A 1,153,433-nucleotide genomic window follows, 5' to 3' on the forward strand; every position below is an offset into this window, starting at 1 on the left:
AATTCACTCTGAAAATCAGCAGGGTAGAGGCTGAGGATGCTGCCAAATCTGACTGCCAGCAGGACTCTGCAGTCCTCCCACATAGTCACAGCCCCGTGCACAAACTCTCCTCCAATGGATGGTACACCAGCTGCCCTCTGCCATGTGGTATGCTCAGAGGCACAGAGTCTGGTGGAAACCACTGGCTAGGCTCATGGTAAAGGACTGAAAGGGACTTCAGACTCCTGAAAGCAGGCCATCCCACTATCACCACCATGAGGGACACTGACAAGCAGTGCACACTCCACAGCCAGTGGCTAGGGACTGAGATTTGGAGATTGCTGGGTGTTGAAACCACACTAAGGGCTCATGTGTCTAGTGTGACTGACCTTTAGTAATCCTGTATAGATATGGATTTAGAGGTTCTCAGAGCTCAGCTTGCTTCCTGTGTTTGTAGGAGGAGGTGGAAACTGACTCTAAGGCTCTGGCTCCATAACTCCCACCCAGACCTTCATTTAAAACCAGATGCAATTAAATCCAGAAAAGCACACATGCTGCCAATAAGTGAATGTAAAGTGAAAAGCTGGGTGAACATCAACTTCCTGCACCCTCTTAGCCACTGCCCCATGGGGGATACAGGTGTCCCAGACACTCACAGGCCCTCCTGCCCTTCCCAATCACCAACCCACCTCCACTTCCCATCAACATAGGACAGATCTCCTGGAACTTCCTGTTAATGCACCTCCTTGACTTTCCCTTTGACATCTTGCTCCTTTTTATCAATAGGTTCCTGAAATTCACTTATGTGGTGTGTGCGGTTGCAATGGAATCCTTTTCAGTGAGGACAGTTCCCTATTATATATGAACATGTCAGTCATTCTTTATGTTAATGATTTGGCTTAGTTTTGACACTGTTGGTAATTTTTTAGGAACATTCTGGAAAGATCCCTTGTAGACATATGCATTCACTTCTCTTGGGTACATTCCTAGGAATGGGAGTGGTGAGTTAGAGAGTTGGTTGGCACAGTTTAGCTTTAGTGAACACTAAAATAAAATAGTGATATGATTTCTAAAATAGTGAGCTTATTTGCAATCTCCCAACCTGCACCATGCTCAAATGTTCCAGCTGCTATAGAACCTTCCCAATAATATTTGATAGTGTTAGACTTTGTGAAATTGTGTCCATATTGGTATATCTTGAAATGGTATTGTGGTTAAAATATACATTTCTTTGATGAGAAAAGATATTGAGTAGTTTTGCATATGTGTTTTCTTTAGCCATTTAAGTAATTTTTTTAATAAATGGTTAGTTATCAAATCAAAGCATACAAATATATATACTTTTCTCCATTTTCAATAGTTTTTTATACATCTTGAAAATTATCAGTGTATAAGCCAGGATTCTCCAGAGAATCAGAATACATGTGCATGTGCGCGTGCGCACACACACACACACACGTGCATACACATAGACATGCATGTACATATAGGAATATATATCTCTATCTATCTATCATCTATCTATCTACATTAGAATGTTACATTGAGTCACAAGATCATGTAGGCTGAAATATTCCCCAATGTCTGTTTTCAAGTAGCAGAACCATGGAAACTGGTAGATTCTCGGTTCAAAAATCTGGAAATCTCAGAAAGAGAAAATACAACATGCTCCCATGTTTGAGTCCTTAGGTCTGAAGGCAGCCAATGGTGCCTTGGTGCTGGGTTAAGTTCCCATTAAAAAGCAGAGAATCCTGACATTTGATGCCTACAGGGAACAGTGGTCCAGTGGACTGGTGCACATGGTAAGAGGGGAGATGGAAAAAGAAAAGATGAGAGCTTCTCCTACTTTTGTCCTCTCATTCGGGCTGTGTTTTCTCTACTCACTTTCCTGAAACACCTGCCCATTATTCTTGGAACACCCTCACCCTTGAAACACACATCCAGAAGTGTACTTTACCTATGCTTTAAACATCCTTCAATGCATTCAAGGTGACACATTATTTGACAACCACAATTAGTAATATGCACTGGGATATCGTCTCCCGATTGCTTAGCAATTGGCTTTTTATTTTTAAAATATAAAATATTTTATTGAATGGGAGTTCATAATCCACTTGAATCAAATGTATGATGTTAGAGTCTGTAAACAAGTTAGGATGGCGCCTGGCATTTTGCCAGGGGGAGTGGTTTGTGAAGTGGTGCCAGCAAGCCATTAAGTGTGGACATTCCTTATTGGTTGACTGCTGTATCTAGTTTATGTTAGTTAGATAAGCTGTGTGGAATGTATAAATACCCCTCTGGTCCTACAATAAATGGCTCCCACTCCTGCTGTATCAATCTACACAAGTTGCTTGTCACCCCCCCCCCCATTATTTTGCTGCAGCCGGACTGCAGCAGATGGTGGCCCATACCAGGAGCCCTGGGACACTTGGGGGTAAGTGACAAAAAAAAGCTTCCTTACCATAGATAGGACAGGAGCAAAACTGCTCGTCCCTAGGCAGATAGGGTGAGAGGAAAAATGGCCATTTTGAGAAAATAGAAAAGATTGATACAGTTGATACAGTATGTTTGTGTCTTGTTTTGATTCAGTGTATTGTATTGTCTTTATGATGAAAATATGGAAGGGGTGAGAAGTAAATTACTAAAAGAAGCAGGCACCCCAGAGGAACCAAGAATAGTTAGGGCATGTGTTGATGGAAGCTCAGGAACCCTAGTCAGAAAGAAAAAGAAATTTCAAAAGAAGAAGGATTATCAGGAAAAAAGTTGCAGCAAAAGGCTATTACTGAATACTTTTTGTTACCGGAGGATGCGAGAATCAGTGCAGCGGCTGCCACTTGCTCAAGCCAGTCATGGCGCAGCAAGGACTTTCCAAGTGGTGGCAGCCGGCTCTTCCCCACCCCCAGCTCAGGGAGTGGGACACCACTATGAGAGCCCAAATCCAAACCTGACCCAGAGGCACAGTCTCACAGGCTCTTGCTCCTTGTGCCCAGTGGCAGTTTGAGTCTGGTGAGTCTGGGACACTCCCTGCACTCTCCCCAGGGCCATCTGGGCCAGTCCCTGAAGTTTGATCATTTTCAAGGCCAGTAACTACAATGGTTCTCCCACACCTGGAAGCTAATGAGTAATGAGGGACATTAAGGCCTATTTCAAATGTAAAAAAACCTTGAGATAATGTACTAAATTTTCCAGAAGTTTGTTTTCTTAGTGCCTGCTGGAACACTACAGGATTTTCTTTAACATCATTGCTGGAGTTCCTTCCTTAATTTATTTTCTGATAGTCCATATATAGTTAATGCTATAGTATCCCTGGAAGATGCTGGTAGGATTTCCCCTTCCTCTACTGTTTTCTCTTTGCTTTTCAGTATACAAAGTCTAATCTGGGACAGAAAAAAATCCATTTTTATAGGACATATCAGGGCACATTCAGGATTGCCTGAAGACCTTAGTTTGGGCAATGATTTAGCAGATAAAACTACACATGATATACATATTTTCTCTACACTAGAAGAAGCTACAAATTTTCATAAAAGGTTCCATGTCAATGCTAATACTTTACAAAAGCATTTTAAAATAACTAAGGAACAAGCTAGACAAATAATAAAACAATGTGAAAATTGTGGGACCTTTTTACCACAAGTTAATCTTGGAGTCAATCCTAGAGAACTGATACCTAACCATATTTGGCAGATGGACGTCACACACTTGCCAGAATTTGGAAAATTAAAATATTTGCATGTTACAGTTGATACTTCTTCTGGATTTTTGATGGGCTCCCTTCATGCTTGAGAAAAAACTAAAGATATTATAGCTCATTGCTTACAAAATTTTGCCACTGTGGGCGTTCCAAAATAGTTAAAAACAGATAATGGTCTTGGTTATACTTCTACCTCTTTTAAACAATTTTGCTCATCATTTGGCTTTATTCATATAACAGGGATCCCATACAATCCACAGGGACAAGGCATAGTTGAAAGAGCGCATCAAACTATTAAAATGTACTTATTAAAGCAAAAAGAGGGAAATGGGAAGGGGTATATATCCTGCAAAGATAAACTTAAAATAACCCTTTTTACTCTAAACTTTTAAAATTTGGATTCATCAGGGCTTAGTGATATGGAAAGATATATGTGTCCAAAAAATTTACATAAGCCTAAGGTACTTTGGAAGGATATTCTAACAGGACAATGGAAAGGTCCTGACCCTGTAATTGTCTGGAGTCAGGGGTCTGTTTGTGTGTTTCCACAGGGAGAACAGCAGCAAATTTGGATTCCAGAGAGATTAACTAAGGTTCTGACCTAGTGATTGTCTGGAGTCAGGGGTCTGTTTGTGTGTTTCCACAGGGAGAACAGCAGCCAATTTAGATTCCAGAGAGGTTAACTAAAGCGATTTCTACAGACCAAAAAGAAGATGATTTGGTTCAAATCCGTAACAGCTGATATCCACAACTCCAGTTTGGCTATCCTTACATCTGTGACAGAACCAGGATGCTTTTTTCAATATCTATTTTATTATTGCCATTTCCCACATCATGAAGTTCTATTTTGTTTTTTTTGAGCTCATACAGACCTAGGTTAATGTTTTGCTGATCAGTTCTATTTTTTGACTATAGACTTTTTAAACATTGCAATCAAGATTTCACCTGTAAAAGTTATATGGCCTTTACTATTTTGTTATATGTTGTATGTATTATATTATGTGTGCAAACATGTGTTTTGTGTTGTATGTTTGTATGTAAATATGTCCATATATCATATATGATGAGCACTCATGAAAAAATGGATCCAAATATTTTTTTTCTTATTCACTTGATTTAAATGGTTTAATTCAAATTGGGTAAACAGCTGTTCAGGATTGTTTTAATATGTGAACAAAAAAGGAGGTTAACAAATCTGTTTGTTTACTTTCACCTTTCCTTTTCATTATATTTAATAATTCTGTTCAGGATAATGTAAATTTTCAGATAATTGTTTTCTTTTAGTGCCTGCTGGAATGTTACATAATTTTTTCTTTAGCCATTATTGCCAGAATTTGTATCATCATCCCAGTGCCAGTGAAGACAAAGATAAAACCAATCTACAGTTTCTGCAATAGCTATCACTGAACTGCTTGCAAAACTTGACTGGACTATGTATCACTTGTATGCATTGTGAACTATTTGTTGGTGCAGCAACTTGTGGTTGTGCTTGGGTATTTTTTCTGATGTTGTCATCGGTGGTACAATTTTTCCAAAAGGAGCTGTCAATTGGCTTGGTGTATCCTCCTCCCTTCTGCTTGTCATGGTCGTTCAGCTAAAATTTGGGGGCCAACAGAGGTGAGGCAAAGAACATCACCCAACCACTGGTACAAAGGCCTATCCATAGGTGTGGCTGTATGCTGGACTGGTAGTCAATGACGGGTAAAATCCAACTGCAATGGTACCAACCTAAGACAGGAGGCTGACGCCTTGAGGTCAGCTCATCTGATGATGGGTAAGCACCATATGTAGTATTGGACAACCTAAGGCAGGCACTGTCCCTAAGCCACATGCTTGTTTTTTAAACAAAGAGGGGAGATGTTGAGAGCCACAGCCCCAGTGGCCCCAGCAAACTTCCAGCTGACAGCTGATTGTCTCCTCTGCAGTGATGCTCATTGGGCTGTTTCCCCGCCTTTTCAGACCACGTAGCTGCTCATTGGGGGACTCTTTTGGCTCCGCCCACCTGACCCAGCCAATCAGCCTCAAGAGCAGGAAGAGTGCGGGTTGAGAGTCTCGTGGGAAGCTGGTGGTGGCATGTGGGCTCTGAGGGAATTCCAGAAGAGCTCATGTGGTGTGGCGTGTGTTCTAAAAATAAAGTTTGTTTTTGCTTGATAAGTGGCTCATGAATTCTGCCCAACCAGACTGCGGCAGGTCACAAAACATGTGCTTCAAACAAAGATTTACCCAATTTCCTGGCCTACAAGCAACATGACTCTACCGTCCCTCCAAAGCCAGCTAGGTTGTGTTGACTGGCAAAATATTGTGTGGCATCTGAACTCCAGATCCCAATTTCTGGGTGACTATCATCTCACTAGGAACCATTTACAAATGTAACCAGGTCCTTCAGAGTGCATTAAAGTCACAGGTGATTTTTCTATCTAAACAAGCACAACAGTAGCAGAATGTGTTTCAAATGTACTAGAAAGTACACAGCACTCTAAAACCACCAGGTAGACAGGAAACTCACAGGGTGCCTCTCCACACATGGCCACAGGAGGGCCCCAGTGCATAGCAGGGATGACAGACAGCCCTCAATGATGTCCCTGAAAATTAGAGCTCAGAAGTACCCTGGGGTTGTAGCCGTCACCACTTCACTACCCCTTGTCACACTCACTCTTTCCATTGGGGAGTCATTTCACCTCCTCTCACTGCCTGTTGTTCCAGTAGACTCTCTGTCTATAGGGCAATGACACCCAGGAAAGACTCAGAAAGTAATTAATGGTAATTGGTGAAAACCAATAGTTCTAACACAGCCAGGGAGAAGCAGCAGCTGTGTGGGTCTGAGCAAATGCCTTCCTGGGGAACTGCACTTGAGATGTAGTGAAGGATTAGGAATGAGGACTAGGTCCCTGGAGTTTGGTCTGTTCTATCCCCTCCTACTCTGAGTTCACACTTGTCAATTCTCACTTCCCACATGGCTGTCCTCATGTGGGTCACAACCCTGTTCTCCTGTGCATCCTGGCCCTTGACCTGCCTCTGAATCCACTCTTGGATTCTCATAGGAGAGTCAAAAGTGGTGCCTGGTGGTCTTTAGAGATCAGAAAGGAGAGCAGCAGATGTTCATGAGGCTCACTCTACTGTGAGCAGAGTCCCTGCATCATGTGAACTGTGGAGGTGCCAGAGGCATCTCTATCTCTCCAGTCAGAGGAGTGGCCAGCAGCTGCTGAGGGTGGGTTTGTCCTGTGGCCATGCAGTCACTGAGCCAGATCTTCTGCCCTGTGTGGGGAAGCAACCCTACAGGAGATGCCCATGCCCAGCTCTGGACACAGAAATTCTATTTGGGCCCCAGAACAACTGCCCATCTCTATGACACTTGCTTCTCTCTGTCACTGGAGCCCGTCACATCCCCCAGGGTCCTGAGCAATGGGAAGGTCACTCTTCCAGGCAGCAGGAGAACTATGTTCAGGTCCTGAACTTCATGGTGCTCATGCTCAGTCCTGAGAGTAGAGAGAAAGCATGAGTTAAGGAAAGAGGTGCTAGCTTCACCTGCCCAGGCTCAGGGTATCTGAACTTAAAGTCCCATGGGCAAAGTGGCACACTCCTATAGTCCTAGATACCTTGAGACTGAGGGAGGAGGACTGTAGGTTCAAGGCCACACCAGGAAAATTATAGAACACAGTATGTAAACAAAAGGGGGCTGATTTTGGTGTAATTCATTGTGGCCTAGCATGTGGGAAACCTGACTGTATCACTGCAGCTGAGAACCTAATGAATGAATGAATAAATAAATAAATAAATAAATATAAAATTATACATTTAACAAAAAGTCAAGAAATACCTATGTTTATAAATATATCCATGCTAGAGTTACAGAGTAAACACAGACATATCCATAGGATTTATATTTTAAAAATTACATATATGGCAGGTAGTATTCCTTTTAGTTCTAAGCAAATTGAACTCTGGCTGAGATGAAGCTCTGGGGGTCCTTGCTTACCCTTCTCTCTGGACCAGCAGGATCTCTGCCTCAGGACAATTGTCTCAGCACTGAGTGCAGAGACAGGCGAGAACTGACACCTCGTCTTTGAACCTCCCCTGGCTATGGCCCCTCTTCTTGGCTCAGCCCCATGGTGTGGAGTACCTTCCTCTCCTGGCTCCCCTGCCAGGCAGCCTGAGGGCAGGGTCTCTGCTTCCCCAGGTCTTCACCACATGCCCAGGAGAACATCCACTTCTGAGCCCAGGGCCAGAGCCTGCAGCTCTCAGGCAGCTCCAGCCTGAGCACAGCCTTGTGTGAGCTCCTGCTCCAGTCTTTCCCATCTACATCACCAGCAAAGTCCGTCCTTCATCAGATGCTCTGCACACATTCTCACAATTGTCCACCTGCAGGTTGTCACCTTGCTAAGGAGAAACTTAACCTGAATGTACTTTTCCCAGCCCCAGAGTAAAGATTTCATTGTAGTCTCTCTTCCCTAAGGAACTTAGCACAAGCACAGGGATAATTAAAATAGGGTGAAGCTTTTAAATATTCCCCTTTTTTTCTTTTAGTTTACTGCTCTCCAGCTCTGTCCTGCTGTTTGTGGTAGGAACAAGTGATCCCTCCCAGACCAGGGCAGGAGGAAGTATCAGGGAACAGCTGATGATCCCAGAAATGGTGGTTAATTGAGGGAGGGAGGCATTGGGGCTCTGCCTCAGAGGTAGAGAACTGTGCAGCAAGCACTAGGCCTTGGGTTCTGTCATCAACACCAAAGAGGGAAATTAAAGATAGAAATAAAAGACAGAGAGAGAGGAGAGAGAGAGAGAGAGAGAGAGAGAGAGAGAGAGAGAGAGAGAGAGAGAGAGAGAGAGAGAGAGAAAGGGGGAGAAAAAAAGTAAGAAAGAAAAATGAAAAGAAAAAAAATGATCACGGACAGTTACAGGAAATTATTTTTGAAAGCTCTTAGAAGAGCTGGTGTAAATAACTTGACCTTCTTTATTCTTGAAAAAAAGTTATAAGAGGACCTGATTGTGGACATGATATTTAGATACACTATAACCCTTTTGAAGCCATGAGGCATTAAGACCAAGATTTAAAAACTTCTGTGGTCAACTGGTAAAGTAGAATTATATAAAGAATCTAGATCTTTACTGTGTTTACTAAGATGCTAGCCATGTTCTATGTTCTCCAACTTCAACTGCTAAAGTACTTTCACTAGTTTGAAAAATTATTGTTACTTTTCTGAAAAGATATTTAAGTTGATGAGCCTTGCTGGCCTTAGGCCTTCTGGTCTGGAGAAGATGGGTACCATGATGGATATGAGTGTGCTCTGTGGAACTCTGAGGCAGGGAGGGATGGGTCCATGGGTGGGTAACTCCTCCCTGCCTCTTACCCATGCTGTGCCAATGTCCAGGTACCCCAAACTCCTCAGTGAGTTTATACATCTTCCTCTCTTGCTGCCTTTATTTCTGTTTTTACTTCTAAAGCATAAAATACCCCTTTGTTTCTTTAAGGACTTCTCCTCCCTCAAGGGTCAGTAACACATAACTGTGCTTATGTCATGGGCCAGGCTACATGGGCAATGAGCAAACACACTTAATTTTGCCCTGAGACTCCACCTCCTGTAAGAAGTGCTTCTCCCAGGGAACCCCGGCCTTTATGCCAATCAACAGTGGTTGGCACAGCAGTTTGGCAGCATAAAATGACAATTCTTATACCATGTAAAAATGTTCTTTCTTTGGTTCCCATTTTTCTTGAACAAAGTACCCTGTCAGATTAGTTATCTAGATGTTAGCAACATCTTTTTAAACTGTACTTAAATAGAGAGGTTTAGGCCCACTCCTTTTTCTGCTTATGATTTTAGATCTCATGATGTTTGTTCATGGTTTTGAATCATAGCAACAGCCACTTATGTTTTAATGTGGTTTTGGACTAAAAAGGTTGTACTCAAACCTTAGGAGGGGGTCGAAGGGTATAGACTTGCAGCCTCCCACTTGGCCCACCAGCTGGTGGATCCATACCACAAACTGGTGAATAGTATTTCCGTCTCCTGCTCTAAGATCAACTTGGTGATTTATTGCAATATTGCCTTAACACTTAAAACAAAAGAACAACTTGTCCTGAACCAGGAAATACTACAGATGACCCCTCTCAACTCAGGGGCCTGACTGTGTCCTGTGGCCCCAGGAACCATGTTCCCCCACGCAAATCTGAGATGCCCTTGTCTCACCTGGGACACCTGTACACACTGAGCCTGTGTTGATTGACCAGGAGAAGCCCACCCTGCAGCTGTGGCCAGCCTGCCCAGCCCTGCTGATTTGCATGTGCCCACAGCACAGCTCACTGCCCTGAGGACTTCTTAAGAGGCTGCTCACACCCTATGCAGGAGTCAGTCCCTGTCAGGACACAGCATGACAATGAGGGCCCCTGCTCAGCTCCTGGGGCTCCTGCTGCTCTGCCTCCCAGGTAAGGAGGGACAGCACTGGGGATTTACTAATTACAGTGAGGTCAGTGCTGCCTGGCTACTTAGGAAAGTCCTCTTGCAACATCACTACTTACAAGGATATTTCTTTTTATGTTTTCAATGTCAGGTGTCAGATGTGACATCATGATAACCCAGTCTCCATTGTCCTTGCCTGTGTCTCATGGAGACAAAGTCACCGTCACCTGCAGGGCCAGTGAGGACATTGGTGATTATTTATACTGGTATCAGCAGAAGCCAGGCCAAGCTCCTAAGCTCCTTATGGATCTTGTAACTGGTTCACAATCCAGGGTCCCCTCAAGGTTCAGTGGCAGTGGATTTGGAACAGATTTTACTCTCACCATCAGCAGCCTGGAGCCTGAAGATGTTGCCACTTATTACTGTCAATGGCATAACAGTTCCCCTCCCACAGTGACACAGGCCGTGACAAAAACCTCCCAGGGAGCAGAAGTGTGAGGCTAGGCTGCCCCAGCTGCTCCTCCTGCTGCCTCCACCTGCTGAGGGCACTGCTCAGAGGCAGCCAGGCCCTGAGCACTACAAGGAGTGTCAGAGGATCAGAGGTCTTCTCTGCACCCTGACCCTTCAGCTCAGGCTCAGCAGGCTATGAGCTCACTGTATGATAAGAAAAGTAACTAAAGACCTGAAGAGACTGAAATAGGCAATATCAGGGGTTGTGCATCAAAGACAGGCCTCTCCATATGTTCCACACGGGAATATTTTAGACTTTAATTTTTAGTGTAATTTAAGCATCCAGGAAAATTGGGGTGAAGTGCAGGGTTCTCCTATGTCCCCTCTTTTCCAAAAGCCCCTCCATTACCACCCCAGACACTGTTGCTTTTGTTACAATTCATCAATCTCTGCCCAAGTTTACATTCACACCAGGGTCATTTTCTGCATTCTGTGGAAATAGACAAGTGGACAATGACATGTGTCCAAAAGTGTGGCCTGGCACAGTGCAAATACTGCCCTCACACTGTCTGAGCTCCAGCTGATCCTCACTCTCTGCTGCAGACCTTCTTGATTTTCCGTTCTGTAGTTTCACCTGGGCTGAGTGACAGGGCCTGGGACTCACAGCATGTGAGACCTTTAGACTGGCTCTCACCTGAGTGCTGTGCATGTAAGTTATCTTTCTTCATGGATTTTCATTACATGATAACGGTTTTCTTTTTTTTCTGTATTTAATTTTTTCTTCAAACTTGGTACTTAATACAGGCATGTGTAAGCACTTAGCTACATTCACAGACCTCTTTTTTGTTGTTGTTGGTTTGTTTTGATGATTTTTTCTTCAAACTTGGTACTTAATACAGGCATGTGTAAGCACTTAGCTACATTCAAAGTCCTCTTTTTTTGTTGTTGTTGATTTGTTTTGATGATTTTTTCTTCAAACTTGGTACTTAATACAGGCATGTGTAAGCACTTAGCTACATTCACAGTCCTCTTTTTTGTTGTTGTTGTTGGTTTGTTTTGATGATTTTTTGTTTGTTTGTTTTTTGTTTTTTGTTTTTGTTTTGTTTTGTTCTGAGTTTTTAGTTCCTAGCTAAGTTGCTGAACCTGGCCTTAAACTTGTGATCCTTCTGCCTCAGCCTCCCAGTTGCTGGGATTAGAGGCAAGAATCACTGCAGACTTCTCAATAGCTGTGTTTTTTTCAGTGCTGAGTATGACTCTACTTTCTGGCTCTTGAACAGTATTGATCCATTTTCCTTGTAAAGGGAAGGCTTGTGTCCTCCAAGTTTTCAATGCTGAACAGAGTTCCTATAGGTTTTACTGTGCAGGTTTTTTTGTTTTGTTTTCTTAGATTTGTGTGGACACATAGCACATGTTTAACATATGTTTTAAACACAGGGAGCATGATTGCTGCATGTTTGGTAGCAGAATGCCTAGTGTTATCAGAATCTGTCACTCTGTCTTGCATGTCCTGTCTTCACCTTGGAGACAGCTTGTGGGCACTCCCCAGAACTCTCAGCTGCTGGGAGTGGCTTGTGACTGCAGCCAGGATTAGCTCAGCTGCAAGAATGAGGCCTGGTTTCCCCTCCTGCTGCCCATGGGGTGTTTGTCCCCTCCTGGACTTGGCCATCTCACAGGGGGGTGTTTTCTCATGTGTATTAATTTGCATTTCCCTGGTGACCTGGGGTGTCACAGTGATGATTGGGACAGATGTCCACAATATGCAATGGTGAGACCCAGCTCTCAAATTCTTGTCATCTGTCTCTCCTTTATGGTCCTTCTCCATCCTGGTGTTTCAACATCCATGTTTTTATCACACATTATTTCTTTATAGAGCACTTTGCCCCCCACTTTGGGGTTAGCTATGTATTATTCTCTTTCTTTTTCTACACCTGAGGGGCTCTTGATTTTACATTGGTTTATGAAGTACATTTCCCTGGATCTAGAGCTCTAGGTCAACAGAATTGTTCTTCAGCACTTGAAAGTGTGTTCTTTCCTTTGTCCTCCCTGTTTTCTGGGGAGAAATTATTGGTGATTCTAGTTGCTTCTCCCATAAAGCTAAAGATTCTGTCTCTGTCTTCAGAAGCTGGCAGTGTGGCTGTGAGGGGAGCTGAGAGGCACCTCCTAGTTCATTCTGAGTCCCTGTGCATTTGCCTTCTCAAGGTTCTTCCCGGTTCTCTAGCTGGGAATGACCATGGCTGTCCCTCCTGCTGCCTCCTCCCTCTGTCTGCTCCATTCACCTGTTAAGAACCCCACTGGGCTTTCATTTTTGTGGATGCATTTTTCAGTTCTGAAACTTTCATTTTTTTGCCTCTGCATAGTTTCAATATTCTTGTTGATGCTTTCTGATTGTTTTTCATTTCTTTCAAACACATTTGCAGGTGCTCATTGATGGACTTTTATGGTGGCTGCTTTAAAATCCCATTCACATAATCCTTAGATACAATTTAACTCAGTGTTAATGTAAACTGACTGATCTTTATCATTAACATGAGTTTACCCAGGTTTTTATATAATGAAGAATGTTTCCTTTTTTTACTTGGTATTGGGTCCCCTCATAGGCCTAAAATTATTAATTTCTAGCAAGCTCCTATTTAGTGCCAGTGCTTTGACTTCTGGTTTACAGAGGGCCACAGCTCACCCAAAAGAAATGTTTCTTATCCTGCTAGGCCCAGGAAGCACATTCTTCTTGGAAGCACTTAGTCCCCACAGAGTCCTGACTTCAAGGCAAATCCTCTTAATCACTTGTGGTCCGTTTCATATCAGTGGGATAAAATTCCAACAGTCATCTAACTTAGAGAAGAAAAAGTTTATTTAAGTACATTGGTTCAGAAAGTCAGTCCATGGTCAGCTGACCCCATTGCTCTGGGCAGAGGTGGGCAGAACATAAGGGCAGAAGGTGTGGGGGAGAATAGCTGCTTCACCCTTAGTGGCTAGGAAGTGCAAGGAGAGAGGGGATGGGGCCTCAGGGAGGAAGTACCTTCCAGGGCTCAACCCTAGTGACCACCTCCTCCAGCCACACCCCCCTGCCCTCAGTCACCACCCCATTAGTCCACTCAGGCCAGGAAGGACTGAATAACCTCAGCTCTCCTAGTCTTGTCAGTTCACCCCTGAATATTTCTGCATTTACACCATAGGGGTAGGGGGTCACCTGAAGTTGAAACCAAAGCACAGTCTGTAAAACTGCACATGCAATGACATCAATATAGCTGTTTTGATTCTAGCAGGAACTTTTTTTTCTTAAAACAGTGACTCGTGGTCTGGAACCAAATACCACACATGGCCCATGATCTGAGGGAACTACATTATGGAGCAGAAAACTAAGAAGTCCTCTCTGTGCCCTTTCCCTTCCCTCTTTCCATCACTAGCCTGCCACAGCAAAGCTGCAGCCTCGCTGAGCCCTGTGTTTGCAGAGACAGGAATTAAAATATCCTCCCTATTTGTGTTTCTTCTGATTGTCCCCAATTTCATTCTATCTTCATTTGAAGACAGTTCTCACCTGCTTTTGACAAGTGTATATCTTCTCAGGATCAATTGGACTCTCATTTCTGTCTTCTCCCTCCATGCCCTGAACCAACCTGCTTTCCAGGAATGCATGCACACATCTTTGATAAGGACACACATCTTTCCACACAGAGCTTGACTATACACTCTTCTTAAATATGGGCTTGATAAAATATATCTGAGCCACCCATCATTCTGGCTATACTATGGGGGCAGTCACCTTATCTGTGCCATCTTATGTTGCTAATGCATTCAAGTCAAAGCCAATCCAGGCCCCCTACATCTTGGCATTAACTTATGAGGAAAATCCTTGTGGTTGTCAGAGTGAGCTCATGATGAGGTGTATGGTAAGAGAGAAACTTGGTACTGGATACCTGGTCTCTGTACATGAATTATAACTTTGCTCTGAATCTGCTGATTTCCAGAGGTATAATCTGCATCTTAGAATAAAGTGTTTTCTAGCTCCTCTTTCATTTTTTTCAAAATGATATTTGGCATAAAACCCCAACATTGAAAATACAAATTTGGATTACAGTTGATAACATTTGTTAATAATTTTCACAAATTATTTTATAAAATTATATCAATTTTTAGTAATTAATTTTTCAGCATTGCACAGATTTCCCCCCAAAAATTGCAAAAAAATTAATAAAATTATATTCGTATACTGTGGCTTCTGATAGATACACTCAGTATTTATCTTCACAAAAATATTTCATACAGGAGAATATCACATTTATAGCCTGGAATTGTGCCAAGAGTATTGAATTCAAATGTGAAAATAAGTTGAGTATGGGGAGCTTCTACAGGATACCAGGTGTACATGTGTGTGAGCTCTGTGCACTGGATTGAAAGCACGATATTTTCAAGTTCTATTCCACATACTCTAGGTCCATGTAGAGCACTTCCCCATTTCATTCAGGTCAAAACTCAAGGAATAAGAGTTATAATTAGTCACCTGGTCTTGAATATGCTCCTCAGTCCCAAATGCCTTCCCAAGAATGACCCTTGCATGAAGCATCACCAACCTGGGGTCTCTCCCACATGCTATCTTTGTATCACTTCAAAAAATCTGTTTTGCTCCTGTAACTTTCTTTTCCCTTTCCTAATAGATATGTTTTCAACTGTGAAAGTAATTGTACCTGAAGTTTAATGGAATTTACCATTTTTTTTCAATATAAAACCCAGACATTCTCTGATGTTTTAGGGTTTTCAGGTTCATGGCAGAATTTGCTGGAACAAGTTATAGCCCTCACATGGGGTCATGTGCACTTGAGCCAGTGTGTGATTTAGGATTTGATGTCCTTGTGGTCATGGGCACCAAGCCATGAAGGAACCAGTGGCTGCAGGAGTGAAAGTGGCAGAATCATTTCAACCCTGATGAACTACTTGTGTGTCTGCTGTGGTGTGTGGGGTATGGATGGTGTGGCTCTTCCCCTCTGTGGATCCAGGAAGGCACAGGTGCATCTGGAGTTCCATCTGAGATGGGAGGTGGGATACCCATGACCAATAAAGGACAGCAAAAGCAAAGACCACAAGGTGCCCCTGGCAACAGCAGGGGCCCCAAGATCCAATATCTCAGAAGAATATTTTTCATTAAAAATCATATATATAGGCTGGCCCTGTTTAGGGATTTCAGGAAATATGGAAGCAGCGGCGGTAGTTGGAGTCAAAGAACTCTGTGACAGTCTCCGTGTTCTCTGAGACTCCAGGAGGATGTCACTGGAATCATCTTCCTCTTCAATGCCACTATCCTTCCCTTCTTCATTACCCTCAGTACCAGAAGATATTACCAACTCTTCCCCTCCCCCCATGTCTTACATCACTTCCCAGGAGATGAAGTGTATTCTTCACTGGTTTGCCAGTTGGTCAGGTCCCCAGCGTGAACGTTTTCTACAGGACCTGGTAGCAAAGGCAGTGCCAGGAAAATTACAGCCACTGCTGGATGGTCTGGAGCAACTTAGTGTATCCGGTGTAAACTGACCACCTTGTATCTTTGAATGTCAGCTACTTCTTTGGGATCAGTGGTTTCAAGGTTGGGCTGAGCAGGAACACAATGAATTTGTCAGAAAACTGGAGGTCAGTGACCCAGACTTCGTGGCAAAGTTTTACCAAGCAGTTGCTGCTACAGCTGGTAAGGATTGATAGACATTCAGATCAAAGAAAATAACCACAGCTGGTGGAGTCAAGACCATCTCTCCAAAGTGACTCAATTCAAATGTGTCACTTAAAGATTTGGGGATAGTATCTCAATGAGCTGACTGAACTTACATATGAGTATAGGCATGGTTACTTCAACATTACCAGCATTTCCTCTGGATTTCTAGTGAAATTGTTGTCCATTTAAGCAGATCCAAATCAGTCTCCTAGTTTGCTTCCTTCCAAGAGATGTCAAAACCTCATAAATGTAAATGACTTTTGCAACTGTAACTGAAAGGAACCTTCATGTTACAACTGAAGTCTTTTGCTGGCTCATAAAGGATAAAAGTAGAATCCTTCCATAGAAACAGGCGAGAAGAACAAGAAAAAGTGTTATTTGGGGGAAGGGTACTTGGGATTGAGCCCAGTGTTGCTCTACCACTGAGCTATACTCCCATTCCCCTCTCCCTTTTTTTGAGACAGAGTCTTACTAGGTTGCTGGGGCTGGCCCCAAACTTGGAATTTTCTTGCCTTAGCTTCCAAAGTTGCTCATTTATGGGCATATGCTACCATGACTAAGGAAAGATATTATAGTTTGGTGGGATTCTGGTTTTACTACCCTTCCCATACTCTAGCATAATTATGCAACATCCCAACCACTGGGTCTCCCAGTGGAGATTTAGTAAAATTATGGAAAATCAGGAGAGGGAGATAATTAGTTACTCCCTCCTTCACACTGTTTGACCCCAATTAGCAATAAAAATTGATAAAATACCAAATTGTAATGAACTTTTTCTAAAGCACACATGATATTCTTGAAGTCTGTAGCAGATGTGTCTGTTGTTGCTCTACAATAGTATGTAAATAGCTGGATGTGGTGTTACACATCTGTAATCCCATCTACTAAGGAGGTTGAGGCAGGAGGATTGCAAGTTCCAGACCAACTTCAGCAACTTCTTGAGACCTTGTCCCAACAAGTAAAAAGGGCTCAGTAGTAAAGTGTCCCTGAGTTTAATCCTTAGTACCAAAATAACAAAAAACAGTGTGAAAATAAGTGATACTCTACAGGTTAGTTTATTTTTTGTACCAAAATAAATTTTTATAACCATTATAAAAAAAAATTATATATATATATACTTCTGTATTGGAAATATCAACCAGACCTACAGAGATTGATAACCTTTTCAAAATGATTCAAATAAAAATCAGAAGTTAATTGACCACAGTCTACAGCATGGATGAGCTGACTTTCAAGAGTGCTGTAAAGACATAACTGTACATGATTTTCTTTACTTCCCATCCTCTTCTTCCTCATCACATGTGACTTTCTGATCTGTCTCCAGGGCTGGAAAACAAATTGTTTTCTCTTTCAACTTGACTTCCACAGTGTCTGCTGTCCTGAGAGGGTTCCTGTGTAGGTGACCTTGGATACCTTCACTTCCCCCTCCTGTTTCCATGTCCTCAGTCCTTGTGTTAGTGGCTGGGATATGTCACAGCTGTGATGTGCTGAATCTCCCTGGCCACAGCAGACTCCAGACCTCAACCAGGGACCAAGCTCCTGATACAACCTCCCCTGCAGAGCCCCAAGCTCACCATCTTCTTGGCCCACCTCCAAGTGAGTCTGTTCTTGATACAAAAATAATGTTAAAAAGTTTGATTAAAAAATAAAAATCAAAGCTGTTCTTTTCTCAGCAGAGGACACCCCAGTCACACATGACCCTGGAGCCCCAGGACTTTTACAGAAAAGTGTGTGTCTGAGCAGGGTCCTTGAGGGGCCTGAGTAGGTTCCTCCCTTGCTCAGCACCTGCAGAGGCTGAGGGGAGAGGCGTAGTGTCTTGCTGTACCTGGAGCTGCAGCACCTCTGGGAACTTCCCTGCTACTCCCCTGGGGTCTTGGTTACCCAGCCCAACTGCTAATGTTGGCTTGGGCTGAGAGCCCCTGGGAGGTGCTAAGGGTCATTAAATTTTCTAATTATCACACTCCTCATTTTAGATATTGACCACTTATTTCCGGTGAGTCTTTCAAAGCCCTGTGCATTTGGCAAGAGAAGGCACAGATTCTAGACATGGAGGTGCTGTGGTCCTCCCTAGCCATCAGTGTCATCTGCCACAGAAGGTGGGAACCTCTACCCATGAGGGCCTCAACTCTCTAGGACCCCAGGGTGAGGGTGGAGATGCCCTCAGTGCTCACCCCTCCCAGGGGTTTCTCTGTCCCCCCTGTGGACACAGGTCTTATCACAGGTGCTGGGGCTGCACAGGATTCACTCTCCTTGGTCCCTCCTGAGCAACCCTCCAGGAAAAAAGGACTGGGCAGTGTTAATGGCAGATGTCCTTTGGGAATGACACTGATGAATGGGGTTGACAGATGGTGGACCAGGTGGTAAAGAACTTTTCACACTGTGATCAAAAGACCTGAGAAGCACAGATTCAGAGGAGGGACATTTACTTGGTGCTCATGGTTTCAGTGTTCAGTCCATGGTCAGGAACTCCACTGCCCTGGGCCTGAGGTGAGGCAGGGCATCTTGGCTCCTCCAGGCACTTTGTCTGTTTCTGAGTTATTTCTGGAATTGGGATGTGTCTGCCTTGACCTTTGTCAAATGCTTATACTGTATTATGTGGTTCCATAGCCTGAGTCAGGGATTCCCTGGGAGACTGGAGATAGCAATGGGGTAATCCAGGGACCACCCCTCACTGTGTCTTTGCAAACAGCAGGGGGCACTTCAGTGACACTTAAGGCTTCTTTTGACAGAATGTCACACCCAAGAGTAAACACGACTAAAAGTCTGGAGACAAAATTGTTTAAAAAAAAAAAAAACTGTGCCTGAACCTTTTAAATTGGCCATGATTGGAAATAATGACCTTCCAAGTGGATACAAATCAGCTGGTCTCTGCTCAGCAGGGGGCTCTCAGTCACCAACTTTCCCAACACAATGACCCATCAGCCACCATCTCAGCCTTTCCAGTGAGGTTCCTGCAAGCTCCATCAACCAGGGCTCACAGGGCTCCTGATTCTTCTGAGCATCCAGCCACCAGGCAGAATGACCACTGATGAGTCCTCATCTACCCCACATGGGAACCAGGTCAAGGACTCTGGACGGTTATTAGGGATCACACACTGTACTGTGGGGAGCACAGATGCACAAGTCCTTGGCCTCAGACAATGAATTCAATGCAGTTTGGAAGAAAGCATTTGAATCTTCCTGTCATCATCAGGTTGAACCCTCACAAAATACAAGACACACCTGAATTAGAGAGATAGGGACGTTCCCCTCTCTACCATCACTGCGGGCCTGCCCTGTTCCTCTGAGGCATTTTCATGGAAACTGAGATCTGAACTGAGGCTTTGAGGCTAGTTCTCTCTGTCTCCATCACTCTGTCCTCCTGATGTGTCCCAGGGAAGCTGCACATGCCTAAGGGAGCAAAAGTGGTCACTGTCTGTTTACCCATACCTCTGCAGACTCTAGTTTCTTAAATATAAAATAGACCATCTCCATTTTCAGAGGCTCTTGAAAAAAGCACCAGGTGCTAGGACACCAGATGTGGCCAGTGGCCAGGCTTCATCCCACCTAGTAGCAGGTAAACTCACCCTGAAAGCTAAGGACAGGGAGGAGGCATACATTGCTTACACTGGGAATATATTGAGTGTGGATAAAAGTGGTGAAACAGCACAGATAGTGACAATTTTCATGTTAATTGGGCATTTCTAAGGGACCCACATGTTGCTGTTGGTTAAGTGGACTTGATGGACAAAAGCTTCACAGTCATTAAGATTGAATATCCTGTGGTTGGTCATGTGTTTTTGATGATTCCAACTATCAATCAAGAATATGGAGTAGAGATTTTGATTTGGAGCTCAGAAATCTGATTGATTTTTAAATCTCCATCTGCCCTGCATTCTCCATCTCTTGTAATTACATTGAGGACATCTTGGAATATTTTATTTATCACAGTGCTTTGATGATGATTGAAACAGGTCAACAAAGTTGTCCTTGAACCACAGAGAAACTGCACAGCTTGGACCTCGAGCACCATGATTCTTTGATACCTCCGTTGCTACCTAGAGAGTGTTGAGCAGCACAATATTGTGTGGCTGGTAGATTCCAGCCATGGTGGATGATTAGCCATGTGTGACTTTATAAAACTAAAATAAAATTAAAGTTTGAATTGAATCTTTCAGATGTACTTGCTGTGTCTCAAGTGGTCAATACACACTGGTGACTGGTGGCAACAGGATGTTCGTTGGCCCATGTTTGTTAAAAGGTTGATTTGACCATCATTGGTGTTGTAGCTAAGAGCACAAACCTCCCAGTGGCTAGTCACAAGACTGTGTGACCCCCGGGCCTTCTTAGTAGGCACAGGTGGTGTGGTCTTAAGTTGTCCCAGGGATCTTTCTGAGAGGGCAGGAATGAGGCTGCACTGACAGGGAGGCCAGGAGGCCTGGGCTCTCCAACTCTACCTCCACACCTGCATCCTCAGGAGCCTCTCTGAAGCCATAGCCTTGGCCTCTCACTTGCACCCCAGACTCTAGCCCTTAACCCTTTTTTCAATCATCATTTTTGATTCCCTGGTTGTCTGTCAGTCATTTGTCCTCAGCTAGAAGAAAGACTATTGATATGAACTGGACATCTGTGTTCCTTACAGAATCTGTCCCAGTGATGAATACAATAGAGTCAGCTCCCTAAGCAATAGTGAAGATTAGCAGTGAAGCCTCATGGGACTGAGTTTAAAATCCTAACCATGTTATGTCTAAGATTGACCAGTAGGTGGCAGACAAGCCACAGCCAATCAGTCACCTTGTCTTAAAAATATCAGGAAACAGAGAGTGGACCACAGCACACAGCACATGCCTCACACACAGAGTCCATCTAGCAATGCTCCCACCAGTCCATGGTCACATCCTGTGTGCTCTGGGTGACTCTGTTCTACTGCACCTTATTCTAGGGCAAGCTGAGCCTTTGTAGTCCTAATTTCCCATATCCAAAAAGCTCAAAAATCTGAAAGTTTGGGGATGGATTCCAGTGGGTTTTGGATTATTGTATGGAAATGCTCAGTTAGTAAATGATAAAATTTTTCCAAAATCTAAAAAAATATTGAAGTCTAAAGCACATTCAGTTTCCCACATTTAGAAAAAGGATCTTCAACCTGTATTCTAATTTCCATCATTAAAATGTTTGACCATGAGCACATACAAACAGGAACACCATAGACCAAGATTATGTATAACTGTAATGCCTTAAAATTTAAAAAAATTCTAGATAAATTTATTAGCTACAAATTGATAAACTACTCCATTTTCTAAAACACTGTTTTAGGTATTGTGCTTCTTGTGCATTTCCAGCAACCCTGGAAGAGAAAGCTGAAGAAATTCTACTATAGCAGACCCCAAGTGGAGATGGTAGGTTTTTCCTTTTTGGGAGTCATTTGACAAATATTAGAGAGAAGGTTGAAAGACAAAACAAGGGTCCCATGATCAGGAAAGCTGGAGCAGTCTTATTTCCAATTTTAGGTATCATGTAAGATATTGTGCTGATACAGACCTCAACCCCACTGTCTCTCTCTCTCCAGGTGAACAGCAAGCTGGAGTGTGGACAGCTCGTGATCTTGGCACCAGTATAAGCCTGAGCTTACACCTTAGGGCCTCATCTGTGCTGCATCCTGCAGGCCCAGTGGTGTCCCAGCCTGGCTCAGGGGCAGTGGGTCATGGGGAGACTTCCCCTTGTCCATCAGCAGCCTGGACCTGGGATGCCACAGTTCCTTACTCTCAGGAAGCCTCAGGGGCTACCACAGCAACCCAGATGATTCCAGAGGGAAATAACAGCTGCCATCTGCCTTCAATCCCTTTCTTCCTGGTACATAAGTACTCTCTCCAGAGACATGAAGTTAGACTTCTGCAATTTTTTTTTGTTCTCTGCCCCCTGAAAAGGAGATTGTAGGAGATAGAAAACCCACCTTCATTCATGTATGAGAGATACTTGGTCCCTTAGACCTTCTTTTGATTCCCCAGGTATATGGCAGAGGTTAAACAGGATGGGGGACTATTTGCTATTACATGCAGGTGAGCAAAAGGAAATGGAGGCTCAGGGAGAGCCAGGGCTATGCTCAGGGTTAACAGTGACTGCACAAGCACAACTGTGTGCCAGTGTCCCTGCATACATCCCCTCTCTTCCTGACCCAGTGATGGCCTCCTCTGTCCAGGACAGAGCCTGTTAATAAAACAATTGTCCTCAGGTTCTGCTAACAGGGCATTTACTATGCATTCCAGGATAAGGCCTTGGGACAGTTCTGTGTATTGTGACCCTCAAATGTGGGGCTTCAGCTCCTTCATGCTTTGTGTCTCTGCTGAAATTGCCCAGCTTTGGCCTCTCCTCTAAACACAGCAGACTCAGGGCTCCATTGAGGAAGGGATTTGTGGACAGGCAGGCTCTCCTGAAGCCAGTTTATTGTGCCCATTTCCACAATCTGGTATCCTAACAGTGTGTTTTGTGTGTCTTTTTCTTCTCACAAACCAGACTTCTTCTCTTTGCTAGAACATGAAAGTGGAAATTGTAAACTCAGCTAAGGCAAGGACATACCTGGACATCAATTAACTAAGTCACAAAGTGCTTCAGGCATTTTTCAGAAAATGCATTCAGAGTCCACTCAAGCATGGTTTGAAACAGGCTCTGACAGGATGGACATAGGAGGCAGCTTTTCTGACATCATCATTTTATGATCCTTCATTTAAATCCTGACACCTCCTCCATGGGAGCATGTGACTTGTGTAGAGGACAATGACTTTCTACACCCTGTGAAACTCCCCAAACACATTCTTACCTTCCAATTAACAAGGGTTCTTCCAGTCTCCCTGTCTGCCAACCCCACTGCTACCCTGTAGTGGGGAAGCCCATCTGAGCTTCCTGCTCCTGACTCTTTGCCAGCTCACCTCTTAACTGGTAGTTTATTTTTATAAGAACTCTTGTCAGCATATAGACTTTTGCATGCACTACACAGTGAGGCCTGATTTGGTGCTAATTGCTTTATTTTAAAAAATATTTAATTAATTTCATTTTTAAATACATAGCAGTGGGATGCATTAAAATTCTTATTAAACATGGAGCACATTTTTTCATCTCTCTGTATATAAAGTATATTCACAGCCATTCATGTCTTCATACATGTGGCTTTCATGGAAAGGTTCTCATTCCCAGATCAGGCATCCTTTGAGATCACTAGAGAAACAAGTCCCAGGAGAACACTCCTCATTACTCTCTGCACGACAAGTAAGGGAACTCAGAGAGCTGCCATCTTTGCTTTTATTCTCTGAGAAATGACATCCCATGATCCAAAGCACTGAAGCCCAGTTTCTTCTCTGAGGAGACTGGAAGGGCCTGAGCTCTTCTGTTGGGTCCCCTGGGTCTCAGGGTGTTGCACCCAGTGCACTCAGTATGTGTTCATGAGAACCACAAGTGAGTCACAGGAGAGCCTGGGTCAGTCCAAGGCCACCTGAAGAACTTCTCTGCACACACTTCTCACAGCCCATCTTCCTGTGGGCTTCATGGACACACAGAAATTGTAATCATGGACCTCATAGTAGTGTGCTTGGCTAAATCCCCCTCCCTTGTGTCATGTCCTGTCCCCATAGAGTGCAATTATGGGGAAATGATGCCACAGAAAACACATAGGATAATGTGCCATGAGCAGGCTCGTCTGTTCTGTAGAGCAAAATATTGTGCATTGGGTCCCCACAGTGTGGTCTGGCATTTACAAAAGATGGGCAGAAGGAAGAAGAGGATCCAGGGCTCCTCATCCTGGTGGGAGAAGGTGCCCACCCTGCAGGGTCTCCCAGAACAGTGGCTGAGTCTTTGGGGTCTGTGACTCAGACTCTTGGTTGTTCACATTCATAGTCCTGGCTCCAGAGAGGGGATGGGCATGGTCTAGAGCCCAGCTCTTCAGGAGCTGAGGACACCCTTTTAAAATTAAGAAAGAGAAGGTGGAAATGAGTGGATTCAGACCTCCACCTGTGCTCAGGATGGAGAAGTCCATCCTTCCTTCCTTACAGACAGCTGTTCTCACATAACTGCAGTGCCCCCTGTGACCAGGACATGGACATTACTGCCCTGTCCTATCCTGTCTTCATCGCATTTCACATGTGTCCAGTCACCCCATAGTGTCTTCTGCAGCAAATGACTGAGTGGAGACTCTCCAGCTGCTATGGAGCCAGGTCTTTTCAGCCTCCTTTAGCCTGGGGTGGCAGCCTCTGCTTCCTTGGATCTCGTGGTCCTGTCACTGTTTAAGGTACTGCACCAGTGGCCTTATAGAAAACCCTCACAGAGGAAGCAGTGTTCCTCAGGACTGAATTCTGCTCCTTCATCCAGAATTGTGGTCACTTTGCTGCCATAAAATAGCCCCACCCCCACCATCACTGGGCATTTTAAATAGAAATGGACTTTCCCATGACTGGAATCTAAGGCAGACATCAGGGCACCAGCAGGGCTGTTCTGCTCTCCCTTGGCTCTCGATGGCCGCCCTTATGTGTTTCAAGTCATCTTTCCCTGGTGTCTCTGAGACCTAATTTCATCTTCCATTAGGACACCAGTCCTATTGGATTAGACCTCAAACTCAAACCTCACACTTGCATAACTATGTCTTCCAACACACTGAAAAGTTGTGCGCACCACAGCCCCAACGTACGAATTTTGAGGGAACACAGCTCATCCCATAGTGGTGGGCAGGAGTGTGCAGAGGGATGCTCTGCTCTTCTCATGGGCTCCTGTCAGGTGGGGCATGGCTTAATGTCCTACATCTTAGTAATGCTCTTGGAACCTGGACTCAGGGTGTCACCAGAGTTCTCCAATGATTGTTTTTCCCTTTAAAATGAATAAAAATTTGTCCTTTGGAATATCATTATACACTAATGAGTTCAAATGTTCTTCAATAATCAGAATGTTGTGATCATTAATTATTTTAATACTTCAAATTCTCCAAATTTGTCTACTTGCTGTCACATACAATTTATTATGTTTTTCTATGACCTCTCAATATTTCACTGCATCCTGTGTTTCAAAATGGTCCTAGTTTCTCTTTTTCTGAATAAAACATTTCCCAGAAATTCACAGATCCATTAGTGAATACTTGTTTCAGAAATTATAGGTTATTTTCAAGGGAACAGGATGATTTCTTCAAGATTGTATGAATTTTTCCATTCAGCAATTCACACCTTAACCACACACAATGATACTTGCTCATGTTCTATCGACAAAATCCATATGATCACATTTAATTACATTTTAACAAACTTTGTTAGACTTTGTTTAATAATTCTTCTGTCAAATATGTCACTTGTTTTCTCAACAGTCTCTTAGGTCTAATTACTGATTATGAATTTACTTACTTGAGCCACACAACTGTTTAAAACCAAGCTGTAGATAATGTTTTTGTGAACACCCACAGGCTTGATCAGGGCAGAATATTCAGGGGTAGGGAACATGGTAGATTTTGCTGAAAGAAAATGATCTGGTCTCTGCTGCCACAGGCAGGATGATGGTTGAAGGAGAGAGGACTGCCACCTCTGAAGACACTGGATTGTGAGGCCAGAGAGTGTGGGAGTGATAACCTGAGCATGCAGGGGACATCAGATGTGGGTATGGGCAATCAGGGGCAGAGCTAGGACTGTTGCTGTGCCTCTCATGTAGGAGTGGAAAATATTTGGTTTTGGCTTGTCTTGATAAGCACAGTGGGATGGAGGAGGGATGAACAGAGGAAAAGAGTTTGAGCAGCTGGAGAAGGAAGATGAGGGAGGAAAGATCCTGCCCTTCTTATGAATCAATGGTATTTTTCATATTGCTTTTCTACTTCACCATCAGGGACTCAGAGCAAGCAGTCAGCCACTCTGGACTCATCAATGGTCTCAGGTGCCAAATGCAAGTATCTCACAAGCATTCCTGAAGCCTCTGGGATTGTGCCATGGCCCACATCCCCTGTCAGAGATGGAAAAATGCACAGATGGAACCAGAGGTCATCAAAAAGCATGTCACATGCAGGACTCAACAAAAACACTGCCTTTGGCCCCAGAGAGCAGAGCATTTTCTGTCAGTAATTCTGAGGTTTCCTGTCTGATCTGGGACTCAGGACCTGGAGCCTGTGCTGAGTGATTGAGAGGAACAGCCCTGCAGCTCTGCTCAGCCTGCCCAGCCTTCCCAGCCCTGCTGATTTGCATGTGACCACAGTACAGCCCATTGCCCTGAGGGCTTTTTAAGAGGCTGCTCACAGGAGTCAGTCCCCATCATGACTCAGCATAGCCATGAGGGTCCCTGCTCATCTCCTGGGGTTCCTGCTGCTCTGCCTCCCAGGTAAGGAGGGACAACTCTGGGGATGTGCTCAGCCCAGTGGTCAGTACTGCCTGGCTCTTCAGGGAAGTCTTCTTGAAACATAATTAATTATAAGGATACTTATGCTTATGTTTCCAATGTCAGGTGCCAGATGTGACATCATGATGACCCAGTCTCCATCCTCCCTGTCTGCATCTTCAGGAGACAGAGTCACCATCAACTGCAGGGCTAGTCAGAGTATTAACAGTGGGTTAGCTTGGAATCAAATAAGCCATATGAAATATGATATGTCAAGAGCTTTGTAATGTTGTGAACAACCAATAAAAAAATAAAAAATTTAAAAAATTAAAAAAAAAATAAAAAATAAAAAAAAAAATAAAAAGTAAAAAAGATTTAAAAAAAAAAAAAAAAGCCAGAGCAAGCTCCTAAACCCCTGATATATAAGGCATCCAATTTGCAATCTGGGGTCCCCTCGAGGTTCAGTGGCAGTGGATCTGGGACAGATTACTCTCTCACAATCAGCAGCCTGGAGCCTGAAGATGTTGCCACTTATTACTGTCTACAGGGTAGTAGTTGGCCACCCACAGTGATACAGGCCCTGACAAAAACCTCCCAGGGAGCAGAAGTGTGAGGCCGGGCTGCCCCAGCTGCTCCTCTTGCTGCCTCCACCTGCTGAGGATACTGCTCAGGGGCACCAGGCTCTGGATATCTCTGGTAGACTTTGGTAGGAAGGGCCTGGGAGGGTCCTCTGCACACCACCCTCTTTTCTTCTCAGCCCCAACAGGTGATATATGACCATTTCCTCCAGGTTTAGTGAGTGACTATCACTTTATGAGAGGAGTCCAGCTCTCTGTATCAGTTTGGATTCCTTCCTCAAATTTGAAATACGTGGAATTACAGTCTAAGTCTATCTTTCAAAATCCACAGCCCCTGTGAGTGAAGGTGGAGCCTGTGAATTCCTTCACTGGCCCAGGAGCTCCTCGGGGACACTGACACCCAAACTATAGCACAGACAATAATGTGCACATAACTCTTGTGATTCCCACATACAACAAAGAAAACAGAAAAGGTGCTGGGGTGTGGATCAGTGGTTAAGTTCCCCTTGGACAAATCCCTGGTACCAACAGCAAAAGCAATATCAGCTCACTGTGCTGGTTTATCCTTGAACCCTCCTCCTCCCCAGGCATCCCATAGCAGGTGCCAGTGCCTCTTCTCTGTGGTGCCTTTGCCTGGGCAGGACCCACAAAAGTTCTACCTACTCATCTTCTAAGGGCACCTTACCTTCTCTGGTGGCAACTTATCATCTGCTTTTGACATGTGTCCATCAAGTTTTCTTGGTCCTGATACACTCCCAGATGAACTTCTCTGAGCCATCTAGTAAGGAGCAGGAGACTGTCACTGCAGTAGTTTTGAAACTGGAGTTTCCTGGCTTCTGCGTGCAGGTGAGGTCAGCATAAGCTGCAGCCTCTGGAGCTCTGGAGTATTGCTGCTCTTAACAGGGGCCATGCTCACCAGCCTTGCACAGACCCCAGAAAACTATGCTCACATCTTGGACTCAGATCACTCCTCTGTACACATTAAGGTTACCACCATATGCTCTGCCCAGACATCTGCTAACCTCAAGTAATATGTCAGTTGTCCCCATTACTATGGCTGCACTGGGAAGGCAGTGCAACTTCTTTGTGCTATTTGAGGACTGTCTAGTTTCTTTCTCTGTGACATTAACATATGTGTAAAACCAATGAGGACACAGGGGTAAAGGGATGCCATAAGGAAAGGGAAGGCTCTTGGGACCCTGGGACACTGTGTGTGTGTTAAGTGGAGCCTCTGCATCTCCTCAAGTCCAATCTCAATGTACCACTTCCATCTTAATGTAAGGAGAGCTGGGCCTAGTTGGTGCTGCCCTGTGCTGAGTCCACACTCCACATTCAGTGAGCAGCTCAGTCACTCAGTCACTCAGTGCCCAGGGCATGGGGCCAGGGCTCAGGGATGCCTCAAAGCTGCTTTTAGAATAATCAATAGTCTTTCTTCCTCCCTCCTCCCTCCTCCCTCCTCCCTCTCTCTCTCTCCCTCCCTTCCTCTCTCCCTCCCTTCTTTCCTCCCTCCCTCCCTTCCTTCCTTCCTTCCTTCCTTCCTTCCTTCCTTCCTTCCTTCCTTCCTTCCTTCCTTCCTTCCTTCCTTTCTTTCCTTCTATTTTATTTCCTGGGGATGACCTGCTCTTCTCTAATGCTCTTCAGGTCAATGCTCTGACTCTTTATTGGGGACTTGTCAGAGGCACACACATTGTCCTCAACTAGTACAAACCCTTCTTCCACTAGCAATGTGCTGGGCCCCATGGCCACACAGCAGGGCTCCTGGGTCACAGTACAAGCCTGCTGCAAAGTGTCCTGCTCTGGACCCCTCAGAACAGACAAGCTTCCCAGGTAGCTGATGAGTGGTTGGTGCAGCTCACCCAGCATGGATGATGCCATCTCAGCTCTTCACAGAGCCCAGCCAGCACTAAGCTTCCTTCTCACTGATTAGAGGAGCAAGGAGCAATTCCTTGCCTTCTTCTGAAGGGGAGGAGGCAGCAGGCCTCACACATCTGGTCCCCAACATCTTTTCAATGTTACAGGCCCATTAGTTGCTGTAGGTCTGCAGCCCACCCTCTGGAGAGCATAGTTTTCTCTGGACATCAGAGTTCTTGCCATTTTCTGCTCATCATGTCCAAGCAACATGAGGCCATCCATGTAGCATCATATGAGGCAGTGCTGCCTGGTGTTCGCAAGACCACAGTTACTTCAGACTGTGACCTAGAGCAAGAGAGTTATCTTTGTCTGAGCTCAGGTCTGAGACCTGAGCTGCTCTTCATTCCAGAAGACTACAAGTTCAGCCAGAGGTGTGTGGCAGGTAGTGTCAACTCTGTGACTGGGCCCTGTAGCTGGTCCCTGTATCTCTCTGAAAAGAGACACTCGGTTATACCATACTCTGTTTCTGAGCTTTGCAGGCATAGCTGGTACTTAAAGCCTTTCCCACCCCAGCAGAGATGAACCAGGTTACTCCATGACATTGTCATCTGTACCATCTGTCATTTCAAACTAGAAAAACATTGTTTTAGATACATCCCCCTTTCCTTTCAATACATGCACATATAGTGTCCTTTACAAGTTTTTTCTGGTGGCTAAAGTTGCTCATTTACTAAAGCTCAGAAACATGGATGGCCTCATGTTGCTGAGACATGGTGAGCAGGGCTCTGGGAAGCACTGCCTCAGGTGGGACCCAGAGCCATGGCAGCCCCCATTCTGCTCCTCTGTGTCCTGTTACTCTGGCTCTTACGTGAGGGATCATGGGATGGTTCTGCATGTCTGTGAAACCTCTGCCATTGTGGTTGGGTCCTGTGTCCTGGAACCTCTGTTTAGCAAGCCTAGTGATTTAAGCTCAAGGTCCTGGCTCTACTCTGGAGACTGGGGTATGACCTACACTGCACATGTGACCTTTCTGTCCTCTTTCCATCTCAGGCACCACAGGAAAAATTGTGCTGACACAGACTCCAGCCTCTGTGGCTTTGTCTCCAGGGCAAAGAGCCATCCTCAGCTACAGGGCCAGTCAGAGTGTTGGAAGCTACTTAGCCTGGTACCAGCAGAAGCCTAGGCAGGCTCCCATATACCTCATCTATGGGTCATCCAGCAGGGCCAGTGGTATCCCAGCCTGGTTCAGTGGAAGTGGGTCAGGACAGACTACACCCTCCCATCACATTTACTAAAGTTATGTAAATGGAGCCTGGGGAGGTTGCAGTGTGTGACTGTGTGCAAGGCCACACAGGTTACCACAATGGTTCAATCTTTCACAGAAACCTCACAGTCCCCTCTGCCATCATCTTTCCCCCTGGGGCACAGCAGCTTACCCCAGAGGCACTCAGTCAGATCTTTTGCATTTTTCTCTTCCCACTGCACCTGGAAATGTTCTGTGAGTAGAAACCAATGTTCATTCAGGTATGAAAGATTCATGATCTCCTGGGCCCTATTTGCTTCCCTGGAAAAAATGTGAGTGATTAGAGAGGATGGGGACACTTGGTATTATTTTCCTATTTACCAGGTGAGGATGTAGTCTCTGGAAGAGCCATAAGATCCCAAGCACAGGCAATTAAAGGTGAATTGCTCAGGGTACTTTGATTTCCTGATGTTTATATCCTCCTCATTTTGACCTCAACAGTATGTGGTTAAATCTGTCCATGCACAGACACTGTCAACAAAGGTTCCAGAAATTGCTCTGAGGTACTGCTCACATTTAAGCCAGGGTAAGAGGGGGTATCTTACACAAGGGTCTATGCACAGATGTCATAAATTATTTTTTGTTGTTGTTCTGTGTGCAGCACAAGGAGTCTCTTTCTGGTATTCCTGCTTTTCCACAGATAGAGGGCCCAGGGTTCCCAGGAGGGGGGAATTTGTGGAAGGGTGGCTTTCCCAGGACCCTCCCATGAAGCTGATATCTGAGTGACCTGTCCCGCCTTTCTTTATCCTGTCACAATCCTGCCTCCTGGTGTCTGATCCTGAATGGGAAAAAGTGTGAATACAACTCTAGCTCAACACACCTGGACATGATTTTCTTAAATAGTCAATCACTGAGGGAGTTGTTCAGGAAAAATCTCTAGAATACATTCTAGGAAATTTTGCAATGGGGTTTCATCCATGCAAATGCCAGGAAAATGCCAGCTGTCCTGACCAAGGAACTTTCAAAGTGTAAGCTCAGTATCTCACATGCAGAACCTGATAACTACCCACGAAGGAGCATGTTCCTGTGAAGAGGCACCATGACCTCCTCCACCTGCATGAAGGGCATCAGACTCCCCTTCTCACCTCCCAGTCCACAGGTAGCCTCCTGACCTTCCTGGAATCCTCTGCTCCCAGTGCTGCAGAGGCAGATGTGAGCTGAGGCCTCCTGTCTTGCATGCCAGCTGGTTTCACAGGAAACTCTCTCTATTCACAAACCTGGACATCCCAGTTTGGCTTTCATGTGCATCAGCAGTAAGTCCTGGTTTGTGTCAGTTATTTTCAGGGAAAGCTTTGGAATTCCAGACCAGCCCAGCTCTAGAGCTCAGGTTTGCTAGCAAAACCCCTCCCACTAGACGGCTTCTTCATGAATCTCTTCCACTCTCTCCAGGACAGTCTTCCTGTGCCACTCTTGCCATTGTGTACTTCCCACTCGGTACATGTGATGTACACTTGTCCCTCTCTCCTCAAGTTTGGTGAAGGAAAACTGTGACATTTTTGCACAGACTCTTGTGTTTGAATTTAACATTTGTCAAACATGCCAGGTGATTCACCATGATACAAGGGAGTCCTGGTCTTTAGTTGTCACGACCCCTCGCCAGCAAGGGAAACACAACACAGGATACTTCTTTCAGCAGTTTATTCAGGACCCTTGAAGCATGATGAGAAAACAAGAAAAAGAGAGCGAGCGGTCGGTCTGCTCTAGCTTAAGTACCCAGCCCCGCCAATGAACTAGCACCACGTGGAAAAGTCTAATAGGTACAGCACAGCGGAAGCAGGCCAGAGCCCAGTCCCACAGCCTTACAAGGAGTTGTTTACCTCTAACAACTCTAACTGCTAAAGAAGCAGAAGCAGGAAACCAGCACCATTTTCAAGGTGCGGTCGCCAGCTCCCACAATTTAGTGATGCTCCTCTGACTTCTCTTATTTATAGTAAAATCAGCTGCTATTAGATTTTGTTTCATGGGAAATGGAAGAAGCACATTTTACTTTCCTTCTAAGGAGTGAAGGAAATTATGTGAAAGCAGGAGATGTGACAAGCAGAATGATGACTAGAAGCACTGATGGCAGAGCTCACTCTGAGCTCTTTCTGGGAACACATTCAGTTTAGACTCTTATTTGCATAATAGAGAAAAAATCTATTTTGCACGGGCTTGTGTATTGAATATTATAGAACAATATTAAAGAAGATTGTCTTATGGAAAATATATTTTTGTTTGCTTATTTGAGTGTTGAAAAACCTATTATTAAGATGGCAATCCATGTCAAATTGGTAAGCAAGCTCATCACAATAAGTATCAAAATCTCAGCTGCCTTCATTTATCTATTTCATAATTGTCAGTCTGATCTTGCAGTTAACATGAGGATTTAAGGGACACAAGGAGACTAAATAATCTTGCAAATGAGAAATGCAGTGAGAGGATTCAGTTTTTGATTTTTAATTTAATTTTGTTGGCTGTTTCTCTGTGGTGCTGGGAACAGAACCCAGGCCTCCCCCATGCTGCCAGTGCTCTCACAGTGACCTGACCCCGACTCTCCTTCTTCCTTCCCACAGTGCTGGGGAGCAAGGTGCTTTGGTCCTGGCATAATGATAGCTGTGTGGATGGTGGGATAGAGCTGAGGCCACACTCACAATCTGGGGTAGTTAATTTTTTTTTTTAAAGAGAGAGTGAGAGAGGAGAGAGAGAGAGAGAGAGAGAGAGAGAGAGAGAGAGAGAGAGAGAGAGAGAATTATTAATATTTATTTTTTAGTTCTTGGCGGACACAACATCTTTGTTGGTATGTAGTGCTGAGGATCGAACCCGGGCCGCACGCATGCCAGGCGAGCGCACTACCGCTTGAGCCACATCCCCAGCCCTGGGGTAGTTGATTTTTGGCAAAGGTGGCAAGACCACACAAGGGAGAGATTGCTGTTGAAAACAGTTAGACCTGGAACACAGGGACCCTGGAATGCAGTTTCTCAGCTGAGATGCTAAAATTAGCCAACAAAACAGCACAGGCAAAGGAGACTTCAGGAAATGTAACATCTAATCTCCCTACTGTGCACATTGAGGAAGGTGCATAGATGACCCTTTGAAAATGAGAGAGGAGTGTACACCCTGTATCTGACAAGAGACACTTGCATGAGTGGGTTCTCACTGGTGGCAATTGGAAGAGGCCAATGGACAAGGGCTGGCAACTCCCCATAGGCTCCGGAGCTGTGGAAACCCTGATTTAAAGACAGAGACCCTGTCCTCAAGGAGGAGGAGAGGGAGGCATGGAGGAAGCAGAGCTCTAGTCACAATGTGCTCAGTGGGCAAAGGATGGTGGAGAGCTGGGCTCCAGAGAGGGACCTTCACAGAGGGACATTCACAGCCTTCATCTCACAGCTTGGGGTGCCCTTGTGCAGGGTGTTTTCTACTGCTTCCCCTAAAAAGAAAGAAATGATTCAAATGTTTGTACACACATTCATACTAGGCAGATCTGGAACAGGACTTGAGGGTCCAGAAATGTCTTTTGTGTCAACAAACCAGTATTTCCTCATATTTTGGAGGGATATAAACTCAGAATATATGTGTCACATATTCATATATTTTCTATATTTATCCATCAAATTATTTGGACTAAGGATTTTTTTTTTAATCCGCTGAAATGAACTTACAGATTCACAGTAGCACTTTGAGGTAAACTGGGAAACCACATTAGTGCAGGTCTGTGTGAATATTAATGGTCAAGGTCACTTCATTGAGAACAACATGTGCTCCCCCAGGTTGTTTCTGGGAGCCTCTGTCTGCCCTGGTGATACTCCAGTGTGGTTCTGGATCTAGTCCCAGTTTTCTGAGTATTCTGGGCATGGCTTCTTGACATCTTTTCTGTATGGCCATCTTTCTATTCAAGATCATATACTTTGCTTTCAAGGCTTGACAAATCTATCTTCAAAGTGGTCTGAATGATTGATGACTGTTTTATTGAAATTAAATTTGATTTATTGCATCATTTGCAGGGTTTCCTTTGGTTCTTTGTCAGAGTCTCTGGGTCGTCAGTGAAGAAGTCTTTCAGTTCCTGTGTTTTCTAACCTCACTCCTGGCATCTCCTTTTAGCTCACTGGACACCTTAGTCTTGAGCTGTGTAAATTTTATCTCTGATGTTCTCCACAGTGGTGTTGATAGCATCAGGGGTTGGAGTGCTCTGCGCTGTTTGTTCTTTGATGGGTTATTTGTTCCTTTGATTTTTCATTTTCATCCATCTATCGGGATGGCTATTGCTTCCTCTTTGAAGCAAGACACTGTTTCATGAGATTCTTTCTCTCCAGGCTCCTGGGTTGATCAAATATCCAGATATTGATACTCTAATTCAATGGGTGGCCTCTGCTGTTTCCACTATCAGCTGATCTTTGAAAGAAGCCCCCGAGTGGAGCAGATTCTATGCTTATTAACTATAAATGGTGCCCTGTCATATGTGAATCTTATTTACAACTGATCTTATGTACTCTAAATAAAATTTTAAATTGAACTTTATTTGTGTGCTTGCTTCATTTTGTATGTTCAATGTCACATGTGGATAATGGCCAGCATGTTGGACAACTTGGATACACAGTTCACCACCATGGCAGAATCAATGTGAGTGTAAAGATTAATGTGATCATTCCAGGTGTTGTAGCTAGGAGCACAAACCTTTGAACCATTTGTCACCAGCCTGGGGGTGTCAGGTCCTTCCTGGTTGGAACAGCTGCTGTGGTCTAGGTGTGGCTCTGGAAAGCTTCTGCATGGCAGGAATGACTGACTAATGCACTGACAGGTGGACACCAGGAGGCCTTGGATCCTTCCTCCCCATCTTACACCCTGCAGTCCTCATTGAACTTTCTAAAGTCACACTTTGTCATCTCTCCTGTATCACACAGCTCATCCTGAACTCTCTTGTGACTAATCTCTTTTAGACCCCTGGGTGTCTGTTAGTCTTCAGTCCTGGACTAGCATAAAAGATTCCTGACATGAGGGGACAGCTGTTTTCCCTGCAGAACTTAGTATTCTGGTGGTGTTGCAGTGGGATCAGCATCTTGAGTGACACTGACGACTCAGAGTGAAGCCTCACTGGGACCCAGCCTCTAAAATCCTGAGGATGTTATGCCACAGAATGATCAGTCGATGGCAGAGTAAGGACAATAAAGTGAGAGAGCTGCCTATTTCCACAATATTAGGGAAATAATAGTGTTGTATCCTCTTATCAACAGGGAACCTTTCCGTCTTCACCAGTGTGTCTGTGGTGAGAAGAGACTCATGGGAGGAGCTGGCAGAGGCTGCCTGCTGGGGAAAGCTGCTCTGTGCTCTTGGCCTGGAAGCCCAGCCTGGCCCCTGCCTCTCTGTCCCCAGAGCCTACATGATATGGATGAATCCTGTTCTCTGATTTTATAGGCTGAAACCTGACCCCAGTGTGGCTGCTGGTGGAGAAAAGGACAGTTAGGAGTAATGAGGGTCAATTAAGGGTAGACTGTGTCTCTGTGGACCTGGGAACTGCCTGGCCCCTGCTCCTGCTGCTGCTCTGACTCTGGTGGGGAGGGAGGACCCTGCTTCCCCCTCAGTGTTGCACTGAGCACATGGTTTCTTGCTCATGAAGTTTTTCAGCTGGTTGTCTTTCTGTCATAATCTCACCAAATTTAATGAGAGCCTGTTTGGGAATCTTGTGTAAAGTTTTCATGATCATTTTCCACCTACTGTGACAGCCAGTTGAGATCCAAGTCCAGCTTTTTAATCCCTGGGACATGACCTGCTTGAGGATATCCATGAGGTCCTATGAGATCTGATGCAGAGGTGCTAGGATCAGAGGGTGAAGTGACATGGGACCTCAGGATGCCTGTCCATGTATTCCAAGTGGATCCTATGACTGTGGTGATTCCAGTCCTTAAAGCACTTCCATCATAAAATTGGGCAGTGCTGGGCCTAGCTGGTGCTGCCCTATCCTGAGTCCAACAGTCCCCATGTGGTGAGAGGCTAAGTCACTCAATCACTCAGTACCTCAGGGCATGGGGCCAGAGCTCAGGGATGTTCTGGAGGATGCTTTTAGAACTGGGAGTAGTTGCTTCTTTCTTCTGGATCCCTGGGGATGGCCTGCTCTTCTCTAGTGCTCTGCAAGTCTCTGCTGTGACTCTTTATTGGGGACTTGTCAGAGGCACACACACTGTCCTCATCTAGTACAAACCCACATGGGCCACATTACTGGGCTCCTGGGTCACAGCACAAGCCTGCTGCAGAGTGTCCTGCTCTGTACCCCTCAGCACAGACAGGCTTCCCAGGTAGCTGATGAGTGGTTGGTCAGCTCACCCAGCATGGAGGGTGCCGTCTCAGCTCTGCACAGACCCCACAGAGCCCAGCCAGCACTGAGCTACATGTTGGGGTTTTTGTTAATCACTTCTTTTCTCCAAAGGGAATCTAGTGCATAGAGTTTTCTGTTTGTTTGTTTGTTTTTAATCTGAATTTTAAATAAATTTCTCCATTCTTAGTTTTTTCTCTATAACATTATGGTGATTTTTTTTATAATAGTTCAAATACAATAAAAGTTTGTTTCTTTTTTTTATATTTTTTATTGGTTGTTAAAAACATTACAAAGCTCATGATATATCATCTTTCATAGATTTGACTCAATTGGGTTATGAACTCCCATTTTTACCCCAAATACAAATTGCAGAATCACATCGGTTACAAACTCATATATATACATAATGGCATATTAGTGACTGTTGTATTCTGCTACATTTCCTATCCCCTACTATCCCCCCTCCCCTCCCCTCCCATTTTCCCTCTCTACCTCATCTGCTGTTGTTCAATTCTCTCCCTTGTTTCCCCCACCGTTCCCCTCACAACCTCTTTTATGTAATTTTGTGTAACATTGAGGGTCTCCTACCATTTCCATATGCTTTCCCTTCTCTCTCCCTTTCTCTCCCTCCACTCGTCTTTGTTTAATGTTAATCTTTTCCTCATGCTCTTCCTCCCTGTTCTGTTCTTAGTTGCTCTCTTTATATCAAAGAAGACATTTGACATTTGTTTTTTAAGGATTTTCTAGCTTCACTTAGCATAATCTGCTCTAATGCCATCCATTTGCCTGCAAATTCTATGATATTGTCATTTTTTAGTGCTGCATAGTACTCCATTGTGTATAGATGCCATATTTTTTTATCCATTCATCTATTGAAGGGCATCTAGGTTGGTTCCACAGTCTAGCTATTGTGAATTGTGCCACTATGATTATTGATGTGGCAGTATCCCTATAGTAAGCTCTTTTAAGATCCTCAGGGAATAGTCCGAGAAGGGCGATAGCTGGGTCAAATGGTGGATCCATTCCCAGCTTTCCCAGGTATCTCCATACTGCTTTCCAAATTGGCCTTACCAATTTGCAGTCCCACCAGCAGTGTACAAGTGTACCCTTTTCCCCAAATCCTCGCCAACACTTATTGTTGTTTGATTTCATAATGGCTGCCAATCTTACTGGAGTGAGATGGTATCTTAGGGTGGTTTTGATTTGCATTTCTCTGACTGGTAGAGATGGTGAGCATTTTTTTATGTACTTGTTGATTAATTGTATGTCCTCCTCTGAGAAGTGTCTATTCAGGTCATTGGCCCATATGTTGATTGGGTTATTTGTTATCTTATTGTTTATTTTTTTGAGTTCTTTGTATATTCTGGATATTAGGGCTCTATCTGAAGTGTGAGGGGTTCAAATTTGTTCCCAGGATGTAGGCTCTCTATTTACCTCTCTTATTATTTCTCTTGCTGAGAAAAAAAACGTTTTAGTTTAAGTAAGTCCAATTTATTTATTCTTGTTATTAACTCTTGGGCTATGGGCGACCTATTAAGGAATTTGGAGCCCGACACCACAGTATGTAGATCGTAGCCAACTTTTTTTTCTATCAGATGCAGTGTCTTTGATTTGATATCTAGCTCCTTGATCCATTTTGAGTTAACTTTTTTGCAACTGAAAGGGATTCAGTTTCATTTTGTTGCATATAGATTTCCAATTTTCCCAGCACCATTTTTTGAAGATGCTATCCTTCCTCCATTGCATGTTTATAGCCCCTTTATCAAATATAAGAAAGTTGTAATTTTGTGGATTGGTTTCTGTGTCCTCTATTCTCTACCATTGATCCACCTGCCTGTTTTGGTACCAGTACCACGTTGTTTTTGTTACTATTGCTTTGTAGTACAGTTTGAACTCTGGTATTGCTATACCTCCAGATTCACACTTACTGCTTAGAATTGCTTTTGCTATTCTGGGTCTTTTGTTTTTCCATATGAATTTCATGATTGATTTATCTATTTCTACAAGAAATGCCACTGGGATTTTAATTGGCATTGCATTGAACCTGTAGAGAACTTTGGGTAATATCGCCATTTTGATGATGTTAGTTCTGCCTATCCACGAACAGGGTACATTTTTCCATCTTCTAAGATCTTCTTCTATTTCTCTATTTAGGGTTCTGTAGTTTTCATTGTATAAATCTTTCACCTCTTTTGTTAGGTTGATTCACAAGAATTTTATTTTCTATGAGGATATTGTGAATGCAGTGATTTTCCTCATTTCCATTTCAGAAGTTTTGTTGCTGATATACAGGAATGCCTTTGATTTATGCATGTTGATTTTATATCCTGCCACTTTGCTGAATTCATTTATTAGTTCTAGTAGTTTCTTTGTAGACCCTTTTGGGTATTCTAGGTATAGGATCATGTCGTCCGCAAACAGTGATATTTTAAGTTCTTCTTTTCCTATTTTTATGCCTTTAATTTTCTTTTGTCTGTCTAATTGCTCTGGCTAATATTTCAAGGACTAAATAAAATAGAAGTGGTGAGAGAGGGCATCCCTGTCTTGTTCCAGACTTTAGCGGGAATGCTTTCAGTTTTTCTCCATTTAGAATGATGCTAGCCTGAGGCTTAGCATATATAGCTTTTACAATGTTGAGGTAAGTTTCTGTTATTCCTAGTTTTTCTAGTGTTTTGAACATAAAGGGATGCTGTACTTTGTCGAATGCTTTTTCTGCTTCTATCAATACAATCATATGGTTCTTATCTTTAAGTTTATTGATGTGGTGAATAACATTTATTGATTTCCATAGATTGAACCAACCTTGCATCCCAGGGATGAATCCTTCTTGATCATGGTGCAAAATTTTTTTGATATGCTTTTGTATTCGATTTGCCAGGATTTTATTGATAATTTTTGCATCTATGTTCATTAGAGATATTGGTCTGTAGTTTTCTTTCTTTGAAGTATCTTTGTCTGGTTTGGGGATCAGGGTGATGTTGGCCTCATAGAATGAATTTGGAAGAGCTCCTTCTTTCTCTATTTATTAAAATAGCTTGAAAAGTATTGGTATTAATTCTTCTTTGAAGGTTTTGTAAAACTCCGCTGTATACCCATCGGGTCCAGGGCTTTTCTTGGTTGGTAGTCTTTTGATGGCTTCTTCTATTTTTTCCTTTGTTATTGGTCTGTTTAAATTGTGTGTGTCTTCCTGACTCAATCTGGGCATATCGTATGCCTTAAGAAATTTATCAATATCTTCACTATCTTCTATTTTATTGGAATATAGGGTTTCAAAATACTTTCTAATTATCTTCTGTATTTCTGTAGTGTCTGTTGTGATATTGCCTTTTTCATCCTGCATGTTAGTAATTTGAGTTCTCTCTCTTCTTCTCTTTGTTAGCATGACAAAGGGCCTGTCGATCTTATTTATTTTTTCAAAAAACCAACTTTTAGATTTTCAATTTTTTCAATATTTTCTATTTCAATTTTGTTGATTTCTGCTCTAATTTTAATTATTTTTTTGTTTTCTACTACAATTGCTGTTGTTTTGCTCTTCCTTTTCTAGGTTTTTGAGGTCTAGTGTGAGTTCATTTATTTGTTGTTTTTTTCTTTTTTTGAGGAAAGAACTCCAAGAAATGAATTTCCCTCTTAAAACTGCTTTCATTGTGTCCCATAGATTTCGGTATGTTGTGTCTGTATTGTCATTTGTCTCTAAGAATTTTTTTTATCTCCTCCTTTATGTCTTCTGTAGCCCATTGATCATTCAGTAACATATTGTTCATTTACCATGTGATGTAGGATTTTTCCTTCCTTCTTTTATCATTGATTTCCAGTATCATTCCATTATGATCAGATATGGTGCATGGTATTATCTCCACGCCTTTATATTTATTAAGAGTTGCCCTATGGTATAATATATGGTCTATCTTTGAGTAGGAACCATGTGCTGCTGAGAAGAACGTGTATCCACTTGATGATGATTGATATATTCTATATATGTCGGTTAAGTCTAGGTTATTGATTGTGCTATTGAGTTCAGTAGTTTCTTTATTCAGATTTTGTCTAGAGGATCTGTCTAATGGTGAGAGTGGTATGTTGAAGTCACCCATAATTATTGTGTTGTAGTCTATTTAACTCTTGAACTTTAGGAGAGTTAGTTTTATGAAGGTTGCAGCTCCATTGTTTGGTGCATACAAATTGATAATTGTTATGTCTTTTTGGTGGATGGTTCCTTTTAACAGTATATAGTGTCCTTCTTTATCCCTTTTGATTAACTTAGGTTTGAAGTTGATTTTATTCAATATGAGTATGGCCACTCCTGCTTGCTTCTGAGGGCCATGTGAGTGGTATGATTTTTCCCAACTTTTTACCTTCAGCCTGTGTTTGTCTTTTCCTATCATATGAGTCTCCTGAAGGCAGCATATTGTTGGATTTGTTTTTTTAATCCAGATTACTAGCCTATGTCTCTTGATTGGTGAATTTAGGCCATTAACATTTAAGGTTACAATTGAAATATGATTTGTACTTCAAGTCATGTTTATTTATTTATTTATTTTAGATTGGCTAGTTTTTGCTTTTTGGTTATTTTCCTCCCCCTTTACTGAGATAGCTCCTGCTGTTAGTTTTGGGCACTATTTTTCAATTCCACTTCTTGTAGTATTTTGCTCAAAATGCTCTGCAGTGCTGGTTTTCTGGCTGTGGATTCTTTTAGCTTTTGTTTATCATGATAGATTTTAATTTTATTGTCAAATCTGAAGCTTAATTTAGCTGGATACAGTATTCTTGGTTAGAATCCATTATTTTTCAGCGTTTGAAATACATTGTTCTAGGATCTTCTAGCTTTCAAAGTCTGTAATGAAAAATCAGTAGTTAACCTAATTGGTTTACCCCTGAATGTAATCTGCCTCCTTTCTCTCGTAGCTTTTAATATTCTCTCCTTGTTCTGTAGGTTGGCTATCTTCATAATAATATGTCTTGGAGTTGGTCTATTATGGTTTTGAATGTTTGGGGTCCTGTAGGCTTCCAGGATTTGGCAATCCATTCCATCTTTCATCTCTGGGAAGTTTTCTAGAATTATTTCATTTAATAGGTTGTCCATTCCTTTGGTTTGATTCTCTATGCCTTTTTCTTACCTGATGACTCTCAAATTTGTTTTTTTATGACATCCCATATCTCTTGTATAGATTGCTCATGGAATTTAAGCATCTTTTCTGTGTTGACTATATTCTTTTCAAGTTGATAAACTTTGTGTTCATTATCTGATGTTCTGACTTCTACTTCTACTTGATCTAGTCTACTTGATCTAGTAATATTCTTATTTGAGTTTTTAATTTGGTTTATAGTTTCCTGCATTTCTAAAATTACTGTTTGATTTGTTTTAAGAACTCTATCTCCTGGTAAAGCTCGTTCTTTGCCATTTGAATTTGTTTGTTTAATTCATTTTCAAAATATACTTTTATTGCTTGGACTTGCTGACTCATGTCTTCTCCAATATTTCTTTCCATCTGAGTTAGGTATGCCTTGAGTTCTTTCCCTATCCAAGTTTCTGATGCTTCTAGGTCCTCCTGTAGATTTAAGTTGTCCTTCATTGTTTGTACTCCTTTTTTCTCTTGTTTTTTCATGATGTTCATGCTCCTTTCCAGCTGTATTTGATTGCTGTGTTTCTGCTCTCTTCTAAAAATTTGTTTTGGTTTTTTATACCTCTTTTGTCTCTCCTTTGTGTTGGTAGACTATGCTTGCTAAAGTGGATTCCACTGGGAAGGAATTCCGACGGCCGAGCTCCAGTTATGTCACCTCTCTGCTTGGGTGGGCCCCAGGCTCCTTGCCGGGGTGTCCAAATGGGGAGGTGGGACTGGACTGTCTCTGGTTGGTTTCAGCTCCCGGACACCGGTGGCAAGGCGATCTCCAGCTGCCCGGTCTCGCTGGCAGCCGATGGTCGATCAGTCGTCGGCAGGCGGGCGGGCGGTCTGTAGCCGCCTAGTCGCACGGGCAGCAGGCTGGCTGTCACCAGTGGGCGGGCGATCTCCAGCTTCCCAGTTATTTTTGTAAGCACATAGTCATACTCTTGGAGTGTTGCTTGTGAGTTTTTAGGCTCCGTGACATGATGGTGCTGACTCAGCTTTAGGTCTTCTGATTGCGCCTGTATGGGACAGAGCCAGCATCACTGTGGGCCACTGAGTACACTGACACTACCAGATACCTCATCAGTCTGCAGTAGCTCCTCTCAGGTGTGCTTCCCCATCCCTCTCAGGGTCCCAGAAGTGCAGGGAAGGGGTTTGGAGTAGGCTCCCCTCCCCATCAGCAGCCTGCACTTGGACATGCTGCAGCTCATTGCTGCCCACACATCCACAGTCCTCCTCACCTGGCTGCTGTGAGAAAACACCTGGCTTAGCCTCCAGAGCAGAGACCCTGGGAAACCCCTGCTCTTCCCCTGAGCCTGGCACTGCCACCTGGGCAGTATCCTGAACAAAGCCCAGGGGCTAACCTCCCCCAGAGATGAAGCAGGAATCCCTTCTATACCTGAATCTGCACCAGCTGCCACTCTGCACACTAGAGAATGGTGCTGCAAGGGACTTATTTATGTAATATAGATGTCATTTATAACTGGGGTAACATTATATGACTTTTTTTTTCCAGGCTGCAGGTTCCAGTTTGTTTCAAAAGGATATTAAAAGAGCATGATTGTTAGACACAGGGTGTGGCTTGGAGCTAAGGTGACAGCACGTTCCATGGATGCCTGCATTGTTTTCCACATATTAAAAATTGGCACATGGACCCCCTGAAGCCTGGGAATTTCTTTCAGGTTCACATCACCTGAAAGACATTGTCCAGGTGAGTACTGGACTGAAACTTCAGGATGCACTGAGTACTTTGGCCTTGTTGTAAGAAAACTAACTGAAAGTCAGCAGAAGTGTGGACACCCAGGGACAGTGTCTGCAAAGCAGACTCTCCCAGGAAGGATATCAGCTGGACTAAGGAAGGGAATCAGAGTGCTTTATGGGTAGCCTTGGGAAGGACAGGGCTCCAGGCCTGGGGAGTTGAGATGAAGACTCCTCAAACTTCAGTGTGACCCCTTCATAAATGATGACTGCAGAAGGGATGAAACAGTAAGAGAATATGACTTTGTAGCTCAAGGAAAGGTAGAGATCCTCAAGGGTCTGTTCTTCTCATAACTTCATTGACTTGAAGCACAGGTGGGTCCTTCTTTCTCTGTGAGTGGATCCCGGCTGCTCTCCAGATACTTTGACCATTTTTCCTCCCATCATCTACACACTTGAATGCCAATTTGAAAATAAAATCTCTTTCTCTCACCATTTTTCACCACCAAAGCAACCATCTTATGTCCGATATTTTAATTTAAACCTTCAGCAACTCTGATCACTTGTTGTGTTTTCTACTTGCTCATTACTTTAACTTTTTTTTTTTTTGGTATAAAATTTCAGCATTGAGAAGACAGACTTACATTTCATCCAGTGAAAATTTCTATAGCACTTTCAGTAACTTGGTCACAAAAATTATGTGAGTGTTTAAAAATTATTTTTCAGAACTACACACAATATACTGCTTTATTAACGTGGTATTTCCATCTGTGAAACCTGCAGACACCCTCGTCACAGGAGCACATGCTGAGGCCCATCCTCCCTGAGGCCAGGTCTGGGCCCAGCCAGACTTCTATAGAGGGTGTTTCCTGGGGGAGTGGGAGCAGCCTCAGAAGCAAACCTGAGGAACTGCAGCAGTGGCTTAAGGCCCGACCAGAGGTCTGGAATCTGGGCAGAAGGGCTAGGGTGGACCCCCAACAGCAGGAAGGCCCTGAATGTTTCTGCTGTCCACTCCTCTCACTTCCACCCATTAGCAGCCGTTTCCATTGCCACATCCCTCTGTGACTGTGATGGTCCCTCCTCCCTCCCTGTCAAGAGGACCATTGTGATGTCATTGTTCTCATCTGGACAATCTCCAGATGCCAATGTCAACATTCCCATCACAACTTCCAAGTTCCTTATGTCCTGTGATGTAGCACCTGTAGTTTCCACATAGTAGGACATGGGTGTCTCAGGAGAGATTTATCCCAATGCAAAACACTACATTATTAAAAATTATATTTGTATGTTGTGGCTCCTAGGATCCTACTGTCATAACAGCAATGGCTGTAATATCCCCCAAACTGTCTTGCCATAAACTAGAATAAAGGTGGCAAGGCAGATTAATAAAGCAAATGATCAAGAAGAGCTCAGAGGCTCAGAGTTCTCTGTCTTTGGGGTGAGAGAGAGCAGGACTCCTATTTCACAGGGTCTCACCTGCACTCCAGAGAAGGATGCAATTTGTCACAGGCTCCACTTTTAACAGTGGTCCCTTCCCCTTTCTGAATAGCCATCATTGCTCTAAGGCTTAATTTAAAAAAAATATATATATTTTCTCTCTCTTTTCCCCTCTCCCCCTCCCTAACAAGATTAGGGAGACAGTGTTATTTTCTCTTCCCATTGTTAATTGCCCTTGAACACACCCACTACAGGAAGGAGATGCCTACTGAGGACCAGAAAAGTGAATAACTCTCAAGTTAACAAGTGAATCTTAACAGGCCATCAGGGTGCCCTGAGACCCTCTACAGAGCACACCTGGAATGTAACCCTTGAAGAGTTCCTTTCAAACACTCTATCCCTCCTGATCAGAAGAGTCACAGCCTTTGGGACTCCTTTGCTATAAAAGCAATAAAACTTCCTTTTACTTTTTCTCAAAACTGTGTCTTCATTATTAAATTGGAATTAATTGGCACTGGGAACAGGGACAAAGCTTTTGGTTGCACATTCTTTTGGGGATCAAGAGAAAAAGAATCATCACTAAATATAATTAAGCCAACAATTGGTAAGGGGAAATTCAATGCATATAGAACTGTATTTTTGTACCCATCAGTAAAGGAGGAGTGAGAAATTCCCAGCAGAGAAGCCAGCCATGCAGGGGATATGCTTCCAGCTCAGGATGGGCCAGGACAAGGCATCCTGCACAGTCAGCATACTGATGAGGGGCAGGAAACACTGGCAGGGATGAGGGAAGTGAGGAGAGAGGAGAGGACACAAAAGCCCTTTACAGCTTCCTGCTGAGGTTGGCTGCATCTCAAGCCCCTGTGGAAGGCATAAGATGCCCCTTGGTTATTCCCAATGACATTAGGAGCTAGAGTGTATGTCCCTCCTCTTGCTGTCACCCTCTGGTGCTGCCCAGGAGACCTTCATGTCAGGCTCTCTGTCCACTGTGTGCATGCAAAGCACCCTCCCCAGCTCCAGGGAGCCCAGTGAGGCATAGATGTGGCTCAGGGTTCAGCAGAAGCACAGGGAGGGAAAGGCCCAGGGTCTAGCAACCTTAGGCACTGATTCCTAATTCTTTCAGAAAAAGCTGTGTCCTCATTTCAAGCTTCAGGAGATCTCTCTGGAACTTGCTCTACCTAAGCTGTTTGATAGCAAGTGCTCTTGAAGTTTAGACCCCTGGAAAACCAACAGGAGGTTCCTGCCCAAGTGCACCACTGGAAATGGGCCACCTGCAGTCATTATCTATACTAGCCCTGGTCCCCAGGCTCCAGGGTAGAGATGGTGGTGCACTTCCTGAGAGCTGGCTGCACTTCCCCTGATGATGAACTGGGCTGTATGTTCAGGGCAAAGACACAGAGATGAAATATAAGTTTTTCAAATCTTTGTCCAAGGTTTACCCGACCCAAGCTGTTTCCTTGGGTGCATCTTCCCTGGACTGACAGGAGACAGAGACTGTATCCTGGAGAAGCCCACAGGGAGGGTGGAATTGGGGGCAGAATGATGTCCCCATGCCCTGCTAAAGGACAAAGTAAAAAAGAGGCACATATGGTGCATGTCAGGGATATGCATTGAGTGGCAGTGACCTTTGCTGTGATGGCATCTGGCATCACTAACTAGCCCTTCACGTGGTGAAATGCAGGAAATAACAGTATGTGGAACATAAAGGGGGCAGATGGGGAACCCAAATCAAAAATAAGGTGCAGTACATGTAGTCCCTGGGCATGAAAGTCACCTGTAGCTCTGTGTCAGAAGGAACTTGAGTGACAGTCACCGAGGTTCATGGTGTTGTCCTTCTGCACCTGCAGTAAGTTGCCTGAGTACATCATAAAATCCTATTGTATACATTAAACATACTTCCATAAAAATTTTCTTTTGTATTTAAATAAATAACATTAAGGCAAAGTCTCAATTATGTTATAAAAACAACAGATAGTTTTCCCACTGAGAATTATTTGACAGTAAGTCCAAGTACTAATCATCTACCCCCATAAGAATCATAATTTCTGTTTCTTTGTCCTGACCTGGGATACCAAGGAAAACTGGGCGTGTGCTGAGTGACTGAGAGAAGCCCTCCCTGCAGCTGTGCCCAGCCCTGCCCAGCCCTGCTTATTTGCATGTGCCCACAGCGCACCCCACTGCCCTGAGGTCTTCTTAAGAGGCTGCTCACACCCTGTGCAGGAGTCAGTCCCAGTCAGGGCACAGCATGGCCATGAGGGCCCCTGCTCAGCTCCTAGGGCTCCTGCTGCTCTGACTCCCAGGTAAGAAGGGATAGTGCTGAGGATTTGCTTTGCCCTGTGTGGTCAATATTACCTGGCTCTTTAGGGAAATCCCTTTATAACACCTTTAATAGTATGAATGTTTGCTTTTGTATTTCCAATATCAGATGCTAGATGTGACACCACAATGACCCAGTCTCCATATTCCCTGTCTAAATCTCAAGGAGACAGAGTGGCGATCTCCTGCAAGGCAAGCCAGATCATAGGTACTGCTGTAGCCTGGTATCAACAGAAAGCAGGGCAAACCCCTAAGCTCCTCATTTATCAGGCAACCAGTTTACAACCTGGAGTCCCCTCGAGATTCAGTGGAAGTGGATCTGGGACAGATTTCACTTTCACCATCAGCAGCCTGGAGCCTAAAGTTGCTGCCACTTATTACTGTCAACTAGATTATAATTACCACCCCACAGTGACACAGGTCATGACAAAAACCTCCCAGGGAGCAGAAGTATGAGGCTTGGCTGCCCCAGCTGCTCCTCCTACTGCCTCCACATGCTGAGGGCACTGCTCAGAGGCAGCCAAGCTCTGAAGTCACTGGGGCATTTGGTGAAGGGCCAGGGAGGCTCCTTTGTGGCCGTACTCATTTTCTTCCTTCTCAGCTTCAGAAGTGCAGGCCTGATAATGTGTCTACTGATGGAATTAGTGCACCTGCTGGGGTGGGGGTGGGGTTATGGCATCAGACACAGAGTTTCACAAAGTTTGAAGAATGAATTTGTATTTTCCTATATTTATTGAATTAAACACTCATAATATCCTGAATATGATTAATTTAGAATGGTAGAAGAGGCTGTCCCTTCCTACACAATTATAGGTGGGCTCAACATGGTCCCATGAAGCTAATGGATGGACTAACCTGAGATGCAGGCAGAACTGAGGACTTCAGGCTAGTTCTCTGTGTGACCCTCACCTGCATTCTCCTGTATCAGGAGAATGGTTCTGCGATGCTTGAGGCGGGAGAAAAGGGCCACCTTCTGTCAAAGCAATGTACTGGAGACATGAGTCTCTCTGAAATGATGGGTTGTTTGGAACTTTTACAGGTGTGTCTCTGATCAGCATCATGTCTTGGAGCAAGCTCCTGCAGGGAGCAGTAGGGAGGCTCCACAGCAGCAGGAAAACTGTCCAGGGGACATGATGTTGTTGTAAAGGAATTTGGGGAAGGAAAGATGTGGGCACCTTGCTGGAAACTGCACTTCATAGAAGATCCTAATTGGGAAAGAATAGGAATAAGGACTAGGTGCCTGGAGTTTGGTCTTTTCATTCATGGGTATCAGGGTGACCAGGATCAAGGTGCTCCACTTCCAGGTAGAGGAAGTACAATACTGGCAGGTTCCCCTGTGACCAGGGCTGAAGCTTTGGATACCTGCAGATCAGACTCACGTTGCTCAACCACAGTCTCCTCATGGCCCCAAAATGGGATGGACAGGCTCTAGCTCCCCAGGTCTTCTCGATGATGGACACTGTATCTCAGTGACTGAGGAGTAAAGGAGACACACTGCATTTGGTTAAATGAATACTGCTGATGATAATCAGAATCAAATGGGCAGGAATACTCTGCCTTTTAGCCACATTTTTTTTTTGTCTCACAATCAAGTGTTTACCTTGAGTCTTGGATAAGAATTTGGACTAGGACTTTTGCATAATCAGGAATTGTTAAGATTATGGGGACACTTGTAGGGAGATTAAATATATTTTTATGGTGAGATGGACATGAGTTTCAGGGGTACAAGGCAGAATGCTATTGTTTGAATATAAGGTGGCCCCAAAACTCAAGTTAATGCAGGAATGTTCAGATATGAAATGATGAGATTATGAAAGTGGTAACGTCAGCAGTGGATTAATCCATTTGGTGGATTTTTAATTAAATGGACTAACTGGGTGGTGACTCTGGGCATACTGGGCATTTCTGCAGGAAGTTAGGCCACATGTTCTTGACAAGTCTACCTCATCCCTGTGGCTTCTTAGGAACCATGAGATGAGCAGCTTCTCTTCTCCATGCCCCTCTACCATGGACCTCACTTTGGACCAGAGGAATGGAAACAAATCAGACAACTATGAACTGAATGGGACCTCTGAAGAAATGAGCCCAAACCAACATGTCCTCAAAAGAAAGAAAGAAAAGTGAAAAATGTTTAACTCTTCCATGAGTATTGTCCAGTCCAAGCCTCAAACCTCAATCAGCTAACTTAGATCCTGAGCCCCTTCCTATGGCCATATTCACAGTAAACATCTCCACTCACCCCAGCCCAGGCCTTCTCTCTCGGGCGGCCTCCAACACCAGCTGCCCCAAGCTCAACAATATTCCACACTAATGAGGTTGGAAGTTGCTTTAGTCAGCTTTTTTACTTCTGGGACCAGGAATCTGATAAGAGGACAAGTTTCTTTGGGGATCACTATTTCAAGGTCAAAGTTGATAGACAGCCAACTGCATTGTTCTGGGCTCCAGCTGAGATAGAACATCCTGGAAGAAAGGTGACCAGGAGAAATACCACTTAGGACGTGGCACCAGGAAGCCAAGAGAGAGGCACTGCACATAAGTGACAAAATCTATCACTCAAAGGCATGTCCCCAATGACCAGCCTCCAGCCACACCCTGCCTGCTTACAGTAACAACCTAGTTAAACTTTAGGGGATTAATGCACTTATTTAGGGATAAGGTGACAACTCATAATCTGATTATCTCATCTCTAAACACCCTTGCATTGTCTCACACATGAGCTTTTGCAGAGCTTCTTATATCCACATCATAACATTGTGCCCCTGACCCCACCCCACCCCCATAGGCTCATGACCACCTCACAATGTGAAATACATTTAGGCCATTGCAGGAGTTTGCATACTTTTAACACTTCCTGGATTGCCCAAGTCCAAGTTCAATGCAAACTCTCAGTGTGATCCCCTATACAAATCAAAATCATGTTACATGTATCCAATATATAAAAGCACCAAATAAGGATTTCCATTCCAAAATAAAAAAAGAAGAAAAATTTTAAAAGAAAGAAAGTCAAAGAGTCATACAAAGAAGGAATGGAACCAGTATACCTATATCCAGCTGGGAAAATTGGTCCTGTAGCCCCACATCCAGCACCTGGAGCACATGGCACTCTGATATTCTCTCCAAAGGGCTGTGGAGATTCACAGATTGCTTTGTGGGTGCAACTCACATACCTTCTCTCTGGTCTTGTGTCTGCTCGATCCTGCAGCTTTCCCCAGCAGATGTTCTGTGTTACTGGCGTCTCTCAGTCTCAGGGATCTCCAATGGACCTTCCACTGTTCCACTTTTTCAAACATTTTGAAACAATTCAAAATTGCCCTCTCAGAAGCACCTCATAGGGACTCTGATCTTGGGACACTTAGTCTGGCCTCTTAGGACTTCCTTTGAAATCAGATGAAAGCTTCTACAAACCCCGTAGTTCATTCATCCTGCATTCATGTAGAACCAGAACTGTCATGTCACAGGACTATATCAATCAGGGTCACTCCAAATGAATTTGGGGAATAAAGACACAGACACAGAAAGTACTTTTTTTGGGGGGTTCAGTGACTGGTCTTCAGCAGCAGCTGCCACAATTGGAGCAAGCAGACAAGAAAGAGAGCTGGGAGGAGGTGCTGAACTATTTTATTGGAGAGAAACCATTCAAATGAGGCAAGGAGTCAGGTTTACAAAGGAACAGGTGAATGTAACTCAACCCCCGTGGGTGATGCCTACACCTGGAGCCATGCCTCATTATCTGAGTGGGCAACACCCAAGTTAATGCAACCTGGCACTGCCAAGCCAGACTGAAGGAAATAATTGGTCAGAACCTGGATCATTGGGACTTAAAGGCGTTTGCATCCAGGGAAGCTCCCAACCCAGCACCACTGGGTTGATGCCAAATCTGCCACCCTCTTGAAGAGTAACCAAGTCTCCAGGAGCCATGGCAGAGGTGGTTTCTGAGTGTCTGGGGAGGTGACATGGTGAAACAACTCCCTCCACAATCCCTACCCCCTATGCAAATTAATCTGATTTCTATATTCCAACAAAAGCTGTATAGAAAATGTATTTGACATATTCTTATTAAAATAATGATAAAAACCATAATGTGCATTCTTTTACTCAATAAAAAAATGCTTACATCCAGGAAAACATTGTCTTATTGATGATTAAGGAAACAATATATTTTACACTGCTAGGTTACTCAAAGGTAATGATTTCCATATTTAACATAAATATATTCCGCATCTGTAAGTGGATAACAAAGAAAATATAATTTATCAGAAGGTGTTTTTAGCACAAGTCTTCAGACTGCATTTATACCCCTATGCACGAGTGTGAAAAGATATATCCAAAATTCTGTTGTCACTTGCACAGGCCCTGTGTGTGTCCTGGAGCTGCCGCCCACTCTCATGAGCCAGGCCCTGCAGGTGCAGCAGTGACAGCACAGGCCCCAGGGAGCACAGCCTCCAGGTGCACCAAGAGCAGTTGGAGAGCCCAGGGGATGCTGGACACCAGGCTGGGCTCAGTGGGGACAGGGCAGAGTGTCTGAGACTAAGCATGGACAATTGTATGCAAAGTCAGTCCAGGGCATGGGCAGGATGTCCACAGAAACTCTTCCTCCCTCCTTGCTGAGAGCTCTGACCCCATAGGCCCTTAAGGAAGTGGCCACATTGTCCTGATCAGAACAGTCACTAAGGTACAATTCTGCCATTTTTACTGCCTGATGCTGGTCAAGGCCCTCCTGCGCCCTGATACCACCTATTGCCACCTGATCCCCTAGGTCACTTTCTCCTCCCTTTCTCTAGTGAAGTCCCTCTCATCAGGCATCAGAAATATGGGGAGAGTTCTTCCCAACCTATCCTGTGCCTTTTGGTCAAGGGAAAACACACAGGGTCTCACATGTGTTTCTATTCTTACTTTCTGTGTCCAGGAGAGAAGTGACTGTCCCCTGCAGAATCTGAAAGCATGGACACGTGCAGGACCAGGTCTGGCTGCTGAGTTCCTGCTGCTTTCTGCTGCCCTCTGCACACCCTGCCTGCATGGAAGGGCTGTGGGGAAAGGACATAGGCCATTCTATCCCCAGCAGCCACACTTCCTTCAAGGTACAAGAACCTCTTTCTCCCACCACTGGGGATAAACATCTCCCCAGGTGCTCCTCCTGCCCAGTTGCAGCTGACAGTCTGGGGACTCTCAGGGGAGTAAATTGGGGATAGCTCTAAAATCACACCCTCTCTTCCTTTCCCATTTCTTGTCCCTTGATCCTGAGATCCTCCTCTGCATTCCAGCCTGGGTCTTCCCTATCCTGTCTCCTTCTACTCTGAGTTCACACCTGTCACTCCTCACTTCCTACATGGCTGTCCTCATGTGGGTCAACACCCTGTTCTCCTGCACATCCTGCATCCTGGCCCTTGGCCTGCCTATGACTCTACTCCTTGGATTGTAAAGGGAGAGTCCAAGATGGTGCATGGTGGTTTTTAGAGAAAAGAAAGGAGAGCAGTAGATGTTTAGAAGCTGATCATGTGGCCAACATGGCTCCCTGTGAACAGAATAGACAAAGGAGCCTTCCAGCTGCCAAAGGTACCTGTGTCCCTCCAGTCAGAGGCTGGCCACCAGCCAGGCAGTCATTGAGCCAGCTGTTCTGCTCTGTGTGTGGGGAAGCCAGCAGAGAGGAGCCAGCTCTTGACACAGACCTTCTGTCCCCTTAGGGCCCATAACCAATACTTAAGTCTGTGACATGTCTGTGTAACTACAGAGACTCAGGGCATCCAGTGTCCTGAGCAATGGGAAGGTCACTGTTTCAGGCAACAGGAACACAGGGTCAGGTTTGAGCTTCATGATCCTCAGTTCTCTGTAGTGGAGAGGGAGCCATGGCTTCTGGTACAGACATGGGTTTTCAATGTCCAAGCTCACTGTAGCCAGCTTAAGGTCAGCAGACTCTGTGGCCCACAACTGTAATGCCAGCTACTTTAGAGTCTGAGGGAGGAGGATCACAGGTTTAAAGGTAGTGTGGGCCACATATTACTGTCCCAAATTAAAGTTTTAAAATACTTGCAGCATTCCTCAGAGACTGCCTAGCCAACATGAGGCCCCAACTGGATCACCAAAACTGACAAAAACCTTCCATTGGACAAATAGGCAAAGTAGTATGTTCATATTTAAAATATTTGTATTTCTGATGAACATTGTGTATAGAGTTGTCAATATAGTTTATATTCTAAGTAGCATGTATCTGGCATATTTTACTCCTTTTGTTTCCAAGTACACTTGAACTCTGGCTGAGAGGATGTGCTGGGTGGGTCTTTCTGACCCTCCTCTTTGGAACACCAGGGTTTCTGCCCCAGGACCCCTGAGTCCTGGTGCTCCTCAACTGGCTATGGGCTCTCAGCTTGGCTCAGCCCCAGGGTGTGGAGCTCCTTCCTTCTCTGGATCCCCTGACAGGCAGCTGGTAAGCAGGGCCTCTGCTTCCCCAGCACCTCTGCCCCATTGACCAGGAGAGCTATGTACTCACAACCCAGGGCCAGAGCGCATAGCTCCTGGGTAGTACCAGCCTGAGCTCAGCCTGGTTGAGCCCCTGCCCCAGCCTTCCCCATTTAGTCCAGGGCCTGAAGGATTGGGCTAGATTTTAATGCAGAGAACTTATTTCCACAATTCAAACCAAGGTTTTCACCAGAAAAATCAGAACTTACCTCCATTTTCATCCTTAGGTCCTGGCTTGCTCCAATCCTTTAGACAGAGATTCCCTGGGATCCCACTTTTCTCCTCAATTCCACATGAAGCATAGTGAGGCTTACAGGGCAAAGCTCTCCACCCCTGCCCAGCTGCCAGCCCCCTCCTCCAATTTACTGAGCTGCAGCTCTGTGCTGCTGTGCATGGTGAGGACAGGTGAGCCTCTTCCAGCCCAGGCAGGTGCAGGGATGGGGGCAATGGGATCAGCTCAGGGGCCTATGAGAGCATAAAGCTGTTGGCGTGGTTTCTGGGAGGATTGTGATTCCTCATGAGCAGAGTGGAACTGAAGCCCTTGGCCAACCTGGGGCCATGACCTGACCAACACCCTGAAATATGTCCCACCCAAGCAGAGCTGAACCCAGGTCACTGCAGGACACTGTCATATTCACCATCTGTCACTTTGCTAACTAGTGAACACTTGTTGCAGATAACTTCCCCTTTCCTTCCAATACACATACATATAGGGTTTTTATAGGTGTTCCCTTGGGGGCTAAATTTGCTTATTTAATGCAAAATTTACTAATGGAGAAAGATTATGAAGAAGACAGGGCATGACATAAGTTGAGGTGACAGCAGTGTTTAGTCAGTAGTGTTTCCCTTCTCTTTTCCAAAACCACCTCATTGGCATCTCATGTGGGTCACATGACCCAGATATCAACTGCCCTAAGATCAGCATGTGTTATCAGTTCCTGCTGAACTATTAATTTTCTGTCCTTAAGCAAGTGAATAATTTTTTGAGTAGAAAGATCACTTGAGTTTTCTACAGAACCTTTCCTAGTTATGAAAGAAGAGGAAACTTCATGAATTGGGAGAAAAGATTAATGGTCAAGACTTTGTTACCCCAAACAACAAATCCTGGTTGTTGATGCTCCACTGACCTGTCCCTAGACAGCAAAGAGCAAAAACATAAATAATACAAGGAAAATGATGCAGAAACCTTGGGACAGAAGCAGTGATCCTGTCCCATGGGGAACACCAGGGCTTGGGAGCTCTGGCCTGCACTCAGGCCCACAGGGCTTCTGGGGCTCTGCACATCAGCTGTGTCTCCCCAAATGCAAGCTCAGGAAGGTTTTCTATTTTTATTTGTGACCTGTGTTAATTGCTACCTGACAAGGGGAAATTTTCCTCAGGGATTCATGGAGTTGAGCCATAAAATAGGTAAACAGTAGACCAGTCTGGTGGGAGGACAAGGTCCCCTGCTCTAAGGAAGACCGGTTGAGCAGTGAGGATGGACAGTCCTTGTGAATTCCAAAGAGGGGACAGAACACACTGAAAGTGCATTCAATGAATGTTACCAGACCCTTGAGGTGGCAGAGAGGAGGGGACAGGAAGGGAAGGAAGAGGTATTGCAATTCTTGTGCTGTGCCAGAGTGTCCCCAGAGCCCTCAGCAAGGATCAGGTTACTGTTCAGTGAAAGGGGCCCCATGAGGGCTGAGTTTCATGCTTCACTATACAAATGAAAGGAAAGGAACTGCCGCCTGCTTCTAACATTACTCTTCTCTCTCCAGAACAGACTCTCAGGAAAGAGCCTGGTGGGGACTCAGACCTGCTCTTCTTGGGAACAGAACAACCATCCTTTATATAAATGAGTGCTTTGGGGAGACAGTCATGAAGGGCAGAATCATAATAGCTTCCACCTTCCTGGCCTTCTGGTCAGCAAGGCCAGTGTCTGGATAACCTGAACCATGTCAGAGGGTTCACACACTCCACTCCCCCTTTGCCTTCAGTGCTCTGTTTACATCCTAAGGCTGAGATGTCCTTTCTCTCTTAATTCCTCCATACTCCTAATGTCAATATGGAAGAACTGTCTTTAGGAAAGAGAAAAGGGTTTTTCTGGATCATGGAAAGAGCAAAAGGTCACTCTTCACAGAGAGCCCACTGATTCTGTTCTGTGTATTCCAGGAAAATGCATATTCTGCTTTGGTTCATCTGTGTTGCCCTGAAATGACTTGGTCAATGGGCACACCCGGCCTGTGCTTAATGACTGAGATGAGCTGCCCTGCAGCTGTGCCGAGCCTGCCCAACCCTGCTGATTTGCATGTGCCTACAACACAGCCCACTGCCTTGAGGACTTCTAAAGAGGCTGCTCATACCCTGTGCAGGAGTCAGTCCCCTTCAGGACACAGCATGGCCATGAGGATCTCCATTGAATTCCTGGGGCTCATGCTGCTCTGCCTCTCAGGTAAGGAGAGTACTGGGGATGTCCTCAGCACAGTGTGATCAGTGCCTGACTCTTTAATGAAGTCCTGCAGTAATGTGATTGATTACAACGATGTTTATTTTTATGTTTCCAATGTCAGGTTCCAGATGTGACATCACTATGACCCAGTCTCCATCCTTCATGTCTAAATCTCAAGGAGACTCAGTCACAATCACTTGTTGGGCAAGCAAGAGTATTGGACCAGTTTACACTGGTACCAGCAGAAACCAGGGCAAGCTCCTAGGCTCATCATCAGTAATGCAACCAGTTTGGAATCTGGGGTCCCCTTGAGGTTCAGTGGCAGTGGATCCTGGACAGATTTCACTCTCACCATCAGCAGCCTGGCGCCTGAAGATGCTGCCACTTGTTACTGTCAACAGAGTTGTGATTACCCTCCCACAGTGACACAGGCCATGACAAAAACCTCCCAGGGAGCAGAAGTGTGAGGCTGGGCTGCCCCAGCTGCTCCTCCTGCTGCCTCCACCTGCTGAGGGCACTGCTCAGAGGCAGCCAAGCCCTGGAGGTCACTGGGGGGTTTTGTAGCAGGGGTCAGGAGTTCCCCCTGCACCTGACTCTTTCCTTCAGCTCAGCCCCAGCAGGCAGCCATGACAATGGTGTCACCAATATGTTGCAGAAAATAAGGAAGACCTGAGGAGACTGAAGTGAGCAGTGTTGGGGTTGTGGAGCAAGAGAAGCCTTCTCATGTGGTCCACTATTGAATGGTTTAAGGCTTTATTTATTTATTTATTTGTTTGTTTGTTTGTTTGTTTTTACTTTGAATTTTACCAGAAAATTGGGGTGAAATACAAAGTTTTTCTGTGTCCCTCTGCTCCCACAGCCCATTCCATCACCATCCTCAGACTTTGTTACTTCTGTTAAAATTTGACAACCTCTGCCCAAGTCTACAGGTCACACCACAGTCACTTTGTGCATTCTGTGGAAATAGACAAGTGGACAGTGACGTGTGTGTCCAACAGTGTGCCCTGGCACAGTGCAGGTCCCACCCTAACACTGTCTGAGCTCCAGCTGCTCCACCTTCCCCCACCCCTGCTGTGGACCTTCATGATTTTCCATCCTGTAGTTTTACGTGAGCTGAGTGACAGGGGCCTGGAATTTACAGCAGGTGAGATATTCAGACTGGCTCTCACCTGAGTGCTGTGCACGTAAGCTTCCTCCAGGAGTTTCCATGACGGGATAGCTCTTCTCTTTTTCTTTTTCTTTTTAAACTTTTCTTTAAACTGGGGATTAAATCCAGGCAGGCTCTCCCACTTGGCTACACTCACAGTCCTGTTTTGTTCTTCATTTGACTAGACTAGACTTTCGGTGTTGGTCAGGGCTTTTTTAAGCAGATAGAACTGGCCTTGCACTTAGACTCCTCCTGCCTCTGCTTCCCTGATGCTGGGGTCACAGGCTGGAGTCAGTGCCCTAGCCTGATAGCTGAAGTTCCTCTTCAGTGCTCCTCTGGCTCTTCCAAAATATTGACCATCCCCCTGGAGAAGAGCACATGTGTGCACTCAGGTTTTCCATGCTGAAGAGAGTTCCTATTTATTTTTATGTTCACCATTTGAGATATTTATTTATTTGGCTGTGTGTTCTCAGCCTCTTTAGTAAACAAAGGAGAATGATGTCTCATGTTTGGTAGGAGAATGTCTAGGGTTATCAGAGTCTGTCTGATAACAGATGGAAGGGGTTGTGGGAGCAGGGGACACAGAAAAACTCTGTATTTCACCACAGTCTTCTGAGTACTTAAACCACATAAAAAAAAAAGAAAAAAAGAAAAAAGTCTTAAACTATTCCCATGTAGAACACATGAAGAGGCCTATCTTTGCTACACAACCCCAAATACTGCTTACTTCAGTCTCCTCAGTGTTATCAGAACACTGTCCTCCACATCCTGTCTTTATCTTGGAGACAGTTTATGGACACTCCCCAGAACACTCAGCTGCTGGGAACAGCTTTTGACTGAGGCCAGGATCAGCTAAGCAGCAGGCACGGGGCCTGGGCTCTTCTCCTGCTGCCTGTGGGGTGCTCCCTCCTGGACTTGGCAATCCCTCAGGGGTACTGTTTTCTCATATGTTTTAATTTGCGTTTCCCTGGTGACCTGGGATGTCACAGTGATATTTGGACAGATGTCCACTGTGCCATGTTCACAAAATATCTGTCAAATGCTCATCATTTGTTCCTGCCTTTATGGTCCTTCTCCTCCCTGTGTTCCAAGAATCCTGTATTTTTTTTCTTTATACAGCACCTTGAAGCTATTTTGGGGTTAGCTACACATTGTCTTCATGTTCCACAACTGAGAAGCTCTTGATTGTACCTTCATTGTGAACAACATTTCTCTGGGTCTACAGCTCTAAGTCAACATTCTTTTTCTTCAAAAATTGAAAGTGTGTCTTCCAGATTGCCTTCAGAACATATATAGCAATATATAGAGAAATGAATATGAACGTAGAAATAATAATATATATCCTAATGTGTGTATGTGTGTGTATATGTGATATGTGTATATATATATATATATATATTTGTGTGTGCGTGTGTGTGTGTATATATATATATATATATATATATACTTTTATCTACAGATATTTGTAAAGTAAACAATATTGTTATAATTTGTGTGAAATCTGGGTTATGTCTATGGAAATGAGTACTATATAAAGTATGTATTGGTTTTTATGTGAATTTATGAATTTGTGTCCCCAAATAAACAGGTGCATTAATGTGAAATATTCTGGTTTATATGTATAGAGAATGTTCTGAGGTGTATTGGTAGATATAGGACTAATATTTAGGGTTAGAAAAATATTTAGGGATAATTTAAGAATTTTTTTTTATCCATATATAGGAAAACAGAAATGAAAATATATATATATATATATATATATATATATATATATATGAAAATGCTTAAATGTTTATAAATTTGTAGTTATTTTTCTTTTGAGATGGATGTTTACAATTTGATTTGGTTATAATTTATGATTATGTAACTCAATATATATAAAAATGCATGAGCAGGAATTGGTTGCCATTAAATTATATATATATATATATATATATATATACATAAACATATATGTGAAAATTTATATGAATATTTGAACAAAAAATAAAATTAAATAGACTCTAAAACTAAAAAAAGATAAAAGTAAGTTATACATATGGAAATAATGTACTGATATGAAGCAAAGTCTGAAATATTAGTCTGTTTTGTCTTTTGCTAATTTTCACTTTTCAGTCATTTAATTTTTAGTATTGAACAGATTTTATCCCAAACATAGCCAAAAATATTAAAATGATATTTCTACCCTGTGGCTCCTGACACCCACATTCAGTAATTATCTCCATAGAAGACTTTCATACTGGAGGACATTACGTATATATCCTGGAATTGTGTGTCCAGAGTATTGAACCCAAATGTGAGAATAGGCTGCGTGACAGTGGACCTTCTCTAGGACATTGGGTTTTGCGTGTGTGTGAGCTGTCTGCTCCGGGTTTGGTACATGGTATTTGATCTTCTATGCCATTTACCCTAGGAAAGTGTCCAGATCTTCCCCATTCCTTCTAGATCAAAGCTCATGAAAAGACAATTGGAATTAGTTACCTGGTCCTGATGTCAGTTGGCTGCCTAAGGTTTCTCCTAGGACCCAACCACCTTCCCAGGATTGACTCTCCCATTTAGCACCACAATCCTGGGGTCTCTCTATCTTCCTTCCCGGGGGACAGTACAAGCTTTCTTTGTATTATTTCAAAAAGATTCTTTTTGCTCTTATAAATTTCTTTTTCTTTGCCCAATTGATATTTTTCAACTGTGCAAGCAGTTGTACCTGAAATTTAGTGGAATTCACTGTTTTTACAGTATAAAACTGTGACATACTCTTGTCTTTGAAGGTTTTCAGCTTCATGGTAGAGATTGCAGAACAAGATACAGCCCTCACATGAAGATAGGTGCACTTGAGCCAGTGTGTGACCCAGATACTGATGTCCTCATAATCATAGGGACCACACCATGCAGGAAACAGTGACTGTGTGAGTGAAAGTCAGCCAAATCATGTCAATCCCTGATAAATTACTGTGTGGAGTCTGCTGTGGTGTGGAGAGTGTGGAGTGTGCAGATTTCCCCTGTTTAGATCAAGGAGGGAACTGGGGCATCTGGGGATGCACCTGAGAGGAGAGGAGGGAGCTCTGGGAGCAATGGGAACATCAACAGCAAGACCATCTTGGGCTCTAGGAGGAGAGGAGGCCCCAAGATCCCAGAAGAACATTGTTCATTGAAAAATATTTTTTACCTCTGTAATGTGCAAAGGTGAACCAGGCCTACAGTAATTGATAACCTTATCAAAATGATTCCAATGGAAGTCACCAGTTAATTGACCACAGTCTACATCTAGAAAAGACAGTATACACAGTTCTGAAATACATTAACATTTCCATTGTCTTCTCTCCCCTTCACATGTGTCTTTCTGATCTGTCTTTAAGGGCTGAGAAAAAAGTGGCTACTGACTCACTGATCAGTCACAGCTGTAATGTGCTGAACCTCACCTGCACAGCAGACTCCAGACTTTAATAGGACCAGGCTTCTGCCACATCCTCACTTTGGAGCAGCATAGTCACCATCCTCCTTGTCCAGCTCCACCTGGATCTGTTTTTTATTTTTAAACAATCCAAGGTAACTGTTTTTATTATATATATATATATATAATATGCTAATAATATATATATATATTACATAATAATATACATAATAATATATATAATGCTGATTCTCCACATACCTGTCACTAGAAAGCAAGCTCACAAGTCAATCAACAATCCAAGGAATCAATCTGGAAGCCCTGGGACAGGAGCAGTGATCTTATCCCATGGGGACATATATTTTTACCTTTCTCCTGGGCAGCTAACACACTCGTCTCAGGTGAACCTGGGGTCCCAGGACCCCTAAGAGGAGATGTTGTCTGAGAAGGGGTCCTCAGGGTTCCAGGGTAGGTACCTCCCTTCCACAGCACCTGCAGATGCTGGGGAGAGAGGCACAGGGTGGTGGTGGTGATTGGAGTTGCAGCACCTCCCTGCTGCTCCATATGGGGCCTTGAGTGACACTATCACCTGCTGAGTGCTGGCCCTGGGCCTGAGAGCACTTAGGAGCTGATGAGAGTCTCACGGGGGCTCTTGGAGTATTGGGGTGAAAGCTCTAAAACAGGATCCCCAGGATCTCCCACCCTGATATCACTGTACCCTGAAGGGAAACTCAGGCTTGTTCTCTCTTTGTCAAAATCACATCATTGGCATTTCATGTGGGTCATGTGGCCAAAATCTCAACTGCCTTGAGACTAGCATGGTTTATAAATTCCTGATGAACTCTTAGTATTTTGTTACTAAGCAGGTGGACAATTTCTTGAGGAGAGGGATCACTTGAGATTCTCACAGAATCTTGCCTAGTTATGAAGGGAACCTTTGATATCCTGAAGATCTAGAACTTTGGTTAATTTAATTATGCCCTTGAGGCATTTTTGTAACCACTTTGAGGAAGTAGAACCAAATCTAGCCATTGGTCTATATATGGGAACTGGTTGGGATGGCCAGGCCTGCCAGTCACCAATTTCCAGACCTTCAAGAATATGAGGGGATCTAGATATTCCTCAGATGGCATCCCACAGCCTTGGCCATTCCACCTCATGCAGGATTTGAACCCCAGGATCATAGGTACCCCATAATCAACATGGAACCCAAACAAGAGGGGTCAGATCATGAGACTGGTTAGATCCCATACTAAAGCTAAGGGTTAGAACAACAGGCAAAAATCGAAGGAAATTGAGAAACAAATCTAATCAGTGAGTTTGTGGATCCAAGGGCACTGAGGTGGTGAGTCACTGATGGGACCAATCTGTTAGGGAGAAGGTTTTCTCACTGGGGCAACAAACAAGGAGCAATATTACAGACAACTGGACAAACACACACGTGATCATCAACACAAGATAATTATCCACAATAAACAAACAGTCCCTCCTCCCTTCCAAGTCTCCAGACCATAATCACAGCTTTTTGATCAGAGGCTCTGGGCCAAGCCCATGTCTGTCAGACAACCAGCTAATCCAAACACCTACAAGGCTTTTTAGTAAATCCAGGTGGAATGCCTCTCAGGATTTATAGTCAACCAAGTTGACACATCTCTGGGCTTTACATTTATTCTATATGAGACATCACAGAGGATTTATCATCAATCTGTTTGATACACCTTATGGCTTTAGAATTAGTCTAGTTGATATACATTTAGGCTTTAAATTCAAATGAAACACAGAGAACAAATAAGGTACCTTTAAGCACACATAGCTCCTTTATTCTTCCTACACCCAAGAGTCATTAGGTCACTAATAGGGAACAGAAAGGGGACATTCATGGACCTGGTGTTTTACTGTTTCCCTTTTCTTTATAGATGCTACTCTGTAAATTGTATGAAGTTTAGTTCTTTGGGTGGCCTAGTCACTGGATTTCAGTAGTCTGAATGGCTTCCATGCATTTCAAAAATTTTTCTTTTAGATATATAGACCTTTATTTTATTCATTTACTTATATTTGGTGCTGAGAATCGAACTCAGTGCCTCATACATGCTAGGCAAGCACTCTACCACTGAGCCACAGCTTCAGCCCTCTGTGCACTTTTATTTGCTCCAAAAAGTCTTCACTTTGTGGTCTCCTTGCTAGGATCCAAATCCCAGCCAAACTCAGAGCTCCCACCACCAGAGGAGAGGGTACCTCTCTGTGTTTGTTGGGTGGAGGTCCCAGGGATCTGAGAGCCATAGCCTGGACTCTGGAAGGTATCTCACTGGGGCCTCCAAATATTAAGGTGCTGTTCCAAAATCCCAAATAAAACTCTGGGTCTTTCTGAAGTAAAAACAAAGGATTTATTTTGGCCAGACCAATAGAAAAGAAAGCAAACAGTTCTGCAACCGTGTACCCTGACTGGGGTGGAAAGAAAGTATAAGAACTAAAAACCAAAGAAGGGGGCTAGAGAGACAATTGTAATTACAAGACACACTTCATAAGGTGGAAAGCACATTTTCTCAGAATTCACACTTTAGCACATACTCAGGAAGGCAAGTATGCATTAGCTTCACAGATATTGTGGTCAGGGTGCAAGTGGGTGAGGGTGGAGGAGTGAGATTCTATGTGAGTGGGCTTATGGGGAAGGGGGACAAACTCACAGAGGGTGAGATGTCTGAACAAAACGGGGTCTGGCATGAGTTTTAAGTCAGTCCATAATATTATGACCCAGAATTCAATTTGTTTGGAACTAAGTGTGAAAATTGTAGAATCTGCTGAGCGAGGACACATGTGGACATAAATTCACTAACAAAGTGCTTCAGGCATTTTTCAGGAAAATCCAAGCTCCTGCAGGATGGATATGCTCAGAGGAAGGCAGCTTTTCTGGCAAAGGACTGCTGTTATCAGAAGCTCATGATCTCTCTCTTAGACCTTGACCTCTCCCCTAGAAGCAGCATGTGATCTGTAAAGACGACAATGACAACTACACCAAACCCATTTCTCTCCATCCAGCCAACGAAGCAGTTGCTCCACTCTCCTGAGTGCAAGCTACACTGCTGCCCTTTAGTGGGGAAGTCAATCTGAGCTGCCTGTCCCTGACCTCCTTGCCAGGTCACCTCACAGCCAGCTCTTTCTTTCTGCAAAAACTGATGTGACCATTTATACTTCTGTGTGTGCCAGGAAGTGAGCTCTTGTTTAGTGTTAATTGCTTTCATAGAAAAGATTCTAGTTCCCATAGTGGCAGAATTTTTACTTCTGGACACTAGAAGAACAAGTCCCAGAAGAGGACTCCTCGTGAATATCTGCACCGACTTCCAGGAGGAAACAGTCAAACCTAACTCCTGCCCCTGCACCACAGCCAAGGGATCCACAGAGCTGCCCGTATTGGCTTTTATCCTTTGCGCAATGAGACTCCATGTGCCAAAGCACCAAATGCCATCTGTACCTCTGAGGAGACTGGTGGGGGCCTGAGCTCTTCTGTTAGCTCCCCTGGGTCTCAGGATGCTGCACCCAGCACAGTCATGTGTTCATGAAAATGACAAGTGGGTCAAAGGAGAGCCTGGGTCAGGGCACAACCATCATCCAGGTGGAATAAGGTACTCACCGTGCAGGGTCTTCTAGGTCAGTGGCTGAAAATTTGGGGGTCTGTGACTCAGACTCAATGGTGGCTCACTTTGATTGTCTCCTCCTGGCTCCAGAGATAGATGGGCATGGTCTAGAGCCTAGCTCTTCAGGAGCTGAGGACACAATTTTCCAGTTAAGGAAGAAAAGTGGTGCTTCACGTGGATTCTGGCCACCAGCTGCCCTCAGGATGGAGAAGTTCGTCCTTCCTTCCTGGGGTCATGTGAGGGTGAAGTGAAGACCTGAGACCACACTCCACACCTCAGCAGGACTCCCTACAGACAGCTCACCACACATAACTGCAGTGCACCCTGTGACCAGCACATGGATATTACTGCCCTGTCCTATCCCCTTTTTATGGCATTTTGCATGTCGCCAGTCGCCCCCTAGTGTCTTTTGTAGCAAATAGTCCAATGGAGAATCCCCAGCTGCTGTGGAGCCAGGTCTCCTCAGCCTCCTTCAGCCTGGGGTGGCATCCTCTGCTTCCTTGGATCTCGTGGTCCTGTCTCTGTTGAAGGTGCTGCGCCAGTGGCCCTATAGAATACCCTCACAGAGGACACAGTGATCCTCAGGACTGAATTCTTCTCCTGCATCCAGCATTGTGGTCACTCTGCTGCCATAAAGAGGGACCACACTGGGCAGCTTCATATCAGTGGCTTTTCTAAAGATGGTGGAATCTCAGGCAGACGTCAAGGCACCAACGGGTCTTTCTGTTCTCTCTTGGCTCTCAGATGGCCATCACATGCTCTTTCCCTGGTGTCTCTAAGATGTAATTTCCTCTTTTTATAAAAACACCAGTCACAGTGGATTAGACTTTAATTCAAACCTCACTTTTGCAAAGTTACCTCTTCCAATACCCTGTCTGTGATACCAGTCACACTGTGAGGTTCTGAGGGACACAAGCCCAACCTTTGAAAATTGAGGGGACTCAGCTCAGCCCTTACTAGTTAGGAAGCTATGCTCTTCTCATGGCCTTCTGCCAGGTGGGACATGGCTTCATGGTCCTTCATCTTAGTGATGGTCTCTCTAAACCTGGACTCAGGATGTCACCATAGTTCTCCAATATTTTGCTATTTGTCCCCTTTATAACTAATAAGAATGTAAGGAAAATTCTAGTTTTGATTTACTAATCTTTTTGTCCTTTAAAATATTATTATGTACTAATGTGTTTGTATATTCTTCAATGGGTCATCAGTATTGTGATTATTAATAATTCTAGTACTCCAAATTCTCCAGATTGGTCTCATTGATGTCCCTTGAAAATTGGTTTATGCTTTATTTTGCTATGACCCCCCTCAATATTTGGTTGTATCTTGAGTTTCAGGATTGTTCTGGTTTCTATTTTTTCTATCCAAGACTTTCTGAATAAGACATTATCCAAATATATGATTCCCATTATTGAATAGTAGTATTTAGGAACTATGAACTCTTTTTGAGACTAGAGGGTGAATTCTTCGAGACTATAGAGTGTCATCCATTTATTACCCCATCCCTGTATCCACACACAGAGACACATGCTCATATTCTATCTACAAAATCCATCAGTTCACATTCTCACATTTAATGACATTTTAAAACAGAGTTTGCTTACATATTCTCCTGTCACATCGATCACTTCTTTTTTCAACAGTATATCTCTTGAATCTAATTGCAGTTCATTAATTTATTTATTTGAACCATACCTCTTTTTAAAACCAATCTCTAGGGGTCATCTTTGTGAATAACTACAGACCTGATGAGGGCAGAATATACAGGGAAGATCATAGAATTGGGGTGAGAATGAGGATTTCAAGGAGAGGACCTCCATCTCTGAAGACACTGGGTTCTGAGGCCACAGAGAGTGGGAGTTATAACCTGAGCATCCAGGGTACATCAGGCATGGACATGTGCAATCACAAGTAGAGCTAGGAAGGGAGCTTGTGCCCTTCAAGTGGGAGGTGAGGAAATCCTGAACTGGGCTAGTCTTGATCAACTCAGTGGGAAAAGCAGGGACAGAGAGAGAGAGAGAGAGAGAGAGAGAGAGAGAGAGAGAGAGAGAGAGAGAGAGAGAGTTGGTACAGCTAGAGACAGAAGATGAGGGAGGATAGGCCTGCCCTTCTTATAAATCAAGACCCAAGGTTTTTAGTATTGCTTGTCTTTTTCACAACTAGATCACAAAGGAATCAGAGCAAAGAGTCGACCATTCTGGCCTCAAAAATAGTGATACATTCCAAATTGAAAAAGCCTGTAAACTTCCCACACTTTCTGAGATTATGACTTAATCCACAGCCTCTGTCATGGATGGAACAAAGCATGAACAAAACCTAAATGTTATCAAATAGTGCAATACACACAGGACTTGAGATCAATACTGTCTTTGGCATCAGAAAGCAGAGCATTTTCTATAAGCAATTCTGAGCTTCCCTGTCTGACCTGGGACTCAGGTCCTGGAGACTGTGCTGAGTGAGAGGAACTAGCCCTGCAGCTGTGCTCAGCCTGCCCAGACCTGCTGATTTGCATGTGCCCACGGCACAGCCCACTGTCCTGAGGACTTCTTAAGAGGCTGTTCACACCCTGTGCAGGAGTCAGTCCCTGTCAGAACACAGCATGGACATAGGGCCCCAGCTCAGCTCCTGGTGCTCCTGCTGCTCTGCCTCCCAGGTAAGGAGGGACAGTATTGGGAATTTACTAATTACAGTGTGGTCAGTGCTGCCTGGGTCTGCAGGGAAGTCCTCTTATAAAATGAATAATTATGTGGCTATTTGCTTTCGTTTCCAATGTCAGGTGTCAGCTGTGACATTCAGATGACCCAGTCTCCATCATCTCTGCCTGCATCTCCAGGAGATTAGCTATTATTTAGCCTCGTATCAATAGAGACCAGGAGAAGCTTCTAAATGCCTGATCTATGCTGCAACCACTTTGGGAGCAGGGGTTCCATCAAAAGTTCAGTGGCAGTAGGTCTGGGACAGATTTTACTCTCACCATTAACAGCCTAAAGTGTGAAGATGTTGCCACTTATTACTGTCAACAATGTTATCATGACCCTCCCACAGTGACACAGGCCATGACTACAAACTCCCAGGGAAGTAGAGTGTGAGACTGGCCTGCCCCAGTGGCTCCTCCTGCGGCCTCCACCTGCTGAAGGCACTGCTCAGAGGTACCAGGCTCTGAAGGGCTGGGAGGGTTTCTGGAAGCAGAGAGGGGGGTCCTCTGCCTTGCAGTCCCCTTACTCTCCTAACCCCAGAAGCTCAGACAAGTCCATTCTTCTTGGACAGTTATTTGATCCCATTTAGACAGGGGACTAATTGGAGTAATTTTAAAGAAATGGTCTCATTATTGAATCTAGGGTTATAGACCTGGTAATCAATGGCTAATAGGAATCTATCTACATATTTTAAGAACATTACTGGAAAATGTATAAATTGTAGAAGAGTTTCTGGAATGGTTGAACTGATGACATTCTCACTGATGAAAGTGTCTAGGACAGTTGAGCAGGTGTGAGCAAGGAGCTTCAGGTGATGAAGGAGGTAGCCAGCACAGGTCCAGGCAGCCTCATGAGGCACAGAGTGTTTGACCTGCACAGTGAGACACCGAGATATGAACTCCAGCCACAGCCTCTTTGTCAGCCTGAGGGCTGAGAATCATGAGGTCCAGTCTCTTTTTTTCTTACTGTGATGTCATAGTGTCACCTGGATGTGATAGAAGCCATCCTGTCTGTTTAAGCAGAATGGTGGTCATGACCATGGATCATAATAAACAAATGCCAGGACACAGCTTGTTTCCTCTGTGTAGCTGTGTCATGAGGATGTGAGGAACATGGGGTGGTGTCAGCTGGGCTGGATGAAGAGAGGCCTGGAGCATTAGCATGTTAGTAGAGCAGGTCCAGGAAGGTGGATGTCATGTTCATGGCACCGAGTGAAGAAACGCTTCCTGAGTGTAGGAGGCTCAGCTCAATGGCCTGGGCCAGGCGGACTGCAGGAGAAGCAGGGGACGCTCATCCTTGATCTTCTCAAGCTCTTCCTCGTTCTAGAGCATGAGCTTCTCCTGACACCAGGCTTGGACATCAACTCCATATCCTTAGGCTGTTGGACCTGTACTTGCACCTGCTGCCCTCTCTGGGGATCATGGACCTGTAGCCCTGGACTGGGATTGGGTCATGGTCTCTCCTTCTGTGGCTTCTGGTCCCTGGCTGAGATGCAAAACAAGGAGGGCAAGACAATCCTAGTGACAACCAGTTTGGATAGATTATCAGGCCTTGCAAGAAACACAGTGGGGGAATTGCTGACAATGTCTTTTTGGAAGACCCAGGCCAGGCAGTTACAAAAGTTTCAAAGTTTAAAATAAGTGCTTCACAAATGAATGATCATTTAAAAGTCATTAAGGAGCAGGGACTGTCAATAATTAGCATGAACAGACATACAGACTGGAGAGAATTATCTTCTACTGTCCCATTTAGGCTCATGAACAAATGTCATGAGGGTCCCTGCTTGGACTCCTATAATATCAACTTCATCCCACCCAGTTCATGTGGACTCTGCAATTCTGAGCATGCAACTCACTAACCAGGCAGGCCATTGTTAACCCTGTATATTATATCTAAAGCATAGGACTAGACTGTCCCCCAATGTCCATCTGACCACAGTGGACCTGACCAACACTGGGAGGGCAGGGAGGGATTCTTGTCTGTGCCTTTGCTTTCAGCCTGTGTCTGCCAGAAATATCATGTGGAGATTTTCTGAAAGCTTTAAAACATGCTAGAATTTCTTACATAATTCACCATTGGACCAGAAACCTCAATTGTAGAAGAATAAGAAACCTGAGTGGACTTGAACATGACATTGTTATGATGCAGGGGCAGCTGTGTTAATGAAGGGAGAAACCTACAAGAATCCAGATCCACTGGTCCTGAGCCCTGTGAGGTTGATTTCCTTCCTGCCTGGAGTGAAGAAGGCTCAGAAGCACTGACCTGTGTGGTTCTGTTTCTCAGACATAGAATATTAGCTCTTCAGAATCATGGGGCCATCCCCATCTTCTTGATCATGCCAACGAGCACCTTGAAACTTCTGTTTGTCTCTACTCAAATTTTGCTTTTCTGTTCAAATGTTCATGACCCAGAGGTTTGTCATCCTCATTCTTCCATTAAACTGAGTGAAATGATGAACACATGGTCATCAGATCCCACTAGGACAAGGGACTATTTGTGAAGAAAGTCTTCCATTTTTTTAGGCTAGGGCTATAGATCCTGGTGACCAATGGCTAATAGGAATCTATCTATGCATTTTAAGAAAGTGACTGGCAAGTGTGTCAATTCTGGAAGAGCTTTGGGAATAGTCCTTCTGATGACATTACCATTGGTGACATCTGGTAGGACAATTGAGCAGGTGTCAGTATGAAGCTTCAGGTGATGCAGGAGGTGGTCAGAACAGGTCCAGTAAGCATTGTGGGGCATAGGGAATGTGACCTGCACAGAGAGACAGGGAGAAGTGATCTCCAGCCACAGCCTCCTGGTCAGCCTGAGGCTGAGAATCATGGAGTCCAGTCCTTCCTTCCTCACTGTGATGTCATAGTGTCACCTGGATATGACAGAAGCTATCCTGTCTTCTTAAGCCAAGGTCTGATCATGGCCGTGGACCAGGATCAGGAGGCAGGAGGAGCAGGTTCAGGCTACTTGCAGCCCTAAACCCCTCACCCTGGGCCTGTGTATGCTGAGGTCAGGAGACACAGCCATGTGTGTGGCAGGTGTGTCTGTGAAGCTCCAAGCTGTTCTGCCCACCTGCTCTCCTCCCAGCAGCACAGTTCAGCCAGGGGTGGGCTCTGAGGCCTTCACCTCAGGATCCTCCTGCATTGATCTCAGACAGGTGGGGTTAGGGGAGCCCAGCAGTGAAAGGGTAGCCCCTGCTCATCAGGTGAGAGCAGGTGGGCTCCAGGGAGAGCAGGCCTGCTGGGGTGGGACCCTTAGGTGTGTGGTCACTGCTGCTGGTGCATACACACACACTGACATACACAGATTCAAATACACACTCACACTCACAAAGAAACACCCACAGATACACACACACTCACATACACACACTCATAGATGAACACAGACACACACATGCACACACAGACAGACACACACTCACATACTCACACACAGACACACGCAAACACACACCCACACACACAGACACACACCCACACACATAGACACACACAGAGACACACTCACCCACACAGACACACTCACACACAGACACACATATGCACAAACTTACACACACACAAACAACACACTTACACTCACACATATACATACACACATATTCATATACACATATACACACATACAGTTTGCAACACCTTCCTCTACAGGACACCCCCTGTGCTTTTCATTCTGTGTTACTCTACTCTAGGGCAAGCTGAGCACCCCCTCTCCTAACATCCAGAATCCAAAGTGCTCCACAATATGAGACATTGGATGGTTTCAAGGGGGTTGGAATTGGAGATGGGGATGCTCATCAGGTACAGTTGACTCAGTTTCTAAAATATGAAAACACTGAAATATGAAACCCTCCTGGTTCCCCACATGTCAGGTAGGGGACATGGAATAACAGAGATTTTCTGCAACACAGTGTCAGTTCCTTGAATCTTTTTAGAGGGTCTCCTCATCTCAACATGTCTTCCACACAGATTTAAAAATCCACAGTCAGATCTCACCCTCTACTGTAGGCAGTAGCATGGACTTTTCTCACTGGTTTTCCTCCAAATATACAAAATATTTTAAGTGACTTTGTTCAAAGGCAGAACCTTTGTCCTCTTGGTGCCCTGCACACTGTGGCATCTGATATAAAAGCTCAGTTAAAACTTGGTCTTGACTGACCAGGACTCCTCAACTCAACTTCACAAAATGAGGATCCCTGGTCTGGCACAGTGGCACAGGCCTGTGGTTCCAGCAGCTTGAGAGGCTGAGACAGGAGGATCACGAGTTCAAAGCCAGCCTCAGCAATGGAAGGTGCTAAGCAAATCAGTGAGACCCTGTCTTTAAATAAAATACAAAACAGGCCTGGGATGTGGCTCAATGGTCAAGTGCCACTGAGTTCAATCCTGGTACCTGTTCCCCCTGCCCCCCCCTAAAAAAATGTGAGGCTCCTTTCTCAGCTTCTGGTGATGCTGATCCTCTGAACCTCTGGTGAGGACAGAGGGATTACAAAAGAAAAGGGGAGGAGGGGGAGCTCCGGGGCCCCACTGCCAGCCATGTTTGCTCTTTCTGTGTGCTACAAATGAGAGTTTTCTCTCCAGGATCGACATTTAAGTTTGTGATGGATAAAATTGATGAAGATTTATGAGGTAAACAATCTTGGTACCAGTGAACACTGGGAGATATAAAGAGAGGGGTTCTGCAAGTGAAATCAGGAGACACTATACCTGGCAATTCTATATCCCAATAGAATGTGGGTATTTTTTGAACAGAACCGAATTCAGTCCCCTCCACTGCCACACACACACACACACACACACACACACACACACACACTCACACCCAGAAACACACACACACATACAAACACAGACACTCATACACACAAACACACATACACACACACACACACACACACACACACACACACACACACACCACAGTAGCCTGAGATTAAGGTTGGAAGAGAAACCATGACCATGGCTCATAATGGTAGGCATAAATTTTCATTTTTCTCTCATTTGAGGACCCACAGGTGCTACTGTGATGAACCAGGCTCCTCCCTCCTGCTTGTCACCCATCCACCTCCTGCAGTTTCACACAGAGCCTTCTACAGACAGATGGATACATTGATTCTTAGAAAGGCAGGAGAATCTATGTGGCTTCTGATCCTTTGGGCGTCCAGTTTTTTCTGGGTCTCAGGCAACTTCAGTCTCAGGCAAAGGGTCAGGGACAGATTTCATGCTGGTCTTCAGGAGAGTGAAGGCTGAGGAGGCTAGTGTTATTGCTGTGTGCAAGCTATAAAAATTAACTATAAAAATTAAGGTATAAAACCCCACAAATCTCCCTCCTGGGTGGGCCAGCTGCCACATGTGCTGCTTGTCAGGTGAGAGGCACTGCAGATTCTCTGTCTGTTGGAGAGAAAGATCCTGGTATCTCAGAGGCACAGAGCATAGTTAAGGACTCTGGACCATGTACCTAGCTTAGAGCTCAAGCTCTTTTTAAGACCTCATCAGAGGGGCAGGGCAGGAGCAGGAGGGAGGGTGAAGGGTCTACTGCCAGGGCTATGCCACAGTGCTGGTGACATTCAAAATGTTAAAGAGGAAACACACAAAGAAAATGAACTTCAGCTCCCTTAAAAGGTCTACTGTGACTCAGGAGTTGTAGGTCTTCTTTTCATTTCTTCTAAGGCTTCTGAGTGTCACAAGCTTGATTGTAAAGTGGTTATTTATGGTTATTTTCTTCTGTCCTAAGTGAAGTGATTTTGATGGTCTGCTGAGGCCTGCTACATCCTAAGTGTGAGAGGAAGTTCATTTTGTAAACTGAATATAATGTATGGCTTCCATCTTTGTTACTGAATTTTAAACAACTAGATCTAGAGACAGCATAACCTGTATCCTACATGGACACAAATGGTGAAAATAAAGAAAAGTCTAAAGAAATGATGATAGTCGAAGCCGAACTCACCATGACTGACAGGGAGGGACTCCATACTCCAGGGCAAGCACAGGGCCATGATGCTTCATTTCATCTGTTTCCAACTGTGTTCTACTAACTACATTGATCCATGAACAAGTGGTTTAATATTGTATAATAGAAATTTTAAAAAATGAACTAAATTAACAAATTATCCTACTTAGGAAAATATACTTTGCTTAAAGTTTAGAATTTCAACTTAATATATTCCATTAAGACTAAAACTAAAGTTAAAATAAGTAATTTGTTAGTATAATGTTAAAAAAATATTGCAGAACAATTAGAAAACTCAGTCCTTCAAATTGAAAAGAATGGTCTCATTAAATATCTTTTAAATTTAAATCAATTTCATCAATGGATAGTTTTTTTTTTAATTGATGACAGGGTCAGTGTAACACAATTTAAATAAGAATTTCTGGGAATTTCTTTCCCTATTGAAACATAAAAATGAAATAATTTAAGAAAACTGAAAACTAAATAGGAAAACCTGATAAAAATTCTGATTCTTCTGAAACACAAAAGTCAAAGCCTTTTCAAGAAATCACCATGGACCTTTGTGCTCCTTTCCCTACCACATCCCTGCAGGAAAAGGCAGGATAGAGAACAAAGTACCCAATTTTCTGATTTCTCCAGTGTCCCAGGAGAACAGAGCAGCACTTACTTGTGACTTTATACCTTGTCTGTGGGCTGTCTGGTGAACTGCTCTCTCTATCACATGACTCAGAACTCAAGACAGGGACAAGTGCAGACCTCAGGTGAGGAAATTGTGGAGAGCAGTGGTGGGTGCCACTGTGTGTCACCATTGAATGAAGGAAAAAGGATCAGGAAATACACAGCATATCCTGACCCTAAAGAAGCTTCCATGGGACCCTCAGGATAACCAGCTTATTTCTAAACAGCCATGGATTCTGGGAAAATTGAGACGTGAAGCACATACTCAGGCACCTACATGCCCAGGGAAGATCAAAGCCTTTACCCAGGCAGACCCCAGTCCTCAGATCATCAGTGAATGGATTCCACATAAGAATTCAAAAACTGGGCAGGTGAATGTTGAATTCAAAAGCTTCAGTTCAACAGAAGATGGCAAGGCACACAAAGGAGCACAGAAATATGAGCCATACTAAGGAATAAAAGTCTTTAGAAATCATCCCAGCAAAAAAAGACATCAGAGTGACGGGACATCACCTTTCAATGTCTGCCTTACAGAGGGAGCCTGGAGGCTGGGGATACCACCGTCCATAACTATTGCCATGTCATTGGGCAGACTGTGTGCCTGTCAATTAGCATCCTGGTGGCAGAAGAAATTATGCTGATGCTGCTTTCAGAACTGTGCTGTATCACGCAGAGCACACTAGCCAAAGTGACTCTATAAACTTAGAATCATTTAAGTTTACAATGAACATTTCTTTTCACTTGGTTTTTTCTCTTACTTCATCTTATAGGCCATGTGTGGCTAAAAGTTGCCACATGGGTCAGCTCAGATGCAGATCTCTTTATCATGGCAGAAGATTCTGTTGGTCAGTGTTGGTCTAAAAGATTCACAGTGTCTTTCATGGAGCTACAGCTCAGAACACAATCCTCCTCATCTACTGGGTGGCCTCAGATCCTTCCTGAGTTGGTGTAGCTGCTGTGGCCTAGAGTAGGCTCTGGAAGGATCCTGGGATGATGGGAATGGGGATGCATGGAAGGATCTAGATCAGGAGAACAGAGTTCCAGCCACCTCTTCCAGTATACCCTGCAGCCCTCAGGAGCCTTTGTAAATCTATACGTGTGGCATCTCACATGGATCACAGTTTTCAGTCCCTACTTTCCTAGGACTATTTTATTTTCTGAATATGAAATTATCTGTTTGTCTTGTGCCCTTAAGTTGGTGTCTGCATAAGAGGAAGGATAATTTTCTGTTCTTTACAGAATTCCTCTGGTAACTGATGCAATAGAATGAGCTCCATCAGGAAGAGATTGGTACCAGGAAGCCTCCTTGGTACCAATCCTGACCCTGTGAGATGCAATACCCATAATCAACCAGTAGGTGTCAGAACAGACCACAATTTGCAAAGAGAAGCTTGATCTTGGAAATGCTAGGTAAGTAATAAAATGATACTGTCCTTTATCTACAGGGAGATCCCCAGGCTTGAATGGGGCCTCCGTGTGGCTAAAAGCATGTGGAGAACCTGCCTGGGGGTTGAGGTGTGGGACAAACCTCTCTTTGTTGGTGCTATGAGACTGGATGCCCAGCCCTGCCTTTGCACCCCTCCAACTGGTCACTAAGGCCACTTTAGTATTTGTAAAACTGCCCCCATTCATATGTTGACACCTCACCTTATTGTTGGTGTGTTTGCAGAAGTGGTCTATAAGAAGGAATGGAAGTTAAACAAGGTCATCCAGGTGAGGCTGATCCCACAGGAACCATGTCTTTCTGAATAGATGTCCAGGCAGCTCTCTGTCCAGGAAGCCTCTCCATCCCTCTCAGGACACAAGGAGAAGCCTGTGAGGAAGAGACAAGAAGGGAGCACTAAGAAGAGAGCCTACAACAGAGGGGTCATCTGCTGCCCCTTAACTTTGGACCTTCAGTCTGCATAACATCGAGAAGACTCATCTGTACTATCTGAGCCACTGAGACCAGGGAAATGTGTCTCCCTATGACAGTCCCTGAGGATTACTTCAGAATCTCGACCTTCCCTGAGCAGGAGCAGCCTCAGGACCAACCTCATGGACATGGACCTGCTGGGCTCCTCTCTTCCCTGCTCCTCTGACTCATGAGGAAGGAGGACCCTCATCCTCAGTGTGTGACATGTGATGTTTCTTTGCATATGATGTTTTCTACCTATTTTGTCTCTTAACAAAGTCACAGCACATGGAGTGAACACGTGCTTGCTGTTGATAGTTCAGGCTCTTCATGTTATTTCTGACTTAGAGGCTAGTAGAATCCTAAAATGGACCATGTTTCTAGCTTACCTTATTCAGTTCCTGAAGAGAGGATCTCTAGCCTCTGCAGGGCCTGCCTGAGGACCAACAGGGTTCCAGCCTGGCAGCAGCACAAACCAGGCCTAGCTCCCAGCTCCTACTGGCTCTCACTGCCCTGGCCATGGTGCCTGTGAATCTGGACAGATGCTACTCTGCCAGTACCTGGGCTGTTTTCGAGCATGTGCCTCTTGTGTCACCTGTAAGACATCAATCTCACCCCGGCTGATGCTCTACCAGGAGGCTGCTGAAGGTCTCAGGCCATCCCAGGATGAATGCTGGGGACATCTTTGACAGCCCCCTTGTCCACCCCTCTCTCAATGTGGCTCTGGGCAAATGACCCATCTTGTGAATGTCCCCTCATCTGTGAATGAAACACTAAAGATTCCAAGGTTGCCTGCAGCTGGACCATATCATACACCATGAGATATACAAACAAATTGGAGAAAATTCCTAGGGCTGTTTTATGTATCCCTGAATATCTTAGAATGAAGACACTACATAAGATATTCCTAGTGTGTTTTCATACTTAATTGAAAGTCCTCAGTGTCACCTGATTCTCTGGAGCCCGCCCCTGCTCTAGGCCAAGCATCCTCCTGGGCACATTAAGGTCTACAGTGCAAATGTAAGCCTATTGCAACTCAGCAGCATCTCTCAAGGACCCGAGTGCCTTTGCCATGAGTGGAATCATCAAAGGAACAAGAGTAATGTCTCCAGTACTCAATGGGGGGCAGAATCCTGGCTTTGGCCATGCTAGCCACAGTTACTGATCTTCCCAAGTTTCTTTGCTCTCTGCCTCTCCTGAGCATCCACATGCCCCTGCCTTCTAATCATTATAATCAGATTGGAGTTAAGCCCTCTTCCCTACTGTTCACATTACAAATAACTGTCTCATTTCTAGCTGTTCTCTGATATTTTATAGAACAAGCCCTGGGACACACCTATAAATCTGACCTAAGGTTGACCCAAGCCTGGAACAAACAAAATCCTCAAACTAACAGAAACTTAGATGCAGAACTGTAAGCTCAGCCCCATAAAATCAAGAGCTGGGGTGCTGACCATGAAATCAGAAAACAGAAAAAAAAAAAAAACAACAAAAACTTTTAAAGTACAACTGCATCCAATCAAGACCACCCAGGACACCATGGACTCCCCATAGCCCTTAGAAGCCCACTTCATTGGCCAGCAGGGGATGTAGGTGTAAGCTGTCCTCCTGTATCCATGTTGTTTGATTTGCAGTGAAGTCCTTCCCTTTGTTACAACCCCAAGCCTACCTGCCTTCTCCACCTGTGGGGCAGCGAGCTCTGGCTTGGCATCATACACACTGTGGGCAGATATGCATTTGTTCCACCAGAGAAGCCTCTTTCTATCCACTAAGTTCAGCATTAGAAAGTCAAGTGAGATTACAAATGACCTCAGCCCCTTCAGTCAGGGTTTTCTAAGGCCTGTTTGTGTCAGCTGATTAGGGCTGTCATAACAGTATCAAAAAGTTGTTGGCTTAAAACAGCAGACAGTTGCTTGGGGTTTGGAGTGAAGAAGGCTGGGTCTCTTTCCATGGGACAGGCTCAGGGCACTGGTGGCAGGGGTCCTGCACCAGCCTGCACTGTCTTCACATTCTGGAGGCTGCAGCTCCCATGACTGGGGCCACATCCCCACAGTGACTATGTCCCTGTTCATATGGCCTCTCCTCTTCCATGTTAGATCTCCTCCTCTCGTATGAGAACACCCTCAAGGCCCATGTGGTGAATTCCAGATCATCTCCTCATGTGAATATCCTCCATCATATCTGCCAGGCACTTTCCACACAAGGCAGGCCAGCATAGGGGGGACCTGCCCTGATGGCCCCACACTCATGGTGAAGAACCAATTCTCCATGTTCTCACACCACTGTGTCTCTCTCCCTGCACCCTCAGATTCTCTTCTTCATGGCCACCAGTGACCTCACTTCTCCAAGGGTGTCTGCACTCTGGAGGAGCTCACATATGAAGAATTGCTGAATGACTTGCCATGTCACCATTTCCATGCAGAGGACAAAAACAACCAGGATGGCCCTCCACAATGGGGGAGATGTGGTCTTTACAGAGGAGTGTCCTGGGTTGTTTCTACCTGGACCTTAGATTGTCTTCAAGGCTGAGTGGCCCTCAGGACTCAGGGAGGGAGCAGGTGACCCCTGGATAAAATGGGACCCACCGAATGGGTGGCACTTATGTTGTGGACCAAGTCATGTCACTACACTTCCAAAATATAAAAAGACTACAATGTTGGTTGCATTTTTCTTAGTTAATTTCATGAAGTAATTTGAAATGCTTTCAGTGTTGAGTAAGAATCAGATTTCTAATCCCACCTCATCAGATGGGGGAAATCTTTAATATAGTAATATAATATCCAAAGGTTCTGGTCTGGAGCTCAAAAATCCAAGACCTGTCCACCTGTTTCTCCTGAACCCTGAGCTATCCTGGGGACTTAGTTCTTCCTTTATTCCACTCAAAGTGAAGTTCATAGACTCACAGGACTCTCTCCTCACAGAGTCCAGTGATGAAGAATGTCAGTGAGCCCAGTCCTCCTGGGACACCTAGTTGCTGGGCTTCTGTCAGCTTCTACTTTGAGAAGCCGCAGAGCTGCCCCTCACTGTCATGGCAGCAGAGTGCACAGGGACCTCTCTGCAGGTGTCTAGCTGGCTTTGGGTGACCTCATTCTATCTTCTGGGTAGGAGCTGGGAGCTGGCAGCACCTTTGTCCCACTCAGTGCAGCCTCCAAGGGAACTGAGGCTCATGCATCCCCTGGCCACCTCCATAGAGTGGCAGGTGGAGAGAGCCTGACAGCCCTGGGGGACCCTCGAGAGTAGCTCTGCCTCAGGCCATCAGGTATGCAAATGAACTCCACAGCCAGCTGTGCCTATTTTACCGCTGGACATGAGTGAAAATTCCAGAGCCTGCAGAGTTATAAGAGGTGCCCAGCCCCACTGCCTTGTCCTTGGGTCCAGTGCAGCAGGTTCTATGGACACTGCAGGATGAGCTCCTAGTTCAGCTCTTCTGCCTCCTGGTGGTGGGATTTCAGGGTAAGTACATTCAGGTGGAAGACATTAAGCTGGGAATTTAGCTGTAGACCTAGAGATACTGTTTGTCATTGTGCTTTGGGAATAGCGGTGTAATATGGCGAGTTGTTTTCACTACTGAGGCCAAGCCCCAGGGAAACAGAGAGGCAGAGGCAGGGAGCTTTAAAACTGCCTTGCACCTCTATGAGGAGGTGGGGGCACTGTTTTTCTAACAATCTTTTGAGAGATGTAACTCATGGTGCACCCTGGATGCTGTGTCCTTGCAGGCTGCAGGGGGAAGATCACCCTGACTCAGTCCCCAGAGACTGTGGCAGCCTCTCAAGGTGACTTTGTCTCCATCACCTGTAGAAGCAGCATGGCGGTAGGTACCTCTATAGCCTGGTACTGACAGAGACCCCAGGAGGCTCCCAGGCTGCTCATCTTTGGGGCATCTGCCAGGGCTGCTGGAACCCCTTCCAGGATCTGGGCAAGTCGCTCTGGTATTAATTTCTCCCTGTCCATCCATGGAGAGGAAGCTGTAGTTGTTGGGGTGTTTTACTGTCAGCAGCACTTCAGCCAGCCTCTCACAGTGACTGAGCCCAAACAGAAATGTCCCCTGTGTGCTCCAGACCCTGCCCTGGTGCAGACACCTGCTCCCTGCAGGAGGAATAGCCTGGGATGTGTGAAGAGCCCTTTCTGCAGCTCTGCAGGTTCTCAGAGCTGTGCTTTCTGACCTGCTGAAGCAGAGGCAGGGGACAGTGTGCAACTCAAATTCCACAACAGGGGAGAGGTGCCAAGGTATTTATGGATGGAGGCTTCCGTCATCAATCACTACACAATAAAGCCCCTGACACTCAGACTGAGTGATGGCTCATTTCTTCCTGAGAGGCTGTGGAATGGCGGTGGGTCCTCTGAAGCTGTGCCTGGATGCTGCATTCAGCTGTCCAGAGCAGGTCAGCTGGGCTGGAGGCTCATGCTGGCCTCATCTACCTGCCTCACAGTTAGAGATGGCTTTCAGCCAAGGTTCCTGCGTTCTCTTTATGACAGGCCAATTGGAGGAGTTGTCGGTGACTTCAAACTGTCAGAACCTGCTGACAATCTGTAATTCCTGGTACAGCAGAAATCCTTAAAGAAAGACACATGCACACACACACACACACACACACACACATCCAGTAAAAATGAGCACCATCTTTACTTTTTTCTCTCCTTCTTTTATACAGCATTGTTAATTAAAACAAGCAAAAAGAAAAAAAAAACATCCTTTTAGCAGCTTAATCCTTACAAGCATGGATAAACATTCTCAGGAAAACTTTATTTATGGTCACATTGCTCCATATTTCTTATCAATTAACTTGTGGTTAGTTATTCCCAGGCAAACACACACACACACACACACACACACACACACACACACACACTCACACATATATAAATTTTACACTTGGCAGAACATTCTTTTATCTTCTTAAGACAGCAACAAAGACACAGTTCAAACAGTTTATACTTTCTCAAAGAACTCCTTGTTTTGCTAAGCACAGCAAAACTTAACTGTTGGTGTGTGTGAGCTCACAGTTCCCCCTTAAATAACAATGATGGTGATTGCGCCTGTCTTAAGTTGTGAACCATATTGCAACATTCTTATCCGTCATGGAGGACTTCCATTAAAAGAAAATGAAAGCCTCTGTCTTAGGTTGATATGTGCAGTGATTCATCTTACCCGTCACTGGCAACAATCATCCAAACCATCGGGGGTGGCGTATGAAGTCACCACAGGAGGATGAGATAAGAGACGAGTGATCATACAATGACCAATGACATAAACAAGTATAGACATGCCAAGTATTAAAATCACACATATCATTAATTCTTTTAACCAGGAAATATTAGGAAGCCAAGATGTTAACCATGAAAATAATTCTTTATTTTCTTCATATTGTCTGATATTATAAATCATTTCTTTTAAATGATGAATTTCTGTATCAATAGGAACACTGTTTTCTGTCAGATTAAAGCAACACATATTTTTTACTTGAATACATTTTTATGGTGAAACAATATTAAATCATCTCTAGCCTCTCTATTATTCAAAACTCCTTATCATAAAACCTGCAATTCAAGAAGGCTAGAGCAGTAGATGTACAATTAATGTTTTTTGCCATTACACATGCCAATTTCATAGCTGTCTTATAAGCTCCTACTGCCAATCCAGGGATCCCTACAAGGGAAAAAGTCAATGCATCAAACTCTGCTTTAGATAATAAATTTATATCATCTTTACAGTCCGATGTTAGTGTAACCATTGTTCATAAGCGACGAGAAGGATGTTCAGGAAGCAAATCCCCAATGGACGGAAGAAAAACTGTGAGCTGACTAAGACAGCAACATATTCCATGAGTCATATTTGCCGGTATGTAGTTGAATGTATAAGTTCCACAGGGGAAAAAAAAAGCCTCTTGGAAGTGGCACAAGTCCATAACTTGAAGGAACTGCAAAGGAATTTTACATGCAAAGGAATGTCCCATAAATGTAGATACATTTAGTTGCACAATTGTGAAATTCGGTGCAGGTGTCATTATATGTTACAATAACAGTAGTGGTTATAACTTGAACTACATTGCTGAGTAGGTGATAAGAAGGGGTGCCCCAATTAGAATAATCAGCATAAGTAATAGTTTTATCAAAATTGGAGAAAAAGGTCATATTTTTTATTTCTTTTCCTGGATGACAGACAGGTAGTAAACAGGAATACAATACTTCTCCCAGATGGACATCTTGTTTTAGGCAGATATCATCAGTCCCTGCCAATTGAGCCAATCTCAGCCATACATTGGTGTGATTGAAAGAGGCAACTTCCATAGCTCCGAAAAGCAGAAAAAATGTTAGAGACAGCATCTATAAGATATAAAACAAACCAAAAAAGTAAAAGCATTCATGATGTAGTTTTAGAAGAGTCAAACCATATTAAACGAGAAGGAATCCATCGAGGTCTGGAATCATTTTGTGGAAAAACACAGGCAGCTCCTTTTCCCCACATTAATACAGGATCAGGACCCATCCATTGTCCTGTTAAAACATCTTTCCACCTTACAAGTGGATGGGCTGTTTATTTCTTAGCATGCCATAAGTGATCTTCAGCTGTGAGTTATGTAGCTGGGTCTACAGTTAAAAAATTGAAAATAAATAATACATGTGCTAAATGAGAGTGGGGACTGCCGGTACTCCTCTCTTTTGTTTTTGACAGATATGCTTTTAGAGTTTGATGAACTCGTTCTACTATACCTTGTCCTAGAGGGTTATAAGGGATATCTGTCATGTGTTTTACATCATAAGTGTGAAGAAATCTTGCAAATGATGTACTAGTATATGTTGATCCATTATCTGTTTTAATATGTTTAGGGAGACCCATAATAGAAGAAGCTTCCATACAGTGAGCAATTACGTCTTTGACCCTTTTCCCTGAATGAGGAGAAGCATAAATGAAATGAGTGTAAGTATCTATAGACACATGAACATATACTAATTTGCCAAAACTGTTAATGAGTAACATCCATTTGCCATAAGTGACCTGGTAAAAGGTCTCTGGAATTAATCTCAAAATTAGGAGTGTATATCTGTGCAGAGCAGAGGGAACAAATGCGAATAATTTGAGAAGTTGCTTTAAAAGAAATTTTACAATGATGAGCTAAAGAAGAAGCATTAAGGTGAAATTGAGAAGGTAAAGTTTGGGGATCCATAGATAAAAGGCAGACATTTTGGAGGCTAAATCAGCGGCAGTATTTTTTTTCACTAAGTGGTCCTGGTAAAGTTGAATGATCTTTGTGTTTAATAGAGAAACCTTCAATTCTGTTACTCAGTGCTGGATAATCATACTAGCAAACACCAAGCCTACCTGTGTAGGTTAGGAATATCTGTAGGCCTTAAACTAAAAACTTTTGTCTCTGGAAGCTCCTCTTGATAGTCTCTTTTTATAGTTGTCAGGCATTTTTGAGTGAGAATCCTTTTTTGTAGCCTCCAGTCTTACTTATCTTACTTATCTCAGGCTAACATAAGGTGTATACCTTAAATTATAATAATAATAATAATAATAATTATAATAATAATAATTATTATTATTATTTAAAATGCCCAGGAATGTCTATGTTTGGTTTTAACTGTCTTTGTTGAGTGTTTAAGATGAAACAGTTAAACTGACTTTTGTTTTTATCTATTATTAATAGTCAGCTGAATTTCTATGGGAGTCATTCCTGGGGAAACTTGAGAGCAGCTTCTCTGTTCTGCTAGTGCAATTTGTGCTATGATGGGTCCAGATCTTGCTTGACCATGTGGCTTCCCTCAGAAGCATCAGGGATGTCTCCATTCTCTAATTATCCTCCTCTTCATAGCAAATGCACTGATTGGCTTTCTGTTCTCCAGTGATCTTATTAATCTCCCTGATCGGGAGGTTATGTGGCCCAGAGTTGCAAAGATCTTTAGAGAAGTCCCCAGTATTCAGACTGACTCAGAGAGAAAGAGCCAAATATTGGTTTTCTTGGCCCTTTTGATTTAACTTTAATTTTAAATCTTCATCTTAAACATCCAAAAAATAAATTTTAACAGCCTTATATTAAGAGTACTGGGCTTTAATGTCTATAATTTTATAATTATTTATCTTTTTTAATAATTTGGGTCTGTATTATCCTGTCTTGTAGATGATGGCTTATTATGTTAAATTAACCCAGGTTGTGTGTTTTTAAAGCAGTACTTCTGTAAAACATTAACTGGCAATCTTTAGTCCATTTATAAGAAAACTACAAAATAAAATTAACAAGAGTGAAAATATATTTAGTTCATGTAATAGCTACTTTGAATTTTGGCTGAGTTACACATTACATCCTCTGTTTGAGAGTCTAGTAATCTTGATAGAAAAAAAAAACAACTTTTGAACATAACTTTAAATGAACTAAAATCTGGCCTACTGCTTTTGTAGTCATTCTCACATGTAGTAAGGTGGGACACAGAGCCTTATCTCAGGTAAGGCAGGGCTCTTCATTAATCTTAAAATTTTAGTTCTTACGTTGATCTTTGTCTTTTAAATATCATTTTATGAAGTTTACATAAGTTGTTTGAGGTCATATGAACATTAGCTAACACCATATGATATAACACTTAAAACATGAATTAAAGAAAGGCTGAAAGTTTTTAACCTTTACATAGGACCTGTAATCCTGGACACCTTGAGACTGAGGGAGGAGGACTGAAGGTTCAAAGCCACTCAAGGAAAATCATAGAGTCACTGTATATAAATAAATAAATAAATAAAACGATTTAGGTGTAGCTCATTGATGGCCTAGCATGTAAGAGACTCTGTGTAGATACCCTGAACTGACAAAGTAACAAAGAAAAAATAAAAAATAAATAAAATCGCACATTAAACCAAAAGTCATGGCATATCTATGTGCATATATATACTCATACAAGAGATGCAGAAAAAACAGAGATAGATCCACATAATTTATCTCCTAAATATTATGTATGTGACATATAATATTTCTTTCATTATTTTCTAAGCAAATTGGACTCTGGCTGAGACTCTGGTGGGTCTTTGCTGACACTCAGCTCAGGGGGCTGACTCTGTGCTGTGGCCCCAGGGAACCATGTTCTCCCAAGCAAATCTGTGCTGCCCTGGTCTGACCAGGGACACCTGGACACACTGAGCCTTGTTGATTGACCAGGAGAAGCCCGCCCTGTGGCTGTGCCCAGCCATTCCAGTCCTGCTGATTTTCATGTACCCACAGCACAGCCCACTGTCCTGAGGACTTCTTAAGAGGCTGCTCACACCCTGTGCAGGAGTCAGTCCCCATCAGGACACAGCATGGAAATGAGGGCTCCTGCTCAGCTCCTGGATCTCCTGCTGCTCTGCCTCCAAGGTAAGGAGGGACAGCCCTGGGGATTTACTAATCACAGTGTGGTCAGTGCTGCCTGGCTACTCAGGAAAGTCCTCTTGGAACATCACAATTTACAAGGATATTTATTTTTATGTTTCCAATGGCAGGTGTCAGATGTGACATCACAATGACCCAGTCTCCATCCTCCTTGCCTGTGTCTCATGGAGAGAGAGTCACCATCATCTGCAGAGCCAGAGTATTGATGGTTATTTACAGTGGTATCAGCAGAAACCAGGGCAAGCTCCTAAGCTCCTCATTTATTGGGCAACCAGGTTACAATCTGGGATCCCCTCGAGGTTCAGTGGCAATTGGTCTGGGACAGATTACACTCTCACTATCAGCAGCCTGGAGCCTGAAGATGTTGCCAATTATTACTGTCAACAAGGCTACAATTACCTTCCCACAGTGACACAGGTCATGACAAAAACCTCCCAGGGAGCAGAAGTGTGAGGCTGGGCTGCCCCAGCTGCTCCTCCTGCTGCCTCCACCTGCTGAGGGCACAGCTCAGAGGCATCCAGGCCCTGAGCACTACAAGGAGGGTCAGAGGATCCAGGGCGGGGGGGGGCTTCTGCACTCTGACTCTTCAGCTCAGCCCCAGCAGGCAATGAGCTCACTGTATGATAAGGAAAGTAATTTAAGACCTGAAGTGACTGAATTAGGTCCTATCAGGGGTTGTGAAGCCAAGCTAGGCCTCTCCATGTATTCCACATGGGAATACTTTAAGAATTTATTTTTAGTATAGTGTAAGTCCCAGAAAAACTTGGGTGAAGTGCAGAGTTATCCCATGTCCCCTCTGCTTCCAGAGCCCCTCCATCATCAGCATCTCTCAGACGCTGTTGCATTTCTTACAATTCATCAGCCTCTGCTCACATTTAGTCACACTAGGGTCACTTCTTGCCTTCTATGGAATTAGACAAGTGGACAGTAATGTGTGTCCCATAGCGTTTCCTGGCCATTCCCCACAGAGGTGTTTTCTCATGTGATTTTTATTTGCATTTCCCTGGTGACTTGGGGTATCGCAGTGATGTTTGGACAGATGTCCACAATGTGCAGTGGTCAGACCCAGCTGTCAAAAACTTGCCATCTGTCCTCCCTTTATGGTCCTTCTCCATCTCTGTGTTCCAAGATCCATGTTCCTATCACATATTATTTCTTTACAGAGCACTTTGCCCCCACTTTGGGGTTAGCTATGTATTATTCTCTTTGTTTTTCTACACCTGAGGGGCTCTTGATTTTGCCTTGATTTCTGAAGTACATTTCCCTGGATCTATAGCTCTAGCTCAATAGAATTGTCCTTCAGAACTTGAAAGTGTGTCCTTTCCTCATCCTCTCTGTTTTCTGGGGAGAAATTCTCTGGTGATTCTAGTTGCTTCTCCCATAAAGCTAAGGATTCTGTCTCTGTCTTCAGAAACTGGCAGTGTGGCTTTGAGGTGAGCTGAGAGGCACCTCCTGGTTCATCTGAGTCCCTGTGCATTTGCCTTCTCAGGGTTCTCCCAGAGTTCTCTAGCTGGTGTGACCTTTGCTGTTCAGCCTGCTGCCTCCTCTCTCTGTCTGCTCCATTCACCCACTCAGCTCACCTCTATTTTCATTGTGGTGAATGCATTTTTCAGTCCTGAAACTTTCATTTTTTTGCCTTTGTACAGTTTCAGTACTCTTGTTGGTGCTTTCTGATTGTGTTTCATTTCTTTCAAACACATTTTCAGGTGCTTGTTGATGCACTTTTATGGTGGCTGCTTTAAAATTCCAGTCAGATAATCCTTAGATACATTTCAACTCAGTGTTAATGTGAACTGACTGAACTTCATCATTCCCATGAGTTTACCCAGGTTTTCATATAATGATGGATGTTTTCTTTTTTACCTGGACATTACTGGTCCCCTCATAGGCCTAAAATCCTTAATTTCTAACAAGCTCCTATTTAGTGCCAGTGCTTTGACTTATGATCTACACAGGGCCATAGCTCACCCCAAAGAAAGGTTTCTTGTCTTTTTGGCCCAGGAAGCACATTCTCCTTGGAAGCACTTAGTCCCCACAGATGCCTGAATTCAAGGCAAATCCTTTTAATCACTAGTGGGACAAAATTCCTACAGTCATCTAACTTAGAGGAGAAAAAGTTTATTTAAGTACATTGGTTTGGAAAGTCACTCTATGGTCAGCTGACCCCATTGCTCTGGGCCCAGGTGGGCGGAACTTCAGAGCAGAAGGATGTGGGGGAGGAGAGCTGCTTCACCCCTAGTGGCCAGGAAGTGCAAGGAGAGAGGGGAAAGGACCTCAGGGAGGAGGCACCTTCTAGGGCTCACACCTAGTGACTGCCTGCTCTAGCCACATCCCCTGCCATCAGTCACTACCCAATTAATCCACTCAGACCAGGAAGGACTGAATAACCCCAGCTCTCCTCATCTTGTCATTTCACCTCTGAATATTCCTGCATTTACAGAGTAGTTGTAGGGGATCACCTGAAGTTGAAACCAAAGTACAGTCTACAGAAGTGCACATGCAATGACATCAGTATAACTGTTTTGATTCTAGCAGAATTTTTTTTTTTCTAATAACAGTGACTTGTGGTCTGGAACCAAATACCGCACATGGCACAAGATCTAAGGGAAGTACATCACGGAGCAGAAAACTAAGAAGTCCTCACTGTGCCCTTTCCCTTCCCTCTTTCCATCACTAGCCTGCCACAGCAAAGCTGCAGCCTCTGCTGAGCCCTGGGTTTGCAGGGACAGGACTTCAAATATTTTTCCTATTTTCGTTTCTTCTGATTGTTCCCAATTTTACTCTATATTCATTTGAGAACAGCTCTCATCTGCTTTTGACAAATGTATACTTTTTCAGCATCACTTGGACTCTGATTTTTGTCTTCTCCCTCCATGCCCTGAACCAACCTGTTTCCCAGGAATGCATGCACAGATCTTTGACAAGGACATACATCTTTCCACACAGAGCTTGTGACCATGCACTCTTCTTTAATATGGGCTATAATTCTTAATTACTAGCAAGCTCCTATTTAGGGCCAATGCTTTGACTTCTGGTCTACAGAGGGCCACAGCTCACCCTATAGAAAGGTTTCTTATCCTGCTAGGCCCAGGAAGCATATTCTCCTTGGAAGCACATTCTCCTTGATAAAATAAATCAGAGCCACCCATTATTCTGGCTACACTGTGGGGGCAGTCACCTTACCTGAGCCACCTTATGATGCTAATGCATTCAAGTCAAAGCCTCTCCACACCCCCCCCCCATGCCTTGACATAAACTGATGAGGACAATCCTCATGGTTCTCAGAGTGAGCTCATGATGAGGTGTAGGGTAAGAGAGAAATTTGGTACTAGATACCCCGTGTCTGTACATGAATTATAATATTGCTCTGAATCTGATGATTCCCAGAGGTATCATCTGCATCTTAGAATAAATTGTTTTTTATCTCCTCTTTCATTTTTTCAAAATGATATTTGGCATAAAACCCCATAATTAAAAATACAAATTTGGATCTCAGTTGATGATATTGTTAATAATTTTCACCAAGTAATTTAAAAAATTATATCACTTTTTAGTCATTTATTTTTCAGCATTGCAAAGATTTTATCCCAAACATTGCAGAAAAAAATAATAAAATGATATTTCTACACTGTGTCTTCTGATAGACACACTCACCAGTTATCTTCACAAAACAATTTCATACAGAATAACATCACACTTATAGCCTGGAATTGTGCCAAGAGTATTCAATTCAAATGTGAAAATAACCTGACTGAGAGGGAGCTTCTATAGAACACCCTATGTACATGTGTGTGTACTCTGTGCACTGGATTGGAAGCATTATATTTTCAAGTTCTATTTTGTGGGCGACCAACCTTACACATGACTGAGTCACACTCCCTGGCTGGGTGCTGAGGTGCTCAGTCACAGAATGTGGCAGAGCTTTCCACACCCTTCTTGGGTTCAAGGGTTGGTGTCTCTGGCATGGGTGTGTCTTGCTACAGCCTCATGGGTGAAGCTATGCTCACCTGTTCCTTTGTAATATAACCCCTTGCCCTGTTTAGGACAGAATCTTCCGTGGAAGTGACTTGTGTGTGTCCCATTCTCTTACTGTACCCTTGGGTGTGCCCTACCCAGGTGTCAGTCAACCTACTGACAGTGGACATCATAAAGATAGACTCAGTCCCCTGAAACCTGACCCCTTGCCTCATTTGAATAGCTTTTCCTCAATAAAAGTGGTCAGTGCATTCTCTCTCTTTCTCTCTCTCACTCTCTCTCTCTCCCTCTTTCTCTCTCTCTTCCTGTGGACCTTTAAGGTCAGAAGAGACAACACAGTGACCCCCCCCCCAAAAAAAAAGGTATTTATGTCTCTTGTGTGGTAACTTTGCACAGCCCAGTTAGCCTAGTTTAACTGGAGTGTTTTAGTCACAAGAACAGAAACCCGGCAATATTCCACATACTCTAGGTCCATGTAGAGTGCTTCCCCACACCCTTCAGGTCAAAACTCAAGGAAAGAGAGCTGAGATTAGTCACCTGGTCCAGAGGCTGCTCCTCAGTACCAACTGACTCCTCAAGATTGATGCTTGCATGAAACACCACCCTCCTGGGGTCTCTCCCTTTTCTATTTAGGGTACATTAAAACTTTATTGATATTTTACATACAAGCTATCTCTGTGTCACTTAAAAAAATGCTTGTTGCTCTTGTAACTTTATTTTCCATTTCCCAATAGATATTTTTTTAACTGTGAAAGTAATTGTACCTGAAGTTTAATGGAATTCACTATATATAAGCCCAGACATTCTCTGATGTTTGAGGGTTTTCAGGTTCATAGCAGAGTTTTCTGAAACAAGTTACAGCCCTCACATGAGGTCAAGTGCACTTGAGCCAGTGTGTGATCTAGGCTTTGATATCCTTGTGGTTCTGGGGACCAGGCCATGAAGGAAAAAGTAGCTGCAGGAATGAAAGTGGGCAGAATCATTTCAACCCTGATGAACTATGTGTGGGTCTGCTGTGGTGAGTGGGGTGTGGAGGGTGTGGTTCTTCCCCTCTTTGCATCAGAGAAGGCACAGGGGCATCTGGAGACGCATCTGAGATGGGAGGTGGGACACCCATGACCAAAAAAGAACAGCAAAAGCAAAGACCACAAGGTTCCCCTGGGAATAGCAGGGGCCCCCAGATGTCAGAAGAATATTGTTTATTGAAAAGCATATATATACATTTTATTTTACTTCTGCAGTGTGCAAAATCAACCAGGCCTACAGTAATTTATAACCTTTTCAAAATAATTCAAATAAAAATCACTAGTTAATTGACCACAGTCCTCAGCTAGAAGAGCCAACATTAAAAATGCCAAAAGGCATAAATGTGCATAATATTCCTTACTTATCATCCTCTTCTTCCCCCTTCACACATGACTTTCTGATCTGTTTCTAGGCGCTGCAAAATAATCTGTTTTATTCTTCAACATGACCTCTGCAGAGGGTTCCTATGTAGGTGACCTTGGACACCTTCACTTTCCCCTCCTGTTGTCATGTCCTCAGTCCCTGTGTTAGTGGCTGTTATGAGTCACAGCTGTGATGTGCTGAATCTCTCTGGCCACAGCAGACTCCAGACCTTAGCCAGGGACCAAGTTCCTGACACATCCTCCCCTGCAGAGCCCCAGGATCACCATAATCCTGGTCCACCTCCAAGTGGGCCTGTTCTTGATATAAAAATAATCCAATGAACCTGTTTCTCATTAACAAAGAAAAATATAAGCCACTCTTGCCTGGGCAGAGAACACACTAGTCATAGGTGAGCCTGGAGATCCAGGACTTCTACAGGAAGGTAGGGGTCTGAGTAGGCATCCTCAAGGGGCCAGAGGTATGTCCCTCCCTTCTTAAGCACCTGCAAAGGTTTAGGAGAGAGGCTCAGTGTCTGGTGGCATCTGGAGCTGCAGCACCTCTAGGACCTTCCCTGCTACTCCTCTGGGTCCCTGTGTGACCCCACCCAACTGCTGAGTGCTGGCCTGGACTTGAGAGCCTCTGGGAGTTGCTAAAATCTCACAGAGGCTCTAGAAGGGATTGGGTGGGAAGCAGTAGGTGGGTTGGTAGCTCCACATCAGGAGCCCTTATAGCCCCCACCCCTATGCCTGCACTACGCAGGGTGTCTTAGGCCCTGTCTTTTTTTGACAAAACCACATCTTTGGCATCTCATGTGGGTCACACAGCCAAGACATCAACTGCCCAAGACCATCATGGCTTATGAATTCCTAATAAACTGTTAATCCTTTGTCCTTAAGAAGAAGGACAATTTCTTGGGGAGAATGGTCACTTGAGTTTCCTACAAGATCTCACCTAGAGATGAAGAAGAGAAACAACTTAATGAACTGGGGAGAAAATATCCATGGTAAAGACATTGGCACCCCAGGTACAGAACCTGCCTATTGATGCTCCCCAGACCTGTCACTAGAGAGCAAATGCACTCTTGACAAACTGGCTTTGCAGGTCCCACCCACCTCAGGTGCTGTGTGGGATCTTAGGCAGAACTAGAGTGGGAGGTGCACCTGCATCATGTGATCAATCCATGACAGGGACTTTGCAATGTCAGACCTGTCCCCTCAGGAGGCTACTATGCACAACACAATCCACACACAGCCCATGGACAGCTCATGACAACACACCACAAAATAAACAATCCAAGAAAACTGATCTAGAAGCCCTGGACCAAAAGCAGTGATCCCATCCCATGGGGGCCACTGAGGCTTGGGAGCTCTGCCCTGCACTCAGGCCCACAGGGAGCCAGGGCTCTGCACATTGGATGTGTCTCCCCAGATGAAAGGTCAGGTAGGGTTTCTAATCTACTTTGTGACTATAATAACTACAAACCAACACAAGGACTCATGCAGTGAAGTCAGAATGCTGGTCAGCAGAGGACCAGGCTGGTGGGAGGCCAAGGCCCTGCTCTAAGGTTCCCCTGGTGAGCAATGAGGATGGACTGTCCTTATGAATTTAAAGAGGGGACAGAACACACTGAGAGCCCATTCAGTGATTGTGACCAGACCTGGAAGTGTCAGAGAGGAGAGGACAGAAGTGGAAGAGAGAGGCGTTACAATTCCAGTGCTGTCCCCAGAATGTCCCCAGAGCCCTCATCAAGGAGAAGGTCACTGTTCAGTGCACAGAGGCCCAGGATGGGCTGAGCTACATCTTCACTAAAGCCATGAAAGGAACTAACACTTACTTCTGAATTTACTCTAACCTCTCCAGAAAGACACTTAGGAAAGAGCCTGTGTAGGCTTTACCTGCTCTTCTCAGAATGGGAGGAACCACTAAATGTCCAAGTGTGTCTTGAGGACACTGAGGCAGGAAGGGCAGAATCATAATGGGTTTCATCCCACCCTGGCCTCCTGATCGAGTAAGGCCAATGTCCAGAGAAACCTAAACAGCATCACAGAGTTTACAAATTCTACTTTCTTCCTGCTTCAGAGCTCTTTTCACATCTTAAGCACAAAATGTCTCTTTCTCCCTTAGTTTCTTCCTTTTCCTAAGGTCAGTAATAAAAGAAAAAAAAAACAATGTCCACAGGAGACAGAAGAAAAGCCTTTTCTAAATCATGAAGAAAGCAATAAGTCACTCTGCAGAGGAGAGTGTTCTGGTTGTGTACTGTGTGTTCCAGGTGAAATCATATTCTGCTCTGGCACATCTCTGCTGCTCTCAACTGAACTGGGACAATGGGCACCTTGCTTGTGCTGAGTGATATATGAGCCCGCCCTGCAGCTGTGCCCAGCCCTGCCCAGCCCTGCTGGTTTGCATGTGCCCACAGTACAGCCTACTGCCCTGAGGACTTCTTAAGAGGCTGCTCACACCCTGTACAGTTGTCAGTCCCCATCAGGACATAGCATGGACATGAGGGCTACTGCTCAGGTCCTGGGGTTCCGGCTGCTCTGCCTCCCAGGTAAGGAGGGACAGTACTGGGAATTTTCTCATTCACCTCTGGTCAGTGATGCCTGTCCCTTGGAGGATGGAGTCTTGCATCATAATTAATGATGTGTTAATTTTATTTATTTATTTATTTATTTAATTTTTTCAATGTCAGGTTCCAGATGTGACATCCAGATGACCCAATCTTCTTCATCCCTGTTGGCATCTCAAGGAGACAGAGTGACCCTCACCTGCAGGGCCAGTCAAGGCATTAACAATAATTTACATTGGTATCAGCAGAAACCAGAACAAGCTCCTAAGCTCCTCATCAGATATGCAAACACTTTGCAATCTGGGGTCCCCTCCAGGTTCAGTGACAGTGGATCTGGGACAAATGTCACTCTCACTGTCAGCAGCCTGAAGCCTGCTATTTATTTCTGTCAACAAGGCTAAGTTTCCCTCCCACAGTGATACAGGCCATGATAAAAACCTTCCAGGGAGCAGAAGTGTGAGGCTGGGCTTCCCCAGCTGCTCCTCCTGCTGCCTTCACCTGATGAGGGCACAGCTCAGAGTCACCAGGCTCTGAGGTCACTGGGAGGGTTTCCTAGAGGGGAAGAAGAAGTATTCTTTTTCCAGTGGTCCCCTTGCTTTTCCTCAGCCCCAGCAACTCAGAGAAGACAATCCTTTTCCTGGTATAATCCAGGGAAAAGCTTGTTTCCTCTTTGTAGCTTTCTCATGATTCTTAGAAGTGCACTGTGTGGTGTCAGCTGGGCTGGATGGACAGATGCCTGGAGGATTAGCATTTCAAGGAAGGTTGGTGACATGTTCAGGGGACCAAGTGAGAAAACTCTTCCTGTGTGTAGTAGGCTCAGGTCAATGGCCTGGGCCAGGCGGACTGCAGGAGAATCAGGAGATGCTCATCCTTGATCTTCTCAAGCTTTCCTCCTCCAGAGCATGAGCTTCTTCTGCCACCAGGCTTGTACATCGACCCCAAGTTGTTTGGCCTTTGGACCTGGACTTGCACCTGCTGCCTCTCACAGAATCATGGACCTGCAGCCCTGGATTGGGGTCGATCATGGACTTTCTCCTTCTGAGGCTTCTAACTTCTTGACTGAGATGCAAATGGAGGTGGGCAAGGCCATGCTGGTGACCACCAGTTCTGACATCATCACTGCTAATGGGTGTGTGCACACACACACACAGTTACAACACCTTACTCTGCAGGGCACTCCCTGTGCTCTCCAGTCTGTTCTATGTCACTCTATTCTAGGTCAAGCTGAGCATCCCCTTTCCTAACATCCAGAATCCAAAATTCTCCAAATTTGAAACTATTTGATGACTACAGTGTGGGTTTTGGTTTCTGAATGGTCATGCTCAGCTAGTAAAGTTGAATCCAAGTTTCCAAAAAGTAAAAACCAATGAAATCTGTTTTTCCTCCAAACACACAACATATTATATGTGATTTGTTCAAAGATAGAGCCCATGTCCTGCTGGTCCCCTTCACACAGCTGCACCCTCCAGGAGACTGGCATCTGATAAATAGTCTAAGATAAAAGCTCAGCTCTAACCTGCCTTTGACTCCGGGGACTTCTCACCTGGGATTCTCCAAATGAGGCTCCCTTCTCAGCTTATGGCGCAGCTGCTTCTCTGGCTCCCTGGTGAGGACAGAGGGGATGGGGAGGGAGATCGGGGCAGATGATGAGCCCTGGGGCCCACAGCTGCCCATGTGTGCTCTTTCTGTATGTTATATATGCAGGTATTCTCTCCAGGATGAGACATGTGAGGTTTTGATTTATACAATGGAAGAATATTTTTAGAAGATAAAGAATTTTTGTAATTCTTTATCCCAGTGGATACTGGGATAGGAAGAGAGGGTTTCTACAGGTGACTCCAGAGACACCTTTCACCTGACAATTCCATAACCCATTAGAATTTGTATAATTTTGGAACATGAAACTGATCTCTCTCTCTCTCTCTCTCTCTCTCTCTCTCTCTCTCTCTCTCCCTCTCTATCTCTCTCCACACAGACACACACACACACACACACACACACACACCACAGTAGCCTGAGATTAAGGTTAGAAGAGAAATCATAAACATGGCTCATAATGGTAGCATAACCTTCCATTTCTCTCTCATTTGAGAACCCACAAGTGCTACTGTGATGACCCAGGCTCCTCCTTCCTGCCTCTCAGCCTTGTAGAGTCATCTTCCACCTCCTGCAGGTCCAAACAGAACATTTTACAGACTGATGAATACACTTATTTGCATTGATTCTTGCAGAAGCCAGGTCAGCCCACACAACTTCTGACCTCTAGAAATTCCAGTTGTCTCTGGGTCTCAGTCAGCTTCAGTGGCAGAGGGTCAGGGTCAGATTTCATTCTTAACCTCAGGAAGGTGGAGGCTGGGGACTCTGGTGTTTACTTCTGTGTGCAAGCTGTTAAACTTCCTCTCAAAGATTCAGCCCTAAACACAGCTTCTCTGCTGGGTGGCCAAGCTGCCACGTGTGCTGCCTGCCAGGGGAGCAGCACAGCAGATTCTCTGCCTGTAAAAGAGGAAGATTCTAGGATGTCAGGTGAATAGGATATAGCTGAGGACTTTGGACTATGTGCCTAGGTCTGGCTCACACCTGTGTCTGGACCCCATCACATGGACACAGCAGGAGCAGAAGGGAGAAGTAAGAGTCTTCAGGAGCCTCTGATCAACCCACCTGATGGAAGAGGAGGCTGAGTGACAGCTTATCCTAGTGCTTCTTCCTAGTGCCCATCAAGTATGTTCACCAGGACCAGGGGCAGAATCAGCATGGATTTGTGGCAAAACAAAATCATGTTTTTTTCTTCTGCATTTATTTTGGTATAAAACTCATATGCACCCAGCTGGATTTGATGAGTGTTCTAATGACTATTCCTCCACCATACCCTCTTAGCCCTTCCTCTATTTCTGGCCCATGGCCCTTTTCAGTGTAGAGCCAGTCTCTCCCCAGGGACACCTTAGGTTTATACCTTTGACCAGTTTCAGTCACAGGTGGTGGAAATAAAAGAGACGTGCTAGAAGTTCTGTGGATATATTCAAGAATAATGAACCAAGGGTGGAAGAATTACAGATATAAGGTAGATGTCAAATTGCACACAACTGACATGGATATAAGTACCTGTGTGCCAACACTTGCTCAAAGGAAGAAAAATAGTATTACTATTAGGGTCATAGCCCTGAATGAGGTGAAGCGGGCATGGTAGAGGTCAATTCTTGCTCAACACATGCTGTGGCCATCATTGGCTGGGAAATTCACACTGGTGGTGTGCATTTTATATAGAAAGCTAGATGAAAACTTTTTATCTTTCTTGGAAAGAATCCCAAATTTCACACAACCTGCCTGCCCCTCAGGTTTTCCTTGCCCACTCTTAGCATCAATGAGTCATGATACATCCAGCAAGGCTCAAGGCTCAGTGAAACTCCTGTCCAAATGGGCTTCTTCTACTATCCTAGTCCAACCAGTGGGGTGGGGACATGTTCCTACCAGTTGATCTTTCCCAGAAGATAGACTTAGGGGTGACTCCAGAGACAATGGTCACTCAGGAGGGACAATGCACACAAGACGGAAATGATGTTGACTAGGAGGCAAAGCTGAACTGGGAAGTGGGAAGATGAGCAGACATACAGGAGCCCAAGGCCATGTCCCTGACATACACAGAGATGGTCAGTGCAGAATCACAAAAGAGGAGACCCCATGAGGACTTGACATCTTGCCACTTTTGCCACCCCTGATCTTAGCAAATGCCCACAGGAGAAACCCAGCCTGGTGTTGAGGACTCAGCCATGTCAATCAACCTCACATCTCAAGACAACTCCCAAAGCCCAGTCAGGTTCTCTTTCCTAGGGCAGCCCCTCTGCCAGGGCCACACCGTAGTCCTGGGGTCAGTCACATTCAATATATTAAAGCAGGATAAAAAAATAATAGGTGAACTTTAGAGCACATAAAAGGCCTAAACTGTCTCAGGAATGGTAGATCTTCATTTGTTTCTTCCATGGCTTCTAGTTGTTGTGACAAGTTTGTTTGTAAAGTGGTTATTTTATGGTTATTTTCATCTGTACTTAGTGCAGTGATTTTCATGGTCTACTGAGGCCTGCTACATCCTATGTGAAAGTGGAAATTTATTTTTTAAACTGAATGTAATATTTGGATTCCAACTTTGCTACTGAGTATTAAACTTCTAGATCTAGATACATCTAGACACATGTAGATACTGCATGAACACAGATGGTGAAAACAATGAAAACCCTAAGGAAATGATGATGATTAAAGCCAAGCTCACCATGACTGATGGTGGGTGACTCCATATTCCAGGCTAAGGATGGGGCCTTTATGCTTGTAATTCAAATGTTTTCAGCTGTCATCTACTAACTATAGTGATCCATGAACAAGATTCTTATTATAGAATGGTAGAAATAAAAAGGTTTGTATCAAACAAATTAATTATCCTAATTTCACTTACAAAAACATACGGTGTTTGTGAAGGTTTTCACTTCCAAACAAATATATGCCATGATGAATACAATAAAAACTAAAATATATATTTTAAGTGTATCTTAAAGAAAACATTGTAGAGGAGTTAGAAACCTTAATCCTTCAAATTCAAAAGAATGGTCTCAATAAATAAATTTTTAAATCTTAAATCAATTTCATCAATGAATATTTTTTAGTAGATGACAGGGTTAGAGTAACATTAGTTAAATAGAGTTTCTGAGATTTTTCCATTTGGAAATATAAAATTAAAATAATTTTTTAAATGAAAAAAAAAAGTGAAGAGAAAATGTGATAAAATTTTTTGATAACACACCAAATTCTACCAAAAAATAAAAGTGAAAGCCCAGTCATGAAACACCATGTGAGTTACAGTAGGGATCACCCTGGACCTTTGTGTACCTTTTCCAACCCCATCCTGTAGGAATTAGCACTGTTGGGAGAAATCCCAGTTCCCTGATCCCACCCATGGCCCAGGAGAATAGAGCAGCACTTACTTGTGACTTTCTACCTTACCTGTGGGCTATCTGGTGGACTACTGTCTCTATCACATGACTCAGAACTCAGATGGGGACAAGTGCAGGACTCAGATCTTAGGTGATGAAACTGTGGACAGCAGTGGTGGGCATCACTGTGTGAGCACTGCATGAAGGAAAAGGGATCAGGCAACACATAGCACAACCAGGCCTTAAGGAAGCTGCCATGGGACCTTCTGTTTAAGCAGCTCACTTAAAAACATCAGTGTGTGTAGGAAAATTGGAGCTGGAAGCACACACTCAGGAACCTGCTTTCTCAAGACAGACTGAAGACTATAACTGGGCAGATCTCAATCCCCAGAGCAAGCCCCGATCATCAGTGAGGATGTTCCACATCAGAATCCAAAGACTGGGAAGGTGAATGTTTAAATCAAAGTCTGCATTTCAACAGAAAATGGCAAGGCACACAAAGGAGCAGGGAAACATCAGCCATTCAAAGAAATAAAGAATCCTTAGAAACCACTCCAGTAGAAAAAGACATCAGAGTGACAAGACATCACCTTTCCAATGTCTTCCTTTACAGATGTGTGAACTATGAAGAGGAAATGTAGGAAAACAGAAGAAAATTAGGAAAATGTTATGTGGAAAAAAATCACAGTATCATTGAAGAAATGTAAATCATATTAACAAGAAAAAAAATAGGAAGTTCTGGAGTTGAGAAACACCCTAAGGACCTCTAGATAAGGAAAAGGGGAGAGGGGGGAAGGGAGAGGACAAGGGGGTAAGAATATTGGTGGAATGAGATGGACATCATTAACCCAAGTACATGATGAAGACATGAATGATGTGAATATACTTTGTATACAACCAGAGATATGAAAAAGTGTGCTCTCTATGTGTAATATGAGGTGTAATGCATTCTGCTGTCATGTATAACATATTAAAATTAAAAAAAAATAAAAATACCCTAACAAGTTTGAACAACAAAGTGCCAGGGTTGAAGAGGCAAAAGAAAAGGACAAAATGAAGCAGCTCATTTAAATGCTGGAGTCTGAGGGGCAGGGAACCTAAGGATGAATAAAAGAGAGATGATGCCCAGCAGGTTATAGGAGCACAAGAGATGGACTCATGATCTCCTCAGTGCCATCTCTGGAGGACTGAGAGGAAGGGGCAGAAGGGACACCTGGGGAAAGAGTCATACTGCCACCTGCACTTGCTGATCTCACTGCCCAGTAGCCTGTTGCTGCTAATAGTGACCATACTGGACAGCTGTATATAGTTGTCTCCATCCAATCACAATGATCTTTTGGCCAGTGTTTGTCTAAAGGTTAACTAAATCATTCATGGTATTGGAACTCAGATCACAAATCTGCCAGCTACTGGTCATCAGGCTGGGTGGCCTCAGATGCTTCTCAGCTGTTGAGGTCCAGAGTTGGCTCTGGAGGCTTCTGGAATGGCAGGAAAGAGGCTGCACTGACAGATGGAGACCAGGGGTCCTGAGGTCCTCCACCTCTTCCTTAACCTGCATCCTCAGGAGCCATTCCAGAGAATGAGAGTCCAAATGACAGCTTTATGGATTTCTTTTATTTTTCTCAAATTGTATGCACTTGTGAGTAGCAAAATGAGGTTTCTATACCTACATATATTGTGTGATTATAAAATCTTCTAATTATCACATTCCTCACCTTAGACATTAATCATTTATTTCTGGTGAGTCTTTCCACATCCTGGGCATGGGGCAATAGAGAGCACAGGTTTTAGACATGGGCACACTCTGCTCCTCCCCAACCATCAGTGTGTTCCTGCCACAGAAGTGTGAACCTCTACTCGTGAGGCCCTCAACTCTCTGAGACCCCAGTGGTGAGGGTGGAGATGACCTCACTGGGGAGCCCTCCCAGGGGCTTCTCTGTCCTCACCTGTGGGCACAGTTCTTAGTATAGGTGCTGCAGCTAATGCAGGATTCTCTCCCTTTGGTCCTTTCTTGAGCAACTCTACAAATAACCAGATGAGAAGTGCTAATGGCAAATATGCGTCAAGGATGACCCTGAGGATGGGGGTTGAAGCTGGTGGACCAGTGAGTTAGGCAGCTTTTCAGCACTGTGACAGAAAGAGCTGACAAGAACAATTTCAGAGGCAGGAGATGCATTTCATGCTCCTGGTTTCAGTGGTTCACTCTCCAAAAGTGTGTAGAACCAATTCCATTTTCCCTTTATATGGGTGCCACCCCAAAATTGTGTGGGCAGGTGAACTTAATATGGCTCATGTGAATCTTAAGGGATACCAAATAAAACACAGAACCAATTTCCCTTTTCACAAACTTCAGGATGGTTTCTCCATTCTGAGCCTCAGGCTCCCCAGGAGGGACAGCAAGAGAAAGTCATAAGAGACTGGGGAGAGAGAGGGAGCACATTAAGAAATTAATTTTTATTGGGGGGACTCTTATTCTTAGAAAGTTCTATCCAAAAAAGTCCAGAAGGGGCAGGGTTACAAAGGACACATGATTGTAACTCAACCCTCACACCTACACCTGAAGACCCGCCTCTTTATTCAAGCTGGGACAATGCCCAAGTCACCATGAAATATAGTGCTTGGCCACAGCCTCCTGCTTCAGGACTGGAAGGCATGGTAACTCAGAGTGGCTCCCCACACATGGGTTCAGAATCGATGCCCTTGGTCCATACTCTAAACTCTTAGTTGATAAATTACCTCAGATCATAAAAACATCTCAATGTGTTACTCATGTTTTCTAAGTAATGGGGTGCTTGCTACACCAACATTTTGGACCAAGATCTGTTAAGGAGAAAACCACAGATCTGAGAGAAAAGAGACCAATATTCAAGGTGTTAAGTCAGTAAGATAAATATTGATGGGATCATACCATGTGTTTCAGAAACCAGTATCCTGTATGTCACAGTAGAATCACCAGACACAATTAGAGGTCCAGAGCTTCCACTGCCACACCACGGAAACTAGTGATGGTTATGTTTTGTTTTATCTTGTTTGATGTGAGGACAGCTGGACATGCATACAACATGAGGTCTTGAACATACTCACTTCATTCCCCAACCTCCCTCTCTGCTTCTCATCAAGTTCTGCATCTTTTCTTACTAAGTAGGGTAAAACTGAGGTTTTCCATCTTCAGTTTCAAGCCCCACTCACTGTTAGAATTGCAAGCATTCGCTTCTCAATCAGCAAAAAAATGATTGAGGCAAATAAAGTATTTTAGCATTAGGATCTTAAATCTGATATGAAATTATTAAAATCAATTTAGGGCTCAAAAAATAACATTACTACTAATTATTCACATTGGGCTTCTCCTGAGCATAGGTATCTAAAAGGATTTCCTGAAAAGGTGATGCAAATAAGAGACATTAATGTGGGTGCTAGAAATTGGTTAAGTGAATAACATAAATTTCTAAATATAACCACATGTGATCCCATGAGAAGTAGGCAGAAAACTGTTTATTTCCAGCACAAACTTGACTGATATTCCACTGATCTGCACCCACAGCCTGCCTGCCATGCGGAAGAGTTTTCCACAACAACTCTGGGCCAGGCAGGGAGGCTTGGACTGGGCTATCCCTCAGCTATGCCTGCACCATAACTGCTGCACAGAGGCACTGAGAGCCCTTCATCCTCCCACTGCTCATGAAGTTCGGGCCTGATGCAGAAGAGGAGGTGTAGCCTGTGGTGCATGAGCTGCAAGCCAAGGACTAGGGGAGCAGAAAGCAGCAAGTTTTTCCTCAGGTACTGCTGCACCTCTCCTTCACACAGACACACATCATCTGCTGAGCTGCTTTCCAGACCTGAGCACATGTGGCACCCAGGCCATCCCAAGGAGGGAGGTTTTTTGGGAAGGCTGCACCACTGTGGGAGGAAGCCATGCATTCTGCATGCAGTAATAACATTCCAGCATCATCAGGTTCCACCGTGTTGATTCTAAGTGTGAAATCTGTCTGTGACCACTGCCACTGAACCTGTCTGGGATCCCAGAAGCCCTGTTGGAAGACTTATTCATCAGAAGTCTTGAAAACTGGACTGGTCTCTGCAGGTACCAATTCAAAAGGTTTTTCCATCATTGAGTAGGAGGCTCTGACCTGGACCTGCAGGAGATGAAGGCTGGCTGTCCAGGGGTGATGGGAACAGAGAGAGGAGTCTTAGTCATCACAACATCCCCAAAATAATGAGATTTTTATCCTGAAATAATGAGAGAAGTGCAGGAAGGTCCTCCACAGGGAGCAGCTTGCAAATCCCCTGGTGGGTACAGTGGGGTGAGACCATTTGCTGGGTGAAGGGTAAAGGCAGCAGGAGGACAGGCCTCCTCTGTGGGCAGTGACATCAAATGGCCCTTGGAGGGAAATAATTAGAGAGAAAGTCAAATCTGCTTCCAGAAATGGAGGAAGGATCTGCAGTTGCAAATTTACATTGAGAAAACGCAAAACTGAACCACCCTGTCAACAGAGCAGAGTCCTTCCCCACCTAGATTTGGGTGTGTATGGTTAATTCAAGAGCTGAGTGCTCCTCCTTACTGCTTTGTCTCACCTACTGTGGAGAAAAACACAGTTCCCACCTCACAAGGCATGGGGCAGAGGCCTCTGATGAGAAGGTGAACCTGAGCAGATGGAGAGCTGTCTGGGAGTGACCAATAGGTGCACTGTTTGAGAATGTGTGAGGCCTGTGTGAGGAATTGCCTTTCCTGAGCTCAGCAGCAGTGTGATGGCAAAGGGCTTCCCAGGGTGAAAGAGAAGTGCCTCTTGTGGTTACAAAGCTGGTAACAGATAATAGAGAGCAAAAATAAATAATCCAATGCCTCAAGCAGTGAATGCACAATTTCTGCTCAGAATTATCACAATATGAAATAAACTGCACCATAACTTCCTCAAGCACAGCACACCAACCACAGGGTCTCTTAGGTAAGAAATTCCCATGATAATGACGAAGAATTAACCAGGAAAAATTTTTGTTTCCTCTGAGTAATGTTTAGAAAATAACCACACGGTCTGTCTGTAGACTAAGGTCCTTCCAGATTCTGCTCCTTGTCAGCTGTGTGAGATCTTATGTCTCTGGCCTGTGTGGGGGAGCCACAGCCCTGAGCACAGGGTCAAGGAGATCCCACGTGCAAGAGGCCACCTCTCCATATTGATGCACTAATATTGAAATCATTAATGACTATTAAATGGAACTATGTAACATCACTGGCTTTCCGGGTTTAGCCCCTCACTGAAGCAGTTTGTCCAGAAGCTTAGAAGCCAAGCTGCTGCTCAGAAGAGAAGGGAACAGTGGAGAAGGGGCTTATGCATTGTGGTGATGTTACATAGGCACCTGTCAGGGAGATCCAAGGGCACAGTGGTCAGAGGGTTCATGGCCTGGGCTCATCTTACCTGTCGCTGGAGGATATGGGTGAGGTTTCTGGGGATGTGCACAGCAAACACTAAGTGGCTGAAAATCTGCTTCTCTGGACAGTTTTTGACCTGATTGGATGCATAAAATTTGAGCTTGTCAGCTGATTTAGAAATGAATTTCTAGTTTAGAAATAAATAAGATAGGACCATTGGACACACAGAAGTCATCTTTGGCTCATTGCCAAAGATGGTCATTCTGTAGCTTTGCTTCCTATCCTGCAGGAGTTCAGAGTCCAAACTTATACTACTTGGGATGTCATTGATCAGACACAGTTGTGGATCATTGTGATTAAAGTGATATTGTGATCTTGGGTGAGAACTGAGAGGCAGCCACTGGATGCAGCTCCCTGTGTGGAGCTCCAAGTTCTCCAGAACCAATTCTTGGCTCCTAGGCACTGTGGTTGAAGCTGTTAGGGGCAGCCAAGTGGAGATGGTTGGAACATTAGTTAAGAGAATAATTCTATAAAATGAGCCCACTGTGCTGACCCCCACATGCTTTCTTTGCCAAAAATTGATTTGCCTGCAGCCCTGTCTGGCCTAAGTAGACAGGATATGTAACATTCCTCAACAAACTACCTGTTATCTGCAAGGAAATGCAGGCTAGAAATAACATCAATAAGAAGATCCCAAGTTACTTTGAAGGGAGAGATATTTGTGATTACTTTTATAGACCAGATTCTGGAAGATAAGGCTAGTTTCTTCTAACTGTGAAGTCTCTAAGAAAGTACAGCTAAGGATTCAGTTGCGACTGGTCAGCATGGGTCAAAGTGACCTAGATATTTGAGTGGGGACTTGAAAGTCTGATGTCACCAGTCTAAACTCAAGAGGTGGAACTGGGTGGAACTCTTGGGAAATGTGTGTGGAATCCCCAATAAACCTGGAGTACAGGAGAGGCATAATATGCCTCTTCTCTCTGGAAGGACCACCTCTCTCCCTTGAGACAGTCTCTTCTCCCTCTTCCTATCCCTTCAATAAACTCATGCTGGTTACTCTGAGTAACATGATGAAAATCTTTTGGACTTGGTAGTAAGAATCTGGATTGTAAGAGGGGGACTTCACACTGCCTTGTTTGCTTAGAAGGCCACAACTCTCACAAATCTAGTTGCATTTTCTAAATGCAGTTGTCACTCACTAGAGGATAAATTTGTGGACAAACATTCTGGAACTCTGTGAGTTTTACACATTCATATCTTGTAGGCATGCAAGCTGAGAATACAGAAAATTCTCCCCTTAAAATCCATGCTCTTAAATATTGCTCTGCATTTCACATCACCATCAGCCCACACATCCCCTTGATTCTTCAGGAAGAAAGCAGCCATATCTCATATTAAAATATAATCAGAACCTGGTTTTAATGTGAAGACCAAGAATTTAGAGCCCCCATCACAAAGACCAGGGCTCTATGAAATGGTAGTACACCTGGCATGTTCTTCAAGCTATGAAAATTCAAACCAAAGGGGCTGTAGATGAATCTATGGTTTCCTTTGCCAAGCATGAGAAGTGCAATAGAGGAACAAGGGCCCTCAAGCTGTGGTGAGTGGGAAAATACACAGTGGCAGGAGGTAGGTGACCATTGTGTCCTGGAAGTTGTTGCAGAGGTTCACAAGAAAGCCATCTAGTGGGATTAGCTCCTTGTAGTGGGGGGAATATTGTGGCATATGGTGGGGTGGCCAGCACCTCATCAGAGAACCCTTGCTTGCTTGGAGAGATAAGCTTCCTAAGAAATTAAAGTCAGAAATAATTAGTGAAGAACAAAGAGTCAGAATTAGTTTTAAAGAATGGAGCATCCGAAAATAGGTTCAGTCCCCATAGGAGCTGGAGCTGGACACTAGAAAATGGCTCCTTTGGTTTATTTAAGGAGGTACTTCAAAAACAGGGATAAAGTTTCAGGAGTGGAGTCTTGCTTTGTAATCTCTTTCAGTCAACAGAATGATTGGTGTCCTGGGAAGTCACATTCATCTCTAGTAGACTCTGTGGCTGGGTGGTTGTAGTGGGTTACCCCATCTCTGGTGCTGTGTGGGACCTTTGGCAAGAGCTGGGTGGGAATTCACATGTACTTGGGCCATCTTACAGGAAGCAGAGTAGAACTATAAGTTCCAAGATGCCAGACTTTCCCACTCAATGGGCTTCCAGGCTGATCTGGTCCGGATAGAGTCCACACCTGGCTCTCAACATTGGGAATCAGAGCTGTATCCATGGAAATACTTGGAAATAAAACCTGCTGTCTGATGTACATAAAGCCCAGCACAGAACCCCAAATTTGCAAAAAGAATCAGCTTTATCATGACGGCAGCTTGCAACAGGGTCAGGAGGAGCAAGCTCAAAGCTGGGTCCAACCACAGTTGGAAGCACTGGAATTTACAGAAAGGGAAGGGAAGCTGCTTGCTGATTGGATGGTGAGAAGGGAGTTAGAGGGTTCTTTTTTACAGGTATAGAAGGTCTTGATGCCCCTTTCAGGTCTCATGTCCTCTTTCTGGGGAGTTACTATTTTCTGCATGAGAAATATTGAGTTTGTAACATGCAAAGTTCATTGACCAGAAGAGCTGGTTTCCTCTGCACACATCAATTCTTGGGAATCCTATTGAAAACTGTTCTTGAGAGATTCTGAAGGCTTTAGAAAAAAGATAAAAACAAATAAACAAAAACAAATGTCCTTAAATGGTGTGTTATTTAAGGAATTTCTGTCCAGCAGTGTCCAGGCCTAACATGAATTCACAATTTTTCTAATTCAGAATCAAGCAGGACTCTAGATGGCAAAAGGAAAAAGAAAAAAAGACACATAAACCATGCTGCTTGGGCATTAGATTAGGGAAAGGACACAGGAACCTGGTTATAAAAAAGCCTGATTTTCTACAAAATTTGTTCCTTGGTGGAGCCCCAGTCGCCTCTGTTTGTGGAACAGCAGAAACAACTAGAGAGCAAAAGGGAACTGGTTGCATCCAGTGCCCAGGGTAAAAATTTGGAGACCAGTCTCCAAAACTCCTCTTGGCATTAAGAGGAAATATCCTGTGGGAAGGACCTGGGGGCAATTTCTGGAACCATAGTTCACAAGGTCTGTGCTTGACAGAGGAGGCCATCACCCATCAGGAGGAAATGAGAAGGACCTGGGCACACAGTTGTGCTTACATACTCACTATTCACTCTCTGTATGAACTCGGGTATATAGACCCTTCCTTAGACTCCAGTTCCCCTAACTAACATGGAGAGAAGAGCAGCTGTTCCCAGTCATCTTCCATCTCTGACATTTAATCTGTGGAATTAAGAGGGATCTAAGAGGCCATGCAACTTTCAGACCTGAATGGAACTTGATGTTTTCCTTCTTAAAATCCTTTTTCTCATGCCAAGAATGGAGGAAAAAAACACAGTGGAATCTGACTTTGTGCCTCTGAAGGAGGCAGCTGTGAACCAGAGAGGGACAGAGGGGAGAAGGCAGGAGGGGCCAGGCAGATTTGTGCTGGGCGCTGGGCCACAGATGCCAACAGGCAGGAGCTGATTCTGGCATGACCCTCAGTTCTCTGCACCACTGCATCCTGAAGGGTAGGTGCCCTTAACCAGAATCAGCCCCTCTCTCCTTAACAATGTGGGAAATTCAGGTTCACACTCCCATAAACCTGCCTCTTCCTTCAAGATGGTGGACTTTGGCTTTCTCTAGTCTCAGGGAAGCGCTGGCATTGATGGCCCTCCAAGTTCCCATGGAGTCATCATCCTTCAGTAACTAAACCTGCTTCCCAAAGTGCAGCCTTGTCCTCATATCAATTCAATTATGAGGACACAGTTTGGGGAGAAGGGAAAAAGAAGGTTTATTGCTTTGTTGTCAAAGGAGAGGCTCAGGGAACTCCAGACCCAGAGGCTGTGTTCTGCCCTTAAAGGGGAAGAGAGGGTTTTTAAAGAAGCTTTGAACACCTTCCAGGTGTTCCCTGAGAGGTCTCAGCTATGCCCTGGAGGGGTGTTGAAACTCACTCACATTCAGCATTTGGTTTTTCTGGGAGTGGCTTACTCTGCTTAGCATCATATTCTCTAAATCCATCTCTTTTCTGTAAATGCCATAAGTTTATTCTCTTTTACTGCTGAGTGATAGTCCACTGTGTTTCTTTATTCATTCATCTATTGAAGGGCATCTAGGTTGATTCCACAATTTGGCTATTGTGAATTGTGCTGCTGTGAACATTCGTGTGACTGTCCCTGTAGTATGCTGTTTTTTAAGTCCTTTGGGTATAGACCAAGGAGTAGGATAGCTAGATCAAATGATGGTTCTATTCCAAGTTTTCTAAGGAATCTCCATAATGCTTTCCAGATTAGCTACACCAATTTGCAGTCCCACCAGCAGTGTATGAATGTGCCTTTTTCCTCACATTGTAGCCAACACTTACTGTTGTTTGTATTTTTGATAACTAGGCTTGGTGTTTCAATGTGACAAGTTGTAGAACATGATTGAAACATTTGGCAGGGTGGATTTGGATGAGTTTCAATTTGGGTGTCACCAGCTAAGCCTCAGACACTGGGACTTGTGAGTTGTTCATTATAGCACCTGACATTCCTTTGCAGGAAGCAATATAGATTCACAAATCTGTATTGTCTATGGCCACTACAATATGAAATCAATAGAAATTATATTGGCAAAATTATATTGTTATGTTCACAAATGGACAGATAAGGTTGAATCCCACCATTGTATATAATTACAAAGTACCAATAAAATATAGAATAAAAATTGTAATTGATAGTTTAAATATGCAATTTCATCTGATTAACAGATATGGGTACTTGGATGTTTTTTCTTATAGAAATTATGTCATAAGAGTTGAGCTAGAGTTATAAAATTATACAGGTTGGCAGGTCTGTTCCCTTAGATCCATAAGAGGCCTAAGACTTTTTAAAATTTTCTTTTCTTTCTTTTTTTTAAAAAATAAGTTGCTCAATTAACTGAAGTGAGGAATTAGGGAATGTATGTAGAAAAGAAAGAGAGGGTGAGGGTCTGTAAAAATAAAGCAAGACTCCCCAAATCTGTGGGTTACCACCTCTGTGTAAGTCTGCTTTCTCTATTCTGTCTCAAATAAAACTTATACAGAACAATTCAGGAACTTGCCTATGGGGAGTCTTGGCCCACTGTGCACAGAACCCCAGTGGCCCTGAGCCTGGGCACTGGACACAGCTCCCAAGCTTTAGAGTTCCACATGGACTACAGGATCTCTGCTGCTTGCTGGGTGATTCTGAGGTCAGAACCCTAGGCTTTGTTCTTTGTGGGATTTATTTGCTACCTAGTGGCAGGTTAATGGCCTAGCAACTTGTGGGATTTGGGATCTGGGGACCCAAAGTCCTGACTGTGGATTCCCTCTCCCACATTTATCACATTCATGAAGCTGATTCTCTTCCATCTGTCACTAGGCCAAATTCCTTAGGAAACTCAAGTAATCCCTCTCCTCAGTAAGCTGTCAAACCAGTTTTGGACCAAAAATTCAGAAAACATACTGGTTTCAGGGCAGTTGGGCTCTACGTATGTAATGCACAGTAGATGCCAAAGCTGGGGTTTTGATAGAGAAGAGAAGGGGCATAGTGAACCTGAAGGGTACAGTGGTAGGGATGAGGCTGAGGACTACTGGTCTAGAACTGACAACCCAGCCTCATGCTGCCTAAAACCCTTCCAGAGCTGCTGTGGGTCTCACAGGGCTCCCAGGAAGAACTTCCATGCTCAGCAGTTGAGCCAGGGCAGCTAAGGTAGGGGAGGAGAATTGCAGAATGTCCCAGAGGTGCCCAAGCTCCAGCCCCTGCACCCCTCCTCCCAGCCTCTGCAGGGTGCTTAGGAAGGAAAGGGACCTGGCCCTGCAGCCCCAGTGGACCTGGCTTCCCATACTACATGGGCCCTTGAAGGAGTCCCAGGTTACCACATGCACACATGACAGGATGCTACCCTCTCAGGGAGCAGGTTAGATGACTTTTTTTAAAAAAATCTAAAACAATTAACTTGAGCAAGAATCCTGAATGATAATGGGGACCCTGCAGGTCACTTTGGTCACGAGTTTGTTTCCTGGCTCAGGTTTTGACACTGCACAGCAGGTGCTCAGCACAACCATGAAGAAATGACAAGTGCTGTGCTCATAAACAATGGGTCACTGCCCTGAGACATCTCAGGACCTGGCAAGGTGACACCTATCTCAGGCTCAAGGGTGTAAAATTTTATTTTCCTTTGAGAAGAGACCATGGGATACTTTGCTTACATGGGGGTATCTAAGAAGTAGTTTCCTGTGCTCAGCCACCCAGGCACTCAGAGGATGGTATACCTGTGGTCCCAGGAGGCTTGGTGACAGCTTAAGATAGTAGCAGACATGGACCTCAACCACAAGGAGCGGGTTCTGCAGGAATGCAGGATACAGGAGTAGGAGGTCATGAGGCTTCCATTGAGATTTCAAAGGAGGCCCTTAAGGCCAGAGGGATACATCAGGGCTGAATCCCTGCAGCAGCCCCTGTGAAGACAAGGTGTGAAGATGTGAGAATGGAGGTGGCATTGCAGTGGAGACCCTGAGACAGAGAGATGCCAACAGCATGGGACATCTGCTGAGGGAAACCCTGAATCCAACAGAGACAAATGGGAAGGGAGGCCATGTGGGCTGCAGCCATCAAGTCCACAGGGGCAGAGCCCTGTGTCAACACTTTGGTCAGAACTTCACTGTGCCACATGCTCAGGTGCTGGATAGGGGGCTTCAGGGTGGGTTTACCCAACTGGATTGTATAGCATTTCATGGTTCCATACCTTCTTTCTGTGGTCCTGTTCCTCCTTTTCGGAATGGGAATGTCGACACTTTGCTACTATACAATGAACACGTGTAACTTGATTTTGATTTTTACAGGGCTTCACCACGAATTTTACCTTGAGGCTCAGATGAAACTTTGGATTTGTACTTTTAGATAATGCTCAAATTGTTAACAATATGGAACTTTTGAAGATGGACTAAATGCATTTTGCACTGTGACATGGACATAAGCTTCAAAGGTCAGGAGTGAAATATTATGGTTTGGATGTCAGATGTCTGCCCAAAAGCTTCTTTTAACCCAGGAATCTTTGAAGGTAAAATATTCATATTATGAATGCTGTAATAAGTCCACCTTAGTTAGAATTAACAAATCCAGTGATAACCATAGGCAGGTGGAGCACAGATGGAGGAGATGTGTCACTGGGAGCATATGCTGGAAGAATTGTTCTTCCTGTGTATCTCTCTCTCTCTCTCTCTCTCTCTCTCTCTCTCTCTCTCTCTCTCTCTCTCTCTCTCTCTCTCTCTCATCATATCCTAAGCTCCTAAGATGCTTCTCTCTGCCCTGTACTCTCATGTGATATTCTTCTTCACCCAGTGCCCAAAGCTATGGAGACAGATGACCATGGACTGAACCTCTGAAACTATGAGCCAAATGAACATCTCTTCTCTAAATTGTTCATATCTGGTCTTTGGTCACAGGGATTAAGAGATGAATAAGACATACACTTTGACTTAGTTCTTAAATATGATTGTGTTATCTTTCCTTATATTTGTGAATTTTCCACTTTACATTCTGTTGTTAATTTCTAATTCCATACCATTGTCATCAGAGGAGAAAATTTGCATGTTCTGTGTTTTAAATCTTGATAACTTCATTGAGATTTGTTTTGTGGCCTAACACATGAAGGATCTTGGAGAACATTCCACGTGCACGTGAGCAATCATGCAGCAAACCATTGTGGATGGAATCCAGCTACATGTCTGTTAGGTGGGTGGCATGGCTGCAGGTCTCTGTTTCCTGATGTGTCCTCGGTCTGGTTGTCCCAGGGACTACTAAAAGTACAATAGTGGGGTCCCCTGTTACTGTATTGTGGTCTGTTTGTCCCTCAAATATGTCCCTGCTTTTAGATGTGTTTGGAGCCCTGATGTTTGGTATGTTTGTAGCTGTTTAATCTTCTTGATTAATTGACATTGTTGTCATTATATAATTTCCTTCTTTGTTTCTTTAAGAAATTTTGACAAAATTATTTATGTCTGATAAGAGCATAACTACATTTACTGTCTTTTGCTCAGTATTTGTCTATGATTTTTTTCCACGTTTTTACTGTCAAGCTCTGCATGTTCTAAGACTTAAGATGAGATGACTGGACACAACATGCAGATATACAACTTCAGTCCACTTTGCGAATTTAAATATTTTGAAGGTGGTTAATTTACTTACTTCAGCATAATTACAAATAGTAAAAAAATTTCTTTTGCCATCCTTCTTTGCTTTCTCTCTGCCTCTTTTCTTTTTGTCCCCATTCATCTCCATTAAAACATCCTTTCTCTTTAGTTGAATTTTGAGGTAAAACATTTTGATTCTCTTCCCGTTTTTTTTTTCTGCTTATATGATGCCTTTTTGTTTTTCTTTGTTTTGAATAATTTGAGGTTAAAATATAATACACTGAATTTATAAAACCTTAACCTGAGCTGGTGATGACTTAACTTCAGTCTCATTAAAGGACTTCCCTTCATTACACCTGAGCACTCCTTGATGTTTCTGATTTTTTATTTTTCTATTGTGAATGCATCAATATAGAATTTTGAAGAGAATTGATATATTTTTAAAAATATTTTGAAAAATAAAGACAAGAGTTACAATGAAAATTACATTAACAATTTAAAAAATTATATATTCCAAGTTTTTTTTCTGATGGAAAAACTCTTTTTTTCACAAGGTTTCTAGTTACTTTTGGCCTACTTAATTTCAACATGGCTCACTCCTTTTCCCCAGAAATCTCCCTTCTGCTGGTTGCCAAGCCAGGGCTTCTGCATCTGGTAGGTGGTGACTGAGCTTTGGCCATGACACTTATGGCCCAGAGCCCTTAGCTGCAGCTTCTTCCTCTCAGACAATCTGCTGAGCTGCTGCCCAGACAGCAGCTCAGGTGGCAGCTGGGCAACCCAGGCAGGGAGGTTTTAGTTCCAGGCTACACCATTGTAGGAGGAACATGTGAAGCTTGATAGCAGTAGTACACCCCAGCATCCTCAGCCTCCACCCTGCTGATTCTCAGTGTGAACTCTGTCCCTGACCCACTGCCACTTAACCTGTCTGGGACCCCAGTGTATCAGATGTAAACTTGATAGATCAGGAGCTGTGGAGCCTGGCCTGGCTTCTGCAGATACCAATACAAATAAGTGTTTCCATTACTGTGTAGGAGGCTCTGACTGGACCTGCAGGAGATGGAGGCTGGCTCTCCAGTGCTGATGGACAATGAGAAAGGACTCTGGGTCAGCACAACATCCCCACTGGATCCTGAAATAATGACAGAAATGAAGTTTATGTAAAATATTATGAAACGTTTTCATGATTTCTGTCTTGTTCCTTTCTTAACTAAATCATTTGTACATGAATGTACATGTGCTTTTGGTTCCTATCCAAAAATATCCAATGTCATATAAGATAGAGTTTTCCATATACAATGCCTGACTGTAGGTTGACCACACCATTCTCCTATGTCCCAGTCTTCACTAGTATAAAATTGATTTTTCTTTCCATAAACTTCCCCCCTTTCATCAATCCAAGCATCATCTGCCCCATCTGAGTGTGAAATCCACAAAACAGACATGTACAGAGATCACGTGTAGGAAGCAGTGAGCTCATATTCTCCCTCCTCATCCCCTCATATTCTCCTTCTTCATCCCCTCTGTCCTCACCGGGGATCCAGAGCAGCAGCAGCCCCAGAAGCTGAACAGGAAGCCTTCTTTTGAGAATCTGAGCTGAGGAGTCCTGGTGAGTCAAGGGCAAGTTAGAGCTGAGCTTTTATGTCAGCCTAGCCGGAAGGTCCTCCCCAGGGAGCAGCATGTAAATCACCTGGTGGGTGCAGCTGGGTGGAAAGAATGGGGTGAGTATAGACTGACTTTGAATAAATAATATGTCTTCTGTGATTGGAGAAAAACCAAGGAGATGAAGTCCATGCTGCCTGCAGTTGTGGGCAGAGGATCTGATGGTGAAAGTGAAAATCTTTGCCAAAGACACAGTGAGTTTAGTAGGAAGCAGCAATACAGCACCCTACATGAGAAAGTGGACAGTATGTCCAGGGCAATGTCTGGGGAGTGAAATTCCAGGCTTTTTGACTCCCTCTCATGTAACCTGGAGAAGGAAAACACCCTGCACCAACTAGAACTTACAGGGGAAGTTTCCTCCCTGCAAACCCACCTGCTTCAGGTACTTCAAGAGTCTTGTGGTAGCTCCTGTAGCTCCTGTTACCATGTTAACAAGTGTGAAAATGGTCTCTCCCTGTGGTCTTGTGTAAGTAAAAACAACCTGACAGGAAGAAAGAACTCTTTTTCTGACATTCAGAATCAGTAATTGAATATACATATATAATCAGTAATTAATTATATAAATGTTGTACTTGACCCAATACCTTTATTTTATTTATTTATTTTTATGTGGTGCTCAGAATCGAACCCAGGGCCTTGCAAGTGCTAGGTGAGTGCTCTACCACGAAACCACAATCCAAGCCCCAGTAATTGATTCTTAATTTCAATGGTTCTTGGGAAAAGGATTTTCCCACAGGTTCTTTCCCACTATGTAGAACCTCTCAGGGGCCCAGTTCGTTCCTTGCTCTGGGCAAGAATTATCTCTTTCCCCTGGCCTGTTTCTGGGGCAGCCACAGCTATGAGCTCAGGAGACATAGCCCATGAGTGGCAGGAATGGCATCCTTGGCTGTTAGGGGTCAGGTTTCTGGGCCTCCCACTGGCATCTCCTGAGCCTGCATTTAATTATGGTCACCCTGGAGCTGAATGCTAGGTCAAGGCTGCTCAAGGACGGTCAAAATATGTCCCTCTGAAGTTAATTGGAAGCAGCAGGATCAGTCTCAGGTGATCAACTGACAACCTGCTGCAGATCACCTTGAGTGTAACAGCTGGAGTTTGGAGCCAGTGTCAAGTTGGTTTTGTCCTTATCTCAGAATCCTGCAGCAAAGGAAAGAATAAAGTCACACTGTTCCATGAAATTTTGGGTTATATGCACTTAATTTCATAATAAACCAACCAAGAAATCTAACTGCAAATATTATTCTAGACCAAGTTGAATAGGGAAGTTTGGTCTGTGTAAGCTCCAGGGAATCCCCAAGAGTAAGATCTGTTAACAAGGTTGGAGGAGAAACTGAAGTGGACATTGGCCTTCACCCTGAATTCCACTGCATCAATAAGACTTGCTGACAAATATTTGGTGAAAGAGTGTGGAATTTTACATGTCAAATTAACCTAGTTGAAATTTTGTATACCCTTGTGTTTTACTCTCTTCTGTGAATTTGGTGTTCTGAGACAAGGTTGTTCTGGGTCATACTCCTGAAAACATGTGCCTCCTGATTAGCCATGCTAGTGACAGAGTAAGGGGGAAAGGAGCAGAAAACCAACACACAAAAAAGTGTGCACAATCATGGATTTTACAGCTTGTTCTTAAGAATGATTCTAAAGGGTGTCAAATGAAAAAATTAGTTTTATCCAGTTTTTTGGTTTAATTTTGTCATCCACTCAAACATGCTGCCATTCTAACAGTAACTGGGGTTCTGACATGACATGGCATAGGGCTATTGGACATAGGTGGTTAGGAAAGGTCCCCCAGGAGCATGGAGACAACTGAAGGCCACTGTAGACATGACAGGAGGACATAGGGCACAAGCAGAAGCCCACAGGGAGAAGGAAAGCACAGGGAACCTGGGCAGACAGTGGGGTTCAGCTGATACCAGGCAAGCAGAGCCTGGGCCAGCAGAGCCTGGAAGGGGCAGGGAAGGGCCCATCTTCAACTGCAGAGAGAGCTTGGCCTGCTGCCCCTGGACTCCAGACTTGAGCCTCCAGAGCTGGGAGTGAGCTCCTCTGAGTCAGGCCAGGTGTGTGGTGCCTATTGAGCAGCCCTGGGAAACTCCCGTGCCCATTACCACTGTGGAAACCTGAATTGTGGGAAAACCAGAAGCAGAAAGAAATCTGTAGTATCTGATTAGTAATAAATCAGGTTTAGAAAAATGTTGGGTTTACAAAGTAATCTATAATAGTATAAAGTTTGAGAGAATGCTGCTATTTTTATTTGAAATGAATTTAAGATCTTTAAAACTCTTTTATCTGATTGGTTATTTTATCTCAGAAATTGTTGACATGATAAAATATATTATAAATGTTTTGTTGATCAGAAACATTTTTTCTATATTGCCCATAGAGGGGAAAAAAATAAGAAGAGGAAAAAGGCAGCAATCTTAACTCCAAGGCAGACTCTCGGGTTCCTGTTGTTAGTTAACCATGCCATACATGGCATACAAATTGAGCAGAGGACACAGCTCATCCTTCTCCCCGGGGCACACATTACCAGTGTTTATCAGGGTGGGTGAGACTAACTTCCCTGAGCTTAGATGGGGAGGGGCCTGTGGGTCTCTTGGGTGACCAGTCTCAGTTGAAACAGAAAGGACTTAGGCATGTGGATTCCTTGTGGTTTTGACTCTGATGCCAGATGCTATCAGTTGTGTTTTTAAAGCACCAAGCCTGAGTGTGACCACTGGAGATGGGAGGCTGCTGAGCACTGGACCTATGTGGGTGTTGTTGGGTCAGAGTGCTAAGTGCAGATTTGGCACTGTCACTGCAGCATCAGGCTGTGTTCTGAGGACCTGGCAGGCTACTGGCACACAAACCCGTGTGGCCAGGAGGAGAGACACAGCCCTCTGCTCCTGCCTGGGCCCAAAAAAGGTCTCTTCAGTGTGATCTGAGAGTGGGTCCCTGGTGACACTAAAGATCCATCCTCCCAGAGGGGCTTCTCCAAACCCAGGTGTCAGGGTGGATCCTGAGCCCAGAGTCCCCTCAGGGTAGCCAGCCTCCTTCCCTAAGCCACAGCCTGTCACCACTCAGTGGAGGATCAATTCATGGACATGCCAGGTGCAGGGAACCAGGGACTGCTGTGCCCCAAACACTGTGACACCATTGCCTATTTACACTCTTAGTTCTCAGGACTCTCAAAACTGACTGTACCAAATTTTATATGATAAGGAAATGTAAATTTCCAGAAATTCTTTTATTCAAATATGACTTACTTTCAGTTTTTCTTAATAATTTAAAGAATTGATTACTGTTCATATTAAATTCAAATTTAAAACATTTTAATTAAATTAATAGGTAGAAAATTTTATATAATTCAGCATTTCCACAATAGTAAATTTCAACTTTCCTGGTGCCAGTGTGTTCTGAGTACACACAGCAGTGAGGTGTGTGGATGTCAGAAGCACAGTACACACTATGCCCAGTCTCCTGTCCAGTCCTTTCCCATCCTCCACATATGTCCTCCCCCTGATCCAGCTACTCTGCCCTCCTGGTCTCCCTAATGTTATTATTTTAATGTGTTCACTACCATTTTGTGTAAATGTGACATCCATTGTGGACAAGAATGATGTACCACATCCTCAGAATTCTTATAAAATATTCTAGGAGCAAACCAAGTGCCCAAATCAAGCTAGACAAGCAAACAATTGTCAAGTCATTGAGAAATGCCTGTCCACATAATGCTTTGCTAAAGAGTAATAAAGGTAAAATATTTCAAGTTCATTGTATGTTAATGGGGATATAAAGATGGTCCTAGTTGCTTTCCATAACTCTTACTGTATTGGATGTTTGGTCACAGTGTGGCCAAGATAAAAAATGGTTGATTCTTTAAGAGGCAAGAGTAGGAGATGGGGGTCAGTTCATTGGAGCTGCTGCCTCTGGAAGGACCAGTGCTGGTCTCATATACTGAGGGCGTTCTCACCACAGTGGGTTGTCACACAGGGAGGCCAGAACACAGACGTGGCCATTGCAGTGTGCAGCTGGTGCCCTTCCCACCTACACACCCCACTGTGACACAAGCCAGGGGCCTCACCTGAGGACAGCAGGTGGGACTGCCCAGCCTTGGACACTCAGCCTTGAGAACCTTGAGTCAAACCGACCTCCTTTTTCCACACAGTACTTGGTATAGCAACAGAAAGGGGACTGATTTGTTTTATTTATGATAAGTTTTTTCCCTACCTCAATAGTTTAAGTATTTATTTTTTACCAGGAAATATTAAGTATTAATAAACTAATTTTTATGATACCCTTGAAGTTCAATAGCACTGCTAGACTCATTCCAGTTTCATTTTTTCTTATAATTTTTCTTCTTATCATTTTTTATTTGTTTTAATTAGTTACACATGACAGTAAAATACATTTATGCACTTGGATATTATACATAGATAGGTTATAAGTTCTCATTTTTTCTTGTGTACATGTCATGTTGCAGAATCACATTTGTCATGCAGTCACATGTATACATACGGTAATCATGTCTGTTTCCTTCTACTATCTTTCCTATCCCCACACCCCCTATCTTACCTTCTCTTCACTTCTCACTACCTAATCTATGGTAACGCTATTCTTCCCTAGTGCCTCCCACCTTATTGTGAATTAGCATCTACATATTAGATAAAACATTAGACCTTTGGTTTTTTTAGATTGGCTTATTTTGCTTAGCATGATATTCTTAAAATCAATCCAAATACTGGCACCTGCCATAATTTCCTTCTTTAAAGCTGAGTAATATTTCATTGAGTATATTTACCACATTTTCTTAACCCATTTATCTATTGAATGACACCTAGATTGGTTTCATAGTTTAGCTATTGTGAATTGAGCTGCTATAAATTTTGATGTGGTTGAATTACTGTAGTATGCTGATTTTAAGTCTTTGGGGTATAAACCGAGGAGAGGGATACATGGGTTAAATTGTGGTTCCATTATAAGATTTCTGAGGAATTTTTATACACCTTTCTGTAGTGGTTGCACCAATTTGCAGTCCCACCAGCAATGTATGAGTGTACCTTTTTCCATACATCCTCGCCAACATTTTTTATTGCCTGTATTCTTGATGATTGTCATTCTGACAGAAGATGAAATCTTAGAGTAGTTTTGATTTGCATTTCTCTAATTGCTAGAGATGTTGAACACTTTTTCATATATTTGTTGATTGATTGTATTTCTTCTTCTGTGAAGTGTCTGTCCAATTCCTTTGCCCATTTATTGATTGGGTTTTTTGTTTTCTTGGTGTTAAGTTTTTTGAGTTCTTTATATATCCTAGAGATTAATGCTTTATCAGAAGTGCATGTGGTAAAGATTTTCTCCCAATTTGTAGGCTCTCTCCTCACATTACTGATTGTTTCCTTTGCTGAGAAGAAGCCTTTTAATTTGAATCCATCCCATTTATTGATTCTTGATTTTACATCTTGTGTTTTGTGAGTCTTGTTAAGGAAGTCAGATCCTAGGCTGACATAGTGAAGATTTGGGCCTATTTTTCTTATATTAGGTGCAGGGTCTCTGTTCTAGTACCCAAGTCTTTGATCCACTTTGAGTTGATTTTTGTGAAGGGTGAGAGATAGGGGTTTAATTTCATTTTGCTACATGTTTATTTTCAGTTTTGCCAGAACCATTTGTTGAATAGGCTGTCTTTTCTCCAGTGAATGTTTTTGGCACCTTTGTCTAGTATGACAACTGTATTTATGTGGGTTTTTCTCTGCGCCCTCTATTCTCTACCATTGGTCAATACATCTATTTTGGTGCCAATAGCATCCCATTTTGTTACTATTGCTCTATAGTAAAGTCTGGTATTGAGATGCCTCCTGCTTCACTTTTTTTTTTTTTTTTTTTTGCTAGAGATTGCTTTAGCTATTCTGGGTCTCCTATTTTTCAAAACAAATTTCATGATTGACTTTTTAATTTCTATTTTCTTTTTATATTTCTATTTCATTGGGATTTTGATAGGAATTGTATTAAATCTATATAAGGCTTTTGGTAGTATGACCATTCCAACAATATTAATTCTGCCTATCCAGGAGCAAGGGATATCTTTCCATCATCTAACGTCTTGTTCAATTTCATTCTTTAATGTTCTGTAGGTTTCATTGCAGAAGTATTTAACCTCTTTTAGTTAGGCTGATTCCCAGTTATTATTATTTGGAGGCTACTATGAATAGGGTAGTTTTTACTAATTTCTCTTTCAGTGGATTCATGGCTGATGTATAGGACTGCATTTGATTTATGGGTGTTGGCTTTATATTCTGTTACTTTGCTGAATTCATTTCTTAGTTCTATAATTTTTGTGGTGGAATGTTTTGGATCTTCTATATATAGATTCATGTCATTTGAAAATAGTGATTGAGTTCTTTTTTTAACCTATTTTGATCCCTTTAATTTCTTTCTTTTTTCCAATTGCTCTGAATTGCACAAAAGGATGACATTTAATAGAAGTGGTGAAAAAGGACATCTTTGTCTTGTTGCAGTTTTTAAAGACAATTCTTTCAATTTTTCTCCATTTAGAATAATGGTGGCCTTGGGTTTAGCATACATAGCTTTTACATGTTGAGGTATTTTCCTACTATCCTTAGATTTTCTAGTGTTTTAAACACGAAGGTGTGCTGTATTTTGCCAAATGCTTTTTCTGCATCTATTGAGATTATTATATAATTCCTTTTTTTAAGTGTATTAAGATGATGAATTTCATTTATTGATTTCCATATGTTGAACCAATCCTGCATCCCTGGGATGAAAACTACTTGATTGTTGTGCATTATTTTTTAAATATGTTTTTGTTTGTGATTTCCAGAATTTTATTGAGAATTTTGCATTTATGCTCATCAGAAATATTGGTATGAAGTTTTCTTTCCTTCATATGTCTTTGGTATCAAGGTGATATTAGCCTTATAGTGATAGACCCAGCCTGATTTTCTCTTAAAATTGGGAGCCATCTCACCACAAAGCCATGAAAAGCTAATTTCGGCTTTACTATAAATTACTGCAAATTCTGTGATGCCTCACAAATCTTGGCCTTCCCTGTCCAGATAATGATCCTCCCTGAGGCTTTAATTACCTTCATAAATTCTGATGCTGGGGCCAGCTAAAATGTTATGCTCATCAAAGTTTTGTTATCTGTAATCCCCTTTTGTGTAAGTTTCTGGGCTATAAAGCTGGGCTGCAAGAAACTTGCAATGCTGTCTTATTCCCATGGTTTTGGGTGATAGAGGAAGCCCAGCTGGTAGACATAATAAGCTTGATTTAATTTGATTTTAATTGGAGTCACTGGTCTTTCCTTGTGCAACCTGGTCTAACATTTTAGAGGCCTCAGCAAGAAGACCCTGCCAGACCAGACCACAAGACCAGACTGCTAGAAATTTTAAAGCCAGACTTCACTCCAGGGCTCCAGGCTGGAGAGCCACTCTAGTGGGTGCACACCTTGAGGTGTTTAAAGGCCTCAGAGTGAGCCTCAGTCCCCAGATAACTGCAGTGAACTGTGGCACTAAAACTATTAGCGAGCACCTGGTGGAGGAGGCCTCCATAGATAAGTGGTGCCTTTATAACATCTGGTATTCTGTTAAGGGAGATCTCTTCTGAAGTCAGAGAGGTGGCCTGGTGAGGCTCACACATACTCCTGTCAAGAAAAGTAATGAGATGTCCTTCTTTCCTCTATTCTGTTCTGTAGGGAATTCCTCTGGAAGGGTAGAGAGGTGCCGATGGGCACAAATGTGCTCCTACCCCGGGAGATTTAACAAGACTTTGCATTGCTCCTCTATTTTCTATTTTTGTTTTCTTACGTTTTGTTCTGTGTTCTATATGGTTTTTTGTTTGTTTGTTTGTTTGGGAGCCTTTTGTTGTGTGACTTCTGTGGTTAAAAACTTAAGAATATTGGACATGAAAATGGGTAATAAAGGAAGTAAGCCTGACACCCCTTTGAACTGTGTTTTAAGGAACTGCGATGAACTTTATTCCCCTTTGTTAAGCAGGTTGAGAGAAGCCCATAGTTGGCTGCCTGGAGCACACCGACTGCAGAGGAAAATGCCTGCTGGGGATCTAAGAACTGAGTATCTCCCAGATTAACAAGTGAAACTTCTTTAAAATCCCTTGTTCCTCCAGATAGAGAGAGTCACAAACTTTGGGACGGAATCTCATGTGTTTATGCTTTGGTAGAAAAGCAATAAACCTCCCTTTTTCTTTTTCTCAAAACCCCATCCTCATTATTAAATGGCCATTATTTGGCTTCAAGGTCAGGAACCAAACTTTCAGTTACAAATTTTGATACCTCAGGGGGAACTCTAAAGGAGCCCTGGGGAACTTTTTGAGAGCTGACTACTGAAATGTTAGGAGATATGGAGCATGCCTGGGGTGGAATCAAACCAGAGGAGCTAATCCTGTAAGTAAAAGGAGGGACTGAGGGACTCCCAGCAGCTGCTGAAGCCCTTTTTGCTTTAGGGAACTCTAGCCTTCCTGCACTGTAAGGATTATGCTACCTCTGTCTACTTAAAAAAAAGAAAAAAAGAGAAAGAAAAAGCAGACACTAAATTCAGTAAAGTTGCCACCAAGACCCTTGATTTTATGTTTCAGGTTGCCCCTCTGTGAAAACATCTGGTTCACTCATGGGGACATCTATGGTGACACTGGTGTAGGAGTCATAATCAAATGGAAGTTAGAAACTAGGGGAGTTTTTCTCTTATATTCTCTGTTTTAAAGGTTTCTGTCTGTCAGCCATAGTCTGGAGCTCCTTTCTGACCATCTGTCTTGTGTTTTTGTTTGTTTCTGGCCCTTTAAGGCATGTGCAATAATGTGTTGATATTATAAATTGTTTCTTTGGAATGATCTTGGCTGAATGTTTGTCTCAAAGATGATGTTTTATTGTAAACATTTGATATATGAATGGGTTTTTGAAGCAGTTAAAAGTTGGGTTTAGGTAATTGCTTAATTTATGAATTCAGATAATTTTAGAATTAACTTAAATACTTAGGATGGAAAACAAAAAAACTCTACTTCCAAATTGGCAAGTAACTCCCAATTATTCAGTTTTTTTTCACCCAGCCAGATAACGACCCTCTCTGAGGCTCTAATGACCTTCATAAATTCTGATGCCGGGGCCAGCAAAAATGTTATGCTCATCAATGTTACCTGTAACCCCCCCTTTGTGTAACTTTCTGGGCAAGAAAGCTGTGGGACTGTCTTGTTCCTGCAATTTTAGGTGAAAGGCAGCCTGACCAGTCAAAATAATAAGCTTTTTTTAAATTGATTTTAATTGGAGTCAGTGGTCTTTTCTTGTGCATCCTGGTCTAACAATAGAATGAGTTTGGAAGAGTTTCCTCCTTTTCTATTTCAAGGAATACTTTGAGAAGTATTGGTGTTAATTCTTTTTTGAGAGTCTTATAGAACTCAGCTGAGAATCCATTTGGTCCAAGGTTTTTCTTGGTTGGTAGGCTTTTGATTATGTTTTCTATTCCATTACTTGGAATTGATCTGTTTAAATCATGTATGTCCTCCTCATTCAGTTTGGATATGTCATATGTCTCTAGAAATTTGTCAATGTCTTTGATATTTTCTATTTTGTTGGAATATAAATTTTCAAAATAGTTTCTAATTATCTTCTGTATTTCAGACATTTCCATTTTGATATTTTCTACTTCATTTTGTATTTTAATAATTTGACTTTTCTCTCTTTTTCTCTTCATTAGCATGGCCAGTGGTTATCTATTTCATTTATTTTTTCAAAGAACCAACTTTTTGTTTTGTAGATTTTTTTCAATTGTTTATTTTGTTTTGATTTCATTTATTTCAACTCTGATTTTAATTATTCCCTGTTTTCTCATGCTTTTTTTTAAATTTTTTTATTGGTTGATCACAACATTACAAAGCTCTTGACATATCATATTTCATTGTCTTCTCATGCTTTTGATGTTGATTTGTTCTGCTTTTTCTAGAGTTTTGAGATGTAGGTTAGGTCATTTATTTGTTAACTTTTTATTCTTTTAATGAATATGCTCAATGCAATAAAATTTTCTCTTTTATTTTATTTATATATATTTTATGTGGTGCTGAGGATCAAATCCAGGGCCTCACACATGCTAGGAAAGTACTCTACCACTGAGCCAGAGCCCCAATTCCTAAACTTTTCTCTTAGTAATTCCTTCATAGTGACCCAGAGATTTTGATATGATGTATCAGTGTTCTTATTTACCCCTAAGAATGTTTTTATTTCATCCTTGATTTTTTCCTACTATCCATTCATCATTCAATAGTGCATTATTTAGTCTCCATTTGGTCTATTTTAGAGAAGGAGCCATGTGTTGCTGAGAGGAAAGTATATTTGCTCATTGATGGATGAAATATTCTATATGTTCTCTTAAGTCTAAATTACTGATTGTATTATTTAGTTCTATGATCTCATTATTTAGTTTTTGTTTGGAAAATCTATCCAGTAGTGAGAGAGGTGTTTTAACGTCACCCAATATTGTATTGTGGTCTATTTAGGTCTTGGAATTGAGAAAGCTTTATTTGATGAACATCAATGTTTTATTTTAGAAGGCATAAATATTTATAATTGTTATGTCCTGCTTACATATACTTCTCTTAAGAAGTATGAAATGTCCTTCTTTGTCTCTTCTGATTAACTTTGGTTTGATGTCTACTTTATCTGAGATAAGGAGGGAAACCCCTACTTGTTTACACAATCCATATGAGTGATAAGTTTTTTCCCATCTTTTCACCTTCAGCATGTGGATGTCTTTGCCCATGAGGTGAGTCTCTTGAAGACAGCATATTGTTGGGTCTTGCTTTCTAATCCAATCTGCCAATTTATGTCTTTTGATTGATGAGTTTATGCCATTAATATTCAAGGTTATTGTTGGCTTGTATTCCCTGTCATTTTGATTTATTTCTGGGTTTTGATTTGTCTTGGTTTCTCATTTGGTTGAACGTCACTTTAGTATGGATCCTCCCTCCCTTTGCTGGTTTTCACTTTTTTTTATAAACTTTATCCTCAATTTTTTTTTGAGAATGTTCTATAGTCTAGTGGTGAATGCTTTTAATTTTTGTTTATCATGAAAACTTTTAATCTCAAATCTGAAACTTAATTTGCTGAAAATAAAATTCTTGGTTGGCTTCCATTTTTTTTCAGAGTCTGAAATATATTATTCCAGGATCTTCTGGCTTTTAGGTCTGGGTTGAGAAATCAGTTAAAATCCAAATTGGTTTTCTCCTATTCATAATTTGATATTTTTCAATCACAACTAAAATTTTATCTTTATTCTCTGTGTTAGTCATTCTCATTATAATGTGTCTCTGTGTGGATCTGCTGCAATTTTGTGAATATTGTATTTGACTTTTCATCCCATTCTTTAAGTTTGGAAAATTTTCTGCTATTATATCATTGAAAATATTGTGCATCCATTTGGTTTGTATCTCTTCTCCTTCATCTTTTCCAATAACTCTTATATTTGATCTTTTCATGTTTTCCCATAATTCTTGTATATTCTGTTTATTGGTTTCTTATCATCTTCTCTGCACTCTACTTTGAAGATTATATATTTTGTCTTCATTGTCTGAGGTTCTGTCTTTCAAGTTGTCTAGTGTGTGATGCTTTCTATTAAATTTATAATTTTGTCTACTGATTCCTTCATTTCAAGGATTTCTGCTTTTTTTTCATAATCTCTAATTTTTTATCAAAGTGATCTTTCACTATATATAGATATCAATATAAATGTGTACACTCTGTGCTCCTTCTTAAATATTTATTTTACAATATTATCAGTGGCTTCTGTTGTTGGAGCCCCTTGGTTTGTTTGGGGTGTTTTATTCACTTGTTTCTTCATGTTGTTTGCATGTTTTCCCATCTGGCAGTACGAATCTAAGGCAGGATAAGTTCTACCCTGTAGACATATAGTGTCCCTGATGATTTCCAGTGCTTTGTATTACTGGGGAGACAAATATCAACAAACCCAGTGTAGATAATATATAGCCTTAAGCCTAACAGCTCCCACTAAGGTGTCTACTGCTCTCTTGCATTAAACCAAAATGATGAGTTTAATAACTATCTATAGTATAAACAGAAAATTTGTTTAAACAGTTTAGAATTTCAAATGGTGGATGAGAGAACAGATGTAGTGTAGTATGCAATATTCTTAGGGAGGAAGGGAAAAAACTGAAGTGAAAATTCACAGGAAGAGCAGAAAAGCAGACAACAGAGATTCACTGGAGACAAGTTGAAAAGAAAATCCAAGAAAACAGACAAGAGAGAGGAAGAATAAAAACACAGAGAAAAAAGTAAAGACCTAAGATTTCAACAAAAATGCAAAAAACATTCATATATCATTGTCTTCCACACACTGATGCATAAAAACACCCTGTTTAAAATATGGTAGAGACATTAGCAAATCACAAAATAAAAGAAAATAAATTTCACTGGAAAGTCAAAATGGTCTCTGTCAGTGTTCAAAAGGTTTTGTTGTTGTTGTTGTTATTTTGATTTTTTAATACTTATTTTTATGTTGTAGCTGGAAATACCTTTATTTTACTTATTTTTATATGTGGTACTGAGTATCAAACCCAGAGCCTCCCACAAGTTTGGCGAAAAATCTACTGCTGAGCCACAACTCCAAAAGTTTCTTAGAGATTTTGATATGCTGTATCAGTGTTCTCATTTTTGATGTCCTCGTCTCTGATGTCTCTTGGGATCACCAGACCCAGATCAGCCCCCACAAATCTAGTCCCTACCCCACCAATGTGGGCTTCAGATACCTCAGGCTCAGCCACATGCAGTCCTAAGATCTCAATGATGCTCCTATTTGCAGGAGCATCATTGAGACACACTCATGCACAGGAGAAACCCTGAGATGCAGCAGCAAGACAAGGGCCACCATCACTCCCAGCAGGAAGACCTCAGGCTCCTCCAAACCTGCAGGCCTCCTCACACTGGACCTGAAGATTTTAGTAGGAGTCCACAGAATGAGGCTGTCATTATGGTAAAGCTCCTGGTACCTGAAACTCAGGCCTTGGCTGGTGTCTCAAAATGGATGAAGCCACATGCAACCAAACCTGGAGTCTCCCCCACAGCAGTATTCTAGGCAGTGGTAGCCGCGATAATGTCGGGGATTGTTGACAGCAGACAACAGATCAGAGCAGCGGCTGCAACTTCAGCTTGGGGGGCAGCATCACCAGGTGATTTCTGGAGGTCAGCAATGGTGTCAGTATCACCTGCATCTGGGGCAGATGTGGTTGAGCTGCAAGGACACTGGCACCCCAGAAGAAGACCTCCAGGGGACCTTGGAATGGAAGAAGTGTAGGCGGTAGCTGATTGGACAGGAGACTTCTGTTCATCAGCGGCATTGACCATGGAGGTACCCTTGGAGGCAGCTGAGGCCATGCTCAGATAAGAGACCTCCAGGCCTGGCAGCATCATCTGTGGCAGCTATGAATAGGTTCTAAATTGAAATTTCTTGAAATGGCCTTGCAGATTAACAACCATATCTGAAATAATTGTGTCCTAAAAGTAGTCTCCCAACTCTCATGCATATGAAGTACTTAACATTCCAAACTACAGATTCTCATCCCGTAAGCCTAGGGGGCACTTGGAACAGCTCTCAGTGATGCTAAGGGTGCTGTTAGGACTGAACACCTTGAATGGGATGGAAAATAATGCTGCATCCACACTTATTTTGCTTTTCATTTGGTAGAAATGTTTTCATTGTTTCTGAAAAGAACCCTTGTTTATTGCTTGTAATTTCTTATTTTACTATGGATTCTGTGAGTTAATGAATCTTTCTTAATAATTTCAACTTCCTGATTACACTTAAAGGCACATAGAAAATACTCGGTGTCCTGTCCTTTCCAACAGAACTCCAAGACCTGGAAATAATGACTGCCTTTGTGAGGGTGAGGCTCAGGCCCAGGAAGTGAGGCTCAGGATCTGGCAGTTGAAGAATGTGAGGCAGGTGGTAATGCTGGTCATCCTTTATTCAGAGGGGGCAATAACCTGTAACCAGACCCCATCCCTGAGCCATTTTCCTAGACCCTTTTAATTTCAGTTCAAACAAAGAAGGCCCCTGCCAACAGGGTACACAGGGCTCCTGCTCACAGGTTACAATTTATGACCTTGAGTGCATATGCTGACTCAGAGAGTTTATGGCCTTGACCACACAGTAACCATGACAGTCAATCAATGACCTTGGCTGCACAGTAAAAACATAAAACCCATCAGCCCACCCAAAGGCTAATTTTATGGTTCACCAATGATACAAATCTGAAAGTTCTAAATTTTAAGAAAATCAAAAATTATAGTACTTATGCCCCATTGAAAAACATATAAACTCATTAGTACATACTGATATTTTGAAGAACAAAGAGATATTCATAAATCATCAGTAAAAATTCTCCACAATTTTTTTGCTTGTGACATCAATCAGAGCTATTCATTTTGCATGGAATTTTTTATAGCATTATGTACTTTAGTGTATAACACTCAAGGTACAGGACATTGTAACTAACATTGTTATAAATAAAAGGGAGATCAGATCAGTCATCAAGGGCTCTAGAGTGAACAGCATCTTCAAAACCTCCATGTTTATCATCCTTACTTTCTCGGTGTAATTTAATAATGTCTTCAATCCAAAGAACGGTAATTACAGCTCTTTACTTTAACTAGGGTGGGTTCAAACACATTTTTCTTTTGTGCACTCCATAGTACAGTGTGATCCATAATGAGGCTCCCAGACTCAAAAAATAGCAGCTGGCAGGTTGAATAGTATTGCTATTTTAATTGTTTCTAATTTCTCAAATCTGAGATTTATTTATTTTCCTTAAAAAAAGACCTCCTTTACAAAAGAAATTCAAAAACCATGCTATGGATGAATTCATTTGACTTAGGAATATCATTTTTAATTTAATAAACTGCTTAGGGGTGTGCATTGACAGGAAATAAAGTTTTTGAGGGGATGACCACTCTTGCAGTGTTCTTGAGCCCTGAAGAAAATTCCCAACAATCATGCAATACCTGTGAGCAGACATGGGGACAGAGCAGCTGCAGGAGCTGCTGACCTCGCCACAGCAGCCTGGGAGGTAAGCTGTGCTCAGCTCAGGTCCTGGGTGAAGCTGCAGGGCCTCTGCCTAGAGCTCTACTCCATACAAGTGCTTGACAGAATCCCCATCTATGGTGGAAAAAGTCCAGCAATGGCTGTTCTTCTTGAAGCGGGAACCATGAGAGCCCTAGCTAGCTGTGAGCCATGCTATTGACACCTGCAGGAGCCTCACTGGAAAGGCTGGGAGGGTAGCTAATGTGTCCTTGTGTTGGTCATGTTGATGACTGAGAGACACTTGCTGAGCAGAGACAAGCTGATTTGAAATCATGCAGAATTTTATTATTTCCAATCATGGTCCTTTTAAAAGGTCCAGTCATAGCTTTTTTAAAAAAAATAATCTCAAGACTTTCAGTTGTATTTATTCTGGGGTGTGACAACCTGTCAAAATGAGCCTTCAATGTCACTAAAGTACCCACTGCTTTTTGCAAAGACACAATGAGAAGCTGCCCCTGGATTTCTACCTGTGTGATTTGAATACTTCCTGGAATCTTTGACCCAGGCTGTGGTGGGATTTACTCAAGAATAAGCATCTGACAAAGTCAAGGCAGACAGGATCCCAATCCTGAAGAATTTAGAAACAGAAAAAAATGCCTGGATTAGCCATGATGTTCTGCCTCACCTCAGAATCAGAGGTTTTGGAATACCTACAGTAGCTTCCTTTGTTCAGTTTGAATCAAAATAATGCCATTACCCCTTTTCTAGATTTAGCAAGCCATGTCCTTCATTAAACAAGGAGAAATATCTTCATGTCTGTCTGCTAGTGCTGAACAGAGGAAAGAGAGTGAGACTGCAGAGGGACCCCCAGTTTCTTATACCAAACACTCCCTGTGACTTTAAGAGCCTGGCTGCCTCTGAAATGCTCAGACGGAGGCAGCAGAAGGAGCAACTGGGGCAGCTCAGCCTCCACTTCTGCTTCCCTGGGACACTGTTGTCATGGCCTCTGTCCGTGTGGGAGGGAACAGTAGCCTTGTTGATAGCAATAAGTGGTGACATCTTCAGGTTTCAGGCTGCTAATGGTGAGAGTATAATCTGTCTGAGATTCACTGTCTCTGAATCTTGAGGGGACCTCAGATTAGAAGTTTGTTGAACTTTTCATGAGAAGCTTAGGAGCCTGCGCTGGTGTGAGGATGGCCTTAGCCCTGAGCCAGAGCAACTCCATTTTAAAAACTCCAGTTTGACCTGCCATTTCACCAGGCATACCCACAGAGCCGTCCAGTGTGACCTCAGACAAGTCATTTTCCCTCACCCTGTTAAGCAGAGTGAAGCCCCTGGCAGGCTGTCCTCCCCTGATAAGAGGGAAAGGTGAGAAGATAAGGTTGGAGACCACCAGACCATATGTTTCTGACCCCAGGGTAAATGATGTCACTGAAAAATCCGGTCATAGCTGATAAAGATTTAAGGGGGGTCAAAAGCCCCAAAATTTAGTATAAAAAACAGAGCAAATGAACAGGGATTGAGCCAGCCAAAACAAGGATGCACTCAAGCTCGAGAGCCTGATGAGGACCTGACATCTCATCACTTGTCATCATTCCTGAGCCTCTGTGTGATCCTCACTGCTCTCAAACTCTACCGCAAGAGCCGCAACTTCTCCCTATGACCCTCTCCTCAACCTGTGGGTCCACTCCATGCCAGAAAAGGCCTGCCTTGGTTCCAGACCTGGTCACCACATAATGAGTGAGTGTGCATCTGCTGGACATAAAGCCTAAGGCTTAAGACTTTTGAACTCAGCATGCAGAGGGAATGTCTTTCTTTAGCCTGTCATGATTAAGTATGTTTGCAGTGCTTGGAATTAATATAGAATTGTTTGCTGTGGATTGATTATGTCTGTTGCAGTGCTGAGCATTAAGTATTGTCATTTTCTTGATTAAGAACCTGTAGAGTGAAATGGTATTGAGTAATCTGAGTGAATAAAGCATTGAAAGAGGCAGAAGTGTGTGGACATTCTTTATTTTTCCTCTCGACTGCACCCATGGCAATTTTGCCCCCTGGTTTCTGCTGATAACAGTGTAAAATGGTACCAATGCTCTGACCTGCCCTACAAGTTATGATGACTGGGTCTCCTTTAGATTTAGACAAGGGAGATGGAGACTGGGTCATCATGATATTACATTGGAACCTGACATTGGAAATATAAAAATAAATATACTTACAAATTAAATACACTACAAGAGGATTTCATTAAAGAACCAGGCACTGACCACATTGTGCTGAATAATTCCCAGTACTGTCCTTTACCTCGGAGGAGAGCAATAGGGGCCCCAGGAGCTGAGTGGGGACCCTCATGTCCATACTCTCTCCTGACTGGGACTGACTCCTGCATAGGGTGTGACCAGTTTTTAAAGATGTATTCAGGGTAGGTGTCTGTTTTGTGTGCAAATCAGAATTGAACAGCTGCCAGCCTGGTGCCTCTCACAATGTAGCACAGGACCAGTGTCCCCATTTACCCTACACTGGGGTAGGGCAGATTTATCTTCAAGGAAGGTGCTTCCCTGGGAACATCAGCTCACATCAGTCCATTGACTGAGTAGTGATCTAGTGCATTTTTCATGTTTTATCAAATACTTTTCTTGCATTTCTTTTGTCTCAATTTTATGTTTATGATCCTTGGAAGAAGAAGAAATTATAGAAAGTAAGGCTAAACTTTGTGCTTTGATTTCAAAAAAGCAGTGCAGTTAGAAAAAGCATTAGAATCTATGAACTAATTATGTTGGAGTGGATTTCTCTGGACATTGAGTTACCATGGCCAAGAACCTGGGCAGGATGTAAACTATTATGGTTTGCAGCCTTTCATGCCTCAGTCTCCCCCCAAAAAACCCACTTAAACCAATGATTTTGCCTATCATCTCCCAAGAGACTTATCTCCTGGGAGGTAAGTCTTTGTTTGAATAATTTTAGAAGAAAGAAAAAGAAATTATACCAACACTTCCACAAATAAAAAAATGTTCTAAAAGTTGGAGTATACGTAATTAGAGCAAGTTTATCGTAAGTAGAAAGTACAAAGGTCCTTTCTACCACATACACCACAGCAGGTTTTCACATTTGATCATGTGTTCCACAGCCCCAAGAGGGCTGCAGTGACTCTGCCCATCACAACCTCTCACACCTGTTCCACAAATAAAATAATAACAAATTTCTTCACCTTCTTTGTTATCCCCTCTTCACAGGTCCTCACAGGATTCTCCTTGATGCCTGAGAGGGAGAGAAATGGCTCCCTGGGCCTGTCCTTAGAAGAGAGATTAATCCCCACCTGGATGATTTCATTTATTCCTCATTCCCTTCTTGTAGCTCTGAGAAACTAATGCAACTCCATTTTTAAAAATAAATAACAGCAGCTTCTACCTCAAAGCCTGTCCAAGGAAGGGGACTTGACCCTTGTCTTTGCCACAGAGCACTCCTAAGCACATACTCACCCTGCTGAGTTGTTTGTCTGCAAATAATAGGAGAGATCTATGTGTTCCAGGTGTTCCTGGCTCAGTCAGGCTAGATGAGGACCCATAGCAACGCCCTAGCAACTTCTAATCAGCATGAGACAGGGAAAATATCTGGGATGCCAGATGACCCCCCAGTAATTTATGGTGGTTGATAACATGTTGGGAAACCGTGTAGTTTAGCATGTACACCCCTCGTGGCTTAAACCAATAAGTTCAAATGAATCCCCCTCTTGTACTAAACAATCACCCCTACCCAACTTGTTTCTAATAGTGAATGTGCTAATCAACGCTAAGAGTTGTTATTTGATTTTCCCACAGTGTGACATGATTTGCTGTGTAATGCTGTGACGCATTGAGTATTCCCCCAAAACCTATAAAACCTCACTGGACAAAGGACCAGGACTCACTCCCTGGGACTGCTGTGTCAGGAGTGGTTTTGAGTCCAGGCTTGAGATTGCAATAAAGACTCTTGTGTGATTGCATCGGATTCAGCTCCTGGAGATCTATGGGGGTCCCATGAATCTGGCATTACCGCTATTTTCTCAAAAACACTCACACTGTGGGACAAAATTATACCTTAAGTGAGGACTTTGGTGACACAGAGGAGATGAGGGTAGAGCAAGGCCAGGTGTCCAATCCCTGAGCACCAAGCACAGAGAGGGCTTCCCTACAGCTCAGCCCCTCCCATATGTCCCTGGTCAGACCAGAGACCCCTCCAAGCCTGTGGGGCTCCCTGTAGGTGCTGGACACATTCAGCCACCACTTCCCTGGTGTTTCTAAGAGGAGGCTCTTTCTTCCTTCATTGTGGCCTGTCGCCCTCTGCTGGTTACTCTGGGATGGTGCACCCCACAGGGCTCAGAGTCTGGCCCCAGGAAACTTCACTGGGACCCTTCACTGTCCCTTATGGAGCCGATCCTATGCATCCACCTCTGGGACCCATCTGTAGAGAACACAGAGTGGATCCTCCTCCCAATAATCCACATGTGGAGTTGAGGGAAGACTAACAGACAATCCAGAACTCAGTAGAGATGTCAGTCACAGGGGGCTAAGGACTGTCATCCATGTAAGATGCCAAAGGCGTGGCCTTAGAGAGACTCATGAGGCTGCAGGCATAAGGCAGGTGTGGAGGACCTCAGGGATCCTGGTCTCCATTTGTCAGTGCAGCCTCATTCCTGCCATTCCAGAAGTTACTACAGCCAACTCTGGACCACAGCAGCTGACCAGCCTGGGAAGGACCTAAAGCCACCCAGGCTTATGACCAATGGCCAGGAGATTTGTGCTCTGAGCTCCAACACCATGAATGATCTAGTTAACCTTTTAGAACAACACTGGCTAACAGAGCATTGTGCTGGAATGGAGACAAGTGTATACAGCTGTCTGCTGTGACCTCTGTTAGCAGCACCAGGCTACTGAGCAGGTGAGATCAGCAAGTGCAGCTGAAGTTTCAACTCTCTTCACAGGTTTTCCCTCTGCCCCTTCCTCACAGTCCTTCAGAGATGGCCATGAGGAAATCATAAGTCCATCTGTGTTCTCCCGTAACATCCTGGGCACTGTCTCTCACTCACCTTTAGGTTTCCCACTTCACAGACTCCAGCATTTAAATAAGCTGCTTCTGTTTGGCTAATTAGTTTCCCTGTTTCACTGAGGTATCCCATTGTTCCACATAGGATGTCTTTCAATTCAAGAACATCTGGTTCTTTCTTGTTAATATGACTTACATCTCTTCAAAGACACTGCAGTTTTCCCACATAACATTTTTCTGATTTACTTCTGTTTTCCCCTGCATTTCCCCTTCACTGTTGAAGCCTCTGTAAGGAAGACATTGGAAAGGTGATGTCCTGTCACTATAATTTACTTTTCTGCTGGGATGATTTCTAAAGATTTTATTCCTTTGAATGGCTCATGTTTCCTTGCTCCTTTGTGTGCCTTGACATCTTCTGTTGAAATGCAGCCTTTGAATTAAACATTCACCTGCCCCACTCTTTGAATTCTGATGTGGAACCCCTTCACTAGTTGTCAGGGCTTTCACTGAGGACTGGGATTTGCTTGGGTGAGGGCTTCAAGCTTTTCTAGGCATCCAGGTGCCTGACTGTGTGCTTCTGCTCCCAATTTCCCCTGAATCTATGGCTGCTTATAAATGAACTGGTTATCTTCAGGGTCTCATGGAAGCTTCTTGTAGGCCTGGTGGTGCTGTGTGCCACCTGATCACTTTCCCTTCATGCAATGGTCACACGCAGTGGTGCCTGCCATTGACTTCCATAGCTTCCTTACCTGAGACCGGAGCCCTGTATCTGTCCCAGTCTGAGTTCTGAGTCATGTGATAGAGAGAGCAGTACACCAGGCAGCCCACAGATGAGGTAGAAAGTCACAACTATGTGCTGCTGAATTTCTCCTGGGTCACTGTAGGCACTAGGGAATTGGGCCCTTTGCTCTCAACCCTGTCTCTTTCCACAGGGATGGGGTCAGGAAAGGTGTACAAAGAAAGGTCCAGGGTGATTCCTGCTATAACATACATGGTCTTATAATGACCAGAATTTCACTTTTGTATTTCAATAGAATTTTCAGTGTTATTAGAAATTTTATCAGGTTTTCTCTTTTAGTTTTCTTAATTTACTTTATATTAATATTTCAATATGAAAAAAATTCCCAGAAATCCTTATTTAAATAATGTTACTCTGACTTTGTCATCAATTTTTAAAAAATTTCACTTTCACTTATGATGTGATGAAACTGATTTAAGATATAAAAATTCATTGGAGGAGACCATTCTTTTTAATTTGAAAGACTGAGTTTTCTAACTTTACTACAATATTTCTCTTAAGTCACACTATCAAATTACATATTTTAATTTTAGTTATATTCTTCTTAGGATATATTAAGTTGTAAATGGAAACCTCAAATGCAGTATAATTTTCCAAGTGATAGAAGTATAATTTATTCATTTAACACAAATCTTTTTATTTGTATCATTGTATAATAAGAAATGTGATCATGGGTAACTATAGTTAGAAGAACACAGTTTGAAACAGGTGAATTTCTAGCATAATATCTCTGCTCTTACCCTGGAATATGGAGTCCCTCACTGTCAGTCATGGTGATCTCTGCTTTGACTATCATTATTTCTTTAAGATTTTTATTATTTTTACCATTTTTATCCATGTAGTGTGATAATAGAAGCAAATGTGACTCCATTTTGTTTTGTGACTCCATCCTGTAAATAACCAGGCCAAGTACAAGGGTCATGACTGGGGCAAGAGGTTCTTTTTCTTTTACTATAGGAACCTTTAAGAACATGAAACTACCTAATGGGGCATTGTTTCTGTAACTTGGGTAATGGGGGCTCTATTTCTGTAACTGGGGTGATTGGACTAATTGTGATTGGCTAAGTGTCCCTCCACCTGACTGCACTCTCCCACTTCTGTAACCTGGCTTTCTTGCATTGGCTGGACCCCCAAACATCCCTTTTTTGTTTTCAGGCTTATAAGGAGTGCCCTTGAAATTATTCGGGGCTGATCAGGGGAACAGCTTTATATTCTTGTCAGCCACCACCGATGTGCTTCAATAAACGCTTGATTCAATTATAAGTGAGTAGTCTGGAAGTTAATTTATGAAACCCTGGGATGATACTTTAACTATAACAGTATTATATAGGTTTTACTATGTCTAGATCTAGATGTTTAATACTTAATACCAAAGCCAAAATTTATTCATTATATTCAGTTTTTAAAGAAATGAACTTCCACTTTTACTTATGATGTAGTAGGCCCTAGCACACCATCAAAATTACTGCATTTAGAATAAAATAACCATAAAATAATCACTTTCCAATCAAGCTTGTCACAACAATCAGAAGCCATGGAAGAAATGAAAGGAAGACTTGCAATTTCTGAGACAGATTAAGCCTTTTAGCTGCTCTGAAGTCCACCTATTTTTTGTTCCCACTTTAACATCTTAAATTTGACTGAACCCAGGACTATGGTGTGGCCCTGGCAGAGGGGCTACACTAAGAAGAAGACCTGACTAGGCTTTAGGGGTGGCCTTGAGCTGTGAGGTTGAGTTGGCATGGCTGAGTCCTCAACAGCAGGCTGGGTTTCTCCTGTGGGAATTTGCTAAGGTCAGCGGGGAGCAAAAGTGGCAGGATACCAAGTCCTCATGGGACCTCCTCTCCTGTGATTCTGCACTGACCATCTCTGTGTAAGTCTGACATTGGCCTTGGGCTCCCCTATGTCTGCTCATCTTCCCAGATCAGCTTTGCCTCCTGGTCAACCCCCTTTCCATCTTGTCTACATGATCCCTCCTGAGTGACCGTTTTCTCATCTGCCACACAATGTGTGCTTGTGTCTGCTGATCTCAGCACACATAGGGCCCAGGGGTGAGGGAGTTAGGGCTGGAAGTAGCCTGAACCTGCTCCTCCTGCCTCCTGATCCTAGTCCATGGGCATGATCAGACCTTTGCTTAAGAATCCAGGATGGCCTCTGTCATATCCAGGTGACACTATGACATCACAGTGAGGGCAATAAAGAGACTGGACCCCATGATTCTCAGACTCAAGCTGACCAGGAGGCTGTGACTGGAGGTCATGTCTCCATGTCTCTCTGCACAGGTCACATCCCCTGTGCCTCATGAGGTTGCCTTGACCTATGCTGGCCACCTCCTGGATCACCTGAGGTTTCATGCTGACACCTGCTCAAATGTCCTAGAAGCTTTCACCAGTGGCAATATCATCAGGAGGATCATTCCTGATGCTCTTCCAGAATCAATACATTTTTTCAGTCACTTTCTTAAAATTTGTAGATAGATTTATATTAGTTATTGATTACCAGAATTCATAACCCTAGCCTTAAAAATGGAACCCTTTCTTCATAATTAATCCCTTGTCTAATGGAATGACCATGTGTTCATCATGTCACCCATTTTAATGGCAGAGTGACCATGAAAAACCTCTGGGTTAAGAACTTTTTACTAGAAAACCAATGTGAGCATATAGAAGTTTCCAAGTTGCTCCATGGGCACAAAAGAGAGGGTGGGCATGGCCCTGCAATACTGAAGAGCTAATATTCTATGTCTGAGAGAAACAGAACCACACAGGCCAGTGATTCTGAGTCCTCTCCACACCAGGCAGGACAGGGAATCAACTCCATGGAGCCCAGGGCCAGCTTACCTTGATGTGTGTGGGTTTCTCTTCTGTTAACACCACTGCACCTGTGTTTATGATAATATCATGGTCAAGTGCACTAGGTTGATTATTTTTCTGTAAATGAGTTTCTTGGTTGGTGGTGTATTATGTAAGAATTATAGCACCTCTCAGGATCTCTCCACAGGTTTCTGACTGACCCAGGACTGAAAGCAAAGGCACAGATGAGAACCTTCCCAGCCTTTCAGTGTCAGCCAGGTCCACTGTGGTCAGGTGGAAGTTGGCTGTCAGTCTGGTCTCATGGTGTGGATATAATAATGAGGGTCAATAGAGTCCAGCCCTCTTGGTGAGTTGGATGCTTTAAAGTGGTCACATGAACTGGTTGAAAAGGGACTGATATTATAGGAATCCCAGGAGGGACCTTCATGACATTGATTCATGAGCCTAAATGGGGTAGTAGATGACTACCTAAAATCTATATATTTGTTCATGCTAATTATTGGTAGTTCCTGCTATGTAATGACCTTTAAATGATCATTTATTTGAAAAGTACTTATATTGAATTCTGACCCATTTTTAAATATCTGGCCATACCTGTTCTAAAAGGGAATTGTCCCTAATCCACCACTTTGTTTTGTCCAAGGCCTGATAATCTGTCAAAACTGGATATCAACAGCATTGCCTTGCCAATCTTTGTTTGGATCTCAGTCCTAGAGGCCAGAAACCTCAGAAGGAGAGAGACCATTGTGCATTCCCAGTCCAGGTCTCCAGGTCTCTTAGTCCAAGAGAGGACAGCAGGTGCAAGTCTAAGTCCACAGGCCAAAAGACTGCCCTTCCACAAACGCCCCCTTCCCATTGGAACTCTGAGCCCTTTATAAGTAGAGAAGCAGAAATAGCAGTGACATTCTACATGCACTGGACCCAAAGCAAAAAAAAAAAAAAAAAAGATGTGGTTGCATCCACATTCCAGGGTCAGAATGTGGGAGACTTTTCCCACCTTACATTGGCTGAAATATAAGCAGGATCTGGGAGCAATTTCTGTTACCATTATTGACAGTGTCTATGGTTTGACAAATTTAACCACATACTATTGAGGTCAAAATGAGAAGGAATCAAACTACACTTAGGGACTCACATTTAACCCTGCCAGTGCTTAGGATATTATGGCTCTTCCTGAGACTCCATCCTCACTTGGTAAAGTAGGGAAATAACACCAAGTGGATTCATCTTCTCTAATCACTCACATTTTTTCCAGAGAAGCAAAGAGGGCCTAGGAGATCATGAATATTTCAACCTCAATGAAGCTTGGTTTCCACTCACACAACCTTTTTAAGTGCAGTGGAAAGAGAAAAGTGCAAAGGATCTGACTGCGGGCCTCTGGGGAAGCCACTGTACCCAAGGGGGAGGGTGGCAGAGGGGGCTGATGAGGTTTCTTTAGGGGACTGAACCACTGTGGTAACCTGTGTGGCCTTACAGACAGTCACACACTGCAGCCTCCCCAGGCTCCAGGCTGTGATGGGAGGGTGAAGGCTGTTCCTGACCCATTTCCACTGAACTGGGCTGGGATGCTGCTGGCCTTGCTGGATGCACCATAGATAAGGCATATGGGAGCATGGCCAGGCTTCTGCTGGTAACAGGAGAAGGAGCTGCCAACACTCTGACTGGCCCTGCAGGTGAGGGTGGCTCTTTCTCTTGGAGCCAAAGCCACAGAGGCTGGAGTCTGTGTCAGCACAATTTCTCCTGTGGTACGTAAGATGGAAAGAGAACAGAAAGGTTGCCTGTGCAGTCTAGTAATACCCCAGTCTCCACAGTAGAGCCAAGACCCTGCAGCACCCTGAGCTTGAATAACTGGGCATGGTAAACAGAGGTGCCAAGACACAGGACCCAATCGCAATGAAAGAGGTTTCACAGACATGCAGAAGAATCCCATTATCTCTCACCTGGAAGCCAGAGTAACAGGACACAGAGGAGCTGAATTTGGGCTACCATGGCTCCCTCTGGATCCCACCTGAAGAAGAGCTTCCCAGAGCCCTGCTCACCATGTCCAAGCAACATGAGGTCATCCACGTTTCTGAGCTTTACTAAATGAGCAACTATATGTACATCTATTGAAATAAAAGGGGAATGTATCTGCAACAATGTTTTTCTAGTTTGAAGTGACAGATGGTACAGATGACAATGTCATACAGTCACCTGGGTTCAACTCTGCTGGTGTGGGAGAGGCTTCAAGTACCAGCTGTGACTGCAAAGCTCAGAAACAGAGTATGGTACAGCCAAGTGTCTCTGTTAAGACAGATACAGGGACCAGCTACAGGGCCCAGTTACAGAGATGACACTACCATCCACAGACCTCTGGCTGAACTTGTAGTCTTCTGGAATCCACAGCAGCTCAGGCCTCAGACATGCAGAACCATCTGCAGCAGGCTTGTGCTGTGACTCAGGAGCCCTGCTGTGTGGCCATGGGGACCAACAAATTTCTAGGGGAACAAGGATTTGTACTAGATGAGGACAGTGTCTGTGCCTCTGACAAGTCCCCAATAAAAAATCACAGCAGAGACCTGCAGAGCACTAGAGAAGAGCAGGTCATCCCCAGAAAATAAAACAGAAGGAAAGGAAGGAAGGAAAGAAGGAAGGAAGGAAGGAAGGAAGGAAGGAAGGAAGGAAGGAAGGAAGGAAAAAGGGAGGGATGAAGAAAGACTATTGACTGTTCTAAAAGCAGCTCTGAGGCATCCCTGAGCCCTGGCACCATGCCCTGGGCACTGAGTGACTAAGTGACTGAGCTGCTCACCACAGGAGAGTGTGAGACTCAGCACAGGGCAGCACCAGCTGGGCCCAGCACTGCTTACATTAAGATGGAAGTAGTACATTGAGATTGGACTTGAGGAGATGCAGAGGCTCCACTTAACACACACACAGTGTCCCAGGGATCCAAGAGACTTCCCTTTCCTTCTGGCATCACTTAACCCCTGTGACCTCATTGATTTTACACATATGTTAATGTCATAGGGAAAGAAGCTAGACTGTCCTCAAATGGTATAAAGAAAGCTGCCTTCCAAGCGCAGCCATGGTAATGGAGACAACTGACATATTACCTGAAGTTAGCAGATGTCTGAGCAGAGCACGTGGTCATAACCTTAATGTGGACATAGGAGTGATCTGAGTCCAAGATGTGAGCATAGTTTTCTGGGTCTGTGCAAGGCTGGTGAGCATGGCCCCTGTTAATAGCAACAACACTCTTGAGCTCCAGAGGCTGCAGGCTGTGCTGACCCCACCTGCCTGCAGAAGCTAGGAAACTCCAGTTTCAAAACTATTGCAGTGACAGTCTCCTGCTCCTTTCTAGACGGCTCAGAGAAGTTCACCTGGGAGTGTATCAGAATCCAGGAAACTTGATGGACACGTGTCAAAAGCAGACGATAACTTGCCATCAGAGAAGATAAGGTAAGATTGGGATCCATCAGAGGATGAGTAGGTAGAACTGTTGTGGGCTCTACCCAGGCAAAGACACCACAGAGAGGAGGTGCTGGCACCTGCTATGGGATACCTGGGGAGGAGGAGAGTTCAAGGATAAACCAGCACAGTGAGCTAATATTTCTGTTGCTATTGGTATCAAGGATTGGTCCCAGGGGCACTTAACCACTTATCCACACCCCATACCTTTTCTGTTTTCTTTGCTGCATGTGGGAATCACAACAGTTATGTGTACATTATTGTCTGTGCTATAATTTGGGGGTGAGTGTCCCCAAGGAGCTCCTGGCCTAGTGCAGGAATCCACAGGCTCCACCTTCACTCAGAGTAGCTGTGGCTTCTGGGGAGCAGAGGCCCTTCTCATGCACAGATCCTAGGATTTGAAAGCTGTGACTTAGACTGTGATTCCATGGATTTCAAAAAACTGCTGCTTTAAATGGTGATAGTGTCTTGTAATTTGTGGTAGAAATCCAAAGTGATACAGAAAGCCAACTTCTCCCACAAAGTAACAAAGTCACTCACTAAACTTGGAGGAAATGACCATATCTCACCTGTTGGGACTGAGAAGGAAAGAGGGTGAGGGTGCAAAAACCTTCACTGGCCCTTCCTACCAAAGTCTACTAGAGACTTCTAGAGCCTGATGCCCCTGGGCAGTACGCTCAGCAGGAGGAGGCAGCAGGAAGAGCAGCCTGGACAGCCCAGCCTCACACTTCTGCTCCCTGGGAGGTTTTTGTCATGGCCTGTATCACTGTGGGAGGGGAACTGTAATACAGTAGACAGAAATAATTGGCAACATCTTCAGGCTCCAGGCTGCTGATTGTGAGAGTGTAATCTCTCTGAGATCCCCTGCCACTGAACCTTGAGAGGACCCCAGATTCCAAACTAGATGCCTTACATATCAGGCATTTAGGAGCTTGCCCTGGCTTCTGTTGATACCAAGCTAACCAACAGTTAATACTCTGACTGGCCCTGCAGGTGATGGTGACTCTGTCTCCTGGAGATGCAGACAGGGAGGATGGAGACTGGGTCATCTTGATGGCACATCTGGCACCTGACATTGGAAACATAAACCCAAATATCCCTATAATTATTCATGTTTCAGGAGGACTTTCCTGCAGATCCAGGCAGCACTGACCACACTGCACATCCCCAGGGTAGCCTCTTAAGAAGTCCTCAGGGATGTGGGCTGTGCTTTGGGCACATGAAAATCAGCAGGGCTGGGCAGGGCTGGGCACAGCTGCAGGTCTGGCTCTTCTCAGTTGCTCATAACTGGCGGAGCATCCCCAGTGATCTCAGGTTAGAGGAGCACAGCAGAAATGGGTATGCAGAGAGCTTGTTTCTTTCTGGGGTCATTTTGTAACAAAAGATATTTTAGAGACTATTTTTACAATGAGAAATGCACAGAGAGCAATCTATAAATTAAGCCTTTCATGGTGGTTTTTAATTAGTGATGGAGAATTTACTTTTTTGTAGAGAACACACAGTACAATCTTGGCATAGGGCTGGTGGTGCTTTAACTTACTCCAAAATGACCCTGAGAGAAAAGATCTCTGTGTTGTCCATGCATATTTGTGACCTTAAAGTGATTTTTTCTCTTTAAATAAGAAAGAGAATTTTTCATAAACATGTTCAGACTATCAAAACCTATTTCAAATAGCTGTCAGTCATTGTGAGTATCAGTGGAAGGTTTAGCAGATGCACAAAATATGACCTTGGTATATGACTTGTAGTCCCTGTGACCTGTAGCTGCAGATCTCTTTGGAGCTCAGGGGCTTAATGGCTGCATCTCATCCTTGACTTGGGCTCTCCCCTATTCTGCCCCTTTCTGCCATTTATCACTGTTCTGCAGAGATCAACATCACAAAGGGCTGGTTATTGAGGCCAGATCTGGTGACTAAGTGACAGCCACTGCTACCCAGTGCATTTCCCTGTTATGCACCATGGATGCCCCCCTTGTGCTTTTCCCTGAAGCAGTGAATGGGCAGTTAATCCTCACCCAGGCTCCACCTCCCTGTGGGCTTCTCCAGTAGAGTCTCAGCCTTCTGTTCAGCCAGCACAGATGGTCATGGAGGAGAAATTGGACTCAGGTGAACTTGGGCACTGATTCAAACAGCTCCTGTGTCACCTCTGTGCCTTTGCTTTAAACATCCAGCCATCTGTGCCTTTAGCATCCACACCTTGGCATCTGGGAACCAGAGTTCTCACTGCTGAATACAGGCTGAGAGATCTGGCTGCAGTACCACAGGCTGAGCACACACTTGCTGCTCTTCTAGGTGCCTGAACCACAGGGAACCTTTCTAGAAAGCAGCCCAGGCATAGCCAATTGCAGAGAACCCTGCACAAGTTTGGAAGTCTTTTAACTATTTTCTGGCTTTATCAGAAGTCCCTGCTGGGGTTTTCTGCTGCCCCTTACCCCTTACACACACACTGTACCTTCCCATGTGCTGCTCCCCCAGGCACACCTGCACTCACTCTGCTCTCTGAGGCTGGGAAAAAAGCTCCACTGCACAGGAAGCAGACACAGAATAGTCCCAGTGGGCGATGAAGGAGAGAAATACTCCCCAGTCTCTCAGCTCAATTGAGGTCACCAGGGGCATTTTCTCTAATTTCCACATGGGCTTGAGCTGCCACCATCCTCAGCAGTGTGGCTTGTGAAGGAGTGACTGCATGGGCTTCCTGTCCTGGGACACAACCTAGAAGAGAAACAGATCCTATTCCTGTAGGACATCCCTGGTCCAAGATCTCACCACTCCTCCTCTATTGATAAACAGGAATATTAAGAAAATTCCAGAAACATTTATTTTCCTTTACCAATTGTCTCCACCCTGGAACCTGGAGCTCCCCTGCATCACACATGATATCCCCCTTCAGTGTGCCCTGTATCACCAGCTTCACACTTGATGGTATGACAACATCTCAGGCAACCTGTGCATTGACTTTTTATCAGACACAATGAACTTGGAGGGGGAGCAGAAGCATGGCGACGATGGAACCCTGCACTGAGGGTGTGGCAGGAGCTTGGTTCCTGGCTAGGGTTCTGACTGCAGCAAGGAATGTTCAGCACATTAGAGATGGGGCACATCACTGCCATTAAGTAACAGACTGACAATTTGGAGATAGAGGAGGACATGGAGATGTCCAGCTCTCTTCAAATATCAGAACAGCAGTACTTTCCCCTGACACTGGAGGTCAAATTGAAAATGAAGACAGTTGTCCATGAATGCTCTAGAGACGGATCAGATGCCACCTTTGTTAAAGGGGGAAGGAGAGAATGAAACTCTCTGTTGTGTGGATTTACACCTTATTATATGATCACATTTAAATGTATGTCCTTGTAGGTTATCTTTGCTTTTTATCCAATTGGATATTAGACTAATCAACTAATGCTTGGCTTTTGATTTGAGCTACAATTGTTTTGTATTTTTTTGGTGATTATGTGTTTTTCTCTTTTTCTGACTTTCAATGCTTAGTTTTCTTGTTGAACAGATATAGAACTCTATCATTAAAGCAATATGTATTTCCCATAAAAACACTGTAGGCAAATACAAGTGCACCCTTTTACCCTTTCCTAACTCTTTTAAACTGATGGGTATACAAACTCATATGTGAATATATTGTTGTTGGAATAAATTTTCTGAGTTAGTGATCAGTAACTGCATGGTGAATATATGTTGCAAACATTACTTAACATCATATAAAGCTGAGAAGTCAGTAAAATATTTTCATACTCGCTCCATGTCTCATTGCTGAGAGAACAAGATGCCCTCTCCTAATTCCTCCTCCCTTCTCACTGTCTCCTTGAAGTGCTGGACAGTTCTTGGTCTATGGATTTGCATAGAGAAATTCTTTCAAATCACCATTATCCCACATGCCTCTAACTTGCTCAAAGATGGGATGGAGTTGCAAAGCTTATTTATAATGCACTACTGGGGTCAAAGCCAGGGAGGACAATCCAGACCTACTCTGTCATGGCATGTCCTGATATAAAATGCAATCCAATGAAAACAGAAAGAAGCAGGGCAGCTACACAAGCCAGGGGGAATCCCAGCCACCTGATTGCCTACTAGGGTTGTGGAGGTGACTGCTCTGGCTCTAACACCTTGACCATGGGAATTAAATGATCAATGCTGGAAAAAGAGATTCACAACATGCTGTAAATTGCCATATTTTTGGTTATTCTCTGGGGTGGACATTCGCTGCATTCACCTGATAGACACTGGAAATGCAGCCATCATAATTAGCTTTAATTTAGCTTCAAATAGTCAGCTACAAATGTTATTTTATTCTCCAAAATATTACTTCCAAAAATCATATGAATGCAATTTAAGAGGAAAACAAACAAATATAAAGAACCTAACAGCATATCTGGGTTATCAGCTGAGCCACTCAAAAGATAATTTCTGAATCTTGGCTTTAGGTTGGATAGTCATCACTGACAGAAGCCTGAGTGTTCTTTGTTCTGTAAAAACAGACCAAGTTTTTCTCTGTGCTTCTCTGCCTCATGGTAGTGAGGAATGGAGGAAGCAGGATCAGGAACCTAGGAGGAAGGGCAGCTATAGGTTGTAGCACTAAGGCCACTGCCTTGGTGACCTCATGGAGCAGGGCCACTCACTGCAGGGCCACCTCCTCCCTTTGGACTGCGAGGTCAGAGACACATGTTCATTCTACTGTATTTCATGGTTCTTAGTAACAGGCCACGTGGCTCTACTCTGCATCTCCCTGGAATCTCCATTCAGTTTTCTGGAACAACTTATTTTTTTATCATGTTGTTTAGAGAGGGCAGATGGGACAGCCACACTATTTCTGTCCATGTGTCTGCCCACCTGGGTTGCCCTTGTCTCCTGTCCTGTCAAAGTAGCAGCCCCAGGTCACTGGGCCTTGTCAGTCTCATGAGGGCTGAGGGGGACTCTGCAGGGCTGAGCCCATGCTCTTCCTTCTATGTATCATCCCCACATTCTCTAACACCCCATTTACTAGCGGATCAGTGATTACTTCTTAGGGACTTTAAGTTACTTTCTTTCTCCTGTTTCATAATTTGTGAGTTCTAGTTTCGTATATTTTCATACAGATTTTCTCAAACCATTTAAAAACCTAATGGATGGGACCCATTAGGATTTTACTTGGACTTGCCAAGATCCACCTCTTAAAAGGAAATCATCTCAAATACACCCCCTTAGAAGGGGAGCTTCATCCCTCGTAAAGGAGGGGTACCTACATCCCCTTAGAGGAGGGGCACCCTTGAGAGCAGGGTGCCATCTCTAAAGTAAGTGCATTCCATCCCCTAGAAGAGGGGATTCCCTGGAGAGAAAGACCTCATTTCTAGGAGAGAGGCACACCAGTGCATAAAACAGGGGCACCCCTACTGGTGGACCACATCTTTCTTGAAGGAGCAGCACCCCTGGAAGGGGGATAGCATCCCTAGTGGAGGGGCACCCCATCCCCTAGAGAAGGAGCACCCCTGAAGAGAGGAACCCATTCCTAGAGAAGGGGCACACCCATCCCTAGAGGAGAGACACACCAGTGCATAAAACAGGGGAACGCTACTTGTGGTTCACAACCTTCGCAAAGGAGGGGCATCCCTGGAAGGGGGATACCATCCCTAGTGGAGAGGCACCTCATCCTCTAGAGAAGGGGCACCACTGAAGAGGGGGACCCACCCCTAGAGGAGGGGTACCTCACTCCCTAGAGGGAAACACATCCTTTGAGGAAGAGGGATGTGCATGCCCCAATCTTTAGAAGAGGGGCACCCTGCAAGAGTGGGACCCAGTCCCTCAAGGAGGATTGGCACCCCATGAGAGGTTGACCCCATACCTCGAGGAGGATGGGTGCAGGCCCCCATAGCCTACAGGTGGGTCACCCTGAGGGGGGGATCACATCCCTAGAGAGGGCTGTCCCAATCCACTAGAGGAGAAGAACACTCCTAGAGGTGGACCACATCCCTAAAGAGGTTAAATACATTCCATAGAGGACAGGCACCCCTGCCTACATGAGAGACACCTCATTCCTTAGAAAAGAGGCACCAATTAAGAGGGGGACCCTAACCCTAAAGAAGGGGCAAAAAATCCCCTAGAAGAAGGTAACCCCTGAGAGGGGGAGCTCCATGCCTTACAGAGGAGGAGTAACCTATTCCATCCCCTTAGAGGAGGGGCAACCACTGAGAGGGCAACTCAGTCCCTTGAGGAGGTGTACCCTCCAGGGATGGACCCAGTCCATGGAGGAGGGGCATCCTATCCCCTAAAGGAAGGGCAACCCCGAGATGTGTAGCCCCATCCCCTATAGGAGGAACACCCCTTGAGAGGGGAACCCAATCCCTAGAGGAGGGGCATCCCATTTATTAGAGCATGGGTACCCCTTAATATTGGAACCCAGCCCTGAGAGGAGAGGTACCTCTCTAGAGGGGGACCCAGTCCATAGAGGAGGGACACCCCATTCCATAGGGAAAGGCACCAATCAAGGAGGGCACCCTGTCCTTAGAGGAGAGGAAACAAATCCCCAAAAATATGGGTAATCCCCGAGAGGGTGAGTCCCATTCCTCATGGAAGATGTTCCCCTGGAGGAGAGGCAACCTCCCAGAGGAGGAGCCACATCCCCTAGAGTATGGACACCCCAGAAAGGGGGGTTACCATCCCCTCCATCCTTAGTGGAGGGGCACCCTTCCCCTATAGGAGAGGCACCCTTCCCCTATAGGAGGGGCACCCTTTGAGAGGGTACCCAGTTACTAGAAGAGGGACACCCTATCCCCTAGAGAGGCACACCCCCCAAAAGGGGGACCTCATCCCTCAAGGAGAATGGGGGCACCCATCACTAGAGGAGTGCCTTCCCCCTGAAATGTTGACCCCCTTGCTCAAGGAGGAATCCTACAGGCACCCATCCCCTAGAGGTGGGTTACTCCGAGAGGGGGCCCAAAGCCATGAGGAGGGCTGCCCCAATGCCCTACAGGAGGAGAACACCCCGAGAGGGGGACCCCATCCATAGAGGAGGAGGGACACTCACATCCCCTTGATAAGGTGCAACTCATGAAAGGGGAACCCCCATCCCTAGTGGAGGGAAACCCCTTTCCCTAGAGGAGTGGCAGCCATCAAGAGCGGAAACTTGACCCTAGAGGAGGGGCAATCCCAAGGGAGGAGCCCTATCCCCTAAAGAGAGGAACTCAGTCACTTGAGGAGGTGTACTCTTCAGAGAGGGACCCAGTCCCTAGAGGAGGGGCAGCCCTTCCCCTTTAGGAGGGCACCCACTGAGAGGGGTCTCTCATCCTTAGAGAAGAAGGGGCTCCTGCATTTCCTAGATGAGGAATACCTCTAGAGAGAGGGGGCACCATGTCTATAGGAGAGGCACCCCATCCTCTTGAGGAGGGGATAGCCTCTCATGGGAGACATCATTCCTAGGGAAGGGGCACCCTACCCCATAACAGAGGGGCAACACTGAGTGGTAGACCCCATCCTTTGTGGATGAGGGGCACCCAAATCCCCTAGAGTAGGGGCACCCCTTGAATGGGGACACCATCCCCTGTAGAAGGGAATTCTCTCATTCCCAGGGTAGGGGCACCCCATCCCCTAAAAGAAGGGCACATCTGAATGCTGGGCCTAATCCTTTGGGAAGGAAGGACTCCCCCATCCCTTAGAGGAGGGGCACCTCTGGAAGTGGGTCACCATCCCTAGTGGAGGGGGACTCAATCCCCTAGAGAGGCACCCCCCCAAGAGGGGGAACAAATCCCTCAAGGAGGAGGGGTGCATGTGCCTCCATCTCTAGAAAAGAGGCACCCCGTGAGGGGAAACCCCATCCTTTGAGGAGGATGGGTGCACCCATCCATAGAGGAGGGCACCCCAGGAGAGTTTGACCCCATTCCTCGTGGAGGATGGTCACAGGTCCCCATCACCTATAGGTGCGTCACCCCGAGAGGGGGACCACATCCATAGAAGAGGGCTGTCCTTATCCCTTAGAGGAGGAACACACCCCAAGAGGTGGGACCCTATCCCTAGAAGAGGTTAAGTGCTCATATAACCTAGAGAAGGGACACTCCTCAAGAGAGGGACTCTGTCCCTAGAGGAGGGGCAGCCAACCTAGCAGAAGAAGAGTAACTGCCAAGAGGGGTAGCACCATCCCTACCTGATGAGCGGCACCTGGTCCCATGGCCCTGGAGGAGGTGCAAACCAGGAGAGGCAGAGCCCAGTCCCTGGTGGAGGAGGGGCACCCAGCCTCATCCCCCTGGAATACAGGCAAGCCCCAAGAAGGGGAGCTCTATCCCTCATGGACTAAGGGACCCATACCCCTGTAGGAGGGCTAACCCCTGAGAGGGGGAGCCCCATTCATCACAAGGAGATGCACCTCTCTGTATGCTGGGTGCTTCTGCTCCCCACACTGATGCTGCACATCTGGCAGCAAGAAGTAAGCTCACCACACATCCATCTCATGATGCAGACACTCAAACCAAGAGAGAAGCTCAGAAACCAGTTGTCACCTCTGGGAACCAAAGAAAGGCTACAGCAGAAATGTCTATTGGGTCATTCAGTGATTTCAGGTGGAGTTGAGGCCAAAACCTGTTGTCCAGGGCTAATCTCACTTTCATCCTCATTCTCCACTCCAGAATCCATAAAAACAGCAGGAACAAAGGTGCCCAACATACATTTATAAATATTCTGAATTTATTCCAGTAGTTGTTGGGGCTTTTTGATTCCTCATCTGAGGTCTATGTGAAGTGAAAAATACCTTCCTCTCTGCCAATGCTGTCTATTGAAGTGGTTTGAAACTGAGCTTCTAAGCTGTGTCTTTGTCTTATAGCAAATTACAAAACTTATTCCTTTTATTCTGTATGCGTGAGCGAACTTAAACATGAGAATTTTACCATGAAGCCATCAAGTTACAGGTCACACTACAAAGATGCCTCATGAGGTCAAGTGGATTTATGGTGCCCAGTCTTACAAAACCCAGTGTGCTACAGCTTTTACCCACCCTAACGTGACAAGAATAATAAAGAAATCTTCCCCTAATGGCAATATCAACAGTAAGACTAGAGTCTATAGCAGCATCCAGAGTCCACCAGCAACAATGTCCAGTGTCCCCTGCACTCTCCAGCTCACGAACATTGTCTGAACATGGGGCAGGCACCTTTTCATGCAGGACCTGAGAGCTGCCTGCCCAGCTGGGGAATATGAAGTTGACCTTGAAGCCTTGGAGCTCACTTCTGCCTCTGCCGTCCAGACTCTCACATTTCACCCTCTTTTTTAGGTCTCTCAGCAGCCCTTATCTTTTTGAGGACCTTCTGTGGAGGTGAGTCAAGCTGCAGAGCTGCCTCAGTGTCTCAGGGTACTGAGCTATGAAGAGCCGACCCTCCACTCATCCTTTGTTTGCATTCTACCTGTAAGGAAGCAGGGCCACACAGAAAATGGATGTGCCAGGACCTGGGCTTTGTCCATCCAGTGGGATTCCTAGGGCTCTTTCCTCATGGGAGACATACTCCTGAAGCCCACAGCAGACAGTGCCACGCAGGTGGCTGTATGCACTGCAGCAGCTTGATGTCTGCTGCTGAGATGGTCTTTAACTAACATCTTACCCCTCCTCTCTCAACCTGCCTGCCTACTTTAGTTGGTGGCAGAAAACAATGAAAATTCACAGATGGAAGTATCTTTCAAATACCAAATTGTTTCAGTACAAACCTTTCCACATTAATATATCTTTAAGCATATTATAGATCCCATATTCTGTAAAATTCTGACTTTTTGCATATTGAAGTGTTTTTGCATTCATTGTAAGTTTTCTGTGTTGCATTAAAATACAATTTGTGCAAGTAAGAACATTTGGGATACCCTTAAACTTGGCCCCCAAGGCAAATGCCTCCCTAGTCTTCAGCATGTGCTAGGATGCAAAGAACACAAGTGAATTCTAAAAAATAAAGACCCTGTCTTTATGAAGAGGTCTGAGAACAGCGCTCTCCACACAGAAGGAGCTGGGCTTCCAGCTCCCCTAGAGGAGAGAAGGGTGGTCCAACCGAGACTCCTAAGGAGAGAACTGACAAGTAGAGAGAGCTGGCAGGTCACTGAGGAGCCCCAAGCAGAAGGCTACAGGGACAGGGGACCTGCTAAGAAACACTACTAGGCAGTAGCAGGAATTAGGGCTAATCACTACAGCCACCTGCAGAGTTCACCAAAATCTCAATTCTGAGGCTGAGGTCAGGGGTAAGGCCTGCTTAGCGTGTGGGAGACACTGGCTTGAAACAGAACTGCACAAAAAAGGAGGGAGCGGAGCACCATGCCCTCCCACACCAGAGCAGTACCTCTCTCTGTGGGCAGAGGCCCAGACTACAGGGGTTTAAACAGCTACCCTTGGGTCTTCACACCCACAGTCCTAGTATGGGGACCACAGATGTTGGCTGAGGACAAGGGCAATACGCTTCTAAGCTCAGTGAAAAAGCTTTAAAGAGTCACATAGGGTAGAAGGTGACTTGTTTGTTCTGTATTTATTTCTACTTTGATAAGGTCTTCTATGTTGTGCAGGCTGGCCTCTAAATTGCAATCCTTCTGCCTCAGCACAAGAGGTACTAGGATCACAGGCTCGCATTACCAAGCTCAGCTGCTTGGTTGTTTTAAGATGACACTGGCTACTTCATGAAGAAACATAATAAAGAAAACCCATTGACTATCAATCAATTACCAGTACATATGCTTAACATGAAACTAGATCTAAACAACAAAAATTAGTGTTTACTATGAACATAGTGTGTGCCCAGGTACTAGCTACATAATTCAACTATGCAATTTTAATTCCTCCTCAAGTAACTTTAAAATTTTTTTGGTTGTAAATGGATAAATTCCTTTATTCAATTTAATTTATGTGGTGCTGAGAATCAAACCCAGTGCCTCATATATGTCAGGCAATCACTCTACCACTGAGCCACAAGCCCAGCTCCTCTTCAAACAACTTTTTAAGAAAGATGTTAGTATTGGCATATTTCAGTTGTGAAACTGAAGTGTGCAGAAAGTGAAGTGACTTAACCAATGTCATACACACTCCTTAAAGTGCAGAGTCAAGATTCCAGTCCTCTCTGAGTGGGGGTTGCATAAATAATGCTATGCCTCCTCCAGCTTGGAAGAAACCTGGGGGACAGAGGAGGACACTGGCCACCCCATGGGAAGGCTAGGAGTCCAGTTTCCATGAAGACCTTATCATGTGGCATCAGCATGCATCCATAGGGATTTGACACAGCACCAAGGGGCTGTGAGCCTGCAGTGTAAGGTGGGAATCCATAGGTGAATTCTCCAGGATGACTGGGAGGTCAGCCTGGGAGGCCACTTTGGGGCTTATCCCCATGTTCCCAGGTTGCACAACAGCATTGCTCAGGGCGGGGTGAGGGACGGGCTGGTCCTGTGGAAGGAAGACACAGAGTCAGTGTGTGGAGGCAACAGGGCCTGAGGCTAGGAGGCCATGGATCTCTGCCAGGGAGCCTGAGGCCTCTGCTGAGGTCATGAGTGCCTGTGGGTCTAGGAGAGAAGCAGGCCTTTTGTTCCTGAGGACTTAATGCCTGGAAAAGCAGACACACAGGGAAGATGGGAGAAGACATTATCATTCCTGTGCCAACTGCTGGGTTAACCATTTATCCTCTCTTTAGGTGGAATCAGCTTATCATTGAAGAACTGAAATTTTCAAATAATATCCACTTTTAAACATCCACAGGGAACCAGTCATTATGGATAGTGATAAGCAATGGGTCATATGTAGACAAGATTCTAAGCAGTTGGTGCAAAGACCCTGGCCCTGATAGCAAATATGAATTATGAAAAAACTGCTAATCTAGCTCCCAGGAATTCAAATATGAATTATGAAAAAAACTGCTAATGAAGGACTTAGGAGATGTAATCAAATAAGGTAACAAGAGAGAGAGAAAGAGAGAGAGAGAGAGAGAGAGAGAGAGAGAGAGAGAGAGAGAGAGAGAGAGAGAGAGAACCACACTGCACCTGATCTCCTTGTGGAAGTCCTTCTCATCTGCATTTGGAGGCAGAGAAAGGCAATCTCATGCCATGGAAGATTGGAATTGGGGAGATCATCTAGTGCTGGTTTTGGAGGCAGCAAGCGCCAGAAAGAAAGTTATTATGGAAGATTCCAGGAGCTCTGTGATGATGGCCCAGGGAAATTTGAACCTCACCCTACAACTGTGAAAAGATGACTCAGCCACAGACACTTGAGCTACAAGAAGACCCTAAATTTTCAGCAAGGAGAGCTGCCCACTGACTGATCTATTTCAGTCTTGTGAGGCTGAGCTGAGGACCCAGCCTGGACTCCTGAGGGACAGGCCTGGGAAGAAACACACTGTTCAACATGTAGGAATTTGTTGCTCAACCATAGAAAACCAGGAGATGCATCCAGCTGCCACATGTCAACAGGAGGATCAGAAAACTTATCACAATAAGCTACCATCCAACATGGCTCATGGCAGAGAAGACCCTCATCTCTTTGCTCACTCTGCTGTCCAGTCAGGTTTTGCCATTTTTCCCCAGAGTTCCTCCTGACCTGTCCATATCCACACCATCCAGGTTGAACTCAGGAAAATAAATAATAAAAAGTTGGCATTTGATATTAAATGGATGGAAGTGGAGAACATCATGCTGTGTGAATAGGCCAGACTAGAAAGTGAAAGGGCAAGTTTTATTTCTCCTAAGAAGAAACTAGAGTCAAAGAAGCGCAAAGGTAGGGGAATCAGATGTTATAAGGAGAAAGGAAAGTACAGTGGAGAGGATGACAGAAATGGAGGGCGAGAGGGAATTCTGGAGGGTGAGGAAACGTGGAATGATTTGGACCACATTACACCATGTGCATGGATACAGGTGTTAATAACCACAGTGGATTCCAGCTACATGGATACCTATCATACACCAATGAAAAAAAAGGTGGGTAAATAAACAGGAGGAAGACAAGGGTAGAAGAGGAAGGGGAGTGGGAGACGGAGAAAGGGGAAAATTCGTGGCCCTGGGGACAAAACTGGAGAAAACTAAATTCCATGTTGGTAAGATTATGTCCAAGTGAACCCAGCTGTTATGTAGAATTGTAACGCACCAATGAAAGCATTTAGAAAGAAAGTAGGACTCTGACTGAAGTAAAATGTTGGGAAAGGGAAATTTAGTTTTCTAAAAATAGTTCAAAAACAGATTCAGTAAAAATATACAAATAAATTCTTATAATAAGATTTAAACAGCACCTCAGATGGCTAAGGGCCACATCATGGGACTCTCACAGTATTTGGTGTGAGGAAGTTCTTAGGGCAAGGAGAGGAAAAGTGAGTATATCTGCACAAGCCACTTTCAGGAATGTGTCCCTACACACTTGACCTTCCTAAATTGTGAGCTTCTCCTCTTCCTGCCCAGTGAGTTCAACCTCATTTTCTTCATTCCATTTATTTCGGCTCATACACATAAAACTCATGAAACATGGTATCTGAAAAATCTGCTAATAGGCCTGCTTCCCAGTGTTTGGATGGAAGCTCACATTCAGGAAAGGAGGACAGCCACCAGGGTTTATTGGTAGTAAGAGAATCCATGACAGGGTCCTCGCCTGTCCCTGGCCCACACATGAAGGTTCCACTCTGTAGAGACAGTTTTTCTGATGGCCTGGGCTGTGGGGAAAAGCAGCACAGCCTCAATGGCCTTCACAACATGGGTCAACTCTCGCTCAGGTTTGGAGGAGAAAATCGGAAACTAGTGTCCTGTGCAGGAGACCCAGCACACTATCCCCAGTGACCCAATTGGATCAAGACCCAAGAGGAATTCAAAGCATATGGCATCTCCCTGAGACACTGAGAGGCTAGACACAGCCCAGATCTAACACATAGAATCTATTTATAATTCTGCAATATAAAGGCTGCTGTCCCTGACATGGAATAGCAGAGGGAGGAAGAAATTCTCTATCATCAATGAGAAGAAACTAACATATATTCCCCCCTTGTCTACTCTGTCCAATGGCCTCAAAAAGTTCTTCTCTTTGGAAATGTTGGGATGACTCTGAGTGTCACATACATAGAGATCTCTGGGGCAATATGCTCACCAGTTTATAGATCTAACTCCTGGGAATGTTCCACTTGTGACCTCAGGTGGACAGTCTCTTCTCCTGCCTGTGAGCAGGGCTACTGGATCTCAAGTAGAAACATGGGTTTATTTCCCCCAAGGTTCTCTTGGCCTTTGTGCTTATATTGAAATCACCAGGCTTGGAAAGCTCATGTCTAATACTGGACTAAAATTCTTGTACTTCTCCTAGGAGCACAGACACCAGAAACTCCTGAACTGGTCAATGGCAGGCTGTCACTGGGAGAATATTCAAAGATCAATACTCATGATGTGTCACCTGTCACTTTCCTCTCCTAGGAGGAGGCTAGGAGCATGGCCATTTGCACCCAGACCCAGAAGTTTATCTGCAGGCAACCTCCATATCTTTGGGACTATGTTGTCTTAGGATGGCAGGCCATGGGCTCATGACCCTTCACAGAGCCAGGCTTCTATGATGGGGCCTCCTGCCCATGCCATAGGCATCCTGGGCTGTTCCTCCAGTGTACTTTCCCCAACTGTAGAAGACATCTGATGTCCCTAGGCTCAAAAGGCAGGCCGCACCCTGGGCATTTGCATGCTGCTCCCTGGGGTGGACCTTCCTGCAAGCTGACATAAAAGCTCAGCTCTAACCTGGCCTTGACTCACCAGGACTCCTCAGCTCAGCCTCTCAAAATGAGGCTCCCTGCTCAGCTCCTGGGGCTGCTGCTGCTCTGGATCCCTGGTGAGGAGAGAGGGGATGATGATGGAGAAGGGGGAGGGAGGGAAGCCCCGGGCCCCCATTCTGCCCATGTGTGCTGTGTTTACATGAGGGATGTACAGGTCTGTCCTCCAGGATTTGCCTGTACTCTTTAGATCTGTGTGAGAGAAGAACATCCCAGAATGAACAAGTACTTGGCTGTGATAAAAATTGTGACAGGAATATAGAGGGATGCTCTAGGTAAATTCTTCACAGTCACTCGTGGCTTAGAACACTTGATTTCTTTCTAAAAAATAAATATTTTGGCCACATATATCAAAATCACAAACATTATTTCTATGGAAATATTCAAAGTAATACAAATATGTCTATAATACTTAACAAAAACTTTGTTTTTCTGTTTTTCCAGGAACCATTGGGGATATTGTGATAACTCAGACTCCCCTCTCTCAGCCCATCACCCCTGAACAGTCAGTCTCCCTCTCTTGCAGGTTCAGTCAGAGCCTTCTACACAGTAATGGAAACACCTATTTGTACTTGGTTGTGCACAATCCAGGCCAGGCTCCAGAGTCTAATATATTTGGTTTTCAACTGGTTCACTGGAGTTCCAGACAGGTTCAGTTGCAGTGAGTAAGAGACAGACTTCACACACTGAGGATCAGCAGGGAAGAGCCTGACAATGATGGAATATATTACTGCTATCAACTAAAGAGTATTCTTTCACAGTGGTGCAGCCCTGAACAGAATCCTCCCTGCCTGGGTGGCCCAGCTGCCACCTGTGCTGCTGGTCTGGGCAGCAGCTCAGCAGATTGTCTGACAGGAAGAAGCTTCAGCTGAAGACTCGGGGCCAAGAGTGCATGGCCACAGCTCAGTCACCACCTACCAAGGTCCCACCAGATGCAGAAGCCCTAATGTGTCATGAGTAGAAGAGAGATTTCTGGGGAAAAGATGTTCTCCAAGTTGAAATAAAGTAGGCTAAGAATTAACTAGGAACCATTCAAAACTACAGAGTTCTTCTGTCAAAACAAATGCAGAAAATACTTTTTAAATTATTACTTTAATTTTATTATAACCCTAGTCTTGTTTTTCACAGGATTTTTAGGAAATATATTAGTGGTCATCATCACTAAGCATTATGTTAACTCCTGCACAGCAAACAGATGTGAATTGACATTAGTAGTGTCAAGGAATGCCAAGTGTAAGGGAGGACAGGGTTTTAAGGAGACTGAAGTCAAATCGTCACCAGCTCATGTTAAGATGTTTTCAATTTAGTGTGTTATATTTCAACCCAAATTCACCAAAGCAAAGAAACAATAAGCTGTCATATACATAGGAAAAAAGAAAATAGGAAGGAAATAAAAATATTTTACCCCAAATCCACTAAAGATAAAGGAGGAGATGGAAAAATAGACATGAGGCAGAAACAAAGGTTTAAAAAAAAGCAAAGGGAAATTTTTCCCCCTCTGTAATTCTGCTGAGGTAAATAAATTAAATTCTCATTAAAATATGTAGAATGGCAACATTGATTGAAACTGTATGTATACATGCTGTGTTCAAGAGTCTCACGCTAGGTCTTAGAACAAGCAGAGAATGACAATGAAAACACGGGAAAATATCATAGGCAAATACTGAGCAAGAGACAAGAAAAGGAGTTCTTCTCTTGTCCACCATCTATAAGTTTGTCAAAATTGCTTTAGAGACAAAGGAGGAAATTATATAATGAAAACAGAGTCAATTCACCAAGAAGATAAAACAGCCACATGCATGTGCACTAAACATCAAGGCTCCAAAACACATTTGAAAACAGGGACAGCTAGGAGGGACAAACAGACTATAATACAGTAACAGAGGGGACCCCACTATTGTACTTTCAATAGTCCCTGGAACAACCAGGCAGAGAACAAGTCAGGAAACAGAGACCTACAGCCATGCCACTCACCTAACAGACATGTAAGAGGGTTCCACCCACAATGGCATGTTACATGATTGCTCAAGTACATATGGAATGCTCTCCAAGATCCTGCATGTGTTAGGCCACAAAAAAATCTCAATGACTTTATAAAGATTTAGAACATAGAACATGCAAATTAGCTCCACTAAAGAAAATGGTATAAAGTTACAAATTAACAGCAGAAAGTAAACCGGAAAATTCACAAATATGAGGAAAATAACATACTCATATGTAAGAACTGGATCAAAGTATAGGTTTTACTCAGCTCTTCGTACCTGAGACACAAAGAGCAAACAGGAACAACTTAGTTAGTCACATGGCATAGTGATGTTCTTGGCTTCAGAGATTCAATCCATGGTCAACTGGCTCCATATCTCTGGGCTCTGGGTGAGACAGAACATCATGGCAGAGGACGTGACAGAGAGAAGCAGCTTAGGACATAACAAGGTCTTCAGGGAAATGGGGGTATGAGGCACGGCAGAACTGCTGATCCAGGATATGCCCCTATGGCCCACCTCCCCCTGCCTTGCCCCTCCTGTCTACAGTTAACACAGGATCAGTCCACTCAAACTAAGATGGACTGATTACAGCTCTCAAGATCTGAATATTTTACCTTTGAAGAACAGAAGATTCTGGGGGGACATCTCATATTCTTATCATAACCTACCACTCCTGACCTGTAAAAACTCATGTCCATATCACAGTGCAAAATGCATTTAGTCCCAGCATCAGGGGTCCCATAGTCTTGCCAGTTTCTGAGGTATCTCAAGCTCCCTGTCCCATTATTCATAGGCACAGTAACAATTTCAGCATTACATAAAAGTCCAAGTCCACAGTCTCATAGGAACCCCCAAGGCAAACTCTTGGGGAAAAGCCAAAAGCAAATCCATTGTCCAGTGTCAGAGTGTCAACATTCCCATTCCAAAGGGAAGAAATAGAACCTCAGAAAAAGGGATGGGACCAAAGAAAGACTAAAAAATAAAATTGAGCAAACCCACCCTGCAGCCCTCTATCCAGCACCTGGGCATGTGACACAGTGAAGTTCTTTCCAAAGGTTGACACAGGGCTCTGCCCCTGTGGACTTTCTGGCTGCAGCCCACATGGCCTCCGTTCCCACTTGTCTCTGCTGGATTCAGTTTCCCTCAGCAGATGTTCCATGCTGTTGGCATCTCTCAGTCCGAGGGCCTCCACTGCAATGCCACCTCTATTCTCACATCTCCACACCTTGTCTTCTCAGGAACTGCTGCAGGGATTCAGCCCTGATACCCCCTGCCTGGCCTTGAGGGCCTCCTAGGAAATCTCATTGGAACCTCATGTCCCCTGATTCCTGCATCCTGCATTCCTGCAGAACCAGCTCCACGTGGGTAATGCCCATGTCTGCCACCATCTTGAGCTGTCACCAAGCCTCCTGGGACCACATTTATACCATCCTCTGAGTGCCTGAGTTGCTGAACACAGGAAACTGCTTCCTAGGATCCCCCATTCAAAAAGGGTGTCTCAAGGTCTCTTCTCAAAGGAAATTTGATTTTTACACCCTTAAGACTGAGATGGGTATGACCTTGCCAGATCCTGAGATGTCTCAAGCTCCCTGTCTCATTGTTCATAGGTACAGCACTTGTCATATTCTGTGCTGAGCACCTGCTGTGAAGAGCCAAGACCTGAACCAGAAACCAAGCTCCTGACCCACCAAACGAAGGTCCCTCACCATCAACATCATCCTGCTCCTGCCCAAGTTCATTGTTTTAGATAAAAAGTCATCTCACCTTCTCCATGAGAGTGTGAAATCTTGTCCTGTGTGCATGTAGAGGTCTGGGACTCCTTAAGGTCCTATCCAGTGTGGGAATCCAGGTGCACTGGTGCTGCAGGGTCAGTTCCCTTCCCTTCCTCAGCACCGTGCAGAAGGGCCAGGGTGGCAGTGGGAGCTGGATCTTGGGCACCTCTGTAACCTTCTTCACCACTCCTCAGCTGCCCCTGCCCAAAGGGTGAGTAGGGAAGCTCTTTCTGGGAGCCCTGGGAGACCCTCAGCAGCTCTAGAAGGGGTTGTGAGTGGCAACCATGAGGCTGGGTTGGCCTCTCTAGACCAGGAGTCCTCAGCTTCTCTCACCAATGCCACTGAACCACAAAGGGTCTCTCAGACCCCTTCTCTTCTCTGGAAAAACCCCAGCTTTGGCATCTCCTGTGGGTTACACACCTAGACACCAAATGGCCTGAAACCAGTATTTTTCTGAATTTCTGGTGAATTGCTGTCTGTGTTTGAAAACTTACTGAGGAGAGGGATCCCTTGAGTTTCCCAGGAAATCTGTCCTAGTGACGGATGGAAGAGAATCAGCTTCATGACTGTGATGAATGTGGGAGAAGGAATCAATAGTCAGGACTTTGGTTCCCCAGACACCAGATTCTAAAACTTGCTGTGTCACAAACCTGCCACTAGATGGCAAATAGACCCAACAGATAGCAAAGCCTTAGCATCACTGGGCAAGCAGCAGAGATCTTGTCCCATGAGGAGTCCTAAGGCTTGGGGGCTGTGTCTAGTGTCCTGCTCATGGGGGCTGGGGCTCTGTTCACAATGGGCCAAGTGTCCCCACAGTCCAGTCCCTGGGTACTTTCTATGTATCTTTGTGATCTCTCTTGACCACAACCTGAAAAGCACAACCTTCCCCTTGATACTAGTCTTAGAGTCAGGGTGGGTCCTTGTTCCTCTGTTGTGGAAGATGAAGCATCTGAGAAGAGTCAGACAAATACAGAGAGCAAGATTGACTTCAGGAACAGAGATGGCAGACATCTATGGAGTGGAGACAGAGCCAGACCTGGCATCTTCAGGAGATGGGGTGTCATGCTTTTATCATTGACCGCCACCCTCTTTATTTCTTGCATATATTCCCCAACTCACAATTTAGTTAACTTACCATGTTATCTTTTGAAATTCAAAAAGAATAAGAAAAGACAAAAGTAGACATCTTATGGAAGGAACTAAGGACATAGAACTGCCAAACTTGTATAATTTTGTAATTCTAGGCTCAACTCTTATTACACAATTTTTATGAATAATATCTAATAACTGTATCTATTAATCAGATGAAATGACAGATTTTAAATTACCAGTTACAGTTTGCTTTTATTCCATATTTTATTGGTGTATTATAATTATACACAATGGTGGGATTCATTATTACCTATCCATTCCTGAATATGACCTAACAATGGAATTTGGCCAATAGGATTTCCATTATTTTTATATTTTTGTGGCCATAGATAATATACATTTGCAAAACTATATTTATTCCTTCAAAAAAACTTAAGTGCTGTGATGTACAAGGGTCAATTTCCATACCCCAGTGTCTGAGTGTCACCTAGTGACACCCAAATTGAAAGTCATGCCAATCCACCCTGCAAATGTTCCAATAATGCACTACAACTGTCACACTGAGAAAACAAGCATAATCTTTGATTCAAATCCTGAGAAGATACCTATAGCACTCTAGATAATGCATGGAAACTTCCTCCACTAAACTACACGTGATATTAATAATGCATTGTCCTAGTTAGTTGTTTCAGGTGGGGAGAGAAACTGGAGAGTGCCATGTCTATTTAGTGCCTCCTGAGACTCTGGAGGCTGGTATAGACCCTGGGGAAGGAAGTCTTCACATGTGTCCTTGTGAGACAAAGGGCTTTTTAAATACTCCATACACAGGGTTCATGAATGGCAAAGGTCTGTTCCCAACAAAGGTGGTCTGATTCAGGGTTCAGCACTACAGGTCAAAGTCACCAGGTTGGATATGACTTAGCTGTGGATGAAGCTTTGTAACAGTGGCTCATCTTGTCTTTTAATATAGCCCTTGCTCCTCTTCAATGGACATTATTTTTTTAAAATTTCATTTATTTGTTCTAATTAGTTATAAATGACAGCACAAAGCTCTTCAATTCATAGTACACAAATGGTATACTCTGGTTATACACAAAGTGGAGTCAACCATTCCTACAATCATACATGCAACCACGATAGTGATGTTCTTCTCATTTACCATCTTTCCCACCTCCAGGCCCCCTTCATTCCTTTCCCTCCTATTTTCCAAATCCATAGTTCCTCCATTTATCTCATGCACCCCACCCCCTGCATTATGGAGCAGCATCCACTTATGAGAGAAAACATTTGGCCTTTGGTTTTTTAGGATTGGTATATTTTGCTTAGCATGATATTCTCCAACTCTATTAATTTACCTGAAAAGCCATAATTTTATTCTCTTCTAATTCTGAGTAATATTCCATTATATATATATACCAAGTTTCTTTATCCATTTATCTGTTGAAGGACTTCTAGTTTGGTTCCACAGCTTAGCTACTGTGAATTGTGCTCCTATAAACATTGATTTGGTATCAATGTTTATAGTATTTATAGCAGTGTCATTGTAGTATGCTCTTTTTAAGTCCTTTCAGTATAAACCAAGGAGAGGGATTGCTGGTTCAAATGGTGGTTCCATTCCAAGTTTCCTAAGAAATATCTATAGTGCTTTTCAGATTGGTTGCACCAATTTGCCATACCATGAGCAATGTAAAGTGTGTGCCTTTACCCCCACATCCTCGCCAACACATATTGTTGCTTGTATTCTTGCTACCTGCCATTCTAACTGGAGTGAGATAAAATATTAGAGTAGTTTTAATTTGCATTTCTGTAATTGCTAGAGATGTTGAACATTATTGCATATATTTGTTGATCGACTGTATTTCTTCTTCTGAGATCAATTATATTTCTTCTTCAGTTCCTTACCCTATTAATGATTGGGATATTATTATTATTATTATTATTACTAATTTGGTGTTACTTTTTTGAGTTCTTTATATTTCCTAGAGATTAGTGCTCTATCTGATGTGCATGTGGTAAAAATTTGCTCCCATTCTGTAGGCTCTCTCTTCACCTTACTATTTATTTTACTGAAAAGAAGCTTTTTACTTTGAATCCATCCCATTTGTTGATTATTGATTTTATTTATTGCACTTTAGGAGTCTTGTTAAGGAAGTGGTGTCTGATCTGACATGATGAAGATTTGGGCATACTTTTTCTTCTATTAGGTACAGGGTCTCTGGTCTAATTCCTAGGTCCTTGATCCATTTTGAGTTGAGTTTTGTGCATGTTGAGAGTTAGGGGCTTGATTTCATTTTGCTGCATATGGCTTTCCAGTATTTTCAGCAACATTTGTTGAAGAGATTGTCTTGTCTCCCATGTATGTTTTTGGTGCCTTTGTCTAGTATGAGATAATTACATTCATGTGGGTTTGACTGTGTCCTCTATTCTGTTCCATTGGTCTGGCTTTCCTTAGGATACTGTATACCCACAAAGGAAGCAGAGCTACTCTAAGTTGTGCTTTGCAACATTTTAGTCTAATAAGATTCATATCAATTTCTAAATTTGTCTGTCTACTTATGACCTTTTGTTGGTGTATTAATGTTTTCTTAGTTCATAACAAAGCACCAAGTCAAGTCTTTACAGAAGACCTCCCTCTCGTCAACTCATACCAATTCATCAAGCATCCTCACTACATCTGAAAAGTCTCTCCACTTTGATGATATTGCTTGGGCTGGAAGCCAGTCAGAGCTCCACCACCTCGAGAGGATGGTTGGTGATATTGGTGAGAAAAAGGGATCTGTACCCTGGGACCTCTTGGGGTATCCCCTTCAACTAACATAGTATTAGGGCTTTGGATGTTTTGTTCCCCTCTCTGCCAAATGGCCCCTGTACTGAGCTGTCCCATTTGGGAGCTTACCGTGGTGACGGGCTGAACTTCACAGCTCATAGGAACCTCAGGATGGCTTCCTCAGTCCAGCTTCTCCAGCTCCTGCTGTTGTTTCCCAAGTGAGGAAATGGTTAAGCTGCCCCTCTATCAAAGTGGCAGATTTATAGTGAATAAAGAAATACATAAATTTACAAATGTGAACCTTTCATATCCTGTTCTGGTACTGATAACATAAAATATCTAAAATCAATTATGTTCCCATAGAAACTAGGAGAAGAAAGAGAAATCTACAGCAAGCAGATAGAAGAAAATAATATAAAGTATAAGATAGATAAATGAAAGAAAACCAGAAAATCAATGACACCAAATGGAGATTTCCTGGGAAGATCAAAAACTTTGAAGATACTTACAGAAATTCATCTAGAAAAAAAGAGGAAAGTCAGAGATGACCAAAGTCAGTGTCATAACTGTTCACTAATCTTCAGAAATTTATATTATATGAGAATGTGAAAATATTATGCCATTATTGTCAAATTATGCAACTTAAATGAAATACAAAAACTCTCAGAAAGAGATAAATTATTAAAAGTGACTCAAGAATATCTAGAAAAAATGGATAGTATTGTTGAGAGCCACAGCCAAAGGGGCCCCAGCAAACTTCCAGCTGCCAGCAAGCTTCAGACTGCCCCAGCAACATCTAGCTGATTGGCTCCTCTGCGGTGATGTTCATTGGGCTGTTTCCCTGCCCTTCAGACTGCCAGCTGATGATTGGCTCACAGCTGCCCCAGCAACATCTAGCTGATTGGCTCCTCCACGGAGCTGCTCATTGGGTGACTTCTTTGGCTCTGCCCACGCAACCCAGCCAATCGGCCTCAAGAGGAGGAGGATTGTGGGAGGAAAAGGCTGGTGTTGGGGAGAGAGGCTTGTGGAAGCCGGTGGTGGCAGTTGGGCTCTGAGGGTTTTTCCCTGGAGCTGTTTTGTTTGGCGTTTGTAGTTCTAAAAATAAAGTTAGTTTCTTTTTGACAAGTGGCTCCTGATTTGTGCCAAGCCAGACTTCGGCATTTGGTGGCTCGCACGGGGAGCAACTGAGGGTAAGTAAACTGCTCGCCCCTGAGGGCAGGGCGAGAGGATGGGGAGCCATTCTAAGTCTCCTCTTTTGTTTTGCTTCGTTTTTGTTTTAACTTTCCTGTCCCTGGAGATGAGTAAGAGGGAAGAAAAACCACTCACATCTGAGGAAAAACTATTTGCGTTTGAGGAACAGATAGGGAGAAAGGACGGATACATATGTCAGGAGGATAGAAAGGCTGTTATAATGATTTTGTGTGGTTCCCTTTTTATTGGATTCTGTCTCGGTTTTATTTGCTGTTATCTTGCTGGGGCAGCTGTGAGCCAATCATCAGCTGGCAGTCTGAAGGGCAGGGAAACAGCCCAATGAACATCACCGCAGAGGAGCCAATCAGCTAGATGTTGCTGGGGCAGTCTGAAGCTTGCTGGCAGCTGGAAGTTTGCTGGGGCCCCTTTGGCTGTGGCTCTCAACATCTCCCCCTCTCTGTTTAAACAACAAGCATGTGGCTTATGGACCGTGCCTGCCTTAGGTTGTCCAATACATATGGTCCTTACCCGTCTTCGGATGAGCTGACCTCAGGGCGTCAGCCTCCTGTCTTAGGTTGGTACCATTGTAATTGGATCTTACCCGTCATTGACTACCGGTCCAGTACAGCCACACCTGTGGAGAGGTCTCAGCGGGGGGGGGGTGAGGTTCTTTGCCTCACCTCTGTTGACCCCCAAATTTTAGCTGAATGATCATGACAAGCAGAAGGGAGGAAGATATACCAAGTCAATTGACGGCTCCTTTTGGGAAAATTGTACCACCGATGATATCATCAGCAAAAATATCCCAACACTACACAAGTCGCTGCACCAACAGATAGTTCACAATGCATACAAGTGACACATAGTTCTGTAAGCAGTTCAGTGTAAGTTCTGTAAGCAGTTCAGTGATGGCTATTGCAGAAACTGTAGATTAGTTTTATCTTTGTCTTCACCGGCACAGGGATGAAGATAGGAATTCTGGCAATAATGACTAAAGAAAAAATTAGGTAACATTCCAGAAGACAAAAGACTTCGGCATAGTATTATATAAGTGAAGAATTTTAATATGTTTAAATAAACAAAGCACAGAGTCAGGACATAATTGGGGAATTCAATCACATACTTGAAGTAGAAATGTCATCAGTCTTACACAATTGAGAGCTGAGTCCCTTTAGTGGGACAGGGTCCCTGCTGCTCCTCACTGGGCTTTCCTTCTCTGGCTGGAATTCCTGCCTGGCTTCATGGCCATCTCCCTGAGGATGTGAGATCTAGCTCACACAGGAGTTCTGCTATCTAGTAGGCCATTAGGAATGGGAAAGGTCTTGGAGCCACAAGCAAGGAGAGTAGAGGCAGGGTGTGGCCTGGGACACTCTGATGGACAGTCCATGTGGTCCTCCTGAGCAACTCCTTCTCACAGAGGACCCTGACCTGCTGCAGACAGGAGAAGCCCAGGGACAGGAGGGCTTCCTTGTTTACTAGGTCAGATGAAGCCCAGAAATACAGGAGGACTCTGGACAAGAGCTCAGGACAAACTCGGGTCCTGTTCCTAGACCACCTCAGCTTCTGCAGTGGGAGGACCACATGGTCTATGGGTCTGCACTTCTTCACCCATCCTGCTGATTTACATGTTTTCTCTCAGAGACCACAGTACTGTGAGTCAATTTAAGGGGCCTCTGGGGGAAGAGGAGTGTTCAGCTCAGACAACACCATGGACCTTCAGGCTCTAATTGTCAGCTTCCTGCTGCTCAGTGTCACAGGTAAGAAAGAGAAAGCTCAGGACCCAGAGTCCACTTACCACATGAGTTAGTTGGAGTCTACATCAGGATTTTTGTCTTAGTTGCTTCTGCACCTTGTCTGGTATGAAGACATCCATGTGGCTCTGTTTCTGCTAATTTCTCTCTTTTCATCTCTCCCACATGAGCATAGTGTCCAGTGGAGAAATTGTGCTCACACAGTCTCCAGGGTCCCTGGTTGCTTCCCAAGGAAAGAGAGTCACTATGACCTTCACAGCCAGCTCCAGTATAAGCACCAGCTACTTGCACTAGTAACAACAGAAGCTGGTGGCCTCTCCAAGCTACAGATCTATAGAACATCCACTCTGGCTTCCAGAGTCCCAGCATGCTTCAGTGGCAGTGGGTCTGTGACCTCCTTCTCACTCACTATCAACAGCATGGAGTTTGAAGATGTCACAATCTACTACTTCCAGCAGTGAGACAGCTCTACACCCACATGGTGCTACAGACTGCAACAAAACCCCTTCAGCTCCTTGGGCCATCTGCTTCCCCCTCAGAGCAAGGTCTAGGGTGGTGTCTGCAACAGAACCTCTGTCCTTTTCTGCAGTGGTGCCATGGTGATTTTTTTTCAAGGGTATTTGGCTTCTGGACAAGAAGATAGTGCAGATGTGCAGCTGGGATGAGGTGCCCAGAGGGCCCAGATTTTGTGAAAAGTGTAAAGTTTGCTAATGATGACACAGAGCTCCTGAGTAGAGCATTGATCCTGGGAAGGAAGCTCTTGGGCTTCTGAACACTATGCAGGGGCCTGGAGAAATATTCCTTCCAGAGTGGTTTCCTGTCAGTGAGGAACTACTATGAAGAGACAACCCCTGCCCCAAGACCAAGTCACTCAGCACAGAGCAGCTGTACTCCCAGGGTGAAGAATTGTGGGGTGAAGCCATTATAGCCTCTTCTTTTGGGGAATGCTGAAGTTACATCTTTGCATTTTTCTGAAGAATATATTTCACTGTGGAAGTGGCCAGGACAGCCATCCAAATGGGAGAAAGTGACAGAGCTCCCAAGTTATGACAGAATGAATGTCCTCATTCTCTCTCTGTGGTTTGTTACTAATCCTTCTTTGGGGCACTGATGCTGTGGTAAACATGTGGAAAACACCTTGTTTCAAATAACCTGTGCACAAGGACAAAGTGATGGAGGCGAAGACCTCAACCTCTGCACCAAACCCCATTTCCCTGACTGACAGGAAGCCTCCTTGACACTCTTTTCCACTTAAAATGTGTTTTGAAAATTTAAAATGTATTAAATATTTCTAAAAATTGAAACAGAGAACACGGGCATCACAGCAAGAGAGAGAATGTTTAGTGGAAGGTCCTGGTTAGGCGTGGAGACTGAGCTCTGCTGGAAAGGCACCTCTCAGTTCCCTTTCCCTTCTAAATAAGATCAGCTTTCACAGTCCAATTACTAAAGGAAGAGCATGGCCAGGAATCACCTCCATGGTCTCTTCAGTGACAAAGTAGAGAGCTTTCACAAGGAGATGTCAGTTTTGTAGGGATCCAGAAAAAATTCTAAATTGTAGTGAAAATTTTGCGTCCTCATAGGTTGGCCAGGAGATGCACAGCCAATCACTTTCTGTGCCCTGGACATTCTGCCTATAAAACTGAGAGGTGAAATTAGGTAGTTTCTAGAATTCTTCCCTTCCAGCTGGGAAGCACCTGGATCCCACTGAGGACAGCTGTCCCTGCCCTCATAGGGCTATCACTTGCTTGAGGTTCTCTGTCCCTGTCATTCCCAGCAATTATGGAGGACCTGTGTTCCCACCTCACTGCTGCTTTGCTGACAGCTGGCTTATTTGACTCTGTTCTCCTGCTAAGGACAAGGACTGTCCATCCAGAGTTCTCCTTGTGGGCTCAAGTTTGGGAGTCATTGGCCCCAGAGGGGAAGCATCATCAGGCTTCTGTGAAAGGGAAGGACTTCTCTGCCGCTGACCCAGGGAACACAGGGGCTGTCCCTGGAGTCCAAGAACCTCTCTGAACCAGCCGAGGAACTGAGAGATACAGAACACAGGATTTTCTTTGCCTATACATGGACAAATCCAGCTGAGCCTATTCTCTGTGAAAGCTGCCTTCATTGAGTCATTCAGCTTAGGTCCAGGTGGCTCTGATGTGCAGAAATGTTCACTGGTTTCCAATTAGATGCAGCACATGGTAGGTCCAAACACTTTACGGCTGTCACTAAGCCAAGTCTTGGGGTTCAGAGGGCCATCCTTAATTTTCATGTGTGCATGAAATCCATATAAGTCTGCAGAGTTGGAAAGTACCCAAAATAATTTGCTTCCTCTAGGGTTGAGTGGAAAAAAGATGCTATTCCCACCGCAGATGTAGAGCAGAGGTTGCTTGTTATTTATATCAAGAAGGGAAGTGAGAACAGGTCAGAGACAGCTTTAGAAGTGAAGATATTTTTTTTTTCTGCAAAATCTTTCTTGGCTAATATAATTTGTAATTGTGTATTTGAAAGGAAAAAATGCTAACTGAAGGATATTTGACCGGGAAATCATTTGGGAGAATGAAAGAGGATATTTCTAGGAGTAGCCGGGTGAGACTTGGTGAGTTGGGTAAAGGCCCTTCCATGTCTTCCCTGAGCAACTCTTGAAAATAGCAAAGGTTTTGCTCTATGTCCAAATAATGAAATTATGACACTCAAAATTACAATCTCTTACCTGACTCCTGCTTTAAAATAAGGACAGAGTCACAGGATACTGAGCGACTCTACCCATAAACCCTCTGAGATGGCATTCCTTGTTTACTAAACTCTCAGCTCTCTGTGATTTTCCAGCCTCATCCCTGACCAGCCCTGGCTTCCCATGGTCCTATTCACTGAGGAGCTAGCTTGGGGTAGATGTGGTGTCCTGTCAGCTCCCTGGCCAGGCTGGCAGCCCACACAGCATTGTGTTATCCTGAGTCCAGGAAGTCCTGCAAGGTTGATCTGAGTGTGTGGCTGAGGAGGAGGAGTGTAACAGATGTCTGCTCAGTGGTCCTCTTCTTTAGGCCCCAGCTGAATCTGCTTTGCATATGCCTCCCCAGAGAGCCCCCACCTCTCACAGGCACTATTAATGGACACCCAGGAGAGGAGACAGGTTAGCAGAAGGGAGAGCAAACACTCCTGGAAAGATGAGGTTGATAGACCCAGAATGATTACCTCTTAAAATTGGGAGCCATCTCACCACAAAGCCATGAAAAGATAAGTTTGGCTTTACTATAAATTACTGCAAATTCTGATCTTGCTTAGAATGCCTGCCTGTGCCTTGAACTTACCAATGCCATGTTTTCTCTGACCAGATGGCAGCCCTCTCTGAAACTTTAGTGACATCTCATAAATCTTGGCCTTCCCTGGCCAGATAGCAACTCTCTCTGAGACTCTAATGACCTTCATAAATTCTGATGTTGGGGCCAGCAAAAAAATGTAAACTAGTTTTTGTGTTATGCTCATCAGAGTTTTGTTATCTGTAATCCTCCTTTATGTAATATTTTGAGCTACAATGTTGGGCTGTAAGAAAGCTACAGTGCTATCTTTTTCCCACATTTTTTTGTTGGGAGAGGCAGACTGGCTAGTCAAAATAATAAGCTTGCTTTAATTTGATTTTTGCAGTCAGTGGTCTTTTCTTGCATCCTGGCCTAACAGAGGTCCCAAACTCTGCTCCTGGGCTTTTTGCTGCTCTTCATCTCAGGTGAGCAAAGGAAGGGGACATGGTGCTCTGAGCCACCTTTCCATGGACATTGACAGAGGAGACCCTCTGAGCATGTGCCTAAGACAATCTTTCTCCAAAAGAAATGGATTTCTCACCCCAAATGTTTCCTTTGAATAGTGAAGTATGTATGCTTTGCCCAGGTTAAATTGATTGTGTCCTTACACTGACCTTGAAAAATCTTATGAGATTGCAGGTGTGAAAATGGGCAATGCCCTCACCTAGTCCCTAGCTCTCCTGGTTGTCTATTCTGGGAAAAGAACCACCATCACCTGCCCAACCAACCCCAAAGACAACTCCAAGTTTTCTTGGTACCAGCAGAAATCAGGCAAGGTCCCTAAACTCCTGGTGCATGGCACATCCACCCTAGCTTCAGGAGTCCCAGCATGGTTCAGTGGCAGTCATTCAGGATCAGATTTTACCCTCACCATTAGCAACGTGGAGACAAATGATGCTTGTTGAGAGATGCAGCCGAAGAGGCCCCAGCAAACTTCCAGCTGATTGGCTCCTCAGTAGTGATGCACATTGGGCTTTTTTTCCTGCCCTTTCAGACCAGGAGCTGCTCATTGGGGGACTCTTTTGGCTCCGCCCACGTGACCCAGCCAGTCTGCCTCAAGAGCGGGAAAATTGAAAATGACCTAGGAGTTCCGGTAGAGTGCTCGCTGGAAGTGCCGGTGGTGGCGGATGAACTCTTGGGGAAATTCTGAGAGCTCGGGTGGTGCAGCGTGTGTGCTAAAAATAAAGTTTGTTCCTGCTTGATAAGTGGCTAGTGAATTGTGCCCAGCCAGACTGCGGCATTTGGTGGCCCATACAGGGAACAACTGAGGGTAAGTGATAAGGTAAATTGCTTGGCCCTGAGGGCAGGGCGAGATGATGGGTAGCCATTTTAAGATTGTTCTTTCATTTTGTTTCACTTTTGTTTTAGGTTGTGTGTCCCTGGAGATGGGTGAGACAGAAGAAAGACTGCTCACATGAGAAAAAACTATTTGGATCTGAGGAACAGATAGAGAGAAAGGAAGGGTGGGTATTTCAGGAGGATAGAAATGCTGATATAATGAATTTTTCTTCCATTTTTGTTTCATTTTGTCTTGGTTTTCTTTTGCATTATCTTAGTGAGGGGTATCTTCATCATGGAAATATGGAGTTAAAAATTAGTAAGAACCAAACCAAAAGGGCGTTAAGTAAAGTGCTAGAGGAAGGAGGCATCTTAGTGAAATCAAGAACAGTTAGGACATATGATAAGAAGATACAAAGGTGTAGCCCATGGTTCATTAAAGAAGGGTTTTTAAATATATCACAATGGAACTATCATGGTGAAGATTTTAAAAAAGATACAAAAGGAAAGCTCAGAAACTCAGCCAGTTGGCACATTACCATTTTGGACGTTGGTACAGTTTTGTTTGCTTAGTCTAGGAGAAAATATCTTACATAAAATAAAAGAGGAAGTCTCTCAAGTTAGTCAGACAAAGGAAATAGGTCTAGAGGAGGAAGAGCTATCAGGGGAGACATTACAACAGGAAGCTGCTACTAACACTTTTATATAACCAGAGGGCGTAAATGTCCAACCAACAGCTCCATCTATGGAGAGAACATATGCTGGGAGGCCCCAAACCCCCGTAGTTAATAGATGGGATCCTGAGACAGGACCTCAAAGATTAGCATGCCCTGTATTTGAGCAGACAGGAGGGCAGCAAATTCACCATGCTTTATATTTCAAAACAGTGAAGCAGCTAAAAGAGGCTCTAACAACCTATGATCCTCAAGCACCCTTTACTCTAAGCATGGTCGAATCCATTACCAACTTGAACATGATGCCAGCAGATTGGACCAGTATGTGTAAAGTGTGCTAAATGGAGGACAATACGTATTATGGAAGGCTGCCAATGAGCAATTTTGCTTGGAGACAGCTAGGAGAAATGCAGCAGCTGGTTATCCTCAGAGAAATCTAAATATGTTGTTAGGAAAGGGACCTTATGAGGGTCAGCAGCAACAAATTGCATATGATCCTGCCATATACTCACAAATTGCTGAAGATGTGGTTAGGGCATGGAAGACTTTACAATAACATGGAGATTTACAAGATCAATTATCTAAGGAGCTAATGAACCTTATACTGAATTTGTAGATAGGCTTATTCAAATAGCTACCAGAGTTTTTGGGGATACAGAACAAACAATGCCATTAATTAAACAGGTAGCCTATAAACAAGCAAACAGATGGTGCAAGGAGACCATTAGACCATGGAAACATGAAGATTTAAACACATATATTAAATTATGTAGAGTCATTAATGAAAAAGGGCAAGTCTTGGCAGCTGTAGTACAACAGGCTTTGGATGCCAGGCCAAAAACATGCTACAATTGTGAACAAACAGGATATTTTAAAAGGAATTTTCCCATAGGAGTAGGGTTTAACAAAACTAGATATCAAAGGGGTAGAATACCGGGTATTTGCCCACAATGCCGTAGAGGGAGACATTGGTTTAATGAATGTCGTTCTCAAACCACCATAGAGGGCACTCCATTATCAAAAAATGGACAAGGACCAGGTGTTTACCCACGATATTGTGGAGAAAGGCATCATGCTCCATTTCCAAAAAATGGATATGGAAGCCCAATGCTCTTGGGCCCACGACCACAAATATACGGGGCACTGGAGGAACTCAGCAACACCATCAGTGTAGTGCCCAGGACACATTATCTATTAGATCCCTCTCTAGACAAACCAGAGGGAGCGCAGGATTGGACATCTGCGCCTCCACCAGAGCAGTTCTAACTCCAGAGATGGGAGTTCAAATCATTCCCACAGGGGTAAAAAGGTCTCTTCCCCAAGGAACAGTAGGCTTATTATTGGGATGCAGTTCTTCTACTCTAAAAGGACTTATGATATGTCCTGGGGTAATTAATCTTGGTTATGAAGGTGAAATAAAAATTATAGCCAGTTCTCCAAGAGGTATATCAGTAATTTCACCAGGAGATAGAATAGCACAGTTATTAATAATACCCAGTCTACATGATAAATTTTCCAGTGGTACTGTAGAAAGAGGTTCCAGGGAATTAGGCTCCACAGGTGTAGATTGGGCTATGCTTTCTTTAAATTTAGATTCTTGCCCCAAGCTAAAACTAAATATTCAAGGACATGAAATTAATGGGCTACTGGATACAGAAGCAGACCTTAGCAACATCTCTTGTCAAGAATGGCCCAAACATTGGCCATTACAACAAGCCATTCAAATGCTTCGAAGCCTAGAGTGGTGACTAATCCCCATAGAAGTGCGATAGTATTAGATTGGAAGGATCCTGAAGGATGTAAGGGAACTATACAGCCATATGTATTGGATCATCTTCCTATAAATTTTTGGGGATGAGATGTTCTAGATCAATTAGGACTAATATTAACAAATAACATCAATTCAAATGTGCCCACTATTATGGCTAGACAAGGTTTTAGGAAAGGAAAAGGATTGGAAAAAAAGGACAAAGTATAGTGGAACCAATACAAATAGATCAAGAAATAGATAGACATGGATTGGGTTTTCAGGAGGGGTCACTGAGACAATAAAAATTACTTGGAAATCAGGAAGACCAGTATGGGTTCCACAGTGGCCCCTGACTAAAGAAAAGATACAAGCAGCCCATGACCTGTCAAACAACAATTAGTGAAGGGACATATACAACCTTCTGTATCTCCTAATAATACTTCCATTTTTGTCATCAAAAATGGAGATTATTGCAAGATTTAAGAGCCATTAATAATGAGATGGTTATTATGGGACCTGCTCAATCAGGGATTCCCCAATTGTCTGCTTTGCCAAAAACCTGGTATATTTTAGTTATAGATATTAAAGATTGTTTTTTTTTAATTCCAGTTCATCCTGAGGATAGTCCACGTTTGGTATTTTCTATCTCTGCACTGAATCATGAAGGTCCTGATCAGAGATATGAATGGAAAGTACTCCTTCAAGGGATGGGTAACAGTCCAACTATGTGTTAAATTTATGTTAACAAAGTAATCCAGCCACTTAGAAATCAAAATCCTGAACTACAAATATTTCACTATATGAATGATGTATTATTAGCACAGAAAGATAAACACACATTGATAGAATGTTATGCCACACTTACAAACTTATTAAAATTACAATCTAGAGATAGCAATAGATAAAGTACAATTAGGATTTCTATTATCCTCAACCATGGTTCATCCACCAAGAATTCAAATACGAGTAGATCAACTAAAATAATTTAACGACTTTCAAAAGTTGTTAGGAGACATAAATTAGATAAGGACTTATCTAGGCATATCAACAGGAGAGTTGGGACCTTTATTTGACATCCTAAAAGGTCCATCAGATCCAAATTCACCCCGCAAGTTAACTCCTGAAGCAAGAAAGACATTAAAAATTATTAAAACAAAAAACAAATGCCAAATGTCTGTTTTGATATAATGAGAGCAACTAAGAACAGAGCATGGAGGAAGAGCAAGAGGAAAAGATTAACATTAAACAGAGACATGAGGTGGGAGGGAAAAGGAGAGAAAAGGGAAATTGCATGGAAATGGAAGGAGACCCTCATTGTTATACAAAATTACATATAAGAGGTTGTGAGGGGAAAGGGAAAAAAAAACAAGGGAGAGAATTAAATTACAGGAGATGGGACAGAGAGAGAAGATGGAAGGGGAGGGGAGGGGGGATAGTAGAGGATAGGAAAGGTAGCAGAATACAACAGTTACTAATATGGCATTAGGTAAAAATGTGGATGTGTAACCGATGTGATTCTGCAATCTGTATACAGGGTAAAAATGGGATTTCATAACCCACTTGAATCTAAAGTATGAAATATGATATGTCAAGAGCTATGTAATGTTTTAACAACCAATAAAAAATCATTGAAACATATATGGAAAATATGCATTTGGATAGAATTGATATAAGTTTGCCTTTATTATTTATTATACTACCCAAAAAAATATTCCTACAGGAGTATTTTGGCAAGAAGGTCCATTATTATGGATACATTTATCTTCTCTTAACTCTATTCTTACTAGGTATCCTGAGGCTGTAGAACAATTAATACTCAAAGGAATAAAAGCAGCAGAGGAAGTGTTTGGAATTTTTCCCAATAAAATTATTACTCTGTATACTATGGATCAAATTGATGAGTTAGCTAATGACTTAAATACTTGGGCAGTAATCATGTGCAAATCTAATGTTTCATTTGATAACCACTTACTATCTAATCCTTTGTTGTCTTTTTGGTCTTCGCATCCTATAGTCTTTCCAAAAATGGCAAGGAGAACAGCTATCATGAATTCTCCAAATATATTAACTGATGGACCAAATAATTGTACAGCAGCAATAGTTACCCCTGATCAAACTTTTACATTTTTAGTACCCAAACAATCAGCTCAAAAGGTATAGCTTAATGTAGTATTACAAGCTTTTGTAATGTTTAAAGATTCTGTATTTAATTTATTTTTCAATAGCCAGTATATAGTTAATGCTATAGTATCCCTTGAGGATGCTGGTAGGATTTCCCCTTCCTCTACTGTTTTCTCTTTGTTTTCCACTATAAAAAGTCTAATCTGGGACAGAAAAGATCCATTCTTTATAGGATATATCAGGGCACATAAAGAATTACCTGGAGCACTTAGTTTGGACAAGGATTTAGCAGATAAAACTACATATGACATACATATTTTCTCTACAATAGAAGAAGTTACAAATTTTCATAAAAGGTTCCATGTCAATGCTAATACTTTACAAAAGCATTTTAAAATAACTAAGGAACAAGCTAGACAAATAATAAAGCAATGTAAAAATTGTGGGACCTTTTTACCACAAGTTGATCTTGGAGTCAATCCTAGAGGACTGACACCTAACCGTATTCGCCAGATGGACATCACACACTTGCCAGAATTTTGGAAAATTAAAATATTTGCATGTTACAGTTGATACTTCTTCTGGATTTTTGATGGGCTCCCTTCATGCTGGAGAAAAAGCTAAAGATATTGTAGCTCATTGCTTACAAAATTTTGCCACTGTGGGCGTTCCAAAACAGTTAAAAACAGATAATGGTCCTGGTTATATTTCTACCTCTTTTAAACAATTTTGCTCATCATTTGTCATTACTCATATAGCAGGGATCCCATACAATCCACAGGGACAAGGCATAGTTGAAAGAGCTCATCAAACTATTAAAATGTACTTATTAAAGAAAAAAGAGGAAATTGGGAAGGGGTATATATCTCCCAAAGATAAACTTAAAATAACCCTTTTTACTCTAAACTTGGAAATTTGGATTGATCAGGGCTTAGTGCTGCGGAAAGACATTTGTATCTAAAAAATGTACATAAGCCTAAGGTACTTTGGAAGGATATTCTAACAGGACAATGGAAAGGTCCTGACCCAGTGATTGTCTGGAGTCGGGGTTCTGTTTGTGTGTTTCCACAGGGAGAATAGCAGCCAATTTGGATTCCAGAGAGACTAACCAAAAAAATTTCTACAGACAAAAAAAGAAGATGATTTGACTCAAATCCATAACAGCTGATATCCAGAACTCAGGCTTGGCTATTCTTACATCTGCAACAGTGATTAACCAGGATGCTTTTTTCAATATCTATTTTGTTATTGCTTTTCCCACATCATAAAGTTCTATTTTATTTTTGAGCTCATACAGACCTAAGTTAATGTTTTTCTGATCAGTTTTATTTTTTGACTGTGGAGTTTTTAAACATTGCAATGGAGATTTCACCTATGTAAAGCTACAAGGCCTTTACTATTGTCTTATGTGTGTTATGTTATGTGTTCACACTTCTGTTTTGTGTTGTATGTCTGCATGTGTGTATGTCCGTATATCATGTATGAGGAGCACTCATGAATAAATGGATCTGAATTTTTTTTTATTATTCACGTGATTTTAATGGTTTAATTTAAATTGGGTAAACAGCTGTTGAGGATTGTTTTAATATGTGTACAAATAAGCAGGTTAACAGATCTGTTTGTTTACTTTCACCTTTCCTTTACATTATATTAATAATTCTGTTCAGGATAATGTAAATTGTTCAAAAAATTGTTTTCTTAGTACCTGTTGAAATGTTACATAATTTTTTTAGCATCATTGTCAGAATTCCTATTTTCATCCCAGTGCCGGTGAAGACAAAGATGAAACCAAACTACAACTTCTTTGATAGTTATCACAACAAACTGTATAAACTGATGCATCAATGAATAATAACTCAACAAGTAATGCTCAATCAATGAGTCAATTTATTTTGGGAGGTAATGGACATATTGATAGATTCCTCTGCTTTGAACTGCTTGCAGAACTTGCCTGGACTATATATCACTTGTATGCATTGTGAACTATCTGTTAATGCAGCGAATTATGGTAGTGCTGGCATATCTTTGCTGATGTGTCACCAGTGATGCAATTTTTCCTAAGGAGCCATCAATTGGCTTGGTGTCGTGACATTTCTGTATCCTCCACCTTCTATTAGTGGTGGTCTAATTTTGGGGGCCTACAGAATTGAGGCAAAGAACCTCACCCCCCACCAGAACCAAGGCCAAATTTGGGGGCCAACAGAGGTGAGGCAAAGAACCTCACCCCCCACTGGTGCATAGGCCTATCCACAAGTATGGCTATATGCTGAGCCAGTAGTCAATGATGGGTATGATTCAATTGCAGTGGTATCAACCTAAGACAGGAGGCTGATGCCTAGAGGTCAGGTCATCAGATGACGGGTAAGAACCATATGTTGAATTGGACAAACCTAACAGGCACGGTCCCCAGCCACATTGCTTGTTGCTTAATTAAACAGAAGGGTGAGATGCTAAGAGCCACAGCCAAGTAATATGATGCATGGCATTTTTGGTTTAAAGGTGACGCCAGCAAGCCATTGAGATTATATGATTATCTTAAGATCTGCATTCATATGGATATTGGACCCCTGCTGTCCACCTTGGCCTGCTACAGGACTCCTGAAGAGTTCCCATTGGTTGGGGAAGTGTGGTAGGAGGGAATTCCGGAGGAGGGACTTCCTGAGGGGTTCCAGGAGAACACTGCGTGAGTCAGTTGGCAATCATCCCGGGAGCATAGGGGGTATTGGCTGCGGTTTCAAAAATAAAGTTTGTTCCTGTTTGAGTAGCTCGTGATTTTGTGCCCAGCCAGACTGCAGCACACAGACTCCCCTACTCTTATCCTAAGCTTCAAGGCTTTAAGGAATGAACTTCTCATCTACTTTATTCCTGAGATAATTTGCAAAGAACAGAGCCATTTTTAATGATTTTAATGGTTCATCTTCAGTTTCCTAATTGTTTTCTTGGTCTGTTGTGCTCAGAGGATGCTCCAAGTTGCTTGTGGCAGCAAGGCTGGCTGTGCCCTTCCAAGTGAGTTTAAAGCCTGTCATTGCCTCCCTGAAGGGGACTTGCTGGGCAACATGGAATACCACACAAATACCTTTGAGCCTGGAATTGGGCTGGGTGCAGCTGGGTGCAGAATGCTAGCGCAGCATGTGCAGAATCCAGGCTCCTTCAGCAGCACCTGGATGGGAAACCAGGGTTTGGGCTCAATGTTCTCCTGTCACAGACTAACCAAACCCTAAGCACACTCCAAATTCCAATCTGGAGATACTTGCACTCAGAGGTGTGCATAGGAGTGTCTACAAACATTCTATGTAAGTAATAGGATTGACAAATCAGTCCACACATGAGATGATGGGACAAGAACCCCTGAAAACACCAGGGTCTCAGAGAGGAATTGCAAGTGGAGAGAGGAGGAAGCACCAGGAGAGCGGGGGTTTCTCAGAAAGGCTCCTGGTCTCTCAATAGCACAGTTAAATTTTTTCTGAAATAATTTTAGATGTGAAAAATTTAAAATATAAACCCAGAAGATGGGAAGCAATAGTCAGCCAGAGGGAGGTGAAGGGCTCCTGGTCTGTCCACAGCAGGGCTTCAGCCCATACACTCTGCTGCTTTATAAGCAGCCACAGGAAGGGAGCCTGAGGCTGCAGACACAGCTCTGTGCAGGAGAGGGACCTGCTGTTTCCCTGAGGTGACTACTGCACACTGCACCTGTGCTCTGGCCCCACACACTCCTCTATGACTGCGCACAGTAACTAGGTGCCAATCAGACATGAAACCATGGAAACAAATCTCCACATTCTTCTCAAGCTCCTCCATGCTCCCTTTTCACAAAACCACATGTGATTATGCAAAGGGACAATGAGCATGGACACAATGCTGCTGAGGAGTCCAGTCTGGGATTATATCCCAGTGATTTCCCCCCCACCACTAATGCCATTTTTATGTTCCTAGACGTAATTTCAAATTCCTTTCATTGGGGGGGGTGGGCCAGGGATTAGTTGTCATGTGTCTTTGTTTTCCTACCATCAGTAATATTTTTTTTGTTGTTGTTAGTTTTTCTGTTATTTTCTTTCATGACCTTGACACTTCCAAAATGTACTGCTAGGCAATCTTTCAGAATGTCCCCCTGACCAGGTTTTTCTGTTTTTTTTTTTCCTATTGATCAGATTCACATTATATATGATATGTTTATGGGACTGTTTCAGAAGGAATGCTTCTCCTCACCGCATAATATCAGGGGTTACAAGTGACAAGGTGACATTACTGAGGATGATAAACAATGTGACTATGAAGCACTCTGTGTGAGGGAGATGAAACCTTCCTGGTCACAGCTTCTCTAGTATTAGGAATTGTCTTCCTATAGCTGAGCCTGCATTCCTGAATTTTTAAGATTCAGTTCTGTTTGAACTTTCTCTCTAGTAAAGAAGAGTGAAGAAATAAATCGTTTTCACTCAAATGACAAATTATTCCATGATGGACTCTAATGGCTGAAATGGAGAAAGGAACAGAAGAATGGGCTCATTAAACCATGGGAGAGTCCATGAGAGAACAGCCATGGCTTTTATGAATAGACATTTCCAAAACTCAGTACCTGCTGAAGTCAAATGGAGAGATGGAGCAGGTACAGAGATTCTTCCAAGGGGCTGAGGGGTGGAGCTCCCCTTGGTGACACTGGGTGCACCTTATATGGAGTCACACAAGGACAACAAACCATCACTGCTAAAGAGAAATGGGTGTGGCTGGTGAGCACTCCAGGGGAGGAAGTCGAGGTCACAGGCCACACAGACACAGCTCACCCCAGTCTTCCTCTTTGGAAGCACACATTTGCTTCTTTCAGTGGAGGTATACCCCTGAGATTTAAATTATTTCATCTCCCTGAAGAATGCATAGCTCCAAATATATGGCACTTGTTTCTGGAATTCTGTGGTTTTCCTGGTTTTCAATTTCTGATTTGACCATCAACAGGATTTTGCCCTTAGACTTTTAGTGACTGAAGAAACAGAGGAGAAGTGAGAGGTTCTTCTAAAATTTAACAGCAAAGAAAAACCACAAGGAAAACAAAACTTGTTAAGGGGAAGTGGCAATGTGTCTGGGACCATGGTAAAGTGCCGAGCACTGCAATACTACAGCATAGGGAGGAAGACACCAGTTCCTTAGAAGAGAAAATGGGGGAAGGCTGAAATGTCCCTTCTCTCATATTTGTAGCTCATATTTACTTGACACACTGTCTGAGACAAAGTCCTGATCTGGCAGCCACTTCCTAAGGGTCTGCCTGCTCCCTTCCTTGGCTCCCAGCTATTTCCAACTCAGCCCAGCTTGGCCCTCCTCTGAGCAGGGTTGTGGCCCCACAGGGGGAAGTTTGTGTTTGTCCCTTTCCTTTGGAGGTCCTGTGAGTGTCCTTACCACAGAAGAGTGCAACATCTGCAGCCCTCAGCCCAACTATGAGTCATTAATCTAACCAGACCTGCTCCCACAGAACCAGGCTTGCACCCCAGGACCCCTGTTAATAGACAGAGAGCTGGCTGAGGGGACAGTGTGGCTTCTGCTGGAACCAGCTCACAGAGGTGCTTTCAGAACTGTGGCTGGGAGGAGAGAGGCTGTGAAGGGCTTGAAGATGCTTCCGCCTGTGGGTGGAGTCAGGAGGGATGCAGACTGAGTCAGCATGGAAACCCCCCAAGAAATACGCAGAATAAAGAAACTCCCCATTGTATAGTTTGACCATAATCACAAAACAAAAATTGAGACAGAGAAAAATGAGGCATAATATTCAAATAATTTTCACATAAAAATATAAGGCATTGTATAAGTTGTTCCTAAGATTTTAAGAAACTGTCAGCTTGAGTCAATGTCTAAAATGTAATACAGACATGTTTTTCTCAGTTGTCCTACAAACGGAATGGAAATAGACATCACAATTATTATCCTGCAAGTCACTCATGTGTAGACAGGATCCTATAAACCACAGAGCACCAGAGCCAGGGGACCTGCTCCTGGTCTGGAGGAGTATCTGGCAACAGGGTTTCAACCAGAGTGAAGAAAATCAGTGCTGAGCTTTATTTTTAAGCCTGAGGCAGAAGCAGCTAAACAGCCCACATTCTTCTCTTGTAAAAATCCTCGAATAGCTATTGACAATTCTGATTCCAACCAGGGCTCCCATCACAGGAAGCCCAGTGTGGTTCCTGTGCAGACACTTGGGCATGGTCCACCCTAAAAAGTACCTCAAAGATTAGTGTGGAAGAAAAAGGGTTCCAGGCTCTCATTTGTCATTGGGGCTGAGGTACATCTCCTGTCACTGATTTTTTTTAATGTTGTCACAAATCTCAGCAAATGAATGGTTTTCCATTGTCCTTTTCCTCATCAGGAGGATGTTTCCACACCTGCTGAGGACTGAGGAAACTCGGCCACCCGTTCTTGTCCCTGGAGCCAGGATAGGACTCTGCACATGAACAGATGTGAATATGAACCTCATTTTCACAGCTGTGACCACTCATCTAGAGAGATGCCGCACTTTCTCCACCTGGATGAGGAGCGCCACCATCCTGGTCTTCCTAGGCACTCATCTTCATGACCAGGTCACCCTCCAGGGATATATTCTATCATGTTTCCCATATTAAACAGACCCTCCTGCTCACAGCAATTATGTTGGATATATTTGGGTATCATTTTCTCTGAATGCATTATTTGGGGAATAGTATATGGCACAAAGGAAGGGAGTGTGGCCAGCTGTCCCACTGTTACATATGGGAGCCTTCCCTGGGTATAATTTGCTCTGTGTCCCTGGAGTCTGCTCAAAATGGCTGTTGGAAGATGTATGCATAAAATTCCTTGGCAGGCCTCAGGCTGACCCAGTTCTCTCTTTATTTACTTATGTTTTCTTATTTTCTGCATGTATAAATGCAGTGTGTGCTGGGAACTCATATCCAGAGGTAAGGGGGCAGTAGACTGGCAGAGTCCAGGCTGTTCATCCCCCCATAGGAAGAAATGGCTGAAATGCTTTGCACATGGAGATGCATCACCAGGAGTATAATCCACAAGGTGAGATTATAGAAATAACAGCATCACTATTTGCACAAAACAGTACACAAATAACAGTATCAGTTAGAACTCTTTCAGCATAGGCCTCTGAATGATTCTAAAGCCCTTCCCTCCCAGTGATTTATTCCTGAAGCAAGAGACAGACAGTGAACAAGTTAACACCATTTCTGATGCTTCTGCTCTGATCCCTCTAGATTTCTACCATGAGAACTCCTCTCAGAAAGGAATTGAAAGTTCTCTTAATTTTTCCATTTTGCATTCTAGATATGACATTAAAAAGGATCAACTAGTTGGCATACTGGGAAATTACAAATTATCCACAAAGGTGCCTCATTTTCATGCATGGTTGTGTCTAACCTCAACCACTATCATGACAGAAAGTCTTAAGAAATCAACTACTAAGAAAGAAAATTTAAGGGGACCCTCTCTACTTACTACAGATAAGAACAAATTCAGGAAGATTTTCAATAGATCCAAATACATATATTGTAATGTTTCAGGACTCATGCCAGGTGTTTGACCTCACCTGAAAGGATAGTGTACTATTACTTAGCCAAACTTTAGCCTCCAATGGGAAGGAGGCCACCCTAAAGACAATGTGGGGAAGAGCTACATCTTCCCATGCCCCAACAACATAGACTAGAGGTAAACATTTTTGTTTGTCTGGAGCATGAGCAATTCCATGGAACAAGCTGGGATCTGGGTGATGAGCAGAATGCCTGGAAAGTAATTATGGTGGGCCTTCAAGAAGGTCCTGCTCTTTTAATGGAGGGACTCAGGGAGACCATTCATTACATCCTAAATCCTAAACCTACGAATGGCTGCACATTTTCAAAGGATAGATTAATCATTTATTTGGCCCCAGACACTTAAAGAAAATTACAAAATTTGACATATGGTCCTGGTCAATCCTTAGATGTTACCCCACATCTTGAATAGAGATTAAGTAAAAAGAAACAAAGAGCACAGAGACAGGAAAAGACAGAAGTGCTAGTCTTAGCCCCAGAAAGAATGTGCTTCCTGGGTGGAAAATGTACTCCTCTCTAAGTTATTACTGGAATTTGGAAGCCTCAAGGACATTAAAACAGGGCATTACTTTGAGCCCCTGTCCTCTTAACAAAATTTAATCTGTTTTTCACTGAAAAAAATGATCCTAAAAATAATCACCCTCAACATACTAACAGACAGCTAAACAAAACCAGCTCAACAGCCCATAGCTTATATCAGTAAAAAGATTAACAAATAAGCTCATTTTCAAACATAATAAAAAATAAGATAGTGCCCTACAACACACATTGATATTTTTATGCTTAGTGAAATCATACATAATTATTTGAACTAATCTTACTACATTAAGTAGAGGTATTAAGTATATTCATACAACTATATCTTTATATATAAAGATTATTTTGATGTAAGTCCTCTAAGATATCATTACTAAGTCAATGCAACATAAAATTCTAAATTAGATCACTGTCATAAACAATATGTTGATTTATTTTTACCATCAATATTTAAGGTACTGAATCCCCATACTTAAATGAACACTAGGTTTAATAATAATACTAAAACTTTTCCATAGATTTGTACATAAAGACTATTCATTTTTTATTTCATTTTTATTCACGGCAAAAATAGAATATCTTTCCTATGCTTATTAAACATATGTACTTCCTATTCTAAAAAAGGTGTCTGTATATATCTCTCATACCCCTAGTAAAGGCCACCTCTCCTAAGTTAAAACTCTTTCTCTTACCTCATTCCAAATTAAGATAACCATTTAAGTTTATCTAGAGTTAATTTCAAAATATAAAATTTTATATACAACCTATTATATTCTTCATTTCTTAATTCTGTTAAAGCCAAAATCAAATTATGCATTTGATAAAAATTAAGGCTTTATTTACCGTGGTCTTCTTCCAACTCAATAATTTTGGCCCTGACATAGCTTCTAATTGACTCTTGCCAAGGCTGTGGCAGATGCTGCCTTCCTCCAGGTCTCCCAGCCAAACAAATTGGAAGGCACCATGGAAATACACAACTGTCTCTGGGCCTGAGTATTTTCATTTTTCCAATGGAAACCAAGGTCACCTCCCAGTGTTAACAGGACTGATGAGGGGCGGAGACATGGAGCAGGTTGGCAAAGTCACAGGATAGAGAGTGAACCTCCATGTTCATTTTTACTTCCATCTTTTTGGTTTCGTATGGACACTGTCAAAATTGTGCCTGGAGCCAGCTGAGACCAGGGAGGGGAGTCGGTGGCTGCAAAAGGATTGACAAGCTTCATTTTAATGCTCAAGTTGTATCATATCACCAGGAGGTGTTCATGGATACTTAGTTAACTAATTGAATGAATGAATGAATAATTATGGGAGTCATAGACATCAATGATGTCAAGCGAGGCTCTGATGTGCTTTTGGTGGGATTGCCTCAGTAGCAAAGGCAGTCATATTTCAACCTCAGTTTGAATATCACCTTCTGCGAGAGGACTTCCCTGATACCCTCGTCAGGTATAAGTGCCCACTTTGCACTCTTCTCTACCCTTCCCCCATATACTAGATGGTTCATTGTGGTTTTCACTAGACCTTGAGTTCTTAGAGACAAGGTTACATCCCATTTAATCTTCCTGCATCCCTAGCACAGGGTCTAGACCAACGAAATAACAAGAACATTTTATTAAGTGTTTTCCAGGTACCAGGCATTGTTCTAAGTGCTTTAGCTACCAATATGCTTGACTACCTGAATATCAGGTTCCAGGGTGACATTATCATGCTATTGTGCAGGTAAGAACACTGAGGCTCAGAGGAGATAAGAAGCCTGATATTTCTTCCTGCTTTCTGCATCCTTCTCTATCAGACAGCCTAATTCTTGAGGTTTGAGAACAGTATGAAAATCCCAGTGATGGGACAGTCTGTCTATCTGACTGGGTAGGTGTATAGAAAGAGAGAACAATGAAGAGACAGCACATGTTAGCAGCTGACAACCCTGCCACATGTCAGACACAATGCATTCTCTGTCACAGAACTACAACACTGAGATCACACAAAGAGCACTGCCTCTGAATGGGGAGTGTTTTCTTTGGGCACTACAGGAACCATCTGCTAGTAGATTCAGAACAAATGGGTACATGTGTATGCTGTTAGGGGCATAATATTTTTGGCAGGAAGGCCAGGGAAAACAAAATCAAGGTAATGTCTCAAAATCTCAGCAACACAAATGGAAATGTGCAGAGGTGAGCTCATGTGGAATAGAGACAGTAACACAACAATATTGACACCCACAACCAAGAGTAAAGAAAAGTTCAACACCCAGTTGGCACATCCAGTTTCAAAAATAAAACAAAATAGGGCCACAATCTTGCTTTTTGAGGGAACTCCTGAAGTCTCTAAGAGGATCTGTTCTTTCGTAAACCTTTCCTGCCCACACTTCTTGTTACCCATAAATCTTACCCTCTACATGGCAAGGGGGCCTGAAGAGCTTGAAGATTTACTGGAGCAAATAACTTTGCAAAAACAATGTATTCCATAAACAATTCTGGTGGAAAGCATCCAGCCCCATACAATGGAGCTAATCTTCTGATCACACATTACCCATCTGGGGTATTAGCATGGATGCCACTTCCTTCCAGGTGGAGGCAAAAGCCACTTAGCCCACATGTCCAAAAACAACAATGCTTGGCAGATTCTCTACTCATGTGAAGTTCAAAAGGCAGGAATTCAGAAGCATGGAGCAGCTCTTTCTCCCCTACTTTCTTTTCTTAAAGAATCACTGCAAATTTGAGGGCAGGGTGACATATTGATGCATATAGCTTTGTGGGCCATGATCCTGACTTCTACTTTAGCTCTATCACTGATGAGCCCTGTACTCTGAGGCAAGGGATTTAACTTCCCAGAAGTATAATTTCCCATTGTTCAAGAGGGATTGTGTTTAGATGCCTAAACCCACTGGTGCTTGGTAAGGTATAAAATCAAAATGTTGAGTGGTACTGTTAGCACAACAATGACAAGTGTTGTTGAGAATGTAGAAAAATTGGAAAATTTGTCCCCTGAGTAGTAATGTAGAAAGGTGAGTGCACTTGAAAACAGCATAAAGGTTCATCAAATTAATAACAGAACTACCATGTTGCCCATCAATGCGATTTCTGGGATATATGTTTGGAAGAACTGAAAGAAAAATTATACACCTGTGTATATAGCAACATTTTCCAAAATAGCCAAGGTATGGAAACAACATAAAATTCTATCTATAGACAAATAAGAAAAGAAAATATGGCATATACATACAATGAAATATTATGCAAACTTGGAAAGGAGGAAATACTGTCACATACCACAATTTATATGTACATAGAGTTCACTATGCTGAGATAAAGCCAGATGCAAAAAATACAAATATGTACTATGTACACATCTTTATTTATCTTAAGTAGTCAAATTTCTACAACAAAAAGAATTGTAGCATCCAGGGGCTGAAGAAGGCAAATGGAGAACTATTGAATGAATGTGGGTTTCAGTTTTGCAAAAGGAAGAAGTTCTAGAGATCTGTTCCACTACAATGTGAATATAGTTAACACTACTGAACTGGTCACTTTAAAGATGGCTACATTGGGAAATTTGATGTGTTTTTTAACCAAAAATAAAAATAATAGAAATATATTTTTTATGTTTCAGATTGGCAAAATTTAAAATGCCTGGCTGCAGGGAGAGTTGGTTATATCAAAGAGAAATGGAAACATTCCTACTCTGTGAATAGCTGTGAAATTCATGTGACTATTCTAACGGGCAATTGATAATTAGATATACAAATTCTACAACCCAGCAATTTCTTTTTTCATTATTTATCCTAGGGCAGGTACAAAGATTTTCATTGTTATAAGAACAAAAGTTGGAGACAATCTAAATGACAATTAATAGGGCAAAGGATAAAGAAAAATGGCATATACTCACAAATTAATGAAGGAATCAGATCTACACCAATGCATATCTCAAAAACATATTATTGAGTAAAGAAAAGCAGGTTATACAATAACACAGACAGCATGCCACTCGAAAGAATGCAGAAGATAAAACTTATGAATTTCTAGTGTACCAGTCTTGAGATGCTCCCAGTGATCCCTGATAATTATGCCTTTGTGGAGATCTTTCTACAGTGAATAAAGCTCAGCTGTATCCTACTCATTCCACAGAGACCTAATAGGGTTCTATGAAAGTGGCTTTCAAGGCTAAATATAAGAAATGCTGCTACCATGTTGCTCTCTGTTTTTTTCTATTGCTCATTCTAAAGGAAGTCAGCCACCACACTGTGAAGATTCTCAGGCAGGCTGGGCAGAGGCCTGGAAGATAAAGAACTGAGGGCTCCTGCCAACTGCCAGCACAACTGGGAGCCACCTTAGAGGTGGATGCACAAGTGCAAGTCAAGCCTTCAGATGACAGCAACCTTAGGAGAGAGCATGAATCAGAAACACCCACTTAAATCATTATTGAGTTCCTGAACATAGAAACTGTGGTATATCAAAGGTACATTTTTTAGTACTTAGAGTTTGAGGGTGATTTGTTACACAGCAATAGGTAACCAATATATTTATGGTTACCACCTAAGGGTCTGTGCCTGCGGTCTGCTTTCCATTTGTACCAGTAAGTGTCAAAAAGATGTTAAAGACACATTACTATCAAGCTGAACACTTCCTTCTTCAAGTACTCAGAAAAATGAATAGTTCTCCAAGTTTGATTTCTCTTTTGACATGAAGTCATCTTCACCAGTAGCAGCAGCCCATGCTTTGGACAATGCTGATCTGCTCTGTTATTGACTGAATTCCATGCCTCTAACATTCAGATGTTTAAGTCATGACCCAAATATCTCATAATTTGGAGACAGGGTCTTTAAAGAGATAATTTATTTAAAATGAGGTCATCAGGATTGGCCCAATACAAGTTATCAGTATAAGAAAAGATTAGGGGGCTGGTGTTATGGCTCAGTGGTAGAGCACTTGTCTCACACGTGCAAGACCCTGGGTTCAATCCTCAGCAACACATAAATAAATAAATAAATAGTAGATGAATAAATAAAAAAATAAAGTTTAAAAAGAAAACAAAAGATTAATACATAGGTACACTGCAAGGGAAAACTATGTGAACACAGGAAAGATGCTTAGAGCACCTGTAAGCAGGGTAAGAGGCCTCAGGAGAAACCAACACTGCTGACCCCTAGGACTTGAACTTCTGGCTTCCAAAACAGTGAAAAAATAAATTTTATTTGTTTAAGCCACCCAGTCTGTAGTCCTTTGTTTATGACATCCCAGAAAATGATTGCACAATCCAACACCCTTGCATCATACCTGATGACCTTAGGTCCAGAAGTAGAAGTGACTTAGCTAAAGAAACAGAGAAAACAGAAAGCAGAAGCACAGAGAACCCATGTTTTTCATCTCAAGTGTGGTTCCTCCATTAGGTGAGCCCAAGGCCCCAAATGTGGAAAAGATATCTCAGGATACACTGTCAGCACCAATTTAGCTCCTCATTCGTTACTATTCTTGATGGCAAAAATTGTTCCAAATGTTGAAGCTGTTGAGTCCCCTATGGGCACATAATGTGGACTAACCTTGTTAAACACAGGTTCCCATAGAGAAAATAAAGGGGGAAAAGAATAGAAAGTCATGGAAGAAGCAGATAAGAAAAAACTGGTTTTTTTCCTTGCTGTCATGAATCATAGCAGAAGAAATGAGAGAAAAAAGGAGAGAGAGTGGACACTAACTTCCAGTTGTATAGGTAAGTCTCCACAGGTTCTGAGATTTTCTGAACATAGCAAAACACCCGTGTGCAGAGTCCTGTGACAAGTTCTGATTATATTTTGTGATTCTTGCAGCTTCCCTTCAGGTCTTCAGGTACAAGACTTATTGCAGAAATAGCACTGTGTTTGCCCATTTGTCCAGTTGGAGGAGCCAGCCTCCACCTTCTCACTTTTTGGGAGAATGGCAATGCTGAAAGATGTCAAAAACATCTCACCACCTTTTTTTTCTGGCCTGGAAAGTGCAACTCCTGGTCTGGTCTGCGTGGAATACTAATTAAATAATAACTGTGGACAACAACCACTCTGGGCAAATAAGAAGGTGTATTTGGAGACTGGGGTGAGCAAGTACACACCTGGACTGTTTGATAAAGGCCATTTGTAGCTCCCAAGAGGCTGAACAGTGAGTTTGAAATGAGCAAATGCTCTTCAGTAAGAACCCAGACTCCGTTGCCTGACAAGTGTGCAGACAGGCCTCAGAACCCTCCTAGGCCTTGAATACTTGATCATCAGAATACTTGATGAGATGGGTATGAGTTCCAGGCTGAGGTTGAGGATTAGATTCAGCTGGGTGAACCCCTCTTCTCGCTGGTTCATCACTCTTTAGCCCCTTTTGGAAGAGTATCTCATCACCAGAAGCATGATCTTCCCAGAGAACACTTCCCTGTCAAGCACCTAGATGATGAAGATGGTGAGGGAGCTGGGAGTGGGGCCGTGGTTATGCAAATAAAGTGTTGCAAGTAAAGTGTTTCTATTGTTGTTTTCTTTTGCCATGCTGAGATTTGTCCTCAGGCTTCTTGTTTGCCATGCAAGTACTCTACCACTGAGCCTAACCCCCTTACCCTGAAAATATTGTTTTATTGGAATGCCCTCAGGCATTCAGTTATTATATATTGCAGATTTGAGGCTATTACCACAGAAAAATTTTGGTTTACAAAGCCTAAAGTTTTCATGATGTGCTCCTCTGAAGAAATATTTCCCTGATATTATGTTAATATCACCAAATATATTGGCAGGTTTGTGGAAGAGGGAACCCTATGTGCAATTCACCAGCAGCATTCAGGTTAATTTGAGAGTCAAATATTTTGAGTACTTATCAACTGGTAATGAAAATTAAAATTTAATTATGAATACAATTTCTGTAACCAGGTAGAGTGCCAGTGTGGCAGGCAGCTTCTTTCTGCAACTTGGCAAGTTGTTAGAAGTATTAGAACAAAATGAACTTAAGATGTGTTAACAAACGAGAACTTTAAATATGCTTTGTAGTTGAAATAATACATATTCTATAAATCTCACCTTATTTTCAAAAATGATTACATACTACATTATTTTACAGATATAAAAATTGAATTCTTAAAGAGTACTTAGACAATTTTTAAAAAAAATTGTAATAAATATTCTTTACATGTGTATATTTAATTTATCAATTTAAATCTTTTTATACATGAATATATACAGACAAAATCAGAATATATGCAAAAGACCCTTCTTCATGTGTTTTTTATATAAAATATACACATTTTGGTCTGGGGTTGTGCCTCAATGGTAGAGGGCTTACCTAGCATGAGTGAGGCACTGGGCTTTATTCACAGCACTGTGCATCAATAAAGAAAATAAAGGGTCATTGACAACTAAAAATGTATTAAATAGAAAAAACTACACATTTTTATAGTATAGATATGATACATGTCCTTAACATGATAACCCCAAAGGTAATAATAAAAACCACCACAAATACTTGTCAGATATTCCTCCTCTAACAGAAAACAGAGCTTCCAGCTAATTCTAGCTCTGGAACAAGAAAATAAATGATGTGCTTGAAACATTTTTTTTTTTTTTGCAAGAAAGTCAAATGTACTCCAGGATGAATTGGACGCATCAAAAAGATGTGTAATCAGCTTGAAATTGCAATTGCTGTCTACATCTGTCTGGGGTGAGCGAGTACCGAAATGGTAAGCTTTTTTTTTGCCCTCTTTTGGTTGGTTTTACTATTTTTGGTTATGTAGAATCAATGAAAAAAATCATCATTTGGCTATCCTAATAGTAATAATTTGACACAAGGAGGAATCATCAATGAAATATTAATTCTAGTAGGTGAAATTGTAGGGACCAAGGATATATTTATAAACTCCCAAAGTATCTCCACAGAAAATATTTATGAAATATAAAGTGTAAATAAATACTATGTTTACCATGGACCAACCTGGTAGATACTACTTAACAAAATAATTAGTCAACAATAACCAGAGATGGAACCAAGTGACACTGTATATCTCCATAGTGTCTTGTGCCTGTGTGATTGAGGCCCCATATATTTGCTTACATTTAAGTAGAGGTTGACTCTAGATCATAGACAATGTGTCCAAAATTACTAGAGGCTGATCATAATTTTTGACCATGTCTTTCAGTGCTTCAGAATATGCTCTAGTGTAAGAACTAGGCATTGCATGCATGATGGTCTTCTTCTAATGGCATAACCTGAATCCACTCATTAGAAAACATCATGATTCTAAATTGAAGGAAAATCTACAGAATGACTACTGACATAAACCATTCAAAAATTAATAGGTGTCTTGAATAGTCCATAGATACTCAGGAACCATGCCAGATTAAAAAAAAAATAGAAGAAAAAGACCACTGGACACAGTGAATAATTGATATTCAAATTTCCCCAAACTGGATTTATTTTTTTCAAAGACAATTGTTAAAATAACATCAAATTTTGAATAAGATTTGTAGAGTGAATATTCATAATATAGTTTCCCTATTCTGATCATTGCACCATATTTATAGAAGATAACTTTTCATTATTAGAAAATGTGAATATTTAGGAATAAAAAGACATTGTGTGCATCTTGCAAATGGCTCACAGATAAAAAACTCTTATGTACCTATACTTATCTAGAAATGGAAAAGAAGAGATAAAACCAGTTAACAAAATAGTAACATTTGGGTAATGTTTCTTAGGAATTCTTTTCACTACTGTTTTAAATCTTCTATAAATCTGAAATTGTCAAAATAGAACATTTCTGAAAGAAAAATAAATTTTTAAAATATTAATAATTAACAGCATACTCAATATAATAAACCATGAATTTGTATAGGTTTAATAAATGAATAAATTTTATGGTGAATAATTAACAAAGGTATTTATAGTCTCAAACTATTTCCCCACAAAAAATAATTACAAAGTAAAATCCTGCAAATACCACCTTAATGACTAAGATTAACATCAGCAGTAATGATGATATTATAGGTCACATGATGTCATTCAAAGAGAAAATCACAGAATTTATTCTGTGATACTCATGCCAAAAAACATGTAATCTAGTTCCAATCATAAAAAAAAACAGAGAATCTATCTTAAGCATATTTTATGAGCTTTCTCCCTGAAAAGTTTCAAGGTCATGAAAATTAAGAAAAGACTAAGCAATATTTAAATCTGAAGGCATCTATAAAATACAACAATTAAGATAATTTTATGGCTCTGAACAAAATATTTTTATAAAGTACAATATCAGGCTACTAGAAAAACATGAAAATAATCTGAGGATTAAGTGGTTGAAGGCATTATGATAAAATGTATGAGTATTGATTTGAGAAACAGCATTTGCTTAATGTTTTTTATCTTTTTCCTTTTTCTCTTTATAAAATCTTGGAAAATATTCATGAAGTTGTAGGTTCTACTATAAATTACTTTTGTCCACTGAAGCATTTTGAATTAAATTAGTAATATATGCTATATTTTATGATATATTTATTATTTCCTACAAGTCAGAACATGCTAGATAACAAAATAACCTTTATAATGAAACTGATATGATTAACAAGTATACTGTTATTTGTTAATATTTGAAAAATTCATTCATAATAAATGAAGGTTGTATTGCCTTTATCTAGCGTGTTCTGACTTGTAGAAAATACTAAAAATATCATGAATGATAGTATATGTTAGCAATTCAATTTAAAATGCTTCAGCAGACAAAATTACTTTATATTAGAACCTGTAAATTTACTATTATTTCCCAAAATTGTGTAAACAAAGAGAAATGGAAGAAAAAACATTAAGCAAATATTGTTTCTTTTTAGAAAAAATTCTTAAGTCAGTGCCTCAAATAAAAATTATATAATATTATAGATTGTATGTTTGATGGCAGTATGATAATTTTAATACATTTATCCACTAGTGAATATAATAGTAACCAGTATACCAAAATAATGTTGCCTAATTCTCTGGATCCATATTCCATGATATATTTTTATAATACAAATAATCCATCATTAATGTGATATTTAGATCTATCAAATTAGTGTTGACAATTTGGTTGTTGAATTGAGCATAAATGCTAGCATTTAGATAGTTTAAAAGCACGTCTTAGTAAAAACTGGGTTTGCAATTGCATTTCAAATTTTCTTATAGATGTAAATAATTTTCATAATTTGAATATTTCATCATATATATGATACACACATCCATTTCAATAAATTTTTATATCATACATTCCATAAACAATTTAAATATTATGTCAACAGTCTAAAAACACAATATTAGCTTTTATATATTTTTTTCTTAAACTTTTTATATATCCTTATGATGCTTCCAAAATTACATCTTTTCTTGGCTTATTAGTAAATTTTAAGGCAGAAGCTCCCATGGTAAAGATTCAAATTCTGCAGCAAGTAAAGAGAAAAAGAATTATATTTTTGCCTCAAAGATTTTATAAGTATGAATCAGTGAAGAAGTTGAGAACTTTTCATTGTTTATAAGAATGAAAAATAGATATGTAGGTCCACAATGTAAAATTGAAAAGCAATATACCCATATTTTCATATACAGTTATCATTATGACCAAGTATTAGAGCTTTGGGTTTTCCACCTTTATGCATAAATTTGACAACCATATTCTAGGGTATTCTGGCAAGCACTGGAATGACAACATGGAGATGATAATGGATACCCCTCACCAGTCATATACCATAGCTTGAAAAGCAGGCAAGCAGGCAATTTTCATACAGAGTCATTGGCATTATGACAGGGATAATACTGGAACACTTAGAAGGGACTTCTGTCCCAAATTTGTGTCAGTGTTTTAGGTCCTTTAGTGAAAGTTATATGTGACTTAACATCTGAAGCAAAAGGAGAAATTGTGACAGAGAGGTAAGAGGTGCATGCAGACACCAAGATGAGAAATAACACTTATGGAATCACAGTGGAACAGTGTCAATAGAGTCTAGAGTAAAGTGACAGTAAGCAAGTGAGAGGAGACAGGCTTAATAACCTGACAAAAATCCAAGTGATTTGAGTATTTTAATTTTTGGCTAAGAAATTTCATACTTTTCTTGAGGGCAAAATGTAAACTAATGATGGAGTCAGGACAGGGTATTTTAAATGCATGACTGTTACTAGGTCAGTAACAGTCATGCATTTTGGCCAGAAACAACAGAAAATGGGTGATGCCATTTTTTTTTCTTCCCACACAAAAAAATCAGCCTATAATCTGACATTTTCATAGTTGGAAAGAAGCATAAAAAAAGGCAGTTTCAAACTTAAGATCTTGATTTTGATTTTCAGACTTGGAAAAAATACATAGCTCTTTAATTGTAATTGATTCCTTCTCAGAAGTTAATGACCAGCATTTTTTAAGCATTTGATTCATTTTAGATGTGTACTTTATGAGAAATGTGTGAAAATACTTCCAACTCTTAATATAAATATCACCATGTAGAGTGTTCTTTGTATAAAAGCTGTTTTCTTACTAATTCCCTCCAAAGAGTCTAAATTAGATTACTAAACATGGTAAGTATGTCGTTGTGATAACAATAAGGTGACATCCAATTCCTTTACAATTTTGATGTGAAAAAAAAATGATTTTGACTTACAGAATTCCCATTCCTGTCTTTCTCTTATTCTATTCTATTTTTCAAGGAAATTATTTTAAACAAAATTTTTAGTGGTGCATTTAATTATAAATAATAGTGGAATTGATTATGAAATATTCACAGACACACATAAAATAATTTATCACTCTTCCTCTCTAGTATTTTTCTCCTTTCCTCTTTTGTATTATTCTGCAGTGATTAAGGAGACATATCTTTGTATCTTGATAAAAGAGTGTTTTTTAAACTCTCTCATTAAGGCTAGCATGATATAGAAAATTAATGTTCCACAAGGAAATGTAGAAGTATTAGATTAATTTTTAAATAAACTAGCTTATGAATAAGTTAAAAAGAAACATAACTTTCTCCCAGAAATACTATAGAAAAAGAGTTGTCCCCAAAATCTCCCTTTACATTGTGTCTACATTCACTCACAATATATCATTCTTTTGTAAGTGGTAAATTATCTAATTTTTTCTGGTAGAAACTAATAAGAACAACTTATACTTGCATCATGCATAACAACTAAATTTCATGCTCTTTTTGTACATAGTCATCCAATTTCATGACTCTGAAGCACTTCAAATCTGATTCCTTCATTTTTCAGAAAGGTATTCATGTAAGCTAAGAAACTGAAATATATATATATATATATATATATATATATATATATATATATATATCAGCTATTAAATTACATTATAATTTATATAATGAAATTATTTCTGTCACACTATTTTATTTCAGTGTTGTTGTTTTTAAAGCTTAGATTTGTTCTTCTGTGATTTTTTTAAATCAAATGGCAAATAAAAGAATAAAGCTGAGGCCACATTTCCACAGGTATGCACGACTTTACTGTGTGCTAAGAAGATCATCAAAACACCATAAAAGCAGGGCGTGATGACACATTCCTATAATTGCAGTGGCTTAAGAGGTAGAGACAGGAGGGTCTTGAGTTCAAAGCCAGCCTCAGAAATGGTGAGCCTCTAAGCAACTCAGTGAGACTCTTGAGTTTTTTATTTTATTTCTAAATAAAATACAAAATAGGCCTGAGTATGTGGCTCAATTGTTGAGTGCCCCTGAGTTCAATCCCTTTTACAAAAAAAAAAAAGAAAATATCATGGAATCTCTAAACCAAGGTGCATTAAAATGGGTATTCAAACAACAATGACAGACAATGAAAGCAAGATGTTATCTTTAATTTTTTCATGTGAGTACTTAGATCATCTGACAGTTTAAAGAATAATAGAATCAATTCAAAATATAAAAGTTGAAAAATTTAACCTAACAATTCAAAAGTATGTTATATTTCTGCATCACATTTTTTTCTTTTCTCCTCATAGTTTTATTTATGCCCAATATTATCCAGTATCCAATAGTTATCTGATGAAAATCATTACTCAGATCGAATTAGCTATAAGAATGATGTAAACTGAGGTATTTTAAGGGTTATCAAATGTTTTATTCCTCTTAGAAATCTACACAACAACTTTCCTCAAGAGATATAGAATACACATGTAATGTATATGTCCAAAATAGAATTTACAATTAAATGGATCAAAACACACTGCAGATAAATAATATAGCCTATAAAACCAGATTTTTTCAAATACTAAAAAAAGTATGAACATTCTACAGATGAATTCACTATTGGATTACGTTAATTTAATTTTATGTTTTATCACTGAAATAGAATAAAAGACTTGACAGGTCAATCTACTAACAAAAATTATTGGTTGATATCAAATAATGATTTTGTTTAAAAAATAATGGTCAGTAATATTTTCCATTCATTCTAGAATTGGTGTGAACACTAGATAGTACTCTAACCTTGAGTGAATTTATTGCTCAATAAGATAATCACCATGCAAATACTGTTGGTGAAAGAAAAGTCAGAGAAAGTGCATGAAAAGAAAAATTTACTTTTATGTGAGCTTCAAGTAAAAGAGATAAAGTCAACAAAAACAGGCAATACAGAAAGCACAACAGAAGTATGACAGAAATATGGTACTGCAAATTGGTGCAACAACTCTGAAATGAAGTATGGAGAGTCCTCAGCAATCTTGAAATGTAGCCACCGTTTGATCCACTTATCTAACTCCTTGGTTTACACACAAAATCATTAATATCATCATTCTACAGGGACACAGCCACAACAATGTCTGTAGCAGCTCAAATCACAATAATTAAGCTATTAAACCAAATGAGGTGTCCTTCAATAGAAGAATGGATTTTTAAAAATGTGTCATATACACACAATGGAATATTACTCAGCTGGGAGAAAGAATGAAATTATGGAATTTGCCAATAAATGAATAGAACTAAAGATTAACATGCTAAGTGAAATAAGCCAATCCCCCAAATCCAAAGGCTGGAAGTTGTTTCTCTTAAGTGGATGCTAACAAACAGTAAGGAATGCGGGAGAAAAGAATAGAATTTCATTGGATTAGACAAAAGGGATGGGAGTGAGAATGAATACAAGAAATAACAGTAGAATAAATAGGACATGACATATGAATACATGACCAGTGTAACTCCACATTATGTATAAATAAAATAATGTGAAGTTATACTCCATGCATTTAAATGTGAAAATACAGTCTACTGACATGTATATGTAAAAATAAAAATAAATAAATAAGTAAATTACTATTGTTTACATTTATAAATAACTAAAAAATATATTGGTAGTTTTCCAGGACTTTGGAAGTGTAGGGATTAAAAAACTGAAGGCTAAAAGGTTCCAGGTTTCTTTTCAAAACATGAAAATGTTCTAAAAATTAACTGTTTAAATGGTTATATAACTCTGTTAATGAACTAAGAGACACTGAATTTTACATGTTAAATGGGTAAATTGGATGTGCATTACATATATCATAAAAATGCCTTTTAAGAGATCTACTGAAAAAAAAACTTAGCTAACATTTTTTATTTACTAGTTTGGAATATCAGTCCAGAAATAATACAAATATTTTTATGCTTTCATAGTGTATCTAAAATAAAACAAAAAGTAACAGCCCAAGTTTCTCAATAATTAAACAATAACCTAAAATATACCTGCATTTTGATAAATGCATAAAACCTTTTTGTACACATTTTTTTTAAAAAAATTAATTTATCAATTACCTGCAGATTCTGTATAGATGCACAAAAATGAAAGTAAAAGTAACAAAATTTTCTGAAACATTCTATTAAAAAGTACCTCTGATTTAATTTTTCTTATTGTAACATGAAAGTAGAGATAGAATTAAAAGCTTCTGGGTTATAGAAAATAGTCTCAGCTTTCCTCAGAGTAGATATTTTAATAAAAGATGCATGAGTTTATAAGACAAAAATTCCAAAATACAATTTTAAGTCTAAAAAATTAGTGCAGTATAAAGATCCCCATATATAATAAAATCAATTATAATGAAAATATAAAGAAAGCTGTTCATTGAAATTACTATCCCAGAACATTTTTTATTACTTAAGTAGATGTAGATTTACAGTTGACATGTTCAATTTTAGACATACTTGTCATTTGTCTTAGTGTTTTCATTAAATCCTGTCTTTGCCTTTTAAATTTATGTGAAAATGTGGTAAATCTTTTAGTGAAAACTCTGATACAAATGGTAATTTCATGTTACCAGTCTCACAACTATCTGATATTTCTGTTAATTATTTTGTTACTCAGCTCACTTTAAAACTATATTAATAACATTTTATAATTATGTTTACTCTAAAAAAATCATTACATACCTGTTTATTCTTTTTTTTTTACATATTTGTACACTCCTGTTTATTTCTGAATTCCTTTAGGGAAACTGAAGGTTGTGTACTCCTGCCTACTATCACATTCCTTAAAAAACAGGGTCAAACCCTGTATCTCTACATACTGCCCTTGATAATGTTGTAATGTTTAACAACCTACTGAATTCTCAATGAGAAATGGTTATACAGGTCTCATTGGTGGTGGTGAATTCTGCAGAGGTTATTATCCCTCTCTTATTAGAAGCTCAAATTAATACCCCACATCCTCACATCTTTAAACTTTGTTAAAATAATTCCAATATACATTCATGGATCTTTGATACAATAATTCCAATATACTTTCACAAAGAATAAAGGAGACCCTAGGTAACCTGATTTCCACCTCACTGCCTGTCCATATCTTCTAGAATTCTCACTGGTCCTCACACCACTCCTGCTTTACATAAACCCTGGCACCCTCATTAGTCTGGACATGGGGGTTCAGTGACAAATTAATAAAATTTAGATAGCTACAATTAGCTTTCTACTTAAAGACACTATATAACGTTCAGAATAGGAAATGGGCCATGAAATGAAGAAAACTATTAGTAAGTTATCATGGATATATGCAATAAATTACAGATGAAAAAATTTTGGTTTTGCTGCAATTCATTACATTAATCCCAATTTACAACAATTACATATAGATGCTTTTAAAGAGGTGGACAAGTCTTGAATGAAAACAAAAAATATCAGGACAGTTATTTTCAGATTTAAGTTGAATTGAAATGACTAAAAATAAATTTACCAATTAGAAATATATAAAAATAGCAAAGAAAGTCTATTACAAAATACAGCATCTACATTTCAGTTCAACTGGGAAATCTGGAATGAACTGTCAAAGTAACTAATTTAATTGAAACTAGGTATGAGCATTTCCATGATCTGTTTCATTGTGATCTTAAAGTATGGCAAAGAGAACACATTAAAATTGTTATTCAGTGATAGAATGTAGCTCATTGGTAGAATATGTGTAAACTTTGGGTTGAATTAACAGCACCAAATTAGATATTGTTTCATCATTATTGATACCATATTACTAATGTCAGTGTATACATCTACAAAAAATCTGTAACTCAATCTCTTAAATGTTTATAAGAAACATAATTTCTTAAATTGAGGGATCTGTCAGGCCCAAGGTTCAAAAAATTTCCTTCTTTTTAAATTTTAAAATCCTGCTAAGTCTTTTGTGTTTAATTGCCATATGAGTAACTATAGATATTTTAAAATATGTACACAGAGTGTAAGAATCAGAATAGGGAAATTGGAAGGCTTAGCACTTCAAACACAGATTGGTTGTGCTGTGAATGATGCCTAAATTATATTTGCTGGAAAACAGGTTGTACTCTTTTGATATAGAAAACACAGTTTTGATATCTACACTTTTATATTCATCAAGATTCAACATTTAGCCATAAGCAGGTATCACTTTGAATATTCCTTCGAAGACCCTTTGTACAGTTAACTTGCTTGATACTTCTTCTGCTTTCTCCTTTCCATATTTATTTAGTTGTTCTTTTAAATGATTGTTTTTATTGATTAATTCCAAATATTTGTTTTCCAGCATGAGATGATATCTTTCATTCTGAGCTTGAAGTTTTTTTATAACATAATAAATTTGGGTTTGAATATTAATAACTCCATCTTTTTATTGTCACCTTTGTTCTGATAGTCATGCAATTGGTCTTCAAACAATGTAGTTTCACTTTGTAGTTTAGGTACCTTCTCTCTAGAAGCTTCCTGCTTTCTGAGGTGTTCATTCCTTTTTCTTTGTTCATTTTGATACCGGTGTTCCATCCCCTTCAGTTGGCACTGTCTTTGTTTTAGGTGTCTGTTTACCTGTTCTGTAGCCAAAGTTATTACTCTCAGAGTACCTCTTGTCTGAAATGGCTTGTTTTTTAGGTCATTTTTTTTCAGACTTTGGAAACTGTTGGGAAGAAATCTCACAAATAACTTTTAGGTTAGATATATTAATATTATTTTCTTTCTGCGAACTAAAGTCTTCATCTCTTGTTTTCTGAAAAGCAAGTTTTAGATTTTTTTTGGGGTGTTGGACTTTCACAATGATAGTGGGGATCAGTACCAGGTCTGGTAGGGTGGGATTTGACTTTGTTTCTAATATTTCTATGCTTTGTTTTTCCACTCTCCAATGTACTCTGAGATTTCCAAATATCCAACTGTTTTTTTGTCCTTGAATATTTTCCTAAGTGTTTCATCATTCAATTCTTGTGTCCATGGAAGAGTGCTATTCTTTTCTGTTAAAATTTGAGGATTCTCAAAGCACTTATTTTCCAGGTTCTGATATTTTATTTTGTCCATTCCCAGTCTCCTCATGGATATTTCACCCTTATTCCTGTAATATTGATGCAATAGCTTGTTCTCTGTCCTATCACTAGTGGAAACCTAAATAAAAACAAAGAAACATTTAGCTAGCATTTAATAAAATGTTATTTCATATTTTTCACTGAAATTAAAGAATAACCTGTACATTTATATGGTGAAAGGGTTTTAATAAATAGATAGCCCACTAAATAAAAGTTAGATGTAAACTTCTGAGCTTATAGAAATATAAATTCCCAAAAGTTCAAAAGTGAATTCAATAAAATGGATCTATGAGAGTAAAAGAAAGTTACAACTTAATGGATGTAAGAACTGACAGGTCTAGAGGAATATGCCCCTAATTCCAATGTCTCAGGAGACTGAGGCAGGAGGATCACAGGTTCAAAGAAATCTTCAGCAATTCAGTGAGACACTGAATCATTCATAAATAAATAAATAAATAAATAAATAAATAAATAAATAAATGGTGGAAAATGCATCTCAGTTGTTGAGCACCCTCATTCAATTCCTGATTATAAAAAATATTAAGGAATAAAAAATCTTCATTACACCAGAATGAAAGAATAGATTAAGTGATTAGTTAGTTTTCCATTGTAAAAAAAAAAATAACTTTGCAGAAACAGAAGAGAAGTCACCGAGAAAACCCACATATATATAGTTATCTAGTATTAGACAAACACACTATAAAACATGTATTGGGAAAAGATAGGTTCTTCAACTAATGGTTCTGGGAAAACTGAAAACCCATGTGTAGTAGGAGAAATTTAACCCCTATTTCTAACTCCATGCAAAACTCAACACAAAGTGGATCAAGGACCTAGACATTAGGAAAAAAAAAACCCTAGGCCTATTACAAGACAAGACGGGCCCAGCACTCCATCATGTTCGTGCAGGAACTGAATTCCTCAAAAAGACCCTTAAAGCACAAGAAATACAATAAAGAATCAATAAATGGGATGGTATCTTATCAACAAAGGGAACCATCAAGAATGTGAGTAGACAACCTAGAGAGTGGGACAAAATCTTTGTTACTGACACCTCAGATAGAGCATTAATCTCCAGAATATATAAACAACTCAAAAATATTACATACACACAGAAACACTCTCCCCCACACAAAACAAACAAACAAATAACCAAATCAATTAATGAACAAAAAAAAAACTGAATAGGCACTTCAAAGAAGAAGATGTGAAAACAGTTCACAAATATATGAAAATAAAATGTTCAACATCTTTAGCAATTAGAAAAATGCAAATTAAAACTATATTGAGATTCCAATTCACACTAGTTAAAATGATAAATATAAAGAATGCAAGTCTCAATAAATGTTGGTAAGAATGTGGGGAAAAGATTCACTCATACATTGCACCAAGCAATCACTCAGGAAAGCAGTATAGAATGGAATGACCATTTGACCCAGTTATTCTGCTCCTCAGTATATACTCAAATGATACTATAGTGACACAGCCATATAAATATTTATAGCAGCTTTTCACAAAAGATAAGCTATGGAACCAACCTAGGTGACTTTCAACATTTGAATGGATAAAGAAAATGTTTCATGTATATACTCAGCGATGAAGAATGAAATTATGGCATTTGTTGGTAAATTGATAGAACTGGAGAGTATCATGTCAAGTGAAATAAGCCAGTTTTCCAAATCCAAAGTCTGAATATTTTCCTTAATATGTGGATGATAACACACCTAAGTGTGGGGTAGGAAAGAATAGAAGTTTGTTGGATTAGACAGAAGGGAATAAAGGGCTGAGAAGGAAGGGGAAAGAAAGTACAATGCATCTGACATCACATTCCTATGTTCACATATGAATACATGACCAGCAAAACTCTACAACATTTTCAACCACAGGAATGGGGTCCTAAATAGAAGAAGTTATATACTATACAAAACCTGCTCTACTGTAATGTATACCTTAAAAAAGTCAATAAAAAATAAAAATTCACTATTTCTCACATTGATTCACTTTTAGGATTATATGATCTACACGTTAAACTGTTAAAAACCCCAAATATTTTATTATGGACCTATCTTTTGGGATGGCTTCAGTGGCAATTAAAAGAACATTTAACATTAAGAAACATATGTTCACCATCTGACACTTTATGTATTCAACCAGCCCATAGTAAAAGCCTTAGCTCTAAATCTACCAAGACATACAAAAGTTCCCCAAAGTCTTTTCCTAAAAATATTTCTAGAATATTTTGTTTTCTAAAATTTTGTAGCTGTGAATAAAAATTGCATGTATTGATAAATGATAAATGTAGGAACAGCATTAAACACATTATGTACATCAATAAACAATGTATCAAAATTCTGAAAACAAGCGCAAGGCTAAAAACATAGGCAAGTTGCACAATTTATCCAAGTTTTTTGCCTCTGCTTCTAATGCTAATCCACAAAGTCAGTTATTTCTGTCCTGTGAATGGATAAACTCCAAAAAAGGCCTGTGTTTCAAAATAAAAATGACAAATAAGGCAAAATGTGTAAGGCTCTACTCAGAAAATCCCAAGATTTCTACAATCCCAAGATAGCATTTGATTCATCTCAGTGAACTTTGAAAGATGAATCAATATAAAATAAGGCAAATAAATGGATCTTATTTATTAAGAACAAATATTTACCAGTAATTTATTTCTAAGAACATATTATGGTATGCCATTGTTTCCAAAGGTGTTTTGTGCTAAAGTAGGAGATTACTTGGAGCAAAGTGTTTTTTTTTTCTCTTCTCAAAAGTGAGAAAAATGATATACAAAACGAGGGTATTTACTGGCCCCACTTTTCCTCCTTACTTAACAGTGGGAGTAGTAAGACACATTAACACAATAAGAGAGTGAAGTCACTTCCCCAAACTAGAAATTTACTATTAGAAGCAAGGGTTTTGATTTCATAGAAAAATCATCTATTCCTGAGGAAAATATGAAAATTATTTTCTCTTTATAAGGCTACTCTAATAGTCATCATGGGATTGCTGCAGAGAAATACAGTTGGATTGAGAACATTACTTAATTCAATGGGACAAAAAATGCCACCTTCACCTCTAAAATATGTACATTCTAGTTATAAATTTATGGATTTAAATCCCTCTATACTTTCCCATAATTTAATAGAGTTACTGTTTAACTATGTTACACACATACACACAAACACACACACACTAACTCATTTGAAAACAGAAGAAAATAATTCAGAAAACATTTTCTTTCTGCATATGTCTATCCCTTTTTGTTTGTAAATATGTATTACTGAAATTTCATATTATAAATTCTTGAATTCTGGTCTCATGGAAATTGTCTGTAGGTTTCATTTTGTTCTGCTAAAATCTACAACTTTATTTCAGCAAGATATTGACTGTATATCAGCAGGTGATAGGAGTCCAAAAGCTTAATTTAAGAGTGGTACCTTCAAGATTAAAAAATAATACTAAAAGGTAAATTTATTGTTTTTGAGTCAGTGTCTTATATTTCAACTGCACAAATGACAGGTAAATTGGGGTGAATGAAAACATTTCTTAAATACAGGCAGAAATGTAATTGTGAAACACTTTTTAAAAATGTTTTAACTAGTTGCATAGCTATTTAGTCTTTATCTTAACACAAAAAAAACCCTAAATTGGTATTTATGTTAGTTATTAAACTAAACTTCTTCATTTAGAAAACAAATGCTGAACACCTACAAGATGCTAAGATTTGCTGTAACTAGTTTTGTCATAAATGTCATCATTTAATTTTAGAGTCAGATAATATTGTGTTTTAAATCAAAATAGTAGTTCACACCCCACATACCAAAGATTTCTGAAACAGCAGACATCATGTAAGTGGAGGTCCTGTAAGTCTGTATTTCCTGGCATTGTGGGAGATGTCTGAAGTGTGTGGATGTACACACACATGATGACTGCATGTTGGTGAAATTGCCAAACAACACATTCCCCAGACCACATTGCCATCATTAATTGAAACATGGCCACATACAGTAAGTTAAAGTGACCTTATAAATAATGCAGATGAAATAAAGTATAATCTTGAAACTTTACTGAAGGTTCATTTACCTGATTAAAAAAATTTCTTGCAGTCTCCAATTCTGTATCTATTGTACAGAGATTTCAGCTTGCTTCCTCACTTGATCCTCTTTGTTATATTCTGTTTATTTTAATGGGTTATTATTTTTTTCATGTAGCATATCATCATTTTTTTCTCTTTGCCTTTTCTTCTTTTAAGGTATATCTGAAGTTAAATATGGTTACATTTTAATTGATTTTTGCCAGAAAACAAAAGTTTCTTTTTATTTTCTGGATCTTTGTATACTGATTTAGTATCCTAATAAAAATTCTATGTTCTCTGAAGTTTTTCTAGTTTAACATTTGTAGTTTCTCCTTTAATCTCTTCTAAAACATACATAATTGAAAGTAGATACTACACAAAATGAATTTTGAAAGGATTTGGTAAATTGACAAGTTAAAGGTTATTATTTTTGCACTATCATAGATTCTCCCCAATTAAAAAGGTAATTTCAAGCTAAGTAAGTTTTAAAGACTTATTGTTTGTGTAAAAACCTATGAATTCAGTAGTAATATAATTTATCTTCATATGTCAGGTATACCTACAACTTGCTTACAGTGTAATAGCATATTCAGAAATTCTTCTTTCAATATGTATCTTTTGAGGCTGGGACTGTAGCTCAGTGATGCAGTGGTTGCCTAGCATGAGTGAGGTGCTGGGTTCAATCCTTAGCACCACATATAAATAAAAATAAAGATATAAAAATATATCTTTTGTATTATTATAACCCCAAACTGGGATAAGAAATCTAATACCTATTATTACACATTTTATGTTTCTTTTATGGTAACATTTTTAAATTTCCTCATTGATCATTATGTATTTTACAAATAAATTAAAATCCACTTTTGAACAAGAAAGGACTTAGTATGTAATCTAATAATGAAAAATAATGTCCTTCAACAGATGAATGGATAAAGAAAATATTGTATATTTAAATATATATATATATATATATATATATATATATATATATATATATATATATACCACACACACACACACACACACACACACACACATATACAAACACACAATGGTATATTAGCCATAAAAATAAATTTATATCAATATATAGTCTAGTGTCATGTATACCTTAAAAAGTTTACGTCCTTTCAATATAGAAATCTGAACAAATTTAATTTCTGATGAGAGTGAATTTGAATAAAATAATTTATAATCAGTTTCCATTTCACTTTTTAATTAATGGCATTCTTAAATGTGTAGCTAAGGGTCTAGCTCAGCACTAGCACATCATATTAGTCACACAAAACCCTGGGTTTGATCCTAAACATCAGAATAAAAACTGTAAATGTATAGAAGCATGTTTCAGGGCAGTGAAAAATGCCTCATTGGTGGAATACAAACTTTTTGAGAGCAACTTAAGAATCCTGAAATCTTTTTAAAGTTTCCCAACTTTAACCAAATAACTCTATATTGAAAATTTTTCAAAGTAAACAGAAATATAGAAAATTATTTCTTCTTTTCTTTTTTTCTCACCCCCATCTTTGGTACCTGAGATTGAACCCAGAGAAGCTAAATCACTTAGCTACATCCCAAGGCCTTTTTCATTTTTTTTTTTAAAATTTGGAAACAGCATATCACTTGTTTGCTATTTTGATGAGGCTTGATTTGAACTTTTCATCCTCCTGTCTCTGTTTCCCAAGCTGCTGGAATTATAGGCAGATGCCATGGTATCTGAGTAGAAAATTTTTTTTCTAAATGATATTTCTTGAAACACTAATTGTAATAAAATTTAAAAATATAAAGAAATAACAATCCCAAATTCTGTTTCTTAAATAAATAGATTTCTAGCAGATGGGGTTCCATGGAGCCATTAAAAATGTGATGAGGAAAAATATGCACTTAGTTTTTAGAAGTAAACACATTTAATAATATACTACCATATTTGTAAGAATTTTATAATTTATTCAAGTTTTCTCCCTTGCAAAGTGCTAACAGATAAGTCAGCAGTTTAAAAAATTCTCTTTTTTATTTCTACTGGAATAAAGGAAAGGATTCACCTATTCTTTCAATCTAGGATATAATACCTTAAATCATGCAGTTGTTGTTTCAATTGTATATTTCTTGCTTAAACTCTGATACCCTCTTTTTAAGTTCACAAATCTCATTTTCCAGTTGTGCATTTTAAACATGTTTAACATGTAGTAAACCCTGTGTACAGTGACTTTTTTGGTGATTTATTAGTCTTTGAAGTGAAGAAACTGTGTTCTGGGTTTTCAACAGGCTAACAGAATCTGTCAGAAATAAAAAAATAGATATATAGAAGTAAAATATGTGACTTATTTACATATATGAATGCTGTATATTTCACATGCATTATTTATACACTAAACCAATGAATGCATAAAACATGTGACACAATATGCTGTACTCTGCACATATAGCAGATGAGATGAGATCCCTTTTGTTCTTTAGGTTAATGACTAATGGAGAAGACACATAAAAAGATCATTATAATTTCAGACAGATGATATTAGAAAAGAGGTTTGTGATCTAATAGAGGAATCTGATCTACAGAAAAGATTCCCTGAAGAAAATGAGAATACAGTGAGAAATGAATAGACATTAGGTAGAATGTGAAGAACAGTATTCTTTCTAACATAAAAATTTAAGTTTTCCAACACCCCTGTGGTCTATGCATGTCTTGTATAGAAACAAAGAGGGACATTCACCTGAAGTGATCCTGATTCCATCATATGTCATGACAATAGGAGAAATATCTTGCTGCAGTGTTAGAGAAAAATTCCATGGTGTAAAAAAAGGGAAGCTCCTCTCTATTAACCTGAGGAGAAGAATTTTACCAACCCAATTATTTATTAGAAGAAAAAGTAAACACTCACCTACATTGTTGGTGAGCCTGAAAATAAGAACTTCAAATCTGGAAATCAGTGTGGAGTTTCCTCAAGATATCTACGAATATAACCACCTCAACTCCAAGTTATAGAACACCTTGGTATTTATCACAAGAAACTAAAAATCAGTTTATAAGTAAGACACATTCACATCACTGTATTTAGAAACACAATTTACAGTATACAAGTTATACAACCAGCCCAGAAAAATGAATGGACTAAAAAATTCTGCTAGCAACATCAGAGTGCTGAACAGAAGCCACATTTACTCAGGGTCATTTTTCTAGTTATTTATCATAGGAAATAAAAATCCAGAATTAAAAAATATATATTTTCATTATTTTACTGTGTCATTAATTCAGTGGCTCTGGAGGCATATCCCAACACTATTCTGACTGGATTTTTAGAGAGAAAATGAGAGGCAGAGACACTGAGAGCTCTGGGCAGCTACAACATGTCTTGAGGTCTATGGAAGAACTAGAAAAACCCAGGGCACTTTCATTATGATGTAGGTGTTTGCAGTTATTTGAAACATCGAGGAATGGATGTTTCTGGTAGAAGACTCATACCATGCATCATCATATATGTGAGCAAATATCCCAGGTAAATTCAACCCACCATGACCAGTAGATTTTGGAATATTTGCTTCCATTTCTGCCTCAGAGGTGTTTCTAAGCTCTTCCCTTAAAACAAGAGTGATTGCAATAGACCCCTGTGGTCCACCCCCTTTTGGAACTAACTCTCTGTGTGAAAGATCAAAGAGCACTGCCTGTCTTGTTTCACTGAGAGGAAATTCAGTTTAATAAAATGACAAAGTAGGGTGAAGAAATGTTTCTATCATACTGTTAGAAAGCAGCACACAGAATCCAGGTAAAGTTCTCCTCACAGGATGGCAGCTATTCAACCTGATACTATGGGTTTATGAGAGAGACTGAAGAGAATGTGCTGAATACTCTCATCAGCAAGAGGTTTGTTGTGCCAACTAGACAATCTATACAGGAGAGGCCAACATGGATTCTGTATATTTCAAATAGGTACTTTGAGAATAGTAGTTGTGAGGGAGAAAAGCTGTGTAGTAATTCAAGAGACAGAAAAATCCAAGAGACCTGGGGCAAGTTCTGGTGAGAAGATAGTTTCTTGCATTTTCCAGAACAAAGCACAGATTCCATCAACAAACCTCATCTACCATGCTAAGAGTGTGCCAGAAAACTTTTCAAGACACTGGGAATCTTGCACACCCTTTAGATCACTGACTGCATTAGTCTCCAACTGGGGTATGCATCACAGACCAGTCCCCAGACTCCATGGTAAAAGGGTTAATCAGACAGACATACCCCATCCCTGAGTGAAAAAAAAAAAAGAAAAAAAAACACAAAAAACAGAGGATAAGTTTTCATCTGCACTTGAAACCTTCCTTAAGTGCCCTATGCAAGTAATTGGGCATAACTGAGAGAAGCTCAGCTTTTGTACTCCACTATCACATCACTACCAGATTAGGTGTGTTTCAGTGGGAGAGACCAGAAAAGAGTTGAACTACATCTGCCTTTAAGCAATCACACAGTGGTTTTGGTTTCTATAATTGAAGATTCTGAATAGAAATTCCCTAATTTCACTAACAAGAAAAAATTTTATGCTTTTCTTGGTGCTCTGGGCTTATGTGTGAATTGTTGTGTAAGGGGCTTTCTCATTATTTCTTTATTCATGTTCCATTTCATTTTTTAAGATTTTGGCTTCTTTCTTGTATGTTTCCCCTATATCATCTCTTCTTGCCACTTCAAATCCAATACTTTCTCAGTTTTATTATTTTTTCTCTTTGTTTTCTCACACAGCTATTTTTAGTGACGTAAGTTTCATTCTTCTTTCTTATTGATTTGCAGCCAAATAATTTTATGAACACTAATGCCTATTTTTTGTCAGCCTGGTGTATACTGTTATTTCTCACCACAACTCTCCAGTTTGTGGATTTATAGAGATCACTTTAAACAAGCATTTTCTTAATAGGTGATATATGTTATGCTCTAAATTGTCATTTTTACTGGAGGTTATTTTCTACTTTTATTAAGGTCCTGGTGGGCAAAACAAGCAACTAGGCCATGTGAAATTGGGTACTTGGTGCTGAGATATCACCCCTGCCCAGGGTGCTTTCCAAAGAGAAAGCTTTGCACTAAAGGACACACACATATCCTAGGAAGAGAAATCCATTTAAGTGCATAAACAACCTTGACCTTACTAACACAGACAACATGAAAAAAATGCAAAAAAAAGCTTCAATTTCTTAATTATCCAATAACAGAATTCAAAGACTTTTTTCCCTATCCTTCACTAAAGAGGTGGGATAAAAATGTTTAATAATATTAACTGCCTTATGGTATAGAAAGAAAAAAAAAATTTCTCATTTTACCCCAAAGCAATGGTCCATTCTGGGAGGTTTCAATTTCCTAAACAGGCCATTGGGTATCTTTTTTGAGGCTACTATTTGCATTACAGAGACACTGATATTTAGGCTATATGAAAACCTTTCACTTTGGCATGAAAACATGTTCATACGCATCTAAAACTGATCCACTGGAAAGAACCATCTTTACCATAAATGCATTCAATGACAATCACTACTATATAGGTTCATTAATTAAAATGGGTATTCACAAAACTACTTAATTTTAACTTCTTCATCATTTTAGGGGGTTAGAAAAATGGAAGCCCAAACAATATTCAGAAGAAATTTTGCCTCAATCACAAAGATAATGTTTACCTAGATGTTATCCTGAATCTTAATGCTATTTTCAGATTCATAATCAGTTAAATTCTTTTAGGATTGAATATCATCTTTAGACTTAAAAAAACTATTATGAAAGATAATTGAATTTGTCTGTATTGACTTTCTTAAAACAAGGAATACAGGAAGAAATCAGAAATTAATATATATATATATATATATATATATATATATATATATATATGTGAACACATCTGTTGCTGCTTATTATTGGTGTTATCAAGACCTTCCTTCTCTTCTTCAGATTATGAGAATCAAAGGGATTCAGCTGAAAAATGTATGCAGATATACTTAAACTTATTAGAATATTTAGAGAGAATAATAGTCTGCCAAAAATAAAAAGTAATAATAAGCTTGAATTTTAGGTGATATTACCTTTTTAACTGTTTATTGGTGAGGTATACTTGTGTGTACTCAGTGATTTAACCCCAGAATATTGCAACATTGGCAAGTGCTCTGCCAGAGTTGTATATTTATTTATTTTTAGACTGTTACACAAGGTTTCAAATGACATTTTCAAAGTGTTTTTTCTGGCCTGAGACTTGTCATGCTCTTGTTTTAGTCTCCCAAGTAGCTGTGTTTAGAGGTGACCCACTGTACCCAGCAGATACTACTTCAGGAAATGATATTAGTGATATAAAACTTCAACAATCTACCTGGGGAGACACTATATATTACCAGGTTTAAGACATAAAAAAATCTCAAAGGTATATCCACTCAAGATGAATAAAAATTTTCCAGAAGTAAATTTTAAAAACACAATGGAAATGTGGGGATTCATACAATTTGCTATTCTCTTCCTCATAACAGTAACTTTTAAAAACAAAAATTTATCAGTAGTCATTTCCACAAGGACTGATATATACTATACTGTTATCAATGAACCTCTTGCATATTCAATGTTTTTCTACATTATTCTGAAAAATGTGTTCTTCTATAGAACTCAGTCTCTTTAGTCCTGCATGATTATCAATCTCCTTGTCATAAAATGTTTTTAACCCTTTTGGGGTCTTAGCATTTCAGCCACTGTTCAACTGGATATCTATCAGCTGACTTGTAAATCACTTCTTCCCTTCTGTAGCCCTTTGGCTCCTTGAGTTGAGGAGACCTCTTTTAAATCACCTTAGCATCAACAGTTTATTTAAACCCACAATTATTATGTTCCCTGTGAGAATAGAGTAAAGATGCCAGAGATAGTGCCTTTTCTGGAGCTAGGACTCCTCAGAGATTAAAGTAATGAGGTTAGCAGCCAGAGGCAGAAAGTGAGGAAAGCTTGAAAGGCTGGAGCTAGACAGAGAGTCAAGAATTAAATGGGTCAGTTTTTGTCTGAAAATACAGAAACTGGTGGGGAGTCATCCAGATGACAGTGAAGTCAAGGGAAACAATGAAGTGTTAGGCTGAACTAATGTTAGGAAAGATTTCTGGGTAATTTTAAAGGCTTGCTTTCTATCTTCTAGAGAGGTTTATGGTCACATTTGCATTGTATCTAGATGGCTCCAAATGCTGAGGATAGGATAAGTGTGTAGAACCTATGTATGAGCAGGAATGAATAAGAAGGTGGGCAGAAGTGCCAAATAGAGGGAAGCAGGCCAGAATTAAAGGAATGTTTCAAGAAACATAGAGGATATATCATTTTCTGGGACCGGTGTGAAATGAAGTTTTATTAAGCAAATAAAGGAGAAAGCTGAGTCTCTGGAATAAGAGGCTCTGGACTGTTACATAAGGTTTCAAATGACATGTAAAATGAAACACAGGAACTGTTGAAGATCTCTGTGTTTACCATGTAGTATTTGAATTTGACATTTTTGTATGTTGAAGGGACTCGTTTTGGTGCTTGGGATCAATTTCCCAAATCTTGGATTTACCCAATTCTCCAATGAATAAGAAAAAAAGCTTTGTGGTACAGCCACTGCTTAGCATGCTAAAGGATCTGTGTTCAGTTCCTACCATTAAAAACTAAACCAAAACCAAACCAAAACCGAAAAAACTCAAAACAACAACAAACAAACAAACAAACAACAACAACAAAAACACCACCACCACCACCAACAACAACAACAAAAGAAAGCATGAAGAGGAAATTTATAAAATGGTTTGTGTAAGTAATTCTGAATTTACAACTCTGGGTTAAAAATAATCAGAAAATAGTAATCTCCTAAAAAATACTTTATTAGTTTTATAGAAAATAAATAATATAAAAACATACAATAATACCTTGTATGGCTTATTACAGAAATAATCATGAGTGATGATGGACATAGAATAAACAGCTGCATAAACTACAACATGGGTTCAATGTATTCAGTCAATAAATTGTGCATTACACTAGAATTTAAGTTAAATTTTAAGTGGGTCTTGTTTCACACACTATACTTAATTCCTGGGTTCAAACACATATTTTTATGTCCATCTCCCAAGATTTGGAAATTATTGGCAGCTATGCAATGAGTTTATATAAAATCTCAGAAGTAAATAGAGCCTCATAATTTACCTAACAGGTATAAGAATTCTGGGAAATTTAATTTTAAAGAATGAGATAAAGATTTTTTAGAAATCATTTTGTTGTGTCTTTAAAGATATAATTTTAAATTTGTATGCCAATATAGACACTGGTATTTTTTTTGTCAAATCCTCCTACTACTTAGGAGAAAATCTTCTAGAATTTAAAATATTTCAATATAGTTCTTTCTACAGAATATAGAATGCAAAATTTACCTGATTTGCCTGTACTTTCTTCTGTTGTCTTCACTGTATTCTTTTGAAGAAAATACCTCCTGTCTAAGACAGGCTGTATAAGTTTGGAAAGCAGATATTAAATGCATGTTGTACATTTTATACTATTCACAGGTAATAATTCAAGATAAAATAGAAGTTTATTATTACCTTCACAAAAGGATGTGTGAAATCTAGAAATACTGAAAAGCAAAAGGGATATACAATACATAAAACATGAATATGACAAAACTACCCACACCTTCCTGCTGAATCAATATGGAGTTAAGTTCCATGGATTAGCTTTGATGAAGAATATTTTAGCTTTTGGGTTATTATGATTGCTGGTTTTTGTTGAGTACAGCAACATGAATCAAATATACTGGAGAAGAACATCCAATATTAGTTTAATTAAACATGGAGTTAAGTTTTCAAAATTGAGATTACAGTTCCAATTACCACAAATATAGTAGGGAATGTACACATACCAAGTAAAGGTGTGGATTGATTGAGGGAATGGGGATATCTAATCAGAGGAGCAAATGAGAACCTTCAGGGCATCAATATATAAAATGAAAAAAAATAATTTAACAGCAGGTATGTATATTGTAGCCAATCACAATCATTTAATTAACTAATTAAGTTCAAAGTTGTGATAATCATTTAATTAACTAATTAAGTCCAAAGTTGTGATAATAGTCAAGTGGAAAGTAGAATTCACTTGTATTGAGGAAAGTTCTCTGAACTGATCAGCTTAGATATATGCTTATTAAAATAATCTATTTTTCCATACTCATGTAGGACAGTGGTGTATCTTCTTTTACTATATTCTCTGGTCTCACACACTCAAGGTTTATTGATCCATTCATTAGAGTAGATATGGTAACTGTATCTAACAAATAATTTTAAATAAGCATAAAATATTAAAATATGGTAATCCAAAGAGGAAAAGTGAACTGAAATTCCAAAGAATTATCAGATATGAGTAACCTTTTATATTTCAAATTTATTGGCATATAAGCAAAGAATAACAGCTTTGGTATTCAACAAAATAACCTAAAGAGTCTGCTGTTTACAAAATGAGCCTGGTTTTGTATATCTTCTTAGACTTTCAAGGATTTTCATAAAATATCTGTCCTATCAGAATACCAGCTATCTATAGATAAGAAACTGGCAGAGTAATTGAGTGCATTCCTAGCATGCCCAAAGCCAGAGCTTCAGTAACAAAAAAATTAACTATCTCTTAAAGTGCCCCATGTTTTTAAACGCTATGTTTCTCATCTCAACTTCTAATATCAATACTTCCCTATGCTTGGTAGTTATGTAGTAAAGAAATTAATAGTGGCTTGTTGCCCCAATTCTAATTGTTTCTCCCACTTAAAACCATCTCTGGACCAGTAATTCTCACTTTTGTTTGAAGGTAAATACACTGAAACCAGCTAAAATGCATTCTCTCAGTTTCCTTATTATTACCTTCAAAATTACCTAGCTAATTTTATTCCTTCTTCACTACTCCCTCTCTTTGCTTTTCAAAAGCAACCTCTAGATCTGTGGTCTTGATTCTTTTTCTTAACATTTGTTGTTCAGATTATTTCCACTATTTTTCTTCCTAATTTAGTAACTATATCTTTAAAATACAATTCCTAGGAGCTGGGTTTTGACTCAGTGGTAAGGTGCTTGTCTAGCACATGTGAAGTACTGGGTTTGACCCTCACCACCACATAAAATAAATAATATAAAGGTATTTTGTCCATTTACAGAAAAAAAATTTTTTAAAAATACAATTTCTATGTCTTCATCCATTTGTTCTTCCCCTTTGCCAACAGACATAATAAAAAAAGCAAGATTTATGTTTTAACTTAATCTGGTTATGCCCTTAACTAAGACACAATGGCTCTTAATTCAGATTTTCTAAAGGACAGTTCATTCAATTGCTCTTGCAACTCAGAATGTTGTCTGTGACTCAAGAAGCATTGGAAGCATCTTTGAATCTATCATGATGTAGAACCAAAGACCTACTGAGTCAAAATATACATTTTGTACATGGTCCCCAATATTATGATTCACTAAAATTTGAGAGTCCTTATGCATGCTTAATCTTTTATCAATTCCTCTAACTTAACTTGTCTATTTGATGTTTCATTTTGCTTTGTTATTTTGTTATTAGTACTGAGAATTGAACCCATGGGTGTCTAACTACTGAGCTACATCCCCATCCCTTTTTATATTTTATTTAGAGACAGGGTCTTGCTGAATTTCTGAGGGCCTCATTCAGTTACTGAGCTGAGTTTGAACTAAAAATTCTCCATCTCAGCCTCCAGAGCCACTGGGAATATAGGTATGCACCATGTGCCTGGCCATTTAATTTACCTATTTAAAATTTTCTCTATCTTGTTCCCCAATTTGTAGTTGTATTAGAAGTCATAGTCTTTCCAGGGAATGTTTATCAGGCCATGATCAATGTGCACCTGCTTATTTTTTCTTTTCTTTTGTTGTTGTTCTCTATAGTCTTTTCTCATGTTTTATTCTCAATTCTTCCTAACCCTTCCTTATTTCCCAACTTTCCTCTAATTTAAGCAGGTCTGGAAATGGACCTAATAATTCAGCTTCTCTACTGACAGTCCAACTTACCTTGTGGTTGCAACTTAATAAGATATACTATTTAAATCTTCTTACTATTTATTATTTTCATTTCTTCCACTATTGAATCATACTAGTGCTAATGGTTTAAACAAGAATTATATCCAATGACTTTATAAAGAGTGCACTCAATTACTCATATTCTTACCTTCTATATGTCCATTTACACCTTCTTTTGATCTTTGATGTGCACCACCAAATGAATGACCAACACTATTCTGAGAAAGAATCTGAGAGACACACTGGTAAAAATTAATATCACTAATGAGTTATATGAAGATTGACTAATCAGTATTCTAAGGAGACACCTAATTGTACAAATTTGAAATAAATTAGAGTTAAAAGTAAACATTAAAAATTGAAATCTTTTATATCAGAGTGTCATATATCCTCTGCAAATAAGCCAAGTATTATAATCATTTGTCTACTAACTCTATACAACAGGATAGAAGGACAATAGAGAACTACCAAAATGAGGGTTAGGGTTGTGGCTCAGTGGCAGAGTGCTTGCCATGCATGTGTGAGGCACTGGGTCAGCACTGCATGTAAATGAATAAAAAAAAGGTCCATTGACAACTAAACGAATAAAAAAAAGAGAGAGAGAGAAAGCTACCAATATCACACTAACTGATGTGCATATTTCTATCAGGAAAGCAACTTCATTACACCTTAACACTACTCATAACTTGCCACTAAAAATAAGAGAACCTTCTACCATATATTAACATATATAATATATAATATGTACAAAGAGTAAGTTGTATACACACACATATGTGTATATACACTTGCTACCCATCATTAAACATTTAACACATTCTAATTATAAGCTTTTAGTGTTGAAGTCAGATATTTTGTTAGAGAGACTAAATCATGTCACATCAATTAGAAAAGAAGCCATGTTTCTATTGTTTTATTTAGGGAAGGAAGGGCTTACATAATTATAAATTTCTTTTGGTGAAATGTTTACTGATAGAAAAACTAGTTTAATAAAATAATAAACTGGTTTTAAAAAAGTTTTCTTTTTTTAATACATGAGGGTAGAGTATGCATCAGTTTCCACTCAAGAAAAAAATTACAAAATATTATACTATGATAAAAATCATGTATGTAGATATATACAGTGGTTACTGACTGCACCCTGAATTTCAGTCAAATCAACTGGTGTGTGTCTGCACAAACATTGGTAAAGGGCATGCAGTGGAGTGAAATTACAGAGAGGCAATTAAAAGATAAGACCCACAAATATGTTTTTTAGAGTAATAAAAGAGCTCATAAAAGAATTTAACTACTGCAGTTTTCAGGAAAAAACTGGCTAGGTGGAAGCTCTTCTCTGGTAGGCTCACACCCTCTATAGTTTTAAGAAAAACATATTGTAAATTCCAGTAATGAGTTTCAGCCATTTGGATTCTGCCTGAAATGTCAATGGAGGACAGGTGCACTGCAGATTCTTCTCAGAAAAATAATGAGTTCTTACTCAAGAAACTTCTTTAGTTGGTGTCCTTTTTCTAGACTTTCTTAATGGGAGATCAGAAACCCTGGCCTTTATTTTCTTATATTTTCAGGACCCAACAATGACATGAATTTGGCAGTTCAGGAAGCATCCACAACACAAGTCAGGCTCTATCAACAATAGTAACTGAGACACAGATTTGTAGCAAGCTCTTTAAAGCCATAGTCATGGTTACATGGTCATCCAAGGAACAGAAACTGAGGTTAGTTTCAATTAAATGTGCCTGTAGGAACTATGTGTAAGAAGAGTGTCAGGATTGCTTCTGGTAGAAAACTTGCTGCTACAATCTCCAGAGGGGAGAGCTGATCTCCAGAGTCTGATCTTCATCTCACTGTGCTCAGAAGCATGTGAAGGAAGAACTAAAGCAATTATAGTCACTTCTTGTTCATTAACCAAGGGGGTTTCCCCTTTAGAAAGGTCTCATTACTTGAACTCTGTCTTTGAAATATCAACATCTCTTGTATGCTTTATCTCCAAAACAAAGGAACTGCCTCTCTATACTGGAATTGTGAATACCCACCATCTAGGTCCAGATTAACAGCGATGTGTTGAAAACTCTGGTCAGCAGAAAGTATGGTGTGCTGCCTTATAAAATAAAGGGCAGTGGACATCTCCCTGTTAAAACTTGTGTTTTGAGATTAGTAACAGAAAACATAATGAGTTGTGTGTGATTCCATGGGGCAGAACATTTTTGGAATGCTTTGAAAGGTCTTGTGAAAAGCTTATTTTATGCATCTCCCCCAACCAAGCACAGATCCTGCACACAGTCCACCTCTATTATGCTTAGAGAAAGTGAAACCAACACCACAGGAGACATGGAGCCTTGCATTACCTTGAGCTCACTAAAAGTCTGGAATTGGGATTTTCAGCACAGACTGACCCATAGGCTTCATGTGTGAGAGTTTTGTTGATAGCTCTTATTATAGCCAGAGTCCCATACCCAGGTACATGAAAAACAATATATAAATGGTCCTATAGCATTTCCTGGTAGGCATGAATGAAACTTTTCAACATTCAAGACTCCACAACCAATACTGGCCTGTTTGGGCTAGAATTGAGAAGAAACAAGTACAACTATAGTTACTCCCCAGAAACACCCCCCCCCAAAAAAATGGTTAATCTTAAAAGTAGAAGTTGAATAAGAAACTGCTTATATTTGAATTACATCAGATAAAGAAATCATATTTTTCTTGGCACTGCATCTTTAAGTGGCTTTTCTTATCATTTGTTTTTTGCTTTCTAACTTACATGATCTTTTAATTGTTTAATTTTCTTTGTACTTGTTATTTTTCATTTGTATTTGCATCATTTTCTTTTTTTCTTATTCTTTTTTTTCCATCTCACCTTTTGTGTATTTTAGTATTAATTTTAGAATCACTAATGCCTATGTTTTGGACATTGTTTATTATTACCACTTCTTCATTGGTTACCTGAGTTGTAGAGATAATTTAAAAAAAAAGGTTTTGCTTTGGTTGTAAGTCAACATGTGCTTAGCTTCTAACTTTTTGATATTACTGGTGATTATTCTTTCTTCTTAAAGTGCTTTGAATAAGTAATCCTTGCACTTCTGTCAATGAGTTGGGGCTTTGAAAATAGAACATACACTCTTTTTGGGGAATATCTGAAGAGAAATCTGCTGAACAAAATGACCCACATCTGAGAGGGGAATAGAAATCTATTTGAATATCTGCACAAACCTGTGTATATTAAAACAAGAAACATGAGAAAGCAAGGCACTAACACACTACCCAAAGTTTTTAAATCCCTAATAACTTACTACACATACATTGATGTGTAGGATATGGTGAGCAAAGAATTCAAACAATTTATAATGAAAACAATTTAGGAAACTAAAGAGTAAAACATGAATTAATTAAGGAAAACCAAGTTTTGAAAGAATATCCCAAAATGAAATAGTTTCTAAAAGAGAAAAGGCAGAAAATTTGGAAATGATAAGCTTATTAACTCAAATAAAAGTCCAAATGAGAACAACTGAAAATATACTACACCAGGTTGATCATAAAATGTTAAATCTTGAAGACAAGGTCGATGATGTAGAACTTTCCTAATATAATAAAAAAGAGAGACTTTAAAAAAATATATAGGCATTTTAGGACAACATTAAAAGACCAATTGCAACTAAGGTCTTCAGGGAAGGAGTGTAGATACAGACTAAAGGCATAGAAAACATATTCAGTAAACTCACATCAGAAAAAAATCTTTAATTGTGGAAATAAGATGAACATCAGGCACAGAAAGCATTTAGAAGGCGAAATACACATGGTCAAAAGAAACTGTCATCATTATATTTTTTAAATGCCAAAATTCAGAGCAAAGAAAGGTTTTTACAGATTCAAGAGAGAAGCACCAAGTCATTGGTAAAAGGTAACACATCTGGGCCAGCAGGACATGCAATACTATATTTCAAGCACTAAAACAGAAATACTAAAGTGGCACCTCCTCATTCACAAATACATCTTCATTAAGCTTTCCCACATAGCATCACCATATTATTCTTTTTTAAAATATATCAGCAAAAATCTCTACAAAATGGCTCAAATGTGGTTAGACTCCCTATTTCCTATTGTTCTATTCTGACTTGCAGAAACTAAATTTATCCCTGGATTTAATGAATGCACTCTGCTTTTGTGGTATAATCTGTAAAATCCCTGACAATTATAAGAAATGAGACAATAGATAACTTATGAGAACTCACAGAAAAAGATAACTTTCATGTAGACCCCTGCAAAAATGTATACCTTTAAGCTCCCCTCTCCACACCACTGGGTATAAAGCTCAAAAATGTCTAGACCCAGCATTCAGAGAGAGAATTTGTTTTAGATGAAAGCTTCCTCTGGAGAGGCTGCAGACAATAAACCTGCTTCCCGTTAATTCCTCTTGTGTCCAGTCTCATCTGTCTTACTTCAGTACTGCCAGTCTAAACTGTTTTCTGCATCAAAGTTTTTCTTCAGAAATAAAGACCTTTCAAGACAAGAATAAACTAAAATAAACTATGACAAGTAAGTGTAGAAGATTCACAATGGAATTCTATATACACAAGAAGAAGATTAAAATAAATCATGGAGAATACAAAAGAATGAATGTAACTGATGAGTGGATAAGCAAATGTGAATTAAGAGTGAATCCTCTATTATAAAAAAACACACTTCATTATTTTAACACTAGATTCACATTGTGTTAATTGTCAACTTAAAAGATATAGACTGAAATACTCAATTAACAAAAAAGACCTAAATGTGTGTTGTCCACAAGAAACACACCTGGCTGGGGATGTGGCTAAAGCGGTAGCGCACTCGCCTGGCATGTGTGTGGCCCGGGTTCGATCCTCAGCACCACATACCAACAAAGATGTTGTGTCCACCAAGAACTAAAAAATAAATATTAAAAATTCTCTCTCTCTCTCTCCTCTCTAACTCTCCTCTCGCACTCTATCTTTAAAAAAAAAAAGGAAAAAAGAAACACACCTGACTTGCAAATATGTTCAAAAAATAAAAGTGAAAAAATACAGAAGTATTCCATGTAAAAAGAATCCAAAAAAGTAGTAGCTATTTGCAAATATGATAAAGGTGACTTCAAGCAACAATTACTCAAAGGTATCAAAGAACGTCACTACATACTGCTAATGTGAAAAATCCCACAAGAAGAAAAATAGCTGTAAATATTTAAACGTGAAAGGCAATGCCACCGATTTTATAAAATAATAAGTATTCCACCTAAAGGGACAGATAGGGCCCAATAAAAAACTTAAGTGTAAGTGATATTAATACTAATATCACCAGTGACTGGTTAGGTGGTCAAAACATCAATAACTTTCCTACATATCACTTTTACTTTATATCATGTCAACTTAATAGTTGTCTTCACAAATCACAATGAATTGCTATTAGAAAAAAACACATAGAGCCTTTTTAACAAGTGGGTCTGGAAAAAAATAGATACACACATAAAGATGAAAAGTCAACTTAAGAGTGGATCAAATATTTAGGAATTACACAAGAAAATCTACAACTGCTGGATAAAATTGTAAGCTGAACTTTTCAATATATTATCACAAGCATCAATTACTCTAACAAAACTCCTAAAGCATAAAATATAAATCCAAGAATCAATACCTAGGATGGCATAAAATTAAAAACTTCTGAACACTAAAGGAAACAAATAAGAACATGAAGACAGAGCCTGCAGAATGGGAGAACTTTGCCACCTGATCTACAAATGTGGGTTAATATCCAGAATATACAAAGAACTCAAAAAACTTACTACAAACAATTAATAACTCACAGAATAAATTGAAAGAGAAAACTAAAGGGATCTTTCTTAAAAGAATTACAAATGAATAATAAATATATTTTAAAAAGTTCAACATCTTTAGCAGTTTGGGAAATACAAATAAAAATTATACTGAGATTTTATCTCACTCTCTTCAGAATGACAATTATCAAAAACACAAGTAATCGTAAATGTTGGTGAGGATGCAGAAGAAAGGTACACTTGTACATTGTTGGTGAGACTGAAAATTAGCACAAACACCCTTGAAACCAATAAAGAGATTCCTCAAAACACTAGTAATATATTATCCAACTCTTCCAGTCCTTGGTATATAGTTAAAAAATTTAATCTCAGCATATTTTAGGAATGCAGCCACATCAGATTTTATGGCATCACAATTCAAAATACAAAGGCTATCAAATAGAAGCCTAGGTGCCAATCAACAGCTTATTGTATAAAGAAAATGTGGCACATATATATAATGGAGCTCTACTCAGGAAATCATCAAAAAAAAAGAAATAATGGCATTTGTTAGTAAATGAATGGAACTGGATAATGTGCTGCTAAGTGAAAGTAAATGTCCTGCTCAGACTCAGAAAATCAAGGGTGGAATATTTTCCTTATATTAAGAAGGTAGATAAAAATAAATGGGAAATGGGGGTATTCCATAAAAATAAAAGAGAGGTCAGTGGAGTAGAGGAAGGAGATTGAGAAGGATGGAGAAAGTGCTAAAAAAAAGTGTGGTGAAATGATATTGAAGAAATTTTTCTTTGTGAACTTAGTAATATTTCACACTGAATTTGACTTTTATGTATATCAATGATACACTAACTAAAACAACTACAAATAAATACAAGAAAGAATAGTGAAGTATAAGAAAGGTAACAGAGGCAGGAAAGGGAGAGTACTGGGGATCAAACTGGAAAAATATATACCATGCTTGTATGATTATTTCAAAATGAGCCCCAATATTATATGTGAAATAATGATATAATTAAAAAAAGAAGAAAAAAGCAAGTAAAACTACAGAAACTACATGAACACTTGAAGAATAAAAAATACAGTTGCATAATCAAAGGGACACTGATGAAATCAGAGGGAAAAAGTTTTAAATAAGCCTGAGAACCATATCAGAATAAAAACACAACATCCATACATTTATGGTATAAAGTAAAAGCAGTTCTTTTTTGTTGTTTTTTTGTTTGTTTGTTTCTTTTATTGAGACATTGTATGTATATATAATAGTGGGGTTCATTATACCACATACAGAAATGCATATAATATATTTTGATAAATCTTGCTGCCCAGTACCTTTTCTTTCCTCTCCGATGTCCCTCCACTAATCCACAAAAAGCAGTTATATGAGGGCAGTTTTTAGCAAGGGCTACATCCATTTAAGAATCTGAGACATGTCAAATTATACACCTTATGATGCATCCTCATGTCTAAGAAAAACTTCAGTAAATAAATTCTAAAACTGATACAAGAAAATAATTAATTAATGTCAGATAAAAATTATAGAAGAGATAATTTTTTAAAAAAACATAGTAATAATAAAACAAATAGTTGATTGTTGAAAAGATAAATAAAATTGATAAACCCTTGGCCAAGGGACTAATAGAAAGAGAAAGGAGATACAAATGAATAAAGCTAGAAACAAAAACAGCAATATTAAAACAGATACCACTGAAATCCAGAGGATAACTAGAGACTATTGGAAAACTTATATTTCAATGAATGAAAAAAATCTAGTTTATTTTAAATAATAAATTTGAAACATAAATAAATCTAGAAGATACTGATGAAATATGGCCTAAAATTTTTGAATCAAAGGGATAAAGAAAAAAATAGCTCAATAACAATAAATTAGGTTGAAGCAATAATAACAAGCCTCCTGGACCAGAGGTTAATGCATGGCTAAATTTTATCAGATATTTAAAAATAACTGTTATTAATATCCCCATTACATGTAAGAGAAAAGGAAAGATGCTTCCAAAGCAATTCTGCAAAGAATTACCCTGACTGGAATAGTGAATATTGGACAGAACAAGGAAAAAAACTAGAGAACAATATCTTTGAGGAACATAATATATAAATACTTATAAAATCTTCACAAACCACATTCAACAACACATTACAAAATAACATACAGTGTCAGGCATGGTGGTATATGTCTATATTCTCAGAAAAGCAGCAGGTTGTTTGAGAAGTACTGTAATTTCAAAACCAGCCTGGGAAATTTAGTAAAATCTGTATCATAATGAAAAATAAAAGGTGCTGAGGATGTGGCTCAGTGGTACAATTTTCCTGGTTTGAGTCTCTAGTCACATACAAAAAAAAATCCATAAAAGCTGGTTTTGCTCCAGGATACTTCAATACATGCAAATCAATAAAACTAATACGCCACATATAGAATCAAGAGCAAAATTACATGATAATTGAAGCAGCTGCAGGAAAAGCTTTTGACAAATTCAATGTCCCTTCATAAGAAAGCCCCGAGAAACTATAAACAGTAGAATTTTTATTACAAGTTAATAAAGACCGAGTATATCAAACCCAAAGCCAATAGTAAAATGAAAAAGAACATTTTCTCTAAAATAAGGAAAAAGACAAGGATGCTCATTGCCACCAATCTCACTAATCATAGTACTTAAAATTTTAGAGAAGAGAAAGAAATAAAAGGGATTCAAATAGGGAAGTTAAAATGTTAAATCACTTCTATATGAAAATGATATAGTCGTATTCTTAGAAGAATATAAATAATATGCCATGAAAATTTTACTTCTGATGAATAAATTCATCAGAATAACAGGATGCAAAGTAAACATATAAAAATAAACTCTTTGTCTATATACCATAGCAAACCTACTGAGAATTCAGCAAGGGTAACATCTCATTCAAATAGTTTTAAAAATACTTAGGAATAACCCTAAACAAGGAAGTGAATGACATTTTCAAGAAAAATTACAGATTGATAAAAAAAGAAACTAAAGAAGACAATAGGAAGTAAAAGATCTCCTATGTTCATGGAGAGGCAGAATTAATATTGTGAAAATGGCTGTAGTACTATAAATGAATTATAGATTCCATGTATTCCCATTCAAATTCAAATGATATTATTCACAGAAATTGGGGAAAGAAAGAACTACTTCTAAATTTGTATGGAAGAAAAACCAAAAATACTTAGACAAAGTGATAATGATCATAAGAGAAACAATGGATAAACCACAATGCCCAATTTCTTTTTTTTTTTTTTTTTTTAAAGAGAGAGTGAGAGAGAGGGACCGAGAGAGAGAGAGAATTTTAACATTTATTTATTTTTTCTTAGTTCTTGGCGGACACAACATCTTTGTTGGTATATGGTGCTGCTGAGGATCGAACCCGGGCCGCACGCATGCTAGGCGAGCGCGCTACCGCTTGAGCCACCTCCCCAGCCCCGACACAATGCCCAATTTCAAAATAGAAAACAGAGCCACAATAATAAAAACCATGGTCCTGGTGTAAAGAAAGCCCATAGACCAATGGACAGAAGTCAGAAAGCAAACAACCTGCTTCCTAGTCATTCAAGGATGTCAAGAGTAAATGATAGACAAATATGACACAATGTTCTATATGTCCTTCATGTACTTCCCTTAACTTTCCTGTTTGGCCTAATACTGAGTTGCTGCTCTTATTAATTTCAATATTTCTTATTTTAAGTATCAGCCATCTTAACTCTTTTATTCAGTCTGTACACTTAACTTTTCCTCCATAAATTAATTCTTTGTATGCATCCCCTTTTCTCAGCTTCATATTCATAAAGCTGTTCTTTTGGCTTTTTTTCTATTCTCTCCTTCCATAAGGGAACACCAAAAACTGTTTATTCCCACCACATTCTGTCAATGTTAATTCTATACATATACCACACCTGTTGATATCCTTGTTTTCTACTATAACCTTGTAGCCTTATTTCTTTCTAGCATGTTGTCATCATGGAAGACAATATGTTAAAAAAATGAAATAATTTTCTTAAAACACATTAGCTTTGAGTCAGGTGATGGAATAGAAGGACAATCATTTCTTATTCTGATTGCCTGCACAAGTGTGGTTTCAACTACTTCCTTCTTTCGACTGGCAGGATTACTGCTGTTAGGTAAGTCTCCACTCTTTTGGTTCCCAGTGTCATATTTTACTACTGATGATAAAAACAAAATAAACAGTATATAAAAATTGTGTAATTTAGAATTAATAAGCAGCACATTTTCAGTTAGTCTTCAAATAACTTACCATCCTTCATGGATTGTCTGGAAGCTTCAATTTATTCTCCTCCTTCTTCTTGGATATTCTAGGAAGAAAAAAAAATTGTGGTATAATAAGTTCCAAAGTTGACAAAATAACTAATGTTCTCCACTACTGCAGAGTACAACAGAATAAGCATTCTGATGTATACTCAAACTACAATTCTCTCACTAATGGGGTAAGGATTATGAGCCAAGACAGAAAGATTTCCAAAATCTCACTCCCCTTATCTCCAATTGATTTTTACACAAATACTGAAATCCATTCTACTATTTTCTTAAGCTCAGTGATGTAGAATAAAAATCGTAGCCATCTTTATTTAGACTATTTTTGAAAAAGACTAATATTAGAAATTATATGTAATATTTTAATGTGTTTATGACATATTGGCATGAAATACCTCTTGAGGGGAAAGTTCATAAGATATGAGCTTTTAGAGTATCTATTAAAAATATTGATTGGATTCCTAAACAGTATAAGTTTAGTCTATCTTATGTGTTAAATTGCTAAAGATAAATTATTTTACAAATTTTGCAAATTATACTACTTAGGATGTTTCAGCAAGTAGACATTTATTTTATCCACATTTACTCATATTCAACACTGTATATGACACCAGCTTTTAGAAATGGTGCATTTCTCCAGGCCAAATGAGCTCAGTTAACTTATGGATAACACCGTGATAGCATTCTAAAAGGAACACAGTATGATCTCTCTATATTTTTATCCTCAAAATAAAAATTACACTGTTCTTACTCACATAATATTTAGCTCTTCATAACTGAAATAAAATTAAAGTCATTTCAAAAACAAAAGATGTTTACATTTAACCTTATTTTAGCTGCTCCAGGATATTTGAACATACATTTTTTAGAGAGAGAAAGAGAGAGACAGAAAGAGAGAGAGAGAGAGAGAGAGAGAGAGAGAGAGAGAGAGAGAGAGAGAGAGAATTTTAATATTTATTTTTTAGTTTTTGGCAGACAAAACATCTTTGTTTGTAAGTGGTGCTGAGGACCGAACCCTGGCTGCACGCATGCCAGGTGAGTGCGCTACTGCTTGAGCCACATCCCCAGCCCAGCACATACATTTTTAACCTGGAATAGTTAATAAAAATAGTAGTGTTTTACACAATGAACATTTAAGTAAGTAATTTTAGATACATTTAAAATTTGAAATTTCTGAGTTTGACATAGAATTTGGATATTTTAAGAAAGTATAATGAAATAAAATTCTGAACCTAAAGTATTACAATGCAATTATTGAGAGTTTCTGCTTCCAGTACTGGTTATTACTTTGCACACGCCATCTATTCTTCAATTAGATGAAGAGTAATTTTTACAAAATTTCATTACCTCACATTTTTTAGAATTTTTATTGGTCCTTCTCAGTTATACAGCAAAATAGAATTTACATGCTAGGATATAATTATAAAAGCATAGAATATAATTTGTTCTAATTCAGGACCTAGTACTTCCTTCTGTTCTACTAATCTTTCTGCTCTTTACTTATAGTTTTTAAATTACTGTCACTTTTAGTGGAAAGACTCAAAGCATGGATATGCAAGCCCTTTTTAATACAAGTATTAAGATACAGATTATAGATTTCTGGGCTGCCACAATTCCCAATATTACTAACAGAGCCAAGGAAAGAAATAGAGCATACAGGTCTCTTCAAATGTTATAATACCAAAATATCAAGGGTCCAAGTGAAAAGAAAAAAAGTTATGTACAATGTATATTATATATTAAAAACTAAAGGCACCAGGAAAATTCCATAATTCTATAAAAATTAATTTAGGCATGAGTATTGTAAGTCATGTAAGAATGATTTAAAAACGACAGTAACGTAAACTGATCCAAAAAAATTTTTGAATAAATATTATATTTCCTCTGCAGTTAGAAAGCTGTTTCTAATAATATTTTTCTGTCACTATGTATTTCCTAGCCCATTGTTCCTTCCAGCCCCCAAGATCCCCAAGTACTTGAGAGAACATTGATACAAAAAACATTTTAATAAATTCAACATAATTCTTTAAAATAGATTCTTAGCAAATTTTCACATAAAATGTTAGAAAAAATATAGCTAAATTTTAAGCATTAACATTGAAAACACAAAATTCAGAACAAGAAAATGAGTTTTTTACAAAAAATCACTTTACCTTAATACTAGCTTTATAGCTGCCCTCAACCATTGCAAAGCAGGAATCAGCTGGATGTGATTTTTTTGTTAGATCTTTAGAGCAAAATATGTACAACAAAAATGGTGAACTACTTTTCTTTTTAAAATAAACTCCATTTAAAGTTAATGGTGTGTCTTTATTGATATAATTAAAATATGACCTCCATTTTAAAAAATAGCTTATATTCACCTATTTCTGCCTTTACTGCTGTGACTTTATAAAATATTCAATGAAGGCACTCTTAGTTCCAATTCAGAGGAATAGAAAAAACATCAACATAACCTGATAATAATTTATTATTGGAAATTTCCTATCTTGAAGACTGAACTTAAAACCCAAGTAATGGCTGGCATTTTTTTTTTTTTTTTACACCTGAATTGAAACGAACCTCTGATAATAGAAGACCAGATAACAAGATGCACAGTTCTCTCTCGTGGATATCCAGGATTCGAATACTAAGCAATGTTGTTCTTCAGTATGGAAATCACCAATAATAATACACAATTTATTTCCTCTACCCACAAACAGTGCACAGAGTTCTCTGGAACTTTAAAATATTTTGAAAGTTAAAATTTGACTATATATGTTATTTGTTAGACACATTGGAATAAATTATAAAATTGATTTTTCCTGAATAGTTCCGACTTTATTCAGGTCTTTATAAACTAGGATGCACTTTAAAACGTTTATGGACATTCAGACACTCAAGGGGAAAGACTTCCAGAAAAGCAGAGTCTTGATGTTTGTACCTCTGTTTCCCTAATTATTATGTAAATGTCCTCCTTGCTGTGGGAATCAACTTCCCAGTCCTCATCTGCAAAACTCAGTGGCAGTCTCCAAATTAGAAGTCTACATCCCTTGAATATGCAGAGTCCTGATACAAGGTTAAACTAAATGAAGTCTCAATCACTGGCCTGTCTAAATACCTTACCAACTACACAACTGAAGCTTTGTAATAACTTTGCCTGTCAATCACTCCTGTGCCCAGCAAGGAAATCAGCAAGTTGGAAAGAAAGTGAAGGTGAATGGAAACCTGCTTTGGGCCACAGATCTATATATTCTAAGAAATTTTACTGCTCTTTCACTAGTCTCTAATCCACTCTTGCAACACAGATGAAAACAGGCAAAATACAAGCTTAGGACTTCCTCTAAATTTTGTATTAATATGCATTTATAGAGGGCTTTTAATATTCTCTGTCCTTAATTCCTGTTTTGTGCTCATCAAAATGATCATAAACCCCAATATTTTGGTCTCTTTTTTAAACCCTTATTCCTACCCAACACAGTGTTGTTACTCATAAGAATATCCCTTTGCTTTACTAGTTAAATTTTGATCCTGTATCACTGTGTTCACTTTAAAATTCTAGTCTTGTCCTTTTTAGTTGGGATCCTATAGTCAATCTCAATCTATTATACAAAAAACTAGCCTTAAAAATAATAACCAGAAAATGTACTGAGCTCAGAATTAAGGAACTGGAGTTCAAATTTCATTGCTGTTATTGTTTGTACCCAGAAAAGTCCCTTTAATATATTTAAGTTTCAGGCTTATCCTCAAAACTATCATTTGGCCAGCTTGTCAAACATATGCTAGAACACAAGATGGTTGCTAAAATTCCTTAAAATTCTGAAATTTCTGAACTTTTGATTGTGTCAACAGAAAAAGAAATAATATTCAATTGACAAAGTAAAAAAGAAACACAAAGAGAACAAAACAGAAAATACAAATAGAAATTAAATAAAAGAGTATAGTCATAGAAAAAGAAAAAAGTATAAAAGTAAAAGTCTTCATAAAATGGTTAGGGGTAGTATTTGAAGAGAAACTAACTGGAAAATTGGGAAGTAGAGAAATTTGAATGTCTTCTAAGGATTAATATAATTAATACAACATTTTGTGAATAATATTATTCTTCACTTCCAGAAAAATAATTTCTCTACACCACTTGCTTGATCTTGTTTATTAGAAACCATGTGGCCATAGCTCTGTGAGATTTTCCATAAAAGCTTTGATATATTAAAGAAAATTTGGTTACCAGTGGAACTGTCAATATCAGGACAAAATCTTGGACTATAACCTGGCTTCTCAGGTAAAATATAAATCAGAATTAACACAAAACTGTCTTTGACTTTCTAAATTGATGATATACAATTAAAAAATTAAAAAGTGCATATATATGCTATTTAGAGTACATGTCAGACACATTGAAATAAATTGTAAAATTGAGTTTTCCTGTACAGATTCCACTTGGTATCAACCTGTACAGTGGAACAACACAATGGAGTTGTCAGCCAGGTAAGACTACAGTCTAAACATAGGCCTGAAACTTATTAATTGTGCAAATATGGGACAAATAGTCAACCTCTAAGAATGACAGTTGCTTTATTAGTAATTAAGAGGTGATAATAGCATGGGTACTTTCAAACTGCTTATAAGACAACTTTAGGAAACAAGTGTTAACAAATTAATGTGGTGTCTGTCTCAGGCTAGAATACTCAACAAATCATTTTACCTTCACTCTCCACTTAGGTAATAGTCATTTTTTTAAAAAAAATCTATAAATTCATACCGTCTTAATGAGTCATCTTTAGAACTTTCTTTCACTATTAAAGATAATAGTAAAATATATATTTTATCAAAAATAGAAATATAAAATATTAAAAGTTTATGACTCTGATGTTTTGATATAAAATATTCATCCAGGCCCATACTTGGAGAAATTTTTAGAAATAATATTAATTGTATTTCTGACAGGTAAGTAAAGAATGCATTAACAACTCCTATGTCTCCCACTTTTTACTTATCAAATGCAAGGAATAATCATGGGAATTATAAGTTTGATACTTAAAAGTAAATCATTGGTCCCATAACCATAATCCTTACCAAAAGGTGCAAAAATTAAAGAAAACTTTATCATTATAAAATAAAGTAGCATAAAGATATAAATGTCAAACCAGGAGAGACATGATGGTGGATTAGCAGGAAGTGGCTTTTCCCACAGCTCCACCACATGGGACTAAGAGAGTAAGAAAAGTGTTTCTCTGTGAGGTGGGTGATAAAAGCATGCCACTGATACTCAATATTTTTTTTTTTTTAGCCTTGAAAACTGGGGAATTTGGGGTGCATCAGACAAAGATGAAAAACAGAACTGGAGCTTAGGTTTTGATGTGAGTGAAGGAAATCAGTACACAAAGACAGAAAAGACTGAAAAGTGCTACAGACAAGGGGCTAGGGTTGTGGCTCAGTTGTAGAGTGGCGTTCTAGCATGCATGAGGCACTGGGTTCATTCCTCAGCACCATTTAAAAATAAAATAAAAATACTGTGTCCACCTAAAATTTATAAATATAATAATAATAAGAAGAAAAGTGCTGCAGACAATCTTGGAATGAAGAATCTTGGACCAGAGAGTCAAGCCTGCCCTGGGAGGACCGAAGCTACTCTACTCTTTAATCTGTGTCATGAAAGTCACCACCGGTCTGCCTGCTATGTATAGGAAGCTGAAGCTGGAGACATATTTAAACATTTGTAATGTGGTGGCACAAACTCAGACTTGGAACTTAGATTGATGTGTTGAGGCTTAGTATGATACATAAATCTGCAGACACTAGCCACAAGACTTAAACTGAGCCTAGCAAATCAAGAGAATTCATGCCTTGGACAGTATTTCTTCTGGGGGTATTGAAAGTCAGATGAGCCAAAGAAAGCCTGTCCTCCTCTCTTCCTTTGACACAGCAGTTTCCAACACCAATGTCAGTGGCTTCAAAATCTCAATGACCAGTAGTGATGGAGCTTGGTGTTTGGGGGCAGACCTTAGGAGGTCCGAAAGAACAGTACCCTGGGAAAACAGAACTGGTAAATGACTGGCCTCCCTGTCCCATGAATATAGCCCTGGGGAAAAGAGTGGGGTATAATCCTAGGTGTGCATTGATTTATTTATGCCCAGTAACTCCCCATGCAAACACTGGACCTCACTGCCTCCCCTGAGAACATCTTGTAAAACCTAGCATAACTTATACCCTGGGGGTGGAGCTGACAGCACCTCTCACAGTTTCACATACCATCCCATGGAGAAGAGAAACTGAGAGATGGAAAGACACTTTAGAACAGACAACAAGCACATACTCTCAGTAACAATCTTGTTTTTTTTTTTTTTTTTTTTAGTTTTTCTATGTGTACTGATGAATACATGATGGACATTTATATACTTGTATATGTACATATTTATTTATGATTTCTCATTTGAACAATTCTTAAACAGTTATTTTTTTCTTACTATTTTGTTGAGGGTTAAAGTTTTCAATTAGCATATTTTGGATTGACTTTATATTCTGTTTCAAAACTTTTATTTCTTTTTGTTTCTATTTCTCTCTTTTCTCTTACAGTCAAATTCCATTATTATCTCCTTACTCTTTATTTCTTTTACTTTTTTTCTCCTTCTTCCTCATAAAAAATACATCCTGTATCATCTCTGCATCTGCCCTATCTACATCTTGAAACTACTAATCCTTTTCTATCACCATTGCTTCTTTTCTCATAATGAACTCTAATTTTAATTTCTCTCAGCACTCTTGGTTTATAAAACTCCACACTCCACCTCTAATGCTAAAGCAACAATTAATACAACTGAAGCTATAAAAAACACCGCTTTATTATTTTATAAAAATATAAATAATGATTACTTACTGTCTTTACTGATATAAATTGATCCAGTTTTGTTTATTGTGCCAATTAAATTTGTGTGAAAATAAAAATTAAGTATGCAATTTAGTTCTATATATTTTATGCACAACTGGTTGCAATTATTTGCTCCCCTCATCTCTGAGCCGTAGGATACCTATAGGATCACAAGAAATGCACAGACTAGAAGTTCTGTTGCTACATATACATTTAGATACATGAGTAGACACACAAACAATATCAACAAGCAAGGAAACAAAGCATCCCAAACACACCAGAATGACTCAACAGCAGATTCCACAAAAACCACAGTGAAGAAAACATCAGAAAAGGAATTATGAAAGTTTGTATTTCAACTGACCTATGAGGTAAAAGATAATGTAAAAAGTAAAATCACAAAGAAGACACAAGAAGTAAAATATCAATAAGAAAATAGAAGTTCTAAAAAAAATTAATCGGAAGTTCTCAAAATGCAGAAATCAAATTAAAAATGCAATGCAAAGCATCACCAGTAGATGACTTTAATCAAATGTTAAGGTTTAAGTTAAGTACAAAAATGCCATAAGATAATCAATATATTCAGAAAAGCCTGTTCACAACAATCAGCACACATTCAGGTTTAAAACACCAGAGGGACTATTCAGGTTTAAAACACCAGAAGGGCATTTCTTCAAAATTGTAGAAGCTGTAGTTGAGAAACTAAATGCCAAATTCAAACTGAATAAAAAATTGAAACTTTTTTTCTAAAAACAAAAACAAAACAAGGAAGTAAATTTTCACCACTCCTTGAATCCCCAGCCAGAGCAAACAAGCAAGAGAAGAAATCTAATGATATATACATAGGAAAGAAGAAGTCCTGTTGCCTCTGTTTACTGATGAAATAAACATTTTACTTACATGATATAAAATGCTCTATCAGAAAATGTATAGTGCTAATAACAAACCTACTAAAGGAGCTTATACAAGAACATAATCCATAAATCTATTTTAAACCTATATTACAATAGCAAACCTGCTTCAAAACAATTGGAAAAAATGTTTCATTCAAAAACCCTAAAAAAAAATACTTGGGAAAATATCTAACCTAGGAGATGAAAAAACTCAACAATGAAAATTATAAAATGGTGAAGAAAAACAAACTGAAGACAACCTTAAGAAGTGGACATACTTGCAATGTTCTTGAAAAAGCAAAATTATTATTATCTAAATGTTCATACTACTTTAACCAGTGAACAGACTCAGTAAATTCCCAACCAAAATATCAATGACATCTTTCACAACGCAGACATTCTTCACAACACACAGACAAAACAGATCGTAAATTCATTTTGACACAGAAGTGACATAGAACAGCCAAACATATCCTGAACCAGAAGACTGATGCTGAGAGGTTCACAGTACCAGATATCCAAATATGTTGCAGAGCTTTACTAAAAAGCAGCATTATATTGGCACCAAAACAGACCTGAAGATAAATGAAATAGAAAACACATACAAATCCACAAAGGTGACCTGATAAGCAACAAAGCTGCCAAAAATATATGTTGGAGAAAAGAGAGACTATTTTTGTTATAGCTAATATTCCAGTGTGTGTGTGTGTGTGTGTGTGTGTGTGTGTGTGTGTGTACACTCATATATATATATGAGTGTGTGTATATATATATATATATATATATATTCTTTATCCATTCATCTGTTGAAGGACATTACTATTCATTATTGGATTAAATATCAGGTCCTTCTTGTTCAAAAGTTAATTTTAAGTTTTTTGTAAAATACATAATGATCAACAAGGTAATTTGAAAGTGTTACCATAAAAGAGACATAAAAAAGTGTAATAACAGGTATTGGATTTCTTATCTCAGTTTGGGGTTATAGTATTACAAAAGATGCATTTTTTATATCTTTATTTTATTTATATGTGGTGTTAAGGATTGAACCTAATATCTCACTAATGCTAGGCAAGCACTGTACTGCTGAGCTATAGCCCCAGCACCAAAATATACATATTGAAAGAAGAATACTTTATATATATTTTACTGTAAGCCAATTGTAGGTATACTTGTCATATTCTATGAAGATAAATCATATTATAAATGAATTCATAAATTTGAATGTAAACAATATGTCTTTAAAACTTTTTTGACTTAAAATTATCTTTTTAACTGGGGAGGATCTATAATAGTGCAAAAAACTCACCATAAACATGTCAATTTACCAAAGCATTTAAAAGATTTTTTTCTGTAGTATCTAAAAGATTTTCTAGCAAAAGAAACTTATCAAATAACCAAATAGTCTTTTATTATTGACTTTCAATTATGTATGTTTTAGACAAGATTAAAGGAGAAATTAAAAATGTTAAACTAGAAAATCTTCAGAGAGCATTGAATTTTTAAGGATACTAAATCAGCATAGAAAGAGTCAGAGCATAAAAAGACATTTTTGTTTGCTTTCAAAAATCAATTAAAAGGTAACCATATTTAACTTCAGATATACCTTGAAAGAAGACGAGGTAAAGAAAAAAAATGATGATATGCTACATGAAAAAAATAAGAACCCGTTAAAAGAAAAAGAAACAGAATATAACAAAGAGGATTAAGTGAGAAAGCAAGCTGAAATCTCTGTTTGTACAATAGATAGAGAATTCGAGACTTCAAATATCATTTTAATCAGGTAAATGGATTTTCAGTAAAGTTTCAAATTTTTACTTTATTTCATCCACATTATTTATAAAATCCCTTTAACTTACTGTATGTGGCCATGTTCACTTAATGATGGCAATGTGGTCTGAGAAATGTTCTGTTTGGCAATTTCACCAACATGCAGTCATCATGTGTGTACATCCACACACTTCAGACATCTTCAACAATGTCAGGAAATACAGACTTACAGGACCTCCATTTACATGCAGTCTTCTGTTTCTCAAAGCATTGGTATGTGGCGTGTGAAGTACTATTTTGATTTAAAACACAATGTTTTCTGATTCTAAATTTAAATGATGACATTTATGACAAAACTAGTTACAGCAAATCCTAGCATCTTGTAGATGTTAAGCATTTGTTTCCTGAATGAAGAAGTTTAGTTTAATCACTGATATAAATTCCAATTTAGGAGTTTTTATGTTAAGATACAGACTAAACAGTTATGCAACTAGTTAAAACATTTTTTAGAAAGTGTTTCACAATTACATTTCTGTCTGTATTTAAGAAATGTTTTCTCTTACCCAAATTTATCTGTCATTTCTGCAGTTGAAATATAAGACATTTACTCATAAAGAATAAACACTACCTTTTAGAATTATTTTTTAGTCTTGAAGCTACCACTCTTAAATTTAGCTTTTAGACTTCTATCACCTACTGATAAACAGCCAAAATCTTGCTGAAATAAATTTGTAGATTTTAGCAGAGCAAAATGAAACCTACAGACAATATCAATGAGACCAGAATGCCAGAATTTACTATATAAAATTTCAGTAATACATCTTTGCAAACAAAATATAGTTGAACAATAACTATTTATCATGGGAAAGTGTAGAGTGTTTTAAATCCATATATTTATAACCATAATGTACATACTTTGAAGGTAAGGGTGGCATTTTTTGTCCCATTGAATTAAGTAATGTTCTTAATTTTAACTTTATTTCTCTACAACAATTTCATGATGACTTTCAGCATAGCCATATAAAGAGAACAGACTTTTAATATTTTCCACAGGAATAGATGATTTTTCAATAATCTCAAAACCGTTGCTTCTAATAGTAGATCTTCTATTTTTGGGATGTGACTTCACTCTCTTGTTAAACATGACCTATATTCACATATGAATACCTTACCAATTTTATGTGAACATAGGAATGTAATGTCAGATTCATTCTACTGTCTCTCCTCTCCTCTCTCAGCCCTTTATTCCTTTTTGTCTAATCCATCAAACTTCTATTCTTTCCTTCCCCACTGTAATGTGTGTTAGCATCCACATATTAAGGAGAATATTTAGACTTTAGTTTTGGAGGACTGGATTATTTCACTTGGCATGATAGTCTCCAGTTACATCCATTTACTGGCAAATGCTACAGTTTCATTCTTCATGTCTGAGTCCATTTTGTATATATGACACATTTTCTATATCCATTGATCTGTTGAAAGGCACCTAGGTTGGTTCCACAGCTTAGCTTTTGTGAGTAGCTGCTATAAGTACTAATGTGGCTGTGTCACTATAGTATCATTTGAGTATACACTGAGGAGAGAATAACTGGGTCAAATGGATGTTCCATTCCAGGTTTTCTGAGAAATATCTATACTGCTTTCCTGAGTGATTGCTTGGTGCAATGTATGAGTGAATCTTCCCCATATTCTCACCAATATTTATTGTTATGTGCATTATTCATATTTATCATTTCAACTAGAGTGAGGTGGAATCTCAGTGTAGTTTTAATTTCTTTTTTTCTAATTGCTAAAGATGTTGAACATTTTTTTCATATACTTGTTAATTGTTTGCACATCTTTTCTTTGAAGTGCCTGCTCAGTTCTTTTGTTTCTTTATTAATTGGGTTATTTGTTGTTGTTTTTTTGTGGGGTGTCTTTTTGTGTGTGTGTGTTAATTTTCTGAGTTGTTTATATATTCGGGAGATTAATACTCTATCTGAGGTGTCAGTAACAAAGATTTTCTCCCATTCTGTAGGCTGTCTACTCACATTCTTGAGAGTTTTCCTTTGCTGTAAAGATACCACCCAATTTATTGATTCTTTATCTTATTTCTTGTGCTTTAGAGTCTTTTGAATAATTCAGTTCCTACACCGACATGATGGAACACTGGGCCTGTCTTGTATTGTAATAGGCCTAGGGTATCTAGTCTAATGTCTAGGTCTTTGATACACTTTGTATTGAGTTTGGTGTGGGGTGAGAAATAAGGGTTAAATTTCTCCTAAGAGATATGAATTTTAAGTTTTCCCAGCACTATTAGTTAAAGAACCTGTCCTTTTCCCAATGCATGATTTATAGTGTGTTTATCTAGTATTAGATAACTGTATATATGTGGATTTTCTCTGTGGCTTCTCTTCTGTTCTGCAAAGTTTTTTTTATTGGTTGTTCACAACATTACAAAGCTCTTGACATATCATATTTCATACATTAGATTGAAGTGGGTTATTAACTCCCAATTTTACCCCAAATGCAGATTGCAGAATCACATCGGTTACACATCCACAATTTTACATAATGCCCTATTAGTAATTGTTGTATTCTGCTACCTTTCCTATCCCCTACTATCCCCCCTCCCCTTCTCTCACATCTTCTCTCTCTACCCCATCGACTGTAATTCATTTCTCTCCTTGTTTATTTTCCCATTCCCCTCACAACCTCTTATATGTAATTTTGTATAGCAATGAGGGTCTCCCTTTATTTCCATGCAATTTCCCTTTTCTCTCTCTTTCCCTTATATCTCATGTCTCTGTTTAAAGTTGATCTTTTCTTCCTGCTCTTCCTCCCTACTCTGTTCATAGTTGCTCTCATTATATCAAAGAAGACATTTGGTATTTGTTTTCTTAGGGATTGGCTAGCTTCACTAAGCATAATCTGCTCTAGTGCCATCCACTTACCTGCAAATTCCATGATTTTGTCATTTTTTAGTGCTGTGTAATATTCCATGGTGTATAAATGCCACATTTTTTTATCCATTCATCTATCGAAGGGCATCTGGGTTGGTTCCACAGTCTAGCTATTGTGAATTGTGCTGCTATGAACATCGATGTGGCAGTATCCTTTTAGCATGCTCTTTTAAGGTCTTCAGGGAATAGTCCGAGAAGGGCAATAGCAGGGTCAAATGGTGGTTCCATTCCCAGCTTTCCCAGGAATCTCCAAACTGCTTTCCAAATTGGCCGCACCAATTTGCAGTCCCACCAGCAATGTACAAGTGTACCCTTTTCTCCACATCCTCGCCAGCACTTGTTGTTGTTTGACTTCATAGTGGCTGCCAATCTTACTGGAGTGAGATGGTATCTTAGGGTGGTTTTGATTTGCATTTCTCTGACTGCTGGAGATGGTGAGCATTTTTTCATGTACTTGTTGATTGATTGTATGTCCTCCTCTGTGAAGTGTCTGTTCAGGTCCTTGGCCCATTTGTTGATTGGGTTATTTGTTATATTATTGTTTAATTTTTTGAGTTCTCTGTATACTCTGGATATTAGGGCTCTATCTGAAGTGTGAGGAGTAAAAATTTGTTCCCAGGTTGTAGGCTCCCTATTTACCTCTCTTATTGTTTCTCTTGCTGAGAAAAAACTTTTTAGTTTAAATAAGTCCCATTTGTTGATTCTTGTTATTAACTCTTGTGCTATGGGTGTCCTATTAAGGAATTTGAAGCCTGACCCCACAATATGTAGATCTTAGCCAACTTTTTCTTCTATCAGATGCAGAGTCTCTGATTTGATATCAAGCTCCTTGATCCATTTTGAGTTAACTTTTGTGCATGGCAAGAGAAAGGGATTCAGTTTCATTTTGTTGCATATGGATTTCCAGTTTTCCAAACACCAGTTGTTGAAGATGCTATCCTTCCTCCATTGCATGCTTTTAGCCCCTTTATCAAATATAAGATAGTTGTAACTTTGTGGATTAGTTTCTGTGTCCTCTATTCTATACCATTGGTCCACCCGCCTGTTTTGGTACCAGTACCATGCTGTTTTTGGCAGTATTGCTTTGTAATATAGTTTGAAATCTGGTATCGCTATACCGCCTGATTCACACTTTCTGCTTAGAATTGCTTTTGCTATTCTGGGTCTTTTGTTTTTACATATGAATTTCATGATTGCTTTATCTATTTCTACAAGAAATGCCGTTGGGATTTTGATTGGCATTACATTGAACCTATAGAGAACTTTTGGTAATATCGCCATTTTGATAATGTTAGTTCTGCCTATCCATGAACAGGGTATATTTTTCCATTTTCTAAGATCTTCTACTTCTCTCTTTAGGGTTCTGTAGTTTTCATTGTATAAATTTTTCACCTCTTTTGTTAAGTTGATTCCCAAGTATTTTTTTTTTTTGAGAATATTGTGAATGGAGTGTTTTTCCTCATTTCTGTTTCAGCAGTTTTTTCGCTGATATACAGAAATGCCTTTGATTTATGCGTGTTGATTTTATATCCTGCCACTTTGCTGAATTCATTTATTAGTTCTAGTAGTTTCTTTGTAGACCCTTTTGGGTCTTCTAGGTATAGAATCATGTCATCTGCAAATAGGGACAATTTAAGTTCTTTTTTTCCTACTTTTATGCCTTTAATTTCTTTTGTCTGTCTAATTGCTCTGGCTAGTATTTCAAGGACTAAATTAAATAGAAGTGGTGAGAGAGGGCATCCCTGTCTTGTTCCAGATTTTAGAGGGAATGCCATCAACTTTTGTTTATTCAGAATGATGCTAGCCTGAGGCTTAGCATAGATAGCTTTTACAGTGTCAAGGTATGTTCTTGTTATCCCTAGTTTTTCTAATGTTTTGAACATAAAGAGATGCTGTACTTTGTCAAATGCTTTCTCTGCATCTATCAAGATGATCACACGGTTCTATCTTGAAGTCTATTGATGTGGTGAATAACATTTATTGATTTTTGTATATTGAACCATCCTTGCATCCCAGTGATGAATCCTACTTGATCATGGTGCACAATTTTTTTGATGTGTTTTTGTATTCAATTCGCAAGAATTTTATTGAGGATTTTTGCATCTAGGTTCATTAGACATATTGGTCTGTAGTTTTCTTTCTTTGAGGTGTCTTTGTCTGGTTTCAGAATCAGGGTGATGTTGGCCTCATAGAATGAATTTGGAATAGCTTCTTCTTTTTCTATTTCCTGAAATAACTTTGAAAGTATTGGTATTAATTCTTCTTTAAACGTTTTGTAAAACTCGGCTGTATACCCATTCGGTCCTGTGCTTTTCTTGGTTGGTAGTCTTTTGATTGCTTCTTCAATTTCATCCATTGATATTGGTCTGTTCAAATTGTGTGTATCCTCCTGACTCAGTCTGGGCAAATCATATGACTTAAGAAATTTATCGATGTCTTCACTATCTTCTATTTTATTGAAATATAAGTTTTCAAAATAATTTCTAATTGTCTTCTGTATTTCTGTAGCATCTGTTATGATATTGCCTTTTTCATCCCGTATGTTAGTAATTTGAGTTCTCTCTCTTCTTCTCTTCGTTAGCATGGCTAAAGGTCTTTTGATCTTATTTATTTTTTCGAAGAAGGAACTTTTAGTTTTGTTAATTTTTTCAATAGTTTCTTTTGTTTCAATTTCATTGATTTCTGCTCTGATTTTAATTATTTCTTGCCTTCTGCTACATTTGCTGTTGTTTTGCTCTTCCTTTTCTAGGGCTTTGAGATGAAGTGTGAGCTCATTTATTTGTTGTTTTTTTTTTCTTTTTTTGAGGAATGACCACCAGGCGATGAATTTCCGTCTTAAACCTGTTTTCATTGTGTCCCATAGATTCCGATATGTTGTGTCTGTATTTTCATTTATCTCTCAAGGAGACAGAGTCACAATCACGTGTAGGGCCAGTGAGGACATTTTTGATTATTTATATTGGTATCAGCAGAAAACAGGTAATCCTCCTAAGCTCCTCATATATTGTGCAGAGAAGTTACTTTAAAATTTCAGGTGACTTACACCCTGTTCAGCATAAAGAGTAACCCCCCAGTAAGATGCTTGCTGTCACTCTGATGAGCCATTATTCTGACTACATTCTGGGAACAGTCACCTAATCTGTGCTGTTTTTTAATGCTAATCCATTCAAGTCAAGTCTAGGTCCCCCCCACCCCCTTGACATTAACTGTGGGACAATCCCTGTGATTCCTGGAGTGAGCTAATGCAGAGGTGACAGGGTAAGATGGAAACTTCGTAGTGGACATCAGGATGATGTCCATGAATTATAACTTGACAGAAATCTGCTGATTACTGACAATATTATCTTCATCTTAACATAAATTAATCTATCTACTTGTTCACTCTTCCATCAATGATTTTTGGCATAAAAATATCAGCATCAAAAATACAGATATAGATCTCAGTTAAGGGCATTTCATTAATGACTTTCACTCATTACTATATATATAAATAATTTTTTGAACAATCACTTTTCAGTATAGCACAGATTTAATCCCAAATAGAGCAAAACACATTATTGATGATAACATTTCTGCAGTGTGCCTCCTGCCAGACACACTCATAAATTATCTCCACAAAAAATTTCATATTGGAGATCATCATATGTTATACTATGGAGTTGTGCACCATGATTGTTGTGACCAAATGTAAAACAGCCTGAGTGAGAGGGGACCTTCTGTGGGCCACTCAAGGCTGCCTGTGTGTGAGTTCTAGCGCAGGATGTTAAGATGCTGATTTCAACTTCTGCTCCACTTACTCTAGAAACATGCCCAACCTTCTCCTCTCTTTCTAGTTTCAGAGCTGAGGAGAGACAGTTGTAACTAGCCACCTCGTCCTGATGTCAGATAGCTGCATGAGTCAGTCTTCAGCAACCAACCTCCTTCTCAGGATGGACCCTCCCATCAAGCATCACCCTCCTGGGGTGTCTGAGTCCTCCTTTGTGGGGAACAATAAACCTTAGCTGACATTTTACCTACAAGCTGTATTTTTATCATTTCAAAAGATGCTTGTTGCTCTTGTAACTTTCCTTTTCATTGACCAGTTGATCTTTTTCAACTGTGAAAGTTGTACCTGAATTTTAGTGGAGTTCACTATATTTTTGTGCAATATAAAAGGTAGGAGATACTCTTGTGTTTGAGGGTTTCCTGCTACATGGCAGAGTTTGCAGGAATAAGCAACAGCCCTCACACAGGACAGGGCTGGTGCACCTGAGCCAGTGTGTTACCAAGGCACTGCTGTCTTCATGGTTATAGGAACCAAGGTATGCAGGAAAGAGTAACTGCAGGAAGGAAAGGGAGCAGAATTATTTCAATCCCTGTTGAATTCTGTATGGAGTCTTCTGTGATGTGTGTATTTGGTGTGTGTGGCTGTTCCTCTTGGTGGATCAGGGAAGGCCCAGGGATATTGGGAGATGTATCTGAGAGTGGAGGAAGGAGCTCCATGACCAATGGGGGACAGCAACAGCAAGACTAGAAGGGGCACTTCGGAAAAGCAGGGACCTCGAGATCTCGATAAACATTGTTCACTGAAACAAAAAAATATATTTCAATTTTATTTTACTTCTGTAGTCTGCAAAATCAACCAGGCATACAGTCATTGATAACCTTTTCAAAATAAAAATCACTAGTTAATTGACCACAGTCTACATCCTGGATGAGCTGAGTTTCAACAGTGCTGTGAAGACATAACTGTGCATGATTTTCTTTATTTCCAATCCTATTCTTTCCCCTCACATGGGACTTTCTGATCTGTCTCCAGTTTGAGATACAAACTATTTTCTCTTCCAACTTGACCTCCACAGTGTTTGCTGTTCCAAGGGGGTTCCTATGTAGGTGAGCTTAGACACCTTCACTTTCCCCTCCTGTCTCTATGTCCTCTGTTCCTGTGTTATTGGCTGGGATGAGTCACAGCTGTGATGTGCTGAAGCTCCCAGGCCACAACAGATTCCAGGCCACATCCAGGGACCAAGTTCCTGACACATCCTCCCCTGCAGAGCCCCAGGGTCACCATCCTCCTGGTCCACCTCCAAGAGGGTCTGTTCTGGATACAAAAATAATGTAAGAGAACTGGATTAAAAAAAATCAAAGCTGCTCTTGCCTGGGCAGAGAACACACCAGTCACACATGACCCTAGAGCCCCAGGACTCCTACAGGGAAGATGGGGGTCTGAGAAGGGTCCTCAGGGGGCAAGAAGTAGGTCCCTCCTTTGCTCAGAACCTGCAGAGGCTGAGGAGAGAGGCCCAGCATCTGGTGGCACCTGGAGCTGCAGCACCTCTGGGATCTTCCCTGCTACTCCCCTTGGGTATTGTGCACCCCACCCAACTGCTGAGTGCTGTCCTGGACCTGAGAGCCCCTGGAAGTTGCCAAGGGTAATAAAATTTTCTAATTATCACCCTCCTCACCTTAGACATTTACCATTTATTTCTGGTGAGTCTTTCAAAGCCTCAGCATTTGGCAAGAGAAGGCACAGATTCTAGACATGGAGGTGCTCGTGTCCTCCCCAGCCATCAGTGTCATCTGCCACAGAAGGTGTGAACCTCTTCCTATGGAGCCCTTGACTCTCTGGGACCCCAGGATTAGGGTGAAGATGCCCTCTGTGCTCACCCCTCCCAAGAGTTTCTCTGTCCCCCCTGTGGGCAAGGTCTTAGCACAGGTGCTGTGGCTGGAACAGGATTCTCTCTCTTTTGTTTCTCCTGAGCAACCTTCCAGGAAATAAGGACTGGGCAGTGTTAATGGCAGATGTCCTTCAAGAATGACATTGATGAATGGGGTTGACAGCTGGTGGCCCAGGGTGGTAGTGAACTTTTCACGCTGTGACCAAAAGACCAGAGAAGAACACATTCAGAAGAGGGACATTTACTTGGTGCTCATGGTTTCAGTTTTCAGTCCATGGTCGGCCACTCCACTGCCCTGGGCCTGAGGTGAGGCAGGGCATCGTGGCTCCTTCAGGCACTTTATCTGTTTCTGAGTTATTTCTGGATTTGGGGTGTGTCTGCCTTGACCTGTGTCAAATGCTTATATTGGAGTATGTCCCCCCATGGCCTGAGTCAGGGATTCCCTGGGAGACTGGAGATACCACTGGGAAAATCCAGGGGTTGCCCCTCACTGTTCCTTTGCAAACAGCAGGGGGCACTTCAGTGACACTGAAGGCTTCTTTGACAGAATGTCATACCCAAGACTAAACACGACTAAAAGTCTGGAGACAAAATTGTTTTTGGATCTGTTGTGACTGGACCTTTCAAAATGTCCCTGATTGGAAATAATAACATTCCAAGTGAATACAAATCAGCTGGTCTCTGCTCAGCAGGGGGCTCCCAGTCACCCACATGGCCCAACACAAGGACCCATCAGCCATCCTCCCAACCTTTCCAGTGATGTTCCTGCAGGTGTCATCAGCCAGGGCTCACAAGGCTCCTGATAATTCTGAGCATCCAGCCACCAGGCAGAATGACCACAGATGGGCCCTCATCTACCCCACATGGCCACCAGGTCAAGTACTGTGGAGGCTTTTTAAGGATCCTGCACTGTACTGTGGGGAGCACAGATGCACCCTTCCCAGGCCTCAGACACTGAATTCAGTGCAGTATTGTAGAAAGCATTTGAATCTTCCTGTCATGATCAGGTTGAAACCTCATAAATACAGGACAATCCTGAATTGGAGAGATAGAGATGCTGCCCCGCCACCATCCCTGCAAGCCTGCTATGGTCCTGTGAGGCATTTTAATGGAAGCTGAGATATGAACTGAGGGCTTGAGGACACTTCTCTCTGTTCTCACCACCTCTGTCCTCGTGATGTGTGCCAATGAAACTGCAGATGCCCAAGGGAGGGAAAATAGTCACTGTCTGTTGACCCAAACCTCTGTAGACTCTATTTTCTCCAACATGAAGTGGACCACCTGCCTCTTCAGAGACTCTTGGAAAAAGCACCAGGTGCTGCCATACACTCCAGATGTGGCCAGTGGCCAGGCTCCTTTCCACCTGGAAACATGTCCACTCACCCTGAAAGTCAAGGACATTTTTGGAATGAAAGGTCAGGGAGGGAAGGCAGTTAGACAACAAACATTGTGGATAAAATGGTGAAATCACACAAATAGGAACAATCTTCAGGATAAGTGGGCATTCCTAGGGACACACTTGTTGCTAAGGGTTCAGTGGATTTGACAGACAGAAGGTTCACAGTCATTAAGTTTGAATGCCCTCAGGGTTGGTTGTTGTTGTTAGTATTATTACTAAATGACTCCAACTAACACTCAAGAGTTTGGAGCAGAGTGTTTTGGTTTTGGCCTATGTTAAATGATTAATTTCCATATCTGCCACTCCCCTGCATTCTCCATCCCTTCTAATTAAAATGTGATATTTTGGAACATTTTATTAATTACAAAGCACTGATGGTGACTAGAACTGGTCAACCAAGTTGTCCTTGAACCACAGAAAAACTGCAGAGCTGGAATCCAAGCACTATGAGTCTCTGGTCCCTCTATTTCTGCCTTGAGAGTGTTGAGCAGCTGAATACTGTGTGGCTTCGGGTCCAGACATGGTGGAGGAATCCCAATTCCTGAACTGCTAACATGTAGCTGGAAACTGTTTCATTTTATGATGGAACCATGGTTCAGGAGAGTGGCAGAAATCCACTTAGGACTATTAACCTAAGGAAAGAAACAAGCACAACAGCAAATCATGTTTTACAACGTGCAAGAAAGCCCTTGTTGCTCTAGCAATGACTGTGGACAGGAAACTCCTCAGGGTGTTCCTCTGCATGTGGCCACTAGAGGGGCCCAGCACACAGCACTGAAGGCAGAGAGGGGCCACAAGTCCTTGGAAATCATGTCCAGTGGACACTGATCCTGGGGTGATTGTCACTAGTACTTCAACACCTCCTTTCTTTAATCCCCTAGGTTTTATTACGGGGCCTGGAGGATGCAGGTCAATAAGGAAGTGGACATACCCAAGATGTCACCCAGGAATGATGCTTTAGGAGTCCAGGTGTGTGGACTTCTCTGGGGAAAGTGTTTCCAGGCAGCCCTGGTGGGTGTGGGCATCTGCCTTCTGCCTGTTGGCTGAGAGGTGTGAAGCTCCCAGAGAGAGACCTGGTCATGCTCTCTGCATCTGCAGGTCTCTGTGGCTGTTTCAGTGTGTTTGTTGCAGTGGATCTGACAGTCATGTCCCCTAGACACAGCAGCCTGGGAGCTGGGGTGCCACTGTCCATCACACTTATGGTGGCACATGGCAGAGAACATGCTTATAAACCAGCACACCAGGTGTCAGACCCGCTGACAATCTGTAATTCCTGGTACAACAGAGATGATTAAAGAAAGACAAACACACACACACACATACATCCAGTAGAAATGAGCACCATCTTTATTTTTTTCTCTCTTTCTTTTAAACATCATTGTTAATTATAACAAGGGGAAAGAAAAAGCGCCCTTTTTTCAGCTTAATCCTTATAAGCATGGATAAACATTCTCAGGAAAACTTTGTTTATGGTCACAGTGCTCCATATTTCTTATCAATTAACTTGTGGTTAGTTATTCCCAGGCAAACACACACACACATACACACACACACACACACACACACACACACACACACATATATATATATATATATATATATATATATAAATTTTAAACTTGGCAGAACATTCTCTTCTTTTCTTAAGACAGCAACATGGACACAATTCAAAGAGTTCATACTTTCTCACAGAACTCCTTGTTTTGCTAAGCACAGCAAAACTTAACTGTGTGTGTGAGCTCACAGTTCCCCGTTAAATAACAATGATGGCGATTGTGCCTGTCTTAGGTTGTGAACCATACTGCAACATTCTTACCCATCATGGAGGACTTCCATTGATGGGAAATGAAAGCCTCTGTCTTAGGTTGATATACGCAGTGATTCATCTTAGCTGTCATTGGCAACAATCATCCAAACAGTAGGGGGGCATATGAAATCATCACAGGAAGATGAGATAAGAGACAAGTGATCATACAACGACCAATGACACAAACAAGTATAGACATGCCAAGTATCAAAATCATACATATCATTAATTTTAACCAGAAAATATTAGAAAGCCAGGATGTTAAACATGAAAATAATTTTTCATTTCTTTCAGATTGTCTGATATTATCAATCATTTCTTTCAAATAATGAATTTCTGTATCAATATGTACACTGTTATCTGTCAGATTAAAGCAACACATATTTTTTACTTGAATACATTTTTATGGTGTAACAATAGTAAAAAATCTATAGCAGCTCTATTATCCAAAACTCCTTGTCATAAAACCTGCTTTTCTTTATTCAACAAAGCTAGAGCAGTAGATATACGATTAATATTTTTTACCATTACACATGCTAATTTCATAGCTGTCTTATAAGCTGCTACTGCCAATCCAGGGATCCACACAAGAGAACAGGTCAATGTATCAAACTCTGCTTTAAATAATAAGTTTATATCATCCTTACAGTCCTATGTTAGCGTAGCCATTCTTCGTAAGCAAGGAGAAGGATGTTAAGGAAGCAAATCACCAACGGAGGGAAGGAAAACTGTGAGACAACTAAGACAGCAATGTGTTCCATTAGTCATACTTATCAGTATGTAGTTGAATGTATAAGTTACACAGGAAAAAAACCAGCCTCTTGGAAGTGGAACATGCCCATAACTTGAAGGAATTGCAAAGAAATTATTACATGCAAAGGAAGGTCCCATAGATCTACATTTAGTTGCACAATTGTGAAACTCAGCGCAGGTGTCATTATCTGTTATAATAACAGTAGTGGTTATAACTTGAACTGCATTGCTGAGTAGGTGATAAGAAGGGGTGCCCCAATTAGAACAATCAGCATAAGTAATAGTTTTATCAAAATTGGAGAAAAAGCCATATATTTTATTTCTTCTGTTGGATGACAGACAGGTAGCAAACAGGAACACAATACTGCTCCTAGATGGTCATCTTGTTTTAGGCAGATATTATCAGTCCCTGCCAATTGAGCCAATCTCAGCCATACACTGGTATGATTGAAAGAGGCAACTTCCACAGCTCCAAAAAGGAGGAAAAAAGGTTAGGGACAGTATCTATAAGATATGAAAGAAACCAAAGAGGTAAGAGCATTCATGATGTAGTTTTAGAAGAGTCAAACGATACCAAATGAGAAGGAATCCATCGAGGTCTGGGATCAATTTGTGGAAAAACAAAGGCAACTTCTTTTCCCCACATTAATACAGGATCAGCACCCATCCATTGTCCTGTTAAAACACCTTTGCACCTTACAAGTGGATGGGCTGTTTGTCCCTTAGCATGCCATAAGCGATCTGCAGCTGTCAATTTTGTAGCTGGGTCTACAGTTAAAAAATTTAAAATAAATCATACATGTGCTAAACAAGAGCGGGGACTGCCACTACTCCCCCCTTTTGTTTTTGACAGATATGTTTTAAGAGATGATGAGCTCATTCTACTATACCCTGTCCTTGAGGGTTATAAGGAATACCTGTCACGTGTTTTACATCATAAGTGTGAAGAAATCTTGTAAATGATGTACTAGTAATGCTGGTCCATTATCTGTTTTAATATGTTTAGGGAGACCCATAATAGAAAAAGCTTCCATATAGTGAGCAATTACATCTTTGTCCCTTTTTCCTGAATAAGGAGAAGCATAATTGAAATGAGAGTAAGTATCTATAGACACATGAACATATGCTAATTTGCCAAAAGAAGGATAATTAGTAATATCCATTTGTCATAAATGACCCGGTAAAAGGCCTCTGGAATTAATTTCAAAATTAGGAGAGTGTATCTGTGCAGAGCAGAGAAAACAATCGCGAATGATTTGAGAAGTTGCTTTACAAGAAATTTTACAATGATGAGCTAAAGAAGAAGCATTAAGGTGAAATTGAGAATGTAAAGTTTGGGAAACCATAGATAGAAAGGCAGACATTTTGGAGGCTAAATCAGTGGCAGCATTTTTTTTTTTTTTTTTTTTTACTAAGTGGTCCTGGTAAAGTTGAATGAGCTTTGTGCCCAAGAGAGAAACCTTTCATTCTGTTACTCAGGGCTGGATAATCATACTAGCAAACACCAAGCCTACCTATGTAGGTTAGGAATATCTGTAGGCCTTAAACTAAAAACTTATGTCTCTGGAAGCTCCTCTTAATAGTTTATTTATTTATTTATTTTTTATAGTTGTCAGGCATTTTTGTCTGAGAATTCTTCTTTGTAGCCTTCAGTCTTAACTTATCTTACTTATCTCAGGCTAACATAAGGTGTATACCTCTAATAATAATAATAATAATAATAATAATAATTATTATTATTATTATTATTATTATTATTATTATTAAAAATGTCTAGGAATGGTTGTGTTTTGGTTTTAAATGTCTTTACTGAGTGTTTAAGTTGAAGCAGTCAAACAGACTTTTGTTTTTATCTATTATGAATAGTCACCTGAGTTTTTATGGGAGTCATTTTTGGGGAAACTTTACAGTAGCTTTTTAGTTTTGTTAGTGTCATTTGCGCTAGGATGGGTCCAGGTCTTGCTTGACCATGTGGCTTCTGTCAGAAGCATCAGGGATGTCTCCCTTTTCTAATTACCCTCCTCTTTATAGTAAATGCTCTGATTTGCTTTTTGTTCTCCAGTGATCTCATTAATCTTCCTGATCAAGATGTCATGTGGCTCAGAGTTGCAAAGCTCTTTACAGAAGTTCCCTGTTCCCTGATTTAGACTGACTTAGAGGGCAAGAGCCAAATTTTGGTTTTCTTGGCAGTTTTTATTTAACTTTACTTTTAAATCTTTATCTTAAACATCCAGTAAATCAATTTTAACAGCCTTATATTAAGAGTACTGGGCTTTAATGTCTATAACTTTATAATTATTTATCTTTCTTACTAATTGGGGGTCTATATTATCCTATCCATCTCGTAGGTGATGGCTTTTTATCTTAAATTAACCCAGGTTGTGTGTTTTTAAAGCAGTACCTTTGTAAAACATTAACAGGCAATCTTCGGGACATTTATAAGAAAGACATTTATAAGAAAATTACAAAATAAAATTAACAAGAGTGAAAACATATTTAATTTGTGTAATAGCTACCTTGAATTTTGGCTGAGTTATACATTATATCCCCTTTTTGAGATCCTAGTAATCTTGATAGAAAAAAAAAACAACTTTTGAACATAACTTTTAATGAACTAAAATCTGGCCTACTGCTTTTCTAGTCATTTTTACATGTAGTAAGATGGGACACAGAGCCTTATCTCAGGTAAGGCAGGACTCTTCATAAATCTTAAGTACTGTAGTTATGAAGCTGATCTTTTTCTTTTAAATATCATTTTACAAAGTTTATATAAATTGTTTGAGGTCACATGAACATTAGCTAACACCATATGATATCACATTTATAACATGAATTAAAGAAAGGCTGAAAATTATCAACCATTTGTCGAAAGGCAGTAAAATATTTTGTGTTTTTAATATTAACCTTTATATAGATTGAGATGTCTTTAACTTAAAAATACATTTAAAAATTCTGAATAAATTTATTAGCCCTAAATTGATTTTGAAAAAAATCCCTGTTTTCTAAAGCAATATTTTAGGAAATGTGCCTCTTGTACATTTCCAGAGACCCTAGAAGAGAAAGCTGGAGAAATTCTAGTGCAGCAGACCCCCAAGTGGAGGTGGTGGGCTTTTCCTTTTTGTGAGTCACTTGACCAATATTAGAGAGAAGGTTGAAAGACAAAACAAGGGTCCCCTGAGCTGGAAGGCTGGGACATGGCTTGTGAGGCTTTCCTGGGGTGATGGTCTGAAAGTGGATGGTGAGAAAAGCACAGAGGTCAGTTCTTGTGGCTGTGATGGACAGTCCAGTAGATATTTTATTGAAGATCAAGACAAATAATATGGTATTATGTAAAAATGTGGATGTGTAACCGATGTGATTCTGCAACTTGTATTTGGGGTAAAAAATGGGAGTTCATAACCCAATTGAATCAAATGTATGGAAGATGATATGTCATTAGCTTTGTAATGTTTTGAACAACCAATAAAAAAAAGAAAGACAAATAGATAGGATTCAAGAGCTGAGAGCACTTAGTAAAGAGACCACGCAGAGCCCAGTGAGGCTATGGAGGGAAATTGAAGACTGAATCATGTGGATCTCAGTGATGCTACTCTTCTGACAGTTCTGAGGAGCATTTTTCCATGGAGACAATGACATCATGACAAGAACAGAGATGTTGAGTGTCAGTGGTCAAGGGATCATCTTGATTAACCAGAAGTCACAACTGCAAGTAAAGTGCTGCTGTTGTCAGAAGTTCACTGACGTGAAATGTGAGGTCAGGGTGGCTGAAGAAAACCCACCCATGTCCCTTGATCTTTGGGACACCTCTTTCCCCAACCTGATGGCCTGACTCAGGATCAGCATGACAGACAGGCCACTGGGTGGACACTGTGCAGCTGTAGTGAAGATGTCACAGCTGGATGATGGGGACTCCATGGGAACATGGAGCAGTGCAGTGCAGGAGCTTCCTGGAGACAAGAGGAAGGTCAGGAGAGCAAGAGTTTACCTGCTGGAGGAAGTGGCAGATTTACAGGTGAAAGGTTGTCCCCCTGTTAAGGAGATAAAACCTGAGAAGGCTGGCAGTGTGCATGTGCAGGCAGGATGATCACATAGTACAGAGGATCATGGGAGGCAGAGCTCCTGTCTGCTGAACAGCACCACCATCTGCCTCAGGGTTCTGGTGCACTGCACCAAGGGGGACAGAGCCTGGCTCTGCTCCTCTGTGCACTTGAGGTTTACCTGTACCCACTGCCAGAACTAGAGAGTATTGCTCTTCACTAAGTCTCACAAGGGATGAGGTTTCTTGCTTCTCCCATTCTGCTATGGGTTCCAGAGCCATATCTGTGCCTGGAACAGATCCCTGGGAAGCTCAGCCTCAGTGGGACCTAGAGGGAGCCACACAGCCTCATTTGGTTTCTCTGCCTCCTATTCTTCTGGATCCCTGTGGAGGGATTGGTGCTAATTGTTTTCATGAAAAAGATTATGGCTCTAAGGTCAGGCAGCCTTTGAGCTCAGTAGAGCACTCCTCATGAATCTCTGCAACTACTTCCAGGAGAAATTACCCCAACTTAATTCCTTCAGCCTGCACATCAGTCATGGAAATTCACAGAACAGCCCATCTTGGCTTTTATCCTCTGAGCAATGAGACTACATGTGCCAAAGCATAGAAGACCAGCTGCTCCTCTGAGGGGACTGGAAGGGGACTGAGGTCTTTTGCCAGCTCCCCTGGATCTCAGGATGCTGCACCCAGCACCCTTGGTATGTATTCATGAGAAGCACTAGTAAGTCAGAGGAGAGCCTGGGTCAGTCCAAGGTCACACACCATACCTCACACAGCCCATCTTCCTGTAGACGTCTTAGCAACAGAGCAAAATAACCAGGGACCTTATAATATTGTGGGTGGATGAAAGTCCCTGATCTCTGCCATGTGCTGTTCCTGAACAGTGCAATCATGGGCAAATGAACCTACAGGAAAACACACACAAGCATGTGCTGTGAGCAGACTGGTCTGTCCTATAGAGGAAATCATTGTGCACTGGGTACCCACGTGTGGTGACCATTTAAGGAAAGCAAGTGGACCAGGACCTCTGCAGGGTCTCCCAGGTCAGTGACTGAACCTTTGGGGGTCTGTGGCTCAGATTCTTGGTTGGTCACATTCATAGTCTCCTACTGGCTCCAGAGAGGGAATGGGCATGGTCTAGAGCCCAGCTCTTCAGGAGCTGAGGACACCCTCTTAAAATTAAGAAAGAGAAGGTGGAAATGAGTGGATTCAGACCTCCAGCTTTGCTCAGGATGGAGAAGTCAGTCCTTCCCTACAGACAGCTTGCTCCACATAACTGCAGTGCACCTGTGACCAGGACATGGACATTTCTGCCCTTTTCCATCCCGTCTCCATGGCATTTCACATGCGCCTAGTTGCCTCCTAGTGTCTTCTCTAACAAATGGTCCAGTGGAGACTCCCAGCTGCTGTGGAGCCAGGTATTTTTGGCCTCCTTCAGCCTGGAGTGGCAGCCTCTGCTTCCTTGGATCTCGTGGTCCTGTCTCTGTTGAAGGTGCTGTGCCAGTGGCCCTATAGAATACCCTCACAGAGTATGCAGTGTCCCTCAGGACTGAATTCTGCTCCTGCATCCAGCATTGTGGTCACTCTGATGCCATAAAGAGGCACCCCACTGGGCAGCTTCACATCAGAAATGGATTTTCCCATGACTGTGGGATCTCAGGCCAACATCGAGGCACCAGCAGGTCATTCTGCTCTCTCTTGACTCACAGAGGGCTGTCCTCCTGTGTCACATAGCTTTCCCTGGTGTCTCTGAGACCTTATTTTCCCTTCCTATAGGGACACCAGTCACACTGCATTAGACCCATACCTAGAACCTCACTTTTATATAATTACCTGTGTCTCACCCTCACCAAGAATGTCACTATTTCATCCGGACACCACACACATCCTTCAAGGAGAAGTAAATGATGAAACTCAGGACAACATAGTGGTAGTTATGGTCAAGGAAATAACTTGTTTTACACTGTTGGGTTACTTCAAGGTGATGTTTTCCATGTGGAGCACCTTCCTTCCCTGGACCTGTTGCCCACAGCCTGAGGACAGGGCCTCTGCTTCCCCAGGTCCTCAGTTCCACTGCCCAGTAGAGCTGAGTCCTTCCTCACAACCCAGGACAAGAGCCTACAGCTCTGGGGCAGCCTCACCTGAGCTCTGCCCAGTTGAGGCCCTGCCTCACCTCTCCCACATACTTTACTAGTGAACTGATGTCATTGATCTAAAGCTCAGGACACATTTCCACAAATGTTTACTCACATTGTCACCTTAGTATGTACATGTTAGACCTGATTGTTCTTTTTTCAACCCCAACAATTTAAAATTATATTCATTTCTTTCATCCCTATTTAACATAACTTATAAACACAGGGATATTTAAAATAATGTGAAGCTTTCAAAATCACCCCCACTTGCTTGGCAAGGTAAGGTCACATGAGCCTTCTCAGAACAGGGCAGGAGAAAAAATTAGGAGATCCAAGCAATCATCTCACTAATGATATATGAGTAGGGATGGAGGTGACTGGGGCTATCAGTCAGTGGTAGAGAATTTGTAAACAAACATAAGACCTTGGGTTCAGTCACTAGCACCAAATTAAAAAAAGTGATGGCTGTGGACTCATATTGAAATGAGTATTTTTGATTCCACTAAGAAGATTGAGAGTGAATAGCTTTGCTATTCATTCCTGCAACAGTTAAGAAAAAATACAAGGAAATTCAATGATGTTTAGAAACATTTTTTATTGGTTGTACAAAACATTACAGAGCTCATGACATATCATCTTTCATACATTTGATTCAAGTGGGTTATGAACTCCCATTTTTTACCCCAAATACAAGTTGCAGAATCACATCGGTTACACATCCACATTTTTACATAATACCATATTAATGACTGTTGTATTCTGCTACCTTTCCTATCCCCTACTATCCCCCTCCCCTTCCTTCTCATTTTTCCTCTCTACCCTATCTGCTGTCGTTTAATTCTCTCCCTTGTTTTTTTTTTCCCCTTTTCCCTCAAAAACTCTTATATGTAATTTTGTGTATCAGCCTTCTTGACACCATGAGGCATATTTAACAATATTAAAAATCACACAAGATAACATAGACAAAGCAGAGCCTGGATCATTTCTGTTTTTACCAAACTGCAGAATCAGACCTATATACTCCAAACTTTAAAATTCTGTTTTTGTTTTGAGCAATTGCTAGAGGACTTTACACTTGTTTGTGAAATTATTCAAACTTTTCCAGAAAAGATACTTAAAATGAAGAATATTGCTGACCTTAGACCTGCTCCACTAGGGAAGATGGGCACCATCATGCATGTCAGTGTGTTTGTGGGACACTGAGGCATGTGGGAGCTGGATCCATGATTGGGTCCCTCCTCCTCTGGCATCTCAGCCATGATACACCAACTTCTGGAAATGAGTTTTTGAATCCTAATCACTTTCTGTCTTAACTTTTCTTTACCATCCTAAGCATGTGATGATTCTATTACATCACAGTATCATGGACATGAACACTAAGGAAGGGCAGGTGAAGTACCTTCTCCTGCCACAAGTTCCATGGTGATGGAGCTCCACCCAGCCAAGGGCAAGCTTCAGTGCCTGTGCTGGTAACTTCTAGAATGCTGGGGACATGATCTTCTGAAGGAAGAAGCTCTAAATTCTGAATGGATGAAGATTCCATTGGGATCTGATGGAACATTAATAGCTAATTCCCTGTTGGTTAAAGAAAGGCTGGGGAAGTAAAAGCATTGGAGTCCTGTGGGAAAAGCAGACTATAGGACATGAGGCTCAGAACAGGAAAATGTAGCCTGAAGAGCTGCTCAGCCTGACCAGAGAAATTTCTGTACCAGGCCCTCACTTCCTCATGTGACTCATGATGAGAAGCCCAAGGAAATACAACTGGATCCTCTGTAGATCAGAACCAGGAGCTGAGGTCCTCCACATTGCCCAGGGGAGAAGCTGGGATCTGGGAAGACATGCACATCACACAAAGATGAGAGGAGAGGGTTTTAGAAGGTCATTGAAGAAAGACCTTCCTATCTGCTGGTCAGCACTGGTGTCCATCTCAGGGACCTAGTGCCTGGAGCCTAAGGAGTCAGAGCCAGGCCCTTGTCACCTGGGCACTGGTGGTTCTTGTACCACCCTCTTGGGCTAAAGGGAGCTGCTCATACTACATCTCACACAGGGTGAGTTTCTCCTGGGCTTGCAGGAAAGATCAGTAAGGAGCAAAAAAGAGGTGTGTCCTGGTCACCCCCATCCTGGCCAGGACAGGTAACCCTACCCTCATAGACAGAACCAATTCTGGGAGATGAAGAGAGAAGTGAGACCACAGGCCTCCACGTTGATCCCTGTAGGACTGTTCCAATGTCCGCTGGACAGTTTATTAGCCAGGTGAGGCGTTAAGAAAGAGAGGTGAAATTTTTTAGCCCAGGAGGGAGATTTGCCCTCAGGCTGAGCCCAGGACTCTCCTGCTAGGACCACTTGGGTGTTCAAGTGCTGACAGGAGGAGGCAAACTTTCTGCCTCTAAGATTCCCGCTGGCAATCCCAGCTGCTTTGCATATCTCACCCGCTCTGCTTTCCAGAGTCATATGAGTGACTGCTTAAGACTCTGGGGAGCTCAGTGTTAGGTGGGACCATAAAGGAGCCATGGCAGCCCCCATTCAGCTTCTCTATCTCGTCTTACTCTGGCTCCCAGGTGAGGGATAATGGGATGGTTCTGCATGTCTGTGAAACCTTTTTTATTGTGGTTGGGTCCTGTGTCCTGGCACCTCTGTTTAGCAAGCCCAGTGATTCAAGCTCAGGGTGCTTCAGGGTCCTGGCTCTACTGTGGAGACTGGGGTATGACCTACACTGCACAGGTGACCTTACTGTTTTCTTTCCATCTCAGATACCACTGACACAGACTTTGTGCTGACACAGACTCCAGCCTCATGGACATAAATTTCTGAAATAGTTGATGACTTAGGGAGTTATTTAGAGAAAACCTCCAGATCCCATTCATGGACAATTTGCAATCGGTTATTTCAACAATTAAGTGCCAAGAAATTTCCAGCTGTCCTAGCAATGAACTTTCTTTTCTTTTCTTTTTTCCCCCTCTGGCCAATGAACTTTTAAAGTCAAAAGCTCTGTATCTCACTTGCAGAATCTGATAAATGCCCCCAAAGGAGCGTGTTCCTGTGAAGAGGTACCATGACCTCCTCCACCTGCAAGAATGGCCTCAGACTTCCTTTCTCACCTCCCAGTCCCCAGGCAGCCTCCTTCCCTTCCTGGAATCCCTCTGCTCTCAGTGCTGGGGAGGAAGAGGTGAGCTGACTCCTCCTGTCCTCCATGCCAGCTGGCCTCACAGGAATTCTCCCTCTTTTTGCAAACCTGGGTGTCCCAGTTAGGCTTCAATGTGTGTCAGCAGTATGGCTTGTGGGTGTCAATTACTTTCATGGAAATGTTTGGAATCTCAGACAAGCCCATCTCTATAGCTCAGGTTTGCTAGCAAGACCCCTCCCACTAGACAGCTTCCTTGTAAATTTGTGCCACTATCTCCAGGACAAAGTGTCCCTGTGCCACTTCTGCTGTTGTGCTTTTCCCACTCATCACAGGAGGTGGACACTTGTCCCTCTAGTGCTCTTCTCGTATTTGATGAAGGAAACTGGAATGTTTTTACACAGACTTTTCTGGTTGAATTTGTATATTTGACAAACCTTCCAGGTGTTTCACCATTTCACAACAGAGTCCTGGTATTTATCATTGCTAGTCTGACTTCACACTAAAATCATCTGTTTATTACATTCACTTACCTGGAAAATGGAAGAAACACATTTTCCTTTTTTTCTGAGGATTCAAGGAAATTATGGGTTGGAAGATGTGAAGAGCAGAGCAATGACCAGGAGCACTGACTTCAGAGCTCACTCTGGGCTCCTCCTGGGCACACTTTGACTGTAAAGCCTCAACCTCCTACTTTGTACAGTAGAGATAAGAAGTTTATTTTGCAAAGATTCCTGTACTGAATGTTACAGAATGATATTAAAAGAGACTGTCAGAAGGTAAATTTATCTTTGTTTGCTTGTTTTTGTGTTGAAAGGCCTAATATGAACATAGCAGTCCATCCCAGTGGCTTGCAAGGCTTAGGCAGGAGAATCACAAGATCAAAGCCCCCTTCATCAACAGGAAGAAACTAAGCAACTCAGGAAGACCATGTCTCTAAATAAAATAAAAAAAGAGAGCTGGGGATGTGGCTCAGTGGTTGAGTGCCCTTGAGATCAATCCATGGAACCCAAAAAATATATAAATGACAAAAAATAAAAGTAAATTAAATAGCAATCCATCTCAAATTGTTAAGCAAACCCAATGCAATAATTATCAAAAGCACAATTGCATGTTCTTTCTTTCTTTCTTCCTTTCTTTCTTTTTTGCATAATTGTGAATTATTTATTACAGTTAACAGGATAATGCAGGGAACACAGAGCGAGTAAATAATCTTGCAAAATACAAGTGCACTCAAGGGACCCAGTTTCTGATTTCCAATGTTTTAAATTTAATTTTCTTGGCTGTTTCTCAGTGGTGATGGGCAGAGACCCCAGGTTCCCCCCATGCTGCCAGTGCTCTCACAGTGACCTGACCCCAGACACTCCCTTCTCCCTACCACAGTGCTGAAGAGTGAGAACTCACTGTCCCCTGCAAACTCAGCAAGAGTATTAGCAGTTTCCAGCCTGACACCATCAGGATCAGGCCTGGCTACTGAGCTCCTGCTGCCTCCTGCTGCCTTCTACACACCATGCCTGCCTGGGAGGGCTGTATGCAGGGACACACATCATTCTGTCCCCAGCAGCCACACTTTCTTCAAGGGACTTGAATTTCTTCCTGTCCTCACTAGGGGAAAAACCTCCATTCATATGTTGCTTGTGCACTGTGCTGCTGACTTTCTGAGAACCCTCAGGGGAGCAATTGAGGACAGCTGTGAAGTCACACCCTCCATCCACCCCCCATAACTTCTCCCTGGATCCTGGGCTCTTCCAGTGTCTCTCCTCTGCACTCCTGCTTGGGTTTTCTCTGTCCTGTCTCCTCCTACTCTGAATTCACACCAGTCACTCCTCACTCCCCACATGAATGTCCTCATGTGGGTCACAAACCTGTTCTCCTTCACATCCTTGCCCTTGGTTTGCCTCTGACTCCACACCTTGGATTCTCAAGGGAGAGTCAAAGATGGTGCCTGGTGGTCTTTAGAGACAAGAAAGAAGAGTAGCAGGTGTTCAAGGCTGTATATGTGGCCGACATGGTCCACTGAGAGAAGAGTCCCTGCATCATGTCAGCTGTTACCTGCCAGAAACACTCCTGTTTCTCCAGACAGAAGGGTGGCCAGCAGCAGCTATGAGTGGGGTTGTCCTGTGGCCATGCAGTCACTGAGCCAGCTGTTCTTTGCCCTGTGTGGAAAAACACAAGGGGGAAGCTGCCCATGCCCAGCTCTGGACTAAAAACTTCTGTCCTCTTGGAGCCCAGAAAAACTGCCCATGTGTATGACATCTGCTTCTATGTGTAACCAGAACCTCTCAGGTCACCCAGTGTCCTCAGCAATTGAAAGGTCAATGTTGCCACATCAGCCAAATAGGAGCAGGTCATGAACTCCATTATGCTTATGCTCAGCCCCTCTGAGTGGAATAGCAGCCATGGTCTAGACAAGAGATGGCAACTTTGAAGCTAACTGCTTCAAAACTTAATGTCAAATTGGTAGGGTGGTTCATGCCTATACTCCCACCTACCTTAGAGACTTAGGGAGGAGGAATCCATTTTCAAGGTCACCCCAGGAAAAATATAGGAACACTCTATATAAATAAAATAAAAAGGTGCACTCATACATTTCTGGTGGGAATGCAAATTGGTACAACCCCTATGGAAAGTTGTATGTAGATTCCTCAGAAAACTGGGAGTGGAGCCACCATTTGACCCAGCTATCCCACTCCCTGGTTTATATATAAAAGACTTAAAATCAGCATGCTACAGTAATGCAGCTGCATCAATGCTTATAGCAGCTCAATTCATAATAGCTAGACTATAGAACCAATCTAGGTGTCCCTCAATAAATGAATGGAAAAATAAAATGTAGTATATATATTGAATGGAATTTTACTCAACTTTAAAGAAGAGTAAAATGATGGTATTTGCCAGTAAATAGTTGGAGCTGGAGAATATCATGCTAAGTGAAATAAGCCAATCCCAAAAAACAAAGGTTGAATGTTTTCTCTAATCCGAATAGTTCAGGGCCAGAGCCTGCAGCTATCAGAAAGCACCTCCTCAGCTCAGCCTGGCTGAACCCCTGCCCAGCCTCACTCATCTATAGCTATGGGCCAGGCTACATGGGCAGTGACCACACAGACTCTATTTTACCCTGAGACTCCACCTCTTGTAAGAAGTGCTTCTTCCATGGGAACTCCTGCTTCTGTGCCCATCCACAGTGGCTGGCACAGCAGTTTGGCAGCACAAAATGACAATTATTTTTTAATGTAAAGTTGTTCTCTTTTTGGTCCCCATGTTTCCTGGGCCATGCATCCTGCCAGAGAATGGTTGCCTAGATATTGGTGACCATTCATTAACCTGTGCTCAACTAGAGTGACTTTGACCCACTACCCTGTTACTTATGATTTTAGATCTTGAGATGTTTGTTTGTAGTTTTGAACCAGCAACAGCCACTTGTGATTAATGTAGTGCAATTCTTTACTTATGGTATAAAAGCTGTGATAAAACCCTGGGGCAGGGGGTGGTCTAAAGGTGTAGACTTGTAGTCTGCCCCTTGGCCTGCTGGCTAGTGAATCCTGACCACTAGCTGGTGAATAAGTGTTTCTTCTTCTGTAAGATCAGGATTTATCTTAAACTGGTTGATTTATTGCAATCTCACCTTAACACTTAAAGCACAAGGACACCCTGTCCTGAATAAGAAAGTGGCTACAGATTACCCTTCACAGCCCTGGGGGCTGACTGTGTACTGTGACCCCAAGGAACCATGTTCACCCTAAGCAAATCTGAGCTGCCCTCGTCTGACCTGTGACACCTGGACATACTGAGCTTGTGTTGATTGACCAGGAGGAGCATCCCTGCAGCTGTACCCAGCCTGCCCAGCCCTGCTGATTTGCATGTGCTCACAGCACATCCCACTGCCCTGAGGACTTCTTCAGTGGCTGCTCACACCCTGTGCAGGAGTCAGTCCCCGTCAGGGCATAGCATGACCATAAGGGCTCTTGCTCAGTTCCCGTGGCTCCTGCTGCTCTGCCTCCCAGGTAAGGAAGGACACTACTGGGTACATACTAATCCCACTATGGTCAGTGATGCCTGTCCCTTGGAGGGTGGAGTCTTGTATCATAATTAATGATGTGGTAATTTTATTATTTATTTATTTACTTACTTAATGTTTTCAATGTCAGGTTCCAGATGTGACATCCAGATGACCCAGTCTCCGTCCTCCTTTTCTGCATCTCAAGGAGACAGAGTTACCATCACCTGCAGGGCCAGTCAGGGAATTAGAAATTATTTACACTGGTATCAGCAGAAACCAGGACAAGCTTCTAAACTCTTTATCAGATATTCAATCAGTTTGCAATCTGGAGTTGAGGGGTTGAGGTTCCATGGCAGTGGATCTGGGAAACATTTCAATCTCACCATCAGCATCCTGGGGCCTGAAGATGTTGCCAATTATTACTGTCAACAAGGTAGAAGTTCCCCTCCCAAAGTGACACAGGCCATGACATAAACCTCCCACAGAGCAGAAGTGTGAGGTTGGGCTGCCCCAGCTGCTCCACCTGCTGAGAACACTACTCAGAGTCACCAGGCTCTGAGGGCCACAGTGAGGGTTTTCTAGAGGGAAGAGGGAGGATTCTTTTTCTAGAGTTCCCTTGCTTTTCTTCAACCCCAGAAACTCAGAGAAGACAATCCTTTTCCTGGTATAATTCACGGTAAAGGTTCTTTCCTCTGTGTAGCTCTGTCATGATTCTGTGAAGTGCACTGTGTTTTGTCAGCTGGTCTGGATGGACAGATGCCTGGAGCATTAGCATGTCCAGGAAGATAGGTGTCATGTTTGGGGGACCAAGTGAGGAAACACTTCCTGAGTGTAGGAGGCTCAGCTCAATGGCTTGGTCTAGGCAGACTGGAGGAGAGGCAGGGGATGCTCATTTTTGATCTTCTCAAGGTCTTCCTCCTCCAGAGCATTAGCTTCTCCTGCCACCAGGCTTGGACATTGACCCCAAGTACTTTGGCCTTTGGACCTGGATTGCACCTGTTGCCTATCAGGGAATCATGGACCTGCAGCCCTGGATTAGGGTCCATCATGGACTCTCTCCATCTGGGGCTTCTGGCCTCCTGACTGAGATGCAAACCGAGGAGGGCAAGGCAATGCTGGTGATCACTGGTTCTGACATCATCACTGCTAATGCATGCACACACACACACACACACACACACACACACACACACACACACAAACACACACAGTTACAGCACCTTCCTCTGCAGGGCACTCTCTGTGCTTTCCAGTCTGTTGTATGTCACTCTATTCTAGGTCAAGCTTAGCATCTCCTTTCCTAACATCCAGAATCCAAAGTGCTCCAATAACTTTTTAATGACTCTAGTGTGGGTTTTGGTCTCTGAATGGACATGCTCAACTAGTAAAGTTGAATCCAAGTTTACAAAAAGTAAAAAACAATGAAATCTGTTTATCCTCCAAACACATATTTTATGTCATTGGTTCAAAGGACAGAATCCATGTCCTGCTGGTCCCCTGCACACTGCTGCAGCCTGGCATCTGAGAAATTGTCTAAGATAAGAGCTCAACTTTAACCAGGGCCTTGACTCACCAGGACCCCTCACCTCAGCTCCTCAAAATGAGGCTTCCTGCTCAGCAACTGGGGATGCTGATGCTCTGGCTCCCTGGTGAGGACAGAGGAGATGATGAGGGAGATTGGGGAGGACAGAGCTCTTTTTGTATGCTGTATATGCAGGTTTTCTATCCATGATGGGACATGTCAGGTTTTGATTTATACAATAGAGGAATATTTTAAGAAGATAAAGGATTTTTGTCCCAGTGGATACTGGGATATAGGAAGAGAAGAAGTTTCTTTGATGACTTCTGAAAGCATCTTTCACCTGGCAAGTCCGTAACCCATTAGAATTTGTTTAATTTTGGAACATGAACCAAATCAGGTTTCTCTCTGTCTCTCTCTCTCTCTCTCTCTGTCTCTCTCTCTCTCTCTCTCTCTCTCTTTCTATCTGTTTCTCTCTCTCTCTCTGTCTGTCTGTCTCTCTCTCTCTCTCTCTCTCTGTCTCTACAAACACACACACACACACACACAATCACACACAGACATACACACACATATACACACACCCCATAGTAGCCTGAGATTAAGGTTGGGAGAGAAATCATGGACATCGCTCATAATGGTAGCATAATCTTTCATTTCTTTCTCATTTGAGGACCCACAGGTGCTACTGTGATGACTCAGGGTCCTCCCTCCTGCCTCCTACTCATTCACCTCCTGCAGTTCCACCCAGAGCCTTCTACAGACAAATGAATACATTGATTCTTGCAGATGGCAGGAGAGTCTATGTTGTTTCTGACCTTTTGGGCTTCAAATTATCTCTAGGTCTCAGGCAACTTCAGTGGCAGAGGGTCAAGGACAGATTCCATGCTGGACCTCAGGAGAGTGGAGGCTGAGGAGGCTGGTGTTATTGCTGTGAGCAAACTATAAAAAGTAACTATAAAAAATAAGTATAAAACCCCACAAAACTCCCTGCTGGGTTGCCCAGCTGCCATATGTGCTGCTTGTCAGGGAAGAGGCACTGCAGATTCTCTGTCTGTTGGAGAGAAAGATCCTGGGATCTCAGGGGCACAGAGCATAGTCATGGAATCTGGACCATGTACCTAGCTTAGAGCTCAAGCTTTTTTAAAGACCTTGTCAGAGGGGCAGGGCAGGAGCAGGAGGGACGGTGAAAGATCTTAAGGAGCCTCTCTGGTCAACCCAGTATGATGGAAGGGAGCTGAATGACAGTTCAGGCTGGGGCTCCCTCCCATCAGGTGCCTTCAGCAGGACCAGGCACAGAATCAAGTGTTTTGTGGCAACAGAAAAGTATGTGTTTTCTTTAGCATTTATATTGGCGTAAACTTCATCTGTACATGGCTGGAATTGAAAAGGGCTGTGATGACCTCCTCTCCCTCACCCTTCTTTGTACTTCTTATATATCTGGTCCATGTCTGTCTCCAGCTCAGGGTCAGGCTCAACATTTTACTCTACTCTTCCAGGGAGGCCTCCTGTTGATACCTTTGACCAGATTCAGTCATGGATTCTGAAATAACAAGGGAGTGTTATGAATCCATGGATATATTTTTAAATAATAAGCCAAGTGTGAAAGAATTACAGAACTCAAAATAGATACCACATTCCTAAAACTATGGGTGGGTATAAGAATCTGAAAGCCAATACTTGCTCAAATGTAGAAAAATACTGTTTCTCTTAGGGTCATAGCACTGTTGTCCTCATTGGCTGGGGTGGGCACAGTGCTGACGTTGGGCTTTACTGAGAAAGCTAGATGGAATCTCTTCTCTTTCTCAGAGAGAATCCCAAATGTCACAGATTCTTCCTGGCCCTCAATGTTGTCCTTGCCCATTGCAAGCCTCATGGAAATGTGGTGTGTCTTGCACTCTCCAGAGGCCTAGTGACTCAAGGGTAAATGAAGCTCTGTCCTAATGTTCTTCTCTGACATCACACAATCCTAGTCCACCCAGTGGTGCACAGAAGAGTTTCCACCAGGTGACCCTTCCCACAAGATAGACCTGGGGTGAGTCCAGAAAGAATGGTCACTCAGGAGGGACCATGTGGACAAGATGGAAAGAAGGTTTACCAGGACGCAAAGCTGAGCTTGGAAGATAAGCAGACATACAGGAGCCCAAGGCCATGTCCCAGACACACACAGAGATGATCAGTGCAGGATCACAGGAGAGAAGGCCCCACGAGGACTTTGCATCCTGCCACTTTGGCCTACCCTGATCTTAGCAAAATCCCACAGGAGAAACCCAGCCTCCTGTTGAGGACTCAGCTGTCAATCAACCTCACAGCTCAAATCAACTCCCAAAGCCCAGTCAGGTCCTCTTCCCCAGGGCAGCCCCTCTGCCAGGGCCACACCGTAGTCCTGGGGTTAGTGAAGATGTTAAAGAGGAAACACAAAAAATGAAGAACCTCAGCTCACCTAAAAGGTCTACTGTAACTCAGAAATTGTAGGTGTCCTTTTCATTTTTTCCAAGGCTTCTGAGTGTGACAAGATTGATTGTAAAGTGGTTATTTTATGGTTATTTTCTTCTGTCTTTAGTGCCATGATTTTGATGGTCTGCTGAGGCCTGCTTCATCCTAAGTGAAGTCGAAGGTCATTTTGTAAACTGAATATAATGTACGGGTTCCAGTTTTTCTACTGAGTTAAACAGTTAGATCTAGAGACAGAAAACCCTTTATCCTACGTGGACACAAATGGTGAAAATAAAGAAAAGTCAAAAGAAATGATGATGGTCGAAGCTGAGCTCACATGACTGACAGGGAGGGCTCAATATTCCAGGGTATGGGTGGGACCATGATGCTTTATTTCATCTGTTTCAACCTGTGTTCTACTATCTACAGTGATCCATGAAAAGTGTTTTAATATTGTATAACAGAAATTTTTTAAAAAATGAACCAAATGAACAAATTATCCTACTTAGCAAAACATACTGTGCTTAAGGTTAGACTTCCAATGTAACAAATTCCATCAAGAATACAACTAAAGATAAAATAAGTAATTTGTTAGTGTAATGTAAATAAAATATTGCAGATTAGTTAGAAAATTTGATCCTTCAAATTGAAAAGAATGGTCTCATTAAATAATTTTTTATATCTTAAATCAATTTCACAATAATTTTTTTTCTTTAATTGATGACAAGGTCAACTAACATTATCCAAGTAAAAATTTCTGGGAATTTTTTACCCTAATGAAACATAAAAATGGAAATATAAATATGAAATAGATTAAGAAAACTAAAAATGTAAAAACCTGATAAAAATTCTGATTACACTACAAATTCTTCTGAAACACAAAAGTCAAATCCTGGTCAAGAAAAGATCGCTTGAGTTACTGCAGGAATCACCCGGACCTTTGTAAACCTTTCCCTACGCCATCCCTGAGGGAAAAGGTAGGATATAGAAAAAAATACCTAATTCCCTGATCCTTCCTGCCGCCCAGGAGGAACAGAGCAGCACTTACTTGTGGCTTTCTACCTCCTCTGTGGGCTGCCTGGTGGACTGCTCTCTCTATCACATGACTCAGAACTCAGAAATGGACAAATGAAGGGCTCAAGCCTCAGATGAGGGAACTGTGGACAGCAGTGGTGGGTGCCACTGTGTGTGACCACTGCATGAAGGAAAATACATCAGGCAACACACAGCACAGCCAGGCCCTAAAGAAACTTCCATAGAACCCTCTGGATAACCAGCTTACTTCTAAACAGCCATGGATTCTTGGGAAATTGGGAGGGGAAGCACATCTCAGGCATCTGCATGCCCATGAAAGATCAAAGCCTTCACCCAGGCAGACCCCAGTCCTCAGAGCAAGCCCTGATCACCCAGTGAAGGGGTTCAACAGCAGAATTAAAAGACTGGAGAGGTAAATGTTTAGTTTAAAGTCTGCATTTCAACTGAAGATAGAAAGGCACACAAAGGAGCAGGGGAAAATGAGATATTCAAAGGAACAAAAGCCTTTAGAAAGCACTCCAGCAGAAAAAGACATCAGAGTGACAAGACATCATGTTTCCAATGTCTGCCTTACAGAGGCTTCAACAGGGAAAGGAAAATGCAGGGTAGTGGGTTGGGGACTGAATAAAATCAAGAAAATGTATGTGGAAAAACTGTACTATCACTGAAGAGATGTACATTATATTAAAAAGAATTAACTAGAAGTCAATATGTAACAAGCATAACATACTTGGCAACACAAAACAGCAATTCTTATAAAATGTAAAATAGTTCTCTTTGTTTTTCTTATTTATTGGGCAATGTACATTGTCAGAATTTAATTGTCTAGATGTTAGTAACCATTCTTTAAATTGTACTCAACTAGGGTCACTTTTGATCCATTTCTTTTCTGCTTGCTTGCTGCTATGCCAACCTGGGAAGCCCTGTGGGATATACCAATGTACCCATTACATTGTCTCATTAACTGTCCAGTTCAGCTTCTGTACTTGCTTGCCTACATTGCCTAAACCTCCAAGTGTCCCTTGTGTAGATATTTGGCTTAAATATGAGGCTAACTGAAGGTGGGCACACCACTCTATCTCATTTTGGAAATCAGAGTGTCCACCACTGGCCAGTAATAAAGGCTTAATTGGAATGGCAATGTGTGGTCAGAGAGTTATTTGAGCATCTCAGTATGGGTATAGCAGTGTTCATATACAATTAAAAATATTTTTTAAAAAACTCAGTTTTAATATAGACAGCAATCAATTTATTAAGGGGTTAATAAAAATTTAAAGTAAGCAATAATAATTGAATAAAAGTGTAAAATACATATAAATTTTGGAAATTTCCCTGTATGCCAATAATATAAGTTTTGGTACAGTCAGTCTTGAGAATCCTGAGAAATAAGAGTGTAAACAGGCAAGTGTCCCTCAGTGTTTAGGGCACAGCAGTCCCTGGCTTCCTGCACCTGGCATGTCCATGAATTGATCCTCCAGTGAATGGTGACAGGCTGTGGCTTAGAGAAGGTGGCCTGCTGCCCTCAGGGGCCTCTGGGCTCAGGATCCACCCTGACACCTGGGTTTGGAGAAGCCCTTCTGGAGGATGGATCTCTAGTCTCACCAGGGACCACTTTCAGCTCACACTAAAGAGACCTCCCTTTGGGCCCAGGCAGGAGCAGAGGGCTGTGTCTCTCCTCCTGACCACACAGGGGTATGTGTACCACTGGACACAGAGTCCTCAGAGTACATCTTGGTGCTGGAGTGACAGTGCCAACATTGCACTCAGCACTCTGACCTTACCACACTCACACAGCTCCAATACACAGGAGCCCCCAGCTCTCAGCGGTCACATGCAGGCTTGTAGCTTTGTGGACCCAACTGACAGCACCTGACATCAGAGTCAAAACCACAAGGAACCCACGTGCCTAAGTCCCATCTCTTTCAGTTGAGCCTGGTAACCCTGGAGACCCACAGTCCCCTCCCCACCAGGGTCCAGAAAAATTAGCCTCACCCACCATGATAAACCCTGGTAATGTGTGTTCAGGGGAGAGAGACCAGCTATGTCCACTGTTTAGGTTTGATGTCCACACAGAGCATGGTGAGCTGACCACAGGAGCTTGAGAATCTGTCCTGGATTTAGAAATGCTGCCTTTTCTTTTCTTTCTAAGGAAAATTTAGGAATATATTTTTGATTATCAAAGAATTTCTAAGATATTTTATTACATCAATAATTTCTGATATTAAAAAAAGTAAAAAGGAGGCTTTTAAATATTGCATATTCATGTAAAAATTAGCATCATTCTCTGAAACTGTGTTCTATTAAGGATTAATTTGTGAAGGCAAATTTTTCTAAACCTGATCTATTACTAATCAGATCCTACAGATTTCTTTCTGCTCCTAGTTTTCCCACAATCCAGGTTTCCACAGTGAGAATGGACACGTGAGATTCCCAGGGCTGCTCAATAGGCACCTCACACCTGGCCTGACTAAGAGGCATTCACTGTCCATCTCTGGAGGCTCAAGTCTGGATCCCAGGGGCAGCAGGCCAAGCTTTCTCTGCAATCCAACATGGGCCCCTTCCCTGCCCCTTCTAGGCTCTGCTGGCCCAGGCCCTGCTTGCCTGGTAGCAGCTGAACCCCAGGGTCTTCCCAGGGTGCCTGAGCTCTTCTTCTGCCTGTGGGCTTCTGCTTGAGCCCTGTGTCCTCCTGTCATGTCAGCAGTGGCCTTCAGTTGTTCCCCATGCTACAAGGTGAAATTTCCTTAACCACCTACCTCCAGCAGCACTACGCCATGTCATGTCACATTGTGAGCTACTGAGTGATAGACTGTCACCATGTTTCAGGGACAACACAATGAAACCATGAAGTGGAGTCTGCCACAAAACAAGCACTGGCTTCATGAAAGAAGGTTTGATTCGTGAGTAAATGCTAGGGGGGGGTTAAATTAAAAAGACAAGACTCTTATTACCTTTAAAACCAGCTCTGGGACACCTTCTCCTTGCTCCTGCCTCCAGCCACCTAATGCAGTAATGAGGTTTACAGAAGAGACTAGTGAGCGAGAGAGAACATGCCAAGGAGTGGGCTTTAACTGGGTAGAAAAAATTCAAGGGAAAATCCCATCCAATGAAAGTCAAGGGGGCAGCATCACAAGGTCAGGGGTGACAATTAGGTCTTTGGGGCAGTGGCCAGACATGCCTCTGCACCACAAGCCCTTGGACCTGGAAAAGGATGGGGAAGGCTCTAACACAGCTGTGTCTAAGCTTCTCACCCAGCCAGGGAGGTAACTCAAATCACTGGGAGGATGGCCTCCCACAGTGGAGTCAATCTAATTTCTCACTTGATACCCATTAGGACAGTTCTTTAAAAAGAGCCATGACATTGATAATTGTGCACACTCTCCTTGATGCTGGTTCTCTTCTCCTTTCTTTTTCATCCATCACCAGCTTCGCTGATTAGGAGGCCAATAATTGGGAGAAGGTCCCAGAATGACATAGTCTCACATCACATATGAGATAGAACAACACCAAATTTATAGAATGGAGAAAACCATGAGGGTGAATGAAATGTCAGCGAGGTAAAGGTGACATGTTAGATTCACACCCTCCCCAGATATTTGGCAGCCAGTCTTATTGCTGCAGTGGGAATCAGGGGGAAATTCAAGGTCATTTCACTTTCTCCTCCAACCTGTCTTAACAAGTCCTACTGGGGTTTCCCAGAGCTTATACAGATCAAGTTCCAAGTTAAACTTGCTCTATAGTCTATATGCTATTAGATTCCTTGGACAGTTTATTTTGAAACTGACTGTATATAACCCCAAATTTTGTGGAACAGTGTGACTTATTCTTTCAATAGCTGTAGGATTCTGAGTTCAGGTCAAAAGCAATTTGACACTGACACCAATCTGCAGGAGGTGTGAAAATCCAGGTGACCTGAAAGACGAGTGTGCTGGTTTTTTTTGTCACTCATGTACTGTGTGTTTTTCTGAGCTGGGGACTCATGGTGTGGCCACCTCACACACAGGCCAGGAGAGAGAGACAGTTTATCACCCAAGTCAAGGAAGGAACAGGACCCCTGAGAGGACATGATTGTACACAGTGAGAGGATTACTGTGGGAAGATCTTTTCCCCCCAAAAAAACATTGGAAATTAAGAGTAAATTATTGTTTTTGAATGTGAGAGAAAGATTTCTTTCTCCTGTTAGGCTCTTGTGACTTTTGCAAAGACCCAGGGAGAGACCATTTTCAGCACTTGTTAACATGGTAACAGAAGCCACCACAGAACTCTTAAAAGAGCTAAAGCAGGTGGGTTTGTGGAGAGAAAACTTCCTCTGTCACTTCTAGTGGGTGTGGGGTGTCTTTCTTCTCCAGGTTACATGGGAGGGAGTCAAACGGCCTGGCTATTCACTCCTCAGACATTGCCCTGGACACACTGTCCACTTTCTCATGTCGGGTGCTGTATTGGTGCTTCCTATTGAACTCACTGAGACTTTGGCAAAGATTTTCATTTTGCCATCAGATCTTATGCCCACAAGGATGGTCTTCATCTCATTACTTTCCCTGCAGTCACAGAAAACATATTTATTCAAAGTCAGTCCACCCCCTCCCATTGGCTCTTTCCACCCAGCTGCACCCACCAGGCAATTTTCATGCTGCTCCCTGGGGAGGGCCTTCCTGCAAAACTGATATAAGAGCTCAGGTCTAAGGTGCCCTTCACTCACCAGGACTACAAAGTTCAGCTTCTCAAAATGAGGTTCCCTGCTCAGCTCCCGAGGCTGCTGCTGCTCTGGTTCCCTGGTGAGGGCAGAGGGGATGAGGAAAGAGAAGAGGGAGGTGGTGAGCTCAGTGCTTCCTACATGTGATCTCTGTGCATGTTAGTTGTGTGGGTGTCAAAGCAGAGGATGGGGCATGTGATGTACAGATCCATGAAAGCGAGGAAGTTACTAGAGGAAAAACAAATCATCTACTGTTGAAAACTGGGACATAGAAAGAGGAGAGTGGTGTGGTCAACCTCTATACAGGCATTGTACATGTAAAATTCTATTTTATATGACATTGGGTATCTCTGGATAGGAACCCAAACTATATACTCAAGAATGCACAAATAATTTATTTGAGAACAAAACAAAATAGAAATAATTAAAATGTTTCATAATATTATGAATAAACTTTCATTTCTATCATTGTTTCAGGATCCAGTCAGGACACTGTGATGACCCAGAGTTCCCTCTCCCTGACGGTCACCCCTGGAAAGTCAGCCTCCATCTCCTGCAGGTCCAGTCAGAGCCTCTTACACAGTAATAAAATTACTTATTTGTATTTGGTTGTGCACAAGCCAGGCCAGGATCCAAGGGGCCTATTATATGGGGTTCCAACTGGTTCACTGGGGTCCCAGACAGGTTCAGTGGTAGTGGGTCAGGGACTGATTTCACACTGAGAATCAGCAGAGTGGAGGCTGAGGATGCTGGGGTGTATTACTGCTTGCAAATTACACATGTTCCTAGCACAGTGGTGCAGCATCTGACAAAAAAACCTCTCTGCCTGAGTGGTCCAGCTGCCACCTGAGCTGCTGTTCTGGGCAGCAGCAGAGCAGATTATCTCAGAGAAAGAAGTTGCAGCTGAGGGCCTTGGATCTTGAGTGCTATGGCCACAGCTCAGTCACCACCTATCAAGATCCCACCAGCTGCATAAGCCCTGGTGTGGCACCAGCAGAAGGGAGACCCTCTGAAATAGAGTTGCAGTGCTCCATGTTGAAATTAAGTCAGCTGAAGAGGCCCTAAGAGCGATGCAAAAACACAGAGTTCTTCTGTTAAAACAAAGATGAGAAATATTTTCATTATAAATCTAATCTTTATTTTCCACAGTATATTTAAGAAATAGGTTTTGGAAGCACTCATCCTGTTGTGTTAATGCATGCACAACAAAAAGATGCAAATGATGACATCAGTAACATCCAGGGGTACTGAGGGGTAAGGGAGGGGTCCTACATAAATAAGATTCAAGTCAAATTGTAACAAGCTTTTATCAAGGTGTTAGAAATTTTGTATGTTATAATTTACCCCAAATTTACAGAAATAGGGGGGAAAACTATCACATAAACAGAAAAAAATGGGAATGAATTGAAACATTATATCCCAAAATAAACTAAAGAGAAAGGTGGTTGTAGTGGAGGAGATTCAGGGATTAAAAAAGCACCAGGAAGAGAGAAAGCACAGAAGAATGGCAAGGGGAAGTTCCTTCCTGTTTGTAACTTTGCTGAATGTAAATAGGTGAACATTCAGTCAAAATGTGTAGATTGGCAAAATGGATTGAAATTGTGTATGTACATGTTCATTTAGTAATCTCATGTTAGGTCTTAGAACAAGCAGAGCTTGATGGTAAAAACAAGAAAAAAACATCAGAAAAAGTAGTCATGCTATTATCAGAAATATAGAATTTTTTCAAATTTGATTGGAGAGACAAAAAAAAAATATACAGTGATAATGGGGTCTGTTCTCCTGGGTATAAATGTTACAAACATACATGCACCAAAAATCAAGGCTGCAAAACACATCTAAAAGCAGGGACAGTTTTGAGGGACAAATAGACAACAATACAGTAACAGAGCGTACCCAATTATTGTAATTTCAATAGTCTCTGAAACAACCAGACAGAGGATAAGTCAGGAAACAGAGAGCTGCAGCCATGCCACATACCTAAAAGACATGTAGGTGTATTCTACCCACAATGGCTTGCTGCATGATTGCTCAAGTGCACATGGAATATTCTCCAAGATCCTGTATGTGTTAGGACACAAACTAAATCTCAAATAAAGACTTAGAATATAGAACATGCATATTATCTCCTCTGATGATGATGGTATGAAGTTACAAGTGAACAGCATAAAGTGAATGGGGAAATTCACAAATATAAAGAAAGATAATGCACTCTTATAAGAGCTGGCTCAAATGAAATGCTGTAGTGAGCTCTCCATTTCTGGGACCCAAAGACCAGACATGAACACTGAGAGGACAAGTTTATTTTGACTCTCGGTTTTGGAGGTTCAATCCATGGTCAACTGGCTCTATAGTCCTAGGGCCAAGGTGAGGCAGAATGTCACAGGAGGGGACGTGGCAGAGAGAAGCAACTTATGTCATGTCAACAGGAGAGGGATGGGGAGAAAGAGGAAGGAACACAGGAAGGTCAACTCATCGAGAACATGCCCCCAGTGGCCCACCTCCTCTAGCTCTGCTCCATCTATTTACAGTTATCCCTGACACTGTCCATTCAGACTAAGATGGACTGATGATGTCACACTCTCCTACTCTGAATGGTTGACCCCTGAAGACTCCAAGGTTAACAGAGGCTTTTTAGAGACATTTCACATTCAAATCATAACAATCCACTCTTGACCTTGAAAAGCTTATGTCCAAATCATAATGAAAAGTGCATTTAGTCCATTTTTGAGAATCCCACAGTCTTCACAATTCAGCGTTACCTTAAAGTCCAAGTTCAAAGTCTCTGAGACCCAAGGAAAACTCAGGGTGGTGAGCCCTTGTGAAAGTCTAAAGCAAGTTACATATGTCCATTATCCAGTGGCTGAATGTCACCTTTTTCATTTCAAAAAAGAGGAACAGGACCACAGCAAGAAGGGATAGTGCTAAAGCTGGACTGTAAAATCCAGTTGGGCAAACCCACCCTGCAGCCTCTGTCTAGCACCTGGGCATGTGGCACATTGAAGTTTTTTCCAAAGGGTTGACACAGGACTCTGCCCCTGTGGACTTGCTGGCTACAGCCCACATGGCCCCCCTTCCCACTTGTGTCTGCTGGATTCAGAGTTTTTCTTAGCCAATGTACCATTCTGTTGGCATCTCTCAGTCTCAGGGTCTCAACAGCAATGCCACCTCCATTCTCACATCTCCACACCTTGTCTTCACAGGGCTGCTGAAGGGATTCAGCCCTGATGCACCCTGCCTGGATTTTGAAATATCAGTGGAATTTCATGACCTCTGACTCTTGCATCCTGAATTCCTGCAGAACCAGCTCCATGTCGGTAAGGCCCATGTCTGCCACCATCTTGAGCTGTCAACAAGCTTTCTGGGACCATAGATATACCTTCCTCTGAGCCTGGTTGGCTGAGCACAGGAAACTAGTTCCTAGGAGCCCCCATGCAAGCAGGGTGCCTCATGGTGTCTTTTCAAAGGAAATTTAATTTTTACATCTTTAATGGTGACATTGGGTGGTCTGTCAATTCCTGATATGTCCCTAAGCCAGTTTTTCCATTTTTTATGGGCATAGCACTTGTCATCTCCTGTGCTGAGCCCCTGTTGTGCAGAGCCAAGACTCCAGCCAGGAACTGAGCTCCTGGCTCACCTGATCTCTAGGGCCACAACACCACCATCCTCCTGCTCCTGTACAAGTTCATGGTTTTAGATAAAAGGTAATCTCACTTGCTCCCCGAGAGGATGTCAGGTGTCCTGTGTGCATGTCGTGATCTGGAACTCCATTAAGGAAAGATGCAGTGTGGGAAGCCGGGTATGCTGGGGCTGCAAGGGCAGGTCCCTTCCCTTCCTCAGCACCCTGCGGAGGCTGGGTGGAAGGGCCAATTGTGGCAGTGGTGACTGGAGCCTGGGCACCTCTGGGACACTATGGACTGCTCTTCAGCTGCCTCAGCTGCCCTGGCCTAACTGCTGGGCATGGAAGTTCTTCATGGGAGCCCTGGGAGACCCTCAGCAACTCTGGAAGAGTTTTGCATGGAAAGCATGAGGCTGGGTTGGCTTCTCTACACCAGGAGCCCTCACCCTCCCTTACCTTTAAAAGTGACCCCTCAGGGTCTCGCAGGCCCCTTCTCTTCTCTGGCAAAACCCTAGCTTTTGTATATCCTGAGTTACACACCTAGACGCCAGCTCCCTCAAGACCAGTATATTTTCTGAATCCCTGGGGCAGTGTTGGTCTTCTGTCCTCAACTAGTTGAACAACTTACTAAGGAGAGGGATCATTTTGAGTTTCCTTCAGAATCAGCCCTAGTGATGGATAGAGAAGGATCAGTTTTATGAATCTGGGATTTCCACACCCCCAAATTCCCAAGTTGCTATGCCTCAACTCTGCCACTAGGTGACAAACAAACCCCACAAAGAACCCAGCCTAGGGTCCTGTCCTCAGAGGCCCTGGGAAAGCAACAGAGATCTCTTTCTATGAGGAGCCCTCAGGCTTGGGATCTCTGCCCAGTGCCCAGGCTCATGGCTGCTGGGCCTCTGTGCACAGTGGACTAAGTCTCCTCACAGGAAAGTTCCTGAATGTTTTCTATTTTGCTTTATAACCTGTGATATCACAACCTGAGAAAAATGTCCCTCCTCTGAAGACTCATGAAGTGGGGTCAGAACTAAGAGTCAGCAGTGAGCCTGGATGAGAAAGAGGACAGGGCCACAGCTCTGAAGATCGTGCAGCCATTAGTGCAGTGGGTGATTTGTCCTTATGAATCACCACGAGGGGACAAATCCCACTGAAGGCTCCACTGTCGTGTGGAACAGACAATGGGGACACCACATGGAGGAGGGGAAGAGAGGAGGAGGGGAGGATAGGCAGCAATGTCAGTGCTGTCCTCAGGCTGTCCCTAGGGTGCTAAGCTATGTGTGGTTACTTATCACTCCATAGGGGCTCAGGTGGTCTTAGTGCACCTGGAGCCCCCACAAGAGACAACACTGCTAGAGAGGGAGGCCATCTGAGAAGGAACAGCTGCTCCATACATGGGAACAGCAGCTCTGAGCCTGGACTCTGGTGAACAGGCCTTCACTCAAGTGCTTCAGGCCCACGGCCCTGCAGAGTTGTTCCAGGTCCTGGAAGATGGGCAGGAACAGAGATCCTCACCAGTAAGGCTGGAGTTCCAGGAAAAAAAAACATGAAGGAGATGCGGATCCCACTCTCTTCACCCTCTATGTGGGCTGAACCCAGGCCTGTGTCTGCAGGACAGGGACTCCACCTCAGAGCAGCATACCCAGCCCAGGGTCTGTCATCTAAGGGGATATTTGGATTGTTCCAAGCTATTCAACCACTCAAACATGCCACAGTGGTCAGTATTGAATGTACAGGTCTCAGCGCTGAACACCTTTGGAGGGTGAGTTTGTGTGCAAATAACCCCTGGATCAAGACAAATTCCTATTTGAGTGCCATCAGCAGACCATGCAAGACAAAGGCCATTCCACCAGGAACAACTGTCACCACCAGCAGGGGGTCACTCTCCCTAACACTGGTCCATGCCAGATTCTTTTTAAAAATTTGCCCTCAAATTCATGTCTAAAATAACATTATATCTTATTTGTTATTTTTGTAATTTATAATGGGTTTTCATATATTTATTTTATATTTTTTTTTCTTCTGTGATTTGTGCATTCTTTGTCATGATCCCTTATCTTTGATTTTTTTAAATTTTTATTATTGATTTGAGGTGCTCTTTGTGAACTATTGATACAGTCCTTTTTCTATATATTGAACTATGTCCTGTTAGGGCACTACTCGTGTTTATCCCTTTTTAGTGTATATAAAAATACTAAAATTTGACCTTTTAATATACTCTATTATCTATCTATCTATCTATCTATCTATCTATATATATATATATATATATATATATATATATATATTTAGTACTGAGTATTGAACCCAGGGATGCTTAAGTACAGAGCAACATCTGTAGCTCTATTTATTTATTTATTTTCTTTTTATTTTGAGACAGGGCTTTGCTAAATTGAGGAGGCAGATCTTGAACTTCTGATCCTCCCGTCTCAGGCTTACATGTTGCTCGGATTACAGGTGTACACCACTGCACTTGGCTTATTATCTGCATTTTTTCATTGATATTTTTAGTTGTAGGTGGACACAATACCTTTATTTTATTTTTATATGATAGTGAAAATCAAACCCAGTGCTCACACATGCTTAGCAAGCACTCTTCGACTGAGCCACAACACCAGCATGTTTCATCTATATTTTTTAAAACTGGTTATGCTGTTATTATCTACAGTTAACATAATATGCATTTTACTTGATGCTAGGAATTCCAAATAAAAATATAAGTCAATAATATGTTGATTTAGTAATTATATCTTACATGCAAACAGACAGTTTATCCATGTGTATGACACTTGCTCCTTATCTTTCTAACCATCATGGATTCAGGCTCTGGTGAGACTTTGAGACAGAAGGTTTGTTCACCTTCCTCTTGGTGTCAGTCCCTAGGACCATGGAGCATGTGCTGAACTCAACAGCCCCACAGAGCCAGGCCCAGGGCTGAGCTCCTTGTCTTGGACTCTCACCTCTGCTGTGGGCTCAGAGCTCTGCTCAGCACCTAGAGCTGTGGAGGGATGTCTCCTGTGGCTCCCCTGACTTGCAGCTCATGCTCAGGGCTCTGATTCCCCAGGCCCTCAGCCCCACTTCCCAGGAGAGCTGCTTTCTCCCATACCCAGGCCACAGCCCATCCCTCAGAAAGTGCCAGCCTGAGCTATCCCTGAGTGAGTCCCTGCTCCAGCCTCTCCCAGGTAGTCCAGGGCCTTAGTCTGCTCTGTGTGTAAATGTAGAGCCCCATTCCCACCATGGTAAACCAAGATGCTAACCAGAAACCAGAGTCTGCAGTCACTGTCATCTTGAGTTCTGATTCACTGAGCACCTGCTCTGTCCTTCTATGCATGGTAAGAACACAAGAGCCTCTTCCACTGCAGGATGGGAGCAGGGATTAGAGGGCACCTGCCACCAGCTCAGAGATGAGACACAAGAGGGTAAAGGAACAGGCAGCACTGGCACAATCTTGAATTTTGTGAGGAGAGAATGTGGAGGGATTCACTCTGCGTTCCTCCCTGGAGTGGCTGGGGCCACATGAAGCTTAGAGCCACTGCAGGTGCTAGTGGGAGGGGTGCAGCTCACAGCAGGCCCAGGCCATGTGCTCTGTCTACTTTCTTGTGAGCTGGACTCCTCCAGGGCTCAGGCTGTGCTAAGGCAACTGCTTGAGCTGGAGAAAGAAGCAGAGGATTGCGAAGTCATCAGGTTGATGCCACTAGTCAGCCACCATGCTGATGGGCCATGGGAATGTGATGAAGTGGCAGCAAAGGGGGCTGATATGGGAGTCCCCAAACCAAACAAAAACCACTGAGTCCCTGGTATGAAAGACGTCCAGGGGGATCTCCAAGTGGCACACTCACCAAGTAAACTTGGTATTATCTTTGTTCTTCTGCGGGACCTTGCCCAATATAAATGTAGTTCTGCTCTAGAGCCGATCCAAATGCTTTTGAATAAAGCCAAGTTCTTCTAATGCGTTTTTTTTTTTTATTTCACATCCTCACAATTTCAAATGAAACCCAAGGTATCCTCACACCAGGAACATGTGAGAGCATATTAATGGCCTGATGTTCTCCTCTGTAACACTTCACTACATATTCTCTACAAGAACCTTCTCCTACATAATCCTTATATTAGGTATGAAATAATTTGCTCAATCAAGACCTTAAGTCTTCATCAACATATGACAGTTGTCCTAAAAAATCATTAGTAACAAAATATCACTAGAGAGAAACGGACTCTCTAAAAGGTAAATCTGAGCGACCTTGGTCTGACCTGGAACACATGGGGACACTTGGTCAGTGTTGAGGGACTGAGATAAACCAGACCTGGAGCTGGGCTCATTCCTGCACAGCCTGCCCAGCCCTGCTGATTTGCATGTTCCCACAGCACAGCCCACTGCCCTGAGGACTTCTTAAGAGGCTGCTTGCACCCTGTGTAGGAGTCAGTCCCTGTCAGGACACAGCATGGCCACGAGGGCCCCTTCTAGGCTCCTGAGACTCCTGCTGCTCTGCCTCCCAGGTAAGGGGAGAAAACATTGCACAAGTTCTCAGCCTTCTAGAAAAGTCTCTTGTGACATTAATAAATGTGTGTATATTTGTGTTTGTTTCCAATGTCAGGTATAAGATGTGATATCCAGATGACCCAGTCTCCATCCGCTCTGTCTGTATCTCAAGAAGACAGAGTCACCATTACTTGCCAGGCAAGTGAAACTATTTACAACAATGTAGCCTGGTATCAGCAGAAACAAGAGCAAGCTCCTAAGCTACTGATCAATGCTGCAACAATTTGCAATCTGCGGTCCCCTCGAGGTTCAGTGGCAGTGGATATGGAACAGATTTCACTCTCACCATCAGTGACCTGGAGCCTGATGATGTTACCACTTATTACTGTCTACAGTATAACAGTTTCCCTCCCACAGTGATACAGGCCATGACAAAAACCTACCAGGGAGCAGAAATGTGAGGCTGGGCTGCGCCAGCTGCTCCTCCTGCTGCCTCCACCTGCTGAGGGCACTGCTCAGAGGTAGCCAAGCTCTGAAGGTCCTTGGGTGGTTCTGTTGAAGGAGACAATTGAGGCTTAACAGTTGTTTCTTTGAGCAGCACCAGGTCTGGGGAGAAGCTTCTTCAGTGACCAGTTGCCAGGATTGATTGCAGCAGAAAACATGTCCAGTGGGCATGCTATTGATGTAATGGAAATGTGTGGAAAGACAGCATGAATTTTTGGTCCTCAAACCACATATACTATGAACAAAAGGGGGTGATGCTACACAGGAGGGAAAGTTCTTGGGAATGGTGGCCCTCAGAAGAATTTTTTTGTGATTATGGGTTGTGTGGGATTGCCATTCAGAAAGGTTCTTGGTGAGTGAGATACAGTGGGTGGGTAATGTCCACCTAGGTTTTTGTTCATGGTTTAAGAAAACATTGAAGAATGTGGAAGATACTTTTGCTGGTTTTGTACAGTCGCTGTTAGCTGATAACTTCCCTCATCTTCCTGCTTCCTCCTCTAGTCCTTTTAATTAAATTGATGACATCTCACAATTTCCATTCATCACACCTCACAGATCATGATTGGAAGAGGTCAACAAATGTGTTTCTCAACCAAAGAGAAACTGACTTGCTCAAACCCCAAGCATCGTGCATTGCTACCTAGAGTGTTGAGAATCTTAATATCCTTAGGCTTTGGAGTTCCAGGATCCTAACCCCTGGACAGCTAACATTTAAAAGGAAATTATGTATCATTTCTAATATAACCATAATCCTGCCTAGTTTGAAAATCACTTGTGACTGTTTTGTCTAAACAAGCACAGTAGCAAAATGTGTTTCACATATGCAAGAAAGTGTGTATTACTCTAAAATGGCACTGCCAACAGAAAAATTCTCAGACAGCATCTCCACACTTGGCCAAAAAAGGCCGTCAAAGCACAGTAGGGATGGCAAACAGCCCTCCATGTTGTCCCTGGAAACCATGAGCCTAGACTGACCTGGGGTTATTGCTGTCACCACTTCACCACCCTATGTCAGACTCACACTTTCCATTGAGGAATCACATCACCTTCTCCCACTGTCCATTGTTCCAGCAGACTCCATGTCCTTAGGGCCATGGGCACCAAGGAAAGACTCAGAGTGAGCACTCAGTGGGTAAATTGGTGAAAACCAATACTTCTAACACATTCAGGGAGAAGCAGCAGGTGTGTGGGTCTGAGCAGATGCCTCACTGGGAATTGCACTTGAAAGAGGGTCCTTGTAGTGAAGGAATAGGAATGAAGATTAGGTCACTGGAATTTATTCTTGTCCTTAATGGGCATCAGGGTGACAGGATCATGGTGCTCCTCACCCAGCTAGGAGGAAGTGCAACACTTGCAGGCCCCTAAGGCCAGGGTTGAAGCTTTGGAGACCTACAGATGAGACTCACATCGCTCCCAACCACAGTGTCCTTAGAGCTCCAAGAGGGACAGACTCTGGGTTCCCAGCTCCTCAGGATGGTGGGTTGAATGACTTAGTGATTAAGGGAACAAAGAGAAAAAGTATATTTAATCAGATCCATATCTATGATTATATTCAGAAAAGAAAAATGGACAGGCTGTGGTGTTGCACCTGTGATGTCCAGCAACTTGGGAGCCTATGGCAGGATTGCAAGATCAATACCTGCCTCAGCAACCTAGTGAAGATCTAGCAACTTAGCAAGATACTGTCTCAAAATAAAAAATAAAAAATAAAACTGATGGGGATTGGCTCAATGTGTAAGTGCCCCTGGGTTCAATCCCTATTGACAAAAAAAAAAAAATCAAATTGGCCAAAGTTTTCTATTTCTTTTCTTTTCTTTTTCTCCTTCACACAGCATTGGGATCATAAGAGTTTGGCTTGGATTTTTGGACCAGCTAGAATTTTGAAGACTTTGGGGACTCTTGCAGGTGGACTCCATGCATTTTGTCTATTGAGTCACACCTTGAGTTTCAGGGGTCCAGGTGCAGAAGGTTATTGTGTGGATGTGAGGTGTCATCACCTGAAAGCTCCCATTACTGCAGGAACGTTCAGAGGTGGAAGGATGAGGGCATTAAAGTTGCAATTAATCCATTCAGTAGATTTATAATTCAATGGACTAACTGAGTGGTGACCAGGAATTCTGGGAATTCCTGGAGAAAGGGTACTGGGGATAGGTTTTTGAGGATTCTATCCTGTCCTCAAGGCACCTCAATTTCTCACTCTGCTTCCTAGGCACCAGGAGGTGAGCAGCTTCTCTCCTCCATGCCCTTCTGCTGTGGGCATCACTGTAGGAGTAGCGGAAAGCATTCAAGGATCCATGATCTGAAGTGAAGCTCTGAAGCTCTTGGCCCCAACTTGTGTTTCCTTGAGGAGGAGGAGGAGGAGGAGGAGGAGGAAGAGGAGGAGGAGGAGGAGGAGGAGGAGAAGGAGGGAAGGAGGAGGAGGAGGGGAGGAGGAGGAGAAGGAGGAGGAAGAAAGAAAGAAAGAAAGAAAGAAAGAAAGAAAGAAAGAAAGAAAGAAAGAAAGAAAGAAAGAAAGAAAGAAAGAAAGAAAGAAAGAAAGAAAGAAAGAAAGAAAGAAAGAAAGAAAGAAAGAAAGAAAGAAAGAAAGAAAGAAAATGTAAAAAAGGTTTAACTCTTCTGTGAGTATTGTCCAGTCTGAGCCTCAACCCTTATTCAAATAACCCAGGTCCTGAGCCCTCTTGCTATGGGCCATGTCCACAATCTCTTTGCCCCACTCACCCCAGCCCAGGCTTCTCTCTCAGGTTTCCTTTAACCATGGCTTCCCCCAAACTCGACCAGCTTCCACCCTAACAAAGTCAGAAGTCCTTTTTGTCCTCCTTTTTTTACTGCTGTTACCACAAGACCTGGCAAGAATAATCAGAGGAGGACAAGTTCATTTGGGGGCTCACTGTTCAGATTTTCAATCAATAGACAGCCTTCAACACTACCCTGGGCCCCTGGTGAGACAGAACTTCTTGGTGGAAGGGTGAGGTGGAAGAGTATGGTTTAGGAAGTGGCACCAGGGACCAAGAGAAGGACACTACAGATGAGGGGCAAAATATATCACTCAGAGCCATGCCCCCAAAGTGGCCTTCTCTGTCCACACCCTGCCTGCCTGGAGTAACCACCAAGCTTATTTAAATTGGGTGATTAAAGCACTGATTAGAACAGATGAAGACTCTCAAAATGCAATTATTTACCTCTAGATAGCCTTGCATTGTCTCACACATGAGTTTTGGGGGTCATCTAAATTTCACATCAAAAATTATGTTCCTATCCCCAAAAGATCATGCCCATCTGACAGTGTGAAACATACTTTGTCCTTTTCTATCCCTGCAGCTCTCCTCAGCACACGGTCTGTGCTACTGAATTTTCTCAGTTTCGGAAATCACCACTGCAGCTTCTGCCTTCTTTCACAGGTCCATGGAGTGCCCCTTCTCAGGGGAAATCCTCCAGGAACTCCAACACTGGGGCACTTTGTCTGGCCACCCAGGAATCCCTGTGAAATCTGGGTGGCAGCATCTACGAACCCATAACTCTAGCATTCTGCATTCCTGCAGAACTAGCACCATGTGGTTGACACCAAGATGTGTCAACATCTTGAACAGTAGCCCAGGCTCTAGGGACCACGTCTGCCTCAGCCTCTGAGTGTGTGGGTAGGTGAGCATGGAGAAAGTGCTTCCTTAACCCCCAGCCCCGGTCAAATTAATCTGTCTTGTATATTCCAGCAAAAGGTTGTATAGAAATATGTTTGTTAGATTCTCATTAAAATCGGGTTTATTCAATTACCCAAGATGTCATTTAGAAAAAAAGAGAAAAAGGTTTCAATCCAGGACCACAATTCCTTATATATGGAAGTAACCTATTTTACACTGTTAGCTTACTCCAAGTTGAAAATTTCAATTTTTCATCTAACTGTATTTCACAAAGAAAAAAAATATCAAAGGTGGCTATAGCTCATCTTCAGATTGCACTTCTACACCTGTGCACAAGTGTGAACACACATACATCCAAACTTGTATGCATGTCCCCTGCACAATCCCCTGAGTGTGTACTGGAGCTGCCGCCCACTCTCCTAAGCAAGACCCTCACCATGCCCTGCAGGTGCAGCAGTCCAAGCACCAGCCCCAAGGGAGGGCAGCCTCCAGCTGCAGAGCGCAGGGGATGCTGGACACCAGGCTGGACTCTGGGGTGACAGTGCAGAGCCTGGGGAAGGCCAGGCAGGCCTGAGCCAAAGCATGGACACTTGTGTGCAAAGTCCATCCAGTGCATGGCCAGGATGTCCACAGATATGCTTTGTTGCTCCTTGCTGAGGGCTCAGGCCCAAGAGGACATCCATGGAAGGGCCACCTTTTCCTCTGCAAAACAGACACTAAGGTACTGTGCTGCCCTCCTGATTACCAGATGGTAGTAAAATCCTTCCCAACCATCCTGCACCCTGACATGACCTACTGCCTCCTGAAACCCGAGGGCAATTCCTCCTGCTTTGGTCCAGTGATGTCCCTCTCACTATTCATCAGAAATGTGGAAAGTGGACTCACTTCTGGTAAAGTGAGAAAACATAGGGTCTCACTCATGTTAGTCTTTCTTTCTGTGTCCCAGGAGACAATCCCTTACTGACTCAGCAAGAGTATTAGCAGGGTCCAGCCTGGCACCATCAGGACCAGGCCTGGCTGCTTAGCTCCTGCTGCCTCCTGCTGCCCTCTGCACATCCTGCCTTCCTGGGAGGGCTGTGGGGCAGGGACACAGGTCATTCTGGAAACCAGCAGCTGCACTTCTTTCAAGGAATATGAACTTCTTCCTGTCCCCACTAGAGGAAAAACCTCCATTCAGATGCTGCTTGTGCACAGGGCTGCTGACAGTCTGAGGATTCTCAGGAGAGCAGATTGGAGAAAGATGTGAAGTCACACCATTCCCTCCACCACCCATCGCTTCTCTCTGGATCCTGGGCTCCTCCAGTGTCTCTCCTCTGTCCTCCTGCCTGGGTCTTCTCTGTTCTGTCCCCTCCTACTCTGAGTTTATACTGGTCACACCTCACTTCCCACATGGCTGTCCTCATGTGGGTCACAACCCTGTTCTTCTGCACATCCTAGCCTTTGGCCTGCCTCTGATTTCACCCCTTGGATTCTCATGGGAGAGTCAAAGTTGATTCTTTAGAGACCAGAAATGCGTCTAGCAGATATTCAGGGCTGTATGTATGTTTGCCATCCTTCACTGAAAGCAGAGTCCCTGCATCATGTCAGCTGTGACCTTCCAGAGTCACCTCTGTTTGTGCAGTCTGAGGGGTGGCCAGCAGCCACTGTGGATGGTTTTGTCCTGTGGCCATGCAGAAACTGAGCCAGCTGTTCTGCCTTGTGTGGGGGAAGCCAGCAGGAGGAGCTGCCCTTGCACAACTCTGGACACAGAACTTCTGTCCCCTTGGGGGTCAAGAACAACTGTTCATCTGTATGACATCTGCTCCTATCTGTAACCATACCCTCGTGGGTCACCCAGTGTCCTGAGCAATGAGAAGGTCACTGTTCCAGGTAGCAAGGTGACGCTCTGCAGGTCCTGAACTCCATGGTGCTCATGCTCAGTCTTGAGAGTGGAGAGGCAGCCGTGGGTTTAGGCAAGAGATGCTAGCTTTACCTTCCCAGGCTCACGGTGTCCGCACTTAGAGTCCCATGGGCAGGGTGCCATACACCTATTGTTCCAGACACCTTGTGACTGAGGGAGGAGGATTACAGGTTCAAGAGCACCCCAGAAAAATCATAGAATCACTGAATATAAATAAAATGAAACCAATTTCTGTGTAGCTCATTGCTGTGTTAGCATATAAGAGACTCTGTGTAGATCACCAGAACTGACAAAGTAATAAATAAAAAAAAATCACACATTAAACCAAAAGTCATGGCATATCTTTGTGCAGACATATACTAGAGATGCAGAGTAAACTTAGGTATATCCACATAATTTATCCCCTAAATATAATACATGTGGCATATAATATTCCTTTCATTCATTTCTAAGAAAATTGGACTCTGCCTGAGATGAGGCTCTGGTGAGTCTTTGCTGACCCTCACAGCTCAGGGTTCTGACTGTGTCCTGTGTCCCCAGGGAACCATGTTCCCCCAAGGAAATCTGAGCTTTCCTGGTCTGACCTGGGACAGCTGGACACACTGAGCCTGTGTTAATTTACCAGTAGGAGCCCGCCCTGCAGCTGTGCCCAGCCTGCCCAGCCCTGCTGATTTGCATGTGCCCAGAGCACAGCCCACTGCCCTGAGGACTTCTTAAGAGGCTGCTCACACCCTGTGCAGGAGTCAGTCCCTGTCAGGGCACAGCATGGCCATGAGGGCCCCTGCTCAGCTCCTGGGTCTCCTGCTGCTCTGCCTCCCAGGTAAGGAGGGACAGCACTGGGGATTTACTAATCACAGTGTGGTCAGTGCTGCCTGACTACTTAGGAAAGTCCTTTTGCAACATCACTACTTACAAGGATATTTCTTTTTATTTTTCCAATGGCAGGTGTCAGATGTTACATCACAATGACTTGGTCTCCATCCTCCTTGCCTGTGTCTAGTGGAGACAGAGTCACCCTCACCTGCAGGGCCAGTCAGGGTATTGGCAGTAATTTAAACTGGTACCAGCAGAAACCAGGGCAAGCTCCTAAGCTCCTCATCTATCTTTCAACCAGTTTGCAACCTGGGACCACCTCGATGTTTAGTGGCAGTGGATCTGGGACAGATTTTACTCTCACCATCAGCAGCCTGGAGCCTGAAGATTTTGCCACTTATTATTGTCAACAAGATAGCAGTTACCCTCCCACAGTAATATAGTCCATGACAAAAACCTCCCAGGAGCAGAAGTGTGAGGCTGGGCTGCCCCAGCTGCTCCTCCTGCTGCCTCCACCTGCTGAGGGCACTGCTCAGAGGCATCAGGGTCTCAGGGGCATAGAGAGGGTTTGTGGAAGGGTTCATAAGGTTCCTCTGAACCCTCTTTCTTTAAGCTTGGTCCCAGCAGATGACCATGATAATAGCCTCAATGATATGTTATAGGACAGAATTTAGACTTCGAGGGACTCTAATGGCAATAGTTAGTGTCGTGCAGCAAAGACAGGCCTCTCCATGTATTCCACATGGGAATATATTAAGACTTTGATTTTCAGTGTAGTTTAAGTTGCCAGCAACACTGGGTGAGGTACAGACTTCTCCTGTGTCCCCCCTGATCCCACAGCCTCTCCACACCCCCCCAGACTCTGTTGCTTCTGTTACAATTCATCCACCTCTGCACAAGTCTACTGATAAGACCAGGGTAACTTTGTCCATTCTGTGGAACTAAACAAGTGGACAGTGACGTGGGTCCAAAAGTGTGGCCTGGCACAGTGAAGGTCCTGCCCTCACACTGTCTGAGCTCCAGCTGTTCCTCACCCCCCTCTCTGCTGCAGACCTTCATGATTTCCCATCCCTGTAGTTTCACCTGGCTGGGTGACGCCTGCCTGGCACTGATAAAATGACGATGTTCAGACTGGCCTCTCACCCTGAGTGCTGTGCACACAAACTTTTCCAGGGGTTTTAATTACAGCATAGATAGCTGTTTTCTTTCCTTTTTTTTCAATATTTTATTCAAACTTGGTATTATACCCAGACATGCACTACCACTCAGCTACATTAATGGTCATATTTGTATTTATATCTATCTATCTATCTATCTATCTATCTATCTATCTATCTATCTATCTATCTATCTATCTATTTGATACAGGATCTCTCTAAGTTTTTAGGTCCTTGCTAAGTTGCATGGATATCAACCCAGAGTCTTTTGGCCTGTGAACCTGGAATTGTACCTACTGTCTGTCCTCTCTTGGGCTAAGAGACCTGGAGACCTGGACTGGGAATGCACCATGGTCTCTCTCCTTCTGAGGTTTGTGGCCTCTGGGACTGAGATCCAAACTGAGATGCACAAGGCAATGCTGTTGACAACCTTTTTTAACTGATTAGCAGGCCTTGGAAGAAACAAAGTGGGTGCATTAGGAACAATTCCCTTTGGAACAGGTATGGCCAGATATTTAAAAATTGGTCAGAATTTAAAATAAGTACCTGCCAAATAAATGATCATTTAAAGGTCATTACTGAGCAAGGACTGCCAATAATTAGAAAGAACAAACAAAGATTCTTCATAGCCATCTACTCCCCCATTTAGGCTCATGAACCAATGTCATGGAGGTCCCTCCTTGGGCTCCTACAGTATCAGTCTCTTTTCACACAGTTCATGTGACTGCTGGCACTTGAAGGCATCCAACTCACCAAGAGGGCTGGACACTGTTGACCCCCATCATTCTATCCACACCATGAGACCCGACTGACACCCGACATCCATCTTACCACAGTTGACCAGGCCATCACTGGAAAGCTGGGGAGGTTATTGTTTGTGCCTTTGCTTTCAGTCCTGTGTCAGCTAGAAACATGTGGAGATCTCCTGAGAGTTTTCATGGGTGCTATAATTCTTATATAATACACCATTCAATGAAGCAACTCATTTACAGAAAAGTAATCAACCTAGTGCACTTGACCATGATATTATTATAAACGCAGGTGCAGTGGTGTTAACAGAAGACAAACCCACACAAATCAAGCTATAGTGGCCCTGGGCCCCATGGAGTTGATTCCCTGTCCTTCCTGGTATGGAGAAGGCTCAGAGGCACTGACCCTATGTATTTCTGTTTCTCTCAGACATAGAATATTAGCTCTTCAGAATCACAGGGCCATCCCCACCCTCTCTATTGTGCACATGGAGCATCTTGGAAACTTGTATCTACTCACTTTGGTCTTCTGGTCAAAGTTCCTGACTCAAAGGATTTGTCATGGTCACTCTTCCATTATACTGAGTGAAATGTTGAATACAAGGTCGTCAGATCCCATAGTACAAGGGACTAATTATGAAGAAAGTGTTCCATTTTTGAGGCAAAGACTATAGATCTTGGTGATCTATGGCTATTAGGAATCTATCTCCACATTTTAAGAAAGTGACTGGAAAAAGTGTCAATTCTGGAAGAGCTTCAGGAATCGTTCTTCTGATGACATTGCCACTGGTGAAAGCTGGTCAGTTTAACAGGTGTCAGCATGAAGTTTCAGGTGATGCAGGAGGTGGCCAGCATAGATCCAGGCAGTGTCATGGGGAACAGGAAATGTGACCTGCACAGAGACAGGGAGATGTGACCTCCAGCCAAAGCCTCTTGGTCAGCCTGAGGCTGAGAATTATGGGATCCATTCCCTTCCTTCCTCTCTGTGATGTCATAGTGTAACCTGGATATGACAGAAGCCATCCTGCGTGCTTAAGCCAAGGTCTGATCATGGCCGTGGACCAGGATCAGAAGCCAGGAGTAGCAGGTTCAGGCTACTTGCAGCCCCAACACCCTCACCCCCTGGGTTTGTTTTTGCCGAGGTCAGGAGACATAGCCACATGTGAGGCAGGTGTGTCTGTGAAGCTCCAAGCTGCTCTGCCCACTTGCTCTTTTCCCAGCTGCACAACACTAGCCAGGGGTGGGCTCTGAGGCCCTCACCTGAGGATCCTCTTGCGTTGATCTCAGACAGGTGGAATTAGGGGAGCCCAGCAGTGAAAGAGCAGCCCCTGCTCATCAGGTGAGAGCAGGCCTGCTGGGGATGGGACCCTTAGGTGTTGATCACCACTGCTGGGGCACACACACACACACACACAGACTCACACAGACACAGACACACATACATACACCCAGACATGCACACACTCACACAGAGACACACACAGGCACAGACACAAACACACTGACATACACACATATGCACTCACAGACAAATACACACACACACAGTCACACTCACACACACAGAGATACACACAGACATACACATACCCACAGACATATACTCACACACAGACACACACACACAGTCACACTCACACACATTCACACCGACACACACACTTACACAGGCAGACATACACACATTCATAGACACACACACACTCACATACAGACAAATACACTCACACTCACAGACACACATACTACACATACTAACACATACTCACATACACAGACACACTCACATAGACCCACAGAGACACACAACACTCTCACACACACAGAAACACACAAACTCACATATATGTACACATACACTCAGACTCACACTCACACACAGTCACACACACAGACACACACACATTCACACCCATAGACACACACAGACATACACACACTCACAGACACACACACAGACACATACTCACAGATACACATACTTCACATACTGACACACAGACACCCACACACTCACACACATGCACACACACAGTTAGTCACAGCTTCCTTATAGGGCACCCCCTGTGATTTTCAGTCTGTGTCATTCTACTCTAGGGCAAGCTGAGCACCACCTCTCCTAACATCCAGAATCCAAAGTGCTCCACAATATGAGACATTAGATGGTTCCAGGGAGGTTTGGAATTGGGGATGGGATGCTCAGCTGGTAAAGTTGACTCAAAGATTCTAAAATATGAAAACCACTGAAATACCAAAGCCTCCTAGTCCCCCACATGTCAGGTAAGGGAAATGGAAAAACAGTTCTTGCAAAACAGTATTAGTTACCTGAGTCTTTTTAAGGGATCTCATCATCTGAACATGTCTTCCACATGGATTTAAACGTCCACAGTCAGATCTCGCCCTCTTCTGCAGGCAGCAGCATGGACTTTTTCTCACTGGTTTTTCTCTAAAACCTACAAGATATTTTAAATGACTTTGTTCAAAGGACAGAACCCATGTACTCTTGGTGTCCTGCACATTGTGGCATCTGAGATGAAATCTGAGATAAGAGCTCAGCTAAATCTGGTCTTGACTGACCATGACTCCTCAACTCAACTTCATAAAATGAGGCTCCCTGGTCTGGTACAGTGGTGCAGACCGGTGGTGCCAGAGCAGCTCATGAGGCTGAGTCAGGAGAATCACGATTTCAAAGTCAAACTCAGCAACAAAAAGGCGCTAAGCAGCTCACTGAGACCCTGTCTCTAAATAAAACACAAAACAGGCCTGGGATGTGGCTCAGTGATGAAGTGCCCCTGAGTTCAATCCTGATACCTGTCCCCCCCAAAAAAATGTTAAGCTCCTTTCTCAGATCCTGGGGCTACTAATCCCCTGGATGCTTGGTGAGGAGAGAGGGTATGAGAAAGGAGAAGGGGAGGAGGGTGAGATCTGTGGCCCCAATGTCCCCCATGTTTGCTCTTTCTTAGTGCTACAAATGTGAGTTTTCACTCCATGATGGACATGTAGGGTTGTGATGGATAAAATTGAAAAAGATTTATGAAGGCAAATAATCTTGGTAACAGTGGACACTGGGAGATATAAAGAGAGGGTTCTGCAGGTGAGTTTGGGAGACACTGCACATTACAATTCTATATTCCAATAGAATGTGGGTATTTTTTGAACATGCTTCAATTTCAATCCCCTCCACTGCCACACACACACACACACACACACACACACACACACACACACACACACACACCTCACAGTAGCCTGAGATTAAAGTTTGGAGAGAAATCATGAACATGGCTTATAATGGTAGCATAACCTTTCATTTCTCTCTCATTTGAGGACCCACAGGTGCTACTGTGATGACCCAGGCTCCTCTCTCCTGCCTCTCACTCATCCACCTCCTGCAGATCCACACAGAGCCTTTTACAGTCAGATGGATACATTGATTCTTGCAGAAAGAAGGAGAGTCTATGTTGCTTCTGATCTTTTGGGCTTCTGATTGTCTCTGAGTCTCAGGCAACTTCAGTAGCAGAGGGTCAGGAACAGATTTCATTCTGGACTTCAGGAGAGTGGAGGCTGAGGAGGCTGGTGTTATTGCTTTGTGCAAGCTATAAAAATTAACTATAAAAAAAGGTATAAAACCCCACAAACCTCCCTGCTGGGTGGCCCAGCTGCCACATATGCTGCTTGTCAGGGGAGAAGCACTGCAGATTCTGTCTGTTGAAGAGAAAGATCCTGGGATCTTAGGGGCACAGAGCATAGTCAAGGACTCTGGACCATGTACCTAGCTTAGAGCTCAAGCTTTTTTTAAGACCTTGTCAGAGGGGCACGGCAGGAGCAGAAGGGAGGGTGAAGGGTCTTCTGCCAGAGCCATGACAGTGTGCTGGGGACACTCAAGATGTTATAGGGGAAACACAAAAAATGATGTTTTGGGCCTTTTAGCTCCCCTAAAAGGCCCAATTTGTCTCAGGAGTTGTAGGTCTCCTTTTCATTTCTTCCAAGGCTTCTGAATGTGACAAGCTTGAGTGTAAAGTGGTTATTTTATAGTTATTTTCTTCTGTACTTACTGCAGTGATTCTGATAACCTGCTGAGGCCTACTAAATCCTAAGTGAAACTGGAAGTTCATTTTGTAAACTGAATATCATGTATGGGTTCCAGCTTTTGAACAGAGTTTTAAACATCTAGATCTAGAGATAGCAAAACCTGTATCCTATACAAACACAAATGTGAAAATAAAGAAAAACCTAAAGAAATGATGATAGTTGAAGCCGAGCTCACATGACTGAGAGGGAGGGGCTCCATATTTCAGGGTAAGGGCAGGGCCATGATACTTCATTTCATCTGCTTCAAACTGTGTTCTACTAACTACACTGATCCATGAACAAGTGTTTTAATATTGTATAACAGAAATTTTTAAAAAATGAACTAAATGAACAAATTATCCTACTTTGAAAAATATACTATGCTTAAGGTTAAGACTTCAAATTTAATATATTCTATCAAGAATACAACTAAAGTTAAAATAAGTAATTTGTTAGTATAATGTAAAAAAATTTCAGAGCAGTTAGAAAACTCAATCCTTAAAATTGAAAAGAATGGTCTCATTAAATATTTTTTTAATTTAAATCAATTTTAACAATGAATAGTTTTTAATTGATGACAGGGATCGGCATAACACTATTTAAATAAGGATTTTTGGGATTTGTTTCCCTATTGAAACATAAAAATAAAATAAATTAAAAAAACTGAAAACTAAATGGGAAAACCTAATAAAAATTCTGATTACACTCCAAATTCTTCTGAAAGATAAAAATGATATCTTGTCAAGACCAGACTACTTGAGTTACAGCAGGAATCACTTGGACCCTTGTACACCTTTTCCTACCGCATCCCAGAGAGAAGAGGCAAGATAGAGAACAAAGGGCCCAATTCTCTGATCCCTCCAGTGGCCTAAGAGGAACAGAGCAGCACTTACTTGTGACTTTCTACCTCATCTGTAGACTGCCTGGAGGACTGCTCTCTCTATCACTTGACTCCAAACACAGATAGGGATAAGTGCAGGGCTCAGTTCTCAGGTGAGGGAACTGTGGACAGCAGTGGTGGATGCCACTCTGTGTGACCACTGCATGAAGGAAAAGGAATCAGGAAACACACAGCTAACCTAACCCTAGAGAAGCTTCCACAGGATCCTCAGTATAACGAGCTCATTTCTAAATAGCCATGGATTCTGGGGAAATTGGGAGGGGAAGCACATACTCAGGCACCAGCATGCCCAAGAAAGATCAAAGCCTTTACCCAGACAGACCTCAGATCTCAGATCATCAGTGAAGTGGTTCCACATGAGAATTCAAAGACTGGGCAGGTGAACGTTTATTTCAAAGTCTGCAGTTCAACAGAAGAAGGCAAGGCAAACTCAGGAGCAGAGAAACATGAGCCATTCAAAGGAACAAAAATCTTTAAAACCATCCCAGCAGAAAAAAGACATCAGAGTGATAGGACATCACCTTTCTAATGTCTGCCTTACAGAGGCAGCTTGGAGGCTGAGGAAGCCACTGTCCACTACTATTGCCATGGCATGGGGCAGACTGTGTGCCTGTCAGTTAGCATCCTGGTTGCAGAAGAAATTTTGCTGATATTGCTTTTAGAATTGTGCTGTCTCACATGGAGCACACTAGGCACAGTGACTCTTAAACTTAGATTCATTTAAATTTTACAATGAACATTTCCTTTGCACTTGGATCTTTCCTGTGCTTCCTCTCACAGGCCATGTGTGGCTAAAGGCTGCCACAGGGGAAGGCTCAAACATAGATCTCTTTATTATAGCAGGAGATTCTGTGGGCCAGTATTGGTCTAAAAAATTCACAAGGTTTTTCATGGAACTGCAGCTCAGAATACACCTCCTGAGCCACTGGACTTAAGCGTGTCCTTCCTCATCTATTATAGCTGCTGTGGTTCAGCGTCTGCTCTGGAATGGTTCTGGGATGTTAGGAATGGGGCTGCATGCACATATCTAGATCAGGAAAACAGGGTTCTAGCCACCTCTGACAATATGCCCTGTAGCCCTCAGGAGCCTTTGTAAATCCACACCTGTGGCATCTTACCTGGATCACAGTGTCCAGCCCCTACTGTCCTAGGACTATTTTATTTTCTGAATATGAAATTATCTGTTTGTCTTGTGCTCTCAAGTTGGTGTCTGCACCAGAGGAGGGATCATTTTCTGTTCTCTACAGAATCCTTCTGGTGATGGTAGCAATAGAAATATCTTCATCAGGAACAGAGAAGGGACTCCAGGAAGCCTCCTTGGGACCAAACTCTGACCCTGTGAGGTGCAATAACAATAAGCAACCAGTAGGTGTCAGAAGAGACCACAATTTTCAAAGAGACCCTTGCTCTTGGAAATAGTAGGTAAGTAATAGAGTGATACTGTCCTTTACCTACAGAAAGATCCCCAGGCTTGAATAGGGGACTCTGTGTGAAGAGGAGCAAGTGGGGGACTTGCCTGGGGGCTGAAGTGTGGACAAAGCTCTCTGTGTTGGTTCTCTGAGACTAAATGCCCTGCCCTGACTTTGCACCCCTAAATCTAGTCACTAAGGCCACTTCTTTAGTGTTAGTTAAACTGCCCCCATTTATATGTTGATGCCTCACCTCATTGTTGTTGTGTTTGCAGAAGTAGTCTATAAGAAGGGATGGAAGTTAAACAAGGTCATCCAGATGAGGCTGATCCCACAGGAACTGTATTGTTCTGAATAGACATCCAGGGAGCTCTCTGTCCATGGAGCTTTCTCCATCCCTCTAAGGCCACAAGGAGAAGCCTGTGAGGACAGGAAGGGAGCCCTAGGAAGAGATCCTACAACATAAGTGTCATCTGCCGCCCCTTGACTTTGGACCTTCAGGCTGCAGAAAATTAATAAGACACACCTTTATTCTCTGAGCCACTAAGACCAGGGAGATGTTTCTCCCTATGACAGTCCCTGAATATTACTTAAGAATCTCAACCTTCTCTGAGCAGGAGCAGCCTCAGGACCAACCTCATGCACATGGACCTGCCGGGCTCCTCTCTCTCCTGCTCCTCTGACCTGAGGAAGGAGGACCCTCATACTCAGTCTGTGACATGTGATTTTTTTTTGCACATGTTGTTGTCCACCTGTTTTGTCTCTGATCACAGTCACAGCACATAAAGTGAACACGTGCTTGCTGTTGATACTTGAGAGTCTTCATGTTACTTCTGATTAGAGGCTAGTGAATCCTAAAATGGACTACATCACAAGTTTCCCTCCTTCTGTTGTAGAAGAGAGGATAGAGATCCTCTCTAGGGTCTGCCTGAGGTCCAACAGGGTCCCAGTCTGGCAGAGGCACAAACCAGGCATAGCTCCCAGCTTCTACTGGCTCTCGCTGACATGGCCATCGTGCCTGGTCCATCTGGACTGATGCTACTCTGCCAATAGCTGTGCTGTTTTCAGGGCATGTGCCTCCTCTGTTATCTGTAAGACATCAATCTCACTCCAGGTTCTGCTCCACCAGGAGGCTGCTGAGGGTCTCAGACCATCCCAGGAGGCAGACTGGGGACATCTCTTACAGCCCCCTTCTCCATCCCTCTGTCCATGTGGCTCTGGGCAAATGACCCATCCTGTGAATGGGGGCTGAAGTGTGGACAAAGCTCTCTGTGTTGGTTCTCTGAGACTAAATGCCCTGCCCTGACTTTGCACCCCTAAATCTAGTCACTAAGGTCAATCCTCATCTGTTAATTGAATACTAAAGATTCCAAGGATTCCTGCAGCTGGACCAAACCATAGACTGTGAGATATACACACAAATTGGAGAAAAACATAGGGCTTTTTTTATGCACCCTTGAATATCTTAGAATGAAGACATTGCATAAGATATACCTAGTCAGCTTTCATTCTTAACTGAAAGTGCTTAGGATCACTGTCACGACCCCCTTGCCCGCAAGGAAGACGCGACTCAGGAATCTTCTTTCAGCAGTTTATTCAGGCCCTTGACATTTTTCTAATAATTGTTCTAATCCTCCTCGGATGCCCCTCCCAGCCTTAATAAAGCACCACGAACCCCAATGCGAAGCTGCCACGTGGACCCTTCTCACAGGGTGCTAGAAAATGACACGCCAACTTTCTCTGATAAGGAGTTGACAATTCGCCAACTCTCTCTGATATGGAGTTGTCCTTCACAGACCACAGCGGAGCCAGCGCCATCATGTAGTGGCGACCACAGTCCGCAGAAACGGCTCACCACAGCTCCCCCTTTTTGTTTCACTAAGACAATACAGGCGAGAGTAGAGGTCCTATCCCACTGTGCAGAAGTGGCTGCATAGTATGGTCCAGCCCTAGGGGGCGCCTTCCCCAGATCTGACACCATATCAGCCGACGCCTTTTTTCGTGGGGCGGAGCGGAGACACGTCAAACCCGCATGCAATAGGACATGCTCCCCTTGAGGTCCCTCTTCTCAATGGATCACTCAAGTGCAGTGCCTTGCCTCCCATCCTGTATCGTGATGATGGTGAGTAAGAGGGAATAGCTGAGGTTGAACTGTGGCTGTCTAGAAGTACAACTACAAACAAGTTGGCAGCACCCTGAAAGAAAGGCACGGACTTTAAAGTGATAGATAAAGACCAGTGTGGAAACCCTTCTGCGTGCAATGGCAACAAGACCTGCAGAGTGCAAGGGCTTTCCAGCACTAAAAGTAAGACAAAAGAAGGACATGTCGAACCCAGTGCAATGTTAGAATAACTTGGGGTGCAACGACCATGTCAAAGGCACTAGTGTAGAAACCCATCTGCGTGCAATGGTAATAAGACTGGCAGAGTGCAAGGGCTTTCTGACACTAAGAGAATAACGAGGAAAGACATGTCAATCCCAGTGCAATGTTATAATAACTTGGGGTGCAATGACCATGTCAAAGATTTACTGCTTAAGATGCGCAAGCCAGACTTGAGGTGAGTTACCATGTTCTAAAGCTGCAAGAGCTTGTATGATCATAGCCTTATCTTGAGCACTATGAGCTTTAAGGCGACAGAGAAACCACAAACAGAGGAACATACCAAAACAACACAGTGCACCAAAAATGTCTACTCCCACCCATTCCTTAAAAAAGAAAAAAGCAGAAGATATCCAATTGGTGAATTGACCCAGAGTCACGGGATCGACATGGGTACTATTCAAGACAGCTATCTGGGTTAGTTGAGACTGGATCATGTCTTCCGCTTCCATGGAGCAATTCCCGGCCAGATATCCACCAATGATGTGGGAAGCATTCCTGGAATCATTAAATCTGACAGAGGTTATACATAAATGTGCACGTTGGTCAATGCAGCCTAAAAGTACTAGGTCAGCCAATTCCTCTACCTGAGCTTGAAGAAAATCTATTCTTTGGTTGGTAGCTAAAATCCCTGACAAAACATGTTGATTAATCACATTTTGCGATTCAAGTATAGTGGACGTTTGTTGAACAACTTGATTAATAGTGGCAGCAGTTTGTACTTGACTGGCCATGGCTACTCCGGCCGTAACTGCTGCAGCAGCAGATGCCGCCATGGCTGTCACTATAGCTGCTGTGATTCCAAAATCTCTGCGGACTCTAAGTAGCTCTACAATAGGAAATTTATCTGGATCCGCAGTGACTGGGATTGGGACAAAAGTTGAAATTTTCATAATCACTGCTACAGTCCAAGAACCATTCCAACACTCAGATAAGAAACAGGTAATATTAGAACAATCCAGCATCCCCGATGAGGTGTCATTAGCTAAAAGGAACAGGAATGGGGATTGGATACAGACCATTGCAGGAGGCAATGTGGCACTATGTAACAGAGAGTTGAACGAAAGAGATGTAAGCCTATTACCTCGTTCACTCTCCTTAGTAGTGCCAGAAACATTAGCCAGCCAACTTTTGGCTCCTAGTAATTGAGCCAATGCAGAAATATCGGCTGAAGCCCCCTTCTCATTGGAAATGAGCCATTGAAACCAGGACCAACTTTTTCCTGTAGAGGAGTTGGCATTGTTGTTAAAGTTATAAACATATCTCTTAAGAGGGGGGGAAAAGGAGAAACCTTTAGCAACTTGATGTTTCTCCCAAGAATGATCCTGACAAGGCGTAAATGTTGGGGGAAAACCAAAATTAGGGGTACAGTAAGGAGAGGCCTTGAAGTGAGTGGCATTGCAAGTACTATTAGAAGAAGGAGGCATTGGGATTAGTACCTCGGAGATAATAACTAAAGTAGTTATGTTTAAAACAGAGCTAGTTGCGGGGGTCCCTGAGCCTGATTGCTTCCCTGAAACTACTTGGCTCAATACAGCACTGAGAATACTCCCTGAGACTCGACTGGACCGCAATGGGTCCTCCCAGTTAGTCAAATTTTTGGTCTTAAGGCTAATACAATTAGTGTTCCCAAGGCTGAAACAAAAAACTCCTGTGAGATTAACTTGATACTGATTAAAAATATTTTCCATGTCCCCTCTAGGAGAGGTACAAGGAGCAGACATCTCACATGAGGTAGAAAAAAGAGTGGGGAGGACACTAGAATTACTATGAACTGGCATTGGCATTGGCCATGCCTGTGCCACTGCCCACCACTGCATTGGTGACATCTGTACCGTTGGTACCAGCATCAGAGCCAGAGCACTCATCAGAATGAAGCTTCTCATCATGGGACTGTTGTGGCACCTCCTGCTGCTGGTTAGTAGATCTCGAGACTCTTTTTTTCAGGCGTTCAGGGATCCACAGCGGCTCCGTGCGATCCTGGGGAAAAACACATACAGATCCTCGTGCCCATGTCAGCACGGGGTCAGGGCCGTTCCATTGGCCCGTAAGAACATCCTTCCACTTAACATAGCCAGTCACAGAGGGCTGAGGGGACACATGTCTATCGGCCGCAGAGCGGCCATGAATATCCAAATTCAAAAAATTAATGGTAAAAAGAGCTAAGGACAGGCGTTCTTTAGGAGTGTGGTCAACTCCTATTCCCCCTTTTTGTTTTTCTAAGGTTTCTTTTAAGGTGCGGTGGGCACGTTCGACAATGCCTTGCCCTTGAGGATTGTAAGGCAACCCATGAGCAAGTTGTACTCCCATAGTAGAACAAAAAGATGTAAACTGTCTGCCAGTATAAGCAGGTCCATTATCCGTCTTAAGGGATGCAGGTGCACCCCATACCGCCCATGCCTCTAAGCAATGAGTAATGACATTACGTGCCTTTTCTCCCGATAAAGCAGAAGCATGAATAATTCCAGAGTATGTGTCAATAGAAACATGTACATATTTGAGGTTACCAAAGTCAGGCACGTGAGTTACATCCATTTGCCAGACAACCAATGGCTTCAATCCTCGTGGGTTTACACCATAAGTAGGAGGATGAAGAAATGTGACACAATGGGGACATTGTAATACTATCTGACGAGCATCCGCTCTTGAGATGGAAAAACGTCTGCGCAGTGTCATAGCATTGACATGAAAGTTGTGATGAAACAATTTAGCTTCTTCTAAGGAGGAGGCCAAGCATACCAACTGACTTCTAGTTGCCGAGTCAGCACAGGCATTACCCTGTGATAACGGGCCAGAAAGAGAGGTGTGAGCCTGAATGTGCATTGGATAGAAAGGGGCAGTATGGCTACGGATAAGCTTTTGAAGCTGATTAAAGTAAGCAGACACAGTATGGGTGTCACTAATAGCTCCCACAGCCTCCAGAATTTTGAGTGCCTGCACCACATAGATGGAGTCCGAAATGAGATTGAAAGGAAAAGAACACTGTTTAAAAACTTCAATGACAATTTGTAGTTCTACCCATTGTGGATTTAGAGGAGCAAATTGATGCTGGACAGGGGGAGAGTCATTAATCACATAAGCTCCCATTCCAGACTTAGAGCCATCAGTAAAAATGTTAACAGCCCCCGGAATTGGAGTGGGAGAAGTTACTCCAGGGAAAATGATGGGATGTTCTTTAACAAAATGGAGTAATGGATGAGAAGGGTAATGATTATCAATATCCCCTTGAAATGAGCAACATAGAATGGCCCAGTTGTCTAGAGTAGCACACAAAACATTAATTTGAGCTTTAGAATAGGGTATGATAAGAGAAGAAGGTGCTTGTCCGAAAAATTGAATGCTCTGTTGAATCCCTCTAAGTGCTAACGCTGCAACAGCATCAGGATAGTATTCTAAAGATTTTCCTGGGGATACATATGGGTGGATCCATAGTAAAGGCCCATCTTGCAACAGTACTCCAGTAGGCTGCCGCATAGTGGCAAGCACACATAACTGGAAAGGTTTATCACTCTGGAGCCTGCATAGAGTAGCATGTTGTATAGCTTCTCCTACTTTTATAAGGGCCACTCTGGCCTCTTTAGTGAGGGTACCAGGGGAAGTAAGATCTGGATCACCCTTAAGAATAGCATACAAAGGCTGGAGCACGATATTAGGAATATGTAAATAACCTCTTATCCAATTAATATCTCCCAACAGTTTTTGAAAATCATTTAGAGTTTGGAGATCTTCAGTTCTTATAGTAACTTTTTGTGGTTTTAACATGTCATATCCAATCGTCGCTCCCAAATACTGAATAGAATCCCCTGTTTGAACCTTTTCAGGTGCAATATGTAATCCATACTGAGCTAACAAATTCACCAAGTCTTTATAGGCCTCATTAACTGACTGTTCTAATTTGGCTGCCAATAATACATCATCCATATAATGAATAATCTTGATGGAAGGATATTTTTGTCTGAGAGGTGCGAGTGCCTTCCCTACATACATCTGACAAATCGTAGGACTGTTAGACATTCCCTGTGGTAAAACAACCCACTCAAACCTTTGATCTGGTTCCTCGTGATTACACGAGGGAAGGGTGAAAGCAAAACGCTGTGAGTCTTTAGGATGCAAAGAAATAGAAAAGAAACAGTCTTTAATGTCAATAGCAATGATATGCCAGCCCTGAGGAACAGAGGAAAGCAGCGGCAGCCCTCTTTGAATGGGCCCCATAAGTTGCATTTGAGCATTAACTGCTCGTAAATCATGCAGTAGGCGCCATTTCCCTGATTTTTTCTTAATGACAAATATGGGAGTATTCCATGGAGAAGTTGAAGGTTGAATGTGGCCCAAGTCAAGTTGTTCTTTAACTAGGTCATGGGCTGCTGCCAATTTAGCCAAGGGAAGAGGCCACTGAGGCACCCAAACAGGCTCCTAATTGCTGCTTTACATTCTTTGGTGCATTGCTCAAAGACCAATTGCTTGATAAGGGGCATGGCTCTATCAGGATCTCCAAAAATCTTTTCAGCGGCATCCACCATCCTTGCTACAAAATCTGAAAAGGGTTCTGTAGGGCCTTGTATAATTTTAGTCAGGTTACCAGACACCTCTCCTCTATTTGGAAGTGATTTCCATGCCCGAATGCAAATATTATTAATCTGGTCATATGCTTCAAGAGGAAATCCTGTCTGTTGATTAGCAAATCTCCCTTGTCCCAAAAGCATGTCTTTGTCCCAATGGGGGTGTCCTGCTGCATGATTTTGGGTGGCCTGCTCTGCTGCGCCCTCTAGCACAAATGCTCTCCAGTCCAAATATTTGCCTGGGGAGACGCAAGCCCGAACGAGGCTAGCCCAATCTGAGGGAGTCATGCAGTATCTGGACAGATTCTCTACCTGAGTTAGTGTAAAAGCGGCATCGACCCCATAAGTGCGCACAGACTCCGCCAGGGTCTTTACCATTTTGAAATCCAAAGGCTCATGAAATCTTCCCCTATTATCATCCTGAAAAACTGGATAAGCAAGACCCATCTCAGCGTTAACAGCCCTCCATGTTTGGGCGTGGAAACTTCGTCCCGAAACACCCCCGCCATACGAAGGCGGATCGGGAGGCCGTCTGTCCTTGAGCCCTTGCTTATCTCTGTTCCCTGTACCTAAACTCCCTAGCTGCCGAGACAGTGTCTCCAGCTCCTCCTCTTCATTATCTTCTACCTCTGACCTACTTTCGCATGGGGGCGTGCGCAGCACACTGAGATCTGGATACAGTCTCCTCCCGTTCTCCACGCCCCGCACACTCCCCTCTTCCTGAGACACTTCGCTCTCTGTCGTTTCTGACTTTTCTTCATGCAATTGTTCTAAAACTTCCTGCCCTTTAACAAGCGCTTCTTGGCATCTGCCATCCGTAAGGCAACTACGGACCATCTTCCAGATGGGTATCACCCCGCCCTCTTACATGCCCTGCTCACGAGCAAAATCAAGGTTTTTGCCTAATTTATCCCAGCTGGGTGTAGTGAGGCTGCCTGAAAATGCAAACCACGGTGCAGCTGTATCTACCCTCTGTAAAAATCTCTCTAAGGTACTGCATTTCACCTCCAGTCCCTTGGAACGTAAAAGGCCATCTAGGGCCAGAAGAAGTGGACTTGAAGTCACGGCACCCATGACACAACACAAGAAAACACAGAAATCGAAAGTGAAAGTACACAAAAACAAAACGAAAATACACAGAAAACAAAACGAAGATACAGAGTGCAATTGCTATGAGATGTAACGCCCTCTCTTTATTTGCAGAGGAGCAATTACCTTTTAACGCTCCCTCTTTATTTACAGAGGAGCTTCCCGCTTTTTAACAGCGGGTCCCACTTTACCTGGGACTTACCGGCATGCCTCCCTGGCTGCTGAAAGTTCTAGTTCCTGGTTTTTTCTTTTTTTTTTTTTCTTTTTTATCCCGGGTTTCGGCACCACTTGTCACGACCCCCTTGCCCGCAAGGAAGATGCAACTCAGGAATCTTCTTTCAGCAGTTTATTCAGGCCCTTGACATTTTTCTAATAATTGTTCTAATCCTCCTCGGATGCCCCTCCCAGCCTTAATAAAGCACCGCGAACCCCAATGCGAAGCTGCCACGTGGACCCTTCTCACAGGGTGCTAGAAAACGACACGCCAACTTTCTCTGATAAGGAGTTGACAATATGCCAACTCTCTCTGATATGGAGTTGTCCTTCACAGACCACAGCGGAGCCAGCGCCATCATGTAATGGCGACCACAGTCCGCAGGAACGGCTCACCACAGGTCACCTTATTCTCTGGAACCTGCCCCTGCTCTAGGCCAAGCCTCCTCCTGGGCACCACTAAGGCCTATGTAAACCTATTACAACTCCGAAGCATCTCTCAGGACCCAAGTTCATTTGCCATGAATGGAATCATTGAAGGAACAGGAGTCATGTCCCCAGGACTCCACAGGAGGCAGAATCCTTGCTTTGGCCATGCCAGCCACAGTCACTTACCTCCCCATGATTCTTTGCTCTCTTTCTCTCCTGAACATCCACATGCCCCAGCCTTCTAATCATTCCAATTAGAGTGGAGTTAAGCCTTCTCTCCTACTGCTTGCTTTCCAAATAACTGTCTCATTTCTAGCTATTGTGTGATGTTTTATAGAAAATACCCTGGGACACACATAGAAGTCTCACCTAAGGTTGACCCTGAGCCTGGAAGAACCAAAATCTTCAAACCAACAGAACCTTAGACCAAGGACTTTGAGTTCAGCCCCCTAAGATTAAGAGCTGGAGTGCTGACCATGAAACCAGAACACAGAAAAAAGTAATAAAAAACTTTCAAAGATACAACTACATCCAATCAAGACCACCCAGGACATCATTGACTTCCCATAACCCTTAGAAGCCCACTTCACTGGCCAGAAGGGGATATAGGTGTAAGTTGTCCTCCTGTCTCTGTGTGGGTTTATCTGCAGTTAAGTCAATTTCTTTGTTACAACCCCAGGCCATAGTGTGCACATGCCTGTCTTCTCCACCTTTGGGGCAGCAAGCTCTGGTTTGGTATCATACACACAGTGGGAAGATGTGCATTTGTTCCACCAGAGAAGCCTCTATCTATCCACTATGTGAAGCATTAGAAAGTCAATGAGATACAAATGACCTCAGCCCCTTCAGTCTGGGTTTTGTAAGCCCTATTTGTGTCAGCCAATTAGGGCTGTCATAACACAGGATCAAAAAGCTGTTGCCTTAAAACAGCAGACAATTGCTCAGGATTTTGGAGTACAGAAGGCTGGGTCTCTTTCCATGAGACAGGCCCAGGGCACTAGTGGAAGGACTCCTGCACCAGCCAGCACTGTCTTCACTTTCTGGAGGCTACAGCTCCCCTGGCTGAGGCCACATCCCCACAGTGACTATGTCCCTGTTCCCATGGCCTCCCCTCATCCATGTTAGATCTCCTGCTCTCTTATGAGAACACCCTCAGGGCCCATCTAGTTAATTCTGAATCATCTCCCCATGTGAATATCCTCCATCACATCTTCCAGAAACATTTCATATGAGGCAGGCCAGCATAAGGGAGGACCTGCACTGGTGGCCCACACTGAGAGACCTGAATGTTGAAAAACCAATTCTCCAGGTTCTAAAACCACTGTGTCTCTCTCCCTGCACCCTCAGCTTCTGTCCTTCATGGTCACCAGTGACCTCACTTCTCCAAGGGTCTCTGCACCCTGGAGGGGCTCACACAGGAAGATTTGCTGAATAGCCTGTCCTGTCACTATTTCCATGCAGAGGACAGACAACCAGGATGGCCCTCCACCATGGGGGAGATGTGATCTTTCAGAGAAAACTCTTGGGTTGTTTCTACCTGGACCTTAGATTGTCTTCAAGGCTGAGTGGCCCTCAGGACTCAGGGAGGGAGCAGGTGACCTCTGGCTAAAATGGGACCCACGTCATGGGTGGCACATATGTTGTGGGCCAAGTGATGTCACTACAGTTCCAAAGTATAAAAATAATACAATGTTGGCTGTATTTTTCTTAGTTAATTTCTTGAAGTAATTTGAAATGCTTTCAGAGTTGAATCAGAATCAGATTTCTAGTCCCATGTCATCTCATCAGATTGGGGAAATTCTTAATATAGCAATATAATATCCAAAGGCTCTGGTCTGGAACTCAAAAATCCAGCACTTGTCCACTGGTCCCTCCTGAGCCCTCAGCTATCCTGGGGATGGTTGAAGATCTATGCTTTCCCTTAGTTCTTCCTTTATTCCACTCAAGGTGAAGTTCAGGGATGCACTGGAATGTCTGCTCACAGAGTCCAGTGATGAAGAAGGTCAGTGGGCCCAGTCCTCCTGGGACACATAGTTGCTAGGCTTCTATCAGCTTGGCATCTACTTTAGAAACCACAGAGCTGCCACTCACTGTCATGAGAGCAGAGTGGATAGGAACTTCTCTGCAGGTGTCTGGCTGGCTCTGGGTAACCTCACTCTATTTTCCGGAGAGGAGCCTGGGAGCTGGAAGCACCTTTGTCCCACTCAGTGTAGCTTTCAAGGGACCAGAGGCTCATGCATCCCCTGGCTACCTCCATAGGGCCACAGGTGGAGAGAGCCTGCCAGCCCTGGGGGATCCTGGAGAGTAGCTCTGCCTCAGGCCATCAGGTATGCAAATGAACTCCATGGCCAGCTGTGCCTAGGGTGTTTTAACCCCTGGACTTGGGTGCCAATTCCAGAGCAGGTGGACTTATAACAGGTGCCCAGACCCCTGCCTTGTCCTTGGGTCCAGAGCAGCAGGTTCTGTAGACACTGCAGGATGAGCCTCCTGGTCCAGCTCCTCTGCATCCTGATGGTGGGGTTTCAGGGTAAGCACATTCTGGTGGAAGACATTAAGCTCGGAATTCAGCTGTTGGCCTAAAGATACTGTTTGTCAGTGTGCTTTGGAAATTTTTGATGTGATATGGCGAGTTGTTTTTACTACTGAGAACCCCAGGCAGAGTCTCAGGGTGACAGATAGGCAGAGGCAGGGAGCTGTGAACCTGTCTTGGGCCTCTCTGGGGAGGGGGGACTGTTTTTCTAACAGTCCTTTGAGAGAAGCAACTCAGAGTGCACCCTGGATGCTGTGTCCTTGCAGGCTGCAGGGGAAAGATCACCCTGACTCAATCTCCAGAGACCCTGACAGCCTCTGAAGGTGACTTTGTCTCTATCACCTGTAGAAGCAGCATGGCAGTAGGTACCTCCATGGCCTGGTACTGACAGAGACTACAGGAGGCTCCCAGGCTGCTCATCTTTGGGGCATCTGCTAGGGCTGCTGTAACCCATTCCTGGATCTGGGCATGTGGCTCTGGTTTTGACTTCTCCCTGTCCATCCATGGAGGGGAAGCTAAAGATGCTGAGTTGTTTTACTGTCAGCAGCACTTCAGCCAGCCTTTCACAGTGACTGAGCCCAAGCAGAAATGTACCCTGTGTGCTCCAGTCCCTGCCCTGGTTCAGACACCTGCTCCCTGCAGGAGGCGCAGCCTGAGATGTGTGAAGAGCCCTTTCTGCAGCTCTGCAGGTTCTCAGAGCTGTGCTTTCTGATCTGCTGAAGCAGGGGCAGGGGACAGTGTGCAACTCACAGTTTACCCCAGGGGAGAGTGCTGAGGGACTTATGGCTGAAGGCTTTCATCATCAATCACTTCATAATTGAGCCCCTGACCCTCAGACTGAGTGATGCTTCATTTCTTCCTGAGAGGCTGTGGCATGGTCCTGAGACCTCTGCAGCTGTGCCTGGTTGCTGCATGCAGCTCTCCACAGCAGCTTAGCTGGGCAGGAGCCTCATGCTGGCTTCATCTACCTGCCTCACAGTTGGAGTTGTCTTTCAGCCAGGGTTTCTGGGTCCTCCTCTTAATGACAAGCCAATTGGAGAATTCGTGGGTGACGATTTTTGTTTGTTTTATTTTGTTTTCTGTCAATGTTCCTGAGGTCTTCTGCACAGCACCAGAGACAGAGCACTCCTCCCCACAAGAAATAGCTGCTCACAGTCCTTGGCTAGCACCCTGCTGTGCCAGAGCCAGGCTTCCCACAGGTGTGGTGGTGAGTGTGGCTGTGGGCTGGGTGCTTCTTCTGTAGGTGGTCTCTGTATCTTCAGTGGACAGCCTCAGTTTTCACATTCCAAGCATAGAAGGTGGTCGGTGCTGCAGGGTCAGCCCTCGGTTCTTGGACAGTGCAGACTTCATGTATTCTACAGGTCAAACAAGTCCAGAGTTTGGGGTGCTCCAATCTCTTCAATTTTTGGTAGTTTAAAAATCCTCAATACTTTCTTTGGGTGGGGTGTATGGGGAATGGAACTCAGGGACACTCAACCACTAAGCCATATCCCCCACCCTGTTTTGTATTTTACTTAGACACAGGGTCTCACTGAATTGCCTAGTGCCTCACTTTTACTGAGGCTGGCTTAAAACTTACAATCCTCTTGCCTCAACCCCCAGAGCAGCTGAGATCTCAGGCAAAGAAAAAATACTTGCCCTCTGTGACAGGCAACAAGAATAATTGTTATTTAAAATATTTGAGGGGCTGGGTATGTAGCTGGGTGATAGAACACTTGCTGGCATGCAAGAAGCCCTGAGTTTAATCCCAACAGTGCAATATTTTAAATATTTCACAAAAGCAACAGTGAAGCCATCGAATTCTGAGATATTCTTTAACAGATGATTTCTTTTTCTACTTCTTTCTCTTTCTTCCTGAAGTTTTATGGAATGGCCCCTGGGCCTGTCATGCACTAGGAAAGACTTCTGCCACTGAGCTACACCCCAGCCCTTGAGGGGAGAGTTTCAATTACTGACTCAATCTCCTTCTTTTTATTGCTCTATTCAGATTGTCTGTTTATCCATGACTTAGTCTTGTTGGTTGGTTCTGCTAGAACTTTATCCATTTTTTTAGGTTATTCTTTATTGGCAGAAAACTGTTCATTCTATTCTCTTATGATCCTTTGAATGGCTTTTACTAGATCTAAATTTTCTTTTATTTCTAATTTCATTTGAGACTTTTTTTAATTGAGTCTAGTGAAAAATTGCCAATTATATCTATCTTTTCCTAAAACCAATATTTAATTTTGCTTCTTTTCTATTGTTGTTCTCAGCTCTCTATTTTACTCTGATGTTTTTAACGTCTGTTCTTCATGGTAACACTGGGCTTAGCTGGTCCATCTGTTCCTCCTCCCCGGGTGTAAAGCCAGCTGTTTGGACATCTCTCCTTTTTCAACGAAGGCAGCTACTGCTATAAACCTTTGTCTTTGAACAGCCTTTGATCCATCCCATAGCTCGGGTGTGTTGTTAGTATTCTCATTTGTCTCAGCACAAAAACTTTTATTTCATTTCTTCTTTGGCCATTTGGTTCTTCAGGCCCATATTTTAAAATCTGCACCCATTTCTGATTTTGCCACAATTCGTCTATACTGAGCTCTCGTTTTATGGCATTGTGTCAGGAGAAGACACTTGGTGATTTCAGTCTTCTTAAGTAGCCATGACATGTTTAGTTGTCTAACATATGCTCAAGAGAATGGTCCATGTTTAATTGAAAAGAATGTGTGTTCTGTTGCTGTTGGAAATGAAGTCTGGTAGATGTCCATTGGGTCTCTTTGTCTACAATGGTGGTTCCTGTCTATTCACTGCTGAATGTAGGAGACTCATGTGCTCTGATATGATTGTGTTGCTGTCTTCATTTCCCTGTGAATCAAATAATGTTTGCTTTCCATAATTATGTTCTCCAATGTTGGGTGCATATACACTTATATTTCCAGCTTCTTGATGAACTGGCTCTGGGGTCCTCTGTAATGACCTTTCCCTTAATTCCCTGTTCAGTTGTGTGCTGATGTCTAGTTTACCTGCTGGGACTGCAGTGGTACTTGCTCTCTTCTGGTTTCTGAAGACTGCTTTTTGAGAAGAGTAGTTATTGGAAAGTGCAGTTTAACCAAAATAATGATGATCCTCAAAAGCTCCAGTGAGTTCAAGTTGTATAAATTAGTGTAACTGAACATAATACTGTGTTACAGTACAAAAGCCCAACCATATTGATAGATGATGTAAAATATTTGTTAATTTTTACAAGTATTAATAACTTTTAGTTATGAAATATTTCATTATTTTGAGGCAGGAGAATCAGAAGGCAGAGGGACCACAGAGTTGCACTGTGAGGACAGAAAAGGAGTGGTGTTAATGAGCATCCAAGAACTTTCTCAGGCAAAGAAAACACACTTTAATATGACAGTGCTAGCAGAGAAATGGTTAAAAATGATATATAAAACAAGAAAAAGTTAAAATCAAAATCCATTAGTCTCTCAAACAAGGGATCACACTGGCCATGAAAATGTGCTCCAATAATGTATGTCTATTCTGGTGCACAGCACCCCCAAGGGTTGTGCTATGGATTTACTACAATAAATACCCCTGCCCAGGGCTTCTAGTGTCTCCTCTAAGCCATACGTCAACACAGAGACACTTTTTTAGTCATTTCTAGAAGATGATATTCCACAGGATTTTGGGAAAAGGATCACATGTTCATATTAAGGATTAAGACATAAGATCAAGTAGCTTCTTTTGTTTACTCTTTCTTAAAAGGAGGATGTCTCATTCTAACTACAAAATCTTACACAAGTAAAAACCAGAATAATTAGGGAAGTTTTTCTCTCATAAGGCCAAGAAACTCCTCTGGGACTGGGTTTGGGCGCCAGCAGGATCTGAGCCCCCAGAACACCAGCTCTGCAGCTGCCAGGCCAGGTCTTCCCAACCCTTGCTGATCTGCAAGTTTCCCCAGAGCCCATTTATGCTTCTCAAAGTCCTTGTGATCAGGCCTCTTGGTGAACCTGGGCAATAGGAGCCTCAGGCAGAGCCCGTCTAACCATGGGTGACCTGGCCACACTCTTCTGCCTTTTGCTGTTCTGGAATCCAGGAGATGGGGCGGGGGTGCACAGGGGACAATCTGAGCTGATGGAGTTCTCTCCTCTTAGTGTGAGAGTCTCCCAGGGATGTTTGCACATCTGGCCCACAGTGCTCTAAGGTTAGGGAACCAGGACAGCCAGGTCTACTGAAGGAAATGGAGTAGGACACATTTGACAACAGGAATGCTGTTTCTTCCTTCCCAGCTTCCAGTGGGACCCCGGGGCTGATGCAGTCACCAGACTCCCAGTCTGTTTCCAGGAGAGAGCACCTCCATCATCTGCAATGCCACTGAGAGCATCAGCAACTCTCTAACCTGGTACCAGTAGAAACCAGGCCAGGCTCCCAAGATTCTCATCTATGAAGCTGATAAGTGATGATCTGGCATCCCAGATGGCTTTGCTGGTGTACAGTCTCACACAAAATTCACTCTCAAAATCAGCAGAGTAGAGGCTGAGGATGCTGCCAGCTCTGACTGCTATCAGGACTCTGTAGTCCTTCCCACACAGTCACAGCCCCATGCACAAATCCTCCTCCTAGGGATAGTACAAGGAGGCAACATGGTGTCACCTGCTGCCCTCTGCCATTGGGCATGCTCAGAGGCACAGTGTCTGGTGAAAAGTACTGGCTGGGCTCATGGTAAAGGCCTGAAAGGGACTTTAGAATTCTGAAAGCAGGCTGTTCCATTACCACTACAATGAAGGACACTGACCAGCAGCGCACACTCCACAGCTTTTGGCCAGGGACTGAGATTTGGAGATTGCTGGGTGTTGAAACCACTAAGGGCTCACATTTCTAGTGACTGACCTCTAGTAATCCTGTACAGATTTGGCTTTGGAGGTTCTCAGAGATCAGCTTGCATCCTGTGTTTGCAGGAGGAGATGGAAACTGACTCTGAGGCTCTGGCTACATAACTCCCACTCATGCCTTCATTTAAAGCCAGATGCAATTAAATCCAGAAAAGTAAACGTGCTGCCAGTAAGTGAATGTAAAGTGACCAGCTGGGTGAATATGAACTTCCTGCACCACTTAGCCACTGTCCCATGGGTAATACAGGTGTCCCAGCCCCTCACAGGCCTTCCCTGCTCTTTCCACTCACCTACCTATCTCCACTTCCCATCAAAACAGGTCAGATCTCCTGGAACTTCCTGTCAGTGGACCTCCTGGATCTTCCTTTTGGCATGTTACTCCTTTTTATCAACAGGTTCTTGAAATTCACCTGTGTAGTTGATGAGTTTCCAATTGGATCTTTTTCACTGAGGATAGTTCCCTATTATATATGAACATGTTGGTCTTTCCTCATGTTAATGATTTGGCTTAGTTCTGACACTTTTGGTAAATTTTTAGGGACATTCTGTCAAGATCTCTTTTAGAAGTATGTATTCACTTCTCTTGGGTATAATCTTAGGAATGGGAGTGGTGAGTTAGAGAGTTGGTTGGCACATTTTAGCTTCAGTGAACACTAAAATAAAATAGTGATATATTTCCTAAAATAGTGAGCATGTTTGAAATCTCCCAAACTTCACCATGCTCAAAAGTTCAGCTTTTTCCCAATAATATTTGCTAGTGTTAGACTTTGTGAATTGTGTCCATATTGGTAGATTTTGAAATCGTATTGTGGTTAACATATACATATTTTGATGAGGAATGATATTGAGTAATTTTGCAGATGTTTTTTCTTTAGCCATTTAAGTATTTTTTTTAGAATGGTTAGTGATGAAATCAAAACATACAGACATTTATGCTTTTATCCATTTTCAGTAGTTCTTTTTACATCTTGAAAATTATGTTTTGTCAGTGTTTAATCCAGGATTCTCCAGATAAATAGAATAAATGTGCATGCACACATACACACACACACACACACACACACACACACACGAGCATACACATAGACGTTCATGTACATATAAGAATATATATCTCAATCTATCAATCATCTATCTATATAGTTTAGAATGTTACATTGGTTCACATCACGTAGGCTGAAATGTTCCCCAGTGGCTGTTTTCAAGTAGCAAAACCATAGAAACAGGTAGTTTCTTGATTCAAGAATCTGGAAGTCTCAGAAGGAGAAAATACAATATGCTCCCATGTTTGAGTCCTTAGGTCCGAAGTCCCCCAAGGGTGTTTTGGTGGTGGGTTAAGTTCACATTCAAAAGAAGAGAATCCTGAAGTTTGATGCCTGCAGCAAACAGTGGTCATTTGGAGTGGTGCACATGGTAAGGAGGGGAGATGGAAAGAGATAAGTGAGATCTTCTCCTACTTTTGTTTTCTCATTCAGGCAGTGTTTTCTCTACTCACTTTCCTGAACCACCTGCCTATCATTTCTTGGAACACCTTCATGCTTGGAACACAAATCCGGAAGTGTGCTTTACCTATGCATTAATCATTCTTCAATCCATTCAGGGGACACATTTTTTTAACAACCACAATTAGTAAGTAATATGCACTGGGATATCTTCTCCAAGTCCATCGCTTGGTAATTGGGTTTCTATGTTTCAATTTTAAAACATTTTATTGACAAGCAAAGTCAAACCTTTGTATTCAGGGTTTCTGCATAATTGGATTCAATCAATCATAGATTGAATATAGAACTGAATTTATACCAATACTTTCTTGATATTAGCCTCTAAACAATATAGTGAAACCATTATTTATATAAAGAGATGATTTAAAGTGTATGGCATATGAAATTATCTACATCAGAATAATTAGTCCATCAGCTTTAAATTCACCTTCCAGTCTCAAGACATGTATAAAATGTGGACTTCTTTGCCAGAGAGAAACACAAGTCACCTCTATTCCTTTTCCAATAGTCTACTTTCTCTGAGCACTCATGAGCCCAGCCTTTATAGTCCACAGTACTATCAGCATTCTGGTCTTTTGAGCTTTCAGCAGAATCACACAGTAAACTCTGCTCACAACAATCTAACATTTTTTCCAACTTACATCTCTAAAATTTTCAAATTTGTGCCCACAAGTTCCACATATTTTCAAAGAATCTGAAACACTTGACCAGGTTAGTCACAAAAATGACCCCCTCCCCATTTTTGGTACCAATTTCTGTTTTAGTCAACCTAAAAATTTTATTGCTGTGACCAAAACACCAGACAAGACAACATAGAAGAGGACACGTTTATTTTGACTTGTGGATTCAGAGGATTCAGTCCATAGATTGCTGACTCCATGAGGCTGGGCCAAATTTGGGGCAGAACATGTTGTTGTAATGGTGTGGAGGAGGACAACATCTCAGGACATGGCAACAAGGAGCAGGGGGAGCATCTCTAACCAGGGAAAAAACACAACGTCAAAAGTTACATCTTCAGAGACCTGCTTCCTCCAGCCACAACTTACCTACCTACAGTTACCACCATTTAATCCACACACATGGGTTTATCCACTGACTAGGCTAAGGCTCACCTAACCTCACAATTTTACCTCTAAACTTTCTTTCATTATCTCACATATGTGCTTTTGGGGGACACTTCATATTTAAATTGTAACAATGACATTGAGCACCTTCAAGTATGTGTTGATTACTTGCACATTTTCTTTGAAAAATGTTTGCTCAGGTCATTGGTCCATTTTTATTTAGTTATTGATTGATTGATTGATTGATTTTTGCTGTTGAGTTGTGTGAACATCTTATATATCTTGGATATTAACTCAGTTGGGTTTATTTTGTTTGCAAGTATCATCTCTCATTCTCTAAATTTCCTCTTCCTCTTATTATCTCCTTTGCTGTACAGAAGTTTTTAGTCCCCTTGTCAATGATTGCTATTGTTGCCTGTGCTTTTGTTGTAATATCTGGGAAGTCACTGATACACCAATGTCAAAGATCTTTCCTTATATGTTTTCTTTTAGGTTATACAGTTTCAAATCTTATATTTACATCTTTAGTCCAATTGAGTTCAATTCTGTATGTAGTGTTGCTCTAGGCTCCAGATTCATTCTTTGCTTGTGTGTGTGTGTGCATTTTTCCTAACACTATTTATTTATCAGACTTCCTTTCCCTATGTGTGTTCTCAGTGCTTTTATAAAGACTGACGTGTGGGCTTATTTCTGGGTTCTCAGTTTAGTGTCACGGGTCTATGTATCAGGCTGATTTCCCAACAAATTGGATTTTCATTCCTCCACTATTGCGGTACAGTTTGAAATCAGGAAGTGGGATCTGGAAAGACATTGCTTCCAGATTCTTCTTCTTTCTTGAGATTGCTTTGGCTCTTTAGGGTCTGTTGTGACTCCACACAACATTAAAAATACCTTGGGGCTTTGTATAAGAATTGCATTGAATCTCTATATCACATGGTGTAGTTTGGGCATCTTTCAATTCACCAACAAGGGATAGCCAATTATTATTATTTTCTAATTTTTTTTGTAGATGAACACACTATCTTTCTTTATGTGTTTCTATGGTGCTAAGGATTGAACCCAGTGCCTCACACGTGTGAGGGAGGTGCTCTGCCACTGAGCTTCAGTTATTTTTGTCTTTGATAATTTCTTTAATGAGTTGTAATTAAGTCTAATGTATCAATGTTCTCCTGCGATGGTTCTATACACATGTTTTATGTTTAAAACATTACCTGCTTTAGGCTGGACATCATCCTCAGCTTTCCCTAGAAGCTGCATTAATTTAGATCTTACCTGTGGACTGTGGTCCTCTGTTAATTTACAGTTTTATTGACAGGTTATGTGTGAGAACGTTTTTCTAAAGTCCATTTAATTTTATTTTCATATCCAACTTCTCTTTGCAGATTTTTGGAAAAAGTGAAAATCAATTTTTATATCACTGTTTACTACTTTGTTAGAAATCAGGTGACACTGTACATATGGGTCCTTATGGACTCTCAGGGTTTTGTTGTTGTTGTTTTTGTTGTTGTTGTTGTTGTTTGTATATCCATTGTAATTGTCCCTAGAGTGCACTCTTATTGAAGATCTATAAGCCTGTCCTTTCTTTCTTTCTTTTTTTTCTGCTATGCTGGGGAACAAACCCAGGCATTCTGTATTCTAGGCAAATATTCTTAAATGTTCTATCACTGAGCTATATTCCTAATAATAGGTTTCAAAATAGGAGATTATTAATATTTTCCTCTTTTAAATTTTTGTGGTCACACCAGATACTTTAAATTTCCTTATGAATTCTATCATAGGTTCATCAATTTCAGTGAGTCATTTGTACATTTTGATTTGAATGGAGTGTGTATGTGTGTTTGTGTGTGTGTGTCTAAATTCTGGGTTAAATGCAACCTTAATATCATCAAGTTTTCTAGTTTATGAACATGATAAAGTCTAAAGTCTTTATTTATACAAATCTTCTTTAATGCACAACACCTACTGTATGTACTGACAATGAGTCCAGAGACATTGTAAAATTACTACATGTAGAAATTTTAAGTTAGATCTTTAAGAATATGTACAAATTTTGTTATTATTATATAAATATTTTTTCTTTCAAAATGTGTGTCTTTTATATCTTTGTGTGTCTTGGTTAATTTGGTATGACCTCCAGTGTAATGAAAGTAAAAAAATGGACCCTTTAAAATTAAATCTAAAGGATAAATATTGAATATTGACTCACTGATCACGATGTTAGTTGACACTTTATCAGGAGTGTAAACAGAGCCTTCCACAATTGTTAAGGGGAGCACCTGAGAGTCTGTTGATGGGTGTGTTGTGCTTCCCCATAACTCTGTAAATTTTGGGGGTTAGGGGAGGCTTAGCCTAGTCAGTGGGTAAACTCATGCATATGTATTGAACAGTGGCACCTGTAGGTAGGTCAGGTGTGCAGCTGATAAACCAACAACATCTTCCTTGTTGTTGTGGCTTCAATCTACAAAGTTCAGGCCTTTCAACAGCATCTAACACAGAAACCGTGGGACTCTGGATTTTGTTGTTGTGGTCTCCATGGTGAAAATGCTCATTATCTTCCTAAGAAGACTAATTCAGCAGGAACCTACTGCTCCTATTTCAGGGTTTCTAGATCAAGTTCCTGGGATTGTATATAAATAAAATGAAACTTATTTGGATGTAGTTCATTGCTGGCCTAGCATGTGGGAGACTCTGTAAAGATCACCAGAAAAGACAAAGTAAAAAAATCAACCTTAAAATCACACATTTAACCAAAAGTCAAGACATATCTTTGTGCAGACACACACTCATACTAGAGATGCAGAGTAAACACAGACATAATCACATAATTTATCTCCTAAATATTTTATATGTGACATATAATATTCCTTTCATTCATTTCTAAGCAAATTGGACTGTGGCTGAGATGAAGCTCTTGTGGGTCTTTGCTGGCACTCCTCTCAGGTCCAGCAGGGTCTCTGCCTAGGACATTGAGCTCAGCACGAAGTGCAGCCACCCCACAGGGCAAGGCTCAGCACTGACTCCTGGTTTCTGAACCTCCCTGGCAATGGCCTCTCAGCTTGCCTCAGCCCAGGATGTGGAGCACCTTCCTTTGCTAGACCTGTTGCCCACAGCCTGAGGGCAGGGCCTCTGCTTCCCCAGGTCCTCAGTCCCACTGCCCAAAAGAGCTGCATCCTCATAGTCCAGGGCCAGAACCTGCAGCTCTGGGACAGCCCCACGTGAGCTCAGCCTGGCTGAGCCCCTGCCCAGCCTCTCCCATCTACAGCTATGGGCCAGGTTACATGGGCAATGACCACACAGACTCCATTTTACCCTGAGACTCTACCTCCTTTAAGAAGTGCTTCTCCCATGGGAACCCTGGCCTCTGTGCCCATCCACAGGGGCTGGCACAGCAGTTTGGCAGCACAAAACGGTGATTCTCATACAATATAAAGTTATTCTCTCTGTGTTTCTCATGTTTTCTGGGCCATGTGTCCTGTCAGAGAATGCTCGTCTAGATGTTGGTGACCATTCTTTAACCTGTGCTCAACTAGAATGATTTTGACCCACTTCCCTTCTGTTTATGATTTTAGATCCTGTTATGTTTGTTTGTGGTTGTGAACCAGCAACAGCCACGTGTGATTAATGTACTGCCATTCTTTACTTATGGTACAAAAAGTGGACTCAAATCCTGGAGCGGGACCAAGGGTATAGACTTGTGTCTTCCCCTTTTTCCTCCAGCTCATGAAAACATGTCCTGTATCCTGCTTTCAGATCCATGGATTGATTTATTGTGATCTCACCATGACACCACTACATAAGAAAGTTCTTCCTTCATCTAAAGCTCACTACACATTTAAACAATTGCCCACCTGCAGGTTGTCATCTTGCTAAGGAGAAACTTGACCTGAATGTACTTTTCCCAACCCCACAGTAAATATTTCATTGTAGTCTCTTTTCCCTAAGGCACTTAGCATAATCACAAGGATATTTAAAATAGGGTGAAGCTTTTAAATCTTCCCACTTTTTCTTTAATTTACTGATCACCAGCTCTGTCCTGTTGTTTGGGGTAGGAACAGGTGAGCCCTCCCAGACCAGGGCAGGGTGAAGTATCACGGGACAACTGATCACTCCAGAAATGATGAGTAAGTGAGGAAGAGAAGGGCTGGGGCTCTCACTTAGAGGTAGAGAACTGTGCAACATGCACCAGGCCTTGGTTCAGTCATCAGCATCAAAGGGGGAAATTAAAGGGAAAAAAAGAAAGAAAAGAAAGATTGTGGACAGTTATTGAGAATGCTTTTTGATAAGTCTAAAGAAGAACAACAGTGAGACTTTTTACTTGCTTTATTTCTGGAAAAGTTACAAGAGGACCTGATGGAGGACATAATGTTTAAAGACACTGCTGCCCTCTTGAGGTCATGAGGCATTACTAGGACTTATAAACACTTATGGTAATACTGGTAAAGCAGAATTATATACAGAATCTGGATCTTTACAGTGTTTACTAAGATGCTGACCATGCCCTAATTCTCCAAACTTCAATCTCTAAAGTTTGTAAAATCTCTATTGTTTATAAAATTATTTTTACTTCTCCTAAAAGATAGTTAAGTTGAAGAGCCTGCTGGCCTAAGACATGCTGGTCTGGAGAAGATGGGCATCGTGATGGGTGTGAGTGTGCTCTTTGGGACTCTGAGGCAGGAAGGGTTAGGTCCTAGTGTGGGTCCCCCGCCTCTTACCCATGCTGTACCAAGGTTCAGAAACCCCAAATACCTCTGTGAGTTTTTACATCTTTCCCTCACACTGCCTTATTTCTGTTTTTACTTCCAAAGCATAAACTATCCCCTTGATTTTGTACTGCTCCTTTGTCCTCCTCCAAGGTTCAACAACAGAGAACTGTGCTTAAGACAAAAAGACAGCCTGTCCTGCACCAGAAAGTGACTACAAATCACCACTCACAGCTCAGGGGGCTGAATCTGTTCTGTGGCTCCAGGGAACCATGTCCCCCACCAAGAAATTCTGAGCTGCCCTGGTCTGAACTAGAACACCTTGAAACACTGAGCCTGTATTGATTGACCAGTAGGAGCCTGTTCTGCAGCTGTGCCCAATCTGCCCAGCCCTGCTGATTTTCATGTGCCCACAGCACAGTTCACTGCCCTGAAAACTATTTTTTTTAGGGGAAAAGTTTATTTTTTTTTTAAATTTTTATTGTTGGTTGTTCAAAACATTACATAGTTCTTGACATATCATATTTCACACTTTGATTCAAGTGGGTTATGAACTCCCATTTTCACCCCATATACAGATTGCAGCATCACATTGGTTACACATCCACTGTTTTACATATTGCTTTACTAGTGTCTGTTGTATTCTGCTGCCTTTCCTATTCTCTACTATCCCCCATCCCCTCCCCTCCAATCTTCTCTTTCTACCATATCTACTGTAATTCATTTCTCCCCCTTGTTTTTCCCCCTTTCCCCTCACTTCCTCTTGTATGTAACTTTGTATAACCATGAGGGTCTCCTTTCATTTCCATGCAATTTCCCTTCCCTCTCTCTTTCCCTCTCACCTCTCATCCCTGTTTAATGTTAGTCTTCTTCTCATGCTCTTCCTCCCAACTCTGTTCTTAGTTACTCTCCTTATATCAAAGAAGACATTTGGCATTTGTTTTTTAGGGATTGGCTAGCTTAACTTAGCATAATCTGCTCTAATGCCATCCATTTCCCTGCAAATTCTATGATTTTGTCATTTTTTTATGCAGAGTAATACTCCATTGAGTATAAATGCCACATTTTTTTATCCATTCTCTATTGAAGGGCATCTAGGTTGGTTCCACAGTCTTGCTATTTTGAATTGTGCTGCTATGAACATCGTTGTAGCAGTGTCCCTGTAGCATGCTCTTTTTAGGTCTTCAGGGAATAGACCGAGAAGGGAAATAGCTGGGTGGTTCCATTCCCAGCTTTCCAAGAAATCTCCATACTGCTTTCCAAATTGGCTGCACCAATTTTCAGTCCCACCAGCAATGTACAAGTTTACCCTTTACCCCACATCCTTGCCAGCATTTGTTGTTGTTTGACTTCAGAATGGCTGCCAATCTTACTGGAGTGAGATGGTATTTAGGGTGGTTTTGATTTGCATTTCTCTGACTGCTAGAGATGGTGAGCATTTTTTCATGTACTTGTTGATTGGTTGTATGTCCTGCTCTGAGAAGCGTCTGTTCAGGTCCTTGGCCCATTTGTTTATTGGGTTATTAGTTTTCTTATTGTTTAATTTTTTGAGTTCTTTGTATGCTCTGGATATTAGGGCTCTATCTGAAGTGTGAGGAGTAAAGATTTGTTCCCAGGATGTAGGCTCCCTATTTACCTCTCTTATTGTTTCTTTTGCTGAGAAAAAACTTTTTAGTTTGTGTAAGTCCCATTTGTTGATTCTAGTTATTAACTCTTTTGCTACGGGTGTCCTATTGAGGAATTTGGATCCCGACTCCACAGTACGTAGATCGTAGCCAACTTTTTCTTCTATCAGACGCAGTGTCTCTGATTTGATATCAAGCTCTTTGATCCATTTTCAGTTAACTTTTGTGCATGGCGAGAGAAAGGGATTCAGTTTCATTTTGTTGCATATGGATTTCCAGGTTTCCAAGCACCATTTGTTGAAGATGCTATCCTTTCTCCATTTCATGTTTTTAGCCCCTTTAACTGATAGTTGTAGTTTTGTGGATTGGTTTCTGTGTCCTCTATTCTGTACCATTGGTCCACCCGTCTGTTTTGATACCAGTACCATGCTGTTTTTGTTACTATTGCTCTGTAGTATAGTTTGAGATCTGGTATTGCTATACCGCCTGATTCACACTTCCTGCTTAGAGTTGTTTTTGCTATTCTGGGTCTTTTATTTTTCCATATGAATTTCATGATTGCTATATCTATTTCTACAAGATATGCCATTGGGATTTTGATTGGCATATCATTAAACCTATAGAGAACTTTTGGTAATATCGCCATTTTGATGATGTTATCAAAATGCCTATCCATGAACAGGGTATATTTTTTCATCTTCTAAGATCTTCTATTTCTCTCTTTAGGGTTCTATAGTTTTCATTGTATAAGTCTTTCACCTCTTTTGTTAAGTTGATTCCCAAGTATTTTATATTTTTTTTGAGGATATTGTGAATAAAGTGGTTGTCCTCATTTCCATTTCAGAGGATTTTTTGCTGATATACATTAATGCCTTTGATTTATGCGTGTTGATATTATATCCTGCAACTTTGCTGAATTCATTAATTAGCTCTAATAGTTTTTTTGTAGACCCTTTTGGGTCTGATAGGTATAGAATCATGTTAACTGCAAATAGTGACAGTTTAAATTCTTCTTTTCCTATTTTTATGCCTTTAATATCTTTCATCTGTCTAATTGCTCTTGCCAGTATTTCGAGAACTATGTTGAACAGAAGTGCTGAGAGAGGGCATCCCTGTCTTGTTCCATATTTGAAAGGGAATGCCTTCAATTTTTCTCCATTGAGAATGACGATAGCCTGAGGCTTAGCATAGATCACTTTTACAATATTGAAGTATATTCCTTTTATCCCTAGTTTTTCTAAAATTTTGAACACAAAGGGATGCTGTACTTTGTTGAATGCTTTTTCTGCATCTATCAAGATGATCATATGGTTCTTATCTTTAAGTCTATTGATGTGGTGAATAACATTTATTGAGTTCCGTATATTGAACCAGCCTTGCATCCCAGGGATGAATCCTACTTGATCATGGTACACAATTTTTTTGATATGTTTTTGAATCGGATTCACCAGAATTTTATTGAGGATTTTTGCATCTAGGTTCATTAGAAATATTGGTCTGTAGTTTTCTTTTTTTGAAGTGTCTTTGTCTGGATTAGGAATCAGGGTGATGTTGGCCTCAAAGAATGAATTTGGAAGTTCTCCCTCTTTTTCTATTTCCTGAAATAGCTTGAAAAGTATTGGTATTATTTCCTCTTTAAAGGTTTTGTAAAACTCTGCTGTATACCCATCCGGTCCTGGGCTTTTCTTAGTTGGTAGTCTTTTGATGATTTCTTCTATTTCCTCAATTGATATTGGTCTGTTTAGGTTGTCTATATCCTTCTGACTCAATCTGGGCAGATCACATAACTTAAGAAATTTATTGATGCCTTCACTATCTTCTATTTTATTGGAGTATAAGGATTCAAAATAATTTCTCATTATCTTCTGTATTTCTGAAGCATCTGTTGTGATATTGCCTTTTTCATCCCGTATGCTAGTAATTTGCATTCTCTCTCTTCTTCTCTTCATTAGCAAGGCTAAGGGTCTGTCTATTTTATTTATTTTTTCAAAGAACCAACTTTTAGTTTTGTCAATTTTTTCAATTGTTTCTTTTGTTTTGATTTTATTAATTTCAGCTCTGATTTTAATTATTTCTTGCTTTCTACTTCTTTGCTGTTGTTTTTCTCTTCTTTTTCTAGGATTTTGAGATGAAGTATGAGATCATTTATTTGTTGTTTTTTTTTTTTCTTTTTTTTTAGGAATGAACTCCAAGCAATGAATTTTCCTCTTAGAACTGCTTTCATTGTGTCCCATAGATTCTGATATGTTGTGTCTGTGTTTTCATTTATCTCTAAGAATTTTTTTTTATTTCCTCCTTGATGTCTTCTATAACCCATTGATCATTCAGTAACCTATTGCTCATTCTCCAAGTGATGGATGATTTTTCCTTCCTTCTTTTATTATTGATTTTACGTTTCATTCCATTATGATCAGATAAGATGCATGGTATTATCTCTACTCCTTTATACTGGCTAAGAGTTGCCCTGAGACATAATATATGATGTATTTTTGAGAAGGATCCATGTGCTGCTGAGAAAAAAAAGTGTAACTGCTTGATGTTTGGAGGTATATTCTATATATGTCTATTAAGTCTAGGTTATTAATTGTGTTATTGAGTTCTATAGTTTCCTTATTCAATTTTTGTTTGGAAGATCTGTCCAGTGGTGAGAGAGGTGTGTTGAAGTCTCCCATGATTATTGTATGGTGGTCTATTAGACTCTTGAACTTGAGAAGAGTTTGTTTGATGAATATAGCTGCACTGTTGTTTGGGGCATATATATTTATAATTGTTATGTCTTGTTGGTGTATGGTTCCCTTGAGCAGTATGTAGTGTCCTTCTTTATCCCTTTTGATTAACTTTGGCTTGAAATCTATTTTATTTGATATGAGTATAGACACTCCTGCTTGCTTCCGAAGTCCATATGAGTGATATGATTTTTCCCAACCTTTCACCTTCAGTCTATGTATGTCTTTTTCTATCAAATGCGTCTCCTGTAGGCAGCATATTGTTGGGAATTGTTTTGTGACCTATTCTACTAGCCTGTGTCTCTTAATTGGTGAGTTTAAGGCATTAACATTTAGGGTTATTATTGAGATATGGGTTGTTCTTCCAGCCATATTTGTTTATTTATGTTACTGAACATGGTTTGTTTTTCATCTTTGATTATTTCCCCCCCTTTACTGTTCTACCTCCCACTGTTGGTTTTCATTGTTATTTTCCTTTTCCTCTTCCTGTAATGTTTTGCCGAGAATGTTTTGAAGAGATGGTTTTCTAGCTGCAAATTCTTTTAACGTTTTTTTTTATTGTGGAAGGTTTTAATTTCATCTTCTATCCTTAAGCTTAATTTTGCTGGATACACAATTCTTGGTTGGAACCCATTTTCTTTCAGTGTATGAAATATGTTATTCCAGGATCTTCTAGCTTTCAGAGTCTGTGTTGAAAGATCAGCTGTTATCCTGATTGGTTTACCCCTAAATGTAATCTGCTTCCTTTCTCTTGTAGCTTTTAAAATTCTCTCCTTATTCTGTATGTTTGGCATCTTCATTATAATGTGTCTAGGTGTTGATCTCTTATGATTGTGCACATTTGGCGTCCTGTAGGCTTTTAGGATTTGGGATTCTGTCTCATTCTTCAAGTCTGGGAAGTTTTTTCATATTATTTTATTGAATAGATTGCTCATTCTTTTGGTTTGGACCTCTATACCCTCCTGTATCCCAATGACTTTTAAGTTTGGTCTCTTTATGTTATCCCATATTTCTTGGGTGTTCTGCTCATGGTTTCTTAACACTCTTGCTGAGCTGTCTATGTTCTTTTCAAGTTGAAATACTTTGTCTTCATTGTCTAATGTTCTATCTTCTAAGTGTTCTACTCTGCTGGTAGTATTCTCATTTGAGTTTTTAAGTTGGTTTATTGCTTCCTGCATTTCTAGGACTTCTGTTTGTTTGTTTTTTATAAACTCTATCTTCCTGTATAGTTGATCTTTTGCTTCTTGGGTTTGTTTATGTAATTCATTGTCGAAGTGATCTTTCATTGTCTGATTTTGCTGTCTAATGTCTTCCTTGAGACTCCAGATCATCTGAAGCATGTATATCCTGAATTCTTTATCTGACATTCCATCTGCTGCAGATATTACCTCTTCTAATGTTGAGTTAACCTGCATTGCTTGTGGTCCTTTCTTTCCTTGTCTTTTCATACTGCTTGCCTTTCTTTCTGCTTGGTGAAACTGTTGTGTTATTGACTTTTCCCCCTGTATATGTATATTGCTCTTGTATCGTTGCAAAGTCTCCCTTGAAGGCACGGGCGGCGGCTCTGCACCTCCTCCAATTTGGACAATGTGCCTACCCCAACAGCAAGTCGCTGGGCCTGATCTGTCTGTCAGTTGCAGGTCTGTCTACCTTGCAGGCGCGGGGGGTGGCTCTGCCCCTCTGCGGGTTTCTGGGTTTCCGATGGGTTGCAGGTCTGCCTACCTTGCAGGTGCTGAGGCGGCTTTTCCCCTCCGCAGGCCGCTGGGCCTGTTCTGTTGGTGGTTGCAGGTCTGCCTACCTAGCAGGCAAGGGCAGCGGCTCTGTCCCTCCCCCAACCGGGGCTATGTATCTACCACGCTGTCAAGCTTCTGGGCCTGTTCTGCCAGTGAATCGCAGGTCCGCCTACCTAGCAGGCGCTGGGGTGGCTTTTCCCCTGCCCTGTTTGCTGGGCCTGTTTTGCAGGTGAGTCGCAGGTCCATCTACCTTTCAGGCACTGGGGTGGCTCTTCCCCTATGAAGGCCGCTGGGCCTGTTCTGCTGGTGAGTCGCAGGTCCGCCTACCTAGCAGGCGCTGGGGAGGCTTTTTCTCTGTGCCTTTTGCTGGGCCTCTTCTGCCGGTAAGTCACAGGTTCGCCTACTTAGCAGGCGCTAGGGCAGCTCTCCTGAAAACTTTTTAAGAGGCTGCTCCCTTCTTGTGCAGGAGTCAGTCTGAATCAGGACACAGCATGGCCATGAGGGCCTCTTCTCAGCTCCTGGGATCATGCTACTCTTCCTCCCAGGTAAGGAGAAACAGTACTGGGGATTTACTAATTACAGTGTTGTCAGTGCTGCCTGGCTACTCAGGAAAGTTTTCTTGCAACATTACTACTTACAAGGATATTTGTTTTTGTTTTCATTGTGACATCACAAGGACCCAGTCTCCATCATCCTTGTCTGTGTCTCATGGAGAGAGAGTCAACATCACCAGCAGGGCCACTAAGGGCATTAGCAATGGTTTACACTGGTATCAGCAGAAACCAGGACAAGCTCCTAAGCTCCTCATCTATGGTGCAAACACTTTGCAATCTGGGGTCCCCTCGAGGTTCATTGGCAGTTTATCTGGGACAGATTTTACTCTCACCATCAGCAGCCTGGAGCCTGAAGATGCTGCCACTTATTACTGTCAACAGAGTTGGGATTACCCTCCCACAGTGACACAGGCCATGACAAAAACCTCCCAGAAAGCAGAAATGTGAAGCTGGGCTGCCCCAGCTGCTCCTCCTGCTGCCTCCACCTGCTGAGGACACTGCTTAGAGGCACGAGGATATGAAGAGCACTAGGGGTTTTGGTAAAAGGGCTCAGGGAGCTGCCATAAACCCTCATTCTCTTTCATTCAGAGAAGGGACATTTACTTGGTGCTCATGGTTTCAATGTTCAGTTCATGGTCGGCCACTCCACTGCCCTGGGCCTGAGGTAGAGCAGGGCATCTTGGCTGCTCCGGGCACTGTGTTTTCTCTGAGTTATTTCTGGATTTGGGGTGTGTCTGCCTTGACCTTGTCAAATGCTTATACTGGACTATGTCCCTCCATGGCCTGAGTCAGGGATTCCCTGGGAGACTGGAGATAGCACTGGGGAAATCCAGGGGTCACCTCTCACTGTGCCTTTGAAAAGAGCAGGGGGCACTTCAGTGACATTGAAGGCTTCTTTTGATAGAATGTCACACCCAAGAGTAAAAACAAATAAAAGTCTACAGACAAAATTGTTAAAAAAAATAATTGAATAAATAAACTGAGATTGGATCATTCAAAATGTCCCTGATTGGAAATAATGACATTCCAAGTGGATACAAATCAGCTGGTCTCTGCTCAGCAAGAGGCTCTCAGTCACCCACATGGCCCAATACAAGGACACATCAGCCACCCTCACAGCCTTTCCAGTAAGGTTCCTGAGGTGCCATCAGCCAGGGCTCACAGGACTTTTGAAGCTTCTGAGCATCCAGCCACCAAGTGGAATGACCACTGATGGGCCCTTATCTACCCCCTGTGGGTACCAGGTCAAGGACTGTGGAAGCTTATTAGGGATCACACACTGTATTGTGGGGAGCATAGATGCTCCCTTCCTAGGCCTCAGACACTGAATTCAGTGCAGTTTGTAAGTAAGCATTTGAATCTTCCTGTAATCAACAGGTTCAGCCTTCATCAAATACAGGAAACACCTGAAATAGAGAGATTTAAGGCCCCCCTCCCTTCACCATCCCTGCAGGCCCACCCTAGCCCTATGAGTCATTTTAATATAAGCTGAGATCTAAACTGAGTACTTGAGGCCATTTCTATCTGCAAACATCACTCTGTCTTCCTGATGTGTCCCAAGGACCCTGCAGATGCCCAAAGGGAAAAAATGGTCATTGTCTATTGACCCAAAACTCTGGAGGCTCTAGTTTCTCTAATATTTGGAAAAAAAAATAGTAATATGAAGTGGATCACCTGCCTCTCCAGAGACTCTTGGAAAAATCACCACATGCTGCAACATGCTCCAGATGTGGCCAGTGGCCAGGCTTCATCCCACCTGGAAACAGGTCCACTCACCTTGAAAACCAAGGACATTTTGGAATAAAAGTTCAGGGAGGGAAGGCATAGATTGTTCACAGTGAGATCGCAAACATTGTGGATAAAATGGTGAAATGAAACAGATAGGAACAATCTTCAGAATAAGTGAGCATTCCTAGGGAGAAACTTGCTGCTATGCATTAAGAGGAGTTCACAGACAGAAGCTTCACAGTCATTAAGATTGAATGTCCTCAGGGTTGGTTGTTGTTGTTATTATTAGTATTAGTATTATTAAGTGATTTCACCTAACACTCAAGAGTATGGAGCAGATTTTTTTTGCTTTGGCCTATGTTAATTGGTTAATTTCTGTATCTCCAACTCTACTGCATTCTTCACTCCTCCTAATTAAAAATACAATGTTTTGTAATATTTTATTTATTACAAAGCCCTGATGGTAATTTGAAATGTTCAACGAAGTTGTCCTTGAACCACAGAGACCCTGCACAGCTGAACCCAAGCACCATGAGTTTCTGGTCCCTCCATTTCTGCCTAGAGAATGTTTAGCAGCAGAATATTGTGTGCTTCAGGTTTCAGACATGGTGGAGAAATTCCAATTCCTACACTGCTAACATGTAGCTGAAAACTGTGTTTCATTTTCTGTAGAAACCAAGGTTCAGAAGAGTGCCTGAAATCTACTTAGAACTAATTATCTAAGGAAATAAATAAGCATAACAGCAAAGCATGTTTCAAAATGTGCAAGAAAGCACCTGTTGCTCTAGCAATGACTGTAGACAAGAAACTCCTCAGGGTGTTCCTCTGCATGTGGCCTCTGGTGGGGGGGGCAGCACAGAGTAGTGAAGGCAGAGAGGGGCCAAGGGTCCCTGGAAATCATGTCCAGTGGACTCTGATCCTGGGGTGGATTGTCACTAGCACTTCATGACTCCTTTTTTTTAATCTCCTAGGTTTGTTTACAGATCCTGGAGGATGCAGGTGGATAAGGAAGTGTACATAACCAAGATTTCACCCAGGAATGATGCTTTAGGAATCCAGGTATGTGGACTTCTCTGGGAAAAATGTTGCCAGCAGCCCTGGTGGGTGTGGGCATCTGCCTTCTGCCTGTTGGCTGGGAGGGATGGAGCTCCCAGAGAGAACCCTGGTCACAGTCTCTGCATCTGCAGGTCTCTGGGGCTGTTTCAGTGTGTTAGTAGCAGTGAGTCTGACAGCCATTTCACCTCAATGAAGCAACCAGGGGACTGGGATGCCACTGTCCATCACTCTTATGGTGGTACAGGGCAGAGCATATGCTTATAAACCAGCACACTGGGGGTCTGGGTGACATTCCTGACTGCTATTTTAGAATTATGCTGGCCTATGTGGTGAACACTGGCCTTGAGTGACTACAAATTTAAAAGGAAATTAAAGTTTAAATTGAATCTTTTAGATGCACTTGCTGTGTCTCAAGTGGTCATACACACTGGTGACTGGTGGCCCATGTTGGTCTGAAAGGTTGGTTTGACCATCTTTGATGCTGTAGCTAAGGGCACAAACTTCCCAGCAGTTGGTCACAAGCCTGTGTAACCTCTGGGCCTTCTTAGTAGACACAGGTGGTATGGTCTTGAGTTGCCCCAGGGTCTATCTGAGAGGGCAGGAACAAGGCTGAACTGACAGGGAGGTGAGGAGGCCTGGGATCCCCCACTCTCCCTCCATACCTGCATCCTCAGGAGACTCTCTGAAGCCATAGCCTCAGCCTCTTGCATGCACACAGAGTTCATCACTTAAACCTCTTCTCAATTATCACTTTTGAATCCCTAGTTCTCTGTTAGTCATTTGTCCTCAGCTACAAGAAAGATTATTAATATGAGCTGGACATCTGTGTTCCTTACAGAATCTGTCCCAGTGATGGATACAATAGGGTCAGCTCCCTGAGCAAAAGTGAAGATTAGCAGGGAAGCCTCCTGGTTCCCAGTCTAAAATCCTAACCATGTTAACTCTAAGACCGACCAGTAGGTGGCAGACAAGCCACAGCCAACATGTCACCTTGTCTTCGAAATATTAGGAAATAGAATGGAACATACTTTATATACAACCAGAGATGTGAAAAATTGTGCTGTATATATATAAAATAAGAATTTTAATGGATTCCACTGTCATTTATCTATTTTGAATAAAAAATGTAAGATATATATATATATATATATATATATATATATATATATATATATATATATAGAGAGAGAGAGAGAGAGAGAGAGAGAGAGAGAGAGAGAGGACCACAGCACACAGCACATGCCTCACACACAGAGTCCACCTAGTAATGCTCCCACCATCCAGAGTCACATCCTGAGTGCTCTGGGTGACTCTCTTTTTCTGCACCTTATTCTAGGGCAAGCCAAGCCTCTCTAGTCCTAACATCCCATATCTGAAAAGCTCAGAAATCTTAATCATTTTGGATGGATGCCAGTGGATTTAGGATTTTTGTATGGGAATGCTCAGTTGGTAAATGATGAAAAGTTTCCAAAATCTGAAGAAACACTTCCAGGTTCCCACATTTAAAAAAAAGGATCTTCAACCTGTTTTCTACTTTCTATCATTACAAGGTTTGATCATCAGCACATACAAACAGGAACATCATGGACCAAGATTATGTACAATTTTAATGCCTTAAAATTAAAAAAAATTAAATTTATTTACCTCAAATTAATTTTAAAAACATTCTATTTTCTAAAAAACTGCTTTAGAAAAAATGCTTTTTGTGCATTTCCAGAGACACTAGAAGAGAAAGCTGAAGGAATTCTAGTGCAGCAGACCCTAATTGGAGGTGGTAGGTTTTTCCCTTTTGTGAGTCATTTGACAAATATTAGAGAAAAGGTTAAAAGATAAAACAAGGGTCCTCTGAGTAGGAAGGCTGGGACATGGCCTGTGAGGGTTTCTTGAGGTGATGGTCTGAACGTGGGTGGTGAGAAGAGTAAAGAGGTCAGCTCTGGTGGCTGTGATAGACAGTCCAGTAGATATTTCATTTCAGATCAAGACAAATAGATAGGATTAAAGAGCTGAGACCAGGTAGTGCATAGACACCCAGAGCCCAGTGAGGCTGTGGAGGGAAATTAAGGCTGAATCCTGTGGTCTCAGTGAAGCTGCTCTTCTGAGAGTTGTGAAGAGCATTTTCACAATGGAGACAATGACATCCTGACCAGAACAGAGGTGTCATATGTTAGTGGTAAAGAGATCATCTTGATTAACTAGAAGTCACTCCTGTAAGGAGGGTGCTGCTAGTGTCAGAGCTTCACTGATGTGGAATGTAAGGTGAGGGCATCTGTAGGAAACTCCACCCATGTCCTTGATTTGTGGGACAGGTCTGTCCCCAACCTGATGATCTGACTCAGGCCCACCATGACAGATAGGCAACTGGGTGGATACTGTGCAGCTGTGGTGAAGCTGTCACAGCTGGATGATGGGGATTCCATGAGAATCCCTTTCAGCAAGCCAAGTGACAGAAATCAATGTACTACATTGAACTGGTTCTACTGTGTAGACCGTGGTTAGACCTAAAGTGAACAAGAAATGATTCAGTCTTAATTCTAATTCCAGTTTCAAATGATAAACTGCTGACACAGATTTGGTGAGTCTCCCATCTGTCTCCAGGGGAACAGCAAGCTGGAGTGTGGGCAGCTAGTGACCTTGGCACCATCAGAACCCTGGCTGACACCTTGAGGCCTCATCTGTGTTGCATCCTGCAGGCCCAGTGGTGTCCCAGCCTGGCTTACTGTCAGTGGGTCATGGAGAGACTTCCCCATGACCATCAGAATCCTGGAGCTAGGATGGTGTAGTTCATTGGACTCAGTAAGGCCACAGTGGCCACCAGAGCATCCCAGATGATTCCAGGGGGAAATAACAGCTGCCATCTATATTCAATTTTTTCTGCCTGGTACATAACTGTTCTCTCTAGTGACACAAAATCAGACTTCTGCAGTTTTCTCTGTTTTTTCTGTCCCATGGAAGTGAGAGTGTAGGAGACAGAAACCCAGCTTTATTCATGTAGGAGAGATGCTTGGTCTCTTAGGCCCTCTTTTGCTTCTCCAGGTACATGGCAGAGACTAAACACTATGGAAAGTGCTTGCTGTTATCTGCAGGTGAGCAGGAGAAAATGGAGAGTCAGGGAGATTCATAAACACCCAGGGCTATGCTCAGGGTTAATAGCGACTACAAAAGCCCAATCATGTGCCCGGGTTCCTGCATTCTTCTCCTCTCTTCCTGACCCAGTGATGGCCTCCTCTGTCCAGGACAGAGCCTGTTAATGATGGCTGCAGCAGTTCTTCTCAGGTCCTGCTTACAGGGCATTTCCTCTGCATTCCAGGATAAGGCCTTAGGACACTTCTCTGTATTGTGATCCTGGAATATGAGGGTTCAGCTCCTTCCAGATTTGAGTAAGCAGAATTCATCCAGCCATTGCATCTCCTGAACCCAGAGCAGAGCTCAGGGCTCCATGAAGGTGGAGATTTGTGGACACTCAGGCTCTCCTGGTGTCAGTGTCCTGTGCCCATTCACAGGACCTGATATCCTAACAACGTGTTTTGTGTCTCTTTTTCCTCCGACAAACTAAAAATTTTCTGTTTGCTAGGACCGAAAAGTGGAAATTTTGAAATCAGTTAAAACAAGGACATACCTGAACATAAATTCACTAACAAAGTGCTTCAGGCATTTTTCAGAAACACCATTCAGAATCCACTTGAAACAGGCTTTTCCACAATAGGCCTGGGATTAGGAGGCAGCTTTTGTTACATCACAAACTCATGATCCTTTATTTTGACCTTGACACCCTTCTCAGAGTAAGCATGTGACTTTTGAAGATGACAATGACCTTCTACACCCTTGTAAAAGTACCCCAGTACATTTCTCACTATCTAACCAACAAGCAGCTTCTCCATTGTCTGCAAACTTCACTGCTGCCCCATAGTGGGGAATGATCTGAGCTTCCTGCTTGTGACCTCCTGGCTAGTTCACCTCACAGCTCAGACTTTCTTTTTCTAAACACTGATGTCACCATATAGACTTCTGCACCAGGCAGTGAGCCCCTGATTGGTTGTTAATTGCTTTCATAGAAAAGGTTCTTGTTCCCAGAACAGGCAGTCTATAGATTTCAGGTCACTAGAGGAACAAGTCCCAAGAGACCACTCCTCATGAATCTCTGCAAGTACATTCATGAGGAAATGGACCAACCTAATCCCTGCCCCTGCACCACAGGCAAGAGATTTATAAAGCTGCCATCTAGGCTTTTATCTCTTGGGCAACAAGACTCCATATGCCAAAGTATGAAAGTCCAGCTGCTTCTCTTTGGGGAGTAAAAAGTGTCTGAGCTTGTCTGTCTGCTCCCTGGGTCAGAGGATGCTGCACCTAGCACACTATGTGTTCATAAGAACCACAAGTGGGTCACAGGCAGGTCTGGGTCAGTCCAAGGTTACCTGCAGAACTCTTGTGCACACACTTCCCCCAGCCTTTTTTTCTGTGGATTTCATGGACACAGAGCAATAATGATCAGGGAGGACTCAGGGACTTTATTTCTGAGTAGTGGCTGAAATCCCCTTCCCTGTCATGTCCTATCCCCACACAGTGCAATCAAAGACAGGTAACACTGTCATGTTCCTTATGATTAAAACACTCAGGGTCACTCCAGGTGAACTGGACTGGCACAAAATAATTACATAGAAACAGAGAAATACCTTTTTCTTTGGGTTCTGTGATGGCTCTTCTGATCTTAGTGGTCCATGGAAAAAGAGAGAGTGAGTCTGTGCTGATCCATTTTATTGAAGGGAAGACATTCAAATGACAAAAGGGGTCAGGTTTCAGGGGGTGGAGTCTAGTTTCCTGATGTCTGCTGTCAGCAGGTTGACTAAAACCTAGGAAGGCCACACCAAGGGCAGAGCAAGAGAAGGGGACACACAAAGGGCATTTTCATGGAACATTCTATCCCAAACAGGGCAAAGGGATTGGATTACAAAGGAACAGGTGAGCATAGCTCAACCTCATGTGTGACATGCCTACACCTGAATACACTTTCTACTTCCTGGGCTGGGACAATGCCCAAGTCACCATTAAATGTAGTGATTGCTTCAGGACTGGAAGGCTTGGGTCATTAAGAGTGGCTTTCCACATAACCCCACAGGAAGATGCACACAGAATGTGCTTTGGGCAGGCTGGTCTCTCCAGTAAAGGAAAAGATTGTGCTGCAGGTCTCCACAGTGTGGTTTCACATTGACCATTGATGGGCAGCAGATGGACCAGGATCCATGCCCCTCATTCAGGTGGGAGAAAGTGCCCACCCTGAAGGGTCTACCAGGTAAGTGGCCCAGCTTTTGGTGTCTGTGACTCAGACTCATGGTTTCTCACATTCTTAGTCATGGCTCCAGAGAGTGAATTGGCATGGTCTAGAGCCCAGCTCTTCGGGAGCTGAGGACACTGACTACCAGTTAAACAAGAGAAGGTGGAAATCAGTGCTTCGCCTGGATTCTGACAAATAGCTTCCCTCAGGATGGGGAAGTCAGTCCTTCCTTCCTGGGGTCATGTGAGAGTGAGGTGAAGACCTGAGGCCACACACCAAACTTCAGCAGGACTCCCTACAGACAGCTCTCCCCACATAACTGCAGTGTACCTGTGAAAAAGACATGGACATTAGTGCCCTGTCCTCTCCAATCTCCATGGCATTTCACATATGCCCAGTCTCCCCCTAGTGTCTTCTGTAGCAAATGATCCAGTAAAGACTCCCTAGCTGCTATGGAGCCAGGTCTCCTCAGCCTCCTTCAGCCTGAGATGGCAGCCTCTCCTTCCTTGGATCTCCTGGTCCTGTCTCTGTTGAAGGTGCTGTGCCAGTGGTCCTATAGAATACCCTAACAAAAGATGCAATGTCCCTCAGGACTGAATTCTGCTCCTGCATCCAGCATTGTGACCACTCTGCTGCCATAAAGAGGGACCCCCATTGGGAAGCTTCACATAAGAAATGGACTTTCTCAGGACTGTGGGATCTCAGGCAGACATCAAGGCACCAGCAGGTCATTCTGCTCTCTCTTGGCTCCTCCTTGTCACATGGCTTTCCCTGGTGTCTCTGAGACCTTATTTCACCTTCATATAGGGACACCAGTCACACTGCATTAGACCTATATCCACAACCTCACTTTTATATAATTACCTGTGTCTCACCCTCACCAAGATTGTCACTATTTCATCTGGATACCACACACATCCTTCAAGGAAAAAAACAGTTTATACACAGAACAATATAGTGGTAGTTATGGTTAAGAAAATAACCTATTTTACACTGTTAGGTTACTTCACGGTGATAATTTCCCTTTTTAACACAAAAATATTTCATAGCAGACAGGAGAAAAATAATTTGTGAGAAGGTGTTTTTAGCACAAGACTTTAGTTTGCACTTCTACACCTAAGCACACCTGTGAACACACACACATCCATGTTTGTATGGATGTCACTTGCACATGCCCCTGTGTGTGTGTCCTGAGGATGCCGCCCATTCTTTTGAGCAGGAGGCTCACCAGGCCCTGCAGGTACAGCAGCCACAGCACCATCCCCAGGCAGGGCAGCCTCCAGGTGCAGCAGGAACAGCTTCAGAGCTCATGGGCTCTGAGGGGATAATGTAGAGCCTTGGAGGAGGCCAGGCAGGCCTGAGCCAAAGCATTGACACTTCTGTGCAAAGTCTGTCCAGGGCATGGCCAGGATGTCCACAGAGATACTTTGTTGCTCCTTGCTGAGGGCTCAGGCCCAAGAGGACTTCCAGGTAGTGACCCCTTGTCCTCTGCAAAACAGACACTAAGGTACTGTGCTGCCCTCCTGACTGCCAGGATGGTAGTAAAATCCCTCCCAAACCTCCTGCCACCTGATCCCCCAGGGTACTTCCTCCTGCCTTGGTCCAGTGATGTCCCTCTCACTATCAATTAAAAACATGGAGAGAAGACTCACTTCTGGTAAACTAAGAACACACAGGGTCTCACTCATGTTAGTCTTTCTTTCTGTGTCCCAGGAGAGAGGTCACTGTCCCTTACCAACTCAGCAAGAGTATTAGCAGGGTCCATCCTGGCACCATCAGGACCAGGCCTGATTGCTGAGCTCCTGCTGGCTCCTTCTGCCCTCTGCACACCCTGCTTGCCTGGGAGGGCTGTGGGGCAGGGACAGAAGTCATTCTGGCACCAGCAGGCACACTTTCTTTAACAAATGTGAAATTATTCCTGTCCTCACTAGGGGACAAACTTCCATTCACATGCTGCTTGTACACAGGGCTGCTGACAGTCTGAGGACCCTCAGGGGAGCAGGCTGGGGACAGCTATGAAATCACACCCTCCCTCCCCTCCCATCCCTTCTCCCTGGATCCTGGGCTCCTCCATTGTCTCTCCTCTGCCCTCCTGCTTGGGTCTTCTCTGTCCTGTCCCCTCCTACTCTGAGTTCTCAACTGTCAGTACTCACTCCCTACATGGCTGTCCTCATATGGGTCACAACCCTGTTCTCCTGCACATCCTGGCCCTTGGCCTGCCTCTGAGTCCACCTCTTGGATTCTCATGGGAGAGTCAAAGATGGTGGCTGGTTGTCTTCAGAGACCAGAAAGGAAAGCAGCAGATGTTCAGGTCTGTACATGTGGCTGCCATGGTCCACTAGGAGCAGAGTACCTGCATCATGTCAGCTGTGATCTGCCAGAGGCACCTTTGTCTGTCTAGTCAGAGGAGTGGCCAGCAGCCACTGTGGGTGTGTTTGTCCTGTGACCATGCAGTCACTGAGCCAGTTGTGCATCCTGTGTGGGGGAAGCCATCAGGGAGGAGCTTCCCTTGCCCAACTCTGGACACAGAACTTTTGTCCCCTTGGGGTCAAGAATAACTGCCCATCTGTATGACACCTGCTCCTACTTGTAACCATAGTTCTGTGAGTCACCCAGTATCATAAGGAATGGCAGCAGGAGGACCCTGTGCAGATCCTGAACTTCATAGTGCTCATGCTCAGTCCTGAGAGTGGAGAGGCAGCCATGGGTTTGGGCAAGAAATGCCAGCTTTAACTGCCTAGGCTTAGGATGTCCGAACTTAGAGTCCCTTGGGCAGGGTGGCACACACCTATAGTCCTGGATGTCTTGAGACTGAAGGAGGGGGACTGCAGGTTCAAGAGCACCCCAGGAAAATTATAAAATCACTGTATATAAATGAAACCGATTTGGGTATAGCTCATTGCTGTTCTGGCATGTAAGAGACTCTGTGTAGATGACCAGAACTGACAAAGTAATAAAAGGAAATGAAAAAAAAATCACACATTAAATCAAAAGTCATGGCATATCTATGTGCATACATATATTCATACTAGAGATGCAGAGTAAACACAGGTATATCCACATAAATTATCTGCTAAATATTATATATGTGGCATATAATATTCCTTTCATTTTTTTCTAAGTTTATTGGACCCTCACAGCACAGGGGGCTGACTGTGTCCTGTGGGGCCACAGGGAACCCATGTTCCCTCAAGCAAATCTGAGGTATGCTGGTCTGCCCTGGAACACTCGGACACATTGAGCCTGTGTTGATTGACCAGGAGGAGCTTGCCCTGCAGCTGTGCCCAGCTTGCAAAGCCCTGCTGATTTGCATGTGCCCACAGCACAGCCCACTGCCCTGAGGACTTCTTAAGAGGCCACTCAAATCCTGTGTAGGAATCAGTCCCAGTCAGGACACAGCATGGCCATAAGTGTTTCTTCACAGCTCCTGGGGCTCCTGCTGCTCTGCCTTTCAGGTAACTGGGGACAATACTAGGAATTTACTAATCACAGTGTGGTCAGTGCTGCCTGGTTACTCAGAAAAGTTCTCTTGGAACATCACTACTAACAAGGATATTTCTTTTTATGTTTCGAATGGCAGGTGTCAGATGTGACATCATGATGACCCAGTCTTCATCCTCCTTGCCTGTGTCTCCTGGAGACAAAGTCACCCTCACCTGTAGGGCCAGTGAGGACATTAGCAGTTATTTAAACTGGTATCAGCAGAAACCAGGTCAAGCTCCTAAGCTCCTCATCTATCGTGCAAACAGTTTGGAATCTGGGGTCCTCTCGAGGTTCAGTGGCAGTGGATCTAGGACAGATTATTCTCTCACCATCAGCAGCCTGGAGCCTGAAGACGTTTCCATTTATTTCTGCCAACAAGACTACCATTTTCCTCCCAAAGTGATACAGGCCATTACAAAAATCTCTCAGGGAGCAGAAGTATGAGGCTGGGCTGCTCCAGCTGTTCTTGCTGCCTCCACCTGCTGAGGGCAGAGCTCAGAGGCACCAGGCCCTGAGCATTACAAGGGGTGTTTGTCAGAAAATCCAGGTGACTTCTCTGCACCCTGACCCTTCAGCTCAGCCCCAGAAGGCACTGAGCTCATTGCTATGATAAAGAAAATAATTTAAAACATGAAGAAACTGAATTAGGAAGTATCAGGTGTTGTGCAGCAAAGACAAGCCTCTCCATGTATTCCACCCAGGAATGTTTTAGAATTTATTTTTGAGTGTAGTTTCTGTATCCAGGAAAATTGAGGTGAAGTTAAGGGTTTTCCTGTGTCCTCCCTGCTCCCATAGTCCCTCCATCACCACCCAAGCCTCTGTTGCTTTTGTTACAATTCATCAACCTCTGCCCACATCTACAGGTCACACCAGGGTCACTTTATGCATTCTGTGGAAATAGACAAGTGGACAGTGATGTGTGTCCAATATTAGGCCTGGCACAGTGAAGGTCCCACCCTCCCACTGTTTGAGCTCCAGCTGCTCCTCACTCCCTCTCAGTCCCTGTGTTACTGGCTGAAATGAGTCACAGCTGTGATGTGCTGAATCTCCCTGGCTGTAGCAGACTCCAGACCTCACCCAGGGACCATGCTTCAGACAAACCATCCTTGCAGAGCCCCAGAGTCACCATCCTTTTTGCCCTCCTCCTGATATAAAAATAATCCAATAAATCTTTTTTTGATTCAAAAAGGAAAATCTAAGCAGCTCTCACCTGGGCATGGAACACACTAGTCAAGTGAACCTGGAGCCCCAGGACTCCTAGAGATGTGGTCTGATCAGGGAGCTCAGAATCCAGGGAAGGTCCCTTCCCTGCAGGGGCTGAGGGGAGAGGCACAGGGGGTGTTGGTGACTGGAGCTGCAGCACTAATGGGACAATCTGTGCTTCTTCTCATGGGTCAGGGGTGACCCTACCCAACTGCTGAGTGCTGCCTCTGGGCTTGAGAGACCCTGGGAGATGCTGAGGGTCTCACAGAGGCTCTAGAAATATTTGGGGTGGGGAGCATGAGGCTTGGTTGGCAGCTCTAGACCAGGAGCCCCAGGACACCCCCTCCTCTGGTAACTCTGCATCATATATGGTTCTTCAGGCCTTTTTTTTCTTTGCCAAAACCACAACTTTGGCATCTCATGTGGGTCACATGGGCCAGGTGTCAACCTCCTTGAGACCAGCATGTATTTTAAATTCCTGATGAACTGTTAATATTTTATCCTTAAGCCATGGACTATCGCTTGAGCAGAGGGATCACCTGAGTTTTCTGTAGAATCTAGTCTAGTGAAGAAAGAAAAGAAACAGCTTCATAAATTGGGGAGAAAAGATCCACAGTCAAGACTGTGGAACCCCAGACAATAAATCCCGCATGTTGATGCTCCAGATTGTCACTAGAGAGCAAGCACAGCAGACAGTAACAATTTCGGGAACCTGATTTATAAACCCTGAAATAGGAGCAGTAGGTCCCTGCTAAGTTAGTCTTCTGATGATGATGAGCATTGTCACCATGGAGACCACAACACCAAAATCAGAGTCCCTCATGTTCTGTTAGATGCTCTTGGAAGGCTTGATCCTGTTTAGGTTGAAGTCAGAACTACCAGGAAGATGCTATTGGTGTAACAGCTGCACAGATGTGCCCTTTGAGGCCAAGGGAGGTTGAAGACTGTCTTCATGTGACACAGTCAATCAGTGACAGAGCCCCATCTGACCCAGATGGCCTGACTCAGGCCAAGCCTGACAGCATTAGGCCATGGGGTAGACCCTGTGCGGCTGTGGTGAAGCTCTTATAGCTGAATGGTGCTGATTCCAGGGGAAGGTGGAGCAGCCTCAGTGCAGGAGCTCTCTTGAGATGCAGAGAAATGTCAAGAGACCAATAGTTTAGGTTTTCAGAGAAAGCAGCAGATGGACAGGGTACGACAGATTTTCCATACTGTCATGGTGAGAAGACCCTGAGTTGGTTGATGGCTGCATTGTGCAGGATGGAGTGGGTAGACCACAGGAGAAACTTAGGCAGAGCTCTGTGGTGCTTCTCAGCCTTCTCATCCATTTCAGGGAAAAGGAGCAGCTCCCTGGGGCTCAGGCAGCCCTGCTCCTCCAAGCAGGTGTGGTTGAACTTGCATGACTTCTGCTGGGCCTCAGGGAGGTTTGTTCTTTTCTAGTTTCTACAGAGAATATGGTGGCCTCAGGGCCTCAGGAAAGTGGGACAAGGAGCAAGTGAGATGTGCACCTGAAGGTCAAGTTCTGATTGACTCCCCATTCCAGCCTGATGCTGCCCTGCCCTGGTGCAGAGCACTGGGCACAGGTGGGGCAGAGAGTGACCTGGAGTGGCAGCTTCTCCTTTCCCTATGAGTTTGCCCAAGCAGCATGTCAGGGAAACTAGCTGAGTGGTGAGGCAGAAGGACCTGGGAACTCCATGACAATAAGAGCCTGCAGTAGCCTCTACTGCTTCCAGGGCTTCCCTCACTGAGCCTCCCCTAATCCCAGGGAGAAATGCTGAGAGTCATTGGGAGAGTCCTACAGGCCTCAGTTCTGTAAAAGCCAGAGGCTCCAGGCAAAGGAAGCAGTGTCCCATCCAGTGAGCCTTCAAATTGGGGAAAAGCTTGGACACATGGACACAGCTGGTCTCACACACATGTGAACACACATATCAACACAGTATGATTCTTATGTGCAACACTTTCCATTAGTGCACAAGCTGGTGTGCCCTAGCCTGATGCACACTCATTCTGTATATTTACCTAGGAGACTTACATTCACATTTTTGATGCATTGCTAACACTCATATATCCATGAGCATTGATGGATATATTGGATATGCATATGCTGTGTTTTCTGGTGTTAATTTTTTCCCTCCTTGACTTTATTCTTATACCTATTTGTGTCCTTAAAATTACTAGTCCTAATTCTCTAAATTATTTTGTTGCTCTGGTAGGATATAAATATAGTCTGCATATAAAATGCCAAGCTAAGGAATTTTCTGGCTAGCTGGCTACATGATAACCCCTGGAGAAGTCTGAAGGAAGTGTCTTAGGAAAAGCCCCAGAGGGACGATGGGGTTTGTCTTTAATGTGAGCTATAAGTACGAAGGCCACAGTGGGAAAACTAGAAAGGCTGAATGAACCCTCAGTGACACAGAGGGACTTTGAAGGCCTGTGAGCCTGTCCAGAAGGAGTGTGGATAACAGAGGGTTGAAGCCACAGGGCATCCAGGACCAGTGGGCTGGACGGAGGGGCTAAGCTGGGCATAGCACAAGAATGAGAGAAGAGTGAACACTGTGAGAAGTTAGTGGACAGCAGGGCCCTGGACCTGATGGGAGGTGAGGAAAGCATTTGTGCTGAATTTCAGGCTTCTCCCTGGGTCTCTGCTGAGTTCCTCATAATGCTCCTCAGGACTGTGCTGAGGCTAACAGCATGACAGAGTGGTAAAGTACCACAGCACACCTTGGATAGTGATGCTGTCCTGATTCTCTGTCCTTTTATAACTTGTTGGACAGAAGGACATTAGAGATTCTATTATGTCACAGTATCATGGATGTGAACCCTGAGCACAGGCAGCTGAAGTAACTTCTCTTGCCTCAAGTCCCATGGTGATGAAGCTCCACTCAGCCAAGGGACAGCTTCAGTGCCTGTGGTGGTAACTTCTAGAATTCTGAGGACATGATCTTCTGCAGGAAGAAGCTCTAACTTCTGAATGGATGAAGATTCCATTGAGAGCTGATATTATATTAATAGCTAATTCCCTGTGGCTGAAAAAGGCTGGGGAAGCAAACACATTGAACTCCTGTGGGAAAAGCAGACATATAGGACACGAGGCTCAGAACAAGGTAATGTAGTCTGAAGGGCTGCTCATCCTGACCAGAGAAGGTTCTGGACCAAGCCCTCACGTCCCCATGTGACCTATTCTGAGGAGCCCAAGAAAACCAAGCTGGATCCTCTGTAGATCAGAACAAGGAGCTGAGGTCCTCCACATTGACCAGGAGAGAAGCTGGGATCTGGTGAGACATGCACATCACACAAGACTGAGAGGAGAGGGTTTTAGAGGGTCATTGCAGAAAGACTTTCTGCCTGCTGGGCAGCACTGGTGTCCATCTAAGGGACCTAGTGCCTGGAGCCTGAGGAGTCAGAGCCAGGCCCTTGTCACCTGGCACTGGTGGTTTCTTGTACCTAACACTCTGGGCCTAAAGAGAGCTGCTCAAATTACAACTCACACAGGGTGAGTTTCTCCTGGGCCTGCAGGAATGATCAGTAAGGAGCATGAGCATTGGTGGATATGTTGGATATGCATATGCTGTGTTTTCTGGTGTTAATTTATTCTGTGGGCGGATCACCTCCTCCTGGCCAGGACAGGTAACCCTACCCCCATGAAGAGAACCACTCATGGGAGATGAAGACAGAAGTGAGACCACAGGCCTTCATACTGTTCCCTGTAGGACTGTTCCAATGTCAGCTGGGCAGTTTATTAGCCAGGTGAGGCATGAGGAAAGAGAGGTGAAATTCTGTACCCTAGGAGGGAGATCTGTCCTCAGGCTGAGCCCAGGACTCTTCTTCTAGGATCACCTGGTGTTCAAGTGCAGACAGAAGGAAGCAAACTCTCTGCTCCAGGAGCCCCACTGTCCCCTCAAAGCTGCTTTGCATGCCCCACCCACACTGATTTCCAGAGCCATATGAGTGACTGCTTAAGGCTCTGGGGAGGTCAGTGTTAGGTGGGTTCGTAAATGAGCCATGGCATCCCTTATTCATCTCCTCTGCCTCCTGTTACTCTGGCTCCCAGGTAAGGGATCATGGGATGGTTCTGCAAACCTGTGAAAAGTTTTTTTTAATGGCGGTTGGGTCCTGTGTTCTGGCATCTCTGTTTAGCAAGCCCAGTGATTCAAGCTCAGGGTGCTGCAGGGTCCTGGCACTACTGTGAAGACTAGGGTATGATCTAGACTGAACAGGTGACCTTTCTGTTCCTTTCCATCTCAGGTGCCACAGGAGAAATTGTGCTGACACAGACTCCAGCCTCTGTTGCTTTGTCTCCAGGGTAAAGAGCCACCTTCACCTGCAGGGCCAGTCAAAGTGTTGTCATCTCCTTCTCCTGGTACCAGCAGAAGCCTGGGCAGGCTCCCAGACATCTCATCTAGGGTGCAGGGCCAATGGCATATTATTCCAGTTCAGTGGCAGTGTGTTAGGGACAGACTACACCCTCTCCATCAGCAGCTTGGAGCCTGAGGATGCTGCAGTTTATTACTGTGCAAGGACACACAGATTACCACAGTAGTTCAGTCCCCCACAAAAAACTCACCAGCCCTGCTGCCACCCTCTCTCTCCTGGGACACAGAGGCTGCCCCCAGAGCCACTCACTCCAATATTTTGCACTTTTCTTATTCCTTGCACCTGCAAAGTTTGTGTGAGAGAAGATATAAGAATTTTTTCAGGTCTGAAAGATTCATAGTCTCCTATACCCTCTTTTGCTCCCCTGGAAAAAATATGAGAGATTAAAGAGAATAGGAACACTTGGTATTATCTCCCTACTTTACCAGGTGAGGATTGAGTCTCCAGAAGAGTCATAGCATCCCAAACACAGGTGGAGTTAAAGGTGTATTCCTAAGAGTAATTTGATTTTTAGATATTTATTTTCTTCTCATTTCAACATCAACAACATCTTGCTAAATCTGTCAAAGCATAGACACTGTCAACTGAGGCTCCAGAAATAGCTCCAGGTTCTGCTCACATTTATTTTATTTCAAAGCCAGGGTAAGATGAGGAAATCTTTAACACTTTCCTTTTGCTTGTGCCCACACAAATCCTCTCAGTTATTCCTGCTTCTCCACCTATAGAGAGCTCAGGCTTCCAAGGAGGTGAGAATTGGTGGAAGGTCAGTGTTTCTGATGAGCACATTCCTCCATCCATCCTAAGGAGCTAACATCTGAGTGATTTGTCAGTAATTTGTCTTTTTCCTGTTACAATCCTGGTGATGTTTGACACTGAATAATGAAGAGTGTGAATAAAACTGTAGCTCAATACATCTAGACCTAAATTTCTTAAATAGTCAATCACTTAGGGAGTTATTTAGGAGAAAACTCCAGATCCCATTCAAGCACAATTTGTAACAGGTTATTTCACAATGAAATGCCAAGAAAATTCCAGTTGTCCTAGTCAATAAACCTTTTCTTTCTTTTTTTATTTCTCTCTTTGGCCAATGAACTTTCAAAGTCACAAGCTCAGTATCTCACATGCAGAACCTAATAACTACCCTCAAAGGACTATGTTCCTGTGAAGAGGCACCATGACCTCTTATACCTGCATGAAGGGACTCAGATTCCCCTTCTCACCTCCCAGTACCCAGGCAGCCTACTTCCCTTCCTGGAACCCTCTGCTCCCAGTGCTGAGGAGGCAGAGGTGAGCTGAGGCCTCCTGTCCTGCATGCCAGCTGGCCTCACAGGAAATCTCGCTCTTTTTGCAAACCTGGGTGTCCCAGTTTGGCTTCCATGTGCATCAGCAGTAAGGCCTGGTTGGTGTCAATTACTTTCATGGAAATCTTTGGAATCCCAGACCAGCCCATTTCTGGAGCTCATGTTTGCTAGCAAGACCCTTCCTACTAGATGGCTTCCTCATGAATCTCTGCCACTCTCTCCAGGAGAGTGTCCCTCTGCAACTCCTGCATTGTGCATTTCCCACTCAGCTGATGGACACTTGTCCCTCTAGTGGTCTCCTCAAGTTTGGTGAAGGAATTTGTGACATCTGTGCACAGACTCTTGTGTTTGAATTTAAACCTCTGACAAACGTGCAGTGTTTCATAAGGTTCAAGGAAGTTCTGGTCTTTAGTGTTACTACTCTGACTTCTTGATCTTTACACTACAGTCAGCTGCTTATTAGGTTTTGATTCATGGAAAATGGAAGAAACATATTTTACATTCCTTCTAAAGAGTGAAGGAAATTTTGTGATGATCCGAGATGTGACAAGCAGAACGATGACATGGAGCACTGATGGCAGAACTCACTCTGGGCTCTTCCTGGGCACATGTTCAGTGTATTGTCTCAACACCTTACTTGAGCAATAGCAATAAGAAATTTATTTTGCACAGGCTTGTGTACTGAATATTACAGAACAACATTGAAGGAGGCTGTCTAAAGGTAAGTATATTTTTTTTTATCATTTGTGTTTTGAAAGGTCTAATATTATTAAAATAGCAATGCATTTCTAATTCACAAGTACATTCAAAGCAACCAGTTTCAATATCTCAGCTGCATTTATTTATTTATTTATTCATAATTGTCAGTGAAATCCTACAATTAACATGGTAATGTAAGGGACGCAGAGAGACTAAAAATTCTTCCAGTAGAGAAATACAGTGAGAGGCCTCAGTTTCTGATTATTAATGTTTTAATTTAATTTTGTTGGCTGTTCTCTGTGGTTCTGGGGAGAGAACCCAGGCCTCCCCCATGATTCCAGTGCTCTCATAGTGACTTGACCCCGACCCTCCTTTCTCCCTACCCACAGTGCTGGGGAGCAAGATGCTTTGGTCCTGGCATAATGATAGCTGTGTGGATGGTGGGATAGAGCTGAGGCAACACTCACACACTGGGTAGTTGATTTTTGGCAAAGGTGGCAAGACCACATAAGGGAGGGAGTGTTGTTGTGAACAATAGACCTGGGACACAGGGACACCTGCATTCAGAAGGATGAAGGTAGGCCCTGCTACACACCATGTATGACAATAGCACAGCATGTCTCAAAGGCCTGGACCCAAGAGAAAAGATATTAAATTTTCATTACAAAACAGAGGTAAAAATCTCTGTGACTTTGCACCAGGTGACAGTCTCTCAGCTGTGTCACTAAAGTCAGCCACCAAAGCCAGAACAGGCAAAGGATACTTGAAAAAAAGGAATAGTATCTCCCCATTGGACACTCTGAGGAATATGTCTTTCCCACTCAGCACAGGTGATGGGCACTTGCACTTGTTCGAAGATGACCCTTCGAACAGGGAGAGAGGGGTTCAGACCCTGATACCTGACAAGGGCCACCTACCTCAGTGGGTTCTCTCTGTGGCCATTGCAGGAGGTCACGTGGAAGAGGGATGGAAACTCCCCATGGGCTCTGGGGCTGTGCAAACCCTGATTTAAAGACAGATCACCCCCCATCCTCAAGGAGGAGGAGAGGAAGGCATGGTGGAAGCAGAGCTCCAGTCACAGGTGCTCAGTGGGCAAAGGATTGTGGGAAACTGGGCTCACAGAGATGGACCTTCACAGAAGGACATTCACAGCCTTCATCTCATAGCTTGGGTGCCCTTGTGCAAGACATTTTTTTCTGCTTCCTTCAAAAAAATAAAGAAAAAAAATCAAAATATTTCTAAACAGATTCAGATCATGCAGATCTGGAAAAGGTCTCGAGGGTCCAAAAAAGTCCTCTCTGTCAACAAACCAATTTTTTTCTCATAATTTGAAAAGACATATGCTCAGAATTCACATCTTTTCTATCTTCATTTATCAAATTACTTAGTCTAAGGCTTTCTTAATCAGCTGAAGTGAACTTAGAGATTCACTGTAGCTGTGTGAATATTAATGGTCAAGATCACTTCATTGAGAACGACATGTGCTCCCTCAGGTTGTGTCTGGGAGCCTCTGTCTGCCCTGGTGATGCTCCAGTGTGGTTCTGGATCTAGTCCCAGTTTTCTGAGTATTCTGGGCATGGCCTCTTAACATCTTTCCTCTATAGCCACCTTTCAATTCAAGATCATATATTTTGTCTTCAAGGCTTGACAAGTCTGTCTTCAAAGTGGCTAGAATGATTGGAGACTGTTTTATTGAACTTAAATGTGATTTCTTGGGTCATTTACAGGGTTTCCTTTTGTTCATTATCAGAGTGTCTGAGTCTCCAGTAAAGAGCCATTTCTCTTTCTGTGTTTTCTAATCTCACTCCTGGTATCTCCTTTTAGTTCACTGGACACTTTAGCCATGAGCTGTGTAAATTTTATCCCTGATGTTCTGCTCCACAGTGGTGATGATGGCATCAGGTGTAAAAGTGCTCTGAGCTGTTTGTTCTTTGATGGGTGATTTGTTCCTTTGATTTTTCATTTTCATCCATATATCGGGACAGCTATTGCTTCCTCTTTGAAGCAAGACACTCTTTCATGAGCTTCTTTTTCTTCAGAGCCCCTGGTTTGAGCAAATATCCAGATATTGATACTTTAACTAAATAGGTGGCCTCTGCTGTTCCCAGTATCAGCTTATTTTTGAAAGATGCCACAGAGTGGAGCAGATTCTATGCTTATAAATTATAAATGGTGCACTGTCACATGTGAATCCTCTTCACAACTGATCTTATACACTCTGAATTAAATATTAAATTGAATTTTTCAGTAGTTTTACTTTGAATGTTCAATGTCACATGTGGCTAATGGCCAGCAAGTAGGACAACGTGGATACACAGTTCACCACCATGAGAGAATCAATATGAGTGTAAAGATTAATGTGTTCATTCCTGGTGTTGTGGCTAGGAGCACAAAACTTTGAGCCATTGGTCACAAACTTGGGGGTGTCAGGTCCTTTCTGGTTGGAACAGCTGCTGTGGTCTAGGTGTGGCTCTGGGAAGCTTCTGCATGGCAGGAAGGACTGACTGATACACTGGCAGTGGACACCAGGAGGTCTTGGGTCTCCCTCCCCACCTTATACCTTGCAGTCCTCAGTGAACTTTCTGTAGTCACACCTTGTCCTCTCTCCTGGGTCACATAGCTCATCCTAAACCCTAATCTCTCTTATACCCTTGGTTGTCAGTTAGTCTTCAGTCCTAGACTAGCAGACAAGGTTCCTGACTTGAGCGGACAGCTTTTTTTCTCACAGAACTCAATATCCTGGTGGTGGTACAGTGGCATGAGCATCTTGAATGAAACTGAAGACTCAAGTAAAGCCTCCCTGGGACCCAGCCTCTAAAATCCTAAGGATGTTTTGTCACAGAATGACCAGTAGATGGCAGACTAAGGACAATGAAATGAGAGGGCTGCCTATCTCCACAATATTAGGGAAATAATAGAGTGTTGTATCCTCTTATCAACAGGGAGTGCCTCCTCTTCACCAGTGTGTCTGCTGTGAGAACAGACTCATGGGAGGAGCTGGCAGGGGCTGCCTGGTGTGAAAAGCTGCTTAGTGCTCTTGGCCTGGAAGCCCAGCCTGGCCCCTTCCTCTCTGTCTCCAGAGCCAATATGGTATGGATGAATCCTGTTCCCTGATTTTATAGGCTGAAGCCCGACCCCAGTGTGGCTGCTGGTGGAGAAAGGGACAGTAAGGAGGTCATTAGGGTCAAATGAGATCCCTGTGGACCTGGGACCTGCCTGGCCCCTGCTCTTGCTGCTGCTCTGACTCTGGTGGGGAGGGAGGACCCTGCTTCCCCCTCAGTGTTGTGCTGAGCACAGGGTTTCTTGCTCATGAAGTTGTTCAGCTGGTTTTCTTTTGGTCAGAATCTCACAAAATTTAATGAGAGCTCATGAGGTATGTTTTTATGATCATTTCCCACCTAATATGAGAGCCAATTAAGATCAAAGCCCAGCTCCTTAATCCCTGGGACATGAGATGCTTGGGGATATCCAAAAGGTCCTATGAGATCTGATGCAGAGGTGCTAGGATAAGAGGGAGAAGTAATGTGGCACCTCAGGATGCCTGTTCACATATTCAAAGTGGATCCTATGACTGTGGTTAGCGCAATTCCCAAAGTGCTTTCATCATGAAATTGGGCAGTGCTGGGTCCAGCTGGTTCTGCCCTGTGCTGGATCCAACAGTCCCATTGTGGTGAGAGGCCAAGTCACTCAGTCACTCAGTTCCCCAGGGCATGGTGCCAGGACTCAGGGATGTTCTGAAGGCTGCTTTTAGAACAGTAGTTGCTTCTTTCTTCTGAATCCCTGGGGATGGCCTGCTCTTCTCTAGTGCTCTGCAGGTCTCTGCTGTGACACTTTATTGAGAACTTGCCAGGGACACACACATTGTCCTCATGTAGCAAAAACCCACCTTCCCCTAGAAATGTGCTGGGCCCTATGGCCACACAGCAAGGCTCCTGGGTCACAGCACAAGCCTGCTGCAGAGTGCTCTACTCTTGACCCCTCAGCACAGACATGCTTCACAGGAAGCTGATGAGTGTTTGGTGCAGCTCACCCAGCATGGAGTGTGCCATCTCAGTTTTGCACAGAGCCCAGCCAGCACTGAGCTTCCTTCTCTGTGACTGGAGATACAGGTGAGGAATTCCTCCTCCCTCCCCTGAAGGGGAGGAGCCAGCAGGTCTCAGAAATCTGGGCCCTATTATGTTCACAGTGTGAAAGATCCATCAGTTGCTATAGGTCTGCAGCCCAATCACTAGACAGCTTGGGCTTCACTGGAAAATAGGTCTTTCCATCTCCTGCTCATTATGTCCAATCAACATGATGACATCATCCAGGCAGAGTCCCATGGGGTGGTCCTGCAGGGTGTCCATGTAACCAGAGTTTTTTCAGGCTGTGCTTCAACCTAGAACAAGAGAGTTCTCATTGCTTGAGGTCATGCCTGAGGGCTGAGCTGCTGGGGATTCCAGATGCCTACAAGGTCAGGCAGAGGTCTGTGGCAGGTGGGTCTTTGCTGTGCTGCTGGGTCCTGTATCTGGTCCCTGTACCTATCTGAACAGACACACTTGGCTATACCATGCTCTTCTTCTGTACCTTGTGGGTACACCTGAGGCCATGATGCAACCAACACCCTGAAATCTGTCCTACCCAAGCAGAGCTGAACCCAGGTCACGTAAAAACACTGCTATGTTCACCAGTTGTCACTTTTCAAACTAGTGAACACTTGTTGCATGTCACTTCCCCTTTTCTTCTAATACAAATATATATAGGGTCATTTACAGGTCTTCCCTTGAAGGCTAAATTTGCTTATTTAATGAAAAAGTTAGTAATGGGGAAAAATTATAAAGCAGACAGGGAATGACATGGAGTTGAGGTGACAGAGATGGTAAGTCAGTAGTGTTCCCCTTCTCTTCTCTCTTCCAAAACCACCTCTCATGTGGGTCACATGGCATCTCATGTGGGTCACATGGCCCAGATACCAACTGCCCTAAGATCAGTATGTGTTATCAGATTCGGCTGAACTGTTAATTTTCGGTCCTTATGCAATTGAATAATATTTTGAGCAGAGGGATCACTTGAGTTTTTTACAGAACCTTTTGTAGTTATGAAAGAAGAGGAAACGTCATGAATTGGGAGAAAAGATTAATGGTCAAAAATTGGTTACCCCAAATTACAAATCCTGGTTGTTGATGCTCCATTGACCTGTTCCTAGACAGCAAAGAGCAGAAAATAAATAATTCAAGAAAAATGATCCAGAAACATTGGGACAAAGGAAGTGATACCCCCTATGGGGAACACTAGGGCTTGGGAGCTCTGGCCTGCACTCAGGCCCACAGGGCTGCTGGGGCTCTGCACATCAGCTGTGTCTTCCTAAATGCAAGCTCAGGAAGATCTTATATTTTCATTGTGACCTGTATTAACTGCAACTTGACAAGGGGAAATTTCCCCCAGGGATTCATGGAATCAAACCACAAAACAGGTCAACTGTGGACCAGACGGCTGGAAGGAAAAGGTCCCCTGCTCTGAGGATGACCCTGATGAGCAGTGAGGATGGACTGTCCTTGTGTATTCCATAGAGAGGATGAAACACAATGAAAGCCCATTCAGTGAATGTGATCAGACCCTTCAGGTGTCCAGAGAGGAGGGAACAGGAGTAGAAGGAGGAGGTCTTGCTGTGCTATGCCAGGGTGTCCCCAGAGCCCTCAGCAAGGATCAGGTCACTATTGAGTGCAAGGTGCCCCATGAGGGCTGAGATTCATGCTTCACTAAAAATGAAAAGAAAGAAACTGAGACTTGTTTCTAACATTACTCTACTTTCTCCAGAGAAGACCCTTAGGAAAGAGCCTGGCGGGCCTCAGAACTGATCTTCCTGGGAACAGAACAACCATCCTTTATATAAATTAGTGCTTTGGGGAGACTGAGGCATGAAGGGCAGAATCATAATGGCTTCCACCTCCCTGGCCACCTGGTCAGCAAGGCCAGTGTCTGGATAAACCTGAACCATGTCAGAGGGTTCACACACTCCACTCCCCCTTTGCCTTTAGTGCTCTTTATACATGCCAATGATGAGATGTCCTTTCTTTCTTAATTCTTCCATACTCCTAATGTCAATAATGAAGAACTGTCTTTAGAGAAGAGAAAAGGGCTTTTCTGGATCATGGAGAGAGCAATAGGTCACTCTTCACAAAGAGTCCGCTGATTCTGTTTTATGTCTTCCAGGAAAATGCATATTCTGCTCTGGTACATTTGTGTTGGCCTGAAATGACCTGGTCAATGGGAACATCTGACCTGTACTGAGTGACTAAGAGGAGCAGCCCTGCAGCTGTTCCCAGCCTGCCAAGCCCTGCTGATTTGCATATGCCCACAGCACAGCCCACTGCCCTAAAGACTTCATAAGAGGCTGCTCACACCCTGTACAGGGGTCATTCCCAGTCAGGACACAACATGGCCATTGAGTTCCTGGGGCTCCTGCTGCTCTGCCCCTCAGGTAAAGAGAGTACTGGAGATGTCCTCAGCACTGAGTGGTCAGTTCCTGACTCTTTAATGAAGTCCTCCAGTAATGTGATTAATTACAAGAATGTTTATTTTTATGTTTCCAATGTCAGGCTCCAGATGTGACATCACAATGACCCAGTCTTCATCTTTCATATCTAAATCTCAAGGAGACTCAGTCACAATCACTTTTCAGGCAAGTGAGAGTATTGGTACCAGCAGAAACCAGGGCAAGCTCCTAGGCTCATGATCAATTATGCAACCAGTTTGTAATCTGGGGTCCCCTCGAGGTTTAGTGGCTCTGGATCTTGGACAGATTTCACTCTCACCATCAGCAGCCTGGAGCCTGAAGATGTTGCCACATATTACTGTCAACAGAGTTGGGATTCCCCTCCCACAGTGACACAGGCCATGACAAAAACTTCCCAGTGAGCAGAAGCATGAGGCTGGGCTGCCCCAGCTGCTCCTCCTGCTGCCTCCACCTGTTAGAGCTCAGGTCAGCCAACATTAGAGTTCAATGGCAGGATTTTGAAGAAGGGGAGAGGAAGGATCCTCTGTCCTAAACTCCCCTTGCTCCTCCAGAGTCCCAGAAGCACAGACATGACAACACTTCTCTTTATTTAACATAGACTTTATTACTTCTGTGTAGTTCTGTGAAGAATACTTGATACATGTTCTATGGTGTCATCTTAATTGGGTGGAGAGACACGTGGAGTGTTAGTACAGCATGCTCTGTATGTGTGTGAGCCTGTTTCACAGAAGATTGGTGTGATATTCAGGGACTAGGTGAAGACCCTATCTGAATGGAGGTGGCACTGCTCCATGATGTGGAACACAGGGGATATAGAAAGAATAAAAAAAACACACTTTTTTTGTCTTCCCAAAAAGAAATTTCTCCCCCAAAGAATGTGCTTATTCTATCATGTTTGGTCACTAACTCTGTTTTTTCAGGTCTTTGTCCTATAAGGTGATAAGTATGTGCACCTTATAAAATACCACCCTAAGGAATTTGTCTCTTTATTGTGATGCATTATAAACTCCCCACTGAAGAAGACTTGAAGGGATCGCACTGGGCAAACCCCAAAGGGATGGTAGCAATTATTATTTTTCCTTTTTTAAAAAATTGTTATTCTTATGTACACATGCCAAATTTTGACATATTATACATACATGGAGTAAAACTTATTCTAATTAGGATTCCATTTTTCTGACCAAACATGATGTGGATTTACTCTGGTCATGTATTTCTATGCGAACATAGGGATGTTATGTCTGATTAATTCTTGCTGCTTTCTTTCTTATTCCCATCCTCCCTCCATCCTCCTCATTCCCCTTTGTTTAAGCCAATGAACTGAGGGAAACATATAATTGTTCTGTACATCTGTGATAACTATTCCAATGCTGTGGGTCCTCTGCCCTGGCCCCTCTGTTTAGAAATCCCAGCAGTCAAAACACAATGGAAAAACAACAATGGTCACAGAACAATGTGGTACAATGATCTGGGCTCTACTGTGGAGACCAGGTTGAGACCTAAATTGAATAAGTGAGATGTCAGTCTTATTTCCAAATTCTAATGTCAGGTATCACCTGAGAAATGTGCTGACAACGATTCCAGGCTCCTTGTCTCTGTCCCCAGGGGAAGAGCACTCTGGGGTATTGGCAGCTGGTGACCTTGGCACCAGCAGAACCTGGAAGGGAACCTGGAGGCCTCAACTGTGCTGAATCCATAAGGGCCAGAGATGCCGCAGCATGGCTTAATGTTAGTGAGTCAGGTTGAGATTTCATCCTGTCCATCAACAGCTTAGAGCCTGGGGTGTGGTTGTTCATTACTGTCAGGAAAGCAACAGTGGCCACCAGAGTGGTCCAAGTGATTTCAGTGGAAATTACCACAGTCCCTTTTGACTTCAGTCTCTCTCTGCCTGGAATATGACTGCTTTGTCCATAGGCACAAAGTCCAACCATCTGGAGTTTGTTTTCCCTGCTTCACTCAGGTCTCAAAGGTGCTTGGTCCATGAGGTCCTCTTCTTCCCTAGGCAACATGGCAGAGGTTAAACAGCCTGGGAAGTGCTTGCTGTTATCTGCATGTGAGCAGGAGGAAATGGAGGCTCAGGAAGACCCATAAATACCCAGGGTTCTGCTCAGGGTTAATAGTGACTACACAGGCACAACAGTGTGCCAGCATCTCTGTGACTTCTCCTTTCTTCTTAACCCAGTGATGGCCTCCTCTGTCCAGCACAGAGCCTGTTAATGATGGTTACAGGAATTGCTCTCAGGTCCTGCTCACAGGATATTTCCTCTGCTTTTCAAAAAAAGGTCTTAGACAATTCTGTGTATTCTGATCCTGCCATGTGGAGGCTCAATCTTCTTCTGGCTTTGTATCTCAGCAAGACTCATCCAGCTGTGACTTCTCCTACACCCACAGCAGGGCTCAGGGCTCCATTGATGAGGGGATTTGTGGACAGGTAGGCTTTCCCAGAGTCAGTTTACCAAATAGTGGTCTGTGTCTCTTTTTCCTGCCATTGTTAAGACACTATTTCTAAATCCCAAATAAAGTGCTGGGTCTTTTTGAAGTAAAATCAAAGGATTTACCTCAGCCAGGGCCAAAGGAGAAAAAAGCAAACAGTTCTGCAAACCTCAACCCTGACTGGGGTAGAAAGAAACTTATAAGAGCTAAAATCTACAAAGAAGGGGAGCAGGAGTGCAATTATAATCACATACACGTTTTATAAAGTGGAAAGCACATTTTCTCAGAAATCACATCTTTAGTACATACTCAGGAAGGCAAGCATGGATTAGCTTCATAGTTCACAGATATTGTGGTCAGGGTGCAAGTCGGTGAGATTGGAGGAGTCAGCTTCAATGCCAGTGGGCTCATAAGGAAGGAGGCACATTTACAGAGGGTGAACTATCAGAACAAAATGGGGTCAGCCTGGCCTAATTTTGTAATCATTCAATAACATATGTTCCTTTTCTAGATATCATCAAATTTTTGATTCTTCATCTATGTTGGGTATGGGGTACTAATATCAGTGCATACACATGAGTTTAACAGAAGAAATGTGTTTTTTAATAAATTTGATAAGATGCATGGGCCCCTGAGCAATCCTCTAAACATTACGCAAGCTGGTCCAGCCAGGCCTATAAGGAGAGTAGGTAGCCAGGGGTTCTATTTTTACCAACTTTGGAACAAGGGCTCATTTTTCTTTAGCCCCTGATCTCTCCCATGTAAGTTTCTTACTTTGGAAAAGTGACTTTTAATAACTCCAAGTTTTTGGCGTGGAAACAGAAAGCTTCTCCCAGAGCCACAGAGAGTCCTTCTTGGGACTGAACAATAGGGTCTAGGCCTCTTCTATTTTAAAGTACAACTTCTGCCAGAGATTGAACCCATTTATGTAAATGACCAACGGCTGGCTCAATATGGCCCAAATCTATATTCACTTCCTGGGTTAGGTGAGAGAGCTCTTGTTCTCCTTTTATTTGTGTGGCTGTTCCAACCACAGTTGATACTACTACACCTAACCTGATTAGGGCTAGAATAAAATGAGAAGAGCTCTTTTGATTTTGTAATTTATATTTGGGGCATTTCCAGTTGAGAGGGGATAGCTCCTTCTGGTCCCCTATAGGCAAAGACCTGGGGTAACACTTGTTCAGTAATACAAATAGCTGGGTTATGAGTAGGGGTATGCAGTGAGATAACCCCAGTGTCAAATTTAAACCAAGTCCCATTAGGGGAAAAATATAACACAATGGAGTATCCAGTAATATTATAGGAGCAAACATTCCTGGGAAAGTTGATTCCAAAATTACCTTGGTTAGGGAAGATAAAGCAAGAGGCCTTTTGTGACATGTCACCTAGAGTGAGGAGTGGTCCATGATTAACATAATTAGGTTTACTTTTGGTTAGGTTTATTTTCGTTGATATGTCCCTTAAATAATAAGGGGGTGTGGACTTGAGACAGAAGCAACAGTATTGCCTTGTGTAGGCCAAGACTGGTTAATAACCTTTAGGACAGCACGTGAAGTGGGGAAAATATTGGGTTCCCTGGCTGCTTAAGGCAATTTGGTGAAGCCAGATAGAAAATATTTTTTATATTGGAAGCTCCTTGGTCATGATTATAGAAAAGAGTGTCTGGTAGATCTGTTAGGGATCCTATCAGCTATAGGCCATGAGTTATTCTTATTCCTTTCTCTGAAGAGTTTAAATTTCACTACGATCAATTCCCATTTAGTACATCTGAACCTCCCAAGTATGTCCAGATTGGAGTATGTAATGCAGAGGTTGCATAATTCTGACTCTTAATAGGGCCACCAAAGAAAAGTTTAGGAGAATTTTCTGTCAAAATTGAAAACCAAGTTTTATCATTAGATCCATCTCTATAGGTGGCTATCTTGATAAAAATGAGGAGGGACAAAAAAAATTAAAGAGATTCCTACATTCATGTAGGGGGAATCACATGATCATACATATCCACTTCAGGGTATAAGGATTGCCACTAAATTGGGGAAGAGCACCATCCAAATGTACAGTTAACAAAGGTCTATTTAGGTCTGTCTCACCTGGTCTAGGAATGCATCAATCTACTTGAGCTGGAATTCTGCAGGTTTGCAGGATGAAGGCATGGTAAATTTACACCTGGGGAGGTCAGTAGCCTGGGACTTAGGACACAGTCCAAGCAAGAAAAAATACATAATTAACATTTTTTCCAGTTTTTATTAAGAGTATGGATGGGGTCTCAGTGAGAGACCATTGCTTCTGCAGCAGGTATTTTTGTGAAATTCACTGGGGTATGATGAATCCATGCAGTGTGCCCATCGACCTTTATGGCCATCCAGGTGGTCAGGATGATGAAGTAAGCTCCTCTCCAGCTGGTGTCAGTCGTCTCCTTTAGAACCCTTTGATGTAGATCTTGTCTCCTGACTGGAACAGGTGTTGGAAACCAGTGGCCTCTCTGTGTTGTTTCTCACACAAGAATCTGTAAGCTTTTTCTTTTAACTGCTGGAGAGACTTACAGAAGTTAACAAGAGATTGGTGGGTGATTTCAGCCAAATAAATTCCACACACCTGGGTTAGCAAATGGGGTGATCTCCCACACATGATCTCAAAGGGAGAAAAATTTCCCTTAAAATGTAAATGTTTTCTTTCTTTCCTTAAAATGGGAGCATTGGGTTTGCAAAAGAGCAATGGGCAAAAGCACTGGCCAGCCGGCACTGCTCTCTAGTGCAAATTTACTGGGAATACACTTCAGGGTCCAATTGTCCAGAACTTTGAGGACAACCTGTCCAGAACTTTGAGGATGGTAAGCACAATGAAGATTACAGTCTATGTTTAAAGGCTTTGGTATTCCTTGTGCTATGGCTGCAGTGAATTCTGGCCCATTATCTGGTCTTACCATGACAGGTATGGTATGATTTCATTAAAAAGATATTTTATTACAGTCCATGCATTCTCATTTTTGGTAAAATATGCTTCTTTCTGGCCAACCTGATAAAGAACCCACAAAAATGAGGAGATATTTAGTACCATTGGAGGGAGGTCTTACCTCAGTAAATTCAACTTTTCAATGTTCTCCAGGCAGCTCATCTCAATTGTGAACCCCAGGTTGGGTCTGGCTTCCTGTTTGGCATTTACCTGTTGGAAGGCTAGACATCACTTGGAGATGCCCTGGGCTGTATATTTCAGTCCTGGGATGTAGTGTGTTTCATATAGAAAGTCAGTGATTTTTTTTCCAAATGGGTAGTTATATGTAATTCCAATATTAATCTTTTTTTCCCAAGGTTTAGGGTATCATTAGTCAGGAGTTGGGCAGAGTCCACCAGCTTTCTGATTTTAGACCCTGCCTTTTGTTATCCTGCTCTTCTTCTTCTGGAAAATAGTATTGGGGGGAAGGAAGGCTGGCTTTGAGATATAAAGCCAAAGGGAATATGGTGAATTGTCCTGGTTTGGAGCTCAATGTCACTCATTGAGCTGTCTCATCAGCAAAATTATTGCCCCTGACCATTGTAGCGTTTCCTTTTTGGTGACCCCAGCAGAATATGATAGTCACATGCTTAAGTAACAAAATGGCCTCAAATAGGGCTAATATTTCCTCTTTATGTTTTATGGAATTTCCCTCAGCACCTAGTAATCCCTGTTTCCTATAAATGGTTCAGTGCACACAAGAGTAGCAAAAAGCATACCTGCTGGCTATGCAAATGTTTTCTTTCTTATCTTCAGCTCACACTCAAGCCTATCAAGGCAACTAGTTCCACTCACTGTGTCAAGGTTCCTTTTGGGGGGCTTGAACTTAAATCACTTCTGTTTCCATTGTGACCCTATCTCTGATTAGCTGCTGCCATCTATGAATGGGACAGCTTCAGCCTCAGTCAAAGGAACATTGATTATGTCCAGCCTTCCTGAGCTCACCTGGTCAAGCATACCTTTGCAGTTGTGGAGGGGCTTTAGCAAGGCAGGGTTAAGGGCCCTTGTGGGGGAAAAGTGAGGCAGGGGTTGTGAAATAACAGATTCTGATATTGAATAATATGACTATTAGTCATTTATATGTATAGTGCACAATTTAGGAGGGTCTCTACAAAGTTTAGGGTTGCTACTCTGAGGGATTATCCCAAAGTTAACCTATCTGCCTCTTTGACCTTAAGGGCAGTGGCCACTATGATACCTAAGCAGAAAGGCCATGTGGATGCTACTGAGTCCAATGTTTTAGACAGATAGGCAATTGGCCTCTTCCAGGGTCCAACATCCTGGGTGAGGACCCCTTTGGCAATTCTTCAACTTTCTGCCACAAACAGGTTGAAGGGCTTAGTAACATTGGGCAGAGACAGAGCAGAGCCTTGATTAGGGATGCCTTGGTGGTTCAAAGGGCTGCTGTCACTTTTCAGTGTGTTTTAAAGGACCAGTACTTGGGGTGGCTTCAAACAAAGCCCTTGCTTCTTCTGCAATGGATGCAATCCACAGCCTGCAGAAACCTGCTATTCTTAGAGATTCACAGACTTTTCTCTTTGTAGTGGGGCTAATTGAGAGATCAAAGCCAGATTTATTGCCCAAGAATTTCCTGGTACCTTTGAGTCCAAGAGGGTACATTTATTGACAGCATCTTGTAGCCTTTCAAGAAACATGTTTGGTGCCTTGTTGGGGATCTGAAGAACCTTAGTAGTTCTAGACAAATTAATGGACTTCTTAGAAGCCTCTTTAAGTCCTACCCACAAATGTCAGTGATAGGCATACAATTAATCCCAGCCTACCCTAGAGTTATGATCCCAATCAGGAAAGTTGTCAGAAAGGGCCTCCTCTAACAACTGTCCTTCTTTGGCTTCACTGTCACTGGCCTCCATAAGGATAGCCCTCTTGGCCTCCACCTTGATGTGGTCCTGCTCTTTTTACACCCCTGAAGTAAAAAGAGTCAGAGAGAGCTGTTGACAATCATTCAAAGTGGGCTGATGTATGTAAAAAGTAAACTCAAGGAGAGAAATAAGGACCTGTGGATCTCAGAGACAGGAAGTTTTGGACTCTCTGAACTATATATCTGAAGGTGTAAAGGGGACATGGTCAAAGGCAGTACTCTCATTCCTCCCTGAGGAAACTTCTTGGAGAAGCAACAAGAGAACAAGTGGGGCTGGGGAAGAATTTCACCTGGGAAAGTAGCAGCAAGGGAGCACGTGGAGAGATGTTGTGAGACTGGAGGAAGAGAAGAGACTGGAGGAAAGAGACATCACCACTTCCATCAACAGATCATCTCTCTCTGAGGAGGTAGAAGTTATAAGTAACTCTGATGATTTAAAAAAAAAAAACAGACTCAAGGGACCTTCAGGAGGAGACAGATAAATGAGAAGAAGTCTGGGGTCCACAAGAATTATCAAGCGGTGGCAACATTTTATCCTCATCTGAAGGGGATACAACAGGGACAGAAGGATGCCAAGAAGATTTTTTCATAACTTTCCTGTTGCAACTCTGGGAACCTTTGATATCCTGCATATCCAGGACTTTGGCTGATTTAATTATGCTCTGGAGGCATATTTATAACCACTTTGGAGGATGGAGAATCAAATCTAGCCTTTGCTCTATTTATGAAAACTTTTCAGGATGGCCAGGCCTGCTAGTCACCAATTTCCAGAACTTCCATAATATGAGGGGATCTAGATATTCCTCAGATGGCATCCCATAGCCTTGGACATTCCACCTCATGAAGGATTTGAACCACAGGATCACAGGAACCCCCTAATCAACATGGAACCCAGACGAGAGGGGTTAGATGATGACACTGGTTATATCCCATACTAAAGCTAAGGTTTAGAACAACAGGCAGAAATCAAAGTAAATTGAGAGACAGAAACCTAATCAGATAGTGAGTTTGTGTATCCAAGATAACTGAGATGATGATTCACTCATGGGTCCAATCTGTTAGGAAGAGAAGATTTTCTCACTTGCGCAACAATGAAGGAGCAATTTTAGAGACAACTAGACACACACCCATGATCAACACAAGATAATTATCCATGAAAAACAAACAGTCCCTCCTCCCTTCGCAGTCTCCAGACAATCATCACAGCTTTATGATCAGAGGCTCTGGGCCAAGCCCATGTCTTTCAGACAACCAGTTAATCCAAACCCCTACAAGGCTTTCTAATCAATGCAGGTGAAATGCCTCTCAGGATTTACACTCAACCTAGTTGACACACCTCTGGGCTTTACATTATTTCTAGATGAGACAGCACAGAGGATTTACCATCAACCTGTTTGATACAGCTTATGGCTTTAGAATCAGTTTAGTTGATATACCTTTAGGCTTTACATTCAAAGCAGAGAACAAATAAGGCACCTTTAAGCACACGTAGCTCCTTTTATCTTTCTTCAGACCTAAGATTACTATGGGTTACTATGTAGGATCCAAACTCCAGCCAAACATGGAGCTCCCAGTACGAGAGGAGAGAGTGTCTCTCTTTGTGTTTATGGGGTAGAGGTCCCAGAGGGCTGAGAGTCACAGCCTGGATTCTGGAAGGTATCTCACTGGGACCTTCAAATAAAACTCTGTGCCTTTCTGAAGTAAAAACAAGGGATTTATTCTGGCCAGGGCCAAAGAAAAAGAAAGCAAACAGTTCTGCAACCCTCAACCCTACACTGGGGTGGAAACAAAGTAATAAAAACTAAAAATCAAAGAAGGGTGCAGGAGAGGCAATTGTAATCACAAGACACACTTCATAAAGTGGAAAGTACTTTTCTCAGAATTCACACTTTTGTAAATACTCAGGAAGGTGAGCATGCATTAGCTTCATAGTTCACAGATATTGTGGTCAGGGTGCAAGTGGGTGAGGGTGGAGGAGTGAGCTTCTATGCAGTGGGCTCATGGGGAAGCGGGACAAATTCACAAAGGGTGAGATATCTGAACAAAATGGGGTCTGGCATAATTTTCATGTCAGACCATAGCATTATGGCCCAAAATCCTATTTGTTTGGAACTGAATGTGAAGATTGTGGAATATGCTGAGCGAGGACACATATGGACTTAAATTTACTAACAAACAAAGTGCTTCAGGCATTTTTCAGGAGGAAAAGTCTAACCTACCTCCTGCCCCTGCACCACAGCCAAGAGATTCACAGAGCTGACTGCCTTGGCTTTTATCCTCTGGGCAATGAGACTCCCTGTGCCAAAGCACCAAATGCCATCTGTTCCTCTGAGGAGACTGGCAGGGACCTTACCTCTTCTGTCAGCCTCCCTGGGTCTCAGGATGCTGCAACCAGCACAGTCAGTATGTGTTCATGAAAATTACAAGTGGGTCACAGGAGAGCCTGAGTCAGTGCACAGCCATCATCCAGGTGAGACAAGGTGCCCACCCTGCAGGGTCTCCACAAGTCAATGGCTCAGCCTTTGGGGTCTCTGACACTGACTCATGGTTGCTCACTTTGATTGTCTCCTCCTAGCTCCAGAGATGGGATGGGCATGGTGTGGAGCCCAGCTCTTCAGGAGCTTAGGACACCATCTTCCACTTAAGGAAGAGAAGTGGTGCTTCACATGGTGCTTCATGTGGATTCTAACACCAGCTTTCCTCAGGATGGAGAAGTCCCTACAGACAGCTATCTACACATAACTGAAGTGCAACTGTGACCAGGACATGGACATTACTGCCCTGTCCCATCCTGTCTTCATGGCATTTCACATGTGCCCAGTCAGCCCTAGTGTCTTCTGTAGCAAATGGACAAGTGGAAACTCCCCAGCTGCTGTGGAGCCAGGTCTTTTCGGCCTCCTTCAACCTGGGACGGCAGCCTCTCCTTCCATGGATCTTGTGGTCCTGTCACTGTTTAAGGTGCTGCACCAGTGGGCCTATAGAATACCCTCACAGAGGACGAAGTGTTCCTCAGGACTGAATTGTGCTCCTGCATCCAGCATTGTGGTTACTTTGCTGCCATAAAGAGGGACTCCACTGTGCAGGTTCACATCAGTGGCTTTTCTAAAAATGGTGGAATCTCAGGCAGACATCAAGGAAACAGCTGGGTCATTCTGCTATCTCTTAGCTCTCTCAGATGTCCATCACATGCTCTTTCCCTGGTATCTCTGAGATCTAATTTACTCTTCTTATAAGAACACCATTCATAGTAGATTAGACTTTAACTCAAACCTCACTTTTTCATAGTTACCTCTTCCAATACCCTGTCTGTGAGATCAGTCACACTCTGAGGTTCTGGGGGACACAACCCCAACGTTTGAATTTTTAGGGGACTTAACTCAGCCCTTAGTAGGTAGGAAGCTCTCACCATTACATGGTCTCCTGCCAGGTGGGACATGGCTTCATGGCCCTGCATCTTAGTGATGATCTCTCTAAACCTGGACTCGGGGAGTAACCAGAGTTCTCCAATGTTTTGCTATTTGTCCCCTTCATAACTAATAAGAATGTGTGTAGAATTCTATTCTTGATTTATGAATATCTCTTTGTCCTTCAAAATATTATTATGTACTAATGTGTTTGTATGTTTCTCAATGGGTCATAAGTATTGTGATTATTAATATTTTAGTACTCCAAATTCTCCAGATTAGTCTCATTGATGTCCCTTGAAAATTGTTTTATGCTTTATTTTGCTATGACCCCCCTCAATATTTGGTTGTATCTTGAGTTTCAAGATAGTTCTGGATTCTGCTTTTTCTATCCAAGACTTTCTGAATAACACATTATCCAAATTTATGATTCTCATTATTGAATAGTAGTATTTAGGAACTATGGACACTTTTTGAGACTAGAGTAAATTTTTCAAGACTATAAGTGTCATCCATTTATTACCCCATCTCTGTATCCACACACAGAGAAACATGCTCATGTACTATCTAAAAAATCCATTGGTTCACATTCTCAAATTTAATTACATTCTAAAACAAAGAGTTTGCTTACATATTCTCCTGTCAAATCAGCCACTTCTTTTTTCAACAGTACATCTCTTACATCTAATAGCAATCCATTAATTTACTTTTTTGAACCATACCTCTTTTAAAAACCAATCACTAGGGGTCATCTTTGTGAATAACTACAGACCTGATGAGGGCAGAATACACAGGAAAGATAATAGAATTGGGGTAAGAATGAGGATGTGAAGGAGAAAACCTCCTCCTTTGAAGACACTGGGTTCTGAGGCCACAGAGAGTGGGAGTCATAACCTGAGGATCCAGGGGACATAAGCCATGAATATGTGCAATCAAGCAGAGCCAGGAAGAGAGATGGTACCCTTCAAGTGGGAGTTGAGGAAATCCTGAACTGGGCTGGTCTTGATCAACTCAGTGGACAGGGCAGGGACAAACAGAGGGAGAGAGTTGGTGCAGCTAGAGATGGAAGATGGGGGAGGACAGGTGGTTCCCTTCCTATAAATCAAGACCCAAAGTTTTTTGTATTGCCGGTCTTTTTCACACCTAGATCACAAATAAATCAGAGCACAGAATTGGCCATTCTGGCCACAAAAACAGTGATACATTCAATATCCAAGAAGCTTGTAAACTTCCCACACTTTCTGGGATTGTGACCTAAACCACAGCCTCTGTCATGGATGGAACAAAGCATGAACAAAACCAAAATGTTATCCAATAGTGCACTACATAAAGGACTTGAGAGTGACACTGCCTTTGGCCTCAGAAAGCAGAACATTTTCTTTCAGCAATTCTGAGCTTCCCTGTATAACCTGAGTCTCAATGTCCTGGAGACTGTGCTGAGTGACTGGAGGAACAAGCCCTGTAGTTGTGCCCAGCCTGCCAAGCCCTGATGATTTGCATGTGCCCACAGCACAGCCCACTCCCCTGAGAACTTCTTAAGAGGCTGCTCACACCCTGTGCAGGAGTCAGTCCCTGTCAGGACACAATATGGCCATGAGGGCCCCTGCTCAGCTCCTGGGGCTCCTGCTGCTCTGCCTCGCAGGTAAGGAGGGACAGCACTGTGGATGTCCTCAACACAGTGTGGTCAGTGCTGCCTGGATCTGCAGGGAAGTCCTCTTGTGAAATAAATAATTCTGTGGCTATTTGCTTTTATTTCCAATGTCAGGTTTCAGATGTTGCATTCACATGACCAAGTCTCCATCATCTCTGTCTGCATCTCCAGGAGATAGAGTCACCATTACCTGCAGGGAAGATCAGGATATTAGCTATTATTTAGCCTGGTGTCAGCAGAGACCAGGACAAGCTCCTAAACACTTTATCTATTCTGCAACCACTTTGGAACGAGGGGTTCCATCAAAGTTCAGTGGCAGTAGATCTGGGACAGATTTTACACTACCATAAACAGCCTGAAGCCTGAAGATGTTGCCACTTATTACTGTAAACAATATTACCATTTATCTCCCACAGTGACACAGGCCATGACTAAAACCTCCCTGGGAGCAGAAGTGTGAGGCTGGGTTGCCCCAGCTGCTCTTCCTGCTGCCTCCACCTGCTGAGGGCACAGCTCAGAGGCACCAGATTCTGAAGGGCATTGAGAGGGTTTCCTAGAATCAGAGAGGGGGGTCCTCTGCCTTGCAGTCCTCTTACTCCTCCTCAGCCCCAGTAGCTCAGAGAAGACCATTCTTCTTGCACAGTCATTTGATCCCATTCAGACAGGGGACTAATTGGAGTAATTTTGAAGAAATGGTCCCATTATTGAATCTAGGGTTATAGACCTGGTAATCAATGGCTAATAGGAATCTAACTACATGTTTTAAGAATGTTACTGGAAAATGTAAAAATTCTAGAAGAGTTTCTGGAATGGTTCTCCTGATGACATTCCCACTGGTGAAAGCTTCTAGGACAGTTGAGCAGTTGTCAGCATGGAGCTTTAGGTGCTGCAGTAGGTGGCCAGCACAGGTACAGGCAGCCTCATGAGGCACAGGTCATGTGACATGCACAGTGAGACATGGAGACATGAACTCTAGCCACAGCCTCTTTATCAGCCTGAGGGCTGAGAATCATGAGGTCCAGTCTCTTTCTTTCTTACTGTGATGTCATAGTGTTACCTGGAAATGATAGAAGTCATCCTGTCTGCTTAAGCAGAATGTCATGGCCATGGATCATAATAAACAAACTCCAGGACAGAGTTTGTTTCCTCTGTGTAGCTGTGGCATGAGATGTGAGGAATACTGGGTGGTATCAGGTTGGGTGGATGGAGAGAGGCCTGGAGCATTAGTGTGTTAGTAGACCATGTGCAGGATGGTGGATGTCATGTTCATGAGACCGAGTGAGGAAATCTTTTCTGAGTGTAAAAGGCTCAGCACAATGGCCTATGCCTGGTGGACTACAAAAGAATCAGGGGACACTCATCCTTTATCTTCTCAAGCTCTTCCTTCTCCAGAGCATGAGCTTCTCCTACCACCAGTCTTGGACATCAACCTCAAGTCCTTTGGCCTTTGGATCTGGACTTACACCTTCTGCCCTCTCTGGGGATCATGGACCTGCAGCCCTGGACTGGGAATGTGTCATGGTCTCTCTCCTTCTGTGGATTTTGGCCTCTTGGCTGAAATGCAAACTGAGTAAGGCAAGGCAATGCTGGTAACAACCAGTTTGGATAGATTATCAGCCTTGCAAGAAATGCAGAGAGGGGATTGTTGATAATGTCTTTTTGGAAGAGATATGACCAGGCAGGTACAAGTAGTTCAGAGTTTAAAATAAGTGCTTTATAAATGAATGATCATTTAAAGGTCATTAAGGAGCAGGGACTGTCAATAATTTGCATGAACAAACATATAGACTGGAGAGAGTCATCTTCTAATGTCCCATTTAGGCTCATGAACCAATGTCATGAAGGACCCTTCTTGAACTCCTATAATATCAACTTCATCCCACACAGTTCATGTGGCTTCTGGCACTTCTGAGTATCCAACTCGCCAACTAGGCTGGCCACTGTTGACTCCCTATATTATACCTAAAGCACAGGACTAGACTGTCCCTCAATGTCGACCTGACTCCAGTAGACCTGACCAAAACTGGGAGGGCTGGGAGGGATTCTTGTCTGTGCCTTTACTTTCAGCCTATATCTGCCAGGAATATCACATGAAGATTTTCTGAAAGCTTTAAAAGATGGAAAAAGTTCTCACATGTTGCACCATTGGATCAGGAACCTCAACTGTAGAAGAATAAGAACCTGAGTGGACTTGATAATGACATCGTTATGTATGCAGGGGCAGCTGCGTTAATGAAGGGAGAAACACACAAAAATCCAGCTCCACTGACCGTGGGCCCTGTGAGGTTGATTCTCTTCCTGCCTGGAGTGGAGAAGGCTCAGAAGCACTGTCCTGTGTGGTTCTTTTTCTCTCAGACATAGAAGATTAGCTCTTCAGAATCGCAGGGTCATCCCCACCCTTTTGATCATGCCAATGAGCACCTTAGAAACTTCTGTTTCTCTCTACTCAAATTTTACTTTTCTGGTCAAAAGTTCTTGACCCAGAGATTTGGCATCGTCATTCTTCCATTAAACTGAGTGAAATGATGAACACATGATTGTCAGATCCCATAGGACAAGAGACTAATTATGAAGAAAGTGTCCCATTTTTGAGGCTAGGACTATTCATCCTGGTGATCAATGTCTAATAGGAATCTATCTACACATTTTAAGAAAGTGACTGAAAAATGTGTCAATTCTGGAAGAGCTGCAGAAATGGTCCTCCTGATGATATTGCCACTAGTGACAGCTGGTAGGACAGTTGAGCAGGTGTCAGCATGAAGCTTCAGGTGATGCAGAATGAGGCCAGCACAGGTTCAGGCAGCATAATGGGGCACAGGGAATGTGACATGCACAGAGAGACAGGGAGACATGACCTCTAGCCACAGCCTCCTGGTAAGCCTGAGAATCATGAGGTCCAGTAGACACTTTCCTCACTTTGATATCGTAGTGTCACCTGGATATGACAGAGGCCATCCTGGCTGCTTAAGCCAAGGTCTGAACTATCTTGGCCATGAACTAGAATAAGGAGGCAGGAGGACCAGGTTCAGGCTACTTTCAGCTCTAAACCCTTCACCTCTGGGCCTTTGTGTGCCAGGGTCAGGAGACACAGCCACGTGTGTGGCAGGTGTGTCTGTAAAGCTGAAAGCTGCTCTGCCCACCTGCTTTCCTCCCAGCAGCACAACCCAACCAGGGGTGCGCTCTGAAGCCTTCACCTCAGGATCCTCCTGCGTGGATCTCAGACAGGTGGGGTTAGGGGAGCCCAGCAGTGAAAGAGCAGCCCCTGCCCATCAGGTGAGAGCAGGTGGGCTCCAGGGAGAGCAGGCCTGCTGGAGGTGGGACCCTTAGGTTTGTGGTCACCACTGCTGGTGCACACACACACAGACACACACACACAGGCACAGACACACCCCCACACACATAGATACACACTCATACTCACACAAACAGATACACAGGCACAGACATACACACTCACACTCAAATAGTCACACACACAAACACTCACACACAGAAACACTCACACACACACACACACTCACACACACTCATACACACAAACAAGTACACACACGCTCTCACACACATATACAGACACACAGACACACACATAAACTCACATACACACATACACACACACTCTCACACACACACTCACACACATACACAAACACTTACACTCAACAAACACACATTTGTAGACACACACACACATACACAGACACACACTCACACACATTGACACACACACGCACACACGCACACACACAAACACCACAGTAGCCTGAGAATAAGGTTGGGAGAGAAATCATGAATATGGCTCATAATGGTAGGCATAACCTTCCATTTCTCTCTCATTTGAGGATCCACAGGTGGTTCTTTGATGACCCAGGCTCCTCCCTCCTGCCTTCACCCATCCACCTCCTGCAGGTCCACCCAGAACCTTCTACAGGCAGAGGGATACAATGATTCTTGCAGAAGGCAGGAAAGTCTGTGTGGTTTCTAAACCTTTGGGCTTTCATTTGTCTCTGGGTCTCAGGCAACTTCAGTGGCAGAGGATCAGGGACAGATTTCATATTACAACTCAGGACAGTGGATGCTGAGAAGGCTGTTGTTATTGCTGTGTGCAAGCTATGAAATTAACTATAAAAATTAAGGTATAAACCCCACAAACTTACCTGATGGGTGGCCCAGCTCCACATGTGTTGCTTGTCAGGGGAGAGGCACTGCAGATTCTTTGTCTATTGAAGAGAAAGATCCTAGAATCTCAGGGGCACAGAGAATAGTCAAGGACCCTGGACCATGTACTTAGCTTAGAGCTCAAAATCTTTTTAAGACCTCATCAGAGGGGCAGGGAAGGAGCAGGAGGGAGGGTGAAGGGTCTTTGGGAGCCTCTGGTCAGCCCAGCATGATGGAAGGTGAGCTGAATGACCACTCAGGCTGGGGCTCTCTCCCATCAGGTGCCTTCACCAGGACCAGGCTCAGAATCAGGTGGTTTGTGGCAACACAAAGGTATGTGTTTTCTTTAACATTTATTTTGGTGTAAACCTCGTCTGCACGTGGCTGGACTTAGCAGAGTTGTGATGACCTCCTCTCCCTCACCCTTTTTTGCACTTTGTTTATCCATTGCCCAAATTTCTCACCAGCTCAGGGTCAGGCTCAACATTTTATACCACACACCCAAGGAGGCCTTATGTCGATACCTTTGACCAGATTCAGTCATGGGTTCTCAGATAACAAGGGAGTGCTATGAATCCCATGGATATATTTTTAAATTATGAGCCAAGTGTGAAAGAATTACAGAACTTAAAAATAGAAGCCACATTCCAAAAACTGGGTAGGTGTAAGAATCTGTAAGCCAATCCTTGCTCAAGTGGAGAAAAATATTATTACTCTTAGGACCATGGCACTGAATGCGAAGGTGAATGGGACATGGTAAAGCCAAGTCTTGTTCAGCACACAATCAAAGTCCTTGTTGGCTGGGGTGGGCACACTGCTGAGGTTAGGCTTTACCTAGAAAGCTAGATGGAATATCTTTTCTTTCTCAGAGAGAATCCCAAATGTCACAGATCCTGCCTGGCCCTCAAAATTGTCCTTGCCCACTGCAAGCCTCATGGAAATGTGGTGTGTCCTGCACTCTCCAGTGGCCCAGTGACTCAAGGGTCAGTGAAGCTCCTGTCTAAATGTGCTTCTCTCACATCACACAATCTAGTCCACCTAGTGGGGCAGGTAGAGTTCCTACCAGGTGACCTTTCCCACAAGATAGACCTGGGGTGAGTCCAGAGAGAATGGTCACTCAGGAGGGACCTTGTGGACAAGATGGACAGGAGGTTGACCAGGAGGCAAAACTGAACTGGGAAGATGAACAGACATGCAGGAGCCCAAGGCCATGTCCCTGACACACACTGAGTTGGTCAGTGCAGAATCACAGGAGTGGAGGGCACTTGAGGACTTGGCATCCTGCCACTTTTGCCCTCCAAGACCTTAGCAAATGCCCACAGGAGAAACCCAGCCTGCTGTTGAGGACTCAGCCATGTCAATTAACCTCTCAGCTCAAGGCGACCCCCAAAGCACAGTCAGGTCCTCTTCCCTAGGGCAGCCCCTCTCCCAGGACTATGCCAGAGTGCTGGGGACACTCAGGTTTAAGATGTTAAAGTGGGAACACAAAAAACAGGTAAGTTTCTGCCCCCACTAATAGGTCCAATCTGTCTCAGGAATTTTAGGTCTCCTTTTAATTTCTTCCCAGGCTTCTGAGTGTGACAAGCTTGAGTGTAAAGTGGTTATTTTATTGTTATTTTTTTCTGTGCTTAGTGCAGTGTTTTTCATGGTCTGCTGAGGCCTGCAACATCCTAAGTGAAAGTGGAAGTTCATTTTTTAACCGAATATAATGTATGGGTTTCAGTTTTGTTGTTCAGTTTTATACATGTAGATTTAGAGACCACAAAACCTGTATACTATGTGGACACAAAGGGTGAAAATGATGAAAACTCTGAAGAAATGATGATAGTGAAACCCGAGCTCAGCATGACTGAGAGTGAGGGGCTCCATATTCCAGGTAAGGGCAGAGTCTGTATGCTTAATTCCTCCTGTTTAAACTCTGTTCTAATAACTACCATGATCCATGAACAAGAGGTTTAATATTGTAAAGTAGAAATTTTTTAAAAAAGACTTGAATTAAATGAACAAATTATCCTACTTAGGAAAATATACTGTGTTTGAGGTTTCCATTTCTAACAACATATTCTATCAAGAATACAATTAAAATTAAAATAAGTATTTTTTAGTGTAATATAAGGAAAATATTGCAGAGCAGTTAGAAAACTCAATCTTTAAAATTGAAAAGAATGTTCTCGTTAAATAATTTTTTTATATCTTAAATCAATTTCATCAATAAAAAGGTGTTTTTTGTTTTTCTTCAACTGATGAGAGTGTCAGAATAAGATTATTTAAGTAAGAATTTCTAGGAATTTTTTTCCTATTGAAGCATAAAAATAAAATAAATTAAGAAAACAAGGGCTGGGGATGTGGCTCAAGCGGTAACACGCTCTCCTGGCATGCGTGCGGCCCGGGTTCAATCATCAGAACCACATACAAACAAAGATGTTGTGTCTGCCGAAAACTAAAAAAAAAATATTAAAAAATATTCTCTCTCTCTCTCTCTCTCTCTCTCTCTCTCTCTCTCTCTCTCTCTCTCTCTCTCTCTTCAAAAAAAAAGAAGACTAAAAACTGAATGGGAAAAACTGATAAAAATTCTGATTACACTCCAAATTCTTCTGAAACAAAAGTCAAACCCTGGTCAAGAAAAGACCACTTGGAATCACCTAAACCCTTATACACATTTCCCTACCCAATCTCTGTGAGAAGAGGCAGGGTTAAGAGCAAAGTACACAATTCCCCGGTCCCTCCCATGGCCCAGGAGAAACAGAGCAGCATTTTCTTGTGACTTTCTACCTCATCTGTGGGATGCCTGGTGGACTGCTCTCTTTATCACATGACTCAAAACTCAGACAGGGACAAGTGCAGGGCTCAGGGCTCAGGTGAAGAAACTGTGGACAGAAGTGGTGGGCACCACTGTGTGTGACCACTGCATGAAGGAAAAGTGATCAGGAAATACACAGCACACCCAGGCCCTAAAGAAGCTTTCATGGGACCCTTGGGATTACCAGCTCATTTTTAAACAGCCATGGATTCTGGGGAAACTGGGAGGGGAAGCACACACTTAGGCACCTCCATGCCCAGGAAAGATAAAAGCCTTCACCCAGGCAAACCCCAGTCCTCAGAGAAAGCCCTGACAACTAGCGAATGGGTTTCACATTAGAATTCAAAGACTGTGCAGGTGAGTGTTTAATTCAAAGGCTGCATTTCAACATAAAATGGCAAGGCACCCAAAGGAGGAGGGAAACATGAGCCATTCAAAGAAATAAAAATCTTCAGAAACCTCCCCAGCAGAAAAAGACATCAGAATGACAGAATGTCAACTTTCTAATGTCTGCCTTAAAAAGGCAGCTTGGAGACTTGGGATGTCACTGTCCATCACTCTTACTATGACATGTGGCAGACTGTGTGCTGGTCAATTACATCTTGGTGGCAAAAGAAATTGTGCTGATGCTGCTTTTAGAACTATGCTGTCTCATGTGGATCACAGTAGCCACAGTGACTCTATAAACTTAGATTCAGTTAAATTTTACAATGAACATTTTATTGGCACTTGGTTCTTTCCCATGTCTAATCTCACAGGCCATGTGTAGCTAACAGGTGCTACATGGGACAGCTCAGATACAAATCTCTTCAACATGGCAGAAGATTCTGTTGGCCAATGTTGTTCTAAATGATTCTCAAGGTCTTTCTAGGAGCTGCAGCTCAGAACACAAACCTCACCAGCCACTGGAGGCCTCAGGTCCTTCCCCAGATGGTGTAGCTGTTGTGGCCTAGAATATGCTCTGGAAGGCTCCTGGGATGATGAGAATGGGGCTGCATGGACATATATAGAACAGAAGAACAGGGTTCCAGCAACCTCTGACATTATGCCCTGCAGCCGAATGGAGCCTTTGTAAATCCACACCTGTGGCATCTCACCTGGATCACAGTGTCCAGATGTGTCATACTGTCCCAGGACTATTTTATTTTCTGAATATGAAATTATCTGTTTGTCTTGTGCCCTCAAGTTTGTGTCTGCATCACAGGAGCGATCATTATCTGCTCTCTACAGAATCCCTCTGGTGACTGATGCAATAGAATGAGCTCCATCAGCAAGAGAGATGGTTTTCCAGGAAGCTGCCTTGGTACCATTTCTGACACCATGAGATGCAATACCAATAATCAACCAGTAGATGTCAGAACAGACCACAACTTGCAAAGAGAAGCTTGCTCTTGGAAATGCTAGGTAAGTAAAAGAATGATACTATCCTTTACCTTCAGTGAGATCCCCAGGCTTGAATTGGGACTCTGTGTGGCCAGGAGCATGTGGAGGACCTGCCTGGGGGCTGAGGTGTGGGCAAACACTCTCTGTGTTGGGGCTCTGAGACTGGATGCCCATCCCTGTGTTTGCACTTCTCCACCTAGTCACTAGGGCCACTTCTTTAGTATTAGTAAAACTGCCCCCATTCAAATGTTGACGCCTTAACTAATTGTTTGTGTGCTTGCAGAAATGGTCATAAGAAGGAATGGAGGTTAAAGAAGGTCATCCAGGTGAGGCTGATCCCACATGAATCATGTCCTTCTAAATAGAGGTCCAGAGAGCTCTCTGTCCAGGGAGCTCTGTCCATTTTTCTTAGGCCACAAAGAGAAGCTTGTGAGGACATACAAGAAGGGAGCCATAGAAAGAGAGCCTATGATAGAGGGGTCATCTGCTGCCCCTTGAATTTTGAACTCCAGTCTGCAGAACATTGAGAGGACATATCTTTACTATCTGAGCCACTGAGACCAGAGTGATGTGTCTCCCTATGACAGTCCCTGAAATGTGACTGGAGGCATGACAGGAAGGTGTGCCTTGTCCTTGGCACCTCTCTCTCTCTCTCTCTCTCTCTCTCTCTCTCTCTCTCTCTCTCTTGTTCTTTCTCTTCCCTCTTCCTGGCTTCCTGATGTGAGCAGCTCTGCCCTGCAACATAAGCCCTGCCATGCTGTTCTGCCTGCACACAGACCCCAGCCAAGGTGCCATAAAACCTCTGAAACCAAGAATCAAAATCAGCCTTTCCCCAGAAGGTTCTTGTGGAGGTGTTTGCTCACAGTGGTGGGCAGCTGATGAGTACACCCTGCACCTTGTTAAAGGCAGCTTTTCCTCCTAGGTGATCAACTAGGGCACTCATGTGATTCACATGCCAAAGTGAATAATTCTAAACCCACAAGCACTTATTGTCAAAGGCATAGACAGATATCAGTAGAATCACCAGGTGAGGAGGTACAGGAGGCTGAGAAAACATCTGCAGCCTGGACCTCTCTGGAGGATTGTGAGAATACAATATTATGCAATCTTCTTCTTCTTTTTTTTTTTTTTTTTTTGGTGCCAGGGATTGGACTCAGGTGCACTCAACCACTGAGCCACATCCCCAGCCCTATTTTTGAATTTTACTTAGAGACAGGGTCTCACTGAGATGCTTAGCACCTTGCTTTTTCTTGAGGCTGCTTTGAACTCACGATCCTCCAGGCTCAGCCTCCCAAGGCACTGGGATTACAGGCATGTGCTACCATGCCCAGCTTAAATTAGGCAGCTTTTATAGACAGAGGAGATATCAGCAGAATGACAAGGTTATGAGGTATAGGAGCTTAAGAGAACCACCTCCAGTCTGGAGCTACCTAAAGTACTCTGAGAATACAGAATTTACCTATATTGACAAATGAGTTCAGGATTATGGGGAGAAACAGAGATTCCCCTATTTCTAAGACCAATATCCCTAATAGCCAGACCTGCTAATTAATATCTGTAGTGTGAACTTCAATCCCTGTATTAACGTCAGTCCTGCTTTGAGTATCTGTTAGCTGTATAAATCGCATGTGATACCACTATGTGGAACCCCAACATACACTACTCTGCGTCGTTCAGGAAATAAGATGAGACACACTCTGGTCTGCTTTGATGAAGCTGAGGGGAAGGAAAGATGGTGAATACACAAAGAGGTACTCTCTCCCCTACTAGGCAATGCACTTTAGAGCCCGGCTGCCTCTGAGTAGTGCCGTCAGCAGGTGGAAGCAGCAGGAGGAGCAGCTGAGGCAGCCCAGCCTCACACTTCTGCTTTCTGGATCCTCTGATGCTGATTCTGGATGGGAGCTCATGTTGGAAAAAGTTTGCAGGATACATCAGGAAATTGGAGCTTTCCCTGCTTCCTATTGATATCAGTGTTAAATAACTAAGGCTCTGACTTTCCTGGTGGGACACTGTGATTCCGTCTCCTTAAGCTGTAGACCTGGATTGTGATTATCTATATCCAGATTTGGTGTTCCTTGGATTTACACACTGTAGCTCCTCCTCTGTATTCTTTAGTAATCAGATCAATGTCTTCAGAAAGAGAGGTCCCTTCTCTGCCAAAACGCCTCATTGATACCCTTGGATCTACAATTGTTTTTCTTCATTTATGGAGAATTTCTACTAAATTCTTCCTCTATTTATGAAGACTGTGTAATCTGGTGTTACATCTGGTATCTGAGATTGGAAACATACAAACAAATATCCACATACTGAACCTTGTTATGAGAGAATGCATTTATAGACCAAGTACATCGGATCCCACTGTGCTGGAAAACTCCCCAAGTGTTGAAACTTCCTGCTTTAAAATAAAAGTAGCTGGGTGCCCAGGAGTTGTATGGGCACCCTTATGTCCATGCTGTGTCCTGACTGGAACTGAATTCTGCAGACTGTGACCACCAAAGTAGAAATCCTCGGGGAGTGGGCTGTACTCTGGGCACATGCAAATCCACAGGGCTTTTCAGGGCTGGGCACAGATGCAGGACTAGCTCTTCTAACACATTCAGCAGAAATTCAGTGTCTGCCTGTTTCCCTGGGCATCACATATTTGCCCACAGAGTATGTTCTAATTTTGGGAGGGGCAACAAATAGCCTCAGCCTTGCCCCCTCTGCATGGTCTGTTAGTTCCATCTCCTCCAACTTCAACACATTCTGAGCTTGCTAGATTCCATCTATGACAGGAACTGTCCATTAGGACACAATTTCTTCATATGCATGAGTGTTCTAGCTCCTTTTCTTGGTACTCATGAATATCACTGAGGCCAGGGCAGCTTCCTCTTTACTCTGATTCCCTGACACTGTGTTTCATTCAGGGAAAAAATAGGAAAATATGGGGAGCCACATCTATTTTAAAGAGTGTCACCTACCTGACCCAGCTCTCATGAACAGCCAAGCATATTTATTCCTCCATCTCTGTAGACTTGTTCCCACTGCTTCCATCAAAGCCATCCAAGATCAGGGATCTCTCCCTTCCCATCTGAACACTATGAGCTTCTGTCCTAGCTGCTCATGATTACACATGTCCAAGCCTGCTGACCCTAGGTGCTCAGGTTCATGCTTCTGCTCGCTAGAGTCCCATAACTCAAGTAACTGTCTTCAGAGATAGATATCCTTCCTCTATTAAGTCCTCATTGACACCCTTGAATGTCTTGTGATTCCTAAGTGTGAATTTCTTCCATCACCAAGTATCTATCAGTTCTTTAAAGAACCCAGTTCTAATGGATGTTTTAGGACTGCAGGACTCAAGCAGGGCAAGGGAGAAATATGTGTGCGTGAAGTCTCATTGGTCCTGAGGGTGCCCTTAATTGGGGTTAGTTGTACCTTTGACTCACTGTGGGCATATAAGAAAGAAGGAAGGGAAGAGTACTCAGATGGATGAGTTTCCTATGTAAGGAACAGAGTCCAGGCATGGTGAGGGGGACACTCTATGAGCCACAAAGTGGAGATGGCCAAGAAGTGGTATCAGAGTGCAGCAGGTGTGTGGATGTGTGGGGAGGAGTGGAGACAACCTCCAGAACCCACATTTCTCTTCATTCCTTGCTGAACTCTTTTTCACTTGCTCACATGCTTCTTTATCTCTTTATCCTGCTTAAATCCAGAGGCCCTGTGGGCAGCCATTAATAACTCTGCTCCATTATGAATGAGAAGAGATTAGACAATATTAAAATGTGCAGGTTTCCAGAACTTTGTAGATTCAAGGGTGTCAATGAGGAGCATTGAAGTGAGGGAACCTCTTCTTCTGAAGACTTTTATCTAATTACTATATAATATAGAGGAGGGGCTGTAATCTGTAAATCCAAGGAAGATTAAATGTGGATATAGATAATCACAAGCAGAAATAAGAAGGTCACTCTTATTCCTCTGATGGACAGGGACACCTCCTGACCTTGGATGACTTGGGTGTATGTAGAGGGACACAGCATCCATGGACAATCTCTTGCTTAGCTGGAGAAGCCAGTAAGAGTGAGGACAGATCCTGCTCATTCTTATAAATTATGACCCCCCCATATTTGCATTGATTTTCTCATTCACACTAAGGGCACGAGGGAAATAGACCAAAGAGGAACTGGTCTCATTTCACTAATATCTGCATGTGCTCAAGGAACCCTCATTTAACTTATTGCAGTTAATGTATTTCTGACATGACTGAAAGCCCCTGTCAGAATGAAATGGAGACCAAGAAAGTACATGGCCACCTTCAAGAGACCAAGTAATATTCTACATTCAGGCAAAAGGAGGATGCTGTCCTTTGTTTCCCAAAAGGAGCACATTATCCACAGCCAAGTCCATGGTGACCTGTTTACTCTAAAGACACTTGGGCACCCTGGACCTGTGCTGAGTGACTGGCAAGAGCCTTCCCTGCATCTGTGCCCAGCCTGCCCAGCCCTGTGGGTGCTGGAGGTTTGGTCCAGTGGGGCCAAGGTGAGAGATGATTGATCCTGTAAGAGGTGGGGCCTGGAAGAAAAGGGTCAGGTCTGGAGCTGCTGCCCCTGGAAGGACAGTGCGGTTCTCATACACTGAGGGCATCTTCAGCAGAGTGTGTTGTCATGAGGCCACACCACAAGCCTGGCCACTGCAATGTGCAGCTGGTTCCCTCTGCACGTTCACAGCACTGTGACACAGGGGCCTCCCCAAAGAATGAGTGGGACTGCCAAGCCTAGGACCCTCAGCCTTGAAAACCATCAGTTAAACCTTTTTATTACACAGTACTTGCTTAACTCAGATGTTTTGCTATAGCAACATATAAAGGACCAATATGTGCTTCTTGTTACTAAGTTTTTAGATGCAAATTTCCTTAATGAACCGCATTGGAAATTAAGAAACTCTATCTGAAATAATTGTGTCTGAAAGTTACTCTCAGATCTCATGGATACAAACTACTCAACAGTGTAAGATGCCAATTCTCATCCAGCAGGTGGTTCTGGAATTCTGCACTGGAACAGCTCTTAATGAGGCTGATGATGCTCTCCACCCTGAACCTTTTAAATAGGATGCAGGTCTCAATGATTTGCTTAGTGCCTCACTTTTGCTGAGGCTGGCTTTGAAATCATGATCTTCCTGACTCAGCATGGACTTAATCTCATTGCTTTACCTCCAATCATAGAAGACATGTTATTTATTCAAAGTCAGTCCACCCCCCATTGGCTCTTTCCACATAGATGCACCCAACAGAGAATTTGCATGCTGCTTCCTGGGGAGGACATTCCTGCAAGGTTTACATAAAAGCTCAGCTCTAACCTGGCCTTGACTCACCAGGACTCCTCAGCTCAGCTTCTCAAGATGAGGCTCCCTGCTCAGTTCCTGGGGCTGCTCCTGCTCTGGATCCCTGGTGAGCACAGAGGGGATGGGGAGAAGAAGGGGGAGGGGGGATGAGCTCAGTGCTTCCTACATCTGAGCTCTGTACATGTCAATTGTGTGGATGTCACTGCATAGGATAGGGCATGTGATGTTCAGATCCATAAAAGGAAGAAATTTTCTAGAGGAAAACCAAATCATCTACTGGTGAAGACAGGGACATAAAAAGAGGAGAGTGGTGTGGTCAACCTCTATACAGGCATTGTACACATAAAACTCTATCTTATATGACATTGGGTATTTCTGGATAGAAACCCAATCTATGTACTCAAGAATACACAAATAATTTAATTGAGAAAGGAACAAAATAATTAAAAGGTTTCATAATATTATGAATAGACTTTCATTTCTGTCATTATTTCAGGGTCCATTGGGGACACTGTGATGACCCAGAGTCCGCTCTCCCTGTCTATCACCACTGGACAGCCAGCCTCCATCTCCTGCAAGTCCAGTCAGAGCCTCCTACACAGTAATGGAAACACCTATTTGCGTTGGGTTGTGCACAAGCCAGGCCAGTCTCCACAGAGTCTAATATATAAGGTTTCCAACCGGTACACTGGGGTCCCAGACAGGTTCAGTGGCAGTGGGTCTGGGACAGATTTCACACTTAGAATCAGCAGGGTGGAGGCTGAGGATGCTGGGGTGTATTACTGCTTGCAAACCACAGAGAGTCCTCCCACAGTGGGGCAACCCTGAACAAAAACCTCCCTGCCTGAGTGGGCCAGCTGCCACCTGTGCTGCTTCTCTGGGCAGCAGCTCTACAAATTGTCAGAGAGAAAGAAACTGTAACTGGGTCCTCTAGACCTTGAGTGCCATGGCCACAGCTCAGTCACCACATATCAAGTTGCCACCAACTGCAAAAGCCCTGGCATGGCACTAGCAGAAGGGAGACCCTGAGGAATAGAGTTGGAGTGTTCCATGTTGAAATTAATTCAGCTAAAGAGGCCCTAAGAGCTATGCAAAAACACTGAGTTCTTCTGTCAAAATAAAGATGGGAAATATTTTCAGTATGAATCTAATCTTTATTTTCCACAGTATTTTTAATAAATAGGTATTGAATGTACTCATCCTGTTGTGTTCATTCATGCATAACAAAATTAGTAACACCCAGGGGTGCTGAGGGGTAAGGGTGGGTAGTACACTAATGAGATTGAAGTCAAATTGTCACTACCTTTTGTTAAGGTGTTAGAAATTTTGTATGTTATAATATACCCCAAATTAACAAAAATAGGGGGAAAAGGCTATCATATAAATAAAAAAAATGAGAAACAAATAGAAATACTGTATTCGCAAAATAAACTAAAGAGAAAGGTGGTTGTAGTGGAGGAGATTCAGGAATTTAAAAGGCAGGAGGAAGAGAGAAAGCACAGAAGAATGGCCAAGGGAAACTCCTCCCTGTGTGTAATTTTGCTGAATGTAAATAGGTGAACATCCATTCAAAATGTGTAGATTGGCAAAATGCATTGAAATTGTGTATATACATGTTCATTTAATAATCTCACCTTAAATCTCAGAACAAGCAGAACTTGAGAGTAAAAACAAGAGGAAACATCACGAAAAGTAGTCATGCTACTTTTATGTATTATGTATCAGAAATATATATTTTTTCAAATTTGATTGGAGGGAAAAACAAAATTATACAATGATAATGGTATCTGTTCTCTAAGGTGATAAATGTTACAAACATACATGCACCAAAAATCAAGGCTCCAAACACATCTAAAAGTGAGGACTAATTTGAGGGACAAATAGACAACAATTAAATAACAGATGGGACCCCACTACTGTACTTTCAATAGTCCCTGGGACCCCCAGGCAGAGGAAAAGTCAGGAAACGGAGACCTGCATCAATGCTACCCACCTCATAGACATGTAGGCGGATTTCACCCACAATGACTTGCTGCATGATTGCTCAAGTGCACATGGAATGTTCCCCAAGATCCTGCATGTGTTAGGTCACAAAACACATCTCAATGACATTATAAAGATTTAGAACATAGAACATGCATATTATCTCCTCTAATGACGACGGTATAAAGTTCCAAGTTAACAGCTGAAAGTGAACAGGAAAAATCAGAAATATGAGGAAAGATAATGCACTCATAAGAGTTGGCTCAAATAAAATGTTTTAGTGAGCTCTTCATTTCTGGGACCAAGAGACCAGACATGAACACTGAGAGAAGAACAGGTTTTTTTTGGTTCATGGTTTTGGAGGTTCAGTCTATGGTCAACTGGCTCTATAGCCCTAGGGACAAGGTGAGGAATTATGTCACAGGAGGGACATGGCAGAGAAAAGCACCTCAGGTCATGTCAACAGGAGAGCTATGAGGAGAGAGAGGAAGGGACACAGGGAGGTCAACTCTCCAGGGCACACCCCAAGTGTCCCACCCCCTCTAGCCCTGCTCCACCTGCTTACAGTTATTTCTGACACTGTCCATTCAGACTAAGATGGACTGATGATGTCACACTCTCCTAATCTGAATGGTACCCCTGAAGACGCCCAGGTTAACAGAGGCTTTTGGAAGACATTTCACATTGAAATCCTAGAAATCCACTCCTGACCTTGAAAAGCTCATGTCCATATCACAATGCAAAGTGTATTGAGTCAATCTTCAAGAATCCCACAGTCTTCCCAATTCAGCATCACCTTAAAGTCCAAATTCAAAGTCTCTGAGACCCAAGGAAAACTAAGGGTGGAGAGCCCCTGTGAAAGTCTAAAGCAAGTTACATATGTCCATTGTCCAGTGGCTGAATGTCACCTTTCTCATTTCAAAGAAGAGGAACAGGACCACAGCAAGAAAGGATGGTGCTAAAGCTGGACTGTAAAATCCATTTGGGCAAACCCACCCTGCAGCCCCTATCCAGCAGGTGGGCATGTGGCACAGAGAAGTTCTTTCCAAAGGGTTGACACAGGACTCTGCCCCTGTGGACTTGCTGGCTACAGCCCACATGGCCTCCCTTCCCACTTGTGTCTGCTGGATTCAGTTTCCCTTAGCCGATGTACCATTCTGTTGGCATCTCTCAGTCTCAGGGTCTCAACTGCAATGCCACCTCCATTCTCACATCTCCACACCTTGTCTTCTCAGGGCTGCTGCAGGGATTCAGCCCTGATGCACCCTGCCTGGCTTTCAGGCCCTCCTTTGAAATCTCAGTGACTGAGATTACCCCTGACTCCTGCATCCTGCATTCCTGCAGAACCAGCTCCATGTGGGTAATGCCCATGTCTGCCACCATCGTGAGCTGTCAACAAGGTTTCTGGGACCATAGAACCTGGTTGGCTGAGCACAGGAAACTAGTTCCCAGGAGCCCCCATGCAAGCAAGGTGTCCCATGGTCTCTTTTCAAAGGAAATTTAATTTTTACATCTTTCATGGTGACATTGGTGTGGTCTGTTAATTCCTGTTATGTCCCTAAGCCAGTTTTTCCATTTTTCATGGGCACAGCACTTGTCATGGCCTGTGCTGAGCCCCTGCTGTGCAGAGCCAAGACTTGAGGCAGGAACTGAGCTCTTGACTCACCTGATCTACAGGGCCTTCCCACCACCATCCTCCTGCTCCTGTACCACAGGAGTTCATGGTTTTAGATAAAAAGTCATCCCACTTGCTCCCTGAGATGGTGTCAGGTGTCCTGTGTGCATGTCATGATCTGGGACTCCTTTAAGGGCAGATGCAGTGTGGAAAGCTGGGCATGCTGGGGCTGCAGGGGCAGGTCCCTTCTCTTCCTCAGCACCCTGAGGAAGCTGGGAGAATGGGCCAATTGTGGCAGTGGTGACTGGAGCATGGGCACCTCTGGGACACTATGGACTGCTCTTCAGCTGCCTCAGCTGCCCTGGCCTAACTGCTGGGCATGGAAGTTCTTCATGGGAGCCCTGGGAGACCCTCAGCAACTCTGGAAGAGTTTTGCATGGGAAGCATGAGGATGGGTTGGCTTCTCTAGACGAGGAGCCTTCAGCCTCCCTCACCATTAAAACTGACCCCTCAGGGTCTCAAAGGCCCCTTCTCTTCTCTGGCAAAACCCCAGCTTTTGCATATCCTGAGAGTTACACACCTGGACGCCAGCTCCCTCAAGACCAGTATATTTTCTGAATCCCTTGGGCAGTGTTGGTCTTCTGTACTCAACGAGTTGAACAACTTACTAAGAAGAGGGATCATTTTGAGTTTCCTTCAGAATCTGCCATAGTGATGGATAGAGGAGGATCAGTTTCATGAATCTGGGATTTCCACACCCCAAAATTCCTAAGTGGCTATGCCTCAACTCTGCCACTAGGTGGCAAACAAACCCCACAAAGAACCCAGCCTAGGGTCCTGACCTCAGAGGCCCTGGGAAAGCAGCAGAGACCCTTTCCCATGAGGAGCCCTCATGCTTGGGATCTCTGCCCAGTGCCCAGGCTCATGGCCACTGGGCCTCTGTGCACAGTGGACTAAGTCTCCTCCCAAGAAAGTCTCTGAATGTTTTCTATTTTGCTTTATAACTTGTGATTATCACAATCTGAGAAGAATGTCCCTCCTCTGAGGACTCAGGGAGTGGGGTCAGAACTAAGGGTCAGCAATGAGCCTGGATGAGAGGAAGGACAGGGCCACAGCTCTGAAGACAGTGCAGCCATGTGTGCAGTGGGTGAGTTGTCCTAATGAATCACCATGAGGGGACAAATCTTACTGCAGGCTCCACTGTAGTGTGGACCAGACACTGGGGACATCACATGGAGGAGGGGAAGGTAGGGGGAGGGGAGGAGAGTCAGCAATGTCAGTGCTGCCTTCAGGCTGTCCCCAGGGTGCTAAGCTATGTGTGGTCACTGATTACCCCATAGGGGTCCAGGTGGCCTTAGTGCACCTGGAGCCTCCACAAGAGGCAACACTGCTAGAGAGGGAGCCCATCTGAGGAGGAACAGCTGCTCCAGACATAGGAAAAGCAGCTCTGAGCCTGGACTCTGGTGAACAGGCCTTCACTCAAGTGCTTCAGGCCCAAGGCCCTGCAGAGTAGTTCCAGGTCCTGGAAGATGGACAGGAACAGAGATCTTCACCAGTAAGGCTGGAGTTCCAGGAAAGGCAAACATGAAGGAGACGGGGACCCCACTCTCTTCACCTTCTGTGTGGGCTGAACCCAGGCCTGTGTTTGAAGGGCAGGGACTCCATCTCGGAGCAGCATCCCCAGCCCAGGGTCTGTCTTCTAGGGGGATATTTGTATTGTTTTCAGGTATTCAACCATTCAACATGCCACAGTGGTCAGTATTGAGTGTACAGGTCTAAGCCCTGAACACTTTTGAAAGGTGAGTTTGTGTGCAAATAACCGCTGGATCCAGAAAAACTCCCATTTGAATCCCATCAGCAGACCATGCAAGACAAAGGCCATTCCACCATAAACAACTGTCACCTCCAGCAGGGTGTCACTCTCCCTAACACTGGTCCATGCCAGATTCTTCTTAAAAATCTGCCCTCAAATTAATGTCAAAAATAACATTATATCTTATTTGTTATTTCTATAGTTTATAATGTATTTTCATATATTTATTTTATATTTTTATTTTCCTTCTGTAATTTGTGCATTCCTGGTCATGACCCTTTATCTTTGATTTTTTTTTATTTTTATTATTGATTTGAGGTGCTCTTTGTGAACTATTAATACAGTCCTTTTTCTATATAATGAACAATGTCCTATTAGGGCACTACTTGTGTTTACCTCTTTTTAGTGAATCTTAAAATGCTAAAATGTAACCTTTTAATATACTCTATTATCTGTGATTTTTTTTGATACTGAGTATTGAACCTTATGCTTAACTACAGAGCAACATCTGCAGCCCTTTTTATATTTTATTTTATTTATTTTATTTTATTTTATTTTTTTTTATTTTATTATTTTATTTTATTTTATTATTTTATTTCATTTTATTATTTTGTTTTATTTTGAAACAGGGCTTTGCTAAATTGTGGAGACCCATCTTGAACATCTGATCCTCCCGCCTCAGGCTTACATGTTGCTAGGATGACAGGTGTACACCACTGCACTTGGCTTATTATCTGTATTTTTTCATTAATATTTCTAGTTGTAGGTGGACACAATACCTTTATTTTATTTTTATATGATGCTGAGAATCAAACCCAGTACTCACGGATGCCAGGAAAGTGCTCTACCACTTAGCCACAACACCAGCATGTATGATCTGTATTTTATAAACTGGTTATGTTGTTATTATCTACAGTAAATGTAATATGCATTTTACTTCATGCTATGGATTCCAAATAAAAGTATAAGTTAATGATATATTGATTTAGTAATTATATCTTACATGCAAACAGACAGTTTATCCAGGTGTATGACAAGTGCTCCTTATCTTTCTAACTATCATGGATCTGGCTCTGACAAATCTGAGATAGAAGGTTTGTTCATGTTCTTTTTGGTGTCAGTCCCAAGGACCATGGAGCATGTGCTGAGCTCAGCTGCCTCACAGAATCAGGCCCAGGGCTGAGCTCCTAGTCTTGGACTCTCACCTTGGCTGGGGGCTCAGAGCTCTGCTCAGCATTTAGAGCAGTGGAGGGATTTTCCCCCTGGCTCCCCTGCCTGGCAGCTCATGCCCTCAGCCCCACTGCCCAGGAGAGCTTCTTCCTTCCAGCCCAGGGCCACAGCCTAGCCTTCAGGCAGTGCCAGCTTGACCTGTGGGAGACCCTGTTCCAGCCTCTTCCAGTTAGTCCAGGTCCTGATTTTGCTCTGTGTGTAAATGCAGGACCCCATTCCCACCATGGTAACCCAAGATGGTCACCTGAAACCAGATCTTGCAGTCACTGTCATTCTCAGGTCTGATTCACTGAGCACCTGCTCTGTCCTGCTATGCGTAGTAAGAACAGGACAGCCTCTTCCAGTCCAGGACAGGGGTTAGAGGGCACCTGCCACCAGCTCAGAAATGAGACACAAGAAAGTAAAAAAATGGGCAGCTCTGGGCACGATCTTGACCCTTGTGATGAGGGAGTGTGGAGGGATTCGCTCTGCATTTCTCCCTGGAGTGGCTGGGGACACATGAAGCTTAGAGCCACTACAGGAACCAGTAGCAGGGGCTCAGCTCCCAGCAGGCCTAGGCCATGTCCTCTGTGTTCTTCCTTGTGAGATGGACTCCGCCAGGGCTCAGGCTGTGCTAAGGCAGCTGCTGGAGCTGGAGAAAGAAGCAGAGGATTGCAAAGTCATCAGGTTGATGCCACTAGTCAGCCCCCATGCTAATGGGCATGGGAATGTGATGAAGTGGCAGCAAAGGGGGCTGATATGGGAGTTCCAAAACCAAACCAGGACCACTGAATCCCTGGTATGAAAGACATCCAGGGGAATCTCCAAGAGGCACATTCATCAAGTAAACTTGGTATTATTTTTGTGCTTCTGCAGGACCTTGCCCGATATAAATGTAGTTCTTCTCTAGAGCCGTTCCAAATGCTTTTGAATAAATCAAAATTCTGCTAATGAATTTTTTCTTTTAAAATGTTATTTTACAATGACATATTTTCAAATGAAACCCAAGATATCCTCCCACCAGGAACATTTGAGAGCATATTAAGGGCCTGATATTCTCCTCTGTAACACTTCACTATGTATTCTCTACAAGAACCTTCTCCTATGTAATCCTCATATTAGGGATGAAATACTTTGCTCAATCCAGACCTTAAGTCTTCTTCAAAAATTGGACAATTGTCCTGAAATATCCTTACTTATAAAATGTCACCAGATAGAAACAGACTCTCTAAAATGCAAGTGGGTGCTATCTTGATTTGACCTGGAACACATGGGGACACTTGGTCAGTGTTGAGGGACTGAGAAAAGCTAGCCATACAGCTGGGCCCATGCCTGCCCAGCCCTGCTGATTTGCATGTGCCCACAGCACAGCCCAACACCCTGAGGACATCTTAAGAGGCTGCTCACACCCTGTGCAGGAGTCAGTCCCTGTCAAAACACAGCATGGTCTTGAGGGCCCCTGCTCAGCTCCTAGAGGTCTTGCTGCTCTGCCCCCAGGTAGGGAGGGACACCCTAGGGATTTACTAATAACAGTGTGGTCAGTGCTGCCTGGCTACTCAGGAAAGTCCTCTTGTGACAAAACACTCATAGGAATTTTTTTTTTATGTTTCCTATGACAGGTGTCAGATGTGACATCATGATGACCCAGTCTCCATCCTCCTTGCCTATGTCTCATGGAGTCAGAGTCACCATCACCTGCAGGGCCATTCAGGGCATTAGCAATTATTTACACTTGTATCAGCAGAAACAAGGCCAAGCCATTAAGCTCCTCATAAGAAATGCAAACAACTTTGGAATCTGGGGTCCCCTGGAGGTTCAGTGGCAGTGGATCTGTGGCAGATTTTACTCTCACCATCAGTAGCCTGGAGCCTGAAGGTGTTGTCATGTATTAAGGCCAACAAGGTAGCAGTTCTCCTCCCACAGTGACACAGTCCATGACAAAAACCACCCAGGGAGCAGAAGTGTGAGGCTGGGCTTCCCTAGTTGCTCCTCCTGCTGCAGCCACCTGCTGAGAGCTTTGCTCAGAAGCAGCCAGGCCCAGAGCACTAAAAGTAGGGTCAGTCAGAGGATCCAGGGGGAGCTCCTCTGCATCCTGACCCTTCTGCTCAGCCCCATCAGGCAATGAGCTCACTGTATGATGAAGAAGGTAATTTAAGACCTGAAGAGACTGAATTAGGCAGTATCAGGGGTTGTGCAGCAAAGACACGCCTCTCCAAGTATTTCACATGGGAATATTTTAGACTTTATTTTTTTAGTATAGTTTAAGTATCCAAGAAAATTGAGGTGAAGTACAGGGTTCTCCTGTGTCCCCCCTGCTCCCACAGCCCCTCCATCACCACCTCAGACTCTGTTGCTTTCATTAAAATTTGTCAACCTCTGCCCGTGTCTACAGGTCACACCACGGTCATTTTGTGAATTCTGTGGAACTTGACAAGTGGACAGTGACGTGTGTCCAACAGTGTGGCCTGGCACAGTGCAGATCCTGCCCTCACACTCTCTGAGCTCCAGCTGCTCCTCACCCCCTTTCTCTGCTGCAGACCTTCATGATTTTCCATTCTTTAATTTCACCTGGGCTGAGTGACACCTGCCTGGCACTCACAGCCTGGCCTTTCACCCTGAGTGATGTGCACACAAACCTACTCCAGGGGTTTCCATGATATGATAGGTAGGTATTCTCTTTCTCTCTTTTTTTAATTTAAAATTTTTCTTCAAACTTGGTACTGAATCCAGGCATGTGGTACCATTTAGCTACATTCATATTCCTAGTTTTAATTTTGAAACAGGATCTCTGTGAATTTTTAGGTCCTTGCTAAGTTGCTGAACCTGGCCTTAAACTTGTCATCATCCTTCCTTAGCCTTCTTGTTGCTGGGGTTACATGTGATCATCACTGCACCTAGCTTGATCACTGTGTTCTCTTCAATGCTGAGTAATATTCTATTTACTGGCTGTATAAGAGTATTGATTAATTTCCCTACTGAAGGGCAGGCTTGTGTCCTCAAAATTTTCAATGCTGAGCACAGGTCCTATAAGTTTTTAGGTACAGAATTTTATTTATTTTTATATGTGTGCATTCACCATCTTTAGTTTCATATCAGAATGCTAGTGTTATAAGAATCTGTCACACTGCCTTGCACATCCTGTCTTCATCTTGGAGATATCTTGTGGACACTCCCCAGAACACTCAGCTGCTAGGAGTGGCTTGTGACTGCAGCCAGGACCAGCTCAGCTGCAGTGATGGGGCCTTGGCTCCCCTCCTGCTGCCTGTGGGGTGCTCCTTCCTGGACTTGGCCATCCCTCTGGGGGCTGTTTTCTCATGTGTTTTAATTTACATTTTCTTGGTGACCTGGGGTGTCACAGTGATGTTTGGACAGATGTCCACAATGTGCAATGGTCAGATACAGCTTTCAAAGGCTTGTCGCTTGTCCATCATTTATGGTCCTTCCCCATCCTGTGTTCCAAGGTCCCTGCCCTTGTCATGTCTCTATTCTCTATAGAGCACCTCGCAGCCACTTTGGGGTCAGCGACACACTCTTTTCATGTTTCTACAACTGAGGACTCTTGAGTTTCCTGTGATTCCTGAGAAACTGTTCCCAGGATCTAGAGTTCTGGGTCAACAGTCTTCTCTTTCAACACTTGAAACTGTGTCCTTTCCTTTGACCTCCCTGTTTACAGGGGAGAAATTCTCTGTTTATTCCAGTTGCTTCTCCCATAAAGCTAAGAAGTCTCTTTTCCCTCCCAGCTTTTAAGGTCTCTGTCTCTGTCTTCAAAAAGTGGCAGTGTTGCTGTGGGGTGGGCTGCCAGGCACCTCCTGATTTTCTTAGTCCCTGTTCCCTTGCTCACAGGTGTGTTCCAGGAGGAATGCACCACAGCCCTCCAGGGGACACTGATTAAAAACTCCAAATTCCTACAGGTGATAGGTGACATTTTGTTCTGATGCAGAGAAATCAGATATCCTGAGGTGGCTTTAGTACCAATAGCAAAGTAGAGGTGGTGGAGAGATGTGGCTCTTGTCATGACCTCCATCCCTGCCTCCACACAATTAAGGATATGTTGTGTAGATATGGTGGTAGTGAGGGGGACACAGAGACCAGGCACTTTTCCCAGATGAGAGTCTTCTAGCTCACAATGCAACTTAGCTCTCCTCTGTGGCACCTTCTCTGCTGTCCCACAGAATCCATAAAGTCTACATGCAGAACTCACTCCACAAGCCCATCTGCTGTACCCTCTCAGGATCACTGTGTCTGATTTCCTGTCTTTTCCTCCAGGCCCTTAGCCAAGCAGTTGTCCAGGGTCAATGCACAGATCTTTGACCAGGACACCCCCTGTCCATATGCCATATACTCTTCCTAAATATCTACTAGCTTGATGTAATATATGAGATCCACCAATTGTCACGAGCTGTCCATGGGTTGTGTGTGTGTCTCTCTGCATGGAAGCCTGGTGGATAGGAACATCTGGTGTCTGGGAATGACCAGTGGACATTTTCTCAGGTCAATTGCAAAGCGATATTGTGAATTTCTGTCCCACTCTACTATGGTCCACATAGCACCTGAGACAGGTGTGACCTGCATAGGTGCCAATCAACTTGCTGACTGCAAGGCAACATGAAGCAAGGCTCACCCTTGACACCTTATACCTGCCCCCTTAAATAAACCATCAGAGCCATCTTTCCTTTGTCTAATTCCAGCGCTTGTGTCTACTTAGTGTATCAGGGGCTTGGCTTTTGTAATATATTTCTAAATCTTTGTCTTTTGTTCTTCCCCAATTATTTTAGACTTTAAGTTTTTAGGTGGCTTACACCCTCTTTGGCAGGAAGAACCCCCCCCAAGGAGATGCTGGGTGTGACCCCTGTGAACCCATTATTCTGGCTACACTCTGGAAATATATAATGTATGCCTTTCATATGCCATTTTATGAGGCTAATCCATTCAGGTCAAACCCTAGTTTGTTTTTCCCTCCCTTGACATTATCTAATTGAGACGATCCCTGTGATTCCTGGAGCAAGATCATGCAGAGGTGTCAGGGTAAGGCAGATACTTGGTAGTGGACATCAGGATAATGTCCATGATTTATAACTTGGACATGTATCTGCTGATCACTGACAGTGTTACCTGCCTTTAACATAAAATAATCTATCTACTTGTTCACTCTTTGAACAATGATTATTGGAATAAAAATATCAGCATCAAAAATACAGATATAGGTCTCAGGTAATTTCATTAATGACTTTCATTTTGAACTATCAATTTTCAATATAGCACAGATTTGATTCCAACCATTACGTAACACATTATTGATGATGATATTTCTACAGTGTGCCTCCTGCCAGACATGCTCACACATTATCTCTACAAAAAATTTTCATATTGAAGAACATCATATGTTATACTTTGGAATTGTACACCATGGTTGTTGAGACCAAATGTAAAACAGCCTGAGTGGGAGAGGATCTTCTGTGGGGCACTCAGGGCTTCTGTGAGCTCTGTGCACTGGATGTAAAGATGTTGTTTTCAACTTCTGCTCCACTTGCTCTAGGAACATGAGCAGAACTTCCCCTCTCCTTCTAGGTCAGAGCTCAGGAGACACAGTTGTAACTAGCCACCTGGTTCTGATGTCACATAGCTCCATGAGTCAGTCCTCAGCCCCCAACCTCCTTCCCAGGATGGACCCTCCCATCAAGCACCACCCTACTGGGGTCTTTCCATCCTCCTTTTTGGGGAGCAATAAACCTTAGCTGACATTTTACATACAAGCTGTCTTTGTATCATTTCAAAAGATCCTTGTTGCTCTTATAAGTTTCCTTTTCATTGCCTGATTGATCTTTTTCACCTGTGAAAATTGTACCTGGAGTTTACTTGAGATCACAATATTTTTATGTAATATGAAAGCCAGGACCTACTCTTGTGCTTGAGGGTTTTCAGCTGCATGGCAGAGTTTGCAGGAATAAGTAACAGCCCTCACTCAGGGAAGGTGCACCTGAGCCAGTGTGTGACCCAGGAACTGCTGTCCTTATGGTCATGGGGACCAAGGCATGCGGGAAAGAGTGACTGAAAGAGGGAAATGGAGCAGAATCATTTCAATCCCTGTTTAATTCTGTGTGGAGTCTTCTGTGATGTGTGATGTGTGCTGTGTGTGGCTTTTCCTCTGTGTAGATTAAGGAAGGCCCAGAGGCATCTGGAGATGCATCTTAGAGGGGAGGAATGAGCCCCATGGCCAATGGGGAACAGCAACAGCAAGACCAGGAGGGGCACTTAGGAAGAGCAGGAGAACTCAAGATTTCAAAAGAACATTGTTCATTGAAAAAAGAAAAAAAAAAAGAAAAAAAAAATATATATATATATAATTTCTGAAGTGTGTGCAAAATCAACCAAGGCCTACAGTGATTGATAACTTTTTTCAAATATTTTATATGAAAATCACTAGTCAATTGGCAACAACATACAACCTGGAGGAGCCCACTTTCAACAGTGTTGTGAAGACGTAACTCTGCATGATTTTCTTCACTTCCCGTCCTCTTCTTACTCCTCACATGGGACTTTCTGATCTGTCTGCAGGGCTGGGAAACAAACTTTTTTCTCTTTCAACTTGACCTCCACAGTGTGTGCTGTCCTGAGAGGTTTTTGTGTAGGTGACCTTGGACACTTTCACTTCCCCCTCCTGTCTCCATGTCCTCAGGCCCTGTGTTAGTGGCTGGGATGAGTCACAGCTGTGATGTGCTGAATCTCCCTGGCCATAGCAGACTCCAGACCTCAGCCAGGGACCAAGCTCCTGACACACCCTCCCCTGCAGAGCCTCAAGGTCACCATCCTCCTGGCCCACCTTCAAATGGATCTCTTCTTGATTCAAAAATAATTTCAGAAAAGTTGATTTAAAAAGATGTAAAACTGTGGATGTATAACCGATGTGATTCTGCATTTGGGGTAAAATTGGGAGTTCATAACCCACTTCAATCTAATGTATGAAAATATGATATGTCAAGAGCTTTGTAATGTTGTGAACAATCAATAAAAAAAACATAAAAAAAAAGAAAAAAAAATACAAAAAAAAAAAAAAAAAAAAAAGATAAATTGAAGCTGCTCTCACCTGGGAAGAGGACATCCAAGTCACACATGACCCTGGAGCCCCAGGACTCCTACAGGGAAGGTGGGGGTCTGAGCAGGGTCCTCAGGGGACCAGGAGTAGGTCCCTCCCTTGCTCAGCACCTGCAGAGGCTGAGAGGAGAGACGCAGTGTCTGGTGGCACCTGGAGCTGCAGCACCTCTGGGACCTTCCCTGTAACTCGCCTGAGGCTGTGTGACCCCACCCAACTGCTGAGTGCTGGCCTGGGCCTGAGAGCCCCTGGGAGCTGCTAAGAGTAATATAATTTTCTTATTATCACACTCCTCACCTTAGACACTTATTTCTGGTGAGTCTTTCAAATCCTTGGGCAATTGGCAAGAGAAGGCACAGATTCTAGACATGGAGTTGCTGAGGTCCTCCTCAGCCATTACTGTCATCTGCCCCAGAAGATGGGAACCTCTACCCATGATAAAAATTGTGAATTAGCCCAAATAGTGACAATATTCATGATAAGTGGGCATTTCTAAGGGACACACTTGTTGCTATTGGTTAAGTGGACTTGATGGACAAAAGCTTCACAGTCATTAAGATTGAATTCCTGTGGTTGGTCATGTGTTTTTTATGAGAGGGGATGGGAATGGTCTAGAGCCCAACTCTTCAAGAGCTGAGGACACCCTCTTAAAATTAAGAAAGTGAAGGTGTAAATGAGTGGATTCAGACCTCCAGCTGCACTCAGGATGGAGAAGTCAGTCCTTCTTCCCTACAGACAGCTGTACTCACATAACTGCAGTGCACCTGTGACCAGGACATGGACATTACTGCCCTCTCATCCCATCTTCATGGCATTTCACATGTGCCCAGTCTCCCCCTAGTGTCTTCTGTAGCAAATGGTCCAGTGGAGGGTCCCCAGCTGCTGTGGAGCCAGGTCTCCTCAGCCTCCTTCAGCCTGAGGTGGCAGCCTCTGCTTCCTTGGATCTCACGGTCCTGTCACTGTTGAAGGTGCAGTGCCAGTGGCCCTATAGAATACCCTCACAGAGGACACAGTTTCAATCAAGACTAAATTCTGCTCCTGCATCTGGCATTGTGGTCACTCTACTGCAATAAAGAGGGAACCCCCCTGATGGCCCACCACTGGCTGGGTTCAACAAAAATGGACTTTCCCATGACTGTGGAATCTAAGGCAGACATCAGGGCACCAGCAGGGCTGTGCTGCTCTTCCTTGGCTCTCAGATTACCATTGTCATATGTGTCATGTGGTCTTTCCCTGGTGTCTCTGAGACCTAATTTCTCTTCCACTAGGACACAGTCACATTGGATTAGACCTCAAACTCAAACCTAACACTTGCATAATTACGTCTTTTAACACACTGTGAAGTTGTGCAGACCACAGCCCCAACCTGTGAATTTTGAGGGGACACAGCTCAGCCCATAGTGGGTGGGCAGGAGTGTGCAGAGGGATACTCTCCTCTTCTCATGGTCTCCTGCCAGGTGGGGCATGGCTTCATGTCCTACATCTTAGTGATGCTCTCTGAACCTGGGCTCAGGGTGTCACCAGAGTTCTCCTATGATTGTTTTTCCCTTTAAAATTAATAAGATTTTCTCCTTTGAATTATCATTATACACTATGAGTTCATATGTACTTCAATGGTCAGAATATTGTAATCATTAATTATTTTAATACTTCAAATTCTCTAAATTTTTCTACTTGCTGTCACCTACAAATTGTCTTCTGTTACGTTTTTCTATGACCTCAATATTTTACTGCATCCTGTGTTTCAAAATGATCCTAGTTTCTCTTTTTTCTACTCTATATTCTGAAAAAAATATTTTCAAGAAATTAGTGAATAGTTGTTTTAGAAATTATAGGTTATTTTTGAGAGAACAGAATGATTTCTTTAAGATTGTATGGATTTTTCCATTTATCAAATTACCCCATAACCATACACAATGATAATTGCTCACATTCTATCGATAAAATCCATGGTTTTACATGATCACATGTAATTACATTCTAAAACACAGACTTTGTTTAATAATTCTTCTGTCAGATAAGTCACTTGTTTTCTCAACAGTGAGTATCTTAGGTCTAATTACTGATTGTGAATTTACTTACTTGAGCCATACCATTGTTCAAAACCAAGCTCTAGATGATGTTTTGTGAAGACCTACAGGCTTGATCAGGGCAGAGTATTCAGGATTAGGGAACATGGTAGATTTTGCTGAAAGAAAATGCTCTGCTCTCTGCCACCACAGGCAGGATGAGGGTTGAAGAAGAGTGGACTGCCACCTCTGAAGACACTGGACTGTGAGGCCAGAGAGAGTGGGAGTGATAACCTGAAAATGCGGGGGAAATCAGGCATGGGTATAGGATATCAGAGGCAGAGCTAGAAAGAGTGTTGTGCCTCTCTAATGTAGGAGGAAAAAATATTTGATTTTGGCTTGTCTTGATAAACACAGTGTGACAGAAAAGGGATGAACTTAGGAAAAGAGTTTGAGAGGCTGGAGAAGGAAGATGAGGGAGGAAAGATCCTGCCCTTCTTATGAATCAATGTTTTTGTACTGCCTTTCTACTTAACTATCAAGGACTCAGAGCAAGGAGTCAGCCACTCTGGACTCATTAATGATCTCAGGTGCCAAATGCAAGTATCTCCTAAGCATTCCTGAAGCTTCTGGAACTGTGTCATGGCCCATGTCCTCTCTCTGAGATGGAAAGAAGTACAGATGGAACAAGATTTGTCAGAAAGCATGTCACATGCAGGACTCAACAAAAACACTGCTGTTGGCCCCAGAGAGAAGAGCATTTTCTGTCAGCAAGTCTGAGCTTCCCTGTCTAACCTGGGACTCAGGACCTGGAGCCTGTGCTGAGTGACTGAGAGGAGCCACCCTGAAGCTGTGCTTAGCCTGCCCAGCCTTGCTGATTTGCATGTGCCCACAGCACAGCCCACTGCCCTGAGGACTTCTTAAGAGGCTGCTCACACCCAGTGCAGGAGTCAGACCCCATTAAAACTTCAACATGGCTATGAGGGGCCCTGCTCAGCTCCTGGGGCTTCTGCTGCTCTGCCTCCCACGTAAGGATGGACAGCACTGGGGATTTAATAATCACAGTGTGGTCAGTACTGCCTGGATCCCCTGGGAAAATCTCTTTTAACATGATTAATATTGTGCATATTTCTTTTCATGTGTTCAATGTCAGGTTTCAGATGTGACATCAAATTGACCATCCTCCTTGTCTCCATCTTCCCTGTCTCAATCCTAAGGAGAAAATGTCACTGTCACTTGCAGGGCCAGTAAGGGCATTATACATTACTTTAACTTGTACTAGCAGAAACCAGGGAAAGCTCCAAAGCTCTTGATCTATGCTTCAAGCTGCTTAAAATCTGGGGTCCCCTCGAGGTTCAGTGGCAGGATATCTAAGACAGATTCCACTCTCACTATAAGCAGCCTGATTCTGAAGATATTACCATTTATTACTATAGACAGTATGATGAGTGTCCTCCCGCAGGGATACAGGCCATGACACAAACCTCCCAGAGAGTAAGTGTGAGGCTGGGCTGCGCCAGCTGCTCTTCCTGCTTCCTCCTCCTGCTGAGGACACCTGTCAGAGGTAGCCAGGCTCTGGGAGACATTGGTTGAAGATTCCAGAGAGGTTTCTCTGCACATGAAACCTCTTTCTGCTTCTTAGGCAAAGCAGGCAGAGATGAGAGTGAATAGTCAAAGGTCAGCAGTCAGAAGGGATGGGCCCCAGTGGAAGTCTTGCTCAAAGGCAGAGGCCACACCAGGAGGCTAACTTGTAAAAGTCCTAATGGGGATCATGAAGACGTTTTCCAAATGTAAAATCCCATGAGGCTCACCTGTGGGAACACTCCAGCCAACTCTTTATCCCAGAGAGGCAGGAAAATGGAAGGTGGCAGTGAACCCTGATGGGAATTAGAGGAAGGGTTAAGCCTTCAGGCTGAAGTGCAAACCAATGACTTGACCCTTTCTCAACACCACTTTAACATAGACTAATCTACGCTCAGACAGTAAACCACATCAGCCTCTAAATTAGCAAACCCATAGGGTGTGTCAGGCCCCCTCCCTTGTTGAGGGACTTCTCTCACTTTTCTTTGAAATAAATCCTACTCCATTTACCCTTCCCTTCCATTATTGTCCATGAATTTTATTCCATGAAGAAAATTGGCAAAGCAGAAAACCAGTCTCTTCTCAAACCTCTGGATTCACTGGTGTCCCTCCCAGTTTAATGAAGGACAAACACCAATGGATCCGAGGAGTTTGGTTTATAGTAAGAGTTTGGATTTAAATAGAAATGAGAAGTCACTGTGTGTTTCAAACAGTAAATCCTCTAAAGCACAGGGGATGGGAATCTAAACTGCAGGCTCTCAGTTCTGGGAATGTGGTCATGAAGAGGCAGATACAGAAACAGAACACAGAGAGGGCAGCTGTGACAATGGAGAACCTTCTGCTACTGTGTCAGAGCCCAGAGCACCTCTGCAGAGGCTGTCCTTGGAAGAATCATAGAATATGGATAAATTGAGTCCAAGTGGCAAGGTTTGAAAGACCAGGGCCACCTGATAGTAATGCAGATGCGGGACCTGGGAGATTCCCTGGTGCTGGCCTCAAATCAGATCTCACCTGACACTGAAGGCCTAGCTGGTGGCCCTGTCTTCCTTGGACCTGTGTGGGAGCCCAGGTGTGTGGCGATGCCCTCAGCAGCCTGCTACACCTCTCCAGTCCTCACTCTGGTCCATTTGTCTTCTACAGGTGCAATAGATGATGTGGAATCTTCCTCTTCTTTATCCTCCTTCTTAGATGAGGTCCCTCGGGGAGCTTCTAGACAGGTATTAGAATCAGAGTCCTTTGAACTGTATTTCCAGAAGCCATGGTGAGTCCAGCATTTACCAGCTGACCTTCCCCTGTGGTCACTGTGGTTCAGGCCCACCCTGGCCATAGGTAGGCTCCCTTGCTGAGGCTTCTGGTGGGCTGATGGATTTTATGTTTTTATTGTGTGGCTAAGGCTATGATTTGGCTGCCATAGTTACTGTGTGGTCAAGGCCATAAACCCTCTGAGTCAGCACATGCACTCAAGGTCACAAACTGTGACCTGTGAGCAGGAGCCCTGTGTAACCTGATGGCAGGGGCCTTCTTTGTTTGAAATGCACATTGAAAGAGCCTAGGAAAATGGCTCAGGGATGGAGTCTGGCTAGAGGTTATTGACCCCTCTGTATAAAGGATGACCGGCATTCCCACCTGCCTCACATCTTTCAACTACCAGATCCTTGAGCCTCACTTCCTGGGCCTGAGTCTAAGCCTCACAAAGGCAGTCATTATTTCCAGCTCTTGGAGTTCTGTCCGGGAGGACAGGACACAGAGATTTTCTATGTGTCACAAAGTGCCTTCAGCAAGTTGTAATCACATTATGAAACCTTCATTAAGTCACAGAGTCCACAGTAAAGGAAGAAATTACAAGCAATAGATTAGGATCCTTTTCAAAAATATTGAAATCTTCCTACCAAATGAAAAGCAAGCCAAGTGTGGATGTGGAGTTATTTCCCATCCTTTTCAAAGTGTCAGGCTGAACAGCATTGTGTGTGTCACTGAGAGCTGTTCTAAGAGTAGAATTCCATAGCCACCCAGGCCAGCCAGGTGAGAATCTGCATTTCTAGAATGTGGAGTGGTACATACACATGAGATCGGAGGACTACCTGTAGGATACAATTGTTATAGATAGAGTTGTTAATCTGCAACAGGTCATTTAATGAGATTTCAATTTAAACACTTATTAATAAAAAAAATACCTATTAGTCATTTTTCTGTTGCTATAGCAAAATCCCTGAGCTAAGAATGTGCTGTGTAAAGGAAAGTTTTGTTTCATAGTTTTCAAGCCTTAAGGTCCAAGGTTGGGCAGTGTCACCTGTTTTCCATAGGTGAGGCCCCATGGACAGTGTCACAGCATGGTGTGTAGGTGGGATGGGAACCAGCTGCAGGCTGCAGTGGCCAGGCCTGTGGTGTGGCCTCACTTAGGACCACTCACTCTGGAGGGGACTCCCTCTGTATGTGAATCCAGCACTGGTCCTTCCATCAGGCCCCATCTCTTAAAGAACCAACCATTTCCTATCATGGCCATACTGGGACTAAACCTCCAATACAGGAACTCCTAGAGAACAACCAATTAAGACCTCAGTAACCTCAATTTTTACCTTATAATTAATATGTAATTAATTGACATATTTGAACATTATTACCCTTTAACAAAGCAGATTGTGGATAGGCATTTTCAACTTCTTGATCAACTGCTGCGCTATCCAGCTTGGCTGGGCACTTGGCTTCCTCCTGCAACCTCCCATGAGAATTCTGTGGGTGTCTTTCTTGTCCACAATGACCCCTGCATTACACATCGTGGTAATGCATATTCGAAAATTGGAACAGGAGGGAGAGAAGGAGGGCAGAGCAGCTGGATCAGGGGAGGACAAAGGACAGGACGAAAAAGGACTGGCACGAAACTGGGCACAGTGTGACATCCACACACCTCACTGCTGTGTGTGCTCAGAACGCACTCGCACCATTGAAGTAAAACTCCTCACTGTGGAAATGCTGACATTTAATAATTTCACATCTACCCATTTAATTAGAATGTTTTAACTTTAGAATTTGTATGAATATTAATCAAATCATTAAGTTATTTAGAAAAATTAAAAGTAAGCCATAATTGAAAAAAAGAATAAACTGCATAGAATTTCTGTGTTTGCTTATCATATAAATTTTGGTGGTCAGTCTTGAGAATCCTGAGAACTAAGAGTGTAAACAGGCAAGGGTCCCTCAGTGTTTGGGGCACAGCTTTCCCTGACTCCCTGCACCTGGCATGTCCATGAATTGATCCTGCACTGAGTGGTGGCAGGCTGTAACTTAGAGAAGGTGGCTTGCTGCCCTCAGGGGCCTCTGGGTTTGGAGAAGCCCCTCTGGGAGGATGGATCTCTAGTGTCACCAAGGAACCACTCTTTTGGGCCCATGAAGGAGCAGAGGGCTTTGTCTCTTCTCCTGGCCACACAGGGGTGTGTGTGCCACTGGGCTACAGGGTCTTAAGAACACAGCCTGGTGCTGGAGTGACAGTGCTAACTCTGCATTCCGCACTCTGACCCGGCCACACCCACACAAGTCCAGTGCCCAGCAGCCTCCCAATTCCCAGGGGTTACATGCAGGCTTGGAGTTTATGGACACAACTGACAGCATCTGGTATCAGAGTCAAAACCACAAGAAACCCATGTGCATAAGTCCCTTCTCTTTCAGTTGAAACTGGCCACCTTAGACACACACAGGCTCCTCCCACCTGGGCCCACTGGGAATTTAGTCTCAGCCACCCTTAGAACCTTGGTAATGTGTGTTCAGGGGAGAGAGAGCAGCTTTGCCTACTGCTCAGTTTTGATGTCCACACACAGCATGGTGAGCTATTCACAGGAGCCTGAGAGTCAGCCTTGGAATAAAGGATCTGCCTTTTATTGTCTTTCTATGGGCATGTAGGAAAATGTTCCTGATCAACAGAGAATTTCAAAGATATTTTATCATGTCAACAATTTCTGAGATAAAATAACCAATCAGATAGGAAGATTTTAAAGATCTTATGTTCATTTCTTTTCCTTTCTTTTCTTTTATTTTAATTTTTTTTATTGGTTGTTCACAACATTACAAAGCTCTTGACATATCATATTTCATACATTAGATTGAAGTGGGTTATGAACTCACAATTTTACCCCAAATGCAGATGTTCATTTCAAATAGAAATAGCAGCATTCTCTGAAACTTTATACTCTTATAGAATACTTTGTAAACAAAACATTTTTCTAAACATGATTTATTACTAATCAGATTCTACAGATTTCTTTCTGCTCATGGTTTTCCCACAATCCAGGTTTCCACAGTGGGAAATGGGCATGTGAGTTTCCCAGGGCTGCTCAATAGGCACCACACCTCTGGCCTCACTCAGAGGAGATCACTCCCCAGCTCTGGAGGCTCAAGTCTGGAGTCCAGGGGCAGCAGGCCAAGCTCTCTCTGCAGTTGAAGATGGGCCCCTTTCCTGCCCCTTCCAGGGTGTGCTGGCCCAGGCCTTGCTTGCCTTGAAGCAGATGAACCCCAGGGTCTGCCCATTCACAGAATGGAGGAAAACATGAAGGTTAAAAAAATGTCAACTAGGTAAATATGACATGTAAAATTCTACACTCCTCCCCCAGATATTTGTCAGTCAATCCAGTTGCTACAGTGGAAATCAGTGTGAAGGTCAATGTCACTTCAGTTTCTCCTCCAACCAGTTTAACAGATCTTAATTTTGGGGATTTCCCAGAGCTTATAAATGCCAAGCTTCTTTGTTAAATTGGTCAACAATCATACATGGTTTTATTCTTTCAATTGCTGCAGAATTCTGAGTTCAGGACAAAAGAAATTTGAACATGGCACCAATATGAAGGAGGTCAGGTGTGAGACCCAAGGTGACCAGAAGCAAGTTATTGTTTGTTCACATAAGGAGTTATCATGCTGTTTTCTATTAAATTAAGATTGACATTTGGACTGACCTTGAGCAGCTGTGGCCCAGCCTCCTCCTCCAGGGTGAACCATGATTAAATGAAGGCCCAGGAGATGCCAATCAGTGGCCTGGGAACTTAAGCCCTGAAAGCTGAGAGTTCCTTACCTCTCATGAACTGAGTCACCTTCTGAGCTGAGAACTCATGGCTGTGGCTGCCCCACACAAAAAGGGCAGAGGAGAGAGATAATCCTTGCCTACAGCAAAGAAGGAAGAGGATCCCTGATGTGACCTGGTTCTACACGTGAGAAAGACTCCTGTGGGAGATCCTTTTCCCAGGATCCATTGAAAATTAAGAATCAATTATGGATTTCGAGTATGAGAGAAATTATTCTTTCTCCCTGTCAGGTGCTTCTGATTCACGCAAGGACCCAGGAGAGATCATTTCCAGCACTTGTTAACATGGAGCTATCACAGGAGTCTGAAGTACATGAAGGAGATGGGTTTGTTTGGAGGAAATTTCCTGTCAGTTCTAGTGGGTGTGGGATGATTTCCTTCTCCAGGTTTGCTAGGATCCCTCCAGTCAAACAGCCTGGCCATCACTCACCAGAGATTGCCCTGGACACACTGACTACATCTTCTTGTCTCTGGTGCTGTATTGGTGCTTCCTACTGAACTCATAGAAAATCTCTGTCTTTGCCAAAGATTTTTACTTTCACCATCAGATCCTCTGCCCACCACTGCAGGCAGCCTGGACATCATCTCCTTGATTTTCCTCCAGTCACAGAAGACATTTTATTTGTTCAAAGTCAGTCCACACCTGCCATTGGCTCTTTCCACTCAGCTGCACCCACCAGGGCATTTGCATGCTGCTCCCTGGGGAGGGCCTTCCTGCAAGGCTGACATAAAAGCTCAGCTCTAACCTGCCCTTGACTCACTAGGACTCCTCAGCTCAGCTTCTCAAAATGAGGCTCCCTGCTCAGCTCCTGGGGCTGCTGCTGCTCTGGATTCCTGGTGAGGACAGAGGGAATGAGGAAGGAGAAGTGGGAGGGGGTGAGCTCATTGCCTCCTACATGTGATCCCTGCCCATGTTTGTGGTGTGAGATTCAGCTAAAAAAATGGGGAATGTGATGTTCAGATCAATGAAAGTGAGGAAGTATCTAAAGGAAAAAAAAAAGTTTTATGTCTTGGTGGAGACTGGGACCTAAAAAGAGGAGATTTATGTGGTCAACCTCTAGAGAGACATTGTCCATGCAAACCTCTATCTTATATGACATTGCATTTTTTTTTGGTAGGAACCAAAACTACATACACTGCATGCACAAATGATTAGTTAAGAAAGGAACAAGATAGAAATCATGAAAATGTTTCATAATACTGTGCATAAACTTTCATTTCTGTCATTATTTCAGGATCCAGTGGGGATGTTGTGCTGACACAGACTCCTCTCACTGTGCCCATCACCCCTGGATAGCCTGCCTCCATCTTCTGCAGATCCAGTCAGAGCCTCCTATACAGTGATGGAAAAACCTATTTGGAATGGCATCAGCAGAAGCCAGGCCAGTCTCCAAAGCTTATGATATATGAGGTTTCCAACCGGTTAACTGGGGTCCCTGACAGGTTCAGTGGCAGTGGGTCAGGGACTGATTTCACACTGAGAATCAGCAGGGTGGAGGCTGAGGATGCTGGGGTGTATTACTGTGGGCAATTTACACATATTCCTCCCACAGTGATGCAGCCCCGAACAAAAACCTCCCTGCCTGGGTGGCCTAGCTGCCACCTGTGCTGCTGGTTTGGGCAGCAGATCAGCAGATTGTCTGAGAGGAAGAAACTGTAGCTGAGGGCTCTGGACCTTGAGTGCATGGCCATAGCTCAGTCACCATCTAAGCAACTTAACATGATGCTGTCTCAAAAATTAAAAAAAATAAAATAAAAAATAAAAATTGCCCAGGATGTGGCTCAATAATTAAGTTCAATCCCTAGTATCAAAAGAAAAATAAAATTTTTCAAAATTTTCTTCCCCTTGACCATCATTGGGCTCACATAAAGAGTTTGCCTTGAACTTTTGGACAGGATGGAATTGTTTAGACTATGTGGACACTTGCAGATGGACTAAATGCATTTTGCATAATGAGTCATACATTGAGCAACACGGGTCCAGGTGCTAAACACTCTGGTGTAAACTTCCATTAATGAATGAATCTTTAGAGGTGAAATGATGTAGCCTCATTGGTGGATTAATCCATTTAGTGGATTTATAGTTTAATGGACTAACTGTGTAGTAACTCTAAGCATGCTGGGTATTCCTGGAGGAAGTCAGGCTACTGGGGACATGCCCTGAGAAGTCCATATTGTGACCCTGGCACTTCCATCTCTCTCTCTCTCTCTCTCTCTCTCTCTCTCTCTCTCTCTCTCTCTCTGCTTCCTGAGCACCATGATGTGAGCAGCTTCCTCCTTCCAGGCCCTTCTTCCATGGTCCTCACTTTGTCACTAGAGTATTGAAATCAGACAACCTTGACCTGAACTGAACCTCTGCAGTTCTGAACCCAAACCAATGTATCCTCCAAAAAAAATTGAACCCCATGCAACTGTCTCTTGTCTTGAGTTTCCTTCCAATACACCATGTCCATGGTACCACATGGTTACCCCAGCCCAGGCCTTCTCTCTCAGCTGTCTCCAACCCCACTCCCCTCAAGCTCCATAAGCTTCCACCCTAAAAATGTTGGAAGTTGTTTTAGTCACTTTTATGCTGCTGTTACCACAAGACCTGGCAAGAACAATTCGAGGAGGACAAGTTTATTTGGGTCTCACTGTTCAGAGGTCTCAGTCAATAGACAGTTGACTACATTTCCCTGGGCCCCACATGAGGCAGAAGATTCTGGAAGAAGGGAGACTTGGAGGAATAGGGTTTAGGAAGTGTCACCAGGAAGCCAGGAGAGAGAAACTGCAGATGACAGAGAAAATATAACACTCAAAGGAAGGTCCCCAGAGACCAACCTCCAGTCACACCCTGCCTGCCTACTGGAACCATCCAGTTAATCTCCATCAGGGGATTAATGCACTTGATTGGTGATTAGGTAAAAACTCTCATGACCCAATTTTTTCACCTATAAATATCCTTGCATTGTCTGACACATCAGTTTTGGGGGATATCTCATATCCACATCATAATGTTCTGTAACTGGACCCCCAACGCTCACATCTCACAATGTAAAATACATTTAGCTCATTTCCATAGTTCCCATAATCTTAAAGAGTTCCAGGATTGCCCAAAAGTCCAAATTCAAGGCAAACTCTCAGTGTGAACCCTGTGAAAATTAAAAGCACATTTCATATATCCAATATATAAAGGAATAACACAAACATTTTCACTTCAAAATTTTAAAAAAGAACAAAAAGTAAGAAAGAAACAGAGGCATCCTGTTTTACTATAGTATTTCATCCCACTCTAGAAGTGATGGGACAAAGCCAGATGAGGATACAGCTGGGAAACAAGTCCTGTAGCCCCTCCCAGCATCTGCTGAACATGGCCTGGTGAGGTTTTCTCTAATGGGCTTGAGAGCTCCCTCTCTGGGGCTCTGCAGGTGTGACCACATGGCTTCCCTCTCAGTGGTCTGAGAGGGTCTCACTGCGGCTTTCCTCAGTAGATAGTCAGGGTTACTGGCACCTCTCCTCTCCAGGATCTCCACTGTGGCCTCTGCTACCTTCTCCTCCTGCATGCATGACCCTTTCAGAGGCACCCCACAGGGACTCTGACCTCAGGACCCTTTGTCTGTCCTCCCAGGACTTCCTTTGAAATATCAGAGGAAGCCTCCAAAAACCCCTGACTTCAGCATCCTGCATTCCTGTAGAAGCAGCATGACATGCTGACACCAGGACTGTCACCATCTTGATGAGCAGCCAAGACTCCAGGAACCATGTCCCTGTCTATAGCAGCCTCTGAGTGTGTAGGCAGCTGAGCATGGTGAAACTCCTCCCCAGACCAACCCCCATGGAAATTAATCTGATTTGTATATTCAGAAAAAAAATTGTATAGAAGAGGTGTTTGATAGGTTCTCATTAAAATAGTGATCAAAATCTAATAATAGTCATTGAGTTATCAGACATGTCATTCAACTAAAATAAATGTTGAAACCAGAACAACATTGTCTTATTATGGTTAAGAATATAATCTATTTTCCACTCTTAGCTTATTCCAAGGTAACAATTTCCATTTTAAACATAACAAAACTACACATCAAAAAGTGGGAAAACAAAGAATAATTTATGGGAAGGTGTTTGTAGCACAAGCCTTCAGATTGGTTTTTCACACCTTTGCACAAGCATGAACACACACCCACAATTCTATTGATGTCATCTGCACGGTCCCCTGTGTGTCCTGGAGCTTCCACCTACTCTCCTGAGCAGGATGCTCATCAGGTCCTGCAGGTGCAGCAGCCACAGCACCAGCCCTCTGGGAAGGCAGCCTCCAGGTGCAGCAGGAGCAGCTGAAGAGCGCAGGGGATGCTGGACACCAGGCTGGGCTCAGGGGGGATAGTACAGAGACACTTTGTCACTCCTTGATGAGGGCTCAGGCCCAAGAGGACTTCCAGGGAGTGGCCACCATGTCCTCCACAAAATAGTAACTAAGATACCATGAAGCCCTCCTTATTGCCAGGATGCTAGTAAGGTCCCTCCTGCACTCTGACACCACCTACTGCCACCTGAACTCCCAGGACACTTCCTTCTGCCTTTGTCCAGTGATGTCCCTCTCACTATCCATCAGAAACATGGAGAGAGAACTCACTTCTGGTACAGTGAGAACACACAGGGTCTCATTATGTTAGTCTTTCTTTCTGTGTCCCAGGAGAGAGGTCACAGTCCCTTACTGATTCAGCAAGAGCATTAGAAGCATACAGCTTAGCACCATCAGGACCAGGCCTGGCTGCTGAGCTCCTGCTGCCTCCTGCTGCCCTCTGAACACTCTGCCTGCCTGGGAGGGCTGTGGGGCAGGGACACTGGTTATTCTGGCCCCCAGCAGCTACACTTCCATCAAGGAACTTGAATGTCTTCCTGTCCCCGCTAGGGGACAAACCTCTATTCAGATGCTGCTTGTGCACAGGGCTGCTGACAGTCTGAGGACCCTTAGGGGAGAAGGCTGGGGACAGCTCTGAAGTCATACCCTCCCTCCCCCTTCCATCTCTTCTCCCTGGATCCTGGGCTCCTCCAGTGTCTCTCCTCTGCCCTCCTGACTGGGTCTTCTCTGTCCTGTCCTCTCCTACTCTGAGTTCACACCTGTCACTCCTCAGTTTCCATATGGCTGTCCTCATGTGGATCACAACCCTGTTCTCCTGCACATCCTGGCCCTTGACCTGCCTCTGACTTCACCCCTTGGATTCTCATGGGAGAGTTAATGGTGGTGCCTGGTGGTCTTTAGAGACCAGAAAGGGGAGCAGCAGATGTTCAGTGCTGTACATGTTGCCACCGTGGTCCACTGTGAGCAAAGTCCCTGCATTATGTGAGCTGTGACCTGCCAGAGGCACATATGTTTGTCCAGTCAGAGGGATGGCCATCAGCCACTGTGGATGGGTTTGTCCTCTGGCCATGCAGTCACTGAGCCAGCTCTTCTGCCCTGTGTGGGGGAAGCCAGCAGGAGGAACTAAACTTGCCAAACTCTGGACACAGAACTTTTATCCCCTTGGGGTCAAGAACAATTGCCCATCTGTATAACACCTGCTCCTATCTGTAACCATAGCCCCATGGGTCACCCAGTGTCGTGAGAAATGAGAAGGTCACTGTTCCAGGCAGTAGGAGGACCCTGTGCAGGTCCTAAACTCCATGGTGCTAATGCTCAGTGCTGAGAGTGGAGAGGCAGCCATGGGTTTAGGCAAGAGATGTCAGTTTTACCTGCCCAGGATCAGGATGTCTGATCTTAGAGTTCCATGAGCAGGTGGTACATGCCTATAGTCCTGGACACCTTAGACTGAGGGAGGAGGACTGCAAGTTCAAGGCCACCCAGGCAAATTATAGAATCACTGAATATAAATAAAATGAAACTGATTTGAGTGTAGCTCATTGCTGGCCTAGCATGTAAGAGTCTCTGTGTAGATCACCAGAACTGACAAAGTAGCAAAGAAAAAATAAAAAAAATAAAATAAAATCACACATTAAACCAAAAGTCATGGCATATCTATGTGCATACATATATTCATACTAGAGATGGAGAGTAAACACAGATCCACATAATTTAATTCCTAAATATTATGTATGTGGCATATAATATTCCTTTCATTCATTTCTAAGCAAATTGGTCTCTGGCTGAGATGAAGCTCTGGTGGGTCTTTGCTTACCCTAATATCTCAGGTGGCTAACTGTGTCCTGTGGCCCCAGGGAACCATGTTCCCCCAAGCAAATCTGAGCTGTCCTGATCTGACCTGGGACACCTGGACACACTGAGACTGTGTTGATTAACCAAGAGGAGCCTGCCCTGCACCTCTGCCCACCTTGCCCAGCCTTACTGATTTGCATGTGCCCACAGCATAGCCCACTGCCCTCTGGACTTCTTGAGAGGCTGTTCACACCCTGTGCAGGAGTCAGTCCCTGTCAGAACACAGCATGGCCATGAGGGCCCCTGCTAAGCTCCTGGGTCTCCTGTTGCTCTGCCTTCCAGGTAAAGAGGGAGAGCACTGGGGATTTACTAATCACAGTGTGGTCAGTGCTGCATGGCTTCTCAGGAAAGTCCTCTTGGAACATCACTACTTACAAGAATATTTATTTTATGTTTCCAATGTCAGGTGTCAGATGTTACATCACGATGACTCAGTCTCCATCCTCCTTGCCTGTGTCTCGTGAAGACAGAGTCACCCTCAACTGCAGGGCCAGTCAGGGTTTTGGCAGTAATTTAAACTGGTACCAGAAGAAACTAGGGCAAGCTCCTAAGCTCCTCATCTATCTTGCAATCAGTTTGCAACCTGGGATCACCTCGAGGTTCAGTGGCAGTGGATCTGGAACAGATTTCACTCTTACCATCAGCAGCCTGGAGCCTGAAGATGTTGCCAATTATTACTGTCAACAAGGTAGCAGTTCCCCTCCCACAGTGACACAGGCCATGACAAAAACCTTCCAGGGAGCCAAAGTGTGATGCTAGGCTGCCCCAGCTGCTCCCCCTGCTGCCTCCAACTAGTGAGGGCACAGCTCAGAGGCACCAGAATCCCAGGGCCACAGGGAGGTTTTGTGGAAGGATCCAGGGGGGCTCCTCTGCACCCTGACTCTTTCCTCAGCTAAGTTACAGAAGGTGACAATGATACCCGCCTCAATGACATGTTACAGGACAGAATTTAGACTTCGAGTGATTCTAATGACAATTGTTGGTGTCATGAAGCAAAGACAGACTTCTCCATGTATTCCACATGGGAATATTACAAGACTTTGATTTTCAGCATAGTTTAAGTTCCGAGCAAAACTGGGTGAAGTGCAGGGTTCTCCTGTGCCTCCCTGCTTCCACAGCCCCTCCATCATCACACCAGACTCTGTTGCTTCTGTTACAATTCACCAACCTCAGCCCAAGTCTACAGGTCACACCAGGGTCACTTTGTGCATTCTGTGGAGGTAGACAAGTGGACAGTGACATGTGTCCAGCAGTGTGGCCTGGCACAGTGCAGGTCACACCCTCACACTCTCTGAGCTCCAACTGCTCCTCACCCACCTATCTGCTGCAGACCTCCATGATTTTCCATCCTGTAGTTTCACCAGGGCTGAGTGATGCTGCCTGGCACTCACAGCATGATGATGTTCAGCCTGGCCTGTCATCCTGAGTGCTGTGCACACAAACCTCCTCCATGGGTTTTCACTACAACATAGAGAGTTGTTTCCTTTTTTAAAAAAAATTCTTCTTCAAGTTTGGTATTAAATCCAGACATGCACTACTTACACAGTCACATTTTTAATGCCTTTTTTTTTTTTGCAGTATCTCTCTAAGTTGTTAGGTCCTTCCTAAGTTGCTGAACCTGACCTTAAACTTGTGACCCTCCTGCCTAAGCCTCCCAGTTGGCGGAATTACAGGGGAGCACCACAGCACCCAGTATGATAGCTGTTTGTTTTTACATTGCTGAGTAATATTCTACTTTCTGGCTGTTCAATATTATTGATCCATTCCCCCCAGAGAAGGGCAGGCTTGTGGCCTCCAAGTTTTCAATGCTGAACACAGTTCCTGTAAATTTTCTGGTACAGAATTTGTTTTATTTTTAGATGTTCATGTTTTTCTGGTACAAAATTTTATTTTTTTTTAGATGTGTTTGTGTATGTGTGTAGTTTCATAGCAGAATGCCTAGTGTTATCAGAATATGTCACACTGCCTTTCACATCCTGTCTTCATCTTGGAGACAGCTTGTGGACACTCTCCAGAAAACCAGCTGCTGGGAGTGGCTTGTGACTGCAGTCAAGACCAGCTCAGCAGCAGGGATGGGGCCTAGGATGCCCTCCTGCTTCCTGTGGGGTGCTCCCTCATGGTCTTGGCCATCCCTCAGGGGGCTGTTTTCTCATGTGTTTTGATTTGCATTTTCCTGGTGACCTGGGGTGTCACAGTGATGTTCGGACAGATGTCCAAAATGTACAGTGGTCAGACTCAGCTCTCAAATGCTTGTCAGTTGTCCATCCTCTGTGGTCCTTCCCCGTTCTGTGTTCCAAGGTCCCTGCTCCTGTCATGTCTGTATTTTCTATAGAGCCCCTCACAGCCCCTTTGGGGTCACCTACACACTCTCTTCATGTTTCTACAACTGAGGGCCCTTGAGTTTACATTGATTCCTGAGGAACAGTTCTGGGTCCACAGTCTTTTCCTCAACACTTAAAGGTGTGTCCTTTCCTTTGTCCTCCCTGTTTCCAGGTGAAAAATTCTCTGTTCATTCCAGTTGTTTCTCCCACAAAGCTAAGGAGTCCCTTTTCCCTCCCAGCTTTTAAGATCTCTGTATCTGTCTTCAGAAGCTGGCAGTGTGGCTGTGGGGTGGGCTGGCAGGCACCTCCTGGTGGGTGAGTCTCTGTTTGCTGCCCCACTAGGCTGTCCCCAGGGTTCTCTAGCTGGGTGTGACCATGGCTATCCCTCCTGCTGCCTCCTTTCTCTGTCTGCTCCATTCACCTGCTCAGCTCCCCACTCCGCTCTTACTATGGTGAAAGGGGTTTTCAGTTCTGAACTTTCCTTTTCCTGGCTTGCACAGTTTCTGTCCCCTGGCTGATGCTTTCTGTTTGTTCTTCATTTGTTACAAATACATTTCCAATTTCTGGTTGATGCACTTTTATTGTGGCTGATTTAAAATCCTGTTCAGATGATCATTAGTGATATTTTAACTCAGTGTTAATGTGAACTGACTGAACTTTCTCATTCATAGGAGGTTATTCAGGTTTTTATGATGAGAGTTTTCTTTACTACCTGGATATTTTGGGAATTGGGTCACATCACAGGGCTGGAAATTCTGAATTAGTAGCAAGACCCTAGTACAGGCCAGAGCTGTTATTTATGGCGTTAAGAAGGGCAGGATCCCCCCCCCCGATCCCGAGATAATAGGTTTATTTTTCTTCTAGGCCTAGAAACCTCCTTGGAAGCACTTAGGAGCCACAGATGCCTGAATTCAAGGCAAATCCTTTTAATCACAAGTCTGTGTTGGTCAATTTTACTTTGTTGTGGTATAAACTCAGCACAAATCTAACAAAGTGCAGGAAAAATTTACTTGGGCTCATGGGTTCAGAATTTCCATCCCTGGTCAGCTGACCCCATTGATCTTGGCCCAGGTGGGCAGAACATCAGGGCAGAAGGGTGTGGGGGAGGAGAGCTGCTTCAAGCTTGGTGGCCAGGAAGTGCAAGGAGAGAGGGGAAGGGGCCTCAGGGTAGATGCACCTTCCAGGGATCAACCCTAGTGACCACCTCCTCCAGCTACTTCCACCTGCCCTCAGTCACCACCTAGTTAGTCCACTCAGGCCAGAAAGGACTGATCAGGGTTAGCTCTCAAAATCTTGTCATTTCATCTATGAATATTCCTGCATTAACACAGACCTTTATGGGGACAGTCTCCCACGTGACCTGCATGGGAATGGGGTTCCCCTTGATGGGATGGGCTGCTGAGAAATAATCCTAAGAAAAATAGAATAATGAAAAATCACAGGACGCAGAAGGTGATTTCAAAAATTGGGGTGGGAGGGGCAAGCAGATCATACAATGGAGTGCACTTCTGTACTCTGGTACAATGGACCCTGCACCTGCTTTATTTTTTATTGTGGACATCAACGGCCTTCAATAGAATGTTGTAAAAAATGTTAAAAAGGTGGGATGTCTAGTTCCCAATGGGTTAAGCCCATTTCCCTTGGGATCATTAGAGACCTTCCTAGTAGAGCAAAGTAAAGGTCATATGCCTTGGGCAATCTATTCTGTGGGGGAGCCTAAGATATTTTCTAAGGATTTCTAAAATCTCCCTGGCTACCTGCCCAGAGAAGATCCCCTTAGATTTTCACAAATGGCTTCCTGAAAGACATCTCATATCCAATCCAGTCTAAAGAAAAGCAGAATCTTCTAGCATGGGTGCTCAGGGTCCAGGGAAAGTCCCTTCCTTCCTCAGCACCTGTAGAGGCTGAGGAGAGAGGCACAGGGGATGCTGAAGACTGGAGCTGCAGCACCCCTGGGACCATCTGTGCTGCTTCTCCTGGGGTCATGGGTGACTCTGTCCAACTGCTGAGTGCTGGCTCTGGGCCTGAGAGACTCTAGAAGCTGCTGAGGTTTTCACAGAGGCTCTAGAAATATTTGGGCTGGGGAACATGAGGCTTGGCTGGTAGCTCTAGACCTGGAGCTCCAGGACGCCCCCTCCTCTCGTACCTCTGCACCCTATAGTGTTCTTCAGGCCCCTTTATCCTTTGCCAAAACTACAACTTTGGAATCTCATGTGGGTCACATGGGCCTGGTGTCAACCTTTCTGAGACCTGCATGTATTTTAAATACCTGATGAACTGTAAATCTTTTGTCCTTAAACAATGGACTTTTACTTGAACACAGGATAACCTGAGTTTCCTGTAGAATCTTGCCTAGTGAAGAAAGAAGAGGAACAGCTTCATAAATTGAGGAAAAAAAATCCATGCTCAAGACTGTGGAAACCCAGACTACTATTCTTGCATGTTGATGCTCCAGACTGTCACTAGAAAGCAAGCACAGCAGACAGTCACAATCCTGTTAACCTGATCTAGAAACCCCAAAACGCAAGCAGTAGGTCCCTGCTAAGTTAGTCTTCTTATGATGATGATGAGCATTGTCACCATGGAGACCACAACACCAGAATCAAGAGCCCCTCTTGTTCTGTTAGATGCTCTTAGAAGGCCTGTTCCTGTTAAGGTTGAAGACAGAACTACCATGAAGATACTGTTGGTGTAAAAGGTGCAAAGATGTGCTCTGTGAGGTCAAGGGAGGTTGGAGACTATCTTCATTGACACAGTCTGTCAGTGACAGAGCCTTTTCTCACACAGATGTCCTGACTTGGGTCCAGCCTGACATCATTAGTCCATGGGGTGGACACTGTGCAGATGTGGTGAAGCTCTTATAGCTGAACAGTGCTTTATCCAGGGGAAGGTGGAGCAGCCTCAGTGCAGAGGCTCCTGTGAGATGCAGAGAAAAGTCAGGAGACCAAGAGTTTAGGTTTCCAGAGGAAGCAGCAGATGTATGGGGTGTGACAGAGTATTCATACTGTCGTGGATAGAAGGCCTTGAGTTGGTTGATGCTGCATTGTGCAGGATGGAGTGGTTAGACCACAGGAGAAACCTAGGCAGAGCTTGATGGTGCTGCTCATCCCGCCCATCCATTTTAGGGAGGAGGAGCAACTCCCTGGGGCTCAGGCAGCCCTTCTTCAATCAGGTGTGGTTGACCTTGCATGGCTCTGCTGGGTCTCAGGGAGGCTTGTACTTTGCTAGTTTCTACAGAAAATGTTGTGGCCTCAGGGCCTCAGGAAAGTGGGGCAAAGAGCAAGTGAGATGTGCACCTGAAGGTCAAGTTCTGATTGACTCCCCATTCCAGCCTGATGCTGCCCTGCCCTGGTGCAGAGCACTGGGCACAGGTGGGGCAGAGAGTGACCTGGAGTGGCAGCTTCTCCTTTCCCTCTGAGTATGCCCAAGCAGCATGTCAGGAAAACTGGCTGACTGGTGAGGCAGGAGAACATGGAACTTCATGACAACAGGAGCCTGCACTAGCCTCTACTGCTTCCAGGGCTTCCCTCAGTGAGCCTCCTCTTATGCCAGGGAGAAATGCTGAGAGTCATTGGGTGAGTCCTGCAGGCCTCTGTTCTGGAAAAGCCAGAGGCTCCAGGCAATGACAGCAGTGCCCCAGCCAGTGAGCCTTCAAATTGGGGAACATCATGGATATGTGGTCACGGCTGGTCTCACACGCATATCAATGCACATATTAACACTGTATGGTTCATATGTGCAACACTTTCCTGCACTGCACATGCTGGTGTGCCCTAGGCCTGGTGCACACTCATGCTGTATATTAACCTAGGAGACTTACATTCACCTTGTTAACACATTGCTAACACTCACATATCAATGAGCATTGGTGGATATGTTGGATATGCATGTACTGTGTTTTTTGGTGTTAATTTCTTTTCTCCTTGGCTTTATTCTTTTACTTAGTTGTGTCATTAAAGTTACTAGTCCTGATTATCTAAATTATTTTGTCACTCTGGAAGGATATAAATATACTCTCCATATAAAATACCAAGCTAATATATTTTCTGACTAGCTGGCTACATGATAACCCCTGAAAGAGAAATCTGAAGGAAGTGTCTTAAGGAAAGCCCTAAGGAAAGTGGGGTTTGTCTTTAATGTGAGTTATACGTATGGAGGCCACAGTGGGAATACTAGAAAGGCAGAATGAGCACTCTGTGACACAGAGGGACTGCGAAGGCCTGTGAGCCTGTCCAGGAGGAGTGTGGACAACAGTGGGTTTTAGGAATAGGGTGGCCAGGGCCAATGGGCAGGATGGAAGGGCTTAGCAGGGGAGATCACCAGGAGGAGAGAGCAGTGAGCACTGTGAGAAGTTAGTGGACATCAAGGCCCTGGGCCTGACGGGAGGTGAGGAAAGCATTTGTATTGGATTTCAGGCTGCTACCTGGGTCTCTGCTGAGTTCCTCACACTGCTCACCAGGACTGTGCTGAGGCTAACAACATGATAGAGTGGTAAAGTACCACAGCACACCTTGGAAGCTTATGCTGTCCTGATTCTCTGTCCTGTTAGAACTTGTTGGACACGTCACAGTATCATGGAGGGGAACCCTGTGCAAGGACACCTGAAGTAACTTCTCTTGCCGCAAGTTCCATGGTGACGGAGCTCTACCCAGCCAAGGGCAGTTTCAGTGCCTGTGCTGGTAACTTCTAGAATGCTGGGGACATGATCTTCTGCAGGAAGAAGCTCTAACTTCTGAAACATTGAAGATTCCATTGGGAGCTGACGGGGAGCATTAATAGCTAATTCCCCATGAGCTAAAAAAGGCTGGGAAGCAAACACATTTGACTCCTGTTGGGAAAGAAGATGTACAGGAAACAAGGCTCAGAACAGGGTAATGTAGCCTGAAGGGCTTATCAGCCTGACCAGGGAAGGTTCTGGACCATGCCCTAACTTCCCCATGTGACCCTTGATGAGGAGCCCAAGGAAACCCAGCTGGATCCTTTGTAGATCAGAACCAGGAGCTGAAGTCCTCCACATTGCCCAGATGAGAAGCTGGGATCTGGTCAGATGCACATATCACACAAGACAGAGAGAAGAAGGTTTTAGAGGGTCATTGAAGAAAGATCTTCCTGCCTGCTGGGCAGCACTGTGGTCCATCTCAGGGACCTAGTGCCTGGAGTCTGAGGAGCCAGAGCCAGGCCCTTGTCACCTGGCACTGGTGGTTTCTTGTAGCACACTCTGGGGCTAAAGAGAGCTGCTCATACTACATACTATACAGGATGAGTTTCTCCTGGGCCTGCAGGACAGATCAGTAAGGAGCAAGAAAGAGGTTTGGCCTGGACACCCCCTCCTGGCCAGAACATGTAACCCTACCCCCATGGAGAGGAGCAGTCCTGGGAGATGAAGAGAGAAGTGAGACCACAGCCTCCATGCTGTTTCCTGTAGGACTGTACCGATGTTAGCTGGGCAATTTATCAGCCAGGTGAGGCATGAGGAAAGAGAGGTGAAATTCTGTAGCCCAGGAGGGAGATCTGCCCTCAGGCTGAGCCTAGGTCTCTACTGGTAGGACCACCTAGGTGTTCAAGTGCAGACAGAAGAAGGCAAAATCTCTGTCCCTATGAGCCCTGCTGGCCCCTCCCAGCTGCTTTGCATGCCCTACCCACACTGCTTTCCAGAGCCATATGAGTTACTGATTAAGGGACTGGAGAGCTCAGTGTTAAGGGGGACCCTAAAGGAGCCATGGCAGCCCCTGTTCAGCTCTTCAGTGTCCTGCTACTCTGGCTCCAAGTGAGGGGTCATGGGATGGTTCTGCATGTCTGAAACCTCCTTCATTGTATTTGGGTCCTGTGTCCTGGCACCTCTGTTTAGCAAGCCCAGTGATTCAAGCTTAGGGTGCAGCAGGGTCCTAGCTCTACTGTGGAGACTGGGGTATGACCTAGATTGTACATGTGACCTTTCTGTTCTCTTTTCATCTCAGGTGCCACAGGAGAAATTGTGCTGACACAGACTCCAGCCTCTGTGGCTTTGTCTCCATGGGAAAGAGCCACCCTCACCTGCAGGGCCAGTCAGAGTGTTGGCAGCTCCTTCTCCTGGTACCAGCAGAAGCCTGGGCAGGCTCCCAGATGACTCATCTAGGGTTCATCCAGCAGGGCCAGTGGCATCCTAGCCTGGCTCAGTGTCAGTGGATCAGGGACATACTACACCCTCTCCATCAGCAGCTTGGAGCCTGGGGAAGCCGCAGTTTATTACTGTGTGCAAGGACACACAGGTTACCACTGTGGTTCATTCCCCAACAAAAACCTCACTAGCCTCACTGCCACTCTCTCTCTCCCTGGGACATAGCGGCTGCCCCCAGAGGCATTCAGTAAGATTTTTGACTTTTCTCTTTTCCCACACCTGCAAAGTTTGTGTGAGAGAGGATATAAAACTTCATTCAGATCTGAAAGATTCATAGTCTCCTATGCCCTCTTTTGCTCCCCTGGAAAAAAATATGAGAGATTAAAGAGAATGAGAACACTTGGTATATTTTTCCTACATTACTAGGTGAGGATGGAGTCTCCAGAAGAGCCATAATATTCCAAACACAGGTGGAGTTAAAGGTGAATTCCTAAGAGTAATTTGATTTTTAGATATTTATTTTCTTCTCATTTTGACATCAACAACATCTTGCTAAATCTGTCAAAGCATAGACACTGTCAACCAAGGCTCCAGAAATAGCTCGAGGTTCTGCTCATATTTATTTCATAACAAAGCCAGGGTAATTTGGATGAATCTTTAACACTTTCTTTTTGCTTGTGTCCACACAAAGCCTCTCAGTTATTCCTGCTTCTCCACCTGTAGAGAGCCCAGAGTTCCAAAGAGGTGGGAATTGGTGGAAGGTTAGGCTTTCTGATGAGCACATTCCTCCATCTATACTAAGATGCTAACATCTGAGTGATTTGTCAGTGATTTGTCTTTTTCCTGTCACAATCCTGCATCCTGATGTTTAACACTGAATAATGAAGAGTGTGAATACAACTGAAGCTCAACAAACCTGGACATAAATTTCTTAAGTAGTCAATGACTTATGGAGTTATTTAGGAAAAAACTCTAGATCCCACTCAAGCACAATTTGCAATAAGTTATTTCAAAAATGAAATGCCAAGAAAGTTCCAACTGTCCTAGACAATAAACCTTCTTTTTCTTCTTTTATTCTCCCCTTTAGCCAAAGAACTTTCAAAGTCTCAAGCTCAGCATCTCACATGCAGAACCTGATAACTACCCCCAAAGGAACATCTTCCTTTGAAGAGGCACCATGACCTCCTCCACCTGCATGAAGGGCCTCAGAATCCCCTCTTACCTCCCTGTCCCCAGGCAGCTTTCTTCTCTTCCTGGAATCCATCTGCTCCCAGTGCTGGGGAGGCAGATGTGAGCTGACTCCTCCTATCCTCCATGCCAGCTAGCCTCACAGGAAATCTCACTCTTTTTGCAAACTTGGGTGTCCAAGTTTGGCTGCCATGTGCATCAGGGGTAAGGACTGGTTGTTGTCAATTACTTTTATAAAATGCTTTGGAATCCCAGACCAGCCCATCTCTGGAGCTCAGGTTTGCTAGCAAGACCCCTCCCACCAGTGGCTTCCTCATGAATCTCTGCTGCTCTCTCCAGGACAGTGTCCCTGTGCAACTCCTGCCATTGTGCATTTCTCACTCAGCACAGATGATGGGCACTTGTCCTTCTAGTGCTCTACTCAAGTTTGGTGAAGGAATTTGTGACATCTGTGCACAGACCTTTGTGTTAGAATTTGAACATCTAAAAAATTTGCAGGTGTTTCCCCATGTCACAGAGAGTCCTGGTCTTTAGTGTTGCTGCTCTGATGTCTTGATCTTTACGCTACAGTCAGCTGCTTATTAGGTTTTGACACATGAGAAATGGAAGAAACACTTTTACTTTCCTTCTGAAGAGCAAAGGAAATTATATTATGGCCTGATATTGGACAAGCAGAGCGATTACTAGGAATACTGATGGCAGAGCACACTCTGGGCTCTTCCTGGGCACACGTTCATTGTAGTCTGAACACCTTAGTTGAGCATTGGAATAAAAAATTGATTTTGCAAATGCTTGAGTACTGAATATTACAGAACAACATTGAAAGAGGCTGTCAAAGGTAAGTATATCCTTGTTTGATTATTTGTGTTTTAGGTCTAATATTATTAAAATAGCAGTGCATCTCTAATTCATAAGTACATTCAAAGCAACCAGTTTCAAAATCTCAGCTGCCTTTAATAATTTATTTATAATTTATCATAATTGTCATTCAAATCCTACAGTTAATATGGGGGTGTAAGGGACACAAGGAGACTAAAAAATCTTGGAGAAGAGAAATGCAGTGAATGGCCTCACTTTCTGATTTTTAATGTTTTTAATTTAATTTTGTTGGCTGTTTCTCTGTGGTGCTGGGCAGAGAACCAAGGCCTCTCTCATGCTGCCAGTGCTCTCACAGTGACCACACCCAACCCTCCCTTCTCCCTACCACAGTGCTGGGGTGTGAGGTGCTTTGGTCCTGGCATAATGACAGCTGTGCAGATGGTGGGATAGAGCTGAGGCCACACTCACACACTGGGGTAGTTGATTTTTGGCAAAGGTGGCAAAACCACACAAGGGAGGAAGTGTTGCTGTGAACAATAGACCTGGGAGGCTCCACAGACACCTGCATGCAAAAGAATGAAGCTAGGCCCATGTGTGTACCATGTATGACAATAGCACAGCATGTCACAAAGGCCTGGACTCAAGAACAAAAATATCAAATTTTCATGAGAATACAGAGGTGAAAATCTCTGTGACTTTGCATCAGGTGACAGTCTCTCAGCTGTGGACTAAAGTCAGCCACCAAAGTCAGAACAGGCAAATGAGACTTAAGAAAATGGAATGGTATTTTCCCCAGTGGACACTCTGAGGAATGTGTGTTTCCCACTCATCAGAGGTGATGGGCATGTGCACTTGTTCGAAGATGACCCTTTGAACGAGAGAGGGTGCACACCCTGTTACCTGACAAGGGCCACCAGTCTCAGTGGGTTCTCTCTATTGTCACTGCAGGAGGTTACCTGGATGAAGGCTGGGAACCCCCAAGGGCTCCGGGGTGTGAAAACCCTGATTTAATGACAGAGCTCCCTGTCCTCAAGGAGGAGGAGAGGGAGCCATAGAGGAAGCAGAGCTTCAGTCACAGGGTGCTCAGTGGACAAAGAATGGTGGGGAGCTAGGCTCACAGAGATGGACCTTCACAGAGGAACATTCATAGCCTTCATCTCAAAGCTCAGGGTGCCCCCTGGTGCAGGACATTTTCTTCTCCTTCCATCAAAAAACAAAGAAATAATCCAAATGTTTGTAAACAGATTCAGATGAGGCAGATCTGGAACAGGTCTCGAGGGTCCAGAAAACTCCTCTATGTCAATAAACCAATTTTTCTTCATAGTTTGGAGAGACATATGCTCAGAATTCACATGTTTTTTATCTTTATTTATGAAATTACTTAGTCTAAGTCTTTCTTAATCAGCTAAAATGAACTTAGAGATTCACAGTAGCACTTTGTGGTAAACTGGGACACCACATAAGTGCAGGTCTGTGTGAATATTAATAGTCAAGGTCACTTCATTGAGAACAACATGTGCTGCCCCAGGTTGTGTCTGGGAGCCTCTGTCTGCCCTGGTGATACTCAAGTGTGGTTCTTCATCTAGTCCCAGTTTCCTGAGTATTCTGGGCTTAGGCCTTTTGACATCTTTCCTGTATGGCCATCTTTCTATTCAAGATCATATACTTTGTCTTCCAGGCCTAACAAATCCATCTTCAAAGTGGCCTGAATGATTGGTGACTGTTTTCATTGAATTTAAATTTGATTTATTGGGTCATTTGCAGGGTTTCCTTTTGTTCTGTCAGAGTCTCTGGGTCATCAGTGGGGAGGTCTTTCTCTTCTTGTGTTTTCTAATTCCACTCCTGGCATCTCCTTTTAGCTCACTGGACACTTTAGCTGTGAACTGTGTAAATTTTATCTCTGATGTTCTCCTCCACAATGGCCTTGATGGCATCAGGTGTTGAAGTGCTCTGGGCTGTTTGTTCTTTGAAGGGTGATTTGTTCTTTTGATTTTTCATTTTCATCCATCTATCTGGATGGCTATTGCTTCCTTTTTGAAGCAAGACACAGTTTCATGAGCTTCTTTCTCTCTAGGCCCCTGGATTGAGGAAACATCCAGATATTGATACTTTACCTCAATGGGTGGCCTCTGCTGTTCCCAGTATCAGCTGATCTTTGAAAGACGTCACAGAGTGGAGCAGATTCTATGCTTATAAACTGTAAATGGTGCACTAACACATGTGAATCCTATTCACAACTGATCTTATACACTCTGAATTAAATTTTAAATTCTTTTTCAGTTGTTTCACTTTGAGTGTTCAATGTCACATGTAGATAATGGCCAGCATGTTGGACAACTTGGATACACAGTTTACTACTATGGCAGAATCCATGTGGGTGTAAAGATTAACTTGATCATTCCTGGTGTTGTAGCTAGGAGCACAAACCTTTGAGCCATTGGTCATGAGCCTGGGGGTATCAGGTCCTTCCTGGTTGGAACAGCTGCTGTGGTCTAGGTGTGGCTCTGGGAAGCTTCTGCATAGCAGGAAGGACCGACTGATGCACTGACACGTGGACACCAGGAGGCCTGGGATCCTCCCACCCACCTTACACCCTGCAGTCCTCAGTGAACTTTCTGAAGTCACACCTTGTCATACCTCCTGGGTCACACAGCTCATCTTGAACTCTCTTGTGACTAATTTCTTTTAGACCCCTGGGTATCTGTTAGTCTTCAGTCCTGGACTAGCACACAAGGTTCCTGACATGAGGGGACAGCTGTTTTTCCTCCAGAATTCAGTATTCTGTTGGTGGTACAGAAGGATCATCTTCTTGAGTGAAACTTAAGACTCAGAGTGAAGCCTCACTGGACTCAGGCTCTAAAATCCTGAAGATGTTATGTCACAGCACAACCAGTAGATAGCAGACTAAGGACAATAAACTGAGAGAGCTGAGGGAAATAATAGAGTGTTGTGTCCTCTTATCAACAGGAAGCCCCTCCATCTTCACCAGTAGTGACTGTGGTGAGAAGAGACTCATGGGAGGACCTGGCAGGGGCTGCCTGGTGGGGAAAGCTGCTCTGTGCTCTTGGCCTGGAAGCCCAGCCTGGCCCTTGCCTCTCTGTCCCCAGACCCTACATAATATTGGATGAATCCTGTTCCCTGATTTTATAGGCTGAAGCCTGTCTCCAGTGTAGCTGCTGGTGTAGAAAGGGACAGTGAGGAAGTCATGAGGGTCATATGAGTTTCCTGTGGACCTGGGACCGGCCTGGCCCCTGCTCCTGTTGCTGCTCTGACTCTGGTCGGGAGGGAGGACCCTGCTCTCCCCTCAGTGTTGTGCTGAGCACAAGGTTACATGCTCATGAAGTTGTTCAGATGTTTTTTTTTTTTTTTTTTCTGTCAGAATCTCACCAAATTTAATGAGAGCCTGTTTAGGGCTCATGTGTGAAGTTTTCATGATCATTTCCCACCTACTATGACAGCCAATTGAGATCAAAGCCCAGCTTTTTAATCCCTGGGACATGACCTGCTTGTAGATATCCATGAGGTCCTATGAGATCTGATGCAGAGGTGGTAGGGTTAGAGGGAGAAGTGACATGGCACTTCAGGATGCCTGTCCATGTATTCCAAACGGATCCTATGACTGTGGTAAGCCCAGTCCCCAAAGTGCTACCATCATGAAATTTGGCAGTGCTGGGCCCAGCTGGTGCTGCACTGTACTGAGTCCAACAGTCCCCATGTGGTGAACCGCTAAGTCACTAAGTCACTCAGTGCCCCAGGGCATGGGGCCAGGGCTCAGAAATGCTCTGGAGACTGTTTTTGAATCATGAGTCTTTGCTTCTTCTTGCTTTCTAGGGGATGGCCTGCTCTTCTCTAGTGCTATGCAGGTCTCCGCTGTGACTCTATATTGGAGACTTGTCAGAGACTCACACGCTGTCCTCATCTAGTACAAACACTTCTTCCCCTAGCAATGTGCTGGGCCTCATGGCCATACAGCAGGGCTCCTGGGTCACAGAACAATCCTGCTGCAGAGTGTCCTGCTCTGGATCCCTCAGCACAGACAGGCTTCTCAGGTAGCTGATGAGTGGTTGGTGCAGCTCACACAGCATGGAGGGTGCCATCTCAGCTCTGCACAGAGCCCAGCCAGTACTGAGTGTCCTTCTCAGTTGTTGGAGATACAGGGAGCAATTCCTCCTCCCTCTCTGAAGGGGAGGAGCCAGCAGGCCTCAGACATCTGGGCCCCATGATGTTCACAGTATGACAGGCCCATTAGTTGCTATAGATCTGCAGCCCAATCACTACACAACATGGACCTCACTGGAAAACAGAGGTCTTCCCATCTCCTGCTAATCATGTCCAATCCACATGATGCTATCCAGGGAGAGTCCCATGGGATAGTGCTGCATGGTATACACAGGACCAGAGTTTCTTCAGGCTGTGCTGCAACCTAGAACAAGAGAGTTCTCATTGCTTGAGGTCACACCTGAGGGCTGAGCTGGTGGGGATTGCAGATGCCTATAAGGTCAGGCAGAGGTCTGTGGCAGGTGGGTCTTTGCTGTGCTGCTGTGTCCTGTATCTTGTCCCTGTATCTCTATGAACAGACACTCTTGGTTATACCATGCTTTCCTGTACCTTGCAGGTACACCTGGGGCCATGACCTGACCAACACCCTGAAATCTGTCCCACCCACGCAGATCTGATTCCAGGTCATTGCAGGACACTGCCATGTTCACCAGCTGACACTTTTCAAACTAGTGAACACTTGTTGCAGATAACTTCCCCTTTCCTTCCAATACACAAACATATAGGGTTCTTACAGTTCTTCTCTTGGGGGCTAAATTTGATCAATTATTGCAAAAGTTATTAATGGGGAAAGATTATGAAGCAGACAGGGAATGACATGGAGTTGAGGTGACAGCAGTGTTCAGTCTTCAGTGTTCCTCTCTCTCTTCCAAAATCACCTCTTTGGCATCTCATGTGGGTCACATGGCCCAGATGTTAACTGCCCTTAGACCAGAATGTGTTATCAGTTCCTGCTGAATTGTTAATTTTCTGTCCTTAATCAATTGAATAATTTTTTGATCAGAGGAATCACTTGAGTTTTCTACAGAACTTTCCTAGTTATGAAAGAAGAGGAAACTTCATGAATTGGGAGGAAAGATTAATGGTCAATAATTTGTTACTCCAAACTATAAATCCTGGTTGTTGATGCTCCACAGAGCTGTCCTAGACAGCAAAGAGCAGAAAATAAATAATCCAAGGAAAAAGATCCAGAAATGTTGGGACAAAAGCAGTGATCCTGTCCCATTGAGGACACTAGGTCTTGGGAGCTCTGGTCTGCACTCAGGCCCACAGGACTGCTGGGGCTCTGCACATCAGCTGTGTCTCCCAAGATGCAAGCTCAGGAAGGTTTTCCATTTTCATTTATAACCTGTATTAACGGCAGCATGACAAGGGGAAATTTCCTTCAGGGATTCATGGAGTCGAGCGAAAAAACTGGTCAACAGTGGACCAGACTGGTGCGAGGACAAAGTCCCCTGCTCTAAGGATGACCCAGGTTAGCAGTGAGAATGGACTGTCCTTGTGAATACCAAAGGGGACAGAACACACTGAAGCCTATTTAGTGAATGTGACCAGGCCCTTAATGTGTCCAGAGAGGAGGGTACAGAAGTGGAAGGAAGGGGTCTTGCAATTCCTGTTCTGTGCCAGGGTGTCCCCAGAGCCCTCAGTAAGGATCAGGTCACTGTTCAGTGCAAGAGACCCCGTGAGAGCTGAGTTTCATGCTTCATTATTCATGAAACAAAAGAAACTGAGACTTGCTTCTAAAATTACTCTACCCTCTCCAGAACAGACCCTTAAGAAAGAACCTAGCAGGCCTCATACTTGCTCTTCTTGGGAACAGAACAACCATCCTTTATATAAATGAGTGTTTTGGGGAGACAGAAGAATGAAGGGCAGAATCATAATGAGATCCACCTCCCTGGCCTCCTGGTCAGCAAGGCCAGTGTCTAGATAAATATGAACCATGTCAGAGGGTAAACACACTTTACCTTCAATGCTCTTTTTATATCCGAAGCATGAGATGTCCCTTCTTTCTTAATTCCTCCATACTCCTAATGTCAATAATGAAGAACCATCTTTAGGAAAGAGAAAAAGGCTTTTATGGATCATGCAGAGAGCAATAGGTCACTCTTCACAGAGAGTCCAATGATACTTGTCTATGTGTTCCAGGAAAATGCATATTCTGCTCTGGTACATCTGTGTTGGCCTGAAATGACTCAATGGGCACACCTGGCCTGTGATGAGTGACTGAGAGGAACAGCCCTGCAGCTGTGCCCAGCCTGCCCAGCTCTGCTGATTTGCATGTACCCACAGCACAGCCCACTGCCCTGAGGACTTCTTAAGAGGCTGCTCATACCCTGTGCAGGAGTCATTCCCAGTGAGGACACAGCATGGCCATGAGTGTCTCCATTGAGTTCCTGGGGCTCCTTCTGCTCTGCCTCTCAGGTAAGGAGAGTACTGGGGAAAGTCCTCAGCACAGTGTGGTCAATGCCTGTCTCTTTAATGAAGTCCTCCAGTAATGTGATTAATTAAAAGGATGTTTATTTTTATGTTTCCATTGTCAAGTTCCAGATGTGACATCACAATGACCCAGTCTCCATCATTTATGTCTAAATCTCAAGGAGATCCAGTCACAATTACTTGTTGGGCAAATGAGAGTACTGGTACCAGTTTACACTGATACCAGCAGAAACCAGGGCAAGCTTCTAGGCTCATGATCAGTTATGGAACAAGTTTGGAATCTGTTGTCCCCTCCAGGTTCAGTGGCAGTGGATCTTGGACAGATTTTACTCTCACCATCAGCAGCCTGGAGCCTGAAGATGTTGCCACTTATCACTGTCAACAGAGTTGGGATTCCCCTCCCACAGTGACACAGGCCATGACAAAAAGCATCCCAGAGAGGCTGGGCTGCCAGAGCTGGTCCTCCTGCTGCCTCCATCTGCTGAGAGAATAGCTCAGAGGCACCAGGCTCTGGAGGGAACTGGGCAGTTTTGTTAGAGGGGTCAGGAGGCTCCCGTGCACCCTGACTCTTTTCTTCAGCTCAGCCTCACCAGGCAGCCATGACAATGGCCTCACTGATGTGTTACAGAAAAGAAGGAAGACCTGAGGAGACTACAGTGAGCAGTGTTGGGTTTGTGGAGCAAGATAGGCCTCTCCATGTGCTCCAATGGTTTAAGGCTTGATTTATATGTATTTGTTTGTTTGTTTGTTTTTACTGTGGTTTAAGTACCCAGAAAATTGGGATGAAATACAGAGTTTTTCTGTGTCCCCTCTGCTCTCACAACCCCTTCCATAGTCAACCTCAGAGAATATTGCATTTGTTACAATTCATCAACCTCTGCCCACATCTACAGGCTACACCAGGGTCACTTTGTACATTCTGTGAAAGTTGACAAGTGTACAGTGACGTGTGTCCAGCAGTGTGTGGCCTGGAACAGTGCAGGTCCCGCCCTCACACTGTCTGAGCTCCAGCTTCTCCTCATACGCCTCTCTGCTGCAGACCTTCATGATTTTCCATCCTGTAGTTTTGCCTGTGCTGACTGACCACTCCCTGGCAATCACAGCATGGACGATGTTCAGACTGGCCTCACCTGAGTGCTATGCACATAAGCTTCCTCCAGAGGTTTCCATGACGTGATAGCTCTTCTCTTTCTGTCTTCTTTTTAAAATTTTCTTTAAACTGGGGATTAAATCCAGGCAGGCTCTCCCACTTGGCTACACTCACAGTCCTGTTTTAGTTTTTCATCTGTTGAGACTAGACTTCTCAGTGTTGGTAAGGACTTTGTTAAGCAGCTGGAACTGGCCTTGCACTTAGGCTCCTCCTTTCTCTGCTTCCCCATTGCTGGGGTGACAGTTTGGAGTCAGTGCCCCAGCCTGACAGCTGAAATTCCTCGTCAGTGCTTTTCTGCCTCTTCCAAAGTATTGACCATCCCCTGGAGAAGGGCACTCTTGTGCTCTCAGGTTTTCCATGCTGAAGAGAGTTCCTATTTATTTTTATGTTCAGGATGTAAGATATTTATTTATTTGGCTGTGTTTTCTCATCCTCTTTAGTAAACACAGGAGCATTATGTCTGCATTATTGGTAGCAGAATGTCTAGGGTTATCAGAGTCTGTCTGATAACAGATGGAAGGGGTTATGGGAGCAGGGGACACAGAAAAACTCTGTACTTCACCACAATATTCTGGGTGCTTAAACCACAGTTAAAAAAAATGTATTAAACTCTTCCTGTGTAGAACACATGATGAGGCCTATCTTTGGTTCACAACCCCAAATACTGCTTACTTCAGTCTCCTCAGTGTTATCAGAACACTGTCCTCCACATCTTGTCTTCATCTTGGGGAGAGCTTCTTGAAACTCCCCAGAACACTCAGCTGCTGGGAGTGGCTTGCAACGGCAGCCAGGACCAGCTCTGCAGCAGGGATGGGGCCTGGGCTCCCCTGCCCTGCTGCCTGTGGGGGGCTCCCTCCTGGACTTGGCCATCCCTGGAGGGGGGTGTTTTCTCATATGTTTTATTTTGCATTTCCCTGGTGACCTGGGGAGTCAAAGTGATGTTTGGATAGATGTCCACAATGTGCCATGTTCACAGATCCAGCTGTCAAATGCTCATCATTTGTTCCTCCCTTTATGGTCCTTCTCCTCCCTGTGTTCCAAGAATTCTGTATTGTTTTTCTTTATACAGCACCTTGAAGCTATTTTGGGGTTAGCTACATATTGTCTTCATGTTCCACAACTGATGAGCTCTTGATTTTACCTTCATTGCTGAACAACATTTCCCTGGGTCTAGAGCTCTAGGTCAACAGTCTTTTTCTTTAAAATTTGAAAGTGTGTGTTTTAGATTGCCTTTGGAACAGATATAGCAATATATAGATAGGAATATGAATGTAAAAGTGATATTTTTATCTTAATGTGTGTGTATGTGTGTGTGTATATATATCTTTATCTACAGATATTTTTAAGATAAACAATATTGTTTTATTATGTGTAAAATCTGCGTTATGCCTATGGAAATGAGTACTGTATAAAATTTGTATTGTTTTTATGTGAATTTATGAATTTGTGTCCCCAAATAAACAGGTGCATTCATGTAAGATGTTCTGGTTTATATGTACAGAGAATTTTCTGAGGTGTATTGGTAGGTATAGGACTAACATAGAAAAATATTTAGGGTTAATATAAGAATTATTTTTTTTATCCATATATAGAAATACAAATATGAATATATATGTAAAAATACACATGAGAATATTTAAATGTATATAAATTTGTAGTTATATTTTTCTTTTGAGATGGATGTTTACCATATGTTTTGGTTATAATTTATGATTATGTAACTCAATATATATGAAAATGCATGAGCAGGAATTTGTTGTCATTAAAATATATATATGAATGTATATAAACATATATGTGAAAATTTATATGAATATTTGAACTAAAAAATAAAAAGAAAGACTCTAGAATTAAAAAAGATAAGAGTAAGTTATACATATGGAAATATTTTTGTATGTAAAATGAGAAGGTAAAATCAATTGTTCTTGATGAGAAAGTATATTGTCTGGTAATATAATATTTCCGCACTATAGTCCAAGATGAAGAGGAGTAAATTAAAGATGTAAATTTATGAATGTCTAAGTTCATCACAGAAAATTTGTGGAAAGAAAATCTCAAAAAGTTTGTGTTTGTAATTAAATTGGCTAAAATTAGCATTGTTGAATTATCTGAACTTTAATGTACTGATATGAAGCAAAGTGTGAAACATTGATCTGTTTTGTCTATTGATAATTTTCACTTTTCAGTCATTTAATTTTTAGCATTGAGCAAATTTTATCCCAAACATAGGCAAAAATATTAACATGATATTTCTACCCTGTGGCTCCTGACATGCACTCAGTAATTATCTCCAGAGAAGACTTTCATACTGGAAAGCATTACGTGTATATCCTGGAATTGTGTGCTCAGAGTGTTGAGCCCAAATGTGAGAATGGGCTGCATGACAGGGGACTTTCTCTAGGACACTGGGTTTTTCATGTTTGTGAGCTGTCTGCTCCAGGTTTGAAACATGGTATTTCAACCCCTGTACCATTTACTCTAGGAACATGTCCAGGTCTTCCCCACTCCTTCTAGATCAAAGCTCATGGAAAGACAACTGGAATTAGTTACCTGGTCCTGATGTCAGGTAGCTACCTAAGATTTCTCCTAGGACCCAACACCTTCCCAGGATGGACTCTCCCATTAAGCACCACAATCCTGGGGTCTCTCCATCCTCCTTCCTGGGGAACAATACAAGCTTTCTTTGTATTATTTCAAAAAGATCCCCTTTGCTTTTGTAACTTTCTTTTTCTTTGCCCAGTTGATGTTTTTCAACTGTGCAAGTAGTTGTACCTGAAATGTAGTGAAATTCATGATATTTTTACAGTATAAAACCATGACATAGTCTTGTGTTTGAAGGTTTTCAGCTTCATGGCAGAGATTACAGAATAAGTTACAGCCCTCACATGAAGATAGGTGCACTTGAGCCAGTGTGTGATCCAGGAACTGATGTTCTCATAATCATAGTGACCATACCATGAAGGAAACAGTGACTGCATGGTGAATATGAGCCAAATAATGTCAGTCCCTGATGAATTATGTGTGGAGTCTGCTGTGGTGTGGAGTGTGTGGAGTGTGCAGATTTCCCCTGTTTAGATCAAGCAGGGCACTGGAGCATCTGGGGTTGCACCTGAGAGGAGAGGAGGGAGCTCTGGGAGCAATGGGGACATCAACAGCAAAACCATCTTGGGCTCTAGTAGGAGCAGGGGCCCCAAGATCGCAGAAGAACATCATTCATTGAAAAATATTTTTTACCTCTGTAATGTGTAAAGGTCAAGCAGGCCTACAGTAATTGATAATCTTATCAAATGAGTCCAGTGGAAATCATCAGTTAATTGACCACATTATGCATCCTGGAAGAAACAGTATCAACAGTGCTAAAATGCATGCATATTTCCATTGTCTTCTCTCACCCTTCACATGGATCTTTCTGATCTGTCACTAGAAGCTGAGAAACAAATGGTGACTGACTCACTGAACAGTCACAGCTGTGATGTGCTGAACATCCCCACACAGCAGATTCCAGATTTTGACAGGGTCCAGGCTCCTGCCACATACTCACTTTGGAGCAGCATAGTCACCATTCTCCTTGGCCACCTCCACCTGGATCTGTTTTTTTAATTTTAAACAATCCAAGGCAACTTTTTTGATTTTATATATATATATATATATATATATATATATACATATATATATTAATATATATGTTAATCAAATATATATAATAATATACATGATAATATATATAATGCTGATGCTCCACAGACCTATCACTAGAAAGCAAGCTCATAAGTCAATAAACAATCCAAGGAATCAATTTGGAAGCCCTGGGACAGAAGCAGTGATCTTGTCCCATGGGGGACATATATTTTCAGCTTTCTTCTCGGCAGCTAACACACTAGTCTCAGATGAACCTGGGTGCCCAGGACCTTAATAAAAGGTGTGGTCTGAGCTGAGGTCCTCAGGGGTCTGGCAGTAGGTCCCACCGTTCCACAGCACCTGCACACGCTGGGGACAAAGGCACAGGGTGGTGGTGGTGATTGGAGTTGCAGCACCTCTGGGACCTTCCCTGCTGCTGCATATGACATCTTGAGTGACCCTAATCCCCTTCTGAGTGCTGGCCCTAGGCTTGAGAGCACATGGGAGCTGTTGATAGTCTTAGAGAGGCTCTTGGAGTATTGGGGTAGAAGTATAAGGCTGAGTTGGCAGCTCTAAAACAGGATCCCCAGGATGTCCCACCCTGATATCAATGTACCCTGAAGGGTCCCTCAGGCCCATTCTCTCTTTGCCAAAATCACATCATTGGCATCTCATGTGGGTCATATGGCCAAAATCTCAACTGCCTTGAGACTAGCATGGTTTGTGAATTTTTTATGAACTCTTAGTATTTTATTCCTAAGCAGTTGGACAATTTCTTGAGGACAGGGATCACCTGAGATTCTCATAGAATCTTGCCTGGTTATAAAGGCAATCTTTGATAACCTGCAGATTCAGTACATTGGATGTTTAAATTATGCCCTTGAGACATTTTTGTAACCACTTTGGAGGATATAGAACAAAATCTAGCCTTTGGTCTATTTATAGGAACTGGTTGGGTAGGCCAGGCCTTCTAGTCACCAATTTCCAGACCTTCCAGAATGTGAGGGGATCCAGGTATACCTCAAATGGCATCCCACAGCCTTGGTCATTCCACCTCATGCAGGATTTGAACCCCAGTATCACAGGTACCCCATAATCAACATATAACTGAGAAAAGAGGAGTCAGATGATGAGACTTGTTAGATTTCATACTAAAGCTAAGGGTTAGAACAACAGGAAGAAATCAAAGGAAATTGAGAGACAAAAACCTAATCAGGGTCTCCTTCCTTTACCATGCAATTTCCCTTCTCTCTCTTTGAACAACTAATAATAATAATAAAACAAAAACTAATCAGATAGTGAGTCTGTGGATCCATGGGAACTGAGGTGGGGAGTCACTGATGGGTCCAATCTGTTAGGGACAGAAGAAAGTGTTCTCACTGGGAAACAATGAAGGAGAAATATTAGAGAAAACTAGACAAATACACACATGATCAATACAAGATAATTATCCACAAAAACCAAACAGTCCCTCCACCCTTCCCAGTCTCCAGACCATTACCACAGCTTTTTTATCAGACTCTCAGCCAAGCCCATGTCTGTCAGACAACCAGCTAATTCAAACACCTACAAGGCTTTCTAATCAATCCAGGTGAAATGCCTCTCATGATTTACACTCAACCTAGTTGAAACATCTCTGGGCTTTACATTTATTCGAAATGAGATAGCACAGAGGATTTCCCATCAATCTGTTTGACATACCATATGGCTTTAGAATCAGTCCAGTTGATATACCTTTAGGCTTTACATCCAAACCCAAAGCAGACAACAAATAAGGTACATTTAAGCACACATAGCTCCTTTTGTCTTCCTTCACACCCAAGATTTAATGGGTCACTAGGTAGGATCCAAACCCCAGCCAAACACAGAACTCCCACCAACAGAGAAGAGGGTTCCTCTCTTTGTGTTTGTGGGGTGGAGGTCCCAGGGGGCTTAGAGCCACAGCCTGGACTCTGGAAGGTATCCCACTGTGGCCTCCAAATATTAAAGTGCTGTTCCAAAATCCCAAATAAAACTCTGGGTCTTTATGACATAAAAACAAAGGATTTATTTTGGCCAGGGCCAAGGGAAGAGAAAGCAAACAGCTCTGCAACCCTTAACCCTGACTGGGGTGGACAGAAAGTAATAAGGACAAAAAATCAAAGAAGGGGGCAGGAAAGGAAATTGTAATCACAAGACACACTTCATAAAGTGGAAAGTACTTTTCTCAGAATTCATAATTTTAGTACATACTCAGGAAGGTGAGTGTGCATTAGCTTCATATTTCATAGATATTGTGGTCAGGGTGCAAGTGGGTGGGGGTGGAAGATTTTGCTTCTATGTGAGTGGGCTCATGGGGAATGGGGCAAATTCACATAGGGTGAAGTGTCTGAACAAAATGGAGTCTGGCATGATTTTTAAGTCAGTCCATAACATTATGACATTATGATCCAGAATTCTATTTGTTTGGAACTGAATGGGAAAGTTGTGGAATATGATGAGCATGGACACGTATGGACTTAAATTCACTAATAAATGCCTCAGGCATTGTTCAGGAAAATCTGAGCTGTTGCAGGATAGATATGCTCAGAGGAAGGCAGATTTTTCTGGTGAAGGAACATTGTCATCAGAAGCTCACGATCTCTCACTTAGACCCTAACCCCTCTCCTAGAAGCAGCATGTGATCTGTGAAGAGGACAATGACATCTACAACTTTGTTGAAGTCCCCAAACCCATTTCTCTCCATCCAGCCAACAAGCAGTTGCTCCACTCTCCTGTCTGCAAACTGCACTGCAGCCCCTAGTGGGAAAGGTGACCTGAGCTGCCTGTCCCTGACCTCCTTGCCAAGTCACCTCACAGCCAGATTTTTCTTTCTGCAAAAACTGATGTCACCATTTATACTTCTGTGTGTGCCAGGAAGTGAGCTCTTGTTTGGTGATAATTGCTTTCACAGAAAATATTCTCGTTCCCCAAAGTGGCAGAATTTGTACTTTTGGTCACTATAGGAATAAGTCCCAGGAGAGCACTCCTCATGAATCTCTGCAATAACTTCCAGGAGGAAACAGTGCAACCAAACTCCTGCCCCTTGCACCACAGCCAAGGGATTCACAGGGTTGCCTGCCTTGGCTTTTATCCTCTGGGCAATGAGACTCCATGTGCCAAAGCACCGAATGCTATCTGTTCCTCTGAAGAGACTAGCAGGGCCCTGAGCTCTTCTGTCAGATCCCCTGGGTCTCAGGATACTGCACCAAGCACAGTCATGTGTTCATGAATATGACAAGTGGGACACAGAAGAGCCTGGGTAAGTGTGCAGCCATCATCCAGGGTGGGACCAGGTGCCCATCCTGCAAGTTCTCCACAGGTCAGTGGCTGAGCCTTTGGGGTCTGTGACTCAGACTCATGGTTGCTCACTTTCATTGTCTCCTTCTGGCTCCAGAGAGAGGATGGGCATGGTGTAGAGCCCAGATTTTCAGGAGCTGAGAACACCATCTTCCATTTAATGAAGAGAAGTGGTGCTTCACATGGTGCTTCGTGTGGATTCTGACCACCAGCTGCCCTCAGGATGGAGAAGTCTGTCCTTCCTTCCTGGGGTCATGGGAGGGTGAGGTGAAGACATGAGGCCACACCCCACACCTCAGCAAGTCTCCTTATGGACAGCTCTCTCCACATAACTGCAGTGCACCTGTGACCAGGACATAGGCATTAGTGCCCTGTCCCCTCCAGTCTTCATGACATTTCACATGTGCCCAGTTGCCCTCTTGTGTCTTCTGCAGCATATGGTCCAGTGAAGGCCCCCCAGCTGCTGTGGAGCCAGGTCTCCTCAGCCTCCTTTAGCCTGGGATGGTTGCCTCTACTTCCTTGGATCTTGTGGTTTTGTCACTGTTGAAGGTGCTGCACCAGTGGCCCTATAGAATATCTTCCCAGAGGATGCAGTGTCCCTCAGGATTGAATTCTGCTCCTGCATCCAGCAATATGGTCACTCTGCTGCCATAAAAAGGGACTTCACCAGGCAGTTTCACATCAGAAATGGACTTTGTTATGACTTTGGAATCTCAGGTGCCATTGAGGCACCAGCTGGGTCATTATGCTCTCTCTTGGCTCTCAGATGGCTGTTACATGCTCTTTCTCTCATGTCTCTGAGATCTAATTTTCTCTTCTTATAAGAACACCAGTCACAGTGGATTAGACTTTAATTCAAACCTCATTTTGCATAGTTACCTCTTCCAACATCCTGTCTGTGAAAGCAATCACTGTGAGGTTCTGAGGGATACAACCTCAACCTTTGAATTTTGAGGAGACTCAGCTCAGCCCTTACTAGGTTGGAAGCTCTGCCCTTCTCATGGCCTTCTGCCAGGTGGAACATGGCTTCATGGTCCTGCATCTTAGTGATGGTCTCTCTTAACCTGGACTCAGGGTATCACCAGAGTTCTCAAAAGTCTTGCTATTTTTCCCCTTTATAATTAATAAGAATGTGTGGAGAATTCTATTTTTCATTTATGAATATTTCTTTGTCCTTCAAAATATTATTATGTACTAATGTGTTGTATGTTCTTCAATGGGTCATAAGTATTGTGATTATTATTAATTTTAGTACTCCAGATTCTCCAGATTTGTCTCACTGGTGTCGTTTGAAAATTGGTTTATGCTTTATTTTTCTATGACACCCCCCCTCGATATTTGGTTGTATCTTGAGTTTCAGAATGGTTCTGGTTTCTATTTTTTCTAAGTCTTTCTGAATAAGACATTATCCTAATTTATGATTCTCATTTTTGAATAGTAGTATTTAGGAACTATGGACTTGTTTTGAGACTAGAAGGTGAATTATTCAAGACTATAGAGGGTCATCCATTTATTACCCCATCTCTGTATCCACACACAGAGACACATGCTCATGTTCTATCTATAAAATCCATCGGTTCACATTCTCACATTTAATTCTATTCTAAAACACAAAATTTGCTTACATATTCTCCTGTCACATCAGTAACTTCTATTTTCAACAGTATATCTCTTGAATCTAATTGCAGTTGATTAATTCACTTATTTGAACCATACCTCTTTTTAAAACCAATCTCTAGGAGTCGTCTTTGTGAATACCTACAGACCTGATGAGGGCAGAGTATACAGAGAAGATCATAGAATTGGGGTGAGAATGAAGATGGGAAGGAGAGGACCTCCACTTCTGAAGACCCTGTGTTCTGAGGCCACAGAGCATGGGAGTCATAACCTGAGCATCCAGGGGACATCAGGCGTGGACATGTATAATCACAAGCAGAGCCAGGAAGGGAGATTGTGCCCTTCAAGTGGGAGGTGAGGAAATCCTGACTTGGGCTGGTCTTCACCAACACAGTGGGAAGAGCAGGGACAAACAAAGGGAGAGAGTTGGTGCAGCTAGAGATGGAAGATCAGGGAGGACAGGTCCTGCCCTTCTTATAAATCAAGATCCAAAGTTTTTCATATTGCTTATCTTATTCACACCTAGATCACAAAGGAATCAGAGCAAAGAGTCAGCCATTCTGGCTTCAAAAATAGTGATACATTCCAAATTCAAGAAGTTTGTAAACTTCCAAAAATTTCTAAAATTATGATCTAACTCACAGCCTCTGTCATGGATGGAACGAAGCATGAACAAAACCTAAATGTTATCAAATAGTGCACTACATACAGGACTTGAGATCAACACTGCATTTGGGCCCAGAGAGCAGAGCATTTTCTATCAGTAATTCTGAGCTTCCCTGTCTGACCTGGGACTCAGGTCCTGAAGCCTATGCTGAGTGACTGAGAGGAGCCTGCCCTGCAGCTGTGCCCAGCCTGCCTACTCTTGCTAATTTTCATGTGCCCATAGCACAGCCCATAGCCCTGAAGACTTCTTAAGAGGCTGCTCACATCCTGTGCAGAAGTCAGTTCTAGTCAGGACACAGAATGGCTATGAGGGCCCCTGCTCAGCTCCTGGGGCTCCTGCTGCTCCGCATCCCTCATAAGGATGGACAGCATTGGGTATTTACTAATCACAGTGTGGTCAGTGCTGCCTGGCTACTCAGGAAAGTCCTCTTGTAACAACACTCTTAAGAATATTTATTTTTGTTTCCAATGGCAGGTTTCAGATGTGACATCACAATGACCCAGTCTCCATCCTCCTTGCCTATGTCTCATGGAGACAGAGTCACCATCACTTGCAGGGCCAGGGAGGGCATTATCAATAGATTTCACTGGTATCAGCAGAAACCAGGTGAAGCTCCTAAGCTCCTCATCAGATATGCAAACACTTTGGAATCTGGGGTCCCCTAGAGGTTAAGTGGCAGTGGATCTGGGACTGATTTCACTTTCACCATCAGCATCCTGGAGCCTGAAGATGCTGCCACTTTTTACTGTCTACAAAGTTACAGTTACCCTCCCAGAGTGACACAGACAATGACAAAAACCTCCCAGGGAGCAGGGGTGTGAGGCTGGGCTGCCCCACCTGCTTCTCCTGCTGCCTCCACCTGCTGAGGACACAGCTCAGAGTCAGCCAGTGTCCCAGGGCCATAGGGAACATTTGTGGAAGGATCCATGGAGTCTGCTCTGCACCCTGACTCTTTCCTTCAGCTTTGTGCATTCTGTGGAACTATACAAGTGGACAGTAACGTGTGTCCAGCAGTGTGGCTTGGCATAGTGCAGGTCCCGCCCTCACATTGTCTGATCTCTAGTTGCTCCTCACCCCCCTCTCTGCTGCAGATGTTCATGATTTTCACCTGGGCTGAGTGACACCTGCCTGGATCTCACAGCATGGATGATGTTCAGACTGGCCTTTCACCCTGAGTGCTGTGCACACAAACCTCCTCCTTGGATTTTCACTACAGCACAGATAGTTGTTTCCTTTCCTTTTTGTTTTTTCAAATTTTTCTTGAAACTTGGTATTAAATCCAGACACACACTACCACACAGCTACATTCACAGTCACATTAGTGTTTCTCTCTCTCTCTCTCTCTCTCTCTATATATATATATATATATATATATATATATATATATTTTATTTTTTGACAAAGTATATCTCTAAGTTTTTAGGTCCTTCCTAGGTAGCATGAACACCAATCCTGAGTCTTTTGGACTGTGGACCTGGAGTTGCACCTGCTGTCCTCTCTTGGGCTAAGAGACCTGAAGACCTGGACTGGGAATGCACCATGGTCTCTCTCCTGACGTTTGTGGCCTCTTGGACTGAGATCGAAACAGAGATGGGGAAGACAATGCTGTTGACAACCTGTTTTGACAGATTATCAGGCCTTGGAAGAAACAAAGTGGGTGCATTAAGACCATTTCCCTTTTGGAAGAGGTATGGCTATATATTTAAAAATGGGTCAGAATTTAAAGTAAGTTCTTTCCAAATAAATGATCATTTAAAGGTCATTACTTAGCAGGCACTGCCAATAATTAGCATGAAAAAACAAAGATTCTACATTGTCATCTACTCCCCCATTTAGGCTCATGAATCAATGTCATGGAGGTCCCTCCTTGGACTCTGACAACATAAGTGTATTTTCATCCAGTTCATGTGACTGCTGGCACTTGAAGGCATCCAACTAACCAAGAGGGCTGGACACTGTTGACCCCCATTATTCTATCCACACCATGAGACCAGACTGACAGCTGATGTCCATCTGACCACAGTGGACCTGACCAACATTGAAAGGCTGGAAAGGTTCTCCTCTGTGCCTTTGGGTTCAGTCCTGTGTCAGCCAGAAACATGTGGAGATCTCCTAAGAGCTTTCATGGGTGCTATAATTCTTATATAATACACCATTAAACAAGAAACTCATTTACAGAAAAATAATCAACCTAGTGCACTTGACCATGATATTATCATAAATGCAGGTGCAGTGGTGTTAACAGAAGAGAAACCCACACAAATCACACACACACTCACATACATATACTCACACACACTAATGCACACACACAGACACACTCATACACACTCCCACATGCACACAGATACACACACACACACACACACACACACTCACAGACACACAAACACAGTTAGCAACATTTTCCTCTACAGGGCACCCTCTGTGCTTTTCAGTCTGTGGGCAAGATGAACACCCATCTCCTAAAATCCAGAAAACAAAGTGCTCCACAATATGAGACATTGGATGGTTCAAGGGTTTTGGAATTGGAGATGGAGATGCTCAGCTGGAAAAGTGACTCAAAGTTTCTAGAATATGATAATCACTGAAATATGAAACTCCCCTGATCTCCCACAGGTCAGGTAAGGGACATGGAAAAGCAGAGAGTTCCTGCAACAGAGTGTCAGTTCCCTGAATATTTTTAGGGTGTCCCCTCATCTCAACATGTCTTCCACATGGATTTAAACATCCACAGTCAGATCTCGCCCTCTACTGCAGGCAGCAGCAAAGAATTTTCTCACTGGTTTTCCTCCGAACATACAAGATATTTTAAGTGACTTTGTTCAAAGGACAGAACCCATGTCCTCTTGGGGCCCTGCACATTGTGACATCTGAGATAAAGTTTGAGATAAGAGCTCAGCTCCAACCTGGCCATTAATCCCAGTACTCCTCAACTCAACTTCATAAAATGAGGCTCCCTGGTTTGACACAGTGGTGCAGGCCTGTAATCCCAGCAGCATGGGAGGCTGAGACAGGAGGATCATGAGTTCAAAGCCAGCCTCAGCAAAAGCAAGGTACTAAACAACTCAGTAAGACTCTGTCTCTAAATAAAACACAAACAGGACTGGCATGTGACTCAGTGGTCAAGTGTCCCTGAGGTCAATCCTGATACCTGCCCCCATCAAAAATATGAGGCTTATTTTTCAGCTCCTGGGGCTGCTGATCACCTAGATTCCTGTTAAGGACAGAGGGGATGAGGAAGGAGAAGGGGAGGAGGGTGAGTTTTGGGGCCCCACTGCCCCCCCATGTTTGCCATTTCTGTGTGCTACAAATGTGAGTTTTCTCTCCAGGATGGACACGTAGGGTTGTGATGGATAAAACTGATAAAGATTCCTGAAGGTAAACAATCAGGTACCAGTGGACCTTGGGGAATATAAGAGAGGGGTTCTTCAGGTGAGTTTGGGAGGCACTATACCTGGTAATTCTGTATCCCATTAGAATGTGGGTATTTTTTGAACATGAACCAATTTCATCCCCTCCACTACCACACACACACACACACACACACACACACACACGCACGCACACCCCATAATAGCCTGAGATTAAGGTTGGGAGAGAAGTCATGAAAATGGCTCATAATTTTAGGCATAACCTTCCATTTCTCTCTCATTTGAGGACCTTCAGGTGCTACTGTGATGACCCAGGTTTCTCCCTCCTGTCTCCCACCCATTCTCCTCCTGCAGGTCCACACAGAGCCTTCTACAGACAGATGGATACATTGATTCTTGAAGAAGGCAGGAGAGTCTATATGGCTTCTGATCCTTTGGGCATCCAGTTGTCTTTGGGTCTCAGGCAACTTCAGTGGCATAGGGTCAGAGACAGATTTCATGCTGGACATCAGAAGAGTGGAGGCTGAGGAGGCTGGTGTTATTGCCGTGTGCAAGTTATAAAAATTAACTATAAAAATAAAAATATAAAACCCCACAAACCTCCTGCTGGGTGGCCCAGCTGCCACATGTGCTACTTGTCAGGGGGGAGGCACCACAGATTCTCTGTAGGAGAGAAAGATTCTGGGATCTTAGGGGCACAGAGTATAGTCATGGACTCTGGATCATGTACCTAGCTTAGAGCTCAATCTCTTTTTAAGACCTCATCAGAGGGACATGGCAGGAGCAGGAGGGAGGGAAAAGGGTCTTCAGGGGCCTCTGGTCAACCCAGCAAGATGGAAAAGGAGCTGAGTGACAGCTCAGGATGGGGCTCCCTTCCAAAAGGTGCCTTCATCAGGAACAGGCACAGAATCAGGTGGTTTGTGGCATACAAAGTATGTGTTTTCTTTAGCAATTATTTTGGTGTAAACCTCCTCTACACGAGGCTGGACTTGAGCAGGGCTGTGATGACTTCCTTTCCCTCACTGTTCTTTGTTCTTCCTTTATGTCTGGCCCATGTCCCTCTCCAGATCAGGGTCAGGCTCAGCATTTTACACCGCTTTCCCAGGAAGGCTGTGCACTGTGAGGACAGGTTAGCCTCTTCCAGCCCAGGCAGGAGCAGGGATGTGTGCACATTGGATCAGCTCAGGGGCCTATGAGAGCAGAGAGGGTTGGGCATGGTTTCTGGGAGGACTATGATTCCTCATGAGCAGAGTGGAGCTGTCCACTTGTCCACTCTTCTCCATTGCCCAGGCATATACCTTCCTTGGCCCAGGAGGCATCAAGACCAGGTTTGAATGTCCAATGTGCTGAGGATGGAAAAACACAGAGAGAACCTGGGTCCTTTCAGCTTTCACTGAGCTATTGCAAATCCCCACGTGCTCCAACCTTCTTAGTTGATTTATTTCTTAAACCTTCCCTGGAGGAATGAAAGAAACTAAGATTTGCTTCAAGCATCATTCTACCTCTGTAGAAAAGACACTTATGTGAAGGAGTCTTCCTGGGCTTGAGCCCTGCTGCGCTGGAGAGAGGCATTGATCTTGTTAAGTGCATTGGGGAAAGTGAGGTCAAAGGGCTGCAATCATGATAGGCTCCCTCCTCCTCTGGTGTCTGAGTCAGGCCCAGCCAATGTCCAGTGAAACCCAAACACCTCCAAAATTTAAACATTCAACTCTCTTCCTGTGTTCAGTGCTCTGTTTATATTCTAAACATAAAAATTTCCCCAATTTTCTATTCCTCCCTTCTCCAAGATTCTTGTCATACTCCAAGAGTATTGTCATTAAGAAACACTAAAGGGTGGCACATGCCTGTAACCCCAATGGCTTGGGAGGCTAACCAAGAGAATCATGGGTTCAAAGCCAGCTTCAGTAAAAGCAAGGAACCGAGGAATTCAGGGAGACCCTGTCTCTACATAAATACAAAATAAGGCTGGTGATTTGACTCAGCAGTTGAGTGATCCGGAGTTCAATTTCTGGTACCAAAAAAAAAAAAAGAAATTAACCCAAGAGCTGATTGTGGTGATGCATGACTGCAATCTCAGCAACTTAGAAGGCTGAAGCAAGAGGATCACAACTTCAAGCCTGTCTCAGATACATACATTATTTCTGCAGGCAAATATATTTATTTTGAGACTGGTTGTCCCTACTGATTTAGTAAAGGATGGACCTAAACATGCATGTATGGTTATTTTTCCTTAATATGAAGAACATAAATATATATGGACTGGGGATGTTGCTGTATGGCTAATCGCCCCTTGGATATGGTACAATCCATGCTACCCCACCAACAAAAGAAAAGAAAAAAAGAAAGAAAGAAAGAAAGAAAGAAAGAAAGAAAGAAAGAAAGAAAGAAAAAAAAAAGAAAGAAAGAAAGAAAGAAATGAAGGAAGAAAGGAAGGAAGGAAGGAAGGGAGGAAGGAAGGAAGGAAGGAAGGAAGGAAGGAAGGAAGGAAGGAAGGAAGGAAGGAAGGAAGGAAGGAAGGAAGAAAGAAAGAAAGAGGGGCTAGGGATATAGAACAAGACCTGGGTTTAATCCTCAGCACAAAAAAAAGAAAGGAAGAAAGAAAAAAGAAACAATATAAATCATTTTCAGAACCATCATGAGAGCATTCGGTCATCACACACAGAACAGTGGACCGAATCTGTCCTGTGGCCCCAGAGGGAAACATGTTTTCTACAGCAAATCTATGCTGTCCTAGTCTGACATGGGACAGCTGGGGATATGGGCCTGTGATGAGTGACATATGAGCCCACCATGCAGCTGTGCCCAGCCGGCCCAGTCCTGCTGATTTGCATGTGCCCACAGCACAGCCCACTGCCCTGAGAACTTCTTAAGAGGCTGCTCACACCCTGTGCAAGAATCAGTCCCTGTCAGGACACAGCATGGGCATGAAGGCCCCTTCTCAGCTCCTAGGGCTCCTGCTTCTCTGCTTCCCAGGTAAGGAGGGACAGCACTTGGGAAGAGCTTTGCCTAGTGTGGTCAGTGCTGCCTGGCTACTCAGGGAAGTCCTCCTGAAACACGAATAATTATAGGGATATTTATTTTTATGTTTCCAATGTCAGGTGCCAGATGTGACATCACGATGACCCAGTCTCCATCCTCTCTGTCTGTATCTCCAGGAGACAGAGTCACCATCACCTGCAGGGCCAGTCAGAGTATTAACAGTTGGTTAGTTTGGCATCAACAGAAGCCAGGGAAAGCTCCTAAGCGCCTGATATATAAGGCATCCAATTTGCAATCTGGGGTCCCCGCGAGGTTCAGTGGCAGTGGATCTGGGACAGATTACACTCTTACCATCAGCAGTGTGGACCCTGAAGATGTTGCCACTTATTACTGTCAACAGCATAACAGTAACCCTCCCACAGTGACACAGGCCATGACAAAAACCTCCCAGGGAGCAGAAGTGTGAGGCTGGGCTGCCCCAGCTGCTCCTCCTGCTGCCTCCACCTGCTGAGGGCACTGCTCAGAGGCACCAGTCTCTGGAGCTCTCTAGTAGACTTTGGTAGGAAGGGCCAGGGAGGCTCTTCTGCACACCACCCTCTTTCTTTCTCAGCCCCAACAGGTGAGACATGACCATTTCCTATAAGTTTAGTGAATGACTTTGTCATTTTATTGGAGGAGTTGGCTTTCTGTATCAGTTTGGATTCCTACCTCAAATTACAAGACACCCTAGAAATTTCAAGTGGCACTTTTTGAAATCCATGGAATCACAGTCTAAGTCACAGATTTCAAAACTTGGGTTCTGTGCATGAGAAGGGCCCCTACTCCCCAGAATCCACACGTCCTCTGAGTGAAGGTGGAGCCTGCAAATTCCTGTACTAGCCCAGGAGCTCCTTAGGGACACTCACACCCAAACTATAGCACATCAATAATGTGCACATAACTGTTGTGATTTACACACACATCAAATAAAACAGAAAAGGTGCTGGGGTGTGGATCAGTGGTTAAGGACCCCTGAGACTAATCTCTGGTACCACAGCAGCAGCAATATCAGCTCACTGTGCTGGTTTATCCTTGAACCCTCCTCCTCCCCAGGCATCCCATAGCAAGTGCCAGTGTCTTCTCTCTGTGGTGCCTTTGCCTGGGCAGGACCTACCACAGTTCTATCTATTTATCCTATGATGGCTCCCAATCTTACCTTACCTTCTCTGGTGGCAAATTATCATCTGCTTTTGGTAACAGGGACAATGACATATTACTTGAGGTTAGCAGATGTCTGATCAGAGCATATGGACATACATGTGTCCATCAATTTCCTCGGTCCTGATACACTTTCAGGTGAACTTCTCTGAGCCATCTAGTAAGGATCAGGAGACTGTCACTGCAGTAGTTTTGAAACTGGAGTTTCCTGGCTTCTGTGGGCAGGTGAGGTCAACATAAGCTGCAGCCTCTGGAGCTCGGGAGTGTGGCTGCTCTTAACAGGGCCATGCTCACCAGGCTTGCACAGACCCAGGAAACTGTGCTCCCATCTTGGACTCAGATCATTCCTCTGTCCCCATTAAGTTTAAGACTATATGCTCTGCTCAGACATCTGCTAACCTCAAGTAATATGTTATTGTCCTCATTACCATGGCTGCACTGGGAAGGCAGTTCATCTTCTTTCTGCCATTTGAGGACAGTCTACCTTCTTTCCCTCTGGCATTAACATATGTGTAAAATCAATGAGGTCACAAAGGTCAAGTGATGCCATAAAGAAAGGGAAGGCTCTTGGGATCCTGGGACACTGTGTGTGCATTAAGTGGAGCCTCTGGGTCTCCTCAAGTCCAATCTCAATAAAACACTTCCATCTTTTTTTTTCTTTTTTTTCTTTCTTTTTTTTTTTTTTGAGAGAGAGAGAGAGAGAGAGAGAGAGAGAGAGAGAGAGAGAGATAATTTTTTAATATTTATTATTTTCAGTTTTTTTCAGTGGACACAACCTCTTTATTTTATTTTATGTGGTGCTGAGGATCAAACCCAGTGCCCTGCACATGCCAGATGAGCACATTACCTCTTGAGCCACATCCCCAGCCCACCACTTCTGTCTTAATGTAAGCAGAACTGGGCCCAGCTGGTGCTGCCCTGTGCTGAGTCCCACACTCCCCGTGTGGTGGGCAGCTCAGTCACTCAGTCACTCAGTGCCCAGGGCATGGTGCTAGGGCTCAGGGATGCTTGGGAGCTCCTTTTTAAACAGCAAACAGTTCTTTCTTACTTTATTTCCTTCTGTTTTATTTCCAGGTGATGGCACGCTCTTCTCTAGTGTTCTGCACGTCTATGCAGTGATACTATTATATACTATATATTTATTTACTATTATATAGTCTGATACTATTGGGAATTATCAGAGGCTCACACGCTGTCCTCATCTAGTACAAATACTCCTACCCCTAGCATTGTTCTGGGCCATATGGCCACACAGCAAGGCTCCTGGATCACAGCACGAGCCTGCTACAGAGTGTCCTGCTTTGGACCCCTCAGCACAGGCAGGCTTCCCAGTTAGTTGATTAGTGATTAGTGCAGCTCACCCAGAATGAGGGGTGTCTTCTCATCTCTGAACAGAGCCCAGCTAGCACTGAGCTTCCTTCTCAGTGATTAGAGGAGCAAAAAGCAATCCCTTGTCTTTCCCCTTAAGGGGAGGAGCCAGCAGGCCTCACACATCTGGGCTGCAACATCTTTTCAATGTGACAGGCCTGTCAGTTGCTATAGGTCTGCAGCCCAATCACTGGACAGCATGGACTTCACTGGAAAACAGAGGTCTTTCCATCTCCTGCTCATCATGTACATTCAAAATGATGACATCATCCAGGCAGAGTCTCCTGGGGTGGTGCTGAATGGTGTCCATAGGACCAGAGATTCTTCAGGTTGTGCTGCACCCTAGAAAAAAAGAGTTCTCATTACTTGAGGTCAGGCCTGAGGGCTGAACTGCTGGGGATTGCAGATGCCTACAAGGTCAGGCAGAGGTCTGTGGCAGGTGGGTCTTTGCTGTGCTGCTGGGTTCTGTATCTGGTCCTTGTACCTCGCTGAACAGACACTTTGTTATACCATGCTCTTCTTCTGTACCTTGAAGGTACACCTGGAGCCATGATCTGACCAACACCCTGAAATCTGTCCCACCCAAGCAGAGCTGAACCCAAATCACTGAAGGACACTGCCATGTTCACCAGCTGTCACTTTTCAAACTAGTGAACACTTGTTGTAGACAACTTCCCTTTTTCTTCTACTACACATACATATAGGGTCCTTACAGTTATTCCCTTGGGGGCTAAATTTGCTCAATTATTGCAAAAGTTACTAATGGGGAAAGATTATGATGCAGACAGGGAATGACATGGAGTTGATGTGAGAGCAGTGTTCAGTCAGTAGTGTTACCCTTCTCTTCTCTCTTCCAAAACAACCTCATTGGAATCTTATGTGAGTCACATGGCCCAGATGTCAACTGCCCTAAGACGAGAATGGGTTATGAGTTCCTGAAGAGAAATTATTCTTTTGCTCTTAAGTAATTGAACAATTTCTGCTCAGGAATTGCTTGAATTTCCTACAGAATCTCTCATAGTGATGAAGGAAGAGGAAGCTTTATGAATTGTGGAGGAAAAGATCCATGGTCAAGACTTTGGTACCCTAAACTACAGATCCTGGTTGTTGATGCTTCTCTGAGCTGTCCCTTGACAGCAAACACAGGAGACAATAAACAATCCTGGGCACCAGATCTAGAAGCCCTGGGACAGGAGCACTGACCCTGTCGCATGGGGAATATGAAGGCTTGGGAGCTGTGCCTTGCCCTCAGGCCTACAGGGCTGCTGGGGCTCTGCACAATGGCAGTGTCTCCCCAAACGCAAGCTCAGGAGGGTTTTCTGTTTATATTTTTGACCTGTATTAACCACAACTTGATGAAGGGAACTTTCTGCCAGGGATTCATAGAGTACCATTAGAATACAGGTCAGCAGAGGATGAGGCTGGTAGGAGGACAAGGGCCTTTCTCTGAGGATTCCCCCGGTGAGCAGTGAGGATGGACTATTCTTGGGATTTCAAAAGAGGGGACAGGACACACTGAAAGCCCATTCAGTGATTGTGACCAGATCCTGGAGGTGCCCCAAGAGGAGGGAACAGGTGTGGAAAACAGAGGTGTTGCAATTCCAGTGCTGTCCCCAGGGTGTCCCCAGAGTTCTCAGCATGAGGCAGGTTACTGTTCAGTGCACAGGGGCCCAGGCTGGAATAAGTTTCATATTTCCTAGAGCCATGAAAGGAACTAAAACTTGTTTCTAAAATTACTGTAACTTCTCCAGAATGACACTCAGGAAAGAGCCCTCCTGGGCCCTGCATCTGCTGCTCTGGGAGGACACACTCCATCCTGTCTAGGTGTGTGTTTTGGAGAGACTGAGACACATGGGCTGGATCATGACTGGTCACACCCTCCCCCAGACTCGTAGTCCTGCAAGGTCAATGTCTAGGAAAACCCAAGCAGTCTCAAGGAGTTTTCAAATTCTATTTTTTTTTGTCCTCATTGTTCTTTTTATATCCTACTCATGACAAATCCCTTTTCCCCTTAATTTCTCCCTGTTACTGTCAATAATATAGAATTGTTATTAAGAAACCCAAGAAACACCTTTCCTGAATCATGAAGAGAACAATATGTCAACTTACAAGAGAGTGCACGGATTCTGTCCTGCATGTTTCAGGCAATAGTATATTTTTCTCTGCCATATCTGTGCTGCTCTGGACTAACCTGGGACACTGAGGACACCAACTCTATGCTGAGTGACTGAAAGGAGCCTCCCTGCAGCTGTGCCCAGCCTGCCCAGCCCTGCTGATTTGCATGTGCCCACAGCACAGCCCACTGCCCTGAGGACTTCTTAAGAGGCTGCTCACACCCTGTTCAGGAGTCAGTCCCAGTCAGGACACGGCATGGCCATGATGGTCCCCACTCAGCTCCTGGGATTTCTGCTGCTCTGTCTCCAAGGTAAGGAATGTCTCAGGCCAAAGCATTCAGTGACTTGCCTTGCAGACATTTGGGTCTAATTATGTGTACCTTTGTATCTTACCGTTGTTTCCAACCTCAGGTGTCAAAAATGATATCCAGTTGACCCAGTCTCCATCCCCTCTGTCAGTATCTCTGGGAGACAGAGTCACTATCACTTTCAGGGCCAGTCAGAGCATTAGCAATAATTTAAACTGGTATTAGCAGACCAGAGGATGCTCCTAAGTGCCTCATTAATTGGGCAACCAATTTGGAATCTGGGGTTCTATCGAGGTTCAGTGGCAGTGGACATGGGACAGATTTCACTCTCACCATCAGCTGCCTGGAGCCTGAAGATGTTGCCAATTATTACTGTCAACAGAGTTGGGATTACCCTCCCACAGTGACACAGGCCATGACAAAAACCTCCCAGGGAGCAAACTTGTGAGGCTGGGCTGCCCCAGCTGCTCCTCCTGCTGCCTCCACCTGCTGAGGGCACTGCTCAGAGGCAGCCAGGCCCTGAGGTCACTGAGAGGGTTTCCAAGAAGGGGAGAGGGAGGGTCCTTTGCTCTAAAATTCCCCTTGCTCTTCCTCAGCCACAGCAGCATGGACAGGACAATGTTTTTCTTGATTTAATGCAAGATATACCTCTTTACTTCTGTTGTAGCTCTGTGAAGAATCTATGAAACATGTTGCATGGTGTCAGATTAACTGGGTGGAGAGATTCCTGGAGCATTAGTACAGTGTGCTCTGTGTGCCTCTATGGGACCATTTCAGGGAAGATTTGTCTGATGATCAGGGAATAGGGTGAGGGCCCTCCCTGAATGTAGTGGCCCTGTTCCATATTGAGACTCAGCTGAATGTAGGAGGAGAACAAGGAATGCCCACTCCCTCTTCCATCAAGTTTCTCCTCCTCAGGAGTATGTGTTGCTTATTCTATAATTCTTGGTCACTGACCCCACGTCGTAGGCCTTTAAACTGGACCTGAACCTGCTGCCCTCCATGGGGCTCAAAGGCCTGTGAATGTGACTAGGGATGCATCGTGTTCTCTCTCCCTGTGTGGCCCTCTGGCTTCTAGTCCTGAGCTACACCTCTCTTCTTGGCCTCCAGCCTGCAGACCCCCTCCACAGAGTGAAGTCTGAGGACAGAGGAGGACAGCCTAAGAAGGAGGATGGAGACTGACCTGGTACACTTTTCTAGGGTGATGTCTGCCTAATGGAGAGTTAGAAGGACACACTGTCCAATTTTAGTGGACACAAGGGAAAGTTTTAGCATTTCATTGAAGATCCAGAAAAAAAAAAGATTTTAAGAGCACTGAGAAGCTTAGTGAAATGACACCCAGAGCCTGTGTGGCTGTGGAAAAGCCTGCTTGGGTGAAACTGAGCCTGATTTCTATGGGTCTCTGCTTAGTCTTCTTCTTATGATGATGAGCGTTGTAACCATGGAGACCACAACAGAATGAAAAACCCCTTGTGTTCAGTGTTAGATGCTGCTAGAAGGTCTGATCTTGCTTAGGCTGAAGTCAGAACTATAATGCAGATACTGTTGATATAACAGCTACACGTATGCAGGCCAAGGGAGTTTGAAGACTCTTGATATGACACAGTCTGTCAGTTACAAATCTCCATCCCACCCAGATGGCCTGATTTTGGGCCCAGCTTGAGAAGCATTAGGCCATTGGGTGAATACTGTTCAGTTGTGGTGAAGCTTTTGTTGCTGAATTGGATGCCCTTCCCTGCCTACCCTGCTCACCAGATCCATATCAGTGCCTGTTTGGGGCTTGGGAATCTTTGCATTGGGTGATACCCAGAGGGAGCCATGGCAGCCCCCAGTCAGCTCTTCTGTTTCCTGCTATTCTGGCTCCCAGGTGAGGGATCACAGGATGGTTCTACAAATATGTGAAAACTCTGTCAGTGTGGTTAGGTCCTGTGTCTTAGCACATCAGTTTAGCAAGCCCAGTGATTCAAGCTCAGGGTGCTGCAGGGTCCTGGCTCTACTGTGGAGACTGGGGTATGACCTAGACTGCACAGGTGATGTTTCTGTTCTTTTTCCATCTCAGGCACCACAGGAGAAATTGTGCTGACACAGACTCCAGCCTCTGTGGCTTTGTCTCCAGGGGAAAGAGCCTACCTCACCTGCCGGGCTGGTCAGAGTGTTGGCAGCTTCTGCTCCTGGTACCAGCAGAAGCCTGGGCAGGATTCCAGATGCCACATCTATGGGGCATCCAGCTGGGCCAGTGGCATACCAGCCCTGTTCAGTGGCAGTGGATCAGGGAAAGACTACACCCTCCCACACAGCTCAGAGCCTGGAGAGGATGCAGTATGTGACTGTCTGCAGGGCCATAAAGGTTACCACAGTGGTTCAGTCCCCAACAGAAACCTCACAGTCCCCTCTCCCACCCTTCCCCCCAGGGGCACAACATCTTCCCCTAGAGGCACCAAATAAAACCATTTGCACTTTTCTCTTCCCACTGCACCTGGAAAGGTTGTGTGAGTGGAAACCAAGGTTCATTCAAGTGTGAAAGATTCATCGTCTCCTAGGCCCTCTTTATTTCCCTGGAAGAAATGTGAGTGATTAGAGTATGAGGACACTTGGTGTTATTTCCCTATTTACCAGGTGAGGATGGAGTATCCAGAAGAGCCACAATATCCCAAGCGCAGGTAGAGGTAAAGGTGAATTGCTCAGAGTACTTTGATTCCCAGACACTTATTTTCTTCTCCTTTTGACTTCAATGATATGTGGCTAAATCTGTCAAAAAACAGAAACTGTCAACAATGAAATAGCTCCCAGGTCCTTCTCCCATTTATTTCATTTCAAAGGCAAGATGAGGGAATCTCCCACATTCTTACCTGGAATGAGATGCAACTGCACCCTTTTTGCTTTGTACTCAACACAAGGGGCTCTTTAGGACATTCTTGCTTCTCCACCTATAGAGGGTCCCAGGTTCCATGAGGGGGGATTTGTGGAAAATCAGGCTTTCCCATGACCAGGTTCCTCTTTCCAATCTGTGGAGCTGACATCTGAGTGACCTTTCTTACCTTTTTTTATCCTGTCACAATTCTGCCTCCTGGTGTCTGACCTTAAATGGGAAAGAGTGTGAATATAATTCTAGCTCAACACACCTGGACTTGACTTTCTTAAATAGTCAACCACTGAGGAAGTTGTCTGATGAATCCTGCAGAATCCATTCAAGGTCATTTTGCTATGGTTTTCCATCAGTGAAAATACAAGACAATGCCAGCTGTCCTGGCCAAGGAACTTTCTTTGTATTTTCTTTCTCCCCACTCTTGCCAAGGAACTTTCAAAGTATCAAACTCAGTATCTCCCATGGAGAACCTGATAACTACCCCCAAAGGACCATGTTCCTTTGAAGAGGCACCATGACCTCCTCCATCTGCATGAAGGGCCTCAGACTCCTCTCTCACCTCCCAGTCCAAAGGCAGCCTCCTTCCCTTCCTGGAATCCCTCTACTCCCAGTGCTGGGGAGGCAGAGGTGGGCTGAGGACTCCTGTCCTTCATGCCAGCTGGCCTCACAGGAAAATGTTTTTTGCAAATCTTAGAGTCCCAGTTTGGCTTCTATGTGCATCAGCATAAGGCCTGGTTGGTGTCAAATTACTTTCTTGGAAAGCTTTGGAATCCCAGACCAGCTGATCTCTAGAGCTCAGGTTTGCTAGCAAGACCCCTCCCACTAGACGGCTTCCGCATGAATCTCTGTCACTCTCTCCAGGTCAGTGTTCCTGTGCAACTCCTGCCATTGTGTTTTTCCCACTCAGCACAAGTGGTGGGCACTTGTCCCTCTTGTGCTCTCCTCAAGTTTGATGAAGAAATTTGTGACATCTGTGCACAGACTCTTTTGTTTGAATTTAACATCTGACAAACATGCAAGTGATTCACCATGTTACAAGGGTGTCCTGATCTTCTTTATTGTTGCTGCTCTGATTTCTTAATTTTTACACTACAGTCAGCTGCTTATTAGATTTTGTTTCATGGGAAATGGAAGAGCACATTTTACTTTCTTTCTGAAGAGTGAAGGAAATTATGTGATGGCAGGAGATGTGACAAGCAGAGCCATGACTAGGAGCACTGATGGCAGAGCTCACTCTGGGCTCATCCTGGGTACACATTCAGTTTAGACCCTTATTTGCATAATAGAGGAAAATCTATTTTGCACAGGCTTCTGTACTGAATATTATAGAATAATATTAAATGTTGTCTTATGGAAATTTGTTTTTGTTTGCTTATTTGAGTGTTAAAAAGCCTATTATTAAGATGGCAAATCCACGTCAAAATGGTAAGCAAGCTCAATGCAATCATTATCAAAATCTCAGCTGCCTTCATTTATCTATTTCATTATTGTCAATCTGATCCTGCAGTTAATATGGGGATGTAAGGGACACAAGTAGACTAAATAATCTTGTAAATAAAAATGCAGTGATAGGCCTGTTGTGATTTCCAATGTTTTTAATTTAATTTTGTTGGTTGTTTCTCTATGGTGCTGGGGAGAGAACCCAGGCCTCTCTCTTGCTGCCAGGGCTCTCACAGTGACCACACCCTGACCCTCCCTTCTCCCTACCACAGTGCTGGGAAGCAAGGTGCTTTAGTCCTGGTGTAATGACAGCTGTGTAGATGGTGAGATAGAGCTGAGGCCACACTCACACACTGGGGTAGTTGATTTTTTGGCAAAGGTGGCAAGACCACACAATGGAGAGAGTGCTGTTGAAAACAGTTAGACCTGGGACACTGGGAAACCTGCATGCAGAAGGACGAATCTAGGCCCTGCCACACACCATGTGTGACAATAGCACAGCATGTCACCAGGCCTGAACTCAAGACTAAAGACCATAAAATACCATGACACAACAGAGGAGAAAATGTGTGACTTTGCATCAGGCAGCAGTTTCTCAGCTGTGACTGTGACGCTAAAATTAGCCAACAAACAGCACAGGCAAAGGAGACTTCAGGAAATGGAACATCTAATCTCCCTATTGTGCACTTTGAGGAAGGTGTAAAGATGATCCTTTGAACAGGAGAGAGGTGTGTACACCCTGTATCTGACAATAGCCGCTTGCTTGAGTGGGTTCTCACTATGGCCACTGCAGGAGGTCACCTGGATGAGGGCTAGGAACCCCCATGGGCTCTGGAGCTGTGGAAACCCTGATTTAAAGACAGAGCTCCCTGTCCTCAAGGAGGAGGAGAGGGAAGTGTGGAGGAAGCAGAGCTCCAGTCACAGGGTGCTCAGTGGGCAAAGGATGATGGGGAGCTGGGCTCGCAGAAAGGGACCTTCACAGAGGGACATTCACAGCCTTCATCACACAGCTCAGGGTGCCCTTGTGCAGGACGTTTTCTTCTGCTTCCATTAAAAAAAAAGAAATGATTCAAATGTTTGTAAACTCACTCATACTAGGCAGATCTAGAAAAGGTCTCGAGGGTCCAAAAATGTCTTCTGTGTCAACAAACCAGTTTTCCCTCATATTTTGGAGGGACATATACTCGGAATATATGTGTCAAACATTCATATATTTTCTATATTTATCCATAAGATTATTTGGTCTAGGGAGGTTTTGTTGTTGTTGTTGTTGTTTAATTGGCTCAAATAAACTTAGAGATTCACAGTAGCAGTTTGTGGCAAACTGGATAACTCATACCTGCAGGTCTGTCTGAAGACGCTGAGGTCACTTCATTGAGAACAAAATGTGCTCCCCCAGGTTGTGTCTGGGAGTCTCTGTCTGCCCTGGTGATGCTCCAGTGTAGTTCTGGATGGAGTCCTAGTTTTCTGAGTATTCTTGGCATGGCCTCTTGACATCTTTCTTGTATGGCCATCTTTTTATTCAAGATCATATACTTTGTCATCAAGGCTTGATAAATCTATCTTCAAAGTGGCCTGAGTGATTGGTGACTGTGTGCATTGAATTTAAATTTGATTTATTAGGTCATTTCCAGGGTTTCCTTTTGTTCTTTGTCAGAGTCTCTGGGTCTTCAGTGAAGAGGTCTTTCTTTCACTTCCTGTGTTTTCTAGTCTCACTCCTGGCATCTCCTTTTAGTTCACTGGACACTTTAGCCATGAGCTGTGTAAATTTTATCTCTGATGTTCTCCTCCAAAGTGGTGTTGAGGGATTCAGGTATTAGGGTGCTCTGGGCTGTTTGATCCTTTGATGGGTAATTTGTTCCTTTGATTTTTCATTTTCATCCATCCTATCAGAATGGCTATTGCTTCCTCTTTGAAGCAAGGCACTATTTTATTAGCTTCTTTCCCTCCAGGCCCCTGGGTTGAGCAAATATCCAGATATTGATACTCTAACTCAATGAGTGGCCTCTGCTGTTCCCAATATCAGCTGATCTTTGAAAGACACCACAGATTCTATGTTTATAAACTATAAATGGTGCACTGTCACATGTGAATCTTATTCACAACTTATGTTATACACTCTGAATTAAATTTTAAATTGAGGTTTTTAGTTGTTTCACTTTGAATGTTCAATGTCACATGTGTCTAATGGCCAGCATGTTGGACAACTTGGATACACAGTTCACCACCATGGCAGAATCCATGTGGGTGTAAAGATTAACTTGATCATTCCTGGTGTTGTAGCTAGGAGTACAAATCTTTGAGCCATTGGTCATGAGCTTGGGAGTGTCAGGTCCTTCCTGGTTGGAACAGCTGCTGTGGTCTAGGTGTGGCTCTGGGAAGCTTCTGCATAGCAGGAAAGACACCTGATGCACTTACAGGTGGACACCAGGAGGCCTGGGCTCCTCCTTCCTCGCCTTACACCCTGCAGTACTCAGTGAACTTTCTGAAGTCACACCTTGTCATCCCTCCTGAGTCACACAGCTCATCTTGAACTCTCTTGTGACTAATCTCTTTTAGACCCCTGGGTATCTGTTAGTCTTCAGTCCTGGACTAGCAGACAAGGTTCCTGACATGAGGGGACAGCTGTTTTCCCTGCAGAACTCAGTATCCTGGTGGTGGTATAGTGGGGTCAGCATCTTGAGTGACACTGAAGACTCTAGAGTGAAGCCTCACTGGGACCCAGCCTCTAAAATCCTGAGGATGTTATGTCACATTAAATCCAGTAGATGGCAGACTATGGACAATAAACTGAGAGAGCTGCCTGTTTCAACAATATTAGGAAAATAATAGAGTGTTGTGTCCTCTTATCAACAGGGAGCCCCTCCATCTTCACCAAGTGTATCTGGTGAGAAGAGACTCATGGGAGGAGCTGGCAGGGGCTGCCTGGTGGGGAAAGCTGCTCTGTGCTCTTGGCCTGGAAGCCCAGCCTGGCCCTGTCTCTCTGTCCCCAGAGCCTACATGATATGGATGAATCCTGTTCCCTGATTTTACAGGCTGAAGCCTGACCCCAGTGTGGGTCAAAACGGTGGAGAAAGGGACAGTAAGGAGGTTATTAAGGTCAAGTGAGGGAAGGCTGCGTCTCTGTGGACCTGCGACCTGACTGGCCCTTGCTCCTGCTGCTGCTCTGACTCTGGTGGGGAGGGAGGACCCTACTCTCCCCTCAGTGTTGTGTTGAGCACAGGGTTTCTTGCTCATGAAGTTGTTCATCTGTTTTTCTTTCTGTCAGAATCTTACCAAAGTTAATGAGAGCCTGTTTTGGGCTCAAGTGTAAAGTTTTCATGGTCATTTCCCACCTATTATGACAGCCAATTGAGATCAAAGCCCAGCTTCTTAATCCCTGGGACATGACCTGCTTGGGGATATCCATGAGGTCCTATGAGATCTGATGCACAGGTGCTAGAGTCAGAGGGAGAAAGGACATGGCACCTCAGGATGCCTGTCCATGTATTCAAATGGATCCTATAACTGTGGTGATCCCAGTCCCCAAAATGCTTTCAACATGAAATTGGGCAGTGCTGAGCCCAGCTGGTGCTGCCCTTGGCTGAGTCCAACATTCCCCGTGTGGTGAGCAGTTAAGTCACTCAGTCACTCAGTGCCCAGGGCATGAGTCCAGGGCAAAGTGATGTTCTGGAGGCTGCTTTTAGAACTGTGAGTAGTTTCTTCTTTCTTCTGGATCCCTGGGGAGGACCTGCTTTTCCAAGTGCTCTGCAGGTCTCTGTTATGACCCTTTATTGGGGACTTGTCAGAGGCACACACACTATCCTCATCTAGTACAAACCCTTCTTCCCCTAGCAATGTACTGAGCCCCATGGCCATATGGCACGGCTCCTGACTCACAGCACAAGCCTGCTGCAAAGTGTCATGCTCTGGAACCCTCAGCACAGACAGGCTTCCCAGGAAGCTGATGAGTGGTTGGTGCAGCTCACTCAGCATGGAGGGTGCCGTCTAAGCTCTGCACAGAGCCCAGTCAGCACTGAGTTACATGTTGGGGTGTTTGTTAATCATTCCTTTTTTCCAAAGGGAATCTAATGCATAGAGTTTTCTGTTTGTTTGTTTGTTTTTAATCTGAATTTTAAATAAATTTTGGCCATTCTTAGTTTTTCTATATAACATTCTGGTGATTTTTGTAAGCACATAGTCATATTCTTGGTGTGTTTCTTGTGGATTTTCAGGCTCAGTGACAAGATGGTGCTGACACAGCTTTAGTTCTCCTGACTGCCTGAAGGAGACAGAGCTAGCATCACTGAAGGGCCACTACACTAGCACTACCAGACACCTAATCAGCCTGCAGTATCTCCTCTCAGGTGTGCTTCCCCATCGCTCTAAAGTTCCCAGAGGTGCAGGGGCATGGGTCTGAGGCAGGCTCCCCTGCCCATCAACAGCCTGGAACTGGACATGCGGACCCTCATTGCTGCCTACACAGCCACAGTCCTCCTCACCTGGCTGCTGTGAGAAAACACCTGGCTGAGCCTGCAGAGCAGAGACCCTGGGACCTCCTGCTCTGCCCCTGAGCCTGTCAGGGCCAGCTAGGCAGTGACCTGAACAGAACCCAGGGCTGTCCTCCCCCAGCAGAGCTGACACAGAAGTCTCTTCTTGACCTGCCTCTGCACCAGTAGCCACTCTGCACTCTAGAGAACAGTGCTGTGGGTGACTTCTTTACATTACATTGATGTCTTTATCAACTGGAGATAACATTATATGGCTTTCCTTTCCAGGCTGCAGGTGCCAGTGGTTTCAAATTGATATTAAAAGAGTATGATTGTGAGACAGGGTGCAGCTTGGAGCTGAGGTGACAGCGCATCCCATGGAAGCCTGTGTTGGTTTCCATCTATTAAAGACAGCACATGGACCCCTGAAAACTGGAAATTCCCTTCAGGTTCCCATCACCTGAAGGACCTTTGTCCAGGTGAGTACTGGACTGCCATCCTTTCCTCCCATTTCCACCCATCAGCAGCAATTTCCAGACTTCAGGAGACACTGAGAACTTGGGACTTGTTGTAAGAAAACTGATCCAAAGTCAGCAGAAGTGTGGACACCCAGTGACAATCTATGCAAAGAAGACACTCTCAGGAGGAATATTGGTTGCACTAAGCAGGGAATCAGAGTGCTTTATGTTCAGCCTTGGGCAGGACAGGGCTCCAGACCTGTTGGGTTGAGATGAAGACTCCTCAATCCTCAGTGTGACTCGATCATAAAAGATGACTGCAAAGGGACAAAACAGTAAGAGAATATGACTTTGCTAACTCAAGGAAAGGTGGAGAAGCTCAAGGGCCTCTTCTTCTCATACCTTCATTGACTTGAAGCCCAGGTGGGTCTTTCTTGCACTGTGAGTGGATCTCTGCTGCTCTCCAGAGACTTTGACCATCTTTTCTCCCATTATCTACACACTCGAATGCCAGTTTGAAAAGAAAATCCCTTTCTCTCACTATTTTTCATCACAAAGCAAACATTCTATGTCCAACATTTTAATTTAAACCTTCAGCAACTCTGATCACTTGATTGTGTTTTCTACTTGCTCATTCCTTTAATTTCTTTTTTTTTTCTGGTATAAAATTTCAGCATTGAGAAAACAGACTTATATTTCAGCCAGTGACAATTTCTATAGCACTTTCAGTAACTTGGTCACAAAAATCATGTGAGTGTTTAAAAATTTATTTTCCAGAAGTACACACAATACATTGCTTTATTAACATAGTATTTCCATATGTGAAACCTGCAGACACCCCCATTACAGGAGCACATGCTGAGGCCCATCCTCCCTGAGGGCCAGGTCTAGGCCCAGCCAGGCTTCTCTAGATCCTACTGTTATAACAACAATGGCTGTAATATCCCCCAAACTGTATTTCCATAAACTAGAATAAAGGTGGGAAGGCAGATTAATAAAGCAAATGATCAAGAAGAGATCTGAGGCTCAGAGTCCTCTGTCTGTTGGGTGAGAGGGAGCAGGATTTCTATTTCACAGGGTCTCACCTGCACTCCACAGGAGGATTCAATTTTTCAGAGGCTCAATTTGTAACAGTCATCCTTTCACCTTCTGAATAGCCCTCATTGCTCTAAGGCTTTTTTAAAAATATTTTTTCTCTCTGTTCTCCCCTCTTCCCCTCCCTAACAAGATCAGGGAGACAGTGTTTTTTTTTTTTTTTCTTCCCCTGGTTAATTGCCTTTGAACACACCCACTACAGGAAGGAGATGCTTACTGAGAACCAGCAAAGTGAATAACTCCCAAGCTAACAAGTGAATCTTAACCTGCCATCAGGGTGCCCTGGGATCCTCTACCAGAGCACACCTGGAATGTAATCCTTGAAGGGTTTCTTTTAAACACCTCATCCCTCTTGATCAGAAAAGTCACAGCCTTCAGGACTCCTTTGCTAGCAAAGCAATAAAACTTCCTTTTCCTTTTTCTCAAAACTGTCTTCATTATTAAATTGGCATTAATTGGCATTGGGAACAGGAACCAAGCTTTCGGTTGCACATTCTATTGGGGATCAAAAGAAAAAGAATCACCACTAAATATAATTTAGCCAACAATTGGTAAAAAGAAATTCAATGCATATGGAACTGTCTTAATTTTTCTACCCATCAGTAAAGGAGGAGTGAGCGATTCCCAGCAGAGATGCCATTCATGCAGGGGGATGTGCTTCCAACTCAGGATGCACCAGGACAGGGCATCCTGTGCTCTCAGCATTCTGATGAGGGGCAGGAAACTCTGGCAGGGTGGAGAGGAGTGAGGAGAGAAGAAAGGACACAAAAGCCTCCTGCTGAGTTTGGCTGCAGCTCAAGCCCCTGTGGAATGGCACAGGATGCCCCTTGGATATTCCCAATGACATGAGGAGCTAGGGTGTGTACCCCTCCTTCTGCTGTCACCTTCTGGTGCTGTCCTAGAGACCCTCATCTCAGGCTCTGTGTCCACTGTTTAGAGACACAGCACTCTCCCCAGCTCCAGAAAGCCCAGTGAGGCATAAATGTGGCTCAGGATTCAGCAGAAGCACAGGGAGGGAAAGGCCCAGGGTCTGGCAACCTTTGGCACCGATTCCTAAACCTACCAGAAAAAGCTGTGTCCTCATTTCAAGCTTCAGGAGATCTCTCTGGAACTTGCTCTGACTATGCTGTTTGATAGCAAGTGCTCTTGAAGTTTAGGCCCCTGGAAAACCAACAGGAGGTTCTTGCCCAGGTGCACCACTGTGAATGGGACACCTGTAGTCATTATCAATACTATCCCTGGTCCCCAGGCTCCAGGGTAGGGATGGTGGGGGGCAGAGCTGGCTGCACTTCTCCTCCTGATGAACCGGCCTGTATGTCCAGAGCAAAGGCACAGGGATGAAATATAAGTTCTTCAAATCTTTGTCCAAGGTTTATCTGACCCAAGCTGTTTCCTAGCATGCATCTGCCCTGGATTTACAGAAGGAAGAGACTGTCTCCTGAAGAAGCACACAGGGAGGGTGGAATTGGGGACAGAATGATGTCCTCCCTGCTAAAGGGCTACGTAAAAAAAAAAAAGAGAGACACATATGGTGCATGTCAGGGATATGTGTTGAGTAGCAGTGACCTTTGCTGTGATGGCATCTGGCATCACTAACTAGCCCTTCAAGTGGTGAAATACAGGAAATAACACTGCATGGGACATAAGGGGAGCAATCAGGGATCCAAATAAAAAATAAAAATGCAGTCCAAATAGTGCCTGGGCATGAAAGTCACCTGGAGCTTTGGATGAGAAGGAACTTGAGTGACAGTCACCGAGGTTCATGGTGTTGTCCTTTTACACCTGCAGTAAGTTGCCTGAGTACATCATAAAATCCTATTATATTCATTAAACATGCTTCCATAAAAATTTTCTTTGGTATCTAAATAAATAAAATTAAGGTAAAGTCTCAATTATGTTATAAAAACAACAGATTGTTTTCCCACTGAGAATTAATTCACAGTAAGTCAAAGTACTAATCATCTACCCCCATAAGAAACATCATTTCTGTTTCTTTGGCCTGACCTGGGACACTAAGGAAAACTGAGCTTGTGCTGAGTGACTGAGAGGAGCCCACCTACAGCTGTGCCCAGCCTGCCCAGCCCTGCTGACTTGCATGTGCACACTGAACAGCCCACTGCCCTGAGGTCATCTTAAGAGGCTGCTCACACCCTGTGCAGGAGTCAGTCCCAGTCAGGGAACAACATAGTCATGACATCCCCTGCTCAGCTCCTAGGGCTCCTGCTGCTCTGCCTCCCAGGTAAGAAGGGACAGTACTGAGGATTTGCTTTGCCCTGTGTGGTCAGTGTTACCTGGCTCTTCATGGAAGTTCCTTTATAACACATTTAATAGTGTGAATGTTTGCTTTTGTATTTCTAATGTCAGGTTCTAGATGTGACACCACAATGACCCAGTCTTCATCCTCCCTGTATAAAACTCAAGGAGACAGAATGGTGATCTCCTGCAAGGCAAGCCAGAGCATAGGTACTGCTGTAGCCTTGTATCAACAGAAAGCAGGGCAAACCCCTAAGCTCCTCATTTATCGGGCAACGAGTTTACAACCGGGAGTTTCTTCGAAGTTCAGTGGCAGTGGATCTGCGACAGATTTCATTCACACCATCAGCAGCCTGAAGCCTGAAGATTATAATTACCACCCCACAGTGACACAGGCCATGACAAAAACCTCCCAGGGAGCAGAAGTGTGAGGCTGGGCTGTCCAGCTGCTCCGCCGGCTGCCTCCACCTGCTGAGGGCACTGCTCAGAGGCAGCAAGACTCTAAAGTCACTGGGACATTTGGTGGAAGGTCCCTCTGTGGCCTTACTCATTTTCATCCTCCTCAGCTTTAGAAATTCAGGCCAGACAATGTGTTTCCTGATGGAATTAGGTGCATATCAGTGTACCTGCCTGGGGTTGGGGTGGGGTTATGGCATCAAACACAGAGTTTCACAGAGTTTGAAGAATGCATTTGTATTTTCCCATAATTATTGGATTAAACACTCATAATATCCTGGATATGATTAATTTAGAATGGTAGAAGAGGCTGTTTCTTCCTCCACAATGATCTGTGGGCTCAACATGGTCCATTAAGCTAATGGATGGACTGACCTGAGATGCAGCCAGAACTGAGAACTTCAGGCCAGTTCTCTGTGCGACCATCACCTGTGCTCTCCTGATACATGCCGATGGTTCTGTGATTCCTGAGGCAGGAAAAAGGGCTACCGCCTGTCAAGTCAAGGCACTGGAGACAGGAGTCTCTCTGAAATGATGGGGTATTTGGAACTTTTACAAGTCTTTCTCTGAGCAGCACCATGTCCTGGAACAAGCTTCTGCAGGGAGCAGTAGCAAGGCTCCATAGCAGAAGAAAACCTGTCCAGGGGACACAGTGTTGTTGTAAAGGAATTTGGGAAAGGAAATATGGGGCACCTTGCTGGAAACTGCACTTCAAAGAAGATCTATTGGGAAAGAATAGGAATGAGGATGAGGTGCCTGAAGTTTGGTCTTTTCATTCATGGGTACCAGGGTGACCAGGATCAAGGTGCTCCACTTTCAGGCAGAGGAAGTACAACACAGGTTCCCCTGTGACCAGGACTAAAGCTTTGGATACCTGCAGATCAGACATACATTGATCAACCACAGTGTCCTCATGGCCACAAGACAGGATGGACAGGCTCTACCTCCCCAACTATTCCCCGTGGTGGGCATCATGACTCAGTGACTAAGGAGTAAAGGAGAAAGACTGCATTTGGTTATATGAATACTGCTGATGATACTCAGAACCATATGGGCAGAAATTCTCTGCCTTTTAGCCACATGTTTTTGTCTCACAATCAAGGGTTTACCTTGAGTGTTGGATCAGAATTTGGATTAGGACTTTTGCATAAGCAGGAATTGTTAAGATTATGGGGACTCTTGCAGGGAGATTAAATGTATTTTTCATGGTGAGATGGACATGAGTTTCAGGGGTACAAAGCAGAATGCTATTGTTTGAATATAAGGTGGCCCCGAAACTCTAGTTAATGCAGAAATGTTCAGATACGAAATGATGAGATTATGAAAGTGGTAACCTCAGAAGTGGATCAATCCATTTGGTAGATTTTTAATTGAATGTACTAACTGGGTGGTGACTCTGGGCATTCTGGGCATTCCTGCAGGAAGTTAGGCCACATGTCCTTGAGAAGTCTACCTCATCCCTGTGGCTTCTTAGGAACCATGAGATGAGCAGCTTCTCTCCTCCATGCCCCTCTGCCACAGGCCTCACTTTGGACCAGAGAAATGGAATCAAATTAGACAACCATGAACTGAACTGTACCTCTGAAGTTGTAAGTCCAAACCAACATGTCCTCAAAAGAAAGAAAGAAAAGTGAAAAAATGCTTAACTCTTCCATGATTGTTGTCCAGTCCAAGCATCAAACCTCATTCAGCTAACTCAGGTCCTAAGCTCCCCCCTATGGCCATGTACACAGGTCCACATCTCCAGTCACCCAGCCAGGCCTTCTCTCTCAGTTGGCCTCCAAGACCAGCTGCCCCAATCTCAACAAGCTTCCACCCTAATGAAGTTGGAAGATGCTTTAGTCAGCTTTTTCACTTCTGGGTCCCAAAACCTGACAGGAACAATAAGAGAACAAGTTTATTTGGGGCTCACTATTCTGAGGTCTCAGTTAATAGACAGCCAACTGCATTGCTCTGGGCCCCATCTGAGGCAGAACATCCTGGCAGAAAGGTGACCAGAAGAAATACCACTTAGGATGTGGCACCAGGAAGCTAAGAGAGAGGCACTGCACATAAAGGGCAAAATCTATCACTCAAAGGCATGTCCCCAATGACCAGCCTCCATCAACACCTTGCTTGCCTAAAGTAAACCCCTAGTTAATCTTCAGGGGATAAATGCTTTTATTAGGGATAAGGTGACAACTCATAATCTGAATATCTCATCTCTAAACACCCTTGCATTGCTCACACATAAGCTTTTGAGGAGCATCTTATATTCACATCATAACATTGCGCCCCTGACCCGCCCTGGTCGGCTCATGCCCACCTCACAATGCGAAATACACTTAGGCCATTGCAGGAATTTGTATACTTTTAAAACTTCCTGTGTTGCCCAAGTCCAAGTTCAATGCAAACTCTCAGTGTGATGTTACATGTATCCAATATATAAAAGAACAAAATAAGGATTTCCATTCCAAAATTTAAAAAGAAGAAAAATCTAAAAAGAAAGGAAGTCAAAGAATCATATAAGAAGGAATGGGACCAGTATACCTATATCCAGCTGGGAAAATTAATTCTGTAGCCCAACATCCAGTCCCTGGGGCACATGGGGCTCTGATATTCTCTCCAAAGGGCTGTGGAGCTCCACAGATGGCTTTGTGGGTACAACCCACATGCCTTCTCTCTGATCTTATTTCTGCTTGATCCTGCAGCTTTCCTCAGCAGATATTCTGTGTTACTGGCATCTCTCAGTCTCAGGGATCCCCAATGGACCTTCAACTTTCTTCCACTTTTCCAAACATTGCACCCTCTGTGGCACACCACAGGGACTCTGACCTTGGCACACTTAGACTGGCTTCCCAGGACTTCCTTTGAAATCTGGTGGAAGCTTCCACAAACCCCAAGCTCATTCATCCTGCATGCCTGTACAACCAGCACTGTCATGTCACAGGACAATATCGATCAGAGTCATTCCAAATGAATTTGGGGAATAAAGACACAGACACAGAAAGTACCTTTTCTTTGGGTTCAGTGACTGGTCTTCAGTAGCAGCTCCCACACAGGGTTGGGGGGGGGAGGCAAGCAGGCAAGAAAGAGAGCTGGGAGGAGGTGCTGAACTCTTTTATTGGGGAAAAAATATGCAAATGAGGCAAGGAGTCAGGTTTACAAAAGAACAGGTGAATGTAACTGAACCCCCATGGGTGACACCTACACTAGGAGTCATGCCTCATTATCTGAGTGGACAACACCCAAGTTACTTCAACCTGGCACTTCCAAGCCAGACTGAAGGCAATAATTGGTCAGAACTTGGTGCATTGGGACTTAAAGGCGTCTGCATCCAGGGCAGCTCCCAACCCAGCACCACTGAGTTGATGCCAAAATCTGCCACCCTCTTGAAAAGTAACCAAGTCTCCAGAAGCCATGGCAGAGGTGATTTCTGAATATCTGGGGAGGTGACATGGTGAAACAATTTCCTCCATCATCCCAATCCCCTATGCAAATTAATCTGATTTCTATATTCCAAAAAAAGGCTGTATAGAAAATGTGTTTCACGTATTCTCATTAAAATAATGATCAAAAACATAATATTCATTCTTTTACTCAATAAAAAAATACTTATATCCAGGACAACATTATCTTATTGATGTTTAAGGAAACAATATATTTTACACTGTTAGGTTACTCAAATGTAATGATTTCCATATTTAACATAAACATATTCCACATCTATAAGTGGATAACCAAGAAAATATAATTTATCTGAAGCTGTTTGTAGCACAAGTCTTCAGACTGTACTTAAAACCCTATTCACAAGTTTGAAGAGATATATCCAAAATTCTGTTGTAACTTGCACAGGCCCTGTGTGTGTCCTGGAGCTGCTGCCCACTCTCATGAGCAGGACACTTACCAGGCCCTGCAGGTGCAGCTGTCACAGCACCAGCCCTTAGGGAGGGCAGACTCCAGCTGCAGCAGGAGTAGCTGCAGAGCCCAGGGGATGCTGGACACCAGGCTGTGCTCAGTGGGGAGAGTGCAGAGCCTTGGAGGAGGCCAGGCAGGCCTAAGACACAGCTTGGACACTTGTGTGCAAAGTCAGTCTAGGGCATGGGCAGAATCTCCACAGAAACTCTTCCTCCCTCCTTCCTGAGGTCTCAGGCCCCATAGGCCCTCAAGGGAGTGGCCACATTGTCCTGCTCAGAACAGTCGCTAAGGTACAATGCAGCCATCTTTACTGCCTTATGCTGGTCAAGATCCTCCTGCACCCTGACACCACCTACTGCTACCTGATCCCCTAGGGCACTTCTTCCTCCCTTTTTCTAGTGATGTACTCTCACCAGGCATCAGAAATATGGAGAGAGGTCTTCCCAGCATGTCCTGTGCCTTTTGGTCAAGAGAAAGCACACAGGGTCTCACACATGTTTCTAGTCTTCCTTTCTGTGTTCAGGAGAGGGGTTACTATTCTCTGTAGAATCTGAATGCATGGACACCTGCAGGACCAGGCCTGGCTAATGAGTTCCTGATGCCTTCTGCTGCTCTTTGCACACCCAACCTGCCTGGGAGGGCTGTGGGGCAGGGACACAGGCCATTCTGTCCCCCAGCAGCCACACTTTCATCAGGCACAAGTACTTCCTTCTCCCACCACTGGGGATGAACATCTCCCCATGTGCTCCTCCTGCCCAGTTGCAGCTGACAGTCTGTGGAATTTCAGGGGAGTAAGTTGGGGAGAGCTCTAAAATCACACCCTATTTCCCTTTCCCATTTCTGGTCCCTTGATATTGGGCTTAACTCTGCATTCCGGCCTGGGCCTTCTCTGTTCTACCTCTTCCTACTCTGATTTCATACCTGTCACTTCTCACTTCCCACATGGCTGTCCTCATATGGGTCACAGTCCTGTTCCCCTGCACATCCGGGCTCTTGGCCTGCCTCTGAATCCACTCTTTGGATTGTAATGGGAGAGTCCAAGATGGTGCATGGTGGTCTTTGGAGACAAGAAAGAAGAGCAGTAGATGTTCAGAAGCTGTTCATGTGGCCAACATTGTTCAGTGTGAAAAGAATAGACAAAGGAGCCATCTAGCTGCCAAAGGTACCTGTGTCTCTCCAGTCAGAGGAATGCCACCAGCAGGTGAGGATGGGTTTGTCCTGCAGCCAGGCAGTCACTGAGCCAGCTGTTCTGCTCTGTGTGGGGGAAGCCAGAAGAGAGGACCCAGGTCTTGACATAGTCCTTCTTTCTCCTTAGGGCCCATAATCAGTAATTAACTCTGTGACACACCTGTGTAACTACAGATTCTCAGGACTCCAGTGTCCTGAACAATGGGAAGGTCACTGTTTCAGATAGCAGGAGCACAAGGTCAGGCCTTGAGCTTCATGATCCTCAGTTCTCTGCAGTGGAGAGGGAGCCATGGCTTCTGGTACAGACATGGGTTTTCAGTGTCCAAGCTCACTGTAGCCAGCTTAAGTTCAGCAGACTCTGTGGCCCATGACTGTAATCCCAGCTACTTTAGACTCTGGGGGAAGAGGATCACAGGTCTAAAGGCAGTGTGGGCCACATACATACTGAACCAAATTAAAGTTTTAAAATACTTGAAGTGTTCTTCAGACACTGCTTAGCCAACATGGGACCCCAACTGAATCACCAAAACTGAAAACACAAACAAACAAACAAAAACCTTCCATTGGACAAATAGGCAAATTAGTACCAGCTGTGTCTCCCCAGATGCAAGCTCAGAAATTGTTCACATTTAATTTGTGATCTGGACTAAACAGACAAGCAGACAAGGAGACCATTTCCTCAGGGATTCATGGAGTGGAGTCAGAATACACATCAGCAATTGGACAAAGCTGGTGGGAGGACAAGGGTCCCTGCTCTCATGGTGCCCCAGGTGGGCAGTAAGGATGAATTTCCCTTGTGAATGTAAGAAAGGGGACAGAACACACTAAAAACCCTTTCAGTGATTGTGACCAGACCCTGGATGTATCCACAGAGGAGGGGACAGAAGTGGGGGGGATTGCAATTCCAGTTCTGTCCCAAGGATGTGCCTATAGTCAGTCCTCTGCTGGGAGCAGGTCACTGTTCAGCAAACAGGGGCCTAAGGTGAGCTGAGCTTCATCTTAACTGTAGCCATGAAAGGAACTAAAACTTGCTTCTGAAATTACTCTACTTTAGGAAAGAGCCTGTGTAGGCTTTGCTTGCTCTTCTCAGGACAGGAAGAACCACCACATGTCTAAGTGTGTCTTGGGGACACTGAGGCAGGAAGGGCAGAATCATACTGGGCACCTGACATGTGCTGAGAGACATATGAGACCACCTTGCAGCTGTGCCCAGCTGGCATAGCCCTGGTGATTTGCATGTGCCCACAGCACAGCCCACTGCCCTGAGGACTTCTTAAGAGGCTGCTCACACCCTGTGCAGGAGTCAGTCCCCATCAGGAAACAGCATGGCCATGAGGGCCCCTTCTCAGCTCCTGGGGCTCCTGCTGCTCTGCCTCCCAGGTAAGGAGGGACAGTATTTGGGATTTACCTATCACAGTGTGGTCATTGCTGCATGGCTACTCAGGAAAGTATTCTTGAAACATGATTAATTATAAGAATATTTGTATTTATGTTTCCAATGGCAGGTGTCAATTGTGACATCATGATGACCCAGTCTCCATCCTCCTTGCCTGTGTCTCCTGGAAAGAAAGTCACCATCACCTGCAGGGCCAGTCAGAATGTTAACAGTTGGTTAGTTTGGTATCAACAGAAGCCAGGGCAAGCTCCTAAACACCTGATATATAAGGCATCCAATTTGCAATCTGGGGTCCCCTCAAGGTTCAGTGGCAGTGGATCTGGGACAGATTACACTCTCACCATCAGCAGCCTGGAGCCTGAAGATATTGCCACTTATTTTTGTCTACAGTATGACAGTTACCCTCCCACAGTGACACAGGCCATGACAAAAACCTCCCAGGGAGAAGAAGTGTGAGGCAGGACTGCCCCAGCTGCTCCTCCTGCTGCCTCCACCTGCTGAGGGCACTGCTCAAGGGCACCAGACTCTGGAGGTCTCTAGTAAATTTTGCTAAAAAGGGCCAGGGAGGCTCTTCCTCTGCACCCCACCCTTTATTCTTCTCAGCCCCAACAGGTGAGACATGACCATATCCCCCGGATTTAGTGAGTGCAGTTTTTGGGAGGAGTTGGCTCTCTGTGTCAGTTTGTATTCCTACTGCAATTTACAAGACCCTCTAGCCATTTCAACTGGCATTTTTGAAATCCATGGAATAACAGTCTAAGTAACAACTTTCAAAACCTGGGATCTGTGCATCAGAAGGGCCCTTACTCCCCAGAAGCCACAGCTCCTCTGAGTCAAGGTGGAGCTGCAGATTCCTGCACTAGCCCAGGAGCTGCTTGGGGACACTGACACCCAAACTATAGCACAGACAATAATGTGCACATAACTGTTGTGATTCCCACATGCAGAAAATAAAACAGAAAAGGTGTTGGGGTGTGGATCAGTCGTTAAGTGCCCCTGAACCAATCCCTGGTACCAAGAGCAACAGCAATATCAGACCACTCTGCTGGTTTATCCTTGAATCCTCTTCCTCCCCAGGCATCGCATAGCAAGTGCTAGCACCTCCTCTCTGCTGTGCCCTGGCCTGATCAGAACCCCAAACAGTTCTACCTACTCATTCTCTGATATCTCCCAATCTTACCTTACCTCCTCTGGTGGCAAGTTATCATCTGCTTTTGACACGTGTTCATCAAGTTTCTTTGGTCCTGATACACTCCACAGTGAACTTTTCTGAGCCGTCTAGTAGGGAGCAGGAGATGGTCACTGCAGGAGTTTTGAAACTGGATGTTTCCTGGCTTCTGTGGGCAGGCGGGGTCAGCACAAGCTGCAGCCTCTGGAGCTCGGGAGTATGGCTGCTCTTAACAGGGCAATGCTTGCCAGCCTTGCACAGATGCCAGAAAACTATGCTCACATCTTGAACTGAGGTCACTCTTCTGTCCACATTAAGGTTATGACCATATGCTCTACTCAGATATCTTCTAACCTCAAGTAGTATGTCAGTTGTCCCTATTATCATGGATGCACTGGGAAGGCAGTGCACCTTCTTTGTGCCATTTGAGGACAATCTAGCTTCTTTCCCTGTGGCATTAACACATGTGTAAAATCAATGAGGTCACAGGGGTCAAGTGATGCCATAAGGAAAGGGAAGGCTCTTGGGACCCTGGGCCACTGTGTGTGCATTAACTGGAGCCTGTGCATCTCCTTAAGTCCAATCTCAATGTACCACTTCCATCTTAATGTAAACAGAGCTAGGCCCAGCTGGTGCTGCCCTGTGCTGAGTCCCACACTCCCTTGTGGTGAGCAGCTCAGTCTCTCAGTCACTCAGTTCCCAGGACATGGTGTCCAGGGCTCAGGGATGCTTGGAATCTCCTTTTTAAACAGTAAACGGTGTTTTCTTTCTTTCCTTCCTTCTGTTTTGTTTCCTGCTGATGCCATGCTCTTCTCTAGTGCTCTGCAGGTCTATACTCTGACTATTGCAAAGTATCAGAGGCACACACACTTTCCTTATGTATTACAAACCCTTCTTCTCCTAGCAATGTGCTGGGCCCCATGGCAACACAGGAGGGCTCCTGGGTCTCAGAAGAAGACTGATGGAGAGTGTCCTGCTCTGGACTCCTCAGCACAGCCAGGCTTTCCAGGTGATGAGTGGTTGGTGCAGCTCACCCAGAATAGAGGGAGCAGTCTCAGCTCGCACAGAGCCCACCCAGCACTTAGTTTCCTTCTCAGTGATTAGAGTACAGGGAGTAACTCCTTGTTCCTCCCCTGAAGGGAAGGAGCCAGCAGGCTTCCAACATCTGGGCCCCATCATGTTCACAGTGTGACAGACCCTTTAGTTGCTGTAGGTCTGCATCCCAATCACTGGACAGCATCGACTGCACTGAAAATCAGAGGTCTTCCCATCTCCTGCTCATCATGTCCAATCAACATGATGCTACCAGGCAGAGACCCAGGGGTGGTACTGCATGGTGTCCACAGGACCAGAGTTTCTTCAGGCTGTGCTGCAACCTGGAACAAGAGAGTTCTCATTGTTTGAGGTCAGGCCTGAGGGCTGAGCTGCTGGGGATTCCAGATGCCTACAAGGTCAGGCAGAGGTCTGTGGCAGGTTGGTCTTTACTCTGCTGCTGGGTCCTGTATCTGGTCCCTGTAACTCTCTGAACAGACACACTTGGTTATACCACACTTTCCTTCTGTACCTTGCAGGTACACCTGGGGCCATGACCTGAACAAGACCCTGAAATCTGTCCCACCCAAGCAGAGCTGAAGCCAGGTCACTGCAGGACACAGCCATATTCACCAGCTGTCACTTTTCTAACTAGTAAACACTTGTTGCAGATAACTTCCCCTTTCTTTCCACAACACATACATATAGGGTCCTTACAGGTCTTCCCTTGGGTGCTAAATTTGTTGTTTAAAGCAAAAGTTACTAATAGGGAAAGATTATGAAGCACACAGGGCATGAAATAAGTTGAGGTGACAGCAGTGTTCAGTCAGTGGTGTTCCTCTTCTCTTCTCTTTTCCAAAACCACCTCATTGGCATCTCATGTGGGTCACATGACCCAGATATCAACTACTCTAGGATCAGCATGTGTTATCAGTTCCTGCTGAACTGTTAATTTTCTGTCCTTAAGCAGTTGAATAATTTTTTGAGCAGAGGGATCACTTGAGGTTTCTACAGAAACTTTCCTAGTTATGAAAGAAGAGGAAACTTCATGAATTGGGAGAAAAGATTAATGGTAAAGACTTTGTTACCCCAAACTACAAATCCTGGTTGTTGATGCTCCACAGACCAGTCCCTAGACAACAATGAGCAGAAAATAAATAATCCAAGGAAAATGATCCAGTAACCATGGGACAGGGAACAAAAGCAGTGATCCTGTTCCATGGGGGACACTAGGGCTTGGGAGCTCTGGCCTGCACCTAGGCCCACAGGGCTGCTGGGGTTCCACATATCAGCTGTGTCTCCCCAGATGCAAACTCAGAAAGGTTTTCTATTTTCATTTGCGACCTTAATTAACTGCAACCTGACAAGGGGAAATTTCCCCCAGGGACTCATGGAGTTGAACCTCAAAACAGGTCAATAGTGGATCAGACTGGTGGGAGGACAAGATCACCTTCTCTGAGGATGACACGGGTGAGTAGTGAGGATGGACTGTCCTTGTGAATTCCAAAGAGGGGACAGAATACACTGAAAGCCCATTTAGTGAATGTGACCAGACCCTTGAGGTGTCCCGAGAGGAAGGGACAGGAAAGGAAGGAAGGGTTCTTGCAATTCCTGTGCTGTGCCAGGGTGTCCTTAGAGCCCTCAGGAAAGATCAGGTCACTGTTGAGTGCAAGGGGCCCCATGAGGGCTGAGTTTCATGCATCACTATACATAAAACGAAAGGAACTGAGACTTGCTTCTAACATTACTCTACTTTCTGCAGAACAGACCCTTAGGAAAGAGCCTGGTGGGCCTCAGACCTGATCTTCTTGGGAACAGAACAACCATCCTTTATATAAATGAGTGTTTTGGGGAGACAGAGGCAAGAAAGGCAGAATCATAATGGCTTCCACCTCCCTGGCCTCCTGGTCAGCAAAGCCAGTGTCTGGATAAACCTGAACCATGTCAGAGGGATCACACACTCCACTCTCCCTTTGCCTTCAGGGTTCTTTTTACATCCTAAGCATGAGATGTTCTTTCTCTCTTAATTCATCCATACTCCTAAGGTCAATAATGGAGAACCATCTTTAGGAAGAGAAAGGGCTTTTCTGGATCATGGAGAGAGCAATATGTCACTATTTACAGAGAGCTCGCTGGTACTGTTCTATGTGTTCCAGGAAAATGCATATTCTGCTCTGGTTCATCTGTGTTGCCCTGAAATGACCTGGTCAATGGGCATACACCTGGCCTGTGCTGAGTGACTGAGAGGAGCCTCTCTGTGCCCAGCCTGCCTAGCCCTGCTGATTTGCATGTGCCCACAGCTCAGCCCACTGCCCTGAGGACTTCTTAAGAAGCTGCTCACACCATGTGCAGGAGTCAGTCCCAGTCAGGACACAGCATAACCATGAGGGCTCCTGCTCAGCTCCTGAGGCTCCTGCTGCTCTGCCTCCTAGGTAAGGTGGGACAGTACCGCAGATGTACTGAGTCCAAAGTGGTCTGTGACATGCCATTATGTCTAATTGGGTGAATATTTAATTTTTATTTTCTATGTCAGCTGCTACATGTGACATCCAGATGACCGAATCTCCTGCCTCCTTGTCTGCATCTCTAAGGAGACAGAGTCACCATCATCTGCAGGGCCAGTCAGGGCATTAGCAATAATTTAAACTGGTATTAGCAGAAACAAGGGTAAGCTCCTAAGCTCCTCATCAAATATGCAACCAGGTTGGAATCTGGTATCCCCTCTAGGTTCAGTGGCAGTGGATCTGGGACAGATTTCACTCTCATCAGCAGCAGCCTGGAGCCTGAAGATGCGGCCACTTATTACTGTCAACAGCATAATAGTTTCCCTCCTACAGTGATACAGGCCATGACAAAAACCTCCCAGGGAGCAGAAGTGTGAGGCTGTGCTGCCCCAGCAGCTCCTCCTGCTGCCTCCATCTGCTGAGGGCATAGCTCAGGGACAGCAGGCTCTGAGGGTCACTGGGAGGGTTTCACAGAAGGTGAGAGGGAGAACCCTCTGCCCATGAGCACCCTCACTTCTCTTCAGCCCCAGAAGCAGACAGGACAAGGCTTCTCCTGGTCTAATCCAGGACAGAGCTTATTGCTGTGGGTGGTGTGTCATGATGCTGTGATGGACACTATGTATTGTCAACTGGGCTGGATGGAGAGGCCTGGAGTATTGGAGTGTTAGTAGGGCATGTTCAGGAAGATTAGTGGGATGTTCAGGGAACTGAGTGAGGAAGTCCCTCCCTGAATGTAGGTGGCTCCATTCAATATGCAAGATCAGGTGGACTTTAGCAGGTACAGGGGACACTCATCCTAAATCTTCTCTCATCTTTTTTCCCCAAGAGAATGGGATTCTACTGCCACCATGATTAGACTTGAACCTTGAGTATTTCAGCCTTTGGGCCTAGACTTGCACCTGCTGCTTTCACTGGGGCTAAGGGACCTGTGGATATGGAGAGTGGACACCAATAAGCGGCTTATTACATTGACATGACTTATTGGTTTTTTCTCTGGAGAACCCTGACAAACTCAGGCATCACAGAAAATCTATCCAACAAAAGATGACCACTACAGCTATTCTAAGCAGAAAGTTTTTTTTTTAATGCAGAAGTTTAATATAAATTACAAACTTTAAAATACATAACATATGCTATTGAGAGTAGGTGAAGACAGAAGGTGTCTCATTTTCCCAAGAAAACAGAGATCTTCTACTAAGGGTGCACACACCACCACGGCATGTGAATCTGCTGTGAAGGAAGCCAGGCTGGTGATGATACCCACTCCCTGGAGCACTTCCACGTGACTCAAGTCTTCACCTCTGTCACCTGTCTGCCTGCAGGTGTCATTAATATCAAAATTTCACTGAAGTGTCTTTCAATGACCAATTCCACAGGAAACCCCAGAGGAATAGGAAATAGAGAACCTCTTCCAGCTCTGAAAACATGCAGCTCAAGGAGGCTTTAAAATGTCCTTGAGTTCATCCAAGCATTATCAGCACCTTTAGAGTAATAGAAAGAAAATTTCCAGATAATGATACACAGAAACAGAAGTAGGTGGGGACCTGCTACTATATGTGGTTTTCTGCTTTCTTTAAATTTGAATTTCAAACAAATAATGCACGTTTCTTAGTTCTGTGTAATATTTTGGTGATTTTTTAAGGCTATAGCCACACTCTGGTGGTGTCTCTTGTGGGTTTTCAGGCTCTGTAATGAGATTGTGCTGGCCCAGCTCCAGCTCTCCTGTCTGTGACTGTAGGGGACAAAGCCAGCATCACTGCAGGGCCACTGAGTACACTGGCCTACCAGACACCTCATCAGCCTGCAGAAGCTCCTCTCAGGTGTGCTTCTGCATCCCTCTCAGGGGTCCCAGAGGTGCAGGGCAGGGGTCTGGGGCAGGCCCCCCTCCCTATCAGCAGCCTGCACCTGGATATGCTGCAGCTTTTTGCTGCCTGCACAGCCACAGTCCTCCTCACCTGGCTGCTGTGAGAAAACACCTGGCTGAGCCTGCAGAACAGAGACCCTGGGACCTTCTGCTCTGCCCCTGAGCCTTGCAGGGACAGCTGGGCAGTGACCTGAAGAGAGCCCAGGGACCGCCCACCCCCAGAGCTAAAGCAGGAGGCCCTACTTGAACCATCCTGTGCACCAGTGGCCACTCTGTACTCCAGAGAATGGCGCTGCGGGTGACTTCTCCTTTTCTTTCTATATATGTCCTTTATCAACTGGTGATAACATTACTGTGCTTTTCTTCTCAGGCTGCAGGTGACCTTATATTTTAAAATAATATTAAAAGAGTATGATTATGAGACAGAGGGTGTTGCTTGAAGCTGAGGTGACAGCACAGCCCATGGATACCTGCATTGGTTTCCATGTATTAAAGAGTGGCAAATGGACCCCCAGAAGCCTGGGAATTTCCTTCAGGTTCACATCACCTGAAGGACCTTTGTTCAGGTGAGTACTGGTCTGAGACTTCAGAAGACACTGAGTACTTGGGCCTTGTTGTAAAAATCCTGACCCAAAGACAGCAGAAGTGTGGACACCCAGTGACAGTCTCAGCAAAGCAGACTCTTCCAGGAGGAATATCGGCTGGGCTAAGGCAGGAAGTCAGAGTGCGTTATGGCCAGCCTTGGCCAGAACAGGGCTCCAGGCCTGGGTGTTGAGATGAAGACCCCTCAATCCTCAGTGTGACTCAATCGTAAAAGATGACTGCATAAGGGACAAAACAGGAAGAGAATACAACTTTCCTAGCTCAAAGAAATATAGAGAAGCTCAATATATTCTCCTCATATCTTTATTGACTTCAAGCCCATGTGGGCCCCCAATCACCCCATAATGGATCCCTGCTGCTCTCCAGAGATGTTGACTCTCTTTTCTTCCTTCATCTACACATCTTAACTTCAGTTTGAAAATGACTTTTTTATTTTTTACCATTCTTGGTTATAAAATAAACATCCTGTTTCCAACATTTTAATTTTAAAGTGTCAGCAACTGAGTTCATTTGACTGTGATTTCTGTTTACTTGTTCATTCCTTTAATTTTTTTTAATATATACAAAATATCAGGATTGAGAAAACATATTTATATTTTAGTTGGTGACATTTTCTTAATGACATTTGTTAATTTGCTCCCCAAAATTACATGAGTGTTGAATAATTTGGTTTTCAGAACTATACACATGTATAATCTCAAACACTACATTAGTAATGTGACATTTCTACCTGAAACACCTGCAGACACCTTCGTCAAAGGAGCACATGCTGAGTCCTGTCATCCATGAGGGCCAGGTCTAGGTCTAGCCAGGCTTCTCTAGAGGGTGTTTCCTGGAGGAGTGGGAATAGCCTCAGAAGCAAACCCTAGGAACTGCAGCAGTGGCTTAAGGCCCAACCAGAGGTCTGGAGTCTGGGCAGCAGGGCTGGAGCAGACCCCTGAAAGCAGAAAGGCCCTGAATGCTTCCATTTTCCTCTCCTCCCACTTCCACCCATTAGCAGTCATTTCCATTACCACATCCCTCTGTGACTATGATGGTCCCGCCCCCCTCCCTGTCATGAGGACCCTTGTGATGTCATTGTTCCCATGTTGATAATCCTGGATGATCTCCAGATGCCAATGTCATTACATCAATCACAATATCCAAGTTTCTTTTGCCATATGATGTAGCACCTGTAGTTTCCAGATACTAGAACATTGAAGCCTCTCAGGGAAACTCAAGATTCAAAGTGATAATTCTACCTTTTGGCTACTGTGATTCTATTGTTATAACAATAATGATAATATATCCCCAAAACTACCTTGCCATAAACTAGAATAAATATCACAGCCTATGAAATCCCATGGTGAGTACCACCAAAATGAAAATATGTAATTTTTTAGTTTAATTTAAGGAAAACTTTGGAGAAGAGATAGAAAACTCAATATTTCAAACTAAAAATTAATGGCCAGAATAAATGAATTTTTATAAATTACATCAATTTATCAATATTATGAACATTTTTTTAACTGATATCATGCAGAGTCAGGCTAAAATTAGTAAAATGAGAATTTCCAGGTTTTTTTTCTGGTACTGAAATTTAAAAAAGGAAGAAAACAAATGAGAGGAAAACTGAAAAATGAATGAAAATTCTTAAAACATTAGAAATTCTACACAAAAATCAAAGTGAGAGCCTGGTCAAGATAAGGCCAGGTGAGTTACAATAGGAAAAACTTTGAACATTTGTACACCTATCTCAACCCCATCCATGTGGAAAGTGGCAGAGGGCCCATTTCCAATGGCCCAGATGGAATAGAGCAGCATGTAATTGTGACTTTCTACCTCCTATGTGAGCTGCGTGGTGGACTGTTCTCTCTATCACATGACATAGAACTCATACAGGGACAAGTGCTGGGCTCAGGTCTCAGGTAAGGAACTGTGGACAGCAATGGTGTCACACGTATGACCATTGCATGAAGGTAAAGGGTTCAGAAAACACTCAGCACAACTAGGCCCTAGAAGAATCTGCCATGAGATGCTCTGGGTAACCAGCTTAGTTAAAAACAGCAGTGTTTGTAGGGAAATTGAAAAGGAAACACATACTCAGGCACCTGAATGCCCAGGAAAGATAGAAACCTCCACCAAGGCAGACCCCAAATATAAGAGCAAGCCCTGACAATTAGTGAAGGGGTTCTACATCAGAATATCCCCAGATGGCAGCAGGTGATTATTTAATTCAAAGGCTACATTTCAACAGAAGTTGACAAGGCACACAAAGAAGCAGGGAAACATGAGCCATTCAAAGGAACTAAAAATATCTAGAAACTATCCAAAGAACAATGACATTAGAGCGACAGGTCATCAACTTTTCAATGTCTGCTCTACAGATATTTCAACAGTAAAGGGAAATGCAGAAAATAAACAGGAAAATATTATGTGGGAAAATTGCACTATCATTGAAGAGACATGAATCATATTCAAAAGAGAGAGCTAGAAATTTTGGAGTTGAAAAATACACTAAGTTCAAAAACTGAGATCCAGATTTCAACAGGCAAACAAATCAGTCAAACATAAGAAGCTCAATTAAATGCTAGATTCAGAGGAGTAGGAAAGCAAAAGGTGACTAAAAGAGAAGCAATGACCAGGAAGTTACAGCAGAACTCCAGGTGGAATCATGCGCTCCTCAGAAATGAGAGGGACAGGCAGAGGGGACACCCGAGGAAAGAGTTAAAAAAAAATACAGGTGCACTTGCTGACCTCACTGCTCAGTATCCTAATTCTGCGAACAATGGCCACAATGGGCAGCACAATTCTCTCTTGGCCAGTGTTGGTCTCAATGGTTAACTAGATCACTTATAGTGACATAGTTCCTAGCACAAACCTCCCAGCCATTGGTTACTAGCCCTGGTGGTCTCAGTTTCTTCTCAGTCTGGTGCAGGTTCTATGGCTCTGGAGGTTTCTGTCCAGAATTAGGCTGCATTGACAGATGAAGACCAGGAGCCCTGAGGTCCCCCACCCTTGCCTAACACCTGCTCCTCAGGAGCTTCTCTAAGGCCACACCTTTGGCATCTCATGTGGATGACAGTCCTTAGCCCCCTGTGACTGACATCTTTATTATTATTATTATTATTATTATTATTATTAATTGTTCAAAACATTACAAAGCTGTGACACATCATATCATACATTTGATTCAAGTGGATTATGAACTCCCATTTTTACCCTACATACAGATTGCAGAATAACATCAGTTACACATCCACGTTTTTACATACTGTAATACTAGTGTACATTGTATTCTGCTGCCCTTCCTATCCTCTACTATCTCCCCTCCCCTCCCCTCCCCTCCCATCTTCTCCTCTACCCCATCTACTGTAATTCATTTTTCTCTCTTGTTTTTTTCCCCTTTCCCCTCTCTTCCTGTTATTTGTAATTTTGTATAACAATGAGGGTCTCCTTCTATTTCCATGCAATTTCCCTTCTCTCTCCCTTTCCCTTCCACCTCTCATCCTTGTTTCATGGTAATCTTCTTCTCATGCTCTTCCTCCATGCTCTGTTCTTAGTTGCCCTGCTTATATCAAAGAAGACATTTGGCATTTGTTTATTAGGGATTGGCTAGCTTTACTTAATATAATCTGCCATCCATTTCCTTGCAAATCCCATGATTTTGTCATTTTTTAGTGCTGAGTAATAGTAAATTGTATATAAATGCCACATTTTTTAAATCCATTTATCTATTGAAGGGCATCTAGGTTGGTTCCACAGTCAAGCTATTGTGAATTGTGCTGCAATGAGCATCAATATAGCTGTATCACTATAATATGCTCTTTTAATGTCTTTGGGGAATAGTCCGAGAAAGGGAAGAGCTGGGTCAAATGGTGGTTCTATTCCCAGCTTTCTGAGGAATCTCCATACTGCTTTCCAAATTGGCTGCACCAAATTGCAGTCCCACCAGCAATATACAAGTGTACCCTTTTCCCCACATCCTTGCCAGCACTTGCTGTTGTTTGACTTCATAATGGCTGCAGTTCTTACTGGAGTGAGATGGTACCTTAGGGTGGTTTAATTTGCATTTCTCTGACTGCTAGAGATGGTGAGCATTTTTTTCGTGTACTTGTTGACTGATTGTATGTCTCCTTTGAGAAGTGTCTGTTCAGGTCCTTGGCCCAATTGTTGATTGGGTTATTTGTTTTCTTATTGTTTAATTTTTTGAGTTCTTTGTATACTCTTCATATTAGGGCTCTATATTTACTGAATTATGGATTGTCTGTCAGTCTTCCCTCAACTCCACATATGAACTATTGGGAGGAGGATCAACTCTGTGTTCCCTTACAGATGGATCCTGGCGGTGGGTGCACAGGATCAGCTCCATGAGGGACAGTGAATGGTCCTAGTGAAGCCTCCTGGGGCCAGACTCTGAGCCCTGTGAGGTGCACTGTCCCAGAGTGACCAGCAAAGGATGACAAGCCCACAGTGAGGGAAGAAAGAGCCTCATCTTAGAAACATCAGGGAAGTAATGGCTAACAGTGTCCAGAACCTACAGGGTGTCCTGCAGGCTTGGAGGGGTCTACTGTATGGCCAGGGACATGTGGGAGGGGCTGAGCTGTGGGGAAGCTCTCTCTGGGTTTGATGGTTTAAGACTGGAAGGCCGGCCTCTTCCCCTGGCATCCTATGAGTCACCAGTGTCACATGCAGACTTTAAGGCATAATTTTGTCCCACAGTGTCACATGCAGACTTTCCATCCAGTGTGTGTGTGCGTTTGAGAAAGGAGTTATGAGAAGGGAACTGAAGACTAAATAGGTCATCCTGCTGGGTCTAATTGCAGAGGACATGTGTCCTTATTAAGACAGGCCCAGAGATCTCTCTCCCTTCCTCTCAGGGATCAAGGTGAAGCCTGAAAACATGGCAAGAAGTGGAAGACAGGGAAGGTGAAGAGATTTGTTCTTTTCTTTGTGGAGCAGGTATGCAAGGATATGATGCTTAGAGCCACTGAATCTTTCTTGGGCCTGTGAGAGAATATGTTCAAGTTTGAAAGTTATTTGCAGTGAATGTGGTGAAGCATTGTGTAGAAAGGATCTGGGAATGATCCACGTACAAGAAGCTATTGCAAAAAGCACATAAACTCCAAATTTCACATTTTTTTAAATTTGTGAAAGTATTGCTATAGTGTTTACTACTTTCTCCCCAAATTATTCTAATTTCTCCCACAAAGGCACTTAAGACAAAATAAAACCCATCTGGGCCTTAGACCTGCATTTCAGAAGACAGGTGACATCAGGTGTGTAAGTGGGTGTTTTGAGGAAACTGGGGCATAAAGGGCTTCAAACCTTGTCAGGTTACTTCCAGACCTGCCATCTTGGTCAAGCTACCTCAGTGCCTAGAGGAGTCCACACCACCCCGTACATTCATAGAATCTATTATTTTCTTTTCTCAATTGCTCTGTTGATATCCAATCATGAATTATTGCCTTATTTTTCATAATTTCTTCCTCAACCAAGGAACATGAACATTGAATTGAAATTTTAAAATGCAAGAAAATTGTTTGCTGAAACAATGAAGAATGCATCCGATCACTACTGAGAGGACAGTGAACCCATACGACCTGATGTTCCCAGGAGAATCATCTTCTCTGCAGGTAAATCTGCACTACCCTAGTTTAAATCAGAAAAATTGGGACATTGGTTCTGTTCTTAGTCACTGAGAGAAGCCATCACTTTAGCTGTGGCCAGCCCTGCTGTTTTGCAAGTTTCCACAGCACAGCCCACTGCCCTGAGGACTTCTTAAGTGGCTGCTCACACCCTGTGCAGGAGTTCAGTCCCAGTCAGGACACAGAATGGCCATGAGGGCCCCTGCTCAGCTCCTGGGGCTCCTGCTGCTCTGCTTCCCAAGTAAGGAAAAACAGCACTGGGGATTTACTTGTAACAGTGTGGTCAGTGCTTCCTGGCTACTCAGGAAAGTCCTCTTGGAACATTACTACTTACAAGGATATTTCTTTTTATGTTTCCAATGTCAGGTGTCATAAGTGACATCACCAGTCTCCATCTTCCTTATGTGTGTCTCATAGAGACAGAGTCACCATCACCTGTAGGGCCAGTGAGGACACTTACGATAATTTAAGCTGGTAAAAACCAGCTCAAGCTCCTAAGCTCCTCATCTATGGTGCATCCAATCTGCAATCTGGAGTCCCCAGTGACCTGCCAGAGGCACCTCTGTTTCTCCAGACAGAATGGTGGCAACCAGCAGCTGTGAATGGGTTGTCCTGTGGCCATGCAGTCACTGAGCCAGCTGTTTTGTTCCCTGTGGGGAAAAACACAAGGGAGAAGCTGCCCATGCCCAGCTCTAGACCAAAAACATCTATCCTCTTGGGGCCCAGAACAACTGCCCATGTGTATGACACCTGCTTCTATCTGTAACCAGAGCCCCTCAGGTCACCCAGTGTCCACAGCAATGGGAAGGTCAATGTTGACACAGCAGGCACACAGGAGCAGGTCATGAACTCCATGATGCTCATGCTCAATCCCTCTGAGTGGAGTAGCAGCCATGGCCTAGGAAAGAGATGACAAATTTAAATATCCAAGAACTGCTTCAAAACTTAATGTTCAAAGGATAGAGTGGCTCATGCTTATATGCCCACCTACCTTAGAGACTAATGGAGGAGGAGTCCAGGTTGACGGCCACTCCAGGAAAATTATAGGAACACTCTATATGAATAAAATATAAAGGCACCTCATGCATCGCTAGTATGACTGCAAATTGGTGCAACCACCATGAAAATAAGTATAGAAATTCCTCAGAAAACTGGGAATGGAGCCACCATTTGATGCACCTATCCAACTCCTTGGTTTATACCCAAAAGAGTTAAAATAAGCATGCTACAGTAATGCAGCTGCATTAATGTTTATAGCAGCTCAATTTACAATATCTAGACTATGGAACCAACCTAAGTGTCCCTCAGTAGATGAATGGAAAAATAAAATATAGTATATGTACTCAATGGACTATTACTCAGCTTTAAAAAAGAGTGAAATGATGGCATTTGCCAGTAAATGGTTGGAGTTTGAGAATATCATGTTAAGTGAAATAAGCCAATCATAAAAAACAAAGGCAGAATGTTTTCTCTAATCCTCATAGATCAGGGCCAGAGCCTGCAGCTCTCAGAAAGCACCTCCTGAGATCAGCCTGGTTGAGCCCCTGCCAAGCCTCTTCCATCTATAGCTATGGGCCAGGCTACATGGGCAGTGACCACACAGACTCCATTTTACCCTGAGACTCCACCTCCTGTAAGAAGTGCTTCTCCCATGGGAATCCTGGCCTCTGTGCTCATCCCTAGTGGCTGGCACAGCAGTTTGGCGACACAAAATGGCAATTTTTATACAATGTAAAGTTTTTCTCTCTGTGGTCCCCACATTTCCTGGGCTACGCATCCTGTCAGAGAATGGTCATCTAGATATTGGTGACCATTCTTTAACTTGTGCTCAACTAGAATGATTTTGAACCACTTCCCTGCAGCTTATGATTTTAGAACTTGTGATGTTTCTTTGTGGTTTTGAACCAGCAACAGCCACTTGTAATTAATGTACTGGCATTCTTTACTTATGGTATAAAAAATGGACTCAAACCCTGTCACAGGGGGAGATCAAAAGGTTTAGACTTATAGTCTGCCCTTTGGCCTGCTGGCTGGTGAATCCTGACCTCTAGCTGGTGAATAAGTGTTTCTTCTCCTGCTTTAAGATAAGGATTTATCTTAAACTTGTTGATTTATTGTTATCTCACCATAACACTACTACACAAGCAAAGTCCTTTCTTCCTCTAAAGGTCAGTACACATTTCCACAATTGTTTACCTGCAGGTTGTCACCTTGCTAAGGAGAAACTTGACCTGAATGTACTTTTCCCAGCCTCACAGTAAAGATTTCATTATAGTCTCTCTTTCCTAAGGAACTTAGCACAAGCACAGGGATATTTAAAAAAGAGTAAAGCTTATAAAACTTTTTCCCTTTCCTTTAATTTACTGTTTACCAGCTCTTTCCTGCTGTTTGTGGTAGGAACAGGTGAGCCATCCCAGACCAGGGCAGGAGGAAGTATCAGAGGGCACAACTGATCATCTCAGAAATTATGTGTAAGTGAAGAAGGATGGCCTGGGGCTCTGACTCAGAGGTAGAGATTTTGTGTAGCATGCAAAATGCCTTGGGTTCAGTCATCAGTACTAAAGAAGGAAATGAAAGAAAAAAGAAAAAAAGAAAAGAAAACAAAAAATGATCATGGACAATTACAGGATAATTTTTGAGAACTCTAAGAAGAGCAAGGGTAACTAACTTTGACTTGCTTTATTCCTGAAAAAGTTACAAGAAGACCTGATAAAAGACATGATGTTTAGAGACACTGCAGCCTTCTTGAGTCCATGAGGCATTAAGACCAAGACTGAAAAACTCTTGTGGTCATACTAGTAAAGTAGAAGTATATAAAAAATCTGGATCTGTGCTGTTTTTATTAAGATGCTGATCCTGCCCTACATTCTACAAACTTCAACTGCTACAGTACTTTTATTGTTTGTAAAATTATTCTTTTCCTAATAGTTAAAAGGAAGAGCCTGGCTGGCCCTAGACATGCAGATCTGGAGAAGATAGGCACCATGATGGGTATGAGTATGTTCTGTGGGACTGTGATGCAGGGAGGGCTGGGTCAATGTGTGGGTCCCTCCTTCCTTGCATCTTACTCATGCTGTGCCTATGTTCTCAAACCCCAAACACCTCAGTGAGTTTATACATCTTCCTCTCTTTCTATCTATTTCTGTTTTTACTTCTAAAGCATAAACTATCCCTTGTTTCTTTCATGTCTTCTCCTCATCCCCCAAGGATCAATAATACCAAACTGTGCTTATGTCATGGGACAGGCTACGTGGGCAGTGACCACACAGACTCCATTCTGCCCTGATACACCATGTCATGTATGGAGACCTGCCTCTGTGCCCCTCAACAGTGCCTGAGCACACCATGTTTGGCAACACAAAATGGTGATTCTCATGCAATTTAAAAATGTTCTTTCCTTTGTTCCCATTTTCTTGGATAATGTACCCTGTCAGAGATTAATTGTCTAGATGTTACTAACATTTTTTAAACTTGTACTCAACTAGAGAGTTTTTGACACACTCCCTTTTCTGCTTATAATTTTAGATCTCATGATGTTTGTTCATGGTTTTGAATCATAGCAACAGCCACTTATGTATTAATATGGTTTTGGACTATAAAGTGTGTACTTAAACCCCAGGAGGTTGTCGAAGTGTGTAGACTTGCAGCCTCCCCCTTGGCTCTCCAGCAGGTGGATCCGGACCACCAACTGGTGAATAAGATTTCTGTCTCCTGCTCTAAGATCAACTTGGTGATTTATTGCAATCTTGCCACATAGCCTGGCCCATGACATAAGCACAGTTTGGTATTATTGTCTTTCAGTGTTTGAAATACATTGTTCCATGACCTTCTTGCTTTCAGCGTCTGTGATGAAAAATCCGTTGTTAACCTTATTGGTTTACCCGTGAATGTAATCTGCCTCCTTTGTCTTGTAGCTTTTAATATTTTCTCTTTGTTCTGTATATTGGATATCTTCATAACAATGGGTCTTGGCGTTGGTCTACTGTGATTTTGTGTGCTCGGTGTCCTGTATGCATCTTCAATTTGTATATCTGTTTCCTTTATTATTTCTGGAAAGTTTTCTGTAATTATTTCATTCTGAAGGTTAGTCATTTTCTTGGTTTGAATCTCTGTACCTTCTTCTATCCCAATGACTCATAAGTTTGTTTTTTTATGTTATCCCATAACTCTTGGATGTTTTTCTTGTGGTTTTTTACCAGCCTTTCTGAGTGGGCTAGACTCTTTTAAGATGATATATTTTGTCTTCATTATCTGACGTTCTGGCTTCTACTTGCTCCACTTTGTTAGTGATACTCTCAATTGAGTTTTTAATTTGGTTTATCGTTTCCTTCATTTCTAGAATTATTGTTTGATTATTTTTATAATCTCTATCTCCTGATAAAGATGCTTAACTTCTTCTTTTATCTGTTTATGTAATTCATTCTCAATGTGTTCTTTCGCTTCTTGAATTTGCTGTCTCGTGTCCTCTTTAAGGTTCCATTCCATCTGTCTAAGGTGTTCCTTGAGTTCTTTATATGACCATTTTTCTGATGACTCTAGGTCCTCCTTAATATTTAGGCTGTCCTGCATTGTTTGTACTCCTTTTCTTCCTTGCGTTTTCAAGCTGCTCATGTTACTTCTTGTTCTGTTTGACTGCTGAGTTACTGTTTACTCCTATAAATTTATTTGATGCTTGGGAGGAAAGGTATTAGAAGGGAAGGGAAGAAGTCTCTAAAGAGAATGAGAGTAAGCAGGTAGAATTCAAGGAAGGGGGAATAAGAAAATTGAAAAGAAATGAAAAGACAAAAGAAGAAAAAAAAATAGGAAATAAAAATAATTAAAAAAAATAATAGTAATAAAAAAATAAAAATTAAAATTAGAAGAAAAAAAATTGAAAAAAAATATAAAAAACAACAAGAAAGAAAAATGAAAATGAAAGAAAAAACCCAAATCAAAAATAAAATTACATACAAGAGGAAGTGAGGGGAAAGGGAAAAATAATACAAGGGGGAGGAATGAATTACAGTAGTGGGGGTAGAGAGAGAAGAGGGGAGGGGAGGGGAGGGGGGGATAGTAGAGGATAGGAAAGGCAGCAGAATACAACAGACACTAGGATGGCAATATGTAAAGCAATGGAAGAGAAACTGATGTGATTCTGCAAGCTGTATAAGGGGTAAAATGGGAGTGCATAACCCACTTGAATCAAAATGTGAAATATGATATATCAATAACTATGTAATGGAGGGGTAAGACATGATAATACAAATGAAAGAAATGATTTACAATAGAAGGGGTAGAGAGAGAAAAGGGGAGGGGAGGGGAGGGGAGGGGGGATAGTAGAGAATAGGACTGACAGCAGAATACATCAGACACTAGAAAGGCAATATGTCAATCAATGGAAGGGTAACTGATGTGATACAGCAATCTGTATACAGGGTAAAGTTGGGAGTTCATAACCCGCTTGAATCAAACTGTGAAATATGATGTATTAAGAACTGTAAGGTTTTGAATGACCAACAATTAAAAAAATAAATAAATAAACAAAAAAAAGACAAAAAAAAAAGAATTACCTAACAATCACTCATTTAATCATCAAAGTGTCTTCAAACAAGTAATTGTGAATATTGGTTTATGTGAATATATAATAAATAGATGGAACTTTTTTTTTTACAAATTAAAAATGTAGGGAAATATTTAATTATAAAAAAAAATAAATAAATAAAAGGAAAAAAAAACCTAATAAATGCAGTCTTAGAATTTGATTAACTTCTCTTCCAGTAGGTGGCGCTGTGCCCACCAGGCCAAGTTTCTCCTGTCAATATGCGGGAACCCATCACTGTGCAGCATCTCCTCCTCCCAGACTGGGCAAGTCTCCAATCCTGAGTGCCTAGGGCCTCCTCTTGTGTCTAGTCACTTCCCCACTTTTCCTCTAGCCAGGCCTCTCTCACGGGTGCTGCTCACCACAATACTGGCTACACACCAGGTCTGCTGCTTCTGGCAGCCCTGTTTTCATGAACCACTGGGCACACTCTCCCTGTTTGCCATTCCCTCAGACCCTAAGTTTGTAGAGCTTGGGGCTGAGAATCCTCAGCGAATTTTACTTGCCCTCTGGTAGCCATGTCCCGGTAGCTGGTGCAAGAGACCTCAGTTGTCAGCACTGGTGGGAGCGGTAGCCGGGAGTTCTGCGCTGCGGGTCCTGCAACATGTCTGATTCCCTTGGTCTGGCTATCACGCTCATGGGAGAGCTGGGTGGGGCCCTCACGGGAGAGCTGGCAGAAGCCCTTAAGGTTTCCCGATGTGTGGAGAGGGAAGACTAGGGGATTACACACCTGTAGCTGCAGGTTTCAATGAAGTTATCTCCTCCACCGTAGTCTGGTGACGTCAGTTCTCTGCCATGGTGGTATCTCTTGCAAATGGCGACACTTCATTTCCCTTTGCCTGGTGACCAATGCAACAGTGGGTCCTTACTGTCTCTCCCAAGCCCTGTTTCAAACCTGTAGCCACTACCTATGAAGGCTCGGTTGGCATTTTTCAGTAAAGCATTCTTGACTCAAAATATATCAAAGACCATTTCCTGCCACAACAAAAATATCAGAAAAACCATGGAGCCATAAACACTGTTGGGAGAGAATGGACTCTCACAGCTATGACTTTTCAGTTATTTTCCAGCAATTTTTATGGGGAACAGGGACCAAAGATCTGTAATTGGTCCAGTAGAAGACTTCAAAAGGGAAGCAACGGACTTTAGGGATCTGGTATGGCATGGGAGACTCACTAGAAAATTCCTTGGGATTAACTTTCTGCTGCTTAACTAATGTACTTCATACCAACTTGACAGCAACAGAAGTCAAAAGATGATCTCTCTGCATCATGTCTGAGAGGAGCGCCACCATAATCACTGCAGAGAATAGAACAGAAATAACACAAATTAAAGTTGTATCAATTTTCAAGTTTGGATGTGATATACTATTTGTTATTTGTTATTGCAAATATTGGTTCTTCTGCAAAAATAAGAAGCAGTATCAAACAAATTCGGAAGAGAGTTAATGCATTTGTGACATGTATTGGTAATCAGATCTTAAGGATTCTGCCATTTTATTAATTGGTTTGTGTTCCATCCTATTCCCAAATGGCTCAGCAATCAATCATGAGTTAGCTAATTTGTATATGGAATAGTAAACAAAAGTTTCACTGAAGAAGTAGTTGATTTAGCATACATTGATGGTTTCCATTTATATCCAAGCAACTACATGTACCACTATCTGACTTAAACAATTCATAAATAGTACAGTTTTACTTCATCCTGTTGCCAATGAAATTTCTGCTTTGTTGAAGGCTTCATAAAATGTCAAAAAAAAATTGGAGGCCTGGGGTTGTGGCTCAAAGGTAGAATGCTCACCTACCATGTGTGAGGCACTGGGTTCAATCCTTAGAACCACATAAAAATAAAATAAAGATATTGTGTCAACCTATAACTAAAAATAAATATTTTAAAAATACTTACACCCAGGACAATATTGTCTTATTGAGGGTTAAGGAAACAATCTATTATACACTGTTACGTTACTCTAAGGTGATGATTTCCATATTTAACATAAACATATTTCACATCTGTAAGTGGACAATATAAAAAATATAATTTATGAGAAGGTGTTTGTAGCACAAGTCTTCATACTGCACTTTAACCCCTTTGCATGAGTGTAAACCGATATATCCAAAATTCTGTTGTCATTTGCGCATGCCCTGTGTGTGTCCTGGAGCTGTCACCCACTCTCCTGAGTAGGATGCTCACCAGGCCCTCCAGGTGCAGCAGTCACAGCACCAGCCCCCATGGAGGGCAGCCTTCAGGTGCAGCAGGAGCAGCTACAGAGCCCAGGGGATGCTGGACACCAGGCTGGGCTCAGGGGTACAGTGCAGAGCCTTGGAGGAGGCTAGGCAGGCCTGAGCCAAAGCATGGACACTTGTATGCAAATTCCATTCAGGGTATTATCAGGATGTCCACAGAGACCCTTATCCCCTCATTGCTGAGGGCTCAGGCCCTATATGCCCTCAAGAGAGTAGCCACACTGTCCTCCCCAGAATAGCCACTGAGATATAATGCTACCATCTTTACTGCCTGAAACTGTTCAAGTCCTTCCTGCACCCTGATACCACCTACTGCCAACTGATTTCCCAGGGCACTTCCTCATCCCTTTGTCTAGTGAGTCCCTCTCACCAGGCATCAGAAATATGAAGAGAGGTCTTCCCAGCATGTCCTGTGCCTTTCTGGCAAGGGAAAACACACAAGGTATCACACATGATTTTAGTCTTCCTTTTTGTGTCCAGGAGAGAGGTAACTGTCCCATGTTGAATCTGAAAGCAGCATCTAGCCTGGCACCATCAGGACCGCGCCTGGCTGCTGAGCTCCTGCTGCCTCCTGCTGCCCTCTGCACACCCTGCCTGCCTGCAAGGGCTGTGGGGCAGGGACACAGACCATTCTGTCTCCCAGCAGCCACACTTCCTTCAAGGCACAAGAACCTCATTCTCCCACTACTGAAGATGAACATCTCCCCATATGCTCCTCCTGCCCAATTGCAGCTGACAGTCTGGGGACTCTCAGGAGAGTTAATTGGGGACAGCTCTAAAATCAGACCCTCTTTCCTTTTCCCATTTCTTGTCCCTTGATCCTGGGCTCCTCCTTGCATACCTACCTAGGTCTTCCAGTCCTGTACCCTCCTATCTGAGTTCCTAACTGTCAGTCCTCACTTCCTACATGGCTGTTCTCATGTGGGTCACAACCCTCTTCTCCTGCACATCCTGAACCTTGGCCTGCCTCTAACTCTACTCCTTGGATTCTCATGGGAGAGTCCAAGATGGTGCCTGGTGGTCTTTAGAGACCAGAAAGGAGATCAGCAGATGTTCAGAAGTTGTTCATGTGGCCAACATGGTCCACTGTGAACAGAGTAGAAAAAGGAGCCATCTAGCTGCCAAAGGTACCTGTGTCCCTCCAGTCAGAGGGAGGCCACCAGCAGGTGTGGGTGTGTTTGTCCTGAAGCCAGGCAGTCACTGAGCCAGCAGTTCTGCTCTGAGTGGGGCAAGCCAGCAGGTAGGAGCTGCCCATGCCCAGCTCTGGACAAAGAACTTCTGTCTCCTTAGGGCCCATAACCAATATTTAACTCTGTGACATCTCTGTGTAGCTACAAATTCTGAGGTAACCCAGTGTCCTGAGCAACAGAAAGGTCACTGCTCCATGCAGCAGGAACACAGGGTCAGGCCTTGAGCTTCATGATCCTCAGTTCTCTGTAGTGGAGAGGGAGCCATGGCTTTTAGTACAGACATGGGTTTTCAATGTCCAAGCTCACTGTAGCCAGCTAAAGATCAGCAGACTCTGTGGCCCACGACTGCAATCCCAGCTACTTTTGAGTCTGAAGGAGGAGGATCACAGGTCTAAAGGCAGTGTGGGCCACATACATACTGTCCCAAATTAAAGTTTTAAAATACTTGCAGTGTTCTTCTGACAATGTCTAGCCAACACGAGGCTCCAACTGATCACCAAAACTAAGCAAACAAACAAAAACCTTCCATTTTACAAATAGGCGAAGTAGTATGTTCATGGTTAAAATATTTGTATTTTGATGCACATTGTGTATAGACTTCTCAATATAGTTTATATCCTAAATAGCATGTACACAGCATATTTTATTCCTTTTATTTCCAAGTACACTTGAACTCTGGCTGAGAGGATTCACTGGGTGGGTCTTTCTGACCCTCCTCTTTGGATCACCAGGGTTTCTGCCCCAGGACCTGTGAGCTCAGCACTGAGCACAGCCTCCCTGAGAGCCAGGTTCTGTCATGACTTCTGGTGCTCTTCACTTGGCTGTGTGCTTTCAGCTTGGCTCAGCCCCAGGGTGTGTAGCTCCTTCCTTCCCTGGATCCCCTGAAAGGCAGCTAATAGGCATGGCCTCTGCTTGCCCAGGTCCTCATCCCCATTGTCAGGAAAGCAATGTCCTCACATCCCAGGGCCAGAGCCCATAGCTCTTGGGTGGCACCAGCCTGAGCTCAGCCTGTTGAGCCCCTGCCCTAGCCACTTTCATTTAGTCCAGGCCTGAAGGACTGAGCTGGATTTTAATGCACAGACCTCATTTCCACAACTCAACCAAGGTTGTCATGATAAAAATTATAACTTACCTCCATTTGCATCCTCAGTTCCTGGCTTGCTCCAATTCTCCAGACAGAGATTCCTTGGGATCCCACTTTCTTTCTGAATTCCACATTAAGCATAATGAGGCTTACGGGGCAAATCTCTCCACAGCTGCCCAGCTTCCAGCCCCCTCCTCCAGTTTACTGAGCACAAGCTCTGTGGTGCTATGCATGGTTAGGACAGGTGAGCCTCTCCCAGCCCAAGCAGGAACAGGGAAGGGGGCACATTGGATCAGCTCAGGGGCCTATGAGAGCAGAGAGGGGTAGGTTTGGTTTCTGAGAGGATTATGATTACTCATGAGCAGAATGGAGCTGAAGCCCTTGGACACTCTTCTCCATGGCCCAGACATGTGTCTTTCTTGGCCCAGGAGAAATGAAACCCAGGTTTGAATGTCCAATATGCTGAGGATGGAAAACAAAGAGGGAACCTGGGTCCTTTCTGCTTTCTCTGAGCTATTGCAAATCCTCACACACTCCAACCTTCTTAGTTGATTTGTTTCTTAAACCTTCCATGGAGGGATAAAAGAAACTTAAACTTGCTTCTAAAATCATTCTTACTTCTCCAGAAAGGACACTTAGGTGAAAGGACACTATGTCTGGACTTGAGCCCTGCTGCTCAGGAGAGAGAGACAGGGTCCTGAGTTAAGTGTCTGGGGTGACTGAGGCAGGCAGGCCTGAAATCAGGTTAGGTCCTTTCCTTCCCTGGCATCTGAATTAGTCTAAGCCAGTTGAAATTGAAACACAAATGTCTCCAAAGACTTAAAATTCAACTCTCTTCTTGTGTGCATCGCTCTTACCTTACACATGAAAAATTAATCTTTTTTGTTTTTCCTTAATCCTGCTGTACTCCAAGGTCCTTTAACAGAATCAACATTAGGAAACAATACAGTCAAGCATGGTGGCACATGCCTTTAACCTCAGCAGCTTAGGAGGCTGAGGCAGAAGGCTCACAAATTTAAAGTCAGCCTCTGCAAACAAGCAATGTTCTAAACAACTTAGCAAGACTCTCTCCTCTCTCTCTGTCTCTCTCTCTGTCTCTCTCTGTGTCTCTCTCTGTCTCTCTCTGTCTCTCTCTCTCTCTCTCTCTCTCTCTCTCACACACACACACACACACACACACACACACACATAACAACAACAACAACAACAAAAGATATATGTGTATATATACATATATGTCTGAAGATGTTGATCAGTGGATTGCACCTCTGGGTTAAATCCTGGGTAACCCACTGGAAAAAAGGAAGAAGAAATAAAGAAGAAAAGAAAGAAAAAAATAATAATTATAAACCATTCTTAGAAGTATGAAGAGAGTAATAAGTAAAAACTCACAGGACATTGACCAAATCTATCCTATGGCCTCCAGGGTAAGCATGTATTCTGTAGAAAAATTTATGTTGTGTTATTCTGACCTGGGATGCCTGGGTTCATGGGCCTGTGCTGAGTGACATATAAGCCAGCCCTGCAGCTTTTCACAGCCTGCCCAGCCCTGCTGATTTGTATGTGTCCACAGCACAGCCCACTGCCCTGAGCACTTCTTAAGAGGCTTCTCACACCCTGTGTAGGTCAGTCCCCGTCAGGACACAACATGGCCATGAGGGCCCCTGCTAAGCTCCTGGTGGTCATGCTGCTCTGCCTCCCAGGTAAGGGGGGGACAACACTGAGCATGTACTAAATGCACTGTGGTCAGTGCTTACTACCCCTGCCCATAAGTTCTTTAACTGCATGTCTAATTATTTAAAACTTTATTTGATTTTGTAATTTCAAATATGAGGTGCCAAATGTGACATGCAGATGACACAGTCTCCATTATCCCTGTCTAAATCTCGAGGAGAGAGAGTCACCATCACTTGCCAGGCAAGTGAGTACATTAGTGATGACTTATACTGGTACCAACAGAAACCAGGTCAAGCTCCTAAGCTCCTCCTTTATGATACAACCAGTTTGCAATCTGGGGTCCCCTCGAGGTTCACTGGCAGTGGATCTGGGATGGATTTCACTCTCACCATCAGCATCCTGGAGCCTGAAGATGTAAACACTTATTTCTGTCAACAAGGTAACAGTTTCCCTCCCACAATGACACAGGCCATGACAAAAACCTCCCAGGGAGCAGAAGTGTGAGGCTGGGCTGCCCCAGCTGCTCCTCCTGCTGCCTCCACCTGCTGAGGGCACTGCTCAGAGGCAGCCAGGCCCTGAGGGTCACTAGGAAGTTTTCTTGAAGGAAACTGGGAGCCCCTCTGCACTCTTATTCTCTTTCCCATGCTAAACACTAGCAGACAGACATGAGAATGTTCCTCATTTTTAAATAAAGAACATGTATCAGTGCACATAGGAGAGGTGCTATGGCATAGACATTGGTTCAAACCACAGCAGAAACCTCTGTAGTTATGACAAGCAGGAGTTGCCCCCGACCCCCAATACTGAGTACTGAGATTAAACTCTGGGTTTTTAACCACTGAACCACATCCTCAGGTCTATTTTATATTTTATTTAGAGACTGGATCTCACAGCATTGCTTAGCACCTCACTTTTGCTGAGGCTGGCTTTAAACTTGGGATCATCCTGCCTCAGATGCCCGATCTGCCTTTAGGGCTGCACCACCATGCCTGGCACAAGCAGAGGTTTATTAAAGAAAGAGAATGGAAGTATTAATGACAGCTTTCTGAATATTTAATGGGATTAATAATTGTATGCATTTGTGCATTGCAATGTGAGATTTCCAAACCTGCATTTTGTGATGATGAAATCACATAATTAGCACATTTCTCACACTACATATTTATCAATCATTTATGGTGAATCTTTCCATCCCCAGTGACTTTGGCAATAAAAGACACAGATCTAGACATGGGGAAGCTCTGTTCCTCCCCCAGCAATCAGTGTCATCTGCACAGAAGGTGGGAACCTCTATTTATGAGGCCCTTGACTCTCTGGGACCCTCTTCTCAATTATCACTTTTGAATCTCTGGTTGTCTGCTAGTCATTTGTCCTCAGCTACAAGAAAGATCAGTGATATGAGCTGGAAATCTGTGTTTCTTACAGAATCTGTTCAGTAATGGATGCAATAGGTTCAGTTCCCTGAGCAATAGTGAAGATTAGCAGTGATGCCTCATGGGACCAGAGTCTAAAACCCTAATTATGTTATGCCTAAGATAGACCAGTAGATGGCAGACAAGCCCAGCCAACCAGTCACCTTGTCTTAGAAATATCTGAAAACAGAGTGGACCACAGCACACAGCACATGCCTCACACACAGAGTCCACCTAGCAATGCTCTCCCTAGTCCACAGTCACATCCTCGGTGCTCTGGGTGACTCTATTCTACTGCACCTTATTGTAGAGCAAGCTGAGCCTTCCTAGTCCTAATTTTCCATATCCTAAAAGCTCAGAAGCCTAAAGTTTTGGAATAAATTTCAGTAGATTTTGGATTTTTATATGGGAATGATCAGTTAGTAAATGATAAAAAGTTTTCAAAATCTGAAGAAACACTTCCAGGTTCCCACATTTAGAAAATGGATCTTCAACCTGTGTTCTACTTTCCATCATTACAATGTTTGACCATGAGCACATACAAACAGGAACATTATGGACCAAGATTATGTACAACTATAATGCCTTAAAATATTTTAAAAATTCTAAATAAATTTATTCGCCCAAAATTGATTTAAAAATACCCCTATTTTGTAAAACACTGTTTTAGGAAATGTGCCTCTTGTGCATTTCCAGAGACCCTAGAAGAGAAAGCTGAAGAAATTCTAGTGCAGCAGACCTCAAGTGGAGGTGGTGGGCTTTTCCTTTTGGTGAGTCATTTGACAAATATTAGAGAGAAGGTTAAAAGACAAAACAAGGGTCCCCTGAGCAGGAAGGCTGGGACATGACCTGTGAGGGTTTTCTGAAGTGATGGTTTGAATGTAACTGGTGAGAAGAGTAAAGAGGTCAGCTATAGTGGCTGTGATGGACAGTCCAGTTGATATTTTATTGCAGATCAAGACAAATAAGTAGGACTCAAGAGCTGAGAAAAGGTAGTGAAGAGACCACCCAGTGCCCAGTGAGGCTGTAGGGGGGAATTTAAGGCTGAATCCTGTTGGTCTCAGAGAAGCTGCTCTTTGATAGTTGTGAGGAGCATATTCACCATGGAGACAATGATATCATAAAAAGAACAGAGGTGTTGAGTGTCATTGGTCAAGGGATCATCTTGATTAACTAGAAGTCACACCTGCAAGGAGGGTGCTGCTAGTGTCAGAGCTTCACTGATGTGGAATGTGAGTTGAGGGCAGCTGCAGAAAACTCCACCCATGTCCCTTGATCTGTGGGACAGCTCTGTCCCCAACCTGATGGCCTAACTCAGGGCCAGCATGAGAGCTAGGCAACTGGGTGGACACTTTTAGCTGTGGTGAAGCAGTAACAGCTGGATGATGGGGATTCCATGGGAACGTGGAGCAGCGCCAGTGCAGGAGCTTCCTGGAGACAGAGGAAAGTCAGGAGAGCAAAAGTTCACCTGCTGGAGGATGTAACAGATTTACAGGTGACAATTGTCCCCTGTTAAGGAGAGAAGGCCTGAGCAGGCTGGCAGTGTGCATGTGCAGGCAGGATGGTCACAGAGTACAGAGGATCATGGGAGGCAGAGCTCTTTCCTGCTGGACAGCACCAACCATCTGCCTCAGGAACCTGGAGCCACTCATCAAGGAGGACAGAGCCTGTCCTGCTCCTCTCTGCACTTGAAGTTTCCTTGAAGCTACACTTGCATTGCAGGAGAGTGTTGCTCTTCACTAAATCTCACAAGGGTGAGGTTTCTTGCTCTTCCCATTCCTCCCTAGGGTAAGAGCCATAAGTGCCTGGGCCAGATCCCTGAGAATCTCTGACTCAGAGGGACCCACAGGAAGCTCCTCTGCCTCCTGTTCCCCTGGCTCCCAGCTGAGGAGAACATGTGATGGTTCTGCATGTCTGTGAAAACACCTTCAATGCTGTGGGCTCTTTGTCCAGCACACTGGCGCAGCAAGCCCAGTGACCAAAACTTAATGTACTGCAGTGATTCAGTTCTATTGTGGAGAAGGTGGTTAGACCCAAATTGAACAAACAATGATTCAGTCTTAGTTCTAATTCAAGTTTCAATTGACAAACTGTGCTGACAAAAGACTCAGCGAGGATCCTGTCTGTCTCCAGGGGAATAGCAAGGTGGAATGTGGGCAGTTAGTGACCTTAGCATCAGCAGAAGCCTGGGAAAACCCCTGGAGGCCTCATCTGTGCTGCATCCTGCAGGCTCAGTGGTGTCTCAGCCTAAGGTTCAGTGGGTCATCGAGAGACTTCCCTCTAACCATCAGGATCCTGGAGCTGAGATGGTGCAGTTCATTACCCTCAGGAAGGCCACAGTTGCCACCAGAGCATCCCAGATGATTCCAGAGGGAAAGAATAGCTGCCATCTGCCTTCAATCTCTTTCTGCCTGTGCATAACTGTTCTCTCCAGTGACATAAAAGCAGACTTTTGCAGTTTTCTCTGTTTCTTCTGACCCATGGAAGTGAGAATGTAGGAGACAGCAATTTAGCTTCATTCATGTAGAAAAGATGCTTGGTCTCTTATGCCCTCTTTTGCTTCCCCAGTGAAATGGCAGAGACAAAACACTATGGGAAGTTCTTTTTGTTATCTGTAGGGTAGTATGAAGAAATGGAGAATCAGGAAGATTCATAAACACGCAGGGCTCTGCTCAGGTTTAACATTGACTACAAAAGCCAAATCATGTGCCAGGGTTCCTGTATACTTCTCTTCTCTTCCTGACCCAGTGATGGCTTCCTCTGACATAGACAGAGGAATGATGTTAATGATGGCTGCAGCAGTTCTTCTCAGGTCCTGCTTACAGGGCATTTCCTCTGCACTCCAGGATAAGACCTTGGGACACTTCTCTGTATTGTGATCTGGAATATGAGGGTCCCAGCTCTTTCTGGCTTTGAGTCTGCAGAATTCATCCAGCTATGGCTTCTCCTGAACCCAGAGCAGGACTCATGGCTCCATGGAGGTGGGGATTTGTGGACACTCAGACTCTTCTGGAGTCAGTGTCCTGTGCCCATCCACAGGACCTGATATCCTAACAATGTGTTTTTTGTTTCTTTTTCCTCCGAAAACCAGAATTTTTCTGTTTGCCAGGACCCAACAGTGGAAATTTTGAAATCAGATAAAACAAGGACATACCTGAACATAAATTCACTAACAAAGTTTTATTTCAGGAATTTTTCAGAAACACCCTTCAGAATCCACTCAAGGATGGTTTGAAACAGGCTTTCCCACAATAGACCTGGGCATAAGAGGCAACTTTTGTTACATTCACAAACTCATGATCCTTTATTTTGACACTGACACCCTTCTCAGACAAAGCATGTGACTTGTGAAGATGACAATGACCTTTTGTAGAAGTCCCCTTCTTGTGAAAGTCCCCCAATACATTTCTCACTATCTAACCAATAAGCAGCTTCTCCACTCTGTCTGAAAACTCTGCTGCTGCCCCCTAGTGGGGAAGCCAATCTGAGCTTTCTGCTTCTGACCTCCTTGCCAGTTCACCTCACAGCTTAGACTTTCTTTTTCTAAAAACTGATGTCACCATATAGACCTCTGTGTGCACCAGGCAGTGAGCCCTTGGTTGGTGTTAATTGATCTCATAGAAAAGGTTCTGGTTCAGAACAGGCAGCCTATGGAGTTCAGGTCACTAGAGGAGCAAGTCCCAGGAGATGACTCCTCATAAATCTCTGAAAGTGCTTCCAGGAGAAAATGGACCAACCTAGTCCCTGCCCCTGCACCACAGCCAAGGGATTCACAGAGCTGCCCATCTAGGCTTTTATCTCCTGGGCAAGGAGACTCTATGTGCCAAAGTATGAAAGTTCAGCTGCTTCTCTTCAGCGACAGGAAGGGGCCTGAGTTCTTATGCCAGCTCCCCTGGGTCTGAGGATGCTGCACCCAGCACACTATGTGTTCATGAGATCCAAAAGTGGGTCACAGGAAGGCCTGGGTAAGTCCAAGGTCACCTGCAGAACTGTTGTGTACACACCTCCCCCAGCCTTTCTTTCTGTGGACTTCATGGACATGGAGCAATAATGACCAGGGAGGACTCAGGGACTTTGTACTTGAGTGGTGGATAAAATCCCATCCCCTCTGTCATGTCCTATCCCCACACAGTGCAATCACAGGCAAATGACCGCACAGGAAAAAACACACAAGAATGTGCATGAGCAGGCTGTTCTGTCCTGTAGGGGAAACTTGATCACTAGGTCCCCAAAATTTGGTCTCACACTGACTATTGATGGGCAGCAGGTGGACCAGGATCCATGGCCCCTCATCCAGGTGGGAGAAGGTGCCTGAGAAGGTCTCCTCGGGTCAGTGGCCCAACTTTTGGGGTCTGTGACTCAGATTCATGGTTGGTCACATTCATAGAGAGATGGGCATGGTCTAGAGTCCAGATCTTCAGTAGATGAGGACTCTGACTACCAGTTAAACAAGAGAAGGTGGAAATCAGTTATTCACATAATTTTGGCTACCAGCTGCCCTCAGGATGGAGAAGTCAGTCTTTCCTTCCTCGGGTCACCTTAGGATGTGGTGAAAACCTGAGGCCAAACCCCACACCTCAGCAGGACACCATACAGACAGCTCTCACCCTCAAACTGCAGTGTACCTGTGGCCAGGGCATAGAACATTAGTGCCCTGTCCCCTCCCATCTCCATGGCATTTCACATGTGCCCAGTCACCCCCTAGTGTCTTCTGTAGCAAATGGTCCAGTGGAGACCCCCTCAGATGCTGTGGAGCCAGATCTCCTCAGCCTCCTTCTGCCTGGGGTGTCAGCCTCTGCTTCCTGGGATCTTGGGGTCCTGTCTCTGTTGAAGGTGCTGTGAAAGTGGCCCTATATAATACCCTCACAGAGGGTGCAGTGTCCCTCAGGACTGAATTCTCCTCCTGCATCCAGCATTGTGGTCACTCTGCTGCCATAAATAAGGCCCCCAGTGGGCAGCTTCACATCAAAAATGGACTTTCCCATGAGTAGGGATCTCAGGCCAATATTGAGGCACCAGCAGGTCGTTCTGCTCCCTCTTGACTCTCGGGTGGCCATCCTCCTGTGTCACATGGCTTTCCCTGGTGTCTCTGAGACCTTATTTCCCCTTCCTATAGGGACACCAGTCACACTGCATTATACCTATACCCACAATCTCACTTTTATATAATTACCTGTACCTCACCCTCACCAAGACTGTCACTATTTCATCTGGACATCACACACGTCCTTCAAGGAAAACAAAATGTTTAAACTCAGGACCACATAGTGGTAGTTATGGTTAAGGAAATAACCTATTTTATATTGTTGGGTTACTTCAAGGTGATGATTTCCATTTTTAACACAACAATATTCGATAGCAGAAAGGGGAAAAGTAATTTGTGGGAAGGTGTTGGTGGCACAAGCCTTCAGATTGCACTTCTACATGTATGCACACCTATGAACACACACACATCATTGATTCGATGGAATTCACAAACACAGGCCCTGTGTGTGTCCTGGAGCTACTACACTCTTTCCTGAGCAGGATGCTCACCAGGCCCTGCAGGTGCAGCAGCCACAGCACCAGCTCCCAGGGAGGGCAGCCTTCAGGTGCAGCAAGAGTAGCTGCAGAGCCCAGGGATGCTGGACACCAGGATTCACTCAGGGGGGACAGTGCAGAGCCTTGGTAGAGGCCAGGAAGGCCTGAGACAAAGCATGGACATTTGTGTGCAAAATCTGTACAGGGCATGGCCAGGATGTCCACAGAGACACTTTGTTGCACTTGCTGATGGCTCAGGCCCAAAAGAACTCCCAGAAAGTGGCCACATTGTCCTCTGCAAAACAAACACTAAGGTACTGTGCTTCTCTCCTGATTACCAGGATGGTGGCAAACTCCCTCTCAAACATTCTGCACCCTGACACCACATACTGCCTCCTGATCCCCCAGAGCACTTCCTCCTACCTTTGTCCAGTGTTGTCCCTCTCAGTATCCATCAGAAATGTGGAGAGAGGACTCACTTATAGTAAAGTGAGAACACACAGGCTGTCACTCATGTTCATCTTTCTTTCTGTGTCCCAAGACAGAGGTCACTGTCCCTTATAATTCATCAAGAACATTAGCATCGTCGAGCCTGGCACCCTCAGAACCAGGCCTGGCTGCTGAGCTCCTGTTGCTTCCTGCTCCCTTCTGCACACCCTGCCTACCTGGGAGGGCTGTGGGCAGGGACACAAGTCATGCTGGCCACCAGCAGCCACACTTTCTTCAAGGAACTTGAACTTCTTTCTGTCCTCACTAGGGGACTAACCTCCACTCAGATGCTGCTTATGCACAGGGCTACTGACAGTCTGAGAACCCTCAGGGAAGCAGGTTGGGGACAGCTCTGAAGTCACACCCTCCCTCCCCTCACATCCCTTCTCCCTGGATCCTGGGCTCCTCCAGTGTCTCTACTCTGCCCTCCTGCCTGGGTCTTCTCTTTCCTGTCCCCTCCTACTCTGAGTTCACACCTGTTACTCACTTCCCACATGGCTGTCCTCATGTGGGTCACAACCCTGTTCTCCTGCACATCCTGGCCCTTGGGTTACCTCTGACTCTACCCCTTGGATTCTCAAGGGAGAGTCAAAGGTGGTGCCTGGTGGTCTTTAGAGAACAGAAAGGAGAGCAGCATGTGTTCAGCACTTTATGTGTGGCTGCCATGTTCCACTATGAGCAGAGTCCCTGCATCATGTCAGCTGTAACCTGCAAAAGGAACCTCTGTCTGTCCAGTCAGAGGGGAGACGAGTAGCCGCTGTGGATGTTTTGTCCTGTGTCCATGCAGTCACTGAGCCAGCTCTTCTGCCCTGTGTGGAGGAAGCCAACAGAGAGGAGCTGCCCTTGACCAACTCTGGACATAGAAATTCTCTTTGGGACACAGAACACCTGCCGGTCACTATGACACTTGCTTCTCTCTGCTACTGGAGCCCATCATGTCCCCCAGTGTCCTGAGCAATGGGAAGGTAACTGTTCCAGGCAGTAGGAGGACCCTGTGCAGGTCCTGAACTTCATGGTGCTCATGCTCAGTCCTGAGAGTTTAGAGGCAGCCGTGGGTTTAGGCAAGAGATGCCAGCTTTACCTGCCCAGGCTCAAGGTGTCTGCACTTAGAGTCCCATGGGAGGGGTGGCACACACCTATAGTCCAAGACACCTTTAGACTGAGGGAGGAGGGCTGTAGTCTCAAGGCTACCCCAGGAAAACTATAGAAACAATGTGTATGAATAAAATGAAACTGATTTGGGTGTAGTTCATGCTGGCCTAGCACGTAAGAGACTTTGTGTAGATCACCAGAACTGACAAAGTAACAAAGGAAAAAAATATATAAAAACCCATTTTTAAAAAGTTAAGAAATATCTATATGCAGACATATACTCATACTAGAGATGCAGAGGAAACACAGGTATATCCACATAATTTATTTCCTACATATTCTATATGTGGCATATAATATTCCTTTCATTCATTTCTAAGCAATTTGAACTCTGGCTGAGATGATGCTCTGGTGGGTCTTTGCTGACCCTCCTCTCAGGTCTAGCAGGGTCTTTGTCCAGGACAGTGGGCTCAGCACAGTATGCAGCTACCCCACAGGGCCAGACCCAACACGGACTCCTTGTCTTTGAACCTCCTCTGGCCATGGTCTCTCAGCTTGGCTCAGCTCTAGGGTTTGGAGCACCTTTCTTCCCTGGATCTGTTGCCCACAGCCTAAGGGCAGGGCCTCTTCTTCCCCAGGTCCTCAGTCTCACTGCTAAATGAAGTTAGCCAATCCCTAAAAAACAAATGCCAAATGTCTTCTCTAATATAAGGGAGGTGACTCTAAATGGGATAGGGAGGAAGAGCATAAGAAGAAGACTACCACTAAATAGGTAAAAGAGGTGGGAGAGAATGGGAGGGAGAAGGGAAATTGCACAGAAGATGGAAGGAGACCTTCATAGTTATACAAAATACATGTATGACAATGTGAGAGGAAAAAAAAGAAATGTGTCACATTAGATTGGGTAGAGAGATGTGATGGAAGGGGAGGGGAGAGGAAGTGGGAATAGGAAGGGCAGCAGAATAAAATAGACACTAGTATTGCTGTATGTATATACATGTCTGTATAAGCAACATGATTCTGCAATCTATACACTTGGAAATATGAGAAACTATAACACATTTGATTCAAATGTATAATATGTCAAGATCATTGTATTGTCATGAGCAAATAATAAAAAAAAAAGATTTCACTGTAGTCTCCCTTACTTAAGGAACTTATCAAAAGTACAGGGATATTTAAAATAGAGTGAAGCTTTTAAACCTTTCTATTTTCCTTTAGTTTACTGCTCTCCAGCTCTGTCCTGCTGTTTGCGGTAGGAACAGGTGAGCCCTCCCAGACCAGGATAGGAGAAAGTATCAGGGGACAACTGATGGTCAATGAAATGATGGGTAAGTGAAGGAGGAAAGGAGGGCCTGGGGCTCTGACTCAGAGGTAGAGAACTCATGCAGTATGCACCAGGTCTTGGGTTCAGTCATCAGCAGCAATGCGGAAAATTAAAGAAAAAAAATAAAAGAAAAGAACAAGATTGTGGACAGTTATTGGGAAGGTTTTTTTGATAAATCTTAGAAGAGCAGGGGTGAAGAACTTTTACTTGCTTTATTTCTGGAAAAGTTACAAAAGGACCAGATGAAGGACATGATTTTTTTAAGAGAGAGTGAGAGAGAAAGGGGGGGGGGAGAGAGAGAGAGAATTTATATATATATATATATATATATATATATATATATATATATATATATATTTAGTATTTGGCGGACACAAAATCTTTGTTTGTATGTGGTGCTGAGGATCAAACCCAAGCCGCACGCATGCCAGGTGAGCGTGCTACCGCTTGAGCCACATCCCCAGCCCAAAGGTAGGACATGATATTTAGAGAAACTGTAGCCCTCTTTAGGTCTTGAGGCATTACTAGGACTTAAAAACACATATGGTAATACTGGTAAAGCAGAATTATATACAGAATCTGGATCTTTACTGTGTTTACTAAGATGCTGACCATGCCCTAATTCTCCAAACTTCAATCTCTAATGTTTGTAAAATCTCTATTTCTTGTAAAATTATTGTTACATATCCTAAAAGATAGTTAAGTTGAAAATTCTGGCTGGCTTTAGACCTGCTGGTCTGGAGAAGATGGGCACCATGATAGGTATGAGTGTGCTCTGTGGGACTCTGAGGCAAAGAGGGCTGGGTCCATTGGTGGGTCCCTCCTTCCCTGACTTTTACCCATGCTGTGCCAATATCCAGAAACACCAAACACCTCAGTGAGTTTATACATCTTTCTCTCTTTCTGTCTTTATTTGTGTTTTACCTCCAAGCATAAACTATCCCCTTGCTTCTGTAATGCCTCCTCCTTCTCCAAGAATCACCAACACAGAACTGTGCTTAAGAAAAAAGGAAAGCCCGTCCTGAACCAGAAAGTGACTACAGATCACCCCTCACAGCTCAGGGGGCTGACAGTGTCCTGTGGCCCCAGGGAACCATGTTCACCCCAAGCAAATCTGAGCTGCCCTTGTCTGACCTTGGACACCTGGACACACTGAGCCTGTGTTGATTGATCAGGAGGAGCCTGCCCTGCATCTGTGCCCAGCCTGCCCAGCCCTGATGATTTGCATGTGCCCTTAGCACAGCCCATTGCCTTGAGGACTTCTTAAGAGGTTGCTCACACCCTGTGCAGGAGTCAGTCCTGTCAGGACACAGCATGGCCATGAGGGCCCCTGCTCAGCTCCTGGGGCTCCTGCTGCTCTGCCTCCCAGGTAAGGGGGGGGAAGTACTGTGGATTTACTAATCAGAGTGTGGTTGGTGCTGCCTGGCTACTCAGGAAAGTCCTCTTGTAACATCACAACTTACAAAGATATTTATTTTTATGTTTCAATGGCAGGTATCATATGTGACATCAGGATGACCCAATCTCCATCCTCCTTCCTTGTGTCTCCTGGAGACAGAGTCACCATCACCTGCAGGGCCAGTAAAATGGTTTACAGTAGTATCAGCAGAAAACAGGACAAGCTCCTAAGCTTCTCATCTATAGTGCATCCAACCTGCAATCTGGGGTCTTCTCAAGGTTCAGTGTCAATGGATATGGGACAGATTTCACTCTCACTATCAGCAGCCTGGAGCCTGAAGATGTTGCCACTTATTACTGTCAACACAGTAACAGTTTCTCTCCCACAGTGACACAGGCCATGACAAAAACCTCCCAGGGAGCAGAAGTGTGAGGCTGGGCTGCCCCAGCTGCTCCTCCTGCTGCCTTCACCTCCTGAGGCTACTGCTCAGCTGCAGCCAGTCTCTGAGGTCACTGTGGGGATTGGTGGAAGGGCCCAGGGATGCTCCCCTGTGGCATTACTCATTTTCTTCCTCCTTAGCTTCAGAAATGCAGGCCTGACAATGTGTCTACTGATGGAATTAGATACATATCAGAGCACCTGTCTGGGGTGGGGGTGGGGTTATGAAATCAGAGATTCACAGAGTTTGAAGAATGCATTCGTATTTTCCCATATTTATTGGATTAAACACTCATAATATCCTGGATATGATTTATTTAGAATGATAGAAGAGGCTGTCCCTTCTTCCACAAACATCTGTGGGCTCAACATGGTCCCATGAAGCTAATGGATGAACTGACTTGAGATGCAGCTGGAACCAAGGAATTCAGGCCAGTTCTCTCTGTGACCATCACCTGTGCTCTCCTGATACATCCCAATGGTTATGTGATGCCCAAGGTGGGGAAAAGGGCCACTGCCTGTCAAAGAAAAGCACTGGAGACATGAGTTTATCTGAAATGAGAGGGTGTTTTGTACATTTACAGGTGTGTCTCTGATTAACGTCATGTCCTGGAATAAGCTCCTGCAGGGAGCAGTAGCCAGGCTCCGCAGCAGCAGGAAACCTGTCCAGGGGACATGGTGTTGTTATAAAGGAATTTGGGGAAGGAAAGATGGGGGAACCTTGCTGGAAACTACACTTGAAAGAAGATCCTAGTTGTGAAAGAATAGGAATGTAGACTAGGTGCCCAGATTTGGTTTTTTCATTCATTGTTACCAGGGTGACCAGGATCAAGGTGCTCCAAATCCATCCAGAGGAAGTACAACACTGGCAGGTTCCCCTATGATTAGGGTTGAAGCTTTGGATACCTGCAGATCAGACTCACATTGCTCAACCACAGTGTCCTCATGGTCCCAAGACAGGATGGACAGGCTCTAGCTTTTCAGTTCTTCCGGATGGTGGGCACCATGTCTCAGTGATGGAGGAGTAAGGAGAAACACTGCATTTGTTTATAAGAATACTGCTGATGATATTCAGAACCAAATGGGCAGAAATCCTCTGCCTTTTAGCCACATTGGAGCACCTTCATTCCCAAGACCTGTTGCCCGACAGCCTGAGGGCAAAGCCTCTGCTTCCTCAGGTCCTCAGCCCCACTGGCCAAGAGAGCTGTGTCCTCACAGCCCAGGGCCAGAGCCTGCAGCTCTGGAGAAGCTAAGGGCTGGCACTGCAATTTAGCAACACAAATGGCAATTCTTATACAATGTAAAGTTGTTCTCTTTGTGGTCCCCACATTTCCTGGGCCAAGTGTCCTGTCAGAGAATCATCATCTAGATGTAGTAGACCATTCTTTAACCTGTGCTAAACTAGAGTGTTTTTGACCCACTTCCCTGTTGCTTATGATTTTAGATCTTGTGTTGCTTATTTGTGGTTTTGAATCAGCAACAAACACTTTTGATTAATGTGCTGGCATTCTTTACTTCTGGGTAAAAAAGTGGACTCAAACCCCTGGAAGGGGTCCAAGATTCATACTTGCCACCTGCCCCTTGGCCCGCCAGCTCATGTTTCCCGCTTTAAGATTGATGAGGTGATTTATTGCAATCTCGCCATGACACTACTACACAAGCAAAGTCCTTCCTTCCTATAAAGCTCAGGACACATTCCCACAATTGTCCACCTGCAGGTTGTCACCTTGCTAAAAAGAAATTTGCCCTGAATATACTTTTCCCAGCCCCCACAGTAAAGATTTCATTATAGTCACTCTTCCCTAAGAAACTTAACACAAGCACAGGGATATTTAAATTAGGGTGAAGCTTTTAAAAACTTCCCCTTTTCCATTAATTTACTTATAACCGGCTCTGTCATGCTGTTTGTGGTAGGAACAGGTGAGCCCTCCCAGACCAGGGCAGGAGGAAGTATCATGGGACACACCTGATGATCCCAGAAATGATATGTAAGTGAAGGAGGGAAGGAGGGGCTGGGACTCTGACTCAGAAGTATAAAACCTGTGCAGCATGCACAAGGCCTTGGATTCAGTCATCAGCACTAAGAGGGAAATTAAAGAAAAAAAAAAAAGATTTTGGACAGTTATTGGGAATGCTTTTTTATAACTCTGAGAAAAACAAGCGTGGAGAAATTTTACTTGCTTTATTTCTGAAAAAGTTACAAGAGGACCCAATGGGGGACATGATGTTTAGAGACACTGCAGCCTTCTTGAGGTCATGAGGAATTACTAGGACTTAAAAACACATATGGTAAAATGGTAAAGCAGAATTATATACAGAGTCTGGATCTTTACTTTGTTTACCAAGATGCTGACCATGCCCTATATTGTCCAAAGTTCAATCTCTAAAATTTCTACAATCTCTCTTGTTTGTAAAGTTATTCTTACTTCTCCTAAAAGATAGTTAAAGATAGTTAAATTTAAGAGAATGGCTGCCCTTAGACCAGCTGTTCTGGAGAAGATGGGCATCATTATGGGTATGAGTGTGCTTGGTGGGACTCTGAGGAAGGGAAGACTGGGTCCATGGATGGGGCCCTTCTTCCCTGACTCTTACCCATGCTGTTCCAATGTCCAGAAACCCCAAACCCCTCAGTGAGTTTATACATCTTCCTCTCTTCCTGCCTTATTTCTGTTTTTACTTCCAAAGCATAAACTATCCCCTTGCTTCTGTAATGTCCCTTCCTCCTCCAAGAATCACCAACACAGAACTGTGCTTAAGACATAAGGACAGCCTGTCCTCAACCAGAAAGTGACTATAGATCACCCCTCGCAGCTTTGGGGGCTGACTGTGTCCTGTGGCCCCAGGGAACCATGTTCACCCTAAGCAAATCTGAGCTGCCCTGGTCTGACCTTGGACACCTGGACACACTGAGCCTGTGTTGATTGACCAGGAGAAGCCTGCCCTGCAGCTGTGCCCAGCCTGCCCGGCCCTGCTGATGTGCAAGTGCCCACAGCACAGCCCACTGCCCTGAGGGCTTCTTAAGAGGCTGCTCACACCCTGTGCAGGAGTCAGTTCTGTCAGGACACAGCATGGCCATAAGGGCCCCTGCTTAGCTCCTTGGTTCCTAGTGCTCCTGCTGCTCTACCTCTCAGGTAAGGGGAGACAGTCCTGGGGATTTACTAGTCACAGTGTTGTAAGTGCTGCCTGGCTACTCAGGAAAGTCCTCTTGCAACATCACTCTTTACAAGTATATTTATTTTATGTTTTCAATGGCAGGTGTCAGAAGTGACATAACGATGACCCAGTCTTCATCCTCCTTGCCTGTGTCTCAAGGAGACAGAGTCACCATCACCTGTAGGGCCAGTGAGGACATTTTTTATTATTTATATTGGTATCAGCAGAAACCAGGTAAACCTCCTAAGCTCCTAATTTATTGTGCAGAGATGTTACTTTAAAATTTCAGGTGACTTACACCCTGTTCAGCATGAAGAATAACCCCCCAATAAGATGCTTGATGTCACCCCTGATGAGCCATTATTCTGACTACATTCTGGGAACAGTCACCTAACCTGTGCCATTTTTTAATGCTAATCCATTCAAGTCAAAGTCTAAGTCCCGCCACCCCCTTGACACTAACTGTGGGACAATCCCTGTGATTCCTGGAGTGAGCTCATGCAGAGGTGACAGGGTAAGATGGAAACTTCATAGTGGACATCAGGATAATGTCCATGAATTATAACTTGACATACATCTGCTGAATACTGACAGTATTATCTACATCTTAACATAAATTAATCTATCTACTTGTTCACTCTTCCATCAACGATTTTTGGCACAAAAATATCAGCATCAAAAATACAGATATAGATCTCAGTTAAGGGCATTTCATTAATGACTTTCACTAATTACTATATATGAAAATCATTTTTTGAGCAATCACTTTTCAGTATAGCACAGATTTAATCCCAAACAGAGCAAAACCCATTATTGATGATGATATTTCTGCAGTGTGCCTCCTGCCAGACACACTCATAAATTATCTCCATAAAAAATTTCATATTGGAGATCATCATATGTTAAACTCTGGAGTTGTGTGGCATGATTGTTGAGACCAAATGTAAAACAGGCTGAGTGAGAGGGGACCTTCTGTGGGGCACGCAGGGCCCCTGTTTGTGAGTTCTATGTGCAAGATGTGAAGATATTGATTTCAACTTCTGCTCCACTTACCCTAGGAATATGCCCAACCTTCCCCTCTCCTTCTAGGTTTCGAGCTGAGAAGAGACACTTGTAACTCGCCACCTGGTCCTGATGTCAAATGGCTTCATGAGTCAGTCCACAGCCCCCAACCTTTTTCTCCGGATGGACCCTCCCATCAAGCACTACCCTTCTGAGGTCTCTCATTCTTCTTTGTGGGGAACAATAAACCTTAGCTGACATTTTACCTACAAGCTGTCTTTCTATCATTTCAAAAGATGATTGTTGCTCTTGTAACTTTTCTTTTCATTGGCCAGTTGATCTTTTTCAACTGTGAAAGTTGTCCCTGAATTTCAGCAGAGTTCAATATATTTTTGTGCAATATAAAAGGCAGGACAAACTCTTGTGCTTGAGGGTTTCCAGCTGCATGGCAAAGTTCACAGGAATAAGTAACAGCCCTCACACAGGACATGTCAGGTGCACCTGGGCCAGTGTGTGACCCAGGCACTGGTGTCCTCATGGTCATAGGGACCAAGGCATGCAGGAAAGAGTAACTTCAGGAGGAAAAGGGAGCAGTATCATTTCAATCCCTGTTGAATTCTGTGTGGAGTCTGCTATGATGTGTGGTGTGTGGTGTGTGTGGCTGTTCTTCTTTGTGGATCAGGGAAGGCCCAGGGGCATCTAGAGATGCATCTGAGAGGGGAGGAAGGAGCCCCCTGGCCAATGGGGGACAGCAATAGCAAAACCAGAAGGCGAACTTGGGAAAAGCAGAGACCTCATGATCTCAAAAAAACATTGTTAATTTAAACAAAAAAAATTTTTTTTCACTTCTACAGTCTGTAAAATCAACCAGGCGTACAGTGATTGATAACCTTTTCAAAATAAAAATTACTAGTTAATTGACCACAGTCTACATCCTGGATGAGCCTACTTTCAACAGTGCTGTGAAGACATAACTGTGTATGATTTTATTTAGTTCCCATCCTCTTCTTCCCCCTCACATGGGACTTTCTGATCTGTCTCCAGGGTTGAGACACAAAATGTTTTTTCTTTCAACTTGACCTCTACAGTGTCTGCTGTCCCAAGAGGCTTCCTACATAGGTGACCTTGGACACCTTCACTTCCCCCTCCTGTCTCCATGTCCTCTGTACCTGTGTTAGTGGCTGGGATGAGTCACAGCTGTGATGTGCTGAACATCCCAGACCACAAGAGACTCCAGGCCACATCCAGGGAAAAAGCTCCTGACACATCATCCCCTGCAGAGTCCCAGGGTCACCATCCTCCTGGCCCACCTCCAAGTGGGTCTGTTCTGGATAAAAAATAATGTAAGAAAACTGGATTAAAAAATAAAAATCAAAGCTACTCTTGCCTGGGCAGAGGACACACCACTCACACATGACTCTGGAGCCCCAGGACTCCTAAAATAAAGATCGGGGTCTGAGCAGGGTCCTCAGGGGGCAAGGAGTAGGTCCCTCCCTTGCTCAGAACCTGCAGTGGCTGAGGAAAGAGCCCCAGTGTCTGGTGGCACTTGAAGATGCAGCACCTCTCGGACCTTCCCTGCTACTCCCCTGTGGTCTTGGGCATCTCACCTAACTGCTGAGTGCTGGCCTGGACCTGGGAGCCCTTGGCTGTTGCTAAGGGTCATAAAATTTTCTAATTATCACACTCCTCACCCTAGACATTTACAATTTATTTCTGGTGAGTGTTTCAAAGCCCTGGGCATTTGGCAAGAGAAGGCACAGATTCTAGACATGGAGGTGCTGTGATCCTCTACAGCCATTGGTGTCATCTGCCACAGAAGGTGTGAACCTCTTCCCATGGAGCCCTTGACTCTCTGGGACCTCAGGCTGAGGGTGGAGATGCCCTCTGTTCCCACTTTTCCCAGAGGCTCCTTTGTTCCCCCTGAAGGCACAGGTCTTAGCACAGGTTCTGAGGCTGGCACAGGATTCTCTCTCCTTGGTCCCTCCTGAAAAACCTACCAGGAAAAAGGGACTGGGCAGTGTTAATGGCAGATGACCTTCAGGAATTACATAGATGAATGGGGTTGACAGCTGGTGATCCAGGGTGGTAGTAAACTTTTCACACTGTGACCAAAAGACCTGAGAATAACAGATTCAGAGGAGGGACATTTACTCTGTGCTCACGGTTTCAGTGTTCAGTCCATGGTCAGTGATTCCACTGCCCTGGGCCTGAGGTGAGGCAGGGCATCTGGGCTCCTCCAGGCACTTTGTCTATTTCTGAGTTATTTCTGGATTTGTGGTGTGTCGGCCTTGACCTTTGTCAAATGCTTATACTAGACTATGTCCCTCCATGTCCTGAGTTGGGGATTCCCTGGGAGACTGGAGATAGCACTGGGGAAATCCAGGGGCCACCCCTCACTTGAGTGATACTGAAGGCTTCTTTGACAGAACATCATACCCAAGAGTAAACACAACTAGATGTCTGGAGACAAAATTGTTTTTGGACCTGTTGTGACTGGACCTCTCAAAATGTCCCTGATTGGAAATAATGACATTCAAAGTGGATACAAATCAGCTGGTCTCTGCTCAGCAGGGGGCTTCCAGTCTCCTACATGACCCAAACACAAGGATCTATCAGCCTCCCTCCCAGCTTTTCCAGTGAGGTTCCTGTAGCAGACACAGGGCTCACAGGGCTCCTGAAAATTCTGAGCATCCAGCAACCAGGCAGAATGACAACAGATGGGCCCTTATCTACGCCACATGGGGACCAGGTCATGTACTGTGCATGCTTTTTAGGGATCCCACATTGTACTGTGGGGAGCACAGATGCACCCTTCCCAGGCCTCAGACACTGAATTCAGTGCAGTATTGAAGAAAGCATTTGAATCTTCCTGTCATCATCAGGTTCAAACCTCATAAAATACAGGAAACACCTGAATTAGAGAGATAGGGAGGATCTCCTCCACCATCCCTGCAGGCCTGCCATGGTCCTGTGAGGCAGTTTAATGGAAGCTGAGATATGAACTGAGGGCTTGAGGCCAGTTCTCTCTGTGTCCACCACCTCTGTCCTCCTGATGTGTCCCAATGACCCTGCAGATGCCCAAGGGAGGGAAAATGGTCACTGTCTGTTGACCCAAAACTCTGTAGACTCTAGTTTCTCTAATATGATGTGGACCACCTGCCTCTACAGAGACTGTTGGAAAAAGCACGATGTGCTGCCACATCCTCTAGATGTGGCCAGTGGCCAGGCTCCTTCCCACCTGGAAACATGTCCACTCACCCTGGAAGCCAAGGACATTTTTGGAATGAAAGTTCATGGAGTGAAGGCATAGATTGTTCACAGTTAGACAACAAACATTGTACATAAAATGGTGAAATCACACAAATAGGAACAATCTTCAGGATAAGTGGGCATTCCTAGGAACACACTTGCTGCTGCAGGTTAAGTGGAGTTGACAGTCATTAACTTTGAATGCCCTCAAAGTTGGTTGTTGTTGTTATTATTATTATTAAATGACTCCAACTAACAATCAAGAGTATGGAGCAGAGTGTTTTTGTTTTGGCCTATGTTAACAGATTAATTTCCATATCTCCAACTCCCCTGCATTCTCCATCCATTCTAATTAAAATGTGATATTTTGGAACATTTTATTAATTACAAAGTGCTGATGGTGACTAGAACTGGTCAACCAAGTTGTCCTTGAACCACAAACTGCAGAGCTGGACCCCAAGCACCATGAGTCTCTGGTCCCTCCATTTCTGCCTAGAGAGTCTTGAGCAGCTGTATACTCTGTGGCTTAGGGTTCCAGATATGGTGGAGGAATCCCAATTCCTGGACTGCTAACATGTAGCTGGAAACTGTTTCATTTTATGATGGAACCATGGTTCAGGAGAGTGCCTGAAATCCACTTAGGACTATTTACCTAAGGAAGGAAATAAGCACAACAGCAAAGCATGTTTCACAATGTGCAAGAAAGCACCTGTTGCTCTAGCAATGACTGTGGACAGGAAACTCCTCAGGGTGTTCCTCTACATGTGGTCACTAGAGGGGGCCAGCATACAGCAGTGAAGGCAGAGAGGAGCCACAGGTCCTTGGAAATCATGTCCAGTGGACACTGATCATGGGGTGATTTTCACTAGCACTTCATCACCCCCTTTCTTTAATTCCCTAGGTTTCATTATGGGGCCTGGAAGATGCAGGTGGATAAAGAAGTGGACATATCCAAGATTTCACCCAGTAATAATGCTTTAGGAGTTCAGGTGTGCGGACTTCTCTGGGTAAAGTGTTGCCAGGCAGCCCTGGTGGGTGTGGGCATCTGCCTTCTGCCTGTTGGCTGGGAGGGGTGGAGCTCCCAGAGAGAGACCTGGTCATTCTCTCTGCATCTGAAGGTCTCTGGGGATGTTTCAGTGTATTTGTGGCAGTGGATCTGACAGCCATGTCACCTGGACAGAGCAACCTGGGGACTGGGATGGCAGTCATCACATTTATGGTGGCACAGGGTAGAGCACATGCTTATAAACAAGCACACTGGGTGTCAGACCCGCTGACAATCTGTAATTCCTGGTACAGCAGAGATGCTTAAAGAAAGACACACGCACACACACACACAAACATCCAGTAGAAATGAGCACCATCTTTACTTTTTTTTCTCTCTTTTAAACAGCTTGTTAATTAAAACAAGGGGAAAGAAAAAAAACATCCTTTCATCAGCTTAATCCTTACAAGCATAGATAAACATTCTCAGGAAACTTTGTTTATGGTCACAGTGCTCCATATTTCTTATCAATTAACTTGTGGTTAGTTATTTCCAGGCAAAAACATATATAAATTTTACACTTGGCAGAACATTCTTTTCTCTTCTTAAGACAGCAACAAGGACACAGTTCAAAGAGTTTATACTTTCTCACAGAACTCCTTGTTTTGCTAAACACAGCAAAACTTAACTGTTTGTGTGTTTGAGCTTACAGTTCCCCCTTAAATATCAATGATGGCGATTGTGCCTGTCTTAGGTTGTGAACCATACTGCAACATTCTTACCCGTCATGGAGGACTTCCATTGATGGAAAATGAAAGCCTCTGTCTTAGGTTGATATGCACACTGATTCATTTTACCTGTCATTGGCAACAATCATCCAAACCATCAGGGGGGCATATGAAATCAAAACAGGAGGATGAGATAAGAGACAAGTGATCATATAATGACCAATGACACAAACACGTATAGAAATGCCAACTATGAACTGCATTGCTGAATAGGTGATAAGAAGGGGTGCCCCAATTTGAATAATCAGCATAATTAATAGTTTTATCAAAATTGGAGAAATAGGTCATATTTTTTATTTCTTCTGTTGGATGACATACAGGTAGTAAACAGGAACCCAATACTACTCCCAGATGGACATCTTGTTTTAGGTAGATATTATCAGTCCCTGCCAGTTGAGCCAATCTCAGCCATACATTGCTATGATTGAAAGAGGCAATTCCACAGCTCCAAAAAGGAGAAAAAAAGGTTAGAGACAGCATCTATAAGATATAAAACAAACCAAAGATGTAAGAGCATTCATGATGTAGTTTTCGAAGAGTCAAACGAGAAGGAATCCCTCAAGGTCTAGGATCATTTTGCAGAAAAACACAGGCAGCTTATTTTCCCCACATTAATACAGGATCACTCATTGTTTAACAAACTAAAGATTATTAAAACATCTTTCCACCTTACAAGTGGATGGACTGTTTTTCCCTTAGCATGCTATAAGCGATCTGCTGCTGTCAGTTTTGTAGCTGGGTCTATAGTTCAAAAATTTAAAATAAATAATACATGTGCTAAACAAGAGCAGGGACTGCCACTACTCCCCCATTTTGTTTTTGACAGATATGTTTTAAGAAATGATGAGCTCATTCTACTATACCCTGTCCTTGAGGGTAATAAGGAATACCTGTCATGTGTTTTACATCATAATTGTGAAGAACTCTTGCAAATGATGTACAAGTATATGCTGGTCCATTATCTGTTTTAATACATTTAGGGAGACCCATAATCAAAAAAGTTTCTATACACTGAGCAATAACATGTTTGACCCTTTTTCCTGAATGAGGAGAAGCATAAATGAAATAAGAGTAAGTATCTATAGACACATGAACATATGCTAATTTGCCAAAAGAAGGATAATGAGTAATATCCATTTGTCATAAATGACCCAGTAAAAATCTTCTGGAATTAATGTCAAAATTAGAAGAGTGTATCTGTGCAGAGCAGAGAGAACAATCGTGAATAATTTGAGAAGTTGCTTTATGAGGAATTTTACAATGATGAGCTAAAGAAGAAGCATTAAGGTGAAATTGAGAATGTAAAGTTTTGGGAACCATAAATAGAAAGGCAGACGTTTTGTAGGCTAAATAAGTGGCAGCATTTTTTTTACTAAGTGGTCCTGGTAAAGTTGAATGACCTTTGAGACTAATAGAGAAACCTTTAATTCTGTTACTCAGGGCTGGATAACCATACTAGCAAACACCAAGCCTACCTGTGTAGGTTAGGAATATCTGTAGGCCTTAAACTAAAAAAAAAATTGTCTCTAGAAGCTCCTCTTGATAGTTTTTTTTTTTTTTTTATACTTTTCAGGCATTTTTGTCTGAGAATCCATCTTTGTAGCCTCCAGTCTTACTTATCTTACTTATCTCAGGCTAACATAAGATGTATACCTTACATTATCATAATAATAGTAATAATAATAATAATAATAATAATAATTATTATTATTATTATTATTAAAATGTCTAGAAATGGTTGTGTTTTGGTTTTAACTGTCTTTACTGAGTGTTTAAGATGAAGCTGTCAAAATGATTTTTGTTTTTATCTATTATTAATAGTCAGCTGAGTTTTTATGGGAGTCATTTTTGGGGAAACTTTACAGTAGAGTTTTAGTTTTGTTAGTGTCATTTGTGCTAGCATGGGTCCAGGTCTTGCTTGAGCATGTGGCTTCCCTCGGAAACATAGGGATTTCTACCTTTTCTAATGACCCTCCTCTTTATAGTAAATGCACTGATTGGCTTTTTGTTCTCCAGTGGTCTCATTAATCTTCCTGATTGAGGGGTTATGTGCAGAGTTGCAAAGCTCTTTACAGAAGTTCCCTGTTCCCTGGATTTAGACTGACTTAGAGGGAAAGATTCAAATATTGGTTTGCTTAACCCTTTTGATTTAACTTTAATTTTAAATCTTTATCTTAAACATCCAGTAAATAAATTTTAACAGCCTTATATTAAGAGTACTGGGCTTTAATGTCTATAACTTTATAATTATTTATCTTTTTTATTAATTGGGGGTCTATATTACCCTATCTGTCTTGTAGGTGGTGGCTTATTATCTTAAATTAACCAAAGTTGTGTTTTTTTAAAGCAGTACCTCTGTAAAACATTAACAGGCAATCTTTAAGGCATTTATAAGAAAATCACAAAATAAAATTAACAAGAGTGAAACATATTTAGTTTGTGTAATAGCTACCTTGAATTTTGGCTGAGTTATACATTGTATCCCCTGTTTGAAACCTAGTAATCTTGATAGAAAAAAAAAACAACTTTTAAACATACCTTTAAATGGACTAAAATCTGGCGTACTGCTTTTTTAGTCATTCTCACATGTATTAAGATGGGAAACAGAGCCTTATCTCAGGTAAGGCAAGGCTCTTCATTAATATTAAGTACTGTAATCATGAAGCTGATCTTTTTCTTTTAAATATAATTTTACAAAGTTTATATAAATTTTTTGAGGTCACATGAACATTACCTAAAACCATAAGATATCAGATTTAAAACATGAATTAAAGAAAGGCTGAAAATTATTAACCATTTGTGGAAAGGTAGTAAAATATTTTGTGTTTTTTAATATTAACCTTTACATAGATTGGGCTTTCTTTAACTTACAAATACATTTTAAAAATTCTGAATTAATTTATCAGCTTCAAATTGATTTTGAAAAAAAAAATCCTATTTTCTAAAGCAATGTTTTAGGAAATGTGCCTCTTTTATATTTCCAGAGACCCTAGAAGAGAATGCTGAAGGAATTCTAGTGCAGCAGACCCCAAGAGGAGGTGGTGGGCTTTTCCTTTTTGTGGGTAACTTGACCAATATTAGAGAGAAGGTTGAATGACAAAACAAGGTCCCCTGAGCCAGAAGGCTGGGACATGGCCTGTGAGGGTTTCCTGAGGTGATGGCCTGAAAGTGGATGGTGAGAAGAGCACAGAGGTCAGCTCTGTGGGCTGTGATGGACAGTCCAGTAGATATTTCATTGCAGATCAAGACAAATAGATAGGATTCAAGAGCTGAGAGCAGGTAGTGAAGAGACCACCCAAAGCCCAGTGAGGCTGTGGAGGGAAATTGAAGGCTGAATCCTGTGGATCTCGGTGATGCTGCTCTTCTGACAGTTCTGAGGAGCATTTTCCCATGGAGACAATGACATCATGACAAGAACAGAGAGGTTGAGTGTCATTGGTCAAGGAATCATCTTGATTAACTAGAAGTCACACCTGCAAGTAGAGTGCTGCTGGTGTCAGAGCTTCATTGATGTGAAATGTGAACTGAGGGCAGCTGCAGAAAACTCCACCCATGTCCTTTGATTTTTTGGACACCTCTTTCCCCAACCCTATGGTCTGACTCAGGATCAGCATGACAGCCAGGCCACTGGGTGGACACTGTGCAGCTGTGGTGAAGATGCAACAGCTGGATGATGGGGACTCCATGGGAACATGGAGCAGCGCAGTGGAGGAGCTTCCTGGAGACCAGGGGAAGGTCAGGAGAGAAAGAGTTCACCTGCTGGAGGAAGTGGCAGATTTACAGGTGACAGGTTGTCCCCCTGTTAAGGAGACAAGGCCTGAGCAGGCTGGCAGTGTGCATGTGCAGGCAGGATGGTCACATAGCACAGAGGATCATGGGAGGCAGAGCTCCTGTCTGCTGAACAGCACCACCGTCTGCCTCAGGGATCTGTTACCACTGCACCAAGGGGGACAGAGCCTGGTTCTTCCTCTCTGTTCCCTTGATGTTTACCTGTACCCACTGCCAGGACTAGAGAGTGTTGCTCTTCACTAAGTCTCACAAGGGATGAGGTTTCTTGCTCCTCCTATTCTGCCATGGGTTCTAGAGCCATACCTGTGCCTGGGCCAGATCCCTGAGAATCTCTTTCTTAGTGGGACCCAGAGGGAGCCATGTAGCCTCATTTGGTTCCTCTGCCTCCTATTCTTCTGGCTCCCTGTGGAAGGACTGGTGCTAATTGTTTTAATGAAAAAGATTATGGCTCCCAGGTCAGGCAGCCTTTGAGCTCAGTGCAGCACTCCTCATAAATCTCTGCAACTACTTCCAGAAGGAAATACCCCAACCTAATTCCTGCAGCCCGCACATCAGTCATGGTAATTCACAGAACAGTCCATCTTGACTTTTTTCCTCTGAGCAATGAGACCCCGTGTGCCAAAGCATAGAAGTCTAGCTGCTCCTCTGAGGGGACTGGAAGAGGACTGAGGTCTTCTGCGAGCTCCCCTGGATCTCAGAATGCTGCACCCAGCACACTTGGTATGTATTCATGAGAAGCACAAGTGATTCAGAGGAGAGTTTGGGTCAGTCCAAGGTCACCTACCATACCTCCCACAGCCCATCTTCCTGTAGATGTCATAGACACAGAGCAAAATAATCAGGGACCTTATAATATTGTGGGTGGCTGAAAGTCCCTGATCTCTGCCATGTACTGTCTCCAAACAGTGCAATCATGGGCAAATGAACCCACAGGAAAACACACACAAGCATGTGCTGTGAGCACACTGCTCTGTGTTGTAGAGAAAATTATTTTGGACTGGGTACCCATAGTGTGGTGACCATTGAAGGACAGCAAGTGGACCAGGACCTCTGCAGGGTCTCCTAGGTCAATGGCTGAGCCTTTTGGAGTCTGTGGCTCAGACTCTTGGTTGGTCACATTCATAGTCTCCTACTGGCTCCAGAGAGGGGATGGGCATGGTCTAGAGCCAAGCTCTTCAGGAGCTGAGGACACCCTCTGAAAATTAAGAAAGAGAAGGTGGAAATGAGTGGATTCAGACCTTCAGCTGTGCTCACGCTGGAGAAGTCACTCCTTCCTTCCCTACAGCTCTCTCCACATAACTGCAGTGCACCTGTGACCAGGACATGGACATTTCTGCCCTGTCCCATCCATGGCATTTCACATGTGCCTAGTCGCCCCCTAGGGTCTTATGTAGCAAATGGTCCAGTGGAGACTCCCAGCTGCTGTGGAGCCAGGTCTTTTCAGCCTCCTTCAGCCTGGAGTGGCAGCCTCTGCTTCCTTGGATCTCGTGGTCCTGTCTCTTTTGAAGGTGCTGTGCCAGTGGGCCTATAAAATACCCTCACAGAGGACACAGTGTCCCTCAGGACTGAATTCTGCTCCTGCATCCAGCATTGTTGTCACTCTGCTGCCATAAAGAGGCACCCCACTGGGAAGCTTCACATCAGAAATGTACTTTCCCATGACTGTGGGATCTCAGGCCAATATCGAGGCACCATCAGGTCATTCTGCTCTCTCTTGGCTCACAGAGGGCTGTCCTCCTGTGTCACATAGCTTTCCCTGATGTCTCTGAGACCTTATTTCCTCTTCCTATAGGGACACCAGTCACACTGCATTGGACTTATATCTACAACCTCACTTTTATATAATTACCTGTGTCTCACCCTCACCAAGATTGCCACTATTTCATCCAGACACCACACACATCCTTCAAGGAAAAAAATGATGAAACTCAGGACAACATAGTGGTAGTTATGGTTAAGGAAATAACCTGTTTTACACTTTTGGGTTACTTCAAGGTGATGTTTTCCATGTGAAGCACCTTCCTTCCCTGGACCTGTTGCTCACAGCCTGAGCACAGGGCCTCTGCTTCCTCAGGTCCTCAGTTCCACTGCCCAGTAGAGCTGAGTCCTTCCTCACAGTCCAGGACCGGAGCCTAGAGCTCTGGGGCGGCCCCACCTGAGCTCATCCCAGCTGAGCCCCTGCCCTGCCTCTCCCATATACTACACTAGTGAACTCCTGTCCTTGATCTAAAGCTCAGGACACATTTCCACAAATGTTCACTCACACTGTCACCTTAGTATGTACATGTTAAAAATGATTGTTTTTTATTCAACCTCAACAATTTAAAATTATATTCAAATCTCTCATCCCCATTTAATATAACTCATATACACAGGGATATTTAAAATAATATGAAGCTTTTAATATCACCCCCTGCTTGGCAAGGTAAGGTCACATGAGCTTTCTCAGAACAGGGCAGGAGAAAGAATAAGGAGACCCAAGTGATCATCTCACAAATGATATATGAGTAGAGATGGAGGTGATAGGAGCTATCAGTCAGTGGTAGAGAACTTGTAAACAAACATAAGACCTTGTGTTCAGTCACTAGCACCAAATCAAAAAAAGTGATGTATGTGGACTCATATTGAAATTAGTATTTTTGATTCTACTAAGAAGATTGAGAGTAAATAGCTTTGCTATTCATTTCTACAACAGTTCAGAAAAAATAAAAGGGATTCTACGATGTTTAGAAACATTGCAGCCCTCTTGACACCATGAGGCATTATGAACAATATTAAAAATCACCCAAGATAACATAAACAAAGCAGAACCTGGATCCTTTCTGTTTTTACCAAAATGCTGACTCAGACATATACTCCAACCTTCAAAATTCTGTTTTTGTTTTGAGTAATTGCTAGAGGACTTTACACTTGTTTCTGAAATTCGTCAAACTTTTCCAGAAAATGTACTTAAGATAAAGAATATTGCTGACCTTAGACCTGCTCCGTTAGTGAAGATGGGCACCATCATGCATGTGAGTGTGTTTGTGGGACACTGAGGCATGGGGGGCTAGATCCATGATTACGTCTCTCTTCCACTGGCATCTCAGACATGATACACCAACTTCTGGAAATGAGTTTTTGAATCCTACTCTCTTTCTGTCTTAACTTTTATTTACCATCCTAAGCATGGGATGATTCTATTACATCACAGTATCATGGACATGAACACTGAGCAAGGGCTAGTGAAGTACCTTCTCCTGCCATAAGTTCCATGGTGATAGAGCTCCACCCAGCCAAGTGCAAGCTTCAGTGCCTGTGCTGGTAACTTCTAGAATGCTGGGGACATGATCTTAGGGAGGAAGAAGCTCTAACATCTGAATGGATGAAGGTTCCTTTGGGAGCTGACAGAGCACTAATAGCTAATTCCCTTTGGGCTAAAGAAGGCTGGGGAAGTAAAAGCATTGGAGTCCTGTGGGAAAAGCAGACTGTAGGACATGAGGCTCAGAACAGAGAAATGAAGCCTAAAGAGCTGCTCAGCCTGACCAGGGAAGGTTCTGGACCAGGCCCTCACCACCCCATGTGACCCATGCTGAGGAGACCAAGGAAACTCAGCTGGATCCTCTGTAGATCAGAACCAGGAGCTGAGGTCCTCCACATTGGCAAGGGGAGAAGCTGGGATCTGGTCAGACATGCACATCACACAAGGCAGAGAGGAGAGGGTTTTAGAAGGTCATTGAAGAAAGACCTTCCTGCCTGCTGGGCAACACTGGTGTCCATCTCAGGGACCTAGTGCCTGGAGCCTGAGGAGCCAGAGCCAGGCTCTTGTCACCTGACACTGGTGGTTCTTGTACCACACTCTGGGGCTAAAGACAGCTGCTCATACTACATCTCACACAGAGTGAGTTTCTCCTGGGCCTGCAGGAAAGATCAGTAAGGAGCAAGGAAGAGGTGTGTCCTGGTCACCCCCTCCTGGCCAGGACAGGTAACCCTACCCTCATGGAGAGGACCAATCCTGGGAGATGAAGAGAGAAATGAAACCACAGGCCTCCATTTGGTCCCTGTAGGACTGTTCCAATGTCAGCTGGACAGTTTATTAGCCAGGTGAGGCGTGAAGAAAGAGAGGTGAAATTCTTTAGCCCGGGAGGGAGATCTGCCCTCAGGCTGAGCCCAGGACTCTCTTTCTAGGACCACTTGGGTGTTCAAGTGCAGACAGGAGAAGGCAAACTCTCTGCCCCTAGGATCCCCATTGGCAATCCCAGCTGCTTTGCATTTCTCACCCACACTGCTTTCCAGAGTCATATGAGTGACTGCTTAAGTCTCTGGGGAGCTCAGTGTTAGGTGAGATCTAAAGAATCAATGGCTGCCCCCATTCAGCTCCTCTATCTTCTCTTACTCTTGCTTCCAAGTGAGGGTCATGGGATGGTTCTGCATGTCTCTGAAACCTCTTTCATTGTGGTTGAGTCCTGTGACCTGGCACCTCTGTTTAGCAAGCCCAGTGATTCAAGCTCAGAGTGCTTCAGGGTTGTAGGTCTACTGTGGAGACAGGGGTATGACCTAGACTGCACAGGTGACCTTTCTGTTCTCTTTCCATCTCAGGTACCACAGGAGAAATTGTGCTGACACAGACTCCAGCCTCTGTGTCTTTGTCTCCAGGGGAAAGAGCCTCCCTCACCTTCAGGGCCAGTCAGAATGTTGGCAGCTCTTTCTCCTGGTACCAGCAGAAGCCTGGGCAGAGTTCCAGATTTCTCATCTATGGTGCATCCAGGAGGGCTAGTGGCATCCCAGCCTAGTTCAGTGGCAGTGGGTCAGGGACAGACTACACCCTCTCCGTCAGCAGCTTGGAGCCTGGGGATGCTGCAGTTCATTACTGTGCAAGGACACACTGATTACCACAGTGGTTCAGTTCTCAAAAAAAAAAAAAAACCACACCAGCCCCACTGCCACCCTGTCTCCCCTAGGACATAGCAGATGCCCCCAGAGGCATCCAGTCAGATATTTTTCACTTTGCTCTTTCCCTTCACCTGCAAAGTTAGTGTGAGAGAGGAAATAAAACTTCATTCAGGTCTCAAAGACTCAGAGTCTCCTACACCCTCTTTTGCTTCCCTGTAAAATATATGAGAGATTAGAGAGAATGGGAACACTTGATATGATTTCCCTACTTCACCAGGTGAGGATCAAGTCTCCGGAAGCATCATAATATCCCAAACACAGGTGAAGTTAAAGGTGAATCCATACGTGTAATTGATTTTTAGATATTTATTTCCTACTCATTTTGAAGTCAATAACATCTTGTTAAATCTGTCAAAGCATAGACACTTTCAACTGTGGCTTCAAAAATAGCTCCAGGTTCTGCTCACATTTATTTCATAAGAAAGCCAGGGTAAGATGGGGGAATCATGAACACTTTCTTTTTGCTTGTTTCCACACAAAGGCTCTGAGTTATTCCTGCTTCTCCACCTATATGGAGCCCAGGATTCCAAGGAGATCAGAATTCGTGGAAGGTCAGACTTTCTGATGAGCACATTCCTCCAGTCCATCCTAAGGAGCTAACATCTGAGTGATTTGTCTTTTTCCTTGTCACAATCCTTCATCCCACTGTTTGACACTGAATAACAAAGAGTGTAAATACAACTGTAGCTCAACACACCTGGGCATAAATTTCTTAAATACTTAATGACTTAGGAAGTTATTAAGGAAAAACATCCAGATCCCATTCATGGACTATATGCAATACGTTATTTCAACAATGAAATGCCAAGAAATTTCCAGCTGTCCTAGCAATGAACTTTCTTTTTCTTTTGTTTTTTTCCCCTCTTGCCAATGAAATTTCAAAGTCAAAAGCTCAGTATCTCACATGCAGTACCTAATAACTGCCCCCAAAGAAGCGTGTTCCCATGAAGAGGTACCATGACCTGCATGAAGGGCTTCAGACTCCCCTGCTCACCTCCCAGTCCCCAGGCAGCCTCCTTCCTTTCCTGGAATCCCTCTGCTCCCAGTGATGGGGAGGCAGAGGTGAAGTGAGGCCTCCTGTCTTCCATACCAGCTGGCCTCCCAGGAAATCTCGCTCTTTTCACAAACCTGGGTATCCCAGTTTGGCTTCCATGTGTGTCAGCAGTATGGTTTGTGGGTGTTAATTACTTTCATAGAAACGTTTGTAATCCCAGACCAGCCTATCTCTAGAGCTCAGGTTTGCTAGCAAGACCCCTCCCACTAGACAGCTTCCTCATGAATGTCTACCACTATCTCCAGGAAAAAGTGTCCCTGTGCCACTACTGCCATTGTGCTTTTCCCACTCATCACAGGAAATGAACACTTGTCTCTCTAGTTCTCTTCTTGTGTTTGGTGAAGGAAACTGGGATGTTTTTACATAGACTTTTGTGCTTGAATATGAATATTTGACAAACCTTCCAGGTGTTTCACCATTTCACAAGAGTCCTGGTATTTATCATTGCTAGTCTGACTTCACACTAAAATCAGCTGTTTATTACATTCTCTTACCTGGAAAATGAAAGAAACTCATTTTCTTTTCCTTCTGAGGAGTCACAGAAATTGTGGGTTGGAAGATGTGAAGAGCAGAGCAATAACCAGGAGCACTGACTACACAGCTCTGTCTGGGCTTCTCCTGGGCACAATTTGACTGTAGAGCCTCAACCTCCTTCTTTGCACAGGTTCCTGTACTGAATGCTACATAATAATATTAAAGGAAACTGTCAGAAGGTAAAATTATCTTTGTCTGCTTATTTTTGTGTTGAAAGGCCTAATATGAACATAGCAATCTATCCCAGTGGCTTTCAAGGCTTAGGCAGGAGAATCACAAGATCAAAACCACCTTCATCAACAGGAAGGAAATAAGCAACTCAGGGAGACCCTGTCTCTAAATAAAATACTAAAGAGAGCTGGAGATGTGGCTCAGTTGTTCAGTGCCCTTGAGATAAATCCATGAACCCCCCCAAAAAAATAAATGACAAAAAATAAAGTAAGTTAAATAGCAGTCCATCTCAAATTGTTAAGCAAACTCAATGCAATAATTATCAAAAGCACAATTGCATGTTCTTTCTTTCTTTCTTTCTTTCTTTCTTTCTTTCTTTCTTTCTTTCTTTCTTTCTTTCTTTCTTTCTTCCTTTCTATCTTTTTTGCATAACTGTGAATTGTTTATTACAGTTAAAAGGATAATGCAGGAAACACAGAGTGAGTAAATAATCTTGCAAAACATAAGTGCACTCAGAGAACCCAATTTCTGATTTCCAATGTTTAAATTTAATTTTCTTGGCTGTTTCTCAGTGGTGATTGGCAGAGACCCCAGGTTTTCCCCATGCTGCCAGTGCTCTCACAGTTACCTGACCCCAGACACTCCCTTCTCCCTACCACAGTGATGGGGAGTGAGAAGTCACTGTCCCCTGCAGAATCAGCAGGAGTATTAGCAGTGTCCATCCTGGCACTATCAGGCTCAGGCCTGGCTGCTGAGCTCCTGCTGCCTCCTGCTGCCTCCTGCTGCCCTCTCTACACTCTGCCTGCCTGGGAGGGTTGTATGGCAGGAACACAGGTCATTCTGTCCCCAGCAGCCACACTTCCTTCAAGGGATTTGAATTTCTTCCTGTCCCCATTAGGGGGCAAACCTCCACTCAGATGCTGCTTGTGCACTGTGCTGCTGACTGTCTGAGAACCCTCAGGGGAGCAGTTGGGGACAGCTCTGAAGTCACACCCTCCCTCCCCTTCCCATCCCTTCTCCTTGGATCCTGGGCTTCTCCAGTGTCTCTCCTCTGAACTCTTGCCTGGGTTTTCTCTGTCCTGTCCCCTCCTACTCTGAGTTCACAACTGTCACTCTTCACTTCCCACATGACTGTCCTCATGTGGGTCACAACCCTGTTCTCCTGCAAGTCCTGGCCCTTGGCCTGCCTCTGACTCCACCCCTTGGATTCTCAAGGGAGAGTCAAAGATGGTGCCTGGTGGTCTTTAGAGACAAGAAAGAAGAGTAGCAGGTGTTCAGGGCTGTATATGTGGCCAACATGGTCCACTGAGAGCAGAGTCCCTGCATCATGTAAGCTATGACCTGCCAGAGACACTGCTGTTTCTCCAGACAAAAGGGTTTCCAGCAGCATCTATGAGTGGGTTTGTCCTGTGGCCATGCAGTCACTGAGCCAGCTGTCCTTTGCCCTGTGGGAGAAAACACAAGGGAGAAGCTGCCCATGCCCAGCTCTGGACTAAAAACTTCTGTCATCTTGGGGCCCAGAAAATTGCCCATGTGTATGACACCTGCTTCTATGTGTAATCAGAAGCTCTCAGGTCACCCAGTGTCCTCAGCAATGGAAAGGTCAATGTTGCCATATCAGGCAAACAGCAGCAGGTCATGAAATCCATGATGCTTATCCTCAGTCCCTCTGAGTGGAGTAGCAGCCATGGTCCAGGCAAGAGATGCCAACTTTAAATATCCAAGCTGACTGCTTCAAAACTTAATGTCAAATTGGTAGGGTGGTTTATGCCTATAATCCCACCTACCTTAGAGACTTAGGGAGGAGGAATCCAGGATCAAGGTCACCCCAAGAAAAATATAGGAACACTCTATATAAATAAGATAAAAAAAGGCACAATCATACATTGCTGGTGGGACTGCAAATTGGTACAACCACTATGGAAAGTTGTATGTAGATTCCTCAGAAAACTAGAGGTGAAGCCACCATTTGACCCAGCTCTCCTACTCCCCAGTTTATGTCTAAAAGAATTAAAATCAGCATGCTACAGTAATGCAGCTGCATCAATTTTTATAGCAGCTCAATTCACAATAGCTAGACTATGGAACCAACCTAGGTGTCCCTCAATAGATGAATGGAAAAATAAAATATAGTATATATAGTGAATGGAATATTACTCAGCTTTATAGAAGAGTAAAATGATGGTATTTGCCAGTAAATGGTTGGAGATGGAGAATATCATGCTAAGTGAAATAAGCCGACCACAAAAAACAAAGGCTGAATGTTTTCTCTAATCCTAATAGTTAAGGGCCAGAGCCTGCAGATCTCAGAAAGCACCTCCTCAGCTCAGCCTGGCTGAACCCCTGCTCAGCCTCACTCCTCTATAGCTATGGGCCAGACTACATGGGCAGTGACCACACAGACTCCATTTTACCCTGAGACTCCACCTTCTGTAAGAAGTGCTTCTTCCATAGGAACTCCTGCCTCTGTGCCCATCCACAGTGGCTGACACAGCAGTTTGACAGCACAAAATGGAAATTCTTATATAATGTAAAGTTGTTCTCTTTGTGGTCCCCATGTTTCCTGGGCCATGCATCCTGTCAGAGAATGGTTGCCTAGATGTTGGTGACCATTCTTTAACCTGTGCTCAACTAGAGTGACTTTGACCCACTTCTCTGTGCTTATGATTTTAGATCTTGTGATGTTTGTTTGTAGTTTTGAACCAGCAACAGCCACTTGTGATTAATGTAGTGCAATTCTTTACTTATAGTATAAAAGCTGTGATAAAACCCTGGGGCAGGGAGAGGTCTAAAGGTGTAGACTTGTAGTCTGCCCCTTGGCCTGCTGGCTAGTGAATCCTTACCACTAGCTGGTGAATAAGTGTTACTTCTTCTGTAAGATCAGGATTTATCTTAAATTGGTTTATTTATTGCATCTCACCTTAACACTTAAAGCACAAGGACATCCCATCCTGAACCAGAAAGTGACTACAGATTACCCTTCACAGCTCAGGGGGCTGACTGTGTCCTGTGGCCCCAAGGAACCATGTTCACCCCAAGCTAATATGAGCTGACCTGGTCTAACCTGTGACACCGGTACATACTGAGCTTGTGTAGATTGACCAACTGGAGCATCCCTGCAGCTGTGCTCAGCCTGCCTAGCCCTGCTGATTTGCATGTGCCCACAGCATAGCCCACTGCCCTGGGGAATTCTTAAGTGGCTTCTCACACCCTGTGCAGGAGTCAGTCCCTGTCAGGGCATAGCATGACCATGAGGGCTTCTGCTCAGCTCCCGGGGCTCCTGCTGCTCTGCCTTTCAGGTAAGGAGGGACAGTACTGGGGACCTACTTATCTCTCTCTGGTCAGTGATGCCTGTCCCTTGGAGGGTGGAGTCTTTTATCATAATTAACAATGTGGTAATTTATTATTTATTTATTTTCTTACTTAATATTTTCAATGTCAGGTTCCAGATGTGACATGCAGATGACCCAGTCTCCATCCTGCTTGTCTGCATTTCAAGGAGACAGAGTTGCCATCACCTGCAGGGCCAGTCAGGGCAGTAGAAATAATTTACACTGGTATCAGCAGAAACCAGGAAAAGTTCCTAAACTCCTCATCAGATATTCAATCAGTTTGCAATCTGGAGTCCCCTCGAGGTTCACTGGCAGTCAATCTGGGACAGATTTTACTCTCACCATCAGCATCTTGGGGCTTGAAGATTTTGCTAATTATTAGTGTCAAAAAGGTAGCAGTTCCCCTCCCACAGTGACACAGGCCATGACATAAACCTCCCAGAGAGCAGAAGTATGGGGTTGGGCTGCCCCAGCTGCTCCACCTGCTGAGGGCTCTGCTCAGAGTCACCAGGCTCTGAGGGCCACAGTGAGGATTTCCTAGAGGGAAGAGGGAAGATTCTGTTTCCAGAGGTCCTTTGCTTTTCTTCAGCCCCAGCAACTCAGAGAAGACAATTCTTTTCCTGGTATAATCCAGGGTAAAGCTTGTTTCCTCTGTGTAGCTCTGTCATGATTCTGTGAAGTGCACTATGTGGTGTCAGCTGGTCTGGATGGACAGATGCCTGGAGCATTAGCATGTCCAGGAAGGTGGGTGTCATGTTTGGGGGACCAAGTGAGAAAACCCTTCCTGAATGTAGGAGGCTGAGCTCAATGGCCTGGGCCAGGCAGACTGCAGGAGAAGCAAGGGATGCTCATCCTTGATCTTCTCAATGTCTTCCTCCTTCAGAGCATGATCTCCTGCCACCAGGCTTGGACATCGACACCAATTCCTTTGGCCTTTGGACCTGGACTTGCACCTGCTGCCTCTCAGGGAATCATAGACCTACAGACTTGGATTAGGGTCCATCATGGACTCTCTCCATCTGGGGCTTCTGGCCTTTTGACTGAGATGTAAACCGAGGAGGGCAAGGCAATGCTGGTAATCACCAGTTTTGACATCATCACTGCTATTGCACACACACACACACACACACACACACACACACACACACACACAGTTACAGCACTTTCCTCTACAGAGCACTCCCTGTGCTTTGCAGTCTGTTGTATGTCACTCTATTCTAGATCAAGCTGAGCATCCTCTTTCCTAACATTCAGAATCCAAAATACTCCAAATTTGAAATTTTTTGATGACTCCAGTGTGAGTTTTGGTCTCTGAATAGACATGCTTAGCTAGTAAAGTTGAATCCAAGTTTCCAAAAGGTAAAAAGCAATAAAATCTGTTTTTTCTCCAAACACACATTTTATATCATTTGTTCAAAGAACAGAATCCATGTCCTTATGGTCCCCTGCACACAGCTGCATTCTCAGGGGGACTGGCATCTGAGAAATTGTCTAAGATAAGAGCTCAACTCTAACCAGGGCCTTGAATCACCAGGAGCCCTCACCTCGACTTCTCAAAATGAGGCTTCCTGCTCAGCTCCTGGGGCTGCTGATGCTCTGGATCCCTGGTGAGGACAGAGGGTGTGATGAGGGAGATTGGGAAGGATGGTGAGCCCTGGAGCTCCACAGTTTCCCACGTGTGCTCTTTTTGTATGCTATATATGCAGGTTTTCTTTCCATGATGGTACATGTCAGGTTTTGATTTATACAATGGAAGAATATATTTAGAAGATAAAGAATTTTTGTTCCAGTGGATACTGGGATATAGGAAGAGAGGGGGGTCTTTGGTGACTTCTGGAGGCACCTTTCACCTGGCAAGTCTGTAACCCATTAGAATTTGTGTAATTTTGGAATATGAACCAAATCAGGTCTCTCTCTATCTCTCTCTCTCTCTCTCTCTCTCTCTCTCTCTCTGTCTGTCTCTACAAACACACACACACACACACACACACACACACACTCACACACAGACATACACACACATACACACACACCCCATAGTAGCCTGAGATTAAGGTTGGGAGAGAAATCATGAACATTGCTCATAATGGTAGCATAACCTTCCATTTCTCTCTCATTTGAGGACTCACAGGTGATACTGTGATAACTCAGGCTCCTCCCCCTACCTCCTACCCATTCAACTCCTGCAGGTCCACCCAGAGCCTTCTACAGACAGATGGATACGTTGATTCTTGAAGATGGCAGGAGAGTCTATGTGGCTTCTGACCTTTGGGGCTTACAATTATCTCTGGGTCTCAGGCAACTTCAGTGGCAAAGGGTCAAGGATAAATTCCATGCTGGACCTCAGGAGAGTGGAGGCTGAGGAGGCTGGTGTTATTGCTGTGAGCAAGTTATAAAAATTAACTATAAAAAATAAGGTATAAAATCCCACAAACCTCCCTATTGGGTGGCCCAGCTGCCATGTGTGCTGCTTGTCAGGGGAGAGGCACTGAAGATTGTCTGTCTGTTGGAGAGAAAGATCCTGGGATCTGAGGGGCACAGACCATAGTCATGGACTCTGGACCATGTACCTAGATTAGAGCGCAAGCTCTTTATAAGACTTTGTCAGAGGGGCAGGGCAGTAACAGGAGGGAGAGTGAAGGATCTTAAGGAGCCTCTCTGGTCAACCCAGTATGATGGAAGGGAGCTCAATGACAGTTCAGGCTGGGGCTTCCTCCTATCAGGTGCCTTCACCAGGACCAGGCACAGAATCAGGTGGTTTGTGGCAACACAAAAGTATATGTTTTCTTTAGCATTCATATTGATGTAAACTTCATCTGTACATGGCTGGAATTGAGCAGGTCTGTGATGACGTCCTCTCCCTCACCCTTCTTTGTACTTCTTTTATCTTTGGTCCATGTCTCTCTCCAGCTCAGGGTCAGGCTCAGCATTTTACTCCACTCTCCCAGGCATGCCTAATGTCAATACCTTTGACCAGATTCAGCCATGGATTCTGAAATAACAAGGGAGTGTTATGAATCTATGAATACATTTTTAAATAATGAGCCATGTGTGAATAAATTACAGAACTCAAAATAGATGCCACATTCCTAAAACTATGGGTGGGTATAAGAATCTGTATGGCAATACTTGCTCAAATGGACAAAAATACTATTTCTCTTAGGGCCACAGCACTGTGGTCCTCATTGGCTGGGCTGGGCACACTGCTGGGGTTGGGCTTTACTGAGAAAGCTATATGGAATCTCTCCTCTTTCTCAGAGAAAATCCCAAATGTCACAGACCCTGCCTGGCCCTCAGAGTTGTCCTTGCCCACTGAAAGCCTCATGGAAATGTGGTGTGTCCTGCACTCTCCAGAAGCCTAGTGATTCAAGGGTCAGAAGCTCTGTCCTAATGTGCTTCTCTGACACCACACAATCCTAGTCAACCCAGTGGTGCACAGAAGAGTTCCCACCAGGTGACCCTTCCCACAATATAGAACTGGGGTGAGTCCAGAAAGAATGGTTACTCAGGAGGGACCATATGGACAAGATGGAAAAGAGGTTGACTGGGATGCAAAGCTGAGCTGGAAAGATAAGCAGACATACAGGAGCCCAAGGCCATGTCCCAGGCACACACAGAGATGGTCAGTGCAGGATCACAGAAGAGGGGGCCCCATGAGAACTTTGCATCCAGCCATTTTGGCCCACCCTAATCTTAGCAAATGCCCACAGGAGAAACCCAGCCTGCTTTTGAGGACTCAGCTATGTCATTCAACCTCACAGCTCAAAGCAACTCCCAAACCCAGTCAGGTCCTCTTCTCTAGGTCAGTCCCTCTGCCAGGGCCACAACATAGTCCTGGGGTCAGTCAAGATGTTAAAGAGAAAACACAAAAAACAATGAACCTCAGCTCGACCTAAAAGGTCTATTGTAACTCAGAAATTGTAGGTGTCCTTTTCATTTCTTCCAAGGCTTCTGAGTGTGACAAGCCTGATTGTAAAGTGGTTATTTTATGGTTATTTTCTTCTGTTTTTAGTGCATCTATTTTGATGGTCTGCTGAGGCCTGCTTCATCCTAAGTGAAGGTGAAGGTCATTTTGTAAACTGAATATAATGTAGGGGTTCCAGCTTTGTTACTGAGTTTTAAACATTTACATCTAGAGACAGCAAAACCTGTATCCTACATGGACACAAATGGTGAAAATAAAGAAATACCTAAAGAAATGATGATGGTCGAAGTTGAGCTCACATGACTGACAGGGAGGGCTCCATATTCCAGGGTAAGGGCAGGGCCATGATGCTTCATTTCATCTGTTTCAAACTGTATTCTACTAACTACAGTGATCCATGAACAAGTGCTTTAATATTATGTAATAGAAATTAAAAATATTTGAACAAATGAACAAATTATCCTACTTAGGAAAATATACTGTGCTTAAGGTTTAGACTTCCAATGTAACAAATTCCATCAAGAATACAACTAAAGATAAAATAAGTAATTTGTTAGTGTAATGTAAATAAAATATTGCAGAGCAGTTAGAAAACTGGATCCTTCAAATTGAAAAGAATTATCTCATTAAATAATTTTTTAAATCTTAAATCAATTTCACAATAAATTTTTTTTCTTTAATTGATGACAAGGTCAACTAAAATTATTCAAGTAAGGATTTCTGGGAATTTTTCACCCCATTGAAACATAAAAATGGAAATATAAAAATGAAATAGATTAAGAAAACTAAAAATGTGAAAACCTGATAAAAATGCTGATTACACTATAAATTACTCTGAAACACAAAAGTCAAATCCTGGTCAAGAGGAGACCACTTGAGTTACACCAGGAATCACCTGGACCTTTGTACACCTTTCCCTACCCCATCCCTGAGGGAAGAGGTAGGACAGAGAACAAAGTACCCAATTCACTGATCCTTCCTGTCACCCAGGAGGAACAGAGCAGAACTTACTTGTGGCATTGTACCTCCTCTGTGGGCTGCCTGGTGGACTGCTCTCTCTATCACATGACTCAGAACTGAGCCAGGGACAAGTGCATGCCTTAGGTCTCAGATGAGGGAACTGTGGACAGCAGTGGTGGGCGCCAGTGTGTGTGACCACTGCATGAAGGAAAATAGATCAGGCAACACACAGCACAGCCAGGCCCTAAAGAAACTTCAATAGAACCCTCTGGATAACCAGCTTATTTCTAAACAGCAATGGATTTTGGGAAATTGGGAGGGGAAGCACATTCTCAGGCACATGCAAACCATTGAGCTAATGCCCATGAATGATCAAAGCCTTCACCCAGGCATACCCCAATCCTCAAAGCAAGCCCTGATCACCCAGTGAAGGGGTTTCATATCAGAATCCAAAGACTGGGCAGGTGAATGTTTAATTCAAAGTCTGCATTTCAACAGAAGATGGCAAGGCACACAAAGGAGCAGGGGGAAATGAGACATTCAAAGGAACAAAGGTCTTTAGAAATCACCCCAGCAGAAAAGACATCAGAGTGACAGGATATCACCTTTCTAATGTTTCTGCCTTACAGAGGCTTCAACAGTGAAAGGAAAGTGCAGAGGGGTGGGGTGGGGATGGAATAAAATCATGAAAATATATGTGGAAAAAACTGTACTATCACTGAAGAGATGTACATTTTATTAAAAAGAATGAACTAGAAGTTCTTGAATTGAAGCACATCTTATATTGGACAATGGAATACATGGGTTGAAAAGGCAAAAGAGTCAGCCAAACAGAAGCAACTCACTTAAATGCGGGAGTCTGTGGAGTGGAAAACCTAAGGGTGAGTGAGAGAGAGGCGGTGCCCAGAAGTTACAGTGGACTCATGTGCTCCTCATGGCCATCTCTGGAGAACTGTGAGGAAGGGGCAGAGAGGACACCTGAGGAAAGAGTAAGACCTACAGCTGCACTTGCGATCTTTCTGCTCAATAGCCTGGTGTTTCTAACAGAAGTCACAGCAGACAGCTGTATACACTTGTCTCCATCCCAGCACAACACTGTTGGCCAGTGTTGATCTAAAAGGTTAACTAGATCATTCATTGTGTTGGAGCTCAGAGCACACACCTCCCAGCCATTGCTCACCAGTCTGGGTGGCTTCAGGTCCTTCCCAGGCTGGTACAGCTGCTGTGGACCAGAAGTGGCTGTGGTAACTTCTGGAATGGCAGGAACAAGGCTGCACTGACAGATGGAGGAGACCAAGAGCCCTGAGGTCCTCCACCCCTGCCTTACACCTGCATCCTCAGGAGCCTCTCTAAGGCCACACCTTTGGTATCTCATATGGGTGACAGTCCTTATCCCCCTGTGGCTGACATCTTTACTGAATCTAAATTGTCTTTCAGTCTTCCTTCAACTCTACATCTGGATTTTTGGGGGGAGGATCCACTCTGTGTTCCCTACAGATGGGTTCTGGAGGTGGATGCACAGGATCAGCTTTATGAGGGACAGTGAAGGGTCCCAGTGAAGTTTCCGGGGACCAGACTCTTAGCCTTGTGGGGTGCAGTGTCCCACAGTGACCAACAGAGGGTGACCAACAGAGGGTGACCCACAGTGAGAGAAGAAAAATCCTCATCTTAGAAACACCAGGGAAGTGATGGCTTACAGTGTCCAGCACTTACCGGGAGCCCTGAAGGCTTGGAGGGGTCTCTGGTCTGACCAGGGACATATGGGAGGAACTGAGCTTTGGGGAAGCCCTCTCTGTGCCTGGTGCTCAGGGACTGGATGCCTGGCCTTGCCTCTACCATTTTCTCCTCTGAGTCACCAAAGTCCTCACTTAAGGTGTGATTTTGTCCCACAGTGTCACATGCAGACTTCCCACCCAGTGTGGGTATTTTTGATTAAGGAGCTATGAGAAGGGAATGGGGGATAAATGAGGTCATCCATGTGGGATTAATCTCCCTTCTAAGGACAGGCCCAGAGAGCTGTATCCCTTGTTTTCAGCATCAGGAAGAAGCCTGTGAGGACCTGTGAAGAGGGGATGCTGGGAAGGTGAAAGGATTTGTTCTTATTTTCTTTGTGGAACATGTGAGGTTGTGATGGGCAGAGACACTGCAGCCCTCTTGGAGTTATGAAGCATAAGATCAAGATTTAAAATCTGGTGTGGTGTATGTGGTAGGCTAAATATAGAAAGGACCTGATTAATTGTGTGCATATTTATTTTTATGTGTTCAACTTTAGGCACCATATGTGACATCAAAATGATGCAGTTTCCATCCTTCCTGTCTAACTCTCAAGGAGACAGAGTCACCAGCATTTCAGCACCAGTCAGGGCATTAACAGTTACTTGAACTGGTACCAGCAGAAACCAGGGCAAGCTCCTAAGCTCCTGACCTATGGTGCAAACCATTGAGCTAAAGGCTAGGGATGCCTCTGGATAACGGATGACCAACATTCCCACCTGCCTCCCATCTTCTTTCAACTTCCAGATCCTTGAGTCTTCCTCCCTTGGCCTGAGTCTCACCCTCCCCAAGATGGTCACTCTTTCTCAGCTTTGGAATTCTATCAGAAAGGACAGGACACAAAGTGATTTTGTATGTGCCTCTAAGTGCTGTCAATAAATTGGAATTATTTTACAAATGCTTCATTAAGTCAGAGAATCCACAGAAAAAAAGAAACAATATAAGGATCCTTTTTAAAACCAATAAAAATCTTTCTTGATCAAATGAAAAGCAAAACCTAGGATAGATGTAGTGTTATTTTCCATCGTATTAAAAAGGTTCAGACTCATTAAGAGCTGTTCCCAGTGCAGAATTCCAGAACCACCTGCTGGAGGAGAATCAGCATCTTAGACTGTGGAGTAGTTCATATAAATGAGATCTGAGAGTCTAACTTTGGGACACAATTATTTCAGATAGGTTTTCTTAACTTTCAATGTAGCTCTTTAAGGAAATTCCCATCTAAAACCATAATAACAAGAAGCACATATTGGTCCTTCATATGTTGCTATAGAAAAACATATGATTTAGCAAGTACTGTATAAAGAGGTTGTTTTAACTGTCAGTGTTCGAGGCTGAGGGTCCAAGGCTAGGCAGTCACACTCATCCTCTGATGAGGCCCCTGGCCTGTGTCACAGTGGTGAGAAAGTGGACAGAGAGCTAGCTGCAAGCTTCAGTGGCCTGTGGTGTGGCCCCATGACAACCCACTCTGCTGAGGATGCCCTCAGTGTGTGAGAGCAGCACTGTCTTTCCAGGGGCAGCAGCTGCAGACCTGACCCCTTCCTACCAGGCCCCACCTCTTCAAGGATCAATCATCTCTCATCTTGGCCCCACTGGAACAAAACCTTCTGCACCTGAGCACTCACAGTAAACCAATTAGGAACCTGAGCAACCCCCATTTTGCCTTTCAATTATGATGTAATGAACTTGACACATGTTAGCATTGTTACCCTTTAGAGCATCAAGGAGACAGAAGTTTCTCATCACCTCCATCCACTACTCACCTGTCCTGCTTGTTTGGGCCCATGGTGTGCTCCTGCACTCTTTCATGAGAATTCTGTGGATGTCCTGCGTCATTCTTGTGCCACAATGAATGTCTTGTGATAATGTTCACATTTTACAATGGGGAGTTTCTTGGCTGTGTGTATTTCTTGGGGGACTGCCATGCTGACTCAGTCTGCAACCCTCCTGACTCCACCCACAGGAGGGAGCATCTGCAAGCCCTGCATGGCCTCTCTCACTCCAGCCTCTGTCCTGGAAGCGCCTCTGTGAGCTGGTTCAAGCAGAAGCCACACTGTCCCCTCAGCCAGCTCTCTGTCTATAAACAGGGGTTCTGGGGTGCCAGTCTGGTTCTGTGGGAGCAGTCTGGTTAGGTTTATGACTCCCAGAGTGGCTGTGGGCTGCAGGTGCTGCACTCTACTGTAGGCAGAACACTCACAGGACCTCCAAAGGGAAGGGACAAACATAAACCTTCTTTAGGAGGCCAGCACCCTGCTCAGAGGAGGGCCAAGTTGGGCTGAGGTAAAAACAGATGGGAGCCAAGGAGGGGAGCAGGCCGACCCTTAAGGAGTGACTGCGAGCTGAGGACTTTTTCTCAGTGTGTTAAGAAAATCTGAGCTACAAATATTAGAGAAGGGATATTTCAGCCTTCCTCCATTTTCTCTTCTAAGGAACTGGTGTCCCCCTCCCTATGCTATAGTCCTGCAGTGCTCGGCTCTTTACCACTGTCCCAGACACATTGTCACTTCTCTTTAACAAGTTTAGTTTTCCTTTAATATCTGGTGGTTCTTCTTCGCTGTTAAATTTTAGAATAACCTCTCATCTCCCCTCTGTTCTTCATTCCCTAAAAATCTAATGGCCAAATCCTGTTGATTGTCAAACCAAAATTGAAAACAAGGAAAACCACAGAATTCCAGAAACAACTGCCATATATATGGAGCTATGCATTCTTCAGGGAGATGAAATAATAAATATCAGGGGGATGCCACCACTGAAGGAAGCAAATGTATGTCTCCAAAGAGGAAGACTGGGGAGAGCTATGTCTGTGTGGCCTGTGACCTCGGCTTCCTTCCCTTGACTGCTCACCAACCATATCCACTTCTCCTCAGCAGTGATGGCTTATTGTCCTTGTGTGACTCCAGATATGGTGCGGCCAGTGTCGCCCCCTTGGAAAAAGCTCTGTATCTGCTCCACCTGTCCATTTAACTTCAGCAGAAACCGAGTGGTGGAAATGTCCATTCATTTATTCAAATACATGACTCAACCATGGCTGTTCTCTAGTGGACTCTCCCATGGTTTAATCAGCCAATGCTTCTGGTCCTTTCTCCATTTCAGCCATTAGTGTCCATCATGGAATCATTTGTCATTTCAGTGAAAACAATTTATTTCTTCATTCTTCTTTATTGGAAAGCAAGTTCAAACAGTAATGAATCTTAAAAACACAGGCTCAGCTAGAGGAAGACTATTCATAATACTAGAAAAGGTGTGACCAGGTAGGTTTTCTGTCCTCATTTTTCTCACACAGAGTGCTTCACAGTCATGTTTGTTTATCCTCCCCAGAAGTGTCACATTGTCACTTGTAACCCCTGATATGATGTGGTAAGGAGAAGCATTCCTTCTGAAGCATTCCTATAAACATATATAATGTGAATCTGATCAATAGAAAAAAATACAGAAAAACTTGCTCAGAGAGCTATTCTGAAAGATAGCCTATCTGTACCTTTGAAAGTGTCAAGGTCAGAAAAGAAAAGAACAAACAAAATAGCAAAAAACCCATCACAGATGGTAGGAAAATAAAAACACATGACAACTAATCCCTGGCCCCCTCCCCAACAAAAAAAAAAAAAAAAGAATTTGAAATTAGGTCCAGGAACATAAAATGGGCATTAGTGGGGAGAAAAATCACTGGGATGAAATCCCAGACTGGACTCCTCAGCAGGACTGTGTTCATGCTAATTGTCCCTTTGCATAATCACATGTTGTTTTGTGAAAGGGGGCTTGGAGGAGCTGGAGGAGGAGAACAGGGGGAATTTGTTTCCATGGTTTAATGTCTGATTGGCATCTAGTGACTGTGTGCAGCCAAGGAGCAGTGTGGGGCCAGAGCACAGGTGCAGTGTGCAGTGGTCACCTCAGGGAATCAGCTGGTTCCTCTCCTGCCCAGCCCTGTGTCTGCAGCCTGAGGTGTCCTTCCTGTGGCTGCTCATAAAGCAGCAGACTTTGAGGGCTGAGCCCTGCTGTGGACATACCAGGAGCCCTTCACCTCCCTCTGGCTGACTGCTGCTTCCTGCTGCTTCCCAAATACCTGAATCCCCAGAAGAAGCCCTCTAGGACCCTAGGAAATGACCACAGATAGGTATAGAGGCCACAGGGAGCAAGGAAGGACTAAAAATGATAAGAAAAGAAGAGAGGCTATGGACACAAGGCTACATTGAATTTCACATGAAGTTCAATTTCAAAAAGACCCAAGCAATTGTGCTAGACCTCAGAATAGAGCCACCTTGGGAAGCTGTTGATGGGAAGCAGACATCAGGAGGCAGAAGGAGAAATGGTATCTCCTGAAGCTCCTCTAGGGTCAGGACTGTTCTTTAAAATCCATTCAGGTCACACTTAAGTGTCTGCCCTTTGTTCTGTGTGTGTTATGTCACTAAAAGTAATCAAGCCTTGATGGTTCATACTAATGTGCACAAAGAAATAACATTTGCCACAGGATTATGGAAACTTGGCATTATTAAAAAAATAAACTAATATGTTCCTGGGAAAGTAATAAAAAATTGGAAGTCTCCAAGGAAAAACAGGAAGAAACTGTAAATCATGTTCGTTCTCCCACTCAGGGAATCAGGTTTTTTCTGTTAGCTTTCTAAGAGAGGACCTGCCATGTTAACTTGCTGACAGGACAGATTTTCATCACACCATTGGGTTCTCCACACCAGAGCACCCACCTGGGGATTTAGATGCTGCTCCCTGGGGAGGACCTTCCTGAAAGGCTGACATAAAAGCTCAGCTCTAACCTGCCCTTGACTCACCAGGACTCCGCAGCTCAGCTTCTCAAAATGAGGCTTCCTGCTCAGCTCCTGGGGCTGCTGCTGCTCTGGATCTCTAGTGAGGACCGAGGGGATGAGGAAAGAGAAGGAGGAGGGGGTTGAACCCTGGGAATCCATATGGAGATGTGCTGGTCTTGTCCTACGATGGGCCAGGTGAGGTTTAGTAAGAAGCTGTGCTCTGGTGAAGACAGAGAAAGAGGGAAATGAAGTTGAGATAATCTTAGAAAACAAATAGAACTGAGCTAACTGGCTTCTGTTTTGAAATTGAATATTTGGGTGGAAAGAATAAAAATAATGCACACAAAATTTGATTCAAGCTTATAGAAACAACAATTCATGAAAATTATTAATGATGTAGATAACCTTGCATTTCAATGTCATTATTTCAGGATCAATGGGCAAATTGTGCTGATGCACACTTCCCTCTCCCTGCCCATAATCCCTGCCCAGCCAGCCTCCGTCTCCTGCAGGTTAAGTCAGAGCCTCCTACACATTGATGGAAACATCTATGTCTATTTGGTTGTACAGAATCAAGGCCAGGATCCAGAAGGCCTAGTATGTGTCCACATAGGTTTTTGGGGTCTCAGGCAGAGTCAGTGGCAGTGGGTCAGGAACAGACTTCACACTGACAATCTGCAGGGAGGAGCTGAGGACCATGGAGTGCATTACTGTATCCAAGGGACTTGTGCTCCTCCCACAGGGGTGCAGATCTGAACACAAACTTCCTACTGGTGGCCCAGCTGCCAACTGTGCTGTCTGGAGGGCACAGCAGATGAGACACCAGGACTCCTAACTCCTGAATCCTATACCCAGTGCTCAAAGCAAATTTTCTATGAAACAAACTTGTCCCTCCTGTTTTCTGAGAACTATGACCTAGACACTCTGGAATTTCAGGTCCTTTGGTCTTCTGTCGCTTACACAAGAGGAGACATTATTCTGAAGCAGGACAAGCTGAACACACTGCTCTGCTCCTCTGGGTGGCACAGGACACAACCTCTAATCTGAGCTTTGGTTTGGATAAATGTCCCCCCAAGACCCATGAGTTAAAGCTAGGCTTCCTGCCAAAGGCATATTGGGAGGTGTTTTCCATCTTGAGTAGGAGTGGGCTTTGGGGTCTTCTGGTTTAGGGGCATGACCCCTCTCTCCTTTTCAACCTCTGTCTGGTGCATGACCCTGCATTATGTGGATTGAGGCTGCAGATTCTCTCAAGGGCACCTTCAGCTTAGAATTTATCCTTAGTTATGAATATAATTGATTGTTACTATCTCCATCCAGAACTCAGATTCCCATTAGGAGAGGTAGGTTTCCATCATGACATCTGCTGTGTCCTCATGGCTCCATGCAGATGTGATATGGAAGGGCAGCTGCTCAGTCAAAGCATACCTCATGCTCCATGTCTGACCTTCCTCCTGGAATCCTCCAAGGACTTCAACAAGCTCCTCTACCTTTCTCTGGAAGAGCAGTGCTGGGTCATTTAGTACCATCAGGATATGTTTCTGCAGGTGACAGGACAAACTCGATGTCTCAGAGGAGTGGTAGTCACACCTAGGACCCTGGGCTTCATGCATCATGAAGTGCCAGTGCTTTCTGCAGCAGTGAGAGTTTTTCTTTGGGGATGTGTCACTGTGGTCACCTGGCTACTCAATGCAGTAATAAGTGTCAGCATCATTTGTCTCCATGTTGCTGATGGTGAGGGTGAAATCTGCTCCTGAATGACTGACACTGAACCATGCTGGGAGTCCTGAAACCAGGGTGGATGTGCCATGTACCAGGAATTTAGGGGCCCTACCTGGTTTCTGCTGGTAACAAGAAAACTTGGAGTTCTCCTTGGGGTTAGTTGTGCAGGTGATGGTGGTTCTTTTCCCCAGGATAGACAGCCAGGAGAGCTGGCGACTGGGTGAGAGCAGTGCCCATTTTTACACCTGCAATCTCATAAGACTTTTCAAAGTCAGTGTAAGGACACAATCAATTTAACATGTGCAAAGCATACAAACTTCACTACTCAAAGGAAACATTTGGGGTGAGGAATCTATTTTCTTTGGAGAAAGACTGTCTTAGGTACATGCTCAGTGGGTTCTTTCTGGAAATGTCCATGGGAAAGTGGCCCAGAGCACATTGTCCCCTTCCTTTGCTCATCTGAGATGAAGAGCATCAGAAAGCACAAGAGTTGAGATGGGGTCCTTATCTTGCCAGGAATGCCTCCTCTCCCTCCCGCTGACCTGTCTCCTCTCTTGGGGGTTCATTAATAATGCCTATGAGATGGGGCTCTCTGTGGAGGAATATGCAAAGCAGATTCAGCTGGGGTCTAGAGAAGAGGACCACTGAGAAGACCTCTGTTACACTCCTCCTCCTCAGCCACCTCAGATCAACCTTGCAGTATGTTCTGGACTCAGGACCACACAATGCTGTGTGGGCTGCCTGCCTGGCCAGGGAGCTGACAAGATGCCCCCTCTGCCCCTCAGTGAAGAGGACCCTGGAGAGCCAGGGCTTGTCAGGAATGAGGCTGGAAAATCATGGAGAGCTGAGAGTGCAGGGAATGAGATATATTCATCTCAGAGGGTGTGTGGTAGGAGTGGCCCAGTATCCTGTGACTCTATCCTTATTTTAAAGCAGGAGTCAGGTAAGACAGTGTGATTTTGAGTGTTATAATTTTATTATTTGGTCACAGACAGAGCCACACATTTGGTATTTTCAAGAGTTACACAGGGCAGACTTGGTAGGGCCTGTACCTGATGCACCAAGACTCACACGGCTACTTCCAGAAATGTCCTCTTTCAATCTCCCATATGATTTCCTCATCAAATATCCTTCAGTTAGCATTTTTTCCTTTGAAATATCCAATTACAAATTATATGAGTCAAGATAGATTTTGCAGAAAAAAATAACTTCACTTTTAAAGCTGTCTGACCTATTCTCACTTCCCTTCTTGATATAAATGACAAACAACCTCTACCCTCCATCTGCAGTGGAAGTAGCCTCTCAGTTGCCACTCAATCCTAGAGGAAACAAAGTATTTTGTGTACTTTTAAACTCTGCAGACTTACATTGATTTAATGCACATATGAAAATTCAGGATGACCCTCTGAACCCTGAGACCTGGCTTAGTGACAGCCCTAAGTATTCGGACCTGCCATGTGCTGCCTCTGATTGGAAACCAGTGCACATTTCTGCACATCAAATTCACCTGGACCTAAGCTGAAGGACTCTACGGAGGCAGCTCTCACAGGGAATGGGCTCAGTTGGGTTTGTCCATGTGTAGGCAAAGAAAATCCTGTGTTCTGTGTCTTTTAGTTCCACAGCTGGTTCAGAGAGGTCCTTGGACTCAAGGGATGGCCCCTGTGATCCCTGGGTCAGCAGAAGAGAGATCTCTCCCTTTCTCAGGAGCATGGTGAGGCTGCCTACTGGGCTGATGCCTCTCACACTTGAGCCTTGAAGGGGAACCCTGGATGGACAGTCCTTGTCCTTAGCAGGAGGACAGTGTCAAATAAGCCAGCTGTCAGGAATGCATCAGTGAGTAGGGAACACAGGTCCTCCACCATTGCTGGGAATGACAGGGACAGAGAACCCCATGCAAGTGCACAGCCCTGTGAGGGCAGGGACAGCTGTCCTCAGTGGGATCCAGGTGCTTAACAGCTGGGAGGAAGAATTCTAGAAACTACCTTATTCCACTTCTCAATTTTATAGGCAAAATGTCCAGGGCACAGAGAGTTATTGGCTGGGAATCTCCTGACCAATCTATGATGACACAAAATCTTCACTACCATTTAGTATTTTTTTTTGATTCCTGAAAAACTGACAGCTCCTTGTGAAAGTCCTTTACTTTGTCACTGAAGAGATCATGGAGGTGATTCCTGGCCACGGTCTTCTTTAGTTAATTGGACTGTTTGAGCTGATTTTATTTAGAAGGCAAATAAAACTTAGAGCTGCCTTTCCAGCAGAGCTCAGTCTCCATGCCTAACCAGGACCTTTCACTAAACATACTCTCTCTTTCTCTGATGCCTGTTTTCACTATTTAAATTTTTAGAAATATTCAAATTCATTTTAAATTTTCAAAACACCTTTTAAGTGAAAAAGGGTGTCAAGCAGGCATCCTGTCACTCAGGGAAATGCGATGCAGTGCAGAGATTCAGATCTCTGCCTCAGATACTTTGTTCCTGTGCACAGATTGTTTGAAACAAGGTGTTTTCCACACATTTATCTTGGCATCATCACCCCAAAGAAGGATTAGTTACTAATCACAGAAAAAGAATGAGGACCCCCGTTCTGTCATAACTTGGGAGCTCTGTCACTTTCTCCTGTTTGGATGGCTGTCTTGGCCACTTCTACAGTGAAACACGATCTTCAGAAACATGCAAAGATGTAACTTCAGCATTCCCCAAACGAAGAGCCAATAATGGCTTCACTCCACAGTTCTTCACTCTGGGAGCATGGCTGCTCTGTGCTGAGTGATTTGGTCCTGGGGCAGGAGGTTGTCTCTCCATAGTTGCTCCTCACTGACAGGAAACCGCTTTGGAAGGAATGTTTCTCCAGGCCCCTGCACAGTGGCTCAGAAGCCCAGGAAGTTTCTCCGCAGGATCAATGCTCCACTCAAGAGCTCTGTATCATCATTAGCAAACTCTACACTTGTCACAACAGCTGGGCCCTCTGGGGACCTCATCCCAGCTGCACATCTGCTTTCTCTTGTCCAGAAGCCAAACCCCCTTGAGGAAAATTCACCATGGTACCACTGCAGAAAAGAACAGAGGCTCAGTTGCATACACTGCCCTAGCCCTTGCCAGGCTCTAAGGGGAAGCAGCTGGCCCAAGGAACTGAAGGAGTTTTGTTGCAATCTGTATCACTGTGTGAGTGGAGAGCTGTCCCACTGCTGAGAGTAGTAGGTTGCAACATCTTCAGCCTCCATGCTGCTGATGGCGAGCAAGTAGGGAGTCCTACCCACTGCCATTGAAGCATGCTGGGACTCCGAAGGCCAGGTTGGACGTACCATAGATCAGTCACTGTGGAGAGGACCCTGGCTTCTGTTGGTACCAGTGCAAGTAGCTGGTGCTTATTCTGGAGCTGGCTGTGCAGGTAATTTTGACCCTCTCTCCTTGGGAAGCAGCCAGGGGCCCTGGAGACTGTGTGAGCACAATTTCTCCACTGGACACTATGCTTATGTGGGAGAGATGAAAAGAAAAAAAATTAGCAGAAATAGAGACACATGGACTTCTTCACATCAGACAAGGTGCAGAAGCAACTAAGACAAAAACCCTGACTTAGGCTCCAACTAACTCATGTGAGAAGTGGACTCTGGTCTTGAGCTTTCTCTTTCCTACCTGTGACACTGAGCAGCAAGAAGCTGACAATTTTAGCCTGTAGGTCCATGGTATTATCTGAGCTGAACACTCCTCTTCTCCCAAGGACCCCTTCAATTGTCTCACAGTTCTGTTGTCTCTGAGAAGAAACATGCAAATCAGCAGGGTGAGTGGGGCAGTGCTGGCCCATAGACCACGTGGTCCTCCCACTGCAGAAGCTGAGGTAGCTTAGGGAACAGGACCTGAGTGTTTCCTGAGCTCCTGTCCAGATTCTTCCTCTATTTCTGGGCTTCATCTGACTTGACAAACAAGGAAGCCCTCTTTTCCCAGTGCTTCTCTGGTCTGCAGCAAGTCAGTGTCCTTTGTGAGAAGGACTTGCTCAGGAGGACCACATGGACTGTCAATCAGAGTATCCCAGGCCACACCCTCCTCTGCTCTCTTTGCCAGTGGCTCTAAGACCTTTCCCATCCCTCATGGTCTGCTAGATGACTGAACTCCAGTGTGAGTGGGATCTCACATACCCAAGGAGGTGACTACTAAGCCAGGCAGGGATTCCAGCCAGAGAGAAAAGCCCCAGTGAGGAGCAACAGGTACCCTGTCCCACTGAAGGAACTCAGCCCTCTGCACATCCTAGCTACAGTTTCTGTAGGGCTCCATTATGGGCTGGTGTCACAAGGACCCTGGGATTGAGAACCTGAAGGCAACCTCAGGCTAAGAAACAGTGAGTCAAAGTGATGACCATTTACCCTCAATAGGAGCCCTGTCCTGTCCCAAAGGGTTAAGCTGACATCACACATTCCTCTGGGAGTGTGGGAGAGGAGTTTTTAAGTAAGTGATGTTTTCATTATCAAAAAGTGAGTGACTGAACAGGGGTCAGAAAGTTTACCTAAGAGTCTTATCAAGGCCAGATAGTTTACACAATTTATCCAGGCTTAACGAAAATCCACCCTCACACCTGGGTTCCAGAGGTGCCCAAGCTCCAGCTTCCACTGCCATCTTGTACTGTTCCTCCCAGCCTCTGCAGGGTGCTGAGGAAGGAAAGGGACCTGCCCTTGCAGCCCCAGTGCAACCTGGCTTCTCACACTGCATCTGCTCTTAAAGGAGTCCCAGATCACCACATGCACACAGGACAGGATGTTGCCCTCTCATGGAAAAGGTGAGATGAATTTTTTATATAAAACAATGAACCTGGACAGGAGCAGAAGGATGTTGATGGTGGGAGACCTTCGTTTGGTGGGTGAGGAGCTTGTTTCCTGGCTCAGGTTTTGGCTCTGCACAGCAGGTGCTTAGCACAGGATATTAGAAGTGCTGTACCAATGAACAATGGGACAGGTGGCTTGAGACATCTCAGGAACTGGCAAGGTCACACCCATCTCAGACTTAAGGGAGTAAAGGTTGAATTCCATTTGAGAAGAGAACATGGGACACCCTGCTTGCCTAGAGGTGTCTAAGAAGTAATTTCCTGTGCTCAGCCACCCAGGCATTCAGAGGGTGGTATATCTGTTGTCCCAGAAGGCTTGGTGACAGCTCAAGATGGTAGCAGACATGGGCCTCAACCACGTAGAGCTGGTTCTGCAGGAATGCAAGATGCAGGAGTTGGGGAACATGAGGTTCAACTGAGATTTCAAAGGAGGCCCTGAAGGCCAGGTGGGGTGTATCAGGGCTGAATCCCTGAAGCATCCCCTGAGAAGACAAGTTGTGGAGATGTCAGTATGGAGATGGCATTGCAGTGGAGGCCCTGAGACTGAGAGATGCCAACAGCATGGGACATCTGCTTAGGGAAACTCTGAATCCAGCAGAGACAAGTGAAAAGGGAGGCCATATGGGCTGCAGCCAGTAAATCCACAGGGGCAGAGACCTGTGCCAACCCTTTGGACAGAAGTTCACTGTGCCACATGCTCAAGTGCTGGATAGGGGCTGCAGGGTGTGTTTGCCCAACTGGATTTTTTAGTCTTTCTTTGGTTCCATCCCTTCTTCCTTAGATTCTATTTCTCCCCTTTGGAATGGGAATGTTGACACTATGACACTGGACAATGGATTTGCTTTTGGCTTTTCCACAAGGGTTTACCTTGGGGTTCCAATGAGACTGTGAACTTGGACTTTTAGGTAGTGGTGAAATTGTTATTGTGCCCATGAACAATGGGACAAGGCGTTTGAGATATCTCAGGAACTGGCAAGATTATGGGACCCTTGAAGATGGACTAAATGCATTTTGCACTGTGATATGGACATGAGATTTTGGAGGTCAGGAGTGGCAAGTTATGAGAGGGATATGAGATATTCCCCCAGAATCTTCTGTTCTTCAAATTTTAAGAGCTATAATCCATCCATCTTTGTTTGGATGGACTGATCCTGTGTTAATTGTAGACAGGTGGAGGAAGGCTGGGGGAGGTGGATCATGGGGGCATATCCTGGAACAGTTGTTCTGCCTGTGTCCCCTGTCCCCCCTCCCCTGGAGACCTTGTAATGTCCTAAGCTGCTTCTCTCTGCTATGTCTTCTGCCATGATGTTCTGCCTCACTCACCGCCCAGAGATATGGAGCCAGTTGGCCTTGGATTAAATCTCTGAAGCCAAAAACATCACTATGCCGAGTTATCAACTAAGTTGTTCCTGTCTGCTCTTTGTGTCTAAGGGATGAAAAGCTGAGTAAAAGTTATACTAAGACCAAGTTCTTACATATGAGTATGTTATTTTCCTCACATTTGTGAATTTTCCAGTTTACTTTCTGCTGTTCACTTGTAACCTCATACCATTGTCATCAGAGGAGATAATAGGCATATTCTATATTCTAACTCTTTATAACATCATTTAGGTTTGTTTTGTTGCCTAATACATGCAGGATCTTGGAGAGCATTCCATATGCACTTGAGCAATCATGCAGCAAGCCACTGTGGATGGAATCCTCCTATGTGTCTGTTAGATGTATGGCATTGCTGCAGGTTTATGTCTCCTGACTTGTCCTCAATCTGCTTGTCCCAGGGACTATTGGAAGTACAATAACAGGGTCTCTTCTGTTACTGTATTATAGTCTCTTTATCCCTCCTAGCTGTCCTTGTTTTTATTTATTTTTTTATTTACTTTATTTATTTTATTTTAAATTGGCTATTCAATTAATTTTTTAATTTAATTTTTTAATTGGTTATTCAAAACATTACAAAACTCTTGACATATCATATTTCATACATTTGATTCAAGTGGGTTATGAACTCCCATTTTTACCCAAAATACAGATTGCAGAATCACATCGATTACACATCCACATTTTTACATAATGCCATATTAGTAACTGTTGTATTCTGCAACCTTTCCTATCCTCTACTATCCCTCCTCCCCTCCCCTCCCATCTTCTCTCTCTACCCCATCTGTTGTAACTTAATTCTTTCCCTTGTTTTTGTTTCCCTTCCCCCTCACAATCTCTTATGTGTAATTTTGTATAACAATGAGGGTCTCCTTCAATTTCCATGCAATTTCCCTTTTCTCTCCCTTTCCCTCCCACCTCATGTCTCTGTTTAAAGTTGGTCTTTTCTTCCTGCTCTTCCTCCCTGCTCTGTTCTTAGTTGCTCTCATTATAACAAAGAGGACATTTGGCATTTGTTTTTTTTTTAGGGATTGGCTAGCTTCACTTAGCATAATCTGCTCTAATGCCATCCATTTCCCTGCAAATTCCATGATTTTGTCATTTTTTAGTGCTGGGTAATACTCCATTGTGTATAAATGCCACATTTTTTTATCCATTCATATATTGAAGGGCATCTGGGTTAGTTCCACAGGTATTGTGAATTGTGCTGCTATGAACATTGATGTGGCAGTATCCCTGTAATACACTCTTTTAAGGTCTTCAGGGAATAGTCTGAGAAGGGCAATAGCTGGGTCAAATGGTGGTTCTATTCCCAGCTTTCCCAGGAATCTCCATACTGCTTTCCAAATTGGGCACACCAATTTGCAGTCCCACCAGCAATGTACAAGAGTACCCTTTTTCCCACATCCTCACCAGCATTTGTTGTTGTTTGACTTCATAATGGCTGCCAATCTTACTGGAGTGAGATGGTATCTTAGGGTGGTTTTGATTTGCATTTCTCTGACTGCTAGAGATGGTGAGCATTTTTTCATATACTTGTTGATTGATTGTATGTCCTCCTCTGAGAAGTGTCTGTTCAGGTCCTTGGCCCATTAGTTGATTGGGTTATTTGTTATTGTTTAATTTTTTGAGTTCTTTGTATACTCTGGATATTAGGGCTCTATCTGAAGTGTGAGGAGTAAAAATATGTTCCCAGGATGTAGGCTCCCTATTTACTTCTCTTATTGTTTCTCTTGCTGAGAAAAAACTTTTTACTTTAAGTGAGTCCCATTTGATGATTCTTGTTATTAACTCTTGTGCTATGGGTATCCTATTAAGGAATTTGGAGCACAACCCCACAATATGTAGATTGAAACCAACTTTTTCATCTATCAGATGCAGAGTCACTGATTTGATATCAAGCTCTTTGCTCCATTTTGAGTTAACTTTTGTGCATGGCAAGAGAAGGGGATTCAGTTTCATTTTGTTGCATATGGATTTCCAGTTTTCCCAACACCATTTGTTGAAGATGCTATCCTTTCTCCATTGCATGCTTTTAGCCCCTTTATCAAATATTAGATAGTTGTAATTTTGTGGATTAGTCTCTGTGTCCTCTATTCTGTACCATTGGTCCACCTGCCTATTTTGGTACCAGTACCATGCTGTTTTTGTTAATATTGCTCTGTAGTATAGTTTGAAATCTGGTATTGCTATGCCACCTGATTCACACTTCCTGCTTAGAGTTGCTTTTGCTATTCTGGGTCTTTTATTTTTCTATATGAATTTCATGATTGCTTTATCTATTTCTACAAGAAATGTCATTGGGATTTTGATTGGCATTGCATTGAACCTATAGAGAACTTTGGGTAATATCACCATTTTGATGATGTCAGTTCTGCCTATCCATGAACAGGGTATATTTTTCCATCTTCTAAGATCTTCTTCTATTTCTCTCTTTAGGGTTCTGTAGTTTTCATTGTATAAATCTTTCACCTCTTTTTTTAGGTTGATTCCCAAGTATTTTTTTTTTGAGGATATTGTGAATGGAGTGGTTGTCCTCATTTCCTCATATTTGTGAACATTCCAGTTTACTTTCTGCTGTTAATTTGTAACTTCATATCATTTTCTTCAGGGGAGATAATTTGAAAGTTCTATGTTCTAAGTCTTAATAACATCATTGAGATTTGTTTTTTTTGGACTAACACATGCAGAATCTTGGAGAAAATTCCATGTGCACTTGAGCAATCATGTAACATGCCATTGTGGGTGAACCTTCCTATGTGTCTGTTAGGTGGGTGGCATTGCTGCATGTCTCTGTTTCCAGATTGTCATCTGCCTGGTTGTCCCAGGGACTATTGAAAGTACAGTAGTGGGGCCCCCTCTGTTACTATATTATACTCTGTTTATCCCTCCTAACTGTCCCTGTTTTTAAATGTGTTTTGGAGCCCTGATGTTTAGTAGACATGTACGTGGCTGTTCTATCTGCTTGGTGAATTGACTCTGTTTTCATTATATAATTTCCTCCTTTGTCTCTAAAGTAATTTTGACAAACTTACAGGTATAGGAGAAGAGCAAAACTCTTTCCTTCTCTCTTGCTCAGTATTTGCCTATGATATTTTCCTGTGTTTTCACAGCCAAGCTCTGCTGTTCTAAGATGTAGTGTGAGACTACTGGACATAGCATGTAGACATACAGTTTCAATCAATGTTGCAAATCTACATATTTTAATGGGAGATTAATTTATTTACATCATCATAATTACAAAGGGGGAAAAATTTCCCTTTGCCTTTTTTTTTTAAACCTTTCTTTCTGCCTCATGTCTATTTGTCCATCTCCTCCTTTATCTTTAGTGTATTTGGGGGTAAACTATTTTGATTTCCTTCTCATTTTCTTTTTTCCTATGTATTTGACAGCTTATTGTTTGCTTTAGTGAATTTGGGTTGAAATATAACACACTAAATTTATAGTATCTTAACAAGAGCTGGTGACAATTTTACTTCAGTCTCATAAAATCACTGCCCTCCCTTACACTCCACATCCCTTGATGATACTAATGTTAATTAATATCTGTTTGCTATGCAGGTGTTAACATAATGCTTAGTGATGATGACCATTAATATATTTCCTAAAAATCCTGTGAAAAACAAGACTAGGGTTATAATGAAATTACACTAATGATTTAAAAATTATTTCCTGTGTTTGTTTTGACAGAAGAACTCTAGTTTTGAATGGTTTCTAGTTACACTTTGGCCTACTTCATTTCAACTTAGAACACATCTTTTCACTAGTAATCTTCCTTCCCCTGGTGCCATGCCAGGTCTTCTGAAGCTGCTGGGACCTTGGTAGGTTGTTACTTAGCTGTGGCTGTGGCACTCAAGGTCCAGAGCCCTCAGATGCAGCTTCTTTCTCTTAAATAATCTGCTGAGCTACTGCCCAGACCAGAGCTCATGTGGCAGCTGGGCCACCCATGCAGGAAGATTTTTGTTTGGCCTGCACCACTGTGTCAGGAACATGTGTGTCTTGAAAGCAGTAATACACCACAGCATCCTCAGACTCCTCCCTGCTTATTCTCTGTGTGAAATCGGTCCCTGACCCACTGTCACTGAACCTGTCTAGGACCCCAGTGAACCAGATGGAAATCTTATAGATCAGAAGATTTGGAGCTTGGCCTGGCTTCTGTTGGAACCATTTCAAATAGGTTTCTCCATTACTGTGTAGGAGACTCTGACTGGAACTGCAGGAGATGGAGGCCAATTGTCCAGGGATGATAGACAGAGAGAGGAGTCTGGGTCAGCACAACATCCCCACTGGATTCTGAAATAATGACAGAAATGAAAGTTTATGCACAGTATTATGAAACATTTTCATGATTTGTCTCTTGTTCCTTTAATAACTAAAGGATTAGTGTGTGCAGTGTATGTAGTTTGGGTTCTGACCAAAAAAATACAAGTCATATAAGATAGAGATTGGCATGTCCAATGCCTGTCTAGAGGATGACCACATAAATCTCCTCTTTCTAGGTCCCAGTCTTTACCAGAACACAAATCTTTCTTTTTTCTTCTAGATATGTCTTTCCTTTCATTGATCTGAACATCACATTCCCCATATTTTTTTTAGTTGCATCTTATACCAGAAATATGGGCAGGGACACATGTAGGAAGCACTGAGCTCACCCCCTACCCATTCTCCCTCTTCATCCCTCTGTCCTCACCAGGGATGCAGAGCGGCAGCAGCCCCAGGAGCTGAGCAGGAAGCCTCATTTTGAGAAGCTGAGCAGAGGAGTCCTGGAGAGTCAAGGGCAGGTTAGAACTGAACTTTGATGTCAGCCTTGTGGAAGGTCATCCCCAGGGAGCAGCATGCAAATGCCCTGGTTGGTGCAGCTGGGTGGAAAGAACCAATGGAGTGGATGGATGTGGACTGACTTTGAACAAATAAAATGTCTTCTGTGACTGGAGGGAAACCAAGGAGATGAAGTCCAGGCTACCTGCAGTAGTGGGCAAAGAATCTGATGGTGAAATTGAAAATATTTGGCAAAGACGTATATTTTCTATGAGTCCAGTAGGAAGCACAAATACAGCACCAGAGACATGAAGATGTTGTCAGTGTTTCCAGGGAAATCTCTGGAGAGTGATGGCCAGGTTGTTTGACTCCCTCCCAGCAGCAAACCTGGAGAAGGAAATCATCCCACACCCACTAGAACTGACAGGGAATTTCCTCCAAACAAACCCATCTCCTTCAGGTACTTCAGACTCTTGTGGTAGCTCCATGTTAACCAGTGTTGGAAATGATCTCTCCAGGGGCCCTTGCATGAATCTAAAGTACCTGACAGGGAGAAAAAAAAACTTTCTCTGACACTCAAAATCTATAATTGATTCTTAATTTTCAATGGATCCTGGGAAATGAATCTTCCAAAGAAGTCTTTCTCACCTGTAGAACCAGGTCACATCAGGGGTCCTGTTCCTTCTTTGCTATAGGCAAGGATTGTCTCTCACCCCTGCCCTTTTTGTGGGGTCAGCTACACCCTTGAGTTCTCAGCTCAGAAGGTGACACAGTTCATGAGAGGCAAAGGAACACTCAGCTATCAGGGCTTAAGTTCCTAGGCCATTGACTGGCATCTCCTGGGCTTTCATTTAATCATGTGAATTTGCTGCTCTTCCACGTGACATGTGATGCTACACACAGTTATTCTGAGTCTTGCTTCTGAAAATGTGGGCCTTCTAATTAGCCATGCTAGTGACAGATTTGGGAATAAAAGAATAGAAAACCAACACACAAAGAAAATATGCACAATTGTCGCTAATTCAGTTCATATGTAAGAACTATTCTAAAGGGTTCCACTAAAAAATTAGTTTTATCCAGTGTCATGGATTAATTATATCATTCCCAAAACATAGAGAGAGTCTACCACTCAGTAACTGGAAATGTGACATGACATGGCATAGGGCTGCTTGAGGTAGGTGGTTAGAAAAAGTCCCCCAAAGCACAGGGGAAAACTGAAGGCCACTGACGACATGACAGGAGGACACAGGGCACAAGCAAAAGTTCATAGGCAGAAGGAGAGCACAGGCACCCTGGGAAGACCCTGGGGTTCAGTTGCTACCAGGCAAGCAGGGCCTGGACCAGCAGAGCCTGGAAAGGGCAGGAAAGGGGCCCATCTTTGACTGCAGAGAGAGCTTGGCCTGCTGCCTCTGGACTCCAGACTTGAGCCTCCAGAGCTGGGAGTGAACCCCTCTGAGTCAGGCCAGGTGTGCAGTGCCTATTGAGCAGCCCTAGGAAACTCATGGCCATTTCCTACCATGGAAACGTGGGTTGTGGGAAAATCAGGAGCAGAAAGAAATGTCTAGTATCTGATTAGTAATAATTCAGATTTATAAGAATGTTGGGTTTACAAAGTATTCTATAATAGTATAAAGTTTCAGAGAATGCTGCTATTTTTATTTGAAATGAACATAATATCTTTAAAATCTTGCTATCTGATTGGTTATTTTATCTCAGAAATTGTTGACATGATAAAATATCTTAGAAATTCTTTGTTGATCAGAAACATTTTCCTATATGCCCATAGAAAGAAAAGAAAAGGCAGATTCTTTATTCCAAGGCAGAGCCTCAGGCTCCTGTGAATGTCTCACCAAGCTGTGTGTGGACATCAAAATTTAACAGTAGGCACAACTGCTCTCTCTTTCCTGGACTCACATTACCAGGGTTTCTAAGGGTGACTGAGACTAAATTCCCCCTGGGCCCAGGTGGGAGGAATCTGTGGGTGTGTAAGGTGGCCAGTTTCAACTGAAAGACAAGCAACTTATGCATGTGGGTTAATTGTGGTTTTGTCTCTAAGGACAGATGCTGTTAGTTTGGGTCCATGAAGCTGCAAGCCCAGATGTGATCCCTGAGCATAGAAAGACTACTAGGCACTGAACCTCTGTGAGTGTGATCATGTTAGAGTGCTGAGTGCAGAGTTGGCACAGTCACTCCAGCACCAAGCTGTACTCTGAAGACTCTGAAGCCCAGTGGCACACACATCCCTTTGTGGCCCGGAGGAGAAATACAGCTCTCTGCTCCTGCCTGGGTCCAAAACGGAGGTCTATTCAGTGTGAACTGAGATTGGGTCCCTGGTGACACTAGAGATCCATCCTCCCAGAGGGGCTTCTTGAAACCCAGGTGTCAGGTGGGTCTTATGCCCAGAGGCCCCTGAGGGCAGCAGGCCACCTTCTCTAAGTCAAAGCTGGTTACCACTCAGTAGATGATCAGATCATGGACATGCCAGGTGCAGGAAGCTAGGGACTGCTGTGGCCAAAACACTGAGGGACACTTGCCTGTTTATACTCTTAGTTCTCAGGATTCTCAAGACTGTCTGCACCAAAATTTATATGATAAGCAAACACGTAAATTTACAGAAATTCTATGAAGTTTATTCTTTTTTTAATTATGATTTACTTTTAATTTTTCTAAATAATGTAATAAATTGATTATTATTCATACAAATTCTAAAGTTAAGAACATTCTAATTAATGTGAAAATATAAAATGTAAGCATTTCCACAATGAGGAGTTTTACTTCAGTGGTGCCAGTGCATTCTGAGCACACACAGCAGTGAGGTGTGTGGATGTCACCCTGTGCCCAGTCTCCTGCCCAGTCCTTTCCCATCCCATCCTTTGTCCGCCACCCTGATCTAGCTGCTCTGCCCTCTGGCTCTCCCTCCTGTTTCTACTTTCATGTGTGCATTATTACAAAGTGTAAATGATCACAGAGGTTCATTGTGGACAAGAAGGTCACACACAGAATTCTCATGGGAGGGTTGCAGGAGGAAGACAAGTGCTCAGCCAAGCTGGACAGTGCCCCAGTTGATCAAGTAGTTGAGAAATGCCTTTCCACATTCTGCTTTGTTAAAGGGCAATAATGTTCAAATGTATCAATTAATTACATATTAATTATAAGATGAAAATTGAGGTTGCTGAGGTCCTAATTGGTTCTCTCCTAGGAGGTCCTGTATTGGAGGTTTGGTCCCAGTGTGTCCGTGATATGAAATGGTTGGTTCTTAAGAGGTAAGGCCTGATGGGAGGGGCCAGATCAGTGGAGCTGCTGCCCCTCGAAGGACCAGTGCTGGACTCACATACAGAGGGAGTCCTCCCTAGAGTGGGTGGTCATAACTGAGGCCACACCACAGGCCTGGCCACTGCAACCAGCAGCTGGTACCCTTCCTACACAACATCCTGTGACACAGCCCAGGGGGCCTCACCTGCAGACAATAGGTTAGACTGCCCAACCCTGGACTTTAAGACATGAAAAGTATGAAGCAAAACTTTCCTTTACACAGCACTTACTTAGCTAAGGAATTTTGCTACAGCAACAGAAAAATGAGTAATAGGTATTGTTTTTTTTTATGGATAAGTGTTTAAATTGAAATCTCATTAAATGGCCTGTTGCAGATTAAGAACTCTATTGAAAATAATTGTATCCTACAGGTAGTCCCCCAAATCACATGTTTATGAATCACTTCACATTCTAGACATACAGATTCTCATGGACAGGCCGTCATGGCTCTGGACTTCTTCTCTCAGAACAGCTCTCAATGACATAGATGATGCTGTTCTGCGTGACACCTTGAACAGGATGGGAATCACTTCATGTCCACATTTGGCTTGCCTTACGTTTGGAAGGAAGATTTAATTGTTTTGAAAAGAATCCTTATCTATTGATTGTAGTTTATTCCTTTAGTGGGGACTCTGTGACTTAATGAAGCTTTTATAATGTGATTCCAACTTGCTGAAGGCACTTTGTGGCACATAGAAAATACTCTGTGTCCTGTCTTTCCAAACAGAACTCCAAGAGCTGTAAATAATGGCTGCCTTTATGAGGCTGAGACTCAGGCCCAGGAAGTGAGGGTAAGGATCTGGCACTTAAAGGATGTGAGGCAGTTAGGAATGCTAGTCATCTTTTATTCACAGGGGGTAATAACCTGTAGCCAGACCCTATCCTCGAGCCATTTTCCTTGGCTCTTTTAATGTGCAGTTCAAACAAAGAAGGCCCTTGCCAACAGGGTACATGAGGGCCATTGTCACTGGTCGCAGTTCATGAACTTGATTGCATGTGCTGACGCAGAGGGTTTATAGACTTGACCACATGTAACCATGACAGCCACATTATGTCCTTAGCTACACACTAAAATCATGAAACCCATTAGCCCATCAGAAGCCTCAGCAAGGGAGCCTACCTATGGCCATTGTGGGCCTGACCCACAGAAACCACAGGGGAAGGTCAGCTGGTAACTGCTGGACTCACCATGGCTTCTGGAAACACAACTCCCAGGACCTTGATTCTTATTCCTATGGAGAAGCTCTACAAGGGACCTCATCTAAGAGGGAGGATCCATAAGAGGAAGATTCCACACCATGCATAGCACCTGCAGGAGGCAAGTGGACCAGGAAGAGAACTGGGGAGTCACCTGGGAGGTGTAGCAGGCTGCTGAGGGCATTGCCACAACTTGGGCCCCCTTGCAGGTCCAAAAAAGACAGGGCAACCAGCCTGGGCCTTCAGTGGCAGGTGAGCTCTGATTTTTTGGGCAGCACCAGGGAATCTCCAATGTTCAGCATCTGCATTCTTATCAGGTAGCCCTGGTCTTTCAAACATTGCTACTTGAACTCAATTTATCAATATTCCAGATTCCTTCAAAGACTGCCTCTGCAGAGGTACTCTGGTCTCTGACACAGGAGCAGAGGGTACTCCATTGTCACAGCTCCCTTTCTGTGTTCTGTTTCTGTATCTGCATTTTCATGACCACACTCCTAGAACTGTGGAGAGCCTGTGCTTTAGAGGACTTCCTGCTTGGAACACACACAGTGACTTCTCATTTCTATTTAAATCCAAACTCTTACTATAAACCAAACCCCTCAGATTCATTGATGTTTGTCCTTTATTAAATCAGGAGGGACAGCAGTGAATCCAGAGGTTTGAAAAGAGACTGGTTTTCTACTTTGCCAATTTCCTTCATGGAATAAAATTTATGGACAATAATGGAAGTGAAGGGTAAATGGAGTAGGATTTATTTTAAGGAAAAGTGAGAGAAGTCCCTCAACAAGAGAGAGGGCCTGAGACACCCTTTTGGTGTGCTAATTTAAGGACTTATGTGGTTTACTGTCTGAGCTTAGATCATTCTATATTAAAGTGGTGTTGAGAAAGGGTCAAGTCATTAGTTTGCACTTCAGGCTGAAGGCTTAACCCTTCCTGTGATTCCCATCTGGGATCACTGCCACCTTCCATTTACCCACATCTCTGGGACAAGGACTTGGCTGGAGTGTTCCCACAGGTGAGCCTCATGGGATTTTACATTTGGAAAAGGTCTTAATGGGGCCCATTAGGATTTCTACAGGTTAGCCTCCTGGTGTGGTCTCTGCCTTTGAGCAAGAATTCCGCTGGGGCACATCCCTTCTGAATGCTGACCTTTGACTATTCACTTTCATCTCTGCCTGCTTGGCCTAAGAAGCAGAAAGAGGTTTCATATGGAGAGAAGCCTCTTTAGAATCTTCTACCAATGTCTCCCAGAGCCTGGTTGCCTCTGAGCAGTGTCCTCAGCAGGTTGAGGCAGCAGGAGGAGCAGCCAAGCAGCCAAGCCTCACACTTACTCCCTGGGAGGTTTATGTCATGGCCTGTATCCCTGTGGGAGGACACTCATCATACTGTTCACAGTAATAAATGACAATATATTCAGAATCAGGCTGCTTATAGTGAGAGTGTAATCTGTCCTAGATGCCCTGCCACTGAACCCCAAGGGGACCCCAGATCACAAGCAGTTTGCACCATAGATGTAGAGATTATGAGCCAGCTCTGGTTTCTACTAGTATCAGTTTAAGTAATTGTTAATGCCCTTACTGGTGCTGCAAGTGACAGTGACTTTTTCTCCTTGGGATTGAGACAGGGAGGATGGAGACAGGGAGGATGGTCAATTTGATGTCACATTTGGAATCTGACATTGAACACATGAAAAGAAATATGCACAACATTAATCATGTTAAAAGAGAATTTCCCTGAGGATTCAGGCAGCACTGACCACACTGTGCTGAGTAAATCCCCAGGACTGTCCCTCTTTATCTGTGAGGCAGACCAGCAGGAGCCCCTGGGGCCCTCATGGCCATGCTATGTCCTGATGGGGGACTGACTCCTGCAGAGTGTGTGAGTAGCAGCCTCTTAAGAAATCCTCACGTCAGGGGGCTGTGCTGTGGGCATATGCAAATCAGCAGGGCTGGGCAGGCTAGGCACAGCTGCAGGGCTGCTCCTCTCAGTCACTCAGCACAGGCTCCAGGTCCTGAGTCCCAATTCACATGGGGAAGCTCAAAATTGCTGAGAGAAAATGCTCTGCTCTCTAGGATGAAGGCAGTGTTTTTTGTTGAGTCCTGCATGAGACATGCTTTTTGATGACCTCGGGTTCCACCTGTGCTTCCTTCCCTCTCTGACAGAGGATGTGGTCCATGTTACAACCCTAGAGGCTTCACAAATGCTTAAGAGATACTTGCACTGGGCACCTGAGACCACTAATGAGTCCAAAGTGGCTGACTGCTTGCTCTGAGACCCTGATAATGAAGTAGAAAGGCAATTGATTCATAAGAAGGGTAGGATCTTTTCTCCCTCATCCTCCTTCTCCAGCTGTTCAAACTCTTTTCCTCTGTTTTTCCCTCTTCTGTCCCACTGTGTTTATTAATACAAACCAAAATAAAATATCTTTCCCTCCTACATGAGAGGCACAGCACTCTTTCTAGCTCTGCCTTTTATTGTCCAAGCCTGATGTCCTCTGCATGCTCAAATTATCACTCCCACTCTCTCTGGCCTCACAATCCAGTGACTTCAGGGGTGGCAGCCTTCTCTCCTCCAACCCTCATACTGCCTATGGCAGCAGAGAGCAGAGCATTTTCTTTCAGCAAAATTGACCATGTTCCCTACCCCTGAATATTCTGAATATTCATAAAAACATCATCTAGAGCTTGGTTTTAAACAGTGTTATGGCTCAAGCAAGTAAATTCACAATCAATAATTGTGATTAACTGTTGAAAAAGAGATTCACTGTTGAAAAACAATAGACTTATTTGACAGAAGAATTATTAAACACAGTCTGTGTTTAAGAATATCATTACATGTAATCATGTAAAACCATGGATTTTGTTGATAGAACATGAGCAAGTATCACTGTGTATGGTTAAGGTGTGATTTGATAAATGGAAAATCCATACCATCTTGAAGAAATCATCCTGTTCTCTCAAAAATACTATAATTTATAAAACCACTATTCACTAATGGAACCATGAATTTCTAGGAAATGTTTTATTCAGAATAGAGGGTAGGAAAAAGAGAAACTAGGACCATTTTGAAACACAGGATGCAGTGAAATATTGAGAGGGTAATAGAAAAACATAATAGAAGGCAATTTGTATGTGATAGCAAGTAGACAAATTTGGAGAATTTGAAGTGTTAAAATAACTAATGATCACAATATTCTGACCATTGAGGAGCATATAAACTCATTATTGTATAAATATATTCCAAAGGACAAATTCTTATTAGTTATAAAGGGGACAACAATCATTGGAGAACTCTGGTGACACCCTGAGCCCAGGTTCCAAGAGCATCATTAAGATTTAGGATATGAAGCCATGACCCACCTGGCAGGAGGCCATGAGAAGAGCAGAGCATCCCCTCTGCCCACTCCTGCCACCCACTATGGGCTAAGCTTTGTCCCTCAAAATTCACAGGCTGGGGCTGTGGTCTGCACAACTTCACAGTGTGTTGGAAGACGTAATTATGTAAGTGTGAGGTTTGAGTTTGAGGTCTAATCCAGTATGACGGGTGTCCTGATGGAAGAGAAATTAGGTTTCACAGACACAAGGAAAAGACCATGGGAAACACAGGAGGATGGCCAAGATGGAGACAGAACGTTCAAGACAGTGTGACAGATTCTTTTAACACTAGGCATTCTGCTATGAAATTAAAGATGGTGAAAATATACATCTAAAAATAAATAAAATTCTGTACTGGAAAATTTAGAGGACCTTTGTTCAGCCTTGAAAATTTGGAGGACACAAGTCTGCCCTTTTCTAGGGGGAATGGATTAATAATGTTGAACAGCCAGAAAGTAGAATATTCCTCATCAATGAAAAAAAGAAACAGCTATCTTGCTGGATGCTGTAGTGATCACCTGTAACCCTCAATAATTGGGAGGCTGAGGCAGGAGGATCACAAGTTTAAGGCCAGGTTCAGCAACTTAGCAAGTACATAACAACTTAGAGAGATACTGCCTAAAAACAACAACAACAACAAAAATGTGACTGTGATTGTAGATAAGTGGTAGTGCGTGTCTGCATTCAATACCAAATTTGAAGAAAAATTTGAAAAAAAAAAAGGAAACAACTACCTATGCTGTAGTGAAAACCCCTGGAGGAGTTTTGTGTCCACAACACTCTGGGTGACAGGCCAGGCTGAACATCGTCCATGCTATGAGGGCCAGGCAGGTGTCACTCAGCCCAGATGAAACTACAGGATGGAAAATCATGAAAGTCTGCAGCAGAGAGTTGGAGTGAGGAGCAGCTGGATCTTAGAGTGAGGGCAGGACCTGCACTGTGCCAGGCCACACTGCTGGACATCATTGTCCACGTGTCTATGTCCACAGAATACACAATATGACCCTGGTGTGACCTGTAGACTTGGGAAGAGGTTGACGAATCATAACAGAAGCAACAGAGTCTGGGGTGGTGATGGAGGGGCTGTGGGAGCAGGGGGGAAACAGGAGAACTCTGCATTTCACCCAGTTTTGCTAGGAACTTAAACTACACTAAAAATCAAAGACTTAAAATATTCCTGTGTGGAACACATGGAGAGTCCTATCTTTGCTGCACTCCCCATAATACTGCCTAATTAAGTCTCTTCAGGTCTTAAATTATTTTCTTTATCATTCAGTGAGCTCATTAACAGCTGGGGCTGAGCTGAGGGGTCAGGGTGCAGAGGAGCCTGCCCAATGTGACTGACCCTCCTTGTAGTTCTCAGGACCTGACTGCCTCTGAGCAGTGCCCTCAGCAGGTGGAGGCAGCAGGAGGAGCAGCTGGGGCAGCCCAGCCTCACACTTCTGCTCCCTGGGGGATTGTGTCATGGCCTGTGTCACCTTGGCAGGGGAACTGTTAGTCTGTAGACAGTAATAATTGGCAACATTTTCAGGGTCCAGGCTGCTGCTGATAAGAGTGAAATCTGTGCCAGATCCATTGCCACTGAACCTTGAGGGGACCCAGATCCTATATTGGTGCCATATAAATGAGGAGCATAGAGGAGCTTACCTTGGCTTCTGTTGACAGCAGAAAACCAATTATTAACATTTTGACTTGCCCTAGAAGTGATGGTGACCATGTCTCCTTGAGATTTAGATGGGGAGGTTGGAGACTGCATCTTCATGATGTCGCATACAGAACCTGAGATTAGATACATACACATAAATACCCACATAAGTAAGAATGTTACTAGAGGACTTCTGTGAACACCATGAAACATTGACCACACTGTGCTGATCACATCCCCAGTACTGTCCCTCCTTACCTGGGAGGCAGAGAAGCAGAAGCCCCAGAAGCTGGGTGGGAACCCTCATGTCCATGCTGTTTCCTGATGGGGAATGACTCTTTAACAGGGTGTGAGCAGACTCGTAACACATCCTCAGGGCAGTGGGCTGTGCTGTGGGCACATGCAAATCAGCAGGACTGGGCAGGCTGGATGCAACTACAAGTCTGGCTCTTCTCAATAACTAAGCACACAGGTCCAGTGTCCCCGTATGTCCCATTTCAGACTAAGACAGCACAGATTTTCCTGCTAAGAATGTATTTCTCCCTGGGAGACACAGAACAGTTCAGTCTGCTGGCCATTTTTTCTTTCTTTCTTTCTTTCTTTCTTTCTTTCTTTCTTTCTTTCTTTCTTTCTTTCTTTCTTTCTTTCTTTCTTTCTTTCTTTTTTCCTTCCTTCCTTCTTTCTTTCTTTCTTTCTTTTTTTCTTTATTTATTTTTTGTTGAATGTTCATCCCATCATCTCTTGATCTCATCATCTTAGATCAGCCCTGAAAGAAAAAAGAAATGTACATTCTTTAGACCCCATGAATTTGGCAGCTCTTTCTATAAATTAGCTTCTGCAACAATTACCATCAGGAAGGCACACATATTTTAATAAAAATGAAGATTACATGTATATTCATTAGTTTCAATTGTCTATATATTTATTATCATAAAGCTGCATGTTTAATACAATTCTTCATTATCTACTTACAGTGTAACTTGATAAATTTTTCCAATGTGATCCCAGACTTGCTGACAACCCTGGAGATAGGATCCACACATAGTATGAGTCTATTCTCTGCTAGTGAAATTCTGAGAGTTGGAGCAACAGTTAATATGTAGGGTTACTGTTTTCTGTTCCCAGTTTGAAATCTCTCATTAGAAACATATTTCTTATTCAGTTTTACCCTGTGATTTCCTGGAAACTAGGAAAATTGATCTGAGCTGTGCCTTCCTAAGGATTATTTTGATGTAATCAAGTGGAATTCATGTACATTTTCATTTGTTTTTAACTAAATGGATTTAAAAAAAAAGATTCTAAAGAAGAGAATTCAGTATCCACCAGCACTAGTAGGCACATGCATTGAGAGAGGTAAAGTGAGCGCTACAGAATCATGAGGTTATATGATGCAGGCAGCTGAGAGAACCAGATCTACCCATTCACTAACCCCATAGTCAGGAGGCCCATGCCTTCAGGGTCAGACAAGGTGTGGATCAGGGGCAGCAGACAAAGCCCTGTTTTTCATATCATCTTGACAGCCTGCCTGACCTGCCAAGGCAGATCATGACTATAATGTAGACACTAACTCCCTGTATAAAGCAAGCACCACTTGGAAATCTGAGGTGGCTTCAGTTTTTTCATATGAATCCAGACTGATACTAGAACTCAGACTTTCAATGTGTATTGATCAAATTTATTATTTAAACCAGGAGAAACATTGCCAAGTATGTGCTGTTGCACCTGAAGAAGAAGGAGAGGCAGGCTGCAGAGGAGCTTCCCTGGTCCCTTCTACCAAAACCTCCCAGTGGATTTAAGAGCCTGACTGCCTCTGAGAAGTGCTTTCAGCTGGTGGAAGCAGCAGGAGGAGCAGCTTAGGCAGCCCAGTCTCACACTTCTGCTCCCTGGGAGGTTTTGTCATGGCCTGTATCACTGTGGGAGGGAGCTTATCATACTGTAGACAGTAATAAGTGGCAAAATCTTCAGACTCCAGGCTGCTGATGGTGAGCGTGAAATCTGTCCCAGATCCACTGCCACTGAACCTTGTTGGGACACCAGATTGCAGATTGGATGCACCATAGATGAGAAGCTTAGGAGCTTAACCTAGTTTTTGCTGGTACCAGTTTAAGTAATTGCTAATGCCCTGACTTGCCCTGCACATGATGGTGACTATTTATCCTTGAGATTTAAACAGGTAGGATAGTGACTGAGTTCTTGTGATGTCACATCTGGCACCCAAAGTTAGACACATGAAAAGAAATATATGCACAATGAATAGTTTTATAAGAAGATTTCCCTGAAGATCCCATCAGCACTGACCACACTGTGATTAGTAAATCTCCAGGGTTGCCCCCCCTTACATTGGAGGCAGAGCAACAGAAGCCCCAGGAGATGAGCAGGGGCCCTCATGGCCATGCTGTGTGTCCTGACTTGGACTGACTCCTGCACAGGGTGTGAGCAGCCTCTTAAAAAGTCCTCAGGGCAATGGGCTGTGCTGTGGGCACATGCAAATCAGCAGGGCTGAGCAGGATGGGCACAGCTACAGTGTGGGCTCCTCTGAGTCACTCAGCACAAAACCATCATATCCCCTTGTTTCTGGGCCAACACAGATACTCTGCTTCTCTATGGGGCCACAAGACCAACCCTGTCTAGTATCCCTGAGTAGCTTGTTATCTTGATGTCTTTCAAGTTCAGTGCTTGCTTTCTCCCATCTATGACAGGGGCTGTTTATGATGGCACAATTCCAGACACTGCAGGACATTTTACCAGCTACTTTCCATTGCACTTACAGAAACCACTGACACAGAGAACCTTTCTCTTTGCTCTCATTCCCCAATATGCATGATTTGAAGCAGAGAGTCAATAAGAAAACATGGGGAGTCACACTTTATAATGGAGGGTGTCATCTGCTTTTATTCAGTCTCATGATTACAGCTAAGAAAGTTTTCCTCCACTATTTATGAGTGCTCTGTCCAACTACTTTCACCTAAAGCCAGGGATTATATTTCCTCCCATTTGAGGAGCATGAGATTCCTTTCTAGCTCAGCTTGAGATGATATATGTGCATGACTTGTGTTCTCTGGCTGCTCAGAGCATTGCTCCTATTCTCTGTCCTCTGGCAACCAAAGTCATTGCCTTCAGAAGTAGAGATCCTATGTCCACCAAGTGCCCCTGATATTCTACTGTGTTCCCTTAACTGGATATTCCACATCTCAAATGTCAGTCACCTCCTAAGAGAACTTGGTTCTCAATGCCTGGTTTAGAACAGTGGGGACCATGCAGGGTGCAAGAAAAGTTTGTGGGTGTGTGAAGCCCTGCATGGGGACTTGTGGTCTTAGTGGGGTCCTGAGTGTGTCCCTACATTGAGGGGGTGGTAGTGTTTTCCAGGTTTGGGTGTCCAAGAGGGGTGAGACAAAGAGGACACCTGGAGGAATAGGAGTCCCCTGCATAGGAGACAGCCCAGGCATTATGAGAAAGACACAGATGAAGGGAGACAGATATGATGGTGTCCAGAAAGGGGTGTCAGAGTGGAGCAGGTGGGTGGATATGTTAGAGAGAATGGGTGCAAGGAGGGGTAGGTGAGGATGACAGCTGGGGACTGGTTTTAAACAGGGGGATCATGATGACTTGGATGTTAGGTGTTTCCCAAAAGCTCATGTGTGAGACAATGCAAGAAGGTTTAGAGAAGTGATTAGGTTGTGAGATTGTTAGGCCAAACAGTGAAATAATCCTCTGTTGGGATTAACTGAGTGGTAACTGTAGGCTGGTAGGGAGTGGGTGGAGAAGGTGGGTCATTGAAGGAGTGTCTTTAGGGTATATATTTTATATCTGGCAAGTGGACACACACTCTCTCTCTCTCTCTCTCTCTCCCTCTCTCGTTGGAGATCATCATGTAAGCTGCTTCCCTTTGCCACACTCTCCTCCCAAGTAGTCCTGTCTCTCCTCATGTCCCAAGGAATGCGGCTGTTTGAAACCTCTGAAACCATGAGCCCTTAGGTAAAATCTTCCTCCCATAAAATTGTTCTGGTCAGATCCTTTGGTCACAGCAGCAAAAAAGGTGAAAAGACAGGAATTGATCAAAATGCCAATTTATTTATTATAACCAGATCCAAGAACTCAATGTTACAGAAAGGAGTTACTTGAAAGGAGACTAATTGAATAAAACCTATGATTTTAGACCAAAATCAAAGATATAACTGTATACTCAAAACTCTGGTTGAGTAAGATAAAACACCTTGCAGAATTTGATATATATGTCTGTCTGTTTATACACACATAAATAGATAATTTCCCTAGTTGAGAATAAATAGTTTTTTAGTCTCAAAAACACCCATGGTTTCTAAATATCATTATTCTGTAAAAGAACCATAAATCCTTGAAGAAATGTCTATTACAGAATTTTCAATAGGAAAAGGAGATGGAGCCTGGTCCATCTGATAACTAAGGGTACACTAAAGGAACAAAGTAGTCATAGCCTATCAAAAGAGAAACCAATTTCAATGGGACTCTAACTAGCTACACTGGAAATATTTGAGCATCAAAAGAATCAATGATGAATATATGTTATAAACCACTGAATAAGATAAAAATCTATGAATTGATACTTCTACCTTAATGAAGAAAGGGTTATTTATGAAGTATCAAGGATATTGTCCACAAATCTCTTCTAATTTTGAAGGAGGAAGGTCAATGTGCAGCAGAGAATTCAGGTGACATCACCTGAATTAGGTTAACAGCTTTGCCTCTGGACATTCCTGTGTAGTATAGGCTGAAATGTTGTGATTGTGACTCCAGTGACACAGGGTATGACAGATTGGAGACAGAGTGCTTGAAAGGATAATAATGTAAAGGGAGATCTTCTGTCTGGTTTAATTAAAAGTGCCTGGTGGCCTCATAGAAAGAGGATCTTAGAATTCAGAAACACCTGGGAAAGACCATGTGACAAATAGAAGGACCACCCCCTGGAACTCAGAGAGGCCTTTCAGGAGAACAGCCTGCTGGTGCCTTCCTCTCTACCTATGGATCCCACGACTACTAGACAATATATTTTGCTGTTCAAACCCCTGGTCAGTTGTCCTTTCTCATATCAGCACAGCAGGTACACTACCACAGACTGACTAGTTAAATGTTATCAATAGGGGACAGCAACTCCTACAGGGGACATCCTATAAGACAATTGGTGTGTCCTCTTCAAAAGTGACAAGATCCTGATGTTCAGAGGAACACTGAAAGTGATCCTGAGTGAAAGAGTTTGGAGACTTGCCACTGAGGACTGTGTGTGAACTGGGACAGCAGCACATCCTGACCAAGGGCAGATGGGGACAGCTGAAGGGATTTTAGGTGGACTTGATAACTGGATCCACAATGTTCTAACGCTGATCTCTAGATTTCTTGTAGTGTTGGCTTTTGTAGGAGGACATCATCGGGAGGAGGCACATAGTAAAATGTAGTGGGCCTTCAAAGCTGACTCTAGGTTTCAGGGGGAAAGAAGAACTTTGTGATGTTCATAAATGTCTGTAAGTTTGAAGTTTCCTCAAAAGTTATTCCAAGATGAAATTTCTATTCCTGAAAAAGAGACAGGTTTTTCTTATCACTTTGCAATAACCCTAACCAGTTCTTATTGCCATCTGCTACTTTCTGTTCCCAAGAGATGGAGCTGGAGCCTTGGTCCCCAAACTGGTGATATTAGGAGATGGTAGGATTTTTAGAATATGGACCTACTGGAAGGTCCCTAGATCAGTGGAGGCACTGCACTCAGAAGGAATGAAGGCCCTTCTCATGTGACCACAGCTAGTTCCCAGGAGGATGGCTTATGCAGGTCAGCCTGCCCACTCCCTGACCTATCTGGCCATTGAACCAGCACATAGATAGTCTCTGTGACAAGTGAAATTTCTGCCCCCCCCATTGCATCTTTGGAATAATGTTAGAGTCAGTGTCCCCAAACTTATAATTCTGCCTAACAGCAATTGTGAGATTTGGAAGGCGAATGCAGTGACTTGGAACAAGAGAGTACATGTTGGCTCTCCCGCCTGTAACTGGGACTCTGATTTGAAGAACTCACGAGGAGAAGGTCAGAGTTTAAGGAGTACTGAGTACAGCTCAGGGGACACAATGAAAATGATCCACTCCCCCATTTTATGGTAAAAAAAAATCTCATCTTTTAAGAAAAAAAATAAAGAGGAAAGATTAAGGAAGAAAAGAATGATCTTCACTAAAAATAAAGATTAGACATAGTAAAAGGTGCTCTGCTAAAAGTTGGCCCAGTTTGTCCTCCTAGATAGTGACATAGCACAGATTCTGGACACTGGACTGTGTATTGTGTGCACCCATGAAGCAGGAGCAGAATGGAGTAAAAGACAATGTCCTTCATGAACAGATGAGTCATGGGACAAAGGTCCATTAATGATACTGCATGTGATTTTGTTTCCCAGGAAGCACAGGAATTCAACTGCACTGGCTTTTCCTCTCTTCCTCTAGTCTGTTGATGTTGAAGGACAGGATCTAGACACTCAGTGCCCCACTTGCCCTGAGTGAGTTTAGTGCTCCAGGGCAAGTCAAAGCAGCAGTATAAAAATGCTCTTTGCTATTTTATTGCCTGCCCATCATATTAAAATAAAAATTCCATGAGGCCAGGGTTTCTGCCTGATGTGTTCAAGTCCCTGGTCCCAGCACTGGTCAGGAGGCTGTGGGTGCACAACATTATAAATAGTTTTCATCTTGGATAGGGATAAGTGAAGATCCATCCTACCAGAGGTTGGGATCTGAAGTTCTCACCTGTTACCCCAGGAGGAGCCATTGGCACCTTAGATCTGACAGTGACAGAGGGAATGAGGAGAACAGGATATGTTATTAGAAGCTGGGAAACCTGAAGGTGACTCCTGTTCTGTGAAGTGTCTGTGCTGAGGGAAGCACCAGAGGGCTGAGTGGATGTGTCCAACGGCCTTCTAATGGCCAAAGAGGAATTTGAAGTGTGTATTTGAAGTCCAGAAGAGACCTGGGACACAGATAGAGATGCGCTCTCTGTCCTCATTCTTTCCACTGACAGGAGAATATTCCATGCACTGACACCACATGTAAATATTTCAATAACTTTTGAAAGTTTGTGCTCACCTGCACTGAGAGTGTGATGTAAAATGACTCATTTCTCCCAACTGCAGCAGAATTGAAAGCAGACAGTTTATTAGAACATGCCATTGGGAATGTTGATGAAAACTGTAGCTGCCCCCTGGATTTCTGGTGGTTTCCTTGGCACATCATCCTTCTCCTTTGGCTCTGGCCCTATTGTGACCTCTCTGATACCTGTCCTTTGGCCTCTCTGCATGTGGACTTTGCTTTGACACTCTAGTGTTTGGCATGGCCCCAGGGGCTCAAGGCCAGCTGCTCAGAGCTCTGTGAACACATTTTTCCTGGAGATGGGGACTGAGCACAGATGGTCAGCACCAGCAAGATGGTGACACAGCCCAGATCCTTCTCTGCATGGTGCTCTGGGGCTCAGCTGAGAGGTTCACATAAATGTGGTCCTTACAAAAGTACACAGTGACTGCAACATGCACAAAGAAAAATCATATAAACCAACCCACTTCTTTGTTAAGAATCAGAAAGTCTACATTTGAGAAATATTTTAATACACTGGTAGTGGGTGTGTGGTCCTTGTACGTTCTTGATTGGATGGACCTGTGGGGACCTTGTGATGATCAGTCTTCAGGCTCCCTGGCTGTATCTGCCAGAGAGGGTATCACCACCAGCAAGTCCAGCCAGTATTTTTATTTTTAATATTTATAGGTGGACAGGATCTTTACTTTATTTTATGTGGTGCTGAGGGTCAGTGCCCAGTGCCTCGTGTGTGCTAGGTGAGTGCTCATCTCTGAGCCATAAGCCCAGCCCCTCCAGCCAGCATTGTGTCCAAGAAGAAGGAGGCTTTAGACTAGGAAGTGCAGAGACCTGACCCTAACTGAGGACATCCACCCAGGGCCTTGGGGGCCCACGGAGGTTCAGTGGCAGTGGGTCAGGGACAGATTTCACTCTCACCATCAGCAGCCCCAGGCTGAGGACCTGGATGGTTCTTGTTGTCCCTTGTGCTCTCTGCTCCTGCCATAGTGCTTTAGCCTCCCACACAGATCCTCCCCAGGGCCTCGGTCAGTGTGTGTCGGCTGCACACACTGCTTCCTTCCTGCTCAGGCCTGTTTCTCCTCATTGTATCAAAGCCTCATCTCAAGCACGCTCATGGGAGAATGTGCAACTCTGGAGAAGATTGAGTAGAGCAGCTACCCTGAGTGTGGAGCACCAGGAAGCCTTGGCCTGTGTCTCTGTGCGAACTGTCGGGAACTTGCTTTAAGGTGTCCAGGACATCTGCCTCCCTGAAATCTCCATAAAGTTGGATTCACATTTCTGGTCAATGTGAGGCTCCCGCTGCATATCATGGCCCAGGGCCAGGGTGCTCAGGCCCTGACAGAACAATTCCTCTCCTGTGCCTGATGATGCTGCCCTTGACATTTTTCTCTTGGTGATGTCCCCTTGCCCCATGGCTCCCTCACCCAAGAGCTTCCCAGGCTCAATGTGCAGGACCTTATTTCCAGCTGTCTCCTCCAGACTTAGTCGGCCTCTCTAACCACCCCTGTCCAGCAGCTCCTCCAGTAAGCCGCTTCTGGTCTGAGTTTTGCATTTGCACTGTACTCTGTTTCAGAATGAGATTTTTTCCTTTCTATTCCTTTAGGTCACAAGTATTCTCATGTCCCACTTCCTCTCTGAAGGCCTTCTCAGTGGGTGTAGGCTGGGGTGCTCTCTGTCACTGCCCTTAGCCTGCTCTGTTAACTGTGTCCACAAGTGACTCAGGCCTGTGACTTGTCTGTCAGTCATGGGTCACATCCAGACTTGAAATTAAAGCCCTATGGTCAGTTTTCCACACTTATCTTGCCTGGTCTTACCTTACTAGTTTCTAGGACATATAATCACGAAATTGGGTTTATGGTCTCCTATGTGTGCTTCACTGTTCTAAGTAATTAACTGTGTTCCAAATATTATTAGACAGAGCCATACATGTGGTACATGCCTGTAATCCCAGTTACTTGGGAGGCTGAAGTAGGAAGATGGTAGGTTCAGGGCCAGCCTCAGCAACTTTAAGAGACTCTAAGCAAATTAGCAAGATGCTGCCTCAAAATAAAAAAGAAAAAAAAAAAGAGGGCTAGAATTTGAAATGTAGTGAAAATGCTTTCTTCAAATGCTAGTTTGCTGACTCATGTTCAAACAACAGAAGAATCACTTGGGGTACTGTTAAAATGCAAATGCTCAATGCTAAGTTGGAGAATGCTGATCTATCAGGCAACTTTGTACATGGAGAATACATATTGCTCACAAGACTCTCTTGAGTCTGAACTTCAGTCCATCCTAAAACATTCTAGTTCCTAATAAATAATTTTGATTTGAAAAATATATGGTATTTTTTTTGTGATAAATACAGAAAAGAAAAGGGAAGCTTGAAAAATGAGTAAGGTCCCTTTTTCATCCCCCAGTAGCCCTTCCTTAATCCTGTGGCTGGAAGGAGAGTCTCTTTTGGTTTTTTAGGAGGGGTAGTTTGTCCACAGTATCAAAGAACCTCCAGTGACCATGGCTGCAGTCCCTTGGCAGCTCACCAGCAGTAGGTTGTTCTCATTTTCCTGTTCTTCTACACTCATGGCCAAGGTCTTCTTTGGAGCACACTTGGGCAGTTCACTTTTATATTCATCCCAGGGTTATAGTTGTAATATGAGGTACAGTGAGCTGTACAGTTTCTCCATCTTTGTTGCTACTGGAAATTTAATTGTGGCTTTCCACCCTCCCATGGCCAATCTCTTTCCTCTTATGATCATGTACTGGAGATGCATATGGTAGTGGTGAAGAATCTTCAAGAATTACAAAAACTTTAGTTGTGCAGGTGAAAGATGAAGAAGGCTGGATATAGGTCAGGTTTAGAGAAAAAGATCAATAGGAGGTTTTTTGTACAGAAAGTCAAAAGAAAACAGGAGAAATTAAGTAGTAAAAGCCTGTTTATTAAATTTTCACATTGGCATCATTTCTATTAGGAAAATTACTCTGGTTTTCAAAGATGAAGAGGCTCTGATTTTCATGGACCCATTAATGTGTTTTATGTCAAATTCCCAGGAGGGATTAGTTATGAGCATAAAAGTAGAAATAAACTCTCTAGTTCTTTTTGAAATTTTGCAGTAAATTAAGCAACATGGAGAAAACATTAATTTTTTTACATGAAATTTTGACTTTACAGTTAAAAGTTATATGGAATATTAATTATCACAGCTGTTTCTCTCTTGTTTGGCTCCTGTAGGAGACACTGTACTTGGGGGCGATCCAGGTTCCAGATTACTCATGTAACAGCCTGGGTGGAGGGTGCGGAGTAGCATCCTACAAGATTTTTTTAAGCTGAGGGATAATGAAGACCCAGGGAAAAATTTGTAACATCATGAAAGAAGCCAGAGGACAAGACATACAAATGATGCCACTAGTTGGTTGTCCAAGGAGTGTTTTCCTCAAATTTTCTTACACTGCATAAAAAAGAATTCTATTATGAACCAAAATTATTGATCTTCCATGGCACCCTGGGTCACTGAAATGGATCACAGACACAAAAAGTTCCTGCATAGGTTAAGATGGGATATATAGAGTCTCAGGCCTTCAGTTATCAGCAAAAATGAGGCAAAAAAAAAAAAAAAACCCAGAATACAGTCTTTTGTGTACATCCCAGTGTTAAAGATATTCCTAGACCCTGGAGATAAATTCTGAGGAGAGTCAGAGGTTTGTGTCCCTGGAACAAGCTTGAGAAGGTAAATTGCATAAGGAATATTACAGTAACATCAGGGCATCCGCCTTCCAACAGAGGGCCTGGCTTTGTGTTTGGGACTGTGACTCTTTGGGGATAGGGATGGCTTCACAGAGAGCAGAAAGCACAACCCAGCCTCCTCACTGTTGGGAGTGTAGACGGTGTAAGGACATCTCACCTTCTGCTCAGAAAAGAGTTGGGCTGCAGATCAGGAGGCTTATTGATAGGACCCCTAGATCCAGTTCTGCCTGCTGTGTGCACTGGGACAGTGTGACTAGTAACCAGCTCCTTTGTTGTCCTTAGAGTTGATGATGACCTTCTCACTTTAGAGACCCACCCAAGTTATAATCACTGGGTAGCAACAGAATATTCTAGAATTTTAAAATATCTTTGAAAGTGTGTCTAGCTATAGGTTTAGATGTAGATCAGTGATAGAACATTTGCATAGCCTGCAAGAGGTTCTGGTTTCAATTCACCCAAAACCACAAAAACCAAAAACAAAAAAAAGAAAAAATACATATATACATATATCAACATAAAAACATATATATAACAATAAGTCTATTAATTTTTATTCTGTATCTAAAAATTGTCCATTTTTCACAAATTAAAATATCTTTGAATTCTCTGAAAGCCATGACTATATTTGATTCTTTCAATAAATGACTCTCACTATATTCTTTTTACTTTTTATTATTCAAAAAATATTTTAGAACAGGTATTTCCATTTCCTGCCTAGTCCACATCACCTACTCACCTAACCACACTCAGTATATGCAGGTCAGCCTGACCTGCTAGAAGAGAACTGGGTCTCTCAGCTATGACCTTCAGGGACAAGGAAAATGACCTACGTGGAAGCTGAGCACTGACTGTTACCTGCTCTGAGTAAGACCCAGGATGATGACGTCTCTGCCTCTGGGGCCTGTGGGGACACATTGGGTTTGCCCTGAGCAGACGGAGACCCTGCCTGATCCACACCAGGGATTATATTTAAATCCCTAGGCATCAGTTACATTCCAGGCTCATGCCAATCCTTCTTTATAGTTTCTGGTGACACCTTCAGCTAAAGAGCAATCCCCTCACTGGGGACAACCTTCTGTGTCCTTCTGCACTAGGCTATTCCTTGCTTTTACAAAACCGACCTGAATTCTCTATCTGACAGTGATAACAACTTCACATGCATTATTGGTTGGGATGATATTGAACCCTAACATTAAGGGATGGAAATCACTCCCCAATTGACCTATATCCCTGTAGTAGGACAGCCACAGAACTCTTCTCCACAGAGCATCTCACACAAAGAGGAAATTCAACAGAAGAGGTCACAGAGTCCCTTGGGAAGTGCTTGAGGTTCGCCAAGTAGTGTGTGGCCAGCCCCAGTTGTCATGGGGTGAGGCAAGAGCAGGTGTCTTGTTAGAGCAACAACAGCCCTAGCCATTTTCTTTGGTTCACAAGTTGCATCATTTGGGGATCCAGGTTGTCTGGAGCATCTGAAGGGCAACATTCTACAACCTGTAGGTTGTGGAGGCCTGTAGGTCAGCTCTCAGAGATGGACAGAGGCTCTCCTGCATAGGTGTTGCTACTCTAGGATCCAGTTGAGGGGTGCAGAGGACCATGGGCCACTCTCGCTAACCTTGATGACTCTCAATATCTCTGATAAAATTTGTTGTGGACATCATGATTTGCTGTAACATTTTTCTTTCTGGTTACTCAGAGCAATACTTACAATGGAGTTTATTCTTCCAGTGAGCAGCAGGGCTGACCTTACATGAGTGTTGCTGTTAGGCCTGCTCTACAATGTCGGGTCCCACTGGGTGTCCTGCCCATAGAAGTTCTGTGCGGCACCTCCAGGCTCTTCACTGGGGTTTTGAGTCATGATTTGGCCCCAGACCTACTGCCACTGACTTTGGAACCAGGGATGTGAGCAAGGAAGCTTCATGTGAAAGGATATTTACTTTAGCCAAAGTGACCAACCATGGTACTCATAATTTAGAAATGTCTTCCATCCCTTGAACTAGGATATGTGCAGAAAATACATTCTTAAGATGCTCCAAAACAACCCACTAACTTGACCAAGGAGGACACTACCGTAGATTGGGAAATTTACTCACATCCTTCAACCCTCACCCATTCTATTGTGGACAGTGAGCTGAAGAGTTAGGATGGAAAGCACAGGTGGATCCTGTTTGAGTCAGGGCCATGCCAACCCTCTCTGAGGCCTGGGGGACACATGGCCATGGAAGTTCCAAGTGTCTGTAGAGACCAAAACTGGCCTCCAGAGAGAGAGGTGATCCTCAGGTGGGTAAGGTCACTTCAGATCTGTATTTCCTTCTACATGATGATTGTGACAGAGCAGGTCCTTAATTCAATCCGGAGCAAGGTCCTCCTGTGTAAGCCTGAGTGTGCACAGTGGGGTGGATACACTAGGAAGATAAAGGACTTTCCTCCTGAGGGTGGAGGTGGAGCAGGAAAATCCAGGGGAGGGAGGGGTGGAGGGTGTGTGTGCACATTGATGTTGGTTTTGAGTAGGTTGTGATTGAGTGTGGATTCCATGGTATTAGGTCCTATATCATGAAGGCTTTGTAAATACCTTACATGGGAAAAAGTGCCTGTGTAAATGGAAATTATAGATATTTAAATATTAGAGATTACCCTGTGTTAACCAGGCGTGCCCAAATGTTGGCTTAATGTCCTCATAAAAATCAGGTAAAAACTTAAGAGACACTTAACATAGATGGAAGGATGACAGTCAAGGGTGATAAAGGATGAGACAGAGTCATGAGGCTTTATCCTCCAGAGCTGGAGATGGAGGACCAGACTGTCCCCTGTCACCTCCACTGGGACACTGGAATGTAGGTCACTGGGATGGGACATTGGCACGCAGTAATGTGGGGCATGGTAGTAATGTTGCTGTGACCTCCAATCTCTGGTGAGTGTTTATAGCAGGTGTTGGGAACTCACATCCATGGGGCCCAGGGAACACCAGGCTATGGCTGTCGGTGTCCTCATCAACAGCCTAATGCTCCACAGGAATGGACACTGGAAGTTCCTCTGGTGGGAAATACAGCACATGGAACTGCACAATGCAGAGAGGCATGTGCTTTCTGTAGAATGAACAGTGGTGGTGGCCAGTTGAAGAAGACATCTCACTACTGGGACATCACACGGTGTCCTCATTTGAGATATTCAGTGAGACTTAATGCGGACTCTGAGACTGTATGTTACAGCATCGTATTTCAAGGTGAGTCATTTGGTTTATCCCAGGATCCCCTCTGATATTTTTGCTGCAGCTTTCCACAGAGGAGGGAACCAGTCATCCCAGCATAGTGAGGTGAACAATATCATGTGGACTGTGAGGGCTGGGGCTGGCTCTGAATCCAGGTCTGTCTGAATTTAGATGCATTTTTTCCACATGGACATAGTCTTCCCAAAGGTGAAGCATGGCCTATGAGGTGGGAGGAGAGGATCCAAACTAAAGGCAGGGAATCTCAGCTCCCTGCTGCCTCTTCCCACTCCCTGCTGACCTGAACTGAATCTCAGGCCTCTGCAGGTTCTTTTGCAAAACACAACCCTGCAGCCTTCTCTGCCCTACCTGCCTTCATTCCAGATATGGGCAGGGGTGTGTCTTGCACTGCCCTGACCCTCCCTCCTGCCCTCTGCTCCAATACTGACATAGTTCTTCCCTCTCACTCTCCCCTGAGAATCTAATCCATACCCCTGTCATAGAGATCAATAAGCAGAGAGCAAGCAAAACCCTCCTCTTTTCTTGGGTGCTGTGAGGGCAGAAACCATGTGGGGGAGATTTATCTAGGTATTTCTACCTCAGAAGAGCTCTGGAAAGATCTGTTCTTAGGGAAAAGGTTTTCTGCCTCATGTCAAAGTAAAAACCAAATGACAGTAAAGTGACAATGTTTAGTGGGGCACTGGATGGCCATTGTCAGGGGGTCTCTGTCCCTTCCCTTGCATCAGTCCCTACTGCTGCCCTCACAGACCTCCATCTCCTCCTGGGCTTAGAGCAGCACAGTTGGTTATCTCAGTGTCCTGGAGCTCAGATTCCCAGTGAGCTGAAACCAGGGCAGGAGGGCTGGGTGCCTTTTGCAGGCTCCTAAGGTGAGAATCCAGCTCCAGGCTTTCCAGCTCCTAGGTTCTCTCACTTCCTTCTCCTGGCCCCTCCCTCCATCTCTCAAGACCTCTCACCATTGTCTTATCCCCTGACTTTGACCATCCTTCATTCCCACTCTAAAGACCCTTGTGATTATTGTTCTCCCCCAGAATATTCAGGAAAATCTCCAGGTCATGAATCTTTAATGTATTTCCACCTCCCTTTGTTGATGTAAGGTAATATTCCTAGAATCTCAGTATCAGAACATGGGTGTTTATTGATTTCCTATAGAATGCCTCAGTGGAGGCAATTCCTTGATATTTGAAAGTCATAAAATTGCATCATTCATTGTCTCCTGAAGGTGACACATGGAGGCAGGGGAAGAGGAGAATCATCTGGTGAGTACTAGAGTCCATGGGCAGCTTCAGAACACAACTTCAGGCCTTCTGCACAGCTCTGAGGACACCAGGATTGGGCACTCTTCAATTTCAATAGAATATTCTCTCTGGATTCTGGGTGAACAGCACAGATCCCTGTTTCTTGTGTCAGCTTCTCTGACTACCAAACCCCAGGACATTACAGGGAGGATTAGATGTCTGTTTTTATCACCTAGAAAATCCCCACTTGAGACACCATTAGGGGGTTGTGTTTTGATATATGAATCCAATAGAAACCATAACCAAATTCCCCGTGTCTGACAAATGCTTTCATTGATTTCAGGCGAGCATAGTCATGTCTGTTTCCCTTGGGCTGAAGAAGAACAATGAGTGGGGGTACAGAGAATCCTCTTTGGCTCTTTCTACCAAAAGCTCCCAGTGACCCTCAGAGCCTGGTACCTCTGGGTAGTGCCCTCAGCAGGTGGAGTCAGCAGGAGTAGCAGCTGGGGCAGCCCAGTCTCTTCTGCTCCTTGGGAGGTTTATGTCATGGCCTGTATCACTGTGGGAGGGGAATTATAATACTGCTGACAGTAATAAGTGGCAGCATCTTCAGGCTCCAGGCTGCTGAGGGTGAGAGTAAAATCTGTGCCAGATCCAGTGCCACTGAACCTCAAGGGAACCCCAGATTTCAAACTGTTTGCATGATAGATGAGGAGCTTAGGAGCTTGCCCTGGTTTCTGTTGGTACTAGGCTAAATTTATGCCAATGCTCTGACTGACTCTGCAGGTGATGGTGACTCTGTCTCCTCGAGATGCAGACAGGGAGGAGGTAGGCTGTGTCATCTGGATGTCACATCTCACACCTGACATTGAAAACATATGAATAAACAAACAATTATTCATATTAAAAGGCACTTCTATTTTTGGCCAGCAACCCTAAACACAGTAGGCTGATTAATTACCCAGTGCTGTCCCTTCTTACCTGGGAGCCAGAGCAGCAAGAGCCCCAGGAGCTTAGCAGAGGCCCTCATGGCCATGCTGTGTCCTGTCTCAGACGGATTTCTTCACAGGATGTGACCGGCATATTAAGGAGTTCTCAGGGCAGTGGGCTCTGCTGTGGGCACATGCAAATCAGGAGGGTTGGGCAGGGCTGTGCACAGCTGCAGGGCAGGCTCCTGCCAGTCACTCAGCACAGGTCCAGGGTGCCTAAGTGTCTCTAGAGTAAACAGATAACCATGGACTTGGCAGGAGATACTGTGTTTGATTTGGGTGACAAAGGACAGCATCCTCCTTGTGCCCTGAGTGTCTGGAAGGTGGCCATGTACTTCCTTGGTCTCCATTGCATCCTGACAGGGGCTGTCAGTCAGGACAGTAATTCATTAACTGCAATTAAGTTAAATGAGGGTTGCTTGATCCTCCAGAGATATTAGTGAGATGAAACCAGCTTCTCTTTAGTCCATTTCCCTTGTGCCCTTACTGTGAATGAGAAAATCAATGTAAATATGGGGGAGTCACAATTTATAAAAATGAGCAGGATCTGTCCTCACTTACTTTTTTTCTCATCTCCAGCTAAGCAAGAGATTGTCCATGAATTCTGTGACCCTCTATATACACCCAAGGTCAGGAAGTGTCTCTATCCACCAGAGGAATAAGAGTGACCTTCTTATCTCTGCTTGTGATTATCTATATCCACATTTAATCTTCCTTGGATTCACAGATTACAGTTCCTCCTCTGTATTATATAGTAATCAGATCAAAGTCTTCAGAAGAGGAGGTTCCCTCTCTGCAATGCTCCTCATTGACACCTTTGAATCTACAAAGTTCCTGAAAACTGCATATTCTAATCTTGTTCATCTCTTCTGGTTCAGAATGGAGCAGAGTTATTAATGGCTGCCCTCAGAGCCCCTGGATTTAGGCAAGGTAAAGTGATAAAGAAGAAGATAAACAAGTGAAAAAGAGTTCAGCAGGGATTGAAGGGAAATATGGGTTCTGTAGGTTGTCCCCACTACTCCCAACACACCGACATGCCTGCTACACTCTGACCACTAATTGGCCATCTCCAACTTTGTGCCCAATAAAGTAACCATGCCTGGACTCTGTTCCTTACATAGGACCCTCATCCCTCTGAGTACTCTGCCCTTTCCTCTTTCTTGGATGCCCACAGTGAGTCAAAGGTACAACTAACGCCAATTAGGTGCACACTCAGGACCAATGAGACTGCACTCACACATGTTTCTCCCTCGCCCTACTTGAATCCTGCAGTCCTAAAACAGTCATTAAAATTGAGTTCTTTAAGGAACTACTAGATACTTGATGATGACAGAAATGCACACTTAGGAATCACATGACATTCAAGGGCATCAACGAGCACTTGGTAGAGGAAGGACCTCCATCTCTGAAGAGAGTGACTGGAGTTATGGGACTATAGTGAGCAGAAGCATGAACCTGAGCATCCAGGGACAGCAGGCATGGATATGTGTAATCATGAGCAGCTAGGAAAGAAGCTAATAGTCCTCAGATGGGAAGGGAGAAGTCCCTGATCTTGGATGGCTTTGATGGAAGCAGTGGGACCAAGCCTTCAGAGATGAGGAAGAAAAATGTTTAGCTGTATGTGACAGCTGGGTCAGGTAGGTGACACTCTTCAAAATAAGTGGCTTTCCATGTTTTGCTATTGCTTCCCTGTATGAGCCACAGTTTCAGGGAATCATAGTAAAGAGGAAGCTGCCCTGACCTCAGTGATATGCATGGGAGACAAGAGAAGGAGCTAGATCACTCATGCATATGGTGGAATTGTGTCCTATTGGACAGTTCCTGTCATAGATGGAATCTAGCAAGCTCACAATGTTCTGAAGCTGGAGAAGATAGAACTAACAGGCCATACAGAGGGGGCAAGACTGAGGCTGTTTGTCGCCCCCCCCAAAAAAAAATTAGAAAATACTCTGTGGGCAATATGTGATGCCCGGGATAATGGGAAGACACTGAATTTCTGCTGAATGAGTGAGAAGAGCTAGTTCAGCATCTGTGCAAAGCCCTGCCAAGCCCTGCGGATTTGCATGTGCTCAGAGTACAGCCCACTTCCTGAGGACTTCTTCTTTGTGTGGTCACAGTCTGTGAAGAAGTCAGTTTCAGTCAGGACATAGAATGGACATAAGGGTGCCCATATGACTCCTGTGGACCCTGCTACTTTTATTTTAAAGCAGAAAGTTTCACACTTGGGGATTTACCCAGCACAGTGGGGTGCGATGTACTTGGTCTATAAATGCATTCTCTCATGACAAGGTTCAGAATATGGATAATGGTTTTTATGTTTTCAATCTCAGATGCCACATGTGATATCCAGATTACACAGTCTTCATAAATGTAAGAAGAATTTAGTAGGAATTCTCCATAAATGGAGGAAAACAATTGTAGATCCAAGGGTGTCAATGAGGAATTTTGGCATAGAGGGAACCTCTCTTTCTGAAGACATTGATCTGATTACTAAAGAATACAGAGGAGGAGCTATAGTGTGTAAATCCAAGGAACACCAAATATGGATATAGATAATCACAATCCAGGTCTACAGCTTAAGAAGACCAAATCACAATGTCCCACCAGGTAAGTGAGAGTCTTAGTTATTGACACTGATATCAATAGAAAGCAGGCAAAGCTCCAATTTCCTGATGTATTCTGCAACCTTTTTCCAATATGACGTCCCATCCAGAGTCAGGAACAGAGGATCCAGAACAGATTTAATATCCATTATGAGCAGCCTGGATCCTGAAGATGTTACCACTTATTACTGTCAACGGCAGAGCAGTTTGTTGCTCAAAGTGACACAGGCCATGGCATCAATGTCCTGGGAAAGTTTAAGACTTGGATCCCCAGCTGCTCCTCCTGCTGCCTCCACCTGCTGAGGGCACTGCTCAGAGGCAGCCAGGCTCTGAAGCACATCGCCTTGAAAAGGAGAGGGTACCTCTTTGTGTTTTCACCATCTTTTCTTCCTCTCAGCTCCATCAGAGAAGACCAGAGTGTGTCTCTCCTTATTTTCTAAATGACACCGAGTAGTGAAGGTTGGGAGTCTACATAGTGGTATCACATGACATTTATACAGCTAACAGATATTCAAAGCAGGACTGGCTTTAATACGGGGATTGAAGTTCACACTACAGACATTAATTGTATTAGAAGGTCTGGCTGTTAGGGATATTGGTCTTAGAAATAGGAGATTCTCTGTTTCTCCCCATAATACTGAACTCATCTGTCAGTGTAGGTAAATACTGCCTAATTCTGTATTCTCAGAGTGCTTTAGGGAACTCCAGACTGGAGGTGGTTCTCTTAGCCTCCTACATCTCATAACCTGGTAATGCTGCTGATACCTTCTCTGTCTATAAAAACTGCCTAATTTGAGCTGGGCACAGTAGCACATGCTTGTAATCCCAGTGCCTTGGGAAGCTGAGGCAGGAGGATTGTGAGTTCAAAGCAGCCTCAAAAAAAAGCAAGGTGGTAAAAATCTCAGTGAGACCCTGTCTCTAAATAAAATACAAAAATAAGGCTGGGGTTGTGGCTCAGTGGTTGAGTGCTCCTGAGTTCAATTCTGGCGCACACATACACACACACACAAAAAAAAAAAAAAAAAAAAAAAAAAGAAGACTGCCTAATTTTGTATTATGAGAGTCCTCTAGAGAAGTCCAAATTGCAGATGGTCCTCTCAGTATCCTGTATTTCCTCATCTTGTGTTTCCACTGATATCTCCTCTGTCTATGCCTTTGACAAAAGGTGCTTGTGGGTGTAGAATTATTCACTTTGGTGTCTGAATCACACGAGTGCCCCAGTTGAGCAATTCTCTGGGAAAACATAAAAAAGAAAATGGATTCTGTGATCTGTGTTCCCCAAGGTGATGGTGATCATGGACAGCTAACAACAGACAACAGTACTCTCTTATAGCCACTATTATTCCAACTCTCATAATGTTTCCACAAAGGGATTGATTCATAATATGTGGAGATGATATTTCAAGTATTATCCATGAATTTGAGATCAGGGGGAAATTTCACCGAGTAAACTGAAAATGTTGAAAATAATTCAGTATTCAAAAATAATTCTTATTTTTACAGTGGGATTAGCAAAAGCCAAGGCAAAAGCATGAAGCCCATTAAAGATAAACAAGTATGTGCTACAACAAACCTTTCCCTTAAGAGACAAATGACTTGTAATTCAAAGTAGGCCAGCAGGTGGCAGCACCAGACAAATTGAGATTATTGAAATGGAGAGCAGCTGACTGTCCTGCACACCTACGAGGAACAGCTGCCTTTAACAAGGTGCAGGTGTGCTCATCAGCTTCCCATCATTGTGAACAAACACCTCCACATAGCACCTCGTGGGGAAAAGGCTGATCTTAATTTTTGTTTTCAGAGGTTTCATGCCACAGACCGTGGCACCTTGGCTGGGGTCTGTGTGCCACAGACCATGGAACCCTGTGGCAGGGCTTTTTGTGGCAGGGCAGAGCTGATCACCTCAGGAAGCCAGAAAGAGGGGAGACAGAGAATGAGAGAGAGAGAGAGAGAGAGAGAGAGAGAGAGAGAGAGAGAGAGAGAGAGATGTTTTAAGGACAAGACACACCATCCTGTCATGCCTCAGTGGCTTTTCAGGGACTGTCATAGGGAGACACATCTCCGTGGTCTCATTGGCTCAGATAGTAAAGATGTGTCTTCTCAATGTTCTGCAGACTGAAGGTCCAAAATCAAAGTGCAGCAAATGACCCCTCTGTCATCAGCTATCTTCCTAGGGATTCCTTCTTGTCTGTCCTCACAGGCTTCTCCTTGTGGCCTGAGAGGAATGGAGAGAGCTCCTTAGACAGAGAGCTTCCTGGTTGACTATTCAGAAGGACATGGTTCCTGTGGGATCAGCCTCACCTGGATGACCTTCTTTAACCTCCATTCCTTCTTATATACCACTTCTGCAAACACACCAACAATGAGGTGAGGCATCAACATATGAATGGGGGTAATTTTACTAATTCTAAAGAAGTGGCCATAGTGACTATATGGAGCATTGCAAAGGCAGGGGTGGGCATCTAGTCTCAGAGCAACAACATAGAGAGCTTTGTCCCACACCTAAGACTCCAGGCAGGTCCTCCTGGCCACACAGAGTACCAATTCAATCCTGGGAATCTCCCTGTAGGTAAAGGACAATATCACTCTATTACTTACCAACATTTCCAAGATCAGGCTTCTTTTTGCAAATTGTGATCTGTTCTGACCCCTACTGGTTTATTATTGGTATTGCATCTTACAGGGTCAGAAATGGTACCAAGGTGGCTTCCTGGAGTCCCTTCCCTCTTCATGATAAAGCACATTCTATTGCGTCAGTCACCAGAGCGATTCTGCAGAGAAGAGAAAATGATCTCTCCTCTGATGCAGACATCGTCTTGAGGACACAAGATCAACAGACAATTTCATAGTCAGAAAAGGAAATATTCCTAAGACAGTAGGGCACATCTCGACACTGTGAACCACGTGAGATGCCACAGGTGTGGATTTACAAAGGCTCCTGAGGGCTGCAGCTCATACTGTCAGAGGTGGCTGGAACCCTGTTCTTCTGGTCTAGATCTATCCATGAAGCCCCATTCCCATCATCCCAGGAGCCTTACAAAGCCTACCCTAGGCCACAACAGCTACACCAACTGAGGAAGGACCTCATGCCACCCAGCAGATTAGGAGGTTTGTGTTCTGAGCTGCAGCACCATGAAAGACCTTGTGAATCTTTTAGATCAATATTGGCCAACAGAATCTCCTGCCATGATGAAGATATCTAAATCTGAGCTGTCCCATATGGCAGCTGTAAGCCACACATGGCCTGTGAGATGGAGCACGAGAAAGAACCAAGTGCAAAGGAAATGTTCATTGTTAAATTTAACTGAATCTGAGTGGCTGTGTCTAGTTCCTCCACATGAGACAGCACAGTTCTAAAAGCAGCATCAGTGCAATCTCTGTTGCCACCAGGATGCTAACTGACAGGCACTCTTCCCCATGCAATGGCAATAGTGATGGACAATGGCATCCTCAGCGTCTAAGCTTCATCTGTAAGGCAGAAATTAAAATGTGGTGTCCTGTCACTCTGATGTCTTTTTTCTGATGATATGGTTTCTAAAGATTTTTGTTCCTTTGAATGGCTCATGTTTCCTGCTCTTTTGTGTGCCTTGCCAGCCATCTTCTGTTGAACTGCAGACTTTGAATTAAACATTCACCTACCTCAGTCATTGAATTCTGATGTGGAACCCCTTCACTGATGATCTAAGGCTTGAGGTCTGCCTGTGTAAAGGATTTGATCTTTCCTAGGCATACAGGTGCCTGAGTATGTGCTTTCCTTCCCAGTTTCCCCCCCAGAATCCATGGCTATTTAAAAATGAGCTGGTTACTTGAGGGTTCCATGGAAGCTTCTTTAGGGCCTGGGTGTGCTGTGTGTTTCCTGATCCCTTTTTATTCATGCAATGGTCACACACTGTGGTGCTCACAACAGCTGTCCATAGTTCCCCCACCAAGACCTGAGCCCTGCAGGTGTCCCTGAGTTTTGAGTCAGGTGATAAAGAGAGCAGTCCACCAGGCAGCCCACAGACAAGGTAGAAAGTCACAAGTAAGTGCTGCTCTGTTCCTCCTGGGCCATGAGATGGATCAGATAATTGAGCACTTTGTTCTCTATCCTGCCTCTTCCTGCAGGAATGGGTTAGGGAAAGGTGAACAAATTTCCAGGCGATTCCTGCTGTAACTCAGGTGGTCTTTTCTTTACCAGGCTTTCATTTTTCTGTTTCAGAAGAATTTGGAGTGTAATCAGAATTTTTATCAGGTTATCCCATTTAGTTTTCAGTTTTCTTAATTTATTTAATTTTTATTTTTCTATAGGGAAAAAAATTCCCAGAAAACCTTACTTAAATAGTGTTACTCTGACCCTTTCATCAATTTAAAAAGCTATTTATTGATGAAATTGATTTAAATTTTTTTAAAAAAAATATTTAATGAGACCATTCTTTTCAATTTGAAAGATTGAGTTTTCTAACTGCAATATTTTCTTTACATTACACTAACAAATTACTTACTTTAACTTTAGTTGTATTCTTGATGGAATATGTAAAGATGGAAGTGTAAACCTTAAGTACAATGTTTCCTAGTAGCATAATTTAATATAGTTCAATTTTTAAAAAAATTCTGTTATACAATATTAATACACTTGTTCATGGATCACTGTAGTTAGTAGAACATAATTTGAGTCAGATAAAATGAAGCATCATGGCCCTGCCATCACCCTGGGATATGGAGCCCTCCCTGACAGTCATTTGAGCTTGGCTTCAACCATCATCATTTCTTTAGGCTTTTCTTTATTTTCACCATTTGTTTCCATGTAGGATACAGGTTTTGCTGTCTCTAGATCTAGATATTTAAAACTTAGCAACAAAGCTGGAACCCATATATTATATTCAGTTTACAAAATGAACTTCCACTTTTACTTAGGATGTAGCAGGCCTCAGCAGAGCATTGGAATCACTGCACTAAGGACAGAGGAAAATAACCATAAATACTCATTTTACATTCAACCTTGTCATGCCAATCAGAAATCTTGAAAGAAATGAAAATGAGACCTATAACTACAGACACAGATTAGGACTTTAAGGTGAGCTGAAGTTCATAGATTTTTTTGTTTCCTCTTTAACATCTTGAGTGTCCGCACCACTCTGGTATGGCCCTGGGAGAGGGGCTGTCTTAGGGAAGAGGACCTGACTGGGCTTTGGGAGTTGCCTTGAGCTGTGAAGTTGATTGACATGGCTGAATCCTCAACTGCAGGCTGGCTTTCTCCTGTGGGCATTAGCTAAGGTTGGGGGGGGTGGGGCAAAAGTGTCCAGATGCAAAGTCCTTGTGGGGCCTTCTCTCCTGTGATTCTGCACTGATCTCTGTGTGTGTCTGGGACATGGCCTTGGACTCCTGTATGTCTGCTTATCGTTCCAGCTCAGCTTTGCCTCCTGGTCAAAACTCCTTTCCATATTGTTCCCATGGTCCCTCCTGCGTGAACATTCTCTATGGACTTACCCCCAGGTCTATCTTATAGTAAGAGTCACCTGGTAGGAACTTTCCCCTGCCCTACTGGGTGGACTAGGATTTTGTGATGTGAGAGAAGCACATATGGACAGGAGCTTCACTGACCCTTGAGTCACTGGGCCCCTGGAGAATGCAGGATACACCATATTTCCATGAAGCTTACAGTGGGCAAGGACAACCTTGAGGGCCAGGCAGGGTCTGTGACATTTAAGATTCTCTCTGAGAAAGAGAAGAGATTCCATCTAGCTGTCTAGGTAAGGCCCCACCCAGTAGTGTGCCCACCCCAGCCAACGAGGGTCCCAATTGTGTGCTGAACAAGACTTGACCTTTATCACCCCTCTTCACTTTCTCATTCAGTGCCATGGCCCTAAGAGTAATAGTGTTTTTATCATTTGAGCAAGTATTGGCTTACAGATTCTTACACTCACCCATAGTTTTTGGAGTGTGGCATCTATTTTAAGTTCTGTATTTCTTTCACATTTGGCTCATTATTTAAAAATATATCCATGAATTCATAAGACTCCCTCTTTATTTCAGAACCCATGACTGAATCTGGTCAAAGTTATTGACATGAGTCCTCCCTGGGAAAGTGGTGTAAAATGCTAAGCCCGATCCTGAGCTGGAAAGGGATGTGGGCCAGAGATAAAGGAAGTACAAAACAGGGTGAGGGAGAGGAGGTCATCACAGCCCTGCTCAAGTCCAGCCATGTGCAGACGAGGTTTACACCAAAATCAACACTAAAGAAACCACATACATTGTATTGCCACAAACCACATGATTCTGTGCCTGTTCAAAATCAGCAGACTGTGTATGTGTATGTGTGTATCCGTGTGTGTGAGTGTGTATGAGTGTGTGTGTGTGTCTCTGTGTGTGTCTGTGTGTATGTGTGTGTCTGTGTCTGTGTGTGAGTCTGTGTGTGTCTGTGTGTCTGTGTGTGTGTGGAAGTGTCTGTGTGAGTGTCTGTGAGTGTGTGCCATTCAGTGATAACCACACACCTAAAAATCCCACCCCCAGCAGGCCTGCTCTCCCTGGAGTCCACCTGCTCTCACCTGATGGGCAGGGGCTGCTCTTTCACTGCTGGGCTCCCCTAACCCCACCTGCCTGAGATCAACGCAGGAGGATCCTGAGGTGAAGGCCTCAGAGGACGCCCCTGGCTGGGCTGTGCTTCTGGGAGGATAACAGGTGGGCAGAGCAGCTTGGAGCTTCACAGACACACCTGCTACACACATGGCTGTGTCTCCTGACCTCAGCACACGTGGGGCCAGGGTAAGAGGTTTAGGGCTGCAAGTAGCCTGAACCTTCTCCTCCTGCCTCCTGATTCTAGTCCACGGCCATGATCAAACCTTAGCTTAAGCAGCCAGGATGGCTTCTGTCATATCCAGGTGACACTGTGACATGTCATTGAGGAAAGAAGGGATTGGATTCCATGATTCTCAGCCTCAGGCTGACCAGGAGGCTGTGGCTAGAGGTCACATCTTCCTGTCTCCCTATGCAGGTCGTATTCCCTATGCCCCATAACGCTGCCTGGACCTGTGCTGGCCACCTCCTGCATCACCTGAAGCTCCATGTTGACACCTGCTGAACTGACCTACCAACAGTCAACAGTGACAATGTTATCAGGAGGACCATTCCTGAAGTTCTTCCAGAATTGATACATTTTCCAGTCACTTTATTAAAATGCGTAGATAGATTCCTATTAGCCATTGATCACCAGGATTTTTAGTCCTAGCCTCAAAAATGGGACCCTTTTTTCACAATTAGTCCCTTGTTCTATGGGATCTGATGACCATGTGCTCATCATTTCACTCAGTTTAATGGAAGAGTGACCATGACAAACTTTTGGGTCAAGAACTTTTGACCAGAAAAACAAAGTTTTCAGGATTCTCCATGAGTGAATATTTCATGTCTGAGAGAAACAGAAACAGAACCACACAGGGTCAGTGCCTCTGAGCCTCCTCCACACCAGGCAGGACAGGGAATCAACCTCACAGGGTCCAGGGCCAGCATACCTTTATTTGTGTGTGTTTCATTTCTGTTAAAACAACTGCACCTGCATTTATGATAATATCATGGTCAAGTGCACAAGGTTGATTATTTTTCTGTAAATGAGTTGCTTGGTTGAATGGTGTATTATGGAAGAATTATATCACCCATGAAAGCTCTCAGTAGATTTCCACATGTTTCTGTCTGACCCAGAACTGAAGCCAAAGGCAAAGATGAGAACTTCCCCAGCCTTCCAGTGTTGGTCAGGTCCACTGTGTTCAGATGGACGTCCGATGTCAGTCTGGTCTCATGCTGTGGATATAATAATGGGGGTCATAAGTGTCCAGCCCTCTTGGTGAGTTGGATGCCTTCAAGTGCCAGTAGTCACATGAACTGGGTGAAAAAAGATTGATATTGTAGGAGTCCAAGGAGGGACCTCCATGACATTGGTTCATGAGTCTAAATGGGGAAGTAGATGACTCTGTAGAATCTTTGTTTGTTCATGCTAATTGATGGCAGTTGATGCTCATTAATAACCTTTAAATGATCATTTATTTGGAAATGACTTATTTTAAATTCTGACCCATTTTTAAATATCTGGCCATACCTCTTCCAAAAGGGAATTGTCCCTAATATACTCACTTTGTTTTCTCCAAGGCCTGGTAATCTGGCAAAACAGGTTGTCAACAGCATTGTCTCACTTATCTCTGTTTGGATCTCAAAAAGAGAGAGACTGTGGTCCATTCCCAGTCTGTCTTCAGGTCTCTTAGCCCAACAGAGGACAGCATGTGTAACTCCAGGTCAACAAGCCAAAAGACTCAGGGTTGATGTCCATGCTACCTAGCAAGGACCTAAAAACTTAGAAATCCTGTCTCAAAAAAATATATAGATAGATAGATAGATAGATAGATAGATAGAGACAGAGAGAGAGAGAGAGAAGAGATAAATACAAATGTGACAATGAATATAGCAGAGTGGTAGTGCTTTTCTGAATTCAATACCAAGTTTGAAGAAAAAATTGAAAAAAAAAAAAGAAAAAAGGAAACAACTCTCTATGTGGTAGTGAAAACCCCTGGTGAAGGTTTGTGTGCAAAGCACTCAGGGTGACAGGCCAGTCTGAACATCATCATGCTGTGAGAGCCAGGCAGGTGTCACTCAGCCCATGTGAAACTACAGGATGGAAAATCATTAACGTCTGCAGCAGAGAGGAGGGTGAGGAGCAACTGGAGCTCAGACAGTGTGAAGGCAGGACCTACACTGTTTCAGGCCACACTGCTGGACACATGTCACTGTCCACTTGTCTAGTTCCACAGAATGCACAAAATTACCATGGTGTGACCTGTAGACTTGGGCAGAAGTTGATGAATTGTAACAGAAGCAACAGAATCTGGGGGTGGTGATGGAGAGGCTCTGGAAGCAGAAGGGACACAGGAGAACCCTGCACTTCACCCCAATTTTGCTGGGGACTTAAACTATACTAAAAAATAGACTCTTAAAATATTCCCATGTGGAACACATGGAGAGGCCTGTCTTTGCTGCACAACCCCTGATAATGCTTAATTTAGTCTCTTCAGGTCTTAAATTATTTTATTTATTATACAGTGAGCTCATTGCCTGCTGGGGCTGAGCTGAAAGTTTAGGGTGCAGAGGAGCCCTCTGTTTCTCTTACTGACCCTCTTTGTAGTGCTCAGGGCCTGGCTGCCTCTGAGGAGTGCTATCAGCAGGTGGATGCAGCACAAGGAGCAGCTGGGGCAGCCCAGCCTCACACTTCTGCTCCCTGAGAGGTTTTTGTCATGGCCTATGTCACTGTGGAAGGGGAACTGTTACTTTGTTGACAGTAATAATCAGCAACATCTTCAGGCTCCAGTCTGCTGATATTGAGAATGAAATCTGTCCCAGATCCACTGCCGCTGAACCTCAAGAGAACTGCAGATTCCAAAGTGTTTGAATATTTGATAAGGAGCTTAGGGGCTTGCACTGGTTTTTGCTGGTACCAGTGTAAATAATTGCTAATTTCCTGACTGGCCCTGCAGGTGTGGGTGACTCTGACTCCAAGAGACACAGGCAAGGAGGATGGAGACTGGGTCATAGAGATGTCACATCTAACTCTTGCCATGGGAAACATGAAAAATAAATATTCTTATGACTGTTACATTACCAGAGAACTTTCCTGAGTAGCCAGACAGCACTGACCACACTGTGACTAGTAAATCCCCAATACTGTCCCCCCTTACCTGGGAGGCAGAGCAGCAGGAGTCCCAGGAGTTGAGCAGGGACCCTCATAGTCATGCTGTTTCCTGATGGGGACTCCTGCGCAGGGTGTGAGAAGGCTCTTAAGAAGTCCTCAGGGCAGTGGACTGTGCTTTGCACACATGCAAATCAGCAGGGCTGGGCAGGCTGGGCACAGCTGCTGAAAGGCTTCTTCTGGTCAATCAACATAAGCTCAGTATGTCCAGTTTTCCCAGATCAGACAAGGGCAGTTCATATTTGCTTGGAGTAAATATGGTTCCCTGGGACCAAAGGACACAGTGAGCCCTCTGAGCTGTGAGGGGTGATCTGTAGTCACTTTCTTGTTCAGGACAGGTTTTCCTTGTATACTAAGCACAGTTCTGTGTTGGTGACTCTTCAAGGAGGAGAAAGCATTACAAGGGGGTAGTTTATGCTTTGGAAGTAAAAACAGAAATAAGGACAGACAGAGAGGAAGATGTATAAACTCACTGAGATGTTTGGGGTTTCTGAACATTGGCACAGCATGTGTAAGAAGCAGGGAGGAGGGACCCACCCATGGACCCAGCCCTCCCTGCCTCAGAGTCCCACAGAGCAGACTCATACCCATCGTGATGCCCATCTTCTCCAGATCAGCAGATCTAAGGCCAGCCTGGCTCTTCAACTTAACTATCTTATAAAAAAAGGAAGAATAATTTTATAAACACTGAAGGTATTTTAGAGATTGCAATTTGGAGAATATAGTGCATGACCAGCATCTTAGTAAAAACAGCAAAGATCCAGATTCTGTATATAATTCTACTTTACCCATATTACCAAATGTGTTTTTAAGTCCTAGTAATGCCTCATGACCTCAAGAGACTGGCATTGTCTCTAAACATCATGTCCTCCATCAGGTCCTCTTGAACTTTTCCAGAAATAAAGCAAGTCAAAGTTCTTCACCCTTGTTCTTCTCAGAATTAACAAAAACTCTTCCGATTAACTGTCCACAATCTCCTTTTTTCTTTCCTTTTCTTTTTTTTCTTCTCCTTTTCTTTTGTTTTCTTTCTTTTTTAATTTAATTTTCCCCTTTGTTTCTGATGACTGAACCAAAGGCCTGGTGCATGCTGCACAGTTCTCTGAGTCAGAGCCCCAGCCCCTCCCTCCCTCAGTTACACATCATTTCTGGGATCATCAGTTGTCCCCTGATACTTCCTCCTGCCCTGGTCTGGGAGGGCTCACCTGTTCCTACCACAAACAGCAGGACAGAGCTGGTGATCATTAAACAAAAGGGAAAGTGGAAGGTTTAAATGTTTCACCCTATTTTAAATATCCCTGTGTTTGCACTAAGTTCCTTAGGGAGAGACTACAATGAAATATTACTGTGGGGCTAGGAAAAGTATGTTCAGGTCAAGTTTCTCCTAAGCAAGTGACAACGTGCAGGTGGAAAATTGTGGGTATATGTGCAGAGAATCTGATGAAGGAAGGAAGGACTTTGCTGATAATGTAGATGGGAAAGGCTGGGGCAGGAGCTCATGCAAGGCTGAGCTCAGGCTGGAGCTGCCTGAGAGCTGCAGGCTCTGGCCCTGAGCTCTGAGGAGGAGATTCTCCTGGGTAGTGGGTGAGATCCTGGAAAAGCAAAGGCCCTGCCCTCAGGCTGCCTGGTTGGGGATTCAGGGGAGGAAGGTGCTCCAATCCCGGGGGCTAGGCCAAGCAGTGAGGCCAAGGCTACGAGAGGTTCAGAGACCAAGAGTCAGCTCTCCCCTGGCTCTTCACCTAGTGCTGAGCTCACTGTCCTGGGCAGAGACCCTGCTACCAGAGTGGAGGGTCAGCAAAGACCTCCAGAGCCTCTTCTCAGCCAGATTTCAATTTACAACTAAAGGAATACTCCATGACACATATGTAATATTTAAAATATAAATCTTATGGACATGTCTGTGTTTACTCTGTAACTCTAGTATGAATATGTGTATGAACATAGGTATTTCTTGACTTTTTGTTAAATGCATGCTTTTATATTTATTTATTTGATTGTTTATTTATTTACTTATTTATTAGTTTCTCAGCTTCAAGGATGCAGTCAGAGTTTTGACATGCAAGGCCACGATGAACTACATCCAAGTCAGCTATCTTTGTTTACATACTATGTTCTATAGTTTTCCTGTGGTGTCCTTGAACCTGCAGTCCTCCTCCCTCTGTCTCAAGGTGTCCAGGATTACAGGTGTGTGCTACCCTGCCCATAAGACTCGAAGTGCAGACACCCTGAGCCTGGGCAGGTGAAGTTGGCATCTCTTGCCTAAACTCGCAGCTGCCTCTCCACTCTCAGGACTGTGCTTGAGCACCATGGAGTTTAGGACCTGTACAGGGCCCTCCTGCTGCCTGGAACAGTGACCTTCCCATTGCTTAGAACACTGGGGGACATGGTGGGCTCCAGTGACAGAGAGAAGCATGTGTCTTAGAGATGGTCAGGGTGGGTGTGATTTCAGAGCTTTCCCCAACCTGCTCACCTGGGTGTCCTCAGACTGTCAGCAGCCCTGTGCAGAAGTAGCATCTGAGTGGAGGTTTGTCCCCTAGTGGGGGCAGGAAGAAGTTCAAGTTTCTTGAAGAAAGTGTGGCTGCTGGTGGTCAGAGTGACCTATGTCTCTGCCCCATAGCCCTCCCAGGCAGGCAGGGTGTGCAGAGGGCAGCAGGAGGTAGCAGGAGCTCAGCAGCAAGGTCTGGTCCTGATGGTGCCAGGCTGGATGCTGCTAATACTCTTGCTAGGCCTGCAGGGAAAAGTGATCTCTTACCTGGGACTCAGAAAGAAAGACTAACATGAGTGAGACCCTGTGTGTTTTTACTTTACCAAAAGTGAGTCCTCTCTCCAGGTTTCTGATGGACAGTGAGAGGGACATCACTGGACAAAGGCAGGAGGAAGTGACCCAGAGGATCATGAGGCAGTGGGTGGTGTCAGGGTGCAGGAAGAACCTTACTAGCATCCAGGCAGTCGGGAGCACAGCACAGTACCTTAGGTGGTGGCCACTCCCTGGAAGTCCTTGTGGCCTGAGCCCTCAGCAAGGAGTGACAAAGTGTCTCTATGGACATCCTGGATATACCGTGGACTGACTTTGCATGCAAGTGTCCATTCTTTGTCTCAGGCCTGCCTGGCCTTCTCTAAGGCACTACACTGTCCCCTGAGCCCAGCCTTGTGTCCAGCATCCCCTGGGCTCTGCAGTTGCTCCTGCTGTACCTGAAGGCTGCCCTCCCTGGGGGCTGGTGCTGTGGACTGCTGCACCTCCAGGGCTTGGTGAGGGCCCTGCTCAGGAGAGTGGCGACAGCTCCAGGAGACACACAGGGCATTGTGCAGGTGACATCCATACCATCAATACAAAGTTAAAACACACAGAGTTTGCCCATGGACTGGGAGGTGAGAGGGGAGTCTGAGGCTCTTCACTCAGATTGAGGAGGTGATGGTGCCTCTTCACAGGAACATAGTTCTCTGGGTGCAGTTACCATGTTCTGCTTGTGAGATACTGAGCTTGTGATATCTAAAGTTCCTTGGCCAGGACAGCTGGCATTGTCTTGCATTTTCACTGATGGAAAACCATAGTAAAATGTCCTTGGATGGATTCTGGAGGGTTTTACCAGATAACTCCCTCAGTGGTTGACTATTTAAGAAAGTCATGTCCAGGTGTGTTGAGCTAGAGTTGTATTCACACTCTTTCCCATTCGGGGCAGACATCAGGAGGCAGGATTGTGACAGGATAAAGAAAGGTAGGACAGGTCACTCAGATATCAGCTCCACAGGATGGTCCTGGGAAAGCTGTCCTTCCACAAGTTCCCACCTCCTGGGAACCTGGGGCCCTCTATCTGTGGAGAAGCAGGAATAGCAGAGAGAGCCTCCTTGTGCTGCACACAGAGCAAAAATGCTGTGGTTGCATCCACATCCCAGGGTCAGAATGTGGGAGATCCCCTCTCTTACCCTGGCTTAAATGTGAGCTGGACTTGGGAGCAATTTCCGGAACCATTGTTGACAGTGTCTGTGCTTGGACAGATTTAACCACATACTGTTGAGGTCAAAATGAGGAGAATATAAATGTCTAGGAACTAAACTACACTTAGGGATTCACCTTTAACTGCCTGTGCTTGGAATCTTACGGTTATTCTGGAGACTCCATCCTCACCTGGTAAATAGGGAAATAAAACAAGTGTCCCCATCCTCTCTAATCACATTTCTTCCAGGGAAGCAAAGAGGGCTTAGGACACCATGAATCTTTCAGACCAAAATGAAGCTTAGTTTCCACTCACACAACCTTTCCAGGTGCAGTGGGAAGAGAAAAGTGCAAAGGATCTGACTGGGTGCCTCTGGGGGCAGCCACTGTACCCCAGGGGGAGGTGGCAGAAGGGACTGTGAGGTTTCTGTGGGGTACTGAACCACTGTGGTAACCTGTATGACCTTGTAGACAGTCACACATTGCAGGCTCCCCAGGCTCCAGGCTGTAATGGGAAGGTGTAGTTTGTCCCTGACCCACTGGCAGTGAATCAGGCTGGGACTCCACTGGCCCTGATGAATGCTCCCCAGGCTCCAGGCTGTAATGGGAAGGTGTAGTTTGTCCCTGACCCACTGGCAGTGAACCAGGCTGGGAATCCACTGGCCCTGATGAATGCACCCTATATGAGGCAACTGGAAGCCTTCCTAGGCCTTTGCTGGAACCAGAAAAAGGAGCTGCCAACACTCTGACTGGCCCTACAAGTGAGGGTGGCTCTTTCCTCTGGAGACAAAGCCACAGAGGCTGGAGTCTTTATCAGCACAATTTTTCCTGTGTTACCTGAGATGGAAAGAGAACAGAAAGGTCACCTGTGCTGTGTAGATCATATCGCAGTCTCCAAATTAGAGCCAAGACCTTGCAGCAACCTGACCTTGAATCACTGGGCTTGCTAAACAGAGGTGCCAAGATGCAGGACCCAACCACAATGACAGAGGTTTCACAGGTGTGTAGAACGATCTCATGATCCCTCAATTGGGAGCCAGAGTAACAGGACACAGAGGAGCTGAATGGGGGCTGCCATGGCTCCCTCTGGATCCCAACCAAGGCAGAGCTTCCCAAAGCCCTGCTCACCATGACCCAGCAACATGAGGTCATCCACGTTTCTGAGCTTTACTAAATGAGCAACTTTAGCCATCAGGGAAAACTTGTAAAGGACACTATATGTACATCTATTGAAAGGAAAGGGGAATGTATCTGAAACAAAGTTTCTCTAGTTTGAAAAGTGACAGATGGTATTGATGACAATGTCATGCAGTGACCTGGTTCAACTCTGCTGGGGTGGGAGAGGCTCCAAATAACAACTGTCCCTGCAAAGTTCAGAAACAGAGTATGGTATAGCCAAGTCTCTCTATTCAGACAGAAACAGGGACCAGCTACAGGGCCCAGCCACAAAGCTGACACTACTTGCAACAGACCTCTAGCTGAACCTGTAGTCTCCTGGAATCCACAGCAGCTCGGGCCTCAGACCTAAGCTCAGGCAAAGATAACTCTCTTGCTCTAGGTCACAGCCTGAAGTGACTGTGGTCATGCGGAAACCAGGAAGCACCGCCCCATGTGACTCTGCATGGATGGCCTCATGGTGCTTGGACACAATGAGCAGGAAATGGCAAGAACTCTGGTGTCCAGAGAAAATCATGCTCTCTAGAGGGTGGGCTGCAGACCTTCAGCAACTGATGGGCCTGTCACATTGGAAAGATGTTGGGGCCCCAGATATGTGAGGCCCTCTACCTCTTCCCTTTCAGAAGAAGGACAAAGCATTGCTCCTTGCTCTTCTAATCAGTGAGAAGGAGGCTCAGTGCTTGCTGTGCTCTGTGCAGAGTTGAGATGTCACCCTCTATGCTGGGTGAGCTGAACAACCACTCATCAGCTATCTGGGAAGCCGATCTGTGCTGAGGGGTCCAGAGCAGGACACTCTTCAGCAGGCTTGTGCTGTGACCCAGGAGTCCTGCTGTGTGGCCATGGGGCCCAGCACAGTGTTAGAGGAAGAAGGGTTTGTATTAGATGAGGACATTTTGTGTGCCTCTGACAAGTCCCCAAAAAAGCGTCACAGCAGAGACCTGCAGAGCATTAGAGATAAGAAGGCCATCCCCAGGAAATTAATCAGAAGTAAAGAAAGAAGGAAGAAAGGAAGGAAGGAAAGAAGGAAGAAAGGAAGGAAGGAAGGAAGGAAGGAAGGAAGGAAGGAAGGAAGGAAGGTAGGAAGAAAGAAAAGGAGGGAGGGAAGGAGGGAGGAGGGAGGGAAGGGGAAGGGAGGAAAGGAAGGAAGAAAAGGAGGGAGAGGGGGAGAGGGAGGGAGGAAGGGAGGGAGGGAGGGAGGGAGGGAGGTAGGGAAAGAAGAAAAAAGGAAGGAAAGAAGGAAGAAAGGAAGGAAGGAAGGAAGGAAGAAAGAAAGGAAGAAAGAAAGGAAGAAAAAAAGGAAAAAGGGAGGGAGCAAGGAAGACTATTGACTGTTATAGAAGCAGCTCCAGGGCATCTCTGAGCCCTGGCACCATGCTCTGGGCACTGAGAGACTGAGTGACTGAGCTGCTCACCACAGGGGAGTGTGGGACTCATCACAGGATAGCAGCAGCTGGGCCCAGCTCTGCTTACATTGAGATAGAAGTGGTACATTGAGATTGGACTTGAGGAGATGCAGAAGATCTACTTAACACACACACAGTGTCCCAGATCCCAAAAGCCTTCCCTTTCCTTTTGGCATCACTTTACCCCTGTGACCTCATTGATTTTACTCATATGTTAATGCCAGAGGGAAACATAATAGACTGTCCTTAAATGGCACAATGAAGGTGCACTGCCTTCTCAGTGCAGCTATTGTAAGAGGGACAATGACATATTACTTGAGGTTAGCAAATGTCTGGGCAGGGCATATAGTTGTAATGTTAATGTGGACAGAGGAGTGATCTGAGTCCAAGATGTGAGCATAGTTTCTGGGGTCTGGGCAAGGCTGGCGAGCATGGCCCTGTTAAAAGCAGGCACACTCCCGAGCTCCAGATACTGCAGCTTTTGCTGACTCCACCTGCCCACAGAAGCCAGGAAACTCCAGTTTCAAAACTACTGCAGTGATGGTCTCCTGGTCCTCACTAGACAGCTCAGAGAAGTTCACCTGTGAGTGTATCAGGACCCAGGAAACTTGATGGACACGTGTCAAAAGCACATAATAAATTGCCACCTGAGAAGGTAAGATAAAATTGATAACCCTCACAGAATGAGTAGGTAAAACTGTTGTGGGTCCTGCCCAGGCAAAGCCATCACAGAGAGAAAGTACTGGCATCAGCTATGGGATGCCTGGGTAAGAGGAGGGTTCAAGGGTAAACCAGGACAGTGAGCTGATATTGCTGTTGCTGTTGGCACCAGGGACTGGTCCTAGGGGAACTTAACAATTGATGCACACACCAACACCTTTTCTGTTTTATTTGCTGTATGTGGGAATAACAACAATTATGTGCACATTATTGCCTGTGCTATAGTTTGGGTATGAGTATCCCCGAGGAGCTACTGGGCTACTGTGGGAATCTGCAGGCTCCACCTTAACTCAGAGGAACTGTGGCTTTTGAATGTTATGACTTAGACTGTAATTCCATGTATTTCAAATTTGAAGTAGGAACCCAAACTGATAAAGAGAGCTGTATTCCTCCCACAAAGTGATAGTCACTCACTAAATCTGGAGGAAATGGTCATGCCTAACCTGTTGAGTCTGAGTAGAAAAGAGGGTGAGGGTGCAGAGGAGCCTCCCTGGCCCTTTCTACCAAAGTCTACTAGAGACCTCTAGAGCCTGGTGCCCCTGAGCAGTGCCCTCAGCAGGTGGAGGCAGCAGGCCGGGGAGTTGGGCAGCCCAGCCACACACTTCTGCTCCCTGGGAAGTTTTTGTCATGGCCTGTATTACTGTGGGTGGCCAACTACTGCCCTGTAGACAATATTAAGTGGCAGCAACTTCAGGCTCCAAGATGCTGATGGTGAGAGAGTAATCTGTCCCAGATCCACTGCCATTGATTCTCGAGGGGACCCCAGATTGCAAATTGGATGCCTTATATATCAGGAGCTTTGGAGCTTCCCCTGGCTTCTGTTGATGCCATGCTAACCAACTGTTAATAACTCTGACTGTCTCTGCAGGTGATGGTGACTCTGTCTCCTGGAGATGCAGACAGGGAGGATGGTGACTGGGTCATCATGATGTCACATCTGGCACCTGACTTTGGAAACATAAACGTAAGTATTCTTATAATTAATCATGTTTCAAGAAGACTTTCTGGAAGAGCCAGGCAGCATTAACCACTGGGCTGAGAACACTCCCAGTGCTGTCCCCTCCTTATCTGGGAGGCAGAGCAGCAGGAGCCCCAGGAGCTGAGCAGGGGCCCTCATGCCCATGCTATGTCCTGATGGAGACTGACTCCTGCACAGAGTGTGAGCAGCCTCTTAAGAAGTCCTCAGGGGGGGGGCTGAGGATGTGGCTCAAGCGGAAGCACGCTTGCCTGGCATGCGTGTGGCCCGGGTTCGATCCTCAGCACCACATGCAAACAAAGATGTTGTGTCCGCCAATAACTAAAAAATAAATATTAAAATTCTCTCTCTCTCTCTCTCTCTCTCTCTCTCTCTCTCTCTCTCTCTCCTCTCTTACTCTATCTTTGAAAAAAAAAGAAGTCCTCAGGGCAGTGGGCTCTGCTGTGGGCACATGCAAATTAGCAGGGCTTGGCAGGCTGGGCACAGCTGCAGGGCTGCTTCTCTCAGTCACTCACCACAGGCTCCAGGTTCTGAGTCCCAGGTCAGACAGGGAAGTTCAGAATTGCTGACAGAAAATGCTCTGATCTCTGGGGCCTAAGGCAGTGTTTTTGTTTAGTCCTGCATATGACATTCTTTTTGATGACCTCTGGTTCCATCTGTGCTTCTTTCCATCTCTGATACAGGACGTGGGCCATGGCACAACCCCAGAAGCTTCAGGAATGCTTAGGAGATACTTGCATTTGGCACCTGTGACCATTGATGATTACAAAGTTGCTGACTGCTTGCTCTGAATCCCTGAAGGTGAAGTAGAAAGGCAATACAAAAAAAACATTTGATTTATAAGAAGGGCAGAATCTTTCCTCTCTCATTTTCCGTCTCCAATTGCTCAAAATCTTTTCCTCTGTTTATCCCTCCTCTGTCCCACTGTGTTTTTCAAGACAAACCAAAATCAAATATTTTTTCCTCCTACATGAGAGGAAAAGCACTAGTCCTAGCTCTGCCTCTGATTGCCCACACCCATACCTGATGTCCTCCGCATGCTCAGGTTATCACTCCCGCTCTCTCTGGCCTCACATTCTAGTGTCTTCAGGGGTGGCAGTCCTCTCTCCTCCAATGCTTATCCTGCCTGTGGTGGCAGAGAGCAGAGCATTTCTTTCAGAAAAATCTACCATGTTCCCTACCCCTGAATATTCTGCTCTGATCAAGCCTGTAGGTGTTCACAAAAACATGATCTAGAGCTTGGTTTTGAACAGTGGTATGGCTCAAGTAAGTAAATTCGCAATTAGTAATGAGACCTAAGAGACTCACTGTTGAGAAAACAAGTGACTTATCTGAGGGAAGAATTATTTTAAAAAGTCTGTGTTTTAGAATGTAATTACATGTGATAATGTAAAATTGTGGATTTTGTAGATAGAACATGAGCAACTATCATTGTGTATGGTTAAGGGGTGATTTGATAAATAAAATTATCCATACAATCTTGAAGAAATCAATCTGTTCTATCAAAAAGAACCTATACTTTCTAAAACTAATGAATTTCTGGAAAATGTTTTATTCAGAATATAGGGTAGGAAAAAGAGAAACTAGAACCATTTTGAAATACAGGATGCAGTGAAATATTGAGAGGGTCATAGGAAAACATAACAGAAGACAATTTGTATGTGACAGCAAGTAGAAAAATTTGTAGAATTTGAAGTAGTGAAATAATTAATGATCACAATATTCTCACCATTGAAGAACATATAAACTCATTAGTGTATAATGATATTCCAAAAGACAAATTCTTATTAGTTATAAAGGGGACAACAATCATTGGAGAACTCTGGTGACACCCTGAGTCTAGATTCAGAGAGCATCACTAAGATGTAGGACATGAAGCCATGACCCACCTGGCAGGAGGCCATGAGAAAAGCAGAGTATCCCCTCTGCACACTCCTGCACACCCACTATGGGCTGAACTCAAAATTCACAGGTTGAGGATGTGTTCTGCACAACTTCACATTGTGTTGGACAACATAATTATGCAAATGTGAGGTTTGAGTCTGAGGTCTAATCCAATAAGAGTGGAGTCTTAATGGGAGAAAATTAGATCTCAGAGACACCAGGGAAAGATCATGGGATACACAGGAGGAGGCCATCTGAGAGCCAAGGGAGAGCAGAACAGTCCTGTTGATGCCCTGATGTCTGCATTAGATTTTACAGTCATAGGAAAGTATAATTCTGTTGAAGCCACCCAGTGGTGGTGGTGGGGAGGTTATTTTAGGGCAGCAGAGTAACCACAATGCTGGATGCAGGAGCAGAATTCAGTCCTGAGGCACACTGCGTCCTCTGTGAGGGTATTCTATAGGGCCAGTGGCACAGCACCTTCAACAGTGACAGGACCATGAGATCCAAGGAAGTAGAGGCTGCCATGCCAGGGTGAAGGAGGCTGAGAGACCTGGCTCCCAGCAGCTAGAGAGTCTCCACTGGGCCATTTGCTGAAGAAGATACTAGGAGGCAACTGGCTACATGTGAAATGCCATGAAAATGGAAGTTGGCAAGGAGTAATGTCCATGTCCTGGTCACAGGTGCACTGCAGTTATGGGGGACAAGCTGTCTGTAGAGAGTCCTGCTGAGATATGGGTTGATGTCACATGTCTTCACCTCACCCTCACCTGACCCCAGAAAGGAAGGACTGACTTCTCAATCTTGTGCACAACTGGAGGTCTGAATCCACTCATTCCCACCTTCTCTTCATTAATTTTAACAGGGTGGCCTCAGCTCCTGAGGAGCTGCGCTCTAGTCAATGCCTATCCCCTCTCTGAAGCCAGGAGGAGACTATGAATGTGACCAACCAAAAGTCTGAGTCACAGACCCCAAAAGGCTCAGCCACTGACCTGGGAGACCATGCAGGGTGGGCATCTTTTCCCACAAGGATGAGGAGCCCTGGATCTTTTTCTTCCTGATGCCCATCAGTGGTCAATGCAGACCACAATGTGGGGACCTAGTGCACAGTATTTTCCTCTACAGGATAGACCAGCCTGCTCATGGCACATTATCATATGTGTTTTTCTGAGGCATCATTTCTCCATAATTGCACTGTATTGGGACAGGACATGACATAAGGGAGGGTGTTTAGCCAAGCACACTACTATGAGGTCCATGAGTACAATTGCTCTGTGTCTGTGAAGTCCACAGGAAGATGGGCTACGAGAGGTGTGTGCAGAGCAGTTCTGCAGGTGGCTTTGGACTGACCCAGGCTCTCCTGTGACCCACTTGTGATTGTCATGAACACATTCTGAGTGCACTGGGTGAGCACCCTAAGACCCAGGGGACCTAGCAGAAGAGCTCAGGCCCTTCCAGTCCCTTCAGAGGAACAACTGGGCTTTGGATCATGTGATGTCATTGCTCAGAGAATAAAAGCCAAGATGGCAGCTCTTAGTTCCCTTGGTTGTCACGCAGGGAGTGTTGTAGAGATTCATGAGGAGTGTTCTCCTGGAACTTGTTTCTCTAGTGATCTCAAATGATTCTTGTTATGGCAATGAGAAAACTTTTCATGAAAGCTAAATGTATTAAGACATGAGTGGTTGTGAACATACTTTATATATGGAGATATAAAAAATGGGCTCTGTGTGTAATAAGAATTGTAATGCATTCCAGTCCCATGTATTTAAAAATGAAACCAATTAAATATTTTTTAAAAAGAAAGAAATTAGTAACAAATCAGGGCTCACTGACTGGTGCATGCAGAAATCTATAAGGTGACATGAGTTCTTATAAAAGTAAACTGCCAGTTGTGAGGTGAGCTGGCAAAAAGTCAGGAGAAGGAAGCTCAGATTGGCTTCTCCACTAGGGGGTAGCAGTGGGGTTGGCAGACAGGGAGAGTGGAAGAACCACTTGTTGATTGAAAGGTGAGAATGTGTTTGGGGAGATTCACAGGGTTGTAGAAAGTCTTTGTCCTCTACACAAGTCATATGCTCCCTCTGGAGGAGGTATCAGGATCTAAATGAATGATCATGAATTGGTGATGTCAGTAAAGCTGCCTCCTATGCCATGTCCATCCTGTCAGAGTCTGTTTCAAACCATGCTTGAGTGGACTCTGAATGCATTTTCTGAAAAATTCCTGAAGCCCTTTGTGACTTAGTGAATTGATGTCCAGGTATGTCATTGTCTTAGCTGAGTTCACAATTTCCATTTTCAGGTTCTAGCAAAGGTAAGAATTCTGGTTTGTGAGAAGAAAAAGAGATTCAAAACATGCTGTTAGGATATGAGATCCTGGAAATGGGCATAATAAACTGGCTCCAGGAGAGCCTGCCTGTCCACAAATCCCCTGCTCCATGGAGCCCTGAGCTTGCTGTGTGTGGAGGAGAGGCCACAGCTGGGTGATTTCTGCAGAGTCACAAAGCATGAAGGAGCTGGGGCCCCACATTTGAGGGTCACAATGCACAGAACTGTTCCAAGGTCTTATCCTCAAATGCAGAGGAAATGCCCTGTTAGCAGGACCTGAGGACAATTGCTGAAGCCATCATTAGCAGGCTCTCTCCTAGACAGAAGAGGTCACCTCTGGGTCAGGAAGAGAGGAGAAGTATGCAGGGACCCTGGCCCACAGTTTGCTTGTGTCGTCACTGTTAACCCTGAGCATAGCCCTGGATGTTTATGGCCTTCCCTGAGCCTCCATTTCCTCCTGCTCACCTGCATGTAATAGTAAATACTCAACCATCTTGTTTAATCTATGCCATGTACCTAGGGAAGCAAAACAAGGTCTAAGGGACCAAGCATCTCCGATACATTAATGAAGTTAGGTTTTCTCTCTCCTACAATCTCTTTCTCAGGGGGCAGAGGAAACAGAAAACTGCAGAAGTCTAACTTTGTGTCTTTGGATAGAACAGTTATGTACCAGGCAGAAAGGGACTGAAGCAAGATGGCAGCTATTATTTCCCTCTGGAATCATCTGGGATGCTCTGGTGACCCCTGAGGCTTCTTGGGAGTAAGGAACTGTGACATCCCCGGCTCCAGGCTCCTGATGGACAGGAGGAATTCTCTATAAAACCCAGTGCCCCTGAGCCACGCTGGGACACCACTGGGCCTGCAGGATGCAGCACAGATGAGGCCTCCAGGTGTCTGCTCAAGTTTCTGCTGGTGCCAAGGTCAGGAGCTGTCCACACTGCAGATTGCTGTTCCCCTGGATACAGAAACAGTGAGGCTTCGGTCTGTGTCAGCACAATATCTCACATGGTTCCAAAAATTGGACATAAGACTATCCCAGCCTTCCTGCTCAGGGGACCCTTGTTTTGTCTTTTAACCTTCTCTCTAATGTTTGTCAAATGACTCACAAAAAAGAAAACCCACCATCTCCACATGAGGTCTGCTTCAGTAGAATTCCTTCAGCTTTCTCTTCTAGGGTCTCAGGAAATGCACAAGAAGCATATTTCCTGAACAATGTTTTAGAAAATGCGTTGGTTTATCAATTTCAGGCTAATAAATTTATTTAGATTTTTTTTAATTTAAGGCATTATAGTTTACATAATCTTGGTCTATGGTGTTTATCTTTGTATGTGCTCATGATCAAACATTTTAATGATGTAAAGTAGAACACAGGTTGAATATCCTTTTTCTAAATGTGAGAAACTGAAAGTTCTTTAGACTTCAGTGTATTTTTTTTAGATTTTGGAAAATTTTTATCATTTACTAACTGACTATTTCTATACAATAATCTAACACACATTGGAATCCATCCCAAACCTTTCAGATTTCTGAGCTTTTTGGATGTGGGATGTCAGGATTAGAAAAGCTCAGCTTGACATAGAATAAGGTGCAGTAGAATACAGTCACCAAGAGCACCCAGGATGTGACTGTGGACTGGAGGGAACATTGTTAGGTGGATTCTGTGTGTGAGGCACATGCTATGTACTGTTGTCCACTCTCTATTTCTGATATATAGAAGTCTAGGTGACTGGTTTGCTGTGGTTTGTCTGTCACCTACTGGTCATTATTACTCATAACATGGTTAGATTTTAGACTCAGTTCTCATGAGGCTGCACTGCTAATCTTCACTATTGCTCAGGGAGCTGACCATATTTCATCCAATCCGGGGACAGATTCTGTAGTGAACATAGATGTCCATCTCATATCAATGATCTTTCTTATAGCTAAGGACAGATGACTAACAGACAACCAGGGATTCAAAAGTGATAATAGAGAAGAGGGTTAAGGGCTGAACACCGTGGGGCATGTCAGAGGCCAAGGCTATAGCTTCAGAGAGGCTCCTGAGGATGCAGGTGTGGAGGCAGAGTGGGGGAGCCCAGGCCTCCTGGCCTCCCTGTCAGTGCAGCTTACTTTTTGCCCTCTCAGGAATATCCCTGGGACAATTGGAGACCACACCACCTGTGCCTACTAAGAAGGCCCGGGGGTTACATAGGCTTGTGAAAACCCACTGGGACGTTTGTGCTCTTAGCTGCAACATCAAAGATGTTCATCCCAACCTTTTAGATCAACATGGGCCACCAGAATATCATGTTGCCACCAGTCACCAATGTGTATTGACCACTTGAGACACAGCAAGTGCATCTGAAAATTTCAATTAAACTTTAATTTTATTTTAGTTTTATAAACTCGCACATGGCTAATCATCCACCATGTCTGGAATCTACCAGCCACACACTATTCTGCAGCTCAACCCTCTTTAGATAGCAATGGAGGCACCAGAGGATCACGGTGCTCAGGGTCCAAGCTGTGCAGTTTCTCTGTGGTTCAAGGACAACTTTGTTGACCCGTTTCAGTTGTTATCAATGCACTGTGATGAATAAAATATTCCAAGATGTCCTCAGTGTAATTACAAGAGATGAAGAATGCAGGGTAGATGGAGATTTAAAAATTAATCAGATTTCTGAGCCCCATATCAAAACCTCTGCTCCATATTCTTTTTTTAAAGAGAGAGAGAGAGAGAGAGAGAGAGAGAAAATTTTTTTAATATTTATTTTTCAGTACTCGGCAGAAACAACATCTTTTTTTTTTAAATTAAAAATCTACCTTTAATTAAAACTAGAACCATTTAAACCACATGAACATACAAATTGACAGAACAGCTACACAAACATTGTAGTTCCCTCTTTCATTCTTTCATCTTTTCAGCTTAGAGAAATTGTTATTATCCTAGTCCATGGGATTATGTTGAGATACATAAGCAGTTAAATATTTTGTAGTCAAATATACTCATAGTCAAAGGTAAGACAATGATAGAATTTCATATTTTACTCATGCAGAATCTTCTTGAACTAACATAATAATCAGAAATATGATGTCTGTGGGCCCATGGATCTACTAAAGACTCAGCACCTTATTTAACATTGCATTGAAAATGAGTGTGTTCTTCACATCCACTTTCAAAGAGCAGAATTAGGGGAGACATCAATAATGAATGCAAATGCATAAAGTCGGGCTATGGTAGTTACTTAACTTTTTACTACAGCTCTTAGTATTTACAAATACATTATTCAGTAATGCATTTATTCCCTCTTTCAATTTATAACAATGGAAATGTAAAATCTACACAAACAAAAAATAGCATTTTAGCTTCTCCATATCACTCCTACAGAGCACACCCCTTTAATCATATGTAAGCCTAAGAAAAAAAGAAAAAAATATCCTCTAGCAGTATAATTGGAACTATATTATGATTAGAATTTAAAAAAACAGATGAAGAATGACAAATCAACACATGCTATTTTAATTATCCTTGGGTACAAAACATACAGGATCCAGAACTCTCTCTTATGGTACACTGCATTTCTAAGTTAGAATTATTAAACTTAAGAAACAACATCTTTGTATGTGGTGCTGAGGATCGAACCTGGGCTGCACACATGCCAGGCGAGTGCACTACCACTTGAGCCACATCCCCAGCCCTCTGCTCCATATTCTTGATTAATAGTTGGAATCATCAAAAATACATGACCAACCACAGGACATTCAATCTTAATGACTGTGAAGCTTTTGTCCATTAAGTCCACTTAACCAATAGCAACAAGTGTGTCCCTGAGAAATGCCCATTTATCATGAAGATTGTCTCTATCTATGCTGTTTCACTGCTTTTATCCATACTTACTATATTCTCAGTATAAGCAATCTATGCCTCTTCCATGAACTTTCATTCCAAAAATGTCCTTGGCTTTCAGGGTGAGTGGACCTGCTACTACGTGAGATGAAGCCTGGCCACTGGCCACATCTGGAATCCCAGCACCTGGTGCTTTTTTCAAGAGTCTCTAAAGAGGCAGATGGTCCATTTTATATTTAAGAAACTAGAGTCTGCAGAGGTTTGGGTCAACAGATAGTGACCATTTTCCCTCTCTTGGACATGTGCAGCTTCCCTGGGACACATCAGGAGGACAGAGTGATGGAGACAGAGAGAACTGTCCTCAAGGCCTCAGTTCATATCTCAGCTTCCATTAAAATACCTCAAAGGACCAGGGTTGGCCTGCAAGGATGGTGGAGGGAGGAGGAGCCCCCCTATCTCTCTAATTCAGGTGTTTCCTGTATTTTATGAGTGTTCAACCTGATGATGACAGGAAGATTCAAATGCTTTCTTCCAAACTCCAGTGAATTCAGTGTCTGAGGCCTACAAAGGGTGCATCTGTGCTCCCCAAAGTACAGTGTGTGACCCCTAATAAGCTTCCACAGTTGTTGACCTGGTCCCGACATGGGGTAGATGAGAGCCCATCAGTGGTCATTCTGCCTGGTGGCTTGATGCTCAGAACCATCAGGAGCCCTGTGAGCCCTGGATGATGGCATCCGCAGGAACATGACTAGAAAGGTTAGGAGAATGGCTAATGAGACCTTGAGTTGGGCCATGTGGGTGGGTGGATGGAAGTATCCTGCTGAGGAGAGACCAGCTGATTTGTATTCACTTGAAATGTCATTATTTCCAATCATGGCCATTTTGAAAGGTCCAGTCACAGTTTTTTTGTTTGTTTGTTTTTTTTTTTTTTTTTAATTTGTCTCCAGACTATTATTCATGTTTACTCTTGGGATATGATATTCTGTCAAAAGAAGACTTCAACGTTACTGAAGTGCCCCCTGCTGTTTGCAAAGGCACAGTGAGGGGTGGCCCCTGGATTTCCCCAGGCCTATCTCCAGTCTCCCAGGGAATCCCTGACTCAGGCCATGGAGGGACATAGTCCAGTATAAGCATTTGACAAAGGTCAAGGCAGACACACCCCAAATACAGAAATAACTCAGAAACAAAGTGCCTGGAGGAGCCGAGATGCCCTGCCTCACCTCAGGCCAGGGCAGTGAAGTGGCCGACCATGGACTGAACAGTGAAACCATGAGCACCAAGTAAATGTCCCTCTTCTGAATGTGTTCTTCTCAGATCCTTTAGTCACAGTGTGAAAAGTTCACTACCACCCTGGGCCACCAGCTGTCCACCCCATTCATCAGTTTCATTCCTGAAGGACATCTGCCATTAACACTGACCAGTCCTTTTTTCCTGGAGGGTTGCTCAGGAAGAGACCAAGGAGAGAGAATCCTGTGCAGCTCCAGCACCTGTGCTAAGACCTGAGCCCACATGGAGGACAGAGGATCCCCTTGGAGGGGTAAGCACTGAGGGCATCTCCACCCTCACCCTGGGGTCCCAGAGAGTTGAGGGCCTCATGTGTAGAGGTTCCCACCTTCTGTGGCAGATTATACTGATGGCTGGGGAGTAGCCCAGCACCTCCATGTCTAGAATCTGTGCCTTCTCTTGCCAAATGCCCAGGGCTTTGAAAGACTCACCAGAAATAAATGATGAATGTCTAAGGTGAGCAGTGTAATAATTAGAAAAATTTATGACTTTTAGCAGCTCCCAGAGGCTCTCAGACCCAGGCCAGCACTCAGCAAATGTGTAGGGTCATCCAGGGCCCCAGGGAAGTAGCAGGGAAGGTCACAGAGGTTCTGCAACTCCAGATGCCACCAGACACTTGGCTTCCCCCTCAGCCTCTGCAGGTGCTGAGTAAAAAAGGGACCTACCCCTGGCCCCTGAGAACCCCTACTCAGACCCCCACCTTCCTTGTAGAAGTCCTAAGGTTTCACGTTCCTGTATGACTGGGGTGTTCTCTGTCCAGGCAAGAGCATCTTCCATTTTTCTTTTTTAATCAAGTTTTCTTACATGATGTTGGTAACAAGAGCAGACTCACATGGAGGTGGGCCAGGAGGATGGTGACTCTGGGGCTCTGCAGAGGAGAATGTGTCAGGACCTTGGTCCTTGGCTGAGATCTGGAGTCTGCTGTGGCTGGGGAGGTTCAGCACATCACAGCTGTGACTCATCCCAGCCACAAACACAGGAATAAGGACATGGAGACAGGAGGGGGAAGGGAAGGTGTCCAAGGTCACCTACACAGGAACCCTCTTGGGACAGCAGACACTGTGGAGGTCACATTAATGAGAAAACAGTTTGTTTCCCAGCCCTGGAGACAGATCAGAAAATCCCATGTGAGGGGGAAGAAGAGGATGGGAAGTAAAGAAAATCATGCACAGTTATGTCTTCACAGGACTGTTGAAAGTTGGCTCATCCAGCCTGTGGTTGTGGTCAATTAACTAGTGATTTTTATATGAAATATTTTGAAAAGTTTATCAATCACTGTAGGTCTGGTTGATTTTCCCATAGCAGAAGTAAAAAAGTATATATATATATGCTTTTCAATAAACAATATTCTTCTGAGATCTTGGGGCCCTTGCCCCAAGGTAAGGTGACTGCCCCCACAGTGTAGCCAGAATGATGGGTGGCTCTGATATATTTTGTCAAGCTAGCCCATATTTATGAAGAGTATATGGTCACAAGCTCTGTGTGGAGAGATATGTGCCCTTGTCAAAGATCTGTCTATGTATTCCTGGAAAGCAGGTTGGTTCAGGGCATGGAGGGAGAAGACAAAAATCAGAGTCCAAGTGATCCTGAGAAGATATACACTTGTCAAAAGCAGATGAGAGCTTTCCTCAAATTAAGATAGATTGAAATTGGGAACAATCAAAAGAAATGAAAATAGGGAGAATGTTTTAATTCCTGTCCCTGCAAACCCAGGGCTCAGCAGAGGCTGCAGCTTTGCTGTGGCAGGCTAGTGACAGAAAGAGGAACAGGAACAGTGAGGACTTCTTAGTTTCTGCTCCATGACATACTTCCCTCAGATCATGTGCCATTTGTGGTATTTGATTCCAAAATAAATTTGCTATTTTTTTTTAAGAAAAAACTTCTGCTAAAATCAAAACAGTTATATTGATGTCATTGCATGTGCACTTCTGTAGACTGTGCTTCGGTTTTAACTTCAGGTGTCCCCATACCCGTACTGTGTAAATGCTGGAATATTCAGAGATGAAATGATAAGACTAGGAGAGCTGAGGTTATTGAGTCCTTCTAGGCCTTAGTGGACTAACAGAATGGTGACTGAGGTCAAAGACTTGTGGCTGGAACAGGTGGTCACTAGGGGTGATCCCTGGAATGTGCATCATTCCTGAGGCCCCTTCCCCTCTCTCCTTGCACTTCCTGGCCACCAAGGGTGAAGCAGCTCTCCTCTCCCACACCCTTCTGCCCTGATATTCTGCCCACCTGGGCCCAGATCAATGGGGCCAGATGACCATGGACTGACTTTCTGAACCAATGTAGTTAAATGAACTTTTTCTCCTCTAAGTTAGATTACTGTTGGAATTTTTTCCCACTGATATGAAACTGATGACAAGTGATTAAGAGGATTTGCCTTGAATTCAGGCATTTGTGGGGACTAAGTGCTCCCAAGGAGAATGAGCTTCCTAGGGCAACAGGACAAGAAACCTTTCTTTGGGGTGAGCTTTGGCCCTCTGTAGACCAGAAGTCAAAGCACTGGCACTAAATAGGAGCTTGTTAAAAATTAAGGATTTTAGGCCTATGAGGGTACCCAATACCAGAAATATCCATGTAAAAAAGGAAACATCCTTCATTATATGAAAACCTGGGTGAACTCATGTGAATTAGAAAGTTCAATCAGTTCACATTAACACTGAGTTGAAATGTATCTAAGGATTATTTGAACAGGATTTTAAAGCAGCCACAATAAATGTGCATGTACAAGCACTTGCAAATATATTTGAAAGAAATGAAAAACAATCAGAAAGCATCAATAAGAGTATTGAAACTGTACAAAGGCAAAAAATGAGTTTCCGAACTGAAAAATGCATCCACCACAATGAAAGCAGAGGTGAGCTGAGCAGGTGAATGGAGCAGACAGAGTAAGGAGGCAGCAGGAGGAACAGCAAAGGTCACACCCAGCTAGAGAACCATGTGAGAACCTGAGAAGGCAAAGGCACAGGGACTCAGATGAATCAGGAGGTGCCTCTCAGCTCCCCTCACAGCCACGCTGCCAGCTTCTGAAGACAGAGACAGAGTCTTTAGCTTTATGGGAGAAGCAACTAGAATCAAAAGAGAATTTCTCCCCAGAAAACAGGGAGGACAATGGAAAGGACACACTTTCAAGTGCTCAAGGAAAATTCAGTTGACCTAGAAGTCTAGATCCTGTGAGATGTACTTCAGAAGTAAAGGTAAAATCAAGAGGCCCTCAGGTGTAGAAAAACAAAGAGAATAATACATAACTAACCCCAAAGTGGAGGCAAAGTGCTCTATAAAAAAAATAATACATGACAGCAACATGGATCTTGGAACATAGGTAAGGAGAAGGACCAGAAAGGAGGGACAGATGACAAACATTTGAGAGCTGGGTCTGACCACTGCACATTGTGGACATCTGTCCAAACATCACTGTGACATCCTAGGTCACTAGGGAAATGCAAACTAAAACACATGAGAAAACACCTCCATGAGGGTATGGCAAAGACACACTATGGACACATATCACTGTCCACTTGTCTAATTCCACAGAATGCAAAAAGGGACCCTAGTATGACTGTAAATATGGGCAGAGGCTGATTAATTGTAAAAAAATGCAACAGTGTCTGAGAGATGCTGATGTTGGAGGGGCTGTGGGAGCAGAGGGGACACTGGACAACTCTGCACTTCACCCCAGTTTTTCTGGGGTGTACACTATACTAAAAATAAATTCTTAAAATATTCCCATGTGGATAACATGGAGAGGCCTAGCTTGGCTTCACAACCCCTGACACTGCTTAATTCCATCCCCTCAGGTCTTAAATTATTTTCTTTATCATACCAGTAAAATATTGTCATGGTTGCCTGCTGGGGATGAACTGAAGGAAAGAGTCAGGGTGCAGAGGAGCCCCCCTGGGTACTCTGACTGACCCTCTTTGTAGTGCTCAGGGCCTGGCTGCCTGGGAGATATGCCCGCAGCAGGTAGAGGCAGCAGGAGGAGCAGCTAGGGCAGCTCAGCCTCACACTTCTGCTCCCTGGGAGGTTTTTGTCATGTTCTGTATCACTGTGGGAGGGTAACTGCTACCTTGTTGACAGTAATAAGTGGCAGCATCTTCAGGCTCCAGGCTGCTGATGGTGAGAGAATAATCTGTTTCAGATCCACTGCCACTAAACCTCGAGGGGACTCCAGGTTGCAGATTAGATGTGCCATAGATGAGGAGCTTAGGAGGTTGCCCTGGTTTCTGCTGATACCAGTTTAAATTATCATAAATGTCCTCGCTGGCCCTGCATGTGATGGTGACTCTTCCTCCACGAGACACAGACAAGGACAAAGGAGATTGGGTCATTGTGATGTCACATTTGACACTTGAGATTAGAAATGGAAAAAGAAATATCCTTGTAAGTAGTGATGTTACCAGAGGACTTTCCTGAGTAGCCAGGCAGCACTCTCCACACTGTGATTAGCGCTGTCTCTCCTTACCTGGGAGGCCGAGCAGCAGGAGCCCCAGGAGCTGAGCAGGGACCCTCATGGCCATGCTGTGTCCTGACTGGGACTGACTCATGCACAGGGAGTGAGCAGCCTCTTAAGAAGTTCTCAGTGCACTTGGCTGTGCTGTGGGAACATGCAAATCAGCAGGGCTGGACAGGCAGGGCACAGCTGTAGGGAAGGCTCCTCCTGGTCAATCAACACAGTTTCAGTGTGTCCACATGCCCCAGGTCAGACCATGGCAGCTCAGATTTGCTTAGGGGAACTTGGTTCCTGGGGCCACAGGACACTGTCAGCCCCCAGAGCTGTGAGGGGTGATCTGTAGTATTTCCTGGTTAAGGACTGGTTGTTCTTGTGTGTTAAGTGTTAAGGTGAGGTTGCAATAAATCACCAAGTTGATATTAGAGTAGGAGACGGAAAAGTTATTCACCATTCGGTGGTACAGATCCACCAGCTGGGGGGCCAAGGGGAGGCTGCAAGTCTACACCCTTTGACCCCCTTCTGGGGTTTGAGTTCACCCTTTATAGTCCAAAGCCACATTAAAACATAAGTGGCTGTTGCTATGATTCAAAACCATGTAGGAACATCATGATATCTAAAATCATAAGCAGGAAAGTGATTGGGCCCAAACCTCCTTTGTTGAGTACAAGTTAAAAACAATGTAAGAAACATCTAGTCAATTAATCTCTGACAGGGTAATTTATCCAAGGAAAAATGGGAATGAAAGAAATAACATTTTTACAATGTATAAAAATTGCCATTTTTTGCTGCCAAACATGGTGTGCTTAGCCACTGTGGATGGGCAGGTGTTCCATGGGAGAAGATTTCTTACATGTTGTGGAGTCTCTGGGAAAAATGGAATCTGTGTTGTCATTGCCCATATAGCCTGGCACATGACATAAGCAAAGTTGTGTGTTATTCACCCTTGGAGGATGAGGAGGCATTAAAGAAACAATTGGGTAGCTTATGCTTTAGAAGTAAAAACAGAAATAAAGGCAGCAAGAGAGGAAGATGTATAAACTCACTGAGGTGTTTGGGGTTTCTGGACATTGGCACAGCATGTATAAGAGGCAAGGAGGAGGGATCAACCCATGAACATGCCTCATTGTCCCTAAAAAACTCTCATATCCATCATGATGCCCATCTTTTCCAGGACAACAGGTCTAAAGCCAGCCAGGCTCTTCCTTTTAACTGTCTATTAGAAGAATAATTTTATAAACAATAAAAGCACTGTAGAAGTTGATGTTTGGAGAATGTAGGGCAGGGTAATCGTCTTAATAAAAACCGTAAAGATCCATATTCTTTATATAATTGTACTTTACCAGTATTACCACAGGAGTTTTCCAGTCTTGGTCTTAAAGCTTCATGGACTCAAGAAGGCTATAGTCTTACTAAACTTCATGTCTTTTATCAGGTCGTCTTGTATCTTCTTCAGGAATAAAGCAAGTCAAAATTAGTAACCCTTGCTCTTCTTAGAGTTCTTAAAAAAATTATCCTGTAATTGTCCATGATCATTTTTTTCTTTTCCTTTCTTTCTTTTTTTTTCTTCTTCCTTTCATTGCCCTCTTTGGTACTGATGACTGAACCCAAGGCATTTTGCCTTGTACACAATATCTCTACTCCTGAGTAGAGCCCCAGCATATCCTCCTTCACTTACATATCATTTCTGAGAAGATCAGTTGTCCCCTGATACTTCCTCCTGCCCTGATCTGAGAGGGCTCACCTCTTCTTACCACAAACAGAAGAATAGAGCTGGTGATCAGTAAATTAAAGGAAATGGAAGATGTTTTATAGGATTTAATCTATTTTTAATATCCCTTTTCTTGTGTTAAGTTCCATAGGGAGGAAGACTACAATGAAATCTTTGTTGTGGGGGCTGGCAAAAGTATATTTAGGTCAAATTTCTCCTTTGCAAGGTGGAAATCTGAAGGTGAACAATTGTGGGAATGTCTTCTGAGCTTTAGAAGAAGGAAGGACTTTGCTTGTGTACTAGCATCATGGCAAGATTGCAATAAATCAACCAGTTTAAGATAAATCCTGTTCTTAAAGCAGGAGAAGAAACACTTATTCACCAGCTAGTGGTCAGGATTCACCAGCCAGCAGGCCAAGGGGCAGACTACATGTCTATAACTTTAGAACTCCCCCTGCCCCAAGGTTTGAGTCCACTTTTTATACTGTAAGTAAAGAATGGCAGTACATTAATCACAAGTGGCTATTGCTGGTTCAAAACCACAAACAAACATAACAAGATCTAAAATTATAAGCAGCAGTGAAGTAGGTCAAAATCACTCTAGTTGAGCACAAGTTATAGAATGGTCATCAACATCTGGACAACCATTGTCTGACAGGACACATGGTTCAGTAAACGTGGGGATCACAGAGACAACAACTTTACATTGTATAAGAATTGCATTTTATGCTGCCAAACTGCTGTGCCAGCCGCTGTGGATGGGCACAGAGGCCAGGATTCCCATGGGAGAAGCACTTCATACAGGAGGTGGAGTCTCAGGGTAAACTGAAGTCTGTGTGGTCACAGCCCATGTAGTCTGGCCCATAGCTGTAGATGGGAGAGGCTGGGCAGGGGCTCAACCAGGCTGAGCTCAGGTGGGGCTGCCCCAGAGCTGTAGGCTCTGGTCCTGAACTATGAGGATTGGAGAAAACATTCAGCCTTTGTTTTGGGAGGATTGGCTTATATCACTTAGCATGATATTCTCCAACTTCATTTACTGGCAAATGCCATCATTTTATTTTTTTTAACGCTGAGTAATATTCCATTGAGTATATGTAGTATATTTTATTTTTCCATTCATCTATTGAGGGACACGTAGGATGGCTCAATAGTCTAGCTATTGTGAATTGAGCTGCTGTAAACATTGATGCAGCTGCTGTAAACATTGATCAGCATACTGTAGCATGCTGATTTTAAGTCTTTTGGGTATAAACCAAGAAGTGGGATAGCTGGGTCAAATGGTGGCTCCATTCCCAGTTTTCTGAGGAATCTCCATACTACTTTCCATAGTGGTTGCCCCAATTTGCAGTACCACCAGCAATATATGTGCGAATCATTTTTATTTTATTCATATAGAGTGTTCCTATAATTCTCCTGGGGTGTTCTAGAACCTGAATTCCTTCTCCCTTAGTCTCTAAGGTAGGTAGGCTTATACGCAGGAGCCTCCCTACCTATTGGACATTAAGTTTTGAAGCAGTTAGCTTGGATATTTAAAGTTGGTATCTCTTGCCTAGACCATGGCTGCTACTCCACTCAGAGGGACTGAGCATGAGCATCATTGAGGTCAGGACTTGCTCCTGTGTGCCTGCTTGGTCACCATTGACCTTTCCATTGATGAGGACACTGGGTGACCTGAGGGACTCTGGTTACATATAGAAGCAGGTGTCCTACACATGGGCAGTTGTTCTGGGCCACTAAAAGACAGAAAATTTTGGTCCAGAGCTGGGCATGTGCAGTTTCTCCCTTAAGTTTTTCCCCCCACAGGGCATAGAACAGCTGGTTCAGTGACTGCATGGCCACAAGACAAACCCACTCATAGCATCTAATGGCCACCCTTTTGTCTGGAGAAACACGGGTGCCTCTGGCAGGTCACAGCTGACATGATGCAGGGACTCTGCTCACAGTGGACCATGGTGGACACACATACAGCACTGAACACCTGCTGCTCTCCTTTCTGATCTCTAAAGACCACCAGGCACCACCTTTGACTCTCCCATAAGAATCCAAGGGGTGGAGTCAGAGGCAGGCCAAGGGTCAGGATGTGCAAGAGAACAAGTTTGTGACCTATATTAGGACAGCCATGTGGGGAGTGAGGAGTGACAGGTTGAACTCAGAGTAGGAGGGGACAGGACAGAGAAGACCCAGGCAGGAGGGCAGAAGAGAGACACTGGAGGATCCCAGGATCCAGGGAGAAGAAATGGGAGGGTGAGGGAGGATGTGACTTCAGAGTTGTCCCCAACCTGCTCCCCTGAGGAGGCCCCAGACTCTAGGTAGTACCTGGCAGTAGCAGCATCTGGGTGGAGGGAGGTTCACCCCTAATGCTGTCAAAAAGTAGTTCATCTTCCTTGAAGGAAGTGTGGCTTCTGGGGGACAGAATGACCTTTGTCCCTGCCCCACAGCCCTCCCAGGCAGGCAGCATGTGCAGAGGGCTGCAGGAGGCAGCAGGAGCTCAGCAGCCAGGCCTGGACCAGCTGGTTCCAGGCTGGATGCTGCTAATGCTCTTGCTGGGTCTGCAGGGGACAGGGACCTTTATTCTAGACACAAAAGAAATATTAGAAATGTGTGAGACCCTGTGAGTTTTCACTTCCTGGAAGGCACAGGTCATTCTGTGTAGGCATCTCTCCACATTTTTGATGGCTGGAGACAGGGATATCACTGGGCATTGCAGGAGGAAGTTCCCTGTGGATCATGGGGCCGTGGGTAGTGTCAGAATGCAGGGGATATAAGGGGACTTGACTATCATCTTGGCAGTAAGAAGGCAGCAGGGAGCCTTAGTGACTCTTCTGTGGAGGACAAATTGGCCACTCCCTTGGGAGCCTATGGGGCCTGAGTCCTCAGCAAGGAAGGAGGGAGGGCTACTGTGGACAACCTTCCCACGCCCTGTAAAAAAATGTCACAGGAGCTTGGCAAGGCTGTTTGAAAATGTAAAGTTTTTAACTGCATTTCTAAGGCCCATAAGTAAGTCTCCTGAAGACCATCCACCAATATCTTGGTCCAAATGTAAACATACCTCTAATGCAACTCAAAATATTTTCTTCACTTTTGATCATACTTCTGGGCAGGTCAGCTGAAATGAATCCTGCATGTAATTCTTTACAAAGTCTCTTGAGTATGAAAATCAAGTGATTCCCCCTCAAAAAAATCACAGACAGATTTTTCTAATCATTCCTGAAAACTGAGTGAGCTGGGGTCTTTTTAGATCTTTTTCTTTTTACTTTATTAGCATGATAAGAATTGCAAAATGAATTTATTTCTCTGAAGACAAACAGTTCTCCATGCTTAACATTCCATGACAAAAAAAATATTTTTTCTCTCTTCTTATTCTCAATATACCAATCCACAATTTCCTAGTCCACAATATTCTAGGTCACAATATTTCAATCCACAATATGCTAAAATACAACTACAAAAAAGTGTGCTTTTTCAATGAGAGAGGGCTGAAGGATAAACCCCCACTAGCTGCTTTTTGATTACATGCAACGAGGATCCCTGTGCCAGGTGCCAGTTTTTACCCATGGCCTGTGCAGGTGACAGAAATGAGTCTCTTTTGGTGGAATGCACTGGCAGTGAAATGAAAGCTAAGAAAGAGAAAATGGTGATGAAAATAACAGGACACAGAAAGGAATTGTAAAAATCAGGGGCAGGATGGGCTAGCCCATCTTAGGGATCCAGCTTCCTAACTGAAAAGAGGAAAGCAAGATGGAGACTGTGCTTGCTATATTTATATCAGGGAGATTCAGATATTTTAAATCAAATGGTTTTTGTAAGTAGGAGGTAGAAGGTGGGCTGCCAGTTTCCAATGGATTGTGCCCAACACGGGAACTGCCAGAGGGATCTTTAGGAGAGTGAAGACAGAGGTCATGTGCATTGGGCCATGCATTGAGTGAGAGGAGCCACAACATAGTTCTCAATGCCAAACCTAAATTTCCTTGTCTTCTGTGAGAGGAGTCCCTCAAGTAATTCACGGGTAGCTTTTTCAGAAGTCTATGAATACCACCATATATGGAACAGGAATTTGGTGCATGTGATTGAGTTGAGAATTATAAGATGTGGAATGTGTCCAGAATTACCTGGAAGAGACCAACATAGCCCTCACTGTTGAGAGAGGGAATCTCAAGCAAAGATGGGCCTTGAACATGGAAAGGCGTCTTGAGTGATGGGGAAGGGGCCAGGAGAAGGTAGGATGGGTGCAACTTGGAAATTGAAAAGTTTGAGGTAGATTTGCTCCCAGAATCTTCCTGGAGGAACTCACCTATCCTGAGCCCTTGATCTTGGCTCAGAACCAATTATGACTTCAGAACTGTGAGATAATCAGTTGGTGCTTCTTAAAGCCAGGGCGGGCCTGGTGATCTGTTGGAACTGAAACAGGATGGTCAAAGAGGTATGATATATTCTGTAGTCTCCCTGACAGGGCATCAGTCCTTTAAACCCTAAATATTTCTACCATGTCTTGATTTGGTGTCATTTTGACAAAAGCAATAGGTTATTTTAATATAGAGAGAACTTGCAAAGAGATCTTAGGTAGAAAGTCTCTTGTGTGGATCATGCAACCTCTTACCAATTACCTGATGTGAGAGCCTGGGCATAGCTGACAGACACGGGGTGATGGGAAGGGCAGTTAGATGTCTTGGGTTTTTTCATCTACGAGGGGATAATTATGTTTGCATGATGGAATATGAGAGGGAAGAAGTGAGTCAGAATGATGGGAAGAGAATGAGGAGAGAAGACCTAGGATATGGAGATGCACTCTGCCCCCAAATCTGAAATGAATTGTGAGAATGAGGAAGAGACATTAGAATCATGGTCAGCATGGTGTGGTTGGGGGCAGCAGGAACAGTAAATTTTAGAGAATCCATATGGATTTGACACTCTTCTCTGAAATGCATCTGGCATCATAGAAGATGTACTTCAGGTAAAAATGGCTTACCTGCCTTCAAATCACAGTTCTGCATCACTGACTCGTAGCTCTGGGAAAATGACCTGCAATTTGATGGTTTGTTGAAATTCAGCACAAAAAGTATCATAGGTATTGAGAGTTGAACCAGATGTTCCTCAGGAACACATTCCCACCCCTCTTTCCATACACTTTGAAGAACACAGAAAGAATTCACTGTGTAGGATATTCCCATGCATTCGTCATTTTCTTTCAGGAGTCATCAATATTTATTCTACAGCAACCACAAGCTCCTCTATGCCTCCCAGGGCTCCATGTGCTTTTTTTCGCAACTTAAAAATTTCTAACAACTCATTTATGTGCAGCAATAGATAAAGAAAGCAGGAGGCAGCAAGCACACAGACCTTGCTTTGAGGTTCCTGAGCCCTTTCTACCCTGCTTTCAAAGATAGTTTTAACAAATGGGCAAACAGTGTGGTTGGAAGCCACAGCAATTCCCAACAGCACAGCTCTGCAGGACACATGCTGGACTCACTTCCAGTGAGCCACCATCAGGGTGTTGACAGGTTGGGCCACCTTCAGAGCCAGGGTGATTCCACCCACATGTCTTCAGCTTCTAGAAGCTGAAGTTCTCCCTGACCATGGCCACATCACTCAGTCTCTGTTTCTGTGTCCACACAACCTCCCCTCTTCTGTGTTAAATCTCCCTCTTTCTCTCTCTTAGGAGGATGGCTATGACTGCACTCAGCCCCCCTGACTAATTCAGGATTATCTCTCCTGTAAATAGTGTGCATTCACACCTGAAAAGTCCCTCTTCCCATGTAGGGTGCATTAAAATCCTCATGGAATGAACCTGATGTTATGGTGATATAGCCACTGAGGCAGTAATCATAGAAGCAATGAATAAAATTAAAGAGCTATTTTAAGGATTATGAGACCAAGAGCTCACTTAGGTCTAGTTTACTGAGCATTCTTCTTTTGTGAAATCTGAACACCAATATCAGTATACCACTGTTCTGAGACCTTGGCGGATAATAAAAGAGGGCTGGTGAAGGATAAATGTTCCTTTCCATCTATTATACCTAGTGATGCAATTACTTAAATTGCATGTTTTACAGGCTACAAGATATTTATCACCCTTTCTCTATATCTCACATTTCCATTAATTAGAGCGTAAGAAGATTGAACTCAGGCCTGCAAGCCACAGCAGGAGTCCTCCTAACAATTCCTGCCTATGAAATCTGACATAGGGCTATTAGTATAATACAGGACATCTGAGGCTGAAATTAAGCACCAAATATCATTTTTTGATGCCACCTTGGCTGAAGGTTAGGATATTACCAGTGAGACCTCCAGGAGTCATGGCATCCTTACATAATTGTCTTTTGTCAATTCTAGGAGACCAGTCTAAAATACATGCACTATTTCTAGACACTTTTTGTTGCATTGACAAGGTATTTGCACAATCCATCCATTTAGGAAAGGTGTCGAATTCTATTGCAGAATGATTAGGAGAGTAAGGTATTGGTGGATGTTCTGCAGAAATGACTGACTTGTTATGACAGTCCCGTTTTAATAACTGTCCTAACATATGGCATTGAGTCCCAGGGGACAGTACAACTGGCTGTTCTAGGCTCCCCGTATGCTGTCTTTTCCTCAAAATATACCCTTAGATAGCCAGCAAGCTTATCATGGGACCAACATATAGTTAGCTGGCCAATATAACTAGTATAATTAAATCCAGTCACCTGGATGGATTTTCCAGTCCACACTGTAAATTACATTAAAGGTGGCCTTGGGGAAATGGGGCTACAGTAGTCTCTTTATGGGGTTCTCTTACCTGGCAGCTGATGAAGTCTGCCTGGCTGTAAACTCTGTGGTTAGATTTACCTTCTATGTCAGATTTTTCATCTGTTTCCATGATGACAGTTTTAAATTCTATCCTTTGAAATCTGAATTAACTTACTGAACAATGTGCAGCAACAGTAAGATTTTTTAGTATCACAATGAAATAAAATATGTTTGTAATGTTTTGTGAGATTTAGTTTGGGCATGTAGGGTTCTTATTTTCCCTTTTTAATTTATTAATTGAATAAAAAGCTGGCAAAAGTTATAGTATCATTAATCTTGAGGTATATACAATAGCTTAATATAGTTCAAGTATTTTAATAATAAAAGATATATGATCTTTAGTTTGGTAGAAAACTTGGCAAGAGTCAATTAGGAGCTATGTTAGGGCCAACATTATTGAGTTGGAAAAAGACCATGGTAAACAGAGCCTTAATTTTTATCAAATGCTTAATTTGATATGACTTTAATAGAATTATGAAATGAAGAATAAAATAGATTGTATATATAAATTTATATATACAATGAATTTAAGATGAACTTAAATGAGTATCTTAATTTGAAATGAGGTAAAAAAAGAGTTTTAACTTGGGAGAGGAGGCCTTTACCAGGGGCATAAGGGATATATAAACTCTGATAATGAGAGTGTCCCAGGCCACACCCTGCCTCCATTCTTCTTGCCAGTGGTTCCAAGTCCTTTCCCATCCTTCATAACCTCCTAGATGGCTAAACTCCAGTGTGAGCTGGATCCTACATCATCAGGAAGGTGGCCATGAAGGCAGGCAGGGATTCCAGCCAGAGAGGAAAGCCCAGTGAGGAGCAGCAGGGACCCTATCCAACTGAAGGAACTCAGCCCTCTGCACATCCAAGCTACAGTTTCTGTAGGGCTCCAACATGGGCTGGTGTCTCAAGGACCCTGGGCTTGAGAAGCTGAAGGCAGCCTCAGACTAAGGAACAGTGAGTCCATGTGATCACCATTTACTCTCAACAGGAGCCCTGTCCTGTCCTGAGGAGTTAAGCTAGTGTCACACATCCCTCTGTGACTGTGGGAGAGGAGTTTTTAAGTAAGTGATGTTTTCATTATCAAAGAATGAGCACCTTACTGGGGTCAGAAAGTTTACCTAAGAGTCTTATCAAGGCCAGGTTGTGACATGATTTATCCACTCTTACAGCAAATCTTCCCTCCATTCCTGTCTACACTGCAGATAAGCAGAAACCAGGGAGAAGCCTGGAGCTATCTCCAGGGTCAGAATGGAGGCAGCTGCCTCAGAGGCTCCCTGGTGATGGAAATCTCCCAAGGTTATCCTCAGTGGCACCACTGTGGGAACGAGAAAAAGTGATCAAATGACACTGGCAGTTTCCTTTCCCTGTAAGGTCCTTTGGCTTGGTCTTAGGGAGAAACTGACCTCATAGAACAGGTTGGGAAGTTCTTCCTGCTTGTCAAGACAGTTGAGGAAGACTGATGACATTTCTACTTCAAATATGTGATTGAATTCCCCAATGATGTCCTGACTCTGTGCTTTGCTTTATTTAAACACATTAAAATGCTTTCCTTGGTATAATCCTATTAAATTTTTCTAGATATTCCTGAGTCACTTAATAATTTTTCTCTTTCTAAAAGTTGTTGTATTTCATTTAAATTGCATAATTTGACAATAATGGCATGTTTTCATATTCTCTCATAATGTTTTTAGTTTCTGTAGATTTGTGACCAATTATGACACTGACTTTGGTTATCTCTGCCTTTCCTCATTTTTCTGGATGAATTATTGTAAGGGTCTGAAAGGTTTTTGATCTTCCCGGGAAATCACCATTTGGTGTCATTGATTTTCTGGTTTTCTTTCATTTATCTGTCTTCTACTTTATATCATTTTCTTCTATCTGCTTGCTCTAGATTTTTTTCTTTTCCTATTTTCTGAGTTTATATAATTGATTTCAGATTTTTTTTATTTCTAGAATATAAAATTAGAGGCTTATATTTGTAAATTCAAAATTCATTTGTTCCCCACAAATTTGCCACTTTGACAGAGGGGCAGCTTGGCCATTTCCTCACTTGGGAAGCAACAGCAAGAGCTGGAGAAGTGGAATGAGAAGGCCATCCTGAGGTTGCTGTGAGCTGTAAAGTTCAGGCCTATCAACAGGGGAAGCTCCCATGTGGGACAGCTCAGTGCAGGGGCCATTTGTCAGAGAAAGGAAGGAAACAGCCAAAGTCCTAATACTATGGCAGTTGACGTGGACACCAAAAGAGGCCCCAGGGTACAGATCCCACTTTTCCTCCAATGTTACCAACTGTCCTCTTGTTGTGGTGGAGATCTGACTGGCTTCCAGCCCAAGCAATATCACCAAAGTGCAGAGACTTTTCAGATGCAGTTAGGATTCTTGATGAATTGTTATGAGTTGACAAGAGCGAGGTCCCCTGGAAAGACTAGACTTGATGTTGTGTTATGGACTAAGAAAACATTAATACACCAACAAAAGCTCATATATACAGAGACAAATTTAGAAATTGATATGAATCTTATTATACTAAAGTGTTACAAAGCACAACTTAGAGTAGCTCTGCTCCCTTTGTGGGGATACAGAATCCTAAGGAAAGCCAGACTAATGGTACAGAATAGAGGACACAGAGTTAAACCCATATGAATGCAGTAATCTCATACTAGAAAAAGGAACCAAAAACATACATTGGAGACAAGACAGAATGGGAGCAATGTTTTACCACATGCACATCAGTTAGAGCACTAATCTCTAGGACATATAAAGAACTCAAAAAAGTAACACAAACTTAATAATAATAATAATAACAACAACAATAACCAAATCATTAAATGGGCTAAGGAACTGAAGAAGAAATACAATTGATCTCAGAAGAAGAAATACAATTTATCAACAAATATATGCAAACATGTTCAACATCTCTAGCAATTACAGAAATGCAAATTGAAAATACTCTAATATTTTTTCTCACTCTGGTTAGAATCACAGGTAGCAAGAATACATGCAACAATATGTGTTGGCAAGGATGTGGTGGAAAAGGCACACACTTAACATTGCCCATGGTATTGCAAATTGGTGCAACCAATCTGAAAAGCAATATAGATATTTCTTAAGAAACTTGGAATGGAACTACCATTTCAATCAGCTATCCCACTCCTTGGTTTATGCTCAAAGGACTTAAAAAGTGCATACTAAAGTGACATCGCCAAATCAATGTTTATAGGAGCACAATTCACAATAGGTAAGATGTGGAACCAATCTAGAAGTTCTTCAACAGATGAATGGATAAAGAAACTTGGTATATATACACAAAGGAATATTACTCAGAATTAGAAAAGAATAAAATTATGGCTTTTCAAGTAATTTGATAGAGTTGGAGAATATCTTGCTAAGCAAAATATATGAATCCCCCAAAACCAAATGCCAAATATTTTCTATGATATGTGGATGTTCCTCCATAATGCAGGGGGTAGGGATGCATGGGATGAATGGAGGAACTTTGGATTGGGAAAATAGGAGGGAAAGGAGGGAAGAGGGCCTGGAGGTATTAAAGATGGTGAATGAGAAGAACATCACTATCCTGGTAGCAGGTATGATTGCAGGAATGATGCGACTCTACTTCATGTATAACCAGAGAAATAAAAATTGTGCCCCATTTTTGTACTAAGAATTGAAGAGTATTGTGCTGTCATATATAACTAATTAGAAAAAAATAAATGAAATTTTAAAAAAAATAATGTGCATTGCAGAGCAGCAAGGGATATATTCAAAGACAAGGTGGACCACTGTTATAAAACTTCATCCATAGCTAAGCCATATCCAACCAGGGGACTTTGACCTGTAGTGCTGAACCTTGAATCAGACCATCTATGTTGGGGACAGATCTTTGCCACTCATGAGCCCTGTGAATTGGATGGACATGTGTGAGGACTTCCTTCCTCAGGTCTACTGAAGCCTCCAGAGTCTTCAGGAGCTCTGAATAGACATGGCACTCTCCAGTTCCTCTCCCCACCTGAAACCTCAAACTAGGATAATGCATTAATAATATTGCCCATAGTTAAAAAGAGGAAGTTTCCATGCATTTTCTAGAGTTCTATAGGTATTTTTTCAGGATGTGAATCAAAGAATATTCTTGTTTTCTCAGTGTTACAGTTGTAGGGCATTGTTGGAATATTGGCAGGGTGCATTGGCATGAGTTTCAATTTGGGTGTCACCAGGTGAGACTCAGACACTAGGTTATGGGGATTGACCCTTACACATCACAGCACCTATGTTTTTTTGCAGTAATAAACATAGTTTTGCAAATGTGTATTGTCTGAGGCCATTAAAATATGAAATTAATGGAAGTTATATTGGCCTTATCCCATTGTTAGGTCATGTTCAGGAATGGATAGGTAACAATAAATCCCACCATTGTGTATAATTATAATACACCAATAAAATATGGAATACAAGCACACTGTAACTGCCAATTTAAAATATGTCATTTCATCTGATTAACAGATACAGTTATTGGATATTCTTTATGAAAATTTTGTAATAAGAGTTGAGCCTAAAATTACAAAATTACACAAGTTTTGCAGTTCCATGCCCTTATTTCCTTCCATAAGATGTCTATTTTTTCTTTTTCTTTCTGAATTTCAAAAGATAATATTGTAAGTTAACTAAATTGGGAGTTGGAAAATGTATACAAGAAATAAAGAGGATGGAGGTCTATGATAAAAGCATGATACTCCATCTCCTGCAGACGTCATGTCTGGCTCCTGCTTTGCTCCAGAGAAGTCTACCATCTCTGTTGTGTTCCCTAAATAAAACTTTCTCTTTATATTTTCTCTGGAATTTATCAGGTGCTTCATCATCTACAACAGAGAAACAAGGACCCACCCTGATTATAAGACTGGTGTCAAGGGGAAGGTCATGCTTGTCAGGTTGTGGTCAAGAGACATCACAAAGTTACATAGAATGTACCCTGGGACTGGACTGTGGGGACACTTGGCTCATTGTGAACAGAGCCCCATCAGCCATGAGCATGGGCACTGGACACAGCCCCCAAGCCTTAGGGCTCCTCAGGGGACAGGATCTCTGCTGCTTGCCCAGTGATGCTGAGGCTTTGCTCTCTGTGGGGTCTATTTGCCACCAAGTGGCAAGTTTGTGACACAGTAAGTTGAGGAATTTGTAGTCTGGGGACCCAAAATCTTGACTGTAGATTCCTTCTCCCATTCCTTCATCACATTCATGAAGTTGATTCTATCCCATCTGTCATTAGGCCAGATTTCCTGGGAAACTCAAGGGATCCCTCTCCTCAGTAAGTTGTCAAACCAAAGACAACAATTCACCAGCAATTCAGAAAACATACTGGTCTCAGGGCATTTGGGGACTCGCAGTGTAACCCACAGGAGATTTCAAAGCTGGAGTTTTTCCAGAGAAAAGAAGGGGTCAGAGAGACCCTTTGGGGTGCAGTGGCATTGGTGAGGGTGGCTGAATGCTCCTGGTCTAGAGAGGCCAACCCAGCCTCATGATTTCCATTGAAAACCCCTTCTAGAGCTGCTGAGGGTCTCCCAGGGCAACCAGGAAGAGCTTCCCTACTCAGCAATTGGGCAGGGGCAGCTGAGGAGTGGTGCAGAAGGTTTCAGAGGTGGCCAAGCTCCAGCCCCCACTGCCACCCTGTGCCCTTCTTCCCATCCTCTGTAGGGTGCTGAAGATGGCAAGGGACCTGCCCCTGAAGCCCCAGTGCACCTGGCTTCCCATGTTGCATCTGCAATTAAAGGAGTCCCAGATAACAGCATGCATATGGGACAGCCTCACACACTCTCAGAGAGCAAGTTGGGTGACTTTTTATCTAAAACCACGAACTTGGACAGGAGCAAGAGGATGGTGGTGGTGGGACCCTGCAGGTCACATGGGTCAGGAGCTCCCTTCCTGGCTCAGGTCTGAACTCTGCAGATCAGGTGCTCACCACAGTATATGACAAGTGCTGTACCAATGAACAATGGTACAGGGGGCTTGAGACATCTCAGGAACTGACAAGGCCATACCCATCTCAGTCTTAAGGGTGTAAAATTTGAATTTTCTTTGAGAAGAGAATATGGGGCACCCTTCTTGATTGGGAGTGACTAAGAAGTAGTTTCCTGTGCTCAGCGACCCAGGTACTCAGAGGAAGATATATCTGTGGTCCCAGGATGCTTGGTGACAGCTCAAGATGGTGGCAGACATGGGCATCACCGACATGGAGCTGGTTTTTCAGGAATGCAGAATGCAGGAGTCAGGGGTCAGGAGGTTCCAGTGAGATTTCAAAAGAGGCCCTGAAGGCCAGGTGGAGTGCATCAGGGCTGAATCCCTGCAGCAGCCCCCGAGAAGACAAGGTGTGGAGATGTGTGAATGGAGGTGGCATTGCAGTGGAGACCCTAGGACTGAGAGATGCCAACAACATAGGACATCTGCTGAGGGAATCTCTGAATCCAGCAGAGAAAAGGAGGAAGGGAGGCCATGTGGGCTTCAGCCAGCAAGTCCACAGGGGAAGAGCCCTGTGTAAAGTCTTTGGAGAGAACTTCACTGTGCCACATGCCCAGATGCTGGATAGGGGCTACGGGGTGGGTTTGCCCAAATGGATTTTACAGTTCAGCTTTTGCAACATCCCTTCCTTCTATTGTCCTGTTCCTCCCCTTTGAAATGGGAGTGTTGAAACTCTGAAACTGGACAATGATTTTGCTTTTGGCTTTTCCCCACGAGTTTGCCTTGGGGCCCTATGAGACTGGACTTGGACTTTTAGGTAATGGTGAAATTGTTTTCTGAGCCCATTAACAATGGGACAGGGGGCTTGAGACATCTCAGGAACTGGCAAGACTATTAGACCCTTGAGGTTGGACTAAATGCATTTTGCACTGTAATACAGACATGAACTTGTGGAGGTCAAGTTCAAACTGAAGTGACAGGTTATGATAAGAATATGAGATGTCCCCCAGAATCTTCTGTCCTTCAGAGGTAAAATATTCAGATCTGGAGAGCTATAATCCATCCATCTTAGTTTTAATGGACTGATCCCGTGTTAACTGTAGACAGGTGGGGCAAGGTTGGGGGAGATGAGTCATGGGCGTCTCTCCTGGAACAGCTGTTCTGCCTGTGCCCACTGTCTCCCCTCCCCTGGAGGCTTGTCATGTCTTAAGCTGCTTCTCTCTGCCATGTCCTCTGCCATGATGTTCTACCTCACCCAGAACCCAGAAATATGGAGCCAGCTGGCCACGGATTGAATCTCTCCAGCCAAGAACATCACTATGCCACGTGATCAACTAAGCTGTTCCTGTCTGCTCTTTGTGTCTCAGGGATAAAGAGCTGAGTAAAACCTATACTTTACCCAGTTATTACATATGAGTATGTTATTTTCTTCATATTTGTGAAATTTTCAGTTTACTTTCTGCTGTAAATTTGTAACTTCATGTCATTTTCATCAGGGGAGGTAATTTGCATGTTCTAAGTCTTAATAACATCATTGAGATTTGTTTTTTTGGACTAACACATGCAGGATCTTGGAGAACATTCCATGTGCACCTGAGCAATCATGTAACATGCCATTGTGGGTGGAATCCTCTTATGTGTCTGTTAGGTGGGTGGCATTGCTGCAGGTCTCTGTTTCCTGACTGGTCCTCTGTCTGGTTGTCTCAGAGACTATTGAAAGTACAATAGTGGGTTCCCTTCTGTTACTGTATTATTGTCTGTTTGTCCCTGCTAGCTGTCCCTGTTTTTAAATGTGTTTTAGAGCCTTGATGTTTAGTGCACATGTATGTGGCTATTCTATCTTCTTGGTGAATTGACTCTGTTTTCATTACATAATTACCTCCTTTGTCTCTAAAGCAATTTTGACAAACTTACAGATGTTGGACAAGAGCATAACTCCTTTCTTGTCTCTTGCTCAGTATTTGCCTATGATATTTTCTGTGATTTTACTGTAAAGCTCTGCTTGTTCTAAGACTTAGTGTGAGACTATTAGACACAGAATGTAGACATACAGTTTCAATCAATGTTGCCAATCTACATATTTTAATGGGAGGTTAATTTATTAACATTAGCAGAATTACAGAGGGGAAAAATTTTCCCTTTGCCATTTTTTAAAAATCTTTCTTTCTCCCTCATGTCTATTTATGCATCTTCTCCTTTATTTTTAGTTGATTTGGGGTAAAATATTTTTATTTCCTTTCCATTTTTTCCTCTGTATACAACAGCTTATTGTTTCTTTTGGTTTGGTGAATTTGGGGTTGAAATATAACACACTAAATTTATAATATTTTAGTATGAGCTGCTGACAATTTTACTTCAGTCTCCTTAAATCACTGCCCTCACTTACACTCCACATCCCTTCAAGTTACTAATGTCAATTCACATTTTTTTTGTTGTGCAGGTGTTAACATTATGCTTAGTGATGATGACCATTCATGTATTTCCTAAAAATCCTGTGAAAAACAAGAATAGGGCTATAATGAAATTACACTAACAATTTAAAAATTATTTCTTGTGTTTTTTTTTTTGACAGAAGAACTCTAGTTTTGAATGGTTTCTAGTTACTCTTTGGCCTACTTCATTTCAATTTGGAGCACATCTTTTCCCCAGCAATTTCCCTCCTGCTGGTGCCATGCCAAGGTTTCTCCAGTAGGTGGGATCTTAACAGGAGGTGACTGAGTTGTGGCCTTGTCACTCAAGGTCCAGAGACTTCAGCTGTACCTTCTTCATCTCAGAGAATCAGCTGAGCTGCTGCCCAGATCAGCAGCACAGGTGGCAGTTGGGCCACCCAGGCAGGAAGGTTTTAGTTTGGAGCTGCACCACTGTGGGAGGATCATGTGAAAATTGCCCAGAGCATTATGCTCCAGCATCCTCAGCCTCCACCCTTCTAATTCTCAGTGTGAATTCTGTCCCTGACTCACTGCCACTGAACCTGTCTGAGACCCCAGTGAACCAGTTGGAAACCTCATAAACCTCATAAATCTTTGGAGACTTCAGATACCAATGCAAATAGGTGTTTCCATCACTATCTAAGAGGCTCTGACTGGACCTGCAGGAGATGGAGGCACGCTGCTCAGGGGTGATGAGCAAGGAGAGGGGAGTCTGGATCAGCATAACATCCCCACTGGATCCTGAAATAATGATAGAAATAAAAGTTTATGCACAGTATTATGAAGCATTTTCATGATTTCTCTTTTGTTTCTTTCTTAACTTAATCATTTATGTGTGCACTGTATGTAGTTTGGATTGCTACCAAAAAATACAATAAGATAGAGGTTGGCATGGACAATGCCTGTCTAGAGATTGAACACATAAATCTCCTTTTTGTAGGTCCCAGTCTCCACCAGGACACAAATCTTTCTTTTTCTTTCTAGACACTTCCTCCCTTTCATGGATCTGAACATAATTCCACATTTTTTGAGCTGAAACTCACAGTATGAACATGGGCAGGGATCACATGTAGGAAGCACTGAGCTCATTGCCTCCCCCTTCTTCTTCCTCATCCCCTCTTTCCTCACCTGGAAACCAGAGCAGCAGCAGCCACAGGAGCTGAGCAGGGAGCCTCATTTTGAGAAGCTGAGCAGAGGAGTCCTGGTGAGTCAAGGCCAGGTTAGAGCTGAGCTTTTATATCAGCCTTGCAGGAAGGCCCTCCCCAGAGAGCAGCATGCTAATGCCCTGGTGGGTGCAGATGAGTGGAAAGAGCCAATAGGGTGGGTGGGTGTGGACTGACTTTGAATAAATAAAATGTCTTCTGTTACTGGAGGAAAACCAAGGAGAAGAAGTCCAGGCTGCCTGCAGTAATGGGTAGAAGATCTGATGGTGAAAGTGAAAAATCTTTGGCAAAGATGGAGATTTTCTATGAGATCAGTAGGCAACACCGATACAGCACCAGAGACATGAAGATGTAATCAGTGTGTCCAGGTAAATCGCTGGAGAGTGATGGCCAGGCTGTTTGACTCCCTCCTAGCAGCAAACCTGGAGAAGGAAATCATCCCATATGCACTAAAACTGACAGGAAATTTCCTCCAAACAAACCTGTCTCCTTCAGGTACTTCAGACTCCTGTGGTAGCTCTATGCGAACAAATGCTGGAAATAATTTCTTCTGGGGCCCTTGCATTAATCTAAAGCACCTGACACTCAAAATCCATAATTGATTCTTAATTTTCAATGGATCCTGGGAAAAGAACCTCCCACTGGAGTCTTTCTCATTCTATAGAACCAGGTCACATCAGGAGTCCTGTTCCTTCTTTGCTGTAGGGTAGGATTGTTTCTCTCCCCTGCCCTTTCTGTGTGGGGCAGCCACACCCATGAGTTCTCAGCTCAGAAGGTGACAAATTTTATGAGAGGCAAGGAACCCTCAGCTATCAGGGCTTAAGTTCCCAGGCCACTGATTGGCATCTCCTGGGCCTTCATTTAATCATGATTCACCCTGGTGGAGGAGGCTGGGCCACAGCTGCTCAAGGTCAGTCCAAATGTCAATCTTAATTTAATAGAAAACATGGTGGTCACTCCTCAGGTGATCAGATGAAAAGTTGCCTCAGGTCATCTTCAGTCTCACATCTCACCTCCTGCAGATTGGTGCCATGGTCAATTTCTTTTGTCCTGAACTCAGAATTCTTCAGCAATTGAAAGAATAATGTCATGCATGATTTTTGACCAATTTAACAAAGAAGCTTGGCATTTATTTGTTCTGGGAAATCCCCAAGAGTAAGATCTGTTAAACTGGTTGGAGGAGAAAGTGAAGTAACATTGGCCTTCACACTGATTTCTACTGTAGCAACTGGATTGACTGACAAACATCTGAGGGAGAAGTATAGAAATTTACATGTCATATTTACCTAGTTGACATTTTTTAACCCTCATGTTTTGCTTCCTTCTGTGAATTTGCTGTTATTCCACCTAATATGTGATACTACATACAGTTATTCTGAGTCTTGCTTATGAAAATATGGGCCTTCTAATTAGCCATGCTAGTGACAGAGTTGAAAAAAAAGCAGAAAACCAACACACAATGAATATGTGCACAATTGTCACTGTTACAACTCATATGTAAGAACTATTCTAATGGGTGTCCAGTGAAAAATTAGTTTTACACAGTGTCATGGATTAATTATATCATTCCAAAAACATGATGACAGTCTATCACTCAGTAACTGGGGATGTGACATGACATGGCAAAGGGCTATAGGAGGTAGGTGGATAAGGAAAGTTCCCCCTAGAGCACAGGGGACAATTGAAGGCCACTGCTGACATGACAGGAAGACACAAGGAATAAACAGAAGCTTTTTCTATACCCTGGGGTTCAGCTGCTACCAGGCAAGCAGGATCTGGGCCAGCAGAGCCTGGATGGGGCAGGGAAAGGGCCTATCTTTCAACTGCAGAGAGACCTTGGCCTGCTGCCCCTGGACTCCAGACTTGAGCATCCAGAGCTGAGAGTTAACTCCTCTGAGTCAGGCCAAGTTTGTGGTGCCTATTGAGGAGCCCTGGAAAACTCACGTGCCCATTCCCACTGTGGAAACCTGGATTGTGGGAAAACCGGGAGCAGAAAGAAATCTGTAGGATTTGATTAGTAATAAATCAGGTTTAGAAAAATATTGTAAAGTATTCTTAATAGTTTTATAAAGTTTCAGAGAATGCTGCTATTTTTATTTGAAATGAACATAAGATCTTTAAAATCATCCTATCTAATTGGTATTTTATCTCAAAAATTGTTGACATGATAAAATATCTTAGAAATTCTATGTTGATCAGAAATGTTTTCCTATATGCCCATAGTAAGAGAAGAAAAGGCAGATCCTTTATTCCAAGGCAGAGCCTCAGGCTCTTGTGAATAGCACACCATGCTTTATGTGGACAAAAAAACTGAGCAGTAGGCACAGCTGCTCTATCTCCCCTGGACATACATTACCAGGTTTTCTAAGGGTGGCTGAGACTAAATTCCCCCTGGGCCCAGGTGGGAGGAGCCTGTGGTTGTCTAAGGTGGCCAGTTTCAACTGAAAGAGAAGGGAATTATGCACGTGGGTTTCTTGTGGTTTTGTCTCTAAGGACAGATGCTGTTTGTTTGGGTCCATGAAGCTCCAAGCCCAGATGTGACCCCTGGGAGCTGGGAGGCTGCCAGGCCCTGGACCTCTGTGAGTGTGATTGTGTTAGAGGGCTGAGTTGCTGAGTGCAGAGATAGCACTGTCACTCCAGCCCCAGGCTGTGCTCTGAGGACCCTGCAGCCCAGTGGCACACCCTTCACCCCATGTGACCAGGAGGAGAGACACAGCCCTATGCTCCTACCTGTGTCCAAAGGAAGGTCTCTTCAGTGTAAGCTGAGAGTGGGTCCCTGGTGACACTAGAGATCTATTCTCCCAGAGGGGCTTCTCCAAACCCAGGTGTCAGGGTGGATCCTGAGCCCAGAGGCCCCTGAGGGCAGCAGGCCACCTTCTCTAAGTCAAAGTCTGTCACTACTCACTGGAGGATCAATTCATGGACATGCCAGGTGCAGGAAGCCAGGGACTGCTGTATCCTCAAAACTGAGAGACCCTTTCATATTTACACTCTTCATTCTCAGGATTCTCAAGACTGACCACCAAATTTATATGATAAGCAAACACAGAAATTCTATGCAGTTTATTCTTTTTTTTTAAATTATGACTTACTTTTAATTTTTCTAAATAACAATGAATTGATTATTGTTCACACAAATTCTAAAGATAAAACATTGTAATTAAGTGGGTAGATGTGAAAATATTAAATGTCAGCATTTCCACAACGAGGAGTTTTACTTCAATGGTGCCAGTGTGTTCTGAGCACACACAGCAGTGAGGTGTGTGAATGTCACACTGTGCCCAGTCCCCTGCCCAGTCTTTTCCCATCCTATCATTTGTCTTCCCCTGATTCAGCTGCTCTGCCCTCCTGCTCTCCCTCCTGTTCTCCCTCCTGTTCCTATTTTCACATGTGTATCACGATATGTAAATGTGGGGGTCATTGTTGACAACAATGACACCCACAGAATTCTCATGGGAGGTTGCAGGGTGAAGCCAAGGGCCCAGCCAAGCTGGATAGTGCAGCAGTTGATCAAATAGTTGAGAAATGCCTGTCCACATTCTGCTTTGTTAAAGGGCAATAATGTTCAAATATTTTAATTAATTACATATTAATTATAAGGTAAAAATTGAGGTTACTGAGGTCATAATTGGTCCTCTCCTAGGAGTTCCTGTATTGGAGGTTTGGCCCAGTGTGGCCATGAAAGGAAATGGTGGGTTCTTTAAGAGGTGGGGCCTGATGGGAGGAGCCAGGTCAGTGTAGCTGACCTCCCCCACACCCTTCTGCCATGAAATTCTGCCCACCTGGGCCCAGAGCAATGGGGTCAGCTGACCATGGACTTACTTTCTGAACCAATGTACTTAAATAAACTTTTTCTTCTCTAAGTTAGATGACTGTTGGAATTTTATCCCACTGATATGAAACTGACCATGAGTGATTAAGAGAATTTGCCTTGAATTCATGCATCTGTGGGGACTAAGTGCTTCCAAGAAGAATGTGCTTCCTGGGCCTAGCAGAATAAGAAACCTTTCTTTGGAGTGAGCTGTGGCCCTCTGTAGACCAGAAATCAAAGCACTGGCACTAAATAGGAGCTTGCTAGAAATTAAGAATTTTAGGCCTATGAGGAGACCCAATAACAGTAATGTCCAGGTAAAAAAGACAACATCCTTCATTATATGAAAACCTGGATAAACCCATGTGAATGAGAAAATTCAGTCAGTTCACATTAACACTGAGTTGAAATGTATTTAAGGATTATATAAATGGGATTTTAAAGCAGCCACCATAAAAGAGCATCAATGATCACCTGCAAATGTGTTTGAAAGAAATGAAAATCAATCAGAAAACATGAACAAGAGCATTGAAACTGTCCAAAAGCAAAAAATGAAAGTTTCAGAACTAAAAAATGCATCCACCACAATGAGAGCAGAGTGAGATCAGCATGGGAACAGAGCAGAAAGAGGAAGGAGGCAGCAGGAGGGACAGCAAAGGTCACACCAGCTAGTAAACCCTGGGAGAACCCTGAGAAGAAATGCACAGGGACTCAGAATGAACCAGGAGATGCCTTTCAGCTCCCCTCACAGCCACACTGAAAGAATCTGTGATTTTTCACCTCTGTGATTTTTTCACTCTCAGCATTTGACAGCTGGCTATGAAGACTGCACATTATGGACATCTGTCCAAACATCACTGTGACATCCCAGGTCACCAGGGAAATGCAAATTAAGACACATGAGAAAACACCTCAATGAGGGAATAGCCAAGACACACTATGGGACACATATCACTGTCCATTTGTCGAATTCCATAGAATTCAAAAAGTGACCCTAGTGTTACTGTAAATGTGGGCAGAGGCCGATGAATTGTAAGAAATGCAACAGTGTCTGAGAGATGCTGATGACGGAGGGGCTTTGGGAGCAGAGGGACACAGGAGAACTCTTCACTTCATCCCATTTTTTCTGGGACTTACACTATAGTAAAAATAAATTCTTAAAATATTTTCTGGTGGAATTCATGGAGAGGCCTAGCTTCACTGCACAACCCGTGATACTGCTTAATTCCATCTCTTCAGGTCTTAAATTATTTTCTTTATCACCAGTGAGAATATTGTCATGGTTGTCTGCTTGGGCTGTATTCAATTAAAGAGTCATGGTGCAGAGGAGCCTTCTGAATCCTCTGATTGACCCTCCTTGTAGTTCTCAGGGCCTGGCTGCCTCTGAGCAGTGCCCTCATCAGGTGGTGGCAGCAAGAGGAGCAGCTGGGGCAGCCCAGCCTCACACTTCTGCTCCCTGGGAGGTTTTTGTCATGGCCTGTGTCACTGTGGGAGGGAAACTGTTAGTCTGTAGACAATGATAATTGGCAACATCTTCAGGCTCCAGGCTGCTGATGGTGAGAGTGTAATCTGTTCCAGATTCACTGCCACTGAACCTCGAGGGGACTCCAGGTTGCAGGTTGGATGCACCATAGATGAGGAGCTTAGGAGCTTGCCCTGGTCTCTGCTGATACCAGTGTAAACTATCGTAGATATCCTCACTGGCCCTGCAGGTGATGGCGACTCTGTCTCCAGGAGACACAGGCAAGGAGGATGGAGACTGGGTCATCGTGATATCACATCTGACACCTGCCATTGGAAACAAACAAACAAAAAAATCCTTGTATTGATGTTACAGGAGGACTTTTCTGAGTAGCCAGACAGCACTGACCACACTGATTAGTAAATCCCCAGTGCTGTCCCTCCTTACCTGGGAGGCAGAGCAACAGGAACCCCAGGAGCTGAGCAGGAGCCCTCATGGCCATGCTGTGTCCTGACTGGGACTGACTCCTGCATGAGGTGTGAGCAGCCTCTTAAGAAATCCTCAGGGCAGTGGGCTGTGCTATGAGCACATGCAAATCAGCATGGCTTGACAAGCTGGGCACAGCTGCAGGGAGGCTCCTCCTGTTGATTGCGACATAGGCTCAGTGTTTCCAGGTGTCCCAGGTCAGACCAGGGAAGCTCATATTTGCTTTGGAGAACATGGTTCCTGGGGTCACGGGACCCAGTCAGCCCCCTGAGCTGTGAGGAGTGATCTGTAGTATTTCCTGGTTGAGGACAGGCTGTTCTTGTGTTTTAAGTGTTCAGGCAAGATTGCAATAAATCACTAAGTGGATATTAAAGCAGAAAATGGAAAAGTTATTTACCAGTTGATGGTCCAGACCCATCAGCTAGGGGACCAATTGGGAGGCTGCAAGCCTATACCCTCAGACCCCCTCCTGGGGTTTGAGTACAAACTGTGTAGTCTAAAACCACATTAAAACATAAGTGGCTATTGCTATGATTTAAAACCATGAACAAATGTCATGAGATCTAAAATTATAAGCAGAAAAGAGAGTGGGCCCAAACCTCCCTTGTTGAGTACAAATTAAAAAAAATGTTAGTAACATCTGTACAATTAATCTGACAGGGTACTTTATCCAAAAAAAAAAAATGGGAACAAAAGAAAAAACATTTTTATAATGTATAAGAATTGCCATTTTGTGCTGCCAAACATGCTGTGCCAGCCACTGTTGAGGGGCACAGAGGCAGGGGCGAAGCACTTCTTACAGGACATGGAGTCTCAGTGCATAATGGAGTCTGTGTGGTCACTGCCCATGTAGCCTGGCCCATGACATAAGCACAGTTCTGTGTTACTGACACTTGGAGGATGAGGAGAAGGCATGAAAAAAACAAGGGGATAGTAAAGGCTTTGGAAGTAAAAATAAAAATAGACATAAAGAGAGGAAAATATATAAACTTTATGATGGTTTGAGGTTTGTGGACATTGGCACAACATGGGTAAGAGGTAGGCTGCCCAGTTTCCAATGGATTGTGCCCAACACCGGAGCTACCAGAAGGATCTTCCTAGTAGAGTGAACACAGAGGTCATGTGCACTGGGCAATCCATTGAGTGAGAGGAGCCACAACATAATTCTCAATGACAAACCTAAATTTTCCTGTCTTCCATGAGAGGAGTCCCTCAAGTAATTCACGAGTGCCTTTTTGCAGGAGTCTATGAATACCACCATATATGGAAAAGGAATTTGGTGCATGTGATTGAGTTGAGAATTAAATGATGTGGAGTGTGTTCAGAATTACCTGGAAGAGACCAACATAGCCCTCACTGTCCAGTGAGAGAATCTCAAGCAGACATGGGCCTTGAACATGGAAAGGCGTCTTGAGTGATGAGGAAGGGTCCAGGAGCATGTAGGATGGGTGCAATGGGAAATGGAAAGGTTTGAGGTAGATTCACTCCGAGAAGCCTCCTGGAGAAACTCATCTATCCTGAGCCCTTGATCTTGGCTCAGAACCAATTCTGACTTTAGAACTGGTAGATAATCAGTTTGTGCTGCTTAAAGCCAGAGGGGGAGGCCTGGAGATCTGTTGGAGTGGCAGCAGGATGGTCAGAGAGTGATGATATTTTCTGGAGTCTCCCTGAGAGGGTGTCAGTCCTCTGATTCCCCAAATATTTCCACCATGTCATGATTTCGTGTCATTTTGACAAAAGCCATTGGCCATTTTAATATAGGGAGAACTTGCAAAGAGATCTTAGGTAGAAAGTCTCTTGTGTGGGTGATGCAACCTCCTGTCAATTACCTGATGGGGTGATGGGAAGACAGTTAGATATCTTGTTTTTTTTTTTTTTTATCTAAGAGGGGATTATTATGTTTCAATGATGGAATATGACATGGAAGAAGTTAGTGAGAAGAATGGGAAGAGAATGACAAGAGAGGACCCAGGATATGGAGATGCACCCTGCCCCAAAATCTTAAATCAATTGGGCAAGATGTAGGTGTTCCCAACATTGCTTTTAGGGTGGGCTCCTTCTTGTTGGAGGCTAAAGCTTGGCTAAGTAATAGTACACTATCCTTTCAGATGAAGTCAACACCTGGCATGAGTCCTGAAACAATACAATATATATATATATATATATATATATATATATATATATATATATATATATATATATATATATGGATCTTTTGAAATCTGATTTAACTTACTAAACCATGTTCAGCAGCAATAAGATTGTTAATATCAAAATTAAAGAAAAATTCAATTTCTGAATTTTTTCTTATCTGTATTAAGTTGGGACGTTCTCCTTAAATTTTTTTCTTAGTAGGTGATTTATTAAGACCTTCTTTCATAATAGGTTTACTCAGAAATGCATGAAAATGAGGCACCTTTGTGGATAATTTGTAATTTTCCAGTATGTAGACTAGTTGATCCTTTTAAATGTCATGTCTAGAATACAAAATGGAAAAATTAAGAGAACTTCCAAATTCTTTCTGAGAAAATGTCTTAGGGTAGAAGTCTAGGGGGATCAGAGCAGAAGAAGCAGAAATGGCATTACCTTGTTATCTGTCTATCCCTTGCTTCGGGATAAAAGCACTGGGAGAAAAGGGGCATTTTAATCATTTAGAATACCTATGCTGAAACAGTTCTGATACTGTTATTTGTGTACTGTTGTGTGCAAATAATGATGCTGTTATTTCTATAATTTATACATATTTTTGTTGGATGTGGGAAAATTGAACAATTGTTCTAACAGAGCAATTTAGGAGCTGAAACTATTAAACTTATTACGTGCAAAGGGGCCCATGATGACTTAGATCTGCTAGTGACCAAGAGGTTTAGGAGGATGTGCCTTATTTGAGAAAGGTATCTCACCTTGTGGTTTATACTCCTGGTGTTGAATCTCCATGTGCAAATCATTTCAGCCATTTTTTCCTATGAGGGGGGTGAGCAGCCTAGACTCTGCCAGTCTGCTGCCCCCTTACTCAGGATGTGAGTTTCCAACACACTCTGTACTTATACATACAGAATATAAGAAAACATAAGTGAATAAAGAGAGAACTGTGTCAGCCTGAGGCCTGCCAAGGAATTTTATGCATACACCTTCCAACGGCCATTTTGAACAGACTCCATGGACACACAGCGAATCACACCAAGGGAAGGCTCCCATGTGTAACAGTGGGACAGCTGGGCACACTCCCTTCCTATGTGCTATATACTATCCCCCAAATGGTGCAGACACAGTAAATGACACCCAAAGAAAATATACCCAACATGATTGCTGTGAGCAGGAGAGTCTGTTTTATCCAGGAGACATGATAGAATATGTCCATGGAGGGTTACCTGGTCAAGAAGATGCGTGCCTAGGAGGACCAGGATGGAGGTGTTCCTCATCCAGGTGGAGAAAGTGTGACATCATGGCTTTGGAGATGAGGTTCATATTCACATCTGTTCATGTGCATAGTGCCCTCCTGGCTCCAGAGACAGGAACAGGTGGTTGAGTTTCCTTCATTCTCAGCAGCTGTGGAAACATCTTTTCAATGAGGAAAAGGACAATGGAAAACCATGCATTTTCTGAGATTTGTGACAACATTAAAAAAAAAATCAGGCAAAGGAGATATAACTCAGTCCCAATGACAAATGACAGCCTGGGACCCTTTTTCTCCCACATTGATCTTTGAGGTCCTGTTTAGGGTGGACCATGCCCAGGTGTCTGCACAGGAGCCACACTGAGTTTCCTGTGGTGAGAGCCTGTGGTTGGAATCAAAATTGTCGATAGCTATTCAAGGTTCTTTACAAGAGAAGAATGTGGGCTGTTCAGCTGCTTCTGCCTCAGGCTTAAAAATAAAGCTCAGCACGGATCTTCCTCACTTTGGCTGAAACCCCATTGCGAGATAGTCCCCCAGACCAGGAGCAGGTCCCCTGGCTCTGTTGCTCTGGGGTCTATGGGATCCTGTCTACATAGAGGTGACTTGCAGGATAAGAACTGTGTTGGCTATTTTCATTCAGATTGTAGGAAAACTGATAAAAACATGTGTTTACTCTTTTCAGACATTGACTCAAGATGACAGTTTCTTAAAATCTTAGGAATGACTTATACAGTGCTTTATATTTATGTGCAAAATATTTGAATATGATGCATCATTTTTCTCTGTCTCGATTTTTGTCTTGTGATCATGTTCACATTTTACAATGGGGAGTTTCTTGGTTCTGTGTATTTCTTGGGGGGCTGCCATGCTGACTCAGTCTGCATCCCTTCTGACTCCACCCACAGGAGGGATCATCTCCAAGCCCTGCATGGCCTCTCTCCCCACCAGCCACAGTCTTGGAAGCACCTCTGTGAGATGGTTCCAGGAGAAGCCACACTTTTCACTCAGCCAGCTCCTGGGCTGTCCACAGGGGTCCTGGGTTGGCAGCCTGGTTTTATGGGAGCAGGTCTGGGTTACATTTATGACTCATAGTTGGACTGAGGGCTACAAGTGTTCCACTCTATTGTGGATAGGACACTCACAGGATCTCCAAAGAAAAGAGACAAACACAAACCTCCCCTGTGGGGCCAGCACACTTTTCAGAGAAGGGCCAAGCTGGACTGAGGTGGAAATAGCTGGGAGCCAAGGAGGGGGGCAGGAGGACCCTTAAGGAGTGGCTTCCAGCTCAGGACTTTGTCTCAGACAGTGTGTCAAGTAAATCTGAGCTACAAATATGAGAGAAGGTACATTTTAGCCTTTCCTCATTTTCTCTTCTAAGGAACTGGTGTCCTCCTCTCTATGCTGTAGTACTGCAGTGCTGAGCTTTTTACTACTGTCCCAGACACATTGCCACTTCTATTAACAAGTTTAGTTTTCCTTGAATATCTGGTGGTAATTCTTTGCTGTTAAATTTTAGAAGAACCTCTCACTTCCCCTCTGTCCTTCATTCCCTAAAAATCTAAGGACCAAATCCTGTTGATTGTCAAACCAGAAATTGAAAACAAGAAAAAACACAGAATTCCAGAAACAAGTGCCATATATGTGGAGCTATGCATTCTTCAGGGAGATGAAATAATTTAAATCTCAGGGGGATGTTTTCACTGAAGGAAGCAAATGTGTGTCTCCAAAGAGGAAGACTGGGGGAGCTGTGTCTGTGTGGCCTGTGACCTCAGCTTCTTCCCCTGGACTGCTCAGCAGCCATGTCCACTTATCCTCAGCAGTGATGGCTTGTTGTTCTTGTGTGACTCCAAATACAGTGCACCCAGTGTCACCCAGTGTCACCAAGGGCAGCTCCACCACTCACCCCCTTGGAAGAAGCTCTGTACTTGCTCCACCTTTCCATTTGACTTCAACAGGAATGAGTGGTGGAAATGTCCATTCGTTTACCAAAATCTGTGACTCAGCCATGGCTGTTCTCTAGTGGACTCTCCCATGGTGTAATGAGCCCATTCTTCTGTTCCTTTCTCCATTTCAGCCTTTAGTGTCCATCATGGAATAATTTGTCATTTGAGTGAAAACAATTTATTTCTTCATTCTTCTTTATTAGAGAGCAAGTTCAAACATAACTAAATCTTAAAACCACAGGCTCAGCTCGAGGAAGACTATTCCTATACTAGAGAAGCTGTGACCAGGAAGGTTTTCTGACCTCATCTCCCTCACTCAGAGTGCTTCATAGTCACATTTGTTTATCCTCATCAGTAATGTCACCTTGTCACTTGTAATCCCTGATATGATGCGGCAAGGAGAAGCATTCTTTCTGAAGAATTCCTATAAACATGTATAATGTGAATCTTATCAATGAAAAATAAACAGAAAAACCTGGTCAGAGGGAAATTCTGGAAAATAGCCTATCTGTACCCTTTGGAAGTGTCAAGGTCAGGAACAAAAAGAACAAACAAACTAACAACAACAACAAAACCCCCATCACAGATTGTAGGAAAATAAAGACACATGACAACTAATCCCTGGTTCCCCTCCCCCCCCAAAAAAGAAAGGAATTTGAAATTAGGTCCAGGAACATAAAAATGGCATTAGTGGAGCAAAAATAACTGGGATGAAATCCCAGACTGTGGACTCCTCAGCAGCACTGTTTCCATGCTAATTGTCTGTTTGCATAATCATATGTGGTTTTGTGAAAGGGGAGCATGGAGGAGCTTGAGGAGGAGAACAGGGGGGTTTGTTTCCATGGATTCATGTCTGATTGGCACTTAGTGACTGTGAGCAGTCCTGGAGGAGTGTGTGGGGCCAGAGCAGGTGCAGTATGCAGTGGTCAACTCAGGGAATCAGCAGGTCCCTCTCCTGCCAAGCTCTGTGTCTGCAGCCTCAGGCATCCTTCCTGTGGCTTCTTATAAAGCAGCAGACTTCAAGGGCTGAGCCTTGCTGTGGGCAGTCCCATAGCCCTTCACCTCCCTCTGGCTGATTGCTGGTTCCCATAATCTGGGTATATATTTTAAATTTTCCATGTCTAAAATTACTTCAGAATTAATTTAACTATGCTATTGAGGGAGCAGAAGCCTTTCTGAGTAACCCCAGCTCTCCTGCTGTTTCCCTCTCTCCCCACCTGCAATTCCTCTCTGAATCCTGGTATTCACATGTGTCCATGTCCCATTGTCACCCATGTGTGGATTGACTTGTCAATCCTATTACTTACATAGAATGTTTGTAGACCCTGCTGTGCACACCTGTGAGAGCAAGCGCTCCAGATTGGAGTTCAGGGTTGGTTTCTCTGTGACAGGAGAGCACTTAGCCCAAACCTTGGTTTCCCATCCAGGTGCTGCTTAAAGAGCCTGGATCCTGCACATGCTGCCTTGGTGCTCTGAACCCAGCTGCACCAAGCCCAATTCCAGGCTAACAGGTACTTGTGTGGTGCACCAAGTTTCCCAGACTGTCCCCTTCAGGGAGGCAACAACAGGCTTTAAACTCACTTGGGAAGGTACAGCCAGCTCTACTTCCATGAGCAACTTGGTGCATCCTCTAAGCACAATAGACCAAGAAAACAAGCATAAATCTGAAAATAAATCATTAAAATCATTAAAAAAATGACTCCATTCTTTGGAAATTATATCAGGAATGAAGCAAATTGAGAAAATTCATTTTTTTAAAGCCCTAGATCTTAGGGTAAAAGTAGAGGAGTCTGTGACCTGTCTTCTGGGACTCAACCTTTCACACCCAGCCCAGGGGATTCACAGTGTCCCCAACAGAAGAGTGGCAGCACCCTCAGGCAGCTTGTGCTTATATGGGTGGATGTGGGTTGGGTGGACAGGGAGTGAGACTCCTCCAGCTGATTCATGGGTATGTCACACCAACCTGTCAGAATTAACAGGATAAGATTTCTAACACCACACATTACAGCTAAAATGATGAAAGGGAGAACTGAGAGAAAACCCTAAATGAACCAGTGAAAACTGACTTGCTGCAGACAGTCACAAAGCCCTTGGCCAACTGTCACTGTGACCAAGGGATGATGAATGACAGTGGAGTGAGGGATATTGAAATGAAAGTTGGAGCAGAATTCCACACCCCTACACAGACCTTAAAAACAGAGGCAAATCAGTACAAATAAAGACACCATTGGGCAGACAGACAGCCCTACCTGAATCCCCAGAAGAAGCCCGCTAGGTCCCCAGGAAATGACCACAGACAGGTCTAGAGTCCACAGGGAGCAAGGAAGGACTCAAGATGGTAAGGAAACAAGAGGCTATGGACACAAGGCAACACTATATTTCACATGAAGTTCAAGTTCAAGAAGACCCAACCAGTTGTGCTAGATGTCAGAATAGAGCCACCTTGGGAGGCTGTTGATGGGGAGAAGGCAGCTGGAGGCAGAAGGAGAAATTGTATTTTCTGCAGCTCCTCCAGGGTCAGGGCTGTACTTTAAAATCCATTCAGGTTCACATTTAAGTTCACACATAAGTGCCCTTTGTTCTGTGTGTGTTACATCACTAAAAGTAATCACACCCTGAAGGTTCATACTAATGTGAACAAAGAAATAACATTTGCCACAGGATTATGGAAACTTGGCATTATTAAAAAACAAACTAATATGTTCCTGGGAAAGTAATAAAAAATTAGAAATCTCCAAGGAAAAACAGGAAGAAACTCTAAATCATGTTCATTCTTCCATTCAGGGAACCAGGTTTTTTTTTGGTTCCCTTCCTAAAAGAGGACCTGCCATGTTAATTTGCTGACAGGACAGATGTTCACTCACAGCACTGAGTCCTCCACTCCAGATCACCCACCTGAGGATTTGCATGTTGCTCCCTGAGGAGAGCCTTCCTGCAAGGCTGACATAAAAGCTCAGCTCTAAACTGGCCTTGACTCACCAGGACTCCTCAACTCAGCTTCTCAAAATGAAGCTCCCTGCTCAGCTTCTGGGGCTGCTGCTGCTCTGGATCCCTGATGAGGACAAAGGAGATGAGGAGGAAGAAGGAGGAGGAGGGTGAACTCTGGGAATCCAAGTGGAGATGTGCTGGTCTTTTCCTCTAGGTGGGCCAGGTGAGGTTTACTAAGGGGCTGTGCTCTGGTGAAGACAGAGAAAGAGGAAAATCAAGTTAGGGAGAATCTTAGAGAACAAACAGACCTTAGCTAAGTGGCTTCTGATTTAAAATTGAACATTTGGGTGGAAGGAATTAAAATTGCACACAAAAATTGATACAAGATCATGGGAAAAAAACTGATGAAAATGGCTAATGATCTACCTAATCTTGCATTTCAATGTCATTATTTCAGGAACCAGTGGGCATATTGTGCTGACCGACACTCCCTTATCCTTGCCCATCACCCCTGCACAGCCATCCTCCATCTCCTTCAGGTCCACTTCTTCAGGTCCACATCTATGTCTATTGGGATGTACAGAAACCAAGCCAGGCTCCAGAAGGCCTAGAATGTATCCACCCAGGTCTCTGGGGTCTCAGGCAGAGTCAGTAGCAGTGGGTCAGGGACAGACTTCACACTGACCATCTGCAGGGAGGAGCTGAAGTGGAGTGCATTACTGTTTCTAAGGGACTAGATCCTCCCACAGGGGTTTAGCCCTTAACACAAACCTCCTGCTGGTGGCCCAGCTGCCACATATACTCCTCTGGAGGGCAGAGCAGATAAAACACAAGGGCCCCTAACTCCTGAATCCTGTACCCAGTGCTCACAACAAATTTTCTGTGACACAAATTTGTCCATCCTGTTGCATCTGTTTTCTAAGAACTCTGACCTAGAATTCAGGTCCTCTGGTCCTCATTTCTTCTGTCCCTTACACAAGAGGAGACATTATTCTGAAGAAGTTCAAGCTGAACTTACTTCTCTGCTCCTCAGGACACAAACTCTAATCTGAGCTTAATCTAATATCCCCCCAAGACCCATGAATTAAAGCTGGGCTTTAATTTTAACCTCCCAAAGGCATATTGGGAGGTTGTTTCCATCATTAGGAGGAGAGGGATGGGGGTCTTCTGGTTGAGGGTCATGACCCTTCCTCCTTCTCAAAGTCTGTCTGGTGCATGACCCTGGCATTGTGTGGAGTGAGGCTGCATGTTCTCTCAAGGGCATCTTCAGCTTAAAATTTACCTTTAATTATAAATATAATTAATTGTGGCTATCTCCCTCCAGGACTCAGATTCCCATTAGGAGGTAAAGGTTTCAGTCATGACATCTGCTCTATACTCAGTGCTCCATGCTATGGAAGGGTAACTGCTCAGTCAAAGCACACCTCATGCTCCAATTCTGGCCTTCCTCCTGGAATCCTCCAGAGACATCACCATGCTCCACCACCTTTCTTCTGGAAGAGTTGTGCTGGATCATTGGGTACCACATGGAGGTGTTTCTGCAGGTGACAGAACAAACACAGTGTCTCAGAGGATCAGCAGTCATGCCTAGGACCCTGGGCTTCATGGATCTTGAAGTGCCACTGCTCTCCGCAGCTGTGAGGGTTTTTGTTTGGGGATGTGTTACTGTGGTCCTATGGCCACTCAACCCAGTAATAAGTGCCAGCATTATTTGTCTCCACATTGCAGATGGTAAGGGTAAAATCTGCTCCTTAATGACTGCCACTGAACCATTCTGGGACTCCTGAAGCCAGGGTGGATGTGCCATGCACCAGGAGTTTAGGGGCCTGGCCTGGTTTTTGCTGGTACCAAGAAAACTTGGAGTTCTCCTTGGGGTTGGTTGTGCAGATGATGGTGGTTCTTTCCCCAGGATAGACAGCCAAGAGAGCTGGGGACTGGGTGAGGGCATTGCCTGTTTTCACCCCTGCAATCTCATAAGTCTTTTCAAGGTCAGTGTAAGGACAAAATCAATTTAATCCAGCCAAAGCATACATACTTCACTATTCAAAGGCAACATTTGGGGTGAGGAATCCATTTCCTTTGGAGAAAGATTGCCTCAGGCACATGCTCAGTGAGGTGGGCCCTTTTGGGTCCTCTCTGGCAATTTCCATGGAAAGGTGGCTCAGAGCACCATGTCCCCTTCCTTTGCTCACCTGAGATGAAGAGCAGCAGAAAGCACAGGAGTTGAGATGGGGACCTCATCTTGCCAGGAGTGCCTGCTCTCCCTCCCACTGAACTGTCTCCTCTCCTAGGGGTCCATTAATAGTGCCTTTGAGTGTGGGGCGGCTCTCTGGGGAGGGATACGCAAAGATGATTCAGCTGGGGCCTAGAGAAGAGGGCCTCTGAGCAGACAGACCTCTGTTACACTCCTCCTCCTCAGCTGCATACTCAGGTCAACCTTTCAAGGTGTCCTGGACTCAGGATCACAATGCTGTGTGGGCTGCCAGCCTGGCCAGGGAGCTGACAGAACACCACCTCTGTCCCAGGCCAGCTCCTCAGTAAAGAGGACACTGGGGAGCCAGGGCTGGTAAGGGATGAGGCTGGTAAATCACAGAGAGCTGAGAGTGCAGAGAACAAGGAATACGATCTCAAAGAGTGTGTGAGTAGAATGGCCCAGTATCCTGTGACTCTGTCCTTATTTTAAAGCCAGAGTCAGGTAAGAGAGTGAATTTTGAGTGTTACAATTTAATTATTTGGACATAGACAGAACCACATCTTTGTTATTTTCAAGAGTTGCTCAGGGCAGATTTGGAAGAGCCTGTACCCGACACACCAAGGCTCAAGCGACTACTCCTAGAAATGCCCTCTTTCATTCTCCCAAATTATTTCCTTTTCAAATATCCTTCAGTTAGCATTTTTTTCCTTTGAAATATACAACTACAAATTATGTAAGTCAAGAAAGATTTTGCAGAAAAGATAACTTCACTACTAAAGCTGTCTCTTACCTGTTCTCACTTCCCTTCTTGATATAAATAACAAATGGCCTCTGCCCTACATTAGCGGTGAGAGTAGCCTCTCTGTTTCCACTCAATCCTAGAGGAAGAAAAGTATTTTGGGTATTTCAAACTCTGCAGAATTACATGGATTTCAAGTTCACATGAAAATTAAGCATGGCCCTCTTAACTCCGAGACCTGGCTTAGTGACAACCCTAAAGTATTTGGACCTGCCATGTGCTGCATCAAATTGGAAATCAATGCACATTTCTGCACATCAGAGCCACCTGGACCTAAGCTGAATGACTCTATGGAAACAGCTCTTACAGCGAATGGGCTCAGCTGGGTTTGTCCATGGGTAGGCAAAGAAAATCTTGTGTGCTGTTTCCTTCAGTTCCATGGCTGGTTAGAGAGGTCCTTGGACTCCAGGGACGGCCCCTGTGTTCCCTGGGTCAGCAGCAGAGATGTTCCTCCCTTTCACAGGAGCCTGTTGAGGCTGCCTGCTGGGTCCAATGCCTCCCACAATTGAGTCCACAAGGGGAACCCTGGATGGAGAATCCTTGTCTTTAGCAGGAGAAGAGTGTCAAATAAGCCAGCTGTCAGCAATGCAGCAGTGAGGGGGGGAACATAGGTCCTCCATCATTGCTGGGAATGACAGGAACAGAGAACCTGATGCACATGCACAGTCCTGTGAGGACAGGGACAACTGTCCTCAGTGGTATCCAGGTGCTTCCCAGCTTGGAGGGAAGAATTCTAGAAACTACCTAATTCCACCTTTCAGTTTTATAGGCAGAATGTCCAGGGCACAGAGAGTGATTGGCTGTGCAGATCCTTACCAACCTACAAGACATAAAATTGTCAAAATCTTAGTATTTTTCTGGATCCCTGCAAAACTGACAGCTCTTTGTGAAAGCCCTTTACTTTGTCACTGAAGAGACCATGGAGGTGATTCCTGGCCACGCTCTTCCTTTAATTAATTGGACTGTGTGAGCTGATCTTATTTAGAAGGCAAAGAGAAATTAGAAGTGCCTTTCCAGAAGAGCTCCATCTCCACATCTAACCAGGACCTTCCACTAAACATACTTTCTTTCTGTAATGCTCGTGTTCTCTGTTTCAATTTTTAGAAATATTCAAATACATTTTAATTTTTCAAAACACCTTTTAGGTGGAAAATGGTTTCAAGCAGGCTTCCTGTCATTCAGGGAAATGGGGTGGGGTGCAGAGAGTGAGGTCTCTGCCTCAGACACTTTGTTTCTGTGCAAAGGTTGTTTGACATGAGGTGTTTTCCACATGTTTATCATGGCAGAAGCACCCCAAAGAAGGATTAGTTACTCATCACAGAAAAAGAATGAGGACAGCTATTCTGTCATTACTTGGGAGCTCTGTCACTTTCTCCTGCTTGAATGGCTGTCCTGGCAACTTCCACAATGAAACACATTCTTCAGAAATATGCAAAATGTAACTTCAGCATTCCCCAAAAGAAGAGGCTATAATGGCCTCACCCCACAGTCCTTCACCCTGGGAGCACAGCTGCTCTGTGTTGAGTGACTTGTCCTGGGGCAGGGGTTGTCTCTCCATAGTTGCTCCTCACTGACAAGAAACCACTCTGGAAGGAATGTTTCTCCAGGCCCCTGCAAAGTGGTTCAGAAGCCCAGGAACTTCCTCCCCAGGATCAATGCTCCACTCAGGAGCTCTGTGTCATCATTAGCAAACTCTATGCTTGGCCCTCTGGGGACCTCATTCCAGCTGCACATCTGCACTTTTCTCTTGTCCAGGAGCCAAACACCCTCGAGAAAAATTCACCATGGCACCACTGCAGAAAAGGATGGAGGTTCAGTTGCAGACACTGCCCTAGACCTTGCCAGGCTCTGAGGGCGAAGCAGCTGGCCCAAGGAGCTGAAGGGGTTTTGTTTCAGTCTGTATCACCATGTGGATGGAGAGCTGCGCCACTGCTGACAGTAGTACGTTGCAACATCTTCATCCTCCACGCTGCAGATGGTGAGTGAATAGGAGGTCCCAGACCCACTGCCACTAAAGTGCACTGGGACTCCAGAGGCCAGGGTGGATGTTCTAAAGATCAGTAGCCATGGAGAGGACCCTGGCTTCTGTTGTTACCAGTGCAAGTAGCTGGTGCTTATACTGGAGCTGGCTGTGCAGGTCATGGTGACCCTCTCTCCTTGGGAAGCAGCCAGGGATCCTGGAGACAGCATGAGCACAATTTCCCCACTTGACACTATGCTCACTTGGGAAAGATGAAAAGAGAGAAAAATTAGCAGAAATAGAGACACATGGATTTCTTCATACCAGACAAGGTGCAGAAGCAACTAAGATAAAAACCCTGGCATAGGCTGCAACTAACTAATGTAGGAAGTGGACTCTGGGTCATGAGCTTTCTCTTTCCTACTTATGGAACGGAGCAGTATGAAGCTGACAATTTGAGCCTGAAGGTCCATGGTGTTGTCTGAGCTGAACACTCCTCTTCCCCCAGAGACCCCTTAAATTGGCTCACAATTCTGTGATCTCTGAGAGAAAACATGCAAATCAGCAGGATAGGTGGAGAAGTGCAGGCCCATAGACCAGATGGTCCTCCCACTGCAAAAACTGAGGTGGCCTAGGTAGCAGTACCTGAGTGTGTCCTGAGCTCCTGTCCAGAGTCCTCTTGTGTTTCTGGGCCTCATCTGACCTAGTGAACAAAGAAGCCTTCCTGTCCCTATGCTTCTCCTGTCTGCAGCAGGTTAGTGTCCTCTGTGAAAAGGACTTGCTCAGGAGGACCACATGGACTGTCTATTAGAGTGTCCTAGGCCACACCCTGCCACTGTTCTCATTGCTAGTGGTTCCAAGGTCTTTTCCATCCCTCATGTCCTCCTAGATGGCTGAACTTCAGAGTGAGCTGGATCTCACATCCTCAGGGAGGTGGCCAGGAAGCCAGGCAGGGATTCCAGCCAGAGAGGAAAGCCCAGTGAGGAGCAGCAGGGACTCTGTCCCACTGAAGGTCTCAGCCCTCTGCACATCCCAGCTACATTTTCTGTAGGCTCCATCCTGGGTTAGTGTCACAGGACCCTGGGCTTGAGAAGCTGAAGGCAGCCTCAGACTAAGGAACAGTGAGTCCAAGTGATAACCATTTACCCTCAATAGGAGCCCTGTCCTGTCCTGAGGGGTTAACCTGACATCATGTGTCCCTCTGGGAGTGTGAGAGAGGAGTTTTAAGTAAGTGATGTTTTCATTATCGAAGAGTGAATGACTGTACTGGGGTCAGAAAGTTTACCTAAGAGTCTTATCAAGGCCAGGTTTTGACACGATTTATCCAGTATTACAGCAAATCCACCCCCTCATTTCTGTCTACACTGCAGAGAGGCAAAAACCAGGGGGAAAGCTAGAGCTATCTCCGGAGCTTCTACAGGATGGAGGCAGCTGCCTCAGAGGCTCCCTGGTGACGGAATTCTCCCAGGAAGATCCTCAGTGGTCCCACTGTGGGGACAAAGAGGAAGTCATCAAATGACACTAGCAGTTTCCTTTCCCTGCCAGGCCCTTTGGCTTGGTCTTAGAGTGAGATTGGCCTCATAGAACAGGTTGGGAAGTTCTTCGTCTTGCCTGTCCAGACAGTTGAGTAAGCCTGATGACATTTCTACTTCAAATATGTGATTGAATTCCCCAATGACATCCTGACTCTGTACTTTGCTTTATTTAAACACTTTAAAATTCTTTTCTTGTTAAAATCCTATCTAATTTCTCTAGATATTCCTGAGTCACTTAATAATTTATCTCTTTCTGAGAGTTGTTGTATTTCATTTAAATTGCATAATTGACAATATTGGCATGTTTTCATATTCTCTTATAATGTTTTTAAATTTCTGTAGATTTGTGACCAATTATGACACTGACTTTGGATATCTCTGCCTTCCTTCTTTTTTCTGGATGAATTTTTGTAAGGGTCTGCAAGGTTTATGATCTTCCCAGAAAATCACCATTTGGTGTCATTGATTTTCTGGTTTTCTTGCATTTATCTTCTACTTTATAACATATCATTTTTTTCTATCTGCTTTCTCCAGATTTCTTTTTCTTCTCCTAGTTTCTAAGGGTACATAATTGATTTCAGATTTTTTTATCATTACTAGAACATAAAATTAGAGGCTTATATTTGTAAATTCAAATACTCATTTACTCACTACAAATTTGCCACTTTGACAGAGGGGCAGCTTGGCCATTTTCTCACTTGGGAAGCAACAGCAGGAGATAGAGAAGCTGGAATGAGGAGGACATTTTGTGGTTTCTATGAGCTGTGAAGTTCAGGCCCGTCACCAGGAGAAGCTCCCACATGGGACAGCTGAGTGAAGGGGCCATTTGGAAGAGAGAGGAAGAAAAGAGCCAAAGCCCTGATACTATGAGAGTTAAGGGGGACACGCCGAGAGGCCCCAAGGTACAGATCCCTTTTTCTCACCAATGTCACCAATCATCCTCTTGAGGTCATAGAGCTGTGACCAGCTTCCAGACCAAGCAATATCACCAAAGTGGAGAGACTTTTCAAATGTAGTGAGGATGTTTGATGAATTGGTATGAGTTGAAGAGAGGGAGGACCTCTTGAAGGACTTGACTTGATGCTTTTCTATGGACTAATAAAACATTAACACATCAACAAATGCTCATACGTAGACAGGCAAATTTAGAAATTAATATGAATCTTATTAGACAAAAATGTTGCAAAGCACAACTTAGAGTAGCTCTGCTCCCTCTGTGGGGATACAGAATCCCAAGGAAATACAGAATAGAGGTACAGAATAGAGGACACAGAGTCAAACCTACATGAATGCAGTTATCTCATACTAGACAAAGGTGCCAAAAACATACATTGGAGACAAGATAGCCTCTTCAACAAATAGTGCTGGAAAAAATGGAAAGCCACATGCATCAAAATAAAATCAAGCCCTAACTTTCACCATGCACAAAACTCAACTCAAAATAGGACAAAGACCTAGGAATTAGATCAGAGACCCTGTGCCTAATGGAAGAAAAAGTAGGCCCAAATCTTTATCATGTCAAATTAGACACCCACTTCCTTAACAAGACTCCTAAAGTGTAAGAAATAAAATCAAGAATCAATAAATGAAATGGATTCAAACTAAAAAGTTTCTTCTCAGCAAAATAATTAGTGAGGTGAAGAGAAAGCCTAAAGAATAGGAGCAATGTTTGAACAAATGCACATCAGGTAGAGAACTAATCTCTAGGATATATAAATATCTCAAAAAGGAACACCAAATTAATAATAATAATAATTATAATAATAATAACCCAATCATTAAGTGGGCTAAGGAAAAGGAACTGAAGAATAAATACAATTTATCTCCGAAGAAAAAATACAGTCGATCAACAAATATATAAAAATATGTTCAACATCTCTAGCAATTACAGAAATGCAAATTGAAACTACTCTAATATTTTATCTCATTCCAGTTAGATTGACAGGTAGCAAGAATACACGCAATAATATGTGTTGGCAAAGATGTGGAAGAAAAGGCACACATTTAACATTGCTCATGGTACTGCAAATTGGTGCCCCCAATCTGAAAAGCACTATAGATATTTCTTAGAAACTTGGAATGGAACCACCATTTGAACCAGCTATCCCACTCCTTGGTTTATACTCAAAGGACTTAAAAAGAGCATACTACAGTGACACTGCCAAATCAATGTTAATAGGAGCACAATTCACAATAGCTAAGTTGTGGAAACAACCTAGAAGTCCTTCAACAGATGAATAGATACATAAACATGGTATATATACACAATGGAATATCACTTGGTACATTATATAATGAAATTAGAAGACAATAAAATTGTGGCTTTTCAAGTAAATGGATAGAGTTGGAGAATATCATGCTAAGCAAAATATACCAATCCCAAAAAACCAAAGGCCAAATGTTTTCTATGATAAGTGGATGCTGCTCCATAATGCAGGGGGTAGGGAGGCATGGGATAAATGGAGGAACTTTCAATTGGAAAAATAGGAGAGAAAGGAGGGAAGGGGGCCTGGAGGTAGGAAAGATAGTGAATGACAAGAACATCACTATCCTGGTTGATTGTATTATTGCAGGAATGATGTGACTCTACTTCATGTATAACCAGAGAAGTAAACATTGTGCCCCATTTGTGTACTAAGAATTGAAGAGCATTGTGCAGTCATATATAACTAATTAGAACAAATAAATGAAATTTTTAAAAAGTAATGTCCATTTTAGAGCAACAAGGGCTATATTCAAAGACAAGTTGGACCACTGTTATAAAGCTTCATCCACAGCTAAGCCATATCCAATCAGGAGACATTGACCTTTTGTAGTGCTGAACCCTAAATCAGACCATCTATGTTGGGGACAGACATACCTTTTCCACTCATGAGCCCTGTGAATTGGATGGGACATTTAAAAGGCCCTTTGTCTCACAAGGACACATGTGAAGACTGCCTTCCCCAGGGTCCAAAGCAGCCTCCAGAGTCTCAGGAGGCCCTGAATAGACATGGCACTCTTCAGTTCCTCTCCCCACCTGAAACCCTAAACTAAGATAATGCATTATTAATATTGTCCATAATTAAGAGGAGGAAAATTCTATGCATTTTCTAGAGTGATATAAGTATATTCTCAGTATTTGAAGCAAATAATATGCTTGTTTTCTCAGTGTGACAGTTGTAGGGCATTGTTGGAACATTTGGCTGGGTGGATTGGTATGAGTTTCAATTTGGGTGTCACCAGGTGACACTCAGACACTGGGGTATGGGAATTAACCCATATACATCACAGCACCTGACTTTTATGCAGGAATAAATATAGTTTTGCAAATGTATATTGACTACGGCCACTATAATATGAAAATAATGGAAATCATATTGGCCATATCCAATTGTTAGGTTATATTCAGGAATGGATAGGTAACAATGAATCCCACCAGTGTGTATAATTATAATGCACCAATAAAATATGGGATAAAAGCAAATTGTAAGTGCTAATTTAAAATCTGTCATTTAATCTGATAAACAGATACAGTTATTGAATATTATCCATACAAATTTTGTCCTAAGAGTTGAGCCTATAATTACAAAATTTTACAATTTGGCAGTTCCATGCCCTTAGTTTCTTACACAAGATGTCTATTTTTTCTTTTATTTTTCTTTCTGAATTTTAAAAGATAATATGGTAAATTAACTAAATTGAGAGTTGGTAAATGTATACAAGAATAAAGAGGGTGCAATTCTATGATAAAAGCATGACACCTCATCTCCTGCAGACGTCAGATCTGGCCCTGGCGTCACTCCAGAGAAGTCTACCATCTCTGTTTTGTTCCTGAAGTCAAACTTGCTCTCTGTATTTGTCTGGCTCTTCTCAGGTGCTCATCTTCCACCACAGAGGAACAAGGACCCACCCTGATTCTAAGACTGGTATCAAGGGGAGGGTTATGCTTGTTAGGCTGAGGTCAAGAGAGATCACAAAGTTACATAGAAAGTATCCAGGGACTGAACTGTGGGGACACTTGGCCCATTGTGCACAGAGCCCCAGCAGCCATGAACAGGGTACTGGACACAGCCCTCAAGCCTTAGGGATCCTCCTGGGACAGGATCTCTCCTGCTTGCTCAGTGATGCTGAGGCTTTGCTCTCTGTGGGGTCTATTTGCCATCTAGTGGCAGGTTTGTGACACAGAACGTTGTGGAATTTGAGGTCTTGGGACCCAAAGTCCTGACTGTGGATTCCTCTCCCACGTTCATCACATTCATGAAGCTGATTCTCTTCCATCCATCAGTAGGCCAGATTTCCTGTGAAACTCAAGGAATCCCTCTCCTCAGTAAGTTGTCAAAACAAAGACAAAAATTCACTAGAAATTCAGAAAACATACTGGTCTCAGGGCACTTGGGGTCTAGGTGTGTAACCCACAGGAGATGCCAAAGCTGGGGTTTTGCCAGAGAAGCGAAGCGGTCTGAGGGACCCTTTGGGGTGCAGTTGCTTTGGTGAGGGGATGCTGAGGGCTCCTGGTCTATAAAGACCAACCCAGCCTAATGATTCCCACTCAAAACCCCTTCCAGAGGTGCTGAGGGTCTCCCAGGAAGAGCTTCCTAGGAAGCTAGGAAGAGCTAGGAAGAGCTTCCCCAATCAGCCTTTGGGCAGGGGCAGCTGAGGAGTGGTGCAGAAGGTTCCAAAGGTGCAAGATCCAACCCCCACTGTCTCCCTGGCCCTTCCTCCCAGCCTCTGCAGGGTGCTGAGGAAAGGAAGGGACCTGACCCTAAAGCCCCAGTGCACCTTGATTCCCACACTGGATGGGCTCTTAAATGAGTCCCAGATCACCAGATGCACACAGGACAGGATGCTGCCCTCTCATGGAGAAGGTGAGATGACTTTTTATCTATAACAATAAACTTGGGCAGGAGCAGAAGCATGTTGATGGTGGGGTCCTTCCTTCGTTCGGTGGGTAAGGAGCTTGATTCCTGGCTCAGGTCTTGATTCTGCACAGCAGGTCCTCAGCACAAGAGATGACAAGTGTTGTACCAATGAAAAATGGGACAGGGGGCTTGAAAAATCTCAGGATCTGGCAAGGTCACACCCATATCAGTCATAAGGTTGTAAAAGTTGAATTTTCTTTGAGAAGAGACCAGGGGGCATCCTGCTTACATGGGTGCTCCTAGGAAGTAGTTTCCTGTGCTTAGCCACTCAGTCACTCAGAGGGTGGTATATCTGTGGTCCCTTAGTGACAGCTCAAGATGGTAGCGGAACTGGGCCTCAACCACGTGGAGGTGATTTTGCAGGAAGGCAGGATGCAGAAGTCAGGGGTCATGAGGTTCCACGGAGATTTCCAAGAAGGCCCTGAAGGCCAGGCAGGGTGCATCAGGGCTGAATCCCTGTAACCATCCCTGAGACGGTATGGAGATGTGATAATGGAGGTGGCATTGCAGTGCAGACCCTGAGACTGAGAGATGCCAACAGCATGGGAAATCTGCTGATGGAAACTCTGAATCCAGCAGAGAAAAGTGAATAGGGAGGCAATGTGGGCTGCAGCCAGCAAGTCCACAGGGGCAGAGCCCTGTGTCAACCCTTTGGACAGAACTTCATTGTGCCACATGCCCAGGTGCTGGGTAGTGGGCTGCAGGATGGGTTTGTCCAACTGGATTTAACAGTCCAGCTTTGGCACCATCCCTTCTTGCTGTGGTCCTGTTCATCCCCTTTGAAATGGGAATGTTGACACTCTGATATTGGACAATGGGTTTGCTTTTGGCTTTTACCCAAGTGTTTGCCTTGGGGTTCCTATGAGACTGTGGACTTGGACTTTTAGGTAATGGTGAAATTGTTACTATGCCCATGACTAATGGGACAGGGGGCTTGAGATATCTCAGGAACTGGCAAGACTACAGGACCCTTGAAGATAGAGTAAATGCATTTTGCACTGTGATATGGACATAAGATTTTGGAGGTCAGGAGTGGCAAATTATGAAAAGGATATGAGATGTCCCTCCAGAATCTTCTGTTCTTCAGAAGTAAAATATTCAGATCTCAAGAGCTAAAATCAGTCCATCTTAGTTTGAATAGACTGATCCTGTGTTAACAGTAGACAGGTGGGCAAGGCTGGGCAGGTGTGTCATGGGGGCACATCCTGAAATAGTAGTTCTGCCTATGCCCCCTGCCCCCCTCCCCTTGAGACCTTTTTATATCCTAAGCTGCTTCTCTCTGACATGTCCTCTGCCATGGTATTCTGCCTCACCTAGAGCCCAGAGATATGGAGCCAGTTGGCCACGGATTGAATCTCTGAAGCCACGAACACTATGCTGTGTGACCAACTAAGTTGTTCCTGTTGGTTCTTTCTATCTCAGGGATGAAGAGCTGAGTATATCCTATACTTTGACCCATTCTTATATATGAATGCATTATTTTCCTCATATTTGTGAACATTTAAGTTTACTTTCTGCTGTTAATTTGTAACTTCATACCATTTTCTTCAGGGAAGATAATTTGCATGTTCTATGTTCTAAATTTTAATAATGTTATTGAGATTTGTTTTGTGGCCTAACACATGCAGGATCTTTGAGAGCATTCCATGTACACCTAAGCAATCATGTAACATGCCATTGTGAGTGAACCTTCCCATGTGTCTTTTAGGTAGGTGGCATTACTGCATGTCTCTGTTTCCAGACTTGTTCTCTGCCTGATTGTTTCAGGGACTATTGAAAGTACAATAGTAGGGTCCCCTCTGTTACTGTATTATAATCTGTTTGTCCCTCCTAACTGTCCCTGTTTTTAATGTGTTTAGGAGCCCTGATGTTTAGTGCACATGTATGTGGCTGTCCTATCTTCTTGGTGAATTGACTCTCTTTCCATTAATTTTTCTTCTTTATCTCTAAAGCAATTTTGACAAAATTACAGATGTCAGACTAGAGCATAACTCCTTTCTTGTCTCGTGCTTAGTATTTGCCTATGATATTTTCCTGTGCTTTCACTGTCAAGCTGTGCTTATTCTAAGATTTAGTGTGAAACTACTGGATACAGCATGTAGACATACAATAATGCCAATCTACATATTTTAATGGAAGGTTAATTTATTTACATCAGCAGAATTACAGAGGGGGAAAAATTTCCCTTTGCCATTTTTTTAAACCTCTATTTATGCCTCATGTCTTTTTGTCCATCTCTTCCTTTATCTTTAGTGTATTTGGGGGTAAAATATTTTGATTTCCTTCCCATTTTCTTTTTTCCTGTGTATATGAGAGCTTATTGTTTTTTTTTTTTTTTTTGGTGAATTTGGGTTCAAATATAACACACTAAATTTATAACATCTTAACAGGATCTGGTGACAATTTGACTTCAGTCACCTTAAAACACTACTCTCCCTTACACTCCGCATCCCTTCATGTTACTAATGTCAATTCACATCTGTTTGATGTGCAGGTTTTAACATAATGACTAGTAATGATGACCTTTAATATACTTCCTAAAACTTTTTTGAAAAACAGGACTAGGGTTATAATGAAATCACACTAATGATTTAAAACTTATTTCCTGTGTTTGTTTTGACAGAACTCTGTAGTTTTGAATAGTGTGTAGTTACGCTTTGGCCTACTTCATTTCAACTTGGAGCACATTTTTTCCCAATAATCTTCATTCTGCTGGTGACACACCAGGGCTTCTGCAGCTGGTGGGAACTTGGTAGGTGGTGACTGAGCTGTGGCCAGGTCACTCAAGGTCCAGAGCCCTCAGTTACAGCTTCTTTCTCTCAGACAATCTGCTGAGCTGCTGCCCAGATCAGTAGTACAGGTGGCAGCTGGGCCACCCAGGCAGGGAGGTTTTTGTTCAGGGCTGCAACGCTATGGGAGAAATATGTATACCTTGCCCATAGTAATATACTCCAGCATCCTCAGGCTCCACCCTGCTGTTTCTCAGTGTGAACTCTGTCCCTGACCCACTGCCACTGAACCTGTCTGGGACCCTAGTGAACCTGTTGGAAACCTTATAAATCAGAAGCTTTGGAGATTGGTCTGGCTTCTGCTGGTGCCATTCCAAACAGGTTTTTCCATTACTGTGTAGGAAGCTCTGACTGGACCTGCAGGAAATGGAGGCTGACTGTCCAGGGGTGATGGGCAGAGAAAGAGGAGTCTGGGTAAGCACCACATCCCCACTGGATCCTGAAATAATGACAGAAATAAAAGTTTATAGACAGTATTATGAAACAATTTCATGATTTGTCTCTTGGTCCTTTCTTAACTAAATCATTTGTGTGTGCAGTGTAAGTAGTTTGGGTTCCTACCAAAAAAATACAATGTCATATAAGATACAGGTTGGCATGTCCAATCCCTGTCTAGAGGTTGACCACATAAATCTCCTGTTTCTAGGTCCAAGTCTTCACCAGGACACAAATCTTTCTTTTTCTTTCTGGATATTTCTTCCCTTTCATGGATCTGAACATAACCTTCCCCAATTTTTGAGCTGTAACTCGCACCATAAACATGGGCAGAGAACACAGGTAGGAGGCAATGAGCTCACCCCCTTACCCCTTGTCCTTCCCCATCCCCTCTGTCCTCACCAGGGACTTAGAGTAGCAGCAACCCCAGGAGCTGAGCAGGGAGCCTCATTTTGAGAAGCTGAGCTGAGTAATCCTGGTGAGTCAAGGCCAGGTTAGAGCTGAGCTTTTATATCAGCCTTGCAGGAAGGCCCTCCCCAGGGAGCAGCATGCAAATGCCCTGGTTGGTGCAGATGGGTGGAAAGAACCAATAGGGTATGTGGGTATGGACTGAGTTTGAACAAATAAAATGTCTTCTATGACTGGGGGGAAAACAAGAAGATGAAGTCCAGGCTCCCTGTAGTAGTGGGCAGAGAATCTGATGGTGAAAGTGAAAATCTGTGGCAAAGACATAGATTTTTCTATAAGTTCAGTAGGAAGCACGAATACAGCACCAGAGACATGAAGATGTAGTCAGTGTGTCCAGGGAAATCTCTGGAGAGTGATGGCCAGGCTGTTGGACTCCCTCCCAGCAGCAAACCTGGAGAAGGAAATCATCCCACACCCACTAGAACTGATAGGAAATTTCCTCCAAACAAACCCATCTCCTTCAGGTACTTCAGACTCCTGTGGTAGCTCCATGTTAACAAGTGCTGGAAATGATCTCTCCTGGGCCCTTGCATAAATCAGAAGCACCTGACAGGGAGAAAGAAAACTTTCTCTGACACTCAAAATCCATAATTGATTCTTAATTTTCAATGGATGATGTTAAAATATCTTTCATGGGAGTCTTTCTCATCTGAAAACTATAGACCCATCCTCCAGAGAGGCTTCTCCAAACTCAGGTGTCATGGTGGATCTTGAGACTAGAGGCCCCTGAGGCAGCAGGCCACCTTTTGTAAGTCATGGTCTGTTGTCACTCACTGGAGGATCAATTCATGGACATGCCAAGTAAAGGGAACCAGGGACTGCTGTGCCCCAAACACTGAGGGACCCTTGCCTGTTTACACTCTTAGTTCTCAGGATTCTCAAGACTGACCACCAAAATTTATATGATAAGCAAACATGTAAATTTCCAGAAATTCGATGTAGTTTATTCTTTTCTTAAATTATGACTTCCTTTTAATTTTTCTAAATAACATAATGAATTGATTATTGTTCATACAAATTCTAAAGTTAAAAACATTCTAATTAAATGGGTAGATGTGAAAATATTAAATGTCAGTATTTCCACAAAGAGAAGCATTACTTCAATTGTGCCAGTGCATTCTGAGCATGCACAGCAGTGAGGTGTGTAGATGTCACACTGTACCCAGTCTCTTGAGCAGTCCTTTCCCATCCTATCCTTTGTCCTCCCCTGATCCAGCTGCTCTGCCCTCCTACTGTCCCTCCTGTTCTTATTGTCATGTGTGCATTACCATGATGTGTAAACACCAGAGTCATTGAGGACAAGAATGACACCCACAGAATTCTTATGGAGGGTGCAGGAGGAAGCCAAGTGACCAGCCAAGCTGATCCACCAGTTGATCAAGTAGTTGAGAAATGCCTGTCGACATTCTGCTTTGTTAAGGGCAATAATGTTCAAATATGTCAATTAATTACATATTAATTATAAGGTGAAAATTGAGGTTGCTGAGGTCCTAATTGGTCCTCCTCTAGGAGGTCCTGTATTGGAGGTTGGGTCCTAGTGTGGCCATGATAGGAAATGGTTTGCTCTTTAAGAGGTGGGGCCTGATGGGAGGGGCCAGGTCAATGAAGTTGCTGCCCCTGGAAGGAAAAGTGCTGGACTCACATACAGAGGGAGTCCTCTCCAGAGTGGGTGGTCATAAGTTTGGCCACACCACAGGCTTGACCACTGCAACCTGCAACTGGTTTCCTTCCCACCTATACACCATGCTGTGACACTGCCCAGGGGGCCTCACCTGCAGACAATAGGTGAGACTGCCCAACCTTGAACTTTAAGGTTTGAAAATTATGAAACAAAACTTTCCTTTACACAACACTTACTTAGCTCAGGAATTTTGCTATAGCAACAGAAAAATGACTAATAGGTATTTTTATTAATAACTGTTTAAATTGAAATCTCATTAAATTGCCTATTGCAGATTAACAACTCTATCTATAATAATTGTATCCTACAGGTAGTCCCCCCAATCTCATGTGTACAGACCACTCCACATTCTAAAAGTGCAGATTCTCATCTGCAGGCCTCAGTGGCTCTGGAACTCTGCTCTCAAAATAGCTCTCAGTGATACAAATGACTCTGTTTAGCCTGACACATTGAACAGGATGGGAATTACTCCATGTCCACACTTGGCTTGCTTTTCATTTGATAGGAAGATTTCATTGTTTGGGGAAAGGATCCTTATCTATTGCTTGTAATTTCTTCTTTACTGTGGACTCTGTGATTTAATGAAGCTTTCATAATGTGATTTCTACTTGCTGAAGGCACTTTGTGGCACATAGAAAATACTCTGTGTCCTTTCCTTCCTGACAGAACTCCAAGAGCTGGAAATAATGACTGCCTTTGTGAGGCTTAGACTCAGGCCCAGGAAGTGAGGCTCAGGATCTGGAAGTTGAAGAATGTGAGGCAGGTGGCAATGCTGGTCATCCTTTATTCAGAGGGGATAGTAACCTGTAGCCAGACCCCAATCCCTGACCCAATTTTCTACGCTCTTTTAATGTGCAGTTCAAAGAAAAAAGGCTCCGGCCAACAGGGTACACAGGGCTCCTGATCACAGGTTACACTTTATGACCTTGAGTGCATGTGCTGACGCAGAGGGTTTATGGCCTTGACCACACATTGACAATCACACCCACATCATGGCCTTAGCTACAAACTAAAAACATAAAATCATCAACTCACAAGAAGCCTCAGCAAGGGAGCCTACTTATGGCCATGGTGGGCCTGAACCACAGTGACCACAGGGGAAGGTCAGCTGGTAAATGCTGGACTCACCATGGCTTCTGGGAACACAGTTCAAAGAATCATGATTCTGATACTGTCTCGAAGCTCCCAAGGGACTTCATCTAAGGAGGGTAAAGAAGAGGAAGATTCCACATCATCCGTTGCACTTACAAGAGACACATGCACCTAAGTGAGTACTGGAGAGTAACCTATGAGGTGTAGCAGGCTGCTGAGGGCATCGCCACATACCTGGGCCCCCATGCAGGTCCAAGGAAGACAGGGCCACCAGCCTAGGCCTTCAGTGGCAGGTGAGCTCTTGTTTGAGGGCAGCACCAGGAAATCTCCCAGGTCCAGCATCTGCATTCCTATCAGGTGACCCTGTTCTTTCAAACCTTGCCACTTGGACTCAATTAATCCATATTCCATGATTCTTCCAAGGACAGCTTCTGCAGAGTTGCTCTGGGCTCTGACATAGGAGCAGAAGGTTCTCCATTGTCACAGCTGCCCTCTCTGTGTTCTGTTTCTGTATCTGCCTCTTCATGACCACATTCCCAGAACTGTGAGAGCCTGCAGTTTAGGTTCCCATCCCCTGTGCTTTAGAGGATTTCCTGTTTGGAACACACAGTGACTTCTCATTTTTATTTAAATCCAAACTCTTACTATAAACCAAACCCCTCAGATCAATTGATGTTTGTCCTTCATTAAATCAGGAGGGACGCCAGTGAATCCAGAGGTTTGAGAAGAGACTGGTTTTCTGCTTTGCCAATTTTTTTCATGGAATAAAATTTATGAAAAATAATGGAAGGGAAGTGTAAATGGAGTAGGATTTATTTCAGGAAAAACGAGAGAAGTCCCTCAACAAGGGAGGGGGCCTAAAACACCCTTTGTGTGTGCTAATTTAGGGGCTTATGTGGTTTACTGTCTGAGCTTAGATTAGTCTGTGTTAAAGTGGTGTTGAGAAAAGGTCAAGGTCATTGGTTTGCACTTCAGCCTGAAGGCTTAATCCTTCCTCCTATTCCCATCAGGATTCACTGCCACCTTCCATTTTCCTGCCTCTCTGGGATGAAGAGTTGGCTGGGTGCAGCACTCTGAGACCCAGGGAACCTAGCAGAAGAGCTCAGGCCCTTACAGTCCCCTCAGAGGAGTTATTGAACTGGGCTTCAGTGCTTTGAATCATGGGATGTCATTGCTTAGAGAATAAAAGCCAAGATGGGAGCTCTCTGAATTCTCTTGGTTGTCGCACAGGGAGTGTTTGCAGAGAGTCATGAGGAGTTTTCTCCTGGGACTTGTTTTTCTAGTGATCTCAAAAAATGCTTGTTCTGGGAATGAGAAATCCTTTCCATGAAAGCCACATGTATGAAGACATGAATGGCTGTGAACATACTTTTTGTACAGAGATATGAAAAAATGTACTCTATGTGTAATAAGAATTGTAATGCATTACACTGCCATGTATTTAAAAATAAAATCAATTAAATATTTTTTTAAAAGAAAGCAGTTAGCAATAAATCCAAGCTCACTGCCTGGTGCACACAGAAGTCTATACAGTGATTTAAGTTCTTATAAAATAAACTGCCAGTTGTTCCAGGTGAGCTGGCAAGGAGTCAGGAGCAAAAAACTCAGATCCACTTCCCCACTAGGGGGAAGCAGTGGGGTTGGCAGCAGGGAGAGTGGAAGAACAACTTGTTGATTGGATGGTGAGAATGTGTATGGGGAGTTTCACAGGGTGTAGAAAGCCATTGTCCTCTACAGTCACATGCTCCCTCTGGAAGAGATGTCAGGATCTAAATGAAGGATCATGAAATGGTGATGTTAGTAAAGCTGCCTCCTATTCCATGTCCGTCCTGTCAGAGCCTGTTTCAAACCATGCTTGAGTGGACTCTGAATGCATTTTCTGAAAAATGCCTGAAGCACTTTGTGACTTAGTGAATTGATGTCCAGGTATGTCCTTGTCTTAGCTGAGTTCACAATTTCCACTTTCAGGTTCTAGCAAAGAGAAGAAGTCTGGTTTGTGAGAAGAAAAAGAGACACACAACACACTGTTAGGATACCAGATCCTTGAAATGGGCATAATAACCTCGCTCCAGGAGAGCTTGCCTGTCCACAAATCCCCTCCTCCATGGAGCCCTGAGCATGCTGTGTGTGGAGGACAGGCCACAGCTGGATAATTTCTGCAGACACAAATTATGAAGCAGCTGGAGCCCCACATTTGATGGTCACAATACACAGAACTGTCCCAAGGCCTTATCCTGGAATGCAGAGAAAATGCCCTGTTAGCAGGACCTAAAGACAATTGCTGCAGCCATCATTAGCAGCTTCTGTTCTGGACAGAGGAGGCTGTCATTGGGTCAGGAAGAGAGGAGAAATGTACAAGGACCTTGGCACACAGTTGTGCCTGTGTAGTCACTGTTAACCCTGAGCATAGCCCTGGGTGTTTATGGCTCTCCCTGAGCCTCCATTTTCTCCTGCTCACCTGCATGTAATAGCAAATACTCCCCCATTCTGTTTAACCTCTGCCATGAACCTGGGGAAGCAAAAGAAGGTCTAAGAGACCAAGCATCTCTCATACATGAATTAAGGTGGGTTTTCTCTCTCCTACAATCTTTTTCTCAGGGGCAAAGGAAATAGAAAACTGCAGAAGTCTAACTTTGTGTCTATGGAGAGAGCAGTTATATACCAGGCAGAAAGGGATTGAAGGCAGATGGCAGCTGTTATTTACCTCTGGAATCATCTGCGAGGCTGTGGTGGCCCCTGAGGCTTCCTGAGAGTTAGGAACTGTGGCATCCAAGTTCAAGGCTGATGATGGACAGGGGGAAGTCTCTCCATGACCCACTGCCCCTGAGCCAGGCTGGGATGCCACTGGGCCTGCATTATGCAGCACAGATGAGGCCTTCATGTCTCTGCCTAGGGTTTTGCTGGTGCCAGGGTCACGAGCTGCCCACACTCCAGCTTGCTGTTCCCCTGGAGACTGAGACAGTGAGGCTAAGGTCTGTATCAATATCTCACATGGTCCCAAAAATTGGAGATAAGACTGTTCCACCTTTCCTTATCATCGGACACTTGTTTTGTCTTTTAACCTTCTCTCTAATATTTGTCAAATGACTCAAAAAAAAAAAAAAAAGAAAAAAACCCCACTCACCTCCCTTTGGGGTATGCTGCACTAGAATTCCTTCAGCTTTCTCTTCTAGGGTCTCTGGAAATGCACAAAAAGCACATTATTAAAACAGTGTTTTATAAATGGGTTGGTTTATCAATTTCGTTTTCATAAATATATTTAGAATGCTTTTAAATTTTAAGGCATTACAGTCATACATAATCTTGGTCTATGGTGTTCCTGTTTGCATGTGATCATGATCAAACATTTTAATGATGGAAAGTAGAACACACATTGAAGATCCTTTTTCTAAATGTGGGAAACTAAAAGTGGTTTAGACTTCAATGTTTTTTAGATTTTGGAAACTTTTCATCATTTACTGAGAATTTTCAATCAATAATCCAAACCCACTGGAATCCATCCCAAACTTTCAGATTTCTGAGCTTTTAGGATGTGAGAAATTAGGATTAGAAAGGCTCTGCTTGCCATAGAATAAGGTGCAGTAAAATACAGTCACCCAGAGCACCCAGGATGTGACTGTGGATGGTGGGAGCATTGGTAGGTGGACTCTGTGTGTGAGGCATGTGCTGTGTGCTGTGGTTCACTCTCTGTTTTCTGATATTTCTAAGACAAGGTGACTGGTTGGCTGTGGCTTGTCTACCACCTACTGGTCGATCTTAGGCATAACATGGTTAGGATTTTAGACTGGGTCCCATGAAGCTGCACTGCTAATCTTCACTATTCCTCAAGGAGCTGATCCTATTGTATTCATCACTGGGACAGATTTTGTAAGGAACACAGAGGTCGGGCTCATATCAATAATATTTCTTGTAGCTGAGGACAAATGACTAACAGATAACCAGGGATTCAAAAGTTATATATATAATTGAGAAGAGGGTTAAGTGATGGACTCTGTGGTGCATGTGAGAGGCCATGGCTGTGGCAGCAGAGAGGCTCCTGTGGATGCAGGTGTGGAGGCAGGGTGGGGGAGCACAGGCCTCCTGGCTTCCCTGTCAGTGCAGCCTCCTTCCTGCACTCTCAGAAAGATCCCAACTCAAGACTACACCACCTATGCCTACTAAGAAAGCCCGGAAGTCACACAGGCTTGTGACCAGCCGCTGGGAGGTTTGTGCTCTTAGCAACAACATCAAAGATGGTCAAACCAACTTTTTATACCAACACAGGCCAACAGAACATCCTGTTTCCACTAGCCACCAGTGTGTATTGACCATTTGAGACTTAGCAAGTGCATCTGAAAGATTCAATTTAAACTTTAATTTTATTTTAATTTTATAAACTAACACAAAGCTAATCAGCCACCATGGCTGGAATCTATCAGTCACACAATATTCTGTTGCTCAACCCTCTCTAGGTATCAATGGAGGAACCAGAGAATCATAGTGCTTGGGGTCCTAGCTGTGCAGTTTCTCTGTGATTCAAGGACAACTTTGTTGACTCATTTCAGTCATCATCAATGCACTGTGATAAATATAATATTCCAAGATGTCCTCAATATAATTACAAGAGATGAAGAATGCAGGGTAGAGAGTGACTTAAAAATCAATCAGATTTCTAAGCCTCAAATCAAGACCTCTGCTCCATATTTTTGATTGATAGTTGGAATCATCAAAAACACATGACCAACCACAGGAATTCAATCTTAATGACTGTGAAGCTTTTGTCCATCAAGTCCACTTAACCAATAGCAACAAGTGTGTCCCTTAGAAATGCCTACTTATCATGAATATTGTCACTATCTGGGCTAATTCACCACTTTTATCATGGGTAGAGGTTTCCACCTTCTGTGGCAGATGACACTGATGTCTGAGGAGGACCACAACACCTCCATGTCTAGAATCTGTGCCTTCTTTTGCCAAATGCCCAAAAATTTGAAAGACTCACCAGAAATAAGTGGTAAATGTCTAAGGTTATGAGTGTGATAATTAGATAATTAGATAATTTTATGACTCTTAGTAGCTCCTAGGGGCTCTCAGGCCCAGGCCAGCACTCAGCAGTTGGGTGGGGTCACACAGGGACTCAAGCAGGGAAGGTCCCAGAGGTGCTGCAGCTTCAGGTGCCACCAGACACTGGGCCTCTCATCTCAGCCTCTGCAGGTACTGAGCAAGGGAGGGACCTACTCCTGGCCCCCTGAAGACCCTTCTCAGACCCCCACCTTCCCTGTAGGAGTCCTGGGGCTCCAGGGTCATGTGTGACTGAGGTGTCCTCTGCCAAGGTGAGAGCAGCTTCAATTTATCTTTTTTAATCAAGTTTTCTGACATTATTTTTATATCAAGAACAGATCCATTTGGAAGTGGGCCAGGAGGATGGTGACCTTGGGCTCTGCAGGGGAGGGTGTATCAGAAGTTTGGTCCCTGGCTGAGGTCTGGAGTCTGCTGTGGCCAGGGAGTTTCAGCACATCACAGCTGTGACTCATCCTAGCCACTAACACAGGGCCTGAGGACATGGAGAGAGGAGGGGGAAGTGAAAGTGTCCAAGGTCACCTACACAGGAACATCTCAGGACAGCAGACACTGTGGAGTTCAAGTTGAAAGAGAAAACAGTTTGTTTCCCAGCCCTGGAGACAGATCAGAAAGTCTCATGTGAGGAGCAAGAAGAGGATGGGAAGTGAAGAAAATCATGCAGAGTTATATCTTCACAACACTGTTGAAAGTGGGCTCCTCCAGGCTGTATGTTGTGGCCAATTAACTAGTGATTTTTATATGAAATGTTTGAAAAAAGTTACCAATCACTGTATATATATATATACTTTTTTTTCTTTTTTCTTTTTACGATGAACAATGTTTTTTTGAGATCTTGAGTTCCCCTGCTCTTCCTAAGTGCCCCTCCTGGTCTTGCTGTTGCTTTTCCCTGTTGGCCATGGGGCTCCTTCATCCTCTCTCAGATGCATCTCCAGATGCCCCTGGGCCTTCCTTGATCCACACAGAGGAACAGCCACACACACCACAAACCACATATCACAGCAGACTCCATACAGAATTCAACAGGGTTTGAAATGATTCTGCTTCATTTTCCTTCTGCAGTCACTCTTTCCTGCATGCCTTGGTCCCCATGACCATGAGGACAGCAGTTCCTGGGTTACACATTGGCTCAGTTACACACTGGCCCTGTGTGAGGGCAGATACTTATTCCTGCAAACTCTGCCATGCAGCTGAAAACCCTCAAGCACAAGAGTAGATCCTGGCTTTTATATTACATAAAAATATGGTGATCTCAAGTAAACTCCAGGTACAACTTTCACAGTTGAAAAAGATCAATTGGGCAATGAAAAGGAAACTTACAAGAGCAACAAGGATCTTTTGAAATGATACAAAGACAGCTTATATGTAAAATGTCAGCTAAGGTTTATTGTTCCCCAAAAAGGAGGACCGAGAGACCCCAGGAGGGTGGTGCTTGATGGGAGGGTCCATCCTGGGAAGGAGGTTAGGGGCTGAGGACTGACTCATGCAGCTATGCAACATCAGGACCAGGTGGCTAGTTGCAACTGTGTCTCCTGAGCTCTGACCCTAGAAGAAGAGGGGAAGTTCTGGGCATATTCCTAGAGTAAGTAGAGCATAATTTGAAAACATCATCTTCACATCCAGTGCACAGAGCTCACACACAGCAGCCCTGTGTGCCCCACAGAAGGTCCCCTCCCACTCAGGCTGTATTACATTTGGTCTCAGCAATCATGGTGCACAATTCCAGAGTATAACATATGATGTTCTCCAATATGAAATTTTTCTGTAGAAATAATGTGTGAGCATGTCTGGCAGGAGGCACACTGTAGAAATATCATCGTCAATAATGGGTTATGTAATGGTTGGAATCAAATCTGTGCTATATTGAAAAGTGATTGTGCAAAATGAAAGTCATTAATGAAATCTTGTTACCTGAGACCTATATCTGTATTTTTGATGCTGATATTTTTATGCCAAAAATCATTGTTGGAAGAGTGAACAAGTAGATGTATTATTTTATGTTAAGATGCAGGTAATACTGTCAGTAATCAGCAGATACTGATATACCAAATTATAATTCATGGACATTATTCTGATGTCAGCTACCAAGTTTCTGCCTTACCCTGACACCTCTTCATTATCTTGCTCCAGGAATCACAGGGATTGTCTCAATTAGATAATTTCAAGGGAAGAAAAACAAACTAGGCTTTGACCTGAATGGATTAGACTCATAAAATGTCATATGTAAGGTGTACAGTATATGTTCCCAGAGTGTAGCCAGAATAATGGGTTCACAGGGGTCACACCCAGCATCTCCTTGGGGGGTTCTTTTTCCTGCCAAAGAGCGTGTAAGCCACCTGAAAACTTAAAGTCTAAAATAATTGGGAAAGAACAAAGACAAAGAGTTAGAAATATATTATAAAATCCAAGCCCCTGATACACTCAGTAGACACAAGAGCTGGAATTAGACAAAGGAAAAATGGCTCTGGTGGTTTATTTAATGGTGTACATCAAAGGCAGGTATAAGGTGTCAAGGTGGAGCCATGCTTCATGTTGTCTTGCAGTCAGCAGGTTGATTGGCACAATGGCAGGTCACACCTCTCTCAGGTGCTATGTGGGCCATGGTAGAGTGGAATAGAAATTCACAATATCACTGGGCAATTGGCCTGAGAAAATGTCCCACTAGTCATTCCCAGACACCAGATGTTCCTATCCACCAGGCTTTCATGCACAGTGACCCACACACAACCCATGGACGGCTCGTGACAATTGGTGGATCTCGTATATTACATTAAGCTAGTAGATATTTAGGAAGAGCATATGGCATGTGAAGAGGGGATGCTCTAGTCAAAGATCTGTGCATGGACCCTGGACAGCTGCTTGGCTGAGGGCCTGAAGGATAAGAGAGGAAATCAGACACAGTGATACTGAGAGGGTACAGCAGATGAGCTTTTGGAGTGGGTTCTGCATGTAGAATTTATGGATTCTGTGGGAAAGCAGAGAAGGTGCCACAGAGGAGAGCTAAGTTGCAATGTGAGCTAGAAGACTCTCTCCTCTGGAAAAACTGCCTGGTCTCTGGGTCCCCCTCACTACCATTATATTTACACAACATATCCTTGATCAAGTAAAGGCAGGGATGGGAGTCATCACAAGAGCCACATCTCTCCACCACCTCAACTTTGCTGTTGATACTACAGCCACCTCAGGATATCTGATTTCTCTGCATCAGAACCAAATGTCACCTGTCACCTGTAGGAAGTTTGAATTTTTAATCAGTGTCCCCTTGAGGGCTGTGGTGCATTCCTCCTGGAACACACCTGTGGGCAAGGGCACAGGGACTCAGACAATCAGGAGGTGCCTCCCAGCCCACCCCACAGCCACACTACCACCTTCTGAAGACAGAGACAGAGACCTTAAAAGTTGGGAGGGAAAAGAGATTCCTTTGCTTTATGGGAGAAGCAACTGGAATGAACAGAGAATTTCTCACCTGGTAACAGGGAGGACAAAGGAAAGTTCACAGTTTCAAGTGTTGAAGGAAAAGACTTTTGACCTAGAACTCTAGATCCTGGGAACAGTTCCACAGAGATCAACATAAACTCCAGAGCTCTCAGTTGTAGAAACATAAAGAGAGTGTGTAGCTGACCCCCAAGTGGCTGCAAGGGGCTCTATCGAGAATAGAGACATGATAGGGGCAGGGACCCTAGAACACAGGATGGGGAAGGACCATAAAGGATGGACAAGTGACAAGCCTTTGAGAGCTGGATCTGACCATTGCACATTGTGGACATCTGTACAAACATCATTGTGATACCCCAGGGCACCAGGGAACTGAAAATTAAAACACATGAGAAAACAGCCCCCTGAGGGATGGCCAAGTCCAGGAGGGAACACCCCATAGGCGGCAGGAGGGGAGTCCGGGCCCCATCACTGCTGATGAGCTGGTCCTAGCTGCAGTCACAAGCCACTCCCAGCAGCTGAGTATTCTGGGGAGTATCCACAAGATATCTCCAAGATGAAGAAAGGACATTCAAGACAGTGTGACAGATTCTTATAACACTAGGCATTCTGATATGATACTAAATATGGTGAATGTATACATCTAAAAATAAATAAAATTCTGCACCTGAAAACTTACAGGACATGTTTTCAGCATTGAAAATTTGGACACAAGCCTGCCCTTCAGTAGGGAAATGGATCAATACTGTTATACAGCCAGTAAATAGAATATTACTCAGCACTGAAGAGAACACAGCAATCAAGCTAGGTGCAATGATGCTCACATGTAATCCCAACAACAAGGAGGCTAAGGAAGAATGATGACAAGTTTAAGGCCAGGTTCAGCAACTTAGCAAGGACCTAAAAATTAACAGAGATCTTGTTTCAAAATTAAAACTAGGACTGTGAATGTAGCTAAATGGTACCACATGCCTGAATTCAGTACCAAGTTTGAAGAAAAATTTAAAATGAAAACAGAAAGAAAGAGAATACCTACCTATCACATCATGGAAACCCCTGGAGGAGGTTTGTGTGCACATCACTCAGGGTGACAGGCCAGGCTGTGAGTGCCAGGCAGGTGTCACTCAGCCCAGATGAAACTACAGGATGGAAAATCATGAAGCTCTGCAGCAGAGAAGGGGGGTGAGAAGCAGCTGGAGCTCAGACAGTGTGAGGGCAACATCTGCAATATGCCAGGCCATACTGTTGGACACACATCACTGTCCACTTGTCAATTTCCACAGAATGCTCAAAGTCACCCTGGTGTGACCTGTAGACATGGGCAGAAGTTGACAAATTTTAATGAAAGCAACAAAGTCCGAGGTGGTGATGAAGGGGCTGTGGAAGCAGGGGGGATACAGGAGAACCCTGTACTTCACCCCTATTTTCCTGGACACTTAAACTTTACTAAAAAATAAAGTCTAAAATATTCCCATGTGAAATACATGAAGAGGCATGTCTTTGCTGCACAACCCCTGATACTGCCTAATTCAGTCTCTTCAGGTCTTAAATTACTTTTTTTATCATACAGTGAGCTCGTTACCTGATGGGGCTGAGCAGAAGGATCAGGATGCAGAGGAGCTCCCCCTGGATCCTCTGACTGACCCTCGTTGTAGTGCTCTGGGCCTGGCTGCTTCTGAGCAGTGCTCTCAGCAGGTGGGAAAGGAATTGCTACCTTGTTGACCTTAATATGTGGCAACATCTTCAGGCTCCAAGCTGCTGATGTTAAGAGTGAAATCTGCCCCAGATCCACTGCCACTGAACCTCCAGGAGACCCCAGATTCCAAAGTTGTTTGCATTTCTGATGAGGAGCTTAGTAGCTTGACCTTGTTTCTGCTGATACCAGTGTAAATAATCGCTAATCTCCTGAATGGCCCTGCAGGTGATGGTGACTCTGTCTCCATGAGACACAGGCAAGGAGGATGGAGATTGGGTCATCATGATGTCACATCTAACACCTGACATTGGAAACATAAAAATAAATATTCCTATGAGCGTTATGTTACAAGAGGACTTTCCTGAGTAGCCAGACAGCACTGACCACACTATGATTAGTAAATCACCAGGCTGTCCCTCCTTTTTCTATCTAGTGACATTTTATAACTAAGGCTATTTCAGGACAATTTTCCAATTTTGAAGAAGACTTACGGTCTGGATTGAGCAAAGTATTTCATCCCTAATATGAGGATTACATAGGAGAAGGTTCTTGTAGAGAATACATGGTGAAGTGTTATAGAGGAGAACAAAAGGCCATTAATATGCTCTCACATGTTCCTGGTGGGAGGATATCTTGGGTTTCATTTGAAATTATGTAATTGTGAAATAAGGTTTTAAAAGAAAAAAATGCATTAGAGGAATTTGGATTTATTCAAAAGCATTTGGAATGGCTCTAGAAAAGAACTACATTATATACGGCAAGGTCCTGCAGAAGCACAAAGATAATACCAAGTTTACTTTTTGAATGTGCCTCTTGGAGATCCCCCTGGATGTCTTTCATACTAGGGATTCAGTGGTCCTGGTTTGGTTTCGGGACTCCCATATCAGCCCCCTTTGCTGCCACTTCATCACATTCCCATTCCCATCAGCATGGGGGCTGACTAGTGGCATCAACCTGATGACTTCGCAATCCTCTGCTTCTTCCTCCAGCTCCAGCAGCTGCCTTAGCACAGCCTGAGCCCTGGAGGAATCAAGCTCACAAGGAAGCAGACAGAGCACATGGCTTGTGCCTGCTGGGAGCTGAGCCCCTGCGGCTGGCTCCTGCAGTGGCTCTAAGCTTCATGTGTCCCCAGCCACTCCAGGGAGGAATGCAGAGCAAATTCCTCACACTCCCTCATCCCAAGGGTCAAGATCATGCCCAGAGCTGCCCATTCCTTTACCCTCTTGTGTCTCATCTCCAAGCTGGTGGCAGGTGCCCTCTAACACCTACTCCTGTCCTGGACTGAAAGAGGCTCTCCTGTTCTTACTACGCACAGCAGGACAGAGCAGGTGCTCAGTGAATCAGACCTGAGGATGATAGTGACTGCAGGACCTGGTTTCAGGTGATAATCTTGGGTTACCATGGTGGGAATGGGGTCCTGCATTTACATACAGAGCAGAATCACGACCTGGACTAACTGGAAGAGGCTGGAACAGGGTCTTCGAGAGGTCAAGTTGGCACTGCCTGAAGGCTAGGCTGTGGCCCTGGGCTGGGAGGAAGAAGCTCTCCTGGGCAGTGGGGCTGAGGGCTTGAGCTGCCAGGCAGGGGAGCCAGGGGGGAAATCCCTCCACAGCTCTAGATGCTGAGTGGAGCTCTGAGCCCCCAGCCAAGGTGAGAGTCCAAGACTAGGAGCTCAGTCCTGGGCCTGGCTCTGTGGGGCACCTGAGCTCAGCACATGCTCCGTCGTTCTGGGGACTGACACCAAGAGGAAGGTGAACAAACCTTCTATCTCAGTCTTGTCAGAGCCAGATCCATGACAGTTAGAAAGATAAGGAGCAGGTGTCATAAACATAGATAAACTGTCTGTTTGCATGTAAGATATAATTACTAAATCAATATATTACTAACTTATACTTTTATTTGGAATCTACAGCATGAAGTAAAATGCATATTACATTTTCTGTAGATAATAACAACATAACCCATTTATAAAATATAGATGACACATGCTCGTGTTGTGGCTAAGTGGTAGAGCACTTTCCTAGCATCTGTGAGCACTGGGTTTGATTCTCAGCATCATATAAAAATAAAATAAAAGTATTGTGTACACCTACAACTAAAAATATCAATGAAAAAATACAGATAATAAGCCAAGTGCAGTGGTGTACACCTGTCATACTAGCAACATGTAAGCCTGATGAGGGAGGATCAGAAGTTCAAGATCGGCCTCCACAATTTAGCAAAGCCCTATTTCAAAATAAAAAAATAAAATAAAATAAAAAATAAAAGGCTGCAAATGTTGCTCTGTAGTTAAGCATGAGGTTCAATACTCAGTACCAAAAAAAATTGCAGATAATAGAGTATATTAAAAGGTTACATTTTAGCATTTTAAGATTCACTAAAAAGAGGTAAACACAAGTAGTGCCCTAATAGGTCATAATTCATTATATAGAAATAGGCTGTATCAATAGTTCACAAAGAGCATTTCAAATCAATAATAAAAATAAACAAATCAAAGGAAAGGGGTCATGACCAGGAATGCACAAATCACAGAAGGAAAATAAAAATATAAAATATATAAAATCTATTATAAATTATAAGAATTACAAATAAGATATAATGTTATTTTTTACATGAATTTGAGGGCAGATTTTTAAGAAGAATCTTGCATGGACCAGTGTTAGGAAGAGTGAACCCCTGCTGGTGGTGACAGTTGTTCCTTGTGGAATAGCCTTTGTCTTGCATGGTCTACTGATGGCATTCAAATGGGAGTTTTTCTGGATCCAGGGGTTATTTGCACACAAACTCACCCTCCAAAAGTGTTCAGGGCTGAGACCTGTACACTCAATACTGACCACTGTGGCATGTTTGAGTGGTTGAATACCTGGGAACAATCCAAATATCCCCTTAGATGACAGACTCTGGGCTGGGAATGCTGCTCCGAGGTGGAGTCCCTTCCCTGCAGACAGAGGCCTGGGTTCAGCCCACACAGAGGGTGAAGAGAGTGGGGTCCCTATCTCTTTCATGTTTGCTTTTCCTGGAACTCCAGCCTTAATGGTAAGGATCTCTGTTCCTGCCCATTTTCCAGGATCTGAAACAACTCTGCAGGGCCATGGGTCTGAAGCACTTGAGTGAAGACCTGTTCACCAGATTCCAGGCTCAGAGCTGCTATTCCCATATCTGGAGCAGCTGTTCCTTCTCAGATGGGCTCCCTCTCTAGCAGTGTTGCCTCTTGTGGGGGCTCCAGGTGCACTAAGGCCACCTGGGCCCCTATGGAGTGATCAGTGACCACACATAGCTTAGCACCCTGGGGACAGCCTGAGGGCAGTACTGACATTGCTGCCTCTCCTCTCCTCCCCATCCCTTTCTCTCCTCCATGTGATGTCCCCAGTGTCTGTTCCACAATACAGTGGAGCCTGCAGTGGGATTTGTCCCCTCATGGTGATTCATGAGGACATCTCACCACACTGCACACATGGCTGCACCGTCTTCAGAGCTGTGGCCCTGTCCTCTCTCTCATCCAGGCCCACTGCTGACTCTTAGTTCTGACCCCACTCCATGAGTCCTCAGAGGAGGGACATTCTTCTCAGGTTGTGATAATTACAGGTTATAAAGCAAAATAGAAAACATTCAGGAACTTTCCTGTGAAGAGACTTAGTCCACTGTGCACAGAGGCCCAGCAGCCATGAGCCTGGGTAGTGGGCAGAGATCCCAAGCCTGAGGGCTCCTCATGGAAAGAGATCTCTGCTGCTTTCACAGGGCCTCTGAGGTTAGGATCCTAGGCTGGGTTTTCTGTGGGGTTTGTTTGCCACCTAGTGGCCGAGTTGAGGCATAGCAACTTGGGAATTTTGAGGTGTGGAAATCCCAGATTCATGAAACTGATCCTCCTCCATCCATCACTAGGGCAGATTCTGAAGGAAACGCAAAATTAACCCTCTCATTAGTAGGTTGTTCAACTAGTTGAGTACAGAAGACCAACACTGCCCCAGGGATTCAGAAAATATACTGGTCTTGAGGGAGCTGGCATCTAGGTGTGTAACTCTCAGGATATGCAAAGGCTTGGGTTTTTCCAGAGAAGAGAAGGGGCCTGCGAGACTCTGAGGGGTCAGTTTTAAAGGTGAGGGACGCTGAGGGCTCCTGGTCTAGAGAAGCCAACTCAGCCTCATGCCTCCCATGCAAAACTCTTCCAGAGTTGCTGAGGGTCTCCTAGGGCTCCCAGGAAGAACTTCCATGCCCAGCAGTTGGGCCAGGACAGCTGAGGCAACCGAAGAGCAGTTCAGAGTGTCCCAGATGTGCCCAGCTCCAGTCACCACTGCCACTCTTGGCCCTTCCTCCCAGCCTCCGCAGGGTGCAGAGGAAGGGAAGGGACCTGCCCCTGCAGCCCCAGCATGCCCAGCTTCCCACACTGCATCTGCCTTTAAAGGAGTCCTACAGATCACAACATTCACACAGGACACCTGACACTCTCTCGGGGAGCAAGTGGGATGACTTTTTATCTAAAACCATGAACTTGTACAGGAGCAGGAGGATGGTGGTGTGGGGGCCCTGTAGATCAGGTGAGTCAGGAGCTCAGTTCCTGCCTCAAGTCTTGGCTCTGCACAACAGGGGCTCAGCACAGGAGATGACAAGTGCTGTGCCCATGAAAAATGGAAAAACTTGCTTGGGGACATATCAGGAATTGACAGACCACACCAATGTCACCATGAAAGATGTAAAAAAGAGACCATGGAACACCCTGCTTGCATGGGGCTCCTAGGAACTAGTTTCCTGTGCACAGCCACCCAGGCTCAGAAGAAGGTATATCTATGGTCCCGGAAAGCTTGTTGACAGCTCAAGATCATGGCAAACATGGGCCTTACCCACATGGAGCTGGTTCTGCAGGAATGCAGGATGCAGGACTTAGGGGTCATGAGGTTCCACTGAGATTTCAAAGGAGGCCCTGAAAGCCAGGCAGGGTGCGCATCAGGGCTGAATCCCTGCAGCAGCCCTGAGAAGACAAGGTGTGGAGATGTGAGAATGGAGGTGGCATTGCAGTTGAGACCCTAAGACTGAGAGATGCCAACAGAATGGTACATCGGCTAAGGGAAACTCTGAATCCAGCACACACAAGTTGGAAGGGAGGCCATCTGGGCTGTAGCCAGCAAGTCCATAGGGGCAGATTCCTGTGTCAACCCTTTGGAAATAACTTCACTGTGCCACATGCCCAGGTGATGGATAGGGACTGCAGGGTGGGTTTGCCCAACTGGATTTTACAGTTCAGCTTTGGCACCATCCCTTCTTGCTGTGGTCCTGTTACTCTTCTTTAAAAAGGGAAAGGTGAAATTAAGCCACTTGACAATGGACATATGTAACTTGCTTTAGACTTTCACAGGGGATCACCAATACTGAGTTTTCCTTGGGTCTCAGAGACTTTGAACTTGGACTTTAAGGTGATGCTTAATTGTGAAGACTGTGGGATTCTTGAAGATGGACTCAATGCACTTTGCATTGTGATATGGACATGAGCTTTTCAAGGTCAGGAGTGGATGGCTAGGATTTGAATGTGAAATGTCTCCCAAAAGCCTCTGTTAACCTGGAGTCTTCAGGGGTCAACCATTCAGATTAGGAGAGTGTTACATCATCAGTACATCTTAGTCTGAATGGACAGTGTCAGTAATAACTGTAAACAGGTGGAGCAGGACTAGAGGGGGTGGAACACTCAGGGTGTGCCCTGGAGAGTTTACCTCCCTGTGTCCCTTCCTCTCTCTCTTTATCCCTATCCTGTTGACATGACCTGAGGTGCTTCTCTCTGCCATGTCTCCTCCTGTGACGTAATGCCTCACCTTGTCCCTAGGACTACAGAGCCAGTTGACCATGGACTGAACCTCCAAAACCATGAGCCAAAAAACCCCTGTCCTTCTCTCAGTGTTCATGTCTGGTCTCTTGGTCCCAGAAATGAAGAGCTCACTAAAACATTTTATTTGCGCCAACTCTTATATGAGTGCATTATCTTTCTTCATATTTCTGATTTTTCATGTTCACTTTCGGCTGTTAACTTGTAACTTCATACCATTGTCATTAGAGGAGGTAATATGCATGTTCTGTGTTCTAAATCTTTATAATGTCATTGAGTTGTGTTTTGTGGCCTAACACATGCAGGATCTTGGAGAACATTCCATGTGCACTTGATCAATCATGCAGCAAGTAATTGTGGGTGAAATCCGCCTACATGTCTATTAGGTGGGTACCATTGATGCAGGTCTCTGTTTCCTGAATTGTCCTCTGCCTGGGGGTCCCAGGGACCATTGAAAGTACAGTAGTGTTACTGTATTGTCGTCTATTTGTCCCTCAAATCTGTCCTCGCTTTTAGATGTGTTTGGAGCCTTGAATTTTGGTGCATGAACGTTTATAACATTTATCACCTTGGAGAACAGACACCATTATCATTGTATAATTTTGTTTTTCCCTCCAATCAAATTTAAAAAAAATATGTATTTCTGATACATAATACATAAAAGTAGCATTGTTGGGGTTCAAGTGTGCAGAGTTTAGCTCCCTCAGCCTGACACTTTGCAAAAAGCTGTGGCTGTGATTTAGGTCAGCTGAGGCACGCCTCGCTAGGAGGAGGAAATGTTCTCTTCCTCTTATCGCAAGACACAAGCTTCTGCATGGTTTGGCCTAGAGGAAGAAGCTTCCTGCATACTGGACCTGGGAACAGTACATTCGGGGATTAGATAATGTCTACAAAGAACTTTGGGAGGGTACTTATCAAATGAACAGGAACAATCTGAATTTAGCTCTGTGTACCCGCTGAGACATGATATTTGGGAAATGTAGATGAAATGTTACTGAAGAATTGCTTGCTTTGTTAAAAGAAGAATATAAAAGAAACATGCAAATAAACCTCAGCATGCAGTTGCAATTGCTGCCTTGGCTCTGCATCCCCTGTGTCCCGGTGATTTCGCGACCCTTACCCAGGGACCCGAACGCACTAGACGATCACATAGCATGACTACTTCTTCTGATGTTTTTTTATGTTTTTACCATCAAGCTCCACTTGTTCTGAGATCTAAGGTGAGATTATTAAATGAACATGTATATACACAATTTCAATGCATTTTGCCAATCTACACATTTTGAATGGATATTCACCTATTTACATTCAAAAAATTACAGACGGGGGGAGCTTCCCTTGGCCATTCTTCTGTGCTTTCTCTCTTCCTCCTGCCTTTTTAATCCCTGAATCTCCTCCACTACAACCACCTTTCTCTTTAGTTTATTTTGGGAGTTCAATATTTTAATTCCCTTCCCATTTTTTCTGTTTATATGATAGCCTTTTACCCCTATTTTTGTTAATTTGGGGTAAATTATAACATACTAAATTTCTAACACCTTAACAAAAGCTGGTGACAATTTGACTTCAATCTAATTAGTTTACTACCCACCCTTACCCCTCAGCACCCCTGGGTGTTACTAATTTTGTTGTGCATGCATAAACACAACAGGGTGAGTATATTAAATACCTATTTATTAAAAATACTTTGGAAAATAAAGATTAGATTCATACTGAAATTATTTCCTGTCTTTATTTTGACAGAAAAACTCTGTGATTTTTGCATAGCTCTTAGGGCCTCTTTAGCTGAATTAATTTTAACATGGAACATTCCAACTCTATTCCCCAGGGTCTCCCTTCTGCTGGTGCCATGCCAGGGCTTTTGAGGTTGGTGGCACCTTGATTTGTGGTGACTGAGCTGTGGCCATGGCACTCAAGGTCCAGAGCATTCAGTTGCAGTTTCTTTCTCTCAGACAATCTGCATAGCTGCTACCCAGAGAAGCAGCACAGGTGGCAGCTGGCCCACCCAGGCAGGGAGGTTTTTGTTCAGGGCTGCACCATTGTGGGAGGACACTGTGTGGTTTGCAAGCAGTAATACACCCCAGCATCCTCAGCCTCCACCCTGCTGATTTTCAGTGTGAAATCTGTCCCAGACCCACTGCCACTGAACCTGTCTTGGACCTCAGTGTACCGGTTGGGAACCTTATATATTAGACTCTGTGGAGACTGGCTTGGCTTGTGCACAACCCAACGCAAATAGGTGTTTCCATCACTGTGTAGAAGGCTCTGACTGGACCTGCAGGAGATGGAGGCTGGCTGTCCAGCAGTGATAGACAGGGAGAGAGAACTCTGAGTCATCACAGTACTCCCACTGGACTCTGAAATAATGACAGAAATGAAAGTTTATTCATAATATTATGAAACCTTTTAATTATTTTGTTCCTTTCTCAACTAAATTATTTGTGTATTCTTGAGTACATAGTTGGGATTCTATCCAGAAATACCTAATGTCATATATGATAGAGTTTTACATGTACAATGCCTGTCTAGAGGTTGACCACACCACTCTCCCCTTTTTATGTCACTATCTTCACCAGTAGATGATTTGGTTTTCCTCTAGAAACTTCCTCCCTTTCATGGATCTGAACATCACATGCCCCATCCTATGCAGTGACACCCACACAACTTACATGTACAGAGCTCACATGTAGGAAGCACTGAGCTCACCCCCTCCCTCTTCTCCTCCCCATCCCCTTTGTCCTCACCAGGGATCCAGAGTAGCAGCAGCCCCAGGAGTTGAGCAGAAAGCCTCATTTTGAGAAGCTGAGCTGAGGAGTTCTGGTGAGTCAAGGCCAGGTTACATCTGAACTTTTATGTCAGCCTTGCAGGAAGGTCCTCTTCAGGAAGCAGCATGCAAATGCCCTGGTGGATGCAGCTATGTGGAAAGAGCCAATGGGGAGGTGGACTGACTTTGAATAAATAAAATGTCTTCTGTGATTGGAGGGAAAGCAATGAGATTAAGTCCATGCTGAGTCAGGAGGATCATGATTTCAAAGCCAGCCTCAGCAAAAGTGAGGCACTAAGCAAATCAGTTAGACCCGCATCCTATTCAAAAGGTTCAGGGTGGACAGCATCATCAGCCTCACTAAGAGCTGTTTCAGTAAGAATTCCAAAACGACCTGCTGGATGAGAATCGGCATCTTACACTGTTGAGTAGTTCATATCCATGAGATCTGAGAGTAACTTTGGGACACAATTATTTCAGATAAAGTTTCTTAATTTCCAATGAAGCTCATTAAGAAAATTTGCATCTAAAACCTTAATAACAAGAAGCACATATTGGTCCTTTATGTTGCTATAGCAAAACATCTGAGTTAAGCAAGTACTGTGTAAGTAAAGAGGTTTAACTGATAGTTTTCAAGGCTGTGGGTCCAAGGCTGGGCAGTCTCACTCATCCTCTGGTGAGGCCCCCTGGCCTGTGTCACAGTGCTGTGAACGTGGACAGGAAACCAGCTGCACATTGCAGTGGCCAGGCTTGTGGTGTGGCCCCATGACAACCCACTCTGCTGAGGATGCCCTCAGTGTTTGAGAACCACGCTGTCCTTCCAGGGGTAGCAGCTCCAGACATAATACTTTTCTACCAGGCCCACATCTTACAGGATCAATCATCTCTCATCTTGGCCCCACTGGACCAAACCTCCAGCATCAGCAAGGCTGGGCAGGCTGAGCACAGCTGCAGGGCAGGCTCCTGCCAGTCACTCAGCACAGGTCCAGGGTGCCCAAGTGTCTTTAGAGTAAACAGGTCACCATAGACTCAGCTGTGAATAATGTGCTTCTTTTGGGAAACAAAGAACACTATCCTCCTTGTGCCTGATGTAGAGTATTACTTGATCTATTAAAGGTGGCCATGTGCCTTTTTGGTCTCCATTTCATCCTGACAGAGGCTTTCAGTCAGGTCAGAAAATATTAACTGCAATAAGTTAAATGAGGGTTGCTTGAGCACATGCAGATATTAGTGAGATGAGACCAGTTCCTCTTTGGTCTACTTCCCTAGTGCCCTTACTGTGAATGAGAAAAATCAATGCAAATATGGGGAGGGTCACAATTTAAAAGAATGAGCAGGATCTGTCCTCACTCTTACTGGCTTCTCCAGCTAAGCAAGAGATTGTCCATGAATGCTGTGTCCCTTTACATACATCTAAGTCATCCAAGGTCAGGAGGTTTCTCTGTCCATCAGAGGAATAAGAGTGACCTTCTTATCTCTGCTTGTGATTATCTATATCCACATTTAATCTTCCTTGGATTTACAGATTACAACTATCCCTCTGTATTATATAGTAATCATATCAAAGTCTACAGAAGGGGAGGTTCCCTCTCTTCAATGCTCCTCATTGACACCCTTGAATCTACAAAGTTCTGGAAACCTGCATATTCTAATCTTGTCCAATCTCTTCTCATTCAGAATGGAGCAGAGTTATTAATGGCTGCCCACAGGGCCCCTGGATTTAAGCAGGATAAAGAGATAAAGAAGCATGTAAGCACGTGAAAAAGAGTTCAGCAAAAAATAAAGAGAAATGTGGGTTCTGGAGGTTGTCCCCACTCCTCCCCACACACCCACACACCTGCTGCACTCTGATACCACTTCTCAGCTATCTCAACTTTGTGCCTCATAGAGTGTTCCCCTCACCATGCTGGACTGTGTTCCTTACATAGGAACCTCATCTCTCTGAGTACTCTGCCCTTCCCTCTTTCTTGGATGCCCACAGTGAGTCAAAGGTACAACTAACCCCAATTAGGGGCACCCTCAAGATCAATGAGACTGCACTCATGCATGTTTCTCCCTCGCCCTGCTTGAGTCCTGCAGTCCTAAAACAGCCATTAGAACTGGGTTCTTTAAGGAACTGCTAAATACTTGGTGATGGAAGAAATACACACTTAAGAATCACAGGACATTCAAGGGCATCAATGAGCACTTGGTAGAGGAAGGACATCCATCTTTGAAGACAATTTCTTGAGTTATGGGACTATAGTGAGCAGAAGCATGAACCTGAGCATCCCGGGACAGCAGTCATGGACATGTGTAATCATGAGCAACTAGGACAGAAGCTCATAGTGTTCAGATGGGATGGGAGAGATCCCTGATCTTGGATGGCTTTGATGGAAGCAGTGGGACCAAGTCTTCAGAGATGGAGGAATAAAGGTGCTTAGCTGCACATGACAGCTGGGTCAGGTAGGTGACACTCTTTAAAATAGATTGTGGCTCCCCATGTTTTCCTATTGCTGTCCTGTATGAACCACAGTGTCAGAAACTCAGAGTAAAGAGGAAGCTGTCCTGGCCTCAGTGATATTCATGGGTACCAAGAAAAGGAGCTAGAACACTCATGTATATGATGAAATTGAGTCCTAATGGACAGTTCCTGTCATAGATGAAATCTAGCAAGCTCAGAATGTGTTGAAGCTGGAGGAGATGGAACTAACAGGCCATGCAGAGGGGCAAGGCTGAGGCTGTTTGTTGCCTCCCCCCTCAAATTAGAACATACTCTGTGAGCAAATATGTAATGCCTGGGGAAACAGGCAGACACTGAATTTCTGCTGAATGTGTGAGAAGAGTTAGTCCTGCATCTGGGCCCAGCCCTGACAAACCCTGAGGATTTGCATGTGCCCAGAGTAGAGCCCACTCCCTGAGGACTTCTACTTTGGTGGTAACAGTCTGCAGAATTCAGTTCCAGTCAGGACACAGCATGGACATAAGAGTGCCCATATAACTCCTGGGGACCCAGCTATTTTTATTTTAAAGCAGGAAGTTTCAACACTTGGAGATTTTTCCAGCACAGTGGGGTCCAATGTACTTTGTCTATAAATGCATTCTCTCATAACAAGTTTCAGTATGTGGATATTGGTTTTTATGTTTCCAATCTCAGATGCCACATGTGACACCCAGATGACACAGTCTTCATAAATCGAGGAAGAATTTAGTAGAAATTCTCCATAAATGGAGGAAAACAATTGTAGATCCAAGGGTATCAATGAAGAGTTTTTGCAGAGAAGGGACCTCTCTTCCTGAAGACATTGATCTGATTACTAAAGAATACAGAGGAGGAGCTATAGTGTGTAAATCCAAGGAACACCAAATCTGGATATAGATAATCACAATCCAGGTCTACAGCTAAGGAGACGGAATCACAATGTCCCACCAGGCAAGACAGAGCCTTAGTTATTTGACACTGATGTCAATAAGAAGCAGGGAAAGCTCCAATTTCCTGATGTATTCTGCAAACTTTTTCCAACATGAGGGTTTCATCCAGGATCAGGGGCAGAGGATCCAAAACAGATTTAACATCAGCATGAGCAGCCTGGAGCCTGAAGATGTTGCCACTTATTACTTTCAATGGCATAAAAGTCATAAAAGTTTGCTGCCCAAAGTGACACAGGCCTTGACACCAACATCCCAGGAAAGCAGAAGTGTGAGGCTGGGCTGCCTCAGCTGCTCCTCCTGCTGCTTCCACCTGCTGAGGGAACTGTTCAGAGGCAGCCAGGCTCTAAAGTACACTGCCAATAAGGGGAGAGAGTACCTCTTTGTGTATTCAGCATCTTTTCTTCCCCCTAAGCTCCATCAGAGCAGACCAGAGTGTGTCTGTGTGTCTCTTCTTATTTCCTGAATGAAGCAGGGTAGTGTATGTCGGGGTTCCTCATAGTGGTATAACATGACATTTATACACCTAATAGATACTCAAAGCATGACAGATTTTAATACAGGGATTGAAGTTTACACTACAGACATTAATTAGCAGGTCTGGCTTTTAGGGATGTTGGTCTTAGAAATAAGGGATTCTCTGTTTCTCCCCATAATCCTGAACTCATTTTTCAATATAAGTAAAGACTGCCTAATTCTGTATTCTCAAAGTGCCTTAGGTAGTTCCAGACTGGAGGTGGTTCTCTTAACCTCCTATACCTCATAACCTGGTCATTCTGCTGATATATCCTCTGTCTATAAAAACTGCCTAATTTAAGCTGGGCATGGTAGCACATGCCTACAATCCCAGTGGCTTGGGAGGCTGAGCCTGGAGGATCGTACATTCAAAGCAGCCTCAAGAAAAAGCAAGGTTCTAAGCATCTCAGTGAGACCATGTCTCTAAATAAAAGTCAAAAATAGGGTTGGGGATGTGGCTCAATGGTTGAGTGCACCTGAGTCCAATCCCTGGCACCAAAAAAAAAAAAAAAAAGGAAAAAAAAAGACTGTGTAATATTGTATTCTCACAGTTCTCCAGAGAGGTCCAGACAGCAGATGTCCTCTCAGCCTCCTGTACCTCCTCACCTGGTGATTCTACTGATATCTGTCTATGCCTTTGACAATAGGTGCTTATGAGTTTAGAATTATTCACTTTGGCATGTGAATCACATGAGTGCCCCAGTTGATCACCTAGGAGGAAAAGCTGCCTTTAACAAGGTGCAGGGTGTGCTCATCAGCTGCCAACCACTGTGAGCAAACACCTCCACACAGCACCTCGTGGGGAAAGGCTGATCTTGATTCTTGGTTTCAGAGGTTTTATGCCACAGACTGTGGCACCTTGGCTGGGGTCTGTGTGTAGGCAGAACACCAAGGCAGGGATTATTTTGCAGGGCAGAGCTGCTCACCTCAGGAAGCCAGGAAGAGGGGAGAGAGAGAGAACAAGAGAGAAAGAGAGAGAGAGAGAGAGAGAGAGAGAGAGAGAGAGAGAGAGAGAGAGAGGTGTCAAGGACAAGGCATACCTTCCTCTCATGCCTCCAGTCACATTTCAGGGACTATCATAGGGAGACACATCATCTTGGTCTCAGTGGCTCAGATAGTAAAGATGTGTCCTCTGAATGTTCTGCAGACTGGAGTTCCAAAGTCAAGGGGCAGCAGATGACCCCTCTATCATAGGCTCTCTTTCTATGGCTCCCTTCTTGTATGTCCTCACAAGCTTCTCCTTGTGACCTAAGAAAGATGAATAGAGCTCCCTGGACAGAGAGCTCCCTGGATGTCTATTCAGAAGGACATGGTTCCTGTGGGATCAGCCTCATCTGGATGACCTTCTTTAACCTCCATTTCTTCTTATGACCACTTCTGCAAACACACCAACAATTAGGTGAGGCGTCAACATTTGAATAGAGGCAGTTTTACTACTAATAAAGAAGTGGTCTTAGTGACTAGGTGGAGGAGTGCAAAAGCAGGACTGGGCATCCAGTCTCAGAGCCCCAACACAGAGAGGGTTTGCCAACACCTCAGCCCCCAGACAGGTCCTCCACATGCTCCTGGCCACACAGAGTCCCAATTCAAGCCCAGGGATCTCGCTGTAGGTAAAGCATAGTATCACCCTTTTACTTACCTAGCATTTCCAAGAGTATACTTCTCTTTGCAAATTGTGGTCTGTTCTGACATCTACTGGTTGATTATTGGTATTGCACCTCATGGTGTCAGAGATGGTACCAAGGCAGCTTCCTGGAAAACCATCTCTCTTGCTAATGGAGCTCATTCTATTGCATCACTCACCAGAGGGATTCTGTAGAGAACAGATAATGATCCCTCCTGTGATGCAGACACCAACTTGAGGGCACAAGACAAACAGATAATTTCATATTCAGAAAATAAAATAGTCCTAGGACAGTATGGCACATCTGGATACTGTGATCCAGGTGAGATGCCACAGGTGTGGATTTACAAAGGCTCCCTTGGGCTGCAGGGCATACTGTCAGAGGTGGCTGGAACCCTGTTCTCCTGTTCTATATCTGTCCATGCAGCCCCATTCCCATCATCCCAGGAGCCTTCCAGAACGTATTCTAGGCCACAACAGCTACACCATCTGGGGAAGGACCTGAGGCCACCAGTGGCTGGTGAGGTTTGTGTTCTGAGCTGCAGCTCCTAGAAAAACCTTATGAATCTTTTAGACCAACACTGGCCAACAGAATCTTCTGCCATGATGGAGCTGTCCCATGCAGCAGCTGTTAGCCACACATGGCCTGTGAGATTAGGCATGGGAAAGAACCAAGTGCCAATAAAATGTTCATTGTAAAATTTAACTGAATCTAAGTTTATAGAGTCACTGTGGCTACTGTGCTCCACATGAGACAGAACAGTTCTAAAAGCAGCATCAGCACAATTTCTTCGGCCACCAGGATGTAATTGACCAGCACACAGTCTGCCACATGTCATAGCAAGAGTGATGGACAGTGGCATCCCAAGTCTCCAAGCTGCCTCTGTAAGGCAGACATTAGAAAGTTGATGTCCTGTCATTCTGATGTCTTTTTTTGCTGGGGAGGTTTCTAAAGATTTTTATTTCTTTGAATAGCTCATGTTTTTCTGCTCTTTTGTGTGCCTTGCCATCTTCTGTTGAAATGCAGCCTTTGAATTAAACACTCACATGCACAGTCTTTGAATTCTGATGTGGAACCCATTCACTAGTTGTCAGGGTTTTCTCTGAGGACTGGGGTTTGCCTGGGTGAAGGCTTTTATCTTTCCTGAGCATGCAGGTGCCTAAGTGTGTGCTTCCCCTCCCAGTTTCCCTAGAATCAATGGCTGTTTAGAAATGAGCTGGTAATCCTGAGGGTTTCATGAAAGCTTCTTTAGGGCCTGGGTGTGCTGTGTGTTTTCTGATCCCTTTTCCTTCATGCAGTGGTCACACACAGTGGTGCCCACCACTGCTTTCCACAGTTCCTTCACTGAGCCCTGAGCCCTGCACTTGTCCCTGAGTTCTGAGTCATGTGATAGAGAGAGCAGTCCACCTGGCATCCCACAGATGAGGTAGAAAGTCACAAGAAAGTGCTGCTCTGTTCCTCATGGGCCATAGGAGGGATCAGGGAATTTGGTACTTTGCTCTTTACCCTGCCTCTTCCCACAGGGATTGGGTTGGAAAAGGTGTACAAAGGTCCAGGTGATTCCTGCTGTAACTCAAGTGGTCTTTTCTTGACCAGGCTTTGATTTTTGTGTTTCAGAAGAATTTGGAGTGTAATCAGAATTTTTATAAGGTTTTCCCATTCAGTTTTTAGTTTTATTAATTTATTTTTATGATTCAGTAGAAAAAAATCATAGAAATTCTTACTTAAATAATGTTAGTCTGACACTCTTATCAGTTGAAAAAAATACCTTTTTATTGATGAAATTCATTTAAGATATAAAAAATTATTTAACAAGAACATTCTTTTCAATTTTAAGGATTGAGTTTTCTAAATGCTCTGCAATATTTTCCTTACATTACACTAAATATTACTTATTTTAATTTTAATTGTATTCTTGATAGAATATGTTGTTAGAAGTGGAAACCTCAAACACAGTATATTTTCCTAAGTAGGATAGTTTGTTCATTTAATTCAAGTCTTTTTTAAAAATTTCTATTATACAATATTAAACCACTTGTTCATGGATTACTGTAGTTAGTAGAACACAGTTAAACAGGAGGAATCAAGCATACAGGCTCTGCTATTACCTGGAATACGGAGCCCCTCACTCTTAGTCATGCTGACCTTGGCTTTGACCATCATCATTTCTTCAGAGTTTTCATCATTTTCTGTTGAGAGCCACAGCCCAAGGGGCCCCAGCAAACTTCCAGCTGCCGGCTGATGATTGGCTCACAGTGGCCCCAGCAACATCTAGATTATTGGCTCCTCTGTGGAGATGCTCATTGAGCTGTTTCCCTGCGCTTTCAGACTGCCAGCTGATGATTGGCTCACAGCAGCCCCAGAAACATCTAGCTGATTGGCTCCTCTGCAGTGATGCTCATTAGAGATGCTCATTGAGCTGTTTCCCCACCCTTTCAGGCCATGGAGCTGCTCATTGGGGGACTTCTTTGCCTCAGCCCACGCGACCCAGCCAATCGGCCTCAAGAGCAGGAAGATTGTGGGAGGTGAACACTTGTGGTTGAGAGAGAGGCTTGTGGGAAGCTGGTGGTGGCAGTTGGGCTCTGAGGGTTTTTCCTGAGGAGCTGTTTTGTTTGGTGTGTGTGGTTCTAAAAATAAAGTTAGTTTCTTTTGAGAAGTGGCTCCTGAAATGGGCCCAGCCAGACTGTGGCAATTTTCACTCTTTTTGTCCATGTAGTATACAAGTTTTGTGGCCTCTAAATTTACATGTATAACACTGAACAACAAAACTGGAACCCATACGTTATATTCGGTTAAAAAAATGAACTTCCACTTTCACTTAGGATGTCGCAGGCCTCAGCAGACCATGAAAAACACTGCACTAAGCACAGAAGAAAATAACCATAAAATAACTACTTTACACTCAAGCTTGTCACACTCAGAAGACTGGGAAGAAATTACAAGAAGACCTAAAACTCCTAAGACAGATTGGACCTATTAATGGGGGCTGAAGCTTACCTGTTTTTTTGTGTTCCCACTTTAACATCTTAAACCTGAGTGTCCCCAGCACTCTGGCATAGTCCTGAGAGAGGGGCTACCCTAGGAAAGAGGAAATGACTGAGCTTTGGGAGTTGCCTTGAGCTGAGAGATTGATTGACATAGCTGAATCCTCAACAGCAGGCTGGGTTTCTCCTGTGTGCATTTGCTAAGGTTTTGGAGGGCAAAAGTGGCAGGATGCCAAGTCCTCATGTGCCCTCCACTCCTGTGATTCTGCACTGACCAACTCTGTGTGTGTCAGGGACATGGCCTTGGGCTCCTGCATGTCTGTTCACCTTTCCAGTTCAGCTTTGCCTCCTGGTCAACCTCCTGTCCATCTTGTCCACATGGTCCCTCCTGAGTGAACATTCTCTCTGGACTCACCCCAGGTCTATCTAGTGGGAAAGGTCACCTTGTAGGAACTCTCCCCTGCCCCACTAGGTGGACTAGGATTGTGTGATGTGAGAGAAGCACATTTGGACAGAAGCTTCACTGACCCTTGAGTCACTGGGTCCCTGGAGAGTGCAGGACACACCACAGTTCCATGAGGCTTGCAGTGGGGAAGGACAACCTTGAGGCCAGGCAGGATCTGTGACATTTGGGATTCTCTCTGAGAAAGGGAAGAGGTTCCATCTAGCTTTATAGGTGAAGCCCAATCCCATCAATGAGGGCCTTGGTTGTGTGCTGAACAAGACTTGACTTTTACCACATCCCATTCACCTTCTCATTCAGTGCCATGGTCCTAAGAGTAATAATATTTTTCCCCATTTGAGCAAGTATTGGCTTACAGATTATTACACCCACCCAGTTTTTGTAATGTGGCATCTATTTTCAGTTCTGTAATTTTTTCACACTTGGCTCATTATTTAGAAATATATCCATGGGATTCATAGCACTCCCTTGTTATCTCAGAACCCATGACTGAATCTGGTCAAAGGTATCGACATGAGGCCTCCTTGGGTGAATGATGTAAAATTTTGAGCCTGACCCTGAGCTGGAGAGGGTTGTGGGACAGGGATAAAGGAAGTGCAAAGAAGGGTGAGGGAGAGGAGGTCATCACAGCCCTGCTATGTCCAGCCATGTGCAGACGAGGTTTACACCGAAATAAACACTAAAGAAAACACATACCTTTGTGTTGCCACAAACCACCTGATTCTGAACCTGGTCCTGGTGAAGGCACCTTATGGAAGGGAGCCCCAGCCTGAGTGGTCATTCAGCTCACCTTCCATCATGCTGGGCTGACCAGAGGCTCCCGAAGACCCTTCACCTTCCCTCCTGCTCCTGCATTGCCCCTCTGATGAGGTCTTAAAAAGGTCTTGAGCTCTAAGCTAAGTACATGGTCCAGGGTCCTTGACTCTGCTCTGGGCCCCTGAGATTCTAGAATCTTTCTCTTCAACAGACAGAATCTGCAGTGCCTCTCCCCTGACAAGCAACACATGTGGAGCTGGGCCACCCATCAGGTAAGTTTGTGGGGTTTATACCTTAATATTTATAGATAATTTCATAGCTTGCACACAGCAATAACAACAGCCTCCTCAGCCTCCACTGTCCTAAGTTGTAATATGAAATATGTCCCTGACCCTCTGCCCCTGAAGTTGCCTGAGACCCAGAGAGAACTGGAATACCAAAGGATTAGAAGCCACACAGACTTTCCTGCCTTCTGCAATAATCATTGTATCCCTCTTTCTGTAGAAGGTTCTATGTGGACCTGCAAAAGGTGGATGGGTGAAGGCACGAGGGAGGAGCCTGGGTCATCATAGTAGCAACTGTGTGTCCTCAAATGAGAGAGAAATGGAAGGTTATGCCTACCATTATGAGCCATGTTCATGATTTCTCTCCCAATCTTATTCTCAGGCTACTGTGGTGTGTGTGTGTGTGTGTGTGTGTGTGTGTGTGTGTGTGTCTGTGTGTCTGTGTGTGTCTGTGTATGTGTGTGTGAGTGTGTGTGTGTGTGTGTCTATGAATGTGTGTTTGTTGAGTGTGTCTGTGTATGTGTGTGGGTGAGTGTGTGAGAGCTTGTGTGAATGTGTTTGTGTGTGTGTTTATGTTTGTGTCTGTATATGTGTGTGTGTGTATGAGTATGCATGTTTGTGTGTGTGTGTGTGAGTGTGTCTGTGTATATGTTTGAGTGTGTGTGTGTGACTGTGTGGGTGTGAGTGTGTGTGTCTGTGTCTGTGTATCTGTGTGTGAGTGTGAGTGTGTATCTATTTGTGTATGGGTGTGTTTGTGCCTGTGTGTGTCTGTGTCTGTGTCTGTGTGTGTGTGTGCACCAGAAGTGGTGACCACACACCTAAGGGTCCCACCCTCAGCAGGCCTGCTCTCCCTGGAGCCCATGTACTCTCACCTGATGGGCAGGGGCTGCTCTTTCACTTCTGGGCTCCCCTAACTCCACCTCTCTGAGATCCACGCAGGATGAGCCTGAGGTGAAGGTCTCAGAGCCCACCCCTGGCTGGGCTGTGCTGCTGGGAGGAGAGCAGGTGGGTAGAGCAGCTTGCAGCTTCACAAACACACCTGCCTCACATGTGGCTCTGTCTCCTGACCTTGGCACACACAGGCCCAGGGGTGAGGGGTTTAGGGCTGAAAGTAGCCTGAACCTGCTCCTCCTGCCTCCTTATCCTAGTCCATGGATCAGACCTTGGCTTAAGCAGCCAGTATGGCCTCTGTCATATCCAGGTGACACTATGACATCACAGTGAGGAAGGAAGACACTAGACCTCATGATTCTCAGCCCTCAGGCTGACCAGGAGGCTGCGGCTAGAGGTCACATCTCCCTGTCCCTCTGTGCATGTCACACTCCTTGTGCTCTCACAATGCTGCCTGGACCTGCGCTGGCCTCCTCCTGCATCACCTGAAGCTTCATGCTGACACCTGCTCAAGTGTCCTACCAGCTGTCACCAGTGGCAATGTCATCAGGAGAACCATTCCTGAAGCTCTTCCAGAACTGACACATTTTCCAGTCATTTTCTTAAAATGCGTAGATAGATTCCTATTAGCCATTGATCACCAGGATGAATAGTGCTAGCCTCAAAAATGGGACCCTTTCTTAATAATTAGTCTCTTGTCCTATGGAATCTGACAACCATGTGTTCATCATTTCACTCAGTTTAATGGAAGAATGATGATGACAAATCTCTGAGTCAAGAACTTTCGGCCAGAAAAGCAAAATTTGAGTAGAGAGAAACAAAAATTTCCAAGGTGCTCATTGGCATAATCAAGAGGGTAGGGATGACCCTGCGATTCTGAAGAGCTAATCTTCTATGTCTAAGGGAAACAGAACCACACAGGTCAGTGCTTCTAAGCCTTCTCCACTCCAGGCATGAAGAGAATCAACCTCACAGGGCCCAGGGCCAGTGGAACTGGATTATTGTGTGTTCCTCCCTTCATTAACACAGCTGCCACTGCATACATAACAATGTCATGGTCAAGTACACTCAGGTTCTTATTCTTCTACAGTTGAGGTTCCTGGTCCAATGTTGCAACATGTAAGAACTTCTTCTATCTTTTAAAGCTTTCAGAAAATCTCCATATGATATTTCTGGCAGACACAGGCTGAAAGCAAAGGCCTGGACAAGAATCCCTCTCAGCCCTCCCAGTTTTGGTCAGGTCCACTGGAGTCAGGTTGACATTGGGGGACAGTCTAGTCCTGTGCTTTAGGTATAATATAGGGGGTCAACAGTGGCCAGTCTGGTTGGTAAGTTGAATGCTCAGAAGTACCAAAGGCCACATGAACTGGGGGGGAGGGATGAAACTGATATTATAGGAGTCCAAAAAAGGGACCCTCATGACATTGGTTCATGAACCTAAATGGGACAGTAGAAGATGACTCTCTCCAGTCTATATGTTTGTTCATGCTAATTATTGACAGTCCCTGCTCCTTAATGACCTTTAAATGATCATTAATTTATGAAGCACTTATTTTAAACCCTGAACTAATTGTACCTGCCTGGCCATAGCTCTTCCAAAAAGACATTGTCAACAATCCCCACTCTGCATTTCTTGCAAGGCTGATAATCTATCCAAACAGCATTGCCTTGCCCTCCTCGGTCTGCATTTCAGCCAAGAGGCCAAAAGCCCCAGAAGGAGAGAGACCATGACACATCCCAGTCCAGGGCTGCAGGTCCATGATCCCCAGAGAGGGCAGCAGGTGCAAGTCCAGGTCCAAAGGCCAAAGGACTTGAGGTTCATATCCAAGACTGGTGGTAGGAGAAGCTCATGCTCTGGAGAAGAAAGAGTTTGAGAAGATAAATGATGAGTGTTCCCTGCTTCTCCTGTAGTCCACCTGGCCCAGGCCATTGTGCTCAGCCTCCTACACTCAGGAAGGGTTTCCTCACTCGGTCCCATGAACATGACATCCACCATCCTTGACATGCTCTACTAACACACTAATGCTCCAGTCCTCTCTTCTTGCACCAAACCTGTCATCACCCAGCATCTCTCACATCTCATGCCACAGCTACACAGAGGAAACAAACTCTGTCCTGGAGTTTGTTTATTATGATCCATAGCCATGACCACCATTCTGCTTAAGCAGACAGGATGGGTTCTATCACATCCAAGTAACACTATGACATCAAAGTAAGAAAGGAAGAGACTCATGATTCACAGCCCTCAGGCTGATAAAGAGTCTGTGGCTAGAGTTCATGTCTTTGTGTCTCACTGTGCAGGTCACATGACCTGTGCCTCATGAGGCTTCCTGGACCTGTGCTGGCCACCTCCTGCACCACTTAAAGCTCCATGCTGAAACCTGCTCAACTGTCCTAGAAGCTTTCACCAGTGGGAATGTCATCAGGAGAACCATTACAGAAACTCTTCAAGAATTTTTACGTTTTCCAGTAACATTCTTAAAACATGTAGATAGATTCCTATTAGCCATTGATTATCAGGTGTATAACCCTAGATTAAATAATGGGACCATTTCTTCAAAATTACTCCAATTAGTCCCCTGTCTGAATGGGATCAAATGACTGTGCAAGAAGAATAGTCTTGTCTGAGCTACTGGGGCTGAGGAGGAGTAAGAGGACTGCAAGGCAGAGGACCCCCCTCTCTGCTTCTAGGAAACCCTCCCAATGCCCTTTAGAGCCTGGTGTCTCTGAGCTGTGCCCTCAGCAGGTGGAGGCAGCAGGAAGAGCAGCTGGGGCAACCCAGCCTCACACTTCTGCTCCCTGGGAGGTTTTTGTCATGGCCTGTGTCACTGTGGGAGAGAAACAGTAATTTTTTTACAGTAATAAGTGGCAACATCTTCAGGCTTCAGGCTGTTGATGGTAGAGTAAAATCTGTCCCAGACCTACTGCCACTGAACTTTGATGGAACCCCTTCTTCCAAAGTGGTTGCAGAATAGATCAGGCATTTAGGAGCTTGTCCTTGTCTCTGGTGATACCAGACTAAATAATAGCTAATGTCCTGATCTTCCCTGCAGGTAATGGTGACTCTATCTCCTGGAGATTCAGACAGAGATGATGGAGACTGGGTCATCTGAATGTCACATCTGACACCTGACATTGGAAACAAAAGCAAATAGCCACAGAATTATTCATTTTACAAGAGGACTTCCCTGCAGATCCAGGCAGCACTGAAAACACTGTGTTGAGGACATCTACAGTGCTGTCCCTCCTTACTTGGGAGGCAGAACAGCAGGAGCCCCAGAAGCTGAGCAGGGTCCCTCATAACCATGCTATGTCCTGACAGGGTCTGACTCCTGCACAGGGTGTGAACAGCCTCTTAAGAAGTCCTAGGGCATTGGGCTATGCTGTGGGCACATGCAAATCAGCAGGGCTGGGCAGGCTGGGCACAGCTACAGGGCTAGTTTCTCCAGTCACTCAGCACAGTCTCCAGGACTTTGAGTCTCAGGTTATACTTGGAAGCTCAGAATTGCTGATAGAAAATGCTGTGCTTTCTGGGGCCAAAGGCAGTGTCAATCTCAAGTCCTTTATGTAGTGCACTATTTGATAACATTTAGATTTTGCTCATGTTTTGTTCCATCCATGACAGAGGCTGTGGGTTAAGTCACAATCCCAGAAAGTGTGGAAAGTTTACAAGCTTCTTGGATTTTGAATGTATCACTGTTTTTGTGGCCAGAATGGTCGATTCTGTGCTCTGATTCATTTGTGATCTAAATGTGAAGAAGACAGGCAATACGAAAAACATTGGGTCTTGATTTATTAGAAGTGCAGGATCTGTCCTCCCTGATCTTCCACCTCTAGCTGCACCAACTCTCTCCCTCTGTTTGTCCCTACTCTTCCCACTAAGTTGATCAAGACCAGCTCAGGTCAGGATTTCCTCACCTCCCACTTGAAGGGCACCATCTCCCTTCCTGGCTCTGCTTGATTGCACATGTCCATGGCTGATGTCCCCTGGATACTCAAGTTATGACTCCCACTCTCTGTGGCCTCATAACCCAGTGTCTTCAGAGGAGGAGGTCCTCTCCTTCCCATCCTCACTCTTACCCCAATCCTATCATCTTCCCTATGTATCCTGCCCTCATAAGGCATGTAGTTGTTCACAAAAATGACCCCTAGAGATTGGTTTTAGAAAGAGGTATGGTTCAAATAAGTAAATTAATGAATTGCAATTAGACGTAAGAGATGTACTGTTGAAAAAAGAAGTTGATTATTTGACAGGAGAATATGTAAGCAAACTCTGTATTTTAGAATGCAATTTAATTTGGGAATGTGAACCAATGGATTTTGTAGATAGAACATGAGCATGTGTCTCTGTGTGTGGATACAGAGATGGGGTAATAAATGAATGAGCTTATAGTCTTGAAAAATTTACTCTAGTCTCAAAAACAGTTCATAGTTCCTAAATACTACTATTCAATAATGGGAATCATAAATTTGGATATTGTGTTATTCAGAAAGTCTTGGATAGAAAAAAACAGAATCCAGAACCATCCTGAAACTCAAGGTACAACCAAATATTGAGGGGGGTCATAGCAAAATAAAGCTTAAACCAATTTTCAAAGGACATCAATGAGACCAATCTGGAGAATTTGGAGTACTAAAATTATTAATAATTACAATACTTATGACCCACTGAAGAACATACAAACACATTAGTACATAATAATATTTTGAAGGACAAAAAGATATTCATAAATCAAAAATTGAATTCTCCACACATACTTATTAGTTATAAAGGGGACAAATAGCAAAAAAATGGAGAACTCTGGTGACACCCTGAGTCCAGGTTTAGAGAGATCATCACTAAGATTCAGGGCCATGAAGTCATGTCCCACCTAGCCAGAGGCCATGAGAAGGTCAGAGCTTTCTACCTAGTAAGGGCTGAACTGAGTCCCCTAAAAATTCAAAGGTTGGGGTTGTGTCCCCCAGAACCTCACAGTGTGACTGATCTCACAGACAGGGTATTGGAAGAGGTAACTATGAAAAAGTGAGGTTTGAGTTAAAGTCTCTTCTTTTATGACTGGTGTTCTTATAAGAAGAGGAAATTAGATCTCAGAGACACCAGGGAAAGAGCATGTGGTGGCCAACTGAGAGCTAAGGGATAGCAGAATGACCCAGCTGGTTCCTTGATGTCTGCCTGAGATTCCACTATCTTTATAAAAGCCACTGATATGAAGCTGCACAGTGGAGTTCCTCTTTATGGCAGCAGAGTGACCACCATGCTAGATGCAGGAGCACAATTCAGTCTTGAGGGACACTGCGTCCTCTGTGAGGGTATTCTATAGGGCCACTAGTGCAGCACCTTCAACAGTGACAGGACCCTAAGATCCAAGGAAACAGAGGCTGCCACCCCAGATTGAAGGAGGCTGAAGAGACCTGGCTCCACAGCAACTGGGGAGTTTCCACTTGTCCATTTGCTACAGAAGACACTAGGGCTGACTAGGCACATGTAAAATTCCATTAAGATGGGATGGGACAGGGCAGTAATGTCCATGTCCTGGTTCACAGTTGCACTTCAGTTATGTGGGGATAGCTGTCTGTAGGGACTTCTCCATCCTGAGGAAAGCTGGTGGTCAGAATCCACATGAAGCACCACATGAAGCATCACTTCTCTTCCTTAACTGGAAGATGGTGACCTAAGCTCCTGAAGAGCTGGGCTCCAGACCATGCCCATCCCATCTCTGGAGCCAGGAGGAGACAATCAAAGTGAGCAACCATGAGTCAGAGTCACAGACCCCAAAGGCTGAGCCATTGACCTGTGGAGACCCTGCAGAGTGGGCACCTTGTCCCACCTGGATGATGGCTGTGCACTGACTCAGGCTCTCCTGTGACCCACTTGTCATTTTCATGAACACATACTGACTGTGCTGAGTGCAGCATCCTGAGACCCAGGGAGGCTGACAGAAGAGGTAAGGTCCCTTCCAGTCTCCTCAGAGGAACAGATGGTATTTGGTGCTTTGGCACAGGGAGTCTCATTGCCCAGAGGATAAAAGTCAAGGTGGTCAGCTCTGTGAATCCCTTGGCTGTGGTGCAGGGGCAGAAGGTAGGTTGGACTGTTTCCTCCTGGAAGTTGTTGTAGAGATTAATGAGGAGTGCTCTTCTGGGACTTGGTCCTCTAGTGACCAGAGGTACAAATTCTGCCACTTATGGGAACTAGAATCTTTTCTATGAAAGCAATTAGCACCAAACAAGAGTTCACTTCCTGGCACACACAAAAGTATAAATGGTGACATCGGTTTTGCAGAAAGAAAGAGCTGGCTATGAGGTGACCTGGAAAGGAGGTCAGGAAAAGGCAGCTCAGGTCGACTTCCCCACTCTGGGGCAACTGTGAAGTTTGCAGTCAGGAGAGTGGAGCAACTGCTTGTTGCCTGGATGGAGAGAAATGGGTTTGAGGACTTCAACACAGGTGTAGGTCATTGTTTACTTCTCAGATCACATGCTGCTTCTAGGGAGGGGTCAGAGTCTAAGTGAGAGATCATGAGCTTCTGATGACAATGTTCCTTTACCAGAAAAATCTGCCTTCTTCTGAGCATATCCATCCTGCAAGAGCTTGGATTTTCCTGAAAAATGCCTGAAGCACTTTGTTAGTTAGTAAATTTAAGTCCATATGTGTCCTCTCTCAGCAGATTGCACAATCTTCACATTCAGTTCCAAACAAATAGAATTCTGCGTCATGATGCTATGGTCTGATTTAAAAATTGTGCCAGACCCCATTTTGTTCAGATACCTCACCCTTTGTGAATTTGTCCCCCTTCCCCATGAGCCCACTGCATAGAAGCTCACTCCTCCACCCTCACCCACTTGCACTCTGCCCACAATATCTGTGAACTATGAAGCTAATGCATGCTCAAATTCCTGAGTATTTCCTAAAAGTATGAATTTTGAGAAAAGTAATTTGAACTTTATGAAGTGTGTCTTGTGATTACAATTGCCTCTCCTGCCCCCTTCATTGGTTTTTAGTTCTTATTACTTTCTTTTCACCCCAGTGTAGGGTTGAGGGTTGCAGAACTGTTTGCTTTATTTTCCTTTGGCCCTAGCCAGAATAAAACCTTTGGTTTTACTTCAGAAAGACCCAGAGTTTTATTTAGAGGCCCCAGTGAGATACCTTCCAGAGTCCAAGCTGTAACTCTTGGCCCCCTGGGACCTCCACCCCACAAACACAAAGATAGGTACCCGCTCCTCTGGTGGTGGGAGCTCTATGTTTGGCTAGATTTTGGATCCTACATAGCAACTCATGGAATCTTGGGTCTGAAAAAAGACAAAAGGAGCTACATGTGCTTAAAGGTACCTTATTTGTTCTCTGCTTTTGGTGTGAATGTAAAGCCTAAAGGTATATCAACTGGACTGATTCTAAAGCCATAAAGTATTTCAAACAGATTGATGGTAAATCCTCTGTGCTGTCTCATTTAGAATTAATGTAAAGCCCAGAGGTGTGTCAACTAGGTTGAGTGTAAATTCTGAGAGGCATTTCATCTGGATTGATTAGAAAGCCTTGTAGGGGTTTGGATTAGCTGGTTGTCTGACAGACATGAGCTTGGCCCAGAGCCTCTGATCAAAAAGCTCTGATGATGGTCTGGAGACTGGGAAATGAGGAGGGAATGTTTGTTTTTTCATGGATAATTATCTTGTGTTGATCATGTGTGTGTGTCTAGTTGTCTCTAATATTGCTCCTTCATTGTTGCCCCAGTGAGAAAACCTTCTTCCCTTCTTAACAGATTGGACCCATGAGTGAATCACCATCTCAGTGCCCTTGGATCCACAAACTCACTATCTGTTTAGGTTTTTGACTCTCAATTTACTTTGATTTCTGCCTGTTGTTCTAAACCTTAGCTTTAGTATGGGATATAACCACCAGTCTCATCATCTAACCCCTCTTGTCTGGGTTCCATGTTGATTAGAGGGTTCCTGTGATCCTGGGGTTCAAATCCTTCATGAGGTGGAATGGCCAAGGCTATGGAATGCCATCTGAGGAATATCTAGATCCCCTCATACTCTGGAAGGTCTGGAAATTGGTGACTAGCAGGCCTGGCCATCTTGACCAGTTTCCATAAATAGAGCAAAGATTAGATTTGATTCTCCATCCTCCAAAGTGGTTACAAATATGCCTCCAGAGCATAATTAAATCAGCCAAAGTCCTGGAGCTGCAGGATATCAAAAGTTCCCAGAGTTGCAACACGCAAGTTATGAAAAAATCTTTTTGGCATCCTTCTGTCCCTGTTGTATCCCCTTCAGATGAGGATAAAGTGTTGCCACTGCTTAATAATTCTTGTGGACCCCAGACTTCTTCTCATTTATCTGTGTCCTCTTGAAGGTCCCCTGAGTCTTTTTTTTTAAAATCATCAGAGTTACATATAACTTCTACCTCCTCAGAGAGAGATGATCTGTTGATGAAAGTGGTGATGTCTCTTTCCTCCAGTCTCTTCTCTTCCTCCAGTCCCACAACATCCCTCCACTTGCTCCCTTGCTGCTACTTTCTCAGGTGCAACTCCTTCCACAGTCCCACTTGTTCTCTTGTTGCTTCTCCAAGAAGTTCCCTCAGAAAAAGATGAGACCACTTCCCTTGTCCATGTTCCCTATACACCTTCATATATATAGTTCAGAGAGTCCAAATCTTCCTTTCTCTGAGATCCACAGGTCCTTATTTCTCTCCTTGAGGTCATTTTTTGCATACACCAGCCCACTTTGAATGATTGCCAACAGCTCTTTCTTACTCTTTTTACTTCAGAAGAGTAAAAAGAGCAGGACCACATCAAGGCAGAGGTCAAGAGGGCTATCCTTATGGAGGCCAGTCTCAGTGAAGCCAAAGAAGGAAAGTTGTTAAAGGAGGCTGTTCCTGACAACCATCCTGATTGGGATCCTAACTCTGGGGTAGGCTGAGATTAGTTGTATGCCTATCACTGGCATTTGTTGGTAGGATTTAAAGAGGCTGCTAAGAAGCCCGCTAATTTGTCTAGAACTACTGAGGTTCTTCAGAGGCCCCCAAATGCTTCAAACTCTTTTCTTTAAAGGCTACAAGATGCTGTCAATAAATGTACCCCCTTGCACTCAAAGGTACCAGAAAATACTTGGGCAATAAATCTGGCTTTGGTCTCTCAATCAGCCCCACTACAAAGAGATAAGTCTGTGAATCTCTAAGAACAGCAGTTTTCTGCAGGCTGTGGATTGCCTCCTTTGCAGAAGAAGCAAGGGCTTTGTTTGAAGCCACTCCAAGAACTGGTCCTTTAAAACATACTGAAAAGTGACAGCAGGCCTTTGAACCACCAAGGCATACCTAATCAAGGCCCTGCTCTGTCTCTGCACAATATTACTAAGCCTTTCAACCTGTTTGTGGCAGAAAGTTGAAGAATTGCCAAAAAGGTCCTCACCCAGGATGTTGGACCCCGGAAGAGGCCAATTGCCTATCTGTCTAAAACACTGGACTCAGTAGCATCCACATGGCCTTTCTGCTTAGGTATCATAGTGGCCACTGCCCTTAAGGTCAAGGAGGGTGATAGGTTAACTTGGGATAATCCCTCAGAGTAGCAACCCCAAATTTTGTAGAGACCCTCCTAAATTGTGCACTAGACTGATGGATGACTAATAGTCATATTATTCAATGTAAGAATCTATTTCTTCAGAACCCCTGCCTCACTTTTCCCCCACAAGGGCCCTTAACCCTGCCTTGCTGAAGCCCCTCCACAATTGTGAAGGTATGCTTGACCAGGTGAGCTCAGGAAGGCTGGACTTATTCAATGTTCCTTTGACTGAGGCTGAAGCTGTCCCATTCATTGATGGCAGCAGTCAATCATAGGGTCACAATGGAAACAGAAGTGATTTGGGCTCAAGCTCCCCCCCCCAAAAGGAACGTGTCACAGCAAGTGGAACTAGTTGCCTTGATAGGCTTGAAGGTGAGCTGAAGGTAAGAAAGAAAACATTTTCATAGGCAGCAGGTATGTTTTTTGCTACTCTTGTGTGCACTGAGCCATTTATAGGGAACAGGGATTACTAGGTGCTGAGGGAAATTCCATAAAACATAAAGAGGAGATATTAGCCATATTTGAGGCCATTTTGTCACTTAAGCATGTGACTATCATCTACTGTTGGGGTCACCAAAATGGAGACCCCACAATGGTCAGAGGCAAAAATTTTGCTGCTGAGACAGCTCAATGGGTGACATTGAACTCCAAACCAGAACAAGTCATCATGTTCCCTTTAGCTTTATATCATAAAACCAGCCTTCCTACCTCCCAAGACTATTTTTCAGAAGAAGAAGAGCAGGATAACAAAAGGCAGGGTCCAAAATCAGAAAGCTGGTGGACTTTGCCCAACTCCAGTCTAATGATACCCTAAACCTTGGGAAAAAGATTAATATTAGAATTACATATAACTACCCATTTGGAAAAAAAATTCACTGACTTTCTATCTGAAACACACTACATCCCAAGACTAAAACATACAGTCCAGGGAATCTCTGAGTAATGTCCAGCCTGCCAACAGGTAAATGCCAAACAGGAAGGCGGACTTAACTTGGAGTTCACAATTGAGATGAGCTGCCTGGAAAAGTTGGACTATTAAAAAGTTGAATTCACTGAGGTAAGATCTCCCTCAAATGGTACTAAGTATATCCTCATTTTTGTGGATGCTTTACCAGGTTGGCCAGAAAGAAGCATATCTTACCAAAAATGAGACTGCCTGGACTGTAACAAAATATCTTCTTAATGAAATCATACCATACCTGTCACGGTAAGATCAGATAATGGGCCAGAGTTCACTGCAGCCATACCACAAGGAATACCAAAGCCTTTAAACATAGACTGGAAACTTCATTGTGCTTACAATCCTCAAATTTATGGGTAGGTTGACTGCATGAACTGGACCCTGAAGTGTACCCCCAGTAAATTTGCACTAGAGAGCAGTGATGGCTGGCCAATGCTTTTGCCCATGGCTCTTTTTCAGAACCAATGCTCTGCTTTTAAGGTAGTTAGTCACACTGCAGCCTCCCCAGGCTCCAGGCTGTGATGGGAGGGTGAAGACTGTCCCTGACTCACTGCCACTGAACAGGGCTGGGATGCCACTGGCCTTACTGGATGCACCATAGATGAGGCATCTGGGAGCCTACCCAGGCTTCTGCTGGTACCAGGAGAAGGAGCTGACAACACTCTGATTGGCTCTGCAGGTGAGGGTGGCTCTTTCCCCTGGAGACAAAGCCACAGAGGCTGGAGTCTGTGTCGGCACAATTTCTCCTGTGTTCCCAAAGATCAAAAGAGAATAGAAAGGTCACCTGTGCAGTCTAGGTCATACCCCAGTCTCCACAGTAGAGCCAGGACCCTGCAGCACCCTGGCTTGAATCAGTGGATTTGCTAAACAGATGTGCCAGGACACCGGACCTAACCTCGATGAAAAATTTTTCACAGGTGTGTGTAGAACCATCACGTGATCTCTCACCTGGGAGCCAGAGTAGCAGGAGACAGAGGAGCTGACTGAGGGCTGCCTTCTCTCCCTCTTGGTCCCACCCCAGGCAGAGATTCCCAGAGCCATGCTCACCATGTCCCAGCAACATAAGGTCATCCAAGTTTCTGATCTTTACTAAAGGAACAACTTTAGCCACCAGGGAAAACTTGTAAAGGACACTATATGTACATATATTAAAAGGAAAGTTATATCTGCAATAACCTTTTACTAGCTTGAAAAATGACAGATGGTACAGATGACAATGTCATGCTTTGACCTGGTTCAACTCTGCTGGGGTGGGAGAGGCTTCAAGTACCAGCTATGCCTGCAAAGTTCAGAAAGAGAGTACGGTATAGCCAAGTGTCTCTGTTCAGACAGAAACAGGGACCAGCTACAGGGCCCAGTCACAGAGCAGATACTACCTGCCACAGACCTCTGACTTAACTTGTAGTCTCCTGGAATCCACAGCAGCTCAAGCCTCAGACCTGAACTCAGGCAAAGATAACTCTCTTGCTCTAGATCACAGCCTGAAGTAACTGTGGTCATGTGGACACCAGGCAGCACTGCCCCATGTGGCTCTGAATGGATAGCCTCATGCTGCTTGGACATCATAAGAAAGAAATGGGAAGAACTCTGGTGTCCAGTGAAAATCATGCTCTCTAGAGGGTGGGCTGCAGACCTACAACAACCGACAGGCCTATCACATTGAAAAGATGTTGGGGCCCAAATATCTTAGGGCTTCTGGCTCCTCCCCTTCATAAGACGGACAAGGGGTTGCTCTTTGCTCCTTAATCACTGAAAATGAAGCTCAGTTCTGGCTGGGCTCTATGCAGAGCTGAGAAGGAACCCTTTATGCTGGGTAAGCTGAACAACCACTCATCAGCTACCTGGGAATTCTGTCTATGCTGAGAGGTCTAGAGCAGGAAACTCTGCAGCAGGCTTGTGCTGTGACCCAGTAGCCCTGCTATGTGGCCATGGGGCCCAGCACATTGTTAGGGGAAGAAGTGTTTGTACTAGATGAGTAAAGTGTGTGTGCCTCTGACAAGTCCCCCAAGTCACAACAGAGACCTGTAGAGCACTAGTGAAGGGCAGGCCATCCCCAGGAAATAAAACAGAAGTAAAGAAAGGAAGGAAGAAAGGAAGGAAGAAAGAAAGGAAGGAAGAAAGAAAGGGAGGGAGGGAGGGAGGGGGAGAGAGAAAGGAAGGGAGAGAGGGAGGGAGCAAGGGAGGGAAGGAATTAAGGAACAAAGAAAGGAAGGGAGAGAGGAAGAAAGAGTATTGACTATTCTAAAAGCAGCTCTGAGGCATCCTTGAGCCCTGGCTCCATGCCCTGGGTACTGAGTGACTGAGCTGCTCACCACAGGGGAGTGTGGGACTCAGCACAGGGCAGCACCAGCTGGGCCCAGCTCTGCTTACATTAAGATGGAAGTGGTACATTTAGATTGGACGTGAGGAGATGCAGAGGCTCCACTGAATGCACAGACAGTGTCCCAGGTTCCCAAGAGACTTTCCTTTCCTTATGGCATTATATTACCCCTGTGACCTCATTGATATTACACATATGTTAATGCCACAGGGAAAGAAGTTAGACTCTTCTCAAATGGCAAAAAGAAGGAGCACTGCCTTCCCAGTGCAGCCATGGTAATGGGGACAACTGATATGTTACTTGAGGTTAGCAGATGCCTGAGCAGAGCATATGATCATAACCTTAATGGGGACAGAGGAGTGATCTGAGTCCAGGATGTGAGCATAGTTTTTCTGGCATCTGTGCAAAGCTGGTGAGCATGGCCCCTGTTAAGAGCAGCCAAACTCCTGAGCTCCAGAGGCTGCAGATTGTGCTGCCTTCACCTGCCTGCAGAAGCCAGGAAACTCCAGATTCAAAACTACTGCAGTGATGGTCTCCTGCTCCTTACTAGATGGCTCAGAGGAGTTCACCAGGGAGTATATCAGGACCCAGGAAACGTATGGACATGTGTCAAAAGCAGATGATAAATTTCCACCAGAGAAGATAAGGTAAGGTTGGGAGCCATCGGAGGATGAGTAGGTAGAACTGTTGTGGGTCCTGCCTAGGCCAAGGCAACACAGAGAGGAGGCCCTGGCACTTGTTATGGGATGCCTGGGGAGAAGGAGGGTTCAAGGATAGACCTGCACAGTGAGATGATATTGCTGTTGCTGTTGGCACCATGGATTGGTCCTAGGGGCACTTAGCCACTGATCCAAACACCATCTCCTTTTCTGTTTTATCTGCTGCATGTGGGAATCACAATACTTATTTGCACATCATTGTCTGTCCTATAATTTGGGTGTCAGTGTCCCCAAGGAGTTCTTGGGCCACTGCAGAAATCTGCAAGCTCCACCTTCACTCAGAGGAGGTGTGGCTTTTGAAAGCTATGACTTATACTGTAATTCCATGTATTTCAAATTTGAGGTGGGAATACAAACTGATACAAAGAGCTGAACTTCTCCCATAAAGTGACAAAGTCACTCCCTAAACCTGGAGGAAATGGTCATGTCTCACCTGTTGGAGCTGAGAAGGAAAGGGGGTGGGGTACAGAGAAGCCTCCCTGGCCCCTCCTACCAAAGTCTACCAGAGACCTCCAGAGCCTGGTGCCTCTGAGCTGTGCCCTCAGCAGGTGGAGGCAGCAGGAGGAGCACCTGGGACAGCCCAGCCTCACACTTCTTCTCCCTGGGAAGTTTTTGTCATGGCCTGTATCACTGTGGAAGGGGAACTGCTATACTGTTGACAGAAATAAGTGGCTACATCTTCAAGCTCCAGACTACTAATGGTGAGAGAAAAATCGGTCCATATCCACTGCCACTGAACCTTGATGAGACCCCAGATTCCCAAACAGATACATAGTACATCATGGGCTTAGGGGCTTGTCCTGGTTTCTTTTGATACCAAGCTTTCCAACTACTAATACTCTGACTGGCCCTACAGGTGATGGTGACTCTGTCTACTGGAGATGTAGACAAAGAGGTTGGAGACTGGGTCATCATGATGTCACATCTGGCACCTGACATTGGAAACATAAACATAAATATCCTTATAATTAATCATGTTTCAAGAAGCTTTCCTGAGTAGCCAGGCAGCACTGACCACACTGTGACTAGTAAATCCCCAGTGTTGTCCCTCCTTACCTGGGAGGCAGAGCAGCAGGAGCCCCAGGAGCTGAGCAGGGGCCCTCATGGCCATGCTGTGTCCTGATGGGGACTGACCCCTGCACAGGGTGTAAGCAGCCTTTTAAGAAATCCTCAGGGCAGTGGGCTGTGCTGTGGGCACATGCAAATCAGCAGGGCTAGGCAGGCTGGGCACAGCTGCAGGGCAGGCTTCTCCTGGACAATCAACACAAGCTTAGTGTGTCCAGGTGTCCCAGGTCAGACCAGGGTAGCTCAGATTTTCTTAGAGGAACATGGTTCCCTGGGGACACAGGACACAGTCAGCCCCCTGAGCTGTGAGGGGTGATCTGTAGTCACTGTCTTGTTCAGTATGGGCTGTCATTGTGTCTTAAGCACACTTCTATCTTGGTGATCCTTGGAGGAAGAGAAAGCATTACAGAAGCAAGGGGGTAGTTTATGCTTTGGAAATAAAAACAGAAATAAAGGCAGCAAGAGAGAAATATGTATAAAGTCAATGAGGTGTTTGGGGTTTCTGGACATTGGAACAGCATGGGTAAGAGGCAGGGATGGAGGGACCCACCCATAGACCCAGCCCTTCCTGCCTCAGAGTCTCACAGAGCACACTCATACCCATCATGATGCCCATCTTCTACAGAACAATAGGTCTAATGCCAGATATGCTCTCCTCTTAATTATCCTTTAGGAGAAGAATAATTTTACAAACAAGTGAATGTACTAGAACAGTTGAAGTTTAGAGAACATAGAGATGGTCCAGCATCTTCCAAAAAACAGCAAATTTTCTAAATGATTACATATCTCTAATTTTCTATATTACTACAGGGGCTTTTAAATCTTAGTAATGTCTCATGACCTCAAGAGGGCTGCAGTGTCTCTAAACATTGTGTCCTCCATCAAGTCCTCTTGCAACTTTTCTAGGAATACAACAGGACACAGTTCTCCACTTTTGCTCTTCTTAGAGTTATCAGAAACCTTTCTTTTTATCTCTTTCTTCTTCCTTCCTTCCTTCCTTCCTTTCTTTCTTCCTTCCTTTTTATTCTTTCTCTCATTCTTTCATTTTTTTCATTCCTTTCTTCTTCCCTTTGAAGCTGATGAATGAACCCAAGGCCTGGTGCATGCTGCAAAGTTCTTTACCTCTGAGTCAGAGCCCCAGCCCCTCCCCCCTTTCTTACACATCTTTTATGGGATCATCAGTTGTCCCCTGATACTTCCTCCTGTCCTGATCTTGGAGGGCCCACTTGTTCCTACCACAAACAGCAGGATGGAACTTGTGTTCAGTAAACTAAAGGGAAAAGGGGAATGTTTAAAATCTTTCTCCTATTTTAAATATCACTGTGCTTGTGCTAACTTCCTTAGGGAAGAGAGACTACAATGAAATCTTTACTGTGAAGATGGGAAAAGTACATTCAGGTCAAGTTTCTCCTTTGCAAGGTGACAACCTGCAGGTGGACAATTGTGGAAATGTGTGCAGAGCATCTGATAAAGGAAAGACTTTGCTGGTGATGTAGATGGGAGAGGCTAGGGCAGGAGCTCATGCAGGCTGAGTTCAGGCTGGAGCTGCCTGAGAGCTTCAGGCTCTGGCCCTGGGCTCTGAAGAGGAGGGTCTCCTGGGCAGTTTGGTGAGGACCTGGGAAAGCAGAGGCCCTGCCTTCAGGCTGCCTGGCCAGGGAGCCAGGGGAGAAAGGTGCTCCACATCTGGGGGCTGAGACAAGCAGAGAGGCCATGGCTAGGGGAGGTTAAGAGACCAGGAGTCAGCTCTCCCCTGGCTCTTCACTCAGTCCTGAGCCCACTGTCCTGGGGAAGAGACCCTGATAGATCAGAGAGGTGGGTCAGCAAAGACCCACAGAGCCTCTTCGCAGCCAGAGATCAATTTCCTTAGAAGTAAAAGGATTACTCCATGCCACATATGTAATATTTAAACTATAAATCCTATGGAAACACCTGTGTTTACTCTGTAGCTCTAGTATGAATGTGTGTATGAACATAGGTATTTCTAGACTTTGTGATAAATGTAGAATTTTTTATTTATTTATTTGTTTGTTTATTTATTAGATTCTCAGCTGCAGTGATGCAGTCAGGTTTCTCACACCTAGGCCACAATAAACTACATCCAAGTCAGCTCCCTTTTTTTTTGCTTATTGTGTTCTATAATTTTCCTGGGGTGGCCTTGAACCTGCACTCCACCTCTTTCAGTCTAAGGGTGTCCAAGACTATGGGTGTGTGCCACCCTGCCCAGGGGACTCTAAGTTCTGACACCCTGAGCCTGGGCAGGTAAAGCTGACATCTCTTGCTTAAACCCATTTCCTCTTCACTCTCAGGACTGAGCATGAGAACCATGGACTTCAGGACCTACACAGGGTTATCCTGCTGCCTGGAACAGTTACCTTCCCATTGCTCAGGACACTGGGGGACATGAAGGGCTCCAGTGACAGAGAGAAGAAAGTGTCGTAGAGATGGGCAGTTGTTTCTATGTCCAGAGCTTGGCATGGGCAGCTCCTGTATGGTTGCTTCCCCACACAGGGTAGAAGAGCTGGCACAGTGACTGCATGAACACAGGACAAAGCCACCCATATATGCTGATGGCCACTCCTCTGAGTAGAAGGACACAAATGCCTCTGGCAAGACACATCTCACATGATGCAGGGATTCTGCTCACTGTGTGGACCATGGGTCCACACATACAGCCCCTGAACACCTGCTGCTCTCCTGTCTGGTCTCTAAAGATCACCAGGCACCATCTTTGACTCTCCCTTGAGAATTCAAGGGGTAGATTCAGAGGCAGACCAAGGGCCAGGGCATGCAGGACAACAGGGTTGTGACCCATATGAGTGATGATTGACAGGTGTAAACTCAGAGTAGGAGGGGAAAGGGCAGAGAAGACCCTGGCAGGAGGGCAGAGGAGAGACACTGGAGGAGCCCAGGATCCAGGGAGAAGGGATGGGAGGGGGAGGGAGGGTATGACTTCTGAGCTGTCCCCAACCTGCTCTTCTGAGGGTCCTCAGACTGTCAGCAGCCCTGTGCACAAGCAGCATCTGAGTGGAGGTTTTTCCCCTAATGGAGACAGGAATAAGTTCAAGTTCCTTGAAGGAAGTGTGGCTGCTGATGGGCAAGGGACCTGTGTCCCTGCCCACAGCCCTCTCAGGCAGGCAGAGTGTGCAGAGGGCAGCAGGAGGCAGCAGGAGCTCAGCAGCCAGGCCTGGTCCTGATAGTGCCAGGCTGGATGATGCTAATACTCTTGCTGGGTCTGCAGGGGACAGTGACTTCTAACTCCCCAGCACTGTGGGTAGGGAGAAGGGAGAGTTGGGGTCAGGTCACTGTGAGAGCACTGGCAGCATGGGGGGGGGGTGGTTCTCTCCCCAGCACCACAGACAAACAACCTACAAAATTAAATTAAAAACATTGGAAATCAGAAACTGAGGCTTCTCAGTGCACTAGGGTTTTGCAAGATTGTTTAGTCTCTCTGTGTTTCCTGCATTATTATGTTAATTGTAAGAAGCAATTGATGATTATAAAAAAATAGAAAATAAAGAAAGAAAGAAAGAAGACCCAATTGTGCTTTGTGCTTTTGATAATTATTGCATTGAGTTTGCTTATGAATTTGAAATGGTCTGCTATCTTATTTTAAATTTTTTGTTATTTATTTATTTATTTATTTATTTAGGTTCATTGGATTGATCTCTAAGGCAGTCACCAACTAAGCCACATACCTAGCCCTCTTTTGTATTTTTTTTAGAGACAGGGTCTCCCTGAGTTGCTTAGTGCCTTCCTATTGCTGAAGGTGGTTTTGATCTTGTGATTCTCCTGCCTCAGACTTGCAAGTCACTGGGATGGACTGCTATGTTCATATTAGGCCTTTCAATACAAAAACAAACATACAAAGATGTATTTATTTTTGACAGTCCTCTCTAATATCATTCTGTAACATTCAGTACACACGAACCTGTGCAAAATAAATTTCTTATCTCTATTGTGTAAAGAAGGAGGTTGAGGCTCTAAAGTCAAAGTGTGCCCAGGAGGAGCCCAGAGTGAGCTCTGCAGTCAGTGCTCCTGGTCATTGCTTTGCTCTTCTCATCTTCCAACCCATAATTTCCTTGACTCTTCAGAAGGAAAGTAAAATGTGTTTTTTCCACTTCCCAGGAAACAGAATATAATGAACAGCTGATTTTCATGTGAAGTCAGAGTAGCAATGATAAATAGCAGGACTCTGTTGTAAAATGGTGAAACACCTGGCAGGCTTGTCAAATGTACAAATTCAAGCTAAAGAGTCTGTGCAAAAACATTCCAGTTTCTTTCACCAAACATGAGAGAGCACTAGAGGGACAAGTGTCCATCACCTGTGCTGAGTGGGAAATGCACAATGGCAGGAGAGGCACAAGGACACTGTCCTGGAAAGAGTGGCAGAGATTCATGAGGAAGCCATCTATTGGGAAGGGTCTTGCTAGCAAATTTGAGCTCTAGAAATGGGCTGGTCTAGGATTCCAAACATTTCCATGAACGTAATTGACACCATCCAGGTCTTATGTTGATGCACATGGAAGCCAAACTGGGACACCCAGGTTTGCAAAAAGAGCGAGATTTCCTGTGAGGCCAGCTGACATAGAGGACAGGAGGAGTCAGCTCACATCTGCCTCCTCAGCACTGGGAGAAGAGGGATTCCAGGAAGGGAAAGAGGCTGCCTGGGGACTTGGAGGTGAATAGGGGAGTCTGAGGCCCTTCATGCAGGTGGAGGAGGTCATGGTGCCTCTTCATAGGAATATGCTTTTTTGAGGGTAGTTATCAGGTTCTGTATGTGAGACACTGAGCTTGAGACTTTGAAAGTTCATTGGCAAAATTGGGGGGTTGTGGAGAAGAAAAAGAAGGTTTACTGGCTAGGACACCTGGAACATTTTTGGCATTTCATTGTTGAAATAACCTGTTGCAAATTGTCCATGAATGGGTTCTGAAGGTTTTTCCTAAATAACTCCCTAAATGATTGATTATTCAGAAATTTATCCCCTGGTGTGATGAGCTACAGTTGTATTCACACCCTTCATTATTCAGTGTCAAACATCAGGATGCAAGATTATGACAGGAAAAAGACAAATCAGTGACAAATAACTCAGATTTTAGCTCCTTAGGATGGATGGAGGAATGTGTCATCAGAAAGCCTGGCCTTCCACCAATTCCCACCTCCTTGGAACCTTGGGCTCTCTATATGTGGAGAAGCAGGAATAACTGAGAGGCTTTTTCTTTTCTTTCTTTCTTTCTTTCTTTCTTTCTTTCTTTCTTTTTTTTTTTTTTTTTTGCTGGACACAAGGAAAAACAAAGTGTTAAAAATTCCCCCATCTTACCATGGCTTTGTTATGAAATAAATGTGAGCAGAACCTTGAGCTATTTCTGGAGCCATGGTGACAGTGTCTAATCTTTGAAAGATTTAGCAAGATGTTGTTGATGTCAAATGAGAAGGAAATAAATATTTTAAAAATCAATTATTCTTAGAAATTCACCTTTAACTTCATCTGTGTTTGTGATATTATGATTCTTCCAGAGACTTTAACCTCACCTGGTGAAATATGGAAATAATACCAAGTGTTCTCATTTTCTCAAATCTCTCATATTTTTTCCAGGAGAGCAAAAGAGGATGTAGGAGACTATGAATCTTTAACATCTGAATTAATTGAATTTTCTCTCTCACACAAACTTTGCCGGTGTGGAGAAAGAGAAAAGTGCAAAATATGTGACTGGGTGCCTCTGGGGGCAGCTGCTGTGCCCCAGGGGAGAGGGGGTGGCAAGGGGGCTGGTGAGGTTTCTGTTGGGGACTGAACCACTGTGGTAATCTGTGTGGCCTTGCACATAGTGATAAACTGCAGCATCCCCAGGCTTTAAGCTGCTGATGAAGATGGTGTAGTCTGTCCTTGAACCACAGCCACTTTACTGGGCTGGGATGCCACTGGCCCTGTTGATATACCATAGATGAGGCATCTGGGAGCCTGCCCAGGCTTCTGCTGGTACCACGCTAAGTAGCTGCCAACATTCTGACTGGCCCTGCAGGTGAGGGTGGCTCTTTTCCCTGGAGACAAAGCCACAGAGGCTGGAGTCTGTGTCAGCACAATTTCTCCTGTGGTACCTGAGATGGAAAGAGAACAGACAGGTCATCTGTGCAGTCTAGGTCCTACCCCAGTCTCCACAGTGTAGCCAGTACCCTGCAGCATCCTAAGCTTGAATCACTGGGCTTGGTAAACAGAGGTACCAGGACACAGGACCCAACCACAATGAAAGAGTTTCCACAGGTGTGTAGAACCATCCCATGATCCCTCAACTGGGAGCCAGAATAACAGGAGGCAGAGGAGCTGAATGGGGGCTGCTATGGCTCCTTTAAAGTCCCATCTTAAACTGAGTTCCCAAGAGTCTTAAGCAGTCATTCATATGGCTCTGGAAATCAGTGTGGGCAGTGCATGCAAAGCAGCTGGGAGGGGCCATCGGTGCTCCAAGGGGCAGAGAGTTTGTCTCCTTCTCTCTGCACTTGAACATCCAATTGGTCCTAGCAGGAGAGTCCTGGGCTCAGCCTGAGGGCAGATGTCCCTTCTGGGCTACAGAATTTCACCTCTCTTTCCTCATGCTTCACCTGGCTAATAAACTGCCCAGCTGACATTGGAACAGTGCTACAGGGAACAGCATGGAGGCCTGTGATCTCACTTCTCTCTTCATCTCCCATGCCTGGTCCTCTCCATGAGGTAGGGCTATCTGTCCTGGCCAGGAGGGGGTGACCAGGCCACACCTCTTCCTTGCTCCTTACTGATCTTTCCTGCAGGCCCAAGAGAAACTCACCCTGTGTGAGATGTAGTTTGAGCAGCTCTCGTTAGTCCAGAGTATGGTAAAAGAAACCACCAGTGATCGGGTGACAAGGGCTTGGCTCTGGCTCCTCAGGTTCCAGACACTAGGTCCCTGAGATGGACCTCAGTGCTGTCCAGCAGGCAGGAAGGTCTTTCTTTAATGAACCTCTAAAGCCCTCTCTTCTCTGTCTTGTGTGATGTGCATGTCTGAACAGATCCGAGCTTCTCCCCTGGGCAATATGGAGGACCTCAGCTCCTGGTTCTGATCTACAGAGGATCCAGCTGTGTTTCCTTGTGCTCCTCAGCATGGGTCACATGGGGAGGTGAGGGCCTTGTCCAGAACCTTCCCTGTTCAGGCTGAGCAGCCCATCAGGCTATATTTCACTGTTCTGAGCCTCATGTCTTGTACATCAGCTTTTCCCACAGGAGTCCAATGCATTTGCTTACCCACTCTTTTTTAGCCCATGGGAAATTAGCTATTAATGCTCCATCAGATCCCAATGGAATCTTCATCCATTCAGAAGTTAGAGCTTCTTCCTCCAGAAGATCATGTCCCCTAGCATTCTAGAAGTTACCAGCACAGGCACTGAAGCTGGTTCCTTGGCTCTCTGGAGCTCTATCACCATGGAATTTGTGGTAGCAGAAATTACTTCAGCTGCCCTTGCTCAGTGTTCACATCCTTGATACTGTGATGTAATGGAATTTCCCATTTCCTCCTGTCCAACAAGTTCTTTCAGGACAGAGAATCAGGACAGTGTCAGCACCCAAGGTATGCTGTGGTACTTTACCACTCTATCATGCTGTTAGCGTCAGCACAGTCTTAATGAGCAATGTGAGGAAATCAGCAGAGACCAAGGGAGCAGACTGACATCCAGTATGAAGTGCTTTCCTCACCTCCCATCAGGCCCAGGGCCCAGCTGTCCACTAACTGCTCACAGTGCTCACTGCTCTCTCCTCCAGGTGCTCTCCCCTGCTCAGCCCCTCTGTTCTGCACACTGGTCCTAGCTGTCCTGTTCCTTCAGCCCTCTGTTATCCATACTCCTCCTGGACAGGCTCACAGGCCTTTGCAGTCCCTCTGTGTCACTGAGGGCTCTTTCTGCCTTTCTTGTTTTCCTCTTGTGGCCTTCTTACTTATAACTTACATTAAAGACAAACCCCACCGTCCCTCTGGGGCTTTCCCTAAGACACTTCCTTCAGACTTCTTCTCAGGGGTTATCATGTAGCCAGCTAGTCAGATAATTCCTTAGCTTCACATTTTATACATAGACTATATTTATTTCCTTCCAGAGTGACAAAATAATTTAGAGAACCAGGACTAGGAAATTTAATGAAATTACTAGGTAAAGGAATAAAGTCAAGGAGAGAAGAAATTAACACCAGAAAACACAGCACATGCATATCCACCAATGCTCATGGATATGTGAGTCTTAGCAATGCATTAACAATGTGATTGTAAGTTTCCTAGGTTAATATACAGCATGAGTGTGCATCAGGCCTAGGACACCAAGCATGTGCAGTACTGAAAAGTGTTGCACATATGAATCATACAGTGTTGATATATACATTGACATACGTATGAGATCAGCCATGTCCACATGCCCATGCTGTTCCCAATTTGAAGGCTCACTGGTTGGGGCACGGCTGCCTGGAGCCTCTGGCTTTTCCAGAACAGAGGCCTGCAGGACTCTCCCAATGACTCTCAGCATTTCTTCCTGGGATAAGGAGAGGCTCACTGAGGGAAGCCCTGGAAGCAGGAGAGGCTAGTGCAGGCTCCTGTTGTCATGGAGTTCCCAGGTCCACTTAATTCACCAGTTAGCTAGTTTCCCTGACATGCTGCTTGGACAAAATCATAGGTAAAGGAGAAGCTGCAACCCCAAGTCACTCTCTACCCCACCTGTGCCCAGTGCTCTGCACCAGGGCAGGGCAGCATCAGGCTGGAATGAGGAGTCCATCAGAACTTGACCTTCAGATGCAAATCTCACTTGCTCCTTGTTTCACTTTCCTGAGGCCCTGAGGCCACCATATTATCTGTATAAATTAGCAAAGCACAAGCCTCCCTGAGGCCCAGCAGAGGCCATGCAAGGACAACCACACCTGCTTGGAGGAGCAGGGCTGCCTGAGCCCCAGGAAGCTGCTCCTCCTCGTTGAAATGGATGAGAGGGCTAATCAGCAACACGGAGCTCTGCCTAGGTTCCTCATGTGGTCTACCCACTCCATACAGCACAATGCAGCCATCAACCAACTCAGGGCCTTCTCTCACTGACAGTATGGACTCTCTATCACATCCTGTCTACCTGCTGCTTCCTCTGCAAACCTAAATTGTTGGTTTTCTGACCTTTCTCTGCATCTCAAGGGAGCTCCTGATCTGAGGCTGCTCCACATTCCCCTGGAACCAGTAGCATTCAGCTATAAGAGCTTCACCACAGCTGCACTGTGTCCACCTCATGGCATAATTCTGTCAGGCTGGGCCTGAGCCAGGTCATCTGGGTGAGATGGAGCTCTGTCACTGACAGACTGTGTCACATCAAGACAGTCATCAGCCTCCCTTGGCCTCACAGGGCACATCTGTGCACTTCTTACACCAACAGCATCTTCCTGGTAGTTCTGACTTTAACCTAAACAGGATCGGGCCTTCCAAGAGCATCTAACAGAACAGATTCTGTGCTGTGGTCTTCATAGTGACTGTTAGGTGCAGGATAGGCTGAGTAAGTTGTCTGCAGGGCATGCCAAACAAAGTTAGCTACAGGATGACCTGGCTTCTAAAACCCTCTGTCTGTTTCTTTATCATCTGTTTGCTTCAAGCCCAAACGCCCAAGCCCCTGCTCAAGGCTGAGCGCTTCTCTCCCCTGCTCAAGGCTGAACACTCCGCCTGCCACTCAAGGCAGAACACTTAACCCCCCTTGTGCCAAAAAGGCAGTTTGCAGACCCAGAGACCTTATTAGATTTGGGCTATAAAAACTCCCTCCTTCCAGGTCCCTCTCTCTCTTTCTTTCTCTCTTGCTCTCTCTGTCTCTCTTGTGCATGCTTTCTCTCTCTCTCTTTTGCTCTTGCTCTCTCCCTCTCCATCTCTCCTCTTCTCTTTCCTCTTTTCTCCTTCTCTCTCTCTTTCTCTCTCTCTCTCTCTCTCTCTCTCTCTCTCTCTCTCTCTCTCTCTCTCTTCTTCTTCTTCTTCTTCTCTTTCTCTCTTTTCTCCTCTGTTTCACTGCTACAATAAAGATCTGTTGGTTGCTCCAAGTGTTGTGGTCACTTTCCTTTCAGGGATAATACTCATCATCATCATCATTAGACGAACTTAGCAGGGACCTACTGCTCCTGTTTTAGGGTTTCTAGATCAGGTTCCCATGATTGTTACTGTCTCCTGTGCTTGCTCTCTAGTGACAGTCTGGAGCATCAACATGAAAGATTTGTTGTCTGGGGTTCCACAGTCTTCAGTTTGGATCTTTTCTCCCCAATTTAGGAAGCTGTTCCTCTTCTTTATTTACTAGGCAAGATTCTACAGGAAACTCAGGTGATCCCTCTGCTCAAGTAATAGTCCATTGCTTAAGGACTAATTATTAACAGTTCATCAGGAATTTGAAACACATGATGGTCTCAGGGAGGTTGACACCTGGCTCATGTGATCCACAAGAAAAGCCAAAGTTGTGGTTTTGGCAAAGAGAGAAGGAGCCTGAAGAAACCTATAGGGTGCAGAGGCACCAGAGGAGGTGGTGTCCTGAAGCTTCTGGTCTACAGCTGCCAGCCAAACCTCATGCTCTCCACCCCAAATATTTCTAGAGCCTCTGTGAGACCCCCAACGTCTCCCAGGGTCTCTCAGGCCCAGAGCTAGCACTCGGCAGTTGGGCAGGATCACCCATGACCCCATGAGAAGCAGCACAGATGGTCCCAGTGGTGCTGTAGCTCCAGTTTCCAGCACCCCCTGTGCCTCTCCCCTCAGCCTCTGCAGGTGCTGAGGAAGGAAGGGACCTACCCCCTGGCCCCTGAGCTCTCTGCTCAGAAAACACCTCTGGACCTCCAGGTTCACCTGTGACTGTGTTCTCTGCCCAGGTGAGAGCTGCTTAGATTTTTTTAAATTAAAAACAGGTTTACTGGATTATTTTTATATCAAGAATAGAACCATTTGAAGATGGGCCAGGAAGATGGTGACCCTGGGGCTCTGAAGGGGAAGATGTGTCAGGAGCTTGGTCCCTGGCTGAGGTATAGAGTCTGCTGTGCCAGGGGAGGTTCAGCACACCACAGCTGTGACCCATCCAAGCAACTAACACAGGGACTGAGGGGGAGTGAGGAGAGCTGGAGCTCAGAGAGTGTGAGGGTGGGGCCTCCAGTTTGCCAAGCCCAATATTGGACAGATGTCACTGTCCACTTGCCTAATTCCACAAAATGTACAAAGTGACCCTGGTGTGACCTGTAGACTTGGGTAGAAGTTGATAAATTGTAACAAAAGCAATAGTGTCTGGGGGTGGTAATGGAGGGGCTGTGGGTGCAGGGGGGACAAAAAAAACCCTGCATTTCTCCCCAATTTTCCTGTATACTTAAACTACACTCAAAAATATAGGCTAAAATATTCCCATGTGAACACATGGAAAGGCCTGTCTTTGCTGCACACCCCCTGATACTGTCTAATTCAGTCTCTTCAGGTCTTAAAAATTATTTTCTTTATCATAGCAGTGAGCTCATTGCTGGTTGGGGCTGAAGTGAAGGGTCAGGCTGCAGAGGAGCCACCTGGATCCTCTGACAAACCCCCCTTGTAATGTTCAGGGCCTGGTGCCTATAAGCAGTGCCCTCAGCAGGTGATGGCAGCAGGAGGAGCAGCTGGGGCAGCCCAGCCTCACACTTCTGCTCACACTTCTGCTCCCTGGGAGGTTTTTGTCATGGCCTGTATCACTGTGGGAGGGGAACTCCAACTTTGTTGACAGAAATAAGTAGCAACATCTTCAGGCTCCAGGCTGCTGATGGTGAGAGTGTAATCTGTCCCAGATCCACTGCCACTGAACCTCGAGGGGACCCCAGATTCCAAACTGTTTGTACCATAGATTAGGAGCTTAGGAGCTTGACCTGGTTTCTGCTGATACCAGTTTAAATAACTGCTAATGTCCTCACTGGATCTGCAGGTGATTTTGACTCTATCTCCACGAGACACAGACAAGGAGGATGAAGACTGGATCATTGTGATTTCGCATCTCACACCTGCCATTGGAAACATAAAAAGAAATACCCTAGTAAGTAGTGATGTTGCAAGAGGACTTTCCTGAGTAGCCAGGCAGCACTGACCACACTGTGATTAGTAAATTCTCAGTGTTGTCCCTCCTTACCTGGGAGGCAGAGCAGCAGGAGCCCCAGGAGCTAAGCAGGGGCCATCATGGCCATGCTGTGCCCTGACTCAGATTGACTCCTGCACAAGGTATGAGCAGCCTCTTAAGAAGTCCTCAGGGCAGTGGGCTGTGCTCTGGGCACATGCAAATCAGCAGGGCTGGGCACACCTGCAGGGAGGCTCCTCCTGGTCAATCAACACAGGCTCAGTGTGTCCAGGTGTCCTAGGTAAGACCAGAGCAGCTCAGATTTGTTTGGGGAAACATGGTTCCCTGGGGCCACAGGACATGACAGCCCCCTGAGCTGTGAGGGTCAGCAAATACCCACCAGAGATTCATCTCAGCCGGAGTCAAATTTGTTTAGAAATGAATGAAAGGAATATTATATGCCACTTAAATAATATTTAGGAGATAAATTATGTGAATCTACCTGTGTTTACTCTGAAGCTCTAGGATGAGTATATGTCTTCACATAGATATGCCATGACTTTTGGTTTAATTTGTAATTTTTTTTTTCCTTTGCAACTTTGTCAGTCTTACACTCTGGTGATCTACACAGAGTCTCTTATATGATAGGCCAGCATGAACTATATCCAAATCAGTTTCATTTTATTTATATACAGTGTTTCTATAATTTTCCTGGGGTGTCCTTGAACCTGCAGTCCTCTTCCTTAAGTCTCAAGATGTCCAGGACTATAAGTGTGTGCCACCCTGCCCATGGGACTCTAAGTTCAGACACTCTTAGCCTGGGCAGGTAAAGCTGGCATCTCTCGCCTAAACCCACAGCTGCCTCTCCAGTCTCAGGACTGAGCATAAGAACCATGGAGTTCAGGACCTGAACAGGGTCCTCCTGCTGCCTGAAAGAGTGACCTTCTCATTGTTCAGGACACTGGATGACCCACGGAGCTATGGTTACAGATTGGAGCAGGTGTCACACAGATGGGCAGTTGTCCCAAGGGGACAGATGTTCTGTGTCCAGACCTGGGCAAGGGTAGCTCCTCCTGCTGGACTCCATGACACAGGGCAGAACAGCTGACTCAGTGACTGCATGGCCACAGAACAAACCCACCCACAGTTACTGTTGGCAACCCCTCTGACTGGAGAGACGGAGGTGCCTCTGGCAGGTCACAGCTGACATGATCTAGGGATTCTGCTCACAGTGGATCATGGTGGCCACTTGTACAGCCATGAACACCTGCTGCTCTCCTTTCTGGTCTCTAAAGACCACCAGGTACCACCTTTGACTCTTCCATTAGAATACAAAGGGTGGAATCAGAGGCAGGCCAAGGGCCAGGATGTGCAAGAGAAAAGGGTTGTGACCCACATAAGGACAGCCATGTGGGAAGTGAGAAGTGAAAGGTGTGAGTTCAGAATAGCAGGGGACAGGACAGAGAAGACCCAGGCAGGAGGGCAGAGGAGAGATATTGGAGGAGCCCAGGATCCAGGGAGAAGGGATGGGAGGGATTGGGAGGGTGTGACTTCAGAGCTGTCCCCAACCTGCTTCCCTGAGCATCCTCAGACTGTCAGCAGCCCTGTGCACAAGCAGCATCTGAGTGGAGGTTTGTCCCCTAGTGGGTACAGAAAGAAGTTCAAGTTTTTTGAAGTAAGTGAGGCTGCTGGGGGCAAGAATGACCTTTGTCCCTGCCCCACAGCCCTCCCAGGCAGGCAGGGTGTGCAGAGGGCAGCAGGAGGCAGCAGGAGCTTAGCACCAGGCCTGATCCTGATGGTGTCAGACTGGATGCTGCTAATACTGTTGGTGAGTCAGTAAGGGACAGTGACCTGTCTCCTGGGACACAGAAAATAAGACTAATATGAGTGACACCCTGTGTGCTCTCACTTTACCAGAAGTGAGTCCTCTCTCCATGTTTCTGATGGATAGTGAGAGGGACATCACTGGACAAAAGCTGAAGAAAGTGCCCTGAGAGATCAGGTGGCAGTAGGTGGTGTCAAGGTGCAGGAGGGACCCTACTAGCATCCTGGCAGTCAGGAGGGCAGCACAGTACCTTAGTTTCTGTTTTATGGAAGACAAGGTGGCCACTCCCTGGTAGCCATCTAGGGCCTGAGCCCTTAGCAAGGAGCAACAAAGGACAAAGTGTCTCTGTGGACATCCTGGCCATTCTCAGGACAGACTTTGCACACAAGTGTCCATGATTTGGATCAGGCCTGCCTGGCCTCCTCCAAGGCTCTGCTCTGTTTCCCCTGAACCCAGCCTTGTATGCAGTTTCCTCTGGGCTCTTCAGCTGCTCCTGCTCCACCTGGAGGCTGCCCTCCCTGAGGGCTGGTTTTATTGGCTGCTGCACCTGTGGGGCCGGGTGAGCGTCCTGCTCAGGAGAGTGGGCAGCAGCTCTAGGACACACACAGGGGAATGTACAGGTGACATCAATAAAATCATGGGTGTGTGTGTGTTCACACTTCTGCTTCAGCATAGGTGTGGAAAACCAATCTGAAGGCTTGTGCTACAAACACCTTCTGATAAATTATTCTTTCTTTGTTTTCCCACTTTTTGATGTGTAGTTGAATTATATTAAAAATGGAAATTGTTACCTTGGAATAAACTAACAATGGAAAATATATTATTTTCTTAACCATAATAAGACTATGTTGTTCTGGTCTCAACATTTTTTTTAATTGAATGACATGCCTGATAACTAAATGAACATTATTAGATTTTGATCACTATTTTAATGAGAAGCTATCAGACACCTTTTCTATACAATTTTTTTTTCTGAATATACAAATCAGTCTAATTTTCATGGGGGTTTGTCTAGAAGTTTCTTCACCATGCTCAGCTGCCCACACATTCAGAGACTGCTGCAGACAGGGACATGGTTCCTGGAGTCTTGGCTGCTCATCAAGATGGTGACAGTCCTGGTGTCAGCATGTCATGCTGCTTCTACAGGAATGCAGGATGCTGAAGTCAGGGGTTTGTGGAGGCTTCCTCTGATATTTCAAAGAAAGTCCTGAGAGGCCAGACAAAGTGTTCCAAGGACAGAGTCCCTGAGGGATGCCTCTGAGAGGGCCATGCATGCCCAAGGAGAAGGAAGCAGAGGCCGCAGTGGAGATTCTGGAGACTAGAGGTGCCAGTAACCCAGACCATCTGCTGAGGAAAGCCTCAGGGAGAGCAGAGACCAGTACAGAGGAAAGCCATGTGGGTAGCACCTGCAGAGCCCCAAGGAGGAAACTCTCAAACCCCTTGGAGAGACCCTCACCAGGCCAAGTGCAGCAGATGCTGGGAGGGGCTACGAGACTTGTTTTTCCAGCTGGATCCTTATGTGGCTTTTGTCCCATCACTTCTAGAGTGTTACAAAATACTAAAGTGAAAAAGGATGCCTCTATTTCTTTCTTACTTTTTGTTCTTTTTTAAAATTTTGGGGTGGAAATGTTTGTAGTGTAGCTTTAAACATTGGCTATAGTCAATGTGCTTTTTAAAGTGTCCACACTGAAAGTTTGCCTTGGACTTAAACTTTTGGGCAATCCTGGAACTCTTTAAGATCATGAGAACTCATGGAAATGAGCTAAATGTATTTTACATTGTGAGATGTGAGTGTTGGGGGTCCAGTTACAGAACATTATGGTATGGATATGAGATATCCCCCAAAACTGATGTGTGAGACAATGCAAGGATATTTATAGGTGAAATAATTGGGTTATGGGATTCTTTACCTAATCACCAATCAGTGCATTAATCTCCTGATAAAGATTAACTGGGTGGTTCCAGTAGGCAGGCAGGGTGTGGCTGGAGGTTGGTCTTTGGGGACCTTCCTTTGAGTGATATATTTTCTCTCTCATCTGCAGTTTCTCTCTCCTGGATTCCTGGTAACACTTTCTAAACCCTATTCCTCCAAGACTCCCTTCTTCCAGAATGCTCTGCCTCATCTGGAGTCCAGGGCAATGCAGTCAGCTGTCTATTGACTGAAACCTCTGAACATTGAACCCCAAATAAACTTGTCCTCCTCTAATTGTTCTTGCCAGATCTTGTGATAACAGCAGCATAAAAGCAACTAAAACAACTTAAAACATTGTTAGGGTGGAAGCTTATCGAGCTTGAGGGGAGTAGGATTGGAGGCAGCCTGAGAGAGAAGGCCTGGGCTGGGGTGACCATGTGGACCCATGTTCATGGCCCATAGGAAGGGAGCTCATGACCAGAGTCAGTTGCATGGGGTTCAGTTGTTTTTGGAGGATATATTGGTTTGGGCTCAGAACTCCAGAGATTCAGTTAAGGTCAATATCGTCTGATTCCAATACTCTGATGACAAAGTGAGGCCAGTGGCAGAAGGACATGGAAAGAGAAAGCTTCTCACATCATGGAAGCAGAGAGAGAGAGGGAGAGACATAAATAAGGAGGTGCCAGGGTGACAATATGGACTTCTCAAGGCATGTCCCCAGTAGCCTGAATTCCTCCAAGAATACCCACCATGCTTAGAGTTACTACCATTAAGTTAGTCTATTGAACTATAAATCCACTAAATGGATTAATCCACCAATGAGGCTAAAGCATTCATAATCTCATCATTTCACCTCTGAATATTCCTGCATTAATGGAAGTTTACACCAGCGTCTTCAGGATCTTGATCCCTGAAGTTCAAAGTGTGACTCACCAAGCAAAATACATTTAGTCCATCTGCAAGTGTCCCCATAGTCTAAACAATTCCTGCATGTCCAAAATTCAAGGCCAACTCTTGATGTGAGACTAATAATGGGCAAGAGAAAGAAAATTTTGATTTTTTTTTTTTTGTCACTAGGACTTGAAGCCAGGGGCACTTAATTATTTAGCCACATCCTGGGTAATTTTTATTTATTTATTTTTTAAAATATGCTAAGCTGCTTAAGACTTTACTAAGAAGCTGGTGTTGATCTTGTAATCCTGCCATAGGTTCCCAAGTTGCTGGACTTAAGATGTGCCACACCATGGCCTGTCCATTTTCTTTTTCTCTTTTCCTCCTTAGTTACTAACTAACTTAGTTACTAACTTACTTAGTTACTAAGACCCTGTGTCCACCATCCTGAGAGGCGGGAAGCTAGAACCTCTTCATCCTGTCTTGGAGGCATGAAAGCACTGGATGTGAGTGATGTGAGTCTGGTCTGCAGGTCTCCAAAGCTCCAACCCTGCCTGTAGGGAACATTGCAGGTGTGACATTTCCTCCTAGCTGGGTTTGCCAGGGCAGAAAATTTCTCGACAGCTCTATGTGCTGAGCAGAGCTCTGAGCCCACATCCAAGGTGAGAGTCCAAGACCAGGAGCTCAGTCTTGGGCCTGTCTCTGTGGGGCAGCTGAGCTCAACACATGCTCCATGGTCCTGGGGACTGACACCAAGAGAAAGGTGGACAAACCTTCTATCTCAAAGTCTTGCCAGAGTCAGAGTCCATGATAGTTAGAAAGATAAGAAGCACGTGTCATACACATGTATAAACTGTCTGTTTGCATGTAAAATAAAATTACTAAATCAACATATTATTAACATATACTTATTTGGAATTCCTTGAATCAAGTAAAATGTATATTACATTAACTGTAGATAATAACAGCATAACCACTTTTTAAAAATACAGATGACACATGCTGGTGTTATGGCTTAGTGGTAGAGCGCTTTCCTAACATGCATGAGCACCAGGTTTGATTCTCATCATCATATAAAAATAAAATAAAGATATTGTGTTCACCTACAACTATAAATGTCAATGAAAAAATTCAGTAATAAGTCAAGTGCAGTGGTGTATACCTGTCATCTTAGCAACATGCAAGCCTGAGGCGGGAAGATCAGAAGTTCAAAATCAGGCTTCACAATTTAGCCCAAGCCCTGTATCAAAATTAAAAAAAAAAAGAAAGGCTGCAGATGTTGCTTTGTAGTTAAGCATCCCTAGGTTTAATACTCATTGTAAAAACATATCGATAATAGAGTATATTAAAAGGTTAATCTAAGCATTTTAAGATACACTAAAAAGAGGTAAACACAAGTAGTGCCCTAACAGGACATAGTTCATTATATAGAAAAAGACTGTGTCAATAGTTCCTAAAGAGCACCTCAAATCAATAATAAAAATAAGCAAGTCAAAGAAAATTGGTCATGACCAGGAATGCACAAATCACAGAAGGAAAATTAAAATATACAATAAATATATGAAAAGTCATTATAAATTATACAAATAACAAATAGATAAAATATTATTTTTGACATGAATTTGAGGGCAGATTTTTTAAGAAGAATCTGGTATGGACCAGTGTCGGGAAGACTGACCCCCTCCTGAAGGTGACAGTTTTTCCTGAAGGAATGGCCTTTGTCTTGCATGGTGTGCTGATGGGACTCAAATTGGAGTTATTCTGGATCCAGGGGTTCTTAGCACACAAACTCATCATCCAGAGGTGTTCAGGGCTGAGATCTGTATGCTCAACACTGACCACTGTGGCATGTTTGAGTGGTTGAATACCTGGGAACAATTCAAATGTCCCTCAAGGAGACAGACACTGGCCTGGGGATGTTTCTCCAAGGTGGAGGCCCTGCCCTACAGACATAGGCCCTGGGTTCAGCCCACACAGAGGGTGAAGAGTTTGGGGTCCCTGTCTCCTTCACATTTGCTTTTCTTGGAGCTCCTGCCTCCTGGTGAGGATCTGTGTTCCTGCCTGTCTTCCAGGACCTGGAACAACTCTGCAGGGCTATGGGCCTGGAGCGGAGGCCTGTTCACCAGAGTCCAGGCTCAGAGCCACTGTTCCCATGTCTGGAGCAGCTGATCCTCCTCAGATGGGTTCCCTCTCTAGCAGTGTTGCCTCCTGTGGGGGCTCCAGGCTCACTCAGGCCACCTGAACCCATGTGGAGTGAGCAGTGACCACACATAGCTTAGCACCCTGGGGACAACCTCAGGGAAGCACTGACATTGCAGCTTCTCCTCCCCTCCCCCTCCCTCCTACATGTGATGCTACACATCATAGTGGAGCCTGCAGTGGGCTCTTTGCCCTCATCTTAATTTAAGAGGACAACTCACCCCTCACTGCCCACACACTCCCAAGCCTTAGGGCTCCTCATGGCACAGAATCTCTGCTACTTTCCCAGGGCTCTGAGGTCAGACCCCTAGAATTGTTCTTTTTGAGCTTTGTTCACCATCTAGTGGCAGATTTTTGGAACAGCAACTTGTGAGATTTAAGGTCTGGCAACCCAGAGGCTTGACTGTGGATTTTTTCTCCCTCACTCATGAAATTCATCCTTCTCCCATACTCATGAACTCTTCCTCCATCCATCACTAGGCCAGATTTTGTAAGAAACTCAAATAATCCCTTGCCTCAGTAAGTAGTTCAACTAGTTAAGTACAGAACACTAGCAGTTCTTGGGCGATTCAGAAAACATAATGGATTCAGGGCAGTTGGGATCTAAATGTGCACAGGAGATGCTAAAGTTGAGGTTTGCAGAGCAGAGAAGGTGCTTGAGGGACCCTGCAGGATGCAGTGGTTGGTGTGAGAAAAGCTGAGGCTCTTTATTTAGATCTGCCAAATCAGCTTTGTGATTCTCACCCTAAAACCCTTCCAAAATGGCTGCAGGCCTCCCAAGGACTCCCAGAAAGAGCTAGCATGCTCAGCTGTTAGGCTGGTCAATTGAGGAAGCTGAAGAGCAGTGCAGAACATTCCAGAGGTGCTCAAGATCCCACCCCACTGCCAACCTGTGCCAATCCTCAGAGACTCTGTAAGGTCCTGAGGAAGGGAAGGGACCTGTCCCTGCAATTCCAGTGCATCCTGGCTTCCCACACTGGATGGGCCCTTAAGGGAGTTCCAGATTATCTCATGCACACATGACAGATTGGCACCCTCTCAGAGCCCATTTAAAATGTCTTTCTATCAAAGACAATGAACTAGAAGGTGGAACAGTAAAATGACATTGGTAAGGCCCTGCAGGTCAGAGACTCTGCACAGCAGTTGCTTAGCACAGCCATGATGAATGAGAAGTGCTGTGCCCCTGAACAATGGGACAACTGGTTTGAGGCTATCTTGGAGATTGGCAAGAACACACTCATCTCAGCCTTAGGACTATAAAATATTAAGTTTCTTTTGAGAAAAGACCATGAGGCACCCTGCTTTCCTGGTTTCTAGGAGGATGTTTCACGGCACTCAGCCTTCCAGGCACTCAGAGCGTGGTATATCTGTAGTCCCAGAAGACTTGATGACAGCTCAAGATGGTGGCAGACATGGGCCTCACCCATGGGGAGCTGGTTCTGCAGGAATGCAGGATGCAGGAGTTGGGGGTCATGAGGTTCCACTGATTTCAAAGGATGCCCTGAAGGCCAGGCAGGGTGCATCAGGGCTTAATCCCTGCAGCAACCCTTAGAAGACAAGGTGTGGAGATGTGAGTATGGAGGTGGCATTGCAGTGGAGACCTTGAGACTGAGAGATGGCAACAGCATGGCACATCTATTGAGGAAAACTCTGCATCAGAGACAAGTAGGAAGGGAGACCATGTGGGCTGCAGCCAGCAAGTCCACAGGGGCAGAGCCCTGTGTCAACCCTTTGGACAGAACTTCATTGTGCCATATGCCAGGTGCTGGATAGGGAATGCAGGATGGGTTTGCCCAACTGGATTTTATAATCTTGAGTGGTTCCACCCCTTCTTTCTATAGTCCTATTTCTTTCCTTTGGAATAAGAATGTTGACAATCTGCCACTGGAAAATGGACATATGCAACTTGATTTTGATTTTTTCAAAGACTCACTACAAAGAGTTTACTTTGTGTCTAAGGAGGGACTTCAGATTTAGACTTTTAGGTAATTCTGAAATTGTGAAGACTATTGAACTCTTTATTATTATATTTATTATCTTGCACTATGATATGGACATGAGATTTTGGAGGTCAGCTGTGGAATCTTATGGTTTAGATGTGACCTACTCCCTCCCAATATTTTCTACCACTCCTGGCATCTTCAGAAGTGAAATATTCAGATTGTGAAAACTATAATCAGTCCATGTTGGTTTTAAAGGGGTGTTTCAGTGATAACTCTAAGCAGATGGAGCATGGCCGGGGGAGGTGGGTCACTGGAGGGAATCTCCTGAAAGAGTTTTTCTTCTGTGGCCCTTTTCCTGCCCCCTCCCCTACTCTTTCTCTCCTGGTTCTCATGTCCTAAGTTGCTTCTCCCTGCCATGATGCTCTGCCTCAACTTGGGCATAGAGCTATAGAGCCAGTTGACCATGAACTGAACCTCTTAATCCATGAGCCAAAATAAACCTTTCCTTCTCTAAGTTGTTCATGTCTGTCTTTTGGACCCAGGAATGAAGAGCTCACTAACACAAAAACTTTGACCCAGTTCTTATGCCTGAGTATGCTATGTTTCCTAATATGTGTGAATGTTTTAAGTTCACTTTCTGCTGTTAATTCGTAACTTCATATCATTGTTATGTGAGTAGATAATTGGCATGTTTCATGTCCTAAATCTTTATAAATATATTGAAATTTGTATTGTGGCCTAACATATGCAGGATCTTGGAGAACATTCCAAGTGCGCTTGAGCAACAATGTAACATGCCACTGTGGGTGGAATCCACTCTCCATTTCTGTCAGGCCAATGACATCGTCAAAGATCTCTGTTTTCTCATTTGTCCTCTGTCTGGATGTCCAGTGGACTATTCAAAGTACAATAGGGAAGTGTTGTACTACTACTGCATGGGAGTCTGTCTGTCCCTCATATCTGTCACTGTTTTTAACAGTGTTTTGAATTTTTGATGCTTGGTGCTTATATTTGTACCTGTTTCATCCTCTTCATGAATTGACTCTCTTGTCATTGTTTAATGTCATCCTTAGTCTCCTCAAGCAATTTTGACAAACTTAAATATGTCTGACAGTAGCATAAGCTCTTTTACTTTCTTTGCTCAGTATGTGCTTAGGATCTGTCCATGTTTTACTGTCTAGCTCTGCCTTGTTCTGAAACCTAGAGTGATATTTTATAACCCAGCTGTAGATATGCAACTTCAATCTGTTTTGCCAATCCACATATTTCAATTGGAAGTTAACCTATTTACATTCTGCAGAATTTCATGTAGAGTGTCTGCTCTTCTTTTTTGCTTTTTTTCTGATCTTGCATTTTTCTCATCGACCACCTCCATTACTACCTCCTTTCTCTTGAGTTGATTTTGGGGGTAAAATATTGTGATTTCCTTCTCATTTTTTCTGTTTATATGATAGCTGTCTGGTTTTCTTTGTTTTTATAAATTTGGGTTGAAATATATCACTCTAAATTTAGAACTCCTTAAAATAATGTGGTCACTATTTGATTTCAATCTCATGAAAATACTATGCCCCGTTACCCCTCAGCACTCTTTGATGTTACTAATGCCAAAATTTTCATCCTTTGGTTGTGGAAAACAAAGACTACTGTTATACTAAAAATTACACTAATGATTTAAATTTTAAAATCTGTTTTGATAGAAGAACTCTGTATTTTTGCAAGGCTTCTAAGGCCTCTTCAGCTTACTTACTTTCAATGGGGGCATTCCAACTCCTTTCCCCAGAAATCTCCTCCTGCTAGTGACACCCCAGGGCTTCTGCAACTGGTGGGACCTTGGTAGGTGGTGACTGAGCTGTGGCCAGGGCGCTCCTGGCTCAGAGCCCTCAGCTACAGCTTCTTTCTCTCAGACAATCTGCTGAGCTGCTGCCCAGACTGCAGCACAGATGGCAGCTGGGCCACCCAGGAAGGGAGGTTTGTTTGGGGCTGCACCACTGTGGGAGGGTACACTTTACCTTGAAAGCAGTAATATACCCCAGCATCCTCAGCCTCCACCCTGCTGATTCTCTGTGTGAACTCTGTCCCTGACCCACTGCCAATGAACCTGTCTGGGACCCCTGTGAACCGGCTGGGAACCTTATAGATCAGAAGCTTTGGAGCCTGGCCTGGCTTCTGCTGGTGCCATTTCAAATAATTTTTTCCATCACTGTGTAGGAGGCTCTGAGTCGACCTGCAGGAGATGGAGGCTGGCTGTACAGGTGTGACGGACAAGGAGAGGGGAGACTGTATCAGCACAATATCCCCATTAGATCCTGAAATAATGACCAAAATGAAAGTTTATGCACAGTATTATGGGACATTTTCATGACTGCTCTTTTCTTCCTTTCTCAACTAAATCAATTGTGCTTTTCTGTGTATGTACTTTTGGTTCCTCTCCAAAAATATCCTATGTCATATAAGTTTTGCATTTACCATGCCTGGCTACAGGTTGACCACATCATTCTTCTTGATCTATGTCCTGTTCTTTACCAGTACACAAATTATAGTTACACACCTTCTAGAAACTTCTTTTCTTTCAAGGATCTAAACATCACATGCCCCATCCTATGCAGTGACCCCCACACAACTAACATGTACAGAGCTCACATGTAGGAAGCACTTAGCTCACCCCCTTTTCTTCTCCTTCCCCATCCCTTCTGTCCTCACCAGGGATTCAGAGCAGCAGCAGCCCCAGGAGCTGAGCAGGGAGCCTCATTTTGAGAAGCTGAGCTGAGGAGTCCTGGTGAGTCAAGGGCAGGTTAGAGCTGAGCTTTTATGTCAGCTTTGTAGGAAGACCCTCCCCAGGGAGAAGCATGCAAATGCCTGGTGGGTGCAGCTGTGTGGAAAGAGCCAATGGCAGGTGTGGACTGTCCTTTTAAATAAGTATCACAAAATCTCTTCTGAAATTGGAGGAAAACCAAGGAGATGAAGTCCATGCTGCCTGCAGTTGTGGGCAGAGGATCTGATGGTGAAAGTAAAAGTCTTTGCAAAAGACACAGTGAGTTCAGTAGGAAGCACCAGTACAGCACCCAACATGAGAAGGTGGACAGTGGGTCCAGGGCAATGCCTGGTGAGTGAATGGCCAGAAATTTTGACTCCCTCCCACTTAACCTGGAGAAGGGAAACACCCTTCACCCACTAGAACTGAAAAAGGGAAGTTTCTCCCTGCAAACCCACCTGCTTTAGCTCTTTTAAGACTCTTGCAGTGGCACATGTTACCATGTTAACAAGTGCTGGAAATGGTCTCTCCCTGGGTCCTTGCAAAAGTAAATAAAAAATAGAATAAAAAATGAACAGTGAGAAAGAAATCTTTTTCTGACATTCAGAATCAATAGATGATTTTTTTATTTCCCATGGTTCATAGGAAAAAAATCTTCTTATAGGGGTCTTTTCACCCTATAGAGCCAGGTACCCTCAGAGGTCCTGTTGCTTCCTTGCTCTCGTGATAATCTCTCTCTCTTGCTTGGTCTGTGTTTGGGGCAGTAACAGCCATGAGTCCTCAGCTCAGAAGGACACATAGTACATGAGTGTCAAGGACAGCACCCTCAGTTGTCAAGGCTCAGGTTCCTGGGCCTCTTACTTGCATCTTCTGGCCCTTTATTTAATCATAGTCCCTCTGGAGTAGGAGGCTGTTGCAGAGTTGCTTAAGGACAGTTCAATGTCGCTCCTAAGTTAATAAGAAAGATTAGAATCAGATGATCACCTGACAACCTATTGCAGGTCACCTTGACTCTCACACCTCTGGAGATTGGAGCCAGTGTCAAATTGCTCCTGTTCTGAACTCAGAATCCTGCAGCAATTGAAGAGATTCAGTTTTATGAAATTTTCTGGTCATAGACACTCAATTTCATAATAAACAGTTCAAAGGATCTAACAGCAAATATGATTCTAGAAAAGTTTACCAATAAAGTTTGGACTGTGTATGCTCTGGGAAATTCCCAATAGTAAGATCTGTGAAAAGGTTAGCAGAGAAACTGAGGTGACATTGACCTTTACCCTGAATTCCACTGAAGCAATAGAATTTGCTGACAAAATACGTGGTAGAGTTGTAGAATTCAACATGTCACGTTTATCTAGTTGATATACCCTCATGTTTTCCTCTCTTCTATGAATTTGATGTTCTTCCAACTGATGTATGATGTTAGACATTATAAAATCATTAGGTTATTCCTGATCTTCTCCTGAAAATATGGGCCTCCTAGTTAGCCATGCTAGTGACCGAGTCAGGAAGAAAAAAGCAAGAAACCAAAAACAAAGAAAATGTGCACAATTATTAATCTTAGAATTAATTCCCAAAAACTATTCTAATAGGTGTCAGATAAAAAAATTAGTTTTACCTAGTGCCATGGTTTAGTTGTCTTGTCCCCAAAACATGGTGACAGTCTATCACTCAGTAGCTCACAATATGACATGACATGGCAAACAGGTATTAGAGGTAGGTAGTTAGGAAAGGTCACCCTGGAGCACAGGGGACAACTGAAGGTCACTGCTGACATGACAAGAGGACACAGGGCACAAGCAGAAGCCCTCAGGGAGAAGGAGAGCACAGGGACCCTGGGCAGACCCTGGGGTTCAGCTGCTACCAGGCAAGCAGGGCCTAGGCCAGCAGAGCCTGGAAGGGGCATGGAAGGGGCCCATCTTCAACTGCAGAGAGAGCTTGGCCTCCTGCCCCTGGCCTCCAGACTTGAGCCTCCAGAGCTGGGAGTGAATTTCTCTGAGTTTAGGCCAGGTGTGCGGTGTCTATTGAGCTGCCCTGGGAAACTCATGTGCCCGTTCCCATTGTGGAAACCTGGATTGTTGGAAAACCAGGAGCAGTAAGAAGTCTATAGGATCTGATTAGTGATAAACCAGGTTTAGAAAAAGTTGTCTTCACAAAGTAATCTTTAATAGAACAAAGTTTCAGGAAATACTGGTATTTTATTTGAATGAACACAAAATCTATAAAAAGTCCCATTATGATTGGTTATTTTATATCAGAAATCTTTGATATAATAAAATATCTTATAAATTATTTGCTGATCATAAATATTTTCTGATGTTGCCTAAAGTAGAAAAAGAACAGGCAGCATTTCTAAGTCCAAGGAAGACACTCAAGCTCCTGTGGTCAGCTCACCATGCTCTGTGTGGACTCAAACCTGAGCAGTAGACGCAGCTCTTCTCTCTCCCCTGGACACAAATTACCAGGGTTTATCGGGGTGGATGAGACTAACTTCCCCTGTGTCTAAGTGAGGAGGAGCCTGTGGGTCTCTAGGGTTACTAGGCTCAACTGAAAGAGGAGGAACTTAGGCACGTGGGTTTCTTGTGGTTTTGACTCTGATGCCAGAGGCTGTCAGTTGTGTTCATAAAGCTCCAAGCCCAAGTGTGACCCATGGAGCTGGGAGGCTCCTGGGTATTGGACCTCTGTGTGTGTGATTGGGTCAGAGTGCTGAGTGCTGAGTTGGCACTGTCTCTCCAGCATCAGGCTGTGCTCTGAGGACCCTGCAGCCCAGTGGCACACACATCCCTGTGTGACCAGGAGGAGAGACACAGCCCTCTGCTCCTGCCTGGGCCCAAAGGGAAGTCTCTTCAGTATGAGCTGAGAGTGGGTCCCTAGTGACACTAGAGATCCATCCTCCAGAGGGCTCCTCCAAACCCAGGTGTCAGGGTGGGTCCTGAGCCCAGAGGCCCCTGAGGGCAGTTGACCACCTTCTCTAAGCCACAGCCTGTCACCACTCACAGGAGGATCAATTCATGTACATGCCAGGTGCAGGAACCCAGGAACTTCTGTGCCTCATACACTAAGAGACCCTTTCCTGTTTACACTCTTAGTTCTCAGGATTCTTAAAACTGACTGCACTAAATATTTTATTATGAATATATAGATATTTTTTTAAAAAATTATGTATTTTACTCTTTTATTTAATTATGACTCAATTTACATTTTTCTTGATAACTTAATGAATTGATTTCTGTTCATAATGAAAATAAATTTAACAATACTTTAATTAAATGGCTAGATAGAAAATAATATATAATTTAGCATTTCCACAATGAGGATTTCAACTTTAATGGTTCCAGTGCGTTCTGAGCACACACAGCATTGAGGTGTTGGATGTCACACTGTTCCAGTTTCCTGTTCAGTCCTTTCCCACTCCCTCCCTCCCCTCCACTGACCCAGCTGCTTTGCCCTCCTGCTCTCCTCCTGTGGTTATTTTAATGTGTGCTTTATCATGATGTGTAAGTGTGATATTCATTTTGGCACCAGAATGATGCACAACATCCACAGAATTCTCATGAAGGAGTGCATGAGCACACCATGGGCCCAAACCAGCAGGACAGGTGACTAGTTGATGGAGTTGATGAGAAATGCTTGTCCACTTGATGCTCTGCTATAGGGCAAAAATGGTAAAATATTTCAAGTTTACTACATATTAATTATAAGGTAACAATGGGGGTAGCTAAGGTTCCTAATTGGTTTCCATAGGTGTTCATGTCCTGGAGGTTTGGTCTCAGCGTGGACATGATAAGAAATGGTTGATCCTTTAAGAGGTTTGGAGATGGTAGGAAGGGGTCACATCCTTAGAGCTGCTGCCCTGGAAAGAGTAATGCTGGTCTCAAGCACTAGAGTGGGTTGTTACAAAGGGAGGCCACACCACAGGCTTGGCCACAGCAATGTGCAGCTGGTGCCCCTCCCAATTATATACCACACTGTGAAACAGGTCAGAGGTCCTCACCTGAGGACAATCTGTGGGACTGCCCACACTTGAACTTTCAGTGTTGAAAACTGAATTAAAGCAACCTCTTTTCTTTACAACACAGTAATTGTGTAACTCAGGTATTTTGCTATAGCAACAGATAAAAGAGTAAAGTTTGTATTTTATTAGTATGGTTTTAAATGGGAGTTTTTGTAAATATATGCATTGGAAAATAAGAAAATCTATCTGAAATAACTGCATTCTAAAGTTATACTTTCAAGTCTAATGTGTAGGTATTATTCAACATTCTAAAATGCAGATTCTTTTTCAACACCTCTAGGTGGCTCTGAAATTCTGCACTTGGAACAATTCTCATTTATGCAGATGATGCTGTTCAGCTTGAACCTTTTGAATAGGATGAAAAATAACACTATATTTATATGAGGTTTTGCTTTTCATTTGGTCAAGAAAGAGTTCCATTAATTTTGAAAAATATCCTTATATTGCTTGTAATTTCTTCCTTTACTGTGGATTCTCTGACTTAGTGAACCTTTCTTAATATAATTCCTACTTGCTCACAGAATTCAGAGGCACATACACAATCACTCCCTTTCTGACAGAATTTCCAAGCTGAGAAATAGCAATGGTCTTGGTGAAGGTGAGGTTCAGGCCCACAAAGAAGTCTCCAGCATCTGGCAGCTGAAAGAGGGTGGGAGGCAGGTGGAATGATGGCCATCCTTTACCAGAGGTGGCAATAGCCTTTAGCCACCACTTGAGAAACTTTCATGAACCTTTTAACCTGCAGTTCAAACAAGGAAGCCCCCTGCCAAAGTCACATATGAGCTCCTGCTCTCAGATTACTGTTTATGCCATTGAGTGTGTACATAAATCAGAGGGTTTCAGACCTTGACTACACAGAAACTCTGGGAGCCAAATCATTGGCTTGCTAAACACTAAAACATAAAACCTGTGAGCCCACCAGAAGCCTTTGTGAAGGTCCCTATCTATGGCCATGGTGGGCCTACCCCACAGTGACCCCATTGACAGTCAGAGAGTGACTACTGTTCTCATCATGGCTTCTGAAAACACATTTCCTAAGACCCTGTTTCTCTCTGATGCCTGTGCAGATGCTACATGTGGGGTCTCATCTCAGAGGGAGGCTCTAGAAGAGAAAGAATCCACCCCACCCACCACACCTGCAAGGGAGATATGTACCAGGTGAGGATGAGAATCACCTGGGAGGTGTTGCAGGTTCCACACCTGGGCTCCAACACAGGTCCCAGAGCCACAGGGCCAGCAGCCTGTGGCCCTGGCACTTCAGTGGCAGGTAAGCTCTGGCTTCTGGGAAGCACCTGGGAATCTCCCATGTCCAGCCTCTGCTTTCATATCACGTCCTCTGGTCTTTCAAAAGTTTCCACTTGGGCCCAATTTACCATGTTCAATGGTTCCTCCAAAGACTGCCCTGCTGAGGGGCACTGGGTTCTGACCCAGGAAGGAGGGTCCTCCATTGTCACAGCTGCCCTCTCTGTATTGTTTTAGTGTCTGCATCTTCATGACCACACTCACAGAACTTTGAGAGCCTGCAGTTTAGATTTTCATTCCTTGTGCTTTAAAGGACTTCCTGTTTGCAGTACTTACAGTGATTTCCAATTTCTACTTAAATCCAACTCTTTCTACAAACCCAACTCCTCAGCTGCAGTGGTGTTTGTAGTTTATTAAATCAGGAGGGGAACCAGTGAGACCAGAGGTGAGAGGAGCAACTGGGTTCCCTGTCTTGCCCACTTCCTTTATGGAGATAAATCTAGGGACACTAATGGAAGGGAAGAATAAATGGAGTAGGACTTATTTAAGCAAAAAGAAAACGAAGTCCTGAGACCAGAGAGGAAGCTTGGTAGCAGTTGAAACCCACTCTACTGTGCCAGCTGAGAGGTCATATGACTTGGGAGCTTGAGCATTGATAAAAGCATGTTCAATAGACATTGAGAAGCGGTCAGGGCACTGGTGGTGTCTTTTAACCTAAAAGTTCAATCCTCCCTGTGATTCCCATCTAGATTAACTGCCATAGTCCTTTTTCCTGCCTCTCTGAGACAAAGGAGGTGGCTATGTATTCCCATAGGTGAGCCTTATGGGCTTATTCCTTTGAAAAAGTTCATCAGGTTGGTCATTAGAATTTCTCCAGGCTAGCCTGCTGCTGTGGCCTCTGATTTTGAACAAGACCTTAAGTGGGTCCCATCACTTCTGATTGGTGATCATGGACTATTCCCTATCAACTCTGCCTGCTGGGTCTAAGGAGGCAGAAAGAGAGGTAGGGTGCTGAGGATTCTTGTTGGGCTCTTCTACCAAAGTATGCCAGTGACCTTCAGTGCCTTTAAGAAATGCTCTGTGCAGGTGGAGGCAGTAGAAGGAGCAACTGGGGCAGCCCAGCCCCACACTTCTGCTTCCTGGGAGATTTTTGTCAGGGCCTGTGTCACTGTGGGAAGGGAACTGTGATGCTGTTGACAGTAATAAGTGGCAAAATTTTCAGGCTCCAGGCTGCTGATGGTGAGAGTGAAATCTATCCCAAATCGACTGCCACTGAACCTTGAGAGGACCCCAGATTCCAAACTTCTTGCATAATTGATGATTAGTTTAGGAGCTTGCCCTGGTTTCTGCTCGTACCAGGCTAACTCATTGCTAATGCCCTGACTGGCCCTGCAGTTGATGGTGACTCTGTCTCCTCGAGATGTAAGCAAGGAGGATGGAGTCTGGGTCTTAGAGATGTCACATGTAATATCTGACATGGGAAAAAGAAGCCAATAGCCACAAAGTCATCCATGTTATAAGAGGATTTCCCTGAAAATCCAGGCACCACTGACCCTACTCAGCTGAGTACATGCTCAGTGTTGACCCTCCTTACCTGGGAGGCAGAGCAGCAGGAGCCCCAGGAGCTGAGCAGGGGCCCTCATGGCCATGCTGTGTGCTGACTGGAACTGACTCCTGCACAGAGTGTGAGCAGCCTCTTAAAAAGTTCTCGGGGCAGGGGGCTGTGCTGTGGGCACATGCAAATCAGCAGGGCTGGGCAGGCTGGGCACAGCTTCAGGGCTTCTCCTCTCAGTCACTCAGCACAGGCTTCAGGTACTGAGTCTCAGGTCAGACAGGGAAGCTCAGGATTGCTGAAAGAAAATGCTCCGCTCTCTGGGGTCAAAGGCAGTGCCAGTCTCAATTCCTCTATATACCACACAATTTTGACAACTTTAAGGTTTCATTCATGCTTTGTTCCATTAGGGACAGAAGTTGTGGGCTATGGCACAATCTCAGAAACTGCTGAAAGTTTACCAGCTTCTTGCATTTGGTACTTGTGATTATCAATTTGAAGACAGAATGGCCAATTCTTGCTCTGATTCCCTCATGGTCTAGGTGTGTAGTAGATAGGCAGTAAGAATAAGTGTTGCATCATAATTTTTAAGAAGGGTTGGATCTGTCCTCACCCATCTCTTATCCCCAGCCATGCAAACTCTCTCCCTCTGTTTGTCCCTGCTCTATCCCACAGTGATTATCACGACCAGCCCAGGTCAAGGATTTTCTCACCTCCCACCTTACAGTACAATCTGCATTCTATCTCTGCTTGTGATTGCACATGTCCATGCCTGATGTCCCCTGCATGATCAGGTTACGACTCTTTCTCTCTATGGCCTCATAACCCAGTGTCTTGAAGGTTCTCCCCAATCCTCATTCTCACTCCAAATCTACCATATTTCTGCATCTGTATATTCTGCCTTGAACAATTCTGAGGGTATACACAAAGACAACATCTATAGGTTGATTTTTAAAAGATATCTGGATTAAGTAGGTAAATTGATGAACAATAATTAGACCCAAGAGATTCACTGTTGAAAAAAGAAGTGACTTATTGACAGGAAAATATGTAAGCAAACTCTGTGTCTTAGAATGTAATTGAAAGTAAGAATGTGAACCCATGGATTTTGTAGATAGAAAATGAGAATGTGCTTCTGTGTATGGAGAGGGGTGGGATTATAAATGGATAATGATCATTAGGCTTGAAGATATCACCATCTAGTTTCAAAAAAATCCTCATAACTTTCTAAATACAACTGTTCATTAATGAAAATCATAAATTTCTGAATGATGTCTAATTCAGAGAGACTTGAATAAGAAAAATCAAAACCATAACCATCTTGAAATTCTAAGATACAATCAAAGATTGAAGGGGTCATGAAAAAATATAACAGAAGAGAATTGTCAAGAGATATCAATGAAATCAATCTGGAGAATTTGGAATACTAAAGTTAGTAATGATGACAATACTTAATGACCCACTGAAGAACATTTAAACTAATGAGTACATGTTGATATTTTGAAGGAGAATGAGGTATTCATAAAGCACCAATAAAGTTTTTTTCCACAAATTCTTATTAGATATAAGTTATATTATATTTATATTTATATTAGTTATAAACTAACAGGGCATTGGAGAACTCTGCTGACATTTTGCCTAGTATAGGCTGAGCTGTGTACCCTTCAAATTCACAGATTGGGGTTGTGGCCCTCAGATGCTCACCATTTGAGTGTATTCACAGAAAGTGTTTCAGAAGAGGCGATTTTTCAAAAGTGAGGTTTGGCTGGAAGAGGATGGCCATCTGAGAGACAAGAGAGAACAAAAAGTTCCTACTGGTGCCTTAGATTCCACAATTATGAGAAAGTCCATTTCTGGTGAAGTCACCCAGTGGGGTCCCTCTTTATTGCAGCAGAGTTACCACAATGCTGGATGAAGGAGCAGAATTCAGTTCTAAAAGACACTGCTTCCTCTCTGAGGATATTCTATAGGGCCACTGGCGCAGGACCTTCAACAGTGACAGGACCCCGAGATCCAAAGAAGCAGAGGCTGCCACCCCAGGCTGAAGGAGGCTGAGGAGACCTGGCTCCACAGCAGCTGAGGAGTCTCCACTAGGTCTTTGTTCCAAAAGACACTAGGGGGCGACTGGGCACATGTGAAATGCCATGGAGATGGGATGGGACAGGGCACTTATGTCCATGTCCTGGTGACAGGTGCACTGCAGTTATGTGGGAGAGCTGTCTGTAGGGAGACCTGCTGAAGTGTGAGGTGTGGCCTTTTTCACCTCACCCTCATATGACCCCAGGAAGCAAGGAGGGACTTTCATATCCTAAAGGCAGCTGGTGGTCAGAATCAATGAGAAGCACTGATTTCCACCTTCTCTTCCATAAATGGATTATGATGTCCTGAGCTCCTGAAGAGCTGGGCTTTAGACCATGCCCATCCTGTCTGTGGAGCCAGAAGGAGACTATGAATGTGAGCATTCATGAGTCTGAGTCACAGACCCCCAAAGGCTCAGTCACTGACCTGGGAGACCCTGCAGGGTGGGCTCCTTGATGAGGATCCCTGGATCCTGGTCCACCTGCTGTCTTCAATGGTCAATGCTACACCATACTATTGGGACCCAGTGCACAATGATTTCCTCTATAGGACAGATCAGCCTGCTCAAAGGACATGCTTGTGTGTATTTATTTTCCTATGGGGTCATTTGCCCATGATTGCACTTATCGGGGATAAGACATGGCAGAGATCAGGGGCTTTCAGCCAACCACAATAATATTAGGTTCCTTATTATTTTGCTCTGTGTCTATGACGTCCACAGGAAGATAGGCTGTGGGAGGTGTGGTAGGTGACCTTGGACTGAACCAGGCTCTTCTCTGACTCACTTGTGCTTCTCATGAATATTTAGCAGGTGTACTGGGTGCAGCATCCTGAGATCCAGGGTAACTGGCAGAAGACCTCAGTCCCCTTCCAGTCCCCTCAGAGGAGCAGCTGCACTCCCATGCTTTGGCACATGTGTCTCATTGCTCAGAGAATAAAAGCCAAGATGAGATGTTCTGTGAATTACCATGACCGATGTGCAGGCCACAGAAATTAGGTTGGATTATTTTTTCCTGGAAGTAGTTGCAGAGATTCATGAGGAGTGCTCTACTGAGCTCAAAGGCTGCCTGACCTGGGAGCCATAATCTTTTTCATGAAACCAATTAGCACCAGTCCCTCCACAGGGAGCCAGAAAAATAGGAGGCAGAGGAACCAAATGAGGCTGTGTGGCTCCCTCTGCGTCTCACTGAGGCAGAGCTTTCAGGGATTTGGCCCAGGCACAGATATTGCTCTGGAACCTAGAGAGGGATAGAAAGAGCAAGAAACCTCATCCCTTGTGATATTTAGTAAAGAACAACACTCCCTAATCCTGGCAGTGGGTACAGGTAAACCTTAAGTGCACAGAGGAGCAGGGCCAGGCTCTGACCCCCTTGGTGTAGTGGCACCAAGTCCCTGAGGCAGATGATGGTGCTGTCCAGCAGGCAGGAGCTCTGCTTCCAATGATCCTCTGTGCTCTGTGATGATCCTGCCTGCACAGTGCACACTTCCAGCCTGCTCAGGCCTTCTCTCCTTAACAGGGGGGAAAACCTGTCACTTGTAAGTCTGCCACATCCTCCAGCAGGTGAATTCTTGCTCTCCTGACCTTCCTCTGTCTCCAGAAATCCCCTACACTGTTGCTGCTCCATGTTCCCATGGAATCCTCATCATCCATCTGTGACAGCTTCACCATAGCTGCACAGTGTCCACTGAGAGGCCTGCTGTCATGGTGGGCCTGGGTCAGACCATCAGGTTGGGGACAGAGCTGTCCCACAGATCAAGGACATGGATGAAGTTTCCTACAGCTGCCCTCACCTCACACTCCACATCAGTGAAGTTCTGACACTAGCAGCACCCTCCTCGCAGGTGTGACTTCTAGTTAATCAAGATGATCCTTTGACCACTGACACACTACACCTCTGTTCTTTTTATGATGTCATTGTCTCTATGGTGAAAATGCTCTTCAGAACAGTCAGAAGAGCAACTTCACTGAGACCCACAGGATTCAGCCTTCAATTTTCCTCCACATCCTCATTGGGCTCTGGGTTATCTCTTCACTACCTGCTCTCAGCTCTTGAATCCTACCTATTTGTCTTGATCTGCAATAAAATATCTACTGGATTTTCCATCACAGCTACCAGAACTGACCTCTGTGCTCTTCTCGCCATCCATGCTCAGAACATCACCTCAGGAAACCCTCACAGGCCATGTCCCAGCCTTCCTGCTCAGGGGACCCTTGTTTTGTCTTTCAACCTTCTTTCAAATATTTATCAAATGACTCACAAAAAGGAAAAGCCCACCACCTCTATTTGGGGTCTGCTGCACTAGAATTCCTTCAGCTTTCTCTTCTAGGGTCTCAAGAAATGCACAAGAAGTACATTTCCTAAAACAGTGTTTTAGAAACTAATAAATTTATTTAGATTTTTTTAAATTTTAAGGTATTAAAATACATAGTCTTGGTCTATGGTGTTCCTATTTGTATGTGCTCATGATCAAACATTGATCATTAGGTTGAAGATCATTTTTCTAAATGTAGAAACCTGGAAGTGTTTCCGACATCAGTGTTTTCAGATTTTGGAAACCCTTCATCATTTACCAGCTGAGCATTCACATACAAAAATCCTAAATCTACTGGCATGCATCCAAAAAGACTCAGATTTCTGAGCTTTCAGGGATGTGGGATGTTAGGCCTAGAGAGGCTCAGCTTGCCGTAGAATAAGGTGTAGTAGAACAGAGTCACCCAGAGCACCGAAGATGTGACTGTGGACAGGTGGGAGCATTGCTAGGTGGACTGTGTGTGAGGCACCTGCTGCTTGCTGTGGTCTTTCTCTCTCTCTCTCTCTCTCTCTCTCTCTCTCTCTCTCTCTCTCTCTCTCTCAACATATTTTTGAGTGAAAAAAATAAATGACAGTGGAATGCATTACAATTCTTATTACATGTATACAGCACAATTTTTCATATCCCTGGTTGTATATAAAATATGTTTCTATTTCCTAATATTTCTAAGACAAGGTGACTGGTTAGCTGTGGCTTGTCTGCCCCTACTGGTCGATCTTAGGCATAACATGGTTAGTATTTTAGACTCTGGGTCCCATGAGGTTGCACTGCTAATCTTCACTATTGCTCAGGGAGCTGACCGTATTACATTAATTACTGGGAAAGAATCTGTGAAGAACATAAATGTCCAGTTCATATCAACAGTCTTTCTTGTAGCTGAAGTCAAATGACTAACAGACAACCAGGGATTCAAAAGTGATAATTGAGAAGAAGGTTAAGGGCTGGACTCTGTGGTGCATGTGAGAGACCAAGGTTATGGCTTCAGAGAGGCTCCTGAGGATGCAGGCCTACTAAGAAGGTAGAAAGGTCACACAGGCTTATGTCCAGCCGCTGGGAGTTTTGTGCTCTTAGCTATAAAATCAAAGATGGTCAAATCAACTTTTCAGACCAACATTGGCCAACAGTCACCAGTGTGTATTGATCACTTGAGACACAGCAAGTGCATCTGAAAGATTCAATTTAAACTTTAATTTTATTTTAAATTTGTAGTCACACATGGCTAGTGGTCACCACAGAGGCCAGCATAGTTCCAAAACTGTCATAAATGTCACCAAAACTCCCAGTGTGCTGGTTTATAAGCATGTGTTCTGTCTTAATAGTTATGGACAGAGGCATCTCAGCCCCAGGCTGCTGTGTCAAGGTTACATGGCTGTCAGACCCACTGTCACTAACACACTGAAACAGCCCTGGAGACCTGCAGATGCAGAGACTATGACCATTGCTCTCTCTGGGAGCTCCACACCTCCCAGCCAATATGAAGAAGGCAAATGCCCACACCCACCAGGGCTGACTGGCAACACTTTCCCCAGAGTAGTCCACACACGGGGACTCCTAAAGCATCATTCCTGGGTGAAATCTTGGTTATCTCCACTTCCTTATCCACCTGCATCCTCCAGGCCCCGTAATGAAACCTAGAGGATTAAAGAAAGAGGCGATGAGGTGCTAGTGACAATCACCCCAGGATCACAGTCTACTAGACATGATTTCCAAGGACCTATGGCCCCTCTCTTCCTTCACTGCTGTCCAATGGCCCCTTCTAGTGGCCGCATGCAGAGGAACACCCTGAGGAGTTTCGTGTATACAGTCATTGCTAGAGCAACAGGTGCTTTCTTGCACATTGTGAAGCATGCTTTTCTGTTGTGCTTATTTCTTTCCATAGATAATTAGTCCTAAGTGGAATTCAGGAACTCTTTGAACCATGGTTTCATCAAAAAATAAAACATAGTTTCCAGCTATATGTTAGCAGTGCAGGAATTGGGATTCCTCCATCATGTCTGGAACCCGAAGCCACACAATATTCTGCTGCTCAATACTCTATAGAAAGAAATGGAGGGACCAGAGACTCATGGTGTTTGGGGTCCAGATCTGCAGTTTGGCTGTGGTTCAAGGACAACTTTGTTGACCAGTTCTTGTCACCATCAGTTATTTGTAATAAATAAAACATTCCAAATATAATATTTTTAATTAGAAAGGGTGTAGAATACAGGGGAGTTGGAGATATGGAAATTATTCAGTTAACATAGGCCAAAACAAAAAAAAAAATCAGCTCCATACTCTTGAATGTTAGTTAGATCATTTATAATTATAATAATAATAATAATAATAATAATAATAAGAAGAAGAAGAAGAAGAAGAAGAAGAAGAAAAAGAAGAAGAAGAAGAAGAACGACCCACCCTGATGACATTCAATCTTAATGAATATGAAGCTTCTGTCTGTCAACTCCACTTAACCTGTATCAGCAAGTGTGTCCCTAGGAATGCCCACTTATCATGAAGATTGTTCCTATTTATGTAATTTTAACATTTTATGCACAATGTTTGTCATTTCATTGTTAACAATCTATGCCTTCCCTCTCTGAACTTTCATTCCAAAATGTCCTTGGCTTTCAGGGTGAGTGGACCTGTTTCCAGGTGGGATGGAGCCTGGCAACTAGCCACTGGCCATATCTAGAGTATTTTTTCAGCAACTGGTGTTTTTCCAAGAGTCTCTGGAGAGGCAGGTTGTCCACTTCATATGAGAGAAATGAGACTCTCCGGAGGTTTGGGTTAACAGAATTTGACCATTTTCCATTCCTTGGGCATCTGCAGGGTCCTTGGGAAACATCAGGAGGACAGAGTGATGGACACACAGAGAACTTTCCTCAAGCCCTCAGATCAGATCTCAGCTTCCAATAAATGCCTCAGAGGACAAGGACAGTCCTACAGAAATGGTGGAGGGGGAGCCTCCCTATCTGTCTAATTCAGGTGTGTCCAGTATTTTATGGGTGTTCAACCTGATGATGACAGGAAGATTCAAATTCTTTATTTCAAACTGCACTGAATTCAGTGTCTGAGGCCTAGAAAGGGTGCATCTGTGCTCCCCACAGTACAGAGTGTGATCCCTAATAAGCCTCTACAGTCCTTGACCTGGTTCCCATGTGGAGTAGCTGAGAGCCCACCAGTGGTCATTCTGCCTGGTGACTGGGTGCTCAGAAGTATCAGGAGCCCTGTGAGCCCTGGCTGATGGCACCTGCAGGAATCTCACTGGAAAGGCTGGGAGGATGGCTGATGGGTTCTTGTGTTGGGCCATTTGGGTGACTGAGAGCCCCCTGCTTAGCAGAGATAAGCTAATTTGTATCCACTTTGAATGTCATTATTTCCAATCATGGTCATTTTGAAAGGTTCAGTCACAAAAGGTCCAAAAACAATTTGTCTCCAGACTTTTAGTTGTGTTTACTCTTGGGTAAGATATTCTGTCAAAAGAAGCCTTCAGTGTCACTGAAGTGCCCCCTGTTCTTTGCAAAGGCACAGTGCAGGGTGGCTCTTGGATTTTCCCAGTACTATCTTCAGTCTCCTAGGGAATCACTGACTCAGGCCCTGGAGAGACATAGTCCAGTATAAGCATTTGACAAAGGTCAAGGCAGACACACTCCAAATCCAGAAATAAATAAGAAACAGATAAAGTGCCTGGAGGAGCTGAGATACCCTGTTTTACTTTAGGCCCAGGGCAGTGGAGTGGCGAACCATTGACTGAACACTGAAACTATGAGCACCAAGTAAATGTTCCTCCACTGAAACTGTGCTTCTCAGGTCTTTTGGTCATAGTGTTAAAAGTTCACTACCACCCTGGGCCACCACCTGTCAATCTCATTCATTAGTTTCATTCCTGAAGGAAATCTGCCATTAACACTGCCCAGTCCTTTGTTCCTGGAGGGGTGCTCAGGATAAACCAAGGACAATGAATCCTACCAGCCCTAACACCTGTGCTAAGACCTGTGCTCACAGGTCATACAGAGGAGCCCCTGGGAGGGGTGAGCACTGAGGGTACCTCCACCCTCACCCTGGACTTCCAGAGAGTCAAGGGCATCATGGATAGAGGTTCCCACCTTCTGTGGCAGATGACACTGATGGCTCGGGAGGACCACAGCACCTCCATGTCTAGAATCTGTGCCTTCTCTTGCCAAATGCCCAGGGCTTTTAAAGACTCACCAGAAATAAATGGTAAATGTCTAAGGTGAGGAGTATGATAATTAGAAAAATATATGACCCTTAGCAGCTCCCAGGGGCTCTCAGGCCCAGGCCAGAACTCAGCAGTTGGATGGGGTTACCCAGGATCCTAGGGGAGTAGCAGGGAAGGTCCCAGAGGTGCTGCAGATCCAGGTGCCACCAGACACCAGGCCTCTCCCCTCAGCCTCTGCAGGTGCTCAGCAAGGTAGGGACCTACACCTGGCCCCCTGATGACCCTGCTCAGACCCCCACCTTCCCTGTAGGAGTCCTGGGGCTCCAGGGTTATGTGTGACTGGAGTGTCCTCTGCCCAGGCAAGAGCAGATTCTTTTTTTTATCAAGTTTTCTGACATTATTTTTGTATCAAGAACAGACCCATTTGGAGGTGGGATAGGAAGATGGTGAATCTGGGGCTCTGCAGAGGAGAGTGTGTCAGGAGCTTGGTGCCTGGCTGAGGTCTGGAGTCTGCTGTTGCCAGGGAGGTTCAGCACATAACAGCTATGACTCATCCCAGCCACTAACACAGGGACTAAGGACATAGAAATAGAAGGGGAAAGGGAAGGTGTCCAAGGTCACCTACACAGGTACCCTCTGGGGACAGCAGACACTGTGGAGATCATGTTGGGAAAAAAAACAGTTTGTGTCTTAGCCCTGGAGACAGATCAGAAAGTCACATTTGATACCGGGGAAGAGGATGGGAATTAAAGAAAATCATATACATTTGTGTCTTTATAGCACTATTGAACATCGGCTCATCCAGGGTGTAGGTTTTGGTCAATTAACTAGTGATTTTTATATGAAATATTTGAAAATGTTATCAATCACTGTAGGCTTTGGTTGATTTTGCACCATGCAGAGGTAATACACACACACACACACACACACACACACACACACACACACACTTTTGGTTTGTTTTGTTTTCAATGAACAATATTCTTTTGAGCTCTTGAGGTCCCTGCTTTTCCCAAATGCCCTTCCTGGTCTTGTTTTTTGCTGTCCCTCATTGGCCATGGGGCTCCTTCCTCCCTCTCAGATGCATCTTCAGATGCCCCTGGGTCTTCCCTGATCCACACAGAGGAACAGCCACACAAACCACACACCACACACCACACATCACAGCAGAATCCACACAGAATTTAACAGTGATTGAAAAGGTTCTGCTCCCTTTCCCTTTTTCAGTCACTTTTTCCTGCATGTTTTGGTCCCCACGACCATGAAGACATCAGTGCCTGGGTCACACATGGCAAAGGTGCACCTGTCCTGTCTGTGTGAGGGCTGTTACTTATTCCAGCAAACTGCCATGCATCTGGAAACCCTCAAACACAAGAGTATGTCCTGGCTTTTATATTGCACAAAAATATGGTGATCTCAACTAAACTCCAGGTACAACTTTCACAGTTGAAAAAGATCAATTGGGCAATGAAAAGGAAAGTTACAAGAGCAACAAGGATCTTTTGAAATGATACAAAGACAGCTAATATGTAAAATATTAGCTAAGGATTATTGTTCCCCACAAAGGAGGCAGAGAGACCCCAGGAGGGTTGTGCTTGATGAAGTGTCCATCCTGGGAAGGAGGTTGGGGGATGAGGACTGACTCATGCAGCCATCTGACATCATTACCAGGTGGCTTGTTACAACTGTATCCTGAGCTCTGACCCTAGAACTAGAGGGGAAGGTCTGGGGCTGTTCCTAGAGTAAGTGGAGCAGACGTTGAAAATAGCATCTTCACATCCAGCGCATAGAGCTTACACACAGGCAGCCCTGAGTGCTCCACAGAAGGTCCCCTCTCACTCAGGCTGTTTTAACATTTGGTCTCAACAATCATGGCACACAACTCCAGAGTGTAACATATGATGATCTCCAATATGAAATTTTTCTGTAGAGATAATGTGTGAGTGTATCTGGCAAGAGGCTCACTGTAGAAATATCATTGTTAATATTGTGTTTTGCTGTGTTTAAAATTAAATCTCTGAAAAGTGATTGTTCAAAAAATGATTTTCATATAAAGTAATTAGTGAAAATTATTAATGAAATGCCCTTAACTAAGACTTATATCTGTATTTTTGATGCTGATATTTTTATGCCAAAAATCATTGTTGGAAGAGTTAACAAGTAGATAGATTATTTTATTTAAAAATGTAGATAATACTGTTGGTAATCAGCAGATTTATGTCAAGTTATAATTCATGGACATTATCCATTTGTCCACTACCTAGTTTCCATCTTACCCTGTCACCTCTGCATGAGGTCACTCCAGAAATCACATTGATTGACCCCAAGTTAATGTCAAGGGGGAAAAAAACTAGGCTTTGATTTGAATGGATTAGCTCAAAAAATGGCACAGGTTAGGTGAATGCTCCCAGAGTGTAGCCAGAATAATGGCTCATCAAGGGTTAGGTCATATTGGGGGGTTCTTCTTCATGATGACAAGGGAGTGAGTCACCTGAAAACTTAAAGTCTGAAATAATTAGTGAAGAACAAAGGACAAATAGTAAGAAATATATATATATATATATATATATATATATATATATATATATATATATATATATATATATATATACAAAAATGGAGCCCCTGACACAACCATCCAGCACAGGAGCTGGAATTATACAAAGGAAAGATGACGTGTGTAGTTTATTTAAGGGTGTGCATCAAAGGCAGGGTTAGGTCTCAAGGGGGAGTATTGCTTCCTGTTGTCATTCAGTCAGCAGGTTGACTGGCACCTTGGAAGGTCACTCCCATCTCAGGTGCTATGTGGGCCATGGTACAATGAGCTAGAAATTCACAATGTCTCTGGGCAATTGACCTGAGAAAATGTTCACTGGTTATTCCCAGGCACCAGATGTTCCTATCCACCAGACTTCCATGCACAGGACAGCTCGTGACAATGGGTAGACCTTGTATATTACATCAAACTAGTAGACATTTAGGAAGAGCATATGATGTGTGGACATGAGGTCCCCTGGTCAAAGATCTGTGCATGGACTCCTGGATGGCTGCTCGCTGAGGGTCTGGAGGAGAAGACAGAAAATTAGACACAGTGATCCCGAGAGTTGCAGCAGATGGGCTCATGAAGGAGGTTCTGCATGTGCAGACTTTATGGATTCTGTGGAAACAGCAGAGAAGGTGCCACAGAGGAGAGCTATATGGCCATGTGTGCTAGAAGCCTCTCTCCTCTGGGAAGAATGCCTGGTCTCTGTGTCCCACTCACTACCACCATATTTGCACAATAGATCTTTGATCAAGTGGAGGCAGGGATGGGGGTCACAACAAGTGCCACATCTCTGCACCATCTCTACTGTGGTGGGGTACTACAGCCACCTCAGGGTATCTGATTTCTCTGCAGCAGAACCAAATATCACCTGTCACCATGGAGTGCTGGAGTTTCAGATCACTGACCCCTGGAGGGCTGTGGTGCCTTCCTCCTGGAACACACCTATGCTGTGCATCAAGTTAGCCTTCCTGCCCACAGCATTCTTAGGAGCATCAGCATCCAGACACTCAGACAAGTTGTGGTTGACTGAGATGGGAATCTTATCACCAGGACCTACTGTGTGCTGCAGGATCAGAAACACTAAGTGCATGATGGTGACTTCCACTGGTCCTCCAATCACAGTGTCACTCTACGCCCACATGTATTTGATCTCCTGCAAGCTGTACGAGTTTTCCTCAAGATGCACTTCATCTTTAATAAGATGTCCCTGAAGGCAGGAATGAATGTCTTAGGAAGCTAAGGGTCATGAGACTTTCTACTCTTGCAACTCTAGACCCCGCAGGGTAGTAGGTCCTGATCCCAGCCATAGAATTTCTTCCTGAGTCTACTACAGAATAGCTTCTAGTATATCCGAAAGCTTTATTAACTCGGGCCCATCAGAAAGCACACAATCAGAAGTCACAATTCTTGATGGTTTGTGCCAAGTTGTGTAATTGAACTATATTAAGTATGTTTCTTATTCTCATTTGGTTGTTGAGAAGAGGATGCCCTGGAGGACATAAGGCCTGAGGAACAATAATGCACACTTGTCAAAAGAAGGTGAGAGCAGTCCTCACATGAGCATGACATAAAATCAGGAACAGTCAGAAAAAAGCACAAGATAAAAATATTTTAAGCCCAGACCCTGTGAACACAGGCTCAGCAGAGGCTGCAGCTTTCCTGTGCAGGCCCCGGATGGAGAAGGGTAAGGGAGTAGGAAAGGGGAGGACTTCTTAGATTTCTGCTCCATGAGAAGCTTCCTTCAGGATCATGTGTCATGTGGGGTATTTTGATTTCAGACCTCCTGCAGACGGTAGGAGTCTCCCTCAAGATGCACTTCATCTTTAAAATCAAGAGGCCTCAGTTGTAGAAGCATGAAGAGAGTGTATAGCTTACCCCAAAGTGGATGTGAGGGGCTCTATAGAGAATACAGACAGGACAGGAGCAGGGATGTGGAACACAGGGACAGAGAAGGACCATAAAGGGCGGGACGAGTGACAAGCATTTGACAGCTGGGTCTGACCATTTCGCATTGTGGACATTTGTCCAGACATCACTGTGACATCTCAGGTCACCAGGGAAATGTAAATTAAAACACATGAGGAAACACCCGCCTCCTGAGGGATGGTCAAGTGTAGGAGTGAGCACCCTACAGGCAGCAGGAGGGGAGCCCAAGCCCCATCCCTGCTGCTGAGCTGGTTTTGGCTACAGTCACAAGCCACTCTCAGCAGCTGAGTATTCTGGGAAGTTTCCACAAGCTGTCTCCAAGATGAAGATAGGACGTGCAGGACAGTATGACAGATTCTGATAACACTAGGCATTCCTCTATGAAACTAAAGATGGTGAACATACACATTTAAAAATAAATATAATTCTGTACGTGAAAACTTACAGGAACTGTGTTCAGCATTGAAAACTTGGAGGATACACTTCTGCCCATCAGTAGGGGAATGCATCAATACTGTTATAAAGCCAGAAAGTAGAATATTATTCAATACTGAAAAGAAAACAGACATCAAGCTGGGTGCAATCATGTTCAAATGTAACACCAGCAACTAAGAGGCTGAGGAAGGAGTATGACAGGTTTAAGGCCAGTTTTAGCAACTTAGCAAGGACCTAACAACTGAAAGAGATCCTGTCTCAAAATTAAAAAAAAAAAAAGTAAATAAATAAATAAATAAGTAGGACTGTGAATGTAGCTATGTGGTAGCACAGGTCTGGATTCAGTACCAACTTTAAAGATAAATATTAAAAAGAAAAAAGAAAGAAAACACCTACCTATCACATTATGGTAACCCCTAGAGGAAGCTTACTTGCACAGCACTCAGGTGACAAGCCAGTCTGAATGTCTCACCTGCTGTAAATGCCAGGCAGGCATCACTCAGTAGAGGTGAAACCACAGGATGTAAAATCATAAAGGTCTGAAGCAGAGAGAAGGGGTGAGGGCAGCCGGAGCTCAGACAGCGTGAGGGCAGGGCCTACCCTGTGCCAGGCCACACTGTTGGACACGTCACTGTCCACTTGTCTAGTTCCACAGAATGCACAAAGTGACCCTGGTGTTACCTGTGCACATGGGCAGAGGTTGATGAATTGTAACAGAAGCAATAGTGTCTGCGGGTGGTGATGGAGGGTCTGTGGGAGCAGGGGGGGCATGGGAGAACTCTGTATTTCACCCTAATTTTATTGGATATTTAAAGTATACTAAAAATAAAGGCTTAAAATATTCCCGTGTGAAATACATGGAGAGGCCTATCTTTGCTGCACAACCCCTGATACTGCCTAATTCAGTCTCTTCAGGTCTTAAATTATTTTCTTTATCATAACAGTAAGCTCATTGCCTGCTGGGGCTGAGCTGAATGGCCAGGGTGCAGGGGAGCCAATTGGATCCTCTGACAAACCCTCCTTGTAGTGCTCAGGGCCTGGCTGCCCCTAAGCAGTGCCCTCAGAAGGTAGAGGCAACAGGAGAAGCAGCTGGGGCAGCCCAGCCTCACACTTATGCTCCCTGGGAGGTTTTTGTCATGGACTGTGTCACTGTGGGAGGGGAACTGCTACCTTGTTTACAGTAATAAGTGGCAGCATCTTCAGGCTCCAGGCTTATGATGGTGAGAGTGAAATCTGTCCCAGATCCACTGTCACTGAACTTCAAGGGGACCCCAGATTGTAACCTGATTGCAAGATAGAGGAGGAGCTTAGGAGCTTGGCCTGGTTTCTGCTGATACCAGTGTAAATAATTGCTAATGCCCTTACTGGCCCTGCAGGTGGATGGTTTCTCTCTCTCCAGGAGACACAGGCAAGGAAGATGGAGACTGGGTCATCGTTATGTCACATCTGACACCTGCTATTGGAAACATAAAAAAAAATTCTTGTAAGCAGTGATGTTCCAAGTGTACTTTCCTGAGTAATTAGGCAGCACCAAGCACACTGTGATTAGCCAATCCCCAGGTCTGTCCCTCCTTACCTGGGAGGCAGAGCAGCAGGATCCCCAGGAGCTCAGCAGGGGCCCACATGGCCATTCTGTGTCCTGATGGGGACTGACTCCTGCACAGGGTGTGAGCCTTTTAAGTCCTCAGGACAGTGGGCTGTGCTGTGGAAACATGCAAATAAGCAGGGCTGAACATGCTGGGCACAGATACAAAGAGGGCTCCTCTCAGTCACTCAGCACAGAACCATCATCCCCCCATGTTCCAGGGCAACACAGATACTGCTTCTCTCTGGGGCCACAAGACCACCTCTGTCTAGTACCTCTGAGTAGCTTGTTACTTTGATCACTTCCAGGTTCTGTACTTGCTTTCTCCCATCTATGACAGGGGCTGTCCATGATGGTACAGCCCCAGACACTGCAGGACAGTTTACCAACTACTTTCCATTGCACTTACAGAAGACATCGACATAGAGAAGCTTTCTCTTTGCTTTCATTCCCCAATACTCATGATTTGAAGTAGAGAGGCAATAAGAAAAAATGGAGAATCACACTTTATAATGGAGGGTGTCATCTGATTTTATTCAATCTCATAACTACAGCTAAGAAAGTTGTCTTCCTCCATTTATGAATGCTTTGTCCAACTACTACCACTGAAAGCCAGGGATTATCTTCTTTCCCATCTGAGGAGCATGAGCTTCCTCTCTAGATCATGATATATGTGCATCACTTGTATTTTCTGGCTGCTCAGAGCATTGCTCCTATTCTCTCTCCTTTGGAAACCAAGTCAATGCCTTCAGAAGTAGACATCCTATGTCCACCCAGTGCCACTGATATTCTATTGCGTTCCCTAAACTGCATATTCCACATCTCAAGTGTCAGTCAGCTCCTAAGAGAACTTGGTTCTCAGTACCTGGTTTAGGACAGTGGGAACCAGGCAGGGTGCAAGGAAAGCATGTGGGTGTGTGAAACCTGCATGGGGACTTGCAGTCTTAGTGGGTTCCTGAGGACGTCCCCACATGGGGGAGTGGTAGGGTTGTCCAGGTGTGGGTTTCCAAAAGGGGTGAGACAAGGAGGTCACTTTCAGAGATAGGAGTCCCCTGAATAGAAGACAGCCCATGTATGATGAGAAAGACACCCATGCAGGGAGACAGATATAATGGTGGCCAAAGAGGGGTGTCAGAGTGGAGCAGGTGCTGGGTATGTTAGAGAGAGTGGGTGCAAGGAAGGGTAGGTGAGGATGACAGCTGGGGTCTGGTTTTGAACACAGGGATCATTATGATTTGGATGTGAGGTGTTTCCCAAAAGCTCATGTGTGAGACAATGCAAGAAGGTTTAGAGGAGAAATGATTAGGCTGTGAGGCCCTTAAACCAATAAGTGAAATAATCCTCTGTTGGGATTAACTGAATGGTAACTTTAGGCTAGTAGGGTGTAGCTGGAGGAAGTGGGTCATTGAGGGCGTGTCTTTAGGGTATGCATTTTATATCTGGTAAGTGGACTCTCTCTCTCTCTCTCTCTCTCTCTCTCTCTCTCTCTCTCTCTCTCTGCTTGGTGATCATCATGTGAGCTGCTTCCCTTTGCCACACTGTCCTCCCAAGTTGTTCAGCCTCTCCTCAAGTCCCAAGTAATGCAGTTATTTGACACATCTGAAACCATGAGCCCTTTGTTAAAATTTTCCTCCCATAAAATATTTCTGGTCAGATCCTTTGGTCACAGTAGTGAAAAATGTGATAAAACAGTAATTTATCAAAAATGCCAATTCATTTATGATAACTAGATCCAAGAACTCAGTGTTACAGAAAGAAGGTACTTACTTGAAAGGAGACTAATTAAATAAAACCTACAATTTTAGACCATAATCAAAGAAATCACTCTGGTAGAGTAAGACATGAACACCTTGCAGAATTAAACATATATGTCTGTCTCTTAATACAGACATGAATAGATAATTTCTCTAGTCTAGAATAAATAGTCTTTTAGTCTCAAAAACACCCCTGGTTTCTAAATACAATTATTCTTTTGTAAAAGAACCATCAATCCTTAAAGAAATGTCTATTACAGAATACACAATAGGAACATCGAGATGGAGCCTGGTCCATCTGGGACCTAAGGATACACTAAAGGAACAAGGTGGTCATAGCAATAAGAACTAGTCAGGGTTATTGCAAAGTGATAAGAAATCCAACTAGTTAAACTGGAAATATTTGAGCATCAAAAGAATCAATGATGATTGCAATAAGAACTAGTCAGGGTTATTGCAAAGTGATAAGAAATCCAACTAGTTAAACTGGAAATATTTGAGCATCAAAAGAATCAATGATGAATATATGTTATAAAGCATTGAATAAAATACAAATCTATAAATTGATACTTCTATCTTAATGAAGAAAGGAATATTTGTGAAGTATCAAGGATATTGTCCACAAATCCCTTCTTATCATAAATGAGGAAGGACAATATGCAGCAGAGAATTCAGGTGCTACCGCCTGAATCAGGTTCACAGCTTTGCCTCTGGACATCCCTGTGTAGTATAGGCTGAAATGTTGGATTTGTGACCCCAGTGACACAGGGTGTAACAGATTGGAGACAGGGTGCTTGAAAGGATAATTATGTAAAGGAAGTTCTTCTGTCTGGTTTAATTAAATGTGCCTGGTGGCCTCATAGAAAGAACAACTTAGAACTCAGATTCACCTGTGAAAGACCATGTGACACACAGAAGGATGACCCCCTGAAACTCAGAGACGCCTGCGAGGAGAAAAGCCTGCTGATACTTTCCTCTCTACCTATGGATCCCACAACTGCTAGACAATACATTTTTCCTGTTCAAACCCCCAGTCAGTGGTCTTTTCTCATATTATCACAACAGGTACACTACCACAGACTGACTAGTGAATTGTAATTAAGAGGGGACATCCTACAGGATGGACATTCTATAAGGCAATTGGTGTCCTCTTCAAAAGTGACAAGGTCCTGATGTTAAGGGGAACACTGCAAATGTTTCTGACTGAAAGAGTCTGGAGACCTGCCACTGAGGACTGCATGTGAACTGGGACAGCAGCACGTCCTGAACAAAGGCAGATGGGGACAGTGACGGGATTTCAGGTGGACTTGACAACTGGATGCACAACCTGCTGAGGCTGATCTCTCTATTCCATGTGGTGTTGGCTTTCATAGGAAGACATCATCGGGAGGAGGCACATAGTAAAATGTGGTGGGCCATCAGGTCTAAGCTGACTCTCAAATGTTTCAGTGGGAAAGAACTTAGTGCTGTTCATAAGTGTCTGTAAGTTTGAAGTTTCCTCAAAAATTTTGAAAGAAGAAACCTGTATTGTTGAAAAATAGAAAGTTTTTTCTTACCACTTTGCAATAACCCTGACCAGTTCTTATTGCAATTGCTATTGTCTGTTCCCAAGGGATGGAGCTGGAGTCTTGGTCCCCAATCTGGTGATATTAGGAGGTGGTAGAACTTTTAGAATCTGCACCTACTGGAAGGTCTTTAGATCATTGGGGGCACTGCACTCAGAAGGAGTGAAGGCCCTTCTCATGTAACCACAGCTAGTTCCCAGAAGGATGGCTTACGCAGGCCAGCCTGCCCAGTCCCTGACCTATGTGGCCATTGGACCAGCACAGAGATGGTCTGACAGGTGAAACTTCCCCATTGTGACTTTGGAATAACATTAGAGTGAGTGTCTCCCAAACCTACAATTCTGCCAAACAGCAATTGAGAGCTTTGGAAGGGGAATGCAGTGGCCTGAAACAAAATAGGACATGTTGGCTCTCCCACCTCTAATTGGGACTCTGATTTGAAGAACCCACAAGGAGAAGATCAGAGTTTAAGGAGTACTGAGAACAGATCAGAGGACACAATGAAAATGATTCACTTCCCCCTTTGTCTGGAAAAATCTCATGTTTTAAGAAAAAAAATAAAGAGGAGAGATTAAGGAAAAACAGAGTGATCTCCACCAAAAATAAATATTAGACAAAGTACAAGATGTTCTGCTAAAAGGGGTTCCAGTTTGTCCTCCTAGATGGTGACATACACAGATTCTGGGCACTGGCCTATGTGTTGTGTGGAGTCAAGAAGCAAGAGTGGGATGGAGTGAAAGACAATGTCCTTAATAAACAGATAGGTCAAGGGACAAAGGGCCATTAATGATGCTGCATGTGACTTTGTTTCCCAGGAAGCACAAAGTTAAACTGCTGACTTCCCCTCTCTTCCTCTGAGTCTTTCCATGCTGAAGGACAGGACCTAAACACTCAGTGCCCCACTTGCCCTCAGGGAGGTCAGTGCTCCAGGGCAGGTTGTCAAAGCAGCAGTGTAACAGCTGAGCAAAAACACAATTTGCTATTTTATTGCCTGCCCATGATATTAAAATAAAACTTCCATGAGGCCAGGGTTTCTACCTGATGTGTTCAAGTCCCTGGGCCCAGCACTGGACATGAGGCTATGGGTGCACAATATTATAAATAGTTTTCATCTTGGGTAGGGATAAATGAAGACCCGTCCTACCAGAGGTTGGGACCTGAAGTTGTCACCTGTTACCCCAGGAGGAGCCATTGGCACCTTAGTTCCAACAGTGACAGAGGGACTGTGGAGGACATGCGATGCCATTGAGAAGCCAGGTGACATAAAGAGCAGTGACGAGGGTGATTCTCACTCAAGTAGTGGCTCCTGTACTGAGAAGTGTCTTAGCTGAGGGAAGCACCAGAGGGCTGGGTGGATGTGTCTCTGTGCCTTCTAGTGGCCAAAGAGGAACTTGAAGTGTGTATTTGAAGTCCAGAAGAGATCTGGGATGGAGAGAGAGGTTGTGCTCTCTGTCCTTATTGTGTCCAGTGACAGGAGCATATTCCATGCACCGACACCACATGTAAATGTTTCAATAACATTTGGAAGTTTGTGCTCACCTGCACTGAGAGTGTGATTTAAAATGACTCATTTCTCCCAACTGCAGCTGATTGAAAGCAGACAGTTGATGAGAACATTTCATTGGGAAGGTTGATGAAAACTGCAGCTGCACCTGGATTTTTGGTGGTTTCCTTGGCACGTGATCCCTTCTCCTTTGGCTCTGGCCCTATTTTGTCCTCTCTGACACCTGTCCTCTGGCCTCTCCACGTGTGGACTTTGCTTTGACACTCTCATGTTTGGCAGGCCCCCAGGGGCTCATGGCCAGCTGCTTGAGCTTTGTAAACACACTTTCCCTGGAGATGGGGACTGAGCACAGATGGTGTGAACCAGAAAGATGGTGACACAGCCCAGATCCTCCTCTGCATGGTGCTCTGGGCCTCAGCTGAGAGGTTCACACAAACGTGATTCTTACAAAAGTACACAGTGACTGCAACGTGCACAAAGAAAAATCATATAAACCAACCTGATTCTTTGTTGAGAATCAAAAAATCTGCATTTGAGAAATATTTTAATACACTAGTAGTCGGTGTGTGGTCCTTGTATATTCTTGATTGCAGGGACCTGTGGGGACCTTATGATGATCAGGCTCCTGGCTTCCTGGCTGATTTAACATCCACCATGAGCATCCTGGAGCCTGAAGATGTTTCCACTAATTACTGTCAACGGCAGAGCAATTTGCTTCCCAAAGTGACACAGGCCATGACTTCAATGTCCCAGGAAAGTGTGAGGCTGGACTGCCCCAGCTACTCTTCCTGCTGCCTCCACCTTCTGAGGGCACAGCTCAGAGACAGCCAGGCTCTGAAGCACATTTCCTGGAAGGGGAGAGGGTACCTCTTTGTATATTCACCATCTATCCTTTCCCTCAGCTCCATTACAGCAGATCAGAGTGTGTCTCTCCTTATTTCCTAAATGACACAGAGTAGTGAAGGTTGGGAGTCCACATAGTGGTATCACATGTGATTTACACAGCTAACAGATACTCAAAGCAGGATTGGCTTTAATACAGGGATTGAAGTTCACACTACAGACATTATTATATTAGCAGGTCTGGCTGTTCGGATATTGGTTTTAGAAATAGGGGATTCTCTGTTTCTGCTCATAATCCTGAACTCATCTGTCAGTGTAGGTAAAGACTGCCTAATTCTGTATTCTCAGAGTGCTTTAGGGAGCTTCACACTGGAGGTAGTTCTCTTAGCCTCCTATACCTCATAACCTTGTCATTCTTCTGATATCTCCTCTGTCTATAAAAACTGCCTAATTTGAGCTGGGCATGGTAGCACATGCCTGTAATCCCAGTGGCTTGGGAGTCTGAGCTAGGAGGATTGTGAGTTCAAAGCAGCCTCAAGAAAAAGCAAGGTGCTAAGCATCTCAGTGAGACCCTGTCTTTAAATAAAATACAAAAATAGGGCTGGGGATGTGGCTCCATGATTGAGTTGCACCTGAGTTCAATGCCTGGAACAACAAAAAAAAAAAAAAAAAAAAAAAAAACACTGCCTAATTTTGTATTCTCAGAGTCCTCCCAAGAGGTCCAGACTGCAGACGGTCCTCTCAGCCTCCTGTAGCTCATCACCTGGTGATTCTACTGATGTCTTTTATCTCCTCTTTCTATGCCTTTGACAATAGGTGCTTGTGGGTGTAGAATTATTCACTTTGGCTTGTGAGTCACATGAGTGCCCCAATTAAGTAATTCTATGGGAACCCATAAAAGAAAAATGGATTCTGTGATCTGTGATCCCCAAGGTGATGATGATCATGGACAGCTGCAAACAGACAACAGTACCCTATTATGGACACTATTAACCCAACTCTCATTATGTTTCCACAAAGTGATTGATTCATGATATGTGGAGATGATATTTCAAGAATTATATTGAATCTGAGATAGGGAGAAATTTTCAAAGAGCAAACAGAAAATGATGAAAATAATTCAATATGCAAAAATAATTGTTATCTTACAGTGGGATTAGCAGAAGCCAAGGTAAAAACATGGAGCCCATTAAAGAGAAACAATTATGTGCTACAACCTTTCCATTAAAAGACAAATGACTTGTAATTCAAAGTAGACCAGTAGGTGGCAGCACCAGACACATTGAGATTAGTGAAATGGAGAGCAGCTGACTGTCCTGACCATGTAGGAGCAACAGCTGCTTTAACAGGGTGCAGGGTGTGCTCATCAGCTTCCCACCACTGTGAGCAAACACCTCCACACTACCACCTCCTGGGAAAAGACTGACCTTGATTCTTGGTTTCAGAGGTTTCATGCCACAGACCATGGCACTTTGGCTGGGGGTCTGTGTGCAGGCAGAACACCATGGCAGGGCTTCTGTGGCAGGGCAGAGCTGCTCACCTCAGAAAGCTTGGAAGAGGGGAGAGAGAACAAGAGAGAGAGAGAGAGAGAGAGAGAGAGAGGGAGGTGTCAGGGACAAGGCACAACTTCCCGTCATGCCTCAGTCGCTTTTCAGGGACTGACTTAAGGAGACACATCTCCCTGGTCTCAGTGACTCAGATAGTAAAGATGTGTCTTCTTGATGCTCTGTAGCTGAAATTCCAAAGTCAAGGGGCAGCAGATGATCCCTCTTTCATTGTCTCTCTTCCTAGGGCTCCCTTCTTGTCTGTCCTTAAAGCTTCTTCTTGTGGCCTGAGAGGGATGGAGAGAGCTCCCTGGACAGAGAGCTCCCTGGACATCTATTCAGAAGGACAGAGTTCCTGTGGAATCAGACTCACCTGGATGACTTTGTTTAACCACCATTCCTTCTTATAGACCACTTATGCAAACACACAGAAAATGAGGTGAGGCTTCAGTATATAAATTGGGGCAGTATTACTAATACTAAAGAAGTGGCCTTAGTAACTAGGTGGAGGGGTGCAAAGGCCAGGCTGACCATCCAGTCTTAGAGCGCCAACCCAGAGAGGGTTTGCCCAACAAATTGGTCCCTGGAAAGGTCCTCCACATCCTCCTGGCCACACAGAGTCCTCATTCAAGCCTGGGAATCTACCTGTAGGTAAAGGACAGTATCACTATTACTTACCTAGCATTTCCAAGATCAAGCTTCTCTTTGCAAATTGTGGTCTGTTCTGACACATACTGGTTGCTGCTTGGTATTGCATCTTACATGGTCACAGAAGGTACCAAGGTGGCTTCCTGGAGTCTCTTTTCTCTTCCAGATGGAGCTCATTCTATTGCATCAGTCACCAGCAGGATTCTGTAGAGAACAGAAAATGATCCCTCCTCTGATGCAGACATCACCTTGAGGGCAGAAGACAAACAGATAATTTCATATTCAGAAAATAAATTAGTCCTAAGATGCTGTGATCCAGGTGAGATGCCACAGGTGTTGATTTACAAAGGCTCCTGAGGGCTACAGGGCATACTGTCAGAGGTGGCTGGAATCTTGTTCTCCTAGTCTAGATCTGTCCATGCAGCCCCATTCCCATCACCCCAGGTGCCTTCTAGAGCCTAGTCTAGACCACAACAGCTAGTGGGGAAGGGCCTGAAGCCACCCAGTGTCTGGAGAGGTTTGTGTTCTAAGCTGCAGCATCATGAAAGATGTTGTGAATCTTTTAGACCAACACTGGGTGAAAGAATCTCCTTCCATGATGAAGAGATCTGCATCTGAGCTATCCCCTGTGGCAGCTGTTACCACACATGGCCTATGAGATTAAGCACAGGAAAGAACCAAGTGCATATGAAATGTTCATTGTACAATTTAACTAAATCTAAGTTCATAGAGTCACTGTGGCTAGTGTGCTCCACGTGAGACAGCGCTGGTCTAAAAGCAGTATCAGCACAATTTCTTCTGCCACCAAGATGCTAATTGACAGGCACACAGTCTGCCCCATGCCATGGCAATAGTGATGGACAGTGGAATCAGCTGTCTCCAAGCTTTCTCTGTAATGCAGACATTGGAAATGTGATGTCCTGTCACTATAATGTCTATTTCTGCTGGGATTATTTCTAAAGGTTTTTGTTCCTTTGAATGGCTCATGTTTCCTGCCACAGTCTGGCTGGGCACAATTCAGAAGCCACTTGTCAAAAGAAACGAACGTTATTTTTAGAACACACACGCCACACTGCACAGCTCTTCAGGAAAACCTTCAGAGCCCAACTGCCACCACTGGCTTCCCACAAGCCTCTCCACCTCCCCCACTCCTCCTGCTCTTGAGGTTGATTGGCTGGGTCACGTTGGCAAAGCCAAAAAAAGTCCCCCAATGAGCAGCTCCATGGTCTGAAACGGCAGGAAAACAACCCAATGAGCATCACTGCAGAGGATCCAATCAGTTGGCAGCTAGAAGTTTGCTGGGGCCGCTGTGAGCCAATCATCAGCTGGCAGCTGGAAGTTTGCTGTCAGCTGGAAGTTTGCTGGGGCCCCTTTGGCCCCATGCCATGGCAATAGTAATACATAGTGGCATCACCTGTCTCCAAGCTGTCTCTGTAATGCAGACATTGGAAAGGTGATGTCCTGTCACTATAATGTCTTTTTCTGCTGGGATTATTTCTAAAGATTTTTGTTCCTTTGAATGGCTCATGTTTTCCTTTTCCTTTGTGTGCCTTGACATCTTCTGTTAAATTGCAGCCTTTTAATTAAACATTCACCGGCCCCACTCTTTGAATTCTGATGTGGAACGCCTTCATTGATGATCTGAGGCCTTAGGTCTGTCCGGGTAAAGCCTTTGATCTTTCATTGGCATGCATGTGCCTGAGTATAAGCTTCCCCTTCCAAATTCCCCAGAATCCAAGGCTGTTTAGAAATGAGCTGGTTATCCTGAGGGTTCTATGGAAGTTTCTTTAGGGTCTTGGTGTATTGTGTGTTTCCTGATCCCTTTTCCTTAATGCAGTGGTCACAGAGTGGCACCCACCACTGCTGTCCACAGTTCCCTCACTTGAGACCTGAGCCCTTCCCTTGTCCCTGTCTGAGTTCTGAGTCATGTGATAGAGTGAGCAGTCCACCAGGCAGCCAATAGATGAGGTAGAAAGTCACAAGTAAGTGCTTCTCTCTTCCTCCTGGACCATGGGGGGGGGTCAAGTAATTGGGCCCTTTGTTGTCTATGCTGCCTCTTCATACAGAGATGGGGCAGGGAAAGGTGTACAAAAGTCCAGAGTGATTCCTGCTGTAACTAAAGTAGTCTTTTTTTGACAAGCTTTCATTTTAATGTTTCAGAAGAATTTGGAGTGTAATCAGAATTTTTATCAGGTTTTCCCATTCAGTTTTCAGTTTCTGAATTTATTTTATCTTTATGTTTCAATAGGGAAAAAAATTCCCAGAAATCCTTACTTAAATAATGTTACTCTGACCCTGTTATCAATTACAAAACCTATTAATTGATGAAATTGATTTAAATTAAAAAATATATATATTTAAGGAGACCATTCTTTTCAATTTGAAGGATTGAGTTTTCTTAATGCTCTGCAATATTTTCTTTACAATACATTAACAAATTACTTATTTTTACTTTAGTTGTATTCTTGATGGAATATGTTACATTTGAAGACTAAACCTTAAGCACATTATATTTTACTAAGTAGGATAATTTGTTCATTTAGTTCATTTAAAAAATTCTGTTATACAATATTATCACACTTGTTCATGGATCACTGTAGTTTGGAGAACATTGTTTGAAAAAGATGAAATGAAGCATCATGGCCCTTCCCTTACCTTGGAATATGGAGTCCCACCCTGCTAGTCATTTGAGCTTGGCTTCAACCATCATCATTTCTTTAGGCTCTTCTTAATTTTCACCATTTTTGTCCATGTAGGATACAGGTTTGCTGTCTCTAGATCTAGATGTTTAAAACTCAGTATCAAAGCTAGAATCCATACATTACATTCAGATTACAAAATGAACTTTCACTTTCACTTAGAATGTAGCAGGTCTCAGCAGACCATCAAAATCACTGCACTAAGGACAGAAGAAAATAACCATGAATAACCACTTTACACTCAAGCTTATCACACTCAGAAGCCTTGGAAGAAATGAAAAGGAGACCTACAATTTCTGAGACACAGTAGACCTTTTAGGTGAGCTGAAGTTTACCTGTTTTTTGTGTTTCTCTTTAACATCTTGAGTGTCCCCAGCACTCTGGCATGGCCCTGGCAGAAGGGCTCCACTAGGGAAGAGAACCTGACTGGGCTTTGGGAGTTTCCTTGAGCTGCAAGGTTGATTGACATGGTTGATTCCTGAACAGCAGACTGTGTTTCTCCTGTGGGCATTTGCTAAGGTCAGGGTTGGCAAAAATGGCAACATGCCAAGTCCTCATGGGGCCTCTTCTCCTGTGATTCTGCACTGACCATCTCTGTGTATGTCAGGGACATGGCCTTGGTCTCCTCTATGTCTGCTCATCTTCCCAGCTTAGCTTTGCCTCCTGGTCAATCTCCTATCCATCTTGTCCACATTGTCCCTCCTGAATGACCATTCTCTCTGGACTTACCCCAGTTTTATCTTATGGGAAGGGTCACCTGGTGGGAACTCTCCCCTGCCCCACTGGGTGGTCTAGGATTGTGTGATGTGAGAAAAGCACATTTGGACAGGATCTTCACTGACCCTTGAGTCACTGGGCCTCTGGAGAGTGCAGAACACACCACATTTCCTCGAGGCTTGCAGTGGGCAAGGACAACTTTGAGGGTCAGGCAGGGTGTGTGACATTTGAGATTCTCTCTGAGAAAGGGAAGAGATTCCATCTAGTTTTCTAAGTAAAGCCCAACCCCAGCAGTGTTTCCACCCCAGCCAACGAGGGCCCCAGATGTTTGCTGAACAAGACTTGACCTTTACAAGGCCCCTTCACCTTCTCATTCAGTGCTATGGCCCTAAGAATAATAGCATTTTTCTCCATTTGAGCAAGTATTGGCTTACTGATTCTTACACCCACCCATAGTTTTTGGAATGTGGCATTTATTTCATGTTCTGTAATTCTTTCACACTTGGCTCATTATTTAAAAATATATCCATGGATTCATAACACGCCTTTTTTTAAAATTTCAGAACCCATAACTGAAATGGTCAAAGGTATTGACATAAAGCCTTCCTAAGAGAGTGGTGTAAAATGGTGAGCCCAACCCTGAGCTAGAGAGAGACATGGGCCATAGATAAAGGAAGTACAAAGAACGGTGAGGAAGAGGAGGTCATCACAGCCCTGCTCAAGTCCAGCCATGTGAAGACGAGGTTTACACCAATATAAATGCTAAAGAAAACACATTCTTTTGTGTTGCTACAAACCACCTAATTCTGAGCCTGGTCCTGGTGAAGGCACCTGATTGGAGGAAGCCCCAGGCTGAGCTGTCATTCAGCTCCCTTCCATCATGCTGGGTTAACTAGAAGCTCCTGAAGACCCTTCACCCTCCCTCCTGCTCCTGCCCTGCCTCTGTGATGAGGTCTTAAAAAGAGCTTGAGCTCTAAGCTAGGTACATGGTCCAGAGTCCTTGACTGCACTCTGTGCCCCTGAGCTCTCAGGATCTTTCTCTCCAACAGAGAATATGCGATGCTTCTCCCCTGACAAGCAGCACATGTGACAGCTTGGCCACCCAGCAGGGAGGTTTGTGGGGTTTTATACCTTAATTTTTTATAATTTTTATAGCTTGCACACCACACAGCAATAACACCAGTCTCCTCAGCCTCAAGTGTCCTGAGGTCCAGCATGAATCTGTCCCTGACCCTCTGCCACTGATGTTGCCTGAGACCCAGAGTCAATTGGAAGCCAAAAAGGTCAGAAGCCACAAAGACTCTTCTGCCTTCTGCAAGAATCAGTGTATCCATCTCTCTGCAGAAGGCTCTTGTGGACCTGCAGGAGCTGGATTGTAAATCTCTAGGGCTGAAAGGCAGAGAGGGAGGAGTCTGGGTGATCACAGTAGCACCTGTGGGTCCTGAAATAAGAGTGAAATGAAAGTTAATGCCTACCATTATGAGCCACTTCATGATTTCTCTCCCAACCTTAATCTCAGGCTACTGTGGGGTGTGTGTGTATGTGTGTGTGAGTGTGTGTGTGTCTATGTATGTGAGTGTATGTGTGAGTGTGTATGTGTCTGTGGGTGTGTGAATGTGTGTGTGTGTGTGTGTGTGTGTGTGTGAGTGAGTGTTTGTGAATTTGGGTGTGTGTGAGAGTGAGTGTGTTTGTGTGTGTGTCTGTGTCTGTAAGTGTCTGTGTGTGTGTCTGTTTGTTCGTGTGTGTGTGTGCCCCAGCAGTGGTGATAACACACCTAAGAGTCCCATCTCTAACAGGCCTGCTCTCCCTGAAGCCCACCTGCTCTCACCTGATGGGCAGGGGCTGCTCTTTCACTGCTGGGCTCCCCTAACCCCACTTGTCTGAGACCAACACAGGAAGATCCTGAGGTGAAGGCCTCAGAGCCCACCTTTGCCTGGACTGTGCTGCTGGGAGGGGAGCAAATGGGCAGAGCAGCTTGGAGCTTCATAGACACACCTGCCACACACGTGGCTTTGTCTCCTGACCTCGGCACACACAGGCCCAGTGGTGAGGGATTAGGACTGCAAGTAGCCTGAACCTGCTCCCCTGCCTCCTGATCCTAGTCCATGGCCATGATCAGATCTTGGTTTAAGAACCAGGATGGCTTCTGTCATATCCAGGTGTCACTATGACATCACAGTGAGGAAATGAAGAGACTGGACCCCATGATTCTCAGTCCCAGGCTGACTAGGTGGCTGTGGCTAGAGGTTAGATCTTCCTGTCTCCTCTGCAGGTCACATTCCTGCAAGTCACACGATACTGCCTGGACCTGTGCTGGCCACCTCCTGCATCACCTGAAGCTCCATGCTGACACCAGCTTAACTCTCCTACCAGCTGTCACCAGTGGCAAAGTTATCAGGAAGACTATTCCTGAAGCTCTTCCAGAATTGACACATTTTTCATTCACTTTCTTAAAATGCTTGATAGATTCCTATTAGCCATTGATCACCAGGATCTATAGTGCTAGCCTCAAAAATGGGACCCTTTCTTCACAATTAGTCCCTTTTCCTATGGGATTTGATGACCATGTGATCATCATTTCACTCAGTTTAATGGTAGAGTGACCATGACAATCTTTTGGGTCAAGAACTTTGACCAGAAAAACAAAGTGAGTAGAGAGAAGTGTCCAAGGTGCTCCATGGGCACAATAGAGAGGGTGGGGATGACCCTGCAATTCTGAAGAGCAAATATTCGATGTCTGAGAGAAATAGAACCACACAGGATCAGTGCTTCTGAGCCTTCTCCACTCCAAGCAGGACAGGGAATCAATTTCACGGGGCCCAGGGCCAGCATAGCTTGATTTGTGTGGGTTTCTCTTCTGTTAACACCACTGCACCTGCGTTTATAATAATATCATGGTCAAGTGCACTAGGTTGGTTATTTTTTTGTAAATGAGTTGCTTGGTCGAATGGAGTATCATAAAAGAATTATAGCACCCATGAAAGCTCTCAGGAGATCTCCACATGTTTCTGGCTGACACAGCACTGATCCCAGAGGCACAGAGGAGAACCTTCCCAGCATTCCAGTGTCGGTCAGGTACAGTGTAGTGAGGTGGACGGCGGCTGTCACTCTGGTCTCATGGTGTGGATATCATAATGTGGGTCAACAATGTCCAGCCCTCTTGGTGATTTGGATGCCTTCAAGTGCCAGCGGTCACATGAACCGCGTGAAAAGTGAGTGATATTATAGGAGTCAAAAGAAGGACCTCCATGACATTGGTTCATGAGCCTAAATGGGGGAGTAGATGACAATGTAGAATCTTTGTTTGTTCATGCTAATTATTGGCAGTTGATGCTCAGTAATGACCTTTAAATGATCCTTTATTTAGAAAGTAAATATTTTAAATTCTGACCCATTTTTAAATATCTGGCCATACCTCTTTCAAAATGGAATTGTTCCTAATAAACCTATTTTGTTACTTCCAAGTCCTGGAAATCTGATAAAACAAGTTGTCAACAGCATTGCCTTTTCCATCTCTGTTTGGATTTCAGTCCAAGAGGCCAGAAACCTGAGAAGAAGAGAAACAATGGTGCATTCCCAGAGCAAGTCTCCAGGTCTCTTGGCCCAAGAGAGGACAACAGGTGCAACTCCAGTTCCACATGCCAAAAGACTCAGAGTCAATGTCCATACAAACAAACAAGGACCTAAAAACTTAGAGAGATCCTGTCTCAGGCCTTAGGCCCTCCAGGCAAGGGAATCATGGTTACCCAAGGTTCTTCCTCTTCCTGCTCTTCTTTGTTTCCTGGTTCCTGAAGTGAGTGGTGCCCCCTGACCTTGGACAGGATCCTACATAACCAGAGCCAAAGAAACTTTTTTTCTTCATAAGTTTATTTCCATGGTATTTCCTTAATGTGAATCTGACCAACGAGTCTTTCACTTTCAATGGCAATCAGCATATGATGGTGATTCTTGCAAGGTGAGAAAAATCTCAGGTATTATGAAGGTGAGTTTTGATATGGAAGATGAATGAAAAAACAAAACTTTTCTCACCTTCCAGATGTTTATCTGGGTTCCTCCCTTCTTTTTTCCCCCTCCTCATCTCATTCCATTTACATCTTGGGCACAAATAGATCTGCAGGGATATTTAGGTGGTCATCAGGGGCAGTGGCCATGGAATGACTGAATCTGTTCCTGTGCAGTGAGGGAGTTCTCACCATTGTGGGCTGTTATAAAATGAGGCCACATTAGGCCACTGCAGCATGTAGTTGGCTCCCACTTACACACCACACTGTGACCCAGGCCAGTGGCCTCACATGAGGACAACAGAGGGGGGTTACCCCATCTTGGACTTTCAGCCTTAAAAGCAGAATTACACTTCTTTTCTTTACTCAGGTTAGGTGTCCTTTTTAGCAACCGAAATCTTAGTAATAGATTCTCTGCTTTAGATTTTAATATGAACTTGAATGGAAATTGTGGACTCTTTGGAGATACAGAAAACTTCTCCTGAAGTATCAACTCCTAAGTTTAGGTTGAAATTCACAATCACATCAGCTGTGACGCTTGCTGAAAAGTAGGTCCTCACCCAGGGCAGCTGAGCGGCTTCTGCAGTTCTGCTTCTGAGCCATGGTCATGCTGCTGCTGCTGCTGCTCCTGCTGCTGCTGCTGCTGCTCCCGCTGCTTCTGCTGCTGAGTTCCAGGCAGATATTTGAGTGGCAGGAAAAACAATGCTACATACACATTTAGTTGGTTTTGCTTTCCATTTTGTCATGAAGAATTTTTCAATGGATTGTGCAAGAATCCTGATATACTGCTTGAAATTTCTTCATTTTCTGTGGACCCTACAACTTAATAAAGCTTTCTGGCTATATCCCAATTTATAGATGGCACTGATGGCCACATATTAAAATATCCTGGGTCCTGCCTTTTCTGAGGTATTTCAAGTCCACTGGGAAGTCAGCTTTAACATCTGTGGTAACCATGGCTTCTGGAAGCACAGTTTCCAGGACCCATCTCCTCTATGCATCTGTGGAGATACTCCATGAGTGGCCTCATTTCAGAGTGAGAATCAAAATAAGAAAGATTCCACACCAGCCATTGAACCTACAGAGAGAATTGAACCAAGGTAGGACTGAGGATCACCTGTGAGGTGCTGCAGGCAGCTGAGGGCATCAGCCTCACACATGGGCTCCCATACAGGTCCAAGGAACACAGGGCCAGCAGCCTATGCCTTCAGTGTCAGCTGAGCTCTGCCATCTGGGGAGCATCAAGGAATCTTCCATTTATAGCATCTGCTGCCTTGCATATCAAATACCCCAGCTTCTCACTTGTTGTTATTTGGACTCTAATGGTCTACATTAAAATAATTCCTGCAGGGAATTTTTTGTTCTGATCTTTGCAGGAGAAGCAGAGAATACCATGTTTCTACAATCAAATATTTAATGCTACAAAAGCAAAGGCTGGTTGTGTTCTCTAATATGTGGATGCTAATTACAATAAGGTGGGGGGTACTAGAGAAGAACAGTGTTACCTTAAATTGGGTAGAGGGGGAAGTGAAGGAAGGGGAGGGGAGGGTATTTGGGGGATAGGAAAGATAGTAGAATGAAACAGACATTATTGCTGTATGTATATATGTGACTGCATGACAAATGTGATTCTGCAACATGTACACTCAGAAAAATGAGAAATTATACCTCATCTATGTATGATATATCAAAGTGCATAAATGTATTTTACTGTCATATGTAACTAATTAAAACAAATAAAAATTAATAAAAACTTTACAATGTTTATTTTTTTCTATAGCTTTGACTAACATATTCCACAGTGTTTGAAAGAATGCAGTTTAGATTCTCATTTCCTGTACTTAAGAAAAGCTTCTGTTTTGAGCTCAAAGAGTACATTCTTTTCAAAAAAAAATTCTAGCACTTCTTATAGCTCACAACCTCAGTTTTAATGGTTTTGGACATAATTAAATCAGGAGGGATACTTGTGTCTGCCCTGCTGTGACAGAGAAGAGAATGTGTGCAGTGTGTAGGTGGAGGACATGGGGTCATGCCTTTGGAATTTTGTCCTGAAGAGGAAAGCTTTCTCTCTGCTTCTTGAGTGCCATTTGCACAGATGCATTCATCCTCACGCCCTTCCACCGTGATGTCCTGCCTCACTCAAGCCCAGAGCCATCTATCGACTGAACCACTGAAACAAGGAGCATGAAATGCATTTCCCACCTCTGAAATTGTTCTTGTCAGGTCTTTCTGTCACAGTGCTGAAAAGCTGACTATCTCACTGGGCAACCAGCTGTCAATCTCCATTCTCAAGGTCATCCTTGATGCACATTTGCTATTAGCACTTTCCACTCTGGTTCTCTGTAGAGTTGCTCAAGAAGGGACAATGTATGTAGGTATTGAAACCTCATTTTGAAACTCACAAGTGCATACAATTACTAAAACAATAAAAGAAATTAATAATGCTGTCATTTAGACTCTCATTCTCTGGAATGGCTCCTGAAGTTGCAGGTGTAAGGCAGGGGTGGAGGACCTCAGGACCCCTTGTCTCCATCTGTCAGTGCAGCCCCTTTCCTGCCATTATAGAAGCCTCCAGAGCCAACTCTGGAACTCAACAGATGAACCAACCTGGAAACCTGAACCTGAGGCCACCCAGCCTGATGACCATAGCTGGGAGTTTTGTGCTCTGAGCTCCAACACCACAAACAATCTAGTTAATCTTTAGACAAACACTGGCCAACAGAGAATTGTGCTTTAATGAAGAAAGTATATACAGCTGTCCAGTCTGGTCACTGTTAGCAGCATCAGGCTACTGGGCAATGAGATCAGCAAGTGCAGGTGGCGGTATTACTCTTTCCTCAGGTGTCCCTTCTGCCCCTTCCTCATTGTCCTCCAGGGACGGCAGTGATTAGCTCATGAGTCCATCTGTTGTGTTCCTGTAACCTGCTGGGCATCATAAATCTTTTATTTACCATAGGTTTCCTGCTCCTCAGACTCTAGCATTTAAATGAGCTGCTTCAGTGTGCCCTTTTCTTTTGCCTCTTCAACCCTGACATTTTGTTGTTCAAATTACAAGCATAAAGGCTCCACTCTTAGCCTGAAATATAGAGTCACCCACTGTTGGTCATGGTGAGCTTGGATTTGTCCATCATCATTTCCTTAGGATTTTCATTATTTTCACCATCTGTTTCCATGTAGTATCTAGATGTGTCTAGATGTATCTAGATCTAGAGGTTTTAAACTCAATAGCAATGTTGGAATCCATACATTATATTTAGTTTAAAAAATGAACTTCCACTTTCACTTAAGATGTAGCAGGCCTCATCAGACCATAAAAATCACTGCACTAAGGACAGAAGAAAATAACCATAAAATAATCACTTTATAATCAAGCTTGTTACAACAACCAGAAACCATGGAAGAAAAAAAAATGAAGACCTACAACTCCGGAGACAGTTTAGGCCTTTTATGTGCTCTAAAGTTCACCTATTATTTTTTGATTCTGCTTTAATATGTTGAATGTGACTGACCCCAGAACTATGGTGTGGCCCAGGCAGAGGGGCTGCCCTAGGGAAGAGAACCTGACTGGGCTTTGGGGGTTGTCTTGAGATGTGAGGTTGATTGACATGTCTGAGTCCTCAACAGCAGGCCTGGTTACTCCTGTGGGCATTTGCTAAGATCAGGGATGGCAAAAGTGACAGGATTACAAGTCCTCATGGAGTCTCCTCTCTTGTGATTCTGCACTGACCATCTCTGTGTATGTCAGGTGTGGTGAGCCGTTTCAGCAGACCGTGGTCGCCATTACAAGATGGCGCCGGTTTCCGCCGTGGTCTGAGACAAACAACTCCTTATTAGGGAGAGTTGGCGCGTCATTGTTTAACACCCTATGAGAAAGGTCCATGTAGCCGCTTTGCATTGGGGCTTGGTGTGCTTTATTAAGTGTGGGAGGCGCGAGCAGAGAGTGAATGCTTGAAGACATGTCTGAGTAAAGGCCTGAATAAACTACTGAGAGAAGATTCCTGAGTCATGTCTTCCTTGCTGGCGAGGGGTCACAACAGTCAGGCACATGGCCTTGGGCTCCTGGTATTCTGCTCATCTTCCCAGTTCAGCTTTGTCTCCCGGTGAACATCATTTTTATCTTGTGTGCATTGTCCCTTGTGAGTGACCATTCTCTCAGGAGTCACCCCTATGTCTATCTTCTGGGAAAGATCAACTGGCAGGAACATGTCCCCACCCCACTGGGTGGACTAGAATAGTGGAAGAAGCCCATTTTGACAGTAGTTTCACTGATTCTTGAGTCAATGGGCCCCTGGAGCTTTGCTGGATGTATCATGACTCATTGAGGCTAAGAGTGGGCAAGGACAACCTGAGGGCCAGGCAGGATCTGTGAAATTTGGGATTCTTTCCAAGAAAGATAAAGAGTTTTCATCTAGCTTTCTATATAAACCCCACACCACCAGTGTGTCCTCCCCAGCCCATGATGGCCATAGCAGGTGTTGAGCAAGAGTTGACCTCTACTATGTATCTTTCACCTCCTTGTTCAGGGCTATGGCCCTAATATTAATACTATTTTTCTTCCCTTGAGCAAGTGTTGGCTCACAGGTTCTGACATCCATGTGAGTTTTGTGAAATTTGACCTCTACCTTATATCTGTAATTCTTCCACACTTGGTTAATTATTCTTGAATATATCCATGGGACTCCAACATATCTCTTTCATTTCCATCACCTGTAACTGAAACTGGTCAAAGGTATACACCTAAGGTGTTCCTGAGAGAGCTTGGCTCTGCACTGAAGAGGGACATGGGCCAGTAATAGAAGAAGGGCTAAGAGAGGTGTGGGAGAGGAAGGGTCATTAAGACACTCATCAAATACAACTGAGTGCAAATGAGTTTTACACCAAAATCAATGCAAAAGAAAAAACATGATTTTCTTTTGCCACAAATCCATGCTGATTCTGCCCCTGGTCCTGGTGAACATACTTGATGGGTACTAGGAAAGAGCACTAGGATAAGCTGTCACTCAGCCTCCTCTTCCATCAGGTGGGTTGATCAGAGGCTCCTGAAGACTCTCCCTTCTGCTCCTGCTGTGCCCATGTGATGGGGCCCAGACACAGGCCTGAGCCAGACGTAGGCACATGGTTCGTAGTCCTCAGCTATACCCTGTTTGCCTGAGATCCCAGAATCTTCCTCTCCTACAGGCAGAGAATCTGCTGTGCTGCTCCCCTGGCAGGCAGCACACATGTGGCAGCTGGGCCACCCAGCAGGTAGGCTGTTTTCAGGGCTGAACTTGTGACAGGAAGTTTAACAGCTGCACACAGAAGTAAACACCAGAGTCTTCAGCCTCCACCTTCCTGATGTTCAGAATGAAATCTGACCCTAAATCTCTGCCACTGAAGCTGACTGAGACCCAGAGACAACTGGAATTCCTAGAGGTCCGAAGCTGTGTGGGCTTACCTGGCTTCTGCAAGAATCAATGCAAATAAGTGTATTCATCAGTCTGTAAAAGTTCTATTTGGACCTGCAGGAGGCAGACGATGACTCTACAAGGCTGAGAGGCAGGAAGGAGGAGCCTGGGTTATCACAATAGCACCTGGGGGTCCTAAAATGAGAGAGAAATGTAAGTTTATGCTACTATTATGAGCCATGTTCATTATTTTCCTTCCAACCTTAATCTCAGGCTACTGTGGGGTGTGTGTATGTGTTTGTGTGTCTGTCTGTCTGTCTGTGTGGCAATAGAGAGAGGGGGAGAGAGAGAGAGAGAGAGAGAGAGAGAGAGAAGATAGAGTTCATGTTCCAAAATTACATAAATTCTAATGGGTTATGGACTTGTCAGGTGAAAGGTATCTCCAGAAGTCACCTGTAGAAGCCCTCTCTTCCTATCCCAGTATACACTGGTACAAAAATTCTTTCTTTTCTTTTTTTTTCTTTTTTTTTTAAAGAGAGAGTGAGAGAGGAGAGAAGAGAGAGAGAGAGAATTTTTTTTAATATTTATTTTTTAGTTCTCAGCGGACACAACATCTTTGTTGGTATGTGGTATTGAGGATCGAACCCGGGTCGCACGCATGGCAGGCGAGCGCGCTACTGCTTGAGCCACATCCCCAGCCCAAATTCTTTATTTTCTAAAAACATTCTTCCATTGTATAAATCAAAACCTCAGATGTCCCATCCTGGAGGGAAAACCTACATATATAACATACAGAGAGAGCACACATGGACAGCTGTTGTTCCCTAGGACTCACCATCCTCCCTGTCCTCCCTCCCCATCTCCTTTGTCCTCACCAGGGAGCCAGAGCAGCAGCAGCCTCAGGAGCTGAGCAGGTAGCCTCATTTTGAGAAGCTGAGGTGAGGAGTCCCGGGAGTCAAAGGCAGGTTAGAGCTGAGCTCATATCTTAGACTATCACTCAGATGCCAATCTCCTGGAGGGTGCAGCTGTGTGCAGGGGACCAGCAGGACATGGGCTCTATCTTTGAACAAATGGCATAAAATATGTTGTGTGTTTTGAGGAAAAACAGATTCCATTGCTTTTTACTTTTTGGAAACTTGGATTCAACTTTACTAGCTGAGCATGTCCATTCAGAAACCAAAACCCACACTGGAATCATCAAAAAGTTTCAAATTTGGAACATTTTGGATTCTGGATGTTAGATAAGGGGGTGCTCAGCTTAACCTAAAATAGAGTGACATAGAACAGACTGGAAAGCACAGGGAGTGCCCTGCAGAGGAAGGTGTTGTAACTGTGTGTGTGTGTGTGTGTGTGTGTGTGTGTGTGTGTGTGTGTGTGTGAGCGCGCATTAGCAGTGATGATGTCAGAATTGGTGGTAACCAGCATGGCCTTTCCCATCTCTATTTGCATCTCAGTAAATAAGCCAGAAGCCTCAGAATGAGAGAGTCTATGATAGACCCTAATCCAGGGCTAAAAGTCCATGACTCCCTGAGAGGGCAGCAGGAGCAAGTCTAGTTCCAAAGGCCAAAGGACTTGGGGTCAATGTCCAAGCCTGGTGGCAGGAGAAGCTCATGCTCTGGAGGAGGATGGCTTTTAAAAATCAAAAATAGTGTCCCCTGATTCTCCTGCAGTCCGCCTGGCCCAGGCCATTGAGCTGAGCCTCCTACACCCAGGAAGGGTTTCCTCACTGGGTCCCCTGAACATGTCACCAACCTTCTTGGACATGCTAATGCTCCAGGAATCTGTCCATTCAACTCAGCTGACTCCACACTGTGTACTTCACAGATTCATGACAGACCTACAAAGAGAAAACAAACTTTACCCTGGATTATATCAGAAAAAGTATTGTATTCTCTGAGTTGCTGGGGCTGAGGAAAAGCAAAGGACCTCTGGAAAAAGAATCCTCCCTCTTCCCCTCTAGGAAACATTCACTGTGGCCCTCAGAGCCTGGTGACTCCACGCCAGCAGGTGGAGGAAGCAGGAGAAGCAACTGGGGCAGCCCAGCCTCACACTTCTGCTCCCTGAGAGGTTTTTGTCATGGCCTGTATCACTGTGAGAGGGTAACTATAGCCTTGTTGACAGAAATAAGTGGCACCATCTTCAGGTTCCAGGCTGCTGATGGTGAGAGTGAAATCTGTCCCAGATCCACTGCCACTGAACCTTGAGGGGACCCCAGATTGCAAAGTGTTTGCATTTTTGATGAGGAGCTTAGGAGCTTGTCCTGGTTTCTGCTGATACCAGTGTAAATAATTGCTAATGCCCTCACTGGCCTTGCAGGTGAGGGACACTCTCTCTCCTTGAGATGCAGACAGGGATGAAGGAGATTGGGTCATCTGGATGTCACATCTTGAACCTGACATTGAGAAACATTAAATAAATAAATAAATAATAAAATTACCACATTATTAATTATGATACCAGATTCCATCATCCAAAGGACAGGCATAACTGACTAAAGGGGGATGAGCAAATCCCTAGTACTGTCCTCCTTACCTGGGAGGCAGAGCAGCAGAAGCCCCATGAGCTCAGTGAGGACCTTCATGGCCATGCTGTGTCCTGACTGGGACTGAATCTTGCACAGGATGTGAGCAGCCTCTTAAGAAGTCTTCATGGCAGTGGGCTGTGCTGTGAACACATGCAAATCAGCAGGGCTAAGCATGGCTGGGTACAACTGTAGGGCGGGCTCATATATCACTCAGCACAGGCCAGGTGCCCATTGTCCAAGTTCAGTTGAGAGCAGCAAAATTATGCCAGAGCAGAATATGATTTCACCTGAAATACACAGGACACAAATAGAATACTCTCTTGTGAAGAGTGACTTATTGCTTTTTTCATGATCCAGGAAAGGCTTTTCTTGTGTCTTCTGTGGACATTGTTTTTTATTACTGGCCTTGGGAACAGGAAGGGACTAAGGGAGAAAGAGACATTTTGTGCTTAGGATGTGAAAAGAGCTCTGAAGCAGGAAGAAAGTAGAATTTTTTTTAAGAGAGAGTGAGAGAGGATAGAGAGAGAGAGAGAATTTTTAATATTTATTTTTCAGTTCTCGGTGGACACAACATCTTTGTTGGTATGTGGTGCTGAGGATCGAACCCGGGCCGCACGCATGCCAGGCGAGCGCACTACCGCTTGAGCCACATCCCCAGCCTAGAAAGTAGAATTTGTAAACTCTGTGATGCTGTTTAGGTTTCTCTGGACATTGGCCTTACTGGACCAGAGGCCAGGGTGGGATGAAACCCAGTATGATTCTGCCCTTTCTGCCTCAGTGTCCCCAAGACACACTTAGATATGTAGTGGTTCCTCCCATTCTGAGAAGAGTAGGCAAATCCTACACAGGCTCTTTCCTAAGTGTCTTTCTGGAGAGGTTAGAGTAAATTCAGAAGTAAGTTTTAGTTCCTTTCATGGCTCTAGTGAAGATGGAGCTCAGCCCATCCTGGGCCTCTGTGCACTGAACAATGACCTTACAGATGGCTCTAGAAGTATTTTGATATAGCCATTGAGGCTGTAATCATAGAAACAATGAATGAAATTAAAGGGCCACTACAAGGATTATGAGACCAAGAGCTCACTTAGGTTTGGTTAATTAAGCATGCTTCTGTTGTGAAATCTGAACACCAACATCACTATACCACTGTTCTGAGACCTTGGCTGATAATAAAAGAGGACTGTTGAAGGATCAATATTTCTTTCCCTCAATTATATCTAGTGATGAAATTAGCTAAGATGCATGTTTTATACGCTACCAGATATTTATCTCTATAAATTTTTTTCTCTATATCTCACATTTCCAATAATTAGAGCATAAGAAGATTGAACTCAGGCCTTCAGGCCATAGCAGGAACCCTCCTGATAAATCCTGCCTATAGAATCTGGCATAGGGCTATTAGTATAATACAGGACATCTGAGGTTGAAATTAAGCACCAAACATCCTTTTTGATGCCACCTTCACTGAAGGTTAGGATATTACCAATGAAACCTCCAAGGGTCATGGCATCCTTACATTATTGTCTTTTATCAATTCTAGGAGATCAGTCTAAAATATATCCACTATTTCTAGACACTTTATGTTGCACTGGCAAGGTATTTGCATAATCTATCCATTTAAGAAAGGTGTCAAATTCTATTGAAGAATGATTAGGACAGTAAGGTATTGGTGGATGTTCTGGGGAAATGACTGGCTTGTTATGACAGTCCCATTTTAATAACTGTCCTAACATAGGGCATTGAGCCCCAGGGGCCAGTATAATTGGCTTGTCTACACTCCCCATATGCTGTCTTTTCCTCAAAAGATACCCTTAGACAGCCAGCATGCTTATCATGGGGCCAACATATAGGTAACTGGCCACTCTAACTAGTATAATTAAACCCAGTCACATGGAAGGTTTTTCCATTCCACATTGTAAGTTACATTAAAGGTGGACTTGGGTAAATGGGGCCACAGAAGTCTCTTTATAGGTTTCTCTTACCTGGAAGCTGGTGAAGCCTACATGGCTGTCAACTCTGTGGTTGGATTTACCTGCCTGTGTCAGGTTTTTCAGCTGTTTCCATGATGACAATTTTGAATTCCATCCTTTGAAATCTGATTTAATTTACTGAACCATGTGCAGCAGCAGTAAAATTGTTAGTATCACAATTAAAGAAACATGTTTGAAATATTTTGTGAGATTGAGTTTGGGCATATAGGTCCTGCTTTTCCCCTTTTTTATTTGTTAGAATTGAATAAAAAGCTGGCAAAAGTTATAGTATCATTAATCTTGAGGTATAGACAATAGTTTAATGTAGTACAAGTATTTTAATAATAAGAGATGTATGATCTTAATTTGGCAGAAAACTTGGCAAGAGTCAATTAGGAGCTGTGTCAGGGCCAACATTATTGAGTTGAAAAAAGGACCATGGTAAATAGAGCTTTAATTTTTATCAAATGCATAATTTGATTTTGACTTTAACAGAATTATGAAATGAAGAATATAATAGGTTGTATATAAAAATTTATATTTTGAAACTAGCTCTAGATGAACTTAAATGATTATCTTAATTTGGAATGATGTAAGAGAAAGAGTTTCAACTTAGGAGAGGCAGCCTTTACCAGGGGTATGAGAGATATATACAGACACCTTTTTAGAATAGGAAGTAAATATATTTAATAAGCATAGGAGATATATTCTGTTTTTCCATGAATAAAAAATGAAATAAAAAAATGAATAGTCTTTACTTACCAATCTATGAAAAAGTTTTATTATTATTAAACCTAGTGTTCATTTAAGCATGGGGATTCAGTACCTTAAATATTGATGGCAAAAATAAGTCATCATATTGTTTAGGACAGTGATGTAATTTAGAATTTTATGTGGCATTCACTTAGCAATGATATCTTAGAGGACTTACATCAAAATAATCTTTATATATAAAGATATAGTTGTATGAATATATTTAACACCTTGACTTAATGTAGTAAGATTAGCTCAAATAATTATGTACAATTTTACTAAGTTTAAAAATATCAATGTGTGTTGTAGGGCACTACCTTATTTTTTTATTATGTTTTAAAATGAGCTTATTATGTTAATCTTTTTACTGAGATAAGCTATGAGATTTTGAGCGAGTTTTCTTTGGCTGTCTATTAGTTTGCTGAGGGTGACTATTTTTAGGATCATTTTTCTCAGTGACAAAGAGATTACATTTTGTTCAGAGGACAGGGGCTCAAAGTAATGTCCTGTTTTAATGTCCTTGAGGCTTCCAAATCCTGCTAATAACTTAGAGGGGGGGATAAATTTCCACCCAGGAAGCTCATTTCTTCTGGGGCTAAGACTAGCACTTCAGTCTTTTCTTATCTCTGTGCTCTTTGTTTCTTTTTACTTGATCTCTATTCAAGCTCTGGGGTAATATCTAAGGATTGACCAGTGCCATATGTCAACTTTTGTAATTTCCTCTGAGTGTCTGGGGCTGACTGAATGATAAATCTATCCTTCAAAAATGTGCATCCATTCGTAGGTTTAGGATTTAGGGTGTCATGCATGGTCTCTCTGAGTCCCTCCATTAAAAGAGCAGGACCTTCCTGAAGGCCCACCACAATTATTTTCCAGGCATCCTGCTTGTCACCCAGATCCTAGCTTTTCTCAGGGAATTTTCCATGCTCCAGACAAACAACTCTATGTTGTGGGGGCATGGGCAAGATGTAGGTCTTCCCCACATCAATTTTAAGATGGCCTCCTTCCCATTGGAGGCTAAAGTTTGGCTAAGTAATAGTACATTATCCTTTCAGGTGAGGTCAAATGACTGGCATTGACAGGACAAGTGTTCACTAACTCCATTGGGTCCTCCACTCCAGAGCACCCACCTGAAGATTTGGATGCTGCTCCCTGAGGAGGACCTTCCTGCAAGGCCTAAGCTGAATGACTCTATGGAGGCAGCTCTTATAGGGAATGGCTCAGCTGGGTTTGTCCATGGGTAGGCAAAGAAAATCTTGTGTGCTGTTTCCTTCAGTTCCATGGCTGGTTCAGAGAGGTCCTTGGACTCCAGGAACGGCTCCTGTGTTGCCTGGGTCAGCAGTAGAGAAGTCTCTCTCTTTCACAGGAGCCTGTTGAGGCTGCCTGCTGGAGCCAATGCCTCCCACACTTGAGTCCTGAAGGGGAACTCTGGATGGAGAGTCCTTGTCCTTAGCAGGAGGAGAGTGTCAAATAAGCCAGCTGTCAGCAATGCAGCAGTGAGGGAGAAACATAGTTCTTCCATCATTGCTAGAAATGACAGGAACAGAGAACCTGATGCACGTGCACAGCCCTGTGAGAACAGGGACAGCTGTCCTCAGTGGTATCCAGGTGCTCCCCAGCTTGGAGGGAAGAATTCTAGAAACTACCTAATTCCATCTCTCAGTTTTATAGACAGAATGTCCAGGGCACAGAGAGTGATTGGCTGTGCAGATCCTTACCAACCAAGGAGACACAAAATCTTCACTACCATTTAATATTTTTCTGGATCCCTGCAAAACTGACAGCTCTTTGTGAAAGTCCTTTACTTTGTCACTGAAGAGATCATCGAGGTGACTCCTGGCCATGCTCTTCCTTTAGTTAATTGAACTGTGTGAGCTCATTTTATTTAAAAGGGAAAGAGAACTGAGATGTACCTTTCCTGCAGAGCTCAGTCTCCACACCCAAACAGGAACTTCCACTAAACATACTCTTTTTCTGTGATGCCTGTGTTCTCTATTTCAATTTTTAAAAATATTTAATTACATTTTAAAATTTTTCAACAACTTGTAGGTGTAAAATGGTTTCAAGCAAGCTTCCTGTCATTCAGGGAAATGGGGTGGGGTACAGAGGTTGAGGTCTCTGCCTCAGACACTTGGTTCCTGTGCCCAGGTTGTTTGACACGAGGTGTTTTCCACACGTTTATCATGGCATAAGCACCCCAAATAAGGATTAGTTACTAATCACAGAAAAAGAATGAGGACAGCCATTGTGTCATTACTTGGGAGGTCTGTCACTTTCTCCTGCTTGCATGGTTGTCCTGGCCACTTCCACAGTGAAACACGTTCTTCAGAAATATGCAAAATGTAACTTCAGCATTCCCCAAAAGAAAAGGCTATAATGGCTTCACACTGCAGTTCTTCACCCTAAGCACAGCTGCTCTGTGCTGAGTGACTTGGTCCTGGGGCAAGGGGTTGTCTCTCCATAGTTGTTCCTCACTGAGAGGAGACCACTCTGGAAGGAATGTTTCTCCAGGCCCCTGCACAGTGGTTCAGAAGCCCAGGAGCTTCCTCCCAAGGATCAATGCTCCACTCAGGAGCCCTGTGTCATTATTTTCAAACTCTATGCTTGTAACAAAAGCTGGGTCCTCTGGGGACCTCATCCCAGCTGCACATCTGTACTTTCCTATTGTCCAGATGGCAAACACCCTTGAGGAAAATTCACCATGGCACCACTGCAGAAAAGAATGGAGGTTCAGTTGCAGACACTGCCCTAGACCTTGCCAGGCTCTAAGGGAGAAGCAGCTGGCCCAAGGAGCTGAAGGGGTTTTTGTTGAAGTGTGTATCACCATGTGGGTGGAGAGCTACCCCAGTACTGACAGTAGTACGTTGCAACATCTTCAGCCTCCATGCTGCTGATGGTGAGCGTGTAGGAGATCCCAGACTCACTGCCACTGAAGCGCTCTGGGACTCCAGAGGCCAGGCTGGATGTTCTATAGATCAGTAGCCATGGAGAGGACCCCAGCTTTTATTGGTAGCAGTGCAAGTAGCTGGTGCTTATATTGGAGCTGGTTGTGCAGGTCATGGTGACCCTCTCCCCTTGGGAAGCAGCCACGGACCCTGGAGACTACATGAGCACAATTTCTCCACTGGACACTATGCTCACTTGGGAGAGATGAAAAGAGAGAAAAATTAGCAGAAATGGAGACACATGGACTTCTTCATACCAGACAAGGTACAGAAGCAACTTAGTCCAAAACCCTGGTGTAGGCTCCAACTAAATCATGTGGGAAGTGGCCTCTGGTCATGAACTTTCTCTTTTCTACCTGTGACACTGAGCAGCAGGAAGCTGACAATTTGAGCCTGAAGCTCCATGGTGTTGTCTGAGCTGAACACTCCTCTTCCCCCAGGGACCCCTTAAATTGGCTCACAATTCTGTGATCTCTGAGAGGAAACATGCAAATCAGCAGGATGGGTGGAGAAACACTGGCCCATAGACAATGTGGTGTTCCCACCACAGAAACTTAGGTGGCCTAGGGAGCAGGACCTGAGTGTGTCTTGAGCTCCTGTCCAGAGTCCTCCTGTGTTTCTGGGCTTCATCTGACCTACTGAACAAGGAAGCCCTCCTGTACCTGTGCTTCTCCAGTCTGCAGCTGGTCAGTGTCCTCTGTGAGTTGGACTTGCTCAGGAGGACTACATGGACTGTCTATCAGAGTGTCCTAGGCCACACCCTGCCTCTGTTTTCCTTGATAGTGGCTGCAAGGCCTTTCCTATCTCTCATGGCCTCCTAGATGGCTGAACTCCAGTATGAGATGGATCTTACATCCTCAGGAAGGTGGCCACAAAACCAGGCAGGGATTCCAGGTAGAGAGGAAAGCCAAGTAAGGAGAAGCAAGGACTCTGTCCCACTGAAGGACTCAGCCCTCTGCAAATCCCAGCTACAGTTTCTGTAGACTCCATCCTGGGCTGGTGTCACAGGACCCTGGGCTTGAGAAGCTGAAGGCAGCCTCAGATTCACCCTCAATAAAAGCCCTGTCCTGTCCTGAAAGGTTAAGCTTACATCTTGTGTCTCTCTGGGAGTGTGGGAGAGGAGTTTTTAAGTAAGTGATGTTTTCATTTTCAAAGAGTGAGTGACTATACTGGGGTCAGAAAATTTACCTAAAAATCTTATCAAGGCCAGGTTGTGACATGATTTATCCAGTATTAAAAGCAAATCCACCCCCATTCCTGCCTACACTGCAGAGAGGCAAAAACCAGGGGGAAGGCTGGAGCTATCTCCAGAGCTTCCACAGGATGGAGGCAATGCCCCAGAGGCTCCCTGGTGATGGAATTCTCCCAGGGAGATTCTCAGTGGTCCCACTTTTGGGACAAGGAGGAAGTGATCAAATGACACTAGCAGTTTCCTTTCCCTGCCAGGCCTTTGGCTTGGTCTTAGAGTGAGATTGGCCTCATAGAACAGGTTGGGAAGTTCTTCTTCTTGCCTGTCCAGACAGTTGAGTAAGCCTGATGACATTTCTACTTCAAATATGTGATTGAATTCCCCAATGACATCCTGACTCTGTGCTTTGCTTTATTTAAACACTTTAAAATTCTTTTCTTGTTAAAATCCTATCCAATTTCTCTAGATATTCCTGAGTCACTTAATAATTTATCTCTTTCTGAGAGTTGTTGTATTTCATTTAAATTGCATAATTGACAATATTGGCATGTTTTCATATTCTCTTACAATGGTTTTAAATTTCTGTAGATTTGTGACCAATTATGACACTGACTTTGGATATCTCTGCCTTCCTTCTTTTTTCTGGATGAATTTTTGTAAGGGTCTGCAAGGTTTATGATCTTCCCAGAAAATCACCATTTGGTGTCATTGATTTTCTGGTTTTCTTGCATTTATCTTCTACTTTATAACATATCATTTTTTTCTATCTGCTTTCTCCAGATTTCTTTTTCTTCTCCTAGTTTCTAAGGGTACATAATTGATTTCAGATTTTTTTTATCATTACTAGAACATAAAATTAGAGGCTTACATTTGTAAATTCAAATACTCATTTACTCACTACAAATTTGCCACTTTGACAGAGGGGCAGCTTGGCCATTTTCTCACTTGGGAAGCAACAGCAGGAGATAGAGAAGCTGGAATGAGGAGGACATTTTGTGGTTTCTATGAGCTGTGAAGTTCAGGCCCGTCACCAGGAGAAGCTCCCACATGGAACAGCTGAGTGAAGGGGCCATTTGGAAGAGAGAGGAAGAAAAGAGCCAAAGCCCTGATACTATGAGAGTTAAGGGGGACACGCCGAGAGGCCCCAAGGTACAGATCCCTTTTTCTCACCAATGTCACCAATCATCCTCTTGAGGTCATAGAGCTGTGACCAGCTTCCAGACCAAGCAATATCACCAAAGTGGAGAGACTTTTCAAATGTAGTGAGGATGTTTGATGTACTGGTATGAGTTGAAGAGAGGGAGGACCTCTTGAAGGACTTGACTTGATGCTTTTCTATGGACTAAAAAAACATTAACACATCAACAAATGCTCATACGTAGACAGGCAAATTTAGAAATTAATATGAATCTTATTAGACAAAAATGTTGCAAAGCACAACTTAGAGTAGCTCTGCTCCCTCTGTGGGGATACAGAATCCCAAGGAAATACAGAATAGAGGTACAGAATAGAGGACACAGAGTCAAACCTACATGAATGCAGTTATCTCATACTAGACAAAGGTGCCAAAAACATACATTGGAGACAAGGTAGCCTCTTCAACAAATAGTGCTGGAAAAAATGGAAAGCCACATGCATCAAAATAAAATCAAGCCCTAACTTTCACCATGCACAAAACTCAACTCAAAATAGGTCAAAGACCTAGGAATTAGATCAGAGACCCTGTGCCTAATGGAAGAAAAAGTAGGCCCAAATCTTTATCATGTCAAATTAGACACCCACTTCCTTAACAACACTCCTAAAGTGTAAGAAATAAAATCAAGAATCAATAAATGAAATGGATTCAAACTAAAAAGTTTCTTCTCAGCAAAATAATTAGTGAGGTGAAGAGAAAGCCTAAAGAATAGGAGCAATGTTTGAACAAATGCACATCAGGTAGAGAACTAATCTCTAGGATATATAAATATCTCAAAAAGGAACACCAAATTAATAATAATAATAATTATAATAATAATAACCCAATCATTAAGTGGGCTAAGGAAAAGGAACTGAAGAATAAATACAATTTATCTCCGAAGAAAAAATACAGTCGATCAACAAATATATAAAAATATGTTCAACATCTCTAGCAATTACAGAAATGCAAATTGAAACTACTCTAATATTTTATCTCATTCCAGTTAGATTGACAGGTAGCAAGAATACACGCAATAATATGTGTTGGCAAAGATGTGGAAGAAAAGGCACACATTTAACATTGCTCATGGTACTGCAAATTGGTGCCCCCAATCTGAAAAGCACTATAGATATTTCTTAGAAACTTGGAATGGAACCACCATTTGAACCAGCTATCCCACTCCTTGGTTTATACTCAAAGGACTTAAAAAGAGCATACTACAGTGACACTGCCAAATCAATGTTAATAGGAGCACAATTCACAATAGCTAAGTTGTGGAAACAACCTAGAAGTCCTTCAACAGATGAATAGATACATAAACATGGTATATATACACAATGGAATATCACTTGGTACATTATATAATGAAATTAGAAGACAATAAAATTATGGCTTTTCAAGTAAATGGATAGAGTTGGAGAATATCATGCTAAGCAAAATATACCAATCCCAAAAAACCAAAGGCCAAATGTTTTCTATGATAAGTGGATGCTGCTCCATAATGCAGGGGGTAGGGAGGCATGGGATAAATGGAGGAACTTTCAATTGGAAAAATAGGAGAGAAAGGAGGGAAGGGGGCCTGGAGGTAGGAAAGATAGTGAATGACAAGAACATCACTATCCTGGTTGATTGTATTATTGCAGGAATGATGTGACTCTACTTCATGTATAACCAGAGAAGTAAACATTGTGCCCCATTTGTGTACTAAGAATTGAAGAGCATTGTGCAGTCATATATAACTAATTAGAACAAATAAATGAAATTTTTAAAAAGTAATGTCCATTTTAGAGCAACAAGGGCTATATTCAAAGACAAGTTGGACCACTGTTATAAAGCTTCATCCACAGCTAAGCCATATCCAATCAGGAGACATTGACCTTTTGTAGTGCTGAACCCTAAATCAGACCATCTATGTTGGGGACATACCTTTTCCACTCATGAGCCCTGTGAATTGGATGGGACATTTAAAAGGCCCTTTGTCTCACAAGGACACATGTGAAGACTGCCTTCCCCAGGGTCCAAAGCAGCCTCCAGAGTCTCAGGAGGCCCTGAATAGACATGGCACTCTTCAGTTCCTCTCCCCACCTGAAACCCTAAACTAAGATAATGCATTATTAATATTGTCCATAATTAAGAGGAGGAAGATTCTATGCATTTTCTAGAGTGATATAAGTATTTTCTCAGGATTTGAAGCAAATAATATGCTTGTTTTCTCAGTGTGACAGTTGTAGGGCATTGTTGGAACATTTGGCTGGGTGGATTGGTATGAGTTTCAATTTGGGTGTCACCAGGTGACACTCAGACACTGGGGTATGGGAATTAACCCATATACATCACAGCACCTGACTTTTATGCAGGAATAAATATAGTTTTGCAAATGTATATTGACTACGGCCACTATAATATGAAAATAATGGAAATCATATTGGCCATATCCAATTGTTAGGTTATATTCAGGAATGGATAGGTAACAATGAATCCCACCAGTGTGTATAATTATAATGCACCAATAAAATATGGGATAAAAGCAAATTGTAAGTGCTAATTTAAAATCTGTCATTTAATCTGATAAACAGATACAGTTATTGAATATTATCCATACAAATTTTGTCCTAAGAGTTGAGCCTATAATTACAAAATTTTACAATTTGGCAGTTCCATGCCCTTAGTTTCTTACACAAGATGTCTATTTTTTCTTTTATTTTTCTTTCTGAATTTTAAAAGATAATATGGTAAATTAACTAAATTGAGAGTTGGTAAATGTATACAAGAATAAAGAGGGTGCAATTCTATGATAAAAGCATGACACCTCATCTCCTGCAGACGTCAGATCTGGCCCTGGCGTCACTCCAGAGAAGTCTACCATCTCTGTTTTGTTCCTGAAGTCAAACTTGCTCTCTGTATTTGTCTGGCTCTTCTCAGGTGCTCATCTTCCACCACAGAGGAACAAGGACCCACCCTGATTCTAAGACTGGTATCAAGGGGAGGGTTATGCTTGTTAGGCTGAGGTCAAGAGAGATCACAAAGTTACATAGAAAGTATCCAGGGACTGAACTGTGGGGACACTTGGCCCATTGTGCACAGAGCCCCAGCAGCCATGAACAGGGTACTGGACACAGCCCTCAAGCCTTAGGGATCCTCCTGGGACAGGATCTCTCCTGCTTGCTCAGTGATGCTGAGGCTTTGCTCTCTGTGGGGTCTATTTGCCATCTAGTGGCAGGTTTGTGACACAGAACGTTGTGGAATTTGAGGTCTTGGGACCCAAAGTCCTGACTGTGGATTCCTCTCCCACGTTCATCACATTCATGAAGCTGATTCTCTTCCATCCATCAGTAGGCCAGATTTCCTGTGAAACTCAAGGAATCCCTCTCCTCAGTAAGTTGTCAAAACAAAGACAAAAATTCACTAGAAATTCAGAAAATATACTGGTCTCAGGGCACTTGGGGTCTAGGTGTGTAACCCACAGGAGATGCCAAAGCTGGGGTTTTGCCAGAGAAGCGAAGCGGTCTGAGGGACCCTTTGGGGTGCAGTTGCTTTGGTGAGGGGATGCTGAGGGCTCCTGGTCTATAAAGACCAACCCAGCCTCATGATTCCCACTCAAAACCCCTTCCAGAGGTGCTGAGGGTCTCCCAGGAAGAGCTTCCTAGGAAGCTAGGAAGAGCTAGGAAGAGCTTCCCCAATCAGCCTTTGGGCAGGGGCAGCTGAGGAGTGGTGCAGAAGGTTCCAAAGGTGCAAGATCCAACCCCCACTGTCTCCCTGGCCCTTCCTCCCAGCCTCTGCAGGGTGCTGAGGAAAGGAAGGGACCTGACCCTAAAGCCCCAGTGCACCTTGATTCCCACACTGGATGGGCTCTTAAATGAGTCCCAGATCACCAGATGCACACAGGACAGGATGCTGCCCTCTCATGGAGAAGGTGAGATGACTTTTTATCTATAACAATAAACTTGGGCAGGAGCAGAAGCATGTTGATGGTGGGGTCCTTCCTTCGTTCGGTGGGTAAGGAGCTTGATTCCTGGCTCAGGTCTTGATTCTGCACAGCAGGTCCTCAGCACAAGAGATGACAAGTGTTGTACCAATGAAAAATGGGACAGGGGGCTTGAAAAATCTCAGGATCTGGCAAGGTCACACCCATCTCAGTCATAAGGTTGTAAAAGTTGAATTTTCTTTGAGAAGAGACCAGGGGGCATCCTGCTTACATGGGTGCTCCTAGGAAGTAGTTTCCTGTGCTTAGCCACTCAGTCACTCAGAGGGTGGTATATCTGTGGTCCCTTAGTGACAGCTCAAGATGGTAGCGGAACTGGGCCTCAACCACGTGGAGGTGATTTTGCAGGAAGGCAGGATGCAGAAGTCAGGGGTCATGAGGTTCCACGGAGATTTCCAAGAAGGCCCTGAAGGCCAGGCAGGGTGCATCAGGGCTGAATCCCTGTAACCGTCCCTGAGACGGTATGGAGATGTGATAATGGAGGTGGCATTGCAGTGCAGACCCTGAGACTGAGAGATGCCAACAGCATGGGAAATCTGCTGATGGAAACTCTGAATCCAGCAGAGAAAAGTGAATAGGGAGGCAATGTGGGCTGCAGCCAGCAAGTCCACAGGGGCAGAGCCCTGTGTCAACCCTTTGGACAGAACTTCACTGTGCCACATGCCCAGGTGCTGGGTAGTGGGCTGCAGGATGGGTTTGTCCAACTGGATTTAACAGTCCAGCTTTGGCACCATCCCTTCTTGCTGTGGTCCTGTTCATCCCCTTTGAAATGGGAATGTTGACACTCTGATATTGGACAATGGGTTTGCTTTTGGCTTTTACCCAAGTGTTTGCCTTGGGGTTCCTATGAGACTGTGGACTTGGACTTTTAGGTAATGGTGAAATTGTTACTATGCCCATGACTAATGGGACAGGGGGCTTGAGATATCTCAGGAACTGGCAAGACTACAGGACCCTTGAAGATAGAGTAAATGCATTTTGCACTGTGATATGGACATAAGATTTTGGAGGTCAGGAGTGGCAAATTATGAAAAGGATATGAGATGTCCCTCCAGAATCTTCTGTTCTTCAGAAGTAAAATATTCAGATCTCAAGAGCTAAAATCAGTCCATCTTAGTTTGAATAGACTGATCCTGTGTTAACAGTAGACAGGTGGGCAAGGCTGGGCAGGTGTGTCATGGGGGCACATCCTGAAATAGTAGTTCTGCCTATGCCCCCTGCCCCCCTCCCCTTGAGACCTTTTTATATCCTAAGCTGCTTCTCTCTGACATGTCCTCTGCCATGGTATTCTGCCTCACCTAGAGCCCAGAGATATGGAGCCAGTTGGCCACGGATTGAATCTCTGAAGCCACGAACACTATGCTGTGTGACCAACTAAGTTGTTCCTGTTGGTTCTTTCTATCTCAGGGATGAAGAGCTGAGTATATCCTATACTTTGACCCATTCTTATATATGAATGCATTATTTTCCTCATATTTGTGAACATTTAAGTTTACTTTCTGCTGTTAATTTGTAACTTCATACCATTTTCTTCAGGGAAGATAATTTGCATGTTCTATGTTCTAAATTTTAATAATGTTATTGAGATTTGTTTTGTGGCCTAACACATGCAGGATCTTGGAGAGCATTCCATGTACACCTAAGCAATCATGTAACATGCCATTGTGAGTGAACCTTCCCATGTGTCTTTTAGGTAGGTGGCATTACTGCATGTCTCTGTTTCCAGACTTGTTCTCTGCCTGATTGTTTCAGGGACTATTGAAAGTACAATAGTAGGGTCCCCTCTGTTACTGTATTATAATCTGTTTGTCCCTCCTAACTGTCCCTGTTTTTAATGTGTTTAGGAGCCCTGATGTTTAGTGCACATGTATGTGGCTGTCCTATCTTCTTGGTGAATTGACTCTCTTTTCATTAATTTTTCTTCTTTATCTCTAAAGCAATTTTGACAAAATTACAGATGTCAGACTAGAGCATAACTCCTTTCTTGTCTCGTGCTTAGTATTTGCCTATGATATTTTCCTGTGCTTTCACTGTCAAGCTGTGCTTATTCTAAGATTTAGTGTGAAACTACTGGATACAGCATGTAGACATACAATAATGCCAATCTACATATTTTAATGGAAGGTTAATTTATTTACATCAGCAGAATTACAGAGGGCGAAAAATTTCCATTTGCCATTTTTTTAAACCTCTATTTATGCCTCATGTCTTTTTGTCCATCTCTTCCTTTATCTTTAGTGGATTTGGGGGTAAAATATTTTGATTTCCTTCCCATTTTCTTTTTTCTTGTGTATATGAGAGCTTATTGTTTTTTTTTTTTTTTTTTTTTGGTGAATTTGGGTTCAAATATAACACACTAAATTTATAACATCTTAACAGGAGCTGGTGACAATTTGACTTCAGTCACCTTAAAACACTACCCTCCCTTACACTCCGCATCCCTTCATGTTACTAATGTCAATTCACATCTGTTTGATGTGCAGGTTTTAACATAATGACTAGTAATGATGACCTTTAATATACTTCCTAAAACTTTTTTGAAAAACAGGACTAGGGTTATAATGAAATCACACTAATGATTTAAAACTTATTTCCTGTGTTTGTTTTGACAGAACTCTGTAGTTTTGAATAGTGTGTAGTTACGCTTTGGCCTACTTCATTTCAACTTGGAGCACATTTTTTCCCAATAATCTTCATTCTGCTGGTGACACACCAGGGCTTCTGCAGCTGGTGGGAACTTGGTAGGTGGTGACTGAGCTGTGGCCAGGTCACTCAAGGTCCAGAGCCCTCAGTTACAGCTTCTTTCTCTCAGACAATCTGCTGAGCTGCTGCCCAGATCAGTAGTACAGGTGGCAGCTGGGCCACCCAGGCAGGGAGGTTTTTGTTCAGGGCTGCAACGCTATGGGAGAAATATGTATACCTTGCCCATAGTAATATACTCCAGCATCCTCAGGCTCCACCCTGCTGTTTCTCAGTGTGAACTCTGTCCCTGACCCACTGCCACTGAACCTGTCTGGGACCCTAGTGAACCTGTTGGAAACCTTATAAATCAGAAGCTTTGGAGATTGGCCTGGCTTCTGCTGGTGCCATTCCAAACAGGTTTTTCCATTACTGTGTAGGAAGCTCTGACTGGACCTGCAGGAAATGGAGGCTGACTGTCCAGGGGTGATGGGCAGAGAAAGAGGAGTCTGGGTAAGCACCACATCCCCACTGGATCCTGAAATAATGACAGAAATAAAAGTTTATAGACAGTATTATGAAACAATTTCATGATTTGTCTCTTGGTCCTTTCTTAACTAAATCATTTGTGTGTGCAGTGTAAGTAGTTTGGGTTCCTACCAAAAAAATACAATGTCATATAAGATACAGGTTGGCATGTCCAATCCCTGTCTAGAGGTTGACCACATAAATCTCCTGTTTCTAGGTCCAAGTCTTCACCAGGACACAAATCTTTCTTTTTCTTTCTGGATACTTCTTCCCTTTCATGGATCTGAACATAACCTTCCCCAATTTTTGAGCTGTAACTCGCACCATAAACATGGGCAGAGAACACAGGTAGGAGGCAATGAGCTCACCCCCTTACCCCTTGTCCTTCCCCATCCCCTCTGTCCTCACCAGGGACTTAGAGTAGCAGCAACCCCAGGAGCTGAGCAGGGAGCCTCATTTTGAGAAGCTGAGCTGAGTAATCCTGGTGAGTCAAGGCCAGGTTAGAGCTGAGCTTTTATATCAGCCTTGCAGGAAGGCCCTCCCCAGGGAGCAGCATGCAAATGCCCTGGTTGGTGCAGATGGGTGGAAAGAACCAATAGGGTATGTGGGTATGGACTGAGTTTGAACAAATAAAATGTCTTCTATGACTGGGGGGAAAACAAGAAGATGAAGTCCAGGCTCCCTGTAGTAGTGGGCAGAGAATCTGATGGTGAAAGTGAAAATCTGTGGCAAAGACATAGATTTTTCTATAAGTTCAGTAGGAAGCACGAATACAGCACCAGAGACATGAAGATGTAGTCAGTGTGTCCAGGGAAATCTCTGGAGAGTGATGGCCAGGCTGTTGGACTCCCTCCCAGCAGCAAACCTGGAGAAGGAAATCATCCCACACCCACTAGAACTGATAGGAAATTTCCTCCAAACAAACCCATCTCCTTCAGGTACTTCAGACTCCTGTGGTAGCTCCATGTTAACAAGTGCTGGAAATGATCTCTCCTGGGCCCTTGCATAAATCAGAAGCACCTGACAGGGAGAAAGAAAACTTTCTCTGACACTCAAAATCCATAATTGATTCTTAATTTTCAATGGATGATGTTAAAATATCTTTCATGGGAGTCTTTCTCATCTGAAAACTATAGACCCATCCTCCAGAGAGGCTTCTCCAAACTCAGGTGTCATGGTGGATCTTGAGACTAGAGGCCCCTGAGGCAGCAGGCCACCTTTTGTAAGTCATGGTCTGTTGTCACTCACTGGAGGATCAATTCATGGACATGCCAAGTAAAGGGAACCAGGGACTGCTGTGCCCCAAACACTGAGGGACCCTTGCCTGTTTACACTCTTAGTTCTCAGGATTCTCAAGACTGACCACCAAAATTTATATGATAAGCAAACATGTAAATTTCCAGAAATTCGATGTAGTTTATTCTTTTCTTAAATTATGACTTCCTTTTAATTTTTCTAAATAACATAATGAATTGATTATTGTTCATACAAATTCTAAAGTTAAAAACATTCTAATTAAATGGGTAGATGTGAAAATATTAAATGTCAGTATTTCCACAAAGAGAAGCATTACTTCAATTGTGCCAGTGCATTCTGAGCATGCACAGCAGTGAGGTGTGTAGATGTCACACTGTACCCAGTCTCTTGAGCAGTCCTTTCCCATCCTATCCTTTGTCCTCCCCTGATCCAGCTGCTCTGCCCTCCTACTGTCCCTCCTGTTCTTATTGTCATGTGTGCATTACCATGATGTGTAAACACCAGAGTCATTGAGGACAAGAATGACACCCACAGAATTCTTATGGAGGGTGCAGGAGGAAGCCAAGTGACCAGCCAAGCTGATCCACCAGTTGATCAAGTAGTTGAGAAATGCCTGTCGACATTCTGCTTTGTTAAGGGCAATAATGTTCAAATATGTCAATTAATTACATATTAATTATAAGGTGAAAATTGAGGTTGCTGAGGTCCTAATTGGTCCTCCTCTAGGAGGTCCTGTATTGGAGGTTGGGTCCTAGTGTGGCCATGATAGGAAATGGTTTGCTCTTTAAGAGGTGGGGCCTGATGGGAGGGGCCAGGTCAATGAAGTTGCTGCCCCTGGAAGGAAAAGTGCTGGACTCACATACAGAGGGAGTCCTCTCCAGAGTGGGTGGTCATAAGTTTGGCCACACCACAGGCTTGACCACTGCAACCTGCAACTGGTTTCCTTCCCACCTATACACCATGCTGTGACACTGCCCAGGGGGCCTCACCTGCAGACAATAGGTGAGACTGCCCAACCTTGAACTTTAAGGTTTGAAAATTATGAAACAAAACTTTCCTTTACACAACACTTACTTAGCTCAGGAATTTTGCTATAGCAACAGAAAAATGACTAATAGGTATTTTTATTAATAACTGTTTAAATTGAAATCTCATTAAATTGCCTATTGCAGAGACAATGGGGCACCTTGCTTGCATGGGGGCTCCTAGGAAGTAGTTTCCTGTGCTCAGCCACCAAGGCACTCAGAGGGTGATATATCTGTGGTCCCTTAGTTACAGCTCAAAATGGTGGCAGACATTGGCCTCGACCATGTGGAGCTGGTTCTGCAGGAATGCAGGATGCAGGAGTTGGGGGTCATGAGGTTCCACTGAGATTTCCAAGGAGGTCCCAGAGGACAGGCAGGGTGCATCAGTGCTGAATCCCTACAACAGCTATGAGAAGACAAGGTGTGGAGATGTGATAATAGAGGCAGCGTTGCAGTGGAGACCCTGAGACTGAGAGATGCATACAGCATGGGTTATCTGCTGAGAGAAACTCTGATTCCAGCAGAGATAAGTGGATAGGGAGGCCATGTGGGCTGCAGCCAGCAAGTCCACAGGGTCAGAGCCCTATGTAAACCCTTTGGACAGAACTTCAATGTGCCACATGCCCAGGTGCTGGATAGTGGGCTGCAGCATTGGTTTGTACAACTGGATTTTACAGTTTATCTTTGGAACCATCTTTTCTTGCTGTGGTCCTGTTCCTCCCCTATGAAATGGGAATTCTGACACTGGACAATGGGTTTGCTTTTGGCTTTTCCCCAAGAGTTTGCCTTGGGGTTCATATGAGACTGTGGACTTGGACTTTTAGGTTTTGGTGAAATTGTTACTATGCCCATGACTAATGAGACAGGGGTCTTGAGATATCTCAGGAACTGGCAAGACTATGGGACTCTTGAAGATGGAGTAAATGCATTTTTGTACTGTGATATGGACATGAACTTTTGGAGGTCAGAAGTGGCATGTTATGATAAGGATATGAGATTTCCCCCAGAATCTTCCATTCTTCAGAGGTAAAGTATTCAGATCTCAAGAGCTATAACCAGTCCATCTTAGTTTGAATGGTCTGATCCTGTGTTAACTGTAGACAGGAGGGCAAAGCTGGGCAGGTGAATCACTGAGCACATCCTGAAATAGTAGTTCTGCCTGTGCCCCTTGTTTCCCCTCCCCTTGAGATGTTGTCATGTCCTAAACTGCCTCTCTCTGTCATGTCCTCTGCCATGATGTTCTGCCTCACCCAGAGCCCAGAGATATGGAGCCAGTTGGCCTCGGATTGAATCTCTGAAGCCATGAACACTATGCTGTGTGACCAACTGAGTTGTTTCTGTCTGCTCTTTGTGTCTCAGGGATGAAGAACTGAGTAAAACCTATACTTTGACCTAGTTCTTACATATGAGTACATTATTTTCCTCACATTTGTGAACATTCCAGTTTACTTTCTGCTGTTAATTTGTAACTTCATATCATTTTCTTCAGGGAGATAATTTGCATGTTCTATGTTCTAAGTCTTAATAATGTCATTGAGATTTGTTTTGTGGCCTAACACATGCAGGATCTTGGAGAGCATTCCATGTGCTCTTGAGCACTCATGTAACATGCTATTGTGGATGAACTTTCCTAAGTGTCTGCTAGGTGGGTGGCATTGCTGCATGTCTCTGTTTCCAGACTTGTCTTCTGCCTGGTTGTCCCAGGGACTATTGGAAGTACAATAGTGGGGTCCCCTCTGTTACTGTATTATACTCTGTTTGTCCCTCCTAACTGTCTCTGTTTTAAAATGTGTTTTAGAGCCCTGAGGTTTAGTGCACATGTATGTGGCTGTTCTATCTTCTTGGTGATTTGACCCTGTTTTCATTATATAATTCCTTCTTTATCTCTAAAGCAATTTTGACAAACTTAAAGATGTCAGACAAGAGCATAACTCCTTTCTTGTCTATTGCTCAGTACTTGCCTGTGATATTTTTCTGTGTTTTCACTGACAAGCTCTGCTTGTTTTAAGACCTAGTGTGAGACTTCTGGATACAGCATGTAGTCATACAATATTGCCAATCTACATATTATAATGGGAGGTTAATTTATTTACATCAGCAGAATTACAGAAAAGGAAAAATTTTCTTTTGCCATTTTTTAAACCTCTATTTATGCCTCATGTCTTTTTGTCCATCTCTTCCTTTATCTCTAGTGGATTTGGAGGTAAAATATTTTGATTTCCTTCCCATTTTCTTTGTTCCTGTGTATATGACAGCTTATTGTTTCATTTGTTTTGGTGAATTTGGGTTGAAATATATCACACTAAATTTATAACACCTTAACATGAGCAGGTGACAATTTGACTTCAGTCTCCTTAAAACACTGCCCTTCCTTACACTTTGCATCCTTTTATGTTAATAATGTCAATTCACATCTGTTTGTTGTGCAGGTTCTAACATAATGACTAGTGATGGTGAACTTTAATATACTTCCTAAAAATCCTGTAAAAAACAAGACTAGGATTATAATGAAATCACACTAATGATTTAAAACTTATTTCCTGTGTTTGTTTTGACAAAAGAACTCTGTAGTTTTGAACGGTTTCTAGTTACTCTTTGGCCAACTTCATTTCAACTTGGAGCACATTTTTCCCCAGTAATCTCCCTTCTGCTGGTGCCACACCAGGATCTGCAGCTGGTGGGAACTTGGTAGGTGGTGACTGAGCTGTGGCCATGGCACTCAAGTTCTAGAGCTCTCAGTTATAGCTTCTTCCTCTCAAAGAATCTGCTGAGCTTCTGCCCAGACCAGCAGCACAGGTGGCAGCTGGGCCACCCAGGCAGGGAGGTTTTTTCTTGGCTGCAACACTGTGGGAGGTAATGTGTATCTTGCCAACAGTAACACACCCCTGCATCCTCAACCTCCACTCTGCTGATTCTCAGTGTGAACTCTGTCCCTGACCCACTACCACTGAACCTGTCTGGGACCCCAGTGAACCCATTAGAAACCTTATAGATCAGAAGCTTTGGAGACTGGCCTGGCTTCTGCTAGTACCATTCCAAATAGATGTTTCCATCACTATAAAGGAGGCTCTGTCTGGACCTGCAGGAGATGGAGGCTGGCTGTCCAGGGGTGATGGGCACAGAGAGAGGAGTTTGGGTCTGCACAACATCCCAACTTGTTCCTGAAATAATGAAAGAAATGAAAGTTTATGCAAAGTATTTTGGAACATCTTCATGATTTCTCTCTTGTTCCTTTCTTAACTAAATCATTTGTGTGTGCAGTGTATGTAGTTGGGTTCCTACCCAAAAAATTACAATGTCATATAAGATAGAGGTTGGCATGTCCAATGCCTGTCTGGAGTTTAACCACATAAATCTCATCTTCTTAGGTCCCTGTCTCCACCAGGACACAAATTTTTCTTTTTCCTTCTAGACACTTCTTCCCTTTTATTGATCTGAACATCACATTCCCCATTTTTTGAGCTAAATATCACACCATGAACATGGGCAGGGATCACATGTAGGAAGCAATGAGCTAACCCTCCTCCCCTTTCTCCCTCCTATCCTCTCTGTCCTCACCAGGGATCCAGAGCAGCAGTAGCCCCAGGAGCTGAGTAGGGAGCCTCATTTTGAGAAGCTGAACAGAGGAGCCCTGGTGAGTCAAGGGCAGGTTAGAGCTGAGCTTTTATGTCAGCCTTGTAGGAAAGCCCTTCCCAGGGAGCAGCATGCAAATTCCCTGGTGGGTGCAGCTGGGTGTAAAGAACCAATGGCAGGTGTGGACTGACTTTGAACAAATAAAATATCTACTGTTACTGGAGGGAGACCCAGGAGATGAAATCCAGGCTGCCTGCAGTATTGGGCAGAGGATCTGATGGTGAAAGTGAAAATCTTTGGCAAAGACGTAGATTTTCTATGAATTCAGTAGGAAGTACCAATACAGCAGCAGAGACATGAAGATTTAGTCATTATGTTCAGGGCAATCTCTGGAGAGTGATGGCCAGGCTGTTTTACTCTCTCCCAGCACCCCTGGAGAAGGAAATTAACCCACACCCACTAGATCTGACAGGAAATTTCCTCCAAACAAACCCATCTTCTTCAGGTACTTAAGACTCCTTTGGTAGCTCCATGTTAACAAGTGCTGGAAATGATCTCTCTCTGGGCCCTTGCATAAATCTAAAGCACCTGACAGAGAGAAAGAAAACTTTCTCTGACACTCAAAATCCATAATTGATTCTTAATTTTCAATGGATCCTGCAAAAAGGATTATCCACAAGAGTCTTTCTCACTCTGTAGAACTAGGTCATATCAGGAGTCCTGTTCCTTTTTTGTTGTAGGTGAGGATTGTCTCTCTAGCCTGCCCTTTTTGTGTGGGGCAGCCACACTCATGAGTTCTCAGCTCAGAAGGTGACCCAGTTCATGAGAGGCAAGGAGCCCTCAGCTATCAGGACTTAATTTCCCAGGCCACTGATTGGCATCTTCTGGCCCTTCATTTTATCATGGTTCACCCTGGAGGAAGAGGCTGGGCCACAGTTGCTCAAGGTCAGTCCAAATGTCAATCTTAATGTAATACAAAACATCATGATCACTCCCCAGGTGACCAAATGACAACCTGCCTCAGATCACCTTGAGTCTCACATCTCACCTCCTACAGATTGGTGCCATGGTCAAATTTCTTTTGTTCTGAACTCAGAATTCTGCAGCAATTGAAAGAATAAAGCCATGTATGATTGTTGACCAATTTACAAGGAAAGTTGTCATTTGTATGCTCTAGGAAATCCCCAAGAGTAAGATCTGTTAAACTGGTTGGAGGAGAAACTGAAGTGACATTGACCCTCACCCTTATTTCCACCATAGCAACCAGATTGACTGACAAACCTCCGGGGGAGGGGTAAAGAATTTTACATGTCATATTTACCTAGTTGACATTTTTTTGACCCACATGTTTTGCTTCATTCTGTGAATTTGCTCTTCTTCTATCTGATATATAGTACTACAAACAGTTATTCTGAGTCTTGCTTCTGAAAATATAGACCTTCTAATTAGCCATGCTAGTAACAGAATTGAGAAGAAAAGAGCAGAAAACCAACACAGCAAGAACATATGCACAATTATCACTGTTACAGCTCATATGTAAGAACTATTCTAATGGGTTCCAGTGAAAAATTAGTTTTATCCAGTGTCATGGATTAATTATATCATTTCCAAAACATGGTGAGAGTCTATCACTCAGTAAGTGGGAATGTGACATGACATGACGTAGGGCTGTTGGAAGTAGCTGGTTAAGGAAAGGTCTCCCTGGAGCACAGGGGACAACAGAAGGCTACTGTAGACATGACAGGAGGACACAGGGCACAAGCAGAAGCCCACAGGCAGAAAGAGAGCAAAGAGACCCTGGGCAAACCCTGGCATTCAGCTGCTTCCAGGCAAGCAGGGCCTGGGCCAGCAGAGCTTAGAGGGGCAGGGAAGTGGCCCATCATCAACTACAGAGAGAGCTTGGCCTGCTGCCCTTGTACTCCAGACTTGAGCCTCCAGAGCTGGGAGTGAACTCCTCTGAGTCAGGCCAGGTGTGCGGTGCCTATTGAGTAGCCCTGGGAAACTCACATGCCCATTACCACTGTGGAAAGCTGGATTATGAGAAAACCAGGAGCAGAAAATCTGTAGTATCGGATTAGTAATAAATCAAGTTTAGAAAAATGTTGGGTTTAAAAAGTATTCTATAATAGTATAAAGATTCAGAGAATGCTGCCATTTTTATTTGAAATGAACATAAGATCTTTAAAATCTTGATAAGCAAACACATAAATTTCCTGAAATTCTATGCAGTTTATTCTTTTTTTCAATTATGACTTGCTTTTAATTTTTGTAAATAACATAATGAATTGATTATTGTTCATATCTAAAGTTAAAAACATTCTAATTAAATGGGTAGATGTGAAAATATTAAGTGTCAGCATTTCCCCAAGAAGGAGTTTTACTTCAATTGTGCCAGTGCATTCTGAGTACACGCAGCAGGGAGTTGTGTGGATGTCACACTGTGCTCAGTCTCCTGCCCAGTACTTTCCCATCCCATCCTTTGTCCTCCCCTGATCCAGCTGCTCTACGCTCCTGCTCTCACTTTTGTTCCTATTTTCACCTGTGCATTACCTCAATGTGTAAATGCGGGAATTATTGTGGACAAGAATGACACCCACAGATTTCTCATGGGAGGTTGCAGGAGGAAGCCAAGTGCCCAGCCAAGCTGGACAGTCCTCTAGTTGGTCAAGTAGTTGAGAAATGCCTGTCCACATTCTGCTTTGTTAAGGGCAAAAATGTTCAAATATGTCGATTAATTACATATTAATTATAAGGTGAAGATTGAGGTTGCTGAGTTCTTAATTGGTCCTCCCCTAGGAGTTCCTGTATTGGAGGTTTAGTCCCAGTGTGGCCATGATAGAAAATGGTTGGTTCTTTAAGAGGTGGGGTCTGATCTCAGGTGTCAGGGAAGTGGAGCTGTTGCCCCGGAAGGATCAGTGTTGGACTCACATACAGAGAGAGTCCTGTCCAGAGTGAGTTGTCCTAAGTGAGGCCTGGTAACTGCAGCCTGTAGCTGGTTCCCTACCCACCTATACACTATGCTCTGACACTGCCTAGGAGGACTCACCTTCGCACAATAGGTGAGACTGCCCAACCTTGGACTTTAAGTCTTAAAAACTATGAAACAAAACTTTCCTTTACACAGCACTTTCTTAGCTCAGGAATTTTGCTATAACAACATAAAAATGACTAATAGGCATTTTTTAATTAATAAATGTTTAAATTAAAATTTCATTGAAAGGCCTGTTGCAGATTAACAATTCTATCTATAATAATTGTATCCTACAGGTAGTCCCCCAATCTCATGTGTAGAAACCACTTCACATTCTAGAAGTGCAGAGTCTCAGCCGGAAGGCCTGAGTGGCCCTGGAATTCTTCTCTCAGAACACCTCTCATGGACACAGAAAATGCTGTTCAGCCTGACACTTTGAACAGGATGGGAAATTACTCAAGGTCCACATTTGGCTTGCTTTTCTTTTAGTAAGAAGACTTCATTGTTTTTGAAAAGGATCCTTATCTATTGCTTGTAATTTCTTCATTTACTGTGGATTCTCTTTCTTAATGAAGCTTTCATAATATAATTCCAACTTCCTGAAGGCACTTTGTGGCACATAAAAAATACTCTGTGTCCTGTCTTTCCCAACAGAACTCCAAGAGCTAGAAATAATGGCTGCATTTGTGAGGCTGAGACTCAGGCACAGGAAGTGAGGCTCCAGGATCTGGCAGTTGAAAAATGTGAGGCAGGTGGGAATGCTGGTCATCCTTTATACAGAGGGGGCAATAACCTATAGCCAGACTGCATCCCCGAGCCATTTTTCTAGGCTCTTTTAATGTGCATTTCAAACAAAGAAGGCCCCTGACATCAGATTACACAGGGCTCCTGCTCACAGGTCACAGTTCATGGCTTTGAGTGCATGTGCTGACTCAGAGGGTTTACGGCCTTCACCACACAGTAACCTTGACAGCAACATCATGGTCTTAGCCACACACTAAAATCATAAAACCCATCAGGCCACCAGAAGCCTCAGCAAGGGAGCCTACCTATCACCAGGGTGGGCCTGACCCACAGTGACCACAGGGAAAGGTCAGCTAATAACTGCAGGACTCACCATGACTTCTGGAAACACAGTTCCCAGGACCCTGATTCTGACTCCTGTGGAGAAGCTCCATGAGGGATCTCATCTAAAAGGGAGGATCCAGAAGAGAAAGATTCCACACCACCCATTGCACCTGCAGGAGACACTTGAACCAGGGTGAGGACTGAGGAGTAATCTGAGAGGTGTAGCAGGCCGCTGAGGGCATTGCCACACACCTGGGCTCCCATGCAAGTCCAAAGAAGACAGGGCCACCAGCCTGGGCTTTCAATGGCAGGTGAGCTCTGGTTCTTGGGCAGCACCAGGGAATCTCCCATGTCCAGAATCTGCATTCATATTCAGTGGCCCTGGACTTTCAAAAGTTGCTACATGGACTCAATTTATCCATATTCCATGATTCCTCCAAGGACTGCCTCTGCAGAGGTGCTCTGGGATCTGACCCAGGAGCAGAGGGTCCTCCATTGTCACAGCTGCCCTCTCTGTGTTCTGTTTCTGTATTTGCTTCTTCATGACCACACTCCCAGAACTGTGAGAGCCTGCAGTTTAGATTCCCATTCCCTGTGCTTTAGGGGACTTCCTGTTTGGAAAATGCACAGTGACTTCTCATTTCTATTGAAATCCAAAATCTTACTATAAACCAAACCCCTCAAATGCATGGATGTTTGTCCTTTATTAAATTAGGAGGGACACCAGTGAATCCAAAGGTTTGAAAAGAGACTAGTTTTCTGCTTTGCCAATTTTTTTCATGGAATAAAATTCATGGACAATAATGGAAGGGAAGGGTAAATGGAGTAGGATTTATTTCAAGGAAAAGTGAGAAATGTCCCTCAACAAGGGAGGGGGCATGATACATCCTTGGGTGTGCTAATTTAGGAACTTATATGGTTTACTGTCTGAGTCTAGATCAGTCTATGTTAAAGTGGTGTTGAGAAAGGGTCAAGGTCATTGGTTTGCACTTCAGGCTGAAGGCTTAACCCTTCCTGTGATTCCCATTTGGGTTCACTGCCACCCTCCATTTTTCCACCTCTCTGAGACAAGGAGTTGGCTGGAGTCTTTACACAGTTAAGCCTCATGGCATTTTATATTTGGAAAAGGTCTTCATGGGGCCCATTATGATTTCTACGGGTTAGCCTACTGGTGTGGTCTCTGCCTTTGAGCAAGACTTGTGCTGGGGCCCATCCCTTCTGAGTGCTGACCTTTAACTAATCACGATAATCTCTGCCTGCTTGGCCTAAGAAGCAGAAAGATATTTCATGTGCAGAGGAGCCTCTCTGGAATCTTCTGCAAATGTCTTCCAGAGCCTGGCTGCCTATGGGAGGTGTCCTCAGCAGGAGGAGGCAGCAGGAGGAGCACACATACTCCCTGGGAGGTTTACATCATGGCCTGTATCCCTGTGGGAGGACACTCATAATACTGTTCACAGTAATAAGTGCTAATATCTTCAGAATCAGGGAGGTTATAGTGAGAGTGGAATCTCTCCTAGATCCCCTGCCACTGAACTTTGGGGGGACCCCAGAATGCAAGCAGTTTGCAGCTTACATCTACCAGTTAAAGAAATTGCTAATGCCCTTACTGGCCCTGCAAGTGACAGTGACTTTTTCTCCTTGAGATAGAGACAGGGGAGACGGTCAATTTGATTTCACATCTGGAACCTGACATTGAACACATGAAAATAAATATGCACAAAATTGATCATGTTAAAAGAGAATTTACCTGAGGATCCAGACAGTACTCATCACAATGTCCCTCTTTATTCATGAGGCAGAGCAGCAGGAGCCCCAGGCACTGAACATGGGCCCTCATGGCCATGCTGTGTCCTGATGGGGAACTGACTCCTGCACAGGGTGTGAGCAGCCTCTTAAGAAGCCCTCAGGGCAGTGAGCTGTGCTGTGGGCACATGCAAATCACCAGGGCTGGAAAGGCTGGGCACAGCTGCAGCCTGCTCCTCTCAGTCACTCAGCACAGGCTTCAGGTCCTGAGTACCAAGTCAGACATGTGAAATGCCATGGAGATGGGAGGTGACAGGGCACTAATGTCCATGTCCTGGTCAGAGGTGCACTGCAGTTATGTGAGTACAGCTGTGTGTAGGGAAGGAAGGACTGACTTCTCCATCCTGAGCACAGCTGGAGGTCTGAATCCACTCATTTCCACCTTTTGTTTCTTAATTTTAAGAGGGTGTCTTCAGCTCCTGAAGAGCTGGGCTATAGACCATGCCCATACCATCTCTGGGGCCAGGAGGAGACTATGAATGTGAGCAACCAAGAGTCTGAGTCAAAGACCCCCAGAGGCTCAGCCACTGACCTGAGAGACACTGCAGGATGGGCTTCTTCTCCCACCTGAATGAGGAGCCCTGGATCCTTTTCTTCCTACTGCTCATCAGTGGTCAATGCAGACCACAATGTGGGGACCCAGTGCACAATATTTTCCTCTACAGGACAGACCAGCTTGCTCATGGCAGAAGTCTAGATGCTGGGAAATGTTCTTCAGGAATCAAGGTAAACTCAAGAGAGTTTGGTCAAAAGACCAAAGTGGCTGTGAAGGGTTCTATAGAGAATAGAGACATGACAGGATCAGGGACCTTGGAACACAGGATGGGGAAGGACCATAAGTGGAGGGACAAATGGCAAGCATTTGACAGTGGGGTCTGACCACTGCACATTGTGGACATCTGTCTACATACCATTGTGACACCCCAGGTCACAGGGACATAGAAATTAAAACACATGAGACAACAGGACCCCTGAGGGATGACCAAGTTCAGGAGAGAGCACCCCACAGGCAGCAGGATGGGAGCCCAGGTCCCTGCTGCTTAGCTGATCCTGGTTGCAGTCACAAGCCACTCCCAGAAGCTGAGTGTTCCAGGGAGTGTCCACAAGCTTTCTCCAAGATGAAGACAGGACGTGCAAGATAGTGTGACAGATTCTGATAACACTAGACATTCTGCTATGAAATTAAAGATGGTGGAAATATACATCTATAAATAAATAAAATTCTGTACTGGAAAACTTAGAGGATCTGTGTTCAGCATTGAAAATGTGGAGGACACTAGTGTGCCCTTCTCTGGGGGGAATGGATAAAAAATGTTGAACAGCCAGAAAGTAGAATATTACTCAGCAATAAAAAAATCAACAACAACAACAACAACAACAAAAAAAAAAAACAGCTATCATGCTGGATGCTCTAGTGCTCACCTGTAACCCTCACCATTGGGAGGCTGAGGCAGTAGGATCAGAAGTTTAAGCAGGTTCAGCAACTTAGCAAGAACCTAAAAACTTAGAGAGATACTGCCTAAAAACAAAACAAAGCAAAACATTTAAAATTTTACTTTTATTGTAGATAAGTGGTATTGTGTGTCTGGATTCAATACCAAATTTGAAGAAAAATTTGAAAAGAAGAAAAAAAAAGGAAACTACTCTCTATGCTGTAGTGTAAACCCCTGGAGGAGGTTTGCATGCATAGCACTCAGGGTGACAGGCCAGTCTTAACATCATCATGCTGTGAGTGCCAGGCAGGTGTCAGTCAGTCCAAGTGAAACTACAGGATGGAAAATCATGAAGGTCCACAACAGAGAGGGGAGGTGAGGAGCAGCTGGAGCTTAGACAGTGTGAGGACATGACCTGCACTGTGCCAGGCCACATTGTTGGACACATGTCACTGTGACCTTGTCTACTTCCATAGAATGCATAAAGTGACCATGGTGGAACCTGTAGATGTGGGTAGAGGTTGATGAATTTTAACAGAAGCAACAGAGTCTGGGGGTGGTTATGTAGGGGCTGTGGGAGCAGGGGGGAAAGAGGATAACTCTGTATTCTCCAATTTTCCTGGATACTTAAACTATAATAAAAAATAAAGTCTTAAAATATTCCCATGTGGAATACATGGAGAGGCCTGTCTATGCAGCAAAACCCCTAATACTGCTTAATTCAGTCTCTTCAGGTCTTAAATTACATTCTTCATCATACAATGAGCTCACTGCCTGCTGGGGCTGAGCTTAAGGGTCACAGTGCAGAGGAGCACCCCCTGGATCCTCTGACTGACCCTCCTTGTAGTGCTCAGAGCCTTGTGCCTCTGAGCAGTGCCCTCAGAAGGTGGAGGCAGCAGGAGGAGAAGCTGGGGCAGCCCAGCCTCACACTTCTGCTCCCTGGGAGGTTTTTGTCATGGCCTGTGTCACTGTAGGAGAGACACTGTAGCCTTGTTGAAAGTAATACGTGGCAGCATCTTCAGGCTCCAGGCTGCTGATAGTGAGAGTGAAATCTGTCCCTGATCCACTGCCACTGAAGCTCGAGGGGATGCCAGGTTGCAGATTGGATGCACCATAGATGAGGAGCTTAGGAGCTTGTCCTGTTTTCTGCTGATACCAGTGTAAACTATAGTAAATATTCTCACTGGCTCTGCAGGTGATAGTGACTCTGTCTCCACGAGACACAGGCAAGGAGGAGGGAGACTGGGTCATTGTGATGTCACATCTGACACCTTCCATTGGAAACAAAAAAAAAATATTCTCATGATTGTTAAGTTTCAAGAGAAATTTCCTGAGTAACCAGGCAGCACTGACCACACTGTGATTAGTAAGTCCCCAGTACTGTTCCTCCTTACTTGGGAGGCAGAGGATCAGGAGCCCCAGGAGCTGAGCAGGGGTCCTCATGGCCATGCTGTGTCCTGACTGGGATTGACCCCTGCACAGAGTGTGAGCAGCCTCTTAAGAAGTCCTCGGGGCAGTGGGATTGCTGTGGGCCCATGCAAATCAGCATGGCTGTGCAGGCAGGGCACAGCTGCAGGGTGGTCTCCTCCTGGTCAATCAACACAGGCTCAGTGTGTCCAGAGGTCCCAGATCAGAGCGGAGCAGCTCAGATTTGCTTGGGGGAATATGGTTCCCTGGGGCCACAGGACACAGTCAGCCCCCTGAGCTGTGAGGGTCAGCAAAGACCTACCTGAGCTTTATCTCATCCAGAGTTTAATTTACTTAGAAATGAATGAAAGAAATATTATATGCCACATACATAATATTTAGGAGATAAATTATGTGGATCTATCTGTATTTACTCTGCCTCTCTAGTATGAATATATGTCTGCACATAGATATGTCATGACTTTTGGTTTAATGTGTGATTTTATTTATTTTTTTCTTTTTTCTTTGTTACTTTGCTAGTTCTGGTGATCTACACAGAGTCTCTTACATGCTAGGCCAGCAACGATCTGCACCCAAATCGTTTTCATTTTATTTATATTCAGTGATTATATAATTTTCCTTGGATGCCCTTGATCCTGTAGTCCTCTACCCTCAGTCTCAAGGTGTCCAGGATTATAGATGGGTGCCACCCTGCCTATGGGACTCAAAGATCAGATACCCTGAGCCTGGGCAAGTAAAGCTGGCATCTCTTGCCTAAACCCACAGCTGCCTCTCCACTCTCAGGACTGAGCATGAGAACCATGAAGTTCAGGACCTGCACAGGGTCTTCCTGCTGCCTGAACTGTGACCTCCTCATTGCTCACATCTCCGCTTGGGTGACCCATGGGGCTATGGTTACAGATAGGAGCAGGTGTCATACATATGATCAGTTTTTCTTGACCCCAAGGGGACAGAAGTTCTGTGTCCAGAGTTGGGCAAAGGCAGCTCCTCCTGCTAGCTTTCCCCACACAGAGCAGAACAGCTGGCTCAGTGACTGCATGGCCAGAGGAAAAACCCATCCACATCGGCTGCTGGTCACCCCTCTGACTGGACAGACAGAAGTGCCTCTGGCAGCTCCACAGCTCACATGAAAATTGGACTCTGCTCATAGTGGACCATGTCGGCCTTGTGAACAACTTCTGAACACCTGCTGCTCTCCTTTCTGCTCTCTTTAAGACCACCAGGCACCACTTTCGACTCTCCCATGAGAATCCAAGGGGTGGAGTCAGAGGCAGGGCAAGGGCCAGTATGTTCAGGGGAACAGGGTTGTGACCCTGTGTGGTCATTGCCCATGTAGCTGTGCCCATAGCTGTAGATGGGAGAGGTTGGAGCAAGGGCGCAACCAGGCTGAGCCCAGGAGGTGCTAACTTAGAGCTGCAGGCTTTGGCTTTGAACTATGAAGATTAGAGAAAACAATCAGCCTTTATTTTTGGAAGGAATTGGTTTATTTCACTTAGCATGATATTCTCCAACTCCAACAATTTATTGGCAAATGCCATCATTTTACTCTTCTTTAAAGCTGAGTAATATTCTCTTGAGTATGTATACTATATTTCATTTTTTTTCATTCATCTATTGAAGGACATCTGTGTTGGTTCCATAGTCTAGCTATTGTGAATTGAGCTGCAAAAACATCGATGCAGCTGCATTACTGTAGCATGCTGATTTTAAGTCTTTTGATTATAAACCAAGGAGTTGGATAGCTGGGTCAAATGGTGGCTCCATTCTCAGTTTTCTGAGAAATCTCCATACTGCTTTCCATAGTGGTTGCACCAATTTGCATTCCAACCAGCGATGTATGGGTGAATCTTTTTAGTTTATTCATATAGAATGTTCCTATAATTTTCCTGGGGTGGTCTTGAACCTGGAATCCTCCTCCCTTATTCCCTAAGGTAGGTGGGCTTGTAGGCATGAGCCTCCCTACCCACTTGAAGTTAAGTTTTGAAGCAGCTTAGATATTTAAAGTTGGCATCTCTTGCCTAGACCATGGCTGCTACTCCACTCAGAGGGACTGAGCATGAGCATCATGGAGTTCATGACCTGCTCCTGTGTGCCTGCTGTGTCAACATTGAACTTTCCATTGCTGAGGTCACTGGGTGACCTGAGGCCTCTGGTTACAGATAGAAGCAGGTGTCATACACATGGGCAGTTGTTCTGGGCCCCAAGAGGACAGAAGTTTTGGGTCCAGAGCTGGGCATGTGCAGCTTATCCCTTGTGTTTTCCACACAGGGCACAGAACAGCTGGCTCAGTGACTGCATGGCCACAGAACAAACCCATTCAAAAGCTGCTGGTGGCCACTCTTCTTTGTGGAGAAACAGGGATGCCTTTGGCAGCTCCACAGTTCACATGATGCAGGAATTCTGCTCATAATGGAACATGGCGGCCACAAGTACAGTTCTGAACACCTGATGCTCTCCTTTCTGATCTCTAAAGACCACCAGACACCACCATTGACTCTTTTATGAGAATCCAAACGGTGGAGTCAGAGGCAGGCCAAGGGACAGGATGTGCAGGAGAACAAGGTTGTCACTCACATGAGGACAGCCATGTGTGAAGTGAGGAGTGACAGGTGTGAACTCAGAGTAGGAGGGAAAAGAACAGAGAAGACCCAGGCAGGGGGGCAGAGGAGAGACACTGGAGGAGCCTAGGATAAAGGGAGAAGAAATGGGAGGTAGAGGGAGGGTGTGACTTCAGAGCTATCCTCAACCTGCTCCCCTGAGGGTCCTCAAAGTGTTAGCAGCCCTGTGCACAAGCAGCATTGTCCCCTAGTGGGGACAGGAAGAAGTTAAGTTTCTTGAAGGAAGTGTGGCTGCTGCAGTGCAGAATGACCTGTGTCCTTGCCCCACAGCCCTCCCAGGCAGGCAGGGTGGGAAGAGGGCAGCAAAAGGCAGCAGTAACTTAGCAGCCAGGCCTGGTCCTGATGGTGCCAGGCTGCACACTGCTAATACTCTTGCTGAGTCAGTAAGGGACAGTGACCTGTCTTCTTGGACACAGAAAGAAAGACTAATATGAGTAACACCCTGTGTGTTTTTACTTTACCAAAAGTGAATCCTCTCTCCACATATCTGATGGATAGTGAGAGGGACATCACTGGACAAAGGCAAGAGGAAGTGCCCTGGGGGATCAGGAGGTAGTAGGTGGTATCAGGGTGCAGGATGGTTGGGAGGGATTTTACTATCATCCTGGCAAAGAAGAGGGCAGCACAGTACTTTAGTGTCTGTTTTGCAGAAGATATGATGGCCAATCCCTGAAAGTCTTCTTGGGCTTGAGCCCTCAGCAAGGAGTGGCAAAGTGTCTCTGTGGACATCCTGGCCATGACCTGGATGGACTTTGCACACAATGTCCATACTTTGGCTCAGGCCTGCCTTACCTCCTCCAAAGATCTGCACTGTCCCACCTGAGCCCATCCTGGTGTCCAGAATCCTCTGGACTCTGCAGATGCTCCTTCTGCACCTGGAAGCTGCCCTCCCTGGGGGCTGGTGCTGTGGATGCTGCACCTGTGGGGCCTGGTGAGGGTCTTGCTCAGGAAAGTGTGTGGCAAATCCAGAGGGGACTGTGCAGGTGACATCAATAGAATCATGGGTGTGTGTGTCTGTTCACAGGTGTTCATAGGTGTAGAAGTGCAATCTGAAGGCTCATGCCACCAACACCTTCTCACAATTTTTTCCTCTTTCTTCTATGGAATATTTTTGTGTTAAAAATGGAAATCATCACCTTGAAGTAACCCAACAGTGTAAAATAGGTTATTTTTTAAACCGTAACTTCCACTATGTTGTCCTGAGTTTCATTATTTTTTTCCCTTGAAGGACATGTGTGGTGTCCGGATGAAATAGTGACAATCTTGGTGAGGGTGAGAAGCAGTTCATTATATCAAAGTGAGGCTGTGAGTATAGGTCTAATGCAGTGTGACTGGTATCCCTACAGGAATCCTATAGGTATCCTATAGGTATCCCTATAGGTATTCTATAGGAAGGGGAAATAAGGTCTCAGAGACACCAGGGAAAGTCTTGTGACACAGGAGGTCAGCCACCTGAGAGCCAAGAGAGAGCAGAATGACCTGCTGGTGCCTGGATGTCTGCCTGAGATCTCACAGTCATGGGAAAGTCCATTTCTGATGTGAAGCTGCCCAGTGGGGTCCCTCTTTATGGCAGAAGAGTGACCACAATGCTGGATGCAGGAGCATAATTCAGTCCTGAGGGACACTGTGACCTCAGTGAGGATATTCTAGAGGGCCACTGGTGCAGCGCCTTCAACAGAGACAGGACCCCGAGATCCAAGGAAGCAGAGGCTGCCACCTCAGGCTGAAAGAGGCTGAGGAGACCTTGCTCCACAGCAGCTGGGGAGTCTCCACTGAACCATTTGCTACAGAAGACACTAAGGGGTGACTGGGCACATGTGAAAGGCCATGAAGATTGGATGAGACAGGGAAGTAATGTCCATGTCCTGGTCACAGGTGCACTGCAGTTATGTGGGGAGAGCTGTCTGTAGGGAGTCCTGGTGAGGTGTGGGGTATGGCCTCAGGTCTTCACCTCACCTTCACATGACCCCAGGAGGAAAGGACTGACTTCTCCATCCAGAGCGCAGCTGGTGGCCAGAATCCATGTGAAGCACTGATTTCCACTTTCTCTTGTTTAACTGGTAGTCAGAGTCCTCGGCTCCTGAAGAGCTTGTCTCTAAACCAACCCCATCTCCTCTCTGGAGCCAGGACTATGTATGTGAGCAATCATGTGTCCAAGTCACAGACCCCAAAGGCTGGGCAACTGACCTGGAAAATCCTTCAGGGTGGTCACCTTCTCCTACCTGGATGAGGGGCCATGGATCCTGGTGTACCTACTGCCCATCAATGGTCAATGTGAGATCAAACTTTGGGGACCTATTCAACAAGGTTTCCCCTACAGGAAAGACCAGCCTGCTCATGAACTTTCTTGTGTGTGTTTTCCTGTGGGATCATTTGCCTGTGATTGCACTGTGTGGGGATAGGACATGACAGAGGGGATGGGACTTCAGTCACCACTCATGTATAAAGTCCCTGAGTCCTCCCTGGTAATTATTGCTCTGTGTCCATGAAGTCCACAGAAAGAAAGGCTGGGGAAGGTGTTTGCACAACCTCCTGCAAGTGACCTTGGACTGACCCAGGCTCTCCTGTGACCCACTTTTGGGTCTCATGAACACATAGTGTGCTGAGTGCAGCATCTTCATACCCAGTGAGCTGGCAGAAGAGCTCAGGCCCTTTCTAGTCCCCAGAGAAGCAGCTGGACTTTCATACTTTGGCACATGAAGTCCCATCACCTAGAGGATAAAAGCCTAGAGGGCAGCTCTGTGAATCCCTTGGCTGTGGTGCAGGGGCAAGAGTTAGGTTTGTTCGTTTCCTCCTGGAAGTACTTGCAGAGATTCATTAGGAGTGCTCTCCTGTGACTTGTTCCTCTAGTGACCTTAACTCCATAGGCTGCCTGTTCTGGGAACCAGAACCTTTTCTATGAAAGCAATTAACACCAACCAAGGGGTCACTGCCTGGTGCACACTCCTGACATCAGTTTTTAGAAAAAGAAAGTCTAAGCTGTGAGGTGAACTGGTAAGGAGGTCAGGAGCAGGAAGCTCAGATTTGCTTCCCCACTAGGGGGCAGCAGTGGGGTTTGCAGACCAGGAGAGTAGAAGAACAACTTGTTGGTTGAATGGCTAGAAGGATATAAGGACTTCTACAAGTGTGTATAAGGTCACTGTCATCTTCACAAGTCACATACCTCATCTGGGAAAGGTGTCTGGTTCTAAATGAAGGATCATGAGTTTGTGGTTTAACTAGGGCTATCTCATATGCTAATGCGTGTTTCAAACCATCTTTGAGTAGATTCTGAATGTTTTTTTCTGAAAAATGCCTGAAACACTTTGTTAGTGAATTTATGTTCAGGTAGGTCCTCATTTTAGCTGATTTTAAAATTTTCCACTTTCAGGTCTTAGCAAACAGAAAAAAATCTGGTTTGTCAGAGGAAAAAGAGACACAAAACACATTATTAGGTTATCAGATGCTGTGAATGGGCACAGGACACAGACATCAGGATAGCCTGCCTGTCCACAAGCCCCTCCTCCACGGAGCCCTGAGCCCTGTGTGGGTGCAGAAAAAGCCACAGCTGGATTAATTCTGCAGACTCAAAGCCAGAAAGAGCTGGGACCCCCACATTCCAGGATCACAATATAGAGAAGAGTCTCAAGGCCTTATCCTGGAATGCAGAGGAAATGCCCAGGTAGCTGTACCTGAGGACAATTGCTGCAGGATCCCTGTCAGTGCAGCCTGTTCTTTCCCTTTCAGAAAGATCCCTGGGACAACTCAAGACCTCACCTTCTGTGCCTAATAAGAAGGATTGGAGTCCACACAGGCTCCTGACCAGCCACTGGGAGGTTTGTACTCTTACCTACAACATCAAAGATGGTCAAACCAACCTTTTAGACCAACATGGGCCAACAGAACATCCTGTTGCCACCAGTCACCAGTGTGTATTGACCACTTGAGACACAGCAAGTACATCTGAAAGATTCATTTTAAACTTTGATTTTTTTTAAATTTGTAGTCACACATGGCTATTGTTTACCACATAAGCCAGTGTAGTTCTAAAAGTAACAGTCAGGAATGTCATTAAAACCCTCAGTGTGCTGGTTTATAAGCATGTGCTCTGCCCAGTGCCACCATAAGAGTGATGGACAGAGCGATCCAAGCCCCCAGGCTGCTATGTTTAGGTGACATGGCTGTCAGACCCACTGTCACTAACACACTGAAACAGCCCCAGAGACCTGCAGATGCAGAGATCATAACCAGGGCTCTCTCTGGGAGTTCTACCCTTCCCAGCCAACATGCAATATTCAGATGCCCACACCCACCAGGGCTGCCTGGCAACACTTTCCCCAGAGAAGTCCACACACGTGAACTCCTGAAACTTCATTCCCGGGTGAAATCTTAGTTATTTTCACTTTCTTATCCACCTGCATCCTCCAGGCCCTGCAATGGAACCTAGGGAATTAAAGAAAGGGGTCATGAAGTGCTAGTGACAATCACGCTAGGATCAGAGTCCACTGGACATGATTTCCAAAAACCAGTGGCCCCTCTCTGCCTTCACTGCTGTGCACTGGCCCCCTCCAGTGGCTACAGGCAGAGGAACACCCTGAGGAGATTCCTGCCCACAGTCATTGCTAGAGCAACAGGTACTTTCTTGCACATTGTGAAACATGATTTGGTGTTGAGCTTATTTCCTTCCATAGATAATTAGTCCTAAATGGACTTTAGGAAATCTTCTGAACCTTAGTTACATCAGAAAACCAAACAGTTTCCAGCTACATGTTAGCAGTGCAGGTATTGGGATTCCTCCACCCTGTCTGGAACCCGAGCTACACAATATTCTGCTGCTCAACACTCTCTAGAAAAAAATAGAGAAACCGGAGACTCATGGTGCTTGGGTTACAGCTCTGCAGTTTCTCTGTGGTTCAAGGATAACTTGGTGGACCAGTTCTAGTCACCATCAGTGCCTTGTAATAAATAAAAGGTTCCAAAATATCTTATTTTTAATTAGGAGGGGTGGAGAATGCCTGGGAGTTGGAGATATGGAAATTAATCAGTTAACATAGGCCAAAGAAAAAAAATAATCTGCTCCATATTATTTTTTTATTGAGATATAATTTACTTGTCATATAAATAACACATTTAAAGTTTACAAATCAGTGTTTCTTTTATTTTAATTGGTTGTTCAAAACATTATAAAGCTCATGACATATCATCTTTCATACATTTGACTCAAGTGGATTATGAACTCCCATTTTTACCCCAAATACAAATTGCAGAATCACATCGGTTACACATTCACATTTTTACATAATGGCATATTAGTGACTGTTGTATTCTGCTACCTTTCCTATCCCCTACTATCCCCCTCCCCTCTCCTCCCATCTTCTCTCTCTACCTCATCTGCTGTTGTTCAATTCTCTCCCTTGTTTCTTCCCCCTTTCCCCTCACAACCTCTTATATGTAATTTTGTGTAACATTGAGGGTTTCCTACCATTTCCATACTATTTCCCTTCTCTCTCCCTTTGTCTCCCCCCACTCGTCTCTGTTTAATGTTAATCTTTCCCTCATGCTCTTCCTCCCTGTTCTGTTCTTAGTTGTTCTCTTCATATCAAAGAAGACATTTGGCATTTGTTTTTTAAGGATTGGCAAACTTAGCTTTGCATAATCTGCTCTAATGCCATCCATTTCTCTGCAAATTAAATGATTTTGTCACTTTTTAGTGCTGGGTAATACTCCATTGTGTATAAATGCCACATTTTTTTTATCCATTCATCTATTGAAGGGCATCTAGGTTGGTTCCACAGTCTAGCTATTGTGAATTTTGCTGCTATGATCATTGATGTGGCAATATACCTATAGTACGCTCTTTTAAGATCCTCAGGGAATAGTCCAAGAAGGGCGATAGCTGGGTCAAATGGTGGATCCAGTCCCAGCTTTCCCAGGAATCTCCATACTGCTTTCCAAATTGTCGGCTCCATATTCTTGAGTGTTAGTTGGATCATTTGAAATAATAATAATAATAATAATAATAATAATAATAATAAAGAACCACCCTTAGGACATTAAATCTTAATGACTTTGAAGCTTCTGTCTGTCAACCACACTTAACCCATAGCAGCAAATGTGTCCCTAGAAATGCCCACTTATCCTGAAGATTGTTCCTATTTGTGTGATTTCACCATTTTATCCACAATGAAGGTTGTCTCACTGTGAACAATCTATGCCTTCTCTCCCTGAAATTTCATTCCAAAATGTTCTTGGCGTTCAGGGTGAGTGGACCTGTTTCCAGGTGGGATGGAGCCTGGCCACTGGCCACATCTGTATAATGTTGCAGCACATTGTGCTTTTTCCAAGAGTCTCTGGAGAGGCAGGTAGTCCACTTCATATTAAGGAAAATAGAGTCTCCAGAGGTTTGGGTCAGCAGACAGTGACCATTTTCCTTCCCTTGGGCATCTGCAGGGTCCTTTGGATACATCAGGAGCACAGAGGTGGTGGACACACAGAGAACTGGTCTCAAGCCCTCAGTTCAGATCTCAGCTTCCATTAAAATGCCTCACAAGACCAGGGAAGGCCTGCAAAGATGGTGGAGGAAGGGAGTCTTCCTATCTCTCTAATAAGGTGTGTCCTCTTTTTATAGGTGTTTAACCTGATGATGACAGGAAGATTCAAATGCTTTCATCCAAATTGCACTGAATTCAGTGTATGAGGCATAGGAAGGGTGCATCTGTGCTCCCCACAGTACAGTGTTAATCACTAATAAGCCTCCACAGTCCTTGACCTGGTCCCCATGTAAGGTAGATGAGGGCCCATCAGTGGTTACTCTGCCTTGTGGCTTGATGCTCAGAAGCATCAGGAGCCCTATGAGCTCTGACTGATGGCACCTGCAGGAACCTCACTGGAAAGGCTGGGAGGGTGGCTGATGGGTCCTTGTGTTGGGCCATGTAGGTGACTGGGAGCCCCCTCTGAGCGGAGAACAGCTGATTTGTATCCACTTGGAATGTCACAGAAGGTCTAAAAACAATTTTGTCTCCAGACTTTTAGTCGTGTTTACTCCTGGGTGTGACATTCTGTTAAAAGAAGCATTCAGTGTCACTGAAGTGCCCTCTGCTGTTTGCAAAGGTACAGTGAAGGGTGGCCCCTGGATTTTCCAGGGGCTATCTCCAGTCTCCCAGGGAATCCCTGACTCAGGCCCTGGAGGGACATTGTCTAGCATAAGCATTTGACAAAGATCAAGGCAGACACACCCCAAATCCAGAAATAACTCAGAGACAGACAAAGTGCCTGGAGGAGCTGATGCCCTGCCTCACCTCAGGCTCAGGGCAGTGGAGTGGCCAACCATGGACTGAACACTGAAACCATGAGCACCAAGTAAATGTCCTTCCTCTGGATTGGTTCTTTTCAGGTCTTTTAGTCACAGTGTGAAAAGCTTACTACCACACTGGGCCACCAGCTATCAGCCTCATTCATCAATGTCATTCCTGAAGGACATCTGCCATTAACACTGCCCAGTCTTTTTTTTCTGGAGGGTTGCTCAGGAAGGACCAAGGAGAGAGAACCTATGCAGCCACAGCACTTGTGCTAAGACCTACTCCCACTGGGAGGACAGAGGAGCCCCTGGGAAGAGTGAGACCTGAGGGCACCTCCACCCTCACCCTGGGGTCCCAGAGAGTCAAGGGCCTCATGCATAGATGTGCACACCTTCTGTGGCAGGTGACACTGATGGCTGGGGAGGAACTCAGCGTCTCCATGACTAGAAACTGTGTCTTTTCTTGCCAAATGCCCAGGGCTTTGAAAGACTCACCAGAAATAAATGGTAAATGTCTAAGGTGAGGAGTGTGATAAATAGAAAATTTTATAACCCTTAGCAGCTCCCAGGGGCTCTCAGGCCCAGGCCAGTACTCAGCAGTTGGGTGGGGTTCCCAAGACCCCAGGGGAGTAGCAGGGAAGGTCCCAGAGGTGCTGCAGATCCAGGTTCCACCAGACACTGGGCTTCTCCCCTCAGCCTCTGCAGCTGCTGAGCAAGGCAGGGATGTATTCAAGCCCCCTGGGGACCCTGCTCAGATCCCCACCTTCCCTTTAGGAGTCCAGTGGCTCTAGGGTGATGTGTGACTGGGGTGTCCTCTGTCCAGGCAAGAGCAGCTTCCATTTTTCTTTTTTAATAAAGTTTTCTTACATGATTTTTGTATCAAAAACAGACCCATTTGGAGGTGGGACAGGAGGATGGTGACCCTGGGGCTCTGTAGGAGAGAGTGTGTCAGGAGCTTGGTCCCTGGCTGAGGTCTGGAGTCTGCTATAGCAAGGGAGGTTCAGCAGATCACAGCTGTGACTCATCCCAGCCACTAATATGGGGACAGAAGAAATGGAAACAAGACGGGGAAGTGAGGGTGTCTAAGGTCACCTACACAGGAACCCTCTGGGGACAGCAGACACTGTGGAGGTCATATTGGGAAAGAAAACAGTTTGTTCCTCAGCCCCTGGAAACAGAACAGAAAGTCTCATGTGAGGGGGAGGAAGAGGATGGGAAGTAAAGACAATCATGCACAGTTATGTCTTCACAGCACTGTTGAAAGTTGGCTCATTCAGGCCAATTAACTCGAGATTTTTATATGAAATATTTGAAAAAGTTGTAGGCCTTGGTTGATTTTGCACACTGTATAAGTTATATATATATGAGTAAAGTTCTTTTAAGACCTTGAGGTCCCTGCTCTTCCCAAGTGCCCCTTTTGCTCTTGCTGTTGCTGTCTCCCATTGGCCATGGGGCTCTTTCTTCCCCTCTTAGATGCATCTCCAGATGCCCCTGTGCTTTCCCTGATCCACACAGAGAAATAGACACACTATACACACCACACATCATAGCAGACTCCACACAGAATTCAGCGAGGATTGAAATAATTCTGCTCATTTTCCCTCCTGCAGTCACTCTCTCCCGCATGCCTTGGTCCCCACAACTATGAGGACATCAGTGCCTGGGTCACACACTGGCTCAGGTGCAGCTGCCTGTGTGAGGGCTGTTACTTATTTTTGCAAACTCTGCCATGATCCTGAAAGCACTAAAACACAAGATTATGTCCTGGATTTTATATAACACAAAAATATGGTGATCAAAACTAAACTCCCCGTACAACTTTCACAGTTCAAAAGATCAACTGAGCAATGAAAAGAAAAGTTACAAGTGTAACAAGGATCTTTTGAAATGATACAAAGAAAACTTGTATGTAAAATGTCAGCTAAAGTTTATTGTTTCCCACAGAGGAGGATGGAGAGACCTCAGGAGGGTGGTGCTTGATGGGAGGGTCCATCCTGGGAGGGAGGTTGGAGGCTGAGGACTGACTCATTCAGCCATCTGACATCAGGATCAGGTGGCTACTTACAACTGTGTCTCCTGAGCTCTGACCCTAGAAAGAAAGGGGAAGGTCTGGACATGTTCCTAGAGTAAGTGGAGCAAATGTTGAAAACACCATCTTCATATCCAGCACACAGAGCTTACACACAGGCAGCCCTGAGTGCCCCCACAGAAGGTCCCCTCTCACTCAGGCTATTGTAACATTTGGTCTCAACAATTATGGCACACAATTCCAGAGTATAATATATGATGTTCTCCAATATGAAATTTTTCTGTAGAAATAATGGGTGAGCATGTCTGGCAAGAGGCACACTACAGAAATATCATCATTAATATTGTGTTATATAATGTTTTGAATCAAACCTAGGCTATACTGAAAAGTGATTGTTCAAAAATGATTTTATATAAAGTAATCAGTGAAAGTCATTAATAAAATCTCATTACCTGAGACCTATATCTGTATTTTTGATGCTGATATTTTTATGCCAAAAATAATTTTTGGGAGAGTGAGCAAGTAGATAGATTACTTTATGTTAAGATACAGATAATACTGTTGGTAATCAGTAGATACATGTCCAAGTAATAATTCATGGAAATTATTCTGATGTCCACTACCAAGTTTCTGCTTTACCCTGGCACCTCTGCATGGACTTGCTCCAAGAATCACAGGATTGTCTCAATTAGATAATGTCAAGAGGAAAAAGAATCTAGATTTTGTTTTGAATAAATGGACTAGCATCATAAAATGGCACAGGTAAGATGTAAGGAGAATGCTCCCTGAGTGTAGACAGAATAATGGATTCACAGGGGTCACACCCTGCATCTCATTAGGGGGTTCTTCTTCTTTTGAAGAGAGTGTTAGCCACCTGAAAACTTAAAGTCTAAAATAATTGGGGAAAAACAAAAGACAAAGAGTTCGAAATATATTTAAAAAGGCGAGCCCCTGATACATTCAATCTGCACAAGAGCTGGAATTAGACTAAGGAAAGATGGCTCTGGTGGTTTATTTAAGAGATGCATCAAAGGCAGGGATAAGGTCTCAAGGGAGAGCCTTGCTGAATCCAGTCAGCAGGTTGATTGGAACCTTGGCAGTTCACACCTATCTCTGGTGCTGTGTGGGCCATGGCAGAGCGAGATAGAAATTCACAATGTCTCTGGGTAATTGACCTGAGAAAATGTCCACTGGTCATTCCCAGATGCCAGATGTTCCTATCCACTAGACTTCCATGCACAGTGACCCACACACAACTTGTGGAAAGCTTGTGACAATGGGTGGATCTCATATATCACATTAACCTAGCAGATACTTAGGAAGATCATATGGTGTGTGGACAGGGGGTGCCCTGGTGAAAGACCTGTGTAGGGACTGCTGGATGGCTGCTTGGCTGAGGGCCTGGAGGAGAGGACAGGAAATCAGACACAGTGATCCTGAGAGATGCAGCAGATGGGCTCGTGGAGGGGGTTCTTCTTGTGCAGACTTTATGGATTCTGTGGAAACATCAGAGAAAGTGCCACAGAGAAGAGCTAAGTGGCCATGTGAGCTAGAAGCCTCTCTCCTCTGGGAAGACTGCCTGGTCTCTGTGTCCACCTCACTACCACCATATTTGCACAATAGATCCTAGATCAAGTGGCGGCAGGGATTGGTGTAATCACAAGTGGTATATCTCTCCACACCAGCTATATTTATGCTGGGGTACTACAGCCACCTCATGGTATCTGTTTCTCTGCAGCAAAACAAAATATCACCTGTCACCTGAGGGAAGTTGAAGTTCAATCAGTGTCCCCTAGAGGGCTATCATGCCCTCCTCCTGGAACACACCTATGCTGTGGTCATGTGTGCCTTTCCTGCCCATGGTACTCTGAGGAGCATCAGCATCCAGACACTTAGACAGGGTGTGGTTGACTGAGATAGGAATCTTCTCACCAGGACCTACTGTGTGCTGTAGGACCAGGAACACTAAGTACCTGATCTTTTATGGCTTCCACTGGTCCTCCCATCACAGAATCATCCTAAGCCCACATGGATTTGATCTCCTGCAGACTGTAGGAGTCTCCCTCAAGATGCACTTCATCTTTAATACCATGACCCTGATGGCAGGAAGAAATGTCTTAGGAAGCAAGGGGCATGTGACTTTCTACTCTTAAAACTCTAGACCTTTCAGGATAGCAGGTCCTGATCCCAGTCTTAGAATGCCTCCCTGAGTCTACTACAGAATACCCTCAAGTGTATCCTAAAGCTTTATTAACTCGGGCCCATCAGAGAGTACACAATCAGAAGTCACAATTTTTGATGGTTTGTGCCAAGTTGTGTAATTGAACTATATTAAGTACGTTTCTTCTTCTCATTTGGTGCTTGAAAAGAGGGTGCCCTGGAGGACAGAAGTCTTTAGAAACAGTAATGCACACTTATCAAAATAAGGTGAGAGCTGTACTCACATGAGCATAGCATAAAATCAGGAACAGTCACAAGAAAGCACAAGAGGACACTATTTTAAGCCCTGACCCTGTGAACACAGGCTCAGCAGAGACTGCAGCTTTTCTGTGCAGGCCCGGATGGAGAAGAGTAAGGGAGCAGGAAAGGAGAGGACTTCTTAGATTTCTGCTCCATGACAAGCTTCCTTCAGTATCATGTGTCATGTGAGATATTTGATTTCAGACCTCCTGCAGACTGTAGGAGTCTCCCTCAAGATACACTTTGTTTTTAAAATCAAGAGCCCTAAGTTGTAGAAATATGAAGATAAAGTGTAGCTACAGCAAAGTGGCTGTGAGTTGCTCTATAGAGAATAGAGACATGACAGGAGCAGGGACCTTGGAATACAGGACAGGGAAGGATCATAAGGGCAGGGACAAGTGACAAGCATTTGTCAGCTGGGTCTGATCAATGCACATTGTTGTCATTTGTCCAAATGTCACTGTGACACCCCAGGTCACCAGGAAAATGGAAATTAAAACACATGAGAAAACACCCCCCCACCACCAGAGATGGCCAAGTCTAGGAGGGAGCACACCCAGTCCCCATTCCTGCAGCTAAGCTGGTCCTGGCTGCAGTCACAAGCCACTCTCAGCAGCTGAGTGTTCTGTGGAGTGTCTACAAGCTGTCTCCAAGATGAAGACAGGACTTGCAAGACAGTGTGACAGATTCTGATAACACTAGACATTCTGCTATGAAACTAAAGATGATGAAAATACACATCTTAAAATAAATGTAATTTTATACCTGAAAACTTACAGGACCTCTGTTCAGCACTGAAAACTTGGAGGACACATGTCTGCCCTTCAGTAGGGGAGTGGATCAATACATTCAAAGAGCCAGAAAGTAGAGTATCACTCAGAACTTAAAAGAACACAGCGATCAAGGTGGGTGCAATCATGTTCACACGTAACCCCAGAAACAAGGAGGCTGAGGAAGGAGGATGACAAGTTTAAGGACAGGTTCAGCAAGTTAACAAGAACCTAACAATTCACAGAGATCCTGTCTCAAAATAAAAAAAAAATACTACTGTTAATGTAGCTAGGTGGTAGCACATGCCTGGATTCAGTACAAATTTTGAGAAAAAAGAAAAAAGAAAAAAAAGAAAGAAAACACCTACCTCTCACATCATGGAAAACCCTGGAGGAAGCTTATATGCACAGCACTCAGGTGAGAGCCAGTCTGAATGTCTCACTTGTTGTAAATTCCAGGCCCTGTCACTCAGCCCAGGTGAAACTTCAGGATGGAAAATCATGAAGGTTCCCTGCAGAGGGAGGGGGGTGAGGAGCAGCTGGATCTCAGACAGTGTGAAGAAGAAACCTTCACTCTGCCAGGCCACACTGTTGGACACACATCACTGTCCACTTGTCTAGTTCTATAGAATGCACAAAGTGACCCTGGTGTGACCTGTAGACATGGGCAGAGGTTGATGAATTGTAACAAAAGAAATAGAGTCTGTGATGGTAATGAAGGGGCTGTGGGAGCAGGGGGGTGGGACACAGGAGAACACTGTATTCACCCCAATTTTTCTGGAGGCTTAAACTACACTCAAAAATAAAGTCTTAAAATATTCCCATGTGGAATACATGAAGAGGCCTATGTTTGGTGCACAACCCCTGATACTGCCTAGTTCAGTCTTTTCACGTCTGAAATTACTTTTATTTATCATACCGTGAGCTCATTGCCTGCTGGGACTGAACTGAAGGGTCAGAATGCAGAGGAGCCACCTGGATTCTCTGACTGACCCTCCTTGTAGTGCTGATGGCCTGGCTGCCTCTGAGCAGTGCATCAGCAGGTGGAGGCAGCAGGAGGAGCAGCTGGAGCAGCCCAGCCTCACACTTCTGCTCCCTGGGAGATTTTTTTTCATGGCCTGTATCACTGTGGGAGGGGAACTCAAACCTTATTGACAGTAATAAGTGCAACATCTTCAGGCTTCAGGCTGCTGATGGTGAGAATAAAATATGTCCAGATCCACTGCCACTGAATCTCAAGGAGACCTCAGGTTGCAAAGTGTTTGCACCATAGATGAGGAACTTAGGAGCTTGGCCTGGTTTCTGCTGATAACAGTGTAAATAACTGCTAATGCCCTGACTGGCCCTGCAGGTGATGGTGACTCTGTCTCCAGGAGACACAGGCAAGGAGGATGAAGACTGGGTCATCATGATGTCACATCTGACACTTGATATTGGAAGCATAAAAAAAAATATCTTTGTAAGTAGTGACATTGCAAAAGGACTTTCCTGAGTAGCCAGGCAGCACTGACCACACTCTGATTATCAAATCCCCAGTACTGTCCCTCCTTACCTGGGAGCCAGAGCAGCAGGAGCCCCAGGAGCTGAGCAGGGGCTCTCATGGCCATGCTGTGTCCTGACTAGAATGACTCCTGCACAGGGTTTGAGCAGCCTCTTAAGAAGTCCTCAGAGCAGTGGGCTGTGCTATGGGCACATGCAAATCCTCAGGGCTAGGCAGGCTGAGCAGGCATGGGCCCAGGTGTAGGGCTGGCTTCTTTCAGTCTCTCAACACTGACCAAGTGTCCCCATGTGTTCCAGGTCAGACAAGGGCAGCACCGATTTTTCTTTTAGAGAGTCTTTTTCTCTCTTGTGACATTTTATTACTAAGGATATTTTAAGACAATTATTCAATTTTGAAGAAGACTTAAGGTCTGGTTTGAGCAAATTTTTTCATACCTAATATGATGATTACATAGGAGAAGGTTCTTGTAGAGAATACATAGTGAAGTGTTACAGAGGAGAACATCAGGCCATTAAGAGGCTCTCACATGTTCCTGGTGGGAGGACACCTTGGGTTTCATTTGAAATTATGTGGAAGTGAAATAATTTTTAAAATAAAAAAATGCATTGTAAGAACTTGGCTTCATGCAAAATCATTTGGAATGGCTCTATAACAGAACTACATTTATATCCTGCAAGGTCTTGCAGAAGCACAAAGATAATACCAAGTTTACTTGATGAGTGGGAGATCACCCTGTACATCTTTCATACCAGGGATTAAGTGATCCTGGTTTGGTTTGGAGACCTTCATATCATCCCCCTTTGCTGCCACTTCATCACATTCCCATGGCCCATCAGCTTGGGGGCTGACTAGTGGCATCAACCTGATGACTTTGCAATCCTCTGCTTCTTCCTCCAGCTCCAGCAGCTGCATTAGCAAAGCCTGAGCTCTGGAGGAGTCCAACTCATAAGGAAGCAGACAGAGCACATGGCCTGGGCCTGCTGGGAGCTGAGCCCTGCCACTGGCTCCTACAAGGTCTCTAAGCTTCATGTTTCCCAAGCCATTCCAGGGAGTTTTGTAGAGTAAATTCCTCCACATATCCTCCTCACAAGGGTCAAGGTTGTGTCCAGAGCTGCTGGTTCCTTTATCCACTTGTGTCTCATCTCTGCTCCTGTCCTGGATTGGAAGAGGCTTCCCTGTCCTTACCACACACAGCAGGACAGAGCAGGTATTCAGTAAATCAGACCTCAGGATGACAGTGACAGCAGACCCTGATTTCAGGTGACAATCTTGGTTTACCATTGTGGGAATGGGGCACTGCATTTACACGCAGAGCATACTCAGCCCCTGATCTCACTGGGAGAGACTGGAGCAAGGGATCCTACAGGGCTTGCTCAGGTGGGCACTGCCTGAGGGCTAGTTTGTGGCTCTGGGCTGAGAAGAAGCAGCTCTCCTGGGCAGTGGGGCTGAGGGCCTGGGGATGCAGAGCCCTGAGCATGAGCTTCCAGGAACAGAAACCAGGGGGGACATCCTTTGACAGCTCTAGGTGCTGAGCAGAGCTCTGAGCACACAGCCAAGGAGAGAGTTCAAGACCAGGAGCTCAGCCCTGAGCCTGGCTCTGTGGGGCAGCTGAGCTTGGCACATGCTCCATGGTCCTGAGGACTGACACCAAGAGGAAGGTGAACAAAACTTTGTCTCAAAGTCTTGTCAAAGCCAGAGTCCATGATGGCTACAGAGATATGGAGCACATGTCATACACATGGATAAATTGTCTGTTTGCATGTAAGATATAATTACTAAATCAACACATTATTAACTTATACTTTTATTTGGAATCCATAGCATCAAGTAAAATGCATATTACCTTAACTGTATATAATAAATAGCATAATCACTTTATAAAAATACAGATGACACATGCTGGTTGTGACTCAGTGGAAGAGCACTTGTTGAGCATGCATGAGCATTGGGTTTGATTCTCAGCCTCATATAAATACAAAATAAAAGTATTGTGATCACTTACATCTAAATGTGTCAATAAAAAAATAGAGATAATAAGCCAAGTTCCGTGGTGTACACCTGTCATCCTAGCAACATGTAAGCCTGAGACAGGAGGATCAGAAGCTCAAGATCAGCCTCCTCAATCTAGCAAAACCTGTCTCAAAATAAAAAATAAAAAGGGCTTTGAATGTGGCTCTAGAGTTAGCCATAAAGTTCAATCCTCAGTACCACAAAAAAAAATAACTACAGATAATAGAGTATATTAAAAGGTTAAATTTTAGCATTTAAGATTCAGTAAAAAGAGGTAAACACAAGTAGTGCCCTAACAGGACATAGTTTATTATATAGAAAAAGTACTGTATCAATAGTTCACAAAGAGCACCTCAAATCAACAATAAAAATAAACAAATCAAAGATAGGGGGTAATGACCAGGAATGCACAAATCACAGAAGGAAAATAAAAATATACAATATATGAAAATCCATTGTAAATTATAAAAATAATAAATAAGATAAAATGTTATTTTTACATGAATTTGAAAGCAGATTATTTTTAATAAGAATCCGGAGTGACCCAGTATTGGGGAAAGTGACCCCCTGCTGAAGGTGACAGTTGTTACTGGAGGAATGGACTTTGTCTTGCATGGTCTGCTAATAAGATTCAAATGGGAGTTTTTCTGTATCCAGGAGTTATTTGTACACAAACTCACCCTCCAGAGTTGTCCAAGGCTGAGACATGTACAATCAACACTGACCACTGTGGCATGTTTGAGTGGTTGAATACTTGAGAACACTCCAAATATCCCTCAAGAAAACAGACACTGAGCTGGGTAAGCAGTTCTGAGGTTGAGGCCCTGCCTTGGGACACAGGCCCTGGGTTCACCCCACACAGAGGGCGAAGAAAATGGGGTCCCCATCTCCTTCATGTTTGCCTTTCCTGGAACTCCAGCCTTACTGGTGAGGATCTGTGTTCCTGCCCATCTTCCAAGGACCTGGAACAACTCTTTAGGGTCATGGGCCTGGAGCACTGGAGGGAAGGCCTGTTCACCAGAGTCCAGGCTCAGAGCTGTTGTTCCCATTTCTGAAGCAGCTGGTCCTTCTCTGATGGGCTCCCTCTCTAGCAGTGTTGCCCCCATGAGGGCTCTAGGTACACTCAGGCCACCTGAGCTCCTGTGGAGTGAGCAGTGACTACACATAGCTTAGCAACCTGGTGACAGCCTGAGGGCAGCACTGATATTGAAGCTTCTCTTCCCCTCTCCCTTCATCCTCTCCTCCATTAATGTGCCAATTGTCTGCGCCACACTACATTGGAGCCTACAGTGGGCTTTGTCCCCTCAGAGTGATTCATGAGGACAACTCACCCACTGCACACATGGCCGCACCGTCTTCAGAGCTGTGGCCCTGTCCTCTCACTCATCCAGGCCCACTGCTGACCTTTAGTTCTGACCCCATTCCATGAGTCTTCAGAGAAGGACATTCTTCTCACGTTGTGAGGATCATAAGTTATAAAGCAAAATAGAAAACATTCAGGAATTTGCCTGTGAGGAGACTTAGTCCACTGCGCACAGAGCCCCAGCAGCCATGAGCCTGGGTATGGGCACAGTTCTCAAACCTGAGGGCTCCTCATGGGAAGGGATCTCCTCTGCTTTCCCAAGGCCTCTGAGGTCAGGACCCTAGGCTAGGTTCCTTGTGGGGTTTCTTCGCCATCTAGTGGCAGAGTTGAGGCATAGCAATTGGGAGATTTGGCGGTATGGATTCCCAGATTCATGAAACTGATCCTCCTCCATCTATCACTAGGGCAGATTCTGTAGAAAACTCAAATTGTCCCTCTCCTCAGTAAGTTGTTCAACTCGTTAAGTACAGAAGACCAACAGTGCATCAGGGATTCAGAAAACATACTGATCTGAAGGGAGCTGGCATCTAGGTGTGTAACTCGAGGATATGCAAAGGCTGGGGGTTTGCCAGAGAAGAGAGGGGGCCTGAGCGACCCTGACGGGGTGAGTTTTAAAGGTGCAGGAGGCTTAGGGCTCCTGGTCTACAGAGGCCAACCCAGCCTCATGCTTCTCATGCATAACCCTTCCAGAGCTTCTGAGCGTCTCCCAGGGCTCCCAGAAAGAGCTTCCATGCTCAGCAGTTGGGTCAGGGCAGCTGCAGCAGCTGAGGAGAGTGCAGAGTATCAAAGAGGTTCCCAGGTTTCAGCCCCCAGTGCCACACTTGGTTCTTCCTCCCAGCCTCTGCAGGGTGCTGAGGAAGAAAAGGGACCTGCCTCTGCAGCCTCAGAATGCCAGGCTTCCCACATTACATCTGCCGTTAAAGGAGTCCAGGATCATCACATGCACACAGGGAGCAGGTAGGGTGACTTTTTATCTAAAACCATGAACTTGGACAGAAGCAGGAGGATGGTGGTGGTGGGGCTCTCCAGGTCAGGGGGGTCAGGAGCTTGGTTCCTGGCTCAGGTCCTGGCTCTGCACAGCAGGTGCTCAGCACAGGAGATGACAAGTGCTGTGCCAATGAACAATGGAAAAACTGACTTGGGAACATCTCAGGAATTGGTATACCACACCATTGTCACCATTACAGATTTAAAAGTGAAATTTCCTCTGAAAAGAGACTAATGGACACCCTGCTTTCATGAGGGCTTTTAGGATGTAGTTTCCTGTGCTCAGCCACTCAGGCACACAGAGGGTGGTATATATGTGGTCCCTGGAGGCTTGGTGACAGCTCAAAATGGTGGCAGACATGGGCCTCATCCATGTGGAGCTGGTTCTGTAGGAATGCAGGATGCAGGATTCAGGAGTCACGAGGTTCCACTGAGATTTCCAAGGAAGCCCTAAAGGCCAGGCAGGATGCATCAGGGCTGAATCCCTGCAGCAGCCCCTGAAAAGACAAAGTGTAGAGATGTGAGAAAGGAGGTGGCATTTCAGAGGAGACCCTGAGACTGAGAGATGCCAACACCATGGGACATCTGCTGAGGGAAACTCTGAATCCAACAGGGACAAGTGGGAAGGGAGGCCATGTGGGCTGCAGACAGCAAGTCCACAGGGGAATAACCCTGTATCAACCCTTTGGACAGAAATTCACTGTGCCTCATGCCTAGGTGCTGAATAGGAGCTGCAGAGTGGGTTTGCCCAACTGGATTTTACAGTCCAGCTTTAAAAACATCACTTTTTGCTGTGGTCCTGTTCCTCTGCTTTGAATTGGGAATGCTGACATTCAGCCCCTGGACGATGGATATATGTAATTTGCTTTAGACTGTTACATATGCTCACCACCCTGAATCTTCCTTGGTCTCAGAGACTTTAAACTTGGACTTTAAGGAAATGCTAAATTGTGAAGACTGTGGGATTCTTGAAGATGGACTCAATGCACTTTGCAATGTGATGTGGACATGAGCTTTTCGAGGTCAGTAGTGGATTATTAGAATTTGAATATGAATGTCTCCCAAAAGCCTCTGTTAACCTGGGCATCTTTAGAGGTCAACCATTCTGATTAGGAGAGTGTGACATCATGAGTCCATCTTAGTCTGAATGGACAGTGTTGAAGCCAGATTTAAATTTAGGTAGTCAGTGTAGTTAGATAAATTGGGTCTAATACAGAGTGAAATGTAAAATGGAGGCCATGCTGAGAATGATTCTGGGAAATGCAGGACAACTCATGGAATGTTAATGAAGTCCTGAAAAGGCCCTAGGCCAAAGTCCATCCCAAAGCAGTGATAATGAAGTCCTTCCTGACCAGATTACTTCTTTGGCCCACCTGTGTCCCACCTCTTGGGCCTTCCAACCTACATTCCATCACCAAAACAATAAAAAGGGGAGAAAACCGCACTTCCACGGATTCGACCTCTTGGGTCCCCTTCTTCCTCCAGGAGAAGTCTTTTCTGCTGTCCTTTAATAAACTTTTAATTTCTACTCTGACCTTGCCTCGGTGTGCTTCTTTGGTGTTATTCTTCAACATCGGGGAAATAAGGACTCCTCACGGGTCAACAGTGGTAACATATTGGAGGTCCCAGACTGAGATTTTACACCGAGGTAAGTGCAAGCACCCCATGTCTTTTTGAGGTGTATCTTTCTCTCTCTTTCTGGAGGGTAAGGTGGGCACCCGACAGCTACTTAAACGCAATTAGTGCAGCCGCTAATCTTCAAGACTCGGGTGAGAGGTTTCCCGGCCTAGGCAGCTCTCAATCACCTGTTCAATACAGAGCAGGCATGTTGGGTTCTGCCAAAGCTGCTTCCAACTTTTTATTCTGGGCCTGAAGAGCAATTGGCATGAATACACAGTGTCCTGAATCCCGATCTGCCTCGGATGCGTGGAGGTGGATGAAAGAGTTTGGAACAAATGCAGAATTTCGGTCTGGGCTACACTCAGACGTATTCCTAAGGTCCTTTGTCTTGAGCCTCCTCTGGACAACCCTCATGGGTATCTAGGGTGATCGGTAGATGAATGGCACTGAGGGAAAGCCCCAACCACATTTGCTTCCTTATGGGCTACGCAACACTCCCAACCTCGCATCCATTCCTTTTGGATGCTCCCCTTTCTTCGCAGGTTAGAAATGTTAGCAATTCAGGTTGTAGGACTAAGAAAGGCATGAGATAATTAGTAAAATCTGCCCAGGTTCTCTAAGATGCATAGGTAAATTTCACTAGTCTGTTTTATCGCCCCAATGTTTAAAAGGTGCTGTGGCGATTCCTTTTGTCTACAGAGCAAAGACAACAAAAGAGCAAACGATTCTCTTTTGCAATGGGATTTTAGTGGCCGAGAGGGTAAGCAGTAATGCCCTTAAATCTGAATCCTCCCAGGATCTCTGGCACAGGGCAAACTGAGACCCTAGCACTTTGCTAAAGGGGACCAGAAACCCCTTGGCAAAGCAAGGTGAGAGATGGGTTTTCTGGACCATTTAGGAAGCTCAAGCTTAGGGAGACATCCCTAATGAGAACAGTCTTCTCGAGCGCGCCGTAGGCGCCTGAGTCCTGTTTTCTTCTCACTCAGACGGGAGCTTCTCTTTCTCCAATACAACAGGTGCACTACTAGCCTGCATATTGAAAAATTGGGATAGATTTGACCCTCAGACACTCAAGAAAAAGCACCTCATTTCCTTTGCCTGGCCTCAATACAAACTCCCTGATGGAGAAACCTGGCCACCAGAGGGAAATATCAATTTTAATACAATTTTACAGTTTGATAAAATTTACAAAAAAGTAAATGGTGTGAGGTGCTGTATATTCAGATTTTCTTTGCTCTAAGGGAAAATCCTAAATTATGCCAACAGTGTAAAGTAGACTTAGCTATGATATCTGCCATGAAGAAAAAAAATCTTTGACTCACTGAGGAAAAAGAATCAAAAGAAAAATTTGGGCCAATCAAAGTACATACCCTCTTCCCCCTTCAAGACCTAAGGCAGATAAAAACTGACTCTACTGGAAAGTTAGAAGATATTCCAGATTGCCTGGAATTGGATCTAACCAAAGGAGCTAATCCTACAAGTAAAAGGGGAGACTGAGAAACTCCTAGCAGCTGCCAAAGCCACTTTCGCTTTGGGGAACTTCCTCATTCCTTTCCTGCACTGTAAGGATTGCTCCACCTGAATGCAGTAAAGTCAGTCACACTGAGACCCTTGATTTTACACATATAGTTGCCCCTAGGTGAAAACATTTTGTCCACTCATGGGAAATCTAAGCTGCCACTGAAAGGATAGGAGTCATAATTAAATGGAAGTTCAAAACCTGGAGAGCAGATAAAAACTGCTATGTGAAAACATCTTGTCCACTCATGGGAAATCTAAGCTGCCACTGATAGGATAGGAGTCATAATTAAATGGAAGTTCAAAACCTGGAGAGATTTTTTCTTATCTGGTTTGTTTTAAAGGTTATTATAGACTGTTTTTTGAGGATAATCTAGGTTAAATGTGTGTCTAAAAAATGATGTTTCATTTTAACAACTGGTATATAAATGAGTTTGAAACATTACATAATCTTGCAGTTAAAAGTTGGGGTTAGGTAATTGATTAGTTTGATTTCAGATAATTCATGCCAGAAAATTTAAATACTTAGGATAGAAAATTAAAAGAACTCTGCTTCCACTTTGGCAAGTAACTCCCAATCATTTATTTTTTTTTTCATCAATTTTTTAACTGGGTAGCCTAAGGAGATTTCACTAGGTATACCAGTGCATTGATTTGGGCAAGGGTAGTAAATTATGATTTGGTATCTCTTTCTCTCAGTGAGTAAGATTTAGAAAAAAAGTGTTGAATTAAAACGTTGGTCTGACTTATTAAAATGACCTTAAATAGCAACAGTCTTGGAAATTTTTAAAGCTTAATTTTAGATATACATGGTAGTGTGTGGTTCTTTTTAAAAATTTTTCAGGCGATTTAATGTAACTTAATACTACTTTAGGAACTTCAGAACAAAAAAGTGGCTTAATAATCCTAAAAAAAATTCTCTGTGGTAGCTTTTATATTATTAAGATCCTATTTTCACTTTTGTGTGAGCAAGTTTTTCTAGTGTAGGAAGATATAAAGATATGAAATTTTGTGAATTGTATCTGAAACTGGTATCATAATTTTCAACATCTAAACCTGAAAATTGTGACTTATGTTTAAATGCCTTAGGCATGAGGTTTCTGCTCAGAATTACAGTTTTCCCAGTTTGTTCCAGACCTCAGCCAGGACTTAAGTTGATATGCAAATAGAGGAAGCCTGGAGCACTCAGTAGGAGACAGATCTGAGGCCCAAGGGAAAAAAAGGGTAAAAGTGTCATTTTATGGGAACTCAAACTAGATTAAACCAAAGAGTAAATTGTATGGCATTTATTAATTACTGGCCAGTCAATTTTCTCTAGGACTTTTGCCTTTTCTTAGATTCTATATATTTTTTTGAGCTAATGATTTTGATCCTACAGACAAGTTAATGTTTTTCTGATAAGTTCTATTTTTGATCAACTGGAGTTTTTTTTTTTTTAAACATTGCAGTGAGATTTCACCTGAGAAAGCTACAAGGCCTTTATTATTATGTTACGTGATACACTTGCGTTACATGTTGTATGTCAGTATGTCTGTATGTGTGTATGTCCATATATCATACAGTTATATGACAATTGGCAGATATATGAGGAGTGCTCATGAAAAATTAAAAATGGATCCAAATATCTTTGATTCATGTGATTCAAATGGCTCAATTTAAATTTGGTAAATAGATAAAAAAGAGGTCTTAAATTAAGCTTATAAGTTTTTCTAGGTGTTCAAAAAGGGCCTAATAAAATGTTAAATCTGCTGAAATTAAAAAATTTACAAGTATTATTTTAAAATGTGAACAAAAGGAGGTTAACAGAAAAAAAAAGAGAAACTAGAAGTTTCTAAGTATGGATTTAATAGAGGGAAAATGTGCTTCTGGATAAGAGTCTATAAGATTAAGTAATTAAGAGGGTTTGAGAAAATGATGTAAAGAAGGTCTGTGTAAGTTGCTTATAAGTTTTTAAATAAGTAATCTTAAAAAAATTAAACAGCTGGTTAAACAAGTGCTGCTGTTTTAGAGAATTGTACTATGTTATTTCTTTAAAAGCTAAACTTGGTTAATATAAAAACATCAATGTAGTTGGTGCTATTAATGTGTTCATACCTTCCAGGTACACAAGTCTGTAAGGTAGAAGCTTTAGAAAGAGCATTATATCAAGCTGGTGTTCTAAAATTGTATGGTAATTTTAGGCTTAAAACAAAAACGTGTTGGAAGTTTATTTATATCATTTGTGTTCTATAACTGTACTTATTATCAATAAGTTATGTAAAGTTCCATGCTACTTGTTACACTGAGATACAAATTATAAGTATTTTTAAGTTAATGAGAGCCTAATCTATGTAAAGGTTTTATTGCAAAACACAAAAGTACTTTGCTACTTTTCTACAAAAGGTTAAAAGCTTTCAGCCTTTCTTTAATTCATGTTTTAGATGTGATATTATGTTGTGTTAGCTAGTATTCATTTGAACTTGAGCAATAATTTATGTAGGCTTTTTAAAATGATGTCTAAAAAGCAAAGATCAGCTTCAGAACTATAGTATTAAAGATTTATTAAGAGCCCCACCTTACTTGAGATAAGGCTCTATGTCCTATCTCACTACATGTGAAAGTGACTATGAAAAAAGTAGACCAGATTTCAGTACATTTGAAGTTGTGTCCAAAAGTTGGTTTATGTCACGATTGCCAGGATCTCAAACAGGGGATATACTCCACCAAAATTCAAGGTAGCTCTCACATAAACTTAGTTTTTACCCTAGTTAATTTTATTTTGTAGTTTTCTTATAAACAGTTTAAAGATTTCCAGTTAATGTTTTGCAGATGTACTGTTTTAAAAACACACTACCTGGGTTAATTTAAGATAAGGAGTTATCATCTACAGGAGAGAGAAATAGACATTAAAGCCCAGTACTCTTAATATAAGGCTGTTAAAACTTATTTGCTGGATGTTTAAGATTAAGTTTTAAAATTAAAGTAAAATTAAAAGGGCCAAAAAAACCAATATTTGGCTCTTGCCCTCTGAGTCAGTCTGAATCAGGGAATAGGGGACTTCTCCAAAGACCTTTGCAACTCTAGGCCACATAAGCTCCTGATCAGGGAGATTAATGAGACCAGTGAAGGACAGAAAGCAAATCAGTGCATTTGCTGTGAAGAGGAGCGTCATCAGAGAAGGGAGACATCCCTGATGCTTCCAAGGGAAGCCACATGGTCAAGCAAGGCCTGGACCCATCCTAGCACAAATGGCACTAGCAGAACTGAGAAGCTGCTGTAAGTTCCAGAGGACTCCCAGGGAAACTCAGCTGACTATAAACAATAGATATAAACAAAAGTCAGTTTGACTTGCTTCATCTTAAACACTAAGCAAAGACAGTCAAAGCCAAAACACAATTATTCCTGGGCATTTTAAATGATAATAATAGTTAAATGTAACTTCCATAAATAAGTAAACTGGAGGCTACAAAAAAGATTCTCAGACAGGAATGCATGATAACTATCAAAAGGAGCTGCCAGAGTAGTTTTTAGTTTAAGGCCTTTATTTCTAACCAACACAGGTAGGCTTAATGTTTGATAGTATGGTTATCCAGCCCTAAGTAACAGAATTAAAGATTTCTCTATTAGACACAGAGGTCATACTAATTAAAGGAGTTTGCAAGATCAGATGACATTAAATTATTAAACTGTATCTTAAGGAAAAAAAAAAAAACATCTGTAACCCTAAAACTTAAATGTTGTGTTTACATCCCTGACATTTCTGGCAATGTTACAAATATCCTTAAAGATTTACATGCTCAGAAAGAAGCCATGTCTTCAGCAACTTTGTCATGAAAACAATATCTTAGCTCCTGGTTTTTGGTACTTCCTGGTGAAAAACATTGTTAGTCTTTGTCTTTGCTATCATACTCATTGGCATATTCCTTTGCTATGGGATTTATTGCTGCATCAATATGGTTCCAGTACTAATGAATTCTCATTTCTCCTATAGACCACCCATCACTCAAATGGCCTTAAAGTCTATTACTTCTCAATCAGACTTCTATCATGGACCACTCTGTAGACCCGAATTTTAAAGGGGGACTTCAAACTGCTTGCCCCACACCATCCCTTTTCAGCCTGAAGAAGCCAGAGAGATCTACTTCGTCCCCCTTCCTTACAGCAGTAAAGAGTTCCCAAATTAGAGGGGGGAATGAAGCCAGATTTAAAGTTAGGTAGTCAGTGTATTTAGATAAATTGGGTCTAATACCGAGTGAAATCTAAAATGGAGGCCATGCTGAGAATGATTCCGGGAAATGCAGGACAACTCATGGAATGTTAATGAAGTCCTGAAAAGGCCCTAGGTCAAAGTCCATCCCAAAGAAGTGATAATGAAGTCCTTTCTGACCAGATTACTTCTTTGGCCCACCTGTGTCCCACCCCTTGGGCCTTCCAACCTACATTCCATCACCAAAACTGTAAAAAAGGGAGACAACCGCACTTCCACGGATTTCACCTCTTGGGTCCCCTTCTTCCTCTAGGAGAAGTCTTTTCTGCTGTCCTTTAATAAACTTCTAATTTCTACTCTGACCTTGCCTCAGTGTGCTTCTTTGGTGTTATTCTTCAACATCGGGGAAGTAAGTACTCGTCACCGGTCAATAGCGGTAACAGTGTCAGGGATAACTGTGAGAAGATGGAGCAGGGCTAGAGAGGGTGGACCACTGGGGGTGAGCCCTGGAGAGTTGACCTTCCTTTGTTTCTTCCTATTTCTCCCCATCCCTCTCCTGTTGACATGACCTGAGCTGCTTCTCTCTACCACGTTCCCTTCTGTGACATCCTGCCTCACCTTTGTCCTAGGGCTATAGAGCCAGTTGACCATGGAGTGAACCTCCAAAACTATGAGCGAAAATAAACCTGTCCTTCTCTCAGACTTCATGTCTGGTCTTTTGTTCTCAGAAATGAAGAGCTCACTAAAACATTTAATTTGAGCCAGCTCTTATATGAGTGCATTATCTTTCCTCATATTTGTGAATTTTCTTGATCACTTTTGGCTATTAACTTGTAACTTCATAAATGGTCATCAGAGGAGATAATATGCATTTTCTATGTTCTAAGTCTTTTTAACGTCATTGAGATATGTTTTGTGGCCTAACACATGCAGGATCTTGGAGAACATTTCATGTGCACTTGAGCAATCATGCAGCAAGCCATTGTGGGTGGAATCTTCCTATGTGTCTGTTAGGTGAATGGCATTGCTGCAGGTCTCTGTTTCCTGACTTGTCCTTTGTCTTAGTGTACCAGGGGTACAATAGTGGGGTCCACTTTGTAACTGTATTGTTGTCTATTTGTCCCTGCTCTTATATGTGTTTTAGAGTCTTGATTTTTGGTGCATGCATTTTTGTAACTTTTATCACATTGGAGATCAGACCCCATTTTCAATGTATAATTGTTTTGTCTCTCCAATCAAATTTGAAAAAAAAAATGTGTGTTTCTGATAATAGCACGACTAAGTTTCCTGATGTTTTTCATGTTTTTACCATCAAGTTCTGCTTGTTCTATGTCCTAAGGTGAGATTACTAAATGAACATATACATACACAATTACAATCCATTTTGCCAATCTACACATTTTGATTAGATGTTCACCCATTTACATTCAGCAAAATTACAGACAGGGAGGAGCTTCCCTTAGCCATTCTTCTGTGCTTTCTCTCTTCCTCCTGCCTTTTTAATCCCTGAAACTCCTCCACTACAACCACCTTTCTTTTTAGTTTATTTTGGGAGTTCAATGTTTTAGTTCCTTTCTCATTTTTTTCCTGTTTATATTTTAGCTCCCCCCCCCAATTTTTGTTACTTTGGGGTAAATTATAACATACTAAATTTCTAACACCTTAATTACAATTTGACTTAAATTTCATTAGTATACTACCCTCCCTTACCCCTCAGCACCCCTGGGTGTTACTGAAGCCAGATTTAAAGTTAGGTAATCAGTGTAGTTAGGTAAATCGAGTCTAATACCAAGAGAAATCTAAAATGGAGGCCATGCTGGGAATGACTCAGGGAAAACACAGGACAACTCATGGAATGTTAATGAGGTCCCAAAGAGGCCCTAGGCCAAAGTCCACCTGGAAGAAGTATTAATGAATAGCCCCCAGCAGATTTGAAGATAGCCCATCACAAAGAAGTGATAAAGAAGTCCTTCCTGATCAGACTACTTCTTTGGCCCACCAGTGTCCCACCCCTCGGGCCTTCCAAACTACATTCCATCACTGAAAGAACTATAAAAAGAGGAGACAACCACACTTCCATGGATTCCACCTCCTGGGACACCTTCTTCCTCCAGGAGAAGTCTTTACTGCTGTCCTTTAATAAACTTTTAATTTCTACTCTGACCTTGCCTCGTTGTGCTTCTTTGGTGTTATTCTTCAACATCAGGGAAGCAAGAACTCGTCACCGGTCAACAGCGGTAACATATTGTAGGTCCCACCGAGATATTTTACACCGAGGTAAGTGCACGCACCCCATGTTTTTTTGAGGTGCATCTTTCTCTTTCTTTCTGAAGGTAATGTTGGCACCCATTGGCTACTTAAATGCAATTAGTGCAGCCGCCAATCTTCAAGACTCGGGTAAGAGGTTTCCAGGCCTAGGCAGCTCTCAATCACCTGTTCGGTACAGAGCAGGCATGTTTGGTTCTGCCAAAGCCGCTTCCAACTTTTCTGTCTGGGCCCAGAGAGCAATTGGCGTGAGTACACAGTGTCCTGTACTGGATTCCAGATGAATCCCAATCTGCCTCGGATGCGTGGAGGCGGAGGAAGGAGTTTGGAACAACTGCGGAATTCCAGTCTGGGCTACTCTCAGGCGTTTCCTAAGGTTCCTTTCTCTTTAGCCCCCTTCCGACAGCCCTCATGGGTATCTAGGGTGATCAGTAGTTGAATGGCACTGAGGGAAAGCCCTAATCACATTTGTTTCCATATGGGCTACGTAACACTCTCAACCCCGCATTCATTTCTCCTGGATGCTTCCCTTCCTTCACAGGTTAGAAATGTTAGCAATTCAGGTTGTAGGACTGAGAAAGGCATGAGATAATTAGTAAAACCTGCCCAGGTTCCCTAAGGTGCATAGGTAACTTTCAATAGTCTGTTTTAGCGTCCAATGTTTAAGATGTGCTGTGTTCTTTAAGCTGCTAGAGAGGCATTTTTAGAATCAACTCTTCCAGTAATCTGCTACCTTACAACCAGTAGATATCCCTTACCACTTAGGTGGCTCCTTTAGTCTACAGAGCACAGACAACAACAAAAAAGCACAGGATTCTCTTTTGCAATGGGTTTTTAGTGGTCGGGAGGAAAGCAGTAAGGCTCTTAAGTCTGAATCCTCCCAGGGTCTCTGGCACAGGGCAAACTGAGACCCTAGTAATTTGCTAAAGGGGACCAGAAACCCCTTGGCAAAAGCAAGGCGAGAGATGGGTTTTCTGGACGTTTAGGAAGCTCAAGTTTAGGGAGATGTCCCTAAGGAGAACAGTTTTCTCTGGCACACATCGGCGCCTGAGTCTTGTTTTTTTCTCACTCAGACGGGAGCTTCTCTCTCTCCAGTACACCAGGTGCACCACTAGCCTGCGTATTGAAAAATTGGGATAAATTTGAACCTCAGATGCTCAAGAAAAAGTGCCTCATTTTCTTGGCCTGGCCTCAATGCAAACTCCCTGAGGGAGAAACCTGGCTACCAGAGGGAAATATCAATTTTAATGCAATTTTACAGTTTGATAAAATTTACAAAAATGTAAATGGTGTGAGGTGCTGTATATTCAGATTTTCTTTGCTCTAAGGGAAAATCCTAAATTATGCCAACAGTGTAAAGCAGACTTAGCTATGATATCTGCCATGAAGAGAAAAAAATATTGGACTCACTGAGGAAAAAGAATCAAAAGAAAAATTTGGGCCAATCAAAGTACATACCCCCTTTCCCCTTCAATACCTAAGGCAGATAAAAACTGACTCTACTGGAAAGTTAAGAGATATGCCAGATTGCCTGGGATTGAATCTACCCAAAGGAGCTAATCTTGCAAGTAAAGGGAAACCGAGGAATTCCCAGCATCTGCCAAAGCCATTTTCACTTTGGGGAAATTTCCTCATAATTTTTCTGCACTGTAAGGATTAATCCACCCAAATGCAGTAAAGTCAGTCACACTGAGACCCTTGATTTTACACCTATAATTGCCCCTATGTGAGAACATCTGGTCCACTCATGGGAAATCTAAGGTGCCACTGATAGGAGTCATAATTAAATGGAGGTTCAAAACCTGGAGAGATTTTTTCATATCTGGTCTGTTTTAAAGGTTATTATAGATTGTTTCTTGGGGATAATCTAGGCTAAATGTGTGTCTAAAAGATGTTTCATTGTAACATCTGGTATCTAAATGAGTTTTAAGCATTGCATAATCTTGCAGTTAAAAGTTAGGGTTAGGTAATTGTTTAGTTTGTGATTTCAGATAATTCATGCCAGAGAACTTAAATACTTCGGATAGAAAATTAAAAGAACTCTACTTCCAAGTGGCAAGTAACTCCCAATCATTCAGTTTTATTTTTTCATCAATTTTTGAACTGGGTAGCCTAAGGAGATTTCACTAGATATACAGTGCATTGATTTGGGCAAGGATAGTAAATTATGATTTGGTATCTGTTTCTCTCAGTGTGTAAGATATAGGAAAAAAGTGTTGAATTAAAACGTTGGCCTGGCTTATTGAAATGACATTAATTAGCAACAGTCTTGGGAATTTTCAAAGCTTAATTTTAGATATACATGGTAGTTTGTGGATTTTTTTAGGTGATTTAATGTAACTTAATAATACTTTAGGAACTTCAGAACAAAGAACGTGGCTTAATGATCCTGAAGGAACTACTTCTGATGGTGTCTTTTATATTATCAAGAAAGATCCTATTTTCAGTTTTGTGTGAGCAAGTTTTTCTAGTGTAGGAAGATATAAAGATGAAACTTTGTAAATTGTATCTTAAACTGGTATCATAATTTCCAACTTCCAAACCTGAAAATTGTGACTTATGGTTAAAATGCCTTAGGCATGAAGTTTATGCTCATAATTCAGGTTTTCCCAGTTCCTTCCAGACCTTAGCAAGGACTTAAATTGATATGCAAATAGAAGAAGCCTGGAGCACTAGGTAGGAGACAGATCTGAGGCCCCCCCCAAAAAAAAAGTAAAGATGTCTTTTACCTGAACTCAAACCAGATTAAACCAAAGAGTAAATTTTATGGCATTACTAATTACTGGCCGGTCAATTTTTTCTAGGACTTTTGACTTTTCTTAGATTCTATATTTTTTTTAGCTCATGATTTTGTTCCTACAGACAAGTTAATGTTTTTCTGATAAGTTCTATTTTTGATCAACTGGATTTTTTTTAAACATTGCAATGAGATTTTACCTGAGATAGCTGCAAGGCCTTTTGTGTTATGTGTTACACTTGTGTTACATGTTGTATGTCGGTATGTCTGTATGTGTGTATGTCCATATATCATGCAGTAATTGACAGACAATTGACAGATGAGGAGCGCTAATGAAAAATTAAAAATGGATTCAAATATCTTTGATTCACATGATTCAAATGGCTCAATTTAAATTTGGTAAATAGATAAAAAAGGAGGTCTTAAATTAAGCTTATAAGTTTTTCTAGAAGTTCAAAAAAGGCCCTAATAAAATGTTGATGTCTATAAAATAATCTGCTTAAATTCAAAAGTTTAAAAGTATTGTTTCAAAATGTGAACAGAAGTAGGTTAACAGATGAAAAAGAAAAACTAAAAGGTTCTAGATTTCTGGATAAGAGTCTATATGATTAAATAATTAAGAGGGTTTAAGTAAATGATATAAAGAAGGTCTGTGTAAGTTTTTGAGCAAGTAATCTTAAAGAAATTAAACAGCTGGTTAAACAAGTGCTGTTGTTTTAGAGAATTGTGCTATGTTATTTCTTTAAAAGCTAAACTTGGTTAATATAAAAACATCAATGTAATTGGTGCCATTAATGTGTTCATATATTCAAGGTATACAAGTCTGTAAGGTAGAAGCTTTAGAAAGAGCATTATATCAAGCTGGTGTTCTAAAATTGTATGGCAATTTTAGGCTCAAAAGAAAAACATGTTGGAAGTTTATTTATATCATTTGTGTTCTATAACTGTACTTATTATCAATAAGTTATGTAAAGTTCTATGTTACTTTTTACACCGAGATAGAATTTAAATGTATTATTAAGTTAATGAGAGCCTAATCTATGTAAAGGTTTTATTACAAAACACAAAAGTACTTTGTTACTTTTCTACAAAAGGTTAAAAGCTTTCAGCCTTTCTTTAATTCATGTTTTAGATGTGATATTATGTTGTGTTAGCTAATATTCACGTGAACTTGAGCTACAATTTATGTAGGCTTTGTAAAATGATGTCTAAAAAGCAAAGATCAGCTTCAGAACTATAGTATTTAAGATTTATGAAGAGCCTCACCTTACTTGAGATAAGGCTCTATGTCCCATCTCACTGCATGTGAAAGTGACTATGAAAAAAGTAGGCCAGATTTTAGTTACATTTAAGGTTGTGTCCAAAAGTTGTTTTTTGTCATAATTGCCAGAATCTGAAACAAGGGATAAACTCCACCAAACTCTAAGGTAGCTATTATATGAACTAAATGTTTTTACTCTTGAAAATTTTATCTTGTAGTTTTCTTATAAATAGCTTAAAGATTGCCTGTTAATGTTTTGCAGAGGTACTGATTTAAGAACACCTAACCTGGCTTAATTTAAGATAATGAGTTATCACCTACAGGAGAGAGACATTTAAGTCCAGTACTCTTAGTATAAGGCTGTTGAAACTTATTTGCTGGATGTTTAACATTAAGTTTTAAAATTAAAGTTAAATTAAAGGGCCGAGAAAACCAATATTTGGCTCTTGCCCTCTGAGTCAGTCTGAATCAGGGGATAGAAAACTTCTCCAAAGAGCTCTGCAACTCTAGGCCACATAACCTCCTGATCAGAGAGATTAATGAGACCAGTGGAGGACAGAGAGCCAATCAGTGCATTTGCTGTGAAGAGGAGGGTCATCAAAGAGGGAGACATCCCTGATGCTTCCGAGGGAAGCCACATTGTCAAGCAAGGCCTGCACCCATCCTAGCGCAAATGGCACTAGCAGAACTGAGAAGCTGCTGTGAAGTTCCCGAGGATTCCCAGGGTAACTTAGCTGACTGTTAACAATAGATAGAAAGAAAGTCAGTTTGACTTGATTCATCTTAAACACTTAGCAAAGACAATCAAAGCCAAAACACAGCTATTCCTGGGCATTTTAAATGATAATAATAGTTAAATGTAACTTCCAAGAATAAGTAAACTGGAGGCTGCAAAAGAGATTATTAGGTAGGAATGCCTGATAACTATCAAAAGAAACTGCCAGAGTAGTTTTAGTTTAAGGCCCACAGGTATTCCTAACCTTCACAGGTAGGCTTGGTATTTGCTAGTATGGTTATCCACTCCTAAGTAACAGAATTAAAGATTTCTCTATTAGACACAGGTCATACTAGTAAAAGGATTTTGCAAGATCAGATGACATTAAATTATTAAACTACCTTAAGGACATCTGTAACCCTAAAAGTTAAATGTTGTGTTTACATCCCTGACAATTTTGGCAATGTGACAAATATCCTTAAAGATTTACATGCTCAGATAGAAGCCATGTCCTCAGCACCTTTGTCATGGAAACAATATGTTAGCTTCTGGTTCTTGGTACTTCCTGGTGGTAAACATTGTTAGTCTTTGTCTGTGCCATCATACTCATTGGCACATTCCTGTGCTATGGGATTTATTGCTGCATCAATATGGTTCTAGTACTAATGAATTCTTGTTTCTCTTATAGACCACCCATCACTCAAATGGCCCTTCAGCCTATCATGGACCACTGGATAGACCCAATTTTTTAAGGAAGACTCAAAAACTGCTTGCCCCACTCACCATCCCTTTTCAGCCTGAAGAAGCCAGAAAGATCTTATTCACCCCCTCTTCCTTACAGCAGTAAGAAGTTCCCAAATTAGAGGGAGGAATGAAGCCAGAATTAATGTTAAGTAGCCAGTGTAGTTAGGTAAATTGGGTCTAATATCGAGTGAAATCTAAAATGGAGGCCATGCTGGAAATGACTCAGGGAAAACACAGAGGACAATTCATGGAATGTTAATGAAGTCCTGAAGAGGCCCTAGGCCAAAGTCCACCTCAAAGAAATGATAATAAAGTCTTTCCTGCCCAGATTACTTCTTTGGACCACCCGTGTCTCATCTCTCGGGCCTTCCAACCTACATTCCATCATCAAAACTATAAAAAGGGGAAACAACCGCACTTCCACTGATTCCACCTCTTGGTTCCCCTTCTTCCTCTGGGAGAAGTCTTTTCTGCTGTTCTTTAATAAACTTCTAATTTCTATTCTGACCTTGCCTCGGTGTGCTTCTTTGGTGTTATTCTTCAACATCGGGAAAGCAAGAACTCATCACCAGTCAACAGTGGTAACAATGGCAGAGGGCAGTTGGTGACACTATGTGACCCCCCTGTACCATTCCTGGGAGAAGAGTTTGTGTACGAGGCTGATACCATGTGGGAGAGACTTCAGAGTTCTGCTGGCAGTCAGAGCTGGCAGCATCCTCAGCTTCTACCCTGCTTATTTTGAGAGTGAATTTTGTCTGAGACTGTACCCCAGCAAAGCCTCTGGGATGCCAAATCATGACTTATCAGTTTCATAGATGAGAATCTTGGGAGCCTGGCTTTGTCTCTGCTGATACCAGGTTAGAGACTCACTGATGCTCTCATTGGCAATACAGGAGAAGGAGGTGCTCTCTCCTGGAAACACAGTCAGGGAGTCTGGTAATTATGCCAGCCCCAGGGTCCCACTGGAAATTGGGAATGAAGAACAGCATTTCTTTTGTCAAATGTGTCCCACTCCATTTCTTCCAGTAGATATGGCTCTCCCGGTCCCCTAACCTCAGAGCACTGTGGGCCAGATATGCAAATAACTCTGGGAGCATCTCACACTAGGAGGAGAGAACTCCATCAGCTCAGGCTGTCCCCTAGCTCCCCCCTCACCTGGATGCTAGAGTAGCAGAAGGCAGAAGAGTGCAGCCGGGTCACCCAATGTTAGACATGCCCTGCCTTAGCCTCCTGCTACCAAGGGTCACCAAGAGGCCTGTTCACAGGGACTTTGAGAAGCAGAAATGGGCTCTGGGGAAACATGCAGATCAGCACTTGTTGGGCAGCCCCAGCTTGGCAGCTGCAGAGCTGGTGTTCCGGGGGCTACCTTCCTGCTGGCATCCACACACAGTCCTAGAGGAATTTCTTCTTGGCCTTGTGAGAGAAAAACTTCCCTAATTATTCTGGTTCATATTTGTACTGAGGGTGTAATATTTTGTAGTTAGAATGAAGCATCCTCCTTTTAAGAAAGAGTAAACAAAAGAAGCTACTTGATTTCATAACTTAATCTTTAAAATGAACAAGTGATCCTTTTCCCAAAATCCCATGCAATATCATCTTCTAGAAATGACTAAAAAAGGCTCTGTGTTTGTGAGGATTTGTGTTCCTGCCCACCTTCCAGGATCTGGAAAAACTCTGCAGGGCCGTGGGTCTAGAGTGCTGGAGTGAAGACCTGTTCACCAGAGTCCAGGCTCAGAGCAGCTGTTCCTTTGTCTGGAGCAGCTGATCTTCCTCAGATGAGCTCCCTCTCTAGCAGTGTTGCTTCTTGTGGGGGCTCCAAGTGCACTCAGGCCACCTGAGCCCCTGTGGAGTGAGCAGTGACCACATATGGCTTAGCACCCTGGGGACAGCCTGAGGGAAGCACTGACATTGCTGTTTCTCCTCATCCCCCCTTTTCCTCACTCCTCCATGTGATGTCCCCAGTGTAAGCTCCATACTACACTGGAGCCTGCATTAGGCTTTGTCACCTTATGGTGATTCATGAGGACAACTCATCCACTGCACACATAGCTGCACCATCTTCAGAGCTGTGTCCCTGTCCTTTCTCTCATCCAGGCCCACTGCTGACCCTTAGTTCTGACCCCACTCCATGAGTCCTCAGAGGAAGACATTTTTCTCAGGCTGTGATGATCATTGGTTATAAAGCAAAATAGAAAACATTTAGGAACTTGCCTGTGAGGAGACCTGGTCCACTATGCACAGAGTCCGAGTAGCCACGAGCCCAGTCACTGGGCACAGTTCTCAAGCCTGAGGGCTCTCATGGGAAGGGATCTCTGATGCTTTCCCAGGGCCTCTGAGGTCAGGACCCTAGGCTGGAATCTTTGTGGGTTTGTTCGCCATCTAATGGCAGCATTGAGGCATAGCAATTGGGAGATTTGGGGGTGTGTTTTCCCAGATTCATGAAACTGATCCTCCTCCATCCATCACTAGGGCAGATTCTGTGGGAAACTCAAATGGTCCCTGTCCTTAGTAACTTGTTCAACTTATTAACTACAGAAGACCAACATTGCACCAGGGATTCAGAAAACATACTGGTCTTGAGGGAACTGGCATCTAGGTGTTTAACTCTCAAGATATGAAAAGCTGGGGTTTTGCCAGAGAAGAGTAGGGGCCTGTGAGTCATGGAGAGGGTCAGTTTTAAAGGTGCAGAAGGCTGAGGGCTCCTGGTCTAGAGAGGCCAACCCAGCTTCATGCTTCCCATGAAAAACCCTTCCAGAGCTGCTAATGGTCTCTCAGGACTCCTAGGAAGAGCTTCCATCCTCAGCAGTCGGGCCAGGGCAGCTGAGGAAGCTGAGGAGCATTGCAAAGTTTTCAAGAGGTGCCCAGGCTCCAGCCACCACTGCCACACTTGGCCCTTCCTCCCAGCTTCTGCAGGGTGCTGAGGAAGGGAAGGGACCTGCCTCTGCATCTCAGTGCATCTGGCTTCCCACAATGCATCTGCCCTTAAAGGAGTCCCAGATCACTACATGCACACAGGACACCTGACACCCTCTCAGGGAGAAAATGAGGTGAATTTTATCTAAAACCATGAACTTGGACAGCAGCAGGAGAATGGATGTGGTGGGGCCCTGCAGGTCAGATGGGTCAGGAGCTAGGTTTCTTGCTCAGGTCTTGGCTCTGCACAGCAGGTGCTCAGCACAGGAGATCACAAGTGCTGTGCACATGAGCAATGGAAAAACTGGCTTGGGGACATCTCAAGATCTGGCAATGTCACACCCATCTCAGGCTTAAGGGTGTAAAAGTTGAATTTCCTTAGAGAAGAGACCATGGGACACCCTGCTTGCTTGGGATGTCCTAGAAAGTAGTTTCCTGTACTCAGCCACCCAGGTGCTCAGACGAAGGTATCTGTGGTCCCAGGAGGCTTGGTGACAGCTCAAGATGGTGGTATACATGGGCCTCACCCACATGGAGTTGGTTTTGCAGGAATGTATGATGCAGCAGTCGGGGGTCATGAGGTTCCACTGATATTTCAAAGAAGGCCCTGAAGGCCAGGCGGAGTGCATCAGGGCTGAATCCCTGCAGCTTCCCTGAGAAGATAAGGTGTGGAGATGTGAGAATGGAGGTGGCTTTGCAGTGGAGGCCCTGAGACTGAGAGATGCCAACAGCATGGTACATCTGCTGAGGAAAACTCTGAATCTATCAGAAACAAGTGAAAAGGGAGGCCATGTAGGCTGCAGCCAGTATGTCCACAGGGGCAGAGCCCTATGTCAACCTTTTGGACAGAACTTCAGTGTGCCACATGCCTAGGTGCTGGATAGGGGGCTGCAGGGTGGGTTTGCCCAACTAGATTTTACAGTCCAGTTTTGGCACCATCCCTTCTTGCTGTGGTCATATTCCTCCCCCTTTGGGAAGGGTGACATTCAGCCACTGGACGATGGACATATGTAACTTGCTTTAGACTCTTTTAGGGGCTCACCACCCTGAGATTTTTTTAGGTCTCAGACCCTTTGAACTTGGACTTTAAGTTAATGCTGAAATTGGGAAGACTGTGGAATTCTCAAAGCTGGACTTAATGCACTTTCATTGAGGTAGGGACATGAGCTTTTCAAGGTCAAGAGTGAATTGTTAGGATTTGAATGTGAAATATCTCCCCAAAACCTCTGTTAACCTGGGAGTCTTCAGACAGATTAGGAGAGTGTGACATCATGAGTCCATCTTTGTCTGAATGAACAGTGTCAGGGATAACTCTAAGGAGGTGGAGGAGGGTTAGAGGGGGTGGGCCAATGGGAGCATGCCCTGGAGAGTTGACCTTCCTGCGTCCCTTCCTTTTTCTCCCCATCCCTCTCCTGTTGACTTGACCTGAACTGCTTCTCTCTGCCATGTTCCTGCCTGTGACATTCTGACTCACATTGGCCCTAGGGCTATAGAGCCAGTTGACCATGGACTGAACCTCCAAAACGATGAGTCAAAATAAACCTGTCCTTCACTCAGTGTTCATGTCTGGTCTTTGGTCCCAGAAATAAAGAGCTCACTTAAACATTTCCTTTGAGCCATTTCTTATATGAATGCATTATCTTTCCTCACATTTGTGAATTTTCCTGTTCACTTTCTGCTGTTAACTTGTAACTTAATACCATTGTCATCAGAGGAGATAATATTCATGTTCTATGTTCTAAGTCTTTATAACATCCTTGAGATTTGTTTTATGGCCTAACACACACAGGATCTTGGAGAATATTCCACGTAAACTTGAGCAATCATGCAGCAAGCCATTGTGGGTGGAATCCTCCTACATGTCTGTTAGGTGGGTGGTATTGCTGCAGGTCTCTGTTTCCTGACTTGTCTTCTGTCTGGTTGTCCCAGGGACTATTGAAAGTACAATAGTGGGGTCCCCTCTGTTACTGTATTGTTGTATGTTTGTCCCTCAAAAATGTCCTTGCTTTTAGATGTGTTTTGGAGCCTTGATTTTTGGTGCATGTATGTTCATAATATTTATTACCTTGAAGAATGGACCCCATTATCATTGTATAATCTTTTTGTCTCTCCAATCAAATTTGAAAATTATTCTGTATTTCTGATAATAGCATGAATACTCTTCCCGATCTTTTTACATGTTTTTACAATCAGGCTCTGCTTCTTCTAAGACCTAACATGAGAATACTAAATGAACATGCACATGCACAATTTCAATCCATTTTGCCAATCTACACATTTTGATTTTATGTTCACCTATTTACATTCAGCAAAATTACAGACACAGAGGAGCTTCCCTTTGCCATTCTTCTGTGCTTTCTCTCTTCCTCCTGCCTTTTTAATTCCTGAATCTCCTCCACTAAAACCACCTTTACCTTTAGTTTATTTTGGGAATACAATATTTTGATTCCCTTCCCATTTTTTTCTGTTTATATGATAGCTTTTCCCCCCCTATTTTTGTTAATTTGGATGAATTATAACCTACTAAATTTCTAACACCTTAACAAAAGCTGGTGACAATATGACTTCAATTGCATCAGAGTACGACCCTCCCTTACCCCTCAGCACCCCTGGGTGTTAATAATGTCATCATTTGCATCTTTTTGTTGTGCATGCTTTAACACAACAGGATGAATGCTTTCAATACCTATTGCTTAAAAACACTGTGGAAAATAAAGATTAGATTTATAATGAAAATATTCCCCATCTTTGTTTTGAAAGAAGAAATCTGTGATTTTGCATGGCTCTTAGGGCCTCTTCAGCTGACTTAATTTCCAGGTGGAGCACTCCAACTCTATTCCCCAGGGTCTTTCTTCTGCTGGTGCCACAGAAGGGCTTCTGCAGCTGATGGGATCTTAACAGGAGGTGACTGAGCTGTGGCCATATCACTCAAATTCCAGAGCCCTCAGCTGCAGCTTCTTCCTCTTAGATAATCTGGTGAGCTGCTGCCCAGATCAGTAGCACAGGTGGCAGCTGGCCCACCAGGCAGGCAGGTTTTTGTTTGGGACTGCACCACTGTGAGAGTACTCTTTGTGGTTTGCCAGCAGTAATACACCCCAGCATCCTCAGCCTCCACCTTGCTGATTTTCAGTGTAAAATCTGTCCTTGACCAACTGCCACTGAACCTGTCTGGGACCCCATTGTACTGCTTGAAAACCTTATATATTAGGCCCTGTTTAGCCTAGCCTGGCTTGGGCACAATCCAACCCAAATAGGTTTTTCAATCACTGTGTAGGAGGATCTGACTGGACCTGCAGGAGATGGAGGCTGGCTCTCCAAGGGTGACAGAGAGGGAGAGGGGAGTCTGGGTCATCACATTGTACCTACTGGATCCTGAAATAATGACAGAAATGAAAGTTTATAATAATATTATGAAACATTTTAATTATCTCTCTTTTGTTCATTTATCAACTAAATTATTTGTGCATTCTTGAGTATATAGTTTAGGTTTCTATCCAGAAATACCCAATGTCATATAAGATAGAGTTTTGTGTGTACAATGCCTGTCTAGAGGTTGACCACACCACTCTCCTCTTTTTATGTCCAGTCTTCATCAGGAGATGATTTGTTTTTCCTCTAGTAACTCCCTCCCTTTTATAGATCTGAACATCACATGCACCATCCTATGCAGTGACACCCACACAACTGACATGTACAGAGATCACATGTAGGAAGCACTGAGCTCACCCCCTCTCTCTTCTCCCTCATCATCTCCTCTATCCTCACCAGGGATCCAGAGCAGCTGCAGCCCCAGGAGCTAAGCAGGGAGCCTTATTTTGAGGAGCTGAGCTCAGAAGTCCTTGTGAGTCAAGGTCAGGTTAGAGGTGAGCTTTATATCAGCCTTGCAGGAAGGCCCTCCCTAGGGAGCAGCATGCAAATGCCCTGGTGGGTGCAGCTGTGTGGAAAGAACCAATGGGTGGGGGTGTGGACTGACTTTGAATAAATAAAATGACTTCTGTGACTGGAGGGAAACCAAGGAGATGAAATCCATGCTGCCTGCAATTGTGGGCAGAGGATCTCATGGTGAAAGTGAAAATCTTTTCCAAAGACACAGCGATTCAGTAGGAAGCACCAATACAGCACCCGACATGAGAAAGTGGACAGTGTGTTCAGGGCAATTTCTGGGGAGTGAATGGCCAGGCTGTTTGACTCCCTCCCGTGAAACCTGGAGAAGGAAAACACCCCCCACACACTAGAACTGACAGAGGAAGGTTTCTCCCTGCAAACCCACCTGCTTTAGCTCTTTTAAGACTCCTGTGGTGACTCATGTCACCATGTCAATAAGTGCTGGTGATGGTCTCTCCCTAGGTCCTTGCAAAAGTCAAAAGAACGTGACAAGGAGAAACAAATCTTTCTCTCACATTCAAAATCAATAATTTACTCTTAATTTCCAATGGTTCTTGGGGAAAAGATCTTCCCACAAGAGTCTTTGAACTGTATAGAATCCTGTCTTCTCAGGTCCTGTTCCTTACTTGCCTTGGGTGAGAATTTCTGTATCCTGACCTTTGTATGGGGTGGCCACAGTCATGAGTCCACAGCTCAGAAGAAAACACAGTACATGAGTGACAAAAAACAGCACCCTCAGCTGTCAGGTCACCTGGATTTTCACACCTCCTGCAGATTGGTGCCAGTGTCAAATTTCTTTTGTCCTAAACTCAAAATCCTGCAGGTATTGAAATAATAAGTCACATTGTTGCACAAAATTTGGGGTTATATACACTCAGTTTCATAATAAACAGTCCAAAGAATCTAATAGCATATAGATTATACAGCAAGTTTAACCTGGAGCTTTATATGTATAAGCTCTGGGAAACCCCAATAGGATCTGTTAGACAGGTTGGAGAAGAAAGTGAAGTGACCTTTACCTTCACCCTGATTTCCACTTCAGCAATAAGACTGGTTGACAAACCTCTTGGGAGGGTTTGAATCTAACATGTCACCTTTACCTTGCTGACATTTTATTCACCCTCATGGTTTGCTCAATTATGTAAATTTTGTGCTGTTCCATCTGATATGTGATGTGAGACCATGTCATTATGGGCTCTCCTCCCATCTATGGGCCTCTTAATCAGCCAAGCTGGTGATGGATAGAAAAGAAAAGAGAAGAGAACCAACATTAAGGAGAGTTGTGCACAATTATCAATGTTGCGGCTCTTTTTAAAGAACTGTCCTAGGCCTGGGGATGTGGCTCAAGTGGTAGCATGCTCGCCTGGCATGCGTGCGGCCCGGGTTCGATCCTCAGCACCACATACCAACAAAGATGTTGTGTCCGCCGAGAACTAAAAAATAAATATTGAAAAAAAATTCTCTCTCACTCTCTCTTCTCTCTCACTCTCTCTTTAAAAACAAACAAACAAAAAAAAAGAACTGTCCTAATGGGTGTCAAGTGAGAAATTAGGTTGACTCCACTGTAAGAGGCCATTCTCCCACATGATTTTAGTTACCTCCCTGACTGGGTGAGAGGCTTAGACACAGCTGTGTTAAAACTTCCCCACCCTTTTTCAGGTCCAAGGGCTTGTCTGTGCAGAGGAATATCTGGCCACTGCCCTGAAGACTTAATCATCACCCCTGACATTGGGATGCTGCCCTCCTTGACCTTCATTGGATGGGATTTTTTCTTGAATTTTTTTGTACCCAGTAAAAGCCCACTCTTTGGAGGCTTCTCTCTTTCTTTCTAGTCTTTTCTGTAAACCTCATTACCACATTAGGTGTCTGGAGGCAGGAGCTAGGAGAAGCTGTCCAAGATCTGGTTTTAAAGGTAATAAGAGTCTTGTCTCTTTAATTTAAAACCCCCTAGCACTTACTCATGAATTAAATAATCTTTCATTAAGCCAGTGCTGGTTGCATGGCATATTCCACTTCATGGTTTCATTGTGTTGTCTCTAAAACATGGTGACAATCTATCACTCAGTAGCTCACAATGTGACATGATATGGCGTAGTGCTGCTGGAGGAAGGTGGTTAAGGAAAGGACACCCGGGAGCATGGGTGGGGGACAACTGAAGGCCACTGCTGACATGACAGGAGGACACAGGGCAAAAGCAGAAGGCCTCAGGGAGAAGGAGAGCACAGAGACCCTGGGAAGACCCTGGGGTTCACCTACTACCAGGCAAGCAGGGCATGGGCCAGCAGATCCTGGAAGAGGCACGGAAGGGGCCCATCTTTGACTGCAGAGAGAGCTTGGCCTGCTGCCCCTGGACTCCAGACTTGAGCCTCCAGAGCAGGGGAGTGAACTCCTCTGAGTCAGGCCAGGTGTGCGGTGCCTATTGAGCAGCCCTGGGAAACTCACATGCCCATTCCCACTGTGGAAACCTGGATTATGGAAAATCCAAGAGCAGAAAGAAAACTGTAGGATCTAATTAGTAATAAATCAGGTTTAGAAAAAGTTGTCTTCACAAAGTAATCTTTATTAGAACACAGTTTCAGAGAATGCTGCTAATTTTTACAGGCATATGCAATATTTAAAAGCTTCCTTTTTGCTTGTTTTTTTAATATCAGAAATTATTGATGTAATAAAATATCTTAGAAATTTTTTTGTTCATCAAAAATACATTCCTAAATTGCCCATAGAAAGAAAAGAAAAGGCAGCATTTCTAAATCCATGGCAGACTCTCAAGCTCCTGTGGTCAGCTCACCATACTCTGTGTGGACATCAAACCTGAGCAGTGGACACAGCTGGTCTCTCTCCCCTGAACACACATTACCAGGGTGGGTGAGACTAACTTTCCTGGACCCTGATGGGGAGAGGCCTGTGGGATTCTAGGGTAAGCAGGCTTAACTGAAAGAGAAGGAATTTAGGCACGTGGGTTCCTTGTAGTTTTGTCTCTGATGCCAGGGGCTGTCAGTTGAGTCCATGAATCTCCAAACCCACATATGACCCCTGAGATTGGGAGGCTGCTGTGTACTGGACCTGTGTGAGTGTGGTTTGGTAAGAGTGCTGATTGGAGAGTTGGCACTGTCACTCCAGTGCCAAGCTATACTCTGAGGACTCTGCAGCCCAGTGGCTCACACATCCATCTGTGGCCAGGAGGAGAGATACAGCCCTGTGCTCCTGCCTGGGCCCAAAGGGGGGTCTCTCCAGTGTGAGCTGAGAGTGCGTCCCTAGTGAGACTAGAGATTCATCCTACAGAGGGGCTTCTCCAAATCTAGATGTCAGGGTGGATCCTGAGCCCAGAGGCCCCTGAGGGCAACAGGCCACCTTCTCTAAGTCACAGAGTGTCACCACTCACTGGAGGATCAATTTATGGACATGCCAGATGCAGGAAGCCAGGGACTGCTGTGCCCCAAACACTGAGGACACTTGCCTGTTCATACTCTTAGTTCTCAGGATTCTCAAGACCGACTGCACCAAAATTTATATTATGGGCATACAGGGAAACTTCCCAAACTTATATGTATTTATCACTTTTATTCAATTATTATTGCTTACTTTAAATTTTCATTAACTCCTTAATAAATTGATTGCTGTCTATATTAAAACTGAGTTTTTAAAAAATATTTTTAGTTGTATATGGACACTGTTATACCCATACTGAGATGCTCAAATAACTCGCTGACCACACATTGCCATTCCAACAAAGCCTTTATTACTGGCCAGTGGTGGACACTCTGCTCTCCAAAATGAGATAGAGTGGTGTGCCAACCTTCATTTGGCCTCACATTTAAGCCAAATATCCACACAAGGGACAATTGGGGGTTTAGGCAATGTAGGCAAGCAAGTACAGAAGCTGAACTGGACAGTTAATGAGACAAGGTAATGGGTACATTGATATTTCCCACCGGACTTTCCAGGTCGGCAGAGCAGCAAGCAAGCAGAAAAGAAGTGGGTCAAAAGTGACCCTAGTTGAGTACAATTTAGAGAACGGTTACTAACATCTAGACAATTAATTTCTGAAAAGGTACATTGCCCAATAAATAAGGAAAACAAAGAGAACTATTTTACATTGTATAAGAATTACTGTTTGTGTTGCCAAGTATGTTATGCTAGGTAACAATTAATGGGTGCAGAGGTGGGCTTTCCCATAGAAGAAGCATTTTTTACATGATGTGGAGTCTCAGGGTAGAATGGAGATTGTTCGGTCACTGCCCATAGAGCCTGGCCCGTAGCATTTGGACTCAATACATTATTTATTTATTTTTTATGTGGTGCTAAGGATTGAACCCAGTGCCTCATGTGGGCAAGGCAAGCACTCTACCACTGAGCCACATCTCCAGCCCCTAAAACTGAATTTAATACTATTTTAATTAAATAGGTAGGTTAAAATATTACATAATTTAGCATTCTCACAATAAGGTACTTGAACTTTAATGGTGCCAGTGTGTTCTGAGCACACACAGCAGTGAGGTGTTGGATGTCACAAGCAGAGCATATGCTGTGCCCAGTCTTCTTCCCAGTCATTTTCTACCCCCTCCCTCCCCTGATCCAGCTGCTCTGCCCTCCTGGTCTCCCTCTGTGGTTATTTTAATTTGTGCTTTACTGTGATGTGTAATGTGACATTCATGTGGCACAAGAATGATGCAGGACATCCACCAAATTCTTATGAATAAGTGAAGGATCACACCATGGGCCCAAACCAGGACAGGCGAGTAGTGGATAGAGGTGATAAGAAATGCCTGTCCCCTTGATGCTCTGCTAAAGGGTAATAATGCTAACATGTTTCAAGTTCATTACATCATAATGGAATGGTAAAATGAGGGTTGCTCAGATTCCTAATTGGTTTCCTGTAAGTGCTCAGGTGCTGGAGGTTTGGTTCCAGGGGGGCCAAGATGACAGATGATTGATCCTTGAAGAGGTGGGGCCTGGTAGGAAGGGGTCAGGTCTGGAGCTGCTGACCCTGGAAGGACAGTGCTGCTCTCAAACACTGAGGGTGTCCTCAGCAGAGTGGGTTGTCATGGCGCCACACCACAGGCCTGCCCACTGCAGCATGCAGCTGCCTTCTTGTCCACATTCACACCACTGTGACACAGGCCAGGGGCCTCACCAGAGGACACTGGGCCTGCCCAGCCTTGAACACTGTAAGTTAAACCCACCTCTTTACATACTTGCTTAACTCAGATGTTTTTCTATAGCAACATATGAAGGACCAATATGTGCTTCTTGTTATTATGGTTTTAGATGGAAATTTCCTAAAAGAGCTGCATTGGAAATTAAGAAAATATATCTGAAATAATTGTGTCTCAAAGTTAGACTCTCATATCTCATGGATATGAACTACTGAGCAGTGTAAGATGCCGATTCTCATCCAGCAGGTGGTGCCGCAGTCTGTCTGGGCACAATTCAGGAGCCACTTGTCAAAAGAAACTAACTTTATTTTTAGAACTACAAACGCCAAACAAAACAGCTCCTCAGGAAAAAACCCTCAGAGCCCAACTGCCACCACCAGCTTCCACATGCCTCTTACCCACAAAAGCCTCATCACCTCCCACAATCCTCCTGCTTTTGAGGCCGATAGGCTGGGTCGCATGGGCGGAGCCAAAGAAGTCCCCCAATGAGCAGCTCTGTGGTGGAGCCAATCAGCTAGATGTTGCTGGGGCCGCTGTGAGCCAATCATCAGCTGGCAGTCTGAAGGGCAGGGAAACAGCCCAATGAACATCACCGCAGAGGAGCCAATCAGCTAGATGTTGCTGGGGCCGCTGTGAGACAATCATCAGCTGGCAGCTGGAAGTTTGCTGGCAGCTGGAAGTCTGCTGGGGCCCCTTTGGCTGTGGCTCTCAACATCTCCCCCTCTCTGTTTAAACAACAAGCATGTGGCTTGGGTACCGTGCCTTCCTTAGGTTGTCCAATACTACATATGGTCCTTACCTGTCTTCGGATGAGCTGACCTCAGGGCATCAGCCTCCTGTCTTAGATTGGTACCATTGTAATTGGATCTTACCCGTCACTGACTACCGGTCCAGTATACAGCCACACTTGTGGAGAGGTCTTTGTACCAGCGGGGGTGGTGAGATTCTTTGCCTCACCTTTGTTGACCCCCAATTTTTAGCTGAACGATCATGACAAGCAGAAGGGAGGAAGATACACCAAGCCAATTGACGGCTCCTGTTGGAAAAATTGTACCACGGATGAAATCATCAGCAAAAATACCCAACACTACCAAAAGTCACTGCACCAACAGATAGTTCACAATGCATACAAGTAAGTTCACAATGCATATAAGTGACACATAGTCTAGGCAAGTTCTTCAAGCAGTTCAGAAATGGCTATTGCAGAAGCTGTAGATTAGTTTTATCTTTGTCTTTACTGGCACTAGGATGAAGATAGGAATTTTAGCAATAATGGCTAAAGAAAAAAATTATGCAACATTCCAGAAGGCACTAAAAGAAAACAATTTTCTTAACAATTTACATTGTCTTCACTGGCACTGGGATGAAGATAGGAATTCTGGCAATAATGGCTAAAGAAAAAATTGTGTAACATTCCAGAAGGCACTAAAAGAAAACAATTTTCTTAACAATTTACATTATCTTGAAGAGAATTATTAAATATAATGAAAAGGAAAGGTGAAAGTAAACAAACAGATCTGTTAACCTTCTTTTTTGTTTACATATTAAAACAATTCTTAACAGTTATTTACCCAATTTAAATTAAACCATTTAAATCACGTGAATAAAAAAATATTTGAATCCATTTTTTCATGAGAACTCATCATATATGATACATGGACATACAAACATATAACACATATAAACATATAACACAAACATATAACACCTAACATATAAACATATAAACATATAACATGTACATTTAAACATATAACACAAAACACACGTGTGCACACATAATATAATACATACAACAGATAACATAATAGTAAAGGCCTTATAACTTTACAGGTTAAATCTCCATTGCAATGTTTAAAAACTCTATAGTAAAAAAAAAAATAGAACTGATTAGCAAAACATTAACCTAGGTCTGTATGAGCTCAAAAAACAAAATAGAACTTCATAATATGGGAAAGGGCAATAATAAAAACAGATATTGAAAAAAGCATCCTGGTTCTTTCGCAGATGTAAGGATAGCCAAATTGGAGTTTTGGATATCAGCTGTTATGGATTTGAGCCAAATCATCTTTTTTTTTTGGTCTGTAGAAATCACTTTAGTTAATCTCTCTGGAATCCAAATCGGCTGCTGTTTTCCCTGTGGAAACACACAAACAGGCCCCCAACTCCAGACAATCACTGGGTCAGGACCTTGGTTAATCTCTCTGGAATCCAAATCGGCTGCTGTTCTTCCTGTGAAAACACACAAACAGACCCCCGACTCCAGACAATTACTGGGTCAGAACCTTTCCATTGTCCTGTTAGAATATCTTTCCAAAGTACCTTGGGCTTATGTACATTTTTTTGACACATATGCCTTTCTCTAGCACTAAGTCCTGATGAATCCAAATTTTAAAAGTTTAGAATAAAAAGGGTTATTTTAAGTTTATCCAAATTCCGTCTTTTTGCTTTAATAAGTACATTTTAATAGTTTGATGAGCTCTTTCAACTATGCCTTGTCCCTGTGGATTGTATGGGATTCCTGTTATATGAGTAATGCCAAATGATGAGCAAAATTATTTAAAAGAGGTAGAAGTATAACCAGGGGCATTATCTGTTTTTAACTGTTTGGAATGCCCACAGTGGCAAAATTTTGTAAGCAATGAGCTATAACACCTTTAGTTTTTTCTCCGGCATGAAGGGATCCCATCAAAAATCCAGAAGAAGTATCAACTGTAACATGCAAATATTTTAATTTTCCAAATTCTGGCAAGTGTGTGACATCCATCTGCCAAATATGGTTAGGTATCAATCCTCTAGGATTGACTCCAAGATTAACTTGTGGTAAAAAGGTCACACAATTTTGACATTGTTTTATTATTTGTCTAGCTTGTTCCTTAGTTATTTTAAAATACTTTTGTAAAGTATCAGCAATGACATGGAACCTTTTATGAAAATTTATAGCTTCTTCTAGTGTAGAAAAAATATGTATGTCATGTGTAGTTTTATCTGCTAAATCATTGCCCAAACTAAGGGCTCCAGGCAATTGTGTATGTGCTTTGATATGTCCTATAAAGAATGGATCTTTTCTGTGCCAGATTAAACTTTGTATAGTGGAAAACAAAGAGAAAACAGTAGAAGAAGGGGAAATCCTACAAGCATCTTCAAGGGATACTATAGCATTAACTATATACTGACTATCAGAAAATAAATTAAATACAGAATCTTTAAACATCACAAAAGCTTGTAATACTGCATTAAGCTCTACCTTTTGAGCTAATTGTTTGGGTACTAAAAATGTAAAAGTTTGATCAGGTGTAACTACTGCTGCTGTACCATTATTTGACCCATCAGTGAATATATTTGGAGCATTCATGATAGGTGTTTTTCTTGTCATTTTTGGAAAAATTACAGCATGCAATGACCAAAAAGACAATAAAGGATTAGATGGTAAGTGGTTATCAACTGAAAATTAGATTTGCACATGATTATTGTCCAAGTAATTAACTCATTAGCTAATTCATCAATTTGATTTATAGTATATGGAGTAATAATTTTATTGGGAGAAATTCCAAACACTGTCTTTGCTGTTTTTATTCCTTTGAGTATTAATTGTCCTACAGCCTCAGGATACCTAGTAAGAATAGTGTTAGGAGAATAAGATAAATGTATGCATAATAATGGACCTTCTTGCCAAAATACTCCTGTAGGAATATTTTTTGTTGGTAGTAAAATAAATAATAAAGGCAAACTTATATCAATTCTATCCAAATGCATATTTTTCATGTATGTTTCAATGATTTTTAATGCCTTTCTTGCTTCAGGTGTTAACATTCGGTGTGAATTTGGATCTGATGGACCTTTTAGGATATCAAATAAAGGTCCCAATTCTCCTGTTAAAATACCTAGGTAAGGCCTTAACCAGTTTATGTCTCCTAATAACTTTTGAAAGTCATTAAGTGATTTGAGTTTATCTACTCGTATTTGAATTTTTGGTGGATGGACCATGGTTGAGGATAATAGAACTCCTAAATAATTAATTAGAAAATTTAATTGTACTTTATCTATTGCTATCTCTAGATTATAATTTTTTAATAAGTTTGTAAGTGTGGCATAATATTCTAGCAATGTGTTTGTAGCTTTATTTGCTAATAATACATCATCCATATAGTGAAATATTTGTAGCTCAGGATTTTGATTTCTAAGTGGCTGGATTACTTTGTTAACATAAATTTGACACATAGTTGGGCTGTTAGCCATCCCTTGAGGGAGTACTTTCCATTCATGTCTCTGATCAGGACCTTCATGATTTAGTGCAGGGATAGTAAATGCAAAACATGGACTATCCTCAAGATGAATTGAAATTGAAAAAAAAAAACAATCTTTAATATATATAACTAAAACATACCAAGTTTTTGGCAAAGCAGACAATTGAAGAACCTTCGATTGAGCAGGTCCCATAATGACCATTTCATTATTAATGGCTCTTAAATCTTGCAATAATCTCCAATTACCAGATTTCTTTTTGATGACAAAAATGGGAGTATTATGGAGAGATACAGAAGGTTATATATGTCCTTCCACTAATTGTTGTTTGACCAGATCATGGGCTACTTGTATCTTTTCTTCAGTCAAGGGCCACTGAGAAACCCATGCTGATCTTTCTGATTTCCATTTAATTTTTATTGTCTCAGTGGCCCTTTCTGAAAATCCAACCCATGTCTGTCTGTTCCTTGATCTATTTGTATTGGTGCTGCTATACATTGCTCTTGTTTTTCTGATCTTTTTCCTTTCCTAAAACCTTGTCTAGCCATAATAGTGGGTGCATTTTGATTGATATTATTTGTTAATGTCAAACCTAATTGATGTAAGACATCTCGTCCCCATAAATTTATGTGAAGATTATCCAATATATATGGCTGTATAGTTCCTTCACATCCTTCAGGATCCTCCCAATCTAATACCATTGCACTTCTATTGGAATTAGTCACCACTCCTAGGTCTCGAAGACTTTGAGTGGCTTGTTGTAATGGCCAATATTTTGGCCATTCTTGACGAGAGATGATGGTAAGGTCTGCACCTGTATCCAGTTGCCCATTAAATTCATGTCCTTGAATATTTAGTTTTAGCATGGGGCAAGAATCTAAATTTAAAGAAAGCAAAGTCCAATCTACACCTGTGGAGCCTAATCCCTTGGAACCTCTTTCTACAGCATGACTGGAAAATTTATCATGTAGGCTTGGTATTACTGTGCTATTCTATCTCCTGGTGAAATTACTGATATACCCTTTGAAGAACTGGCTATAATTTTTATTTCACCTTCATAATCAGGATCAATTACCCCAGGACTTATCAAAAGTCCTTTTAGAGTAGAAGAGTTGCGTCCCAATAATAAGCCTACTGTTCCTTTGGGAAGAGGTCCTTTTACCCCTGTGGGAATGATTTGAACTCCCTTCTCTGAAGTTAGTACTGATCTGGCGGAGGCGCAGATGTCCAACCCTGTGCTCCCTCTGTTTTGTCTCATGAGGGATATGATGGACAATGTGTCCTGGTCACTACCCTGATGGGGTTGCTGAGTTACTCCAGTTCTCCGTATATTTGTGGTTTGGGGCCCCGGAGCATTGGGGCCCCCTGTCCATTTTTTGGTAAGGGAGCCCGATGCCTTTCTCCATGATATCATGGATAAACACTTGGTCCTTGTTCGTTTTTTGATAATGGAGTACCCTCTATGGTGGTTTGAGAACGGCATTCATTAGCCCAATGTAATGGAGTACCCTCTATGGTGGTTTGAGAACAGCATTCATTAGCCCAATGTCTCCCTCAACGGCATAGTGGGCAAATATCTGGTATTCTAATCCTTTGATACCTAGTTTTTTTAAACCATCCTCCTATGGAGCAATTCCTTTTAAAATGTCCTGCTTGTTGACAATTGTAGCACGTTCTTGGCCTGGCATATAAAGCCTGTTTCACTGCAGCTGCCACAATTTGCCCTTGTTCATTAATGTCTCTGGCATCTAAAGCCTGTTTTACTGCAGCTGCCATGACTTGCTCTTGTTCATTAATGTCTCTACATAATTTAATATATGTGTTTAAATCTTCCTGTTTCCATGGTCTAATGATATCTCTGCACCAACAATTCACTTGGTCATAAGTCAGTTGTTTTGTTAATGGCATTGCTTGTTCTGTATTCCCAAAAACTCTGGTAGCTGTTTGAATAAGCCTATCTACAAATTCAGTGTAAAGTTCATTAGCTCCTTGTATTATCTTAGATAATTGACCTTGTAAACCTCCATGTCTTTCCTCCCTCATCTTCCTTCTCCAGCTGCTCAAACTCTTTTCCTCTGTTCATTCCTTCTCTATCCCACTGTGTTTATTAAGACAAGCCAAAATCAAACATTTTTTCCTCCTACATGAGAGGCACAGCAATATTCCTAGCTCTGCCTCTGATTGCCCACACCCACGCCTGATGTCCCCTGCATGCTGAGGTTATCACTCCCACTCTCTCTACCTCACAGTCCAGTGTATTCAGAGGTGGCAGTCCTCTCTCCTCCAACCCTCATCCTGCCTGTGGTGGCAGAGAGCAGAGCATTTTCTTTCAGCAGAATCTACCCAGTTTTCTACCCCTGAGTATTTTGCCCTGATCAAGCCTGTAGGTGTTCACAAAAAACATCAGCTAGAGCTTGGTTTTGAACAGTGGTATGGCTCAAGTAAGTAAATTCACAATAGTAATTAGACCTAAGAGACTCACTGTTGAGGAAAAAAGTGATTTATTTGACAGAAGAATTATCAAACAAAGTCTGTGTTTTAGAATGTAGTTATATGTGATCATGTAAAACCATGGTTTTTCCAATAGAACATGAGAAAGTATAATTGTGTGTGGTTAAGGGATGAATTGATAAATGGAAAAATCCATACCGTCTTGAAGAAATCATCCTATTCTCTCAGAAAGAACCTATAATTTCTAAAAGAACTATTCACTAATTGAACTGTGAATTTCTGGAAAATGTTTTATTCAGAATATAAGGTAGGAAAAAGACAAACTATGACCATTTTGATACACAGGATGCAGTGAAATATTGAGAGAGTCATAGAAAAACATAACAGAAGACAATTTGTATGTGACAGCAAGTAGAAAAAATTGGAGAATTTGAAGTATTAAAGTAATTAATGATCACAATATTCTGACCATTGAAGAACATATAAACTCTTTAGTGTATAATGATATTACAAGGGACAAATTCTTATTAGTTATAAAGAAGACAATGATCATTGGAGACCTCTGGTGACACCCTGGGTCCAGGTTCAGAGAGCATCACTAAGATGTAGGACATGAAGCCATGACCCACCTGGAAGGAGGCCTTGAGAAAAGCAGAGTGTTCTCTCTACACACTCCTGACCACCCATTATTGGATGAGCTGTGTTTCTCAAAATTCACAGATTGAGGAGGTAGGGATGGGGCTCAAGTGGTAGCGCACTCGCCTGACATGTGTGCAGCCTGGGCTCGATCCTTAGCACCACATACAAACAAACATGTTGTGTCTGCCGAAAACTAAAAAATAAATATTAAAAAATTCTCTCTCTCTCTCTCTCTCTCTCTCTCTCTCTCTCTCTCTCTCTCTCTCTCTCTCAAAAAAAAAATTCACAGATTGGGACTGTGGTCTGCACAATGTCACAATGTGTTGGAATTGTGAGGTTTAAGATTGAGGTCTAGTCCAATGTTACTGTTGTCCTAATGGAAGAGAAATTAGGTCTCATAGACACCAGGGAAACACCATGGGACACACAGGACAATGGCCATCTGAGAGCCAAGGGAAAGCAGAACAGCTCTGCTGGTGCTCTGATGTCTTCCTTAGATTCCATAGTCATGGGAATGTCCATTTCTGTTGAAGCCGCCCAGTGGTGGTGGTGTGGGGGGCTATTTTATGGCAGTAGAGTTAAAACAATGCTGGATGCATGAGCAGAATTCAGTCTTGAGGGACAATTTGTCCTCTGTCAGGATATTCCATTGGGCCACTGGCACAGCACCTTCAACAGAGACAGGACACTGAGATCCAAGGAAACAGAGGCTGCCACCTCAGGCTGAAGGAGGCTGAGGAGACCTGGATCCACAGCAGCTTGGGAGTCTTCACTGGACCATTTGCTAGAGAAGACACTAGGGGGTCACTGCACACATGTGAAATGTCACAAAGACAAGATGAGACAGGGCACTAATGTCCATGTCTTGGTCACAGGGTGCACAGCTGTTATGTAAGTACAGCTGTCTCTAGGAAAGGAAGGACTGACTTCTCCATCTTGAGCAAAGCTGGAGGTCTGAATCCACTCATTTCCACTTTCTTTTTCTTAATTTTAAGAGGGTGTCCTCAGCTCCTGAAGAGCTTGGCTCAAGAAAGATACTATGAATGTGAGCAACCATGATTCTGAATCACAGACCCCCAAAGGCTCAGCCACTGAGCTGGGATACCCTGCAGGGTGGGCACCTTCTCCCACCAGGATGAGGAGCCCTGGATCCTTTTCTTCCTGCTGCCCATCAATGGTCACTGCCAAACCACTCTGTGGGGACCCAGTGCACAATATCTTCCTCTACAGGACAGACAAGCCTGATTATGGCACATTATCATCTGTGTTTCCTGTAGCATAATTTCCCCATTATTGCACTCTATGGGAAAAGGACATGACTCAGGGGACAGGATTTAGCCAAGCACACTATTATGAAGTCCATAAGTACAATTGTTCTGTGTCCGTGAAGTCCACAGGAAGACAGGCTGTGGGAGGTGTGTGCAGAGCAGTTCTGCAGGTGGCCTTGGACTGACCCAGGCTCTCCTCTGACTCACTTGTGGTTCTCATTAACACATACTGAGTGCACTGGGTGCAGCACCCTGAGACCCAGGGAACCTAGCAGAAGAGCTCAGGCCCTTCCAGTCCCTTCAGAGGAGCAACTGGGCTTCAGTGCTTTGAATCATGGATGTCATTGCTCAGAGAATAAAAGCCAAGATGGCAGCTCTGTGAGTTCCCTTGGTTGTCACGCAGTGAATGTTTGCAGAGAGTCATGAGGAGTGTTCTCCTGCGAGTTGTTTCTCTAGTGATCTCAAAGGATTCATGTTCTGGGAATGAGAAACCTTTCCAACATGTATGAAGACATGAATGGCTGTGAACATACTTTATACACAGAGATATGAAAAAATGTGCTCTATGTATAATAAAAATTGTAATGTATTCCACTGCCATGTATTAAAAATGAAATCAATTCAATATTTAAAAAAGGAAGCAATTAGCAAAAAATCAGGGCTTACTGCCTGGTACACACAGAAGTCTGTATGGTGACATGAGTTCTTATAAAAATAAACTGCCAGTTGCAAGGTGAGCTGTCAAGGAGTCAGGAGCAGGAAGCTCAGATCGGCTTTCCCACTAGGGAGCAGTAGTGGGGTTGGCAGACAGGGAGAGTGGAAGAACTACTTGTTGATTGGAAGGTGAGATTGTGTTTGGGGAGTTTCACAGGGTGTAGAAAGTCCTTTTCCTCCTTTTTTTCCCTTCCCCTCACATCCTCTTACATGTAATTTTATATGACAATAAGGGTCTCCTTCCATCTTCCATGCAATTCCACTTCTCCCATTTACTCCCACCTCTCATCCCTGTTTCATGGTAATCTTCTTCTCATGCTCTTCCTCCTTGCTGTATTTTGAGTCACCCCCTTATATCAAAGAAGACATTCTGCATTTGCGTTTTAGGGATTGGCTAACTTCACTTAGCATAATCTTCTCTAATGCAATCCATTTCCCAGCAAATGTCATGATTTGTTATTTTTTAGTGCTGAGAAGTATTCCATTGTGTACAATTGCCACTTTTTTATCTATTCATCTATTGAAGGGCATCTAGGTTGGTTCCACAGTCTAGCTATTGTGAAATGTGCTGCTATGAACATTGATGTTGCTGTATCCCTGTATTTAAAAAAGAGAGAGAGAGAGAGAGAGAGAGATGGGAGTTACAGTAGATGGGGTAGAGATGATGGGAGATGAAGATGATGGGAGGGAAGATGATGGGAGGTAAGAATGAAAGGAAGGGGATAGAAAGGGCAACAGAATATAACAGACATTAGTATGGCAGTATGTGTGACTGTATAACCAATGTGATGCTGCAAGCTGTACACATGGGAAAAATAAGAATTCATACTCCATTTGAATCAAATGTATAATATATGATATGCAAGATCGTTGTAATTTTTTGAGCAACTAATAAAAAACAGAAAGTCATTGTCCTCTACACAAGTCATATGCTCCCTCTGGAGGAGGTGTCAGGATCTAAATGAAGGATCATGAAATGGTGATGTTAGTAAAGCTGCCTCCTATGCCATGTCCATTCTGTCAGATCCTGTTTCAAACCAGGCTTGAGTGGTCTCTGAATGCATTTTCTGAATAATGCTTGAAGCACTTTGTGACTTACTGAATTGATGTCCAGGTATGTCCTTTTCTTAGCTGATTTCACAATTTCCACTTTCAGGTTCTAGCAAAGAAAAGAAGTCTGGTTTATGAGAAGAAAAAGAGACACACAACACACTGTTAGGAAACCAGATCCTGGAAATGGGCACAATAAACTGGCTCCAGGAGAGCTTGCCTATCCAAAAATCCCCTTCTCCATGGAGCCCTGAGGCTTCTGTATGTGGAGGAGAAGCCATAGATGGATGATTTCTGCAGAGACACAAAAAATGAATGAGCTGGAGCCCCATGCTTGAGGGCCCAATACACAGAACTGTCCCAAGGCCTTATTCTGGAATGCAGAGAAAATGCCCTGTTAGCTAGACCTGAGGACAATTGCTGCAGCCACCATTAGCAGGCTCTGTCCTGGACAGAGGAGGCTACCACTAGGTCAGGAAGGGAGGGGAAATATGCAGGGACCCTGGCACAGAGTTGTTCTTGTTCAGTCACTCTTAACCCTGAGCATAGCCCTGGGTGTTTATGACTCTCCCTGAGCCTCCATTTCCTCCTGCTCACCTGCAAGTAATTGCAAATACTCCCCTATCCTGTTTAACCTCTACCATGTACCTGGGGAAGCAAAAGAAGGTCTAAGGAACCAAGCATCTCTCATACATGAATGAAGGTGTGTTTTCTCTCTCCTACAATGTCCTTTTCAGGGGGCAGAGGACACATAAAATTGCAGAAGTCTAACTTTGTATCTCTGGAGAGAGCAGTTATGTACCAGGTAGAAAGGGATTGAAGGAAGATGGCAGCTGTTATTTCTCTCTGGAATCATCTGGGATGCTCTGGTAGCCCCCATGGCTTTCTGAGATTAAGGAACTGTGGCATCCCCTAGGATGCTGATGGACAAGGGGAAGTCTCTCCATGACCCACTGCCCCTAAGCCAGGCTGGGACACTACTGGGCCTGCAGGATGCAGCACAGATGAGGCCTCCAGGTGTTTGCCCAGGCTTCTGCTGGTGCCAAGGTCATGAGCTGTCCACACTCTAGCTTGCTGTTCCCCTGGAGACAGAGACAGTGAGGCGAGGTCTGTGTCAGCACAATATCTTAAATGATACCTAAAATTGGAGATAAGACTGTTCCAGCCTTCCTGATTATGGGACTCTTGTTTTGTCTTTTAACCTTCTCTCTAATATTTGTCAAATGACTCACAAAATGGAAAAACTCACCACCTCCACATGGGGTCTGCTGCAGTAGAATTCTTTAAGCTTTTTCTTCCAGTGTCTCTGGAAATGCACAAGAAGCACATTACCTAAAACAGTGTTTTAGAAAATAGAGTGATTTATCAATTTGGGGCTAATAAATTTATTTAGATTTTTTTTAATTTTAAGGCATTACAGTTATACATAATCTTGGTCTATGGTGTTCTTGTTTCTATGTGCTGATGATCAAACATTTTAATGATGGAATGTAGAACACAGGTTGAATATCCTTTTTCTAAATGTGGGAAACTGAAAGTGCTTTATACTTCATTATTTTTTGGATTTTGGAAAATTTTTATCATTTACTAATTGAACAGTTCCATTTAATAATCCAACACCCACTGGAATCCATCGCCAAACTTTCAGATTTCTGAGTTTTTTGGATATGGGATATTAGGACTAGAAAGATTGCCCTAGAATAAGGTGCAGTAGAACAGAGTCACCAAGAGCACCCAGGATGTGACTGTGGACTGGTGGGAGTATTGCTAGGTGGACTCTGTGTGTGAGGCATGTGCTGTGGGCTGTGGTCCACTATCTATTTTCTGATATTTCTAAGACAAGGTGACTGGTTGGCTGTGGCTTGTCTCCCACCTACTGGTTGATCTTAGGAATAACATGGATAGGATTTTAAACTCAGTCCCATGAGGCTTCAATGCTAATCTTCACTATTGCTCAGAGAGCTGACCCTATTTTATTCATCACTGGGACAGATTCTGTAAGGAACACAGATGTCCAGTTCATATCAACAGTCTTTCTTCTAGCTGAGGACAAATGACTGACAGACAACCAGTGATTCAAAATTGATAACTGAGAAAAAGGTTAAGGGCTGGATTCTGTTGGGAATGTGAGAGGCCAAGGCTGTGGCTTCAGAGAGGCTCCTGAGGATGCAGGTGTGGAGGCAAATTGGGGGAGCCCATGCCTCCTGGCCTCCCTGTCAGTGCAGCCTCATTCCTGCCCTCTCAGGAAGATCCCTGGGAAAACTCAAGACCACACCATTTGTGCCTACTAAGAAGACCCGGGGGGGGGGCGGGGGTCACACAGGCTGTGGTCAGCTGTTGGGAGATTTGTGCTCTTAGCTACAACATCAAAGATGGTCAAACCAACCTTTTAGACAAACATAGGCCAACAGAACATCCTGTTGCCACCAGTCACCAGTGTGTATTGACCACTTGATATACAGCAAGTACATCTGAATGATTCAACTTAAACTTTAATTTTATTTTAATTTTATTAACTCACACTTGGCTAATCATCCACCATGTCTGGAATCTGCCAACCACACAATATTTTGCTGCTCAACACTCTCTCGGTAGCAATGGAGGCACCAGAGAATGATGGTGCTTGGGTCCAAGCTGTGGAGTATCTCTTTGGTTCAAGGACAACTTTGTTGACCTGTTTCACTAATCAGCAAAGCACCGTGATAAATAAAATATTCCAAGATGTCCTCAATGTAATTACAAGAGATGAAGAATGAAGGGTAATCAGAGATTTAGAAATCAATCAGATTCCTGAGCCCCAAATTAAAACCTCTGCTCCATATTCTTGATTGATAGTTGGAATCATCAAAAACACATGACCAACCACAGAACATTCAATCTTAATGACTGTGAAGCTTTTGTCCATCAAGTCCACTTAACCAATAGAAACAAGTGTGTCCCTTAAAAATGCCCAATCATCATGAAGTTTGTCACTATCTGTGCTGTTTCATCACTTTAATCCACACTCATTATATTCTCAGTGTAAGCAATCTATGCCTCCTCCCTGAACTTTCATTCCAAAAATGTCCTTGGCTTTCAGGGTAAGTAGACCTGCTACTAGATGGGATGAAGCCGGGCCACTGGCCACATTTGGTGTACCAGCACCTGGTGCTTTTTTCAAGAGCCTCTGAAAAGGCAGATGGTCCATTTCATATTTAAGAAACTAGAGTCTGCAGAGGTTTGGGTCAACAGACAGTGACCATTTTCCCTCCCTTAGACATGTGCAGCTTCCCTGGGACACATCAAGATGACAGAGTAATGGATACACAGAGAACTGTCCTCAAGGCCTCAGTTAGGGTCTTAGCTTCCATTAAAATGCCTCAGAGGACCAGAGCAGGCCTGAAAAAATGATGGAGAACGGAGCCTCCCTATATCTCTAATTCAGTTGTGTCCTGTATTATATGAGGGTTCAACCTGATGATGACAGGAAGATTCAAATGCTTTCTTCCAAACTGCACTGAGTTCAGTGTTTGAGGCCTATTAAGGGTGCATCTATGCTCCCCACAGTACAGTGTGTGATCCTAAATAAGCCTCCACAGTCCTTGACCTGGTCCCCACGTGGGGTAGATGAGGACCCATCAGTGGTCATTCTGCCTGGTGAGCCCTGGCTGATGGCACCTGCAGGAACCTCACTGGAAAGGCAGGGAGGGTAGCTGATGGGTCCTTGTGTTGGGCCATGTTGGTGACTGAGAGCCCCCTGCTGAGCAGAGACCAGATGATTTGTATTCACTTGAAATGTCATTATTTCCAATCATGAGCATTTTGAAAGGTCCAGAGAAAACAATTTTGTGTCCAGATTTTTAGTTGTGTTTACTCTTGGTTGCGACATTCTGTCAAAGAAGCCTTCAGTGTCACTGAAGTGCCCCTTGCTGTTTGTGAAGGCACAGTGAGGGGTGGCCCATGGATTTCCCCAGTGTTATCTTCAGCCACTAACCCAGGGACTGAGGACATGGAAACAGGAGGGGGAAGTGAAGGTTTCAAGGTCACCTACACTGGAACCCTCTTGGGACAGAAGACACTGTGGAGATCAAGTTGAAAGAGAAAACTGTTTGTTTCCCAGCCCTGGAGACAGATCAGAAAGTCCCATGTGAGGGAGAAGAAGAGGATGAGAAGTAAAGAAAATCATGTACAGTTATGTCTTCACAGCACTGTTGAAAGTCGGCTCATCCAGCCTATAGATTGTGGTCAATTAACTAGTGATTTTTATGTGAAATATTTTGAAAAGTTTATCAATCACTGTAGGTCTGGTTGATTTTCCCAATGAATAAGTAAAAACTATATATATATATATATATATATATATATATATATATATATATATATATATATATATATGCTTTTCAATGAACAATATTCTTCTGAGATCTTGTGGCCCCTGCTGTTCTCAGGGGCACCTTGTGGTCTTTGGTTTTGCTGTCCTTTATTGGTCATGGATATCCCACCTCCCATCTCAGATGCATCTACAGATACCCCTTTGCCTTCCCGGATCCAGAGAGGGAAAGAGCCACACACTCCACACCCCACTCACCACAGCAGACCCACATGTAGTTCATCAGGGTTGAAATGATTCTGCCCACTTTCACTCCTGCAGCCACTGTTTTTTCATGGCTTGGTGCCCAAAACCACAAGGACATCAAAGCCTAGATCTCACACTGGCTCAAGTGCGCTTGACCTCATGTGAGGACTATAACTTATTCCAGCAAACTCTGCCATGAATCTGAAAACCCTCAAACATCAAAGAATGTCTGGGCTTTATATTGAAATAAATTGGTAAATTCCATTAAACTTCAGGTACAATTACTTTCTCAGTCGAAAACATATCTATTGGGAAATGGAAAAGAAAGTTACAAGAGCAACACAGATTTTTTGAAGTGATACAAAAATAGCTTGAGTTTAAAATATTGGCAAAGTTTTAATGTATCCCAAATAGAAGAGGGAGAGACCCCAGGAGGGTGATGCTTCATGCAAGGGTCAGTCTTGGGAAGGAAGTTGGGACTGAGGAGCAGCCTCAGGACCAGGTGACTAATTACAGCTCTCTTTCCTTGAGTTTTGACCTGAAGGGAGTGGGAAGCACTCTACATGGACATAGAGTACATGAAATAGAACTTGAAAATATTGTGCTTCCAATCCAGTGCACAGAGCTCACACACATGCACACCTGGTGTCCTATAGAAGCTCCCTCTCACTCAGCTTATTTTCACATTTGAATTCAATAATCTTGGCACAATTCCAGGCTATAAGTGTGATTTTCTCCTGTATGAAATTGTTTTGTGAAGATAACTGGTGAGTGTGTCTATCAGAAGCCACAGTGTAGAAATATCATTGTTTAATGATTTTTGCAATGTTTGGGATAAAATCTGGGTGATGCTGAAAAATAAACGATGAAAAAGTGATACAATTTTGTAAACTAATTTGTGAAAATTATTAACAAATGTCATTAACTGAGATCTAAAATTGTATTTTCAATGTTGGGGTTTTATGGCAAATATTATTTTGAAGAAGAGGAGATAGAAAACAGCAGGTTTTTTTCTGAATCTGGGAATCAAAAGATTCAGAGCAAAGTTAAAATTCATGTACAGATACTGGGTGTCCAGTATCAAGTTTCTCTTACCCTACATCTCATCATGAGCTCACTCGGAGTACCACGAGGATTGTCCTCATCAGTTAATGCCAAGGGGTAGGGGGCTTGGGTAGGCTTTGATTTGAATATATTAGCATCATAAGGTGGCACAGGTAAGGTGACTGCTCCCCAGTGTAGTCAGAATTATGAGTGGCTCTGATATATTTTATCAAGCTAGCCCATATTTAAGAAGAGTGTATGGTCACAAGCTCTGTGTGAAGAGATGTGTGTCTTTGTCAAAGATCTGTGCATGCATTCCTGGAAATCAGGTTGGTCAGGACATGGAGGGAGAAGACAAAAATCAGAGTCCAAGTGATCCTGAGAAGATATACACTTGTCAAAAGCAGATGAGAATTGTCCTCAGATGAAGATAGAGTAAAATTGGGAACAATCAGAAGAAACAAAAATAAGGAGGATATTTTAATTCCTGTCCCTGCAAACACAGGGCTGAGCAGAGGCTGCAGCTTCACTGTGGCAAGCCAGTGACAGAAAGAGAAAAGGGAAAGGGCACAGTGAGGACTTCTTAGTTTTCTTCTCCATGACATACTTCCCAGAGATCATGTGCCATGTGTGGTATTTGGTTCCAGACCACAAGTCACTGTTTTAAGAAAAAAAAAATTCTTCTTGAATCAAAACAGTTATATTGATGTCATTGCATGTGCAGTTCTGTAGACTGTGCTTTGGTTTCAACTTCAGGTGACCCTCTACACCTACTGTGTAAATGCAAGAATATTCAGAGGTGAAATGAAAAGACTAGGAGACCTGAGATTATTCAGTCCTTCCTGGCTTGCGTGGACTAACTGGATGGTGACTGAGGGTAGGAATGTGTGGCTGAAGCCGGTGGTCACTAGGGGTGAACCCTGGAATGTACATCATCCCAGAGGCCACTTACAATTCCTGGCCACCAAGGGTAAAGCAGCTCTCCTCCCCCACATCCTTTTACCCTGACGTTCTGCCCACCTAGGTCAAGAGCAACGGGGTTAGCTGAACATGGACTGACTTTCTGAACGAATGTACTTAAATAAACTTTTTCTCCTCTAAGTTAGATTACTGTTGGAATTTTGCCCCACTGATATGAAACTGACCACAAGTGATTAAGAGGATTTGCCTTGAATTCAGGCATCTGTGGAGACTAAGTACTACCAAGGAGAATGTGCTTCCTGGGCCTAGCAGGATAATTAACCTTTCTTTAGGGTGAGCTGAGGCCCTCTTTGACCAGAAGTCACAGTACTGGCACTAAATAAGAGCTTGCTACAAATTAAGAGTTATAGGCCTATGAAGGGACCAAATACCAGTAATGTCAAGGTAAAAAAGAAAACATTCTTCATTATATGAAAACCTGGGTAAACTCATGGGAATGAGAAAGTTCAGTCAGTTTACATTAACACTGAGTTGAAATGTATCTAAGGATAATATGGATGGGATTTTAAAGCAGCCAACAAAAAGGTGCACCAACAAGCACCTGCAAATATGTTTGAAAGAAATGAAAAACAATCAGAAAGCCTCAACAAGAGTATTGAAACTGTACATAGGCAAAGAATGAAAGTTTCATAACTAAAAAATGCATCCACCACAATAAAAGCAGAGGTGAGCTGAGCAGGTAAATGGAGCAGACAGAGGGAGGAGGCAGCAGGAAGCAGCAAAGGTCACACCCAGCTAGAGAACCCTGGGGGAACCCTGAGAAGGCAAATGAACAGGAACTCAGAATAAACCAGGAAGTGCCTCTCAGCTCCTCTCACAGCCACACTGCCAGCTTCTGAAGACAGAGACAGAATCCTTAGCTTTATGGGAGAAGCAACTAGAATTATCAGAGAATTTCTCCTCAGAAAACAAGGAGGACAAGGGAAAGGACACACTTTCAAGTGCTGAAGGACAATTCTGTTGATCTAGAACTCTAGATTTAGGGAAGTGTACTTCAGAAATCAATGTAAAATCAAGAGCCCCTCAGATGTAGAAAAACAAAGAGAATAATACATAGCTAACCCCAAAGTGGGGGCAAAATGTTCTATAAAAATATTGTGTGATAGGAACATGGATCTTGGAACACGGGATTGACAAAGACCATAAAGGGAGGACAGATGACAAGCATTTGATAGCTAGGCTGACCACTGCACATTGTGGACATCTGTCCAAACATCACAGTGAAACCCCAAGTCACCAGGGAAATGTAAATTAAAACACAGGAGAAAACATCTCTGTTAGGGAATGGCCAAGACACACTATGGACACATATCACTGTCCACTTGTCTAATTCCATAGAATTCCAAAAGGAACCCTAGTGTGATTGTAAATGTGGGCAGTGGCTGATGAATTGTAAGAAATGCAATAGTGTCTGAGAGATGCTGATGATGGAGAGGCTGTGGGAACAGAGGGGACATGGGAGAACTCTGCACTTCACCCCAGTTTTTCTGGGACATACAATATACTAAAAATAAATTCTTAAAATATTCCTATAGAGAGGCCTAGCTTGGCTGCACAACCCCTGACACTGCTTAAATCTCTTCAGGTCTTAAATAATTTTCTTAATCATACCAGTGAGAATATTGTCATGGTTGCCTGCTGGGGCTGAACTGAAGGAAAGAGTCAGGGTGCAGAGGAGACCCCTGGATCCTCCACAAACCCTCCCTGTGGCCCTGGGATCCTGATGCCTCTGAGCAGTGACCTCAGCAGGTGAAGGCAGCAGGAGGAGCAGCTGGGGCAGCCCAGATTCACACTTCTGCTCCCTGGGAGGTTTTGTCATGGCCTGTATCACTGTGGGAGGGAACTCCAAACTCGTGTACAGAAATAAGTGGCAACATCTTCAGGCTCCAAGTTGCTGATGGTGAGAGTGAAATCTGTCTCAGATCCACTGCCACTGAACCTCGAGGGGACCCCAGATTGCAGATTGGATGTATCAAAGATGAGGAGCTTAGGAGCTTGCTCTGGTTTCTGCTGATATCATTTTAAATTATCATAAATGTCCTTATTCACCCTGTATGTGATGGTGACTCTGTCTCCACAAGACACAGGCAAGGAGGATGGAGACTGGGTCATCGTGAAGTCACATCTGACACCTGTCATTGGAAACATAAAAGAAATATCCTTGTAAGTACTCATGTTACAAGAGGACTTTCCTGAGTAGCAGGTAGCAGTGACGACACTGTGATTAGTAAATCCCCAGTGCTATCCCTCCTTACCTGGGAGGCAGAGCAGGAGGAATGCCAGGAGCTGAACAGAGACCCTCATGGCCATGCTGTGTCCTGACTAGGACTGACTCCTGCACAGGGTATGAGCAGCCTCTTAAGAAGTCCTCAAGGTAGTGGGTTGTGCTGTGGGCACATGTAAATCAGCAGGGCTGGGCAGGCAGGCTGGGCACAGCTGCAGGGAGGCTCCTCCTTGTCAATCAACACAGGCTCAGTGTGTCCAGATGTCCCAGGTCAGACCAGGGCAGCTCAGATTTGCTTGGGGTGAACATGGTTCCATGGGGCCATTGGACACAGTCATCCCCCAGAGCTATGAGGGGTGATCTGTAGCATTTCCTGGTTGAGGACAGGCTGTCCTTGTGTTTTAAGTGTTAAGGAGAGATTGCAATAAATCACCAAGTCCATCTTAGAGAAGAAGATGGAAACGTTATTCACCAGTTGGTGGTCTGGATTCACCAGCTGGTGGGCCAAGTGGGAGGCTGCAAATCTACACCCTTCAACCCCCTCCTGGGGTTTGAATACACCCTTTATAGTACAAAACCACATTAAAACATAAGTGGCTGTTGCTATGATTCAAAACCATGAACAAACGTCATGAGATCTAAAATTATAAGCAGAAAAGGGAGTGGACCCAAACTTTTCTCATTGAGTACAAGTTAAAAAATGTTAGTAACATCTAGAAAATTAATCTCTGACAGGGTATTTTATCCAAGAAAAAATTGGAACAAAGAAAAGAATATTTTTACATGGAATAAGAATTGCCATTTTGTGCTGCCAAACATGCTGTTCTCACCCCCTCTTGGTGGGCACAGATGCAGGGCTTTTCCTGGGAGAAGCACTTCTTATAGGACATGGAGTCTCAGGGCAAAATGGAGTCTGTGTGGTCACTGCCCACGTAGCCTGATCCTTGACATAAGCACAGTTCTGTGTTACTGACCCTTGGAGGATATGGAGGAGGCGTGAAAGAAACAAGGGGATAGTTTAGGCTTTGGAAGTAAAATCAAAAATAGACAGAAAGAGAGGAAGATGTATAAACTCTATGATGGTTTGGGGTTTGTGGACATTGCACAACATAGGTAAGAGGTGGACTGCCCAGTTTCAAATGGGTTGTGCCCAGCACTTGAGCTACCAGAGGGATCTTTCTAGTAAAGACAGAGGTCATGTACATTGAGCGATCCATTATTTGATGCATGTGATTGAGTTGAGAATTATAAGATGTGGAATGTGTCTACAATTACCTGGAAGAGACCAACATAGCCCTCACTGTTGAGAGAGGGAATCTCAATCAGAGAGGGGCCGTGCACATGGGAAGGGGCCTTGAGTGATGGGGAAGGGGCCAGGAACAGGTAGAATGGGTGCAACTGGGACATGGAAAGGTTTGAGGTAGATTCACTTCCAGGAGCCTCCTGGAGGAACTCAGCTATCCTGAGCCCTTGATCTTGGCTCAGAACCAATTCTGACTTCTGAACTATTAGATGATCAGTTTGTGCTGCTTAAAGCCAGGGAGGGGCCTGGTGATCTGTTGGAGCTGCAGCAGTATGGTCAGAGAGGGATGAGATCTTCTGTAGTCTCCCTTACAGGGAGTCAGTCCTCTGATTCCCCAAATATTTCCACCATGTCATGATTTGGTGTCTTTTTGACAAAATTCATAAGCCATTTTAATATAGGGAGTACTTGCAAAGAGATCTTAGGTAGAAAGTCTCTTGTGTGGATTATGCAACCTATTACCAATTACGTGATGTGAGAGCCTGGGCATAGCTCACAAACATGGGGTGATGGGGAGGGCAGTTAGAAGTCTTGGGTTTTTTTCATCTAAGAGGGGGATGATTATGTTTGCATGATGGAATATGAGAAGAAAGAAGTGAGTCAGAAGAATGGGAAGAGAAGGACAAGAGATGACCTAGGATATGGAGATGCACCCTTTCCCCAAATCTGAAATGAATTGAGAGGATGAGGAAGAGACATTAGGATCATGTTCAGCATGGTGTGGGTGGGGGCAGAAGGATCGGTCAACTGTACATAATCCTTCTGGATTTGACACTCTTCTCTGAAAAGCATCTGGCCACATAGAAGATACACTTCAGGTAAAAATTTTTTACCTGCCTTCAAATCACAACCCTGCATCACTGACTCGTAGCTCTGGGCAAACAAACTGTGATTTGATGGTTTGGTGAAATGCAGCACAAAAGGTATCCAGGGTACTGAGAGTTTAATCAAATGATCCTCAGGAACACATTGCACCCTCTTTCCATGCACTTTGAAGAACACAAAAGAATTCACTGTGTAGGATATTCCCAGGCATTCATCATTTTCTTCCAGGAGTCATCAACATTTATTCTACAGCAACCACAAGCTCCCCAATGCCTCCTGGTGTTCCATGTGCTTTTTTTTTCCAACTTACAAATTCCTAACAACTAATTTATGTGCAGCAATAGAAAAGGAAGCAGGAGGCAGCAAGCACACAGACCTGGCTCTGGGGTTCCTGAGCACTGTCTGCACCATTTTCAAGGATTATTGTAACAAATGGGCACACAGTGTGGTTGGAAGCCACAGCAATACCCAGCAGCACAGCTCTGCAGGACACAGGAAGGGCTCACTTTCAGTGAGCCACCATCAGGGTGTTGGCAGGTCGGGCCACCTGCATAGCTTGGACGAGTCTGCCCACATGTCTTCAGGTTCTAGAAGCTGAAGTTCTCCATGGATGTGCCCACATTACTCTAGTCTCTGTCTCTGTGTCCACACGACCTCCCTTCTTCTGTCTGTGTTAAATATCCCTCTTTCTCTCTCTCAGGAGGATGGCTGTGACTGCACTCAGCCACTCTGGCTAATTCAGGATTATCTTGGTTGTGTGTATTTCTTGGGGAGCTACCATGCTAACTTGTCTGCATCCCTCCTGACTCCACCCACAGGAGGGAGCATCTCCAAGCCCTACATGGCCTCTCTCCCCCCAGCCACAGTCCTGGAAGCACCTCTGTGAACTAGTTCCAGCAGAAGCCACACTGTCCTCTCAGCCAGTTCTCTATCAACAGGGGTCCTGGGGTGCCAGCCTGGTTCTGTAGGAGCAGGTCTGTTTAGGTTTATGACTCACAGTCTGGCTGAGGGATGCAGGTGTTGCACTCTACTGTGGGCAGGACACTCACAGGACCTCCAAAAGAAAGGGACAAACACAAACCTCCCCTGTGGGGCCAGCACCCTGCTCAGAGGAGGGCCAAGCTGGACTGAGGTGGAAATAGCTGGGAGCCAAGGAGGGGATCATGCAGACCCTTAGGGAGTGGTTGCCAGCTTAATAATTTGTCTCAGACAATGTGTCAAGTAAATCTGAGCTACAAATATGAGAGAAGGGACATTTCAGCCTTCCCCCTATTTTCTCTTCTAGGGAACTGGTGTCCCCCTCCCTATGCTGTAGTACTTCAGTGCTCATCTCTTTACCACTGTCCCAGACACATTGCCAGTTCTCCTATACAAGTTGAGTTTTCCTTGACTATCTGGTGGTTCTTCTTTGCTGTAAAATTTTAGAAGAACCTCTCACCTCCCCTCTGTTTTTTCATTCACTAAAAATCTAAGGGCAAAAATCCTGTTGATTTTCAAATTGAAAAAAAATTGAAACAAGGAAAACCACAGAATTCCAGACACAAGTACATATATATGGAGCTATGCATTCTTCAGGGAGATTAAATAATTTAAATCTCAGGGAGATGCCTCTACTGAAGGAAGCAAATGTGTGCCTCCAAAAAGGAAGACTGGAGAGAGCTGTATCTATGTGTCCTGTGACCTCAGCTTCCTCCCGTGGACTGCTCAACAGCCACATCTATCTCTCCTCAGTAATGATGGATTTTGTCCTTGTGTGACTCCAGATATGGTGCACCCAGTGTCACCAAGGGCAGCTCCACCCATCACCCCCTTGGAAGAAGCTCTGTACTTGCTCCACCTATCCATTTGACTTCAGCAGAAGCTGAGTGGTGGAAATGTCCATTTGTTTACCCAAATACATGACTCAGCCACAGCTGTCTTCTAGTGGACTCTCCCATGGTTTAATGAGCCCGTTCTACTGTTCCTTTTTCCATTTCAGCCATTAGTGTCCATCATGGAATCATTTTTCATTTGAGTGAAAACAATCTATTTCTTCACTCTTCTTTATTGGAGAGCAAGTTCAAACACAACTGAATCTTAAAACCACAGGCTCAGCTCAAGGAAGACTATTAGTAATACTAGATAAGCTGTGACCAGGTAGGTTTCCTGAACTCATCTCCCTCACACACAGTGCTTCATAGTCACATTTGTTTATCCTCCTCAGTAATGTCACATTGTCACTTTTAACCCATGATATGATGTGGTAAGGAGAAGCATTCCTTCTGAAGCATTCCTATAAACATATATAATGTGAATCTGATCAGTAGAAAAATACCATTAAAACCTTGTCAGAGGGACATTCTGGAAAATAGCCTATCTGTACCCTTTGGAATTGTCAAGGTCATGAAAGAAAAGAACAAATGATCTAACAAAAAAAAAATCACAGATGCTAGGAAGATAAAGACTCATGACAACTAATCCCTGGCCCCCTCCCCCCCCAAAAAAAAAGGAATTTGAAATTAGGTCCAGGAACATAAAAATGGCATTTGTGGGGGAAAAAAATCAGTGTGATGAAATCCCAGACTGGACTCCTTGGCAGCACTGTGTCCATGCTGATTGTCCCTTTGCATAATCACATGTGGTTTTGTGAAAGGGGAGCTTGAAGGAGCTTGAGGAGGAGAACAGGGGGGATTTCTTTCTATGGTTTCATGTCTGATTGGCACCTAGTGACTGTGCACAGTCCTAGAGGAGTGTGTGGGGCCAGAGCACAGGTGCAGTGTGCAGTGGTCACCTCAGGGAATCAGCAGGTCCCTCTCCTGCCCAGCCCTGTGTCTGCAGCCTCAGGCATCCTTCCTGTGGCTGCTTATAAAGCAGCAGACTGTGAGGGCAGAGCCCTCCTGTGGACAGACCAGAAACCCTTCAACTCCTTCTGGCTGACCATTCGTTCCCATCATCTGGGTTTATATTTTAAATTTTCCACATTTAAAATTATTTCATAATAAATTTAACTATGCTATCCAGGGAGCTAGAGCCTTTCTGAGTAATCCCCGGCTCTCCTGCTGTTTCCTCCTCTCCCCACCTGCAATTCCTCTCTGAACCATGGTGTTGGCATGTGTCCTTGTCCTACTGTCTCCTGGGTGTGAACTGATTTGTCAATCTTATTACATAAAATGTTTGTAGACACTGCAATGAATACCTCTAAGTACAAGCATCTTCAGATTGGAGTCCAGCGTGTGCTTAGGGTTCAGTTTCTCTGTGATAGGAGAGCACTGAGCCCAAACTCTGGTTTCCCATCCAGGTGCTGCTGAAGGATCTTGCACGTGCTGCCCTAGTGCTCTGTACCCAGCTGCACCAGTCCAATTCCAGACTTACAGGTACTTGTGTGGTGCACCAAGTTGCCAGCCCGTCTCCTTCAGAGAGGCAAAAACAGGCTTTAAACTCACATTGAAAGGTGCAGCCAGCTCTGCTGTCACAAGCAACTTGGTGCATCCTCTGAGCACAATAGACCATGAAAACAAGCAGAAAACTAAAAATGAATAATTAAAATTCTTAGGAATGACTCTGTTCTTTGGAAATTATCTCAGGAATAAAGCAGATTGAGAAGGTTCATTCCTGTAAAGCCCTAGAGCTTAGGGTAATATTAGGGGAGGCTGTGGCCTGTCTTCTGGCACCCAACTTTCCACACCCAGACCAGGGGATTCACAGTGTCCCCAACAGGAGGATGGCAGCACACTTGGGCAACTGATGATCATATGGGTGGATGTGGGTAGGGTGGACAGGGAGTGAGACCCCTCCAGCTGATTCATGTGTATATCACAGAAACCTGTCAGAGTAAACAGGATAAGATTTCTAACACCACATATTACAGCTAAAAAGCTGAAGGGAGAACTAAGAGAAAACCCTAAATGAACCTGTGAAAACTAAATCTCTGCAGACAGACACAAAGCAGTTGGCCAACTGTCATTGTGACAAAGGAACACTGAATGACAGTGGAGTGGGGGGTGTTGAAAGAAAAGTTAGAGAAGAATCCCACACCACTAAACACACCAAAACAATAGAGGCAAATCAGCACAAATGAAGATGCCATTGGGCAGACAGATAGCCCTACCTGAATCCCCAGAAGAAGCTCTGTAGGACCCCAGGAAATGACCACAGACAGGTCTAGAGTCCACAGGGAGCAAGGATAGACTCAAGATGGTAAGGAAACAAGACAGGCTATGGACACAAGGCAACAATGAATTTAGCATAAAGTTCAAGTTCAAGACGACCCAAACAGTTGTGCTAGACCTCAGAATAGAGCCACCATGGGAGGCTGTTGATGAGGAGAAGGCAGCAGGAGGCAGAAGGAGAAATGGTATCTCTTGCAGCTCCTCCAGGGTCAGGACTGTATTTTAAATCCACTCAGGTTCACTCTGAAGTGTCTGCTCTTTACTCTGTGTGTGTTATGTCACTAAAAGTAATCACACCCTAATGTTTAATACTAATGTGAACAAATAAATAACATTTGCCACAGGATTATGGAAACTTGGCATTATTTTAAAAAATAAACTAATATGTTCCTGAGAAAGTAATAAAACATTTGAAATCTTCAAGGAAAAACAGGAAGAAACTGTAAATCAGGTTGTTCTCCCATCAGGGAACCAGTTTTTTTCTCTTAGCTTCCTAAGAGAGGACATGCCATGTTTAATTGCTGACAGGACAGATGTTCACTCACGCCATTGGGTCCTCCACCCCAGAGCACCCACCTGAAGATTTGGATGCTGCTCCCTGAGGATGACCTTCCAGCAAGGCTGACATAAATGCTCAGCTCTAACCTGGCCTTGACTCACCAGGACTCCTCAGCTCAGCTTCTCAAAATGAGGCTCCCTGCTCTGCTCCTGGGGCTGCTGCTGCTCTGGATCTCTGGTGCTGACAAAGAGAATGGTGAAGGAGAAGAGGGAGGGGGTAAACCCTAAGAATCACATGGAAATGTGCTAGTCTTATCCTCCATATGGGCCAAGTGAGGTTTAGTAAGGAGCTGTACTCTGGTGAAGACAGAGAAAGAGGGAAATAAAGTTGGGAGAATCTTAGAAAACAAATAGACCTGAGTTAACTGGCTTCTGTTTTGAAATTGAACATTTGGGTGGAAATAATCAAAATAATGCACATGAAAACTGATTTAAGCTCATAGAAACAACAATTCATGAAAATGGCTAATTTCAATGTCATTACTTCAGGATCAGTGGACATATTGTGCTGACCCACACTTCTATCTCCCTGCCCATCACCCCTGCACAGCCAGCCTCCATCTCCTGCAGGTCCAGTCAGAGCCTCCTACACAGTGATGAAAACACCTATGTCTATTGGGCTGTACAGAAGCCAGGCCAGGCTCCAGAAGGCCTAGTATGTGTCCACACAGGTTTCTGGGGTCTCAGGCAGGGTAAGTGGCAGTGGTTCAGGGACAGACTTCACACTGACAATCTGCAGGAAGGAGCTGAAGACCCTGGAGTGCATTTGTTTCCAAGGGACTCATGCTCCTCCCATAGGGGTGCAGGCCAGAACACAAACCTCCTGCTGGTGGCCCAGCTGCTACCTGTGCTGTCTGGAGGACACAGCAGATGAGACACCAGGGCTCCTAACTCCTTAATCCTGTACCCAGTGCTCACAGCAAATGTTCTGTGACACAAACTTATCCCTCCTGTTTTCTGAGAACTCTGACCTAGACACTATGGGATTTCAGGTTCTCTGGTCCTCATATTCTGTCCCTTACACAAGAGGAGACATTATTCTGAAGCAGGACTAGCTAAACTCACTGCTCTGCTCCTCTGGGTGGCACAGGACATAACCTCTAATCTGAGCTTTGGTTTGAATAAATGTCCCCCCAAGACCCATGAGTTAAAGCTGGGCTTTCTGCTATAGGCCTATTGGGAGAGAGTTTCCATCTTGAGTAGGGTAGGGCTTGGAGGTCTTCTGGTTGAGGGGCATGAGCCCTCTCTCTTTTTCAACCTCTGTGTGGTGCATGATCCTGCGTTGTGTGGAGTAAGGCTGCAGGTTCTCTCAAGGGCACTTTCAGATTAGAATTTACCCTTAGTTATGAATATAATTAATTGTGGCTATCTCCCTCCAGGAATCAGATTCCAATTAGGAGACGAAGGTTTCATCCATGACATCTACTGTGTCCTTATGGCTCCATGCAGACATGCTATGGAAGGGCAGCTGCTCAGTCAAAGCATACCTCATGTTCCATGTCTGACCTTCCTCCTGGAATCCTCCAGAGACTTCAACAAGCTCCACCACCATTCTTCTGGAAAAGCAGTGCTGGGTCATTTGGTACAATTGGGAGGTGTTTATGCAGGTGACAAGAAAAACACAGTGCCTCAGAGGAGCAGCAGTCACACCCAGGACCCTGGGCTTCATGCATCATGAGGTGCCACTGCTCTCCGCAGCTGTGAGGGGTTTTGTTCGGGGATGTGTCACTGTGGTCTCCTGGCCACTCAATACAGTAATAAGTGCCAGTATCATTTGTCTCCATGTTGCTGATGGTGAGGCTAAAATCTGCTCCTAAATGACTGCCACTGAACCGTGCTGGGACTCCTGAAGCCCAGGTGGATGTGCCATGCACCAGGAGTTTAGGGACCTGGCCTGGTTTCTGCTCGTACCAAGAAAACTTGGAGTTCTCTTTGGGGTTGGTTGTGCAGGTGATGGTGGTTCTTTCCCCAGGATAGACAGCCAGGGAGAGCTGGGGACTGGGTGAGGGCATTGCCAATTTTCACACCTGCAATCTCATAAGACTTTTCAAGTTCAGTCTAAAGACACAATCAATTTGAACCATGCAAAGCATACATACTAACCTACTCAAAGTATGAAGGAATTTAGGGTGAGTAATTCATTTCTTTCAAAGAAAGATTGTCTCCGGCACATGCTCAGTGGGTCACTTCTGGCAAAGTCCATGATAAGGTGGCTCAGAGCACCATGTCCCCTTTTTTTGATCACCTGAGATGAAGAGCAGCAGAAAGCACAGGAGCTGAGATGGGGACCTCATCTTGCTGGGAGTGCCGCCTCTCTCTCCCGCTGACCTGTCTCCTCTCCTGGGGGTCCATTAATAGCACCTGTGTGAGGTGAGGGCTCTCTGGGGAGGGATATGCAAAGCAGATTTAGCTGGGGCCTAAAGAAGAGGGCCACTGAGCAGATCTCTGTTACACTCCTCCTCCTCAGCTGCACGCTCAGATCATCCTTGCAGAACGTCCTAGACTCAGGATAACACAATGCTGTGTGGGCTGCCAACCTGGCCAGGGAGCTGACAGGATGCCCCCTCTGCCCTAGGCTAGCTCCTCAGTGAGGAGGACCCTGGGGAGCCAGGATAGTCAGGGAGAAGGCTAGAAATTCATGGAGAGCGGAGAGTGCAGGGAACAAGGAATACATTTCAAAGGGTGTTTGGGTGGAGTGTCCCAGTATCCCGTGACTCTATCCTTATTTTAAAAGCAGGAGTCAGGTAAGAGAGTGTGATTGTGAGTGTTATAATTTCATTATTTGGACTAGACAGAGCCGCATCTTTGCTATTTTCAAGAGCTGCTCCGGTTAGACTTGAAAGGGCCCGTACCTGACATACAAAGGCTCACCCAGCTATTTCCAGAGACGTCCTCTTTCATCCTCCCAAATGATTTCCCCATAAAATAGCCTTCAATTAGCATATTTTGCCTCTGAAATATAAAATACAAATTATATGAATCAAGAAAGATTTTGCAGAAAAAATAACTTCACTTCTAAAGCTGTCTCTGACATGTTCTCACTTCCCTTCTTGCTATAAATAACAAATGATCTCTGCCATACATCTGCCGTGAAATTAGCCTCTGGTTGCCACTCAATCTTAGAGGAAGCAAAGTATTTTGAGTACTTTTAAACTCTGCAGACTTACATGGATTTCATGCACACGTGAAAATTCAGGATGGCCCTCTGAACCCCGAGACCTGGCTTAGTGATAGCCCTAAGTATTCGGACCTGCCATGTGCTGCATCTAATTGGAAACCATTGCACATTTCTGCACATCAGAGCCACCTGGACCTAAGCTGAAGGACTCTGCGGAGGCAGCTCTCACAGGGAATGGGCTCAGCTGGGTTTGTCCACAGGAAGCAAAGAAAATCCTGTGTGCTGTGTCTCTCACTTCCATGGCTGGTTCAGAGAGATCTTTGGACTCCAGGGATGGCCCCTGTGTTCCCTGGGTCAGCAGCAGAGAGGTCTCTCCCTTTCACAGGAGCCTGTTCAGGCTGCCTGCTGGGCTGATGCCTCCCACACATGAGCTCACAAGGGGAAACCTGGATGGACATTTCTTGTCCTTAGCAGAAGGAGTGTCAAATAAGCCAGCTGTCAGCAATGCGGCAGTGAGGAGAGAACACAGGTCCTCCATCATTACTTGGAATGACAGGGACAGAGAACCCCATGCAAGTGCACACCCCTGTGAGGACAGAAACAGCTATCCTCAGTGAGATCCAGGTGCTTCCCAGCTGGGAGGAAAAATTCTAGAAGCTACCTAATTCCACCTCATAGTTTTATAGGTAGAATGTCCAGAGCACAAAGAGTGAATTGGCTAGGCATCTACTGACCACCCTATGAAGACACAATATCTTCACTACCATTTAGTATTTTTCTGGATCCCTGCAAAACTGACAGCTCCTTGTGAAAGCTCTTTACTTTGTCACTGAAGAGAGCAAGCAGGTGACTCCAGGCCCCACTCTTCCTTTAGTTAATTGGACTGTGTTAGCTAATTTTATTCAGAAGGGAAAGAGAACTGCGAGGTTCCTTTCCAGCAGAGCTCTGTCTCCACACCTAAACAGGACCTTTCACTAAATATTCTCTCTTTCTGTAATGCTCGTGTTCTCTGTTTCAATTTTTAGAAATATTCAAATACATTTTAAATTTTCAAAACACCTTTTAGGTGGAAAAGGGTGTCAAGCAGGCTTCCTGTCATTCAAGGAAATGGGGTGGGGTGCAGAGGTTGAGGTCTCTGCCTCAGACACTTTGTTTCTGTGCACAGTTGTTTGACATCAGTTGTTTTCCACACGTTTATCACAGCATTAGTGCCCCAAAAGAGGATTAGTAACAAACCACAGAAAGAGAATGAGGACACCCATTCTGTCATAACTTGGGAGCTCTGTCACTTTCTCCTGTTTGGATGGCTGTCCTGGCCACTTCCATAATGAAACTCATTCTTCAGAAACATGCAAGATGTAACTTCAGCATTCCCCAAAAGAAGAAGCAATAATGGCTTCACCCTGCAGTCCTTCACCTTGGAAGCACAGGTGCTCTGTGCTGAGTGACTTGGTCCTGGGGCAGAGGGTTGTCTCTTCATAGTTTCTCCTCACTGACAAAAAATGATTCTGGAAGGAATGTTTCTTCAGGCCCCTGCAAAGTGGTTCAGAAGCCCAGGAACTTCGTCCCCAGGATAAATGCTCCACTCAGGAGCTCTGTGTCATCATTAGCAAACTCTACGCTTGTCACAAAAGCTGGGTCCTCTGAGGACCTCATCCCAGCTGCACATCTACACTTTCCTCTTGTTCAGAAGCCTAACATCCTTGAGAAAAATTCACCATGGCACCACTCAGAAAAGGATGAAGATTCTGTTGCAGACACTGCCCTAGACCTTGCTAGACTCTGAGGGGGAAGCAGCTGGCCCAAGAAGCTCAAGGGGTTTTTGTTGCAGTCTGTAGCACCGTGTGGGTGGAGAGCTGTCCCACTGCTGACAGTAGTAGGTTGCGACATCTTCAGCCTCTATGCTGCTAATGGTGAGTCAGTAGGAGGTTCCAGACCCACTGCCACTGAAGCGCGCTGAGACTCCAGAGGCTGGAGTGGATGTTCTATAGATCAGTAGGCGTGGAGAGGCCCCCGGCTTCTGTTGGTACCAGTGCAAGTTGCTGGTGCTTACACTGGAGCTGGTTGTGCAGGTCATGGTGACCCTCTCTCCTTGGGAAGCAGCCAGAGACCCTGGAGACTGCGTGAGCACAATTTCTCCACTGGACACTATGCTCATGTGGGAGAGATGAAAAGAGAGAGAAATTAGCAGAAACAGAGACACATGGATGACTTCATACCAGACAAGGTGCAGAAGCAACTAAGACAAAGACACTGACGTAGGCTCCAACAAACTCATGTGGGAAGTGAACTCTGGGTCTTGAGCTTTCTCTTTCCTACCTGTGACACTGAGCAGCAGGAAGCTGACAATTTGAGCCTGAAGCTCCATGGTGTTGTCTGAGTTGAACACTCCTCTTCTCCCAGGGACCCCTTAAATTGGCTCACAGTTCTGTGGTATCTGAGAGGAAACATGCAAATCAGCAGTGTGGGTGGCACAGCTCTGGCCCATAGACCACGTGGTCCTCCCACTGCAGAAGCTGAGGTGGCCAAAGGAGTAGGACCTGAGTGTGTCCTGAGTTCCTATCCAGACTCCTCCTGTGTTTCTGGGCTTCATTTGACCTAGTGAACAAGGAAGCCCTCGTGTCCCTGTGTTTCTCCTGTCTGCAGCAGGTCAATTTCCTCTGTGAGAAGGACTTGCTCAGGAGGACCACATGGACTGTCCATCAGAGTGTCCCAGGCCACACCCTGCCTCTGCTCTCTTTGCCTGTCACTCCAAGGCCTTTCCCATCCCTCATGGCCTCCTAGATGGCTGAACTCCAGTGTGAGCGGGATCTCACATCCTCAGGGAGGTGGTAACGAAGCCAGGCAGGGATTCCATCCAGAATGGAAAGCCCCAGTGAAGAGCAGCAGGGACCCTGTCCTACTGAAGGGACTCAGCCCTCTGCACATCCCAGCTACAGTTTCTGTGGGGCTCCATTCTGGCCTGGTGTCACAAAAACCCTGGGCTTGAGAACCTGAAGGAAGCCTCAGACTAAGGAACAGTGAGTCCAAGTGATGACCATTTACCCTCAATAGGAGCCCTTTCCTGTCCTGAAGGGTTAAGCTGACGTCACACATCCCTCTGGGAGTGTGGAAAAGGAGTTTTAAGTAAATGATGTTTTCATTATCAAAGAATGAGCGACTGTTCTGAGGTCAGAAAGTTTACCTAAGAGTCTTATCAAAGCCAGGTTGTGACACGATTTGTCCAGTCTTACAGCAAATTCACCCCCCATTTCTGTGTACACTGCAGAGAGGCAGAAATCAGGAGGAAGCCTGGAGCTATCTCTAAAGATTTCTCAGGAGGGAGGCAGCTGCTTCAGAGGCTCCCTGGTGAGTAATCTCCCAGGGATATCCTCAGTGGTCCCACTGTGGGGACAAGGAGAAAGTTATCAAATGACACTATCAGTTTCCTCTTCCTGACAGGCCCTTTGGCTTGGTCCTGGGTGAAATTGGTCTCATAGAAAAGGTTGGAAGTTCTTCTTCCTGCTTTTCGAGACAGTTGAGTAAGACTAATGACATTTCTACTTCAAATATGTGATTGAATTCCCCAATGAAGCCCTGACTCTGTGCTTTGCTTTATTTAATCGCTTTAAAATTCTTCCCTTTTTATAATACTATCCAATTTTTCTAGATATTCCTTAGTCACTTAATAATTTTTCTTTTTCGGAGAGTTGTTGTATTTTATTTAAATTGCATAATTTAACAATAATGGCACGTTTTCATATACACTTATACTGTTTTTAAATTTCTGTAGATTCGTGATAAATTATGACACTGACTTTGGTCATCTCTGCATTTCCACTTTTTTTCTGAATGAATTTTTGTAAGGATCTGCAAGGTTTTTGATCTTCCCAGAAAATAACTATTTGGTGTAATTGATTTTCTGGTTTTCTTTCATTTATCTGTCTTCTACTTTATATCATTTGTTTCTACCTGCTTGCTCTAGATTTCTCTTTCTTCTTCTAGTTTCTAAGGTTACATAATTGATTTCAGATTTTTTATCATTACTAGAACATAAAATTAGAGGCTTATATTTGTAAATTCAAATATTCATTTGTTTAATACAAATTTGCCACTTTGACAGAGGGGCAGCTTGGCCATTTCCTCACTTGCAAAGCAACAGCAGGAGCTGAAGAAGTGGAATGAGGAAGCCATCCTGAGGTTCCTGTGAGCTGTGAAGTTCAAGCCTGTCACTAAGGGAAGCTCCCACATGGGATAGCTGAGTGCAGGGGCAATTTGAAAGAGAGGGGAAGGAAACAGCCAAAACTTGACACTATGACAGTTGAGGTATACACCCCAAGAGTCCTCAGGGTACAGATCCCTTTTGTTCACCAATGTCACCAACCATCCTCTCAAGGTGGTGGAGCTCTGACTGGCTTTCAGCCCAAGCAATATCACCAAAGTAGAGAGACTTTTCAGATGTAGTGAGGAGGCTTGATGAATTGGTATGAGTTGATGAGAGTGAGGTCTTCTGGAAAGACTTGACTTGGTGCTTTGTTATGGACTAAGAAAACATTAATACACCAAAAAAAGTTCATATGTAGACAGACACATTTAGAAATTAATATGAATTTTATTAGACTAAAATGTTGCAAAGCACAACTTAGAATAGCTCTACTCCCTTTGTGGGGATACAGAATCACAAGGAAAGCCAGACCAATGGTACAGAATAGAAGACACAGAGTCAAGCCCCATGAATGCAGTTATCTCATACTAGACAAAGGCGCCAAAAACATACACTGGAGACAAGATAGCCTCTTTAACAAATGGTTCTGGGAAAACTGTAACTCCATATACAGCAAAATGAAATCAAGCTGCTAACTCTCACCATGCACAAAACTCAACTCAAAATGGGTCAAGGACCTAGGAATTAAACAAGAGACGCTGTGACTAATAGAAGAAAAAGTAGGCTCAAATCTTCATTATGTCAGATTAGACACCCACCTTCTTAACAACACTTCTAAAATGCAAGAAATAAAGTTAAGAATCAATAAATGGGTTGTATTAAAACTAAAAAGCTTCTTCTCAGCAATATAATTAGTGAGGTGAAGAGAGAGTCTATAGAATGGGAGCAATGTTATACCAAATGCACATCAGATGGAGCACTAATATCTAGGATACATAAAGAACTCAAAAAAGTAACACCAAATTAATAATAATAATAATAATAATAATAATAATAATAATAACCCAATCATTAAATGGGCAAAGGAACTGAAGAAGAAATACAATTGATCTCAGAAGAAGAAATAAAGTTGATCAACAAATATATGCAAAAATGTTCAACATCTCTAGGAATTACAGAAATGCAAATTGAAACTACTCTAATATTTTATCTCACTCCAGTTAGAATGGAAAGTAGCAAGAATACAAGCAACAATATGTGTTGGTGAGGATGTGGGGGAAAAGGCACACACTTAACATTGCTTGTGGTACTGCAAATTGGTGCAACCAATCTGTAAACACTATAGATATTTCTTAGGAAACTTGGATTTTGAACCAGCTATCCCACTTCTTAGTTTATACTCAAAGAACATAAAAAGATCATACTACAGTGACACTGCCATCTCAATGTTTATGAGAGCACAATTCACAATAGCTAAGCTGTGGAACTAACCTGGAAGTCCTTCAACAGATGAATGGATAAAAAACTTGGTATATATATATACAGAATGGAATATTACTCAAAATTAGAAGAGAATAAAATTATGGCTTTTCAAGTAAATGAATAGAGTTGGAGAATATCATGCTAAGCAAAATATACAAATCCAAAAAAACCAAAGGCCAATTTTTTCTATGATAAGTGGATGCTACTCCATAATTTAGGGGGTGGGGAGGCATGGGATAAATGGAGGATCTTTGGATTCAGAAAATAGGAGGGAAAGAAGGAAAGGGGACCTGGAGGTAGGAAAGATGGTGGAATGAGAAGAATGTCACTATCCTGATTGCAGAAATGATGTGACTCTACATCTTGTATAACCAGAGAAGTAAAAATTGTGCCCCATTTGTGTACTAAGAATTGAAGAGCATTGTGCTGTCATATATAACTATTTAGAACAAATAACTGAAAATTTAAAAAAATAATGTCCATTGAAGAGCAGCAAGGGCTATATTCAAAGACAAGGTGGACCACTGATACAAAGCTTCATCCAAAACTATGACATATCCAACCAGGGGACTTTGACCTTTAGTGTTGAACCCTGAATCAGTCCATCTATGTTGGGGACAGACCTTTGCCACTCATGAGCTCTGTGAATGGAATAGGACACATGTGAGGACTTCCTTCCCCAGGGTCTACAGTAGCTTCCAGAATCTCAGGAGGCTCTGAATAAACATGATACTCTCCAGTTCCTCTCCCCACCTGAAACCCCAAACTAAGATAATGCATTATTAATATCACCCGTAGTTAAGAGGAGGAAGTTTCCATGCATTTTCTGGAGTGCTATAGGTATTTTCTCAGGATTTGAAGCAAAGAGTATGCTTGTTTTTGCAGTGTGACAGTTTTAGGGCATTGTTGGAACATTGGTAGGGTGAATTGGCATGAGTTTCAATTTGGGTGTCACTAGGTGAGACTCAGACACTGGGTTACGGGAATTGACCCTTGTACATCACAGCATCTAAGTTTTTTTGCAGGAATAAATATAGTTTTGCAGATGTGTATTGTCTGTGGCCACTATAATATGAAAATAATGGAAATCATATTGGCCATATCCCATTATTATGTCATATTCAGGAATGGATAGGTAACAATGAATCCCACCATTGTGTATAATTATAATACACAAACAAACTAAGGAATAAAAGCAAACTGTAACTGCTAAGTTAAAATTTGTCATTTAATCTGATTAACAGATACAGTTATTGGATAATATTCATAAAAATTGTGTAATAAGAGTTGAGCCTAAAATTGTAAAATTATACAAGTTTGGCAGTTCTATGCCCTTAGTTCCTTCCATAGATGTCTATTTTTTTCTTTTCTTTTTCTTTCTGAATTTCAAAAGATAATAAGGTAAGTTAACTGAAATTGGGAGTTGGGGAATATATACAAGAAATAAAGAGGCTAGCAGTCTATGATAAAAACATGACACCCCATCTCCTGCAGATGCCAGGTCTGGCCCTGGCTTTGCTCCAGAGAGGTCTGCCATCTCTGTTCTGTTGCTTAAATAAAACTTGCCCAGTGATGCTGAGGCTTTGCTCTGTATGAGGTCTATTTGCCATCTAGTGGTAGGTTTGTGACACAGCAAGTTGTGGAATTTGGGGTCTGGTTACCCAAAGTCCTGACTGTGGATTTTTCTCCCACATTCATAACATTCATGAAGCTGATTCTCTTCCATCCGTCACTAGGGCAGATTTCCTGGAAAACTCAAGGGATCCCTTTCCTCAGTAAGTTGTCAAACCAAAGACCAACAATTCACCAGGAATTCAGAAAACATACTGATCTCAGGGCATTTGGGGTCTAGGTATGTAACCCAAAGGAGATGCCAAAGCTGGAGTTTTGAAAGAGAAGAGAAGAGTTCTGAAAGACCCTTTGGTGTGCAGTGGCATTGGTGATGGAGGCTGAGGACTCCTGGTCTAGAGAGGCCAACCCAGCCTCATGCTTCCCACTCAAAACCCCTTCCAGAGCTGCTGAGGGTCTCACAGGGCTCCTAGGAAGAGCTTCCCTACTTAGCCTTTGGGCAGGGGAAGCTGAGGAGTGTTGCAGAAAGTTCCAGAGGTGACCAAGATCAAGCCCCCACTGCCACTCTGCGTCTTTCCTCCCAGCCTCTGCAGGGTGCTGAGGAAGGGAAGGGACCTGCCCCTGCAGCTCCAGTGCACCTGGCTTCCCACACTGCATGGGCCCTTAAAAGAGTCCCAGATCATGTCTGCTCTTTTTGTCACAAGGATGAAAAGCTGAGTAAAACCTATACTTTGACCCAGTTCTTACATATGAGTATGTTATTTTCCTCATATTTGTGAATTTTCCAGTTTACTTTCTGCTGTTAATTTGTAACTTCATACCATTTTTTTCAGGGCAGAAAATTTGCATGTTCTATGTTCTAAGACTTCATAATGTTATTGAGATTTGCTTTGTGGCCTAACATATGCAGGATTTTGGAGAGCATTCCATGTGCACTTGAGCAATCATGTAACATACCATTGTGCCTGGAATCCTCCTACATGTCTGTTAGGTGGGTGGAATTATTGCAGGTCTCTGTTTCTTGACTTGTCCTCTGTCTGGATGTCCCAGGGACTATTAAAGGTACAATAGAGTGGTCTCCTCTGTTACTGTATTATAATCTGTCTCCCTTAGCTGTCCCTGTTTTAAATGTGTTTTGGAGCTCTGAGGTTTAGTGCACATGTATTTGGCTGTTGTACCTTTTTGGTGAATTGACTATGTTTTCATTATATAATTTCTTCCTTTGTCTCTAAAGCAATTTTGAAAAACTTACAGATGTTGGACAAGAGCATAAATTCTTTTGTGTCTCTTGCTCAGTATTTGCCTATCATATTTTTCCGTGTTTTCACTGTCAAGCTCTGCTTGTTTTAAGAAAGACCTAGTGTGAGACTATTGGACACAGCATGTAGACATACAGTTTCAATCAATGTTGCCAATCTACATACTTTAATGGGAGGTTAATTTATTTACATAGGCAGAAGTACAGAGGGGGAAAAAATTCCCCTTTCCCTTTTTATTAAACCTTTCTTTCTGTCTCATGTCTATTTGTCCATCTCCTCCTTTATCTTTAGTGGATTTTAGGGTAAAATATTTTGATTTTCTTGCCATTTTCTTTTTTCCTGTGCATATGACAGGAAATGTGATAAAAATTGAAACAGAAATATAGGGAGATGCTGTAGGTAAATTCTTCACAGTCACTCATGGCTTAGAACACTTGATTCATTTCTAAAAAAAAATATTTTGGCCACATATATCAAAATCACAAACATTATTTCTATGGAAATATACAAAGTAATACAAATATGTCTATAATACTTGACAAAAACTTTGTTTTACTGTTTTTCCAGGAACTAGTGGAGATACTGTGATGGCCCAGACTCCTCTCTCTCAGCCTGTCACCCCTGGACAATCAGTCTTCCCATTTTCTTTTTCTTTTTTTTTTTGGTGAATTTGGGTTGAAATATAACACACTAAATTTATAACATCTTAACATGAGCTGGTAATGATTTGAATTCAGTCTCCTTAAAATACTGCCCTCCCTTTACACTCCGCATCCCTTGATGTTACTAATGTCAATTCACATCTGTTAGTTGTGCAGGTGTTAACATAATACTTAATGATGATTACCATTAATATATTTCCTAAATATCCTGTGAAAAACAAGACTAGAGTTATAATGAAATTACACTAATGGTTAAAAAATTATTTCCTGTGTTTGTTTTGACAGAAGAACTCTGTAGTTTTGAACAATTTTTAGTTAGTTCTTAGCCTACTTCATTTCAACTTGGAACACATCTTTTCCCCAGAAATTTCCCTTCTGCTTGTCACACACCAGGGCTTCTGCAGCTGGTGGGACCTTGGTAAGTGGTGACTGAGCTGTGGTCATGCACTACTGGCCCAGAGTCCTCAGCTGCAGCTTCTTCCTCTCAGACAATTTGCTGAGCTGCTGCCCAGACCAGAAGCTGGGCCACCCAGGCAGGGAAGTTTTGTTCAGGGCTGCACCACTGTTGGAGGGTACTCTTTAGATTGATAGCAGTAATGTATTCCAGCATCCTCAGGCTCCACCCTGTTAATCCTCAGTGTGAAGTCTGTTCCTGACCCACTTCCACTGAAAATGTCTGGGACACCAGTGAACCGGTTGGAAACCAAATATATTTGTCCCTGTGGAGCCTGGCCTTGCTTGTGCACAACTTGGTGCAAATAAGTTTTTACATTACTCTGTAGGAGGCTCTTACTGGACCTGCAGAAGAGGGAGACTGACTGTCCAGGGGTGTAATGAAAGTGAAAAAATGGACACTTTAAAAATCAATCTAAATGAAAGATAACGAATATTTACTCACTGATCACGATATTAGTTGGCACCTTCTCAGGAGTGTAAACAGAGCTTTCCATAATTGTTAAGCGGGAGCACCTGAGCATCTGTTGATGGGTGTGTTGTGCTTCCCCATGACTCTGGGGAGTTAGGAAAACCTTAGCCTAGTCAGTGGGTAAACTCTTGCTTGTGGATTGAATGGTGGAAATTGTAGGTAGGTAAGGTGTACATAAGTGAAGGCTGAGAGGGGCCATGGGTCTTTGGAAAGCATGAGATTGATGCTGGGGTTGATTGTCACTAATACTTCATCACCCAATTTCTTTAATCCCCTAGATTTCATTATAGGGCCTGGAGGATGCAGGTGGATAAGGAAGTGGACATAACCAAGATTTCACCCAGGAATCATGCTTTAGGAGTCCAGGTGTGTGGATTTCTATGGAAAAAGTCTTGCCAGGCATCCCTGGTGGGTGTAGGTATCTGCCTTCTGCCTGTTGGCTAGGAAGGCTGGAGCTCCCACAGAGAGCCCTGGTCACAGTCTCTGCATCTGCAGGTCTCTGGGGGCTGTTTCAGTGTGTTAGTGGCAGTGGGTCTGACAGGCATGTCACCTTGACACAGCAGCCTGGGGGCTGGGATGCCACTGTCCCTCACTTTTACGGTGGAATAGGGCAGAGCACATGGTTACAAACAGGCACACTGGGGGTCTTGGTGACATTCCTGACTGTTACTTTTAGAACTATGCTGGCCTCTATGGTGAACACTGGCTACATGTGAGTTAATAATTTTTTTTTGAAATTTAAATCTTCCAGATGCACTTGCTACATCTCCAGTGCTCAATTCCCATTGGTGGCTGGTGGAAACAGAATATTATGTTGGTCAATGATTTGTCTAAAAGATGAACTTGTCCATCTTTGTTGTTGTAGCTGAGAGCACAAACCTCCCAGCAGTAGGTCACAGGCCTGAGTGACCTCAGGTCCTCCCTAGCTGGCATAGGTCTGGGGTCTAGAGTATTTCTAGTGTGTATTTTTGAGAGGGCAGGAATGAGGCTGCACTGACAGATGGAGACCAGGAGGCCTGCGGTCCTTGTACCCCTGGCTTCACACCTGCATCCTCAGGAGCCTCTCTAAGGCCACACCCTTGGCACCTCACAGGCATCAGAGCCCAGCTCTTCACTCTCTTATGACTAATCGCTCTTTTGAATCCCTGGTTGTCTGTTAGTCATTTGTTCTTAACCTGAAGAAATATTATTGGAACATTTCTGTTTTTTACAAAACCTGTCCCAGTGACGGATGCAATAGGATCAGCTTCATGAGTAACAGTGAGGATTAACAGTGAAGCCTCACTGAGACCCAGACTTAAAAGTCCTAATGATGTTATGCCTAGAAATGACCAGTAAATGGCAGACAAGCCACAGAAGACCAATTACTTTGTCTTAAATGACATTGAAGCCCACAGAATTGAAATTCTTCAATTTGAATCTATATTCAAACTTTCAAAGGAGGACAGATGAGTGTGGATAGTTCTTACCTTCTTAGAAATTATGACCCAACATTTTTTCTTACTGCCTGTCTCCTTCATGCCTAGACCATCAGGGAATAAGAGAAAACAGCCACTCTGGACTCATTAATGTTCACAGGTGCTGAATGAAAATATCTAGTAAGCATTCCGAAAGCCTCCGGATTGTGCCATAGCCTACAGCCTCTGTTAGAGATGGAAGAAATCATGGATGGAAGGTAGAGGTGGTCAAAATAGCATGCTCCATGCATGATTCCACACATATATCTCATTTAGCCCCAGAGAGGAGAGATTTATCTGTCAGCAATTCTGAGCTTCCTTGGTCTAATCTTGGACTCATGACCTGGAGCTTGGGCTGAGTGACTGAGAGAAGCCCGCCCTGCATCTGAGCCCAGCTTGCCCAGCCCTACTGATTTGCATGTGCCCACAGCACAGCCCACTGCCCTGAGGACTTCTTAAGAGGCTGCTCACACCCTGTGCAGGAGTCAGTCCCAGTCAGGACACAGCATGGCCATTAGGGCCCCTGCTCAGCTCCTAGGTCTCCTGCTTCTCTGCTTCCCTGGTAAGGAGGAAAATTTCTGGGGATTTACTAATCACAGTGTGGTCAATGCTGCCTAGATCTTCAGGACAATCCTCTAATAGCATGGATAATTCTGTGTAATTCTGCGGCTATTTGCTTTTGATTCCAATATTAGGTGTCAGATATGACATCCAGATTAACCAGTCTCCATCATACCTGCCTGTATCTTCAGGAGACAGAGTCACTACAATCTGCAGGGCGAGTGAGTGCATTGCCAATTTTTTAGCCTGGTATCAGCAGAAATCAGGGCAATGTCCTACATGCCAAATCTATGATGTGACCCGTTTAGTATCTGGGGGTCCTCTTGAGGTTCAGTGGCAGTGGATTTCGAACAGATTTTACTCTCACCATCAGCAGCCTGGAGCCTGAAGATGCTGCCACTTATTACTGTCTACAGTATTAGAGTTACCTTTCACACAGTGACATAGGCCAGGACAAAAACCTTCCAGGGAGCAGGAGTGTGAGGCTGAGCTGCCCAGGCTGCTCTTCCTGCTGTCTCCACCTGCTGAGGTCACTGCTCAGATGCAACCAGGCTCTCAGGGTCACTGGGAGGTTTTGATGAAAAGGTCAGGGAGGCTCCTCTGTAGACATATTCTCTTTCCTCTGCTCAGCACTAGCAGGCAGACATGCAAATGTGCCTCTTTGTTTAATAAAGGATACTGATCAGTACACTGAGCAAAGGGCTCATGGAATATGTTTTTGTTCAGGTGGCACAGAGGAGCTATTGTAGGTATTCCGAGCAGGGATTTTTGAAATGAAAAAAATGAGAGTCCACCCTCCAGCCTTCTGAAATTTTTTAATGAACCTAATGCTATGCACTTGTGGGTTGCAATGTGAGGTTTCTCTCTGTACACTGGGTGATGATGAAATCATGCAATTAGCATACTTTTCCCCTTAGATACTTATCAAGTCTTTTTGGTCAGCATTTCAAACTTTAGACCTTTGTCAATAAAAGGCACAGATTCTAGACATGGAGACACTCTTGTCCTCCCCAAGCCATCAATGTATGTCTGCACTGAAGCTGTAAACCTCTACCCATGAGGACCTCAAGACTCTCAGGAATCCCAGTGGTGAGGAGGGTGGTGCCATCAGTGCTCACCACTCCCAGGGGCTCCTCTGTCCTCCTCTATGGGCACAGGTCTTAGCACAGCTGCTGGGGCTGGCACAGGATTCTCCATTTTCAGCTCCTTATTGAGCAACTGTACAGGAAACCAGGAGTAAAAAGTGTTAGCGGCAAATGTGCTCCAGGAATGACACTGATGACAGGGATGACAGCTGGTAGCCCAGGGTGATAGTGAACTTTTTCCCACTTTGACTAAAAGACCTGACAAGAACAACTTAATAGGAGGGACATTTACTTGGTGCTCATGGTTTCAATGGTTCAGTCCATGGTCGGCCACTCCACTGCCCTAGGCCTGATGTGAGGCAGGGTATCTCGTCTCCTCCAGGCACTTTGTCTGTTTCTGAGTTATTTCTGGATTTGGGGTGTGTCTGACTTGACCTTTGTCACACAGTCATACTGGACTATGACTCAGTCAGAGATTCCCTGGGAGACTGGAGATCACACCAGAGGAACTCTAGGGGCCAACTCTCATAGTCCCTTTGCAAAGAGCAGGGGCACTTCAGTGACATTGAAGGCTCATTTTGACAGCTTGTCACACCCTAAAAGAAACACAAATGGAAGTCTAGAGAAAAATTGTCTTAAAAAGCAGGACTGAAGCTTTCAAAATGGCCATGGATGGAAACACTGACCTTCCAAGTGCATATACATCAGCTGGTCTCTGCTCAGCAGGGGGATCTCAGTCACCCACATGGCCAACACACAGATCGCAGTCATCCATCTCCCAACCCATCCAGTGAGGTTGCTGCAGGTGTCCACAGCAGGACTCTCAGCTAGCCAGGACTCACTTGTTCCTAGTGCTTCTGAGCATCCAACCCTCAAGTAGACTGACCCTTGCTGGATCCTCACGTACATACCACCACAGGTGGGGATCCTGTCAAGAACTTGTGTGAAGGGGAGCCCTGGGAAGAGGCCCTGCAGCTTCTCCCAGGACCTGAACTGAGCACATCCCACCTCCCAGCCTGCTGTGGTGGGGTCAGCAGCTCCTGCAGCTGCTCTGCCCTGTGTTTGCTCACAGGTGCAGCATGGTCATTGAAAAATCTCTGCAGGGTTTAAGAGTCCTGCACAGGGGTCACTCCCCACAGCTTCTGTGGAGCCAGGTCTCCTCAGCCTCCTTCAGCCTGGAGTCACAGCCTCTGCTTCCTTGGATCTCATGGTCCTGTCTCTGTTGAAGGTGCTGTGCCAGTAGCCCTCTAGAATATCCTCAGAGAGGATGCAGTGTCCCTCAGGACTGAATTCTGCTCCTGCATCCAGCATTGTGGTCATTCTGCTGCCATAATGAGGGACCCCACTTAACAGCATCACATCAGAAATTGACTTTCCTATGACTGTGAGATCTCAGGCAGACATCAAGGTACAAGCAGGTGATTCTGCTTTTTCTTGGATCTCAGATGGCCATCCTCCTGTGTCACATGGTGTTTCCCTGGTGTCTTTGAGACCTAGTTTCCACTTTCTAAAGGGACCCAAGTCGTATTGTATTAGACCTCAACCTGCAATCTCAATTTTGCATAATAATCTCTTCCAACACCATGTCTGTGAATACAGTCACATTGTGAGGTTTTGGGGGCCACAGTGCATGTTCAGGTGACACAGCTCAGCCCTTAATAGGCAGAATTATACAGAGGGAAAGCTCTGCCCTTCACAGGGCCTCCTGCAAGGTGGGGCTTGGTTTCATGGCCCTTCATCTTAGTGATGCTCATTCTGAACCTGGACACAGGGTGTCACCAGAGTTCTCCAATATCTTGCTAGTTGTCTCCTTTGTAACAAATAAAAATTTGTCGACAATTTTATTGGTGATTTATGAATATCTCTTTATTCTTCAAAATAGCAATATGTACTAATGAGTTTATATGTTTTTCAATGGGGCATAAGTACTGTAATTTTTAATTTTCTTAAAATCCCAAACCTCCATATTTGTTTCATTGGTGAACCATAGAATTAGCCTTCATGTGGGCTGATGTGTTTTATGTTTTCAGTGTGTTGCTAAGGCCATGATGTGGATGTCATGGTTACTGTGTGGTAAAGGCCATAAACCCTCTGAGTCACCACATGCACTCAAGGTCATAAAGTGTAACCTGAGAGCATGAGCCCTGTGTACCTCCTTGGCAGGGGCCTTCTTGTGAGAACTGCACATTAAACGAGCCTAGGAAAATGGCTCAGGAATGGGGTCTGACTACAGGTTTTTGCCCCCTCTGAATAAAGGATGACCAGAATTCCCACCTGCCTCATATCTTTCAACTGCCACATCCTGAGCATCACTTCCTGGGCCTGAGTCTCACCCTCACAAAGGTAGTCATTATTTCCAGCTCTTGAAGTTCTGTCGGGAAGGATAGGACACAGAGTATTTTTGTATGTGCCTCTAAGTCCAATCAGAAAGTTGGAATCATTAAGAAAGCTTCATTAACTCACAGAATTCAAAGTAAAATAAGAAATTACAAGCAATATACAAAGGTTGTTTTCAGAAACAATGAAAATATTTCTACCAAATGAAAAGCAAAAGAAGTGTGGATGCAGCATTATTTTTCATCCTATTTAAGGTGTCAGGCTGCACAGGACCTTCAGGATCACTGAGAGCTATTCCAAGTGCAGAATTTGAGAACCCCCTAGGCCTGCTGGATGAGAATCTGTAGTTTGCAATGTTAAGTAGTTCATGTTCATGAGAGTTGGGAGACTACCTTTAGGACACAATTATTTCAGATAGGGTTGTTAATCTGCAAGGCCATTTCAGGAAATTTCAATTTAGAATATATTCATAGCTGCCGTAGAGGATGCTGCCATGCCTGGAGATCTCTTATCTGAGCATGGCCTCAGCTGCCTCCAAGGGTACCTCCATGGTCACTGCCACTGATGAATGGAGGTCTCCTGTCCAACCACCTCTGCCCCACCCACAAGTGACACTGACACCACTGCTGACCTCCAGAGATTGCCTGGTGATGCTGCCCCTGAAGCTGCATTTGCAGCCACTGCTCTGACTCATTGTCTCCTGTCAACAACCACTGTCACTATCAAGGCTACCACCTCCTAGATTACTGCTGAGGGGAAGACTCCCGGTTTGGTTGCATGTGACTGCATCCATTTTGCGACACCAGCCGGGGCTTGGGTCTCAAGTACCAGCAGCTTTACCATCATGAGACCCTAATCCTGGGAACTCCTACCAGAATCTTCAGGTCCAGTGTGGGGAGGTCTGCAAGTTTAGAGGAGCCTGGAGTCTTACTGCTGGGAGTGCTGGTGGCCCTTGTCTTGCTGCTGCCTCTAGGGCTTGATCCTGTGCATGAGTGTGTCCCTGGTAGTCTCTCTGCAAGTAGGAACAGCATTGAGATCTTGGGACTGCAGTTGGCTGAGCCTGAGGTATCTGAAGCCCACATTGGTGGGGTAGGGACTGGGTTTGTGGGGGCTGAACTAGGTCTGGTGATCCAAAGAGATATCAGAGATGAGAACATCAGAAATTAAGACACTGATACAGCATATCAAAATCTCTAAGAAACTTTCGGAGTTGTAGCTCAGCAGTAGATTTCTCACTGAACACATGGGAGGCTCTGTGTTTGTTACTCAGTACCACATATAAAAATAAGTAAAATAAAGGTATTTCCAGCTACAACTATAAAATAAATATTATAAAAACCTAAAACAACAACAACAACAAAACCTTTTGAACAATGACAGAGACCAGTTCGAATTTTCAGCAAGATTTATTTTATTTTATTTTTTGATTTGCTAATATCTCTAGCATATTTTAAACAGGGTGTTTTTGTGCATCAGTGTGTAGAAGACAATGATATAAGAATAGTGTTTTGCATTTTTGTTGTAGTCTTATGTCTTTACTTTTTTTCTGTGTTTTTATTCTTCCTCTCTCTTGTCTGTTTTCTTGAATTTTCTTTCCAACTTGTCTCCAGTGAATAGCCAATTTCTGTTTTCTCCTCTTCAGCTCTTTCTGTGAATTTTTACTTCTAGTTTCCCCCTTCCTCTCTCAAGAATATCGCATACTACACTACCTCTGTTTCTTGTCTACCATTTGAAATTCTAAACTGATTTAATAAATTTTCTGCTTATACTACAGATTCTTATTGAACTCATCAGTTTGGTTTAATACAAGAAAGCAGTAGACATCTTAGTAGGATCTGTTAGGCTTAAGGCTATATATTGTGTATGCTGGGTGCTGTTGATATTGGTCTCCCCAGTAAGACAAAGTACTGGAAATCTTTAGGGACACTATAGGTCTACAGGGAATAATTTATACTGCCTTAGATCTGTACTGCCAGATGGAAAAACAAGCAAACAACATGAAAAAACAAGGGAATAAAACACCCCAAACAAATTAAGGAGCTCCAACAACAGAAGCCACTGATAACAAAGTAAAAGAAATGTTTAAGAAGGAGTTCAGACTATACATATTTATATTGATATGTGAAGAAAATGATAGTAAAAGGGTTGAATATATATATATATATATATATATATATATATAGTGAAAGATCACTTCGATAAAGAGAGATTCTGAAATAAGCAGAAATCTTTGAAATAAAGGAATCAGTAAACAAAATTTTAAATTCAATAGAAAGCATCACAGACTAGACAGCGTGAAAGACAGAACCTCAGACAATGAGGACAAAACATATAATCTTCAAAGTAGAGTGCAGAAAAAATGGTAAGAAATCAATGAACAGAATATCCAAGAATTGTGGGATAACATGGAAAAATCAAAATTATCAGTTATTGGAATAGATGAAGGAGAAGAGATACAAATCAAAGAAATGCACAATCTTTTCAATGATACAATAGCAGAAAATTTTTCAAACTTAAAGAATGGAATGAAAAGTCGAATACAAGATGCTTACAGGACCCCAATTGCACAAAATTGCAGCAAATATACACCAAGGCACATTATAATGAGAATGACAAACACAGAGAATAAAGATAAAATTTTAAAGGTTGTGAGAGAAAAAAATCAAATTATGAATAGGAGAAAAAAAATTTGAATTTCATCTGATTCTCAACCCAGACCTAAAGCCAGGAGGTCCTGGAATAATATATTCCAAGCTCTGAAAAAAAATGAATGCCAACCTAGAATTTTATATCCAGCAAATTAAGTTTCAGATTTGAAGATTAGATTAAAACTTTTCATGATAAACAAAAATTAAAATAATTCACCACTAGACTACAGAACACTCACAGCAAAAATATTGAAGATTAAGTTTAAAAAAAAAAGGGAAAACCAGCAAAAGGGATCTATAGTAAAGTGACACTCAACCAAATGAGAAACTAAGACAAATCAAAACCCAGAAATAAATCAAAATAACAGAGAATACAAACCAACAATAACCTTGAATATTAATGGCATAAACTCATCAATCAAAAGACATAAATTGGCAGATTGGATTAGAAAGTCAGATGCAACAATATGCTGTATTCAAGAGACTCACCTCATGGACAAAGACATCCACATGCTGAAGGTGAAAAGATGGGAAAAAACTTATCACTCATATGGATTGTGTAAACAAGCAGAGGTTTTCCTCCTTATCTCAGATAAAATACAGTTCAAACCAAAGTTAATCAGAAGAGACAAAAAAGGACATTTCATCCTTCTTAAGAGAAGTATATAAAAGCAGTACATAACAATTATAAATATTTATGCCCCCTAAAATGAAGCATCAATGTACATCAAATAAAGCTTTTTCAATTTTAAGACCAAAATAGACCACAATACAATAATATTGCGTGAGTTTAAAACACCTCTCTCACTACTGGATAGATTTTCCAAACAAAAACTAAATAAGAAAATTATAGAACTAAATAATACAATCACTAATTTAATCTTAAGAGACACATATAGAATATTTCATCCATCAATGAGCAAGTGTACTTTCTTCTCAGAAGCACATGGCTCCTTCTCTACAATAGACCAAATGGAGACTAAATAATATACTATGGAATGATGAATGGACAATAGAAAAAACCAAGGATGAAATAAAAAAATTCTTAGGGGTAACTGAGAACACTGATACAGTATATCAAAATCTCTGTGTCACTATAAAGGAATTACTAATAGAAAAGTTTAGGAACTGGGACTGTGGCTCAGTGATAGAGTACTTTCCTAGCACATGTGAGGCCCTGGATTTGATCCTCAGCACCACATAAAAATATATAAATAAAATAAAAGAGAAAATTTTATTGCATTGAGCACATTCATTAAAAGAATAAAAAGTTAACAAATAAATGACCTAACACTACATCTCAAAACTCTAGAAAAAGAAGAACAAATCAACACCAAAAGCATAAGAAGACAGGAAACAATTAAAATCAGAGTTGAAATAAATGAAATCAAAACAAACAATTGAAAAAAATTCACAAAACAAAATTGTTTTTTTGAAAAAATAAATGAAATAGATAACCACTGGCCATACTATTGAAGAGAAAAAGAGAAAAGTCAAATTACTAAAATATAAAATGAAGAAGAAAATATCAAAATGGAAATGTCTGAAATACAGAAGATAATTAGAAACTATTTTGAAAATTTATATTCCAACAAAATAAAAAATATCAAAGACATTGACAAATTTCTAGAGACATAGGACCTATCCAAACTGAATGAGGAGGTCATACATGATTTAAACAGATCAATTCCAAGTAATGAAATAGAACACAACATCAAAAGCCTACTAACCAAGAAAAGCCCAGGACCATCTGGATTCTCAGCTGAGTTCTACAAGACTCTCAAAAAATAATTAACACCAAAATTCCTCAAAGTATTCCTTGAAATAGAAAAGGAGGAAACTCTTCCAAACTCATTCTCTAAGGCCAATATCACCCTGATACCAAAACCAGACAAAGACACATGAAGAAAATAAAATTTCAGACCAATATTTCTGATAAGCATAGATGCCAAATTCTCAACAAAATTCTAGAAGTCACATACAAAAACATATTAAAAGGATAATGCACCATGATCAAATGGTTTTTATCCCAGGGATGCCCAATTGGTTCAACGTATGGAAATTAATAAATGTAACTCATCTTAATAGACTTAAAAACAAGAATTATATCATAATCTCAATAGATGCAGAAAAGGCATTTGGAAAAATTCTGCACACCTTCATTTTCAAAACACTAAAAAAAACTAGGGATAGTAGGAAAATACCTCAACATGTAAAAGCTATGTATGCTATACCCAAGGCCAGCATAATTCTAAATGGAGAAAAATTGAAAGCATTGCCTTTAAAAACTGCAACAAGACAAGAATATTCTTTTTCACCACTTCTATTCAATATCATCCTTGAAATCTATTCAGAGCAATTGGACCAAAGAAAGAAATTAAAGGGATAAAAATCGGTAAAGAAGAACTCAATGACTATTTGCCAATGACATGATTCTATATATAGAAGATCTATAACATTCCACCACAAAAATTCTAGAACTAATAAATAAATTCAGCAAAGTAACAGAATATAAAATCAACACCCATAAATCAAATGCAGTCCTATACATCAGCCATGAATCCACTAAAAGAGAAATTAGGAAAACTACCCTATTTATAGTAGCCTCCAAAAAAAATAATAACTGGGAATCAGTCTAACAAAAAGAGGTTAAAGACTTCTGCAATGAAACCTACAGAACACTAAAGAATGAAATTGAACAAGACCTTAGAAGATGGAAAGATCTTCCATGCTCCTGGATAGGCAGAATTAATAATGTCAAAATGGCCATACTACCAAAAGTCTTATATAGATTTAATAAAATTCCTATCAAAATCACAACAAAATAAATATAAAAATAAAATAGAAATAAAAAATCAATCATAATATTTATTTGGAAAAATAAGAGACCCAGGATAACTAAAGAAATCCCTAGGGGAAAAAACGTGAAGCAGGAGGCATCTCAATACCAGATTTTACTATAGAGCAATAGTAACAAAACTGAAATGCTATTGTCACCAAAATAGACGTATATACCAGTGGTACAGAATAGAGGACACAGAGAAAAATCCACATAAATGTAGTTGTCATACTAGACAAAGGTGCCAAAAACATTCCTTGGAGAAAAGACAGCCTATTCAATAAACAGTGCTGGAAAAACTGAAAATAAACATGTAGCAAAATGAAATTAAACCCCTATCTCTCACCCTGCACAAAAATCAACTAAAAGTGGATGAAAGACTTAGGCACTAGAACAGAGACCCTGCACCTAATAGAAGAAAAATAGGCCCAAATCTTCACTGTGTAAGCCTAGGATCTGACTTCCTTAACAAGACTCATAATGCACAATATGTAAAATCAAGAATCAATAAATGGGATGGATTCAAATTAAAAGGCTTCTTCTCAGCAAAGGAAACAATCAGTAATGTGAAGATAGAGCCTACAGATTGGGAGAAAATCTTTACCACATGCACCTCTGATAAAGCATTAATCTCTAGGATATATAAAGAATGCAAAAGAACTTAACACCAAGAAAACAAATATCTCAATTAATAAATGGGCAAAGGAATTGGACAGACACTTCACAGAGAAAGAAATACAAACAATCAACAAATATATGAAAAAGTGTTCAACATCTCTAGCAATTAGAAAAATTCAAATCAAAAGTACTCTAAGATTTCATCTCCTGTCAGAATGGCAGTCATCAAGAATATAGGCAATAATAAATGTTGGTGAGGATGTGGGGGGAAAGGTACAGTCATACATTGCTGGTGGGACTGCAAATTAGTGCAACAACTCTAGAAATCATATAAAGATTCCTCAGAAAACTTGGAATGGAACCACAATTTAACCCATGTATCCCATTCCTTGGTTTGTACTCCAAAGATTAAAAATCAGCATACTACAGTAATGCAGCCACATCAAAGTTTATAGCAGCTCAATTCACAATAGCTAAACTATGAAACCAACCTAGGTGTCATTCAATAGATAAATGGATTAAGAAAATGTGGTATATATACTCAATGAAATGTTACTCAGCTTTAAAGAAGGAAATTATGGCAGGTGCCAGTATTTGAATAGATTTTAAGAATATCATGCTAAGAAAAATAAGCCAAATCCAAAAAAAACCAAAGACTGAATATTTTCTCTAATATGTAGATGCTAATTCACAATAAGGTGGGAGGCACTAGGGAAGAATGCCATTACCATAGATTAGGTAAAGAGAGTGAAGAGAAGATAAGAGATAGGATAGGAAAGACAGTAGAAGGAAACAGACATTATTATTGTATGTGCACATGTGACTGCATGACCAATATGATTCTGCAACCTGTACACTAGAAAAATGAAAAATTATATCCCATTTATGTATGATATCAAAGTGCATAAATGTATTATACTGTCATGTGTAACTAAAACAAAAAAATAATAAGAAGAAAAATTATAAGATAAAATGAAACTGGAATAAAATGGAACTAGCAGTGCTTCTGAACTTCAAGTGTATAATAGAAATGAGTTTATTAATACTGAAAATTTCCTGGTAAGAAATAAATACTTAAATTAATGAGGTAGAGAAAAAATTATCATAAATAACACACATCAGTCCCCTTTCTGTTGCTATACCGAGTACTGTGTGGTAAAAGGAGGTCGGTTTGACTCAAGGTTCTCAAGGCTGAGTGTCCAAGGCTGGGCAGTCCCACCTGCTATCTTCAGGTGAGGCCCCCTGGCTTGTGTCATAGTGGGGTATGCAGGTGGGAAGGGTTATCAGCTGCACATTGCAATGGCCAAGTCTGTGGTGTGGCCTCCCTGTGTGACAACCCACTGTGGTGAGGATGCCCTCAGTTTGTGAGACCAGCACTGGTCCTTCCAGGGGCAACAGCTCCAATGACTACACCTCCACCCACCAGCCCTACCACTTAAAGAATCAACAAATTTTAATCTTGGCCACACTGTCACCAAACATCCAATACAGTAAGTTATGGAACATCTTTATATCCCCATTAACATACAATGAACTTGAAATATTTTAGCTTTATTACCCTTTAGCAAAGCATAATGTGGACAGGCATTTCTCAATGACTTGACAACTGTTTGCTTGTCCAGCTTGATTTGGGCACTTGATTTTCTCCTGGAATGTTCTATAAGAATTCTGTGGATGTGGTACATCATTCTTGTCCACAATGAATGTCACATTCACACAAAATGGTAATGCACACATTAAAATAATAACAGTAGGGAGATCAGGAGGGCAGGGCAGCTGGAACAAGGGGAGGACATATGTGGGGGATGGGAAAGGACAGGGCAGGAGACTGGGCACAGTGTGTGCTGTGCTTGTGAAGTCCACACACCTCATTGCTGTGTGTGCTCAGAACACACTGGCACCAGGAAAGTTGAAATCTATTATTGTGGAAATGCTGAATTATATAATATTTTCTACGTATTAACTTAATTAGAATGTTTTAAATTTGGATTTAATATGAACACTAATCAATTCTTTAAATTATTAAGAAAAACTGAAAGTAAGTCATATTTGAATAAAAGAATCTTTGGAAATTTACATTTGCTTATCATATAAAATTTGGTGCAGTCAGTTTTGAGAATCCTGAGAACTAAGAGTGTAAATAGGCAAGGGTCTCTCAGTGTTTGGGGCACAGCAGTCCCTGCCTCCCTGCACCTGGCATGTAAATGAATTGATCCTCCACTGAGTGGTGACAGGCTGTGGCTTAGAAAAGGTGGCCTTCTGCCCTCAGGGGACTCTGGGCTCAGGATCCACCCTAACACCTGGGTTTGAAGAAGTGTCTCTGGGAGGATGGATCTTTAGTCTCACCAGGGACCCACTCCCAGCTCACACTTAAGAGACCTCCCTTTGGGCCCAGGAAAAAGCAGAGTTGCTGTGTCTCTCCTCCTGGCCACACAGGAGTGTGTGTGCCACTGGGCTACGAGGTCCTCAGAGCACAGCCTGGTGCTCGAGTGACAGTGCCAACTCTGCACTCAGCACTCTGACCTCATCACACTCACACAGATACAGTGCCAGACAGCCTCCCAGTTCCCAGGGGTCACACACGGGCTTGCAGCTTCATGAACACAACTGACAGCATCTAGCATCAGAGTCAAAACCACAAGGAACCCACGTGCCTAAGTCCCTTCTGTTTCAGTTTAGCCTGGTCACCCTAGAGACCCACAGGCCCCTCCCCACCTGGATGCAGGGGGAGTTAGACTCACCCACCCTGATAAACCCTGGTAATGTGTGTCCAGGGGTGAGAGACCAGCTGTGTCCTCTTGTCAATATGAATGCCATTTATGGCATGGTGAGCTATCAACAGGAACCTGAGAGTCTGCCTTGGAGTTAAGATTGATGCATTTTCTTCTTCTTCTTTTTTCCCTATGGGCAATATAGAAAAAAATGTTTCTGATCAACAAAGAATTTCTAAGATATTTTATCATGTCAACAATTTCTGAGATAAAATAACCAATCAAATAAAAGGGTTTTAAAGATCTTATGTTCATGTCAAATAATAATAGTAGTATTCTCTGAAACTTTGTGTTATTATAGACTACTTTGCAAACCCAACATTCTTATAAACCTGATTTATTACTAAATCAGATCCTACAGATTTCTTACTGCCCCTGGTTTTCCCACAATCCAGGTTTCCACAGTGGGAATGGGCACATGAGTTTTCCAGGGCTGCTCATTAGGCACTGTACATCTGGCCTTACTCAGAAAAGTTCACTCCAAGCTCTGGAGGCTCAAGTCTGGAGTCTAGGGGCAGCAGGCCAAGCTCTCTCTGCAGTTGAAGATAGGCCCCTTCCCTGTCCCTTTCAAGCTTTGCTTGCCCAGGCCCTGCTTTCCTAGTAGCAGCTGAACCCCAGGGTCTGCCCAGGGTCCCTGTGCTCTCCTTCTGCATGTGGGCTTCTGCTTGTGCCCTGTGTCCTCCTGTCATGTCAGCAGTGGCCTTCCATTGTCCCCGGTGCTTCAGGGGGACCTTACCTAACCACCTATCTCCAATAGCCCTATGCCATGTCATGTCAGAACCCCAGTTACTGTTAGAATGGCAGCATGTTTGAGTGGATGACAAAATTAAACCAAAAAACTGGATAAAACTAATTATTCATTTGAAATCCTTTAGAATCATTCTTAGGAAAAAGCTGTAAAATCTATAATTGTGAACACACTTTCATTATGTGTTGGTTTTCTGCTTCTTTCTTCCTGACTTTGTCACTAGCATGGCTAATCAGGAGGCACATGTTTTCAGGACTATGACACAGAACAACCTTGTCTCACATCATGTATCAGTTTAAGAACACCAACTTCACAGAAGAGAGTAAAACACAAGGGTATACAAAATTTCAACTAGGTTAATTTGACATGTAAAATTCCACACTATTTCACCAAGTGTTTGTCATCAAGTCTTATTGATGCAGTGGAATTCGGGGTGAAGGTTAATGTCACTTCAGTTTCTCCTCCAACCTTGTTAACAGATCTTATTCTTGGGGATTCCCCAGAGTTTACACAGACCAAACTTCCCTATTAAACTTGGTCTACAATAATATTTGCAATTAGATTTCTTGGTTAAAATTAAGTGCATATAACCCAAAATTTCATGGAACAGTGTGACTTTATTCTTTCGTTTGCTCAGGATTTGGAGATTAGGACAAAACAAATTTGATACTGGCTCGAATCTCCAGCTGTTATACTCAAGGTGATCTGCAGCAGGTTGTCAGTTGATCACTTGAGATTGATCCTTCTGCTTCCTATTAACTTCAGAGGGACATATTTTGATTGTCCTTAAGCAGCCCTGATCTAGCATCCAGGTCCAGAGTGATCATGATTAAATGCAGGCCCAGGAGATGCCAGTGGTGGCCCGGGAACCTGAGCCCTGACAGCCGAGGGTGCCATTCTTGCCACTCATGGGCTGTGTCTCCTGAGCTCATGGCTTTGGCTGCCCCAGACACAGGCCATGGGAGAGAGATAATCCTTGCCTAAAGCAAGGAAGAAACTGGGCGCCTGGGGGGTTCTACATAGTAGGAAAGAACCTGTGGGAAAATCCTTTTCCCAAGAATCATTGAAATTAAGAATCTATTACTGGGACTGGGGTTGTAGTTCCGTGATAGAGCACTCACCTAGCACTTGTGAGGCCCTGGGTTTGATTTTAACACCACATAAAAATAAGTAAATAAAATAAAGGTATTGAGTCAAGTAAAATATTTATATAATTAATTACTAAATATATGTGTATATATATATATATATATATATATATATATATATATATATATATATATATATATTCAATTACTGATTCTGAATGTCCAAAAAGGATTTTTTTTTCCTGTCAGGTTGTTTTTACTTACAAAAGGCCTCAGGAAGAGACCATTTTCATACTTGTTAACACGGTAACAGGAGCTACTGCATGAGTCTTGAAGTACCTGAAGCAGGTGGGTTTGCAGGAAGAACTTTCCTCTGTCAGTTCTAGTGGGTGTGGGGTGTTTTCCTTCTCCAGGTTATGTGGGAAGGAGTCAAACAGCCTGGACATTCACTCCCCAGACGTTACCCTGGACACACTGTCAAATTTCTCATGTTGGCTGCTGTATTGGTGCTTCCTACTGAACTCACTGTATCTTTGATAAAGATTTTCATTTTCACCATTGGATCCTCTGCCCACAACTGCAGGCAGCATGAACTTCATCTCATTGCTTTCCCTCCAGTCACAGAAGACATTTTATTTGTTCAGAGTCAGTCCATACCTGCCATTGGCTCTTTCCACCCAGCTGCATCCTCCAGGGCATTTGCATGCTGCTCTCTGGGGAGGGCCTTCCTGCAAGGCTGACATAAATGCTCAGCTGTAATCTGGCCTTTGCTCACCAAGACTCCTCAGCTCAGCTTCTCAAAATGAAGCTCCCTGCTCAGCTCCTGGGGCTGCTGCTGCTCTGGATCCCTGGTGAGCACAGAGGGAATGAGGAGGGAGAATATGAGGGAGAGTGAGCTCACTGCTTCCTGTACGTGATCTCTGTAAATGTCTGTTTTGTGAGTTTCACCAAACAGATGGGGCAGATGATGCTCAGATTGATGAAAGGGAGAAAGTTTATTGAAAGAAAAAACAATTTTATACTAGTGAAGACTGGGACATAGAAAGAGGAGAATGGTGTGGTCAACCTGCAGTCAGTCATTGCACTTGTGAAACTCTACCTTATATGACATTGGATATTTTTGGATAGGAGCCAAAAGCACATGTATATTCATATACAAATGATTTAGTTAAGAAAGGAACAAGAGAGAAATCATGAAAATGTTTCATAAAATTGTACATAAACTTTCATTTCTGTCATTATCTCAGGATCCAGTGGAGATGTTGTGCTGACCCAAAGTCCTCTCTTCTTGTCCATCAACCCTGGATAGCCAGCCTCCATCTCCTGCAGGTCCACTCAGAGCCTCCTACATAGTAATGGAAACACTTATTTGTATTGGTTTCTGCACAAGCCAGGCCAGGGTCCATGGCTCCTGATATATCAAGTTTCCAAATGCTTCTCTGGGGTCTCAGACAGGTTCAGGGAAGTGGGTCAGGGACAGAGTTTACACTGAGAATCCGTAGTGTGGAGGCTGAGGATGCTGGGGTGTATTACTGCACACAACTTACATAAGTTTCTTGCACAGTGCCACAGCCCCATAAAGAAACCTCCCTGCCTGGGTGGCCCAGCTGCCACATGAGCTGCTGCTGGGCAGCACCTCAGCAGATTGTCAAAGAGAAAGAAGATGAAGCTGAGGGATCTGGACCTTGAGTGCCATGGCCACAGCTCAGTCACCACCTACCAGCTGCAGAAACCCTGCTCTAACATCAGCAAAAGAGAGCTTTCTAGGGAAAAAGAGTGAGCCAATTTGAAAATAAGTATGCCAAAGTATACCTAGAAACCATTTGAAAATACAGAGTTCTTCCATCAAAAAAAAAAAAAAAAACAATAACAACAAAAAAGACTTAAATTATTAGTGTAAGTTTCATTGTAACTCTTATCTTTGTTTTCCAAAGAATTTTAAAAAATATATCAAACTCTCTTCATAATTCTATGTTTTTGCATTCACAACATAAAGATGAAAAATCAGTAACATCAAGGAGTGCTGAGGTGTAATGAAGGGAAGTCTTTTAATGAGACTGAAGTCAAGTCGTCACCAGCTCAGGTTAAGATTTTATAAATTTAGTTTGTTATATTTCAACCACAAATTATTAAAAAACAAAGAAAAACAAAAAGTCATCGTATAAGCAGAAAAAAATGGGAACAGAATCAAATGTTTAACCCCAAAATTCAACTGGAGATAAAATATATTTTAATGGAGAATAATGGGGAAAAAAAGAAAAGAGGCAGAGAGAAAGCAAAGAAGAATGGTGCAAGGGAGTTCTTCCCTGTCTGTAATTATGCAAAGTGAATGAATTAACCTCCTTCAAAATATGTAGGTTGGCAAAGTGGACTGAAATTGTATATCTGCATGTTGTGTCCAGTCATCTCATCTTAAGTCTTAGATGAGCTTGACAGAAAAAAATGTGGAAAAAAATCATAAATAAATTCTGAGCAGAAGTAGGAAATGTAGTTATGCTCTTGTCAGACATAAATAATTTTGTCAAAAATTGCTTAAAGAGACAAATAAGGAAATTATATAATGAAAACAGTGTCAATTCACTAAGAAGATAAAACAGCTACAAACATACCAAACATCAAGGCTCCAAACACACTAAAACAGTGACAGATATGAGGGACAAACAGACAACAATACAGTAACAGAGTATTGTACTTTCAATAGTCCCTGAGACAACCAGACAGAGGACATGTCAGGAAACAGAGACCTGCAGCAATTCCACCCACCTAACAAACATTTAGGCAAATTCCACCCACAATGGCATGCTACCTGATTGCTCAAGTGCACATGGAATGCTCTCCAAGATCCTGCATGTGTTAGATGACAAAACAAATCTCAATGCATTTATGAAGATTTAGAACATAGAACATGCAAATTATCTCCTCTGATGACAATGGTATAAAATTAGAAATTAACAGTAGAAAGTAAAGTGGAAAATTCACAAATGTAAGGAAAGATAACACAATCATACTTAAGAACTTGGTCAAAGTGTATGTCTTATTCATCTCTTCACCCCTGTGACCAAAGACCAGACATGAACAATTTAGAGAAGAAGAGGTTCACTTGGATCATGGTTTCATTGTATAGTCCTGTGCAGGACTATACAATCCCATTGGACAAACACACCCTGAAGCCCCCTATCCAGCACCTTGGCATGTGGCACAGTGAAGTTCTGACCAAAGGATTGACACAGGGCTCTGCCTCTGTAGACTTGCTGGCTGCAGCCCCCATGGCCTCCCTTCCAACTTGTCTCTGCTGGATTCAGAGTTTCCCTCAGCAGATGTCCCATGCTGTTGGCATCTATCAGTCCCAGGGCCTGCACTGCAATGCCACCTCCATTCTCACATCTTCACACCTGTCTTCTCAGGGATGCTGCAGGGATTCAGCCCTGATGCACCACGCCTGGCCTTCAGGGCTTCCTTTAAAATCTCAGGGAAAGCCTCCTTACCCCCTACTCCTGCATCCTTCAAAACCAGCTCCATATGGTGAGGCCCATGTCTGCCACCTTCTTGAGCTGTCACCAAGCCTCCTTGGACCACAGGTATACCATCTTCCAAGTGCCTGGGTGGCTGAGCACAGGAAACTACTTCTTAGACACCCCCATGAAAGCAGGGTATTCCATGGTCTCTTCTTGAAGAAAATTAAAAATTCTCACCCTTGAGCCTTAGATGGGTGTGGCCTTGCCAGTTCCTGAGATGTCTCAAGGCAGCCTTCCTATTGTTTATGGGCACAGCACTTGTCATCTCTTCATGGTTGTGCTGAGCACCTGCTGTGCAGTGTCAAGACCTGAGTCAGGAACCAAGCTTCTGACCCAAGTGACCTGCAAGGTCTCACCATCATCATCCAGGATTCCTGCCCAAGTTGATTGTTTTAGAAAAAAAAATAAATAAAAAGTCATCTCACCTGCTCCCTGAGAGGGTGTCAGGTGTCCTGTGTGCATGGGTGATTTGGGACTCCTTAAAGGGCAGATGCAGTGTGGGAAGCCAGGGTGCACTGGGGCTGCAGGGACAGGTCCCTTCCCTTCCTCAGCACCCTGCAGAGGCTGGGAGGAAGGGCCAAGTGTGGCAGTAGTGGCTGGAGCTTGGGCACCTCTGAGACACTCTGCAATGCTCCTTCCCTGCCTTAGCTGCTCTGGCCCAACTGCTGAACATGGAAGATCTTCCTGAGAGCCCTGTGAGACCCACAGCAGCTCTGGAAGGGTTTTAGGCAGCATGAGGCTTGGTTGTCAGCTCTAGACCAGGAGCCCTCAGCCTCCCTCACCCCTACCACTGCACCCTGCAGGTTTACTAAGCCCCTTCTCTTCTCTGCCAAAACCCCAGCTTTGGCATCTATGTGCATTACACACCTAGACCCCAACTTCCCTGAAACCAGGTTGTTTTCTGAAATTTGGGAGAATTGTTGGTCTTTGGTCCTAAATTGGCTTGACAACTTACTGAGGAGAGGGATTATTTGATTTTTCTAAGGAATCTGGCCTAGTGAGAAATGGAAGAGAATCAGCTTCATGAATGTGATGAATGTGGGAGAAGGAATCCACAGTCAGGACTTTGGGTCCCCAGATCCCAAATCCCACAAGTTGATAGGCCACAAATCTGCCACTAGGTGGTGAATATTAAATCGCACAAAGAACAAAGCCTAGGGTTCTGACCTCAGCATCACTGGTCAAGCAGCAGAGATCCTGTAGTCCCATGTGGAACTCTAAGGTTTGGGAGCTATGTCCAGTGCCCAGGCTCATGGCCACTGGGGTTCTGTACACAGCGGACGAAGTCTCCCCACAGGCAAGTTCCTGAATTTGAGAAAAAAATAGAGAAAGCAGACTTCTCTGGAAGACACAGAGGTGGTACCCATGGGAGTTGGGGAGTCTTGCTTTATTTTTACAGACCCTCACGCTCTCTTTCTTTCCTGCATACATTCCCTAATTCCTCACTTCAGTTAACTGAGCAACATATTTTTTAAAATATCAAAAGAAAAAGAAAATTTTAAAGTCTTAGGCCTCTTATGGATCTAGGGGAATAGATCTGCCATCCTTGTGTAATTTTATAATTTTAGCTCAACTCTTATGACATAATTTCCATGAGAAAAATATCCAAGTACCTATATCTGTTAATCAGATGAAATTACATATTTAAACTATTGATTACAATTTTTATTCTATATTTTTTGGTTCCTTGTAATTATATACAATGGTGGGATTCAACCTTATCTGTCCTTTTGTGAACATAACAATGTAATTTTGCCAATATGATTTCTATTGATTTCATACTTTAGTGGCTACAGACAATTCAGATTTGTGAATATATATTTCTTCCTGTAAAGGAATATCAGGTCATATAATGCAAAATGAACAACTCACATGCCCCAGTGTCTGAGGCTGAGCTGATAACACTCAATTTGAAACTCATGCAAATCCACCCTTTCAAATGTTCCAATCATGTTCTACAACCTGTCACACTAAAACACCAAGCCTAGTTATAAAAAATATAAACAACAATAAGTGTTGGCTAGGATGTGAGGAAAAAGGCACACTCATACATTGCTGGTGGGACTGCAATTGGTGTAGTTAATCTGGAAAGCAGTATGGAGATTCCTTAAAAAACTTGGAATAGAACCATCTTTGACCCAGCTATCCTACTCCTTGATCTATACCCAAAGGACTTAAAAAACAGCATACTACAGGAACACAGTCACATCAATGTTCACAGCAGCACAATTCACAATAGCCAAACTGTGAAACCAACCTAGATGCCCTTCACTAGATGAATGAATAAAGAAACACTGTAGACTATCACTTAGTAGTAAAAAAAAATAAAATTATGGCATTTACATGTTAAGAGATGGATTTAGAGAATATTATGCTAATCAGAGTAAGCCAATCCCAGAAAAACCAAAGGCTGAATGTGAGTGAGTTCCAGCACCCTTCCAGGGTACAGCTGAGACCTGTCAGGGCACACCTGCAATGTGTTCAAAGCTTCTTTAACAACTCTCTCTTCCCCTCTGGGACTGGTGTTCCCTGAGCTTCCCATTTGACAGCAAAGCAATAAACCTTCTTTTCATCTTCTCCCCAAACTGTGTCCTCACTATTGAATTGATATTGAATTGATATTGGAACAAGGCTGCACTTTGGGAAGCAGGTTTAGTTGCTGAAGGATGACGATTCATCAATTTCAGTGCTTCTCCGAGACTAGAGAAAGCCACAGTCCACCCTTGTGAAGACTTACCAAGATGCCAATCAGTCTCTTGAAGGAAGAAGCAGATTTATGGGAGTGTGAACCTGAGTTTTTCACATTGTTAATGAGAGAAGGGCTGATTCTGGTTAAGGGCACACACCCTGCAGGATGCAGTGGTGCAGAGAACCGAGGGTCATGTCAGGAGCAGCTCTTGCCTGCTGGCATGTGTTACCCAGTGCTCAGCACAAACCTGCCCGGCCCCTCCTGCCTTCTCCCCTTTGTCCCTCTCTGGTTCACAGCTGCCTCCTCCAGAAGCACAAAGTCAGATTCTGCTGTTTTATCTCTATTCTTGGCATGAGAACAAAAAAAGGTTTTAAGAAGGAAAACACCAAGTTCCATTCAGGTCTGAAAGATGCCTGGCCTCTTAGGTCTCTCTTACTTCCACAGATAAAATGTAAGAGATGGAAGATGACTGGGAAGAGCTGCTCTTATCTCCCTGTTAGTAAGGGGAACTGGAGTCTAAGTAGGGGTCTAAATTCCCGAGTTCATGCAGAGAGTGAATAGTGAGTATGTAAGCACAACTGTGTGCCCAGGTACTTCTCATTTCCTCCTGATGGATGATGGCCTCCTCTGTCAAGCTCAGATCTGGTGAACTATGGTTTCAGAAATTGCCCCCACGTCCTTCCCACAGGATATTTCCTCTTAATGCCAATAGGAGCATTGGAGACTTTTCTCCAAATCCTTACCCTTGGCACTGGATGTTCCCAGTTTCCTTTTGCTCTCTAGTTGTTGCTGGTTTTCCGCATACAGGGGTGACCAGGGCTCCATCATGGAGCAGAATTTTTAGAAAATCAGGATTTTTTATGACCAGGTTCCTGTGTCCTTTCCCTAATCTAATTCTCATGCAGAGTGGCTTATATGTGTTTTTCTCTTTTGCCATCCAGAGTCCTGCTTGATTCTGAATGAGAAAAAATTGTGAATTCATGTTAGGCCTGGACACTTCTGGACAGAAATTCCTTAAATAGCAAACCATTTAAAGACATTTGTTTTTCTTTCTTTCTTTCTTTCTTTCTTTCTTTCTTTCTTTCTTTCTTTCTTTCTTTCTTTCTTTCTTTCTTTCTTTTTTCTAAAGCCTTCAGAATCACTCAAGGACAGTTTTCAAAATGATTCCCAAGAATGGATGTGTGCAGAGGAAAGCAGCTCTTCGAAAGATGGCCGCTGCGTACGGGGGGTTGCTGAAGTGCTGAGCGTGGGGCTCTGAGCAGCGGCTTTAATCGAGATTTTACGCAGCTTGTTAGAGCTCCTATCACCATTAAAATGTAGCGGACCACCTTGCCAAGCAGCAGAAGAAACAAAGAGATTGAAAGAGAGACACTTTTCTGCTCAGAGCCGTGGGCGCTTTGCGCCCATCTGCTGCCTCTTTCACTTCGCTCCCGGCAGAGAAGCTGAATTCGTAATCACCAGTGGATTGTAAGTACCTCAGACAAAGGAAGCTCAGTACACCCCCTCCTTTTTTTTTGAATATTTTCTGTACAGAGAGAGTTAGTGGATGGGGATTGTTGGACCCCGGGAGCCAGGCACCTAGCTGAGGAGCGACGGAGGTCCCGGCGGTGGCGGCGCTGCTAAGGCCGCGGACAAGCGCGGAGACCGAGCGCTGCCCAGAGGTGGAGGCGACGGCAGCAGGGTTTCAGTTCTAGAAAACTGGACTGGAAACAGAAGCAGCAGTTTGTATAATCCCAAGATCTTGCTTATGCCAGGAAATTGTAAGGGTAACATGAATATCATTAAGATGGTCTAACATGGCGGCAGGCATGGAGAGATCAAGTCTCTGACCTCTTCAATTGCGCGGACATAGGGAGCTGTAAATTATCTAAAGACTGCTTGCTCAGGACCACTAGGGAAAGCTGAGCTGACGTGGAGCTAGGGTGTACAGCCTGGGCCCCTCAGAAAACACACACTGAGCACTAATCAGCTGAATTCAAGCTCTGGTTCGCCTGCTTCTCATGTCTCAGCACTAACGATCCCACTGAAATAACTAGTCGGCCCACCTGAACTCACAGAGGTAAAAGCCAACTGAGCACCATAGCCAGACCCAGGGAACCAGGAGGGACGTGGGACCTGCAGCACAGAACTCCCGGCTATTGCTTCCACCAGTGCTGACAACAGAGGTCCCGTGCACCAGCTACCAAGGGAGTTGCTACCTGAGAGCAAATAAGTTCGCTGGGGGCCCTCAGCCCCAAGCCATACAAACTTAGGGTCTGAGGGAGGCAAACAGAAAGGGTGAGGCCAGGCATCCATGAAAACAGAGCTCCCAGGAGCAGCAGACCCAGCGTGTAGACAGTATTGTGGTAAGCATCACAGGTGAGTGGGGCCTGGATTGAGGAACCACAAGAGAAGGCCCTAGGCACTCAGGATTGGAGACCCGCACAGTCTGGTAGAAAAAGCTGAGACACAGTGATTGGTTCCCACCTATCAAGAAGACAAGCCTGGCCCAGCGGGCATAGCTCCACCTACTGGAAGAGAAATTAATCGAGCTCTATGACTGCATTTTTTATTATTAGTTTTTAATGATTATTATTAGTACTTTATTTTATTTTATTTTTACTTTTTGTTGTTGTTGATGTAGTTGTTGTTCTTTAACTTTCTTATTAATGGATTCAATTTTTTAATTCTTTTTATTCTATTAAGGTTACTATTATTTTTTAAACTTTAATTTCCATTTTTTTTTATCATTATATTTTTTTTGTTGTTGTTTTAAATTTTTATTTTTTTCATTTTTTCTTTCTTTCGTTTCACTATTTTTCTTCTGTCTTTTCATTTCTTTTCACTTTTCTTACTTCCCCTTTCCTGAATTCTACCTGCCTACACTCAATCTCTTTAGTGACTTTTTCCCTTCCCTTCTAATATCTCTCCTCCCAAGCATCAAATAAATCTATAAGAGTAAACAGTAACTCAGCAGTCAAACAGAACAAGAAGTAACATGAGCATAAAAAAGCAAGGAAGAAAAAGAGTACAAACAATGAATGACAGCCTAAATATTTAGGAGGACCTAGAGTCATCAGAAAAATGGCCATATAAAGAACTCAAGGAACACCTTAGACAGATGAAAAAGAACATTAAAGATCACATTGAAAATAAATTACATAAACAGATAAGAGAAGAAGTTAAGCATCTTTATCAGGAGATAGAGATTATTAAAAAAAATCAAACAGTAATTCTAGAAATGAAGGAAACGATAAACCAAATTAAAAACTCAATCGAGAGTATCACCAACAGAGTGGAGCAAGTAGAAGCCAGAACGTCAGTTAATGAAGACAGAATATATCATCTTGAAAGGAGTCTAGCCAACTCAGATAGGCTGGTAAAAAATCACAAGAAAAACATCCAAGAGATTTGGGATAACATAAAAAAAAAACAAACTTCCAGTCATCGGGATAGAAGAAGGCACAGAGATTAATATCAAGGGAATGAGTAACCAGCTGAATGAAATAATTACAGAAAACTTTCCAGAAATGAAAAAGGAAACAGATATACAAATTGTAGATGCATACAGGACACCGAGCACACAAAATCACAGTAGACCAATCCCAAGACACATTGTTATGAAGATATCCAACATACAGAACAAAGAGAAAATATTAAAAGCTACAAGAGAAAAGAGGCAGATTACATTTAGGGGTAAACCAATAAGGTTAACAACGGAGTTTTCATCACAGACGCTGAAAGCAAGAAGATCCTGGAACAACGTATTTAAAACACTGAAAGACAAGGGATGCCAACCAAGAATTTTGTATCCAGCAAAATTAAGCTTCAGGTACGACACCGAAATATAAATCTTTCAGGATAAACAAAAGCTAAAAGCATTCGTAGCCAGAAAACCAGCATTGCAAAGCATCTTGAGCAAAACATTACATGAGGAAGAAATGAAAAACAATAACCAAAACCATCAGTGGGAAGTGCCTCTATAAAGTCAGAGGGCGGGGGGAAAGCTAATCTTGGAGAAACAAACTAAAAGAAGATAAATAATCAAACATGGCTAAAAGTACAAACCATACATCAATAGTAACTCTAAACATTAATGGCTTAAACTCTCCAATAAAGTGACATAGGCTGGTAACATGGATTACAAGAACAAATGCAACAATATGCTGCCTCCAGGAGACACATCTGATTGGAAAAGACATACACAGGCTGAAGGTGAAAGGTTGGAAAAAAATATACAATACACACGGTCCTCGTAAGCAGGCAGAAGTGGCCATCTTCATATCGAATAAAATCGACTTCAAGACTAAATTAATCAAAAGGGATAAGGAAAGTCATTATATACTGTTAAAAGGAACCATTCACCAACAAGACATAACAATTATCAATATTTATTCACCAAATAATGGTGCTGCGATGTTCATGAAAGAAATTCTCCTCAAGTTCAAGAGTCAAATAGACCACAATACAATAATTATGGGTGACTTCAACACACCTCTCTCACCATTGGACAGATCTTCCAAACAAAAGTTGAATAAAGAAACTATAGAACTCAATATCACAATCAACAACCTAGACTTAACTGACATATATAGAATATATCATCCAACATCAAGTGGCTATACTTTTTTTCAACAGCACATGGATCCTTCTAAAAAATAGACCATATATTATGCCATAGGGCATCCCTCAGTAAATATACAGGGGTGGAGATAATACCATGCATTTTATCTGATCATAATGCAATGAAAATGGAAATCAATGATAAAAGAAGGAAGAAAAAATTCTACATCACATGGAAAATGAACAATATGTTACTGAATGATCAATGGGTTACAGAAGAAATAAAGGAGGAAATACAAAAATTCTTAGAGATAGATGAAAATACAGACACAACATATCGGAATCTATGGGACACAATGAAAGCAGTTTTAAGAGGGAAATTCATCACCTGGAGGTCATACATCAAAAAAAGGAAAAACCAACAAATAAATGAGCTCACACTCCATCTCAAAGACCTAGAAAAGGAAGAGCAAAACAACAGCAAATGTAGCAGAAGGCAAGAAATAATTAAAATGAGAGCGGAAATCAACGAAATTGAAACAAAAGAAACTATTGAAAAAATTAACAAAACTAAAAGTTTGTTCTTTGAAAAAATAAATAAGATAGACAGACCCCTAGCCATGCTAACGAAGAGAAGAAGAGAGAGAACTAAAATTACTAACATACAGGATGAAAAAGGCAATATTACAACAGACACTACAGAAATACAGAAGACAATTAGAAATTATTTTGAAAACCTATATTCCAATGAAATAGAGGACAGTGAAGACATAAATAAATTCCTTAAGTCATATGATTTGCCCAGACTTAGTCAGGAGGATACTCACAACTTAAACAGACCAATATCAATAGATGAAATAGAAGAAGCAATCAAAAGACTTCCAACCAAGAAAAGCCCAGGGCCGGATGAGTATACAGCGGAGTTTTACAAAACCTTTAAATAAGAATTAATACCAATACTTTTCAAGTTATTTCAGGAAATAGAAAAAGAGGGAGCTCTGCCAAATTCATTCTATGAAGCCAATATCACCCTGATTCCGAAACCAGACAAAGACACCTCAAAGAAAGAAAATTACAGACCAATATCTCTGATGAACCTAGATGCAAAAATCTTCAATAAAATTCTGGCGAATCGGATACAAAGGCACATCAAAAAAATTGTACACCATGATCAAGTAGGATTCATCCCTGGGATGCAAGGATGGTTCAATATACGGAAATCAATAAATATTATTCACCACATCAATCAATTTAAAGATAAGAACCATATGATCATCTCAATAGACGCAGAAAAAGCATTCGACAAAGTACAGCATTCCTTTATGTTCAAAACACTAGAAAAACTAGGGATAAAAGGAACTTACCTCGACATTGTAAATGCTATTTATGCCAAGCCTCAGGCTAGCATCATTCTCAATGAAGAAAAATTGAAGGCATTCCCCCTAAAATCTGGAACAAGACAGGGATGCCCTCTATCACCACTTCTATACAATATAGTTCTCGAAACACTGGCCAGAGCAATTAGACAGACGAAAAAAATTAAAGGCATAAAAATAGAAAAAAAAGAACTTAAATTATCACTATTTGCGGATAACATGATTCTATACCTAGAAGAACCAAAAGGGTCTACAAAAAAACTATTAGAACTAATAAATGAATTCAGCAAAGAGGCAGGATATAAAATTAACATGCATAAATCAAAGGCATTTCTGTATATCAGCGATAAAACTTCTGAAACGGAAATGAGGAAAAATACTCCATTCACAATATCCTCAAAAAAAAAATAAAATAAAATACTTGGGAATCAACCTAACAAAAGAGGTGAAAGATTTATACAATGAAAACTACAAAACCCTAAAGAGAGAAGTAGAAGAAGATCTTAGAAGATGGAAAAGTATACCCTGTTCATGGATAGGCAGAACTAACATCATCAAAATGGCGATATTACCAAAAGTTCTTTGTAGGTTTAATGCAATCCCAATCAAAATCCCAAAGGCATTTCTTGTAGAAATAGATAAAGCAATCATAAAATTTATATGGAAAAATAAAGATCCAGAATAGCAAAAGCAATTCTAAGCAGGAAGCGTGAATCAGGCGGTATAGCTATACCAGATTTCAAACTATATTACAGAGCAATAGTAACAAAGACAGGATGGTACTTGTACCAAAACAGGCGGGTGGACCAATGGTACAGAATAGAGGACACAGAAACTAATCCACAAATCTACAACTATCTTATATTTGATAACGGAGCTAAAAGCATGCAATGGAGGAAGGATAGCATCTTCAACAAATGGTGCTGGGAAAACTGGAAATCCATATGCAACAAAATGAATCTGAACCCCCTCCTCTTGCAATGCACAAAAGTTAACTCAAAGTGGATCAAGGAGCTAGATATCAAATCAGAGACTCTGCGTCTGATAGAAGAAAAAGTTGGCTCCGATCTACATATTGTGGGGTCGGGTTCCAAATTCCTTAACAGGACACCCATAGCACAAGAGTTAATAACAAGAATCAATAAATGGGACTTACTTAAACTGAAAAGTTTTTTCTCAGCAAGAGAAACAATAAGAGAGGTAAATAGGGAGCCTACATCATGGGAACAAATTTTTACTCCTCACACTTCAGATAGAGCCCTAATATCCAGAGTATACAAAAAACTCAAAAAATTAGACAATAAGAAAACAAATAACCCGATCAATAAATGGGCCAAAGACCTGAACAGACACTTCTCAGAGGAGGAAATACAATCAATCAACAAGTACATGAAAAAATGCTCACCATCTCTAGCAGTCAGAGAAATGTAAATCAAAACCACCCTAAGATACCATCTCTCTCCAGTAAGATTGGCAGCCATTATGAAGTCAAACAACAACAAGTGCTGGCGAGGATGTGGGGAAAAGTGTACTCTTGTACATTGCTGGTGGGACTGCACACTAGTGCGGCCAATTTGGAAAGCAGTATGGAGATTCCTGGGAAAGCTGGGAATGGAACCACCATTTGACCCAGCTATTGCCCTTCTCGGACTATTCCCTGAAGACCTTAAAAGAGCTTACTACAGGGATACTGCCACATCAATGTTCATAGCGGCACAATTCACAATTGCTAGACTGTGGAAGCAACCCAGATGCCCTTCAATAGATGAATGGATAAAAAACAATGTGGCATTTATACACCATGGAATATTACGCAGCACTTAAAATGACAAAATCATGGATTTTGCAGGGAAATGAATGGCACTAGAGCAGATTATGCTTAGTGAAGCTAGCCAATCCCTAAAAAAACAAATACCAAATGTCTTCTTTGATATAATGAGAACAACCAAGAACAGAGAAGGGAGGAAGACCAGGAAGAAAAGATCAACATTAAACAGATACACTAGGTGGGAGGGAAAGGGAGAGAAAAGGGAAATTTCATGGTAATGGAGGGAGACCCTCATTGTTATACAAAATCACACATAAGAGGTTGCGAGGGGAACGGGTAAATAAACAAGGAGAGAAATGAAATACAGTAGATGGGGTAGATAGAGAAGATGGGAGGGGAGGGCAGGGGGGAAAGTAGGGGATAGGAAAGGTAGCAGAATACAGCTGTTACTAATAGGGCATTATGTAAAAATGTGGATGTGTAATCAATGTGATTCTGCAATCTGTATTTGGGGTAAAAATGGGAGTTCATAACCAACTTGAATCTAATGTATGAAACATGATATGTCAAAAGCTTTGTAATTTTTTGAACAACCAATTAAAAAAAAAAGAAAGCAGCTCTTCTGGTGAATGAACTTTACATATTACAAATTCAATATTTCTTATGCAGAACACAGTAACTCCCCAGAAAGGGGAAATTTGACCTGAAAGGGGCATCAAGACCTTCCATGCCTGTAAAAAAAGAACCCTTTTACTCCATTCTTACCATCCAATCAGCAAGCAGCTTCCCTTTCCTTTCTGTAAATTCCACTGCTTCCAACTGTGTTTGGACCCAGCTCTCAGCTTGCTCCTCCTGACCCTGCTGCAAGCTGCCCTCATGATAAAGCTATTTTTTTTTTTTTTTGCAAATTTGGGGGTCTGTGCTGGGCTTTATGTACATCAGACAGCAGGTTTATTTCATGTATTTTTATGGATACGGTTTGATTCCCAGTGTTGAGAGCCATATGTGGACTCTATCTGGACCAGATCAGCCTGGAAGCCCACTGAGTGGGAAAGTATGGCATCTTTGAACTTATAGTGGCTATTCTGCTTGCTGTAAGATGGCCTAAGTACATGTGAACTCCCACCCAGCTCTCACCAAATGTCCCACACAGCACCAGAGATGGGGTAACCCTCTACAACCACTCAGCCACACAGCCTATCAGAGATGAGTGTGACTTGCCAAGATGCCAATCAGTCTGTTGACTGAAAGACATTAAAAAACAAGACTCCACCACAGAAACCTTATCCCTGCCTTTGATGTACCCCCTTAAATAAACTACATGAGCCATTTTCTAGTATCCATCTCCAGCTCCTATGTGGACTGAACCTATCATTGAATGTTCCATCCTTTAAAACTAATTCTGCCTCTATCTTTCATTATTCACTAATTATTTCTGACTTTAATTTCTTAGGAGTCTTATCTCTCCAAACAAGCAAGCATTCCCCAGTGAGGTGCTGGCCACCCCACAATATGCCAGAAAAGACAGTTTGGGGAGTTCAGCATCACTACAAAAAGCTAATCCCACTAGATGGCTTCCTTATGAAACTCTGCAACAACTTCCAGGACACAATGTTCACCTACCTCCTGCCACTGTGTATTTTCCCTCTCATGACAGCTTGAGGGCCCTCTATTGCACTTCTCATGCTTGGCAAAGGAAAGTCTAGATACATCCACAGCCTCTTTGCTTTGAATTTGCATAGCTTGATTCTTGCCAGGTGTATTTCCATTTCACAGAGCCCTGGTCTCTGTGATGGGGGCTCTCAATTATTTGTCTTTTCATTAAAACCAGGTTCTCATTATATTTTTATATGAGAATTGGTAGAAAAGAATGCTGCTTCCTTCCTGAAGAATCAAGGGGATGTGTGGGCTAATGGTGATATGAAATGCAGAGCAATGATTCAGAGCATGGATTTTAAGGGGAGAATTTTCTGCATTCTCAGCTTGCTTACCTACAATATATAAATGTATAAATCTCACACAGTCCCAGAATGTTTTCCCACAAAATAATTATCTTGTGAGTGACAACTGCATTTAGAAAATGCAACTGGATTTGTGACACACTTGTGGCCTTCTAAGCAAACAAGGCAGTGTGAAGTTCCTCTCTTACAATCCCGATTTTTACTACCAAGTCCAAAAGATTTCATTCATGTCACTCAGAGTAACCATCATGAGTTTATTAAAGGGATAGGAAGAGGGACAGGAAACAGTCTCAAGGGAGGGAGGGCGTCCTCCCAGAGAGAAGAGAAACCACATGACTCTCCTGTACTCCAGTTTTCTTGAGGATTTCACAACGTTTCCAATGAGTCCCACCCAAGTTCACCTCATGACTTTTGACTGGTGATGTCAGACTTTTGAGTCCCCACTGCCATGGCAAATCAAGGTCAGTTTGGCCCATGCTGACCAGTCCCAACTGAATCCTTAACTTTACTTTCTTACAGACTTCATGGTTAGAAGATATTAGCCTTATCTTCCAGAATCTAATCTTTAGAAGGGGTCACAAATGTCTCTCCCTTCAAAGTAACTTGGGCTATTCTTATTGATGTTATTTCCAGCCAGAATTTCCTTGCAGATAACAGTTTGCTGAAGAAGGTGACATATCCTGTCCACTTAGGCCAGAAGAGCTGCAGGCAAATTGCTTTTTGGCAAAGAAAGAATGTGGAGGTCATCTCAGTGGGCCAATTTTACAGAATTATTCTCTTAACTCATGTTTCCACCTTCCCCATCTGTCTGCCCCTAACAATTTCAACCACAGTGCCTGGGAGCCAAGAATTGGTTCTGGAGAACTTGGAGCTCCACACAGGGAGTGGCATACAATGGCTGCCTCTCAGTTCTCACCCAAGGTCACAATATCACTTTAATCACAATGACCCACAACTGTGTCTGACCAATGACATCCAAAGTAGTGTAGATTTGGACTCACTGAACTCCTGCAGGATAGGAATCAAATATACAGAATGACCAGCAATGTTTGGCAATGAGTCAAAGATGACTTCTGTGTGTCCAATGGTCCTATCTTATTTATTTCTAAATTAGAAGTTCATTTCTAAATCACCTGACAAGCTCAAATTTCATGCATCCAGAATACAACAGTCATTAATATGGTATTATGTAAAAATGTGGATGTGTAACTGATGTGATTGTGCAACTTGTATTTGGGATAAAAAAAATGGGAATTCATAACCCACTTGAATCAAATGTATGGAAGATGATATGTAATGAGCTTTGTAATGTTTTGAACAACCAATAAAAAAAATTTCACGCATCCATTCAGGTCAAAAACTGTCCAGAGAAGCAGATTTTCAGCCACTTAGTGTTTGCTATGCATACCCCATGAAACCTCACCCATATCCTCCAGCCACAGTTAAGATGATCCTGGACCATAAACCCTCTGTCCACTGTGCCCTTGGACCTCCCTGACCAGAGCATATGTGACATCACCACAATGCATAAACCTCTTTTCAACTGCTCCCTTCCCTTCTGAGAAGAAGCATGGCTCCTCAGCTTCTGGATAAACCCCTTCCATTAGTGGCTGAACCCAGCAAGCCAGTCAGAGCATCACTCAAAATAGCCCTGTGAGGAGATCCAAGATGGTGGGTCAGAGGGAGGCAGAATTCTATGTTGCTTCATGACCTGGGACTCAAGTAGTGACAATACTGCTTTTCTGTGAGTGATATTCCTGCTCCTGCACAGGAATCATGGTCACTGTGCAAGTCACGGATCTAGGCCTCAGTGTCAGAGTAGGTCTCCCAACTACTCGCCCATGCAGGACTCCTGATCATCTGAATGGGACCATTGGCATCAGCACCTGTGAAGAACTTTCAGCCACACATCTGAGCAGAAATTATAAATGCCACTTCCATTCAGGACATCCAGCAGCTTCCCACATGCAGGAACTCCAGCCACCACTCCCATGTGGATCCCCAGCTGCCAATGTGGGGCTTCCCTAGTTGCTGTCATCTTGGGACTCTATAGCACCAGAGAGAGGCCCCTATGCATAGTAGCCTGCCTGCACCCAAGAACCTCACACAGGCTCTGAAGTCAGCTGATAACCACACATTGCAAGCTACAGAGCTTCTCTCTGAACTTATTGTCCAACACCATTGCCTGGCTTCCCCCACCAGAACAGACATCCATCACTGAACATAGGTGCCTCCATTATGGGTCACCTTCATCACCATCTTCAGTGGGGGCAACTCCCAGTTTGGAACTCCAGCCAGCCAGTTACATAGTTTCTAAATATCCCCTCTCTCCAGCAGCTGCTAACTTGGTAGAGTGACACCCTGGTTACCTTCACCATCTTGAGGGTAGAGATACCAGCTAACAACAGACGACCACCCTATTGGATGAGAAGGGAAGCAGGAAAGATACTGATCTCCAACCAAAACAAGCCCTGCTTCTTCCTCAAGATTTTTTTCCTTCCCCTCTCTATTCTCCCACCCTCACATCTCCAACAGATGTGAAAGTAAGTACTTTGCATGAATTAGCATTTTGAGGACTGGGACATCTGAATAGTATCTTACAGTTATATTTTATATTATTTTTGTTGTTTTTCCCTAACAATTTCTACTATTTTAACATTTTCTATTTTTCTTAAGATATATGTGTGTTTGTTTTATGTATTCTATTGTGGTCCCACTTATTTGTCTACCCAAAATTACTTCCTCTCTCTTCTCCTGCTACTAATCTTTCTCTTTATATTTCTCTTTTACACTTCCTAAGATACAGCAACTCTATCTCCTCACCTCCTACCTCCTTATCATATCATCCTACTTATTGCTCCTGGTTCTTTGTCTACCATCAAAAACTGTAAAACCCTTTTACAAACCTACTGAGCATATTGTAGATAATAATTGAACTCACCATTTCTGTACATTGTGACCAAACTGTAAATTTCTTAATAGCAAACATTTGCTTTTACGGTTTATATTGTTTATATTTGGATCTATTAACACTGTCCTTCACCTCAAAGGAGAGATACTTAGTAGTTATAGGGTATAATGATGATGCCTCAGATCCACAGATCTAGAAGGGAAGATACAGGAGCAACATGAAAAGAAAATGATAAACAATGACCCAAACAAATTAAGATACAACATTATTAGAAGCCATGGCCAGCGCAACCAGACAAATGACAGAGAAGCTCAGGATATACATAATTAAGATGTTCTACAAATTAATGTTTGATATAAGAGAGCAAATACAGGCAGCAAAAGATCATTTTGATGAGGAGCTACATAAACAAATACAGGAAGCAAAGATTACTTCAATAGGGAGATAAAGTTTCTATAAAAACAATATTTGAAATTAAAGAAACAATAAACCAAATTAAAAGTTCAACTGAAAGCATCACCAAAAGGTTAGACCACTTGGAAGGAAATCAGACAATAAAGCCAAAAATATATAATCTTGAAAATAATGTAGACCATACAGTGAAAATGGTGAGAAACCATGAGCAGAACATTCAAAAAATCAATCAATGGGCAAAAGAACTGAACAGATACTTCTCAGAAAAAAAATATAGAACCAATTAACAAATATATAAAAAAATATTCAAACTCACTAGCACTTAGAGAAATGCAAATCAAAACTTCTCTACGATTTCATCTCAGTCTAGTCAGAATGGCAGCAACAACAATACAAACAACAATAAGTGTTGACGAGGATGTGGGGGAAAAGGTACACTCATAAACTGCTGGTTGGACTGCAAATTGGTGCAACCATTATGGAAAGCAGAATGGAGTTTCCTTGGAAAACTGGACATCATTTCCCTAAGTATGAAGACATGAATGGTGTGAATATATTTTGTATACAGAGATATGAAAAATTGTGCTCTATATGTGTAATATAAATTGTAATGCATTCCACTGTCATATATAACAAATTGAACTAAAAATAAATAAATAAAACCATCCCTTTGAGCTACTACTCACTGTGTCACATCTTTTCCTGTGCTTTACCCCAGTCCCTCAAACCTTCCACAACCATATCACACTCTCTATTCCCCAAAACTTGGATTCCAGCTCAGTGCACCCAAAAAGAAATATATTTTTAGTTTTATAGCCCATTTATTGATGGGCTATTTTGTGTGCATGTGCTATGATTTTTGAACTAATTCTAAATTCTAAATATTAATCCCTGTCAGAGGAGTGGTTGGCAAAAGTCCCCTCCCATTCTGCACATTCCCCTCATGATCTAAGGTGCTTTCTAGTTACTTGCTGTCCTAATTTTGATTCCATAACAAGGAAAGAAAACTACAGAGCAACATTCCTGATGGAAATAGATTTAAATATCCTTAAGAATATACAAGTAAACCACATTCAAAAAGGATGCAAATATGGTTCAAATTACATAAAGCAATATCTGTAATTTATTACATAAAATAGAATCAAGAGAAAAAAACACATGATCATCTCAATGGATGAAGAAAAGACCTTTTACAACAGCATTCTGAATGCAGAAAACCAAAGTATCTGAATTTTTAAAATATTTTTAAAATTATAGATGGACACAGTATCTTTATTTTTATTTGTTTATTTTCATGTAGTGCTGGAGATCCAACCCAGCATCTCATACATGCAAGGCAAGCACTCTACCACTGAGCTACAACACCAGCCCAGCACCTGATTTTTAAAAGAAAAAGTTTTATAAAATTTTAAATTTTCTGAACTTTTTTGGACCAGAGATTGAACCCAGGGGTGCTTAACCACTAAGCCACATCCACAGCCTTTTTATTTATTTATTTATTTTTAAATTTTGAGATGGTTCTTCAGTAAGCTTTTTAGGGCCTTTCTGCCATACAACCAGCACTGTCTTCATTAAAGAAGGTTCAATTCATGAGTAAACGCTAGGGAGTTCTAAATAAAAGAGACAAGACTCTAATTACCTTTAATACCAGCTCCAGTACAGCTTCTCCTAGCTCCTGCCTCCAGCCACCTAATGCGGTAGTGAAGTTTTGTGAAGAGGCTGGTGAAAGAGAGAGAACATGCCAGGGAGTGGACATTTATTGGGGAACAAAAAATTCCGGAGAAAATTCCATCCAAAGAACGTTAAGGGGGGCAGCATCCCAAGGTCAGGGGCGATGATTGAGTCACTGAGGCAGTAGCCAGGCACACCTCTGCATGGACAATAACTCGGAACTGAAAAACTATAGGGAATAGCTCTGACACAGCTGTGTGTAAGAGCCTCTCACCCAGCCAGGGAGGTAACTCAAATCACATGTGAGGTTGGCCTCCCACATATTCCCTCTTTTTTATTTTAAAAAGCAGGCAATGATTTAATCTTTTGAGTCTTTGCACTCTCGCTCTGAAGAGTCACCATCCTATAATTACAACACAAAACAGAATTAAAAGCAAAGAGAACAATCCAATAATGTACCATGATGAGTGTTTAAGATTATTTCCATGGTTAAATCCATTAAATTCCTTCAATATTTGATGAACCTAAAAAGAAGGATCCAAAAAAATCAGCTCTATTATTTTGAATATCTTGGATATGATGATGGAGTTCCAAAAGATCCAAGTTATTATTATTATTATTTTGCCTAATACCCAACAAATGGCTTAACCTTCTTCCAATCCCAGAGAGAAGCACTGTACTTGGCAGCTGTAACACACACATATTTATAACTTGCATCACATTTAAGCCTTTCTTTAAACTTTAAAGACAAAATTTCATTACCTATATTTATAACAGTCACCTTTAAGGCATTTAACTTAGTCATCAAACCGTTCATCAATATTTACTTGCTAGTGCAGTCTTGGAAGTATTTTGGGCTAAATTATTAAGATATTTTGCATGTTGCATATTTTGAGATAAAGTTATCATGGCTGTAACCGTGAATGCAAAGTAAGAAACCAAGGCCATAACACCCACAATTATAATTCCAATGGCACATCTAGGTCCTGCTAGCTGGGTATGAATTTGCTGCAAGACTTGAAAACCAGCATCATCAGCATACCATGACTCTGAAATATTAGCAGGCAATAAAACAAAAGAGGCCTTATGAAGTACCAGCACTCTTTTTCCTCTATTTTACCTAGTAATACAATTGTTTAAGTTACATTTGTTACATGTTACAACATATCTGTCATCTATCCGTTTTACTTTTATATTTCCAATAATTAAAACATAAGGAGATTGGACAAAGGCTAATAAGCCATAGCAAGATCCCTCCCTACCACATCTACCAACAAATTTTTGTTAAGACTTATCTGTAAAAAAATGTAAGAATTCTGAGGCAGTAATTAAGTGCCAAACATTTTTTTGAATACTACCCTCACTCTAAGTCAAAATATTGCTAACAAATCCTACAGGTGTCATAGCAGAATTTTTTCATAATTGGCTTTTATCAGTTTTTGAAGACCAGTCTAAAATATACTTACTGTCTTTAGACACCTTATGTTGTACAGGAAAAGTATTTACACAATCTATCCATCTAGGAAAGGTGCCAATCTTAATTGTAGAACTATCTGGACAATGAGGTATTCTTGGAAGTTTTTCAGAAAAGGCTGGTTTGTTATGGGAAAGTCTCATTTTGATCACTGTTCTAGTATAAGGGTTTAAGTCTCCATAAATAGTATGATTAATCAATCTAGGTCTCCCAATCACTGTCTTTTCCTCAAATGATACTCTCAAACAGCCAACATGTTTATTGTGGGACCAACACAAAGGTAATTGGGCACTATAGCCAAAATAATTAAATCTAGTCACATGATTGGGAGTAATATGAGTATCTGTAAATCCTCCCATCATGAAGGAGTCATTAATAAGCACTGGAATAGATTCTCCAGTTCACACAGCTGGATGTACCAGGAGTGGTTAAGGAAAATATGTCTAGTAAGTGTCTGCTTGACTCCATATTTCCTGGTAGCTAAGCATGGCAATCGCTGTAGCTACCATCATCCATGGAGGCTTATTCCTTCCTAGGAGTCGAATTATTCATGAAGCGTGTGTTGTCAGCTTCTGCATGTCTTCCCATGAGATTAGCTTTTCAGTGGGTCATGCTAGTTCCTCTTCATTCTTCTTTGATATATCTTCTTTTTAGTGGAAGCTTCTTCAGGTTGATTTTCAGTTGGTGTAATCTTGGTTCTATCGCTTCAATGTCTGATTGCACGTTCAGTCACCCATATAGGATGGAAAGCACCTTCTGGAAAAGTACAAGCATGGACTCTGCCCCACATACTCACTGGATCTGGGCCTTTCCATTGACCAGTCTGTATGTCTTTCCACAAAACTCTGCCTAAAGGGCCTGCTGTTGTGGCAGACATATGTCTCTCAGCTTCAGTGTGACCTTCTGCATCACAAGTTAAAAAATGTAAAAGAAACAAAGTATGGTTGAGGCTATTTTGAGGAGTCATAAACCTATTCCCCCTTTTAATTTTTGTAATAGCACCTTAATAGATAAATGAGCTCCATTCCACAATGGCTTGACCTTGGGGGTTATAAGGAATTCCTGTTTTATGGTCAATTTGAAACTCTTGGCAAAATTGTTGAAAAGAAGAGCTTACATAAACTGGTGCATTATCTGTTTTAATCTGCAAAGGGCATCCTAACTTAACAAACGCTACTAGGCAGTGAGAAATTACATGTTGAGTATTTTCCTTTGTACTAGCTGTGGCAAAAATGAATCTGGAATGTGTATCAACTATTACATGTATATAACATTGTTTACCAAATTGAGGAATATGAGTTACATTCATTTGCCATATTTGATTTACCCCTGATGGCAAGATGGAGTGTGAATAACACACTTAGGGCAATGACTTATAATTTGACGAGTTTGTTCTCTGGTAACATTAATTTTTTTAAATTTTTTTTATTGTTGGTCATTCAAAACATTACATAGTTCTTGATGCATCATATTTCACAGTTTGATTCAAGCGGGTTATGAACTCCCAACTTTACCCTGTATACAGATTGCTGTATCACATCAGTTACCCTTCCATTGATTGACATATTGCCTTTCTAGTGTCTGATGTATTCTGCTGTCTGTCCTATTCTCTACTATCCCCCCTCCCCTTCCCTCCCTTTCCCTTTTCTCTCTCTACCCCTTCTACTGTAAATCATTTCTTCCATTTATATTATCTTGTCTTACCCCTCCTTTCCTCTTATATATCATTTTGTATAACCCTGAGGATCGCCTTCCATTTCCATGCGATTTCTCTTCTCATTCCCTTTTCCTCCCACCTCTCATCCCTGTTTAATGTAAATCTTCTTCTCAAGCTCTTAGTCCCTACCCTGTTCTGGCATTAGAGCAGATTATGCTAAGTGAAGCTAGTCAATCTTTAAAAAACAAATACCAAATGACCCCTTTGATATAAGGGGAGTAAACATTAAATTTTTTACATTAGCTAGAAGCATTTTGATGATACAAGGAATGTGAAGCTTCTGCACAACCATATTGAGACATCTGTCGACAAACAGCTACTAACTTATCAATCCTGTTATTACCTGAAGTTAAAGGTCCTGGAAGATTAATGTGAGCTTGTATGTGACCTATGAAAAATGGGTATTTTTGCATTTGCACTGCCGTTTGTAGATTTTGAAATAATTTAAATAGCTCTTGTGATGGGGTATATCCAATAACTGAAGTTTTAATATTTTTGGTAACTCCGACTGCAAATAAGCTGTCAGAATAAATATTAATAGGCTCATTTAAAAAGTAATTTAATGCATAAATGAGAGCTTGTAGCTCTGGTCTTTGGGCATAAGTATATAAGCTTTGTATTTCCTCCGTGTGAACATGGCTATAAAAACCTGCTTTTTCTGAGTTTGAACCATCAGAAAATACCAATACGGCTCAATCTATGGGCTGGGCACGTACAGTCTTTGGAAAAATAAGTGGTGTTATTGATGCAAATTGAATAATTTTATATCAAGGGTAATGACTTTTTATCTGACCAGGAAAATCAGCAAAAACTATTTGCCATAAACTAGAAGCTTGAAAAAGCCAATTATTTTGTTGAACAGAAAATGGAATAATTATAATATCAGGTTCAGTTCCAATTAATTGTAAAACTCTTGTTCTACCTTTAATTACTAATTGAGCAATACAGTCGTGAAAAGGAATTAATGTCTTTTGGGCAGAGTGGGCTAAATGAATCCACTCAATAATTCCCAATCTTTGCCATATGGCTCCCGTAGCAGTATGTACAGTTGGAAATATTAATAAATATATTAGTTCTTGAGGATTAATTCTAGTAAGTTGTGCATTTTTAATTGCACTTTCAACATTTTTTAAAAGCTTCTCTAGCCTGTATTTTCAGCTGACGAAGAGAGGTTGGAGAAGGATCTTCTTGCAACATATGGAATAAAGCACTTAATACAGAACTAGTCAGTTTTAAGGATGGCCTCAACCAACTAATATCTCCTAATAGTTTTTGAAAGTAATTAAGGGTATATAACTCCTTAACTTTTATCTGTAGATTTTGAGGTCGGATTGTACATGCTTGAATTATCTGACCTAAATAATGAAAGGGAGACATCTTTTTGTATCTTTTGAGGAGCAATGTATAAACCCATTGCTGTAAGAGAAGCCTTTAACTGAGTAAAAATTTTTGAAGGTATTTCTGGATTAGCATGCACCAATAATATATCATCCATAAAATGAATAATATATGCATCTGGAAAGTTATTTCTTATAGGAGCTAACGGTTGACCCACAAATTTTCGACAAAGTTGGACATTACACATTCCTTAAGGCAAAATCTTCCAGCAATATCATTTAACAGGTTCTATAAAATTAATTTTTGGAAAATTGAAAGCAAATTTTTCACACCCCTCATGATGTAACTTTATTGAGAAAAAAAATCTTTTAGATCTATTACCATTAAGCTATAATTTAAAGGAATTGCTGTGGGGGAAGAAAGTCAAGGCTGCAATGATCTCATAGGCTGAATTGCATAGTTTATTGCTCTTAAATCTTGTAGTAACCCTCAATTACATGACTTTTTCTTAATAACAAAAATTGGGGTGTTCCAAGGACTAAGTGTTGATCCTATATGACCAGCCTGAAGTTGTTCCTCAACTAACATATGAATTAATTTAATTTTTTTCCCCTGAGATGGGCCACTGAGAAATCCATATAGGCTCTTTTGTGAGCCAGGTGATATTTTCTGCTGTTTTTTTTTTTTTTTTTTTTTTGATCAGGGAGACACTCAGGGCCCCTTGTAAAAATTTTTGTTTGGAATACTTACTAATCTCTGTTGAGGAGACTGGTTTTGTAAGCAGATACTCTCCCTGATAAGTTCCCTCACTATGTCCAGGAAGAAGCCCTTGATTAATTTCCTCAAATAATCTAAAAAATTTGGAGTTACTAATAATAATCCTATTTTACTTAATATATCTTTCCCATAGGTTTACTGGTAAGGACTCTAACACATAAGGTTTAAAAACTCCACTGTTTCCAACAGGATCCTCCCAAAGGAGATAATTTGCACTTTGAGCAGGCTGTTAGATTTGTCCAATTCCCTCTAGGTTAGCTGGTGCTATATGTAAGGGCCAATTTTTTGGCCAGAAGTGACTGGACATTACATTGATATATATATCGATGTATATATCAATATATATATCAATATATATATCAATATATATATATATATATATATATATATATATATATATATATATATATATATATATACCTTTGACCTTTTATGATTAATTTAAGTTCCAGTAGAGGGAGCTACTGCCACACTAATTGAGACCAATACACTCTGTGGTTTGGAAACTGAATTTACTTGTGGGTGTCCATCTGAATTATAGGGTAATAGAATTAATTGAGCAAATGTATTTTTTGGAGTAAGCCAAAGTGCATAATTTGATTTTACAGTGATGTTTAATTCTCCCTCAAAATAAGAATCTACTATTCCAAGTATCACCTTGATGGCCCCTTTTAAATTGTTATGTCCCAAAATTAACCCTATACTTTCTTTAGGGAGTGGCCCAAAAATCCCAGTAGGGATTTGTTGTGGTCCTGATTCAGGATTTAATTCAATTGCCAATGAGGGTTGCAAAGAAACTGTGAGATCTGCTCCAATAAAAATGTCGGCTCCCTATGGTCAGCTGTGATGACATTAAATTGCCTGATCTTTCTTCTGATTCCTCTGTTTTTCCTACCTGGAGATGGGCTGAACAGAAGTTTTTTTGACTCTCTAGTAGGTGGAAGTGAGGGCCAGAAGGCCAACTGATCAGCGCCATCTTGGCCTGCAACATGGTCTTCAACTATGTAATATCTATTACTAGCAGAAGAGGAAGCCCTCAGCTTAAAATTAAGAACATTGCAATTTCACGTGTAAAGGCCATTTTTCCCACAATGAAAGCATTTTCCGCGGGCTCTTCATACTTATTCTTGGGGCTGCAGAGTTTGTTTTAAAGCCGCTGTGAGTGTAATTGTTTGTAAATGGGCTAGGTCGATATCAGAACACAATCGAATAAACTCTGAAACCATACACATTTTTCAATGTGGTCTGAGAACATCCTGACAATATTTATTTGCATTTTCAAATGCCAATTAAGAATCTACTATTCCAAGAACAATAAACTCACAAGCACCTGGATCTCCAATGGAGCAGTTTGTGGTTTGGTATTCAGATTTCATAGCCACGCCATGAAATCAGAATAAAGTTCATTGGCACTTTGCTTATCTTTAGTCAGAACTAACCTAGATTTGTCCCTGGAGGCAATTTGTCTCTAGGCATGCTTTGCACAGGCTGTAATCTGATCATACATTGCAAATTCATAATTTAGCTGCCTTTAAAAATCAATAAATTCACCTGTTCCTAAAAACATGTCCACGGGTGTTTGAAGATCTTGCCTCCAATTCCTTTTTGCTTGCTTTGAAAAAAAGTCTTTCCAATATGACTGGCAAAGTAACCCGCCCCCCACTCAAGCAAACTCTAGGGATAGAAATCCAGTCACTCAGCAGGAGCAGTTGAGAGCAGATAGTCTCAAGCAAGCTCTGCATGAATGGTGAATTTTGACCATAGACCTCACAGGCGTTTTTTTTTTTAATCTTTAATAGTTTTAAAAGGAATTACTGTGTGGATGTGAACATGCTGGTCCTGATCATTAACCTGTTAAAAAACTGGGAAGAACTGAAGTTCGCTAGTATCTTCCCCGGCTTCCTGCGCCTTTCTAGTTTCCCACTGAAATGGAGTAAGGAAAGTCATTGCCAGCTCAGAGTATCTCAGCCTTTTAACAGACAATGGCTGAATTCAAATGGCCAGGGCAGGTGCAGTTAAGCACAGCCTGTTTAAAATCCCTGGTATATCCTGGATTTCATTGTCTGATTCCTCTCCCTCAGATTGCAATTTCTCTGTAGATTCTTCCCTGTTGTCATGTTGAATTTGAGCTTGTAAGCCCCATGGAGGAAGACTTCATATCTCTCTGTGAATCTCCTCTGGATTCTCCTCTCCAGGAAAAGTACCTTCTATCTCCCTGGAGGCTTCCTCTCTATGATGTTCCTCTCTATGATAGTCCTCCAGATTACTCCAGTTTGGTTCAGGCAAGGCTAAGTTTTTTACTTTTGATTTTGCCCTGAGGTTTTTTGTTTGAATATAATTTGTTTTAGTTTTTAACAAGCTTAGAGGAAAAAAGATTTCCTTAGCATCAGTCAATTTTTCCATTTGAGTAGATTTAATGGCTCTCTGAATACCTTTCAATAGATCATCAGGGGGCCATGGGCTATGGCCCATGTAATCAAAAAGACAGATCTCTAATGCAGTCCAAATGTTTTGTATATTCTCAAAGTTCCCAGGTAATTAATTAGAAAAGTAAATTTTATGTAATTTCCTTCCTAAGTTATCCCATGTATGTAAATTTGGTGAATCTTGGTCACAAAACAAAGGGCAAGATTCACCTACAACCTTTCAGAATTGTAGCAACTGAGTCTTTTTAACTTGCTTTCTCTTCTGATTAATTATGGTCTCTAAAATAGTCAAATACATGTCTTTATCAATAGAAGTTGAATTCCCCATGATTAAAGTTTTCTTTACCGTATGTCCCTTTGCTTCAAAAACTCCCTGGTACTTCTGTGACCCTAAAAATTGTCACAAATCCTGCATTTCTATAGCACGCTTTCTAACTCAACCTAGTCAATTTGACTCATGCCTCACTTCAGGATAACACTTCTGCCACATGACTAGTGCTGGCTTCATAAAAGAAGGTTTGATTCATGAGTAAACTCTAGAGAGTTTTAAATTAAATACACAAGACTCTAATTATTTTTAATATTAGCTCTGGGACAGCTTCTCCTAGCTCCTGCCTCCAGCTACCTAATGTGGTAGTGAGGTTTACCTAAGAGGCTAGAGAAAGAGAATGTGCCAGGTAATAGACTTTTATTGGGGAACAAAAATTCCACGAAAATCCCATTCAATGAAGGTTAAAGGTAGCAGCATCCCAAGGACAGTGGTGATGATTGGGTCTTTGGGGCAGTGGCCAGACATGCCTCTGCACAGACAAGCCCTCAGACCTGCAAAGGGGTTGGGAAAGCTCTAACATAGCTGTGTCTAAGCGCCTCTCACCCAGCCAGGGAAGTAACTCAAATCACGTGTGAGCATGGCCCATCACATACCTTACTAAATTGCTGAGGCTGGCTTGAGTTTTTGATCCTCTTGCCTCAGTGTTCAAGCCACTGGATTACAGGTATGCACCACTGTCCCCAGCCATTTTCTGGATTTTTAAGGGCAGCAGATTATGATAAAACAACAAAAAGCAATGGAGGACTTTTTAAATTTTTATGGTTACTTTTCACAAGGAATAGCAAAACATTCTGAAATTCAAACATAAGAGATTAATTAGTAGAAAAATAACCCTTATATAAGAATTAACTTATAAAATATAACCCTACTATAAAAATTGGTTTACAGTAATAGAGGCTGTGCCACGTTTTTTTTATTGATAAAACCTAGTTTTCTTACCCAGAATTGGCAGGAGTGATTCTTGACACCTGTCCGAACCACCACCAAGCCAGTACCACTGTCCTTCCAAGCAGTCTGTGTTTTTGCCATTTCACATCTAACTCTATTTTTCCCTTCCATCTCCAGATGGATGTGACTTCTCTCACTGCTGTGACTTAGGCATCTGACTCTTTGAAGGATAGGAGCGGTTTAAGATGGTTAATATTGCTAGAAGAAAGATGAAATGCACAAAATCCAAAGAAAAGTATGAGATATTTATTTTAATCTAACCTTCTCACCACAGTGTTATTATCATAAATCCAGATTCATGCTCTGAAATTCAATGTTTAAAGGTCAGTATTATTTCTACTCACATTTCCCTTCTACTCTCATTAAAGCATGGCACTTTGGTAAATTTCCCAAAAGGTCTTCAGACTAGGGTTTCTTTTGAAATCTCACTTAGAATTTTGTTTGTATATATATATTTTTTTTTCTTTAACAACTTATATGGCTTTGGGCTAAATTATCCAGTGTTCCATGGTGTTACACACTATTCTTTCCATTGCACTAGGAGTCACTTTTTAGGACAGTGAAAATCCTTGTGAAGTGATGTGACATGGTTCCATATAATAACCACTAATAATTTCAATATTAGTGCATCAAGGACCAGTGAAGGCTGGAGAAGTGGCCACTTGCATATGGGATCTCCTTGACCCTATTCTCAGGACTGTGGCTCTCCCACCCAGGCCAGAGACATAAATTCTCACACAGCTAATGAGGAGCAAAATCTGGAAAGATCTGGGTCTACAGACAGACCATGTGGCCATTTTCTAGACACTATTCAGAGGAAACAAAATTCTTCCTGGTTAATTCTTTGTCATTATCATAGGGATTTCTTACCTAAGAGACCCTGTGGTTGGTGTGCTGTGCTTAAGGAAGTTATGATGCAGTTTATTTCATATTGTGATAATTCTGAGCAGAAATTGTGCATTCACTGCTTGAGGTATCAGATTATTTATTTTTGCTCTCTATTAACTGTTACCAGCTTTGTAACCACAAGAGGCACTTCTCTTTCTCCCTGGGAAGCCCTTTTCCATCATGCTGCTGCTGAGCTCAGGAAAGGCAGTTCCTCACACAGGCCTCCCCCAGTCTCAAAAACTGCATCTGGTGTACACTCCCAGACAGCTCTCCATCTGCTCAAGTCCACCTTTCCATTGGAGGCCTCTGCCACATGCCTTGTGAAGTGGGATCTGTGTCCCTCTCTATAGTATCTGGAGAAAAGCAGTCAGGAGGAGTGCTCAGCTCATGAGTTAACTGTACACACCCAAATCTAGGTGGAGAAGGACTCTGCTAGGTTGACATAGTAGTTCAGTGTTGCATTTCCTGAGTTTGAATTTTCAACTGCAGGTCCTTCTTTCATTCCTGGAAGCAGATTTGACTTTTTCTCTAATTTTTTTCCTCCAATGGACAGTTGATGTCACTGCCCACAGAGATGGGCCTGTCCTCCTTCTGTCTTTTTCCTTCACCCAGCAGGTGGTCTCACCCCACTGCACCCACCAGGGGATTTGCAAGCTGCTCCCTGAGGAGGATCTTCCTGCACTTCTCTTATTATTTCAGGATCCAGTGGGGAAACTGTGATGATCCAGACTCCTCTCTCTCTGCCCATCACTCCTGGACATCCAGCCTCCATCTCTTACAGGTCCAGTCAGAGCCTCCTACACAGTGATGAAAATACCTACTGAATTAGTACCTGCAGAGACTAGACCAGTCTTCAAGACTTCTGATTAATAATTTTTCCAACAGGGCTTCTGGGGCCCCAGACAGGTTCAGTGGCAGTTGATCAGGGACAGATTTCACACTGAGAATCAGCAGGGTGAAGGCTGTGGATGCTGGAGTGTATTACTGCATGCAGAATGCATGGCTTCCTCCCACAATGGTGCAGCCCTGGACAAAAACCTGCCTGCTTGGGATGGTCCAGGTGCCACATGTGCTGTGGGTCTGAGGAGCAGCTCAGCAGATAATATGTGTCTGTGTGAAGAAGAAGTGCAGCAGTACCTGAGGAAAAGCTTGCTGCTTTCTACTTCCCTGGCCCTTGGCCTATAGCTCACACACCTCCTTTTATGCAGCAAGCGTGGACAGGATGAGCAGTGGGAGGGTGAGGGGCTCCCAGTGCTCTATGCAGCAGTTATAGTGCAGGCAGTGCTGAGGGAGCACCCAGCCCAAGCCTCCCTGCCTGGCCCAGAGTTGTTGGGGAGATCTCTTCTGCATGACAGTAAGGCTGTGGGTGCAGATCAGTGGAATATAAATCAAGTTTGTGCTAGTAATGGCCAGTTTGCTGTTTACTTCTCATGGGATCACAAGTGGTAATATTTAGAAATTTGTGTTTTCCCATTTATTCAATTTCTAGCACCCATATTAATATTTCTGCTTTACATCACCTTGTTCAGGAAATCCATTTACCCACCTACCCTTGGGAGGAGCCCAATGTGAATAATTAGTAGTAATGTTGTCTTTTGAGTTCTAAATTGATTTTAATAATTTCATATCAGACTTGAGATTCTAATGCTATAAATATTTGATTTGCCTTAATTATTTTTTGATGATTGAGAAGTGAATACTTGCAATTCTAACAGTGAGTGGGACTTGAAAATAAACTGCAGAAACTGAAGATAGAAAACCTCAGTTTTACCCTACTTAGTAAGAAAAGATGCAGAACTTGATGAGGTACAGAGAGCGAGGTTGGAGAATGAAGTGTGTGTGTTCACGACCTCATGTTGTATGCATGTCCGAATGTCCTCACATCAAACAAGATAAAACAAATCATAACCAGCATCACTAGTTTTCATGGTGTGACTGTGGAAGCTCTGGGCCTCTAACTGTGTTTGGTGATGCTACTGTTACATACAGGACACTGATTTCTGGAACACACGGTGTGATCCCATCAATATTTATCTTACTTACTTAACACCTTGAATATTGGTCTCTTTTCTCTCAGATCTGTAGTTTTCTCCTTAACCACTCTTGATCCAAAATGTTGGTGTGGCAAGCACCCCATTATTTGGAAAACATGAGTAACACATTGAGACGTTTTTATTATCCAAGGTAATTTATCAACTAAGAGTTTAGAGTATGGACCGAGGGCATGGATTCTGAACCCATGTGTGGGGAGCCACTCTGAGTTACCATGCCTTCCAGTCCTGAAGCAGGAGGCTCTGACCAAGCACTACTTGGGTGTTGTCCCAGCTCGAATAGAGGGGCAGGTCTTCAGGTGTAGGTGTAACATGCGAGGGTTGATTTTCAGTCACGTGTCCCTTGTAACCCTGCTCCTTCAGGACTTTTTTGGATAGAACTTTCTAAGAACAAGAGTCCCCCGATAAAAACTCACTTCTGAACATGCTCCTGCTCTCTCCCCAGCCTCTAATGACTTTCTCTTGCTCTCCCTCTTGGGGAGCCTGAGGCTGGGAGTGGAAAAGCCCTCCTGAAGCTTGTGTAAAGGGAAATTGTGTCTGTGTTTTAATTGGTGTCGCTGCAGATTCACATGAGCCATCTTAAGTTCACCTGATTGCACAATTTTAGGGTGGCACCCATATAAAGGGAAAATGGAATTTGTTCTACACACTTTTGGAGAGTGCCAATAACTTGTGAGATGTAGTGAGCTTCTAAAATATTCTATGATTATGAATAAAAGTCATAGTTAACTGAGACCCACAGAAATCAGGGTCCAATTTCCCTCCACAGCCTTATTGGGCTCTGGGTGGCCTTTTTACCAGCCTGCTCTCACATATTAAATCCTACTTATTTGTCCTGATCTGGATTGAAGTGCCAGACTGTCAATCACATCCACCATAACTAACAGCTGTGTTTTTCTCACCACCTATATTCTAATCATCACCCCAAGAAACCCACACAGATTATGATACACCCTTCCTTTTATGTGACCCTTATTTTGTCTTTTATCTTTTCTTCATTTTTCTAATATTTATCCAGTGATATACAAGATGGAAATCCACCACCACCATATGGTGTCTGCTGCAGTAGAATTACTTCAACTTTCTATTCTAGAGTTTTTTTAATATGGGCAAGAAGCATACTTACTAAGGTACAATTTTAGAAAATGTGAGATTTTTTATCAATTTTGGACCAGAAAATCCATTCAGTAAAATCCTTAAAATTTTTTGGTGCATTATAATCAAACATAGTAGGAGGCTTCACTGTTACATATATGTACAAGCCTATGATCAAATATTTTAATGACAGAAAATAGGAAACAGAATATCTAGTTTCTAAGCATGGGATAAATGTTTCATACTTCAGTGCTTTTCAGATTTTGGAGACATTGCATAGACATTACCAAGTGGTCATTCTCAACTGACTATCAAATATCCATAGGAATCCATCCCAAAGTTTCAGATTTCTGAGCATTTTGTATTTAGGATATTAGGACTAGAGATGTTCAGCTTGCCCTACAATAAAGTAGACTAGAATAGAGTCAACCAGAGCACACAGGATGTGACTGTGGCCTAGCAGGGAACATTGCTAGATTGACTTGTGTGTGGGTGGGTGGGTGGGAGACACATTTGCTGTGTGTGCTGTGATCCACTAGCTATTTCCTAATATTTCTAAGACAAGATTACAGGTTTGGTGTGGCTTGTCTGCCATCTACTGGTTGTCTTTGGGCATAACATGGTTAGGATTTTAGAGTCTGTGTCCCAGAGTGACTTGTGAAGCTGACACTATTGTATTCATCACTGGGACAGATTTTGAAAGGAACACAAATGTTCCTAATATCAATCTTTCTTCTAGTTGAGGTCAAGGTGTAACAGACAACCAGGGATTCACTTTCTCAAATAAAACCAAACATTGGAACTCCTAAAACATTATTTCTGGGTGAAATCTTGGTTATGTTCACTTCCTTATCCACCTTCATCCTCCAGATCCTGTAATGAAACCTAGGAAATTAAAGAAAGACGGTGATGAAGTGCTAATGACAATCACCCAAGGGTCAGTCTCCAGTGGACTTGATTTCCAGGGAAACCTGTGACACTTCTCTGCCTTCCCTGCAGTTGCTACATGCAGAGAAAAACCCTGAGGAGTTTCCTGTGGACAGAATCATTTCTAGAGCAACAAGAATATGCTTTCTTGTACACTGTGAAAAATGAATCATGGTTGCACAAGTTATTTTACTTAGATAATTAGGCATAAGTGGATTTAAGACACTCTTGAAGACCATGCTTTCAGTAGAAAATTATGCATACTTTCCAGCTAGATGTTAACACTCCAGGAACATAGATTTGTCAACGATGTCTGAAACTCAGAAGCCACACCATATTCTGCTGCTCAGCACTCTCTAGGTAGCAATAGAGAGACCAGACAGCCATGGTGCCTGGGTCCCAAGTATTCCAGTTTCTCTGTTTTTTGAATGATACTTTAAAAAAATTCATTTTTAGAAGTAATTGGAATATATATATATATATATATATATATATATATATATATATATATTGCTGAGGATCAAACCTAGGCCTCTCACATGCTAGACATGCACTCTACTTCTGAGCCACAAGGATACTTTTATTGACCTGTCCCATCAAGATCTGTGGGTTTTGATAAATAAAATATTCAAAATGCCCTCAGCTTAATTACAAGGGCTAGAGGATGCTGGGGAGAGATATAGGGAATATAAACAGTTAACTTATACCAAAACGAAAACACACTACTCCATATTCTTGAAAGTTAGTTGGAAGCATTAAAAACATATCACCAACCACAGGATGCTCAGTAGTAATAATGAGGAAGCTCCACCCATGAACCCCACTTAACCCACAACAGCACGTACATTCCTCAGGTTTGCCCACATACCCTGAAGATTGTCCCTATATATGGAATTTCACCACTTTTATCCATGACGATTGTAGACTTAGTTTAAACCGCTTATGCCTGTCCTCCCTGAACTTTCATTTCAAAAATTCCCTTGGCTTTCAGGGTAAGTGGGTCTGTTTCCAGGTGGGATGGAGCTTCTGGAGTGTAACCCTGCACCTGGTGTTTCCTCAGGAGCCTCAGAAAAGGCAGATGGTTGACTTCTTATCAGAGTCTCCTGAGGTTTCAGTCAAGAGATAGTGACCATTCTCCTCCCTCAGGTACCTGCAGTTTCCCTAGGGCACATCAGGAGGAGAGAGTCATGGACACACAGAGAGAATGGGCCACAAGTCCTCAGTTCTGGATGCACCTCAGCATCAACTAAAATGCCTCACAGGATGGGACAGGCCTGCAAGGAGGGTGGGTCCTATAATTCAGGTGGGTCCTATATTTTATGAGTGTTCAACCTGATAATGACAAGGAAGGCTTGAAGGCTTTCTTCAAAACTGTAATGAATTCAGTGTCTGAAGCCTAAGAAGAGTGCTTTTATGCCCTCCATAGTACAGTGTGTGACACTTAATAAGCCTCTAAGCCTCAGTAAACAGCAGCTGGCAATGTGGAGACTGCTACTGTTGCAATTGTTGCTATTTCCTTTATTTCTTTTTCTTTAGAAAAAGACCTACTTTTCAAAAGAAATTAAAAAGCCACACTATGGATAGATTCATTTGAGCTTGGAATGTCATTTCTTAATTAATAAATAGTTGGAGGTGTTGCATGGTCAAGGAAGGCAGAACTCCTAAGCCCTACAGAGCATTTTCTACCACCATACTGTACCTGTGAGCAGATACAGGGACAGAGGAGCTGCTGACCCAACCACAGCAGCCTGGGAAGTGGGCTGTGTTCAGCTCAGGTCCTGAGAGAAGCTGCAGGTCCTCTGTCCAGGGCTCCACTCCACATAAGTGCTTGATAGAATCTCCCTGTTGTAGATACAAGGCCCAACAGGGGTCGTTCTTCCTGGTGCCTGGATGCTCAGAAGCACTAGAAGCTATGTGAGCCCTGGCTACCTCAGAGCTGGGCTGTTGGCACCAGCAGGAGCCTTACTGGAAAGGCTGAGAGGATGGCAGACTTGGTCCTTGTATTGTGTCATGTTGTGACTGAGATTCCCCTGCTGAGCAGAGACCAGATGATTTGTATTTACTTGGAATTTCCTTGTTTCCAAACATAGCTATTTTGAAAGGTACAGTCAGAGCTTCTCAAAACAATTTTGTCTCCACACTTTCAGTTATGTTTATTTGAGGGAGTGGCTCCTGTCAAAAGGAGCCTTCAATGTCACTGAAGCACCCCCTGCTCTTTGTAAAGGCACCATGAGAGGTGGCCCCTGGATTTTCCCTGTGGGATCTCCAGTCTCCCAGGGCGTCCCTGACTTAGGCTGTGGAGGGACTTAGTCCAGAATAAGCATCTGACAAAGGTCTATGCAGATAAGATGCCAAATCCAGAACTAATTCAGAAACAGAAAAAGTGTCTGGAGTAGCCAAGATTCTCTGCCTCACACAGGCCCAGGGGAGTGGAGTCAGTTGCCTATGAATTGAACCACTAAATCCATGCAAAACAAATTAATGTCCCTCTTTCTGACATTGTTCTTGTGAGATCTTTCTGTCACAGGGGAGAAATATTATCTAAAAAAATAGGCCACCAACTTTCAGTCCCTATCAAAAGTATTATTCCTGAAGCACAAGTACCATTAACTCAATTCACTAGTGCTTTCTTGTTGAGTTGCTTATTGAAGAAAAAAACTTTTCTGGCATTTCTTAATTTTCATTCTGTGTTATCGTCCTTAGAGGAGAGAGGAATTATGGAAAACAAGGTGATAACTCATGGTTTTATATCAAAATAAAAACCTAAAAAGGAAAATAAAAGTTTCTAAGAATTTATTAAAGTAGCTTGGACTTTTTTAGACACTGAGAAATCCAGACCAAGATACCATGGCTAGATATAACCTGACATGGTTTGCAGCCCTAAATGCATCAAGCTCCACAAATACCACTTAAACTCAAGTTGCTGCCTGCTCTCTGAAATGTAGGTCTAAGGCCAGAAAGTTTTTTTTGTCTCCTAAGGGTTTTTATTGGAGAAACTATGATAATTTTAGTAGCAAGCCTAAGAAACTATAGCAATGCTTCCAATATATATATATATATATATATATATATATATTCTGAATGTTGGAGCTTAAGTGGTTATTGAAATAGCTTCTTGTAAGCAGATAGTACACAGACCCCAAAGAGCTTCAGTGACTCCAGGCATTACATCCTCTCACACATGTTCCAAAAATAAAAGTAGAACAAATCTCTTCACCTTCTCTGTTGTCCTCTTCTTGCCATGTCCTTACAGGCTTCTTCTTTATGTTTTAGAGGGATGGAGGGAGCTCGCTATGCCATTCCTTAGGACACAGGTCTTCACCTGGATGGCCTCATTTATCCCCTATTGCCCTCTTGTAGCTCCTTTCTAAAGCACACCCACACTGGATGGAAAGTCTGCATGTGACACCGTGGGACAAAATCACACCTTAAGTGAGGTCTTTGGTGACTCAGAGAAGACAAAGGTAGAGTAAGGCCAGGCTTCCAGTCCCTGAGTACCAAGCACAGAGAGGGCTTTCCCACAGCTCAGCCCCTCCCACATGTCCCTAGTCAGACCAGAGACCCCTCCAAGCCTGTAGGACTCCCTGTAGGTGCTGGACACTGTCAGCCATCACTTCCCTGGTGTTTCTAAGATGTGGCTCTTTCTTTCCTCACTGTGGGCCTTTCACCCTCTGCTGGTCACTCAGGGACAGTGCACCTCACAGGGCTCAGAGTCTGGCCCCAGGAGGCTTTATTGGACCCTTCACTGTCCCTCATGGAGCTGATCCTATGCATTCACCTCCAGGACCATCTGTAGGGAACACAGAGTGGATCCTCCTCCCAATAATCTACATGTGCTATTGAGGGAAGTCTAACAGATAATCCAGAATTCAGTAAAGATATCAGTCACAGGTGCTAAGGATTCTTATCCACATCAGATGCCAAAAGTGTGGCCTTAGAGAGGTTCCTGAGGAGCAGGAGTAAGGAAGGAGTGGAGGACCTCAGGGTTCCTGGTCTCCACCTGTCGTGCAGCCTCTTCTGCCAAGGTGAAGAGATCTATATCTGAGCTATCCCGTGTGGTGACGGTTAGCCACACATGGCTTTGAGATTCAGCAAGGAAAAGAACCAAATGTGAATAAAATGTTGATTGTAAAATCTAGTTTAATCTCATTTTAGGCAGTCACTGTGGTTAGTGTGCAGCACATGAGATGGCACAGTTCTCAAGGCATATGAACACAATCACCACCGCCATGAGCATGCTAATTGACAGGCACCACATGTACCAAACCACTGTCCAGTGGCATCCCCAGGCACCATGCTACTGGGCTGAGGCTGACATCACCCTCAGTTCATGGCAACTGAACCACAGAGAAAACTTGGTGTGGTCAACTGGTCCAGTGGTCTGTTGGACTCAGTTCAGGTACATTTTTCATCCCCATCTGCTACCATGGATTTTGAATGTCCCCACAGGCCCCAGAGTTAAAGGCTTGGCTCTTTAACTTAAGAGGATGGATGTTGGAGGTTCTGTGGTCCTTAAGGAAGGGGGACCTCTTGGGAGGCCCTAGGCCCTGGAGGCAAGGGGATCATGGTTACCCCAGGTTCTTCCTCTTCCTGTTCCTCTGTGTTTCCTGGTTCCTCAGGTGAGTGGTACCCCCTGACTTTGGACAGGATCCTACAGAACCAGAGCCAAAGAAACTTTTCTTCTTCATAAGTTTATTTCTGTGGTATTTCCTTAATGTGAATCTGACCAATGAATCCTTCAGTGTCAACGGCAATCAGCGTAAGATGGTGATTCTTGCAAGATGAGAGAAATCTCAGGTATTATGAAGGTGAGTTTTGATACGGAAGGTCTCAGAAGCTGAATGAAAAAACAAAACTTATCTCACCTTCCAGATATTTCCATGGGTTCCTCCCTTTTTTTTAACCCCTCCTCATACCATCCCATTTACACCTTGGGCACAAATCGATCTGCAGGGATATTTAGGTGGTCATCAGGGGCAGTGGCCCTGGATGGACTGGAGCTGGCCCCGTAAAGTGAGGGAGTTCTCACCAGGGTGGGCTGTCAAAACGCAAGGCCACACTTGGCCACTAAAGCATGTAGTTTTTTCCCAGTTACACACTACACTGTGACCCAGGCCAGGGGCCTCACCTGAGGGCAACAGAGGGGATTACTTCATCTTGGACTTTCAGCCTCAAAAAGATAATTAAATCTATTTCTTTACTTAGGTTGAATGTCTTTAGCAACAGAAATCTTAGTAATAGAATTTCTGCTTTAGATTTTAATATGAACTTTAATGGAAATTGTGGACTCTTTAGAGCTTGAGAAAACTTCTTCTCCTAAAGTATCACCTCCTAAGTGTAGTTGACATTCACAATCACATCAACTGTGACACTTGCTGAAAAGCAGATCCTCATCCAGGGCAGCTGAAGGGCTCTTGCAGTTCTGCATCTGAGCCATGCTCACCCTGCTGCTGCTGCTGCTGTTGCTCCTGCTGCTGCTGCTGCTGTTGAGTTCCAGGCAGATATTTGAGTGGCAGGGAAAAAAATGTTACATCCCCATTTAGTTGGTTTTGCTTTTCATTTTGTTATAAAGAATTTTTCAAAGGACTGTGCAAGAATACTGATATACTGCTTGAAATTTCTTCATTTTCTGTCGACTCTAAAACTTAATAAATGTTTCTGGCTATGATTCAAAATTAGAGATGGCACTGAGGGTCACATATTAAAATATCCTGGGCCCTGTGCTTTTTGGGATATTTCAAGTGTCAGGGAGCAGTGACCACACTGGGAGATCAGCTTTAACATCTGTGGTCACCATGGCTTCTGGAAGTACAATTCCCAGGCCATGTTTTCTCTATGTCTTCTATGAAGATGTTTCATGAGTTGCCTCATCTCAGAGTGAGAATCCAAATAAAGAATATTCCACACCAGCCATTGAACCTGCAGAGAGAATTGGACAAAGGGAGGTCTGGGGATCACCTGTGAGGTGCTGAAGGCAGCTAAGGGCATCAGCCTCACAGTTGGAATCCCACACAGGTCTGAGGAACACAGGGCCAGCAGCCTGTGCCTTCAGTGGCAGGTGAGATCTGCCAACTGGGGAACATCAGAGAATCTCCCATGTATAGCATCTGCTATCCTCCATATCAAATGCTCCAGCTTCTCAATTGTTGTAGCTTGGACTCTAATAGTGTACATTAAAATAATTCCTGCAGGGAATTTTTTTGTTCTGACCTTTGCAGGAGTATCAGAGAACCCCATGTTTCTACTATGAAACGTTTAATGCTACAAAAACAATGTCTAGATGTTTTCTCTAGTACGTGGATGCTAATTCCAAAAGAGTGGGAGGCACTAGAGAAGAACAGTATTACCTTAGACTAGGCAGAGGGAAGCGAAGGAAGGGGAGAGGAGGGGATGTGGGGATAGGAAAGAAAGTAGAATGAAAACGACATTATTACTGTATGTATGTACGTGACTGCATGAGCAATGTGATTCTGCAACACGTACACTCAGAAAAATGAGAAATTATACCCCATCTATGTATAATATATCAAAGTACATAAATGTATTTTACTGTCTATGTGTAACTAATTAAAACAAATAAAATTAATAAAAACTTTACAACGTTTATTTTTTTTTCTATAGCTTTGACTAACATATTCCACAGTGTTTGAAAGAATGCAGTTTAGATTCTCATTTCCTGTACTTAAAAAAAGTTTCTGTTTGGAACTCACAGAGTACATTTGTTGCAAAAATTCTAGCACTTCTTATAGCCCTCACCCTCAGTTTTAATGGTTGTGGACATATTTAAATCAGGAGGGACACTCATGTCTGCCCTGCTGTGACAGAGGAGAGGAGATTCTGTGCACAGTGTGTGGGTGAAGGACACAGGGGCATGCCTTTGGGATTTTGTCCCTGAAGAGGAAAGCTTTTTCTCTGCTCCCTGAGTGCTGTGTACACAGATGCTTTCCTCCTCACACCCTTCCACTGTAATGTCTTGCCTCACTCAAGCCCAGAGCTTCTACCAACTGAATCACTGAAACCAAGAGCATGAAATAAAATTTCTTACCTCTTAAATTGTTCCTGTCAGGTCTTTCTGTCACAGTGCTAAAAAGCTGACTACTCACTGGGCCACCAGCTGTCAACTCCCATCCTCATGGTCATCCTTGATGCACATTCGCCATTAGCACTTTCCACTCTGGTTTTCTGTAGAGTTGCTCAAGAAGGGACCAAAGAGAGAGGATCCTCAACCAGCCCCAGCACCTGTGCAGGGACCTGTGCCCACAGGTGAGGACTGAGATGACCTTGTGAGGGCTCCACACTGAGATCATCTTCACCCTCACCACTGGGGTCTCAGAGAGACTGAAGGCCTTGTGGCTAGAGGTATACACCTTCTGTGGAAGATGCACACTAATGGCTGGGGAGGAGCAGAGCATCTCTATGTCTAGAATCTGTGACTTCTATTGCCACATGCTCAGGGTATGGAAAGACTCACCAGAAATGAATGATTAATGTCTGAGGTGAGGAGTGTGGTAATTAGAAGATTTTATGATCATACAATGTATGTAGGTATAGAAACCTCATTTTGCAACACATAAGTGCATACAATTACTAGAAAAATAAAAGAAGTTAATAAAGCTGTCATTTGGACTCTCATTCTCTGGAATAGCTCCTAAGAATGCAGATGTAAGGGGTGGAGGACCTAAGGACCCATGGTCTCCATTTGTCAGTTCAGCCCCTTTCTTGCCATTCCAGAAGCCTCCAGAGCCAACTCTGGACCTCAGCAGCTGAACCAACCTGGGAAGGACCTGAGGCCACCCAGCCTGATGACCAGTAGCTGGGAGGTTTGTGCTCTGCACTCCAACACCACAAACAATCTAGTTAACCTTTAGACAAACACTGGCCAACAGAGCATTGTGCTTTAATGGAGACAACTATATACAGCTGTCCAGTAAGGTCACTGTTAGCAGCAAGAGGATACTGGGCAGTGAGATCAGAAAGTGCAGGTGGCTGTATTACTCTTTCCTCAGGTGCCCCTTCTGCCCCTTCCTTACAGTCCTCCAGAGATGGCAGTGAGGAGCTCATGAGTCCATCTGTTGTGTTCCTGTAACCTTCTGGGAATTGTCTCTCTTTTATTCACCTTAGGTGTCCTTCTCCTAAGATTCCAGCATTTAAATGAGCTGCTTCAGTTTGCCCTTTTATTTTATCTCTTCAACCCTGAAACTTTGTTGTTAAAACTTGTTAGGGTATTTTTAAATTTTTTTTTAAATTTTAATTTGTTATTCATGATAGCAGAATGTATTACACTTCATATTACACATAGAGAGCACACTTTTTCTTATCTCTGGTTGTACATAAAGTATATTTACATCATTGGTGTCTTTGTACATGTACTAGAAAATTAAAAAAAAATTAATAAAGCTGTCATTTGGACTCTCGTTCTCAGGAATGGCTCCTGAGGATGCAGGTGTAAGGGTTGGAGGACCTCAGGACCCCTGGTTAATGATTTCAATCAAATTCCACAATATTTCTTACCCCCTTGTCCCCTCCCTTCCCCTCTCTCTCCTTTGCCTTATCTAGAGCTCCTTAGGGTGTTTCTCAACTCCAGAACTTCCTGTTTTTCTTTCTTGTTAATATGATTTACACCTCTTCAATGATACTGTGATTTGTTTCCCCACAGAACATTTTCCTGATTTTCTTCTGCTCTTTTCCTGCATTTTCTCTTCATAGTTGACACATCTGTAAAGAAGACATTGGGAAGATGATGTCCTGTCACTCTGATTTATTTTCCTATTAGGGTTGTTTCTAAGGATTCTTTATTCCTTTTAATGGTTTCCCTGCTCCTTTGTGTGCCTTGCCATCTTGTGTTGAAATGCATACTTTGAATTAAACATTCACTTGCCCAGTCTTTGAATTCTGATGTTGAACACCCTCACTAATGATCAGGGCTTGCTCTGAAGATTGGGATCTGCCCAGGTATAGACTTCAGTCTGTCCTGAGAAAGCAGGTTCCTGAGTGTGTGCTTCCAGCTCCAATTTTCCTACACACACTGATGTTTTTAAGTGATCTTGTTATCCAGAGGGTCCCATAGCAGTTTCTTTAGGACCTGGTTGGGCTGTGTGTTGCCTGATCCCTTTTCCTTCATGCAGCTGTCATATAGTGATGCCAACTACTGTTGTCCACAGTTCCCTCACCTGAGGTCTGAGCCCTGCATTTGTCCCCATCTGAGTTCAGAGTCATGTGATAGAGACAGCAGTCCACCAGGCAGCCCACAGGTAAGGTAGAAAGTCCCAAGTAAGTGCTGCTCTATTCTCCTGGGCCATGGGTGGGATCATGGAGTTGAGCCTTCTCCCAACAGTGCTAATTCCCACAGGATGGGGTTGGAAAAGGTACACAAAGGTACAGGTTGATTCCTACTGTAACTCACATGGCCTTTCATGACTGGGTTTTCACTTTTATTTTATGGTAGAATTTGTTATGTTATCAAAAAATGTTATCTTATCACTTTTTCTCTTCACTTTTTTTAATTTTAAAAATTATTTTAACTTTATATTTCCATAAGGAAAAATTTCCCAGAAATTCTATCTAACTAATGTTACTCTAACCTTGTCATCTACTAAAAAATATTCATTGATGAAATTGATTTAATAGTTAAAAATTTATTTATTGAGGCCATTATTTTGAATTTGAAGGATTAAGTTTTCTAACTCCTCTACAATGTTTTCTTTAAGATACACTAAAAATTATATATTTTAGTTTTTATTTTATTCATCATGGGATATATTTGTTTGGAAGTGGAAACCTTCACAAACATAGTATCTTTTTGTAAGTGAAATTAGGATAATTTATTTGTTCAATACAAACCTTTTTATTTCTCTCATTCTATAATAAGAATCTTGTTGATGGATCACTATAGTTAGTAGATGACAGTTTAAAACATTTGAATTACAAACATAAAGGCCCCGCCCTTAGCCTGGAATATGGAGTCACCCACTGTCGGTCATGGTGAACTTGGCTTGGACCATCATCATTTCTTTAGAGTTTTCATTGTTTTCACCATCTGTGTCTATATAGTATCTAGATGTGTCTAGATATATCTACATCTAGAAGTTTAAAACTCAGTAGCAAAGTTGGAATCAACACATTATATTCATTTTAGAAAATGAACTTCCACTTTCACTTAGGATGTAGCAGGCCTCAGCAGACCATCAAAATCACTGCACTAAGTACAGAAGAAAATAACCATTAAATAATCACTTTACAATCAAGCTTGTCACAACAATGAGAAGCCATGAAAGAAACAAAACAAAGACCTACAAATACTGAGACAGTTTAGGCCATTCACCTATTACTTTTTGATTCTGCTTTAATATATTGAATGTGACTGACCCCAGGACTATGGCAGGTCCTGGCAGAGGGGCTGCCCTAGGGAAGAAAACCTGATTGAGCTTTGGAAGTTGCCTTGAGCTGTGAGGTGGACTGACATGGCTGAGTCCTCAACACCAGTCTGGGTTTCTCCTGTGGGCATTTGCTAAGTTCAGGGATGGCAAAAGTGGCAGGATGCCAAGTCCTCAAGGGGCCTCCTCTCCTGTGCTGCACTCACCATCATCTCTGTGTATGTCTGGGACATGGCCTTGGGCTTCTGTATCACTGCTCATCCTCCCAACTCAGCTTTGCCTCCTGGTCAACATCATTTCTATCTTGCGTGCATTGTTTCTCCTGAGTGACCATTCTCTCTGGAGTCACCCCTGAGTCTATCTTCTGGGAAAGATCAACTGGCAGAAACATGTCCCCACTCCACTGGGTGGACTAGGATAGTGGAAGAAGCCTATTTGGAAAGGAGTTTCACTGACCCTTGAGTTAATAGGCACTTGAAGCCTTGCTGGATGTATCATGACCCATTGAAGCTATGAGTGGGCAAGGACAACCTGAGGGCCAGGCAGGATCTATGAAGTTTGAGATTTTTTTCCAAGAAAGATAAAGACTTTTCATCTATCTTTCTATATAAACTGCACACCACCAGTTTGAACTCCCCAGCCAATGATGGTCACAGCAGGTGTTGAGCAAGGTTGACCTCTACCCACACATCCTTCACCTCCTCATTCAAGTCTATGGCCCTAATAGTAATACTATTTTTTCTTCCTTTGAATAAAATTGGATCACAGGTTCTTATATCCATGTGAGTTTTGTGGAATGTGACATCTATTTTATATCTCTAATTCTTCCACACTCGGTTCATTATTCTTGGATATATCCACGTAACTGCCAATACTTTTTTTATTTTCACCACCTGAGACTGAAACTAGTTAAAGGTAGAGACCTGAGGTGTCCTGGGGAGAACCTGGCTCTGCACTGAAGAGGGACATAGGCCAGAATTAGAGGAAGGGCTAAGAAGGTTGGGAGGAGGAAGAGTCATTAGAACACTCATCAAATCCAGCTGGGTGCATATGAGTTTTACACCAAAATAAATGCAAAAGAAAAAACATGATTGTGTTTTGCCACAAATCCATACTGATTCTGCCCCTGGTCCTGGTGAACATACTTGATGGGCACTAGGAAGGAGCACTAGGATAAGCTGTCACTCAGCCTCCTCTTCCCTCAGGTGGGTTGATTAGAGGCTCCTGAAGACTCTCCCTTCTGCTCCTGCTGTGTCCATGTGATGGGGCCCAGACACAGGCCTGTGCCAGACCTAGGCACATGGTCCGTAGTCCTCAGCTACACCCTGTTTGCCTGAGATCCCAGAATCTTCCTCTCCTACAGGCAGAGAATCTGCTGTGCTGCTCCCCTGGCAGGCAGCACCCATGTGGCAGCTGGGCCACCCAGCAGGGAGGCTGTGTTCAGGGCTGAACTTGTGAGAGGAAGTTTAACAGCTGCACACAGAAGTAAACACTAAAGTCCTCAGCCTCCAGTTAGGTTTTCCTAACTCGGTTCTCTGATCATGTCACCAACCTTCCTGGACAGGCTAGTGCTCCAGGCATCTGTCCATCCAGCCCAGCTGACACCACAGAGCGAATGTCACTCATGACAGAGCTACACAGAGGAAACAAGCTTTACCCTGAATTATACCAGGAAAAAGATTGTCTTCTCTGAGTTGCTGGGGCTGAGGAAAAGCAAGGGGACCACTGGAAAAAGAATCCTCCTTCTTCTCCTCTAGGAAACCCTCCCAGTGACCTCAGACCCTGGTGAATCTGAACTGTGCCCTCAGCAGGTGGAGGCAGCAAGAGGAGCATCTGGGGCAGCCCAGCCTCACACTTCTGCTTCCTGGGAGGTTTTTGTCATGGCCTGTGTCACTGTGAGAGGGTAACTGCTACTTTATTGACAGAAATAAATGGAAACATCTTCAGGCTCCAGGCTACTGATGGTGAGAGTGAAATCTGTCCCAGATCCACTTCCACTGAACCTAGAGGGGACCCCAGATTGTAAAGTGTTTGTGTATCTGATGAGGAGCTTAGGAGCTTGTCCTGGTTTATGCTGATACCAGTGTAAATTATTGCTAATGCCCTGACTGGCCCTGCAGGTGAGGGACACTCTGTTTCCTTGAGATGCAGACAGGGATGAAGGAGATTGGGTCATCTGAACGTCACATCTGGAACCTGATATTGAAAAACAATAAATAAATAATTAAATAAATGATAAAATTACCACATCGTTAATTACGATACAAGACTCCATCCTCCAAGAGCCAGGCATCACTGACGCGAGGGGTATGAGCAAATCTCCAGTACTGTCCCTCCTTACCTAAGAGGCAGAGCAGCAGGAGCCCCAGGGGCTGAGAAGGAGCCCTCATGTCCATGCTCTGTCCTGACTGGGACTGACTCTTGTACAGGGTGTGAGCACCCGCTTATGAAGTCCTCAGAGCAGTGGGCTGTGCTGTGGGCACATGCAAATCAGCAGGGCTGGGCACAGCTGGGCACGGCTGGGCACAGCTGCATAGTGGGCTCATATATCACTCAGCAGAGGCCAGGTGCCCATTGTCCTAGTTCAGTTGAGAGCAGTAGAAATGTGCCAGAGCAGAATATGATTTCACCTGGAACACACAGGACACAACCACAACATTCTCCTGTGCAGAGTGACTTATTGCTTTGTTCATGATCCAGGAGAGGCTTTTCTTGTGTCTCCTGTGGACATTGTTTTTTCTTTTATTACTGACCTTAGAAACAAAAAGGAACTAAGGGAGAAAGAGACATTTTGTGCTTAGGATGTGAAAAGAGCGCTAAAGCATGAAGAAAGTAGAATTTGTAAACTCTGTCATGCAGTTTAGGTTTCTCTGGGCATTGGTCTTACTGGACCAGGAGGCCAGGGTGGGATAAAACCCATTATGATTCTGCACTTCCTGCCTCAGTGTCACCAAGACACACTTAGACATGTGGTGGTTCCTCCCATCCTGAGAAGAGCAGGCAAAGCCTACACAGGCTCTTTCCTAAGTGTCTTTCTGGAGAGGTTAGAGTAAATTCAGAAATAAGTTTTACTTCCTTTCATAGCTCTAGTGAAGACGGATCTCAGCCCATCCTGGGCCTCTGTGCACTGAACAGTGGCCTTATAGATGGCTCTAGAAATATTTTGATATAGCCACTGAGGCTATAATCATAGAAGCAATGAATGAAATTAAAGAGCCACTCCAAGGATTATGAGACCAAGAACTCACTTAGGACTTGTTAACTAAGCATTCATCTGTTGTGATATCTAAACATTAACATCACTATACCACTGTTCTGAGACCTTGGCTGATAATAAAAGAGGGCTGGTGAACTATCAATATTCCTTTCCCTCTATTACATCTAGTGATGCAATTAGCTAAGTTGCATTTTTTATAGGCTACCAGATATTTATCACCCTTTCTCTATATCTCACATTTCCAATAATTAGAGCATAAGAAGATTGAACTCAGGCCTTCAGGCCATAGCAGGAACCCTCCTGATGAATCCTGCCTATGAAATTTGGCAGGGGGCTACCACTATAATACAGGGCATCTGAGGTTGAAATTAAGCACCAAACATCCTTTTTGATGCCACCTTCGCTGAAGGTTAGGATATTACCAATAAAACATCCAGGGGTCATGGCATCCTTACATTATTATCTTTTTTTCAATTCTAGGAGACCAGTCTAAAATATATCCACTATTTCTAGACACTTTATGTTGCACTGGCAAGGTATTTGCACAACCCATCCATTGAGAAAAGATGTCAAATTCTACTAAAGAATGATTAGGACAGTAAGGTATTTGTGGATGTTCTGGGGAAATGACTGTCTTGTTATGAGACAGTCCCATTTTAATAACTGTCCTAACATATGGCATTGAGTCCTAGGGTCCAGTAAATTGGCTGGTCTAGGCTCCCCATATGCTTTCTTTTCCTCAAAAGATACCCTTAGACAGCCAGCATGCTTATCATGGGACCAACATATAGGTAGATGGCCACTCTAGCTAGTATAATTAAATCCAGTCACACGGATGGATTTTCCAGTCTACATTGTAAGTTACATTAAAGGTGGACTTGGGGAAATGGGGCCGCAGAAGTCTCTTTATATGTTTCTATTACCTGGGAGCTGATGAAGCCTACATGGCTGTCAACTCTGTGGTTGGATTTACCTGCCTGTGTCAGGTTTTTCCGCTGTTTCAATGATGACAGTTTTGAATTCCATCCTTTGAAATCTGATTTAACTTACTGAACCATGTGCAGCAGAGTAAGATTTTTAGTATCACAATTAAAGAAAACATGTTTGAAATATTTTGTGAGATTTAGTTTGGGCATGTAGGTCCTGCTTTTCTCCTTTTTTATTTATTAAATTGAATAAAAAAAACCTGGCAAAAGTCATAGTATCATTAATCTTGAAGTATAGAAAATAGTTTAATATAATACAATTATTTTAATAATAAGAGCTGTATGATCTTTAGTTTGGCAGAAAACTTGGCAAGAGTCAATTAGGAGCTATGTCAGGGCCAACATTATTGAGTTGGAAAAATATAATGGTAAATAGAGCCTTAATTTTTATCAAATGCATAATTTGATTTTTACTTTAACCGAGTTATAAAATGAATAATATAATATGTTGTTTAAAAATTTATATTTTGAAAATAGCTCTAGATGAACTTAAATGATTATTTTAATTTGGAATGAGGTAACAGAAAGGGTTTTATCTTAGGAGAGGTGGCCTTTACCAGGGGTATGAGAGATATATTCAGACACCTTTTTAGATTAGGAAGTATATATATTTAATAAGGGTAGGAAAGATATTCTGTTTTTGCAATGAATATAAAATGAAATATAAAAATAAATAGTCTTTACTTACAAATCTATGAAAAAGTTTTATTATTATTAAACCTAATGTTCATTTAAGTATAGAGATTCAGTACCTTAAACATTGATGACAAAAATAAGTCTGTATTGTTTAGGACAGTGATCTAATTTAGAATTTTATGTGGCATTGACTTAGCATTCATATCTTAGGGAACTTACATCAAAATAATCTTTATATATAAAGATATAGTTGTATTAATATATTTAATGCCTTTATTAATGTAGTAAGATTAGCTTAAATAATTATGTACAATTTTACTAATTTTAAAAATATCAATGTGTGTTGTAGGGCACTACCTTATTTTTAATTATGTTTGAAAATGAGCTTATTATGTTAATCTTTTTACTGAGATAAGCTATGGGACGTTGAGCTGGTTTTGTATGTCTGTCTATTAGTATGTCGAGGGTGACTAATTTTAGGAACATTTTTTCTCAGTGACAAACAGCTTACATTTTGTTCAGAGGACAGGGGCTCAAAGTAATGGCCTGTTTTAATGTCCTTGAGGCTTCCAAAGCCCACTAATAACCTAGAGAGGGGATAAAGTGTCCACCCAGCAAGTGTATTCCTTTTGGGGCCAAGACTAGCACTTCAGTCTTTTCCTGTCTCTGTGCTCCTTGTTTCTTTTTACTTGATACATATTCAAGCTGTGGGGTAACATCTAAGGATTGACCAGGGCCATATGTCAAATTCTGTAATTTCCTCTGAGTCTCTGGGGCCAACTGAATGATAAATCTATCTTTTGAAAATGTGCATCCATTCATAGGTTTAGGATTTAGGGTGTCATGCATGGTCTCCCTGAGTCCCTCCATTAAAAGAGCAGGGCATTCCTGAAGGCCTTCCACAATTATTTTCCAGGCATCCTGCTCATCACCCAGATTCCAGCTTTTCTCGGGGAATTGCCCACACTCCAGACAAACAAAAAGGCTCACCCCTTGTCTATGTTGTTGGGGCATGGGAAGATGTAGCTCTTCCCTACATTCCTTTTAAGGTGGCCTCCTTCACGATGGAGGTTAAAGTTTTGCTAAGTAATAGTACACTATCCTTTCAGGTTAGGTAAAACACCTGGCATCAGTCCTGAAACGTTAAAATATATGTATTTGGATCTTTTGAAAATATTTCTCAATTTGTTCTTATCTGTATTAAGTTGTCAGGGTCCCCTTAAATTTTCTTTCTTAGTAGATGATTTCTTAAGACCTTCTCTCATGATAGTGATTGAGGTTAGACCCAACCACTCATGAAAATGAGGCACCTTTGTGGATCATTTGTAATTTCCCATTATGCATACTAGTTGATTCTTTTTAATGTCATATCTAGAATGCAAAATGGAAAACTTAAGAGAACTTCCAATTCCTTTCTGAGAGAAAGTCTCAGGGTAGGAGTCCAGAGGGATGGGAGCAGAAGCAGCAGAAATGGTGTTTCCTTGTTAACTGTCCCTTGCTTCAGGATGAAAGGGATGGAAGGGGATGGGCATTTGAATCATTTAGAGTACCTATGTTGCAACAGTTCTAATTGAAAATGTTATTTGTGTACTGTTGTGTGAAAATAGAGATTTTTTGTTCTATAATTTTATACATATTTTTGTTGTATGTGGGAAAATTGAACAATTGTTCTACCAGAGATATTTGGGAGCTGAAACTATTAAACCTATTACTTGCAAAGGGCCCCAGGATGCCTTAGATCTGCAAGTGATCAAGGGGTTGAGTATGATGTGTCTTATTTGAGAAAGGTATCTCACCTTGTGGTTTATACTCTTGGTGGTGCATCTCCATGTGCAAAGCATTTCAGCCATTTCTTCCTATGGGGGGATGAGTAGTGTGGACTCTGCCAGTCTGCTGCCCCCTTACCTCAGGATGTGACTTCCCAGCACAATCTGCACTTATACGTGCAGAATATAAGAAAACTTAAGTGAATAAAGAGAGAATTGGGTCAGCCTTTGGCCTGCCAAGGAATTTTATGCATACACCTTCCAACAGCCACTTTGAACAGATTCCATAGACACAGAGCAAATCATACCTAGGGAAGGCTCCTGTGTATAACAGTGGGATAGCTGGCACACTCCATTCCTCTGGGCTATATACTACCCACAAATGGTGCAGACACAGTGAATGACACACAAAGAAAATATACCCTACATAATTGCTGTGAGCAGGAGGGTCTGTTTCATACAGGAAACATGATAGAATATATCCCTGGAGGGTGACCTGGTCATGAAGATGAGTGCTTAGGAGGACCAGGAGGGAGGAACACCTCATCCAGGTGAAGAAAGTGTGGCATCTCTCTAGGTGAGAGGTCACAGCTCTGGAGATGAGGCTCACATTCACATCTTTTCATGTGCAGAGTCCCCTTCTGGCTCCAGATACAGGAATGGGTGGCCGAGTTTCCTCAGTCCTCAGTAGCTGTGAAAACATCCTGTCAATTAGGAAAAGGACAATGGAAAACCATGCATTTGCTGAGATTTGTGACAACATTAAAAAAAAAAATCAGACACAGGAGATGTACCTCAGTCCCAATGACAAATGACAGCCTGGGACCCTTTTTCTCCTACACTGATCTTTGAGGTCCTGTTTAGGGTAGACCATGCCCAGGTCTGCACAGGAGCCATGCTGAGGTCCCTGTGGTGGGAACCTGTGGTTGGAATCAGAATTTTCTATAGCTATTAGAGGTTCTTTACATGAGAAGAATGTGTGCTGTTTAGCTGCTTTTGCCTCAGGCTTAAAAATAAAGCTCAATACTGATCTTTCTCACTCTGGCTAAAACCACATGCCAGATGATCCCCAGACCAGGAGCAGGTCACCTGGCTCTGGTGCTCTGCGGTCTATGGGATCCTTTCAAAATATGAGTGATTTGCAGGATAAGAACTGTGCTGGGTATTTTCATTCAGTTTATAGAACAACTGAGAAAAACATGTATGGATTAAATTTTAGGCATTGACTCAAGCTCACAGTTTCTTAAAATCTTAGGAACAACTTATACAATGCTTTATATTTATGTGAAAAATATTTGAATATGATGCCTCATTTTTTCTCTGTCTCGATTCTTGTCTTTTGATCATGTTCATATTTTACAATGGGGAGTTTCTTGGTTCTGTGTATTTCTTGGGGGGCTGCCATGCTGACTCAGTCTGCATTCCTCCTGACTCCACCCACAGGAGGGAGCATCTCCAAGCCCTGCATGCACATCCACTCTCACTCCAGCCACAGTCCTAGAAGCACTTCTGTGAGCTGGTTCCAGCAGAAGCCACACTGTCCCCTCAGCCATCTCCCTGTCTATCAACAGGGGTCCTAGGGTGCCAGCCTGGTTCTTTGGGAGCAGGTCTGGTTAGTTTATGACCCACAGAGTGGCTGTGAACTGCAGGTGCTACACTCTACTGTGGGCAGGACACTCACAGGACTCCAAAGGGAAGGGACAAACACAAACCTCCCTGGGGGGAGGCAGCACCCTGCTCAGAGGAGGGCCAAGCTGGGCTGTGGTGGAAAAACCTGGGAGACAAGCAGAGAAGCAGGTGGACATTTAGGGAGTGGCTGCCAGCTGAGAACTTTGTCCCAGACAGTATGTCAAGTATATCTGAACTACAAATATGAGAGAAGGAACATTTCAGCTTTCCTCCATTTTCTCTTCTAAGAAACTGGGGTCCCCCTCCCTATGCTGTAGTCCTGCAGTGCTGGACTCTTTACTACTGTCCCAGACACATTTCCACTTCTCCTTAACAAGTTTAGTTTCCCTTGAATATCTTGTGGTTCTTCTTTGCTGTTAAATTTTTAAAGAACCTCTCACCTCTCCTCTGTTCTTCATCCCCTAAAAATCTGAGGGCCAAATCCTGTTGATTGTCAAACCAGAAATTGAAAACAAGGAAAACCACCAAATTCCAGAAACAAGTGCATATATATGGAGCTACACATTCTTCAGGGAGATGAAATAATTTAAATCTCAGGGAGATGCTGCCACTGAAGGAAGCAAATGTGTGTCTCCAAAGAGGAAGACTGGGGAGAGCTGTGTCTGTGTGGCCTGTGACCTCGGCTTCCTCTCTCGGATTGCTCACCAGCCACATCCACTTCTCCTCAGCAGTGATGGCTTGTCATCCTTGTGTGACTCCAGATGCAGTGCAGTCAGTGTTACCAAGGGCAGCTCCACCCCTAACCCCCTTGGAAGAAGCTCTGTACTTGCTCCACCTAACTATTTGACTTCAGCAGAAACCGAGTAGTGGAAATGTCCATTCATTTATCTAAATACATGACTCAGCCATGGCTGTTCTCTAGTGGACTCTCCCATGGTTTAATGAGCCCATTTTTCTGCTTCTTTCTCCATTTCAGCCATTAGTGTCCATTATGGGATCATTTGTCATTTGAGTGAAAACAATTTATTTCTTCACTCTTCTTTATTCGAGAGCAAGTTCAAAGAGAACTGAATCTTAAAACCACAGGCTCAGCTAGAGGAAGAGTATTCATAATATTACAGAAGCTGTGACCAGGTAAGTTTCCTGACCCCATCTCCCTCACACAGAGTGCGTCACAGTCATGTGTGTTTATTCTCCCCAGAAATGTCACATTGTCACTTGTAACCCCTGATATGATGTGGTTAGGGGAAGCATTCCTTCAGAAGCATTCCTATAAACATATATAATGTGAATTTGATCAATAGAAAAAAAAAACAAAAACAGAAATACCTGCTCAGAGGGACATACTGAAAAATAGCCTGTCTGTATCCTTTGAAAGTGTCAAGGTCAGGAAAGAAAAGAACAAATAAACTAACAAAAAACCCATCACCGATGGTAGGCAAATAAAGACACATGACACCTAATCCCTGGACCCCTCCACCAAAAAGAAAGCAATTTGAAATTAGGTCCAGGAACATAAAAATGGTATTAGTGGGGGGAAAAATCACTGGGATGTAATCCCAGACTGGACTCCTCAGCAGCACTGTGTCCATGCTGATTGTCCCTTTGCATAATCACATGGGGTTTTCTGAAAGCGGGGCTTGGAGGAGCTTTAGGAGGAGAACAGGGGGGATTTGTTTCCATGGTTTTATGTCTGATTGGCACCTAGTGACTGTGCACAGTCGTGGAGGAGTATGTGGGGCCAGAGCACAGGTTCAGTGTGCAGTGGTCACCTCAGGGAATCAGTTGGACCCTCTCCTGCCCAGCCCTGTGTCTGCAGCCTGAGCGTCCTTCCTGTGGCTGCTTATAAAGCAGCAGACTGTGAGGGCTGAGCCCTGCTGTGGGCAGACCAGGAGCCCTTCACCTCCCTCTGGCTTACTGCTGGTTCCCATCATCTGGATTTATATTTTAAATTTTCCATGTCTAAAATTATTTCATGCCGCAGTCTGGCTGGGCACAGAATCAGAAGCCACTCAAGCAGGAACAAAACCTTATTTTTTAAAATGCCGCCAATACCCCTTACAGGTCTGGGAAGAAACCGGTCTACCCACGCGGTTGCGTTCTCCCAGACGTGTACGGCGTATTGGCGGCATTTTCAAAAATAAAGTTTTGTTCCTGCTTGAGTGGCTTGTGATTCTGTGCCCAGCCAGACTGCGGCAATTTCAGAATAAATTTAACTATGCTGTTGAGGGAGCAAGAGCCTTTCTGAGTAACCCCCAGCTCTCCTGCTATTCCCTCCTCTCACCACCTGCAATTCCTCTCTGAGAAACTGGTGTTGGCATGTGTACTTGTCCACTGTCTCCTGTGTGTGGACTGATTTGTCAATCCTATTACTTACATAGAATGTTTGTAGACACTACTGTGCACACCTCTGAGTGCAATTGTCTCAAGATTGGAGTTCAGCATGTGCTTAGGGTTTAGTTTCTATGTGACAGGAAAGCACTGAGCCCAAACCCTTGTTTCCCATCCAGGTGCTGATACAAGAGCCCAGATCCCGCCCGTGCTGCTCTAGTGCTCTGTACCCAGCTGCACCCAGCCCAATTCCAGGCTCACAGGTACTTGTTTGGTGCGCCAAGTTGCCCAGCACATCCCCTTCAGGGAGGCAATGACAGGCTTTAAACACACTTGGGAAGGTGAGGGAACTCTGCTGCCACGTGCAACTTGGTGCATCCTCTGAGCACAACAGACCAAAAAAACAAGCAGAAAACTGAAAATGAATCATTAAAATCATTAGGAATGACTCTGTTCTTTGGAAATCATCTCAGGAATAAAGCAGATTGAGAAGGTTAATTCCTATAAAGCCTAGAGCTTAGGGTGAGAGTAGGAGAGTCTGTGGCCTATGTTCTGTGACCCAGCCCAGGGGATATGCAGTGTCCCCACCAGGAGGATGGCAGCACACTTGGGCAGCTGGTGATCATATGGGTGCACATGGGTTGGGTGGACAAGGAGTGAGACCCCTCCAGCTGATTCATGTGTATATCACAGCAACCTGTCAGAGTAAACAGGATAAGATTTCTAATACTACACATTACAGCTAAAATGCTGAAAGGGAGAACTGAGAGAAAATTCTAAATGAACCAGTGAAAATTGACTCTTTGCAGACAGTCACAAAGCCATTGGCCAACTGTCACTGTGATCAATGGACACTGAATGACAGTGGAGTGAGGTACATTGAAAGAAAAGTTAGAGCAGAATTCCACACCCCTAAACAGACCTTAACAATAGAGGCAAATCAGCACAAATGAAGATGCCATTGGGCAGACAGACAGCCATATCTGAATCCCCAGAGGAAGCCCTCTAGAACACCAGGAAATGACCACAGACAGATATAGAGGCCACAGGGAGCAAATAAGGACTAAAGATGGTAAGAAAACAAGAGAGGCCATGGACACAAGGCAACAGTGAATTACACATGAAGTTCAAGTTCAAGAAGACCCAAGAAATTTTTCTATACCTTAGAATAGAGCTACCTTGGGAGAAGGCAGCAGGAGGCAGAAGGAGAAATGGTATCTCCTGCACCTCCTCCAGGGTCAGGACTGTACTTTAAAATCCATTCAGATTCACACTGATGTGTCTGCTCTTTGCTCTGTGTGTGTTATGTCACTAAAAGTAATTACGCCTTGACAGTTCATACTAACATGAACAAAGAAATAACATTTGCCACAGGATTATGGAAACTTAGCATTATTTAAAAAATAAACTAATATGTTTCTGGGAAAGTAATAAAAAATTGGAAATCTCCAAGGAAAAACAGGAAGAAACTGCAAATCATGTTTGTTCTCCCACTCAGAGAACTAGGTTTTTTTCTGTTAGTTTCCTAAGAGAGAACCTGCCATGTTAACTTGCTGACAGGACAGATGTTCACTCACACCATAGGGTTCTTCACCCCAGAGCACCCACCTGGGGATTTGGATGCTGCTCCCTGGGAAGGACATTCCTGCAAGGCTGACATAAATGCTCAGCTCTAACCTTCCCTTGACTCACCAGGACTCCTCAGCTCAGCTTCTCCAAATGAGGCTCTCTGCTCAGCTCCTGGCGCTGCTGCTGCTCTAGATCCCTGGTGAGGTCAGAGGGGATGCTGAAAGAGAAGGGGGAGGGGGTGAACCCTGGGAATCACATGGAGATGTGCTAGTCTTGTCCTCTAGATGGGCCAGGTGAGGTTTAGTAAGGAGCTGTACTCTGGTGAAGACAGAGATAGAGGGAAATGAAGTGGGGAAAGAATCTTAGAAAACAAATAGACCTGAGCTAACTGGCTTCTGTTTTGAAATTGAACATTTGGGTTGAAAGAATCAAAATATGCAAACAAAAACTGATTCAAGCTCATAGAAGCAACAATTCATGAAAATGGCTATTTCAATGTCATTACTTCAGGATCAGTGGACATATTGTGCTGACCCACACTCCGCTCTCCCTGCCCATCACCCCTGCACAGCCAGCCTCCATCTTCTGCAGATCCAGTCAGAGCCTCCTACACAGTGATGGAAACACTTATGTCTATTGGTCTGTACAGAATCCAGGCCAGGCTCCAGAAGGCCTAGTATGTGTCCACACAGATTTCTGGGATCTCAGGCAGAGTCACGTGGCAGTAGGTCAGGGGCAGACTTCACACTGACTGTCCCCATGGAGGAGCTGAGGACGCTGGAGTGCATCACTATATCCAAGGGATTCGTGCTCCTCCCACAGGGGTGCAGGCCTGAACACAAACCTCCTGCTGGTGGCCCAGCTGCCACCTATGCTGTCTGGAGGGCACACTAGATGAGATACCAGGGCTCCTAACTCTTGAATCAGTATCTAGTGTTCACAGCAAATTTTCTGTGACACAAACTTGTCCCTCCTGTTTTCTGAGAACTCTGACCTAGACACTCTGGGATTTCAGGTCCTCTGGTCCTCATCTTCTGTCACTTACACAAGAGAAGACATTATTCTGAAGAAGGACAAGCTAAACTCACTGCTCTGCTCCGCTGGGTGGCACAGGACACAACCTCTAATCTGAGCTTTGGTTTGGATAAATGTCCCTCCAAGACCCATGAGTTAAAGCTGGGCTTCCCGCTACAAGCCTATTGGGAGATAGTTTCCATCTTGAGTAGGGTAGGGCTTGGAGGTCTTCTGGTTGAGGGGCATGAGCCCTCTCTCCTTTTCAACCTCTGTGTGGTGCATGACCCTGTGTTGTGTGGAGTAAGGCTGCAGGTTCTCTCAAGGGCATCTTCAGCTTAGAATTTACCCTTAGTTATGAATATAATTAATTGTGACTATCTCCCTCCAGGAATCAGATTCCATTTGAAGATGAAGGTTTCAGCCATGACATCTGCTGTGTCCTAATGGCTCCATGCAGACATGCTATGGAAGGGCAGCTGCTTAGTCAAAGCACATCTCATGCTCCATGTCTGACCTTCCTCCTGGAATACTCCAGGGACTTCAACAAGCTCCACCACCTTTTTCTTGAAGAGCAGTGCTGGGTCACTTTGTGCCATTGAGAGGTGTTTCTGCAGGTGACAAGACAAACACAGTGCCTCAGAGGAGAAGCAGCCACACCGAGGACCCTGGGCTTCATGAATCATGAGGTGCCACTGCTCTCTGCAGCTGTGAGGGTTTTTATTCGGGAATGCGTCACTGTAGTCTCCTGGCCACTCAATGCAGTAATAGTGCCAGCATCATTTGTCTCAATGTTGCTGATGGTGAGGGTAAAATGTGCTCCTAAATGACTGCCATTGAACCATGCTGGGACTCCTGAAGCCAGGGTGGATGTGCAATGCACCAGGAGTTTAGAGGCCTAGCCTGGTTTCTGCTGGTACCAAGAAAACTTGGAGTTCTCCTTGGGGTTGGTTGTGCAGGTGATGGTGGTTCTTTTCCCAGGATAGACAGCCAGGAGAGCTAGGGACTGGGTGAGGGCAGAGCCCATTTTCACACCTGCAATCTCATAAGACTTTTCAAGGTCAGTGTAAGGACACAATCAATTTAACTTTGCAAAGCATACATACTTCACTATTCAAAGGAAACATTTGGGATGAGGAATCTATTTCTTTTGGAGGAAGATTGTCTCAGGCACATGCTCAGTGGGTCCCCTCTGGCAATGTCCATGAAAAGGTGGCTCAGAGCACCATGTCCCCTTTTTTTGCTCACCTGAGATGAAGAGCAGCAGAAAGCTCAAGAGCTGAGATGGGGACCTCATCTTGCCAGGAGTGCCTGTTCTTCCTCCTGCTGACCTGTCTCCTCTCCTGGGAGTTCATTAATAGTACCTGTGTGAGGTGGGGGCTCTCTGAAGAGGTATATGCAAAGTAGATTGAGCTGGGGCCTAGAGAAGAAGGCCACTGAGCAGATCTCTGTTACACTCCTCCTCCTCAGCTACACGCTCTGATCAACCTTACAGGATGTCCTGGACTCAGGATAACACAGTGCTGTGTGGGCTGCCAACCTAGCCAAGGAGCTTACAGATTGCTCCCTCTTCTCTAGGGCAGCTCCTCAGTGAGGAGAACCCTGGGGAGCCATGGCTGGTCAGGGACTGGAAATTCATGGAGAGCTTAGAGTGCAGGGAACAAGGAATACATCTCAGAGGGTGTGTGCTGGAGTGGCCCGGTATCCTGTGACTCTGTCCTTATTTTAAGGCAGGAGTCAGGTAAAAGAGTGTAATTTTGAGTGTTATAATTTCATTATTTGGACTAGACAGAACCACATCTTTGCTATTTTCAAGAGTTGCTCAGGGTAGACTTGGAAGGGCCTGTACCTGACATACCAAGGCTCACCCAGCTACTTCCAGAAATGTCCTCTTTCATCCTCCCAAATGATTTTCCCATCAAATAGCCTTCAGTTAGCATTTTTGCCTTTGAAATATAAAATACAAATTATATGAATCAAGAAAAATTTTTCACAAAAAATAACTTCAATTCTAAAGCTGTCTCTGACCTGTTCTCACTTTCCTTCTTAATATAAATAACAAACAATCTCTGCCATACATCTGCCATGGGATTAGCCTCTGGTTTCCACTCAATTCTAGAGGAAGCAAATTATTTTGGGTACTTTTAAACTCTACAGAATTACATGTATTTCATGCACACATGAAAATTCAGGATGGCCCTCTGAACCCCGAGACCTGACTTACTGACAGCCCTAAAGTATTCGGACCTGTCATGTGCTGCATCTAATTGGAAACCAATGTACATTTCTCCACAACAGAGCCATCTAGACCTAAGCTGAAGGACTTTTCAGAGGCAGCTCTCACAGGTAATGGGCTCATCTGGGTTTGTCCACAGGAAGGCAAAGAAAATCCTGTGTGCCATGTCTCTCAGTTCCATGGCTGTTTCAGAGAGGTCCTTTGACTCCAGGGATGGCCCCTGTGTTTCCTGGGTCAGCAGCAGAGAGTTCCCTCCCTTTCACAGGCGCCTGTTCAGGCTGTCTGCTGGGGCTGATGCCTCTCACACATGAGCCCAAAGGGGTAATCTTGGATGGATAGTCCTTGTTCTCAGCAGAAGGAGAGTGTCAAATCAACCAGCTTTCAGCAATGTGGCAGTAAGGAGGGAACACAGGTTATCCATCATTGCTGGGATTGACAGGGAAGGAGAACCCCAGGAAAGTGCACAGCAGTATGAGGACAGGGACAGCTGTCCTCAGTGGGATCCAGGTGCTTCCCAGCTGGGAGGGAGAATTCTAGAAACTACCCAATTCCACCTCTCAGTTTTATAGGCAGAATGACCATGACACAGAGAGTGATTAGCTGTGCATCTCCTGACCAACCTACGAGGACGGAAAATCTTCACTGCCATTTGGTATTGTTCTGGATCCCTGCAAAACTGACAGCTCCTTGTGAAAGCCCTTTAATTTGTCACTGAAGAGACCAAACAGGTGACTCCTGGCCATTCTCTTCCTTTAGTTAATTTGACTGTGTGAACTGATTTTATTAATAAGGGAAAGAGAACTGAGAGGTGCCTTTCATGCAGAGCTCTGTCTCCATGCCTAACCAGGAATTTCCACTAAACATTCTCTCTTTCTGTGATGCTCATGTTCTACATTTTAATTTTCAGAAATATTTAAAGACATTATCAATTTTCAAAACATTTTTTAGGTGGAAAAGGGTGTCAAGCAGGCTTCCTGTCATTCAGGGAAATGGGGTGGGGTGTAGAGGTTGAGGTCTCTGCCTCAGACACTTTGCTCCTGTGCACACATTGTTTCTCCTGCTTGGATGGCTGTCCTGGCCACTTCCACAGTGAAACACATTCTTCAGAAACATGCAAAGATGTAACTTCAGCATTCCCCAAAAGAAGAGGCAATAATGGCATCACCCCACAGTTCTTCACCCTGGTATCATGGCTGCTCTGTGCTTAGTGACTTGGTCCTGGGGAAGGGGTTGTCTCTCCATAGTTGCTCCTCACTGACAGGAAACCACTCTGGAAGGAATGTTTCTCCAGGCCCCTGCACAGTGGTTCAGAAGCTCAGGAAATTCCTCCCCAGGATCAATGCTACACTCAGGAGCTCTGTGTCATCAATAGCAAACTCTACCCTTGTCACAAAAGCTGGGCCCTCTGGGGACCTCATCCCAGATGCACATCTGCACTTTCCTCTTGTCCAGAAGCCAAACACCCTTGAGAAAAATTCACCATGGCACCACTGCAGAGAAGGATGGAGGTTCTGTTACAGATATCGCCCTAGACCTTGCCAGGCTCTGAGGGTGAAGCAGCTGGCCCAAGGAACTCAAGGGGTTTTTGTTGCAGTCTGTATCACTGTGTGGGTGGAGAGCTGTCTTACTGCTGACAGTAGTAGGTTGGAATATCTTCAGCCTCCATGCTGCTGATGGTGAGCGTGTAGGAGGTCCCACACCCATTGCCACTGAAGCATGCTGGAACTCTGGAGGTCAGGGTGGACTTTCTATTGATCAGTAGCTGTGGAGAGACCCCTGGCTTCTGTTGGTACAAGTGTAAGTAGCTGGTGCTTACACTGGAGCTGGCTGTGCATGTCATGGTGACCCTCTCCCCTTAGGAAGCAGCCAGGGACCCTGGAGACTGTGTGAGCACAATTTCTCTACTGGACACTATGCTCATGTGGGATAGATGAAAAGAGAAAAACAAATAGCAGAAATAGAGACACATGGACGTCTTCATAACAGTCAAGGTGCAGAAGCTCCAACTAACACATGTGGGAAGTTGACTCTGGGTCTTGAGCTTTCTCTTTCCTACCTGTGACACTGAGCAGCAAGAGGCTGACAATTTGAGCCTGAAGGTCCATGATGTTTTCTGAACTGAACACTCCTATCCCCCAGGGATCCCTTAAATTGGCACATAGTTCTGTGGTCTTTGAGAGGAAACATGCAAATCAGCAGGGTGGGCGGGGCAGCACTGGCCCATAGACCACGTGGTCCTCCCACTGCAGAAGCTGAGGTGGCCTAGGGAGCAGGACCTGAGTGTATCCAGAGCTCCTGTCCAGAGTCCTCCTGTGTTTCTGGGCTTCATATGACAGTGAACAAGGAAGCCTTTCTGTCCCTGTGCTTCCCCTGTCTGCAACAAGTCAGTGTCTTCTGTGAGAAGGACTTTCTCAGGATGACCACATGGACTGTCCATCAGAGTGTCCTAGGCCCCACCCTGCCTCTGCTTCCTTGCCAGTGGCTACAAGGCCTTTTCCATCCCTCATGGCCTCCTGGATGGCTGAACTCAAATGTGAGCTTGATCTCACATCCTCGGGGAGGTGGCCACAAAGCCAGGCAGGGATTCCAGCAGAGAAGAAAGCAGGGACTGAGCCCTCTGCACATCCCAGCTACAGTTTTTGTAGGGCTCCATTTTGCGCTGGTGTCACAGGACCCTGGGCTTGAGAAGTTGAAGGCAACTAAGGAACAGTCAGTCCAAGTGATGACCATTTAGCCTCATTAGAAGCCCTGTCCTGTTCTGAGGGGTTAAGATGGTGTCACATGTCCCTCTGGGAGTGTGGGAGAGGAGTTTTTAAGTGATGCTTTCATTATCAAAAAATAAGTGACCATACTGGGGTCAGAAAGTTTACCTAAGAGTCTTATCAAGGCCAGGTAGTGACATAATTTATCTACTCTTACAGCAAATCCACCCCCCATTCCTGTCTACAATGCAGAGAGGCAGAAACCAGGGGAGAACCTGGAGCTATCTCCAGAGCTTCCTCACGATGGAGGCAACTGCCTCAGAGGCTCCCTGGTGACAGAATTCTCACAGAGGGATCCTCAGTGGCCCCACTGTCGGGACAAGGAGAATGTGATCAAATGACACTAGCAGTTTCCTTTCTATGCCAGGCCCTTTGGCTTGTTCTTAGGGTGAAACTGGCCTCATAGAACAGGTTAGGAAGTTCTTTCTGCTGTTGAGACAGCTGTATAAGACTGATAACATTTCTACAGCTGTATAAGACAGATAACATTTCTACTTCAAATATGTGATTGAAATCCCCAGTGAAGTCCTGACTCTGTGCTTTGCATTATTTAAACACTTTAAAATTCTTTTCTTGTTATAACCCTATCCAATTTTTCTAGATATTCCTGAGTCACTTAATAATTTATCTCTTTCTTAGAATTGTTGTATTTTATTTAAATTCCATAATTTGACAATAATGGCATATTTTCATATTCTCTCATAATGTTTTTAAATTTCTGTAGATTTGTGACCAATTATGACACTGACTTTGGTCATCTCTGCCTTCCCTCTTTTTTTTTTTTTTTGATGAATTTTTGTAAGGGCCTGCAAGGTTTTTCATCTTCCCAGGAAATCACCATTTGATATCCTTGATTTTCTGATTTTTTTCATTTATCTGTCTTCTACTTTATATCATTTTGTTCTATCTGCTTGCTTGAGATTTCTCTTTCTTCTCCTAGTTTCTAACGGTACATAATTGATTTCAGATTTTTTATCATTACTAGAACATTAAATTAGAAGCTTATATTTGTAAATTCAAATATTTTCCACTTTGACAGAGGGGCAGCTTGGTCATTTCCTCACTTGGAAAGATACAGCAGGAGCTGGAGAAGCAGGAATGAGGAGGCCATCCTGAGGTTCTTGTGAGTTGTGAAGTTCAGGCCGGTCACCAGGGGAAGCTCCCACATGGGACAGTTGAGTGCAGGGGCCATTTGGCAGAGAGAGGAAGAAAATATCCAAAGCCCTAATACTAAGGCAGTTGAGATGGACACCCCAAGAGGCCCCAGGGTACAGATCTCTTTTTTTCACCAATGTCACCAACCATCCTCTTGAGGTGGTGGAGCTCTGACCAGCTTCCAGCCCAAGTAATATCACCAAAGTGCAGAGACTTTTCAGATGTAGTGAGGATGCTTGACGAATTGGTATGAGTTGACGAGAGGGAGGTCCTCTGGAAAGACTTGACTTGGTGCTTTGTTATCGACTAAGAAAATATTAATACACCAACAAAAGCTCATATGTAGACAGACAAATTTAGAAATTGATATAAATCTTATTAGACTAAAATGTTGCAAAGCACAACTTAGAATAGCTCTGCTCCCTTTGTGGGGATACATAATCCCAAGGAAAGCCAGAAAAATGGTACAGAATAGAGGACACAGTATCAAACCCACATGAATGTAGTTTTCTCATAATAGACAAAGGAACAAAAAACATACATGGGAGACAAGACAGCCTCTTCAACAAATGTTGCTGGGAAAACTGGAAAGCCATTTGCAGCAAAATGAAATCAAGCCCCTAACTCTCTCCATGCACAAAACTCAACTCAAAATGGGTCAAGGACCCAGGAATTAGACCAGAAACTCTGTGCCTAATAGAAAAAAAGTAAGCCCAAATCTTCATCATGTCAAATCAGACACCCAATTCCTTAACAAGATTCCTAAAGTGAAAGAAATAAAATCAAGAATCAATAAATGGATGGATTCAAACTAAAAAGCTTCTTCTCAGCATAATAATTAGTGAGGTGAAGAGAGAGCCTACAGAATGAGAGCAATGGTTTACCACATGCACATCAGATAGAGCACTAATCTCTAGGATATATATAGAACTCAAAAAAGTAACACCAAATTAATAATAATAATAATAATAATAATAATAATAATAATAATAATAACCCAATCATTAATTGGGCTAAGGAACTAAAAAAGAAATACAATTGATCCCCAAAGAAGAAATACAGTCAATCAACAAATATGTGAAAAAATGTTTAACATCTCTAGGAATTACAGAAATTCAAATTGAAACTACTCTAATAGTTTATCTCACTCTGGTTAGAATGTCAGGTAGCAAGAATACAAGCAACAACATGTGTTGGAGAGGATGTGAGGGAAAAGGCACACACTCAACATTTTTCATAGTACTGCAAATTGGTGCAACCAATTTGAAAAGCACTATAGATATTTCTCAGGAAACTTGGAATGGAATGACCATTTGAACCAGCTATCTCACTTTTTGGTTTATACTCAAAGGACTTAAAAAGGGCATACTACAAATATATGCTAAATCAATGTTTATAGGAGCACAATTCACAATAGCTAAGCTGTGGAACCAACCTAGAAGTCCTTCAACATATTAATGGATAATGAAACTTGGTATATATACAAAATGGAATATTCCTAAGAAGAGGATAAAATTATGGATTTTCAAGTAAATGGATAGAGTTGGAGAATATCATGCTAAGCAAAATATACCAATCCCAAAAAACCAAAGGCCAAATGTTTTCTATAATAAGTGGGTGCTGCTCCATAATGCAGGGGGTGGGGAGACATGAATAAATGGAGGAACTTTGGATTGGGAAAATAGGAGGGAAGAGAGGGAAGGGGGCCTGGAGGTAGGAAAGATGGTGGAATGAGAAGAACATCATTATCCTGGTTGCATGTATGATTGCAGGAATGATGTGTCTATACTTCATTTATAACCAGAGAAGTAAAAATTGTGCCCCATTTGTGTACTATGAATTGAAGAGCATTGTACTGTCATATATAACTATTTAGAACAATAAATGCATTTTTTTAAAAATAATGTCCATTGCAGAGCAGCAAGAGCTATATTCAAAGAAAAGGTGGGCCACTTTTACAAAGCTTCATTCACAGTTAAGCGATATCCAACCAGGGGACTTTGACCTGTAGTGCTGAACCCTGAATCAGACCATCTATGTTGGGGACAGACCTTTGCCACTCATGAGCTCTGTGAATGGAATGGAGTATTTAAAAGGCCCTTTGTCTCACAAAGACACATGTGAGGACTTCCTTCCCCAGGGTCTACTGCAGCCTCCAGAGTCTCAGGAGGCCCTGAATAGACAGGGCACTCTCCAGTTCCTCTCCCCTTCTGAAACCCCAAACTAAGACAATGCATTATCAATATCGCCCATAGTTAAGAAGAGGAAGATTCCATGCATTTTCTAGAGGGTTATAGGTATTTTCTCAGGATTCGAATCAAAGAGTATGCTTGTTTTTTTCAGAGTGACAGTTGTAGGGTATTGTTGGAACATTTAGCAGGGTGGATTGGCATGAGTTTCAATTTGGGTGTAACCAGGTGAAACTCAGACACTGGGGTATGGGAATTGACCCTTGTACATCACAGCACCTGACTTTTTTTTGCAGGAATACAGTTTTGCAAATGTGTATTGTCTGTGGCCACTAAAATATGAAAACAATGCAAATCATATTGACCATATCCCATTGTTAGGTCATATTCAGGAATGGATAGGTAACAATGAATCCCACCATTATGTATAATTATAATACACTAATAAAATATGCAATAAAAGCAAACTGTAACTGGTAATTTAAAATCTGTCATTTCATCTGATTAACATATACACTTATTGAATATTAAAAAATTGTGTCCTAAGTGTTGAGCCTAGAATTACAAAATTATACAATTTGGCAGTTATATGCTCTTAGTTCCTTCCATAAGATGTCTATTTTTTCTTTTCTTTTTCTTTATAAATTTCAAAAGATAATATGGTAAGTTAACTAAATTGAGAGTTGGGGAATGTATAAAAGAAATAAAGAGGGTGGAGGTCTACGATAAAAGCATGACACCCCATCTCCTGCAGACACCAGGTTTGGCCCCAGCTTCGCACCAGAGAAGTCTGCTTCTTTGTTCTATTCCTGAAGTCAAACTTGTTCTCTGCATTTGTCTGGCTCTTCTCAGGTGCTTCATCTTCCACAACAGAGGTACAAGGACCCACCCTGATTCTAAGACTGCTTGTCAGGTTGTGGTCAAGAGAGATCACAAAGTTACATAGAAAGTATCCAGGCAATGGACTGTGAGGACACTTGGCCCATTGTGAACAGAGCCCCAGCAGCCATGAGCATGGGCCCTAGACACAGCCCCCAAGCCTTAGGGCTCCTCTTGGGACAGGATCTCTGCTGCTTGCCCAGTGATGCTGAGGCTTTGCTCTCTGTGGGGTCTTGTTGCCACCAAGTGGCAGGTTTGTGACACAGCAATTTGTGGAATTTGGGGTCTGGGAACCCAAAGCCCTGACTGTGGATTCCTCTCCCATATTCATCATATTCATGAAGTTGATTCTCTTCCATCCATCACTAGCCCAGATTTCCTGGGAAATTCAAGTGATCTCTCTCCTCAGTAAGTTGTCAAACCAAAGACAAAAATTCACCAGGAATTCAAAAAACATACTGGTCTCAGGGTAGTTGGGGTTTAGGTGTGTAACCTACAGGAGATGCCAAAGCTGGGGTTTTTTCAGAGATGAGAAGGGGCCTGAGGGACCCTTTGGGGCCCAGTGGCATTGGTGAGGGTAGCTGAGGGCTCCTGGTCTAGAGAGGCCAACCCAGCCTCATGATTCCCACTAAAAACCCCTTCCAGAGCTGCTGAGGGTCTCCCAGGGCTCTCAGGAAGAGCTTCCCTACTTAGCCTTTGGGCAGGGGCAGATGAATAGTGGTGCAGAAGGTTCCAGAGGTGACCAAGATCCAGCCCTCAATGCCACCCTGGCCCTTCTTCCCAGCCTCTGCAGGGGGCAGAGGAAGGGAAGGTACCTGGCCCTGCAGCCTCAGTGCACCTGGCTTCCAACACTGGATGGGCCCTTAAAGATGTTCCAGATCACCACATGCACACAGGACAGGATGCCGCCCTCTCATGGAAAAGGTGAGATAATTTTTTTATTGAAAACAATGAACTTGGGCAGGAGCACGGGGATGTTGCTGGAGGGAGACCTTCATTTGGTGGGTCAGAAGCTTGGTTCCTGGCTCAGGTCTTGAGTCTGCGCAGCAGGTGCTCAGCAAAAGAGATGACAAGTGCTGTACCAATGAACAATGGGACAAGGGGCTTGAAACATCTCAGGATCTGGCAAGGTCACACCCATCTCAGTCTTAAGGGTGTAAAAGTTGAATTTCCTTTGAGAAGAGACAATGGGGCACCTTGCTTGCATGGTGGCTACTAGGAAGTAGTTTCATGTGATCTGCCACCCAGACACTCACAGGGTTGTATATCTGTGATCCCAGGAGGCTTGGTGACAGCTCAAGATGGATGGTAGGAGACATGGGCCTCAACCACATAGAGTTGGTTCTGCAGGAATGCAGGATGCAGAAGTTGGGGGTTATGAGGTTCCACTGAGATTTCAAAGGAGACCCTGAAGGCCAGGCAGGGTGTATCAGGGCTGAATCCCTGCAGAATCCCCTGAGAAGACAAGGCGTGGAGATTTGAGAATGAAGGTGGCATTGCAGTGGAGGCCCTGAGACTGAGAGATGCCAACAGCATGGGACATCTGCTGAGGGAAACTGAATCCAGCAGAGACAAGTGGAAAGGAAGGCCATGTGGGCTGCAGCCAGCAAGTCCACAGAGGCAGAGCCTTGTTTCAACCCTTTGGACAGAACTTCACTGTGCCACATGCCCAGGTGCTGTATAGGGGGCTGCAGAATGGGTTTGCCTAACTGGATTTTTTTTTAGTCTTTCTTTGGCCCCATCCCTTCTTCCTTTGGGTCTATTCCTCCCCTTTGGAATGGGAATGTTGACACTCTGACACTGGACAATGAATTTGCTTTTGGCTTTTCCCTCAAGAGTTTGCCTTGGGGTTCCTATGAGTCTGTGGACTTCGACTTTTAGGAATGTTGAAATTGTAACTGTGCCCATGAACAATGGGACAGGGGGTTTAAGATATCTCAGGACCTGGCAAGAATATGGGACCCTTGAAGATGGACTAAAAGCATTTTGCACTATAATATGGACATGAGCTTTTGGAGGTCAGGAGTGGCAGGTTATGATAAGGTTATGAGATGTCCCCCCAGAACTTCTGTTCTTCAGAGGTAAAATATTCAGATCTTGAGAGTTATAATCAGTCCCTCTTAGTTTAAGTGGACTAATCCTGTGTTAACTGAAGACAGGTGGGGCAGGGTTGGGTCAGTGGGTCATGGGGGCATATCCTGGAACAGTTGTTCTGTCTGTGCCCCCTGTCCCCTCTCCCCTGGAGATCCTGTCATGTCCTAAGCTGCTTCTCTCTGCCATGTCTTTATGCCTCACCCAGAGCCCAGAAATATGGAGCCAGTTGGTCATGGATTGAATCTCTAAAGCCAAGAACGTCACTATGCCGCATAAGCAACTAAGTTGTTCCTGTCTGCTCTTTGTGTCTCAGGGATAAAGAACTGGGTAAAACCTATACTTTGACCCAGTTCCTACATATGAATGAGTATGTGATTTTCCTCATATTTGTGAATTTTCCAGTTTACTCTCTGCTGTTAATTTGTAACTTCATACCATTTTCTTCAGGGGAGATAATTTGCATGTTTTATGTTCTAAGGCTTTATAATGTCATTGAGATTTGTTTTGTGGCCTAACACATGCAGGATCTTGGAGAATATTCCACGTGCACTTGAGCAATCATGTAGTATGCCATTGTAGGTGGAATCCTCCTATGTGTATGTTAGGTGTGTGGCATTGCAGCAGATCTCTGTTTTCTGACTTGTCCTCTGCCTGGTTGTCTCAGGGACTATTAAAAGTACAATAGAGGAGTCCCTTCTGTTACTGAATTATAGTCTGTTTGTCCCTCCTAGCTGTCCTGTTTTTAAATGTGTTTTGGAGCCTTGATATTTAGTGCACATGTACATGGCTGTTCTATCTTCTTGGTGAATTAACTCTGTTTTCATTATATAATTACCTGCTTTGTCTCTAAAGCAATTTTGACAAACTTACAGATGTCACACAAGAGCATAACTCCTTTCTTGTCTCTTGCTCAATATTTACCTATGATATTTTCCCATGTTTTCACTGTCAAACTCTGCTTGTTCTAAGACCTAATGTGAGACTATTGGACATAACATGTAGACATTCAGTTTCAATCAATGTTGCCAAGCTGCATATTTTAATGGGAGGTTAATTTATTTACATCAGTAGAATTACAGAGGGTGAAAAATTTCCCTTTGCCATTTTTTTCAAACCTTTCTTTCTGCCTCATGTCTTTTTGTCCATCTTCTCCTTTATCTTTAATTGATTTGGGGGTAAAATATTTTGAATTCCTTCCCATTTTTCTTTGTTTTTGAGTATATGACAGCTTATTGGTTTCTTTGTTTAGGTGAATTTGAGGTTGAAATATAACACACTAAATTTATAACATCTTAACCCAAGCTGGTGACAATTTGACTTCAGTCTCCTTAAAACACTGCCCTCCCTTACACCTCCACATCCCTTGACATTACTAATGTCAATTCACATCTATTTGTTGGTCAGGTGTTAACATAATGCTTAATGATAATAATAATTAACATATTTCTTAAAAATCCTGTGAAAAACAAGACTAGAATTATAATGAAATTACACTAATGATTTAAAAATTATTTCCTGTGTTTGTTTTGACAGAAGAACTCTGTAGTTTTGAATGGTTTCTAGTTAATCTTTGGTCTACTTCATTTCAACTTGGAGCACATCTTTTCCCCAGTAAATCTTCCTTCTGCTGGTGCCAAGCCAGGGCTTCTGCAGCTCGGGGGACCTTAATAGGTGGTGACTGAGCTGTGGCCATTGCACTCAAGGTCCATAGTCCTCAACTTCAGCTTCTTCCTCTCAAACAATCTGCTGAGCTTCTGCCCAGACCAGCTGCTCATGTGGCAGCTGGGCAACCCAGGCAGGAAGATTTTTGTTAGGGGCTGCATCACTGTGGGAGGATCATGTGTCCCTTGAAAGCAGTAATACACCCTAGCATCGTCAGCCTCCACTCTGCTGATTCTCAGTGTGAACTCTGTCCCTGACCCACTGCCACTGAACCTGTCTGGGACCCCAGTGAACCAGTTGGAAACCTCATAGATCAGAAGCTTTGGAGCCTGGCCTGGCTTCTGCTGGTATCATTCCAAATAGGTGTTTCCATCACTATAAAGAAGGCTCTGACTGGACCTGCAGGAGATGGAGGCTGACTGCCCAGGGGTGACGGGCAGAGAGAGAGGAGTCTTGGTCAGCACAACATCCCCACTGGATCCTGAAATAATGACAGAAATGGAAGTTTATGCACACTATTATGAAATATTTTAATGATTTCTCTCTTTGTCCTTTCTTAACTAAATTATTTGTGTGTGCAGTATATGTAGTTTGGGTTTCTACCAAAAAAAAAATACAACTCATATAAGACAGAGGTTTGCATGTTCAATGTCTGTCTAGAGGTTGATCACATAAATCTCCTCTTTCTAGTTCCCAGTCTTCACCAGGACACAGATCTTTCTTTTTTCTTCTAGACACTTCTCCCTTTTTATTGATCTGAAAATCACATTCCCCATTTTTTAACTGAATCTCACACCAGGAACATGGGCAGGGATACATGTAGGAGGCACTGAGCTCACCCCTTCCCCCTTTCTCCATCCTTCCCCTTCCCCATTCTCTCTGTCCTCACCAGGGATCCAGAGCAGCAGCAGCCCCAGGAGCTGAGCAGGGAGCCTCATCTTGAGAAGCTGAGCTGAGGAGTCCTCGTGAGTCAAGGGCAAGTTAGAGCTGAGCTTATATGTCACCATTGCAGGAAGGTCCTCCCCAGGGAGCAGCATGCAAATGCCCTGGTGGTTGCAGAACAAATGGGGTGGGTGGGTTTGAGCTGACTTTCAACAAATAAAATGTTTTTTGTGACTGGAGGGAAACCCTGGAGATGAAGTCCAGGCTGCCTGCAGTAGTGTGCAAGGGTCTGATGGTGAAAGTGAAAATCTTTTTCAAAGACACAGTGAGTTCAGTAGGAAGCACCAGTACAGCACCCAACATGAGAAAGTGGATGATGTGTCCAGGGAAATATCTGGGGAGTGAATGGCCAGGCTGTTTGATTTCCTCCCCCACAAGCTGGAGAAGGAAATCATCCCACACACACTAGAACTGACAGGAAATTTTCTCCAAACAAACCCATCTCCTTTAGGTACTTCAGACTCTTATGGTAGCTCCATGTTAACAAGTGCTAGAAATGATCTCTCCTGGGGCCCTTGCATAAATCTAAAGCACCTGACAGGGAGAAAGAAAACTTTCTATGACACTCAAAATTCAAATTGATTCTTAATTTTCAATGGATCCTGAGAAAAGAATCTTCCACAGGAGTCTTTCTCACCTGTAAACTAGAGATTCATTCTCTCAGAGGGACTTCTCCAAACCCAGGTGTCAGGGTGGGTCCTGAGCTGAGAGGCCCCTTAGGGCAGCAGGCCACCTTCTAAGTTCTCTACATCACATTCTGTCACCACTCACTGGAGGATCAATTCATGGACATGCCAGGTTCAGGGAGCCAGGGACTGTTGTGCCCCCAAAACTGAGACACCTTTTCTGTTTACACTCTTAGTTCTCTGGATTCTAAACACTGACTGCATCAAAATTTATATGATAAGCAAATACATAAATTTCCAGAATTTCTATTCAGTTTATTCTTTTTTTTCAATTATGACTTACTTTTAATTTTTCTAAATATCATGAATTGATTATTGTTCATACAAATGCTAAAGTTAAAAACATTCTAATTAAATGGGTAGATGTGAAAATATTAAATGTCAGCATTTCCACAGCGAAGAGTTTTACTTCTATTGTTCCACTGCATTCTGAGCACACACAGCAGTGATGTTTTGGATGTCATACTGTGCCCAGTCTCCTGCCCAGTACTTTCTGATCCTGTTCTTTGTCCTCCCCCTGATCCAGCTGCTCTGCCCTCCTGCTCTCCCTCCTGTTCCTATTTTCATGTGTGCATTACCATGATATGTAAACACGGGAGTCATTGTGGACAAGAATGAAATGCACAGAATTCTCATGGGAGGTTGCAGGAGGAAGCCAAGTGCCCAGCCAAGTTGGACAGTGCAGCAGTTGATCAAGTAGTTGATAAATGCCTTTCCACATTCTGCTCTGTTAAAGGGCAATAATGTTCAAATATGTCAATCAATTACATGTTAATTATAAGGTGAAAACTGAGGTTGCTGAGGTCCTAATTGGTCCTTTCCTAGGAGTTCCTGTATTGGAGGTTAGGTCCCAGTGTGGCCATGATAGGAAATGGTTGGTTCTTTAAGAGGTGGGGCCTGATGAGAGGGGCCAGGTCAGTGGAGCTGCTGCCCCTAGAAGGACCAGTGCTGGACTCACATGCAGAAGGAATTCTCTCCAGAGTGGGTTGTCCTAAGTGAGGCCACACCACAGACCTGGTCACTGCAGCCTGCACTGGTTCCCTTCCCACCTACACACCAAGCAATGACACTGCCCAGGGGCCTCACCTGCGGACAATAGGTGAGACTGCCCAACCTTGGACTTTCATCCTTGAAAACTATGAAACAGAACTTTCCTTTACACAGAACTTACTTAGCTCAGGAATTTTGCTCTAGCAACAGAAAAATGACTAATAGGTGTTTTTTTTTTATTAACAAATATTAAAATTGAAATCTCATTAAATGGACTGTTGCAGATTAATGACTCTATCTAAAATAATTGTGTCCTACAGGTAGTCCCCCAAATCTCATGTGTATGGACCACTCAACATTCTAGAAGTGCAGATTCTCATACTCAGGCCTGGGTAGCTCTGGAATTCTTCTCTCAGAACAGGTCTCAGTGACACAGACAATGCTGTTCAGTCTGACACCTTGAACAGGATGGGAAATTACTCCATGTCCACACTTGGCTTGCTTTTCATTTGGTAGGAAGATTTCATTGTTTTTGAAAATGATCCTTATCTATTGCTTGTAATTTCTTCCTTCACTGTGGAACAACTGTGAGTTAATGAAGCTTTCATAATGTGATTCCAACTTGCTGAAGGCACTTTGTGGCACATAGAAAATATTCTGTGACCTGTCATTCCTGACAGAACTCCAAGAGCTGGAAATGATGACTGCCATTGTGAGAGTGAGACTCAGGCCCAGGAAGTGAGGCTCAGGATCTGGCAGTTGAAGGATGTGAGGCAGGTGGGAATGCTGGTCATCCTTTATTCATAGGGGCTAATAAGCTGTAGCCAGAACCCATCCCCGAGCCATTTTCCTAGGTTCTTTTAATGTGCAGTTCAAACAAAGAAGGCCCTTGCCAACAGGGTACATAGGGTCAATTGTCACAGGTTATACTTTATGACCTTGAGTGCAGGTGCTGACTCAGAGGGTTTATGGACTTGACCACAAATAACCATGACAGCCACATCATGTCCTTAGCCACACACTAGAAACAGAAACCCATCAGCCCACCAGAAGCCTCACCAAGGGAGCCTACCTATGTTCATGGTGAGCTTGACCCACAGTGACCACAGGAGAAGGTCAGCTGGTAACTGCTGGACTCACCATGGCTTCTGAAAACACAGTTTCCAGTATCCTGATTCTGACTCTTGTGGAGAAGCTCCACAAGGGACTTCATTTAAGAGGGAGTATCCAGATGAGGAAGATTCCACACCACCCATTGCACCTGCAAAAGACACATGGACCAGGGTGAGGACTGGGGAGTCACCTGGGAGGTGTATCAGGTTGCTGAGGGCATTGCCACACACCTGGGCTCTCTTGCAGGTCCAAGGAAGACAGGGCCACCAGCCTGGGCCTTCAGTGGCAGGTGAGCTCTGGTTTTTGGGTGGCACCAGGGAATCTCCCATGTCCAACATCTGCATTCCTATCAGGTGGCCCTGGTCTTTCAAACCTTCCTACTTGGACTCAATTTATCCATATACCATGATTCCTCCAAGGATAGCCTCTGCAGAGGTTCTCTAGGCTCTGACACAGTAGCAGAGAGTCCTCCATTGTCACAGCTGCCCTCTCTATGTTATGTTTCTGCATCTGCCTCTTCATGACCACACTCACAGAACTATGAGAGCCTACAGTTTAGATTCTCCTTCCTGGTGCTTTAGAGGATTCCCTGTTTGGAACACACACAGTGACTTCTCATTTCTATTTAAATCCAAACTCTTACTATAAACCAAACACCTCAGATCCATTGATGTTTGTCCTTTATTAAATCAGGAGGGACACCAGTGAATCCAGAGGTTTGAGAAGAAACTGGTTTTCTGCTTTGCCAATTTCCTTCATGGAATAAAATTCATGGACAATAATGGAAGGGAAGTGTAAATGGAGTACGATTTATTTCAAGGAAAAGTGAGAGAAGTACCTCAACAAGAGAGGGGGCCTGATACACCCTTTGGGTGTGCTAATTTAGGGGCTTATGTGGTTTACTATCTGAGCTTAGATCAGTTTATGTTAAAGTGGTGTTGAGAAAGAGTCAAGGTAATTGGTCTGCTCTTCAGGCTGAAGGCTTAACCATTCCTGTTAATCCCATCTGGATTCACTGCCACCCTTTATTTTCCCACATCTCTGGGACAAGGAGTTGGCTGGAGTGTGTTTCCACAGTTCAGCCTCATGGGATTTTACATTTGGAAAAGGTCTTCATGAGGACCATTAAGATTTCTACAGGATAGCCTTCTGGTGTGGTCTCTGCCTTTGAGCAAAACTTCCACTGGGGCCCATCCCTTCTGACCGCTGACCTGTGACTATTCACTGTCATCTCTGCCTGCTTGGCCTAAGAAGCAGAAAAAGGTTTCATGTGCAGAGGAGCCTCTCTGGAATCTTCTATCAATGTCTCCCAGAGCCTGGGTACCTGTGAGCAGTGTCCTCAGCAGGAGGAGGCAGCAGGAGGAGCAGCTGGGGCAGCCAAGCTTCACACTTTCTCCTGTATGACCTGTTTCCCTGTGGGAGGACACTCATCATAGTGTTCACAGTAATAAGTGGAAATATCTTCAGAATCAGGCTGCTTAGTGGAATCTTTCCTAGATGCTCTTCCACTGAACCTCAAGGGGCAGATCGCAAGCAGTTTGCACCATAGATCAGGAGCTTAGGAGCTTGACCTGGTTTCTGCTAGTACCAGTTTAAGTCATTGCTAATGCCCTTACTGGCCCTGCAGGTAACAGTGACTTTTTCTCCTTGAGATTGAGACAAGGAGGATGGTCAATTTGATGTCACATCTGGAACCTGACATTGAACACATGAAAAAAAATAGCACAATATTAGTCATGTTAAAAGAGCATTTTCCTGAGGATCCAGGCAGCACTGACCACACTGTGCTGAGTAAATCCCAAGGACTATTCCTCTTTCCATGAGGCAGAGCAGCAGGAGCCCCAGGAGCTGAGCAGGGGCCCTCATGGCCATACTGTGTCCTGATGGGGGACTGACACCTGCACAGGGTGTGAGCTGCCTCTTAAGAAGCCCTCAAGGCAGTGGGCTGTGCTGTGGGCACATGCAAATCAGCAGGGCTGGGCAGGCTGGGTACAGCTGCAGGGCTGCTCCTCTCAGTCACTCAGCACAGGCCCCAGGTCCTGAGTTCCAGGTCAGACAGGGAAGCTCAGAATTGGTGACAGAAAGTGCTCTGCTTTCTAGGCCTAAGGCAGTGTTTTTGTTGAGTCCTGCATGTGACATGCTTTTGGAGGACCTCTGGTTCCATCTGTTCATCCTTCCATCTCTGACAGAGGACATGGGCCATGGCACAACCCCAGAAGCTTCAGGAATGCGTGTGATATACTTACATTTGGCACCTGAGACCATTAATGAGCCCAGAGTAGCTGACTGCTTGCTCTGAGTTCCTGATGGTGAAGTAGAAAGGCAATACAAACAAAAAAAATATTGATTCATAAGAAGGGCATGATCTTTCCTCCCTCACCTTCTTTCTCCAGCTGTTCACACTCTTTTCCTCTGTTCATCCCTCTTCTGCCCCACTGTGTTTATCAAGACAAGCCAAAATCAAATATCTTCTCCTCCTACATGAAAGGCACAGCACTTGTCCTAGCTCTGCCTCTGATTGCCCACACCCATGCCTGATGTCCCCTGCATGCTCAGGTTATCACTCCCACTCTCTCTGGCCTCACAGTCCAGTGTCATCAGAGGTGGCAGTCCTCTCTCCTCCATCCCTCATCCTTCCTGTGGCACCAGAGAGCAGAGCACTTTCTTTCAGCGAAGTCTACCATGTTCCCTACCCCCTGAATATTCTGCCCTGCGCAAGCCTGTAAGTGTTCACAAAAACTTCATCTAGAGCTTGGTTTTGAACAGTTGTATGGCTCAAATAAGTAAATTGACAATCAGTAATTAGACCTAAGAGATTCACTGTTGAGAAAACAAGTGACTTATCTGACAGAAGAATTATTAAACAAAGTCTGTGTTTTAGAATGTTATTAAATGTTATCATGTAAAACCATGGATTTTGTCAATAGAACATGAGCAAGTATCATTGTGTATAATTAAGGGGTGATTTGATAAATGTAAAAATGCATACAATTTTGAAGAAATAATCCTGTTCTCTCAGATAGAACCTATAATTTCTAAAACAACTATTCACTAATGGAACCATGAATTTCTGGGAAATGTTTTATTCAGAATATAGGATAGGAAAAAGACAAACTAGGACCATTTTGAAACACAGGATGCAGTGAAATATTGAGAAGTCATAGAAAAACATAACAGAAGACAATTTGTATGTGACAGCAAGTGGACAAATTTGTAGAGTTTAAAGTGTTAAAATAATTAGTGATCACAATATTCTGACCATTGAATAACATATAAACTCATTAGTGTATAATGATATTTCAAAGGACAAGTTCTTATTAGTTATAAAGGGGAAACAATCATTGGAGAACTCTGGTGACACCCTGAGTCCAGGTTCCGAGAGCATCACTAAGATGTAGGACATGAAGCCATGAACCATCTGGCAGGAGGCCATGAGAAGAGCAGAGTGTCCCTCTGCACACTCCTGCCCACCCACTATAGGCTGAGCTGTTTCCCCTCAAAATTCAAAGGTTGGGGTTGTGGTTTGCACAACTTCACAGTGTGTTGGAAGAAGTAATTATGCAAGTGTGAGGTTTGAGTTTGACGTCTAATCCAATATAGCTGGTGTCCTAATCAAAGAGAAATTAGGTCTCAGAGACACCAGGGAAAGACCACATGACACACAGGAGGATGGCCATCTGAGAGCCAAGGGAGAGCAGGACAGCCCTGCTGGTGCCCTTATGTCTGCCTGAGATTCCACAGTCATGGGAAAGTCCATTTCTGTTGAAGTCGCCCAGTGGTGGTGGTGGTGGGGGAGTGGGGGCTATTTTATGGCAGCAGATTGACCACAATGCTGGATGCAGGAGAAGAATTAAGTACTGAGGGACACTGAGTCCTCTGTGAGGATATTCTAAAGGGCCACAGGCACAGCACCTTCAACAGAGACAGGACCACAAGATCCAAGGAAGCAGAGGCTGCCATCCCAGGCTGAAGGAGGCTAAGGAGACCTGGCTCCACAGCAGCTAGGGAGTCTCCACTGGACCATTTGCTACACAAGACACCATGGGGCAACTGGCCACATGTGAAATGCCATGGAAATAGGATGGGACAGGGCACTAATGTCCAATGTCCTTCTCACAGGATGCACTGTGGTCATGTGGGGCGAGCTGTCTGTAGGGAGTCCTGCTGAGGTGTGGGGTGTGGCTTCAGGTCTTCACCTCACCCTCACATGATCTCTGGAAGGAAGGACAGTCTTCTCCATACTTAGGGCAGCTGGTGGTAAGAATCCACATGAAGCAGCATGTGAAGCACCACTTCTCTTCCTTAAGTGGAAGATGGTGTCCTCAGCTCCTGAAGAGCTGGGGTCTAGACCATGCCCATGACCTCTCTGGAGCCAGGAGGATACTATGAATGTGACCAACCAAGAGTCTGAGTCACAGACCCCCAAAGGCTCATCCACTGACCTGGGGGACCCTGAAGAGTGGGCACCCTCTCCCACCTGGATGAGGAGCCCTGGATCCTTTTCTTCCTGCTGCCCATCATTGGTCAAGGCCAGATCACTCTGTGGGGACCCAGTGCACAATATTTTCCTCTGCAGGACAGACAAGCCTGCTCATGGCACATTATCGTATGTGTTTTCTGTGGCATCATTTCCCCATAATTCCACTCTTTGGGGACAGGACATGACACAGGGGAGGGGGTTTAGCCAAGCACACTACTATGAGGTCCATGAGTACAATTGCTCTGTATCCATGAAGTTCACAGGAAGATTGTCTGTTGGAGGTGTGTGCAGAGCAGTTCCACAGGTGGCCTTGGACTGACCCAGGCTCTCCTCTGACTCACTTTTGGTTCCCCAAACATATACTGAGTGCACTGGGTGTAGCACCCTGAGACCCAAGATACCTAGCAAAATAGTGCAGGCCCTTTCAGTCCCCTCAGAGGAGGAACTGGGCTTCAGTGCTTTGGATCAGGGGATACAATTGCTCAGAGAATAAAAGCCAAGATGCAGGTCTGTGAGTTCCCTTGGTTGTCACACAGGGAGCATTTGCAGAGACTCATGAAGAGTGTTCTACTGGGACTTGTTTCTCTAGTGACCTCAAAGGATGCCTGTTCTGGGAATGAGAAACCTTTCCATGAAAGCCACATGTATGAAGAAATGAATGGTTTTGAACATACTTTATATACAGAGACACGAAAAAATGTGCTCTATGTGTAATAAGGATTGTAATGCATTCCACTGCCAAGTTTTTTTAAACTAAAATCAATTAAATATTCTTTAAAAGAAAGCAATTAGCACCAAATCAGGGTTACTGCCTGGTGCATGCAGAAGTCTATACAATGACATGAGTTCTTATTAAAATAAACTGCCAGGTGTGAGGTGAACTGGCAAGGGGTCAGGAGCAGGAAGCTCAGATCTGCTTCCCCACTAGGGGGCAGCAGTGGGGTTGGTAGACAGGGATAGTGGAAGAACCACTTGTTGATTGGAAGGTGAGAATGTGCTTGGGGAGTTTCACAGGGTGTAGAAAGCCATTGTCCTCTACACAAGTCACATGCTCCCTCTGGAGGAGGTGTCAGGATCTAAATGAAGGATCATGAAATGGTGATGTCAGAAAAGCTGCCCCTATGCCATGTCCATCTTGTGAGAGCTTGTTTCAAACCATACTTGAGTGGACTCTGAATGTATTTTCTGAAAAATGCCTGAAGCACTTTTGACTCAGTGAATTGATGTCCAGGTATGTCCTTGTCTTAGCTGAGTTCACTATTCCATTTTCAGGTTCTAGCAAAAAGAAGAAGTCTGGTTTGTGAGAAGAAAAAGAGACATACAACACACTGTTAGGATACCAGATCCTGGAAATGGGCACAATAAACTAGCTCCAGGAAAGCCTGCCTGTCCACAAATCCCCTCCTCCATGGAACCCTGAGCCTGCTGTGTGTGGAGAAAAAGCCACAGATGGGTAATTTCTGCAGAGACACAAAGCATGAAGGAGCTGGAGCCCCATATTTGAGGGTCACAATACACAGAACTGTCCCAAGGCCTTATCTTGGAATGCAGAGGAAATGCCCTGTTAGCAAGACCTGAGGACAATTGCTGCAGCCATCATTAGCAGTCTCTGTTCTGGACAAAGGAGGCCATCACTGGGTCAGGAAGAGAGGAGAAGTATGCAAGGACCCTAGCACACAGTTGTGCGTGTGTAGTCACTGTTAACCCTGAGCATAGAACTGAGTGTTTATGGCTCTCCCGTAGCCTCCATTTCCTCCTGCTCACCTGCCTGTAATAGCAAATACTCCCCCATCCTGTTTAACCTCTGCCATGTACCTGGGGAAGCAAAAGAAGGTCTAAGAGACCAAGCATCTCTCATACATGAATGAAGGTTTTTTCTCTGCTTTTCAGGGGGCATAGGACACAGAAAATTGCAGAAGTCTAACTTTGTATCTCTGGAGAGAGCAGTTATGTACCAGGCAGAAAGGGATTGAAGGCAGATGGTAGCTGTTATTTCCCACTGGAATCAACTGGGCTGCTGTGGTAACCCCTAAGGCTTCCTGAGAATAAGAGCTGTAACATCCCAGGTCCAGAATGCTGATGGACAAGGGGAAGTCTCTCCATTACCCACTGCCCCTGAGCCAGGCTTGGACACTACTGGGCATGCAGGATGCAGCACAGATGAGAATTCCAGGTGTTTCCCCAGGCTTCTGCTGGTGCCAAGGTCAGGAGCTGCCCAGACTCCAGCTTGCTGTTCCCTGGAGACAGAGACAGTGAGGCTGAAGTCTGTGTCAGTACAATATCTCACATGGTCCCTAAAATTGGAGATAAGACTGTTCCAGCCTTCCTGCTCATGGTACCCTTGTTTTGTCTTTTAACTTTCTCTCTCATATTTGTCAAATGACTCACAAAAAGGAAAACCCACCACCTCCACTTTGGGTCGGCTGCAGTAGAATTCCTTCAGCTTTCTCTTCTAGGGCCTCTGGAAACACACAAGAAGTACATTACCTGAAATAGTCTTTTAGAAAATGGGGTGGTTTATCAATTTGGGGCTAATAAATTTATTTAGATTTTTTTAAATTTTAAGGCATTACAGTTATATATAATCTTGGTCTATGGTGTTCCTTTTTGTATGTGCTCATGATCAAATATTTTAATGATGGAAAATAGAACACAGGTTGAATATCCTTTTTCTTAATGTGGGAAACTGAAAGTTCTTTGAACTTCAATGTTTTATAGATTTGGGGAAATTTTTATCATTTACTAACTGAGCATTCCCATACAATATTCCAAAATCCCCTGGAATCCATACCAAAATTTTCAGATTTCTGAGCTTTTTGGATATGGGAAATTAGGACTAGAAAGGCTCAGCTTGCTCTACAATTAGATGCACTAGAACAGAGTCACCCAGAGCGCCCAGGATATGACTGTGAACTGGTGGGAGCATTGCTAGGTGGACTCTGTGTGTGAGGCACGTCCTGTGTGCTGTGGTTCACTCTATTTCCTGATATTTAGAAGTCTAGGTGACTGGTTGGCTGTGGCTTGTCTGCCACCTACTGATCAATCATAGGCATAACATGGTTTGGATTTTAGACTCTGGGTCCCATGAGGATTCACTGCTAATCCTCACTATTGCTCAGGGAGCTGACCCTATTGCATCCATCACTGGGACAGATTCTGTAGGGAACACAGATGTCCAGCTCATATCACTGATCTTTCTTGTAGCTGAGGACAACTGACTAGCAGACAACCAGGGATTCAAAACTGATGAGTGAGAAGAGGTTTAAGAGCTGGACTTTGTGGTGCCAGTCAGAAGAAAGGTTGTGGCTTCAGAGAGGTTCCTGAGGATGCAGGTGTGGAGACAGAGTAGGGGAGCTCAGGCCTCCTGGCCTCCCTGTCAGTGCAGCCTCATCCCTACCCTCTCAGAAAGATCCCAGGGGCAACTTGTGCCTACTAAGAAGGTCCGGGAGTCACACAGGCTTGTGACCAGCCGCTGGGAGGTTTGTGCTCTTAGACACAACATCAAAGATGGTCAAACCAACCTTTTAGACCAGCATTGGCCAACAGAACATCCCGTTGCTGCAGACCACCAATGTGTATTGACCACTTGCGACACAGCAAGTGCATCTGAAAAATTCAATTTAAACTTTAATTTAATTTTAATTTTATAAACTCACAAATGGCTAATCATCCACCATGGCTGGAATCTACCAGCCACACACTATTCTGCTGCTTAACAATCTCTAGGTAGCAATGGAGGCACCAGAGAATCATGGTGCTCGGGGTCCAAGCTGTGCAGTTTCTCTGTGGTTCGAGGACAACTTTGTTGACCCGTTTCAGTCATCATCAATGCACTGTGATAAATAAAATATTCCAAGATGTCCTCAGTGTAATTACAAGAGATGAAGAATGCAGGGTAGATGGAGATTTAAAAATCAATCGGATTTCTGAGTCCCAAATAAAAATCTCTGCTCCATATTCTTGATTGATAGTTGGAATCATCAAAAACACATGACCAACCACAGGAATTCAATCTTAATGACTGTGAAGCTTTTGTCCATGAAGTCTACTTAACCAATAGCGACAAGTATGTCCCTTAGAAATGCCCACTTATCATGAAGATTGTCACTGTCTTTGCTATTTAACCACTTTTATCCACGCTCATTATATTCTCAGTGTAAACAATCTATGCCTCCTCCCTGAACTTTCTTTCCAAAAATGTTCTTGGCTTTCAGGGTGAGTGGACCTGCTACTAGGTGGGATGAAGCCTAAACACTAGCCACATCTAGTGTCTCAGCACCTGGGGATATTTTCAAGAATATCTGAAGAGGCAGATGACCCATTTTATATTTAAGAAACTAGAGTCTCCAGAGGTTTGGGTTAGCAGACAGTGACCATTTCCCCTCCCTTGGACATGTACAGCTTTCCTGGGACACATCAGGAGGACAGAGTAATGGACACACAGAGAACTGGACTCAAGCCCTCAGTTCAGATCTCAGCTTCCATTAAAATGCCTCAAAGGTTCAGGGCAAGCCTTCAGGGATGGTGGAGGGGGAGCCCCTCATATCTCTAATTCAGGTGTGTCCTTTATTTTATGGGTGTTCAACCTAATGTTGACAAGAAGGTTCAAATACTTCCTTCCAAACTGCACTGAATTCAGTGTCTGAGGCCTAGAAAGGATGCATCTGTGCTCCCCACAGTAGTGTATGATCCCTAATAAGCCTCCACAGTCTTTGACCTGGTCCCCATGTGGAATAGATGAGGGCCCATGAGTGGTCATTATGCGTGATGGCTGGGTACTCAAAAGTATCAGGATCCCTGTGAGCCCTGGCTGATGGCATCTGCAGGAGCATCACTGGAAAGGCTGGGAGGGTGGCTGATGGGTCCTTTTGTTAGGCCATGCGGGTGACTGAGAGACCCCTGCTGAGCAGAGACCAGCTGATTTGTATCCACATGGAATGTCATTATTTCCAATCATGCCATTTTGAAAAGTCCAGTAACAAAAGGTCCAAAACCAATTTTGTCTCAAGACTCTTAGTCTTGTTTACTCTTAGGTGTGATATTCTTTCAAAAGAAACCTTCAGTGTCACTGAAGTGCCCCTGCTCTTTGCAAAGGTACAGAGAGGGGTGGCCCCTAGATTTCCTCAGTGCTATCTCCAGTCTCCCAGGAAATTCCTGACTCAGGCCATGGAGGGACATAGTACAGTATAAGCATTTGACAGAGGTCAAGGCAGACACACCCCAAATCCAGAAATAACTCAGAAACAGACAAAGTGCCTGGAGGAGCTGAGATGCCCTGCCTCACCTCAGGCCCAGGGCAGTGGAGTGGCTGACCATGGACTGAACACTGAAACCATAAGAACCAAGTAAATGTTCCTCCTCTGGATCAGTTTTTCTCAGGTCTTTTGGTCACAGTGTGAAAAGTTCACTACCGCCCTGGGCCACCAGCAGTCAACCCCATTCATCAGTTTCATTCCTGAAGGACATCTGCCATTTACACAACCCAGTCCTTTTTTCCTGGAGGGTTGCTCAGGAGGGACCAAGGAGAGTGAATCCTGTGCAGCCCCAGCACCTGTGCTAAGACCTGTGCCCACAGGGGGGACAGAGGAACTCCTGGGAGGGATGAGCACTGAGGGCATCTCCACCCACACCCTGGGGTCTCAGAGAGTCAAGGGCCTCATGGGTAGAGGTTCCCACCTTCTGTGGCAGATGACACTGATGGCTGGGGAGGACCACAGCACCTCCATGTCTAGAATCTGTACCTTCTCTTGCCAAATGCTCAGGCTTTGAAAGACTCACCAGAAATCAATGGTAAATATCTAAGGTGAGGAGTTTGATAAGAAAATTATATGACCCTTATCAGCTCCCAGGGGCTCTCAGGCCCAGGCCAGCACTCAGTAGTTGTGTGAGGTAACCCAGGGCCCAGGGGAGTAGCAGGGAAGGTCCCAGAGGTGCTGCAGCTCCAGGTGCCACAATACACTGGCCTTTCCCCTCAGCCTCTGCAGATACTGAACAAGGGAGGGATCTACCCCTGGCCCCGTAAGAACTCTGCTCAGACCCCCACCTTCCTGTAGGAGTCCTGGGGCTCCAGGGTGTACTCTGCCCAGGTGAGAGCAGCTTCGATTTTTCTTTTTTAATCAAGTTCACTTACATTATATTTGTATCAAAACAGACCCACTTGGAGGTCGGCCAGGAGGATGGTGACCCTGGGGTTTACAGGGGAGGGTGTGTCAGGAGCTGGGTCCCTGGCTGAGGTCTAGAGTCCACTGTGGCCAGGGAGGTTTAGCACATCACAGCTGTGACTCATTTCAACAACTAACACAGTGACAGAGGACAGAGAAACAGGAGGGGTATGTGATGGTCACCTACACTGGGGACAGCAGACACTATGGAGGTCACATTGAAAGAGAAATCAGTTTGTTTCTCAGCCCTGGAGACAGATCAGAAAGTCTCATGTGAGGGGGAAGAAGAAGATGGGAAGTAAAGAAAATCATGCACAGTTATGTCTTCACAGCACTGCTGAAAGTCGGCTCATACAGGCTGTAGATTATGGTCAATTAACTAATATGTTTTATTTGAATTATTTTAAAAAGGTTATCAATCACTGTAGGCCTGGTTGGTTTTACACACACAACAGAAATTATATATATATATATATATATATATATATATATATATATATATATATATATATATTCTTTTTTTTCCAAAGAACAATGTTGTTTTGAGATCTTGAGGTCCCGGCTCTTCCCAAGTGTCCCTTCTGGTCTTGCTGTTGCTGTCCCCCATTGGCCATGGGGCTTCTTCTTCCCCTCTCAAATGCATCTCCAGATGCCCCTGGGCCTTCCCTTGTCCACACAGAGGAAAAGTCACACACACTACACACTACATATCACAGCAGACTCCATACAGAATTCATCTGGGATTGAAATGATTCTGCTCACTTTCCCTCCTGCAGTTACTCTTTCCTGCATGCCTTGGTCCCCACAAATGATATTATGCCAAATATCATTGTTGGAAGAGTGAACAAGTAGAGAGATTACTTTATGTTAAGATGCAGATAGTACTGTCAGTAATCAGGTCACACACTGGGTCACACAATGGCTCAGGTGCACCTGACCTGTCTGTGTGAGGGCTGTTACTTATTCCTGCCAACTCTGCCATGCAGCTGAAAACCTTCAAGCACAAGAGTATTTCCTGGCTTTTATATTACATAAAAATATGGGGAACTCCACTAAACTTCAGGTACAACTTTCACAGTTGAAAAAGATCAATTGGGCAATAAAAAGGAAAGTTACAAGAGCAACAAAGATCTTTTGAAATGATACAAAGAGAGCTTCTATGTAAAATGTCAGCTAAAGTTTATTGTTCCCCACAAAGGAGGACAGAGAGACCCCAGGAGGTTGGTGCTTGATGGGAGGGTCCATCCTGGGAACGAGGTTGGGGGCTGAGGACTGACTCATGCAGCCATCTGACATCAGGACCAGGTGGCTAGTTACAACTGTCTCTCCTGAGCTCTGACCCTAGAAGGAGAGGGGAAGGTTAGACACATTCCTAGAGTAAGTGGAGTCAAAGTTGAAAACATATCCTCATATCCAGTGCATAGAGTTCACACACAGGCAGCCCTGAGTGCCCCACAGAAGGTCCCCTCTCACTCAGGCTGTTTTACATTTGGTCTCAACAATTATGGCACACTACTCCAAATTATAACATATGGTGATCTCCAATATGAAATTTTTCTGTAGAAATAATTTTTGAGTGTGTCTGGCAGGAGGCACACTGTAGAAATATCATCATCAATAACATGTTTTTACTATGTTTGGGACCAAATCTGTGCTAAACTGAAAAGTGATTGTTCAAAAAATGATTTTCATATAATTAGTGAAAATCATTAATGAAATGCCTTTAACTGAGACCTATGTCTGTATTTTTGATGCTGATATTTTTATGCCAAATATCATTGTTGGAAGAGTGAACAAGTAGAGTGATTACTTTGTTAAGATGCAGATGATACTGTCAGTAATCAGCAGATACATGTCCAAGTTATAATTCATGGACGTTATCCTGATGTCCACTACCAAGTTTCTGTCCTCCCTGGGCAACTCTGCATGATCTTGCTCCAGGAATAACAGGGATTGTGTCAATTAGATAATGTCAAGGGGAAGAAAAAACAAACTAGGCTTTGACCTGAATGGATTAGCCTCATAAAATGGCATATGTAAGGTGTACAATGTATGCTCCCAGAATGTAGCTAGAATAATGGGTTCACAGGGGTCACACCCAGCATCTCATTGGGTGGTTCTTCTTCCTACCAAGGAGGGTATAAACTACCTGAAAACTTAAAGTCTAAAATAATTGGGGAAAAACAAAAGACAAAGAGTTGGAAATATATTACAAAAGCCAAGCCCCTGATACATCCAATCTGCACAAGAGCTAGAATTAGACAAAGGAAAGATGGCTTGGGTGGTTTATTTAAGGGGGTACATCAAAGGCAGGGATAAAGTCTCAAGAAGAATCCTTGCTTCCTGTTGTCTTGCAGTCAGCAGGTTGATTGGCACCTTGGCAGGTCATTCTCATCTCAGGTGCTGTGTGAGCCATGGCAGAGTGGGATAGAAATTCACAGTGTCTCTAGCAATTTACCTGAGAAAATGTCCACTGGTTATTCCCAGACACAAAATGTTCCTATCCACCAGGTTTCCATGCACAGTGACCCACACACAACCCGTGCACAGCTCGTGACAATGGTGGATCTCATATATTACATTAACCTAGTAGATATTTAGGAAGAGCATATGGTGTGTGGACAGGGGGTGCCCTGTTCAAAGTTCTGTGTGTGGACCGCTGGAGAGCTGCTTGGCTGAGGGCCTGGAGGAGAAGACAGGAAATCAGACACAGTGATCCTGAGAGATGCAGCAGATGGGCTTGTGGAGGGGGTTCTGCATGTGCAGACTTTATAGATTCTGTGAAACAGCAGAGAAAGTGCCACAGAGGAAAGCTGAGTGGCCATGTGAACTGGAAGCCTCTAACCTCTGGGAAAAGTGCCTGGTCTCTGTGTCCCTCACTACCACCATATTTGCACAATAGATGCTTGATCGAGTGGAGGCAGGGATGGGGGTCACGACAAGTGCCATGTCTCTCCACCACCTTTACTGGTGCTGCTGGTACTACAGCCAACTCAGGGTATCTGATTTCTCTGCTTCAGAACCAAATGTCACCTGTATCCATGGACTGCTGGAGTTTCAGATCACTGTCCTCTGGAGGGCTGTGGTGCCTTCCTCTTAGAACACACCTGTGCTGTGGGTCAAGTTAGCCTTCCTGCCCACAGTATTCTGAGGAGCATCAGCATCCAGACACTCAGGCAGGGTGTGGTTGACTGAGATGGTTCTCACCAGGACCTACTGTGTGCTGCAGGACCAGGAACACTAAATGAGCACAGCACACAATCAGAAATCACAATTCTTGATGGTTTGTTCCAAGTTGTGTAATTGAACTATATTAAGTACTTTCCTTTTTCTCATTTGGTAATTGAGAAGAGAATGGCCTAGAGGACATAAGGCCTGAGCAACAGTAATGCACACTTGTCAAAGAAGGTCAGAGCATATCATAAAATCAGGAAAAGTTAGAAGAAAGCACAAGAGGACACTATTTTAAGCCCTGACCCTGTGAACACAGGCTCAGCAGAAGCTGCAGCTTTTCTGTGCAGGCCCAGGATGGAGAAGAGTAAGGGAGAAGGAAAGGGTAGGACTTATTAGATTTCTGTTCCATGACAAGCTTTCATCATGATCATGTGTCATGTAGGGTATTTGATTTCAAACCTGGCCACCAAAAGTCACTGTTTTAAAAAATTAACTGCAAGTGAGAGTGAAGAGAGTATTTTACAGTGATTGCTTGTGTTCTTCTTTAGGCTTCGTTATGGTTTGGGCATAAGAATGTCCCTATGAAGCTGCTGTGTTAACGCAGGAATATTCAGAAGGAAAATGACAAGATTTTGAGAGCTGAGCCTGATCAGTCCTTCTGGGCCTGAGTGGACTAACTTGATGGTGACTGAGGGCAGGTGGGAGTGGTGGGAGGAGGAGGACACTAGGGGTAAGCCCTGGAAGGTGCTCCCTGAGGCCCCTTCCCCTCTCTCCTTGTACTTCCTGGCCACCATGAGTGGAGCAGCTCTCCTCCCCCACATCCTTCTGCCCTGATGTTCTGCACATGTGGGCCCAGAGCAATGGGGTAAGCTGATCATGGACGGAAATTTTGAATCCATGAGCCCAAATAAACTTTTCCTGACTATGTTAGTTTTGTGGTAAATTTTTACAACAACAATGTAAAACTGACCAACACCGACTGCTGATCAGAAGGATTTGCCTAGAATTCATGCATCTGTATCTTCTAAGTGCTTCTAAGGAGGTTTCTAGGCCTAGAGGAAAAACAAACAAACAAATAAATAAAAATAAACATTTTACCTGGGTGGGTCCTACCCTTCTATAGGCCATAAATCACAGCCCTGGCCTATACTAGGGTCTGGTCAGTCATTCAGAATTTACAGCCCTGTGATGTGACTTAATTCCAAAAATGGCCAGGTAGCAAAGAACACACTCATCTTCATAAAACCTGAATAACGTCCTATGAATGAGAAAGTTCAGTCAGTTCACATTAACACTGAGTTAAAATTTTCCTAAGGATCATCTGAACAGGATTTTAAATCAGCCACAATAAAAGTGCAACATCCAGCACCTGCAAATGTGTTCGAAACAAATGAAGAACAAACAGAAAGCATCAGCCAGGAAATAGAAACTGTGCAAGGACAGAAAAAGCAAAGTTTTAGAACTGAAAACTGCATTCACCATAATAAGAGCCCAGTGGGGAGCTGAGCAGGTGAATGGAGCAGACAGAGGAAGGAGGCAGCAGGAGGGACAGCCATGGTCATACCCAGCTAGAGAACCCTGGAGACAGCTAGTGGGCCAGGGAACAGGGACTCAGATGACCAGGAGATGCCTGCCAGCCCACCCCATAGCCACACTGCCACCTTCTGAAGACAGAGACAGAGACCTTAAAAGCTGGGAGGAAAAAGCAACTTCTTAGATTTGTGGGATAAGCAACTGGGACGAACAGAGAATTTCTTCCCTGGAAACAGGGAGGACAAAGGAAAGGACACACTTTCAAGTGTTGAAGAAAAAGTCTGTGGACCTAGAACTCTAGATCCTGGAAACTGTTTCTCAGCAATCATGGTAAACTCAAGAGTGCTCAGTTGTAGAAACAGAAAGAGAGTGTGTAGCTGACCCCAAAGTGGCTAGGAGGGGCTCTATAGAGAATAGAGACATGACAGGAGCAGGGACTAGGAACACAAGATGGGGAAGAACCATGAAGGATGGACAAGTGACAAGAATTTGAGAGCTGGATCTGACCAATGCACATTGTGTACATTGGACCAAACATCACGGTGGCATCCCAGGTCACCAGGGAAATGCAAATTAAAACACATGAGGAAACATCCCCCCTGAGGGATGGCAATGTCCAGGAGGGAGCACCACACAGGCAGCAGGAGGAGAGCCTAGGCCCCATCCCTGCTGCTGAGCTGTTCCTGGCTGTAGTTCACAAGCTGCTAACAGCAGGTGAGTGTCCTGGGGAGTGTCCACAAGCTGTCTCCAAGATGAAGACAGGCGTGCAAGACAGTGTGACAGATTTTGATAACACTATGCATTCCCCTATGAAACTAAAGATGGTGAAAATACACATCTAAAAAGTAAATAAAAATCTACCAATAAAAACTTATAAAAACTGTGATTAGCATTGAAAACTTGGAGGACACAAACCTGCCCTTCTCTGGGGGAATGAAATGATACTATCAAAGAACCAGAGAGTAGCATATTATTTGGCAATGAAAATAATACAGCTATCATGGGTGCTGTGGTGCTCACCTGTAACCCCACCAACTGGGAGGCTGAGGCAGAGGATCACAAGTTTAAGGCCAGTTTCAGCAACTTAGCAAGGACCTAACAACTTGAAGAGATCCTGTTTAAAAACAAAATTAAATGTGACTTTGAATGTAGCTGAGTGGTAGCATGTGTCTGGATTCAATACCAAATTTGAAGAAAAACTTGAAAAAGTAAAAAGGAAACAACTCTCTATTCTGTAACAGAAACCCATGAATAAGGTTCACACAAACCTCCACAGTACTCAGGGTTACAGGCCAGTCTGAACATTGTCCATTCTGTGAGTGCCAGTCAGGTGTCACTCAGCCCAGGTGAAACTACAGGATTGAAAATCATGAAGGTCTGCAGCAGAGAGGGGTGTGAGGAGCAGCTGGAGCTCAGACAGTGTGAGGGCGGGACCTGCACTGTGCCAGGTTACACTACTGGAAACACGTCACTGTTCACTTGTATAGTTCCACAGAATGCACAAAATGACCCTGGTTTGACCTGTAGATGTGGGCAGAGGTTGATGTAACAGAAGCAACAGAGTCTGGGGTGGTGATGGAGGGGCTGTGGAAGCAGAAGGACACAAGAGAACATGGCACTTTACCAAGTTTCGCTGAGAACTTAAACTACACTGAAAATCAAAGTCTTAAAATATTCTCATGTTGAAAACATGGAGAGGCCTGTTTCTACTGCAGGACACCAACTATTGCCCGTTTCAGGGCCTTAAGGTCTAAATTCTGTCCTGTCACATATCATTGAGGCTATAATCATGGTTACCTGCTGGGGATTAGCTGAAGGAAAGCTTCAGGGTGCAGAGGAACCCCCTGGATCCTCTGACTGGATCCCCCGGATCCTCTTTGTAGTGCTCAGGGCCTGGCTGCCTCTGAGCTGTGCCATCAGCAGGTGGAGGCAGCAGGAAGAGCAGCTGGGGTAGCCCAGCCTCACACTTCTGCTCCCTGGGAGGTTTTTGTCATGGCCTGTGTCACTGTGAAAGGGTAACTGTTACTTTGTTGACAGTAATAATCAGCAACATCTTCAGGCTCCAGGCTACTAATGGTGAGAGTGAAATCTGTCCCAGATCCACTGCCACTGAACCTGGAGGGGACCCCAGATTGAAAAGTGTTTGCATATCTGATGAGGAGCTTGGGAGCTTGTCCTGGTTTCTGCTGATGCCAGTGTAAATAATTGCTAATGCCCTGACTGTCCCTGCAGGTGATGGTGACTCTGTCTTCTTGAGATGCAGACAAAGAGAATGGAGACTGGGTCATGGTGATGTCACACCTGACACCTAACACTGGAAACATAAAAAGAAATATTCTTGTAAGTAGTGATGTTATAAGAGGATTTCCCTGAGTAACCAGGCAGCACTGACCACACTGTAATTAGTAAATCCCCAGGACTGTCTCTCTTTACCTGGGTGGCAGAGCAGCAGGAGCCCCAGCAGCTAAGCAGAAACCCTCATGGCCATGCTGTGTCCTGATGGGTTCTAACTCCTGTGTAGGGTGTGAGCAGCCTCTTAAGAAGTCCTCAGGGCAGTGGACTGTGCTATGGGAACATGCAAATCAGCAGGGCTGGGCAGGCTGGGCACAGTTGCAGCATGGGCTCATATGTCACTCAGCACAGGTCAGGTGCCCATTGTCCCAGTTCAGTTGAGAGCAGCACAGATGTGCCAGAGCAGAATATGATTTCACCTGGAACACACAGGACACAACCAGAATACTCTCCTGTGAGGAGTGACTTATTACTTTCTTCATATTCAGGAAAAGCTTTTCTTGTGTTTCCTGTGGACATTTCTTTATTAGTGATCATAAGAACAGGAAGGAATTAAAAGACAAAGGGTCAATTCATGCTTAGGATGTGAAAAGAGCACTGAAGGCAGGAGGAAATTACAATTTGTAAACTCTGTGATCTGGTTTAAGTTTCTCTGGACATTGGCCTTGCTGGACCAGAAGGCCAAGGTAGGATGGAACCCAGTATGATTCTGCCCTTCCTGCCTCAGTATCCCTAAGACACACTTAGACATGTGATGGTTCCTTCCATCCTGAGAAGAGCAGGCAAAGCCTACACAGGCTCTTTCCTAGGTGTCTTTCTGGAGAGGTTAGAGTAATTTCAGAAGCAAGTTTTAGTTCCTTTCATGGCTTTAGTGAAGATGTAGCTCAGCCCACCCTAGGCCCCTGTGCACTTAACAGTGACCTGCCCCTTGATGAGGGCTCTGGAGACATCCTGGGGACTGCACTGGAATTGTAAAACCTCTCTCTTCCATTTCTGTCCCCTCCTTTCTGGACACCTCCAGGTCTGGTCACAATCACTGAATGGGTTCTCAGTGTGTTCTGTCCCCTCTTTGAATTCATGAGGACAGTCAATCCTCATTGCTCACCTGGGGTGCCCTCAGAACAGGGCCTTGTCCTACCACCAGCCTGGGCCTCTGCTGACCTGTATTCTGACTCCACTCTATGAATCCCTGTGTTGGTTTGTGGTTATTATAGTCACAAAATAGATAAGAAACCCTACCTGAGCTTGCATCTGGGGAGACACAGACCAGCTCCCTGTGGGCCTCAGTGCAGGGCAGAGCTCTCAAGCCTTAGTGGCCCCCATGGGACAGGATCACTTCTCCTGCCCCAGGGCTTCTAGATCAGTTTTCTTGGATGGCTTATTTTCTTGTGTGTTGTCACGAGCTGTCCATGGGCTGTGTGTGGATTGTGTTGTGCATAGTAGCCTCCTAAGGGGATAGGTTTGGCACTGCAAAGTCCCTGTTAGGGACTGATTACATGATGCAGGTGTGCCACCCCCTCTAGCTCTGCCTAAGATCCCACACAGCACCTGAGGTGGGTGTGACCTGCCAAGATTTCAGTCAACCTGTTGACCCCAAGACATCATGAAGCAAGACCCAACATTTGAAAACTTTATAAAGAAAACATGAGTCTTTTCTCTCTCTCTCTCTCTCTCTCTCTCTCTCTCTCTCTCTCTCTCTCTCTCTCTCTCTATTTTTCAGCATAAAAGCTTAGCCCTTATGGTCAAGAGCTTTCCTGACATTGATGCCCCAAATTGTTCCTGTTATGTGGTTTTTTGCTGCCTTCTTCTTAGCTTATACTTGCCACCAGCCCATTCAAGCCCAGTTTGTCTCACCTGTGCAGGTTGTGGTCAAGAGTATATCTGCTCTCTAGTGACAGGTCTGGGGAGCCTCAATAGGCAGGATCTGTACCTGGGGTGCCAATGTCTTGGCCATGGATATTTTTCTCCAGTTCATGAAGTTGTTTCTCTTCCTTTATCACCAGGTGAGACTCTCTAGGAAACTCAAGTGACCACTCTTCCCAAGAAATTGTCCTTCTACTTGAGGACAAAGGATTATAAGTTTATCAGGAATTCAAAAGCCATGCTGGTCTTGGGCAGTTGATGTCTTGGCTGTGTGACACACATGAGATGCCAAAGATGTGGTTTTGTCAAAGAAAGAAGGGGCCTAAGTGACCCTCTGTGATGCAGGCATAGGGGTGGGAGCTGTGGGAGGCTCCTGGTGTGAAGCTTTCAACCCACCTACTAGAAGGAAAGGTCCCAGAGGTGCTTCAGCTCCAGAAGCCACCAGACACTGGACTTCTACCCTCAGCCTCAGCAGGTGCTGAGCAAGGGAGGAACCTACCCAGACCCCCTGAGGACCCCTGCTAAGATGCCCACCTTCCCTGTAGGAGTTTTGGGGCTCCAGGTTCACATGTGACTTGTGTGTTCTTTGACCAGGTGAGAGTGGCTTATATTTTTCTTTCTTAATCAAAAACAGGTTTATTGGATTATTTTTGTATCAAGAACAGACTCACTTGGATGGTGACCCTGGGGCTCTGCAGGGGAGGATGTGTCAGGAGCTTGGTCCCTGGCTGAGGTCTGGAGTCTGCTGTGGCCAGGGAGGTTCAGAACATCACAGCTGTGACTCATCCCAGCTACCAACACAGGGACAGAGGACATAGAAACAGGAGGGGGAAGGGAAAGTGTCCCAGGTCACCTACACAGGAACCCTATGCAGAGGTCAAGTTGAAGAAAAAAACAGATTTTTTGTGCAGCCCCTAGAAACAGATCAGAAAGTCACTTTTGCAAGGAGAATAAGGATGATAAGTAAGGAATATCATGCACATTTATGCCTTTTCAGCATTTTTAATGTTGGCTTGTCTAGCTGGGGACTGTGGTCAATCAACTAGTGATTGTTATTTGAATTATTTCGAAAAGGTTATCAATTACTGTAGGCCTGGTTGATTTTGCACACTGCAGAAGTGAAAAAAAAATGTGTATGCTTTTCAATGAATAATATTCTTCTGAGATCTTGGGGTCCCTGCTGTTTCCAGGGGCACCTTGTGGTCTTTGTTTTTGCTGTCCATTATTGGCCATGGGTATCCCACCTTTCATCTCAGATGCATCTCCAGAAGCCCCTGTGCCTTCCCGGATCCACAGAGGGGAAGAGCCCCAAGCTCCACACATCTCTCGCCATAGCAGACCCACACGTAATTCATCAGAGTTGAAATGATTCTGCCCACTTTCACTCCTGCAGCCACTGTTTGCTTCATGGCCTGGTCCCCACAACCACAAAGACATCAATGCCTAGATCACACACTGGCTCAAGTGCACTTGAGCTCATATGACTGCTGTAACTTCTTCCAGAAAACTCTGCCATGAACCTGAATACCCTCAAACATCAGAGAATGTCTGGGTTTTATATTGAAAAAAAAAGGTGAATTCTATTAAACTTTAGGTACATTTACTTTCTTTTGTAGTTGAAAAAAATATCTATTTGGAAATGGAAAAGAAAGGTACAAGAGCAAAAATGATTTTTTGAAGTGATACAAAGATAGCTTGTGTGTAAAATATCAATAAAGTTTTAATGTACCCCAAATAGAGGAGGGAGAGTCCCCAGGAGGGTGGTGCTTCATGCAAGGGTCAATCTTGGGAAGGCAGTTGGGACTGAGGAGCAGCCTCAGGATCAGGTGACTAATTACAGTTCTCTTTCCTTGAGTTTTGATCTGAAGGGAGTGGGGAAGCTCTCTACATGGACCTATAGTACGTGGAATAGAATTTGAAAATATCATGCTTACAATCCAGTGCACAGAGCTCACACACATGCACACCTGATGTCCTATAGAAGCTCCCTCTCAGTCAGATTATTTTCACATTTGAATTCAATAACCTTGGCAGAATTTCAGGCTATAAGTGTGATGTTCTCCTGTATGAAATGGTTTTCTGAAGATAACTGGTGAGTGTGTCTATCAGAAGCCACAGTGTAGAAATATCATTTTATTTTTATCTATTTGTGCAATGTTTGGGATAAAATCTGGGTAAAAAATGCTGAAAAACAAATGACTAAAAAGTGATATAATTTTATAAACTAATTTTTGAAAATTATTAACAAAACTGAGATCCAAATTTGTATTTTCAATGTTAGGGTTTTATGCCAAATATCATTTTGAAAAAGTGAAAGAATAGATAGAATACACTTTATTCTAAAAGGCAGATGATGCCTCTGGGAATCAGCAGATTCAGAGCACAGTTATAATCCATGTACAGATACTGGGTGTCCATACCAATTTTCTCTTTTAATTTACACCTCATCATGAGCTCACTCTGAGAACCACCTGGATTGTCCTCATTGGTTAATGCCAAGGGATAGGGGGGGGGCTGTATAGGCTTTGACCTGAATGCATTAGCATCATAATGTGCCACAGGTAAGGTGACTTCCCCCACAGTGTAGCCAGAATGATGGGTGGCTCTGATATATTTTATCAAGCCCATATTTAAGAAGAGTGTATGGTCACAACATCTGTGTGGAAAGATGCGTGTCCTTGTCAAAGATCTGTGCATGAATTCCTGGACAGCAGGTTGGTTCAGGGCATGGAGGGAGAAGACAGAAATCAGAGTCCATGTGATCCTGAGAAGATATACACTTGTCAAAAGCAGATGAGAACTGTCCTCAAATGAAGATAGAGTAAAATTGGGAACAATCAGAAAAAACAAAAATAGGGAGAAAATTTTAATTCCTGTCACTGCAAACAGAGGGCTAAGCAGAGGCTGCAGCTTTGCTGTGGCAGGCTAGTGATGGAAAAAGGGAAGGGAAAGGGCACAGCGAGGACTTCTTAGATTTCTGCTCCATGACATACTTCCCTCAGATCATGTGCCATGTGTGGTATTTGGTTCCAGACAATGAGTAACTGTTTTAAGAAAAAAAAAAAGTTTCTGCTAGAATCAAAACAGCTATATTGATGTCATTGCATGTGTACTTCTGTAGACTGTGCTTTGGTTTCAACTTCAGGTTACCCCCTACATGTACTGTGTTAATGCAGGAATATTCAGAGGTGAAATGACAAGACTAGGAGAGCTGAGGTTATTCAGTTCCTCCTGGCCTGAGTGGACTAACTGGTTGGTGACTGAGGGCAGGGGGTGGGGCTGGAGGAGGTAGTCACTAGGGATGAGCCCTGGAAGGTGCATCTTCCTTGAGGCCCCTTCCCCTCTTTCCTTGCACTTTTTGGCCACCAAGTGTGAAGCAGCTATCCTCCCTGACACCCTTCTGCCCTGAAGTTCTGCCCACCTGGACCCAGAGCAATGGGGTCAGCTGACCATGGACTGAAAGACAATTCTGTTGGCCTAGAGCTCTAGATCCAGGGAAAAGTACTTCAGAAATCAAGGTAAAATCAAGAGCCCCTCAGTGTAGAAAAAAAGAGAATAATACATAGCTAAACCCAAAGTGGGGGCAAAGTGCTCTATAAAGTAATAATATGTGATAGGAACATGGACCTTGGAACATAGGTTGAAGAAGTACCACAAAGGAGGAAGAGATGACAAGCATTTGACAGCTGGGCTGACCACTGCATATTGTGAACATCTGTCCAAACATCACTGTGACATCCCAGGTCACCAGGAAAATTCAAATTAAAACACATGAGAAAACAGCCCCCTTGAGGGATGGCCAAGTCTAGGAGGGAGTAGCCCACAGGCAGCAGGAGAGGATCCCAGGCCCCATCCCTGATGCTAATCTGGTCCTGGCTGCAGTCACAAGCCACTCCCAGCAGCTGAGTACTCTGGAGAGTGTCCACAAGCTGTTTCCAAGATGAAGACAGGGCATACTAGACAGTGTAACAGATTCTGATAACACTAGGCATTCTGCTATGAAACTAAAGATGGTGAATGTACACATCTAAAAATAAATAAAAATCTACAAATGAAAACTTATAGAAACTGTGTTCAGCATTGAAAACTTGAAGGACACTAGCCTGCCCTTCACTAGGAAATGGATCAATACTGTCCAAGAGCCAGAAGTAGAGTTGTACTCAGCACTGAAAAGAACACAGCTATCGAGAAGTCTGCAGTGATTCTTGCCTATAATCCCAATAACTGCAATTGAGGCATGAAGAACACAAGTTTAAGGCCAGGTTCAACAATTTAGCCTGGACCTAATAACTTAGAGAGATCAAGTCTCAAAAAAAAAAAAAAAAAAAAAAAAAAAATATATATATATATATATATATATATATAACACAAACAAAAGAAAAACAAACAAAAAAAACCCCACCAAACCAAACCAAACAAACCAAAAAAATAAAATAAAATAAAATAAAGTACTGTGAATATAGCTAAGTGGTTGCACATGCCTGTATTAAGGACCAAGTTTGAAGAAAAAATTAAAAAGGAGGAAAAAAAAGAAAACAGCTATCATGTAATGAAAATCCATGAAGGAAGGAAACTTACATGCAACGCACTCAGTTGAGAGCCAGTCTGAATGTCTTACCTGCTGTAAATTCCAGGCCTGTGTCACTCGGCCAAGGTGAAACTACAGGATGGAAAATCATGAATATCTGCAGCAGAGAGGCCAGGGTGAGGAGCAGCTGGAGCTCAGACAGTGTGAGGGTGGGACCTGCACTATGCCAGGCCATACTGTAGGATACACGTCACTGTCCAGTTGTTTACTTCCACAGAATGCACAAAGTGACCCTAGTGTGACCTATAGATATGGGTAGAGGTTGATGAATTGTAATAGAAGCAACAGAGTCTGGGGTGGTGATGGAGGGGTGTGGGAGCAGGGGGGACACAGGAGAACTCTGTATTTCACCCAGTTACGCTGGGAACTTAAACTACACTAAAAATCAAAGACTTAAAATATTCCTGTGTGGAATACATGGAGAGAGCTTCAATGAGCCATTATCATGGTCACCTGCTGGGGCTGAGCTGAAGGAAAGCTTCAGGGTGCAGAGGAGCCCTCCTGGATCCTTCCACAAATTCTCCCTGTGGCCCTGGGACCCTGGTGTCTCTGAGCAGTGCCCTCAGCAGGTGGAGACAGCAGGAGGAGCAGCTGGGGAAGCCCAGCCTCACACTTCTGCTCCCTGGGAGGTTTTTGTCATGGCCTGTATCACTGTGGGAGGGGAACTGCTACCTTGTTGACAGTAATAAGTGGCAACATCTTCAGGCTCCAGGCTGCTGATGGTGAGAGTGAAATCTGTCCCAGATCCACTGCCACTGAACCTGGAGGGGACTCCAGATTGCAAATTGTTTGCACGATAGATGAGGAGCTTAGGAGCTTGCCCTGGTTTCTGCTGATACCAGTATAAATAATTGCTAATGCCCTGACTGGCCCTGCAGTTGATGGTGATTCTGTCTCCAAGAGACACAGGCAAGGAGGATGGAGACTGGGTCATCGTGATGTCACATCTGACACCTGCCATTCAGAACAAAAAGAAATATTCTTATGAGCCTTACGTTCCAAGAGGACTTTCCTGAGTAGCCAGGCAGCACTGACCACACTGTGTTTAGTAAATCCCCAGTACTGTCCCTCCTTACCTGGAAGGCAGAGCAGCAGGAGCCCTAGGAGCTGAGCAGGGGCCCTCATGGCCATGCTGTGTCCTGACAGGGACTGACTCCTGCATAGGGTGTGAGCAGCCTCTTAAGAAGTTTTTAGGGCAGTGGGCGGTGCTGTGGGCACATGCAAATAAGCAGGGCTGGGCAGGCTAGTCACAGCTGAAGGGAGGCTCCTCCTGGTGAATCAACACAGGCTCAGTGTGTCCTGGTGTCTCAGGTCAGAACAGGGAAGCTCAGATTTTCTTGGGGGTAACATAGTTCCCTGGGTCCACAGGACACAGTCAGCCCCCTGAGCTATGAGGGGTGATCTGTAGTCAGTATCTGCTTGAGGACAGGCTGTCCTTGTGTCCTAAGCACAGTTCTGTGTTGGTGACCTTAGGAGGAGGAGGGGCCATTACAGAAGCAAGGAGATAGTTTATGCTTTGGAAGTAAAAACAGAAATAAAGACAGAAAGAGAGGAAGATGTATAAACTCACTGAGGATTTGGGGTTTCTGAGCATTGGCAAAGCATGGGTAAGAGGCAGGGAAGAAGGGACCCATGCATAGACCCAGCCCTCTCTTTGCCTCAGAGACCCACAGAGAACACTCATACCCATCATGGTGCCCATCTTCTCCAGACCAGTATGTCTAAGGCCAGCCAGTCTCTTCCTCTTAACTGTCCTTTAGAAGAAGAATAATTTTAAAAACAAGAGAATATAAGGCTGGTCCAGCATCTTGCTAAAAACAGCAAATATTCTGAATCCATACATATCTCTCCTTTTCCAGTATTACCACAGGGCCTTTTAATTCTTAGTAATGGCTCATGACCTCAAGAGGGCTGCAGTGTCTCTAAACATCTTGTCTTGTATCAGGTCCTCTTGCAACTTTTCCAGGAATAAAGCAGGACAAACTTCTTCATGTTTTTTTTTTCTTTTAGTTTTCAGAAACCTTTCTTTTTTTTCTTCCTTCCCTTTCTTTTTTTCTTCATTTCTTTCTACCTTTCATTCTTTTTATATTTCTTTGTCTCATTGTTTTATTCCTTTCTTCCCCCCTTTAGAGCTGATGAGTGAACCCAAGGCCTGGTGCATGCTGCACAGTTCTCTACTTCTGAGTCAGAGCCCCAGCCCCTCCCTCTCTCCCTCAGTTACACATCATTTCAGGGATCATCAGTTGTCCTCTGATACTTTCTTCTGCCCTGGTCTGTGAGGGCTCACCTGTTCCTACCACAAACAGCAGGACAGAGCTGGTGAGCAGTAAACTATAGGAAAAAGGGGAAGGTTTAAAAGCTTCACCTATTTTAAATATTCCTGTGCTTGTTCTAAGTTCATTAGGGAAGAGAGACTACAATGAAATCTTTACTGTGGGGGTTGAGAAAAGTAAATTCAGGTCAACGTTCTCCTTAGCAAGGTGACAACCTGCAGGTGGACAAATGTGGAAATGTGTACAGAGCATCTGATGAAGGAAGGACATTGCTGGTGATGTAGATGGAGGAGGGTGGGGCAGGAGCTCAGGCAGGCTGAGCTCAGGCTGGACCTGCCTGATATCTGCAGGCTCTTGCCCTGGGCTCTGAAGAGGAGGGTCTCCTGGGCAGTGTGGTGAGGACCTGGGGAAGCAGAGTCCCTGCCCTCAGGCTGCCTGGCAGGGAGCCAGGGGAGGAAGGTGCTCCACACCCTGGGGCTGAGCCAAGCAGAGAGGCCATGGCCAGGGGAGGTTCAGAGACCAGGAATCAGCTCTCACCCGGCTCTGCACTCAGTGCTGATCTCACTGTCCTGTCCCGAAACCCTGCTAGACCAGAGAGGAAGGTCAGCAAAGACTCCCAGAGCCTCTTCTCAGCCAGTTTAATTTGCTTAGAACTAAAAGGAGTACTCCATGCCACATATGTAATATTAAAATATAAATTCATGATTATGTCTGTGTTTATTCTATAACTCTAGTATGAATATTTCTATGAACATAGGTATTGACTTTTTATTAAACCTATGATTTTATATTTATTTATTTACTTATACAAGTTTATTTATTAGTTTATCACCTGCAGTGATGCAGTCACAGTTTGTCACATGCTATGCCACAAATCACAGTAAAAAAATCACAGTAATCTGACCCCAGACCCTCTCTTCTCCCTGTGCACAGTGCTAGGGAGTGAGAAGTCACTTTCCCCTGCAGTCCCAGCAAGAGACTGATGTAAACACTTTGGTTTACATACTGTGTCTCTATAATTTTCCTGGGGTGGCCTTGAACCTCCAGTCCTCCTCCCTGACTCTCAAGTTATCCAGGACTATACGCATGTGCCACCTTGCCCATGGGACTCTAAGTGCAGACACCCTGAGCCTGGGCAGGTAAAGCTGCCATCTCTTGGCTAAACCCATGGCTGCCTCTCCACTTTCAGGACTGAGCATGAGCACCATGGAGTTCAGGAGCTGCACAGGAACCTCCTGCTGCCTGGAATAGTGACGTTCCCATTGTTCAGCACACTAGGGGTCAAAAAGGGCTCCAGTGACAGAGAGAAGCAAGTGTCATAGAGACAGGGAGTTGTTCTGTGGCCCAAATAGAATTTCTATCCAGCGCTAAGATTGGGCAGCTCCTGTAGGGTTGCTTCCACCACACAGGGCAGAAGAGCTGGTGCTGTGACTGCATGGCCCAGGACAAAGCCATCCACAGCTGCTGGTGGCCACCCCTCTGACTGGACAGACAGAGGTATCTCTGGCAGGTCACAGCTGACATGATGCAGGGACTCTGCTCACAGTGGACCATAGTGGCCACACGTACAGCCCTGAACACCTGATGCTCTCTTTTTTGGTCTCTAAAGACCATCATTCTCCCATGAGAATCCAAGGAGTGGAGTCAGAGGCAAGCCAAGGGCCAGGATATGCAAGAGAAAAGGGTTGTGACCTACATGAGGACAGCCATATGGGGAGTGAGGAGTGACAGGTACGAAAGCAGAGTAGGAGGGGACAGGACAGAGAAGACCCAGGCAGTAGGGCAGAGGAGAGACACTGGAGGAGCTCAGGTTCCAGGGAGAAGTGATGGGAGGGGAGGGAGGGTGTGACTTCAGACCTGTCCCCAGCTTTCTCCCCTTAGTGTTAGAAGGCTCTCATCTTCCTCTGGGGAAAAGTACCATCTGAGTGGAGGTTTGCCCCTTAGTGGGGACACAAAGAAGTTTAAGTTCCTTGAAGGAAGTGTCTGCTGGGGGCCAGAATTACCTGTGTCCCTTCCCCACAGCCCTCCCAGGCAGGCAGGGTGTGCAGAGGGCAGCAGGAGGCAGCAGAAGCTCAGCAGCCAGGCCTGGTCCTGCTGGAGCCAGGCTGAATGATGCTAATGCTCTTGCTGGGACTGCAGAGGAAAATGACTCCTCACTCCCCAGCACTGTGCATAGGGAGAAGGGAGGGTCTGGGGTCAGGTTACTGTGAGAGCACTGTCAGCATGGGGGAGGCTTGGGTTCTGTTCCCAGCACCACCAAAAAAAAGCCAAAAAATCAAATTAAAAACATTAAAAATCAGAAAACTGAGTCCTCTCAGTTCACTTCTGTTTTGCAAGATTATTTAGTCTCTCTGTGTCCCACGGATTATCATGTTAACTGTAAGAAGTGATTTGAGAATTAAGAAAAATAAAGAAAGAGAAATAGAAGACACCATTGTGCTTTTGATAATTATTTCATTGAGTTTGCTTATGATATTGAGATGGACTGCTATCTTATTTTACTTTTATTTTTTGTTATTTATTTTTTTTGGTTCCATGGATTGATCTCAAGGACAGTCATCAACTGAGCCACATCCCCAGCCCACTTATGTATTTTATTTAGAGACAGTGTCTCCCTGAGTTGTTTAGTGCCTTTCTGTTGCTGAAGGTGGCTTTGATCTTGTGATTTCCTGCATCAGACTTGCAAGCCACTGGGATGGACTGCTAGGTTCATGTTAGGCTTTTCAACCCCCAAACAAGCAGACAAAGATATACTTGTTTTTGACAGTCTCCTGTAATATCATTCTGTAACATTAAGTACAGGAGCCTGTGCAAAACATACTTCTTATCTCGATTGTGCAAAGAAGGAGTTTGAGGATTTAAAGTGAAAGTGTGCCCAGGAGGAGTCCAGAGAGAGCTCTGGAGTAAGTGCTCCTGGTCATCTCTCTGCTCTTCATATCTTCCAACCCATAATTTCCTTGACTCTCAGAAGGAAAGTTAAATGTTTTTTTTCCACTTCCCAGGTAACAGAATATAATAAACAGCTGATTTTAGTGTGAAGTCAGACTAGCAATGATAAATACCAGGACTCTGTTGTGAAATGGTGAAACACCTGGCAGGTTTGTCAAATGTTCAAATTCAAGCACAAGAGTTTGTGCAAAAATATTACAGTTTTCTTCACCAAACACAAGAGACCACTAGAGGGACAAATGTCCACCACCTCTGCTGAGTGGGAAACGCACAATGGCAGGAGTTGCATAGGGACACTGTCCTGGAGAGAGTGGCAGAGATTCATGAGGAAGCCATCTAGTGGGAGGGGTCTGGCTACCAAATATGAGCTCTAGAGATGGGCTGGGCTGGGATTCCAAACTTTCCATGAAATTAACTGACACCAACCAGACCTTACTACTGACACACATGGAAGCCAAACTGGGACACTCAGGTTTGCAAAAAGAGCAAGATTTTCTGTGAGGCCAGCTGGCATAGAAGACAGGGGCCCTCAGCTCACTTCTGCCTTCCCAGCACTGAAAGCAGAGGGATTCTAGGAAAGGGAGGAGGCTGCCTGGGGACTGGGAGGTGAGAAGGGGAGTCTGACGCCCTTCATGCAGGTGCAGGAGGTCATGGTGCCTCTTCACAAAAACATGCTCCTTTGGGGGTAGTTATCAGGTTCTGCATGTGAGATACTGAGCTTGCAACTTTGAAAGATTTTTGGCCAAAGGGGGAAAAAAAGAAGAAAAAGAAGTTTTATTGGCTAGGACACCTGGACTCTTTTGGCATTTCATTGCTGAATAACCTGTTGCAAATTTTCCTTGAATGGAATCTGGAGGTATTTTCTAAATAACTCCCTAAGTGATTGACTATTTAAGAAATTTATGTCCAGGTGTGTTGAGCTACAGTTGTATTCATACTCTTCATTAATCAGTGTCAAACATCTGATGCAGGATTGTGAAAGGAAAAAGACAAATGACTGACAAATAACTCAGATGTTAGCTCCTTAAGATGGATGGAGGAATGTGCTCATCAGAAAGCCTGATGTTCCACCAATTCCCACCTCCTTGGCACCCTGGGCTCTATAGGTGGAGAAGCTGGAATAACTGAGAGGCTTTGTGTGGACACAAGCAAATAGAAAGTGTTAAAGATTCTCCGATCTTACCCTGACTTTATTATGAAATAAATGTGAGCAGAACTTGGAGCTGTTTCTAGAACCACAGTTGACAGTGTCTATGCTTTGACAGGTTTAGCAATATGTTGTTGATGTCAAAATGAGAAAGAAATAAATATCTAAAGATCAAATTACTCTTAAAAATTCACCTTTAACTCCACCTGTGTTTGTCTTCTTTAATCTCTCATATTTTTTCCAGGGGAGCAAAAGAGGTCATAGGAGACTATGAATTTTTCAGACCTGAATGAAGTTTTATTTCCTCTCTCACACAAACTTTGCAGGTGCGGAGAAAGAGAAAAGTGCAAAATATTTGACTGGGTGCCTCCTGGGGCAGCTGCTGTGCCCCAGGGGAGAGAGAGTGGCAGCAGGGCTGGTGAGGTTTTTGTTGGGGACTGAACCACTGTGATAACCTGTGTGTCCTGCACACGGTAATAAACTACAGCATTTCTAGGCTCCAAGCTGCTGATGGAGAGGGTGTAGTCTGTCCCTGACCCACTGCCACTGAACCATGCAGAGACTCCATTGGTCCTGCTGGATGCACCCTAGATGAGGCACCTGGGAGCCTGCCCAGGCTTCTGCTGGTACCAGGAGAAGGAGCTGCCAACACTCTGATTGGCCCTGCAGGTGAGGGTGACTATTTCCCCTGGAGACAAAGCCACAGAGGCTGGAGTCTTTGTCAGCACAATTTCTCCTGTGGCAACTGAGATGGAAAGAGAACAGAAAGGTCCCCTGTGCAGTCTAGGAATTACCCCAGTCTCCACAAGAGCCAGGACCCAGCAGCACCCTGAGCTTGAATCACTGGGCTTGCTAAACAGAGGTGCCAACCACAATGAAAAAGTTTTCACAGGTGTGTAGAACCATGCCATGATCACTCACCTGAGAGCCAGAATAACAGAAGGCAGAAGAGCTGAATGGCGGCTGCCAGGCTCCCTCTGGGTCCCACCTAACACTGAGCTCGCCAGAGCCTTAAGCAGTCACTCATTTGGCTCTGAAAAACAGTGTGGGTGGTGCATGCAAAGCAGCTGGGAGAGGCCAGTGCGGCTCCTAGGGGCAGAGAGTTTTCCCTCCTCCTGTCTGCACTTGAACACCAGGTGGTCCTAGCAGGAGAGTCCTGGGCTCAGCCTGAGGGCAGATTTTTTTCCTGGGCTACAGAATTTCACCTCTCTTTCCTCATGCCTCACCTGGATGATAAACTGCCAAGCTGACATTGGAACAGTCCTACAGGGAACAACACAGAGGCTGTGGTCTCACTTCTCTCTTTATCACCCTTGACTGGTCCTCTCCATGGGGGTAGGGTTATCTATCCTGGCCAGGAGGGGGTGACCAGGCCACACCTCTTCCTTGTTACTTACTGATCTTTCCTGCAGGCCAAGGAGAAACTCACCCTGTGTGAGATGTAGTATGAGCAGCTCTCTTTAGCCCCAGATTGTGGTACAAGTACCACCAGTGCCAAGTGACAAGGGCCTGGCTCTGGCTCCTCAGGCTCCAGGCACTAGGTCCCTGAGATGGACCCCATTGCTTCCCAGAGGCAGGAAGGTCTTTCTTCAATGACCCTCTAAAACCCTCTCCTCTCCTCTCCATTTTATGTGATGTGCATGTCTGACCAGATCCCAGCTTCTACCCTGGGCAATGTGGAGTACCTCAGCTCCTGGTTCTGATCTACAGAGGATCTAGTTGAGTTTCCTTGGGCTCCTCACCAAGGGTCACATGGGAAAGTAGGGCCTGGTCCAGAACCTTCCCTGGTCAGGCTGAGCAACCCTTCTGACCAGCCTTTTTGTATTGAGCTAGTCAAAACAATTCACTGTTTTGAGCCTTGGGTCCTATACATATGCTTTTCCTACAGGAGTCCAATGGGTTTGCTTCCCCAGCCTTTTTTAGCCCATGGGGAATTAGCTATTAATGCTCCCTCAGCTCCCAATGGAATCTTAATCCATTCAAAAGTTAGAGCTTCTTCCTCCAGAAGATTGTGTCCCCCAACATTCTAGAAGTTATCAGCACAGACACTGAAGCTGGCCCTTGGATGGGTGGAGCTCCATCACCATGGAACTTGTGGCATGAGAAGTTACTTCAGCTGCCCTTTCTCAGTGTTCATGTCCATGATACTGTGATGTAATATAATCTCCCATGTCCTGCTGTCCAACAAGTTCCAAAAGGAGAGAGAATCAGGACAGTGTCAGAACCCAAGGTGTGCCGTAGAACTTTACCATTTTGTCATGCTGTTAGCCTCAACACAGTCCTGGTGAGCAGTGTGAGGAACTCAGCAGAAACCCAGGGAAAAGCCTGAAATCCAGTACAAATGCTTTCCTCACCTCCCATCAGGCTCAGGGCCCTGCTGTCCACTAACTGCTCACAGTGCTCACTGCTCTCACCTCCTGGTGCTCTCCCTGCTCAGACTCTCCTTTCTGCCCACTGGTCCTGGCCACCCTATTACTTCAACCCCCTCTTATCCACACTCCTCGTGGACAGGCTCACAGGCCTTCACAGTGCCTCTGTGTCACCGAGCACTTATTCTGCCTTTCTAGTTTTCCCACTGTGGCCTTCGTACTTATAACTCACATTAAAGACAAACCCCAAAGTCCCACAGGAGTTTTTTCTAAGACACTTTCTTCAGACTTCTCCTCAGGGGTTGTCATGTGTTCAGCTAGTCAGAAAATTCCTTAGCTTGGCATTTTATATGGAGGCTATATTTATATACTTCGAGAGCAACAAAATAATTTAGAAAATCATTACTAGGAATTTTAATGACCCAACTAAGTAAAGGAATAAAGTCAAGTAGAGAAGAAATTAACACCAGATAACACAGCACACGCCTATCCAACATATCCACCAATGCTCATGGATATGTGAGTGTTAGCAATGTGTCAACAATGTGAATGTAAGTCTCCTAGGTTAATATACAGCATGGGGGTCTATCAGGCCTAGGGCACACCAGCATGTGCAATAATGGAAAGTGTTGCACATATGAATCATAGAGTGTTGATATGTATATAGATATACATGTGAGACAAGTCATGTCCACGTGTCCCTGCTGTTCCCCAATTTGAAGGCTCACTTACTGGGGCACTGCTGCCATTGTCTGGAGACTCTGTTTTTTTCAGAACAGAGGCCTAAGGACTCTCCCAATGACTCTCAGCATTTCTCCCTGGGATAAGGGGAGGCTCACTGAGGGAAGCCCTGGAAGCAGCAGAGGCTAGTGCAGGCTCCTGTTGTCATGGAGTTCCAAGGTCCTCCTGCCTCACCAGTCAGCTAGTTTTCCTGACATGCTGCTTGGGTAAACTCATAGAGAAAGGAGAATCTGCCACCCAGGTCACTCTCCATTCCCCCTGTGCCCAATGTTCTGCACAAGGGCAGGACAGCATCAGGCTGTAATGGGGAGTCCATCAGAAATTTACCTTCAGTTTCACATCTCACTTGCTCCTTGTCCAACTTTCCTGAGGCCCTGAGGCCACCACATTCTCTGCAGAAACTAGCAAAGCACAAGCCTCCCTGAGGCCCAGCAGAGGCCATGCAAGGTCAACCACACCTGCTTGGAGGAGCAGGGCTGCCTGAGCTCCAAGGAGCTACTCCTCCTCTCTGAAATGGATGAGATGGCTGAGAATCACCACGGAGATCTGCCTAGGTTGCTCCTGTGGTCTATCCACTCCATCCTGCACAATACAGCCATCAAACAAATCAGGGCCATTTCTCCATGACAGTATGGAAACTCTGTCACACCCTGTCCATCAGCTACTTCCTCTGAAAAGCTAAACTTTTGGTCTCCTGACCTTTTTCTGCATCTCAAGGGAGCTCCTGCACTGAGGCTGCTCCACCTTCCCCTGGAACCAGCACTGTTCAGCTATAAGAGCTTCACCACAGCTGCACAGTGTCCACCTCATGGCCTAATGCTGTCAGGCTGAGCCCAAGTTAGGCCATCTGGGTGAGATGGGGCTATGTCACTGACAGATTGTGTCACATAAAGACAGTCTTCAACCTCCCTTGACCTCACAGGGCACATCTGTGCAGCTGTTATACCAACAGCATCTTCCTAGCAGTTCTGACTTCAACCTAAACAGGATCAGGCCTTCTAACAGAACATGAGTGGCTCTTGATTCTGGTGCTCTAGTCTCCATGGTGACAATGCTGATCATCATAATAAGAAGAAAAACTTAGCAGGGACCTACTGCTTCTGTTTTGGGGTGTCTAGATCAGGTTCCCTGGATTGTTACTGTCTGCTGTGCTTGTTCTTCAGTGACAGTCTGGAGCATCAAGATGCGGGATTTTTTGTTCAGGGTTCCACTGTCTTGAGCATGTATCATTCTCCCCAATTTATGAAGCTGTTCCTTTTCTTTCTTTACTAGGCAAGATTCTACAGGAAACTTAGGTGATCCTTCTGCTCAAGTAATTGTCCATTGCTTAAGGACACAAGATTAACTGTTCATCAGGAATTTAAAACACATGCTGGTCTCAGGGAGGGTGACACCTGGCCCATGTGACCCACATAAGATGCCAAAGTTGTAGTTTTGGCAAAAAAAGAAGGGGCCTGAAGAACCCTATAGGGTGCAGAGGTACCAGAGGAGGGGGTGCCCTGGGGCTTCTGGTCTAGAGCTGCCAGCCAAGCCTCATGCTCCCCACCCCAAATATTTCTAGAGCCTCTGTGAGACCCTCAGCAGCTCCCAAGGTCTCTAAGGCCCAGAGCCACCACTCAGCAGTTGGGCAGACTCACCCATGACCCCATGAGAAGCAGCACAGATGGACCCAGTGGTTGTGCAGGTGCAGTCACCAGCACCCCCTGTGTCTCTCCCCTCAGCCCCTGCAGGTGCTGAAAAAGGAAGGGACCTTCCCTGGACCCTGAGCACCCCTGCTCAGACTACACCTCTCTAGCAGTGTTGGTGCTTCAGGTTCAAGTGTGACTAGTGTGTTCCCTGCCCAGGTGAGAGTTGCTTAGATTTTTTTTTAATCAAAATAGGTTTATTGGAATATTTTTATATCAAGAACAGACCCACTTGGAGGAGGGAAAGGAGGATGGTGACCCTGGCGTTCTGCAGGGGAGGATGTGTCAGGAGCTTGGTCCCTGGCTAAGGTCTGGAGTCTGCTGTGGCCAGGGAGGTTCAGCACATCACAACTGTGACTCATCCTAACCACTAACACTGGGACAGAGGACATGGAGACAGGAGGGGGAAGTGAAGGTGTCCAAGGTCACCAACACAGGAACCCTCTCAGGACAGCAGACACTGTGGAAGTTAAGTTGAAATAGAAAACAGTGTGTTTCCCAGCCCCTGTAGACAGATCAGAATAAATACACAGAAGGGGGAAGAAGAGGGTGGGAAGATTATCATGTCCACATATGCCCTTATCACATCTAAATGTCAGCTCTTCCAGCCTGTGGACTGTGGTCATTTAACTAGTGGATTTTATCTGAATTATTTTGATGAGGATATTGGTTATTGAAGTCCTGATGGATTTATGCCCATGCTGCAGAGGCAAAAATTATTTTTCAATGAAAAATAAGTGGTTCATCTTAGAGATTTTGTGAACCCTGCTTTCCCAAGTGCCCCTCATGGTCTTGCTGTTGATGATCCCATTGTTCAGGGGGCTCCCTCCTCTCAGATGCATCTCCAGAATTCCCTGTGCCTTCCCTGGTCCACACAGAGAAACAGCCCCACTCTCCACACTGCACACACCACGGTGGACTCCTCACGGAACTCATTAGGATGAAAATGATTCTGCTCACTTTCCTTCCTGTAGTTTCTTCACAGCTTGATCCCCACAGCCATGAAGACATCAGTGCCTGGGTCAAACCCTGGCGCAGGTGCACCTGCCCTACGGGAAGGCTGTTACTTGTTTCAGCAAACTCTGCCATGAAGCTGGAAACCCTCAAAGAAAAGAGTATATCTTCATTTTCATATTAACAAATACAGTGAATTCCACTAAACTTCAGGTACCACTAATTTCACAGTTGAAAAAGGCCAATTGGGCAATGAAATGGAAATTTTCAAGAAGAAAAGGAAAAACAAATACCAAATGTCTTCTTTGATATAATGAGAGCAACTAAGAACAGAGCAGGGAGGAAGAGCAGGAAGAAAAGATTAACATTAAACAGAGACATGAGGTGGGAGGGAAAGGGAGAGAAAAGGGAAATTGTATGGACATGGAGGGAGACCCTCACTGTTATACAAAATTACATATAAGAGGTTGTGAGGGGAATGGAATAACAAGCATGGAGGGAAATGAATTACAGTAGATGGGGTAGAGAGAGAAGATGGGAGGGGAGGGGAGGCGGGATAGTAGAGAATAGGAAAGGTAGCAGAATACAACAGTCACTAATATGGCAGTATGTAAAAATGTGGATGTGTAACCGAGGTGATTTTGCAATCTGTATTTGGGGTAAAAATGGGAGTTCATAACCCACTTGATTCTAATGTATGAAATATGGTATGCCAAGAGCTGTGAACAATCAATAATTAAAAAAGGGATATTTTTAAATGATACAAAGACAGTTTCCATGGAAAATATTAATTAGGACTTATTTTACCCCAAATAAAGGAGGGAGAGACCCCCGGAGGGTGGTGCTTTATGGGAGGGTCCATCCTGGAAAGGCAGTTGGGGGCTGTGGACTGAATTATGCAGCCATCTGAAATCAGGCCAGGTAACTAATTACAAGTGTCTTTCCTGAGCTGTGTCCCTAGAAGCAGTGGGAAAGGACTGGGCATGTTATTAGAGTAAGTGGAATAGAAGTTGAAAACAGCATCTTCATCTGGTCTGAGTGCCCTACAGAAGGTCCCCTCTCTCTCAGCCAATTTTAACATTTGTTCTCAGCAATAAGGCACACAATTCCATAGTATAATCCCAACAGTTGAACGGGCTGATTAGATGAGCTGGGTTCAAGAGAGCTGGCTGCAACATTAAACTCAGAAAACAGAGACGAAACAACACAAGACACAGACACAAGTTTCTCAGGTGAGGGTGGAACTTCTCTGTGACCCCCAACTGTCCTCTTCTATGCTGGGCAGTACTGGAAAGAGAGTGAACCTAGAATCTCTTTATTTTATAGGGAGGATGCACAAAGCAGCTGAGATGGAATATTCTTCACCAAATAAGGCAGGCAATGGTATTTTGAAAGATGGAAACTTGCCTTGTGATGTCCTGTGGTCAGCAGATTGATTGACACCTTGGCACATCACTCCCATCTCAGGTGTTCTGCAGGATCACAGGCAGAACGAGATGAAAGGCACACTTATGACACACAGCTGAATCAGTGTGCAATGCCAGACCTGTCCCCTCAGATTGCTCCAATGTGCATAGCTCACAAAACAGCCCATGGATGGCATGCAACACTATAATATATGATGTTCTCCAATATGAAATTTTTCTATGAATTTTTTTATGAAAGTTTGCTATAAAAATTTCTATGAAATTGTTCTACGGAGAAACTGGTGAGCCTGCATGCCAGGACGTACAGTGTAGAAATCTCATCTTTAATAATGTTATGTTTTTTTATGTTTGGGATAAAATCTGTGCCATACTGAAAAACAACTGGGTGAAAAAATATGTTTTTTCTATAATTAATGGAAGTTATTAACAAAATTTCAAAACTGAGATCTGAATCTATATTTTTATACTTCTTTAGTTACAATTGGACACAATGACTTTATTGTATTTATTTTTATGTGCTTCATAGGATCAAACACAGCACCTTGCAGGTGAGAGGCAAGCACTCTACTGCTGAGCCACAACCCCATCCTCCTATATCCGTACTTTGATGCTGAGATTTTTATGCCAAAAATTATTGTTGAAAGGTGAACAAGCAGTTAAAATACACTTCATGATAAGATGCAGATAACTCACTGTGAATAAGCAGATTCAAGACCAAGTTATAATTCATGGACGTTATCCTGGTGTCCAATACCAACTTTCTCTCTTACCCTAGCACTTCTGTATGAGCTCACTCCAGGAGTCACAGGGATTGTTCCAATCAGTTAATGTCAAGGGGGATTGACATAAATGGATTAGTACCATCAAGTGGCACAGGTAAAGTGAATGCCCCCAGAGTGTGGCCAGAATCATGGGTGGATCTGTTATGTAATATCGAGTTAGTAGATATTTGAGAAGAGCACATGGTCACAATCTACATGTGGACAGAGACATGGCCTTCTCAAAAATCTGTGTGTGGACTCCTGGAGAGCTACTCGGCTGAGAGCCTGGAAAGAGAAGAGAGAAAATTAGAGACAGTGATCCTGAGAGGATTCAGGCAGATGTGCTCCTGGAGTGGGTTCTGTGTGTGCAGAACTTTATGGATTATGTGAAACAGCAGAGAAAGCCTGCCCCAGAGGAGAGCTAAGTGCCCATGTGAGCTAGAAGCCTCCCATCCTCCAGTCAGATTGCCTGGTCTCTGTGTCCCCCTCACTACCACCATATTCTCACAATATATCCTTGGTAGAGTGGAGGCAGGGGTGGGGGTCATGACAAGAGCCAAGTATCTCCACCACCTCTACTGGTGCTGCTGGTTGACAGCCATTGCAGCGTATCTGATTTCTCAGCATCAGAATCAAATTTCCCCAGCCAACTGTGGGAAAGAGTTTCATATCACCATCACCTGGAGGGCTGTGGTGCCCTCCTCCTGGAACACACCTTTGCCATGGGTCAAGTTTGCCCTTCCTGCCCATGGCACTCTGAGGAGCATCAGCATCCAGACACTCAGAGAGGGTGTGGTTGAGACAGGAATCTTCACAGCAGGACCAACTGTGTGCTTCAGGACCAGAAACAATATGTGCATAATGGTGGCTTCCACTGGTCCTCCAAACACAGCGTCCCCCACAACCCACTTTTGGAGGACCTCCTGCAGATTGTAGGAGTCTCCCTCAAGATGCACTTAATCTTTAATAAGATGTCCCTGATGATAAAAAGAAATGTCTTAGGAAGTAAGGGGTAAGTGACTTTATACTCTTGCAACTCTAGACCCTGCAGGGTAGCAGGACTTGATCCCAGCACTAGAATGTCTCAATGAGTCTACTACAGAATACCTTCAAGTATATCTTAAAGCTTTATTAACTCAGCACCTGTCAGACAGCACTCAGCCAGAAATCTAAATTCTTTATGATTTGTGCAAAGTTCTATAATTCAATTATAATAAATAGATTTATGCTCCTCACTTGGTGGTTGAGAGGAAGAGGTCTGGGTGAACACCAGAACTGAGGAATGGTGATGGACACTTTTCAAAAGAACATGACAGCTGTCCTTAAATGGCCATAACACAAAATCAGGAACAATCAGAATAAAGCAGAGTAGGGACACTATTTTAAGCCCTGACCCTGCAAACATCAGCTCAGCAGAGGCTATAGCTTTGCTCTGGAGCCTGGGATGGAGAAGGGTGAAGGGAACAGGCACAGGGAGGATTTCTTAGTTTTCTGCTCCATGACATGCTGCCATTGGGATCATGAGCAATGTGTGGTGTTTGATTTCAGACCTGGCAGCCAAAAGTCACTGTTTTAGACAAAATTTACTGCAAGTGGGAGAAAAAGACCGTTAATTTAAAGTGATTGTTTCTGCTCTTCTTTAGACTGTGTTATGGTTTGGATATGAGGTATCCCTCAGGAAGCCATCTGTGCAAAACACAAGGGGATCTTCTCTGGGCAGGTAGCCAGAGATATTTTAGGAATCCTTAGGAAACATCCATGACTCACCCACACAATAGATTGTCCAAGGCACATGACCTTCACTTTTGCTCTGCTAGGAAGGTCTCTCATGGTACCAAAGGAAATGGGCATAACCCATTGGGAACTGGACAGTCCACTTTTTTAACATTTTTGGAAAAAAAAACTCCATGGAAGGCCTTTGATGACCCACAATATAAATAAAGCAGGCATGGGCTCTATTTTGACAGAACCTCGCTGGATCCCTATGATCTGCCTGCCCCCACCCCCAACCCCTGCTTTTGGAAACCATTTTCTTTGTCCTTTAGTATTTTTATCATTATATTTTTCTTAGGTTTTATTTCTCAGCCATCCCATCCCATTGAGGGGAACCCTATTCCCAGTGCCCATGCAGTACATGTGGGAGACTGTCCCCTTAAAGGTCCTGTGTTATGTAGGAATATTCATAGATGAAGTGATTTTGAGAGCTCAGCCTGATAATTCCTTCCTGGCCTGAGTGGACTAACTGGGTGGTGACTGAGGGCAGGAGGGAGTGGCTGGAGGAGGTGGTCACTAGAGATGAGCCCTGGAAGGTGCATCCTCCCTGAGGACCCTTCCCCTCTCTCCGTGCACTTCCTGGCCACCATGGGTGAAGCAGTTCTCCTCCCCCTCACCCTTCTGCAGTAATGTTCTTCCCACCTGGGCCCAGAGCAATGGGGTCAGCTGACCATGGATGGACATTCTGAACTCATGATCCCAAATAAACTTTTCCTGCTCTATGTTAGATTTGTGCTAAATTTTTACAACAACAAAGAAAAACTGACCAACACAGACTGGTGATTAGAAGGATTTGCCTTGAATTTAGGCTTCATGTGCTACTAAGTGCTTCCAAGGAGGTTTCTAGGGCAAGTAGAAAAATAAACACTTTACCTGGGTGGGTCTTGCCCTTCTCTAAGTCATAAATCACAGCCCTGGCCTGTATTAGGGTCTGGTCAGTCATTCAGAATTTCCAGCTCTGTGATGTGACCCAATTACCAAAATATCCAGATAGCAAAGAAAACACTCATCTTTATAAAAATCTGAGTAACCACCTGCTCTTTCTCTTAACAGTCCTTTATAAGAAGAATAATTTTACAATCAAGTGAAAGAACTATAGAAGACTAGAGAATATGAAGCTGGTCCAGCATCTTGGTAAAAACAATCAGCAAAGGTCCTGATTCCTTACATGTCTCTGCTTTTCCAGTATTACCACAGGACTTTTTAATTCTTAGTAATGCCTCATGACATCAAGAGGGATGCATTCTCTTTAAACATTGCATCCTGCATCAGGTTTTCTGGCAACTTTTCCAGGAATAAAACAGGACACAGTTTTTCACTTTTGTTCTTCTTAGAATTACCAGCAACCTTTCTTACTTTTCTCTTTCTTCCTTTCTTTCTTTCTCTCATTCGTTAAGTCCTTTCTTCCTCCCTTTGGTGCTGATGACTGAACCCAAGGCCTGGTGCATGAGGCACAATTCTCTACCTCTGAGTCAGAGCCCCAGCCCCTCCCTCCATCCCTCCCTTTCACATCATTTCTGGGATCATCAGTTGTCCCCTGATACTTCCTCATGCCTTGGTCTGGGAAGACTCACCTGTTCCTACCACAAACAGCAGGACAGAGCTGGTGAGCAGTAAACTAAAGGAAAGGGAAGATGTTTTAAAAGTTTCACCCTATTTTAAATATCCCTGTGCTTGTACTAAGAAACTTAGGCAAGAGAGTCGACAATGAAATCTTTATTTTGGGGCTGGGAAGAGTACATTCAGGTCACGTTTCTCCTTAGCAAGGGGAAAACCTGCAGGTGGACAATTGTGGGAATGCTGAGCTTTAGAGGAAGGAAGGACTTTTCTTGTGTAGTAGTGTCATTGCAAAATTGCAATAAATCACCCTGTCAGTCTTAAAGCAGGGAACAGGAAATTTATTCATGAGCTCGTGGGCCAAAGGGCAGGCATCAAGTCTAAACCCTTGGGCCCCCTACAGGATTTGAGTCCACTTTTTATACCATAAGTAAAGAATGGCAGCACATTAATCACAAGTGGCTGTTGCTGGTTCAAAACCACAAACCAAAATCACAGGATCTAAAATCATAAGCAGCAGGGAAGTGGGTGAAAATCACTCTAACTGAGCACAGGTTAAAGAATGGTCACCAACATCTAGACGACCATTCTCTGGCAGGATGCATGGCCCAGGAAACGTGGGGACCATAAAGAGAACAACTTTACATTGTATAATAATTGCAATTTTGTGCTGCCAAACTGCTGTGCCAGCCCCTGTGGATGGGAACAGAGGCCGGGGTTCCCATGGGAGAAGCTCTTCTTACAGAAGGTAAGGTCTCAGGGTAAACTGGAGTTTGGGTAGTCACTGCCCATGTAGCCTGGCCCATAGCTGTAGATGGGATAGGCTGAGCAGGGGCTCAGCCAGGCTGAACTCAGGTGGGGCTGTCCCAGAGCTGCAGGCTCTGGTCCTGGTCTGGGAGGACTCAGCTCTCCTGGGCAGTGGGGCTGAGGACATGGAGAAGCAGAGGTCCTGCCTTTAGGCTGTCGGGCAACAGTTCCAGGGAAGGATGGTGCTCTATACCCTGGGCTGAGCCAAGCTGAGAAGCCAAGGACAGGGGAGTTTCAGAGACCAGGACTGAGTTCTGGACCTAGCCCTTTGGGGTGGTTGCACTCTGTGCTGAGCCCACTGTCCTGGGCAGAGACCCTACTGGACCTGAGAGGAGGGTCACCAAAGACCCACCAGAGCCTCATATCAGCCAGAGTCCAAATTGCTTAGAAATGATTGAAAGGAATATTATATGCCACTTATGTAATATTTAGGAGATAAATTATATGGATCTACCTGTGTTTACTCTGCATCTCTAGTATGAGTATATGTCTGCACATAGATATGTCTTGACTTTTGGTTAAATGTGTGATTTTAAGGTTGTGTTTGTTACTTTGTCAGTTCTGTTGATCTGTACAGAGTCTCTCACATGCTAGGCCAGCAAGGAACTGCATCCAAATCAGTTTCATTTTATTTATATACAATCTCAGGAACCTGATCTAGAAACCCTGAAGCAGGAGCAGTAGGTCCTTGCTGAATTAGTCTTCTTAGGATGATGATAAGCATTGTCAGCATGGAGACCACAATCAACAGAATCCAGAGCCCCATGGGTTCTCTGTTAGATGCTATAGGAAGAAGACCTGAACTGTTTAGATTGAAGCTGCAACTACCAGGAAGAGCTGTTGGTGTAACGGCTGCAGAACTTACCTGCCTACAGTTTCCACCATTCAATCCACAAGCATGAGTTTACCCACTGACTAGGCTAAGGCTCTCCTAACCCCCAAAGTTTACAGAGTTGTGGGGAAGCACAACACACCCATCAAGAGATGCTCAGGTGTCCCCCTTAACAATCGTGGAAGGCTCTGTTTACACACCTGATAAGGTGCCAACTCACATGGTGATCAGTGAGTAAATATTCATTATCTCTCCTTTAGATTGATTTTTAAAGTGTCAATTTTTTCACTTTCATTACACTGGAGGTCCTACCAAATTTCACAACGCAAATAAAGTTCTAAAAGTCACTCATTTTGAAAGAAAAAAATATATATTTATATACTAATAACAAAATTTGTACATATTTTTAAAGATATAACTAAAAATCTCTACTTTTACAAAGTCTCTGGACTCATTTTCAGTATATACAGTACGTGTTGTGGATTAAAGAAGATGTGTATAAACAAAGAATTTATTATGTTCATAAAGTAGAAAACTTGATGATATTAAGATTGCATTTAACCCAGAATTTAAACACACACATACAAACATACAAACCCCATTCAAATCAAAATCTACTAATGATTCACTGAAAAGGATGAACCTATGATAGTATTTATAAGGAAATTTAAAGTACCTTGGTGTGACCACAGAAAATTTAAAGGAGAAAAATATTTATAATCTCTGATTTTTAAATCTATTATTAGGAATATAGCTCAGTGATAGAAGATCTAAGAATATTTTCCTAGAATATAGAGTGCCTGGGTTTGTTCCCCAGCACAGCAGAAAAAAAAAAGAAAGAAAGAAAAGAAAGTCTTATAGATCTTCAATAAGAGTGCACTCTAGAGACAACTATAGTGAATACACAAAAACAATAACAACAACAACAAAAAAAAAAAAAACCCTGAGAGTACATAAGTACTCACATGTACAGTGTCATCTGATTTCTAGCAAAGCAGTAAAGAGGGATATAAAAATTTCTTTTCATTTTTTTTCAAAAATTTGCATGAGCAATTGTATATGAAAATAAAATTAAATAGACTTTAGTAAAAAGTTCTCACACATATCTTATCACTAAACCTGTGACTTAACAGAGGATCAGAGTCCACAGGTAATGTCTAAATTAATGCAGTTTCTAGGGAAAGTTGAGGATGATGTCCATCCTAAAGCAGGTAATGTTTGAAACAGAAAACCTGTGTATAGAACCATTACAGAAGAACATTGATACATTAGACTTAATTATAGCTCATTAAAGAAATTATCAAAGATAGAAATAACTAAAGCTCAGTGGCAGAGCACCTCTCTTGCATGTGTGAGGCACTGAGTTCAATCCTCAAAACCATATAAACAAATAAAGAAAGATAGTGTGTTCATCTACAAATAAAAAATATTAAATAATAATAATAATTGGCTATCCCATGTTGGTGAATTGAAATATGCCAAAATTACAACATGTGATATAGAGATTCGATGCAATCCTTATCCAAAGCCCAGAAGGTATTTTTAATGCAAAATTTGTATAGAGTCAAAACAGACCCTAAAGAGCCAAAGCAATCTCAAGGAAGAAGAAGAACCTGCAAGCAATGTCTTTTCAGATCCCACTTTCTGATTTCAAACTGTACTGCAACAGTGGAGTAATTAAAACCCTGTGGTGTTGGGAAATCAGTCTGATACATAGACCCGTGGCACTAAACTGAGAACCCAGAAATAAGCCCCCATGTCAATGGCCCACCAGTCTTGACAAAAGCACTGAGAACACACACACAGGGAAAGGAAGTCTCATCAATAAATAGTTTGGGAAAAAATGCACACACACACTCATAGAATGAAACTGGGCCTTGTACAACACAACATACAAAATTGAACTCAATTGGACTAAAGATGTAAATAAAATATATGAAACTGTATAACCTAAAAGAAAATGTATGAGGAAAAATTCTTGACACTGATGTATCAGTGACTTCCCAGATGTTACAACAAAAGGACAGGCAAAAAAAACAATAATTGACAAATGGGACTAAAAATTTCTTCAGTAAAGGAAATAATAAGAGGAAGAGGAAATTTAGAGAATGAGAGATGATATTGCAAACATAATAAACCCAATAGAGTTAATATCCAAGATATGTAAATTGTTCACACAACTCAATAGCAAAAATCAAAAACAAAAACAAAACAACAACAAATAAAAATGGACCAATGACCTCAGCAGACATTTTTCCAAAAAAGATGTGCAAGTAATCCACACATACGTGAAGGTGCTCAATGTCATTGTTACAATTTAAATATGAGGTGTCCCCCAAAAGCTCATATGTGAGACAAAGAAAGAAAGCATAGAGGTAAAATTGTGGTGTTAGAAGAGCCTTAGCCTAGTAATGTCATTGTTACCATTTAAATATAAGGTGTCCCCCAAACTCTCATATGTGAGACAAAGAAAGAAAGCATAGAGGTAAAATTGTGGGGTTAGAAGAGCCTTAGCCTTGTCAGTGGATAAATCCATGTGTGTGGATTAAATGGTGGTAACTGGAGGTAGGTGAGGTATGGCTGCAGGAATTAGGTCTCTGAAGATGTGACTTTTGACTTTGTGTTTTGTCCCTGGTTAGAGGTGCTCCCCCTGCTCCTTGTTGCCATGTCCTGAGCTTTTGATCTCCTCCACACTCTTCCAACAACATGTACTTCCCCAACCCAGGTCCAGCTCCATGGAGTCAGACATCTATGGACTGAAACCTCTGAATGCACAAGTCAAAATAAACGTGTCCTCTTCTATGTTGTCTTGTCTGGTGTTTTGGTCACAGCAATGAAATGTTTGGGTTGACTAAAACAGAAATTGGTACCAAAAATGGGGGTCATTTTTGTGACTAACCTGGTCAAGTGTTTTAGATTATTTGAAAATATTTGGAACTTGTGGACAGAAATTTGAAAATTTTACAGATGCAAGTTGGAAAAGCTTTAGATTGTTGTGAGCAGAGTTTACTGGGTGAGTCTGCTGAAAGCTCAAAAGACCAGTATGCTGATAGAACTGTGGACTGTAAAGACTGGGCTCATGCATTTTCAGAGAAAGTAGACTATTGGAAATTGGAATAGAGGTTCTTTGTGTTGTTCTCTGGCAAAGAAGTCCACATTTTTTACATGTTTTGAGACTGTGAGCGTGAAATTAAAGCTGATGGACCAATTATTGTGATGGAGAAAATTTCACACTACGTACATTTTAAATCATCTCATTATGTAAATAATGGTTCCACTATATTGGTTAGGGGCTAATATCAAAAAAATGTGGGCTCCCACTCCTGTTGTATCAATGTACACAAGTTTCTCCTCACCCCCTGGTTATTTTGCTGCAGCTGGATTGCGGCAGATGGTGGCACATACTGGGAGCCCCAGAACACTAGGGGATTAGACTACAGTTCTGATTTGGGGGAGAAAGAAGCCAGTGGTAAAGTGGACTTCTCATCAAATCATAATCAAAGATAACTAGGCAATGCTGAGCTGACGTGGATCTGGGGCGATCAGTCTGGACCTCTCAGAACACACACTGAGCCCGGATCTGCTGAATTCAAGCTCCAGTTCGCCTGCTTCCCGCAGACAAACAGCTATGACTCAGCACTAATCCACTGGGCTGAAACAACTGGTCAGCCCTTCTGATTCTATGGAGAAAAACGAACTGTCGACATATGCAAGAGATACCACCATGGCAGAGAACTGACGTCACCAGACTGCGGCGGAGGAGATAACTTCATTGAAACCTGCAGCTACAGCATCAAATAAATTTATAGGAGTAAACAGTAACTCATCGATCAAACTGAAAAAGAAGTAACATGAGCAGCTTGAAAAAGCAAGGAAGAAAAGGAGTACAAACAATGCAGGACAGCCTAAATATTCAGGAGGACATAGAGTCATCAGAAAAATGGTCATATAAAGAACTCAAGGAACACCTTAGACAGATGGAATGGAACCTTAAAGAGGATATGAGACAGCAAATTGAAGCAGCGAAAGAACACATTGAGAATGAATTACATAAACAGATAAAAGAAGAAGTTAAGCATCTTTATCCGGAGATAGAGATTATAAAAAATAATCAAACAATAATTCTAGAAATGAAGGAAACGATAAACCAAATTAAAAACTCAATTGAGAGTATCACTAACAGAGTGGAGCAAGTAGAAGCCACAATGTCAGATAATGAAGACAAAATATATCATCTTGAAAAGTGTCTAGTAAACTCAGAAAGGCTGGTAAAAAATCACGAGAAAAACATCCAAGAGTTATGGGATAACATAAAAAAAACAAACTTACGAGTCATTGGGATAGAAGAAGATACAGAGATTCAAACCAAGGGAATAAATAACCTGCTGATTTAAATAATTACAGAAAACTTACCAGAAATAAAAAAGGAAACAGATATACAAATTGAAGATGCATACAGGACACCAAGCACACAAAATCACAGTAGACCAACACCAAAACACATTGTTATGAAGATACCCAATATACACAACAAAGAGAAAATATTAAAAGCTACAAGAGAATAGAGGCAGATTACATTCAGAGGTAAACCAATAAGGTTAACAATGGATTTTTCATCATAGACGCTGAAAGCAAGAAGGTCATGGAACAATGTATTTCAAACATTGAAAGACAATGGATGCCAACCAAGAATTCTGTATCCAGCAAAATTAAGCTTCAGGTATGACAACGAAATAAAAATCTTTCATGATAAACAAAAATTAAAATAATTTGCAGCCAGAAAACCAGCATTACAAAGCATTTTGAGCAAAACACTACGAGAGGAAGAAATGAAAAACAATAACCAAGACCATCAGAAAGTGCCTCGGTAAAGACAGAGGGTGAGGGGAAAGATAATCTTGGAGAAACAAATTAATTTTTTTAAAAAAGGATAAATAATTAAACATGGCTGGAAGTACAAACCATATATCAATAGTAACTCTAAATGTTAATGACTTAAACACTCCAATCAAGTGACATAGGCTGGTATCATGGATTAAAAAAACAAATCCAACAATATGCTGCCTCCAGGAGACACATCTGATTGGAAAAGACATACACAGGCTGAAGGTGAAAGGATGGGAAAAAATATACCACACACACTGTCCTCGTAAGCAAGCAGGGGGGTCCATCCTCATATAGAAAAAAATCGACTTTCAGACTAAGTTAATTAAAAGGGATAAAGAAGGACATTATATACTGTTAAATGTAACCATTCACCAACAAGACATAACAATTATCAATATTTATGCACCAAATAATTGTGCTATGACATTCATAAAACAAATTCTCCTCAAGTTCAAGAATCAAATAGACCACAACACAATAATTATGGGTGACTTCAACACACATCTCTCACCATTGGAGAGATCCTCCAAACAAAAGTTGAAAAAAGAAACTATAGAACTCAATACCACAATCAATAACCTAGACTTAACTGACATATATAGAATATATCAACCATCATCTAATGGATATACTTTTTTCTCAGAAGCACATGGATCCTTCTCAAAAATAGACCATATACTATGCCGTAGCGCAACCCTCAGTAAATATAAAGGGGGGAAGATAATACCATGCATTTTATCTGATCATAATGGAATGAAACTGGAAATCAATGATAAAAGAAGGAAGGAGAAATCCTACATCACATGGAAAATGAACAATATGTTACTGAATGATCAATGGGTTACAGAAGACATAAAGGAGAAAATAAAAAAATTCTTAGAGATAAATGAAAATACAGACACAACATATCGGAATCTATGGGACACAATGAAAGCAGTTTTAAGAGGGAAATTCATCGCCTGGAGGTCATTCCTCAAAAAAAGAAAAAAAAAACAACAAATAAATGAGCTCACACTTCATCTCAAAGCCCTAGAAAAGGAATAGCAAAACAACAGCAAATTTAGCAGAAGGCAAGAAAAAATTTGAAACAAAAGAAACTATTGAAAAAATTAACAAAACTAAAAGTTGGTTCTTCGAAAAAATAAATAAGATCAACAGACCTTTAGCCATGCTAATGAAGGGAAGAAGAGAAATCTCAAATTACTAACATACAACATGAAAAAGGCAATATCACAACAGATGCTACAGAAATACAGAAGACAATTGGAAATTATTTTGAAAACCTATATTCCAATAAAATAAAAGAAAGTGAAGACATCAATAAATTTCTTAAGTCATATGATTTTCCCAGACTGACTCAGGAGGATACACACATTTTGAACAGACCAATATCAATGGATGTAATTGAAGAAGCAATCAAGAGACTACCAACCAAGAAAAGCCCAGGACCGGAAAGATATACAGCGGAGTTTTACAAAACCTTAAAAGAAGAATTAATACAAATACTTTTCAAGTTATTTCAGAAAATAGAAAAAGAGGGAGCTCTTCCAAATTCATTCTATGAGGCCAACATCACCCTGATTCCGGAACCAGACAAAGACACCTCAAAGAAAGAAAACTACAGACCAATATCTCTAATGAATCTAGATGCAAAAATTCTCAATAAAATTTTGGCGAATCGGATTCAAAAACATATCAAAAAAATTGTGTACCTTGATCAAGTAGGATTCATCCCTGGGATGTAAGGCTGGTACAATATACAGAAATCAATAAATGTTATTCACTACATCAGTAGACTTAAAAATAAGAACCATATGATCATCTCGATAGATGTGGAAAAAGCATTCGACAAAGTACAGCATCACTTTATGTTCAAAACTCTAGAAAAACTAGGGATAACAGGAACATACCTCAACATTGTAAGTGCAATCTATGCTAAGCCTCAGGCTAGCATCATTCTGAATGGAGAAAAATTAAAGGCATTCCCTCTAAAATCTGGAACAAGACAGAGATGCTTTCTATCACCACTTCTATTCAACATAGTTCTTGAAACACTGGCCAGAGCAATTAGACAGACGAAAGAAATTAAAGGCATAAAAATAGGAAAAGAAAAACTTAAATTATCACTATTTGCGGATGATATGATTCTATACCTAGAAGACCCAAAAGGGTCTACAAAGAAACTACTAGAACTAATAAATGAATTCAGCAAAGTGGTAGGATATAAAATCAACACGCATAAATCAAAGGCATTTCTGTATAGCAGGGACCAAACTTCTGAAAAGGAAATGAGAAAAAACACTCCATTCATAATATCCTCAAAAAAAAAAATAAAATACTTGGGAATCAACCTAACAAAAGAGGTGAAATATTTATACAATGAAAACTACAGAACCCTAAAGAGAGAAGTAGGAAAAGATCTTAGAAGATGGAAAAATATACCACGTTCATGGATAGGCAACACTAACATTATCAAAATGGCAATATTACCAAAAGTTCTCTATAGATTTAATGCAATGCCAATCAAAATCCCAATGGCATTTCTTGTAGAAATAGATAAAGCAATCATGAAATTCATATGAAAAAATAATAAAAGACCCAAAATAGCAAAAGCAATTCTAAGCAGGAAGTGTGAATCAGGTGGTATAGTGATACCAGATTTCAAACTATATTACAGAGCAATAGTGGCAAAAACAGCATGGTACTGGTACCAAAACAGGCGGGTGGACCAATGATATAGAATAGAGGACACAGAGACTAATCCACAAAGTTACAACTATCTTATATTTGATAAAGGGGATAAAAGCATGCAGTAGAGGAAGGATAGCATCTTCAACAAATGGTGTTGGGAAAACTGGAAATCCATATGCAACAAAATGAATCTGAATCTTTTTCTCTCGCCATGCACAAAAGTTAACTCAAAATGGAACAAGGAGCTCGATATCAAATCAGAGACTCTGTATCTGATAGAAGAAAAAGTTGGCTCTGATTTACATATTGTGGGGTCGGGCTCCAAATTCCTTAATAGGACACGCATAGTACAAGAGTTAATAGCAAGAATCAACAAATGGGACTTACTTAAACTAAAGAGTTTTTTTCTCAGCAAGAGAAACAATAAGAGAGGTAAATAGGGAGCCTACATCCTGGGAACAAATTTTTACTCATCACACTTCAGATAGAGCCCTAATATCCAGAGTATACAAAGAACTCAAAAAATTAGACAATAAGATAACAAATAACCCAATCAACAAATGGGCCAAGGACCTGAACAGACACTTCTCAGAGGAGGATATACAATCAATCAACAAGTACATGGAAAAATGCTCACCATCTCTAGCAGTAAGAGAAATGCAAATCAAAACCACCCTAAGATACCATCTCACTCCAGTACGATTGGCAGCCACTATGAAGTCAAACAACAAGTGCTGGCGAGGATGTGGAGAAAAGGGTACACTTGTACATTTCTGGTGGGACTGCAAATTGGGGCAGCCAATTTGGAAAGCAGTATGAAGATTCCTGGGAAAGCTGGGAATGGAACCACCATTTGACCCAGCTATTGCCCTTCTCAGACTATTCCCTGAAGACCTTAAAAGAGCATGCTACAGGGATACTGCCAAATCGATGTTCATAGCAGCACAATTCACAATAGCTAGACTGTGGAACCAACCCAGATGCCCTTCAATAGATTAATGGATTAAAAAATGTGGCATTTATACACCATGGAATATTACGCAGCACTTAAAAATGACAAAATCATGGAATTTGCAGGGAAATGGATGGCAGTAGAGCAGATTATGCTTAGTGAAGCTAGCCAATCCCTAAAAAACATATACCAAATATCTTCTTTGATATAATGAGAACAACTATAATCAGAGCAAGGAGGAAGAGCAGGAAGAAAAGATTAACATTAAACAGAGACATGAGATGGGAGGGAAAGGTAGAGAAAAGGGATATTGCATGAAAATGAAGGGAGACCCTCATTGCTATACAAAATTACTTATAAGAGGTTGTGAGGGGAATGGAAAAATAAACAAGGAGAGAAATGAATTACAGTAGATGGGGTAGAGAGAGAAGATGTGAGGGAAGGGGAGGGGGGATAGTAGGGGATAGGAAAGGTAGCAGAATACAACAATTACTAATAGGGCATTATGTAAAATTGTGGATTTCTAACCGACGTGATTCTGCAATCTGCATTTGGGATAAAATTAGGAGTTCATAACCCACTTCAATCTAATGTATGAAATATGATATGTCAAGAGCTTTGTAATGTTGTGAACAGCCAATAAAAAAAGAAAATATTGGTATAAATTCAGTGTATACTCAATCTATGGTTGATTGAATCCAATGATGCAGCAACTCGGAAGACAAAGGTTTGACTTTGCTTGTCAATAAAATATTTTAAAATTTAGATGTAGAAAGCCAATTGACAAGTGATGGACTGGGAGAAGATATCCCAATGCATATTTACTAACTGTGGTTTTCAAATAATGTGTCACCTGAATGGATTGAAAGATGCTTAAAGCATAGGTAAAGCACATTTCTCATGTGTGTTCCAAGGGTGAGGGTGTTTCAAGAAATGATGGGCAGGTGGTTCAGTGTCGTGACCCCCTTGCCCGCAAGGAAGACGCGACTCAGGAATCTTCTTTCAGCAGTTTATTCAGGCCCTTGATATTCTTCTAATAATTCTTCTAATCTCCTCAGTTGCCCCTCCCAGCCTTAATAAAGCACCGTGAACCCCAATGTGAAGCTGCCACGTGGACCCTTCTCACAGGGTGCTAGAAAACAACACGCCAACTCTCTCTGATAAGGAGTTGACAATACGCCAACTCTCTCTGATATGGAGTTGTCCTTCACAGACCACAGCGGAACCAGCGCCATCATCACCACAGCTCCCCCTTTTTGTTTCACTAAGACAATACAGGCGAGAGTAGAGGTCCTATCCCACTGTGCAGAAGTGGCTGCATAGTATGGGCCAGCCCAAGGGGGCGCCTTCCCCAGATCTGACACCATATCAGCCGATGCCTTTTTTCGTGGGGCGGGGCGGAGACACGTCAAACCCGCATGCAATAGGACATGCTCCCCTTGAGGTCCCTCTTCTCAATGGATCACTCAAGTGCAGTGCCTTGCCTCGCATCCTGTATCGTGACGATGGTGAGTAAGAGGGAATAGCTGAGGTTGAACTGTGGCTGTCTAGAAGTACAACTACAAACAAGTTGGCAGCACCCAGAAAGAAAGGCACGGACTTTAAGGCGATAGAGAAGCACTAGCGTGGAAACCCATCTGCGTGCAATGGCAGCAAGACCGGCAGAGTGCAAAGGCTTTCCAACACTAGAAGGATGACAAAAGAAGGACATGTTGATCCCAGTGCAATGTTATAATAACTTGGGGTGCAACGACCATGTCAAAGGCACTAGTGTGGAAACCCATCTGCGTGCAATGGCAGCAAGGCCTGCAGAGTGCAAGGGCTTTCCAACACTAAGAGAATAACGAGGAAAGACATGTCAATCCCAGTGCAATGTTATAATAACTTGGGGTGCAATGACCATGTCAAAAGTTTATTGTTTAAGATGCGCAAGCCAGACCTGTGGCGAGTTACCATTTTCTAAAGCTACAAGAGCTTGTATGATCATAGCCTTATCTTGAGCACTACGAGCTTTAAGGCAACAGAGAAACCAAAAACAGAGGAACATACCAAAACAACACAGTGCACAAAAAATGCCTACTCCCACCCACTCCTTAAAAAAGGAAAAGGCAGAAGATATCCAATTGGTGAATTGACCCAGAGTCACGGGATCGACACGGGTACTATTCAAGACAGCTATCTGGGTTAGTTGAAACTGGATCATGTCTTCCGCTTCCATGGACCAATTCCCGGCCAAATATCCACCAATGATGTGGGAAGCATTCCTGGAATCATTAAATCTGACAGAGGTTATACATAAATGTGCACGTTGGTCAATGCAGCCTAAAAGTACTAGGTCAGCCAATTCCTCAACCTGAGCTTGAAGAAAATCTATTCTTTGGTTGGCAGCTAAAATCCCTGACAAAATATGTTGATTAATCGCATTTTGCGATTCAAGTATAGTGGACGTTTGTTGAACAACTTGATTAATAGTGGCAGCAGTTTGTACTTGACTGGCCATGGCTACTCTGGCCGTAACTGCTGCAGCAGCAGATGCCGCCACGGCTGTCACTATAGCTGCTGTGATTCCAAAATCTCTGTGGACTCTAAGTAGCTCTACAATAGGAAATTTATCTGGATCCGCAGTGACTGGGATTGGGACAAAAGTTGTAATTTTCATAATCACTGCTACAGTCCAAGAATCATTCCAACACTCAGATAAGAAACAGGTAATATTAGAACAATCCAGCATCCCCGATGAGGTGTCATTAGTTAAAAGGAACAGGAACGGGGATTGGATACAGACCATTGCAGGAGGCAATGTGGCATAATGTAACAGAGAGTTGAACGAAACAGATGTAAGCCTATTACCTCGTTCACTCTCCTTAGTAGTGCCAGAAACATTAGCCAGCCAACTTTTGACTCCTAGTAATTGAGCCAATGCAGTAATATCGGCTTAAGCCCCCTTCTCATTGGAAATGAGCCATTGAAACCAGGACCAACCTGTTCCTGTAGAGGAGTTGTCATTGTTGTTAAAGTTGTAAACATATCTCTTCAGAGGGGGGGGAAAGGAGAAACATTTAGCAACTTGATGTTTCTCCCAAGAATGATCCTGACAAGGCGTAAATGTTGGGGGAAAACCAAAATTAGGGGTACAGTAAGGAGAGGCCTTGAAATGAGTGGCATTGCAAGTACTATTAGAAGAAGGAGGCATTGGGATTAGTACCTCGGAGATAATAGCTAAAGTAGTTATGTTTAAAACAGAGCTATTTGCGGGGGTCCCTGAGCCTGATTGCTTCCCTGAAACTACTTGGCTCAATACAGCACTGAGAATGCTCCCTGAGACTCGACTGGACCACAATGGGTCCTCCCAGTTAGTCAAATTTTTGGTCTTAAGGCTAATACAATTAGTGTTCCCAAGGCTGAAACAAAAAACTCCTGTGAGATCAACTTGAGACTTATTAAAAATATTTTCCATGTTCCCTCTAGGAGAGGTACAAGGAGCAGACATCTCACATGAGGTAGAAAAAGAGTGGGGAGGACACTAGAATTACTATGAACTGGCATTGGCATTGGCCATGCCCGTGCCACTGCCCACCACTGCATTGGTGTCATCTATACCGTTGGCACCAGCATCAGAGCCAGAGCACTCATCAGAATGAAGCTCCTCATCATGGGACTGTTGTGGCACCTCCTGCTGCTGGTTAGTAGATCTCGAGACTCTTCTTGTCAGGCGTTCAGGGATCCACAGCGGCTCCGTGCGATCCTGGGGAAAAACACATACAGATCCTCGTGCCCATGTCAGCACGGGGTCAGGGCCGTTCCATTGGCCCGTAAGAACATCCTTCCACTTAACATAGCCAGTCACAGAGGGCTGAGGGGACACATGTCTATCGGCCGCAGAGCGGCCATGAATATCCAAATTCAAAAAATTAATGGTAAAAAGAGCTAAGGACGGGTGCTCTTTAGGAGTGTGGTCAACTCCTATTCCCCCTTTTTGTTTTTCTAAGGTTTCTTTTAAGGTGCGGTGGGCACGTTCGACAATGCCTTAAGGCAACCCATGAGCAAGTTGTACTCCCATAGTAGAACAAAAAGATGTAAACTGTCTGCCAGTATAAGCAGGTCCATTATCAGTCTTAAGGGATGCAGGTGCACCCCATGCTGCCCATGCCTCTAAGCAATGAGTAATGACATTACGTGCCTTTTCTTCCGATAAAGCAGAAGCATGAATAATTCCAGAGCATGTGTCAATAGAAACATGGAAATATTTGAGGGTACCAAAGTCAGGCACGTGAGTTACGTCCATTTGCCAGACAACCAATGGCTTCAATCCTCGTGGGTTTACACCATAAGTAGGAGGATGAAGAAATGTGACACAATAGGGACATTGTAATACTATCTGACGAGCATCCGCTCTTGAGATGGAAAAACGTCTGCGCAGTGTCAGACCATTGACATGAAAGTTGTGATGAAACAATTTAGCTTCTTCTAAGGAGGAGGCCAAGCATACCAACTGGCTTCTAGTTGCCGAGTCAGCACAGGCATTACTCTGTGATAACGGGCCAGGAAGAGAGGTGTGAGCCCGAATGTGCATTGGATAGAATGGGGCAGTACGGCTACGGATAAGCTGTTGAAGCTGATTAAAGTAAGCAGATACATTATGGGTGTCACTAATAGCTCCTACAGCCTCCAGAATTTTGAGCGCCTGCACCACATAGATGGAGTCCAAAATGAGATTGAAAGAAAAAGAACACTGTTTAAAAACTTCAATGACAATATGTAGTTCTACCCATTGTGGATTTCCAGGAGCAAATTGATGTTGGACAGGGGGAGAGTCATTAATCACATAAGCTCCCATTCCAGACTTAGAGCCATTAGTAAAAATATTAACAGCCCCCGGAATTGGAGTGGGTGAAGTTACTTTAGGGAAAATGATGGGATGTTCTTTAACAAAATGGAGTAATGGATGAGAAGGGTAATGATTATCAATATCCCCTTGAAACGAGCAACATAGAATGGCCCAGTTGTCTAGAGTAGCACACAAAACATTAATCTGAACTTTAGAATATGGTATGATAAGAGAAGAAGGTGCTTGTCCGAAAAATTGAATGCTCTGTTGAATCCCTCTAAGTGCTAACGCTGCAACAGCATAAGGATAGTATTCCAAAGATTTTCCTGGGGATACATGTGGGTGGATCCATAGTAAAGGCCCATCTTGCCACAGTACTCCAGTAGGCTGCCGCATAGTGGCAAGCACACATAACTGGAAAGGTTTATCACTCTGGAGCCTGCATAGAGTAGCATGTTGTATAGCGTCTTCTATTTTTATAAGGGCCACTCTGGCTTCTTTAGTGAGGGTACGAGGGGAAGTAAGATCTGGATCACCCTTAAGAATAGCATACAAAGGCTGGAGCACAATATTAGGAATATGTAAATAACCTCTTATCCAATTAATATCTCCCAACAGTTTTTGAAAATCATTTAGAGTTTGGAGATCCTGAGTTCTTATAGTAACTTTTTGTGGTTTTAATATGTCATATCCAATCGTCGCTCCCAAATACTTAATAGAATCCCCTGTTTGAACCTTTTCAGGTGCAATATGTAATCCATATTGAGCTAACAACTTCACCAGGTCTTTATAGGCCTCATTAACTGACTGCTCTAATTTGGCTGCCAATAATACATCATCCATATAATGAATAATCTTGATGTAAGGATATTTTTGTCTGAGAGGTGCGAGTGCCTTCCCTACATACATCTGACAAATCGTGGGACTGTTAGACATTCCCTGTGGTAAAACAACCCACTAAAACCTTTGATCTGGTTCCTTGTGATTACACGAGGGAAGGGTGAAGGCAAAACGCTGTGAGTCTTTAGGATGCAAAGGAATAGAAAAGAAACAGTAGCAAATCTCCCTTGTCCCAAAAGCATTTTTTTTTGTCCCAATGGGGGTGTCCTGCTGCATGATTTTGGGCGGCCTGCTCTGCTGCGCCCTCTAGCACAAATGCTCTCCAGTCCAAATATTTTCCTGGGGAGACGCAAGCCCGAACGAGGCTAGCCCAATCAGAGGGAGTATTGCAGTATCTGGACAGATTCTCTACCTGAGTTAGTGTAAAAGCGGCATCGACCCCATAAGTGCGCACAGACTCCGCCAGGGTCTTTACAATTTTGAAATCCAAAGGCTCATGAAATCTTCCCCTATTATCATCCTGAAAAACTGGATAAGCAAGACCCATCTCAGCGTTAACAGCCCTCCATGTTTGGGCATGGAAACTTCGTCCCGAACCACCCCCGCCATACGGAGGCGGATCGGGAGGTCGTCCTTTCTTGAGCCCTTGCTTATCTCTGTTCCCTTTAGCTAGACTCCCTAGCTGCCGAGACAGCAGCCCCAGCTCCTCCTCCTCATCGTCTTCTACCTCTGACCCACTTTCGCATGGGGGCGTGCGCAGCACACTGAGATCTGGATACAGTCATCTTTTCCCGTTCTCCATGCCCCGCACACTCCCCTCCTCCTGAGACACTTTGCTCTCTGTTGTTTCTGACTTTTCCTCATGCAATTGTTCTAAAACTTCCTGTCCTTTAGCAAGCGCTTCCTGGCATCTGCCATCTGTAAGGCAACTACGGACCATCTTCCAGAGGGGTATCACCCCACCCTCTAGTATGCCCTGCTCACGAGCAAAATCAAGATCTTTGCCTAATTTATCCCAGCTGGGTGTAGTGAGGCTGCCCAAAAATGCGAACCACGGTGCAGCAGTATCCACCCTCTGTAAAAATTTCTCTAAAGTACTACGTTTCACCCCCAGTCCCTTGGAACGTAAAAGGCCATCTAGGGCCAGAAGAAGTGGACTTGAAGTCACGGCACCCATGACGCAACACAAGAAAACACAGAAAACGAAAGTGAAAATACACAAAAAACAAAACGAAAATACACAGAAAACAAAAACGAAAATACAGAGTGCAATTGCTATGAGATGTAACGCCCTCTGTTTATTTGCAGAGGAGGAATTACCTTTTAACGTTCCCTCTTTATTTACAGAGGAGCTTTCTGCTTTTTAACAGCGGGTCCCACTTTACCTGGGACTTACCGGCGCGCCTCCCTGGCTGCTGAAAGTTCTGGTTCCTGTTTTTTTTTTTTTTAATTTTTTTTCTTTTTTTTTAAAGAGAGAGTGAGAGGAGAGAGGAGGGAGGGAGGGAGAGAGAGAGAGAGAGAGAGAGAGAGAGAGAGAGAGAGAGAGAGAGAGAGAATTTCCAACATTTATTTTTTAGTTCTCGGCGGACACAACATCTTTGTTGGTATGTGGTGCTGAGGATCGAACCCAGGCCGCACGCACGCCAGGCGAGCACGCTACCGCTTGAGCCACATCCCCAGCCCCTGGTTCCTGGTTTTTTCTCCCGGGTTTCGGCACCACTTGTCACGACCCCCTTGCCCGCAAGAAAGACGCGACTCAGGAATCTTCTTTCAGCAGTTTATTCAGGCCGTTGATATTATTCTAATAATTCTTCTAATCTCCTCAGATGCCCCTCCCAGCCTTAATAAAGCACCATGAACCCCAATGCGAAGCTGCCACGTGGACCCTTCTCACAGGGTGCTAGAAAACTACACGCCAACTCTCTCTGATAAGGAGTTGACAATACGCCAACTCTCTCTGATACGGAGTTGTCCTTCACAGACCACAGCGGAGCCAGCGCCATCATGTAATGGTGACCACAGTCCACAGGAACGGCTCACCACAGTTCAGGAAAGTGTGTAGAGAAAACACAGCCTGAATGAGAAGACAAAAGTAGGAGAAACTCTCTCCTTTTCTATTTCCATCTCTCCTCCTTACCATATAACTAGTCCACTGGACCACTGTTCCCTGAAGGCATTAAACCTCAGGATTCTCTGCTGTTGAATGTGAACTTAACCCAGCACCAAGGCACCCTTGGGGGCCTTCAGACCTAAGGATTCAAACTTGTACTATATTGTATTTTCTCCTTCAAAGATTTCCAGATTCTTGAATGGAGAAACTACTGGTTTCCATGGTTCTGCTACTTGAAAACAGCCATTAGGAAACAATTCAGCCTACATAATCTTGTGACCCAATATAACATAATAATGTAGATAGAGAGATGATAGATAGATAGAGATATATACTCCTAAATGTATATGCATGTCTATGTGTATGCACGTGTGTGTGTGTGTGTGTGTGTGTGTGTGTGTGTGCATGCACATGTATTCTTTTTCTCTGGAGAACTCCAGCTTATACATTGACAAGACATAATTTTCAAGATGTAAAAGAGCTACTAAAAGTGGAGAAAAGCAAAATGTTTGTATGTTTTGATTTGATCACTAACCATTCTTTAAAAAATTACTTAAATGACTAAACAAAACACATATGCAAAATTACTCAGTATCATTCCTTATTAAAGAAATGTATATTTTAATCACATTATCCTTTTAAGGTCTACCAATATGGACACAATTTCACAAAATCTAACACAATCAAATATTATTGGGAAAGTTCTATAGCAGCTGAACGTTTGAACAGGTCAGGAGATTGCAAACTTGCTCAGCATTTTAGAAAACATATCACTATTTTATTTTAGTGTTCACTGAAGCTAAACTGTGCCAACCAACTCTCTAACTCACCACTCTCATTCCTAGGAATATACCCAAGAGAAGTGAATGCACACATCTACAAGGGATGTTGACAGAATGCCTCTAAAAAATTACCAACAGTTTCAGAACTAACCCAAATCATTAACATGAGGAATGACAACATGTTCCTATATAATAAGGAACTGTCCTCAGTGAAAGGGATCCAATTGTATCCTCGCCCACTACACAGGTGAATTTCAAAAACCTGTTGATTAAAAGGAGCAAGATGCCAAAGGGAATGTCCAGGAGGTCCACTGAGAGGAAGTTCCAGGAGATCTGATCTGTGTTGATGGGAAGTGGAAGTGGGTGGGTGAGTGGGAGGAGCAGGAAGACATTTTAGGGACTACATCACCTGTATCACCCAAGTGGCATTGGCTAAGGGGTGCAGGAAGTTTATGTTCACCCATCTGGCCACTTTACATTCACTTACTAGCAACACATGTGATTTTCTGGATTTAATTGCATCTGGCTTTAAATAAAGGCCTGAGTGGGAGTTATGGAGCCAGAGCCTCAAAGTCAGCTTCCATCTTCTCCTGCAAACACAGGAAGCAAGCTGAGCTCTGAGAACCTCCAAAGCCACATCTGTACAGGATTACTAGAGGTCAGTCACTAGACACTTGAGCCCTTAGTGTGGTTTCAACACCCAGCACTCTCCAAATCTCAGTCCCTGGCCACTGGCTGTGGAGTGCTGCACTCCTTGTAAGTGTCCCCCAAGATGGTGGTAGTGGAACAGCCTGCTTTCAGAAGTCTAAAGTCCCTTTTAGGCCTTTACCATGAGCCCGGCCAGTGCTGCCCACCAGACCCTGTGCCTCTGAGCATGCCCTGTGGAAGACGGTAGCTGGTGACACCATGTGACCTCCCTGTACCATCCCTGGGAGGAGGGCTTGTGCATGGGGCTGTACTTGTGTGGAAGGGACTACAGAGTCCTGCTGGTAGTCAGAGCTGGCAGCATCCTCAGCATCTACTCTGCTGATTTTGAGAGTGAATTTTTTTTGAGACTGTACCCCAGCAAAGCTATCTGGGATGCCAGATCATCACTTATAAGCTTCATAGATGAGAATCTTGGAAGCCTAGCTTGGTCTTTCCTGGTACCAGGTTAGAGAGTCACTGATGCTCTCATTGGCAGTGCAGGTGATGGAGGTGCTCTCTCCTGGAAACACAGTCAGGGAGACTGGTGACTGTATCAGACCTGGGGTACCACTGGAAGCTGAGTAAGAAGAAACAGCATTTCTGTTGTCAATTGTGTCCCACTCCATTTCCTCCAGCAGACCTGGCTGTTCTGGTCCCCTAACCCAGAGCACTGTGGGCCAGATATGCAAATAACCCTGGGAACATCTCACACTAGGAGGAGAGAACTCCATGAGCTCAGGCTTTTCCCTGTGTCCCCTCCCCCAACATGGATGCTAGAGCAACAGAAGGTAGAAGAGTGTGGCCAGGTAACCCATGGCTAGAAGGGCCCTTTCTGAGGCTCCTGCTTCCCACATTCACCAATAGGCCTGTTCACAGGAACTTTGAGAAGCAGAAATGGGCTCTGGGGGAACATGCAGATCAAGCAAGGGTGGGGAAGACCGAGCCTGGCAGCTGCAGATCTGGTGTTCTGGGGGCTCAGTTCCTTGTTGGTGTTCACATGCAGTCCCAGAGGAGTTTCTTGGCTTTGGGAGAGAAAAAATCTTCCCTAATTATTCTGGTTCATATTTGTACTGAGAGTGTAAGATTTTGTAGTTAGAATGAGGCATCCTCCTTTTAAGAAAGAGTAAACAAAAGAAGCTACTTGATATCTGAACTTAAATTTAATATGAACATGTAATCCTTCTCCCAAAATCATGTGGAATATTATCTACTAGAAATGACAAAAAAATGGCTCTGTGTTGGTATAGCACTTAGAAGAGACTCTAGCTGCCCTCGGCAGGGGGATTTCTTGGGGTTAAACCATAGCATACCTCTTGGGGGTGCTGTGCACCAGAAAAGACCCACATTATTGAAGCAAATTTTCATGACCCGTGTGATCCTTGTTTTGGAGACTAATGGATTTTGTTTCTTAACTTTTTCATGTTTTCTATATAATTTTTTCACCCTTTCTCTGATAGCACTGTCATACTTTACGGTGTGTTTTCTTTGCCTGAGAGGGTTCTTGGATGCTCACTAACAGCACTTTCTTTCTGTCTTTACAGTGAAACTCTGTGGTCACTCTGCCTTCTGATTCTCCTTCTTCCAACTACACTGAGATAGTTCTTAACTAAAAATTATTAATAAATTTGAAAACTAATATATTTTACATCATCTATCAATATGGTTGGGCTTTTGTACTCATTATTATGTTTAGTTACACTAATTTACACAACCTGAACTCACAGAGCTATTGAGGATCATCATTATTTTGGTTAAAATGCATGTTCCCATAGCTACTCTTCTCTGAAAGCAGTCTTCAGAAACCAGAAGAGAGCAAGGATCACTGAAGTCACAGCAGATAAACTAGACTTCAGCACAAAACTGAGCAGGGAATGAAGGGAAACGTCATTACAAAAGACACTGGAGCCAGTTCATCAAGAAGCTGGGATTATGAGTGTACATACACCCAACATTGGAGGACCTAATTATAGAAATCAAACATTAATAGATCCATAGGGAAATAAAGACAGCAATACAATTATATAAGGGCACATGGGTCCCCTACTTTCGGCAGTGAATAGACAGGAACAACCATTATAGACAAATGGACCCCATGGACATCTATCAGATCTCATTTCCTACAGCAACAAAGCACATATATTTTTCAATCAAACATGGACTATTCTCCTGAGCCTATGATAGACCAGTAAACACGTCATGGTTACTTAAGAAGACTGAAATCACCAAGTGTCTTTTCCTGACACAATGCTATAAAACTAGAACTCAGTACATAAGAATTGTACGAAAATCACAATGGATGCAGATTTTAAAATATGGGTCTGAAGTACCAAATGGTCAAAGAAGAAATGAAATAAAAGTGTTGTGCTGAGACAAATGAGAATACTAACAGCACACCCGAGCCTATGGGGTGAATCAATGGCTGTTCAAAGAGGAGGGTTTACAGCAATAGTTCCTTCATTGAAGAAGGAGAGATGTCCAAACAGCTAGCATTACACTTAGGGGAGGTGGAACAGATGGACCAGCTAAGCCCAGGGTTACCATGAAGAACAGATGTAACAAACATCAGAATAAAATAGAGATGAGAACAACAATAGAAAAGAAGCAAAACTAAATATTGGTTTAGGAAAAGATAGATATATTTGGAAGATTGTTGACTAGGCTAAATTAAAAAGAGTCTCAAATGAAATTAGAAATAAAAGAAAATTTAGATCTAGTAACAGCCATTTAAAGGATCATAAGAGAATAGAATGAACAGTTTTCTGCCAATAAATAGAATAATCTAGAAAAAAATGGATAAAGTATTAGATAGAACCAACCAACAAGACTAAGTCATAGAGAAACAGACGATCTGAATAGAGAAATATAAAGAAAAAGATGGAGTAAGTAACCAAGACTCCCCTCAAGGGATGAGGTGGAGCTCAGTGGCAGAGGTCTTGCCTAGTGCATGACAGGCCCAGGGTCTATTTCTAAAACTTCAGGAACGAAGGGAAAGAAGGAGGAAAAGAAATCATCTGTTAAAGAATATCTCAGAATTCGATGGCTTCACTATTGATTTTATGAAATATTTAAATTTTGCACTGTTGGGATTGAACTCAGGGCCTCTTGCATGCCAGCAAGTGTTCTACCACCCAGCTACATACCCAGCCTGTCAAATATTTAAATAACATTCATTCTTCTTTCCTAGCACAGAGGTGCATGCCTGTAATCTCAGCTGATCTGGAGGTTGAGGCAGGAGGAAGTTTTAAGGCAGCCTCAGTAAAAGTGAGGCACCAGGCAACTCAGTGAGACCCTTTCTCAAAATAAAATACAAAACAGAGCTGAAATGTGGCTTAGAGATTGAGTGCCCCTGAGTTCCATTCCCCATACACCTCCCCACCCCAAAGAAAGTATTGAGGATTGGGAGCACTCTCAAACTCTGGACTTGTTTAACCTGTAGAATGTTCAAAAGCACTGCCCAAGAAACCAGGGCTGACCCTGCAGCACTGACAACCTTCTACCCTTGGAATGTGAAAACTGAGGCTTTCCACTGGAGAGACAAAGGCCATCTGCAGGAGAAGGACATAGCCCACAGCCACACCCACCACCACACCTGTGGGCAGCCTGGCCCTGGCACAGCAGGGAGCTAGCCTAGGAATGTGAGTAGGCTCCTTCTTGTGGGGAGGAGTGCTCTGTCTCTGGTGCTGGGCAGAAGAGCTCAGAGACATTGACAGATAACAACAACAAAAAAAAACCAAATAAATAAAAACCACAACTTCTTCAATTGGCTTGTCATTAAGAGGAGAACCCAGGAACCCTGGTTAAAAGCCACCTTCAACTGTGAGGCAGGTAGATGAGGCCAGCCTGAGGCTCCAGCACAGACCTGCTGTGAACAGCTGAATTCTGCAGCCAGGCACAGCTGCAATGGACCCACTGCCATGCCACAGCCTCTCAGAAAGAAATGAACCATCATGCAGTCTGAGGATCAGGGGCTCTATTATGCAGTAATAGATGATGGAAGCCTCCATCCATAAATCCCTCTGCACCTCTTCCCTGGGGTAAAAGGTGAGTTGCACACTGTCCCCTGCCCCTGCTTCAGTAGGTCAGAAAGCACAGCTCTGAGAACCTGCAGAGCTGTAGAAAGGGCACTTCATAGATCCCAGGCTGCGCCTCCTGCAGGGAACAGGTGTCTGCACCAGGGCATGGTCTGGAGCACACAGGGGACATTTCTGCTTGGGTTCAGTCACTGTGAGAGGTTGGCTAAAGTGCTGCTGACAGTAAAACACCCCAACATCTTCAGCTTTCACTCCATGGATGGACAGGGAGAAGTCAAAACCAGAACCACTTGCCTGGATCCGGGAAGAGGTTCCAGAAGCCCTAGCAGATGCCCCAAAGATGAGCAGCCTGGGAGCCTCCTGGGGTCTCTGTCAGTACCAGGCCATGGAGGTACCTACTGCCATGCTGCTACTACAGGTGATGGAGTCAACGTCACCTTGAAAGGCTGCCAGGGTCTCTGGGGACTGAGTCAGTGTGATCTTCCCCCTGCAGCCTGCAAGGACACAACATCCAGGGTGCACCATGAGTTACTTCTCTCAAAGGATTGTTAGAAATACAGTGCCCCCCCTCAGAGAGGCCCAGGGCAGGTTCAAAGCTCCCTGCCTCTGCCTCTCTGTCACCCTGGGGCTTGGCTTCAGGTTCCCAGTAGTAAAAACAACTCAGAATAAAACATCACCATTTTCAAAGCACACTGACAAACAGTATCTGTAGGCCTACAGCTGAATTCCAAGCTTAATGTCTTCCACCTGAATGTACTTACCCTGAAACCCCACCACCAGAAGGTAGAGAAGTTATACGAGGAGGCTCACTTGCAGTGTCCACAGAACCTTCTGCTCTGGATCCAAGGACAAGGCAGTGGGGCTGGGCACCTGTTATAAGTCCACGTGCTCTGGAATTAGCACTCATATCCAGTTGTTAAATAGGCACAGCTGGCCATGGTGTTCATTTGCATTTCTGATGACCTGAGGCAGAGCTACTCTCCAGGGTCCTCCAGGGCTGGCGGGCTCTCTCCACCTGCCCCTCTCTGGAGGTGGCCAGGGGATGCATGAGCCTCTGGTCCTTTGAAGGCTGCACTAAGTGGGACAAAGGAGCTCCCAGGCTCCTCTCCAGAAGATAGAGTGAGGTCACCCAGAGCATGCAGGACACCTGCAGAGAGGTCACTTTGTACTCTGTTGCCATGACAGTGAGGGGCAGCTCTGCAGGTTCCCCAAGTAGATGCCAAGCTGACAGAAGGCCAGAAACTAGGTGTCCCATGAGAACTGGGCTCACTGACCTTCTTCATCACTGAACTCTGTGAGGAGAGAATCCGGTGAGTTCCTGAACTTTACCTTGAGTGGAGTAAAGGAAGAACTAAGTGGGGGCCTGGATCTTTAACAATCCTCAGGATAGTTGAGGGCACATGAGGGACGGGTGGATAAGTGCTGGATTTTGGTATTCCAGACCAGAAACTTTAGATATTACATTGCTATATTAAAGATTTTCCCATCTGATGAGATGAAGAAATGAACCATCACTAAAAATCTAATTCTAATTCAACACTGAAAACATTTCCAATTGCTTCAAGAAATTAACTAAGAAATATACAGCCAACATTGTAGTCTTTTTATACTTTGGAAGTGCAGTTACATCACTTGCCTCAAACATATGTCCACCCATGAGGTGTGTCCCCTTTTTTGCCAGGGGTCACCTGCTCCATCCCTGAGTCCTGAGGGCCACTCAGCCTTGAAGACAATTCAGGGTCAAGGTAGAAACAACCCAGGACTCTCTTCTGTAAGGACCATATCTCCCCCATGGTGGAGAGCCATATGGTTGTGTCTGTCCTCTGTATGGAAATGTTGACAGGGCAGGTCATTTAGCAACTCTTCCTATGTGAGCCCCTCCAGGATGCAGACACCCTTGGAGAAGTGAGGTCACTGGTGACCACGAAGGAGAGAAGCTGAGGGTGCAGGGAGGGAGACACAATGATGTGAGAACATGGAAACTTGGTTCTTCACCTTTCAGGTGAGTGAGGGGCCACCAGGGCAGGTCCTCCCCTATGCTGGCCTGCCTTTTATGGATAGTGCCTGGCACCTGTGATGGAGGATATTCACATGGGGAGATGATCTGGAATTCACCAGATGGGCCCTGAGGGTGTTCTCATAAGAGAACAGGAGATCTAACTTGGAAGAGGGGAGGCCATGTAAACAGGGACATAGTCACTGCTGGGATGTGGCCTCAGCCAGGGAAGCTGTGGCCACCAGAAAGTGAAGACAGTGTGGGCTGGTGCAGGAGCCCTGCCACCAGTGCCCTGGGCCTGTCCCATGGAAAGAAACCCAGCCTTCTGTACTCCAAAACTCTGAGCGACTGTCTGATGTTTTAAGCCAAGAGCTTTTTGATACTGTGTTAGGACAGCCCTAATCAGCTGACACAAACAGGACTTAGAAAACCAAGACTGAAGAAGCTGAGGTCATTTGTAATTTCATTGACTTTCTAATGCTGCACATAGTGGATAGAAAGAGGCCTCTCTGGTGGAATAAATGCACATCTGCCCACAGTGTGTATGATGCCAAGCCAGAGCTCACTGCCCCACAGGTGGAGAAGACAGGCACGTGCTCACCATGGCCTGGGGTTGTAGCAAAGGGAAGGACTTCACTGCAGACCAACCCACACGGAGACCGGAGGACCGCTCACACCTACATCCCCCGCTGGCCAATGCACTGGGCTTGTAAAGGCTATGGAAAGTCCATGATGTCCTGGATGGTCTTGATTGTATGCAGTTGAATCTTTGAAAGTTTTTACTATTGTTTTCTGTGTTCTGATTTCATGGTCAGCACCCCAGCTCTTGATTTTAGGGGGTGGAGCTTATAGTCATGGATATACATTCTGTTTGTTTGAGGATTTTGGTTTTTCCAGGCTCAGGGTCAACCTTAGGTCAGACTTCTAGGTGTGTCCCAGGGCATGTTCTATAATACATCAAACAATAGCTAGACATGAGACAGTTATTTGGAAAGTAGGCAGTAAGGGAGAGGGATTTACTCCACTCTGATTGGAATGATTAGGAGGCAGGCACATGTGGATGCTCAGGAGAGGCAGAGAACAAAGAAATATGGGAAGGTCATTGACTGTGGCTGGCATGGCCAAAGCCAGGATTCTACCTCCCATGGAGTTTTGGGAACACAGCTTCTTTTCCATTGATGATTCCACTCATGACAAAGGCACTTGGGTTCTTGAGAGATGCTTCTAAGTTGTAGTGGGTTTACATTTGCACTGTAGGCCTTAGTGGTGCCCAGGAGGAGGCTTGATCTAGAGCAGAGGCAAGCTTCAGAGGATCAGGTGACACTGAGGACTTTCAGTTAAGAATGAAAACTGACTAGGAATATCTTATTTAGAGTCTTCATTCTAAGATATTCAGGGGTGCATAAAACAGCCCTGGGGATTTTCTCCAATATAGGTGGTCATGATCCATGGTATAGTCTAGCTGCAGGCAACCTTGAAATTTTTAGTGTTCCATTCACAGATGAGGGACATTCAAAGAATGGGTCATTTGTCTAGAGCCACTTGAAGAGAGGGGTGGAGAATTGGGCTGTCAGAGCTGTCCCCAGCCTGCCTCCTGGGATAACCTGAGACCTTCAGCTGCCTCCTGGTGGAATAGGAGCTGAGGTGAGATTAACGTTTTAGAGGTGACAGAGGAGCCACGTGCCCTGAAAAGAGCACAGCTACTGGCAGAGTAGCATCTGTCCAAATGCACTAGGCACCTTGGCCAGTGCAGTGAGAGCCAGCAGGAGCTGGGAGCCAGGCCTGGTTTCTGCTGCTGCCAGGCTGGGACCCCGTTGGTCCTCAGGCAGGCACTGCAGAGGCTAGAGATCCTCTCTTCTGGGACAGAAGGAGGGAAGCTAGAGACATGGTCCGTTTTAGGATTCCACTAGCCTCTAAGTTAGAAGTAACATGAAGACCCTCAACTATCAACAGAAAGCATGTGTTCACTCCATGTGCTGTGACTCTGATCAGAGATCAAACAGGTGGAGAACATCATGTGCAAAGAAACATCACGTGTCACAAACTGAGGATGAGGGTCCTCCTTCCTCATTAGTCAGAGGAGCAGGGAAAAGAGAGAAGCCAGGCAGGTCCATGTCCATGAGGTTTGTCCTGAGGCTGCTCCTCAGGGAAGGTCAAGATTCTGAAGTAATCTTCAGGGACTCTCATAGGGAGACACATCTCCCTGGTCTCAGTGGCTCAGATAGTAAAAGATGTTTTTTCTCAATGTTCTGCAGCCTGAAGATCCAAAATAAAGGGGCAGCAGATGACCTCTCTGTCATAGGCTCTCTTCATAGGGATCTCTTCTTGTCTGTCCTCACAGGCTTCTCCTTGTGGCCTGGAAGGGATTGAGTGGCTCCCTGGACAGAGAGCTCGCTGAATGTCTCTTCAGAAAGACAGGGTTCTTATGAGATCAGCCTCACCTGGATGACCTTGTTTAACCTCCATTTCTTCTTATAGACCACTTCTGCAAACACACCAACAATGAGGTAAGGCATCAACATATGAATGGGGTCAGTTTTACTAATACTAAAGAAGTGGCCTTAGTGACTAGGAGGAGGGGTGCAAAGGCAGGGGTGGGCATCCAGTCTCAAAGCCTCAACACAGAGAGGTTTGTCCACACCTCAGTCCCCAGGCATGTTCTCCACATGCTCCTGGCCACATGGGCTCCCCATTCAAGCCTGGGGATCTCCCTGTAAGTATCACTCTCTTGCTTACCTAGCATTTCCAAAATCAAGATTCTCTTTGCAAATTGTGGTCGGTTTTGACACCTACTGGTTGATGATTGGTATTGTATCCTACAGGGTCAGAGATAGGTAGCATGGTGGCTTCCTGGAGGTCATTCTCTCTTCCTGATCAAGCTAATTCTATTGCTTCCATCACCAGGAGGATTCTGTAGAGAACAGAAAATGATCCCTTCTCTGATCAAGACATCATTTGAAGACACAAGAATAACAGACAATTTTATAGTCAGAAAAGGAAATAGTCCTAGGACAGTAGGGCACATTTGGATGCTGTGATCCAGGTGAGATGCCACAGGTGTGGATTTACAAAGGCTTCTGAGGGCTGCATGGCATACTGGAACAGCTAGAACCCTGGTCTCCTGGTCTAGATCATTTCATGTAGCCTCATTCTTACCATCCCAGAACCCTTCCAGAGCTGACTCTAGGCCACAACAGATATAACAGATGAGGAAGAACAGGCTTGTGCCCAGTGTCTGCGGAGTTTCGTGTACTGAGATCAAGTTCCATGAAAGACCTTGTGAATCTTTTAGACCAACACTGGCCAACAGAATTTTCTGCCATGATAAAGAGATCTGCATCTGAGCTGTCCCCTGTGGCAGCTGTAAGCCACACATGGCCTGTGAGATGAAGTATGGGAACCAAGTGTAAAGGAAATGTTCAATGTAAAATTTAACTGAATCTGAGTTTATAGAGTCACTGTGGTAAGTGTGCTCTGTGTGAGACAGCACAGTTCTAAAAGCAGCATCAGCACAATCTCTGTGGCCACCAGGATGCTAATTGACAGGCATACCGTCTGCCCCATGCCATGGTAATAGTGATGGACAGTGACATCCTCAGTCTCCAAGCTGCTGTGTCAAGGTCGATGTCACTTTCAGACTCATGGTATGGGAAGCAGAGGGGATCCTAAGAGTAAATTGTGGGCCAGGCTGTCCCGAAGTCTGTTGAACATTGTTCATGTACATTTCCCATCTGTATCTGCTAGTGTGAGCACCAGATGTCCCCACAGGACCATGAGCTAAAGGCTTGGCCTCAGGTGGTGCTGTTGGGAGGTGCTGTGGACCTTAAGGAACGGACCTTGGTGACCCCAGTCTCTTTATATTCCTGCTTGTCTTTGTTTCCTGGTCCCTGAGGTAAGTGATGGGCTTTGTCTCACAACCCTCCCATGATGTGCTGTCTCTTCCCAAAGGTCAGAGGAGTGGGGCCATCTGGCCTTGAACAGGAACCTCCAGAAATGGAGCCAGATGAAACTGTGTTCCTGTTAAGTTAATTGCCATGGTATTTCATTATAGTCATGTAAAATGAAGTGCAGCATAACTGGTGAAACTCAGGAATAAGCAGCAGGAGCTCTGGAGATTCTAATGGACATAGCCCTGAGACAGTGAACTCTGGGCCTTCTGTCCCTGCCTGCCCTTGCAGATATCTTCAGAGAGGGAGGTGGGAGAACTCTCTTTCTCAAGGTCCACAGCAGCCTCCCAAGTCTCAGGAGGCCCTGAGTAGACACAATATGGAGCACACTCTTTTCAGCCACTCTCCCCAGATGAAGGCCTGAGCCAGGAGGGTGCTCTACTGACACTGTCCAGAGATAAATGGAGTGAGTGTCCACTTATGTCCTGGAATAGCTGAGGACACTGTCTCAGGAGGTGCATCTGGGGATGTGCTCAGCTTTTAGTGTAACAAGCTCCAGGACCTGGCTGAGAAGGTGGATTGGAAGGAGTTTCTATGTGGGCATCAACACAAGCTGAGCTTCAGAAACATGTGTGCTGGGTGTGTTTTTCATATTCAGGAGACAATCTTGGATCTTTTTATAGAGAGAGATACAGAATGCAAAAAAAATCTGTAGTCTATATCCACTAAAAGTAAAATTCATTACAATATAATTTCTTCTGAACATCAAAATCATCTGTATCACCTGCTGGCTCGGCTGGCCACCTCTGCTGGGTTCAAAAATTTTGGCTACATCAGTAACTGAGCAAATGGAGAAAGAAGCACACAACACACAGAAATACCTTTTCAAAATACAGGATGGCTCTCAACTTAGGGTCTGTTGGAAAGACAGAGCTTGCACCTGGATTCTTTATGTTTATACGGAGGCACACAAAGGGAACTTAGATCAAATATTCTTTCCAAATAAGGCAGGAGGTAGGATTCAGAAGGCTGAGCTTGGCTTCCTGATGTCTGAAGTCAGCAGCTTGACTGACATCTCGGAGGCCACACCCATCCCAGGTGCTGTGTGGGGTTCATGGGCAGAGTGAGGAGAAGGACACAGATTGTTGCAGCCCAACCAGAGGAATTGTCAGTTCATCCTCATGTCCTCAGTGCTCACAGCTCACACACAGCCCGTGGGTGGCCCAGCACATCTACATGGCCTTTTCATTTTACAGAGACTGTACTATTTGGGTTGAGCCTAGAAACATAAGGTGATTATGAGGCCAGCAAGTCTATTTCCTTACTTCCTTAAGAAGACATGGTTTATTTTCTTTTCTTGCTTTTGAATGTAAAATTTAAGGTGGTCAATATACTGAAATAGGAAATTGAAAGTTGTATCTTTGAAGTGTCAGATGGTCTAGTAAAACACAGCTTTGTTGAACTACTCTCTCAGAAAAGATAAAGCATGGCATCCTCAGGGAACTCCTGGAACAGGAGGTAAGGTCAATAAGGGCTTAAGATCTGCCGCGTGGTGGATCAAGATACTTGTTCCCTGAGTCAGAGGCTGAGGCTCAGAAAGCCCAGATCACCAGAGGAATCACATTGATCTGCACCTGCTGTCAGTCAGACACCTCAGAGACCCTCAGTGAATCTGTGTGTGGTCAGTCAGTGTTCTCCAGAGAAGAAAAACCAACAGGATCCAGAGGACTGTTTATGTGGTCAAAGGTGTGGGTTGTCTTATGCGAATTCATACACAATTTTCAGGAGGCTGAGAGGTCCCACAATATGCAGTTGGCAAGCAGTGGACCCAACAGATTCCAGGTCCATGAAACCCTTGTTTCTGTGCTGGTTCCTCATCAGAGCAACACTAGTGCAGGTCCAGTCAGGCAGCAGGGGTTCTCCCTCTTCCCAGAAAGGTGGACTGTGTTCTATTAGGCCCAGCTGTGAGGTCCTCCCACATGAGGAAAGGCAGGCTGCTTAACTCAGCCCACAAAGTCAAAGGCTGATGTGATCCAAAACCCTCATGGGCACACCCAGGACAGTATAACACCAGATACTTGGGCACCTTATAACCAAAGCAAGTGGACACAGAAGAATGATCATTATAGTCTGGAAATTAATGGACATCAACCCAGCTGCTGTAAATCTGCCCCTTCAAAATGTCCCGAAGCTACTTGTTTCTGGGTCCTCTTTGTGGGTTGATGAATTTGTAGCTAGCTTATTAGATGTTGAGTTTTGAAGATGGGACCTGCTTAAGGTCAGTATTACACAAAAGTTGTAACAGAAGTTCCATAGGGGAGGATAGTGTTGATTTTGTGTGAGTGTTCAAAAAGCTATGTCAATTTTCTGAAATACATTAAATAAGAGTTTGTAAGAGTTACTCAACACCAGACTATTTCTCTACATGAAGCAATATCATTCCCTACCTTGACTTTCTTTTACTATGGTAAATTATACATAACCTACCTTTTAATGTTTTAAACATTTTAAGTTTACACCTTGTATCACACCTAGTGTGCACATTGTTGAATAATTATCACACCCATCTGTCTTTGGAATGTTTTTATCTCCCAAAGTTAAAACTATAAATCCAGTAAGCAATAACCCCCTGCCCAATTACCCTTTCCTTGAAACCACCAGCTACTTGTCCATTCAAATTTCTTATAAAAGTGGGGTCACTCAGTGGACGTTCTCTTGTAACTGGCAAAGAGCTCCTCACTGACTCTCTGTCTCTAGCTCTCACCCAGTTGTAGTATGTACCAGGATTCTCTTTCTCTCAAGGCTTGGTAATGCTCTGCCTGATGTGCATACTGCTGTAGCTGATTCCTCAGCCATGCATGGAATTTTTTTTCTGTTCCCCTTTGGCTGTTGTGGATGATGCTGTGAACATGGGTATAAAATGTGCCCAAGTCCCAGCTTCCCACCTCTGGGGCTTCCTCAGAAGAGCATTTGCAGGAGGCTGTGCTGGTTCTGAGTTCAACACTGCAGGAGCAGCAGGCTGTGTCCACTGTGGCTGGATCCTTACACGCACAGCTGTGCCCAAGGCTTCCAAGTAACCCACACCCTGCCTAAGCCTGGTGATTAGGTGGAGTTTGAAGAAGTTGTGCTAAAGCAGGTGCCATGGGATCCCACGGAGGCTGCAATCTGAGCTTCCTAAAGATGAGTGATGCTGCACATTGTTCATGTATTTATTGGTATTTTGTGAGTCTGGTGCACTGTTGGATATTTTATCAATTTAACTGGGGTTTTTGTTTGAATTTCTTCAAATAATGTGAACATATGTACCTCAACAATTGTGTGATTTGTCATTATTTCTCTCAATCTCCTGGTTGCCTTTTCACTTTGTTCACAGTGCTTTTAGATGCAAATTTAGTGTGTGTGTGTGTGTGTGTGTGTGTGTGTGTGTGTGTGTGATGAAGTCCTATTTATCACGTTTTCTTTTCTTGGCTGCAATTTTGAGGTCATATCCAACAAGTCATTGAGATGTTTAAAACTATGAAGATTTCTTCTGGGTTTTCTGGGTGACATTTTATTGATTTGGCCCTTAAATTTTGGTCTTTCATCCATTTAGGGTCAATCTTGGTGTAGAGTGTGGAGTATCATCCAACCTCCTTCTTTTCCATGTGGATATTCAGTTTTCTGCAAGCCATTTTTCAAACAGTCAGCAACCCTGCTTTGTTGGATTTTCTGACCTCAGTGAAGTTAAGCTGTCTACATATGAATCCTTTTGTGTATTCCATTGGATCATATGTGTACATTTGAACCAGAAACAAAAATTGTAGATATGAGGCACGATGGAAGTTTTGAAAGGAGAGTGTATAACATCCAAGTTTGTTTTATGTTTTTTTTTAAAGAGAGAGAGAGAGAGAGAGAGAGAGAGAGAGAGAGAGAGAGAGAGAGAGAATTTTAATATTTATTTTTTAGTTTTCAGTGGACACAACCATCTTTGTATGTGGTGCTGAGGATCAAACCCGGGCCGCACGCATGCCAGGCGAGCGTGCTACCACTTGAGCAACATACCCAGCCCTGTTTTATGTTTCTCAAGATCCATTTGCTACTAAGCACCCTAATGATTCTCCCATGAAAATAAAGGTGAATATTTCTATTTCTTCAAAAATGGTGTTACCATTTTTATGGTTTAGATAACAGGTGTTCCTGAAACTCAATTGTGAGACAATGCAAGAATGTTCAGAGGTGATATGATCCTATTATGAGAGGTGCAACAGAAAAAGTGGATTAATCTACTGAAATAGATTAACAGGGTGTTAATATGGGCAGGTAGGCAGTGGGTCAAAGAAGTATGTAAGTCACTGGGGTTGTGCCTTTGGGGTTTACATTTTCTCTGTGGTGATCAGGTGTTTTACTCAATCTTTTCACCACTGTGACTAGAGGACCCAACCAGAACAGCTATAGGCGAGGAAAACATTATTTGAGTTTTCATGGTTTGGTCAGTTGAAGTTTGACTCCACCCCTCAAGCTCAAGGTGAGGCAGAACATCATGGCAGGAGAGTGTGGCAAAGGGAAAGAGCTCACAGGATGATCAGAAAGCAGAGAGACTCCACTCTGCCAGATACAAATATATATACCAACCACACCCCCAATTCCTCCCTCCACCAGCCACATCCACCTGGTCACTTACCACTCAGTTAATCCTATCAAGGGTTAAGACTCACACCACCCAGTGATTTCTCCTCTAAACACGTGAGTTTTTTAGACAACTAACATTCAAACCAGAACAGTCAAACTAAACCATACTTTATCTGTTCTGGTTGCCATATCCTGACTTCCTTTCTTCTGAGGAGCCCTTCATCCCCTGATGCTCTCCCTCACCAGGGGCTCAGAGCAATAGAGTCAGGCAGCCATGAATGGAAACTCTGAAATTATGAACTAAAATAAAACTGTCCTCCTCTTAGAGGTTTTTTAGGTGTTTTGATCAAATTAATGAAAAACTTAAAAACCAGTCATTTTGATAGGGATTGCATTCAATATGTAAATAATTTTTCATTTGAGTCTTAACAAAATTAATTTTCCAATCTATGAACATGGGATAGTTTCCTTTATTTCTATTATTGTTATTTTCTTTTTTGAACATTTTGCAATATATGGTTTAAAGGCATTTAACCACAATGGCTAAGTATATTCTTATGTATCTATTTCTTTCTTATAATAATGTATCTTGAATAGTTCTAAAATGCCTTCTTTCTATAGTTCAGTTTTAGTGTGGAGAACATACTTGATTCTTTATTTATAAGTGTTATGCAGAAAGCCCTGAGTAGACACACCTCAGAGGACACTCTTCACAGTCCCTGGAGCTGGCACTACTATGAACCTTCCTGACTTGTAACCACCCAATCCATAAGCAATAAGGGCTTCTCCTTAGGACTGTCCTCTTCTTCCAAACCTCTCCCTGATTTGGGCGATTTCTCCCCTGTTCTCTATGGCCAAATAGAGATTCAGTGCAAACAATTACTTTCCTTTTACAAATTTTTGTTCTAAAAAGACTCTTGGCTTTTAAGCATATGGGCATGTTTCTAGCTGCTATGGAGCTTTGTCACTGGCTGCTTCACATGCTTGTCCCAGAACCTGGTAATTTACAAATGAGCATCTTCAGAGAATAAATAAACCCTTCTATTTCCAAGAAACTAGAGTCTGAACAGCTTTTGTTCAACTAGCAGTGACCATCTTCCACTCCTCGTGCAGCCACAGCAAACTTGGAATGTACAGGGGGACCAGGGTGGTGCCTGCAGATGGTTGTGGAGAGGGTGGGAAGTTTCTCCATCTTCTAAACAAGAACATCTGGATATTAGAAAGATTCAAACCTACATGCATGAAGATATTCCAATACTTTCTCCAAGTTTGTTTTGAATGCAGGATCTGGATGTTAACTCCTTAGAACAGAATTGAAGGAAAAATAAGATTCCAAGTCTCACTAAATGGAAATTAGTCACATAGATAATCGTCTTGAGGACATGTTTTTTAATTTCCTTTGATATGATCTTTCTTGCCTTTCTTTCTCTCATCATTCTTCTTTATTTCTTTTTTTCATCCATTTTTTGCTTAGAACAGATTCTTTACAAAAGACATTTAAATAGCATGCTGGGAGGATTCCAAAGGTAGAGGCCAGCCACAGCATTTTGTGAGACCCTGAGCAACTTAGCAAGACCTCGTCTCAAAGTAAAACATAAAAAGTGGTAGATGTGTCTCAGTGGTTAAGTGCCCCTGGGTTAAATCCTTGGTACCAATCAATAAATAAATAAATAAATAAATAAATAAATAAATAAATAAATAAAAATAATTACAGGCATTTCTGCTGGGCATGGTGGTACATGCCTGTAATCCCAGCAGCTCTGGACGTTGAAGAAGGAAGACCATGAGTACAAAGGTAGAATCAGTAAGAGCAAGGCACTAAGCAACTCAGTAAAACCCAGTGTCTAAATAAAATACAAAATAAGATGGGGACATGGCTCAGTGTTTCAGTGTCCCTGAGTTTAATACACTATAGTCCCCCCTCCCCCAAAAAAGAAAAAGAAATATAAGCATTGCTAAGGTTTTTGACTTGGACTTTTCACCATTATTTCTCTACTGGAGGTTCAGTCCCAATGTGGCCAGGTGAAGAGGTGGTAGAACTTTTAGAAGTAGGTCCTGGTAAGGGTGGTCAGGTCACTGGGGCTGTGGCCCTTGAAGGAGTAGTCTTAGTCCCATGGAATGAGGGAGGTCTCAATATAGCAGGTTGTCATAAAGTGAAGCCAAATTGGGCCACTGCAGCCTACAGCTGGTACCTTCCTGCTTGCACACCACACTGTGACACAGACCAGGGGCCTCACCTGAGGACAACAGATGGTATTGCCCAGGCTTGCACTTTCAGTGTCCAAACTGAGTTAATCCTGTTTTCTTTACTCAGGTCACAAATTTTGTTTTAGTAATACAAATAACACTAATAGAGGTTTTCAGGTTTAATTTTTAATATAACTTGTAATGGAGATTGTTTTATGTGGACTCATTGCAGCTACAGAAAACTGTTCCTAAATTAACACCTCCTAAGTGTAGGTTGACATTCACAATCACATCAGCTGTTACATTTGCTGAGAAGCAGGTCCTCACCCAGGGCAGCTGAGGGGCTTCTGCAGTTCTACTTCTGAGCCATGCTCACCCTGCTGCTGCTGCTGCTGCTGCTGCTGCTGCTGCTAAGTTCTGGGCACATTTTTAGTAGCAGGAAAAACAATACTACATCCACATTTAGCTCATTTTACTTTTCATCATAAACAATTTTTCAGTAGTTTGTGCAAGGGTCGTGATATGCTGCCTGAAATTCCTTCATTTTCTGCAGACTTTATGACTAAATGAAGTTTCCTGGCTATGACTCCAAATTTCAGATGGCACTGAGGGTCACATATATAAATTTCTGGGCCCTTAGCTTACTGAGATATTCCAAGCGTCAGGGAGCAGTGACCATACTGGGAGGTCAGCTGTAACTGCTGTGGTCACCATGGCTTCTGGAAGCGCGGTTCCAAGGACCTTTTTCTCTCTGCATGCTGTGGAGATGCTTCCTGAGTTGACTCCTCTCAGAGAGAGAATCCAGAAGAGGGAGATTTCACATGAAGCATTGTGCCTGCAGATAGACACATGGACTAGGGTGAGCACTAGGTAATACCTGTGAGGTGCTGCAGGCAGCTGATGGCATCAGACACACCTGGGCTCCCACACAGGTCTGAGGTATTCAGGGATAGCAGGCTGCATCTTCAGCAGCAGGTAAGCTCAGGCTTCTGGGGAGAATCAGAGAATCTCCCATTAATAGCATCTGCTGCCATGCATAGGAAATCCCCCAGCTTTTAAAAAGTTGTTGCCTGGATGTTAACAATCTGCATTAAAATAATTCCAGCATGGAATTTATTTGGCAGATGTGCTCTGGCCTGTGCAGGAGGAGCAGAGAATCCCTTATTTTTAATATCACATTTTGAATGCTGTTTTTTTGGTTTCAATAGCTTTGGCGAATGAAATCCATACCGTTTGAAATAAAGCAATTAGGATTCTCATTATCTGTACTTAAGAATGATTTCTGTTTGGAACTCACAGAGTACTTTCTTTGCTGTAAAAATTTCAGCTTTTCTTATAGCCCACACCCCTCAGTTGTAGTGAAATCAGAAAGGATACTAGTGTCTGCCCTACTGTGACAGAGAAGAGGCGGTTCAGAGAGCACAGGGCATGGGTGGAAAAAGGACTCCCTTGGGGTGTGCCTTTGAGGTTATATTTAGTCACTGCTGAGCAAAGACTTCTGTCTGCTACTAATTGCCCTGTCCTGAGCAGTTTGCTTCCTGACAACCTTCCACCATGATGTTCTCCCTTATCTCCTCCAAAACCCATCCATGACCTGCACCATTGGAATCCTGACCAGCAAATAAGTTTTCCTCCTCTGAAATTGTTCTTGTCAGCTCATTCTAACAGAGTAGTAATTAAAGAGATTAGAATGCTTGGCCACCAGCTGTCAATGCCCATCATCAATATCATTCCAGGAGCACATTTGAAAATAACACTGCTCACTCCTGGTTTCCTGTAGAGTTGCTCAATGAGGGGCCAAGAAAAGAGGACATTGTACTAGCCCCAGAACATGTGCTAAGACCTGTGCCCACAGGGGAGGACAGAGGAGCCCCTGGGAGGGGTGAGCACTGAGGGCATCTCCACACTCACCCTGGGATCCCAGAGAGTCTAGGGCCTCATGGGTAGAGGTTCACACCTTCTGTGGCAGATGCACACTGATGGCTGGGAAGGACCACAGCACCTCCATGTCTAAAATCTGTGTCTTTTATTTTCAAAGAAATGATGAATGTGTTAAGATGAAGGATGTGATAATCACATGCTTTATGCTCAAACAAGATATAGAAACCTCACATTGCAACTGACAAGTGCATACAAATACTAGTGTCCAAACTGAGTTAATCCTGTTTTCTTTACTCAGGTCACCAATCAAAAAACTATTTAGAAGTCTGTCATTTAGACTGCCATTCTCTTCTTTTAAAAAAACTTCTGCTTGTCATAATACAATGGCTTCCTCTGGGCTCTATGAACCAATATGTATGCTATAATCCCTCTCATAGGTGCATGATAAGTGTCCTTTATTAAACAAGAAGATGCATTTTCATGTCTACTAGTGCTGAGCACAGGAAAGAGAGTGAGGGTGCAGAGCAGATTTCTGGTTTCTTCTTGAAACCCTCCCTGCGGCCCTGGGATCCTGGCTGCCACTGAGCAGTGCCCTCAGCAGAAGGAAGCAGCAGGAGGAACAGCTGGGGCATCCCAGCCTCACAATTCTGCTTCTTTGGGAGGTTTGTATCATGGCCTGTGTCACTGTGGGGGGGGTAACTGTAGTGCTGTTGACAGAAATAAGTGGCAGCATCTTCAGGCTCCAGAGTGCTGATGGTAAGAGAATAATCTGTCCTGGATCCACTGCCGCTGAACTTCGAGGGGACCCCAGATTGCAAACGGTTGGCACAATAGATGAGGAGCTTAGGATCTTGCCCTGGTTTCTGGTGATACCAGGCTAAATACTTGTAAATATTCTCACTTTCCCAGCAAATGATGGTGACTGTGTCTCCTCAAGATGCAGACAGGGAGGATAGATACTGGGTCACCTGGATATCACCTCGGATGGATGCCTGGCACTGGAAACAAACACAAATATAAACACATTTAAAAATGTCATGAGATTTTTCTAAATGGCTGAGGACATGCTCAGTGTTATCCTTCCTTACCTGGGAGGCAGAGCAGCAGGAGCCCCAGGAGCTGAGCAGGGGCCCTCATGGCCATGCTGTGTCTTGACTGGGATTGACCCCTGCAAGGCTGTGAGCAGCCTCTTGAGAAGTCTTTAGTGCAGTGGGCTGTGCTGTGGGCACATACAAATCAGCAGGGCTGGGCAGGCTTGGCCCAGATGCAAGACTGGCTCCTCTCAGTCACTCAGCACTGGCCAAGGGTGTCTCAGTTCACACCAGCACAGCACAGGTTTGCCTTTTAGGAAGTATGTTTCTCCCTGCTAACATTTTGTTACAAAGGATATTTTAAGGACACTTGTTAGAACCTGAAGTAGACTTAAGGTGCGGATTGAGCAATGTATTTCATACCTGATATTAGGATTAGGTTGGAGAATGTTCATGTGAAAAGTACAGGTAAGTGTTCCAGGGGAGAACATCAGATCAATTGTGCTTGGTGAGCAAGATAATTTCTGCTTCAACTGAAACTTTTCTGTAAATTTGAATATGTTTTATCTTTTAAAAGGAAAAGAAACACATGTAGTAGAGAATTTTATGTTCATTCAAAAGCATTTGGAGTGGCCCCAAAGCAAGGCTATATTCATGATATCTGGCAAGGCACTTTGACATACAAAGATACTACCAAATTTCCTTGAGGAGTGTTCCATTTGGATCCCCACCATTATGCAAGCCTGGAGTTCTTTCATATCCACGGACTTGGTGGTCCTGGTTTGGTTTGGGGACCCTTATATCATTCCCCTTTGCTGACACTTTATAATATTCCCATGGCCCATCAGCAAGGGGACTGTCTGGCGGTGTCAGATCGATGATTTCACAATACTCTGCTTCTTTCTCCAGCTTTAGTGGCCTGTGTTAGCAGGAGCCCTGGAGCCCTGGAGGAGTCCAGGTCCCCTGCAATTCATTCTAAAAACTCAGACTAGAGCATATCCCCTGGGCCTGCTGTGATATGTGCCCCTGCCAGCTGGCTCCCACAGTGGCTCTAAGCACCAACTGTCTCCCAGCCACTCAAGGGAGGAATACAAGGCAAATCTTTCCATTTCCCTCATCATGAGGGTCAAAATTGGGGCCAGAGTTTCCCATCCCCTTACCCATCTTGAGCTGGTTGCATGTGACTTGTTACCCCTGCTCCTGCCCTGGCAGGAAGATGCTCTCCTGTCCTTACCATGCACAGTAGGCTGAGCAGGTGCTCAGTAAACCCTGAGGTGACAAGTACTTCAGATCCTGGTTTCAGGTGACAATCTTGGTTTACATTGAGGTCTCTGCATTTACATGCAGAACAGACTCAGGCCCTGGACTAACTGAGAGAGGCTGGGGCTCTTGCAGGGCTAGCTCAGGCTGACACTGCCTGAGGACTAGGCTGTGGCCCTAGGCTGTGAGGAAGCAGCTCTCCTGGGGAATGGGGCTGAGTGCCTGGGGAAGCAGAGCTCTGAGCATGAGCTGCCAGGCAGGGGAGCCAGGGGGGAAATTCCCTAGTCCTCTTAGGTGCTGAGGGCAGCCCAGTGCCCAGAGCCTGGGTGAGGATCAGAGACCAGGAGCTCAGTGCTGAGCTTGGCTCTGCAGGGCAACTAAGCTTTGCACATGCTCACTGGTCCTGGGGGCTGAGCCAAGAGGAAGGTCAGCAAAAGCTTCCATTTCAGAGTCTGTCACAGCGAGAATCCCTTCTGCTTAGAAAGATAAGGAACACATGTTAAACACATACATGATTGTATGTCTGTGTGCATGTAATTATTAACATGATATATTACTCACATATATATTTTATTTTTATTTGGAATTTATAATGTCAAGTAAAATGAACATTGGTTAAGTGTAGATGGAAATAGCACAACTACATTTTAAAAACAGAGATGATAACCAGGCACAGTGGTGCACACCTGCCATCCCAGCAACTTCTAAGGCTGAGGCAACAGCATCAGAAGTTTGAGACTAAACTCTGCCACTTAGCTGTCTCAAAATTAAAATTAATCAATGAATAAATAGCTGGGGATTTGACTCTGTGGTTCAGCACCCTTGGGTTTAATCTTCAGTACAAAATACAGATAATAAAGAGCATATATGAAATGTTTAAATTTCAGCATTGTGAAATACACTAATAAAGGTAAACACAGGTGGTGACCTAAGAAGAAATCTAATTTAAAATATAGAATGAAGGCCTGTATTAGTAGTTCACAAAGAGTACTTCAAACCAATAATACCAAGAAACAAGTCAAAGATAAAGGGTGATGGCCAGAAACGTACAAATCATGTAAGAAAAAAAAATATGTAGTAAATATATGAAAACATTTCCTAATTCATTTTAAATCATCAAAATAAAATATACAAGGGCTGGAATTGTGGCTCAGCGGTAGAGCACTCACCTATCATGGGCAGCACCCGGGTTTGATCCTTAGAATCAAAGAAAAATAAAAGCATTCTGTTGTGTCCATCTACATAAAAAATAAATATTAAAAAATAAAAATAAATAAAATATACAAGAAAATTTTATTTTAACATGAATTTGACAGGGATTTATAAGAATTTTTCTTGGACAAGTGTTGGGGAAAGTGACCCCTGCTGGTGGTGACAGTTGTTCCTGGTGGAATGGCATTTTGTCCTGCATGGTCTGGTGATGGGTTTCAAATAGTAGTTTTCCTGGATCCAGTTGTTATTCGCACACAAACTCATCCTCCTGAAGTATCCCAGCTTGAGACCTGGATGCTCAACACTGACCAATGTGGCCTTTTGAATTATGGATATTTGGGAACAATCCATGTGTCCCCCTAGAAGATGGACACTGGGCTGAGGATGCTGCTCAGAGGTGGAGGCCCTGCCCTACAGACACAGGCCTGGGTTCAGCCCACACAGAGGGTAAAGAGAGTGGGGTCCCCATCTCCTTCACGTTTACCTTTCCTGGAACTCCAGCCTCCTGGTGAAGATATGTGCTCCTGCCCGTCTTGCAGGACCTGGAACAACTCTGCAAGACCATGGGCCTGGAGCGCTGGAGTGAAGGCTATTCACCAGAGTCCAGAATCAGAGCTGCTGTTCCTGTGTCTGGAATAGCTGATCCTCCTCAGAAGGGCTCCCTCTCTAGCAGTGTTGCCTCCGATGGAGGATCCAAGTGCACTCAGGCCACCTGAGCCTCTGTGGAATGAGCAGTGACCACAAATAGTTTAGAGCCCTGGGAACAGCCTGAGGGCAGCCCTGATATTGCAGCTTCTCCTCCCCTCCCCCTCCCTTCCCCTCCAACATGTGAGGTCCCCAGTGTCTGGTCCACACTACAGTGGAGACTGCATTGGACTTTGTCCCCTCAGGGTGATTCATGAGGACAACTCACCCACTGCACACATGGCTGCACCATCTTCAGAGCTGTGGTCCTGTCCTCTTTCTCATCCAGGCCCACTGCTGACCCTTAGTTTTTACCCCACTCCATGAGTCCTCAGAGGAGGACATTCTTCTCAGGTTTTGATGATCACAAGTTATAAAGCAAAATAGAAGACATTCAGGAACTGTCCTGTGAGGAGACTTAGTCCACTGTGCACAGAGCTCCAGTGGCCATGCGCCTGGGCACTGGGCACAGTTCCCAAGCCTGAGGGCTCTCATGGGAAGGGATCTCTGCTGCATTCCCAGGGCCTCTGAGGTAATAACCCTAGGCGGCTGGGTTCTTTCTGGGGATTTTTCCATCTAGCGGCAGATTTGAGGCATAGCAACTTGGGAGATATTGGGGAGTGGAATCCCAGATTCATGAAACTGATCCTCCTCCATCCATCACTAGGGCAGATTCTGTAGGAGACTAAAATGGTCTCTCTCCTCACAAAGTTGTTCAACTAGTTAAGTATAGAAGACCAACACTGCACCAGGGATTCAGAAAACATACTGGTCTCAAGGGAGCTGGCATCTAGGTGTGTAACTCTCAGGATATGCAAAAGCTAGGGTTTTGCCAGAGTAGAGAAGGGGGTCTGTGAGACCCGGAGGGGGTCAGTTTTAAAGGTGCAGGAGGCTGAGGGCTCCTGGTCTAGAGAGGCCAACCCAGCCTCATACTTCCCATGCAAAACCCTTCCAGAACTGCTGAGGGTCTCCCAGGGCTCCCAGGAAGGGCTTCTATGCCCAGCAGTTGGGCCAGGGCAGCTGAGGCAGCTGAAGAGCAGTGCAGAGTGTCCCAGAGGTGCCCAGGCTCCAGCCACCACTTCCCCACTTGGCCCTTCCTCCCAGCCTCTGCAGGGTGCTGAGGAAGGGAAGGGACCTGCCCTTGTAGCCCCAGCATGCCTGGCTTCCTACACTGCATCTTCCCTTAAAGGAGTCCCAGATCACCACATGCACACAGGACACCTGACACCCTCTCAGGAAGCAAGTGGGGTGACTTTTTATCTAAAACCATGACCTTGGGCAGAAGCAGAAAGATGATGGTGGGACCCTCAGGTTAGGTGGGTCAGGAGGTCGGTTACTGGCTCAGGTCTTGGCTCTGCACAGAAGGTGCTCAGCACAGGCGATGACAAGTGTTGTGCCCATGAACAATGGAAAAACTGGCTTGGGGACATCTCAGGAATTGACAGACCACACCAATGTCATCATTAAAGATGTAAAAATTAAATTTCCTTTGAAAAAAGATTATGGGGCACCCTGCTTGCATGGGGGCTCCTAGGAAGTAGTTTCCTGTCCTCAGCCACAGAGACCCTCAGAGGAAGGTATATCTGTGGTCCCAGGAGGCTTGGTGACAGCTCAAAATGGTGATAGACATGGGCCTCACCCATGTGGAGCTGGTTCTGCAGGAATGCAAGATACAGGAGTCAGGGGTCAGGAGGTTCCAAGTTGGAAGGGAGGCCATGTGGACTGCAACAAGCAAGTCCACAGGGGCAGAGCCCAATGAAAACGCTTTGGACAGAACTTCACTGTGCCACATGCCCAGGTGATGGATAGGGGGATGCAGGGTGTGTTTGCCCAACTGGACTTTACAAACCAGCTTTGGCACCATCCCTTCTTGCTGTGGTCACATTTCTCCCCTTTGAAAAGGGAATGTTGACATTCAGCCACTGGACGATGGACATATGTAACTTTCTTTAGACTGTCATAGGGGCTCACTACCCTGAGTTTTTCTTGGGTCTCAGAGAATTTGAACTTGGACTTTAAGGTGATGCTGAATTGTGAAGACTGTAAGATTCTCAAAGATAGACTCAATGCACTTTGCATTTTGATATGGACATGAGCTTTTCGAGGTCAGGAATGGATTGTTAGGATTTGAATTTGAAATGTCTCTCAAAATCCTCTGTTAACCTGGGAGTCTTCAAGGGTCAACCGTTCGGATTAGGGGAGTGTGACATCATCAGTTCATCTTATTCTGAATGGACAATGTCAGAGATAACTGTAAGGAGGTGGAGCAGGGCTAGAGTGGGTGGGCCACAGAAGGTGTGCCCTGGAGAGTTGACCTTCCTGTGTTCCTTCCTCGCTCTCCACTTCCTTCTTCTGTTGACATGACCTGAGCTGCTTCTCTCTGCCGTGTCCCCTTCTGTGACATTCTGCCTCACCTTGGCCCTATGGCTATAGAGCCAGTTGACCATGGACTGAACCTCCAAAACCATGAGCCAAAATAAACCTGTCATTCTCTCAGTGTTCATCTCTGATCTTTGGTCCCAGAAAAGAAGAGCTAACTAAAACATTTCATTTGAGCCCGTTCTTATATTAGTGCATTATCTTTCCTCATATTTGTGAATTTTCCTGTTCACTTTCTGCTGTTAACTTGTAACTTCATACCATTGTCATCAGAGGAGATAATATGCATGTCCTATGTTCTAAGACTTTATAACATCATTGAGATTTGTTTTGTGGCCTAACATGTAGGATCTTGGAGAACATTGCATGTGCACTTGAGCAATAATGCAGCAAGCCATTTTGGGTAGAATCTTTCTACATTTCTTTTAGGTGGGTGTATTTCTGTCTCCTGACTAGTCCTCTGTCTGGTTGTCCCAGGGAATATTGAAGGTACAAGAGTGGGGTCCCCTCTGTTACAGTATTGTTGTCTATTTGTTCCTCAAATCTGTCTGTACTTTTAGATGTGTTTTGCAGCCTTGATTTTTGGTGCATGTATGTTTGTAACATTTATCACCTTAGAGAACGGATCCCATTATCACTGCATAATTTTTTTTCTCTCCAATCAAATTTGAATAAATTATGTATTTCTAATAAGAGGAAAACTACTTTTCCTGATGTTTTTCATGCTTTTACCATCAAGCTCTGCTTGTTCTGAGACCTAAGGTGAGATTACTAAATGACCATGTACACACACAATTTCAATCCATTTTGCCAATCTACACATTTTGATTGAATGTTCACCCATTTACATTCAGCAAAATTACAGACAGGGAGGAGCTTCCCTTGGGCATTCTTCTGTGCTTTCTCTCTTCCTCCTGCCTTTTTAATCCCTGAATCTCCTCCACTACAACCACCTTTCTTTTTAGTTTATTTTCGGAGTTCAATGTTTTAATTCCCTTCTCATTTTTTCCTGTTTATATGTTAGCTCCCCCCCCCTATTTTTGTTACTTTGGGGTAAATTATAACATACTAAATTTCTAACACCTTAATGACAATTTGACTTCAATCTCATCAATTTGACTACCCTCCCTTACCCCTCAGCACCCCTGGGTGTTACTAATGTCATCATTTGCATCTTTTTTTGTGCGTGCATAAAAACAACAAGATGAGTATATTCAATACATATGTTAATTCCAGGGGGACGAAGTTAGACTGTCCTCAAATGGCACAAAGGAAGTGCACTGCCTTCCCAGTTCAGCCATGGTAACAGGGACAACTGACATATTACTTGAGGTTAGCAAATGTCTGAGCAGACCATATAGTAATAACCTTAATGGGTCAGAGGAGTGATCTGAGTTCAAGATGTGAGCATAGTTTTCTGGGGTCTGTGCAAAGCTGGTGAGCATGGACCCTATTAAAAGCAGCCACACTCCCAAACTCCAGAGGCTGCAGCTTGCACAGACTCCACATGCCCGCAGAAGCCAGGAAACTCCAGTTTCAAAATTACTGCTGTGATGGTCTCCTTCTCCTTACTAGATGGCTCAGAAAAGTTCACCTGGGAGTGTATAAGGACTGAGAAAATGTGATGGACACGTGTCAAAAGCAGATGATAACTTGCCACCAGAGGAGGTAAGATAAGTTTGGGAGCAATCAGAGAATAAGTAGGTAGAACAGTTGTGGGTCCTGCCCAGGCAAAGGCATCATAGAGAGGAGGTGCTGGCACTCACTATGGGATACCTGTGAGGAGGAGGGTTCAAGGATAAACCAGCACAGTGAGCTGATATTGCTGTTGTTGTTGGCACCAGGTATTTGTCCCAGGGGCACTTAACCTCTGATCCACACCCCAGCACCTATTCTGTTTTATTTGCTGCATGTGGGAATCACAACATTTATGTGCACATTATTGTCTGTGCTATAGTTTGGGTGTCAGTGTCCTGAGGAACTCCTGGGCTAGTGCAGGAATCCTCAGGCTCCACCTTCACTCACAGTTGCTGTGGCTTCTGCGGACCAGGGGCTCTTCTCATTCACAGATTCCAGGCTTTGAAAGCTTTGACTTAGAATGTGATTCCATGTATTTCAAAAAAATAATACTTGAAATACCTAGGGTGTCTTTTAATTTGAGGTAGGAATCCAAACTGATACAGAAAGACAACTCCTTGAATAAAATGACAAAGTCATTCACTAAATCTGGAGGAAATGGTCATGTCTCACCTGTTGAGGCTGAGAAGGAAAGAGGGTGGGGTGCAGAGAAGCCTATCTGGCCCTTCCTACTACAGTCTACTAGAGACCTCCAGAGCCTGGTGCCCCTGAGCAGTGCCCTCAACAAGTGAAGGCAGCAGGAGGAGCAGCTGGGGCAGCCCAGCCTCTGAACTTCTGTTCCCTGGGAGGTTTTTGTCATGACCTGTATCACTGTGGGACGGTAACTGTTATGCTGTTGACAGTAATAAGTGGTAACATCTTTAGGCTCCAGGCTGCTGATGGTAAGAGTGTAATCTGTCCCAGATCCACTACCACTGAACCTTGAGGGGACCCCAGATTGCAGATTTTATGCCTTATATATAAGGGGTTTAGGAGCTTTCCCTGGCTTCTGTTGATACCAAGCTAACCAACTGTTAATATTCTGACTAGCCCTGCAGGTAAGGGTGACTCTCTCTCTCCTGAAGATGCAGACAGGGAGTATGGAGACTGGTCATCATGATGTCACATCTGGCACCTGACATTGGAAACATAAACATAAATATCCCTATAATTATTCATGTTTCAGGAGGACTTCCCTGATTAGCCAGGAAACACTAACCACACTAGGCAGAGCACATCCCCAGTGCTGTCCCCCCTTACCTGGGAGGCAGAGTAGCAGGAGCCCCAGGAGTTGAGCAGGGGCCCTCATGGCCTTGCTGTGTCCTGACTTGGATTGACTCCTGCACAGGGTGTGAACAGCCTCATAAGAAGTCCTCAGGGAAGTGGGCAGTGCTATGGGCACATGCAAATCAGCAGGGCTGGACACAGCTTCAGGAATGGCTCATGTCACTCAGCACAGATCCCATGTACCCAGGTATCCTACATTAAAGTAGGACAGCATAGATTTGCCTGAAGAAAACATGTATCACTCTGGGGGCCACAGGAAAGATTTGCTCCACTGTTCTATGTGTGATGACCCATTTATCTTGTCATGGTTCTGAAAATGGTTTATAGTTTCTTTTTTTTCTTTGTTTTTTTTTTGTGTGTGCTGGGTTTGAACCCAGGGCCTAGGGGCCTAGTGCTATGTCCCCAGCCCTTTCTTTCTTTCTTTCTTTCTTTCTTTCTTTCTTTCTTTCTTTCTTTCTTTCTTTCTTTCTTTCCTTTCTTTCTAAAGTTGGGTGTAGCATGGATTGTACCATATACAAGGGTTAGAATTTGCTTATTCATATAGCAAAATCCCCAGTCTGTCTTTATATATTCTTCATGTTAAGGAAAAATAACCATACATGCATGTTTAGGTCCATAGTTTACTAAAGCAATAGGGACAACCAATCACAAAATAAATATATTTTGTCTGCCAAAAGCATGTATGTATCTGAGGCGGGCTTTGAAGTTTTGATCCTCTTGCTTCAGACTTCCAAGTTGCTGAGATCGCAGTCATACATAACCACAACCAGCTCTAGCGTTAATTTCTTTCTTTTTTTTCTCTTTGGTACCAGAAATTGAACTCAGGGGCACTCAACCACTGAGTCACATCCCCAGCCTTATTTTGTATTTATTTAGAGACAGGGTCTTCCTGAATTCCTCGATTCCTTGCTTTTGCTGAGGCTGGCTTTGAACTCATGATTCTCTTTTTTAGCCTCCCAAGCCACTGGGATTACAGGCATGAGGCACCGTGAAGTATTTCTTAATGACAATACTCTTGGAGTTTTGACAAGAACCTTGGAGTAGGGTGGAATAGTAAATGAGGAAAATTTTTATGTATAGATTATAAACAGAGGTCTGAAGACAGAAAGAGAGATGAATGTTTAAAGCTTTGGAGGTGTTGGGGTTTCACTGGAACTTGGCTTGGCATGATTCAGACACCAGAGGAGGAGGGAATCTATCATGATTCCAGCCCTTTGACTTCACTTTCCCCAATGCACTTAACAGGGGACAATGCCTCTCTCTCCAGAGCAGTAGGGCTCAAGCCCAGAAAGGCTCCTTCACATAAGTACCTTTTCTATAGAAGGTAGAATGATGCTAGAAGCAAATCTTACTTTCTTCATTCTTCCAGGGAAGGTTTAAGAAATAAATCAACTAAGAAGGTTGGAGTATGTGGGGATTTGCAATAGCTCAGTGAAAGCAGAAAGGACCCAGGTTCACTCTGTGTCTTTCCATCCTCAGCACATTGAACATTAAAACCTGGGTTTCATTCCTCCTGGGCCAAGGAAGGCACATGTCTGGGCCATGGAGAAGAGTGGCCAAGGGCTTCAGCTCCACTCTGCTCATGATAATCATCATCTTACCAGAAACCATGATCACCCCTCTCTGCTCTCATAGGCCTCTGAGCTGATCCCATTTCCCCCTTCCCTGCTCCTGCCTGGGCTGGGAGAGGCTCACCTGTGCTCACAGTGCACAGCCTCCCTGGGAGAGTGATGTAAAATACTGAGCCTGACCCTGAGCTGGAAAGGGACATGGACCAGAAATAAAGGAAGTAAAAAGAAGGGTGGGGGAGAGGAGGTCATTGCAGCCCTACTCAAGTCCAGCCACTTGCAGACGAGGTTTACACCAAAATAAATGCTAAAGAAAACACATATTTTGTGTTGCCATAAATCACCTGATTCTAAGCCTGGTCCTGGTGAAGGCACTTGATGGGAGGGAGCCCCAGTCTGAGTTGTCATTCAGCTCCATTTCCATCTTGCTGGGTTGACCAGAGGCTTTTGTAAACCCTTCACCCTCCCTCCTGCTCCTGCCCTTCCCCTCTGATGAGGTCTTAAAAAGAGCTTGAGCTCTAACTAGGTACATGGTCCAGAGTCCTTGACCACAGTCTATGCCCCTGAGATCACAGAATCTTTTCTCTTCAATGACAGAGAATCTGCAGTGCCTCTCCTCTGACATGCAGAACTTGTGGCAGCTGGGCCACCTAGCAGGGAGGTTTGTGGGGTTTTATATATTAATTTTTTATAGTTATTTTTTTAGCTTGCACACAGCAATAACACCAGCCTCCTCAGCCGCCACTGTCCAGAGGTGCAGCATGAAATCTGTCCCTGACCCTGTGCCACTGAAGTTGCTTGAGACGCAGAGACAACTGGAAGCCCAAAGGATCAGAAGCGACATAGACTCTCCTGCCTTTTGCAAGAGTCTATGTATCCATCTGTAGAAAGCTCTGTGTGGACCTGCAGGAGGTATATGGGTGAGAGGCAGGAGAGAGGAGCCTGGGTCATCACAGTAGCACCTGTAGGTCCTCAAATGAGAGAGAAATGGAAGATTATACCTACCATTATGAGCCATGTTCATGATTTCTCTCCCAACCTTAATCTCAGGCTATTGTGGTGTGTGTGTGTGTGTGTGTGTGTGTGTTTGTGTATGTGTCTGTGTGTTTGAGTGTGTGTGTGTGTTTGTGTGTGCATGAATGAGTGTGTGAGTGTGTCTGTGTTTGTGTGTCTGAGTCTGTGTGTGTGTGTTTGTGTGTGTGTGTATGTGTGTGTGGCAGTGGAGGGGACTGAAATTGTTTCATGTTCAATAAATACCCACATTCTATTGGGATATAGAATTGCCAGGTACAGTGTCCCCCAAACTCACTTGCAGAACCCCTCTCTTTATATCTTCCAGTGTCCACTGGTACCAAGATTGTTTACCTCATATATCTTCTTCAGTTTTATCCATCACAACCCTACATGTCCATCCTGGAGAGAAAACTCACATTTGTAGTACACAGAAAGGGCCCCAGCAGGGGTGATAAACACCTAATTGTCCCACCCTAAGCAGGCCTGCTCTCCCTGGAGCCCACCTGCTCTCACTTGAGGGGCAGGGGCTGCTCATTCACTGCTGGGCTCCCCTAAACCCACCTGTCTGAGATCCAGGAAGGAGGATCCTGAGGTTAAGGCCTCAGAGCCCACTCCTTGTTGGGCTGTGCTGTTGGGAAGAGAGCAGGTGGGGAGAGCAGCTTGGAGTTTCATTGACACACCTTCCACACACATAGCTGTGTCTCCTGACCTCAGGACACACAGGCCCAGGATTAGGGGGTTAGGGCTGCAAGTAGCCTGATCCTGCTCTTCCTGCTTCCTGATTCTAGTCCAGAACCATGATCAGACCTTGGCTTAAGCAGCAAGGCTGGCTTCTGTCATATCCAGGTGACACAATGACATCACAGTGAGAAATAAAGAGACTGGATTTCATGATTCTCAGCCTCAGGCTGACCAGGAGGCTGTGGCTGGAGGTCAAGTCTCCCTGTCTCTCTGTGCAGGTCTCATTCACAGTGCCTCATGAAATGGCCTGGACCTGTGCTGCCCCCTCCTGCATCACCTGAAGCTTCATGCTGACACCTGCTCAACTGTCCTACCAATTGTCACCAGTGGCAATGTCATCAAGAGGACCATTCCTGAAGCTCTTCCAGAATTGACACATTTTCCAGTCACTTTTTTAAAACGCATAGATATATTCTTATTAGCCATTGATCATCTGGATGAATAATCCTAGCCTCAAAAATGGGGCTCTTTCTTCATAATTAGTACCATGTCCTATGAGATGTGACAACCATGTGTTCATCATTTAACTCAATTTAATGGAAGAGTGACCATGACAATCCTTTGGGTAAAAAACTTTTAACCAGGAAACCAAAGTGAGCAGATAGAAGATTCCAAGGTGCTCCATGGGCACAATAGAGAGGGTGGGGATGACTCCGTGATTCTGAAGAGCAAATATTCGATGTCTGAGAGAAACAGAACCACACAGGGTCAGTGTCTCTGAGCCTTTTCCAAACCAGGAAGGTCAGGAAATCAACTCCATGGGGCCCAGGGCCAGCATAGCTTGATTTGTATGGGTTCCTTTTCTGTTAACACCACTCCATCTGCATTTATGATAACATCATGGTCAAGTGCACTAGGTTGATTATTTTTCTGTAAATGAGTTGCTTGGTTGAATGGTGTATTTTGTAAGAATTATAGCACCCATGGAAGCTCTCAGGATATCTCCACATGTTTCTGGCTGACATATGACTGAAAGCAAAAGCACAGACGAGAACCTTCCAGGCTTCCAGTGTTGGCCAGGTTCACTGTGGTCAGGTGGACATCAGGGGTCAGTCTGGTCTCATGGTGTGGATAGAATAATGGGGGTTAACAGTGTCCAGCCCTCTTGGTGAGTTGGATGCCTTCAAGTGCCAGTGGTCACATGAACTGGGTAAAAGAGACTGATATTGTAGTAGTCCAAGGAGGGACCTTCATGACATTGGTTCATGAGCCTAAATGGGGGAGTAGATGACTGTGTAAAATATTTGTTGATTCATGCTAATTATTGGCAGTCCCTGCTCAGCAATGACCTTTAAATTATCATTTATTTGTAAAGGACTTATTTTAAATTCTGACCCATTTTCAAATACCTGGCCATACCTGTTCCAAAAGGGAATTGTCCCTAATGCACACACTTTGTTTCCTCCAATGCATGGTAATTTGTCAAAACAGGTTGTCAACAGTATTACCTTGTGCATCTCTGTTTGGATCTCAGTCCAAGAGGCCACAAACCTCAGAAGGAGAGAGACCAGGTGCATTCCCAGGCCAGGTCTCCAGGTCTCTTAGCTCAAGAGAGGACAACAGGTGCAACTCCATGTCTACAGGCCAAAAGACTCAGGGTTAATGTTCATGCAACCTAGCAAGGACCTAAAAAGTTAGAGAGATCCTGTCTCAAAAAAAAAAAAATATATATATATATAATAGAGAGAGAGAGAGAGAGAGAGAGAGAGAGAGAGAGAGAGAGAGAGAAATAAAAATGTGACCATGACTGTAGCTAACTGGTAGTGTGTGTGTTAATTTAATACCAAGTTTGAAGAAAAATTTGGAAAAAAGGAAACAACTCTTTATGTTGTAGTGAAAAATCCCTGGAAGAGGTTTGTGTGCACAGCACTCAGGGTGACAGGCCAGGTTGAATATAACCTGTGAGTGCCAGGCAGGTGTCACTCAACCCAGGTGAAACTACAGGATGGAAAATCATGAAGGTCTGCAGCAGAGGGGGAGGGTGAGGAGTAGCTGAAGCTCAAACTATGTGAGGGCAGGACCTACACTGTGCCAGGCCACACTGTTGGACACACATCACTGTCCACATTTCTAATTCCACAGAATGCACAAAGTGACTCTGGTGTGACCTATAGACATGGGCAGAGGTTGATGAATTGTAACAGAAGTAACAGAGTCTGGGGTGGTGATGCAGGGGCTATGGGAGCAGAGGGGACATGGGAGAACTCTGCACTTCACCCAGTTTTTCTGGGAACTTAAACTAAATTTAAGAAATTTAAAACCTTAAATCAAGGTCTTAAAATATTCCCATGTGGAATACTTGGAGAGGCCTGTCTTTGCTGCACAACACCAACTATTTCCTGTTTCAGGCCATTGAGGTCTATACTCTCTCCTGTAACATGTCATTGAGGCCATTATCATGGTAACCTGCTGGGGGGTAACTGAAAGAAAGAGTCAGGGTGCAGAGGAGCCCCCCTGGATCCTTCCACAAACCCTCCTTGTGGCCTGGGATCCTGACTGCCTCTAAGCTGTGCCCTCAGCAGGTGGAGGCAGCAGGAGGAGCAGCTGGAGCAGCCAAGCCTCATACCTCTGCTCCCTGGGTGGTTTTTGTCATGGCCTGTGTCACTCTGGGAGGGGAACTGCTAACTTGTATACAGTAATAAGTGGAAACATCTTCATGCTCCGGCCTCTGTTTGGGAGAGTGAAATCTGTCCAAGATCCACTGCCACTAAACCTTGAAGGGACCCCAGATTGCAAACTGTTTGCATTTCTGATGAGGAACTTAGGATCTTGCCCTGGTTTCTGCTGATACCAGTGTAAATAATTGCTAATGCCCTGACTGGTCCTGCAGGTGATGGTGACTCTGTCTCCAGGAGACACAGGCAAGGATAATGGAGACTGCGTCATCGTGATGTCACATTTGACACCTGCCATTGAAGACATAAAAATAAATATTCTTATGAGCTTTATGTTTCAAAAGGACTTTCCTAAGTAGCCAGGCAGCACTGACCACACTGCAATTAGTAAATCCCCAGTTTTGTCCCTTCTTACCTGGGAGGCAGAGCAGCAGGAACCCCAGGAGCTGAGTGGGGACCCTCATGGCCATGCTGTGTCCTGTCTCTCTCTTTTTTTTTAAGAGAGAGTGAGAGAGGGGAGAGAGAGAGAGAGAGAGAGAGAATTTTTTTTTAATATTTATTTTTTAGTTCTTGGTGGACACACATCTTTGTTGGTATGTGGTGCTGAGGATCAAACCCGGGCCGCACGCATGCCAGGCGAGCGCGCTACCGCTTGAGCCACATCCCCAGGCTCTGTGTCCTGTCTCAAACTGAGTCCTGCACAGGGTGTGAGCAGCCTAAGAAGTCCTCATGGCAGTGGGCTGTGCTGTGGGCACATGCAAATCAGCAGGGCTGGGCAGGTTGGGCACAGCTGCAGGGCTAGCTTCTCTCAGTCCCTCAATACTGACCAAGTGACCCCATGTGTTCCAGGTCAGACCAGGGCAGCATAGATTTGCCTTTTAGAGAATCTGTTTTTTTCTAGTGTTGAGAACCACAGCCGAAGGGGCCCCAGCAAACTTCCAACTTCCAGCAAACTTCCAGCTGCCAGCAAACTTCCAGCTGCCAGCTAATGATTGACTCACAGGGGCCCCAGCAAACTTCTCACTTCCAGCTGATTGGCTCCTCTGTGGTGATGATCATTGGGCTGTTTCCCCACCCTTTCAGACCACGAAGCTGCTCATTGGGGGACTTTTTTGGCTCCACCCACGCTACCCACCCAATCAGCCTCAAGAGCAAGAGGAGTGGCGGGGTTGAGAGGCTTGTGGAAAGCTGGTGGTGGCAATTGGGCTCTGAGGAAATTCTGGAAGAGCTCATGTGGTGTGGCATGTGTGTTCTAAAAATAAAGTTTGTTTCTGCTTGATAACTTGTTCGTGAATTGTGCCCAGCCAGACTGCGGCATTTGGAGGTCCATACGGGGAATTTGGAAGGGGTATATATTCCCCAAAGATAAACTTAATATAACCCTTTGTACTCTAAAAGGACTTATGATAATTCCTGGGTAATTGATCCTGATTATGAAGGTGAAATAAAAATTATAGCCAATTCTCCAAAGGGTATATCAGTAATTTCACCAGGAGATAGAATAGCACAGTTACTAATAATACCCAGCCTGCTTGGTTAAGTTTTCCAACCATACTATAGAAAGAGGTTCCAGGGGATTAGGCTCCACGGGTGTAGATTGGGCTATGCTTTCTTTAAATTTAGATTCTCACCCCATGCTAAATCTAAATATTCAAGGACATGAATTTAATGGGCTACTGGATACAGGTGCAGACCTTAGCATCATCTCTTGTCAAGAATGGCCAAAACATTGGCCATTACAACAAGCCACTCAAATGCTTCGAGGCATAGGAGTGTCAGCTAATTTCCATAGAAGTGCGAAGGTATTAGATTGGAAGGATCCTGAAGGATATGAAGGAACTATACAGCTATATGTGTTGGATCATCTTCCCGTAAATTTATGGGGATGAGATGTACTAGATCAATTAGGACTAACATTAAAAAATAACATCAATCCTGGTCAAACAACAATTAGCAGAAGGACATATACAACCTTCTGTATCTCCCCATAATACTCCCATTTTTGTCATCAAAAAGAAGTCTGGTAAATGCAGATTATTGCAAGATTTAAAAGCCATTAATAATGAGATGGTTATTATAGGACCTGCTCAATTGGGTACTCCTCAATTGTCTGCTTTGCCAAAAACCTGATATGTTTTTGTTATAGACATTAAAGATTGGTTTTTTTTTTCAATTTCAATTCATCCTGAGGATAGTCCACGTTTTGCATTTACTATCCCTGCACTGAATCATGAAGGTCCTGATCAGATATATGAATGGAAAGTACTCCCTCAAGGGATGGCTCACAGCCCAACTATGTGTCAATTTATGTTAACAAAGTAATGCAGCCCCTTAGAAATCAAAATCCTGAACTACAAATATTTCACTATATGGATGATGTATTATTAGCACACAAAGTTTAAAAACACATTGCTAGAATGTTATGCCACACTTACAAACTTATTAAAAATTATAATCTAGAGATAGCAATAGATAAAGTACAATTAAATTTTCCAATTAATTATTTAGGAGTTCTATTATCCTCAACCATGGTCCATCCACCAAAAATTTAAATACGAGTAGATCAACTCAAATCACTTAACGACTTTCAAAAGTTATTAGGAGACATAAATTGAATAAGGCCTTATCTATGTATACCAACAGGAGAGTTAGGACCTTTATTTGATATCCTAAAAGGTCCATCAGATCAAAATTCACCCTGAATGTAAACGCCTGAAGCAAGAAAGGCATTAAAAATCATTGAAACATATATGGAAAATATGCATTTGGATAGAATTGACATAAGTTTGCCTTTATTATTTATTATACTACCAACAAAAAAATATTCCCACAGGAGTATTTTGGCAAGAAGGTCCATTATTATGGATACATTTATCTTATTCTCCTCACAGTATTTTTACTAAGTATCCTGAGGCTGTAGGAGAATTAATACTCAAAGGAATAAAAGCAGCAAAGGGAGTGTTTGTAATTTCTCCGAATAAAATTATTACTCTATATACTATGGATCAAATTGATGAGTTAGCTAATGAGTTAAATACTTGGGCAATAATCATGCGCAAATCTAATGTTTCATTTGATAACCACTTACCATCTAATCCTTCATTGTCTTTTTGGTCATTGCATCCTGTAATTTTTCCAAAAATGACAAGAAAAGAACCTATTATGAATGCTCCAAATATATTCATTGATAGGTCAAATAATGGCACAGCAGCAATAGTTATACCTGATCAAACTTTTACATTTTTAGTACCCAAACAATCAGCTCAAAATATAGAGCTTAAATGCAGTATTTCAAGATTTTGTGATGTTTAAAGATTCTGTATTTAATTTATTTTCTGATAGTCAGTATATAGTTAATGCTATAGTATCCCTTGAAGATGCTGGTAGGATTTCCCCGTCCTCTACTGTTTTCTCTTTGCTTTCCATTATACAAAGTCTAATCTTGGACAGAAAAGATTCATTCTTTATAGGACATATCAGGGCTCATACACAATTGCCTGGAGCCCTTAGTTTGTGCAATGATTTAGCAAATAAAACTACATATGACATACATATATTCTCTACACTAGAAGAAGCTACAAATTTTCATAAAAAGTTCCATGTCAATGCTAATACTTTCCAAAAGCGTTTTAAAATAACTAAGGAACAAGCTAGACAGATCATAAAACAATGTCAAAATTGTGTGACATTTTACCACAAGTTAATCTTGGAGTCAATCCTAGAGGACTGATACCTAACCATATTTGGCAGATGGATGTCACACACTTGCCAGAATTTGGAAAATTAAAATATATGCATGTTACAGTTGATACTTTTTCCGGATTTTTGATGGGCTCCCTTCATGCCGGAGAAAAAACTAAAGATTACAAAATTTTGCCACTGTGGGCATTCCAAAACAGTTAAAAACAGATTATGCCACTGATTATACTTCTACCTCTTTTAAACAATTTTGCTCATCATCTGGCATTACTCATATAACAGAAATCCCATACAATCCACAGGAAAAAGGCATAGTTGAAAGAGCTCATAAAACTATTAAAATGTACTTACTAAAGCAAAAAGAGGGAATTGGGAAGGGGTATATATTCCCCAAAGATAAACTTAAAATAACCCTTTTTGCTTTAATTTTTTTAGATTTGGATTCTTCAGGGCTTAGTGCTGTGGAAAGCCATATGTGTCCAAAAAATGTACATAAGCCCAAGGTACTTTGGAAGGATATTCTAACAGGACAATGGAAAGGTCGTGACCCAGTAATTGTCTGGAGTCAGGGTTCTGTTTGTGTGTTTCCACAGGGAGAACAGCAGCAAATTTGGATTCCAGTGAGATTAACTAAGGTCCTGACCTGCTGCATCCGGCTAACGGGAACCGAGTCCGGCGAGAGATGTCGAGGTTAAATAAAATAAAATAAAATAAAAAATCACAGGACACCAAGGTTCTTCATCCAGGAGTCAGCCAGAGTCAGCACTTTATTACTCACATCACCTCCTTTTATACCCCCAGCAGCAGAAGTGGAAAGTTACCAAAAAGAGGGAGGGAGAGGGGAGAAATTCGGTTGTGACATCTGCCATTGTTAGATAACAGTCAAGATGTTCCCGTGGAGCACATATATCTCAGGCAGATAAACAGGAGACCCGCAAGTCTGCGTCATGGCCTTGTGAGCTGGCCACTTTGACATGCAGAACAAGGAATTGGGGGCTGGGCCCCAGGGGCCAGGGAAGGCCTGCTACCAGCACTGACTCAGTGATTGTCTGGAGTTGGGGGTCTGTTTGTGTGTTTCCACAGGGAGAATAGCAGCCAATTTGGATTCCAGAGAGATTAACTGAAGTGATTTCTATAGACCAAAAAGAAGATGATTTGGCTCAAATCCATAACAGCTGATATCCAGAACTCCAGTTTGGCTATCCTTACATCTGTGACAAAACCAGGATGCTTTTTTCAATGTCTATTTTATTATTGCCCTTTCCCACATCGTGAAGTTCTATTTTGTTTTTTGAGCTGATACAGACCTAGGTTAATGTTTTGCTGATCAGTTCTCTTTTTTGACTATAGAGTTTTTAAACATTGCAATGGAGATTTCACCTGTAAAATGTTATAAGGCCTCTACTATTATGTTATGTGTTGTATGTATTATATTATGTGTGCACACTTGTGTTTTGTGTTGTATGTTTGTATGTACGTATGTCCATATATCATATATGATGAGCACTCATGAAAAAATGGATCCAAATTTTTTTTTATTCATGTGATTTAAATGGTTTAATTTAAATTGGGTAAACAGCTGTTGAGGATTGTTTTAATATGTGAACAAAAAAGAAGGTTAACAGATCTGTTTGTTTACTTTCACTTTTCTTTTCATTATATTTAATAATTCTGTTCAAGATAATGTAAGTTGTTCAGAAAATTGTTTCCTTTTAGGGCCTTCTGTAATGTTACATAATTTTTTCTTTAGCCATTATTGCCAGAATTCATATCTTAATCCCAGTGCCAGTGAAGACAAAGATAAAACCAATCTAGAGCTTCTGCAATAGCTATCACTGAACTGCTTGCAGAACTTGCCTGGTCTATGTATCACTTGTATGCATTGTGAAATCACTTGTATGCATTGTGAACTATCTGTTGGTGCAGCGACTTTGGGTAGTGTTGGGGTATTTTTGATGATGGTGTCATCGGTGGTACAATTTTTCCAAAAGGAGCCATCAATTAGCTTGTTTTATCCTCCTCCCTTCTCCTTGTGATGGTCATTCAGCTAAAATTTTGGAGCCAACAGAGGTGAGGCACAAAACCTCACACCCGCCCCCCGCTAGTACAAAGACCTATCCACAGGTGTCGCTGTATGCTGGACCGGTAGTCAATGACGGGTAAGATCCAATTGCAATGGTACTAACCTAAGACAGGAGGCTGACACCTTGAGATCAGCTCGTCCAATGACGGGTAAGGACCATATGTAGTATTGGACAACCTAAGGCAGGCATAGTCCTTAAGCCACATGCTTGTTGTTTAAACAGAGAGGGGAAGATGTTGAGAGCCACAGCCAAAGGGGCCCCAGCAAACTTCCAGCTGCCAGCTGATGATTGGTTCACAGCAGCCCCAGCAAACTTCTAGCTGCCAGGTGATTGGCTCCTCTGTGGTGATGCTAATTGGGCTGTTTCCCCACCCTTTCAGGCCACGTAGCTGCTCATTGGGGGACTTTTTTGGCTCCACCCACGCCACCCAGCCAATCAGCCTCAAGAGCAGGAGGAGTGGGGGAGTTGAGAGGCTTGTGAGAAGCCGGTGGTGGTAGTTGGGCTATGAGGGAATTTCTGAAGAGCTCGTGTGGTGTGTCATGTGTGTTCTAAAAATAAACTTTGCTTTTGCTTGATAAGGGGCTCATGAATTGTGCCCAGCCAGACTGCGGCACTCTGGTTACATTTTGTTACTAAGGATATTTTCAGGACAATTGTCCAAATTTGACAAAGACTTAAGGTCTGGATTGAGCAAAGTATTTCATACCTAATATGAGGATTACGTAGGAGAAAATTCTTGTAGAGAATACGTAGTGAAGTGTTACAGAGGAGAACATCAGGCCATTAATATGCTCTCACATGTTCCTGGTAGGAGGATAACTTGGGTTTCATTTAAAATTAAATGAAATTATTTTTTAAAAGAATTTGTATTTATTCAAAAGCATTTGGAATGGCTCTAGGACACAACTACATTTATATCAGGCAAGGTCCTACAGAAACACAAAGATAATACCAAGTTTACTTGGTGAGTGTGCCACTTGGAGATATCCCTGGATGTCTTCATACCAGAAACTCAGTGGTCCTGGTTTGGTTTGGGGACCCCCATATCAGCCCCTTTGCTGCCACTTCATCACATTCCCATGGTCCATCAGCATGGGGGCTGACTAGTGGTGTCTACCTGATGACTTCGCAATCCTCTGCTTCTTCCTCCAGCTCAAGCAGCTGCCTTAGCACAGCCTGAGCCCTGGAGGAGTCCAGCTCACAAGAAAGCAGACAAAGCACATGGCCTGGGCCTGCTCAGAGCTATGCCCCTATTGCTGGCTTCTGCAGGGGCTCTAAGCTTCATGTGTCCCCAGCCACTCCAGGGAGGAACGCAGAGTGAATCCCTCCACATTCCCTCATTTCAAGGGTCAAGATTGTTCCCAGAGCTGCCTGTTTCTTTACCCTCATGTATCTCATCTCTGAGCTGGTGGCAGGTGCCCTCTAAGCCCTGCTTCTTTCCTGGATTGGAAGAGGCTCTCCTTTCTTTCTACACACAGAAGGACAGAGCAGATGCTTAGTGAATCAGACCTGAGGATGACAGTGACTGCAGATCCTGATTTCAAGTGACCTTCTTGGGTTACCATGGTGGGAATGGGGTCCTGCATTTACACGCAGTGAACACTCAGGCCCTGAACTCACTGGGAGAGACTGGAGCAGGGGCTTTTGCGGGGCTAGCTCAGGGTGGCACTGCTTGAGTGCTGTGCTGTGGCCCTGGGCTTGGAGAAAGCAGCTCTCCTGGGCAGTGTGGCTTAGGGCCTGGGGAAGCAGAGCCCTGAGCATGAGCTGCCAGGCATGGGAGCCAGGGGGGCATCCCTCCATAGCTCTAGGTGCTGAGCAGAGCTCTGAGCCCACATTCAAGGTGAGAATCCAAGACCAAGGGTCAGAAGTTTCCACTGAGATTTCAAAGGAGGCCCTGAACGCCAGGTTGGGTGCATCAGGGCTGAATCCCTGCAGCAGTCCTGAGAAGACAAGGTGTGGAGATGTGATAATGGAGATAGCATTGCAGTGGAGGCTTTTTGGGGCAGCTGAGCTCGGCACATACTCCATGGTACTGGGGACTGACACCAAGAGGAAGGTAAACAAACCTTCTTCTCAAAGTCTCACCAGAGCCAGAGTCCATGATGGTTTGAAACATAAGGAGCACGTGACATACACATGTATACACTGTCTGTTTGCATGTAAAATATAATTGCTAAATCAATGTCTTATTAACTCACATTTTTATTTGGAATCCATAGCATGAAGTAAAATATGTATATTACATTAACTGTAGATAATAACATCATAACCAGTTTTTTAAAATACAGATGACACATGCTGGTGTTGTGGCTCAGTGGTAGAGCGCTTGCTGAGCATGTGTGAGCACTGGATTTATTCTCAGCATCATATAAAAATAAAACAAAGGTGTGGTGTGTAAAAACAACTAAAAATATCAATGAAAAAATATAAATAATAAGCCAAGTGTAGTGTACATCAGGTGTACACCTGTCATCCTAGCAACATGTAAGCCTGAGGTGGGAGGATCAGAAGTTCAAGATCAGCCTCCACAATTCAGAAAAGCTCTGTCTCAAAACAAAAATAAAATAAAATAAAAAGGGCTGCAGATGTTACTCTGTAGTTAAGCATAAGTTTCAATTCTCAGTACCAAAAAAATACAGATAATAGTGTATATTTAAAGATTAAATTTTAGCATTTTAAGATACACTAAAAAGAGGTAAACACAAGTAGTGCCCTAACAGGGCATAGTTCATTATATAGAAAAAGGACTGCATCAATAGTTCACAAAGAGCACCTCATATCAATAATAAAAATAAACAAATCAAAGATAAGGGGTCATGACCAGGAATGCACAAATAAAAGAAGGAAAATTAAAATATACAATAAATATACAAAAAGCCATTATAAATTATATAAGTAACAAATAAGATAAAATGTTATTTTTGACATGGATTTGAGGGCAGATTTTTTTAAAGAAGAACCAAGAGCTTTGTAATGTTGTGAACAACCAATAATACAAAAAAAAAAAAAGAAGAAGAAGAAGAAGAATCTGGTATGGACCAGTTTTAGGGACAGTGAACCCTGCTGGAGGTGACAGTTTTTGCTGGTGGAATGGCCTTTGTCTTGCATGATGTGCTGATGGGATTCAAATGGGAGTTTTTCTGGATCCAGGGGTTATTTGCACACAAACTCACTCTCCAGAGGTATCCAGGGATGAGACCTGTATACTCAACACTGACCATGGGGCATGTTTGAGTGGTTGAATACTTGAGAACAATCCAAATATCCCCCTAGAAGACAGACCCTGGGGTGGGTGAGCAGCTCAGAGATGGAGTCCCTGCCCTGCAGACACAGGCCCTGGGTTCAGCCCACACAGAGGGTGTAAAGAGTGGGGTCCCTGTGTCCTTCACGTTTGCCTTTCCTGGAACTCCAGCCTCCCGGTGAGGATCTGTGTTCCTGCTGAGAAAGGGAAGGGACCTGCCCCTACAGCCCCAGCATGCCAGGCTTCCCAAACTGCATCTGCCCTTAAAGGACTCCCAGATCACCACATGCACACAGTACACCTGACAACAACTCAGGGAGCAAGTGAGATGACTTTTTATCTAAAACAATGAAGTTGGACAGGAGCAGGAGGATAATGATGGTGGGACAACTCAAGATGGTGGCAGACATGGGCATCACCTACGTGGAGCTGGTTCTGCAGAAATGCAGGATGTAGGAGTCAGGGTTCAGGTTGTTCAACTGAGATTTCAAAGGAGGCCCTGAAGGCCAGTTTGGGTGCATCAGGGCTGAATCCCTGCAGCAGTCCTGAGAAGACAAGGTGTGGAGATGTGAGAATGGAGGTAGCGTTGCAGTGGAGGCCCTGAGACTGAGAGATGCCAACAGCATGGTACATCTGCTGAGGGAAACTCTGAATCCAGAAGAGACAAGTGGAAAGGGAGGCCATCTGGGCTGCAGCCAGCAAGTCCACAGGGGCAGAGCCCTGTGTCAACCCTTGGGACAGAACTTCACTGTGCCACATGCCCAGGTGCTGGAAAGGGGCTGCAGAGTGGGTTTGCCCAACTGGATTTTACAAACCAGCTTTGGTACCATTTCTTTTTGCTGTGGTCATATTCCTTCCCTTTGAAAAGGTAATGTTGACATTCAGCCACTGGACGATGGACATACGAAACTTATTTTAGACTTTCAAAGGGGCTCATCACCCTGAATTTTCCTTGGGTGTCAGAGACTTTGAACTTGGACTTTACGGTAATGCTGAAATTGGGAAGACTGTGGGATTCTCAAAGATGGACTGAATGCATTTTGCATTGTGATATGGACATGAGCTTTTCGAGGTCAGGAATGGATTGCTAGGATTTTAATGTGAAATGTCTCTCAAAATCCTCTGTTAACCTGGGAGTCTTCAAGGGTCAACCGTTCAGATTAGGGGAGTGCGACATCGTCAGTTCATCTTATTCTGAATGGACAATGTCAGGGATAACTGTAAGGAGGTGGAGCAGGGCTAGAGGGGGTGGGCCACAGGGGGCGTGCCCTGGAGAGTTGACCTTTCTGGGTCCCTTCCTCTCTCTCCACATCCCTCTTCTGTTTACATTACCTGAGCTGCTTCTCTCTGCCATGTCCCCTTCTGTGACATTCTGCCTCACCTTGGCCCTAGGGCTATAGAGCCAGTTGACCATGAACTGAACCTCCAAAACCATGAGCCAAAATAAACCTGTCCTTCTCTCAGTGTTAATGTCTGGTCTTTTGGTCCCAGAAATGAAGAGCTCACTAAAATATTTCATTTGAGCCAGTTTTTATATGAGTGCATTATCTTTCCTCACATTTGTGAATTTTACTGTTCACTTTTTGCTGTTAACTTGTAACATCATACATTGTCATCAGAGGAGATAATATCCATGTTCCATGTTCTAAGTGTTTATAAAATCATTGAGATTTGTTTTGTGGCCTAACACGTGCAGAGAGAATTCCACGAGCACTTGAGCAATCATGCAGCAAGCCATTGTGTGTGGAATGCTCCTACACGTCTGTTAGGTGGGTGCATTGCAGCAGGTCTCTGTTTCCTGACTTTTCCTCTCTCTGGTCATCCCAGAAAATATTGAAAATACAATACTGGGGACCCTCTGTTACTGTATTGTGGTCTTTTTGTTCCTCAAAAATGTCACAGTATTTAAATGTGTTTGAAGCCTTGATTTTTAGTGCATGTATGTTTGTAATATTTATCCCCTTGTAGAACAGACCCCATTATCATTGTATAATTTTTTTGTATCTCTCCAATCAAATTTAAAAATTTTCTGTATTTCTGATAATAGCACAACTACTTTTCCTAATGTTTTTATTTTTTTCATGTTTTTACCATCAAACTCTGCTTGTTCTAAGACCTAAGGTGAGATTACTCAATGAACATGTACATACACAATTCCAATCCATTTTGCCAATCTACACATTTTGATTGGATGTTCACCCATTTACATTCAGCAAAATTACAGACAGGGAGGAGCTTCCCTTTGCCATTCTTCTGTGCTTTCTCTCTTCCTCCTGCCTTTTTAATCCCTGAATCTCCTCGACTACAACCACCTTTCTCTTTAGTTTATTTCGGGAGTAAAATATTTCAACTCTCTTCTAATTTTTTTTTCTGTTTATATGATAGCTTTTCCCTCCTATTTTTGTTAATTTGCGGTAAATTATAACATAGTAAATTTCTAACACGTTAATAAAATCTGGTGACAATGTGATTTCAATCTCATTAGAATAGGACCCTCCCTTACTCCTCAGCACCCCTGGGTGTTACTAATGTCATTATTTGCATCTTTTTGTGTGCATGAATTTACACAACAGAATGAGTGCTTTCAAGACCTATTTCTTAAAAATATTGTGGAAAATAAAGATTAGAGATTCCAACATGGCGGCGGGCGAGGAGAGATCAAGTCTCTTACCTCTTCAGCTGTGCAGGCATAGGGAGTGGTAAACAGCCTAATTCTGTTTGCTCAGGATCACTAGGCAATGCTGAGCTGACGTGGATCTGGGACGAGCAGTCTGGGCCTCTCAGAACACACACTGAACCTGGATCGGCTGAATTCAAGCTCCCGTTCGCCTGCTTCCCGCAGACAAACAGCTGTGACTCAGCACTAATCCATCCGGCTGAAACAAATGGTCAGCCCTTCTGATCCTACGGAGGTAAATGCCAACCAAGCCTTCATAGGTAGTGGCCACAGGTTTGAAACGGGGCTTGGGAGAGACAGTAAGGACCCACCCGTTGCATTGGTCACCCGGCAAAGGGAAACAAACTGTCGCCATTTGCAAGAGATACCACCATGGCAGACAACTGACATCATCAGACTGCGGTGGAGGAGATTACTTCATTGAAACCTGCGGCTACAGGTGTGTCATTCGCTACCCTTCCCTCTCCACACATTGGGGAAACCTTAAGGGCCAATCCCAGCTCTCCTGTAAGGGCCTCTCCCAGCTCTCCCGTGAGCACGGTAGCCAGACCGAGGGAATTAGAGGTGGCGCGGGACCCGCGGCGCGGGACTACGGCTCCCACCAATGCTGACAGCTGAGGTCTCTTGCACCAGCTACCGGGGGTGAGGCTACCGGAGGGGCAGTAAAATTCGCTGAGGATTCTCAGCCCCAAGCTCTACAAACTTAGGGTCTGAGGGATTGACAAACTGGAAGAGTGTGCCCAGTCATTCATGACAACAGGGCTCCCGGGAGCAGCAGACCTGGCGTGTACCCAGTATTGTGGTGAGCGGCACGCGTGAGAGGGGCCTGACTAGAGGAAAAGTGGGGAAGTGACTAAACACAAGAGGACGCCCTAGGCACCCAGGATTGGAGACTCGCCCAGTCTGGGAGGAGGAGCTGCTGCACAGTGATTGGTTTCCGCGTATTGATAGGAGAAACATGGCCTGGTGGCCACAGCGCCACCTACTGGAAGAGAAGTTAATCAAACTCTAAGACTGCATTTATTAGTTTTTTTTTTTTTTTTTTAAATTTTGATTTCGGGTTTTCTTTCATTTTTATTTTTCTTTCTTGTTTTTTTAATTTTTTTTTACAATTTTTTTTCTTCCAAGTTTAATTTTAATTTTTTTATTAGTTAAATTTTTTTTTCTTTTTTTATTTCCTATTTTTTTCTTCTTTTGTCTTTTCATTTCTTTTCAATTATCTTACCCCCCTTCCTTGAATTCTACCTGCTTACTCTCATTCTCTTTAGTGACTTCTTCCCTTCCCTTCTAATACCTTTCCTCCCAAGCATCAAATAAATTTATAAGAGTAAACAGTAACTCAGCAGTCAAACAGAACAAGAAGTAACATGAGCAGCTTCAAAAAGCAAGGAAGAAAAGGAGTACAAACAATGCAGGACTGCCTAAATATTCAGGAGGACATAGAGTCATCAGAAAAATGGTCATATAAAGAACTCAAGGAACACCTTAGACAGATGGAATGGAACCTTAAAGAGGATACGAGATAGCAAATTCAAGCAGCGAAAGAACACATTGAGAATGTATTACACAAACAGATAAAAGAAGAAGTTAAGCACCTTTATCAGGAGATAGAGATTATAAAAAAGAATCAAAACATAATCTTAGAAATGAAGGAAACTATCAACCAAATTAAAAACTCAATTGAGAGTATCACTAACAGAGTGGAGCAAGTAGAAGCCAGAACGTCAGATAATGAAGACAAAATATTTCATCTTGAAAAGAGTCTAGCCAACTCAGAAAGGCTGGTAAAAAATCACGAGAAAAACATCCAAGAGTTATGGGATAACATAAAAAAACCAAACTTATGAGTCATCGGGATAGAAGAAGGTACAGAGATTCAAACCAAGGGAATGAGTAACCTGCTGAATGAAATAATTACAGAAAACTTTCCAGAAATAAAAAAGGAAACAGATATACAAATTGAAGATGCATACAGGACACCGAGCACACAAAATCACAGTAGACCAACGCCAAGACACATTGTTATGAAGATATCCAATATACAGAACAAAGAGAAAATATTAAAAGCTACAAGAGAAAGGAGACAGATTACATTCAGGGGTAAACCAATAAGGTTAACAACGGATTTTTCATCACAGACACTGAAAGCAAGAAGGTCATGGAACAATGTATTTCAAACACTGAAAGACAATGGATGTCAACCAAGAATTCTGTATCGAGCAAAATTAAGCTTCAGGTATGACAACGAAATAAAAATCTTTCATGATAAACAAAAGTTAAAAGAATTTGCAGCCAGAAAACCAGCATTGCAAAGCATTTTGAGCAAAACACTACACGAGGAAGAAATGAAAAACAATAACCAAAACCATCAGAGGGAAGTGCCTCGGTAAAGACAGAGGGTGAGGGGAAAAATAATCATGGAGAAACAAACTAAATTTTTTTTTAAAAAAAAATAAATAATCAAACATGGATGGAAGTACAAACCATATATCAATAGTAACTCTGAATGTTAATGGCTTAAACTCTCCAATAAAGCGACATAGGCTGATATCATGGATTAAAAAAACAAATCCAACAATATGCTGCCTCCAGGAGACACATTTGATTGGAAAAGACATACACAGGCTGAAGGTGAAAGGATGGGAAAAAATATACCACGCACACGGTCCTCGTAAGCAAGCAGGGGTGGCCATCCTCATATCGAATAAAATCGACTTCAAGACTAAGTTAATCAAAAGGGATAAAGAAGGACATTATATACTGTTAAAAGGAACCATTCACCAACAAGACATAACAATTATCAATATATATGCACCTAATAATGGCACGGCGACATTCATAAAACAAATTCTCCTCAAGTTCAAGAATCAAATAGACCACAACACAATAATTATGGGTGACTTCAACACACCTCTCTCACCATTGGACAGATCCTCCAAACAAATTTGAATAAGGAAACTATGTAACTCAATACCACAATCAATAACCTGGACTTAACTGACATATATAGAATATATCAACCATCATCAAATGGATATACTTTTTTCTCAGCAGCACATGGATCCTTCTCAAAAATAGACCATATATTATGCCACAGGGCAATCCTCAGTAAATATAAAGGGGTGGAGATAATACCATGCATTTTATCTGATCATAATGGAATGAAACTGGAAATCAATGATAAAAGAAGGAAGAAAAAATCCTACATCACATGGAAAATGAACAATATGTTACTGAATGAACAATGGGTTACAGAAGTCATAAAGGAGGAAATCAAAAAATTCTTAGAGATAAATGAAAATACAGACACAACATATCGGAATCTATGGGACACAATGAAAGCATTTTTAAGAGGAAAATTCATCGCCTGGTGGTCATTCCTCAAAAAAAGAAAAAACCAACAAATAAATGAGCTCACACTTCATCTCAAAGCCCTAGAAAAGGAAGAGCAAAACAACAGCAAATGTAGCAGAAGGCAAGAAATTATTAAAATCAGAGCGGAAATTAATGAAGTTGAAACAAAAGAAACTATTGAAAAAATTAACAAAACTAAAAGTTGGTTCTTTGAAAAAATAAATAAGATCGACAGACCTTTAGCCATGCTAACAAAGAGAAGAAGAGAGAGAACTCAAATTACTAACATACGGGATGAAAAAGGCAATATCACAACAGATGCTACAGAAATACAGAAGACAATTAGAAATTATTTTGAAAACCTATATTCCAATAAAATAGAAGATAGTGAAGACATGGATAAATTTCTTAAGTCATATGATTTGCCCAGACTGATTCAGGAGGATACACACAATTTGAACAGACCAATATCCATGGATGAAATTGAAGAAGCCATCAAAAGACTACCAACCAAGAAAAGCCCAGGACCGGATGGGTATACAGCGGAGTTTTACAAAACCTTTAAAGAAGAATTAATACCAATACTTTTCAAATTATTTCAGGAAATAGAAAAAGAGGGAGCTCTTCCAAATTCATTCTATGAGGCCAACATCACCCTGATTCCAAAACGAGACAAAGACACCTCAAAGAAAGAAAACTACAGACCAATATCTCTAATGAACCTAGATGCAAAAATCCTCAATAAAATTCTGGCGAATCGAATACAAAAACACATCAAAAAAATTGTGCACCATGATCAAGTAGGATTCATCCCTGGTATGCAAGGCTGGTTCAATATACGGAAATCAATAAATGTTATTCACCACATCAATAGACTTAAAGATAAGAACATATGATCATCTCAATAGACGCAGAGAAAGCATTTGACAAAGTACAGCATCCCTTTATGTTCAAAACATTAGAAAAACTAGGGATAACAGGAAAGTACCTTGACATTGTAAAAGCTATCTATGCTAAGCCTCAGGCTAGCATCATTCTGAATGGACAAAAGTTGAAGGCATTCCCTCTAAAATCTGGAACAAGACAGGGATGCCCTCCATCACCACTTCTATGCAATATAGTTCTTGAAACACTGGCCAGAGCAATTGGACAGACGAAAGAAATTAAAGGCATAAAAATAGGAAAAGAAGAACTTAAATTATCACTATTTGCAGATGACATGATTCTATACTTAGAAGACACAAAAGGGTCTACAAAGAAACTACTAGAACTAATAAATGAATTCAGCAAAGTGGCAGGATATAAAATCAACACGCATAAATCAAAGGCATTTCTGTATATCAGCAACAAAACTTCTGAAACGGAAATGAGGAAAAACACTCCATTCACAATATCCTCCAAAAAAATAAAATACTTGGGAATCAACCTAACAAAAGAGGTGAAGGATTTATACAATGAAAACTACAGAACCCTAAAAAGAGAAGTAGAAGAAGATCTTAGAAGATGAAAAAATATACCCTGTTCATGGATAGGCAGAACTAACATTATCAAAATGGCGATATTACCAAAAGTTCTCTATAGGTTTAATGCAATGCCAATCAAAATCCCAATGGCATTTCTTGTAGAAATAGATAAAGCAATCATGAAATTCATATGGAAAAATAAAAGACCCAGAAAAGCAAAAGCAATTTTAAGCAGGAAGTGTGAATCAGGCGGTATAGCGATACCAGATTTCAAACTATATTACAGAGCAATAGTGACAAAAACAGCATGGTACTGGTACCAAAACAGGCGGGTGGACCAATGGTATAGAATAGAGGACACAGAGACTAATCCACAAAGTTACAACTATCTTATATTTGATAAAGGGGCTAAAAGCATGCAATGGAGGAAGGATAGCATCTTCAACAAATGGTGTTGGGAAAACTGGAAATCCATATGCAAAAAAATGAAACTGAATCCCTTCCTCTCGCCATGCACAAAAGTTAACTCTAAATGGATCAAGGAGCTTGATATCAAATCAGAGACTCTGCGTCTGATAGAAGAAAAAGTTGGCTCCGATCTACATATTGTGGGGTCGGGCTCCAAATTCCTTAATAGGACACCCATAGCACAAGAGTTAATAACAAGAATCAACAAATGGGACTTACTTAAACTAAAAAGTTTTTTCTCAGCAAGAGAAACAATAAGAGAGGTAAATAGGGAGCCTACATCCTGGGAACAAATTTTTACTCCTCACACTTCAGATAGAGCCCTAATATCCAGAGTATACAAAGAACTCAAAAAATTAGACAATAAGATAACAAATAACCCAATCAACAAATGGGCCAAGGATCTGAACAGACACTTCTCAGAGGAGGACATACAATCAATCAACAACTACATGAAAAAATGATCACCATCTCTAGTGGTCAGAGAAATGCAAATCAAAACCACCCTAAGATACCATCTCACTCCAGTTAGATTGGCAGCCACAATGAAGTCAAACAACAACAAGTGCTGGCGAGGATGTGGAGAAAAGGGTACTCTTGTACATTGCTGGTGGGACTGCAAATTGGTGCGGCCAATTTGGAAAGCAGTTTGGAGATTCCTGGGAAAGCTGGGAATGGAACCACCATTTGACCCTGCTATTGCCCTTCTTGGACTATTCCCTGAAGACCTTAAAAGAGCATGCTACAGGGATGCTACCACATCGATGTTCATAGCAGAACAATTCACAATAGCTAGACTGTGGAACCAACCCAGATGCCCTTCAATAGATGAATGGATAAAAAATAATGTGGCATCTATACACAATGGAGTACTATGCAGCAATAAAAAATGACAAAATCATAGAATTTGCAGGGAAATGGATGGCACTAGAGCAGATTATGCTTAGTGAAGCTAGTCAATCCCTAAAAAACAAATACCAAATGTCTTCTTTGATATAATGAGAGCAACTATGAACAGAGCAAGGAGGAAGAGCAGGAAGAAAAGACTAACATTAAACAGAGTCATGAGATGGGAGGGAAAGGAAGAGTAAAGGGAAATTGCATGAAAATGAAGGGAGACCCTCATTGCTATACAAAATTACATATAAGGAGAGTAATGAATTACAGTAGATGGGGTAGAGAGAGAAGATGGGAGGGGAGGGGAGGGGGGATAGTAGGGGATAGGAAAGGTAGCAGAATACAACAATTACTAATTGGGCATTATGTAAAATTGTGGATGTGTAACCGACGTGATTCTGCAATCTGCATTTGGGGTAAAATTGGGAGTTCATAACCCACTTCAATCTAATGTATGAAATATGATATGTCAAGAGCTTTGTAATGTTGTGAACAACCAATAAAAAAATTAAAAATTAAAAAAAAAGATTAGATTTATACTGAAAATATTCTGTGTCTCTGTTTTGACAGAAGAACTCTGTGTTTTTGCATGGATCTTAGGGCCTCTTCAAGTGACTTAATTTCAACATGGAGCACTCCAACTCTGTTCCCCAGGGTCTCCCTTCTGCTGTTGCCAAGCTAGGGCTTCTGCAGTTGTTGGCACCTTGATATGTGGTGGCTGAGCTGTGGCCATGACACTCATGGCCCAGAGCCCTCAGCTGCAGCTTCTTCCTCTGAGACAATCTGCTAAGCTGCTGCCCAGATCAGCAACACAGTTGGCAGCTGGGCCACCCAGGCGGGTAGGTTTTTGTCAGGGACTGCATCACTGTGGAAGGAACATGTGTACTTTGCACACAGTAATACACCCCAACATCTTCAGCCTCCACCCTGCTGATTCTCAGTGTGAAATCCGTCCCTGACCCACTGCCATTTAACCTGTCTGAGACCCCAGTGTACCAATTGGAAACCTTATATATTAGACTCTGTAGATGCTGGCCTGGCTTGTGCACAACCCAACACAAATAGGTGTTTCCATCACACTGTGTAGGAGGCTCTGACTGAACCTGCAGAGATGGAGGCTGGCTCTCCAGGGGTGACAGACAGAGAGAGGGGAGTCTGGGTCATCATAGAGTCCCCATTGGGTCCTGAAATAATGACAGAAATGAAATTTTATTCATAACATTATGGAACATTTTAATTATTTTGTTCCTTTCTCAACTAAATTTCTTGTACATTCTTGAGTATATAGTTTGGGTTTCTATCCAGAAACACCCAATGTCAATTAAGATAGAGTTTTACATGTACAATACTTGTCTAGAGATTCACCAGACCACTCTCCTCTTTCTATGTCCAGTCTTCACCAGTAGATGACTTGGTTTTCCTCTAGGAACTCCCTCCCTTTCATGGATCTGAACAGCCATGCCCCATCCTATGCAGTGATACCCACACAATTGACATGCACAGAGATCATTTGTAGGAAGCACTGAGCTCACCCCCTCCCCTTCTCCCTCCCCATCTGCTCTGACCTCACCAGGGATCCAGAGCAGCAGCAACCCCAGGAGCTGAGCTGGGAGCCTCATTTTGAGAAGCTGAGCTGAGGAGTCCTGGTGAGTCAAGGGCAGGTTAGAGCTGAGCTTTTATGTAGGCCTTGCAGGAAGTTCCTCCCCAGGGAGCAGCATGCAAATGCCCTAGTGGGTGCAGCTGTGTGGAAAGAACCAATGGGTGGGTTATGGACTGATTTTGAATAAATAATGTCTTCTGTGACTGAAGGGAAAGGGATGAGATTAAGTCCATGCTAAATCAGGAGGATCAGGATTTCAAAACCAGCCTCATCAAAAGTGAGGCACTAAGAAAATCAGTGAGACCCTCATCCTATTCAAAAGGTTCAGGCTGAACAGCATCATTAGCCTCATTAAGAGATGTACCCAGTGCAGAATTCCAGAACCACCTGCTGGATGAGAATTGGCATCTTACACTGTTGACTAGTTAATATCCATGAGATCTGAATCTAATGTTGGGACATAATTGTTTTAAATAGATTTTCTTAATTTCTAATGCAGCTCTTTCTTTAAGGAGATTTGCATCTAAAGTCATAATAACAAGAAGCATATATTGGTCCTTTATATGTTGCTATAGCAAAACTTCGGAGTTAAATAAGTACTGTGTAAGTAAGTAAAGAGGTTGGTTTAAGTGGTAGTGTTCAAGGCTGAGGGTCAAGACTTTGCAGTCCCACTTGTCCTCTGGTGAGGCCCCTGGCCTGTGTCACAGTGAAGAGTGAACGTGGACAGAAAACCAGCTGTAAACTGCAGGGTAGTGCCTCTGGTATGGCCTCATGACAACTCACTCTTCTGAGGACACCCTCGGTGTGTGAGAACAGCACTGTTCTTCTAGGGTCAGCAGCTCCAGACCTGACCCCTTCCTACCAGGCCCCATCTCTTCAAGATCAATCATCTCTCATCTTGGCCCCACTAGATCCAAACCACCAGCAACTGAACACTTACGGGAAACCCCAGCGAGCTGCTTGAATTACAGGCCTCCACCACTGTGCCAATCAGGGAGCCTCATTTTATGAAGTTGAGCTGAGGAGTCCTGGTCAGTAAAGACGAGGTTTAGCTGAGCTTTTATCTCAGACTTCATCTCAGGTGCCATAGTGCACAGCGCACCAAGGGGAAATGGGTTCTGAATTTAAACAAAGTCACTTAAAACATCTTGTATGTTTGGAGGAAAACCATTGAGGAAAATGTCCACGCTGCTGCCTGCAGTAGAGGATGAGATCTGACTGTGGATATTTAAATCCATGTGGAAGACATGTTGAGATGAGGGGAACCCCTAAAAATATTCAGGGAACTGACACTGTGTTGCAGGAACTTTCTGGTTTTCCATGTACCTTACCTGACATGTAGGGGACCAGGAGGGTATCATATTTCAGTATTTTCATATTTTAGAAACTTTGAGTCACTTGACCAGCTGAGCATCCCCACCTCCAATTCCAACCCCCTGGAACAATCTGATGTCTCCTATTGTGGAGCATTTTGGATTCTGGATGTTAGGAGAGGGGGTGACACAGACTGAAAAGCACAGGGAGTGCCCTGTGGAGGATGGAGTCACTAACTGAGTGTGTGTGTGTGTGTATGTATGAGTGTATGTTGGTGTGAGTGTGGGTGTGGGTGTGAGTGTGTGTGTGACTGTATGTGTGTCTGTGAGTATGTGTGTCTGTGTGTGTGTCTGTGTGTGAGTGTGTATGAATGTGTATGAGTGTGTACGTACGTGAGTGTCTCTGTGTGCCTTTGGGTGTGAGTGCATGTGTGTGTGAATGTGTGTGCATGTGTGTGTGTCTGTGTGTCTTTGGGTGTGTGTGCATGTGTGTGTCTGTGTGTCTGTGTGTGAGTGCAATTGTGTGTGTCTGTGTGAGGGTATGTGTATATGTGTGTGTTATTGTGTGTCTCTTAGTGTTAGTATGTGTGAGTGCATTGTGTGTGTCTGTGTGTTTGTGACAGTGTGTGTGTCTGTGTGAGTGTGTGGATATGTGTATGTCTGTGTGTGAGTGTGTCTGTGTGAGTGTGTGTGTGTGAGTGTGAGTGTGTGTACTCCAGCAGTGGTGACCACACACCTAAGGGTCCCACCCACAGCAGGCCTGCTCTCCCTGGAGCCAACCTGCTCTCACCTGATGGGCAGGGGCTGCTCTTTCACTGCAGGGCTCCCCTAACCCCACGTGTTTGAGATCCACACAGGAGGACCCCGAGGTGAAGGCCTCAGAGCCCACTCCTGGCTAGGCTGTGCTATTTGGAGAAGAGCAGGTGGGCAGAGCAGCTTGGAGCTACACAGAAACACCTGCCACACACATGGCTGTGTCTCCTGACCTTGGCACACACAGGCCCAGAGGTGAGGGGGTTAGAGCTGCACGTAGCCTGAACCTCCTCCTTCTGCCTCCTGATCCTAGTCCATGGCCATGATAAGACCTTGGGTTAAGCAGCCAGAATGGCTTCTGTCATATCCAGGTGACACTATGACATCACAATGAAGAAGGAAGAGACTGGGACTGGACTCCATGGTTCTCAGCCTCAGGCTGACCAGGAGGCTGTGGCTGGAGGTCACATCTCCTTGTCTCTCTGTGAATGTCACTTTCCCTGTGCCTCGCGAAGCTGCCTGGACCTGTGCAGGCCACCTCCAGGATCATCTGAAGCTCCATGCTGACACCTGATAAACTGTCCTACCAGCTGTCACCAGTGGTAATGTCATTAGGAGGACCATTCCTGATGCTCTTCCAGAATTGACACATTTTCCAGTCACTTTCTTATAATGCGTAGATAGATTCCTAGTAGCCATTGATCACCAGGATCCATAGTCCTAGCCTCAAAAATGGGATCCTTTCTTCACAATTATTCCCTTGTCCTGTGGGATCTGATGACCATGTGTTCATCATTTCACTCAGTTTAATGGCAGAGTGACTATGACAATCTTTGGGTAAAAAACTTTTAACCAGAAAACCAAAGTGAGCAGATAGAAGATCCCAAGGTGCTCAATGGGCACAATAGAGAGGGTGGGGATAATTCTGAAGAGCAAATATTTGATGTCTGAGAGAAACAGAACCACACAGGGTCAGTGCCTCTGAGCCTTCTCCACACCAGGCAGGACAGGGAATCAACTCCATGGGGCCCAGGGCCAGCATAGCTTGATTTGTGTGGGTTCCTCTTCTGTTAACACCACTGCACCTGCATATATGATAACATCATGGTCAAGTGCACTAGGTTGATTATTTTTCTGTAAATGAGTTGCTTGGTTGAATGGTGTATTTTGTAAGAATTATAGCACCCATGAAAGCTCTCAGGAGCTCTCCACATATTTCTGGCTGACACAGGACTGACTGAAAGCAAAAGCACAGACGAGAACCTTCCCAGCCTTTCAGTGTTGGCCAGGTCCACTGTGGTCAGGTGGATATTGGGTGTCAATCTAGTCTCATGGTGTGTATATAATATTGGGGGTCAACAGTGTCCAGCCCTCTTGGTGAGTTTAATGCCTTCAAGTGCCAGCAGCCACATGAACTTGGTGAAAAGAGACTGATATTGTAGTAGTCCAAGGAGGGACCTCCATGACAATGGTTCATGAGCCTAAATGGGGGAATAGGTGACTATGTAGAATCCTTGTTCATGCTAATTATTAGCAGTCCCTGCTCAGTAATTATCTTTAAATGATCATTTATTTGTAAAGGACTTATTTTAAATTCTGACCCATTTTTAAATATCTGGCCATACCTGTTTCAAAAGGGAATTGTCCCTAATGCACTCACTTTGTTTCCTCCAAGACTTGGTCAAAACAGGTTGAAAACAGCATTGCCTTTTCCATCACTGTTTGGATCTCAGTCCAAGAGACCACAACCTCAGAAGGAGAGAGACCAGGTTCATTCCCTGTGGGTCTCCAAGTCTCCATGTCTCTTAGCCCAAGAGAGGACAGCAGGTACAACTCCAGGTTCACAGGCCAAAAGACTCAGAGTTGATATCCATGCAACCTAGCAAGGACCTAAAAACTTAGAGAGATCCTGACTCAAAAAATAAATAGATAGAAAGATATATAGATAGTTACAAATGTGACCATGAATGTAGCTAACTGTAGTGTGTGTGTGTATATTTAATACCAACTTTGAAGAAAATTTTGAAAAAAAAACACCTCTCTATGCTGTAGTGAAAACTACTGGAGGAGGTTTGTGTGCACAGCACTCAGGGTGACAGGCCAGTCTGAAAATCATCATGCTGTGAGTGCCAGGCAGTTGTCACTCAGCACAGATGAAACTACAGAATGGAAAATTATAAAGATCTGCAGCAGATGGGTGTGGGGTGGGGTGAGGAGCAGCTGGAGCTCAGACAGTGTGAGAGAGGGACATGCACTGTGCCAGGCCACACTGCTGGACACACGTCACTGTGCACTTATCTAGTTCCACAAAATGCAAAATGTGACCCTGGTGTGACCTATAGAAGTGGGCAGAGGTTGGTAAATTGTAACAGAAACAACACAGTCTGGGGTGGTGACATAGGGGCTGTGAAAGCAGGGTCGAAACAGGAGAACTCTGCAATTCATCCAGTTTTGCTGGATACTTAAACTATACTAAAAAATAAAGTCAAAAATATTCCCATGTGGAATATTTGGAGAGGCCTGTCTTTGCTGCACAATCCCTGATACGACCAAATTCAGTCTCTTCAGGTCTTAAATTACTTTCTCTATCATACAGTGAACTCATTGACTGCTGGAGCTGAGCTGAAGGGTCAGGGTGCAGATGAGCCCCTCTGGATCTTCTGACTGACCCTCCTTGTAGTGCTCAGGGCCTGGTGCCTCTGAGCTGTGCCCTCAGCAGGAGGAGCAGCTGGGGCAGCCCAACCTCACACTTCTGCTCCCTGGGAGGTTTTCGTCATGGCCTGTATAACTGTGGGAGGGGAACTGCTATGCTGTTGACAGTAATAAGTGGCAACATCTTCAGGCTCCAGGCTGCTGATGGTGAGAGTAAAATCTGTCCCAGATCCACTGCCACTGAACCTCGAGGGGACTCCAGATTGCAAATTATTTGCACCATAGATGAGGAGCTTAGAAGCTTGCCCTGGTTTCTGCTGATACTAGTGTAAATTACTGCTAATGCCCTGACTGGCCCTGCAGGTGAGGGTGACTCTGTCTCCAAGAGACACAGGCAAGGAGGATGGAGACGGGGTCATCGTGATGTCACATCTTACACCTGCCATTGGAAAAATAAATATAAATATTCTTATGAGGGTTATGTTACAAGGGGACACTCCTGTGTAGCCAGGCAGCACTGACCACACTGTGATTAGTAAATTCCCAGTGCTGTCCCTCCTTACCTGGAAGGCAGAGCAACAGAAGCCCCAGGAGCTGAACAGGGTCCCTCATGGCCATGCTGTGTCCTGACTGGGATTGACTCCTGCACAGAGTGCCCCTTAAGAAGTCCTCAGGGCAGTGGGCTGTGCTGTGGGCACATGCAAATAAGCAGGGATGGGAAGGCTGGGCACAGCTGCAGGGCAGACCTCCTGGTCAATCAACATAGGCTAAGTGTGTCCAGGTGTCCCAGGTCAGATCAGGGAAGCTCAGATTTTCTTGCAGGAAATATGGTTCCCTGGGGCCACAGGACACAATCAGCCCCCTGAGCTATAAGGGGTGGATCTGTAGTCACTTTCTCATTCAGGAAGGCTGTCCTGGTGTCTTAAGCACAGTTCTGTGTTGGTGAACCTTGGAAGAAGAGGGGACATTACAGAAGCAAGGGGGTAGTTTATGCTTTGGAGGTAAAAACAGAAATAAAGGCAGCAAGAGAGGAAGATGTATAAACTCACTGAGTTGTTTGGGGTTTCTGGACATTGGCACAGCATAGATAAGAGGCAAGGGACCCACACATGGACCCACCCTCCTTGCCTCAGAGTCCCACAGAGCACACTCATACTCATCATGGTGCCCAACTTCTCCAGACCAGCAGTCTAAGGCCAGCCAGGCTCTTCCTCTTAACTGTCCTTTAGGAGAAGAATAATTTTACAAACAAGTGAAAGTACTATAGAAGATTAGAGAATATAGGGCTGGTCCAGCATCTTGGTAAAATCAGCAAATATTCTGAATCCTTACATATTTCTGCTTTTCCAATATTACCACAGGGACTTTTAATACTTAATAATGCCTCATGACCTCAAGAGGGCTGCATTGTCTCTAAACATCATGTCCTGTATCAGGTCCTCTAGCAACTTTTTCAGGAATAAAGCAGGACAAAGTCCTTCTCTTTTGTTCTTCTCATAGTTATCAGAAACCTTTTTTTCTTGTCTTTTTCTTCTTTCCTTCCTTTCTTCCTTCATTTCTTCCTACTTTTCTTTTTATCTTTCTTTCTCTAATTCTTTCATTCCTTTCTTTCTCCCTGTGGAGCTGATGAGTGAACCCAAGGCCTGGTGCATGCTGCACAGTTCTCTACCTCTGAGTCAGAGCCCCCACTTCTCCCTCCCTCAGTTACCCATCATTTCTGGGATCACCAGATGTCCCCTGATACTTCCTCCTGCCCTGGTCTGGGAGAACTCACCTGTTCCTACCACAAACAGCAGGACAGAGCTGGTGAGCAGTAAATAAAGGAAAAAGAAAAAAATTTAAAAGCTTCACCCTTTTATTAAATATCCCTGTGCTTGAGAAAGGTTCCTTTGGGATGAGAGACTACAATGAAATCTTTACTGTGAGGCTGGGAAAAGTACATTCAGGTCAAGTTTCTCCTTATCAAGGTGACAACATGCAGGTGGAAAAATGTGAGAATGTGTGCAGAGCATCTGATGAAGGAAGGACTTTGCTTCCTTCATCAGATGGGAGACATAGATGGGAGAGGCTGGGGCAGGAGCTCGAGCATGCTGAGCTCAGGCTGGAGCTGCCTGAGAGCTACAGGCTCTGGCCCTGGGATCTGAAGTGGAGGTTCTTCTTCGCAGTGTGGTGAGGACCTGGGAAAGCAGAGTCCCTGCCCTCAGGCTGCCTGGCAGGGGATCCAGAGGAGAATAAGGGCTGAGCCACGCAGAGAGGCCATGGCCAGGGGAGGCTCAGAGACCAGGAGTCAGCTCTTGCCTGGCTCTGCACTCAGTTCTGAGCTCACTGTCCTGGGTAAAGACCCTGATAGACCAGAGAGGAGGGTAAGCAAAGACCCCTGAAGCCTCTTCTCAGCCAGGGACCAATTTGCTTAGAAATAAAATGAATACTCCATGCCACATATGTAATATTTAAAATATAAATCCTATGGACATGTCTGTGTTTACTCTGTAACTCTAGTATGAATATGTGCATGAACATAGGTATTTCTAAACTTTTTGTTAAAAATATGATTTTATTTATTTATTTATTTATTTATATTTTTATTTATCTATTTATTAGTTTCTCAGCTGCAGTGATGCAGTAAGTGTTCTCACATGCTAGGCCATGATGAACTACATACATCTCAGCTTGCTTTTGTTTTTATACTGTGTTCTATAGTTTTCCTGGGGTGGCCTTGAACCTGCAGTCCTCCTCCCTGAGTCTCAAGGTGTCCAAGACTATAGGCGTGTGCTACTCTGCCCATGGAAGTCTAAGTTCAGACACTCCGAGCCTGGCAGGTAAAGCTGGTAACTTTTGCCTAAACCCACGGCTGCCTCTCCACTCTCAGGACTGAGCATGAGCACCATGGAGTTCAGGACCTGCACATGGTCCTCCTGCTACCTGGAACAGTGACTTCCCATTGCTGTGGACAATGGAGGAGGCATTACAGAAGCAAGTTTCTCTTTAGCAAGGTGACAGCCTGCAGGTGAACAATTGTGGAAATGTGTTCTGAGCTTTAGAGGAAGGAAGGACTTTGCTTGTGTAGTAGTATCATGGCGAGATCACAGTAAATTACCCTGTGGATCTTAAAGCAGGAGACAGGACATTTATTTAGGAGCTAGTGGGCCAAGGGGCAGGTGGCAAGTCTACACTCTTGGACCCCCTCCAAGAGTTTGAGTCCACTTTTTATACTGTAAGTAAAGAATGGCAGCACATTAATCACAAGTGGCTGTTGCTGGATCAAAACCACAAACAAACATCACAGAATCTAAAATCAGAAGCAGCAGAGAAGTGGGTCAAAATCACTCTAGTTGAGTTCAGTTAAAGAATGGTCACCAACATCTAGATGACCATTCCCTGACAGGACACATGGCCCAGGAAACATGGGGACCACAAAGAGAACAACTTTACATTGTATAAGAATTGCCATTTTGTGCTGCCAAACTGCTGTTCCAGCCCCTGTTGACAGGCACAGTGGCCCGGGTTCCCATGGGAGAAACACTTCTTACAGGAGGTGGAGTCTCAGGGTAAAATGGAATCTGTGTGGTTACTGCCCATGTAGCCTGGCCCATAGCTGTAGATGGGAGAGGCTGGGCACGGGCTCAGCCAGGCTGAGCTCATGTGGGGATGCCCCAGAGCTGCATGCTCTGGCCTTGGGGCTGTGAGGATGTAGCTCTCCTGGGCAGTGGGGCTGAGGACCTGGGGAAGCAGAGGCCCTACCCTCAGGCTGTGGGCAACAGTTCCAGGAAAGGAAGATTCTCTACACCCTGTGGCTGAGCCAAGCTAAGAGGCCATGGCCAGGGGAGATTCAGAAACAAGGAGTCAGTGCTGGGCCTGGCCCTGTGGGGTGGCTGCCCTCTGTGCTGAGCCCACACTCCTGGGCAGAGACCCTGCTGGACCTGAGAGGAGAGTCAGCAAAGACCCACAAGAGCCTCATCTCAGCCAGAGTTCAAATTGCTTAGAAATGAATGAAAGGAATATTATATGCCACATATTGAATATGTAGGAGATATAATATGTGGATATGTCTGTGTTTACTTTGCATCTGTAGTATGAGTATATGTCTGCGCATAGATATGTCTTGACTTTTGGTTAAATGTGTGATTTTAAGATTGTTTTTGTTACTTTGTAAGTTCTGGTGATCTATGCAGAGTCTCTCACATGCTAGACCAGCAATGAACTACATCCAAATCCATTTCATTTTATTTATATACAATCCCAGGAACCTGATCTAGAAACCTGAAACAGGAGCAATAGGTCCCTGCTGAATTAGTCTTCTTACATGATGATGAGCATTGTCACCATGAAGACCACAACAGAATTCAGAGCCCCACGTGTTCTGTGTTAGATGCTGTTTGAAGGCCTGATCTTGTTTAGATTGAAGCCACAACTACAAGGAAGAGCTGTTGGTATAAAAGCTGCAAACCTTACCTACCTACAGTTGCCACTGTTCAATCCACATGCATGAGTTTACCCACTGACTAGGCTAAGGCTCTCCTAACCCCCAAACTTTACAGAGTCATGGGAAGCACAGCTTACCCATCAACAGATGCTTTGGTGCCCCCCTTAACAATCCTGGAAAGTCTGTTTACACTCCTGATAAAGTATAAACTAACATTATCATCAGTGAGAAAATATTTCCTTTAGATTAATTTTTTAAAGTGTCCATTTTGTCACTTTCATTATACTGGAGGTTCTACAAAATTCCACAAAGATATAAAAGACACACATTTTGAAAGAAAAAAATAAAATATATTTATATGCTAATAACAAAATTTGTACATTTTCTTAAAGATCTAACTAAAACTCTCTACATGTAATAATTTTACAAAGTCTCTGGACCCATTGTCAGTATATATATTACATGTTGTGGATTAAAGAAGATTTGTATAAATAAAGACTTTACCATGCTCATAAAGTAGAAAACCTGATAATAATAAGATTGAATTTAACCCAAAATTTAGACATACAAACACACATACACATTTCAATCAAATAAAAAATCTACAAATGATTCACTGAAATTGATGAACCTATGATAGAATTTATAAGAAAATTTAAAGTACCTGGTATGACCACAGAAAATTTAAAGGAGAAAAATATTAATAATCTCCTATTTTGAAACTTATTATTAGTAATATAGCTCAGTGATAGAACATTTAAGAACATTTGCCTAGAATATCGAGTGCCTGGGTTTGTTCCCCAGCACAGCAGGAAAAAGAAAGAAAAAAAAGGCTTATAGATCTTCAATAATAGTGCACTCTAGGGACAACTACAGTGGATATATACAAAATAACAAAAAAACAAAACTGAGAGTCTATAAGGACCCACATGTACAGTGTCATCTGATTTCTAACAAAGTACTAAAGAGAAATATAAAAATTTCTTTGATTTTTTTTCAAAAATTTGCAAAGAGCATTTGGATATGAAAATAAAATTAAATGGCCTTCAGAAAAGTGTTCTCATACATATATTATCAATAAACCTGTGAATTAACAGAGGATCAGAAGCCACAGGTAAGATCGAAATTAATTCAGTTCCTAGGGAAAGCTGAGGATGTCTTCAAGCCTAAAGCAGATAATGTTTTTATAAAAAACATGTGTATAGAACCATCGCAAGAGAACATTGATACATTAGACTTAATTATAAGTCATTAAAGAAATTATCAAAAACAAAAATAACTGAAGCTCAGTGGCAGAGACCCTCACTCGCATGTGTGAGGCCCTCAGCACCATAAAAAAAGAAAGAAAGATATTGTGTTCATCTACAAAATAAAAAGTATAAAATAATAATAATAATTGGATATCCCATGGTGGTGAATTGAAAGATGCCCAAACTACAACTGTGATATAGAGATTCAATGCAATCCTTATCCAAAGCCCAATGGTATTTTTAATGTAAAATTTGTTCGGAGTCACAACAGAACCTAAAGAGCCAAAGCAATCTCAAGAAAGAAGAAGAACCTGGAAGCAATGCCTTTCCAGATCCCACTTTCTTATTTCAAACTGTACTGCAACAGTGGAGTAATGGAAACCCAGTGGTGTGGGGAAAACAGTTGGATACATGGGCCAGTGGCACTAAACTGAGACCCAGAAATAAGCCCACATGTCAATGGCCCACCGGTCTTTGACAAAAGCACTGAGAACGCACACAGGGGAAATAAGTCTCATCACACACATGCAAAGAATGATACTGGAGCCTCGTGCAACATGACATACAGAGTTGAACTCAATTGGACTAAAGATGTAAATATAAGATTTGAAAGTGTATTACCTAAAAGAAAAAATAGGAGGAAAGATCCTTGACATTGGTGTATCAGTGACTTCCCAGATGTTACAACAAAAGCACAGGCAACAAAACAATCATTGACAAGTGTAAATAATAACTTCTGTACAGCAAAGGAAATAATAAGAGAAAGAGTAAATTTAGAGAATGAGAGACGATACCTGCAAACAAATCCAATAGAGTTAATATCCAAGATATATAAGTCACACAACTCAACAGCAAAATAAAAAACAAAAACAAAACAGCAGCAACAACATCAACAAAAAATAAAAGTGGACCACTGACCTAAGAAGACATTTTTCCAAAGATGTGCAAGTAATCAACACATACTTGAGGGTGCTCAATATCATCGTTACAATTTAAATATGAGGTGTCCCCCAAAAGCTCATATGTGAGGCAATGAAAGAAAGCTTAGAGGTAAAATTGTGGGGTTAGGAGAGCTTTAGCCTAGTCAGTGGATAGATCCATATGTGTGAATTAAATGGTGGTAACTGTAGGTAGGTAAGGTGTGGCTGGAGGAAATAGGTACCTGGAGATGTGACTTTTGACTTTGTGTTTTGTCCCTGGTTAGAGGTGCTCCCCCTGCTCCTTATTGCCATGTCCTGAGCTGTTGTCCTCCTCCACACCCTTCCAACAACATGTGCTGCTCCAACTCAGGCCCAGCTCCATGGAGTCAGCCAAATATGGACCGAATCTTCTGAATCCACAAGTCAAAATAAACGTGTCCTCTTCTATGTTGTCTTGTCTGCTGGTTTGGTCACAGCAGTGAATTGTTTAGGTTGACTAAAATAGAAATTGGTACCAAAAATGGGGGTCATTTTTGTGACTAACCTGGTCAAGTGTTTCAGATCCTTAGAAAATATTTGGAACTTGTGGGCAGAAATTTGAAAATTTTAGAGATGCAAGTTGGAAAAGCTTTAGATTGTTGTGAGCAGAATTTACTGCGAGAGTCTGCTGAAATCTCAAAAGAGCAGAATGCTGATAGAACTGTGGACTATAAAGACTGTACTCATGAGTTTTCAGAGAAAGTAGACTATTGAAAATTAGGATACAGGTAATTTGTGTTGCTCTCTGGCAAAGAAGTCCACATTTTGTACATGTTTTGAGACTTTCTGTGAGAGTGAATTTAAAGCTGATGGACTAATTATTCTGATGAGAAAATTTCTCACCCCATATGCTTTAAATCGTCTCTTTATGTAAATAATGGTTCCACTATATTGTTTAGAGGCTAATAGCCAGAAAATGTTGATACAAATTCAGTCTATATTCAATCCTTGATTGATTGAATCCAATGATACAGAAACCATGAATACAAAGGTTTGATTTTGCTTGTCAATAAAATATTTTAAAATGTAAACATAGAAAGCCAATTGCCAAGTGATGGACTGGGAGAAGATATCCCACTTCATGTTACTATGTTTGTCAAATAATGTGTCACCTTGAATGGATTGGAGGATGCTTAATATATAGGTAAAGCAAACTTCTGGATATGTGTTCCAAGTGTGAGGGTTTTCCAAGAAATTATGGGCAGGTGGTTCAGGAAAGTGAGTAGAGGAAACACAGCCTGAATGAGAAGACAAAGTAGGAGAAGCTCTCGTCTTTTCTCTTTCCATCTCCCCTCCTTACCATGTGCACTAGTCTACTTGACCACTGTTCCCTGCAGGCATCAAACTTTAGGATTCTCTGCTTTTGAATGTGAACTTAACCCAGCACCAATGCACCCTTGGGGGCCTTTTGACTTAAGGACTCAAACATGGGAGCATATTGTATTTTCTCTTTCTGAGATTTCCAAATTCTTGAAGCAAGAAAGTACCAGTTTCCATGGTTCTGCTACTTGAAAACAGCCATTGGGGAACATTTCAGCCTGTGTGTTCTTGTGACCCAATGTAACATTCTAATGTAGATAGATAGATGATAGTTAGATAGATAGATAGATAGATAGATAGACAGAGATATATATTCCTAAATGTATATTCACGTCTATGCGTATGTGTGTGTGTGTGTGTGTGTGTGTGTGTGTGTATGCACATGTATTCTGTTTCTCTGGAGAACCCTGGCTTATACACTGACAAAACATAATTTTCATGATGTTAAAAAAAAACTACTGAAAATGGAGAAAAGCATAAATTTTGTATGTTTTGATCTGATCACTAACTGTTCCTAAAAAATTACTTAAATGGCTAAAGAAAACACATATGCAAAATTATTCAATATCATTCCTCATCAAAGAAATGTATATTTTAACCACAATATCCTTTCAAGATCTACCAAAATGGACACAATTTCACAAAATCTAACACTATCAAATATTATTGGGAAGTTTCTATAGCAGCTGGAATATTTTAGCATGGTGCAGTTTGGGAGATTGCAAACATGCTTACTATTTTAGAAAACATATCAAAATTTTATTTTAGTGTTCACTGAAGATAATCTGTGCCAACCAGCTCTCTAACTCACCACTCCCATTCCTAGGAATATACTCAAGAGAAGTGAATGCATATGTCTACAAGGAATCTTGACAGAATGTTTCTAAAAATTTATCAACATTATCAGAACTAAGCCAAATCATTAACATAAAGAATTACTGACATGTTTATATATAATAGGGAACAGTCCTCAGTGAAAGGAATCCAATTGTAACATCTCCAACCACACAGGTGAATTTTGAGAACCTGTTGATAAAAAGAAGCAAGATGCCAAAGGGAATGTCCAGGAGGTGCACTGACAGGAAGTTCCAGGAGATCTGATCTATGTTGATGGGAAGTGGAGGTGGGTGGGTGAGTGGGAAGAGCAGGAGGGTCTGTGAGGGGCTGGGACACCTGTATCCCCCATGGAGCAGTGGCTAATTGGGTGAAGGAAGTTCATGTTCACCCAGCTGGTCACTTTACATTCGCTTACTGGTAGCACATGTGCTTTTCTAAATTTAATTTAATCTGGCTTTAAATGAAAGCATGAGTGGGAGTTATAGAGCCAGAGCTACAGAGTCAGTTTCCGTCTCCTCCTGCAATCACAGGAAGCAAGCTGAGCTCTGAGAACCTTCAAAGCCACATCTGTACAGGATTACTAGAGGTCAGTCACACCAGAAATGTGAGCCCTTAGTGTGGTTTCAACACCCAGCACTCTCCAAATCTCAGTCTCTGGCCACAGGCCATGGAGTGTGCACTGCTTGTCAGTGTCTCTCATGGTGATGATAGTGGAACAGTCTGCTTTAGGAAGGATGAAGTCCCTTTCAGGGCTTTACCATGAGCCTGGCCAGTGCTTCCCACCAGACCCTGTGCCTCTGAGCATGCTCCATGGCAGACGACAGTTGGTGACACTATGTGACCCCCCTGTACCATACCTGAGAGAAGAGTTTGTGCACGAGGCTGTGACAATGTGGGAGAGACTTCAGAGTTCTGATGGCAGTCAGAGCTGGCAGCATTCTCAGCTTCTACCCTGCTTATTTTGAGAGTGAATTTTGTCTGAGACTGTACCCCAGCAAAGCATCTGGGATGCCAAATCATCACTTATCAGCTTCATAGATGAGAATCTTGGGAGTCTGGCTTTGTCTCTGCTGATACCAGGTTAGAGAGTCACTGATGCTCTCATTGGCAATACAGGAGATGGAGGTACTCTCTCCTGGAAACACAGCCCCAGGGTCCCACTGGAAACTGGGAATGAAGAACAGCATTTCTGTTGTCAAATGTGTCCACTTCATTTCTTCCAGTAGACCTGGCTCTCCTGGTCCCCTAACCTCAGAGCACTGTGGGCCAGATTTGGAAATAACCCCGGGAGCATCTCACACTAGGAGGAGAGAACTCTATCAGCTCAGGCTGTCCCCTGTGCTCCCCCCTCACCTGGATTATAGAGTAGCAGAAGGCAGAAGACTGCAGCCAGGTCACTCATTGTTAGACATGCCCTGCCTGAGCCTCCTGCTACTGAGAGTCACCAAGAGGCCTGTTCACAGGGACTTTGAGAAGCAGAAATGGGCTCTGGGGAAACATGCAGATCAGCAAGTGTTGGGTAGACCCAGCTTGGCAACTGCAGAGCTGGTGTTCTGGGGGCTAACTTCCTGCTGGCATTCACACACAGTCCTAGAGGAGTTTCTTCTTGGCCTTGTGAGAGAAGAACTTCCCTAATTATTCTGATTCATATTTGCACTGAGGGTGTAAGATTTTGTAGTTAGAATGAAGCATTCTCCTTTTAAGAAAGAGTAAACAAAAGAAGCTACTTGATCTCATAATTTAATCTTTAAAATGAACAAGTTATCCTTTTTCCCAAATACCATGCAATATCATCTTCTAGAAATGACAAAAAATGGCTCTGTGTTGGCATGTGGCTTAGAGGAGATGTTAGGTGCCCTGGAAAGGGGGATTTCTTGGAGCAAATCCATAGCAAACCTCTTGAGGGCGCTGTGCACCAGAAAAGAACCACATTTTTGGAGCATATTTTTATGACCAGTGTGATCCCTTATTTTGGAGGCTAATGGATTTTGTTTTTAACTTTTCCTTCTTTTCTATATCATTTTTTAACTATTTCTCTGATAGCATTGTCACACTTTAGGGTGTGTTTTTTTTGCCTGAGAATGTTCTTGGATGCTCATTAAAAGCACTCTTTTTCTGTCCTCACAGTGAAAATCTGTGGTCACTCTGCCTTCTGATTCTCCTTCCTCCAAATACAATGAGATATTTCTCAACTAAAAATTAGTAATACATATAAAATTAACAAATATTTTACATCATCTCTCAATATGGTTGGGCTTTTGCACTGTAACCCATTATTATGTTCATTTACACCAATTTATAAAACCTGAACTCACGGGAGCTCTTGTGGATCATCTTTCTTTTGGTTAAAATGCACTTTTCAATAGCTGCTCTTCTCAGAAAGCAGTTTTCAGTAACCAGAAGAGAGAAAGGACCACTGCAGTCCCAGCAAGTAAACTAGTTCTCAGCACAAAACTGAACAGGGAATCAAGGGAAAGGTCGTTTCAGGAGACAATGGAGCCAGTTCATCAAGAAGTTGGGATTATGAATGTATATGCACCCAACATTGGAGCACCTAATTATAGAAAGTAAACATTAATAGATCCACAGGGAAATGAAGACAACAATACAATCCTATCAGGGCACATGGGTCCCCTACTTTCAGCAATGAATAGTCAGGGACCACCATTGTAGACAAATGGACCCAATGGACATCGACCAGACCTCATTTCCAACAGCAACAGAACACATATTCTTTTCAATCAAACATGGACCATATATTAGACCATTAAACATATATTAGACCACTAAACATGTCATGGCTACTTAAGAAGACTGAAATCATCAAGTGTTTTCTCCTGACACAATGCCATAAAACTAGAGCTCAGTACAGAAGAATTGTGGCAAATTCACAAATAGATGCAGATTTTAAAATATGGTCCTGAAGTACCAAATGCTCAAAGAAGAAATTAAATAAAAGTTTTTATGCTGAAACAAATGAGAAAATAACAACACACCCGAGTCTGTGGGGTGGATCAAAGGCTGTTCAAAGAAGAAGGTTTATAGCAATAGCTGCCTTCATTGAAAAAAGAAAGATGTCCAAACAGCTGGCTTTACACCCAGGGGAGGAGGAAGAGATGGACCAGCTAAGCCCTGTGTTACCATGAAGAAGAGACATTATATACATCAGAATAAAGTAGAGAGATGAGAACAACAGTATACAAGAAGCAAAACTAAATATTGGTTTTAGGAAAAGATATATTTGGAAGATTGTTGACTAGGCTAAATTAAAAAGAGTCTCAAATGAAATTAGAAATAAAAGAGAAAATTTAGATCTAGTAACAGCCATTCAAAGGATAGTAAGAGAATAGAATGAACAGTTTTCTGCCAAAAAAATAGAATAACCTAGAAAAAATGGATAAAATCCTAGACAGAACCAACCAAGAAGTCTAAGTCATGGAGAAACAGACAATCTGAGTAGAGCAATATAAAGAAGGAGATGGAGTCAGTAATCAAGACTCTCCCCTCAAGGGCTGGGTGTAGATCAGTGGCAGAGGTCTTGCCCAATTCATGACAGGCCCAGGGTCCATTCCTAAAACTTCAGGAAGGAAGGGAAAGTAGGAGGAAAAGAAATCATCTGTTAAATAATATCTCAGAATTCAATGGCTTCACTATTGACTTTATGAAATATTTAAAATATTGCACTGTTGGGATTGAACTTGAGGTCTCTTGCATGCTGGCAAGTGTTCTACCACAAAGCTACATACCGAGCCCTTCAAATATTTAAATAACATTGATCCTTTTTGCCCATCACAGAGGTGCTTGCCTATAATCTTAGCTGCTATGGAGGCTGAGGCAGGAGGATCATAAATTTTAAGCCAGCCTCACTAAAAGTGAGGCATTAGGCAACTCAGTGAGACCCTGTCTCTAAATAAAATACAAAACAAGGCTGGGAATGTGGCTTAGAGGTTGAGTGCCCCTGAGTTCAATTCGCCATACACCCCCATCTCAAAAAAACATTTTGAGCGTTTTTAAACTACCAAAAATTGAAGAGGCAGGAGCACCCCCAAACTCTGGAATTGTTTGACCTGTAGAATGCGTGAAGGCTGCACTGCCCAAGAACCCAGAGCTGACCCTGCAGCACCGACCACCTTCTACCCTAGGAATGTGAAAACTAGACTGTCCACTGGAGAGACAGAGGCCACCTACAGGAGAAGCACCCAGCCTACAGCTACATCCACCCCCACACCTGTGGGCAGCCTGGCCCTGGTACAGAGGGAGCTAGCCTAGGAATGTGAGCAGGCTCCTTCTTGTGGGGAGGAATGATCTGTCTCTGGTGCTGGGCAGAAGAGCTCAGGAGCATTGAGAGAAAACAAACAAAAAACATTTGAAGTCATCCACAACTCCTCCAATTGTCCTGTCATTAAGAGGAGAATCCAAAATCCCTGGCTGAAAGCAACTCCAACTGTGATGCAGGTAGATGAGGCCAGCATTAGGCTCCAGCCCAACTGACCTGCTGTGGACAGCTGCATGCAACAGCAGGCACAGCTGCAGAGGACCCACCACCATGCCACAGCCTCTCAGCAAGAAATGAGACATCATTCACTCTGAGGGTCAGGGGCTCTATTATGCAGTAATTGATCATGGAAGCCTCCATCCATAAATCCCTCTGCACCTCTCCCTTGGGGTGGAATGTGAGTTGCACACTGTCCCCTACACCTGCTTCAGTAGGTCAGAAAGCACAGCTCTGAGAACCTGCAGAGCTGTAGAAAGGGCACTTCATAGATACCAGGCTGAGATTCATGCAGGGAGCAGGTGTCTGCACCAGGGCATGGTCTGGAGCACACAGGGGACATTTCTGCTTGGGCTCAGTCACTGTGAGAGGCTGGCTAAAGTGCTGCTGACAGTAAAACACCCCAACATCTTCAGATTCCAATCCATGGATGAACAGGGAGAAGTCAAAACCAGAACCACTTGCCCGAATCCGGGAAGGGGTTCCAGCAGGCCTGGCAGATGCCCCAAAGATGAGCAGCCTGGGAGCCTCCTGGGGTCTCTGTTGGTACCAGGACATGGAGGTACCTACTGCCATGCTGTTTCTACAGGTGATGGAGAAAAAGTCACCTTGAGAGGCTGCCAGGGTCTCTGGGGACTGAGTCAGTGTGATCTTCCCCCTGCAGCCTACAAGAACACAGCATCCAGGGTGCACCATGAGTTACTTCTCTCAAAGAATTTTTAGAAAAACAGTGCCCCACCCTCCTCAGAGAGGCCCAAGACAGGTTCAAAGCTCCCTGCCTGTGCATCTCTGTCACCATGGGGCTTGGCCTCCGGTTCCCAGTAGTGAAAACAACTCGCCATATTACACTGCCATTTCCAAAGCCCACTGACAAACAGTATCTCTAGGCCTACAGCTAAATTCCAGCTTAATATATTCCACCTGAATGTGCTTACCCTGAAACCCCACCACCAAGAGGCAGAGGAGCTGGATCAGAAGGCTCGTCTTGCAGTGTCCACAGAACCTGCTGCTCTGGACCCAAGGACAAGGCGGGGGTGCTGGGCACCTGTTGTAAGTCCATGTTCTCTGGAATTGGCACTCATGTTCAGGGGTTAAATAGGCACAGCTGGCCTTGGTGTTCATTTGCATACCCAATGGCCTGAGGCAGAGCTACTCTCCAGGATCCCCCAGAGCTGGCAGGCTCTCTCCACCTGCCCCTCTCTGGAGGTGGCCAGGGGATGCATGAGCCTCTGGTTTCTTCAAGGCTGCACTGAGTGGGACAAACGTGCTGCCAGCTCCCAGGCTCCTCTCGAGAAAATAGAATGAGGTCACCCAGAGCCTGCAGGACACCTGCAGAGAGGTCCCTGTGCACTCTGTTACCATGACAGTGAGGGGCAGCTCTGCAGGTTCTCCAAGTAGATGCCAAGCTGACAGAAGGCCATCAACTAGGTGTCCTGGGAGAACTGGGCTCACTCACCTTTTTCATCACTGAACTCTGTGAAGAGAGAATGTGATGAGTCCCTGAACTTCACCTTGAGTGGAATGAAGGAAGAAGTAAGTGGGTGCCTGGATCTTCAGCAGTCCCCAGGATAGCTGAGGGCACAGGAGAGATGGGTGGATAAGTACTGGATTTTTGATTTCCAAACCAGAACCTTTAGACATTATAGTGCTATATTAAAGATTTCCCCCAACTAATGAGATGAGGTAGGATTAGAAATCTGATTCTATTAAAATACTGAAAGCATTTTGTATTACTTCATGAAATTAACTAAGAAAAATACAACCAACATTGTAGTCTTTTTATACTTTGGAAGTGTAGTGACATCGCTTGGCCCACAACATATGTGCCACCCATGAGATGTGTCCCCTTTTAGCCAGGGGTCACCTGTTTCCTCCCTGAGTCCTGAGGGCCACTCAGCCTTGAAGACAATCCAAGGTCCAGGTAGAAACAACCCAGGACTCTCCTCTGTAAGACCACTTCTCCCCCATGGTGGAGGGCCATCCTGGTTGTCTGTCCTCTGCGTGGAAATAGTGACATGGCAGGTCATTCAGCAATTCTTCCTATGTGAGCCCTTCCAGGGTGCAGACACCCATGGAGAAGTGAGGGTACTGGTAACCTAAAAGAGAGAAGCTGAGGGTGCAGGGATGGAGACACAGTGGTATGAGAACATGGAGACTTGGTTCTTCATCATTCAGGTCGCTGAGAATGGGGCCACCAGGGCAGTTCCTCCCCTACGCTGGCCTGACTCATATGGAACATGCCTGGCAGATGTGATAGAGGATATTCACATGGGGAGATGATCCAGAATTCACCAGATGGGCCCTAAGGGTGTTCTCATAAGAGATCAGGAGATCTAACATGGAAGAAGGGAGGCCATGTGAACAGGGACATAGTCACTACAGGGATGTGGCATCAGTCAGGGGAGCTGAAGCCTCCAGAATGTTAAGACAGTGCGGGCTGGTGCAGGAGCCCTGCCACCAGTGTCCTGGGCCTGGCCCATGAAAAAAGACTCAGCCTTCTGTACTCCAAAACCCCAAGCAACTGTCTGCTGTTTTAAGGCAACAGCTTTTTGATACTCTGTTATGACAGCCCTAATTGGCTGACAAAAACACAGTGCTTAGGAAACCCACACTGAAGGGGCTGAGGTCATTTGTAATCTCATTGACTTTTAATGCTGCACATAGTGAATAGAAAGAGGCTTCTCTGGTGGAACAAATGCACATCTGCCCACAGTGTGTATGATGCCAAGCCAGAGCTCGCTTCCCCACAAGTGGAGAAGACAGGCACATGCACACCATGGCCTGGGGTTGTAGCAAAGGGAAGGACTTCACTGCAGATCAACTCTCATGAAACAGGAATACAGCTTACACATACATCCCCCTCTGGCCAGTGCAGTGGGATTCTAGGGGCTATGGGAAGTCCATGATGTCCTGGGTGGTCTTGATTTGATGCAGTTGTATCTTTGAAAGTTTTTACTATTGTTTTTTGTGTTCTGATTTCATGAGTGGCACCCCAGCTCTTGATTTTAGGGGGCTGAATTACAGTTCTGCATCTAAGGTTCAGTTGGTTTGAGGATTTTGGTTCTTTCAGGCTTCGATCAACCTTAGGTCAGACATCTAGGTGTATCCCAGGGCATGTTCTATAAAACATCACACAAGAGCTACAAATGAGACACTTATTAGGAATGCAATCAGTAGGGGAGAGGGCTTAACTCCACTCTGATTGGAATGATTAGGATGCCAGGGAATGTGGATACTCAGGTGAGGCAGAGAGCAAAGAAACTTGGGGAGGTCAGTGACTGTGGCTGGCATGGCTAAAGCCAGAATTCTGCCTCCTGTGGAGTCCTGGAAACATGGCTCCTATTCCTTTGATGATTCCACTCATGGCAAAGGCACTCAGGTCCTTGAGAGATGCTTCTGAGTTTAAATATGCTTACATTTGCACTGTAGGCCTTAGTGGTGCCCAGGAGGAAGCTTGGCCTAGAACATGGGCAGGCTCCAGTGAATCAGATGACACTGAGGACTTTCAGTTAAGAATGAAAATGACTAGAAATATTTTATGTAGTGTCTTCATTCTAAGATACTCAAGGGTGCATAAAACAGCCCTGGGGATTTTCTCCAATTTGTGTGTATATCTCATGGTCTATGGTATGGTACAACTGCAGGCAACCTTGGGATCTTTAGTGTTCCATTCACAGATAAGGGACATTCACAGTATGGGTCATTGCCCAGAGCCACCTGGAGAGAGAGGTGGAGAAGTGGGCTGTCAGAGCTATCCCCAGCCTGCCCCCTGGGATAGCCTGAGACCTTCAGCAGCCTCCTGGTGGAGCAGCAGCTGGGGCAAGATTGATGTCTTAGAGGTGATAGAGGATGCACATGCCCTGAAAACAGCACAGCTAGTGTTAGAGTAGCATCTGTCCAGATGCACCAGGCACCATGGCCAGGACAGTGGGAGCCAGCAGGAGCTGGGAGCAAGGCCTGGTTTGTGTTGCTTCCAGGTTGGGACCCTTTTGGTCTTCAGGAAGAAACTGCAGAGGCTAGAGGTCCTATCTTCTGGGACAGATGAAGGGAAGCTAGAGACATGGTCCATTTTAGGATTCCACTAACCTCTAAGTTAGAAGTAACATGAAGACCCTCAACTATCAACAGCAAGCATGTGTTCACTCCATGTGCTGTGACTCTGATAAGAGACAAAACAGGTGGACAACATCATGTGCAAAGAAACATCACATGTCACACACTGAGGATGAGAATACTCCTACCTCACGAGTCAGAGAAGCAGGAGAGAGGAGCCAGGCAGTTCCATGTCCATGAGGTTGGTCTTGAGTCTGCTCCTGCTCAGGGAAGGTCGAGATTCTAATGTAATCTCCAGGGACTGTCATAGGAAAACACGTCTCCCTGGTCTCAGTGGCTCAGATAGTAAAGATGTGTCCTCTCAATGTTCTGCAGCCTGAAGGTCCAAAGTCAAGGGGCAGCAGATGACCCCTCGGTCATAGGCTCTCTTCCTAAGGATCCCTTCTTGTCTGTCCTCACAGACTTCTTCTTGTGGCATGAGAGGGATGGAGAGAGCTTCCTGGACAGAGAGCTCCCTGGATGTCTATTCAGAAGGACACAGTTTCTATGGAATGAGCCTCACCTGGATGACCTTGTTTAACCTCCATTCCTTCTTACAGACCACTTCTGCAAACAAATCAACAATGAGGTGAGGCATCAACATATGAATGGGGGCAGTTTTACTAATACTAAAGAAGTGGCCTTAGTGACTAGGTGGAGGGGTCTAAAGGCAGGGCTGGGCATGCTGTCTCAGAGCACTAATACAGAGAGCTTTGTCCCACAGCTCAGCCCCTAGGCAGGTCCTCCACATTCTCCTGGTCACCCAGAGTCCCAATTCAAGCCTGGGGATCTCTCTGTAGATAAGGGACAGTGTCACTATATTACTTACCTACTATTTCCAAGATCAAGCTTCTTTTTGCAAATTATGGTCTCTTTTGACACCTACTGGTTGATGATTGGTATTGCATCTCACAGGGTCAGAGTCTGCTCCCAAGGAGGCTTCCTGGAGTCCCTTCTCTGTTCCTGATGGAGCTCATTCTATTGATTCCATCACCAGAAGGATTCTGTAGAGAACAGAAAATGATCCCTCCTCTGATGCAGACATAAATTGAAGACACAATATTAACAGACCATTTTATATTCAGAAGAGGAAATAGTCCTACGATTGTAAGGGCTGGACACTGTGATCCAGGTGAGATGCCACAGGTGTGGATTTACAAAGGCTCCTGAGGGCTGCAGAGCATACTGTGGGAGGTGGCTGGAACCCTGTTCTCATGGTCTAGATCTGTCCATGCAGCCCCCTTCCTACCATCCCAGAACCCTTCCAGAGGAGAACTCTGGACCACAGCAGCTATAACACTGAGGAAGGACAGGCTGGGCATCCAGTCTCAGAGCACTACCACAGAGAGCTTTTTCCCACAGCTCTCCATTGGCTGTGGAGGTTTGTATTCTGAGCTGCAGCTACATGAAACACCTTGTTAATCTTTTAGACCAACACTGGCTAACAGAATCTCCTGTCATGATGAAGAAATTTGCATCTGAGCTGTCCCCTGTGGCAGCTGTTAGCCTGGAAGATTCAACACGGGAAAGAACTAAGTGCAAAGGAAATATTCTTTGTAAAATTTAACTGAATCTGAGTTCATAGAGTCACTGTGGTTAGCGTGCTCTGTGTGAGACAGCACAGTTCTAAAAGCAGCATCAGCACAATCTCTGTGGCCAGCAGGATGCTAATTGACAGGCACACTGTCTGCCCCATGCCATGGCAATAGTGATGGACAGTGACATCCTCAGCCTACAAGCTGCTGTGTCAAAGTTGATGTCACAGTCAGACCCATGGTATGTGAACCACAGGGAATCCTAGGAGTAAATGGAAACCTGGTGAGCCAGGCTGTCCCAAGGTCTGTTGGACACTGTCCAAGTACATTTACCATCTGTATCTGCTACTGTGAGCACCAGGTGTCCCCTCAGGACCATGAGCGAAAGACCACCAGGGTGGTGCTGATGGGAGGTGCTGTGGAACTTGAGGAAGGGACCTTGGTGACCCCAATCTCTTTGTCTTCCTGCTCTGTCTTTGTTTTCTGGTTTCTGAGGTAAGTTATGGGCTTTCTTTCACAACCTCCCATGGTATGCTGTCTCTGCTTAGGGGTCACGATAGTGGGACCATCTGGCCTTGAACAGGAACCTCCAGAAATGAAGCCAGATGAAACTGTCCTACTTGTAAGTTAATTGCTGTGGTGTTTCATTATACTAAGGTAAAATGAAGTGCAGCATAACTGGTGGAACTCAGGGAGAAGGGGCAGGAGCTCTGGAGATTCTTGTGGACACAGCCTCAAAGCTGTGAACTACAAAACTTTTGTCTCTGCCATGTCCCTGCCTGCCTTTGCAGATATCCTCAGAGAGGGAAGCGGGAGGACTCCCTTTTCCAGCATCCACAGCAGCCTCCAAGTCTCAGGAGGCCCTGAGTAGACACAACATGGAGCACACTCTTTCCAGCCACTCTCCTCAGCTGAAGACCTGAGTGAGGAGGATGCTCTACTGACACTGTCCAGAAGAAAATGGAGTGAGTGTCCACCTACATCCTGGACAGCTGAGGCCACTGTATCAGGAGGTTCTGGGGATATGCTCAGTTTTTAGTGTAACAAGCTCCAGGACCTGGCTGAGAATGTAGATTAGAAAGGGTTTCTTTGTGGGCATCACCAGCTGAGCCTCACACACATTTACGCTGTGTTTTTTTCATATTCAAGAGACAACCTTATATCTTTCATAGAGAGAAATACAGAATGCAAAAAAATATGTTGTCTATATCCACTAAAATATAAAATTCATTACAGTATAATTTCTTCTGAACATCCAAATCATCTCAATCACCAGCTGGCTGGGCTGGCCATCTCTACTGGGTTCACCAAGTCTGGCTACATCAGAAACTGAGAATGCAGAGAAAGAAGCACATGACACACAGAAACACCTTTCTAAATCCAGGATGGCTCTCGATTTAAGGGTCTGTTGAAAAGAGAAAGCTTGCACCTGGGTTCTTTATGTTTATAGGGGGGCACACAAAGGGAGGTTTAATCAAAATTCTTTCCAAATAAGGCAGGAGGTAGGATTCAGAAGGCTGAGCCTGGCTTCCTGGTGTTTGAAGTCAGCTGCTTGACTGACATCTTGGAGGCCACACCCATCCCAGGTGCTGTGTGAGGGTCATGGGCAGAAAAAGGAAAAGGACATGGATTGCTGCAGCACAACCAGAGGCATCATCAGTCAACTCTCATGTCCTCAGTGCTCACAGCTCACACACAGAATTCGGGTGGCCCAGCACATCTACATGGACTTTTCATTTTACAGAAACTGTACTATTAGGGTTGAGACTAGAAACATAAGATTAATATGAGGCCATCAGGTCTATTTCATTATTTCCTTAAGAAGACACGCTTCTTTTTTCTTTTCTTCATTTTAATGTAAAATTTAAGGTGGTCACTTTACTAAAATAGGAAATTGAAAGTTGTATCTTTGAAGTGGCCGATGGTCCAGTAAAACATGTTTGGTGAACTACTCTATCAGAAAAGTTAAAGCATGGAAACTCCTGGAACAGGAGGTAAGGTCCATAAGGGCTTAAGTTCTACCACCTGGTGGATCAAGATACTTGTTCCCTGCATCAGAGGCTGAGGCTCAGAAGGCCAAGATCACCAGAGGAATCACATTGACCTGCACCTGCTGTCAGTCAGACACCTCAGAGACCCTCAGTGCTTCTGTGTGTGGTCAGTCAGGATTCTCCAGAGAAGGAAACCAATGGGAGCCAGAGGACTATGTATGTGGTCACAAGTGTGGGTCATCTTATGAGAATTTCATACACAGTTTTCAGGAGGCTGAGCAGTCCCACAATAAGCAGTGGGCAAGCAGTGGACCCAGGAGACCCAATGGTGGGCTCCAGCCTGATATCAGCAGATTCCAGGTCCATGAAACCCTTGCTTCTGGGCTGGGTCCTTGGCAGAACATCACCAGTGTGGGCCCAGTCAGGCAGCAGTGGTCCTTTCCTACTCCCAGGAAGGTGGGCTGTGTTCTATTAGGCCCAGTTGTGAGGTCCTCCTACATAAGGAAAGGAAGGATGCTTAACTCAGCCCTCAAAGTCAAAGGCTGATATGATCCAAAACCTTCATGGGCACACCCAGGACAGTATAACATCAGATACGTGAGCACCTTATAACCAAAGCAAGTGGACACAGAAGCCTGACCGTCATAAAGTGAGTGACCATCAACCCAGCTGCTATAAATCTGCCCCTTCAACGTGTCTCTAAGCTACTTCTATCTGGGTCCTTGTCATTGGCTGATGACCTTGTAGTTAGTTTATCAGATGTTGAGCTTTGAAGACGGCACCTGCTGAAGGTCAGTATTGCACAAATGTTGGTTGTCACCACTATAACAGAAGCTCCACAGGGCAGGATGGTGTTGGGTTTTGTTTAAGTGATCAAAAACCTATGCAAATTATCTGAAATGCATTAAATAACTGTTTGTAAGAGTTACTCAGCTCCAGACCATTGCTCTACACATAGAGCAGTATCATGCCCCACATTAAGTTTTTTTTAAATTATTATGATGAGTTAAAAATAACAAAACTTTTGATGTTTTAAACATTTTAAGGATACACCTTGTAGCACACCTGGTGTAAATAATGTTGCACAATTATCATAGCTGTCTATCTCTGGAATTTCAGGTCAAGTTTCTTATAAAAGTGGAGTTACTCAGTTGACGTCCTCTTGTGACTGGCTGAGTGCTCCTCACTCACTCTCTGTCTCTAGCTCTCACCCAGGTGTAGTATGTACCAGGATTTTCTTTCTCTCAAGGCTTAGTGATGCTCTGTCTAATGTGCAAACTGCTGTAGCTGACCTCCTCAGCCACACATGGAATTTTTTTTTCTGTTCCCCTTTGGCTGTTGTGGATGATGCTGTGAACATGGGTATAAAATGTGCCCAAGGCCCAGCTTCCCACCTCTGGGGCTTCCTCAGAAGAGCATTTGCAGGAAGCTTTGCTGGTTCTGAGTTCAACACTGCAGGAGCAGCAGGCTGTGTCCACTGTGACTGGACCCTTATGCTCACAGCCACACCCAAGGCTTCCAAGTAACCTACACCCTGACTAAGCCTGGGGATTAGGTGGAGTTGGAAGAGGTTGTGCTAACACAGGTGCCATGGGATCCCACAGAGTCTACAATCTGAGCTTCCTAAAGATGAGGGATGCTGCACATTGTTCATGTATTTGATAGGAATTTGTGAGTCTTGTGTACTGTTGGATATGCTGCCAACTTAACTGGGTTTGTTATAGAACTGAACCTCTTCACGTATTGTGAGCATCTGTCCTTCACCAAATGCATGACTTATGCTATTTCTCTCAGTCTCTGGGTTCCTTTTCACTCTGTTCACAGTGCACTTAAATGTGGACTTAGTGTGTGTGTGTGTGTGTGTGTGTGTGTGTGTGTGTGTGTGTGTGTGTGTGATGAATCCTATTTATCATGTTTTCTTTTCTTGCCTGCCATTTTGATGTCATATCCAAGAACTTGTTGAATAGTTGAAAGCCATGAAGCTTCCTTCTGGGTTTTCTGTGTGAAGTTTTATTGATTTGGTAAATTTGGATCTTTCATAAATTTGGAGTCATTCTTTGTGGAGGTTTTGGGGTAAGGTCCATCCTTCTTTTCCACGTGGATATTTGGTTTCCTGCTCAATATTTTTCAAACAGTGTCCACCCCTAATTTCTGGGCTTGCTGCCCCCAATAAAATGAAGTTGTTCACACAGGAATCCTTTTTGTATCCCATGGATTACATGTGTGCATTTTAACCAGTACCAGAGAGTGGTGATATGAGGCATGAAGCAAATTTTGAAAGGAGACAGCATTAAGACATTCAAGTTTATTTTGTGTTTTTCAAGATCCATTTAATATTAAGACCCCTGATGATTCCCCCATTAAAATTAAGGTGAATTTTTCCATTTCATCCAAAATAGTTTTTTACCATTTTTATGGTTTAGATAGAAGGTGTCCCCCAGAAGCTCAAGTGTGAGACAATGCAAGAATGTCCAAGAGGTTATATGATGATATCATGAGAGGTGCAACATAAAGAGTCAGTTAATCTACTGAAATTAATTAATACTGTGGTAACACTGGCAGGTATGGTGTGGTTGAAGGAAGGAGGTCACTGGGGTTGTGCCTTTGGGGTTTACATTCTGTCCCTGATGAGCAGGGATTTTACTCAACTTTTCTACCACTGTGATTAAAGGACCAACCAGAACAACTACAGGGGAGTGAAATTTTTGTAGGGATCACAGTTCAGAAGTCTTACTCCATAGACAGCCAGCTTCATTCCTCAGGGCTCGCAGTGAGAGGCAGAAGATCAAAGCAGAGAGTGTGGTAGAGGGAAGAAGTTCACATGATGATCAGGAAGCAGAGAAAGACTCCACTCACCTGATACAAATATACACCTCAAAGACACGTCCCCATTCCTTCCTCCACAGCCACACTCACCACTCCAGTTACCACTCAGGTAATCCCTACAGAGGATTAATCACTGATTTGGTTAAGACTTTCACAACCCCATCACTTCTCCTCTGAACTTTCTCCCCTTGTCTCCTACATGAGCTTTTGGAGGACACCTCACATCCAAACAATAACAGCAGGGCTCTCCATCTGCTTCCTGGTGCCAGCTCTAACTTCCTTTCCCTGCCATACCTTTCTGCCATGATCCTCTCCCTCACCAGGGCTCAGAGCAATGGCATCAGCCAGCCACAAACAGAAACTCTGAATCCATGGGCTAAAATGAAACTGTCCTCTTCCAAGTTGTTTTCTCAGGTGTTTGGATCCCACCAATGGCAAACTTACAAACCAGTGATTTTGATAGGGATGGCATTTAATGTGTAAATAAGTTAGCAGATAATATTTATCTTCACAAAATTAGGTTTTCCAGTCTATGCATGTGAGGTTGGACTTCCTTTGTTTATATTATTGTCATTTTTTTCCATCATCATTTTGCAGTTTTTGGTTTAGAAGTCTTTGATGTCATTGGCTAAGCATATTCTTATGTATTTCTTTATTTTTAATATAAATGTATGATGATTTTTTCTAAAATGTCTTCTTCATATTGTTCATTTTCAGTGTGGAGAGGGTAGTTGTTTTTGACTGTTGAATTTTTGTAGATGTTATGCAGGAGGCCATGAGCAGACAGCACAGAGGGCATTTTTCACGTACCTATAGCTGGGACTTCTGTGAACCTTCCTGACTGGGAACTACCCAATCCATAAGAAGCAAGGGTTTCTCCTTAGGACTGCTCTCTACCTCCAGACCTTTCCTTGATTGGGGCAATCTCTCCCCTCTTCTCTTTGTCCAATACAGTCTCCATGAAAACAAGTGCTTTCCTTCCCCAAATTTTCATCCTAAACAGACCTTGGCTTCCAGGCATGTGGAAATATTTCCCACTGCTATGGAGCTTTGTCTCTGGCTGCTACAGGAGCTTGTCACAGGACTGGTGCATTCCTGATGAGCATCTGAAAATAATAAATAATCCCTTTGATTTCAGAGAACATAGAATCTCCAGAGCTTTGGTTCAAAAGGTGGTGACCATCTCCCACACCTGTGTCATCCACAGCAACCTTGGAATATTAGGGGAACAGAGTTGGTGGCAGCACAGGAGAACTGGTCCCCAACTTCTCAGTTCTGGCTATATCTCAGCTTCATTGCATTAAAGGGCCTCAGGGGACCAGGCTGGTGCCTGCAGATGGTCATGGAGAGTGTGGGCAGCCTCTTCATCTTATAAAAGAAGAACATCTGTATATTAAAAAGGTTTAAGCTGACATGCATGAAAATATTCCATGAAAATGTTCCTCAAGTTTGGGTTGAATACAGCATCTGAATGTTCACTCCTTAGAGCAGAATTGAGTGAACAATGAGACCCCAAGTTTCAGTAAGTGGAAATTGGCCATACAGATAGTGGTCTTGATTCTGTGTATTTTTATTTCCTTTGATACAAGCTTTCTTACCTTTATCTATTCTTTTCTTTCTTTTTTCTTCCTTCATTTCTTTCATCATGTTTTGCTTAAAAACAGCTCTTTTACAAAAGACATTTAAAGAGCATGCTGGGAGGAATCCAAAGGTCAAAGCCAGCATCAGCATTTTGTGAGGCCCTAAGCAACTTAGCAGGACCCTCACTTAAAGTAAAACATTAAAAAGGCTAGATATGTGGCTCTGTGGTTAAGTGCCCCAGGCTTCAATCTCTGGCTTTAAAAAATTAAAAATTAATAATTAATATAAATGCAAGCATTGCTGCTGGGTACAGTGTTACATGCCTATAATCCCAGAAGCTTGGGGGGCTGAGACAGGAGGATCAGAAGTTCAAAGCTAGCCTCATCAACAGGAAGGTGCCAAAAACTCCATGAGACACTTTCTCTAAATATAATACAAAATAGGTTCAGAATATGACTCAGTGGTTGAGTATGCCTGAGTTTAATTGCTGATATGTCAAAGTGCCCCCCCCCAAAAAAAAAGGAAAAGAAATACAGCGTTACTATGGTTTCGACTTGGACATTCCACATCATCACACAATGTACATAGGTATAGAAACCTCACATTGCAACCCATAAATTCATACAATTATTAGTTCTATCCAAAAAATTACAGGAAACTGTCACTTAGACTCTCATAATCTTTATTTTAAAATGTTCTGCTTTTAATATTTATAGCAACTTCTTCTGTGATGCCTGAATCTAAACCAATGCCATAACTCATGTCCTTGGTTGTAGTGATCCATGTCCTTTATTAAACAAGGTAATGCATTTCCATGCCTGCCTGTTAGTGCTGAGCAGAGGAAAGAGTGAGGCTTCAGAAGAGATCTTGGTTCCTTCTACCAAAACCTCCCAGTGCCCTTCAGAGCCCAGCAGCCTCTGAGCAGTGCCCTCAGCAGTTGGAGGCAGCAGAAGGAGCAGATGGGGCAGCCCAGTCTCACACTTCTGCTCCCTGAGAGGTTTTTATCATGGCCTGTATCACTGTGGGAGGGGAACTGTAGCCTTGTAGACAGTAATAAGTGGCAACATCTTCAGGCTCCAGGCTACTGATGGTGAGAGTGAAATTTTTGCAATATCCACTGCCACTGAACCTCGATGAGACTCCATATCCCATACTAGTTGCCCAATGAATGAGGAGCTTAGGAGCTTGCCCTGGTTTCTGCTGGTACCAGTGTAAGTAATTTTTAATGTTCTGACTTGCCCAGCAAGTGATGGTGACTCTGTCTCCTACAGATTTAGATACGGAGGATGAAGATTGAGTCATCTGAATGTCACATCTGGCACCTGATATTGGAAACAAGAAAATGAAACAAAGGTGCACACAATTAGACATGCCTTCTGAGGACTTCTGGGCAGAGGCAGGTAGCACTGACCACAGTGCATTGAGTACATTCTCAGTGTTGTCTTTTCTTACCTGGGAGGCAGAGCAACAGAAGCCCAGGAGCTGAGCAGAGGTTCTCATGGCCATGCTGTGTCCTAACTGGGACTGACTCCTGCACAGGATGTGAGCAGCCTTTTAAGAAGTCCTCAGGGCAGTGAGCTGTGCTGTGGGCACATGCAAATCAGCAGGGCTGGACAGACTGGGCACAGCTTCAGGGTTGGCTCATCTGTCACTCAGTTCAGACCCCATGTCTTCAGGTGTCCCAGGTCAGATTGGGACAGTATAAATTTGCCTGCAGAAAATGTTTCCCTCAGGGTCCACAGGAAAGATTCATTCCATTGTCCTCTGAGTGGTCACCCATTGCTGTTTTATGTTTCTGAAAATGCTGTATTGTAATTCTTTTTCTCTGCTTCTTTTTCTTTCCCTCCCTTCCTAACTCCCTCCCTTCTTTATTCTTCCTTCCTTCCTTCCTTCCTTCCTTCTTTCTTACTTTCTTTCTTTCTTTCTTTCTTTCTTTCTTTCTTTCTTTCTTTCTTTCTTTCTTTCTTTCTTTCTTTCTTTCTCTTTTCTTTTTGGAGTTTCACGATTGAACCCAGGGGCACTTAGCAACTGAGCAACATTCTGAGATATATATATATATATATATATATATATATATATATATATATATATATATATATAATTTTGAGACAGGGTCTTGCTAAGTTATTTAGGGCCTTGCTAAATTGCTGAAGCTGGCTTTGAACTTGAGATTCTCCTTCCTCAACTTCCCTGGCTGATGGGAATACAAGTATGCACAACTGCACCCAGCTCTAATATTTCCTAAGGACAGTTCTATTACATTCCCTTGAGGAGGAAGAAATTTAGAATAAGAGGAAAAACATTTCAGGTATAGGGTATAAACAGTGCTATGAAGATAGAAAGAGAGTTGAATTTGTAAGTCTCTGAAGATTTGGAGTTTCAGTTGAGAGTTGCTTACCCTGACTGAGAGGTCAGGGGAGAAGTCCTATCCTGACTCCAGCCCTTCTTCCTCAGTCTTTCCAACACTAACACGGGATGTTCCCTCTCTCTCCAGAGTAGCAGGGCTTAAGCCCAGACAGGCTCTTTCCCCCACGTGTCTTTTCTGGAAAAGTAAGTGTTGGGAAGGAAGTTTTAGTTTCCCGCATCACTCTAGGGACAGTTTAACAAATAAGCCAAGGAGGTCAAACTTGTAGGGATTTGCAAAGGTCAGTGAAAGCAGAAAGGACCCAGGTTCACTCTATCTGTGTTTTTCATCCTCAGCACGTTAGCTGTCAAACCTGGGCTTGATGCCTCCTGGGCCTCATTGTCACATCCTCCATGTCTGGGCCATGGAGAAGAGCGGCCAAGGGCTTCAGCTTTACTTTGATTAAGAGGAATCATAATCCTCTGAGAAACCACACCCACTGCTGTCTGCTCTCATAGGCACCTGAGCTGATCCCATGTGCCCCAATCCCTGTTCCTGCCTGTGCTGGGAGAGGCTCACCTGTCCTCACTATGCACAGCAGCGCAGAGCTGGTTCTCAGTAAACTGGAGGAGGGGGCTGGGCACTGTGCATGGTGGAGAGCTTTGCTCTGTAAGCCTCACTATGGTTCTAAGTGGGATTCAGTAGGAAAGTGAGATCCTAAGGTGATCTTTTTCATCTGAAGGTTTGGAGCAAGCTAGGCCCTGAGAAAAAATGAAATCATGTTCTGATTTTCCTCATGACAACCTTGGTTTGCAACTGTGGAAATGAGGCTTGTGCATTATAAACCAGCTCAGTCCTTCAGGCAGTGGACTAACAGGGAGAGGCTGCAGCATTGGTCACCCAGGGCTGAGCTCAGGCTGGTGCTTTCCAAGAGCTGTGGGCTCTGGCCCTGGGATATGAGAAAGCACCTGATCTTATAAGAAATAATGCTGAGGGCCTGGCAGGACCCAGGCCCTGCCCTCAGGCTGCCACACAGGGATGCAGGAAGGGAAGGTGCCTAACACCCTGCAGGCTGAGCCAAGCAGAGAGCCCACAGCCAGGGTGAGGAGAATACCAGGAGTTAGCACTGGGCCTGGCTCTCTGGGTGGCTGTGCTCAGTGCTGAGCTCACTAGTCCTGATACAGAGACCCTGGTGTTGTCAAAGAGGAGGATCAGCAAACACCCCCCAGAGACTAGTCTCACCCACAGTTTAATCATGCTTAGAAATAAAAGGAGTACTACATGCCATGTATATACTATATAAAACACAAATTGTACTGATATATCTGTATAAATATGCATAAGAAATACAAATATTTGCATACATGTACATGTTAGTTTGCTTATTTTAATGATTTATTGTTTTCACGGAATTGCTCTTTGCTTTTTTGTTTGTTTGTTTATTTCACTTTTAGTGATCCAGTCAGGACACTTGCTTGGCAGGAAATCTAGAACATAACTGCAATTCTGGAAGATGGCGGCGAAGGGAGTGCATCACCCCAGTGCGCCGCATCACTGAGCCAGTGAAAGACGATATGAAACGGCTGAAGGATATCTTGTTGGGAATTTCCAGTGAAATTGAGGCGCTACAGAATCTAATAGACAGGTTTCCATCGTGTGAGGTTCGGCTGTGGGAGCTCCATTTCTCCACACTGAGGGTCGCATAGCCTGATCGCTCCGCAGCTGGTTGTCTGTGGCGCGCGCTGGGGATCGGCAGGGTGCCGGAGCGGGAGAACAGCGAGGAGAGGGAGAACAGCGATACGGATTCAAGGGGCTCCTGCCAGTGATACATCGGCAGCGCTTGGTGTGGAGTTCTGGCTTGAGACAGAGGAGAGAAGCGGTGGTTCCAGTCACCGGTCTGACCACGGAGGACGGCGGCCTCCATCTTGGAGAGATGATGTAATCATCCCATTGTTCTGCTGATCTCAGCTCATTCAGCTACGGAACAGGTGATTCCAGGCTGGTATTTGCCTGCGTCTAGCAGACAAATTTCTTGCTCAGGATCGGGACTGGGGATCTTGTGGAGAATACTCTTGAAGGCTCGTGCCTGGCAAGGTGTGCGCCGGGCACTGAGCAGCGGGACTTGGGTTCCCGGGACTTGGGTTCCCGGGGCTAACCGGGTCCAGGTCTGAGGAATCTGCAGAGACTGCCTGTGAAGGCGAGCTCCGAGTGGAGCGTGTGCTGAGCTTGGGGCGACTGGGTTCTGACTCCAGGGACAGTTTTGGCCTGGGGCTGGGGAACCCGTGGGGGTCGTTTGCAGGAGCCAGCTCCCAACGAAGAGAGTGTATCCGGATCAAAAAGGCGGGGTTCTCACTACCTAAGCTGCTTTGGCCCAAGGCTAGGGAACCGGCGGTGACTGCTTCTCGGCCAGGGTCCTGCTGGGTGCTGTGGGGGCAGAGTGGAGCTTCCACCTGCGCCCAGAGCAGGCCAAGTGACCCGCCGGCATGGTATCATGAAACCCCAAATGCAGCTGGGGCTGAAGAGAGAAGCCGCCCACGCCTAGAATAGGACCAGCGACCCACTGGCAAGACAGGCCAGATAGCTTGCCAACGTGGTAGACACGTAACACTGAGGCAGTCGCGTCACACTGGTTGGAGTGGGGGTGGAGCAGGGTCGCCTCCCGGGTCCGGAGGGGGCTCAGCGACCCATTGGAGAGGAAGTCAGGTACCCATATTGGGAGTGGGGGCTGTGCAGAACTGCGACCCACCGGCCTAGAGGTCTGCCAGTGTGGTAGACACGTCACACCAATTGGAGTAGGGGCACAGCAGAGCCACCACCCACATTCAGATCAGGACCAACGACCCCAGGGCGTGGTAGTTATGTTACCACAATTGGAATGGGGTCAGAGCAGAACAGCCACCAGTGCCTGCAGTGGGGGTAGACCTGCGACCAATTAGCGTGGTAGACAGACCACCCTAATTAGAGGAGGAGCACAGCCACTACCCGCCCTGCAAGAAAGACTTCCCAACTATACAAGAGCAATATAAATAAATAGGGGTAAATTTCAAAAACATAACAGTTGCACCAAGCAGAAAGAAACGCGAGCAGCATGAAAAGACAAGGAAAGAAAGGACCACAAGCAATGCAGGTCAACTCAACTTTAGAAGAGGTAATAGCTGCAACAGACGGAATGTCAGATAAAGAGTACAGGATATATATGCTTCAGATGATCTGGAGTCTCAAGGAAGACATGAGACAGCAAAATCAGACAATGAAAGATCACATTGACAAACAAATCCAGGAAGTAAAAGATCAATTTCACAGGGAGATAGAGGTAATAAAAAACAAACAAATTGAAATCCTAGAAATGCAGGAATCATTAAACCAACTTAAAAACTCAATTGAGAATACTACCAGCAGATTAGATCACTTAGAAGAGAGAACATCAGACAATGAAGACAAAGTATTTCAACTGGAAAAGAACATAGACAGCTCAACAAGTCTGCTAAGAAACCATGAGCAGAACATCCAAGAATTATGGGACAATATCAAAAGACCAAATTTAAGAGTCATTGGGATACAGGAAGGCACAGAGCTCCAAACTAAAAGAATAAACAGACTATTCAGTGAGATTATACAAGAAAACTTCCCAGAATTGAAGAATGAGACAGAATCACAAATCCTAGAAGCCTACAGGACGCCGAATGTGCAAAATCATAAGAGATCCACACCTAGACACATTATAATGAAGATGTCCAACATACAGAATAAGGAGAGAATTTTAAAAGCTGCAAGAGAAAGAAAGCAGATTACATTTAGGGGCAAACCAATCAGGATAACAGCTGATCTCTCAACACAGACCCTGAAAGCTAGAAGATCCTGGAATAACATATTTCAAACACTGAAAGAAAATGGGTTCCAACCAAGAATCATGTATCCGGCGAAATTAAGCTTCAGGATAGAAGATGAAATTAAAACCTTCCATGATAAACAAAAGTTAAAAGAATTCATAGCTAGAAAACCATCTCTTCAAAAAATCTTTGGCAAAACATTAAAGGAAGAGGAAATGGAAAATAACATTGAAAACCAACAATGGGAGATAGTACAGTAAAGGGGGGAAAATAGTCAAAGAGGATAACAAATCAGGTTTAGAAACATCAATAAACAAATATGGCTAGAAGAACAAATCATATCTCAATAATAACCCTAAATGTTAATGGCTTAAATTCACCAATTAAGAGACACAGGCTAGTAGAATGGATCACAAAAGAAGACCCAACAATATGCTGCCTACAGGAGACGCATCTGATAGAAAAAGATATTCATAGACTGAAGGTGAAAGGTTGGGAAAAATCATACCACTCATATGGAATGCGGAAACAAGCAGGAGTGTCCATACTCATATCTAATAAAATAGATTTCAAGCCAAAGTTAATCAAAAGGGATAAAAAAGGACACTTTATACTGCTCAAGGGAACCATACACCAACAAGACATAACAATCATAAATATATATGCCCCAAATAATGGTGCGGCTGTGTTCATCAAGCAAACTCTCCTCAAGTTCAAGAGTCTAATAGACCACCATACAATAATCATGGGAGACTTCAACACACCTCTCTCACCACTGGACAGATCTTACAAACAAAAGTTAAATAAAGAAACTATAGAACTCAATAACACAATTAACAACCTAGACTTAATTGACATATATAGACTATACCACCCCAAATCAAGTAGTTACACTTTTTTCTCAGCAGCACATGGAACCTTCTCAAAAATAGACCATATATTATGTCACAGGGCAACTCTTAGACAATATAAAGGGGTAGAGATAATACCATGCATCTTATCTGATCATAATAGAATAAAACTGAAAATCAATGATAAAAGAATGAAGGAAAAATCAAGCATCACTTGGAGAATGAACAATAGGTTGCTGAATGATCAATGGGTTTTAGAAGACATCAAAGAGGAAATTAAAAAATTCCTAGAGTTAAATGAAAACACAGACACAACATATCGGAATCTATGGGACACATTGAAAGCAGTTCTAAGAGAAAAATTCATTGCTTGGAGTTCATTCCTCAAAAAAAGAAAAAAACAACAAATAAATGATCTCATACTTCATCTCAAAATCCTAGAAAAAGAAGAGCAAAACAACAGCAAAAGTAGTAGAAGGCAAGAAATAATTAAAATCAGAGCTGAAATAAATGAAATTGAAACAAAAGAAACAATTGAAAAAATTGACAGGACTAAAAGTTGGTTCTTTGAAAAAATAAATAAAATTGACAGACCCTTAGCCATGCTAACGAAGAGAAGAAGAGAGAGAACTCAAATTACTAACATACGGGATGAAAAAGGTAATATCACAACAGACACTTCAGAAATACAGAAGATAATCAGAAATTATTTTGAATCCTTATACTCCAATAAAATAGAAGATAGTGAAGGCATAGATAAATTCCTTAAGTCTTATGACCTGCCCAGATTGAGTCAGGAGGATATAGACAACCTAAACAGACCAATAACAATAGAGGAAATAGAAGAAACCATCAAAAGATTACCAACTAAGAAAAGCCCAGGACCGGATGGGTATACAGCAGAGTTTTACAAAACCTTTAAAGAGGAACTAACACCAATACTTTTCAAGCTATTTCAGGAAATAGAAAAAGAGGGAGAACTTCCAAATTCATTCTACGAGGCCAACATCACCCTGATTCCGAAACCAGACAAAGACACTTCAAAGAAAGAAAACTACAGACCAATATCTCTAATGAACCTTGACGCAAAAATCCTCAATAAAATTCTGGCGAATCGGATTCAAATACATATCAAAAAAATTATACATCATGATCAAGTAGGATTCATCCCTGGTATGCAAGGCTGGTTCAATATACGGAAATCAATAAATGTTATTCACCACATCAATACTTAAAAATAAGAACCATATGATCATCTCGATAGATGCAGAAAAAGCATTCGACAAAGTACAGCATCCCTTTATGTTCAAAACTCTAGAAAAATTAGGGATAACTGGAACATACCTCAACATTGTAAAAGCAATCTATGATAAGCCACAGGCCAGCATCATTCTGAATGGAGAAAAATTGAAGGCATTCCCTCTAAGATCTGGTACAAGAGAGGGATGCCCTCTCTCACCACTTCTGTTCAACATAGTCCTCGAAACACTGGCCAGAGCAATTAGACGAAAGAAATTAAAGGCATAAAAAGAGGAAAAGAAGAACTTAAATTATCACTATTTGCAGATGATATGATCCTATACCTAGCAGACCCAAAAGGGTCTACAAAGAAGTTATTAGAGCTAATAAATGAATTCAGCAAAGTGGCAGGATATAAGATCAACACGCATAAATCAAAGGCATTCCTGTATATCAGTTACAAATCCTCTGAAAAGGAAATGAGGACAATTACTCCATTCACAATATCCCCCCCAAAAATAAAATACTTGGGAATCAACCTAACAAAAGAGGTGAAAGATTTATATAATGAAAATTATAGAACCCTAAAGAAAGATATAGAAGAAGACCTTAGAAGATGGAAAAATATACCCTGCTCATGGATAGGTAGAACTAACATCATCAAAATGGCGATATTACCAAAAGTTCTCTATAAGTTCAATGCAATGCCAATCAAAATCCCAATGGAATTTTTTGTAGAAATAGATAAAAGAATCATGAAATTCATATGTAATAATAGAAGACCCAGAATAGCAAAAACAATGCTAAGCAGGAAGTGTGAATCAGGCGGTATAGCGATACCAGACTTCAAACTATACTACAGAGCAATAGTAACAAAAACAGCATGGTACTGGTACCAAAACAGGCGGGTGGACCAATGGTACAGAATAGAGGACACAGAAACCAATCCACAAAACTACAACTATCTTATATTTGATAAAGGGGCTAAAAGCATGCAATGGAGGAAGGATAGCATCTTCAACAAATGGTGCTGGGAAAACTGGAAATCCATTTGCATCAAAATGAATCTGAACCCCTATCTCTCGCCATGCACAAAAGTTAACTCAAAATGGATTAAGGAGCTTGATATTAAATCAGAGACATGGCATATGATAGAAGAAAAAGTTGGTTATGATCTACATACTGTGGGATCGGGCCCCAAATTCCTCAATAGGACACCCATAGCGCAAGAGTTAACAACTAGAATCAACAAATGGGACTTACTCAAACTAAAAAGTTTTCTCTCAGCAAAAGAAACAATAAGAGAGATAAACAGGGAGCCTACATCCTGGGAACAAATCTTTAATCCACACACTTCAGATAGAGCCCTAATAACCAGAATATACAAAGAACTCAAAAAATTAGACAATAAGATAACAAATAACCCAATCAATAAATGGGCCAAGGACCTGAACAGACAGTTCTCATAGAAGGACATACAATCAATCAATAAGTACATGAAAAAATGCTCACCATCGCTAGCAGTTAGAGAAATGCAAATCAAAACTACCCTAAGATACCACCTCACTCCAGTAAGATTGGCAGCCATTAGGAAGTCAAACAACAATAAGTGCTGGAAAGGATGCGGGGAAAAGGGCACTCTTGTTCATTGCTGGTGGGACTGCAAATTGGTGCAGCCAATTTGGAAAGCAGTATGGAGATTTCTTGGAAAGCTGGGAATGGAACCACCATTTGACCCAGCTATTCCCCTTCTTGGTCTATTCCCTAAAGACCTAATAAGAGCATGTTACAGAGACATTGCTACAACGATGTTCATAGCAGCACAATTCACTATAGCAAGATTATGGAATCAGCCTAGATGCCCTTCAATAGATGAATGGATAAAAAAATGTGGCATTTATACACAATGGAGTATTACTCTGCATTAAGGAACGACAAAATCATAGAATTTGGAGGGAAATGGATGGCATTAGAGCAGATTATGCTAAGTGAAGCTAGTCAATCGTTAAAAAACAAATACCAAATGACCCCTTTGATATAAGGGGAGTAAACAAGGACAGGGTAAGGATGAAGAGCTTGAGAAGAAGATTTACATTAAACAGGGATGAGAAAAGGGGAGGGGAGGGGAGGGGAGGGGAGGGGGGATAGTAGAGAATAGGACAGACAGCAGAATACATCAGACACTAGAAAGGCAATATGTCAATCAATGGAATGTGATGTGAAACAGCAATCTGTATATGGGGTAAAGTTGGGAGTTCATATCCCACTTGAATCAAACTGTGAAAGATGATGTATTAAGAACTGTGTAATGTTTTGAACGACCAACAATAAAAAAAAAAGAACCTGAAAAAAAAAAGAGAACATAACTGCAAGGTTTCTTTCTTTCTTTTTTTTTTTTTTTTTTTTTGAGCCTGTATGTAAGTTGCCCGACTAGCCTCAGTTCTGCAGCTGTTCTTGCTCAACCTCTTCATTAGCTGGGATTACAGTGCTGTGGCACACTAGTCTGCCTCACCTTAGTTGGCTACAGTGAGCTTGGATATTTACCGCCAACACCTGTCCCACAACCCGTGGCTCTCTCTCCAATCCAGAGAACTGAGCACCATGAAGCTCAAGGCCTGCCCCTGTGCTTCTGCTGCCTAGAACAGTGACCATCCCATTTCTCAGGAAAATGGGTGCCCTGAGGGGCTCTAGTTATACATAGAAGCAGGTGTCACAGAGTTGAGTAATGGTTCTGGGTCCCAATGGGACAGAAGTTCTGTGCCCAGAGCTGGGCATGGGCTGCTCCTCCCAACTGCCCTCCCCCACACAGGGCAGAACAGCTAGCTCAATGACTGCATGGCCATAGGACAAAGCCATTCATAGCTGCTGATGGCCACAATTCTTACTGGACAGAGGACTGGACAGATGTCTCTGGCAATTCCACAGCTCACATGATGCAGAACCTCTGCTCTCCGTGGACCATGTCAGCCACACATGCAGCTTCAGAACATATGCTGCTCTCCTTCTGGTCTCTAAAGATAATAATCACTATCTTTGACTTTCCCATGGGAATCCAATGAGTGCAGTCAGAGGGCAGGACAAGGGTAAGGATGTGTAAGAGAACAGTACTGTGGCCCATATGAAGACAGCTGTGTGCAAGACTGGATGGCTGTGAGTTCAGAGCAAAAGGGGAAAGGGCAGAGAAGGCCCAAGCAGGAATGCAGGGGAGGATCCCAGGACCAACACACAAGAAATAGGAGGGGACAGATGGTGTTCTTTCAGAGATGTCCCCAACCTGCTCCCCTGAGAGGTCACTAGACTGCCAGCAGTCCCTGGTAGAATCAGAATCCTGGGAGAGATTTGTTCCCTAGAGGTGACAGGAGAAATTTCATGTGCCTTGAAGGAATTGTGGCTGCTGGTTGCCAGAGTGACCTGTGTCCCTGACCCCCAGCCCCCCAGGCAGGCAGGGTGTTCAGAGAGCAGCAGGAGGCAGCAGGACCTGGGCAGCAAGGCCTTCACAGGCCCCCCAGGGACTCAGGACATCATTCCCAGGACATAGTGGTCATTCATGGGCCCCCTCTTATGGCCACATGTGAAGAGACACCCTGAGAATTTTACTCTTGGTGACCTGGTGAGAGTGAAATGTTCCTTTTCTATACATTTCAAACACAGTGTGGTGTTGTTTCCTGGCTTGTTTAGATGTGACATCCGCACATGTTTTTTCACACTGTACAGGGCTGAGATTACGTGAGGTGGTGGTGCACAGTTTCCAGGGAGACGTGAGAGCCATTAGTCAGGACTCTGCCATCAAGCCTGGGGTTCAAGGGCCACATGACCCTTTGCTGTCCCACACTCTCTGTAAGCAGCTGAGTGACTGTGAAGTCAGCGTACCTGGTGTCCAGGCCATTCAGCTTATCTTCTCCTCCACTGCACTTTTACTGACCACTTCTAGTCATTATTTCTGGGGCATGAGAAAATAAATAATTTGAGATGTGCTAAATTAATCATAAGGGCAGGAGCAGGCAGGGAGGGAGGAAGCAAGAGACATAGTAAAGTGACAGCTACAGACCAAAGCCAACAAGACTGTTCTGTATTTCTGACCCTGTGTGGAAATGAGGTGGCCAAAACTAGGGCCGCTGAGTCTTGGTTACTGTGAATTTTTTGACTGTGAACCCACCCAACCCATGAGAACACTGCTCCTTGATACTGCCTTCTTATCCCAAGGGTGTTCTCTTATTCTGTAATCTTGCTCCTTGTGGCCATAGCCAGTGAGGGGCAACAGAGAAAACACTAGGCTTTTTCCCAAAAAACATTCATTGAAACCTTTCCTTGGCTTTATGGTCAAGAGGGTGCATCCCTAGCTGCTATAGAGGCCCCACTGGTGGCTACAAGAGCCAGCCAAGGATCTGCTGCTGTCTAGGATCTGCTGGCCAATTTTTCATTTTCTTGAGGATCACTAATCCCTTTCACTTCAGAGAAAATGCAGTCTTCAGCATTTTGGTTTAAAAGGCAGTGACCACTGTCCATCTCTCTGGCATCCTCAGTACATTGGGAGGAATTTGAAAAACAGAGGTGATTGTCACACAGGAGCTCTGGTCCTCTTGCTCTCAGTTCTGACTGGACAGAGGTAAAGTGAGCTCTGCAGAATCATGAGGTTATATGATGCAGGCAGCTGAGAGAACCAGATATACGCATTCACTAATCCCATGGTCAGGAGGCCCACACCTTCAGGGTCAGACAAGATGTGGATCAGGGGCACCAGACAATGCCCTCTTTTTCATATCATCTTGGCAGCCTGCCTGACATGCCAAGGCAGATCATGACTATAATGTAGACTCTAACTAACTGTATAAAGCAAGCACCATTTGGAAACCTGAAGTGGGTTCAGTTTTGCTATATGAATCAAGACTGATACTGTAACTCAGATACAAAATTTGCATTGATCAAATTTATTATTTAAACCAGGAGAAACATGGCCAAGTATGTGCTATTGCACCTGAAGAAGATGAAGAGGGAGGCTGCAGAGGAGCTACGCTGGTCCCTTCTACCAAAACCTCCCAGTGGCCTTCATAGCCTGGCAGCCTCTGAGAAGGGCTCTCAGCAGGTGGAGGCACCAGAAGAAGAGGCTGGGGCAGCTCAGCCTCACACTTCTGCTCACTGGGAGGTTTTTGTTAGGGCCTGTATCCTGTGGGAGGGAACTCATCATACTGTAGACAGTAATAAGTGGCAAAATTTTCAGGCTCCACGCTGCTGATTGTGATAGTGAAATCTGTCCCAGATCCTCTGCCACTGAACCTTGTGGAGACACCAGATTGCAGACTGGATGCATCATAAATGAGATGCTTTGGAGCTTGACCTGGTTTTTGCTGGTACCAATTTAAGTAATTGCTAATGCTCTGACTTGCCCTGCATGTGATGGTGACTCTTTTTCCTGGAGATTTAGATAGGAATAATGGAGACTGAGTCATTGTGAAGTCACATCTGACACCTGAAGTTAGACACATGAAAAGAAATATATGCACAATTAATATTTTTTATAAAAGGATTTCCCTGAAGATCCCATCAGCACTGACCACACTGTGATTAGTAAATCTCCAGGTTGTCCCCCCCTACCTGGGAGGCAGAGAAGCAGGAGCCCCAGGAGCTGAGCAGGGGCCCTGATGGCCATGCTGTGTCCTGATTGGGACTGACTCCTACACAGGCCATGAAGAGCCTCTTAAGAAGTCCTCAGGGCAGTGGACTGTGCTGTGGGCACATGCAAATAGGCAGGGCTGGGCAGGCTGGGCACAGCTGCAGGGAGGCTCCTATAGGTCACTCAGCACAGAACCATCATCCCCCCATGTTCCAGGGAAACACAGATACTCTACTTCTCTCTGGGACCCAAGACAACCTCTGTCTAGTTCCCCTGAGTACCTTTTTATCTCTATCTCTTCCAAGTTTAGTGCTTGCTTTTTTCCATCCATGACAGGGGCTGTCCATGATGGCACAATTCCAGAAACTGCAGGACAGTTTACCAACTAAAGTTTACCAACTTTCCATTGCACTTACAGAAACCACTGACACAGAGAAGCTTTCTCATGATTTGAAATAGAGAGGCAATAAGGAAACATGGGTAGTCACAGATTATAATGGACGGTGTCATCTACTTTTATTCAATCTCATGACTACAGCTAAGAAAGTTGTCTTCCTCCATTTATGAATGCTCTTCCCAACTACTTCCACTCAAAGCCAGGGATTATCTTCCTTCCCATCTAAGGAGCAGGAGCTTCCTCTCTAGCTCAGCTCAAGATGATATATGTGCATTACTTTGTTCCCTGGCTGCTCAGAGAAATGCTCCTATTCTCTCTCCTCTGAAAACCCAAGTCATTGCCTTCAGAAGTAGAGATCTTATGTCCACAAAGTGGCACTGATATTTTTCTGTGTTCCCTAAACTGCATATTCCACATCTCAAATGTCAGTCAGCTCCTAAGAGAACTCAGTTCTCAGTGCCTGTTTTAGAACAGTGGAGACCAGGCAGGGTCTAAGGGAAGCATGTGGGTGTGTGAAGCCTGCATGGGGACTTGCAGTCTCAGTGGAGTCCTGAGGGTGTCCCCACATATGAGGGGGTGGTAGTGTTGTCCAGGTGTGGGTGTACAAGAGGGGTGAGACAAAGAGGACACTAGGAGAGATAGGAGTCCCCTGAATAAGAGACAGCCAGGCATGATGAGAAAGATACCTATGCAGGGAGACAGTTGATGGTGGCCAAAGTGGGTTTCATAATGGATCACGTGGTGGGTATGTTAGAGAGTGGGTGCAAGGAGGGTTAGGTGAGGATGACAGCTGGGGTCATGATTATTTGGATGTGAAGTGTTTCCCAAAAGCTCATGTGTGAGACAATGTAAAAAGGTTTAGAGGAGAAATGACTAGGTTGTGAGGCCCTTAAGCCATCAGTGAAATAATCCTCTGTTGGGATTAACTGAGTGGTAGGGAGTGGGTGGAGAAGGTGTGTCTTTAGGTTATGCATTTTATATCTGGCAAGTGGACTGACTGACTCTCTCTCTCTCTCTCTCTCTCTCTCTCTCTCTCTCTCTCTCTCTCTCTCTCTCTCTCCTTGGTGATCATCATGTGAGCTGCTTCCCTTTGTCACACTCTCCTCCCAAGTTGTTCTGCCTCTCCTCAAGTCCCAAGGAAGTGGCTGTTTGAGACCTCTGAAACCATGAGCCCTTAGGTAAAATCTTTCTCCCATATAATTGTTTTGGTCAGATCTTTTGTCACAGAAGTGAAAAAGCTGATAAGACAGAAGTTGATGCAAAATGCCAATTCATTTATCATAACTAGATCCAAGAACTTAGTGTTACAGAAAGGAGTTACTTACTTGAAAGGAGATTAATTGAATAAAACCTATGATTTTAGACCATAATCAAAGATATCACAGTATACTCACAACTCTTGTAGAATAAGATATGAAAACCTTGCAGAATTAAATATATGTGTCAATTCTGTTAATACATACATAAATAGATAATTTCTCTAGTCTATAATAAATAGTCTTTTAGTTTCAAAAACACCTGTGGTTTCTAAATACCATTATTCTTTTATGAAAAGAACCATATTTCCTTGAAGAAATGTCTATTACAGAATCCACAATAGGAAAATGGAGATGGAGCCTGGTCCATCTGGGAACTAAGGGTACACTAAAAAAAAAGGTGGTCATAGCCTATCAAAACAGAAACAAATTTCAATGGGACTCCAACTAGCTACACTGGAAATATTTGAGCATCAAAAGAATCAATGATGAATATATGTCATAAATCACTGAATAAAATACAAACCTATGAACTTCTATCTTAATGACGAAAGGGATATTCATGAAGTATCAAGGATATTGTCCACAAATCTCTTCTAATTGTGAAGGAGGAAGGTCAATGTGGAGCAGAGAATTCATGGGACATCCCCTGAATCAGGTTCACAGCTTTGCCTCTGGACATTCCTGTGTAGTATAGGCTAAAATGTTGGGGTTGTGACCCCAGTGACACAGGATGTGACAGATTGGAGACAGGGTATTTGAAAGGATAATTATATAAAGGGAGTCTTCTGTCTGGTTTAATTCAATGTGCCTGGTGGCCTCATAGAAAGAGGAACTTAGAACTCAGATACACCTGGAGAAGGACCATGTGTCTCCCAGAAGGATGACCCCCTGGAACTCAGAGAGGCTTCCAAGGAGAACAGCATCCTGATGACTTCTTCTCTACCTATGGATCCCATGACTGCTAGACAATACATTTTTGCTGTTCAAACCCCTGGTCAGTGGTCCTTTCTCATATCAGCACAGCAGGTACACTACCACAGATTGACTCATAAAATGTAATTAAGAGGGACAGCAACTCCTACAGGGGACATTCTATAAGGCGATTGCTGTGTCCTCTTCCTGATATTCAGGGGAACACTGCAAGTGTTTCTGACAGAAAGAGTCTAGAGACCTGCCACTGAGGACTGCATGTGAACTGGGACAACAGCATGTCCTGACCAAAGGTAGATGGAGACAGTGAAGGGATTTGAGGTGGACTTGATAACTGGATGCACAACATGCTAAGGCTGATCTCTCGATTCCTTGTGGTGTTGGACTGTGTAGGAGGACATCATCGGGAGGAGGCACATACTAAAATGTGGTGGGCCATCAATTCTAAGCTGACTCACAAAGGTTTCAGTGGGAAAGAAGAACTTTGTGCTGTTCATAAATGTCTGTAAGTTGAAGTTTCCTCCAAAAATTTCAAAGATGAAACATCTATTCCTAAAAAAGAGAAAGGTTTTTCTTATCAATTTAAAATAACCCTGACCAGTTCTTATTGACATCTGCTATTGTCTGTTCCCAAGAGATTGAGCTGGAGTCTTGGTCCCCAAACTGGTGATATTAGGAGGTGTTAGAACTTTTAGAATCTGGACCTACTGGAAGGTCCCTAGATCAGTGGGAGCACTGCACTCAGAATAAGTGAAGGCCCTACTTATGTTACCACAGCTAGTTCCCAGGAGTATGGCTCACTCCTGGGAACTAGCTGTTCACCTCCCAGCCTGCCCACTTTCTGAACCATCTGGCCACTGGACTGGCATCGAGAAATTATCTCTGACAGGTGAAATATCAGCCCCATATTTCATCTTTGGAATAAGATTAGAGTGAGTGTCCCCCAAAACTATAATTCTGCCAAATAGCAATTGAGAGCTGTGGAAGGGGAATGCAGTGGCTTGGAACAAGGGAGTACATGTTCACTCTCCCACCTCTAACTGGGACTCTGATTTGAAGAACACACAAGGAGATATCAGCGTTTAAGGAGTTCTGAGTACAGATAAGGGGACACAATGAAAATGATTCACTCCCCCCCCCCTTTGTCTGGAAAAATCTCATGTTTTAAGAAAAAAATAAAGACAAAGATTAAAGAAGAACAGAGTGATCTTCACCAAAAATAAATATTACACATAGTAAAAGATGTTCTGCTAAAAGTGGGTCCAATTTGTGCTCCTAGATGGTGACATAGCATAGATTCTGGGGACTGGCCTGTGTGTTGTATGGACTCATGAAGCAGGAGCAGGATGGAGTGAAAGACAATTTCCTTCAAAAACAGATGGGTCAAGGGACAAAGGCCCATTAATGATGCTGCATGTGACTTTGTTTCCCAGGAAGCACAGAAGTTCAACTGCACTGGATTTCCTTCTCTTCCTCTGAGTCTGTCCATGCTGAAGCATTGGACCTTGAAACTCAGTGCCCCACTTTCCCTGAGTGAGATCAGTGCTCCAGAGCAGGGCGTCAAAGCAGCAGTGTAACAGCAGAGAAAAAACGTTATTTGCTATTTTATTGCCTGTCCATGACATTAAAATATAACTTCCATGAGACCAGGGTTTCTGCCAGATGTGTTCAAATCCCTTGGCCCAGCACTGGTCAGGAGGCTGTGGGTGCACAACATGATAAACAGTTTTCATCTTGGGTAGGGATAAGTGAAGACCCATCCTACCAGAGGTTGGAACCTGAAGTTGTCACCTGTTACCCCAGGAGGAGCCATTGGCACCTTAGATCCATCAGTGACAGAGTGACTGTGGAGGAAACAGGATGCCATTGAGAAGCCAGGTGACCTAAAGAGCAGTGACAAGGGTGATCCTCACTCAGGTGGTGGCTCCTATTTTGAGAATTGTCTTTGCTGAGGGAAGCACAGGAGGGCTGTGTGGATGTGTCCTGTTGCCTTCTAGTGGCCAAAGAGGAACATGAAGTATCTATTTGAGGTCCAGAAAGATCTGGGACTGAGACAGAGGTTCTGTTCTCTGACCTCATTCAGTCCACTGACAGGAGCATATTCCATGCACTGACACCCCATGTAAATGTTTCAATAACATTTGGAAGTTTGTGCTCACCTGCACTGAGAGTGTGATGTAAAATGACTCATTTCTCCCAACTGCAGCTAAGTTGAAAGCGGACAGTTGATGAGAACATGTCATTGGGAAGGTTGATGAAAACTGCAGCTGCACCTGGATTTCTGGTCATTTCCTTGGCATGTCATCCTTCTCCTTTGGCTCTGGCCCTATTTTGTCCTCTCTGACACCTGTCTTCTGGCCTCTCTGCATGTGGACTTTGCTTTGACACTCTGGTGTTTGGCAGAGCCCCAGGGGCTCAAGGCCAGCTGCTCAGAGCTCTGTAAATACACTTACCCTGGAGATGGGGACTGAGCACAGACCGTGAGCACCAGCAAGACAGTGACACAGCCCAGATCCTCCTCTGTATGCTGCTCTTGGGCTCAGCTGAGAGGTTCACACAAGTGTGATCCTTACCAAAGTACACAGTGACAGCAATGTGCACAAAGAAAAATCATATAAACCAACCCAATTCTTTGTTAAGAATCAGAAAATCTACATTTGAGAAATATTTTAATACACTGGTAGTGGGTGTGTGGTCCTTGTACGTTCTTGATTGCAGGGACCTGTGGGGACCTTATGATGATCAGTCTCCAGGCTCCCTGGCTGTGTCTGCCCGAGAGGGGGTCACCAGCAGCAGCAAGTCCAGCCAGTATTTTTAATATTTATTTTTAGTTATAGGTGGACACATGTCTTTATTTTATTTTATGGGGTGCTGAGGATCAAACCCAGTGCCTCATGCGTACTAGGCGAGCACTCACCTCTGAGCCACAAGCCCAGTCCCTCCAGCCAGTGTTGTGTCCAACCAGAATGAAGCCTTGGATTATGAAGAGCAGAGACCTGACCCTAACTGCTGACACCCACACAAGCCCTGGGGCCCCATGGAGGTTCAGTGACAGAAGCAGCTCCAAGCTGAGGACCTGGAAGGTTTCTGCTGTCCCCTGTGCTCTCTGCTCCTGCCACAGTGCTTTGGCCTCCCACACATGTCCCCCCTAGGTCAGTGAGTCTCAGCTGCACACACTGCTTCCTTCCCGCTCAGCCCTGTTTCTCATCATTGTATCAAAGCCTCATCTCCAGCACAGTTGTGGGAGAATGTGCAACTCTGGGGAAGATTGTGTAGAGCAGCCACCCTGAGTGTGGAGCACCAGAAAGCCTTTACCTGCATCTCTGTGGTGACTGTTGGGAACTTGCTCTTAGATGTCCAGGACGTCTTCCTCCCTGACATCTCCATATAGTTGGATTCACATTTCTTATCAACGTGGGGCTCCCGCTGCATCTCATGGCCCAGGGCCAGGGTGCTCAGGCCCTGACAGAGCAATTCTCCTGTGCCTGATGACGCTGCCCTTAATATTTTGCACTTGGTGATGTCACCTTGCCCCTTGGCTCCCTCACTCGAGAGCTTCTCCCAGGCTCAATGCACAGGACCTTATTTTCTAGCTGGCTCCACCAGACTTAGTCAGCCTCTCTAACCACTCCTGTCCAGCAGCCCCTCCAGTCAGCCGCTTCTGTTCTGAGTTTTGCATTTGCACTGTGATCTGTTTCAGAATTGAACTTTTCCTCTTTTGTATTCCTCTAGGTCACAGTATTCTCATGTCCCATTCCTCTCTAAAGGCCTTCTCAGTGAGTGTAGCCTGTGGTGCTCTCTGTCACTGCCCTCAGCCTGCTCTGTTAACTTTGTCCACAAGTGCCTCAGGCCTGTGACTTGTCTGTAAATCATGGGTCACATCCAGACTTGAAATTCAAGCCCTGTGGTCAGTTTTCCACCCTTATCTTGCCTGGTCTTACCTTACTTTTTTCTAGGACACATAATCACGGAATTGGGTTATGGTCTCCTATGTGTGCTGCACTGCTCTAAGTAATTAACTGTGTTAAAAATATTGGTAGACAGAGCTGGATATGTGGTGCATGCCTATAATCCAAGTTACTTGGGAGGCTGAGACAGGAAGATGGTAGGTTCAAGGCCAGCCTCAGCAAGTTTAAGAGGCTCTAAGAAAATTAACAAGAAGCTGCCTCAAAATAAAAAAAATAAAATAAAAAAGGCCTGGAATGTGGCTCAAACATATGTGAATATGGAAATGTGGTGAAAATGCTTTCTTCAAATGCTAGTTTGCTAACTCATGTTCATACAACAGAAGAATCATTCGGGGTGCTGTTAAAATATAAATGCTCTATGCTAAGTTGGAGAATTCTGAACTATCAGGCAATTTTGTATATGGAAATACATATTGCTCACAAGACTCTCTTGAGTCTGAACTTCAGTCCATCATGAAACACTCTGGTTCCTAATAAATAAATTTGATTTGAAAAATCTATGGTATTTTCTGTGATAAATTCAGAAAAGGGAGAGGAGTTTTGAAAAATGAGTGAGGTCCCTTCTTCATCCCCCAGGAGCTCTTTTTTAGTTCTACAACTGGAAGGAGAGACTCTAATGGTTTTTTAGGAGAGACTCTCTTGGATTTTTGGATAGTTTGTCCACTCTAACAAAGAACCACCAGTGACCATGGCTGCAGCCCCTCGGCAGCTCACCAGCAGTTGGTTGTTCTCGTGTTCCTTTCCTTCTACACCCACGGCCAAGTTCTTCTTTGCAGCACACTCAGGCAGTTCACTCTTATACTCATCCCAGGGTTAGAGTTGCAACACAAGGTACAGTAATCTGAACAGTTACTCCATCTTTGCTGCTACTGGAAATATAATTGTGGCTTTCCACCCTCCCATGGCCAATCTCTCTCCCCTTAAGGTCATGTACTGGAGATGCATATGGTAGTGGTGAACAACCTTCAAGAATTACAAAAAATTTAGTCGTGCAGCTGAGAGATGATGCAGGCTGGATATAGGTCAGGCTTAGAGAAAAAGATCAATAAGAGGTTCTCTGTACAGAAAATCAAAAGAAAACAGGAGAAAGTTAAGTAATAAAGGCCTGTTTATTAAATTTTTTCATTGGCAACATTTCTATTAGAAAAATTACTCTGATTTTCAAAGACAAAGAGACTCTGATTTTCCTGGACCCATTAATGTGTTTTATGTCAGTGTCCCAGGAGGGATTAGTTATGAGCATAAAAATGGAAACAAACTCTCTAGTCCTTCTTGAAACTTTGTAGTAAATTGAGCAACATGGAGAAAACATTAATTATTTTACATTATCTTTTGACTTTACAGTTAAAAGTTATATGGAAGTTTAATTATCACAGCTGCTTCTCTCTTGGTTGGCCTCTGTTGGAGACACAGCACTTGGGCCGATCCAGGTTCCAGATTGCTCATGTGACAGCCTAGGTGGAGGTGTGGAGTAGCATCCTAAAAGATTTTTCAAGCTGAGGGATGATGAAGACCCAGTGAAGAAATTGTGACATCATGAAAGAAGCCAGGGGACATGACACACAAATGATGTCACTAGTTGGTTGTCCAAGGAGTGTTTTCCTCAAATTATCTTACATTGTAAAAAAAGAATCCTATTATGAACCAAAATTATTGATCTTCCATGGCATCCTGGGTCACTGAAATGGATCACAGACACAAAAAGTTCCTGCATGAGTTAAGATGGGATATATAGAGTCTCAGGCATTCAGTTGTCATCAAAAATGAGGCAAAAACAGAAACAGTCATTTGTCTACATCCCATAAAAAGTAAAAGTTGCATCAGTGTTAAAGATATTTCCAGACCCTGGAGATAAATTCTGAGGGGAGTCAGAAGTTTGTGTCTCCTGGAATGAGCTTGAGAAGGTAAATTGCATGAGGAGTAGCACAGTAACATCAGGGCATCTGTCTTCTAACAGAGGGACTGACTTTGTGTTTGGGACTGTGACTCTGTGGGGATTGGGATGGCTTCACAGAGAGCAGAAAGCACTTGCCAGCCTCCCCACTGTTGGGAGTATAGATGGTGTAAGGACATCTGATCCTCTGCTCAGAACTGAGTTGGGCTGCCAAGCAAGAGGCTGATTGACAGAACCCCTAGATTCAGACCTACCTGCTGTGAGCACTGGGACAGAGTGACTAGTCTCCAGCTCCTTAGTTGTCCTTAGAGTTGATGATGACCTTCTCACTTTAGAGACCCACCCAAGTTATGATCACTGAGTAGCAACAGAATATTATAGAATTTTAAAATATCTTTAAAGTGTATCTAGCTATAGGTTCAGATGTAGATCAGTGATAGAACATTTGCATAGCATGTAGGAAGTTCTGGTTTCAATTGCCCCAAAACCACAAAAACAAAATCAAAAGAAACAAAAAAACCACATATATGCATATATCAACATAAACAAAACATACATAACAATAAGTCTATTAATTTTTATTTTATATCTAAAAAAGTGTCCATTTTTCATGAATTAAAATATCTTTGAATTCTCTGAATGACATGACTATACTTGATTCCTTCAATAAATGACTCTCACTATATTCCTTTTACTTTTTATCATTCAAAAAATATATCCCATAAAAAAAGATATTTCATTTCCTGCCTAGTCCAATGTCACTCACTCACTTAACCACACCAGTGTACTCAGGTAAGCCTGACTAGCTGGAAGAGAACTTGAGGTCTCTCAGCTCTGACCTTCAGTGACAAGTTAAGTGACCTACCTTGAAGCTGAGCACTGACTGTTCCCTACTCAGAGTAAGACTCAGCATGATGACCCTTCTGCCTCTGGGGCCTCTGGGGACTCAGGTGGTTTGGACTGAGCAGATGGAAACCCTGCCTGACCCACACCAGGGAGTATATTTAAATCCCTAGGCAGCAGGTACATTCCAGGCTCATGTCACTCCTTCTTTTTAGTTTCTGGTGACACTCTCAGACCTGCTAAAGAGCAATCCCCTCAGTGAAGGAAACTTCCTGTGTCCTTCTGCACCATGCCATCCCTTGCTTATACAAAATCCACCTGCATTCTCTATCTGACAATGATCACAACTTCACATGCATTATTGGTTGGGATGGTATAGAACCCTAACATTAAAGGATGGAAATAACTCCCCAAATGACCTACATCCCTACAATAGGACAGCCACAGAATCCTTCTCCACACAGCATCTTACACAGAGAGGAAATTCAACAGAAGCAGTCACAAAGTCCCTTGAGAAGTGCTTGAGGTTCACAAGGTAGTATCTGGCCAGACCCACTTGTCACTGGATGAGGCAGAAGCAGGTGTCTTTTTAGAGCAATAACAGCATAAGATATTTAATTTGGTTCACAAGTTACATCATTTGGGGACCTAGGTTGTCTGGAGCATCTGAAAGGCAACATTCTAGACCTGCGAGGAGCAGCCTGCAGGTCAGCTCTCAGAGATGGGGACAAGGGCTCTCCTGCATAGGTATTGCTGCTCTAGGATCCAGTTGAGGGGTTCAGAGGACCACGAGCAACTCTCGCTAGCCATGATGACTCTCAGTATCTCTAGGTTCTTTGTCACTGATAAATTTTGTTATGTGCATCATGATTAGTTGACACATGTTTCTTTCTGGTTACTCAGAGCAATACCTATAATGGAGTTATTCTTCTATTGAGCAGCAGGGCTAACCTTATGTGAGTGTTGCTGTTAGGCCTGCTCTACAATGTCGGTTCCCACTGAGTGTCCCACCCACAGAAGTTCTGTGCAGCACCCGCAAGCTCCTCACTGGGGTTGGGAGTCATGACTCAGCCCCTGACCCACTGCCACTGACCTGGGAACCAGGGACATGAGCAAGGAAGCTTCATGTAAAAGGATATTTACTTTAGCCAAAGTGACCATGGTACTCATAATTTAGGAATGTCTTCAATCCCTTGAACTAGGATATGCCCAGAAAATACATTCTTAAGATGCTCCAAAACAACCCATTAACTTGACCAAGGGAGACACTACCATAGTTTGGGAAATTTACTCACGTCCTTCTACCCTCACCCACTCTATTGTGCACAGTGAGCTGAAGGGTTAGGTTGCAAAGCACAGGTAGATCCTGTTTGAGCTAGGGCCATGCAAACCCTCTCTGAGGCCTGGGGGACACATGACCAAGGAAGTTCCAAGTGTCCCTAGAGAGCAAAACTGGCCTCCAGAGAAACAACTGATCCTCAGGTGGGTAAGAGCCACTTCAGATCTGTATTTCCTTCTGCATGATGACTGTGACAGAGCAGGTACTTAAGCCAATCCCAAGCAAGGTCCTCCTGTGTGAGCCTGAGTGTTCACAGTGGGGTGGATAAACTAGGAAGGGAAGGGACTTTCCTCCTGAGGGCAGGGGTGGAGCAGGGAAAGGGAGGGAGGAGTGGAGTGTATGTAGGCACATAGGTGTTGGTTTTGAGTGGGTTGTGATTGAGTGTGGTTTCCATGGTATTAGGTCCTACTTCATGAAGATTTTGTAAACACCTTATATGGGAAAAGTGCCTTTGCAAATGGAAATTATGGCTATTTAAATATTAGAGATTATCCTGTTTTAACCAAGCATGACCCAAATGCAGGCCCAATGTCCTCATAAAAATCAGGTAATAATTAAAGAGACACTTAACATAGATGGAAGGATAAAAATCAAAGGTGATAAAGGATGAGACAGAGTCATGGGATTTAGCCACCAGAGCTAGAGATGGAGGAACACACTGTCCCCTGTCACCTCTACACCTGGTGATGGCTACCAGGACTCTGGCCCACAACACTGTGGAGCACAGTAGTAATGCTGCTGTAACCACCAATCACTGGTGTTTACAGCAGGTGTTGGGAACTCACACCCATGGGGCCCAGGGAACACCAGACTATGGCTCTGGGTGTCCTCATCTACATCCTAATGCTCCACAGAAATGGACACTGGATGTTCCTCTGGTAGAAAATACAGCATGTGGAACCCCACAGTGCAGAGAGGCTCCTCTTTCTGTAGAATCAACAGTGGTGGTGGCCAGTTGAAGAAGGATGTCTCACATCTCATTACTGGGACATAACACAGTGTCCTCATTTTTAAATATTCAGAGGGACTTAATGCAGACTCTGTGACTGTGTGTTTACAGCATCATATTTCAAGGTGAGTCATTTGGTTTATCACAGGACCCCCTCTGACATTTTTGCTGTGGCTTTCCACAGAGGAGAAAACCAGTCATCCAAGCAGAGTGGGGTCAACAATGTTATGTGGACTGTGAGGGCTGGGGCTGGCTCTGAACCCAGGTCTGTCTTACTTTAGATGTATTTATTTCATGTGGCCACAGTCTTCCCAAAGGTGCAGCATGGCCTGTGAAGTAGGAGAAGAGGATCCAAATTGAAGGCAGGGAATCTCAGCTCCTGCTGCTTCTGCCCACTTCCTAATGATCTGACCTCAAATTCAGGCCTCTGCAGGCTCTTTTGCAAAACACAGCCTAGCAGCCCTCCCTGCCCTACCTACCTTCATTCCAGATATGGAGAAGGGTGTGCCTTGCACTTCCCTGAACCTCCTTTCTGCCCCCTTCCCCCATTGCTGACCTAGTCTTCCCATCTTACTCTCCGCTATGAATCTAATCCATACCCATGACATGGAGACCAGTGATCAGAGAGCAAGCAAAACCCCCCTCTCTCCTTCGGTGCTGTGAGCAGACCCCAAGTGGGGAAGATTTATCTAGGTATTTCTACCTCAGAAGAGCTCTGGAAAGATCTGTTCTTAGGGTAAAAGTTTTTCTGCCTCATGTCAAAGTAGAAACCAAATGACAGTAATGTGACAATGTTTGGTAGGGCAGTGCATGGCCACTGTCAGGCGATCTCTGTCCCTTCCCTTGCATCAGTCCCTATTGCTGCCCCCACAGACCACGATCACCTCCTGGGCTTAGAGTAGCCCAGGCTGGTTATCTCAGGGTCCTGGAGCTCAGATTCCCAGTGAGTGGAAACAAGGGAAGGAGGGCTGGGTGCCTTCTGCAGGCTCCTGAGGACAGAATCCAGCTTCAGGCCTTCCAGCTCCTAGGTTCTCTCACTTCCTTCTCCTGGCCCCTTCCTCCATCTCTCAAAACCTCTCACCATTGTCCCATCCCCTGACTGTGACCATCTTTCCTTCCCATTCTAAGGACCCTTGAAATTATACATGTCTCCTGCAGAATATTCAGGAAAATCTCCAGGTCCTGAATCTTTACTGTAATCCCACCTCCCTTTGTTGATGTAAGGTAATATTCCTAGAATCTCAGGATCAGAACACGGGTGTTTATTGATTTACTATAGAATGTCTCAGTGGAGGCAATTCCTTGACATTGGGAAGTCATAAAAGTGCATCATTCATTGTCTCCTGCAGGTGACACATGCAGGCAGGGGAAGAGGAGAATCACCTGTTGAGTATTAGAGTCCATGGGCAGCTTCAGAACACAACCTCAGGCCTTCTGCACAGCTCTGAGGACCACAGGGTTGGGCACTCTTTAATTTCAGTAGAATATTCTCTCTGGATTCTGGGTGAGTGCTGAGGGCCATTGCCAAGTAGGTATGACGCATGGATGACCCAGATCATTTGCAGTGACATTGCATGTAAGGTGACCTTGCTCAAGGACCAGGGCAGATCCAGATTTAGGGTGTATCCTACTGGGATTAGGGAGTATCCTGCTCCTTGGGTTTAGGGCGGTTCCAGGTTTAAGGTGTACCCTGCTGGGAATAGGGCTTATCCTGCTTCCTCAGGCACGCCTGATCCTTATCATATTGTAGACAGTAATAATTGGCAGCATCTTCAGGCTCCAGGCTGCTGATGGTGAAAGTGAAATCTGTCCCAGATTCACTGCCACTGAACCTCAAGAGTACCCTGGATTGCAAAGCGTTTGAAGCATAAATGAGGAACTTTGGAGCTTGCTCTGGTTTCTGTTAGTACCAGGCTAAACCTATGTCAATGCTCTTACTGGTTCTGCAGGTGATGGTGACTCTGTCTCCTTGAGATGCAGACAGGGAGGAGGTAGGCTGTGTCATCTGGATGTCACATCTCACACCTGACATTGAAAACATATGAATAAACAAACAAAAGTTATTCACATTAAAGGGCATTTTTTATGTTTGGCCAGCAACTCTGAACACAGTAGGCTGATGAACTTCTCAGTGCTGTTACTCCTTACCTGGCAGGCAGAGCAGCAAGAGCCCCAGGAGCTGAGCAGGAGCCCTCATGGCCATGCTGTGCCCTGACAGGGACTGACTCATTTACAGGATGTGATCAGCCTCTTAAGAAGTCCTCAGGGCAGTGGGCTGTGCTGTGGGCACATGCATATCAGCAGGGCTGGGAAGGCTGGGCACAGCTGCAGGGCTGTCTCATCTGTCACTCAGCAAAGGTCCAGGGTTCCCAAGGGTGTCTAGAGTAAACAGGTCACCATGCACTTGGCTGTGGATAATATGCTCCTTTTGGGTGACAAAGGACAGCATCCTCCTTGTGCCCTGAGTGTAGAGTATTACTTGATCTCTGGAAGGTGTCCCTGTGCTTCCTTGGTTTACATTTAATCTTGACAGGGGCTGTCAGTCAGGACAGAAATCCACTAACCGCAAGTAAGTTAAATGAGGGTTGCTTGAAAACCCGCAGATATTAGTGAAATGACACCAGCTTCTCTTTGGTCCATTTCCCTGATACCCTTACTGTGAATGAGAAAACCAATGTAAATATTGGGGGAGTCACAATTTATAAGAATGAGCAGGATCTGCCCTCATTTACTCTTATTGGCTTCTCCAGCTAAGCAAGAGATTGTCCATGAATGCTTTGTCCCTCTACATACATCCAATTCATCCAAGGTAAGAAAGTGTCTGTGTTCACCAGAGGAATAAGAGTGACCTACTTATCTATGCTTGTGATTATCTATATCCACATTTAATCTTCCTTGGATTTACAGATTACAGCTCCTCCTCTGTATTATATGGTAATCAGATCAAAGCCTTTAGAAGGGGAGGTTCCCTCTCTGCAATGCTCCTTATTGACACCCTTGAATCTACAAAGTTCCAGAAACCTGCATATTCTTATCTTTTCTAATCTCTTCTAGTTCAGAATGGAGCAGAGTTATTAATGGGTGCATGCAGGGCCCCTCAATTTTGGCAGGGTAAAGAGATAAAGAAGCAGGTAAGCAAGTAAAAAGAGTTTAGCAGGGAATGAAGGGAAATGTGGGTTCTGGAGGTTCTCCCCATTCCTCCCAACACACTCACACACCTGCTGACCACTGGCCACTAACTGGCCATCTATATCTTTGTGCTTCATAGAGTGTCCCCCTCACAATGCTGGACTTCGTTTCTTACATAGGCACCTCATCCCTCTGAGTACTCTGCCCTTCCCTCTTTCTTGGATGCCCACAGTGAGCCAAAGGTACAACTAGCCCCATTTAGTGGCACCTTCAGGACCAATAAGACTGCACTCACACATGTTTCTCCCTCGCCTTGCTTGAGTCCTGCAGTCCTAAAACAGCCATTAGAATTGGGTCCTTTAAGGAACTGCTATATACTTGGTGATGACAGAAATGCACACTTAGGAATCACAGGACATTTAAGGGCGTCAATGAGCACTTGGTAGAAAGACTTCCATCTCTGAAGACAGTGACTGCTACTGAACCTCTATGGGGCCCCAGGGCCCTGGTGGATGTCAGCAGTTAGGGTCAGGTCTCTGCTCTTCCTAGTCCAAGGTTTCCTTCTGGTTGGATACAATGCTGGCTGGAGGGGCTGGGCTTGTGGCTCAGAGGTGAGTGCTTGCCTAGCATGCATGAGGCACTGGGCTTGATCCTCAGCACCACGTAAAATAAAATAAAGTTCTTGTGCCCATCTATAAATATTAAAAATAAAAATACTGGCTGGACTTGCTGCTGGTGGTGACCCCCTCTTGGGCAGACACAGCCAGGGAGCCTGGAGACTGATCATCATAAGGTCCCCACAGGTCCCTGCAATCAACAATGTACAAGGACCACACACCCACTACCAGTGTATTAAAATATTTCTCAAATGTAGATTTTCTGATTCTTAACAAAGAATTGGGTTGGTTTATATGATTTTTCTTTGTACACGTTACAGTCACTGTGTACCTTTGTAAAGATTACACTTGACCCTCTCAGCTGAGCCCCAGAGCACCATGCAGAGGAGGACCTTGGCTGTGTCACTGTCTTGCTGGTGCTCAGCATCTGTGCCCAGCCCCTATCTCCAGGGAAAGTGTATTTACAGAGCTCTGAGTAACTGGCCTTGAGGCCCAAGGGCCCTGTAAAACACCAGAGTGTCAAAGCAAAGTGCATGTGTGGAGAGGCCAGAAGACAGGTGTAAGAGAGGCTAAAATAGGGCCAGAACCAAAGGAGAAGTGATTATGTGCCAAGGAAATGACCAGAAATCCAGGTGCAGCTGCGTTTTTCATCCACCTTCCCAATGAAATGTTCTAATCAATGTCCGCTTTCAACTCTACTCCAGTTAGGAGAAATGAGTCGTTTTACATCACACTCTCGGTGCAGGTGAGCACAAACCTCCAATCATTATTGAAATATTTACATGTGGTGTTGTTACATGGAATATGCTCCTGTCACTGGACACAATGAGGACAGAGAGCAGAACCTCTGTCTCTGTCCCAGATCTCTTCTAAACTTCAAATACACACTTCAGGTTCCTCTTTGGCCAGTAGAAGGCATCGGGACACCTCCACCCAGCCCTCTGGTGCTTCCCTCAGCACAGATACTTCTCAGAACAGGAGCCACCATCTGAGTGAGAATCACCCTTGTCACTGTTCTTCAGGTCACCCAGCTTCTCTATGGCATCCTGTGTCCTCCACAGTCCCTCTGTCACTGATGGATCTCAGGTTCCAATGGTTCCTCCTGGAGTAACAGGTAACAACTTCATGTCCCAACTTCTGGTAAGATGGATCTTCACTTAACCCTACTCAAGATGAAAACTGTTTATAACATTGTGCACAAACAGCCTCATGACCAGTGCTGGTCCCAGGGCCTTGAACGCATCAGGCAGAAACCCTAGCCTCATGGAATTTTTATTTTAATATGATGGACAGGCAATAAATAGTAAATAGCATTTTTTACACTGCTCTTTTGACACCCTGCCCTGGAGCACTGACCTCACTCAGGGCAAGTGGGGCACTGAGTGTCAAGGTTCTGTCCTTCAGCAAGGACAGACTCAGAGGAAGAGAGGAAAAGCAAGTGCAGTTGAACTCTTGTACTTTTTGGGAAACAAAGTCACATGCAGCATCATTAATGGGCCTTTGTCCCATGACCCATCTATTTAGAAAGGACATTGTCTTTCACTCCATCCTTCTCCTGCTTCATGAGTCCACACAACACAGAGGCTAGTGCCCAGAATCTGTGCTATGTCACCATTTAGAGGGACAAACTGGACCCACTTTTAGCAGACCATCTTGTACTTCTTCCAATATTTATTTTTGGTGGAGATCACTCTGTTCTTCCTTAATCTTTCCTCCTTAACTTTTTTTCTTAAAACATGAGATTTTTTACAGAGAAAGAGAGGAGTGAATCATTTTCACTGTGTCCCCTGATCTGTACTCAGTCCTCCTTAAACTATAATCTCCTTGTGGGTTCTTCAAATCAGAGTCCCAGTTAGAAGTGGGAGAGCCAACACGTACCCCCTTGTTCCAAGCTACTGCATTCCCCTTCCAAAGCTCTCAATTGTTGTTTGGCAGAATTATAGTTTTGGGAGACAATTACTCCAGTCTTATTCCAAAGATGCAATGGAGGAAGAAGTTTTACCTGTCAGAGATAACATCTCTGTGCTGGTCCAATGGACAGATGGGTGAGGGAGTAGGCAGGCTGGCCTACATAAGCCATCCTCCTGGAAACTAGCTGTGGTAACATGAGAAGGGCCTTCACTCCTTCTGAGTGCAGTGCCCCCACTGATCTAGGGAGCTTAGAGTAGGTACAGATTCTAAATGTTCTACCACCTCCTAATATCACAAGTTTGGGGATGAAGACTCCAGCTTTATCTCTTGGTAACAGACAATAGCGGATTGCAATAAGAACTGATCAGGGTTATTTTAAAGTGATAAGAAAAACCTTTCTCTTTTTCAGGAATAGATGTTTCATATTTGAATATTTTTGAGGAAACTTCAAACTTACAGATATTTATGATCAGCACAAAGTTCTTCTTTCCAACTGACACTGTTTGAGAGTCAGCTTAGACCTGATGGCCCACCACATTTTACCATGTGTCTCCTCCTGATGACGTCCTCCTACACAATCCAACACCACAAGGAATTGAAAGATCAGCCTCAGCACATTGTGCATCCAGTTATTAAGTCCATTTCAAATCCTGTCACTGTCCCATCTGCCTTTGGTCAGGATGTGCTGCTGTTTTAGTTCACACACAATCTTCAGTGGCAGGTCTCCAGACTTTTTCAGTCAGGAACACTTGCAGTGTTCCCCTGAACATCAGGACCTTGTCACTTTTGAAGAGAACACCAATTTCCATATAGAATGTCCCCTGTAGTAATTGCTGTCCCCTCTTGATTACATTTCACTAGTCAGTCTGTGGTAGTGTACCTGCTGTGCTGATATGAGCAAGGACCACTGACTGGGATTTGAAAAGCAAAAATGTATTGTCTAGCAGTTGTACGATCCATAGGTAGAGAGGAAGTTACCAGCAAGCTTTTCTACTCAGAGGCCTTTCTGAGTTCCATGGGGTTGTCCTTCTGTGTGTCACATGGTCTTTCCCTGGTTTATCTCAGTTCTAAGTTCCTCTTTCTATGAGGCCACCAGGTATATTGAATTAAACCAGACAGAAGATCTCCCTTTACATAGTTATTATTTCTAGCACCCTGTCTCCAATCTGTCATGCCCTGAGTCACTGGGGTCACAATGCCAACATTTCAGCCTATACTACACAGGAATGTCCAGAGGCAATGCTATGAACCTGATTCAGGTGGTGTCACCTGAATTTTCTGCTGCACATTGACCTTCATCCTTCACAATTAGAAGGGATTTGTGGACAACATCCTTGATGCTTCTTGAATATCCATTTCTTTATTAAGATAGATGTATCAATTCATAGATTTATACTTTATTCAGTGGTTTATAACATATATTCATCATTAATTCTTTTCATGCTCAAATATTTCCAGTGTAGCTAGTTGGAGTCCCATTGAAATTGATTTCTCTTTTGATAGGCTATTACCACTTTGTTCCTTTAGTGTAACTTAG

At 43.5% G+C, this 1,153,433-nt stretch overlaps 1 pseudogene; it reads left to right on the forward strand.

Moving 5' to 3' along the window:
* The first annotated feature begins 15,675 nt into the window (after positions 1–15,675).
* Positions 15,676–16,220, forward strand: LOC144369527 (uncharacterized protein C14orf119 homolog; annotated as a pseudogene).
* Positions 16,221–1,153,433: the final 1,137,213 nt, after the last annotated feature.

Source organism: Ictidomys tridecemlineatus, chromosome 12 (genome assembly GCF_052094955.1).
Source record: "Ictidomys tridecemlineatus isolate mIctTri1 chromosome 12, mIctTri1.hap1, whole genome shotgun sequence".
Classification (NCBI taxonomy): Eukaryota; Metazoa; Chordata; class Mammalia; order Rodentia; family Sciuridae; genus Ictidomys; species Ictidomys tridecemlineatus.